Source organism: Wyeomyia smithii, chromosome 2 (assembly GCF_029784165.1).
Source record: "Wyeomyia smithii strain HCP4-BCI-WySm-NY-G18 chromosome 2, ASM2978416v1, whole genome shotgun sequence".
Classification (NCBI taxonomy): domain Eukaryota; kingdom Metazoa; phylum Arthropoda; class Insecta; order Diptera; family Culicidae; genus Wyeomyia; species Wyeomyia smithii.
In genome coordinates, this window is record NC_073695.1 from 71,935,735 (window position 1) to 73,025,586 (window position 1,089,852).

Sequence of the window (1,089,852 nt, forward strand, 5' to 3'; positions counted from 1 at the left end):
ACCTTATCGCTACAATACATTTTTTTCGCTGGTGTACGAGGCTGGCGTCGCTGGTAGCGCTATCTGGTTACGAATTGCTACTACAAGTTTGGAACTCAGCTTGGACGTCTGTCTGCGGCTAAAGATTAATGGGCACCACGATGGCAATGAAAGGTCGTTTTCTACGCAACCAATAACATGAAACAATACTACAACCGCTCACTTACTCAATTTTGCGATTGGTGACGTGCATGATAGAATTCCTGAGAGTGCAGCCATAAAATCCAAGTTGCAAGATGAATGAGGGAGGCCTACAAGCCAGCATCTTTTTTAAAATAATCGACAGTGAGATTGGTATTAAAATTTTGGCAGGTATTCGAATCGCGGACGTTTTCCTGGATTTTCCCGGTTGGCATTTGAATATTCATCGATTTTCGGAAACTCGGTAGATACGGAACGCAGCGTGAGCCAGTATAACATGAATTATATGTGCCTAACGACAGCACAATATAACTGAAAATAATTTGACACAGCACGTGCTTTTAGTTAGTAATGCAAAGAAATTATGGATTGTGCGGTTAAATTACCGGGATTGTACATTAAATTAAATAAAACAGTTGTTTCTTGTTTTTACCAGAGAAAAAATAACTTTATTCATTATTTTCTGAAGAAAAAGGGTGCCGCGATACTACCGCGAAATTCAAATATTTTTTATTTTGCCACCCGCGAATTTTCAACTTTTTTGCCGCGAATTACCACTGTCTCTAAATATATGGTACTTCATAAGGGTAATGAATTTAAATGAAATATTCGAGAAAATAGTATGAAATCATGCTCATTGTAATCATAACGGGTGACAACTAAAAATTTGGATTTTCTTCTACTGCTATCAAAAACGGTGGATGAACTTAAGAAAAACTGATCTATTTTTCATGAAGGCCTTGAAAAAAAGTTGAACATTTGAAAAAGGTCCGTTACCGATTTTCCGACAAAGCTTTCTTATGTGCCGGAACAAGAGCGTTGCACTGCCTTCGTCGACTTTGCGAATGCACCTCTTGATTCTACCAAACAACTATTTGCAGTTCCCTGATCTCCAGTTAATTTTGCACCGAAGGAACTCAAAATTACACGGAAATCTTCGATAGGACGACACTGAGGTACAGTGGTGGAAAAAATAATAGCTGTGAACATTGGTTACAAACTCACCTGAATTGTACGCTATTATGTATGAGGCATATTTGAACGCAATATCTGTTTGAGATTGCCTATATTATGGGCAATGAATAGAAAAATGATATGTGTGTGAGGTGTGTGGAAACCTTTCTAGATCCCACTGTCTGGCAGTGATATAATGAAAAAAAAAAAAAAGATAGTTGCAATTATCTTTCATTTCTGCAACTATCTTAGTTCCGGGATCTAGAAGGTGTTAGCTCTACCGACCTTCCAAAGACCCTTTACAGAATGAGTACTTGCAGTACATTCCGGAGTGATTTTCCATTCGCTAAGCCCCGCCTCAAAATAATATTAGAATCTTAAAGGTTTTATTATTATTTTCAGACTTTCAATTCATTCGATACGTTTATATAAAAAAATGACCCGTATTTAATAGCATGTTATATTTATTGACTAGAGGAGTGCCAAATACTAAAATGAATAATTCTTATCTTATATACGTACCAAAATACAACCTATGTTTTAACCAAAATACTACCTAAAGCTTGATGACCTCCGCAATAACAACACTAAGAAAATTAAACTAAAAATATTAATGATAAATTAAAAATACAGTGATCACCCGATTATATGACCTCCTTGATGATGTTTGGGGTGATAAAATAGGGAAAGCGATAAAATTGGGAATTTTGTTTTTATTAACATTTTGTTATAAAAGATGGTAAACCACTAATTTAAAGCGTAAAATCAGCGATTTAAATTACTACAAGAAATCTAATCATATGGAAAAGCAGTTCTATCTGTCTGTCTGCCTCTCTGATTCTTATAGACGTGGAAACTACTGTACCAATCGGCGTGAAAGTTTTTATGTAGGGATTTTGGAGACTGGAAAAGGTTATTAGAGTAACTCGAGACCCCTCGCTCTTCTTAAAGGAAGGGCTCCCATACAAATATAACACAAACTTCTGCGTAACTTGAAAACTAATCAAGCAAATGGAACCGAATTTGACATGGTGAGGTGTCCAGGAGTAAGAAATATGTCAATGGTAACTTGACACCCCTTTCTCCTCTGGAAAGGAGGGCTCTCATATAAGTGAAACATAAATCTCACTACTAGTTCGTATGGTAGGTACTGGTGTTTGCATAAAGCTGTGAAGTTGTGCTGTTAGTGTCAAACATATCTCAAGCAGCTTAAAGAATTATTTCATCAAGATTTTAAGCTATTTTCTAAGGTAACGGAATAGGGATCAGAAATGACCCTAAATGTGTATACGTGATTCACTGATAGTCCTTTCACAACATATCACTTCAATGCATTTCAAAACACATAAAAATTGAGACTTTTTTTAACTTTTTCTTCATTTATCCGCAAGCAGAAAACAGAAGAAAACAAATCGATGACGTAGTTGAAACCATGGTGTAACGGTATGTCCAAAGCAGAATCGGCCATATTGAAAAAAAAAAATAAAATATCAGCGACTAGGTTTGTTTATATACAACTAGGGCATAAGAATTATCGCATCTCATAATATATCATTTGGATGCATATGCTATCGTGTTAAGAATAAGAATGAAGTAGAGTTTTTTACACGCATTCTTTTATCGAGTTGAGCGTAGATTGTTGCAATGCGGAGCGACGCAGACTCGTGAATGAGAAACGAAACAAAACACCTTCGATACTATTGAGTGATTGTCATGAGTACCGAAAGAAAATTTGTGTTTTCTTGGTGCGAAAATTACCCTGGTTCTAGATTAACTAATTTGCATTATCGATGTTGGACCGATAACGGTGTTTGACTGGGCACAAAGGAACAAAAATTCTTAAAATGAGAGTTATATCTTGCTGCGACAAACTGTCCATAGCCAACACTGACGATTTCCTTTGGTGCCCCGGTCGTTATTGTGAAAATGATTATTGAGAAATACATGAATATTTTACACTAGTAGTAGTTGCGAAAGTTCTCTTAACTCTTATCTTCTACCATTCATAGTTCTGAAAAGAACCGATTCCATAATTTTCATTTAGAAATGCATGCTACAGAACTCTGATGATCATTGAATATTTTCCTTGGCCGCACATAATAAATTTACTCTCCGCTTTTCTTTCCGGTAGCTGTGCTAACAAAATAGCCTGCACCATGTTGCCGTATGCAGAACAGAGGTTAGGTGTTCCGCAGTGTCTGAAAGTTGTTTCGTAATCAGCTCTCGTTTCCTGATGTCGTGCACCTCTAACAGCTATATTGTGAGCTTCACTCGCTATTTTTTACATGCAGTCTTTTGTATCTAGTTGAGCGTAAATTTTCGCTATGTAGGCGGGGCGACGCAGGCTCGAGAATGAGAAACAAAACAAAACTCTTTGCCGAGTCAAAATATGTAGGTAGTGGAATTTATTCCGTCCTCGTTCTTGCTATCGCTTGCTACAATCGTCTGAAATCTGTCGCAACATTTGCCCGTTTCATTTTCAATTCTTTAAAATGTACTCTAGTATAGAAAACGAAGACGTAGTCCTACGTCAAGAAATTCTACTGGCGACTAATTTTATAACTTTTTACAGGAAAAAATAATTTTTCAGTAAAGTTTTTACTTTTGTTATTTAAAATTTATTAATGAAAACAGTAATTTATTTTCCTAATAACTTCCAATGTTTCTCCGGATGTCGCCTGCGTTGGCTGCTTCCTGCCTAGTACGGAGAACATTCGTATCATGAAAAACAGCAACAACGGCAATCATTAAACCGCCTTTTCACCTCCAAAACACCATTTTGTAACCAAGTCAACCAAGTGCAACAGCAATTCCGTTGCCAGTGAGCAAGTGGAAACAGAGCATTCAGCTGCCATTCTTGCTGTAGCTGCGGTTTTCCGCATATGTGGAAACACGGTGCGAGTGTGGTGACCACAATCGGCTACGGAAGCGACAAACCGATCCTGCCGTTAGATTGCCAGCCCAAGTAGACAGGCACACAAACACTTGAAAGCGTCAGTGCTTTTTCCCTCCACTAGACGCGGGTCGTTTTACGCGCTAATAGGTTGCGCCCATTGTAGGTAAACTCGGACAAAAAGGACTCCGTGGAAAACCGAGCGCACCATTTGGTAATTCACAAAGCGTTTGTCGGCTGCGTGCTTGCCTACTTTATTGCAATTTCCACTCTGAGTTGTCGTCGTCACCATGAATACCAAATGTACGAGTCTCTGTATTCCTGCCACAAAACGACAACGGCGAGGACGACCGACGTTGTGTTCACCGCAGGACTAGCGTTACAAGTGGGTGGCAGATTCAATGCCACCCGGAGATACGGCTACCGACAACTAGAATTCAAGTGGTGGATAGTTGAATGTAATATAGAGACAAGCTTTTTTTTCAACGTTGGGATTGCTTGGTGTACCAAGCCATTTAGGTGAATAATTGCTGACGCACAGTGGGGCAAATTGGTCCGTTGGCGCGACAAAACCTCATAACTCCTTAACAGTTGTTTCCACAGTGTTCATATCTTCGGCAATGTTGTTCACCATAAAAACATCGTATTGAAAAATGTATTCAGGTAGCTTTAATTTTTTCTACAGATGGCGCTGACATCTATCTTCTTCTGAATAAATGGTGCTAGCCATTTTGTTTCTTTGGGAAAGTTGTTTATATCATCAATTGACATAAAGTTATCGAACATATCACAACTGTAGGACTGACCGTTAACGAGATAAAATTATTTTCATTATTCATAAATCAAAAATTTCAGTAATGAATTATAACTGGGACTTAATAACATATGTTTAAATTTCAGATATATTCGAACTTTCGACTCATCATGAAATGAATTATCGAACCTATGATGTGTCATCATATTTGAGGTAGAATCTAGAATATAGTTTTAATGATATTGTTTGTGAAAAAATGTTTCAAATAGGAACATTGTTCAATTAAAGATTAGTTGGTCATGTTCCCTTTCTAAGAGCTCCTTTTGTTTAATTTTATACCATTTAACATGAATACTAAACGCTTACTTTTGTTTAAAACACTGTTCACCCAATAACAAATTGTTTCCTAATACTAATAATTATTTCCGAGGGGTCTCGAATTACTCGGTAAGTCGCAACTAGTAGCAGCTGATTTTTGGTTTAGTACTAGCCAATACCTTGTATTTTAGTACAATAATAGTGTCGTAGCAGAACAACGTAGAACTTTATGTTTTTCCTATTGCCGAAAATGAGGAAAAATTACAAAAAAACTTGTTTTACACACTATGCCTCCTACGAACCTATTTTCAACAAAACTGGCTTAATATCACTTTACCTATTAGTTTATACTCTGTTTTATGAGGATCATATGAGTTAGCTAACTAATTTCTAAGTATTTGCATGCCCTACGGAAAATATCTGTGAAATTTTTTTCTTCCATTTTACAAGCCGTGTAAATCCTCACTTTCATAATATTATAGCACATTTTCTAAATTATTTTTCAAAGTGAATTATCATGATTTCCTGTCGATAACATGTCTACTGCAAGTAGAAAATAAGATGAGGCATGAAAACTGAATTTCATTTTTTTTAGTTTTGTCGCGACTTTTCTGGGTTCTGCCCCACAGTGTGACGCCCGGAAAGATACACGCCGTGATGCCAGATGGATTAAAGCAGGGCTATTTGATCGATTTTATTGATGCGACAAATTTAATTTTTTTGCTTTACATGACCACGAGGAACGGTCTTGCAAATCAACGAACATGGGTTCAGTATGGCAACGAAACTATTCAATGGTGAATCTCAAAACGGGTCTGTTCATCTAGGGCCTTTTCGGACCGTCCTCAGTACACCATTTGGAAAGGCATGTGAAAAGCACCTGCATCGTTTGATGCGCTTACCTGTCCGCTGCAGTTCACATAATGAAAGGTACTTCGCGAGCGCGTTCTTTTGTATGATTGTCAGCTGGCGTTTTTCGTTCTTCCTTTTGTAGAAAAGTTGTGAAATCGTTGGTTAGCGAATTTAAATTAAATATGTATAGTGCCAACCCTATCTACAAAATATTTTTTTAAATTAGGTTTTGTGTAATAAGTCTAAAGAAGCGACCGTTCCGTCCAATCGGTGGATGTGTTTTCATCGAAAAATTCACCGGCTTTCTTGCGCTGTTGTCGTTGTTTGACGATTGCTATTGTTGTTCAGTTATGTTGCCCGTTATTGTTCTTTTATTTTATTGGACCCATCGTTTTGGCGGACAAATCGCAGCGTGGGTGGGTTTTATTGTCCTATCTGAGCCATTTTCTATGGTGCCGCACTGCCGCGTGGCCAGCCAGGTACGGAAAGCACCACTTTGGGGGGAAGGACTGTGGAGCACGCCATTTGTGTATAAAACCGTGAAGTGAACAGCGAGCCGCAAAGATACGAACGAAGAATTTTATTTTTTGATGGCCTGAGGCTATGCGATAAGGTTTTCAATCAGTTCCACTGAAACATTGGTGCTCGCGCGATGGAATGATGAGAAGATCTATGCTTCATTTGCTAAGAACATGGTATAACAGAAAATGTTCTGAGTAATTTTCGTGAGGAAGAATTAAAGCGAAATGTAAGAAAGACTTTAGCTGACCTTCGATACGTGGACGTAGGTATGCAAAGGAGAACTGAAATTCATAGCGCTATCATGGCGAAAACATATAATTTGGTTTAGTATTTCGCATCACATCTGTAAAATAAAACAAACATTCAACACAATGCAGTGATTCTGTCGTACTATTTCTGTCTCAGGTTTCAAAGGTTTATTTTGACTATAATATCAACTTCAAAGAGTTAGAAGATAGCTAAGTAATTTGAGTGATTATTATATATTATTATAGAAATAGAACAAAAAATCAATAAAATGTTTAAATGTACAGGGCACCATGCATAACAATTCTAACAAAGTTTTCTATGTTATATGTTTTTCTACAACTCGGTTTGATTGCCATAAAATGGCCTCGAAATTTCGACTGGAATATATTTACCAAATAAGGTGTGACGCATTAAATTTTATCTTAGTTTCATTTCTCAATGAGAACGTTTTACTTCCAACGATAACATTGGGTTTATCGTTTTACACGATATGGATGAATTCATTCATAATGAAAAAAATGGTATCTTATATAAGATGTAAAGAGCGAGTTATCGTTCAGGATAATTTGCTCAAAACGACACCTTGTTTATTTTTTCAGGATAAAGTTCGCGATTTTATGGATAACAAAAACGCAAACATTGATCTGAATTTAAGATACCGTGTGTCTGACGATACTACCATGAAACGGGGTGAAATTGGTCAATTTTTATAACAATTTCCAATTAACTAGCTTCATGTACATTTTTCCCGACATAGTATAATTTTAAAACAAGTACTGGTATGTGCTACAGTAAACCTCTATGGCTATTGGTGAAATTTCTATCGTCTACTTCATGAAATAAATTAGATAATTCTATAAGGTACTATGAGGTAAATTGGTGTGAAATTGATCACCATTGAAATCTATACATTCTTTTGACAATGCACAATGGTCCAGAAACCAAATTTAGGGGGAAATTTGGGTCTAGAGCTCTATAGCAATGTTTTAGAGAAAAACTTTCATCTACAAAGTTGTTACATATGATAATGCGCTTATTGAAAAACTATCAAAAATTAGGGTGACTAAAATTTTCGAAGCAATCAACTATCTAACTTTTTTATCTTTGAAGATAGAAGAAAAACTTGTTCTACAATGTTATAGCTCCAATAATTTTAAGTAACTTTGTAAAAAAAGTTTTTTTCTATCTTTCAAAACAACCGATTTATATTGAAAAACCACACTTTGCGCTCTAACTTCTTTATTTCAAGTTTCACCCTTAAACTGCCTTTGAACGACTTTTGAAGCTTTTTAAGAGAAGCAATTTGCAATTCAGATAACGTAAATATCTCTATTCTACTCAAAGTTATTGATGTTTTTCATCAAAAAACATGCGTTTTTCATTTGTATGTCATTCATTTTGGGGCAAACATAAAAAATATCTCTTGGTCTCATTTTGAAGGGCATACTAGACTCTATAAATGGAGGAACTTTTAGAGATATGTTATTTTTTAAATTTGAGTAAATTCAATTTAAAAACAAGACGAAAATTTCAATAATTTTATACATTATGCATATAAAAGCATCCAGATTTATGTTTTGGTATTTTTTCTTATAACTAGACGTAATTACCTATAATTTGACCCAAATAGATCGAAAATCGATCAACTGGTTCAAAAGTTATGATTTTTTTTAAATTAAATACATCGAACACAGTCGTTTTTTATGGTCACCCTATTTCGAAGTTGGTCACGCAAAGTGCTTCAATTGTGCTCAAAATCGCAGGAATGCATCTATGTTGAAAATAATCAAACCCGTATTGTTTCGTTGGGTTGTTAAGGTGACCAGCTCCGAAATAGGGTGACCATAAAAAACGGCTATATTCGATGTATTTTATTTAAAAAAATTCATAACTTTTGAACCAGTTGATCGATTTTCGATCTTTTTGGGTCAAATTAAAGGTAATTACGTCTAGTTAGAAGAAAAAATACCAAAACATAAATCTGGGTGCTTTTATATGCATAATGTATAAAATAATTGAAATTTTCGTCTTGTTTTTAAATTGAATTTACTCAAATTTAAAAAATAACATATTTCTAAAAGTTCCTCCATTTATAGAGTCAAGAATGCCCTTCAAAATGAGACCAAGAGATTTTTTTATGTTTGCCCCAAAATGAATGACTTACAAATGAAAAACGCATGTTTTTTGATGAAAAACAACAATAACTTTGAGTAGAATAGAGATATTTACGTTATAAGAATTGAAAATTGCTTCTCTTAAAAAGCTTCAAAAGTCGTTCAAAGGCAGTTTAAGGGTGATTCTTGAAATAAAGAAGTTAGAGCGCAAAATGTGGTTTTTCAATATAAATCGGTTGTTTTCAAAGATAGAAAAAAATTTTGTTTACAAAGTTACTTAAAATTATTGGAGCTATAACATTGTAGAACAAGTTTTTCTTCTATCCTCAAAGATAAAAAAGTTAGATAGTTGATTGCTTCGAAAATTTTAGTCACCCTAATTTTTGATAATTTTTCAATAAGCGCATTATCATATGTAACAACTTTGTAGAAGAAAGTTTTTCTCTAAAACATTGCTATAGAGCTCTAGACCCAAACTTCCCCCTAAATTTGGTTTCTGGACCATTGTGCAATGTGCTTTTTTCAATTTGCTAAAGATAAAAAATGATTTCTGTGCTGAAAAATATCATTTACAGCTAGTTTGGAAACGAAAATAACGATATTTCAGGTTGAAATTTGTTTATTTTGGTTCACGAGCTGCCTGTTGCTAAATTTGCTCTTATTTGATCGTCGTTAGACCCATTTCAATTCGGTTTGTTGCAAAAGCTCAAAAAATCTTTGTGGTTTCCTGCGAATTCATCAGTACTTCTTTAATGATATTGAATGATCATTGTTGAAAATTACATTTTTTGAGCTTGTATCAAACTTTACTCACTTCTCCAAATTAAACGTAATTAACCCTTAACTAAGATTACTTTAAGTGAGTTCAATACTTTTTGCCTTTCTCCTAGAAAGGTATAGCAATCACTGCAAAAACTAAAGGTATAAAAGTGCTCAAAAGGGCCGGATGTCGTATATCACTCGGCTCAGTTCGACGAGCTGAGCATTTTCTGTATGTGTGTGTGTGTGTGTGTGTGTGTGTATATGTGTGTGTATGTAACGCTCTCCCAATCTCTCTCAATTTTCCCAGAGATGGCTGGACTGATTTTCATGAAATTAATTGCAAATGAAAGGTCTTATTGCCCCATAAGACCCAATTGAATTTTATTGAAATCGGAATTTTAGTTTAGAGGCTATGTTTAAAAATGTGAAAATCATGAAACATCAATATCTTAGAAACCACACAACCGATTTGAACAAAATTGGTTTCAAAAGAAAGAACTACCTAGAAAACCCTCCACTTTTGAATTTAATGAAGATTAAACCTGCGGTTCAGAATTTATGGAAATAAACGTGTTCTGGAGACTATTTAATCTTCTCATGTTTCTCAGAGATGGCTGGACCGATTTTCATAAAATCAGTGTCATATGGAAGGTCTTGCTGCCCCATAAGACCCAATTGATTTTTTTTGTAATCGGACTATTATTTTGCCTGTTATGTTTAAAAATGTGAAATCCAGGTATGAAAAGAAACATATTCCAAAGACTATATAAACTCACTTACTTTTCTCAGAGATGGTTGAACCGATTTCCACAAAATTAATGTCAAATGAAAGGTCTAGCTGCCTCATAACACCGTATCGAATTTTGCTGTAATCGGACTGTAACTTCGTCTGTAATGTATCGAAATGTGAAAAACACGAAACTTCATTATCTTAGAAACTACACAACCGATTTGAACAATATTGATATAAGATGAACGGGCTAGTTAAGGGTTAACTGATGAATTATGATTGAACACGTGGTTTTAAATGTTGGCTGCCCTATACGTTCCCTTTTCATTTGATTATAATTGAACTTAAGCAACCGTTATGTATTAAATTGTTAAAACAACGTAAGTCTATTTTCTCAAAGATTACACGACTTATTTGAACATAACTAGTGTCATACAAACGAGTCATCTCTCAAACTTACAAATAACAAACTTCATAACAATTTGATATGTGGTTCAAAAGTTTTGAAACGAAAAGAAATTTAAAGACTATTCAAAAGTATACCTGCTTTGATCAATATATATGGCCTCAACATGATTTAAATGTGGTATCGTACTATTTGAACGTTCCCAGTATCGCTCGTGATTGAATTGTTCGAAATTAAGAGTCATTTCTTTTATTTCGCTATTTCTTAAGCACAAACATTACGTCAAATTTCATATTTTATTGTGGAACAGTACCACCGTCCCCCGTAGTTTAATTGGTCAAAACACCATGCCGGAGACAGGGATATTGCGGGTTCAAGTCCCGTCGGGATGCGGTATATTTTTCCAAATCTGTATCATATTTCCAGTTCGCTTATTTTTCGCTCTCTTTACTTCACATACTGTCTGCTTAATGAACCTGGATATAAGCATTCATGTAAATCTATTTTTACAAATAATAAGTTTGAATGAGAAAGGCTGAGTCTGACCGCTAGGTGGATTAATTTGGGTTTTTTTGTTATCTGGAAACTTGCAAAACAAGTCTGCACAATTTTTTTTGTAATGAAGCTGTGTAGCTCACACCCAACCAAAATCATCTACAAAGATGTTGATATTATTTTCTGAAAAAAATATGCAGATAATGAGGTATGCCAGATAACTTGATACCTTGTATACCTATTCAACGTAAAAGAAGTAGATCGAGTTTACAGTGTTTAGTCTCCTGTTTCATTATTTACTAACAGAAGCTCAACCTGAAAAAAGTAACTCGTACACAAATTTTCTCCTTTATTTTGCCGTAGCCATACTAATAAAAAAGAGACGTCACAACACAAGTTGGAACTCATTCTCAGCAGTTCAGACAATGTTAAAAACATGTGCGCAGTATGTGGAATCAATAAAAGTTCATCATTAGAACTTACCCTAATTTTTGCCTACCCTTAGAAAACGCAACGAAAAGTCAAGGTACATACCACCTAGTCTTCTTTTCTGATTACTGTGTTGGAAAAATGAGTCATTGCATTGGTTCCCAATCCGCACGAGAGTCACAATTAAAATAGGACTTTTTTCTTACAATCGTCTCCCGAACGTTTTAAAAGGATACGGAAATAGTATTCGTAATCGAGTAACCATTACTTTTCATAGAAAAACTTGTGTTTATATTCTTACAAAAGACACTAAGGCTATGATTAGAAAACAAATATTTATTTCATTTTGTCTCTGTGATAATTGAACTACAAATTATTTATTTTTCCCAGAAGGGTCACAGACGAAATCATTTTACTTGTGGAACGAAAGTATTTTTTCATAAAGTAGTCACAGTGGTAATTAAAAGTACAAATGGCTTTTTCTCTTGAATAGTCACCAAGAAATTAGGAGGCACATTTAAATTTTTCTCATAAATGCATAGTGACTTTTCATAGAAATAGTTTCCCCAGTTAGTCACTGTTAGCGTGAGGTCCGAAAATCGCGCGGAAATCACAAACGAGGCGGACACACTTTCAGCGAACTTCAAGAAGCGGGATGAAATAAAAAGCGTGCGTGGTTACTTCTAACAAAATTTAATTCTAGCTGTTTCGATGTACAATGTGGGGTTTTTATAGGGAGTTTAACAAAAGAAAGTTGATTCGCATAATGAGAGAGATAAAAATTGTGGATTCTGACGTCATCGATGCAGGGCGAAAACACTCTCGCTCGCGATTGCAGCAAATAGGGTTCGGCTACTCATTATGGCTTTAACATAAACCGCCCACCAAATTACGAGCAGTAATTTCAGACCCATTTCTTCCTGGCACATATTCGTCGTTATCAAGAGGAAAACGTCGCAGCTTCCTGACGTCTCTGCGGAAAACACCCTTGCCAGTTTTGACCGAGACAACTCGGACACGGCCATCGGTCCCAGGGAAAAGCTCCAGAACACGACCCAATGGCCATTGCTGCGATTTTTCGTTATCTTCAACAAGAAGCACAAAATCTCCTTCTGCGATGTTAGGGGACGATGTTTGCCACTTCGTCAGGCGTTGAAGAGAGAGCACGTACTCGGACTGCCACCGAGCTCGAAAGTCCTGGGCGACACGTTGAACGTAGTTCCATCTGGATAGTGAACTTATCTGCTGTTCAAGATGATTAACTTCGGGTAAAGCATCTAGCGGGCGCCCGATTAGAAAATGCGCAGGCGTAAGCGGTTGAGGATCCGTGGGATCATCGGAAATAGCACAGATCGGACGAGAGTTCATGCAGGCCGCTATCTGAGACAGAAGAGTACTCAATTCCTCAAAGGTGTAAGTATAATTACCTCCAATTTTGCTGAGAAATCCTTTTGCCACCTTGATTCCAGCCTCCCATAGGCCACCATGATGAGGCGAACGAGCGGGTATAAAAAGCCATTGCACTCGCTTGTTGACCAAAAAATCGTTCACTTCATCACTGTGTTCGGTTGCATCTATTTGATGGTACAGCTCTCTAAGAAGTCTCGCTCCTGCTCTAAGGTTCGTGGCATTGTCCGAGTACATCTTACTGGGCACTCCGTACCGACTAGTGAAACGCGTAAATGCAGCAATAAATGATGATACACTTAGATCCGAGACAGCCTCCAAATGTACTGCGCGTGTCCCCAAACAAACGAACAACGCGATGTAACCTTTCGAGGACACTGCACCCCGTGTTCTTCGTCCGATGATTCCTACAGGACCAGCGTAGTCGACTCCCGTAATGGAAAATGGGGGAAGTGGCTTTAACCGATCAGCGGGTAATTGTCCAAATTGTTGAGCTATGCGTGCTGGTCGAGATCGATTGCAGGTTAAACAATCACGATACACCTTGCGAGCGGCACTAATGCCGCGTAAGATCCAAAACCGTAAACGTGTAGCTGCTAACAGCGACTGAGGGCCACAATGCAATTTCTCCTTGTGCTCGTGAAGCAAAATGAGTGAAGTCAATATCGAGTGCCGGGGTAGCAAGATCGGATGCTTATTGTCGTAGCTCAAATCCGATTGTTGCAACCTGCCGCCCACCCTGACGATACCGTTTTTATCTAGGAATGGATCAAGCTGATATAATGAGCTACCACGCTCAACGTTGAGGCCACTTCGCAGTCGGTTGAGTTCTCCTGAAAAATGTTGCTGCTGTACGTGTTGAAGGTACTTTTCCAAAGCGAAATCTATCTCATCTGAAGCGAGACGAAGCGAACCACGGTACTCAGGGTGTCCAAAACGGAGCATCCGGGCGGTTACACGAAGTAGAAGCTGAAGATTCGGATAGTACCGGGCCATCATATCATCCAGAAAACGATTGTCGTTTACAGTCAAACACACCACGGCTGTAGTTCTCTGCTCTCTATCTATCTGCCGTCGCTCATCTGTATTGAGATTGTCGATTGAAGGTGATTCGCAATTTATCGTCGTTGCCTCCCAGCTTGGTCCATGCCACCAAAGAGAGTTTGCTTGAAGTTGATCGGGAAACACACCCCGCGATACCAGATCAGCTGGGTTGTCGAGAGTGCCTACGTGAGCCCAGTTGATATAAGGTAGATGTGACGAGATCTCTGCCACGCGATTCGCCACGAAGGTCTTCCATCTTGCAGCACCTCCAGCCAGCCATGCTAAAACAACTTTGGAATCGGAGAAGGCCCGAATCTTGTGGAAAGTAGTAGAAGAAAGAGCTTCTCTCACATTTGATATCAATCGTGCGAGAATGGCTGCTGCACGTAATTCCAATCGGGGTATGGTCATTCTGTTGTTGCCTATTGGTGCCAGTTTCGATTTGGAACAGAGAAGATGGGACGAAGTTCTGTTGTCATCGCTTACGGATCGGATGTATATGCAAGCACCCATTGCTACGTCGGATGCATCGCAGTAGCCGTGCAGGTAGAGACGAGACCAATTCCGCATGTCGATTACCCTTCGCGGAATCTGAAAAGAATTGAGAAGCGAAAACTTTTGCACCAAAACTAACCAACCTTTGGTTAACTCACCGGGGGGAGTCGCATCCCAAGCCACCTTCAGCTCCCACATTCGCTGCATTACCAGCTTTGCCTTGACTATAATTGGTGATAGAAGGCCAAGTGGGTCGAAAAGGCTGGCTATTTGCGATAAAATGATTCGCTTTGTGGGCTGAAGGATCTCGGTTGGCTGGTATGAAAAATGGAACTCGTCGCTGCACGGCTGCCACTGCATTCCAAGAGCCTTGATGGTGCTGTTTGGATTCTCATCAATGGAAATTTTCACTTCTAAATCGGCGTCAGGAACCCCTTCTAAAACTTCTGCGCTGTTGGACGCCCACTTCCGGAGATGAAATCCACCGGCAGCAAAGATTTCAGTCAACTGCAGCCGTAAGTTTTTTGCTTCTGCCTCTGACGAAGCACCAGTCAGAATGTCATCGACATAAATGCCCTTTTCCGCTTTCTCTACAGCTACAGGATATTGATGTCGAAACGACTCTAGAAGCTGCTGCACACATTTTGTAGCCAAATATGATGCACTTTTTGTTCCGAAGGTGACGGTATTTAGACGATATTCCTTAATGCATTCCTCATTAGTCCCTCTCCACAAGACTTTAAGCAAGTCACGATCAAGCTCGTTCAGCCATATCATTCGATACATTTGCTTTGCATCGCTTGCGAGAACGATCGGTGGAAAGCGAAATCGAATTAAAATATTGATCAGTGAATCTTGCAAAACAGGACCGCACATGAGCACATCGTTTAATGAGAGACCACTCGTCGTCTTTGCCGAGGCATCAAAAACGACTCGACATTTGGTGGTCGAACTGGTTGTTTTGAGCACGCAATGATGTGGGAGATAAACCGATTTGCTATCTGTGTTGGTATCACTAACGAGTGACATATGCCCAAGTTCGATATATTCGCGGATGAACGCATGGTACTCATCTTTCAATTGTTGGTTACGATCGAGTTTTTTCTCTAAGTAGCGAAGTCTTTTCTCAGCAATCTGCTTCGACTCACCTAGTTGGGTGGGATCGCGTAAAAACGGGAGACGAACGACAAACTTTCCTGACTCATCTCGTATAGTATGATCAGAGAAATGTTTTTCACAAAGTTGCTCTTCTTCGGTAAGATGATTGGATGCTGGGAGATACTCTTCAAACTCCCAAAACTTACGTAACTGCTGAGAGAGAGTATCCTCGGTCGATGCGAGGAGACAGGTCGGAGTGTGAAAGCCATACGAATTATTGGCCTCGTTGTAACGGCCAGCTACTACCCAGCCGAGTTTAGTGTTTTGTAGTGTAGGTAGAGTGCCGTCGGTACTGAGGGTGATTTTACCAGGCTCGAGCAGCTGAAAAAAGAGTTCTATTCCCAGTAGCACTTCTACCTCGCCAGGATGATGAAATAGTGGATCAGCCAGATGAATTGATCCGGGAATAGGCCAATCTACAATATTTGCAGGCTTGCAAGGAAGCATTTTGGTGATTTTTTCTAACACCATACACGACGTGGATGTGCGAAAATCGGTGCATCGTGAGGAGATGGTTATATCGGCACATCTGTCAACGTGTGCTGGGGTAGATGAGATGCCTTCGAGGTTCAGGTCGGCTGCTTGCGTTTTGAGACGGAGTTGCCTACACAATTTATCGCTGATGAAATTGACTTGGGAAGCACAATCTAAAACGGCACGGCAGGCGTGCGGACGTCCATGGCTATCCAGCACGTTGATAGCGACGGTGGCAAGAAGAACATTCGATGCATCGGGACCGTTTGGTGAGTCGAGGGCCGAAATCAAAGACTGGGCTGAAAGTCCTGGATTTGCCGGGGCCATGACCGCTGGACCGGTGGGGTGTGTGTTTGTGGATGGCATATTCGGGTGCAGTAAAGTGTGATGGAATGAATTGCACTTTCTGCACGTACCTGATTGGCATCTTTCACCGGGATGAACTTTCAGGCAATTTTTGCAAAGTTTCATACGGTTAACGTGAGCGATTCGATCCTCGTGATTCATATGAAGGAACTTACCGCATTGGTATAATTGGTGGTTTTGTTTGTTGCATACGTTGCAGGACGTACTATTCGTGGCAACAAATGCGCTAGCGTTTTTGCATGGAGGTTGAAATTTTGAAGGTTGTTTGAAGGGCACATTAGTTTTTGTTCTCGGAGGCTGAGATGACTGAAGAGCGAAACTCCGAGATTCTATAAACTTCAGAAAGCATTGCAGATTGATGTTTTCTTCATCCATTTCGGCTATCTTCTGGCACCACAACTGCTTTGTGTCCGGATCTATCTTTTCGCTGAGAATGTAAAGAAGCCACGTGTCTCGATCTTCCCTATTCATCGCCTGCAAAGCTCTTATAACCTCATCAGATACGTCATGCAATGATCGTAGACCGTATGAAGACGGTGACGTAAGCGTAGGCTGAACCAAGAATCGCTTTATATGTTGATTAGCGATTTCTCGTGGTTTGTCGTACCTGGTTTTTAGCTTGTCCAGCGCAGTTCGATAGTTAGCATCCTCTATTTTTAAATGCGAAATCAAGGAAGCCGCTTCACCAGCCAAATTCGTTTTCAGGAAATAGAGCTTCTGACTGCCCTTTAGCATCACATTTTTATGCACTAAACTGTCGAACAAATCGTAGAAAGATTGCCACTCTAGGTAATTGCCACTGAAGACCGGCATATTCATACGCGGCAACTTTAAGTCAGACAATGGAGTTGTAGCTTCGTTGGGGTGGGTGACGGCACTAGCAATGGACGGCGCGGCCATGCTTGTAGACATCATGCGCAGGAATTCTGCCTGTTGATCGGCAAGCTGCTTTATAATGTCAGGCTGGGCAGCACGCTCAGTTGCAGCGTTATCGCGATCTTTCACTGCTTTCAGAATTTTCAACAAACGATTTTTCAATGTAATGTAGTACGATTCAAATCTCGCCTGCTGCTGCACCGCATCTTCATAGGCTTTATCGTCCTCACCAACATCTAGTATTCTCTTATGCACGGCACAAAAAGCAGCCCAAACCTCATTTAGGGCGTCTAGTTCGGTTTGCACATCAACTTCTTCGGCATCTGTGCCTCTTAATTTCTCCAATGCTTCCGAAATACGTTTTAATCGCGGTTCGAGCGATTTTCGTTCGCGGACGAGTTTATCCATCTTTGTGGATTTCGCGCACTTATTGTCCAAAAGTTATTTTCTACAGATTTTCTCACACTATTGTTCTACACCACTGAGATGCCAATTGGCAGAAGCACTCGGGGCCTGTATGGCGGCGACGGGGCCAATTTATGGGCACTAGCGATCACAGAACACGCGGTTCGCGGCGAAACGTTCGCGATCCGGCTCGAAGGACCATATGTTAGCGTGAGGTCCGAAAATCGCGCGGAAATCACAAACGAGGCGGACACACTTTCAGCGAACTTCAAGAAGCGGGATGAAATAAAAAGCGTGCGTGGTTACTTCTAACAAAATTTAATTCTAGCTGTTTCGATGTACAATGTGGGGTTTTTATAGGGAGTTTAACAAAAGAAAGTTGATTCGCATAATGAGAGAGATAAAAATTGTGGATTCTGACGTCATCGATGCAGGGCGAAAACACTCTCGCTCGCGATTGCAGCAAATAGGGTTCGGCTACTCATTATGGCTTTAACAGTCACTGTGACTTTTGTAAGAAAATATTTGTCAAAATTTTGTTTAATAGAATTTGTGACCTTTTGAAAAAACTTATGATTTATTAACATTGTCACAGTGATTTTTGTAATAATTTTTATTTTGGTTCAAATAAATATCAGAAAAAGTAAACATCGGGCATTGACCAACAAATGTTACAATTTAGTCACCGTGACTTTTGTAAGAAAATATATGTTAAATGTTGTTATAACAGAATATGTGAGCTTTTCAATTGTTCCGCGGAATTTTAGTAACTATCCTTTTTAATCATATAACAAAAAAAAAATTAGTTCAATTTAATCATGTTACATATTCCCTGAAACTAACGTTCGATTGGTATTGTCTCAAAAGAGTCATTGAGTCAATTGATCTTTATTGAGAAATCTAATGCCGGAGAAATGCATCTTGTTTACGAGAGTCACCAAGAATAATTGGTGACGAACACCTAAAGTTTGTTGGCTCACTAAAATGGGGGAAATGCTTGCTAAAAGCAGCGAAAGCAGTCGATTATAAAATTCAACCATAATATGATTTAGACGGTTTCCTTGAAAACTTTCATGTATTTTATAACAAGATTACAACAGGAGTTACTTATAAACAGACATTTGCCTTAAAAGATCAACAAATTCAATTTTTCGTGTTTTCAAAATATTAGAAAATTTACATATACTATCTAAAACTTAATTTTTTTTGAAGGCGCATGAAAATTGTAAGGGGTAGGCGCTATACTTTCTCCATGAAAATGGGGTTGCATTTGAAAATAGCGCTTGGCATTTCATTTCTCGCAATTTCAACTTGTTCTATGTTATTACTCATATGTACACATTCAATCATTTCCAAATTTTATCGGCGAAATAAAAAAAAAATATCAATGTTCGGGAGTTGGTCACGAATAGTTTATTTTGTTTTAGAACTTCGTCACGAAAAACATTAATTAATGTGTCGATAAATGTCTCGCGGTGACAATTTAAAACAAAAACAGAAACGTTTCTGGTTTCTCCTATAAATAACACCAAGTTAAAAATAGGTAAATGTAGACAATTTCTAACAAACCACTTTGTGACAATTACTAAAAGTTTGTATAAGGCTCTAAGCCCCGCCTTTTCGACGCTTTTTCAGCATTCCTGACCATTTACAGAACATATTCTCAAACGAATATAAATCTTCTCTTAAAGGTCACCAACATGTCATTTGTGCGGACTGGGAAAGGTACGTTGCACATAATTCAGCAATGGTTCTAGTATTTGCTACTTTTCCAGTTGTGAGTAGATGTCGCTAGCCATCGAATCGAAGCGAGCGAATGCTATTTAGGTTCTTTAAACAAAAATACATGCATAATTTCAATTCTAACTAACCGCGTTTTATTTGCAGAAGTCCCCATAGCATCGTTCCTCGAGAGCAGGAGAGATTAACGATGCTTTCTGTTTTATTCTGGTTTACGGCGAAAACTAAAATCAGTGCGAAAATACAACAACGGTTTAGCACTACTGAATGAAGCGGTAAATCCAAAACATTATATCAAGAAGACTGGCATCTCTGGATCGATCTCATACAAATGACAAGCGTCAAATCAAATAGCGCACTCCATCTATTAAAGGTGAAAGTTGGCATCACTGCGAAGACAGAATGGGCCAACCTGTGCGTTCGGCTTGTATTCGCATCGCCAGCACACACACTAGCATGCGTTAGTTCCACTTTTACTCGAAAGGTTGCGCTGCCAAAACTGTCGCTCAATCTCAGGCAGAGTTCCCAGTCCTCTTGATATGATGTTTTTGATTAAATACAAATATACTACTTACTCATCGATTTCTAATAGCACCAAATGACATCTGCAGCCAATAAAAAAAATTGATTAAAATGCTTGCCCTACGTTGCGTGGAATTGCACAGGTTTTTCAGTTAATCAACCAAGGACATTGCAGCGGCAAAACTACCGGGTAAATCAGCCTACATCAACTAGCTTGGAGTATTGGAACCGAGCTGTGACAATTCCTTACCTTGATCCCTTGTAACCTCACTGGCAACATGGTTCGGTGAAGATAGTGCACCTACCTACGCGTTGTACTTGCTGTCCTTGCGTTGTCCCGCTAACTTAATACGTGTGTCGTTGGAAGAGTTCAAGCGCCAAACCGAAACTTTCGTAATTTTTTACGAAGTTGACAATTTTGTTGGAGAGGTGGAAGTCTGGTATCAACATTGCAACAGCATGAGAGCAGACGGCAAGAACTTGGAAGAGCTCACAATGGCAGGTTTCTGGTGGGAAAAAACCTAAAAGTCTTTTTTAAATAACTGGAAATTACAGATTATACCAATTTTGGCGAACTTATTACTGTTGTTAGAAAAGGTTCAAAATAGCGATTTACGCACCTAAAGTGCCGTTAGGCCTTTTTCATGATCAGATTTTTTTTTGCTACAATCATGCTTCAAATTTTAAAAGGGGAAACGCTCTTATATTCATCTCAACACCTATATTCATTTCATTGCTCTTATTTGTCCAATTTACTGTAAAATTTTACAATTTTACAGTAAAAGTAGTTTTATTTTACCTCTCGATTCGGAAGTTAAGAACGATGAGAAGAGCGAAATAAAGCGACGAGAAGAATATAGGTGCTAAGATGAATATGGGGGTGGTTCCTTACTAGTTCTTCATAGAAAAACTTTAGAATCGTGGGGCAACTCCATACAAATGCTGGCCAAGTAAAAAAATGTCTTCAAATCATGGTAAATACATGGTTTTTATATAATTTTGGGACGCTGAGTCCGAATTTGATGTTATTTTTGCATGAAAATGTGTATATTTAACGCCAGGGGAATTTTCATGTTTTTTATACATATTATACGAGGAAAATTTTACGTCGGTTTCAATTTTTTGGAGAACAAAATGCATGATACTTGAAAGACTTACATATGCCATAAAAAAACATAAAAATATTATTTAGTTATTAAGAAAATAAAAAAAATATCAATTGAAATATATGCTTCGTGATGAAAATTACTTTTGACTTTTTTTTTTTTTTCAAAGTGACTATATTAGATTGCGTCACATTCTTCCTTTTATTCACTTCCACCTTCATCCTTATTTTTGTGTTCATTTTTAATACAGTTTTAATACCTTCAAGGAGAATTTTTCAAAATGCAGTTTCTAACGTCAAAATAATAATTCACTATTTGTTCTGTAGAAATTAGCAGGCGATTTATTATGTCATGGTTTGTGTTTACACGATTGTTTTTACATGTGACTGGTATGATACAAACTTAAATTATGATTTTGGTACTCAGTGCTGGTGATACGAAATATAAACAATGATAAGTGTTCAATACTGCGTTAAATATCGGAATATTGAAGGGTTAAACTTGTTAATATGAAAACAGTGTGATTAATCATACTGAAACATGTTTGAAAACGCTGTTATTATCAGACTAATACGAGCCATTCGTTATTCTGTTGACTGTTTGCAGTGTGCAATTCAAATTTACATTTTTAAAATCCGATATGTGCCGAACACTTGTTGTTTCTCTTCGGAAGAAGGGTACTCTGCGCAACTCTGCGCAGGATCGGACTAGATGCTCTTGAAAGCATTTTTTCCAAGCTATCGTTTAAAACTAGTGCCAATAGTGCCAAACCCTGCCGTCTAAATTTAAAAAGCTGTTTTATGCAAAAAATACGTAATTTTTGATTCCGCCTAATTTTTTTTTGAGTATTTCAATGAGATTATACATTATCCAATGGAAGGAATTATTTTCCACTATTTTACAGACAACTTTTTCTTAGACGTCATCAAGATACAAGTTACCCTTGAGGCTCCAGCAAATTTCGCAACATTGCATTTTTTTTTCAAGAAAAACGCTAAAAAACGCTGACTCAGTACACTTTGAAAAATCATAGAAAATTGAAATTTTGTCGCAATGCTCTAAAAATTTGGATTCTGACACTTCAATAGTATACAACTATAGGAAAAATACAATTGAAATGAAATTCGCATTTTAATTTTTGGGTCGATGGCCAGCGATTCCCCGCTGTGCATACGTCTCTATAGTTTGATTTTCAAAAAATCTCCCTATGAGCAGCGATACGCAAAACAAGACCCAAAAATCTGAGAAGTACAATAAATTTCCTATTGATTGTACGGTAGAAATGAAATTATAAATACATGTTTTGTTGGCTTCCCTGCAAAATATTTTACCTCGATTGAGAAATTGGTTATATTTTTGGCAAATCTTCAAATCAACCAAAAAGTACATAAATTTTACATCAAAATGAAGCTTGATGAATCAAAGTAGAAGCTGGATTATATGGACCTGCTTACTGCAGTCCGTTCTTTCTTTCCTGCAACTGAGAAAGTAATTAAAATTGCACTTGTTCTACCATGTACAAATATGCACGATTAAACTCTCATTTAGCACATCACGTCGCGTGAAAACCTGGCTGAGGTCAACAATGGTTGAGTGCTCTCTGCTTGTTAAGTGTTCATCGGCAGATGGTTAACAACAATCGTTAAAAAATTACTGTATTAACACTGGAGCAATTTGCGGAGGATAAAAGGAAGATGGTTTTTTAATTTACGATATTATTATTGTTATCTTTCACTAGGTACTAGTGTTTGTTTCTGTTTTTCAAAATACCATTTTTTAACTTCTAAAATTTTGAAGAACTTGATCCCCTCCTATATGAAATTCCATTTCCAATCGAAAACGCCAGAATTACCAGTTACAAACGGAGGAGATACTGCAATAATGAACTTTCTTGAAAATAACACCCTTAGGGTAAGGGTACCAATAGTGGCGCATTTAGTTATCACAATCAAAGAAACAGTCATAATCAAACAAAATTGATCAAAACGTCTATGTAGCAACACAGCAGTAAAGCATTAGTATATTTGTTTTTGTTTTTTCAATAATGAACTATTTGTAACATTGAGAATTTTGTAATAATGACTATGTTCCTATAGTGGTTGCATGCTTCCTATAATGGTGTCACCGGGTTCCTATAGTGGAGGTATACTGAAATGCTCATACTTGGTTCCATCTTAACTGTTTTCTCAAGGCTTAACGAACATAATGCGAAATTTTACGGTGGTAATGGCAGTATCCCTAAATTGGGGATCGGCTTAACAGATAGATACTTTTTTATTCGATAGTTATCAGGAGGCTATTTTTTACAGTCAATTTGTATGCGGGGGATTCTTTTCCGTTGTACATATATAGTGTTCTCCATACATTGTTGATGATCCTCTTCATGCAACAAACATCAATTTTAAAGTCTTTATGCGCGGAACATTCTTTGTAGGTTATGAAAGAATATCACAAGAATGTTTTGCTTTACAGTTTAGCAGAACTTTGTAAAACTTATCAATAGTTATTGCCTTTTTTTAAATATGCAGAACATATTCGATGATAGTAACACACAAACACGGATGAAGAGATGAAGATAAGATGATATTTGAAACAATTCTGACACATTTTCATCAAACCACCCGGAATAGAAAGTTTTGTTGCGCACCAAATGAAATGAAAGATGTTTCAAAAACAATGTACCTTTAATAGATCTAGTATGTAAAGCTTGAGTTTTAAACATTTATTGTTTTAATATTATTATTAATATCACATAATATCTGAATCAGACTGTATCGGTTTACACATTCCCGGGGTTGTAGTCCCTAAGTTCGGGAAGAATTGTATCCAGCACTACCAAATTCAGCTTAACAATAAGCAAATCTTCTAGAGTTTTTTTCGCCGAGTGAAGTACGGTAGTCGGACAGAGTCAAGTTCAAGGTACTGAACGGACGTTCCACCGACTCTTGTGTTGAAGGAACGGCGTATACCACTGCAGCCAATTAGAACAACTCCTTATGGGTTGATTTGTTTTCCAACCAGTATTTCCAGACGTCAATGCTATGGGGTTGACGAGTTCCCACATCGGGCACACTTAGTTGTTCAGCCAAAATATTTTTGCGCGAACATTCTACACTGTCAACTTGATCTGACAGCGAACCGCTGAACATCATGGTAGTTAGATGTTCATCAAGCGTATCGTGGTGGAATGAAGTTGGTAATTGACCATTTTTGATTTGGCTGAAACTTTTCATAGATGTTTCTATGGACAAAAGATGCCATTTAGTGCTATTGGTTAAATTTTGTGGAACATGACTCATTTTTGGGAAGCTATTAAAATATGCTATTCTGGGAAGGTAGCGATGATTACAAATATTTTTAGAGCCAAAACGGTTTGTTTGATCGGTATGACATCTTCGGCAAAGTTGTGGATAGTAATTTCATCTTTTCGAGTTGCTTTTACCAGCATGTTTTCTTTTAAGTCATCAATTTCTATTACGATATAATAGCAGGTTTTGAAATTGTTCAAGAAAAGCGGTTGTTTCAAACTTTTCGAAATACCTTTACCTTCGAGACATCAAATCAGTCTAGGAAGTAAACATAAATTGACCTATTGGGACGGGGAGACTCTGTCAATTTTTTTTGGATATTGATAAAGAGAATATCACAGGGAATGGTTGATGTCTATTCATGTCGTCTGTGCTAGGAATGCTCGCATGTGATTGGTTCATTGTTCGCGTAAATTTGTCTTAGACACTTTTTATCGATTTTCGCCGCTTTGCAATGGAAAAATAATGATAACTAGCATATTACAAAATTGTTCAACATTTTATCTATCCACCAACATATTGGTTATTGTTATCCATCATGTGGTTATGCTGTCATTATCGTTTGAAATCTGACGCAACATTTGCTAGTTTCTTTTCCAATTTTACAGAATGCATACCAGTATAGAAAACAAAGACGTAATCCCACGTCAAAAAACTTTGCCAAAAACGTCACACCGATCAAACAAACTGTTTTGGCCCTAAAAATATTTCTGATCATCAATACCTTCCCAAAATAGCATTTGTTAACAGCTTTTCAAAAATGAGTCGTGTTCCAAAAAATTAAACCAATAGTACAAAAAGGCATCTTTTGCCTATAGAAACGTCTACCCAGAGTTTCAGCCAAATTAAAACTAACTATTGAAAAATATATTAAAACTGGGACAATTTTTGTGGAACTGCTCAGCACGAAATGCTACATTTATCCATAAAAATACATGAAAAATCAAATAAGAGTTGAAAGTTAGTATACTTGTTTTTAAATAGTTTATTTGACACGGCACGATACAATTTATGTTTAACTGAGCCAAGTACATTTTTTTTAAATTCCAAATTAGCAGGGAAAAGAGGGAGGCCTTTTCTTTATTCTCGCGGCCGACTACGAGCTAGTGGGGATTTAAGGTGAGAGGAGGGGAGTTACAATTTTGATTTCAACTATATTGAGTTATACGATTTATTTATTTGTACATGGCTTAAGCAGTGATGTTCTATTTGAGCAGTTTGGACTGAGGTGTCTGCGTGAACATGAAGATGCCGAGTCTTCGTTTGGGTGTCTCCAGCTTAGTGTATCATCTTCTTTCAGCGTGTAGCGGGAATGGTAATCTAACAAATAGATAGAAGAGTTTCATATTTTAATAACAGCGTGTTTTATGAACACGTATAGCTGTGTCATGTACTGGAGATCACCGCTTCCCAGAATGTCTCTAACGGGTACGTTCGGTTGTTTTCCTCGGGCCCGAAGGGAATCTATAAGCTCAGACCTAACACCACAGTATTCGGTACACGACCAAACAACATGCTCGATGTCATGGTAGCCATCGCCACAAACGCAGTGATTACTGTCTACAAGCCCTATACGAAAGAGATGCGTGTTTAACGTATAGTGATTGGACATAAGTCTGGACATCACGCGAATGAAGTCCCGACCTACATCCAACCCCTTGAACCATGCTTTCGTCGATACCTTAGGAAAAATGGAATGTAGCCACCGTCCCAGTTCATCTGAGTTCCATGATGATTGCCAACTGTTGAGTGTTCTCTGACGCAAAATGCTATAAAATTCATCAAAAGCAATTGGTCTTTCATAAATATCGCCGTCAATAGCACCCACCTTAGCTAAAGAGTCAGCCTTTTCGTTACCCGGAATCGAGCAATGAGAAGGGACCCACGCTAAGGTAACCCGGTAATTTTTATCTGTTAAAGCACTTAAAAACCGCCGTATTTTCCCCAGGAAATACGGGGTGTGCTTCACAGGCTTCATTGATCGCAGAGCCTCAATGGCACTGAGACTATCTGTGAAGATGAAGTAGTGGTCTATGGGTAGGGTTTCGATGATTCCAAGAGAGTACTGAATAGCAGCAAGTTCTGCGACGTACACGGAAGCAGGAGCATCGAGTTTGTAGGAGGCGGTAAAATTTTCGTGGAAAACACCGAAGCCAGTGGACTCATCTAGATTAGATCCGTCAGTTTAAAACCTTTTATCATAACTAACATGTTTAAACTTATTGGAAAAAATCTTAGGGATCTCTTGGGGTCGCAATTGATCCGGGATACCAGAAATGTCATGTTTCATGGTGGTGTCGAAGAATATAGCATTATTAGAAGTATCTCAAAGTGCGACATTGGAGGAATCGTATGAAGAAGGATTAATATCTTGAGCCATATAGTCAAAATATAAAGTCATAAATCTGGATTGAGATTGAAGGTCGACCAACCTCTCGAAATTTTCAATTACTAATGGGTTCATAACTGTGCATCGAATTAGCAACCGGTAAGAGAGATTCCAAAAACGATGTTTCAACGGAAGAATACCCGCTAGCACTTCAAGACTCATCGTATGGGTCGACTGCATGCAACCCAAGGCAATACGCAAACAACGATATTGTATTCTCTCTAATTTTATAATGTGCGTGTTCGCGGCGGAGCGAAAGCAGAAACAGCCGTACTCAAGAACTGACAATATCGTTGTTTGGTATAACCTTAGAAGGTCTCCTGGGTGAGCACCCCACCAAGTTCCGGTAATCGTACGAAGAAAATTAATCCTCTGTTGGCATTTTTGTGTCAGATACCTAATATGACAAGCCCAGGTGCATTTGGAGTCGAACCAGACCCCGAGATATTTAGCGACTAAAACCTGAGAGATCGTTTTACCCGTTAGTAGGAGCTGCAGCAATTTTTGTGGAACTGCTCAGTACGAAATGCTACATTTATCCATAAAAATACATGTAAAATCAAAGTTATTGAAGTTGGAGTTATTGAAATTAAAACGTGGATCAAGCAATGGCGCAGCCTTGAAAAGCATATTGCTCTTTAGAACGTTTAGTCTTCCAGTCAATGTCTCGCATGACAGTGTAGTCATGTGGTTACGAACCTCACTCACTTTTCTAATCGTATTTATCCACTGAATGTAAAAGTCTGATAGACCTACGGGTTGGTTCCGCAGAAATTGTGCGACCATAAACAGGCTGGAAAGCTTCCACAAAACTATCTATGAAATCTCACCTATCCTTGAGATCTGTAAAAAAATGTTCGGATTTTGTTTTATATATTCATTACGGTTTGTTGTTTGTTTACCTAGTTCGTCATGTTTCGCACCCAAAGTTGTATAAAACTCCTCGCTGTTTTTGAAATGCGCCAACATTTTGAACGTTCCACCCCAACGTGTCTTTGCATACAAAGGCGGAAGTGCTTGGTTCTCTTTTTCACAATAGACTTTGTGCAATGATTTCCTGCAATTTTTCGCTACTGCTATTTTCGCTGTTGTGACTGAGCGGATTTCGTCCTCATATCGCTTAGTTACATCGGTGACAGCCAGTTGTAGCGTATGAACAGCGCATGGGACAAGATTTACTAAATCAAAGTTTATGTCATAATCCTCCATTTTGTGTAATTCAAATTTATTTTGCAGATCTTTAACCGCGGCACACTTGTTCGCACCATTGTCACACGTGCTGGAGTATACGTTATTCAAATCAATGTTATATAATTGCAGTGTTTCCAAAATTTTGGTTTTTAGAAACATTCCGGTTTGTTTATCTTTTAGCTCTACCATACCTGTAAGATATATGAAATCCAATTTTTACCCAATTAGTTAAAAATTATTCGTACGCTAGTAAAAAATTATTAAAAAAGTATCAAACTACCATGAAGATATGTCAGGCGCCATAAAACCTACTTATGTCAAATTTGATTCCATTCACTTTATTAGTTTTTGAGATATGAAGAAAATTGTGTTTCATTTGTATGGGACCCCTTCTTTTCAGAAGAGGTAGGGGTGTCAAACTACCGTAAAAATATTTCTTTCTTCTAAAAACTTTTATTTACTATATTTGGTTCCATTTACTTGATTAATTCTTGAGATACTTATGCTTGATTAGTTCTTGAGATAATTTATGTTCCATTTGTATGGGATCCCTCCCTTTCAGAGACGGGAAACCAGCATAATAACCTTCCCCGGCCCTAAAAACCCCTACACGCAAAAGTTCCAGCTTTAATCAACCAATGAGTCCTCTCAAAACACACATTCACTGCTCTGGCTTTTCACAAAAAATGTGTAAAATGTAAAACGCAACAGTTGTGTAATAAATACACTGACAGAGATCGAAACCAGAATATGTATCATACACGCAGCACTTATTCTTCACGTCGAGTGTATTAGTGACTACTTCCCAGTGGAATGCAGTAGAGCAGTGCAAGCAGCAAACAACAACTTTTGAACTAAATGGATTTATACACATATAATTTATATACGCAATCGATTCAACTCGATGGATTCGGTCATTTGGAAAATAAATGGTACGCAAAATATAACGAAACAAAATTCCGTTCACAACGTTTTGTAATCAACAGTTTTGCAGATTTTTGCCATCGCGAGCGCCAAATTTCCGAATTATAGATAGTTTTTTTCAGATTTCATGCGGAATTTTTCGGTTTTCATGTATAAAATCAAAATACAAATTCAATTCAACTCATTCTCGATTTTTACAACATTTTGCGATGCAGTTTATTTTTCCTCTGTGTTTTCATCACCAGTCGAACGAAAAAGTCTGTCAACATTAAACTTTGTCAAGTGATCTGGCACCTTCAACTTATGAAACCCAGCTGCCATATTCAGTTTTTTCCTCTCCGTTTATCTCTCCCTCTGAGTATTTCTATTAATTGCAAGTGAAAAATGGCTGACGAGAAAACGAAAAATTTCTTGTGCCTTCATAAATTAAACCACCTTATTGCTGTTTTCGACGCTGCAGCTATTACAATGGACGACTTTAACTATTTGGCTGAAAATAAAAACGAATTGATCATTCTACTCCCGATCCTGAGGGACAGAATAGACTTCTGCAATGTTTTGAAAAAACGAACAGCGGATAAGGCTACGCAGGCCGATTTGGAGAAACCTCCGAATACCCGAGAGGTAAGTCCATCATAGTTATCACTATTTATGTTTCATGCAATGTTAAGCCAAGCTAAATTTTGAAAATTCAGCATTTTTCATATTTTTTTTATAAAAGGTTTTACACTCATTTATGTCATGTGTATGATGGTAATTATATATAACTGAATATATTTTGTTGCAGACGCTCGTTGAAATTTGCGAGCGGTACGAGGCTGGCCAGAAATTTTTGGAAATATACCGCAAAAATGAAAACAAAGCGTACACTGCCAGCTGCAGAAGACTGATAAAAGAAGCAATGGTCGAGCATTTTTTTCGCTTTGGCAAAGGCCACATTACGTGCGAAATATTCACCGAAATGGCTGCAATAATACAAAGAGAACTGCCTAAAGAAGACTTGAGAACGTGGTACGTCCCTTGTACAAAAAGAAAGGTGCCAGTGGATTGCTTCATAGTCGGTACCGATATTTACAAAGAACCGATAAAAGATTTCCCAGAAATAAAACGGAATTAGATACTTACGACCAGCCCCCAGTTGACGAATTGGTGCTTTTGGAAGAATACGATCAGAATGCTTGCCTTGGTAAGTAGAATTAAAATTTATGATGCAAATGGGTCGGTTATAAGAAATTTTTCAGCCGCTAAATTGTTGCTCAAGGATTTAGGCATAAATCGTAGCGAAGAAATTTATAATGCCTGGGTCACAAGCTTTGCTCTTCGACGGCGTGAAGCATTAATTGGGGAATTGGAATTTGGAGACTGGGAGATAATCAGCCAGCATGAGGACATCTTGTCCTTGGTAAGTTGTTTGTGCAATAAATCCGTGTAAATATATATATTGCGCAGAAAACACACAGTTACAATCGTTTCCATTTTCAGATTGATTTTGACTTTAAACGTATACACCCCGATGCGAAAAACTTTTATGAACTTGTTCCGAAATTTGTAAAACGCATTAAGAGCTTGTATTCGGAATATCATCCATTCTTGAATGAGGACAAAGAGGTGATGGGAACTGTGACCGAGGTTCTAGCAAGCACCTGCAGCTTTGGTACAAATTTTAGAGTTCTTCAATCATTGATATCTTCTAATTGAACTTTTGATTCAGATACCGAATGTTTCCTAGCGTTTTATTCACTGCCATTGATATTGCGTCAATTTTTCATTTCTAAAGGACAAAAAAGAATCAAACCTACATTGCGCGACTGTCGAAATAGTTTCGTAACTTACATCGAAGTGAGTGCTATCAAAATATATATACTGAACAACGTCATTAACTCTGAACTTTTTAAATTACAGAGCGAAGCTAAAGTTGCAGAAACGGTGGCTGAACGCCGCATGGTCGCTAAAGCAAGGGGTAGTACTATTCAACCGTATATCATTGCTGCAGGACTTAATTTTAATACCATAGATAGTTTTTTAGTTATTTTAGACAACCTAAAATTCAAGTGTACAAGCATTATTGCCGCAGTGGATATGCTTTTCAAATTTTACGCAGTTTTTTACCTCAAATATGCATCAGAATGTGATTCAGTCTTGAAATTTATTCAAATTTATTTTTATAACCTTCATTATGATGATGAACGAATTGACTCAAATGTGTTGGCGTTCCTCACGGACATTAACAAGGACAGTTGTTAGTTTTTGATATTTTATTCTTATTCTTACTAATGTAAATGAAAATATAAATGAAAAAAAAAAACATTCGAAATAGTTTCATTTACGAAAGAAAAACTTTCTATTTCACTTTATTTTAGCGTATGCACGATATATTGATAGCTCAACAGATTTTAATTCACTTCTGGGGTAAATCTGTATCCCGCATAAGTAATAACTTGTTCAGGATATAGTCAAGACTGTATGATTTATCGTTAAACCATACGAACTATCATCCATTTATTGTTATTCGTTATGCGGGATTTCCGTAGAAGTGAGACAAATCCGTTGATCTGGCAAGCCTGTCCCTGGCAAAATGCAAATCAAAAAACACGAAACGTCAAATCAATCTGGCAATCGTTCGCGAACAAATCGTATTATTTTCGTGCTACAAATATTTGCGTTTTGAATTGAGTTTAGAGAACAGAGTGTATAATTCAGAATGATCACCTAAATAACGACCTCCGAAGGATGAAAAATATTAGGATACTAAGTACTACTGGTCTACCGTTCCGCTTCACGTGGACGACATTTAAGAAACATCGCCAACATTGATACGTTTGCGAAATTTTCACAGTTAAACTGCATAGTTTTTGTCACAGCGGACCTATCCGGACAGGTGAACAGTTTTTTCTAAGCACCGAGTGAGAAGTTTGGCGAGGAATTGCAGGATTTTACCTTCGAAGAGATTAAATATAATGTTCATATTGGATACTTCGCGGATTGAAGAAAAATGGATTGCTACAGGCTGGAGAACTCTATCTGCAGGCTGCATGTCGAGTACAATCGTCTGTTCCAAACCGTTGCGTTGGATGAAGAAGCTTCTACACAGGGTTATTAATCAACAGAAGCAGAAGGATGTGTATCAAGTTTACATGCAAGCTGTAAAGCCGGTTGACATAATATAACACTAAAGATCAGCGACTAATCGTCCATAGGCGTATGATTTTTCATGCATGATACGTTTTAATTACATTTTTTTCGATACCAGATAGTAGCTGTGATTTATTCACCATATTATGACTCAACAAATCTGTAGTTTAACAGGTAGGCTTAAAATTCACGGATCGCTTCTGGTGAAGATGATAGTTGAATTGTTAAACAAAACGTAATTTACGAAGGGAATGTGAGCTACAATTCAGCTTTCCGACCAGAAATGTTTGCTTTGATGTGTTTAACTAATTTGTACGCAAATTGAGTTCATTTATTTTCATTTTCTTTTGCATTGCTTTTATTTCACTAGTGATAGGCAGGTTTTTTCTCTTTGAACTTTTTATTAGCATTGTTTTGAAAATACCTAGAGTAGAGAGTTTTGAAAGTGGCTTTGACCAAAACTTCATCGCTGGGAATCAATTAAAAATGTTGAAATCATTTCAAAATGATTTTATTCAAAGATAAAGGTCAATAGCCAAGCTCAAACTTTACAATATTCACTTTTTTTTCTGCTAACATGGTTTTCAACTGGAAACCGCCGGCTAGTTCAGTTCTTTACAGAAGGACAGTTTTATTAAAACGCGAGACATTTGAAACGAGTGCGAAACTCTTTAGATGAACCAGGACATTTTTTTTAAGCAAGTCATTTTGCCAAACGTGGGATTGACCCACGAAACGTGTCATGTCTGGTCACTTTAAATTTTTAACGATAAATTGATATAAATGCAGGTATGTAGACAAAAGAATTTTTAGGATGGCTTAGTGTCTAAACATTTTGGAAACAGTAACATTATATGGGTTATGAAACAGAATGATCTTTCTACGGGAGAATAAAAGATCACAAATTCAACTGGTTGTTGTTTCTACTTTTTGACTGGTTGTGCCGGGGAACCAGAGATGGTTTTACTCTAATCGTCACAGGACGCATTGTTATCCCTTAATATGCCAACCAAAATTTGAATGAATAATTTGATTTTTTTCTTTCTTTTTGCATGGACTGATTTCATAGGTTTGATTCGCTACTCTCAGCTTTCTTGTTGTTTAAGGCGATACGGGATAATAAAAAATAGTTGTTCAATGTTTGTATAACTTTCCTTAATCAGAAATGGCTTCGAAATTTTATCCTTTAAACTACCTTTCATGCAGGCACTAGATTAGTAGCATCTGTAGAATTTCTATGATAAGTTCAAAAAAGAGCGACGCGTCTTCGAACGCATTGTTATCGTAGACAGCGGAATAATAAAATGTTAAACCGGCTTTGTTTAATTTTTGTGACCCCCTAAATAAAAGTTGAACAGGCATGTGTAATGGAAGGCCGATAATACTAATTTTGACCTGTTGGAAAAATCTTTCGCGTTCTTTTACATCCCTTTTTTCTAACTGTAGTTTGGTGAATCTTCTCTTTATATTGGGGCTTATTACAGATGTCACCTCACGGTGAGAACGAAGTGAAAAAATCTCACGGTGAAAAAAGACGCGTGCAAATCAAATGGGAATCACTTTCACCGTGCTTATTACGGTTGTCATCTCACCGTGAAGTGACTCCCGTAATAAGCCCCATTGTAGATACGCAGAGTCAAGAAGGTTAACCGTTTTGTAGGTAGGCATGTACATTGGTTCACATTTGTTTTCTATTGTAGATAGGCATAGTTCAGCGGTTCTCAACCTGTTTTTGTCCGCGTACCCCTTGGCGATATTTTTTATATCGATTGTACCCTCTGGCTTGGAATGTTCTCGCAAAGTGGGAGAGAGCAGTGGTAAATTATATTGTGGTATTCTAGTTCAGGTTTTAAATTGAACTATAGTTTGTTTGACTGCTAAAGTCATGCTTTAGGAGCAAAATTGAACAACAAGTTGCTTTGTCCGCCATTACTGATTTTTCTTTCGCGTACCCCCTGAAGGCTTTCGAGTACCCCCAGGGGTACGTGTACCCCAGGTTGAGAACCGCTGGAGCACTTACGCTTGTATAAAAGATGTGTATTATTTGAAATATAGTTAGTGCTCAAGAATCTCGTTGTACAAGTTTATATTCCGATAATTTCCACCAAAATCCATAATGTCTATATAGTATGTTGGGCAGTCCCTGTTCAGCGTAGCTGTCATGATTTGTTATACTTCATTAGAAAATATATGCCAACCCTTGCTTAGACTCTATGTGTCAGAATATACATTATAAAAATCAAATTCTTCCAAAAAATAGTATTTTTCTCAACAATGAAATTGATGAACTTGTTTTCAAAGTTGCGAAAAAATGTATAAATCGAAAATGAAGAACCACCAGCACTAAAATGTTTAAACAAATTTCTTACTTCCTAAATTGTTTAAAAATTATCCGGTCATAATTTATATCTCGGACGAATTTGTACAGTAAACCAACGTACAAGATTTACTTAATACCTCATGTAAAAAGTAAAGAAGAAAATTGCATTAGGATGACTTTTAAATCATAACTGCTTGCTTTTATCTTTTTCTTATAAACACAGGAACATTGTAGCGAGTATAATACCTTGTACTTTAAGTTGACTTCAGTTGCTGATTTGACAGTTCCCTTGGAGTTTTGTACATTCAAAGTTGCCATTAAGTTTAGTTTCGCTGGTGTCAGTCAATGGAACCAAACGCATATGAATAGAACCAGTAAAATCATAGTTATGTGCAAAATGTTTTGAACACACAGAATGTCTTTTTTATTGTTCCGCATTCAATGTTGTTTTCAAATTCATGATTCATGAATTTGAATGAATGTTGATTCATGAAAATTAATTGATCAGGATATTTTGATTTGGCTTATCAGTACCTGAATTATTAGTATTGATTGCTGGTTACACTGTTTCGCTACACGAGAGCAGCCGTTTGAAAAAACATTACCAACACCGATACAAATCATCATGATGATACCAACACCGGTTGAAACCTCTCAATTGTAGTGGTTTGGAGTTGCTAAATACATTCAAAATACGCTAGAGCATCGAACGCGTTGTGAACAAAACACATTCGTTGCACTGGTTTCGAAATTACACAGGAGATGATCTAACTTTACACAATATTGATGTGGTTCCGCACCACCCAAGTTTTGCGTGTACATACAAATTATCACGATGATCCGCTAATCCGTTCTTGAATTCACTTCTGACATACGGACAGCGTTGCTATCTGATTATATTATACTAGCTGACCCGGCAAACTTCGTCCCGCCTATTTTTGTGTTCAGTGTATTAATTTTCAACATTCCAAATTCATTGATTTCTTACAATTTGTTTTTATCGTTTGAAATGATTGGTTTTATCGGAATGACAACATCCTCGACTTTTGCCTTTAGTACATCACCTCTATTCCGGAAATACTCATATTGGGTGGTATTCAGTTATTTTCGTTGTTTTTCAGAAACTGAAAGTGGTCATCTTCGAATTCAAGATGGTTTCCAGGGTCAATGCTTGGCTTCTATACATTATTTCGATTACGGAAATATTCATATGTAGTAGTATTCGGCTGTTTTCCAGAAGTTGCCATCTTACAATTCAAAATGGTATCTAAGGTCGATTCTAGCTCCATGCATCATTCAGGTTAAAGAAATGCTCATATTGGGTGGTATTCGGTCACTTTAGGCTATTTTCAGAAACGGGAAGTCACCATCCTGGATTTAAAAATAGCATTTGGAGACAATTTCTGGCCCCTGAGCGTCATTCTGGTTCATGAAACACCCATAATAGGTGTTATTTCGTCATTTTCGGCTGTTTTCCAGAAACCGGAAGTCACCATCTTAGAATTCAAAATGATGTATGTGGTCGATTCTAGCTCCTGTGTATCATTCTGGTATCGAAGCATCTCATATTGGATGGAAATCGGCTGTTTTTCTGGCTGTTTTTAAGAAGTCGCCATCTTGGATTTCAAACTGGTATTTGGAGACAATTTCTGGCCTCTGATAGTCATTCTGGTTGAAGAAACACCCATATTGGGTGGTAATTGTTCATTTTCGGCAGTTTCCCATTCACCGGAAGTCGTCATCTTACAATTCATAATGTTGTCTGAGGTCGATTTGTGGCTTTAGTGCATCATAACAATCCCGGAAATACCCAGAAACCGGAAGTCACCATTTTGGAGTTCGAAATGGCATTTGGAGACAATTTTCGGATAGAAACCGGAAGTTTCCATCTTAAATTTAACAACGGCGTCTGGAGTCGAAAATTTTTCTTGCTCTCAAAAACTTCAACATATCAAATTTGGTTCCATTTGCTTGATTATTTCTCGAGATGTCCAGAAATTTCTGTGGAACCCCTCCTTTCAGAAGAAGAAGGGGTGTCGAAACATTATAGACATCTTTGTTACCCCTAAAACTATTCTCCAGCCGAGTTTGGTTAGTTTTCGAGATGTGCAGAAATTTGTGTTTCACTTGTTTGGAACCGCTCCCTCGCATAAGAGGGAGAGGTGTCGAACCAATTTAGTCTTATTTGTTACCTCTAAAACCATTTACATGCCAAATTTGGTTCTATTTGGTGGATTGGTTTTCAAGCTGTGCGAAATTTGTGTTTTTCTGTATGGGACCATGGGTGTCAAATATATATATTTGTTACCCCTAAAAACATCCACCTGCCAAATTTGGTTTCCTTTGCTTGGTTAGTTTTCGAGATATGGATGAATTTGTGTTTCATTTGTATGGGACCCCTCCCTTCTAGAAAAGGGAGGGGTATCAAACCATTATGGACATATTTGTTACTTCTAAAACATTCTAATACCAAATTTGGTTGTATTTTCTTGATTGGTTCTTGAGCTGCGTGAAATTTGTGTTTCATTTGTATGAGACCCCTCCCTTTTAGTAGAGGGTGGGTTGTCACACCATTATGGATATATTTGTTATCCCTAAAAACATCCACCTGCCAAATTTGGTTCCATTTGCTTGGTAAGTTTTCGAGATGTGCATGAATTTGTATTTCATTTGTATGGGACCCCTCCCTTCCAGAAGAGGGAGGGGTTTCAAACTATCTTAGTCACCTTTCTCGGCCCCTAAAACCCCTATATACAAAATTTCACGCCGATCGGTTCATTAGTTTCCAAGCCTATATGGAACAGACAGACAGACAGAGCTGCATTTTTATATGTTTAGATGATATAATATAAGGGCATCTTCAGCGGTGGTCTATTTTTGAAACAACTTTATACTAGATTTACACCAGCGAAACCTGAATAAAACCAATTAATATAGACCAACTTTCCGTTCTCCGCACCGGTGTTGTATATCTCGTTGTTTTAGAACCGCTGACATCTGTCACGCTGTCAACAATTCAATACCCCATGTTATCAGTTTATGAGACTTGTTATAATGAAAAGCACTCAATATTTAACAAACGGAAATTCGATAATTTCTACGCACATTAAACGATTACTTTGGCAAGACACTTTATATCCTAAAGACTTTATATATTTGACGGTTTGACCCAAGCGTCAGTGACATTTCTCAGGATGGATTAGTATCGGAGGATAGCGAAAAATATTTGATCGCGAAGATGTTCATCTTCCGTTTTCGTCTCATCAATCTTTCAAAATCTTGCAGTTCTTAAAACTTGGGTGTGGTTTCGAAGATATTGAAACAAGCCCGCATTGTGAACGTTTTCAGTTCAGTGTCTTCGAGGAACATTTTTCTGGCCTCTTGAGGTCTCCTCTAGTCCCACTACAATTCAGGCGATTAACGAATAGCCAACATATTTGTCATCCTGGTGGCTGATGGTTGCAAAACAAGTAGTTAAACATGCGGTTATGGTCTTCCAGAATTCTCCCTTTTGCTGGTCGGTTTCCTTGAAGCCAAAAACGACAAACCTGTTCTTTTTCTTCTTCAGAAAAACCACAAAAACATATTGTGAATTGTCATGAAAAATCTTTGTTTTGTTTATTTCTATAGCTAATAATAGCTAAAAATGAGGTATTCAATTAAAATATGACATTTTACCCACCTATTGGTAGCGTACAAAGGGTTTTAGAACGATCTATTTCTTGTTCCAAAAAGTGACAAAAATAGACCAAAACGTACACCAGTTCCAAATTTTTTCAATTTAGATCTGGTATAAAACAAAATTTACACCACCGGTGGAGCAGTGAATTTGAGTTTGTTCCAAAAAAATAGAACAAAACAACGATTTGGACCACCGCTGAAGATGCTCTAATGATATAATATAATCTATCTGAACATATAAAAATGCAGCTCTGTCTGTCTGTCTGGACAGGCTTGTCAGGCTTGGAAACTACTGAACCGATCGGCGTGAAATTTTGTGTATACGGGTTTCAGGGAGCGAAAAAACTGATTAAGATAGTTCGAGACCCCTCCGTCTTCTGGAAGGGAGGGGTCCCAAACAAATGAAACACAAATTTCTGCACATCTCGAGAACTAACCAAGTAAATGGAACCAAGTTTGGCATGTGGATGTTTCTGGGGGTAACAAATGTGTCCATAATGGTTTGACACCTCTCACTCTTCTGGAAGAGAGGGCTTATACAAATGAAACTTATAATTCTTCACAACTCAATCTACGATCTAAGAACTATCTAAGAACTAACAATCTGAGAACTCATCAAGTTCTTCACAAATCAAGAACTAATCAAGTAAATGGAACCATATTTGGCATGTGGAGGTTCATGGGAGCAGAAAATATTTTCATGGTGGTTCGACACCCCTTCCACTTCGGGTTGGGGGGGCTCTCATACAAATCAAACACAAATTTCTATGGTTGTTTTACACTCCTCCGTACTCTAGAAGGGGTGGGAGGTATCCCATACCAAATAAACAGATATTTCAACCAAGTTTTTCGGAAAACAGCCTAAAATTGTCGGGTTAATGCACAGGAGCCGTTTTTTAATTTAAGATGGAATCTTCCGGTTCCTAAGATGGTTGTTTCCGGAATCAGAATGACGCTCAGAGGTCAGAAAATGTCTCCAAATGCCATTTTGAAATCCAAGATGGCGACTTCCGGTTTCTGAAAAACAGCGGAAAATGACCGAATACCATGCATTACGGGTATTTCCGGAATCGTAATGATGCACTGAAACCTCTAATCGATCTCAGACAACATTTTGAATTGTAATATGACAACTGCTGTTTTTCTAGACAACAGCCGAAAATGGCCGATTTCCACCCAATGTGATTCACAGTAGCTAAAATCGACTACATTCCGATTAAACCAATCATTTCAAACTATTTGTCCTTTGACTTTGATCATATTCTATGGCCGATTCGTCGTGCATTTGCTTACTATTAGCAAATCGCAAGGAATCAATGAATTTGGAATGTTTGAAATTATTTATTTAAACACTAAAATGGGCGGGATGAAGTTTGCCGGGTCACCTAGTATAATGATATAAAAGAAAATAACGAAGATGTCGATAAAACTTTGCAAAATGAAAAAATGCCTCAGATCAGTAAAGAGTTATTGCTGTGTAAATTTTCACCTGTTTAGACTGTTGTTGAATGAAAAAAAGAACTGCATTGTGGCAAAGTAAACCAGAGGTGATTATTTCAATTTTTTTCTTTTGATTTATAATAAAACCGCCTGTATTCGCAAGACTACATATCAACGTATTATTTTACACTTGGTATTAGAAAATCTACATTAATTAAACTAATTCACAACGCCAATTTGGATCAAGTCTAATAATATCGCCAAGGTCATCATCCGATTTGCAATGATTCATCATTCATGTTTGTCACGGCATACGCCGTAATTAATGTTAAGCGCCTATTGCTATTATCACGCTGCCTAATTCCTGCTAAGTATGATGAATCGATTTATGATCTAAGCCATATACTTGCAGACGTATTTATTAACCATTTAGCATGCTCTCCTCGCTGCTTCCATATTCAATAGAGCAGGAATATGGCAATTATTCAAAATTCCACGTACTAAAATAGATTCAACTGATTTTTCAAAGTGGCGCCAATTCTCCATTCGCTCGATATGCAAAGTACCGCTCTGTGTCACACTTATTAGGCATCGTCAGAAATCAAATATTTCCTAATAGCTTGGGGCAACTTATACGTATCCTAAATGTACACCATATAGAAGAGGAGCCAAATTGCCGTCACTAAATTACCGTCACTAAATTGTCGCGGCTCCGATATTGTTTTGACATTCAGATTAGATCGTTATTCATTATAAAAGTTTCATATTTATTTTGGCTCCGGGAGTTTGCGAGCACGTGTACAGAATGCAACGCAGCAATAAATGTAACGTTCGATACTCGATCTACTCTGATCGATCGATTGGTTGTCATTTTCAAGTGAACAATGATTTACGGGTGCGTGACTATAATTTTTAGTGCTACTCCGGGCATTCGAGTGATTCTAGGTCATTCGAGTGAAGTCATTCAGCAAGCATTGGGTGATGCACAGCTCCAACTGCTGATGATGATGTCAATAGCTGGCGATGATGAATTCATAACCATGCGCAGGATTTTCGGTTGGAGGGGATTCTGTTATGGAGCGTAATCCATACTATGAAACTAATGGAACGATTGGACTTATTTGAAAGAGTGTGTTTATATTTTACTTTTCGTTCTAAATAGATTAACGTATTTCTTATTCAAATAATAGCGACTTATAATGTGCTCCCGTAAATAAAATCATATCAGCGAAATTTGATATTTTTCAACTCACGACAATGGGATAACGGATGGTGAATCAAGTTCAATCGTATGATTATGTGGAGCGTTCTCCGGGTTCGAATCACCGTAACTTTAATCTTTTCGGGTTTCAATTGATTTTTTTCGGTGAGATTTATTAAAACAAAACAACTAAATAGTTTACGTTTCAGCTTACTAATTTTTCAGCCATCCTCAGAACTTTAATTATACGAAAAAAAAAAATACAAATTAAAATAATGTCACATATTCTTCGAAATATCACAAATGTTACAAGACTTACAAACTATTTTTTTTTTTTTTTTCGTGTGCATCACCGTGTGGATCTCTCTAACTTCTATCCATTCTCATTTTGCGCGCGTTGTCGATCAGCAGGTTGATTTTTGTTCTCGTACACCTCTCTGAGTTTTTTAACCATGCCAATGTATGTATTGGAGAACCCCAGTGCATCGCGTTGTAGATTCACTGATCTGTTCCCGCTCAGTTTAATGTGGAGAGCCTCCGCCGATATTCTGCTTTGCTCTCTGGTAATCTGCTCTAGTATTCGAGTGCGGGAGAAATCGAACTCGTGTCCGTTCTCTATTGCGTGTTGCGCTAAGCCTGTTGTAGTTGTTTGTCTCCGTACGTCATATCGATGTTGGGCGAGGCGCTTTTCCAGCGTTTGTGAAGTTTGCCCCACGTATTCCTTATCTGGACATGCTCCACATGGTACGCTATATACCAAGTTAGTTTTTTGCATTTTTGGTATGTTGTCTTTAAGTTTTGAGAAAACAGTGTTCTTAACTTGGTCCCGAGGTTTGTGCGACGCGATGATGTTATGTTTGCGTAGTACTTTACCCACCTTCTCGCTCAGACATGGGATATACGGTAACGATACATATTTAGTTCTCTCTCTGGTCTCCCGCCTATCTTCGAGAGTATTGTACGCTGCATGGACTCGTTGTTTGAGTATTCGCTGTAGGAAATGTGTCGGGTAGTTGTTCAGCAGTAGTATCGATTTAGCTTTTTGTATGCTTACAACTCTGCTCTCGACGTCCGTCAGTTTAATTGCTCGGTCGAAAAGTGCGATTGCAGAGTTTTTCTTGTGGGCATATGGGCTTTCCGATGTGAAGTCTAGGTACCGACCTTTTTCGTGTTTCGGAAACCACATTTTCGTTATTTTTGCTTCTGTCCTTGTTAGTGTTATGTCCAAAAACCTCAGTGAACCGGATTGTTCCTTCTCCACCGTGAATTTGAGTGACATTTCCATCGTGTTAAATTCACGTACAACGGCATCAATTTCGTCTTCTTTCCCTATCACGAAGCAGTCATCAACGTATCGTTTGTAAGTTGTCAACGAGATTCCCTTGTGATGTAGTTTTGCCATGCATTCTTGTTCCAGTTTTTCCATAACGATATTTGCAACTACAGGTGATAAAGGTGAGCCCATTGGGACGCCAAAACATTGGTTGTAGACCTTCTCTTCGTAGTGGAAAAACGACGCACTTAGTACCGTTTGCATCGCCTTTTTGAAGCTGTCCCATGGAACGGTTGTGTAATTACGCAACTGGTGCCATTTCTCTTCAATATATTCATATACTTTGTGCACAGGTACGTTTGTATAAAGAGAAACAACATCTAGAGAGTACATCACGCATCCCTCCGGTACTTCTATATTCGAAATTTCTTCCGCAAAATCAAAACTGTTCCGAATATGGTACTGTGTTTTCCCCATAAGGTTTTCGAGAATCCCCGCCATGTATTGGGCCATCTTATAAGTGGCAGATCCCACTGTTGATACCACTGGTCTGAGCGGACGGTTCTCTTTGTGTAGTTTCGGTAGGCCGTAGATACGTGGTGGATAGGAATGAAACGTTTTTAGTTTGTTTTTGATGTACGTCTCTATATGCCCGTCTACCCACAAAACACGTAGTACAATGGCTGAAGGGGACTGGAGCAAAGCCCACGAAATGGTGGAAAAAAGAGCCGCCAATACGTACCAAAAATCAAAAAGTACGGAAATACGAAAGTTGAATCAACTAAAAAACGGGAAAGTTCAAGCAATTCAACAGCACCCGGAATGGGTGGAAAACACAACGGGAACGGAGCTACCAGATTACCTGGAAAGAACACTACGTCTAGGACCGAACTTCAACATACAGAATAAGACAACCATACCGTACGTTCAATTCGTGGCAGATGTAGAAACAGCGATCAAAACCATTCCAGAAGCGGACGAAATAAGGTCAGATGTCTCAACCATGGTTTCAAACTACATCAACTATCAGAAACAACCACGCACAAAAGAAAATAACTGGATACATCAGGACATAATGCACAGCCAACGCTTTCTGAAACAACACCCCGAGATCTGCATAACCAGAGCGGATAAGGGAAACAAAACTGTGGTGATGACGACAGACGAATATCGACAAAAAATGACGGAGCTAGTAAGCGATGCTGCCACATACACACTACTGAAAAGTAATCCATCGAATAAAACACTAAAGAAACTGAACGACATTGTAGAGGAATGGTGGGTAGAAGGGCATATAGAGACGTACATCAAAAACAAACTAAAAACGTTTCATTCCTATCCACCACGTATCTACGGCCTACCGAAACTACACAAAGAGAACCGTCCGCTCAGACCAGTGGTATCAACAGTGGGATCTGCCACTTATAAGATGGCCCAATACATGGCGGGGATTCTCGAAAACCTTGTGGGGAAAACACAGTACCATATTCGGAACAGTTTTGATTTTGCGGAAGAAATTTCGAATATAGAAGTACCGGAGGGATGCGTGATGTACTCTCTAGATGTTGTTTCTCTTTATACAAACGTACCTGTGCACAAAGTATATGAATATATTGAAGAGAAATGGCACCAGTTGCGTAATTACACAACCGTTCCATGGGACAGCTTCAAAAAGGCGATGCAAACGGTACTAAGTGCGTCGTTTTTCCACTACGAAGAGAAGGTCTACAACCAATGTTTTGGCGTCCCAATGGGCTCACCTTTATCACCTGTAGTTGCAAATATCGTTATGGAAAAACTGGAACAAGAATGCATGGCAAAACTACATCACAAGGGAATCTCGTTGACAACTTACAAACGATACGTTGATGACTGCTTCGTGATAGGGAAAGAAGACGAAATTGATGCCGTTGTACGTGAATTTAACACGATGGAAATGTCACTCAAATTCACGGTGGAGAAGGAACAATCCGGTTCACTGAGGTTTTTGGACATAACACTAACAAGGACAGAAGCAAAAATAACGAAAATGTGGTTTCCGAAACACGAAAAAGGTCGGTACCTAGACTTCACATCGGAAAGCCCATATGCCCACAAGAAAAACTCTGCAATCGCACTTTTCGACCGAGCAATTAAACTGACGGACGTCGAGAGCAGAGTTGTAAGCATACAAAAAGCTAAATCGATACTACTGCTGAACAACTACCCGACACATTTCCTACAGCGAATACTCAAACAACGAGTCCATGCAGCGTACAATACTCTCGAAGATAGGCGGGAGACCAGAGAGAGAACTAAATATGTATCGTTACCGTATATCCCATGTCTGAGCGAGAAGGTGGGTAAAGTACTACGCAAACATAACATCATCGCGTCGCACAAACCTCGGGACCAAGTTAAGAACACTGTTTTCTCAAAACTTAAAGACAACATACCAAAAATGCAAAAAACTAACTTGGTATATAGCGTACCATGTGGAGCATGTCCAGATAAGGAATACGTGGGGCAAACTTCACAAACGCTGGAAAAGCGCCTCGCCCAACATCGATATGACGTACGGAGACAAACAACTACAACAGGCTTAGCGCAACACGCAATAGAGAACGGACACGAGTTCGATTTCTCCCGCACTCGAATACTAGAGCAGATTACCAGAGAGCAAAGCAGAATATCGGCGGAGGCTCTCCACATTAAACTGAGCGGGAACAGATCAGTGAATCTACAACGCGATGCACTGGGGTTCTCCAATACATACATTGGCATGGTTAAAAAACTCAGAGAGGTGTACGAGAACAAAAATCAACCTGCTGATCGACAACGCGCGCAAAATGAGAATGGATAGAAGTTAGAGGGATCCACACGGTGATGCACACGAAAAAAAAAAAAAAAAAAAAAAAATAGATTGTAAGTCTTGTAACATATGTGATATTTCGAAGAATATGTGACATTATTTTAATTTGTATTTTTTTTTTTTTCGTATAATTAAAGTTCTGAGGATGGCTGAAAAATTAGTAAGCTGAAACGTAAACTATTTAGTTGTTTTGTTTTAATAAATCTCACCGAAAAAAATCAATTGAAACCCGAAAAGATTATGTGGAGCACAAAACGGAGTTTCCCCAAGCAGTTCGGCTCTCTTTTTTCAACATTTTCAGCCAGCTTGACATCTTGGTGACTTCGAATTAATTTTTCGGTCAACCTTTGTCATTGCTAGAGAGGGGCGGTCGTTGAAAGTGAACTGAAGAAAAGCAAAAGCGAGAGTAAACAGCTCTGAAGTTTAATCATCATAAGAATCACGGGAAGATTTTCTAGATTTTCACGCCCCGTGTGCAGCTGCAACCTTCTGTGACGATAATTTTAATTAAAATCAAAGTAATTCCGTTCCGGCTTTTGTTGAAGACTCGGTACTCAGCAAAACTATTTTCCGACAAGCTGTTGCTCTAAGGAATGTCATTCCGCATTCGGGTCATCTGAATACCGTTTTGTGATCACTAAAAACGGCAAGAACTTCGTCATCATTAGTTTCAACTACAGATGGTAAACATTTGTCTGTGGGCAAATTTCAATTAATTTCCTTCTAATGGTCCATAGCGACTTTAATTAGGACCAGTTTCAAGTGACGGCCTTTTTAATTTCCCGAAATATGCTTCTTTACTAGTCGTTTCTCATAGGAAAAAGCTTACACATGTTTAGTGGCGCCTCGTTCAAATTTTTATTCTGCTGAGCTATGAATGGCAGTGACCTCTAAAATTAGCATGTTCTTGATGATGCAACATAAATAGCGCAGAAGAGTGTAACAAGCCAAAGTGACCTGAAATTAAACGGTTCACACGTATTTGGGTTAGAAAACATTATAGACACAAGAATAATTTTGAAAAAGTAAACTCATGCATTTTTTTAATTTTATCCTAATCATTCTGGATCAGGAATTTGGCTGAAACACAGTTTAAAAAATAAGATATAGAGAAATAACAATATATCATTCAAAAAATCATGTCAAATTTTTCGTTAATTTTTTGTGTGTGAAAAATCTAGTATTACTCAGTCAAAAAAATATTTATTATATATTTTTCAACAAAGCAGTTAAAGTTTCATACAGCTCGTTTTTGGATTGAGCTACAATGTTTAAGTCATGTGTATACGTTTTTTTAACATAATTATTCTTCAGTTAAAAAAAATTCCCCACTGGTATATAGTACTCAGTTCTCTAAGCGACTCAAAAATGCTCGATCGAGAATTTGGCGTGGATTAACTCAAATGTGTGTCATGCCTCTTAACCTAATTGAATTAGAATCATCTGCCGCAAGCAAAGAAGCAAAAAACTCCTGGGAATTTCCGCACCAGTTTTTAATTTATTGATAATCAGCTCCTCCGTAGCCGTCACAAGAGCATAAAAACCAGCCATTCTGCAAAATTTATTGCGATCCCAAACACTAAGTGACTATATTCAGTCTTCTGTCTGCTGATGAACAACTGCCATCAGACAAGACCTTTCGGATCGCATGTTATGAAGCAAACTGAGAAGAAATCGGTTGACGAGATTTTTCACCCCCCTCCTGTTCTACTCTATCACAGTCTCGCACTCACCCGGTTTTCCTGCTGTTCAGTTTTTCTTTTGTTGTTGTGCTGTGACGACCGTGCAGGAAATTTTCCATGATAGACAACCGGCAGACAACATGACAAGGTTCTCCTTTACAGGTTGCTTCGCAGTGGAAAGACTGGTCCGTTAAATGCCTGTTGAATGTCACACAATTTCCCTGACAACAGCGGGGCTGACAGGCAAGATGGTTGCAACAGGCTCTAGGGTCATCCGCTGCGGGTGGTAGGCACACGTGACACACCTGCGCATGTATGACACGCGTTCATTTCTCCGTGAATATTTTGACAAAAGAAGATAAAAACCAGTTGTCAAGATAAAGAGGCTGCACGACAAACCAACCGTCAGGTGATGCTTTTTCAGAAGCTGGTGGGAGTGTGCTCGAAGGACACACCGATGAAAACGTTTCCAGTGTTGATACGAGCATTTAATGCAGGCAGGACTGGTTATCTCAAGAAGAATTTTCCGAAATGGTTTCGCTGAATTTTTCTTAAGAAGAATAGCATTTCACGGACTTCAAATCTTGGAATTTATATCTATAAGGTAATTGATTCACCAGAATTTTCCCCTCATCAACCCTACATAACACACGAATGACCTTACTTCTCAGATCGAATTGCGAAAATACGACAATAACTCTGCTTGTGCCTATATATAGGCGCATCGTGTCGAGAAGAAAGAAAATTCCGATCAAAAGTTTTCCCTGACAATAACGGTGATGATGATATGCCGGCTTCTGAATTGCGGCCCCATTTGATGACAAAATTTGAAATACAAGAGCCTGGTTAGGCTAGTGGAAGTTGCTTCATTCCGGGTTTGATAATGCAACACGGAATCGTTGGTTAGCGTGGGTGAAGGGGTACCTACAAGTACAAGTTACTCAAAGCGGAGCAGCACTTCAAAGAACAAAGCAATCTTATACCGGATGCTGCTGTTGGAGGTGATGATAGACAGTCACGATGTTAGATAAACTCTGATGCTGTTGTTTGGTTCGAAGGACTACTGTGGCTGTGATACACTATATTTTTTCTGGTTTGTACTGAACGGTAGATACAAAATGTAGATGTTTCATTTGGCATATTTGGAATAGGTACATACTACTTGCACAACAGTGAAGGAAATTTTGACTTGGCATTAGATGTTACTATACACAGACCACGGTGCTCCCATAGACCGTTATTATAAAAAAATGCACTAAAGATTCTGAGTACACCATACGATTCATTATGACGTTCAGAATCAATGGTTAAACTTTCAAAATCATCGTAAGGTACATTTTTGAGTAATGCCCTTTTGAAGGCCGTAAAATACAAAAAAGTGATATAAAAACGACGAAATACTTATTGTAAAGCACGTATTTCAACCACCATTTTATGAAATAACTTCCGAAATAGTTTTTTCACATTCCAAGGGTTATATTTCAAGACATTAACAATTAGTAAAAAGATTTATTTGAAAATCCCACAATGCATTCCTCCCGGAAACGGTAACTGGGTTGCGGATAAGTCCAGTATGGCGGCCGTATGGACGACAAGCAGGTTCCCGATTCAGAAGGTTGTTTCCACCTCAAACGAAGGGTACGCGGTTTCCAAGGCGAACGGAGTGTTCTACTGCAGTTTCTATGCTCCGCCCCGTTGGTCTACCGAAAGGATCATTCAGTTGGTCGACCAGCTATCCATGGAACTAACGGACCTAACGCCGTTGGTGGTGGCGGGTGCTTTCAACGCTTTTGTACATTTAGCAGAAATGGTGCCGAGTCGATCATCAATGTGACGTTCTCCAGCCCAGGACTGATCCCAAACTGGAGGGCAGACGATGGCTACACCAATAGCGATCACCAGTCGGTTTGCTACAGTGTAGAAAACAACGCGAGGCGGCAAATGACGGGTAGAACCAACAGTCATACCGTCCGCGGCTGGAAGACATCGCATTTCGATGCCGAGGTATTCGGAGAACCAATGGGAAGAGAGTGCAATGGAAGCAGTTGGCTCCACTCGACTGCTGACCAACTAGTTGCCATACTAACGCGGGCGGGCGACGCCAACATGCCTAGGATCCGCCAACCTAGGAATCGGAAGCCACCGCCTTACTGGTGGAACGATGCGATAGCGGACCTCCGCAGTTCGTGCTTCCTCGCAAGACGGAGGATGCAGCGTGCGAGAACAGACGAACAGAGGATTGAGCGCCGCGCAGCATTCGGTTCTGCAAGATCGGCGCTAAAGAGTGCGATTTAGGCAAGCAAGGGGGCCTGCTTCGATAGGTTGTCTGCAAGTGCCAATACGAACCCGTGGGGTAATGCCTATAAGATCGTAATGGCCAAGACCAAAGGCGCGCTGGCTCCTGCAGAGCGATCACCAGCGATGCTAGTCCTTGGCCTCCGGCAGTCGTGTCTCACGTCCGACGTTTCAGTATTTCAGACACACACCAGGGATGTTCGGTGAACCTGCCGAACATCCAATCCGTGAGCGACGACAGCAGTGTCGATATCGAGGGAGAACGCAAGAAGAACTCATCGTGATTGCCAACTCCCTCAAGATGAGCTAAGCACCGGGACCGGATGGAATCCCTAACCTGGCAATCAGGCTGACGATGAAAACGGCTCCCGGGCTGTTTCGGGCAGTCATGCAGAGGTGCCTAAATGACCTGTTCTTCCTGAACAGGTGGAAGCGGCCGAGTTTGGTCTTACTGCCGAAAGCCGGGAAACCGCCAGGGGACCCATCGGCATATAGGCCTATCTGCCTGCTGGACACTGCGGGCAAGGTGCTTGAGGGGATTATTTTCAACAGACTGGTGATGTACACGGAGGGTGTAAATGCTCTGCCAGGTAACCAGGGTTTCCGAAAGGGCAGGTCCACGCTGGATGCTATCCTTTCCGTCACCAAGACGGCGAAGGTAGCACTCCAGCGCAAGAGAAGGGGCATACGCTATTGCGAAATCGTCACGCTTGACGTGAAGAATGCGTTTAAATAGCGCCAGTTGGGACTCCATAGGGCTTGCGCTCAGGAGCATCCATGTACCGATGTCGCTGTACAAGATTCTGGAAAACTACTTCCAGAACCGAGTACTTGTTTAGAACACCGAGGAGGGTCAGAAGTGCGTCCCAATTACCGCAGGGGTTCCGCAAGGTACTATCCTGGGACCGGTGTTGTGGAATGTCATGTATGACGGGGTGTTGAAACTCAAGTTCCCTGTAGGAGTTGTGATCGTCGGCTTTGCAGATCACATAACGCTAGAGGTATACGGCGAGTCGCTTGAGGAGGTCGAGTTGACGGCCGCGCACTGTATACGCAAGGTCGAAGACTGGATGCACTCCAGAAAACTGGGGTTAGTGCACCATAAGACGGAGGTCACGGTTGTGAATAACCGCAAATCAGAGCAACAGGCGGTGGTCAGAGTTGAAGACTGCACCATCACCTCAAAGCGATCTTTGAAGCTCTTCGGGGTTATGGTTGACGATAAGCTCACATAAAAAAGTCAAGTCAACTATGCTTGCAAAAGGGCTTCAGCGGCTATTGCAGCACTATCTCCAATGATGTCGAATAACTCAGCGGTGAATGGCAGCAAGCGTAAACTTCCTGCCAGCGTGGTTTCGAGGCCCAGTGTGGTCCAAAGCGCGAGGTACTAACAGTTATCGTGGCAAACTGGAAAGTACCTACCTATGTGCCTGAGGGTTGCGAGTGCGTTCCGTACAGTGTCATACGACGCAATCTGCGTCCTGTTCGGTATGATGCCTATCAGCATAGCCATTAGAGAGGACGTAGAATGCTTCGACCAACGTGACACAAGGAGCATACGAGGTACCAAAAGATCACTATCTACGATTAGATGGCAGCAGGAATGGTCCAACTTCACTAAAGGTAGATGGACCCACAGACTTATTCCGGTGGTATCTGGGTGGGTCGGGAGACGCCATGGAGAAGTTAACTTCTACCTGAATCAGATTCTGTCAGGTCATGGTTGCTTCAGGCCGTACCTATACACAGGGCTGGAATTCACCTCAGTGCAGAAAGAACCACATAAATTTGTACACAACACATTTGCCATCAAACCGTGCGTGCCACTCCCGATATTTCGTTTGTGTTCTCTTCTCCCCATTCGCTCTTTTGTATTTCTTTCGCACCGAAAAAATGCGACTGAGTACACTTTGTGCATTCACCAAAATGTGCGACACCACACATTGTGTCTAACTTTGTTGCTTGGGGCAATGATTATCGGATTTGGCAAACGAACGATTATAGTATTATTTTTTTTTTTTTGGTTTTTGCACTTCATTTGACTCCTACTGAAATAACTTAGGAGATAATTTTCAGTGCTGCTCAATGGGTTTTGCTTCAAAACTAAAAATGGTTTCTTCCTGGAGATAGCCGCATCGTACATGAACAATAGGGTGGCAATAGAAATCGACTTTTCGAATTTCGTTTAGAAGTAGGGCTCAATAGTTTCGTCTTCGAAAAAAGTTCTCATACTAAACTTCAGCTCAATCTGACTTCGGGAACACGAAGCATTGTTTTGTGACCAATGAAAAAATGCACAGGTAGTTCATAAATTTCTGAATATCAAAAAATGCTGATGCCAAATGTCTTAAAAATGCATGAAAAATCGAGATCTGGTGTTATCCAAAAACAAAAAATTAAAAAATCGATCGGTTAAAGTTTCACTTTTCGACTGAACGAACTTCTAAATGCGACGAAGGACAATTTTTTACCATGCAAGTCATTACCACCCTAATTAACGGTTTCGGTGGTGAATGCATGACGCGATTGTATATGAATACCGGGACAGAAACATGTCTGAACGTGCGTAATATGTCCGATGAAACACGTCCACGCCATTGAGAATCGTGTTTAAATGAATTCTCAAAAATGTATATGGTCCTTTCTTGGTTCCTTTTCTCTGCTATTTTTGCAACGCAACGCAAACAGCTCAAACTGAAGCTCTTTGTTCTCACGCAATATGTCACAAAAAGCAGCACAAAGTATTGTTCCGTTCTCCTTATCTTAAATATTTCTCACTTGGTGATATCTTTCATAGTCATTTCGTTTTCGCTCTTTCTCTCTGTGCCTGTTGGTTGTCAAAATGTGTAGGTACCGTTCTCGTTGTGCCTTGCCGTAAAATTAACACACTGAGCGCAATGAGTGTGCGAATGACAGCCCTGCCTGTACAGGTTCGGGCATGCGGAGTATCCCATGTGCCCCGAGTGCCTGGATGCGGTAGAGACTGCTGGGCATGTCTTCTTCGTATGTCCTCGTTTTGCGCTTGCGCGGAGCGACATGATGGTAATGAGCGGGCCAGACACTACTCCGGACAACCTAGTTCAGAGGATGTGTGAAGACTCGAACATCTGGAGGGCGGTTTGTGCAGCCGCCTCTTAAATAGTCCTAGAGTTGCAAAGCAGGCGACAGGTTGACCACCAACACGCCAGTGTCAGCTAACTGCCAGTCTCCAGGTTAGTTAGATAACACAGTGCAACAAAAATTGACTTTTTTTCCGCCTTGGCTTCTATATATGATTTTTTGTGTATTTTTATGCAAAACTAAATCTCCCCGAGTTTGAACATATTTCAACTTCAGGGGCAACAATGGCGCCATTTTGAATTTTTGAGAAACTGGTAATTTTTGTGGTTTTTTCGACGCCATTTGGTTTTGAGGCCAAATATAAAAATTCTAAGAGTTTGTCCACATATCATCATCTTTTTACCCATCTTTTGAAAAAAAAAAAAAAAAAACAGATCTTAAATCGGACAAAAACAGAGCTCAAAACGGTGTTTCTACGAAACCGGTTTTGGCATAGTTTTAGTATATTTCACAAAGCAAAATAATATCGATTATTTCTGAGCATTAATGGTAGATCGCTAATATCTTGAAGTTGTAGTCATGTTATATCTTAATTTGAGTAAAAAAGTCTCAGAAATCGAATGGTAGGTGTCTGATCCACGTTAAATGTCACCAGATAAACCTATTTTAGTATTGTAGGGGAATTGGGGCCAAAATGGACATTTTGCTGACATTTTACGTTGAACAGACACCTACCATTCGATTTCTGAGACTTTTTTACTCAAAATAAAATATAATTTGACTACCACTTTAAGATATTAGAGAATTACCATTAATATTCAGAAATAATCGATATTATTTTGCATTGTGAAATATACTAAAACTAGCTTAGAGACTGTGGTTGGCGAATGGTTGGACACGTGTCACTTGAGATCCTATTGTGCTCATTCACCTCTGTCCAGCAACTCCTATCCCAACCTCCACGTGGTGCCAACCGGGATACGAGTTACCTTAGCGGAGATCGGGTAACCAACCCCGGTGGAAACTTTGGTCGTATGCTGGCTGGGAAGGGGGAACGTACGCGGCTGTTTCCCCATGTTAGGGGCGGCGTACAACAGCGTCTGATCCGGAGCGGGCGGCTAAATCATGAAACGCGGTGTCTCGCCAGCTATATCAAAGACGGCAGCCCCGTCGCGAGACTAGGTATCGCAGCCCTAGTAAGGCAGCATACTAAATAAAATTAAATACTACGAACAATCCAGATATAAACACGGAACGGAATAATCGGCATGAACCTAGGCGAACGAAAAAGGACAACGATTATTGGAAACTCGGTACTTGGAATGTAAGGACTCTACTCGAACCGGCACGAGCAAGTATCCTGGCTAGAGAGCTGCGGAAGGTGAATGTGGAGGTTGCTGCCATACAGGAGGTGAGGTTACCGAAAACGGGAGAACGCGAAATCCGAGCAGTAGATCCTATTGCGGACACTTCATTTAAGTACCACATCTACTATAGCGGCGGCGTGAAAGCAGAAAGAGGAGTCGGTTTCGTGCTAATTGGAAAACAGATGAAGCGTGTCATTAGATGGAGGCCGATCAGTGACCGTATATGCGTGTTGAGAATTAAGGGCAAATTCTTCAACTACAGCCTAATAAATGTGTACGCACCGACCAACGAGAAACCCGATGACGAAAAGGAGGAGTTCAATGAGCTCCTGGAAAAGACATAGAATGAGTGCCCAGGACACGATATAAAGATTGTCATCGGAGATGCAAATGCACAGGTCAGGCAGGAAGACTTCTTCCGCCCCGTAACTGGTAGGGAAAGCTTCCACTCTACTACGAATGACAATGGCCGGAGGCTTGTTAATTTCGCTGCAGCTAGGGGGATGGCTGTATGTAGCACTTATTTCGCACGCCGGAACATACGTAAGCACACCTGGATGCACCCGAATGGAGAGCTTTGCTCTCAAATTGACCACGTTCTGATTGATAAACGGCACTTTTCAGACGTTACAGACGTGAGGTCGTTCAGAGGACCGAACGTTGACTCGGATCACTATCTCGTAGTAGCCAAAATCCGCGCCCGGCTGTCCAACGTGCTGAAATCCAAGGCAACGAGGAGGATGCAGTTGAACATCCAGCGGCTATCAACTGAAGGAGTGGCTGCAGAGTACTCGCAGAAAGTTGATGAACGGATTGAGGAAAGATTTGAAGGGAACCTGAATGAACAGTGGAGGCACATCCACAGTTCGATCAGCACTACAGCGCGGGAAGTGTTGGGTACAACTGCGGCAGCTGCGCCCAATGAGTGGTTTGACGCTGAGTGCCAGCGAGTGACGGAAGAGAAGAACCGCGCCAGGGGTCACAAGTTGGCCACGGCTGTGACTCGTCAGAGCATGGGTAGATATCGAGATGAAGGGCCGCTGAAAAGAGACTCCATCGCCGGAAGAAACGACAGCATTGGGAGCGTATTCTTGCGGAGGCGGAAGGTTGCTTCTCCAGGCACGATGCGAGGAGCTTCTACAAGAAGGTCAACGGAATCAGGAATCGAAACGTGTCAGCCCCTGTCATGTGCAACGATAGGGAGGGGAACCTGATATCCGATAAAACAGAGGTGGCCAGGCGTTGGAAGGAACACTTCAGTGTGCTGTTGAACGGTGAGGGAAACAGTGGAGTCGAAAGGAGCAGGATGACTATTGAGAATGATGGTCAAGCTGTGGATCCACCATCCATGGACGAGGTGAAGAGAGCAGTTAAAGAGCTGAGAAACTGCAAGGCAGCCGGGAAGGACGGCATTCCCGCCGAACTCTTCAAAGTCGGGAGCGAACAGCTGTATCGTGCCATCCATCGGATCATGCTAAGAGTGTGGTCTGATGAAGAATTGCCCTCGGACTGGTTGGAGGGTTTCATATGCCCGATCTACAAAAAAGGCCATCGCCTGGACTGTAGCAATTATCGGGGCATAACTCTTCTCAATACCGTGTACAAAATTCTCTCCCGCATCCTGTTCCACAGACTGAGGCCGTTGCAGGAGACCTTTGTTGGCGAGTACCAATGCGGTTTTCGAGAGGGACGCTCCACGACGGACCAAATGTTTACCTTGCGACAAATCCTCGATAAATTTCGAGAATACAACTTGCAGACGCACCATCTGTTCATAGACTTCAGGGCAGCGTACGATTCAGTCAAGAGAAACGAGTTATGGCAGATTATGATTGAACATGGCTTCCAAACAAAGCTGATTAGGCTGATTCGTGCCACTCTTGAAGGTTTTACATCAAGCGTCAGGATAACCGGTGAGATATCGGACCCTTTCGTGACGTTAGAAGGTTTGAAGCAGGGTGATGGGCTGTCGAACTTATTGTTCAACATCGCATTGGAAGGGGCTGGTGTGCAGAGAAGCGGCACCATCATTACGAAGTCGCACATGCTTCTCGGTTTTGCGGACGATGTCGACATCATTGGTATCAACCGTAGAGTAGTGGAAGATGCCTTCGGACCTCTCAGGAGGGAAGCTGCAAGATTAGGGCTCGTCATAAACTCTGCCAAAACGAAATACATGGTGGCAGGCAGAGTGCGTGGTAGTCCGTCGGATGTTGGTGCTGCGGTGGTGCTAGATGGGGAAACATTTGAAGTAGTCGACGAATTTATTTACCTGGGAACATTAGTGACATGTGACAACGAGGTTAGCCGTGAAATAAAGAGGCGGATGAAACCGCAAACAGGGCCTTTTACGGACTACGTAACCAGCTAAGGTCCCGCAGTCTGCAAATCCGTACTAAACTTGCACTCTATAAAACACTGATTCTTCCGGTGGCTCTCTACGGCCATGAATCATGGACGCTGAAAGAGGCTGATCGGCGAGCTCTTGGTGTTTTTGAGCGTAGGATTTTGCGTTCAATCGTTGGCGGCAAACTAGAAAATGGTGTTTGGCGCAGACGCATGAACCATGAAGTGTACCAGGCATACAAATCGGCGGATATAGTCAAGCGGATAAAACACGGCAGGCTTCAGTGGGCTGGGCATGTAGCGAGAATGCCGGATGAGCGTCAAGCGAAGGCTATGTTTAGCAGGAATCCCGATAGAGGTCGTCGACTTCGAGGTAGACCCCGCACTCGTTGGATGTGTGCTGTCGACGAGGATGCACGCGAAATAGGTGTTAGGGGCGATTGGAGGATAGCAGCCCAAGACCGAGGGACATGGAGACTTATTCTGGATTCGACACTGGATCGATAAACGGTCTGTCGCCTTAAAAGTAAAGTAAGTAAGCTTAGAGACTTATAGAGCCAGGAGGTTGCACAAAGCATAAAAGCCGCTCCCCGATGCAATACTTGGTGGTCGTCCCGGGGAGTATTATGGGCTTGAGACAGGAGGGGTCTTATTGGGTCTGGTCACTGATTCAAACCAACCCCTAATCCCTGAGGTTGGTCACATCAGGGGTTTGGTTGCAAATTTCCCATCCACCTGAAATGAAAAAAAGAGTATAAACAAATCGCAAGGAATCAATCAATTGGGTCCTAAAGCTATACCAGTTTTTATATATCATTTGAAAAAGCCGCGTTTTCTGACCAAAACGTGATTTTCAAAAAACGTTTATCGTTTTCCTTCAATTTTTAAATTGAGATTAAAAAACTGCTCGAAAGGTCTTAATTGTTATTTCGCCCATGTACGGTATATGGGAGAACTGTCATTTAAGGCATTTCGAGCAGTTTTCAATTCTTCATTTGAAAATCGAAGGAAAACGATAAATATTTTTTGAAAAACACGTTTTGCTCCGAAAATTGCACCTTTCAGCTGATATATAATTATTAGAAAACCGTGATAAACTTTAGGACCCAATTTGCAATGTTCAAAATGATTTTGATGAAGAAAAAAACGGACGGGTCGAAGTTTGTCAGGTCAGCTAGTTATATATAAACTACGCCAAAATTTATTGAGGTTTAAGTAAAAAAATAACGAAAAATGTGAAAAAAAAACAAAACAAAGAATATTGAGGCAATATGAGATAATCTCAACTAAGAATCATTTTCAACTCGAATAGCAATACGTTTCGTTTGTACTATTTTGAATTGGATTAAAACTATGCCTATTTCATGACTTTTCTTTTCTCAAAATTATTACTTGAAATCTACTTGTCTGATCGACAAAATGACAAAATGACGACAAACGAAAATCGGCAGGAAACTTTATGTAGGTTAGGCTGTCTCAAAAAAATCGATGTTGAAAAAGTCAAGGTGCTCAGCCCCAAATTGAAAGACAATGTTATTTATAGAATTTTTGTAAAACATTTCGACTGTCTAAAAAAATGTTTTAAGGTTGACCAAACGTGATTCATAAAAAAATTAGATTTTTAAGCTACAAAACCACTCTTTTGCAATTCTATCAATTCTGTTCGATGCCTACGTTTTCCCATGTATTTTTTTCTGCGGGGTTGCTTTTAAACATTTTGCATGGTTTAATTCAGCATTGCATTTAGTTATTTGACTCACAGTGCCCATTAAACATCATAGAAATTTTTTTTTTCATAGTTTTTAGATAAAACCCTTCAAAACACAAATAAAAAATTTTTTTGATCAAGAACTGAAATTTTCACTGCAAAGCGGGAAAATGACGAAAATTTACATGAAAAAAGATCTCTGATATCTTATCGTGGGACTGAGAAATTGGCATTTTTATATGTGATTGAAAACTATGCGTTGGCATTGCCATCAAAATTGTCAATTGTTGGTTGTCAAGTGATGGAATAAGGCAGTACCCGTTGTAATTCATTAAGGATAGACTATGAAAAACTCAAGAACACGATGGGGATAATAAACCTTTTTGCTCGAGAAAACAAGCAGTTTGGTTTTTTTAAAGTGTGCAGCAATTTTGTATGCATTGAAATTGTAGTTTTCTAAAAGTACAGTTATTCGATAACAAAAAGTTATTTGTTTATTAAAAATATCAATTGCAACCGAAAACGTTATTAATGATCATTTATGAAAAAATTGAAGAAAACCGGCTGTAACTCGGCAAAGCCATTTTTTGAAAAACACCATATCGAGTTTCAAGTTTGGCTAATGGCGCCGTGACGAGGTGCACTTGGAATCTACCCAACTTTCTCCCTAATGCTCAAATCTCTAGGAAAATTTACAAAAATGTTCTCAAGAAGTTGTACTTCAAGATAGAGCAATATAATTTTTTTTTTCAATTTTTGAAAAATAAAAAAGACATTTAACCTACACAGAAATGCTGCACATATTTTACCCCAAATTAATCCTTTGAGTATACGTAGTAATAATGCTATTGGTCATTACTTTTAAACATTGTGTAAAATCTGATCAACTGTTTTGATTTAAATCATTTCGGAATATCGACATAAAATCTTCAGAGTTTTAAAAATTAAATATAGGTTTACCTACTATCTTGCGAATGCGCTACAGTAAGCCAACTTTTTCTTTATTTTTATCAGATGATATTTGGTTATTTATTTAGAAAAAGGAAAAAACGAAGAAGTAGACATAAATGGTTGTGCTGGGATGAGGATTATAATGTTGTTATAAAACACTAGAAAAGGCTTTTGTGATGGAATGTAGATGACAGATGTTTCATGAGCGTGTGAAGTTATAGCGGAATATTAGAGAGTAATTTGAACTACCCATCAATGATTAAAAGAGAACAGAACTCAGTTATTCCAAGCTTTGCTATGACTATTAAATCCATTATATCCAGATTCCTCATGGACGTTTTTGTATAATGTCCACGCTGCCGCTATTCGCATAATAGTCCTATGTACAAGTTGCGAGTCCTATGTAAATTTTGCGAAAATGGGTCCATTTTTGCATGTTTTTCAAGAATAGCGATTAAAAAAGTAAGAATTGATTTCCACAACCTCGATTTTAATGGCTACTCTTGAAGCGCATTCTAAAATGGAACCATTTCCGCAAAAAAACAAGAAAACATAGGACTGTTATGCGAATAGCGGCAGCACGGTCCATACAAAATTTTCAGAGAATTTACATGGGCAGTTGTCCACGGAGGGGGAGGGGGCCAAAATCGACAAAAATCAGTCCACTTGGAATGTGGATGGCCCCTTAGATATCGAAGAAAAAGCTGTGCAGTGGATCCGTATAAGAAACGAGATGTAAATTCGTTTTCAAGTAAGCAATCAATCCAAGCGTTTTCATGGTTTACTGAACGGAGGATTAATCGCAGTTCAGATAATTAATTAAGTTTCACACCAGCGTTGGCCATCTGCATCGAATTGTCGATAGTATCATAGTTACATCTTGAACCTCAACTCGATATTTTATATAATAATTTATCACTTAATATTAAATACCAACATTTAATAGTCCAAAATGCATTTGAAAGCCACTAGCCACTACGGACCAACTAGTTTCTAAATAATTGGAAAAAAAAGCTCAAATAATAAAATGTAACATTGCAGTAAACCTAACCTGGTAATATTACCATACTTTTTAATTGTATCAGAACAGAGGGCTACCAAACCATACACTTATTTCATCACAGCAATATCCACAACAGCTGATGATCGAATTTCGCTTCTATGTATGATTTTTTGATATAGTTTTATGCAAAAGTAAATTCTCTCGAGTTTGGACCCTTTTTACCCTTAGGGCCATTTTGAATTTTAGAGAAAGCAGAAATTTTCGATATTTTTTCGATGCCATTTTGTTTTAACACCAAATATTTAAATTCTAAGAGTTTGTCAACACATCAGCATCTTCTTACCCGTCTTAAAAAAATAGCTTTTTAATCGGCCAAAAACTGAGTTTAAAATGGTTTTGGCATGGTTTTAGTATCTTTCACAGAGCAAAATAATATCGAGTATGTAAAACTATTGAGAAAAGCTCTACATTTGATTTACCCAACAGCATACAGATCATTGTCTTTCATCATGTGGTTAAACATTTATTTCTATATACCATTTCACAGAATACACCTCAGTAACGTAAACAAAAATGTAGCTCCATGTCAAAATTGAATCTCGGTTCATCTAACTGCATCTACTCGAACGGCGACATATGGGTGTTTCACAAGCGAAAGTAGCTCTCAGTTTGCGAGCATACTTTCTGCAAATGTTTAAGACAATTTTGTCCACAATAAGGCAGACTCAAAAGAGTCCGCCTGTTTGCCATCAACAGGGACTCTGCCTATTGACTTGTTGTTGATGAACTGCCGTGTGTGAATCAATTTGCTTGCGCTCACCTGCTATGCTGAATTGAGTTGCCAAGTGTAACCAACCGCCCCCGTTTGAGGCAAGAAGTTACGGTCGAGTGATTAATTGTTGGCGGTTGGATCTGTGGGAAGAAAGAGCCAAAACCTATGCTTTCGGCTGTTACCCCATTGTAGTTGGTGGGCGGCTAGCCAAGGTGTCAAGCCGACGAAGAATCCGAAATCGCAGCGGCAGTGTGGTGATGTTGACAAACGTACGCATCGTTTGGCGAGAAACTGCAACACTTCCCACTCGGTACGGCCCGTTACCCGGGTGATCATAACGCGAAGATGCATCGCGTTCAGGTTATGATCGCAAACAGAGGACCGCTTGTTTGAACTGGTGTCTAGCGTGATGTTGCCGCTTCATTGCCATGTTGCGACTTACCTACTGTTTGGATAACATCGTCTGAGGATAAAGTTCAAAGTGTTACAACTTTTCATGTTGTGCCGACTGGAACGCGCCGTCGTCGTTGATGTAGGAGGCAGCACCGTACCGAAATCGACTCATTCGCATAAAATCTTCTCATGAATCTACTTATTACAGGGGAGTTGTGTTTTCACAGTTTTCAGCTATGCCTCATGAATCACTTATACCTAACTTGCAATTAGCCATTCGATTTACTTTTTTTCTAAATCGATTCCAATTAAAACAGGTATCGAACATATTTCGTCTCGCATCTTTCACAAGATGATATGGAATTAGGGTTGATGGTTCTCGTAAATTAATTTGTTGTTAATAGTTGATGCATTAACATCGTTCCATTCGTTGAACTTAATAGTTATAGTTATTGTTGAACTGGAGCACACAACAATAAAATCTTCCGCCTAGAAAGCAAGAATGGAGTTGAGTTATGTAGTTTTTATCTTTTTTCTAGAAAGGTATAGCAATCACTATGAATACCGAAGTTCCGAATAAGTGTCATACTGCCGCGTAAAGCAAGTCCGTCCCATTTGCATCTTTAGCAAAACTGAGTTTCTAAGCGAAAATGGTAACTAGCTATGCATAGATTCGTAACAATAGATAAAATCAACAATTTTGTTCTGGAAAACTTAGGGCGAACATCAAAACGTATTGTTCCGTCTCATAAGAAGCAGATATATTTTCACACATATGCTTCGATTAGTCAAGTAAGATTTAAACCAGCAGAAAGTAAGCCATCACTAAACGTGGATAAAATAATCTCGAAAGGGTAATGAAGACTGCTGGGTGAAAAATTCTGGTGAATTTGAAGAATGATCTTGGCAAACTTGAGGTATCTTTGCTAGATTAGATAGGGACGTAAGACCCATGTTTTAGAATTCGTCCTAGCCAACACCGGGAGATTTTCTGAGGCGAAAAATCTTTGGGATCACGCCTTTTGTCGCATGAAACAGTAAAGCCGTTGGTGCCGGTCCATTAATCAACGCACAGTGGGGCGACTTCATACAAAGGCTGGCCAAGCAAAAAAAAGTCGTTAAATGCGACAAAAACTTGGTATTTACATAATTTTGGGGCGCTGAATACGAATCTGGCATCCATTTTTTGTTTGGGGCCGTCCATAAAGCACGAAATCCAATTTTCAATGTTTTTGGCACTTTTTTCCTTGCGTTTTTTTAAAGAATTATATGATCTTTGACCACAAGTAGTGCCACAGGGTGTCCTCCCCTTTGAAAAAAAAATACGCAATTTATGGACGACCCCTCGAAATAAACAAATTTTGCCTAAATATATATATTTTATTAAATTAAAACAACATAAATAATACAAACTAATTACAATTACAATTACTAATTACAAAATTTCTTTCGCTGCTATTTTCATTTCTTCTAGTGATTTTCGATGTTTTATTGTTTCATATATGAGCCGTTGAGAGCAAAAGTGGTACATGTGCCATTAAGTAAATTTTTCAGGAGAAGCGATAAACGAAAACACTCTAATAGTAAATTATTTTCAACAATTTTTTCCAACATAACTGCACTAAATCATTGCTGGGAAGATTTCATAAGACGGTACATGAAAGCATAACGAGTTCTGGTTGAAAAACTTACACAAACTTCAATGGAAAAACATGTACCACTTTTGTTCTATGGGAAAAATAATGATAACCAGAAAACGTTGAGAGCAAAAGTGGTACATGTCCAGTGGGAGCATGAAGGATGCATTATAGCTCTCTAATCTTAGGACATAGAACATTCATGTCTTCAGCTGAGTTGTCCAAGTGATTGAGTATTATAGAATGATGATCTGTTTGTTGAGGAACTCTGTCGCTTCGTGGCGCTAGTGTATATGTATTTTGTAACAGCATACGAGTGAATACTGAAATAGGTAAAATGTTTTCTGTTATAAAATAGTCTCGGGTACACTAGCGCCACGTGGTGAGAAAATTCCAAAGCAGACAGACCTATACTCAATCACTTAACAAACGTTGCTTAAGACATGATTGTTTTATATCCTAAGATCCTCGACTTACAATTCATCTAATATGCACAGACTGGACATGTACCACTTTTGCTCTCAACGAAATTATGATTATGTTAATTACCAAAAATTGTTTTGGCTGTAACATTGGTTTAGGTTATCAGATCTCGGTTTTTCTTGGATATTCTAGTACATGATTGCTTTCTGCATCAATTTATGCAAAATAAACAAAAAGTGTAAAAATGGCACATGTACCACTTTTGCTCTCAACGGCTCATATATGTTGTCTTTCTAAAATTTAAAATTTAAATACATGTATAAAACCATGAATTGACAACTTACTAGACATTTAATTAGGTGGTGCCGCTGAAGTTGAAGGCTCCATAATAAAATTTAACGAATTCGTTGCGGAACAGAGTGGTCTAAAGACCATTTTTTACAAAAATGAGTTTTTTACATAAACCGCATCTACTCAAGAAGCTGAAGTTAGGAGACTAGAAGAATTTCGAAAAATCGAACTTTAAAGCTGATTTAAACCATGTTGAAATTTCGTTTGAAGCAGAATGGCTGATACGCTGTGGCTTTTGTGAGACATGGAATTAACAGTCTCACCCACCCACCGAGACCTTTTCACACAAGGTAAGGTAATGTTTTTTTGCACTGATTGCCGGACTGAGCTGAATGGTCGAAGTGTTAGACAGTACCTGGAAGACAATTTGAATTCTCAGCGGGGTTCTACTGCTGCTATGGATCTCTTGAAAGATTTATCAAATCAAGTTCAGCTGCTAGCTGATGCGGTAGATAAATTGGGTGGGAAATTCGATGGTATTGCACTGTCTCATTCGAATGCAGGTGGTAGTATTGCTTACACCATCGCGTCGAGCTTAGCCTAAACCTGGAATAAAACGCCCCCGTCGACCTGGATAGAAGGACTAGTGTTAAGGGAGTTTATGGACCAGTCGAAAAACTCTCGTCGACCAGAAGCCAAACCGGTGGACAATCGTCCTATGTTGCAGCCCGCTGCCGTCGCCCCCGTTCTCACCCCCACTGACTGTGTCTGGATCTATTACCAAAACGTCCGACGTGTAAGGACTAAAATTGACGACCTGCTTCTGGCTGCCACAGACAGCAACTACGACGTCATCATACTGACTAAGACCGGATTGAGTGACTGCATCGACTCCCTGCAAATCTTCAGCAGTCGCATTAATAGTAATAAAACGACTTTTGGTGGCGTTTTGATAGCAGTTCATCATCGTCACGCTTCCACTCTAGTGCGTACTCGTCATGGCGAAATACTAGCAATGGTTTGTTAAAGCTGTGGTTGATTGGTAATGAGCTATGTGACCACGCCTCGTTTGCTGACCAGGGGCTGATCTGCGGAGATTATAATCAACCTCGTTTGCAGCGGTGTAAATCGACTGACGGTAACGTACTTCTGGCTGACACATCGACTATATCTTCGACAAGTGCTACTTTATTAGACGGAATGGAATATTTGCATATGACTCAGGCTAATTGGCATCGTAACGAATATGATCACACTCTTGATCTTGTGTTTTGCACTTCTAACTGCAAGACTACTGTTGACATTGCTGCTGCACCACTGCTGCCCATTGACCCACCTCATCCGCCGTTGGAAATGTCTGTTCCTGTTCAACAAGCGAGCTGGGTTGACGATCGGAATCCATTTTGCAATAAGCGAATTCTGAACTTTGGTAATATTGATTACGGCGAATTACATGGTTACCTCTCTACTGTTGACTGGGATTGCTTAAATGCTTGCCAGAATGCCAATGATATGGCTGCCAGTTTCTGTTCGATTGCTCAGCAATGGTTGCAAATGAACGTTCCATCAAAGAGACGGCATTTTTCGCCTACTTAGGGTACCCCACTGCTACGTTAACTTAAACGCGAAAGAAATGCTTGCCAACGAAAGCATCGCGTGCTAGGATCTTCTCACAGCAAAATTAGTTTCCAGCGTGCCAGCAATGCGTATCGAAAGCTGAACTCGGCTTTATACGAAGCTTATGTCATGAAAATGCAGATTAACCTCCGAAGTAACCAGAAAAATTTCTGGAAATTCGTTGACAGTAAACGAAAAATTTCAACCTTGCCGTGCAACGTGGTCTTGGATTACGTTGAAGCGAAATCTTCTGCCGAATCTTGCGAGCTTTTCGCTAAATTTTTTGCATCGGTGTTCGACGAAACTCCTGCCTCTGAACTCGAAGCTGAGTCTGCTGCATCAGACGACCCTATGGACTGCTTTAATCTGACATCGTTTGTGGTTACTCCTGCAATGTTTATCTCTGCTGCGAAAAAGCTGAAAAGTGATGTTCTGTCACTGTGCTTTTGATTTTGTGGCACAGACTCGCAGCCATTTTCACCCGCTCCCTCAACGATGGAGTTTTTCCTGAAGTTTGGAAGGAATCGTTTGTGTTTCCCGTGTTCAAAGCTGGTGACAAGAAAAACGTAAGAATTTATCGAGGCATAACAAGCTTATCGGCAGCGTCAAAGCTATTCGAAATAATCGTCAGTGATGTGATCTGTAGCCATTAAGGTATATTACAAAGGAGTGGCAGATAAGTTCTCGATATGCGATCAGAGGTGGCGAGTTGAAAATTGTGACGTCACAACAATAGTTTACGTTCGGCATTCAGTGCGAATTTTCGACAAATTGTTCTTTTTTCGAATTTCTAACATTATACGGTTACCAAAAAAAAAAAAAAAACGCAAATGCAATCGTGTGGAGTTGAATCATGTGGTGTTTCGGTTTATCAAGTCTAAAAGTTAGGCATAAGCGTATATGCTTCTCCCGAAAATCCCGATGTTGTGAAACGTTGGCGTTTGTTCTGTCGGGTACCAGATCTTCCCGCAATGTTTATATTTGTTCCAACAATTTCTACACTTCCATCGGTAAATCCATCATCACGGACGAAGCAGAACATGGCAACACAAGACAGATGCTCCAGCTGAAAAAAACGCTTCTTCGAGCAAAAATTAAAATACATGTTCCGCACCATTCGAAGAGCCCTCTCGGGAATCAGATGGAGTAGAGTACATCATGAATTGTATCGCTCCTGTACCGATCTGGTCAAGTTGCTGTTCAACAAGGAAGAAAACGCTCCAAAGGATTCAGAATAAAATTCTGAAAATGATTTTGAAGCGTCCTCCTTGGTTTGGTACACTCGAATTACATAGAATTACTGGTGTTGAACCCTTAGAAGCTATGTCAAATAAAATTATTAACAATTCTCGACAAAAATCGTTGCAATCCTCAATTGCTACGATAAGCTCTCTTTATAGCCAATAAGTTAGCAATTAAGTTAGATGTAAGTTTTTTTCCCCTTTTCTGACAAGTAGGTTTAAATCCCTACGAATGATAAGTCCTAATTGCGAAAGCAAACAAATCCTAACAATTAAAATTACAAATTTCTAACAGTGTTGAGAAGTCACCATTTGTGATTGGACACACATACTCATTATTTACTAATATTTATCATAAATACTCGAGCTACTAACAAATCCCCCCCCCCCCCCCTTAACAAAAATGTATCGCTCGATTGGTTTCGGAAAGTAACCCGGAAATGGGCATTTACACCTATAAAATTAAAGACCCTTCGGAAGACGACTGACTAAAATTTTTTTTTTGAAGATCTTTCTAACGGTGCGGTGGGCTAGTACGACCTTTTACATACTAGATGAGAACTGCTACACGAAGAATCAGTATAAGAAATGAAACCCAAATCGTAAAACTGAAAACTAAAAATAAGTATGACTTAACAAGAAGGAGGAAAATTAAGCCTAATGGTCAGATTTTCGATCATAGCGAGCAAAAAAAGCAGTGGCGAGAAAAAATTGAAAAAAAATCGCGAACTTTTTGGAATTTAAAAATTATTTGACATGAAGCCTTCAAAACTAAAATGAAAATTAGCTTTTATCGTTTATAGTTCCATTCCTGGATTTGAGAATTCCCAAAATTTTGAAATGGTTTTTATTTTCTACCCCTGATTTGTTCAGATCTCTTTCATTAGAGTACATCTATGGATTGTGTCATACACATAACTTGGCAGGAGGTTCAGAACATTGCAATATATGATGGCGGCCAAAATGAGAAAATCGGAAATAAGTGATCAAAATATATTATGGAAATTTTGTCATATTGTCTTTCCCCAAAATAGAAACGTAATCTATGCCTATACATGGAAGACACATGTGGTTCCTGACATTATCATAGTACAACGACATAGTGCATTCCATACGATTTCAAACAAAATCCACGCATTTTCCTATGCCAAACTGTGTTCAATTGGTTGTTGTGACGTCACGATCTAAGTACGCGAAAAATGTTGCTGCCTAACACTTGCAACCATTGACGGTTTTATTGACGGTGGGAGCTCACGGGCTCCCGCCAGAGGCGAGTATTCCGTTAATTCTTTTGCGCCGCCTGTGCTGTATGGCTCGTCTTTTCAGAAAACTGTCCGTGATGCGTCCATCGTTAGTATATACTACCAGAACGTACGCGGATTGAGGACGAAAGTTGACGACATCTTTCTGGCGACCACCGACTGCAGCTTCGATGTAATTATGCTGACCGAGACGGGATTGGACGATAATATTCTTTCACCACAGTTATTCGGCAACGCTTTCAACGTTTTTCGATGCGATCGAAGTCCACTCAACAGCAACAAACGTTCTTTCGGCGGTGTTCTGATTGCTGTCGCACGGCATCACGCTAGCGTTGTGTTTGAGTCTATACACGGAAGATGTTTGGAACAGGTATGCGTAAGAGCCACTATCAATGGATTGAAGTTTTTGCTATGTGTTATATATATTCCCCCTGACAAGAGTAACGACAGTACCATTGTTGATGCACACATCGCTTCCCTACGAGATTTTTTTGCGAGCAGCGCAGTCGATAGCATCATGATGGTATGTGGGGATTATAACCAACCGCGTATTGTATGGGACAACTACAATGGTGTCATTAAGCACAATGAATCCACGCAACTATCGAACGCAAGTGCTACTCTTATTGACGGTATGGATTTTTTAAACTTGAACCAAGGAAATTTAACTCGGAATCAACTTGGACGCATGCTCGATTTGGTATTTTACACCTCTGGTTGCGAAATCTTCGTTGATGAGAGTGTTGCCCCGATGCTACCCGTTGATGTACACCATCCCCCCTGACAATTTCTACTACTAACTTGTATAATGCGATTGGCTGTTCTAGTGGCACACCCGTGAGGCGGGAATTAAACTACAGAAGAATCGATTTTGAAGCTTTTAATGCTTTTATTTCAAACATTGTCTGGCCAGCACTGTTGAACAGTAACGATGTGGACTTGATGGCAGCAAACTTCTGCTCAGTTGTTGGTTCATGGCTTAGAGAAAATTTACCATTTGTGAAACAGCCTTCCACTCCAGCTTGGAGTAATCACAGCTTAAGAGTTTTAAAGCGTAAACGAAACGCATGCCTGCGCAGGCTTCGCCGTTTGCGGTCTTACGAACTAAACAAAATTTTAAACGCTCAAGTGAAGAATATCGGCGGTTAAACTCTAGTCTTTACAAATCATATGTTCTAGAAGTTCAAACAGACTTGCGCAGAAATCCGAAAAATTTTGGAATTTCGTTAATTCAAAACGGAAAAGTCGCTCAACTCCTTCGGACGTCTATTTGGAGGAAATGGTATCCTGCTCGGACTCTGACTCTTGTGAGCTTTTTGCGAAGTTTTTCTCTTCAGTATTTGCCACGGATTGTGCCTCAAATGACGATGCTCGGCGTGCTGCGGCTAATGTGCCAGCCGACCTTGTTAATCTTGACATTTTTGAAGTCACACATGACATGATTACTACCGCCGCTAAGAAACTTAAATGTTCGTACACTGCTGGTCCCGACGGAATACCGGCCGTTCTTTTGTGCCGTTGTATTGATATTCTGGCTGCTCCACTTTGCACAATTTTCACCCAATCTTTGGCTCAAGGGAAGTTTCCTGAGGTATGGAAGCACTCCTATATGTTTCCGGTTTTTAAAAGTGGTGATCGACGAAATGTCAAAAACTACCGTGGAATAACTAATCTGTCAGCTGCGTCTAAATTGTTCGAGATCATTGTAAGCTCTATTGTATTGAATTGCACACGCAACTACATTTCTTCGGACCAGCATGGTTTTGTTCCTGGGCGATCTGTAACAACAAATCTGATGGATTTCACGTCGAATTGTATTTCTGAACTCGAACGAAACGTACAGGTTGACGTTATTTACACTGACCTCAAAGCTGCCTTCGACCGAATTGATCATCGAATACTGCTGAACAAAATTTCCCGTCTTGGTGCTTCATCACGGTTCGTTAAATGGCTTGAATCATTCCTGTGTAATAGAATTTTGCAAGTTTAGCTTGGATCAGGTGTATCGTCTGCGTTCACGAACAAGTCTGGCGTACCACAGGGTAGTAACCTAGGACCGCTTCTTTTCATTATATTCTTCAATGACGTTGCTGATGCACTTGGGATTGGTTGCAGATTAGTTTACGCCGATGATTTAAAAATTTACTTGACGATTCGCACCATCGAGGATTGTTATCATCTACAATCACTTTTAAATACCTTTGTGACGTGGTGTAAACTAAACTCGCTAATTCTAAGTATTGCTAAATGTGAAGTGATAACCTTTCACCGCATTGAACGGCCAATACTTTTTGATTATGCTGTCGACGGAGAAGTGCTGCGCAGAGTAGATTACGTCAACGACCTTGGAGTTATACTTGACAGAAAGCTGACCTTCGATAGTCACCGTACTGCAATTATTTCGAAAGCAAGTCGGCAATTAGGATTCATCGCAAAAATTGGACGTGACTTCAAGGATCCCCATTGTCTAAAAGCTTTATACTGCTCACTTGTACGACCCCTAGTAGAAAACGTAAGTGTGGTTTGGAGTCCGCACCAGCTTTCATGGAACCTGCGCCTCGAGCGTATACAGAGACGTTTCGTCCGATTGGCCCTGAAAGAACTACCTTGGCGTGATCCTACGAATCTGCCACCCTACCCGGATCGTTGCCGCCTGCTTGGACTAGACACTCTAGAGCACCGCCGCAAAGTACAACAGGCTGTATGCATTGCCAAGATTCTAAACGCTGAACTGGATTCCCCGAAGTTGCTGTCATTGATGAATTTCCGTGCATCTCAACGTATGCTGAGGCCCTCTTCGATGCTTTTGAACCAATTCCATCGCACGAACTATGGTTATTATGAACCTGTTGCCTTTTGTGTGAGAACATTCACGAGTGTCGAGCATCTTTTTGATTTTGGTGTGCCTAGTCATATTTTTAAACGTAGGTTAACTAATTCTAGTTACTTTTAATGATTATCCTTTTTCATTAAGACTTTATGTCAGATGATGCACTTAGAAATAAACAAACAAATAAACAAACAAACCATGCTCATCTGCCGCTCCTTCGTATATACCTTATTGATCTGTAGCCAGTCTATAAGCTACATCTCAAATGATCAGCACGGTTTTATGCCTGGGAGATCTGTTACCACGAATTTGTTGGATTTCACCAGCACCTGTATTTTTGCAATGGAGAACAAAACTCAAGTGGATGTCATCTACACAGATTTAAAGGCGGCTTTCGACAAAATTGATCACAATATACTGTTGGCCAAACTGTCTCATCTTGGATCTTCTTGGATTAGATCTTATCTGACCGGTTGTGAACTTCGTGGTAAAGTTGACACCAGTCTATCTTCGAGATTCCGCAATTCCAGAGTGACCCAAGGCAGTAACTTAGGTCCGTTGTTGTTTACGCTATTTTTCAACGACGTTGCTTAGAAATTGCGTCTGGGTTACAAACTCATTCACGCTGATGACTAGAAAATATACTTGGTGATTCGTTCAATTGCAGACTGCCACTGTTTGCAAAATCAGCTGAATCTGTTCACGGACTGGTGCTTTCTCAACAAACTAATCGTGAGCGTACCAAAATGCTCCGTAATGACGCTCCATTGGTCAAAAAAATCGATTATATTTGATTATTGCATTAACGGGACTCCACTCCGAAGGGTTGAGAAAATGAATGACTTGAGAATCGTTCTGGATCCAATACTGTCATTCAGCAACCATTACATCTCGATAATTTACAAGGCCAATCGACAACTTGGTTTCATTTCAAAAGTTGCCAAAGTTTCAATGGTCCATACTGTTGGAAGTCCTTGTATGGTGAGACCAATTCTGGAGACAGCTTGTATTGTCTGGAATCCTGTTGATTCGAGCTGGATCGATAGAATTAAAGGCGTTCGGCAAAGATTTATCCGACTGGCCTTACATCACCTTCTAGCTTTTCCTGAATACGAAAACAAATGCAAACTTTTAAACATGGACACACTTGAAAAAAGGCGTAAAATTCAACAGGCGTTGTTCGTCGCGAAGTTGCTCAATGGAGAAGTTGACTCACTTCGACTACTTTCCATGCTGGATTTTCGTGTGGCTCAACGTCCTCTCCGGTACCGGTCACTGCTACAGGAAAGATTTAACCATACTGCCTATGCATATGATGCGGCGATACCCTCGATGATCCGGACTTTCATGCTTGTGGAGGATCACTTCGACTTCAGTGAAACTTCTAGTCGTTTAAGAAATGAGATTTCACGTTCAACAATTTTGAAAATTTTTATTTATTCATTCAGACACATGTCAGATGAAATACAGACAAATACAAAATACAAAATTGGTATGGTAAAATTTCGCCAAAAGAATGGTAATTTCAAGTATTAGCATGTTAAACCACCTCATAACCTTTATATTAGAACATTTTGTTTGAAAGAATCCATTAAACTGAATTTTATTCAGAGATCCTTCGAAAATTGCTTCTCCTGACAAATTTGCTCGATGGCACATAGACCACTCTGTTCCGCAACGGCTCATATAATCAACCAGCTTCTTATTTACACAGATGCAATAGCTAATATTTATTTTGAAAAGACGAAAAGTAATTGTAAGAAACATCCAGATAAAGTAATATTTAAAGAGCGGGGGCCTAGTGTGGTTGGTAACGTCTCTGCCAACCACGCTCGACGCCTGGGTTCGAATCCCACCGCCGACATAGGTGTCGATGGTTGTGGGGTGGCGTGATCCACTCACAACCAACCTAACTGGTCTAGATTCAATCCTAGCCGACATCGGGAGATTTTGATCACGCCTTCCATCGCATGAGGAAGTAAAGCCGTTGGCGCCGGTCCGTTAATAAACGGGTCGTGAGGGGGGTCCTGGGTGTGGAGTCGCCTCCCTGGGCGTCGGTGATTGGCCACAACAGTGGCGGAACTAGACCGACGGAAAATAAGCGAGAATAAAAAAAAATAAAGTAATATTTTTATTGAAAAAAAAAAAATAGTTGAATCAGGGAGAGATGATAATGAATCTGATCACAATTATGATGATGATTATGATGAAAATGATGATGATTGTTTTGATTTGTAATTAGTTATAATGTATGTTGTTTAAATTTTATTGAAAAATCGTTCATATTTCAGCACAATTTGTTTGATTTGAGGGGTCGTTCATAAAATACGCAATCTTTTTCAATAGCGAGAAAGCTCAGTGTCGTTTCTTGAGGTCGAAGATCATATAATTTAATAATTAAAAGTGAAAAAGAGCCAAAAAATCATTAAAAATTGTGTTACGTGCTTTATGGATGGCCCCAAATAAAAAATGGATACCAGATTCGTCTTCAGCATTTTGTCGCATAAATTGACACTTTTTTTGCTTGGCCAGCCTTTGTATGAAGTCGCCCCACTGTGCGCTGGTAGGTCCCCGTACTGCCGCTCATAGCAAGTTCGTCCCATTTGCGTTTTGGTGCTGACGAGAAAACAGTAATTGAAAATCGTAACGCTTTAGATGAAATTTTGCACTCAAATGCCTTTTCAATCAAGACCAACAACAGAATTTAGTACTGCAATGACAATCTAACACTTTTGCATCATAAAACTTGCATAAACACCGAAATTTGATTAAATTTGTTGAAAATGATAAGCTGGGACTCACATGCGATTACTTTTACGGTACGTAGCCAGAATGATAGCAAGTCAGTCCCATAGCCAGCTACGACCGGTGATGGAAAACAAACTACTGCAAAGCGTTTGCGGTGCTGGTCAATTCAAAAATGACCTTCTCTAGTGCCTTATTAAACAAGTTTTTTGTGAGAAGCATAACACAATGTACCTACCAACTGCGCCACTCAAAATTAAATTAGATTTTGTGTTTACATTTGATACTACTGATAAATTCAAAATCAGTTTAGGGGTAGGAACTTGTTCTAAATTTTCCTGAGAGCGGTCACACGTTCGTGACGGCGGACAGCTTCCCCGTAGCAGTGGAAGCAAATATGTAAGAACACCTATAGCTTAAGAAAATGTTTGCTTCGTTAAAAAACAGCTAAGTAGCGTACCGAAGTATATAATATGACTGACAAATTCTTTAAAACGAAATTCACGACAATAATTGAACAAACAACAGCTGAAAGAAGCTACTGGTGGAAACTTTGTCTGGAAGAAAACATTGTACCTATCAGCTAGAGCCACACGATGTAGAATGTAGAACGCGTAAAATCAAACCTCCTATCGAAACCTGAAGACCGTAAGTTGTGGTAAATATCACATTTTTCATAATCATTACTGGCTGTGGGGTAAATTGCGAATATTTTTTCAATGGGACCGACTTGCGATCACTTTTGCTATGGGACAAACCGACTTGCTATTTTTTTCATAGTTCCTCAAAATGAAGTATTAAAAAATATTTGTTTTATCGAAAGAAGATATAACAAGGAATTGATTCCATAAATAAACTCAAAATTGATAAAAATGCAATTGGGACGGACTTGCCATGATCGGCAGCGTAGAGGTCACAAATCAGCCCAAGTTTGTGCTAATTTTTGAAATTGTTTAGTTGAAAATTATATACGGTATTTACCACTGTAGTTTTGTCGTTATATTGAACAGATTCGCAGTTTTATTCATTGGTCAGTGATAATTCAATTGATTTTTGGAAGTCTAATACGTGCAGAGCAGGATTATGTAGCGAGACAGCTGTGAGTAGGATAATAAGTACGATCAATTTATCAGTCATTAGTTAATTTTTTTATATCGTTTAGTCTTAGTGTTTATTTATCACCTGGATATTGCAATAAACAGATAAATCTAAAATCATCCTGTTATTTGATAATGAGCCAGATTTATCGTGTTGCTTTACAAGTCGGTTACTTTGCCAGGTTTTCTTCAAAACCCAATGCAAGCATGGCGGTTTCGTTCCATAATCTGCATGACCGCACTTTTTAGTAAATTTTTTTATCACGGTTTGCTATAATAAATAGATACATACACCTTTTTCTTTCAAGAATGAAGTATTTGTTGATGCATTTTTTACTAAATTACAATGTAGGTATGTGTTTACCCGGACGAGCACATACGATTCGCATTGATTCTCTAAGATTCCTCACATTGGATTCGTGAGCATCCTTGAAAAGGATTCCTGAAAAAAGAATCCTCAGGAATGCCCTGTATATGGCTCAAGGATTCTCGAATAAGAATCCTGAGTGGGAATCCTCCGGATCGTGTTTGCGATTCCTTTCACGATTCCGTCACCGAGTTGAAGATATCCCCTTACTCAGGATTCTCTGCTTGTTAGTAAGGGTATTTAGGTTAACAATTAACAAAGTTCGTATGTGAAAGGCAAATTAACACGGCTCGGTGAATTGATTCATGTTCTTCTGATCAACAACAAATTTATTGATCTGGTCATCGATGTGAAAAAAACGAAATGAAAACTGAAAGTCAATAGTTTTATTTCATCAAATAAAAAAATGCTTCACGGTACATTAGCTTAATGATTCGGGCGTCTTCACTGATCCGAAACGGAGCGGTTTTGTACCGATGCATTGTAACTCTTCGATTGCACTCTAAATTGATTATTGGCATCAATAAATACAGCCTGAATTCCACACTACAATTTGGTCGTAAATACAATTGAAATGAATCCACCTAGAAGAGATACACCGATTAGGGTTCGCTATTAACAACTCACGGGCATTCATTGCTTTACTTGTTGCACACATAAAAATAACCAAACGATGGATTGTCGGCACCGGAACCCATCCACAAACTCACTTTCGCAGGCTTCCCACAGATAGGCACGCCCCGCGCGTGGGCTTCATGTTTGTTGACGATCATGAAATTTATGTACCATCGCAAAGAATAGACACTAAATGAAAAAGACAAATCAAGCCACTCTGCACCATACCAAGGGTCAATCGTTTTTGCTTTGTCCCACGTTGCTGACTAACTGCGGGTCCGTCCCGTCTCGGAACGTGCAGTTTCAAATGCATTCGCACACGGATTTGGTGGTCTTCGCCCAGTACAAAATAATACGTCGTCCATTCGCACGCTGTCCGCAGTCATACACACTGAAAGCAGACGACAATCCGACAATTCAAATTCCAAAATCGAAGGGACGGAGGGCACTCGTACGAACGAAAATATACCATAAATCATTGCCACGTCAGTCAGCGGAACGACAGGCCCAAATGACATGCATGCGCCGCGGTTGAATATCACTTGATTACCATACAAATTGCAATTGCTATTTAGCGTTTCCCGCGCCTTTCAGGAATGGGTGCCCAACTATAGATCCACCAAACTTGGCGTAAATCATTCGTCGAATATTCGATATGTTGCAGCAGCAGAGTGTGGCTCCGACTGGAGTTAGTTACGTGCGCCACACACGTGGAAACGTCGGCGGTCCAATCAACCGTCCGCGCCATCAACACTCCGGGGAGAATGAGTTCCAGGCGCCGTCACTTCGCTCAGGGTCTCACTCTCCTGCATTTTTCTCTCGCTCCTCGTGTTGCCCCTTGAGAGAAGCTTAGCTTATGCTAAGCATGTGACGGCAGCAATTTCATTCATAAATTGAATGACTAGCTCGAAAAAGGTGACCCAAGACTATTTACGATCTGCACTTTGTAAACGGTACGATAAATCATGTTCTGGTATCAATGTTTGCGACTTTCAAACGCTCAAGTGCTCTGTGATAAATTACTTCTCGGTCTAATAACTAAATTGTTTAATTAAAAAAGCCGATTTTTTTTTTGAAAGATATTTTTTTACCATGCTAAATAAATTGAAAAATTAATATAAAAATATTCAAACAAAGATTGTTTTCTTTCTGTCACAAACACAGAAACATCAATCTTTTTTGTAACTGGTAATAATTTTCTATTTAAATGAAAACAAGCTCAACAAACTATCTTATGACGCATCGTGTAAGCGATGGCTTGATATAGTTGATATATATTTTATCAAAAAGTTTGGTGATGCCCTCACAAAGTGTGTAAATTTTCACAAATAATTCTAAAGCAGCATTATTGTTTTTGTAGGTTATTTTGTAACAGTTGTCAGGATGCTTTAGGCTTATCAGAAGTTCAGATGAATTTATCACATTAAAAAATGCAATAAATCTAAGCTGGTTATTTTCCGGGTCGCCATCTTTTTAAGTCGCTTCAATTTCATAACAGTTTCAGTACGTCAGCTTTGGATGTTAAAAACAAGCGAAAAATTTTAATAAAATTGATAGATATTGGCTTTCTTCTCCCGTGGTCAAATTTATTCATTCAACAAGCATTGCTCTTTCAGCGTCAACAACTGCCAGTTGATGTTTTTTGCTCGCCTTTTCGGAGATAACATCGACGTGCATAGTTTTTGTCACCCTAAATCCACTTTGTCAGCAATGTTTTTTGGCACTTATTTGTTAGGCAGCTAGTAGTTTCTTTTCCGCTACCTATACGTACAGCAGTGAAAAATCCGTCGCCGATGTGATCGAAAAAAAAAATTTCTCGATAGAATTGACCGTCATCTCTAAAAGTGAACTTGACCGTAGCAAAACGTTCACTGCAATATTAAACAATCGTATCAATTATACTATCGATAAAAGATACCACCCCATCAGAAGAAACTGATTGAACTCAAACAATTTGGAAATAAATTGTTCGCACCCTTAGCAACTCGTACAAGCGCGCTGATAGGCATCCTTAATCGAATCCAGAGAACTATTCGGCGGAAATTGAGTGGAAAAGTTTACACGACCGGCTGCACTTTCTATGGTTTTGTTCGCGCTTTGTTGTACGGCATTAGATTACCCTTTCATGGCCACCGCAAACACGTAGCGCAGGGAAGTTTCGGCCGCAATGTAACCGCGATAACAGTCCACGTAGACGGGACTGGGAAAAATTGTGCATTTGGTGTCAGTTCTATTCGTTGTTGTTGAGTAAATTCGGTGTCTGGAAAACGTGCCGAGTTGGTGGATTTGCACCGCAAATGCAGCCGTTTTTTTTTGGCGATCGTTCTAGTGCACATGCACATATCGGCAGCTGGCGGATTTTCTCTTCCGGCTGCAGCCGAACTGAATGTCGTCAGCGTGAGCTGAATGGAAGAAAAATTGGAGCAGATGTGACGGCGGAACGCTGCACCGGATAGCTATCGATTGATGCAGCTGGAGCGTGACCACAGTGTATAGGAAAATTTACTGGAAATACACCGAAATGCTTTGGATTTCGCCAGCAGCGACACAAATTGAGTTTCCTGTTGCAAAAATGTGACAAATCCATATGAAAACCAACTTTAATGCATCAAGTCGTGATTGTGCACCTTTCTCTCGTACAAAGTTGGCGAAACTTTTATCAAATAAGCTGATTTTTGTTACCTGGTGAAACATCTCATGTTATGCAAAATCTTTAACAAAAGAGGCTCTACGATACTAGATTTATTTTCCTGGAAAGCTAGGGGATTTTTAATTATACATTTTCAACCTTGTATTGTTTTTTCATCTCTTTCATTTGCTTATCAAGTTTACGTCATTCGGGAGTTGTAACAAATAGGTTTTAAAATTTATTGCAATTTATCAGTATTATTGACCAATTCATTGAAGATTAAAACTAAGAGTATCACTTCGGTTTTGAAGTATTTTCTTAAATAACGGAGCAGTTCCATAAAAAATGTCACAGTTTTAATTTATTTTTCAAATTGTCATTTTTGATTCGGCTGAAACTTTTCATAGACGTTTTTATGGGCGAAAAATGCCATTTTGTGCTATTTGTTTAATTTTTTTGGGACACGACTTATTTTTGATAAGCTATTGAAAAATGCTATTTTAGAAAGGTATTGATGATTACAAATATTTTTAGGGACAAAACTTCGGCAAAGTTTAAGATAACAATTTTGTGTTTCCGAAAAAAATATACATTCCATTTTTTTGTGAAAAAGAGGTCAAATAAAAATAAAACATTAATTAGGGTATCGAACGACTTCGTAAGTGGTTTTCTTCGGCCCCCTTTTGCATAAGATTGCTGCAGAAAAACTGCCGAAAAAAACCACTGACGCAGACGTTCGATACCCTATCTAAAAACGCTAATTTTTTAAAGACCTATTTTTTTAAAAAAAAACTTCAAAAGATCTTAACTTAACTTAACATTGAAATCAGTCCGATCATGGAGAAATCAAGAAACAAAAGTTATAAATTTTTGAAAAATTTTTTTTTCACATGGTTTTTTTATGGAAGAGCAAAATTATTATCTACAACTTTGTCGAAGACATTATGTCCATCAAACAAACCGTCCCAAGCAACAATTGAAACATAATAAAAAAATAAATTGTGATTATTTGATGCACTAATGAAATTCCAAGGTTTTAAGAAACATTTTTTGTTACCACGATGAAATTGTAAAGAAACAAGCAACAACTAAAGTTGCATCGCTGCTTCAAAAATCTTCACACCAACAACGTAATTCGCGAGGTTGGATTTGTTGTTGAAACGAGTAAACGGCATTTGAAAACCTAACCTTCACTGAATAGATCTAGTGGGTGGAGCATATAGGTTGCCAACGTGATGCTTGCGAGATACAAAAAACAAACACACAAAAATACTTCTAAAAGTTGCTGTCATGTTCTGAAGCCATGTAACAGCAACTTTTGATCGATCGTTCGTCTTATATTTGTTTTTGAGATGAGGTTATTTACTGCGTTGTTACTTTTGGGTTTTGGACTAGAAGTCGTACAAAAAGTGTGGGTATCTAAAACGAAATGTGATAAATTGCTTTGAATTTCACTATCACGCTGAGGTACTGATGAATTGAAGAAGCAAAATTAAAACTGGCAATGACCATTAGCATGATAAGGAAAGCAATAATTAAAACTGAGCCATGAACTGGCAAGTATTTCTACAGCAAATGACGTAAATAGTACAAACGAGAAAAGTGAATAGATTGATAACTGGAGTTGAATCCTCAAATTTCTGGAAACAATCAAAGATAAATCGCTATACAATCTCTTTCCATTCTGACCATTTGCCGTTTTACAATCTTACCACAACGCCATGAAGTTTCTATTGCGCCCTAGTTGCTGCTACGATGCATCTTCGTAGCTGTAATTTTACCATGCAGCATTTACCATGTTGTTATCAAATTCCATGCATTAGTTCATACACATTGCGGTTTCATTCTTGAAACTTGTATTAAAACAACGAAAATGTTACAATTGGCTCCACCTCCTGCGCTTATTTTGTCATTGTATAAGAAACTGAGATGTAACTGCAACCTCATTCCGCATAAGAATTTTTTGCTGTGATGCACAAAGTTCATAATCGAAACAAATTTTACTGCTTGGGGTTTCGACCGTAAAATTTTTTTTTATTCTCCATGCCCCTCAACAAAAAAATGGAATTTTTTTTTTTTTTCAAAAAATCATAACTTTTATTTTCTCGATTTATTCATGATCGGACTGCTTTAGGTTAGGTTAGATAATCTTTTGTGATTTGAGGTTTTTTAGATAATTATTTTTAAATTTTTATTTCAAGGTTTTTTCAGAAAAACAAATTTTAGAGTGTATATTTTTTCGGAAATATTCTGTATTCTGTTCCATAGACTGAGGCCGGGGAACGTTCCACTACGGATCAAATGTTTACCTCACGTCAGATTCTCGATAAATTTCGAGAATTCAACCTGCAGACGCACCATCTGTTCATTGACTTCAAGGCAGCGTACGATACAGTAAAGAGAAATGAGTTATGGCGAATTCCGCTTGAACATGGTTTCCAAACAAAACTAATTAGGCTGATACGTGCCACCCTTGAAGGTTCAACATTATGCGTCAGGACAACCGGTGAGATATCGGACTCCTTCGTGACGTTAGTTGGTTTTTAACAGGGAGACGGTCAAACTTATTGTTCAACATCGCATTGAAGGGTGCTTTACGACGGGCCGGCGTGCAAAGAAGCGGCACCATCATTACGAAGTCTCACGTGCTTCTAGGTTTTGCGGACGATATCGACATCATTGGTATCAACCGTAGAGTAGTGGAAGAGGTTTTTGGTTCTCTCAGGAGGGAAGTTGCGAGAAAACGGCTCATTATTAACTCTGCCAAAACGAAATACATGGTGGCTGGTAGAGAGCGTGGTAGTCCGACGGATGTTGGTGCTGAGGTGGTGTTAGATGGGGAAACTTTTGAAGTAATCGACGAGTTTATTTTCCTGGGTACACTAGTGACATGTGACAACGAGGTTAGCCGTGAGATAAAAAGGCGGATAGCGGCTGCAAACAGGGCCTTCTACGGATTGTGTAACCAGCTGAGGTCCCGTAGTCAGCAAACCCGTACTAAACATGCACTCTACAAAACACTAATTCTTCCCGTGGTTCTACGGCCAAGAAGCATGGACGTTGAAATCGGCGAGCTCTTGGTGTTTTTGAGCGCAGGGTTTTGCGTTCAATCCTTGGCGGCCAACTAGAACATGGTGTTTGGCGCAGACGCATGAACCATGAAGTGTACCTGGTGTACAAATCGGCGGATATAGTCAAGCGGATAAAACACGGTAGGTTACAGGGGGCTGGGCATGTAGCTAGAATGCCGGAAGAACGACCAACGAAGACTATATTTAGCAGAAATCCTGATAGAGGCCGTCGACTTCGAGGTAGGCCTCGCACTCAATGGATTGCTATCGACGAGGATGCCAGCGAAATAGGTGTTAGGGGAGATTGGAGGATAGCAGTATTCTGGAGTCGGCATTGGATCGATAATCGGTCTGTCGCCGTAAAAGTAAAAAGTAAAGTAAGTAAGGTAAACGTTGGAGTAGACGCACAGCTAGTCCCAAGGCTACTAACGCCACACTCAGTACCCGTAAATTATGCTGGTTGGTACAGAAGTACCTTACCTATCGATCTGGATGTTGTAATGTAGCTTGAAGCGGAAGTGTTGGAATTGGCGGGTATCGTTGGTAGAGATAATAGAACGTAAATTATCCAGGCAATCCACAATGACAAGAAACTGAACGAGCTTCTATCCGACGTCATTAATTAAAATCAACAAAATTGTTCGTCGGGAAGTGAGCGTATTTTGCGTCAGTTATGCATTCGTTTCTTGGATACATTTTTTATGAATCTCTTAGCAAACAACAAACACGTCAAGAGAGAAATTAAATTATGTTAATGAAAGCTCTTTCTCTTTCCTCTTTATGCCAGTATTTTTTTTTGTTTCATTTATACATGCTCACTTCTGCTCAAAATGACGTCGAAACAAGCAGCATTGCGTAAGCGCATTGTACAGTTCTAACGGAACTGCGCAAAACTTAAACGGAACTGCGAAATAAATCAGTTGTTTAGCTAATAACTCAAGCGTTTTTTGTATAAACCTTCAAGGTTTTCGAATACGCATCAAAGAGAAGCAAGGATTTGTTTTTTTTTGCTAATCTAAGGTGAACCTAAAGAGCTGATATTAGGAACAGATAAGTCCTCGAGACTGCCAACTTAATTGCAGATATTCAATCACTTTAATCATTATTTAAAAAAAACCAGGATAATTTAGGGTGATAATTTTCAGAGTGCTTTGCAATTTTCAAGGAATTAAGCGGAAAGCTGAGTATTGATTATAACTGGACACAGTTTGCTGATTAAAGTATTAAAACATCTACTGGACTACCCAGGAAGCGAAGGCATTATTACAATATTATGCTGTGGGCTATCCTCCATCAAATAAAATATCAAAGAGGCCCTTTTTTGCTAGTTGTTTGCAAAGCTCTAATTAAAATGCATAAGCAGAATAAACTTCCCGCGACTAGCCATAATCCGCAAACACCGCGGCCGCTGCCGACATAATCGAATCCATGCATGAGAGAATTTTGGAATAATGTTTAAACTCGTTGTAATTAGCAACCCCGAAGGCTTTCTGGGTTGTTGAGTGAATTTTACGAGCGATGAACGGTGGTTTGAAGGAAAGGTGAAAAATTTCCAGTTTGGTTAAATTCATCTCGCAGCCTGGTTGTTGTCAGTCCTGATTTAATCGTGACTAGCAGGATGCCTCCAGCAATCTCGCAGGCACCGAAGCATCTCTGTAATGGGTTTGTAAATATTTGCGTTAGATTATGGTGGGCACAGATTACAGCTTTACTTGGTAAAATTTAATTGCTCTGTTAAATGGTAAACTTAAACACTGTGTAAAAGTGGGTTAATTATTGATCAATTTATGAAGTAGAAAAATAATTTTAGTTTAAATAACATTTGAAAATAGCGTGACTGACAACAAATTCACTGCGAAAATGTCATTCAGGTTTAATTTTATCGCTCTTTCAAAGTAATAACGTATCCTGCCCAAAACGGAAGTGCAAACTCATCCGGAAACATTAATATTTCGGGTGCATTTGTAACTCAGGTACCTTCCCTAGTCTTTCTTACCAGTAGCTTTCTCGTGGGTGATTGTTTGAAACACCCGAAAGCTTTTTATTCTCCCCATCCAGAGGAGAAATTCGAACACTCCGAGTGGGGAAACTCATTTCCCCTATTTCTGATCGATTTTCTCTGTTATGTTCGCAGCGACTTTCTAGAGTAAAGCGGATTTAATTTTCACTATTCAAAGAGTTTCATGAGAAGGTTCATTCGAATAAAAAACTACCTTTAAAGAATTACTGCAGCACGAACAAGTTAGTCAGCTACTAGGTCGCAGGGAGGCTAGACCTACGGCATGCCAAAATAACTTATTGCGAGAGGGGTTGTGGTTGTGAGATTTAGGATTGCACAAAAAAGGTACGTTCTACTTCGCTAATGGCTCCGGAAATGTCAGTGTTGCTGTTTATTGAAATAGGAGAAATCATTTTGTTGAACCGTATGCTACAAATTGGTACCAAAGATTCGAAGTGATTTGATTCGCGTTTTTTTTTATGGAAGCAAAATGTTAGTGGAAATGTATTGGAATATAATTTGAAACATGTAGATAAGGCTTGCCCACACTTTACCACTTCAAATCGGTTTAATAATACGGCTTAACTTACTAACGTTGACTGTCATTTGCGTAGTTGTGGTTAGGCATAGCGTTTATTAACAAGAGCGAAGCTGTCACATACTGTGTATACCCAGAGGATTTCATTGGGCCGCAGATTTAATTAGTCTGAACTGTAACTGAGTACAGCTTCGGTTCTGAACACACGCTAGCTAGCATCATAATATGAAAAGTTTTCCACGTACATTGACTGTATAATTAGGCTTTCAAACATGACCTAACAGGCAGCTCATTTCACTCTATTGATTCCCGCTTTCGGAAAACTTCAAGCTCCTTCATTCTGTTCCATGTGCGAAAAGCATACCGACCCGACCCGGAGGGAGGAGCGGGGCTTGTAATGCATACCGGTGGAAAGTTTCTGGAAAACACCTCTCCGCTTGATGCTTGTTAAAACACTTATTATCACACGAACACAAGGCATCCTCCCTACCTGCTGGGCGGAATCGAAGGTATAAGCAGCCTTTCCGCAATAGTCACATTAACTGGCTTGGCTTTTTGCAACAATCTCTCCTCGACCGCAAGTGCTGCTAAAGTGCTCGCTTTGCACATAGTCATCGGCGAAGCTACTAAAGTGGGTGGGAAAAAATCTCGGAGCTCACTGGTTATAAAATTTGCATGCCGTTTAATATGCATGTTCCGATGGGAACGATAGGATAAAGGTCAACGCGGTAAACCCTAGCTGCTTTGGCAATGTACTAGGAGGGTGTGCCGTACTCTGGCAAGAGCGTGAAAATTATATCCTATCCTTAATAGAACAGAAGATCCATTTTCCCTACAGCTCGAGAGGAATTATGTAATTGAATTTTTGAACCCTAGTTTCCTGGAGGTTTCAAACCAAAAATCATCGCTTCGTTTGACGAATTTTATTTTTTTTTTCAAAACTTCTTGCTTCTTGACAACCAACTCGTTGTTTTTTATTACGAAAACATTTAAAAAAGGATTCAACCAAATAGGATAAAGCAGTGTTGAAAAATCGTCTTAGTACAAAAATTTCCATTTAAATAACAAAATTTTCAAACAAAATTGGTTACTCTACTTAATTAATGAAGAATAGAGCAAATATAATGCATTAAAAAAATTTATTTTATTTATTTTTTGTTATAATGTAACGCTTTTTTTATAATTTGATAACTCGAGATTAAAATATTTTTTCTTCTGTTAGTTGAAATGTTAAAAAAAAAACAAATAATTTCCTGAAACATACCTATTAACATCCTGCACAATGGTACAGGAATGCAATCTGGCGGAACGAAATGAATAACTCCGGATCGTGTTGGTTTTTTGAGATAGTGTTTTCGGCAATGGTCATGAGAATAACCAAAGAACATTATTGTATGAGTACTCATTTTTTCTTCCTTTTTTCAATTTATCAGGATGGTTTCTTTTTCAAAGTTGTTTATTGAACAATAATGTGAAACTCTTCCAAAGTCACAAATATTAAAAAAGCCACAGTGTATGAAATATTGATTGTTTTGGATAAAATGGACAAAAATCTTCTATTTTCATTCAATTTTTTTCTAAGTGTTCTAAAAACTCTATGATTTTCTAATTATAAATCTTTTAAACTCTGAACTTTGCCGCAGAAATAGGATGGCTATGGTTTGTAGTTTTTAAGGTATTTAAAAAAACGAAAATTTCGTTGATTTTTTTAAATGTCGTATCCCATTAATGCACACAAGCGCAACCTGAAACTCTCGAGGCTAGAAGAATATTTTGAAAAATTCCTCAAAACTAAATAAAAATACAATATGTAGAATGAAATATTTAAGTTTATTGAAATTTTTTTTTCCAAATAGGATACTTTTTGAGAAATTATTCAATAACACTAAAGGGATCATTGTTCAAAAACGATTTGTTCTTATTCCTCTTCATTTTTCCATACATACAATTGTTAAAATATCTTCAAAATTCAAGCATTAGTTTTTGAATTCAAACTTTATTTTTAAACTTCATGTTCAATTTGCTGTAAGATTTTGAACTTTACATCAAATAAATGTTCTTTTGTTTCATGATGCAAAGATTTTTGATTGATTTTATGATCATCGGATCAGATGTAAGTAGAAGGCGTTTGAAAACAACTTTGATGTTCAAGAGGTGTTTAATTTTCCCTAAGTAAAATTCTCGATAATTCCTGACGGATTTATTTCGACTCTCCTGAACTCCTGCATTTTTTTTAAAACTCGTAGCCGTAGGTTATTTAGAACCGAAAAGAACGTGTATATCGAGAGCAAATGAACTTCGCGTGACACAATTTAAACGTCACCATGAATGCAAGGTACAAATTTCAAACCATGCCTACTGTGATGACATCAAGATTGTTTGCGTGTTCTATAAATGCATATTTTTAGACCAAGAGAGTTCATTTTGAATCTCTTTAACACAACAAGATATTTGGCATAATAGTCGAAAAAAATAGCACTTTTTTCTAATTTTGTAGAATTTTACAAATTTGCCCACAGAGTTAAAGCTCTTAGAAGTTTCGGGTCGGTTTAAGGTGTTACAAAACGATGCCTTTAGCGACTAATTTTACTTGCAATACGATATGATACATTAGACTTTTGATTTTCACGTATAATCATCACTTTGTGGAATTAATAAATGTTTGAATAGATATGATATGAGTTCATTTCCTGGGCAAAAGTAAAACCCTGAGGATGCTTGATTGCATTCTAGGTCCCAGGGCATGTCTGCATCTTTACAAATCAATGAAAGATGCACATGAGTGTTACTTAGTTGTGATGTTGCAGACCAAAAGCCAATTGAGTCATACCAACAGTATCTTTGTGAGCAAAACTTCAAATTTTCCGGAACAACAGCTATGTCACTCTAAACATCAAAAACAGGGTTCTTAAGTCGTGAATTGTAAAATTAAAAAATTAAATACTATAAATTATAAAATAAATGATGGCTTTTGACTCAGGACTTTATGGGAAACAATATCACAAAGAAACTGCACTTTGGTTTGTTCGGATAAGGTCTGATAGAGAAGCGATTGTTGTTTATGTTTTTGTCTCTTTAGGCCTCATACCCAGTTACACGGGGACGAATGAGAGCATGGAAACCCTAACAACATCCCAACTTACCAGAAGCCTGCATCGTTGAACTAATAACAATTTATATTTATTTATTTTTATTTTTACTTTTTTTTATTATTATTCGTTTATTTATCTTTTTCTGATTTTTTTTTCAACATATAATCAGTCATACAAAATTGGCTTCTAATCCTATCCACTCACTTTCATAATAGGGTAAATAACAGAGTCTTGGTGACTGAATACTAAATACAGGAGTAAAAAACTGTCCTATCGTTGAAGAGATATAAGTGACAAAGGAGTTATATATTCACTGGTTTCTTCTGAGCTCAATGGTCTAAGCGACACCGAAGATGTCTTCTACGGCGAAGAATGCTAGGCCAAACTCAACGTAAGATAATACACACGAAAGGTAAACGAAGATATTCACATTTTAATTTATCAGAGGTGTCGCGTGGCTGATATCGTCACATGTGCACCTGACATTTATTCGAGATCTTTTTCCTCAAATGAAATAAGAAAATCAAACCAAGGTGTTTCATGCTTCAGATTGAGGGGTTTCACTAGTGTGCTTACTTGTTTTTGTAGGTTATAATATTTCGATAATTGCACATGCTTGGATATTAAAGAATAGGGGGTATCTGTGCAGTGCACATGTTGCATAGGTGGACCCGACGCCACTGTAATTTATTCATCACATATATACATTCTATCTGCCCACGGATAATTGAACACTCAATAACCCTAAATTCAACCCAAACAAACACAAAAATACGGCCACTTTACAAGGATATTTTGCCCAGAGATTGTCAAGAGTAGACAATGAGAAGGCTTGCATTGACTTGAAAAATTGAAAAATAAACTAATGAGTTAAAATATTTATCAAACACCACTTACACTTCAGCTAACATAATATAGAAATTACCCAAAAAAGCTAGTATATTTCTTCACCTTAACCACAAAAAAACATCAAGTTGTTCTATAACATTTCAATGATTTATTTATTTTGTTAAAATTCACAGTATCCGATCGAGTTCACTAATTCTTATAACAATATCAACGAATTATTGCTTTTAAAATTGATAAGTTGTACAGAATTGCTGTCAACCCAAAAGCCCTAAAATCTTCCTAGGCAAAAAAAATTAAAAATTGCCGCCAAAATCTTTTACTAAGCTGTTACGCTAAATTTCTAAATTATGAGAATCTAGAAAATTAGGGTTGTAGGAATTGGAAACGAATCGTCCAAATAGGTTGCTGTTTTTCGTTCACGTTTTGGTTTATGCCGTTTCCAGGTTGCAGGTTGAAAATAATTTCGTTGGTGTGGAGAAAATTCGCTTCCCCCCGAAACCCCGGAGACTACCTCCCAGACCCGGAAACTTCAGGGGAAACCCGGAGAAGTGGCGCACCTTAAATTTTTCTATATTTATGCTCTTGCGAATAAACACACAGCCGCTTGCAATTGATTCATCTTACCCATCGCTAACATAAGCTTTTACAACGCGTAATGATAACGACAGGCATGCTATGATGGAAAGAAAAATCATTGACAAATTCGCTGTATTAAGATTCAAATGAAACACTACAAAAAGGAATGCTTTGCATCGCGCACAGGCAAGAAGCATAACAGTAGTATAATCACTGAAGTCCATGGCGAACGCAACAGCAACGCTGCAAGTCGCACAATTTTGTTTCCATGGACTGTTACGTTTTTGCTGGTGTTACTACTGTTGCTCAGGAAGAAGCCCTTCTGTCGTTTAACGGCTGTCGTAGTACTGAACATTTTCTAAGGCTGATTCCGACTGATATCACGAGTAGGTATGGATAGGAGTTGCTGCCCAGCCATTTAACTAATTCTAATTACTGTGATTGTTTAAAGTTTTACTTTTCTCATTCTTTCAAAAAAGAGGTTACTGAAGCGCATCGAGAGCTTAAAATATAACGGAGATGTTGCTCTAAGTAAAACAACGTACCGAAATTGCTTCCGTCGCTTCAAAGACGTTATTTCGATGTTGACGGCTGTCCGCGTGAAGAATGACCCAAAATTTTCAAAACACTTACTCGATGTTGGTCTATGCCAGACGCAGAAACAGTTTACTTTGGTATCAGAAGTAACTCGCCAGGCCATTTTCAAGCGATTGCTTGCTTTGGGAATGATTCCAAAATAAAGAACTTGAATTCCTTATGATATGAAGTCAAGGGACGTTGAGCGTCGTCTGTAAATAACTGCTCCAGAGTGAGCAACTTCTCAAGTTTGTGCTGTCCAGTAGAGATGGCCCGGTTTCGGGTTTCCAAACCCGTTCGAGTCGGGTTCGGGTTTGAAAATTTTTGAAAGTGTCGGGTACGGGTCGGGTTCGGGTTTGGTGAAAAAAAAAATTCCAGTTCAGGTCGGTGTTGGGTATGAAAACCCGAAACCCGACTATAAAATCTATGAGATTTCGGGTTCGGGACGGGTTTGGGTTCCACAATTTCGTGTTCGGGTCGGGTTCGGGTTTAATAGAAATAAAATTTTCGGGTTCGGGTCGGGTTCGGGTTTGAACGAATAAAAAAAGTTCGGGTTCGGGTCGGGCTCGGGTTTCGACAGAAAAAAAATTCGGTTTCGGGTCGGGTACGGGTTTGAAAAACATCAAACCCGACCATCTCTACTGTCCAGGTCGGTTTTTTTATTATAAGGTGTTGAAATCGAACGAAACAATCACCGGGGAACAGAAATGATTTCAATTAATGCGTTTTAATCGAGCACTGCGCGTAAAACGGCCATAATACGAGCAGAGGCATGAAATAGTAAATCTACTGCCTGACAACGCTCGGTCTCATTTACCCCCTAAGCGTTACATGATCATTTCAGTTTACATAAAGTGTAGCACAGTATAGTGAAGTAAGACGCAATCTTCTAGACCAGTGTTTCCTAACCAGGGGTCCGTGATGCTTTTGGTAAAATTGACGGGTAACCAAAATTTGTTTCCAGATTTTGTTTGTGAGAGCAGATGTTTACCTCTACTGCGTATTTGGACCAAGAAATAAAACAAATACACTGGGGTCGCTATTTACGCGGTTGGTTGTATCGCATTTGAAAGATTAGATTCGATATATTTATACTAAACTTACTTGATACCGCGTACTAACAATCATCCGAATCGAATAAAAATAATCCGCGTTATTGTAAAAATATCCAGTTTAAAAAACGCATAAAATCAACCCGCGTAAAAAGCGACCTTGGTGTAAGACTTGCTGGACGACATGAGACTGGAATACCTAGCCTCGTATTGCAGAACCACAATCTGAAATTCTTTTAAGGGGCCGCGAAGCTCTTTGTTCTTCCTAAAGGGGGTCACTGAGCTCTTTTTGTATAGCAAAAGGCGCCGGAAGCCGGAAGGTTGGGAGCCACTGCTATAGACCAATGATTTGCATAAGAAAAACTGGAAAAGATTGAAAAAAGTAGAGTATTGTATATGAGACACGACCACATTTTCAATGCGGGGCTACCTAAATTTGTATCACGGTATTTGTGGTCGCTCTGAAAATATGCTAATTATCGTATCACAAGTTTGGGAAAGATCTTCACTATCAGTGGCGGGGAACCTAGAGTAATTGTTAACGTCTCCACCAATCACGCTCGTCGTCTTGGTTCGAATTCCAACGCCGATATAGGTATCGATGTTTGTGAAGAGGCGTGATCCACTCACAACCAACCCAGCTGGTCTAGATTTAACCCTAGCCAAAGATGACTAGAACGAGATACCTGACTCTTGCAGAATTCATCGGACATGATTGTCGCTGCGCGTGAGCAAAAGTCGAACTAATTTAAACACTGTTAATATGATGTATACTTAACGTCAAAATCAACTGGCGACAAGACCAAGACATGACTGCTAAAAGGTGAAACAATTTTTTCGGTATCCATGTGGACGACGTTACGGTGCTGCCATCTGAAAAATGATAATAGCGTGTACGAATGTTTAGTTCTCAAACATGAACTTTCCGGAAGAATCAAGAATTATCGGTGCATCATTTAAAATTAAGCGTACCATCAAAACTTCCTGATAACCAATACAGCCAAGTTTTCCACTCTTGCCGAGGTTAATAAAGCAAAAATCGGGTATCCCGGTGAACATCATCATATGCATAATGGTTTTAGACATATCAAACTTTAAGTTTTTGCAGAATGGGACCTGAAAATAAATATAATTCCTCAATATAAACCCCCACTCTAACAGTCAACTTCATACTTTTCTTTCGTACTTTGTAATGCAAAAAACATGGCAATAGCATTAAGTGCAAAAAATGACAATGTAATCTGCATGTTATCTTAAGCGTCGAGCTGACCAAACTGCTACACCTGTTTCATATACAATCTTGAACAGCTTAACGATCGTTGACGGACTATGCACGTAAAATCGATTTTGCTCATAGTGGCAATTTTATGAGAATTTAAGTTATCAGATGGCAGCACTAACCGTCAGAAATCGGTTGTGTTCAAAATGTATGAAAAATATGGAAGTTAGGTATCTTATTCTAGTTATCTTTGCCCTAGCCGACACCGGGAGATTTTATGAGGCGAAAAATCTCTGGGATCGCGCTTTCAATCGCATGAGTAAGTGAAGCCGTTGGCGCGGACCTTTATTCAACGGGTTGTAAGTGAAGGGTCCAGGGTGGAGTGCCTCCCGGGCGCCGGTAACTGAAACAACAACAGTGGCGGAACTAAACCGATGGAAGATAAGCGAGAATAAAAAAAATCTTCACTATCAATGAAAAATTGGTGCTCAAATTTCAGTCAGTAGGAAGGTTTGAATCTGTTACTTTGTCGGTACTTCTCACACATCATGCACCCCTGGCAAAGATAGACGTAGTTCAACGTCAATAAGTATATTCCACTTCAAAGAACTCTCTGACATCCCCTGTCCAAAACTGCCACAGTGTCGCACCTGTAAAGGTTAAGTTTTATTTATATGCAAAGTAGCGCTGGCAGGAGTAGTCATCGTCAAGTATCATGCGGAACTTTCTAACTGGAAGTTCATAGTGAAGAAACTAATCCGGATTCTTGAAGTCATGTGCTGGTTTATGTGTCCCTCTCCTGATTCTAATTACCCGTGTAACTTTGCACCCTTCAATAACTTCCGTCTCGTGGGTTTTGTCGCTTTCCTTTCTTGGCCGAATCCTGGGGACAAGGTGCGCCGAACGAATAAATAACCGATACGATGCGGTGAAGTATTGATATGTGAGCTATCGAAATAGATCGGTCGCGTCGTTACCGTTCCAAAAGCGAACAGTATTAAGAGGATACGTCCCTTCCCGTTGAGCGGACATGAAGCACATGGGGTTAAAAATTAGCTTAGGTTGGTTGGCTTGGTTTTAGCTGTCTTGTTCGGTTTTTCCTTCCTTCGCTCGACATGTAGAAAATTTGCAATTTTTACCTAATCTGTTCATGGTTTTGTCAAATCGAACGATTCATTCTGTGCCGAACACGCATCAGTACTGGACGTGTTTGGTGATCGGTCCGATAGAGTATAAAACAAAAGACGTGTGAACAAGTGTTGGCATTGTTTGCCTGGTCGAGTGAAATAAATCCGGGTTCAAGGTCGTTCCTTTGTGCAACTGTTTCGCATCGTGACTGCCAGCTGGTGCGTAAGCCGATTTGGCTGCTGGCTGGATTGTGCTACAGCAGTGGACGAGACACAAACGAGGAAAAAGAAGAAGCCATCAGTGTCAACGAGTCGTATCGCTGTGTGGAGTGATCTCACACCTGGCTCGCTGCTGGTGGCTGTTTGGTGCTGCTATATTGGTGCTGCTGGCTGTAACGGCTGCTACTTCGAACGATCGGACAACCAACCTTACTGGAAGGGAGAAATAAAAAGGTACGTGTTCTTGTCAGCGCTAGTGCGCTAGACTTAGCGCGATGGATGTAGATCCCTCGCCTCCCGCGCCACCATCCCCGAACCCCTCTGACCCTGACCCTTCTGTTACCCCCTCCCCTGTTCATTCTTCAGTCCCCCCTCGCCCCAGGCTTTACCCAGACGGAGCCCAGGGCAGCTATACTGTTTATTTTCGGCCAAAGGCAGGACCGAAATCGAAAAAGTTGAACCTCTTGCAGATTTCTAAAGACCTGACGAAGGAGTACAAGGGCGTGACCGAAATTTCCAAGGTCCGGCCTAACAAGCTCCGTGTCGTGGTCGGTAACCTGAAAGAGGCCAACGATATAGCTTGCTCTGAGCTCTTCACACGCGAGTATCGCGTTTACATACCCGCACGAGACGTGGAGATCGACGGTGTCATAACCGATTCGAGTCCGTCCGTCGAGTGTATACTGCAAAGTGCCAAAGGGTGCTTTAAGAACAAAACGTGTCCCGAAGTAAAGGTGCTCGACTGCAAGCAATTGCGGTCAGCATCGATCATCGGTGGCAAAACAGTATACACTCCGTCAGACTCGTTTCGAGTTACGTTCGCCGGGTCTGCACTACCAAGCCACGTCTCGATCCACCGGGTTCGTCTCCCTGTGAGGCTCTACGTGCCCCGCGTCATGAACTGCCTGAATTGCAAGCAGTTAGGCCATACAGCCGCCTACTGCTGCAATAAGGCACGTTGTGGCAAGTGTGGGGAGTCTCATGCGGAAGATTCTTGCAGTGTTAACGCTGAAAAGTGTATTCACTGCGGAGAAAATCTGCATGAGCTCTCGACATGTGCGGTGTACATGCAGCGCAGGGATAAAATAAAACGGTCTCTCAAAGAGCGTTCAAAGCGTTCCTACGCTGACATGCTGAAGAAGACCGTTACCACTTCTCCCGTTACTTCGAACCCCTTCGATCTGTTGCCCTCTGAGGAAACCGATTCTGACGATTCACCAGCGGGAGCATCTTACGCCAATCCTGGGGAGTCTAGAAAGAGGAAAAGTGTTTCCTCTCCTAAACTTCCCAGAAAAGGTCCTAAGATTTCTCAAAGTGAAATGAAGGTTACAAACAAACCAAACAGTGCTGCGGAAAAACCGAAGCAAACTCCTCCTGGGCTGGCAAATTTAAAGTCCCAGAAGGAGTTCCCAGCACTGCCAGGAACATCTAAAACCCCAGTTGCTCCTTTTACACTCCCAGTTGATGAAACAAACTCTGGATTAGTGAAATTTTCTGACATTGTGGACTGGATTTTTGAAACTTTCAATGTACCCGATCCAATTAAAATTTTTCTTACAGCATTCCTCCCAACAGTTAGATCATTTTTGAAGCAGTTGACTGCCCAATGGCCTCTCCTTGCAGCGATTGTATCCTTCGATGCCTAATTCAACTGCGTATATGAAGGATTCTATCTCTGTCTTACAGTGGAATTGTAGAAGTATTTTACCAAAAATTGATTCGTTTAAAGTTTTGATAAATAAAAACAAATGCGATGCATTTTCCCTTTGTGAAACTTGGCTTACTTCAAATATTGATCTCAACTTCCATGATTTTAATATTATTCGCCTTGATCGAGACACCCCATATGGAGGAGTACTTTTAGGGATTAAAAAGTGCTATTCTTTCTATCGTATTAACCTCCCCTCGATTCCAGGCATCGAAGTTGTCGCATGTCAAATGACAATACAAGGTAAAGAGCTTTGTATTGCCTCAATATATATTCCCCCCAGAGCACAGGTTGGGCAACGGCTGCTCTTTGATTTAATATAACTTCTTCCCTCGCCACGTTTGATTTTGGGAGACTTCAACTCTCATGGCGTGGCTTGGGGTTCCCCATACAATGATAACCGCTCCTCTTTAATCTATAACCTTTGCGATGACTTCGACATGACTATTTTAAACAACGGTGAAATGACACGTATCCCGAAACCTCCAGCGCGCCCAAGCGCTTTGGATCTATCCTTATGTTCGACGTCGCTACGGTTGGATTGCACATGGAAGGTAATCCTCGATCCTCACGGTAGCGACCATCTGCCTATTCTTATTTCAATTACTAACGGGTCAACTCGCATGCGACCAATTGACATTCCGTATGACCTCACACGAAATGTCGATTGGAAGTTATACGAGGAAATGATTTCAAAAGCGGTCGAGTCGATTCAACATCATTCACCACTTGAAGAATACAACCTCCTCGCGGGCTTGATTCTCGACGCCGCGTTGCAAGCCCAAACGAAGAAATATCCCGGCGTAACGATCAAAGAACGGCCTCCCACTCCGTGGTGGGACCAAGAGTGCTCCGATGTCTACACGCAAAGATCCGACGCGTTTAAGGCCTACCAGACGGGAGGTATACCTGGCGACTATTTACGGTATTCGGAGCTTGATACCAAGCTTAAAAGCTTGGCTAAAGCAAAGAAACGTGGATATTGGCGTCGGTTCGTGAACGAGACGTCGAGGGAGACATCGATGAGCACTCTTTGGAACACAGCCCGAAGAATGCGGAATCGCGTAACGGTCAACGAAAGCGAGGAGTCTTCAAGTAGGTGGATATTTGATTTTGCCAGGAAAGTATGTCCGGACTCTGTTCCTGAGCAAAATATTGTTCGCGATGCGTCTCCGGGCCACGACGCGATAGAATCACCTTTTACGATGGCAGAACTTTCAGTTGCCCTCCTGTCCTGTAACAATAACGCGCCTGGATTAGATAGAATCAAATTCAACTTGTTGAAGAATCTACCCGGCAATGCCAAGAGGCGCTTGTTGAACTTGTTCAATAAGTTCCTGGAGCAAAACATTGTACCGCAGGATTGGAGGCAAGTGAAGGTGATCGCCATCCAAAAACCAGGGAAACCAGCTTCTAATCACAACTCTTATAGGCCGATTGCAATGCTATCCTGTATCCGGAAATTGATGGAAAAAATGATACTCCGTCGTTTAGACCACTGGGTCGAATCAAATGGTCTACTATCAGAAACTCAATTTGGCTTCCGCCGTGCCAAAGGGACGAATGATTGTCTTGCGTTGCTTTCAACAGATATTCAGCTGGCGTATGCTCGTAAAGAACAAATGGCGTCTGCGTTCTTGGACATTAAGGGGGCTTTTGATTCCGTTTCTATTGACATTCTTTCGGGTAAACTTCACCGACAAGGATTTTCTCCAATTTTGAACAATTTTTTGCACAACTTGTTGTCCGAAAAGCACATGCATTTTACGCATGGCGATTTGGCAACTTTTCGCATTAGCTACATGGGTCTTCCCCAGGGCTCATGTTTAAGCCCCCTTCTTTACAACTTTTATGTAAATGACATCGACGAATGTCTGGCAAATTCATGCACGATAAGACAACTTGCAGACGACAGTGTAATCTCTGTTACAGGAGCCAAAGCTGCCGATTTGCAAGGACCATTGCAAGATACCTTGGACAATTTGTCTGCTTGGGCTTTACAGCTAGGTATCGAATTCTCTCCGGAGAAGACTGAGATAGTAGTTTTTTCTAGGAAGCATGAACCTGCTCAGCTTCAAACACAATTAATGGGTAAAACGATTTCTCAGGTTTTGGTACACAAATATCTTGGTGTCTGGTTCGACTCTAAAGGCACCTGGGGTTGTCACGTGAGGTATCTGATGAAAAAATGTCAACAAAGAGTGAATTTTCTTCGTACAATAACCGGACAATGGTGGGGAGCCCATCCAGGAGACCTTATAAGGCTTTACCAAACAACGATATTGTCTGTTATTGAATACGGGTGTTTCTGCTTCCGCTCCGCAGCAAACACACATTTGATCAAACTGGAGCGAATACAATATCGTTGTTTGCGTATCGCCTTAGGTTGCATGCAGTCGACCCATACGATGAGTTTGGAGGTTTTAGCTGGAGTACTACCATTGAAAAACCGCTTCTGGAGCCTGTCTTCTCGTATTCTAATCAAATGTGAGGTCTTGAACCGTCCCGTGATTGAAAATTTTGAAAGGTTAATCGAACTTAATTCTCAAACCCGTTTTATGACATTGTATTTCAATCACATGTCCCAAAATATTAACCCTTCTTCGAATATTCCAAATCGTGTCGACTTATCAAATACTTCTGATTCTACTGTGTTTTTCGATACATCCATGATAGAAAAAACTCGTGGAATCCCGGATCATTTACGCGTGCAGCAGATCCCTAAAATTTTTTCCAATAAATATCGAAACATCAACTGCGACAATATGTACTACACTGACGGATCACTTCTTGATGGGTCCACTGGCTTCGGTATCTTCAATAACAATTTAACCGTCTCCCATAAGCTCGATAATCCTGCTTCTGTTTACGTCGCAGAATTAGCTGCAATTCAGTACACCCTAGGGATTATCGAAAAAATGCCCACGGACCATTATTTCATCTTTACGGACAGTCTCAGTTCCATTGAGGCTCTCCGATCGATGAAAGATGTTAAGCACTCTCCGTATTTCCTGGGGAAAATACGGGAACATCTGAGTGCTTTATCCGAAAAATCTACTCAGATTACCTTAGCGTGGGTCCCTTCTCACTGCTCGATACCGGGTAATGAGAAAGCGGACTCTTTGGCTAAGGTGGGCGCAACAAACGGTGATATTTATGAAAGACCAATTGCCTTTAATGAATTTTTCGCACTTGTACGTCAGAATACGATCATCAGTTGGCAAAATGCTTGGACCAGAGGGGAATTGGGAAGGTGGTTACATTCCATAATCCCCAAAGTATCGACGAACCCGTGGTTCAAGGGGTTGGATGTAGGTCGGGATTTCATTTGCGTGATGTCCCGGCTTATGTCCAATCACTATAGATTTGACGCGCTCCTCCGTCGTGTTGGGCTCGGGGAAAGTGGTATCTGTGCCTGTGGTGAAGGTTATCACGACATAGAGCATGTGGTTTGGTCATGCCCTGTACACCGTGACGCCAGGTCTAAATTAATAGCTTCCCTGCAGGCCGAGGGTAGACAGCCGGCTGTTCCTGTTCGTGATGTCTTGGCGAGCCGTGACCTATCCTACATGTCCCTTATATACGTTTTCCTGAAATCCATCCACGCCCCAGTCTAGTCCCGTTCCCCTCCGTCTACACCCAACAAAACGACAAGAACACGTTTGAACCTTAAGCACAAAACCAGCAACCAGACCCCGCACAACAGAACCAGGACCCAAGGACTACGAGCCTCTGTCCCAACTCACGACATCGTGGCTCAGCAGAACGAATCCATACATGCCATTCGACGATTATCAGACGACCATTGAACAACAAAACACTGATTGGAAATCCCATGCTAGTTTTAAGTTAGACTTAATTTCAGCTCGTAGTCGGCAGCGAGGATAAAAAATTTGCTTTAGTTTTTAAGTCATCAGATATAATTGGCGCCGTTAAACATTAAATTGTATTTGTGCCGTGTCAAATAAATGTTATGTGAAGAAAAAAAAAAAAATCGAACGAGTCACTGATGGTTCGAGAGAAAACCAGAACTGATTTGTGAGACTACAATATTTTCATCTCTAGTCACTTTTGATAAACGATTTTTTCCGATATTGGGTTGGTGTAAATCCGAATAGGATAAGTCATCAAGTGAACTATCCAGGAGACTCTCCTGAGGAGAGAAACGAAATCATGTTTTACCCAAACTATCTTGTAGGATAGACAACAATTTTGACATTCATTCAGATCAGTACCGTACACATACACAAACACACCGAATGCCGCTGTTCATTTCCATGTACATCCCATTTCGAATTATGGGACGCATATGTTTGGTTCCCTTCCGCACTGCCACCGGGTCCGTTGTGAGCTTACTAACTGTGCTTGGCAAGATATCAACAGTTTTGATTCTGATTGCGCCTCTGTCGCGCTTGTTCTGCTACGTAGTAAGAAAGGATGAAAATTGAAGATTCCGGGCGGTTGTAGATTGGAGATTGGTATGGAGAAAAGGATTGCTCCGATTTTTCTTCACTGTGCCATTGCTAACAGGAATTATATTTTTTTGGCAATTTGCGTGACTGTCTGTTTGCACAACATGAAGGCACGGTTTCCCCAGCGCGGATGGTTTGGGGTCGATAGAGGCGATTATCTTACGCGTTGAAGTTGGAAACATCCGTTTTTACGAACACTGTTCTGCCGGGCTTGTCTGTGCGACGTGTAACATAGGAGAAGACATCGTTTGGCAAATGGTACAAACTACTTTCAGTGAATGGTAATGAAAGTCCATAGACCTTTTTTTTGGGCAGATCCACAGAAATGGGATGTCACTTGAAGTTAAAGAGGAAATCGTTCGTCTTGCAATCGAGGAAAAAATAAACTTGACTGCTATGTAAGTGTAAGCGCAAATTAAAGTTAATTCTTAGTGGGTTTGGAAATGTTTTGATGTAAATTATGTATAGTTTTAGGTTAGCGTTGTTTATGGGATCGAACACCCTTCAAAGGTGGAAGATTTAAAACACTTTTATTGAGAGAGCTGGAAAACAACAAAGTAAGAGCTTATTTAATTACATGTGCAAGGAAAGCGAAAACGGTAAAATTGGAACAGTATCACAAAGTTTCAAAGTTGCGCTGATAGTTAAAATGAACGCAAAACCCTGTTCAAGACCATGCGAATTTGATGAAAATAGTGTGAAATTCATATAAATGTCCTCAACAATTTTTTAAATTTTCTAAAGGAGTTTAAGATTCGGGATTGACAATTTATCTAGTTGCAAAATGTCAAAAAAAGGAATAAATAAACTTATTTAAGATCGGCTGTCTGTATTATTTTTAACATAATGTAACAACATCACACATAATTCAATCCTTTCATTCCCAATCCAATCGTTCGAATAAATAACTATTTTCAGCGTTAAAATTTTAAGCCTGACCAAAGATTCATTTCGACCAAGAAAACACGTTTTTTTTTCGTTGTGTGGGTAATGCATTTAGAAAACGCGAATAAGAGATCTGTGGATTTGGTTCGGATTTTGACAAATCCACACTAAAGTGCCAATGAGATGTATGAAAAAAAAACCTAAATTAATCCACCTAGCGGTCAGACTCAGCCTTTCTCATTCAAACTTATTATTTGTAAAAATAGATTTACATGAATGCTTAAATCCAATAAAGGTATATTCACTCTTTGGGATCTAAAATATTGATGTTGTAATTAAAGTATAAAATATGATATTTGACGTAATGTTAGTGCTTAAGAAATAGCAAAATAAAAGAAATGACTCTTAATTCTGAACAATTTATGGGGCAACAAGACCTTCCATATGACACTGATTTTATGAAAATCAGTCCAGCCATCTCTGAGAAACATGAGTGAGATTGAATAGTCTCCAGAACACGTTTCTTTCCATAACTTCTGAACCACATGTTAAATCTTCATGAAATTTAAAAGTTAAGGGTTTTTAGGTATCCCGTTCATTTGAAACTAATTTTGTTCAAATCGCTTGTGTAGTTTCTGAGATATTGATGTTTCGTGATTTTTACATTTTGATACATAACCTCTAAATTTGAAATCAGATTGCAATAAAATTCAATAGGGTCTTATAGGGAAACTAGACCTTTCATTTGCAATTAATTTCATTGAAATCGGTCCAGCCATCTCTGAGAAAATCGGGTGAGATTGGGAGAGCGTTACACACACACATACACACACACATGCAGAAAATGCTCAGCTCGTCGAACTAAGTCGAGTGGTATACGGCATTCGGCCCTTTTGAGTACTTTTATACATTTAGTTCTTGCAGTGATTGCTATACCTTTCTAGGAGAAAGGTAAAAAAGGTGCACATACACACATACACACCCACACACAAACATAGACACCTATACATGCATATAGGCAGAAAATTCTCGATTCGTCGAACAGAGTCGAGTAGTATATGACATTCGGAAATTTGGATCACTTTTCAACCTTTTAATTAGCCAGTGATCGTTGGGAGAAAGTCAATATGTTTACCTTCATTATGTGATTTCACATTTTTATGAACAACGGACAAAGTTACAATCCGATTGCAATGAAATTCAATAGCAACTTATGGGGAAACTATACCTTTCATTTGACACTAATTTTGTGAAAATCGGTTCAGCCATCTCTGAGAAAAATGAGTGAGTTTAAACAACCTCAGGATAACTTTTCTTTACATAACTTTTGAACCATATGTTCAATCATAACGAAATTCAAATGTTAAGAGTTCTGGGGACAGTTCAATCATTTGAAACCAGTTTTATTGAAATCGGTTGTGTGGTTTCTGAGATATTGATGTTTCGTGATTTTTACATTTTGATACATAAACTCTAAACTAGAAATCCGATTACAATGAAATTCAATAGCAACCTATGACGCAACTAGACCTTTCATCTGCAATTAATTTTATGAAAATCGGTCCAGCCATCTCTGAGAAAAATGAGTGAGAAAAAAAAGTTGCACATACACATACACACACACACACACATACACACATACAAACATACATACATACATACAGAAAATGCTCAGTTCGTCGAAAGTGGTCGAGTGGTATATGACATTCGGTCATTGGGACCACTTTTATACCTTTGGTTTTTCCAGTGATTGCTATACCTTTCTAGGAGATTTAAAATTTTCCTACTTCTAATTTTTTTAAAGAAAAAAAGCCCCACGAGAATATCTGTTAAAGTTAAAATCTTAGTAAAACCTTTTTAAACATCTGTTCTCGTTAGAGGAAAAATCACAGGAGGGTTGTGTGCAAAGCCACGACCGCGAGGTTTAAGTAGAATACTTTTACAAGAAAGATAACCCGGCTGCATGCGTGTCAGGCAATTTGAAATCGGATTTGTTTCGTATATACCGCTCAATAAATTATTTCCAGTTATACCATTCTACAACGTTCGAAAATTTATATTTTGTATGTCGCAATACTAATGTACGAAAAAAACGTACGTGTCGCATGGGAGCAGATTGTTGCGTGTTTGATGTTGCTGATGATAGACATGAGCATGAAGGTCGAAATTCTGCTGTGATGTCTAACCATAACCGTCTTCTTCAAGGCGTTACATCCTTGTTAATGAAGTGTTAAGAGTTTTCTAAAACATACTCAGCATCGTGAGCAGAACGTGCCGAACTTTACTGTTTAAAATCGGATTTGTTTCGTATATACCGCTTGTTATGCACAGTATCAACAAATCGTAATAAACATCACACTGCTCTGCATTTGCAGCAGCATCTAACCTCAGGTGTAGTTTATTAATAACCATTCATTATGCTCTTCCAAAAACATTTATTAGTCTAGAAAAAGGCCGATTGCTGCAATTGCAATTTTCATTCAATTATTTCATAAATGCTTCATGGTCAGGTATACCCGCTGCAACTGCTACGCTATTCGTAACCATGCCACAATTGTGGTCGCTATACGCTGCCATTGGTAACGCCGCTCAGCTGGCCCAGCTGCTATCGATGCTGAGATCCGCTGCAACTAGTGCGCTATCCATTGCTACGCCACACCTGTGGTCGCTCTCCGCTATCGCTGTTATCCACTACACTGCTACTGCTACTGCTAAGGGATGACTGCTGTTGTCGCTGTCTAGAACTGTTATGAGCGGCTTCCTTTTTTTTTACATTAAAATTGGTCTTTATTTAATTCTTTTTGGTTTTGTACAATGATGATGATTTCAAGAGATTTACAATTTTTGTTTTCAACTTCGGCTTCGGCTGAAACAGGCTCTTATAAAGGCCAAATAGCATATTTTCAATTGCAAGGTATATGATTCTATCGACCGTGCTTGGGAAGCAATCATATAACGACCAATCAGAGGTCGAATTTTTCGTTTTAATAAGGCTCGACTATTTTCAATAGTACAATAGTTTGAATAATAAAATTACAATTATCTTCATTTTAAAGAATCTTAGAAGATTTTCTAATTTATTACTGCAAGAACGAAGGAAATCCATCGAATACTAACCGATTTATTAGCATTTGGAATTGGACATATTTTTCATTTTTTTTTGGTTTTAGATTTTCATTTCACATCCCTATGTAGCCGAACTTCCTGAGAGAAGTATTCTACTTCAAAAACTTTCCCCAGGCAATGATATTTTGGTATTTTTATTAAAAGGGGTTCATAAGTCCGTATTACTACTGAACACAGAAAACGATTTAAGCGAAAGTAGTAAGCTGCAACACTAACAATAAGTAACTGTAAAATCGCTATCACTCCATAGAACAGTCATAGCTATCAGTAAATATGGGTCAAACTTAACCTCTTGACCTCACAACCAATTCGTCCGTGCATTCAACACAAGACCGAATGCTCTGGAAAAAAATCAAATCCTATCACTGCTTTGGCAGAACTCTGCCTCGCACCGTATTTGTTGTCCTATTCCTATTGCGCTTACGATGTGACACAAACGGCCAGCTTCAATCTGCTGCAGCAGCTCTAAAAGCTGTTCCAGTCGGGCATATGAGCAAAGCGGACCGTATCTTCATTGTCCATGTTTTATAGCCATTTACGGTTAAACATCCATGAAATATCCCATTTTCGATGATCGCTGAAGCCGCATTCAAGAGGCGTCTGGAATGAATGCCATTTATATTGTCATCCATCGGAAATGCAGCAGGGCTCTAGGATGCAGTGAGATTATTGCGGGTAAAAAAATGCCAGGAGGTAAGTACCAGTCACAGTGTGTATGCATAATGTTATATTGGAAAATATACTTTGTTGTCCAGTCTGTTATATCATTTCAAATTATTTGGAACAATTCTGATCTTAATCCGGTAGCATTACACATTAGTAATGTGTTTATTTAATAACACTCATTACGATCTTATAAATCAGAAATAAACAAATCGTGGATACAGTCGAATTCAATTTTTAATCAATCAGAATTCAGAGATCTAAATAAAGAATGAAAATATTCTAAAAATTTGTCTTCACATATGTTTGAAATTATTTATAGTCATTCATGGTCAAATTTTAATCATTTTTGAAACAATTTTCAAAATGTAAACGGTTAGCATCAGATAAGTACTAACTACTTAGTATCGAATTATTACTGAAAAGCAAGACATTGATGCATAATAACATCATGAAAATGATGTTAGAATTCTTAAAGAAAACAAAATTAAGTAGCGGTTTAGAGCACCGCTACTTTTTTTTATTTTCAACACTACTTATCCGGTTTATAAGCACGGCTCTGCTGTTCAAAGTCTGTTCTGCCGAACGTCACCTCATAACACTTGAGCACAATGTTTGACAATAAAATCCGTTCAATTAGCAACGCTCGGTTGGACAACGGAACATATTTGGCCAATTCCAGAGACACCAGATAATCCAGACTAACTTACCGGCAGTGTTATGCAAACAAGAATAAATAAAAGTCAAGTAGTTTTGTCACTAGCTCTGCAATACTTTTGTAAAGTCGTTGTACAACTTTTTCGGCCTACACATGCAGACACACACAAAGAAGCCAAGACAGAAATAGCAGCAAATACGATGACCCCTACGAATAAATCCTTCCTAATGATACGATAACAGTGACACATCCTGCCGTATAGAGGACAAACTGGTCCATCTTCCGCAGGCTCTCCCACAGCGGGAGACAAAGGCTTCTTCTCAAAAACATAACTTTCTTTTCCTTCCGGGTACAAACTTCGCATAAGTTTGTTCCTGTTGGTATTGTCTCCCGGCCAGATGGGTTGTAGCTATGATCCGGTCTGTGTCCGGTGGTATAGACATGCCTCTTCGCCTCCGCCCAACGTAGAGCATGTTTGGCATGCGGTGTGTTTTGAGTGAATATAATTTAAAATGTTACTGAATTTTAGTTTTAATGAGAATTTCAAGGAAGGTACATATTTCTATTTGTGAAGAAATTTTGTATATTGATATCCAACACTGCAAGTTGATTGGGTAAATAATGTACGATTGAAGCGACGCTTTCCGCCGACAAGTGGCTGGTAGAGTGGCATCAATTCGTATGCAGAAATGACTATTCTAACTGTATATATCTGAAGGGCAGCAATTTCTGAAGAGCTACTACCAAAAGTCCTCATATGGATGAAAAAATCTAGCCCAACAAAACCGAGATTCTGCCGTACGTCCTGTACGAAGCACCGAGCGGTGACTTTACTTGTGTGTCTGGCGGTCCATGTTATCAGGAACCGGAGGAAGCGTAACAGCGTGTGACTGTGTCGTCCTGGCTGCCCGCTTTCTGAATTATTATTCTCGGCCACATCCCAAGAGTGCAATTTGTTTTGTTAAACAAATTAGACATTTTGTGATTACTTGCATTAGTTGCATCACTCTTCCACTGGCACAGACAGCGACAACCGAGCTGAAATTGAACCTACATCAGAGGGCTTATGGGTGGGATTCTATCTTGAATGAATTGTCGGATCTGGTTCACAAATTCATGGGGACAGAGCAGTTAAGGTATTATACTGCAATTGAAAAATTTACTATCATCTTGCGGATTTGATTTGTGCAGTAAAGATTTTAGTTCTTTGGAGCGATACTCATATATTTTACATTCAACAGAGGTATAGTTGATCTTAACCCTGAAAAGATAATCAAATTGTGGTGTGCGTAGAAGGGTAATCATTCATCAAATCGACTCCCGACTTTTGAATAATTGGAAACGCTTGTTTTATCGTAATTGAAAAATTCTTTTACGTTTTTTCGTGAAAGACAGACAGACAGACAGACAGACAGACAGACAGACAGACAGACAGACAGACAGACAGACAGACAGACAGACAGACAGACAGACAGACAGACAGACAGACAGACAGACAGACAGACAGACAGACAGACAGACAGACAGACAGACAGACAGACAGACAGACAGACAGACAGACAACACTTATGCTGCTATGTAAGGACCGGTGTAATCGCTGTCTAGAATTGATATGAGTAGGTTCAGCTGGATCAGGTTCTTATATAGGTCAAATAGTACATTCCGAATTTCTAGGTCTATGAATCTGTCGACCGTGCTTGGGAGAGCAATCATATAATGACCAATCAGAGGTCGATTTTTGCGTTTTGACAAGGCTTGACAATTGTCAATAGCTTGATAGTTCGTATAAAAAAATACAATTTTCTGCATGGGAGGATTTTTAGAAAATTTTCTTATCGATTGCTGCTAGAACACGGTGTCTCTGGTTGAAGAACCTATCCAAAAAAAATTAGTATCGCTCTAATACTCGTCATTCGAAAGCTTTAGCTGTCCTCTTTAATATCCTACCAAAATTGAAATGTTCTATCGGGGGGTCTAGAACAATTTGTTTTCGAACATATATTTGTAATTAAAAAACTAGTGAAATGGAAATAAATAATATGTTTCAGATATACAAAAAGTTATCAGGATTCTCTGATCGTACTGAAATATTCAAGGTTGGTTTTGTTTATACAACAAAACAAAGCCTTACATAATATCAGATTTTTTGAAAAGAGTTAAGAGGGGTAAAAAAGACCCTTGAAAATTTGGAGTCGAAAAGCAGCTGAAATCAAATAAAATGTTGTGACTTTGAATACATTGATTTTGATTGATGATTGATTTGATTGATTTCTTAAAACCCTATAAAAAAATATAAAATGCCGGTTGCTAAGAGTTGCTGTCGTGGTTTCATTATAGGATATTTGCATTTTTCTTCAAAAAATGGTGATTATTACAGCTCTTTTTTGCTTGTCAACAAAACTGGACCCTGTATCTAAGCTATACGTTTTATAGAGCAGCTCAAGAGCTTTCATTTGATGTTATTAAAAACTGCGCCGTTTTAGTAACGACCGAGAAAATTTCATTATTCATACATGTTTTAGAACATTATTTAAACCCATTGTGTCAGGAGCGCAACTACGTTTTGTATCGATGTCCCCCAATCGAGCTTAAATTTCCAGGGTTTGTTCATTCATAAAATAATTTGTACATATAAGTTTTTTGGGAAAAGTGTTAGTGGAGTGAAAAGGTCTCCAACCTGTATTCACGTCTGGTCTAGAACCAGGGGGACCCCTGGTGTCGAAAGGCCCGGGACATTTGCCCTCCCCACTTAAATCCGGCCTGGTGAAATGGCATTTTGAACTCTAATGTCCAGGGCCTGCTAAAATCATAATGTTACTGTAGCTTTGAGTAGAATGCATCGATTTTTCTGCAATTCGGTATACTCAACGCAAACGGGGAATATTTTATCACTCTTGGGCAATTTTTTATTACTTTATGTGTCTTATGACTGCGCATTATACACAAAAAGTAACAAACAAAAAGGAATAAAAATTATGACGGCCATAATATACTGTCTAACCAGAGTTGCCGAAGTTGCGAATATTGTTCTGGATGGGCTCGAGTTTTGTATATTCAAACAAGTCCAAATGAGTTTCCATGAACCAATGATTATGTGCAGTAAATAGCTTGCAAGAAAGCGAATGTTTTTATTTTTCTCTAACGCAGTTTACAGATCGTGATGTCATTTTAAAGCGCATTTCAAGTCTTTGAAATCATCAACGTTTGCATACTCTACGACGGGGAACTCCGTATGCATACAACGAGCGAACTAATACACGCCCACCGGATGAATTGGAGATTGAAAAAACTTGTAACATGTGCAACTTATGCGACGGTGTGTGATTTTTTTTGACTTGAGGTGGAGAGGGAGCATTTTTCGATAGAAAAAACGTTGCATGTGGTTGAAACGACCATTATTAGATAGCCGTACTCTCATAACACGTGCTAAATATATGACAGTATGTGTTGTTACTTGACTGGGGAAGAATTTTATTGCTTTTTAAGTAATGGATTTGTTACCTAAAAGGTAATTTTGCGCTATTGCTTCTAAAGTAATAAGGAAAAGTTTTGCGTGTATGCTTACTGAACCATTGTACCAGAGATGGTCGAGTTTGGCTTTTTTCAAACCCGTACCCGAATTTTTGTTTTTCGGTTGAAACCCGAACCCGACCCGGAACATTTTTTCCGTCCAAACCCGAACCCGAAAATTTTATTTTTGGGAAACCCGAACCCGACCCGAACCCGAAGCTGTGAAACCCGAGCCAGACCCGAACCCGAGATTATTTTGGAGGTCAATTTTTTAAACCAATTTGAGATTGGGATGTTATAGAGCTATAGCCTGCTATAGCCTGCCATAGCCAGCATTTTAAATGTAGGTACAAAATGGAGTTGCGCTCCTTGTGTAACAGGTTCAAATGATGGCCCAAACCTTGTTATAAAAAAATCGATTTATTTTTGAACGGTGAACTTTTTGAATACGTCCAATAAAAACTCTTGAGTCGATTTATAAAACGTATTGTTTAATTGTAGGAACTAGTTCTGATAAAAAAAAACTACAAAAATCACCACGTTTTTGAAGAAAAATATAAATATCTAATTATGTAACCTCGACAGCAACTTTCAAAAACCGACATTGTTTATTTTTATAGGATAGAATTACCATATCAATTTTCAGAGAAATCGATTAGTTAGCTTTTTTGTCTTTTCAGCAGTTTGTACAGTCACAATTTTCGAGTCTTTTTTACCCCACTTTACCCTTTTCAAAAAATCTAAGATTATGCCAAACATTGTTTAATTATATGAAAAAACAAAACTTGAAGGATTCAACACTATCTGATCGGGCTCCCAGCACCTAAATCCCTTGATAAGTATACATAAGCCCCATTCCACCAGCTTTTCAATTACAAAAAAAAATGTCTGAAAAAAAATGTTTTGGACCCGCCGATAGAACATTTCAATTTTAGTAACATATCAAAGGGGACACCTTGAGCTTTCGAATGATGAGTATAAGAGCGATACTATTTTTTTTCGGATAAGTTTCTTCTACCAGAGACACCGTGAGAACGATAGAAATCCATCTTAAACTTAACGTTCTATTAGCATTTGAAATTGGACATAAATTTTACTTTTTACGGTTTTAGATTTTCATTTTACATCCGCATGTAGCCGAGCTTCCTGAGAGACATAGTTTTACGTTAAATATGAGCGACTCAAATCTGATATATGAGCGCTCAAAACGTGACCACTTTTTCCATAGTTGAATTACTACCCGATCAGAAGAGCATAACTAAAAAATTACAAAATTCTATCAACGTGAGATATAAATAACATCTTTTGATACAATTTTGCATTTTTCCATATAATTTTGATAACAAAATTGAATCTGAATGAGTTATAATAACAAAACGTGAAATAAAGTAGTTCTTAAACAAGTCTAACTATTTTTTCGTTTTTATCAAAACCTGTTGTTTCTAACAATGTTTGTTATTATATTGTTCTACATACTATCTTATTTTGTTAGAAAGCTGATTTATTAGTAACAAATTCTGATATGTGTTTGATACTAGTAGAATCATTTCTGTTATAATTTCTGTTATTTTAACACCTAACGGGACCAAATAGAAAACACAGCCTGTAAGGTTTCTCCCGTAACAAACTAACAACTTCTGTCACATTTTTGTTTTATCTCTCTGATCGGGTAGATTTCCAAATTCAGGCATCTAGCTTTAGTTATTCGTTAGTCCAACGTCAATAAAGTTGAGATATTTTTCTGAAATTACCCAACAAAAAACTATTCTTGTAGGTACTTGCAACCTTGCATGCCAGCCGCAAGCATCGACTTACTTTGCGCTGATATAACGCTGTTGCTATGTTTCTATGTAATTAATAGGAAATTCTCTGTAAGAAACCACATGAACATCGGACTCAAATATGTACTTTTTCAAACATTAGCTAACAGTACGGTAGAAAGAAAGACAATACTATTTATTTTGCGAAAGTCACGCAAGATTTTCAATCAATCCGCCATTTTGTTTATATTAACATCGAGTTTTTTTTTCTTGTTTAAATATATCACTGATTGAATGCAAAATATATTATCTATATAAAAATTATGAACAACCATCTTTTCCAAAGCTACTGATGAGGGTACACAATTAAACTCTGATTTCCCATAAGACCTGAATGCAATGCACCAAATAGGCCAGACCACACTACTAGGTGATTTGGTTCGTGGTTTTTATATAATTTTTGGTTTGACAATTATTTAAACGATAAAATTAGTTTCTTCTGCGCAATCACACAAAAGCTTCCTAACCACATCGGTATTTTTATAGTAAGAATCATGAACCATATTCTTAATTCTGATATATTAATTTTATAGATTAAAATGGCATTTTTTTCAGAGCAGTTGAAATTTGTTAGTTATCTGGAAGTCAAACCTTTTTACGACATAAGTCAAATTTAAATTAATCCACATAACATTTCATGTAGATCGTTGTAGATCAGATGAAATTATTAAATCAGTAATATAAACTAGTTTCAAAGTGATTGAAACGTTTTCGTTGTCTGAAAGCATGTCATCAAAGAGTTAAGTGAAACTTTTTAATATTTCAGAAAAGGAAACAGGTAGATTAATTCGAATAAAGTTTGGGGCTTAGATTGGGCGTTCTTAAGAACGAATTCTCAATGTAGGGTGATGATGATGATGATGATGATGGTCCCGCCACAAACCCCTACAAAGGTTTGAGCTGGACGATTTATCTATAGATAATTAATGTAGTCACATTTAGATCAGTTATACAAAAAAAAACGAACTGATTTTACCTCCAGATATAAACTTCTTCAAAAACTGATTACTTGATTCACATCGGTAAAAATATGAAGAGCTATAGAGCTACACAAAACTTGCACAGGGTTTTCATGATCTTCAGCCAGACTAACCACAACTATTTCATGATTTTTCTCTAAGCATTGTTGAAGAATCCATTTATATCTGAATTCCGCGCGCGAGGCTCAAACTTATGTAGTCACTTTCTATTATTTTTTAAAGCTACAACAACATAAAGGAAAAAATCCATCACACCACCGTGACGAACACAGTAGTTTTTGTTATTACATTACATATTAAAAAAGATCTAATATAAAATATAAATAAAATTTTACAACACAATCAGATCCGTTCGTAAAAACTTCGTCAGTTATATGCTTCAATAAAACAATAAATAAATAGATAGGTTCCAAAAATAAATAGTTCATCCAAAATAAATCCGTTGTTTAAACTTCGTCAGATAAACTCTCGTCATTTTATAAAAGTTTTAATTTTCGTTCTGTACAACAGAAACTTTCACGTATGAAATACATTGTCTCTTGCACTCCGCAAGCGTTGGTGCACGTTTAACATGTCTTGGCATCGAATTGAAAAAAAATATACCTTTATAAAACAATGAATTTTGTGAAGCTCTTGTTAGAAAGAAAGGTGTTCTTAGTTCATCCGCGTTTCTAGTGTTATATCTATGAAAATCTCTTCCTCTTTCAATTCGATCACACAAATATTGAGGTAGCAAACCATTAATTATTTTAAAAATGAACACCATAGACAAATAAACAATTCGTTGCTTCACGGATAACCATTGCAAAGCGTCCAACATAAAGGTAGAGGAAGTTAATCTATCACAATTTAAAATCAAACGCATTATTCTATTCTGCAAACGCTGTAACCTCAATAGTTGTGTGTTATTGGCCAAAAACAAAAAGGTAGGGCAAAAATCCAAATGTGGAGAGATGATTGACTTGTATAGCTGTATTTTACTACTAATCGTTAATTCGTTTTTCAAACGGCATAGAATTCCATACTTTTTGGCAATTTTCTTGATGACATTGTCAATGTGAGCGTTGAACTTAAGGTTGTCATCAATAATCACGCCAAGATATTTAATCTCCCGAACGCGACCAATTGCCTCATCATCAATCAAAACAGAGACATCGTCATTTACAACGGTGCGCGAGAAAATCATATATTTTGTTTTATCTATATTTAATTTCAATTGCTTATACTTCAACCATCTGTCTAGAGAACGTAAATCTTCGTTCAAGTGTGAAACGGCTTCTTCTACATTCTTAGCTGCAATGAATAATACGGTGTCGTCGGCAAAAAGATTGATATCACAAAAACGTAAAACTCGTCGCATGTCATTTATATACATAATGAACAAAAGGGGCCCTAACATACTTCCCTGTGGAACTCCAAGATCATTCTCCACGGGACTAGATACCGAATCATTAAAAACAGTCCGTTGAGTTCTGTCAGACAAATTGCTCTCAAACCATCTGAATGCAGTACTCGAAATTCCAAAGCGCTTGATTGTGTTCAACAATAAGGGCCTAGAAATTGTCTCAAAAGCGCGTTTTAGATCCAAAAAAACAGCAAATATTGTGTCTCTATTCTCTAAGTTGTCTTTCCATTTTGTTAGTACTAAGTTCAACACGGTTTCACACGAATGGCCTTCCCGGTAGCCAGATTGTTCCGGAATTAATAACTAGTTACTATTTAAATATTCTAACAGCTGACCTTTAACAACAAGTTCAAATATCTTTTCTAACGAGTGTAACATGTTGATGGGACGAAACTCTTCGGCTTTAATCGTTCCAGCAACCTTTTGAATCGGAACAACCAACGATTCTTTCCACACTTTAGGCACGTGCCCAGTTAGCAATGATTCATTAATAAGGTTCAGCAGAGTGTGACCAATAACATTGAAGCAATCTTGAATGACCCTAGCATTTACATTGTCTACTCCAGCCGTTTTACCTAATGAAAAACAAATATTTTTAAGGTCATCCATTGTGATTGGGTGAAAACCATCAAATCTACTATTAACGTTAGTCGGCTGTTTTATTTCATCCGGTTCATCGACCAGTTCAATTGATTGATTAATCATTGAACTTACTAGCAATTACTTGTTCTGTTTGTTCTAATGTGCCATCAAAAGTTATGGACCGCGGTTTATTATTACTAGGTTTTAATAAAGATTTCAAAATTTTCCATAACTCTTTGCTGTTGTATTGATGCTGAATAATCTTCCTCTGTATATATTCACAACGCGTCTTTTTTAACGTTTGTGAATACTTATTACGCGCGATCGTGTACTCCTTCCAATGATTCTGCCTGTTAGACCTACAAAACTTTTTGTACAATTTATCCCTCTTGCGTTTAAGGCGCAAAAGATCAAAATTGTACCAGCTGTTCGAGTTTTTCAGAGAAACTAATTTGTGTTCAACTAATTGATTCGTACACGTTTTCAAGATGTTTGTAAGAACAGCTGCCGAATCATCTAAATTACGGCCCGCGATTGGAAAATCCGAGATTCTTTCAACAAGATTCGAAAGAGCCTGTTTCGAATATTTTCTCCAGCATTTCAATTTTATTAAATCATTGTAATCATTCATTATATCTAATACATTAATCATTAATGTCTCATGATCGGTTATTTTCATATCGGAATTCGTAACTGAACGAATAGAATCAAAATTGGAATAAACATGATCAATCAAAGTTCTGCTTCGCTGAGAAATGCGCGTATATTCGTCAACACTTTGTTTTAAATTGAAAGATTCAACTAAGCGCTTCAAATGAATCGAATTTGCATCATCTCGCCAGTTAATATTGAAATCACCAGCCAATATGTTCAATTTACTAAAATCAAGAAATTCCTCAAGCCAGTTTTCCAATATTTCAAGGAAACGCTGGTCACTGGTATTAGGAGAATGATATAAAACACCAAAATTACCCAACTTCATGCCACGAATTACTGTTATGCCCAAGAACCAGTTACCATCCTTAGCTTCGTTTCGGCAAAGCTCGAACTGAAACGATTCTCTGACATAAATAGCAACACCGCCAGTTTGTCTAGAGTGTGATAAGCAAGCAGCAACGTTATATCCCGGAATACTATATTGATCAAATGCTTCAATATCGACAATATGTGTCTCTGATAAGAACACTAAAAGTGGACGTTTATCTTCAACATTCTGACGTAATGCAACGTAGTTTGTTGTCAACCCTGCAATATTAAAATACAGAAAATCAATGTGGTTCACACTCGTCTTGGAACTTGTTTGCTATTTATTGAAACGCAAGCTGCTTTTCTTTTGATTAAAAAGTCTTTTATAAATCACGCACTCTGAACTGAATGCGGCATGGTTGACGTCCAAGTTCATTTTACGCTCTCTATTCATTTTTAAACAATTAACGCATTTCAATACAGTGACGTGCACTCAGATGTCTTGTGCTTTTGGCTACAGCTAGAGCATGTATCACAATTTTTGCAATCCATGCTCTTGTGTCCAAATTCTCCACATTTGAAGCATCTCAACACGTTTATCGCGGGAAGTACTAAGCATCGATCAAACTCTACATTTACTTGCTTAGCAGCTAATTAGCTATTATACGCTTCTAAATCAACTTCTATTACCGCGCTATACTTGTTATAAGTGAAGCGTGGATTTTCAAAGGTATTTACTACTTTTATATTATTTATTGTGATGCCTTCATTTTGACTCTTTAAATAGTCAATGAAAACATCAGGAGAAAGATTCTCGCTCATGCCCACTATTTACAATCTTGGCACCGATGTGGGTACAACAGCGCTGTAATTTTCACCCAGATTATTTTCAATGCCATTTTTCACATTTTCAACATTTTCGTCAATAGCGCATTCAACAATAATGGAACCATTTTTACCGTTCCTAAAATTACTAACTTTGTGTGTTTTTGGATCTAAGTTAGTTTTCAAAAACTTCCGAGTTTCCTCGCAAGCTTGTTTGGACTCTTTAGGTTCAATCACAATAACCGGACGAGTCTTAAGTTTGGCCGGTTTAAAACCATTATTATTATTACTATTACTAATCATTTGACTTGTACTCGTTTTTTTTAACTTTTACTGTGTCTTTTAACGACTTCCGCAAATGTTGCGTCGTCATCAAAAACATCATTTTGATCGTTGTTATCATATTCAATTTTACGCTTTTTGCCGATTTGGTCCGATTCAGAAGGAACCGGCCCATTCCGCGCGCGAGCATCGTTCATCGCAGCTATATTCTGACGCGTATTTAATTCCAAAACCGAGTTATTCAATTTTTCAAATTGCTCACAAAATAATTTTTCAAGAGACTCATTAACATTTAATCTCAACTGTTCAACACCGGCACTCAACGCATTGTTTATCTGGGCCGATATTTGGTCTCGCATTGCAATGACCGAATCAGTGAGAGAAGATAATTTCTTCATCTCTTCTTCGATACGCTTGACGTCCGAAACCAAATGCTGGCCACCACAACACTGGTTTGATAAGAATTCATCATACTTGAAGCAAAGATTAACGCTATCTGTTATAATCTTTGCCGTTGCCTTGGTGAGTCCAGTGCACTTGTAGTGAAACAAACGTGCACAGTTGAAGCCCACACATTTCAACGGCAAATCCGATAGGACAATTGCCGTTCCACAGCCAGAACAAATCATCGCACACAACACACGTTAACACGGGACGCTATACCAACAGACATGCAGGGAAACAAGAGATAGGCAAAAAAAAAAGATCACCACCGCAGCTAATGCGCCGGGGGGATTTCATTTAAACAAACTTTAATGCGAACAAGCTGCTTAAGCAACTGTTCTTGTACTTAGCCTTGTGTAGATTCACTACCGAAACACGTTAGAATATATCTACCGTGAATCACTTCACTATTTCACACGTATAATAACGATTAAATATCACCACAAAATAACACGAACTACTCTGTTCGCCATCAAAGAGATTAGCTTGTTGGGTAGGGAACATATTCTAAGCAGCTTTAGGAACCTCCTCTGTATTCAGACGAAATACTCGAAATGTGTTGGGTGAAACTCAAACAGTAGTATATCAATCTGTTCTCTATCTTTTTTTCTGTTAGAACTTGTTTTCAGATTGTAAAACTAAGTTAGCAAACTTTAACAATCATCAATCAAAGTTACCAATCGAGGGACACTGTTCCAATCACCCCGAACCTATTTACGCAGTTTCCATCTGTTTTGCAGGCGTTTTTTTCAGCACCCGAAGTGGCTCCTGAATGGCTACAATATTTCTATGTGAATAACTGTATTTCTTATATTCGTAAGACAGTTAGACAATCAAAGTTTTCGTTTCCATCATTGAAACTGTCGATATTAATCAAAATGCAGGAGTTTGGAGCCTGTTTTCTTCGACTGATTAAAATAGGCGCTACTGCTTAAGCCGTTCCTTACCCTATATTCAGAAACCGCTACGAAGTGTCTTGATACCAATACTAACATAGTTTCGAGCAATTTCATTAAAACATTTAATAGTTTATTGTTTCACAATATTTCTGTACTAAGATTATTTTGTATTATCATAAATTGTTGAATAAAACCAATGTTCAAGCGGAATCCGGAACTTTTGTCCTACAATTTATGTACCAACACCGAGAGAAGCCACAAATCCCATCATTTCATAAGCAGCACAAATAGTACAAACTCATCCTGGCACTATGCAAAGAAATGCAAATAGCAATTAATCCTACCAGTGCAGTGTGGAGCTTTCTCAATCACTCGCCACCGCTGCTGTTGAAGGTGCCGGGTTCGGAAAGCGCAGGGCTCTTCTTCGCACCAACGACCAACGCCGGGGTTTCGGTGGTTGTTCGGAAAACCAAGATCACGAGAATAGGATGAACGATGCCGCCGGATTCACTATCATCGTCAACATGTCTCTTACGGAACTGTCCCACAACATTCAGCAGGATATAATTCAAAGATTCGAGATTTAATTTCAGATAGGACCGGCTGGGAGTGGGTGTTGTCACTGCCACCTCACTCACTCGTCGCTGCCCTACCCGAAACGATCCCCGGGTTGTGGAAGAGTTGTGATGAGAAAATTGCAGCGTATAAAAGTCGACTTCGCGAAGTTCCCCGTCGGGTTGGGGCTTGAGGTACGCGGGGGTGGGGTGTTGTTTAGATCAAACGTTCACGACTAGAACGACGATGAAAATTGCAACCTCCTTGTGCTCTGGTGAATAGACGAACGAGATGCACTGGCTAATAACTGGATGGATGCATCAGAATGACTATAAATTGCAGCGTCGAACCATGTTGCTCGGCACGCCGGATAACGAGGAGTGGAGAAATTCCGCGGAAATTGTTGATTGTTGTGATAGTATTGTCCTCTTTGATGAGTGTTTTTAGTCGTATCTGACGGTGGAGGAAAATCTGCTTTCCCAGTTAGGAGGATTACTCGATACCGGTGCTGTTTGGAAGCTGGAAAGACGCTCGACTTTTACCAAAGAGAATTGTTCTCTTTCAACCATGTTGCTATACTCGAGTCCAACTATTCGCATCATCAAAGCTGTCTGCCTTCTGTGTTGGTTCTTGGCGTTTTAAGACTCGAAAACGGAACACGATCTGGAGCTGAGGAGGACGGCGATGGTCGCGGTACCAGTTAACCCTAGCTCTTTCTGTCGAAAAGCAGGCTATTCATTCGGCTGTTGATTCCCGTGTGCATCCTTTTGTACTGCTTGTCGTGTTTTCATTAAACGCGAGATTAAAGGCACTTGAAGACACTAATTCGGATACATTCGAGCACAGCGCAAGTTTGGTTGCTCCTTTCATCGAGCTTTTGTGCAATGACTATTGACATTGCATGGGATTATTAGAAATGGGAATGCTGCCACAAGTTGACTTCAATAACCACTTAATAATAGTTCCCAAGTAGTTCAGCTTGTTTCTTTAAAACATCCAGAGCTGTTCTGTTTCCAGGCTACTCCTATTTTCTAGAAATGGATTTCTTGCTCTCCGTCTGCAATCGAATTTTTCTCCGCAACGCGATGTTATTGCAAATCAATTCCCCTTGGTATGAGGGGGTAACACGGATGCAATCAGCGTCGAAGGAATATTTTTCCTGCACAGAAACATTCTTTTCCGGTGGACGGCAGAGCGCAAAACAACCTTCGAGCAGACGTGACATTATGTAGAGTAGGGTGGAGTAAACGGCAATGCATGTGCGGTACGTAGAGAAGTCAGAGCGGTGGTACAATGAAAGTCATTTTTTGGTTGCTTTATTCGTTTTTTGCTACTGAACACCGCCATGTTGGGTTACTTTGAACAAATTTTGTTTGTCTCGTTTCCTGTTCTCTGAATATAACTAAGAAATTACCAAGTCTATTAATGTGAGCACACAATCTGTATTTTTTCGTCTAGGTTAGCTTTTCATGTTTGTGTTTAGTGCTTACTACTGGACTGCCTATCACTTATTTGAATTGTTGACCGCTGTTTTAGCGATGAAACCATATGATGTAGTTCGAACATTATTATTGTAAGTTAACTAAAAATCAATATTAAAATGTAAAATTGTAAGAAAAACATTTTTTAACAGTTTCTCCCGATGACTAAAAACAACTTTATTCTGAGTTTGAAGATTAATTATTGCGAAGCTAAAGCCAGTTATTGAATAAACATAAGTGTTGTTATTTTCGACTCAATACTACTTCAACCGCTCATTTCAGCAAATGAAATTTCCTCGCATTTGGAAGCAGTCTTTTATGTATCCTGTTTTTAGGCGAGGTGATCGTTACAATGTGATCAACTACGGTGACACCCCAACAGCCCTAAATACGTTAGCCATATGGACGGTTGCCATACGTACGATAGCCAAAAGCGACGTTAGCCATTATACTATTTTCGCATATGTATGTTAGCCATAATATACGATAGCCATAACGTACGATAGCCATAATGTATGTATGCCATAATTCTCTTATTATTGAAAAATTTTATATTTTTCTCCTGCTCAAAAAACGTTTGCCATTAAGTATTTATAGGTGCTAAGATATGATTGATTGAAAGTTGCTCTGCATAACATGGATAAAAGATGATTATTTATTTCAATCACGTTGTATATCTCTTCGATATTTCTAACGCAGTATTTTTCACGATTTTCACGATGTAAAAAGTGGACATAAAATTGCCAACACAGTAACTACGATTATGTAATGTTGAACAATTGAAAGTGATAACCGGAGATATAGTACAAAACATTTTGGGATAATTAATTTTACCAGCACAAGGTATTTTTTATATTGGAAATTTCATTTAGCAGTTGAAAATATTTTTCCTTCGTACAAAAATGATTCATTATTTTATTTGTCCTAATATTCTATTCTAAATTATTCGAATCTTATATATCGCCTTAATATGTTCTAAACTCTTCTTATTCTAGTATTTAATAATAGTTTCCTAAATATATAATGTGTTTAATCAGTATTATTTTATAATTTATTGTTTTCGTAGCCTGAGGCTGAAGCTAATCCATGTACATAACTTGCTAAATCGTAATTTTAGAAATTTTTATTTAATTCGCTCATCTTTTAGCTGTTGATATGATTTCCGCTATTGGTCATCGATTGATATGAAGAATGAAACAAATCCTTTTTTCATATTTTTATTCATCGACTAGCTGACCCGGAAAACTTCGTCCCGCCTATTTTAGTGTTCAATTTAATAATTTTAAACATTTCAAATTTATTGATTCCTTGCGATTGGATTATATCGTTTAAAAATAATTGGTTTTATCGGAATGGCAAATCCTCAACTTTTGGCTTTTGTACATGACCTCTATACCGGATATATATTGGGGGCATTTCAGTTATTTTCGTTGTTTTCCAAAAACTGAAAGTGGTCATCTTCTAATTCAAAATGGTGTCCAGGGTCAATGCTTGGCTTCTTTACATCATTTCGATTACGGACCTATCCATATGTAATAGTATTCGGTTATTTTCGGCTGTTTTCCAGAAGTTGCCATTTTTCAATTCAAACTGTTGTCTAAGGTCAATTTGTAGCTCCTTGCATCATTCTAGATTCGGTGATCCGGAACCGTAAGTCACCATCTTGAACTTAAAAAAGGCCATTGAAAACAATTTCTGGCCCCTGAGCGTCATTCTGGTTTAAGAAACACCCATATTGGGTGTTATTTGGTCATTTTCGGCTGTTCTCCAGAAACCGGATGTCACCATCTTCGAATTCAAAATGGTGTCTGTGGTCGATACTAGCTCCTGTGTATCATTCTGGTTCCGAAGATGCTCATTTTGTATGGAAATCGGCCAGTTTTGGCTGTTTTTTAGAAACCGGAAGTTGCCATCTTACAATTCATAATGGTGTCTGAGTTCACATTTCAGCTTCATTCTCGTTCCAGAGATACTCAAATTAGGTGGTACTTTAGGCTGTTTCCAGACACCGGAAGTTGCCATCTTACAATTCAAAATATTGTCTGAGTTCGATTTGTGGCTTCAGTGCATCATAACAATCCCGGAAATACCCTTATTAGGTGGTATTTGGTCATTTGCCGCTGTTTTTCGGAAACCGGAAGTCGCCATCTTGGATTTCAAAATAGCATTTTAGAACAATTTCTAGCCTCCGTGCGTCAATCTGATTAAAGAAACGCTCATATTGAGTGGTATTTGATCATTTTCGGCTGTTTTCCAGACACCGGAAGTTACCATCTTACAATTCGAAATGTCTGAGGTCGATTTGTGGCTTCAGTGCATCATAACAATCCCGAAAATACCCATATTGGGTGGTATTTGGTCATTTGCCGCTGATTTTCATAAACCGCAAGTCGCCATCTTGGATTTCGAAATGGTATTTGGAGACATGCCAGAAGAAGGAAGGGTGTCGAAACATTACGGACATGTTTGTTACACCTAAAAACATTCACCTGCTAAATTTGGGTATACTTGCTTGATTGGTTCTCGAGCTGTGCGTAATTTGTGTTTCATTTGTATGGGACCCCTCCCTTATAGAAGAGAGAGGGGTGTCAACCCATTATATTTGTTACCCCTAAAAACAATCACCTTCCAAATTTGGTTCCAATTAGTTGGTTAGTTCTCGAGATAAGCAGAAATCTGTGTTCCACTTGTTATGAACTCCTCCCTCACAGAAGAGGGAGGGGAGTCGAACCACTATGGACATACTTGTTACCTCTAAAAACATTCACATACCAAATTTGGTTGTTTTGGTTGATTGGTTCTCGAGCTGTGCGAAATTTGTATTTCATTTGTATGGGACCCCTCCCTTGTAGAAGAGGGAGGGGTGTCAAACCATTATGGATATATATGTTACCCCTAAAAACATCTACCTACCAAATTTGGTTCTATTTACTTGGTTAGTTCTCGAGATGTGCAGAAATTTGTGTTTCATTTGTATGGAACCCCTCCCTTCCAGAAGAGGGAAGGGTGTCGAATCAACATGGGCATATTTGCTACTCCTAAAAACATCTACATGCCAAATTTGTTTCCGTTTACTTGGTTAGTTCGCGAGATGTGCAGAAATTTGTGTTTCATTTGTATAGGACCCCTCCCTTCCAGAGGAAGGAAGGGTGTCGAACCAACATGGACATATTTTTTATTCCTAAAAACATCCACATGCCAAATTTGGTTCCATTTGCTTGGTTAGCTTTCGAGATGTGCAGGAATTTGTGTTTCATTTGTATGGGACCCCTCCCTTGCAGAAGGGGTAGGGGTCTCGAACTATCTTAGTCTCCTTTCCCGGCCCCTAAAACCCCTATATACAAAATTTCACGCCGATCGGTTCGGTAGTTTCCAAGCCTATATGAATCAGACAGACAGACAGACAGAGCTGCATTTTTATACATATGTTTAGATTATACAGAGAAGTTGGTTTGATTATCCGGAGTCATGTTATTTCTTCCAATTTTGGGTTTTGTTTATATATGTGACGTTTGTCTTTTTGTCGATTTTGTCTAGAAATGCCAAAGTTCATACAATATTTTGTGGCATATGCTGCGTGGTAAACTCCAGGCATAAAGAAAAGTGAAATGATTGACTCATCTCATTTCATTTTTTTTTATATTTGACAAACATCGACATACAGTCGCTAGATAATTTTTATATATTATGTCGGCATATACAATATTCGTTTTATCAACATAATGACGATTCTCGACGAAAAAAAATGAAAAAATATAATTGAAAAGTCCGGAGACTTTGTTTATCCGAAGTGAAATATTTTATTAAACTCTGGATAATAGAGTCCGACCTGTACCAATTCTGATTTCGCTGACCTTCCACGATGCACAAATAAATAAGTTTTTTGAAAATAAATTGCATCAAATGTTGCAAGCATTTGGGATATTGGTAGCTTGAACATGCAACAGCCAGAGGTTGAATTTTTTGTATGTCTAGTACACAGGTCTATTTTTGACAAATTCATCAATCAAGTTCTGCTGCTGAATGAATTTGTATAGATTTTTACTCAGATAAAAAAGAGACAGAGTATTTTTTTAACTTTTATAAAGTTATAATTCGTACAATATGCATCGATGATTTGATTTATTTTTTACTAACTCTACATCCCGATTCGCCTTGCATAGCCTTCAAGTTGTAATTTTTTTATACGAAAAAAATAGTTGAAAATTGCTTGCTAAATTCCCAAAAAGGCGGTATCAAATTAAATAAATCATTTGCATTACCGTGTTTATTACTTTTGAAACCTATAGTTGGACATTCTAGATAATACAACCAAAATAATTTCAGTAAAAAACATCATCAGTTATAGGGTCACTTGCCAGAAAAAGCAGCAGATTATCAGAACATTAACGCTCAATTGAACTCTTTTTTGGGACTTTCATTTGACCAGCCTCTTATTTTAAAAAAATATATAGGTCATTCCATAAGAAGTGTACATACCACTTGGACACGACCATCACAGATTTTGCTCAAAGTTGGGGGGATTATTCATCTACTGTCTCTTTGGAAAAATCCCAATTTTGGTATCGATTGGAATACTCCCCGCTCTGTGGGACCCTCCTGTTTATTGCAAAAACACGCATTTTTTGTTCAAAATCTCAAAAAAAATTTCGACAAATGCAGCCATTTTGATTTTGAATTTGATAATTTCATCGTATTCCTTGGAAAATTTACATAAGAAATAACTATCATCCCGAGGTAATATGAGCCAATTTCGAGATATAACATTTTTACGAAAAAAGTTGTAAACTTCGTTATTATTTTATTTTATAATTTATAGACGTAAGACACCCGAAAAATAGTGATAGGTGAATTTTGATGAAAATAAACCAAGGAATCCAGAAAAAATATTGTTTTTTGACCGGAAGTGTTGCCTGATTGGTTATTTTTGTATTTTAGAACTAAATTTGCATTTTTCGGCCAATGCAGCGGATTTGCTCTCAAATTTGATTTCATCGTATTTCTCGGAAAATTTTACGTTAGAAGCACTTATCACCCCGTGGTAATATGAGCCAAACTTGAGATATAACATTTTTATGAAAAATTAATTACGAAATTCAGAACTATTTTCGTAAAAATGCTATATCTCGAGATTGGCTCATATTACCACGGGCTGATAAGTGCTTCTTACGTAAAATTTTCCGAGAAATACGAAAAAAATGTTAATTTAGTTTTAAAATACAAAAATAATATATCTGGCTACACATCCGGTCAAAAACAATATTTTTTCTGGATTCCTTGGTTTATTACCTTCAAAATTCATCTATCATTATTTTTCGGGTGTCTTACGTCTATAAATTGTAAAATAAATTAATTACGAAGTTAACAACTTTTTTCGTAAATATGTTATATCTCGAGATTGGCTCATATTACCTCGGGATGGTAGTTGTTTCTTATGTGAAATTTTCCAAGGAACACGATGAAAATATCAAATTTAAAATAAACATGGCTGCATTTGCCGAAAAATGTAAATTTAACTTTCAAATACAAAAATAATTTATCTGGCAACACTTTCGGTCAAAACTTATATTTTTTCTGGATTCCTTGGTTTATTTTCTTCAAAAATCATCTGTCAGTATTTTTCGGACATCTTACGTCTATGAATTGTGAGAAAAAGAAAAAAGAGATTTTGAACAAAAAATGCGTGACTTTGCAATGAACAGGGGGGTCCCACAGAGCGGGGGGTATTCCAATAGACACCCAATTTGGGATTTTTCCAAAGTGACGGTAGATGAATAATTCTCCCAACTTTGAGCAAAATCTGTGATGGTCGTGTCCATGTTTGTGCTTTTTCGTGGTCACTTCGTATGGAATGACCCATATTCTAGTTTGTCGCTTAAGATTGAATGCAAAAATTCTACGCTAAAAAACACCAAGATCTCGCCGATCGGTCTCTTGCAGAGTCCATGCTTCATGGCCACAATGGACAAAAATTGGTCAAACAAAAATTTGTCAAGTTCAATTCGTACAGTATAAAGGAAAAATATTTACTCAAGATTTCTTTTTAGCGAATTCGTATTGACAGACCATTCCCTTGACTCTTTTCATCAAGTTTTGTACAGCTTTCTTGGTCGCTTTGTCCGCCACAGAATGCCAGTTAACCTTAAACTGCATCTTATTGTTCCGCTTGACGATAGCTCTGTATTTTTCTATAAAGCGGAGCTGAGCAATTCTCGCTGAAATCGTCCTGAAATTTTGAGAATTTATATGAGAAGTTGTGAAGGAGGGGAAGGGGGGGGGGGGGTAACAAAATCCTTAAAAATCTGTCCACGTGGAACAAGGACGGCCCCTTATATACGCTACACACAGACACATACCACAGGCTCAGCATGATTTGATATTGGACGCGCGTCATGCGTTGAACTGTTTGAAGCTCAATTTTGAAAAGTGACCAGAATGACAAGATAACCTCAATGCTCACCTAATATTTTGAATGTATCTTAAATCATTTTTTCTCAGCCTTCCAATGGTGATTTCAAATTCAAAATCGGTGGTTGCGGATTTGCTCGAAACACGTATTTCTGATGAATTCCAAGGTGAGATCCAAGATGGCGGCCAATTTTTTTCTACTTCAAACGAAAGCTCTATCTTTCCTCTTGAAAACGATATGTTGGTTGCAGGGGGTTCAATGACAAATTCAAGAGAAATAAATCAATAAAAAGGTCAAGATTGCTCAAAAATCAATTTTTGTAAAAACCGTTTAACCGATTTGTGCCCGAGGGGTCCATCAAAATGAATTAACCAAAGTAGTTTTCTCATTTTTTCGCTACTCTCAATCATTTGGACATAAAAATATCCTTTTTGAAAGACCTCATGTCACTAGTGGGACGGTTTCAGCGAGAATTGCTCAGCTCTGAAGTGTTGGGAGGGTTCATGTCCTTTGGCACCACCTGGCCGTTGTTTGCGCTTATACCACTCCATGTGTGTGGAAATTTGTGTGTGTGTGTGAAACTTATTTCTTCGGACCTGCATACAAGCTTTCAAGCAAGCCTTCATGTGGGTAACAAATGACGCTCCTTTTGATTATCACTTTCTATGTATGAAGCACAATTTCAGAAGTAACAAAAAGATCACTTTTAAACTACCTCCCGCATATGTACTATACTTATCTTTAGCAGCATCGTTTAAGTGTTCACTTCCACTATCACACGTCATTACGTAGTCCCAATTACACCATTAAAATTAGTTTTTCTACGAGCCGACACAGGATTGACTCTGCACTTTCAAGTTCAGTGTTGCCGAACTCTTGTTTGCGGTTTACCGCTCCATGGTTTTCTCTCGTGATGAAAATGTTGCCCTTCAAACCACAGGAACAGATGGCCTGCCACACGAAATATTTCTTTGCAAACTTCGACAGTTTAATGTGTTTGAAAACCTCTGCCATCTCTCCATCTTCACATACAGCTCTCGCAATCGTTATCTGGTTGACTTCATGAACAATCTTTGAATTTTTTGGTGAAAATTTTTAACGGAAAGTATCTTGTCAGCATATTTTTACACAAAATGGAAAAACACCAAAATCGCTTCCAATTTAAAACTTGAAACAAATCCAATTGAGGCATCAAGTTATCGACCAACTTGTTTACTCTTTTTATGAGCAAACTTTTCGAAAGATAGACTGATAACACATAGGTATTGATAAGAATTCAATTTTTGCAATTAAGCAGTTTGGTTTTTGCCTTGGGCATTTGACTAGTCATTAGTTACTCAGGGTAACATATTTAATTTAAACTAATAAATCTGAAGACTTAAAAAACACCTTGAAAAAGAACACCATTGATTAGCACATATTACCATTCTCAAAAAATTATAATATTTTTTAAAATAAAAAATCATCATGTCTTAGTCATGTCAATATTCATTCAACTAAAATGGTCATCAATACTATCAATTTCTACTGAATTTTAAAATATAATGATTTTTCAAACGCATTTCCCAATAATCTAGGTCAATACTTAGGCGTTATTTTATTTTATACTGGTGGCAATATCAGACTTCTTAAAACACTTAAAAATTGTTCCCTGCTTCGAATTATTTATGTGCAAAAAATCCGAACACAACGGTACCCTTGTTGTTGGGTGGGGAAAGGTTTTCCCGACACAATTTGACTTGGTCTACGAACAAAAAAAATCAATTTACGTTTATCGGCCAGTAAAATTAAACGATTATTTTCATTCGAAAAAGCTTCCAGACAAGACAAGGCAATCCGCATGGCTTCCAGGTTGAAGTGGTTGAAGCCCGTAGCTGCTTTGGCACGATGGGGTTATATTTACATTTCGAGGCATCGCCATCCGAGACGCGCTCCAGCAGATAATCAGATGGTGCTCGAATTTATAAACTGGCAATAATGGCGACAATCTGTTTCTACTTCATATGAACTCATTCGAGAAGCGTCACGTGCAAGAATGTTGCGATTGTTCTGCGATCGGAAAAATAGGACGTGAAACGCAGTCAACATACAAATTTGTGAACTTTGGAGAAAAAATTGAGTTTCGTGGCAAGCCTTTTGATTCATGCTGTATTGGTGTTTCCCATCTCCGGCAGCTCTCACTGTAAAAGAAGGTCAAAACAAAAGCGAATGTTGAAATTATCTCACATTGCACATTAGAACGAATCCAACTCGTATTCTGCAGAATAGATTCCCACAATGGGATGAGAAAACAAATGTTAGTTTACATATTAGAACAATCAAGACGAATTGATTTTCAATTTTTCACCATACTACTCTGCAGGCGAAAGTTGTGACTGTTCGAATTTGCATGTATTTAGAACATGTTGAGAAGTCCAGCCTTGCCTTAGACTGATCTGGCTGAAGTTGACTGTCGTTCAATTTCTTTTTTCGAAGAGACGTGATAGGAATACACACCGTTTTTGTGGAGCATATATTTTTTCAGCTTTGAATAGATATAAAATAAGAATCTAAATTGACTCGTTCTTTGTCGAACACTAATAATTTAATCTCGTGGTGCAATTGCCATGTAGCAGAAAACTTCCCCGTCCGGATTCTGGTGAACCGAAATGGTTGCAGTGTCGTCACCGGATCGATGCAGGACAACCGGCGCTAGGGGTCCGGTCGGCGGCAGGAAGGGACACTTGCTGCTGAGCGAGTTTCCTAGCGCTTCAGCCAGCGGGACAAGTGGTTGCTTGGGGGGATAACTTTTGAAGGGATCCACAAAGTAGATTGGGGTTGACGACAGCAGAAGCTTCAGATATTCCAGATATTCTTCAACCAATCTGGGATGCGTGTTTTTCTCTGCGTGGGTTTCCGTCAATTTTCGTATCCATTCGGTAACACGGACTCGGTCCGTTGGGGCGGCTATTTTCGAGGCCAGAAACATCACCTCGATTAGGGACTCGTTGAAGGAAGGCATCGTGGCTTGATTACTCGTTCGATTGTCAGATATCATAGGTTTCTAGGATTGTTACAATTCTTTTAGTATAAGTACGAGAGCCGAACCCGACCGAATAAAACATAAACATGTTAGCTAAGGTCTAAAAACTGGGTTTTGACTATAATTTAAAATTTTTGGGATATTTGACCCTGAAATAACTGTGCAATAGAAGCCAAAAATTCTGGTTTTCTTAAAAAAATATATAACTCATCCAAATATCACCCGATTTCCCTTAAACTATTTTCATTTGATTCGGAATTGAATATTTTTTCAAAATTCTAGTGTATTTGTGGTATTTTTCTTACAAAAATAGACGGTAAATTTCAAATTAATTTGAAAAAATGCTTGAAAAAGTTTTAAGATCAGATTTAAACTCAAATAACTCATCATGTTTTGTTGATATTAGTACAAACCTGTATATATTTTAAAAGCTCTATTTGTCTTCTTTCTAAAACTGCTAAAATATTGAAAACCGGTTGATATATGACTGAGTTAAAAAAATACATGCGCTGAGCTCCAAAAAACCGTATTTTGACCATAACTCCAGATTTTGAGGGTGTTTGGAAAATTTCTAGTATGAGCGAATGTTACACTCAACAAGACCTACATCCTACACTAGTGTAGGGACTTCCCTACCAGGACTTGTGGTCACTTAGAAATAAAACATACACTTAGTACACGGAACTACTTCACTGGATGTAGATGATGAAGGAAATGAAGGAAGTGATTGATTTTATTAAACTATAATTTTTCGTAAATAATACCCTATGGGTAACTCAGAGCGAGAGGCTCTCAGGCTACCGTTTATCTTTCTGATCTATTCTAGCCTATAATTTTCGTTACCCTGTTTCATTTTCGAACTTATTTTTAGTACATACATTCGACTATTTGCTGAGAACATTAGGGTGCGTGCGAGAGCGCGTATTTACTCAGAACCGCGCGCAACCGTGAGCGCCTGAGGGCAACCGTGAGTAACGCTGTGCCACCGGCTACGGTTCTGTTTATAGTTAAATTAGAAAGTTATACATATTGTGGCATGATCGGTTAGGATGTTTGGGTTTCGTGAGCCACCGGTCCACAATGGTCGGAAAATTAAGATTTACGACCAAAATTATATTTTCGTTGTCAAATTGTTAGTTTTCTACTGTAGATGATTTTGTCATATGAGAGAGTATTGTAATGACAAGGAGCTGTCCATAAACCACGTGAATTTAGGCATATCTTAGTTTTTTTTTGAACCAATAAAAAACTCGTCACTGTATACAAACAAATAATTATACTAATTTTACGTATTCTCAATGTGTTCTGGACCAAACTGGTGTAACATACGAAGAAATTCGTTGCTAAATCACCCGAAAATTCAAGATATATAGAAAAAATGAAAAACTTTTAATCGCCTTTTTCTACAAAAACGCAAATTTTCCGTAAACTTTTAACATTGGATCTTGAAGGGCACAAACAGGGCTCTCAGGCACACTATCAGGAGCTGTGCTTACACGTGCTTACATTTGATGTTTTTGTAGGTCAAAAATAAGAAAATTCCGAATATTTTCTACGTAGCCTGCGGCAGACTCTGCAGGGTTGAAATCAAATTTTCTTTCGGTTTTGTAAGCAAATATAATAAGCTCTCAATTGTGTGCAAACATACCTTAACAGGTTTTGTAGGATTTTATATATTCCAAAATGTTCAGGAAAACTGTTTTTATCTCATTTTTGAAAGAAGTAACTTTGGAGGCGTTTTTCAACATGAACCGATTTATATATCAAGATTTCATTGATAAATTATGAAAATATAGATCAAAAACTACAAAATCATGCACTCAAAACTTCCTAAATATGAAATTCGCATTTTGGTATTTTGGCCACTTCTCTTTATGGAGACCGTCTATGTGCAATGTATCAGAAAAGATATTTTTAGCAATTTTTCGAATAGAATAGAAAAGAAATAAAGAAGCGACCATTATGGATTTAGATTTTAATGATAACATTAATACCCCCCCCCCCTTCCCCCTTCCACTCTCTCAAAATGTTCCCATCCCTTAAATATTATCTTTCGCCTCTTTTCTTTTCTTTCAAATTTTCGTTCAATTCATCCAGTTCATCATTGAACCACTCAAGTGGATCAGAATCTTGAAACGTCCCGGAATAATCGATGTCATTGGTATCCTTTTCGGTCGTCAGGAGTAATTCTTAAGCACGATGTGGAAGCATTTTGTATTTTTTTTTTAAGAAGTTTCTCTTCCAAATAAACACTGGAAATAACCGGGTCACTGGAGGCCAAAAGACGGTTGAACACATCTTCCAAATTGATAACCCGTGACGTTTGACGCGAGTGTCTTGACCGATATTCATGTAATATTTTTCTCTTTGCTTCTGCCGCTTCTTCAGACATCTGGCTCACTGGCAATGGCATTCTTTTGAAAATGTCTATACCAGTGGTATGAAAATGACTGCAGGACAATGACAGCAAATTTTTAACTGATCCGGCTCTCATTGTATTGTACAGCTCTCTCTGTTTCCCATACGTTCGGTGAACAGTCCGACAGCAACTGACGACAGCACACATGCAACTCCATACGGGCTGTTAATTTTCATCTCCTTATGTCTGTTGGTTATTTCAATCTGTCGTAAATGACAGCCTATAATCTTCCGACATCCTTCAGCACGAATCCGAGCGGGATGTCAGGTGATTATGATACACGACAGTAAGGCCGATGAAAGAATGAAAGAGAGATGGTGCGAAGCACGTTTTTTCTTACGTGGGGAATAATATCAACAATGGAAACGGTTTGCTTTGTATTCAATATGCCACCGGCCTGTGAAAAAAGAGAAACGAAAAAATGCGAGTCGATGACAGCCGCAGCCGATCAGCAGACTGTCACACTGAGCAAACTAGGCTGTCATGTCCGAAAGAACAAAATACATGCGCAAGAATGAACTGTCGTACGCAACACAAGACAGTTTCTTTGTCTTGTTTAAGCTGTAGCTGTATGTGAGCTCTCATGAACAGCTCATGCATGAGGCTGTTAGAGTGAAAAGAGAGAAAAGTCGTCAGTATAATGTCGCTCTCCAGTCATTCTCCTAAGCTTGGTCTATACCCTGCAACAAGATTTTGGGTAGCGTAGGTGTCTTAGGTTGCCATTTGTATTTTTTTACATAGATTTCCGCTGTTTCATGACACAACCTTCTAAATTTATCAATGTCAATCGGTAATTGACATGCTGGGGATACCAGAATAGTATGAAAATTGATTATCAGATTTTCATCCACTTCAAGTTTTTTGCTTTTGTATACCGTTGCTAATATCAACCATTTTTTTTTTCGAACAATATGAAAAAATATTTTTTCTACTAAAGTGTCGAATAGTCATACTAATTATACATTTTTCCACCATATTTTTGAATCAAATTGCAATGTCATACGTTGATAAGTCTCCATAAAACTCCAAAAAGTTACATAAAAAATGAAAAATTTTCAATCATCTTTTTCTACGAAAACGCAAATTTTACTCGAACTTTCACATATGTTTTTCAACAACATATACAGTGATCACCCGATTATATCACCCCTTTGATAATGTTTGGGGTGATAAAATAGGGAAAGTGATTAAATCGGAATTTTGTTTTTATTAATATTTTGTTATGAAAGAAAGTGAACCAATAATTTAATGCGTAAAATCAGCGATTTAAATTACTACAAAAAATCTAATCATTTAAACAAGCAGTTCTATCTATCTGTCTGTCTCTCTGATCCTTATAGACGTGGAAACTACTTTACCAATCGGCGTGGAAATTTGTATGTAGAGGTTTTTGAGGCCGGAAAAGGTTATTAGAGTAGCTCGAGACCTCTCCCTCTTCTTAAAGGGAGGGCTCCCATACAAATATAACCCAAAATTCTGCGTAACTTGAAAGTGAAACATAACTTTCACTAATAGTTCGTAGGTTAGCTACTAGTGTTTGCATGCAGGTATGAAGTTGTCCTGTTTGTGTCAAACATATCTCAAGCAGCTTAAAAAATTAATTTCTCGTCGATTTCAGATATTTTCTAAGCTAACGGAAGAGGGATCAGAGATGACCCTCAATGTGTAGACGTGGTTTACTGATAGCCCTTTCACAAAATATTTCTTCAATACATTTCAAAACACATGATAATTGAGACTTTTTTTTCTTTTTCTTCATTCACCCGCAAGTAGAAAACAAAAGAAAAAAATCTATGACGTAGTTGAAACAGCACTGATGTATTTAAAAACAAAAAATAATCGAAGAAGCTGTCTACAGACTTAAAAAAACGAAAGTCTACAGGCTTAAAAAAACATCGCATTTGTTTACGGTGCTAAAAATTGTCTATTTTTTGCGGGTTATATTGTTCGCAAACTGCCTAGGCGTTTATCTAAACGGCAACATTGTGATTCTTGTCGGTTTGCGCGATTTGAAGTGCCTTGCTAAATCAATCCAAGTGAGTTTTGCTGATTTTTATTTTTGGTGAAAGTGCAGTGCATTGTTTGTACCATCGCTTCTCGTATTACCGTCACGCTCAATTCTTTCGATCGAAGCGACGTCTGGCGGCCGTATTCGATAACCCAACATAGCCCGGACACACACCTTATATTGACCATGGATTCAAACTGCTGCCAGTGCTCTAAGCCGGTCAAAACAATTGAGGTGATTCAATGTAACGGTTTTTGTCATCAATCTGTGCATTTAAAATGCGTTGGTCTGAAAAGGCCTCATGTCGACTTTGTGAATGAGCAAAATAATATTCTGTGGTTTTGTGACCACTGTATCGCCCAATTGGAGTACATAAAGCAAAATCCCATAAAAACAACACAGGACGTTGTAGCTGTTGTTTCGGATGCTCTTCGCGAGTCACTGGGTGAATTGAAGACTGAGCTTCAGGAAACCAAAGAACTTACTAAGACATTAGTCGACAAACGTCAGTTTAATGATTCCGCTGCTGTGGGACGCTCTCGCACTGCTTGGCCAAGCATTAAGCGCACTCGTGATACGACACCTAAATCTCGCCCCGATCTTAAGCTTGTTGGTGGAACGAAATCGATTGACTTGGGAAGCACATCAGTCGAAACTGTTGCAAAACCAACTGAAAAATTCTGGGTTTATTTATCCAGAATTGCTCGTCATGTCACTGAAGACGATATTTCCGAGCTCGTTAAAAAATGCTTGGAAACTACACAGCCTGTCGATGCTCGGAAACTTGTGCGTAAGGATGCTGATATGATCAGTATGCTTTCATCTCGTTTAAAGTTGGAGTAGAAAAGGAGTTGAAGGACAAAGCACTCGACCCGTCTGTATGGCCAAAAGGAATTTTCTTCAGGGAATTTGAGAATTCGAGAGCTGAGCGGGATTTTTGGGGGCCTGCAATAATTCCACGGACCGAAATTGGGACACCTTGGATGATTTCAACGCAACATTAAACACCTACCAAGAATTACCGACAACGGAACGCACGTCATTTCGCATAATGGAAGCCCCTGAGCCACCAGACGCAGTCGACAATTACCGTTCGTCTTCGTCCTCAGCAGCCTGTTCCGGCCCTCCAAGTCGTTCCGTTCCTGCGTTCGGAGTTGGTGAGGGGGCTATCCAACTTGCGCGCTCAGGCAAGTATAATTTAATCAGAGCTTCTTCGTGTCCTAAATTCCGTTCCGTTTGCAGTGCTGTTTCATACTTCTACTCTCGGCTCTCGGCAACCGATGAAGGGACTATGCAATTTGGAAACCATTATGGAAACCCCCGAGCCCTCCACGAGCCACTGTCGAGCCGATGCAGCCAGCGATCATCAGCCGTCCCGGTCCAGTGGGTGGGTGTGGTGAAGGGGTTCTCCAATCCGCTATAAACGGCAAGTACCCGCTTAGTTCGAACTCTTCAACCGCTGATAAAATTCCCGCTTCTAGGACTGCTCAACAACGGGAATCTTCGTGCGAATCACCTCTACTTTTCTACTACCAAAACGTGCGTGGTCTACGAAGCAAAGTAACAGAGTTTGCACTGGAAGTGTCTGATGTGTTATTTGACTGCATCATTCTAACTGAGTCTTGGCCAGATTCACAAATTCCCTCTGTCCAATTATTTGGCCCTGATTATACGGTTTATCGGACTGACCGATGCTCGAGGAATAGCACAAAGACAAGGGGCGGCGGAGTTATCATCGCTGTTCGGCGGTCTTTGTCATCCGAATTGCTAGTTGAAGCTTCAGATGAATCACTCGAGCAGCTGTGGGTTTCAATCATTAATGGCGAGTCGAATTTTGTAATCGGTGCTATTTACATCCCACCTAATTTGCGGAATGAAGTGGATATTATTGACCGACATGTCGCATCAGTTGATAAAGCTGTTAACTCGATGGATATAAACAACGCTTATTAGACGGCATGGCTTTTTTACAGTATGCACCAGATTAATTCTGTCTGTAACCCGAATGGTAGGTTTCTGGATCTGATCTTCGCTAAGTTGTATGTTTTGTCTGCATGTTCGGTCACCAGTGCTCCCGTTTCCCTCTGCAATATTTATGTCCATCACCCACCAATAATGGTTACCGTCAACAGACCAGTTGAAGCACAGTTCACAGATGAGTTCGACCCTAACAGTTTCGACTTTCGACGAAGAAACTATGATGCTATCAATTTAGCACTGAGGGATATCGACTGAACCTCGATCATCCACTCTACGGCCGTGGATGAAGCCGTGTCAGGATTTACTGATATAATCCAGGACCTTATACTTCGGCATGTTCCCAAAGTTCGTCCCCGTCCTAAACCTATCTGGGGAAACAGGCAACTTACAAGACTTAACCGCACTCGAAAATCTGCCTCGTGTGCCTATCAAAGGAATAGGAACCCTTATAATCGAATCCGTTTTGATCGCGCTAGCCGGTCTTACAAAGCCCTGAACAGAAGTCTGTATGCGGCTTTCGTACGTAAAACCGAATACAACCTACGTTTGAACCCGAAAAATTTCTGGAAGTTTGTTAATACGAAACGTAAGGAGGTAGGCTTACTATCCTCTATGTTTTTGCTCAACAGTGAAGCGTCCATGAACCATAACAAGTGCGACTTATTTGCTGAGCACTTTTCGAGCGAGTTCAATAGCGAATGCGCCAGCCCTTGCCTTGCCCCTGGTTCCTGGGGACGTTGACATGTTTTTAATTACTCCTGACGAAGTTGCTAACGCTACATGCAATCTGAAACAATCTTACTCCCCTGGACCTAGCGAACCTATACATTGGAGAAATGACAAGACACTCACCGTTAAGGCAACTGTCAGCATCAAAACGGATAACGGCGATGCAAAATGATACAACTCGCCCGTTTTGATGTTGACAGTTGCCTTAACGGTGAGTGACTTGTCATTTCTCTAATGTATAGGTTCGCTACCTGGACCAGATGGCACTTCTGTTCTTTTGAAAAAATGCATTGTTAATTTGAAATCACCGCTAGCTGCATTTTTGAATCTTTCGTTGCAAAATCATCAATTTTCCCGCAGCTGGAAGGAATCGTTTATGTTCCCGGTTTTAAAGAAAGGCGACAAACGAAATTTTGAACATTACCGTGGAATTTCTTGCTTTTGTGCTTGCTCGAAAGTTTTCGAATCTATTGTTCATAATCATCTTATGTTCAGCGTGAAAAGTTATATTTCAACTGCGCAGCACGGGTTTTATGCTGGCAGATCTGTATCAACGAACTTATTGGAGTTTACTTCATTTTGTCTTCGTGGCATGGAGCAAAGTCTTCAAATCGATGCCATCTACACGGATTTGAAAGCTGCTTTGGATCGTGTGGATCATGGGCTACTTTGTGCCAAATGTTACAAGCTCGGAGTTGCTGCTGGGTTGGTTGAATGGTTGAACCCATATCTACGCCATCGTAAGATTGCTGTAAAGTTGGGTACATCGCAATCCACTTGGTTCAATAACCGGTGTGCTTCAAGGAAGCATACTGGGGCCACTGCTATTTTCGCTGTTCATCAATGATGTCACTAAGATTTTACCACCTGGCACACGAGTGCTTTACGCAGATGATACCAAGATATTTTACCTTATCGAAACACTTGAGGATTGTTACAGGCTTCAAGCGCTTATCGATTTGTTCAATGACTGGCGTACTCGCAACTCCATGTTGATAAGCGTTCCAAAGTGTACCGTGATCAGCTTCCAGCGTAAAAAACAGCCCTTGTTGTATAATTATTCTATTAATGGAACAATTCTACATCGAAGCGAAGTTGTCACTGACCTAGGAATCATATTAGACACGCAAATGACATTCAGACAGCATTATTCGTCGATTATAAATAAAGCCAATCGTCAACTTGGCATGATTTGTAGGATCCGAAAAGATTTTGTAGACCCAGGCACTTTCCGCACACTCTACTGCTCTTTGGTACGACCGATTCTGGAAACTGCATGTGTGGTATGGGATTCGTATTATGATTATTGGATCCTGCGAATTGAGCGCATTCAAAAGCATTTCATACGAAGGATTTGCCGCGCATTGCCCTGGAGTAACCCTGATCATTTGCCGCCCTACGAAAGCCTCTGTTTATTGGTTGGTATCACACCTCTTGAACAACGTCGCAAAGATATCATGGCCAGAACAGCACACAAAATTTTGACAAGTAGTTATGGCTGCCCTGCTATTATGACTATGCTACAGCTGCACTGCCCTCTCCACCCTGTTCGTCGAATGGCTTTAACCTATAATTTAAACGATAATTTTAATTTTTAATGTTTATCCATTATTTTATATTGTTAGTGTTGTCCTATTGTATGATGTTTCTACTTGAATTGTAATTGGTGCTAAGTATTTGTTCTAAAAAGATGCTGGGTTTTTGCGCCGGCCTGAAACCGCCTCTCGTGCGTTTCGTGGCGGCTTTTCCCAGCCACATACACATATATCATAGTATTACTTCATTAAGACTACAAGTCGGATGAACTGAAAATAAATAATAATAATAATATTAATAATTATATGGCAAAAAGCTTGTTTATTTTAATAGATAAAAGTTGTCGAATGTTACCCATCGTTACATAGGGGGGAAGGGGGTCTAAAATCTAGATTTTTAGCCTTACGTAATTTGTGTACGACGCCTTTTTGTAATGAGGGAGTTTCATTATTGAAAATTTTCAATCATCTTATTTTATCAAAACGCAAAATTTCCGTAAAGATTCTTGAAAGGCACAAGTCGGGCTCTCAGACACATTATCAGGTGCTGTGCTTACACGTGCTTACATTTATTGTTTTGGATGGTCAAAATTAGGAAAATTGAGCATATTTTCAATGTGGCCTGCGACTGACTCTGTAGGGTTGAAATTCATTACTTTTTCTGTTTTAGGAAACTAATTTAATAAGCTTTCAATTATATATGAACATACCATGGTAGCTTTATTAGATTTTTATGTATTCCAAAATATTCAAAAGAAACTATTTTTCTCCGTTTCTGAAATAGGTAACTTTTCTAACATGAACCGTTTTTTGTATCAAGTTTTTAGGAATTATGGAAATATAGATAAAATACTAAAAAAATATGTGCGCAGAACATCCTGAATATTAAATTCACATTTTGGTAATTTTGGCCACTCTTTTAAATAGGGGCCGTCTTATGTGCGGTCGGTCGATGGCTCGTAACTCTGATGCTAAGTTATTATTCTGAACGATAATGTGGATGTTTTGTTTTGTTCGGTTTGGTTCATGATAAAAATGCCTTGCTATTGTTGTTTCCGGCCAACGATTCATAATAAGGATGCTCTAGAATGCTATGCACGGTGTTTCCTGCGTGTTAAGTAAACTCTGCGGCAAGCAGAGAGTTTATGTTGAAATTGTTTTGTTTTTCGTTCAAACTGCTTTTATCTACGGTATTGAGTAACCTCGGCAGCGAACTATGGTTCTAGCCTGAATTCTTATGCCAACGTGACGAAACATTGGGTAATTTTTGCGGGGTGTTGCGTTACACTAGGTCATTTCAGAAGTTTTAAATCGCTGTAGCACAGTGTAATATATGATGAGGTTCAAATATGGAATCTGACACCATTTTTAAATCAAAGATTCTTATTCCCGACTTTCGGTTTCTGCAAAGGTATGTAGAACAAATACCTACTCAAAAAATGTGCTGTACGATGATTTGAGTAATTTGACCAGAGATGCAATATAACCTAACGAATCGAATGGTGTGCTCAGATCTTTTGTTGCATATATTTACGATAATGGTTTGGGCGAGCACCTTGATACGTCTCTAGAGGCTATTGAAAGATTAAAATTTATAAAAGACACAACATAAGGCATCACTTAAATAGTTGAAATTAGATCTAAGGAAACTATAAAAATTACTTCATATTTGATATGAATTGCTGCCACCGCTTCAAAAGGATGGGTCATACCAAATCGTCCAAACCAAAATTAAATCAATGAATCATTGACTTCTTTTGAAATCTGAATTCGATTATTTAAATAAATTAATGTTAAATATTGTATCAATCATTATTTTATATTACTGTAAACTAGAAAACCATACTGTTCCTAAAGATCTATAATTTTTTATCTAACATTGGTCCAATCCATGATACATCACCCTGCATTTCTGTGTATCAATGCTAAGCGTAACGTATTGTTTACCACACAAACAAACAATCAACAACAGATAGTTTTGCGTTGTTGCTTTTTGCATTGTTTATTCCAACTGTTCTCGCTGTGCAGTGTGGATCGTATCGTTATTGTTGAGTCGAACAGTACAGTACAACATGTCGCAGCAAAGCAACACTGGAAGACGTAAGTCTAGGCTACCTACGTGGACAAAATTAATCAAATCTATCTCTCAACACTAGAAAGCTTGCTCAAGGTGAATCACTACACGATGCCACCTACGCCACCGGATCCTTCCGTACCACTGCGCGGTCGTCCACCGAAACGCAGCAAACCAATGGAATATGTACCGACAGGAATTCGATCCCAATGTTCGCCTTCTTTCATCATGAAACTGTTCGATCGAAGTGTGGATTTGGCCAGGTTTGAGGCAGACTGTCCACTCTACCCGGTGTGCCGAGCGTGGATGCGAAATCAACCGCGGGCACGGATAAACTTGCAACCGGCTTGTGTCAATCCGGCACCTCGACGGGACTCAATGCGGGAGGATACTGTGGACCGCTATAGGCGAGGTGAAATAAATGAAATCATTTCAATGCCCAAGCAGAATGAAAATGACTTAAAGCCGTTCGTCCTGGAGAAAGCATTCCCTGAAGGTGAGGCATCGTTTCAATTAGACAAATGTAAAACACCTCTGGAAGGGAATCAGTTGCTCCAGCAGCACAAGAAACGATGGACCGACATTCGTCGCAGGTGGCAGAGCCACCGATGCGAATATCTGAAGAGGAATCAACTCAGCTACGATCTGCTTGATGCAATCGCTATGAAACAAGGTCGAAATTGATATCGCATTGATATGAATCTAAAACTCATTTGAATGAAATTGTGCTTTGAAGCGCGAAGCAAAATAAGAAATACTATTCTTTGCGCTCGCTGTCTTTACTAATGGAGTCGGGGATTTAATATCAATTTCGATAGTCCTATTCATCATGCATTCTACGAAATTGTTTTGGTAGGATATTCGATTCAGAATGTTCTCATAAACTTGTCAAGATATTTTCTTCATTTCGGAATAACGAATAAAATTCCATCAGGTGATTTTGTCCTGGATTGTGTTTTTGAAGTAGGTGCGAGTAAATTGAAAGAACTGATTTAGGTTTATTTTCCGGAAAGAGCGACAAACGGGAAACATTCATCATTACGATTTGTAATAATAATTACCGATTATGTTACACTATTATTATTTTTAGTTTAGTTGTTTAGGCAATAATTTTGAGTTGGGATAAATATTTTTAACTAGTTTTTAGGATTGATTATTGAGTTTATTGACACTTGAAAATGTCAATAGCAATATTAAAAATCATTTAATAGCTCAATTTTCGGCATCATCATAATTCAGAAATTTAGAAAAATTGCGCTAAGAATAATTAAAAAGTTATTACCATTTGACTTATTGAGAAAAAAAAAGAAAGAGAAGGTCAAAAAAGAAAAAAACATCAATCTAATTTTGCAAATAAACTTTGCCAGGATTAAATTTCCGTTCAATACAGAAACAATGTACACGGCTGCACGCGGTTTCGGTACAATTTAGCTGAAAACCCGTTCACCTTCTCCATATTCCATTTGAATTGTTTTTTTCTGGCAGAGAATAAACCTGTGTTATACTTTCCTATGCAGCCATGTGAAACCACCGTCCAGCCAGCCGAAAGGTGCGAATTAAGTTAATTTCCTCCGAAACTGTTCCACATAAATCAGCGGCAGCTTGCAGCCGCAAACTTTTGCATTTCCGCTGTTGTTCAAGATTTACGGAAGCACAGCTTGTAATAAATAGTTGCCTTACTGAAATCAGGCAACTAGTTTTAATACAGCACAAATAGGTTAATACCGAAAATTTAATCCCGTATAATTCGCTTCGCTATCGGAATTTAGTTCCACACCGTTACTTTAAATTATGTCATCACTGCATTGCAAATGAGCACGATTGCCATATTTTTTGCACGCCAATCGGTGGCACGCTGCGGCACTTAGACAACTGTTTCAATTGTTGTCAAATCAAACTGCAATAATTACCATAATTAGCTTTCATAAAATGAATTTCGCAACAGCTTGCGGCTTTTGGCCGCTGTTTCCGATGTCCCAGGAAAAACACGATCCAGTCAGTGAAGCCACTGCACCTCGGATACAATTAATTATGATATTGTTCATGTTGAAAGCTACGCGAGGGTGAAAAAAAAACAAATGGAATAAACAACTATTAAACACACTGCCACACATCAAAGCAAAGCTGCAGCATGTTGTCAGTGGCCGTGATTACCGGAAGCTCAAATAATAATTTGATAACAGTAATAACAATAATTGCGCAATAGTTCAGCTATCCTTACCGCTTACCGTCCAGTAGTGGGTTGCCGCAAAAACCGGGCCTTTGTTTTATTGCCTAAATGAATTATATCTACAACAGCTTGACAGCACAGCAATTGGCTTTTGTGCACCCCAACGGATGGGATTATTAAATCGGAATCATCATCAAACGGTTTGCGGGTTCCGATTGAATGGTCATTTAGGTATAATTGGTGCAGATAGTTATGCCTTCATAATTGACACAATGTTTCCGAGAATAGGTGGCAATTTTTCAATTGGTGGCACTGCGTAAAATAATGCAACTAATTAAGTGGATTTTCTATCGCTCGAGCTCATGATTATTGATTTTTAAGTGAGAGGTTTTAAAGGAAAACTCTAAAGCCTAGTCAAAGACCGTCCCAGTAAGAAAGAACACACTCAACTTTTCCTCTTACATATGATTTTTCAACATTGTTTATCAACAGTTTATGAAAGAATTTTTAAAGCATTGATTGACGTATATATCTGCAAAGGCTTTGTAAATTTACTACAAAAACTAATTACCTGCCGCCATGCTTGTCTTTTCTCCTCAGAAAACATCTAGAGTGCAGGAGAACATCTTGCACTGCGGAAACAACTGCCCTCACACTAAAGAGCATATCAACGCACATGTTAGAAGAGAGCGACAAACGATTTTTATCTGCTGAGTTTCCTGAGGGCACCGCGGTGAAATCTGAAATCTCTCTCTTGCGAGACAATGAACTATGGTGTACTTTCTCACACGTAAGGACATCACGCACAATAATTACACAGCAGAGCTATCTGCGGTGCATTTTACAGTTTGTTTCTTGAGCATGGCAGAAGAGGAAAAGAGATTGGTAGAAAAAAATAGACTGCGTTGCTTGTGCCGGTCGTGTTCACTCAGGTCGAATTCGTTTTCGCGGTGTAGCAACACTAGAACTACACCTTTGCCCGGTAGGTTTTTTTTCACTTTCCGGACTACTCGCCAGTGGACACTGTGGTGTACTTTTGCGTTTTCTCTGTCGAGTGTTTCACCTCTCTTGTTTCTATCAGATGTCGGGTGAGTTGGAAGTGTGTCTGTCTCTCTGTAAAGTGGTTGAGACACTTTGGAGTGGAGGAAGAAGCAGTGTGGTGATTTGCTACACGCAGGCACATACTGAAAGGGAAGTGCGCGGTGAATTTTTTCTCCGCTCTTCCCACATACTGAGGAAAATGACAAGCATACCTGCCGCACCATTATGGGTTTCAGATGGTGAGTTAATAACCTGGAAGGAGCGTCTAACATAGTTCAGGCCCTCACAAGTTCCCATCTCACACCTCCACGAGTGCGACGTAAACCATACTTCAGCGGTAGAGGAAATGCTTCGACAATCCGAGCGTCTGTTCACCAAGATTGTAACATAAAAGCAGCCATCCATATGGGAGCTAGGGCTTGATCGATGCTCCATCTCGTCTCCGTAATCAGGAATTTCTTGATGATCTGGTCATAGTCAACGGCATCTTGGAGTTTTTGAGCTATTGGTCACCGCCGATAAAGTAAGTTCTTCTATCGCTTCGGATCGTTCTTGTTGTACCGCGACGACTCATAAAATTTCGAAGCGCGATACTATATGATTTAAAAAAAAACCTGACTTTGATATTACATTGAGGAAATTTGAATAATTTTCCCTTCTTCCACTTTTTGCACAATTTTTTCTGATTTTTTCATCAAAAAATATATGAGCTTAAAAATTTAAAGAAGTAGTAGCAATTATTAACCGGGTGACGAGTTTCTTGTAAAATTGATATTGTTTATCATCTCTAACCAATGTAAATGTGCATAAGTTTCAAGTTCACTATTTCTTTTCAAGTTCTGTCTTCTTTGGTATACATTGCTTCTCCTCAAATCGATTCCGATTAAGCCTTTTCGTTGATACTGGAAAAAAAAATCCATCGAATTTCCCGCTTCACCCATTTCGATTGCAAAAAAAATCCTAAATTAATCCACCTAGCGGTCAGACCCAGCCTTTCTCATTCAATTTTTTATTTGTAAAAATAAATTTACATGAACGCTTCAATCCAATAAATGTATATTCACTCTTTAGATTCTAAAATATTGAAAAACAGTCCAAAGTGACCAAATATCACTCAATATGAGTTTTTCTTTAACCAGTATCCTAAATACCATTTTGAAATCCAAGAAGGCGACTACCGGTTTGTGAAAAACAGCCTAAAATAAACAAATACTATCCAATATGAGTATCTCTGGAACCAGAATGATGCAATGAGCTAACAATTGACCTCAGGCACCATTTTGAATTGCTAAATGGCAACTTATAGGCAACAGTCGGAAATGACCGAAAAATACTCAATATGGATATTTCCGTTGCATAGAAACCAAACATTGACCCTGCACACTATTTTGAATTTGAAGACGACCACTTTTAGTTTCTGGAAAACAACCAAAAATACCTCCCAATATGGGTATTTCCGGTGTCAGATTGATGCCAGAAAGTCTGCTGATAATGACAGAATACCACCCAATATGAATATATTCAGAATTAAGGCGATGTACAGAAGCCAAAAGACGAGGATGTTGTCATTTCGATAAAACCAACCATTTCAAACGATTTGTTATTTGACTTTGATCATATCCTATGGCCGATTCGTCGTGCATTTGCAGACTTCAAACAAACCGCAAGGAATCAATGAACTTGGAACGTTCAAATAGTACGACACCACATTTAAATTATGTTGAGGCCACATATATCGATCACAACAGGTATACCTAGTTTTAAATAGTCTTTGAATTTCTCTTCTTTCCATAAATTTTGAGCCACATATCAAATTGTTATGAAGTTTGTAATTTGTAAATTTGAAAGATGACTCGTTCGTATGACACTGGTTATGTTCAAATAAGTCATGTAATCTTTGAGATAATAGACTTTCGTTGTTTTGTTAACAATTTAATACATAACGGTTGCTTAAGTTCGATTATAATCAAATGAAATGGGAACGTGTAGGGCAGCCAAACTTTGAAACCACGTGTTCAATCATAATTCATCAGTTAACTCTTGACTAGCCCGCTCATCTGATAATAATAATCAAATCGGTTGTGTAGTTTCTGAGATAATGAAGTTTCGTGATTTTCACAAGTCGGCACATTACAAATGAAGTTACAGTTCGATTACAGTAAAATTCAATAGGGTCTTCTGAGGCAGCTAGACCATTCATTTGACACTAATTTTGTGGAAACCGGGTCGGCCATCTCTGAGTGAGTCCAAGTAGTCTTCGGAATATGTTCCTTTGCATAGCTGGATTTCACATTTTTAAACATAACAGGCAAAGTAATAGTCCGATTGCAAAACAAATTAATAGGGTCATATGGGGCAATTAGACCTTCCATTTGACACTGATCTTATGCAAATCGGCTCAGCCATCTCTGAGAAACATGAGTGAGATTAAACAGTCTTTAGATCACGTTTCCTTTCATAACTTTTGAACCACAAGTTCAATCTATGAAATTCAAAACTTAAGGGTTTTCTAGGTAGCCCGTTCATTTGAAACCAATTTTGTTCAAATCGGTTGTGTGATTTCTGAGATATTGATGTTTCATGATTTTCACATTTTTAAACATAACCTCTAAACTAAAAATCCGATTTCAATAAAATTCAATGGGGTCTTATGAGGCAACAAGACCTTTCATTTGCAATTAATTTCATGAAAATCGGTCCAGCCATCTCTGAGAAAAGTGAGTGAGAATAGAAATCTGCACATACACACACACACACACACACACACACACACACACAAACATACACACACATACAGAAAATGCTCAGCTCGTCGAGCTGAGTCGAGTGATATATGCCATTCGGCCCTTTGGAGCACTTTTATACTTTCGGTTTTGCAAGTGATTGCTATACCTTTCTAGGAGAAAGGCAAAACCAAGAAAAAATAAGTTCAATCAGGCAGGCTCAGCGGTGCAAATTCGGTTCGTTCCGGTAGAATAAGAGATAGGGCTTAACAGGGAAAAATCAGTGATGAGTTTAAAATCTCTTTCTCTCCGCTAAAAGCAAAAACACTGTTGCCGAGCTGGTCTGTCATTTACCTTCTTTTGAGGTTTTCCTTTGTCTAACCTCCTAACCGATATTTGCTGTTCGGCAATCGCAACAACTTCCTTTTTGGTTAGTAGTTGTGGCATGAGTAAAAGGCTTTTATTTAGGAACGGCTTCCAGCAACTGCACAGACGTGGATGGAGTGGAAATGCAAATTTGCGTTGATGAAGCTATTAAGACGCTTTCAACATATATGCCTTGATTGGATTTTCTGCCAGAGGCGGTGACAATGTTGGCATGTGAGGTTAGAACATGCCTGCCCCGCTCGATAAACAATGCAACAAGCTAAAGTGGTGCCTAATTTAATCGGTGCGTCTTGATGCTTTTCTTTCTGATCAATTCGAATGACGTGAAAAATTCGTCTCCTCCCACATACGTTGTAAAACCCTCCTAGCGAGATAATTTAATTTTCGTAAAGCATTTAGGTAAACATTTGTCCCCGGAACCCTTTCTCGTACCGGCTGGCCCAATTCTAGCACATATTTCAACCATTATCGCACCAATCCAGTAGGTAATCATGTTAGGAGCCGGCAAAACTTTTCTTCGCACGCAGGGTGATCCTAGGGAAAGCAAAACTTTTTACAACCCACCAGCAATCGACACTGCCCCGGTCAGCTGGCTGCCGTCGTCGTTGTGCATAGAGAGCGCTTTATCTAATTTGCATAGAGCTCCGAAAGCGTTGCACATTTTTAATCCTCCTCCGTAAAATGGTTCTGGTTTCCGCTTCTTTTTTATTCGCCTGCCGGATGACCGTCGATACAGGAAATGGGCAATGGATAAGGTTGCCGTACAAAACAGCTTTCAAACGAGAGAGAAGCCGGTTCGTTTGTTTAGGGGCTTGTATGCTGAAATTGTTATTTCATGGTAGAATGTTGAGCGAAATTTAATTTTGTAACATTTGGAGTGAAAACATTGCTCACCTTGGCGCTGCCGGGTTTTCTGTAAGTGAATAATATTTGCTCAAATGGTCTTGAACAGATGCTAGAATATTCTAGAATGAAGGAAACTGAAAAAGTAAAATGGTGAGAACAAAACGTATGGGAAGTTAATGAGTAAAGGTCAAAAAGAATAGAAAATGAATAGTTGAAGAGGTTGTTTATAAGACATGGCCGCAAGGCTAATGTAGAATAATGATAGCCTTTTTTATGTCAATGTTTTTCTTGCAATAGGCTTGGGAATAAACTGTATTAGAGTTAAGCTGCGTGGCTAGAACTAAATCCTGCTCGATGAAAATATTATGTTAAATTTTTAATCTCTCTTGAAGGGAAAAAAAGGTTCTTTCTACTCCAATTGAAAACATGAGGACGTCCTAAAAAGGACTGCAGGTTTTACTTTTCACAACAGCTTGTAGACTGTTCCGAAAATTATAAATACATCTTATTTCTTGAGTAAAACAAAAAATGCAGGATTTTTCGGTTCATTTTATTCTGGAATATAGATGGTAAGTGTTTTCTCTCCAGTTTCAATTCAAGTTGGGATTATTTTTCGTAGGATACGCGAGTTCTCTAACTTTTCTATTAACACTACTCATTAGCTTTTGCACAGTGTGTTCTCCGACCATTTTTACCACTTTAAGCCAATCTTTATCAAATTTTTCAACATTGTCCGCTGGTTTGACATATTTCCTCAGCGTTGCCTTGGTCAAAGCCCAAAAAGTTTCAATAGGGCGAATTTCAGGGCAGTTTGGAGGATTCATCTCCTTTGGGACACATGTGTCATTATTTGTTTTATACCACCCTAGTGCATCCTTAGAGTAATGGCAGGAAGCAAGATCGGGCCAAAAGATTGGAGGATTGTTATGCTGCTTAACCATGGGTAACAACTTTTTCTGCGAACACTCTTTTACGTATATTTTACCATTCATTGTGTCATTCGTAATGAATGGACGAGATATTTTCCCACATCCACAAATGGCCTGCCGAATTTTTCGGTGTAAATGGCTTTCACTGGTCCAGGGACATCCTGTCCCTTCGGTGATGTATAAAATTGCGGTCCTGGCAGAGTCTTATATTCCAGTTTTATGTAGGTTTCGTCATCCATGATAACACACCCCATTTTTTTGGTCAGAAGTTTGTCATAAAGCTTCCGAGCTCTCGGTTTCACAGATTCAGCTTGTTTTGGATTTCGTTTTGGCTGCTTCTGCTTCCGACGGGTCTGCAGACCCATTCTTCCCTTGGCACGCATAACGTTACTCGCCGAGGTGCCAAGCTTTCTCGCCACATCTCGTACTGATACTGAAGGATGCCGCTTGTAGTATTCCTTAACCTTTTTGTCCATTGTGGGATCAACAGGCCTGGGTTTTCTACCACGTCTTGGGGCATCAGTAAATGTGCACTCTTCACAATACTTCCGCAATGCAATTTGAACTGCTCCGACACTTATACCTTCTTCTCTGGCTAATTTTCTTATAGAAAGACCACTCACGGTGCCCCATTTGTGCACAATTCGCTTTCTTTGCTCGGAAGAAAGGACATGCATTTTCGAAATTTCGCACTAAATGTTAGAAAAAATGACAACATCTGTTTCTTTTGGATGTGAACAACAGGACGCAGCCAACGTTTGGTTGCACGTTATTTGAAATGACGGTTGATCGTAAGTGTATTTATAATTATCGGAACGGTCTATATATGTTCGGCAAAACACCTTCCTGGACAATAGTGATGCCAGATATAAGCTTGAGTAATTATTTTCGATTGCGGATTGCAAACTGCAGATGACGCGGAATGATTCTCGTTTTATCACCGCTAGCAGCCTTACCCGCGATATTCCTGCGGTAAGGTACTTCATTACAGCCGCCAGGTACTCCATGCGCCAACACGCAAAATTTTCATTTCGCAGCAGAAGATGAATTCGACCTACCGGGCATTGACGAGATGGATAGAATTTAATCTTTTCCTTCTTTGCCACGACCAGGCAATATAACTTGCAAACTCGATATAAAGGCGTAGCTGATGGAATGAAGGAATATGAAGAAAGGGCGCACCGTTTGTAGCTACGATCATATCTTGGTTAGTTTGATTTATGCAAATTAGAAATCTATGATTGAGACATTAGTAATATGTAACAGAGAATAAGCCGCCAGTTTCATGCAACGACACAACTCGAAATAATCGTTCGGTCAATTAAGTTAAAAGAAAAACCAGCAGAAAAAATAAAAAACCGATCAATTCATATGTAAATGGAAATTCGTTATAACCAGATAATTACCAGACTTGCCGGGTACCACTATTCTAACAACACCACTGACACTTCTTAGCGCTCCTTAATTATTTATTTGAAGTTGTAAAATAATGTGGGTGGAACTAAATTCTGTTTTCAAAAAGGAAAAAAATTGTTATTGTTTGTACACTTCAATGTCGGCAGTGCTGGAGAAGAAAGGTAGTGATTGATTGTATAGTTAGATTTAGATGGAAACTGAGAGTTTTGTTTATTTCGCCTTATTTTGATAATATGTAAAAATTCAAGAAATCTGTTAAAAATTGTTTGAGTTATGAACATTTGAAAGCGGACAATTTTCGTGACGCTTTCAATGTTTTCGATTTGTTAATTTGCACCCCTCTGTTGCAGTATGACGTAGTTCTATGTCAAAAGATGAGGAAAGGAGAGATGAGAGTAAACAGATGAAAAACGAGCAGATGAAAAATCAAATAAATATAAATTAAAGAAATCAAAACTAAGGAATAAACAGAGAAATAAATTGAAGAAAAGTAAACAGATAAAAAGTAACCAGTTGGGAAGTGAACAAATAATAAGTAAACAGTTAGGAAGTGAACAAATAATAAGTAAACAGAAAACAAGTAAAAAACAATAAGTGACCAGAAAACAAGTAAACAAATAAAAAGTAAACAGATAAAAGTAAAAAGAAGTAAGAAGTAAGAAGTAAGAAGTAAGAAGTAAGAAGTAAGAAGTAAGAAGTAAGAAGTAAGAAGTAAGAAGTAAGAAGTAAGAAGTAAGAAGTAAAAAGTAAGAAGTAAGAAGTAAGAAGTAAGAAGTAAGAAGTAAGAAGTAAGAAGTAAGAAGTAAGAAGTAAGAAGTAAGAAGTAAGAAGTAAGAATTAAGAAGTAAGAAGTAAGAAGTAAGAAGTAAGAAGTAAGAAGTAAGAAGTAAGAAGTAAGAAGTAAGAAGTAAGAAGTAAGAAGTAAGAAGTAAGAAGTAAGAAGTAAGAAGTAAGAAGTAAGAAGTAAGAAGTAAGGAGTAAGAAGTAAGAAGTAAGAAGTAAGAAGTAAGAAGTAAGAATAATCAATAAGAAGCAAGGAAAAGTAAGAGGTGAGAGGTAAGAAGTCAGAAGTTAGAAGTAAGAAGTTAAAACTAGGAAGAAGTAAGAATAAGTAAAAAGAAATAATAAAAAGTAAGAAGAGGTAAGAAAAGCTATACGAAGTAAGAAAAAGTTAAAAGAAATGAGGAAAAGTATAAGAAGCGAGAAGTTAGTAGTAAGAGTCAAGAAGTAAGTAGTGAAAAACAAGAAGTTAACCCTTTCTTGTCAAAATACGCTATATTCTACATCAACTAAAACCTGTGCAGTTTTTTCTTACAGCACGAATCGAAACTTTCAGCCTGGCAAAGATTTCCCACACAAATATGCACTGAAATTTATTACAATAATCCTTTTAACGAATTTGCCGGATGAAGCACTCCTCGGAACGACTTTATTTCGGGACATAAAATTCTTGGCAAACAACTAGTGCAAGGAGGGAAAACGCTGCTGCAGTAATACAGAAAGAAAAGCCAGAAAACTTTCGTTGATCCTTATTTTTCGAACTATCCGACTTTTGTAAGTTTCGCCGTAAATGGTTACTTCTATTTCTTCGCTTCAAACCCGCTTGCACTCTATGCGCGAGAAACAACGTAAAGCTGGAAAACTTTTTCGGGGTGACCAAGTTTTGCCGATGGACGAAAACTTTCGTCATTGCCCCAACTACCGACCGGACTCGATGGTACTGTTGGCCGAAAAGGCCTGGCATCGGGCTGTAGAGATTTGCGATCTATTTTCACTGCTGCACAGTGACGCTCTCATCTTTAGGATGCGGAATTTCAATGTGAAAGAGGTTAAGCTGGTCAGGTGCTGGGATGGATTGGCATCACTTTAAAACTGCAGTTTTGTTATTATAAATAAATCAAATCAGCGAAAATAGCTGTTGAGAGTGTTTATATCAACGATGGCTGTATATATGCTATGATGGGTGTTGAACTTCTACCAGCTAAAGGATACTAAGCGATGAAGTTTCATTGAACAAATTTAACCACCCAATAGTTTATGGCAGAGTTTAGTTATAAAAATCTTCGTGAAGCGGAAAAAAAATTTTTAGGGTTTATTCATTATTCATTTCGGAATTCTCGCACGTTTCTATCATCCAATATTTTTTCTGCTTTAGCATTAAACAAACTATCCAAGTAGAGTTTCTTCTTCTGCTCTCTGTCCTTTGGTATGAAGTGCAATAATAGCAAAATAGAGGATCGAGAGCTGAAAACTTTGAACCGTTTCCTGCTTCCTCGCAAGCACAGTTTCACCTCCACGTGGATGCAATGTGCAGTGCAAACTAGGTGCAAGAAATCTGTCGTAATCCACTTGGTTGTTGTGCTGACCTTTCTTATACTTGCCTTCTTTAATATTATCTTCTCATTCTCATCGAAGCCAAATGGCGAAAGTTGAAAAAATATTAAATTAGAAAGCAGTTTTTTTACTATTAGAAAGCATTTTTTACTAAGCGAGAAAGATAATATTGGTGAAAGCTAAGCGCCAAAGTTTTAGGTGACTAATTTTCCTGTCGTTAGCTGACAAACTGACCGTACCGAAGGATTCGCCGCAATCCGCGCCGGGAATGCAGTTTGTTTCATTCGTGTGTGTTAGTGAGTGGCGACGTGACGAGAATTTTGACGACAGAAGAAACTGATTACTGCGACAGAACTGCGAGAACATATTTTTGAATTCGATAATTTATCTTGGAGATTTGCCTGTGTTCCAGTAATGACAATTGTTTTAATGGATATAAAAATACGAGGAACACTCATAAGCCAATTTCTGAGAGGAAAATAAGACAATGATGAACTCTTTACACTGTCTTGTTTAACAATCAACCATTCAGGTCTTAATGTAAATTTCAATGAATTCCAATCGAAGAACCACCAAATCTATTTCCAAACAAGTCCAAACGATTTATCGCCACCTCGAACAATCGCAAAAGCGTCGCCTTGCCCTTTTTGTTGATTCAGTCTGTTGGCGAACTTTTAACGAAATCAATTAGAGTGAACGAGGTTACAACCGTTCGTTTTCTTGCGAGTGCGATGAAAAGCCGCCAACCGACAGCTCTGGCGGAGATAGGTTGATAGGACCACCGGCAACACCGCCGGCAGTCAATTCAGACAGCCAAGTTTGATCGATATTGCGGTTTAGGCAAATTTTCCGAACTGTATTTCGCTGCTAGCCAACTGCGCTCCCGGAAAAAGTCGATAAACGGTAAGGAAGGCGAACCTTTGCAGCTGGCAGCTACCTGATCTGCTGTGGGTATTTGCTGTCGAGGATTGCGGTATTAAAAAGGTCGAAGGGTACTTAATTAAAGTTTTCAAGTGCTTCGTCCAGACAGGGATGGATTGGGTGCTGGGTACTGCCCTTGATTGATCGGTGCTGGGTGGATTCTGACAGGTAAAGTGATATTCTAGTTATAGCTTATCGTTTACAAAATGGTAGGCTAATGCTAGTAATTGTAGTGGCTCTAGGGTAATGAGTTATAGAGGTGTATTTTTCATTAGCTATTTTTTAATCAGTTTCAACTTTGCTTTCACACTTTTGAAAAACCTTTCGCCTCTCTATTTGAAAAAAAAAAAAAATTAAACGAAAATTAGAGCAAAAGATGAAAAATAAAGTGAAATAGGGCCGCCAAATAATTCATTTCAAGCTATGTTTGGTAGATACTTACAAAGAAGAAAAGTATAAAATTTTTACCTTGAAAATATAAAATCCTCTTATTCAATAAATACTTTAAAAAGCTGCTAAGGTCTATAGAGAATTTGCAGTGTAATTCGCAATTTTACAGCTTCTTAACATAAGTTTCACGAGCATAATACCAGATCGTTTTTTGTTGTTGTTTTGCAATGAATTGCAATGGAATTTCGCTGATATGCTGGGTACCACTCGAATTGAGTATTTTTGTATGTGTGTATGTATGTGCGTTCGTACTTTAATCTCAATCATTTTTTTTTTAAAGAAAACTAGATCGGTTGTCACAATCTTAGTGTCAAATAAGAGATCTAGTCGCTTTATAGATTGAAAGAAAAATATGACAATCACAATAACGAAACTCTCTTATATGGGTCCATCCATTAATGATAGGCAAACTTGATGATAATAAATGTCGCCTGTGTGGCATCGATAACGAAACTTCAGAACATCTACTCTGCGAATGCCGAGTATTAATACAACGCAGATTGCGTATCTTCGGTAAGGGACACATAGAACCTACCGAAATTTTGAGGGAAAGTCCTGGTGAGGTAATAAACTTCATACGGATAAATGTGCAATGTAGCAAGGACATCAACTCGCCAAATAGTGATGTACCTGCTCGTGAGCACTTAGAGTAAGGTGAAGCATACCACAATAGATCATACAATGGTCGCAGTGGTTTAGTCTTCTACAAGGGAAAAAAATCCATTAATGATGTCACGCGTTTAGGGGGGGAGGGGGCTTCAATTATTGTAACATTTTGTGACATATGGGGGAGGGGGGGTTAGCTTGAGTGTGACATCACATTTAAATACACAAAAAAAAATAAAAAGGCACATACCTAACCACAGAGTTCAACTCAGAACTATTTATGATATTTGCATCATTCATTTCTAGTTCTACGATCCCTTTTTTGCTTAAGATTTGCTTTGGATAAAATAAATGACTTTTTTTTTTCACGTTAAAAAGCATAATGGTCGTTAATTATGTTTTACCGTGCATGTTCGTTTATGAATGACAGCGTAGTTTCATCAATTTTAAGTGTCTCTCAATCCAGTCAATAAATACAAAACTTGTGACAAAACTTAAATAAAAATGCTTGGCTATTGTAACATGTGGAGAAGATTTGAATTGCGAATTGATTGAAGAAGAGGAACTAAATATTGATGGTCTTTCAAAAATCAGCAATGATGCTGCAGTTACTGTGTCGGCTTTCTATGTCGTCGATATGCGACTCCATCAACAGCATCCTTGGACTTAGAACTAAACGCTTTCTAGTTATCTTCTATAATCTTCTTTTGCTTTTAGTTTCAGTTTTTCTTTCAGTAAAATCGTTCTTTCTAAGAAAAAATGCATTTCTAACAAATTTCTCGATTTTCAATCAATTACTACCAAAAAAGGGGAAGGGGAAGGGGGTGGGGTTTAAAAATGTGACGTAATTAAGGGGGGGTCAAGGAAGTGTGACAGCTTGTGACAAGGGGGAGGAGAGGAGTTAATTTTTTCCAAGTTTTGCATAACATCATTAATGGATGTCATAAAAAAAGAAGAGATTTCGTGACTGGTTTAATTTTCCAGTTTTTTTTTCTGAAAAAGGTTGACATCGCTGGACTTTTTTTACACTTTTTTCGTTCGCTTCGTGTAGCAGAAACGAACTGCTTGCAGCCGTAGCTATAGAGAGACCGATTCTGGGATCTCTCAGTCGACCACTTATTACAGTGCATGTCGGAACACAAAGACTGGAGGCATGTTATATTGTTCCTCGTGCTCATATGCCTTTAATCTATTTTGAAAATTTGAATGTATGTATTTTGCTAAATTCAAAATTCATTGGTTTTTTTTTCGTTGCGGTGAATAACTTAAATATTTGAGCTATTTCTATTGTGGACGATGACCTATTATTTCTCATCGCAGTTCTCTCTCGTCTACTTCATGCCAACTCGACCAGATGTTGGCAGAACCCTTTCAGAATTGAATGGAACTTTGTAGGTGTGGAGATCTTACTACCTTAAGCAACTCAGGTTTTTTATTCCTGAAAGCTTATCTAAACTAGCTTTTGAAAAAGACTGAAGTTTTTTTATTATTAATCGATATATCTGAGTAATGAGCAGAGATGGAGAAAAGTAGTCAACGTATGAGTTTCAGGAAAGTGTTTTGACAAAATTGAATTTGAAATCCAACTCTGAAAAAAAATCATTTAATAAAAAGTGATTTAAAAAATATGGTACATATCTGAGATTTTTTTTCACAATAAGATGGACAATTTAGATGCCTAAAATTGTTTTAGAGGCACAAAGTTGGCACTCTTAACTTCTCTTACAAAGTTATTTTTGTACTTCTGAACGGTAATAACAAAAGTTATAGAAAAGTTGTCAGGTGATGATTTGTAGGAAATTGCCCAAACCTTCGTTAAAAAATAATAAAAAAATGTAGGGTATCGAACGGCTTCGACAGTTGTTTTCTTCGGCAGGTTTCCTCATAAGATGCTGTAGAAAACCTGCCGAAGAAAACCAGTGCCGAAGCCGTTCACTACTCTAAGTTAAATTGAACAAAATTGAAAAATTGAAATTGAAAAATAAATTAAAAACAGAAATTTAATCAAAAAAATTCAAAATAAGTTTTTTTAAATAGACACTTTAGTTGCTTGAAACAGGCTTATGGTTTCTCTTCAGAGAAGAGTCGTTTAGAAGAAAATCTTCCGCTGTGAAAATAACTGCTCTCTCACTGGCTGCAAAGCGACGCAGTTGCTTGAAGAGAGCAGCGTATCATGCGCATCTAAGTAACCTGCGAAACTAAACTCCGCCTGTGATGGATCGATTTAGTGCTCGTACGAACGAACCTGAACTATTGAGAAACAAAGCAGAGGTCCCTGTCCCTGTAAAGGAGGATGGTTGTAATAGCTTCTATTTATGGCTATTATGTAAAAGAATGCACGAAAACCCCTAGTTCAAGTGTCACAAGACCTGTGCCCGCGAATGAATGGCAGGGGGCGTTTAACAAACACAATAAACAAACAATAAAACAAACATTTTCGAAAATAACTATAGTCAGAAGGAGACGGAGGAAGTGATCGAACGAACATTTCAGGACATGGAGGTAGGGTTTAACCTTGTCAGCGAGTCGCTTCAAGGCTGCCCATCAACCCTCTCCATGATCCTCGATTCCGTAAAGAAGAGAGACGCAGACGCACTTCTAGTCTGCCTGGTCTTCGGAAGGAGAGACGCTTGTCTTTCCAATGCACAGAAGCGCAGGTACGCAGTATACCTGAAAGAGGGCCACTCTAGGGATGAAACCAGAATGCTCGCCCAGGTCAAGCCGCTGTTGAGTGGCAACGATCGGGTGACGCTCCGTCACTTAATACCAGTGCCAATCGTCCGGCGAACGAAAGTCTGGGAATGGTCTCTCGGTTCCGAGACACTCAGTGAGAGTAACCTACAGGGAAATGGTTGATGCTATCAACATCGCCATCATCATTTACGGCTATCCCACCAAACTTCTATCCAAGCAGCAATTTGGAACAGTGCACGATTCGATCCTGGATCAAATTGCGGCACTAGATTCTCCCCTACTCAGGGCTAGGTTCAGAAATTACAACTTTGAACACGGCTACCTTGGCCTGCGCCGATAACGAAACAGTTGTGTGGTTGGAGAAAACCATCTCAGACCCAGAACTTCCTGGGATGGAGAACGACGGCGTGTTTGCAATACGGATAACCTGTTCGCAGGTTATTTTTCTAACAGCGTGGACACTTCAAACGAGAAGATACTGCGATTCATCCAGAAGCAGAACGACGATATCGCTGAACTGTACTGGCGCGTAAGGAACTAGCAAAGTAGCAGGGAAAACCGTTGAACTGTTTCTGGAGATCGACGAACAATCCGTCACCCGTATCATCGAGCAACGCAAACCCGCGATCGAGAGGAAGGATCATTAAAGAGCAACTAACTGTTGCTCGGATCCAAAAATCATGGGTCAACAAGACAAGGGTTCTTGGTCTGACGGACTCAAAAGGTAGCTTATTCTACTTTCACACTAAGCCCAACCCTAGGACTGCAATTCTTTTAACCAGAGTAATCAAATTCACCCCAATTACAGAATTTATTCAACGTGACGTTGTTGCAATAATAGCGGAAATCCCGAGCGACGTCCAACGGGAAACAGGACGTGAGGTACTGCGAAGAAATCAATAAGCCGTTCATCGTCGGTTGCGATGCGAACGTTCACCACACGATTTGGGCCAACTCAAAAACCAATAATACATAGGGATGACTACCTACTTAAATTACTTACTTACAACGAGGTTAAAATATGCAATGTAGTGAACAGCCCCACCTTTACAAACGCCATAAAAGACGAGGTCCTCCACCTGACTCTCTACAGCGCAAACATCAATGAGAAAGTTGAAAACTGGTATGCTTCTGACGAACCAGATGACATCGAAGCTAATCCTTTGAGAAGTGAAAAATTCAGAAATCCGAAAAAGACTAACTGGTCCTTGTATAAGGACCACTTAGTCAACTCCCGGCCACCCTGCCCAATCGGCATACGCACTCCCGCTGAACTTGATTCGGCCGCACGTGATCTTGAACATAGGATTACTGATGTCTATATGGCCAGCTGTCCTTTGAAGGAAAGGTTTGTGTGTCGGAACGTGCCTTGGTGGAACGAAACGCTCAATAATCTCCGCCGTGAGGATAGGTGTTTGTTTAACAGGGCAAAAAGCACATCCAATTGGTATGAGTACAGAGCGCCGCTCACTAAGTACAACGCAACGCTGAGATACGCAAAGCAAAAAGAATTTGTAGGATCAAGTTCTGTGAGAGCATTCCAGCGTTGCCTGAAGTCTCACGACTCCGGAAAGCGATGTCAGTAGACGACATCAATGGTCTAGGGTAGTTGAATAGATAGAACGACAGTCTTACTGTCAAACCTACAAAAATCAGATGGTTTCATAATGTCCGAACTGATATATTCCAGATGGCTGGCAAAATGTCAAGGCGATCTTCATACCGAAGGTAGAGAAAAAGGCTCTTATCAAAAAGTCGCTGAAGTATCAAGAGACGGAGCTATGCGCATTTCTCGATATTGAAGGCGCTTTCGACAAAACATCCTATGCTTCAATCAATACATCAATACAAAGTTTGAAGATTTGCCTGTCTCTCCGTTAGCAGCGCAACGCGCACTACACCAACGGCAACTTTGGAGGCCATGCTCTGCCTACTGCCTCTACATTTTCATCTAAAGAAAGAGGCAGAGCTTGGTGCATTAAGGCTTCAACAAAATAAAACAATATTCAAAGGCGATTAGGATGGTCATTTAAACTTACACTCCTAGTCACAACAGTATCACACTGCATGGCGGTTCAGAACAATCTCGACGTTCCATATAGGGTGATCGGAACCAATTCTTGTGGGGTCCTACACTTCCATCAGGTATTATCTGTTTCTACACAGATGGTTCAAAAATAAGATCCAATACTAGCTCCGGAGTTTGCGGGCCCGGTTTAAAGAAAACTATCCCAATGGGTATATGGCCTACCAAGCAGAAGTGTATGCTATACTCATCTGCACCAAGTTATGTCTTAAGCGAAACTACAGGCATGCGAAAATCGGCATCTTCTTGGACAGCCAAGCTGGGCTAATGGCACTTACGTCTGCAAAATTGGCCTCCCAGTTAGTTTGGGAGTGCATCGCAACACTACGGGAGTCATCACGGCAGAACCAAGTTCTATTGTAATGGGTACCTAGACACTGTGGTTTCGAGGATAACGAAAACGCCGACTCCCCCGCAAGATAAGGATCAGCACAGCAATCCATTTGACCTGAACCATTTATGGGTACTTCCAAACCCGCCGTCACGCGCGAATTTAAAACTTGGAAAGGCTAGAAATAGCTCATCAATGGAACAACACACAGGGTTGCAGACGAGTTAAACAGTTTATATCTCCATACCCTGTTATAACCAAGAAGCTTCTTGGTCTTAAACGTAGTGAACTACGCTTCTACACGGGAGTTATTACTGGACATTGCCCTGTTCTTTACCACCTAAAGAACATCGGGATTGTCTTATGTGATAACTGGCACTTCTGCAACCTTGCAGTTGAAACGTCAGCTCACCTGTTTTGTCAGTGCGAAGCCTTTGCGTCTGCTAGGTACTACTTTTTCGGTCGTTACCTCTTAACTTCATATTAGGTATGGAATTCTAATCCCAAAAAAGTCATTAGTTTCTTTGACTATGCGATTCTAAACTAGGACACAGCATTACCACAGAGAACAGACGTTCATCTCATTTTCAAAATATGTGTAAAAACTTGCAACCGTCTTTTAACCGTAAGTGGTAATGCTCCCGCTATGTGGCGCTCGCGTTACTGACAAACCAAGCACTAAAATCGACAAAATATCGATACGGCAAAAGTAGTGCAACTGGGACACCATAAGACAGATGTCGTTAGTGTATGAACGTATTTGGATTCAAATTTTTACACTTACTTACTTTCCTGCTGAAACATCCGTCAGGATTTCACCTGCGTCACAATGTTACGCCAACGTCCTCGGTCCATAGCAGCTTGTCTTCAGTTTCTTGAGAGTCCCACACTTTCAAGATTTTGCTCCACTTGGTCTAAACACCTAGCTCGTTGTGCACCTGTTAGTCTTGTACCGGCCGGATTCGATACGAACACCATTTTTGCGGGATTGTTGTCCGACATTCTTACAACATGTCCCGCCCATTGTACCCTTCCAGCTTTCGCGATTTTCTGGAAACTGGGTTCACCGTAGAGTTGCGCCAGTTAGTGGTTCATCCTTCGCCTCCATACGCCATCCTCACATACTCCTCCGAAGATAATCCTAAGCACACGTCATTCGAAAACGGCTAGTGCTTGCAAGTCCTCCTCGAGCATTGTCCATGTCTCGTACCCGTAGAGCACTACTGGTCTTACAAGCGTCTTGTACATCATGCACTTGGTACGGGAGCGAAGTTTACCGGACCTCAACGTCTTGTGAAGTCCGTAGTAGGCTTCCAGCTACAATATGTCTGCGGATTTCTCTGCTGCAGTTGTTGAAATGAAATGAACGGGAATAGAAGGTGTGACTTTAGGCTTAGAAAAAATTTCCCTCGTCCAGGCGGGACTCGAACCCGCAATCTCCGTTGTCTCCGGCAAGATGTTTCAGCCAATTAAACTACTGGAAAAGGTATAACACGCCACGATGAACTGCACACACTGCCCTGTGGGAGTTTATTTCTGTAACTGAGAGAGTGCTCTCTTCACGTCTTTGGCGCATTTTGACCATCAGAAGATAGTGGTCAGAATCGACGTTTGCGCCACGGTAGGTTCGGACGTCGATAATATCCGAGAAGTGCCTTCCATCAATCAAAACGTGATCGATTTGTGATTCGGTCTGTTGTGGTGATCTCCAGGTGTATCGATATGGGAGGGTATGCTGGAAGTAGGTACTACGTATGGCCATGTTCTTGGAGGCGGCGAAGTCTTTTAGTCGAAGGCCGTTTTCGTTCGTTAGTCGGTGAGCGCTGAACTTCCCAATAACCGGTCCAAATTCCTCCTCCTGGCCTACCTGAGCGTTAATATTTCCGATAAAGATTTTGACGTCATATTTAATAATTATTATTGGTTTATTAATTCATCTGACTACATTTGTCTACATGAATAAAACTTAAACTATTAACTATTACAAATACACTTAAGCGGCCAAGTTGAATAGTTTCAGACGGTTTTTAAAAATTTCATAGGATTGACAAAAATCGAATAGATGGTACACTTCGTTAAATTCTTTACAAATCGCTAAAACAGGTTCATTTTTCCCGTAGCTAGTTCGTCTGAAGTTAAGTCTTAAACAGTAACTAGATCTTAAAGATGCTACCGGCACATTCAGGTTGATTTGCTCCAGAAGGTTGGGAGAGTCAATATTACTAAGCAACAACTTGGCAGCAAACAGTGCTTTAGCTGAATTCCGCCGACACTGCAGAGTTTCCATGTTAAGGAGACGGCATCGATACTCGTAGGGTGGTAAGCTCGTTGGGTTACTCCAAGGAAGCCACCTTAGTGCAAATTTTAAGAATCGCGACTGTATAGCTTCGATTCTAGTGGCCCAACAGTTTATGTAGGGGCCCCAAATGATTGAAGCTGTTTCCAGTACTGAGCGAACAAGGGTATAGAACAGTGATCGCAGGCAGTAGGGGTCACGGAAATTTTTGGCACCTCTAATGGTGAATCCTAAGTTTCTGTTTGCTTTAGCAATAATATTCGAGTAATGATCTCGGAACGAAAGCTGTGAGTCCAATAAAACTCCAAGGTCTCGCACAACACCAACTCTGACGACCGGGCGTCCGTTGATTTCGTAAGCCCACTCAATGGCAGATTTCTTTCTCGTGAAGGATATGACACAGCATTTCTGTACGCTGATGATAAGCTGGTTCCACATGCACCATTTCTCGAACATTTTAATCAGTCGCTGTAGTTCAATGCAATCTTCTACTGATTCGACAATGACGAAGATTTTAAGATCGTCAGCATACGTTAGCTTACAGCCAGGAGGTAGGTATAGCAAGACATCGTTGAAGAAAATCGAGTACAGTAAAGGCCCCAAGTTGCTTCCCTGAGGCATTCCGGAGCTGTTTGTGAAGCTGTAAGAGAAAGTCGATCCAAGTTTGATGTTCAGCTTACGGTTGATCAAGTAGGATCCCAACCATTCAACGAAGTGCGGAGAGGCACCTAAACGCTCATGTTTAGTTAGCAGCAATTGATGGTCAACACGATCGAAGGCAGCCTTAAGATCTGTGTAGATTGTATCAATTTGATTTCCGTCCTCCATTGCCTTGATGCAAAGTGATGAGAATTCTGCGAGGTTAGTGTCAATTGACCGTCCCTTGAAGAAACCATGTTGAGCAGGTGAAATATATATACGGACTGCAGCAAATAGAACATCTCCAACTAAAATGTCAAAAAGTGTGCATAATGATGTTATCCCTCGGTCATTGCCGACATCGCCGACATCTGGGCAGCTATCGTATGCACGCTCCAGCTGCGCGTAAAAGGTGTTCTTATCGTCATCGTTATTTCCTAGGTGAGGGCTGTGCACGTTAATAATGCTCACGTTGAAGAAACGGCCTCTAATCCTCAACTTGCACATTCTGTTGTCTATTGGCAACCACCCAATCATGCGCTTCTACATTTCACCCATCATAATAAAAGCTCTGCCCACCTCGTGTGTGTGGCCGCAGCTCTGGTAGATGGTATACCCATCTTTGTACGTATGTACCGATACTTCCTTCCAATATATCTCCCGCAGCGCTACAATGTTGAACTTGCGGACCCTCAATAGGTCTAAAAGAATGCGGGTACTTCCCAAAAAATTAAGGTACTTGCAGTTCCGTGACCTGAGTTTCCAATTGTTAGTCCTTTTTCGTTGCCTGGGTCTATGCCGATTGTTCCAGTCCGAATTTACATTGTTTACCCCCCGTACTGATGATTTTTACGGCTGGCTTGTAAGGCCTGCACCAACCCTCTGTCTCGCCGGAGGACCATCGTGTCAGCACTGTTTAGAGTCTCACGCTGACACCAGGACGTCGATAAGCCGCCCCTAACATGGAGAACAGACGCTGTTTTGAGCCACTTGGTGAACAGACGCTCAGGTTGGCGAAGCATATCCTCTGCCACCGGAATATGGTTAGCGCGCCAATGGTCGCGTCGCACTTTCTCACTTAGCTATTGTCGGATTGACAACATTGCCCAGGCTACACCAACCAGCTGTGTCCATGTTTCAGCTGGTAGTCTATTGTGATGATGTACTTCGTGGAGGCGTGATATAGAAACTTGTGAGGACCGGAGCTAAGTCGGTCGCTCCTTCCAGGTTGTCAACTCACCATTTGAAGCCACGATTTTCTATTTTTTTTAAATGATCATGAATATCTGTTCTCTGTGGCATTACTATCAACCTCCATTAATGAGTACGGGTGCCTCGTAATCTGTGCACAGCAAATCGGGGCCAACCACTAACGTGGCAAAATGTTCGATTATTGTTTGTTGAGGAAATATCGTAGTAAAATTTCGAACAGAGCAGAATTTTTTACTTTATCAAGAAAAGTCCCGACACACCTTGATTTCTCGCGCGTTGTAACGTCACGTGACATTATCACATCTCAAACTGATGTAAACAAAGTAATTCAGAATCTGTAACATTATTGAAATGTTTTTTGGAAAATTTTCAAGTTAGAGCGAAACCAATGCACAGTGGGGCGACTTCATACAAAGGCTGGCCAAGCAAAAAAAGTGTCGATAAATGCGACAAAAACTTGGTATTTACATAATTTTGGGGCGCTGAACACGAATTTGGCATCCATTTTTTGTTTGGGGCCGTCCATAAAGCACGCAAGCCAATTTTAATATATTTTTGGCCCTTTTTTCCTTTTTTTAGAATTATATGATCTTTGACCACAAGTGGTACCACCGGGCGTCCTTCCCAAAAAAACGTAATTTATGGACGACCCCTCGAACTAAACAAATTTTGCCAAAATATATATATAGTTTTTAAATAAACTAAAACAACATAAGTAATACAAACTAATTACAAATTGAAAAAATCATCAACAGCATCATCATCTTTCGCTGTGATCGCTTAAATCTCGTGTTGAATTGTTTCCGGAAAATTTGCAGTTCATTATACTTATCAGCAGGAAAAATGTCTTTCGCTGCAATTTTAATTTCTTCTAGTAATTTTCGATGTTTCATTGTTTTATATATATGTTATCCTCCTAATCCGGTCTCTATGGTTGAAAGAGGACATTTAAATACATGTATAACACCATGAATTGACAACTTACTAGACATTGAATTAGGTGGTGCCGCTGAAGTTGAAGGTTCCATAATAAAATTCAACGAATTTATGAATTTGAAAACTAAGACACTGGAATGTCACAACGTTCTAAATGAATACGAAAAGTTGCGGAGGGCGACGACTGTTGTTTGTTTTTTTTTCTCATAAAGCAAAATGTGTGTTTACTTTTGTATGCAAAAGAGTGCGAAGCAAAAGCAATCTTCAAACGGACTATTGTTGGCCGGAGTTTGATAGTATGAATTTGCTGCTAATATTTGACACTTCAATCAGTTTAACGAATTTCATGATCATAAATTGAAAAGGGCTGAATGTATTTAGTATTGTTTTAAATTTGCAGAAAGTGATAAAGTTTGAGATAATTGAAATTTCAGAATTGTTTACTGTTTTCTTGTTTAACACTTATTTTATAACTTTTCATTGATAAATTTTGTGATTTTTGCCCAAATTTATATTTTATCCTTACGGATTGAGTAAGATATCATGAATTTTCATTAATGGGGTAAATTTCAACTTCAAAAATAAAAACTAAAAAAATCTGCTATCGCTTTTTTCACTAAAGTGACAATTTGCGCAGTTTTGCGCAGCAGCGGACAGTATGCATTTGAAAGCTTACGTTTCTACCTAAATTTTGAATGTAGTCACAACCGTGGCAAACTGCGGCAACTAAACTTTTAAGCTACTTTTCTACAAAAAAACACGTTTTTTTTAATTTTTTCTAGTATCAGGCCTACAATATCAAATGAAAAGGGTTTGTTTTGCACAATATTTACAACAACTTTTCCTTTGACGTCAAAAAAATCCAAGCTATCATTGAAGCTACAGAGCGCTTCAAAGTAATGTACTTTTTTTCAAGAAAAAGACAAAAACCGTCAGTTCGCCAAGCTTTGAAAAGTCATAAAAAATTTAGATTTTATGATATTGCGTCCAAATTTTGGGTTTAGACACTTGAATATTATAGCAATAAAGGAAAAATATTATGAAACAGCTAACGAAAAAAATTTTTTTTGGCTGATGGTCAGCGATTCCCCACTGTGCAATGCTAAAAGAATAGTTTGTCATTAGTTTTCATTAGTTTTCGTAAGTATTGATTCAATATAAATCGAGTTTCCGATGAATTACTAAGTAATGTTTTAACGCTCGAAATATTGGTTACTAATGTAGAAAATTTTTAATTTAAATTCAAAAAACTTGTAAATACGTCATGAGTCATCGTTAAAAAACTTTTGTTTTTCGGCATACCTAACTGAAACCTTTGCTGCTATTGAGAGTATATGGCATTTTTTTATAAATAATAATTTAAATCTACTAGAAAAAATATATTTTGTAGTGTTCAAGAGATCATTACTCGGTCTGTTTTACCAGGTATAATGTACATTCACATCCCCTCCTTGATATGTTTCACGGTGCTCCCTCAGACCGTTATTATAAAAAATATGCACCGAAGAATCTGAGTACACTATTAAATTCGTTATGACGTCCAGAATCTCTGGTCAAAATTTCAAAATCATCGTACGGTACATTTTTGAGTAATGCCCTTTTGAAGGTCGTAAAGTACAAAAAAGTGATATAAAAACGACGAGATACTTATTGTAAAGCACGTTTTCAACCACCATTTCATGAAATAACTTCCAAAATAGTTTCTAAACATTCCAAGGGTTATATTTCAAGACATTAACAATTGGTGAAAAGATTTATTTGAAAATCCCACGGTGCACAGTGGTCGAAACTTGAAAAATCGTGATCATATAGATTTCACTGTGAAAAATTGAATTTATGTACTCAATGTCTTCAGCAAAATTGTTTCATAGAACAAGTCCCTACTTTTGGCATTTTTAGTTTTTCGATCAATCCACCTAACAGTTAGATAAAAAAAAATTTTTTCTAATTTTCAATATACCAGAATGCTTCCTTCAGCAAAGTTGTGGAAAATTTTAAAAGATAAACAATTGCTGAATATTGCGATGTCCTATCTGTACGTTGGACACGACAAAATAGTTAATAGTTTTTTGTAGAACACCCCTCTTTAAAATAAGTTTTTGTCTATAACTTTTTCTATTATTGTCAAAACAATAAATTTTATAAAGTCTTAAGAGAATCTTAGTTGAATGAATGAAATCTTTGAACATTTGGCATTGTTTTGACCATTACAGACAAAACTATAGACAAAAAACAAATTTTGAGGAGAGATGTTCCACAGAAAAACTCTATTTCGTCGTGTCCAACGTACAGATAGGACATCGCAATATTCAGCAATTGTTTATCTTTTGAAATTTTCCACAACTTTGCTGAAGGAAGCTATCTGGTATATTGAAAATTACAAAAATTATTTATTTTATCTAACTGTTAGGTGGATTGATCGAAAAACTAAAAATTCCAAAAATAGGGACTTGTTCTATGAAACAATTTTGCTGAAGACATTGAGTACATAAATTCAATGTTTCACAGTGAAATCTAGATGATCACGATTTTTCGAGTTTTAACCACTGTGCACCGTGGGAATTTCAAATAAATCTTTTCACCAATCGTTAATGCCTTGAAGTATAACCCTTGGAATGTGTAGAAACTATTTTGGAAGTTATTTCATAAAATGGTGGGTAAATACGTGCTTTACAATAAGTATTTCGTCGTTTTTATATAATTTTTTTGTACTTTACGACCTTCAAAAGGGCATTACTCAAAAATGTACCGTACGATGATTTTGAAATTTTGACCAGAGATTCTGGACGTCATAACAAATCGAGTGGTATACTCAGATTCTTTGGTGCATTTTATTTTATATTAACGGTCTGTGGGAGCACCGTGGTTTCATAGCCCCCCCCCTTTTTTACAACACCATAAAAGCCTCAATAGACTGTTAATGGGAGCCATTTACCACACCAAGAAAACTCGTATAAAACTGTTACAATAAAACACTAGAAATAAAACAAAAAAACTTCCCTCTTTTCTTGGCTGCTGCGGATAAATTTTAATGAGAAACTCATAGTAAAAATAAATATCCTCAGGGAAATGAAGACATTGAATACACCGAACGGGGATGCGTTTGGTTTTGCTCTTTCACTGAAGCTAGATGATGAGGGGTTTCCTAACGGACGAAAATGAAGTTCCAGCCAAGTGAAGAATAGAAGAAATCCCACGTCTGCCCAAGAAATCAGGTAAATGCAGGGGATGCTCCAAGGCGAAAGTCATCGAAAGGCATAAATTACAAGAGGATTCAACACAGCCCGACAAGTTTATCTTCACCATAAAGTTTTTAGCCTAACAACCGACATATAAACTCAATGAACTTTTCATTAGTTCGTAGAGAAAAATGCAGGTAAAGTGATAAAATAGTTGACACTCGTAATTTCGTTATCATTCATCGCAAATGCCACACCACGATGTGATTAATTCACACCAATTAAATCAACGACAGAAAAAGGTCACTGGCGAATCCATCAGGTAATTTGCGATGAACCAAAAAGGACACGGAACACATATCAACTTGCTGGCTGGTGGTAAATCACATCCAGAGTTAGGTTTTTTTTCAAGTTCGTTGCCTTCGTTGTTCGGCCATGGAACGAACCGGAGAAGACGAGCCTTTTGTTGTAATAAATCAATATAAACAAGCAATTCTTCACGCAGCTGACAGCATTCGGAAGCTCCGGTCTACTTCTGGATACGATTGGGGCCAGACGCAGTGAGGAAATTTGTACACAATAGTCGGAGGAATTTTCCGCCAGAGGCGCGGCCGCTGCGATGAAGACAACCCTAATGCGCAGGTTCATGAACATCTTTGTTTCGTCGTTTTGAGTGACCGAAACCGTTGTTCATTTTAACGGAAACGAAGCGGAAGCAGATGATTCCACCTGGGCACGAGGTAAGACCTTAGTAGGTCGCTGCCAGTCGTATGCTGTTCTAGCAATCGGTCGGACTTATCTGTGCATCACCTCTTCGTTCAGACCTTCCTTAACGCATGACCTGCATCAAGCGTAATTTCGGGCGAACGACCTTCGCCCTACTCCAGAGTATTTGCTACTCGTTGTGTATAGGAAAGGGAAACGTTCCGCACGCCATCTTCCGTTTCCCACCCCTCTTCACCGGCTTAGGAGACCACCAGCCAGGCGGTAGGCGGTCTGGCGAATCGTCGGTTTGAAAGGTTCTTCAAACAACAGCTTGTGCGAGGAATGTTTTCGGACGATATATGCATGAGGATACCTATCCGTAGGTGCTGGCAACCGATCGATCCGAGAGCGGGATGGGATTGCATAGCGCTTGCGGGGTTTAGTACAGGTGGGTTGGTGGTGCTAGTGACGATGATAGGGGAAATGATTGTCACTGTCAAGGACTCTAGATTCTAGGTTATAGGCCTTGATATGCAAAACTGGGCGAGTTTGCTTTTTTTTGCGGAAGCTGCTCGGAACGTTGGGCGCGGTAATTTTATTATGTGAATTTCTCACGGATTTTACTCAGTTTGATTTTGTGTTTCATGGTTATTGATGAGCGCTTGCCATAGAGTATTCTTCATTAGAATTAAATAAGATAATAACGATGGCTCTGAATTGACATGAAAACAATCGTTGCGAAAACTCTAATTACTCGGTAACCCGATCAGGAGTGCATAACTAAAATATTACAAAATTCTATCAACACGAGATACAAATAACAAATTTTGATGCGATTTTGTATTTTCCCATATGCTTTTGATAACGAAATTGAATCTGAATAAGTTATGATAACAAATTCTGAAATGAAGTTGTTCTGAAACAAGTCTAACAGATTTTTTATCTCTATCAAAACCTGTTATTTCTAACAATGGTTGTTATTATACTGTTCTACATGCTATCTTATTCTGTTAGAAAGCTGATACGTTAGTAACAAAGTTTGATATAGGTTCGATACTAGTGGAATCATTTTTGTTACAATTTCTGTTATTCTAACACCTAACGGTATTAAAAAACACAACCTGAAAGGTTTTTCTCAGAACACACTCACAGCTTCTGTTACAATTTTGTTTTGCCCTTCTGATCGGGTAAGTCGCAACTAGTAGCAGCTGATTTTTGGTTAAGTACTAGTCAATACCTTTTATTTTAGTTCAATAACAGTGTCATAGCAGAACAACGTAGAACTTTTTGTTTTTCATATTGCCGAAAATGAGGAAAAACTACAGCAAAAGTTGTTTTACATACTATGCTTCCTACGAACCTATTTTCAACAAAACTGTCTCAATATCACATTACCTCTTAGTTGATACTCCAATTTATGAGAATCATATGAGTTAGCTAATTGATTCGTAAGTATTTGCATGCTCTACTGGAAAATATCTGTGAAAATTTTTTCTTCCATTTTACAAGCCTTGTAAATCCTTAATTTCACAATATTATAACACATTTTCTAAATTATTTTTCAAAGCAAATTATCATGATTTTCAGTCGACAACATGTCTACTGCAAGTAGAAATTAAATGAGACATGAAAACTGAATTTTGTTTTTTTGAGCTTTGTCGCGACTTTTCTGGGTTCTGCCCCACAGTGCGTCATCAAGATGAACGATTACTCCTTCCAGTCCAGAATTGATCGTCCCCATTACCTTCTGAAACAGTTCAGGCGCACAACTTATTCCAAACATGAAACGCTTATACCTGTAAAGGCCGTGCTTGGTGAAAAATGTGGTGATTGGCCGGAACTGTTTAAAAAGCTCCACTTGGGGGTATGCATCCTTTATGTCGATTTTGGAAAACAAGATGGCACCAGACACTGATGATAAATCCGAACAACTTTTAAATTTAAATTTATCTTTAAAATTCTAGTAAGCCCAGAAGCTATTGCTTCCCATAGCTCTGGAGTACCCCAAGGAAGTATATTAGGACCGCTAATCTTCGTACTCTTTGTGAATGATATTTGTGACTGCATTGCTTCCGAGAAGTTATTACTCGCTGATGACCTTAAAATTTTCCGCACCATTTCATCAGCCTCTGACCGTGATGCTCTGCAGTGTGATGTAGATAACCTTTTGTACTGGTGCCTAGTAAACGGTATGGAAGTTAACGAGATCAAACGCAACATTATTACATTCAGCCGGCTTCGCAACCCACAACATTTTACGTACAGAATTAACGAAAGCAACTTGAAGCGTTGCGATTCTATAAAGGATCTGGGAGTCTTAATCGACAGCAAGTTTCGATTCAACGAGTATGTTAATACTATCACATCTAAAGCATATGCCATACTTAGTTTTCCTAAACGGAACGCCTCTGACTTCGAAGATATCTACGCCTTACAAACACTCTACTGCTCTTTGATTTGCAGCCTCTTGGAATATGCTGCACCAGCAGTGTGGGCATTATAAACAAAATAGAAAGCATCCAACGTTCTTTCGTTCGATTTGCTTTGCGTTGTCTTCCATGGCAAGATCCTTTACACCTCCCAGCTTATGAGGACCGATGCCAGCTGATACAATTGTGTGCTTACACTAGTCAAACGTAGAGTGTTGTCCCAAAGACTGTTTGTTCACGACCTCATAACTGATGCAATAGACTGCAGTTATCTGCTAGAACAGTTAAATATCCATGTGCCCCATCGTCATTTACTAAATCGGACATTCCTTCGAGCTTCAGCCCACCGAACTTCTTATGGTCAGAATAATCCATTGTATTACAGCATCAGGCTTTTGAAAGTAGTTAGCCACGAGTTTGATTTTAATATAAGTAAAACTAGGTTTAAAATTGGTGGCCGTTTGTATGACTGCTGCACGGGTTGAATTTGTTCATTTATCGGTATCTCTACTACCACTCCTCGAATTTTAGGAAACGGTGAACATTTGTTTTCTCCAACTGCCCCTACACCGTAACCCACCTTAAGAACTTGCAGATCTCTAGTCGTATGTTCCCCGAGTAAGCAACATTGGCCCTCTCGAAGGACATAGAATTTGGCACCTACACTGTTATTTGCTGCCTGAATCTCAGAACAAAACATACCAGAAATATTAAGCGGTTTATCAGAAGCATACGCGATTAGCGGTCGGTCCGTTTTCGTAGTCGCATTTTGAACGTATACCCCAGTCTCTTTCATTTGCTCTTAAACTTCCTTTTTGATGATGTTTGCATCAGCCCCTTTAGTCGATCGTCATGGGAATGTCAACTCAACCAACATTAAAGGTAAAAACGTTGCGTCCCATAGCATAAAATACAAAGTCTTTATCCTGTCCTTTTTTTCGTTTCCTCATGAATTGCTCGAATTCGTTTGACCTGTGGTATAAAGGTTGAGTTCTCTTGGCGACGTTTACCCTAGTCCAGTACTGTGGTACCGTTCGGCCCAATGGCCTATCTTTCCACATGCAGCTCATTTGGTCTGTTTTGCAGGCCAATCGCTGCCCCCTTGCCCGTTACTTCGACGGCCACAGGCATAACAGGTATACGGTTGCCTGTTTGAAAACGAGAAACAGAGCGAACATATAGTCTTGAAATTAGGTTGACTTCATGATCCGATCCATGATCTGGATTCATGAGTGGTTCTTCCAGTTGTCTCGACTGATTGAATGATTCATCTGAACTCGTACCCCGCGCGATGATCTTATCAAGAGTTCGATCCTTCTGAAAAAGTTTTGTTCTAAGATCCCGTGACTTGCATCCTTGAGTGATACGATCCGCTATCAATTCGTCTACGACATAAGGGTTGTAGTTGCATTTGGTACTTCGTTGACACCAGGTGTATTTTCATTTCACTAATACAGTAATGAACCAACATAGCTCATATTCCCTCTAGTTATGCAACTTGTTTCTTTTGGGCACGTGGCCTGTCTTATTCTAATACACAACCGACACTAATAGTTCAAATACACATACCATGTTTCGTCTTGTTCAAACAGTTTTCTATGGCACCCAGCCTATACCAAATTTAGTTACGCAAATTGTTTTTCCTTTTTGCCTTTCTCCTAGAAAGGTATAGCAATCACTGGACAAACCGAAGGTATAAAAGTGGTCCCAATGGCCGAATGTCATATACCACTCGACTTCTTTCGACGAACTGACCGTTCTCTGTATGTATGTATGTATGTGTGTATGTGTGTGTGTGTGTATGTGCAACTTTTTTTTCTCACTCACTTTTCTCGGAGATGGCTGGACCGATTTTCATAAAATAAAATGCAAATGAAAGGTCTTGTTGCGCCATAGGTTGCTATTGAATTTCATTGTAATCGGATTTTTAGTTTAGAGGTTATGTATCAAAATGTAAAAATCACGAAACATCAATATCTCAGTAACCACTCAATCGATTTCAATAAAACTGGTTTCAAATGATTGGGCTGTCCCCAGAACTCTTTACTATTGAATTTCGTTATGATTGGATATATGGTTCAAAAGTTATCTAAAGAAACGTTATCCTGAGGTTGTTAGAGCTCACTCATTCGTCTCAGAGATGGCTGAACCGATTTTCACAAAATTAGTGTCAAATGAAAGGTCTAGTTGCCCCATAGGTTGCTTTTGAATTTCATTGCAATCGGATTGTAACTGTGTCCGTTGTTCATAAAAATGTGAAATCACATAATGAAAGTAAACATATTGACTTTCTCCTAACGATCACTGGCTAATTAAAAGGTAGAAAAATGATTGAAATGGCCGAATGTCATATACTACTCAACTTAGATCGACGAATCGAGCATTTTCTGCATGTATGCATGTATAGGTGTATATGTTTGTGTGTGGGTGTGTACGTGTGTATGTGCACCTTCCTTTCGCACTCACTTTTCTCAGAGATGGTTGAATTCAAATAAATGGGCTTTCAAATCCTTAAACAATGAATTTCATAATGTTTAAACATGTGGTTTGAAAGTTATAGAAAGAAACGAAACCCGCAGACTGTTTAAAACTATAGCTACGATCAAAATATGTGGCCTCAACATCATTCAAATTTAATATTGTACTATTTCAATGTTTGCAGCCTTGCTCGGGATAGAAGTTGAAATTAAAAGTCATTTTCTAGTTATTTCATTTCGACGAGCTGAGCATTTTTTGCATGTGTGTGTGTGTAACGTTCTCCCAATCTCACTCGATTTTCTCATAGATGGCTTAATCGATTTCAATGAAATCAATTGCAAATAAAAGGTCTAGTTGCCCTATAAGACCCTATTGAATTTTATTGTAATCTGATTTCTAGTTTAGAGGTTATGTATCAAAATGTGAAAATCACGAAACATCAATATCTCAGAAACTACACAACCGATTTGAACAAAATTGGTTTCAAATTAACGGGCTACCTAAAAACCCTTAACTTCTGAATTTTATCAAGATTGAACATATGGTTCAGCAGTTACAGAAAGAAACGTGTTCTGGAGGCTGTTTAATCTCACTCATGTTTCTCAGAGATGGCTGAACCGATTTTCATAAAATCAGTGTCATATGGAAAGTCTTGTTGCCCCATAAGACCCTATTGATTTATTTGCGAACGAATTATTACTTTTCCTGTAATGTTTAAAAACGTGAAATCCAGCTATGAAAAGAAACATATTCTGATGACTATTTGGGCTCACTCACTTTTCTCAGAGATGGTTGACCCGATTTCCACAGAATTAGTATCAAATGAAAGGTCTAGCTGCCTCATAACACGCTATTGAATTTTGCTGTAATCGGAATGTAAATTCGTCTGTAATGTATCGAAATGTGAGAATCACTAAACTTCATTATCTTAGAAACTACACAACCGATTTGAACATTATTGATATCGAATGAACGGGATAGTTAAGGGTTAACTGATGAATTATGATTGAACAAAGTTTCAAAGTTTGGCTTCCCCATACGTTCCCTTTTCATTTGATTGTAATCAAACTTAAGCAACCGTTATGTTTTAATTTGTAAAACAACGAAAGTCTATTATCTCAAGTATTACACGACTTATTTGAACATAACTAGTGTCATACAAACGAGTCATCTCTCAAACTTACAAATAACAAACTTCATAAAAATTTGATATACTGTTCAAAAGTTTTGTAAAGAAAAGAAATTCAAAGACTATTCAACACTATAGCTGCTTTGATCAATATATATGGCCTCAACATGATTTAAATGTGGTATCGTACTATCTGAACGTGCCCGGTATCGCTCGTGATTAAATTGTTCGAAATTGAGAGTCATTTCTTATATTTCGCTATTTCTGAAGCACTAACATTACTCCAAATTTCATATTTTATACTTTAATTCCAACATCAATATTTTAGAACCCAAAGAGAGAATATACCTTTTTGGATTTAAGGATTCATGTAAATCTATTTTTACAAATAATAAATTTGAATGAGAAAGGCTGAGTCTGACCGCTAGGTGGATTAATTTAGGTTTTTTCGGTAATGGCACATAGCCGTTCGACACATTTCCAAATGTAAATTTTGCTATACACAATCTCTCGGTGATATGCAGATCAGTCATAAACTTCTCGGAAATTTCTCGAGTCCTGTTAAAAAAACTTTGCACACAAAATTAATAAAAACATTCATTGGGAACCAAATTGGGCATGAGCATGAGCATGATTGACCGCCCACGGTTGCTACTCCGTCATTGCCAGATCAGCTGAAATTACACAGAGAACCAACGGATGATGTTTGGGACTAACATCCATCCTCGATGTGTAAAAACTGGTGATCTTAATGTTTATATTAGGCAATACCAGTGCCGGCCGCATCCGAATGCAAGTCAAAGAAGGAGTGTGTATAGGAATATGTTGACGTGATACTCGCTTTATTGGAGGCCAAGAACACCTCTGTACTTCCACGAGAAATCACTGGGATGTTGAAGAAAAGGGTAAGGTTTGCAGCAGGTTTCGTTTTGGTAAACGATGCGCTGAGTTCGAGTACCGGGTTCATAATAACAAATATTGCCCGTACGAGTTCATTATATCTTCTACGAAAATCATAACGCAATCCAAACTCATGCTGTTTGATGATGTAACACCGCAAAAATAAAGCGCACGCAAGGTTACCGGACCTATGACTTAATCAAGACAGACTCAAATATTCGGACATCTGTTTATGAAGTCATTATGCAACTACCGAAACGTATCTCCCATTAATTCATTTTAGCTGACTACACAAAGCAACTAGAGTTGAGTCCACGTTAACCCTCTTTATACCGAAAATTATAACACGGTTATAACTAATCTGTAGAAAATACGACCTCATGAAAGGTATCGACGCAAAGTCAATGAAAACATTAGGAACCAAATTATCGTGAAACATAAAAAACTCTTATTCCACCACCTATTTTTTATTTACTTGCCTGTTTTTTTCAACTGGAATCTAACATCTTTTTCTCCTCGGCTTCCGCCCTTTCTAGCCAGCAACGACAACTGTACTCTGCTTCTTCGGATCTTGAGCTCTAAAAAGTTTTTCTATTTCCCTCTTCGTGCACTCCCTCTTCCACTTAAATAACTCAATTAATTTGTCTTCATCGCCAATTATATCGGATATAACAAAAATAACAATTGTATAGTCATTTGAAAATCTATTTATTTTACGCTTCAACTTTCAACACGCTACAACGCTGGGCGCCATCTTCGCTCACACACTCTTGTCATGTCCGTGTTGCCGTTTACCTGTTTTGCTTTCTCTCATAGTGCAGCCAGTAGAGATACTCAGAGAGAGAAACGATGAAAAAAACGCCAATTTAGCAACTAGATTTCACATGTCAGAGGTGCCAGATCTCTTCTAAAAGCACAATGTTGACTAACTTTTTCGTTCGACTCGTATAACTAATTTGGATGGTGGAATTTCCTGGGAAATAATAAAGTGCATCACAAAAAACCGTGAAGGAGTTGAATTTTATATTTGGGTTTAATTTTATATACTTTCACCCTAACTGATCTTAATTTTCTTGACCATACAAAAGGTTTGTGAACCACCAGTTAAAAATCACTGTGATTCTCAAGATGACCCAACTTATACAGCAGGTGGCGGCCCAGCCGCAGCAGCCTTAGTATCAAGCCCCGGAGCAGTTTTCGGAGTCCCTCTTATCGAATATCACCGAGTTTGTCTTCGACGAAGAAAACGGAGTTACGTTCGGACGCTGATTAACCGCTGCCAGAATCTCTTCGAGAACGATTTTTTTTCCTGTGTGGGCCCATCACTGCGACCAGAGATTTGATCTATTGTGATATTGTCCAAGTGTTTTCTGTACTCCGCACTTCATATTATTGGCAATATCACTATTGAAGTAAGTGATACGCTTATCATTAATATCCGTGCTTGTGTGTAAGTTTTACCTTCCCGTTTCAAGCTTACTACTCTACTAGGGTGGTTTACCGTTAAAACCGATATTTTTTTCAATACCGAAATACCGGTATTGAAGAGGCGAAAAAACCGGTATTTTCGGTATTTTTCTTAAAATTCAAAATAACTTGTCACTATATTCAGAAATCATTGTAAAGCTAATTAATGCTAACTACTTAGGTAGGCTTTATAAATCACATGACGGTGTATATAATAAATACATTTAGACAGAAGCAACATTGAAAACTAATTTGTTATTACCTAATCATCAATTTTATGTTTGCTTTTTGTTTGTTCTGCTTAGAATTAGACGATAAGTTTGTGTGTATCGATAATATGTCAAAAAACTTCATATCAATCAAGCAGAACTTTTATTTTCTAATAGAACAGCTAATCTCTTTACACACTCATACATACAGAAACAACTCGTGGGTTTTGAACCTACCAGCTCAACTACAAATCAGGGATACCAGATGTGCAGATTTGTCTGCAAAACGCAGATTTTTGGAGTCCGTGTGCAGATTTTTATTGATTTGCAGATATTTGCAGTTTTTCCACGGTTTCTGCAGATTTTTGTCAGAGTCTCCTTATATTTGCGCAGGTTTTCTTAAAATGTGTGCAGATTTTTACAGACTTACCTGAGCGAGCGAATTTTTTTTGAGATTTTTTTCAGATTTCGAGCGGTTTTTCGAGCAGTTGCAGACGTTTTTCAAAAACATCTGGCATCTCTGCTACGAATTCTGAAAATCATAGTTTGGGGCAGTAATTACAATCATGTCCGCGAAAAACGCAAGTCATTATTCGTTTTGTGCTATTTAAAAGTAAAACTAAAAAAATAATAAACAAATATAAAGTTGGATTAAAAGTTTATTTTTTGTTCGACGTCTCCGTATGCCACAGGTAACACCAAGTTAAGGACAAATTGCTACTGATACCAATTGTTTGTAGGATGAAATAATCAATCAATAAAGAATTTCATCCTACAAATTATTGCTGCTTTTTTTGAAAAAGTGAAATTTAAATAGCTGCAGCATGGTGAAAGCTTCGTCACCCAAACCGCAGCTGATTTTATTAGCAATAATTCTAGCTAAAAAACTCAGGTTCAACTGGTTCAACTGAATTTGGACGAACTGCCTGAAGAGCATCGAACACAATAGAGAAGTATCTATCTTCGATTCCTTTGGATTCGTACAATGTAAATTCTTGTCTGATCGTCATTTAATTTTCTTCTTCATTCATTTACTCTGCTCAACAGTTTAAATACTGTTTTTTCTAAGAATTTTAAAGTTATTTAATAATTTCAAACTAAAAAAAACTGCATGTGTGTTGTTTATAAGAGTTTAGAACTTATGTTCTTCGTAATCATATCACTAGATCCATTCATTGAAGTCTTTCAAACACTGTTAAATTTATCCAGTGGTGTATGTGGATCGTATACCACAAGAAATCAAAACAATGGTCGCAGTGGCCAAAATCTTAAAAAGAAATCAGAACCGTAATGAAGCATAGGTACTCATAAATGCAAAAACATAATTATACAGCGATGCGTCCATAGATGCAACCTAGGACGCTAGGTAATAAATAAATTTCAAATCCAAATTTATGTATATATTTAATTGTTTTTCGGTTTTATTTTTAAATAGTACAAAGAGCATGATGGCGTTTATTCCGCGAACATGATTGTCATTATTTCTCCAAACTATGATTTCCAAAATTTTGTAGTTGAGCAAGTAGGTTCAAAGATCACGAGTCGCCCCTGGTTTGTATTAATCCGAAAAAAATAAAAATACCGGTTTTACCGGTTTTCATTTTTATAAATACCGAAATACCGGTTTTTCGAAAAGTCGGTACTACCGACCACCCTATACTCTACTATACCGAGCCTCTGTCCCTCCTAACAATATCGCCAAATTACAATTCCCTGGAGAGAACTTTCATACGTTACTCACACCAGTTTTATTATAACAGGGACTTATATTTTTGTTAGAAGGAGAGTCAACAGAGGTACTGTAGAATTCAGATTGAAGGAAAGGTACTTGGTGGGAAGCCTGAGAATAAACCCATGCTAAAGTCCTTTGGCAACCACCGAATGGCCTGATTCTACTAATATTCGAACCCACGACCATCCGCTTACCAAGGCGGACTCTGTAACCTTGCGGCTACGGAGCTCCCCGAGAACGATGCAGGCCAGCTGAATTATGCGGCGAAGATACGTCTACTTCTCCGGAAGCTGGACACCCATTCGCACATCCGCTATCTCAACTACATCCTGCCAATGCTTCCCAAGGACGTGAAGTTTGAAGACAAAGTCAAGATTCTCAATAATATCTTCGGACATTAAACGTTAACGTTCCGGAGGTGGTTCATGCGTCTGCAGTTAGTAAAATTGAAATTTGAAGATATTATCAGCTACGATATTATCAGAGTGAAAAATTTGATTACTTTTTGTCCAACCTCGAATAGAATATCACATAAAAACGCGACGCGCTAACGGACAAAACACTTATTGTTCTTACAAACGTAAAAGGACAACAAAAAATTACAACAAAAAAAAGTCGACCGGTTTCGGTCCCCGTGTGGACCATCTACTGGACAATGCCCAACTGATGACATATAGAAAATTGCACAGCTTCATACTGGTACAGTACACGTCGGAAAGGGGGGTGGTGTTAAATTATCTTCTGTTTCGTCAATTGGAATAAGGCAGAAGTTATTGGGGCATCATCTTCGTTCATCAGTGGCTTTCCAGCAGTCTCGATGAACATAGATTCCCAAGCGTTCAAATGTGAAGGTTTCCTGACACATTTTTTCAGTTTTGCGTTATCCCAGTCTATCACATGGTTGTTCTCCTTAGAATGGACGGCCACGCTGGATTCGTTGGGTCTATCGTTGTCAACAGCGTTTTTATGTTCTTTTATTCGGACTTTAAATTTCCTGCGTGTTTGGCCAATGTATATTGCAGGGCAACTTTTACATGGGATCTCGTAGATGCCCGACATTTCGTCTCTCGAAATTTTATCGTTTAAAGAACATAAGAGGTCCTTCCGCATATGGTTACTCTTATACACTGTCCGAAATCCATGCTGCTTCAGATCGTTTTGAATTGTGTTGGTCAGTTTTGGAAAGAACGGTAAACTTATTCGTTTAATCTCCTCCTTCTCTGGTTCTAATGTTGTAGCGTTTCGTCGATGTCTTTTCCTTTCATGTTTTCGGAGTATTTTGTTCACGTACTCTTCATCGTAACCATTTAAATCGGCCGCTTCATGGATTTTCTTCCTTTCTGCTTCGAAATCCTCTTTCTCCATCGGTATGCTGTATAACCGATGTGCCATCGAATGAAACGCGGCTTGTTTTTGGGAGCCGTAGTGGTTAGAATCGCATGTGATGTACCGGTCGGTTGACGTCGGTTTTCGGTAAACGCTGAACTTTACGGAATTGTCCTTTTTCCTGGTAATAGTTAAGTCCAGGAAAGGGAGTTTTCCTTCCGACTCTTTCTCCATCGTGAACTTTATTGAACTATGTTTGGAGCTCAACAACTCAAGTGTTTGTGCTAGATGTCGTTCATTCACAGTGGCAAAAATATCGTCAACATACCTCCACCAAACACGAGGGAAAAGTCTCTCTTTTTCTAGGTCCACTTCAAAATCGCTCATGAACACATTAGCCAAAAGGGGTGACAGTTTATCACCCATGCTGAATCCAAAGGTTTGCTTATAGAACTTACCTCTAAACGTAAAGAAGTTCTGATTCATGCAAACCTCTGCCACGGTAAGGTAGGCCTCAACGTGGTTTGGTGGTACTCGGTAGCGTTCCAGGTGTCTTCGCAAACTACAGAGGGCGTCAGTGACAGGGACGTTTGGAAAAAGTGAAGTAACATCAAACTACACTAATATTTCACCTCGTCGCAACTCCAAGCCCTTCAATTTTTCCACCAAATCAACGGAATTATTCACACTTTTCCCGTGCATCACCGAATTGAAATTGATGTTTTTTAGTAAAAACTCTTAAGTTCATTTAAACCTTTGGACATATCAGTGATCAACACTAAATTTATTTTTTTTTATTAACACTTAACTAAACTAAACTGTAGTTTAATTTATGCAAAACGTACCGTAGAAAGATAACAATAACAATGTTGTTAAAAAAACCGCCTCCGCAAATCGCTCCAGCGCTAATTCAGTAAATTATTTACGATTGTTGTTAACCATCTGCCGATGAACACTCAGTAAGCAGAGAGCACTCAACCGCTGTTCAACCATTGTTGACTTCATCCAGATTTTCACCCGACGTAATGTGCTGAACGAGCGTTCAATCGTGCATGTTTCACATAGTAGAGCAAGTGCAATTAATTGCTTTCTCAGTCGCAGGGAAGAAATAATGGGCTTCATCTAGCAGGTCTATAAGATCCAGCTCTTCCAAGTTCTTACGATCTGCTCTCATGCTGCTGCAATGTTGATACCAAACTCCCACCTCTCCAATAAAATTGTAAACTTCGTAAAAAATTACGAAACTTTCGGTTTTGCGCTTGAACTCTTCCAACGACATACACTATCTTCACTAAACCGTGTTCCCAGTGAGGTTACAAGAGAATCAAGGTAAGAAATTGTCACAGCTCGGTTCCAATACTCCAAGCTAGTTGATGCAGGCGGATTTTCCCGGTACATAAGGCCAGCATTTCAATCAATTTTTTGACACGTTCGTTTGGCTCTAGAACAGGACGTGACAAGAGAAACCAAAAATCACCCAAAGCTCTGTCAAAGCGAAAGCCCTACGTTTGGTAAACAATAGCAGATTCATTTCATGACAAGCAACAGGAACCCAAAATGAGTTGAAATTATGGCTGGTTCAAATAAATTTTACATATATCTTTAAATCAATTGAACTAGCATTATCAAATGAATTAATTCAAATTGAAATCCAGAACTTGGTAAATCCTTGATATTTATATGTTGCTAATTAAACATTTTTGGAAACACTGGCAAGCGTCGTGCCGAAAAATCACAATGTTTCATCAGGGCAATTTTGAACGAAAAGAAGAATAACTAGAAGCCACTTGTCACGTCCTGTCCTAGGTTTGGCTCACAACATTCTTTTCGCATATCTGCCCCCTCTGAGTATTGCTAGTTGCCAGTTATGCTGATATTAATGAAAAGCGCTGTCATGGATTCCGACAATATTTTCAAAGTTTTTGTTTGCTTACGATCACCTGAACTAGCCACAAAACTCATCGACCGAGAAGTAAAATTAGATACGCTCGCAGTGCCACCACAGTTCGCTGGCGAGTAAACGAATTAGCTGCCATTGAAAAGTTATGCAGATTCAAATCTGTATACTAAAAGCGACGAATCACTCAATTTCATACTCAGCGAGATGCACACACACGCACACACACACGCACACACACACACAGGCACACAAACTCACACACATGCCCCGGTCAGTAGCTCAGTAGCTAACTAACTGGCCTAAATAGGTTGCTCTGCTACCTCGAGAGGTAAGTGCAAAAAGCACGACTGGCCTTCTCCCTGAAGTAATGCCTCACGGCGGTCTCGGGGAGACCAAAAGGGCTTTAGCTGTCCAGCTTAAGGTTGCTCAGCATGGGTAAAAGCAGACACACACACACTCACATACACACACATTCACAGACACACACACAGACACACACAAAGACACAAACACAGACACACACACACAGAGACCCAACACAGACACACACTCACACAGACACACACACACACACAGACACACAGACATACACACACACAGACACACACACACACACACACACACACACACACAGAGACACACACACACGATGTTCAGCTTCATATGACTATTTTTTCCTATCCATGAAAATGAGTAATTGAATTGAGTTCACGAAACCATACACATGCACTAAGGACACAAAACACAAGTGAAATTTACGTCTCAACTACACTTTCTACAACTGGAAGTATTGTAGGGAAAATATTTGGAGCAGCTTCAGGAGCCGCTTGTGTATAGAGTCGAAATACTCTGAATCTGTAAGGCGAAATACAATCAAAAGAATGCCATTTTGCTCTCTAAAAATCCCAGTTTTGGTGTCCATTGGAATACCCCCCCTCTTTATTTCAAAGTCGCGCAATTTTTGTCAAAAATCTCTTTTTTCTTTTTCTTACAATTCATAGACGTAAGATGTCCGAAAAATACTGATAGATGATTTTTGAAGAAAATAAACCAAGGAATCCAGAAAAAATATAAGTTTTGACCGGAAGTGTTGCCAGATAAATTAGTTTTGTATTTGAAAACCAAATTTACATTTTTCGGCAAATGCAACCATTTTTATTCTAAATTTGATAATTTCATCGTGTTCCTTGGAAAATTTCACATAAGAAACAAATATCAAATATCAGACGTAAGACACCCGAAAAATAGATATAGGTGAACATTTGAGGAAAGTAAACCAAGGAATCCAGAAAAAATATCTTTTTTGCCCGGAAGTGTTGCCAGATAGATTATTTTTGTATTTTAAAATTAAATTTGCATTTTTCGGTCAATGCAGCTAATTTTATTTTATATTTGATAGTTTCTCGGAAAATTTTACGTAAGAAGCACTTACCACACCGTGGTAATATAAGCCAATCTTGAGATATAACATTTTTACGAAAAATTAATTACAAAATTCAGAACTATTTTCGTAAAAAACGCTATATCTCGAGATTGGCTCATATTACCACGGGGTGATAAGTGTTTTTTACGTAAAATTTTCCAAGAAATACGATAAAAACATCAAATTCAAAATAAAATTAGCTGCATTTGCCGAAAAATGCAAATTTAATTTTAAAATACAAAAATAAGCTATCTGGCAACACTTCCGGGCCAAAATAATATTTTTTCTGGATTTCTTGGTTTATTTTCTTCAAAATTCACCTATATCTATTTTTCGGGTGTCTTACGTCTATGAATTGAAAAAAAAATGCGAAGTTTACAACTTTTTTCGTAAAAATGTTATATCTCGAGATTGGCTCATATTACCTCGGGATGATTGTTTTGTTTCTCATGTAAAATTTTTCAAGAAACACGATGAAATAATCAAATGTAAAATAAAAATGGCTGCATTTGCCGAAAAATGTAAATTTAGTTTTCAAATACAAAAATAATTTATCTAGCAACACTTCCGGTCAAAACTTATATTTTTTCTGAATTCCTTGGTTTATTTTCTTCGAAAATCATATATCAGTATTTTTCGGACATCTAACGTCTATGAATTGTGAGAAAAAGAAAAAAGAGATTTTTAGCAGAAAATGCGCGACTTTGCAATAAACATGGAGGTCCCACAGAGCGGGGGGTATTCCAATCGACACCAAATTTGGGATTTTACCAAAGTGAAAGTAGATGAATAATTCTCGCAACTTAGAGCAAAATCTGTGATGGTCGTGTCCTAGTTTGTGCTTTTTCGTGGTCGCTTCGTATGGAATGACCCATAAAGATTTAAACATGTTTTTTTCATAAAATTAACGAGAATTCCGGAACCCTGCTTTGATTCAATTTGCGAACAATTCAATGTTATAATTAAGGATTAGATAGGCAAACCGCCTCAACACTGACTGTCACTTTTTTCAACGCCTGCTGGTTCCCTGAAAGTGGTCCTACAGTAAAGAGATATACATCCCAAGTAACACACAAAACATGTTAGAAAATAAGTAACAACGAAAGTAGTCATATAAATGTACTACAAGCGCAATTGAAAACTTGTGTTATTATATTGTGTTTGAAGTTGCTTTTCGACAGTAATACAATCGCATTACGAAAACAAGCTCGTTTTTTCTGATTTTGGAGATGTTTTTAATAACATGAGTGCCAGAATGACAATCACTATCACTTGGTCTTTTCGTAATACGTTACACTATCTAATAACAACACTACGTACCTGTAAAATGCTATTCCTTAGTACAATAGTCGTAGCATTCAACACCCAACTCAAAATTACTTGATCAAATTAATATTTAAATTATATGAACGATTTCTATATTTATTCGAAGCGGGTCGAAACGCACCACCCAAAGATAAACACAACGCTTGCAGTGTAACCAATATAACTTCATTTTTTTCGTTATTGTATATCTAACAACGTATTCTAGTTTTGTTAGATTTTATATCAAGAATGCGTAGAAACTATGCGAAAACAATTTCAATATTCAAGGGAAAGGAACAACTCTTTTTGAAAAGTTAAATATTATTTTTGTCATCATTTTATAATCAATTAAAACTGCCACTGATAAAAGCAATTGTCGATCTAGTTGCACTGCGCAGACACAACACATTTGCGCATGCGCTTGTTAACAGTTGTCATAGCAACAGATTTGCGCATTGCCGTATTAGTACTCGAGATGTATTTTGCCACTTAATTATATCAAGTTGGCTTGCTTTCATGCAGTTATCGGTACTTGTTTTACTAGCCTTCATGTTTCGCGCTTTTCTGGTGATATTGATGTCATGGAATAGGTAACTATTCTATAACAACGTGTGTTACTTGGGATCACTGGGTAAAGGACATTCCGAGGAACGGAATGGTATACAGTAATCATACTTCTGATTACTCTACACTCAATATATTTTTCACGTTATAATTACCGGAAAAGTTATGTGAATATTTCCCACTGTCATTTACATGTAGATTTTACGTGATTGTCATATGAGTTCATCATAAACTGGTGAGATAATTTATCCTATTAATCTTATGCAGTAGACATATGCATTTCATGTGAATTTCACGTAGAATTTAACTACCGGTAAAGTGAAAAGCATTTCATTGTCTGATTCTGATAGGATCTACGCTTTATACGACGTATAATTTTCAATTGTGGTTTCCCAAATTCTTTAGAGACTAGGAATAGTTTTCAGAAATTATCCAAATATGTTGCTTGATTAGTCACACGGGCATGCAAAATCGCCAATTCTAAAATGAATTAAACGACATACAAAATCATCACTGTTAGCTGCAACTGTTTATGTTCAGGAAATTCCTCGCAACTGAACTGAATCTGTGTGAAATCTCGATGTCGGATTCTTATGGCTTTTCTCTAGGTCACTTATTGGGAAGTCATCGAGGAATTCCTTTCATGTTCAAAGACGGAATCAGATAACAGCTTCGCCAATCTGATTTATGTGTATATTCACACGAAGATTTCACGCGATACTTCATTCTGTTTGACGTTGCCAAGTTGACGTAGATGCTACGTGTAAAACATAGTATGCATATGATTTTCACGTAGATGTTGTGTTTGTCACATAAATCATGCAAAATGACAGAAAATGAATGAGTACAGGAAATTTCACGTAACAATAACGTGAAAAATATTCTGAGTGTAGCTAAAATAACGTGATTTTTATACTGAAGTGTTCGGAGTTTGAGACAATTCGAAGCTTGAATCAAAAGGTGTATCCAACAAAACTTTGACGGTTGACATACATTACATACTGCTTACTGTTATTTTGTTATCAATACGCAAACCTGTTATTTCGCAGTGGTATCACGTTTCGTCACCTATAAGATCGCGAGATAGTTTATGATATTGTCAGCTTTACGAATCGTCAAAAATTTTCAACATTTAAAACGATAAAAAAATACCACCAACTGGACACTATCCAATCCGAAAAACTCTCGTTTGATTTTTGTCCTCGGCGTTGGCGATGTGACAGCCACCAACAGTTGAGTAGCACTACGATTCCCAAGCCGGGTATATAAACTGACACCACGCGGGCTTACCCAAACAAAAAAATGCGGTGATTGAAAATTTGCATTGCATCAGCGAACAACACCAGCAAACAACGGACTAAATCTCGCTGGCAGCATTCAGCCCACGGCTTTTCCTGTGTAGGTGGATTGAAAATGTTCGTTCAGACTGGACAGCATTTTTCCACCTGTTGGTAATCCGGAATTGCTTTCCACTCACCAGCCTGGCTATGCTGATTAGTCCGAAATGTTTTGGTGACAGTTTTGATGGAATTCTCAACTTAGGACGTGTTTAGTGAAGTTCAAGTGTAATAAATTTATTCCTTACTTGAATAATTTAAAAAAAAAAATGATAAAGATCATAGTTTAAAATAACCAAATGCATAATTAATTAAAACAATTTTCCAGAGCCACAAAGAACACCTCCAACCGGGATGAAAGAAACTACAATACTGCTGTTGCTGGACCCTTGGTAGGTTCAAAGTTACCGCGATAATAATAATGCCTCTCATCAGGCGTGCCCAGCCCCCAGCAGCGTTGCAGATAGATAGGTCTGCTGTTTCCTTTATTTTTGTCCTACCAAGCTAGTGATATCACATAAAAATAAGATTATTTTGTAATCTCGGCCCGGGTGACCCTGAAAGCGGTGCAGAGAGGACACTTGTTTGTTATCGTTACAAAGGCCGACTCTGGTAGGTGTGCCGACAAAGTCGAATATACAGGCTAATTGCTGTTTGTCTCTAGTGTCAGGGAAAGGACAGCGGCGGGCAGGTGAAAAAAGAAAAAGTGGAGAAAATCCTTCGGAACGTTCCTTTCCAGCTGTCGGTCTGTTTAGACGGACTTTCGGTTGGGGAAGATTGGAACTTTGGGTTGGCGAATTTGAATATCCTAGCCGGGCGAAAAGAATGGGGATTTCATTCCCTGATCGTTCAGACCCCTAGCAGAAGAAAAGGTCTCCGCATTGTACAAAATAACGAAAAGCAGAGTCGAGTATGAATATTAATTTCATGCAGCATCTCCATCGTACCGCGGTCAAAGGTTTGTCGTTGATGGATCGTTGTACATTCAGTATTGCACTCGTAGAGCAAGGATCAAACGGGGGGAAAATGCTTTGATGGTTCTGGAGGAATAGTTTGCGACAATGCACGTCAAAGCAAAAAGCTTTTTGACAGAGATTTTTGTTGTTTGTATGAGCGGGAGTACAAAGAGTTTATTTATGGGAAATATAAATTGTTTTTCAAGGTAATGCATAAATATGCAATAATAAAATTTTGAAATCCGTTTATATGTATTTACGTGAGTAGAACTGCGTATCAATTCGCATGATAATTTAGCCATTTTTTAAACAATCAACAAATTATATTACTCGTCGGGCTTGACGATGTTAACAACAAACCATCACCGCCAGACTTTAAACGGTTACTTTCGAGATGACATTTAACCGCTCATTAACGATATCATTTTTAAAACAGCACGCTTGTGAAAAAACCATCTAACATAAAGCAGAAAAATTAAAATGAAAATTTATTTTCCTTCTCCCGTTATCAACGCCGGAGACGACGAGAACTGATGAGGGGGCACAAAACAGCATTACAGTACCATTTCTTGACTGCCTCCGCGCCGTCTCAGCTCCCAGAAACCATTTGAATTTGTTCCGAGTCATAAAGCATTCCTTCAGAGAAAACTCAAATGGGAATGCTTGTGAGTTTAGTTGATGACCATGAAATGGTGTGGGTAGGGGCTGAGTGTATCCAGTTTTATTTTTGTCTGGGAAGAATCTCTCGACATGGTGCTGCCTTCCCCGGAGGCTTTCGTTCAAACGAGCTAACAAATGATTGTTCGTTTTTTGTTTGTTTTGCTGTTGCGTAGCGTGTAGAACGTGAATTAATAAGAATTAGAGTAATCCGATAATCTTAATATTAACATATATCGGAGATTTTCGTTTATTCAAACCTTTACCTGTAAGGAAGATGAGAACTTTTGCAAAATCAAACCATGAGCTTATTTTACTCTCACAGAGGAAAAAGAGAAAACGGGTTTCAATCAGAATTTTTAAGGTTTCAATAAACTTTATTCTAACTTTTTTTGTGTAATCGTCTTAACTATTGCTGTTTGGACCGTTGTTGTGGCACTAGCCGATTCGATTGTCCACTTCGTTGCTAAAATCTCCTTGGTTGTGGTTTTGGTGTTACGTTGGGCAACGGTCGTGTGTCGAAACTAGCAACAGTACAATACGCAACTTTTCTAGATAAAATACAGCTCCTAGCAGTTGAGAATGCTTCGATTTTTTTTTAAAACGGATCATAAAAAAACAGAGATTTGTTTAAATACTACACACTATAAATCGAATTATCGAATTTGGAATACTAAATCAGTGGGGGAGAAGGGCGGCTAGTCCAAAGTAAAATAAATAATACCGTACAGTCACATCGCGTCTTGGCGCACATCTTAGTACTTAAGTAAACAGTTTAAAAATTTCATTCGTTGTTTCTAGGTTAATTGTTACAGTGTTACACGAATTGTATTAAATGTATTAGAACGCCCTCGAATATGTTACACGCGACACTCTTCATACCATTTTCGTGATGTTCGAGTTTGTATTATAGCTTAACCTAACAAGGAAAATATTTCGGATCATTTTTTTACTACTCAGCAAGATTGCAGCAGCAGAATTTGCGCCCCCGAATATGTTACACGCGACACTCTTCATACCATTTTCGTGATGTTCGAGTTTGTATTATAGCTTAACCTAACAAGGAAAATATTTCGGATCATTTTTTTACTACTCAGCAAGATTGCAGCAGCAGAATTTGCGCCCCCGACTAGCAACAGCAGCAGCAAATGCTTGAAACGTTATAAACACACAGGTAGTAAAGGAGCTGAAATTGGACGATAAAAAGATAAAAGAAAGTGTAAGTTGAGAAAATGTCGCTAGATAAAATTATTATAAAACTGCTGTAGTAAACTATACCAGTAGAATTGGTATGCAAGAGAAAAATCAGATTAATGCTTATAATTTGATATTACAGACACTATGAGTATGTAAAACCCTCCGGGAAGGTATGATACATCAATGTGATAAAGATGCTTTGGTGTAGAAGCATTGATTTCGAGCACTGCTCTAAAAGGTAGACCTGCTATAGTCTAGTGCATCAATTCTACTGGTACAACGTAACAAGGCTCAATGATTTATAAGGGTTGCCATTTTATCCCGTCTAAGATGTTGGTATGTCGTATTGCTCTGCTGTTTTGGTTGGTTCACGGTGGGTTCGAATGTTGTAAGTGATGTAGAAATCGTGATCGATATTTCAGTAAAGGAGCAATCTTGCATTTTTGTTTTTCTACAGTTTTTGTGTGGACACGTAAATGGGACCAAATGACAACAACTGTCCCGTTTATGTGTCTTTTTCAATCATAGTTATATTGTGAAGCTAGTACTATCCAAATAATAACACAGTTAGCTTGTAAAAAATTATTTTTTTTATAGCAAATGAGTTTCGACTCAACCGCTTCTATGCTTTTTTTATTTTTCAAATATTCTTTAACTAGTTTTGACAAAGACTGTTTTAAAATTATATGATGAAATTATTTTGCTTGGAAAGAAAGCAAGAAAGTAATCGTATTATTTCTATACCGTAACCATGGACAATGAAGATGTTGCATTTTATGTTCATTTACATATTTTTGCAAAACCTCAAATGACGAATTTTCTTAAAAACAAGCAGTGATCGAACCTCTCGAAATCTGTCTAAGCACCGAGTTAAAATAATTTAACTATACCGCCTCGTGAAAAATTCCCTGTTGCCAAAATTGGAAATCAAATCAATTTTTGAATCATTTTTTTTTGACGATTTAGTAAAATATCTCATCAGTTTTGAAATGAATAACCTCTACAAATCGCACATCGCATGTAGCAAGTTCCAGTATAATTTTAATGTTTAAGAAAAGATTGACAGAATACACGGAAAAACTATCCCCAGAATGATGCATTTTATTTGTTTTTTATTATTTACTAACTGTCCCGGCGAACTTTGTTAAACCCATTTTTCATTAAAATGATTTCAAACACTCTAAATTGATTCTACCTGCATCCAAATATTTAACTTAAGATTTGTTTATAGTCTGCAAATGCATAACGAACCTGACATGGGATACTTTTAAACTCCAAAAAAACCCGTTTGAAATGATTGACTTTATCGGAATGAGAACATTTTCACATCACCTAGATTCTAAGAATACCCATATTGGATGACAGTCGGTAATTTTCGGCTGATTTCCAGAAAAGAAAGCCGTCAACTTGGATTTCAAAATGGCGTATGGAATCAATTTCTGGCTTCAGACCATAAGTTTGTTACCGGAAATACCCGTATTGGATGGTATTCAGTCACTTTCGGCCATTCTCTAGACACCGGAAGCCGCCATCTTAGAATTAAAAATAATATATAAGGTTGATTGTTGGTGGCATTGTCACAATAACGGAAATATAGGGTGGTATTTTTTGCTTAGTTGCATCACTTTTGTTCTGAAAATATCCGTATTGCATGGTAGATGGCAATTTTGGGTTGTTCTCCAAAAGCCGGAAGTCATCGTATTCGAATTCAAAAATAGTGTCTGAGGTCGAAATTTGACTTTTATGCATCGTCACAATTACGGGAATAGCCATGTCGCTTTTTCGCTTCTAGCTGTTTTTTAGAAGTCAAAGCTGTGTCCGTGGTCGATTTCTGGCTTCTGTGCATCATTATGATTACGAAAATATCCATATTGGGGGGTTATTTAGTTACTTTTGGCTGTTTTCCAGCCCCCCTCCCTTCTTCCAAAGTAGGGAGGTGTTTTAAACCATCATAGAAACATTTTCTACTCCCAATAACCTTCACATGCCAAATTTGGTTTCATTCGCTTGATTAGTGCAGAAATTTGTGTTTTATTTGTTTATTTATATGAGACCTCTCCCTTCCAGAAGAGGAAGAGGTGTCGAAGCGCCATGAAAATATTTTTTGTAAACAATAATTTCGTTTCGTTTGTATGAGAGCCCTGCCCCCCTTTCTAGGAAAGGGAGGCGTGTCGATCTACATCATAAATATTTCTTGCAATCGCTGGTTCTTTAAATTAAATTTCGAGCTATACAAATATTTTTGTTTCGTTTGTATCAGAGCCCTCCCTTCCTGAGCAGGGAGGGGTGACGAACTTAAATAATTCTTGCTCTTTAGAACACAACGTGCTAATTTTGGCTTCATTTGCTCGGATAGTTCTCGAATTATGCCAAAACATGTGTTCCATTTGTATGAGGGACCACCTTTCCAGGAGAGGGAGTGGTCTCAAACTATCATAAGAACCTTCCCTGGCTCCAAAAACCCTTACATACAAATTTTCATGTCGATCGATACATTAGTTTACAAGTCTATATGGATCAAACAGAGAGACAGACATACAGAACTCTATTTTTATGTGTACAGATTTTCTAAAATTCATCCGACTCAGGGACTTAGTGGACTTTGTCGGAGAACTACGTCTTTAATAAAGCGAAGTTAGCATCTAAAATCGATTCTAGAGACTAAATAACTCAACACCGTCAAGAAAAAATTGGTTTTTTCACAAATGCTATTAAAAAAATTAAAATGAATTGTCTTAACTATTTGACACTTCGTAAAAACAACCTTTTAAACCGCGTAAAAATAATCCACGTTATTGTAAAAAATCACCTAAAAAATTAATCCACGTTTTTGTAAAAAGCGCGTTAAAAAGCCGCGCATAGAAAAACAGCCTGAAAATAATCCTCGTAAAAAAGACTCCAGTGTATCCGAATTTTGCGAAACTGCGGTTAGGAGCTAACTTAGAGAAAAAAGGCAGAGCTACTTACATTATAAGTGTAAAATAAACATCGCGAAGCGAGATGATATTTTGGGTAAATCTTTTTTGAACAAAATGTACATAAGACAAAGGATGGTATTATAAAAGTGCGGATATCGTACACTCCATGATCATGAAGTATCTGAGTAATCCCGAAAAAATCTCATTTCCTATTTGTTCTAATTTTCATATTTGATTTGACTGAAACAATGCACGAATATTCTCGTGAGCTAAAGGTGTTATTTTGTGCTATTGGTGTTTTTTAATCACGACTAATTTGCTCAAAAGGTATATATGAAAAGAGTAATGGTGATTGCAAATATTTTCAAAGCCAGAAAACTGTTTGTTTGATCGGTGTGACATTCTTGGTAAAGTAGTAACGATTATTTTGTCTCTCCAAAAACAAATAAACTGTAAAAGTTCCGAAAAAATGTACACTGCAAAAGTTAAATTAAATAATGAGGGTATCAAACGTCTCCAGCAGGTTTTTGTGTAAAAACTTCTGTTGAAAAAAATATACACTGCAGGGAAAAAATATTTATTCTTTAAAAATAGGGAAAAGAAATAAAAATAATTATAAATTAAATATCTCAAAAACTCTGTTTATTGGTCAATCAAAGGATTTTAATAAACAATAAAACTTTACAGGGAATATTTTCCTGGAGCTACGAAAATACTGTCTAGAACTTTTCTGAAAGCATCACATAAATCCAAGAGACCATTTTATGTTTCTTCACCTTTTAGAGACCATTTTAACTCAGATAAAAAAAGAGTTTTATAGAAAATTTATACTTTTTTGTTCATTTTTCCACGATTGGATAACCATGAGTGTTCAGCTAATCGAGCAAACGAACCATTCTGGCTCCAAAAATATTTGTAATCATCAATACCATTTTTACATAAATCTCTTTCAAAAATTAGAAGACGCAAAATGACACCATTATCCCATAGGAACATTTATTCACAGTTTCAGCCTGCTCAAAAAAGTTCTATTGAAATGGTTGCTTTTTTTTAATTGCTCATTTTTGCGTTTACTGAACAAAACTTGCAATTGCATGAATCGGCCATCGAAAATTATTTCACATTTTGGGAAGACGTTATTGAACGATTATATCCAATTGTAACTGTATTCGAAATCTGCTATTAATATGCAGTAATTTGATTTTCACCAATACTGTACATGAACAGCGGCATATACAAAACTAATCCGATGTCAAACAAAATTTCGGCGTGATCTACTGAAAATGCTGAATTCATTCAGAAAATGTATTACAATTTATGTAAAGTGTTAGAACGTCGTGAGGAAAACGAGTAATTCGTCTCCACAGCAGTAGGGACGTTGCGATACCACCGATACTAGCACGGAATCGATTCTTCTCCTTCCGATACTCGATTTTTTGGTACTGATAGTTTACCAACGATACTTCTTCAGTATCGATACACTACTTTTAGTAACGCTAAGAATCGAAACAACTCCTATGAGCACGGTAAGAGAACAATATGTCCTTCCCTCTCTGTACGCGCAAAGTCTAAAAAGAACAATTCTAAGCAAAATATTGAATAGTTTTCTCTCGAGTGCACATAGGATGATTTACTCCTTGAGTAAAAACTTGATCAAAAGTAAAAAAAATCCAAAGTTCATCAACTAAGTTCTGCTTATATTTTGAAGTGTGATACCTACTGAATCTTTTGACAGCTCATGAGTATCCGAAGGTATCGTCACCTTTGGTACAGCTGGTTGAAATTAATAAAATATTTAAGCTTTCTGTTGTTACATTCGATGCTCCCGCACCGTTCACTGTTCCTTAAAACAATCAAATACTACGTAGTGATTTATCATCAAAACAACTATGGAGATTGTCAAAGAAGGTTAGTCTAATCAATCTGTAAACTTGGAAAATCTGTAAATAGTCTCGATATTGCCAGGGTACATTTTGAGAAGCACAAAAATGCAGTAAATGAAATTTTTATATGTCGTATTATATGAAATAAGTTAAGTATCAACGAGTTTCAATGTAAACAGTCAATTGCAAATAAAAGCCTGTATGTTTCTGGTCAACATAAACATTAATACTGCCAAACCGAAGTACATGGTGGCTGGCAGAGAGCGTGGTAGTTCTACGGGTGTTGGTGCTGCGGTGAAGATGGATGGGGATACTTTCGAAGTGGTCGACGAATTTATTTATCTTGGTACTCTCGTGACATGTGACAACGAGGTGAGCCGCGAGGTGAAGAGGTGGATTGCGGCGGCGAATAGGGCTTATTACGGATTGCGTAGCCAGTTTAGGTCCCGTAGCCTACAGATCCGTACAAAATTCGCGCTCTATAGGACTCTGATCCTCCCGGTGGCGCTCTACGGACATGAATCGTGGACGTGGAAGGAGGCCGATCGACGAGCGCTTGGGGTCTTCGAGCGTAGAGTCCTGCGATCAATACTCGAAGGCAAACTAGAGAACGGGGTGTGGCGCAGGCGCATGAATCACGAGCTGCACGAAGTATACAAACACGCTGATATTGTCAAGTTTATGAAACACGGCAGGTTACAGTGGGCTGGCCATGTAGCACGGATGGCGGATGAGCGACCGGCAAAGATAATATTTAGTAGAGAACCGGATAGAGGCCGACGACTTCGAGGCAGACCGCGCACGCGCTGGATGTGTGCTGTCGACGAGGATGCCAGAGCAGCGGGTGTAAGGGGAGACTGGAGAGTAGCAGCCCAAGACCGAGTTTTGTGGAGACGTATTTTGGATTCGACATAGGATCTTAATGATCTGTCGCCATACAAGTAAAGTAAGTAATGTTTCTGGTCAAACTGGTGGTATTAGATCATCCGAACCAATCCGAACTCATGAGTTATACCATAGTGAAAAACAACGGACAATTTCAACTTTTCAGCTTCCGGCAGTATTGTTGCTTTAGTTCCAAGACAAAGATACATCAAAGTTCGCAGATTACGCTCTTGAAACTGCTCAGCTCTACATCCGGCTTTATCCTTGGCATCTAATGACTCCTATTTTATGTATTTCATGGAGACGTTTTAATTGAGAACGTTCTTGTTCTTGACTTCTTTCTTAGGAATCTGCAGAGGCAAGAATAAACATTTTCGTCTATACCGATCAAATTTTTCACGGAAATTTTCTAGGAAAGCCTGTAACCGCGACATGTTGCCCTTGAATTCGGATCCTTTGATTTTGAGCTCTAGGCTAAAATTCTAGATAAACGGTCAAATTTTGCCCGAAGCAATGCAAATGTTACGAGTGAAATGTTTGTGCTCAGATTGATTAATAAACAAAACAGTGTCAACCCCGAACCTTACTGATCTAAAAAAATAGTTATGTTTCTTTTATAAAGGCACAGCCATTTATTATAGAAAAAAAAACTACCATTGAATCCGAACTACATCATCAGAAAGGTAACAAATCACACAAATATGGGTTATTCCATGAAAATTTTCAGTCACAACTATTTATTATACTATATTTCCGATCCATGATACGTTTCAAGTCCAAGTCCTTACTCTGTACAGCTTTATTGTATATCTCATAAGAACGAACGCGACAGAAAACTTGCTGTTGCTCTCGTGCTAATTTTAAGACGGTGGCAGTGTTACCACAGGTACAGATTTATTTGGAAAGGAGCAGATTTTTTTTGTTTTTCCTAGTACAGATCACAGACTGTCAAAAGTACAGATATTTTAGGGGTTCTTTAATTAAACTTAGTTTTTTTTCGGTGTACTTTGAAATCATTTGAGATGCATCTCTTCGAAAACAGAACAAGACATTTCTGTGAAGCTCGATGTTAAAAGCAAATGAACCATTCTAGACGTTTCCAAACTTAATTCATGAATTAAAGTTTGACAGGAAGCACTGAACCGCTAACATAACGCACGTATGAGCAACATCAATATCAGAAAGTTCCGTAGCACATGTTAGTTCGAAAAATGATCTATTCGTGTTTTCGTGCAAACGTTGCTACTGTCCTGCTCCGCTTCTCGGAAAATTCGAAAACAAGTTTCAAGTGTAATAAAAATATGTACAAGCATTATCAACTATATGAATAACTTGCAACTTCTGTATTTTTTACGATTATCTGCCAAAACTGATCCGTCTATGCAACACAAAGTACAGACAAAAAAGGTTTTAACCCTTCCAGTACTGATGAAAACGTGGCAATACTGGCTGGCAGTATAATACAGCTGCATTCATTCTCAAACCAGTCACCGTCAACGTCAGCACGAACAGAAGTTTGTTGTCCACGCAACATACAACAGCGTAACAAACTGTTGCGTGGCTGAGAGTACAGCACCTCCTGCTATCTACTGCCATTGGACATAAGAAGAATTTGATTGTCTTCTTCAATGCTGCACAACGACATAACGTGTTATTTTGTTGCGTGATTAAGAGCTCCATCGGTCAAGTTCCTTTGTTCACTAACTCGAAATGCGATTCATGTTTTGTACATTCCTATTACAGGTATTCATCGTTATAACGTTACATTTTTTACGTAGGACTACGTCTTACCATCTTATCGGGATACATTCTGCGGAAATTAAAACTAAAGTGTGACGTCGGAATGAAAGATTTCAAACGGTAATACTGATGTAACCACATGATAGAACACAATAGTCAATATGTCGTTGGATTGATAAAATGATGGACAATTTTTTGATATTTTGGTTATCATTATCACTTCATTGCTTAACAGTGAAAATTGAATAAAAGTTTCAAGGTCGAATTTTCACGAACAATGTACCAATCACATGCGAGCACACCTAGCACAGACTCCATGAGTAGACACCAACAGCCTGCTGTGATATCCTGTATAGCAGTGGCAAGAAAAAATTGACAGAGTCTCCCCGTCCCAATAGGTCAACTAATGTTTGCTTCTATGACCCTAGACTATTTTGATGTCTTGAAGGTGAAGCTTTTTCGGAAAGTTCGTAACCACCTCCACTTTCAGACAGTTTTACATTCTGCTACTAGAATGCTATTGAAACTGATGTTTTGAAGGAAAACATGCTGGCACAGGCAACGGTACTGCACCGAGCAATGTATGAATAGAGCGCTGGTCGGTCACTCGTCGTCTAATAGTGCAGAAGAACTCGATATTTATTTGTGTGCAGCCAAGTCAAGTGAAAACTACATTGCGCTGTTGAAGTGTAGACACACAGTGGGACGTGTTGGGCTAACGCGTAGGTTTCGTGCTGTGATCTAGAAGACAATTGAACAGCGTTTGAATTGTCTTCTTCTTTTTTTTCTCAACTTGCTATGTTATATCGAAGTTACGTTAGACCGAACCATGTATTTTCATGTTAAATTTACCAGAAAAGTGACTTTTATTATTGTCTTAAACCTGATTCACAATTTTAGAGCACCGTACTTTTCTTTATTAATTCTTATTGTTTATTTATTGTTTATTTTTGACGATTTATTTTCACAATAGCTATCCCAAGTAACAAAACTGGATTTATCAGAGTTTTATAGCGCTGTTTTGGCTGTATTAAGCACTATAAAACTTTGATAAAACCAAAATTGTTACTAGGGATTTTACCATTAAGTGACATAAACAACGAACATATTCAAACTGTATAAAATATATTTTTTGTTACCTAATGTTTGACCTCGATTACCTAGAAGTGGTTTCTGATCGTCCAAGCATTTTTAGATACTTTTAAGCACAAACGAAGTTCATTTAAACCTCAACATTCAAAAATTACGTTATATGGAGGAAAAAATTACGTTATTTCGATTTACGCCATATTGTAAGGCAGGATAAGTTAGAACGAGGAATACCTGTATAAAAACAATAAAATCTCTTTGCGTCTTGCGATACTGGGAAAACTTGAAAAAAGGAGGAAGCACTTACAGCATGAATCTTAAATAAACATCGTGAACAGAAAACAAGCTTGTCATAGTTTGGCGGCTAATTTTCCCATTGATTTTCAGTGTCCATACTATTTGGATACTACCATCACGGATTTGGATAAAAGTTAGGTAAAATATTCATAAAGGTGCTCTTCGAAAAAAAAAACTAATTTTGGTGTCGATTGGAATACCCCCCGCATTGTGAGACCCCTCTCTTTATTGCGAAGTAATGCATTTTTTGTCCAAAATCTTTTTTTTTTCTTTTTTTTCGTAGGATGTACGAAAAATGCTGATTTTTGAAAGAAATAAACTAGGGAATTCAGTAAAAAAGTGTATTTCTTACGTAGAAAGTTTTCGAGGAGTACGATGAAATTATCTAATTTTAAATTATATCAGCAACATTTGCCAAAAAAATACAAATTTAGTTTCCAAACATAACAATAATATGTCTGGCAACACTTCCGGTCAATAATAATATTTTCTCTGGATGCCTTTTTCATTTTCTTCAACAGTCATCTACCAGTATTTTTCGGACATCTCTCGTCTATTAATTGTAGGAAAAATTAATTATGAAATTTTAAACTATTTTCGTAAAAATGTTATAACTTGAGATTGGCTTATATTACCCCAGAGTAACAAGTGTTTCTTACCTAAAATTTTCCGGGAAACACAATTAAACTATCAAATTTAAAATAAAAGTGGCTACGAAGTGGCTACGCTTACGAAATATACAAATTATTTTCAAATAAAAATTTATCTCGCGACACTTCCAGTCAATAACGATATTTTTTCTGGATTCCTTATTTGGTATTTTTCGGACGTCTTGCGACTGTAGAATGTCAAAAAGTAAATAAAAACAGGTTTCGATCGAAAAATACGTTATTTTTCAATAAAGAGGGGGATCCCACAGAGCGGGTGGTAATCCAATCGACACCAAAATTGTGATTTTTTCAAAGTAAACCTAAATGAATAATTCCCCCAGCATTGAGACAAATCCGTAATGGTCCATGCCAAGTTTGTGCTTCTTCTTGGTTACTTCGTATTGAATGACCCATATACTAATTATTACACTAAAAGTTCTAGGAAAACTTCACTTATTGAATTAGACATTTGTGTTCAAGATCTGTTTTTTGAAAGAAATAATGCGTCGTTCAAAAACCGGCAAATGAAACGTAGGATATTATACTATACCATCCTGTTCTCAGTTATAGAAGCGAGCTGGTGATTGATTGAATGCTGCGAAGCTAAACTAAAATAGGTTGATTTTTATCTTTTTATTTTGTGATTAATTCACTGAAAAGATACGACAACTATTGAACCACAAGTTTGGGGCAACCTCTAGATCAAGACAATAATAACATAATATGCATTTTAATAGGGCAAATCTACGTTACATTTTCCATAGCATGCATCTCTCCTTAAGTAAAACGTAGTCCTACGTCAAAAAGGAAGTTTGCATCGAACTTATCATTGCCTTAAACACAACCTTTTGACTATTTTGATATACATTTACAGTGTTTCTGAACTACGGATCGCAAAAAGCCAATTTACTTTTTTCACTGTCCTTTTTGTGAGCCTAAGCACACAAAAAACTACAATTGGGGTATTTTTATATAATTATGCGCCTCTTGGGGATAATTTTTCGTTCACTACGTCAGCGGTTCTCAACCTTTTTTTGTTCTCGTACCCCTTGACGATATTTTTCATATCGATTGTACCCCCTGGCTTGAAATGTTTTCGCAGAGTCGGAGAGAGTAGTGGTAAATCATATTGTGGTAGTCTTGTTTAGGTTTCAAATTGAACTATGGTTTGTTTGCTTGCTACTTTGTCATGTTTCGAGAGCAAGATTGAAAAACAAATGAAATATTTTAGAGAAAAATGACTTTGTCTGCCATTACTGATTTTTCTTTCGCGTACCCCCTGAAGGCCTTCGAGTACCCCCAGGGGTACGCGTACCCCAGGTTGAGAACCGCTGCACTACGTGATTTAATTTTAGAATATATTTTTGCTTGTTCGCAGCTAACACCTGGAAAACTTATCATCTTTTTTTGTGTGATTACTTCTAGAGGTTAAAAATCTTGTCAACAACGAGAAGCTTAATAGTTAGGATATCGTACGTCTTCGTCAGTGGTTTTCTTCGACAGGTTTTTGCATAAGATTGTTGCAGAAAACTTGCCGAAGAAAACCACTGACTAAGACGTTCGATACCCTATATATTAGTTAGTCTTGATTTATAACCAATGCGAGAGAACTACTTTTCACTTTGATTTTAATTTTCTACCTCTTTCGTGTTTAACTTATTTACTGGTTTCACAATTATTGTGGTGTTTTTATCGTGTGATATTTTATTATCATTTTTTTTTTTTTTGAAAAAATATGGTTCACAAAAAACCATAATAATCGTGAAACCACTGAATAAGTATAACACGAATGAAGTTGTGAATGAAGAATTAACGAAAATCATTCAACTGTTTTACTATCACATAATTTACTAGGAATTTTAGTAGCTCAAATACCAAGATTCGCGACCAATTAATTTTTTTTAATTTGATACCAGATTTTATCAATTAAAATCGGTTTAAATTGTCAGTGAACATTTCACAAAAACAACACCAGTTTTTCATACCCAGAGGTATTGGTTTACTGCAACGAATGCATCATTCTTGTATAACAAAATTTTTAGTATCTAAGACTACGTTAAAAAAACGTCCGGTTGAGATCAACCCTTTCGAACCCACCATGCATAGCAACTTTATGTGACACACAAAAACGCCTACCGTTATGCATTGCCTTTAACGAGCCGCACGACACGGCTGCTGCATATGCACACATATTACACCTCCACCAGTGAGAAGTCCCTCTAGCTTCTGTCAGCTCAGATAAATGCCTACCTACACGCATCCACCCGACGCTGATGCTTGGCTGCCATTCCGCCGTACCGGTTCAGGTTCGTGTCATCATTCCATTAATCATGATGTTTGCCAGCGCATTTCGGCGCTTCCGCCAGGTCCCCATGCCCTGCGAGTGATACTGCAGCTGGCTGTACCATTGCTTCGTCTTGCCGCCATCCTCAGCCTGGTGGGCCGAAACCGGTTGTCCGATGAAAGCAGAGTAAAACCCGTTGGTAATTCCAGCAGTAATATTTTCCAGCAGATAACGGTCCGGGTTGTAAAAAAAATTATGCGAAACGAGAGGGAAGGGAAGAAACAACAAAACAGTGAGGAATAAGCTCAGTATGCACAGTGGAAATTGTTTGCTTCGGAAAAGTCCGAGCAGTGTGAGGGAATTCGGTAAATTTTCCTTCTCGTAGATAGTTGTTAAAACACGAATTTAACTAACTCATCTGGTTCCCCGTAACTGTTATCATTCTATTTAGCATAGCCCCAGAGAATGTAGCCGTGTTTGTTGTTGTTGCATTGCGGCAAAACTCGTACAAACTGTTTCCCACCACACGGGGCAGCTTGATAATCGGACGGCACAGAACGTACGTACCTTAAAAATGAACGACTCCTTGGAGAGAATTTCCTGCACCTCGAAGTAGTCCTCCCAGTCGTTTTCGGTGCACACGATGCAACGGTCCAGGAAGAGGGGTTCCCGCAGCAGCGTGTAGCGTCCGTTTTTCTCCCGTACAAGCAGCAGCGACGCCTCCCGTATTCCCGTGTGCCGGGGAAAGCTAAGCAGTTCCGACTGAGCCCGGTCTGGTTTGTAGCTGGGACTTGGCTGAAAAAGGGCAGTAAAAACCATTAAAGTGCAATTAATTTTTATCACACTCCACAATACGCAGCTTACTTTCCCGTTCGTCACCAGGAGCGCGTTGATTGATGTCAGTTTGATTGTTCGACTTTTCTTCCAGTTGCCGTCGTTCGGTTGGGTGAATAACAGGCGGCCTTCGATGGCGAAGCGTACCTCTTCGGTGTTCCACTCCAGCACGTCGATCGCCATCTTGCGCAGCTTGATGTTTATCATATCCAGCTCGCAGGATAACCGTCTGCCAGTTGTGGTGGATGATGATATTCTACGCCACAGCTTTGTGGGGACATCTTTCGCCTCTCGGTTCATGTGGTTGAGGTGCAGTTCAACCTTCTCCTGTGCCTGTTTCAACTGATCCTTGCCTTCCAGATGGGTTGGAGTTACTTTGAATAATCTCGCCAGCAGCAGCGGATATTTGGTCACACGTTGAACGGGTACCTGGAAGATTGCAATAATTAATAGTAAGCATTTCACGTTTGTTAAAAAATGGCTGAACTGTTTTTTTAAACAACTTGAATCATTTTTTTTTTCGAAAATATATTCCCTACATTTTTGTTTGAAAATAATCTAATGAACGGCTTCGGAATCTGAAATTGAGTTTTTTAACAGCATTTTACTATTAATATCGCATAGAAAGTCTGAACTGAACTTTCTGGTCATCAAAAGTAGAAGTTGTTCAGTGATACTGGTAAAACTTTGAACAAAGTTTTTATGAAACAATGTACTAATTTCGCGAAACACTCACCATTAAAAACGAATTCAAATTCATTCTTCTCAGCACAGCATTCTCCATCTGGGAAACTCGCAGAAAGATTCGCAGCAGTTCCTTTTCCTTCTCCAGGTTCGCCAACAGCAAACTGGCCGCCCCCTGCCGCACGCAGTAACTCTCGAAAGCATGCAGCATCGGGGCCGCTTCCAGAAAGATCTTACCCACATTCACCGTCAGCAGATCCTCGTCGCCCTGTTCGGTCGCGATGTCCAGTGCGTCCCGCATTCGCTCCGCCAGAAATTGATTGTTCTCGAGCAATTCTTCCACGTTCAAAAAGATTGCAGAGAGCTGATCTTGGCTCAGCAAACCGGCCACGAGCATCGGCTGGTAGAACTCCTCCAGAATTATCTGCAAATCACGGCCATATTTTTCCTCCGTTTCGGCAATTTCGGTAATGATTTCCTTCCGCTCGGCTCGCTTCTTACCGCACTTGCGACACACCAACGGGGCGTACATAACTCCGGACTCGGTGATTTGGGTTTCCACCGGACCATCGCAGTCCTCGCAAAGGTGAATTGGGCTGATCTTATCGATCAAAGAGTTTGAACCGGGATTCTGCCACTTGCTGCGGGATGTTTTGCTAGTCTCCGAACCGACACCTGAATCATTCCGTTCGATTTCCGAAGCCTTCTTCTGGGCAAGACTCAGCGACAGCAAAGAGGTGTCCTCACTAGAGTCACTGATGTTGGAGATATGCGACAGCCGACTACTGATATCCGATATCTGCCGTTGATGATGTCGAAGCTCGGTTATGTTTTCATCTTCCTCTTCCTCCAGAATAATATCGCTAGCGTTACCAAACTGAAAATTGTACGCCTCCTCCTGAGCGATTCCACGCTCTTTGGCGTCTACTAAATAGGACAAAATATCATACTTGGAGGCGCCTTCAAATATTGACCTTGCGTTACGTTTCTCACGATCGACATCATCCGCAATCGGGGGTGCAGACAGTGGAAGGGGCGGTGGAATATCGTTTATTTCCTCGTAGATTGGATCGCTATTAATTCGAATCGATTCGTAATGATGCTCATCATCGTTCGACGTTGTAATTTCAATTTCGGACAAAGTTGCGTCAACAAGCATCTGATAAAATTTACTCCGCGACGACGTCGCATCCTCATCAGTGGTTAGATCACTCGAGCAGCTCTGGTAGCAATCACTCAAATCACCTGTCGCATCAAACTCCATCAGCTCGTAAGCCGCCGATCCGTAACTATTGCCGGAGCTAATGCTACTGCGATTACTATCCTTTTCCAGCTTCTTGGCATCCATCTTCAACCGCTCGTCTTTGATCATCATTAACGCATCCTCTATCATCTTGGACACATCGTTTTCGTCTTTGGTTCCGCTCATATCCAACTGAGTTCGAGTTTCCTTCAATCGCAGCAGCGAGTTCTCGACCAGCTTCGCCACCAGTTCGTAGTCCAAGCCTTCGGCCAAGTGCCCCAGCATTGGATCTTCCAGCAGCTTCGCGATAAAACTGTTCCTCTTTGCTTGGCTACTGCCAGTGTCACCAGATTTTTGCCGACGAATGACCGTCATCCCATCCGTGACGGGAGCCGTCACCTCATCAGCGACTGCCGCCGGTTGATCTTTGGCAGGCAGTTTACCGCAAAAATGGGGAACCAGATTCCGCCGGACTGCTTCGACTGGATTGCGCAGCAAATGTTCAATACTATCGCTACTTTCTTTGGAGTTTGCTTCTTTAGGAACTATCGAAATCGTGTCACAGTTTTTGCTTCGTTCGTCGGATGCTTGAGAATCGGTTGTTTGTTTTTCTTCCGTTGGATTAGCAAATGAGCTATTGGACGCTGGTTGGCTCGAATCGTGAAGGTTTGCAGTGTCTCGATCGAAATCCAGACTGATCAGAGTCTTTCCGGTGGTTTTCGTTGGAGTGGATGGTTCCGTGAATTCCGGTATGGGAGCTGTTACCGTTATGGAAGTCGATCCGTTAATTGGAATTATCGAGGTTGAGTTTGAACTGTTTAGAAAGCTGTTTTTCAGATTATTTTTGGAGATCATCTCATCGAGGTCCAACGAACTCGAGGGATCACTTTTGCTGCGCGGATGTTGGAGTGTTGATGTTGGTGAGTTTACGCTGATCGTAACCGTGTTGGAGGAGGTCTGATGGATACCAACCGGTAAGACGCTATCGTTAACCACCACCGATGACTGATAGCGAGGCGTTTCGTTATCGTCATCAACGTTTACTGTCGAATAGCAGTCATCGCCGGTGATGAGAATTGATGTTTTCTTCTGGCCCAGTGATTCGTAGCTGCTGTCTTCGTCTTCATGACGTATCTCCAACCGGTGGATAGCATCCTTGCTGAAGCTGTTCGAGATGGGAGTTGACACTTGGACTATGGTGCGGGAAGCCGTCGAACTTCGACCACTGCTGCGCTCCGAGCCGGAGCTCAAATCAAAGCAAAATTCTTCGTAAATGTTGCTTTCCTCAGGATGGTTTGATTTTGTACCATTCTCTAACCGTTTTCCACGCGAGGAGTCTGTATCACTGCTACTGCTGATCGAATGCTGATCGGGTGAGGAAGAACCCGTTGAACTGGCCGGGGGTGGCGGTGGAGGCGGAGGCACCCGTGGTCTCATTCGACTGGATAGCGTCGTTCCACCGGAACTGCCGGACGAGGATGAAAACGAGGACGAGGACAAGCGATCTTCGTCGAAAGCCAGCCGAGAATCGGTTCGCGTCTGTTTACCGCGTAAAGCCATCGTATCCATGAAAAGGGCCTGATGCTGCTGAAGATCGGATGTGCCGTTGAACGAGGTCACCCTGGGAGGAGACTTGCGTTCACTAAAATTGCGTCGAGCGGGGCCGGTACGCCGTCGGATGCCCCATGGGGTGAGTTCTGTGGGTTGGAAGGAAAGAATAGGGTTTAAAAAATTTGAAATAATTTTATGTTCTACTGAAGAAAATTTGATTACGACTTTTTCATCAAGTTACTATTGAAGGAAATAAATGAAAAATAATAATAAATATATGGCAGCTAAGGTATCCTCTAAGTTTATTTTTGTACTGTTATTCTAGTATGCAAGATATTGTCTTTACTGTTATTGTTGGAAGACACGCGCAGAATTACGATAGCCTATCTCATACCGTTCCAATTAGAATTATCTCATGTTCTACACAAACCTTATGCATGGTGGGGCAATCATGCTTGAAACGGCAGCTTTTGAATGCACTCGATTACAGATGACGCGGGATGATTATCTTTTTATTATTATCTCTAAGAGTGTTCCCCACCAATACCAGCACATCTGCGGCAAGATACCCAAACAAAAGGGAGAACACCTAAGCTCAAATGCGACTTTTACTGAACCCCAAAAACTTGCCTGTTTCATTTTCAGTATATCGAAGGTTGAATGGGCAAAAGACTCATTCCGGGAGTGGACAAAGCCAGTTATGCTCCAGAAGAGCAAGCAACTCCAGCATTTATTCTGGCCATTACGGAGATGTTAAAGGTGAGCCTAATATTAAACTACAGTCTGGTTGGAGACAAACTAGAAAAAGCCAAAAGCCAGTAGACTGAATAAGACACTCCTGAAAGCCTTCAGGCCAATAAACCTAACATCCATCTTCTTGAAAATTATGGAAAAACTAGTTGATCAGCATAAAAAAGAAGTCTATATGATAGCGAATCCATTGAGAAAATGTCAATTTGCTTATATAAATAATATATCAACCACTGACGCGCTGCACAGTTAGTAGGTTAAATCGAAAAATCTATCCAAGCCAAGGAAATTTCCCTGGCAACTTCTCTTGACATTGAGGGAGCATTTGATAATGCACCGCACAACTAAATGCAGATAGCCATGAAAAGGCGTGGCATAGATAGAAGCACAACAAAGCTGACTCATGCCTCGCTGATTAGTCGCAAAGTAGTTGCTCAACTCGGCGACACGTCCCTAACAAGAAAAACCACCAAAGGATGCCCTGAAGGCGGGATTTTGTCTCCCTTGTTGTGGTCATCAATAGTAAATGACCTCCTCCAAAGTCTAACAGAAAAACTTGTCTGTTTTATTGGCTCTTATCGGTGAAAATTAAATATAACAGCTTTATTTCGCGTAACGCGTTTCGGTCTACTATTCTTCGACCATCATCAGACGCAAATGGCTGTGTGCAACCTATCGGTCTTGTCTGACTAAACTATACTCCAACAGAAAAAGGCTTCAAAGTAATTGGTTTTGCAGACGACGTAGTGATTTTGATATGGGAAAAGCACGACTGCGTTGTCTCTAACAGCTGTGTCTTACAGTTCAATAGTGCAGACGAGAGGGATCTTGAGAGTAATTCCCTCCAAAACAACTATTGTTCCTTTCTCCCGAAAAAGGTAATAACATTATTCCTAAACTGTGACTAGAAGGCATCGACATAGAGCTACCAAAAACTAAACTGGAATGCTCAAATCGAACTAACAATCACCAAGGCTACAAACGCTCTCTGGGTATGCAGTAGAGCCAGTGGAAAAAGCTGTGGTCTCAAACCCAGTATCATACACTGGATTTATATAGCAATAATCAGACCAAGAATAACTTACGCCTTATTAGTTTAGTGCCCCGAAACGACTGAAACATCCACGCAAGCTAAACTTGGCAAACTTCAAAGATTGGCCTGCGGATCGATTTGTGGAACTATGAGAAGTACTCCATCAAAAGCTCTCAAGTATGAATCGGCAGGCCAATCTAAAAGAAGGCGATCTAATAGCCTCAGCAAAAAGCTGGATTTATCACAGTTTTAGAGGGCTGTTTTGGCTATATTAAGCGCTATAAAACTTTGATAATACCAATATTGTTACTAGGAGCAGGGCTCTACATTTTCGAAACAAAACAATGAAACTGATATACCGGTATACTGATTAGCACCGCATAGCGTCGTTTGATGGTAGTTCTCTAATACCGCAAGCCGTAGTTAGAACGGCAATGGCATCCTTACGCAAGTTCCGATCATTATTTCTTCCCTCTTTCCTATATATATGCGTGAAGTACTGTATGGAAGCCTTCTGTCTCCGTCAGCGCTCATTGTCATTTTCAATTGTGAATCGTCATGTGAGAGTGATGGTGATAATCTCCGCCTTCAATTGAAAAGCGTTTGTTTCAATTTCAAGCCCTTCAGTTGTCAGAATCAAAGCAAGAGCTTTAGACTGGGTGTCATGTGACTCACGAAACGCTTGAAAATGATACAGAAGCTTTTCAATTGAAAGCGACGGGTCAAAGCGTCACTATAACCTGATAATTGTCAATTGAAAATGACTTTGTCAGGCTCTGCTAGGGAGTACACCTAAGAATACAAAAAGATTTCAAAATAAATAAATTAATTAAAAGCAACGAGGATTGGTTGGGAAAGAAACTACACGTCGAAATTCCATACAAAATGCAAGGGACAGAACGGGAAAGTTGGGAACAAGGTGGGCCCAGATTTCGTGACGGTTCATTCTGCTTCTACACAAACGGTTCTGAAATGAACGAGCTCCGCGGGAACGAGATTCACAGGGCCAGGAATAAATAAAATTTTCTCCATGAGCCTACTGTATTCGAGGCGAAAATAAACACGATAGGTAATAAAAAGCGCAAATACCTTTCTGGAAAGAAATTACCGACACGGAAGTATCTGCATTTTTAGCGAAAACCAGACAGCATTTTGAGTCCTGAATTCTCCTTCTTACCACTCTGCATTAGTGTAAGAATGCATCCTATCGCTCCGACAGCTAGTTTATAAAGTTAGATTAATTTATACTGGGTTCCTGATCACTGTGAAATCGAAAGAAATGAGAAGGCTGACTCATTAGCCAGACAAGGGTCATCCACTAACTTTGTTGGCCCAGAACCTTTTTGTGAGTCTCACCGAGCGTTTTAAAAGTTAAACTCGGTGAATGGGAATAAGTAACCATCAAAGCAAACCGGGTAGCAAGGACAACAACTCGTCAAATGGTGATGAACCTACTCGTACGCACTTCGAGTAAGTTGGGGCATATCACAATAGATCAAATATTGTGTCGCAGTGAAACAAAAAAGCCCAGCACAACATGAACTTGGTCCCTCCCTGGTCTTTGCCCTATTTTCCACAACCAGACAATTTGATTGACAAATTCGATTGAACGGTATAGTGATGTAACGATTAACAAAACTGCTGCCTGTATCACGAAAAAAAAAAACCCGTGAGATTGTCTTGAATGTCTACGGACAGGACAAACGCAATAAACATGCGGTGCATTGTAGATGATAGAAGGAAAGAATTTGAAAAAGAGGTCGGACTGCGCTGCATTCTGTTTGTAGGTACCAGTGATGCAAATGAGACGAATATGATGCAATCGTCGTTTAATCTCGATCTGCACAGATCCTGACCTGTTACAGACCGCGACTAAACTTAAATCCTCTCAATCCATAATGAAATAATGGTATGGTGCATAGGATTCTGGGAGAAAACAGACACATGATTAGACTACATCAGCTCTGAGAAGCGATTCGTTCGTTGTGTTTGTCCCTCCATACGCCGGTCGTTAGGGGAAGAAAGGATAGCAACAGGAGAATATCATGTCGAATGAGTAGCAGCAGAGGTTTGGTGCGGAGAGAGGAAAAATGTGGTGGAAGGGACTACTTCGGCAGGGGCGGTTGAGTTGAGCGAGAGTAGGAGAGCATACACTGTCATATCATTTCTTTTTCCGACAAAAAAACTTATTCATTAGTCACATGAGTACGAATATAACACGATCTATTCGCTTTGTGTAACTGGGACGAATAACTTCATATACCGAGTTGTGCACATTGAGAACTGCGTATTGTGGTGTGCAAAGAGAGTGCATCAACACCGATACTTTGTTAATCGCATACTGACGACGATGTCAACGCATCTTAGGCTTGCTTTATATGTATTCAGAATCGCTAGAGGTGATTTTTATCCATCGCTGCTAGGTGCAGAGTAAGTATGTATTTGATCTATTCACCAACAGGCAAGCAAGTTCCCCAATGATGTAACACAACGCTAACAATAAACTTATCTTCCAAGTGTCTAATACATAACGTCTGCATTAAAAAAAAATGAACAAAAATTGCCGATTTTTCATGGGTTTCATCTTCACACGCACCGACGAAACAACCCATGCAGCATCAATCATAGTAACCCATTAGTTAGCAGAAAAAAATTACAGTCGAACTATAACGGTGATGGTGAAAACAGTGGAGCTACTCTGTTCAGAAGTGTGCGCGTTCAATGAACGGTACTACGCCGCGTCGAAAACGAGTATCGTGCGGGACTTTGTGGACACCGGATAAGCCCGTTTCGGCATTTACAAATTTTTTTCACTATTGGGCAACAATCAGCGCATCGAAAGAAAGCCCGGTTCCGAACGGCCGATGACCCTGAGCGACAAGAAACTCCAAAGGATACTGAAGAAAAAACACCGAGGGAGGTCGTCGCCACTGGCCAAACGCCGTACCTGGCGAATACAGACATACATGCCCGGGAGTGGAAGTCCCGTTCACTGGTCTCGGAACTGCAGGCAATGACGCAGTGACAGCGGCTGAATAAGACATTCAAATCGATTTCCACGGCGAATCGCGACGTGGTGATCGAGATGGACGACGACACCTATCTCACCCTGGTTGGCAACAACTGGCAGGGCATTTCATATTTTACTTCCCACACGAAGGAAGTGAGCTCCCCAATACGGTGCTGTTGTGGTTGACACTCAGCGAAAAGGGGATGTCAGAGCCGATTGTATTTTGTTCTGGACTGACCGTGAACGGAGATATTTATAGTACGAAGTGCCTGTCGGAAGTAGCGGCGTTCATCAAGAAATATCGTAAGGGGGAAAACGCGGTGTTCTGGTCGAATCTAGCGGTGAACCTACTCAACGTTGCCCAACTGCGTCTCATCGAGAATTTTAAGGCAAACCTGAAGCGAAATGTCTACTTCAACAATTTTTCCGCGAAAACTGCGGGGAAATTGATTAAAAAAACGAAGAAAGAACTCAAAATAATGCCCGCACGCGATATTTGTCTGCGTAGATTTGTTTTGCAAGTAATCTAATATAGTTACCTACCGTTAGAGTTTTATCAGATGTAAATTAAAACAGAATTGGCGCTCTAATGCGGTGAAATGTTACCATATGCAGCAGGTCTTAGAATGAGAAAGTTTAGTTTACACCACATCACAAGGATATTGAACGATCCTCGATATTGCGAATCGTCAAATATAATTTCGAATCATCGACGTAAACTAATCTGCATCCAATCCCAAAAGCATCAGCGACATCGTTGAAGAAAATTATTAAGGAAGCGGTTCTAGGTTATCACCCTGTGGTACCCCAAACTTGTTCGTGAACGCAGACGATACACCGGATCCCAGCTACACTTGCGAAATTCTATCGCGCAGGAACGATTCAAGCCACTTAACGAATCTTGATGAAGCACCAAGATGGGAAATTTTGTTCAGCAGTATTTGATTTTTTAATTTAGCAGCTTTGAGGTCCGTGTAAAAACCGTCAACCTGTTCGTTTCGAGTTTTGAGTTTTGAAATGCAATTCGACATGAAATCCATCAGACTTGTTACCACAGGAACAAAACCATGCTTCAATGTAACAGAACTTATGATTATTTAAAATTGTTTAATTTTTGGCATTTCGTCGATCACCACTTTCAAAAACTGGGAACATATAGTAATGCTTTCAAACCTTAAAAAACTTTCTTAGTGCCAAAAATTGGTTAAATATGCTACAAAGTGGAACAGCCAGAATATCAATACAACAGTACAAAAGAACGGCCGGTATTCCGTCGGGACCAACAGCGGACGAACTTCAAAGTTTCTCAACGGCGTTAGTAAATATATCACGCGTGACTTCAAAGATGTCAAGATCCTCAAGATCGGCTTGCACATTAGCTGTCATTTGATATAATTTTCTGAGAAATGTAAACGGTAATTTTCGAGCTCGTTTTTCTCGCAAATGTGAATTATGAGTTGTGTCAATTTTGAACGGAAAAGACTAAATGCCAATTTTCTAACAGTTTTGTTTGTTATTCGTTTTGTAAAGTAATTGCGAACCAATCACGGGTCCTTTTTTTCCTGCTATGACGCTAACAGTTCCCAACAGTAAATTGCACCCCGTTTTTCATAGTAAACCCACGAGTAATGTAGTACTGGCATGTGGAAAACTCATTTTCACTATTTAAATCGAAAATATGTAGTCCTCCTTAAATGGACGATCTAGCTTCAAGTGAAATATCCTCTGGCAACAGTGATCGGATGGACAAGGAACACTAATTTTCTGCATGCTAGTTTTTATACGTGACCACTGAGAGTTATACTTCCGTAGAGTATGTCGAGCTAGTAAAACGACAAATCGAAGACTAGGAAATGACAAGGAGAATAAAACATTTTCGGATGGCTGCACGTCGCATATTTATTTGATTGCCGCAGTCCTTCTTTAAAACATTTTTGGAAGTCGCGGTCAAAAATTAAACACTAGAAAGAAAAGCGAGTTTTCAAGTATACGCTTATTTTGTAGTTTTATCACTGCCAGCAACGTTCTGGCGAATGGCAGAAAAAAAATAACTCCTTCAATTATATGATTTTAGGGCGTCCTAAAGTGCCATTGATGTTTCGCAATAGTGTCACCGGCATGTTTGCCTAATTTATCTTCAAGCTGCTTAACACTTGCGTACCTGATCCCTCCAGAACCGAAAAAATAAAAATCTTTTATTCAACCTTTTTCAAATATCACAGAATTATCATAGTTATTGGGACAGTGGGGGATATATTACGTAGTTCCGAATTTTTCCAGGGACATTGGTTAGGTTAAAATGGTATCGAAACCTTGCTTGGGACATTGATTTGTGATTACTGAGAATTATACTTCCGGTAGGCGTGTCGTTGTGTACTCGATCGAACTAAACAACAACAACAACAACCACAATAAAACATCTGAAAAGTCAAATCGTTTGTTTACTTGAGTGTCGGCAGTGCTGGGGAAGAAACGTAGTGATTTGTTGTCAGTTCGTTTCAGCCTAACACTTCGAGTTTTGATATTCGGGCTTGTTTTCAGCTCTGTTTAATCGAAATATGCGTTTAACAAGGTTCTACATTTTTCAATGGCACAATAGTTAGCATCACAGAATCACAATTATCGGCATTTCGGTGGACGCATAGCCAATTTTACAATCAATTGCTGTAAGATTAGAGGAAAATTGAAGGGAAGTAAGTTGAAGGTGGACAATTTCGTGACGCTCTTGAGATTTTCATTGTTTTAATTTGGTTGAATTTTGTAATTTTATCTGTCCTAGTACATTTATGTAATTTTATCTGTCCTAGTACAAAAAGAGTAACTTGAGAGAAGTATATTGAACATTTAATAGTATCAAACATTAGATAGTTTTAGGGCATTATACTAAACGATACTGCTGAGAAGTAATTTTTCAAAACTGTTGATCTTCTTAGTCCTAACTTGACATCGTTCAATCCCAGCCTGTTATAAGTCTATAGCTTCTGTATCGTTCACAAAAATTACTAACCTGCAGCTTTCTAAACAGCACCAACAGTACCGATTTATTCATTCCCAATTTACGCCTGGTTTTGAAATTCTACTTCGACAATTTTACTGCCAGAAAAATTTCCAGCCTAACTCTATTCCTTCGATCTCGGGCTCGTAGGACGACTGCAGAAGATGATACTTTTTATGTCAACCTGTCGAGTATTGGGATCCAACCTAGCTGTAGCATGGAAAAGTTCTGCCGAGCAATCGGCAGAATCTTTCGAGAAGTACGCTTGCGAAGATAGCAGGGAAACAAACAAAGCGAAAAAGTAGAGTTAAAAGATTCCAGTTGAAAAGTAGTAACAATAACGATAAGAAATATTTAAAATAAACATTTGTCTTCAAAAGCGAATCCCTTCACAGCTAGCGGTAGAAATTGAAGTACGGTCCTCTGGATTGAACTCGTTTTGCCAGTTTGCTGCATGCGACAATCGACAATCGGCAAGGAATGAAGATGTATATGTATATCTGCTGGTTAGGGTGCAAACCCGTCAGGAGTGATTGGTCAAAATTTTAGCAACGATTAAGGTCAACCATCATCACCGGTGGTCGTATCCATTTGTTGACCGAAGAATTGAACCGCATGCATTAGCATGTTGAAAAGTTTCGTGCCTCCCTAGCGACCCCATCTCCCGAAGCATCTTAGTTTAACAATGCCGGATCAAAGCGATTTAGAGCGGAAAATCCGTAACAGAAATAAAGCAACCAACTGAAACAACACACAGACCGTCGTCCGGGTCCTACCCGTTTGCTCCTGAAGATGTATATTTTCATTTCTCTTCTACTAGCAGCTCTTAAGATTACGGTGATACGGTGACAAGGGGTTAAGAGTCGGAGCCAAATCGCACGGGGCTGAGCTGAGAGGATATTTGCACTTGTATCGATGGGGCCGAGCGCAGAGCCCGAATAAAGCGATGATAAGCGTTTTACATTTCTTTTTTACCCGTCTCGACTTCAACCGATTGTTCGGAACTAGATGTAACAAATAAATTAAAAGTCTGAAAATAAAAATAGAATCCATAAGATTCTGATATTATTTTGAGGCGGGGCTAACCGAATGGAAAATTACCACGGAATGCACTGAAAGTCTTTCTTTGAAGAGTCTTTGGAAGGTCGGTAGAGCTAGTACCTTCTAGATCTTGAAGATAGTTGCAGAAATGAAATATAGCTGCACCCACACATACACCCACATACATACACATACACAGAGTGGGAAAGGGAGAGAGGAAATAAGAGGGAGGGAGATATCGGCACGAGTTTAGTACTATCAAAGAGCTGAAATGAGTCTTTTTTGTAGTTAACACGATTAAGTTTAAGGAGGAATAAATCTAGGGAAGAAAAAAAAATTCTATGGGAACTTCTTATTAGTTTGGATTCCATAAAGCGATGATTCTGTACTTTCTACATGGCCGCTTCCACTAAAGCAAATGTTTATGATTTTCTCTACCTTTCATGTGTTCCAAAATAAGTTTATACACCATCCATCCATTTTGAAGTAGAGGTAGAAGTATAAACAGATGGTTTTCAAATTAAACTATTCAATCAAACTTTTTCACAATTACTATTTAAATGCTGGTAAGGCCAAATACCTACTAAATCAAATACACATCAGTGAAATTTCATTCAAATCCGAAAAGAAATGAAGTTTCTATCTGCTTTCTGGCCTATTTTATGCTCTTTAATAAAGGACATATTTTTTGGTGAAAAGATAATATCAAACACACAAGTTTTAGAATTTTCATTCTATATGAAAAGGTCAAACAGTTATAGTGAGCCTCTTGCATTGAATCTGTACTCGTTATAGGAAAATTTGTCCGCAAAAAGCGTCTTCTGTTAGGCCACCAATTATCGTATCGAAGGCAAAAAAAGCATGGAACAGAAGACTTTGTGTTGTAGTTCTTTCAGCCTTGAAATCAATGCTATTTTTCGGAAACTCGACGGTTATGACAATTAGCTTGAAATGATGCTACGAAGCATCATTGAATTTATAGCTAGTAATTATGGTCTTTTCCCTATTATCATTTTTATCAACGCTGTGTCTGGAGAATTTTGTTATTGCACAGTATTAGGAGCAGTACGAGCAATTCTTAAGTTTGTGTGAGTTTCGTTTAATACTGTGGCTCAGTTAAACTTGCTTCACGAATAATTAAGTGGCTCACGAGTTGACGCTTGATGAAAACTCAGCATAGCATGTTTCATACAAGCCTGAGTGCTAGAATACTACGAAGTTCTAAATTTCTGTTCATACACTTCCGTTGTATACATTAATTGTGATTACTAAAAATTAGTGTTTATATGCAAACACTTCTTTTAAAAAACATAATCATAGTTTTCCATAACGTGAGCTTTGACCTTATCATTTACCTACATCGACATGGACCAATGCATGAACCGAACACTCTGTGCCCAGAGAAAAGTTCCCCCGAGTGCTTCGTTGTGGCTTTCTTTTTACTCGTGATTGGTTTCCAGACCGACATTGCTAGCAGGTGCTGAGAGCTGCCACCACCAATCACGGCGTGCAGAAGTTTTCAATTTATTTCATCAGAAGAAGAAAAAAATCACACTTTTTGCGTCGCTTAGTTCGACGCCAAAGACCTAACTAACCTTTCATTCCTCGGGAATCGTGTCACGACCGTACTCCCAAATTGGCACCAATTTCTTCAAACTGCAACCAAAACCGTCATCGAATTTTTATACAATTTCAAACACACAGCGCGCCTGCTGGTGTGGGTGAAGGTGTGATTGTCACCGCAAACGTAGCGTTGGTAGCTCGAAACACCGATTGAGTTGACTCCCAGAGTGGCTTCTGCACCCCCATTTCCCGGCAGGAGTAGCAGCTGGAACGCTTTTCACGATTTTATTCAACCGAAACCCAGGTGGAAGATTTGTTCGCCGCATCCAGCAACCGTCACCGGTTGCCGTCGCCACACAAATTGAATAAAAACGGGAAAAGAATTGAAAAAGAAATTCGAATCAAAACTTTCGGATTAGATTACTGTGGCTGAAGCAGCCGCCTAACTTTCCACACGGTAAGATGGGTATGACACCCACCTTCGCAAACAAAACCTCCCCTAGGGGGAAGTCATTCAGCGTGCAGAAAGACACACAGTGACAATTCCATTTCGGACCCTCTCCGACGGTCGCCCCACTAGAACAAGCGAGTCGTAATAAAGTCTATAAAATAATCGAATTGAACCGAATAAACTCGCTATCTACCGTCATGATTATGATTTCGTTTCGTGTCTTCGGACTGGAATAACAGCCGTGGCGTGTTTCCACCGTGCGTCCCCGCTCTCACGTTTTATTTCCTGCACGCAACTTTTTTTGTTTTTGCTTCCACGGAGGATAAAGTTTCCGTTTTTAGGAGACAATCGAATCCGCCGGGGGAATTATTCGGTGTCCGGCAAAGAGACAAAAAAAACGACGGACACAGTTTACGCCTTGTGGGTTGAAATTCGATTGGCGTTTTCCGCCCGATGAACAATAAAAGCGAGTAAAGTAGCTGGAGGAGTTTTTGTCTATATATATACTTTTTTGAGTCAGTAGGTCGATTAGTGATTGCGACAATAATTGCGTTATGTTCTATTTTTTATAATTTTTTGCGAACCAACTAATCTCTTTTCGCAGTGAGTGCGGGTGGACAGAGTGGAAGCGTCCTCTCTTTGGAGGACTTGATTCATTGCAGAGAGGTCAGGTGAACATGTTCCCGCTAGATGAAATAAATTTCTTCCGGTAGTTTGCGAGGTGTCATAACTCGGGTAGTTGTTTGTCTGCCCGGTTTGGACAGTAGGAAAATTATGACTTCAGACTCTGCTATAATGTCTCCATCTGGAACTAATTAATTTTATACTTTCCAGTACTAACAGTGGTGGTGTTGGTGATTGTGGTGGCGGCGGCTGGGATGATTTCGATAATAATCTGGTGAATCGACTGAGCCGTTGCATAAAACTGCGGTAATTGGTTTGTGTCATGCTGGTCGATTTTGCGTGCTGCCGATGCTAAAGCGTGGATATTAATTATTCGATTCTTCGAATTTAAGCCATCCCACGCATGGAAAGGTAATAATTATGCTGGCCTCAGTCAAGTCGATAGAAGCATCGAAATAAAATACCGAGCGAATGCAGTGGAATTGTTTGCTTTCGGTTTAATGGCTTGTAGCAAGCAATTTACGGCTTTGTATCCACATGTTTAATATTATACAATAAACTTATTTTATACTTTAAATAATAACATAATTTGAACACGTTTCAAAGAAAACAGAACGTTTGGAATTTGGTTTTTATCAGAAATTTAAATTTTAAATTTAAAATTTTAGGTACAAGCTCTCTTTTCTTCAGAACAATATACACAACATAATTCCTTTTTCTTCTCCACTGCGTGGACTCATCACTGCGACCAGAGACATTTTGATCTATTGTGATGCTGCCCAGGTGTTTTCTGTACTCCGCACTTCATATTATTGGCAGTATCAATATTGAAGTGAATGATACGCTTTTTCATTTATATCCGTGCTAGTGTGTGAGAGTTTACCTTTTCGTTTCAAGTTTACTGCTCTACTATACCGAGCCTTTTTCTACCCTACAAATTACGCCCAATTACAATTCTCTGAATTGAGGCTACACCTAACGTTCCTCTCTGGTCAGGTTTATTTTAAGAGGGACTTTTTATGTCAAGAGGAAGGAGTCTTATCGAAACCTGGTTCCTCCTACCAACACCGCGTCACAATCACAATTCCCTGAAGAGGCACTCAATGCTCAACGTCTGGTCAGTTTTATTATAAGTAGGACTTATATTTTTGTCAAGAGGAAGGAGTCTTATCGAAACCTCATTCTTCCAGCAAAGACCGCGTCATAATTACAATTCCCTGAAGAGACCTATTATACGTTACTCAGAACAGTTTTATTATAAGAGGAACTTTTTTGTTAGGATGAAAGCCAGCAAGGGTACTATAGAATTCAGCTTGAAGGAAGGGTATGTAGTGGAAAGCCTGAGAATAAACCCATGATAAAGTCCTTCGACAACCAAATGGCCTGATTCTACTGAGATTCGAACCCACGACCACTCGCTTATCAAAGGGGACTCTGTTACCTTGCGGCTACGAAGCTCCCTAACATAGTTTCTTAGTTTCAAAAATAAAATCCGTTAGATAAGCCGGTAACTTTTGATAACCAGCAGTTTTTAGAACAAAATTAGACCCAATATTCTCTAAAACAAATGGTTCCAAGAGTTGCTCGGCGGAGCCCTTTTTCAAACCAAAGTATTTGGTTCAGCACCTGTCTTTCGAAATAAATGAGTAAATTGGGGAATTTTGCCCATTAATTCAAAAATGCCGGAATACCGTCAGATATTTTAGCAAGAAAACGTGCTTTTTTGAGGTTGGATCTTATTTTTATAAAATATTTTTATAAGCGTCGCGGACCACTTACAAAAGCTTCGTGGAGCACTCCACTGAGCACGATATTGGAGCCCTCAGAATGTTGTATTCACGACGAATCGGACATTGGATACGTTCAAACTCAAAAGTCTAATCGTTTTTAATGATCGGCCTTTGGCTTCTGTGCATCATCCTGATTGCGGAAATACCCATGTTGGATGGAATTCGGTCAGTTTAGGCTGTTTTCCAGTAACCAGAATTCGTCAAAATAACGTGTGTAGCCAATTTCTGGTCTCTACGCGTCTTTCTGGTTTCGGAAATACCTATATTGGGTGATATTCAGCCAAGTCACCGTGTTAGAAATCAAAACACTCTCCGGAGTCGATTTTAGGCATCTGTGCCTCAACCTGATTACGGTAATACCTGTATCTAGTGAAATTCGGTCTTTTTGTGCTGTTTTCCAGAAACCGGAAGTCGTCATCTTAGAAATCTAAATCAATTTTTAGCTTCCATGCACCACCCCGATCATTTTGAACTGTTTTCCGGAAAAATAATTGAAACATGTGTTTTATTTGTGTGAAATCCTTCCCCCTCCAGAGACCCAAACATACCAAGTTCGGTTTCATTTTCTTGATTGGGTCTCGAGTTATGAAAATATTTATGTTTAGTTTATATGGAAGTCTTTCTTTTAATAGCAGCTTTTAATTGTTGTCAAACTACCATACAAACATTATTTGCCCTTAAAAACTTCCACATGTTTCATTTTCTTGCTTAGTACCTAAATTTTTGAGAAATTTGTGTTTTATTTTTATGGGAGTCCTTCCTTTCAGAGGAGGGAGGTGAAACAAATCATCAGAAGAAACTTCCTCGACCACAAAAACCCCTACATACAAATTTTCACGCCGATCTGTTCAGTCATTTGCAAGTCTATATGGACCACACCGACAGAATTCCATTTTTAATTGTATGAATTTTTTTGACGTTGACTAACGTCTATATCGAAGTTAGGCACCAGAATTTGAAAATCTAGTAAATCAACCAGGGAAAAGTGGTCAGGTTTTGAGCGCTCATTTTGCAGTCATCTATAATCAGGTTTTCGTGGTTTTGGCATCAATCGATCAGAAATTCTTTTACGGTTAAATTCATGTAACAAAAGTAAACTATTGTTTGAGATACACTATTGAAAAATTGGTAATTAATACCGATTGTCTAAATCATACCGCGCAGCCAATCACCATCTCTCTTCCCAAGCACAGTCGACACTAACGGATACAATCGATCTGACTTTGTTGTTTCTGTTGTTGTCACTTTCTGTTTCCGATGTTTATTTGCGTTCCTTGTCAATCCATTCTCTACCGAATGGTACCGATTACATACGAACGCTAGGTGTTAGCAGCTGAAAGAAGGAAAAACAAAATAGTACCGGTGATCTCGTGCCGGTTTCACACGTTATGCTGGTGGCTGTTAGTAATACATGGCCACTGCAAAATACTAAAATGGCTGGAATTCTGGACGGACTAACCAGTAAACAAAAATAATCGGCAACTGGTACCTTTAGGTGCCTCGAAGTTTTGTAAAAGAAGCGTTGCAATTCCCTCTACTATTTGTTTTAATGGAATATAAGAATACGGTAGTCAACGTCATACGGTCGTGTCTTGAATACCACCCTCCTACTATTTTTATTTGTTTATTTATTCATATCTGCTATCATTTTATTATTGTATCGATCAATTTATTCATCAATGTTTTTATTTATTTATTTATTTTATTGTTTATTTATTTATTACTATTCGAACGTTCCCGGCGATGCTCGGGATCAAAGGTGTCAAAGATAGTTTTATTTTATATTTCATTGCTGCATTAGCTAAACTCACTTCAAAAATATAATTCACATCTTATACTTCCATCATAACTTTAAGTACTTCAATATTCTGAGAACGCACAGAACGGAAATACCCGTATTGGATTGTTTTTTTTTTAGTAATTAGTAATCAGATACTTGTTATTTTCCTTCAAATCTATTTTCTGAACGTTAACAAACATTTTAATGAAAAAAAAAAACACGTGTCATCGCTATAAAACGACGTATGGAGTTCCACTGTGGAAATTATTGAAATTGTCGGCCAAATATCACTTTAGGTTATTTTCCTGAAACCGGAAGTCGCCATTTTTTAATCCACAAAACTTCGTAGAAAATAAGAAAATAAAAGATTTTTATTGCTTAAGCTGCTTCTTAATCGATATTCAAACCAATGAATCTTAACCTTTCCTCTAGCTAAATGTCCCAAGTGTTCTAGTTTGGATTAACGTGAAAAAAGTTAAACAGTAAGGCGTCATACACAAATTACGGGGGGTTGATTCTGCATTACTAATTGTTACGTAGGGGGGGGGGGTGGTCATGTCGAACGTTACCTATCGGGGGGTCTGAAAACTAGATCTTTAGCGTTACGTAATTTGTGAGGGACGCCTAAGGTTAAAAGCTGAATGACCTTCTGGTTAAAAGCTCTCTAATAAAAATCAAATTCAAATTCAAAAGTACAAAAGTAAATCGAATACCGTAATATGTAACTAGTCACAAAACCTCGAAAACATCAGAAATGTAAAATGTTTATGCTTGAGACATGGATTATTCTGCAAAAAAATTGTAGATGTTGAAAGAACAACGAACATTGTATTGAAAAAAAAAACAAATAACTGAATTTTGATTCAGAGGCGAATTGCGCATAAAAAGTCAAGATTTCGCATGTATACGTATAACACGTATGAATTTAAAAAAAAAGTATTTTCAGGTGATTTTCTGTATTCTGTATGCTGTATGTGGTCCTCATGGCTCTGTGGTTAGCGATGTCGATTGTCTCCCACACGGTTGTGAAATCGGGTTCGATCCCCGATCAGTTCGAGAATCTTTTCGAACTGGAATTTTTTTCGACTCAGCACTGGGGCACGGTGTATCGTTGTACTAATCCTACAACATGCAAAATGTGCTAAAAACAATATCGATAACGAATTTTCTCAACTAATCTTAGTTGATCGAGAAAGCTATTAGAAGGCTAGCGTGCAGAATTGTTGTGCTGTATACAGAAAATCATCTTCAAACATACATTTTATACACTAAAGTCGCTTTTTACGCGGGGGATACGTGCCGCGTAAAAAACGCGTAAATTCCGGAATTCGCGTGAAAAAAACCGCGTAAATTCTGGAATCCTCGTCAAAAAAAACCGCGTAAATTCCGGAATCCGCGTAAAAAAAGCCGCGTGAAAAAAAAACGCGTAAAAAGCGACCTGAGTGTATTTTAACATGAACAAACATATCAATGAAAAAAGAATCACATGTCATCGCTTTAAATTTTGATTTAGAGGCAAATTCAGCATAAAAAGTCATATTTTTGCTTGTTTAACGTAGTTTTGTGAATAATATCTCAAGTTTTAGTAATAAGATACTAGTTTTTTTTCCTCGAATGTTTTTCTGAACGTAAAAAAACATTTTAACGACAAAAGAATCACATGTCATCGCTTTGAGTTTTGATTTAAAGGCAAATTCAGCATAAAAAGTCATATTTTTGCTTGTTTTACGTAGTTTTGTGAATAGTTTCTCAAATTGTAGTAATCAGATACTAATTATTTTTTCTCCAAATGTCTTTCCTGAACATCAGCGAACATTTTCCGGTTAAAAATCTTTATTTCACCGCTTATTTTTCTGATTTAGAACGAATTTAAATGATAATGATTACTGTACACCACAGAGACGGAGGGAATAATATCAATAAGATCAAGCGTTACGGAATTCCTTTTTTATATAGTAGATTTTTATTTATTTATTCATTAACCTATCCGTTTATTAATTTGTTCATTTGTGTATAAATTTTTATATTATTTTTTTGATTTATTTATTTATATATTTTTTTCAAATGTTTATTAATTAATTGACTGTTTATTTTATTTTTTTATTATTAATTTATTGATTTGTTTTTTAATAAATTTATTTATTTATTTGTCTGTTTATTTATATATTAATTTATTTATATATTTTTTATATTTTTATTTATTCATTTATTGATTTATTTGTTTGTTTATTTATTTATTTATGCACAGGAAACATAATAGACAACTTCTAGTTGGAGGGAAATTTGTCTTCACGGAGAGATTTGAATGGTATGGATAGATTAAGTTTGGCAGGAAAAATTTGTTTTTGGAATTGAGTGGGATTGGCATAGGATTTGAATTGGATTAAAATTAGAATGGACTTGAATCAGAAAGGGATTGTAATTAAATCCGAATTGGATAAGGATTGGAATACAAGTAAATCAGATCCAGATTAAAGTAGGGTTGGAATTGGATTCAGATTATAAACTGGTTGGAATTGGCTTGAATTTAAAATGGAATGGTATTTGATTGGATTCAAATTGGTTTTAAAGTTGGATTGAAACTGGGTCAAAATTGAAGGGAAAAGGGTTCAAATTTGGTTAAAATTCGCTAAAAATGGGATCAAAAATCGGTTGGAATTGAATTTAAGTTGGATTGAAATCAAACACAAAATCAATTAGATAGAATCCGATTTGGAGTTGAATGGAGTTCATATTGGAATCAGACTGGAATGGGATTAAAATTGCATTGGAATCGAAATGAAATCGGATAGGAACTGTATGAGAAAAAGATAAGATTTGAATTCTATTGTAAATGGATTGGAGGTGGATTGGAACTGGATAAGTTTAAAAATGTTTTAAAATAGGATTGAAATTGAATCGAAATACGTTTGCAATTAGATCTGAATCGAATAGGGATTGGATTAGGATAGGAATTAGGTTGAAACGAATTGAAAAAAGGATTGGAATCTCATCAAAATTATGATGGAATGAGACTAGAATTATATGGAATCATAAATGGAGTTTGATTAAGATTGGTTGGAAAAAATGCATTAAAAATGAATAGCATTACAAACGAAATTGAATCGGATTGAAATAGTATTGAAATGGAATTGTGGCTGGATTGAAATTGGGAGAAGAGTTCTAATATATGGATTGAAATTGTTTTTTTTTTTATTAATTTAAGACACTTTACATTATAAATGCGTTCGTGTCTGTAACAGAAATTGCTCTGAAATACGATTGGAATTGTGCTGGATTGGTATTAGACTTCCGCTGAATATCAAAAGGATTTAACTGAAAATAAATAGGATTTGGATTGATAAGCAAAGCAAAGCAAAGCCTTGGTGCTACATTCTGATTCGGAACTCGACCTCCTGTTTATTTATACACAGACTTGGCAGCCAACTGCTTAGTGTACAGGACAATTGCAGGGCTAGCGCTACGATCCTACTGACACTAACAGTCTCTTCCGAGCCGAGACTCGAACCTACGACGACTGGCTTGTTAGGCCAGTATCGTGCCTCGAGACCATCTGGGAGATGCTAGAGATGGGAGATGGGAATTGGGATTTGGATTGATATTGAATTGGAAAAAGATTAAAATACGATTGAAATTTGATTTAAAATAGAGTGGATTGGATTGGATTGGAATTGGATTGAAACTGAACTGAATTGGACGTGGATTTGATTTCGGGTAAAGTTGGATTGAATTGAGATTTGGATAGAATTGAAATTGGATTCAATCTGGATCAAAATTGAATTAAATTAAGTTTCGAATTTGATTAGAATCCGCCACAGATTGGATTGGAAAACGATTGGAATTTAATTGAAAAGATTTAAAATTCGATTGAAATCAAACAGGAAATGCATTGAACTTTGAATGTAACTGGATTCGCAGTTGGAATGGATTTACATTAACATTATATTTCAAGTTGCATTGGAATTGTTTTGAATTAAATTGGAATCGTAATAGAATCGGATGAAAAATTGATTCGAATCGGATGAGGAACGTATGAGAAAAAGAATAAAATAAGATTTCAATGGCGATGTAAATGAATTAAAAATATATGCGGGATTTGATTGAAATTTTAAGTTTAGTAAAGCGGGCAATGTATGTAGTTTGCGAGAATGCGAAAATGAACGGGAATAGAAGGTGTGACTTTAGGCTTAGAAAAAATTTCCCTCGTCCAGACGTGATTAAAAGTACATTTAAATTGTATTGAAATTCAATTGAAATACGATTGCAATTCGGTTGGAATTTAAATTGGATTGAAATAACATTTAGATTGAATTGGAAGTTAATTGGATTGCTTTTGGAATCAAAAAGGGATTGGATGAAAATAGGAATTGGATTGAGATTGGATTTGAAATTGAGCTGGATTGAAAGCTAAATGAAAAAAGATTTGAATGTTATTGGAATTGCATTGCATTGAAGACTTGTTATATTAAACTATCACCTATCATTGAGTATTGGAAATGAATTGAAGTTTGATTGGAATTGGGAGTGAAATTGGATCATAAAAGGAATGAAATTGAACTGGAATAGGATTTTAATTGTGTTGGATTGAGAGATTTAACAGGAATTAAAAAGGATTTGGATTGGTATTAAATCGGATATGGAATGGAATTTGATAAATGAATTAAACGTGGATCTGATTTCGGTTGGTGTTGGATTCAATTGAGATTTGAATTGAATTGGTAATAGATTGGATTCAAGTTGTATTGGAATTTGAAAGGAATTCGATTGGAGTAGGATTGATTCGATATAAGAATCAGATAGAAATTGCATTGAAAGCTGGATTGGGATTGGGAGATGAAGTGGATTATAAATGGATTGAAATTGATCTGAAGAATTAGGTTGGAATAGCAATGAGATATGACTGCAATTAAATACGATTTGCATAGGTATAAAATCGGAAAAAAATATAGAATGTTGGAAAAATTTGATTAGAAATGGATAAGATTGAAATTAAATTGAAGTTTGATTGGAATTTGAAAATAATTGAATTGGACGTGGATTTGGTTTCGGTTAGAGTTAGATTGATTTGAGATTTCAAATCAACCAGGAAATGAATTAGACTTTTAAAAAAAATTGATTGGGTTTGGATTGGACATTGGATTGGAATAGAAATGGAATAGAATGAAAAATTGATTCAAATCGTATAGGAACTGTATGAGAAATAAAATAAAATAACATTCCAGCTGAATTGTAAATTAGTTGGAACTTGATTTGATTGAAATCATATTTAAATTGAATTGAAATTGAATTGAAATACGGTTTCAATTGATTGGAATTTAAATTGGATTGGAAATAAATGAGATTAAACTGGGCTTGAATTGGAATTCTATTGGAGTCGAATAAGGACTGGATTAGAGAAGGAATTGAGTTGAAGTTGGATTAGAATTTGAACTGAATTGAAAGCAAATTGAAATAGAATTTTATTGGAATTAAATTAAACTATTTATGAAATTTGATTACACAGTGCAACAATTTTTGACGTAGAACAACGTTTTTCTTTAGCCTACCACATAGGGATGTAAATAGGAAAACTATTAACGAAAAGGGGACGAAATATGTCCCTTTTTAAATGCTTATAAATCGGTTTGTTTTCAACCGATTTCCTTCATTTTTGCAGTAATTGTTTGGAAAATTATACACGCATCCACCCAAATGTAGAAAATTGTTGATTGATTATGCAAACTATTGTACTATTGATTATTGTCAAGCCTTGTTTAAACTAAAATTACGTCCTCTGATTGGTCGTTATATGATTGCTTCCCAAGCACGGTCGACAGAATCATATACCTTGCAATTGAAAACATGCTATTTGGCCTATATAAGAGCCTGTTTCAGCCGAAGCCGCTCAAAATAGTTCTGGACAAGTTGTCAACAGCAGTCGTCCTTCCTTAGCAGCAGCACTAGCCCTGTGGTTGGTCACCACGTCTCAGGAGCAGCGCGGTTCTTCTCAGCGTGTGTCGCCAGACTGCCATTATTCCCCCGTGTTAGGGCAGCATGAAGATCGTCATCACCAAATCCAATTTTGAACAGCAAAATGCCTTTTTTTAAGGCAAATAAACAAGTCATTGAAAGTTAATAATTTTTGACAACGTAAGCAAGCATTCTGTGCGGATTCTAGCAGTTACATCTGTCGCGGCCGTCTAATTTACAGAAGGTGAAATAGCTTCCACAGTGCATGTTGTCCGTGTATCTTAACTCCCCCACTGTTGGGGCAGCACAAAGGTTGCGATCAGCAAGCGATTTTGACCAGCAAAATGCCTTTTTTCAAGGCAAATAAACAAGTAATTGAAGGGTGAAAATTTCCTAGCATTAACACAAGCAAACATTCTTCGCGGGATCCTAGCAATCAAATTCTGTTGTAGTTTATTTAGTTAATACCCCCACTGTTGGGACAGCACAAAAGCTGCGATCAACATAACCGATTTTGAATAACAAACTGCCCTGTTAGGACGCATTCACAAAGGCAGTTAATTCGATTATGCAGAGCTAATATGAAGTCGATTCAATCAATCAGCATTAACAGAATTTCGTCGTCTCCCAGCTGCCAAGTTGCAACATGATGCAACACGCAACAACGAGCAAACGAAATCGCTTGATGTTACAAACCGCTATAAAATACGGGTTAAAACCGTTGCCCGTGTCAGAGCACCATCGGTGTTTATTCGCTGGGAACAAATATCGAATGCGAATTGTAGAATAATTCGTCTAAAGAATATTAGAGAATTAGACAACTGAACAGAAAGGCGTGGCCTATTACGTAGCACCCTTCGGCTATAAAAGAGTGTTTCTGGGAAAACTAGCTACATTCATTAGTCGGAAGGTGAGCTGGATGGACCGTCCACAACGTTGACAGCAGTATCAGCAGATATCGGCACTCAGCAGTTGCAGTAACAGACCATAGCGGCGGGTCGCGCCTGTGACTGCCTTCAAATTAAGCACTTGCCCTGTGGTTGGTCACCATATCTCAGGAGCAGCGCGGTTCTTCTCGCTTCTTAGCGTGTGTCGTCAGACTGCCGTTATTGCCCCACTACTGAGGTAGCATAAAGGTTGCCATCAGCAAATCCTATTTTGAGCAGCAAAATGCTTTTCTCAAGGCAAATAAACAAATATTTGAAGGTTAATAATTTTTTGACAACTCAAGCGAGCAATCTGTGCTGGATAGTAGCAATTTAAATCTGTAGCAGCCATATAATTTACAGAATGTGAAACAGCTTTTACAGCTCGTGTTTTCAGTGTCTTTATTACCCCACTGTTGAGGCAGCACAAAGCAAGCATTAGTAGACTTTGACTCATTAATGAAACACCTAAAACAATGCATTTGTTAATAGTGTGCGTAGCTCTACGTCAGTTATGCGGTCGTGTCTTGGATACAACCTCCTACTTTTTTTGCCTTGGCTTCTATGTATGATTTTTTGATGAAGTTTGATGCGAAAATAAATTTCCCGGAGTTTGAACGTATTCCAACTTAAGGGGCAACAATGGCAATACAAAAATTGGTTTATCTGCTGACATTTTACGTAGATTAAACACCTACCATTTGATTTAAGAGACTTTTTTACTCAATATAAGACATAATTTGACTACCACTTTTAGATATTAGCGCATGATAATCAATGTTCAGACATACTCGATATTCTTTTGTTTTGTGAAATATACTAAAACTATGCCAAAACCGGTTTCGTAGAATCACCGTTTTGAGCTCAGTTTTTGTCCGACTAAAGATCTGTTTTTATCAAATGGGTAGAAAGATGCTAATATGTGGACAAACTCTTGGAATTTTGATATTTGGTCTTAAAACAAATGGCGTCGAAAAAACATTAAAAACTACCGGTTTCTCAAAAATTCAAAATGGCGCCATTGTTGCCCCTTAAGTTGAAATATGTTCAAACTAGGGGATATTTGGTTTTTGCATAAAAATACACAAAAAAATTATATATAAAGGCCAAGGCAGAAAAAAAAGTCAATTTTTGTTGCACTGTGTTATGATTCACTGAGAAAAGTTAATCAAAAATGGATTGTATTACAAATAAAATTGGATTAAATTCAAATTGTATTGGGATTGAATTGAAGTTTGATTGGAAATTGAAACGGAATTGGATTATGAATGAATTGGAATTCAACGGAAATCAGGTTCTAATTTCATTTGATTGTTGATTGACATAAGAACTAGGTTGGAAAAGTAATGAGATTTGACTGGGTCGGTAATGAATCGGAATTGGATTGAAACCCGATAAAAATTTAGGTAGAAATGGATTAGAATTGGATTGAAATTCAATTGAAGTTGGAATGGAATTGAAAAAGAATTGAATTGGACGTGAAATTTATTTTGGTTGGAGTTTTAATAGGAATTGGATTAGATTAAAATTGAATTTTGATAAGAAAAAGCTTGGAATCAAATTAATATTGGAAGTGAAATGAAATTGAATTGCGTTGCATTTGGCTATGGCTAGAATTGCAGTAGAATCGAATGAAGGGTTTACGGGTTGAAATACTCACACACTGTAACTATTCATTAGGGTGTCAATCACTTATATGGGAAAAAAGTAACCACAAAAGTTTAAAAAGGACACAAAATGTTCACCTGCCCGCAAAAAACACCCTGTGCAAATTTTAGCTCGACCGGACTTAAAACGGGGTGGCGCAAAGCGATTGCAGTTTGACTATGAGAAATAGGACAAATCACCAACAACATAATTTTTTTTTCAGATGGTACCAGATCTCGACGTTTCATGCATTTTTTGACCATCTGGCACCAAAAAAAATTTCTAAAACCGACATTTCATGCACCCCACTCCGTTGGGTTAATTTTAGGATTTTCAAAGGCCAAAATTGAATCGCTTTGCGCCACCCCATATTAGGTGTGATCGAGCTGAAACTTTGCACAGGGTGTTTTTTTCGGGCAGGTGAAAATTTTTTTGTATGGTCTCTAAAAGGAGCATTTTGGTTAGCACCCTACTATTGACCCGTTGGGTAGTATGAGTTGGAATTTTGAGTGGAGAAAGTTTGGCGTTCAATTTCGATACTATGTGCGTTGGTTTCATCATGTGCGCAATACTCAGCAAAACATCTTTGAAAGAATAGCGCGTTCTCGAAAATGTTCTGTACGAGTGCTTCGAGAACGAGAATACGTCTCATTGTGACGACACAAAATAGTTGGAAATTGCAAATTTCACGGTTTCTGGTACCTATCATAGAACGGTTTCGAAAACCGTCTAACTGCCGATCGTAAGCTAAGATCGTCACGACAAACTAAATTACCCTTGAAAAAGCTCACCAAAACGACCGAAACGTCGACAAAATAAAAAAGCCATCCATATAGTGACATGGGTTACAAGCGCGTAGTTGGGGCCTTCAATCGGAAGCATCCGCTCCAGATAAATGCAAAAAACTGTATCTGAGCAAGTCTGCCTTGCAAAATGCCAAAACTCGAGCTGGATTACATACGTTTAGGGTTTAAAAGACCCCAAACCGTGACGAGATGTAGAATAGGGTCACAAAAAAGCCATGCCAGGAGGTTATACGACTAAAAGCTGACAAAACCACACTGCTGCGTAATTACCAACAAGAAATACCCTCAATTTTGGGAATCAAATTTGTGTGGGCGGATTTCAACCCGTGGAATTAATTTGATGAGAATTGAATAGGAATTGATTTGAATTGAATTAGAGATGGATTGGGATTGAATTTGGATTAGAATTCGATTGGAGTTGGATTGGATTGAGATAAGAATAAGAATTAGATTTGGACCGGATCAAAATTGTATTGGAATTGTATTGAAAATTGTTTTAAGTTATTTTTCAACTGGATTTGAGTTTTACTGGAATAATATAGGAATTAGAATGGATTGAGTGTAAAAATTTATTTAAATCAACAACATTTCAGTGGAGTTGGATTACAATCGGAAAGAAATTAAATAGAAAATAAATTGAGATTAGATTGAAATTAAGTTGAATTTGGATTGGAAGTTGATTCAAGAATTAGAATTGAATTGGACTTGGATTGGAGTAGGATTAGATTTTGATTAAAGTATATCTTGGAATTATGTGTCGTGTCAAATAAATTATAGATGAAGAAAAAAAATATTGGAATAAGATTGAAACTGAATTGAAGTTTGGTTGCAATTGAGTTGGAATTGTTTAGTAATTATATTGGAATTGGATCGAAATTGGGTGAGTATTTAATTGAAATGAGATTGCATTTGGACTTATATTGGGTTGGAGTCAGTTTTTCAATGGATAGGGCCTGGTCTGGATAGAAACTGTTTTTTTTTTCTGGGAAAGGAAGGAAATTTAATCCAAATTAGATTGAAATTGAATGGAATTGGATTTGTGCTTTAATTTAGACTTAGACTTGCACTAAATATATCTTATTGCGATATAGAACAAGATTATTGAATAACCGAACACCCACACTGTTTAGTGGGTTGAAATGGCTCTATTTTGAACCATCCAACTAACAGAACTAATTCCGGATTGTATTACCACTAAGCACAAACCATGCTCATTCGCTCGACAGGAGCTGAATAGCCTGAACGAGTTTTCCCTTACATCTGTAATAGCCATAAGCAATTTATGCCAAAACACACCCACAATCAATCGCTAATAAATCCATCCCTCAAATTTACCTATCAAATCGTTGAGCCGTTCCACAGAACTGGGGCGCCTGAAGGTTCCAACTCAAATTCAATGAGCAACATAAAATAGTTCGATATTATACACCCCAGTAAGCTAACCGGGAAAAGGCTATGTTCTGGTTCTCTAAAGATCATTAAATCACCATATCCGGAAGGGACTAGTGCGAAATGTGGTTTCATTTGCCGAATGTTTGATGGAGTAGAACATTATTTAGATGATCTGCTCGACCGGTCGTCAGCCAGAAACTGCACGAATAACGAGGACACTACGGTAGCGAGAGCACCGCATCGTTCGTTATTAACAGAGTACTACACATGTGTATTGCCACTTGCTGGTGAATTGCTCTAACAGAATGCCAGTGGTCTATTTTAACCGAACCGAAGCTAATCTGCTTTGAATATTCGAATTTCGTTTAGCTAATTAGAGTGATTTATTAACATGCTGTTGAGATAGCAGTGCGCTCAAATCAATTGCGGGACAAAACCGATCATCGTGATCGGAATTCGATACGAGAGCTATAAATATTGTGCAATGCTAACCCATCGAGTGACCATGCGTCTACACCAAACTACCGAAAGCGGAGCCGCACGGTTCAATTCCCATTCGATTCCGGGCAACGCGACCTCGCAACATAGAGTCGCAACCGGGAATTCATTCATATGTTCCGCTAACTAATTTCTAGCAGTTGAAGTAAATCCCCATTATGCCGTTCAACAAGCTAGCCGGCGGTGGCACGTGCTGGTGAACGTTATTCAAAATTATATTTGCGGGTTCCCACATTCCAAGCGAGCGAACCAAAAGAACGTTAAATTTTCCACAATCCGAGCGAGAGCAGAAGGGGTAGTGTCAAGCCCAACCCATCGCGGAACACGGATCGGTCCAGGGATAAGCAGCAGTGTGCTGCTGTTTGGAAGCGATTTTGCTTACCGCTGTCGACCTCGTTATCGTTGCTGTTGTTGTTGCTATTAATATTATTGTTGCTGATCCTTTGTGCAAAGCGACCGGGAGCGAACAGTCTAGGACTTTGCAATGATGGCTAATTATAGAGAATTAATGTGTACGCTAATCCGCCAGAAGCCGCGCTTCATCCCTTGCTGGAAACTATACGGCAATTTAAATATTTGCGAATGTTTTTCCTCCTTTTTTTCTCAGAAAAACTAGGTGTAAGCTACGTTCCATAGACTGAGTAAGTTTGCGCATTGTTTATCCCTTTCATTGACAGGATTTGATGCCGATGCTAATGGCGTTGCACCATCGTTCACCAATTCTCGATGCTTTAGGGACAAATAACCGTAGATAACTCCACATCTACGAGCTGCAAGCAAAAAACCGCACTGCACCGTCTGAGCTTATCAGTTCGATGAATAGAAACCGGGATGGTCTGCTCCGTTCCACCGGAAAATTCATCTCCCAAAGTTGCCAACGTGCTCGTACACTCATCACATCACTGCGAACTCACTCACGATTTTCGACTAATTGACAGCTGAATTCACGGTGCAGCAAGTTCTCGACGCCACCCGTACCGTGATTAATGAAATTGCCACCATGTCACTCGGAGAGATTTATGTGCTTCACGAGATGCTGTCTGGGGCTTAAGGCTCGGATTATTTAGCTGCCTGAAAACTCTGCTAGCCCTATCTTCATCGATGGAGATCGGTTGGTTGGCTTTCCGATTTAGACTGCAACAAGTTCTGAAAGCAAACCAACCCATGCGTGCCGGGATAGCTTTCACCGAAGCTTCACATCTTGTTCGTTCGGTTCACTTGAAACCGCGCGATTCAAACTAGGAAAGGTGGACTCTTTGAACTTAGCTACAGCGATGTTGTGGTTTATTCTTTTCCAGATTCGGAGTACAAACTTGGATTATTATTGAGGCAATGCTGTTTAGAGGGTGCACATGTGCAGCTTTTGAAAAAAAAAACCTGGACTTCAAATTTAAATAAAATTTTATATTTTAAAATTTCTTACGGATTCTTTATGCTTTAAACTATAAATCGAATTTATTCAGAGAAATTCAGGGTCCTTCGTGATTCACTACGATGGAAAAAATAATTTTTTTTTATTTAAATAAAGCGGTAATAACCGATATAAATGATCACAATCGTACATTATGAATCATTTGAATTTGAACCTTCAGGTTCCCAGACATAACACAATTTCGAGCCACCCTAGTATTCAGCTTTAGCGGTTTCTAGCTAAATTGGAGTTCTGTTTCAATATCTACGTTTTCAAGTTTCAATTGACAATTGAAGTAATTGTAGCTTAAATTTTAGATAAGTTTCTTGCCTTTTATCAAAAGTATAAAAACGTTACGGAGCTAGAAAAATCATAGCTTAAGTGTTCTGAATTTGATGCAGTACGGAACATTTTTTTTTCAGTTTTGATTGTAATTTAACATCATACTTCGAGTTTGTTTCAGAACTTTCAGAAAGGTTTTTAGCTACCTTTTAAATTTTTTTGAAACTTTTCTAGCCTCAGATATTCTAAGCATAATTTAGGATCATACGTTAAGCTCTCTCTCATTTTAATTTTCAAGATATCTTTTAAGCCTAACTTTGTCCGGTTTCTCCTGAACTGGTCTTCAAAAGTGTATTCAACGATTTCAAACTAAATACAGAATTACTCTTCAGATTTCGGAATCACTTTTTAATATTTTTGGCCTATTTCAGGATTTTTTGGTTTTTGCATGATGCTGCAGGGAAGTGCAAAGTAGATAAAAAGAATGGTTTACCGAGTGAATATATGCACTATATATGTAAGAAAGAACATAGACTCGGCTGTAGCAAGTATCGTGGCATATTCCATTCCGCATATTTAAAGCTCTACTGTATCCGTTGCCATACACTGAACCAGGTGTTAAACGAAATGAGATAGATCCTCTACAAGTTTCGAAAACACAGTTTGCAAACATATCTCCTGTCTATAGACTTCAAAGCGGCGTACGATTCAGTGAAATGTTAGTTTGCAACTTCAGGCTGCATTTTGGAATCATTTGTTTGTTTTTGGATACAATTTCGAGGGTTGCAAAGAATTCCACCTCCTCGTGGTGCAACTTGGGTAACGCTAAATAGACTCAACAATCGTTTGCTTGATGCAGTTCAATCTAATTCATTAATTTTCTCCAGTTTCGCAGTTCTTAACGGAGTGGTGCTGAGTCGATAGCCTCCTATAAGGCAAGTACCGCATCATCAATATCTTTTATAATATCCCCAAGCTACGGTAAAGGTAGGCGTTGCCAGTAATGATGACTGTCAGGCCTACCTCAGCTTAGAGCGGTTAAACTATTATTCCTCAAGCAATCTGAGTAGAAGTGATAGCCGTTAGTTTGCAATCAACGAAATATCCCGTGCTTACACTACGCTATATTCAACCTTCGAAACTATTTTTTTGTGCAATTTGAAACTGAATTAAGAATTGTTACCTGCCTTCAGAAATGTTTTCACTAATTAAAAACTAAATTGAGCTGAATCTTTCCAATTTTTTCGTATTTTGGGGTTATTTTATATATATATATATATTGTTATTCTAGTTCAAAAATGTTTTTCCCAGTTTTTCAAACTTAGATTGAATTATTTGTCAAAAACAATTGTTAGCTTTAGTTGTAATATTGGGCCTAATGAGAAAAAAAATAGTTTAATTTCTCGTCACTATCATCTGAAATCGTTCAACTTTCGATTATTACCGTGCAAGAGAGAATATTTTAATAATATGTTAACCATATACTCGGAGCAAAATACTTCATTTTAATCCTAATAAGATCATAAACTAAACAGTGAAATTTCTCCAGGGTATTATTTATTTAACATCACCGTCTTCGACAAAAATATTGCACAGACTGTAAACTTATTCTATAATATTCTACCAACTAACCTAGTCTACTAGTGCGGTTTTTAGAAACATTTCTAGCCATGTTGAAGTCGAATTTGTCGTACACTTCGTTGAACAAGCGAATGCATTTCTCCAAGGGATTGTAGTATCCATAATTGGTTCTGTGGTAGCGGGTAGCCAGTAGAGTAGAGTTCCGGAAACGACGAGCATTTGCATTTGCTCGAGTAACGCAGGGCAGTCAATCACCCCTTGAAGCACATCAAAAACGAGGAGACACCGCGCTTTATCACGTCTGGCTGACAGCGACTCCAAACATATAAGTTGACACCTATCAGGGTTAGGGGGAAGCTCGACCGGGTCGTTCCAAGGGAGTGACCGTAACGCAAACCGTACAAATTTCTTCTGCAAGCGCTCAACCGCGAGGTTTTGTCCTAGGCAGTGCGGAGACCAAACAGGCGAGGCGTACTCAGAATGCTGCGAACTAACGTGCAATAAAGTGACTTTATAGCAAAAATGTCCGTGAACTCAGAAGCGTGACGACGAATAAACCCAAGTACAGAAAAAGCTTTGGCAGTCATAATTCCGATATGGTCATTAAAGTTGAGCTCTTTGTCAATGGTCACACCGAGATTGCAGATAGACGAGACACGTTGGAGCGCTTCAGTTCCTATACTGTACTGGTGATGAACTGGATTGGCAGAGTGAGTAAGAGCTATAATTTTGCATTTCGTACTGTTGACACGCATACCATTATCATCACACCAAATCAGTAGAATGTTGATATCTTCTTGAAGGGCAGTGTGGTCATTCGTAGACGCAACAACCCGAAATACCTTCAGGTCGTCGGCGAAAGAGAGTTTGAACGAGGATATGAGCAGGTACAGATCATTCACGTAGATGTTGAATTACAGCGGCCCAAGAACACTACCTTGGGGCACGCCAGACGTAATACAAAATGTGCGGGATCAAGCTGAGTTGACTACAACATGTGAGGTGCGGCCGGATAAGTATGACAGAGTCCAGTCCAAAATCCATTCTGGAAAGCCAATATGCTTCATTTTTTCGATGACATGGTAGTGAGGAACGGTATCGAATGCTTTCGCAAAATCAGCGTACACCGCGTCGATTTGCCTCCTCATTTCCATTTCCCGTGATAGTGTAGTAACATAGCACATCAAGTTTGTTGTAGTTGAACGATGTCTTCTAAAACCGTGCTGGCTGTCGGATATGAGAGGTGCTGATGCCGTATACAGCACGTTGTGCATAAGTTTCTCAAAGACTTTATTATAATGGGCGATATTTGGCCGGATGAACGAGGCTCGGTATCTTTTTTACTGTAGGGTACATTTGTCACTGCGACCAGTTACTTGATCTATCGTGGCGGCCTCATCAGGGTGTCCTACCAATATTAGATTGAGTTGTTTCCACCTGCTGAATATAGGTATCACACAGTGTTTTATTTTGCCACTTTCGTGCTATGATTTTAATAGCGTTTCAAATGTTGATCATAGCCATAATTTATATTCGGAAAAGTTTCAAGATATTCAAAAATGCATCTCTCGATGTAGGAGGATAAATGATCAATCCACCTAAAAGTGAGATAGAAAATTTACTTTTTCATCGGATTGAGATAGAAATATGGTGTCTCCGGCAAAATTTGAGGTGATCTCAAAACAAGAAACTTTGTCGAAGACATCATGTTCCAATCTCTTACATATTGCGAGCAACAGAATGTTTTCTATGTAACGGGAATGAAAATCACAATTTTCATTATAACTTTTTTCTCAGTTTTTTTCGAATATTCAAACCTCCTACAAATCAGCCATTCAAAAATGCATGTTTATGTTGGACATTGATATTTTTTTTTCTCCCAAAACAAAAAAGTTATTAGACATATTTTTTTATTTTTGGGGATATTTTCACCTCAACCATGTCCAAATTACGCACTTTTACGCAAGTGGTAGTTGCATACGATGAAATAACTATCTTTAGACTTTCAATCTAAGGTACAGTCTTTTGTATGTAAGAGTATGTAAACAGCCTTTTCGCCTATATTTCAAAGCCATTCGATGCCGATTTTGGTATACCGAATATATAAAAACAAAAAGTTTTGAGTTTCGAAGGTAGCACTAAACGATCGATCTTGAGCTGAACATGCATGTATGTTTTTGGCAGATACAGTTCGATTATTGGTTCGGCTGTACCCCTGGTACTACCTTCCGTCGCTTACATTACTGAATATAACTACATATATGTCTTAAGATAGTTATTTCATCGTATGGAACTGCCACTTGCGTAAAATTGCGTAATTTGGAGAGCGTCGAGGTGAAAGTATCCCCAAAAATATCGAAATATGTCAAATAACTTTTTTATTTTGGGAGATTTTTTAAATATATAAACAATGTAACATGCATTTTTGGATGGCTGATAACTTTGTAGAAGGTTTAAAAATTCGAAAAAATCTGAGAAAAAAGTTATAATGAAAATTGTGATTTTCATAGCCGTTACATAGAAAACATTCTGTTGCTCGCAATATGTAAGAGATAGAAACATGATGTCTTCGACAAAGTTTCTTGTTTTGAGATCACCCAAAATTTTGCCGAAGACACCATGCTTCTATCTCAATCTGATGAAAAAGTAAATTTTCTATCTCACTATTAGGTGGATTGATCACCCTACATCTAAAGTGCATTTTTGAATATCTTGAAACTTCTCCTAACATACATGATAGCCACAATGTTTCACACAACGCAACGTTTAAAACGCTATTTAATTATTCGCACGAAAATGGGAAAATTAAACACTGTGCATCGTCCCAATAAGTTATTATTGAACGAATAAAGTTCACTGCCTGATTGAGAAAATTCATCCAAACATCTAAGGCGACATCCATTAAGTACGTCAGGCAAATTGTGATTCAATATTACTTACCATCCCCCCCCCCCCTACCTCGTCACATTTTGTCACACATTGTCGACCCCTACAGGAGAAGTACGTCACATTACAGTGACTCTCCTCCCCCATTAAAAAAATTAAACCGTTAGTGTCCTGCCCAGGGTTGATATTTGTTGACACTCTTGAGTAAAAATAAAAAAAAAGCATCCATAAACGTTATTTTTTTACAATCCTTTCAGAGTTCTCCCTTCCCGCTTTTTGCATGGAAGTGAACTGTCAAAACACCTCATTATATTTCATGCGATGGAAGCAAGACAACAAAATCAGTTTATCACTTAACGAAGATTGTCAAGGCATCGGTCAGTGTCAGTGAAAAAGTGTTTCGGTGAGGTTCATTTTGGTAGAGTGGACTGTTTGTTTTTCTTTTTCGCTTCGAAGTGAAGATCATTTGGTTGGATTTGTCGTCAAATTTTATTCCATAACCGTGAACGATGCGCGCGATCTTTTTCATCTGAGTATAACAGTACGTTACTAGGACGAAAATCTAGTGTATCTGAAAGAGTGCTGCGATCATTGGAAGTGAAAATTGGAAATGATTGGCTGTAATTTTCGAAGAATTTTGCTGGGGAAAATTACTTTTATCAGCACTGGTCCTGCCCCAAAGTGCCTGCCAGTAGGTCTTGAGGTTCAATACTGACCTAACAAGTCATTCGTTGTGAGTTGGAATTCCGGCTCGAGAGAAACTGTAAGTGACAGCACTACTATTGTGAGATATACCTGGGTATTTGCTGTATTCCGCACTTCTATTTTTAGCAGAACCGCTGTAGAGAAGTGGTATGCTTATTATTTATACGTGTTTGTGTGTTATATGATTTTACCCTTCCTTTCACACGCTTACTGCTCTACTATACCGATCCTCAGGGTCAGATCCGGGTCTACTTTCAGATCAAAAGATTCAAAATATGACTTTTTGTATGAAATATTTGCACAGGAATGTAGGAAACACGGTAATGATGGAATTCACGTAGGTACAATTCATGGACAAATTGCTGTTAGAAAATATTTTTACCTTTCTCCTAGAAAGGTATAGCAATCACTGCAAAAACTAACGGTATGAAAGTGCTCCAAAGGGTCGAATGTCGTATATCACTCGACTCAGTTCGACAAGCTGAGCATTTTCTGTATGTATGTATGTACGTGTGTATGTGTGTGTGTGTGTGTGTGTGTGTGTGTGTGTATGTGCAACTTTTTTTTCTCACTCACTTTTCTCAGAGATGGCTGAGCCAATTCTCATGAAATCAATTGCAAATGTAAGGTCTACTTGCCCCATAGGTTGCTATGCAATTTTATTGTAATCGGATTTTTAGTTTAAAGGTTATGTATAAGAGCAAGCAAAGCAAAGCCTTGGTGCTACATTCCGTATCGGAACACGACCTTCTGTTTATTATACACAGACTTCGCAGCCAACTGTTAAGTGAACAGGACAATTGCGGGGCTAGCGCTACGATCCTACTGACACTAACAGTCTCTCCCGAGCCGAGACTCGAACCTACGACGACTGGCTTGTTAGGCCAGCATCGTACCTCGAGACCAGCTGGGATATGTTATGTATAAAAATGTAAAAATCACAAAACATCTTTATCTCAGAAACCTCACAACCTATTTAAACAAAATTGGCTTTACATGAACATGAACCTGAAAAACCCTTATCTTATAAATTTTATAAAGATTGGATATGTGGTTCAAAAGTTATGGAAAGAAAAGTTTTCCAGAGGCTGCTTAAACTTACTCATTTTTCTCAGAGATGGCTGAATCGATTTTCACAAAATTAGTGTCAAATGAGAGGTCTAGTTGCCCCATAGGTTGCTATTGAATTTCATTGTAATCAGATTGTAAATTTGTCCGTTGTTGTGAAAATGTTCAATCATTTTATGAAAGCAAGCATAAGCATATTGTATTTCTCCTAGAAAGGTATAACAATTACTGGCTAAACCAAAGGTAGAAAAGTGATCCCAATGGCCGAATGTCATGTACCACTCGACTCAGTTCGACGAACTGAGCATTTTCTGAATGTATGTGTGTGTATGTGTGTGTATGTGCAACTTTTTACTCTCACTCACTTTTCTCAGAGATGACTGGACCGATTTTCATGAAATTGATTGCAAATGAAAGGTCTAGTTACCTAGTAGGTTGCTATTGAATTTCATTGTAATCGGACAGTATTATTTATGAAAATGTGAATTCACGTTATAAAAAGCAACATATTCTCAAGACTTCACTCACTTTTCTCAGACCGGACCGATTTTCACAAAATAATCTCAAATGATAGCTCTAGTTGCCCCATAATACTAAATTTAATTACACTGTAACCAGAATGTAACTGAGTCCGGCATATACCAACACGTGAAAATCACAAAACTTCATTACCACAGAAACTACACAAATAATCTGAGCAAAGTTGGTATCAAATGAACGGGCTGTCTTCGAAACCCTGAACCAATGAATTTCATAATAATTAAACATGTGGTTTAAAGGTTATAAAAAGTAATGTACTCCGAAGACTTTTTAAACTTACTCATTTTTCATAGGAGATGACTGGACTGATTTCAGCGTTCTTTAGAGTTAAATAAAGGTTGTCTTCTGAACTAACAAATAATTTATTTCATAACGTAAACCGGAGACTTTTTAAAACCAACTGCTTTTAACAAAATATGTAGCCTCAACACCGTTTAATTAAATTGTTAGAAATTAGGAATCATTTCTCACATTCTACTACCTCTTTGGCACAACTCACTTCAAACATATAACGTCAAATTTCACACATTATATTTAATTCATTTTGAAATTCATTCACTTGAAATACAACATCACTATTATTGGAATGCAAATAGTGGTAATACCTTCATTGGATTGTATTTAGTATTTTTAGGATTTATTTCAGAAGACGTAATCTGAAGTTGACTCCCGGGCTCTAAGCGTCATCCCGGTTTTGATTATATTACAATAATAAAAACATTTTTTGCGTAATATATTCGAAGCAAATTTCTTCAAATGAAATTTGCATGTTTGTGTGAGTATGTGAATGTTTAGTTAAAATAAATGGTCAGCACAATTATGCTGTTGGTTATAAAATTTTATTATTTAGAGTGAACTTTGAATCCGGCAGAAATGATCTAGATGTATTTTTTTCCTAAAAATTGAAGTTTTCTGGCAAATAATAATGTGCGTACGAGAAAGGCTAGTTCTCACCGCTAGGCAGATTAATTCGTGTTTTTTCTTTCAGAGTGCCCATTTTGAAATATCAAGAAAAGTTTTAGGCAATTAAATTGTCTACTTAAAAAATGCTTGAGTGCAAGTGGATCTGTCATAAAATTGTTTTGTGATTGTGGTACATTTATTGTTCCGATCATGAATTCTGTGATCAAATAAAACAACGATTTCCAACTTTTTTTTTTAATTTCATGCGATATTAATGGTTAGTAAGTATCATGGAAACAGTCTAAATTGATCATGATACATTACCTTAATAACATCTGCTTGTAAAGAGCTACGACATTATCGATATCAGCGAGCTGTGATCAAGTGCGCTACAATCCTCTTACGACAGAAGGTCACAAGACAATTCAACGTTCGCTCTGTGGAAGTCGTGTATGTTTTTGTATACCTACATAATTTTTCACAGAGCGATGATTACACACATAGTGCGAGATGCAAAGTTTGTTTTTAAGGAACTAGTTTCAAAATATTTCAGGTTAATCAGTTAGCGTTTATAGACCGTTCCGATAATTATAAATACACTTACGATCAACCGTCATTTCAAATAATGTGCAGTATTCAACCAAACGTTGGCTGCGTCCTGTTGTTTACATCCAAAAGAAACAGATGCTGTCATTTTTTCTAACATTTAGTGCGAAATTTTGAAAATGCGTGGCCTTTCTCCCGAGCAAAGAAAGCGAATTGTGCACAAATGGGGCACCGTGAGTGGTCTTTGTATTAGAAAATTAGCCAGAGAACAAGGTATAAGTATCGGAGCAGTTCAAACCGCATTGCGGAAGTATTATGAAGAATGCACATTTACTGATGCCCCAAGACGTGGTAGAAAACCCGGGCCTGTTGATCCCACAATGGATAAAAAGGTTAAGGAATACTACAAGCGGCATCCTTCAGTATCAGTACGAGATGTGGCAAGAAAGCTTGGAGCCTCGGCGAGTAACGTTATGCGTGCCAAGGGAAGAATGGGTCTGCAGACCCGTCGGAAGCAGAAGCAGCCAAAACGAAATCAAAAACAAGCTGAATCTGTAAAACCGAGAGCTCGGAAGCTTTATGGCAAACTTCTGACCGAAAAAATGGGGTGTGTTATTATGGATGACGAAACCTACATAAAACTGGACTATAAGACTCTGCCAGTAACGCAATTTTATACATCACCGAAGGGAAAGGATGTCCCTGGACCAGTAAAAGCCATTTACACCGAAAAATTCAGCAAGAAGGTAATGGTTTGGCAGGCCATTTGTGAATGTGGGAAAATATCTCGTCCATTCATTACGAATGACACAATGAATGGTAAAATTTACGTGAAAGAGTGTTTGCAGAAAAGGTTGTTACCCATGGTTAAGCAGCATAACAATCCTCTAATCTTTTGGCCCTATCTTGCTTCCTGCCTTTACTCTAAGGATGCACTAGAGTGGTATAAAACAAATAATGTCACATGTGTCCCAAAGGAGATGAATCCTCCAAACTGCCCTGAAATTCGCCCTATTGAAACTTTTTGGGTTTTGACCAAGGCAAAGCTGAGGAAATATGTCAAACCAGCGGACAATGTTGAAAAATTTAAAAAAGATTGGCTTAAAGTGGTAAAAATGGTCGGAGAACACACTGTGCAAAAGCTTATGAGTAGTGTTAAGAGAAAAGTTAGAGAACTCGCGTATCCTACGAAAAATAATCCCAACTTGAATTGAAACTGGAAAGAAAACACTTATTATCTATATTTCAGATAAAAATGACCCGAAAAATCCTGTATTTTTTGTTTTATACAAGAAAGAAGATGTATTTATAATTTTCGGAACAGTCTTTATTAGTGATTCTAGGCCTGACTGGAAATAATTTTCTGTTTCTACTTTTGGGTTGTTTTTTTATTTAGATATTTTTATAACCTCATAGTATTAATTTAATGATTTAATTGTAACAAGAAATCATTTTATTTATCATCTTTTCCTACGTTCCCTACGATCTTAAGTTTTGTCATTTTTCATTTCGGATTGTTTTCCTTCAAAAGTATTCTTCAATTACATGAGGTTTACTTTTAGATAATGGTGCATATCTGAACTCTCCCAGATGGTCTCGAGGTACGATGCTGGCCTAAAAAGCCAGTCGTCGCAGGTTCGAGTCTCGGCTCGGGAGAGACTGTTAGTATCAGTAGGATCGTAGCGCTAGCCCCACAATTATCTTGGTCACTGAACAGTTGACTGCGAAGTCTGTGTATAACAAACAGAAGGTCAAGTTCCGAATCGGAATGTAGCACCAAGGCTTTGCTTTGCATTGCATATCTCTTATTCACTTTAAGACAACACCGGAGCAGCAAAAAACTCATCCACTTCGGTGATGAGAATCCATAAGTTTTCGCTTTTCGTAAGAATAGTTGAGTGATATGATTTGACTGGCCAGTTTCAACTTTTATGACGATAGGATTCGTTTCTGTTGTCATTCGTTCGAACAATATCAAAACTCGATAGCAATTAGAAACCTATAAACCTTGTAAAAAATATGGTCGGGAATGTATTATATTCTGGTCAAATTATTGTGCAAAATGCTCGAAAGCATGTTGAGCAGAAAACAAATACTATTAAATTTAAATACAACAAAAAAATTATGACCGCTCTTTCAATAACTCAACAAAGCACGGAATGCGCAATAAACATTATAGTTAACAATCATTAAACAGGTTCTCAGACCGCTTTTCCAAGTAGGCATTAATTTAGACACAATTATGTTACAGAACATCTTCGAACCTTCCGGTCTGTTTTGTCTGCCAATCGGCTACCTAAGCAACGCGCAGCGAAATCAGATAACTTTTCACTCTCGCTTGCTCGACCAATCAAACCCAAGGCAGGCATTCAATCGTTAACGAGCATTGATTTGTCGGAAGGAAAGGCCGTCAAAACCTCCGCCATCCCTAGCGCTGCTGCCGTCCCTCCCTCCGGTTTCGTACGTTTCTCCGCCGCAGGAGCTCATGCTTATGCAAAAATCCGTCAGGTCTAGCGAAACAACCCAATCATCGGACCCGCACGCACCGCCGGGCCATGCAATGCTGTAAGCTGGCACCGTCTGTCGGAGATTGTTTTCCCCATCATTAGAAACGTACGGCTTGTAAATTAGAACTTTATGGAGCTCGTTAACGCCTGGCCATTTCGTTCCGTGCCGGTTCCCGCCATGGCTGGGAAATCGATTCTCGTTCCACCGCCGCAGCCAAGGTTTGGGGATTTTCCCCGCCCTCCACTGAGTCAGCTCGAGCATGACCGGATGAATTTACATGTTTTTAGGTAAATACTGCCGCAGCGGTTTACTGTTTTCCCCTTATCCTTAATATTGCCCACTTTTTCCACATAGATTACGTTAGTGCTTTTTCCGGCCGTTTTATTGTTCGACTTGAGGAAACGGCCGCTATCACAATAACAGTTATTGTGATAACCTGAATATACCCGGTCCATAACTAGCAGTTTTAGGACCGTCGTCAAACGGAATTTACCCTAGGAGGTTTATGGCTGTTTGTGCGCTTAAGAAGCTAGTCGATAAATTTTAATTCTAGGAATAATCTAAACAAAAGTACCCTTAAATCATGAAACTGTCAATCCCCGACTCACCTTCTCCTGCACGGAGCTCTTCCTTCGGCCCATTGGCGCCATTGTTAAAACCGTTGGTGCAACTATTCGCCGCAGAATTATTTCCACTCGGCCAATTGTCGCTGCTTTTTCCGACCTTGCCACCCTCAGACGACGGCATCGTGTGATGAGGGTTGCTATTTTTGTCATCTATTGCCAGCGTCGGCGTGGTTGTCGTTGCCACAGTTTGTGGTGGCAGTCGATTGTCATCATGATTTACTAAACTCATAATCACAGACTCATTGTTTTGATGATCTAGTGTCTCGGAAGGTGGCTGTGGTTCTGCTGATGCAGAGAAGGACGATGGTGGCAGTGGTGGTGGTGATGGAGGAGGAGCAGGCAGCGACGGTACAGGATCGTCCTCGTCTAGATCTGCAGATGTCACTTGTACTATCGTCACCGTAGCCGCCGGTTGCTTCGTACCCGATAGCTGCGGGATATGGCCGTTTGTTTCCGACAATAGGAGCTGTGCGAAAAATTTATCGTCGTCGATGATTTCGTTCTCGACCAAAAAGTGAACCTTCTTTCGGGATCGATCCAGGGCGGTTGCACTGCCGGAGGGGTTGGGCAAATAGAACTGAGAACCGGAGTGGCGTTTGGTGTCTCTCTCCTTCCCGAAGCTGTTTTTCGCCGTTCTGGCACTGACTGAGTTGGTTTTGGCAAATACGTTCTCGTCAGAGGTTAGTTTCGCGAGTCGGTGAACCAGCGTTTGGTTGAGCCGAATTGTATCGAAGCTGGGCTTATCCGAAAGGCCACCGGCATCGCCGTTCGCCGGTGCACTAGACACCGATGCCGGTCGCTTTAGGATTGATTTTATTGCACTTTGAGTCATTTCGGAGGAGATCTGCGAGGGAAGTGATTTGATATCTTCCTCGATTTTCGGTGCGTCTTGCTTGTTATGTTTAGTCCGTGGTGGTCGCTCGGGAATCACTTCCACACGAGTTTCTACTTCCGCGGATTCACCTCCTTGAACTTCCACCGGATCGTACACGTACGTATCCACGTCGTCATACACAGACGGTGTCGTGTCTCCATCGAACAGTTTGATTCTTTGGCCTGATATCGCCGCAATATTATTGATCGCCGGATTGTACCTGTTGGCATATAAAGTGTCCAGAAGATTTTCGTACTTCTGCGAGTGAACCGACAAATCGTACTCATCCATTCCGTTGGTGGGCGAAAACTCATTATTCAACCCACTGCTCAGCGAGATCAGATCGTATGGATTAATATCACATCGAAGTATTGATCTTCGACCTGCTCCCGGATCCGGTTCTTGTTCTAGTTCCTCCGGTTCCACCCAACAATCCTTGAATCCCTTGCTATTACTATTGCTACTTCGACTGGCACTCAGACTGCGACTGCCGCTGCTCTTGCTCAACGTAGGCGAAGGGGTGCGTTTGTCCGCTCTACTGCGGCCCTTTGAAGGGCTAGAGCTTTTCGCCCGACCGCGCAGTTTCTCCTTAATGCTACTCTTCACAGACTTTGTTTGCTCCGGTTGGTTGAGCCGGGATCGTCTCATAAAATCGTACGGATCACCGGCACTGCCCAGAATCGAAGGACGAGCCTTTTTTCCATAGGTCGAGGCCAACTTTACCGTTCCGGCACTGCTTCGTACCGGTGGCGCCAGGAACGTTGCTCCCGAAGTTAGCCTCAACGTTCCCCCGATCGGAGCCAGCGGTAATCGCGATCCCTTGCATTTCTTGCAGATGCTAGCCTTCTTCACTTCCCGTTTGGTTCCATTCAGGTACTCCGGACAGCAGCAAATTACGACGGCTACCTCGGGCCCGCCTGGTAGGGGCCCAGGCATCGGACAATACATGGGTGCCATCGGGTGGATGAGGCCCGAGTGCTGATGCGGGTGGGGATGCATTGGCCCCATCGGTGGTGGCATTCCACGCATCGTGCCGTAAACCCAGTTTGACTCCACATACTTCATCGAGTGGGTCACCGTTCCGGAGAGCAGCGGAACATTGGAGATGGAATGCACGTAGCGAAGGTGTTGCTGCTGCTGTTGGAGGTTTTGCTGTTGTTGCTGCTGCAGTTGTTGCTGCTGATTAAGATGCTGTAACTGTAAGCTGGAATAGTCCAGCACTTCGACGATGGGGTTCAGTGAGCTGGTGGGAAGCGGTGCACTAGCGGAGCTCAGGATGCTCGAGCTGCTACTGGTGGTTAGTGTTTTGAAGTTACTTTTGTCAGGTGTAGATTTGCTAAGCTTGAATCGCTGGCCCCATGTTCGTTTTGACTTCTCGGAGGATGTCTGAAAAGAGAATAAAATCAAAAAAAGCTTCATTTTAGATGTTCGTTATTAACGTTGTGAGTTGTTGAATGATTTATTTTGGATTAATTACACTGTGCTACAAATGAAAAAAAATATGCCAGAACTTCTGAAGTGACCTAGTGAAGGTTGTAGGTCTTGTTGAGTGTAACATTCACTCATACTAGAAATTTTCCAAACACCCCCAAAATCTGAAGTTATGGTCAAAATACGGTTTTTAGGACCTCAGTGCATACAATTTTTTTAACTCAGTCATTTCTCAACCGATTTTCAATATTGAGGCAGCTTTGGAAAGAAGATAAACAGAGCTTTCAAAAAATTTACTGGTTTGTACTAATATCACTAAAACATGTTGAGTTATTTGAGTTTAAATGTAATTTTTTAGTTTTTTTCACGCAATTTTTCAATTTAATTTGAAATTTGCCACCTGTTTTTGTGAGAAAGATACTACAAATACACTAAACTTTTGAAATTATATTCAATGACGAATCAAACAAAAGTGGGTGTGTGAAAATCAGTGAATATTTGACTGAGTTATATATTTTTTAAGAAAACCAGAATTTTTGGCTTCTATACCACAATCATTTCGCGGTGCTACAAATGGTGAAAAAACACAAGAACTTCTGAAGTGATCTAGTGTAGGTTGTAGGTCTTGTTGAGTTGTAACATTCGCTTATACTAGAAATTTTCCAAACACCCCCAAAAGCTGAAGTTATGGTCAAAATACGGTTTTTTGGACCTCAGGGCATACATTTCTTTTAACTCAGTCATTTCTCAACCGATTTTCAATTTTTAGGCAGTTTTGGAAAGAAGATAAACAGAGCTTTCAAAACATCTACTGGTTTGTACTAATATCACTAAAACATGTTGAGTTATTTGAGTTTAAATATAATTTTTTAGATTTTTTCACACAATTTTTCAATGTGAGGTCTGAGAACTGGATTTTAATCATAACTTCAATTTTTAGGGGTATTCGTAAACCTTGAAGTATGCGCGCTATTAACACTTGACTAGAGCTATTACCCACACTACGTCACACCAAAAGTTCTTGCATTTTTTACCATTTGTAGCACCGTGAAACAATTGTGCGTTAGATGCCAAAAAATCTGGTTTTCTTAAAAATCCTATAACTCAGCCAAATATTCACCGATTTTCACAAAACCACTTTTGTTTGATTCGTCATTGAATATTATTTCAAAATTTTATTTTATTTGTAGTATCTTTATCACAAAAATAGGTGAAAAATTTCAAGTTATGTTGAAAAATAGCATGTAAAAGTCTAAAAAATTATATTTAAACTCAAATAACTCAACATGTTTCAGTGATATTAGTACAAACCTGTAAATGTTTTTAAAGTTCTGTTTATCTTCTTTTCAAAACTGCCTCAATATTGAAAATCGGTTGGGAAATGACTGAGTTAAAAGAAATGTATGCCCTGAGGCCCAAAAAACCGTATTTTGACCATAACTTCAGATTTTGGGGGTGTTTGGAAAATTTCTAGTATGAGCGAATGTTACACTCAACAAGAACTACAACCTGCACTAGATCACTTCAGAAGTTCTTGTGTTTTTTCACCATTTGTAGCCCCGCGAAATAATTGTGGTATAGAAGCCAAAAATTCTGGTTTTCTTAAAAAATATATTACTCAGTCAAATACTCACCGATTTTCACAAAACCACTTTTGTTTGATTCTTCATTGAATATAACTTCAAAAGTTTAGTGTATTTGTAGTATCTTTCTCACAAAAACAGGTGGCAAATTTCAAATTAAATTGAAAAATTGCGTGAAAAAAACTAAAAAAATGTATTTAAACTCAAATAACTCAACATGTTTTAGTGATATTAGTACAAACCGGTAAATTTTTTAAAAACTCTGTTTATCTTCTTTTCAAAACTGCCTCAATATTGAAAATGGGTTGAGAAATGACTGAGTTAAAAAAAATTGTATGCACTGAGGCCCAAAAAACCGTATTTTGACCATAACTTCAGATTTTGGGGGTGTTTGGAAAATTTCTAGTATGAGCGAATGTTACACTCAACAAGACATACAACCTACGCTAGGTCACTTCAGAAGTTCTAAATCGCTGTGGCACAGTGTTATATTTGTAATTTTTTTTTTCATACTGTTATCAGATCTTAAAATCTGAGCTTTTGGGTAAAATAGTAGCGGATTTCATGATTCTAGTTAACATGCTGGGCTTCCGTTGCAATCACCGCATACGTCTGAAGAAATAATTGTTTCGAACGATTACTCTACCAATAATTATATTTTTTATATAAATGTAAGACTGCAAAACAGCTGTAAAATTTCTTCTAATGCTCCAAAACTCAAGCCTAGCGCTTATTCTTTCATAGCACACAACAATCACGTACTTGAAAACAATCTATGATAAAAAAATAATTCTCAAAGAGCAACCTAGTTTTTAGACCAGCAGTACTTTAGGCTCCGGTTCTTTTTAAGCTATTGTTTAACTATACTTTTTATCGACTGTTAGTTTACTCAGAGGAGTTTCTTTCGGCTTCGCAGTCTTTAAAATGTGAAAAGAAAACGATATTTTACTCTTACACCGACGTTTCGAATAATATATATTCTTTATCAAGGCTCTACAAGTAAATTAAGACCAAAAACGCTTTTTAGAAAACAAATACAAAAATTATGCACATAATATCATTACCGAGAGGACCATTTTCCTGTGAAGGGGTTCTTCGGCTAGAGCATTAATTGTCAAAACAGATAATAATCAACCTAACAGAACATCCAAAAATACATAAAATTAGCTAAACAGATATCAACTACAATTTATGCTTCTTACATTATGCAAATTAAAAAAATTTAAAACTATACACTATTACGAAGAGGAACTCGTAGCACTCTCAATCATACTGAACCATTTTTTTCCGTAACCAGCAACCTTGCATGCAAAATCTAAGAAGCATAAATTGTAGTTGATATCTGTTTAGCAAATTTTATGTATTTTTGGATGTTCTGTTAGGTTGATTATTATCTGTTTTGACAATTAATGCTCTAGCCGAAGAACCCCTTCACAGGAAAATGGTCCTCTCGGTAATGATATTATGTGCATAATTTTTGTATTTGTTTTCTAAAAAGGGTTTTTGGTCTTAATTTTCTTGTAGAGCCTTGATAAAGAATATATATTATTCGGAACGTCGGTGTAAGAAACTCCTCTGAGCTATTGTTTAACAAGAAAAAAAAAACTGTACAAGAATAAGAATAAAACTTTGGAAAACAGTAGAACTCGAACTATTCTAGGCTTAGTCTGAAACTACCGAGAAATATTGGAAATTTTCCGCATTCTCAAAGCTTTTTTATTTTTGAATAATACCTGCTGAATCGTTAGGTAACACATCTGTTTTTGCCGTTTAATGAGTGTTTAATGTTAAAATTTGTTTTGACATATAACTGCCAAAATTTGAGTGAAATCTATAGCTAAGTGAAAGGAAGGTGAACTGACACTAACAGCACGCCTTGATGCGTGGAAACGAGAGGTTTCTCTTCCAAGTGATACTAAAATTTCCAGTAATAGGAAAAATTTTCTCTCTGCCAAAGGTGATCAGAAATTTAAAGCTTCTCATTCTGAGCATAGTGCGTAATGAAGAGGGCTGAGGTTTACAGTATTTGAAAGCAAAGATGTACGAACTTTATTTTTATGATGCCAAAAACGAGAGACCGGCGAGCCGAGCGGCACGGAAGATTCCACAATCTCATGCGATGTCGAAATTGTCAAGCCTATGGTTGTGGAACTCATAACTGTCGTATCGTAATTTTTGCATCCAGACGATGAAGGTATTCAAAACAACCTGTTGTCTATAATATTCATGTGGGTAATCAAAAAACTATTCAGGCGTCAACAGCATTTCCCATAACTAGTGTATCTGTAGGTAATATTTAAAATTCATATGCTACTGTTTTCCAGGAAACATTTCAAATTCAAACAGCAACAAACTTTTTGTATTTGGTGCCGAAAAGTCAGTCAGTTGTGATTTGGGTAGTTACACTTCTGAGAAGAAGGACCACCCACAACAATCCATACTGCAGTTAACGTCCGCTTTGTTGGACTGTAACTCAATGTACGAGGCTGTTTAAGCAGATATGAAAATTTCTATTGAAATTGTTATGAAGTTGAAATTCAATAATGACTTTAAATAATGCTGTAAGTTTCTTAAAGTGGAATGATAGCTCTAAAGATGAATTTTTCTATGTTTTAACAGTCCATCACCTACATATTGTAGCTGTGGCTGAAACGCTTAAAAAAGCCGAATATCAAACTCAAACGGAACCAAGATTACATGGTTCACTGGTTTGACAGATATGATGTTGCCAGAGACGGATTTGCTAGATCTGCAAAAACTCCCGAATAAATCTTAATTTTCAATTTTTAATTGGAACAATGTTCAAAGCTTTTCCATTGAAAAAAATGTGTTTAACAATTGTTCGGCTGGATTTTTTGTTCTATGTTTAATTGGCACAAGACTAATCGGGAACTAAATTGACCATGTTCTCATCGACGGCCAGTTCTTCTCAGACATCACAAACGTACACACCAATCGCGGTGCGGATATTGGCTCGGACTACTACCTAGTTGCGGTAACTCTGCGCACGAAACTATCGACCGTATAACCCACGGCGGAGGAGCTTGGCGCATCGCCTCTCGAAGATGGCTGGTGCAGCATTCGCACAGCTATCGGGGAGACCGCAACGACGATACTAGGAGTGGAAGCACCGAGTGGCAGAAACGGCTGGTATGACGGGGAGTGCGAGGCAGCGGTGAATGAGAAGAACCGGGCGACCCCGGGCAGGAACTGGCCTAGGAGCACCTGCAGCAGATGACCGAGTACCAGCCCCCGATGTTCATGAAGTTCTTTGTGAGATCAGGAAGCTGAAAAACAACAAAGCCGCAGGTAAAGACGGACTGCCGAGCGAGCTCTTAAAACATGGGAGAGAGGCACTGCCTAGAGCACTGAAATGGGTCATTTTCAGGATTTGGGAGGGGGAAAAACTGACAGGGAGTCCACTACCCCATCTACAAGAAGGACGACAAGCTGGAGTGCCACAACTACCGCATTATCTCCCTTATCAATGCCGCCTACAAAATACTCCTACAGATCCTGTTTCGTCGCCTATCATCTTTAACCAGGTGGTTCGTGAGCCAGTACCAAGCGTGTTTCATGGGAGCCCGTACCACCAAGGACCAGATCTTCGCGATCCGACAGATCTTACAGAAATGTCGCGAGTACAACGTGCCCACACATCACATCTTCGTCGACTTCACGGCGGCCTATGATGCGAGAACAGTTATGGCAGATCATGCACGACAACGGATTTCCGGATAAACTGACACGACTTATCAAGGCCACAAAGTGATGTGCTACGTGCGTGTTTCGGGGATACTCTCGAGTCCCTTTGAATCGCGCAGAGGTTTAAGACAAGGTGATAAACTTTCCTGTTTGTTGTTTATCATCGCCCTTGAGGGTGTGATCAGAAGGGCGGGCATCAGCACGAGCGGCACGATTTTCACAAGGTTTGTTTAGCGGATGACTTTGACAGCATAGCACGTAACTTTGCGACGGCGGAGGAAACCTCACGCCCGACTAAAAGTCGAAGCCGGATGAATCGGACTGCGAATAAATGCGTCGAAAACGAAATATATACGAGCGAGAGGCTCCAAGGAGAACAACATCAGCCTTCCAACTCGAGTTTCTGTAGACGGCGATGAGCTTGAGGTGATCGACGAGTTCGTATATTTGGGGTCACTGGTGACCGCCGACAATAACACCAGGAAAGAGATCCAGAGACGCATCCAGGCTGGAAATCGTGTCTACTTTTCACTTCGGAAGACACTTCGATCTAGTCAAATGCGACGACGCACGAAGCTGACGCTGCTCAAAACCCTGATAAGATCGGTAGTCCTCTACGGAATCGAGAAAAGAACGCTTCTCATGGAGGATCTTAACGCCCTTGGAGTTTTCGAACGGAAGGTGCTGTGGACTATCTACGGTTGAGTACAGATGGACGACGGAGAATGACGACGGCGCATGAATCACGAGCTGCACTCGCTACTTGTAAGGAACCCCATTGCACACCTGTAAATAGGTTGCGGTGGGCCGGTCACGTCGTAAGGATGCCGGACGACAACTCTGCGAAATGACTTCTTCTCACCAACCCTGCCGGCACCAGTAACAGAGGGGCGCAGCGTGCATGATGGCCTGACCAGATCGAAGGAGACTTGCGGGTGATAAGACGCCTGGAGAACTGGCGAAGCACAGCCCAAAACCTAGCAACATGGCGACAACTACAGCACGAGCCACTACGGCCCTCGTCTGATTGGTAAGGTAAGGTATGGAGTGAGACTATACCTAACGTTCCTCTCTGGCCAGGTTAATGTTAAGAGGGACTTATTATGTCAAGAGGAAGAAATCTTATCGAAATCTTGTTCCCCTTGCCAATATCACCAATCACAACTGCCTGGAGAGGATGAATATTTTTGAGATCAGTTTTATTTAAAGAAAGACTTATTTTGTCAAGAGGACGTAGCTTAGATCAGTTTTATTATGAGAGGGACTTTTTTGTTAGGATGAAAGTCAGCAGGGGTACTATAGAATTCAGCTTAAAGGAAGGGTATGTAGTGGAGAGCCTGTGAGTAAACCCATGGTTAAGTCTTTTGACAACCAAATAACCTGATTCTACTAAGATTCGAACCCACGACCACCCGCTTATCAAAGCGGACTCTGTAACGTTGTGGCTACGAAGCTCCCCTGGCTACCCGGGACGGAACTTGTTTTTTGAAAATGCTCGTTCTCAGCACTGGAACGGCCGATTTGGGAAAACTTGGAATTCTATTCAAGGGGAATAGTTGCTCTAAGTTTTGGTAAAGGTGCCACCCCTTTGGACCCCTCCCCGTTTTCGTGAGACGCAAATATGTCTGTGTTTTTTTCTAATTTTTCAAACAGATTGAGCAAACACTGGGAATTTTCATACGTATCAATTGCTCCATGTATCAAATCGTGTCAGGTGGATGAAATATGGTATGTAAGAGTGAATTTTGGAGTTTCCAAATTATTTTAGTACAAAATCACAAAACTACGTATTTTTATAAAAATTCAAACAACAAAACCGTTATTAAAATTTTAAGCTCTACATTTTTGCGGTAAGGTCTCCTGAATCCATACGCGATGAAATATTTATTTAAGCATGCAAACATTTTGAGAAAAACCAGTTTAAATTCACGAAAGTACGTATTTTCATGGAAACCTGATTTTCTCAGTCTCCCAACATAGCTCTTAAATTTTCAAGCTCTATATTTTTAGAGTAACGTCTTCTGAATCCAAAGATGGTGAAAGATTTTTTCTAACATGCACAGATTTGGAGAAAATCAAGTTTTCATAAGAACTCGTACTTCAGTGAATTCAAACTCGTTTTTTCTCTAAATCTGTGCATGCTAGAATAAATCTTTCAGCATCTTTGGAATCAGAAGACGTTACTCTAGAAATATAGAGCTTGTAAATTGAAGAACTAAGTTGAAACCTACTGTGGGAGGCTGAAAAAATCAGGTTTCCATGGAAATACGCACTTTAGTGAATTTAAACTCGTTTTTCTCAAAATATTTGCATGCTTAAATAAATATTTCATCGCGTATTGATTCAGGAGACCTTACTTCAAAAATGTAGAACTTAAAATTTGAAGAACGATTTTATTATTTGATTTTTTATGAAAATGCGTAGTTTTGTGATTTTGTACTGAAATAATTTAGAAACTCCGAAATTCACTCTTGCATACCATATTTCATCTACCTGACATAATTTGAAACATGGAGCAATTAATACGTATGAAAATTCCCAGTGTTCGCTCAATCTGTTTGAAAAATTCGAAAAAACATAGACATATTTGCATCTTACGAAAACGGGGAGGGGTCCAGAGGGGTGGCATCTTCACCGAAACTTAGATCAACTATTCCCCTTGAATAAAATTCCAAGTTTTCCCAAATCGGCCGTTCCAGTGCTGAGAACAAGCATTTTCGAAAAACAAGTTCCGTCCCGGGTCTTTACGGGTTAATAACTAAAAATGTAAATTAGGGCAAGGAGGTGAATGACTCCTATGTTAAAACCTCAATAAAATAAATACAACAACAACAACTAGTCTTCATTGAACATCCGTTCATTACAGTAAAAGGATGATTTACTGGAAACCGAATCGACCAGTAACAAGCAAACTTACCAATGCTACAGCACAGCAGGCAATGATTTCATGTTTGTATGGTTTTTGCTGCCCCACGCGCATCGACCGGCAAAGCGGACGGTTCTTTCTGGAGCAGCAGAAAGCGGGTGGTGGCCAATATTAGTCGTTTATAAAAGCGCACGCCATCGAATTGAATTTCTTATTCTTTGTGGACCGGCAGAATGCGGGTGGTGAAGAAGGACGTGAAAAAAATGCCGTACTTCTGTATTTGTAGTACTTATTCAAGTATTCAACCATGCTTTTGTCAATGCCAAATGCACGTTATTCAACGTCAGTCACGTGGTTATGCTTTGGGTAAAACCTTCTGCTTTTTCATTTTGTCGACCAGTGTTATTAGCAATATCACTATTGAAAGTGAGACGACATCAATGAATTACGTAAAGCGGAAAACTCAATTTTTGGACCCTCACCCCCCATATGTAACGAAATGTAACGCCAACACCTACCCCCTCATAAAAATTGCGTCACGCAGTAGAAGAATTTACCTAATAAAAATGTTCGTTTTTGGAGAGTCTCTCCAGATAATTTTTGTTACGTAACGCTGCTCTTACCTGCCCTCTCCCCTGTAACAAATCGTAACATTCAAGGATACCCCTTCCCCCTATGAGGGTTACGTAATTTATGGTTGTCGCCTAGGTGATATGAATATTATAATTCGCGCTTGTGTGTATGCCCTTCCATTCTACGCTTACTATTCCGTACAAAATTATCGCCAATTAATATTTATTGGAGAGGTTTCAACTGAATGGCCCTCCAGTTTTTAATTTGATTTAATTTTGACAAGAGGTATTTGTCGAAGTTTTGTAGAATGCAGCGTGAAGGAAGGGCTAATGGGGAGCCTGAGAATAAACCCATCATTAAATGTCCGTTGACATCGAGCGGCCCTGATTCTACTAAGATTCGAACCTACGACCACTCACTTGTTAAAGCGGACTCTGTAACCTTGTGGCTAGGAAGCTCCCCAATATAATAAGAATTCTTTAGAACACATTCCAATCCTCTCACGAATGCACAAAAAAACTATAAAAACTTGGCCAGCGGTTTGAGGATGCTCTTAAATTCAATTTGAACGCAAAGAGTCTTGAACATATATTGTCACAAAAATATGATCAGTCCACCGCTCCAGAAATTTCCTTCTGAAGGGGTACTGGAAACAAATTTGAAAAAAGTACGATCTGTTAGCAAGAACTTCATATAGGGTATCGAACGTCCTCGTCAGTGGTTTTCTTCGGCCCCCCTTTGCATAAGATTGCTGTAGAAAAACTGCCGAAGAAAACCACTGACGAAGACGATCGATACCCTATATGAATACACCAGGAGATGATGAAATTTTCTCTATCCTCATCAAATGACTCTATAGCCCCCCCTAGAAGTGTTTCAGAAAAAGAGTTTCCAACAGAATGATTTTATTCCATACTTTTTTCTCGAGCCTATTAAACAAATCCTGCTTTGTAAGGTCAGCACGCAGGATCGATTCTCATGCTTAGCTCTGCTCAATATTGAATCAGCTTTGTTAAAAGAGGTAGATGTTCACGTAGTGGGTAAGATTTTCATTCGATAGTTCTGATGAGACAAGAGTTACATTTCTCAAACTCGCCATAAATCATGTTGTTAAGATGAACGGAGTGGCCTTGAATTAGTCTGATTAAGTTAAGGAGTTATATACCTTTTTGGTTGAGAAAAATGAGGGAAGTTTGAATTTATTTTTAAATGCATAGCACCATTTTCATAGCAACAAAGTGGTATTTTCCTAAAAGTACAGTTTCTCAACAATAACAAAATACGTTTGATTTTACTGGAGTAGGTAATGGCCGTTTTCCCGAAACGCTATTTTTTGCAGAGGCTTGCGGTGATCCTGATAGAGACTCAGCGGGTCAACCGAAATCAAAAAACTCATATTATTTCATTAGTTTAGAAGTGTGCCGTGTCCTTGAACGACCGCTTTTATGAGTATTTTGTTTTCAGTGCAAACGGGAACGTTTTTCCCAAAAAACGCACGTTTTGAGCGCTAAAAATTGCATTAAAAATTTTTTTGTGGCAAAATGTAACTGCATGTTTCAAAAAGCGATCATTTAAGGACCGGCGAATTTAATAACGAAAATTTAAAAAAAAAAAGATGAAGGAAATCGGTTCAGTAGTTTTCCCGCAATCAGGATCACGGCAAAGTCATTTTTCGAAAAACACCATTCCGACATAATCGCGTTTAAAGTTTCAAGTTTAGCTTATGCGGCCGTAGCGAGGCGTGTTGCAAATCGCTCTAACTTTCGACCTATTGCTCAGATCTTTATGAAAATTTGTGAAAATGCTCTTAAGAAGTTATAGTTCAAGATAATGTAATAAAAAAAATTTCGATTTTCTAAAAACAAAAAAGGTATATACCCCTTAAACACCCAGAATCTTACTTTCAAGATGCCTATTATGTTACTTTCAAGGAGCATAGTATATACTATTGAGGTACAAAAAATATATGAAATGTTTAAATCCTCTTATTAACAGGAATTTCAATCAACCTCAATTAGAATTAAAGCAATTGAAATTTATCATAAAACTAGCTGACCCGGCATACTTCGTACCGCCGCCTTGAGTTTTATTGACTGTTGTATTGCAAAAACTGAAATATCTAACTGCTGCTAAAAACATACCTACGATATGTTTCATCTCTGATTTGTTTTTAGTTTTTTTTTCAATCCTGCGCTCGTAAAATTCTACGTTTTTATTTCATTGAACACTATGAAGCACCTTTCAACCATAATCAAATCATTTCAATACATTTATGAATTTATGAGTCATTCTTTTAAATATTCTGAAGGAAAGTATTACATTATTTTTTCAATTATTCAAAAGCTTGGCTTAGTGCAAATATAGTAATACCCTTTTGCCTGGCCAATCTCACTGGAACAGATTTTATAAAAAACTTCTGAATTCTAAATAATTCAAGCTTAAAATTCGGAATATACGAAACATGTGAAAGTGGTCAAGGCGGTCCTAGCCACTAAATTCTATATATTCCACAATGTCGGGGTCAGGGTCACGTGAATATGCGACATAGAGCTGTCCATGTGAGAAACATGAATACTCGGAGTATATGCCACAAATTTTCAGTGACTGTCCTTGGGTTTTATCAATAGTCATCGCGAATGCGCGACGCACGGGAAATTAAAATTTAACGGCAAATCGGTAGGAGTAATCGAGATACGCGGGATTATTACGACTTCTCCTTTGTAGTTTCCTGTCAGAATTGTCGCTTCAACGACATTTGCCATCGGGTAGTGGCAGCAATGCATCTGTTCGGTGGTAAATTTGACCTTGAATCTATAAAGTAGTAGTATTCGAAAATATTTGATTAGCATTTTTCTCTCAATTGAGTGTTTAATTTATTATACTTTATTTTTCTTTTGTTCAAGACTCGTTTAAAGACTATGGAAGCCAAGTGTGTAACTGACGATTTTGAGATATATGGGGTGTCGAACGTCGTGCATTTCGAGCTCGTCTTGTTCTTAACCGATCAACTTCCCTTCGGGGCTCGTATATTTCCTGACTTTTTAATATTCTATCTTCAGTGTTGCGGAGCCTGACACTTTTATTGAACTGCTACTACTCGTGTCTTAACTCGCAAAACTAGAACAAAAACAGCGAATATAATTTTAATTCAACGGCATGTTAAGTATTTGAACATTCCACTTACAACAACTTCATCTGAACAAAAAACACTTCGACCACAGCAGAAATTTGTCAAAGTCAACTGGAAGATATGCAAGAATCAGTTTGATCATGTAGATCAGGGAACATTCCTTTTATAAAATACCCTTAGCGGCATCTTCGTTAGGAAGCATTCCCACTACATGTGGAAGAAAATTATTCGAAACCAACTGAAACCAGTATGAATACTTATTTTTAATCTATTATGTTTATTACGTACCGACAGTGTCTTCTTCTTTCTTGAAAAACAGTCACAGCACAAATTAACAGAAACCGACGTTGAATTTAAGTGAACTCAACAGAAACCAATACGAAAATCGCATAGAACCATTCCATAAAATATTTTTAAAAATGAAGGCTATCGTTTATGTACGCCCCGGTGATGAAAACTTGTTTCGAATTTTCCCGATCAAAGGCAACAAAAAATCGTTATTCACTAAAACTCACAGAAAACCTCTCAGAATCTCAGAAGGGCGGGATATATCAAGGGTTGGTTTTTAACGTTTTATAACTTTTCCAGTTGATTTTCGTTATTGCCATGGCATAGTGACAATATGGCTTTGTCCTGAACAAAAATTCTCGCAAACCTAATGACCAACCATTTTTCGGGTATCTTTTTTTTTTTCAAACATACATGATACCAATTGTTTTTCACGTGACCATGTGACATAAAGCTGTTTATGCGAGAATATGCTTTTTTTAGGTTTAATGCCACAAGTTATCAGGGCTTTGGGCATTATCGAATATCACCCAACTGCGGAGCGCGAAGGTACATACAGACGTTTGAAATTAAATGGTAAATTGGTAGGTACACGGAGCTTCGAAATTTTCGCTTCAATGACATAAATATTTCATCTGTTTTTGAGGCAGATCTGCTGCCTAAGCACAGTGCAATTGACACTTCGCAACAATATAGTTTTCAATTCAACATTCAACAATTAATTGTAAATCCAGAGATTTGTAGGAATGCAATTTGTTTTTTGAGAAGCAAAAACAACACGTTTCTTTCACCAGCTAACAGAATCATTGCAGCATGAGCAAATGTCAATGATCTAAGTCAGTGTGCATTTTAGAGAAAATTGAACAGATTGATTAGATCCGAGCAATAGTAAATTAAATCATCGCACATGTAGTGTTATTCTTGTTTTTTCTTTTCATTTATCAGATAAATAAAACGATTTTATGCAACTCTGCTCAAATAAGCCAGAAATTTAATTTACATTATCAAGTATATGCCCTTGAATAAAATCAAAGCCACGTTGAGAGTATTCACATGCATGTCGAGTTTGCTACTACCACGCTATAGCGCTTTTGCATAGAAAAGGTGTAGTAGGCAGCGAAAACGAATATCACTTTATACGTGAATCAGGTGCTTGTTTACTCAACAACGACGCCTCAATAACGACGCTACAACAACTTGTCTACCGGTCATAGCCTGCAACCATAGTAATCTGATGACGTTGTTCTTGGAGTAAAAGGCGGGAAAAACCGAAAACATATTTCAATTTTTTTCTAACTTTATCAGTTGATTATTGTTATTTTTATGGCCTATTAACTCGTCGAAGATAAAGACAAAACAAACACAAAAAGAATAATTTAAATTCATTCAAATTTGATTCTACTTCGAGTGAAACGCCGTTATACAGACACCAACTTATTTTTGTTTAATAGAAGAAGAAGATTAAATTTTTTTAAATATGTTATAGTGTTGATAGGGTAAACAGGTATAATACGCCCCCCCTAAGGAACATTGTCAATATAATAGCTATGTTTATCACAAACATCAAATCTTTCATGCAGTTGGATACACTATTTAGGTGGTAATGCACTGCTATTACTTTGTTTTGTAATTACTGTTACACAAAAACGCCATAATTTTATTAAAAAAATTGACTAAATTGCAAGCTTTCCAATCTACAGGGGCAAAACGCACCAGATGCAGTATAATATGCCCCATGCAGTAGCTTCATATGCCAGCTCAGCATGCGAAGTGAAACAGCGCTTGAAGTCTCAGAAGCAAACGCTAAAGCAATGAAAAAATCAGCCGGGCTAGCGGTGGGGCATAATGTAGCAGAAAGCATTGAATACTTAAACAAATTATACAATTTTTATCGTTTCTTCACTAGATACAGCTGCTTAGAGGTTCATTTGAGATATATAAGTACAAAAACCAGGTAACAAACTTTATACATTAGTGAAAAAACGTTACGGAAACGCTGCAAGAAATTAGATCTGAAGCAGCTCAAATCAAAATTGATTTTTGTTCATTTTTTGCTGCTAGTGACAATTATCAAACTTGCACAGAAAGATGGTCCTATGACCCGCTACGAATTCCCAATAGTCTCATGTATAATTTTTTGTGTGTTTCAGAATAAATGGACTGGGGCGTTATGCCCCGAGGGGGCGTTTTATACATATTTACCCTATGTCACCGTTTGTGGCAGAATTGACGCTTACTGTGATCCCGTAACAACGAAATATTCTCGCGTTGAAAATTTTGTTCCGGCAGCTCAGCTGGAGATGGGCCGTTTCAAATAAAAAAAAAAGGTATACAATATTTTTAATAAATATGCAAGGAGTACTGACTTTCATTAAAATGCAATAACTCATTTTTGTGTTTTTAGAAGACTACGATTGTGCGTTTTTCCCAACTACTTGCGATGATGAGTATACAGCGAATGCCAACACGTTTCCGTCATATCCCCCAAGACCACGACCCAAAACGACAACAACGGCAACGACGACGACTACAACGGTATGATTCCTATAGTGTAGATCTGCATTGCATTTTCACGTTTTTTTTTTTTCAAATTTTCAGACTCCCACACTGTCATATGGTCGAAGATTTATAAACTGGTTAAAAGGTCAATTTTACTAAATTTGTATATTTATTTTAACTTTTGACTAGGTACTGTTATACTGTAGTTGAAACAAAATTCAAAACTGCTTTCGATTGTCGCAGATATCCTAAAACATACAAAAATAAAAATGCTCAGTCACAGATCCTTGATAGCCTCCACCGTTGACAGTAACGTTTCGTCCAAGGTCATTTAAAAAAAATCCCAATGACTCTATAAGCCCTTAAACCACACCAAACTGTTGTATTTTTCGATGGTGAAATGTTCAACAGAGTGAAGTTGTTGTGCAATATGGTAATAACAACTCTGAGGGGATGATGGTTTATGAGGACCTTAATATGGCCGTAACATGTGAAAAATAGAGCATAAATTTTGATAATATATTACTAATATATGCAATCGTTTTTCATTTGCAAGTTTTTCCATGAAGAAATGACTTGGTATATTGAACAAGTTTGATTTTGACAGATGACGTTTGGACGCCAATACCAGCGCTGCCAATTTGGAAAAAAAAATAAAATTATATAGATGAAATATTTGTTCGAAAATAAAGGGTTCAAATCCCTTGAGAATTCAGCGCACGGTTACACTATAGAACCGTACGATACTATACATTTCATGGTGGTGAATGACAACGTGGAACAAATCTCCAAAAGGTACTTTTTCCTTCATTACCGCCAGGTAATCTATCACCAATTGTCTAAATACTAATTGGCAAACTGCTAACTTTCCAAACAGCCGCAGTTATGCTTCATCCAATTCACGGGTGCGTATTTCATAATTTGATACACACGAATCTTGAAAATGCCGCCGGTCGTTGCGTATCATTCAGATGTAAATCGGCCGTATCTCAATGCCGCCGAACTCGTCTATCTCATAATCGAACAGACGACTGTCACTTTTTGCGGGCTCCCCCTTAATCGCACTCTCCATCTTTCGCTGCTCTCCCCGTCGCGGTATCTGCCAATCGAGATGCCAATCTTGGGGTGCTTATTTGTTTGTTCAATTTTTCCTTACTCATCACGCCACATGCTTTTAATATATATATTTGTTTTGATACGCGTTGTGTGGAAAAAAGAGATACTTTATTGACTTGCATTCAGTTTTCGGTGCCGGTTTCCGCTCGCTGAGACCCATCAAGGGGTTTAAAGTTGATACTTTATTTTTGAGAGGTCCTCCTTAGTTCGACCCTACTGAACCATTCGCCTTCAGCTGGCAGATGTGTGTATGTGCATTATGCAAATCAATTGAACGAGTTACATTTCTTGGTCCTTTAGAAGACGGCGCCGTTTGTGTCAAGTACCTGATGATGAATTTCCGCTGTGTGACGTTTTCACTCTCGTCAGTTACACCAGCAAACAAAAAGACGCGTACCTTATATTCAAATGAGTAAGAAAAGAAAGTGAACTTTATTGCCTCCGGCGGCGTCTTCGACTGGGCGGGGACTATGTTTCGTCTTCTGATGCTTTTATTCCAACTAATTTGCACCCCCTACGCACTGCGTCTCGCCAGTTGCGGTTCGAAAAGAAATGCTGCTGCTGCGAGTTGTTTGTAAATGATATTTTTGACGTAGGACTACGTCTAACCGCACTATATCGAGATACATTCCGCGAAAACTAAAACCAAGATGTAACGCCGGAATGAAAGATTTCAAACGGTTATACTGATGTAACCACATGATGGATCACAATAATCAATATGTCGTTGGATTGATAAAATGATGGACAATTTTGTGATTCTTCAATTTTCATTATCACTTCATTGTTAAACAGTGAAAATTGAATAAAAGTTTCAAGGTCAAATTTTCACCAACAATGTACCAATCATATGCGAGCACGCCTAGCACAGACTTCATGAATAGACACCAACTGCATGCTGTGATATCCTGTATAGCAGTGCCAAAAAAAATTTTGACAGAATCTCCCCGTCCCAATAGGTCAACTAATGTTAGTTTCCATGAGCCTAGACTATTTTGATGTCTTGAAGGTGAAGCTTTCTCGGAAAGTTCGTAACCACCTCCACTATTAGACAGTATGACGTTCTGCTGTTAATAAATATGTTAATGTTAATAAAACTGATGTCTTGAAGGAAAACATGCTAGCACAGGCAACAGTACTGCACCGAGCATTGTATGAATAGAGCGCTGGTCATTCGTCGTCTGTCAGTGCAGAAAAACTCGATATTCATTTGTGTGCAGCCAAGCCAAGTGAAAACTACATTGCCGCTGTTGACGCACGGTGGGGCGTGGAACACAATCGAATTGTCGTTTGAATTGTCTTCTTCTTCTTCTTGTTTCGTATAGCAGCAAATATCAGAATTCAATTTGATTTTTCGGGTACCGCAGAATACGCTGCGCCGCCGGGGACAACAAAATGCGTTGTTTATTTTTGAACTCTACATTCTGCTTTTTTTCAGATTGATTTGAATAACTGAATATGGTATTTGAAAGACAATAGAAAACAAAAATGCTCCGTACATATCTTTGAATAGTTAGTTAAACGAGCTGCACTGATGATTATATTTTACTAGCTAAATGAATTTAGTCCAATATGACAATATTAGTTGCATCCTGCGGTGGCGGTATAGAGGAAAACCAAATTCATTTCATCTTGATATTAGAGTTCCGACATTAGTATTTGTATTTTTCAATTAAAATTTATTTTGAATTTGCATTTACAAGAAAATATTACTTTCCATAACCTTACTTGTAATTGAACAACGCTATGCAAACATTAATTGCCGTGGCTAATGTTGTGCATCACTCTTGCCCAGTTTATTTTCGAAAATAACAGACATATAACCTTCAAGTATGATATCTTCGTTGTTCTTTGGTATCTTGAAACTAATCAAATTTTTTCTGATTGATTCTGTATACTGATAAAATGTTTAAATTGACCTGAATTGAATGTTAACATGTTCATAAAATTCTATGTCAATTTCAAATTTTCTGTGAATATACATTTTCTACTAAAACTGTCATTCATTATCTATTTTTTTTTTCACGAGCTTGTAACTGCAGGAAAAAAATTGATGTGACTTCTTTGCCGCTTTGTGATCGGTGAGTGAGCCAACTTTAACAAGACAAATAGATATAGAAGGAAGAAGTTTAATTTCTACTAAATCGTACTCAATTAAATATTTTATAGAAGGTTGCCTTTTCGCGTATTAAAGAAAATTCGCTGTATTAGAATGAAAGGTATTCATCAATAGTCTGGTAACTTTTACAAAGTTACTTAAAATTATTGGACCTATAAAATTGTAGAACAAGGTTTTCTATCTACAAAAATAAAAAGGAAGATACTTGATAGCATTGAAAATTTTGGTCACCCCAATTTTTGATACTTTTTCAATAAGCGCTTTATCATATGTAACAACTTTGTTGAAGAAAGTTTTTCTCTAAAACATTGCTATATAGCTCTAGACCCAAAATTTCCCCTAAATTTGGTTTCTGGACCATTGTGAATGTTGAAGAGAATATTTTTTCTTCATAGGTAAAGTGGTACAAAGAAATAATCAAAATACAGACCTCGTTCGATTTTTGCAACACGACAGAATATTTTCTGTTGCCAAAATCGAACCATGCCAAAAATGAACGGTTCTTTTTTCATGACTTTTTTGACTTTTTAAGTGGTCAAAGACGACCTTAACAGTAGAAATGGCCACCAATGAGCTAGTTTTAGTTCCAAGTCGTTTAAGGTGTCGCTTGATGAATTCGGGCTGACGACCTAGATACCTGATATTACCACCCGAACCAAAATACCTCCCTTTTGGAAGATGTTGAGTTTAAATTGGTTAAAATAAATCAAGCAAACTACAAAAGTAAAACGAGCTCAAATCAAACATAGCTTTAAAATAAAAATATAAAATTATTGTAGTCCTACGTCAACTATGCGGTCGTGTCTTGGATAGCACCCTCCTACTATTTTTCCATGCAAATTTAGATTGATGAAACTTCGCTGAGAACCGAGCTCAGTTGGGCATATATAATCACAGGCAAATAAAACAAAAACAAGTATATTCGAAAAGGTACTATTTTTTGTTTTGGAAAAATCTCTCTCTTAACTGATGCTTGCTGCAGAAATATTTACCTTTTATGAGCACATACTCTAACGACTGTTTTTTGAAAGAATTGGTTAATTTAGGCTTGTTATTACAGCTAAAAGTTACCATGGCTTTCCCATGCCTGTCTGAAGGTGAAGAGCTAAAATAGAGTACAATAATAAAAAGTCCGCCGGCTTCTAATGTTCTCATTTCTCTTGAGCGATTCAAGAATTATTACAGCCCAACTAGACGGAAAGGTTGTAAAAATACAGCTGAAACACGAAATTGCTCAAGATTGGTTTGCCTTGAGCAAGCAATTTTTTTTTGTTTTGCTTGTTCTAGTGACATTCAACTTCACAACAAAGCGCTCACACAAAAATATACATGCAACTTTGACATCACCCGAAAATCAGGACCAAAAGTGGGAGGGAAAATCGTAAACAAACTTTTATGCCACGCCAGTGTCATAAATTAGCCAGGTGTTGTTTATTGCTTTCTTGCAACAAAGGGTAGAACTACCTTCGAGAGCAACCGGTTCGATGGAGATCTTGGAAATAAAAAGCATTGGCTTAAAGGATTATTTATTTGGTTTCCAGAGAGTAATTTATAAAATTTAAAGCTCTGTCACATTGATTCTGGTATGTGTGTAATTTGGTTAAACAACGAACATCCAACATCGGAATCTAAATCTATTATTGTATAACTGATACTGCGTGCTTTGTCAAGCAAATGTCATTCGGGCTGCTCAATTAGAGATACCTACATTAAGAATTTAGATTATAATCAGAGTTTTGAGATGAATCTGAAAAAAAAAACAAAACATTCTATACGAATGTTTGTTCTAAAAAAAACCTGTGAGAATGAATTATTTGACTCCAGTTTTGCAACCAATTGGCAGTTACGTCAAATGGTTTTTCCAATATTTCTAAAATACTACAAGGTATACAGCCCTAGGGTTGTATGAAATGGTAACGTGGGACTAAACACTGTAATTAGAAGGATCTTTCGTAGGTACAGAGGTACAGAGTCCGCAGACAAAATCAATTCGTTTGCTCAGGACTTACGTTTTTTTAGCCGCAACATTTTTTGGCAAGGCATAAGAATATTGTTTTTGTTGAAGAAGTACTAAAAATTTCTCGTAATGCGTCTAAATCAGAAATAACTCTATTTCCTCAAAAACTGAACCCAGTAGTATTTGCGTTATTATAACGAATGGTTTTGTCTTACTTAACTTTGATTAAATCAAATTTATTATATGGATTTTACTTTTAAAATAATATGGAAGCCATTACATAGGTTCAGTAACAGGCAAACATAAGAAAATATGTTAAACAAAATTATCAACGAGTTCCAGCAAAAGAAAAACTTAGTAATCAACAATTCCAAAAAAGGTACAGTTTGAAAAGATTCATTTTACTTTTTTGCTTGATATTTTCTTTCATTTGCCAACAATTACATTCACTGTCTTACGAAGACAGCTCATAAACGTATATTATTGTGAAATTTAAAATAATAAAATATCATCTTACAATGTTGAAATGGTAAAAAAGATGACAATGTTTAAATGGCAAAAATATGTTGAAATGGTAAAAAATTGACAAAGAAACATGATTTAATTTTTGAATAAAAAAATCGCAGGTGGGTTGTGTGCAAAGCCACGACCGCAAGGTTGAAGTAGAACACTTTCACAAGAAAGAAAACCCAGTTGCATGCGTGTTAGTATTCTTTTCTAGTAAATAAACGTTGACTAATCAGATCAATTGAATTTTGCGCTTCAACAAGGATTGACCATTTTCAATAATATAGTGCTTGTCATTGGGGCTTGACAATTTTTGAATTTTGGTTATACGAAAAAAATATTTTTATGCATATAATGAAAGTTTTTCGGATGTCGTGCTCGTGAATGAGGGAAAAGATAATTCAGTATGTTCTGAGACACGGAAATAAAGTAAAATTTATAACCTTTACAAATTTAAAAATGTAAATTAACTCAAGAGAAAATATTAACTCTTCAATAATCAGGTTTTAATTCATCCTGAAAAGGACAATTTGTTGTTCAATTCAATATCGGATTAGATACCGATCACATCTTAGCGTTATCACTGACAGTGCGAATAAAGAACTTCTTGTGATAAACAGTGCAAAGCTGATTTAACACTTTAAACCAGACGGCTCATGTATTGTCAAAATTAGTCAACTTTTCATTGAATGCATTCACTACACTCAAAAGTTGGATGGTGCGAAACCAGCACAAAATCGTGCGTTTTTAGCGCAATTGTTGATGTGGTTTGGAACCAGTGCAATGATTGCTTGTTGGGCATAACGCAATTAATGCTCTTTCGTTTTTTCAATGTATTTGTCACCTCCAAACTTCTACACCTAAACAGTTTCAGCTGGTATCAAGCAGCTTTGCAAAGCGAGCGAGAAGCAAAACCTTTTTCCTCCTTCCTGCTAGAGAACGGGACATATGCTACGCTTCTCAAGTCTTTTGCACACACGCTTTCCCCTGAGTAGCAGCAAGCACGCATCGACAGTATGAGTGAGACTAACAACACTGGCATCTAGTATGTACAGCACGGATGTCTCGCTCATTTCGTAAAGCGACGAGACATCGTCTTGCGCGTCGCAACCCGAACCGAAAAAGAAGCGAAAGAGCAACCTGCAAATTATATGTGACGTATCTAGTCTCGTCGCACGTACATGGAAAATCTACGAACAAGAGAGAAAGAGCAGTCATTAATACACTCGATGTGAGAAATAAAGTATCGGTATATGATACATATTCTGATTTCAATCTATGTCAATGTATTCGCAGTACAACTGTTGCGTTATGCGTTTCACACATTTATTGTGCGATTTCTGTGCAACATTTGTGCGAATCGGGAAGACACAATGATTGTACAAGACTTCAACTTTTGCGTGTAGTGCCCGCTATCGCACAGAGACTACATTTCAATAAAGTGCCTCACTGCATCAGCTGCTATCGATGCTGATACCCGCTGCAACTGCTACGCTATCCGTAGCCATGCCACAGTTGTGGCCGCTATACGCTGCCATTGGGATCCGCTGTCCCTGCATCAGCTGGCTCAGTTGCTATCGATGCTGAGATCCGCTGCAACTAGTGTGCTATCCATTGCCATGCCACAGCTGTTGCCGCTATCCGCTATCGCTGGTATCCACTGCACTGCTACTGCTGCTGCTAAGGGAGGACTGCTGTTGTCGCTGTCTAGAACTATTAAGAGCGGCTTCGGATTCATTTTTTGGATTCAATATTCTTTATTTTTCTTATGGTAATTTCATTATACATTTGTTTTTTGAACATTGTGAGAGATTCAATTTTTTCAACTTTTCAACTCTGATGTTTTTAATGTACTAAAAGTGTTACTACTTTTCCCTTTTCTACGTACATGATTTACATTTTATTGCTCGGCATTAGAGTTTTAATTATTAAATAAATATACCTAGCTACTTATAAATAAAGCTCACGAATGAGCACCGCACTAGAGTTAAGTGCATTATTTTTAGTGTTTTCAGCGTGTACAGAGATTAAGTTTTCGGTCACATCGATACCAGCTATTTGATGCACTTCTAATGTTCGGGTTCCGAATGGCACATTCAAGATCATTTTCAGGAACTTGTTCTGGATCCGTTGAATCTCCTACAGGTGGGTTCTCGCGCAGGTTCTCCAGACCGACGAGGCGTATAGGAGCATTGGCAGAATGACCAGTTTTTATACCGTCAATTTATTCACGACGGATAATTTCGATTTTCGGTTGGTTAGCGGGTTCACCTTCTTCATTAGCGCTAAACTTTTCGTTACTGTTTGTTCAATGTGGGGGCGCTAAAGTAGCTTATGGTCATAGGTCAAACCAAGGTAGCGAACATTTGACGACCAGGGAATATCCACATTGTTCAACCGAATCTTTGTTGTCGGCACCAAACGTTGACCATTCCGATGAGGAAAGACTATGGTCTGAGTTTTTGCTGCATTCACACAAATTTTCCATGAGGTGAGGTAATTCACAAAGACGTTAAGCCCAGTTTGCAGCTTTTCAACTATTTGGTTGATCTGTCTGCCCCCGTACATAATGGCGGTATCATCAGCAAACAGCGACAGGATGCCTCCGTTGGGTAGTTCAGGAATATCTGATGTAAATAAGTTGTACAGAACAGGACCAAAGATGCTGCCCTGTGGCACACCAGCTCCTACGTCGTATGGGTCAGACAGGCCACCCAGCACACAGACCTGAGATTTGCGCAGCGTAAGATAGTTTTGCATAATTTTCACTAGATAAACGGGATAGTTGTAGCGCTGTAGCTTGTAGATAAGCCCGTCGTGCCACACGTTGTCGAATGCTTTTCTATGTCCAGGCAGGCCATAGCAGTTGTTTTAGATAGCTCCTTGTTTCGATTGAAGAGTTTTGTTACTCTCTGCAGTTGATATGTTGTTGAATGGCCTCTGCGAAAACCGAACTGCTCGTCCAGGAATATGTTGTTCACTTCTGTGTGGCACAGAATACGGCTGTAGATGCATCTTTCGAATACCTTGCTGAGGGCAGAAAGCAGACTGATGGGACGGTAGCTTTTGGGGCATGTGGGATCCTTTTCTGGTTTCAAAATGGGAATCACTTTCGCCAGTTTCCACTTTGCTGGAAAGTACGCCAATTCAAGGCACGCCAATTCAAGGCATCGGTTGAACACTTTTTCCACCACAGACAAGGCTGTTGGTCCAAGGTTTTTGAGCACAAGGTTGAACACTCCGTCAAATCCGGAAGCCTTCATGTTCCAAAAGAATTTGATGTTGTTCTGTACCTCGTCCACTGTTATCCGCTGATCAGGTGGTAAGATATTCGGTGTGTGAGCCAGAATTACTATCAATTCTCTGACAGTTGGTTCGATTCCACTCACAATATCACGACCAAGATTGTGGGAAGCGGCAAAATGCTGAGAGATTGCACAAGCCTTCCCGCGAGAAGTTGGCAGAGTTTCACTATTCACTATTAACGGCGGGATGGGTTTTGGTTTGTTCTTTAACACTTTAGCCACATGCCAAAATGGCCGTGAGCAGTTGGGCAAATTACGTAATTCGGTTGCAAACTGTTTTTCACTTTCTCCAGACGTTCTTGAACGATTTTTGTCAGCTGTCTATCGTAGAATCGGTGCCTAGGGTTGCGGGTACGTTGATATTTCCTTCTCAGTGAGTTTCGCAAGGAAATTATGCGCTTAGTGTTATCGTCGATTCGCGCAAACTTACGTGACACTGGAACAGAGGGGATGTAGCGGCACTCTGCTTCCTGGATGACGTCTATCATGGACTGTAGAGTACGATCGATGTCTTCAGTGCTGTTCAAAGTGATGTCCGCATCAAGATGGTTTTCAACATACCGCTGCACCTTAACCCAATTTGCACGATGGTAATTTCTTCTTTGTTGAACTTGGCGCTGTTCTACGTTAGCATCAATCTCAGCGATGACCGGGAGATGATCCGAGGAGAGCTCTGTTATGGTTTTCGGAATCGAAAATCGATCGGTGATGTTGGTCAGAAAAATGTCAAGCTTGGAGCCTACCAGGGGAGATGTAAGTTGGCAATTCCGGATGAGCGGGATAGTAATATCCAGCTTCGGAATCTTCTACGATGATGTTACCATTCGAGTTGCACCTGGAGTCACCCCAAGCGGAGTGGCGAGCATTGAGATCACCTGTGATGACGAAATTGCCTCCTCTTCTAGACAGCTTTTGGATGTCGTTCTTCAATTTCACCGTGGTTCCATTTGCCCGTCGAGACTGCTTCAGACAATAGACCGCAATAAATGTGAGTGGTCCATCAGTAGTGGTAATTTCGATTCCTACAGCTTCGACAAAGGTTGTGTTGAAACTCGGTAGTGATTTGTATGGTAGTCCTCTCTTTATGGCGATTGCAACCCCGCCCCCAGCTGAGGTTGTGCGGTCCAGTCTGACTACCGAGTATTCCGGCAAGCAGAAGTTTATGTTCGGCTTCAAATGTGTTTCGGTTATTGCAGCGACATCGATGTGGTGTGTGTTCAGAAAATGTAGAAGTTCTAACTTCTTGTTGGCCACAGAGCGGGCATTCCAGTTAAGGATTCGAAATAATGGATACATGACGGTAGTAAAAAGTCATCATGACCGCAATCTGTTCCTGGTTGGTGCGACAAGCCTTTGTTTGCTGATCGAGTTAAAGAAACAGCGTAGCTAGCTGTTCCATCGAGTACAAATTGCTGCTTGCTGGGGGCATGCTGGCAGCCTGTGCATAACTCAAAAATCCGGGGGGGTCCCGGCTAGGAACACCACCAGTTGGAGGAGGTGGAGATGGCAACGTACTTGAAGTCGCTGGCGGGGTTGGTGTAACGCTCGGTTGTACAATTTTTCTATTCGACGGTCGCTGGCGATTGGCAATTTCACTTCGAATTTTGATTAATTCTGCTCGTTTTGGACAGGAACGGCTGTTCGTAGCATGCTCTTTGTCACAGTTGAGACACTTGATTTGTTCGGCTTCCTCAACAAGACAATCCACTGTTCGATGCGGACCTGCACATTTCATGCAGTGATTCTTGATGTGGAAATTCTTTGTGCCATGTCCATAGTTCAAGCACTTGGAACACTGCGTGACATCGCGATGAATCGGTCGCTCCCATTGCACGATGATGTTGAATAGGGCGGTGATTGTTTTCACTGTGCTCAGTGTAGTTGACCCCTGGTCAGGTGGATCAGGTATAACTGATCACGATACTTGATGGCTTTGTTGTGTCTTATCATTTTGTATACTGCTTTCACTTCTAGGCCGCGAGCGACAAGCTCCGTTTTTAACTCGTCCAGTTCCAATTCCGGTAAACCACACAGTACAACTTTGAATGGTTTTGTAGCTGCAATATCGTAAGTGAAATACTCCGCTTTCGTTTGCTTCAGTTAAGCCTCTACTGCCTTGTAATGTGGGGTGGATGGAACGACGATTTTGTAGCCGTCCGTGCATAGCCTCAGGATAGCTATCAGCCCTTTGCTGATAAGTTCATTGAAGTGTTGCCTTAGTCCAGGCGGGAAACCTTTTACGTAGAAAGGCGGGATTTTCTCCTTCTTTTCCGTTTTCTCGGTAGTTTGGTCAGCCAGCGATGCAAACTTGTTAGCAGCTAGTATCTTCTTGGCGATTCCATCATCCTTTTCAGCAGGGTCACGAGGACGCTTATTTTTTTGCTCCTTACTGAAACCCGTTTTTCCCATTTCGTTGGGACCCGACAACGTACTGTTGTATAACGAATGCGATAGGTAAACTAAAACTTTCAGTTGTTGTAACAAACACGTCTGTACACACCAAGCGTGAGACGAAGAATGAATGATGAAGAGCGGCTTCGGCTGAAACAGGCTCTTATATAGACCAAATAGCATGTTTTCAATTGCAAGGTATATGATTCTGTCGACCGTGCTTGGGAAGCAACCATATAACGACCAATCGGAGGTCGAATTTTTCGTTTTGACAAGGCTTGACTATTTTCAATATTACAATAGTTTAAAAATAAAATAAAAATTATCTTCATTTGGGAAGAATCTTAAAAGATTTTCCAATCTATTGCTGCAAGAACGAAGAAAATCCATCCAATACTAACCGATTTATTAGCATTTGAAATTGGACATATTTTTCACTTATTTCGGTTTTAGATTTTCATTTCACATCCCTATGTAGCCGAACTTCCTGAGAGAAGTATTCTACTTAAAAACTGATCGATTTACACACATTTTTGTTCGACCGATTTTTGACCGTAACACCTTTTATCATGGGTCATATCGTCTACAATTTCAAGACAGCGTACAATACAGTAAATCTAGAACAGCTATGGCAGATCATGCTCGCGAACGAGGAAATCTTTCCGGGTAAACTAAATGTTTGAAATGGCCATTGGAGTGCCGCGAGTAGTACGATCTTCGCGAGGGCAGTCCAACTGCTTGGCTTTACTGATGACGTTGATATCACAGCACGGAACTTCGCGACAGAAGAGGATATCTACAGCAGACCGAAACCGGAAGTCAGTGAAATAGGACTGCTCATTAATGCGCCGAAAACATAGCACAGCCACAGCAGATTATCGTTAACAGTGAATAGTTGGAAAAGGTTGAAGAACTCGTATATTTTAGATCGCTAGTTAGACGACAATACCAGAAAAGATTTTCAAAGAAGCTTCCAATGTGAGAATTCCATCTACTTTTCATTTCGTAGGACCGTAAGATCGAGAAGGGTGTCCAGTTAAGTGTCCCAAAAAATCGATGCTGAAAAAATCAAGGTGCTCAGGCCTAAATTGAAAGATAATGTCATTTATAGCATTTTTGTAGAAAATTTCGACATTCTAAAAAATTGTTTTCAGGTTGCCCAAACGTGATCTATGAAAAAATGACTTTTTTAGGCTACAAAACCATCTTTTTGTACTCTTTTCAATTCTGTTCGATTCCTATATTTTTCCATATATTTTTTGATTTTTGTGGGGTTGTTTTTGAGTATCTTGCATGGTTTAGTTCAGCATCGCATTCAGTTATTTGGAGTCATGGACTATTCACAGTGGAGGCACAAGAGGTGAACACAAGTGGAAGAGGCTATTTGGAGAGAACTCTATTGCCCATCTGGCTGAAGTAAGTAGACTGCGGTAGACCGGACACGTCGCAGGGATGCCGAACGACGACCCGCTGAAGAAGTTTGTTTTGGCTATCCCTTCGGTACCATAAATAGGGGAGCACAGCGCGCACCCTGGCTTGATCAGAGCGAGGGAAACTTACGCATGCTAAGACGAAAATAATGGAGACGACTTCAGGATACGTCAAAAGTTTCTATGGCTCTCAACCGATTAAGGTAAAGTATTTAGATTATCCAGTTTACATGTTTATTTCACATGTCTATTCTACAACGAGCCATTAATTAAGTTGTTTTACCTAAAGCAATTGGCTTGTGAGCTTGATTCAACAAAGCTTATTAAGCATAGAAATAATGCATCGGTACATTGCAAGCAAAACCGGAACCCAAAACAACAAAATAGACTGCTTCAAAGTTGATCGGTATTATGCGTCCGAATTTTCTTCTGCAGTAATACAAGCCCGAGCCTCATGATTTACGCGTCAACATAAATCGATATTCATCATTGTAAAACTCTCAGCTGGTCAACCCTCCAAAAGTAACTACAATTTATTCGAAAATATTCAGACTTCTCAAAAAATCAGAGCAAAACCGTTCACCGGCGCTTCGTTCAGCTTATTCCACCGCTCAGGACATAAAATCGGAACCAGATTACGGTGTCTGCGCACCACTTTCCACCAAACGGAGCGGAACGCGCTGTCCAGATTGGCGACCGGAGGTGAGCGAGCGCTTCGAAGTTTGACGTGCATTGAAAATCATCCCACAAAAGCTGGGGTTATTATCGCGAACACGGTCCATAACGAATCCTATCGCAAACCGCTTGTCTCACGATTATTGTTCCCGATTCGAAAGGCAGCAATGGCATCAAAAACTAATCCCATTTCGTAAAAATGAGAAACGAGTTTGCAACGGGGAACGGAAGACCGAACCGAACGAACAAACGAACTATCGAATCGCAAGCAGCGTAACTCTCCGGCGGAACCATCCGGCGGTGGACGACAGAGTCCGGATACGTGGGCGACCGTTCCAACCGACGGAAGCGCAAGCTTTTGCCTTTCAGCGGGGACGTGAAATTTCATTGCCATATCGTTAATAATGTATCGCCGTGAGTTAGTACTGTATCTCGAAATACAGCACGAGTCCGCATTTCTTTTTCATTCCAATGAGCAACTCATGTCCCAGTTTTATCCTGATCGGAACTCTCCAGCGGACAACGCTTCTGGTCGGTCGGTACGGACAAAGGCGGGGAAAATCGACCGGAAGAAACGGAATAATGGAAAATCTATGCGAATGTTCTGTGCTTCGAAAGTTACACCGGATTTGGGTGATTTTTTTTTTCTCAGAACGTTGCTGTGCAGGTTTGCCCTGTAGCTAATTTTACACAGTGTAAAAAATCGGTGCAAACTTCGATTTGTGGAATTAATTTTAAATTATTAAACAAATGGCAAACAATTGATTTAATCTGCTACGAGAGGCTGCTTGCGGAAAACAGACCGTTTCTTTCCAACAGTGCTCACGACCATTATGCACGAACGCGTTCCGAAATGGTTCGTTGCAAACGTGAACACAACCTGGCAATAGCGCTTCATCTCTCTGCTTTTGTTTTTCCGCTGGTTTTTATTTCTTTTGTGTTTCCCGGCAAACAACGATTCCCGGCCACTGGGTGGAACGAAAAGAAAGCCAGCGATACTGAGATTGAACCACCCCCGGTGCGGTGGTGAGCGAAAATGACCAGTGAAAAAAAAAGGAAGTGCTAGGACGGAAAACATGATCCGATGTTCCGTGAAGGACTCACCAAAATTAGTATTCTTTTGAAGGATAAAATAAAAAATGCGATTAAACCGGCTGTCAAGTGGCGGCGTGGGATTGTGCCCAAAAATGACCGAGAATTCTTTGAACGATTTGGCAGCAGAAAAAAAATGATAGAACACAACAAATAGAGAGGGTCAGCCGGTTTAATGAAGTCATTTACATTGCTGTGGATCACGAAATGAGCTGATTTTTTTCTGAAGGATTAGACGTTTCCCGCTAAAGGTGTAAAATGTGTTTTTTTCTTTCAGTTAGCGAGTAAATTGGGTAATATGATGGGGGTCATCTTATCTGCGAAGTAATTATACGAAAAAGGTCCTGTAACTGATGGAATACCTAAATTTACATTAACGGAGGCTGACAGATAGAATGTGTGAAGACTATGCCGCCCGTTTTGTATATATGTTGGATTAATTAAGATATGATAATAATAGAAAAAGAAATTGAGATTAACCATCGATGCAACGTTTTTTTTGTAATTAAATTTATGTAATTTTTTGAGGGTTTTTCAAATTATTTGGGAAAAAATTAAGATTAATTATGGGAAAGTAAAAGTTTCATTGAACTTCTGCAGTAAGTTTATTTTAGCGATTTTTTTTATTCCACCAGCTCGCCTCGTTTTGACCTGGAGTCACCCGAACTGCTGTCAAAACCCTTCTTTATTCGCTTGAATTTGACCCAAAATTGACCTGGAAGCGCCTGCAAAACAGACAGGTTCGCAATGTAACTTTTGTAAGTTTTTTGAGTGGGTTCACCAATACTATTACATCGTATCTGTCAAAACGATCAAAACACGCGGGTGATGCTGAAAACAAAAGAAAAATGTGATTCGTCGCTCTGTGCAGTGAAATCATGAAACGCAAACAAGAAATAATTGCTGCAGCAAATGTGTTTGTTATGGAATTAATGGAATCGGATTAAGATTTGGATTCCGATTCCGAGTTCGAAGGTGCTCTAATCATAATTTTCAGTAAGCCATCGAGAACAAGCAGGAGTCTGGATACGGATATACGAAAAAAGTATTTTGACAGCATTATGTTTACATCGCACATGGTTTCACGCACACCAACGCAAGGCTTTAGAGCGTAGATCGAAATCATTTTTTTATTCCACCCGAAAGTTGGCACTAATCCCGTGGAATAAAGAAATTCACTATTAGATACAAAGTTTAGAACTGCACTAGGCTAATCTGAATTAAGTGCGTTAAATTATATTTTTACAACCTCATAGTTTTCAGTCCCACGTAAGTAGAGACGCAAAAAATCCTCAAAACGTATCATATTTATTTCTATGCTGCAGTGGATATGAACAATCACGTTCGAGTATAAAATTTCCCCTTTTCAATTTCTAGCTACCCTACTCCTAGGAACATCACGACCTCAGCCGGCAATCTGCTACCGCGGACAAATAACTTTCGACGATGCTTCAGATGGGTTGAAATTCGTTTTCGGTGGTGAATGTGTGGCACAGATTTTCCCAGTCTAGTACAACGAAAGCAACAGCAGAGACGAATGATGGACCACCATTTATCTGCAGCACCGCATGTATGTTTTTTTTTCTTCCTTCTGCGAACACAATCTGTTGAGCTTATTTTTCAAAAGTTCGTTTCGTGTGTCGAAAGTTGCGAACGAACGGACAGTGAATTTCTGTTCTAGATCCAGATGAGTTCGGTAGGATTGATTGAACTTGTTTCGTCATATTAATTCGCCTCTCTAACACGAGAAGTTCTGAATGAACGTAAACTCGCGACTTCAATTGATCGTTCTCTGATTAGTTTGCATCTCAAAGTGGCAGAAGTTAAACAGCGCAGATCAAAATTTAATCATAAGTGAATTTGCATTGGATAATAACCACTTTGTGAGCTTGAAATAATCAAAGTTTAATTACCCACGATAGTACTACTTACTCGTTGATTGGCATTGGCTGGTGGATAAAAGTTGATGGTGTCTACATTGGTGGTCCCGGTAGTCGGTTGATCCGGTTGGTAGCGTCTCATTGAAAGATGGCTAACTTTCGCCATCAGACGGAATCATTCTGCAACAAAATAAAACAAAAATAAATGTTAAACTATCTACCGTTTGGGTGGGTAACATGAATAGACGAATTATCACAGTACTTGAAGCTAAGAAAGAAAGTGCACAGGAAAAGTACACCCTCTAAGAACACGTTACATGTTTAGAAGTCGCATAAATCCCAAAGGTAAAAGTCAGGGCCAAGCGAAAGTTCGATTTACTAGTTTAATCCTCAACTGGCACGTAATTTCACTCAAAAGTGAACCGTAAAAACGTGAAGCCCTAATGGCATCCCTTCGACACACCCTCTCCTGAGCATCCGCGGCCTACGCGGTACGGCTCCCCCAATCGCCACTATTGCCGTTATCCGTTGTACTAAAAATTTACCCATCAAACGGTCGTAAAAACAGGTGAGAGCTCCCGGTCCGCGCCAACACGGTAAGTCAATTTCGCTACAAACTGATGGACCGCCACCTGCCTTGGGAAAGTTAAGCTCTACTCGGCAAGGTCGTGGCTCGACGGCAGTAAAACCGATTGCCGATACCGGTTGGAGTGCGTAATTGGGTTTTATAGTTTTTTACAAGTTTGCCCGTCTTGCGCTCGCTGCTGGTATCGATAAGCGGCTGGTATGAGCATTGGAAGATTTTTGAGGGTATTTTTCTTTCAGTATCTTCTTCCAATGCAGTTTACCACCAACTATAGATGAGGTTTCATTCACTTTTCGAAACAACTGATATATTTTTACTATCAGCTCGTACTTTAACTTATCAGCTTCACAGTTTTTGATTTTTCGTGTGACTCGTTGAGATGTTACAACGAGTATTGAAATAAAACTGCCTTCTACTCTCGATGATACTGCTGTTATTATGATCAATCAATTGATTTATCAAGAACGAAATCAGTCGAAGATACCAATTGTTTTAAAATTTGGTTGGCCTATTTAGGAATTTTATTAGCGTTATCAAAGAGAGCAATTATGAAAAGTTCACTTCTCAACCATGCCACTTTAAAATCCAGAATGGTGTCTTTCAGCCAAAAAGGTTGAATGCCATCCAATATGGACATAAAATATACTATACATAAAATAGCTAATCCAGATCCCATTTCTAAATCCAAGATAGTGACTTTTAATTTCTAGAAAACAGCCGCATATGGCCAAATACCATCCAGAATGGGTATTTCTAGAAACGGCATGAAGCCCAGAAGCCGAAAATTTACTCTGAATTCCAAGATCACTATTTGTGATTTTGCAAAACTTTCTACAGGGTGACAAAAAGGTCCGGTCACACAGAAAAATCTCAATATTTCAAAGAATAAGAAGAAAATCTGAATCTGGCTTTCATAGCTTTATTCAGTAACTCATAAAGATACTTCACAGACGATAGCTCGGAATTACACCACCTTTCTCTGATCGAACCAGCTTCAGACGTCTCGGAAAGTCGTCGCAAGCGGCGCGCACGTGCTACATCGGCATCTCGTCCCAGATTTTCGTGATAACTCGCTTGAATTGCTCCAAATTTGTCATTTTATAGTCGTTCAGATTTGACATCATGTATCCCCACACGAAATAATCCAGTGGATTCAGATCCGGAGACGACGGAGGCCATTCATTCTTCGAAATGAAATTGGTCAAGTTTTCCTCACACCACGCCTGAACTACCTTTGCGGTGCGGGATGGGCGCCATCTTGCTGGAAGCAGTAGTAATCGTCTTCAAACAATAGTTCAGCTTAAGGCAGAAAATTTTTATTCAAAACCGTGTCCAGGTAGTACGCTGCGTTGATTTTGACCCGATTATCGATAAAAATAAGAGGCAGTTTACCTCTCTTGCAAATGGCTCCCCAAGCCATCACTGACGTCTTATTTTGGAACCGGGAAACGTTCAGCTTGCCGCAGGAGCTTGCTGGAGGCTCACACTCCAAACACGATCGTTTTGGCGATTGACTGTTTGCTTTAAAACGAACAGCTTCTCGTCCGAAAAAATAATCTCGTCATCTGCGCGCCAACCGAGCAACTCCAGCGACCGTTGATACCTCTTGTCCTTTGTAGCTTTGGTAACCCCATGAACCATCTGTTTTTTGTACGGTGTAAGTTTTAAATCCTTGCGCAGAAGCAAGCGGATTGATTCTCGGTTCATTTTAAGGTTCTTGGCCAGCTTCCGTGCAGATTAGGCAGGATTCCGGCGAATCCGGTCTCGTATAATCTTTTTCAGCCTTGGAGTTCTCACAGACCTTGGTCGTCCAGATCGTGCCTTGTCCTCGGTGCCTCCGGTCTCTAGGTACCGATTTATGGTCCGGTACACAAATTTCCGGTTGATTCCGACCGGTTTTAGGTGTTTGAATATGTGTCCGGGTTTGTACTCTTTCACATATTCAGCGATAACAGCTGCTCTTAACACTGCCATGTCTCACAACTCAATGTAAACAAACTGCACAGAAACGAAACTCTGCCACTTTGGGCAGCAAAGTTAACCCTTTCATTTGAGATATAGATGGCACCAGAGAGATGCAACGTGTAGGCTACAGGCGACCCCAAAAAAGTTTGAACGGACTTTTTTGTCAGCGTGTAAACTAACTAAATATCTCCAATATAAAGGTTTCCGAAACCGGTAAAGCTCCTGAAGGCGGACCACATAACACTCCGAATTTCAAGATGCAACTTATGGTTACTGGAATACTGTCGGTTTTCAAAATACAATCTTATAATCTAATACTAGCTGATAACTTTCTAATCATTTTTGACTGTTTTTCCAGAAACCATTAACCACTTTAGATTTCAAAATGACATTTGTGGTCAATTTTTAGCTTCTGTGCATCATTCCGATTACGGAAATACCCATATTTGAGTGTTAGGGGAACTGCTCCATTATTCATCTCATTAAGCCGATATTCACGAAGAATGCACGGAATAAACACCAAATTTTCACGAAATCATTGAACAACTAAACTAAATATGCTTATGTGCTCTTATGGAATCGTTCAGCATTGTATATTTAGTAAAACAAGCTAGATTTATTCTGAATTTTGTAAAAGAAACCATTTTTCACAACGCTTCCATATCCATCTCAAAACTTGAATCACGTCCTCATATTCATCACACTGTTAATTATGAATGAATCACATTATCACGAATGAACGTAGCCGTAGTCCGTCGTAGTAGGTCACCTAGCTATCCGCTGTAGTTGTTTACGTGCAAAATTGGTAACCTGGGTAACCCGTGCTGTCGATTTATGTCAATTATGTCGGAATAATTTAACATTTTCAGTATGATTTTTTCGTATTAACAGAAACTGATTTGGCAACTTTTGATTTTCTTCAACGCAATGAAAACAGATGAAAATACTTACAGTTGAAATTTAGGAATTGTAGAAATTCATCTCATATATTTCTGCTAATTCAAGCTTGTTTTAGGAAATTTGAGATGAACCTTTCAAAGATTAAAGTATTCTTAGTGTAGTGAGTGATTGTGTTTAGTGATTGAAATAAAAAGTGGTCCGCTAGTGATGAAAACAACTTTGGTTGTCTGCTGAACAAGTCCCGTTGTAACCGTGTAGAACAATGTGTGGGTTTTGTTTTCTGAGGTAGGTGATTGAATTAAATGAGTTTTAGAGTGCAGATGCCCCACTGTAACAAATTCAGAGCTTTTAAGGGAGTTTTTGAGGATTATACTTTATGAGTAATCTAAAGTGAACTAAGAAGAATCCATTCCACGGATTAGCAAATTGGTTCAAGAAGAAAATATGCGTTTTTTCCTGTTTTCAATTGTGTTTTCATGTTGTATATGATGAATATATGGGCTGAGATGAATAATTAAACAGTTCCCATAATAGGGATATCTTTAAAATTGCAAACCAGTGAGGAAATAATTGAAACTCAATTGGCAAAGGCACGGCTATCAAATCTTGACTTCGTTCCTAATGTTTCTTCAAAGCTATGTTGTCGTGGCGTATTTGTAGCTTGGAAAGAAGACAATTAAACTGTCCTCGCGTCGGATGCCAACAGACACCAAGAGCTCAACTGTTGCGTGTTGCATATTACCGATGTGCGACTGAAGAGACTTTATTCGTACTGACGATAAGTGGTGACACTTGACAGACATTTATTCATTTATTTATTTATTTATTTATTTGATGTTTTCATCTGGCTAAATATGCTTCAATTAACTTTTCGTGATGAGGAAAAGCCCTTTTGAGTCACAGTTTGTTACTCAAAAAGGCATAAAAACCTCATATCTTTTCTTACTCTACAAAAACATTTACAAAGTATAATCAAGAACTAATACAAAAAAAAAAAACGAACAAGTTACATGTTGGATGGTCAGTCAGTATAAATCTATCACTAATATTATAGTTGATTTCGTAAAATTCTCGTCATTGAAGTTCTCGCCCTCTATTCAGAAGTTTACGTTGAAATGCCGCATTAGAGGAGTTTAAATCGTAGAGGTGGTAGACCTCATTAAAGCTGGTAGCCATAAAACGGATCGGCTCATGACGACCGTATTCCGTATGCCGAGCATCGAGAGAAAGAAAATCCCGCTGCCGTAGAGTCCTTTCAGATGCGTAAAAGTCAAGTTGTGTCAGAATTTGCTCAGAACCAGCGTCTTCTTTCAGTATTTTTCCGACAAAAACAGCCTGAGCAACGAAACTCCTGTGTTCTAGTGTGTTTAGACCCAACAGGTTACACCGATGTTCATATGGTGGCAAGTTCACTGTGTCTCGCCATGGCAAACGTCGAAGAGCGTATTTTACGAATTTCTTCTGCACTGATTCAAATCTGTTTTTCCAAGTGTGCTGATATGGGCACCACACAACTGCATTAGACTCTAAAATCGAGCGCACTAAAGCACAGTACAGCGACCGCATACAGTGAGGATCGCAAAATTCGTTACATATTTTAAACATAAATCCGAGCTGTCTGTTGGCTTTAGTAATTATTTCGTCGTAGTGAAGGTGAAATGAGAGTCCAGAATCGAGTATTACTCCCAAGTCTCGAATGTGATCAACTCGTACAAGAGGTTGGTTGGATATGCTGTAGTTGTAAGTGATTGGGTTCAGTTTTCGATGAGATCATCGGAGATACCAAGTTTACTTAATTCTAGAAGCAATATGCCATGATCAACTCTATCGAAAGCAGCTTTTAGATCAGTATATATTGCGTCAACCTGAGAACCGGCATCAATATTACGTAGGCAGTATGAAGTAAACTGAACCAGATTTGTGGAAACGGATCGTTTGGGGTAAAACCCGTGTTGGTCAGCTGATATATAGGTTTTACAGCTAGAGAACAGTACTTCATTCATAACGATCTCAAATACTTTGGAACAAGCACGTAATGACGTTATGCCGCGATAGTTTACAATATTTTGCTTTTCTCCTTTTTTATGCACAGGGAACATGATTGACAATTTCCAGCTGGTGGGGAATTTGCCTTCACGGAGAGATTTGTTGAAAAGTAACGTCAATGGCTGGAGTAATGAGCTCATGCATCGTTTCAGGACACAGGATGGTATTCCATCTGAGCTGGGTGACGTAGAAAATTTCATCTTGGTGATAGCGGATTCTACCTGTTGGTGGTTTACAATAAAATTTCTCAGTTCACATGCGTTGGTAGGGGTATCTCTACATGCATCTGTGGCTTGCTGAGCGGAGGCAGTGGAGTTGTTGAGTGCGCTTTGAAAATGGGTGGCGAAAAGTCATGATCTAGAAACATCTCCACGGGAAGCCCATTATCCTTCCGTTTGGAGTTGACGAAAGTCCAAAACTGTTTAGGATTTTTACGGAGATTATCTTGTGTTCTAAGGGAATAACGTTTATACAGATATCGGTTGTAGAGGCGGTAGTTATTGCTGGCACGCAAAAATTGTTGCTTATGGAACGGGCAACGGGTTCTACTGTAATTACGCAGTGCCCTAGATCTTATACGCTTCAGACGCCGTAAATGAGTATTTCCCCAGGCTGGTTTAAAAAGAGGTCTACAAGCAGGAACATGTTTAACCAACGCATTGTTAACAAACTGCGAGAAAAAGTCAACAGCCTCGTCAATGTTGTCTGCAGTATCTAAGAACGTCCAGTCCATTCGAAGAAAAATTTCGTTCAACGCTACGTAGTTAGCTCTGCGATAATCCAGTACAGTGTCGTTAGAGTAAGGTTCAAAAACGGTCGTAACAGGTAGGTCAGCTTCAACTACAATGACAGGGTGGCCAGGGTCTACTGGACTTAGCGGTTCTATGCCTTCAAATATCTGACCAGTGTCCTAGAAGTGAGTCCGATATTAGTACTAAGTCAAGCAACCCTCTTTGTGTGTTTAGAATTTGGTTAATCTGCTTCAAACCATTCTGACTAAAGCCATCGAGTAGTGTCGAACATGCAGCAGAGATGTGTGACTCAAAAACATCCACTGTGAGATAATTGCGAGTGGTGAGGTTCCATACTAGACCAGGCTGATTATAGTCTCGAAATAAAAGCGCAGGATCTTGTTCTTTTAGGTTGGAAAAAATAGCTCTGACTGAAGCAATGTGCTTGTTTACATGAGTATGAAGCTCGAAATGTTGTTGTGATATCAAGTTATAACCGTTTTTTGAGACGCTACATCAGTTTCAATGAAGTGTTGTGAATTGTTTGAAACAGATTCAGCATTGCTAGCAGAGCCTGCCGTACTGTCATGTTTGATATCGGATAAGCTTCGTAAATACTGCTAGTTATGTACAGCACCATCGAAAAGTATTCCAGAATTGGGCCGTTTTTTATGATAAGATTTATGTTTTTTTTTAATAATATATTTTCCGATGATATGATATCATCTAGTGGCCATTCCATGCAACCATGTTTAAGATATTTCAACATTAAGTATAAATAATTTGTATACAAAGCTACATTGTAAACATTGTAAATTATATGAACAATTAAAAAGTTATAGAAGAAAAATAATTTGGAAAAGAAATTCAATAAGCTTATGGGTTGTGAACTATTTTCTTTCAAACGGTGTCTAGACTTTGCAAAAAAACGTTATTGAGAAAATTAAATAAATTGACTATTCAATTTGCCAACATTACTCAGATACATATTAATCAATTTGTGATTCATGTTAAGTTTGAGTTATGTTAAGTTTGATACTTGTGAGCACTTCAATAAGTGCGAACTCAAGTGGAATATGTGTACATACTTTCGTAAATAATTCCAACTAAATTTTTCCAACTATAAGTTGATACCTGATTGTTTGTCGACTGTAACGGTTATTTTGTAGATTTATCGGCTTGATTAGTCCGTGTATAGAAGCAAAAACGATTTTTTGTTTTTTTAAGAGCCAGTTCGCGAAGACCGCAACTAGGTTCTGTATCGAGGTTCTCCAATCGGACTGAAACTTTCAGGGTTTGTTTATCCATATAATAGTACAATGTTTTGCATAATATCAGAAGCACGTCAAAAATTGATGTCCAAAAACTACTAAAAACGTAAAATTGTTATAGCTTTGTGTAAACTGAATCGATTTTCATGAAAATTGGCGATTGGCTACTCTGTGAAGGGAAAAAAATAAGGGTTATTGGAAGTTGCTATCGGGAATACATGATGAGATATTCGCATTATTCCAAAAAAACAAAAATGATTTTCACAGCAGTTTTTCTCTTGCCAACTGATCTTGGATAAAAGTTTGAATAATATGTTTTGTAATGCAACTCAAGAGCTTTCATTTGATATATTCAAAAAATGCGCCATTATAAAGATGCGTGAGAAAATCAAATTTTTCCAAAACATGTTTTTGACCATCATTTCGAACCCATTGTGCGAGAAGCGAAACTCCGTTTTGTGTCGTTGTTCTTTATGCACTAATGCACAAATGCAATAGTTTCCAGAATTTGAGGTTTTTGGAAAAGGGGTTAGTGGGGTAAACAGGCTCTTCAAAATCTTGTATTTAGAATTTGCTCAAATCGTAGAATAATTACTCTTGGTTTATTCCCAAAGTTACACGATGAAATGAGAGGTTATTTCTGGAGGTAACAGAAGTAGAATCAATGCCAACAAAGGCATGCGATACTTTTTGTTGAGCTTTTTTTGAATATGTCCTTTAAATAGTTTAAATAATTTAAGAACCAAGAGGTCGGTTGCAGTTTAAAACCAAATAAATTTTATATTTCATCATCTCTAATTTGATTCTGAATAATCATCATCCAACCACTAATCGAGCATATTTGTAATTGCATTCAATGCATTTCACAAGAATGCATTTTTCCTGTTGCTCTGGTATCAGCAAAAAAAACCTAATGAAAATAAATGTTTTAGAAATAATTTGATTTATTATTACCAACCAACATTCATGATGTTCTTGTACGTTCATCAATACTTCATCTTTACTAACTTGTATTAGCTCAAGATTATTTTGCCTATATAACGTAGAAAAGTGGGCGAATAACGATTTTTTTTTTGTTCTACCGATAAATACATTTTTGGTTTAAATTACCTAATTCCTGTAGAAGGGTGTACTCATTCCTCATTCCTTTATGAGCATCTACCAGTAAAACTTTTTCCCCGGTTTTCTCCAGCATATTTCAGAAAAAAATAAGGATGATAAAATACAGAGTTTATTTGCTTAATATTCGAATTTTTGATAATTTAATTCATGAAAGAATACATTGAAATAAAAGCTCAACAAAAAGTATTGCGTAACTTTGTTGACGTTCATTCATTCTCTTGTTGGCTTCAAAAATAACCTCTCATTCCATCATGTAACATCGAAAGTAAGCCGAGAGTAGTTATTTTACGATTTGAGCAGTTTCTAAATGCAAGATTTTGGAGAGCCTGTTTACCCCACTAACCCCTTTTCCAAAAACCTCAAATTCAGCAACCTATTGCATTAGTGCATAAACAAACATAACCTGATAATTATAGCCTAATATGGAAGAACAACGACACAAATCGGAGTTTTACTTCTCGCACAATGGGTTCGAAATGATGGTCAAAAACATGTTATAGAAAAATTGGATTTACTCACGCATCGTTATAACGGCGCATTTGAGCTCTTGAGTTGCACTACAAAACGTATTATTTGGATTTTTATCCTACATCTGTTGGCGAGAGAAAAACTGCTGTGAAAATCACCTTTATTTTTTAGAAAAATGCAAATATCTTATCATGTATTCTAGATAGCAACTTCCAATAACCCTCATTTTGTTCCCTTTATAGAGTAGAATATACATGCCAATTTTCATGAAAATAGATTCAGTTTACTCAAAGTTATAACAATTTTACGTTTTTAGCAGTTTTTGGACATTATTTTTTGACTTGCTTTTTTACCCCACTGACCTCTTTTCTAAAATCAGATAATATGCAAAATATTATACTTTTATATAGTTATCTATCTAATCCCTGAAAGTTTCAGTCCGATCAGAGAACCTCGATACAACCTCCCTTGTAAAGGTGGTTGCGGTTCTCGCGAACTGGCTCTTAATGCGACTGTTTCGATGGAATGAAGTCACCGAAACAGTCGGATCAAGAAACAAAAAATCGTTTTTGCTTCTATACACGGACTGATTAAGTCGACAAATCTACAAAATATAAGTTGATATTTCAAGAAAACATTGAAATGCATTTAGAAAGTACCCACCATAAGCTTTGGATCGCTGAAGAAATGCAGGGAAAAACACGTAGCATTGAACTGTATAAGAGCTAAGGCTGATCCAAAGAGATTCCATGGTCATGTTGATAGCGGTTTCATCTACATTAACAGTATTGGTGGCACTGGCCGCAAACAACAACTTTCTAGGAAGTGAGAATCACGGGATAAGTTAATTTCGTGTAAACTGACTTTCTGAACAACTTTGCTGAAGACTTAAAAAGTCTGAATCGTGAGACAAGTTATGGTAAAATGGTTGAGAGGTAAGAGATAAATAAATGAATTGATTTCTTATTGAGCGTCTCAGTAGAAAAGGTTGTTTCGTTTGTATTCTACTACAAGAAAGATCTTGTGTAATACAATTAAATCGAAACATATCCTATGTATTCTCAATACTCAGGTAAGAGATGAGTTGAAGTTTTAGCAATTTTAGAAAAATTGTATCTCAAAATCTTGGATCTCTGTTACAACTTTGTCTATGGACGAAATGCAGGACATCAAAAATATATACTTTTTTTGGGAGGACAAAGTTTTGTACATTCTCGAAATATTCGAAATATGATACACTGGGTTATCTCAGTTCAATTACAAGACTGCCCAGCCTCGTTTATTTTGCCACCTCACGTCCTCAAAGAGTATCCTTATTTATCCTTGTTATTTATGTTTTCTCTACGCATACCTACAGATAAGACGACGTCAGACGGATTGACCATAAAACACGTCTGATCATCTATGCAAATCTACCCCACTGAATCCCAAATAAACAATGTCGAGACGATAATGATTGTCCGTACAACAGCAGCTTGATAAGTCGTCTATGAGTGACGACGACAATGCAATGGGTCGACCATACTCATCCTTAGCCTTATCAGCAAATATTCCAGTCATGAACCCCTTTCCGACTGTGATTCCGTGGGCAAAATTGAAGTCGCTTTGTGGCAAATTCGTTTGAAGAGTGTTGATGCTGTGTGTGCGACAAACGTCACTAACCTCTAAATTAAAATACAAATATAAAAGGCTTAGAACTACCTGCTTGATATAGAAATATTGTTCACTACCAGTGAAAAGTTATTAAATTATAACGAAAAACCGTGCTGCTGTTGGTTTTTGACGCCACATTGATCGATTGCAAAGCCGCTCACTAGTAAGTATTCTTTTGATGAGATCAGGGCGTCAAAACTGAAATTTCATTAAGCCACCAGCAGTAGGTACGATGAAAATGAGCAGAATAATGTATGCTTCTACCCACTTTCTCGTCCGTGTAACCGTCGAAACATACTGTTCCACTGTGTCCCGTCCACAAACGGATGGAAATGCAAAGCCCGGCACGACGTACGGAGCGAAATTAATTAAATTTTCACACAAAAGTTGTAAAATGATTATTATTATTGTCTAATTAACAGCCGGAAACCGCACATGTTGTGTCGTTTTCGAGCGCTGGACACGAGTTCAGTCGTAGTGAATGCCAGAAACTGTTCTGCGTTATTTCTCTTTCCTCATTACATGTGAGGGGGCGACTGACGGGAAAAGTTATTCCTCCCAATTAACTCCCACAGCAGAAAATTTGAATCGTTATCATTATTGAATTAGAGGGCCGCCCGTTAAAAAGGACGTTATTTAATTATGGCACAGAGAGTTGAAATTTGAAAACACGTAGGTTTGTATTGCCCCGACGCGGGTGTTAGCATTTGGTTTATGACCACTTTGGTTTATTGGTTTATAGCAGGAAAAATAGGTGAACGCGTGAAACTGTGCAATAACCAATTTGATTATATGCAATTGTTCAACAATAAATACAGTCAATTTTCCTTTAAAAAAATATCCTCTACTAACTTTAGTCGTTTTAAATTTCAAGCACAGTAGAATAATACACAGTAAAAAAATATAATACGTCATGTAAAAAATTTTCTCATTGAAATTTCAGCTGCTTCTGACATAAACAACGGTTTTGTTTGAAAATTATGTGCAATATCATTTGAATTTGCGTGGAATATTATTGATTTTCTATTATAAGCGATGGAGGTAATTCTTTATATGCGATTCGACATAAAGTTTTCTTACTGTGTACATTTACTTAATATTATTGATTCGAAAATAGCAGAACGCCAACCTAAATTCGAGCAATGTAGGCTGAACCATGTTTCTGGTACTACCTGTGCAAATGCCAATTGTTCGCCATTATTGATTTCATACTGCTGCCTCATTCATGCTTATAATTCTGCTGATGTAACCTGGTTTCAGATGTTAGTCTTAAATAACGCACACTGAAGAGGCGTTCAATAACCGTAAACCAATATTACATGTAGACCGATATTTAGGCTCATGTTTGCCATGCATAATTAAACTTCCGCTCCGTAAATTGAGAACGGAAGACTTAAAATTGTTGTTTGGTGGAAACGCTTGATTGTTCACTTGATATTACAGCTTTGGAATATATTTTATCTTGAAATAGATTCATTTTTCATTTAAAAAAAAAAATAACAAATTACAGTATGTCAGAGAAACTGAGGCGTTCAGGAGGAAAATCACTGCTCATTTCGAATACGATACCATGTAAGAAAAAGGATACTTTCCTGCCCACATGACAGACATGTGCAGACGAGCGGAACAATGACAGGTATGGTTCGACTAAAGGACAGTGAAATATGATGTTTTAATTTGAATGCCAGAAAGAAGAGCATCGACAACCGACAATTCCAGCTTGGAAAGTGCTGCTTATAAATCATATCCGAACTACGTTGACAGTGGAAAATAACGATATGTCAGGCTACAGTGAACGGACACCGAAAGTCAATCACGTTGGACGATGATTAATGATTACCTTTTGATGAGAAATGATCTCGATGAAATATTTTCGAAGGTGTATGATTAAGCACGGATAATGTGGTCAAATTCTTGTTCGAATTTTTTTACTCAAAAAAAAAAACTGAAGAGCCGTTGCAGTTCGACGGTAGTAAATTTAATCACGTCCCATGCGGATGGTTTTACTCCACAGGAAATTGAAACCATTCGTCATCTCGGGCTGCACTAATAGGCGACAATGATTAATTAGTCGCATCGAAACATTAAAATAATTACTCGGTCGTCTCTTTCTCCAACTCCCGCATTATCATTATCATCGTAGTTTACGGATAACCGAATGAACATACGGCAGGCGGGCAGACTTACATGCCAAGCATAGGAGTGAAAAGAACAGAACAGTATCTAGTAACAGTAGTTAAAATCCCTTCGATATACTAGAACTATCTTCGTTTAAAATGGTCTTGTAGATAGAAAAGCTATCATTTCCAAACGAGGGATTTTAGTTTGAATGCACTGGATCCAGTGTTAGAATAAACAATAAGACAACTACCCAAGTTGCAAAAAAAGGTTGAAAAAAATTCAGTGTTACAATCCATCAATAATTTTCCATATGTCGTTTTGTAAGAAGTAACATATATCCACAATTGAAAAAACAACAATTCATATAAAACTGCTTTTTTAGCATAGTTAAGTAACAATGGGATAAAAAATAATACCATTTCGAATTTCACGTCGTGAAGGAGCTTTATTCACTATTCGGTGCTAATATTTCGTCGCATAACCCAGCTGACAAGGATCGCATGCTGGAATACGTCTTATTTTGCTCTTTTACGAATGACAATCCACTTCGGTCCCGACAAAAAAACAACGGCCTGTTCATTTTCAAAAAACAGTCAAAATAGACAATCGGTCTTGTATTTTGTTGTAACATTATTCGACTTTTCGCAGAAATCAATGCTCAATCAAACTTTGTGTGACATGTTGTCATACTAGTGCAAATGCTCATCGCTATGTGTCGCATATGGGTTATTGCATTTCAAATGTGCCCACCTCATGCCAACGACCTTCTCAAATTTGGCTTAAAATTTCAAGGAATTGCTCATATAAGGTCACTATCAAACAACCAAATTTGGTGTCTATTGGACTACACCTTGTTCTGTGAAAACCTCCCCTTTTTAAAAAAGTGAAATTTTTCGTCAAAGCCCATCTTCTATTTATGGCTACAAAAACATGACGTTTAGGAACAAACTAATACTTTATTTTTGAAAAAAAAAATGTCAAGGAATTCAACAAAAATATCAATTTAAAGTCACAGTGTTGCCAAAAAAGTTACTCTAGTTTTTAAAAATTAAATTCCATTTTTCTGCAAATGAGTTTATTTTGATTCCAAGTTTGATATTCCTGGAGAATTTTACATGGAACCTGTTCATCACCCTGAGCTACTATGAGCAAAACTCGAGTTACAGCATTTTTAAGAAACAAAGTGAAATTTTCTCTGGCTTACGCAATAATAAGATTCAAGTTTTTATACCTAGAATTTTTAGAATTTTAGAATTTTCTAGAATTTTCAGAATTTTACATGGAACATGTTCATCACCCTGAGATAATTTTTGAGGGCTCAAATGGAAGCAATAAAATTTTGTTCTGGCTCTTTACTATCAAGTTTTAACATTTCCATCGGACGATGAACCGCTCTAATACTCTTATCCAAACAACGACATCTAGTTCTGCTGTTAATGAAAAAATCGATAGTTTCAACAATTTTTCAATAGATGGCAATACACAAACAGTTGCGCTCACTGGTGTGATTTATAAGCAAAAATTAGCGGTGGTGTCCCATTGTAACATTTGAAATCAAAATATACTTATTTGCCGAAAAACGCAATTTCATTTTTCAAATGCAAAAATAACATAACTGACAATACTGCTGTCCAGTGGCGTTGCCAAAAATTTATTCTGAGCAGGGTTTTAATAAATGTTAATTTTCAGAATATTGGCGAGCGAATAACCTACATCAATGACAATCATGTAGCAAAACGGAATTAGAAAAAAAGTCGTTTGGCGCGGTCCTATTACTCACTATCAATACAGGTTGTGTTGTAGTAGACATATGAGTGCGGGAAAATATTAAAGAGAGAGAGGGGATAAGAGAGAGCAACGTAAAATATGAAGTATTGCTTTCCTTAGTGATAACTCTTACCGTGCAACGCACGTGCTGTTTAAATGAACCGTAGCGTAGTTTAGTCTATTCAATTCGAGATCAATATTAGAATTGTTGTTTATCGCATGTTAAAACAGCAAGGTGCCAATGGAAATCGACTTTTCGAGTTTTGTTTAGTGGTAGGAACCAGGTACAGTTACAACATTCCATTCGCACAGACAGACATTCGAAGCAGCCTTCTGTTGTGTAGTTTGAAATAGTGAATTATTCTCTATTTTCTTCCGCCAGACTAAAGTTCTGATACTAGGCACCTAGTTTTGCGGGAAAAACAATGACGGCCGCATGGCAGTGAAATAAGCAGGCGACAAAAAAGTGTAGTGGTAATATTTCCTGTTCAGCTGACAGGAATAAGCCCAAAAATTAAAAGGCTAGAGAATGGCAGGGAGAGAAATTGGGAAAAAGAATATTGTTTCTCAGTGGGACGGTTGAATAAAATTAGTCGTTGTTTTCTCCGCACGTACGGACACTTATGTATTACAAAATCCTGGCAACGGTCCAGAAAATTAACATAGCCTTTGTAATCGGACTTCCGGAAGTCGTGCCTTGAAGTCGTCAAAGTTTCTATTTTGGACTTATAAAAGAAAGCATGAAATATTCAATTTCGTCGAATTCGGCGTTTTTCCTAAAAAAAATCAAAGTTTTTTTCTGAATAACACCAGATCTCGAAGTTTTATATATTTCTGAGACATTTGGTTTGAAAATAAAGAATTGATTTCGACAATTTCATGTTGACAATTTATGTGCATTATCGGTCAAAACAGGGAAACTTTTTGACCAAGATTTCACTTGAGTTGACTTGAATTTGAAGCTTTACAACTCGAAGTCCGAATGAGCTGATATTTTTCATGGAGATTTTTTCCGACAAGACGAAGCTTTTGAATGCTACTGCCTAACGACATTAGAAGGAAAAATTTCTCCAATACATTCCACAAGCCCCCTTAAAAAAAGTAATGCAGAACACGTACATTGAAAAACATTTAATATTGGAGGCTCTGGTGGAGGGGGGTTTAAAACTCCAACCCCTCCAGGCAAAAAGTGGAACTTAATTCCATAGCGCCTTTCACCTTTATCCTAGCTTAATAGTGTCTTCGGAAAAATTGTTTGTATGAATGACCCGCATAATCGCAAATTGTCAAAAAATATGAAAAGTTTACTATACTAAAAAAAAATAACTTTTTTGTGTTAAGAGATAGAAGAACAGTTGTAGGAAATTCAAAGTTGTAGAAAATTCAAAAATATGAAACTTTGTTGAACAAATGAAAATCCCAAAAAACTATTGACATCATGATTCCACTTGCCCCTTTTTAACCTATACGTTCTTGAAGTTATCGGTAAAATAAGCTCAAATACGATACAACTTTGTAAGGAAAAGTCCTGGAAATATATGATGTTTGGCAAAAATGTGTGTTTTGTGTGCCCTAACAATTCCTTTGAAGAACACTTTCGCGTAGAATGCAACTAACAAAAGTTAAGTACGAAAAACTAACTTTTATATAAGTTCCACGTGATATACTTCATAACTTTGAACTGAAAAAAGATAGGATTTTCATTTGTTCAACAAAGTCTGATATTTTTGAATTTTCCATTACTTTGCCGAATAAATTATTCTTCTATCTCTTAACACGAAAAAATTAACTTTTTTATTTTTAGTATAGTAAACTTTCCATATATTTTGATAATTTACGATTATGCGGGTCATTTATACAAACAATTGCTCCGAATACACTTTTAAGCTAGAATATAGGTGAAAGGCGCTATGGAATTAAGTACCACTTTTTTCCTTATTGGACCAATGTGCACTGCTGCCGTCCAAAATTGATAAGAATATCGAGTACAACTAAGGGTCTCGTTTATGGCACAGATTGTGGCATAAAAGATACAAATGACAAAAATATTATTGCTCGACAAAAGCGACAAAAATGTTGCCTCAAGATCAAAACAGTTGTTCAAGATCATCACGAAAGCGATGACACTAACATAAGAACATAAATGACGGGAAATGGAAAAACTGACAAAAATAAAAAAAATCCAAGTCAAAATCACGCCTTCTGTTCCCGTTCATTTCATCCGTACTCTTGAAATTACATACATTGCGCACTTTAAATCAAATAAAGTCAAAAGCCAAGAAATGAAACTAGTTTGTAAAGTAATCGTAACATAGAAGAAACAACACAAAAATAAAATAAATAAAAAAAACATAAATGACCAAACTGACATGAATGACAAAATAGACATATATAACACATATGTATTGAATGTATTAAAATGTATAAGACGTACAGTACATAAATGACCTAAGCAACATGAATAACACAACAAAAGACGTTGGAAAATAATTAAATTATTTAAGAACTAAAAATAGTTGTTGCTTCTTCTATTTTTAGTTCTAAACAATTACAAAGAATTTCCAAAACGACAGAAATTACAGGAATTGAAAATTTGATTGACATATATGAGATCAATGATATAAATGGTAGAATAATCAAAAACGACAAAAAGTAGGCAAATATGATACTATAAAAACAACATATATGTCATGACCGAAATAACCAGGGTAAGCCAAAAAAGATAGGTTTGGTAAATATGTCAAAAAAGTCAAAAATATGAAATAAAAAAACAGCAAATAATAATGACAATAATGATCAAATTATTAATTGACAAAAACGACAACAAAAGTAGAAAAAATTGACATACATGAAACAGAAGACAAAAGTAACGATAGGTTGGTAAATTTTGATGTGCCTTAATAACAAAAATGTTCAAAATGACAAGAGTAAAAGAAATGCCATACATAACCAAAGTGACTAAAACATCAAAAGCACAAAAATACATATACACAACTATAGAAACGGCAAACAAACAAAAAAGACAAAAACGACAAATATAACAAAAATAATACAAGTGTCGTAAATTGTAAAACTGACAAATCTAACAGAATAGACAAAAAAGTTTGAAATGCCAAAGATAAATAAATTGATAAAAATGACAGAAATGAATAAAACGACACAAATGACGTTTTTGCGAAAATTGATTAAAAAGCCTTGAATGACAAAAACAATGTAGATAACAATAACAAAAATTAGAACAACAGCATAGTAAAATTTGAAATCGAAGGAATAAAAATAAATTGAAACTATGAGCAATATGTCAACAATGATAGAAACAGGTATGGCAAATTTATAAACGAGTTAAAGGTATAAAATGATTTTTTTTTTCAAAAGAGTTCAAAAATGTCAATGTCAAATGACAATATTTTCAATAAAGTTGACAATATTTCGTTGTTATTATCAAACGACAATATAATACAAGAGCATTGAACTTTTTTTTTACTTTTAAATACTTTTGGCTGTAGAGGATTGGTCGAACATTTAAAAAAAATTTTAGACGATTAGGGACGCTTTTGCCTATGTAAACAATTGCAGCTTATTTTTTTCATCAAGTAGCAAAAAATAATGTCGTAGATGTTATCAGAGAAGCGATTCGATAATACTCAGTTTCACTTAATATATATCTCAACTGTCGCGACATGTTCCCCTATGCAACAGGTGGAAAAACTCAATTATTTTTATTCGCGGGTGGTGGTTTATGCAATCGCCTTCACAACCGCACCGGGTAGCAATGCTTTGCCGTTCTATTGTACAATCCATTTAGGTGCTCCCGAGAAGGGCCTGTACATGCTACTCCAGGATAAACCCGGAGTCCAATGTGGTTGGAACAAACTCTTGGAGTGGTCACAGCACTCCACATCCACGGATTCGAATGCAAGCCCATGACCACCCTAACCATATTGAACCGCGCGTGGTTTGACTGGGCAAAGGTGAGAATGCATTTTTCTATAAATAATTTTTATTTGTTTTCCTTTTGTTATCCTTCTACAACCTTAGTTTAGTGCAGAGGTAGAACTGTATGGCTTTAGTAACTAGCTGTTGTGAGATCGAGATCGAATAAACCAGTGTTGTTTAATCTACATGCTATAACTAACCATAGTCGAAATCGTTCGGCTCCGATGTCTGTTCAACCGAAAGGTCGAGTACCTGGCAAGGTTTTGCTTGGCTCCTGCTTCACTTCCCCTGGAAGTGAGTGTCAAGCAGCCTCGCCGTGGCAATGGTTCGTGTTATTATTTATGAACGATATTTATGGAAGCCAGACGGAAAGGTCTCTTATGTTTTGTGGGCACACTGCATGTCGAACACTGGTGCAACCTGGCCGGCCAGCCGAACGAAAGTTAAGTGAGTTTGAATTTACGTCCTATGCAACATGCTATCGGTGATGTTTATTAATGCTTTGGAGGAAATTTATTGCTTCACCACTGAACAGTATTTCATTGCATTCGAGTTGTGGAGGTTTATTGAGGGATCGATTAATTTACGAAGTGCTTAGTGTTGAATTGGTAAAACCAGACTGAGTAATAACTCCATTTTGATATGTTCCTATCCGCAATCGCATTTCACATTGCGAAAACCGAACATCAACAGATTTGTTGAAAAATTAATTTGGATTCCTGATCAACTGATTTCTCAGTTATGATAAATTTTTTACTGCGAAAGACGGTATTTATCAACTTAAATTGTTGTTAAAACACTTCTTACTTTAATCAGGATCAGCAACCCAACTAGAGACGGTCAATCATTTCATTTGCACTGGCGATCAACATTTAATTGCCCAATAGAGTGTGCAAAAAACTGGATTCAAGCTTTCTGGAAAGTCCAGCTTGTGAAAATACGCTCCTAATTTCGACCGGTAGCTGGAAAAAGTGCACTTTCTTTCCGAAGCTCAAGTGAAGAGAAACACTCCCAGTCATTCATTGTCGGTGAACAAACGAAAAAAGGGCTTTCTTGCTTCTGTTTCGGTTATAGTTGCTAATTGAGAAGCATTTCTTCGAATCCGTCTTGTCTGCCGTGGGTGTCATTATAGGAGTGGGGGCAGAGTGATCAGCACTCCCGATCCGAAGAATCGCCTCAAATCACACAGAAAAGGGTGAGCAGAAGAAGGCAAAAAAATTAAACGAAACAGTCGTGCAACCTTTTTTTCTCGCACTGATCCAAACTGCACGGAATGCCCGAGCTGAGGTTTAATTAATTTCACTTTCTTTTTTCACGCCACGCCTCCCTCCACCTACGCGGACGCTCGATCTATACGGTGTGCGGGTGTTGAGTAATTTGAATTATGTAAAGTGAGCCACTGATTTTCAAATCGCTGCAGGAAACTCGTTCAGAACGTCAAATTTTGAAGGAGACGTTTTTTTTCGCCAAATGTGATTTGATAATGAATATCGAATTGCATCTGGTCTTCTTCTTCATGAAAATCTGGCATCTTATCGCATCATTTTTTGTGTGTTTACTTCCAGGTAAGCATCAACATCTAACATCGTGCAGTTCGTCGATAGTAATAACGAGCAATTATCAATAATTTTGCTACCTCCTTTACGATGTTTCCAAAGTTGGGATACAGATTGGCACTGTCAGGTGGTGTACCTAACGCGATGGATCCCAAATAAATTTGCTAAAGCAGAGATCGAGTAAATTTATTTTGATTGGTAGTTTGTTGTTTGAGCTAATAGATATGATATTTATAAAACATTTCCACGCTCATCCTTGATCCGAATAAACTGCCCATATTTTTCCCTTGCATGCAAATTTTTATAATATTTTCTCAAGTTTGGGGTTTAAGAGTCATATGGGAGTCATATGCGCGTGGGTAATTGGTAAATTAAGTTTATGAAACAACACTACTGTTTTCAACAACACCGATGCTATGTCTTTTTAGCGGGTGAAACTGTCGTTGTCATTTTTGGTCAGAATTGTTTTTCTTTGTCTTAGGTGCATACTAGCAATTTTACGCTTAGCTTTTTTATTTATGTGGAATTTTCAACTCAATTTTCGATACACAGCACTCTTAGATACGCCTTTATGTTGATCGATCATTGAGCACCATCAAGCGGATTCTCGTAACTCCTTTAATTTGTGGTGTGGGCATCACATTTAGTTATCCCGGAGTAGACATGAAATTAAGTTTTGATGTTGGTTGGAGGTAAGCCTTTTAAATAAATGTATTTAGTCACATAATTATGACCAATTTTTTACATGCCAAATTTCGAGCTCGAATAAATTTTCCGAGCATTCCACGCGATTTCCGAGCCACGCTTATAAGTAACCGTGGTTCCGAAAAAAAGACATTGTAGAACTACTTCCTAAATGTTAATGACTAGCGCAAAACCAGTAGATTAATATCGGATACGTTGATCGAAAATTACTGCTAAGATGTGGTCATCCGTGACACCGTCAGCTAGTGGAATGATTTGTTTGAGCCGTAGTAGGCTCTTGTATATCCCAAAGAGTGCATTCCCAATTAGTCACATATAGAAGGGTTCCGCGTCAACTCGACTGAGAGGCTGGCCGCACCCTCTCATAATTCAGTGAAACTTCGTGGGTGTGAAAGCCCTTACTACCCTAAGAAACCTTACATTTTCTTTCTCGAAAAATTATCTGTACTAACATTTTAGAAAAGGCTGATGTGTTTTTCATGAATCTCATGAATCGATATATGAGAATAATAACAAAAGATAGAAAAAAGTTTTCAGGAGATGTTTTCTAGAGAATTATATGAATTTTCATAATTCTTAAGAAGAAATAAGGTTTTCAAACAAACAAAAAATTAGTGTCCTCCTGGAAGTACAGTAACAAGGGTTAGAAAAAAATTGTCATGGGATTATATCTTATTTGAGACCCTACACTGCAAAAAAAATCATTTAAAAACCAAAATGTAATTTTAGGCAAATTGGTCATTTCAGGGTTTTTCGTCAACAAGACAATTTAGTTGCCAAAAACTCCAAAGTGATCGCTCTTAGGAAAATACTACGAGATATACAGCCCTAGGGTTTTTATAAAATGGTGACGTAGGACAAATATATATTTTGATTTTAACTCTTGTTCAACATATTTTATTACGCCCGTTATACACCGTGTATCTCCAACGGTTCCAACAAAAATGAAGTTGAATTTTCCATACGCAGTCTTCGAGTTGAGTGTATATTTTTGCAATGTGGGCGGAGCCACGCAGATTCGAGAAAGAGAAACGAAACAAAACACCTCCAATACTACTGAATGATTGTCATGAGCACCAAAATAAAATTTGTGCTTTTCTGATGCGAAAACTACCCTGGCTCTAGTTTATTTAATTTGGGTTATCGATATTGGACTGATAACGGTGTTCGAGTGGGTACTAAGGAACAATTGAACTGAGAATCAGAAAAATAATCAGTGAAGTTCTTAAAATGAGAAATGCGTGCTACAGAACGCTGATGATCGCACGACCGGTAGCATTGAATATTTTCCTTGGCTGCACATAGTAAATTTGCTCTCCTGCTCTGTCCTTCAGTGCTAGCAAAATATCCTGCAGCTGTCGGTTACTTCGCGGACAGTGCGAACTCTCCGGACGAGAAGATTCTTCGTTCACTCCAGAATCAGAACGACCATCTCTCTACCAAAATGTGGCGAGTCTGTAACCGCAAATTGGTAAAGACCTTGGTCGAACTAGTTCTGGATATTGACGAAGAATCGGCCAAACTCGTTGAGAGTATAAATAATGAACTGCACTACGGTTTCGGCAAAGCACGCATCCGAAAGGTAAGCGGAAGGCCGAACGTCACAGGCAGGAAAGACTCCGTCGCAATGTCAGGTCGCAAAGGTACGTGCGGGTAACTCCTCCGGGAGTACTCTGCCACCACCCAGGCAAAGCGATCCTGCGAATGGGCTAAAGGTTCGCGTGGGAAACTCCTCCGGGAGTGCCCCACAACCACCCAAACGCAACCCTGCGGTTGGGAAGGTACGCGCAGGATGCTCCCCCGTGAGTGCCCTGTCACCACCCAAACAGCGCAAACCCGCGGCTGCTCGGGCGGTTCCGCCGAAGACTCGCAAGAGTGTGAAGCATCAACCACTGAAAAGTCGCACCCCCCGGAGTCAAAAACCGCCACAGTGTGCGCGACGACCTTCTGTTGCCAATCGACTGCTGCAACCGAAGCCGAACAGTGAGGAAAAGCAACTTCCATCAACCAGCCAAACCGCTGTTGGCAGCCGTCAGCCAATACCAGAATCATCTTCCGATCCGGACAAAGACGGCAACTTCACTGCAAAGTGAGCAGCCTTCGCTGCGTGCAAGCGAATCTCCATCACGCAAAAGGCGCCTCGGTGTTCTTTGCAGGAGATTCGCCAAAGAGCAGCTAGCGGCTGCATTCATCCAGGAGCCGTGGATCAACGAATCCAAAGCTCTCGGACTTAACGCTCCTAACGGTAGGTTAATCTACTGTGACACGCAGTCCAAACCAAGGACTGCAATTCTGCTAAATAGAGAACTAAAATTTTTACCTATTACAGAATCTATCCAACGCGACGTCGTTGCCGTCACGGTTGAAGTACCGACAACCAGAGGAAAGCAGGAAATGGTTGTCGCGTCGGCCTACTTCCCGGGCGACCAAGGTGATATACCGCCACCCGGAATTGCTGCGCTCGTGCGGTACTGTAAGGCCATCAACAAGCCGTTTCTGATCGGCTGCGATGCCAACGCTCACCACACGATCTGGGGTAGCTCGGAAACCAACACCAGGGGTGAGAACCTACTTGAATACCTTCCTTCTAACGATGTCAATGTATGTAATGTAGGGAATAACCCCACGTTTATCAACGCTATCAGACAGGAGGTCCTTGATCTCACTCTGTGTAGCGTCTCTATTTCTGAAAGGATTAAAAATTGGCATGTCTCCGATGAAACTAGTTTGTCGGACCACAGACACATCGTTTTTAATATAGAGGCTAACCCTCTGAAAAGAGAGCTGTTCAGAAATCCTAAGAATACAGATTGGGAATCCTTTAAGGAACACCTGATCGATTCACGAACTTTCAGTTACAGCAACATTCGAAATTCAGTTGACCTGAATTCGGCAGCAAATGATATACAAAACAGAATCATGGATGCTTTCGACGCTAACTGTCCACTCACACAGCGGTCAGTATGCCGTGACGTACCCTGGTGGAATGATCAACTTAGTGACCTTCGTCGGGAAACTAGGCGGTTGCTCAACAGGGCAAAAGTCACGTCTAACTGGGACGACTACAGGGCGTCCCTCACTAAGTACAACGCCGAGCTACGCAAGGCTAAACGGAAATCCAGAGTTAGTTTCTGTGAAAGAATCCAAACTCTGCCGGAAGCTACGCGGCTCCAAAAAGCGATGTCCAAAGACCATACTAACGGTTTAGGACAGGTGAGGAAAGAGGATGGATGCCTCACTGTCACTACCAAGGAAACGCTGGAGGTTCTTATAAACACCCACTTTCCTGGATCGACAGAGACCGAAGAACTGAATAGTGATGGGTCGCGGCAGGACAATTCGAGACATATGGCGTCTCGGGAGTCCATCCTGCTGGCCCGTCGACTGTTCACGGAAGCTTCAATAGGTTGAGCTCTAAGCTCATTCGACCCTATGAAGTCTCCTGGTCCAGACGGCATACTACCCATCTTTCTACAAAAATCGGCCGCAGTTATCATGTCCGAACTCATCAACCTCTTCAGAGCCAGCTTTATCCTGGGCCATATTCCGGATAACTGGCTGAAGGTGAAGGTAGTGTTTAAGTTGGAAGAAAGGACCAAACCCTACCTAAAACTTTCAGACCCATAAGTCTGACTTCATCGCTCTTAAGTTGATGGAGAAAATAATGGATAAATATATCCGTGATGAGTTTCTTAAAGACTCCCCGCTGAACAGGAACCAACATGCCTATCAAAGCGGCAAGTCAACAGAAACTGCTCTTCACAGCTTAGTGACGTTGATTGAAAAGTCCCTGAGTTATCAGGAGACGGCACTATGCGCCTTTCTTGATATTGAAGGGGCCTTCGATAACACGTCCTTTGCATCAATTGATACGGCTCTTTCTCATAAGGGAATCGACCAAACTTCAAGGAACTGGATACACGCAATGCTCTCTAGCAGAGTGATCACAGCAACCTTGGGAGATTCGTCTGTAACAATGTCAGTGATCAAGGGATGCCCGCAAGGAGGAGTTCTCTCGCCCTTGTTATGGTCACTAGTTGTCGACGCACTTCTCAACAAGCTTTCACAGCTTGGTTACGAGGTCATTGGATACGCTGATGACATCGTCCTCATCGTCAGAGGTAAAGATGACGCAACTCTGTCGAGCCGAATGCAAACGGCTCTGAATACCACCATGTCATGGTGTTTACAGGAGGGTCTAAACATAAACCCCTTAAAAACAGTCCTAACTCCATTCGGCAGACGAAGGACGATCTCCATCACTCCTCCAATACTGAATGGAGTTAGACTGGGCTTCAGCAATGAAGTCAAATATCTCGGAATTATTCTGGACAAGAAACTGAACTGGTCTGCAGAACTGGATCATGCCGCTAAGAAAGCGATCTCAGCGATCTGGGCCTGCAGAACTTTGTTCGGTAAGACCTGAGGACTGAAACCAGACTTGGCATTTGGTCTTACAAGACCATTGCCCGACCAAGAATCACCTATGCTGCCCTAGTGTGGTGGCCTAAGGTGAACGAAGTGACTGCGCAAGCAAAACTCAAAAAAGTTCAAAGACTTGCATGTCTTTCGGTTACCAGCGCTATGCGAACAACTCCAACTGCAGCCATGGAAGCTATGCTTTGCCTACTACCTCTACATCTTCATGTGAAAAAGGAAGCAGAGCTTGGCGCTCTAAGGTTGCAAAGGAGGAAAACCATACTTGAAGGGGACCAAATCGGCCACCTTGGCATACTTAGGGAGTTCAAACTAACTCCGCTATTAACCACAGTCTCCGACTGGATGGACGTTAGGACCAACATGGATATTCCATATAGAGTGATTGAAACAAACCGCTCTATTTGGAACAATGGAGGGCCTAATCTTCCACCTGGCATCGTCAGTTTTTATACGGACGGCTCGAAAATGGGATCCCTAACGGGATCTGGTATATACGGACCCGGTATCAGGGAAACGTTTTCCCTGGGAAAATGGCCCACCGTTTTTCAAGTAGAGGTATATGCCATATATATCTGCGCAAAAATATGTCTGCAACGCAACTACAGACATGCGAAAATCGGTATATTCTCGGACAGTCAGGCAGCACTACTAGCACTTATGTCCGTCAAATGCGCTTCCAAACTTGTTTGGGAATGCATTGAAACTCTACGGGAACTTTCCCGACAGAATTCAGTTTTTCTGTTTTGGGTGCCCGGACACTGCGGAGTCGAGGGTAATGAACACGCTGATTACCTAGTAAGACAGGGATCAGCTCAGCGGTTTATTGGCCCCGAGCCGTTTCTGGGTACGTCCATTTCCGCTATCAAAAGCGAACTACTAACTTGGGAAAGGCTAGAAATAGTATCCCAATGGCAACAGGCACAGGGTTGTAGACAAGCTAAACAGTTTATCTATCCGAACCCTGGAACCGCCAGAAAGCTACTTAGTCTAAATCGTAGTGACCTACGGATAATCACGGGACTCCTCACCAGACACTGTCCCGCTTTTTATCATTTAAAGAAAATCGGCGTAGTGTTGAACGACACCTGCCGATTCTGCAAATCTGAACCAGAGAGTTCAGAGCATTTCCTTTGCTCTTGCGAAGCTCTTTTTTCCTCTAGGTACAACTTCTTAGGAAGTTACCTTTTAACTCCATACCAAGCATGGAGCTCCAATCCCAAGCAGATCATTAGTTTCATCAACTATGTTGTACCTAATTGGGGTACAGGTTTACAACAAAACAGTTCTACTCCAACAATGAGAACGAACAATCCGTAACCTGTGCACAGCGATCGGGGCCCGCCACAAAAGACAATCAGCAAGAATGTCGCAGTGGCATTTCAGTACCCAGTGCCCTTCAGGCATACGAAGAAAAAAAAATCCTGCAGCACACGATGGTACCTGTTGCTGCCGTATGCAGAATTAAAGTAAGGTGTTCCACAGTACCTGAAAGTTGACTCGTATGCAGCTCTTGTTCCCTCATGTCGCGTATCTCTAACAGCTATACTCCATTCACTACCGTGTGACGAACAAGAATGAAGTTGAATTTGTATTCGATGCAGACTCGAGAATAAAAAACAAAACAAAACACTTTGTTGAGTCAAAACAAGTAGACAGAGGAATTTATTCCGTCCATGTTATTGTTATCCGTACTCGGGAAGTAAGGTAATAACGAGAAAAGTGGATGGGAAAACTTGACCTTGGAACTTTTCACCTATTTTCACCATTAGGCAGTTAGGCAACAATTTTGAACATTATATCAAACATTTGTCTCACATTTTATCTATCCACCGATATATAAATTACTAAGATGCATTAAGTCGTTCGATTATAGCAAATAGTCGTGTGAAATCTGACCCAACATTTGCCAGTTTCATTTCCAATTTTACAAAATGTAATTTAGCAAAAAAGACGTAGTCCTACGTCAAAAAAAGTTTTTTCAACAAATACTTTTTAATGTTTTATGTGTTTTGGCAAGGGATGTTACGGATGTCCGCATCCGCATCATACCATGCGTATATTGAAAAAATATTGCTTCAGAATTTTTTTCAGAAAAATTATCCTTGGTGTATTTACTACTCGCTTAAATAGCTTTCGCACTGAGGAAGGACATGATGATTTGAAATAAGCAAAATAAAACACAAAGGATGCTAAGGATACTCGCATCCGCATCTGCGAATGCGGTACATCCGCATAAAAATTGACATCCGCATCTACTTCTGCATCCGTAATAACATAACCGCATCCGCATCTGCAGATGTCTGAAAAATCACATTCGTTACATCCCTGGTTTTGACTGTGAGACCATAAACGTTCCGTAATGACAAAAGTTAGAGAAAAGTTGTCAAAAGATGGCTCTAAAAAAATCTGAATTTTCATTTAAAAATATTGAAGAAATAAATTACAAGAAGTTTTTTTTTTATGTAGAATACGTCTTACGGTAACATATACAGGGGTCCAACTTCAATACAGGGATCCAATTTCGAAAACCGAAAACATCGAGAGCGTCACGAAAATTGTCCAATTTCATACGTTTTAAACTCAGTCAGTTTCCAACCGATTTCCGTCATTTCAATCGATTGGGAAATCATCTAAGCACCCGTCCAAATGCAGAAAATTGTAATTTGATTGTTCGAACTATTGTGCTATTGAAAATTGTTGAAAATGTCGACCTTTGATTGGTCACTTGCTGCCTTTCCCTAAAAAGGACGACCTGGAGTACCTAGTTAGCCGGGAATGCACTCGTTGGGCTATATAAGAGACTGCTTCTCAAGTAAGCTCAGTTTACTGGCAGCGGGCAGCAGCGGCGGACAGTAGCAGTGATGATAGTGGGCAAAGGCGGCGTGGAGCAGCAGCGGGCAACAGTGGCGGCGGTAGTGGTTAGCTGCAGTTCCTACCGTTTTGAGTTCGGCTCCACTTCGATCTGAGTTGGACCCCAGCAGCGGTAATCCAATTCAGATATTGTTGGGTGAATACTGCCAGAAACTGAATGAGACTCGCACCGCCAGGTGGTTTGAGAAGCCACCATCATCCAGCGTGTATGTATATATAGGGTGTGTGAACATTTAACCCTTTCCGACCGGGCCCATATGAATGCGTAGATAGAAGGTGACTTAAACTAAACCTTCTCTTTCGCTTTTTGAAAGTCTTATTCATTGTTTTATTGCTCACAACGCTAGTGTCAACATCGCAGCTGCTACGAAAAATAAGAAACTGAAGCATTCAAGTGGTTTTATATAGGAATTATTTTAATTGAAGTTTTTTTATCCGTCATTTTTTACCTACACATTTTGTGGGCTCGGTCGTAAAGGGATATAACGTGTGTGAATATCTATAGCGTGTGTCACGAGCGTGCGCGGTTAGCTATATAGCGGGTGCATGTCTATAGCGTGTGTGGCTTGCTCTATAGCGTGCGTGGCTACCTATATAGCGTGTTCATGTCTATAGCGTGTCTGTGCATGTCTATAGCGTGTCAGTGCATGTCTATAGCGTGTTTGTGCATGTCTATAGCCTGTGTGGCTAGCTATAGCATGTCTATAGCGTGTTTGGCTAGCTCTATAGCGTGTGTGTATATCTACAGCGTGCGTGGCTTGCTATATAGCGTGTGTGGCTAGCAGTATAGCGATTAAAATTATATAGTATATAGTATAAACCACCTCATGACTATTTTAAATATTACAGTAAATTATTCAGAATTACATCAAAAATTTGCTATTTTGAAAAAACAATATTCAGTTGTCAATAAATGGCATTGACAAACATTATTAACCTATTTTGACTTCAGCTAAGCCTCAAAGTTTACTGAGTGTATTTTAACATTTATTTGAAGAATGTTTGAGCCAGTGAGTCTGAATCACAAGTTTTTCACTCAAATCCTATTTGCAGCAATCAGTTGTAAAATTAACTACGCTACCGCAAACTGCAGAAAAATGTCCGTATTGAACCAAGTTAACGGGAATGCACTTTTTGTCCTCGTCTATAACCTCGTTGTAGCCACTGACTGAATTAAGCTATCTCAGTGCCACCTAATACAAAGACAGCCTCAAAATAATTCAATTCCATTTTTGATCAGGATTCGGCAGCAAGTAAAACCGCATAGCTGCACATAGCTTGTGCTGTTGTTCATTGTCGTTACCGGTGCTGTCTGTAGAGGTAAACGTCATCTGGAGCAGCGAGACCATTGAATTAATTAACACCATTGATTGTATTCCCAAACCTATTGCAAGAAATACATTGACTTAAAACAGGTTGTCGTATTCTACGTTAACTCTGCGGTCGTGTCTTATAAACAACCTCTTCACCTTTTTTTTTTCAAAACAAAAAGTGGTATAAATACTATAAAGTATACAGTCCTAGGGTTGTATGAAATGGTGAAGTGGGACTAAATACTGTAATTACAGACACAATAAATTCGTTTGTACAGTGATTTGCGTATTTCATTTCTCATTTTTTCAGAAATATATTTGATTACACTCGAAAAAACTTCATATACACTTGGTGATGTTATTCCTGTAGTGTTTTTTTCTTGTGCAAACCATATTCAACAATTACGACGAAGTTAAAGTTTAAAAAGATTCATTTTTGTTTTTTGTTTTATAAGTTTGTTCCATTTGCCAACAATTATATTCACTGTATTACGAAGACAACCAATATAAGTATACTATTTTAATTAATATTTTATTTGTAAAGTTAAAAATAGAAAATATCTAACTATGTAGAAATGTAAAAAAAGATTCTAAATAGATCTTAGTAAATGGACGAAAAATTCACAAGCACTCTTCTATAAAGTAGTATTTTTAGGAACTAACTTATTCGATATTATGACGGTCACGATTGTTTAGTGCATATTGAAGATAAAAAGTAAACAAAAATAAATTATAACCGTTACAAAAATGTTCAATTCTTGTTGAGTAATCAATGGTTTTTATGGTAATTAAATTCATGAGATAAATCACCATTAGTAGCAGCATTGCAGTTTTGATTGCACGCGAATAGGAGTCGTGCCCGCTGCAATGATAGACGAGGAGAAGCTAGCGGCGCACATAGGAGTATTTGACTCAAAAAGCTGGCCAAAAGTCCGACATACGAAATACATGATTTCCATTATTTTGTATTGATTTCAATTGAAACATACCCTCATGCTATCCTAGAACCCATCGGTGCCTTATCACATACACCAAACGGTTATATTCCAGAGTTATTCCACAGGTAATTGATCAGTTTGAAAAATACGTGCAATTGTTCGGATGGCATGTAAAATTGGAAAAAAATATTAAATAGTTTTTTTCCTTCCACGGGACATAATGTACAACATGAGGAGAAAGTTTTGCAATATTTAAGCGTTAAATGCATGAAATAATCTCAAATTGTTTACGAAAAAAGTGATAGTGAGAGCCGACCGCGAAAAATCCATAATATTGTAAAATTAATTTTATGATTTAGTAACCTTCCGGGTAAGTCCCGTCAAAACTTTATTTATTAACAGAAAGGTCAAAGCCTACTGGTTCCTCTTTTTTATTTTATTGACATTTTGATAAAAGAAGATTTATATAAAAATTGTTGAAACTTTGTCATAGATCATGTGTAAAAAGACACTAAAAAATGCAGTAAGCGAATTTAAAGTAATTGTCATATCATTGGATTTTATATTAGAGGTGTGCCTTGACGTGACGTACTTCTCCTGGTAGGGGCCATTAATGTGTGGCAAAACGTGAAAGTGAATTTTGATCAAAATTTGCGCGACGTACTTAATGGATGTCACCTTGTTTTATACTTAGTCTAGTTTTATTGGTTGATTATACGAAAATAACACGTTTTTGATGTAAATAGATCCAATTACAACCAAAATAGAGCGAATTGGTCTTTTGGTCAGCTTTTTGGTTCAAATACTCCTATGTGCGGCGTTCTGTTCCACATATCTCTACGGTACTGTTGCTTTTTCCGGCATGTTTTCTTCCAATACATCAGTTTCTTTTACGCTCTAACACCAGGTTTAGAAATTATTAAAGAAAAGGGGCTGTTTCAAACTTTTCGAAAACTCCTTACCTTCGAGACATCAAATTAATCTAGGTTCATGAAAGCAAACATAAATTGACTCATTGGGACGGGGAAACTCTGTCAATTTTTTTTTAATATATTAATGCAGAGAATATCACAGGGAATGGTTGGTATCTATTCATGTCGTCTGTGCTAGGAATGCTCGCATGTGATTGGTTCATTGTTCGCGTAAATTTGTCCTTGAAACTTTCTATCGATTTTTACCGCCTTGCAATGGAAATATAATGATAACTAGTGTATTACAAAATTGTTCAAAATTTTATCCATCCAACAACATATTGGTTATTGTTATCCAACAACATAGTGGTTATGCTGTTATTATCTGACGCAACATTTGCCAGTTTCATTTCCAATTTTATAGAATGCATACCAGTATAGAAAACAAAGACGTAGTCCTACGTCAAACGGTCATCACAGATTTTTTTCGAAATAGCTTATTTAGACAGACAACTTTACAGACCAAAACTTTTCTGAACATAGGCACTTTCAAAAAACAAGGTTTTTTAACAAAAACATTTCAAAACAGCTTAAATTTTTTTGTTAGAAAAACTTTTTTTCCTTAAGAGTGTCCACTTTAATCTGTTCAGATTTACATCAAAAATAATTTAAAGAAAAAATCAAAGATGACCGATACGTTAAATGCCTTTTTGTTTTTAAAACGAATTTTCTATACTTTTTCTATTACTTGTTATTATTCAGATATATCGATTTAATAAAAAAAAAAAATCTCTAGCCATTTTTTAGTACAGATAAATTTAAAAAAAAATGTAAAGTTCCTCAGAGTAGTAGGGCCTACACATCCACAAAGTTGTACTGAATTCTGAGTGGGTGCTGCCAACATCTGATCAAATTGGTGCGAAACCCTTCTATAACATTCTGTCGATTGATCGAATGCATCTCAATAATACGCGGATGGGATTGATCTGGCTTTCTTAGTCTTTTTTCAAGATTTTAAACAACAATCTGTGTAAATTTCCCGACGTTTCGTTCATTTTCGGTGACCTTTTCCAAAAGAAGTTTAGTTAGCTCGTACTTGTCTGGTTGGTTGTACCAGACTTTCTACCGTTGGTAAACAACCATAACTAAACTTCCCTTGAAGAACACCCACGTTATCATCAACGAGTCAACATTTGGGGCTTACTTATTTTCAATAAAGGTGGTCATTCGTGTCTAAAACCTTAAGAAAAAAACCAAGAAAATGGTTATTGGAATAGAATATCTTAATTCACTTCACTGTTTAATTTTTAGGATTTGGGAGAAAGACTACCTGAGGAATTGTTGGATGGAGTCACATCCCCATTTATAAAAAGGGCGACAACGCAGCAAACAACCGTGACATAACGTTGATCAACAACAGCCGCATACAAAGTCTTCTCTCAAATGCTGCTCCGCCGACTTTCTCCTCTTACAAAAGGATTCGCAGGGCAATATCAAAGCGAGCTACTACGGATAGAATTTCTACTCTCCGGCATATCCTTCAGAAATGCCGGGAGTACAACGTGCTCACACATCATGTCTACGTGGACTGCAAGGCAGCGTATGATACAGTCGATCGAGTCCAGCTATGAGTGCGTCTTGAGCTGCCCGACAGATCAGACGTATTTTCGGTTGCTTGTGGACTGGTCTTTGACTGCCTATAGCTTCAAAGTTTGTGTTTTGTCAGTATGTCTTTTAAAGATTACCTGGAAGTTAACTTACATCAGTCTTTCTCAAGACTACCTATTTCTTTCTTTCTCAATACTTGCAATTTGATATTATTTTTGAACTTTTTTCGTATCACCTGAAATGGCAGGACGATAAAAGAAACCACGCATCGCTACGGGGAGGAAAAGAGAGGCATCACTTTCTGAAACTAGCTTATGCAGTGAAAATTTATATGATATTCTACCTGAGCAAGAAGCCGGCGAAATTGAAATGTTCGAAAGTAAAACTATTCAAAGTGAAATTTCTGTAAAAAAGGAGAAAGTTCCACCTATTGTGGTAACTATTGCTTCTGAATTTAATATTTTTAAAAGAGAACTTTCTACGTTTCTCTCCGACGTCAAAGTTACTTATCAAATTGGCCGAAGAGGCGAATGCCGTTTACTGGCCCAAACATTGAAAGATTGGAATCGTCTTATTCAGTATTTAACTGAAAAGAGGTATAATTTTTTTACATATGATACGAAGAGCGCTAAGCCGTTCAAGGTCGTATTGAAAGGTCTCACCAACGATCAAACCGTTGATGAGATCAAAATTACTTTGACAGAATTACTTGGTATAGCCCCTACCCAAGTAATTCTGATGAAACAAAAATCACGAGGCGAAAACAGTCAGCGAACTGGAATTTCCCTTGTAAATTATTTAATTCATTTTAACCGTAGTGAGGTTAATAACTTAAAATTTTTCGAAAAAGCACATGCTTTATGACACGTGCGTGTAAAATGGGAATTATATCGAAAGTTTGGCGGAGGTGAAAAGCATATCACCCAATGCCGTGTTTGCCAACGTTCTGGCCATGGTTCAAAGTTTTGTAACATGGACCAAAAATGCCTCATTTGTGGAGACTCTTCTCACAAAAAGGACACATGTCCTGTGAAAGAGAGTAAAAATTTTCGCTGTGCGAATTGTAACGGCAACCATATGTCGAATTTTTATCAATGCCCAGCCCGTTTAGCAATTGTTGAGGCAAGGCAAGGTAAACAAAATTCAATTTCTCAATTAAAACCAACTTCAAAACAAAATTCTCCAAGCGTACCAGTGACGCATAGTTTACCTACTCCTTTGCATACCCGTTTAACTTATGCACAGGTTACAGGTAGTTCGAACATTATACCGCCTAGTGTTGGTAGTTCTAAAATGACCGTTAATATGGGTAAGCAAAACACGCTAGAAAATAATTGTACACCTATTACTCCAGCTAATATTGCTGCCGAAAATATTTTTTCTAATGTCAACTGCCTGGGGCCTATTACGACAGGTAAACTTTCTTTTTTGCAACAGGCAATGTTCGATCTTATGAACGCAATGTTGCAGGCAAAATCAATGTTTGAAGCCATTCAAATAGGCACAAATTTTACTATTAAAATTGTTTCTCATTTAAAATTTAGCAATGATTTTAAATAAAACAATTAAAATATTAAATTGGAATGCTCGCTCATTGAAGGCCAATGAGAATGAGTTTTTTAATTTTTTAACAGTAAATAATGTGCATATTGCAATTATTACTGAAACATTTTTGAAACCTAAAATATGATCCCAATTACGTGGTTCATAGATATGATAGGATTCAGGGTTCCGGCGGTGGAGTTGCAATTGTTATTCATCGCCGAATCAAACATCGTGCTCTTCCCCATCTTGAGACGAAAGTTATTGAAACTTTGGGAATTGGAGTTCAAACTGAACTTGGGATTTTATTTATTGCCGCAGCATATTTACCATTTCAATGCACACGCGAGCACAAAAATTATTTTAAAGGTGATTTACAAAAACTCACCAGAAATCGTTCGAAATTTTTTATAATCGGCGATTTTAACGCTAAACATCGTTCATGGAATAATTCTCAAAGTAATTGAAATGGCAAAATTTTATTCAATGATTTTTCTTCAGGATACTATTCTATTTTATCTCCGAATAGTCCTACATGCTTTTTTTCTGTAAGAAACCCTTCAACAATTGATTTGGTGCTAACAGATCAAAGTCATGTATGTAGTGATTTGATCACACATGATGACTTTGATTCTGACCATCTTCCAATAACTTTTTCTTTATCACATGAATCAGTTCTAAACCCTATGAGCTCTGTTTTTAATTATAACAAGGCTAATTGGGAAAGATACAAAATTCATATTGAGAGAAATTTCAATAATGAGCTTGATTTGCAAAACGAAGTGAATATTGATTCCGCTTTGGAAGCATTAAAATGGGCAATTGTTGATGCCAGGAATTATTCTGTTCCAAAGGCTCAAGTGAAATTTGATTCACCAATAATTGACGAAAATCTTCAACTTCTAATTCGTTTGAAAAATGTCCGCAGACGTCAATATCAACATTCTCGTGACCCTGTTTTCAAAACTATTTATAAAGATTTACAGAAAGAGATTAAACATAGATTGACTCTTCTGAGAAATCAAAATTTTGAGACTAAAGTTGAAAAACTGAAACCATATTCAAAACCTTTTTGGAAGCTGTCGAAGACTCTCAAGAAACCTTCAAAGCCTATTCCAGTTTTAAAAGATGGTGAACGTTTTCTTGTATCCAATGAACAAAAGGCTCAAAGACTTGCTCAGCAGTTTGAGAGTGTTCATAACTCAAATTTGAATTTTGTGAGTCCAATTGAAAATGAAGTCACACGTCAATTTGATTTAATTTCTTCCCAGAATTTTTTACCTGCAGAAATAATTGAAACTAACTTGAATGAGATTAAATCAATTATTAAAAATTTCAAAAATATGAAAGCACCTGGTGACGATGGAATCTTTTATATACTAATCAAACATCTCCCTGAAAGCACAATGGAATTTTTAGTAAAAAATTTCAATTGCTGCTTCAAAATTGCATATTTTCCCAAATTATGGAAAAATGCAAAAATTACTCCCATTTTAAAACCGGCTAAGAACCCAGCTGAAGTTTCAAGTTATCGACCAATCAGTTTGCTTTCTTCAATAAGTAAACTGTTTGAGAGAATTATTCTTAACAGAATGATGTCACACATCAACGAAAATTCAATTTTTGCAAATGAACGGTTTGGATTTCGCCATGGGCATTCCACAACTCATCAATTGCTCAGAGTTACTAATATGATACGAGCTAACAAATCCGAAGGTTATTCCACTGGAGCTGCTCTTTTAGACATAGAAAAAGCATCCGACAGTGTTTGGCATAAAGGTTTGATTGCGAAATTGCAATCTTTTAATTTTCCAATTTTCCTAATCAAAATTTTAAAAAATTATCTTACTGATCGAACTCTGCAGGTTGTCTATCAGAATTCAAAATCTGATAGATTTCCTGTCAGAGCAGGTGTACCTCAAGGTTCAGTCTTGGGTCCAGTCCTGTACAACATATTCACTTCAGATCTCCCTGATTTGCCTCCAGGATGCACAAAGTCATTGTTCTGCGATGACACAAGCATTTCCGCAAAAGGAAAAAGTCTTCGTGTCATATGCAGTCGATTGCAGAAAAGTTTAGATATTTTTTCTTCCTACTTGCAAAAGTGGAAAATCTCTCCCAATGCTTCTAAAATTCAAATGATAATTTTTCCGCATAAGCCTAGGGCTTCTTTCCTCAAGCCAAACAATAATCACGTTGTCAAGATGAATGGGGTTATTTTAAGTTGGTCCGACAAGGTTAAGTACTTGGGACTAATTTATGATAAAAAACTTATTTTCAAAGAGCACATTGAGAGTATACAAGCCAAGTGCATCAAATATACGAGATGTTTATATCCTCTCATTAACAGGAATTCTAAACTTTGTTTAAAGAACAAACTTTTGATTTACAAACAAATCTGGTCAAGTTGCTGTTCAACAAGGAAGAAAACGCTCCAAAGGATTCAGAATAAAATTCTGAAAATGATTTTGAAGCGTCCTCCTTGGTTTGGTACACTCGAATTACATAGACTTACTGGTGTTGAACCATTAGAAGCTATGTCAAATAAAATTATTAACAATTTTCGACAAAAATCGTTGCAATCCTCAATTGCTACGATAAGCTCTCTTTATAGCCAATAAGTTAGCAATTAAGTTAGTTGTAAGTTTACTTCCCCTTTTCTGACAAGTAGGCTTAAATCCCTACGAATGATAAGTCCTAATTGCGAAAGCAAACAAATCCTAACAATTAAAATTAAAAATTTCTAACAGTGTTGAGAAGTCACCATTTGTGATTGGACACACATACTCATTATTTATTAATATTTATCATAAATACTTAAGCTACTAACAAATCCCCCCTTTAAAAAAAAAGAGTCCAGCTATGGAAGATAATGCACGCTATGATTTTCCGGATAAACTGGTACGATTTATCGAAACTACCTTTGATCGAGTGATGTGTTACATGTGCTTTTCCGGGACTCTCAAATCCCTTCGAAGTGCACCGAGGGTTGAAACAAGGAGATGGACTATCCAGCGTATTGTTCGTATTGAAACTTTGCGACGACGGAGGCAACGCCAGTTTGAAAGTGGAGCTAAGGTGAGTTGGACTAGAAATTAATGCCTCGAAAAACAAATAAATGGATCCAAAGAAACCAACATTCGCTTCACACGAACGATGATCATAGATGGCGATGAACTCGAAGAGGAAGATGAGTTCGTATAATTGCTATCTCTGGTAACCCCCGAAAATAACGCAAGTAAGGAGTCCAAGGGACGTATTCAAGCTGGAAATATGCTTCCGCACGAAACTGACGATAGACAAAACCTTAATTAGACCAGTAGTTCTCTGTAGATTTGAAACCGAAATGTTTCTTACGGAGAACATACGCGCACTGGTCATTTGAAAGGAAAATGTTGCGAACAACATTTGGTGGAGTACAAATTAAAAGCGGAGATCGGGAGCGTGAAATTATTTTCAATGGTGCGATTTTTTGTCGCATTCGGGATATGAAAATATATGACACCACCAAAATGCTTCGCAAACTTTTAACTACCACCTCAACGAGGACAGAGTTTCGTTTTGTCGCAATTATGCTTTCAAAACAGCGAACTGACAGCGTGCAGTTAAGCGACCCAATTGTTGAAAGAAAATTTTAAATCCAATCTTCACCCATTTGTCTAAACGGGTTGTCATTGAGAATGCTCTCCCCGACAGGTGAAAACAAACTTATCCATTGTAAAACACTGTGTTAATTATTTATTAACTTTCTGTTTTCCGAGACACGATTTCCCACCGTCTACAGTTTCCCTTCAACTTTGCATGCCATCCGAGACACACCACCAAGCTTCTTTCGAAGCTCGGCGAAAACTGTTGCACATCCTTACGTTTTTTTTCTTCTTTCATTTCATAAGCATAAAGAACAAACCGGCGGCACTGCATTATGTGCTCTTTCGGGCGTCGTCGTACAGAAGCGAATATTTGTTTTCCCATGTGGCAACCGGTACGAGTTCTACTCCATTCTGCTTTCGAGGTGGAACACGGTGGGTTTCTCGCCTGGTGGCCTGGCCGGGAGTGGCTTAAAATTACCGTTTTCATCGTTCGGGACCGAAACAGGACCAGGATTCGACCCGGGTGGTATGGCAACCGGGCGGCGGAAGTTAATTTGCCTTGCGTGTCGAAGAGTAATTCCAGCTGCCGGGAGATGATAAATCGTGTTGAACCAGTCAGCCGTGAAGCTCCGCTCCCAAAGGGAAAACGGCGGATAGTGAAATCCTTTCTGCACACCAAAACTGGTTAGCAGGGTAAGTTATTAGTGTGTCTTCAAATGGCCCGTCGCTCGCAACGAATGGCTAAATAATGAATTGTGGAGGCAATTGTTCGTCCCGGTGGGAACTTCTCTTTTATGCGCCTTTGAAGAGCGACTCCGTTTCGAAAGGTTGTTCGTTAAAATGAATTGTTTTGATTACTTTATAATAGGATGAATGTTCAAGGCAATCTGGTCATTCCCATTCTTCGTGGAATGACTTCAACGAAGCGAACAGATTTAAATTAAACCACATCATTTTCCAACAAAATTAGTGCAATTTCACAATAACCGCTTTGATGAATGTGAATTAATGCACCAATAAGAACATAATACGGAATGGTGCAATACAATAAAAAACGAAAAACAAGGATATATCATCATTTTGCATGAATAAATATGTACGAAAGAAAATTTGAAATGACGGGCAATTTAGGGCACAAAACTTGTCGTGCTCCGCCGTATACAATAGGGACTAATTGTGGTTGACTCACGGTAGCTTTATAGCATCTTGTTCGGTTTTAACCTAAGTATTAGCAATAGCAGAAGCAGCCGGTGCGTTCCACGACAATCTCTTTGGGATGCAATTTGCATAAACTCCGTTTATGCGTAATTTAGTACCCATTATGATTATGGCGTATTCGCCCGTCTCCCGTGTTCAGATCACATAATTGGGTTAGACGTGATAACGCATCTACGGTTTTCCATTTTCGAGTCCTGTTAGTATCATTAAATATTAGTCTCGAATACGATTCGAGTGTAAACTTAAAATATTCAAGTGTATTCAACATCCATAGTCGCTGTTTTTTTCATTTTCTGTGAGCCATTTAAATCCCTTTCACCGCTTCAATCGGCTATCGAATGACAAATACGTCGCATCTCTCGCTATCATGGGAGATGATAAATTCGAAATTGGCAGCACTTGTGTCTTTTCAATTGGTACACCTCATCGCCGGCCGGAGACTCGCCAGCCGGCATTTCCACGATTGAAACTGGCCAGCCGCATTATGGGAAACTCTAACCGGGCGTAAAGATGCAATTTGCAGATTGAAATCAAATTAGTTACGATTACGCAACCTAATGGTCCATTTGAATTTACAGCTCGGTCAACCGTGTGTGAAACGGAGACACAAACCGCACCGCAGCTGTCAACTTACTCGTGGTTCCCGATTTCGTTACGATCGATACTTTTTTCTCCTACGTGGGAGCGGTAGCTTTGTTGGAATGTTCTTACTAGGGGCAACTGCGATAACGATAACTTCTGGTTCTGAAAATAGTGTCATTCAGTCATTCGAATACAAAAATGTGGCTGGTTTCTTCTGAAGCATAATCGCTTTTGAAATGCAAAAATCAAATAATTTTATAAAAGTTTTCGTCATTCTATGCTTTTATTGCCGGATTTGAATATGCGTCAGCTCATAACTCTAAGCTGTCTGCAGCAAATGTTCGAACTAGGGAGAATTAACCTATCCTATACTGCCTATCCAAGCCTAATTATATCAGCGTCCATAAGATTTGTGTAGAACATGTGACAACTGTGCTTGGAACACCAAATTAACTTAATTTATGAGAAAATTTGAGGAATTTTCAGGAAAATTCTTATCTATCCAATCTACATCACAAACACTTATAAATTTCGATTTATTTTAAGAGAAAATGAGATAATCTGACGAGTGGTCCACTATAGGTTAATTTACCCTATATTCATGATCGTATTGGAAACGTAGCACTTGTTATAATCAGCTGACCTTTGACGGTTGATCGCGTTAGTATGTCTGAGCGCGTTAATAATCTCCGTTGTTGGAATTCCCCGGTTAATCGATAAGCGCTCCTGCATTGGCTTAAACCGTTCAGTAGTCATCTTCCGACAGAAGAAGAACGATCGTGTGAATAAACTTAACACATTATGAGACTATTGTTTGTGAACTTCGTGCTATTTATTGGTTTAGTTTCAACTATTGCCATACCTATTGAACAAAATGGTGGTTATAAACCGGAAAAAAGACTCTCAGCAAAAGTGAATAACTCGTTCATCTGTTTTTAGGGTACAGCGAGAATCAAATACACTCAACCACATACAAATATCAGTATATAGCAGATGCCTACACGTATTCGCCGTTTGCTCCAAAAACAAGTCCCACAACAACAACGACGACGACGACAACAACGGTATGAATTCTTCAGCGTTAGCTGACAATAATCGTTCATTTTGATTTTTTTTTGTCTTGCAGACTCCCAAACCGAAGAAAGTTGTTTGGTATAATCCAAAAACATGGGGTTAACAGTGGAATTGGTCAAAAATTTCAACAAACAATTGTGTACTCTACATCTTCAAAATGATGATACAAGAGTTTGATTTTTTTTCTGTTTATTGCTGAACGATTAGTAACATTATTGCTGTTTTCACAGAATGAGACACACACGAATTAAACCTAACATATTACTGCCGATTGGAATCGAACTGTCTGATATAAATTGTTATTAATTAAACATCTCTAATTATTATAAAATTCATACCTTAGAAACTAAAGTTGATTGAAATTCAAATTGTATCCTCGCTTTTCACTTTCGCTTTGCAGAATATTGATTACTATAGAAAAAAACAATTAGGCTGCTCCGAGCTCACCGAACAAACCCCAATCCAACAAACAGCAAAAGGTAAAAAACCCAAATTGATCCTCTAGCAGTGAGACCCAGACTTCCTCATTCAATCTTGTTATTTGTTTAAGAAGACTTACGCGAGCACTTCAATTTTCAGGAAAAAATACACCTTGATAACATTTGCTGGATTTGGTTATCGCTCTAAATAACAAATTTTTGGTAGACAACACCTAAACTACACCGAACATTTGGAACATAACATTAAATCACATATGAAAATACATTAACACATGAAAATAATATGAAATAATAATGTTTCAAATATATGACGCGAGTTTTTTTTTGATCGTGGTATAATCAAAACGTCACTGTACTCATATTTAGGTTGAACTTGATGCTATAAAGACTCAATAAAGTTATATATAGACTTAATAATATATCATAAATTATCATTTTAGATTCGATTATTTAAACTAGGATTTTTTTCTATTTCAAATATGACTTTCTTTTCACAACTTTTGAACAACGTCTTCAATCATAATAATTCACCAGTTAACCCGGGCTAGCCCGTTCATCTCATATCAGTATTGTTAAAATCGGTTGTGTAGTTCCTGAGATAATGAAGTTTCGTGATTTTCACATTCTGATACATTACAGACGAAGTTACAGTCCGATTACAGTAAAATTCAATAGGGTGTTATGAGGCAGCTAGACCTTTCATTGGACACCAATTTCGTGAAAATCGGTTCAACCAACTCTGAGAACATGTTTCTTTCCAGAACTTCTGAACTACATGTCCTAAAGTTCAAAAGTTAAGGGTTTTTTAGGTAGCCCGTTCATTTAAAACAAATTTTGTGAAAATCGTTTATGTAGTTTCTGAGATAGCGAGCCTTTGTGATTTTCACATTTTGTTAAATAATATTCAAACTAAAAATCCGATTACAATAAAATTTAATAGGGTTTTATGGGGCTACTAGACCTTTCATTTGAGAATAATTTTGTGAAAATTAATCCAGCCATCTCTGAGGAAATCGAGTGAGATTGAAAAGTTACACATATACACATACACACACATATAGAAAATGCTCAGCTCGTCGAACTGAGACGAGTGATATTTGGCCCTTTGGAGCACTTCGATACCTTCGAATTTAACTATGATTGTTATACCTTTCTAGGAGAAAGGCAAAACTACAAACTATTAACCTTGATGCGTAGCCATAAATTGAAGATCTCAAAATTTTGATATAGTAACTATTTTAAACAACCGTTTTTGACATCATGAACCGCCGAACTGGTACTGAAACGGTTCGCTACAAAAACGAAGGTAGCTTGAATTACAATACATCGTCCAAAATAGGACATTTTTTTATTACGCTAGTTATCTTTATTATTTCATTGGTCCGCGGTAAAAATTGATGAGTGAGGTAAAGGTTTTTAAAAGAGTTTCAAACTTGCAAGTTATAGAAACTGATGTCCCAAAAGAAAACTTGCTGGAATAGACAACGGTTGTGTACAGTACAGGTGGTGTAGAAGGCCGCTGGTTCAGCATTGCAGCGGTACATGATTGAAATTCGTATGCAATAGAGATGGTCGGGTTTGATGTATTTCAAACCCGTACCCGACCCGAACCCGAAAGTTTTTTATTCGTTCAAACCCGAACCCGACCCGAACCCGAAAATTTTATTTCATTGAAACCCGAACCCGACCCGAACCCGAAATTGTGAAACCCGAACCCGACCCGAACCCGAGATTTCATAGATTTTATAATCGGGTCTCGGGTTTTAATACCCAAACCCGACCTGAACCCGACATTTTCAAACCCGAACCCGACCCGAACCCGAAAATATTTTTTTCACAAATATTTTTTTCACAATTTTTTTCTCTAGCTGCATAGAAAAAATGGCAACACTGCTGTGATGGTGTATACCAGTTTATCACATATATATGGCTGCCTACTACTGAACCGATCGACATGAAAATTTGTATGTAAGAATTTTTGGGGCCGGGGAAGGTTCTTATGATAGTTTTAGACCCCCATCTCCTTTGGAAGAGATGGCCCCCACACAAATGAAACACAAATGTTTGCATAACTCGAGAACTATTCTAGCAAATGAAGCCAAACTTGGCACTTTGATATATTGAGAAGCAAGAAATATTTCTGTGATAGTTTGACACTCCTACCTACTCTGGAAGGAGGGGCTCCCATATAAACGAAACACAAATATTCCGGTTTCTGGAAATGGCTAAAAGCGACCAAATACTACACAACATGGCTGATCCCGTAATTGTGCCGATGCATAGAAGTCAAATATCAAGCTCAAACCATTTTGAATTTAAATACGGCGACTTCCGGCTTTTGGAAAACAACCCAAAGGCACCGATTACCACGCTATACGGATATTTTCGGAAACAGAATGATGCACAGAAGCACAGAAGCGACCCCGGACACAATTTGAATTTTGAGATGGAGACATCCGATTACTAGAAAACAGCCGAAGGTGACCAAATACCACCTAAGAAGCGTATCTCCGTAATCGTAACGATGCCACGTAAAATCACCCTCATAGACCATTTTCAATTCTGAAATGGCGACTTCCGGTGTCTGAAAAACAGCCGAAAGTGGCCAAATACCATCCAACATGGGAATAGCTGGAATGGCCATATGTAGCTCCTATTTTCCACGTTTGAATATTCGGAAACACGCCTGGAGGCATCCAAATGGAGAAGCCTGCTCCTAGATCGATCACGTACTGGTTGACGGTCGGCACTTTTCGGATGTAACTGATGTTAGGTCTTTTCGGGAAACAAACATTGACTCTGACCATTATCTCGTCGTTTGTAAGACCCGCGCACGGTTGTCGAACGTGCTGAAATCTCGCACAGAGGGGACGACGCGTTTCAACATTCAGCGGTTGAAAGCTTATGGCGTGGCAGCAGAACATGCCAGAGAGCTGGACCAATGGATCGCAGAGCAGCAGGAGGAAGGAGTGGAAGACATCCACGGCGCCATCGAAACGACTGCAAGAGAGGTGGTAGGTACGACGCGTGGAAGATGCCGAGAGCCAGAGAGCGACAGATGAGAAGAACCGTGCCAGGGGCCGCATGTTCACTGCTGCCGAAAATAGAACCCACCGTCGGAAGAAGCGCGAGTACGAGGAGCAGGTGCTTGCCAGCGCAGAGGACAGCTATGCTCAAAACGAAGTGCGGAGATTCTATAGTACTGTCAACAGAGTCGGACGCAGGAATTTCCCTGTGCCGGTCATGTGTAATGACAAGGACGGCAACCTGAAAAACGGCAAGGTCGCTGGGAAGGACGGTATCCCGGCTGAACTTCTAAAAGCGGGAAGCGAGTGGCTGTACTATGCGATCCACCAGATAATACTAAGGATCTGGCTGGATGAAAAAATGCCGAACGACTGGTTGGAAGGCCTCATATGCCTCTATCTATAAGAAGGTCTATCGATTGGATTTTGGCAACTATCGAGGCATAACGTTGCTCAACTCCGCATATAAAGTGCTTTCCCGTATCCTGTTTTTCAAATTGAGACCGTTAACGGAATCCTTTGTTGGCAAGTACCAGGCTGATTGTCGACAGGGGCGTTCCACGACGGATCAAATCTTCACCCTGCGACAGATCCTCGATAAGTTTCGGGAGTACAACTTACCGACTCGCCATCTGTTTGTGGATTTTAGGGCGGCATACGACTCAGTGAAAAGAAACGAGCTGTGGCAGATCATGCTGGAACACGGTTTCCCTATGAAACTTAAGCTGAGTCGTATGACACTGGAGGGATCAAAACCGTGCGTGCGGATAACTGGCGAGACATCAGCCGCGTTCGTAACGTTGGATGGACTGAAGCAGGGGGATGCGCTCTCCAACTTGCTGTTCAACATCGCTCTTGAAGGTGCAGTACAGAGCAAACGTTGAAAGAAACGGTACGATCATCACGAAATCTCACATGCTTCTTGGTTTTGCGGACGACATCGATATCAGCGGTATCAACTGTAAGGCCGTGGAGGAGGCCTTCGCAGCTTTTAAGAGAGAAGCAGCGATTGGGACTTGTCATTAACTCTGCAAAAACGAAGTACATGGTAGCTGAGCGTGGGAGTCCCCGTAGTGTTGGTGCTGAGGTGGAGATAGATAGGGAACGATTTGAAGTGGTTGACGAATTCGTTTATCTTGGTACACTTGTGACATGTGACAACGACATGAGCTGTGAAGTGAAACGCAGCTGCGAACAGGGCCTTCTACGGACTACGTAACCAGCTATGGTCCCGTAGTTTGCAAACTCGCACAAAACTAGCGCTGTATAGGATGCTGATACTCCCGGTGGCCCTTTACGGATATGAAGCATGGACGCTGAAGGAAGCTGATCGACGAGTGCTCGGAGTTTTTGAGCGTAAAGTTCTGCGATCGATACTTGGCGGTGAACTGGAAGATGGAGTGTGGCGCAGACGCATGAATCACGAGTTGTACCAGGTATACAAATATGCTGTTATAGTGAAGGTAATACAGTAGGGCAGGCTTCAGTGGGCTGGACATGTAGCCAGAATGCCTGACGAGGGAGCTGCCAAAACTATCATCAGTAGAGAACCAGGAAGAGGCCGTTGACTCCGTGGTAGGCCTCGCACGCGGTGGAATAAGATGCACGATCTGCTGGTGTACGAGGAGACTTGAGAACGGCTGCCCAAAACAAGAAGCTGGACATCTCTAATTCGTTTGGCCCTAGACCGGTGAACGGTCCGTTATCCAACAAAGTAAGTAAGTAAAGTAAGTATGGGTATAGCTGGAACCAGAATAACGCTAAGACGCCAGAAATTAACTTCACATGCCATTTTAAAATTTAAAATGGCGACTTCCGTTCTCTGGAAAACATCCAAGAATGACTGAATACCATTCAATATGGGTATTTCCGGTATCAAATTGATGGCCAGATGAAAAAAAATTGATTCCACACGATTTTTAATCGTGAACGGCATAATATCGGAAGAGTAAACTCCTGAAAATACAAATTTACAGAAGAGTAAGAACCGGTGAATTCTTACATTCTTCATTCTTCGTGATAACAGTTCAATTGATATTTGTTTCTATGGACCCATACTTATTTGATGTCTCGAAGGTGAAGATTTTTCGAAAAGTTTTAATCAGCCCTCTTTCTTAAACAATTTGTTAACCTGATGTTAAAAAGAGAACATGCAGGTGGAGTAGAGCGCCGCTGGTCCATCATTCCGGCGGTGCATGATTTGAATTGAAAATTTTTGTAACGCTTATAAGCTTTGATTTATTTATATTTCATTTCACAATCGATGTTCACTTAATAATTGTGACCAGCATAATATGAAAAGAGTAAATTACTAGAAATAAAAATTCATAGGAGTGTAAGAGTCGGCAAATGAGTGTTAATTTTTTCTTCATTCACTAAGGTTTGTTCAGAATCTGTTTTTACATCTCACCATTGTTAGATGGTATTTTCTATTTTTACTTAACAGACAATCAACGTACATAAGTTGCATTCGTAATACATACTTGACAAGTAAAGAACAAAAAAGAACCTTTTTTTTTTTAAATTTTCATCTCGTTCCTATTAGTGATCCTGAACAATGGCTTCGAAATTATTTTCAGAATAAAATTCATGTAGGTTATAAGACAAAACCATTCATTTTTATCACGTAAGTATTGTTGGATTTGAGAGACTTGGTTGGATTTTGTTTTTGAGGAAATATAATTAGTTTTGATTTGAACCCATTGAAGAATTCCATCTTGGTTCTTTCTTTCACCAACAACGATAAAAAAATGTTATGTGAACAAAGTGAAAACGAAATTCTTTCGTGTATAGTTGAATAAATTCTCAAAAAAATATTATAAAGGAAGTCGAACTGAGTCTGACTGCGGACTCTGTAACTTTTGTAACTAAAAATTCTTCTAATTACATAGTTTATGTCACCATTTCATGCTACCCACAGGGCTGTATATCTTGTAGTATTCTAATTTTCAAATATCTCGAGACCCTGACGAGCTAGAAGTGTTAATTACACTTTTCGTATGAACAGCTCTATGTAGTTCTGTGCCAACCCTGCGGTCGTTATTTATTCGCTAGAGGAAGTAGCACCACTACGTCTTTGTTTTCTATACTGGGATGCATTCTGTGAAATTGGATGCATTCTGAAATCGGAGATGACTCTGCCAAATTTTCCATCAGATATTAAACGATAATAACAGCATAACCACATGAAGGATAACAATAACCAAAGAGTTGTTGGAGAGATAAAATTTCAGAGAATTTGTCATTAGGGTATCCAACATTAATATTTTATTGCTCAGATATAAAAAATAATGAAAAGTATCAGGAACAAATTTACGCAAACAATAAACAAATCACATACTAGCATGCCTAGCACAGACGAAATGAATATACACCAACCATTTTGCCCGTAAATGAGTAAGCCATGGACGTTTGGTGACTTAACAGGTGCTCGAAAATTTTAGCGAAGTGTTGAAATGTGTAACTTTGAAAAATCCGAGTTGTTTGACGTCTGGTTTAAGTCAGATTCGCTGGTACGAAATGGAAATATTATGAATTTTATTTATTTTAAGATTTTTAAAAGTTACACATTTCAACACTTTGCTAAAATTTCCGAGCACATGTTAAATCACCGAACGTCGATGGCTTACTCATTCACGGGCACTGGTTGTCAGATTTAAAGAAAAGTTGATTAAAAAATAATAAAAATCCAATAAAGTTGCAACTCAATTTCCGAAAAATTACTATCAATCCCCTTCGATTCCAGTACGATATACATACACAATTGGAGGGAATAAGTATCCAAATAAAATGAAACTGAAAGTAGCTGCCAACATCTGCCTTTCCACAAGATATGTTCTCTCAAAAATTGTGCCATAAAAGTGCAAAAACAGATCTAACTCCTCCAAATTAAGAGATAACGATACACTTTCTTCTAAAAAAATGTGACAATTAATCTTGGTTTAAAGTTTGTAGAACACTTGAACAATGGCAAAATTAAGATAAGACCGGTAACACGCAAAAACACATTTTAAGGGGGTGCTTTACTTTAATACCTTTTAAATTTGTCAGGTTCAGAGATAGAATTTTCCAATGTTCTACAAACTTGGTCGTAATAGCTAGTTCTACAATGTGTCGGAAGCAAGTTACCAGGTTCATCAAGAAATAAAAAAGTTAATTTTTTTATTTTGGTGTACAACCCCCTTAATGAAAAAAATTTATCGTCAAAATAAAGTACTCATAAAGCCGAGAAACTTTCTAGAAGACATCGAAATGCTAAAACCATGCGTTTCGTCACAAACACCAATGTCCTACTATTTTTGATTTCGTCTCACTGTGCGGCAGTGGGATAAAGGCATCCTTCTGATAACACAGTGGAAGGCTGTTTTTTGAGACTAAAAATTTTGTGAAAGACAGATTTTTATTGACAACCTTCCGAAAACGATTGTGAGTTACCAAAATACGGCAGAGCTTTTCACTGGAGGAAGTACTGGTCATTGTACCTACCGCTAAAGGTGCTGCTACCGCACAGAGGCAGTTTTTCACTAGAAAGAGTAGTGCCTCTGCAGATATCGCTATGCTGGTACCCGCTGCCGCTTCTGTTACTCAGTTAGGGCCATCCAGTAGTAAACTGATTGATTTGACCAGAGACAGGGTCTTATATTGCCCAAAAAGTGCATACACGGTTTACTGAGTATAGGACTTTGTCGACCGGGCTATAGAAAGGAAGCATTAGGCGACCAATCAGAGGTTAAAATCTGCGTTTCAACAAAGCTTAACAATTCTCAATAGTACAATTGTTCGAATAATCAAACTACAATGTTCTGCATTTGCGCAGATGCGTGAATAATTTTCTGTTTTCTGGAACTCAAAACGAAGATTTCGTCAGTTCCAAAAATTTATTGCAATTTTCGTGAGTGCCTGATACTTATTGGAACTGTCAAATGGGAGAACGAAGGAGGCTAATGAAATATTAGTAACGGATGACAACTGAAAACTTAGAATGATTTTTTTATTGCTGTCTAAAAGGGTATTTCTTCTTAGACTTGTTCTTCTCCTCAATATGCATGTGGAAAAAGCGGACATAAAATTCATCCCGCACTTCTTCTCCAGCATGGACGCTGCGTGTAGCAGTTTAATGCACCGCAGTTCTTCATTCTGAAAGCTGCTCACACCACAGCTGATCGAAAATTGAAATTTTGTTTTTCGCTTTCAACAGGCAATCTTCTTGAAAGACTACCTGTTGAAACGCAAAGTAATAAATTTGTTTTAAACGTTAACGAGTGTTTAGTGAGTAAATTTGGTTTGAGGTATTTCTGATTAAATTCTATAGTGAAGTGAAAGTGTAGTGAAGTTTTCCAGTTATGCCTGGAAAAAATAAAAAAGCTCGCTTTGATGCGGCTTCAAGGAAACGTGAGGCATCTCCTCCAAGTGACACTGAAATTTCGACTAACAGGTATGATATTCTTTCTTCCGTTGGGGATCAAGAAATTCAAACTTCTCATACTGAGCATAAAGCCGTTATGAAGAAGGTTAAAGTTCCGCCTATTGTGGTATATGTAGCAAATTTTAACGCATTTCGATCAGAGCTTTCATCGAATGTGAAAGTTAATTTTCAAATTGGCCGCCAAGGCGAAATTCGTATTTTGGCCGAATCTCTTGATGGCCATAAACATCTTTTACAGTATTTGACTGAAAAGATGTATAAATTTTATTCTTTTGATGCCAAAAACGAGAGACCGTTCAAGGCTGTTTTGAAGGGTCTTTCAAATGACCAAACTATTGAGGAAATTAAAGAATGATTGTCAGAATCACTTGGTTTTGCTCCCAACCAAGTAATTTTGATGAAACGAAAGGCAAATGCCAAAATTAATCAAACTGGAATACACCAGGAAAATTACTTAGTACATTTGATCGTACCAAAGTAAATAATTTGAAATGTTTGAAAAAAGCACGTGTTTTATTTAACGTGCGAATAAAGTGGGAAAATTTTAAGAGACATGGGGAAATCCATAATCTTACTCAATGTCGGAATTGTCAAGCCTATGGTCATGGAACTCGCAACTGCCATATGGCAGAAAAATGTATGATTTGTGGTGACACTGGTCACACGAAAGATATCTGCCCCGTGAAAGAGACCACTAATAGTTTCAACTGTGTAAATTGTGGGGGAAATCACAAATCTAATTTCTTTAATTGTCCTGTAAGGTCAAAAATTATTGCTTCCAGACAACGTCGGAATTCTAAGCAACCTGTTGTCAATGTGGGTATACAAAAGACTTTCAATACTGTTCAGGCATCACCAGCACTTTCATTAGCAGGTGTGTCTGTAGGTAATATTTCAGACAAAAAATCCTGTTCAGGCAACACCAGGCTGTTCATATGCCAGTGTCCTTACAGGTAATATTTCAAATTCAAACAGTAACAAACCATTCGTGTTTGGTGCTGAAAAGTCAGCCAGTATTGATTTAGGTAGTTCAACTCCAGAAAAGATTGAATACCTACAACAATCCATGCTGCAGCTAATGTCCGTTTTGTTGAACTGTAACTCGATGTACGAGGCTGTTCAAGAAAGTATAAAATTTACAACTAATATTGTTATGAAATTGATATTTTAAATAATGCTGTAAATTTTCTAAATTGGAATGCTCGCTCTTTAAAAGCGGAAGAGGATGAATTTTTCAAATTTTTAACAGTCCACGATGTGCATATTGCAGTTGTGACTGAAACGCTTTTAAAGCCAAATATTAAACTAAAAAAGAACCCAAATTACAAGGTTCATAGGTTTGATAGAATTGATGTTGCCGGTGGTGGAGTTGCAATAGTTATCCACCGTCGAATAAAACATCGTGTTTTACCCCATCTTGAAACCAAAGTTATCGAGAGTTTGGGAATTGAAATTGAAACAAGTATTGGCATTTTATTTATAGCCGCAGTGTATTTGCCTTTTCAATGCATTGGTGAGCGAAAAAATTATCTCAAGGGAGATTTGCGAAAACTCACAAGAACTAAATTTAAATTTTTAATCATCGGTGATTTTAATGCGAAACATCGATCTTGGAATAATGCTCAAAGCAATTCCAATGGAAAAATATTGTTTAATTGTTGCTCGGCTGGATTTTATTTTCAGTTTTATTTCCAAATGGTCCTACATGGTATTTCATCTATTAGAAATCCATCTACAATTGATTTGGTACTATCAAAACAAAGTCATTCATGCAGTGATTAATTAACTCATGCTGACTTTGATTCTGATCATCTTCCCACAACATTTTTTATTTCCCATGAAATTATTTTAAATCCCACTAGATCTGTGTTAAATTATCACAAGACTAATTGGGATAGATATCGTTCTACGATCGAAGAAAACTTGAATGATGATATTATTTTACAAAATAGTGCTGACATTGACAGAGCATTCGATAATTTTAGCAGCTTAATACTCAATGCCCGGAATTCATCAGTTCCTAAGGATCGAGTGGAATTTAATGCACCAATTATTGACAGTGAACTTCAATTTCTTATACGTTTGAAGAACATACGGAGTCGTCAGTACCAAAGATCTCGTGGTCCTGCTTTGAAAATTATTTATCAAGAATTACAAAAGGAAATTAAACATAGATTCACTCTCTTGCGAAATGAGAATTTCATGAGAGAAGTTGAACAACTAAAACCTTATTCAAAACCTTTCTGGAAACTTTCGAAAGTTCTTAAGAAACCTTCGTAGCCCATTCCAGTCCTTAAAGATGGTGATTGCATTTTTCTAACGAATGAACAAAAATCTCAAAAACTTGCTCAGCAGTTTGAGAGCGTTCATTACTCCAATTTGAACGTAGTATGTCCTATTGAAAATGAAGTAAACCAAAAGTATGATCAGATCACCACCCAAGAATTTCTTTCTGAAGAGGTATTGGAAACAAACTTGAATGAGGTGCGAACCATTCTCAAAAAATTCAAAAACATGAAAGCACCAGGAGATGATGGGATTTTCTATATCCTTATTAAAAGACTTCCCGAAAACTCTTTAAATTTCTTGGTAAAATTTTTTAACAAATGCTTTGCACTAGCACATTTTCCTACGAAATGGAAGTATGCCAAAGTCACTCCAATTTTAAAACCCGGAAAGAATCCAGCTGAGGCATCTAGTTATCGACCAATTAGTTTACACTTCTCTATTAGCAAACTTTTTGAAAGAATAATTCTCAATAGAATGATAACACATATTAATGAGAACTCAATTTTTGCAAATGAGCAGTTTGGTTTTCGTCATGGGCATTCCACTACTCATCAGTTACTTAGAGTAACAAATATGATTCGAACTAATAAATCTGAAGGCTATTCGACTGGAGCTGCGCTTCCAGATATAGAAAAGGCATTCGACAGTGTTTGGCATAAAGGTATAATAGCTAAAATGTCAAATTTCAGTTTTCCGCTTTACCTTACAAAAATGATACAAAGTTATTTAACTGACCGCACTCTTCAGGTTAACTATCTAAATGGTAAATCTAATAGATTGCCTGTTAGAGCTGGTGTACCTCAGGGGAGTATCTTGGGCCCAATCTTATATAACATTTTTACTTCTGATCTTCCTGATTTACCACCAGGTTGTGAGAAATCTCTGTTTTGTGACGATACAAGCATTTCCGCAAAAGGAAAAAGCCTTCGTGTTATATGCAGTCGGCTACAAAAAAGTTTAGATATATTTTCTTCATACTTGCAGAAATGGAAGATTTCCCCTAATGCTTCTAAAACACAGTTAATTATTTTTCCTCATAAGCCAAGAGTTTCATTTCTCAAACCCACCCATAACCACGTTATTAAGATGAACGGTGTGGTCTTAAATTGGTCTGATCAAGTTAAATACTTAGGGCTAATTTATGATAAGAATCTTACTTTCAAGGAGCACATTGAAAATATCCAGTCAAAGTGCAATAAGTATATCAAATGTTTATATCCTCTTATCAACAGGAATTCTAGACTTTGTCTCAAGAATAAACTGTTAATTTACAAACAAATTTTTAGGCCAGCAATGTTATATGCAGTTCCCATCTGGACAAGTTGTTGTACAACCAGGAAGAAGATACTTCAAAGGATTCAGAATAAACTTTTGAAAATGATTTTGAAACGTCCTCCCTGGTTTAGCACGAACGAGGTACATAGGCTCACTAATGTAGAAACATTAGAAAATATGTCAAGCCGAATTATCAACAAATTCCGACAAAAATCATTGCAATCCTCAATTGCAACGATTAGCTAACTTTATAGTCAGTAAGATAGTTTTAAGTTTTGTTTTATTCCTTTTTTTCCTTGACAAGTAGGTTTAATAATTTACCTACAATTACATTAACTTAACTGCGAAAGCTAATAACATTCAATGATATAAAAAAGCGTACAAATACATACATATATATATATATATATATATATATATATATATATATATATATATATATATATATATATATATATATATATATATATATATATATATATATATATATATATATATATATATATATAATAGTGTTGAAATATCACCATTTGTGGCAGAACACACAATACTAATTCTGAAAAGATATTAGTACATAAATAAATCATTACAAACATTCCCCCCCCCCGTATTAAAAAAAAAAAAAAAAACATGAGAGAAATCGGCTGAGTAGTTTTTCGGCAATCGTAAACGCGGTAGAGTCAGTTTTCAGCAAAACACCATTTCGAGATATTCGCGTAAAGTATTTCAAGTTTAACTTATAAAGCCGCTTGAAATCTCTCTAGCTTTTAATTGCTCAAATCTCTGTTTTGCAAACGGTTCCGAAGAAGTTGTACTTTTAAATACAGAGTAATAAATTTCTCTCATTTTCGTTTACTTGTTTCACATTGGCCTAATGCGAGGTCTATCACAAATATTCCAAGTGATCGAGAAATCCTGTTACGATTATTTATAGTCGTTTTACAGTATGCAGTAAAAACATTAATAAAATACCTTTTTTGAGTATGTTTTAGTATGAATACTGTGAATGACTGTAAAAGATCGTGGTAGGATTTCTTAATCACTATCCAACGTCCTGTTTAATCGCCCCAATAGCCATCGCAGGCAAAAATTGACTTATTTATTTACTTATAGGAGACAACGAGTATGCGTTATCCTCGACCACATACAAATATCAGCTAATAGCGTCGACGACTACAACGGTATGATATCTATTGTATGTTTATCTGCAGCGGTTTGTTCATTTTGTTTTTGTTTTTATTTTTAGACTCCAAAACCAGGGTTTGTCAAAAGGTGGTGGAAAGAAATAAAGGACTGGTGGAAGTCCTTTTGGTAGACACGATGTTTTCGTACACGGATCTGATTTAAAAACCGACAACATAAGGCATGAGTTGAAAAAAAATAAGATAATGTTGCAGCAGAATTAAAATAGAAACGAAACCGAAGTAAGAGAGTATTCGACCACAAATAGGATGCCTTAAAAATAGTAGAAGGGTGGTATTTAAGACAAGACCGCTTAGACTACGGTGTTTTTATATTTTCTTGAAAAAATAGTAGACGGAATTGTGACGCTAGTATTTGCTGAAATTTTATCTAACAGTGCATTTCTAAATGCTGAGACGTTAAAGCGATATAAATAATAATTTATACTAAAAGAATAAATCTCTTTTATATTCGAATCAGAAAAACCTTTGTTCGTAGCTGCACTACCAAGACAAACATTTAATTCAACGAATATCACTATTGAATATACGCTTATCACTATTGGAATTATGATTCGAACAATACTACTAACAAGTCCTGACATGTTCAGCAATGCTGTGCAGTGCTACGTACCAGTTGGTCCGTCTGCTGTGGAATGCAGCGATCGAATGAGTCGCCTGTTTAACCTTGCTGCGCTAAAATCAGCCGCTGCTCTACCGCTTGCGAGTTGAGCCATTTTACAGTTAGAGTCAACCGTCCTTTAACTGCACTAATCGGTTGTACAATGTTGCCTGGATTTCTGCAAGCTCGAGCTTTCATACGTGACTACTGAGAAAACTTGCCAAGATAGAGGGTGATATCCAACCATGACACAGATTTTAATTGAGTACAATTTGGTAGAATGTAAAAAATAGAAATATTTATCCGTCTTGTGGAAGTTGATTCACCCATTTCAAAACAGCATCATTGTAAGCTCTAGCTGTCTGTATCTCGTAACTACCAAGCAAAGATATGACATAAAAAAATGTCACAGAAATTTCGAAATTGACAGTTTCATAACTCGGTAATATATATGTTTAAAAGTCTGTACAGGGCATTTCTGTGTACTTTTAGATACCTTCATTTGGTCCTTCAGGGCTTCGAATGAATACACCTCGATCAAATAAATCTGAGAAAAATTACAGGTGGGTTGCGTGCATAGCCAAGGTCGCAAGGTTGTAGTAGAATTATTTAACAAAAGAAAGAACCCGGCTGCTTGCCGTGCCAGATTTTTTTTAGTTGCCGAATCTGCTTACCGAGAAACAAAAACGAAAATTGGATGTGTGCTCATTGAGAAAACTTTTAACTCATTTTACCGATAATTTATGCTACTTGAAGGATCCTGTTTCGATCTAAATTCTAAAGAAAAATCGATCTAAATCTAAAAAAATCGAACGCGGCTGTATCCCTATGTTAGGGGCGGCGTACAACAGCGTTTGACTCGGAGCGGGCGACTGAATCACGAAACGCGGTGCCACACCAGCTATATCTACGACGAGCAGCCCTGTCGCGAGACTAGGTATCGCAGCCTTAGTAAGGCAGCATACCGAATATAAATTACTACAAACAATCCAGATATAAATAATCGGCATGGACCTAGGCGAATGAAAGGATAACGATTAATGTTGGAAACTCGATACTTGGAATGTAAGGACTTTACTCGAATCGTCACGTGCAGGTATCCTGGCTAGAGAGCTACAAAAGGTGAATGTGGTGTGGTTGGCCGAAAACGGGAGATATATCCTATTGCGGACACTTCATTAAAGTTCCACATCTACCACAGTGGCGGCGTGAAAGCAGAAAGGGGAGTCGGTTTCGTGCTCAAAGGGAAACAGATAAAGCGTGTCATTAGATGGAGGCCGATCAGTGACCGTATATGCGTGTTGAGAATTAAGGTCAAATTTTTCAACTACAGCCTGATAAATGTGTACGCACCGACCAACGACCAAGAGAATGCAAAGTTCTATGAGTTCCTGGAAAAGACGTATAATGAGTGCTCAAGACATGACATCAAGATCTTAATCGGGGATGCAAATGCGCAGGTCGGGCAGAAGAACTTCTTCCGCCCCGTAATTGGTAGAAAAAACCTCCACTCTACTACGAACGAAAACGGCCTGAGGTTTGTCAATTTTCTTAGAGATGCCTGCTCGCAGACCATGTTCTGATTGATTGTCAGCACTTTTCAGACGTTACAGGCGTGAGGTCGTTTAGAGAACCTAACGTTGACTCGGATCATTATCTCGTGGTATCCAAGATTCGCGCCAGGTTGTGGACAACGTGTTAAATCTAGACAACAAGGAGGATACAGTTGAACGCCCAGCGGCTATCGACTGGATAAGTGGCTACAGAGTACCTGCAGAAGGTTGATGAGCGGATTGACGATCAAGTTGGAGTTAACCAGCACCACAGCGGGAGAAGTGTTGGGTACATCTGCGACAGCCACGTCCAATGAGTAGTTCGACGCTAAGTGCCAGCGAGCGACGGATGAAAAGAACCGCGCCAGAGTTTACATGTTAGCCACGGCTGTAACTTGTCAGAGCGTAGAAAGATGCCGGGAAGCTAGAGCTGCTGAAAAAAGACTTCATCGCCGGAAGAAACGACAGCATTGGGAGCGTATTCTTGCGGAGGCGGAAGCAACCCTCCAGGCACGATGCGAGAAGCTTGTACAACAAGATTAATGGAATCAGGAACCGAAACGTGTCGGCCACTGTCGATAGGGAGAGGAACCTGATTACTGATAGAACGGGGGTGGCCAGGCGTTGGAAGGAACACTTTAGTGTGCCGTTGAATGATGAAGAAAACAGCGTAGTCGAAAGGAACAGGATGGTGCTTGAGGATGATGGCAAATATGTGGACCCACCATCCATGGACAAAGTGGAGAAAGCATTGAAAGAGCTGAAAAACTGTTAGGCAGCTAGTAAAAATGGCATTTCAGTTTGGTCCGATGAAGAATTACCCTCGGACTGGTCGGAGGGTCTCATATGTCCGATCTACAAGAAAGGCCACCGCCTGGACTGTAGTAACTATCGGGGCATACCCCTTCTCAACATCTTTTACAGAATTCTCTCAAAATCTGTACCATAGATTGAAGCCGTTGCAGGAAACCTTTTTTGACGAATACCAGTGAGGTTTTCGAGGGGGATGCTCCACTACGGACCAAATGTTCACCCCTGCGACAGATTCTCGATAAATTTCAAGAATTTAACTCATCATCTGTATATAGGTTTTAGGACAGCGTACGATACAGTTAAGAGAATTGAGTTATGGCGAATTATGCTCAAACATGGTTTTCCAATAAAACTTATTAGGTTTATGCGTGCCACCCTTGAAGGCTCTACATCATGCGTCAGGATAGCCGGTGAGATATCGGACTCCTTCGTGACATTAGCTGGTTTGAAGCAGGGAGACGAGCTGTCCAACTTATTGTTCAACATCGCATTGGAGAATGCTATACGGAGGACTGGGGTGCAAAGAAGCGGCACCATCATTACGAAGTCTCACAGGCTTCCAGGGTTCGTGAACGATTTCGATATCATTGGTATCAACCGTAGAGCAGTGAAACAGGCCTTCGGACCTCTCAGGAGGGAAGCTGCGAGAATAGTGCTTATCATTAACTCTGTCAAAATGAAATACACGGTGGCTGGTAGAGAGCGTGGTAGTTATATGGAGAAACTTTTGAAGTAGTCGACGAATTCATTTACCTGGGTACATTAGTGACATGTGACAACGAGATAAGCAGTGAGATAAAAAGGCGGATAGGAGCTGCAAACCGGACCTTCTATGGATTATGTAACCAGTTGAGGTCCCGTAGCCTGCCAACCCGTACTACACTTGCACTATTCAAAACACTAATACTTCCCGTGGCCCTCTACGGTCATGAAGCATGGATGTTGAAAGAGGTCGATCGGCGAGCTCTTGGTGTTTTTAAGCGTATAATTTTGCGTTCAATCCTTACCAGCAAACTAGAAAATGGTGTTTGAAGCAGACGCATGAACCATCAAGTGAACCAAGTGAACAAATTGGCGGATATAATCAAGCGGATAAAACACGGCAGGTTGCAGTGGGCTGGACATGTAGCTAGAATGCTGAAAGAACGACCAGCGAAGACTATATTTAGCAGAAATATTCAACTTTTCCAAGGAGTCACACCAATCAAACAAACCGTGTTAGCCCTAAAAATATTTTTTATCATCAATACCGTTCCAAAATAACATTTTTCAACAATTGTTCAAAATGAGACGGGTTTCAAAAAATTTAACCAATAGCACAAAATTTTGCTTATTGAAATGTCTAGGCCAAGTTTCAGTCAAATCAAAAATGGTCGATTGAATTGGTTGCCCGATTGAAATGCTAATATTAAATCCAGCTTTCACGAGAAATAAACAACCGATGCATATTTTACACGAGCCTAATACACACAGCGTAACATTATTTCAAGGTTATTTTTTTATACATATTTTTAAATAGAAGACTAAAGCCATTCATTTGATACGGCTCGATTATGGGCGCCAGCTCCATAGAATTATTGGGGGGCACAATAGTTTCGAAAAAATCTAATTTATCTGAATCTAGATATTTTTTTCGCGGCTATTTTTACGCGGATCCCAGAATTTACGCGTTTTTTACGCGGATTTCGGAATTCAGACTGTATTTTTTTCTTACACGGATTTCGGAATGTCTTTACGCGGATTCCGGAATTTACGCGTTTCTTTTACGCGGTTTCCTTTTACGCAGCACGTATCCTCGCGTGAAAAGCGAGTTTAGTGTATTGCAGTACATTTTAATGTGCAATAAGGCAATCCACGGGTGACGTTTTTTTGCTTGTACGTTTGTTATTGTTGCTGTTTTTCAAGCTGCAAAATCAAAACACGACCAAAACCGAAATCTTTTAATGTCGGCAATAATATCAAAAGTGATTTTATATTGTTGTATTTAGGATTGGCACTCGCGATACTAGAGCACCGATCGGATAACATTTGTTTTTCACGCTTCTGGATCCGGATTGCATCCAAGTTGAGACCGATCGAACGGATCGGAAATACATAAAGCTGTCATAAGTTGAAAACAGACTGAAATCAGCTGATCGCAACTGTCTCGTGGATTGCCTTATACGTCTTGACGTCAAGTGATTGGAATGACAGTTTCGATGGTAACTATCATAGACCACAGTTTAGCAAAATGGCGTGGGTTTTTTTTTCTAAATTTTTATAGAAAATTTACTAAACCTTCGCGATAACATGTTCTCAGGTTATGCGTGCTTTAGTAAAGCACCTTGAACTGACGGATTTCGCAGAAAAAAATTGATTTGGGCGCAGGAAGGTTTCCCCGTAGAATAAATCACCCAGTCAAACCAAGAACAGTGACGAGCATAGAAAATCCAATATTCTGCCAACTTCAGCCTCATCACAAAACATCAAACAACTGACCGAACAGTGCGAGATAGCGAAAGCCAGCCACCGAACAAACGTCAACTAATTGCCGTTTATTTGTAAACAAGTGTAGCCGCAAACAGTCCAAGTACCGCGAGTTACTTTCACTACCATCACACTGATTCCGATGGCTGGAATGCGTCACCAGCCGTGGTTGAGGATTTCGACTTAACACGCGATCACTTGCTGTGCTTCCCATTATAGCTCTCTTCCCTCTCCAACACCTCTCCATCAGCAACAGCAAAGGCAGCATAACAATCGGCATAAAAAACGTAACAACACGCATAGCCCGCTTTGACATCGAGCTTTGGCGGCAGAGCATCATGAGGATCAGCCAGATATTCGTAATCGCATCGAGAGTGAGAGTGGTGATCCTTCCCGGCATCCGGTAACCGGTTTGTAGTACTCCAGCGGTCCAGCCGGAGTCTTTATGGCAGACAAGGAACTTGTTTTGCGTTCGTGTCTGCTGCGCAATCGTGAAATAAAAAATCTCCCGTACTGAGCGATTATGTTGTCCTCTTCGCCCATCGCACCGCACCGACCTTCAGTTGAAAGTGAAACTTCCCAAACCGTGGCCAATGGTGGGCCCGGCCGGATCATAAATAGTGGACCCACCTGCATCCAGCGCGGTATCAATTCATTGAGAAAGTTACAGGCGCGGCGTTAGGTGCAAGTTCAGGTGCGAATCGTTTCGATGATTCGACTAGATTTGGTCATTTAGTTTGTTGACCTCAGAGGATTAACCGCCGCCGGCTAGCACCTCTCAAAACGTGATTGTTGACAATGGTCATTTGCAGACCGCAACCAACGGCTTTTGCCGCGAGCTGTGCGTAGTTGGCAGGGGAAATTTGCCCGCTCAGGGGGTAAACGGAACTGGCAGCAACTGTAATTTGCGCACTACTGCAATCAACTCGCTTCGGTCGGTGGCGTGAAACAAACTAACAGAAATCATTTTTATGAATGCGCTTTGTGACATTCGAGCTGGCATTACGTAAATTCTCATCGGTTCGTTTTTGACGCTTCCTTAGCGAATGCTCAATAAAACACACTTTATTATGCTGAGGATCCGATAAACGTACGACGATGTGGCAATTCGAATATGAGATTTACACGAATATTTAAAGGTATTAAAACTGTGATTCAATCTCGATCCGGCATCCCACGGTTCCGTTGGAGCACGCATGACACGGTGAGGCTTTTAACATCTCTATTAAGTTCGATATTTTCGCCTGTCCTATTGAGCAGCTAATGAAGGTTGGTTATGAGACTATTGAAGCCGAATGGTCAGTAGAAATAGAAATTGATTTGATCGATTCTTGTTTTAATATTCTCATCTAAGAAAGCTATAACATAATTTAAAAAAAATACTTTTCAATCGAGCCTTGAGGAATAGTTTGCTTGAATAAATTTCAAGTGGTAAACTGAAAGTTCCTAACAACGTAAAATTGCAGCCAAGTTATCTGCAGTTTTTCGAATTTAGACCACTGTGCACACTGTGGGATTTTCAAATAAATCATTTCACCTATTGCTAATGTCTTGAAATATAATACTTGGGATGTGTAGAAACTATTTTGGAAGTTATTTCTTAAATTGGTGGTTGAAAACGTGCTATACGACCTTCCAAAGAGCATTACTCAAAAATGTACCGTACGATGATTTTGAAATTTTGACCAGAGATTCTGGACGTCATAACGAATCGAATGGTGTACTCATATTCTTTAGTACATTTTTTTATAATAAAGTCCTGTGGGAGCACCGTGATTTCATGTCATTAATGTACAATATAAACAATAAAGCACCCAACACACTTTCTTGAGTAATACCTTGAGGCTTCTATTGATTAAGCCGCTAGTAAACGATTCTAAAACTGTGCTACGAATTCCCATTTTATGGAACATGACAGGAAGTTGCTGCCTATTGATAGTTTGTAGTGGTAGTACTGGAGCAATATTTGGAAAAAAAACTATTTTTATTGTGCTTGCACTTGTTTCTTCATACGTTCTCAGAGTTCCCGAAAAAAAGATAAAAAATGCAATAATGTTCTGAGAAAAAAACTTGTAGGCTTGTATTGTAGTCTTCAACAAAAACGTTATTTGGTGTGCCCCTATAATACCTTAAAATAATTTGTTATTTATTTTGCAACTGTCAAAAGTTAAGTACAAAACCTCAATTTTGAGAAACTCTCACATACAATATGCCAGAATTTAGTACTCAATAAAGAAAGGAATTTTGTTTATTCAAAACTCTTTTTTATATTAGAAAAAAATGCCCAATAAATAATTCAATTATTTTTTAACACACAAATGTTAGGTTCTTCAATGTATGGAAATCTACTGCAACTTATGCTTGCCATATTCTAGTATGTGTTGATTGGGATGAGTCAAACTTATAACAATTTATAGTAGGTGAGTTGAGATTTAAGAAAAAGTATTGCCTTCACTCCATTTTCCATCGTATACGTTTTTGGGGTTACCTAACCTAGAATATGCTATGATTTTGTGAAAAAAAATCTTGTAGCTGTGTGGTCCTTGCAAAAACCATGTTCTTTGTATACCTCAAAAATTCCTAGTAACAACGTTTTCTTGTAAAATGTAACAAACATAAATAATGTACAAAAAACTACAGTTAAGTAACTTCCATATAAATACTCTGTAGCTCTGTACTCAATGAAGGTAGTAATTTCGTTTATCCAACAAAACAACAAAATGCATTATTTCTCTATCCTTTAACACAACAAAGTTAGAGTAAAACTACTTTGGTACTTTGGATGGACCACGTCCTTTAGTGGACCGCCGGTCAGATTAACGCAACTTATGCGTTGGTTCGAAGGACTGCCAGAAAACATCCAGCGGATAACATCTTATCCAGCTAATATCCCCTTTTATATCAGGGACATTCCATACGAAGTGTACATGCCACTTGGACACGACCATCACAGATTTTGTTCAAAGTTGGGGGAATTGTTCATCTATTGTCACTTTGGAAAAATACCAATTTTGGTGTCGATTGGAACACCCCCCGTTCTCTAGGGCCCCCCTCTTTATTGCAAAGTCACGCAAATTTTGTAAAAATCTCTTTTTTCTTTTTCTTACAATTCATAGACGTAAGATGGCCGAAAAGTACTGATAGATATTTTTTGAAGAAAATAAACCAAGGAATTCAGAAAAAATATTGTTTTTGCCTGGAAGTGTTGCAAGATAGACTATTTTTGTATTTTTAAATTAAATATGCATTTTCCGGCCAATGCAGCTAATTTCATTTTAGATTTGATGGTTTCATCGTGTTTCTCGGGAAATTTTACGTAAGAAGCACTTACCACCCCGTGGTAATATGAGCCAATCTTGAGATATAACACTTTTACGAAAAATTAATTACGAAATTCAAAACTTATTTCGAATATTTCGAACTATTTTCTTTGGTTTATTTTCTTCCAAATTCACCTATCACTATTTTCGGGTGTCTTACGTCTATAAATTATAAAATAAAATAATTAAGAAGTTTACAACTTTTTTCGTAAAAATGTTATATCTCGAGATTGGCTCATATTGCCTCGGGATGATAGTTGTTTCTTATGTGAAATTTTCCAGGAAACACGATGAAATAATCAAATTAAAAATAAAAATGGCTGCAATTACCGAAAAATGTAAATTTAGTATTCAAATACAAAAATAATTTATTTGGCAACACTTCCGGTCTAAACTTATATTTTTTCTGGATTTCTTGGCTTATTTTTTTCAAAAATCATCTATCAGTATTTTTCGGCCATCTTACGTCTATGAACTGTAAGAAAAAGAAAAAAGAGATTTTGAACAAAAAATGCGTGACTTTGCAATAAAGAGGAGGGTCCCGCAGAGCGGGGGGTATTCCAATCGACACCAAATTTGGGAATTTTTCCAAAGTGACAGTAGATGAATAATCCTCCCAACTTTGAGCAAAATCTGTGATGGTCGTGTCCAAGTTTGTGCTTTTTCGTGGTCACTTCGTATGGAATGACCCATGAAGATAATAAACAGATTTTCGTTAGGGTAGTTCACTGAAGAAGGTGGTTCAATCCAGGTTGTTCTACCCTATTTTTATTTTGTTTTTATGATAAATATCCTTATTTAACTTTTAACACTTTAAGATTATGTAGGTAATTCATGTAAAAATTGTTCCGAAGAGCTAGGATGAAGGCAAAACGTGCTAAGGACTTAAGGTCCACATTTTATTTATTTGGACCACAGTGTAGTGATCTCGGAGACAAATTTAGGGTGAAAAATTGGATCCAGAGCTCGATAGTAATATTCTACAAAAAAAAAAAAAAATCTGTAACAAAATTGGTAATCCCCTATTTTCATGTAATCAAAAATTGGGGTGACCAAAATTTTTGATGGAATTTAACATCTAACATTCTTAACTTGTTCTACAATATAGTAGTTACAATACAATACAATAGTTTCATTAATTTTACACAAGTTCGTATAAAAAAGGCATGGGGTGGCGTCATTTTGGAGGGCACATTTGACGCTTTACATGAGAGAAAAAAGATATGTTATATTTTATGTTTGAGTAAATTAAATTCTTGACATGATAAAAATTATATTTCGCCTTATCCGGTCATTGAAAGTTCTTCAATTGTGCTCAAAATTGTAGGAATTGGTTTCCCTTTAAAAAAAGTGTAAATTAACCTGTAGTGGACCCCACTCGTCAGATTAACTCAATTTATCTTAAGAGTACATTTGAACTTAGGGTAGGATTATCTTAGATGAACCACTCTGACGAAAGAACTGTTTATTTTCTTGATATAAATTTAAATGTAGGATACAACAACCTATAGTGAACCCGTCTCCTATAGTGAACCGCTCGCCAGAATAACTCAATTTATGCGAAAACTCAAAGTAGGCAAATATTGTTCGTGATTCTGATGCATATTAGTTTGATAAGATGTTTCTTGATGAAAGTTTTCTGGAAATCCCTCTAGTTTACGCATAAATTGTGTTAATCTGACGAGTAGTCCAGTATAAGAAAGGGGTTCACTATAGATTAATTTATCCAAATTTTAATTACAGTTTTTTCCTCAGAATAGAAGTAGTTTGTATTGAAGAAAGCGATCCATCCAAGGTATAGAAAAGAGGTAAAATTCTCATCGGGAAGCATCTTATCTAGCCAATCTGCATCAGGATTACGAGAATCATTTGTAAACTCAGATTTATGTTAAGAGAAACTGAGTGAATTGGACGAGTGGTCCATTACAGGTTATTTCACCATAGATTGAAATTAATATCGGAAGAACAAAACAGTGTTTCGTCAGAAAGTTCTACTGAGAGAACTGGTCCATCCAGGATAGTTCTATCCTCGTTTCAAGATAGAATGACCAGGAAAAAAGGATTTTTTACGATATTTTTCATTTTGAAAAAATCATAGCGTTAATTAACCTATAGTAGACCTCTTTCCAATACTGTACGTCTTGTCAGATCAAATCAAATTTCTCTCAACATGATTCGGAATTTATAACAGTTTCTTGTGATTCTTATGCAAATTGGCTGCAAATTGACATTGAATAACATGTTCCTTGATAGAAATTTTCTGAAAATTTCTCGGATTTTCGCATAAATTGAGTTAAACAGGCGAGTGTTCCACTATTGAAAAGGGGTCCACTATAGGTTAATTTACCCTAACTGTTGAATCAGTTGATCGATTTTTGATGTTTTTGGATCAAACCGAAGGTAAAGAGTTTTAATTTTGAGCAACAATAACATGGAATCAAACGCTCTCACCCAAAATGGGATCAATGAACGTAACTCTACACAAATTTACTTCATACAAAGAGAAATCTATTGGAGTATTTACTCTCTTTAGCAGTATTTGCTCTCTTTAGTTTTAGCTAGATTTAAATATCACAATCTAGGTTGCAAAGTGTTGCTCAAGAGCCAGTTAGCGAAGACCGCAACTAGGTCTTGTTTCGAGGTTCTCCGATCGGACTGAAACTTTCAGAGTTTGTTTATCTATATAATAGTACAATGTTTTGCATGATATTAAATTTTTTAAAAAGGGGCAAGTGGGGTGAAAAAGCAAGTCAAAAATTGATGTCCAAAAACTGCTAATAAGGTAAAATTGTTATAACTTTGTGTAAACTGAATCGATTTTCATGAAAAATTCATGTTTTTCTACTCTATAAAGGAAACAAATTAAGGGTTATTGGAAGTTGCTATCGAGAGTACATGATGAGATATTCGCATTTTTATAAAAAATGAAGGTGATTTTCACAACAGTTTTTCTCTTGCCAACTGATCTAGGATAAAAATCCAAATAATACGTTTTGTAGTGCAACTCAAGAGCTTTCATTTGATATATTTAAAAAATGCGCCGTTACAAAGATGCGTGAGAAAATCCAATTTTTGTATAACATGTTTTTGACAATCATTCCGAGCCCATTATGCGAGAAGCGAAACTCCGTTTTTTGTTTTAAGCTACTTAATGTTTAGTTGCTGCAGTTGCCACGGTTGTGACTACATTCAAAATTTAGGTAAAAACCTAAGCTTTCAAACGCATACTGTCCGCTGTAGCGCAAAACTGCGCAAATTGTCACTTTTGTGGAAAAAGCGATAGTAAATATTTTTATTTTTATTTTTTTTTTTTGAAGTTGAAAATTTTATTCAGGATTAATTCTAATCATAACCATGATACTCTTTTAATGAAAATTTATGATATCGAACTCAATCCGTAAGGATAAAATATAAATTTGGGCAAAAATCACAAAATTTATCAATAAAAAGTTATAAAAATACGTGTTCAAAAAGAAAACAGTAAACAAATATTTATGAAATCTTAATTAGGTCAAACTTTATCACTTTCTGCAAATTTAAAACAATACTAAAAACATTCAGCCTTTTTTAATTTATGATCATGAAATTCGCTAAACTGATTGAAGTGTCAAATATTAGCAGTAAATTCATACCAGCAAACTCTGGCCAACAATTGCCCGTTTAAAGATTACTTTTGCTTCGCACTCGTTTGCATACAAAAGTAAAACACACATTTTACTTAATGAGAAAAAAAACAAAGAACAGTCGTCGCCCTCCGCATCTTTTCGTATTCATTTAGAACGTTGTGTCATTCCAGTGTCTTGGTTTTCAAATTAATAAATTCGTTAAATTTTATTATGGAGCCTTCAACTTCAGCGGCACCACCTAATTTAATGTCTAGTAAGTTGTCAATTCATGGTTTTATACATGTATTCACATGTCCTCTTTTAATCATAGAAACCGGATTAGAAAGACAACATATATATGAAACAATGAAACATCGAAAATTACTAGAAGAAATGAAAATTGCAGCGAAAGACATTTTTCCTGCTGATAAGTATAATGAATTTCAAATTCTCTGGAAACAATTCAACAAGAGATTTCAGCAATCTCAGCGAAAGATGATGAAAATGATGATTTTTTCAATTTGTAATTAGTTTGTATTACTTATGTTGTTTTAATTTAATTAAAAATATATATATTTAGGCAAAATTTGTTTAGTTCGAGGGGTCGTCCATAAATTACGTATTTTTTTCAATGGGGAGGACGCCCAGTGGCACAACTTGTGGTCAAATATCATATAATTCTCTAAAAAAAGCCCTAAACAAAAAAGTGCCAAAAAACATTAAAAATTGGATTTAGTGCTTTATGGAAGGCCCCAAACAAAAAATGGATGCCAGATTTGTGTTCAGCGCTCCAAAATTATGTAAATATTAAGTTTTTGTCGCATCTATCGACACTTTTGCTTGGCCAGCCTTTGTATGAACTCGCCCCACTGTGGACCGTGGCCAGTGACGTGTTTTATATTTTCACCCTTCGCTCTACACGCCCATAGATTCTACCGAGATACGATAGTTACCCTGCCAAAAATCGGCAATTATAACTGCCTAGAAAGGTATATTTATTCAACTTATATTTTTTCTTCTGGAGCCTAGCGTGCGGGAAGGATCAAATAGAGGGATGGGAGGGAGCCTGAGAATAAACCTATGCGTAAACGTCCCTCTGACAGCGAGTGGTCTGATTCTACCACGATTCTAACTCATGACCATTCGCTTTTTACAGCGGACTCTGTAACCTTGTGGCTACGAGCTCCCTATTTCAATCACGTTTTCCGTTTCAGGCCAACAGTAATCATATATCCGTTTCCAAAAAAAAAATCACAACCTTTTATGTAAAACCTAAAAACTTAAAATGTTGCATTTAGGTGTCTATATTGATCATGATCACTATCAAAGGGGCCATCCACATACCACGTGACAGATTTTAAACGATTTTGACCCCCCCGTGGACAACTGCTCATATAAATTCTAAAAAAATTGTATGGACCGTGGACATAACACAACCCCCCCCCTCCTCCCTAAGCTGTCCACGTGGTATGTGGATGGCCCCATATTCAAACGAAATTTAAACATTTTTTTTCTTCGTTACATTTTCAACTCAAAAAAATATTTTTTAGCGATCCCATAAAAATTTGGAACGCATCTTCCGCGTAAATCGACTTTACTATATGTGTAATGAAATTCAAAAAAAAATATTTTAAAACTATCCTACAGACTAAGGGAGCTCCGTAGCCGCAAGGTTACAGAGTCCGTTTTAGTAAGCAGGTGGTCGTGGGTTCGAATCTTTGTAGAATCAAGCCATTTGGTTGTCAAAGGACTTTAGCATGGAATTATTATCTGGCTCCCCACCACGTACCCTTCCTTCAATCTGAACTCTACAGTACTCCTGTTGACTCTCCATCTAACAAAAATGAGTCCCTATTATAATCAAACTAATGTGAGTAACGTATGAAAGTTCTCTACAGGGAATTGTAATTAGGCGATATTGTTAGGATGGACAGAGGCTTGGTATAGTAGAGCAGTGAGCTTGAAACGGAAGGGTAAAAAATCTTAGTGATACTGCCAATAATATGAACTGCGGAGTACAGAAAACACCTGGGCAATATCACAATAGATCTAAGCTCTGGTCGCAGTGATGAGTCCACACAGAAAAAAAAATCCTACACACTAAAATATGAAACTGAAAATTGCAATGGATTTCTTTACAAATGAGAGAACGTTTGTTTGACTTAGCGTATTTACACTAAGAAGTTGAATTTTTATCGACATGCTAAACCAGGAGGGATTGATGTCATAAATCAGTTTGAAGTATTGAACTGAACTTTTTACAGAAATGCTTATACTGAACAGAGATTTCTTGTTCCGTTCTGACAGTGAATCAGATTGATCAAAAGTGAAGATAATATAAAATATTGGTCCCAAAATACTTCTTTGGAGCACACCAGCTCTAACAGACAATTCATCTAATTCACCACTCAGGTAGTCAACCAGACGAGCTTCGTAACCGCAAAGTTACAAAGCCCCCTTTGACAAGCGGGTGGCATGAGTTCGAATCTTAGTAAAATCAGGCCATTCGATAAGATCGGAAATAAGCATGGGTATATTCTCAGATTATCCACTAACCTTTCTTTCACGTTGAATTCTACGAAACACTAGCCAATGCCTTATGGCAATAATAAGTTGATTTACAATAAAACATGCCAGAGACAATCAGCTGATACCTCTTTAGGGAATTGTAATTGGTGATAATATTAACCGGAGGTAGCAAGGCTCGCAGTAAGCGTAAAAAGGAAGAGTGAATAAGCATACACACACAGTGTGTCAAATGTAGGATTTCTAATAACACTGATCAACACAGGTTTAATCTTAGAGCACAGACTGCAATAGAAGATATTAGAGATTTTTATAATTCCTGTGAATTTCGTTGCTCCTAGCAAAGATCGAAGTGCATAAAAAGGACGCAAAGTATTTTCTCGCCAGGATCGTCGCTTCTGTTTGCTTACGGCAAAACCTCATTTATGTCTCTGACGACCGTGCTAGGAGCACCAAAATTCACAGGAACGGTTAAAAAGCAATAATCTTTCATTTATTACCAGTTTGAACTCTAGGGCAATTTTTTGACGTAGGATTACGTCTTACCGCACTATATCGGGATACATTCTGTGGAAACTAAAACCAAAGTGTGACGTCGGAATGAAAGATTTCAAACGGTGATACTGATGTAATCACATGATGGATCACAATTGTCAATATGCCGTTGGATTGATAAAATGATGGGCAATTTTTGATACTTTAGTTATCATTATCATATCTTTGCTTAACAGTGAAAATTGAATAAAAGTTTCAAGGTCGAATTTTCACGAACAATATACCAATCATATGCGAGCACGCCTAGCACAGACTTCATCAGTAGACCAGCTGCTTGCTGCAATATCCTCTATATCAGCGGCAAACAAAATTGACAGAATCTCCCCGTCCCAATAGGTCAACTAATGTTTTTTGGCCCTGAGCCTCTACTATTTTGATGTCTAGAAGGTGAAGCTTTTTCGGGGAGTTTGTAACCACCTCCTTTATCAGACAGTTTAACAATCTGTTGTTAGAATGTTTTTAAAACTGATGTCTTGAGGGAATCATGTTGGCTCAGGCAACAGTACTGCTCCGAGGCATGTATTAATAGAGCGCTTGTCACTCGTCGTCTATCAAAGCAGTAGAATTCGAAGCCAAGTGAAGACTACATTGCCGCTGTGAAGCGTATTGGGCTAACACGTAGTTATCGTGTTGCGACCTGGAGGACAATCGAATTGCCGTTTGAATTGTCTTCTTCTTTTTAATGTGCCACCGAGGACAACAAAATTATGTACGTGTCTGTAGAGACAAATAGCAGGGTATATAAAATTGGTGCATTGTACAGATAGAATTCCTTGTTTATTTCTGAACTGTACACTCGTTTTTTCTCAGATTTATTTAAATAACTAAATAAAGGGCATTTGAAAGCAATAGAAAACCAAAATGCTCCGTACAGATCTTTGAACAGGTAGTTTAACGATTATATTTTTCTAGTTAAACGAATTTAATCCAATGACAATCCTAGTTGCATCCCGCTGTTGCGGTATAGAGAAAACCCAAATTCATTTCATCTTAATATTAGGGTTTTTAACAATTATATTTGTATTTTTCAATAAAAAAATTATTCACATCAGCATCTGCAAGAAAATATTGCCTTCCATAAACTTACTTGTAATTGAACAACTCTATGCAAACATCAATTACTGAGGCTAATGTTATTTATTACCCTAGCTCGTTTTTTTTGGAAGATAACAGACAGATGACTTTCTAATATGGCATCTTCGCAGTTTTTTTTATTTCTTGAAACTGATGATTTTTTTCTGATTTGCTTACTAATGAAATGCTTAAATTGACCTGAATTAATTATGTGGCATCAGACAGTTCAAGCGAACAAGATGTTGCTTCGGAATCGGTGAGTGAGCCATCTTTCACAAGATAATTATACATAGGAGTAAGTTTATATTCTTCTAAACCGTACTCAATTAAAATCTGAATAAAAAGTTGCCTTTGCTTGTATTGAAAAAAAATGCCTGTTTTAGGATAAAAGATATTCATCAATATAAAAATAATTTTTTTTTCTTCTAAAATAAAAGGCTGCCAATAAAGAATCAAAATACAGAACCCGTTCCATTTTGGCAACAGAAATTGTGTTCGAACCATGCGAAAAATAAACGGTTCCCTGATATGCCATTCTTACTTTTCAAGTGGCCTATGACGACTTTACAGAAGATATGGCCACCAATGAACTATTTTTAGTTCCAAGTCGTTATAGGTGTCGATTGATGAGTTTAACCTCAATAATTTGAGAGTATCCGGAACTCAACAGCGACAAGTCCGCATGTGGCCTATGATGACCTTGATACTTGATATGACCACCCGAGTAGTTAGACACATAGTACGATTCTTTGTACTGAGAATCAAAATAATCAAAATAAATCAAAATTCTGTTGGAGGAAGTTGAGCTTAAATAGGTTAAACAAACAAGTAAGCTAAAAAATATGATTGAACATAATCGCTCGTTTTTGGCAGATGTGTGACAAAATTTCAACGTGCCAATAGTAAAACGTGCTCGAGTCAAATATACCCTGTAGTCTCAAAATGAAATATAAAACTATCGTAGTCCTACGTCAATTTTGCGGTCGTGTCTTGACCCTCCTACTTTTTCGCTTTTGTCAACCAGTGTGACAAAAGTACGGAATTCAGCAAACACCAGGGCTGTATCAAGGCAGATAAATGTTTCTGGTTGGAGTGATACAGAAACAAAAAGTCAAAGTGAAACCAAATAAATTTATGTTATTCATGGTGCAGGAAGCTTTAATGACAAACATTTTGATGATTTTTTCAAGTAACAAATTTGTGAATAATTGGATTGTTTAAGGTTTTCTAAATTGGTGTAATTTTGATATGTCTTCATTTTATGGAAAATCTGCTATTGACAGTTTTTGAAAAGACCTATGATAAAGATATAGAACATTCCATCATCTTTTGAAGCGTTAATAGTTTTGAACTGTTCGATAAAAGATCGCTCTTACACAGATTTGTGAGGTATAAGGTTTCAAGCGATGATCTGTACAAACGTGTGCCCCGATAAAAATTGATGTTGAAAAAGCCAACATGCTCAAGCGTAAATTGAAAAATGATGTTATTTATAGTAGGGTATCGAACGCCTTCGTCAGTGGTTTTCTTCGGCAGTTTTTCTGCAGCATTCTTATGCAAAAGGGGGCCGAAAAAAAACCCACTGACGAAGACGTTCGATACCCTATTTCGTAGGACATCTGGATTTTCCAAAAAAAAATTATATATTAATATTTTTCATGGTTTAGTTCAGCATCACATTCAGTTATTCGACTTACAACGCCCATTAAACATTGCCAAAAAGTGTTTGTTTCTCTTAATTTTCATAAAAATGCCACCAAAGCTGACTCTTACCGCAAAACCAACCGGACAACATTTTTCCTTATGCCGTGTCACATATTGAAATGTTACTGCTACGTGTTAGTGCTTGTATTCATCCAATCTTACTATTCTGTTATCTTCTTCATCGACCTTTTCGACGCCTCGAACGTTATAACGTGCTTTGGGTGGATCGAATTTCCGATAGTTTAGACAGGAGCTTTCCAGTCTGGAGAGAAGCTTTCGCTCTTCGACCCGCTTTCGACCCGCTCGTCAAAGCATACTTTGGAACCCCGTGGTATGTTATCATCAATAATTATCTTATAACTTTTTTAAATATCATTGGCCAAAAATGGCCGACTTCGAGTCACCACTTCGAATTTTCAAAAGCACAAGACTCGGAAATACTCATTGCGTTCCCTATGAAAATCCTTTTTTATGTTTGCTCCACCACAGCAAACATAAAATAGCATTTTCACAGGAAACGCATTAACTATTTCCGAGTTTTGTGCTTTCGAAAATTCGAACTGGTGACTCGAAGTCGGCCATTTTTGGATTCAATGAGGTTTCACCTCATTCGAATTCAATTTACTTGATTAGTTTGGAGATGTGGAGAATTTTGTGTTTCATTTGCATGGGACCCCTCCCTTCCAGAATAGGGAAGGGTCTCGAACTATCTTAGTAACCTTTCCTGGCCCCTAAAACCCCTCTATACAAAATTTCACGCCGATTAGTGCAGTAGTTTCCGAGCCTATATAGATCAGACAGACAGGACTGCATTTTTATATGTTTAGATTGCTCGTTTCGATTGTATCACATATGTGAAGTAGAATTAAAAGTGAAGTAAGACCTGGGTGCGTAGTGAACTTTCATAAAAACGGAAAACGTTAGTGTAAGTAATTTGAATTCTTTGTTTTCAACAAGATTTCCACGTGATTTGAATTTTCATACGGAAGTGATTAAATGATTAGTTCAGTTTAATTCGTGCGTGAAACATTAATTAATAAACTGAATAAGCAGCCTCAAAGTATAGACTATCCTATTCACTCCTGTATATAATCAACTTCTTGAGCGTACCCTATTCCGTACTAGCTGATAACTGAGTTAAAAGTCGTTCACATCTTAAATGCCTTCTATTATGCACTAGAAAATCGTGATACTCGAATATACTTGAACGATAGCATTAAGTACAGTCTTAACCTGGCAAACGAACAAACGCGGAAGGAGAGCGATCCTACGTGGAATGCCTTCAACCAGTGCTGCAGCAGCGATCAAAGCTATTGAGAGTTGTCGGATGTTCGCTCAGTGCACATTCCATCCAAGCATGATAGCGTTTTCGGCTACTGTGCATTGGGTTGTTGTTCGTACGACCACGTACGGCTGAATAGATCAAAGGTAAATCCAAATCGATTATCTCGAGTAAACGATTACGGACCCAAGGAGTTCGCCCTATCTGGGACTGAAGGGTGTCGAGAGTAGACAGCTTTTGATCTGATCCAGCAAAAATTGAAGTTTTTTTTTCTGTCATAATGATATTATTGCTTTTTCCATAGTGCCCTGCAGTTATATTATCAGCATTAGTGAAGAAGGTGGCAGAGTGGTGGATCAAAAACTGCGGGATTGAAATCGAAACATCATTGCATGATTCAATATCTTTTCTGCTGCCTACTCATGATAAAGAAACGTCGATCAACGTCCCAATCTGCATCCCACACCGGAAGAGACTGCATTCAAATGCAAACTTGATTAACTTGCAAACGAAATTACGTAACCGAACGGTTAAATTTTGCAAAACTGAATGCCATCCGTTACATAATCAGACACAGTTGCTATCATCATCCTTACAATGTATCTCAAAAAAAAAAATCTTCATCACCAATGCAAATGAATCATTAATCCGAAAATTACCAACCGTCGCCAAACTTGTCTTAGTCGATAAAAAAGAGTGACCCCGGTCAGTGCAAACTCGTTTTTTTTTTTGCCGGTTCAATATCACTCACCACTTTCGGATGCACGTTGACTGCGGTGTGGAATTTTCTAAATTCGATTCGAAACCAGGCAAAAGTTGTCGAACTTCAATGGGCAAAGACGCCTTTCGTGCGTACCATATCCGAGGGGCATCGAGGGGAAGAAAAGTGAGAGTTTTGCCGCGCTGCTGGTAGATCAAGTGACCGCGCGCGACAGACAGACGGCACCGGCAGGTGGTCCCAATATGGCAGGCCCCGCTATATCGTAGGTAATTAATTGCATTATCGGAAACCACTGCTCAGCTTGACATCGTTAGCGATGAATAACGGCGTTGATTGTTTCTGGTATGCCGATCGCTACCGGGTGTTTAGAAATCATCCTGCCGGCGGGCATTCAGATTATGAAAAAAAATTAGACAAACTGAATGATGGAGAACTAGAATCAATGTGCACATGCAATTAATTGACATTAGATTTTGAAAATATATCGTCAAACAAACCAAGCAGCACACAGAAATTGTTTTCAAGATTCGTAGGGTCGACTCCATACTTACAGTGTTCCATAGGCAATTTCCAATATTTGTTGTTAAACTGTACTTTTGAAAAGATTCTCCAAATGTGTATTTAAGTACCTGAAATTGAAAAAAAGTTTGTTTAGACTACAGAAACAAAAATATTTTTATTCATTCAATTTAACCGTCTAAAAATTTAAAAGGTGTAGAAGGTAATCTTGCAATTAAAACTTCTACGAATCTGTATCTCTTGAAGTCTTTTGACCGAAAAGCTAAAAAAATCAAATCAGAAATTATTTCATTAGTTGCTACTCATACATCCAAAATCAAAAGTCTTAAGACATAAACCAAACAAGCTTTTTTTTTAATTTTTGTTGTACAAATAAGTATAGAATTTGGACAATTTTCGTAAATTGATTGCTCGGCAATTTACAATGTTCTCTTCCACTCCTTGGTTAGAAATTTAGACAGCTTAAAATGACTCAAATTTTTCACTCCCTAGTTATTCCGGAGTATTCGACCATCACAAAATTTCCTCTCGGTCCATAGGTTCGCAATCTATCACCAGCGGAGATTTGAAGTGACCGACGCACGGAGGAACCTTTCCTCGGCACAACACAGCACAGATTCGCATACCAATCCATCGTCATCGAGAGTCCGTAATCTAAACTTCCTTTGCATTAGCATTCCACCAGAGTGTCAGTGTGTACGCAAAGAAGCGAATCTCCGTGTGATTGGTTGCGACCAACACCCATCGGAGCAATAAATTCTCCGCCCGGAATCCGCTGCCGTCGAGGATGGGAGCCCGTGAATGCCATTGAAAGTTAGGCCTGTAAAAGGGCAGGTGGCAGCAGAGGAAAATAATTAATAGACCTTTGGAAACATCTACCGCGATGGTTGCTTCCGCTCCGAGGGATTGAAGATGAATGACTATTTGGAGTGGACCGCAATTTCGATGAATGTTTAATACTTCCCGGTAAATCGTTTATGTTTCAATTTGGTTAGGATTTCGGATATCGATTTAATCCAGCTAGCTGTTGATTTACCAAAATTGAACTTTTTTCCCTGGCTTCTCATTGATCAAACAGTAGTCAGCGGGTTTTTCCGGTCCAGCGCTGGTACCTTCACCGGGGTCGTAATCCATCGGTGCAGTTGTTTCGGCCGGAATCGGCTGTGGTTCATCTGTATTGACCCCGGCATCGCGTATGGAACGGCTGACAATGTATTGAATACGCTGAACCATCGGTGGCAGTTTAGGTTCAACAAAGCAAGGACCACCATGCTGGCGTTGGTAGAAGGCCAGATCATCGGTTGAAGTTTGTTTCTCGTAGTGGAAATTAAACAACGGTAGCGTTTGGTTCTGTGTCGGTGTGGCAGTCGGTGCTGGATGGTGCATCGAGAGAAAGTTTATCAACTGAAAGAGTAGCTCCTGGAGTGAAGCCTGCGCCACTAGCGGAGGTTGAATTGGATTTAGTGCCGTGGAGTACGGGGCAGGGTGGTAAGCGGGCCGACTCAAATACCATGTCCGACGATCCACGATGTTGCGCTGGTCCTGTTGCGTGAGGATAAAACCTTCATTTCCGAACGTGATGGGAGCTGTAAATAGATTGGTTTCACGCTAATATAATAGCCGTAGCTTAGAGCAGCGGAGAAAAGACTTACTGTGGATAGGATCGGCAAACAAATCGAATGAGTTGTGCAGGGTGTATATCGGAACAGTGTTCATATTTTGGTTGGAATTTTGTTTTTTTTTTCACGAAACTATATTTGACACGAAAAATTTGGACTGCATCTCTGGTAACTGAGTTCGAATATATCTCGACTTATACTAGAAATGTCATACTTTCAACGCTTGCTTAAACTATATTTCTTAAATATAGTAATTCCAAATCATAAAACTCCCTCGGCAACTTATTTTCTAAATGCGTCAGTGATGCTGCAGTACCTTATTCTCTAACATTATTTTATGACAGTGAAAATTTTGGATTGGTAATTTAGAAATTTTATTTATAGTTTTAAATTCAAACTAAATTTAGAAATATCTCGAATATCTCAGCATTTGGAAAGTAAATTGCTAAAAACTTTATAATTTGAAGTTACTTTAAGGATTATATTAGGATTATATCATCATTGGAATTTTATGCTTTTAAAAGTTGAAATGGATATTTTTTCAACCTAACTTTCGAGTAAAAATTTCTCCCAGATGGTCTTGAGGTACGATGCTTGCCTAACAAACCGGCACTCGGCTCGGGACTGTTAGTGTCAGTAGGATCATAGCGCTAGCCTCGAATTGTCTTGTACACTGGACAGTTGGCTGCGAAGTGTGTGTATAATAAAACCGAAAGGTCGAGCTCCGATACGGAATGTAGCACCAAGGCTTTGCTTTTTTACTTAATTATAAAAAAATCAATGGAAAATTAAACACTTTTTTGTGTTAAGACGAAGTTCATTTTTTTGTTTATGATTTTCGAAACTTAAATTCAAAATAATTTGTAAACCAAAGTATTTGGGAAGTGAATTATTACATGATTTTTATTTTAAAGTGACTACTTAAATCGTAAATCATTAAAATACAATAAAGTCGTCTTTTACGCGTTTTTTTTGCTCGGGTTGCTTTCCTCCATTACTCAAAAACGGTACAAGATATCGACCACATTTCAATCACGTTTTCCGTTTTAGGCCACGAGTGATCATATATCAGTTTTAAAAAAAATCACAATTTTTGTAAATACTTTGTGTATATACTCAAAATTTAAAATATTGAATTTTGGTCTCTAGATTGGCCACTACCATATTCAAACGAGGTTTTAACGTTTTAGGACTGTTTTTTTTTTTTGTTATATTTGCAACTCAAAAAAGTCGTTTTTGATGCGGGCCCATACAAATTTGGAACGCATCCCCCGCGTAAAAAACGACCTTAATGTACAAATAATTCGAAAAACTTTGGATTGCCTTCTATTCTTCTTTGAAACATAATTAGAAAAATCTATTTTTTCAAAATATTTTTTCAATTTAAAATTATTCTACGCATAACTTTTTCTTGTTACTTTAAAAGCAATAATGTAAATTCTCCCCTGTTTGTAACAAATTTGTTACCTGAAATGCAACAATATTAATCTCCATAGGATGTCCCAAAAAATCGAAGTTGCAAAAGTCAAGGGACTCAACCCTAAATTGAAAGATAATGTTATTTATTTACCGTGGAATGGGTTGAAATTGATCAGTGGGGTGAAGTTTACAACATTGATTGATTAATTGACATGATTTTACAACACTAGGCAATGTTTACGTGCCCTTAAATGCAACTTTTGCATAATTCACATACCTGTCAAAATTAATCATTGAATGCCCCGTGCAATTTTCAATATTTTCGAAAAATTCCTCTAACTCAGTCAAAACTCAATCAAATTTGATCAAACAAGTTTCAAAATAACAAAAAAAAATTTAATTTACTAAAAATAATCTTAGTTGAGTTGAATTTGGAGAAGTGAGTAAAGTTTGATAAAAGCTCAAAAAATGTAATTTTCAACAATGATCATTCCATACCATTGAAGAAATACTGATGAATTCGCAGGAAACCACAGAGCTTTTAATTTCAGAGCTAGTTTTGAGCTTTTGCAACAAACCGAATTGAAATCGGTCTAACGACGATCAAATGAGAGCAAATGTGGCAAAAAGTAGCTCGTGAACCAAAGTAAACAAATTTTAATTTTATTTTCGTTCCCAAACTAGCTGTGATTGATATTTTTCAGTACAGAAATCATCATTTATCATGAACATATCGAAAAAAAGCCCATTTCCAAAAGAATGTACGGATTTCAAGGGTGATCAATTTCATCCCGATATATCTCTTAGTTTCTTATAGAATTCTAGAATTTATTTATTGTAGTAGACGATAGAAATTTCACCAAAACCCATGAAGGTTTTCTAGAGTACATAACAGTACTTGTTTGAAATCATACTATTTCGGTTAAATTACACATGAAGCTAGTTAGTTGGAAATTATTATAAAAATTGATCAATTTCACCCCGTTCCATGGTATTTCTGTAAAACATTCCGACTTTTCAAAATATTGTTTTCAGGTTTCCCAAACGTGATTTATGGAAAACAATTCCCGTATTTTTCTATATATTTTTTTTATTGTGGGGTTATTTTGAATATTTTACATTGTTTGGTTCAGCATCGCATTCAATTATTTGACTCACAGAGCCCATTAAACATCGCAAAAAAAGCGAATTTTAGCCATAATTTTCAGAAAAAAATACTTCAGAACACATAAAACAAAAATTTTAGAAGAAACTGAAATTTTTATTGGAAAACGGGATAAATGACGGAAAATTACATGAAAAAAGATTCTTGATATCTTATCGGAGGGTCTGAAATATTAGCATTTTTATGTGTGATGGAAAACTAAGCATTTTTACAAATATGTCAAATAACTTTATTATTTTGGGAGATGAAGAATAACAATTTTCAGAAAACAAATGCATTTTAGAATGACTGATAACGTTTGCGGTAAAATAATGGACGAAAATTGCCGATTTTTTATGGTTTTAACTTTAATCGCACTGACGAAACTATTCATGCATCATCAATCATAGTAACCCATGAGTTAGCAATAAAAATTTGACAGCTCTATCAGTCAAACTCTAACTGTGATGGCAAAAAAAGTGAAGCTATCCCGCCACGTCAAAAACGGACATCGTGCGGCACTTTTTGGACGCTGGGTATGCCCGTTCCGGCAACTACAACATCTTGACACTATTGAACAACGACCAAAGCATCGAAAGAAAGCCCGGTTCTGGACGGCCAACGACCCTGAGCGACAAGAAGCTTCAACAGAATGCAAAAGTGGAAGACCGAGGGAAAAGTGGCTTAATCGCTGCGTGCATTTGGCTGGGAGGTTGGTGCATGCGGTAAAACAGTGAAAAAGTATCTGGAGAACGTGGACATACATGTCAGGAAGCGCAGTCCCGTCCACTGGTCTCGGAACTGCAGGCAATGACGCAGCGACAACGGTTGAATAAGATGGTCAAGTCGATTTTCCAGGCGAATCGCGACGTGGTACGAGACCTATCTCACCCTGGATGGCAACGACTGGCAGGGTACTTCGTATTTCACTTCTCCCACGAAGGAAGTGAGCTCCGAGGTGAAATTTATTTCACACACCAAAAAGGTGCAAAAGGTGGCCGTGAACGGGGAAATTTATAGTGCGAAGTGCCTGCCAGAAGTTGCGTCGTTCATCAAGAAATACCATGAGGGCCAGATTTGGCGTCGGCCCACTACTCTAAGTGATCGTTGGAGGAAATGGAGCGGCTGAATATCGATGTGGTACTAAAGTCGGCGAATCCGCCCAACTTCCTCCAGCTGCGTCCCATCGAGAATTTCTGGGCAAACTTGAAGCGCAATATCTATTCCAATAATTTTGTCGCTAAGACGAAGGAGGAATTAATAAAAAAAAACGAAGAAAGAGCTTAGAAACGTTTACAAGTTTCATATCTCAACAACTATTTTAGACGAGATTCGAGCGCCGACTTGCTCGACTTCCGGTTTCTGGAAGAGATTCAAAAATGGCCGAATATCACCGAATACCAGGCCTAGAGACCGGAAATCAATTTCTCACGCCATTTTGATTTCCGGTTCGTCTGATGTCGTTTTGAGGTCTCTGGACAGCATCCCGATTGCGACAGTATCTATATTAGGTGATATTTGGTCGATTTTCGCTGTTTGCCGGATACCGGAAGTGACCATATGAAATTTCAAATGGCGTCCAAAGTTGATTTCCGGTCTCTGGACATCTTCACGATTCCGAAAATACTAATATTCGATGGTATTCGGCCAATTATTGTTCCCTTACAAATACCGGAAGCCGCCATTTTGGAATCTAAAATGGCGTCGGTGGTCGTTTAAATTTCACCCCATTTCGAAAATAACCATATTGGATGGTCTGTTACGTTGTATTATCTAATTGTTTTTATGGCCACCAAAAGCCCCGGTGGAATCTGTTCCGGATGACCATTTTGGAAGCATATCTCGATAACACCCAAAACCATAAAAATGGCTTGTGAATATAATTTTATAAGCTTTGAACCAAAAGTAGTAATATTCCATTCAAATATTTATAGAATTCCTCCGTTTCGAAACACATCCCCAAAAAACCGGATTTCCGGCAATGAAAAATTTCTTCCAGAAAAAAAACTATGACATTTCGTCTTGTGAAACCTAGAAAGGTACCCGGGTACCCCGTCGAGCACATAACGGTTAAAAAAATATATTTTAATGAGCATCAAAAAATATAAAATACGAGGCTGGCTTTGTGAAAAGAATCTACCAAAACAAGTCTACTTTGTGATTGTAATTTAGTTAGACTACTGTTTTTTCACGAAGGCATTGCTTATGTCTGATTTCTAAACTCTGTCAAGGGTAATATTCATTCGAGCTCCTCCTGGTATATTCGATAGAGTGTACGACAGTAAGTAAAAAAATATTGAAAAGTTTTGGAGAGATAATCGAACCTTATGATATCTCTGCGCTTTGCAAGTTGAGTGGTAACTCATCATATTTGCATGTTATAGATTGCTTCTATTATTTTTCATCTCTTCCATTGCCATTTTAAATTTCCTTTTCTCTTCAGTGCTCTTTTATTTTTCTTTTATAATTTAGATACTTGTTTTCCACTTATCACTTTCAATACTCATTCCCATTTTCGCATGCCATTGTCCATTGTCATTTTTTATTACGATTTTGTGATTCTATTTTTTTTTCAATTTTAATTCTAACACTTCACTTTCGCAATTTATATTTTAAGGTCTTGTTCTCATTGAACTGTATCGTATCACTTTTTAATTTCCGTTTCTAAATTTTGTTTTTCATAAATTTTTTTACGAGTTTCTTTTATTTCACAACTTGACAGATGCAAGTTGGATGCTAACTCGTTAATTTGTAATGTAATCTTCTCTGCATTTTTGCTTCTATTTTTCTTCCGCCATTTCCACGTTGCCCTCTTTTTATGCCCAATGATTTTTGATACTCTTAACTCTTTCTATGATTTTTGTTTTGTGTGTTTACGGGTACTGTACCCGTTTCTCTCTCCTCTGTTATGTTTTTTATTTTTTTTTCTTCATTGTTTTCTCAATTTTCTTCTCAGTTAATCTTTTTTTATCGTTTTTTCTTTATCTTTGTGCGGTTTAGTTATGGGTGCTTTTTGTCATATCATATCAACGTTTCGCCTTCCAACACTCTTAATTTTTTCTTATTTTTCTCATTTATCTAATTCTTATTCCTTTTTTTTTTTGATTTAAAATTACCATTTCCTTTCCTTTCACATTTTGTTTATCTAATTTTCATTTACATTTTCCAGTACTCACTCCCATTTTTTCAATAGTTTTCCTCTCCCATTCGTCTTTCTTTTTTTTTGTTAATTTTTGTTTGAATACTTTTCTTATTTCATTTCTTATTTGCATTTCTCATATCCTTTCGCAAATATTTGTTTTAGGTTATATCACCAGTAAATTTGCGGTTTCTCATTTTGTTTTTATTTCTACATTCTTTTGTTTTTGAAAAATTCTACTTCTTTTAAAAATTCTTTTTTCATTTTTGCCTTATTATTTAACTCTTCATCAATGTTTTTTTTACTTTATTTCTCTATGGCATTACTAATTTTTTTATTTTTTTTTCTGTATTTATATCACTTTTCGTTTCCATTTGACTTTACTATTTCCCTTGTCACTTCTTGCTTCTTTTGCTTTTATTGTTTTTCTCTGTTATTTCGCTTTTCAATTTTCTCTTTAGATTTTAAAATATCATGTGATTTTCTCGTTTCTTTTTAACATATCTGTTTCCCATGTCGTATTCCGTTGGTCATATTGAAGTTCGATATTTATTTATTTCCCTGTTTCTTCCAATGTTTTCAGACCCTTTTCTTTTTCTTACTTTTTTCACTACTTCTTTCCCGGAAATCAAGTTTACGAGTTCTATTTCTCTTTTTGATTCATTATTAATTTTCAGTTTCACACTTTCATTTCTATTTTAATTTTTTCTCTTATATTCTTTTATTTTTTTCATTAATTTTTTTAATAATGATAAATTCGTTTTCCCATGTCACTTTTTCCCATTTTGAGTGCTTGTTTATTTGCATTATCAATTCATTCGTCTATTTCGCTTCCTTGTTGGCTTCACTTCTTTCAGTTTCATTTATTATCTTATTTTCGTCTTTTATTTAATTTTCGCATTTATCCTTTCGAAATTTTTCTGTCCAACTTAAATATTTTTTTCAAACATTCATTTTTTATTGTTTTATGTACTTATGTTATACTTTCGGATGAGCAGTCACAAAAAATTTAAAACGACTTATTTTATACTATCCGACGTTTCGTCACTGGTCAGTAACATCTTTCCATGACCAGTGACGAAACGTCGGGTAGCATAAAATAAGTGGTTCTAAATTTTTTGTGACTGCTTAACCGAAAGTATAACATAAGTACACAACATCCCAACAGTCAAAAACTCAGCAAAATTAATTTTTTATTTCGTTATTCCATTTTTGCATTTTCCCTTCACATTAAAATTATGAACTCTATCCCACTATTTTCCGTGAATCTATTTCAGGCCGAACATATCAATCGCATGCTTCTGCCCTGTTTTGCATTTCTTCGCCTCGTTCGAAGATCAAAAACGAAAAAAAAATTGGAGCGCATGATTTACCCTAACGCCCTTCATACTCAAAAGTTATTTTCTAATAGGGCATCTGAATTCTGTTTTTTATTCAGAACATTGAGCTTCGAAACTTTTGGTTTTAAATAAAAACTGTCTGTAAAAAAAATTCACATTGAAAAAAAAATTTTCGACTACAAACAAATCAAACGGGGATCACACAATTATCGTGCCGTGTCAAATATACTATTATTGATTAAAGAAAATCAAACGGGGATATAGGGATGTAAAATAAAAATCTAAAACCGGAAAAAGCGAAAAAAATATGTCATATTTTAAATGCTAATAAAACGGTTAGTTTTCAATGGATTTCCTTCGTTCTTGTAGCAATCGATTGGAAAAACTTCCAAGAATCCTCCCAAGTGTAGAAAATTGTAATTTTATTATTCGAACTATTGTACTGAAAATAGTCAAGCCTTGTCAAAACGCAAAATTCGACCTCTGATTGGTCGTTATATGATTGCTTTCCTAAGCACGGTAGACAGAATTATAGACTAGTAATCCCGAATGTATTATTTGGACTATATAAGAGCCTGTCCTTACTTAGCATCAGCAGCAGCAGTGCAGCGGTTAGCGATGGCAGCGAATAGCATTGGCAGCAGAAAGCAGTGGCAGCGGATAGTGGCCGCAGTTGTGGCAACAGTGGCAGCGGATAGCATCAGCAGCAGCAGAGGTATCAGCTCAACAGCGATAGTGGCAGGGCCAGCTGATGCAGTGGCACTTCCTCTAGTAAAAAACTGCTTTCTTGCAGTAGCGGGCGGCATCAATAGTAGGTTCATTAGCCGGCACTTTCGCTAATGAAAAGTTGTCGTATTTCGACAACACGAAAACGTTTTGGAATGCTGGCATTCGAAACATGTGGGTTGTCAAGTTTTTCAGTGTGAAAACAGTTTTCCACGGTGCTAACAGAACAATGCTTTAATTCCCACTGTATAGCATACAGATGCCATCAACATTGTATCCGATACGGAATTGAATAACAATTGTCCTTATCAGCAGAGTTGTCCGTATCCTCTGTGCGGTAAAGAGAAATTCCAATTTCACCTCACACTCTTCAAACTGTAAAGAGAGCGCTCTCTTGTCCGTGCTCACCACGCTTTCTGTGTACGCGCGCGACAATGAGTATGAAAAAAAAAAACAAATAAAAAGCTCTCAACGCTGGACGCGCTACAGTGTAGAAAACTACTCCCAAATTCACCAAGGCGAATGAAGATAAACTCACCGACGCGTGCGCTCCAGTGAGATTTCTAGCGTTGCAGAGCTAGTTGCAATGGAATTACAGACTAATGAATTCATTAATGCCGGTTGATAATTTTTTTTTTACTAAAAACATTCTTATTTAGCATTTTACGAGCCGTAATAGCAGACATGAATCCGGGTGTCTTGTCAACTTCAAAAATGAAATTCCTTGATTTTCAGGTTTTACTAAAATGGTAATTTTTTCCAATACGTGCAAAGTGGCAATTCACGGAAAATAGTGGGATAGAGTTCATAATTTTAATGTGAAGGGAAAATGCAAAAATGGAATAACGAAATAAAAAATAAATTTTGCTGAGTTTTTTACTGTTGGGATGTTGTGTACTTATGTTATACTTTCGGTTAAGCAGTCACAAAAAATTTAGAACCACTTATTTTATGCTATCCGACGTTCCGTCACTGGTCATGGAAAGATGTTACTGACCAGTGACGAAACGTCGGATAGTATAAAATAAGTCGTTTTAAATTTTTTGTGACTGCTCAGCCGAAAGTATAACATAAGTACATAAAACAATAAAAAATGAATGTTTGAAAAAAATATTAAAGTTGGACAGAAAAATTTCAAAAGGATAAATGCGAAAATTAAATAAAAGACGAAAATAAGATAATAAATGAAACTGAAAGAAGTGAAGCCAACAAGGAAGCGAAATAGACGAATGAATTGATAATGCAAATAAACAAGCACTCAAAATGGGAAAAAGTGACATGGGAAAACGAATTTATCATTATTAAAAAAAATTAATGAAAAAAATAGAAGAATATAAGAGAAAAAATTAAGTGTGAAACTGAAAATGAATAATGAATCAAAAAGAGAAATAGAACTCGTAAACTTGGTTTCCGGGAAAGAAGTAGTGAAAAAAGTAAAAAAAAGAAAAGGGTCTGAAAACATTGGAAGAAACAGGGAAATAAATAAATATCGAACTTCAATATGACCAACGGAATACGACATGGGAAACAGATATGTTAAAAAAAACGAGAAAATCACATGATATTTTAAAATCTAAAGAGAAAATTGAAAAGTGAAATAACAGAGAAAAACAATAAAAGCAAAAGGAGCAAGAAGTGACAATGGAAATAGTAAAGTCAAATGGAAATGGAAAGTGATATAAATACAGAAAAAAGATAAAAAAATTAGTAATGCCATAAAAAAATAAAGTAAAAAAAACATTGATGAAGAGTAAAATAATAAGGCAAAAATGAAAAAAGAATTTTTAAAAGAAGTAGAATTTTTCGAAAACAAAAAAATGTAGAAATAAAAACAAAATGAGAAACCGCAAATTTACTGGTGATATAACCTAAAACAAATATTTGCGAAAGGATATGAGAAATGCAAATAAGAAATGGAATAAGAAAAGCATTCAAACAAAAATTAACAAAAAAAAGAAAGACGAATGGGAGAGGAAAACTATTGAAAAAATGGGAGTGAGTACTGGAAAATGTAAATGAAAATTAGATTAACAAAATGTGAAAGGAAAGGAAATGGTAATTTTAAATCGAAAAAAAAGGAATAAGAATTAGATAAATGAGAAAAATAAGAAAAAATTAAGAGTGTTGGAAGGCGAAACGTTGATATGATATGACAAAAAGCACCCATAACGAAACCGCAAAAAGATAAAGAAAAAACGATAAAAGAAAGATTAACTGAGAAGAAAATTGAAAAAACAATGAAGAAAAAAAAATAAAAAACATAACAGAGGAGAGAGAAACGGGTACAGTACCCGTAAACACACAAAACAAAAATCATAGAAAGAGTTAAGAGTATCAAAAATCAGTGGGCATAAAAAGAGGGCAACGTGGAAATGGCGGAAGAAAAATAGAAGCAAAAATGCAGAGAAGATTACATTACAAATTAACGAGTTAGCATCCAACTTGCATCTGTCAAGTTGTGAAATAAAAGAAACTCGTAAAAAAATTTATGAAAAACAAAATTTAGAAACGGAAATTAATAAGTGATACGATACAGTTCAATGAGAACAAGACCTTAAAATATAAATTGCGAAAGTGAAGTGTTAGAATTGAAATTGAAAAAAAAAATAGAATCACAAAATCGTAATAAAAAATGACAATGGACAATGGCATGCGAAAATGGGAATGAGTATTGAAAGTGATAAGTGGAAAACAAGTATCTAAATTATAAAAGAAAAATAAAAGAGCACTGAAGAGGAAAAGGAAATTGAAAATGGCAATGGAAGAGATGAAAAATAATAGAAGCAATCTATAACATGCAAATATGATGAGTTACCACTCAACTTGCAAAGCGCAGAGATATCATAAGGTTCGATTATCTCTCCAAAACTTTTCAATATTTTTTTACTTACTGTCGTTTTACCAGTCATGTAGTCGAAAGACTTAATTGTTCTCGTGAAAATCTCTACACCAAACCTAATGGTAAAATCTGCAATCGAAAAAAAAATCGTCGAAATACCCACAAATGGATTATTGTACTCTCCACTTACAAAAGCATTCAGTGGGAAAAACTCCATCACTTGAGCACACACACGTGGTGTGTCTTATAAATCGCTTTCATAAGCTGAATGTAAAAGCTTTTTTCTTCCGCGCATTGAGCACGAAATATTCTGCTATGGGAATCGTTAATAAATGTATCGACCGGTTTGTTTTCGCTCATTCACTGCGATATAAAAAAATCGCTCGCTTTGCACACCTCACATGACGCACACATTCTATCGAAAGGCAATGCTAAGCTGAGGCAGTGAAAAATTTCCTCACGCACCATAATATTTCAGCAAATATTGCTAGGATTCTGTGGCGCTGTGCTGGTCTGCCACTTCCATTCGAGATACGCCACGGTTGCGCTCTCACTTCTCCGCCTTTCAGTACACACTCACTTGTTATTATTCGACAGCTCATTAATTTCGCGCGATCCATTCCACGTGGTTACCGCCCACGCACGAAATCAGAATGACAGATTTGTGCGATTTTCGAACGATACCTGGCCACTATTTGCCCCGGCTCAGGGTGTCAGCCAGAGTGAAAGTCTAGCGAAATTATCTGGTAACAACGGTACCACCCTACGTCGTTTTGTTGGGGCTGGTCGTTACATCAATGACATTTATGGTGAGGAATTCGCGCCAATGTTGCACTTATTTCGAGCACGCTTGCCATTATTACTGCTATGCAAAGAATGTTTTCGCCTGGCCGCCACCGAAGCAATCAATAGTGCGTGGAACAACAGGCTGCAAATCATACACGGTTCCGAACATACGCTGAGACCAAGCGCGACATTGGCTCTTCGTTCGAAACGGTTGGCTAGCCCGATCGGTTCGGTGGCCACGGTCTTATGCAACGATGATGCATTTCGGATGCCGATTTAAATATTGCATTTTGTTTGTTCATCGTCAACCAACTGACCGTTTCGAGGCTTTCGTGAATAATTTATTTCGTTGCCTTCGAGAATCGAAATTCTATGAACCAGAGATAAGCAGAGCGGCACATTCGGCTAACCAAATGCCATAGTGGCTGCTTTTGTTCTGTTCCAGTTCGGAAAGCATCGAATTTTGTGGGGTTTTCGTATGACACACCTCCATTGATTATGTATGACATTAATCCAAACCTTTCGAATAAAGCGAAATGTGAATATTTTCTGTATTTGTTGCAGAAAAAAAAACACTATAAATTTTCATTGTAGCTTTTTGGAGTCGATGCTGAAAAATACTTTGCTGCTGCTGCTGTGCCCCAAATATTCGCCACGCCTGACGACCCAATTCTCACCACCGCCCGATCGGTGTTGTATTACTTAACTTGCGAAACACGGTGTCATTGATTCGGGACTCATACCACTTTCCTCGAGCAGCATGATTACTCAACCGATCTACTTGATTTACTTCACCCGATTGATATTGAAATTGCATCTCACGCTCGACAAGTACATGGGCCTACATTTCGAGCACCAACTTGATGATATTCACCATACCAACCGATGGAACTAAGGACATTTTTCATACCTACTGCAAACTGAATATAAGTCATCTGGTTTTTTATGCACCGCTCTTATTATGATTTTTTTTGTTCGATTTTATGCATAATCAGCCGTTATCGATGTCGCCGTACTCGTATTGGATTAAATAATTTTTCTGATCTCTTTTGTATGCAAAGCATGCTATACCTTAAGTCAACATGCCGTCCTCATTGTTGCTGTCATCGTCTTCAAAGACGCGCGACGTTGTCGGCGATAATGCAAAAAAGGTGCATAACATTACCTCCGCACCGGTAACAGCATCGCTGCTGGCTCGATTATGCCTGAACGGTCATTATGCCATCATGTCAAACCGTCCGAGCCGGAAGACGACGTGCATGACCGTGTGGGTTTCTGACATGAATTTACTATTCAAATAACCGGGGCGCATCAGGAGAGAAACCCAGCCTGGCGCGGTGTTATCGCGCGAAACTTATGTAAATAGTGCGAGGACGTTCAGCAGATGTTCGACTTATCACGATAACAACTTTTAATCGAAATGTCATAGGTAGTTATTTTGTATGAAATTAAAAGCAACGCTGAAAAAAACGCGACCGCATATTGCGAATGAAGACAGGTTTTAATGAGGTGACCTTTGAGTATTTTTTTTTACTTGAAACCGGAGTGTCGCGATGAACATATTCGCAAATCGAACTATTTTCACGCTCTCGGCTATCACAAGTATTACGTAAATTTTGATTCGATAAACATTTCATTATCATACCGTGTTGTTTCGTCCGTGTTGGGTATTTTTGTCACGACCACAAATTTTTTGATATTTTGCTACAATCAGCAAAGACCTTAGTCTTCATTTGAATCTTGTACCTCAAACACCTCTGGTTGTATAGGAAAATTGCCTAAGAATAAGTAATAGCGAATTTGTAAAAGAGAAACTCTGCGCTTTTCTTAAATTATTTTTGGTTTTCGAACCCCGATAAAGAATTTACCTGGTGTTGTTAGGGAGCGCTTTGAACTTATTCAGTAAGTTTCAGGAGCAAAATATTGTACCTTTTTGAATTTTAAGCAAGGGCAAGTGAAGTTTAAGCAATTGAATTTTAAGCAAGGGCAAGTGAAGGTCTGAAAAAAACCTGGAACCAGCTTTGGATCACAACTCGCATAGGTCGATATCCATGTTCGTCTGCGTCGGGAAAAGAGATTGCATCCGTTTTTTTTTTGAGTATTGAACCCAATTTTGTTCCGTATTTTTCTCAAAATGTTGATAAAAAAGACCACCCTAATGGAAAATGACTGAGCTACCCTAATGAAATATCGCACATAATATGCTAGCAGTGTCGCACCATAATGAAGGATATGTTACAATATCATTGTGATGAATATATCATCGATTGCATTCCAATCCTTATTTTGATAATCAATTCACTCTCCCAGCCGCGAATCCCGCAAAATTCAGCATTGGCCGCGGAATTTACTAAAACCCACGAAATGGCGCGAAAGTTATGAAAAATAGCAGCATGCTATGTCAATCACGACGCATTTCGATGTAAAACCAGCGAAATTCATGAAAACCAGCAACACGGATAAAGCTAAAGATTAATGGGCACCTCGATGGCAACGCGTCGTCTTTTTGTCAGCCTGGGTTGAATTGTCTTCGGACGGTACGGTTACTAGATCCACTTCGAGCAATAATTTTGGTGATTGCAGGTCACTGCATTATAGAATTTCAAAGTGTGCTGCCTTAAAATCGAAGTTGTAAGCTGAACCAGCGAGCATTTTTTTTAGAATACTCGACAGTGAGCTTGGTATTATGATTTGGTAGGTATTCAAATCGCTGACATTTTGTTGTACTTTTACAGCTTGCAGAAAAACATTTAGCGATTCCCTGAAACTCGGGGTATATACGGAACGCAGCGTAAGCCAGTAAAACTTAATTAATACGGACCTGCCGACACTGAGATATGGCTAAACGTAATTTGACACAGTTTGTATTTTTTGCTAGTAATGCAAAGAAATCGGTTAAATTACCGTATATTAAATCAAATAAAACAGTTTTTCCTCGTTTTTACCATAAAAATTACTTTATTTTGAATTCTCCTGAGAAGAAGGTTGCCGCGAAATAACCGCGAATTTTAAATATTTTCTATTTTGCCACCCGCGAATATTTAATTTTTTTGCCGCGAATTACCACTGTCTCTAGGTATTACCTATTGAAGGTTAAAATTAGAAACAAAAGTATTATTTCAACACAACATAGGCAAATATATGATTAACTAATCATTTGGGCATGAATTTTGTTAGTCTTGCGTTTAATCTAACCGGTTTGAGATAGTTGCATTTTAATAGCAGTATAAGTGAACATGCCATGTCTTCGAAAATGTTTTTACAATAGCCAGACCATAAGAGAAAGATAAAGAATGGAAAAAGGGGAAATTAAAAACTTCAAATGCTTGTATTGACCAAATTTCATTTTTAAGACGCTAGTAAACTACAAGCAACTAAAATGGTTCTAAAATTATGCAGCAAACCAGACATTAAATACATTATTGGTGTAGAATCAGCCGAATTGTTGGGTGGTCAGTTGTGTGTTGTGTTATCTTTTATCACCGTTCCTTGAAGAACAGTATTAATCTGTGTACCCGCCATACGGTAAGAAAAGTCACTTATATATTTTTGAAATTAAAAAGTAGTATGCACAATGGTGATGTCTTTCCGAAAAGAAATCCTGACATAACCAAAACTAAAAAAACCACCACAAAAGATCAAAATAATGGTCGCAGTGGTCCAAATCAAAACCAAAAAAAAAATTAAATTGGTCCATATCTTGCAAAAAAAAACCTAAAAAAAGCTGCTTTCTTAGTGAACCGGTATCTTTTTGAACTAAAGATGAAGATTATATTACGCTGAGAGAGCTGTGATAGTGTGATTTCCTTTCTCTCTCTCTCTCTCTCTCTCTCTCTCTCTCTCTCTCTCTCTCACACACTCACTCACTCCCTTTCTCTTTATCTTTTTCTCTTTCTTTATCTCTCTCTTTCTATCTATCTATCTATCTATCTTTCTATCTATCTGTCTCTATCTATCTATCTCTCTTTCTGTCTTTCTTTCTCTCTTTCTTTCTTTCTTTCTTTCTTTCTTTCTTTCTCTCTCTTTATTTCTTTCTTTCTCTCTCTTTCTCTCTCTCTCTTGCTTTCTTTCTTTCTTCCTTTCTCTCTTTCTTTCTCTCTTTTTCCTTCTCTCTCTTTCTTTCTCTCTCTCTCTTTATCTCTATCTATCTCTATCTCTCTATCTCTTTCTCTCTCTATCTCTTCCTCTCTCTCTCTTTTTCTATCTCTCTCTCGATTTCATTATCTTTCTCAATCTCTCTCCCACTCATTTTCTCACTCTCTTTAGTTTCCTCTTTCTCTCTCTTTCTAGTTCCCTCTTTACTTTCTCTAGTTCTCTCTTTCTTTCTCTCTTTCTCGTACTCTCTTTTTTTCTCCTTATCTCTCTCCCTCTCTCTTTATTATTCTCTCTTTCTCGTTCTCTCTTACTCTCTCTCTTTCTCTATCTATACCTTTTTTCTCTCTTTTTTCCTCTCTTCCCCCCCCCATCCTCTCTCTCTCTATCTCTACCTCTTTTTTTCTATCTCTCTCTCTTTCTCTATAGTTCTCTCTCTCTCTGTCTCTTGGATAACTACTACCTTATTGGATATTATTTGCATTCTCTTTCAATCGGGATTGCAAGGGTGTAAACTAATACTGCGAATATTTCAGAAACGGTTAGATTTACGAAAAATGAACAAAATTTACGCCCGGTCACAAAATCACTATGACAAGAAATCAATAATATTTTGAATTCTAGTAGACCGCCTGTAAAGTTCGATCAGTGGATTTCTTTAATAAATTTTGTTATAAACATTGGAATACTAGCAGTTGACAGCTCCACAATCAAACTTCCATATCAAGTGCTTTTTCACGTGGGACTACGTCTTTGTTTTCTATACTGGGGTACATTCTGTGAAATCGGAAAAGAAACTGGCATATGCTCCGTCAGATTTCAAACGATAATAACAGCATAATGACATGATATTTCATTGCTATGCAGTAAAAAGTGATAAATACTACAAGGTATACAGCCCTAGGGTTGTATGAAATGGTGACGTGGGACTAAACACTGTAATTACTGCAATAACAGACAAAATAAATTCGTTTGTTCAGTGATTTACGTTATTTAATTCTCAGCCTCCCCTTCCAATTACACTCAAAACAACTTCATTTACACTCGGTAATGTTGTGCCTGTAATGTATTTTTTGTGCAAACAACAGTTGACAATTAGGTACAACGAAGTTGAAGTTTAAAAAGATTCATTTTTGTTTTTTGCTTCACAAGTTTGTTTCATTTGCCAACAGTTACATTCACTGTATTGCGAAAACAGCCAATATAAGTAAATTTTTTTATTTGTAAAGTTAAAAATAAAAAAATATCTAGCAAGGTTAAAATGTAAACTAGAAGAATCTTGATAGATCAAAGTAAATGGACAAAAAATTCACAAGCACTCGCCGGCTCTAACTCTTCTATAAATTAGTGTTTTTGGGACCTTACTCGTTCGATTTTATGTTGGTAACGATTATTTAACTTATTATTAACTTATAACCGTTGAAAAAATAATCAATTCTTGTTGAGTTTTATTTGTTTATGGTTTTTATGGTGATCATATTCTTGCTAAAAACTTTCAATACCCATCAGTAGCAGCATTGCAGTTTTGATTGCACGCGAATAGAAGTCGTGCCCGCTGCAATGATAAATGACGAGAAACTAGCGGCACTCTGCTCCACATACACTCTACGGTTCAGTTGCTTTTATCAGCATGTTTTCTTTCAAGACATCACTTTCTATTACGCTCCAACAGCAGGTTTAGAAGTTGTTCAAAAAAAGGGGTTGTTTTAAGCTTATCGAAAAACCTTTACCTTCGAGACATCGAATAAGTCTAGGTTCATGGAAGCAAACATAAATAAACCTATTAGAACGAGGAGATTCTGTCAATTTTTGTTTTTGATATTTATACAGAGAATATCACTGGGAATGGTTGGTGTCTATTCATGTCGTCTGTTCCAGGAATGCTCGCATGTGATTGGTTCATTGTTCGCGTAAATTTGTCCTCGACACTTTTTATCAATTTCTACCGCTTTGCAATGAAAAAATAATAATGACTAGCGTATTACAAAATTGTTCAACATTTTATCTATCTAACAACATATCGGTTTTTGTTATCCATCATGTGGTTATGCTGTTTTTTTTTTTTTATTCTTGCTTATTTTCCGTCGGTCTAGTTCCGCCACTGTTGTGGCCAATCACCGACGCCCAGGGAGGCGACTCCACACCCAGGACCCTAACTCACGACCCGTTTATTAACGGACCGGCGCCAACGGCTTTACTTCCTCATGCGATGGAAGGCGTGATCCCAGAGATTTTTCGCCTCAGAAAATCTCCCGGTGTCGGCTAGGATTGAATCTAGACCAGTTGGGTTGGTTGTGAGTGGATCACACCACCTCACAACCATCGACACCTATGTCGGCGGTGGGATTCGAACCCAGGCGTCGAGCGTGGTTAGGAGACGTTACCAACCGGTCCGTTAATAAACGGGTCGTGAGTTAGAGTCCTGGGTGTGGAGTAGCCTTCCTGGGCGTCGGTGATTGGCCACAACAGTGGCGGAACTAGACCGACGGAAAATAAGCGAGAATAAAAAAAAAATTTACGTAAGTAATGCACCAATCAAATGCGAGCATTCTTAGCACAGACGACGTTAATGGACACCAACCAGTCCGTGATATTCTCTGTACCAATAACAAAATATAAAATTGATAAAGTTTTCCCGTACTAATAACAGGGTGGCCACTCAATATCAATTTTCGATTTCCCGGTTTTTTCCCGGTTTTCCCGATGATATTTTATAAATTTTCCTGGTGTTTTATTTTTAAAACATATGAGAAAAAATCAATTTTTACATACTTATTTATGCCTTACAAAAACAGTGTTACAAAACTATGAAAAACATTTCTCCTTCATCGTTTTTAGCTGTTCGTCGACGTTAGCAAGTAACTTCAAAGTGATATGTTGCACAATTTTCGCCCTCTTTATCTCCAAATCGTTCATAACCTTCGCCTTCTCGCGCTTTCCTTCTCTGTCAACCTACTCTCGAGCTTGCAGTGCTTCTGTATCAGGATGCCAATGAAATGCATAGGATAAATTTAAGAGTTGGGGCATAGAAGTTTAGTCTTCTCGAAAAATGTCCTTAGGCAAAATTTCAAGCGGACTTTGGTAAGAAGAGCCTCAGAGTGACAAATGAAAAAATACACATGAAACTGTCAAGATGCATTTCGCAAAATGCATGAAACGTTGAGATCTGTTCTTTCAAAACAATTTTTTGTTTTTCGAAAAACTTCGATTCTGGGACTTACAAAATTTTCGAGCTGGGGCCAATGGAATGTATAAGAAATTTTCTCATGGTCCGTATAATAAATTCAACTGACACTCTGAGCAAACAATTTGGAAAAACATTTTTAGTTACAGGTTGTTTTTGATATTGAAAAAATCTGAGAAATCTTTACTCTTCAAGGTGGCGTCGTTCCCCATCAAAATCCAAAGGTCGAACACAGAATAAAAAAAAACTATTTTTTTTCTGCGAAACACCTAATATGGAGAATGTTGAAAATAACAGAGTCTTATTTATATTATTAACGAAACTTCAGCAAATATTGACCTAGTTTCCGCAACATGACAGACGAACATAGTTTGTTAAAAATATTTGATATATATTCTCTTTAAAATATGTCACTTGCAAAGGCAATTAAAGTGATCCGCAATATAAATATGCTGCTTGTGATTAAAATCATATCAAGAATCGAGAAGTACAAACCCGGTAGCTCCGTTCCGGCCCGGTTCGAAATAAAATCAAGACTCGAAGTTTCCGGTCCTATCTGACTTTTGACCGGATTCTACCCGATGGTTGGCGAATGGTTGGACACGTGTCACTTGAAATCCTATTGTGGTCATTCACCTCTGTCCAGCAACTCCTATCCCAACCTCCACGTATTGCCGACCGGGATACGAGTAACCTTAGCGGAGATCCTGTAACAAACCCCCGGTGGAAACTTTGGTCGTATGTTGACTGGGAAGCGGGAACGTACGCGGCTGTTTCCCCATGTTAGGGGCCGCGTACAACAGCGTCTGATCCGGAGCGGGCGGCTGAATCATGAAACGCGGTGCCTCGCCAGCTATATCAAAGACGGCAGCCCCGTCGCGAGACTAGGTATCGCAGCCCTAGTAAGGCAGCATACCGAATATTAAATACTACGAACAATCCAGATATAAATACGGAACGGAATAATCGGTATGGACCTAGGCGAACGAAAAAGGACAACGATTATTGGAAACTCGGTACTTGGAATGTATTAGCAGCCCAAGACCGAGGGACATGGTTACGTGTTCTGGTTTCGGCACTGGATCAATAATTAATCTGTCGTCTTAAAAGTAAAGTGACTACCCGATGCGATGTCCAACACTATTTACAAGAAGTTTCAATACGCCTCCCGCGAGGCTTTTCGACTTCTTTAAAAATCTGACAAAATATGTCACGAAGCAGTAAGTTTATCCACCTGATCAAGCCTGATTTTATTTGACGCAGATCTTGCTGCGAAGCCGTTGTCGACTGAATTCATCAACCAGCGTTCCCCTAACCGGCAGAATCATGCCAGTTAGGTCATTTCATGTTGAAATTTCTTCAGAAACTGTTGAACAAATGAAACGGCAGACATGAAGGAGTATGATTTTCCCGGCGTGAAGCCTAATTTCCTGGTTTTCCCGTATTTTTCCCGGTGATTTGAAATTCCCGGCTTTTTTCCCGCTTTTCCCGGTAGAGTGGCCACCCTGCAATAGGTCAATTCATATTTGCTTCCATGAACATAGACTAATTTGATGTCTCGAAAGTAAAGATTTTTCGAAAAGTTCGAAACAACCCTCCGTCTTGAACAATTTCTAAACCTGATGTTAGAGCGTAATAAAAACTGATGTCTTGATAGAAACCATGTAACATGGTAGAAGCAACGGTACCGTACAAGCAAAGCGTCGCAGGTCGCTGTATGATTGCAGAGGTACACTTATATTCGTATTGCAGCGGTACAGTTGCGGAAATGCGTTCATTTCTATTCGTGTGCTATCGAAGAACAATTGCAATGTTGCTGCAGATGGTGACTTAAAATTTATCTCATGAATGTTTATAGTTTAAAATAGTTTATTTGACACGGCACGATACAAATAATGTTTAGATGAGCCAAGTACATGTTTTTTTTAATTCTAAGTTAGCAGGGAAAAGAGGGAGGCACATTTTTTTATATCTTGCGGCCGACTACGAGCTAGTGGGGATTTAAGGTGAGAGGAGGGGAGTTACAATTTTGATTTTAACTATATTGAGTTACAGGATTCATTTATTTGTACATGGCAAAGCAGTGATGTTCCATTTGAGCAGTTTTGGTCTGAGGTGTCTGCGTGAACATCAAGGAGCCGAGTCTTCGTTTTAGTGTCTCCACCATGGTGTATAATTTTCATTCATTTTATGACGGGAATTGTAATCTAGAAAATAGATAAAAAAAATCAAATTTTAATTCCAGCGTTTTTTTATAAACCCGTATAGCTGTGTCATGTACTGGAGATCACCGCTCCCCAGAATGTCTCTAACGGGTACGTTCGGCTGTTTTCTTCGGGCCCGAAGGGAATCTATAAGCTCGGACCTAACACCACAGTATTCGGTACACGACCAAACAACATGCTCGATGTCATGGTAGCCATCGCCACAAACGCAGTGATTACTGTCTACAAGCCCTATATGAAAGAGATGCGTGTTTAACGTATAGTGATTGGACATAAGTCTGGACATCACGCGAATGAAGTCCCGACCTACATCCAACCCCTTGAACCATGCTTTTCTCGATACCTTAGGAAAATGGAATGTAGCCACCGTCCCAGTTCATCTGAGTTCCATGATGATTGCCAACTGTTGAGTGTTCTCTGACGCAAAATGCTATAAAATTCATCATAAGCAATTGGTCTTTCATAAATATCGCCATCAATAGCACCCACCTAAGCTAAAGCGTCAGCCTTTTCATTGCCCGGAATGGAACAATGAGAAGGGACCCACGCTAAGGTAACCCGGTAATTTTTATCTGTTCAAGCACTTAAAAACCGCCGTATTTCCCCCAGGAAATACGGGGTGTGCTTCACAGGCTCCGTCGATCGCAGAGCCTCAATGGCACTGAGACTGTCTGTGAAGATGAAGTAGTGGTCTATGGGCAGGGTTTCGATGATCCCAAGAGAGTACTGAATGGCAGCAAGTTCTGCAACGTACACGGAAGCAGGAGAATCGAGTTTGTAGGAGGCGGTAAAATTTTCGTGGAAAACACCGAAGCCAGTGGACTCATCTAGATTAGATCCGTCAGTATAAAACATTTTATCACAACTCACATGTTTAAACTTATTTGAAAAAATCTTAGGGATCTCTTGTGGGCGCCATTGATCCGGGATACAAATAATGTCTTCTTTCATGGTGGTGTCGAAGAATATAGCATTGTTAGAAGTATCTAAAGGTGCGACATTGAAGGGAACGTATGAATAAGGGTTAATATCTTGAGCCATGTGGTCAAAATATAAAGTCATAAATCTAGTTTGGGATTGAAGGTCGACCAACCTCTCGAAATTTTCAATTACTAATGTGTTCATGACCGTACATCGAATAAGTAACCGGTAAGAGAGATTCCAAAAACGATGTTGCAACAGAAGAATACCCGATAGCACTTCAAGACTCATCGTATGGGTCGACTGCATGCAACCCAAGGCAATACGCAAACAACGATATTGTAGTCTCTTTAATGTTATAATGTGCGTGTTCGCGGCGGAGCGAAAGCAGAAACAGCCGTACTCAAGAACTGACAATAACGTTGTTTGGTATAACCTTAGAAGGTCTCCTGGGTGAGCACCCCACCAAGTTCCGGTAATCGTACGAAGAAAATTGATCCTCTGTTGGCATTTTTGTGTCAGATACCTAATATGACAAGCCCAGGTGCATTTAGAGTCGAACCAGACCCCGAGATATTTAGCGACTAAAACCTGAGAGATCGTTTTACCCTTTAGTAGGAGCTGCAGCTGAGCTGGGTTATGCTTCCTAGAAAAAACGACCAAATCAGTTTTCTCCGGAGAGAATTCGATACCCAGCTTAAGAACTCATTCAGACAAATTGTCTAAGGTATCTTGCAATGGTCCTTGCAGATCGCTAGCCTCGCTACCAGTAATGGATACAACGCTATCGTCTGCAAGTTGCCTTAGCGTGCATGAATTTGCAAGACATTCATCGATGTCATTTACATAAAAATTATATAAGAGAGGACTTAAACATGAGCCCTGGGGAAGGCCCATGTAACTAATTCGGGAAGTTGTCGAATCGCCATGTGAGAAATACATATGCTTTTCTGACAACAAATTGAGCAAAAAGTTATTCAAATTTAGTGAAAGTCCCTGCGAATGAAGTTTCGCGCTTAAAACTTCTACAGAGACAGAGTCAAAAGCCCCCTTGATATCCAAGAACGCAGAAGCCATTTGCTTTTTTCGAGCAAATGCGAGTTGAATTTCAGTAGAAAGCAACGCTAGGCAATCGTTCGTCTCTTTGCCCCGGCGAAAGCCAAACTGAGTATCTGAAAGTAAACCGATTGTTTCGACCCATTTGTCTAACCGTAAGAGGATCATTTTCATTAATTTCCGGAGGCAAGAGAGCATCGCAATCGGCCTATATGAATTGTGATCAGAGGCAGGTTTTCCGGGTTTCCGAATAGCAATGACTTTTACCTCCCTCCAGTCATGCGGAACAATATTTAGCTCAAGAAACTTGTTGAACAAATTCAACAAGCGTCTTTTTGCAGAGTCGGGTAGATTCTTCAACAGGTTGAATTTTATTCTATCTAACCCTGGAGCCTTATTGTTGCACGACAGGAGAGCCATTGAAAATTCCAACATTGAAAATGGAGGCTCTTCTGTAGTTACTTATAACGCGTCGCGAAAGGTTTTCTGTTCCGGTACAGAGTCCGAACAATCCTTTTTGGCAAAATCGAGTATCCAGCGATCTGAATACTCCTCACTTTCATTCGAAACGTCACGGTTCCGCATGCGCCTGGCGGTATCCCAAAGAGTGCTCACCGCTGTTTCCCTCGACAACGCGTTCAAGAACCGCCGCCAGTACCCGCGTTTTTTCGCCTTTACTAAGCTCTGCATCTGCCTGCCCAGTGCCTCGTACTTTCGAAGCAGGTTGACAGTGCCGTACTCCCGGTACTCCTTATACGCCGCGGACCTTCGCGCGTACAGCTCAGAGCACTCTTTGTCCCACCATTTGTTGGGAGAGCGCTGTCTAATCGTTACCCCGGGTATCGGTTTCGTCTGAGCTTGAGTCGCGGCGTCGATTATCAAGCCAGCTAAGAACGCGTATTCTTCCTCCGGAGGAAGTTCCTCGTGAGTCTCGATAGATTGCGCTATAATAGACTCATAACACTTCCAATCAATATTACGTGTAAGGTCGTAGGAAATATTGATTGGGTTCGGGGGAGTTGAACCATTAGCAATTGATATAACGATTGGAAGATGATCACTACCGTGGGGATCGTTGAAAACTTTCCACTGGCAATCTAACGCTAGTGATGTCGAGCAGAGGGATAGGTCAAGCACGCTTTCACGTGCTGGAGGATTAGGTACACGTGTCGCTTCCCCAGTATTCAAAACTGTCATATTGAAGTCGTCGATCAAGTTACAGATTAAAGAAGATCGGTTGTCGTCGTACAGCGACCCCCATAGCGAACAGTGAGAGTTAAAATCTCCCAAAATCAAAAAGGTGCGGGAAGCAATTCTGCTATATCAATAAGTTGCTTCTGTTCAATCCGCGCGGATGGGGGAATATATAACGAAACAAGGCAAAGGTCTTTTCCATTCATATTCGTTTGAATGGCAACAACTTCAGTATTCGAGATCGAGGGGAGGTCGATTCTGAAAAAAGAATAGCACTTTTTGATCCCTAAAAGTACCCCTCCACCGTGTGAGTCTCGATCTCGACGAATGATGTTGAAATCGTGGAAATTAAGTTGGTCATTTGAATTGAGAAAAGTTTCACAGAGCGCGAACGCATCACAATTGTATGTGTTTATCAAATGTGAAAATAAATCAAATTTGGGGATGATACTTCTGCAGTTCCACTGTAACACAGTGACAAAATTCCTAACCTCTTTCGACGTATTAGTCATCGAAAGATACGATAGCTGAAATGAGGGGCCAAGTTGCTGTGAGTTGCTTCAAATAGGTTTTCACTGTAGGGAGAAGGGCAAGAAGAATGTTTTGAAGGGGATCTGGTATGTTGAATGTTTTAAACATCCAGTCCACAATATCAGAGAATTTTATGAACCCTGTTTCTTTTATGTCTTCTGATCGAGAAATGGGTGCACGAGGGGTTTTTGGTGCCCCAGGAAGCGGTGGGTACTCCTGGTTTGATTTGAAATTAAAACCGGGGGCACTTGCTTCGGTTTTTCTTCACCGCTTCCTTTTTGTGTTGTCTTATTGGTCATTCCGCTAGGGGTTATCTTACGACCTTTGCGAGAAAGATTAGGAGAGTTGAGCATTCTCCTCTTCCCAGATTCCTCTGGCAAGGCATAAGAACTCCCCGGGATCGTCAGATGTACCCTCACCGGTTGGCAAAAAGGAAAAGATGTTTCCTGACGGAGGTGGCTCAGCCCTCTTAAGCATTTCTGCAAAAGAGCGCTTTGATCGTTCCTTAAGCGAACGCCTTATTTTTTCCTCGCGCTGTTTGTACGCGGGACACGCCGAAAGGTCATGCCGAGTTCCCTCGCAGTGTAGACACTTTTCAGTATCCTCACTGCAAGCGGTCTCAGCATGATTGCCTCCGCACTTGCTGCAGCGTGCCTTGTTGCAGCAGTAGGTGGCTGTATGACCTAACTGCTTGAAGTTTTGGCAATGCATGACCCGCGGTACGAACAGGCGTACAGGCAGACGAACCCTGCCCAAGGAGATGTAGTTCGGCAGTGCGGATCCGGCGACGAAAGCAATCAGAAGGAAGGAATTTCTTCTTCCCTTCTTCGATGGATACTGAATGCAATTGCTTGACATCCAGTATCTTCACATTTTGAATCAGGGGGTTCTTGAAGCAGCCAACCCCGTGACGCAAAATGTCATCGACCGTGAGGCTTCCTTCGGTAACCACACCGTCGATCTCCACGTCCTTGGCAGGGATGTACACGCGGTACTCTCTCGTGAAGAGCTCGTAGCTAGCAATTGCGTTTGCTTGCTTCAAGCTACTCACAACAACTCGCAGTTTGTTTGGTCTAACCTTTGTCATTTCGGTTATGTCCGAAAACTGTTTTGCCAGGTCCCTGCCTATTTGTATAATGTTAAAAGGCTTCTTTATGGGCCTAAAGAAGACTACGAACGGACCTTTCGAAGCATCTGGGTAAGCTTTCACCCGTGTTGCCGGTACCCTTGGTATAGGGCTAGGTAGCGGGGAAGGTAGAGGGGAATTGATGGGGGAGATCTCAATTTCTTCCCCATTTGTTTCCACATCCAGGAATAGTTGCACCTGCATGTCGTCCATTTTTCGGGACATTTGTAATGTCGGCAAAGCTGTTGCGCGTCTGTGTGAGTGCTTGCTCTGTGCGTCGACTTTTCAGTAGTTAGCCTATACACCAGAGAGACGCCGAAACACTCACCGTTAAGGCAACTGTCAACATCAAAACGGGCGATCTGTATAATTTTACATTGCCGTTATCCGTTTTGATGTTGACAGTTGCCTTAACGGTGAGTGTCTTGTCATTTCTCTAATATATAGGTTCCCTACTTTTCAGTGATGCGAGCGAAGAGAATGACAATATTTATTTGGAGAGCGAAGAGAATAGCTTTGCGTTGCGCTGTGATCTGCCGCTAGGTGTTGGCCGGCGTTTTTTTCGCAAACATAAACATCATCAAAACGATAGAGTACTATCATGTATCAATATATTTTTAGCAGCCAACTGGACATCTCTAGAGAATAAGTTTTGAAAAAGTAGATTTTCCCATATAAAATCGTATGGAAACTTTAAAAATCGGGCGCAAAATATAGTTCCACCGATCCATCTAAAAAAATACACGGTTGTTATAGGATCCATAAGGAACACGAAAAAAGAATGGGAGCTAGTTTTTATTTTTTGTCCCACCCTAATGTTCACATCACTCTATCTTGTCAAAATAGAGATCCTTGGCATATTACCTTTCCTACTAAAACAACACCCTGATTCCTGTAACGGCTATGAAGGTAGTATGGGCTCCCTGCACCTTCTTAAGTAGACGTTGAACTAACATGCCTACTTCCCTACCCCGACGATTGTAGGGACGTAGCCAGGTATCCAATGAAAGGCTTAGTTTGCAACTCATATCACTATCCAGGGAAGGTTAAGTTTTTAAATGCCGTTGTTGGACTTTCGCTCCTGCCTGACAAAACAAGGTCAGGGCACGGCTAGCTACTTGTGCCTGCATAGGGGAGCACAACACCTTACAAATATTCCCCTTCTTCGCGGGGTGTGACTAATGGAGAAACATCGAAATAACTAAAAGTTTACTCACGCTTTCCTTCCGAACACTCGTCTTTGTGCTAGTGATCACTAATTTTCAGTGACACAGGTCACTTTTCCGCAAATGAATGGCCGCCCAAAATGGCGACAAGCACGTGGAATTTCCTCGCGGAGTGGCTGGCTTGCGAGACCGATCCCGATGACTTGGCCTTCAGGCCGGAATTTGTACGGCGATGTCGCACTGGCCGGGACTTGTGCGGAGACGTCGCACCTGTCACACTTCCGTCATTCGCACACCCGTGGGCAAGCACTTGTTTCGCGGGTGAATCCTTGTTGGCGCCTTTCTTCGCGGCGGATTTTCCTTAAATAGCACCTTCGACACTGTGCCTCTCTCGCGGCGGTTTTGCTTCTGTTTGCGCACCCGACACCACGCACTCTTTGCGGCAGTTTTTCTTCATAGGCGCACTCGACACTACGCACTTTGTTCGCGGCGGTTTCTTGTTCACTCGCGTACTCGACACTACGCCCTTTTTCGCGGCGGGCTTTTGTCCTGTCCGCGCATCACTTTTTTCGTGCTTGTGCACGCCTTGAGAGTCCAATTCCAAGAGAGCTCACTCGTGCTTTTTTCTGCCTAACGGAAGTGCTCTCCCTGTCATCCCGCTGTCATCGCTTATTCTTGACGTTTCTCTTTTCTTGGCATCCCTTGTGGCGGACTTGGGATGTTGTAGTTTTATAGCAGTGTGGAGGAAAATCGTTCACAGATGACGTAATGTTTTACTTGTGGTGCAATTAAACGCAAATTTCACCCTTGACATAATTTTGTTCGCTAATATTATTCTTAAACGTAACACCGTTTACACGTTTCAACAACAAAAACAACATCGCGAATCACGTTGTTGGTGCGAAGTTTTTGGAAGCTGTGATCTAACTTTAGTTGTTGCTTGCATCTTAACAATTTCATCGTAGTAACAAAAGTTTTTTGAAACCTCACAATTTTGTTAGTGCAACAAATGCTCGCAATTTATTTTTTATTATGTTTTAATTTTTGCTTGGGTCCTTCCCAGAATCAGGTATAGTCACAGAATTCCATTCCTACAGATAGACAGATATTTCAAACAGCCTTCCGTTGCGTAGTCTAAAATAGTTTATTTTCTCGATATTCATTCGCCGGAACAAACTACTGACTAGACTTGACACCTCGTTTCCCACGAGAAAAACAGCGACGGCCGCATAGTAGCGAAATAAGTAGGTGACAAAAAAAGAGTAGCGATAAAAGTTTCTTCTTTGGAAACTATAAGTAACACAAACAAAGCCAAGAATTAACTCTTTAGTGTCCAGTTCCGCCTTTAGACGGTCTTCAGTTGAACCTCTAAAAAGCTTCAATAAGAACTTAAAAAATGTTTATAAAGCTTCATAGTGAATTTTTCGAAGTGCGTCTTAAAATAATTTGGGCACTAGAGGGTTAAAAAGCTAGTGAACGACAGGGTGAAAAATCGGGAGTTTGAGAAAGTTTAGTTCATGTTGAATTTGTTTGTTGATATCTATCTGGCAACTAACTTGATTCCGGGTGGTTGTTATTCACTCCGGCTTCGCACGTACGGGGACTTATGTTTTCTCAGAAAATTGTTTATTTTAAGAAAAGTTTTGTCGAGACACCACCAGATATCGAAATTTCATGCTTTTCCAAGATAATTGGTTAAAAAAATCGATTTTGACAATATCTTATCGACAACGTGCATCGTTTATCGGTCAAAAAAGTGAGCCTTTGACCACTTCGAGGCCCGAAATCCGACTGAACAATTCATCATGGAGATTTTTTCGAGAAGACGAGGCTTTTGAACTTTATTGCTGATCAAAATTCGAAAAATTGGCACACATAACAACAGTGATGCAGAACCCTAATATAAAAATAAATATTTGAAGATTAAGGGCTTTGAGGTGGTTCGAACCAAACCTCCTGTTTTCTAATTATTTGCGTCATAAGTAATTTTCGACTCTCGCAATCCACCATAATTGACTGCTTTGCTTGGTTTTTCGTCGTATGAGGCGTGATGATAATTCCAACAATGACAGATTTATTGATAATAATATCTGCGGTCGGCTGTGCATTCTGAATCACGCTCCTCGTGTTCCACGTTTACTTTATAACAGAAACACGGACACAAAATCAGAGTGCTTTTTTATTGCATACGAAAAATACGCTAGATTGCTGGCATTTCGCGACAGAACCGCTTACCATGTTCAATCGCCTAAAGCGCCTTTTAGTGCCTTCCCCAGACACGGAATTTTCCCTGTGATGGAGACTGTTGGTTATTTTATTGTCATTTCCTTTTTTCAACAGTGGGACGCAACGGATTCATTTCCATTGCAAGAACGATCTCATTTGAACATTTTGTGTTCATGATAAATGCCCTAAGCTGATCTTTTATTTTCAGAAATTAAATTAATTTGCGATATTTCTAACAATCTAAACCTTACCTTTTTATGTTCCCGCCTGCATCAGAAGCCAGTAAAAGTGAGCTGAAAACAAAAACCAATAAAACAAAAGAGTTAGCATCCTTTTTCCAATACGCCAGCAAACAATCGATTGAAACTGAATTTTCCCCAAACTGTTGAGTTTACGGCGAAGAGATAATTCCTGTTCCCATTAAAATTCATCCCCCATCATCAGCGAAATGCGAGTCATTAAGCAAGCAAAAAAAGCAGCACTCGTTCAAGTGAAAAATTATTCTTCACACCCGCACCGACCCAAGCGAACCTCTGTTTACCTACTTTTCAAAAAAGTTAATAAACCATTACCAGAGAGAAGAAAAAAGCCGAAACAACAAGCAAACATAATTTCGAACAGCCCACCGCGAGTGCAACCACGCGGCCAGCTTCCCCGGTAATGACGAACGCTCCCTCGATCTCGTTTCATATTCATGGCGGCTTAAGGTTCGTTTTTATTTTAATATCGTGCGTTTTTTTAACAGTAGCTTTTGCACGCCCTCGAAATTTTCATTAAACAGAAATGATTTATCCGCTCAATAGCAGAGTACTTGGCAACAATAAAAAAATACACACTGCAAGAACGCAACTTCAAATATACTGTTGATGTTGTTGTTGTTGCTGCTGTTATTGCTGTTGTTCGGCCTAAAAAGCTAAGAGTAGAATTTATGGCGTTTCCTTGGCACGTAGTCCCAGGCCGCGGATCGCTGCCGTAACTCGTGCGTGGTATAGCGCTCCCGGCTGGAGCAATCTCGAGCGAAAAACTCGTGAAAATTTACTCATCCAGCTCACGTTTGATGGGATTTTTTTTTCTGTTGTTGCTTCAGCAGCGCGCGGCAGACACCGAACCCAGGTTTAGGGGACAAGTTTCCCGTCACGGAAGAATGCCTTAGATCACGGTAATCAATTCCGAGCACGGTTCTGATTTAGGCCCGATCAGACGGTGAATTTATTGCGGGTCTAATTATTACGCGCGTACTACAGGAGCCACGCAGAAAGTGGCGCTAGATTGTGCCGCTTTCGAATGCGGCTGACACTATTTGGAGGTACTTTTTATTGTTTTAAGGTTGGGCACGGTTGTTAATGCTTATGGGGAATAAGGAATGAACCCTATATCTCACTCTATGAAAACGGCTAGAGATTTTTCAAACATCTTTTAGTATGTTAATGTAAATCACATAATTGTCGTTCCAGATCCAAGACGCCATAAAAAAATAAATTGAATCAACTTTGAAAAAAAAAAATATTTTAATCAAATTAGTGAATACCTTAAGACTACAATACACGTAGCAGAGATATATGCCAGTAGAATCTAGAGCTTTATTCTCAGCAATTAAAAATTGATGAAATTTGCTCCGTACCCTCTGTCATAGGTTCTCGGTTCAAAATTTATTAAAATCAGTCCATGCGCTTAGAGTGTGCAAACTGTTACAAAGTGACACTCGTTTCTCTTACTCTAAGGTTTCATTGAGATCATCGAATTTTTCAAATAAAAAAATATGACGAACTTAATAGGCAGAGACTCGGGTCACAAAAAAAAAGAAATGCAAACAGCACTATAAAAATTTAACAATTTTTCAACAAAACACTCTGTCAGTATAACTCATGCACAGTATCGACTGTCAAAGCAAGAAAGAATGCTTTATATGTTTCTTATTTCGGTGCAATGGCCAATCATTCGAATTTATGCATGTAGGGTTATATCTCTACACATTTTCTTTGGTGGGAGGAAATGCTTACCAACATCGGGTTTATATCCATGGAAGGTTGGCTTATTTTATTGTGCAACATATGTGCCATATATCGCTTTATTTTTCAAAATATCGAAACAATTTTAATAATCTATCTTAGAATTCAACCTATTGAGAACATTTTCCCAAATTTTCACAAAAATTTGAGAAGAAAGAAAAAGAGAAGAGAAGAAAGTCCACTCATGATTTTGCCGTGTACACGATTGCCGAACAACTAATTAAACGTTTTACTTCATTTTTTCGAATGTTCATCGTCGGTCCTCGAACAATTATTTTTTGATGTACAAAGTTTTACTTTGCGAAAAAAAGTATTAAATGCAGTTTTTAGTACTCAAAAACTGTATTATTAAGGAAAAACGAACGATAGATGCGAAATACACTAAAGTCGCTTTTTACGCGGGGGATACATGCCGCGTACAACTCTATTCTATGGATTCGAAAACACCACAAGCATCTGAAGCAGAAGAATTTCAGGGAAATGAATATAGCTCTACTGCTGGGTAATTGATATTTTTTATAAACAAAGCCTTTATTGTTGTTGAAAAACTGTACTATTAGAAATTTTTAACTTTATTGAAAATTCCTACACACTACATTCGAGCGAAGAGGTATATAACCACTGGAATGATCAATTCAGTAAATTCAGTTTTTTGACCATTCTTTCAACCAAAACTTCAACATTATGAATTCCATGGGTATTTCGTTGAGTTTTTCAAGTTTCATTCTACTTTTTTATAGTTTTAAGTTTGCTGTTTTCTTCATTTTTAAGGGTTGATGCATGGAATTCTGCCAGTCGTCATATTCTGTTTTAGATTATTAATCAACCTTGCTCGTATAAGCACGTTCAAACTTCTATTGTGGTTAATCAGAGATTCGGCACGCGGTATTGTAATTGAGACCAGTATGAATATTCATATATAACAATTGAAGCATTCGATGACCACTCGATGTAATTGACTAAAGTCACTTTTTACGCGTTTTTTTTTCACGGATTTCAGAGTAATTGTAATTGTAATTGTAATTCCGGACTACTTCGTGATAAGGGCGAAACTAGATAGGAAAACGAGCAAGGATTCGCCCTTATCACGAAGTAGTCCGGAATTGTAATTGTTAATTGGACATAGGCTGTTAGCCCGTTAACCCTCTTAAATCTAGATACAATACATGTTTGAGATATTGCTGATTTCTTGAGTATAATTTGAGTCTTCTTCGAATTACTTCTGGAGTCATATTTACAGAGATTACGTCCTGCAGTTCATTGAACTCGTTCATAAATCTGCTGGTGGGTTTGTGTTGTGTGTAGTTCCTCGTTCTCAATGGAGGATCAAAGACCCTCCGACGACGAAGAGAAACCGGGCTTTCGGTGGAATTAAGTCGGTCCAACAGGCAAGAGCTTTCAATCCGTCCACTGAGTATGTTGCAGAAAAACACAATATCTGCGATCTTATGTCTGCTACTGATTGTTCCAAAATCTACTAGACAGCAAAGGTTTTCGTATTCGGGTAGTTCGTCATTCCATCCAACGTGTCTTAAAGCGAATTTCACGAATTTACGCTGGACTGATTCAAGTCGTTGTTTTTGCATGCCATACTTTGGTCGCCAAACCACACTCGCGAAATCCAGTTTTGTTCTGACAAGACTGCCGTAGATTGCAAGAATTGCATGAGGGTCCGTAAATTCCCGTCCAAATCGTCGTGTGAGAGCAAAAAGTTGCATCGATTCCTTCACTACTCTATCGATATGATCGTTGAATGTGAGAGACTGATCCATCGTCACGCCCAGGTCTCGAACATTCCGTACGCGTTGTAAAATGGAAGGTCCTAGCATATAGTCAAACAATATCGGACGAACTCTCCTGGTGTACGTTATGTCAAAATATTATCTATACATATAAAAAGGAGTTCTGTCTGTGTGTCTGATTCATATAGACTTGGAATCTGCTAAACATGAAAATTTGTATGTGAGAGTTTTAAGGGCCGGGAAAGGTACACCCAACACAAACGGAAAACATTTTACTACTTTGGAGCAACTTTTTATTACTTATTGTGAATTAGACCGCGCATTACACACAAATATGTATGTGTTTCTGCAGCAGAACATACAGCCAAGAGCCGCAATGTAGGTGTTAGCAAAACTTCACTCGTTGCATTTGTATTGATGCAACGATCAGGTTCATTTCTATCCTCTTATTCACACATAATAAGAATCTTACCCGTCAACCTCAAATGTTTCATTCGGCGTCGAACACTCGACAGAAACGGACGTGCAAAGTGGTCGTTCTATTACAATCCGGTCCGTGTGTACGAATAGCCAAACAAAAAAGTGTATTATTCGCGCTAAAGGCCAACTAGATTGTGAGTTGTGTCGCTACGTTCTGTACCCGGCTCGCAACTTTGGCTGTATTGGTGCAAAATACCAGCTGCAGTGTTGATCTGTGCACAGTGAATAGATCTTTCTAATTCAAGGCCATCGGTTGACAGTCGAGTCGTGTCGCTGTGCTGAGTGATCTCACACCCGGCTCACTGCTGGTGGCTGTATTGGTGCTGCTGTACTGGTGCTGCTGGCTGCTTTGGGTGCAGCTTCGAACGATCGGACAACCACTGCTGGAAGGAAGCAGTAAATAGGTACGTGTTCTTGTCGGCGCTAGTGCGCTACATTTAGCGCGATGGATATAGATCCCTCGCCTCCCGTGCCACCATCCCCGAACCCCCCTGACCCTGACCCTTCTGTTACCCCCTCCCCTGTTCATTCTCCAGTCCCCCCTCGCCCCAGGCTTTACCCGGACGGATCTCAACAGGGCAGCTATACTGTTTATTTTCGTCCAAAGGCAGGAGTGAATTCAAAGCGATTAAACATACTGCAAATTTCTAAAGACCTGACGAAGGGGTACAAGGCCGTGACCGAAATTTCCAAGGTCCGACCTAACAAGCTCCGTGTCGTGGTCAGTGATCTGGCACAGGCCAATGCTATCGCTTGCTCTGAGCTCTTCACACGCGAGTATCGCGTTTACATACCCGCACGAGACGTGGAGATCGACGGTGTCATAACCGATTCGAGTCTGTCTGTCGAGTGTACCCTAAAAAGCGCAACCGGTTGCTTTAAAAATACCGAAACACAGGCGAAGATTTTGGATTGTAAGCAATTGCGGTCCATGTCTCTCGTCGGCGGTAAAAAAGTTTACACTCCGTCAGACTCGTTTCGCGTTACGTTTGCCGGATCTGCACTCCCTAGCCACGTCTCGATCGACCGGGTTCGTCTGCCTGTGCGATTGTATGTACCCTGTGTTATGAATTGCACGTACGAACAAACCAAACAGTGCTACAAGTACGAACAAACCAAACAGTGCTGCGGAAAAACCGAAGCAAACTCCTCCTGGGCTTGCAAATTTAAAGTCCCAGAAGGTGTTCCCAGCACTGCCAGGAACATTTAAAACCCCAGTTGTTCCTTTTGCACATCCAGTTGATGCAACAAACTCTGGATTAGTGAAATTTTCTAACATTGTGGACTGGATGTTTGAAAATTTCAATGTACCCGATCCAATTAAAATTTTTCTTACAGCATTCCTCCCAACAGTTAGATCATTTTTGAAGCAGTTGACTGCCCAATGGCCCCTCCTTGCAGCGATTGTATCCTTCGATGCCTAATTCAACTGCGTATATGAAGGATTCTATCTCTGTCTTACAGTGGAATTGTAGAAGTATTTTACCAAAAATTGATTCGTTTAAAGTTTTGATAAATAAAAACAAATGCGATGCATTTTCCCTTTGTGAAACTTGGCTTACTTCAAATATTGATCTCAACTTCCATGATTTTAATATTATTCGCCTTGATCGAGACACCCCATATGGAGGAGTACTTTTAGGGATTAAAAAGTGCTATTCTTTCTATCGTATTAACCTCCCCTCGATTCCAGGCATCGAAGTTGTCGCATGTCAAATGACAATACAAGGTAAAGAGCTTTGTATTGCCTCAATATATATTCCTCCCAGAGCACAGGTTGGGCAACGGCTGCTCTTTGATTTAATAGAACTTCTTCCCTCGCCACGTTTGATTTTGGGAGACTTCAACTCTCATGGCGTGGCTTGGGGTTCCCCTTACAATGATAACCGCTCCTCTTTGATCTATAACCTTTGCGATGACTTCGACATGACTATTTTAAACAACGGCGAAATGACACGTATCCCGAAACCTCCAGCGCGCCCAAGCGCTTTGGATCTATCCTTATGTTCGACGTCGCTACGGTTGGATTGCACATGGAAGGTAATCCTCGATCCCCACGGTAGCGACCATTTGCCTATTCTTGTTTCAATTGATAACGGGTCAACCCGCATGCTCACACGGAATGTCGATTGGAAGTTATACGAGGAAATGATTTCAAAAGCGGTCGAGTCGATTCATCATCATTCACCACTTGATGAATACAACCTCCTCGCGGGCTTAATCCTCGACGCCGCGTTGCAAGCCCAAACGAAGAAATATCCCGGCGTAACGATCAAAGAGCGGCCTCCAACTCCGTGGTGGGACGAAGAGTGCTCCGATGTCTACACGCAAAGATCCGACGCGTTTTTGGCCTTCCAGAAGGGAGGTATACCCGACGACTATATACGGTATTCGGAGCTTAATACCAAGCTTAAAAGCCTGGCTAAAGCAAAGAAACGCGGATATTGGCGTCGGTTCGTGAACGAGACGTCGAGAGAGACATCGATGAGCACTCTTTGGAACACAGCCCGAAGAATGCGGAATCGCGTAACGGTCAACGAAAGCGAGGAGTCTTCAAGTAGGTGGATATTTGATATTGCCAGGAAAGTATGTCCGGACTCTGTTCCTGAGCAAAACATTGTTCGCGATGCGTCTCCGGGCCACGACGCGATAGAATCACCTTTCACGATGGCAGAATTTTCAGTTGCCCTCCTGTCCTGTAACAATAACGCGCCTGGGTTAGATAGAATCAAATTCAACTTGTTGAAGAATCTACCCGGCAATGCCAAGAGGCGCTTGTTGAACTTGTTCAATAAGTTCCTGGAGCAAGACATTATACCGCAGGATTGGAGGCAAGTGAAGGTGATCGCCATCCAAAAACCAGGGAAAACCTGCTTCTGATCACAACTCTTATAGGCCGATTGCAATGCTATCCTGTATCCGGAAATTGATGGAAAAAATGATACTCCGTCGTTTAGACCACTGGGTCGAATCAAATGGTCTACTATCAGAAACTCAATTTGGCTTCCGCCGTGCCAAAGGGACGAATGATTGTCTTGCGCTGCTTTCAACAGATATTCAGCTGGCGTATGCTCGCAAAGAACAAATGGCGTCTGCGTTCTTGGACATTAAGGAGGCTTTTGATTCCGTTTCTATTGACATTCTTTCGGGCAAACTTCACCGACAAGGATTTTCTCCAATTTTAAACAATTTTTTGCACAATTTGTTGTCCGAAAAGCACATGCATTTTACGCACGGCGATTTGGCAACTTTTCGCATTAGCTACATGGGTCTTCCCCAGGGCTCATGTTTAAGCCCCCTTCTTTACAACTTTTATGTAAATGACATCGACGAATGTCTGGCAAATTCATGCACGATAAGACAACTTGCAGACGACAGTGTAATCTCTGTTACAGGAACCAAAGCTGCCGATTTGCAAGGACCATTGCAAGATACCTTGGACAATTTGTCTGCTTGGGCCTTACAGCTAGGTATCGAATTCTCTCCGGAGAAGACTGAGATAGTAGTTTTTTCTAGGAAGCATGAACCTGCTCAGCTTCAAACACAGTTAATGGGTAAAACGATTTCTCAGGTTTGAGTACACAAATATCTTGGTGTCTGGTTCGACTCTAAAGGCACCTGGGGTTGTCACGTGAGGTATCTGAGGAAAAAATGTCAACAAAGAGTGAATTTTCTTCGAACAATAACCGGATAATGGTGGGGAGCCCACCCAGGAGATCTTATAAGGCTTTACCAAACAACGATACTGTCTGTTATTGAGTACGGGTGTTTCTGCTTCCGCTCCGCAGCAAACACACATTTGATCAAACTGGAGCGAATACAATATCGTTGTTTGCGTATCGCCTTGGGTTGCATGCAATCGATGAATTTGGAGGTCTTAGCTGGAGTACTACCATTGAAAAACCGCTTCTGGAGCCTGTCTTCTCGTATTCTAATCAAATGTGAGGTCTCGAACCGTCCCGTGATTGAAAATTTTGAAAGGTTAATCGAACTTAATTTTCAAACCCGTTTTATGACATTGTATTTCAATCACATGTCCCAAAATATCAACCTTTCTTCGAATATTCCAAATCGTGTCGACCTTTCAAATACTTCTGATTCTACTGTGTTTTTCGATACATCCATGATAGAAGAAACTCGTGGAATCCCGGATCATTTACGCGTGCAGCAGATCCCTAAAATTTTTTCCAATAAATATCGAAACATCAACTGCGACAATATGTATTACACTGACGGATCACTTCTTGATGGGTCCACTGGCTTCGGTATCTTCAATAACAATTTAACCGTCTCCCATAAGCTCGATAATCCTGCTTCTGTTTACGTCGCAGAATTAGCTGCAATTCAGTACACCCTAGGGGTTATCGAAAAAATGCCCACGGACCATTATTTCATCTTTACGGACAGTCTCAGTTCCATTGAGGCTCTCCGATCGATGAAAGATGTTAAGCACTCTCCGTATTTCCTGGGGAAAATACGGGAACATCTGAGTGCTTTATCCGAAAAATCTACTCAGATTACCTTAGCGTGGGTCCCATCTCACTGCTCGATACCGGGTAACGAAAAAGCGGACTCTTTGGCTAAGGTGGGCGCAACAAACGGTGATATTTATGAAAGACCAATTGCCTTTAATGAATTTTTCGCATTTGTACGTCAGAATACGATCATCAGTTGGCAAAATTCTTGGACCAAGGGGGAACTGGGAAGGTGGTTACATTCCATAATCCCCAAGGTATCGACGAACCCGTGGTTCAGGGGGTTGGATGTAGGTCGGGATCAATCACTATAGATTTGACGCGCATCTCCGTCGTGTTGGGCTCGAGGAGAGTGGTATCTGTGCCTGTGGTGAAGGTTATCACGACATAGAGCACGTTGTTTGGTCATGCCCTGTACACCATGACGACAGGTCTAGATTAATAGCTTCCCTGCAGGCCGAAGGTAGGCAGCCGGCTGTTCCTGTTCGTGATGTCTTGGCGAGCCGTGACCTATCCTACATGTCCCTTATATACGTTTTTCTGAAATCCATCCACGCCCCAGTTTAGTCCCATTTCCTTCCGCCTAAATCCAACCAAACGACAAGAACACGTTAAGACCCCGGATCCGGAAACAGCAATCAGACCCGCACGATACTCTCAAGGCCCGATGGAAACAACCCAATATGCCAGTCCGTAATATCTTGGCCCAGCAGCGGAACAAATTTAATATGCTGCTTACCTATGGCAATGAAAACCATCAAACAGCAAACCTGTGCTTTTAATGCAAAATATTTTAGCTTTAAGTTAGATTTAGTTTCAGCTCGTAGTCGGCAGCGAGGATAAAAAATTTGCTTTTAGTTATTAAGATACTTTAGAAAGTAAGCTACTAGATATAATTGGCGCCGTCAAACATTGAATTGTATTTGTGCCGTGTCAAATAAACTATAGATGAAGAAAAAAAAAACCTCAAATGTTTAATTAGAAACACCACTCTTTTGTTCCCCAGTGTTTACTTGAAATGAAAATATGCAATACCGTGAGCCCAGAGTTGCGAAAGTTGTTCGGGATGGGCACGAGTTTTGCATCTTCAAACAGGTCCAAATGAGTTTCTATGAAGCACACTCGTTGCGTGGTCAAGATAGCTTACATAAAAGCAATTTTATTTGGTTTTCTCTGACGCAGTTTACAAATTGTGGTGTGATTCCAAGACGCATTTGAAGTCTTTGAAATCATTAACGTTCGCATACTGTATGACGGGAAAAAATGCAACTCTTGTCATATTATTGCTTTATTCCGTATGCGTACAACAACTAATACACGCACACCGGATGAATTGGCGATAGAAGGAACGGCTTGAGTTGCGATGACGGTTTATCTCGCCGTGAGTTAATGTACAGCTCTAAGTAGTGCTGTATATTAACCTGCGGCTGGGCGAGTCGCCCATGCAGCGCATGTACAACATATGCGACGGTGTTGTTTCTTGACTGGAGATGGAAAGGGAGCATTTTTCGACAGAGAAAATGCTACATGTGGTTGAAACGTCCATTATTAGATAGTCGTACTCCCGTAACACGTGCTAAATATGTGACATTATGTGTTGTTATTTGACTGGAGATGAATTTTATTGCTTTTTAAGTAACAGATTTGTTACCTAAAGAGTCATTTCACGTTATCGCTAATTATGTAATACGGAAAAACTTTGCGTGTACTTATGATAGTTTGAGACCCATCCCACCTCTGGAAGGGAGGGCCTCCATACAAATTAAACAATTAAATTTTTGCATAGCTCGAGAACTAACTATTGAAGGGTCTCTCCCTTCCCGTACAACGAAACACATATATCTGTATAACTCGAGATTTAATCAAGCAAATAGAACCAAATTTTACATGTGGTGGTTCACGAGAGCAAAAAATATTTATGTAGTGGATCGACACCCCTTTTTTCCTAAAAATGGGAGCTCCCATAGGAGTGAAACACAAATTTTTGCATAACTCATGAACTAATGAACAAATTTGACATGTGGATGTTTTTGGGGGTAAGAAATGTTTCAATGGTGGTTTGACGACCCTCCTTTCTCTGGAAAGGGGGGATTCCATACAAAAGAACACAAAAATTTGCATAACTCTAGAATTTTTCAAGTAAATGGAACCAGATTTGGCATGGGAAAATTATTGAGGGCCTAAAATACTCTCATGATGGTTCGACGCCCCTACCTCTTCAGAAAGGGAGGGGTACCATACATATGAAACACAAATTTCTGTACAACTCGAGAACTAAGCGAGAAAATGGAATCAAGTTTGGCATGCGAAGGTTTTTGGGGGTAAAAAATGTTCTTATGATGGTTTGATACCCTTCCTTACTTTGGAAGGAGGGGAGCTGGAAAACAGCCGAAAGTGACCAAATACCACCCAATATGGGTATTTCCGTGATCATGATGATGCACAGAAGCCAGAAATCGACCGCAGACACAATTTTGAATTTCAAAATGGCGACTTCCGGTTTCTGGAAAACAGCTATTCCCGTAATTGTGACGGTGCATAGAAGTCAAATATCGACCTCAGACACCATTTTGAATTCTAATACGATGACTGAAAATTACCAATTACCACGCAATATGGTGATTTTCGGAAGTAGAATGACGCTCAGAGGGCAGAATTGAACTCCACATGCTTTTTAAAATCCGAGCCATCCAAAAATGGTCGAATAACATTCAATATGAATATATCCGGAACCAGAATGACGCCTAGAGGCCAAAAATCAACTTCACATGTCATTTTGAAATTAATAAAAGGCCACATCTGGTGCCTGGAAAACAGCCGACAGTGACAAAAACTGGTATTTCTATGATCATGATGATGCACCGATACTAAAAACACGTCTCAGACAGCATTTTGGATTCTAAAATGGTGACGTCAAGTTTCTGGAAAACAGCCAAAAATGACTGAATACCATCCAATTTGGGTATTTCCGGTATTAAACTAATGACCAGAGGCCAGAAATTGATTCCACACTCCCTTTATCATCTGGATATCAGCTTAAAATGACCGAATGTCTTCCAATATGGGTATTTTCAGAATCGAGGTCATGTACAAAAGCTGAAAGGCGAGGATGTTCTCATCCCGATAGAACCAATCATTTCAATCGATTTTTCTTTTGAGTTTGAAGAGTGTTTGAAATTATTTGAATAAAAAAAATGGGCGGAACAAAGTTTGCCGGGACAGCTAGTACATAATATATATTATGATATCATTATGAACTTTCCAAATCATTTCGTTTCTCATGAAAGGTACACTGGTCGACGAAATGAAAAAAGTGCATTCCAAAAGCTTAAACCGGAAAAAAAATGAAAGATTTCAACCATTCTTATGAATTTAGGTGCCCCTAGCAATCAAATTTTTATTTCATGAATCCCAGGATGCTGAAAACCGGCAGGAAGGTTTCAGAATATTTTCCGTATTTTCAAAAAATAAAAAGAGTTGATGGGTTTGCCTGTAAGACACGGCCGCAAGGTTAACATAAAATTACAACAGTCTGTCTTATGTCAATGTATTTCTTGCAACAGATTTGATTTTATTCGTTTAATAGTGATCAATTTGATGGTGTAGAGCGGTGAATTTTAGCTATAATTCTCTATCAACTTTATTTCAAATAATTGGTAACCTTGAAGAGAGGCATTATTTAATTCACTTGAAGTCAATTGACTAGAAGGAACACCCGATCAGTCGAAAATATCAGGATTATAACCAATCTTTATATTTTATTACGAACTTTTTGTATCAACTTGTGCTCTATCCCTGGTCTCGTTGAAAGTTAAAATATCAAAATTCCTATCAAAATTACTTACTGGTTATTACAAATTATAGCAAGTTTCGCAAGTTTTTTGGCAGAAAAAGATCAGAATTAGTTAAAATGTACAATATTTTGTTAATTGAATAACAATTTTTTTTATCGATATGCTTTAAAAACCACATTTTTGAACATTCAAGTGTATGATAACGGAATTTGGTATATGTAGTTCTGTACTTTTCATCATTCTGGCATATCAAGAATATTACAGGCTTTGTTATTTCTATCAAGTTCAGATATATTTGTGTTACCCGTTTGTTATAATCGTTTGATCGGGTAGGTTATACTCACCATCAAAACAAGTGTGGGTGTAACTGATTCCTGCTCGATGAAAATGTTAGGTCAAATTTCATTCAGTATTTGCCGCTGAATGAAATTTGACCTAACATTTTCATTGTTACTGCTTCAATTGAAAACATGCGGTCGTCCTTAAAAGGACGGTTGGTTTTACTTTTTACAAAGCTGGGAATTAAACGAATATACTCTCTTTCCCATCTGTTACGGGAAAAATAATAACTATGTCAAATGACTAATTTTGGGGCGCTAAACAGTGCCATTTCTATGACACAACAGTGATACTACAAGTTTGTTCAATTTATTGCGATTTGCTAATGCCGTTGACACAAGATGTTTCCGGTTCCATTATTATTTCTTCACACAATGCAAGCTAACAAACAACACATATTACAAGTGAACACTAGACTGGGACATGGTTATCTGGGGAAAAAGCGATGGTGTTATATTTTCGCTCCCATGCACTTTTCGTGTTCCTTATGCGTCCTATAGTAACTGTGTACCTTTTCAGATCGATCGGTGAAACACCCGATTTGCGCCCGATTTTTAAAGCTTCCATACGATTTTATATGGGAAAACCCACTTTTTCAAAACTTTTTCTATAGAGATGTCCAGTTGGCAACTAAAAATATATCAATGCATGATATTTATAGGAAATTTTCCTTGAAAAAACTCTTCTGAACCCGCAAGGCGCTACTTTGCTTGTGAAAAAAAGATATTCACCCCAGACTGAATATCTGACGAACGGCTCACCATTGAATTTTTCTAGCAACACTGCTGCAGCATGCTGCTTTTGAAAATTTAACCATGTGATAAGAAATGATATCGCTTAAATTTATCTTAGAGGCTTCCCCGACGATACTATGAGCAAAAATCACACTTTGAAAATTAATTCCACGCGAAATTATTTCTCATACTTAAGCAAGTTTGCAAAAGCAGCATGCTATAGCAGTGTTGCTGGAAAATTTTAATGGTGAGCCGTCCGTTAGACATTCAATCAGTTTGGAGTGAATAGCTGTTTCTACAAGCATTGTAGCGCCTTACGGTTTTCAGAATAGTTTTTTTCAGGAAAATTTCCTACAAATCTCATGTTTTGATATATTTTTTAGAGCCAACTGGACATCTCTAGAGAATAAGTATTGAAAAAGTGGATTTCCCATATAAAATCGTATGGATACTTTAAAAATCGGGCGCAAATCAGGGGTGAACACACGCTACCAGCACATGCATATACAGCTGAAAGTGAATGCATCAGAATCGAACAAAATCACTAACATGTCCGGATGCCTCTGTATGACGGTGCTTCCGACACAGACGGGAGATCCAAAATCTAGCGCTAGAGAAAATTATCTTCAAACGGTCAGCTGCTTCCCTCTGCTGGCTCATCCGCTTTGGCAAGCTGCAATCGAATGAGCGGGCGTGCTGCAAAAACCATATTATATTTGATGTTACTCTCAGCTGGGCTGCGATTTGCCACAGTTCTGCTTACTGCTGGTCGCTCACTTTCCAGTTAATTATCCTCTTGCAACAGTGAACGGATAGACAAAGAAGACTGAATGAAGACTGTCATAAGGGACTACCGAGCGTTATAATTCTGGTGGGCGTGTCAACAACAAATCGTTTACAAAATCCGTTGAATACTTCGGTGTCGGCTGTCGGGAAGAGAGAACACTGAGAGTTGTGCTTGATCTTTAGCATTGTTTTCAGATTGGTCGAAATATGCGTTTAACAAGGTTCTATATTTTTCAATAGTACAATAATTAGCGTCACAAAGTCGTAATTTTGCATTTTGGTGGACGCACAGCTACCTTTCCGATTCACTCTTGTTAACTGAATTTTGAGCATTTGAAAATTTGCATTTTTCTTGACCCTCTCGTTCTTTTCGGTTTTTCAATTTTAACTCCTACGTTGCCGTAAGACATAATTCTACGTCAAAACAACTTCAGTGTAGTTTGATATTAAGGTGTATCTCACGGTGCTCACAAACTTATTTTGCTATATTTTCACTTCAGGAATACATAGCACGGGTGAACAAAAATCTCTCAACAAACTCCATTCCTGTAGGCGTTTCTTCAACCCCACGGGCATTCAATGCTTATCAAGTCCAGCTCCACTTGGGCTAACTACGTTGCTCACTGAACTTCTCTTTTCAGTGCATCAACTGGATTCGAAAGCTCTGAGTGCTCGCCGGTTCTTTTCGGGCAATGTCCATGCCTCGTGCCCGTAGAGTACAACCGGTCTTATGAGTGTTTTGTACAATGTACACTTTGTGTGAGGGCTGTGAGAAATGAGCTTCTTAAATTGCTTCATAGTGCCCACTTTATGTTCACTCTGCTTTGCCTACATGTACGTCTATACACAAAAGTCTAGGGGATTGAGGTCCTATAAGGAGTAGGGTTTGCAATCCCGGGAACGATTTCCCGGGAATTGCCTTTTCCTGGGATCCCGGGATTCCCGAGCTCCTCGGAAAATTTTCCATACAATATTGCAATAAAACTAAATATCGTATCGAAACACGAAACTTACGTCGTCGAAATATAGAGCAGCTTCATAGTGGGCATTATACGAAGCAAATATTTGCTTGAAACGACGATCAATATTTTCTTGCCGTGTAATATAAAATTATTTGCTTAATTTATTGGTCAAAAATATATGCTGTTTTTTTTTAGTAAACGATGAATTAAGAAATATTTTCTTCGTCTCATGTCTTTTTTTGCTAGTGAGTTCGCTACTAAGCGAATAGTTGCTTGGTTTTTTCTTTGTTTATTGACAAAATATTTTGAAACCTGTAAATTGATAGAAAAAAATTGAAACCCGTAAATCAATGCGACCAGAAATAAATAAATTAATAAAACTTAGTCAGTGTAACTTGTGTCGTGGCCGCGATTTCACATTAATTAAGAAGGCATTCAAATGCTCTAAAATCTGGCTGCCAAACACTCAGCTTTATCTTCAACAAAGTAAAAGTATTGGACTCTTCAGTTTCTAATGAAATGAAGCAAGAGCTGGAATCGGTGATTTAGAAGTATTTTAGAAATCAGACACCAGCGCGAAAATTCCCGGAAATGAGATTTTTCATTACCGTTTCCCGAGAAATCTATCTCGGGAATATTGCAAACCCTAATAAAGAGCTATAAGGAAATCAGTTAAACTTTTCACGCTTGGACGATATTCGCCATGTTACCCGGTGCGCCGTCCTGTTGAACGACGTAATGATCCTGTTCGCAGAGGACCCTAAGTACCTGGACACAACCTGCTCAAGAACCTCAATATTATTGTACGCGACGTTGATTTTCAAGTTTTTCTGGGGAGCTTCCCACGCCTGGAAACGATTCCCGAACCATTACTGTCGCGGCGCTCTGAAACCGCGGAATGATCATCTCATCAGAGAACATGAACTCTTGACCTGCGTTTCGTGAAGGTATCAGTTTGGCTCTGCCCAGCCACTTCTTCGTTGTAACCTCCGCTACTTCGTGAACCTTGCGTTTTTACTACTAGCAACAGACACCCGAAGATGACTTGGGAAAACACTTTGCAGGCGGTATTCAGAAAGGTGATCGCACGATTAAGGTCCGCTTTAAAACCATCTTTGCCAGCTTATTTGTTGTTCTTCAGACGCTTGATTATTAACTTCATATATCGAGAGGGGAGGGAAAGGCGGTTTAGCACGTTTCCGTTCCCTGCTGCACCCACTATGTCATTTCCTTCACCATCTTATTCCTCTTTTGTGCGCCATTCAGATGTTCACTACTTCCACCTTCAGGATAGTTGCGTTGAGTTTTTGGTAGAACCTCCGCGTCTCATAAGAGTGATTCAGGTGCTCCTGTTTTTTAAACTCTTCCTCTTCCTGGCGGTGCTTCTGAGAGGACCAATTTTACAGTCTCCTCTTCTGACCGTATTGCTCCTCGTTTTGAAGGGTGGCTCAACCCTACATTAGAACCCGCGCATCGCTTCTCTCATCCAGCACCTGCCGGCACTTTTCATCGAATCACTCATTCCATCAGTTTCGTTACACACTGCTTTGCTGTTGACGACTGCTTTTACGGTCCACTAACAGTCATCGAGAGGACTTCAGTCAGCTAGTCCCAGGAGCGTAGCTTCAAGCAAGTGCGTATGGTTTTCGGTGCCGTCGAATTACTTCAGTCGCTGGACATTATATCGTGGTGGGAGTCGATACCGAGTGTTGATAGTAACGGAGAGTTTTGGACGCAACTTTACCACCACTAGGTAGTGATCCGAATCGCTGTTGGCGCCTCGGTAGGTTCTAACGCCTGTGATACCCAAAAGTGCTGACCATGTATCAGTACATGGTCGATTTGCGATTATGTCTGATTTGGTAACCTCCTGAAGAATATACGGAAAAAGATATTTTGTGCGACCATATTTTCGGAGGCGGTGAAGTTAATGAGTCATAGCCTATTTTTGTTTGTCAGTTGTTGCATTCTAAGCTTTCCAATCACCAAATTAAACTACCTTTTCTGGACGACCTTAGCGTTGTTATCTTCGATAATGATCTTGAAATCAACGTTGGCATTGAAGGACCCGTCTTGAACCCTAACAGGCACATTCGGAGGGTGATCGGTTACCGATTGGGCTCTTCAATTTCTCAGCGAGTACTCTGCTTCCCATGAAATTGAGTCCAATTGTTGTTTTGGTTTCGTCTCATGAATCCATGCCGATTGTTCCGGTCCGTCCGTTGCAATCAATCCCGCAGTCTAGCAAGAGGGTCAACATGGTGCTGCTGTTTGAAGTCCTGAGCACATCAACAAAACGGTAGTTCATCCGCTTCCAACAAAAGGAACAGACGCTGTTTCGAGCCGCTCCTAACATAGAGAACAGACGCATGAGTAGGTTCAGATTTTTTTCTACGAAATCACGCTAATTATACGAGAAATAATAATTTAAAATTCAAAATCTTTGTACTCGTAGGGCACTGTGGCTGTACATAATTTCGTTTGCAAGAGTTTTATTCTCAAGAATTTTCTTGTATTGTGCACGATTCAATTTTTAATTAACAGGTTTGAAGTGAATTAGCCGGTCGCTCCTTACACCCGTTACTCGAGCATTCTCGTCGTTTCCAACGCGTACGGAGTCTGCTTCGCAATGGTCGGCCTTTTTCCATGTCTCTACCAAATATTATCTTTGCTGGTCGCTCATTCACCATACTTACTTCGTGTCCAGCAGTAACCTGCCGTGTTTCATCAGCTCATCAGCGTTTTTGTATACTTTGTACAGTTCGTCATTTTCTAGCCAGACACCGAGTTTTTATAGCAGAATTCCACATTAAAAACACCTCTAACGCTTGCCTTCCATGTCCTCGATTCATATCCGTAGAGCACAACGGGGAGTATCAGCGTACTGTAAAGTATGAATTTCGTGCGGGGCTAAGCTGGCTACGCAATCCGCAATACGCCTTGTTCGCTGTCGTAATCCGTCTCTTCACGACGTGGATCATCTCGTTATCATCATCAAAAATCATCAACCACTTCGAAAGTATCTCGATCTAACACCATCGTACGACTACAACGCTCTCTGCCAGCAAACATGTACTTCGTTTTGGCAGTGTTTATGGTGAATATACCTATTAAAGTAATATTGATCAGCAAGTTCGAGAGTCCGTTTTCTTACTTCGGACCATCCAAAGACACAAAGGAGTTCAACATTTTGACCACTGGCCTGACGCTTTATATAAAACCGCCAAAATCGCACTTATCAGCCTAATCAGTTTTGTTCGAAAACCACGTTCAAGCATAATCTGCGACAACTAGTTGCGTTTCACTGAATCGTACGCCGCCTTGAAGTCTATAAACAGATAATGCATAGCGAACATTTGGTTCGATCGTCGCTAGTAACAGCAACTGTCATCCGGCCATCATGAGGCAATATGTTTGACACCGTATCAAAATCGTAGTATTAACATCACATTATAGTCGTCAAAAATATGCGCGCACATTTTTATTCCGCTATTCAAGAATTAATGATCTGCGTGTTTTCGTAGAAACCTTATCTAACAACCGTACATCGAGCGTAAATAGTTGGCAATTTCACCGAGAACAAACAACAAAACACGTTATTTCTCTCGGGATATGATAAATTATGCACTCGCGTAACTGGCTAAGTGAAAATAACGTGGTAGAAGACTCTGAGCACATGGCCACCACGAGATAAAATGTCACACCATCACCATGCGTGTTTATTGAATGTTAAAGCGGGTGTACTGAAACAGTCATGCTGGGCACAACCATAATTTTGCACGGGAGATCACCTTTGATTCACCATCATGCGTGGAAGCAAAAAATGTTTTCAGAAAAATAATTTATCATTTCAAAAGAAATTACATATGAACCATATTTGTATTAACAAATTTAAATATTTCACAGGCACCTGTTAATTTTTGATATACAGTGTTGCCAAAAATGCTGGGATCGTGCTTCGCCAGAATTAAATAAAGCGGTTTGAAATTCATAATTCATGTTCATAAATTTGTTCTTTTAGCGCCATTCTGATCAGATAAGTAGAATTCACACCCTTTTCAAAAGCTACTCTCGATGAAAAAGTTCTGTTTAGAAATATATGTGGTAGTAATACTTTATAGATAAAATCTTAGCCAAGTTTGCTGATGGATACTTCAAATATCACTTTATAAATCACTGGGGATTGAGAGCTTTTAAATTATTAGCACCGCAGATTTACCCCGAGCAACGTCTAGAGCACAAAAAACTTAAGCAGATTCAAATAATTTAAAATGATTAATGTTTACAATATTGTTAAATTTTTCAAAACAATAAAAACCTTTTTTCCCAGTTACCCAGTAGATTATAAGTTCCTAAACAAGATTACAATTCATTGATTTAGATTTGCTGTGACTCTACTCTCCTTTCAGCATTAAGGGATATAAAAGTTGTTACAAGATTGAGTCCGTGACAAATGACTCTCATCATTATTTATAACAAATGTTTCAGTGAAAGATGGCAGGTCATGATAACCGAAACGTTGGCATATTTTCATTACAGTGTTTTTTGAATTTTTCGTTTCATCATTATTTCATTATTCCTTAACGATAAAAAAATAAGTATTTTCAACTCGATCTTTATTTCAAAATACATTTCTATCAGAATTTTTTTCACCTCAAATCCCCAAATTGAAACAGAACTTGAATAAAAAAACGAATTCGGTGAAAATTGAATGGAATAAAAAGTTTCTTACTGCAGTAAATGTACGAAACAAAAAAAATCACATAAAAATCTATAAAGAGTATTACAAACCGCAACTATGGCATTTCACTGTTTGCAAATCGCTCGTTTCCGCTTGATTTTGGCACCACATTTGGTTTACTCTAGCGTGGCTTTTAATTTATTTGTATCAAACAGTTTTTGTCGTCCTCTGGGAAGTAGAATTCAAACAGCTTGTTTCGGTGGCTGGGTATTCAACGTCCTGTTTTTTTTTAATTCTTGTCTCGCTAGCAGAATCAAATAAGGTTTGTCGCTTTTTTGCACGATGTGCATGACAAAAACATTCGGAAAAATCAACACAGCCGAGTGACCGTGCATAATTTTTATCTGTATTTTCAATTGAATGTTGATGCTGCACGATTTTTTTTTTCAACTGGCCGAGTGCAATCTACACAAGGGAGCGGGACACATTTGTGCAGTCATTGTTGTTCGAGACACGTAGAGGTTTGTGGGTTGATAACAATTACTGTTATTATCGTGCTCCAATGTAAATCCGCGAAACGCTGTTTGTGGATCATTTGGAAGAAAAAAAACGAGATCGTTATGTGTATGTGTAATTTTTTTTAATCATAAATCTCGATAGCCTGTCTTATAAAAGTCAACGAAAGCGTTAGTTCATAAATCATCCGTAAACCACGGAACCACAATCCAAGCTTAGCACAGTACAAATCTTCTCTGAGTGGCATTCGATGAGGGAAAATTTTAATGTCGACAATTGAATCAAACTGGTCGTGCACTGAAACGCCAAGCACTAATTACAGTCGTGAACCGTCGAGAAAAACCTGTCACCGGAGACCAACGACTTGCCGTATGGAATTCGGTCTGCCTCCGTACGAGTATTCTGTGCTGCATTCTGGCAGCGGATTGCGGTCAGTCAGTGGCCAGCCACGCTTTTGAGGTGAGACTCTGGGTTTTGGTAAATTATGCTGTTGACAGCTCGTGAAATTGTATGCTGGAATGGTTGTTTAACAGGCGAAATCTTTTAACATCTCTACAGACGGTCCCAACTTCGATGTGGATCTTGTAATGCGAATGTTGTATCGACAACTATAGTCAAAACAAACACAGTTTTGAAACATCGGAACTTCTGATTATAAACCCATCATTGTTTCTCTGAACATTACTGTAAAGTATGAATTCCACTAATTAGCATTTCCGCTGATTCGTGATGAATGCACAGGTGCTTCGCTCAGTTCGCGGGAACCATCAAAACATCCTTCCGTTTATTTGCGCACTCAAAATAATCCCTTTCAAGCGATTCTGCCCATTCACGTGGCGCCAGGACACCAGAACAGTAAGCGGCTTCACCATGGTTACGGTAGCGAACCGGACGGTGAATCGTTTTGGTTTTAATCCTCTCACGAAGCAGTAGGAAGAAAAATCAACCCCACTTCTTTTTGCCTAGTAAGCAGCTTGCACTTTGCAGCCCTCATCGCGCTCATTAAACTCTACATTGCTTTGGTTTTCCAGGGAAACTGTAGTTCATGTTTCTGTGCACTTTAACCGTGCCAGTTTTCCGCTTTATCTTTCAGGCTGCACTTCGTCTCACCCGAACGCCGAGACCGGATAAGTCCGGCGCAACCGTGAATTAAAAATTAAAATTTTTATTACCAACACAAAGGATGACACATTTATGTGCTGTTTTTACCCTGGCTGTCGGTTTCAGTAGTCTGACGCTCGCCGTGTGCGGACTGTGTATAGATTCTGACGTCTGAGAACTTCTCTCATCCTCCTTGCCGCAGGTATGAAGATGTTTTTTTGCATCCGTTTCTATATCAGCGATGTTCATGTATTTTTTTCTAACAAAAACAACTTCTACAATCTGTGGTAGGGTTCGCAGGAACGATGCTTCTCAACAAAGAAATTGGGACTAGAGTGTGCTTGCCGTCAGTTCGTTAACCCTGCTACTGACTTAAAACGACACGAATCGTCCTCCTGTAGAACATAAAAATCGTTTCAGTCATTACGAAATAAAGTTGCGGTGAGAGAAGTGTTTTCATCGCTCGTTTGCCCGAAAATAAAAACCGGAGGAACTGTGCAAGTGCTTTTTATCCCTGGAGGTCGGGGGGTGAAGCAAGGGTCTTTTAATATTTGTTTTATTCCGAATAAGTTGCCTTGATAATTGGTGGGAGTTTATGGTAATACATAAAGTTCTAGTTCAGAAAATAATTATAAGGTAGTTTTGGACTGAGAGGGATGAAAATGCGATAGACGGTATCGGTCCGTAATTTGATATCGTCATTTTCAGCATAAGAATGTTATACATTTCACACATTTAAGGTCTATTTTAGTTACATGAAGCTTATTATGAGTGGTCGTAGGTTCATGTCGCAGTAAAATAGTAGAAGGTTTATTCTTAGACTCCTCACTAACCCATTTTTCGCGTTGAACTTCACAGACTTATTTGTGACAGACTTATTTGTGACAAAAATAAGTCCCTCTTACAACCCCTGGGGATTCTTACTCAGGATTCTCTGCGTGTCAGTAAGGCAATAAAGACGACTAGCGGGACATTTGGGTATTGATGATTACAAAAATTTTAGAGCAAGAGCGGTTTGTTTGATTTGTGTGACGTCTCCGGCAAAGTTGTGGATAATAATTTTGTCTTTCTGAAAAATATAAACACTGTAAAAACAATTTGCTTTTTTTTGGTGAAAACAGTAGAAAACAAAAAATTGAAAATAATTATCAGAGAATTTTTATTTTTATTTTTTTTTTTGGGTTTTTTATGAAAACTACAAAAAAATAGCCAAACATTATCTACGAAAACTACTCATTAAAAGACAACCGAAAAAAGTTTCCTGAGATGGGAAATGAAAAATTAAATTAAATAATATATGTTGAAATATGTTTTTTATTACAGGGTGACGAAAAAGTTTTCAAAATCAGATTCCCTGATTTTCCCTGATATTCCCTGAAACATATCATTAATTTTCCTGATATTTTTCAGCATTCCGCACAAAAAAGTGCAGCGTAGATGAACGCAACTCTGAAATCCCAGTGAGAAGTATTTGATCAGATATGAAATCAAATAGTAACGGTCCCGAATTCGCCTTTCAAGCCAAAAAACAGTTTTTGCTCTTCAGCGATGTTTAAAAATTAATCGGATATCGCTAAAAAAATTACCCTGATTATGTTTTAGTTTTCCCTAATATTCCCTGATTCCCTGATTGAAAAATGAATTATTTGACATTCCCTGATTTTCCAGGTTTTTCCAGGTTTTCGCCACCCTGTATTATGATTGAGCACCAGACGCTCGAAATTACAATTGACAATTGAAACTAAATATTAAAACCTAGACAGTTATTGTTGAATTGATCTGTAGTTAAACGGGATTGAAAAAACAATAATATGCCCAGCTCGTTATAGTAAGGATTTAATTGCGAGAGATTATTGAAAAAAAGGAAGTGGAAGAGAATAACGTTAAACATGCAGTGTTTTCCTGCTATCATTAGCGATAATGCTTACCGTGCAACGAACGTTCTGTATAAACCGTTGCTTAGTTCAGTTATTGATCAGTTCGAAAACCTCATTCGAATTGTTGCTAATTGCATAACACAAGCAACAGAGTGCCACTAATTATCGTTCAGCGGTAGGTCTCATTAATTTTGTCTTCTTTAAAATTCTCGAAAAAAGTCCCTATACAAAGTTCCAGCTCAATCATGCCATTGTTTATTTACTCGAACCACGTATGGTCACATAATTCCATTCGTACGGACAGACAGTCATTCGATGCAACCTTCCCTATTTTTTTGCCAAAATATAGTGCTGATTCTAGGCACCTTGTTTCCCAAGATAAAAAAACGACGCATGCCAGTGTAATAAGAACGTGAAGAAAAAGAGTAGCGATAAAGTTTTCCTTTTTTTATAACTGACCAATCAAAGAATAAAGATGCTAGAAAAGGATGGGAAGGTAATTCGGAAAAGAGAAATGTTTCTTGCTTGCAGCAGGTCAGTTTTCAATTTATTTGATAGAATCGATCTGGTAACAAACTCAATTTCAGGTGGTAATTATTTACACCACACGAACTAGAACTTGAGTATTACAAGCCCCTGAATAAAGACTGAAAGATCAACTTTGTATTTGCAATCGTACTTCCGGTAATAGTGCCTCAAAGTGGTCAAAGTTTTACTTTTTTGACCAAAGAAAAGGAGCATAAAATTTTCGCTATCGAAACATTTTTGTGATGTAAATAAAGGGTCTTAGAAATGCATGATCGACGATTCATCTGATTTAATCTGTGTTTTTTTCTCTATCTGTGAAAATTGTAAAAAATAGAGATCAAATGCTCTGGCGGGCGAGTGAACGCTAACCCCTCCTTGGCCTACACCACAGACATAGATTATATATACCAAAAAGTTCACCTGCGAATGCCTCAGCATGATCTATATTGAATGTAAGAAACAATTGAAACGAAGGCGTTAAAATAAGTTATGTTTTCTCTAATTAAATAAAAAGTATCAATTAATTGTACTTCGATGGATATAAAAAAATGTTTTGGTTTTGGTTTGTATCGAAAAATTTGGAATTCAAGGTGTATTTTGCTTTCGCTCTGTGAAGCAATTTGAGATCGCAAGAGAGACCGTACACAACCGTACGTGCCAATAATTTTCAATTATTTTTTGAAATACATGAACCAAGAAAAAAAATTTCGACAAAACTAAAGAAAATATTTTTTAAAAAATCTTTTAATAAAAATTCTTTTTTTTTTGTGTAATTTAAACTTAAATTTTTTTTTTCGAATCGAAACATGTTATTGAGAAGTTATGTACAAATGTTATGCAGAAAAGTTTTAATGATTACAAATATTTTTAGAGCCAGACGGTTTGTTTGATCGGTGTGACGTTTTCGGCAATGTTATAGATAATAATTTTGTCTTTCTGCAAAAAAAAATTGTCACCCTAAAACAAAAGTTTTTTTCGAGAAACGAGTTACAAAAATTTAAAAATTAATTATCTAAAAATGCTGATATAACTCTATACATAAAAGAACAACAAATAAAAGTTTTTTCACTAGAAAAGTTTATCTGTGCATTCATGGTTTTCGGATCTTAAAGAAATGATAAACAAATTTGTTAAAATTTTCCAGAAGAACAATTATTAATATAAATTAAAAAAATATAAAGCCAGAACGTTTGGTACGTTTGGTATAACGTCTTCAGCAAGTCGTAGACAGAAAATTCGTCCTTACAGAAAAAAAGTATTCACCACGAGTCAAAAAGATTTGGAAAACAAATTCAAAAATATAGTTATGAATTAAATATATCAAAAACTAATTTTTGTAAATCTTTTTTTTTGCAAAAATAACTAAAAACAGTTTATTAAACTTGTAGAAATAAAAAAATCAAAATTTTTCAAAATAAACTATTCTTTTAAACATTTTTTTTGTGTGTATTCTTGGGAAGGACACAATACAACTTTGCTGAAAATACTATACTGATTAAACAAACCGATGCTCAAAATGTTTGTTATCATTAATAGAGACTCGTTGCGGGAAATAATCCCCTCGTTTGATTCATGTTAGCAAACAAAAAATCCAGACATCAAGTTTTGGGATTTGGATCTCCCGTCTGTGTGGGAAGCACCGTCATACAGACATGCCTTTATATATGTCCGGACATGTTAGTGATTCTGTACGGACCTGGCGTGTCAGCCTGCAGTTGATTGAACACTACTTATAGCTAGGCGTGTGCTAGTGGCATTTGTTGCAATTTGTGTTGTTTGCTACTCTATGAAAAAATAACAGGAGAACTACAATCACACCGTGTCATCAGCAAACAGCAATTTGCAATGACGATAAATATTAAACAATCGTTGCCAATCAAAAGATAAAAAGAGCTATGATTTTAAACATGTTATTTGTATTTTTTTTTTGTTATTTTTAGCAACATTTCTTCCACTTTACCAAACAATTTATTGTAGTTGTTTTGTAGCATGAAATTAGCATTTCTATTTGCATTACCTTTACCTGTCATACTTCTGTAGTTATGAAACGTGCTAAGCATAGGCATAAATACCCCGAATGGTTTTCTCCTGCGCTGATAGAACTAATGAAGAGATCAAACGAAAATGTAACACACTATAAACAACTGCTACGCATGTTGAAAGCTGCACACAGGGAAGAATATCAGGTTTACCTAAATGAAATACAGCGAAATGTAAAAACTGACCCCAAAGCATTTTGGAACTTCGTGACTAGTCGAAGGAAACAGTCGGGTATCCCAGAAAAAATGAGGTACAGAGGCGCAACCACTGAAGGTACTCAATCGTCGACTATCCTTTTCGCTGAACATTTTAAAAGTGTCTTTGCAGAGCAGCCTTCAAACGTACGTATACCTCCCTCCGACAAAGGCTCGGAAGTATTCCAACTATCTGAAATTGATGTCAAAAATGGAATCCACAAACTTGATTGAAACTCGTCGCCTGGCCTGACACTCTCGCGAATAGCCTTCTGAAACAGTTCCAAGGCGAGCTTTTGGCACTCTCACCTGTTTGTTTAACGCGTCATAGGCATCCAGTTACTTTCCCTCGATCTGGAAAATTTCACACGTCACACCTGTTCATAAAAATGGATCTCGATCAGATGTCGAGAACTATCGTGGTATAACCATCCAATCCGCTATGCCTAAGCTCTTCGAACGGCTAGTGTACGACACTCTCTAAGAGGTAGTCGCTGATCGCATTTCTCCCGTGCAACACGGGTTTCTAAAAAAAAAAATCCGTCACCACAAATCTTTGCGAGTTTACTTCACAGGTAACCGATTACATATCTAGAGGATTTCAAGTCGATTGTATTTATACAGATATGAACAAGGCATTTGACGCGGTTAAAACGGACAGTATTCTTTAATCTTTGAGTGACTTCGGAATTGGCGGTCCACTCTACGACTGGCTACAAACATATTTAGTAGGAAGAGTCCAGTATGTGAAAATCAAGGGACAAGTCTCGGCCTCGTTCACTGTAAATTCCGGTGTACCTCAGGGAAGCCACTTGGGACCGCTGTTATTTTTACTCGTTATGAATGAACTTCCAGACTACTTGACTAATGCCATAATCCTGATTTATGCTGATGATGTAAAAATTTTCCTGCCTATCAAAACAAGCAGTGTCTTAAATTATAACTGGACATGCAAAGTTTCGGACAATTCTGCTCGGATAGTGGCTTAAATGTCAACGCGGACAAATGTTCAGTCATGACATTTTCTCGTAAAATATCTCCGCTCATGTTTCGGTACCATTTCAATGGAACTGAACCAACACGTAAAGAAACAGTTCGCGATCTAGGCGTTATATTTGACCGATCGCTTTCGTTTACTAACCATATTGATAATGTGGTCACAGACAGCTTAAGATTATTTTCGCTCGTGAGACGGTACGGGCGTGATCTTAAAGACCCTCATTCCATAGTAGCCATTATCAAATCGTTAGTGCGAAGCAAGCTGGACTTTGCGAGCGTCGTTGGGCGCCCCCAATATGTAACACATATACAGAGAATTGAAGGAATTCAAAAAAAGTTTGTGCGTTTTGCCCTACGGAACCTCAGATGCAATGGAGATCAATTACCTCCCTATCAAGAATTGTGCGCATTAGTCAATATTGACACAGTACATTGCCGACAAAGGATTGCTGATATAGTGTTTTTCACCAATATATTAGCGGGACGGGCCGATAGTCGTAGTCTCTCAGCTCGAATACACCTGAATAGCAGCCCAGTTACGCTAAGAAATCCAAGAGTGTTCAACCTTCCGCAACGACCTCGGAATTTTTCACATGCCGTTTTATGAAATCTTTCAATAAATTACAGCACATTATTAATATCGACATGTCTCCAACAGTTTTAAAACATAGATTTAGTTTATATTTAAGAGGACAACTTCGTGACTGTAAATTGTTTGTATTGTTGTTTTTGAATTAATTGTATTTTAATCTTAAGTGTGGATAACGGGCTTATAGCCTATATTTTCCTGGACAAAAAATGAATTAATAAATAAACAAAAAGGCCCAATCTCATGTTTTTCATTCATATAATTAAAACTCGTTAGAAATATCAAGCAGCACTTCTTTTTTGTTCGCTTCTGATAAATGTAGAACTGCGGGCACATAACCTTTGCTTCGAGAACGTGTTTGTGGCCTTGCGAAGGGCTGATCATAGTTTTTACTTGGTAGGAAAATGAAACAATTTACTTCAAGTTAGTATATTTCGTAACAGCTTCAGTTTAGCTTTGGCTTCGGACTAAGCATGCTTGGTTAGTTCTCCTGACAGCAGCAATCGTATATAAGTATGAATTCGACTGTTTTGCCGCTTGTTTTCGGTGCCATCTCAACGATAAGCTTATTGAAGGTAGGCGAATACCTGATGAACTTAGAGAACAACGTTCGTCTATAAACCTACGAACAGCGTGCAACGAGAGCCGTCCTCTTTTTCGAATTCTTTCATTCTACTATCTACGGCGTGCCGCCTATTTGTTGCGTAAGTTCTCTCGGAAGGTATTCAAGACAATCACATGGGATTTTTCTTCATCGCATCGCTATTACATCGAACGCTTGGTTTGCGTCTTTTTCAAGGGAAAACCAAAATTATTTTTCCCTTGAAAAAGACGCAAACCAAGCGTTGAAACGTCGGGACGAATCAAAACCGTGTCGTTCTAAATTTATTTGAAGACTGCTAAGCCGTAATTACAGCGATTTAAAACATCTTTACAGTCGACCTCTCAACGAACAAAAAAAGTTTTCTCTATCTTTTAAAACAACCAATTTATATTTGAAAAAACACATTTTGCGCTCTAACTTGCTTTTTCAAGTTTCATCTCAAAACTGTCTTTGAACGGCTTTCAGAGTTTTTTTAAAAGAAACAATTTTCAATGCTGACATCGTTAATATCTCAATTTTACTCAAAGTTATTAATACTTTTCATCAAAAAATATGCTTTTCATCAAAAAATATATGTTTTTCATTTGTATGTCATTCTTTTTGGGGCAAACATAAAAAATATATCTTGTTCTCATTTGTTATTAATTGAATTTGGGTAAATTCAATTTAAAAACAAGACAAAAATTTCGATAATTTTATACATTATGCATATAAAAGCACCCAGATTTATTTTTTGGTATTTTTCTTATAACTAGGAATTGATCCAAAAAGATAGAAAATCGATCAACTGGTTTAAAAATTATGATTTTTTTTAAATTAAATACAGCGGACACGGTCGTTTTTCATGGTCCTGGTTTTCATGGGAATAGGGTGACCTAAAAAACTGTTATATTCGATGTAATAGCGATGCGATGAAGAAAAATCCCATGTGATTGTCTTGAATACCTTCCGAGAGAACTTGAAAACCGTGTCGTTCTAAATTTATATGAAGACTGCTAAGCCGTAATCACAGCGATGTAAGATAGAGAAAACGTTTTTTTATAAAGTTACTTAAAATTAGTGGAGCTATAACATTGTAGAACAAATTTTCTTCTATTTACAAAGATAAAAAAGTTAGATACTTGATTGCATCGAAAATGTTAATCACCCTATTTCTTGATAATTTTTCAATATGCGCTTTATCATATGTAACAACTTTGTAGAAGAAAGTTTTTCTCTAAAATGTTGCTATAGAGCTCTAGACCCAAATTTTCCCCTAAATTTGGTTTCTGGACCATTGTGTAATGATCTAGAAACCGAATATAGGGAGGAATTTGGATCTAGAAACATATGATTAAGCGCCTATTGCAAAATTATAAAATAATTAGGATGACCCAAATACTGGATGAAATCAGGTATCAGGTATCTTTATATTTGTAGATAGATGAAACAATTGTTCTACAATGTTATAGATCCGTTAATTTTGAGCAACTTCTCAGAAATAAGTTTTTCCTCTATTTTCACCGATTTAACCGATTTTGATTGGAAAAACACATTTTTGACTCTAACTTTATTATTTCAATTTTCACATTAAAATTACCTTGGAACGACTTTTAGGGCTTTTTGAGAACAACAATTTACATTTCTAACATCGTGAATATATCAATTCTACTCAAAGTTATTAATGTTTTTTCTATTAAAATATATGCCGTTTCCATTTGTTTGTCTTTCTTTTTGAGGCAAACATAATTTTAAGAGCACTTTTGTCTCTCTATATAAACAAATTTTCCAAAATATATTATTTTTTATATTTGAGTAAAATTTAATTGGAAACATCATGAAAATTTTAAAACCTTATCTGTTTTGTATGCAAAAGCGCACATATTTATTTTTCAGTATTTTTTCCTAAAACTAGAACAAATTATCAATAATTTGATCCAGAAAGATCAAAAATCGATCAACTGGTTCAAAAGTTATGAATTTTTGAAAATAAAATACATCGAATTAAACCGTTTTCCAGGTTCACCTTAAACCGAACTATACGTGATCTCTGTTCGACCCACTTCAAGTTTGAGGTTGCTAAATGGGGCGAATGAAATTTTGCAGTGCTGCTAGAACGCGGGTTTTACAAAAGAACATTCCTGAAGCATCGAAAAAATATACATATTCTTGAAATTAAAAAAAAAGTAACAGTAAATTTAACACTCCGAAAAATCCGATTTGAGTACTATCAATCTATGAATACTTTATGGAAAAATGAAATTGGAAAATAGGGGTTATGATTCGAATAGACCAGATGTTCAGCTCGAGTGTGATGCCAATAGGTTAACATTGCCTGGCAATTACCGTATACTTTTTTCGACGTCTACTTGAAACTTTTTCTCCATTTTTTCAGCACATAACAAGTAAAAGATGGTGATAATGTTAGTCTTGCTCATTATTATTAATCTGGCCTAATAGCATACAAAAAATTCAAATTTCGTCAAGGATCAGGCACTTAATCGTGACAGATGTAGTGTAAACATTTCATGACCGATTTCATAACCATGCTGAAAACATTCCAAAATGTTGTTCATAGTTGGAATTACCATCACACGTGAGTCGATACTGCACGATAAAAAAAAAATCACAGGAGGGTTGTGTGCAAAGCCATGACCGCAAGGTTGAAGTAGAATACTTTTACACAGCTCCACTTACGACTGTACATTAACCTACGGCCGGGCGAAGCGGTTCGCGCCGCTTTTCGCGTTTAGCCTGGCAGAGGTCTAATGCGCACGGCCAACACAATAGAAAGGTGTTTTCACATTGAAAATTAGACACGGCTTTACTGGAGTAAGTGTTGGCAAATGCATCAACCGCTAATACCGCCGCTATCGTACGAAAGTCAGCCTGGCAGAGGCCTGAGACGTGGTGACCAACCACAGGGCAAGTGATTTGTTTAATTTGAAGGCAGCCACAGGCGCAACCCGCTGCTATCCTCTGTTACTGCTGAGTGCTGATATCTGCTGTCAACGTTGTGGACGGTCCATCCAGTTCACCTTCCGAATAATGAATGTAGCTAGTTTTCCCAGAAACACTCTTTTATAGCCGAAGGGTGCTACGTAATAGGCAACGCCCGTTGTCTAATTCTCTAATATTCATTAGACGAATTATTCCACAATTCGCATTCGATATTTCTCGCGTAATTTTTCAAAAAGACTCAAGTAACAATGAGAGATTCTCTCCTCTCTTACTTTGTTTCGTGAATTACGTCGTCATTATAAATATTTTCCAAGCTTTCTTCCCCTTAATCGAGAGATTGTAATACTGTCTTGCTTACTATGCATTGAGTGTTATGAAATATTGAAAATATAACATAGTTATTGATCAAAGCGAAAGTAAATAAAGAGAGTCTCTCAATGTTAGATAGGTCCTTTTGAAAAATTACGCGAGATTTGTTTCCAGCGAATAAACACCGATGGTGCTTTCACACACGCAACGGTTTTAACCCGTATCTTATTACGGTTTGTAACATCAAGCGATTTCGTTTGCTCACTGTTGCGTGTTGCATCATGTTGCAACTTGGCAGCTGGGAGACGACGAAATTCTGTTTATGCTGATTGATTGAATCGGCTTCATATTAGCTCTGCATAGTCGAACTAACTGCTTTTGTGAATGCGTTCTAACAGGGCAGTTTATTATTCAAAGTCGGTTATGTTGATCGCAGCCTTTGCGCTGCCCCTACAGTGGGGGGTTTACTAAATAAAGTAAAAATTAGACAACTACAACAGAATTTGATTGCATCCCGCACAGAATGTCTGCTTGTGTTGATGCCAGAAAATTATTAACCTTCAATTATTTTTTTATTTGCCTTGAAAAAAGCATTTTGCGGTTCAAAATCGGTTGCTAATTACAACCTTTGAGCTGCCCTATCAATGGGGGAATTAAGATACACGGACAACATGCACTGTAGAAGCTATTTCATTCATTAAATTAGACGGGTGCGACAAATTTAAATTGCTAGGATGCAACACAGAATGCTTGCTTGCGTTGACAAAAATTATTAACTTTCAATGACTTGTTTATTTGCCTTGAAAAAAGGCATTTTGATTTCCAAAACTGGATTTCCTGATGGCAATCTTCATGCTGCCCCAACACGGGGGGAATAATGGCTGTCTGGCGACACGCGCTGAGAAAAACCGCGCTGCTCCTGAGACGTGGTGACCAACCACAGGGCTAGTGCTGCTAAGGAAGGACGACTGCTGTTGACAACTTGTCGCTGTTAGGATTGGTCGATCTTGAATCGATCTACAAAAGATCGATCATTTCAGCCCCGATTCTCGATTTTCTTGATCGATTTTTCAGCCCTGGAAAAATCGAAAAGATCGCTTTTTTTGATCCGATTTTTTCGATCTTATGAAAATGTTATTTATTTTTCAGCGTGCAGAACTTTTTCTAGATGCGAATTTGAGTAATTGTCAGGTATCGTGTACCGTTTCTGGTCATGTGCGGTCGTTCCAAGGCCCAATGCTATCCCTTTCTAATGTGAGAGTGGAGAGTTCTTCCGGCAAGCATTTCAAGTTAAATGGAATTTTTGCTGGACTTTTTTCGTATCTGTCAGGCGAACCGCAGACCGTTGAGATGTTGGGTACGCAGCAAATATATGAGATTTGACAGCGATAGCATAGTCCTGGGTCGTTCAAGCTCAAGTTCAAGCTACCGTGTACCGTTTCTGGTCAGTGTATCGTGTATCGTTTCCGGCTAATGTTATCCTATCGGCTTTTGAATGGTTGCGTGCGGTTATAACATCATCATGCCTCCATATAGTCCATTCCATTCCTGCCCATAATACAACAGTATTTCAAGTAATCGCGTTTAGGGATTTTTTGTTATAGGGGCTTATTACAGAAAACGAGGCGAGTGACGAGTCGCCTGACCAATTTTGATATTGCAGCTGATGAGTCGGCTGGATTTTGGACTGTTCGACTCAGCTGTCAGCAGCCAAGTTCCACTCGTATTATCTAATATAACATTTTGCGCATCTCGTCAGTGACGAGAGGCGACTATTCAAGTGACATGGATTCTTCATGAATAATAGGTTATTCTTTCTCACGTACACTGGTGTTAATACCAAAGTTAATTTAAAAAAAAATGGTGCTTGGTTCGGTAAATTTCACAGCGACACAAAAAGTGCCTTAAAAATCGATTCAATAGAGATCGATCCTGCGGCTCCGATTTTTCAGATGGATCGATCATGGGACCTCCAGGCTGAATCGATCCTAAAGATCGATCTTTCCCCGAAGATCGCCCAATCCTAGTCGCTGTCCAGAACTATTATGAGCGGCTCCGGCTGAAACAGGCTCTTATATAGGCCAAAAAGCATGTTTTCAATTGCAAGGTATATGATCCTGTCGACCGTGCTTGGGAAGCAAGCATATAACGACCAATCAGAGGTCGAATTTTTCGTTTTGACAAGGCTTGACTATTTTCAATAGTACAATAGTGTGGAAAATAAAATTACAATTATCTTATTTTGGGAAGAATCTTAGAAGATTTTCCAATCTATTGCTGCAAGAACAAAGGAAATCCATCAAATACTAACTGATTTATTAGCATTTGAAATTGGACATATTTTTCACTTTTTTCGGTTTTAGATTTTCATTTCACATCCCTATGTAGCCGAACTTCCTGAGAGAAGTATTCTACTTCAACATTCCAATCGACCTCGAAGGGTAAGTATCCTAATGCGGAAATTTTTCCGTAGCCCAGCTATTAGCACCTAATTTTTCAACGGTCAAAAATTTCCACAGCCAACAGCCATTATCGTTCTTCCACAGCTGCTAATGGCAGCAAACAGTGGCCCGGCCGTTTACACGCTGCCGAACGGACGGAGTGATGCCTTCGATCGAAGTTCCTTCGATGGCGTTAGCTCGCGCCCGCATGTGCACAACGTCAATAAATCAGACGGTAATTATCATCGTCAAGGTCCGGCACAGTCATGTAGCGAGCAGCAATTTCCAATAAAGTTTAGTGGGAAAATTAACTCATAAAGCTGATTTATGCACGAAAGAGAGTAGTCCTCGGTGCTGCACCGCTCGGCGCTAGGTCCATGTTTTTCGTGCTTGGGTACATTTTATTTTGTTTTAAATCCTTGACTGACGGGGCAGCCTTCGACTACCTTCGTCTAATGCCATCGACTGCAGCGAACAGGTGATAGCGAGTGCCTACAGATTGGCTCGAGCCGACGACGGCTGGAAGGAAGCCGGAGGGAGATAAATTATCAAGACAGAAAAAACTGATAGTCGAAGATAATTAAAATTAATAGCCATTAGTAGTGCACTTGGCCGCCAACAAGATAGAGGATATTTATTAGCGAAAAAAAAATAAGCGAACTCAAACCAATAACGCGTTGCGAACAGCTGAGTACAAGTGCATTGACCGGTTTATAGCTTATTGATTAATTTCAATAGTATGATGCATGTTTGCGTTTTGCTTTTCTTTTTAACCAGATCGAATGGCCATGGTCAACCGGAATGTGATAAGAAAATAATTAGTAGTTTATTGTTTCCCTGCTGCGGAATTCTACCCGCCTTACGAGTGATACATGAATCGAGAACTACTAACATATGATTTAAATAATATCACATCGTCTAGAAATCATTGTGGGTCAAGTCTAGAAAATACAGTAGATGATAAAGCAACTTGATTCTTAATTCTTGCAAATGCGCTGTCTTATTCCTTGCATATCCCAAAATACAGATGCCATAATCTTCAAAATCGGTTGTTGCGTTTCTTCACACTTCGAAGAGGGATGTCATACATAGTGGACTGTCGGTTGCATTCCGGAGTAAAGTCATCGGTTGTCACATATTTTTCGCCTCATAAAATCTCTCGGTGACCAGGTTGGTTTGTTTAATAATCAACACAACAATGCTACATACGCAAAACATTACCACTAATGAACGATTTTAATTTGATGATTCGGCCCAAAAGTAAAAGTTTGCTACATTTTCCTACCATTAAAAACTCCACAAACACAACATAATAGGGGTCTTCACATCGAGCTCGTATACGAATACCCAGCCGTAAACTGTGTATCTTCCATTACTCGTCAATGGAGGTGAGTATTTTTACGGCTGGGTATTTGTTTACGAGCTCGACATGAATACCCATAATATGAATTTAGTTAGGAGGAAGTTATTCTCGGGCAGTCAGCCCCGAACCCACCAGTTGCCTACCGGTTGCTCTACCACCCCCGGAGAGCAAGAGAGAGTGGAGTTTTCAGTGCAAATGTAGTGTGCTAGCTTTTTCCGTTCGTTTTTTTTTTTTTTTTGTAGCTCCTATGTTTGCAGTATATTTTACAATGAACCACTCACCCTTTACATTCACCCGAAACAGGTGCTGATGGGTACATTTCATCATCCTTTGTTTCGGTGTGTTTGTTTTTTCTTTTTTTCTTTTGGTTGTACCGGAATCCTTGTCAGTCTTGGGTATTAAAAAAAAACACTATGAATGTACTGTTCTAGCACTAATACAACTATTCTGCCAGCAGTGGAGTCGAGAGTAGCTGTACGGGGTTGCAGACTTTCAGTTTGTTTTCAAAAAACGAACTGTGCAACGTATGCTCTACCTGACGAATTTTCGATGTTGCTCGGTACGGTTGTAAGAAGGGATGGAGACGTGTGGGTGTGCATATGGCATATGAGCATTGTTGAAGTTTGTACCGCACCACCGAAAGGCTCCGTCGAGTTGCTGCTGGATGCAGTCTTACAGCCGGAACCCGCAGATACGTGTTGATAGCAATCGTATTCGGCACTGGGTTGCACACGAACTGATGAAGGGGGAAGGGAAGTAACCGGATCAGTTCAGGGCAGTCACGACCGAAAAATGTTTCCGAACAAACAATTAGAACAATTCACAACGAAGCAAAGTAGGGCACCCTGGAGCAGGAAGCGTGCAGGTCCACTGCTGTCCATTGCTAATTTAGTTCGAAGGCCAATTTTTGAACACTTGAAAAGCATTATTGATTATAGTTCTTTCAAAATACTTGAAACACTTGAAAAGCATTATTGATTATAGTTCTTTCAAAATACTTGACAGAATTAGAATTCTTAGTTCTCGTTGCTACTGATTAATCTTTTCAGCGCCGTTGAAAAAAAAGAATAAAATCAATTGAGAAAGGGATATTAGGAATGTTACTCTCATACTTGCTGTTACTAGAGACCGGAAAATTCTCCGCATCATCAGCAGGTGTTGAACGTAGGATTCTTATTGCGATTCTTATTATGACAAGTTAACATAATTATCAATTCGAAAATCGTTATGAGTACCTAAGCTAAGTGCGAAAATCAGCTTTCGGATGAACTTGAATGCGCCAATATCAGTATCAGTATATCTACACAAATAACTTCTAGGTTCATTTAATAAGTCGATGACGACCATTCTACTGAAATCCGAAAGGCCGATCTACAAAACGACACCGCTTTACCTCTTGAGGTGGCCATGGATATTGAATTACCACCTCCCAGCTTGCCAGTCATGTCATTTTCAATTCATTGAGTCCTTACCAAAAACATCCTAACATCATGACACAAAATCGTATCCGATTTAAAGGCACCAGGGATTGGGTGTAAAATGTTGTGTCCTTTCATAAAAATTGCCATCGTTATCATTAAGGACAACGCCGGTGGAAGTAGCGAATCATTACATAAAATGACACATTTTCCAAAAAGCAGTGCCATCTCGGTAGTTAGTTAGCGCTGGAATTTTGTGCTCTCCCTTTCATCGAGGAGTGGGATTAAATTTCCGCTGCACTGGCAACCCTCCCCTCTGGCAGGAAAGAAGCCCAAGCCCAGCGAAACGCCCGCCATCGTCATGACAGGGATGCCCACTAGCAGCGGAGGAACACATCAAACTTGATGGACCTTATAAAAAAGTGAAAGGATACGGTAAGTGATACCGCCTCTCATGCGGCAATGAGACCGTCAAGCTCTTTTGCCCCGGGAAGTAATGGTTTCCTCGTTTTTTTTCCACTTCTGTCCATCTCATTCTGGCCTGGCACGCGGGCGAAGGTGAATCTCCATAGAGATTAATAAAGGTTGGTTACAGTGCTGCGGTGTGGCACAGCCCTTCTCAATTTTATGAGAAAATATGACCGCCCCGTTTCGGTGGAAATTTTTAATCTTAACCAATCGCATTTCAAATCACCGCTCGGGTAGATCGACTTGTTTTGAAGCGGATAGATATTCCGCAATGGAACCGAGCTGAAGAAACACGTTGTGAAATAGTCTGCTATGCAATTTCAGAGTAGCAAAAATATGTTTCTCATAAGCTACCAACCGCCGCCACCGCACCGATCCGGCTCTGAAAAGCTATTAGCAGTCGATAAAATCCAAAAGACCGCTAGCGTCCCACACCCCCTTGTGCGCTTGTTATATTGAAGAGTTGTCGCCATTCAACCTTTCGGAGATCGGATCGAGCGCGGTATAGGACTGTTGAAACCCAGAGCCAGAGAAGCCAGCGGCACGTTAACTAACCCATATCGGTGCTAATACAACACAATGTGGAAAAAGAGGGCTCGGTACCTATCCACCCGGCCCGATCTTGATTGCCGCCACGATCAGTGAGGGCCGTAATCGAGCGCCACACCTAATCCGCATGATCTTTTCTTGTTCTCGCTCCGCTTGTTGATGACAACGACAATGACAGAGCGTTGACTAGAATGGACAAATTTTACTTCTTTAGGTTATTACCCTTGAGTTCATAATGAAACTTAACGTCCCCAAAAGTTATCAAATATTGCACACGGAATTCATTCGCACCGAAATGTCGAAACAGGGTGGAATATGTATTTCCGCCTTAACCTTCATCATCGGACGTTCGAGAGGGAATTCGAAGGTGCCAAATTAGGAAGCCGCATGCACCTACTGGCGTCAGTTATTTGAAAGGGTATTCCGAGCTGCTAAAATGTCGCGGTCAACGACTTGCCTCGTGATGGTTTTGAGCGATAAATGCTCTTATACGCGTAGAACGATTTTTGCCTTGTGTTGAAGTAGGTAGTTCTTTATTGGTACAGTGAAGGTTTTTTTAATCTCAAACATATTTCGATATTTGCGGTAAATGGCAGACCAATGCACTTCAAATTTATATCTGTCATGGCTTCGTAATGAGTTGATAAATGCCAGTTGCTCTGTTATCGAAGTCATACTTCACTGGCTGTTTGCCATGATTGTCGTTTACTTATATGAACTGCCAGAAAAAATGGGTTTGTTTCATCATTTACGGGTCAAAAAATGTCACTGGTAAAATCTTTGACTTAGTGCAGATATAAATTTCTATCTAAAACTGTAACAGAGTCAGGTTATGATGGGCCCTAATGGGCACGGGACTCAAGACATGCAAGAAATACGGAAGTTGAGCATAGTTTGCTAGGCATACAAACGTGAGGCAAAATGGATACATATACTTGTCATCAAAATCCCAGAATCGTCAGAATAACAGTTGGCACATCTTTTCAATAGTAAATTAATTGAAAGCTAAAAATCAATTATTTTTGGTTTGGGTTCGCAGCATCTAACCAATCACCAGCTTACTTCTATAACTGAGGATAGGATGATACAGAATCGTGACATTTTGAGTTGATGCATACTTTCACTAAACAAATTTTGAACTGTAATTTCGTAATTAATATGTGAAGTTTTCCTCAAAATTTTTGTATGATAATCTTTCCGCTCTTTTTTTTTTTCTCTTTTTTAATTAATTTTAAACATTGAAGGTATGAAAAGTGATTCTTCATACCTTCAAAAAAATTGACCCCACGAATGATTGCTAGTCTGCAAATGCATGACGAATAGGATATTGAATATGTTCAAACTCAGAGCGCAAATCGTTTGAAAAGATCATTTTTATCGGAATGCAAATATTCTCACCCTGAACGCCGTCTACATTTCACAGACAAAACTGTAAATCTGGTATTCCTGGTTTCCCCTACCTTTTAGTTGTTCCACCGCTGGCAGTTTTACCCTTTTTTAGTTTTTGGTTGGCAAATGGCTGAACACGTGTAACTTGAGACCCTAATGCGGCCATTCACCCCTGTCCAGCAACTCCAATCCCAACCTCCACGTGGTGCCGACCGGAATACGAGTAACCTTAGCAGAGATCGGGTAACCAACCCGCGGTGGAAACTATGGTCGTATGCTGACTGAGAAGGGGGTCGTACGCGGCTGTATCCCCATAGGGGCGGCGTACAACAGCGTCTGACCCGGAGATCGGTGGCCGAATTCCGGAGAAAGGGAATTCCGTGCAGTGGACCCTATTGCACGCACTTCTTTCAAGTACTACATCTACTACAGTGGCGGCAAAGCAGCAGAACGGGGCGTCGGTTTCGTAGTGCTGGGAAATCAGAAAACAAGAGTCATCCGGTGGAGGCCCGTAGATGACCGTATATGCGTGTTGAGGATTAAGGAGGAAATTCTTCAACTACAGTTTAATCAACACCTACGCACCGACAAACGATCCGATGATCCGATCAGAATCCGAATCCGATGAAGTCAAAGATGAATTCTATGACAAGCTTGAACGAATCTATGACGAGTGCCCAAAACACGACGTAAAAGTCGTCATCGGAGATGCAAACGCACAGGTTGGGAGGGAGGAATTTTTCCGTCCGGTCATTGGAAGGCATAGCCTCCACTTGTCAACCAATGAAAACGGCCTGAGGCTGATAAACTTTGCCGCGGCCAGAGAAATGGCCATATGTAGCTCCTATTTTCCATGTTTGTATATTCGGAAGCACACCTGGAGGCATCCAAATGGAGAAGCCTGCTCCCAGATAGATCACGTACTGATTGACGGTTGGCACTTTTCGGATGTTGCTGATGTTAGGTCTTTTCGGGGACCAAACATTGACTCTGACCATTATCTCGTCGTTTGTAAGATCCGCGCACGGTTGTCGAACGTGCTGAAATCTCGCACAGAGAGGACGACGCGTTTCAACATTCAGCGGTTGAAAGCTGATGGCGTGGCAGCAGAATACGCCAGAGAGCTGGATCAACGGATCCCAGAACAGTAGGAGGAAGGAGTAAAAGACATAAATGGACTGTGGAGCAGTATTCACGACGCCATCGAAACGACTGCGAGAGAGCTGGTAGGTACGACGCGTGGAAGACAGCCTAACGGCTGGTTCGATGCTGAGTGCCAGAGAGCGACAGATGAGAAGAACCGTGCCAGGAGCCGCATGCTCACTGCGGCTACACGTCAGAACAGAGAGAGATACAGGGTGGCAACAGCAGCCGAAAATAGAACCCACCGTCGGAAGAAGCGCGAGTACGAGGAGCAAGTGCTCGCCAGCGCAGAGGACAGCTATGCTTAAAACGACGTGCGGAGATTCTATAGAACTGTCAACAGAGTCAGAAGCAGGAATTTCCCTGTTCCGGTCATGTGTAATGACAAGGACGGCAACCTGTTTACTGATAAAACGACGGTTGTAGCCAGATGGAAGGAGCATTTTCAGGCGCTATTGAACGGTGAGGAGCCGGATGAGCAGAGCAGGAACAGGATTACGATTATGACTGACGAATAAGCTGTTGAGCTACCAACACAGGAGGAGGTGGAAAAGGCGATTAGTGAGCTGGAAAACGGCCGAACTTCTTAAAGCGGGAAGCGAGCGGCTGTACTATGCGATCCATCAGATAACACTAAGGATCTGGGCGGATGAACAAATGCCGAACGACTGGTTGGAAGGCCTCATATGCCCTATCTATAAGAAGGGCAATCGATTGGATTGTGGCAACTATCGAGGGATAACGTTGCTCAACTCCACAAATAAAGTGCTCTCCCGTATCCTGTTCTTCTGATTGAGACCGTTAACGAAAGGGGCGTTCCACGACGGATCAAATTTTCACCCTGCGACAGATCCTCGATAAGTTCCGGGAGTACAACTTAACGACTCACCATCTGTTTGTGGACTGCATACGACTCAGTAAAAATAAACGAGCTGTGGCAGATCATGCTGGAACACGGTTTCCCTAGGAAACTAATTAAACTGAGTCATATGACGCTGGAGGGATCAAAACCGTGTGTGCGGATAGCTGGCGAAACATCAGCCGCATTCGTAACGTTGGATGGACTGAAGCAGGGGGATGCGCTCTCCAACTTACTGTTTGACATCGCTCTTGAGGGTGTAGTACGAAGAGCAAACGTGAAAAGAAACGGTACGATCATCACGAAATCTCATATGCTTCTTGGTTTTGCGGACGACATCGATATCATCGGTATCAACCGAAAGGGCGAGGAGGAGGCCTTCGTACCTTTTAAGATGGAAGCAGCGAAATTGTGGCTTTTCATTAACTCTGCCAAAACGAAGTAACTGGTAGCTGGCAGAGAGCGTGGAAGTCCCCGTGGTGTTGGTGCTGAGGTGGAGATAGATGGGGAACGATTTGAAGTGGTTGACGATTTCGTTTAACTTGCTACACTTGTGACATGTGACAACGATATGAGCCGTGAAGTGAAACAACGAGTTGCAGCTGCGAACAGGGCCTTCTACGGACTACGTACCCAGCTAAGGTTCCGTAGTTTGCAAACTCGCACAAAACTAGCGCTAGGACGTTGATACTCCCGGTGGCCCTTTACGGACATGAAGCATGGACGCCGAAGGAAGCTGATCGACGAATGCTCGGGGTTTTTGAGCGTAAAGTTCTGCGATCGATACTTGGCGATAAAATGGAAGATGGAGTGTGGCGCAGACGCATGAATCATGAGTTGTACCAGGTATACAAACATGCTGATATAGTGAAAGTAATACAGCAGGGCAGGCTTCAGTGGGCTTTACATGTATCCAGAATGCCTGATGAGAGAGCCCCCAAAACTATCTTCAGTAGAGAACCAGGAAGAGGCCGTCGACTCCGTGGTAGGCCTCGCACGCGGTGGATGTGCGCGGTGGAAGAAGATGCACGATCTGCTGGTGTACAAGGAGACTGGAGAACGGCTGCCCAAGACAGAAGAAGCTGGACATCTCCAAATCGTTCGGCCCTAGCCTGGTTAACGGTCCGTTAGTTAACAAAGTAAAGTAAGTAAGAGTTTTTGGATTGTGATATAATTTTATGATTATCGGGACACTCTCACTCACAAGCAACGTTGCCAGTATGCCGGATAAATCTGGAGTTTGCCAGATTTCTGATTGCGCGCCAGACAAACAGATAAACCACGGAATCAGCCAGATATTTGACAATGAGCTAGATTTTTGCCAGATTTCATTCTTATCGTCTTACAAAAAGGTCATTACTGCGTGAGAGGTCGTGACCGGCCTTGGTCTACCTTCATCCAGATAAATTTAAGCCGGACTTTTTATTTTCGTTTTGCCAGATTTTATTTAAAAGCTAGTGGCAACCCTGCTCACAAGGTGATTCAAACACAAGATTTTCGTTTCACAGCTCGATTGGATCGTAAGACGATAATCAATTTCCGATTGGAGCAGATGCGAGAATCAAAACAGCGTATGAGCAAGTGTCGATAAACTTGCATACAGTTAACAGGCTAGGAAGTACACGGAATATTATTTCGACGATTTATTTGAAACATCAGTTCTCTTCTTGAGAGTCGATACTAAACACCGCGTATTATGCGTGATCAGAATCCAATAGGATTTTCTCATAATAATTTTCTGATACGACCATCCTTGCATCTTAGATTTCAAAATGGTGTCTGGGGACAATTTTCAGCTGTTGTACATCATCCCGATTACGGAAATTTTCATATTTAGTGGTATCCGGCCATTTTCGGCTGTTTTCCTAAAACCATAGGTCGCCATTCTAGAATTCAAAATGGTGTCTGGGGTCGATTTTTGACTTATTTGCATAATCCCAATCTCTTTTCTGTAAAAAATTGGGTTAAAGTTGTGTTTTATTTATGTGTTCCTTTTACAGCAGGGAGGGGTGTCAAACCCTCATTTAAACGTTTATTGTGGCTTAAATCCTCACTTCACATTTTTTTCCAATTCCTTGATTATTCTTCGAGTTAGGTTAAAATTTCTGATTTATTTGTATGGGAGCCTTCCGTTCCAGAGGAGAGAGTAGCGTCAAACTATCATAAGAACCTTTCCTGGTCATAACACCATATCGGAGATTGCGAGTTCGAGTCCCGTCTGCTTATTTGTTATTGTGCCTTATATGTAGGAACTTGTGATGCTATTAATTGACTTTTTTTAGTATGGTCAATAGTGAACTCACGTGTACTGTAAAGAACTGAGATGGGAAAAACTCCTTAATTGTTTCAATTGAAAGCAAATGATCGTCCTGAAAAGGACGGTTGAGTTAATTTTCTACAAAACTGTGAATGAATCCAAAAATAGCTTTTTTTCCTGTTTTATTCGAAACAGCATGGATGTTCAGAAGAACTGGTCGTAACATTAGCAGAATTAAGCCTGTAGTACACTCTTTGTCTAATGGTCAAATATTTGACCTTCTGACATAATGGTCAAATTTATTTGACATCATGGTTGTTGTTTGCCCGTGTTTGCCCCATGTTAAAATTGGAGAGTGACAAACAATTGTCTTTGACCAAATTTTTATCTGTCAAAAAGTAACAAATATTTGACGCTTGGTCAAAGAGTGTAATACAGGCTTTAGAGCTGACTGTGCTTCTTCTTCTATGTTTACCACTGAAGTTTGCAACGTTTGCATTTAAAATAAATGAACTTTTCATGAATGGTGATAAAAAACTATGACAGATAATTGAGTTTGATTACTTTTCCATGGACGGTTATTATATTAGCTTACTTGCTAAAAAATTTTTCTGCGAGCAGCCTTCAGGCAGTTAACCTGAAGATTCGCCGTGGTAGACGAAAACATTGTTTATTTATCAATTCCTACTCAGTTTTCGAGACTTAATTGATGTAGTAAGCAGATATTACGCTTCAGTTTTGCACAGAAATTCTCGGTGGAACGCAGCTGGGGACGTTAAGCGAGCTCGCCGACTTGAGTACCATATCGATATTCAGTCGCTCTATCTCCTCCATCGATTGTTTCGAGCAGTAAGCCGATGCCAGATCCGGCCAGAACACCGCGTATTTGCACTTACGGTGTCTCTTGATTAACGACGCAACTTCTCATAATGAATTTCCCCGATCACGGCCAGTCCAGAGCGAAAGAAGAACGGCTTTGACCAGGGGAAAAAATGTACCGAGCGATGATTTTTTTGATGACCTTCGAGAGCGCCCTCTATGACAATGTTAGTATTGGCAAAATAAAGACAGCCGAAAGATAAAACACATTGCGACTATAACGTTGCTGTCTAGTTTTTGGACTCCTGAAATGCATTTGAATGACGTTGAATTCTGACATTAGAGTGCTTTTTAGTTGGGTGACAGCCACAGTGCAACAAAAATTGACTTTTTTTCTGCCTTGGTTTCTATATATAATTTTTTTTGTGTATTTTGAAGCAAAACCAAATTTCCCCGAGTTTGAACATATTTCAATTTAAGGGGCAACAAAGGCGCCATTTTGAATTTTTGAGTAATCGAAAATTTTCGATGTTTTTTCGACGCCATTTTGTTTTAAGACCAAATATCAAAATTCTACGAGTTTTTCCACATATTAGCATCTTTTTACCCATCTTGTAAAAAACAGATCTTAAATCGGACAAAAACTAAATTCAAAACGGTGATTCTACGAAACCGGTTTTGGCATGGTTTCAGCATGTTTCACAAAGCAGAAAAATATCGAGTATGTCTGAGCATTATTGCTAATGCCTTGATATCTAAATGTGGTAGTCAAGTTTTGTCCTATATTGAGTAAAAAAGTCTCAGGAATCGATTGATTGGTGTCTGATCCACGTAAAATGTCAGCAACATATCAATTTTGCCCCAATTCCCCTATTTGGGGCGAAACCGATATGTTGCTGACATTTTACGTAGATCAGACACCTACCAATCGATTTCTGGGACTTTTTTACTCGATATAAGATATAGTTTGACTACCACTTTTAGATATTAGCGCCTAACCATTAATGCTAAGACATACTCGATATTATTCTGCTTTGTGAAATATACTATAACCATGCCAAAACCGGTTTCGTAGAATCACCGTTTTGGGCTCAGTTTTTGTCCGATTTAAGATCTGTTTTTTTTTAAAGATGGGTAAAAAGATGCTTACACGTGAACAAACTCTTAGAATTTTGATATTTGGTCTTAAAACAAAATGATGTCGAAAAAACATCGAAAATTTCCTATTTCTCGAAAAATTCGAAATGGCGCCAGTGTTGCCCCTTAAGGTAAAATATGTTCAATCTCGGGGAAATTTATTTTTGCATCAAACTTCATAAAATAATCATATATAGAAGCCAAGGCAAAAGATTTGTTGCGCTGTGTAATGCAATAAAAAATTTTCGATTTTTTGGAAACTAAAAAGGTATATAACCCTTTAAATAATGTGAATTAATGTGCACAAATTGAACAGCTAGATTAATGCAACTAAACAACTCGGAAAAATCGTGTGATGAATAAGTTAACAGAATGCCATTGGTGTGTCACAAAATGACGGCAATATAAGCACAGTATAAAGAGCATGAGGACATGGTGAAAAACTTGAACCATTTTCGATCGTTGCTTTTGCCGGCTGCAGTCAAAATATGAACACTAAGCAGCAAACGTTAAAGTTTTTCCGCTACGGAATGCTGCAATCAAATGAGCGTGTAGTGCATCGAAAACCATACAAACATTGAATTGTTGCATGCTGCGCTGCGGCAATTCTGCTTGCTACTGGTCGATCCAGTTTTCAATGGATCATCCTTTTGCTACAGTGACCTGATGGGAAAATTGTTGTATGCTAGCTTTTATATGTCACTAATAACCGTTATACTTCCGGTTGGCGTGTCGTTGTGCAATCGAGTGAACAAAGCTACAACAACAACAATATAGGGTAACGACCCCAGAACTCGCCCACTTTATCCGAGTACCCAAAATTCACCCACCTATTTTTTTTATTGTTCGCAATATAGTGTCAACTCTTAGAACCATGTTAAAACATAAAAAAGAAATAGCTGAGCTCGAAAATAAAATATTATTTGGCATAATTCAATAACGAAACCCGTAAACAATCAGTTGATTAGTGGGTGAGCGAATTGTGAGGTCCTTACCATATCGTTTACAAAACCAAATCGTTTGTATACTTAGGTGTCGGCTGTACTAAAGGTTAAATAGCGAGACCTTGATTGATTTCTCAAACTAGAGAAATTTGTTCTCTATTCAACGGGATATGAATGACTCCAATCTGTTCAGTGGTAACACTAGCAAGTGTAAGCATTTGAAATCTTTCATTCTACCATTTCACTCCATTTGCGACATTTTGGAATGGCACCATAATAAAGCACGTCAAAAATAAAAATCAAATTCTTCTATCATCCTGGAGTCCTTTTGACTGGATACCTGATTTCATTCTAATATTTCAGGACAGTTCTTCCCAGATTTCTGAATTGCTAGGAATGGTTTGGTGCACCACTAAGTTCTCACTATTTGTTAGCAGTAAGTGCTGGTCGATTATGACACACATAAGGCCTGATAAACCAGGCTGAGATGTATGGCAAACAAATCGCTTTGACACGTTAATGATTTCACTGTGGCATATACTTTAAGTTGTGTATAAATGTTTGATTTTGTGAAAAATTATCGTCATTTGCGGGAATGGGTTATTTTTTCATTCCATTCAAAGAAATGGTGGCTGGAGCGCATCGAGAGTTAAAAAATAAGGAAATGCTGCTACGAGCTGCGATTGGTTCCATCGTTTAGAAACGGTAGTCTCGATGTTTACGACTGTCCGCGTTAAGGTAAGCTAAAACCCATCGAACCCTGAATTGGGGGAATTGCTTGATGAGGATTCATACCAAACGCAGGAAAAGTTTGCTTCGGTAATAGGAGTTATCCGTCAAATAATTGCAATAGTTCAAGGTGATTAAGTATGCAATGGCAATGTTTCAAAAACACTTTGGAAATGACTTCAATAACAAGAAACTGGGGTTCCTTCCTAGCGCCTAAAAAGAAAGCATTTCCTTGATCGCATCGTGACGGGTCATGAAAAATGGATTCAACCTAACGCAAAGAAAGTCATGGGGATCATGCTTCAACGTCTTCTGCACGACCGATTCTACACGCTGAGAAGGTTTTAAATACTGTATACTTGATGGAACCAGGTTGTTGTTATTTATTATGAACTAATAAACGGAACCATCACTGGGAAACGTAAAGACTTCAGTTGATGCAATTAGGCAGAGCATTGTGCGAAAAACGGCAACAATACAAGCAGAGACACGAAAACCGCGTGACACCGCTCGGCCACAAACTTACAAAAAACACTTAAATGGGAAGTCCTATCTCACCCGCAATATTTCCCAAATATTGCACCGTCCGATTAATAGTTGTTTCGTTAGATGTCACATAGTCAGCAGTTCTGCTCATATGAAAACATCGATAACTAATTGTATTTAGCCATGGACAATATTTTAAATGATTTAAAGGTAACCTTTTTCAGAAAATAAAATTATTAACAGTATCCAATTTTATTTTATCATCCTATTCAATAGAGTTTTATAGTTCGGAGCTTTCGCTTTTTTACTCCAACGCTGTGGAGAATTTTCATTTTTTTTACTGTAAGCGCTCTGTCATAAAATTTCACAATGCTTTTAAATCGCCGCATTTTATGGCAAAATTCAATTAACTTCTATTGTAGTCATCTTTACTGGAATAACATAGTTGTAAATCTCTTTTGAACATTATAATTAATTTTTTGTCTACCAGCCGTGTGCACAGCTATGACCATCCTGCGTCATCTGATGTTACGTTCTCTGGCAGAAAATGGCAATACAAAATTACCAGCTCTGCAATCATATTTTAAATCACATAAGGGAGAACGCAATGCCGACCATTGTTATCGGTTGTGGTTTGGGACCAAAGGCGGAACTCTATCTAGCCGCGTTATTCCCAACGGTCTCGAGTTGTCCACCCATCAGCTGCGGACAGTAGATTAGAATTTCCTGATGAATGTAAGCAGCCGTATAAATTTACGATGTGTCCCATATAGCACACCGTCCGAATTCACCTCCCGCCGATGCCTCTTTCGAGCGTGGACTGATTTCTTCAATAAATAATCTCCTCACACTTTACAGCGCCGTCCCTCCTTCGGCCAGCTTCGACAGTCACTCGTAAATCAAGTTTCGCATTGACAGCAGACACCTGGGTCATTTGTTGTGATGGCGCGTAAAATTGAATGGTTTCGGAACAAGACAAAAAAAATTGTTGATGGCTTGAGTGCCCGCGACTTGGTTGTCCTGCGACTAGCAACAAGATCTCGAAACGGTCTCGAAACACAAACTCCCTTTGTAGCCGGTAATATATTCCACAAATCACGCTGTCACATTCGCTTACTCCGCAGATTGAGTGATGCAATCCCCAACAAACCAATAGATCCTAATTTAAAGCATCCACCCGCAAGGAGAGGAAAAAAACAAACATTCAAGAAAGAACATAATGGAGTCATTCGTGACGCCTCACTTACAAGCAGGGTCTGTCTTTTGATGCGAGAATAGATTCGCTCAATGTCACGTGGAAAAAATCACTGCTCTATGAGTGAGATAAATCGTGTCAAGCCGAGTGGATCAAATGTTGGCCCCGTAGATTGGGGCCTATCCATTGCAACTACAAGTGGAACCGGAATCGCACCAGTGACCGTACAATACAATTGGGCACGCTTCGCCCGTTGACTGTCCATGATTTTTTTATAGTCTGAAAGAAGTATGTTATTATAAACATTATTAAAGGAAAAAAATGTATTTCAAGATTGGTTTAGGTGCCCAGAAAGAGTTTCCGGCTTTAATTTAAGTGCTGCACCAACACGTTAGGGCAGGGGAGGTGCGTCGCTCGACTCGCAGCCATTCTCAATTAGCGGGCTTATTACGGGGTCGACAGAAAAGCTCAAGTATTGCGGGCGGTGGACCCAAGTCACTCGGGTGTAATTGTTCGGCACAGTTTGACAGCACGTGGGGGTGGAACTAAATTTGAATACAATGTGTTTCATTTCAACATATTTGAACCCACTGCGGAACATTTTTTTGGTTAAATCAAAAAATGATGATTTTATTTATTAATTCAGAGTATAGTTATTTTAGGCTTTGAAACAGTTGACGATTGTTGAACGAGCTCTGGCCTTGCGCACGTACATTTTATAATAAGAAAGATGAAGGGCGAATCGATGTCACATACATGTACTCGAAGGCAGTGTTCATTGGTGTTGTGTCATTGGCGTTGTAGCTGTTTTTTGGTGAGAATTGAAATCTTAATTTATTATGAATTTGTAGCATGTACCTCAAGGAAGTTACGTCGGTCATATGTTATTCTTAAACGGTGTGAGTTTTGTTATTCTGTCAGGGTTCAAACAAAGTTAAACCGATCAACTAAAATTATTTCGTATTACACGTCCTACAAACGACTGTAATAAGCGACAACAGCATTTGGATGCTTTATGTAACTAATGCGATCAAGAGTTACTGGTGAACTGTATTTCTTATGATCACCACATTCCTGAGAAAAAATATTCAGAAATTTATGTGGAACTTTTTCGAAGAAAATTAATTCTTCTCGAGCAAAATGGGTTGTGACGTAGTTATTTTTATTTTGAATTTGCATTCAATTTGAGAATAATCGCATTATGAAAACTCTCAATATTTAAACTATGATTGATTCTCGCAAAGTAGCAGTAAGCTTGTTCATGCAAGTCGCATTGCTCTATTGAGAAAATCACGTTTGAGAGCAAATAAGTATTATTCTTGGCAACATGCTAGTGATCCACTTGCACTGGTTTGATCACAGTGAAAAAGTATGTTCATTCTGTTCAGTTTACAAAAAGCCGTCATTAAAAACTAATTTACTTGGAGTATGTAACTTAGAGTGATGTGCAGGTGATGTTTCGTAATTTATTTTTATTTGACCATTCTGCTTGAAATATATCATTTTTATTTGTGCTTCCCTATCAGAGATCTTTAAGTTTTTTATCATTAATATTTTCGCTACTCTTTTCTATCAGAAGAAAACTTTGTGACTGGTCTGAAAAAGAACCGCACGTGCATGGATTCCAAGTAGATGCTAATGCGTTGCGGTTGGTTGCTGCCATTTTCCACAGTCGGGTATTAAATTTGTTTACTCTCTGTTGAAACATAGGACGAGCAAACAGCAATCCACTTCTTATCAGTCGACAAAGAACTTCGTAGAAAGTCTGTCCCACGTTTGTACTGAATATCATCCCGAGAACAAAGAAGTTATAACTGGTTTTCAATCTGCACGCGGATTACTCGGCTAATCCGAGTACGTTCACGTATTTCATGCTATGCTAACCTACGGTAGCGTGGAATAAACCACCGAATAACCAAACAGGATAGATGTGGACCCCCGTGAATGTTGCACACAGTATAATCACCAAACCCCAGGCCAAACTGCAGAGGCAGCCGTGCGAAACTCCGACCTAATCTACCGGTTCACTGGTGGCTTTCCGAACGCAATCCAAAAAATGGTCGAACTTTACGAGCCACGAAAATACATCGGAGTGAAACTTTTCTCTAGGGTTGTCAGAACAAAAAACAACTCTGACAATTTCAGGGACAGTTGACACCGAAAACAGGGAACCCCATGGGCCGGCAGCCGGTTGGTGGTTTCTACTCGAAACGACAAATAAATAATCCAGCATATCCCGGCGAACGAAATGATGAGGTGAACGCAACTGAAGCGTAGATTTTGGACTACCCTCGGTGAAATGCGGCCACCACTAGTGATAGGCCACAAATCTGGAGATACAGGTTGTTCCCGTAGCGAACCGAAAATGATTCCTCAGTTATTCGGTTGCACTGACTCGGATTAGTGACGAATGATCCTCGAGAAATAATTTGCAATTTATCTGTCCCATATCGTTTCGTCACGGATAGAGAGCGAAAATTCACTGAAGCTGTATTGATATGAAACCTCAGTGCAGACAGCATCAAAGATAAACCCGGTTAGGTTTTTTTTAAAAGAACTGCTGTTACCCGATTTAACGTATGAATATGTTGTCTTAAAAACGTCGAAATTAAATAGTTCAACCGAAAAGACATGCAATACAATTTGTGAAGCGTTACTATTTGAATCGCTTTGTATTTACTATGTACGTAAGCAACGGATTAATTCTCCCTAGACTGGGCTACACAATTATCGTATTCATTATTATATATTTGGAGTCTTTTACAAAAAAAAACTCAGACCATTGAGATTTGCAATTATTTAAAACGATAACAACAACATTGATACACAAACAAGTGTAGCAAAACAATGAATTCTAGTTTCGTAAATTATATAAATTGCAAATTGAATCAGATTGAAAGTCGGACAAAAACGTATTTTTCGGATAAAGTATAAAATGGTACCCAAAATTGACAATCACTTTGATAGCACATTTATTCATAGTTCTACGCTGTTTGCAGACTATTTGACTCCACACTTTCAGAAATTTTGCCCACTGTTTGCAGACTATTTGACTCCACACTTTCAGAAATTTTGCCCACTTTTTGAAGTAGAATACTTCTCTCAGGAATTTCGGCTACATAGGGATGTGAAATGAAAATCTAAAACCGGAGAAAGTGAAAAATATGTCCAATTTCAAATGCTAATAAATCGGTTAGTATTCGATGGATTTCCTTCGTTCTTGCAGCAATAGATTGGAAAATCTTCTAAGATTCTTCTCAAAAGAAGATAATTGTAATTTTATTATTCACACTATAGTACTATTGAAAATAGTCAAGCCTTGTCAAAACGAAAAATTCGACCTCTGATTGGTCGTTATATGATTGCTTCCCAAGCACGGTCGACAGAATCATATACCTTGCAATTTTAAACATGCTATTTGGCCTATGAAAGAACCTGTTTCAGCCGAAGCCGCTCATTATAGTTCTAGACAGCGACAACAGCAGTCCTCCCTTAGCAGCAGCACTAGCAGTGCAGTGGATACCAGCGATGGCGGAAAGTGGCCACAGCTGTGGCGTAGCAATGGATAGCGTACTAGTTGAAGCGGATTCCAGCAACGATAGCAGCGCGGCCAGCTGATACAGGGACAGCGGATACCAATGGCAGCGTATAGCGGCCACAACTGTGGCATGGCTATGGATAGCGCACTAGTTGCAGCGGATCTCAGCATCGATAGCGGCTGATGCAGTGAGGCACTTTAGTTCAATGCAGTCTCTGTGCGATAGTGGGCACTAGTAAATGCATTCAATGAAAAGTTGACTCATTTTGACAACACGTGAGCCGTCTAGTTTTGATCGTTATATCAGCATTTCACTGTTTACTTTATCACAACGAATACTTCGTTCGCACTGTCAGTGATAACGCAAAGATGTAATCAGCTTATCCGAGACTAAATTGAACAACAAATTGTCCTTTTTAGGATGAAATAAAAACCCGATGATTTAAAGCGTTAATGTTTTCTCTTGAGTTAATTTACATTTTAAAATTTGTAAAAGTTATAAATTTTACTTTATTTCCGTGTCTTAGATAGTACTGAATTATCTTTTCCTTCAGTCATAAGCACGACATCCGAATAAATTTCATCTCAAAATTTAAAAATTGTCAAGCCCCAACCATGACAAGCAACTTACTATATTATTGAAAATGGTCTCCTGTTATTTTTTTTTTTTTGAACAAATAAATAAACTTTAAACTTTGTTTCTGGTATTTACTACACCAAACACAAACGGGGAACATTTTGTTGCTTTGGTGCAACTGTTTTTACTTATTGTGTACATATTAGACCGCGCATTATACACAACGAGTAATAACCAACAAGTAACAAAAATTATGACCGCCACACGCTTGTATGTGTTTCTGCAGGAGAACATACAGCCAAGAACCGCAATGCATGTGTTAGCAAAACTTTACTCGTTGCATTTATATTGATGCAACGATCAGGGTCATTTCTGTCCCCTTATTCACACAAAATAAAAATCTCACCCGTCAATCTCAAATGTCTAATTAGAAACATCACTGTTTCGTTTCCCAGTGTTTACTTGAAATGAAAATATGCAATACCGTGAGCCCAGAGTTGCGAATTTTGTTCGGGATGGGCACGAGTTTTGTATCTTCAAACAGGTCCAAATGAGTTTCTATGAAGCACACTCATTGCGTGTTTTGGAAAGCTTGCATAAAGGCAAATGTTCGTGTTTTCTCTGACGCAGTTTACAAATCATGATGTGATTCCAAGACACATTTGAAGTCTTTGAAATCATCAACGTTTGCATACTCTATGGCGGGAAAAAATGCTGCTTGGCAACTCTTGTCATATTATTTCCTTATTCCGTATGCGTACAATAACTAATGCACGCACACCGGATGAATTGGAGATAGGAGGAACGGCTTGAGTTGCGATGACGGTTTGTCTTGCCGGGAGTTAATGTACAGCTCTAAGTAGTGCTGTACATTAACCTGCGGCAGGGGGAGTCGCCCTCGCAGCGCATGTACAACATATGCGACGGTGTTGTTTCTTGACTGGAGATGGAAAGGGAGCAATTTTTGACAGAGAAAATTTTACATGTAATTGAAACGTCCATTATTAGATAGTCGTACTCCCGTAACACGTGCTAAATATGTGACAGTATGTGTTGTTACTTGACTGGAGATGAATTTTATTGCTTTTTAAGTAACAGATTTGTTACCTAAAGAGTCATTTCACGTTATTGCTAATTAAGTAATACGGAAAAACTTCGCGTGTATTTATCGATGTGTTACCATCGTCACTCAATAGTAATTTAAAAACAAAATCTTACATTTACGTTATTCAAAAGTCATGTGTCAATTTTACACATGATTATCTTTTACGTAACATCAAATCATGACTATCTTGCCAGGAGCGAGATTCTTTTTTTTGGAGAAATCTTCTCTATTTCGCTCGAAAGTTGGATTAAGATTTGAATGAAAATTTCTGCAATAGTTGGTGCATGTACTAAATGTTGAAGGCTGGTAAGTGTCTGTCCTGTATTGTACCATCAGTAATACGTGTACTTACAGGTATAAAGTATCAACTGCACTACTAAGTTCTCCCTGTTTTTTTTTAATAAAAAATGCAGTTTTATTTTGAAAAAGCATTCAATCGCTTAGAAAAGGTTTGGTAGGTAATTTTTAATTTCGAAGCAAGCTGTTCCTGTGCTGAGCATGGAACCTCATCGAGCGATTCCAAGTCTTTGAAGATGTTTGACCTTTCTTCACGCGGGCAGTCGTCTAAATGGAAATAACCGTCTTAAAAGCCACGCAACCAATTACGGTACGTTGTTCCACTTAGAGCAGCATTTATATAATTTTACTAGCTGGCCCGGCAAACTTCGTCCCGCCTATTTTAGTGTTTAATTCGATATCTTTAAACACTTCGAATTCATTGATTTCTTGCGATTTGGTTATATCGTTTGAAATGATTGGATGAATGACAACCATCTCGACTTTTGGCTTTTGTAAATCACCTCTATTCCCGAAATATATTGGGTGCATTTCAGTTATTTTCGTTGTTTTCCAGAAACTGGAAGTGGACATCTTCGAATTCAAAATGGTGTCCAGGGTCAATGCTTGGCTTCTTTATATCATTTCGATTACGGACATATCCATATGTAGTAGTATTCGGTTCTTTTCGGCTGTTTCCCGGAAGTTGCCATTTTACAATTCATTCTGAGGTCAATTTTTAGCTTCTTGCATCATTCTGGTTCCGGTGATAGTCATATTGGGTGGTATTTGGTCACTTTAGGCTATTTTTCAGAAACCATAAGTCGCCATCTGGGATTTCAAAATGGTCATTCTGGTTTAAGAAACACCCATATCGGGTGTTATTTGGTCACTTTGGGCTGTTTTTTAGAAACCGAAAGTCGTCATCTTGGACTATCTTGGAACTACCAATATTGGATGTATTTGGTCATTTTCCGCTGTTCTTCAGAAACCGGAAGTCACCATACTGGATTTCAAAATGGCATTTGGAGACAATTTTTGGCCTCTGAGCGTCATTCTGGTTAAAGAAACACTAATATTGGGTGGTATTGGGTAATTTTCGGCTGTTTTCCAGACACCGGAAGTCGCCATCTTACAATTCAAAATATTGTCTGAGGTCGATTTGTAGCTTTAGTGCATCACAGCAATTCCGGAAATACTCATATTAGGTGGTATTTGGTCATTTGCCGCTGTTTTTCAGAATCCGGAAGTCGCCATCGTGGATTTCAAAATGGTATTTGGAGACATGCTAGAGAAAAGAAGGGTGTCGAGACCAGTGCTCAGATCAATTCTTTTTTCTACCGGACACAAAAATATTAGTCATTCAATTTCATCTTATCCGTTTTGTGCGAGACTTCGTACACCGTTCGTCGCTCCGAGCTATCGCGTTCAATTTCGTTTTCCGATTGCAAAATAAAACGAACGGGCATTACGATCATCTCTTTTCCTCTCTCGTGTAGAATCCTCGCTCATCTGTTCGCACTACTTTATGACGATTTTTTTTTGCATTTTCCTTTTGTTCAATATCCATTGTTTTTAGTGGCAATGAACGACTGGAAAAAAAATCATTGATCGGCAGTCGCTGTATGCTTCTGATGCGTAAATTCTGTTACAGCGTTTAAGGGCAAAAAGTACGGCCGTAAAAATACTGGTGCGTCCTGCGCTGCGAAGGCAACTCGCTCTGCCGCAGTTAATGTACAGACTCCGCCTGTTACGATTCTCTTGGTTCAGTTTAGCCTTTACGAATAGACTTGAATTATTGAGAACTGTAGCAGAGGGTCCAAAGCCCCTGTAAAGGAGGATGGTTGCAACAGCTCTTAACCATGGCTGTTGCGTAAAATCCAATGGTTAAAACCCCTAAGCTAAGGTGTTATGCGACCCGTGCCGATGGATGACGTGGTGGGGGGAGTTTAAGAAATACCCAGCCTCTAACGGAGCCTGTGGAGTACCAGGGCACCCTTCACAGTAATTAGCCCTTACTGCATCACGCGGGTCACTGATGCAGCGGACTCTTCTTTACCCAGCGACTCGTGGGAATTTTATGAACGACAAAACTTCACAAAATTCGGCCACCGGCAGCCTTTCTTTGCCGGAACCCATGGACTCATCGGAGCGTAGTCCAATAAAAACAAACGCACCGGGCAGAACGGAGGAGATGGAGCATGAGGATGATTTCAACCTCGACAGCGAATCGCTGGACGGAGGACCCTCGGCTTCATCCTTAATCCTACTTTCTCCACAAGGGAATGACGAAAGTCAAATGGACTTAGTTCCCGGTCCACAGACAAGGCCCGATGACGAAGGGAACCCCGAATCATCGGCACCCCTTGTCAAGCGACTTTCAAATGCGCAAAGGCGGCGACTGAGCAAAAATCTTCGCTCCGGTCTCTCGTACGAAGAAGCCAGGAAGCTGGCCCTCCTTCCAACAGAGCAGCCTGCTCAATCGAACCAAGTTGCCGTCAAGCGACAGCGGTCGAACGACTTGGTGTCACCAAACACCAGTACTAAGTGTCCACAGCCTAAAAAACTGCGGAACGGCACTGGTTTGGGGTCATCGGGTTCGAAGCCGCTCCCGAAGGCCACATATAGGGACATGGTGGGAGCTATAAGCCTTGCGGTTACTTCTGCTACCCACCCCAGCTCCCTACTCACAACGGACCAGCTTCAGGCTGTCCGGACCTCCATCCTCGATCACATTGCGGACCAGGAAAATCCAACCACCAAGCCCAAGTTTAACGGTTGCCATCTAAAAAATGGCTTCCTGCAACTTGCCTGTGCCGACAACGACACAGTGCAGTGGTTGGAAAGGGAGGTACCTTCTCTCGTACCATGGGAGGGAGCACAACTCCGTGTATACCACATGAAGGATCTGCCGAAGGCCAGACGGTATGTCGGTTACTTCGCGGACAGTGCGAACTCTCCGGGCGAGAAGATTCTTCGTTCACTCCAGAATCAGAACGACCATCTCTCTACCAAAGTGGCGAGTCTGTAACCGCAAATTGGTAAAGACCTTGGTCGAACTAGTTCTAGATATTGACGAAGAATCGGCCAAACTCGTTGAGAGTAGAAATTATGAACTGCACTACGGTTTCGGCAAAGCACGCATCCGAAAGGTAAGCGGAAGGCCGAACGTCACAGGCGGGAAAGACTCCGTCGCAATGTCAGGGAAGGTACGTGCGGGTAACTCCTCCGGGAGTACTCTGCCACCACCCAGGCAAAACGATCCTGCGAATGGGCTAAAGGTTCGCGTGGGAAACTCCTCCGGGAGTGCCCCACAACCACCCAAACGCAACCCTGCGATTGGGAAGGTACGCGCAGGATACTCCCCCGTGAGTGCCCTGTCACCACCCAAAAACGCAACCCCGCGGCTGCTCGGACGGTTCCGCCGAAGACTCGCAAGAGTTTGAAGCATCAACCACCGAAAAGTCGCACCCCCCGGAGTCAAAAACCGCCACAGTGTGCGCGACGACCTTCTGTTGCCAATCGACTGCTGCAACCGAAGCCGAACAGTGAGAAAGAGCAACTTCCATCAACCAGCCAAACCGCTGTTGGCAGCCGTCAGCCAATACCAGGATCATCTTCCGATCCGGACAAAGACGGCAACTTCACTGCAAAGTGAGCAGCCTTCGCTGCGTGCAAGCGAATCTCCATCACGCAAAAGGCGCCTCGGGTGTTCTTTGCAGGAGATTCGCCAAAGAGCAGCTAGCGGCTGCTTTCATCCAGGAGCCGTGGATCAACGAATCCAAAGTTCTCGGACTTAACGCTCCTAACGGTAGGTTAATCTACTGTGACAAGCAGTCCAAACCAAGGACTGCAATTCTGCTAAATAGAGAACTAAAATTTTTACCTATTACAGAATTTATCCAACGCGACGTCGTTGCCGTCACGGTTGAAGTACCGACAACCAGAGGAAAGCAGGAAATGGTTGTCGCGTCGGCCTACTTCCCGGGCGACCAAGGTGATATACCGCCACCCGAAGTTGCTGCGCTCGTGCGGTACTGCAAGGCCATCAACAAGCCGTTTCTGATCGGCTGCGATGCCAACGCTCACCACACGATCTGGGGCAGCTCGGACACCAACACCAGGGGTGAGTACCTACTTGAATACCTTACTTCTAACGATGTCAATGTATGTAATGTAGGGAATAACCCCACGTTTATCAACGCTATTAGACAGGAGGTCCTTGATCTCACTCTGTGTAGCGCCTCTATTTCTGAAAGGATTAAAAATTGGCATGTCTCCGATGAAACTAGTTTGTCGGACCACAGACACATCGTTTTTAATATAGAGGCTAACCCTCTGAAAAGAGATCTGTTCAGAAATCCTAAGAATACAGATTGGGAATCCTTTAGGGAACGCCTGATCGATTCACGAACTTTCAGTTACAGCAACATTCGAAATTCTGTTGACCTGAATTCGGCAGCAAATGATCTACAAAACAGAATCATGGATGCTTTCGACGCTAACTGTCCACTAACACAGCGGTCAGTATGCCGTGACGTACCCTGGTGGAATGATCAACTTAGTGACCTTCGTCGGGAAATTAGGCGGTTGTTCAACAGGGCAAAAGTCACGTCTAACTGGGACGACTACAGGGCGTCCCTCACCAAATACAACGCCGAGCTACGCAAGGCTAAACGGAAATCCAGAGTTAGTTTCTGTGAAAGAATCCAAACTCTGCCGGAAGCTACGCGGCTCCAAAAGGCGATGTCCAAAGACCATACTAACGGTTTAGGACAGGTGAGGAAAGAGGATGGATGCCTCACTGTCACTACCAAGGAAACGCTGGAGGTTCTTATAAACACCCACTTTCCTGGATCGACAGAGACCGAAGAACTGAAAAGTGATGGGTCGCGGCAGGACAATTCGAGACATATGGCGTCTCGGGAGTCCATCCTGCTGGCCCGTCGACTGTTCACGGAAGCTTCAATAGGTTGGGCTCTAAGCTCATTCGACCCTATGAAGTCTCCTGGTCCAGACGGCATACTACCCATCTTTCTACAAAAATCGGCCGCAGTTATCATGTCCGAACTCATCAACCTCTTCAGAGCCAGCTTTATCCTGGGCCATATTCCGGATAACTGGCTGAAGGTGAAGGTAGTGTTTATCTCCAAAGTTGGAAGAAAGGACAAAACCCTACCTAAAACTTCCAGACCCATAAGTCTGACTTCATCGCTTCTCAAGTTGATGGAGAAAATAATGGATAAATATATCCGTGATGAGTTTCTTAAAGACTCCCCGCTGAACAGGAACCAACATGCCTATCAAAGCGGCAAGTCAACAGAAACTGCTCTTCACAGCTTAGTGACGTTGATTGAAAAGTCCCTAAGTTATCAGGAGACGGCGCTATGTGACTTTCTTGATATTGAAGGGGCCTTCGATAACACGTCCTTTGCATCAATCGATACGGCTCTTTCTCATAAGGGAATCGACCAAACTTCAAGGAACTGGATACACGCAATACTCTCTAGCAGAGTGATCACAGCAACCTTGGGAGATTCGTCTGTAACAATGTCAGTGATCAAGGGGTGTCCGCAAGGAGGAGTTCTCTCGCCCTTGTTATGGTCACTAGTTGTCGACGCACTTCTCAACAAGCTTTCACAGCTTGGTTACGAGGTCATTGGATACGCCGATGACATCGTCCTCATCGTCAGAGGTAAAGATGACGCAACTCTGTCGAGCCGAATGCAAACGGCTCTGAATACCACCATGTCATGGTGTTTACAGGAGGGTCTAAACATAAACCCCTTAAAAACAGTCCTAATTCCATTCGGCAGACGAAGGACGATCTCCATCACTCCTCCAATACTGAGTGGAGTTAGACTGGGCTTCAGCAATGAAGTCAAATATCTCGGAATTATTCTGGACAAGAAACTGAACTGGTCTGCACAACTGGATCATGCCGCTAAGAAAGCGATCTCAGCGATCTGGGCCTGCAGAACTCTCTTCGGTAAGACCTGGGGACTGAAACCAGTCTTGGCACTCTGGTCTTACAAGACCATTGCCCGACCAAGAATCACCTATGCTGCCCTAGTGTGGTGGCCTAAGGTGAACGAAGTGACTGCGCAAGCCAAACTCAAAAAAGTTCAAAGACTTGCATGTCTTTCGGTTACCAGCGCTATGCGAACAACTCCAACTGCAGCCCTGGAAGCTATGCTTTGCCTACTACCTCTACATCTTCATGTGAAAAAGGAAGCAGAGCTTGGCGCTCTAAGGTTGCAAAGGAGGAAAACCATACTTGAAGGGGACCAAATCGGCCACCTTCGCATACTTAGGGAGTTCAAACTAACTCCGCTATTAACCACAGTCTCCGACTGGATGGACGTTAGGTCCAACATGGATATTCCATATAGAGTGATTGAAACAAACCGCTCTATGTGGAACAATGGAGGGCCTAATCTTCCACCTGGAATCGTCAATTTTTATACGGACGGCTCTAAAATGGGATCCCTAACGGGATCTGGTATATACGGACCCGGTATCAGGGAAACGTTTTCCCTGGGAAAATGGCCCACCGTTTTTCAAGCAGAGGTATATGCCATATATATCTGCGCAAAAATATGTCTGCAACGCAACTACAGACATGCGAAAATCGGTATATTCTCGGACAGTCAAGCAGCACTACTAGCACTTAAGTCCGTCAAATGCGCTTCCAAACTTGTTTGGGAATGCATTGAAACTCTACGGGAACTTTCCCGACAGAATTCAGTTTTTCTGTTTTGGGTGCCCGGACACTGCGGAGTCGAGGGTAATGAACACGCTGACTACCTTGCAAAACAGGGATCAGCCCAGCGGTTTATTGGTCCCGAGCCGTTTCTGGGTACGTCCATTTCCGCTATCAAAAGCGAACTATTAACTTGGGAAAGGCTAGAAATAGTATCCCAATGGCAACAGGCACAGGGTTGTAGACAAGGCAAACAGTTTATCTATCCGAACCCTGGAACCGCCAGAAAGCTACTTAGTCTAAATCGTAGTGACCTACGGATAATCACGGGACTCCTCACCGGACACTGTCCCGCTTTTTATCATTTAAAGAAAATCGCCGTAGTGTTGAACGACACCTGCCGATTCTGCAAATCTGAACCAGAGAGTTCAGAGCATTTGCTTTGCTCTTGCGAAGCTCTTGCTTCCTCTAGGTACAACTTCTTAGGAAGTTACCTTTTAACTCCATACCAAGCATGGAGCTCCAATCCCAAGCAGGTCATTAGTTTCATCAACTATGTTGTACCTAATTGGGGTACAGGTTTACAACAAAACAGTTCTACTCCATCAATGAGTACGAACAATCCGTAACCTGAGACAGCAATCGGGGCCCGCCACAAAAGACAATCAGCAAGAATGTCGCAGTGGCATTTCAGTACCCAGTGCCCTTCAGGCATACAGAGAGAAAAAAAAAATGTACAGATCTGCTCAGCTAGCTCTACGGCAAGGCGAGTCTATTGCAGCGTACGACTGGCTGTCCGAACGTTTAGAACTGCGATCAATGACTGGTTTTCAGTCGCTGTATCGAATTATTTGTTATGTGCAAAAAGCAACCATGGGATCGGTGCGCTGCTTACAGATGCTACACACTATCTTTTGGTGGTTGGAGACGCTTGTTTTTGTTGTTGTTGTTGTTGTTAATATTTAGCGATTATGGAAAAGTAAGGTGTTGAAACTGTTAGATTAATTCTTCATACATTTCGCAAAGCATCGATGGAAATCAAAGCATCGCGTTTGGACATGAGTAGTGGAGTTACATCTGCCAACGCGGCTAGCACTTTATGTTGCGTTGTTCGCGTCGCGGCGGTGGTATACTTTGTCCGAAGGTAATTTAGATTTTCGCATCGCTAAGTACAGGTCGGACTCGATTATATCCGATTTTTTTCCACTATATATAATCGAATTTTATATATAATCGAATCAGAGAAAAAATGTATTTTATTCATTTTACATGAATGTTTTATTATTTTCGGATAAATAGGAAGAATTTTATTGTTGACTCATCCCCCTTTAAGTCAGCAAACACAGTTCTCATAAAACTATACATATATCTTGTAGTTACTCCTGGTGTGATTGCTGTCAAATGGAAAGAAAAAGTTAGATCAGTATATATTGATTTGTCAACTCGTTTGTTTTTAATTTCTCAAATTTAAAAAAAAAATTTATTATTTATTTATTTCTAAATTTTTTTAATTTCTTTTTTGATTTTTGAAATTATTTTTATTATGGTAATTTTATTAAGGCATTTTAATTTCTTTTAATTTTTAAATTCATTAAAAAAAATTCAAAATTTTTAGTTATTTTTTATTTTTTCTATTTTTTCCTTTATATAGCGTAACGTATTTTCTGGATGTTCTCTTACGACATGTTCGCTCTAGATGAGTAACATTTGAAATTTAAATTTTTTTTTGCTACTACATGTATATAATCGAGTCGGAAATTATATACAATCGAATCATATATACAGTGATCACCCAGTTATATCTCACCCTGATGATTTTTGGCGTGATAAAATAGCGAAAGTGATAGAATCGGGAAATTTTTAAAATTTTATTTATTTTTATTGAAGATGTTAAATCAATAACTAAATACTTAAAATCAGCGATTTAATTTTTTTTTGGAAAATTTATCTGTACAAACATATGAAAAAAGCTGCAGTTGTTTTTTCATAAATCGATATATCTGAATAATGACAAAAGATAGAGAAAAGTTGTCAAAGGATGAATTTGAGAAAACTGTATGAGCTTTTATAAAACATATTTAAAAAATTCAATTTGAGATCCCGTACTGAAAAAAAAATTCAAAAACAAAAAGTGACTAGAAAAAATCGATCATCACTATTTGTTTAATACATTTTTTTAGATAGATAATTCAGTTGCCTGAAACTTTTCTGAACAAACCTTAAAAATAAAAAACCTGAACAAATCGATGTTAAGTTGCAAATAAATTACAATCAAGTTTTTTATTCGTTCATGTTTTTGTTTGAATTGGTAAAATGAATTACTTGCTTTTTTGTAGCGAAGTACCATCAGCAAAATATTAGATGTTCTCACAACACTAAACTTTGCCGAAGACAGCATGTTGATAACTCTCACATATTGCAACCAGAAAAATCTTAAAATGTAAATAACGATTTATAATGCCTTCTCATAGAAAACTTTATGTTGCTTGCAATATGTAAGAGATAGAAACATGATGTCTTCTTAAAGGTTCTTGTTTTGAGATCACCTAATACTTTGCCTAAGCGTCTATCTTTATCTAATGAAAAAGTAAATATTCTATCTCACTTTTAGGAGCATTGATCACCCAGCTTTCTACATCAAAAGATGCGTTTTCAAATATTTTGAAACTTCTCCGAACATATTATACGGTTACAATAAACATTTGTATCACTATTCAATTATTCGCACGACAACAGCAAAATGTAACATTGTGCATCGGTTGAATTTTTAATGTAAACTGCATCCCGAATGATGCACAGAATTATGAAAAATATCTTAAATATTGAAGTGTAATAGAAAATCAGTTCACCCTGACATTTTTTTAATGAAATGTTTTATGATGATAAAATCGGGTGAAAAATGTGATAAAATCGGGGGAAGATAAAATCGGGTACAGATATAATCGGGTGATTACTGTAATCGAGTCAATATATAATCGAGTCTCTATATAATCGAGTCCGACCTGTATATCATTGGCCGAACAGATAGATACTTTATAATTCGATAGTTATCAGGAGGCTAATTTTTCGAGTCAATTTGCCTTCGCCCTAATCCGCTCCTGGGTACCAATAACTAACAACACACAACTAAAATCAAACTAGTTTGAACAATTCAATTTAGGTGGCCTCTAATGTTTCTGCTGATTTACAGAGAGGAAGTACAATCTACCTTTATTTAATTTTTTGCATCTAAAAAACACAGTTTGTAAGACGGTTATCAACCAATACATCACAAAACTATCAACTCAATTGTAGAACGTGATTTGTCAGGGCATAAGGATTAAAATTTTCCACTATTTATGCATAACGAATCAGAAAAAAATTGACTGAAAAATTAACCTACTGATAACGATGTATATAAAAAGAATAGAGTATAAATCGGCCTATCTGTTGGGCCAATGATATAAGCGAAGCAAGAATCTGATTAATCTTCGGAAAAATATAAATTACAGCCGCGCGCAACGCAACATGTGGTATAATGCTAGCCGCGTTGGCAGAAGTAAAAACACTACTTGTGCCTGTCGGCGCTTTGCGACGTATAACTACGACGGATTTCAGCATTTCGCATGAAGAAATATTCAAACTATATCCGGAGTGATTCGCGATTAGGGCTCAACTAACAAAATGTAAACAAATCGTTTTATTACACCATTGGTTTCGAAAAGACTTACAAAATTCATGGCAAGAATCCTGTCTTTTGTATAAATCGATAAAATTATTTAAATCAAGTTTTTAGTGAAGGGCGACAAAACAGTTTACCCAAAACAAAAAATACTTTGGAAATTGGCCCTTTTCTTTGTTTTGAATCAACGGGCTTATTTGTGAAATATTTCGTAAACAAGCGACAGTAAAGGGCGGATCAACATTATGTTATCAAAATACAGGCGCATTTGAAGGGCGCAACTGAGGGAAAAATAAAAACAAGGCGAAATAAAGGTGGGCGCATCTCGTTGTCAGAATGCTTTAAGGCTTATTTAATAAGGGTTAGAAGAAAAGCGCAGATTTTATCCATCAATGTACAAATTCGATGTATTGTTAGGAAACTATAAGATATGTTTATTTTACGTCGATTTTCGGTATTGATGTTAATGTTAGTCACTTCCTTTGAAATTACGATTTGAAAATGTACTTGCATATTTTCAAACTGATATTCCCCAATGTTTATCTTTTGCCAGTTGCGCCTTTATCGCAAATCACTCCGGATATGTCCACCTCATTTGTCCTCAAGCAATAATCGCTAAACATCAACAACAACAACAAACTTCTCCACCAAAAAATAGCGTGCATTTGTAAGCAGTGCCCCAATTCCATCCGATACAGCGAAAAAAAGCAGTCATCGACTGGTTTTTGACCGTTCAGACAGCCAGTCAAGAACCAGTCAAGAGAAACGAAAATAAAACACGCCACATGCTACCGATCATACTCTAGTTTGCTCCGTTCAACATACATTGTAAATGATCGAGCGAGAGAGTTTTAAAATCTGCTACTCCAAAACTGCGGTCGCTATCGTTCCTTAAAAAAATCGTCACACGATAGAAAGAGAAAAACTTTTTTTCGTTCGACCGATCGTTTCTGCCGTTCAAATCAAACGAAAAAAGCATGTGCATTCATCGCAGTCACAATCAAATGTCGATCCCTTCTCAAGCGCTGCCCGTCTCACAATAAGTCATAAATAGTGAACATCTCTCTTCACTGTCAAAGCCATGCCATCACTTTTTTGAGATGCGCGTAAACTTTCGAATGATTGAATGCAAAAGTGGCTAAATCAGGCTAGAAGGAAAGTGTTTCCTGTCACCAGGTTAGGCTTCCTAGCTTTTTCCGTTATTACAAATAACAAAAGAAATCTGTGGTTTAAGGTTGTTTTTGAGCGCTCAAGCTTTTTCTTCTATAAATATGGTAGCAAAGACTGCATTTAAACATTTTTGTTAAACACTGCCAAATTCCTTATTTGTAATTAGGTGAGAGACTTTAGTGGTGCATTCCTCAAAGTTTAGTCGTGCATTTTATGAATAATGTTGACAATGTTAACATATTTGTATTGTATGTTAAACGGGAATTGAACGCGATTCGATAACTCACCAATAAATCATAGTAAATCGTTGGATGTTGCAAACCACTAGAGTAACACTACATACTATTCAATTACCACTTACATGAACGGCGTCTATGTTGTACTTGATACATTCAATTCAAAACCATAAACATTTTGCATCATATCATTAAAATTACCAGCTTGCAAACAATTCCGAAAACATTGAACACTATCCGACATCAGAGAATGTTGATTACCTGCAATGAAAAAAAAAGAAACCATTATTAGAAATTTCAATCAATGCACCGCACATGAATCCATAATGTGCACTCGACGTACACTCAATTATTTTGGGTGAATTGAAAACAAACTGCTTCACTGATTATTTCGCACACAACAAAACCAAACCACGAACGAAATTAGTGAAATTCAAGCAATCCACGAATTGGTAATTGATACACACACAACACCCGCATAGCCAAACAAATCGTTCCCAACCGGACAACAACCGGGCCAGGACGTGACGAGAAGCGAGAGCCCGGAAAGTGTTTATGCTTGTCCCTCTCGTTTACATTCGTTTCGTTACTCTCCGACCGGACAAAGCCTTCTGTCGAGCATGTGTTCCGGAGCTCCGAAACAGTACCGTCAAATTTACACCAGCAGCAGCAGTCCGACTGCCGATTGCATAAGACCGTTGCTCACAAACCGGGTCCGATGTTGTCTGATCCAGATAAAACTTTTACGAGTGTCATGGGTAGGTATGACTAATCGAAATCGGTGTCGGATTGCTTCGCAAATCAAACGGACAAAAACAAAATCAACCGGTTTATCTCTTGAAGGCAAAGTTTCTTGCGAATTGTTAATGCGAAGCCAAAGGTACAAGTTGGCCGGTCAATATTCGTACAAGCTTGATGTTGGCTGCACAATCAAAAAACAAAACAAATCAAGAAAAGCTAAGATAATTTTATTCAGTATTTGAATTTCTTTTTTTCCCAAGTTTAGAGCTGGTATCGAGAGAGTGAAACTAAATGTGGCACCAGCACCGAACGAAATTATTATCGATCGTTAATTAAGATAATTGATAATGTGCGAGACTCAATAATAAATTAATAGTTTAATTAATTCAAGGGAGCACGCCCTCAGGGCTTTACCATTAAGCAGCCGATAACGAGCGATGGTATAATGCTGTTGCTCCTCGGTTTCCAACTTCAACCTGATGCAGATTTTATTATTTACTTTGTTTTGATGGTTTAAAACTTCTTCCAGCCAATCAGTTTAATCTCGTATTATCTCTTCTCTAATCCGATTCATATTTAATAATACTGCAGGAAGCGATGGCGGACTAATGTTTGTGATGAATATTTTTAGCCGTAACGTGGTTGCATCACCCGACAGCTCCACAAGGTCACTTTTTTCGCCAGTACAAGATGAGCTCATACAGCTTATATTCATCACCTGCAAATGTGAGTGAGCGCAAATGTAAAATACATTACACAAAAAATGCTTAATACCCGAATTTGATTAAGTGCAAGGTGTAATGGGCATAAATGGCTTTTGAATATCTATCATCCTTTATTGTCACCCATCGCCCACAGAGCCGAAACAGGCTGCAACAAGCAGTCCGAAAAAAACCCAACTAACCGTAATCTAATTATAGCTTCCAAAACGAAATCGAAACCTATAATTACCAAATTTTCGCTTTTTATTCACATTCACCGGTGTGGCAACCCATTATGGCAATTACTTTTACTTTCCGCTCTAATGAACCTCACGATTCACGATTCGCCAACGATGCAACCGAGAAACTAACGGTTTCATTTAATGGCCACCCGTGAAAACAGTTCAGGTGTGCCGAAATGCTAAGTTTGGCTGACGAGTTTTAATATCTGTCATCCGTTTCTAACTGTCATTTAGCTAAGAGGTTTGTCGACAAAATCCAACACGGCAAAAAACTGAGAATGAAGTTTTTAAAAAACGGTTGAAGGGATTTTTGAAGGAATTCAATATTGTATAAAATAGTAAAGATATATAAAGTTTGATCCATTTAATATTTGGTCGCACAAAATGGGACAGACCTTCGTCAAAAAAACAACATTTATTGACGGTTACAGTAAAAATATATATAGCATTTACGAGCAAAAGCATACTGAGGAATTCCACAAAAAAAACGGGCAACCAAATTTAATCGACCATTTTTTATTTGGCTAAAACATTGCATAGCCGTTTTTATAGGCAAAAGATTGAGATGATTGAGATTTTGTGCTATTGATTTAACTTTTTGAAACACAGGAGGTTTACAGACGATTAAACAAACCGTTCTGGCTCTAAAAATATTTGTAATCATCAATACCTTCCCAAAATAGCATTTTTCAATAGCTTCTCAAAAATGAGCCGTGTTCCAAAAAGTTAAACCAATAGCACAAAATGGCTCTTTTGCTTACAGAAACGGCTATGCAAAGTTTCAGCCAAATCAAAAATAACAATAAAAAAAAATTAGAACTGAGACATTTTTCTCGAACTGCTCTACTGCGACGCACTCTAAGGAAGCAAAATTAACTCAAGCCTCATTGTAACTGATATCTTGTAGAAAAACATGCTGGTATAGGCAGCAGTAAACTTGGTATAGAACACACAGCAGAAAGAGTGGTGCGTGATTCACCAAGCCAAACCGGAGACGAGCATCAAACAATCGGTGTTTGATGCTCGTCTTCGACTCGGCGCGCAACGAATGAAGAACAGCACCACACATCGAATATCTCTTTCATGGTGCCTTTTCTACGGTTACATGAAGCGTCCGGTTTATTCTGGTTTTCGTTTACACGTTGTAACTTAATGTTAAAAAGTGTGGTAGGTAGTCATTTCGCAATGGAAGCTTTGACAACGTATGTCGGCAACTATATTCTTTGTGTTGATTTGAAATTTCATTAGAATATTGCAATGAGATTTCTTGAATTGAAGCTGCACAAACATGCTTTGTTTAACGGCAGGATTAAGCACATATGATTTCGAATTTGTTTTTGTGGTTTAGCTACATTAGAACTACACTTTTGCACTGTAGATTAGGATGGCAATGCGCTGTATGGGAAATTGAATTTAAAGAACCGACCATGTACATTTTGTTTATTTACCCAAAATAATAACCTGTGCAAAATTTCAGCCTAATCAGATATGTGCTTTAAATTTCAGTGTTTGACCCTCGAAAATTAACATGCCTAATAGATATTTATGTTTAGGATTCCTAATAAACATTAAAAGGTTTACATGTAGTTTGGTGAATCAATTTAATGTTTATTAGGAATTTTGAAATAGATATTTTATTAGGGATGTCCATTTTCGAGAGAACATCAAAACTTTGAACACTTAGAGGCACCCTTGAGTCATGTCCGATTGAGCTGAACTTTTACACAGATCATATTTTTAGGTCAATTAACAAAATGTACATGGTCGGTGACATGACCATTTTCGCTGTCACCCTATTGTAGATGTTCAAATGGTTCAATGGCACAAAACGCTCTTGCACCGTTGCGGTCGAGAATTTAGATTTTACTTTGTTTACCAATCTCTCTTGAGGGAGATAAGAGGAATAAATTTAAGTGTAAATGTATTATATGTACACTTGATAACGTCAAAACTGACCAGTGCGTGGCCCCAATAGCATTCGGGGTTTCATTTAAACCGGTCTGAAATCAGGAAATTAAACAATGTCATACTCTATCAAAATAAACTGTACAGATTCGTCTACGGCCCCAACAACATTCCTAATGTCTGTTGGTCTTTTGGTCAGTGGAAAATATATAAGCTGATTGAGCTTTTCTATCTTTTTATTCCTAACAATAATAAATCGGAGATAAATAAATGGATAATGACAGTAATTTTATACATGATCGCAATAACACAAATCTCCTTTCTGCAATCTTTGTGGAGATGCTGAAATTAATACGACTTTCAAACAGCAAAGCTCAGGCTCACATCCTTTTTTACACTTGTATTGAATAACTAGAAGTTTATCCACAGTTTATTGCGCAAATAGGCTCACGCTATTTAACAATAGATGGCGCCATGCACTAGGTGATTTTGATATATTTTGATCGTGATAAACAACTTACTTGAACAATTAGTGATTTAATCATGGCATATCATACTATATGATTTTGAACAAAATAGTCGTCATTTGCTCTTCTCAATTCATTAAAAAAACGGGGGCTGAAGCGCATCGAGAGTTAAATAACAGGAGGGTTGTGTGCAAAGCCACAACCGCAAGGTTGAAGTAGAATACTTTTACAAGAAAATAACCCGGCTGCTTGCGTGTCAGTAATTTTTTCTAGTAAATAAACGTTGACTAATCAGATCAATCGAATTTCGCGCTTCAACAAGGATTGACCATTTTTAATAATAAAGTAAATTGCTTGTCATGGTTGGGGCTTGACAATTTTTATGACAATTTTTATTTTGAGATGAAATTTTTTCGGATGTCGTGCTTATGACTAAAGGAAAAATAATTCAGTACGATCTAAGACGCGGAAATAAAGTAAAATTTATAACTTTTACAAATTTGAAAATGTAAATTAACTCAAGAGAAAACATTAACGCTTCAAATCATCAGGTTTTTATTCCATCCTGAAAAGGACAATTTGTTGTTCAAATTTGGTATCGGATAAGCTGATTACATCTTTGCGTTATCACTGACAGTGCGATAACGATCAAAACTAGACGGCTCACGTGTTGTCAAAATGAGTCAACTTTTCATTGAATGCATTTACTAGTGCCCACTATCGCACAGAGACTGCATTTCACTAAAGTGCCTCACTGCATCAGCCGCTATCGATGCTGAGATCCGCTGCAACTAGTGCGCTATCCATAGCCATGCCAAAGTTGTGGCCGCTATACGCTGCCATTGGTATCCGCTGTCCCTGTTTCAGCTGGCCGCGCTGCTATCGTTGCTGGGATCCGCTGCAAATAGTGCGCTATCCGTTGCTACGCCACAGCTGTGGCCACTTTCCGCCATCGCTGGTTTCCACTGCACTGTTGTCGCTGTCTAGAACTATTATGAGCGGCTACGGCTGAAACAGGCTCTTTTATAGGCCAAATAGCATGTTTAAAATTGCAAGGTATATGATTCTGTCGACCCTGCTTGGTAAGCAATCATATAACGCCCAATCAGAGGTCGAATTTTTCGTTTTGACAAGGCTTGACTATTTTCAATAGTACTATAGTGAGTAATAAAATTACAGTTATCTTCTTTTGGGAAGAATCTTAGAAGATTTTCCAATCTATTGATGCAAGAACGAAGGAAATCCATTGAATACTAACCGATTTATTAGCATTTGAAATCGGACATATTTTTCACTTTTTCCGGTTTTAGAATTTCATTTCACATCCCTATGTAGCCGAACTTCCTTAGAGCAGTATTGTACTTCAAAAAAAATGCGGAAGTTCTGCTAACAGTGCAACAGCGTGAATGCCGGAAATTTCGATATTGTTGGCTGTCTACGTGAAGGAAGGCCAAAACCTTCCGAAGACGCTGGATTGGAACAATTAGTCAATGATTATTTACGCCAAACGGAGGAAATACCTACCAAATCTTTTCCCAGTGAATGAACTTGGGTTACTCATGGTTTAAGGCCAAGGAACGTTAAGTATCGTTTTTTCGCTCGTGAAAGTTCCAGCGGCAAAAAAAAATTTCTTCATCGCATTACGACGGGCTATGAAAATTGATTCATTACAGCAACCCAAAGAACAAGAAAGTCTTGGGGACTGCCCAATCATGGTTTCATATCAGAATTTTTGCCCTGGGAGCTGCGTGAAATCTATTTTTTTACATATGCCTCATCGAGTTGACAGTTCCACTGTACAGAATATGATGGGCGGTATGAAACGAAAAGTGCGTGAATTCATCCGAAACTCAGACGAATATTTTTTTCTGTGTTTTTTCTTTAAAGGTCAATAAACTTCTTGTAAAATCATATATAAAGATTTTTTCTATATATTTTTTTGATGAAGGCACGGACGTACACTGTTTCCAAAGCTGCAAAAAGGTGATCGAAATTATTTTGACCCAAAAACATTGATTTTAGAGCCGTAACGTCTTCAATAAAGTTGTTCCATTAATTATTTTCCATGTTATAGAAGTTACAATTCCATTATTAATCCACTCAACAGTGAGAAACAAGCTTTACTTTTCTCATTTTGGAATATAAAAATCCACTTTGTTCAGCAAAGTTGTAGCAAATTTTATAAGAAACAACTTTGTTGAAGACATTATACTTCTATCTATTTATTTAAATGGACCTTTTGTGGAGTATTCTATACTGCTGGTACCCGCATAACTATCCCATACTGATTTTGGTCACTTTTGAGTTATCATCGGGAATCGACTTAATTGTTATCATATTTTCTGGAAAAAAATTAAAATTGATACTTCTGTATGGAAAAGCATGGAAAAAATACCAAGTTGTTTTTGTCCCATATAGAAAGTACCCGCATTACAGTCCCACTGCATAGTGGTACAAAATTCACGGATAATATCAAATCGTCGTTTTCTCAACATGTTGTTTTTCATTATAAGACAGTTATCCCGGTACCGGCAGTATAGATTGCTATTAAAAATCTTTTTTTGCTATTCAACTTTTAATAGTGATTTTCTACAATTTTTGAATGTTCTACAAAATTGCTTGCTATAACGAAACAAACAATACCTCTAAAAAAGTTAATTTTTATCTCACATATATTTTTGGTTGTTGACGATTTTAACTAGAAAAATGCGCTAATTTACACTAATTACTTTTAACTCAAAAAATAATGATTTTGGAGTAATAGTGTCTTTAGTAGAGTTGTTCTATTAATTATTCTCCATTTTAAAGACGTTAGATATTTGTGATTTATCTACCTAAAAGTAGGAAATGAGTTTTATTATTCTCGTTTTTGCATATGAAAATCCCTTTCGCTGAGTAAAGCTTTGGCACATTTCGTAAGAAACACCTTTGTCGAAGACACTATACTTGTATCTGGTCATTTAAATGAACTATTGTGAAGTTTTCTCTAGAATTCCCTTTTAAAACATTTTTTAATATAACTTTTTATAGTGATTTTCTAAAATTTTTCAATGCTCTACAATGTTGTTGACTACACCGAAGAAAGTTTATTTTTATCTCTCAAGTTTATTTAGTTATTAAAGATTTTTTTTTTAATAATGCACTTATTTATTTACAAATATGTGCACAGGAGACAGCGAGAGACAAATACCTATACCTAGACTGAATGACGTTTTACTTAAACTTAAATATAGAAATGGCTTAGTCTGTAGATATTTGCAGATTTTGAAGATATCTGTTAGTAAATTGTTTCAATAAAAATCGTCAATAACCGATGAAATATGAGAGATAAAAATAAACTTTCTAGGATAAAATTGTGTGTTTTGTGATAGTAAACAAAAATGTGAAACATTGGAAAATTGTAGAAAATCACCACTAAATGTTATATTAAAAAAAATGATTTTTAAGTGACCATCTGTAGACACCTCCACAAAAGTCCATTTAAAAAGGCAGATAGAAGTATGGTACCTTTGAGAAAGTTGTTTTTTATGAAAAGTGCAACAACTTTGCTGAACAAAGTGAATTTTTATACGCAGAAATAAAGAAAGTAAAATTCGCTTCTCACTGTTAGGTGAATTAATCACAAAATTGCAACTTCTATAAAATGGAGAATAATAAATGGATCAACTTTCCTGGAGGCACTATGGCTATAAAATCTAGTTTTTTGGGTCAAAATAATTTCGTTCACGTTTTTGCAGCCTCGGAAACAGCGTGGGACGTCCAGTGTCCAGTGTCGACGGCTGAAGGGTTCAAACAAAATTGACGAGAAGGAGATCAAAATTGTGAAGGATGACCAATACCAAGAATGTAAACTATGATGACAACGAAACCAATGAGACGTGGCCAAATAACCACCACAGCCCAAAATCAGTTCTGATATGTACAACGTTTTATGGCGAAGACTAGAACGCCATATTCGGGCGCATACTTATCAAAATGTATGCCGCAAACATTAAAATTCACTACCAGCTGTTGAGATCATCTGTATACCAGACACGCCCTTCCGGTTCCACTTTCCCCGCAGTTCATCTCAAAGAATTGCATCGATGTATACAATTCAATTACAAATACAAAGTAGTACGCGTCTAGCAGTAGACCGGCGTAAGCCATTTATTCTAGATGGCTTACCTCGTGAGTGGGAGGAGATGAACCGGCCTTCTACACAGAACATTGTAAAAATACCTGACATTCCATTCCCAACAGTATATTTTTCACGCAAACTTCACAGAAACTTGATGCAACGTTCCGTCTAGTATTCTGAAACAGTAGCTACGCATGTTTATGAATAATCAGTGTTTAAACGCACCTAGTATGAGAATATGAGTATATTGTTTCCATCAGGATATTTTACGCAACGACCTCATGACGAATTAATAAATAACGGTAAGCGAGTAAGAGAATAACGAAGACGGGTTTTCATTTTCATACTAATTAGAAGCGAGGAGGATAGAAAAGGACTGGAATAAGAATCGTATAAGACGACTGCGTCTCTCCAATTCTTTTCGATAGGGTCGAATAAATTTGGATTGTTTTAATATAGATAATCTTGTTTCTGCAAGTATGTCGTAATGTCGCTGGACTCGACGAACGAAACTTCACGATGTCTTTAATGCGGTAAAATAACACAAGTCCTGGTAGGAGTCCTGAGCAAGACTCTGCACACCGATCAAACAAACCGTTCTGGCTCTAAAATATTTATAATGTACGATACTTTTTTTTACATAAACCTTTCTCAAAAATAAGTCGTGAGTAAAAAAAATAGACATCTCACCCATAGAAATCTGTGCAAAGTTGCAATCTGATCAGATGACACGTTACTGATTTTATTGTGGCGTAAACTGGTAGTTTTTAAAGGTGTCCGATTTCGTGCTTAATAATCGACATTTACGGAAAGCTTCATCTCTTTCATTTCATGCAATGGAAACAGCAGCTGGAGCGTATCGAGAGATGAAAAAGTCTGCTCTAAAAGAAGTAACACGCCGTGATTGGTTTCTTTGATTACAAAACAGTAATTTTGATGTTAACAACTGTTCGCATGAAGGAAGACCAAAAACCTTCGACGACGCAGGATTACGCGAATGAGGATTCATGCCAAACGCAGGAACAGCTCGCTTCAATGTTGGGAGTTACCCGTCAAGCCATCTCCAAGCGTTTGCTTGCTTTGGGAATAATTTAAAAACAGAAAACTTGGGTTCCTTATGATTAGAAATCAAGGGAAATGGAAGAGTTTTGTTTATCGCATCGTAACGGATGATTTAAAATAGATTCATTACAGCAACCCAATGAAAAAAATGTCATAGGAACTGCCAAGTCATGCTTCCACGTCGTTGACATGGTCGAATAAACAGGCTGAGAAGGTTATGCTATGCGTTTGGTAGGATCAAATTGTTGTTGTTTATCATGGGCTGTTGAAACACAACAAAACCATTACTGCGGTACGCTATCGACTTCAGTTGACGAGATTAAGCCGGATACTGCCATAATACGAACAGAGACTCGAAAAAGTGATTCTGTTGCATGACAGCGCTCTGTCCCATGCTGCCAAAGTCGTTCAAAACTATATGAAAAAGCTCAAATGGGAAGTGCTGTGCCTCTGAATTCCAAATTTTCCACTTGATGTTCAATCGTTGATATAGCAGGGTGATTATGACGACTATAAATTGACTCGCTCTTAAAGTCGAGGTCACTGACTCCGAATTTTGATGATAAATATAAATAATCTCCACTCGTTGTTGGATCGTGTATCTTTCCATTATTAATGTCAAACCTTACTGAAGAAAAATGTCGGTCTACTTTTGTAACTCTGTTATTGAAAAACCCTTCACCTAGCCCACGAACTGTGTAGTGAAATTTGTGTTTCATTTGTATGGGAACCCTGCCTTCCCCTATACTTCTGATATACTTAACTGAGCGTGGAATCTTCTTTTATTACTTCAAATGTTCGCTAAAAATAACTGACCTCACCGTAATAGCATTTTCAACAGATTTTTCTACGATTTTCAACCATTCAACAATCATTTGCAAAGAGCATCGATCTCCGTGTCTCACTGTATTCCCAACAGTTGGCGCCAAACCAGGGCAACCAATCTGTTCGCCATTCAACAGAATGCGTAAAAATTTAGATCGAAAAATTTTGAATTACGCCGACCCCGGGTTCGGAGGCCAGTGAACCGTTTGATGGGAAAGTTTATTTTTTATTTGTGCAAATAATGAAACATCTTCCAATGCATTGCGTTTAAAGCCCAAATCAACCCACGCCGGCCGGGCCGGTAGCTGTCGAAAAACAGATGCTCAAATTCCACTCGGTAGCAGTTGGTTTGGGTTTGGCGTGGCGGTGTGCTTAGTGAGGGATTGGATAGAAGACCGGAAAGAAAAAATCATCCAATTGAAACGGTGAAATGAATAGTATATTTTTCTTACGTCCGACACGAAAGTAGCGTGGCTCAGTTCTTCGAATTTCGGACACGCCTGAGATCCTAAACCCGGCTACGTTCGATCTGGAATGTCAGTCAACTGAATCATGGCAAATATCCCATCAGCACAAAAGGATTGTCTGCGGCAGCATACACTTGTTCTAGGCACAACTAGTGCAAATGAAAATACGAACATATAATTTTTCCACTGGTCCTCCGCTACCAACCACTTCTCATGAAGGCGCCGTAACCAGTCGACAGCAACGATGTTAATATCAAGCTTCAGTAAGCATCTTTCTCCTCTGTTGCTCTGCTCGAAGCTCTACTGCTGGGATGCCACCGCCGCAATCGTCAAGTCAGTTGGGGGGATAGAAACTGTTCGCCAGACTAAGACAGATTCGTTCGGTCTGTCTGCGGCACGCTGAAAATATGGAAGAAAGGACGCTAGCCTCTTCATGGTAGAATGTGCACACACGGGCGTGAAGAATTAATTACGGGAACTATATAACTTCTCAACGATTATGATGGCGATTATGAGCTCACGTAAGTTTGCGATGATGAGCTACAAGGAATTTGTAGTGTACATGCTATTAAACGATGGTCGTTTAGAAAAAGGAATAAACTGCACAATATTTCGATAACTAACGGCAGCCTTCAAGTCAAAGAAAAGCGTTGATGATTTTAAATGATTAAAATTAATCACCAATTCTGGATGCAGAGAACCAGAGAGATGATATTCTAATGGTAAAACAAAATTACCAGAATTTCAATGGATTTCCGACTCCAGAACCAATGCCCATTAGCTTTTATCTTTACTTCACCTATTTGGTTAACCAACGCTGGTTGCCTTAATTATAATTATCGAATGAACGAACCTAGGCACATAAAAATTCGATCAACGCTAATGGCAGTCTGTGGGCATACGAACAACCAGCAAGTAGCAGTACACAGCCGTAGCAGGAGCCGGGTTGCATAATCGGAATCGATTTTGAATTTTGGCTGCTCCTTTGCGCCCGATGATTAGGCCATCCGTGCCGAGAGAGGGCGCCGGTGCGCTGGGCGTGCATATGTTTGGCTGTGCTACCCTTCGAAGCCGGGCCGTCGTCGTCCGTCCGACGGTGGTCAAAAACTGCGCCAAAATAATAACAATTACGTCTCGATGGTAATGGAGGATGTAATGGGCACTGGACCATTTAACCGTTGAGGGCAGTGGCAATGGAAGCAGAAAATATCAGGTCGGTCTTGTAAGAGGAAAAATTGCTTCATTTTTTTCCGCACGTTGAAGGTTTGTCCGGATATGTGCGAAGGTGGAGGAGGAACCTCTCGATTGTCTGAAGCACACAATCGATGCTTGCGTAAAACTCCGATCCGATCCTTTTGATAGCTCCCTTTCTAGCTATTTAAGTAGGTTAATTCGATAATAGCAGATTGAGGCAATAGAGCGAACGTAATTCGGTTGAATGGAAGGAAACAGTTAAAAACAAATGTTATTGTGATAGGCCTGACTGAGTGTGGATTCGAATGTTTGCGATTCTCGATGGAATAATTTGTGCTTCGAACGATCGCAGCCATGTTTGTTAACCAATTTTTATTTTGAAGCAAGGTGGGAATGGGGTGGAAAGGTTAGATTATGTGCTTTGTGAGTTTCGCGAATTCTATTCATGCTGATATAAATAAACTGGGAAATTCTTCTAGGAATTAAAAATTCACCAACAGCCAATTCTACAAACAGTTATGAGCTTGGGCTACCAGAGCAATAATGAAAATACTGAAATTGGGTTAGAACAGCGATTGCATGTTTTGAAGTCCAATTGATTAAAATTAAGTCGTTGTTGTGTTGTGCCTTTAATTTCAGCATATTCATCATATTATTAACACAATCCTTGAAATCATTTAAGCCGTAAATTATAGCCAGGAATGAAAGCCAGAGGGTGTCCGCAGTTTAGAAATAACAAAATTCGTTGAAACACAATCGTGATTGAAACACAAAATACTTCAAAGTAGGATACAAAATATAATAAAATTTTTCCAGGACGCTGGGACTAAACATTTCAAACAGTACACTGAAGCGGAACCTAGTGGCCAAAGAGGTGCCCGGAAGTTGCATAAAAGGGTTCTAAAAAAGTACAAAAGATGCAGCCTCATGGACGACGGAATAACACTCTCACACTCTCACTGTCACTGAACTTGTTTGTTGCTAAACTAAGCATATACGCTGTCGAAAAACCAAAAAAAAAAATAACAAAACGGGTTGAACCTTCTTTTTTTCCCTTCTCAATTTTCAACATTTTTGAAGGGGGGATGATATAAAATAAAAATATAATTTGTATCGGCCTTAGTAACCAATATCTATAGATATAAAAATGAAGTTCTCTCTGATCCTTATAAACAGAAACATTGTGGCTTTAAAAATTGTATATAGGGGTTTCTGGGGCCGGGGAAGGTTCTTGTGATTGTTTGAAATCCCTGCCATCTTTAAAAGGGAGGGCATTAATACCTACATAAATCGAGAACTGACACTGAAAGTATTGGTGGTTTGAGTTTCTGCAAAACTCCAGAAAAAAAATTAAAATTCCCGAATTCCTGGAAATAATTACACTGGTCGACAAAATTTAAAAAACAATATACACTCCAATAGCTATAACCGGAAATAATGAAAGATTATAACTATCCAACCATTCCTATGAATTTTGGTGCCGTTAGCCTGAGGCTTAATCAGAAAAATACACCATAGTGAGTGTATTTTTCTGATTCGATTAACTTCTGCTGAAAAACGCTCATCTCTAACCGAAGAGAGACTAAACGTTCTTACGTTCTTGAAATCTGTACTAATGAAGCTGTACTAATGTATATGATTTGCAATAATCGATCATATTTTCATATTGTTTTTGTTTATCTATGAATTCGATTCTTTTTCTCAGACTATTTTATGCGATAGAAATAAAATCCAAATTAAATAAATCGCCGTTAATTCATTTTCTTATGCAAATTTTATTTTACTTCCCGGAATTCCAAAATTTCCTGGGAAATCTTACTGGTTACGTGAAATTTCGGTTTTCGAAATTTTTTTTTTATGCCAAATGACTTAAAAACGCATGAAACGTCGAGAATTGGTGTCATCTGAAAAAAAAAATTTTGCAAAAATCGACTCTCTGGGACTTAGTCGTTTTTTTTCAATTGTGGTAGGCGGAGTTCAAAACGTTTAGAATTTATTTAATGAAATTGATCGCTAGTCGCTCGAAATAACCTGTATAATGATATACACTATAACTAGCATCGAATACATTATGTTCCATTAAGGTTGTTCATTTATTCGGCATAGAGTGGTTCATAATATTGTGAAAAATGAGTATAAAATAAGAAAAAGCGCTTCGGTTCGTTTAATTTGTGTGACGTCTTCGACAAAGTTGTAGATAATAAATCTGTCTTTCCAAAAAAAATACACTTGAAAAAATTATTCATTCAAAAAAAAAGTTAGAAGAAAAATTAAAAAATTAATTATTCTAAAGAGCTCAATTTTCTGAATTTTTTTTAATAAAACCTACGAAAAACTACCGAAACAATGAAACCAGTCCAATCATATAGAAATCAAGAAAAAAAAGTTAACATTTTTTGAAAAAAAAAAAACTTTTTGAAAAAAACATTTTTTTTCAATTACTTTTTTTTAAAGGCACATTTTTTTTTGGAAGGACGAAATGCTATCTACAACTTTGCCGAAGACACTATTAAGAATATTTTTACAGTCAAAACTGTTTATTTAATTGGCTAGTGAATCTGGCAAAGTTGTAAATAATAACTTTGTTCTCCCTAAAAAAATGTACACTGTGAAAAAAATATTTAAAAAATAATATAACTTTTCTTTCTGATTTCTACACGACCGGTTTCGCTGTTCAGGTAATCTTTCGTAGTTTTCATTAACAAAAATTAGTTTTTTTAAATGGGCTGTTTTGGATAATTAATTTTTAACTTTCTTTTTATTTATTTTCAAAAAATTAATAATTTGTTTTTAGAGTGTATATATATATTTTTTTTGAAAGACAAAACTATTATCTACAACTCTGCCGAAGACATCACACCGCTCAAACGAACCGTGTTGGCTCAAAAAATACTTGTAATCATCAATACCTATCCGAAATAGCATTTTTCAATAGCTTTTCAAAAATGAGTTGTGTTTCAAAAGATTACACCAATAGCACAAAATGGCATCTTTTGCCTATAAAAAAGTCTATGCAAAGTTTCAGCCAATGGGCACGTTCACGTTCTAATGATGTAAACTTGACAGAAAATGTCTGGTCGAACTGTCAAAACGACGCAAACTCAGAAAGAACGAGTCAATTGTCTTGCGTATCTGATTGAGATCCCTATACTCTCATTATCACTGAATAACGGTTATATAAGCCAGAGCACTGTGTTAAATGAAGTGTTGGCAAAGGACATTATTGTGGTAAATAAAACGAATAAATTGTCTAATACAACATTCGCAAGAACAAGTACAAGTGTCCTAGAGAGTAGGTTTTTCAAACAAAATAAAAAAAAATACATTCCATCAGTTTCCACCGTTTCATGTACTTTTAAGACACTTGGAATCGAAAACAGTTTTCAAATATTCAAATACCATGTACCCTCCCGTGTGTGATTTTGCAAATGACATGAAGGCATTCAACAGTTTCCGCGAGACGCAATCTTAATTTTGGTTGAGATAATTTTTTCATTTTATACTCATTTTTCACAATATTATGAACCACCCTATGCTGAATAAATGAACCACCCTAATGGAACATAATGTATTCGATGCTAGTTATAGTGTAAATCATTATACAGGCTATTTCGAGAGACTAGCGATCAATTTCATTAAATAAACTCTAAACGTTTTAAACTCCGCCTCCCAGAGGCGATTTTTCAAAAAAAAAATTTCAGATAACACCAATTCTCCACGTTTCATTTGTTTTCAAGTCATTTGGCATCAAAAAGAAAAATTCGAAAACCGAAATTTCACGTAGAAGCCCCCCCCCCCCTTTGGGTGATTTTTCGGTTTTCAAAAAGGCCAAACTTCAATCGCTTTGCGCCACCCCATTTTAAGTCCGATTGAGCTGAAATTTTGCACAGGGTGTTTTATCGAGCAGGTGAACGTTTTATATAAGGTTTCTTTGTGAAATTTTCTGTTCACTTTTTTTCCATACGATGATTGGCACCCTACTATGCACTGATGGATATGGATACATTAGAGTAAAGAAGGGACGAAATGCGTGGTGTATTTATTGGGACAGTACTTTGTGGATCAATAAATGCCCGATGAACACCAGCAAAAATAATGTGAACGCGTCCGTCAGAATTCTTCGGACAACTAACTATCTCAGGATCTATTTCCGTTGAACTGGAACGTATGAGTGTCGTTTATTTACCTAAAGATAAATTCTTTTGTTGGATTTTAAGTTTCTACTATGCAGACCCTGTTGTTCGATGATGCTAAGTAAAATAAAATTCAATTGTCTAAAACTATTCGTAATATTTCAAAATGGGCACTCTAAATAAAAAAGAGTTTTTCTAAAGAAAACTTCTCCATGAATTGAGCCGTTGAGAGCAAAAGTGGTACATGTGCCATTTTTACACTTTTTGGTTTTTTGCATAAACTGAAGAAAAACCGAGATCTGATAACCTAAACCAAACCAACTTTACCGGAGACAACATACTATTATCTGCCTGATTTTTGTAAATATATGTTAGCTAATTATTGCATTATTTATGGAAAATCTTGAATAACCGAAAAATGAAAAGAGAAAAAAATTAACTGTATAATATATATCACAGTAAACAAAACTATGGAACATTGGAAAAATTTGTAAAAAATCACTGTAAAAAGTTACATCGAAAAATGAATTTAAGGGACATTCTATAGAACGCTCCACAAAATAGGCAGATAGAAGCATGATGTCTTTGGCAAAACTGTTTCTTATAAAATGTGCTACAACATTGCCGAACAAAATAAATCCACTAAATTTTGTTTCTAACTGTAAGCTGAATTAACTACAAAACTATAACTTCTTAAAAATGGAGAATAACTAATGGAACAAATTTGGTGAGGACACTAGGGTTCTGAAATCAATTTTTTCGAGTCAAAATAATTTCGACCACGTTTTCGCAGTTTTTGAAACGGCGTGCATGGCAGGGACAGTATCATACATTGAAGTATCTTTTAACACGTTTTTTACGCGGATTACGCGGAGTTTCAATGGTTTTTCATGTTCATTTAGACCGAATACAATTACTAGAAATTTACTAATTTAGCCTGATTTTTTTATATTTATTTTATCTTCAGCTCGATTCATAGGTGTAATTAACATTGCTATTGATTTTTTTTCTGAAAGTATTTAGCAGAATTAAGGTTTTTTACCTTTGGCAAATGAAGTTTTTTACGTGGATTTCGGATTTTACACGAAAGGTATCCCCCGCGTAAAAAAGACTTTAGTGTACTTCTATCCGAATTCTTTTAAGTCTTTAACGGATCAAATGTTCCTCTTGCATCCAGTACTAGAAAAGTTCAGTAAAATCAACATGCAGACTCATCATCCGTTTACAGACTTCAAGACAGCGTACGATTTAGTTGAGTGCAACGAGTTATGTCAAATTATGCAAATCATGAACACGGCAACAGGTTAAGCTGATTTGTACCTCTTTTCTTGACTGTTTCACATTATGGGTTAGAATAGCGAGCATAATTTCGGACCGACTCGAGGCATTGCACAATGGTCCAGAAACCAAATTTAGAGGGAAGTTTGGGTCTAGAGCTCTATAAAATCATTTTAGAGAAAAACTTTCCTCTACAAAGTTGTTACATATGATAGAACGCTTATTGAGAAATTATCAAAAATTAGGGTGACCAACATTTTCGATGCTATTAGTTATCTAGCTTTTTAATCTTTGTAGATAGAAGAAAAATTTGTTCCACAATGTTATAGCTCCATTAATTTAAGGTAACTTTGTAAAGAAAAGTTTTTCTCTATCTTTGAAAACAACCGATTTATATTGAAAAAACACATTTTGCGCTCTAGCTTTTTTATTTCAAGTTTCATCTCAAAACTGTATATAAACGACTTTTAGAGCTGTTTAAGGGAAACAATTTTCAATGCTGACATCGTAAATATCTCAATTTCCCTCAAAGTAAACATAAAAAATATCGCTTGGTCTCATTTTGAAGGGCATACTTGACTCTATAAATGGAGGAATTTTTAAAGATATGTTATTTTTTAAATTTGAGTAAATTCAATTTACAAGCAAGACAAAAATTTCAATTATTTTATACATTATGCATATAAAAACACCCAGATTTATTTGTTGGTATTTTTCTCATAACTAGGAATCATTACCTTTAATTTGATCCAGAAAGATTGAAAATCGATCATTTGGTTCAAAAGTTATGATTTTTTTTGAATTAAATACATGGAACACAGACGTTTTTTATGGTCACCCTATTTCGAAGTTGGTCACGCAAAGTGCTTCAATTGTGCTCAAAATCGCAGGGATGCATCTATGTTGAAAATAATCAAACCCGTATTGTTTCGTTGGGTTGTTAAGGGGACTAGCTCCGAAATAGGGTGGCCATAAAAACGGCTATATTCGATGTATTTAATTTTAAAAAAATTCATAACTTTTGAACCAGTTGATCGATTTTCGATCTTTTTGAGTCAAATTAAAGGTAGTTACGTCTAGTTATAAGAAAAATACCAAAAAATAAATCTGGGTGCTTTTATACGCATGATGTATAAAATTATTGAAATTTTCGTCTTGTTTCTAAATTGAATTTACTCAAATTTAAAAAATAAAATATCTTTAAAAATTCCTTCATTTATAGAGCCAAGTATGCCCTTCAAAATGAGACCAAGAGATATTTTTTATGTTTGCCCCAAAAAGAATGACATACAAATGAAAAACGCATATTCTTGATGAAAAATATTATAACTTTGAGTAAAATTGAGATATTTACGATGACAACATTGCAAATTGTTTCTCTTAAAAAGCTCTAAAAGTCGTCCAAACACAGTTTAGAGATGAAACTTGAAATAAAAAAGTTCGAGCGCAAAATGTATTTTTTCAATATAAATCGGTTGTTTTCAAAAATAGAGAACAACTTTTCTTTACAAAGTTACTTAAAATTAATGGAGCTATAACATTGTAAAACAAATTTTTCTTCTATCTACAAAGATAAAAAAATTAGATACTTATTAGCATCGAAAATGTTGGTCACCCTAATTTTTGATAATTTTTCAATAAACGCTTTCTCATATGTAACAACTTTGTAGAAGAAAGTTTTTCTCTGAGATATTGCTATAGAGCTCTAGACCTAAATTTCCCCTAAATTTGGTTTCTGGACCATTGTGCATTGAACGGTTTGATGCTTTTGAACCTGAACATTGCGTTGGAAGGTCGGAAGGTCTGGTCCTAATAATAATAACTTCTTAAAGTCGTGTATTTTAGAATTGACTAATTTATTGTTTAAAAAATCATCGTTAAAAAAACACAAATTTGATCAAAATATAGTAAAAAAAAAATCTAATTAAAATAGGTGATTTTTTCTCTGACAAAAAAAAAACAATTTAATAGGAATAGGTATTTTTGGTTGGAAATTATTAAGTTTCAAAAACTGAACTTTGCAGTATTAATCTGTTTGATATTATGTTCGTGTAAGATACTGAAAATTAAAAAAATAATCGATTAAACGGAAACTATGAACCAATATCTTCTAGGATTCTATCATTTCTAAAGGTTTGACACCTAAACAGCTAAACCTTTTACGAGTGGGTCATATAGCAATGCGACCAAATCAGAGAAGAAAAATTACTAGGATTAGCACCTGATCTGAAAGTATATATTCCAAAGCCAAAGTTATATAGAAAAAAATGTTTAACAGAAAAGATGTTAATTTTGTCACTGATATAAGCTTTTTTCAAATTCATGGTAAATAATTTGCATATCACGAAATTTTACCATCAAAATGTTGAGTATAATTGAATTTCCGGATAATTGACGAAAGCTTACAATTTCTTATTCATTTCGATAGCGTAAATACCAGTGCTCTTGCACTTTCAAGTTGTTCGCTAGGAATTACAAAGTGAGGTTAAGGCCACGTTCGCTCTTTAACAAAAACTGGAGGAAGATTAACTACGTATAACAATGTTCAACATTGATAGCGAGCTTGTTTTGCTATGTACACCTTTAATCGTACACATTTTTGTCCTTCTGTAACTATATCTAACTATCGACAATCGTTAATACGGCAGAGAATAACATTCAATACCTTGTTCCTGAGAGCATATAATATGTGTAAACATTGGTACGCAACAAAAAGCCATTTTAATTTATCGCCGTTTGTTATATCTTTCGTCGACCGGCCAGAGGATGGGCACAAAAACCTATGGGTTATTGTATTGAACAATTAATCTGCAAAGTGTCCTGACGCACGGTGGATTTACAATGCCACATAAACTCTGTGCGGGGGAGGCATTAAGATTCAAAACACGCCCCGGTTAACGCTAGGCTATAAATTCATTTTACGTCCCTATCCCTTAGTACAACCCTTGACCAGACCATAAATCCAATTCAACCAAATGTATACATACAGCTTCCATCCATAGCCAATTGCGGAAAAGCTTCCCACATCGGACCAGACATTTTCATTATTACTGTTATTATTGGGTGCGGTATCGCTGCGAATCTGAAACAAACGAAATGGATTCGCACTTGCTATCGGATCGCCTGCATTTCAAAACAACACTGCCATACGCGCACCTCCAACGGCAGCCCCATCACCGGAGAAGCGAAATCAATTAAAACATTTTATTATTATGTCCCGCATAAGCTTCCACACAAGAACGTATTTTAAACGTATATACAGGAATAACTTGTTCGCTGCTGACCGCCATCGGAGCTACTGCTACAGGATGTAAATTATATTTTGATTACTATCGGTACGCCACATCCGCATCACAGCTGGTTGTCTGTCCTTCCGAAAGCTTTCCGAGATCAACGCGACAGTAAACTTATCTTTTTTAAATCACATTTTCAGTAATAGTAATTTGCTTTGCCCCCTTCCCAAACTAGTGTTTATTCACCTACTTCTCACGCATGCTCGTTTCAGTTAGCCAGCCAAAGTTCGCATTTCCTGCTAACCATCAGCACCGACCCGAATAGGTACGTGATGATCGGTTCGGTATTCCGATCACGGGGAGCGTAATTACACCGTCTGAGCCATGTTTCGGATCGATTCATCTTTCGATTCGCGCAGCTCAACTGGGGCTATTGTTAGTGGAGAGAAAACTGGAATACTACGCGCAAGAAAAGTGAAAATGGGTTCACGTGTAAGTCTATTTGGGGGCAATCACTAGAGGAAAGTATGTCTCTAAAATGAGACTACCTTTTTCGTATACGTGTTGGAAGTTCGATTGAAGAAAACATTGATCTCCCACATCTCCAATTTGATTTCGAGATTCGCGAATGATCGTTATTTATTTATTTAATTTCATTGAAGATCAGTCGACCGCCCGGTCAATTGCGTGGGTGCTGCAATCTGGTTTTGCAACTCGCATGACAAATAGGGAATTGAGGATGACCAGAGAACGAGCGCCATGTGGGTTGAAATCCCGCCGAATAGTGACCACTGTAACTACGGAGCGGGAAAGTGAAACCTGCGGTTGAGCAAGTTTATAGCACCGTTCAGTGGTTGAATCTTCACAAAACCCACCTGGGAGCGTTAATGTTTATGGGCAAATAATTGTTATTTTTACCTGACATGGTATCGTAATAAACAAGACGCTAATGCAAATTAACATTTGCGTTAAAGGTCATACAACTGGAGAGGAGCATGCTACCAAGTGATCTTTTCTAACATGCTGAGGAAAACATTCACATCCATTCTGTTGCACAGCAGGGATTCGTACTGGCGCAGTCAGTGGTCTTTAAAACCTCCTCTAAACCGATTCTACTTAAACGTCACAAAATAGAATCAATCTTTGTTAAGTTTTAAACCCAGTTTGATTCCAAAATCGACATTTTTTATTTTCTTAAATTTAAGTTGTGGTTCTAAATTAACATTTTTTAAATCAATAATATAATTGAGCTTCTCAACTTTTAGCTAGTCATTTTTTTAGACATTGAATCATCAACAATCGTAATAATGTAGCAAAGCTCGATGATATCATAACATTGTGTTGCCCAACGAAATTTCGGATAAAGTGATCGAAACCGGAATAGCATCATTGTATTACCGTGTTCAGATAATGTTATCCGTGCTTCCATGCCACCCAAGCGCTTGCGTTAAGCAAATAGATACAACTCAGTGGACCACTGGTCCACATCATTCCCCTGCCCTCTTCCCGCCCACTTTGTATACTTGCACAATTCGGTCGATTTCCATTCTATTAGTTTTTGTAATTAAACTGTCACGAGTGAACACATTTGTTCGACCATTCCGGCACAGATGCTGTGGCCGTGCGGTCGCTACTTTTCCGGTTGTTGGCTGTAATTAATGAAAGTGAGATAGAAATGGTGTCCACAGGTGGAAAATACAGAGCAAATTGCTGCTGATTGCCATAAATCACCAGCAGGCTACCGCCGCTGCTGCTGTTGCTGCTATTGCCTACTATTGCTGCTCCCAGCAGCAATAAAATAAGTTTCATAATTGATGAGCTCCAATTACATGATCATTGTTGTCTATTGCAGGTTCCATATTGCACTCCAGTTGGCGCCATACCCGGTTGAGTGATGTGACGGGAGGAGCGAGGGTTGAACTGATGATGTTATGGAAATTAAGAGGATTAGCGGCAATCAAACGACAAGGGCTGGGGGAAAGAGAAATGATTTCGTTTCGAGTGTTTAACAAATTGTCAATTGATCAAAACTGGAAATTTGATCATTTCGATTTTATCTTGTTGGAGTAGGTTGAACGTGATGACGTGCTTTCAGACATTCCAGCTGATGTTCCACATTGGAAAAGCAACAACCGAATTCCCGAAAACCCACTCAAAACTCAACTCGAATACTCAATAACAACAAACAACTCCGAGTGAGTAACTGAAAACCACATTCCAGCATGTCCGCATTACCTTCACTACAGTGGCATCAAAAAGCCACCAATGTAACTCTCCATCTCTATCGCCCGGGCATGCCTTAACGCCAACCGAAAATGTCAACACATTGCATTGACATTTGCCGCTCTCCGATAGTGCGCCGCTGGATTCATGAAACTGTTGAAGTTGAAGCCGAAACTGCGAACTAGCGTTGCTGGCTGGCATATATAAAATTATTTAGCAGATCTCAATTCCACCACAAGCCACCTTGGCTTGAATTTGATCCCCCTCTCGGTGGTAATCGTTGGCGCCATCGTCGTTGCCATTTCCGACAGGGGCACTACTGGCTGCTTTTCGTATATGCGTACTTATGTACTAGCCACTTATTTATAGTCGTGGCGAGGAAGATAGGCGGGGTTAGGGTTTTTAAGCCTCCTCTCTTCTCAGTGGCGGAAGGAAATAATACGCTATTGTTTAGAAAGCTGAGAGAGAAAAATTAACATCAGCTAATTAAATGGTACGTACAAGCCAATATTCTGAAATGCGGTAATACTGGCACAATATACACAGTGTCAGTTATATCCGAAATTTAATTAGACGCTTCGAAGCTTGAAATTAGTAAAAATAAGTAAATTTTTATTGTAATAAAAAAGATCCGACTGTTGAGAAAATTCCGCACTTGGTGGACACTTGCAAAGCGGTTTGATGTACATACAAGTAATACAGTACGATTACGTTTCACTTTATACAGAGAAAAGTGTGTCGTACTGAACGAAATATGAGCATCAATACTTCATTCGTTAGTTTAAACGTTCTGCAAATGTGTGACAGTTTGCGTCGAAATTCAACCAAGTTTTGCTCAATTCGGATATCCTCATACATTTTCCATACAATATGTTCATTTGCCTAACGCAGACATCAAAAAGGTAGACGATACGATACTAGATTCTATTTGCAACCTTAGTTGCAATAGTCAAGCAGTAGAAATGAAATAAACGATTGTTCTATAGTCTTTTACTGACCCGTACAAATGTGCACGGCCTTCGAGAAAAGTTTATTGGCTACTGTGTGTACTGCGTTTTTTTAATTTCAAAGAAAATAGGGATAGGCAACATTTACGGAATCGAGCAGAATAACAACTAAATTATTTTACAGTACCTATTGTTTTATCATCCTTGAGCAAAAATGATAAGGAATCCAAGTTCCGTAAACTGGGGTGACTTTGATCACCGGGGTGACTTTGATCACTGTACCTCTTTTTTGAAAATGTGGTAAAAAAGCACTCGTAGTGCTTGAGACTTGTCGTAATCTTCACTGAATGCGTGGATATATGTTCGCATTGCTACTACTCATGCATTTCCTGCTATTTAAAGAGTGTTTTTCATGCTAAAATATTAATTGAAAATAAAGTGTATTTTTGGCGATTTTTGTTGCATACAAACAATCGGTTCAAGCAGATTCAAAACAACAAGTTGCAATACGTAAAATTTTTTTATTTGGTTCCCAGATTAGTTATTAGGATGAATAAATATTGTAACGATACATTTTATTGTTATTTTTGCAAGTTTTTCCTCAAAGGCAATGTTGAGTTCCAATATTCTCCACAGCGTATTACATATTTCTTCTTAACAAAAACCCAAGACGTGAAGTAACATGCAAATTTGGCCAATTTCATAAGTCATATTCCTCGTGGACTAGTTTTTGATGATTTTAGACAACCTTCTCTCTCAGTGTTATCCACTATTCAGATATATTCTAAAAATTTTGTATGAATCTCGTACATTCGCCATTATAAACTGTTCACGTAGAATGTGAATGGCCCCCAAATTGCTTTCCATATTTTTAAACTCGTTTAAGCCGTTTAAGGCTGTTCAATTTAGTGAAAGTAGCAAAGTGTTACACCAAATTCATCAAAACAATGGAGTGATCAAAGTCACCCCGGAATGATGATTGGTGTAAAATTTTTAGAGCATATTCAAAAACAGCAAAAATTTTGCTAAACTTTTGAAGTAGTGACTGAATCTTTTTCAATGCATGCCAGTACTTATTTTAAAAATATCGAATATTATTGTTTTCAGTATATTCTGAAAATATTTGAGATACAATCAAAAAAGTGATCAAAGTCACCCCAGTTTACGGTTCCTTGTTTTTGAATCTTTATTGAAGCATGCAATCGCTTGAAAATGGCGCGGCGGGTAACTTCCTATAAGCAAGCTGTTCCTGTAATTCCTCCAATTTAGCGTCTTCGAAGGTTTTTGGCCCTCCTTCACGCGGGCAGTCATGAACATCGCAACTACCATTTTTAAGCGACTGAATCAACCACGAAATGTTGTTTCACTTAGAGCAGTGGTTCCCAAACTTTTTGGCTACGCGGCCCCTTTTGTTAAATACAAAGAGTTCCGCGGCCCCCTTTGCAAAGCACAGAGAGCTTCACGGCCCTCCAAAAGAATTTCAAATCAGGTTTTACAAAATGAAACTGGGTTTTTTAGTCTCATATCGTTCTGCAAGTCTAATTTGTTTCAGATCTTGGCCCTAACAAGTAGAAAAGTCAAAAATCCGCTTTTACAGAGATATCTACGAAGAAATTTACCAAGAGCTTGGAAGCCACTGACTTAGATAATCATTTCCGTGAACTTTTTTCTAGCTCTCGATGCACTCAGCCGCCGTTTTGCGCGTCTAATGTTATTCTCTCAAAGAACACAGCGTAATAAAATCAAAGTTTAGCAGAATCAGAATATACTAGCTCCTCTCTGTGGTAGAATCTTTACTCCACAGCTGTCGCGCGCAAACTCGTTGATGTTAATCCTCCCCCTACCCCTCTTTGTTCACTTGTACACAACATAAATAACACTGGTCATCACAGGTGCACTTCAAAAAATCAAACCGGAAAAAAATAAAAGATTATATCTATTAAATCATTCCTGCGACTTTTGGGGTCCCTAGCCACTAACTTTTTTTTAGAAACTTAAAGAAGTTTTCTGGTAAACTTAACTTTGAAGCGTCCAACCCTGTGAGCAATTACTATGCGAACTCTCACGTAAGTTGGCGCGTTTTGGTAATGGCTAGGGTCACCAAAATTCATGGTAATGGTTGAATACCTATAATCTATATTTTTTTCCGGTTTGAGCTTTTGGAGTGCACTTTTTTCATTTTGTCAATCAGTGTAATAAAAAAATTACCCATCGCCTGCTACAACTTTGTACCATCTCTCTGGTAGAGCTCAAATACTGTTACGATAAAAGAGTTCGTTTCTTGAGGTTATCCATGAATCAAGCCATATATCGATATCTCCATATAAGCAGAAATGCTGATCAGTCGGGCAATGGACACAATATCTGAGAGAAAAATGGCGAGTGACGTAAAGCTTCCAATTCGAGCGTTTCTATGCACAGTGTTTGATTTTGCTAATCATGTGTCATGTGTGAAACTGTGACTAAAAATTCGTATGTCTTTTTATAACTCTTCCGCATGATTTTCTCTATTTTTAAGACCTTCTACAAAATTGTGCGATTTCTATGGGTTCATATTTTTGCTGAAGATTGTAAAACGTCATATTTAAAAATAACAAAATTATTTGAAAAACTATAAGTTTTCATGCAAAAGAATTTTTTCATTCAAACAATCGAAAAGTCTTTATTAGATGAATGATTACATATTTGTTTGTAAATAGAATAGAGGTGCTTTCTAAATATCGAATAGTTATCTGCGTATTCTTGTGTACGCATGAGTAATTTAAAGTTAAACTAACCACTGAAAAACCGATAATGATCGAAAAGCTTTTTGTTTAAAACTATAGCTAGACCAAGTATTCAGCAGAAATGTGTTTCTGTTTGACTAAAAGTTTTGAAGAAGATATAAAATATGTAAAAAAGTTATATTGAAAATCATGAATTGAATGAACTCAGTATACAAAACTTTTCATATCTTTTTTATCATAAGAGGTAGAAATTCTACACCTTCGACGAAGTTGCTAGCAGAAGCATTTTTAACAACTTTCTCGAAGACACTGGCTGTCTATCTCACTGTTCTGAAAATATTAAATCTTTCATATCACTTCTAGGTGAATAAATCACTAAATTTGTACAAAACCACCTAAAAAGCTAGTACTAACCTCCATCTTTCGAGAATAGATTGTTTTTCCAGATTTTTGTGGTTTGCTAGAAATTCGAGTTTGAAGAATTCTCGTATCAAAAACGTTATAGGTAAAGTGCTCCATTATTAATCTTTTTAAGCCGATATTCACGAATTAAACACCAAGGATTAAACACCAAATTTTCACGAAATCATTGAACAAATAAACTAAATATTCTTACCTGCGCTTATGGAATCGTTCAGCATTGTATATTTAGTAAAATTAGCTAAATTCATCCTAAATTTCGTAAAACAAACCATTTTTCACAACGCTTCCAAATCCATCTCAAAACTTAAATCACTGCTCAATTATTCATCTCACGACGCCCCCACATACTTCACACTGTAATCATGAATGAATCACATTATTATGAATAAACGTAGCCTCAGCCCGTCGTAGTAGATTACCTAGATATCCGCTGCAGTTGTTTACGTGCAAAATTGGTAACCTAGGTAACCACTGCAGTGCTGTCGATTTATGTCAATTATGTCAAAATAATTCAACATTTACAGTATGCTTTTTTCGTATCAACAGAGACTGATTTGGCAACTAATGACAGATGAAAATACATACAGTTGAAATTTAAGAATTGTAGAAATTCATCTCATATATTTCTGCTAATTCAAGCTTGTTTTAGGACATTTGAGGTGAACATTTCAAAGATTAAAGTATTCCTAATCAGGGCCGGATTTAGACGGTGGGGGCCCGGGGCAAATTTGTTTGTGAGGCCCTCTTTTCTCAAAACATTTAGAGGTAACGTTCTGGGAGGTGACGAGCAAAAAAAAAGGTCAACCCAGGACTAAGGGGGCCCCTTAAATCGGGAGGCCCGGGGCATTTGCCCCCTTTGCCCCCCCTCAAATCCGGGCCTGTTCCTAATGTAGTGAGTGATTTTGTTTAGTGATTTAAAAAAAAGTGGTGAACGAGTCCCGTTGTAGCCGTACAGAACAATGCGCGGATTTTGTTTGCTGAGGTAGGTGATTGGATTAAATGAGTTTTCGAGTGCAGATGCCCGACTATAATATCAAATTTAGAGCTTTTAAGTGAGTTTTGAGGATTCTACTTTATGAGAAATCTAAAGTGAACTAAAAAGAATCCATTCCATGGATTAGCAGATTGGTTCTAAAAGAAAATATGCGCTTTTTCCTGTTTTCAATTGTGTTTTCATATTGTATAAGATGAATATATGGACTGGGATGAAAAATGGAGCAGTTCCTCTGTATCCTGAGAAAGTGTTGAAATGTTGTTCGAATATGAAAAATGTTTAGAACATAGGAGCCCCCTAGAATCAAACCAGGAAAAATAAATATTACATAATTGTTTTTTCTTTGGTTTGCTGCAAAGAATCTATTTCTCATCACTAATCACGAGGTGTGGTGAAAACACCTTTTTTTATCGCTGAAGCAATTTTTTATTGGCAGAAAAATGACGTGAGTAACTCCAAATGAGCAAGCTGTTCCTGCGTTTAGCAAGTATCCTCATCTAGCAATTCTTCCAATTCAGCGTCTTCCATGGTTTTAGTCTTGATTCACGCGGACAGTTGTCATCATTAAAACTACCATCTTTGAGCAACTGAAATAATCACGCCTTTATTATCACAGAAGGGGGTTTTACTAAAAGTATTATCTCCGTACTCTTATTTTAACTCTTGATGCACTTCAGCTGCTGTTTTCTTTGAATGAAAAATGGAATAGTTGCTTTCGTTTGCTTTCGGTCACTTGGCCACTGCTCTTAGCTGTTAGTGTGCCGGTAGCGTATGTGCATGATCGTTTTATCTTGTTGAACTAAAATCATCCCGTGTCATCGATAAATGGCAATCCAAAATCAATGCTACTTTTCAAGGTTGCCAACCTATAAATGAAAAAGAAAGTTTAGAAAGAATTATCACCGAAACCTACAGTTTCACAGCATTAAAATGATAAACCCCTCGAGTGTATTCCCAAACCTATCGCAAAAAATACATTGATAGAAGACAAGCCATCGTAATTCTACGTTAATCTTGCAGTCGTATCTTATACACAACTCCTACAATTATTTTATTGTTTAGTTCCGCAGCATTCAATCATTCGCTTCTGTAGCTGAGAATAGGATGGTATAGTGTAAAATCGTACGTGTCATGTGCCATTTTGAATACAAGCCTTGCCATTCTCACGAAACAGATATTGAACTCTAATGTTTAAATTAATTGGTCAAGTTTTTCGAAAATTTTTGTAATAATAATTAGAATATCTTTTCAATTTAAAAAAAAAGATATAACCAAAAACCATTTGCAATTGCAAAGGAACGTTTTCTGTTCGCGATATTCATTTTAGTTTCAAGTTGAAAGTGGCTCTACCTTTTTTTCAAATTATGTCATTTCCCCAGCTTCGTAAGACGCAAAGACATTTTATTCCGTATGGAATTCTATTTTACGAAAAATTAATCTCATTTTGTGTTGGCAAACAATGAAAACTATCCGAGTGATGAGCATTTGATAGCGGACATGATTTCGTCCCCTGCTCCGAATTGAGATTTTCATTTTACACCCCATATACTGCCGTTTTTCTCATAGTTGTCCCATGTTACTAGGAAACTCTACACAAACTGAACCAACTATACATAAAATGGCATTTGGACGCCTTTTGAACAGGGTTGAAGGTTTAGCGCTCAATTTAGTCGATTTTTTTTACAATTTTTACTTGAAACATTTAGAATTCAAAAATGAAATACAATTTCTTAATATATTTTATTTGTTTGAAAAAAAAAAAACAAAAAAGTTTTCTCTTTTTTCAAAGCAAATATTTGTTTGAAAATGCAGGACCTCAAAATTTTAACCCAAGATTGCAATATTGTGAATAATCAATATTTTGATAATAAATGATACAGAGGTGAATGCCAAATTAGGCAAAACCTCTTTAAAAACAAAAAAAAATGCTCATCCAGGCGAAAATATAATTGACTAAGCACTACGTCTCTCACGAAGCTCGGCTACCTAAAGGTGTAAAATAAAATCGGAAATCGCAAAAAGATAAAAATCTGCCCAATTTCAAATGCTGTTTTCAATGAAGTTCCTTCGTTCTTTCAGCAATCGATTTGATTGATTATTCAAACTATCGTACTATTCAAAATTGTTAAGCAATGAGCAGATTTTGACATATTTAGTGCCTAACTTCCCTAACACGGTCGAACTGGAAATGCATTCTTTAGGTTATATAAGAGCCTGCCTCAACCTGAACCTATCAGTTTACTAGTGAACTAGTGAAGACAATCCTAACCCGCATTTCCTCCGGTGAAAAACCCTGTCGTATTTTGGCAACACACGAACGCAGTCAAATTTCCAGAGTGCAAACAGTTTTCCACTGTGTTAATATAAGAATGACTTATTCCCATTGTCGGGGATAGCACAGAGATGTGATCAGCATCATATTTGATATTAAATTGAACAACAGATTGTCCTTTTGAGGACAAATTAAAAACTCAATTGAAGAGGTATTTTGGGTACCAACAGCGGTAGCTGCAGCGCATAGTGGTTTAAAAGTTGAAATTCGTGAATCTAATTATTTTCAAGGTGTTTGTGTACATTTAAACATTTTGATATGTGACTTTGGTTTTGCATCTTCTGGAATATTTGCCATTTCGTTTTACAAGGTAAAAGTGTATTTCAAAATATTAACTTTTTCATTCAAACCGATAGAGAACAAATATGTTCTACAATATTGTAGTATTTGAAAGTTCTATGTACTTCGCCTAAGACCTCAATTTACTGAGATAAGAGATTTATTGCAGCATGCTTTTTAGGATATTCAACAGAGTTGGAATGAACAATCGAAAGATACTAAAATGATCGCATATTTCAGGCTACTAACGGATACTCAGAACCTGCACAAAATATTGAAGAACAAACTTTGAGCTTAGATATGAAACCTGTTGCAAGTGCAGAGGTTTGTACATTGCTTAGTCTTAACATTCTGAAAAAGAGCCTTTTTCAACTTACAAACAATTGTATCTCTTATAGGTGAAATGTACGCGCTTCAAGGTTATAGCAAAGTTGTTTGTTTTATCATTTTCTAGAACTTCGCTAAACACACCTTAGTATGTAACATAATATGGATAAAGCATAGAACTAACAAAAAACATCTCATATCTTAATAAATTGAAGTCATGGTAAGTTGAGGTCTTAGGTAAACTTCATTGAACGAATTTTTTCTCTATCGGTTGAAATCACGACCACAAGATTGTGTTACTTTTACTTACTTAAAGAAAATTACAGATGTCACGAACTATCACTAAAATCTGCCAACAATACAGTGTAAATATAAACAAAATCACAATTGGGTACAAATATGATGAGAAAATGATTTTTTTTTTTCAGCACACTGAACAAAGATAACAATTCTGTAGAGTCCCGTAGATTTGCAATATTTTACGAATTTCTAAGAAAAGTACCAACTTTACCAACGCGGAGTGAAAGCTGAAATTAATCATTAGCACCATCCATTTGGTAGTTGATGTCTTCTTACTGGACAGTACGGTAGTGTACGGCCTTTGTAACAAATTTAATTTGCAACACTGTGTACACTTTTACTTTTGTGTTTTTTTTTAGTGCTTCTGGATTGCAACAACAAAACGCTTACAATCTTCAATTCGTACAAATGCCATACCTAAACAATAGTGTTTTAGGCATTCATGTTTATGAAAATTTAAATTGATATTAGCTAAATATTTTGATAAATGAACAGCCTACAATTCCAAGAAAAAAACAAGTTGTTCAGCCTACAATCGAAATTTACCCGGTAGTAATGATAAACTGAATACAAAAATAGCAAGGTGTTTTTAAGTAGTTATGTTTCGGAGTCAAACATAAACTACAAACAAATCGTATCAAAATTTCACAACGATAAATCAGTCAAAAGTTTTTCAATATCTATGTGTCCGAAAAATTGATTTTATTTGTTGAGATGATTATATGTCGGATTTTTTGCCAGCTATAAAAATAACTTGTTTAAAAGCCTTCTAAAAATGTTTTTGAGTAAAACCCCCCAAGAGAAAATCCTACGCACAACCATGTACTGACTTAAACACATACCTAAATAATCTCCAATTGGTAACCTTTGCCGAAAAGCTCACAACACGAATCAACACGCGCACGAATATAACCAGGGCAATGCAAACTGGATGATTTGTGGCAGAGTAATAAGCAATTGTAGGATAGTTTTTTTCTTTGCTTCTTTTTTCTTGACTTAGCCGGAAACCACAGTGATGTGCTTGAACAAGCGCAAGCAGCAGGGATACCAGATGTGCAGATTTGTCTGCAAAACGCAGATTTTTAGAGTCCGTGTGCAGATTTTTATTGATTTGCAGATATTCACAGATTTTCCATAGTTTCTGCAGATTTTTGTCTGAGTCTTTTTATATTTGCGCAGTTTTTCTCAAAATGTGTGCAGATTTTCACAGACTTTTACCAGCGCGAGCGAAATTTTTTCGAATCACGAATAGATTTTTTTCAGATTTCAAGCAGATTTTTTCAGTTTTTCGAGCAGTTGCAGACATTTTTCAAAAACATCTGACATCTCTGGCAAGCAGAATGCAATCAACTGCTCTTAGACATGGTAGTGTAGTAGTAGTACCCTAGATGCTATTTGGCGTACAGCCGAGACGATGCCCCATAAAATACTTTGCGAAACATCTTGTGCACGGCCGGATATGAAACGTAAATCATACAGTAAGGGTATTGAAAAAGAAAAATGATACCCCTCTGTAAGCTGAGGCTGCACGCTTGGAATTTCAAGTTCGTTACAGCCAACGATGAGGAATACAAGATTATGTAGTGGTACCGAGCAAACAGCACCGGAATATGGATGTCCGTGCGTGGGTGACTGGCTCAGCATGGCTTAAATCAATACCAGTTTGACTCCGATAGCGATCCAGAAAAAATCGCATTTTAATTGGCAGAAAGCCTGTTAACAAAAGCGAATAATTCGCGAAAAATCCAATGAAAGCAGCCAAAGCAGCACTCACCGACAGTAGGGCAAATTTTTGATCAATTTCCATCCGAGCACAAATCGACTCCATATTTACCCGGGCTTCCGACGACTATGGGACATGAACGCCGGGAGAAACTACAGGCTGACAGAGAAGTCACGTTCCGGTTGTGCTTTACAAAAGGACCCCCCAGCAAACGCTGTGTGTGTTGCCAGTGATGAGGCTCCTCTGTCTGAGCGGGCGGGCGTACTGTTCAAACAATTTCCGATTGACATTGCTGTCTAACATTACACAGGTAAATTAAATCTGATCTTTTATGCATGGTTGATACCTTTTACTCTTCGCTGCAGCTGGCAAGCTGTGGGGGAACTCCACAGCAGCCAGTCGATTCCGAGGAATGTATTATTTTACATGCAGGGCAGTAGTCGAGTTGGATAAATGTGCAAGAAAATATCCGATTCTGTTACACAGTAGCTGTGTGCTGTTTGCTCGCTTGACGAAGAATGTCTCGAGACTTGACAAACGTTCAGGGCGAATATGGAATGAGCTCCATTTTCATTTCGGTTCATGGATCATGCTGGATTCGAAATTTTAACATTTCAATCAAGAACGTACGGTGAAAGGTCTGTTTGTTGTAACGTGAGCTCCATTTAAATTATGTTTGCTATTTTCAAGGACATAGAATTCTTTCAAGAGTAAATTTTCACTCATATCCGTGTATACCCCAAGTGAGCAAACGTGACAATGGTTCTGTTGAAAAAAAAAACGCACTCTGCTTAAGTGCGAAGATGACTCAGGCAGTATTTTAACCCCCCGAATACGATTGCGTAACTGGGTCAGAAGAATCGCTGTGGAACGATCATGGCACCAAGCTCGCTCCCCCTATATTTAGGATCGTCACGTACAACTTGCACTCGCTAGCAAAACCACTTCGAAGAAACACTGTAATGTAGAGGAATGATACACGAAATACTCTCACAGTCACACTTAGTTAAACAGAGGTAGTTCATCAATCGGAACGTCGACGTCCCCGGTATCGACGAAACGGGATCGTGTGTGTCGTGATAAATGGTATGGAAAAACGCTAGAAACTGGGTCATACACGCGAAGCATTGGCCTTTGAGGTTGTATGATTGGCTTCGAAATGTAAAGTGGTTAACTTTGTAGTTTTTGTTGATTTGGCTTCTAGGTAATCTATCCGTCAAATATTTCAAGTTTGCTGCATTTTTCCAATTTTCCTAAATTTTAAAAAATTTCACTGATTAAACCGCTTTTCAACCAATTTTTTGTGTTAAATCCATTATTTGGTATGCAAAAAGGTGTATTTCACAACTATACTTAGGGATATGTTTGAGCATGGATGGTTAAACTGTATCAAAAATCATTATTTGCAGTCAAAACGTAACGTAATCGTTATATGTAAAAAACGAGAATATGGAAAAAACGAGCAGAAAGCCAGAACCAAGTTTTTTGGTCTATTTGGAGCCCCAAACAATCCCTAATTTATCGGAAGTCGATTGGTTTTGTCTCCGCTTGGCGCATTGCATTTAAAATTTATATGGAGATTTGTATGGAAGAACCAACTTTTTGCATGTTCCATTCTAAAGAGCTCAAAATGGCTCAAACCATACGTTTTATGACTTCAAATGGTGGGTTTTATGATGCCTAACTACTTACCCTAAGACATTAAAGAGGTAGGGTGTCCCTAGAGCTGTTCAAAGTTAAGTATGCCGAAATTTATGTTGCAAATCATTTTTTCTGCCAACACTGCCAGTGTACCGGCGTTAGTCAGATTTACATTAGAAGTAACCTCTGAAACACGTTGTAGATTCTACCTACGTCTAAAATATTGACCTAAATTTGTTTGCTTGATTCAGCTGAGTGTATAAACTTGTTACGACATGTTATTTCTGATGGTAATCCCACTTACGCCGGTACATTGGTAATGTTGGCAGAAAACGAGATTTTCTGCATTTAAATCGACATACTCAACTTTGAACAACTGTAGCTCTTTTTAGAGACATCCTAGCTCTTCAATGTCTTCTGCAAAGTTGTTAGGCATCTAAAATACTATACTTTAACATGATGTAGTGCATTATTAGATCAGTATTGAGCTCTCTAGAAAGGTAAATGCAAAAAAGTAGGTTTTCCCATACAAATTTCATACAAATTTGAAATGCAATGCGCCAAGCGGAGACAAAACCAACCGACTTCCGGTAAGTTTAGGGTTGTTTGGGGCCCCAAAAGGAACCAAAAAAACTTGGTTCTGGAAAACCGATCACTTTGCCATACCCTAGTATACACTTGTGTGCCAATCGGCAATTGCTTGCAGTCCAACATCTTTACATCGGGGAAAGCAGTTTCTTGAAACAGCCAATACCGCTCTTATAGTTGTAGACAACAGACAGGCTCAAACCAGTTACGAAATTTCCACTCCACGCGCTGGTAGAGTAGTGAAGAGCAAAAGTACGCAACTAGTTGTACGCAGCTAATGCTAATATAAAATTCAATTTGGTTACCAAGTGGTACATGAATCTTTTTTATTAAATCTATAACCAGAACTTCCCTTTTTTTAAAACAAAATGTACTCTTATGCGTACTTTTATCTCGCATGAGGGGCAAAAATACGCACTGTATGCACTAAGCAATTCCACAAAATATCTCCCAGTTTCAACATTTTTTTTTTCAATTGTCATTTTTGATCTGGTTTGCTTTGCTGCATTGGTGTGACACCTTCGGCAAAATTGTAGGTAATAATTTTGTATTTCTGAAAAATATACATTCTAAAAAAACAGTTTTCCGAGACAAGAAATTAAAAATTGATTATCAAAATCATATCTCAAAAATCTAATTTCGTGATTATAGAAACTACAAAATCCGATCGTGGAGAAACGAGAAGAAACAAAATAGTTCAGATTTGCCAGCAAAAAAAACTAAGGCTAGAACGTTTGGTTTGATTGGTATAGTTGTTAATAGTAATTTTGTCGTTTTAGGAAAAATATACACAGGTAGCCTAAAAGACTGAAAAAAACACAAGAATATAAATATAAATTAAATATCTCCAAAAACTTAATTTATATGAATCTCAATTTTTTCGGAAACTACATATTACAGATCGGACTCGATTGTCCGGAACATCAACAAAATTTTTATTACGGACAATCGAATCACAGAAAAAATATTCAAATTAGCTATTAACGAACATAAAATAAATATTCCCTTTTTTTTTATTTTACTTGTATGAGTGGCGTAACCAGAAATTATTTCTGAACGAAAAGGGGTAAAATCTTGAGAAGCATAATATATAACATATAAACATAATTTGGACATTGATTATTTGCTCTTAATGTAAACATATCCTCAAATTTTAATTAAAAACAAATACCCAAAAAATAAAATTCCGGATATTCGAACTTTTCTAGAAATAACATTTTTACATAGCTTTTCAAAATAAAAATTGTACAAAACCGCATCTTTTGCCCATAGAACCATATACCCAACTCAGAGAGCTTAAGGTTACGCTTTTGTGTACTAATTTAGTGTGACACTTAAAAAAAATCTTCAAAATTTTGTTTTTTTTTTTTTCAAATATCTCAAAAACTACAGGCCATAACCATCCTATTTTTGCGGCAGAGTTCAGAGTTTAAAAGATTTATATTTAAAAACTCATAGAGTTTGTTAGTAAACTTAGAAAAAAAAAATAATGATAATACATTTTTTTTGTGCATACATATACTGTGGCTTCTTGAATAGTTTTGACATTTGGAGAGTTTTATATTGATGGCTGAAAAACAACTTTGTAGAAGAAACCGTCCTTCTAAATTGAAAAAAATGAGGAAAAAATAGCTACTAGTTTAGTACAAATATTTTCATACAAAACTATTCCTTGGTTATTCTCATGAACATTACCGAAAATACTATCTCAAATAATTAACACGATCCGGAGTTAATATTTTCGTTCCACTAGATTGCATTCCTAGACTACTGTGCAGTGTATTTAATTTTTTTGATTTGATTTGAATGTTCAGCACTTGTTGACAGGTTTTTGGCAAGACATCAACATCTCGCCAGCACTTTAACCGGTTAATGCTCGACAATTGTGGACAGTGGTGTCTTTTGAGAGATTTTTTCAATGACATATGTTCTTCTGTAATCCAATTATTATGTTTATCCTTTAAGAGATCCGTTTTTGATTCCTGTACAAAAACATCGTTATTTAAAATGGTTGAACACATTTTTGTTCTTCACAGCTACAGAAACTTAGTGTGTACTTTTGCCCGCGGTTTGATGTGTTTTCTATGACAATCACCAGAAAAATTTCCGGCAAAACAAATTTACTTCAGAAACCACAATTACACAAGAGTTTTTTCGGTTCTGATATTTTTGAGTTCCTACAGTTTTTGAATAGGAAAATCGCGATTTGCCAGTTTATTTTGCTCGTATGGGTCCAAGATGCCAATGCATACTTTTCGGCTTTGGTCATACTTTGGGCCGAAAGTAAACAACCTGAGGGCCTGATGATCTGTCTGGATGAAGCAAGACACAAAAGGAAACTAAAATTGTTTTTCAACGGTGTGGCAGCTCTGTTGGGATATTTGTAGTGAAGCTTCTGAACTGACTGTCCCTAAGTTAATCACTTAACTCAACTTCAACCTATAAAAAAATGTTGAACAATTTATGCAAATTTTTTATACAAAAATGTAAATTTCAATCTGCTTTTTAAACTATTCTTCGACCACCCCTTCCTTCTCCTCATCACAGAATCAATTTGGAGTCACACGTTGGGGCTCTCACTTGCACATGATAAGCTAGGACGTTATTATTTTTAAAATAGTTGTCAATTTTCAACATTTATCTATATCTTCGCATGTACACGAATGTGACCGATTATATGAAAGCTATCCAACTTCTGTAGAACATTTTGAAATCAAGATTTGTTTTTATTAAAACGGACTTTAATTGATTTGCATCATTATATTTTTTACATTTTTTTCTGTCATCAACTGTCCTTGTTCAAACAATGTCAAAATTTTAAACGAACATCAGAGAGCCACCACAAATTCCGCTGAACGTCTATAATCTACGGCTGATGTCGCACAGTGTAAAGCGGTTTAATGTAACAGCATGAATACACGTGTAATTTACAGCTTACCAGCCTTCCAGGAGGGCAGGGTTCCCAGATCAAATGCACGGATTCCAATTTTCCCGTCCCCGCTTTGTTCGGATTTAATAATGATTGTTATTATCAGGCTTTCCCTGACACGCACACGAAAAACGGTACTGTGAGTTTCGAGGAATCAACAGCTATTAAAAATGCAAATCCACTCAACCATAAAACAGGGTGCAAAGTGTGAGTTATAACGAAATTCGATCAGCTGATTACACGTGCAAGCGGCCGAAACGGTCACCGAAATAATTACTACAATTTTGTACAAACGTCGCGGCATGTTGTCACCTGTTCACACGTGCTTGTCAGACTTTTCTCAGCGGTAGAGAGAGAAAGGAGGAAACTTTTTCCGACCTGCATGCTGTCGTTGATGTGAAAAAAAAATCAATTAACGTTGATTTTTATTTCAACGAGACGCTAAATTAGCTGCTCGGTGGTCATCCAGAATGATCGATTTCACACCAATAAAACTCGCCAAGTGTTTCGTTTCATTTTGAATGTTTAATTCAATTGTGTTTTATTCTTTGTATAATTAGGGTAATGGACTACCTTTTATCCCATTAACGTAGCGTGATTTATGCAGAAGGATTAAATCTGTAAAGAAAAAGAAAGAAAAATAATTCTAGTAAATGTTATACTGAAAACGGTAAGCAGCAATTTTTTTTGAGCAAGATACCATCATTGTTTGAAGTCAAATAATTACCACACGAAAGATAATCACTACACATCGCTCGTAGCCCTCAAACGACAGCCCCAAGATCCTCCTCCATCGTGTCACCAACGGCAATGAAAAGTCACTTGAACTTCACAGTAACAGAAGGCCGCACCTAATCGGCAGCAATTTGCGCACACGGCATATTAAAGACAAAAGTTTATCCGCTAATTTTCCTAATCGAGATCCATGAACGCGAAGGCATCTGTCGACGTTGCATGTCGCAAACTCTTCGTGCCTGTGCGGTAATTTGTTTCGCTTATGTCGCCAATCAAGAAGGTTGAAACATGACATTTGAAGCCACTTACTTTACGACACAACCCATCGTGACCCGAGAATTGAGCCTTTTGCACCGAAATATTTCAAACATCCAGCATTTCAAAGAGCCATAGATCCACGCTACCAGGAAGCATCTGTTTCCAGCTTCCGCCTGGCACGAGCCTTTGATGGTAGCAACCGGAGCCGATCGTTCTTGCTTACCGGTGCTAGCCTCTAGTCCATTCATAAGATGTTAATCGGTGCTGCTTCCTAGCACACGATTGCAGTCATCGAGCCGTACGAATCGTACGTGCTTCTATCGTTTAGACTAAATGAATCAACGACGACGCTACTGTCGAAGACGTGAGATGTGTACGGTAATGAGGCTTCTGCCGGTTTATGCTGCATGTTGACAACGAATCGTGCAGGAAAACGGCGACCCGGTCAGCTAGCTCTTCGGTTGCATGAAACAGAATAAACAATCAACTTTCTTTCGAGAGTTTCGTTACTTTATGTGCATCTCAATGATCGATCAGAAATTTAATTTCTAGAGTCGATGGATCGACGGTATGATTGGTTTGACTGGTTCAATGGAGAAAAGCAGGCACGAGTAGCTGCACGTTTGACCCGTTTACATTATTAATGCTTGAACTAGCCAAGCTAAGGCTATCGGATGCGAATGCGGGTCACATGTTTATGTTGTTGCTATATCAAGTATGCTGTTCTAAATATTGAAACTATTAAATTTTGGTTCAACTCTCTTGTTCATTGACATGAGGCAATTAAACTAACCGGCTCTCCAGCTTTTGGGTTTTCTGATCATCTGACATTTTAACATATGATCTTTTGAATTTTTACATTTTTACATTTTTACATTTTGACATTTTGACATTTTGACATTTTGACATTTTGACATTTTGACATTTTGACATTTTGACATTTTGACATTTTGACATTTTGACATTTTGACATTTTGACATTTTGACATTTTGACATTTTGACATTTTGACATTTTGACATTTTGACATTTTGACATTTTGACATTTTGACATTTTGACATTTTGACATTTTGACATTTTGACATTTTGACATTTTGACATTTTGACATTTTGACATTTTGACATTTGACATTTTGACATTTTGACATTTTGACATTTTGACATTTTGACATTTTGACATTTTGACATTTTGACATTTTGACATTTTGGCATTTTGACGTTTTAAGAATTACACGGTCGCAGACTTTTAGATTTTAAGACATTAAGACTCTAAGATTTTCAGACTTTAAGACTTTAAGACTTTGTGACTTTGTGACTTTGAGACTTTTAGACTTTTAGACTTTTAGACTTTTAGACTTTTAGACTTTTAGACTTCTAGACTTTTAGACTTTTAGACGTTTAGACTTTTAGACTTTTAGACTTTTAGACTTTTAGACTTTCAGACTTTTAGACTTTTAGACTTTTAGACTTTTGGACTTTTAGACTTTTAGACTTTTAGACTTTTAGACTTGTAGACTTTTAGACTTTTAGACTTTTAGACTTTTAGACTTTTAGACTTTAAGACTTTTAGACTTTTAGACTTTTAGACTTTAAGACTTTTAGACTTTTGGACTTTTAGACTTCCAGTTATTTTTTACTTTTAGACTCTTGAACATTTAGACTTTTAGACTTTGAAACTTTAAAATTATTAGATCTTTTGACATTCAGACTTAGAGACTTTAAGACTTTAAGACTTTAAGACTTTAAGACTTTTAGACTTTTAGACTTTTAGACTTTTAGACTTTTAGACTTTTAGACTTTTAGACTTTTAGACTTCTAGACTTCTAGACTTTTAGACTTTTAGACTTTTAGACTTTTAGACTTTTAGAACTTTAGACTTTTAGACTTTTAGACTTTTAGACTTTTGGACTTTTAGACTTCCAGTTATTTTTTACTTTTAGACTCTTGAACATTTAGACTTTTAGACTTTGAAACTTTAAAATTATTAGATCTTTTGACATTCAGACTTAGAGATTTTAAGACTTTAAGACTTTAAGACTTTTAGACTTTTAGACTTTTAGACCTTTAGACTTTTAGACTTTTAGACTTGTAGACTTTTAGACTTTTAGACTTTAAGACTTTTAGACTTTTAGACTTTTAGACTTTAGGACTTTTAGACTCTTAGACTTTTAGACTTTTAGACTTTTAGACTTTTAGACTTTTAGACTTTTAGACTTTTAGACTTTTAGACTTTTAGACTTTTAGACTTTTGGACTTTTGGACTTTTAGACTTTCAGTTAATTTTTACTTTTATACTCTTAGACATTTAGACTTTTAGACTTTAAAACTTCAAAATTTTTAGATCTTTTGACATTCAGACTTTGAGACTTTCAGACTTTCAGACTTTTAGACTTTTAGACTTTTAGACATTTAGACTTTTGGGCTTTTAGACTTTTAGACTTGAAGTTTCAGTTTTTTTACTTTTAGACTCTTAGACATTTAGACTTTTAGACTTTAAATTTTAAAGTTTTAAGATCTTTAGAATTTCAGACTTTGAGACTTTTAGATTTTTAAGCTTATAAACTTTTAGACTTTTAACTTTTAGACTTCTAGAGTTTCAGTTTTTTGTTACTTTTAGACTTTTAGACTCTTAGACATTCAGGCTTTTAGACTTTAAAACTTTAAAATTTCTTTATCTTTAGACTTTCAGACTTTGAGCCTTTTAGACTTTTAGACTTTTAGACTTTTAGACTTTTGGACTTTTAGATTTCTAGACTTTTAGATTTTAAGACTTTTAGATTTTTAGACTTTTAAACTTTTAGACTTTTAGACTTTTAGACTTTTATACTTTTAAACTTTTAGACTTTTAGACCTTTAGACTTTTAGACTCTTAGACTTTTAGACTTTTAGACTTTTAGACTTTTAGACTTTCAGACTTTTAGACTTTTAGAATTATAGAATTCTAAACTTTTAGGATTTTTGACTTTTAGACCTTTAGACTTTTAGACTTTTAGACTATTAGACTTTTGGATTTTTAGACTATAAACTCTTAGACTTATGACTTCTAGACTTTTACACTTTCAAAAAAAAAATACGTTACGGTTTTTAGCACCAACAACGTCTTAGCATACTCTTCAAACAACAGTTTTTTATTCCTTCACGAACATAAAAGATTGTTTTGTGCAGTTGTACTCGAGGAAAAACAATAAAATGCAAAACAACCTCCCCAAACATAAAACTACACACGGAGCAATAACAGTATATCGCCATATTAATTGCCCGAATAACGTGCACAATTACCCACAAGCAAACACATACCCATTGATTTGTAATTACCGAATTTCTGCTCTTGCACTGCCCTGGAAACCCATCCAAAAGGATATCTTTCAATCACTGACAAGGGGTATCGTTTTGTGGCCCGACTGTCGGCCATCAAAAAGCGCATCGGGGAAAAATTTCCTCCGCCCGGTACGGAAAGGAATGCCAGCAGCAGTCCGGACCAGCAGCGCCGCAGTTGCCAGAGGAACTCGAGGAGCTTTTTCGACCGAATCATTTCCCTCATCGAATAATCGACAAATCCGATTCAATTATTCGCTTCGCATCCGCCAGTAATCCTTGGGAATCGAGTAAGTTCAGTTGCAGTGTAGCTATAACAGCACTAAGCCCTTTTCCTTCCAGGATCCTTGCTCGGCTGGAGCCCCAGTGCATTCCCTTGGACAGCAGCAGCGGTGCAAAAGATAGAATATTCCAATTAAAAATGAAATACTCTGATGAGAACTTGGATACTGCTCTTCTTTACGGTTCATTGATGTTATATTCAAACCCAATCCCGTCAGCCTTTTCGCTAGGCTGCTGCAGGGCGAATGGGAAAGCTGGAAGGGTTCGTCGCTTATAGATTGCGGTCGGGGATTTTGACTGTGTCAGGGCAGACTCCAGATCCGATTGCCGATTCACTTTCAATGCCTGGCTTCTGTAGAGAAATATATGCTGAGAGGGCAGGCGGATCACAGATATTTTTGCATATTCCTCCTGAGTTTGTGTACGTGTGAATGTGTGTAGAAAACTAGCCTCGGCAGCAGAAGGCTGCAACTGAGAACTGCACCGTTGGGAACAATGTTCAGAGTTTATATCTTTCCCTTCGACATGCTCGGTTTCATTTCGCAAAATACAGTCATATTTGAACAGGTTGGAAAAGTTTTACAGTTTGATCGAAACCAAATGCAAATCCGTTTGAGGTTGAACTTAGAATAGGAGGAAGCATTCTAATTCAGCTGCTCTATAGTATTTTCCTACCCTGTAAGGGCAAATCGATTGTAGCAGCAAACTTGAATTCTTCGGATTATATTTCAGGTATTTTATAATTGCGCCTAATAACGAGGATAAAACAAACAAGGCAGACAAATGGGCCATTATGTCGAGCCACGCCTGAGCCCTGCAAGAGTCATTTATTTTTATTTCTTCCTGGCTACCCTGCTGCCGTACGCACTAGGCAATTATCAATCTAACGAATAGTGCAGAAAAAAATTGCTCGGTTGTGGATACCGATGAAAACCGGCAAATATGCGCTGCTCGTTTTGCATTTTATTTTCGCTTTTATAGTATCCATAATAGTACTTTATTAGCGGTTTTGACTGAGAGGTTATAGTTTGTTTAGTGTAGGCTATTAGTACGCTATGAGAGTAAATAATGTCCTCATTCAGTTGATACATAATTGGTTTTCGAATCTTTCGGATTAAATTATTCAAAAATAATTATATTATTGAATTATTCTTATTATATCATTCATCCAAGTAAATTTCAAGTAAATTTCGTGTCGCGTACAAAAATTTTGGCGGTTTGTAATTTGTTTCGTATAGATTTTGCAAGTGACTTAAAATCTATGCACATTGCAGAATTGCTCACCATATTTACGTTTTTTTGTACGTAAAATGGAAAATTCCACCAAAATCATACACGGAAATCGTAGATTTTTTTGCCTGATAAATTAAAAAATTCGGTAAGTACAACATTCGAAATCTCAACTTAGCTTATTATGCTTGTAGTGAAAAGAGTTAAACTGCTCTAATAAAACATTAACAGCTGCTAAGTCATGGATAACAACCGATGTAAAAACGCACGGGTTGGAGCTTTTTTGTTTTACTTCAAATGCGGCTGTTTATTCTTTATAACATCATTTAAACGCACCAATAAGTTCATAGAATACTGCCCTTTATTTTTTTTTATTTTTAAATATTTTTTTGACGTAGGACCGCCTATCTTGAAGTTAGGTACTTGAATTTGAAAATCTAGTAATTCAACCAGGGGAAAGTGGTCAGGTTTTGTGCGCTTATATTTCAGTCATTTATAATCAGGTTATCGAGGTACTGGCATCAATTGATCAGAAATTCTTTAACGGGTAAATTTATGTAACAAACACAACTTATTGTTTTAGATGCACTATTCAAAAATTGGTAAATAACATCGATTGTCTAAATCATACCATGCAGCCAATAACTACCTCTCTTCCCAAGCACAGCCGACATTATCGGATACAACCGATCTGACTTTGTAAACGATTTGTTGTTGTTGTCACTTTTTGTTTCCGATGCTTTTTACTTCCCTTGCCATTCTCTTCTCTTCTTAACTCTTCCCTCTTTCCAACTAACTGACGAAACCTTGATATAAAAGGTATTTTCGAATATTTCACTCCATCATTCATTCTCTGCTAGCTTGTTAAGCAGTACAGTAGTTTATTTTCGCTCCGTTCGCTTTGTACGTTCGTTCGTAAGTTTGCGTTGGAAACCGACGCTACGGTAAACCCTGATATGGGCAAATCAAAAACCAGTTCCGGTACGGGGAAACGGCCTCGGCCTGACAATACGCCTGATCACGCGGCTTAAAAGCTTTTGGCCAACAACAGATTCCTGGAAAACGCCACGGATCCCGAAGTAGTGAAGAAGGAGAAAATCCCGCTCCTTCATGTGAAAGGCTTCCCGGAAGGCCTACGTGAAGTAATTGTGTTTTATATCGACAAAGGACTGAAATGCACCATCCGCATGTGCACTGAGGGATACCAACTGATGGTTCCGTCGTTGAATCATTACAAGGCGGTGCAAGTGATACTACAGAAACACGAGGTGGAATATTTCTACCATCATATCGAAGCAGAAAAACCCCTCAAGGTTGTTCTCCGCGGTCTTCCTGACATGGAAGTTGACACCCTGTTGGAGGAACTACAGGCAGTCCTTTTGCCTTTAGTCCAGATCCACAAGATGACGCGGCACAACAAATTGCCATAGGCGTACCGTTGCATCAAGTGTGGCCAAACGCACGCCCCCGATGCCTGCCAGCTGATGGAGACCGCCGATCCGGTGTGCGCCAACTGTGGGGCTGCCCACAAAGCAACCGGTAGAACGTGCCCGAAACGCGCAGAGTTCATCGAGATTCGTAAGCGGGCTTCTACCAACAATCAATCAGGTCGCCCAAAAGTGCCTCCAAAGAATACAAAGGAGCTCCCTGCCATTTGCTCCCGGCACTCCATACCTTTTCTCGCCCCGCTACCGCTGAATCCAACCACCAAACCAGTCACAGCTGCCTCTACGTATGCTGAAGCAACGCGATCCGATAGCCGTTCATCCCCACCAGGTCTCCAAGGGAACTCGTCCGCAATGACTTTCTCCCAAGCTGCAACTGGCACAACTGACAACGAACTCATGCTCACCATGGAGCAATACGTTTCACTGGTCGTGGAATGCATCAACGCTTTTCGCACTTGTAAAAGTAGAGCTGAACAACTGCAATCTGCAGTGATGATCGCTTCCAAGTATGGACCGTGAAATCATCAAGATTGCTAACTGGAACGCTTGCACCATCAGGATCAAGAATTACGAGCTTGTTGACTTCCTCAACGTACACAAAATAGACAATGCAATCATCACGGAGACGCATCTCAAACCTGAGGTGAACATCTTGCTTCCCGATTTCCTATTTGTACGGCTGGATCGAGCATATTTCTTGGAGGAGGTGTGGCTATTGCTCTTCGGCGTGGAATAATCTGTATCTGCTACCGAGTTTCCAACCCAAAGTCATCGAGGCCGTAGGATTGGAAATAACCACTGGAGTCGGTCCCATTACCATCATCGCAGCCTACTGTCCCAAGCAAGTCAACGTAAGGGACGGAACGGCAACGAACCTAAGAAGCGACATCATCAAACTGACTCGGAGGCAGGGGCAGTTCATCATTGCGGGTGACCTCAACGCAAAACTCCAAGCCTGGGGCAACCGTCGACGCAACCAAAACGGCCTGATCCTCTTCAACGACCTACAAGTAGGTCACTACAACATCCTAGGTCCGGCCGCTCCCACCCGATTGAGCAGATCCGCATCCGCACACGCAACCATCGACCTGTTCATCTCCAATATGAGCAACATCACCGACCCGGTTGTTCACCAAGAAGTCAGCTCGGACCACTTCCCAGTGGTAGTAGAAGTTGGATCCTCTGTTAACCGAATCCAAATCTCTCGGCGTAACTACTATCGAGTCGATTGGGCGCGATTCCAGCGATGTGTGGACAACGCAATAGACTACAGCGTCCAGCTTGAGTCCTCAGAAAACATCGACCAGTGTCTTCAGTCCATCGATGAGGCGTTATCCCAGGCTCAGGATCTACATGTGCCAGCTTCTAGTCTGGTTAGTAACTCTCTAAGCCTAGACAATACAACCAAACGATATATCCAATTCCGTAACACTATAAGATCATTTGAAGCATCTGCTGATGAGGTGTTAGCTGCTATCAAGCGCACCAAGAACATGAAGGCCGCCGGTGTCGATGAGGTTCTTAATCTTGAGTTGAAAAACTTGAGTCGAGAATTTTTTGAACACCTGGCAGCGATCTTTAATAGGTGTCTGGAGCTCAGCTATTTTCCGTCTCGTTCGAAGCTAGCTAAGGTGATACCCATCCACAAACCCGATAAGGATATTACCAACGCTAAAAACTATCGTCCCATCAGTCGCTTACGGGAATTCGTAAACCAGAAAAACATTTTCCTCCCAGAACAGTTCGAGTTCAGGCAGGTTCACTCCACCGTTCACTAACTCACTAGAATTACTCAAATCCTAAGGTGGAACAAGTCCTTTAGTAAACATCTGCCATGGCATTGTTTGACATCGAAAAGGCGTTCGATAATGTCTGGCATGATGGCCTGGTGTTCAAGCTGCAGCGATTCAGCTTCCCGATCTTCCTCGTAAAGATCATCAAAAATTATCTGTCGAATAGATCATTTCAGATCTTCCTCAACAACATTCCCTCTGATACGTTTAACGTAGATGCTGGAGTTACACAGGGTAGCCTTTTTGGTCCCATCCTGTTCAACATATTTACCCCAGATGCTCCTCCCCTTCCGGGTGGTGGCATCCTGTCTATCCCAAGCAGCAAAATTTGTTTCGATTATGAACTTTGTGCATCACAGCAACAAATTCTTATGCGAAATTAAGTTGCAGTTACATCTCAGTTCCTTATACAATGACAAAAAAAGCGCAAGAGGTGGAGCCAATTGCAACATTTTCGTTGTTTCAACACAAGTTTCAAGAATGAAACCGCAATGTGTATGAACTAATGCATGGAATTTAATAACAACATGGTAAATGCTGCATGGTAAAATTTCAGCTACGAAGATGCATCGTAACAGCAACTAGGGCGCAATAGAAACTTGATGGCGTTGTGGTGAGATTGTAAAACGGCCATGGTCAGAATGGAAAGATATTGTCTGTATAGCGATTTATCTTTGATTATTTCCAGAAATTTGAGGATTCAACTCCAGTTATTAATTTCTATTCACTTTTCTCGTTTATACTATTTACGTCTTTTGCTGTAGAAACACTTGCAAGTTCATGGCTCAGTTTTAAATATTGCTTCCCTTATCATGCTAATGGTCATTACCAGTTTTAAATTTGCTTCTTCAATTCATCAGTATCTCAGCGTGATAATGAAATTCAAAGCAATTTATCACATTTCGTTTTAGAGACCCACACTTTTTGTACGACTTCTAGTCCAAAAACCCAAAAGTAACAACGCAGTAAATAACCTCATCTCAAAAACAAATATAAGACGAACGATCGATCAAAAGTTGCTGTTACATGGCTTCCGAACATGACAGCAACTTTTAGAAGTATTTTTGTGTGTTTGTTTTTCGTATCTCGCAAGCATCACGTTGGCAACCTATATGCTCCACCCACTAGATCTATTCAGTAAAGGTTAAATTTTCAAATGCCGTTTACACGTTTCAACAACAAATCCAACCTCGCGAATTACGTTGTTGGTGTGAAGATTTTTGAAGCAGCGATGCAATTTTAGTTGTTGCTTGTTTCTTTACAATTTTATCGCAGTAACAAAAAATGTTCCTAAAACCTCGGAATTTCATTAGTGCAACAAATGATCACAATTAATTTTTTTATTATGTTCAATTGTTCCTTGGGATGTTTCCTGCGACACTGCGATTATCTACAAAGGTCGAGTGATTAGAGCCTTGACGCGTAGACTACAGGAGGGCCTGAATGTTCTGTCCGACTATTTCAACAGCTGGAAGATCTGCATCAATGCAGCTAAGACCCAGGCTATTATATTCCCGCATTCAAAATCAACTCGACTTGTTCCGCCTGCCGATGTGAGAACCCATCTCAATAACACTCCCATCGAATGGTCGAGTGAGGTTGTCTATCTTGGTCTATCCCTGGACCAAAAGCTTCTATTTCGTTCACACGTAGAGAAAACTGTAACTAAGTGCAACATACTGACCAAATCCCTCTATCCTCTCATTAATAGAAAATCCACCCTTTCCCTCACCAACAAGCTTGCCGTTCATAAGCAAATAATTTTACCGGTCATAGAGTACCGTCGTAGTCATAGAGTTGCCTGTCTGGGAGGGCTGCGCTAAAACTCACCATCTTAAACTTCAGATTGTTCAGAATGAAATATTACGTAAAAATTTTCACAACTGCGAATGATTTGAAGGATTCCAAACAAACATCATTAATGCGATCAAGGATTCTGACATCACCATTCATCTGCTGTTGCTTGATGTTTCTTCACTCGAGCTTCGAACAAATTCTTGTGCATTCTGCTCGAGCTTGCGTAGGACTTCGAGGAACAACAAAATATGTTTCTCGAATTATTAATTCTTATGATTTTTTTTTTAATTTTGTGAAGTATAAAATATCACAAAGGCAGAAGGCACAGCATGCAATACATAAACGAGGGGTTGTGAACTGTAGACTTTAATTATCGGAGGATGGAACATCGAGAACGTCGCGAAATTGATCACTTTCAAAAGCTTTAATCTCACTCAGTTTCCAACGTAATTCCTTCATTCTTACAGCTATCGATTAGAAAATTAGTCATGGGCGCGGCACCGAATTGCATTAATTTTTATTTATTTGACGCTAACTGTTGTACTATTGAGTTTTGTTGAAGGCATAGTTCGACCAACCAGAACTGAATGCAAGCCTAAATATCAGGCCAAACTCTTAGTCTCAGTCCAATTCTGAATCATCAACTAATTATTATTTTTCTTCCACAGCACAGCGGGCATTGAAATACACAAACAAATTGTACACGATTTGTTGTTTTGTTTTCTCTTCACATCCCGATTTATTGTAGTTTTTGTTGTTCTGCTCGCACACCGGCATACCACAATAGATCAAAATAATGGTCGCAGTGGTCCAAATCATACAAAAAAAAGCCCCAGTAGTCACGTATAAAAGCTATCATCCAGGAATTTAGTCTTTATTACCTATTCGATCACTGTTGCAAGAAGATGATTTACTGGGAAATTGGCGAATTGCGGCGCAGCAGGCGGCCATTTCAAATATCCTGCAGCCTTCCATAGCAATTAAACGACGGAAACGGTGGGCGTTGATTGTAGATCATTTTCAGCAGTGCTACACGCAAAAGTTGAAGTCTTGTACAATCATTGTGTCTTCCCGATTCGCACAAATGTTGCACAGAAATCGCACAATAAAAGTGTGGAACGCATAACGCAACAGTTGTACTACGAATACATTGACATAGATTGAAATCAGAATATGTATCATATACCGACACTTTTTTTCTCTCATCGAGTGTATTAGTGACTGCTCTTTCTCTCTTGCTCGTAGATTTTCCATGTACGTGCGACGAGACTAGATACGTCACACATAATTTGCATTTCGCTTTGCTCTTTCGCTTCTTTTTCGGTTCGGGTTGCGACGCGCAAGACGATGTCTCGTCGCTTTACGAAATGAGCGAGACATCCGTGCTGTACATACTAGATGCCAGTGTTGTTAGTCTCACTCATACTGTCGATGCGTGCTTGCTGCTACTCAGGGGAAAGCGTGTGTGCAAAAGACTTGAGAAGCGTAGCATATGTCGCGTTCTCAAGCAGGAAGGAGGAGAAAGGTTTTGCTTCTCAATTTTGTCTTTACAAAAAAAAATTTCACCAAAAAAAAATATTTTTTTGTGAAAACAGTTAAATTTAAAATTAAAAATTAATTATCTACAAAAGCTCATCTTTTAAAAATCAAATTTTTTTTATAAAAACTATAAAAGATAACCTAAACAATGAAACCGATCCGATCATGGAGAAATCAAGAGAAAAAAGTTACAATATATTTGAAAAATTTTTTGATTTATTTTTTCATAGGGTTTTTTATGGAAGGACAGAATTTTTTTCTACAACTTTGTCAAAAAACTATGCCAATCAAACAAACTGTTTTGCTACACATTACTGTTCTTATACACTTTCACTATTTAATCCTATCATTTGGATAAGCACTGACGAAGGCACTAAGTAAGTGTTGAAATACGTATATGCAAGTGATAAGTGAAAAGTGATAGAATTAAATAATGAAAGTGTATAAAAAGTGTAATGTGTAGTGAAAATATTCTATCAAGACGCTCGAACAGAAGTGAACAAACCACTTTGACTGTAAAAATATTTTCGGTTCCCTATAGAGTGCTCTATGGGAAATTAGAAATATAAAAAATTAAAACTTTTTTTCCTGTTTTCGGACCGGTTTCATTGTTTAGGTATTTTTTTGTAGTTTTTATAAAAAAATTAGATTTTTAATAAATAAGCTATTTTAGACAATAAATTTTATATTTTTATTTCAACTTTTATTCTCACAAAAAACGTATTTTTTTAAGAGTGTATATTTTTTTCGGGAAAACAAAATTGATATCTACAACTTTGCCGAAGACATCATACCGATCAACCAAAACGCTTTTGCCCCAAAAATATTTGTAATCATCAATACCTTTCCAAGACAACATTGTTCAACAGCTTCTCAAAAATAAGCCGTGTTCCAAAAAATTAAACAAATAGCACAAAATTGCATCTTTTGCCAATAGAAACATCTATTCAAAGTTTCAGCCAAATAAAAAATGGTCGATTATTTGTGGATTTTTTTTTTTGTGGAATTGCTCGTTCGTGTCACTCCGCAATCATCGCATCTACGATTGGTTGTACTCTCGAGTAGGGGAGTTGGCGCGAGTGTGTGCATATGATTTCGGGACCTAAGGCGAGCAAGGAAGAAAGTAAAAATGAACGAGAAAAAGCTTGGATGGAGACTACTCCAGTGTGTGATATCGATAGCAACGAGAATCTCGCTTGAGGTGCTGTATGCTGTTTATGAGTGAGACTAACAACACTGATGGACACAACCGTGCCCGAGCTTTGTCCATAGCATGAACATAGCCGAAAAAACGAATTTGAAATGCGCGATTCTCATGAAAACTTTAACCACTTCGCAATCAAATGACTTCACAATGTGTGTAACACAATTTCTTTTCACGTTTCTTTCAACATGATCAACATGAAAGCATAACGGGATCGTACTCCCAGTCCTATTTTAAGAAATGCATTGACACACGACGGGTTGTCGTAATTCTACGGAACTTGCGGATCAAATGTTTAGCTACCGTAAATCATTGGTAAGTCATCATGCAAACTCATGTTCTGTTTATAGACATCAAGGCGGTGTACGAATCAGTTGAGCAGAATGAGTTATGGTAAATTGTACTTGTAAGCAGTTTCCCACCAAAACTAATTAAGATTATTTCCATCATACCTCAGGACAGTGGACGTGGTATCAAACCCATTCATGACGTTAAAGGGATTGAAAAATTTTAACGGGATATTAAACCTGTTGTTCAATACTGCTTTGAAAAGAGCAGTACCGAAAGCAGGCGTGCTAAGAAGCGGTGCCATTCTCTCGGAGCATCATATGCTTCAATTAGCTTCACATGTTTTACCTCTTGTTACAATGGAACTACAGTATGATAAATTGACCTGGAATGAGCCACTTAATACACTCGCTACTAATCTTGATGGTACTGAGTTTCGTAATAAACATTGGGACACGGATAAAAAAGTAAGCCGTTACAATTGATGGCCATCTTCTATCATTGAGTTATATTTTCTTCCCAATGTGCGCCGTGGTCGAACACGTTCAGTTCTTAAAGAAACCATTCGTCCAACTTTCCGTACCTCCACAAACAACCTGATGCAAGCTAATCGGGTTAGTCGGAAACTTTTAATTAAAATTTAACTCAATCGAAATGATAGGAAATGGGGCGGAAAGTGTTAACGGTGGAGATGCACCTTGCGGTTTTTCGTGTGATTCTACTGCCGACTGAGTGTAACTGAGTTAATGAACGATAAGGACCTTATCCGGTGGTCAGAGGTTGGCTTTGAGGGGTCTATAAAGTATAGAAGCAGTTTTTCTTGCTTTCTATTGGATTACAACCTGCTGTTCTAGATTATGAGTCACCGCATATTTCAGCTTAAATCACAAGTGGGGCCACTTTTATGGGTGCAGAATATGCCCTCAAAAAGAGAAGCCCGTCGTCTCTCAATGCAGTTTTCGTCGCTTGGGCAGTGATGACGTGATTCTTTGAACAAACTCCTTCACGCGCCCTCTCTCTTTTTTTCTCTCCTTGCTGGAGTAGTATTTAGCGCCGCATTTTACAACCGAATTCAGCTGAGAAGTTGCAGTCGGAACCGGTTTTGCACGTTGGCACTCACTTACTGGTTCGACGGGATAAAAACAGCAATAGACTGGGGTGTGACTCACTGAACTGAATTCGAGAAAAGTTCATGTAGGTTCCGCAATTAGTTAGGTTTGTAATTTACATTACAAAGTAAGTAGGTTAACTTCGAAGCGCCTCTGTTTTCGATCGTACTTCCGAAAGTCAGTTTGCGCTCGAACTTCTGCACTTGAATTTGTAACGAATCGGCATCGAGAGTTCGCACCTCCTCTCGAACTTCTGTTTATCTAGCGGGCGAGAGTTACAGTTCCATGATAATCAGAGCATCCTGGCGAAAATCGTTCAGTGGCAATCGACAGTCGGTCGAGCAAAAAGCGAACGACGGCACCTTGGAAGCCGCTTCCACTTGATTATGCACAATCACAGCGCTGCTATTACAATGCTGCGTAGTTCGTGATCGGAAAACTTTCCCGACCCGCATCGATTGGCATGGGCACTGTTGAAAGCTGGACTGGTAAATTTTCAACTGTTTTCAACCTGGTTGTTTAATTCAATACTATTTTATTTCATTACTTCAAATATTGTAGTCGAGTTTAGTTTCAGTTTTGGTGCAACTTTTCCCACTGTACTGACACTTCGTACTTGGAAGCTCAATGCCACTCCAGCAGCAACCCGCACCCAAAACTGAGGAATGTGATACTTTTTAGTTTATTGAAAATTGTTGTCACCTTTTGAATACATATCATTATAAAATATTAATCATCCATTGAAATAAATCGAGCGATAAAATGCTTGTTACATTCAGGGTGCAAAATCGATTTGCTCTTCTGACGACAACGACGACGACGACGACGGTGACTGCGACATCGATGCCGTACCGTGCTTCTGGTAGCACTTCCTTCGAGCAAAAGTCGTAAGACTAACTAAATTATAGTTTGCGTAGCATTGATTTACGGCTGATTCTGGCTTACCGAAACGCCAGCACACCCCTCAGCCGCTCACCTTCTCATCCTCCGACTGCGTGAGTTGGAGCGCGATCTTTCAATTGGTCGCAGGTGAATAAGTACCAAACTGCTACCGGCAGGGAAGATAGCATTTCGATTCGATTCTCTGCTACTTGAGTTAAAGGATTTAGACTCGTTTCATGCTGCGAGGGAGAATACATTTGAGTGGATCGATAGACAATAAGCAGCTGTAATCTCGCAGCGCTACGGGGTCAAGGATTTGATCTACACTTTTCACTTTTTATTCACTTTCACTATTTAATTCTATCACTTTTCACTTTTCACTTGCAAATACGTATTTCGGCACTGACATAGTGCCTTCGTCAGTGCTTATTTGAACATAAGTGAATAAAAAAGGATTTGATGTAAATACAGGTCGAGCAGCAAACTTAATGCGCTAGAAGGTCTAGAATACTATTACCACAAATTGTAACAATTTTTTACCCCAGGATAATTTACGCAATCTCCTATCATTGTCATTTTGATCTGCGAATTTCACCGTCCGATTGCCGTCCAATTGTAACAATTTAAATCCAAACCCAACCTCACCCAGGTACTTTTCCGCCAACCAGGAGAGCACTCGCAATGCCAAGTCCACCCCATCCAGCTTCTTTCCTTCTTTGTTTGGCATTCCAGCTAAATCGCAACAGTTACATTCCAAATTTCTGTTTGGCTTAGTAAACATACTTACCCTGCGGGCAATTGAATCCACCGAATCCGAGGAATTCAATTACCGTAGGGCGGACGGGACCAAAACCGGTGAACGAGCGCAGGCAAATCCTCCGACATGAAAGTCGGCAGACGAAATAAGCAAGAAAAGTAAAGCAATAAATATGTAGCGATAAAAACAGCCTCACTCGATGCTGCTGCTGCTGTAGGTTTGATGCGCCAGCAGTATAAGACCTGAAGCGATGAGGTCCCAACCGTTCGGTTCGTTCATATGTATCGATGATGAATAGCGGTTAGGCCGCCAGAGTGCCTTCTCCGGACTATAAATAAGTTTTACATTGTTTTTATTTGCATTCTGAACGATTTCACTCTGTTCTGCTAGATCGATCCCCCAATCTGTACCCGGTTACGGTTGGTTTTGTTTAGCTGGCTAAATCAGTGTGCCACTCGCAAACATGGCGACTGTTCAGAGTTTGGCCAAGCTCTGTGGGGTCACAGAGCGACGCAATAAAATGAAGATTTTGTTTGTGTTTAGTGTGTTACTTTACTGGTTTACGACTGTTTCATATAATTTCCGCTAAAGAACCGGCTTTCTTGGTCTCAGGTGGACAAGAAACCGCCAAAACTGTCGGATAATAGCGGAATGATTTTGTTATTACATATTATATTTTAAGGCTTGCAAAGTCGTTTTCACCAGTGGTTTTAATTTGCTTCAAAACCTATATTCAAATGAGTATTGATTTGATGAATGACACAGTGCAAAATTAAATTTCTTTGAGTTTGGATCCATTTCACCTTAAGAAACAACAATGGCGCCATTTCGAATTTTGGTAAATGGGAATTTTCCAGTTTTTTTTCGGTTACATTTTACCAAATATCAAAATTCTAGGATTTTATCTTCATAATAGTATTTTCTTATCCATCTTTTTAAAAAAAAAATCTTAAATCGCACAAAAACTGACCTCAAAACGATAATTCTACGAAAACAGTCTTGTCATAGCTCTAAGATATATTTCACAATGCAATACCTATAATTATGTATTGCAACAATTTTTTTGCCTTGGCTCCTATGTATGATTTTTTGATGAAGTTTGATGCGAAAATAAGTTTCCCTGAGTTTGAACATATTTCAACTTAAGGGGCAACAATGGCGCCATTTTGAATTTTTTAAAAACCGATAATTTTTGTGGTTTTTCCGACGCCATTTTGATTTGAGGCCAAATAAGATAAATTAAATAAATTCTAAGAGTTTGTCCACATCTTAGCATCCTTTTACCCATCTTTTAAAAAACAGATCTCAAATCGGACAAAAACTGAGCTCAAAACGGTGATTCTACGAAACCGGATTCGGCATAGTTTTAGTATATTTCATAAAGCAAAATAATATCAAGTAGGTATGTAGAGCATAATGATCCGCTAACATCAAACTGTGGTAGTCGAAATGTGCCTTTTATTGGGACAGAAAAGGCTTCGAAATCGATTGGTAGGTTCTGATTCGCCTGGTCAAGTTTGAACTTTACAAGGTTTCGTTTAAATAACTCGCTGAATAACTTTGTCAATAAATGGCGCGTTATAAACCAAGAGAGACATATGGTAAACAAACCTTTTTGATACGTTGATAATTTTATTGCGGCACTAAATGCTTATGGTTTTTTTTTTTTTTATTCTCGCTTATTTTCCGTCGGTCTAGTTCCGCCACTGTTGTGGCCAATCACCGACGCCCAGGGAGGCGACTCCACACCCAGGACCCTAACTCACGACCCGTTTATTAACGGACCGGCGCCAACGGCTTTACTTCCTCATGCGATGAAAGGCGTGATCCCAGAGATTTTTCGCCTCAGAAAATCTCCCGGTGTCGGCTAGGATTGAATCTAGACCAGTTGGGTTGGTTGTGAGTGGATCACGCCACCTCACAACCATCGACACCTATGTCGGCGGTGGGATTCGAACCCAGGCGTCGAGCGTGGTTGGCGGAGACGTTACCAACCACACTAGGCCCCCGCTCAAATGCTTATAGTTGTGTGAAAATGTTTGATTTCATGTCATCGCCATTTGCAGGAAGTGCTACTTTTCTCATTTCATTCAACGGGGGCTTAAGCGCATCGATAGAGCAAAATCATTTCAAATCGCCTGGAAATACGTGAAAATTTAATCGACCATTTTTGATTTGAATGAAACTTTGCACACGTATTTGGCTTAGCAAACTGAGCATTTTTCACAGGTGGAGAGATTTTTTACACCCATGAGTTACATTCTAAAAGGGCATATGCCTTTTGGCATAGGTTTTATTCAAAGCATTGTAGCCCAGAAACCGTTGGTTGTATAAAAAAAACTGTCTGAGAATGAGTTGTAGGGAATTAAAAATGCATCATAAAAAAATATACACTGTACAAAAAAATTTTTTTTTGACCAAAACAAATTAAAAATAAACATTAAATTTCAATTTAAAAAACAGAGTTGAATTATTGTTTTTTTTTTTTTTAAAGAAACTTGACGTTCATACGTAACTTTTAAAAAACATTCCAGGATGGAGAAATGAAAATTATTTTTTTTATGGTAGATTAATTTTTTTATAAAAATTCTAATTGAAACATTTTTCAAAATATTTGTATTCTAATGATTTTAAAAGATGCAAAAAGTCATTTGGAATCAAAAAGCTCTTGTTAGTAAAAATTCTAAAGGCATTGGTTTTCGAGTTATTTCTAATTTAAGCTCGAAAAATTATAATTATTTAGGAAAATACACGTTTTTCTCATTTTGTCCATGGTTCTCCAGCAAAAACCATACGTTTATTGGAATGCTTGATCAAAAATATACAATTAATTCTTTGACAACAAAACGATTGGGCGAACGGTTGTCAAGAAAAAAGTTAAATGTTCTAAGTGATATAAATATATATAAGAATTAAATATTTATTTCCGAGTTTTATTATCTTAGGAACATATTTTTTTATGACATAGATACTTTACAGAACTAGTTTCATCTTATATTTTATATACATCATAAGTAAATGATTCGTCATCTTTTGAAAACAGCTTCGTTTGTATCTTATTTTCTGGAATCGGAACAAAAGATTATTATAGATTTTTTGAAAATATTGCTCCATTCTGTTACTCCTTGTTCATATTCTTCATATGATACCCAACTAAATGACATTTTTGATGAATTTTTATTACTTTCCTGATTAGACCAATCATACAATTCTTTTGCGCTTGTAATGGGATGTTTATGTTCTTTACGCAAAACTTGCATTTCCTGCCATTCGTTTTAATATGCAACCAATTGCATCGCATGGGCCTTTACCATGAGAAGTCGCAAAAAAATGCCACTCTGCATCGACGTTATAGACTTGCAAAGTTTTTTTCTACTTTAAATTGTGAGGCAGCTCCATCAGACATTAATATCGCTTTTTTCAACTCTATTGTTGTTTTAAAAAAACTCATGATTTGGCAATGAACTCCTGAATCGCAACAGTAACATGATGGAGTACTTCCGATATTATGATGAAGCTGATATTCTTAAGTGTTCCAGATTCTGAATAGTAAACAACGAAGAGATGAATGGTGGCTTGACTATCATTCCAATAACTACACGAATCACAAATTGATAAAGACGTATTAAAATGGGCTTGACTGTTCAATATTTTTAATTTTGCAATATCGTTTTTTTTTTTAATTTGCGTAAGCTTGATGAGCACCGATGATCAGGAAAGGGTTTACAGCATTTGGGCTTGGTGTGTTCCATTTTCACTTTATTCATCTTCACAAAATGCAAACTGTTACTAACACATCTGGAGTAGTGCAATCGTATTTATATACGAAAACATATATTATAGCTAACCCAATAGTTATTGGTTGCGTACTTTACAAACAGTTATTATTAGTAAACAAGTAGGTAGTGTTGCACGACAAACATATTTTTTTATAAAACATTCGGCAAGGGGGAACGTGTAGGTAGGCTAAGGTTTAGCGCTTGAGTTATTTTTCCAATCGTTTTGTTGTCAAAGAATGAATTGTATATTTTTGATCAAGCATTCCAATGAACGTAGGGTTTTTGCTGGAGAACCATGGACAAATTAAGAAAAACGTGTATTTTCCGAAATATTAATAAGTTTTCGAGCTTAAATTTAAAATAACTCGAAAACCGATGCCTTTAAAATGTTTACTACCAAGAGCTTTTTAATTTAAAATGACTCTCTGCATCTTTTAAAATCCTCAGAATACAAATATTTTGAAAAATGTTTAAATTAGAATTTTTATAAAAAATTAATCTACCATAAAAAAAATATTTTTCATTTCTCCATCCTGGACTTCTTTTTTAAAGTTGCGCATTAACGTCAAGTTTCTTTAAAAAAAATTAAAAAATATTCAACTCTTATTTCTTTTTTAAATTGAAATTTAATGTTTATTTTTAACTTTTTTTGGTAAAAAAATTTTTTTTTGTACAGTGTATATTTTTTATGGTGCATTTTTAATTCCCTACAACTCATTCTCAGACAGTTTTTCTATACATCCAACGGTTTCTGGGCTACAATGCTTCGAATAAAACCTGTGCCAAAAGGCATACGCCCATTTAGAATGTAACTCATGGGTGTAAAATATCTCTCCACCTGTGAAAAATGCTCAGTTTGCTGAGCCAAATACGTGTGCAAAGTTTCTTTCAAATCAAAAATGGTCGATATTCGACCATCGGTCATTTCGCGCGATTTGTCTCGATAGTTAAACTAGGAAGCTGTTCTAAGTGAAACAACGTGTCGCGATTGCTTCTATCTTTTTGAAGAGACGCGTAAAGGAGAGTCGTTTATTTCGCGTAAAGAAAGACCTTCGAAGATGCTGAATTAGAAAGATGAGAATGAGAATGAGAATGAGCTTGCTTCGGTGTTAGGAGTAATCTGTCAAACCAGTTGCTTTGGGAATGCTACAAAAACTTAAAGCCTGAAAATTGCTCCAATGGTAAAAAAGAAAGAGTTTTCTTCATTGCATCGTGACAGGCGAAAAAATTGAATTAATAACAGCAATCTATCGCAACAAAAAAACCATGGAAATTATTCGGTCATGCTTCCATGTTATCGCGTGCTGCTGTGTATTTGGTGGGTCCAGGTCGGTGTAATTTATTTTGAGTTATGGTAAAAGCAAACGAAACCATCACTGCACTCGGAAATGGTGAGATGTCCAATTGATGCAGTGTAGCCGAGCAAGGCGCGAAAAATAATCACAATTCGAGCAGAGGCATGAAAAAGTGATTTTTTGCATGACAACGCTCGGCATTATGCTGCCAAAGTTGTAAAAACTCACATAGAAACACTCAAATGAAACATTCTACCTCATTCGCCATATTTCTAAGATATTGCGCAGTCCGATTATTAGTTGTTCTATTCGATGGTACATGGTTTGGCTATTCAGTAATTTGGCTCATATGAGGACATCGGAAAATGGTTTCATACAAAGATTACCTCTAAAGATGAACACTTTTATCGTAAAAGCATTCGAACTTTACCAGAAAGATGGGACAAAGTTGCAGCTAGCGATGAGTAATTGTTTGAATAATCGAAACAAAAATGGTAAACGCATGGTGAACGTGGAGCTACGTAAATAATTATTCATCGAACTCTTCAGTTATGTACAATTCCACCAAAAAAAAAACGGCCAACCAATTCAATCGACCCTTTTTTGTTTGACTTTAACTTTGCATGAACGTTTCTATGGGCAATAAATGACATTTTGTGCTATTGATTGAAATTTTTGGAACACGATTTTTTTTTAAATGCTATATTGGAAGTAAGGGTGTGCGGAACTGGCTTTTTTGGTGTCGAAACGAAACGAAACGAAACGAAATTAACCCTTATTGGTCTCTAAATTTCGCGAAATTTCGCGAAATTTCGAAAAATAAAACAAATGTTTCTGAAACATAGCATTACAATGATTTGAATCGCAAGGTGCTTACCTGGTCGACGAAGAGTAATGTAGGTATTCAGATATCGAAAAACCGACAATCACGAGAATATCAAAAATGGTAAAAACTAAAATCTTGAAGCATACATCCAATTATATAGAGAAAATTGCAAGTAATAGTAGCGCGATAGATACAAATGATCTAAAGTTCACACTTGAAATGGCTTTGTAAATAATAATTTAATAAACTTCTGAACTGATTCTTTTGGTTTAAATGAAACTACACAGTAAAGAAAATTTACATTACTTTAAATGCACATAAATGGAGCATTGGAAACCACGTAATATACCGTGTGGCATTATATTCACATGCAAAGTAAATGAATATATTTTGAATTTGCATGCATATTTATATTCGAAGCTTTAAGTTTATATCAATTAACGTACAAATTTACATGTCTTAAAACGATTCTGTATTGTACATTATTTACGGTGTGAAATTGTATATGTTTTTCACTTTATGTGCTAGAAATCGTTATGTGCTTTCATTTGTATTAGTTGTAAATTTCATTTTTTGGTACTGTGTATGTTTATAATAATAATCCTTCTTTCATAGCACTTTCATCATTCAAAATCCAAGTTTTGTCCTAGAGCTCAAACTGGAAAACATTAGAGATGGTAAATAGGTTTTCAACCATTCCTGATAGTTTTAGTGTCCCTAGCAAAGATAACTCCAAAGAATTGACTGATTTTTGTCCTAAGCAAACGTAAAAGCGACGAATCCGATAAGCAATTACTCGGCGGCCTTTTGATGCATTTTTGCATTCTCTAAAAGCAGCAAAATTCACAGGAATAGTTAAAAAGCTGTAAAACCTTTTAAAGGCAACCATTTTGAGTTTTAGGGCAACTTTTTTTTGCTTTTGTCGCCCAGTGTCATTGAATTTTTTTAACACCGATGAGTCAGACTAGACCATGTGACATCTTCATCAATTCGTGGAAAACAAACTAGGTTAACTATTCTGTAAACTTTCAAGTTTTCAATATTTTTGCGCATTTTTTAATATAAGTTAAAGTTACTTTTCAACTGAGCAGCTCGACAAAAATGCTAATTGGGAGGACTATTGTGATTACATACATTTTCAGAGCCAAAAGTTTTTTTTGAACAGTGTGACGTCTCCGGCAAAGTATTATCTTTCCGATAAAAAAAACTTAAAAATTATTTTTTTTAATGTAAGAGAAACATTGAAATTAATATGAAAAAGCTTATTTTTCAAAAAATCCTATTTTTTTTGTTATAAAAATTACAAAGAAAAATTACCGTAACAATGAAGATATAAAAAAAACGTTATATATTTTCAAAAAAAAAATTTTTTTTTTCACAGCGTGTTTATTTTTGGAAGGACAATATTATTATCTACAAAGACAGTATATCAATCAAACAAACTGTTTCGATTGTAAAAATATTTTATTTTCCCACAGAGTGCCCTACTGGAGATTAAAAATATTTTTTCAGCTAAATCGGTTTGTTTGACTGGCATAACTAGTGTCTGTGGTAAAGTTGTAGAAAAAAATTTATCTTAAAAAAATATGCCCTGTGAGTTTCTGAGACACCAAAACTAAACAAAATGCATTTGGGGCCATACCTAAACTACGTGGTCATATTTTGATCCCTTTTATACCCACCTACCCCTCCCCCCTCCACCGTGGTCTTTTGGACAATATATGCTCGACTAGAAAAACTTTAAGTTTTTAATTTACGTTCCCAATCCACATGCCCCCCATTCGTTTTGATATTTGACGTTTGTTGTCTTTTTAACTGGGAATTCTCCCAGTTAGCGAGCGCCCAGTTAAAAAGAAGCCCAGTTAAAGCGTGCGCAGTTAGCGAATAGTTACTGTGTATGTACAATTAAGTATGAAAAATTTATAAAAAATGAAGGTTTAAGAAACCTGATTATTAGTCATTGCGCAAATTGTAAATAGAATTTTCGCTTATATCATTTTATGAAAAACAAAAATAACAAATAGATAATGGTTGTTTAATTTTAAATAATATTTTATTGTCTTTAACAACTATAATAATTTCCTTACCTGAAAGTAATTACAATACGCTATTCTGTTTAGTATATTTAGAATGATTTTCAATACAATAATAATAAGTGAAACCTTACTTTCAGTGATTTCAGGTATCGGATTTGTAATTTTGTTTTCTTTCTTAATAAATTACAAAGTTTTTGAATGTCGAACAAAATATAAACATCTTACTTTCTTCCTTCTGTTCACGAACATCCAGGTCTTATATATTGTTTTCAAGATCAAGACCGGTCGTTGAGTATTGGAATATACTACCAGAAAAAATGTCACAAATCCCGGCGCATTCCAAAATAAAATTATTATTCTATAGAAGTAAATGCCATATAAGGCAAAGCCTGTTTGAAACCGAACAAATATTTTCTTCGTTCGTATAAATTTGAAATATGTTTCAAAAATTTGATTACAGCTGATTGCTAACATATCGCAAACTTTCCGTGACTTTTATGAATTATCAAGTCGTGTCAAATAAATTTATAATTTTAAAAAATTGCGAAAGCTTCATTCTTGACTTGGTGGCAATAATAAATTATAAGTAAGAAAATAGACCACGTGGTCTTTTCGTTAACCCCCCACCCCCCAGCGTGATTTTTCGTGGTCTTTTGACAATACACCCCCCCCCCCGTCCCCCTGTATATGACTACGTGGCTTAGAAACGGCCCCTTTGAAACAAACCAAAAATTATTTTCCTTCCAACTAATCAACAGTTAGAATGGAATGTTGTTTGTGCAACAAACAAATAGTTTTCTTTTTTCTCAATAAAATTATTCGTAATCATCCTCGTTCTCTTCTTTCTCGTACTTTCTAACCTTTCTAGAATACCCTTGGTAAACTCGTCAAGTGCAAAGTCAAAATCACTTCTATGCTATAATCTGAACTTGTTTTTGACATTGTAAAATTTTGTGTTCCCTTAACATAGACTAACATTTCTTAGTCATGTGTTTAATGAGAGCAAATCATGTACTTTTTATTCATTCATTGATAAAGCATGCGTTTTTAGTGACACGTTTGAAATATTTTTGATAAGGTACCTGGCAACTTTGAAATCAACCTATGCTGACTTTGAAGTCAGCAGTAAGAGTGTTTTGAAACAATACTAAAAATTCAGGCAATTACAACTTGTTCTGCTTGACACATCGATCACTCTGTCTGAACACTATAAGGCATGATATCTGGTAAGCCTTGTGATAGCAATGAACTATCTGAAGAACACATTTAAATACACTACGATGTGAGAAGAGGAGTCACAGGAGTACAGAGAAATCCGAGAAAACGCTTTAAATTTTTACAAGTCGAGTAGCATAGAACATTTGGCCTGCAAGATAGAGCTTCAGAGCGTTAGTTTTGACAGAAATTGCTATGCTCTCCTAAACGAAAGACAAAACTTCATATTCCTTGAATATGGCTCCAGTGATGAAATGAATTTTATGCTTTGCGTGAATAAAAAATACATCCCGCATTATGTTACGGTTTTGTCTTTAAGAACAAAAATTACCGGCTGAGAGCTTATTCTTCTATGTCTGACTTTTATTAGTAAACCAAACATCTGTTGAGATTTATTCAATTTAATTTATAGTCGCAACGAGCACAAACCAGAAAATAATGTAATAATGTGCATCGGAGATTTGGTCCGAAATTTCGTGAAATTTCGTAATCGTCGAAATTGAAAGTTTAATTTCGCGAAATTTCAAGTGGAGTTTAGCGAAATTCAACGAAATTTTTCGGCAATTTCGCGAAACCGAAATTTCGGGAAATTTCGAGTTTTGCGAAATTATACGAAATCATTCGAAATCTCGCACAGCCTTATTGGGAAGGTATTAATGATTACAAATATTTTTAGAGCCATCTTTTGTTGTTTAAAAAAATAGCTTTTGAAACAATGATTGTTTAGACAATTAAATTTTTTTTTCAAACTTTTTACAATAAGCATTTTTTAGAGTGTATATTTTTTTCGGAAAGACAAATTATTATTTACAACTTTTCCGAAAACTTCAGATCAAACGAACTGTTTTGGCTTTTAAAATATTTGTAATCATTAACACCTTCACAACATGGCATTTTTTAAAAGCTTCTCAAAAACATGTCGTATTTCAAACAATTAAACCAATAGCACAAAACGGCATCTTTTTTTCCCATAGTAACATCTATGCAAAATTTCAGTGGCAAATAAAAATGACAGTTAAAAAAATATATGAAAACTGGGAGAGCTGCTCTCACACAACTATGTCAGTGAGGATATCGAACGCGGTCTAACCATGATGCATTAATGCGATGCCGGATTGAAATTTGCAATTGCATTAATAAGCCTTTTCTGAAGCCAATAGATCTATTCGTAAAAGCATAATGAAGGATTTTTATCATACTACAACTGTGATTAGAAACCCAGATGCGCAGTAGTGTGAAGTTTACCACAATTTGATGATGCAGTGCATGACACTGTGTGCAAGAAACAAATTCCGATTTTGGATATAGAAGTTCGACACCTCTCATTAACAATGCTAAGTCATTTAAAAAAAATACAACACTCCTTAAAAAGTATGTAACGTTTAAAAAAAGACGGTTATAGTATGACATCACAGCTGATTTTCGAGCTTCATATTCATGAATGCCACCAGCTAACGTTAGTAAAAACAGAATTCTTCCCCAGCCGCACATCGCCAATATGCAACACGCAACAGTTACACTCTTTGTATCCGCTTCCATCCAACACGTGAACATTTTTGATTGTCTTTCTTCCAAGGCGCAACATGGCACGATACATGTTAAATTATTGCGTTTGTGAGAGCTTTATAGGTTCGTCGACATGAGATTTATTTTTCAAACATTGATATTGCGAAACTGGGACAAACTGTGATAACTTGAAATAAAGGCGGAGCTAGTTTGAAGAAATTAAGATTTTCGGCCAAAATTAATTTTTTGGTGTCAGATTGTTAGTTTTCTTCTGCAGATGATTTTGCCATTTGAGAAAAGTGTTGTAGTGGCTAGAGGCTATCCATAAACCACGTGAATTGAGGAAAATCATATTATTTTTCGAAACAATAAAAAAAATCGTCTGTGTATACAAACGAATAGTTATACTAATTTTACGTTCTCTCGATATGTTTTGGACCAAATTTATACGATAAATGACGAATTTCGATGATAAATTCGCCAAAAATACAAAACTTACATAAAAAATGAAAAACTTTCAATCATCTTTTTCTACAAAAACGCAAATTTTCCGTAAATTTTTAACATAGATTAATGAAGAGCACAAGCACTATCAGGAGCTGTGCTTACACGTGCTTACATTTAATGTTTTTGAAGGTCAAATTTAGGAAAATTCGCATGTTTCCTACGTGGCCTGCGCAAACATACCATAACAGCTTTACTAGGATTTTATATATCCCAACATATTCAGAAAACCTCCTTCTTCTTAATTTTTGAGAAAGGTAACTTTGGAGGCGTTTTTCAAATGGACTATTTTATATATCAATATTTCATTGAGAAATTACGAAAATATAGATCAAAAACTATAAAATGATGCGCTCAAAACATCCTGAATGTGAAATTCGCGTTTTGGTAATTTTGGCCGCTGCTTTATGTGGGGACCGTCGTATGTGCAATGGACAAAATCCCTCAGAAATGGCAGACAAGTGTTTCGAGCGATGCTTGTATGCACCAAAATTTAAAAATTCTGCGAAAATTCCGGGAATATTTTTTAAAGTTCGACTAAAAATCCAACATGAGGTAAAAGTTCCGGGAGCTTATGGACTGAAATTTCGGACCGAAGTATAATCCTCAAAACATCTCCAGCAGAGGGAATCAAATACTTAGCACCCAATGATTCGGTACTCGGAACACTCAAAAGGATCGGACCGGAATAATTCAGCTCCACCAAGAGAACAAAATATCTCTGGACCTCACAAGGATCAAAATAACTCTGGACCTTCACAGTTACCAGTACTGGTAAAAAATAAAAATAAATTTGTACCAATTACAGAATTCATTTTGAATGATATAGCAATAATTTGGATGGAGGTGCCTACAACCCGGAAAAAAGGAGGTCTCGGTAAACTTCCCAGAGGATGTGGAATGGGCACCTCTACCTGAAGTAGCATCTTTCAAAACATTTTTTAGAGAAAATAATAACACTAATAGACAGGTTTGGCCCTAGAAATCAAACTGGAAAAAATGACAGAATTAAGTATTTGAATCATTCTGTGAATTTTGGTGCCCCTAGGACAGATAACTTTTTCAGAGACTTACTTGAGTTTTCTCGTAAACATAACTTTGAAGCGACGATTCTGCCGAGCAATTACTATGCGACACACTGACACACTTCTGCAAACACTTTGGGCTCGAGAATTCACAGGAATGATTGAAAAGTTATAATCGTTTTAGGAAAACTTTTTTGAGCTTGAAAGCCGCATTTTTTTTGTTGACCAGTGAAATCATTACTGGACATATTGCCCATTCACATACCAGCGTTTGCACCGAGAATAAAAAAGGAAGTGAATACCTTTTCGAGTACACAGGGTGAATCAACCTGCAGCGGACCACTAATCAGATTAGCTCAACTTCTCTTAACATAAATCGGAATTTATTAATGTTTTTCAAGATTCTGATGCAGATTGACGGGAGAGGATGTTTCCTGTTGAAAGTTTCCTGGAAATTCCTCGAGTTTTCGAAAAAAAATGAATTAGTCTGACGAGTGGTCCATCATATGGAAGGAGTTTACATGGCTTTTATTTACCCTACATATCTGCAAAACAATATTGGGTTAGGTAGCAAAGGAGATCACCATAGAGTAAATCAACTTCAAGTGGACCTTTTTGCTATAGTGGATTACTAAATCTCAAATTGATTATCGGTCCAAAAAATCTACAATCACAGCCTTGTGATAAATATTGAAAATACACTTGACAATACAGAAATTACGCTAGTCGTATTGCTTGATATTGAAGGTGATTTTGATAAAGCGTTATATATTATTGGATCGGACTGGTTTGATGGATAAGAGAGACTTTGATCTCAACATTACGCTGTGGATCATGAGAATGCTAAACCAAAGATCCTATTCAACAGTAAAATCAAGCTGGAGTGCTGTTTCCTTTACTGTCAATGATTTTCACAATCTATTAGCATTCGAAGTAATCGTCTTCGTTGATGATTCACAGCAATTCCACAAAATATGTCCCAGCTTTGATATATTTTATTCAATCGTCATTTTTGGTTCGGCTGAAACTTTGCTTAGTTGCTTCTATGGGTAAAAGGTACCATTTTGTGCTATTGGTTAAATTTTTGGAATCACTATTCGCTCGGAGCTATGAATGAAAGTGTTCAAAAAAATATTTATCTGAATATTAAAAACCTATTTTTTTATAAAAACTACAAAAGATTAGCTATACAAGCAAAGCAAAGCCTTGGTGCCACATTCCGATTCGGAACTCTACCTTCTGTTTATTATTAAGTGTCAGTGTACAGGACAGTTGCGGGGCTAGTGCAACGATCCTACTGGCACTAAGAGTCTCTCCCGAGCCGAGAATGTGGCTTGTTAGGCCAGCATCGTACCTCGAGACCAGCTGGGAGGAATTATCTGAACATTTATGTAAAAGAAAATAAAATTTTCCAGAAAAAAAAAATTGCGCTCAGATCGTTTGGTTTGATTGATTTAACGTCTTCAGTAAAGTTGTAGACAGTAATTTTGTCCCTTCAGAAGAAACATATACCGTGAGACAAAATGAAGTTTTTTAAGGAAACAAAGAAACACAGAAATAGGGGAATCGTTTAGCATTGTATATTTAGTAAAATTAAATAGATTTATCCTGAATTTTGTAAAAGAAAACCAATTCTCACAACGCTTCCATAACCATCTCAAAACTTGAATCACTGCTCAATTATTCATCGCACGATGCCCCCATATTCATCACACTGTTAATCATGAATGAATCACATTATACTGAATGAACGTAGCCACAGCCCGTCGTAGTAGGTTACTTAGCTATCCGCTGTAGTTGTTTACGTGCAAAATTGGTAATCTGTGTAACCACTGCCGTGCTGTCGATTTTTGTCAATTATGTCGGAATAATTTAACATTTTCAGTATGATTTTTTCGTATTAACAGAAACTGATTTGGCAACTTTTGATTTTCTTCAACGCTGTGAAAACAGATGAAAATACATATAGTTGAAATTTAGGAATTGTAGAAATTCATCTCATATATTTCTACTAAATCAAGCTTGTTTTTGGAAATTCGAGGTGAAGTTTTCAAACATTAAAGTATTCTTAGTGTAGTGAGTGATTTTGTTAAGTGAATCAAATAAAAAGTGGTCCGCTAGTGATGAGAAAAACTTTGGTTGGCTGCTGAATGAGTTCCGTTGTAGCCGTGTAGAACGATGCGCGGATTTTGTTTAGTAAGGTAGGTGATTGAATTAAATGAGTTTTCGAGTGCAGATGCCCGACTATAATATCAAATTTAGTGCTTTTAAGTAAGTTTTTGAGGATTATACTTTATGAGGAATCTAAGTGAACTAAGAAGAATCCATTCCATGGATTAGCAGGTTGGTCTAAGAAGGAAATATGCGTTTTTTCCTGTTTTCAATTATGTTTACATGTTGAATGAGATGAATGTACGGGCTGAGATGAATAATGGAGCAGTTCCCCTATAATTGTAGATTCACATTGTAAATCAACAGTACTGACGTTTGATTTATGTCCGCCCAAAATCCAGGACGTGATGTTTTGGGATTATTTCCCGTACCGAGTGCCTATCATTGTAATAAAATATTTTTAACATCTAAACGGTTTGTTTGATCAGTAAGGTGTCTTCGACAAAGTTGTAGATAGTAATTTTGTCCTATCAATAAATAAGTAATTGAGTTTTTGAAAAATTGTTATTTTATATTCATCCAAGTTTAGGGAACTATTTTTAGTTAACTCATAATGTGTAGTTTGCGTAAAAAAAAAAAAACAAACAACAAAAAAAAAGTTTTTCTGGAGAAGTAAAGTAACAGACCGCTACAATCTGCTCTAAATTATACTTTACAGTGGCAATGTATAGAACTTCAACACTGAAGGGATCCGTTGTACAATATTCGCCTGAAGTAAAATATTTACGAGTTATACTAGATGGAAAACTGAATTTGAGCTCACAACTAGATGTAAAAAGCAAAGAAACGTTTTCTGGGTGAGTAAGAAAATGCATGGAATGAAATGTGAATTAAAACCCGCGATTATCCACTGGATTTACACGGTTACGATGTGACCCGAAATAACATATGCTACCCTGTGATGGTGGTCCAATACCTCGTTCTTGCACAAGAAAAACTGGAAAAAATGCATGTTTACAACGGAAGCAATGCGAAGCACACCGTTGAAGGTCTTGGATTCTATTATGTTGTTGGTTATTAGAAAATTTTAATAAGGCCGTTATAAATTTAATTTTCATTTTATGTCACCCCCCTTCAAAAATCTTGAATATTGGAAGGAGAAGAAAAAAAAAGCTCAAACCGTTTTGTTCATTTCATTGGTTTTCCGACAGCATAATGCTTAATGCTTAATTTAGCAACAAACAAGTCAGGTGACAGAGAGAGTGTCGTCGAAAGGCAAGCGAAATAAATACTAATAATAATAAAGTGTTATTTTCAACATTTACTTGAGTGCAAGTTACAAACGTCATAACTTACACACAAACTTTGATCAAAGATATTTCTTTTTTTCGTCTCGGTGTTATTTATCATTTGTCACCCCCTCTGCTAACTTTGATAACCTTGGACATAAAAAGAATTCGAAATTTGTATCAGCCTAATACAGTATTTTCGATGTTTTGTGCAACGTAAGAACCTACGATTAGGTTATTGGTTATTGTTTGTTAACATATGTTGTAAGAACAATGCGTGTTGTTTGTCTGTGTCTCGCGTCGCGTCACGTAATGTGTTCAATACTACGTTAGAATTTTTTTGCAGTTCAAATGAATCATGAAAACTGCTAAAACAAAAAACACAGGATCTAGCTTTCGGTCATGTTCTCCGAACCTGTATATTTATATTCGAATGCTCAGAATAAACACTCACGATTTCCATCGCACGATGAAGTAAAATGCACTCGACAGTTGTTTAACGGATTCTCTCCAGGCATCACGAGTTGACATAATAGTGGCAATGAAGAATGCACTTATTGAAAAAAAAACTAACTACAGGCAGGGAAACCACAAAGAAAACATTGGAAATCAAACGTGAACGTTAATTGAGAAATTCATTACGACCAGTCTGAAATTGAAAAAATTGCTGGTGCTTAAAATAAAATGGATTTATTACACCTACTTTTAGGGCGTTAGCAGAAAAAATCATAAATCGCAAACGAAAAAGATTAGGTTTACCAAAATGTTATCTAAGTCAGATATGTAATAAAAAAAAGAAGCATTATAAATAATAAAATACGAATCAATTCAATTAGTATGTGGTTTCCCGTTTCTTATGCGAACCTTTTTGTTTGTTAAAATAGATTAGTATATACACATGTACATTGAAAATATTTGATGATAATAATGTCTGAGTCATTCAATTTCGCTTTAAATCTATTTTTTTATCCCACAAAAGATTGAGGTAGCTTCCATTATATCAAACGTTGAATTCGATACGTGTGTTTTTAACGGTTAAGTGTTGATGATATGAATAACATATTTTCGAAATAAATACATCAATAAAAAGTACATTATTTTTCATCCAAACCAGACACACACGACGTAAATCACTAATTGAATATTCGACACAGAGCAAGTCTAATCATTTTTCACCATCACGCCGTCACCATTCAATCGTGTTTCGTTGCGATACATTCGAACTGCTCACTGAAAACAACTGAGCTGTTAAATCCATGATTCATGGGGTACCAATTTTCATTGGTGAAGAAATTCGAATGCTTTTACCTCAGCAAGTAGGTTGTAACGATCTGAAAATCCCTTTAATCGGCTACCAACCGTACACCCGTCATCAGTCGACGCTAATCGGGAACAACAAAACAAAAACAGAACAAAACCCCTAACAAGCAATCTTGTAGTGCATCTCACCCGTAATCGGTGGGTGCAATCCGCTTAGGCAGGCTAGTAACGGTAGTTCGCGGCGTGTTAACCACGAGTGAGGTGCAGCAGCATCCCACTTCGGATGCAGGTACGTGTGCTACGTTCGATCTATCATCTATTAATCTATTTAGCTCAATCCCGCCTGTTTCGTTTCGAATCGATGCTTCAAGGCAAAGCGCGAATGTGTTGCACTTTCCAAGTGTTGTACATACCGGAATGTGTAAAACAGATATCCAGCATTTGGAAGTACGTTCGAAAGATGTTGACTCGGATGCAGGGGTGTGGAAAGACTCATTGAAAGAGGTTCTCCTCTACTACAGATCGGTCCGATTTTCCCCCTTTGAACCGATCCACGCGCCCGGCCAACATTGAACATTACATGTATGCTGCGGGGCCTGGAAAAACAGCAGCTGTATCAACGCGCGTTCCAGGGAACGATTGCTTGTAGAACTCTAACCCAAATTAGCTCTTCTTTCATCCGTTGTGCTGGTAGGTACGCTTTGATGACCCCAGTTTGTTCTTTCATCGCTGCACTAGTTGCAAAAAAAATTATCGATGTTTCTTCTGTTTCGTTTGGGAAACCTGGTGGACAGTAAGAGATCTATGGATGAGTCTGATGAAATCGCTTATTTATGCAACTTTACTCACTTAAAGTCTAACACAATTAGTCTAGAATGAAAAGAGTCAAAGTTGCTCTATTTTTAAAATATTTTACTCACAAATTTTCGAATCTAGGTACCAAATTTTCATCAAAATATGAAAAGTGGGAAATTGTTCAAATTATTATCATTCAAAACTTGTATATTCCAGTAATATTCTAGTTATTCATACATTGTATGGCTCTTTTACGTTTTTTATGTAAGACTTCAAACATTCTTAACTTAGCCAAAAATGGACATATTTTCATGATTAAAACTCCAATCGATTCATCTTACTTATAAAATTGGTTGTTGGTATCAACCAGCACGATACTATAATACTACAATACTATAGGAGTGCAGGATATCTGCTTGATAGCAGCAACTGGCAAGTGTTTTATTATATATTAAAAAAATCACTGAGTTCAGAGGATTGCGCTACAGTATTCTAGCATCAATATAATTCCATATATTTTCCACCAACTGTCTTCAGAAGTCAACCACCAGTCCATTGAGCGCTAAAGTATCAATAAAATTTATCGAGCTGAGGATCGCATTTTTATTCTAACAGTTTCATAACATCACTTATCCGAAACGTAATGCTTTCCTGCAAGACACGCCACCGCGTCCTCAAACGTATGATATGCTACATTTTTATTAGCTAGTAAGCACCCTTGATCAAATTCCGCATTGCTAACAGTTATCCACAACAAAGCTACATCGGCTGGCTGACGGGCGCTCATTTCCCCGGACTGGCGCTTGTAATGGATTCGAACTTACGAAAGAAACGCGTACCACTTTTCTGCCCCCAGTTATTCAACCTTCTTCATCTTGTTGCCTGCTTAAGAAGCCTACAAGCCCACATAACGCTTACCTGTGTTTTTCTCTGCATCATAATTCCTCTCGCTTGAACTTCTACTCAGCCTGGGCTGGCTGTCTGACATTATAGCTTAGAAAAGCTGCTGGAGGAAAGCCTAGAGCCTACAGAGCGTTGATAGAGTGCTCCTTTAGCAAGCATAATGTGTGAAGCATCATCGTTTGGTAACCGAAACCGCTATACCACATACCTTATACTGTACATGAATAGCAACATCATGTTCCCATTGAGTTTACTTCGTCTACCTTCCTCCTCCCATTCCCATCTAAATTGCGTTCATGTCTGTAGTAAAAAATGCCAACATTCCGACTATTACTAGGGGATGTTGATCAAACTTTTATGATGGCGCGAACGACGACGACGACAACGACTGGCGGAATCGAAGCTGAACACGTAGTGTGACTTTTAAAGCGAAATCCGCCCCTTTGCTGTTTGTTGAAATATACAACTCGAAAAAAAAGAAAAACACGGCACTAAACTAGATCATCTCTCTGACGAATGGATCGGTTCATTTTTCAAGTCCGCCGCGTCGCCGCCGATCGTGAGACCAACCAAACAATAGAGACCGTGATTTATGGGGGCTAAAATCGTCTGCTTACGCAACACAACACCACCGACAAGTGCAATACATATTTCGACAATGTTGCGCAGTCGGGAAACTGAAGTGCACATATCCGATGGTGGGAAGAATCTGATACCCTCTACGGTGACGTAAGTTTGAGGTATATTTTTACTGATTCATTGCCGTCGCTCAGACTGGATTAGGCGCGATTAGGCGATATTCTTTTAATGTTTGCCAAAAACCTTTAGAGCGGAAAATTAAACCATTTTAATCACTACGGTTGAGTTTCGAGGACTAAGAATTGTGGTTTTATTATGACATGTATGCATAACGATCAGATTAGAACAATCTATTCAAACAAAAAATAGCTGTTTTCCTAATCAAATAGGCAAATGTGATTTGATTGGGCGGCTGCTCGTCTTATAATAATGTATTAATCACATTAATGATCGTCAACGAAACGGAACGATAATTCCAACGTACTCTGACTCATTTTCTGGCTCAGTTCCGAATCATACTTTCAAATTTTACTAGTTCACATAGCGTTTGTTTCAAAGAAACTGAAAGTATAACATGACACAATATGCAGATGTATCTTGTTTCGTCATTGAACCTAATGATAAGATGAGTCACAGAGTTTTCTATTTCTTTCCACGAGTAAAGTCGATTAACGACGGAAATAAAATTTTAATAGGATATTTAAAAATTAAACATAAATCATGAATCGGTCGACAAAAGTGAAAAAAAACGCAAAGTAATTGTTGACTGGGTTCGTCGTTTTTCCGTTCACTTACGGGAATTCTTCATTTATGTTTCTGATGACTTTACGCACTTCCGATTTGACTAGGAGCACCAAAACTCACAAGGACGGTTAAAAAGCTATAATAATTCAATTTTTTTCATATGAATTTTGGTGCTCTTAGCTAGCTCGAAAATGCGTAAAGTCTTCAGAGATTTAAATAAAGTTTACCCGTAAACAAATATCGAAGCGGCGAACCCAGTAAGCAATTACTCTGGGGCCTTTTGACACACTTCCGAGCTCACTAAGAACACCAAAATTCACAACAATAGTTGAAAACCTAGAATCTTTGATATTTTCCAGTTTGAACTCTAAGGTAAAACGTGTGTTGTAGTTATAAAAAAAAAAGTTTATGTCAATTATTATTTATTTTTTATTGTGAGAAATTGAATTCCCATCTTAAAATTCCTGGTAGTTTAATATAAACAACTTGTAAAAAAGGCACATGTAAAACAAAAGCTTATAAATTGGCAACTTTAGTTTGAAGTTTGTGAAGCAGTGAATTTTTTTAGTGAGTATATTTTTTAATTCTAGAAATTAAATTTCTTAAATTTTTCAACGAATTCACCTCCCGAAATATATCGACCCCCAGTCATGAGTCTGCTAGTCGACAGGAAATAGGTACAAGGTTTCAATTTCCAAAATGGACTGGATTGGAATTATTAAATAGATAATTTACTAATCTTAAAAATTACCCATGGAGTTGTCTCACCAACAACAACACAATATCGCACGCTAGCCTGGGGGCTAATGCGGTCTCGATCAACTAGATTAGTTGAGAGAATTCGTTATCGATATTGTTTTCGGCACATTTTGCATGTTGTAGGATAAGTACAACAATACACCGTGCCCTAGTGCTGAGTCGAGGAAATTTCCAGCTCAAAAAGTTCCTCGACCTGATCGGGAATCGAACCCGATATCACAACCGTGTGGGAGAGCTAGCCGACCGACATCGCTAACCACAGAACCACGGGGACCACCGTAGACCGTAAGTTGTCTCATCAGTGCCACTATTTAAAAACTAACCTGAAAGAAAAAAGAAAAAAAAAATGATTAGAAAAATAAACTTATACTTAAATATCGATCATGCTTAATCAATCAGGTAAGTGAAAATTACTAATTAAAAATTAAAACCATAACCAAAAATAATAAACACAGAAAATATCAGGAAAATTAGTAGACATAACAAAATAAGTGCACAACACAGTTTTCGCTATTAGTCAATAGATGGGACCAGCGGTTAGTGCTGGTCGATTTTGACATATCTAAAGTGATGAACCAAACTAAAACATATGGTAAACCAACCGTTTTGACACGATAGTGATTTTTCCGTGTTCGGTTGTGTAAAAATATATGATTTTGTGCCAAACATTCATCATTTGTAAGAAGAGTCACTTTTCTCGCTGAAGTTAAAAACTGAAGCGCATCGAGATTAAAAAAAAACTTTCGAGAAATGCTTCTCTAAGTGAAACAACGTGTCGTGATTAGTCCCGTTGCTTTAAAGACGATAATTTTGATGTTGACGACTCTCCACGGGAAGGATGGAAGGAAAAATGGAGGAATTACTCGTTGCAGATCCATGCTAAACCCAGGAACAGCTTTAAACGCAATAGTAATTACAAGCCAAACCATTAATTAACTTTTTTTGATGAAATTGTGTGTTCCATTAGAGAAAACAATTTCTATTTCAAGCAGTAAATGTGGAGCTGACGATTGAAAAATGTACTATCTGGGGAAATAGTTAATTAGAAATTTACGAAAAAATAAAGTCCAACAGGTGGGACCACAGGTCAGCAGGTCCCACCTGCTGGACTATATTTTTCGTTAATTTCTAATTAACTATTTCCCCAGTTGATATATTTTTCAATCGTCAGCTCCACATTTACTGCTTGATATAGAAATAAAAATAGCTTGACTTGCATTACAGTCATTAAAAATAAGAAAGAGAAAAAACAATATTGTACAACAATGAAAATTTTTTAAAAATAGTTTGGGAAAAAGTACGAATTTTAGAGCCAGAATGATTAGTTTAATAGGTGTGATAACAATTTCGTCTTTCCGAAAATATAAACATATATTTTTTCCCAAGCAAAAAAGTTGGAAACAAAATTAAACATGATTATCTTAAAAAGCTCATATTTCGAAAAAGTGGACAACGAGAAAAAAACACCATTTTATTTGAAACATTTTTTGTATCTGAGCCAAAATGATTTGTTAACTTTATGTTAAGTCTTAAGCAAAGTTGTAGATACTATTTTTTCGTTCCAGGAAAGATATACACTGTAAGAAAATAATCTCATGTTAGTTTTTTTTTTAATTTCTTCACACTAAAAAATATTTTAGAGTTTTTATATTGTTTAAAAAAAAATAACAAAACTATTATTTAAAACTTTGTAAAAAATATTACACCATTCAAAAAAACCGCCAGAACTCTAAAAATATTCGTAATCTTGAATGTCAGTTTTACATAAACCTATTCTAAAAATAAGTCGTGATTCAAAAAAATACCAATAACACAAGTTGTAGCCAGATCAAAAATAATCTAAAAATGTTTTTTAAAATTGCTCAATACTGCTTTAAAATTTATCCCAGTAAGTCAGAAATTAGGGAAAACTGTATATAAAAAAAATGACCAAGCCCTAACCGTTATACTAAAAGTGACACCAACACGAATAACAGCCATGCAAAATCATGTAGCGCCCGTTTTGGTGTCATTTACTAGTTTACTAATTTAACTAGTTAAAACAATTACTGTCACGTTTTTGCAACTTTGAAATTAGTATGGGACGTAAAGCATCGCTTTTTGCCTGTAAACAACTGCTTAAGCGACGAAAAGAGAGCGTTTTCTTTTTCGCATCGTGACGGGTGATGCAAAATGGGTACATTACAGCAACCCAAAAAAATTGAAATCATGGGGACTGTCCAATCATGCTTCCACATCGTCGCTAAAAAACTTATACTATGTATTATTCGGTATGATTTACTATGAGCTTTTCATGTGTTCAATTTATGATCATAATTTTATATTATTCAGTGTAACGCAATGCCATTCACACTCAAAATAAGCAGAAGTGGACCCAACTGGGAACCATGGGGCACTCCGGAGCCGTTTTTTCGATCTTAAGAGCTTTGATGCCGGTACTATTTGATGCCGATAATGATTACAAAATGGAAAAATGTGCATTTCAAAAGCTCAAAAATGAAAGATTACAGTTTATCAACCACAACCATAATTTAAATATCTAAATTTTGGCATTAAGTTACTTTCAATATTCTGAAATTTTAAAGCTTACTAAGGGGTTGTATGCGTAAGTGAAGCTTTGTGAACTGTGTGTTGTTTTAGTGAAAACGTTGTATTTGTATTTATGAACCTTCAGATTTATTTCAGTTCCACAAATGCAGAATTTCTCCAGTAGCCTCCCAGCCTCAAATGACTAAATGGAATTGGAAATGGTATAATTAATAATTATATTTTTGAATTTTATTCTAAAAAAAAATCTTTCTTTCCCACGATGTGTAGTTATTGAGTGTAGTTGTAGTTATTGTGAAAAAAATCGATTTTTCAAAAATGAGCTTTTTTAAATAGGGTAAATTACCAATTCTCGTCAGTCTATGTCAGTTGCAATGTCTTAAATAGCTATCCTTCTCGAGTAAGCAGCCTGATTTCATCTATTATTTTTCTATTATACTTTCCTACTTTTTATCTTATTAGAAAAATTATGAAAAGTCACAAAAAGTTCAACAGAGCTTCTAAATCTAATTGTAAAAAAGGCACTCTCACAGTTTCTTTATGGTCAACCCATTTATATTGTAGGCATCATTTGGTTTAGTTCGTCAGCAGCAAAGAGAGAACGAAAGTTTGTAAAACTATACTCGTTTCTTCTAGTTTCATTGCTATGAATTGCAAAAAAACGTTCTTCATTACGCCGCCATTCAAAGCATCCGAAGAATTCTGACGCCATAAGTTGTACACGCTCCTAAGCAAATTAATACTAGTGATGTCATTTTTGTATGTGTATTTGCAACGCATTTCTTTGTGTAAGAATATACGAATGGCAATATAAGTTTTGCAATTCAACTAACATCAAAAGATGGTTTCGTAAACTCTAATGAAAAAAGGATACAGTACGTTTTGCAACAAAAACATTTCCCATTTGTTCTGACTACAAAAACACCAGCAATATGCCGTACTGACTGCTGACGAACTTAACCAACCTGTTGAATGTGTTGGATGAATTTAAGTTGAATTCATCCAGTATCTTTCATTAATCGTGAGTGTTCAAAGCTCATGCGTTTTCTGCTTTCGGTAGTGCGACGGAACTAAGGTTATTTGTGGGTCAACAAATGTTTATCTCTCGAGAAAATCGTACCCAAATATCGCTATCGGGTGAAATATCTGGATGTGTAGAAGTTGCAGTTTAATTTTTGTTAAAAAGCAACAAATATGTTTGCAAATGGAACTGACATGCTATGCGCGACAGTATACTAGATGATGGCCACTAGGATGGTCCTAACTAAGAAGCAGCGGGTAGCAGTGATCGGGATCGATTCTTTGATTGATTTACGCTAAGATTACGATAGACTTTCCTTGTTAATAACTTTTAATTAACGAAAAGAAAGAATCTGGCGGCTGTTAAGGAGAAATTGGTAGCTGAAAGTGCCAAAATTGGTTGTAAATTTCGCCTGAAATAATCAGAGAACTAGAATCATCGGCAACTGGCACCTTTTGGAATTTTTCCTCTTACAAAACGTTGCCGATAGCGATAAAAGCCATGCAAATTAGCTTATAATCGAATTCTCGCTTTTTTTCTTAGAGTACATTTTTCGATAGCGGCCGGTGTAGCTTTTGGAAATGTTTTACTTTCCTTATCATTTCCTATTCTGCTACGCTCCACCCTCTTCCCATGTAACTGACGAAACCTTGATATAAAAGGTACCATTCGAACATTTTACCATCATTTTCATTCCAAAACCGTACTAGTATCATACGGGCACTAGGTGCTGATCATAAAAAGACAGAAAAAGCAAAAAAGGACCGGTCATCTCGTGCTGGGTTTCACCCGTAAATCTGGTGGCTGTTGAGGAGAACCTTGTAGCTGAAAATGTGCAGGAAATTCGACCAGAAATAACCAGAGAAGCAGAATCATTGGCAAATGGCAAATCGAAATGACGATAAATTCAACAAATTTTCCGGTGTTGTTACTATTGTAAAACACACCGGCACCTTTTGGTGTCCAAAATTAAGTTATTGTAGTGGTTGCTTAAAATTTTTTGTCACAAAACGGCGCTGCTAGCGGTAAAAACTTTGTAAATGAACAATAGTCGAGTTTTGCCTTTCTCCTAGAAAGGTATAGCAATCACTGCAAAAACTAAAGGTATAAAAGTGCTCAAAAGGGCCGGATGTCGTATATCACTCGACTCAGTTCGACGAGCTGAGCATTTTCTGTATGTGTGTGTATGTGTGTGTGTGTGTAACGCTCTTCCAATCTTACTCGATTTTCTCAGAGATGGCTGGACCGATTTTCATGAAATTAATTGCAAATAAAACATCTAGTTGCCCCATAAGACCCAATTGAATTTTATTGTAATCGGATTTTTGGTTTCGAGGTTATGTATCAAAATGTGAAAATCACGAAACATCAATATCTCAGAAATTACACGACCGATTTGAACAAAATTAATTTCAAATGAACGGGCTACCTGAAAAACCCTTGATTTTTGAATTTTATGAAGATTGAACTTGTGGTTCAGAATTTATGGAAATAAACGTGTTTTGTAATCGGATTATTACTTTGCCTGTTATGTTTAAAAGTGTGAAATCCAGTTGTGAAAAGAAACACACTCAAAAGACTACATAAACTTACTCACTTTTCTCAGAGATGGTTGTACCGATTTCCACAAAATTATTGTCAAATGAAAGGTCTAGCTGCCTCAGAACACCCTATTGAATTTTGTTGTAATCGGACTGTAACTTCGTCTGTAATGTATCGAAATGTGAAAATCACGAAACTTCATTATCTTAGAAACTATACAACCGATTTGAACAATATTGATATCAGATGAACGGGCTAGTTAAGGGTTACCTGATGAATTATGATTGTACACGTGGTTTCAAATGTTGGCAGCCCTATACGTTCCCTTTTCATTTGATTATAATCGAACTTAAGCAACCGTTATGTATTAAATTGTTAAAACAACGAAAGTCTATTATCTGAAAGATTACACGACTTATTTGAACATAACTAGTGTCATACAAACGACTCATCTCATACAAACACCAGATATTTGTAGTACAGTTTTACAGGGATAGCAGTTTGCAAGGCAGTTTCGCTTAGTGAATAAACGAATATTTTGAGAATTTGTAGGAACATCTCAATCCTCGCAATGTCTTGTCGTGAATGAATATGATGGATAAGCGCAACTCCAAGGAGCGTGCGAAAAATCGGCAGAAGACGATTTCTCCGAAACATCGAAATATGGAAAATTACCATACGTCATGCGGTCGTGCCTTGGATACCACCCTCCTATAATTTTTTTATGGAATTGCTCATTTTTACATCGTTTTAATAGGACCTAGAAGAAACACGAAAAGTGCACTGAAGCGAGAAAATAACACTATCAAATTTTCCCCCTACAACCGTGTAAAAAAGTTTATTCTAATTCAGTTAAGCGTAGGTATGTGTTTACCTCCAAGTGCCTTCATTCATAATATTTCAGCCTTAATAAGTCGTGGATTCTCGCCATTATTTGCTAGCAAAGCAACATACATATGCCCTTCTGACTCCGGTCACATTCTTCTGAAATCTAAATCTGTGACACCGCGTAGCGAGTGGAGGAAATTTTCGCGAACCACATTTTGTTTCACTAGTAGGTACTCATATACTAATGACGTTCAACACTGACGGGTGTGATCTAAAATGTATCATTCAGACTTCGCCGCCGCGGTACCGGCCAAAACTGGTTACTGGGTGAATGGTTATTCTGCGGTTTTATTTTTCTGGCTCACCTTCAGAGCTCCGCCAGCAGCCCCGGTTCGTGGTGGATCAGCGAAGCTGCTCCGTTCTGCACGTAAGTGCATACGAAGGAAGGTGAGAAACTTATGTGTAACCCACAGTTGCTGAGCTTATTCAATGTCTATAGTTTCCATCTGGTACCCCGGGCCTACTTTCGAATACGTAGTTACTACCATTATCGCTGGGTTAAACCAAGAGAGTGGGTGGAAGAATGAATTGGATTTGGAAGTGTCTGCGCGCCCTCAAGGACTGCCGGCGAGAGTGGACAGATTGGAGAAGTACACTGCTGCAGAAAATCGATCCGGAAAGGGGCATTATATTATATTAAAACATGTTATTGCTTTTATGCAGGGGCTCAGATTTCTATTGAGTCATTGTGTAATAGCACAATTATTGTTCGAAAGCATTTGATTTATAAGTTTATCGCAGTTATAAGGGGGGCGTAAAATGGGAGGCCAATTTATTTTGAAAGCTGAATGCGACGTATAGAAAATATTCGAAATTTACAATCTGTGTACGGCATCTCAAGCACTGTTAAATAAAAAACTATAAAAGATTATTAAGTTTAGAATATTGTTTTTGCACCATTTCTGGTAGTTGATAGAAAAACCATGGTGAACGTGTTGATACAGTGCAATAATGCTCAGCTTATTTTGAAGTTTAAATTAAATCGAGTAAATCCTTAACCTCGCCAAACGAAAATCATCCCCACGACTATAAATAACTCAATTGCATTGCGTTCACAAATCAAAATTATCGCAGTAAATTAATTGAAGCTTGGAAAAGCGATTTATCGGAGCAATGAATATGTAATAAGGGGAATGTTTAGTGTGTGAATAACCATAACAGACCATACTAAATTCAGTGTTTCTCACCAGCTGTGGACCAGTTCCAATCTGTCCGATGTGAAAGCGGTGAGGATCTGTACTGTCATGAATAATTCCTGCGCAGAAAATTTCGCATTGGCTATGTGCCATGCTTTTCGGTCACCGAAATGTATTGCCATTCTGGCCGAGAAAGCAACTCCGCCCTATAAACTCGCCCGAAACTGTCCCCGTTTCCCAGCACCATAATCTTCATCATTATCATCATCATCATCGATTATCCACGGGAACGGGGGAGCGTTCCCAAGTGCAGTCAAATATGTTACACTGAGCCTGAGGAGACCCGGGTGCCGTTCGACCTCGGGTTGTCGCGTCGCATCCAGCTGAAGATTACACTGTAGGTACACAAGAGTGCCAGTGCGCTCAATTTTCTATTACCAAACCGTTCGGCACTGAAGCCTGCCTCCTGCCTACCGTGGCAAAACAAATTAGCACCGATGAAAATTAGCAATGGACCGTCGCCGTCTGCCGCTGCCAGAAGATGGGTGGCTAAGGCAAACGTGTAACCCATTTTGCGGAGACCGAGTGCAGATAAACCGGCTCTTGTCGTCTGTTAAAGTTACTGCCGGTTGTGTGGGCTTAATTCGTGGTTTCGGCCCGGTCACATGAATGGGCTCCGCTGAATCAGTTCAGATTCTCTCTCTGTGATCGGGTCGGCTGTCCGGGCTAAGAAGAACGAAAAAAAGTCGGGACCAATGGGCAAGTGGGAAAAGTGGGCTATCAATGCGAAAACCCGTTAGATGCTGTAGTGACCAAACCAGTCGACGATGATGCTATCGGAAGTTGTCGATCAAATTTTGCGGCCTGTCAGTTTACTGCTTCTGGTGACGCGACTGGCAGTTTTCGGAGGTGGGCAATGTGTTGATTGAATTAATTTTCCGTTGCGCTAAATATGTCTTTCCCGAGACGTTTAAACGGATTATGCAATCAGTTATCTGATGCACGCAAATATCAGCTGATCACTTCTCATTTACTTACAATTACTAAATCTTCATCATTAAACATGCGAGAAGCTTCAATGTACGGCGTGCGATTAATCTTCGTCAACAAAAAAGAGAGGTTATCAGGAAAAAAATTAGTTTCATACTGCGTCGCACCGGTGTCAGCTGAATCCAATTCCTTCTCGAATGTTTGCACTACCTGCGCCATTGTTGTTGTGAAACTTATTGCGATAAACGATAGACCATTATTCACCGGGATGCCACACACACGTAAGATAAAAAAACAAAACAACCTCTCCCGGTAATGACTAGTAATGCACTTTACTACGAACAATCACTAAAAAAATCCTCTTGCTTTTTACTGTTAACCTCGTGCTAGGAACAATTTTAACACGGAAATAACGGAGCCGCACTACCAGTAAACATAAAAGTACGCTGAAAAAAGTACCTTTCAGTACTTTTAGGTTAGTTCATGTATCCTACACTTTTCGGCTAAGAGCTTTGAGAAATCAAGCAAACTTATGCATAGGCATAAATATATAAAAAATAGCTTTAGTATCACACTAGAAAGTTTTAACTTATGACTATTTACACTATCAACTTTTTACAGTCGCCTACAGGTAATATCTTCAAGTCATATCATGTTGACAACCTCACAGACATTTAAATACGTTTTAGGAACAACACCTGTAGGATAACCACTCTCTGCTAGCCACCATGTACTTCATTCTGGCAATGTTTTGGGTAAGCCCAATTCTCACAGCTTCCCTTCTGTGAACCGTAAAGGTCTCCTCTGCAGCTCTATGATTATCACCGATGATATCCAAAGCGTCCGCGAAGCCCAGAAGCATGAAATGGTCCCGCTTTTCTGTACGCCTGCCCTTCGTACAACACCTTTCAAAGCTATGTTGAACAGCAAATTTGAGAGCCCCTCTGCTTGCTTAAGACCACCCAACGTCCGAAACTTCGCCCAATGTCCTGACGCTTGTTAAGAAACCATCATGAGTCGCACGTATCAGCCTAATCATTTTCGTTGGGAAACCATGTTCAAGCAAAATCTGGCACAATTTGTTGCGTTTTACTGAATCGTACGCCAGCGCGAAGTCTGTATACTGATAATGTATCTGCCAGTTATGTTCCCGAATCTTGTCGATGGTTTGTCTCAAGGTGAAAACCACACTGGTATTCACCAACAAAGGCTTACTGCAACGGCGTCAGTCTATTGAATTAGATATAGGATAGAATTTCATATGCGGAATTGGGGAGGGTTGTGGCTCGATATATTTTACAGTTGGGTCTGTGTTTCTTTTTATTGATAGGGCATATGCATCCTTTCAACCAGTGCGTAGATGGTTTCTCCGCAGGCCATACTATCAGAATAGTCTATGGAAATGCCCTATACAGCCAGTCGCTCTTTACTTTGGAAAATTCGACCGACGAGCGGTTCTTCTCGGCGGCTTTGTTGTTCTTATGTTTAGTGCAAGATTTTCCACCTCATTCAAGGTTCCTCCTCCCTTTTTTCCTGTTCCCCTCGACGACTCCACCTTTCTCACCATTTAACACCACATCTATTGTTTCGTCTCGCCACTTGCGGCTTATCGGTAATCAGGTTCCTCTCCCTGTCATCACTCATGACAGGGGCTGGTGTAGTCCGGCTCCTTATTCCGTTAATCACTCTATAAAAGCTCCTGGTATCGTGCCTGGTGAAGTAATTCTCCGCTTTCGCGAGGACGCGATCGTAGTGTTGACGTTTTTGATGGTGGTGAAGTTCCGTTTCGACACTTCCAGCTACCCGGTTTTTCCCCCACATCTGATCGTCTCTTGCGTTGTTTCATCTCAATACTTATAGACGGTCATCAATAGGCATCATCCTAATTTAAAGATTCGACTCCGAAAAAATCGCGGTGATCGATAATCCTGGTCAGTCGCACAGATAGATTGTCAAAAGACTTGAAATCCACCATTCTACCGTGTCCCGCATTGCGAAGATGTTCTAGGAGACGAAGACCATCGAGAGGCGCGCTTGAAGCGACCGAAAACGCAATACCCAGACAAGGCACGGAAGATAAGGCAGTACTTTAAGAAGAACCCAATTTTTTCCCGTGCCCAAAAAGATCAATTTGTCAAAGTGGTGCGTTTAGCAGCCGATGAAGCGGGCTGTGCTACGTGTTTCTAAGGTCAGAAAGGCGTCAGAACTTTACTGACAAGCAAAACACGGTGACCAAATGACGTGCGCGGAAACTGTACCTTGAGAGGATTGTCAATCCAGGTTGTCTCACCATGGATGATGAGACATACATCAGGGTGGACACCAAACAAATCCTCGAGTTTTTTTTTACGTTCCGCATGGAAGAAGTACCTGTTGTGGCAGGCGATCTGCGAGTGCGACAGCAAGCCGTCGACTTGGACTTGGACTTGGACTTGGACTTGGACTTGGACTTGGACTTGGACTTGGACTTGGACTTGGACTTGGACTTGGACTTGGACTTGGACTTGGACTTGGAGTTGGACTTGGACTTTGGATCTGGAATTCAAACTTAAAATATAAAAGTTTCTTAAGACTGCTGTAACTAGAGTTTTTCTTATAATACTTCTACGTAATAAGTGTTTTTCGGGTAAAATTTTCTCAACAATACGATGCAATTGTCGAATTTGGAATCAAAAGATTCAATGTGCTCGAAAAATGCAATTTAATATTTAACGGTGAAAAAAACATATTTGGCATCACCGTTGGTCAAAATTGATATATGCTAAAACTCGTGTTTTGCTCATAATACCTCGGGGTGATAAGTATTTTTATATGTACCAGAAGCTAAACTTGGACTTAAATTTCGAATTTGGTCTGTATTTTCATCAATTTAGATCTGAACTTAGACCTAGAATTGGACTTGGATTTGGACATGTACTCTGACCTGGACTTAGGCCGGATAGTTGTACCTGAAGCGGATCTAGGGTTGCATATGCGTCATTCCATACGAAGTGACCACGAAAAAGCAAAAACTTAGACACGACCATCACAGATTATGTTCAAATTGGGGGAATTATTCATCTAGCGTCACTTTAGGAAAATCCCAATTTGGTGTCGATTGGAATCACCCCGCTCTAAGGGACCACCCTCTTCGTTCCAAGATAACGCTTTTTTTTGTAAAATGGGTGATTTTTGAAGGAAACAAAGCAAGGAATCCACAAAAATATTATTTTTGACAGGAAGTGTTGCCAGGTATATTATTTTTGTATTTTAAAACAAAATTTGCATTTTTCGGCAAATGTAACCATTTTTATTTTAAATTTGATAATTTCATCGTTTTGCTCGGAAATTTTTACGTAAGAAACATTCATCACCCCGAGGTAACGTGAGTCAATCTCGAGATATAACATTTCCACGAAAATAGTTTTAATTCACGTAAATAATTTTTAGTAATAATGTTATCTTTCGAGATTGGCTCTTGTTACCTCGGGATGATAAGTGACTTTTACGTCAAATTGTTTTGTTCAATTTCCAAAGTGAACTGGATATTTTTATGAATACCAATAAAAATTCCTAAAAAAATTTCCAAGTCCCCCTGTTGTAAAATACAAAAAATATCATCAACATACCTCCACCAACGATCTGGTAAGCAGTCTTTTACATTTAGTTTATTTCTAAATGTGCCATGAAAAGCTCACATAAGAAAGGTGAAAGCGGATTCCCCATCGGTGCTCCTTTTGTTTGTTTGTAAAATTTCCCACGAAATGAAAAATAATTGTCTTCCATGCAAAGTCGAGTTAACTTCAAGTAACTGCGTACTTTAGTTTTCCAAGGGTTGTCACATCATTGGGAAAGAAGCCAATCTTCCAAAAGATTCATTGCTTCTTTCACTGGAACACTCGGAAAAAGTGCTGTGACATCGAAAGAAACCATTATCTCGCCAGTGTTGATACCCCCCGATGATTTTAAATTTTCAACAAAATCTCCTGTGCTCTTAACAGATCGACTAGGAAATTTATTCAGCATTGATTGAAATTCCTTGACTAACCATTTTGCAAATTTTTCTGTTGGTGCCCCCACCGCAGAAACGATTTCTCTCATTTCATTACCAGGTTCATGTACTTTAGGGAGACCCTTTATTCTAGGAAGCGAAGGATTCGAAACACGAAGATTTTTCAAAGCGTCACCAAAAATAGTTTGGCATTCTTTGATAGTTTTTTCAAAATTTCTCACCATGTCGGCAAGAGGGTTGACTCTCTGTTGCCTGTATAGGCCATTATTAAAAACATCTATAAATTGAAGAAAATATAAAAAGTGGTTTTTGCCAAAAAAATGCGTTATCTTGCTACAAAAAGGGGGGTCCCACAGAGCGGGGGGTATTAAAATCGACATTTAAATTGGGTTTTTTCCAAAGTGACACTAGACGAATAATTTCCCCAACTCTGGGTAAAATCTGTGATGGTCGTGTCCATGTGACATGTACACTTCGTATGGAATGGCCCATATGGACATGGCTGGAGCTGGATTTCAACCTGGACTTGGACCTGGATTTGAACATGAACTTGAACCTGGACCAGAACCTGGATGAGAATCTGTATTTGGACCTGGATTAGGCCTCTGGACTTAGCCCAAGGTTTGATCCTAGACTTGGACCTAGAATTAGATCTGAACTAGGAGTTAGACTTGTACCTGAACCGATCTAGAATGAGACCTGAGATTAGAACTTAGAACTTGCATTTTCATCTAGACTTGTGCCTGAACTTAGATCTGAACTTGAACCTAAAATTGGACCTGGATTTGGTCATGTACTCTGACCTGAGGCCTGATAGTTATACGCTAAGCTGGTCTAAGATCTAAAATTACATCTGGACCTGGCCTGGATGATTTGAGTTTGTATTTAGACCTGGGTTTGGTTCCTAGGCTTAGGCCTAAATTGGGTCCTAGATTTGGATCTGGACTTGAACCTAGACCAGGACCTAAACTTGTACCTGAACGGATCTAGAATGAGACCTAGATTTAAACTTAGATTCTGATCTGCATCTTTATCTAGACTTGTACCTGAACTTAGATCTGAACTTAGACCTAAAATTGGACCTGGATTTGGTCACGAACTTTGACCTAGGCTGAGATCGAATAGTTATACCTGAAGCTGGTCTCGGATCTAAGATTCAATTTGGATCTGAACTTGGCCTGGATTATTTGAATCCATATTTGGACCTGAGTTTGGTTCTGGACTTAGGCCTGAATTTGGATCTGGATTTGAACCTAAACCAGGACCTAAACATGTACCTGAACGGGTCAAGAATGGGACCTGGACTTGAACTTCGATTTGGTTTGTATTTTCATCTAGATTTATACCTGAATTTAGATCTAAACTCGGGCCTAGAAGAGGACCTAGATTTGGATAAGTATTTTGACCTGGACTTAGACAGAATAGTTGTACTTGAAGCTGGACTCGGATCTAGGATTACACCTGGACTTTGCCTGGATGTGGAGCTGGACTCGGATCTAGGATTACACCTGGACTTTGCCTGGATGTGGATCTGGTTTTCGGGTTTCGGGTTTTCGGACATGGATGTGGACTTGGACCTGAACTTGAACCTCGATTTGATCTATATTTGGATCTGGACTTGAACCAGAACCTCGATTTGGATCTGTATTTGGACTTGGATTAGGACCTGGACCTGGACTAGGACCTGAGCTTGAGTCGGGACCTAAGCCTGAATTTGGATCTGTATTTGGACCTAGGCTTAGATATGGACCTGGACCAGAACTTGGATTTAAATTTGTATTTGGGCCAGGATTTCTAGCCTAGTCTAGTCTAGTCCAGTCTTCACTAACACAGTCAGTACTTGAAAGGATCCTGGAAAATGATATCCACCATTTGAAAAAAATTATTTCCATACATTTTTCTTGTCAACGGCCAGGCCTGCTGTGTAGCGCAATATGATACAATATAATCTAAGAAAGGGGACAATCCGTACCAACTGATCCGCATGTAATAAGTAATATAATTCGTTGGGAGTGACAAAGCTAAGAAAATACACTCTTTGTTGACCAGTTTCCTGGGATGGAACATAGATATTTCCCCCTCATGTTCGGGTTTGAGACCAAGACCTTTACTCGCTTCATCTGTTAGGGTTGGAACTTGTGTACCAACTCTAGTCCTAGCATTTTAGCTAGTGGTTATAGCACCATTACTCGCTCTCTGAAAGAAATATGAATTAGGAAATAAAGTTGAGTTTCATATATACTACGCTGAACGTGGACGATCACATGGAACGAACTCACCATCCAGGATTCCGTTCTTGTCGACGTTCGGCCTTGCCGGACCCAAACTGCCACTGAAATCGAAACCAAAAATGTTTTTACCTTGAACGCCCGCAGCGACAGTGACGAAATGATGGTGGCCATCCTTTTTGATTTCTAAATTTTTCACTGCTGTCACTGTCAATTTTTCCGTTGCGGCTTTTGTTCCAAAACAACTCGACTCCGATCCAGAAATACTACCAAAAGCTTGTGGGGCTCTGATGCTACCACGAACGCCTGTTTCTGGGACCGAATCGATCTGGGATGGCATTTTTTTATATTCCTGAATCACTTTAATGACAACACCTCACAATAAAACACTATTGCACTCCTGGTAATTCAGAAAATGTACCATAAGGAACATAATTTTCGAATTTTTCTAGTGAAATTAAAACCGCCTTGAGAAAAAAAAAGCGAGAGTAATTGATGAACACGAATATTTGTTTCCGATGCTGACAAAAGCGTAAACGTTAGCATAAATTAAAAATTAACTGAAAAAGGTGCACAAATATGCAAATAAGGTAATGTATCATGATTGAAACAATTTCGTTTATTTTCAAGGTACATAAATTTTCGCGTAACATTTTCACCATTAGTATTGCATGTAATCATATAGAAATTACGATAATTTATAGCAAACCGGACGTGAATTTATTCAAATATAAGATGATATATGTGTGCAGAAATTTATCGTCGAACAGTGAAGCAATTTCACCTATGAAAAATTGTTCCGATCACGGTACATTTTGTTTCGATCATGGTACAAAACATACATATATATAATACATAAATATCTTTTTTTTCACTTAAATTTGTTTGTTGTTTTTATAAATATGATGATTAGATAGAGTATCCCTGTATGTACCCTAGAGTGCCAATGAGATGTATGAAAAAAAATTGACCTTTGAATATCATTTGGCGCTCAAAAACTTCGACTTCTCGAAAAAAGTCCCCATGCAAAATTTTGGCTTTCAAAAAGTTTCAACTTTTTTCATTCCGCGTCGAACACTCGACAGAAACGGACATGCAAAGTGGTCGTTATATTACAATCCGGTCCGTGTGTACGAATAGCCAAACAAAAGAGTACATTATTCGCGCTAAAGGCCAACTAGATTGTGAGTTGTGTCGCTACGTTCTGTACTCGGCTCGCAACTTTGGCTGTATTAGTGCATAATACCAGCTGCAGTTTTGATATGTGCACAGTGAATAGATCTTCCGAGTTCAAGGCCATCAATTGACAGTCGAGTCATGTCGCTGTGCTGAGTGATCTCAAACACGGCTCACTGCTGGTGGCTGTATTGGTGCTGCTGTACTGGCGCTGCTGGCTGCTTTGGGTGCAGCTTCGAACGATCGGACAACCACTGCTGGAAGGAAGAAGTAAAGAGGTACGTGTTCTTGTCGGCGCTAGTGCGCTAGTGCGCTACATTTAGCGCGATGGATATAGATCCCTCGCCTCCCGTGCCACCATCCCCGAACCCCCCTGACCCTGACCCTTCTGTTACCCCCTCCCCTGTTCATTCTCCAGTCCCCCCTCGCCCCAGGCTTTACCCGGACGGATCTCAACAGGGCAGCTATACTGTTTATTTTCGTCCAAAGGCAGGAGTGAATTCAAAGCGATTAAACATACTGCAAATTTCTAAAGACCTGACGAAGGGGTACAAGGCCGTGACCGAAATTTCCAAGGTCCGACCTAACAAGCTCCGTGTCGTGGTCAGTGATCTGGCACAGGCCAATGCTATCGCTTGCTCTGAGCTCTTCACACGCGAGTATCGCGTGTACATACGAGACGTGGAGATCGACGGTGTCATAACCGATTCGAGTCTGTCCGTCGAGTGTATTTTGCAAAGTGCTAAAGGGTGCTTCAAGAATAGCACATGTCCCGATGTGAAGGTGCTCAACTGCAAGCAATTGCGGTCTGTATCTCTCGTCGGCGGCACAAAAGTGTACACTCCGTTAGACTCGTTTCGCGTTACGTTTGCCGGATCTGCACTCCCTAGCCACGTCTCGATCGACCGGGTTCGTCTGCCTGTGCGATTGTATGTACCCCGTGTTATGAATTGCACTAATTGCAAGCAGTTAGGCCACACAGTCGCCTACTGCTGCAATAAGGCACGATGTAGCAAGTGTGGGGAGACTCATGCGGAAGATTCTTGCAGTGTTAATGCTGAAAAATGTATTCACTGTGGGGAAAACCAGCATGAGCTCTCCACATGCCCGGTGTACATGCAGCGCAGAGATAAAATCAAGCGGTCACTTAAGGAGCGTTCAAAGCGTTCTGACGCTGAGATGCTGAAGAAGACCGTGACCACTTCTACCATAACATCGAACCCCTTTGATCTGTTGTCCTCTGATGAAACCGATTCTGACGATTCACCAGCGGGAACATCTTATGCCAATCCTGGGGAGTCTAGGAAGAGGAAAAATGTTTCTTCTCCTAAACTTCCCCGTAAAGGTCCTAAGATTTCCCAAAGTGTAATGAAAAGTACGAACAAACCAAACAGTGCTGCGGAAAAACCGAAGCAAACTCCTCCTGGGCTTGCAAATTTAAAGTCCCAGAAGGAGTTCCCAGTACTGCCAGGAACATCTAGAACCCCAGTTGTTCCTTTTGCACATCCAGTTGATGAAACAAACTCTGGATTAGTGAAATTTTCTGACATTGTGGACTGGATTTTTGAAAATTTCAATGTACTCGATCCAATTAAATTTTTTCTTACAGCATTCCTCCCAACAGTTAGATCATTTTTGAAGCAGTTGACTGCCCAATGGCCCCTCCTTGCAGCGATTGTATCCTTCGATGCCTAATTCAACTGCGTATATGAAGGATGCTATCTCTGTCTTACAGTGGAATTGTAGAAGTATTTTACCAAAAATTGATTCGTTTAAAGTTTTGATAAATAAAAACAAATGCGATGCATTTTCCCTTTGTGAAACTTGGCTTACTTCAAATATTGATCTCAACTTCCATTATTTTAAAATTATTCGCCTTGATCGAGACACCCCATATGGAGGAGTACTTTTAGGGATTAAAAAGTGCTATTCTTTCTATCGTATTAACCTCCCCTCGATTCCAGGCATCGAAGTTGTCGCATGTCAAATGACAATACAAGGTAAAAGGCTTCGTATTGCCTCAATATATATTCCTCCCAGAGCACAGGTTGGGCAACGGCTGCTCTTTGATTTAATAGAACTTCTTCCCTCGCCACGTTTGATTTTGGGAGACTTCAACTCTCATGGTGTGGCTTGGGGTTCCCCTTACAATGATAACCGCTCCTCTTTGATCCATATCCTTTGCGATGACTTCGACATGACTATTTTAAACAATGGTGAAATGACACGTATCCCGAAACCTCCAGCGCGCCCAAGCGCTTTGGATCTATCCTTATGTTCGACGTCGCTACGGTTGGATTGCACATGGAAGGTAATCCTCGATCCCCACGGTAGCGACCATTTGCCTATTCTTATTTCAATTAATAACGGGTCAACCCGCATGCGACCAATTGACATTCCGTATGACCTCACACGGAATGTCGATTGGAAGTTATACGAGGATATGATTTCAAAAGCGGTCGATTCGATTCAACATCATCCACCACTTGAAGAATACAATCTCCTCGCGGGCTTAATCCTCGACGCCGCATTGCAAGCCCAAACGAAGAAATATCCCGGCGTAACGATCAAAGAACGGCCTCCCACTCCGTGGTGGGACCAAGAGTGCTCCGATGTCTACACGCAAAGATCCGACGCGTTTTTGGCCTTCCAGAAGGGAGGTTCACCTGGCGACTATTTACGGTATTCGGAGCTTAATACCAAGCTTAAAAGCTTGGCTAAAGCAAAGAAACACGGATATTGGCGTTGGTTCGTGAACGAGACGTCGAGGGAGACATCGATGAGCACTCTTTGGAACACAGCCCGAAGAATGCGGAATCGCGTAACGGTCAACGAAAGCGAGGAGTCTTCAAGTCGGTGGATATTTGATTTTGCCAGGAAAGTATGTCCGGACTCTGTTCCTGAGCAAAACATTGTTCGCGATGCGTCTCCGGGCCACGACGCGATAGAATCACCTTTTACGATGGCAGAATTTTCAGTTGCCCTCCTGTCCTGTAACAATAACGCGCCTGGGTTAGATAGAATCAAATTCAACTTGTTGAAGAATCTACCCGGCAATGCCAAGAGGCGCTTGTTGAACTTGTTCAATTAGTTCCTGGAGCAAAACATTGTACCGCAGGATTGGAGGCAAGTGAAGGTGATCGCCATCCAAAAACCAGGGAAACCAGTTTCTGATCACAACTCTTATGGGCCGATTGCAATGCTATCCTGTATCCGGAAATTGATGGAAAAAATGATACTACGTCGCTTAGACCACTGGGTTGAATCAAATGGTCTACTATCAGATACGCAATTGGCTTCCGCCGTGCCAAAGAGACGAATGATTGTCTTGCGTTGCTTTCAACAGATATTCAGCTGGCGTATGCTCGCAAAGAACAAATGGCGTCTGCGTTCTTGGACATTAAGGGGGCTTTTGATTCCGTTTCTATTGACATTCTTTCGGGTAAACTTCACCGACAAGGATTTTCTCCAATTTTGAACAATTTTTTGCACAATTTGTTGTCCGAAAAGCACATGCATTTTACGCACGGCGATTTGGCAACTTTTCGCATTAGCTACATGGGTCTTCCCCAGGGCTCATGTTTAAGCCCCCTTCTTTACAACTTTTATGTAAATGACATCGACGAATGTCTGGCAAATTCATGCACGATAAGACAACTTGCAAACGACAGTGTAATCTCTGTTACAGGAGCCAAAGCTGCCGATTTGCATGGACCATTGCAAGATACCTTGGACAATTTGTCTGCTTGGGCTTTACAGCTAGGTATCGAATTCTCTCCGGAGAAGACTGAGATAGTAGTTTTTTCTAGGAAGCATGAACCTGCTCAGCTTCAAACACAATTAATGGGTAAAACGATTTCTCAGGTTTTGGTACACAAATATCTTGGTGTCTGGTTTGACTCTAAAGGCACCTGGGGTTGTCACGTGAGGTATCTGATGAAAAAATGTCAACAAAGAGTGAATTTTCTTCGTACAATAACCGGACAATGGTGGGGAGCCCACCCAGGAGACCATATAAGGCTTTACCAAACAACGATACTGTCTGTTATTGAGTACGGGTGTTTCTGCTTCCGCTCCGCAGCAAACACACATTTGATCAAACTGGAGCGAATACAATATCGTTGTTTGCGTATCGCCTTGGGTTGCATGCAATCGACCCATACGATGAGTTTGGAGGTCTTAGCTGGAGTACAACCATTGAAAAACAGCTTCTGGGGCCTGTCTTCTCGTATTCTTATCAAATGTGAGGTCTTGAACCGTCCCGTGATTGAAAATTTTGAAATGTTAATCGAACTTAATTCTCAAACCCGTTTTATGACATTGTATTTCAATCACATGTCCCAAAATATTAACCCTTCTTCGAATATTCCAAATCGTGTCGACTTATCAAATACTTCTGATTCTACTGTGTTTTTCGATACATCCATGATAGAAGAAACTCGTGGAATCCCGGATCATTTACGCGTGCAGCAGATCCCTAAAATTTTTTCCAATAAATATCGAAACATCAACTGCGAAAATATGTTCTACACTGACGGATCACTTCTTGATGGGTCCACTGGCTTCGGTATTTTCAATAACAATTTAACCGTCTCCCATAAGCTCGATAATCCTGCTTCTGTTTACGTCGCAGAATTAGCTGCAATTCAGTACACCCTAGGGGTTATCGAAAAAATGCCCACGGACCATTATTCCATCTTTACGGACAGTCTCAGCTCCATTGAGGCTCTCCGATCGATGAAAGATGTTAAGCACTCTCCGTATTTCCTGGGGAAAATACGGGAACATCTGAGTGCTTTATCCGAAAAATCTACTCAGATTACCTTAGCGTGGGTCCCTTCTCACTGCTCGATACCGGGTAATGAGAAAGCGAACTCTTTGGCTAAGGTGGGCGCAACAAACGGTGATATTTATGAAAGACCAATTGCCTTTAATGAATTTTTCGCATTTGTACGTCAGAATACGATCATCAGTTGGCAAAATTCTTGGACCAAGGGGGAACTGGGAAGGTGGTTACATTCCATAATCCCCAAGGTATCGACGAACCCGTGGTTCAAGGGGTTGGATGTAGGTCGGGATTTCATTTGCGTGATGTCCCGGCTTATGTCCAATCACTATAGTTTTGACGCGCATCTCCGTCGTGTTGGGCTCGGGGAAAGTGGTATCTGTGCCTGTGGTGAAGGTTATCACGACATAGAGCACGTTGTCTGGTCATGCCCTGTACACCGTGACGCCAGGTCTAAATTAATAGCTTCCCTGCAGGCCGAAGGTAGGCAGCCGGCTGTTCCTGTTCGTGATGTCTTGGCGAGCCGTGACATGTCCCTTATATACGTTTACCTGAAATCCATCCACGTCCCAGTTTAGTCCTATCCCCTTCCGCCTACATCCAACCAAACGACAAGAACACGTTAAGACCCCGGATCCGGAAACAGCAATCAGACCCGCACGATACTCTCAAGGCCCGAGGTAAACAACTCAATATGCCAGTCAGTAATATCTTGGCCCAGCAGCGGAACAAATTTAATATGCTGCTTACCTATGGCGATGGAAAACCATCAAACAACAAATCAGTGCTTTTAATGCAAAATATTCTAGCTATAAGTTAGATTTAGTTTCAGCTCGTAGTCGGCAGCGAGGATAAAAAATTTGCTTTTAGTTATTAAGATACTTTAGAAAATAAGCTACTAGATATAATAGGCGCCGTTAAACATTGAATTGTATTTGTGCCGTGTCAAATAAACTATAGATGAAGAAAAAAAAAAGTTTCAACTTTTTGACCGATGAAAATAATGCACAGGTAGTAGTTCATGAAATTGTCGATATCGAAATTTTGTTTTTTCGATGCCAAATGTCTTAGAAATGCATGAAACGTCAAGATGTGGTGTTAACTCAAAAAAAAAAATTACAAAAAAAAATCGAGTTTCTAGGACTTGAAACTTTGACCGCTTTGAGGCACGTGTTCCCGATGTTCAATCGAGCTGAAATTTGGCATGGGGACTTTATTCGAGAAGACGAAATTTTTAAACCCTACCGCTAAACGAAATTCGAAAGTTGATTTTTTCATATATATGCCATTGGCCCCAAGCTCGAAAATTTTCTAAGACCCAGAAAGTTGGTTTTATAGAAAAAAAATTTCTCGAGTTAACACCAAAATTTCGACGTTTCATGCATTTCTAAGACATATGGAACCAACAAAAATTTTTTGATATCGAAGACTTCATGTATACCTGTGCTTTTTTCATCGATATTTTTCATGAAACTGAGGATTGAGTGCTTTGAGGCGTGTTCCCGAAGTCCGATCGAGCTGAAATTTTGCATGGGGTCTTTTTTCGTGGAGACGAAACTTTTGAGCCCTACCGCTGAATGATATTCAAAAAATTGATTTTTATTGGCACTCTAATGTACCCTGGATGACCGTATATCTACTTACATCGATCTATGGTTAACGGGACTCTATAATAAACTCTGAACTTAAGCGGATTTCATGGTAGATTCTCACAATTATCTCTGAAATTCCGAGTGACTTTTGAGGCTTTGTTATTTTTTTTCATGGTTCCCATTACTGTTTAGACATTTGTAACGACTATCTATGTTAACCTGTCATCGTGTATAGTAAACCAATTATTCCAAGTTGTTACGCAATTTAAATCCACTATCGATAACAGATTCAGAAAAGAATAGATTGCTGAAAATAGATAGCCTTTAAATCTTGTAACAAGTACAAGCCCCTGCCGCAATTAACGAAAATCTTTTTGAACACATTCCTTTCGCCTTCTCCACGCTCCCGTCCACCGCATGGGTGCCGCTTGACGAACCGGCGCCGGAAGTAAATACTTTCCCATATACGTACGCAGTAACTACACCTGCCACTACACCGGTGCGCGATAAATGACTCCTGATAAACCGACTGACACCCATTGTGGCGCCGCCTGCCACCGGGTGGAGAGACGCTCATTATTTCAACTTCAGTGCAATGTTTCTCCAAATCACGAGCGGTGAAAATGACGACGAGACGCGAACGTGCGTCGGTAACGATGGAAATCTGGACATTGCAATGAGCTTTTATGATGGCGGCTACTCATTTCCTGTGGAGCTAAACAAGCTTGGCACTTGGCATTTCACTTGATGTACGCGACCACCGCCGCCGTAAGAAAGAAGCTAATTTTCCCACCATTATGACTGCTGCCTAGTGACGGAAAGTAAAAGTTCACAAAACTGTTGCACTATGTTGAGGATTGTTACTTTTTCTCCGCTTTTTTTTTTTTTGGTTTCCGAAGTTTTGCTTAATTCATTACTGGCGGTTATGCAGCATCAGAGCTTGATGATTTTAGCAAAATGGGTGCCCGATACAGTTGGCTTTGCTTCGTATTTATCTTTGACTTTTGATGCTTTTTATTGTTGTTTGCTGGGAAAAATTTTCCAGCATCAGTAGATGTACATCCGAGTTGAAGTTTTTCTCGTTCATAATGTTGGTTGGTAGTTGGAAGGAACAGCAAAACTGCATTGGAATGGGTATTAGGAAGCTGAATGCTTTCAAATAATCAAATCATCATTTCATCATTGTGCATAGTACTGCCAACTAACGATAAAATCCGGTTGGTATGTTTACTGTTGCGTGGTCCCCGTGGCTCTGTGGTTAGCGATGTCGGTCGGCTAGCTCTCCAACACGGTTGTGGTATCGGGTTCGATTCCCGATCGAGTCGAGGATCTTTTCGAGCTGGAAATTTTCTCGACTAGGCACTGGGGCACGGTGTATCGTTGTACTTATCCTACACATACAAAATGTGCCAAAAACAATATCGATAACGAATTCTCTCAACTAAAATCGAGTTGATCGAGACCGCTATTAGCCCCCAGGCTAAGCGTGCGATATTGTTTTTATGTTTACTGTTGCACAATTTTGCATTTCATGGTTGCCTTCAGAGGTATCCGATGTAGTATACCGAGCATATCATGGAGAGCATAAATATGATTTCATTTAGTCGTTCTTTATAAACTGGGCTCGAGGTATGAGCTTGATTGTTTTCTAAAATACCGTTTTTCAATGAAACAAAACTGCTGAGAAATTTCAGGTATTCATCGGTTGTTTTTGATTTGGTTTAACCTTTGCACAGATGTTCCTATAGACTGAAAATGTTATTTTGTGCTAATAGTATTTTTCAAACCTCATCGGTCGTTATAAAAAAAGCATGTATGAGACTATTATTCAGTGAAAAATAAATATCAAAAGAAGCATCGTGTAAATACGTACACTTGGTATAAATTAATTTGGCATTAGTAGTTGTAGTGTTTTCCTACAGATCTGAAAATTTCAGCACTAAATCTACTAAAAGACGCAACACTCATAGTCAGTCACCTGCAAGTAAGAGAAAATAAAAGAAGAAAAACAGATTAGAACAAGAGTTATGAAACAAAATGATCAGAAATATGCCTGCGACAGCTTTCTGATGCTTTGGGGTCTGCCAAAATATTTTCTTAGAGTAACGAAAAAAACCAGTGAATAATCTACGCGCGCCAGAATCGTGTTTCCGTGTTACGATCGAAGCTTTTCAAAATAGGTATTCCATTTATTTAACATCATTAGTAAAGACACTAGTATATGCATGAGCCTCAAAAGGTTAATGTTACAAAAACAAGATTACAGTTAGCTATTAGCGATAATACTAATAATAAAAGTGCTTAGCATTTTTTCAATTAGCGAAGTTAAATTGAATTGATGATTACTGGAATTAGTGGAAATTCTTGGCTGGCTGTTACTGCGCTGACACTTATAATCCCTCATAATAATTTACAACTGCGATTATGATTTACAGCTTGTATCTGTCGAGTAACCACCGTTGTGGAAGGCCACAAACAACGACACCAGAGGATGTTCTGTCATCTTTCTCCGGTCCAACCGACAGATGAGAGCCAAACTTCCTGTTCTTTCACCAAGCATCATAAACGTCGGCATCATGACTATTGCCGTCGGCGTTATGGTTCACTATTAGTCCCGTCCCATTTTCTGACTGAACGCTCCTCCTCGGGTGTCTTAACATCAAAGCGCGGTCAAAAGAAGTCTTTCAATAGCAACAATTAACATAACTGTTTACGTTTCTGCACTTCACCAGCCGCAACCGGGGGCAATACTTCAGCGGGTATGATAGTTCCGCGCTGTTCGCATATATTGTATTGCCGTCATATTATGATAATCATCATCAGAACTAGTTTTATGCCCGATCTTTTGTTTCGGTGGCAACCGAACGGTACTGGAATTTAAAAAAAAAATTTGCGCTTGAAAAACTTGATACTGGAAAGAAAACCATATTTTAATAAAATAAAATCAACTTTTACAGCTCAATTCCAGGCAAACATGGAAAGCCCTCGCTAAAACACCAACGACTACATCATCGCGACCGAAGAACATTCATGGGTAACGTACCATTAAAATTCTCATTCATCATGCTTCATGCGGTGTGAAAAGCTATCATAACTCTCCCAGCCTGGAAGGGGTGGCCGGAAGGGGGGACAGATGGCTCCCATTCGGATGCAACGAATAGCCCGAGGTTTGAAGATGATTGTCCATCACCGGTACCGCCATACGAACCACATACCGAGCGTTTAGAACATGGTCACAGCGAGCGCCTCGCAGTAAAGTTAATGCACACGAAACGAACGGTTGGTGCCACAAATTTAAATAACAATGAAGATTGAGTTATAAACTACATGCTGACGATACCGATGGGAGCTTTTGTGACCAACCGGGGAAGCTGCCGCCGTCGCGTACGCCGAGAACCGTTACAGTTACGAACTTCATTAGCGCGTACGTTCCGTTGCCTGCCTGATTGACGGTCGGCCCAACCGAGCTGGTGCTGCCTGCTGATGCCATGCGCCACGGGATTACCAACATACGTCTTCCGGTGGCGGGTTTTTGCTGGCCCAGCATCGTACGGTACCGGGACCGTTGTCTATGTTGAGTTTATTTAATTTTGTTGAGATATTTCATCAGCTTATTCTAGAAATGAAGTAATATTCATGATCATCTTCAGCACTATACGTGATAGTGCGAGGTTTTCAAAAAATAAAATCGACACATGACTTTTTCTGTGGTTGCCAAAACAATAAATTTTACAAAGTCGCGAGGAAAACTTAGCTTATGAAACTAAATCTTAGAACGTTTTGAATTGTTTTGACCATTACATTAGACTAAAAGCAGATATTATGTGGGGGTATTTCACAATCCCCCCCCCCCATACTGTCCACGTGGTATGTGGATGGCCCCTAACGACTTCTCTCAACTAATAATCTAGTTGATCTAGACCGCTATTAGTCCCCTGGTTAAGCGTGCGATATTGTTTGTTTGGGAGCACCATGACTTGTGTACCTCGGGCCGGTTCAAATAGTTGATTCAAAAGTTGATTGTGATAAAAAAATACGGCCGTGACTCGGATACAACCTTACGTTTTTATTGGAACCTGCTAAGAGTTCTACTTGCTCATATAAAATACTGCTCAAAGGCTTCAATAAGCAGAAAATACGTCGTATTTATCATACCAGTGGATAAGAACGGGGGACTTCATTTGAAAACAAAAAAATAAAAGGACGATGTATCCGAGACACGACCGCATAACTGACGTAGAACTACGCACACTATCAACAAATGCGTTAGTGAGAGTGTTTCTTTAATGAGGCATGAAGTCAATGATTAAATCAAGAAACTCTTCATTACTTGTTCAGTTACCCTAAGCAGGGCAGTTCGCTGTTCAAAATGAAATACGATGCTGATCGCAACCTTTGTGCCGCCCCGACAGTGGGGGAATAAGGCACTCTGACAACACATACTGAAAAAGCTGTTTTGCATCGCGATTAGGAAGTTCTCAATCGGCAAATCGAAACGTTTGCTGCTTTCGCGTTGCTGCTCAAATATGTGACCATCCGGGCAAGTGATTTGTTTAAGCCGACAACGAATTCGGAAAAGCCGCTGATACTGCTGCAAACCGTTACACTACGGTTAACTAGATTTAAATCCAGCAAGGGGCCAATCAGAGAATGTAATTTTCGTTTCGTTTCAATAAAACTTCACAATTTTCAACAGTACACTAGTACGCAAAATCAAAGAATATTTTCCTGCATTTGGGCGGATGCATGCATAATTTTCAATCAATTTCTGCAAGATTGAAGAAAATCGGTTGAAAATAAACCGACTCATAATCTTTGAAAAAAAAAACAAATTTTGTCATCTTTCCGTTAATAGATTTTCAATTCACTCCCCTATGTGGTAGACTAAAAAAACGAAGTTCTACGTCACAAACCTACTTCTAAATATACTAATCAAGGACAAGGCTTTGAGTAAGCATTACGTAATGCTTCTTTTCTACGATTTTTCTCTAATTTTTAAACTTAAAAATTACTTTCTCTGTAGTTTTCACCACACCTTTTCGCAAAATGACATTTAGCTGGTCTGTGGGAAATATACCATGGAACGGAGTGAAATTGATCAATTTTTATAACAATTTCCAATTAACTAGCTTCATGTACATTTTTCCCGAAATAGTATAATTTCAAATAAGTACTGGTATGTGCTCCAGTAAACCTCTATGGCTAATGGTGAAATTTCTATCGTCTTCTTCATGAAATAAATTCGATAATTATATGAGGTACTATGAGGTAAATTGGGGTGAAATTGATCACCATTGAAATCATCAAATACATTTTTTTGGCAATGTGCTTTTTTTCGATATGCTAAAGATAAATGATGATTTCTGTACTGAAAAATATCATTTACAGCTAGTTTGGAAACGAAAAAAACGATATTTTAGGTTAAAATTTGTTTATTTCGGTTCACGAGCTGCTTGTTGCTAATTTCTTATTTGATCGTCGTTAGACCGATTTCAATTCGGAGTGTTGCAAAAGCTCAAAAACTAGCTCTAAAAGTAAAATCTTTGTGGTTCCCTGCGAATTCATCAGCATTTCTTTAATGGTATGGAATGATCATTGTTGAAAATTACATTTTTTGAGCTTTTATCAAACTTTACTCACTTCTCTAAATTTAACGTAATTCAACTAATATTACTTTAAGTAAATTCAATACTTTTTTTTTTGTTATTTGGAAACTTGTTTGGTCAAATTTGATTGAGTTTTGACTGAGTTAGAATAATTTTTCGAAAACATGAAAAATTGCACCGGGCATGCAAGGGTTAACTTTGACAGGTAAGTGAATCATGCAAAAGTTGCGTTTAAGGACACGTGTTGTAATAGCGATATCTTTTGATTAGTATTTCTTATCACGAATTTTCAGGTGATCAATTTCACCCCATTCCACGGTAACCCTAGTTTAAGCATCATGACAGGGATGCCAGATGTTAAGATATATCTTTATTTCATAGACATCACAGCAAGCTAATAATCAGTTGATTAACCGCTCCCGATTTTATATGTTTACTGGAATTTTTGTCAACTGTCAATTTTTTTTTCAGATTTGTTATGTTTGAAGACATTTTTTCGTTTCACATTTGGAAAAATTTCCTGGCACCTCTGAATCATGACGACAGAGATATAACATTATTTACATTTGTCAATTTTTCGCAACGATTTTTCAATTTCTGTTGTTTAAATAAAAAACCCAAACTAATCGCCCCAGGGGTCAGATCAAGCCTTTCTCATTCGAACCTATTATTTGTTTAAACAAATTTACACGAACATTTGAATTTTCAGAAAAAACTACTCCTTGGTAATAATTGCTGGATTCATTTTTAAAACTGAATAACAAATTTTTGGAAGCAAACAGTTAAACTATACGGAACATTCAAAATAAACCATTCAAACACATATGAACATACATTAACACATGAAAATAACATGAAATAAATATGTTTCGAATTATGACGTGAAATTTTTTTCGATCGTGGTATAATCAACACGTCACTGTACTCATATTCCGGTTGGACTCGATTGTGTATAGACTCGATTATATATCATTCGATAAAATATCATTTTATATTCGATTATTTATAGCAGAACTTTTTTTCTTTTTACAACTTTTGAACCACGTATTCAATCATATAATTCATCAGGTAAACCTTAACTAGCCCGTGTTTCATCTAATATCAGCATTATTCAAATCGGTTGTGTAATTTCTGAGATAATGAGGTTACGTAATTTCCACATTTCGATACATTATAGGAAAGTTACTGTCCGATTACAGTAAAATTCGATAGGGTGTTATGAGGCAGCTAGACCTTTCATTTGATACTAATTTTGTGGAAATCGGTTCAGCCATCTCTGAGCAAAGTAAGTGCGATTAAGTAGTCTTCGGAATATGTTTCTTTTCATAGCTGGATTTCACATTTATAAACATAACAGGCAAAGTAATAGTCCGATTGCAAAAAGAATCAATATGGTCTTATGGGGCAACTAGACTTTTCATATGACATTAATTTCATGAAAATCGGTTCATCCATCTCTGAGAAACATTGCCATTTTTTTTGAACCACATGTCCAATCTTTATAAAGTTTGAAGATCACGGTTTTTCAGGTAACCCGTTTATTTGAAACCAATTTTGTTAAAATCGGTTGTGTAGTTTCTGAAATAATGAATTCACATCATTATTATCACATTTTGATAAATAACATACACACTAACAATCTGATTACAATAAAAATTGACAACTAGACCTTTCTTTTGAGAATAATTTTATGAAAATCGGTCCAGCCATCTCTGAGAAAATCGAGTGATATATTCGGCCCTTTGGAGCACTTTGCCTTATGCCTTCGGTTTGCCAGTGATTGCTATACCTTTCTAGGAGAAAGGTAAAAAACAGTGGAATATGTATTTCTTCTGACATTTTCCATCAAATAAAATGTTATCATACATACCATACATACCTATCTCCCAGCTGGTCTCGAGGTACGATGCTGGCCTAACAAGCCAGTCGTCGTATGTTCGAGTCCCGGCTCGGGAGAGACTGTTAGTGTCAGTAGGATCGTAGCGCTAGCCCCGCAATTGTCCTGTACACTTAACAGTCGGCTGCGTAGCCTGTGTATAGTAAAACAGAAGGCCGAATTCCGATACGGAATGTAGCACCAAGGCTTTGCTTTTGCATACATACCAACTCCTAAAATACCCTATTATGAATGAAAATAATATTAATGAGAAGAATAAATAAATACAAATTGAGGTTGAATTATTTTATTATTTTGACGTGGGCGCACGTGCATCGAAGAATGACAACATTGCAAAGAGGATGGTATAGACCATCATTCGACGATCTACTGCGACCAATTTTGGAAAACATATCAGTAACTAGAAAAAATGAGATTTCAAAAACCTTAGTGAAATACATCAACTTTATTAACTCAAATGTTACTAACAGAATCGATGTAGGAGAATTGGATTTTACGCTGAGCTTAAAAAACTGATTATTTTACAATATTTGATGAATATTTATAAACAAAGATAAATAAACTATATTCTACATTAAAAAAAAATTTAATTTTTTGTCAGATACGCAACTAAGTTGTCGCTATTGTTTTTAATAAAAATTCAACTTTATTCTGAAAAAATGTACCTATAAATCATTCCAATATGCCCAATACACCCATCGCACAGTGGTCCAATAAGGCAAAAGTGGAATTTAATTCCATAGCGCATTTCACCTTTATGGCTACATCCTAGCTTTATAAAGTATATGGGACGATTGTTTGTATGAATGACACGTATAATCGCAAATTGTCAAAATGTATGAAAAGTTTACTATACTAAAAACAAAAAAAATGCCTTTTTTTGTATTAAGAGATAGAAGAATAGTTTGTTCAGCAAAGTTATAGAAGATTCAAAAATATGAAACTTTGTTGAACATATAAAAACCCTATCTTTTTTTGGTACAAAGTTATAAAGTATTTAACATAGAACTTACTTAAATGTTAGTTTTTTGTACTTAACTTTTGTTAGTTGCATTTTACACGAAAGTCTTGTTCAGAGGAATAGTTAGGGCACAAAAAACACATATTTTTGCCAAAGGCATTATATCTCCAGAACTTTTCTTTACAAAGTTATACCATATTTTAGCATATTTTTTCGATAATTCCAAAAACGTATAGGTTAAAAAGGGGCAAGTGGAATCATGATGTCAATACTTTTTCTTGAAGTTACGCTGAAGTACTATAAACTTCTTAAGGTTCCATTTGCCCCAATCCATCCATATTAGAGTACGGTGAGCATATGTTACAGAAGGTTTTCATATATCCGAAATACTAACTTTTTTGTGTTAAGAGGTAGAGGAATGGTTAATTCTGCAAAGTTTTATAACGTGCAAAAATATGAATCTTTGCTACACAAATAAAATTCCTGCCTTCATTGGGTACAGAGTTACAGAGTATTTTCTGTATAAGTTACTCAAAAGTTAAATGTTTGCACTTAGCTTTTGTTAGTCACATTTTACAAGAAAACGTTGTTCTAAAGAAGCATTTGGGCATACAAAACACACGTTTTTGTTGAAGGCCACACATCTCAAGGACTTTTCCTTACAAAGTTATAGCATATTTTAGCTTATTTTTTCGATAACTTTAAGAACGTATAAAGTAAAAAGCAGCAAGTATGTTAATACTTTGATGTTAATACTTTTTCTCGAAGTTAAGCTCGAGTGCCCAGAATTGTTGTAAGTTCCATCTGTCACAATCTACCTAATCTTTATTCTGTACGTTGTTAAAGTTATTGAAAAAATATGCTGAAATGTGCTATAACTTTGTAAGAAAAAGTCCTGGAGATGTTTGGTCTTCAACAAAAACGTGTGTTTTGTATGCCCAAATGCTTTTTAGAACAACGTTTTCTTGTAAAATGTAACCAACAAAAGTTAAGTACAAAAAACTAACTTTTAGGTAGGTTTCATAGAATATACGCTGTAACTCTGCACCCAATGACGATAGGAATTTTGTTTGTTCAGCAAAGTTTCATATTTTTGCACGTTCTAAACCTTTGCGGAATTAACCAATCCTCTATTTTTTGATACAAAAAAGTTAGTATTTTTGATAAATGAAAACCTACTGTAACATATGCTCGCCGTACTCTAATATGGAAGGATTGGAACAAATTAACCTAAAGAAATTTATAGTACTTCAGCGTAACTTCAAGGAAAAGTATTAACATCATGATTTCACTAGCCCCTTTTGAACCTATACTTTCTTGAAATTATCGCAAAAATAAGCTAAAATATGATATAACTTTGTAAGGAAAAGTCCTGGAGATATATGACCTTTGGCAAAAATGTGTGTTTTGTGTGCCCCAATAATTCCTCTGAACAATACTTTCGTGTAAAATGCAACTAACAAAAGTTAAGTACAGAAAACTAACTTTTAAGTAAGTTCCATGTAATATACTTTATAACTTTGTACCGAAAGAAGATATGATTTTCATTTGTTCAACAAAGTTTCATATATTTTTGAATCTTCTACAACTTTTCTGAACAAACTATTCTTCTATCTCTTAGCATAAAAAAGTTATTTTTGTTTTTGTTTCCAGTATAGTAAACTTTTCATACTTTTACATACAATTTGCGATTATGCGGGTTATTAATACAAACAATTATTCCGAAGACATTTTTAAGCTAAGATGAAGGTAAAAGGCGCTATGGAATTGAGTTCCACTTTTTGCCTTATTGAACCACTGTACATCGCCATCGCTAACTAAAACTTAGTCCCATCTTTCTGGCAGAGCTCGAATACCATTACAATAAAAGTGTTCGTCTTTTGAGGCTATCCACGAATCAAGCCATTTCTCGACAGGTTCATATGAACAGAAATGCTGATCAACCAGACCTCGTGCTATCAGAAAGAACAAGTAATAATCGGTCGGCGCAATATTTGGGAAATATGGCTGATGGTAGTATGAGGCCAAGCGTTGTCATGCAGTAAAATCACTTTTTTTCGAGCCCCTGTTCGTATTGTGGCCGCTTTTCGCGCAGTGCTTGGCTTATTTGTATCAATTAAAATCATTCCCCAGCGATGATTTCGTTTGGTTTCAACAGCTCATTATAAATTGTAATTTACTGGGTTTCACAGTATTGCCAACGGAGGAGAAACATGATCAGGCAATCCCCATGACATTTTCTTATTTGGATTGCTGTTATGAATCATGCAATGCAATGGAGGAAATCCTTCCTTTTACCACTGGGGCAGTTGTTTACAGACAGAAAAATGTCCATCGGCGTCAAATCCATACCTATGATTCCTTATTTTTAAATCATTATTGAAGCATGCAATCGCTTGGAAATGGCTTGGCAGGTAACTCCTAATACCGATGCAAGATGTCCACGTTGTTTCACTTACAGCAGCATTTTTGTAAACTTTTTCTAACTCTCGATGCGCTTCAGTCACCGTGCAGGTTTCCTCTCTGATTTCATTTCGGAACGACGCAGTGGACGATCAAATAAGAGTGACCATGCCAGAAATGATGGATAAAATCCTTTAAATGATAACCGTTGATTCCCTATGATTGCTCTCAGAATTGTTTTACCCCGTAACCGTTCGGCAGGGTACCCGGGTATCCAAATGAAATGCTTCTAACTTTTTCAGTTCATGACCGATTTTGGATCATCCCTCAACAAAAGATTGGAAAATTCATCTATTCTCAGTATCCAGGACCAACAGAATCCTCACACCACATTCCGGATTTTCGGGACCATGTTTCGGTGAAACAAATTAGTACAATTGTCAATAAAACCGAATAACATTGGTATCAAAAGTCATTAAATCACTCCAGGAGTTGATTTTCATTCAGTTTGAGCTCATCCAATGTGTTGTCTCCGAAATGGCCATTCCGGAGTAGATGGCTGTGGGGCTCTGTATGGCTACCAAAATGATTGAAAAGAAACCCTAGCAACTCAAAATTCCTAAAGTGATTTCATAAATTTTGATTTACTACGGATTATGGATCTACGGGACGATCCAGATTTACGACAACCATTTTTTTTGTAAGATTCGGACCACTGCGACTATTATTTTGATCTTTGTGGTATACCTCTTCTTCAGACTCGTGGCAGACACATCACTATTGACGGAAGTGATAGTCGTTGTCATATCTCAACCATATAATGGATTTTTAAGTCCCGTATACCAAAAATAGACAAATTTTCCAATCTTTCGGTGGGTCAAGATCCAAAATTGGTCAAGAATTGAAAAAGTTAGATAGTGGTGGGTACCTGGCTGCCCTGCCGAACACTTACGACTGTGAAAATTGTCAAATCATTAGCGATTAAAACGACGGTTTTATTCTTATTAATTCGGAACAACATTACTGGCACCAGCATCAATAAGTTCAGTGGCGACACTATTGGTGATTCCGGTTGCAGACGGTGTTTAGAGGATTGGCGAGTACGCGTTGATACACACTGGCCTACGAGCGCCCCAAAACTAATCGTTAGCTCTAAACTGAAATTCAGCGAAACATCACGATTTTTGAGTATAGGATGTATATTCTGCTCTATGTAACTGTATTCTTTGTACAAATCTTGCGTTATGCAGTTTATGCAACTATTTATTGTGCGAAATCAGAGTAAAAGTTGTGCGGAATTCAAAAATCCATTGATAGTTGAAGGCGTGAACTTCTGCGTATGGACTAGCGTGGTGAATATATTTATAGCAAAGGCTATATATTTGAATGCTGTTTTCAAAGATATGCGTCATTGTAATGGTCAAAATCAATGAATTCTAGTTCGAACTACTTTGTCAGCCCCATCGGTTTTTTTTTTGCTCTTAAACATGATATAAATTATTCGGTGGCAAACGATTTGCCAGCCATAAAGTGGTTAAGTCTGTCGTTAATGGCTATTTTTAGGAGCTCGACGCTTCTTTCTAAAACATGGTATCAAAGTGACATTATCTCAAACTTATCATATATCAATCAGACGAAATCTTTTCCATTTATCTCGGGTATAACGAAGAAAAATTATATAATTAACCTTTATTATTGAAAACAATCAAATCATGGAATAATAAATTGACGTAACATTTCGACACTGCATATTGGGAAGTAAATTGCATTTAAAGCTGCCAGATGTAGATATCAGTGCCGGTGAAAGGTAACCAAACAAAAGACAACCGGGAACCAAACCAGGAAACCAACAAACCTGCCCGTGTATAAATCTCTCTCCGAAAGGCCTACTAGCCGCCCACCGTAGTACCAATTAGATTGTAACCAAAGTGTTACCATTCCACGCCGACTTTCCATTACGCAAATGAGTGCACTCCGCAAGGTAATTAAGTCCACATCTCGTTCGGTTCAGCAAACGGTGCGCGGGTCAATGCAAAGCCATCCGAAGCCAGTGGTCTAGCTTTGGTTTGGTCTGGTCTGGACCCGTCCAGCGTCGTCGTCGTCGTCATCGTCGCTTCACCGCTTGGTCACTGCCACTTTCGACTGATTTGTTCATACTTCGATACGAGTCGGGCCTACACTCGGCAGCCGCCAGCCTGACTTACGGGTGTATGTAGTAGGTAAGCGTTGGCAGACATGCAGCGATGCATTAAAGTAATCTGCATATACGTACGTATACGTACACTCGACACATTTCACTGCGCACTTATCAGGTTCGGAATGCCGAAACCATTCGGCAAACCGAGAAACAACCCGCCATTGTTATTGTTGCTGATTTTCCAGCATAAAAGAACACCGCCACCTACTTTACCTCACCCATACCAGTACCGACGACGACTGCTTTGCATATCATCTCGACAACAATGGAATCAATATTTTAACGAATGTGTGCAATATACATACCGCAATTTGTGCACCCGCGTGTCGTTCCACGTTACGATGACTACCGGCTAGCGATCAAGATCTACCGCCTAGGGACCACGTACCGACCGACCAGACGTGAAAGGTAGGTTATGGTGGCCACCAAAGAAAAGTAGTCCACACTGAACACCGGCAGGTACGCCTCGGCTGCAACGGAGCGTAACATAGCATTTTAGACGGCACAAACCTTATCGAACAGCCCACAGACCATCCACTGGCCTTTAAAATAACATTCAGATGACGTTAAAACATCGCGAATTTCGAAACGCACATCTCCGAAGGCAGTGAAGCGATTTTCACTAAATAATTACTCATCGCCCCAAACCACGCCGCAGTGTACGAAAGCGAAGAAGAGCCCATAATCAGTCAACAACAGGACATCAGACGCTGGCGGCGGATCTGCTGGGGTTAAATGATGTAAAATTATATCCGACCCGCTTTCAAAAGCGTTCATCACAAAATATGTTCTCTAAGCTTTGTCTTAAGCATTCGTGAAGGTTGCTCAAAAACTACACATTTGATCATTTCACCTCCACCAGGGCACCACATTTAGGACGCTCCCACCCTGGATGTATGTCACCACCGCACTTCGGCACTGCTATTACACGCTGTATTACTGTGTATATCAGCTTGTTTCACATGAATGCCGCCGCGAGAGCCGCCAGTGGAACGCGTGTGAAACCCCGAAAGAGATAATTTCCTCCGCACATGCATCGTGATCGGAGAAAACGGACCACATGAAGACCGAACGCCCGCCAACTCGCCCGCCGAGGGCCCGCATTTGCGCTGCGTTGTGCGTGACGTGTGATAACCCCAAAAACGGTCAGTATGAGAACGCGGTGACGGTGGACTCAAAACGAGCGCAGCGGAAAATTAGCGATTTGGAACTTTGGTTTAATTAGTGGAATCGTGGGGGACAAATCGCGAACAATGCTCTATTAGTGCGCCACAGTGCGGGTGAACGCAAGGGTGGCTTTGGGCTGCGGGTGATTTATTTTTTTGATTGCTTCAACAACTGCGATTAGAATCTGGCCTCACTGGTTGCGAAAAAAAACTAGTCATAGCGATTAATAACTGGCAAAACAGTCGCGCTGCGGGTTCTTCTTCTTTTTCAAATTGGCAAATTAAGATGTAAATTGGCAAATTAAGACGAAACTGATGAACGGCTCAGCACGGAGTGCTTTGACAATTTTGCAACTTCCCATAAGTTTACCGGACGTGAAAACTAAGCGTTCTCATAGTTGAACCTGTAAGATTATACTTTTTACGGGCAGCCCGAAAGAAGCAGCAAAATGGGTGATTTACGATCGACGATGCCGCTTATAACTTATTTCTAAGCATTTTTTGGGTCCATATTTAACCAAAAAGAAAGCAGAAGTTTGCTAGATAGATTAGATTGTATTCAGCGCAATTTTGAAGCTAAATGAGCATTCACTATCGCGCTTTCAACATTTTTTGATATTTGATGAAAAGAAAGCTTTCATTTCTGCTATCGATAATAACTGTAGTGATCTAAATCATGCGTTTAGGCCATGACCGTGAAAACTACTGAGAAAAATCGTAAATTGTGTTACTAAATTTAGCAAAACTCAAAAAACTGAATTCAAAATTCAAACATAAAGGCGCTGTAAATTTATACTGATCCTGTAGTAACATTTTACGTTTACATTTTCAAATCGTTAGGAAAAATTGAAAGAGCATCTCTTAAAGTAAGAGTTGAGTTATTGCAGCAATGAGTGAGTAACTATTTACTTTCGATACCTTCGGTAGCCGCGAAACATCGCATTATCTATGCACCTGTCCACTAGTGTCATTATTCAGCGTATTTGTAAATGGTATTGTCCGTCTCTATCATCGACGATCAACAGGTCAAAATTACACTCGTGCAAAACATCGCTCTATCAATGCATGAGGTGCAAATGGAAATTTGTTAGAATACACTCATTTATTTAAACTATTTCTATTTACTGTAAGAGAAACTTCATTGTTAATCATAAGCGCTGCTTAGTGCTGTGATTTTAGAGATGACGTTGTAAATTTATATTTGACTAGCTGACCCAGCAAACTTCGTCCCGCCTATTTTGGTGTTTAATTTAATAATTTTAAACATTTCAAATTCATTGATACCCTGCGATTTGTTTATATCGTTTGAAATGATTGGTTTTATCGGAATGACAACATTCTCGACTTTTGGCTTTTGTACATCACCTCTATTCCGGAAATATACTGAAAGTGGCCATCTTTGAATTCAAAATGGTTTCCAGGGTCAATGCTTGGCTTCTTTACATCATTTCGATTACGGACATATCCATATGTAGTAGTATTCGGTTATTTTCGGCTGTTTCCCAGAAGTTGCCATTTTACAATTCAAACTGGTGTCTGAGGTCAATTTTTAGCTCCTTGTATCATTCTGGATCCGGTGATAGTCATATTGGGTGGTATTTGGTCACTTCAGGCTATTTTTCAGAAACCGTAAGTCGCCATCTTGGATTTAAAATGGCATTTGGAGACAATTTCTGGCCCTTGAGCGTCATTCTGGTTTAGGAAACACCCATATTGGGTGTTATTTGATCATTTTCGGCTGTTTTCAGAAACCGGTTGTCACCACCTTCGAATTAAAAATGGTGTCTGTGGTCGATTCTAACTCCTCTGTATCATTCTGGTTCCGAAGATACTAATATTGTATGGAAATCGGCCATTTTTGGCCGTTTTTTAGAAACCGGAAGTTGCCATCTCACAATTCATAATAGTGTCTGAGGTCAATTTTTAGCTCCTTGCATCATTCTGGTTCCGGAGATACTCATACTGGGTGGTATTTGGTCACTTTAGGCTGTTTTCCGGACACCGGACACCTATATGGATCAGACAGACAGACTGGACTGCATTTTTATTGGTATAGATTTCACTCAGAGTTAGTAAAAAACACCAACATGATGCCCGGAAGTAGTAAATCATTATCACCATGTAATTTCTGGTGGTTCACTGTTATATGTTCCAAATACCCAAAAACGGTGTTAACAACACTTCATGCAGTGATCTGCATCAAATTCAACCAGGAGCATTAAAAGAAATCTTGGGTGGAACAAATAATTCCCAACTTTGTAATCAGTTGGTGAAAGATTCAGCTCTTCTGTCCAAAGAAGTCTACGACACAACGAACAAAACGCTTTTGGAGCCTTTTAATCTACTCAAATCAAATTGTCTAGTATGACTCCCACACTTCAGTTGCCGGTTCCGCAATCGATCTTACTACCGCCAAGTACAAAGCTTTCTAACAATGGACTTTGATGAGATGAGAAATCCTAAGGACTGTACTCGAAAAAAATGCACCATTTTTATCCGTATGTAACTTTATAGTTCGAGGATCAAAATTGATAAAAAGCTGAGTATATCTAGTTTGGAGTGTATTATTTACATGTGCAAAATTACATAACAATCAGAAAATCGCCAGAGAATTTTGCGCGCTGTCATGGAAAATCCGAATATGACCATGAGATGAATCGGAAAACAACTGATAATCGCTGTGTCCCGGGTGGTACAATCATTTAAGGAGCCCCAGACGACCGAGCGGCGATCTCTCTACGACAGGTTAGAACTCTTTTAAGTAAAATTAGGAGATCGTACGGTAGTTTGTTTCAACGTCATTTGAAATATAAAAGATGATATTTTTTTTCTCATCAATTCAATTTATCCTCTCTTTAAAGGGTGTTTGATCCTGGTTCGAACTAGTTTCAGTGTTTTTCATGATACACTTGGGTTGATCTCAGCGTTTTTAATAAATGATGGCAGTTATGTATCAAAATTGATTTCTAATGTGAAAACACACTTATAACGATTATATTGTAGTACTCAAAACTGTATTTCAATGCCTGAATGATTTACTATTCGATATTTAATGACAGAGAAATAATGGTCCAGGTCCGAACCATGCTGATTGTGGTTTGAACCATTTATGATCCTATGATCCTGGTTCGAGCTACTGATTGAATCGTGCAAAAGTTTTTTTTACTCCTCCAAATACGCAATATTCCTTCAATGACTCAAACAAATACTGAACCCCTTATAGCATACTAATTTACCAAAAAGTTACTAAATAGTTGGACTGCTTTTATTGAAATATAAAATATACGTAGCGACTCTAGCGGTGGTATAAGGAAGCTTGCTAGTTCGAACCACGATCATCGGTAGTTCGAAGCAGGATCAAACAAATACAGTCATATTTTTGTTTAAAATGTATTTTAACTAACCTTTCAATTGAAAAAATGTTACAGGAATGGAATAATATTCGTGTCTAAATGTTTCGAAACTGTTCTTGCTTAAATATAATTGGTTTGGATACCATATAATGATGATGACAAACCAGGTCGTATATGAACAACCAAACCCAAATTCAATGCTTTTTTAATTGTAAATAATTGAACTTAAGGCTGTAATTTCTATTATGTAAAAAAATTCCTGTGTTAAGACAGATATTGAAAGCATGTTATGCAATCGTTCTTATCTAAAATAACTGAAGTTAATATGATTATTCGGGATTTTTCGTAATAGTTCGAACCAGGATCAATTTTGACATGGTTCGAACCAGGATCAAAAACCCTACATCTTCTAGTACTAAAAGCGGTTTACAAGTTTATATAAAAATGCTTGAGACTACTGGAAAAAACTTCATGTATACTTCCCAGTCAATCATTTTGTTTGTATACACGAAACTGAATATTTTACAACTGATCACCATACGTCTCCATAGTTTCATTTGCAAAATATCTCCCTATGAGCACCGATGTGCAAAACGGGACCCAACAATCTGAAAAGTACAATAAATTACCGGTCGTTCCGAACTGTTTTTTGGCTTCCCTGTAATATGTTTTACCTCGATTGAGAAATTGGTTGTTTTTTCGACAAGTCTCGCAAATTAACCAAAAAGTAAACAAATTTTCCTTCAAAATGAAACTTGTTGAATAAAAATCGGATCAAAACTGGGGGAGTAACAGGTGTTTGAAGTTAAACTAAAAATTGGGATTTCAAACATGAAAATCATCGAAATTGCCCGATAAAGCAACATTCAAAGTGCGATTAAAAATCGATATCTTAACTGATTGTCATAAAACTTTGGGAGAAGGTCACTAACAGTTTGAGAATCTTCGGAAAAATGCAAAACATCAAAAATATTGACATGAATAATCGAGGTTTTTTTCGGTCTCCGACCATTGTGAGTCAGTACCTCGGGTTAAGTAGAACAAGATGAAGATGTAAGTCCAATTGTATAAGTAGATCATTGGGATTACTACATCGATAAAATGAAAAAATGGTACATTTCTGGGCACTGAGAGACAATAGGTTTTCTTTACACTGATTTTTAAAAATACCCAATGAATCTTGCAGCTTTTGACAGTCGCAAAATTTGTCAATGACAATAAACATCTGCGGATCATGTGCATAGAACAGTTCATGTCCTATTCTGAGTAGGGCTGCGAAAACAAACCGAAGCGGCTCAAAATTACTTCCATACGGAACGCTGGAAATGTTTGTAAACCGTCGAACCGTGCAGGTCCCAAATTTGACACTTAGGCCTCTAACACTCTTAGGTATGATTGCAACCATTTAACTAGGTCTTCGGAGGAACCAATTCTAGACGTGTAATATTCCATCGTCAGTTCAAGTCTGTGTATAACAGAAGGTGATAGTTGCAAATAATTCGAACAAGCGATGAGGGATGCCACGATTAGGTTGTAACATCTTTTCTATTCCTTCGTTTTATATACCTACTATGGAAATATGGGAGCTTACTCAAAGAGCTGACAATTCGCCTTGCAGTATTGATGACTGAAAATTATAGCAAGAACGGGTTGTTTGACTAGTGTGATGTTTTCTGTAAAATTGAAAAACGTAGCATTGTCTTGCCCTTACACACTCTGTTTTTTTTTATTTTTAGGGAAGAAATCAAAAATGTATTCTTAAATGAAATATCTAAAAAGAGCTCCTTATTAATTTAAGGTCTAATATAAATTGAAATCATATCTAAAAGTTAAAAACAAAGCCAGAACGGTTTTTTTATTGATATGAGGTTTTTGTACATTTTTCCAAGAAAAACTATTATAAGAAATGAAATTTAAAATAATATTATGAATTGAATATCTCAAACAAGCCACTCTTTGAAAATGTGATTTAAAACAAAAATACACCAAAACAGCTAAAAGCTGACACAGTTCTAATAACCATCAGCAAGCTAATATTGTGTAGTTTTTGTAATAATTAGATTTTCAAAACGTGGGCTTTTTTGGAAGGAAGATAAATCCAACGTAGCAAATTATAAAGGAATAATCTCTCTAGGCGCGGAATCAAAAATTTTTGAGACGATTGTAAACGAAGCATTATCTGCTGCCTGCCGAAATTATATAAGTACGGCGCAACATGGATTTTTTCGCAGGCGTACCGTAATAATTTTATTTCTTTTTCCGAAATTTTTTTTTTCTATGGTGCATATTCTTCTGGAAGGACAAAACTTTTATTTACTTTGCTTTACTTTGCCCGAAGACATCACATTATTCAAACAAAACCTTCTCGCTTTTAATTATCAACACCATTTTAACGCAATGCATCACAGTTCGACTATATAAGGGTGTAAAATAAAAATCTAAAAACGGAAATAGTGGAAAATATGTCCAATTTCAAATGCTAATATGTCGGCTAGTTTGTACTGGATTTCTTTCATTTTTGCAACTATTGATTGGAAAATAATCCTTGCATCCGCCTAAATGCAGAAAATTGTAATTTGATTATTCAAACTATTGTATCATTGAAAATGGTCAAGCCTCGTTGATGAGAGCGTCTAATGATTGCTTTCCCTAACACGGTTGACAGAATTATATACCTAGTAAACCATGAATGTACTATTTGAACTATATTATAATTTGCTTCTGCTCAAACCCATCATTTTATAAGTGGATGGGCACTAGTACGGCCCTAACTAAGTATCACCGGATACCAGCAGCAGCACTATTTCTGCCTCTAGTAAAAAGTTGCTTTTGTACGGAAGCGGATATTAAAGCCTGTGCGCCATCAGATTTCCAGCATGGGAACAGCTTTTCACTGTGTTATCAGAAGAATGTCCAATTCTCACTATCGGGGATAGCACAGAGATACGATATTTAATTATATAACAAATTGTCCTTTTGATGACAAATTAAATACTGAATTGGAGAGTTAATCTTCTCGGATATCCGACAATTGATTAATAATTTAGCTCTCCGGAAATAATATGCCCCTGAAAAGATTGAAAATAGTAACTGGCATTGATTTACGGCCTATCAATATCGCCGGGATGATCAGGCAATAAACTGGCCAATTTCAACCATTTTCCAGAAACCGGAGATCAACAGCTATAATTCCATAATAACCTTAAATCGAATCTTTCCCGGTACCCGTGGCTTTGTGGTTAGCGATGTCGATCGGCTAGCTCTCCCACACGGTTGTGATATCGGGTTGGATTCCCGATCGAGTCGAGGATCTTTTCGAGCTGGAAATTTTCTCGACTCAGCACTGGGGCACGGTGTATCGTTGTACTTATCTTACACATGCAAAATGTGCCAAAAACAATATCGATAACGAATTCTTTCAACTAATCTAGTTGATCGAGACCGCTATTAGCCCCCAGGCTAAGCGTGCGATATTGTTTTATTGTTGAATCTTTACAGTATCACCACATTGTTTCCAGAGAGTCATTTTATATGTTTTGGATAAAAGTTATCCTCATTAATGCAATGCAATCTAATCCAATCCAATTCTACATCAGCTGTGTGGTCGTTGATTTTCGTACAATCCTTCTGTCATTTTTTCAAAAAATAATTGTGATTCATTAAGTCATTCCATACGAAATGAAAACCGAAATCGCACAATCTTGGCATCGATCACGACGGATTCGGTTCAAAGTTGGGGGAATTATTCATCTGGGTTCAGTTTCAATATCCCAATTCAGTTTGTTAAAATCTCATTCTGATGGTAATTCAAAGGGTAATAAATAGAAATTTTTGACCGGAAGTATTGTCAGAATAACGTGTGAGTAAAAAAATCCGAACAACTTTTGAATTGGTCTACGATTTTGAAGTGCTGCACAAATCGAAAAATCCTTTCCCACAAAATGAAGATCCACTTTTATATAACTGGTAACACGACTAGTCGATTCTTTCAAGTGACGATTAGTTGGGAAAAAGGCGTGGTCGGAAGAAGATCGTCGTGAATTGATTTGCAATTTTTGTGAGCGAAATGAAGAAAAATCTAAAAGTGAAGTGTTTCACTATTCTGAAGATCTTGGATATAGATAAAAACAGTTACATACATTTTTGACAAACTCTTCGAGAATGAAAATACCTTCAAATAAAAATCTGGTTCCGGACGAAAATGCGCTTTGGAAGAGTGCAAAGTTCGAGCGAAATTAAGGGCGGAAACCACTGGTCGGTCGGCGTAATCATATCGTGAGCTGGGCAATAAATATTCGATTGATTCAAAAACGGTAAACAAGTATCTGCATGAAATAGGTCTAAGACTTTAAATATAAGTACCATAAAAATTACAAAGTAGTGTTTTGGCCAGACCTTGCATTGTCAAACCATGCTAATGCAACTTTAGCGAATTTGCGGCAAGGCAATATCGGGTTTATTCCGAAAGGAAATAATCCTCAAAATGTGCCACAGCTGCAGTCTATTGAAACTTTCTGAGCAAATTTGAAGCGAATGGTCTACAGAGGTTACAGAGCAAAAAACGTCGATTGTTTGATAGAAAAATCAAGATGGAGCTCAAAACAATTGAAACATCCGGAATTAAGGAAGCTATAAAGCAAGTACCCCAGAGGATCAGGAAATCAGCGCGATGTGGAGCTGAGTTTTTCCTATGAGGTTTGTAAATGAGTTACATTACTCGAATAAACAAACAAGTATAGACAAATAAGTTGCGCAAGATTTTAATTTGGAATTGAAAGTTTGTTCGGATTTTTTTCCTCTTACGTTAATTATTTTTGTATCTTAGAACTAAATTTACCTTTTCCGGCTAACGCAGCCATTTCTATTTTAAATTAGATAATTTTATCGTGTTCCTTGGAAAATTTCAAGAAAGAAACAACTATCACATCTCGGGATACACCATTTTTACAAAAAGTTTTTTACAAAAAGTGTTGGATTTCTTCATTTTAAATCAAACAATCTCATTTACTGGCAGATGTCTGTTAAACGGCTGAAGGGTTCAAATAGCATGGCGAGAACGATGACAAATACCGGGATGGAGAACGCAAATCGAGAAAGCGAATTTCGCCGAGAAGGAAGTCAACCACGACGTAGCTTAATCAGAATCTACACAGCCTACGGTCAGGCCAAATATACACCGAATTTTGAGGCAATGTCTATTAAATTAAAAGCGGGCACACACCCACCAAAACTTTATCACGAAAAATCTAACAAGCAAAACACCGCTACGCAGTTTTGCATCGTTACAACAACAAAGGGATCTTACCGCACAGCTAATCCAGATGCGCGCACAAATGGAAACAAGTAGTTCCACAAGCAAGAATTTTGCAACCGAATAGTCGGCTAAGTCAAGACTATTACTATATACCGAAACCAGTGACACCCACAAAACGATTTCTGCTACGTAGTTCAGAAAAATCATTTATTTGACGTACCGTAAGCTGGGGTGAGATTGAGCCATACAAACCCATTGTTTGTCAGTCATCTCATGGCGATCACCTGACTAATCTTTCTTGAATAAGTTTCCTCGAATACCTTACCAAGAAAGACTAGTCTTCTAACCTGGAAGAGATGGCTAACAAGTCACGGGTTGGATGGCACAATCTCACCCCCACTGACACAATCTCACCCCGGCTTACAGTATAAAGAAACTAGGATATAGCGGATCTACTTTTGAGCGAAGTCAATAGTTCATGAAAGACGAAGGAACGAGTACACGCGTGATGATCATCGGGCAAAGCACGGGGACGTGCACGGTTGACAGTTGAAGGAGCAACAAGACGATTCTACCACCAGCCATGGAGAACCTTGTAGGCCAGACACGCCCAACCTGTTCAATTTCTCTCGCAATCCATCTCGATTGGACGACGAGACCCTAAAAGCAACTTAACGAACACTGCAAATCAATATAATTGGAAAACCAGGAAAAATAGCGATATCATTCTTTTTTAAATTTGTATTATATTTAGACTAATTACAGTTGGACTCGAGGTACGATGCTGGCCTAACAAGCAAAGCGTCGTATGTTCGAGTCCCGGCTCGGGAAAGACTGTTAGTGTCAGTGGGATTGTAGCGCTAGCCCCGCAAATTTCTTGTACACTTAACTGCCGGCTGCGAAGTCTGTGTATAATAAAACGGAAGTTCTGATACGGAATGTTGCACCTAAGCCTTGCTTTGCTATTATATTTATTAACCAGTAGCAGACCGGCGTAAGGCGATATCCATAAATTACGTAACGCAAAAATTTTCGTAACGCTGCAGAAGGATTTCCTTGATAAAAATGCTCGTTTTTGGAGAGTCGCTAACGTAACGCTGATCTTACCTCCCCCCCATCCCTGTGTAGCAAATCGTAACGCTTAAGGATACCCTCCCTCTCTCCACTATGAGCGTTACGTAATTTATGGATACCGCCGTCTCTTATAGGTGACTCACGGTTCGTGAGTGGAAGGAGATGAACAGGCCTTCCCAGAATTAGGAAACATTTTTATTCCCATTAATTTTTTACATTCCATTCCCATTGGGCATAAGGACCCTTTTTATATGCTCTTGATGTACGAGCTTATTTCTTCGAATTATTAGGAAATTCGCGACCTTCCATTCGCACAGCCATGCTCAGTAGATACGCGTGTGTAGGCTTTCTTCAGTGCTTCTAACGCACCAAGCAACTTTAGTATTTTAATGAGAACGTTGGTTGTATTCGACGCTATTAGGATATTTGACACTCTGTTTCTCATGGGAAAGAAACAGCGACGGTCACATGGCCTAAATCGAATAAGTTAATAACCGGCGTTTGGCTGCGAATATGTTGAGCGAGTAAGAGATTGTCAAAGTACATAGCTAAATAATTAGGAGCGTTAGGGCTAGACAAGAACTGAATTATCTCTCCTCGATTTTTCTGTTAGGGTAGAATTAAGTTGAACTATTTAAATAAGTTTAATTTTGTTTCAACAAACGTTTCGCATGGTCGAAAAACCAAATCCTACACGAGTAGGCTCCGCACTTACTAACCCAAAAAAACCTTACAAATATTTTTTAGGAATTTTGTGCCTGTCAAGGAAATCAAATGTGTTTTTCTTTTTTGTAGCAGTGTTGTCATTTTATTTTTCTCAATTATTTCCCAACAATTGAATTTTTATTTGAAACTTATGGGTTTTGTTTTATATTTTTTTATTCTACGGTAATATCAATTCGTAACGTAACGTAACATAAGAGCAATTTGCTTACCTTTGTTTTTATTTTTTACGTGTTCTTAATGTTTTTATAAGGCTTAAAAACATTGATTAAATTGATTGAACGAGGAAAACAATGAAAAAAAAATATTTTCAAATCCCTGATAACTGGAACTCTTAAAAACCATTTTTTTTGTTGTTCAAACATTGCATGCATATGTTTAAATATGATTTACAGTGACGAAAGTGAGACGAATATGACCGAATGCGATTATTTTCAGCTGCATAAATCGTAATCTGTACAGATTACGACTGAACCTGAAATACTTGTTGGTGCATTGTTTGCTCGAAGAAAATAGATACAGGATTGGATTATATCAGCCAGTGAAGTCAAAGTAAAGCAAGTCACTCGTTGTTTTATTTCTCCATACGTGGCCCGTCGTTAGGGGGAAAGAGGATAGCAACAGGAGAATTCAATGCTAACGGTGCGGTGAGAGGGAAACTGTGGTGGAAGGGACTACTTCAGGTGCGGTCGAGTAAAGCGAGAGTAGAATAACATACACTGTCATTTATTCTCTTTTTTGACAAAAAAAATCATGATCATCCCCCAAATGACTACGATTAACTAGATCACAATTGTTAGCTTGGTGCACAGTATACGAAAAACAGCATGTACCAAGTTGTGTACATCGAGAACAACGTGTTGTGGTGTACACTAATAACAAGAAATATATCGTAAGAAGGAAGGCAAAGAAAATGCTCCAACACCGATACTAATTTACTCCCAAACTGACGACGATGTCAACGCATCTTAGGCTTGGTTTATATATGTTCAAATTCGCTAGAGGTGATTTTTTCCATCGCTGATGATATTGAGAAAATCGAAACTGGTTTCGTGAAAATGATATATCTCGAGATTGACTCATATGTCCTCGGGGTGATAGTTGTTTCTTGCGTGAAAAATGGAAGGAACACGATGATATTATCAGATTTAAAACAAAAACGGCTGAATTTGTCGAAAAATGTTAATTTAGTTTTAAAATACAAAAATAATCTATCTGGAAACGTTTTCGATTAAAAAATAATCTTTTTCTGGACTCTTTGGTTTATTTTGTTGAGAATAAAGTATTTTTCAAACATCTTACGTCTATGAATTGTACGCGATTTAAAACAGAAAAATGCGTCCCACAAAGCGGGATCGACCCCAAAATTGTGATTTTTTCAAGTGAACCTAGATGATGAATTCCTCCAACTTTGAGCCAACCGTGATGGTTGTGTCCAAGTGATATGAACACTCCATATTGAACGACCCATATTGTTTTGGTGCTCAAAAATTAAAATAGAACAATCAAAATAAAATAGTGCAGCGCGTAATGCATAAATTGAAATCTAATGAAAGCAAGCCTACATCTCAAGATTGAACCCTTCGGGTTTTTCCATTAAGCCATTACTTCCCGCTAGTATGCATTCACTCTCCTCGAACCTGCCCCAATACCAGAAAGATCCCAGAAGATAGTGTCAACAGCGTGAAACCAATGCAAAGCATCTTGATATCGTTGATAACTGCTGTGAAATACGCACCTGTTACCGGTTGGGGCTTCCAGCCAGATTCTCCATCAACGAAACGGGAAAGAAAAAGTCGCCCACTCTGACGCAAACCGTATGATCTTTATCGCCAAAGCAGAACTGTTGCTCCCCCAAATCACGTTCACACTGTCGGTCGTCGCTCCGAAACAGGAAGGAAAACATTCGGAGGAATAATTGAAATGTTGTGAAGCAAACGAAACGACGAAACAAAAAAAAATGATTTGAATATATCTGGACTTTACGGGCCAGTCAGTAACTGTGTCCACGTTTGAGAAATAAATTAGCTCCATCCGGTCGGTGGGACAGCCGAAGTCCCACAAAACCAGACTTCTGTTTGCTAAAAAAAATATGCTTTGAACAGGAACAGCCAATCTCATTCTATCGATATTTCTTCTTTATACATCTGATCGAATTGATACTCTAATCATGCTTTTCCATTAAGCTACAAGTTGAGTAAGTTATTTTTTTACTCGACAGGAGGCCAGGAAGACAGGACAGTCTCTCGTCTCTCACTATCGGATTTTAGTATTCGCAGGCAAACTTGTTTTATGAATGGAAGCTGTACTCATGCCAAAACCAATCGCATCCTAGTCAAAACAAAATCAATTTTCTAAAAGTGGCACCAAAGTGAGAGCATAAAAAAAGAAAGTATGGTATTGCATGAGAGCCATGATCGCTTCTCATTGCCACCTCGATATAGGTGATTCAGTTTTGCTACCTTACACCACACACGGGTAGGTAGCATAGAATGTTACCCGAGCCCAAAAGGTTGTGAAATATGCAAATTTTTATCGCCAAACCAAACTGAATCGTGTATCGTTTTGGCCGGTTTGATTTGCATTTTTTTTTTTTATTTCAGCCCCAAAGGCTTGTCTTTCACACCGCGGGAAGAAAATTGATGCTTGCGGAGTACGGAAATGCCAAAAAGCATCCATCGTCGTCGTGATGCCCTGGGATACGTTTGCTTCAAATACACATTCTTTCCGAACGTTTAATTTTTTCCTCGTTCCATTGAATCTACCTCTCGAAACGAACGCCTCCCCCTGGGTAAAAACGATTAACGGAACGATTGTTTTTCCCGCTCGAAACTGTTTCAGCCATCGCTATCGCGCTACAAACCGACAGAAACAGATCACTTTACAAGATAAACGAAACTGAAACTGAAACAATAATTGAAAGTTTTTGTTGCAACAATAAGCCGGCCACCACTCGTCGCTTCCTCGCCCGTCTCGTTTCGTTAGACTTGAGCCAATTGCAAAGGGCCTTAGAAAACTATTAAAGAGTTGCAAACCGCGACCGGTTGGCTGCCGCAGTGCAAATAAAATGGTAACAAGTAAATGTAGGAAAATTGTTGCATAAAATCCAGCGAATCATTTTTTTTTCTTCTCTTCATCTTTGCTCCATCCCAAGCGAAAGTGCATTTGAATGTTATTGCCATCACTCAACCATCTTGATTTGCCGAGCTGTTGTGCGATTTCCGAAACGATATGATCCGCGTCTGTCTATTCGTGCGTCCGTCCATCTGTCTGACGGACTGAGGGATCAAAAAAAATGAGACACTGATGCATCATATATAAATTCCAAAGTGGACGTTTAACCCTTTCCCGCTCATGGTGACTCTAATGCACCAAGACTTATTATCATCATATCTTGACATAAAATAGTTTGTTGTGCTCACGATTGTTCCATAAACTTTTATATTTTGCCTCAGAGCATTACTGGGCATTTTCTTCAAAAAAAATATAGTTTACTGAATTTTAGTTAGTCTACAAAGTGTTCAGCTTTAATTTTCTCGTGAAGCTATAAATTTTAATGATAAACCTTGTGAGCGGGAGAGGGTTAACTCGAGGTCTCTCCGACTCGCTGGTGGTACACTATTTATGGATTGGACCACTGACTGTGCCACGTGCAAAGCGTGCGATTCGTACGCATGCTGGGTTTTATTGTGATCTTGGAAAGCGCATCAAAAGCGATAATTGGCCGTCGAGAAAAACCTCAATGAAGGTGAGCTCCTAAGGCAACAAACAAGCAAACAAGACTAGGTGCGGGTTAACGATCGTCACCGGTTTCCATTCGAGCCAGTTTCGGAAACGAGACAGAACTGCGTTTCGCTTTCATTTTTAACGTTTTTTATTTTAATTACCGGGGCATGGTGGTAATCCATTGATATCACCTTTCGGGGGATTGTCACGAAAGTCGTAAATAATGTTCCTAGGATAAATGAAAATTTTCCTTTTTTTCTGATATTCAGCTACGTCTTTTTTGTTATAGTAATGGTAGCGGTTTCATTTTCGGAAAATGAAACCGTTAAAGACATCAGATTTCGAACGCTAATAACTGTTCAACCACAACATAGACTGGAGTTATTCATATGTCGTTGGATTGTCGAAATGAAAAATTATTTTACAATATGTAAATTACTAATTTTACTCCACTGCTTAGTAACGAAACTGAACGAAAAATTTCATGATCGCGGGTTAAAATTCAAGATACAGCGAGCACGCCAAACACGGTGAAGCACATTTGAACAGTTCGCGAAATTTTTTTTTAGATTTAGTGATTAGAGGATGAAATTGAATTGAAACTGATCTCTTAAAAAAAAACACACATTTTAGACAATTTTTTAATTTTTAGAAGGAAAAAAAATATTTTAACTGCCAGCTGACTTGACTAAAATGCAAGTAACTGAAAATTATCGATAGGTGTTGTCGAAGAATCATCAACTTTTTATCAAATAGACGGGGGATTGTTACTTCTACTAGAACGTAAGCTCTTTTGAGCATGACTTTTGTTAAAGACTTGGTGAAGTACACTAAAAACGTTTGTATTGTAGTTTTATAACCAAAGCAGACTTTTGATATGACATTCGTAATAATATTTATGAAATAACACTAATTTTTTTCCCTCTAAGGAAAAATATTCTTCATCCGCTCGAAAATTCAAGTAAAACAAGAACGTAATCGATTGAAAATCTGCAAGAAAATATTTTTAAAATTTTACCTGATAAATGATTATAAATTTTATCACAACCGATAAGCAACCCCAATTTTACAAATTCATACTTTAATTATCTGTATCATATTACATCATAATCCATCATAATTCATGACTAGTACATTCATGACAAAGTACAAGTAACCCTATCAATCTATTCATCTTTCAGGCCGCTCTAGCTATGGTTCTATCAGCAACTAGAGATAATCGTGGTATTACTAGTCTCTCGGTGGTGTCCGAGTTATTCGAGATTATCATGAGTGAAGGTATCTTGACTCGCTCTAAAAACATCTCAACTGACCAGCATGGATTTATTCCCTAATGATCGGTAACTACTAACCTTCTAGGTTTTAGTAGTACATGCATCAACGAGCGTTAGAAGAGAGCACGAGTAGACGTTATATATACGGATCCCAGAGCAGCATTTGCAAAGATCGAACATCAAATTCTGCTAACCCTTACTAACACGCAGAGAATCCTGAGTAAGAATCCCCAGGAAACCGATTAACACGGTGACGGAATCGTGAAAGGAATCGCAAAGACGATCCGGAGGATTTCCACTCACGATTCTTATCAAGAATCCTAGAGCCATATACAGGGCATTCCTGAAGATTCTTTTTTCAGGAATCCATTTCAAGGACGCTCACGAATCCAATGTGAGGATTCCTAGAGAATCTATGCGAATCGTATGTGTTCGTCCGGGAAGCAAGCTATGGGCGTCCGAGTAGCTTATAACATGGTTGAACTCGTAATTGACTGGGAGAACCCTTTAGATGCGACTCGGATCCTGTGTCTCTTCGCTTTTATCAGTACTTTCGGGGTACCACAAGGAAGCAACATGGACCCACTTCTGCTCATGTTATTCTCCAGCAACATGAGAGCTCTGTTGGGTATGCTATAGGATTGCCATAGTCTTCAGGCTTTGCAATATACTTTCATTGACTGGTGCCATCGTAATAAACTCATTATTAGTGTTCTAAAGTGTGCGATGATGGCGATACACCGCTCTATAAACTTAACTCTATACAATTACTCTATTGAAAGTGTTACGCTTCGCAGAGTAGATCGTGTGACTGATCTTTGTGTTCTACTTTATCCAAAACTGGACTTCAATCTTCACTACTCCTCGATAGTATCTAAAGCAAACCGACAACTGGGATTCATCTTCAAATCTCTAAAATAGCTTCAACGACCTACAATGTCTGAAAGTGCTTTATTGCACACTAGTGATCGTAGAACATGCCTTCCCCGATCTTTTTCAAGATATTAGATCGAGTGAGTCCAAAATTAATTATTAGCATTAGCCATTTAATTTGCCACCCTGTTAACAACGATGCATGCTGTTGACCGTGAATACATTGGAAGATAGAAGAAAACTACTTCGGCAGGTATTCGTAGCGAAGCTTCTAAGAAGTTACTCGTTCAAGTTAATTTCCGTATTCCCCGAACGACGTTGCGACAATCATCCCTGTTACAGCCTAGCTTTCATCGAAATCTGTATGGGTACCAAGAACTAGTCTAGGGTTTATTCATTAAGACAAACACAATGTTGGATGAGTTATATACAATATACACGGTTCAGTCATGACGAAGATATCGTGCAGCTATCGGTACTGAACCAGCATCTGCAAGTGGTTATGGTGCTGCGATGGGTCGATGGCCAACCGTCTTCCAAGCCGAAGTCCAAGCTATACTAGAATGTTCTGTTATATGCCTACGCAGGAAATACAGACACTCAAACATTTGCATCATGTCCGACAGTCAAGCGGCTTTAAATGCTCTGAAGTCTGCAACATGCATATCAAAACTTGTTTGGGAGTGCTTTCAATCACTTCAAACAATGGGGTGCAATAATCAAGTAAATTTATATTGGGTTCCTGGTCACTGTGGAATCGCTGGAAACGAATAAGCCGATGAACTTGCAAGACTTGGATCTCCTCATCAGTTCCTAGGACCAGAACCTTTCTGTGGCTTATCCGCTTCTTCACTCAGAATGGAGCTGAAAGCATGGGAACTTTTGAAGGTGGAGCCCAACTGGACAAACACTTCCATTGGTAGGCAGTCAAAGAGGTTTATCACACCGAACGGTTCTATGACTCGCAAAATACTGGTGCTTTCAAAGAAAGATCTAAGCACATATACTTGTCTAATAACAGGGCATTGTCCGAACCGTTAACACTTGAAGGTTATGAAAAAACTTCAAGATGATACATGTCGCTTATGTGGCATGGAAAAAAAAGACTCTGAACACCTGTTATGCCGATGTCCGGCAAATATTAGTAAAAGATATAAGTTCTTCGATAGGGGGCTATTAGAACCCTCTGAAATCTGGAGAACAACTCCCAGTACGGTTATCCGCTTCATGCAAAGTGTAATACCAGACTGGACTTATGCTGTTGGTCATATCATGACGGCCACTTCCAATAGTGGTACGTTATCCTGACTTAGCAAAATTAGAAAGGGCATATGTCACAAAAGATTAAAAAATTGGTCGCAGTGATAAAATACCCAACCTGAAAATAATGGTGCTGCGAAACGTTCAACACACACGTAAAGGCTTTGGAGGTTCGATCAGATGACGATAGAATAGGGTAAATATGTATATGTATATGACTGCTTCAATACATTGCACCGCATTCTCGAGCATCGTGAACCAGATACCATTTGAGTTCTGCAAACCATATATGACTATTGCCTCAAAGAACACTTGGCACATCTTTTATTTCCGAAGCAATCCAGCAAAAAGTCGCAGCAGCCGCTAGACCAACGTGTGTAGACCAACGCACGCCCACTCCAAGGGGTTGTAACTACATTCTGACGATGATTGACGACCACTCCAGCTATATCGTAGTATACTTTCTGAAAAGGTAGTCGGAAGTTACTGAACAAATCAATAAATAACAAGTGCACAAGTTTGTGAAGAATCAATTCAAGAGGACGACCAAAGTGATATGATCAGACCTAGGTATTGAGTACTAAAACGAAACTATGAAACGGTTCTGCTGCAACGAGGCTTCAATCTGCAAGTTACTACAGCTCACACACGGTAGTAACACGGGGTTGCGAACATAAAAATCGTTTTCTTCTGGAGTTCAAGCTCTAAATGGAAGACAAGCTCCATTTTGGACACCTCAAGATTTACGGTTCGTTGGTATACGTGTGGCTTGCATCCGAGAAGCAGTCGAAATTCGCGGCGACATTCCAAAAATTGTTGATCGTGACCTATTCTCTCCACCATGAGGACTACCGCTTCGTCGATTCTGTTATATGCAATTCGGGGGTTTTGGAAACCGAACCTTCGCAGGGAAGTATCGTTTTATATCCATTTTCGGGCCTTTTATCAACAAATCCCGATTCAGCAGCACTTGATGGAGTTAACGATGACGTTCCGTCCGAGGATCCGGAAACCTTTGTCAGTGACAATGACCAAGATAATACCGAGACGAGTGAGACCGATGTCTCCGACTTTGAGACTGCCAATTCCGACGATGAAAAAGATTACCTGAGCAACACCGATGCAATCGAGCAGAATGAGCTAGATGCTATCGAAAAACAGGAAAAGATCTCGCCTCAGAGGTACGCCGACATGATCCATTCAACGATTCACAATTGGGGAAATTGTTTCTTTGTCCTATAACTGTAGGCTAGAAAAAGGTGTTCAAGAGGAAGCTGAAGGCCCGGACAGGAGAGCATAACAAAATCATAACTCATCAATAACATATTAGCTATAAGGACTTATCGTGTTATTCGAAAGATATTCACGTTTCAAACATGCATATGAAAATATCGTAAAATTTTGATATCATATCTCGCTATGCCTTCAATAATATATTTTAGTTGATTTTAAAATATCTCATTAAAAGTAAGCTTTTAAGTGAAAATTGTTCGGTATTGATTATTTATAATAGATTCAGTTATACATTCAATGTTCAATAAGTTGAAAATATCTGAATCGGTCATTTTTGTGATGTTTGATGCAAATCATTGTTTTGTTATTGAAATATCAAGCTTTGTTTTTCATATAGTCTTGGAGAAACAATATTTTGGTATTATTTTTTGTTATTTTACCAACTATGTATACCATATTAAAATCAAAATGAGGTGTATTAATATCTGATTGTGATATTATAATGATATTTTCTCCTGCTCGGGCGATAGCGGCAAAGTCACCTGATACAAAACCGAGGATTCAGCCGACGATATGGATCAGATTAAGACGAAATGTTCGCCCCGTCGCAAATCCTACTAACTTTTGCACGCTGTTGCCGATTGCCGCCAAGAAAAAGCTGTTAGTGGAGCATGTATGTCAAGGTATCTGTACCAAGACCCGTCATTGTTCGTCCTCGCGAATAGACAAGGATCTGCTTCCGATGCACAGTGGTCCAATAAGGCAAAAAGTGGAACTTAATTCCATAGCGCCTTTCACCTTCATCCTAGCTTGAAAGTGTATTTGGATCAATTGTTTGTATGAACGACCCGCATAATCGTAAATTATCAAAATATATGAAAAATTTACTATACTAAAAATAAAACAATAACTTTTTTGTGTTAAGTCATAGAAGAATAATTAATTCAGCAATGTTGTTGAAAATTTAAAAATATGAAACTTTGTTGAACAAATCAAAATCCTATCTTTTTTCGGTACAAAGTTATAAAGTGTGTTACATGGGACTTACTTAAACATTTGTTTTTTGTACTTAACTTTTGTTAGTTGCATTTTACACGAAAGTGTTATTCAAAGGAATTGTTGCACATTCTATCGAAAAAGTAAGCTAAACTATAACTTTGTAAGGAAAAGTCTTGGAGATGTGTGACCTTCAACGAAAACGTGTGTTTTTTAAGTCCAAATGCTTCTCTAGAATAACGTTTTCTTGTTAAATGTAACTAACAAAAGTTAAGTACAAAAAAATAACTTTTATGTAACTTTCACAAAAAACACTTTGTAACTCTGTACCGAAAAAAAGATAGGATTTTCATTTGTTCAGCAAAGTTTCATATTTTTGCACGTTCTAAAACTTCGGCGAATAAATCATTCCTCTATCTCTTAACACAAAAAAGTTAGTATTTTTTATACATGAAAACCTTCTGTAACATATGTTCGCCGAACTCTAATATGGGTGAATTGGGACAAATGGAACCTAAAGGAGTTTACAGTACTTCAGCTTAACTTCAAGGAAACGTATTGACATCATAATTCCACTTGCCTCTTGTTAACCTATACGTTCTTGAAATTATCAAAAAAATAAGCTAAAATATTATATAACTTTGTAAGGAAAAGTCTTGGTGATATATGATTTTTGGCGAAAATGTGTGTTTTGTGTGCCTCAACAATTCCTCTGAACAACACTTTCGTGTAAAATTCAACAAACAAAAGTTAAGTACAAAAAACTAACTTTTAAGTAAGTTTCATGTAATATACTTTATACCCTGTACCGAAAAAAGATAGGATTTTGATTTGCTCAACAAAGTTTCATATTTTTGAGTTTTCTACAACTTTTCTGACTAAACTATTCTTCTATCTCTTAACACATAGAAGTTAATTTTTTTATTTTTAGTATAGTAATTTTTTCATATATTTTGATAATTTGCGATTATGTCGACAATTGCAAACAATTGTTTCGAAGACTCTTTTAAGCTAGGATGAAGGTGAAAGGCGCTATGGAACTAAGTTCCACTTTTTGCCTCATTGGCCCACTGCACTGTGCGATGGTATGTACTTCAGACTCCATAGAACCTCAGTGATCCTGTGATTCTATACACGTCCTGCGGTGATTCTAAACTCGTTTATACAACGTCGGTAATCTGCGGTGAATCGCAGCATCACCGAGGTTCTATTGAGTCTGCAGAACATACAATCGGGAACAGATCCTCACGCACGAACAATGGTCGGGAGTCTTTCTTATTAATACGCGTGGACTGATTGCTTGCCATGATGAGGCGGAGGACACAGGATTCAGGCCATTTTGAAAATGCACTTGAAGATCACCTATCTAGGAGAAATTAACAACTATCTTGGGGTTCTTCCAGCACGCTTTTTGTTGGATCAATTCTCATATATCCGTATGATTGCAGCAAGGCCATCTGGAATCCCTATGGACCCCAGTTATCCGAAACTACAGCAAACGGAAGAGGAACCATTTCCTAGGAAGAACGACTTTCAAAGCTTAGTCTATACTTTACTGCATGATGCGGTACAAGTCATTGCTTCTTGAGTAGGAGTGGTGGAGTACAAACAACGCTTGATCGAAGCAAATCCGTCAAAGTAATCTGTAGTGTACAGTGGTCATCCTTCATCTTAGAAAAATGGTTGAAATCATCAATTCGTCCTCTCGAAATGATTGTCTTGACAAGCTGAAAAAAAATTATTTGTTTTTGAAATCTCTACGATAACGTTGAGTGGCCCCCCAATGGACCTAAAGAAATGATTGTTTGAGCAACCCCCACGTGATGGCTACTATAGTGAACGCTTTATAGATATTAGGAAGCAAGTAGTCGGTCGTTACATATGTTGGTTGATGCGGAGCATGTACGATGATGAGGGTATCTAGAGGACGGTTAGTGTAGCTGCTTCTCAAATCGTTATCGAATAACAAGGCACCAATGGAGGAGTAAATTATCGATATGCTAGCTTCCTGCGTCCTTTTTTCAGTTGTCGGGTTCAGGCTTCTAAAAAGTATTATCTTTCCATGACAGTAAATACCTAAACTAACTCTGCTCTTGTTGTATTGCACAGCTCCCCCTTACGTTTGGTACATAACCCGACAGCCACTTATGATAGCACACACATGCAATGCCAAACAAGCTGTTTTTTTTTCATCTCCTTATGTCTGTTGGTTCTTCCAAGCTGTCACTAATGACAGCCTTCAGGGCTGTCAGGTGATTATGGTTCACTTGACAATCCGCTCGGATAAGGCTATTGCTATGATAAAATCGAGGCGGTGCGAAACACCTTTTTTCCCCACGTGGGGAAAAATGTCAACAATGGGAAAATATATTAAATGGTATGCTTAGTATTTATCACGGCATCGCTCTAAGAAAAAGAAGCGCCAGTATCATCGATGACAGCTGCAGCCGAGTAGCCGAATATACGAAGCTGTTATGTCCGAGTGAATAAAATACATGCTCAAGAATGAACTTTCGTGTGCAACTTAAGTCAGCTTCGTTGCCTGTGAAAATTTTTACTGTATGTGAGCTCTGAACAATTCTATGTGAGCTCTGATCAATTCCTCAAAATCTATTTATTAAAAATTTTTAAATTTTCTTTTCGAGGGGCATATTTTTTAGGAGAACAAAATTATTATCTACAACTTTGCCGAAGACACTATGCCAATCATCCAAACCGTTTTGGCTGTAGAAATATTTTCAATTTCCAATAGACCACTCTATGGGAAATTACAATTTTTTACAGTAAAACCGGTTTGTTTGATTGGCATAGTGTCTTTGGCAAAGTTGTAGGAAATAATTTTATTATTCCATAAAAAATGTACCCTGTGAAAAAAATATTATTTCTTTTCAAAACTATCATAACTTTTTTTTCTTGATTTCTTCATGATCGAACTGGTTTCATTGTTTAGGTAATCTTTTTTGGTTTTTATAAAAAAAAATGATTTCAAAAAATTGAGCTTTTTTAGAGAATTGATTTTTAATTTTCCTTCTAATTTTTTTTTTCAAAATAGATTTTTTTTTTTAAATGTATATTTTTTCGGAAGACAAAACTTGTATCTACAACTTTGTCGAAGACGTCTCACCGATCAAGTGAACCGTTTTGGTCCTAAATATATTTGTAATCATCAATACCTTCCCGAAATAGCTTCTCAAAAATAAGTCGTGTTCCAAAAAATTAAATCAATTTGCCTTTAAAACGGCTATGCAAAGTTTCAGCCAAATCAGAAATGACAATTTAAAAAATATTAAGCCTGGGACATTTTTGTGGAACTGCTCCTTTTATGAACAGCTCATTCATGAGGCTGTCATAGTAAAAGGAAAACGCAGTTGTCAGTATAGTGTCGCCCTGCAGTACCTTTTCAATGCCTAGTCTGGTTATATACGTCTTACGATCTTAGGAAATGAGTAAAACGTAACGAATACTTAGCGTATCGAGGTGGACGTGCTCGAGTTATTTTCTCAAATCTGCGGGTTTTTACGATGTTTTTTTTTGTTCAAATTACGCATAAAAAGTGAAACTTTACGAACAACCATATTGTTCAAATTATTTGAATGATTTGTTTCGATAGCTTTTAGCAGTTAACATATACGAAGAGTGATACGTTTGGCCTTAATAAGCAAACAGTGGAATAGAGGGAGTTTCCTTCACATTTATTTAATATATTTAGCCCTCATTTACGAGCATTGAAATATGTACAATTCAGATAAACGCCCCTTTTGTTTTTATCCTTTTTGAAGCTGTTATTTTCTTGCCTTGCATTCAAAAAATGCGTAGTTTCTCATAGATATTTTTAAAAATCTACAGATTATGTTCGCATCCGTAGAAGTGAAACAAATCCGTAGATCTACAGAAAAATCTATAAATGTGGTAAACCTGGTTAGAACTGATGTCAAGATTAGGCGTTTACACGATTTATTATACTTTACCGGGTTTTCTTGTATTTTAAAGTCGTTCTGTTTCCGAGTGTTACCCAGAAATTCCATTACATGTCTCATGCAGCCATGAAAGTACAAACCTGAAAAAAACAAAAAAGAAGATGAATAAATAGATTCTACACAGCATATACATCTAATAAAGACTTGATCAAACTGATGTCCGAATTAAAAAATATCTTATTAAATTGGATTTTTCTAAAATGATAAAAAATATTTATAATTTGCTTGTGAACTTAAGCTACAAAGCGTCGATTTTCTGTACCTCGAGATTATGAGGCATAGTTGATTATCCACCACCAATATATTTAGTCACATTCAATTTTGCTTCAACCTCTGTAAAAATTCGTTATTTTTCGTTACAATTGATCATTTCCTATCACCCTCAAATTTCTAAAAGGGGAATAGTTTTCAAATTTTATGGAAACATCAATCTTTCAAGCATGCTAAAATCGAACGTTGGGGGTATAATCATTCGAAACAGCTTAGAATGACTTGAAATTTGTGCTCAACTACAGGCTATAAAAAATAGTCCAAAAACAAAACTTCAAGAAAACATAATTGATCGCAATCTGTCATACTGTATGTGACTTCCACTGTCAGGTTCTATTTTACTTCATCGTCATTCATCATACTTAAAAAGTGTGTGGCTCCTGTACAGTATCCGAAAACACTATTTCTTGCTACAGAGTCCATTTCAATTTCTTAGTGTCCGTGATGGTATTGAGTAAATGTTGAAAACACATATTGGAGAAGATTATTGTGCAATCTGTCATTCAACGGCCAATTGGACACCAAGAATCATTCTCATTCAATTGTACCTACTTTTTCTGCACTAGAGCTGGAACAGTTGCTAGCAACAATCACTAAAATATACCACCCCATAAACAGGTAACTTATCGTGATAATACACACTCTTTGTAGTGGTAATAGGCATCAAATCAGCAGTGATTGATTTTGCAGCTTTGGCTGAGAACCGAAACTTGGATGCAATTTCAGAGGGGGTGACACTTGTGCAGCCATCTGCAAGCTGATGCTGCCATTTTTTATGACCACTCATATGCGAGTGTGTTTGTTTAGCCACCTTTCAGGTCAAAAGGTTCGATTTATAGGTTTTTTTTACCATATTTAGGCATCATGCACAACAACGTACCCATGCACTGAGACGGTGAAAAATTCAAATTGATGGAAAAGACATAAAGTGTCAATCAGCACAGAGTCGGCTTCTCAAATCTCCGTTCGTTCCGTTTGGTCGCCTTCTGCGATTCTAGAGGCCCCATAGAAGGATGGTAGCAGCGCGGGACGAGGATTTTCATCACGACTCTTTGTGGCTTCTTGGTGTGTGAATGCTTGCGGACGGATGAATGGTTCGATTGCGATGACGCTGCTATCTCCTGCTTGTCTGCTGTCTGCGGCGGGTGGATTCCGGGGAGATTCACAGTCTGGTGGCATTTGCCAAGAGTGCCAATGGATGATGGAAATGTGATGCGAAAAATGTGCATCTATTATTTTTGAATGCCATGGGCCCTCGATGACTACATTCCTCTGCATACCATGTTTTCACTACCGTTCAGTACTAGGACAATCCGGCTTAATGCATGGAAAGAGAGAAAAAACTCCTTTTGTATGTCGGCAAAACGTTCTTTGGTTAGGCAATGCAATGCGATGTGTATTTCATTGTGCAGAAAGAAATAACTAGTTTTTGTCTGTGCATCACGATATTTTTAAACAAAACAAGCACACTCATTTCGAAGTGATACAAAAAAAATGTGCGAAATGTGTTGCAAAATTGAAGCTTCTAAATTAAACCACTACCTCCAGCCAATTAAAGGCGGAAAAATATAAACAAGCCATCATCGTTATTATAACAAAAATTTTCTTCCCACCTACACCGCGGCACGTTGCATTATCATTCATCAACCAAACACCGCACTTGTGTCGGTTCCCTTCCATCGAGTCATTTTCGTTTTTTTTTTGCACTCCTCGTGCTCCACTCAAAGTACATAATTTTCCTTTCTACCGGCGTAATTTCCGGTATATGAAATTGGGATTAGAGTGCACTCCGAGACTACCATAACCCCCGGGTACAAGCTTGTTTTTGTCAGTGCATTTTCACGATTTTTCCGCCACTGTTAAAACATTCCACTACACTGGCAACAACACTCGAAGTTTAGTACAAAATGGGGCACTTTGTGTTTTTTCGCTTTCTACCTTTTTGCTGGCGTCACGCGGCGGCCCCTTTAAAACTCCAGTATGGTAGAGTACAAATTGTTATCTCTCTCATTGAACGGAGTATGGTATAATGAAATCAATTGCCGAACAACGATAGTTGGTAATTATACTAATTGTTATGCATTCTTAGCTAAAGGCAATGTGAAGATAACATCGTCTTACGACAGGGCGATTTAATTTGAAATTTAGATTCATGGCAATTAGTGCGAAAAGTTTTCGCTTGATGCAAAATTTTGTGCACAGGTAAAAAGCTCCTGGTTGCTTTCAAAAAACTGGATAATTTGTTGATCATTGGAAACCATGTAATTGATTTTTGTTTTTTTTTTCTCACATAGAAGCAGACTCTGATGCAAAAATGGAAACAAAATAACCCTTAATGAGAAGCATAAAAGTTGAAACAACAAAATATATGAGCAGCCTGAAAGCAAACATCAATTGAACGTTCTGCTGAACTTTTCAACTGCACAAAAATAGAGAATGCCCCCTAATTGTAATTAGGTATTGAATTTAATTTATTTAATTTTTTTTTTTTTGAAAAAAATCTAACGTCCTCCAGTTTTAATCCGGCTATCTACAGACTACTATCGACTACATGTTTTCAAACAGATGAGATTTTGAGATACGTTAAGGGCACATGTTTTAATAGTTCTGAGATAATTTTTTCGGCTCATTCTCATTAATGAGAAATCTTGGGGTACGAAAATGAATAGCGCGTAGTAATGTCAAGCTTTCACTATACTTTAATATGGGCAATATAGCGACTCAATTAATACTTAGGTGAAAAATGTCTCTTTTTTTGTAGCTTTGAAACAAAATAAATGGTATACCTACACTACAAAAGTAATGGCAAGTATAAATTAACAGTTAGAAGACAAGTCATGAAATGTTTAAAGCATCAAGTCACACAAAATGCTCAGTAGCTGAAATTGGCAGAGTGTTAACAAGAAACGATACTACAAACTGAATTGGTAAGCAGTTCTCTAGCATATAGTCACCAACTAAGAATCTAAAATAATTTTGATGAAATTCCAATGAAGACACTTTGGAACTTAACTCTTGCACATCCCAACATCATCGATTATGCCAAGTGCTTTAATCCAGATCGGATCTCGCTGATACCTTCAAAGCTATCAATGTACCTAGACTGCAATCTGACCCGCGGCCATCGGCAGTCAGTCAAGTTCACTTTGGTAGTTGAAGTTTAGGCAAAAAAAAAACCTAAATTAATCCACCTAGCGGTCAGACCCAGCCTTTCTCATTCAATTTTTTATTTGTAAAAATAGATTTACATGAACGCTTCAATCCAATAAATGTATATTCACTCTTTAGGTTCTAAAATATTGATGTTGTAATCTTCACATATAAAAATGCAGTCAAGTCTGTCTGTCTTTTTGATCCATATAGGTCCGAAAACTACCGAACCGATCGACGTGAAAATTTGTATGTAGGGGTTTTCGGTGCCGATAAAGGTTCCTATGATAGTTTGAGACCCCTCCCTCTTCTGGAAGGGAGGGGTCCCATACAAATGAAACATAAATTTCTGCACAACTCAAGAACAAACCAAGCAAATGAAACCGAATTTGGCATGTGGATGTTTTAAGGGGTAACTAATATGTCCATAATAGTTGGAAGAAACACAAATTTGTGCACATCTCGAGAACTAATCAACCAAATGGAACAAAATTTGGCAGGTAAATGTTTTTAGTGGTAACAAATATGTACATAATGGTTTGAAACCCAACTCCCTCTTCTATCAGGGAGGGATCCCATGAAAATGAAACACAAATTTCGCACAGCTCAAGAACCAATCAAGAAAATACAACCAAATTTGATATGTGAATGTTTTTAGAGGTAACAAATATGTCCATAATGGTTTGACGCCCCTCCCTCTTCTGAAAGTACATGTTTCTTCACAAATTTCTGCACATCTCGCGAACTAATCAACTAAATGGAACCATATTGGCAAGTGAAGGTTTTTAGTGGTAACAAATATGTTCCATAATCGACCTCAGACAACATTTTGGATTGTAAGATGGCAACTTCCGGTTTCTGGAAAACAGCCGGAAATGGCCGATTTCCACCCAATATAATAAAAGCCGGATCTAGAATAATACACAGGAGCTAAAATCGACCACAGATAGCATTTTAAATTCTAAGATGGCGACTTCCGGTTTCTGAAAACAGCAGAAAATTACCAAATACCACCCAATATGAGTTTTTCTTTAACCAGTATGCCGTTCAAAATCCAGAAATTGACCGAATAATACTCAATATGGATGTTTCCGTAAACGTGATGATGCATATAAACCAAACATTGACCCATCATTTCAAACGATTTGTTATTTGACTTTGATCATATCCTATGGCCGATTCGTCATGCATTTGCAGACTTCAAACAAACCGCAAGGAATCAATGAACTTGGAACGTTCAAATAGTACGACACCACATTTAAATTATGTTGAGGCCACATATATCGATCAAAGCAGGTATAGTTTTGAATAGTCTTTGAATTTCTCTTCTTTCCATAACTTTTGAGCCACATATCAAATTGTTATGAAGTTTGTTATTTGTAAGTTTGAGAGATGACTCGTTCGTATGACACTAGTTATGTTCAAATAAGTCATGTAATCTTTGAGATAATTGACTTTCGATGTTTTATTAACAATTTAATACATAACGGTTGCTTAAGTTCGATTATAATCAAATGAAATGGGAACGTGTAGGGCAGCCAAACTTTGAAACCACGTGTTCAATCATAATTCATCAGTTAACCCTTAACTAGCCCGCTCATCTGATAAAAATAATCAAATCGGTTGTGTAGTTTCTGAGATAATGAAGTTTCGTGATTTTCACAAGTCGGAACATTACAAATGAAGTTACAGTTCGATTACAGTTAAATTCAATAGGGTCTTCTGAGGCAGCTAGACCATCCATTTGACACTAATTTTGTGGAAATCGGGTCGGCCATCTCTGAGAAAAGTGAGTGAGTCCAAGTAGTCTTCGGAATATGTTCCTTTGCATAGCTAGATTTCACATTTTTAAACATAACAGGCAATAATAATCCGATTGCAAAACAAATCAATAGGGTCTTATGGGGCAATTAGACCTTCCATTTGACACTGATTTTATGAAAATCGGTACAGCCATCTCTGAGAAACATGAGTGAGATTAAACAGTCTTCAGAACACGTTTCTTTTCATAACTTTTGAACCACTCGTTCAATCTTTATGAAATTCAAAACTTAAGGGGGCTACCTAGTTTTTTTGAGACCAATTTTGTTCAAATCGGTTTTGTAGTTTCTGAGATATTGATGTTTCATGATTTTCACATTTTTAAACATAACCTCTAAACTAAAAATCCGATTACAATAAAATTCAATAGGGTCTTATAGGGCAACAAGACCTTTCGTTTGCAATTAATTTCATGAAAATCGGTCCAGCCATCTCTGAGAAAAGTGAGTGAGAATAAAAATCTGCACATACACACACACACATACACACACACATACAGAAGATGCTCAGCTCGTCGAGCTGGGTCGAGTGATATATGCCATTCGGCCCTTTGGAGCACTTTTATACTTTCGGTTTTGCAAGTGATTGCTATACCTTTCTAGGAGAAAGGAAAAAACTTTATAATTAAGATTAATAAACACCAGTTTCACCGCGAAAGTAGCAGCAGCCTATAAAATGGAGATTAATTTCCCGTAAGAACAATTTACTCGCTAAATTACCGGAATGGCAGAAACTTTGTTGATACAATGTTTTAACAGGCCAATGTTTTCAGCGCGAACTCAATTTGGTTTGCGTGCGAAAATCGCAGCGAAAGCTCGTTTCCGCGCGGATTGTGTTTGCGTAGCATCAACATGAGCTCATTTAATCACTCCCGCCAAAGTTTATCGTCCTTCATCTCCTTCTCCTCAACTACGGCAGACAAATTCACTCAAGAGCGAGTTCGTTGACGAGCTTCGTTCCATCGTCCATAATCCAGGATGTAACCAAGGTGATGTTAACCCGAAACCGGATGACGAGTTGTTTAGTCGTACAATCGTTTCGTTTTCAATTGGCGCTGTCAATAACTCGGATATTCTATCATTTACCAAGCCTGTCCCGGTATCTTGTGTGCCAAAGCTTCCCAACTAAAGATCGGAGTCGGAGAGAGAGCCTGCAGTTCCAATAACATCCATTACGAAGCAATCCGTACGAACAATGATGCTGCAATAGAGATGGTCTTCCTTCAAAACATCTGAAATATGTGACACAATTTGCCCTCCGTACAGCAGCGGGCTCAAACCATTACCGACAGCAACGTTTGTGGCGGCGACGGCACTGGCGGTGGAAGATTTGTGTTGTCTGTAGGATAATTGAAGGATTACGGGGGTCTCTTTGGCATCATTTATTCAGACACCATCGCCGTTCACCAGTGCTGGTGTACGTCCGTATGCTGCATTGCCCTAGCAGAGGTTCTGAGAAAATTCATTCACAGAATGTTGGGATTTTTGTCGAGCAAAAGTGATAGCGACACCAACACGACCACGTTAATTCCGGTTTGGCTTCTAATTAATTCTGCCGTTCGGAATAGTCCCCGTTGATGGATCGGAGCGACCAGCAGGTTCGGAGCAATACGATATGGGGCATCAAGTTGGCTTCGGAGATATGTAATTGAATTGATTAACAACAGTGAAACAACAATACGGTGCAAATCGATTGGTTCGATATGGCAACAGAAGAGCGCAGCACAGTGTCCTACAGTAGGAATGTGTTTTGGATTGTGGCTTGGATATGTATTACTCAGGGAGGTTAAAGTGATCTGCATTGTAAGAACTATAGCATACAAAAAATATAGTTATAGGTCATTCCACACGAAGTGTACAAGCCACTTGGACACGGCCATCACAGATTTTGCCCAAAGTTGGAGGGATTTTCCATCTGGTGTCTCTTTGGAAAAATCCCAATTTTGGTGTTCATTGGAATACCTCCGCTCTCTGGGACCCCCGTCATGGTTGCAAGAGAACGCAATATTTTTGTCAAATAGGTTATTCCTGAAGAAAACAAAGTAAGGAACCCAGAAAAAATATTATTTTTGGTCGAGAAGTGTTGCCAGATAGTATTCAAAAGCTAAATTCGCATTTTTAGACAAATGAAGCTATTTTTATCTCAAATTTGATAACTTCATCGTATTTCTCGGAAAATTTCACGTAAGAAACACTTATCACCTCGAAGTAATATGGGCCAATCTTGAGATATAAAATTTTTACGAAAATAGCTGTAAATTTAGATTTTTTTTTTCAATTTATGAACGTATAACGCTCTAAAAATACTGATAGGTGGTTTTTGAAGAAAATAAACCAAGGAGTCCAGAAAAAATATTATTTTTGACCGCAAGTGTTGCCAGATGAATTATTTTTGTATTAGAAAACTAAATTTGCATTTTTCGGCAAATTCGATTAATTCTATTTTAAACTAGCTGATACCCGGCCCGCGTTGCTGTGCCTTTTAGCCTATGCGGACAATTATATTTCTCTCAAATTTCAAACATATAATAACATTACCATGCAATGAAAACACGTGTTTGAATTTATATTTCTTTACATGCACATAAAGAGAACACTGAGAACCAAACCATTATGAGGTAGAAACCATTATGTGTTTTCATTTGTAATAGAATTAGTTGTAGTTTTTTTGGGAATTCTGGCATACACTGGGGTCGCTTTTTACGCGGTTGGTTGCACCGCTTTTAAAAGATTAGAGTAGATATATTCATACTAAACTTATTTGATACCGCGTACAAACAATCTTCCGAATCGAGTAAAAATATTCGCATTATTGTTAAAATATCACGTTCAAAAAAACGCATAAAAACAACCCGCGTAAAAAGCGACCCAGTGTATTTGTTTGGCCAAGGATAGGTTCAGCATTATCTTAATCTTTAATCAAGCAACACGTGAAAAAGGACTAAGGTGTCAAATGTAAACAAATAGTAATCGATTTTTTCGATTCAAGATAATTTGAAAAGTATTTTTGTTTTATAAATTGAATGGTATCCATTAATTCTGATAACTAACTACACCTGTTTGTGTTGGGTGGTAAACAATTATTTCTATCATTATAAAATAAACTTTAGCAGGCCCAGTAATAAAAATGTTAGGGCCTATATTTCAGAATCAGTTAAATCAATAGTATCTATAAGAGTCATTAAGTTTAATTTAAACGAGGTATTATCTCGTAATGTTGTTTGCAAAGCCACGACCGCAAATTTGACTTAGAACAACCTCAGGTTGTTTGTTACATGGCTTGCATTATTGCATATGAGAACGATCGCATGGGATAAATTCGAAGTAAACTTCTTCTTTTCAATAAACCTTTGAATGATAGTCGATAATATTACGATGGATTATCTTATATCAATATGTTTACGTCAATAACTTAAACAAATCATTATTGGCAGTTATCCTGAAACCGGAAATCGTCATCTTGGATTTGGCGTCTAGAGTCGATTTCCGACCTCTGGGTATCATGTTGGTTTCAAAAACAACCAATAAATAGCACCCAAGTATCCGGTCATCTTCGAAAATCGAACATCGCCATTTTGGATTTGGAAAAAGCGCCTGGATTTGATTTCCGATCTCTGGGTGTTATAGCGATTTCCGGATCATGTTTGGCTGTTTCCAACAATTCAACGTTGCAACTCGAGATTTTAGGTTGCCACTTCGGATTGAAAATTGTCGTCAGGGGTCGATTTCTGGCATATAAGCATCATTCCGGTTACGGAAGAACCCATTTTTGGTGGATTTCTGGAAACCTGCATTCAACATCTACGGTTCAAAAGAGCGTCTTTAGTTGATTTCTGGTCTCTTGGCATAGTTTCGATTCCAGCAAAAACCAATATTAGGTTGTTTTACGAAAACCGGAAGTATTCATCGTGGATTTCAAAATGATCTGTGAAGTCGATGTTCGGCCTCTGGTTATTATTTTGATACCAAAAATAGCCATACTGTGTGTGGTATTTGGTCATTTCCAGTAACCACGAAGACGCCATGTTTTATCTCTAAATAGTGTATGCATATGATTTCTGGTCTCTGGGCAACATCTCGGTTATGGATTCACTATTTTCAACTGTTTTTTAACAACCGGAAGTTGCCACTTCAAATTTAAAAATGGCGTCTGGGACGATTTTTGAGCTATATGTATCATTTCGATTACAGAAGTGCCTATATTTGGTCATTTTCGGTAACCGGAAGTCGCCATCTTGTATTTTTTAAAAGCGTCTAGGTTTGACTTCCTATCTCTACACATCATCTCGGTTATGAAATCAAAATTTTCAGCTGTTTTCCAGCAACCGGAAGATGCCTCCTCGAATTTCAAAATGGCGTCTTTTTGGTCTTTATACATCATGTCGATTACAGAAATGCCTATTTGGGGTGATATTTGGCCATTTTCGGAAACCGAAAGTCGCCATCTTTGATTTCAAAATAGTATCTAGAGTTGATTCCAGGTATCTGGAAATTATCTTGATTCCAAGAATACCTTGTTGGGTGGTATTCGGTCATTTCAAACTGTTTTCTGTAAACTGGAAATCGTCATTTTGAATTTCAAAATGGTGTCTGCAGCCGATTTTCGGTATCATTTTGGTTCCATAACAAACAATAACAGGCAGTATTTGATAATTTTCTGAAACCGGAAGTCGCCATCTTGGATTTCAAAATGGTGTCTAGATTTGATTTCCAGTCTCGCCACTGTTCTGGTTTAAGGAAATCCGTTGGAATTCAACATCATGAAAACACCCTTAAGATTTAAAACACTAATATATATTACCTCGAGATACTCATATTTAGATATATATTACCTCGAGATACTCATATTACCTCGGGATTATAAAAAGTTCTTTCGTAAAATTTTACAAGAAATACGACTACATTAACAAAAATTGAAAAGTCTCTTTCAGCAAAAGAAATAGCATTATGCTCTTTCCTGGATATTAAAGGTGCTTTCGATAACACGACCTACGGAGTTATTTTGGTCCGTCAGGGGTCAACGATATTCTTCACGGACGACTCAAAAATCGGTTCGAAAACTGGAGCGGGAATCTTCGGTCCTGGTGTACAGATATCAGTGGCAATGGGCAACTGGCCTACTGTATTTCAAGCGGAGATTTACGCTATAATCGAATGTGTCAACGTTTGTCTGAAGAGAAACTACAAACATGCGAATATTTGCATTTTCTCTGATAGTCAAGCGGCACTAAAGGCTCTTTGTGCTCACAAGTGTACGTCAAAAATAGTGTGGGAGTGCGTTCTCTCACTGCGGAGGCTGTGTCGTATGAACTCTGTCAATTTGTACTGGGTTCCCGGGCACAGCGGCATAGACGGCAATGAAAAAGCAGACGAACTGGCCAAACAGGGCTCCAACTCGCAATTTGTTGGTCCGGTTTCTCAAATTGCACTATAAAAATGGAACTCAAATACTGGGAAAAGCAACGGGTGACAGCCATCTGGAGGGCTGTCAGAGGGTGTCACCAGTCGAAAAGGGTAATTACGCCAAACGGGAAAATTACTAAAAAGCTCCTAGAGCTCAATAAGTGGGCTCTTTGTACTTACACAGGACTAATAACTGGGCACTGCCCGAGTAAGTATCATTAAAAGAACATTGGTCGAGTTCAGGATGACACTTGTCGCTTCTGTAATATGGAAAGCGAAACCTCGGAACATCTACTATGCAGCTGCGGTGCTTTATACATGAGCAGAATCAAATTTCTTAGCAAGGGCTGCTGGCAACCGGGTGAGAATTGGTCTGCCTATCCTGGTAAAGTAGTTGGCTTTTATAAGCACATTCTACCTGACTGGGAGCGTGCCGAGGTAACCGGCCATTCACTCGATCAATAGTGGGTGTCTGGTTTTCTACATGGTACGTATAGTAATGGGGATATACTACAATAGTTCTAAATAATGGACGCAGTAGTCTAGTTCCACTACAAATAAAAAACAAATAAACATTAACAAATTCAAGATAAAAACGGCCAGATTTGCCGAAAAATGCAAATTTGGCTTTTAAATACAAAAATAATCTATCTGGCAGCACTTCTGATTAAAAACAATACTTTTTCCAAATTCTTTGGTATATTTTCTTTATAAATCACCTATCAGTGTTTCTCGGGCGTTTTACGTCTATAAATTGTAAAAAAAATAATTACGAAATTTTCACCACAACAACAGTGGCGGATTAGACCGACGGAAAATAAGCGAGAATAAAAAAAAATATTTTTAAGAAAATGTTATACCTCAAAATAGGCTCATATTCTGTCAGAGGGATATATGTTTCTTACGTAAAATTTTCCGAGAAATACGTTTAAATTATCAAATTAAAAATAAAAATAGATACATTTGCCGAAAAATGCAAATTTCGTTTTCAAATATAAAAATAATCTATCTAGCAACAATTGCTGTCAAAAAAATTTTTTTTTCTGCATTCCTTGCTTTGTTTTCTCCCAATTAGTATTTTTCGGACATCTTACTCCCATAAATTGTGGGAAATAGAAAAAAAGTGGTTTTGACTAAAAAATGCGTTATCTTGCAACAAAGAAGTCCAACCAAATGAAGGGGGGGGGGGGGAAGGTATTCCAATCAAAAACAAAAATTAGGATTTTTTCAAAGAAACACTAGAATTATTATTCCTTGAACTATGAGCAAAATGATGGTCGTGTTCAAGTTTGCACTTTTTTGTGGTCACTTCATATGTAATGACTCTCATGTATTTGTTGTTGCTGAAAAAATATTACGGCATGAAAGTTATTCGTCTCGTAAACTAGAACAATTTTTGAATATTATTAAATTTTAAATATGTATATGGTAACTAAATTTTCGACTTATTTTTTTCCAGACATTTCAATCTGCTGTATATTATTGCAGTAAACTTCACCGGTAAACTGTTTTACTATTATCTATGCTTTTTCTCACATCGATCTGATATGTGGAATAGTTTGAGAACCATTGCAACTAGTGAAAAAGTTCAAAAATCCAAAATCATCTAACGAATTTGCTATATTGTTTGAAAAATAAGTGTATATAATTTTTTTTTGTTCCCTTTCGCCTACACCCAACAAAACGACAAGAACACATTTGAACCTCAAGCACAGAACCCGCAAATAGACCCCGCACAATACCTCTAGGACCCGAGGATTACAAGCCCCTGTACCAGCTCATGACATCGTGGCTCAGCAGAACATACCATACATACTGCATATTCATGACCATTCGAAGATCATCAGACGCCCATTTAACAACAAAACACTGATTGAAAAATCCATGTTAGTTTTAGGTTATACTTAACTTCAGCTCGTAGTCGGCAGCGAGGATTAAAAATTTGTTTTTAGTTTTAAGTCATCAGATATAATTGATGCCGTTAAACATTAAGTTGCATTTGTGCCGTGTCAAATGAATGGTATGTGAAAAAGAATTTTTTTTGTAAAATAGAAGTTAAACTTCTACTTTTCTTGCTTGGAAAATTAAAACAGAAAATCGAACAGAGTAACATTCGAGTAAACTTATATAAAAAACCTAAATTAATCCACCTAGCGGTCAGACCCAGCCTTTCTTCACCGGTTGTGTAGTTTCTGAGATAATGAAGTTTCGTGATATTCACATTTCGGTACATTACAGACAAAGTTACAGTTCGATTACAGTAAAATTCAATGGGGTGTCATGAGGTAGCTAAACTTTTCATTTGACGCTAATTTTGTGGAAATCGGGCTAGCCATCTCTGAGAAAAGTGAGTGATTCCGAGTAGTCTTCGGAATATGTTCCTTTTCATAGCTGTATTTCACATTTTTAATATAACAGGCAAAGTAATAGTCCGATTGCAAAACAAATCAATAGGATTTTATGGAGCAACTAGACCTTCCATATGACACTGATTTTATGAAAATCGGTTCAGCCATCTCTGAGAAACATGGGTGAGATTAAACAAGCTTCAGAACACGTTTCTTTCCATAACTTTCAAACCACAAGTTCAATCTTTATAAAACTTGAAAGTTAAGGGTTTTTAAGGAAGCTCGTTCATTTGAAATCAATTTTGTTCAAATCGGTTGCGTAGTTTTTGAGATAATGATGTTTCATGATTTTTACATTTTGCTATATAACCTCTAAACTAAAAATCCGATAACAATGAAATTTAATTTGGTCTTATGGGACAACAAGACCTTTCATTTGCAATTAATTTCATGAAAATCGGTCCAGCCATCTCTGAGAAAAGTGAGTGAGAATAAAAATCTGCACATACACACACACACACACACACACACACACACACACACACACACACACACACACACACACACACACACACACACACACACACATACACACACATACAGAAAATGCTCAGCTTGTCGAGCTGAGTCGAGTGATATATGCCATTCGGCCCTTTGGAGCACTTTTATACTTTCGGTTTTGCAAGTGATTGCTATACCTTTCTAGGAGAAAGGCAAAAAGTTTAAAATTTAAAATCATTTCTCGCATTCCACTGCTCATTTTGCGATCTCGGATTCAAAAATCTAGACTTCGATTGATTCCTGACATTGTCATGGTTCCGGAAATATTCCTATCGTATGATGTTTGTCTATTTTTGGCTGAAAATCGCCATCTTGAATTATGTTTGGAGATGATTTATGACCGCTACTAAAATCGGCACTTTTTTCTTTCGGGAAATATCCATTTTGGGAATTTTTGGCCCTTTTGCGCTGTTTTCCATAAACAGAAAGTCACCATCTTGGTTTTTAAAAAAGACTTTCGAGGTCGATTTCCGACCGTTGAGTATTATCCTGGTTCCGGAAATATTTGTATTATGTGGTTTTTGGCCATTTTGCGCTATTTTCCAAGAGTCGCCATATTGGATTTCGAAAGAGCATCTGAGGCCAATCTCCGTCCGGTTTTGGTAATATCAAAATTGCATCGTGTTTACCCATTTAAGTTTGTTTTCCACCAGAATTCGCCATCTTTAATCTCATAGAAGCATCTAAGGTCGATTTCCGACCTCTGGCCATCATCCTGGTTCTGAAAATATCCCTATTGGATTGGTTAGACAGTTTTCCAGCATCAGAAAGTCACCGTCTTTGATTTTGCGAGAGCGTTTGTGGTAGACTTCTGGCCTCTGGGCATTATCCTGGTTCTGGAAAAACCTGTGTCAAGTTTTGTTTGACCATTTGAGGCTGTTTTCAAAGTCGCCATCATAAATTTACCAATGGCATGTGGAGTTAAATTCCGGTTTATAAAATGCCCATACTGGATGGTAGCCGTCCATTCCTGCTTTTTTTGAGGAATCGGAAGTCGCCATCTCGGATTTAAATTACTTATGTAGCTGAAATCCGGCCTCTGGAAAACATCTCGAATCCGAAAATATTTACATTGGGTGGTCATTCTAGCCTTTTCTCCAGACAGCGAAAGTCGCCATCTTGAGTTTCAAAAAATATCTTATATCAAAATTCGGCGTTTCTGAGCATTCTATTTGATTTTAAGTAAGTTTTTCTCATTTAATCAGCAAAACTCAATACAACATAGCACTTTTTCTTTTTAAACTATCTAAAAAAATCGAACCTGATAGACGATGGTCCGGTTGGGTAGAGCGGGGCTAGTAGAGTACGGGGTAAGTTTGTCAACTAGAATATCTTCGCATCTATGCATCGAAAAAATCGTGTTACATGGGTGATATGTAGTAGATAACCAGAGAAACTAAATGACAAAATGAAGTACAGTTTTAATTGGGACTAGAAGTGGTTCGACTTCCTCTGAGACGCTACAGGTTGGCGCAAATGTTGTGAAGAAGGATAACTGAATCAATCATTCCTAAATCGTAAACTATTTTGTGTAGTTCAAATTTTTTCCTAGAAGCTTTAGACTTAACACAACATTTTTATGTTTTGACTTTCTGCAATGATATTCGCTGCTAAAAGTTACAGAACATTTCGACCAAAAATGACCAAATAGCCCCGCTCTACCCTCCTCTCTGCCTCAACTCATTCGACAGAAAAAAAAAACACTCAACAACATTTCAGTCAGGTATTGAGAGCTACACAGCACTTGCTTGCCGCATGAACTTCTTCCAATATGTTTTCCGAGTGATTACCTATGCTGCCTTGCTGTGGTGGGAAACGGACAGGGAACTGGCAATGCAGTGTGTGTGTGTACATAGTCAAACTCCGAGGCTAAGTAATGTACTAACTAAAAGCAGTATGCTTAACCGTCATATATCCCGTCGCTTGCGAAGCACGGGTGAGGGGGCGACTTCTGTAACATTTGCGGATCAAGCAGCCAACCGAAGTACGACCCAAAGCCACCGGCAAATAAGCCAAAGTGCCGACGCTCATTACGGGCGTAAGTGCACTGGAGCGAAATGAAATGGGTAACGGGTAAACCGCTGGAGAAGGGGCCACAGTTAGCCTCTCAACGTTTCGCACCGAGACGAGGGTCTAACAAAGTCAAGCAATATCCCCTGGATTGCGAAATATGGTGCATGGCGAAAAAAAGAGTGAACTTTGCTTTGCATACAATACAACACCAGAGCACAACAGCATTGGAACTGAAGCAAGAAGGAGCGTAAAAAATCCTAAACATCAGTAACGATTTTTCATGATTGTAAGCATCCGACCGTGGTTAGTTGGGCTGGTTGAAATCGAAAGTGTAGGTCGAACGCTGAGGAGCTGCCTGACGATGATGGGTGTTCCTAAATTCCACTGTTTATGTCGACTCGAGACTCTCTATTCAAAAATGTCGTCTTTGTTCAAGAAACACAATCGGTAGCGTAAAAATGTTGGATTGTTATGACGAGCCGCTTAGCAACATTCAACACTTAGACACCCCCTAGTATAAAAACGCCTTTCAACCTTTATTACCTCAAACCTTCAAACTGACTGCAATGGGTTCCCTCTAGATCAAAATACATCTTACCATATAGTCACTTCGACTGTACTGACTGACGATGCACAGAGAGCCAAGATAAAAGTGCATCCCAATGCAAACAATGTGCCCCATAATGTCAATTGCCAGCTCTCGGTGACTTGAGCTTATTCTTGTCTGAATACGAGTTCACAAAAAAAAAAAAGATCAAATAAAGAATAAGATTCAACTGAACGACGGTTGTTTCCTTTCGCTTACTGTTGCAGCACGGGCAGGCCGCCAGCCTTTCAGAGTTACTCCACACAAACTAGATAAAAACCGGGAGATCGCAAAAAGCAGCGCTTCTTTTGCAGCCATTTCCTACATCGACCAAAAGCGTGAAGACACACATAATTGGATGCTGGAGCAGGAAAATGTACTCTGCGGCGCGTTCGACTAGGCCCAAGTACGTGTACGTAACGGCAACGGTTCGTGCAGTTCAAGGTAAACAATCATTCACAGATAAACTGCGCTGGCTGTGAGCTCCGCTAGAAGGGCCCATATGTTTGGTAAATCCGGCAATCGCATCGGTTCCGGGCGCGAAACAACCCTGCGCTGCGCAACTGTCGAGTTTAGTGACCTCCGTGCAGCTTTTGTATGGTTGGTTGATTGATTCGCCCGTTACTTCTGGGGATTAGGATAAATTTCTGAGCCACCTTTCGTTTCGGAAATTGTTGCAAATGTTTTCCTGCAGTCTGTACAGTACATCACACCCGGTAGTGGTAAAATCTGCAGTGCGCTATTAGCAGACGGTTTTCGTTTATATCTGTGAAGGGGATTTGTTCCACTATTCATCTCAGTTCCAATATTCTTTTCATGTAACGTTGACACTCTATTGAGTACTAAACAAACTTTTATCTTTAAAGTACAAATCTTAATTTGTCGTAAAAGCTTTAAATGACAGAAATATATGAAAGGATTTTTAACACATCCGGCAGCACTGCGTTGAAAATAACGCTGTTTAGCACAGGTTTTGCCCTAGTGTTCTATCTGAAAAATTGAAAGATTATAACTTTTTAACCCATTCCCGGCGGAGAGAAATCAGATTTTACCTTGAAAAATTACCTTCGAACTCAGATTACTCAGCAACAGTGGTGGGCACCGCTAACTGAAAATTTAGCGACGCTAATCCCTAATTAGCTAACTGGAAAATTTAGCTCGATAATCACTAAACGCTAAACGCTAAATCCATACTAGCGGAACTCTCGCTAATCGCTAACTCATTAATACATAGATTGCCGAAATTTACGAAAAAATGTGACAGCTGTCATTAATTTTTTAACCGAGCACTCAAAGGTGCCGTTCTCGGCAAAAATAACCGAGACCCGGCAATAATTTTTAAGTCTGTAGAAAATTGTCATAATTAAATTTGTTCGTATTAAACATTTGTTCCGAAAGTAACTTTTGCAGTAAGATATGTTCATCATTTGAAGCAATTTATGTACGATATCAGCGACTCACAGTTCTTAAAAATAGTTTTTTTATCGCTTCTCTACAAAATTAGCGAATTAGCGATTAGCGATTCGAAGGTCAAAATTTTGGCGACGCCAAGAGTCCGCTAATCAGCTCAAAAATTAGCGAGAACGCTAAATCGCAAACTGAATATTAGCTGATTAGCGATTAGCGAATTAGCGGAATGATGCCCACCACTGCTCAGCAACTACATGCACAATTGACAAAAAATTTATTGCATATTGTAGATAGATCATTTCTCTAACCGTATTAAATAGTTTCGTTGTTCAAAACTGCATGTACATGTACAATTGTTAGGCTACAATCAAAGGTAACCTTTTCAGAGGCTCTAATGAGTTTTACGATAGGCAAACGTAAAAGCGACGAACCCAGCAAGTAACTTCTGCATACACTATGCACGCAAATGTTCAAACTTGAATCATTCAATGTGTCCTTTAAAAACGCACAATCATTCAGATTTCGCACAAAAAATGTGTGAAATGCATAATACATCAGTTGCACAATTAATACACGGACAGAAATCGGAATCAGAGAAGGTATGTATCATACACACAAAATCGTGATGTCGCGGTAAACTTCGGCTTCGGGCTAACGATCTGTTTTGAGGCGCTAAAAAAACCGCTGCTTGCTTTCGCGAGCCGGTGCGTATCAAAGGCTAGTGCATTCCTAATCACTATCAGCAAACGAAACAGCCAATGGCGAGCCTTGTTGCAACAGGATTTACTAACGCTGGTGACAGTAATGTAGAACCGAATGCATATGAGTAAAACCAGAGTCGTAGTTAAATTCGAAATGTTTAAAACAAACTCAATGCTTTTTTGTTTGTAATTGATTCGATGATGATTTTAAATGACCGGATTCATGAAAGGAAAACAATCAGTTAATATTTTCATCAACTCTTTCATGACCAAAATCATCAGTGTTTGTTGTTGGTTGCACTGCTTCAACGATAGCAGCCTTCCAAAGAACATTACCAATACCAGTACAAATCATCATGCCTTTACCAACACCGGTTAAAACTTTTGAAGTATAGTGATTTGGCCGAACAAAAAAGTAATTAAGATTGAAAATCTTTCAACTGAGTAGCCGCTATCCATGCTTTGTGTAACCAGACCACGACCATATTTATAATTTTTACCCCCAAATACTTTTGATTTCTGACTGTAAGTGCTCAGATTGGCTTTTCGATTTCGATATAATCACGTTTCAGCCTTTCTCCTATAAAGGTATAGCAATCACTGCAAAAACCAAAGGTATAAAAGTGCTCCAAAGGGTCCAATGTCGTACATCAATCGACTTAGTTCGACGTGCTGAGCATTTTCTGTATGTGTGCGGTGTGCGTGTGCGGTGTGCGTGTGCGGTGTGCGTGTGTGTGCGTGTGTGTGTACGTGTGTGTGCGTGTGTGCGTGTGTGTGTGTGTACGTGTGCGTGTGCGTGCGCGTGTGTGCGTGTGCGTGTGTGTGTGTGTGTGTGTGTATGTAACGCTTTCCCAATCTCACTCGATTTTCTCAGAGAAGGCTAGAACGATTTTCATGAAACTGCAAATGAAAGGTCTAGTTGTCCCATGAGCCCCATTGAATTTCACTGTAATCGGAATTTAAATTAAGAGGTTATGTATCAAAATGTGAAAATAACGAAACATCATTATCTCAGAAACTGCTGAGCCGATTTGAACAAAATTGGTATCAAAAGAAAGGGCTCGTCCATTTTCAGATTAATTTCATAATGATTGTACTTGTGGTTCAAAAGTTATGCAAAGAAACGTGTTTCAAAGACAGTTTAAACTCACTCCACGGTGTCCCCACAGACCGTTATTATAAAATAAAGTGCACCAAAGAATCTGAGTACACCTTCGTCATGACATCCAGAATCTCTGGTAAAAATTTCAAAATCATCGTACGGTACATTTTTGAGTAATGTCCTTTTGAAGGTCGTAAAGTACAAAAAAGTGATATCAAAACGACGAAATACTTGTTGTAAAGCACGTTTTTCAACCACCATTTTATGAAATAATTTTCAACTTCTGAGAGGCGTGTCTTTGTGGTCTAGAACGAGTAGAACCCCAACAACAACAACAACCAAAATTAATTATTTTAATTTTTACATTTTCAAACGTACAATAGTTAGCATCACAAAATAACAATTTTCCGCATTTAAGTGAACGCTTCGATATTTTTTCAATTGATTACTGTCAGAATGAGATAAATCTGTAGGAAACTGACTGAGTTTTAGGCATTTTAAAATGGACTGTTCTCGTAATGTTATCGATGTTTTCGATTTTTTTAAGTCGTACCCTATATGTGTTGCCACAGGACGTAATTCTACGTCAAAAAAATCGGTCATCTCAGATTTTTCTCAATTTAGTTGCCCAACATGAGGAGCTCGTAGCCTTAAGGTTACAGAGTAACATGCAGTTGGTCATTATTTCGAATCTCGTTAGAATCATGACCGTTCGATGTCAGATGTGTTTTCAAGCATGAGTTTACTTACTTACCAATTCTCTCACGCTAAATGTCAGGAAATAAAGGTCAAACAAAGTTGATTCAATACCTCTCCAGTTATAATTGCCGATATCTAACAGATTTTAATAACGAGGGTCGGTGAAGAAGAGAAGAGTAGAATATAAAAATCTGTCACTGATCACGGTGACAAAGTAACCTTCCTTTCCGTTATTTTTTTTTTTTTCTACGTGGACTCATCACTGCGATCAGAGACGTTTGATCTATTGTGATATTGCCCAGGTGTTATCTGTACTCTGCACTTCATATTATTGGCAGTATCCCTATTGAAGTAAATGATACGCTTTTTCTTTTATATCCGTGCTTGTGTGTGACCTCACTACTGCTGCTTACTGCTCTACTATACCCAGCCTCTTTCTATCCTCCCAATATCGCCAAATTACAATTCCCTGGAGTGAAACTACACCTAGCGTTCCTCTCTGGTCAGGTTAATTTTAAGAGGGACATATTGTATAAAGAGAAAGGAGTCTTATCGAAGCCTCGATCCCCGTGCCAATATCGTCAATTACAACTCCCTGGAGAGGATTAAAATTCCTGAGATCAGTTTTATTATAAAAAGGACTTATTTTGTCGAGGGGAAGGAGTCTTTTCAAAACCTCGTTCCTCATACCAACACCACGTCACAATCACAATTCTCTGAATTCACAATATAAGAAACAATTCTCACTTATATTTTGTCAAGAGGAAGGAGTTTCATCGAAACCTCGGTCTTCCAGCCAAGACCGCGCCATAATTACAATTCCCTGAAGAGAACTATTATACGTTACTCAGACCAGTTATATTATAAGAGGAACTTATTTTTGTTAGGATGAAAGTCAGCAGGGGTACCGTAAAACGGGGCAACATTGATCTTCTTTTTCACTTTTTCGTGAGTATTTATATATTTTACAACTGAAATTACAGGTTTTATATTTTTAAAACCAGTACTGGCATCTTTAGAACTTGAGAAGTAAGTTTTTAAAACCCTTCGAAAATCTTTAACATTGAAAACATTTGTTTTTCGTCGTTGTTTCAATTTTCTTTATTTGGGGTAACTTTGATCAGTTTCAATTTTTAATAGTTTTGAAACCTTTTTGAACTAAAAATGTTAGATAATGCTTTGATAACATGTTAAGAGACGCTTCTCGGATTGACAATACGTTCTCCTTGACTGCGCTTACTGCGGAGGATAGTCCTGTCCTTGCACCTAGCCGCAGTATGTACTGCGAGTCATTTTTATGTCATATGTAATTTTACCTTTCGATGATGAAAAACGTAAACGTTGGTCGCGAAAGTCGCCAGAAGTATATTGTAAGTCAGCAATCGTTTTAAAATGTTGGTGTTCAGAAAACGTATGTTGATCATATATGCAAGGCCAACAACGGAAGTATCAATAGGCCAGTTCTAGCCTCTTACGTTCTATCAAAAACATCATATCAAGAAGACTGGGAACTATGCCTGAGATTGAGTGACACTTTTGGCAGCGCAGTCTTTTGAGTAAAAGAGGAACTGGCGCATGCTAGTTTGTGTGCTGGCGATGTGAATGCAAGCCGAACGCTTAGGTTGGATTACCACGTACGCACACTATGTCTTCGCGGCGATGTAATTGCCAGCACTTTTATAGCAAACTTCCACCTTTAAAGATGGAGTGCGCTGTTTGATTTGACGCTTGCCGTCCGTGTGGGAGCGATCCAGAGATGCCAGTCTTCTTGATATGATATTTTGGTTCTATGCTCTAGCCAAGACAACATCCTGGCGTAAACCAGGATGTTGTCTTGACTAGAGCATAAAACTGGAGAGCAAAATCATTTCAAATCGCCTGGAAATACGCGAAAATTTAATTCACCATTTTTGATTTGAATGAAACTTTGCATACATATTTGGCTTAGCAAACTGAGCATTTTTCACAGATAGAGAGATTTTTTACACCCGTGAGTTACATTCTAAAAGGGCGTATGCCTTTTGGCATAGGTTTTATTCGAAGCATTGTAGCCCAGAAACCGTTGGTTGTATAGAAAAACTGTCTGAGAATGAGTTGTAGGAAATTAAAAATGCACCATAAAAATATATACACTGTACAAAAAAAATTTTTTTTTGACCAAAAAAAAATTTAAAATAAACATTAAATTTCAATTTAAAAAAAAAGGTTGAATTTTTTATATTTTTGCCTTTCTCCTAGAAAGGTATAGCAATCACTTGCAAAACCGAAAGTATAAAAGTGCTTCAAAGGGCCGAATGGCATATATCACTCGACTCAGCTCGACGAGCTGAGCATTTTCTGTATGTGTGTGTGTGTGTGTGTGTGTATGTGCAGATTTTTATTCTCACTCACTTTTCTCAGAGATGGCTGGACCGATTTTCATGAAATTAATTGCAAATAAAAGGTCTTATTGCATCATAAGAGCCTATTGAATTTCATTGTAATCGGATTTTTAGTTTAGAGTTTATGTTTAAAAATGTGAAAATCATGAAACATCAATATCTCAGAAACTACACAACCGATTTGAACAAAATTGGTCTCAAAAAAACGGGCTACCTAGAAAACCCTTAAGTTTTGAATTTCATAAAGATTGAACTTGTGGTTCAAAAGTTATGAAAAGAAACGTGTTCTGAAGACTGTTTAATCTCACTCATGTTTCTCAGAGATGGCTGTACCGATTTTCATAAAATCAGTGTCAAATGGAAGGTCTAATTACCCCATAAGACCCTATTGATTTGTTTTGCAGTCGGACTATTACTTTGCCTGTTATGTTTAAAAATGTGAAATCCAGCTATGCAAAGGAACATATTCTGAAGACTACTTGGACTCACTCACTTTTCTCAGAGATGGTCGACCCGATTTCCACAAAATTAGTGTCAAATGAATGGTCTTGCTGCCTCAGAAGACCCTATTGAATTTTACTGTATTCGACCTGTAACTTCATTTGTAATGTGTGAAAATCACGAAACTTCATTATCTCAGATACCACACAACCGATTTGATTATTATTATCAGATGAGCGGGCTAGTTAAGGGTTAACTGATGAATTATGATTGAACACGTGGTTTCAAAGTTTGGCTGCCCTACACGTTCCCATTTCATTTGATTATAATCGAACTTAAGCAACCGTTATGTATTAAATTGTTAATAAAACAACGAAAGTCAATTATCTCAAAGATTACATGACTTATTTGAACATAACTAGTGTCATACGAACGAGTCATCTCTCAAACTTACAAATTACAAACTTCATAACAATTTGATATGTGGCTCAAAAGTTATGGAAAGAAGAGAAATTTAAAGACTATTTAAAACTATACCTGCCTTGATCGATGTATGTGGCCTCAACATAATTTAAATGTGGTGTCGTACTATTTGAACGTTCCAAGTTCATTGATTCCTTGCGGTTTGTTTGAAGTCTGCAAATGCACGACAAATCGGCCATAGGATATGATCAAAGTCAAAAGACAAATCGTTTGAAATGATTGGTTTTATCGAAATGACAACATCCTCGACTTTTGGCTTCTGTACATCGCCCTTATTCTGAATATATTCATATTGGGTGGTATTCGGCCATTTTCAGCAAATTTTCTGGCATCAATCTGACACCGGAAATACTCATATTGGGAGGTATTTAGTTATTTTGATTGTTTTCCAGAAACTAACAGTGGTCGTCTTTAAATTCAAAATGGTGTCAAGGGTCAATGTTTGGTTTCTATGCATCATCTCGATTACGGAAATATCCATGTTGAGTATTATTTGGTCATTTTCGGCTGTTTCCTATAAGTTGCCATTTAGCGATTCAAAATGGTGCCTGAGGTCAAATGTTAGCTCATTGCATCATTCTGGTTCCAGAGATACTCATATTGGATGGTATTTGGTTATTTTAGGCTGATTTTCACAAACCGGAAGTCGCCATCTTGGATTTCGAAATGGTATTTAAGATAATTTCTGGCCTCTGAGCGTCATTCTGGTTGAAGAAACTCTCACATTGGGTGTAATTCGATCATTTTCCGCTGTTTCCCAGCAACCGGAAGTCGCCAACCTAGAATCCAAAATAGGGTCTTTGAACGATTTCAGCTGCTGTGTATCATTCTAGATCCGGAGATACTTATGTCAGACGGAAATCGGCCATTTTTGGCTGTTTTCCAGAAACCAGAAGTTGCCATCCTACAATTCATAATGGTGTCTGAAGTCGATTTGTGGCTCCAGTGCATCATTAAGATTCCGGAAATACCCATATTGGGTGATATTTGGTCGTTTGCCGCTGTTTTTCCGAAACCGGAAGTCGCCATCTTAGAATTCAAAATGGTATCTGTGATCGAATTTAGCTCCTGTGTATCTTTCTTTATCCGGATATTATTATATTGGGTGGAAATCGTCCATTTTTGGCTGTTTTCCAGAAACCGGAAGTTGCTATCTTACAATCCAAAATGTTGCCTGAGAACATATGGAACATATTTGTTACCACTTAAAACATTTACCTGCCAAATATGGTTCCATTTAGTTGATTAGTTCGCGAGATGTGCAGAAATTTGTGCAGAAACATGTGCTTCCATAAGAGGGAGGGGCGTCGAACCATTATGGACATATTTATTACCCTTTAAAACATCCACATGCCAAATTCGGTTTCATTTGCTTGGTTTGTTCTTGAGTTGTGCAGAAATGTGTGTTTCATTTGTATTGGACCCCTCCTTTCTAGAAGAGGGAGGGGTCTCAAACCTTTATCGGGACCACAAACCCCTGCATAGATATTTTTACGTCGATCGGTTCGGTAGTGATCAAACAGACAGACAGACCGGACTACCTTTTTATATGTATAGATTACAACATCAATATTTTAGAACCTAAAGAGTGAATATACATTTATTGGATTGAAGCGTTCATGTAAATCTATTTTTACAAATAAAAGTTTGAATGAAAAAGGCTGAGTCTGACCGCTAGTTGGATTAATTTAGGTTTTTTTTTTTTTTAAGAAACTTGACGTTAATACGCAACTTTAAAAAAAAAGTCCAGGATGGAGAAATGAAAAATAATTTTTTTATGGTAGCTTAATTTTTTCATGAAAATTCTAATTTGAACATATATCAAAATATTTGTATTCTGATGATTTTAAAAGATGCAGAGAGTCATTTTGAATCAAAAAGCTCATGGTAGTAAACATTCTAAAGGCATTGGTTTTCGAGTTATTTCTAATTTAAGCTCGAAAAATTATAATTATTTAGAAAAATACACGTTTTTCTTAATTTGTCCATGGTTCTCCAGCAAAAACCATACGTTCATTGGAATGCTTGATCAATAATATACAATTCATTCTCTGACTACAAAACGATTTGGCGAACGGTTCTCAAGAAAAGAGTTAAATGTTCTAAGTGATATAAATATATATAAGAATCAAATATTTATTTTTGAGTTTTATTATCTTAGGAACATATTTTTATGACATAGTTACTTTACAGAGCTAGTTTCACCTTATATTTTATATACATCATAAGTAAATGATTCGTCATCTTTTGAAAACAGCTTCGTTTGTATCTCATTTTCTGAAATCGGAACAAAAGAGTAATACTTTTGTGTGGCAGCTATTATTATAATTTTTTTGAAAATATTGTTCCATTCTGTTACTCCTTGTTAATATTCTTCATATGATACCCAACTAAATGACATTTTTGATGAATTTTTATTACAATCATACAATTCGTTTGTTGTTCTTGTTCTTTAGCTAAACTTGCATTTCCTGCCATTCGTTTTAATATGCCACCAATTGCATCGCATGGGCCTTTAAGATGAGAAGTCGCAAAAAATGCCACTCTGCATCGACGTTATATTTTGTTTCGAACTTGCAAAAACTTGCAAAGTTTTTTCTATTTTTATATATTTCTATTTATTGTGAGGCAGTTCCATCAGACATTAATATCGCTTTTTTCAACTCTATTGTTGTTTTCAAAAAACTCATTAATTTGGCAATGAACACCTGAATCGCAACAGTATCATGATGGAGTACTTCCGATATTATGATGAAGCTGATATTCTTAAGTATTCCAGATTCTGAATAGTAAACAACGAAGGGATGAATGGTGACTTGACTATCATTCCAATAACTACACGAATCACAAATTGATAAAGACGTATTAAAATGAGCTTGACTGTTCAATATTTTTAATTTTGCAATAACATTTTCGTTTAATTTGCGTAAGCTTGATGAGCACCGATGATCAGGAAAGGATTTACAGCATTTGGGCCATTTTCACTTTATTCATCTTCACAAAATGCAAACTGTTCCTAACACATCTGGAGTAGTGCAATCGTATTTATATACGAAAAAAGATATTATAGGTAACCCAATAGCTATTGGTTGCGGACCTTACAAACAGTTATTATTAGTAAACAAGTAGGTAGTGTTGCACGACAAACATATTTTTTTATAAAACATTCGGCAAGGGGAACGTGTAGGTAGGCTAAGGTATAGCGCTTGAGTTATTTATCCAATCGTTTTGTTGTCAAAGAATGAATTGTATATTTTTGATCAAGCATTCCAATGAACGTATGGTTTTTGCTGGAGAACCATGGACAAATTAAAAAAACGTGTATTTTCCGAAATATTAATAATTTATTGAGCTTAAATTTAAAATAACTCGAAAACCGATGCCTTTAGAATGTTTACTACCATGAGCTTTTTGATTTAAAATGACTTGAATGACTCTCTGCATCTTTTAAAATCATCAGATCACAAATATTTTGAAAAATGTTTAAATTAGGATTTTCATAAAAAAAATAATCTACCATAAAAAAAAATATTTTTCATTTCTCCATCCTGGACTTTTTTTTTAAAGTTGCGTATTAACGTCAAGTTTCTTAAAAAAAAAAATAAAAAAAAAATCAACTCATTTATTTTAATTGAAATTTAATGTTTATTTTTAATTTCTTTTTGGTCAAAAAATATTTTTTTGTACAGTGTATATTTTTTTTCATGGTGCATTTTTAATTCCCTACAACTCATTCTCAGGCAGTTTTTCTATACAACCAACGGTTTCTGGGCTACAATGCTTCGAATAAAACCTATGCCAAAAGGCATACGCCCTTTTAGAATGTAACTCGTGGGTGAAAAAAATCTCTCCATCTGTGAAAAATGCTCAGTTTGCTAAGCCAAATACGTGTGCAAAGTTTCATTCAAATCAAAAATGGTCGATATTCGACCATAGGTCATTTCGCGCGATCTTGCTCTGGACTTTCTCAGCAAATATAAATTAGTTAACTGTAAATGTAATAAATTTGAATAAATTTTTTTGGTGATTGAGAAAATTAAATAACGAATTGGGAAAATATGTCAATGAATAGGAAATGTTCAATATTCGACTAGTCTAAAATGCTTTGTTTTGGCATTTACTGAGAGTAAGAAATATAACGGTCAAATTAATTTTAAAATTTGGCCATCAAAACAATAAAATCATTCTGTGCCGAACACGCATCAGTACTGGACGTGTTTGGTGATCGGTCCGATAGAGTATAAAACAAAAGACGTGTGAACAAGTGTTGGCATTGTTTGCCTGGTCGAGTGAAATAAATCCGGGTTCAAGGTCGTTCCTTTGTGCAACTGTTTCGCATCGTGACTGCCAGCTGGTGCGTAAGCCGATTTGGCTGCTGGCTGGATTGTGCTACAGCAGTGGACGAGACACAAACGAGGAAAAAGAAGAAGCCATCAGTGTCAGCGAGTCGTATCGCTGTGTGGAGTGATCTCACACCTGGCTCGCTGCTGGTGGCTGTTTGGTGCTGCTGTATTGGTGCTGCTGGCTGTAACGGCTGCTACTTCGAACGATCGGACAACCAACCTTACTGGAAGGGAGAAATAAAAAGGTACGTGCTCTTGTCAGCGCTAGTGCGCTAAACATAGCGCGATGGATGTAGATCCCTCGCCTCCCGCGCCACCATCCCCGAACCCCTCTGACCCTGACCCTTCTGTTACCCCCTCCCCTGTTCATTCTTCAGTCCCCCCTCGCCCCAGGCTTTACCCAGACGGAGCCCAGGGCAGCTATACTGTTTATTTTCGGCCAAAGGCAGGACCGAAATCGAAAAAGTTGAACCTCTTGCAGATTTCTAAAGACCTGACGAAGGAGTACAAGGGCGTGACCGAAATTTCCAAGGTCCGGCCTAACAAGCTCCGTGTCGTGGTCGGTAACCTGAAAGAGGCCAACGATATAGCTTGCTCTGAGCTCTTCACACGCGAGTACCGCGTTTACATACCCGCACGAGACGTGGAGATCGACGGTGTCATAACCGATTCGAGTCTGTCCGTCGAGTGTATACTGCAAAGTGCCAAAGGGTGCTTTAAGAACAAAACGTGTCCCGAAGTAAAGGTGCTCGACTGCAAGCAATTGCGGTCAGCATCGATCATCGGTGGCAAAACAGTATACACTCCGTCAGACTCGTTTCGAGTTACGTTCGCCGGGTCTGCACTACCAAGCCACGTCTCGATCCACCGGGTTCGTCTCCCTGTGAGGCTCTACGTGCCCCGCGTCATGAACTGCCTGAATTGCAAGCAGTTAGGCCATACAGCCGCCTACTGCTGCAATAAGGCACGTTGTGGCAAGTGTGGGGAGTCTCATGCGGAAGATTCTTGCAGTGTTAACGCTGAAAAGTGTATTCACTGCGGAGAAGGTCTGCATGAGCTCTCGACATGTGCGGTGTACATGCAGCGCAGGGATAAAATAAAACGGTCTCTCAAAGAGCGTTCAAAGCGTTCCTACGCTGACATGCTGAAGAAGACCGTTACCACTTCTCCCGTTACTTCGAACCCCTTCGATCTGTTGCCCTCTGAGGAAACCGATTCTGACGATTCACCAGCGGGAGCATCTTACGCCAATCCTGGGGAGTCTAGAAAGAGGAAAAGTGTTTCCTCTCCTAAACTTCCCAGAAAAGGTCCTAAGATTTCTCAAAGTGAAATGAAGGTTACAAACAAACCAAACAGTGCTGCGGAAAAACCGAAGCAAACTCCTCCTGGACTGGCAAATTTAAAGTCCCAGAAGGAGTTCCCAGCACTGCCAGGAACATCTAAAACCCCAGTTGCTCCTTTTACACTCCCAGTTGATGAAACAAACTCTGGATTAGTGAAATTTTCTGACATTGTGGACTGGATTTTTGAAACTTTCAATGTACCCGATCCAATTAAAATTTTTCTTACAGCATTCCTCCCAACAGTTAGATCATTTTTGAAGCAGTTGACTGCCCAATGGCCTCTCCTTGCAGCGATTGTATCCTTCGATGCCTAATTCAACTGCGTATATGAAGGATTCTATCTCTGTCTTACAGTGGAATTGTAGAAGTATTTTACCAAAAATTGATTCGTTTAAAGTTTTGATAAATAAAAACAAATGCGATGCATTTTCCCTTTGTGAAACTTGGCTTACTTCAAATATTGATCTCAACTTCCATGATTTTAATATTATTCGCCTTGATCGAGACACCCCATATGGAGGAGTACTTTTAGGGATTAAAAAGTGCTATTCTTTCTATCGTATTAACCTCCCCTCGATTCCAGGCATCGAAGTTGTCGCATGTCAAATGACAATACAAGGTAAAGAGCTTTGTATTACCTCAATATATATTCCCCCCAGAGCACAGGTTGGGCAACGGCTGCTCTTTGATTTAATAGAACTTCTTCCCTCGCCACGTTTGATTTTGGGAGACTTCAACTCTCATGGCGTGGCTTGGGGTTCCCCATACAATGATAACCGCTCCTCTTTAATCTATAACCTTTGCAATGACTTCGACATGACTATTTTAAACAACGGTGAAATGACACGTATCCCGAAACCTCCAGCGCGCCCAAGCCTCCAGCTATCCTTATGTTCGACGTCGCTACGGTTGGATTGCACATGGAAGGTAATCCTCGATCCTCACGGTAGCGACCATCTGCCTATTCTTATTTCAATTACTAACGGGTCAACTCGCATGCGACCAATTGACATTCCGTATGACCTCACACGAAATGTCGATTGGAAGTTATACGAGGAAATGATTTCAAAAGCGGTCGAGTCGATTCAACATCATTCACCACTTGAAAAATACAACCTCCTCGCGGGCTTGATTCTCGACGCCGCGTTGCAAGCCCAAACGAAGAAATATCCCGGCGTAACGATCAAAGAACGGCCTCCCACTCCGTGGTGGGACCAAGAGTGCTCCGATGTCTACACGCAAAGATCCGACGCGTTTAAGGCCTACCAGACGGGAGGTATACCTGGCGACTATTTACGGTATTCGGAGCTTGATACCAAGCTTAAAAGCTTGGCTAAAGCAAAGAAACGTGGATATTGGCGTCGGTTCGTGAACGAGACGTCGAGGGAGACATCGATGAGCACTCTTTGGAACACAGCCCGAAGAATGCGGAATCGCGTAACGGTCAACGAAAGCGAGGAGTCTTCAAGTAGGTGGATATTTGATTTTGCCAGGAAAGTATGTCCGGACTCTGTTCCTGAGCAAAATATTGTTCGCGATGCGTCTCCGGGCCACGACGCGATAGAATCACCTTTTACGATGGCAGAATTTTCAGTTGCCCTCCTGTCCTGTAACAATAACGCGCCTGGATTAGATAGAATCAAATTCAACTTGTTGAAGAATCTACCCGGCAATGCCAAGAGGCGCTTGTTTAACTTGTTCAATAAGTTCCTGGAGCAAAACATTGTACCGCAGGATTGGAGGCAAGTGAAGGTGATCGCCATCCAAAAACCAGGGAAACCAGCTTCTAATCACAACTCTTATAGGCCGATTGCAATGCTATCCTGTATCCGGAAATTGATGGAAAAAATGATACTCCGTCGTTTAGACCACTGGGTCGAATCAAATGGTCTACTATCAGAAACTCAATTTGGCTTCCGCCGTGCCAAAGGGACGAATGATTGTCTTGCGTTGCTTTCAACAGATATTCAGCTGGCGTATGCTCGTAAAGAACAAATGGCGTCTGCGTTCTTGGACATTAAGGGGGCTTTTGATTCCGTTTCTATTGACATTCTTTCGGGTAAACTTCACCGACAAGGATTTTCTCCAATTTTGAACAATTTTTTGCACAATTTGTTGTCCGAAAAGCACATGCATTTTACGCATGGCGATTTGGCAACTTTTCGCATTAGCTACATGGGTCTTCCCCAGGGCTCATGTTTAAGCCCCCTTCTTTACAACTTTTATGTAAATGACATCGACGAATGTCTGGCAAATTCATGCACGATAAGACAGCTTGCAGACGACAGTGTAATCTCTGTTACAGGAGCCAAAGCTGCCGATTTGCATGGACCATTGCAAGATACCTTGGACAATTTGTCTGCTTGGGCTTTACAGCTAGGTATCGAATTCTCTCCGGAGAAGACTGAGATAGTAGTTTTTTCTAGGAAGCATGAACCTGCTCAGCTTCAAACACAATTAATGGGTAAAACGATTTCTCAGGTTTTGGTACACAAATATCTTGGTGTCTGGTTCGACTCTAAAGGCACCTGGGGTTGTCACGTGAGGTATCTGATGAAAAAATGTCAACAAAGAGTGAATTTTCTTCGTACAATAACCGGACAATGGTGGGGAGCCCATCCAGGAGACCTTATAAGGCTTTACCAAACAACGATATTGTCTGTTATTGAATACGGGTGTTTCTGCTTCCGCTCCGCAGCAAACACACATTTGATCAAACTGGAGCGAATACAATATCGTTGTTTGCGTATCGCCTTAGGTTGCATGCAGTCGACCCATACGATGAGTTTGGAGGTTTTAGCTGGAGTACTACCATTGAAAAACCGCTTCTGGAGCCTGTCTTCTCGTATTCTAATCAAATGTGAGGTCTTGAACCGTCCCGTGATTGAAAATTTTGAAAGGTTAATCGAACTTAATTCTCAAACCCGTTTTATGACATTGTATTTCAATCACATGTCCCAAAATATTAACCCTTCTTCGAATATTCCAAATCGTGTCGACTTATCAAATACTTCTGATTCTACTGTGTTTTTCGATACATCCATGATAGAAGAAACTCGTGGAATCCCGGATCATTTACGCGTGCAGCAGATCCCTAAAATTTTTTCCAATAAATATCGAAACATCAACTGCGACAATATGTACTACACTGACGGATCACTTCTTGATGGGTCCACTGGCTTCGGTATCTTCAACAACAATTTAACCGTCTCCCATAAGCTCGATAATCCTGCTTCTGTTTACGTCGCAGAATTAGCTGCAATTCAGTACACCCTAGGGATTATCGAAAAAATGCCCACGGACCATTATTTCATCTTTACGGACAGTCTCAGTTCCATTGAGGCTCTCCGATCGATGAAAGATGTTAAGCACTCTCCGTATTTCCTGGGGAAAATACGGGAACATCTGAGTGCTTTATCCGAAAAATCTACTCAGATTACCTTAGCGTGGGTCCCTTCTCACTGCTCGATACCGGGTAATGAGAAAGCGGACTCTTTGGCTAAGGTGGGCGCAACAAACGGTGATATTTATGAAAGACCAATTGCCTTTAATGAATTTTTCGCACTTGTACGTCAGAATACGATCATCAGTTGGCAAAATGCTTGGACCAGAGGGGAATTGGGAAGGTGGTTACATTCCATAATCCCCAAAGTATCGACGAACCCGTGGTTCAAGGGGTTGGATGTAGGTCGGGATTTCATTTGCGTGATGTCCCGGCTTATGTCCAATCACTATAGATTTGACGCGCTCCTCCGTCGTGTTGGGCTCGGGGAAAGTGGTATCTGTGCCTGTGGTGAAGGTTATCACGACATAGAGCATGTGGTTTGGTCATGCCCTGTACACCGTGACGCCAGGTCTAAATTAATAGCTTCCCTGCAGGCCGAGGGTAGACAGCCGGCTGTTCCTGTTCGTGATGTCTTGGCGAGCCGTGACCTATCCTACATGTCCCTTATATACGTTTTCCTGAAATCCATCCACGCCCCAGTCTAGTCCCGTTCCCCTCCGTCTACACCCAACAAAACGACAAGAACACGTTTGAACCTTAAGCACAAAACCAGCAACCAGACCCCGCACAACAGAACCAGGACCCAAGGACTACGAGCCTCTGTCCCAACTCACGACATCGTGGCTCAGCAGAACGAATCCATACATGCCATTCGACGATTATCAGACGACCATTGAACAACAAAACACTGATTGGAAATCCCATGTTAGTTTTAAGTTAGACTTAATTTCAGCTCGTAGTCGGCAGCGAGGATAAAAAATTTGCTTTAGTTTTTAAGTCATCAGATATAATTGGCGCCGTTAAACATTAAATTGTATTTGTGCCGTGTCAAATAAATGTTATGTGAAGAAAAAAAAAAAAAACAATAAAATATTCCAACCAATACAATATTGTTCAGACCTCGAATGACACAAGATTAAGAAATTATACTTATATTTGGCAAAAGTAATCAAGGAGCAGTTTAATTCAACAATTCATGAGAAGGGTAAAACTGATCAATGTACTACAAAATTCAGCTAGAAGGAAGGGTATGCAGTGGAGAGCCTGAGAATAAACCCATGTTAAAGTCCTTTGACAACCAAATGGCCTTGATTCTACAAAGATTCGAACCCACGACCACCCGCTTATCAAGGAGGACTCTGTAAACTTACGGCTACAAAGCTCTTTTCCGTTATAGTCGTTAGAGAGGCAAAGGTAGAATCGGTCACTGGCGACAAAGATTGTAACACTTTCGTCTTTTCTTCCTTAACTGGCCATAAGGATGTAACCAGCACCGTTATTGATCTCTAGGAAGCCAAAGCTACTGAATCGTGGTACGTCGATGATGGTAAATTAATTCAAATCAGGGAAGAGTAACACCGAAATATGCGGTCGTTCGAACCTCACGCCTCAAACTATTTAGTTACCCGAAATTCTTCTGAACAAATCAAAGTAGGCACTCTTGGGAAGACAATTTTTCTAACAAAAACTTTTTCTGTCCTCTTGGATGTACACTAATGACAAGAATTACAGAAAACTTGACGTAGAATAGCTCCTAGGGAATTGCCTGAACTATTATCTGAAAAATATTTCAAAAACATAAAGTGATTTTGAAACAGGTTATCTAATTTTTCTTTCCTTTCAAAATATTTCTTTTATGGAGGATGTGTACAAGTAATGTGTTAATAATTTACAGATGTTAACATCATTTTGTAGGATTTCAAGCATGTATACAGGGTACGCCTTAATTATTGCAACAGAAATGCAAAGTCGGTTTGCGGGTCGATATTCGTTGGGCCCAAAAAACGAATAACAATCAAAACTGGATCTTCATGCAAGACGGTGCCACAGGTCACACAAAGGAGACCATTCAAGACTGGTGCAAATCCAACTTTCCCTCTGACATCACCAAGGATGAGTGGCCTCCAAACTCGCCAGATCTCAACGTGATGGACTTCTCGATTTGGGGGATGTTAGAAACAAAGGCCTGCTCACGAAAACACACAAGTTTGGACGAGTTGAAGAAGTGTTTGCTCAATTCGCTGGGAGAAAATTCCTCAAAATAACATTCAGTCCGCCGTCGAGTCTTCTCCTAAGCGTCTCTGAGATGTCGTTAGAGCTAAAGGAGGACACATTTAATGAGACGTTTTTTATTAAATTGTTTTTACTCAATGAATTTTTTTTTCCCGAAAGTTTCCAAAACATAGTTAACGGTCCTCTATTTCTTGTAACAAAAATCAATGCGCACCCTGTATTGGCATATAAATCACTTGTTTGGATATATATTCCAATCATACGCCATTGCTGCAAATATTATCTCTCATAATTTCGTACAATTTTTCTTATGACATCTTTGGATAGAAATGCCAAAAACAGTTGGTTCTGGTTTCCAATAAATTCAACGCACCATGCGCTGTAATAAAAAAAAGCCTTAAATCATCATAGTTTAAACATTTGTAAAATACTACAAGGTATACAGCCCTAGGGTTGTATGATATGGTGACATGGGACTAAACACTGTAATTACTGTGATTACAGACACAATAAACTCGTTTGTTTAGTGATTTACGTATTTCAATTCTCAGCCTCCCGTTCATTTTTTCAGAAATATTTTTAATTATACTCGTAGAAACCTCATTTGCCTTGATGATGTTGAGCCTGTAGTGTTTTTTTTGCACACAACATTTAATAATTACAACAAAGTAAAGTTTAAAAACATTCATTATTGTTTTTTTTGCTTCACAAGTTTGTTTCGTTTGCCAACAATTACATTCACTGTACTACAAAGACAGCTAATATAAGTATATTTTTTTATTTGTAAGGTTAAAAACAAAACAATATCTAACAATGTTGAAATGTTTGACGATGATTTCACTTGGAATTACTGTATATGAGAACTACCAAAGTTATCCGTTTTTTGTACCTAAAATTTCCACAAGAAATTGTTCAAACAGCATTTAGAATTTTCTTCACGCTCTACACTATTGTAGCGGCATAGCCAGTTGTATCTAATGTCTTATTATTTAAAAACTCTTCAAAACTACGGCCACATTTTTGTCCTCGCTGCCGACTACGAGTGTGAATAAAAATAAAAGAAATGAAATTACTGTAACACAGCCACCGCGAACGAGTCGTGCAGGAGCGGAAATAACTATCAACTTGAATTTCACCTGCCCTACACCATTGTAGAATGGAGATAATCTGCGTTTGTAATATAAAGTCCGAATCCTCGGCCTGAGGGAACCTAACGAAAGCAGTCGTAGAGCGCATTAGAGGGAGCTGTTGTTCCGACCAAAAGCAGGTAACTCCGCGCTGCCAACCGCTGCCAGCAAGTTCGCCCGACGACGCAACGTAAGATTGTATCCGCCCAGGTCAAGAACGAGAACGAGAGTGAACGTAAAAGAACCTTGTACTTCATGAATAAATTTTACATCCATTTGCACGGTGCAAATGCTCGAAACGGATCTCCACTATAGCCGGAGAACAAGTGCACCAGAACACGACTCTGCCACTAATCGACACAGTCTCGACAGCAAATCACAACCCCAGTTTCTGCCGCGTTCGCCCCTGACCCAAACTGACGGTGCAGGATATCAGCGGACATGTCGGTCGGGCGGTCGGTCCTGTTGCTAAATTTTACTGCTCAGGGCGGTTAAGTGCGGTCCACGATGGAGCAATCCAGTCACGATTGCCACTCATGTTTGCGTAGAAATGAATGCAAGTGTGTATATTTGCTCGCAACCCGTCGTTGGTCAGAGAAGTCAAGGAGGTCGAAGCTCATCACGTTTGAGCTGTGGTCCAAATTGAAACTTTTGAAACATTCATTGCCGTATCATTTCAAGAGTTTGGTTAGCTGAAAAACATTCTCTACTGCACTTTGATTCGTGATTGATTGAGAACTGAAAATAGTTCATAAATTTTCGATTGCTAGTCAGTGGTAAAATGTCGAAGTTTTCATTCTACTTACGGCTTGAGCGACGATACTGGTGCTATCTGTCACATACCTGAAAGGAAACAAGAAGAGTATCGGTTAGAGAATTGTTGCAAGAGTAACTCTGTACGCTACACACACAGAAGAAGAATCTAATCGACAGTTTTGCATAATTACACAGGGCTTTTGAGGCTTGCTCCTTCCTGCTGCAAATCCCTCTCAAACTCATTTTCTTCAACGACATTTTAAACCATTCTCTTCGAGCGCACAGAAGCCTTCGATTGCACCGGCAGAACAACGCTGATATCAAGTAAGGGTAGAAGCGGAAGATAGAGAAGGAGACCTCATTATATTGTCATCTATTTCAAAAACAGATCTAGCAGGCACAAAGTACTTAGTATACGTACCAGAGCCGTGAACAGGGGGAGATTTGAGCGCTCAAACTCCTCTTTTCAAAAAGAGAAACAAATGCGCTTTAGTTAACAAAAAATTTGCTGTACCAAATTTATCGAGATACGACAAAACAAGGATGCTACCAATTTTGCCAAAATCTTAGGGATATCAAGTAACGTATCTGAACTTCGATACTTTGAATGAATTGTATACTCTAATACAAACGCCCTTTTAAAAAACGCGTTCGCTGAACTGAAAATGCATGTAAAGTTTCATTAAATCAAAATCGCAAAAGAACGATTTATATTCGCTCGTTCTAGGATTTCGTAAGACATCCTCCTCCTCCCGCGGGTCAAAATTTCCTGTGCACGGCCATATTACAAACTACTGAAACATTGCCACTCTTCAGCAGTCAACGAGGGGCACGACGTTTCTGCCCGATTGGTGTGTGGAATGGGTGCTGGAGAAGAAAAAGCAACCCATCTCACACGTAGCCTAACTAGCGACTCAGCATCCTCACACCACATAGAGTGTGGGCGGCATCACATCATGATTGAGGAAGCATCACCACAAGTAGAATCTTGCACCGGTTGTAAACGTTGCACAAACTGTTCACAACTGGTGCAGTGCGGTGGCTAGGAATGCTACCCATCTTTCAGAGAAGACGTTACATATCCACCTACAATCAGAAAGTAATCGATTCATCGTAATAAGCCCTTGTCACGACACCGCACGAACAGTGCCTGTGAATACATCTTCTCGCGTGCACCGGTTTCATTCCGGACCGATTTTCCCCGTTTGCACTAGAATAAACCACACATACACACCCACCCACTGTATGTATTAATAATTGAGTGCGGGAAAGCAACATTACCGCGTCGTACACAAAGTTCGCAATTTATTCTCAGCCGAAGAGGGCTCTTCGGACACTTCCCACACTCAGAAACACCGAGGGATGCTGATTTGCATAAGCGCGATGTCATCAGACATTAACTTCACCTCTCGGTGCGCTGCAAGTCGCCGCCGTCGAGTGCGATTAGATAAGAAGTTGCACTCTCGTGGGGTTGTGGGCTAATTCGAAAAAAAAACAGACTTTGTGACCGTTCCTGTGCTAAACAAGAACGCCATAAATCCTGAAGGATTTTGGCGGTTCCCAGACATTGGAAGAAAAATGAAAAAAAAAAAAACTTTATAATTCAACAACAAGCCCCGGTACTACGGCGGAATGCATGACAACACTATTAGACACATTTTTATCCTGGCACGAAGCACTTGTAATACATCCTGGTCTACGGTAGTAATATCCTGCAGAGCCCGAACCATGCTGGCTGATGTACCATTAAGACAAACTCGACTCATCCTGCTGCTGGCGGCTCAAGAGAAACAAAGCGGGAAAAAAATGAGAACGCTGCTGTAAGCATGCATTCAGAAACCAAACAGACGCGGCGGGCGGCGGGAAGAGGAATGCACTTGAATGAGTCAACAACCGGGGATGATGATGGGCTGACTGGTGGACACCGTTACTGTGTATCGGCCAGGTATGAGGTAATAGGATAATGAACTTGTTGAATCACAAACTGGAACCCGGACTGGCGACAATGGAGGAGCCGAGATGCGGCCGTGTGCTGCCCGGACCAGAAGGATGTCCGACGACGTTCGATGAATGCTGGATGAGTACAGCACGGTATTCTGCTGACGACGACGAGGGTTCGCTTCGTCATCGGTCTATTGTGGGATGCATTAGGAAGTAATCCAACTGGGGAGGATCCTTTTCGCTGTATTTTAATCAACGTCACAGATTTCTGGTGTGATTCCGCGGAGATTGGCTTCAAGTGATTTAACTTTTTTTTTTTCATTTGACGAATTTATTTTCCATTATTTCAGTGAGTTCTAGAACATGTTAGGAATCAAAAATAATTCTGGAGTACGCAAACAAAACGAGTAAGAGATGATTTGTGCTTGTGAAGTACAAGGGATATAACTCTCATTCGTTTTGTTTACGTTTAGACATACGACATATCACACCGAAAATATTTTTTCGATATTCTCCGCACGCATATTTCGTAAACATAGAATTCGTAGATTGTATAGTACTTTTGTTAATTGTATAGAATATTCGTATTTCATGCTATCGAATAAATTGCAATATTACGCATAATTTGTACAATTCACGACTGTATTTTCGTACATTACGAGGATAACAACGAACAAAAAAATGGAAGCACGAGTATATACATACTTGAACGAAATTGTTGTGTTCTGTTATTTTTGATTTCGTATAATGTACATGTTATTGCGTAAGCTTACTATTTTTTCGTACTATTTACATTATGCAGCGTCCTTTCTACGAATTTTTTGCGTAAGCTTACTAATTATTCGTACTATTTACATTATGCAGCGTTTGTTTGTACGAATGATTGCGTTCATTTTTAAAACCTTTCGTTACGTATACAAATTCGTACTTTGACAGTTCTGACGAAAGTATTTTCATATTTATTACGCATCGGTTTCGTTGCAGAAAACAACAAAAGGTTTCGTATATAAAACACACGTTTTCGTGGAATAAACTAAAATATATTTTCAGTGCACAAAGTAGTCGAGAATTGACATGAGAAAAACCCAAAATTAATCCACCCAGCGGTGATATCTAGCCTTTCTCTTTCGAACTTATTATTTGTTTGAATTGATTTACATGACACCTTCAATTATTAAAAAAAACACACCTTGATAATTTCTGCTGGATTTATTTTTCACTCTAAATAACGAATTTCTGGTATCCAAAAGCATAACTATACCGAACCTTTTGGAAGTAACATGGGATAAATATGTTTTAAATATATGATGCGATTTTTTTCTGTTCCTGATATAATCAAAACGTTACTGTACTCATATATAGGTCAAATTATATATCATTTTAGATTCAACTTTTTGCAGTAGGAAAATTTCCTAAAGCCATCGAAATGCTCCAAAAGCATGGTTTTCCCGGCCATAAGTCTACATCAGTGTCAGGATATTCATGAGAAAAAAGTGCTGTGCAAATGATATGAAACCTTCACTACACACCAAAATTTCTCTTTATGGTTCAGCAAAGTACATTGCTGAAAGTGTATCAGCAAATCACTTGTTTACTGAATTTTTTTCAAAAGTTTACTGTAATTCAGTTCTACAATTTACTGAATTTCGTTCAGTAATTTTATTTTTGCTGTGAACTAGGGTGACGGGGGTATTTTGGCCCACATGCATATTTTGGCCCACCCGGTAACATTTTACGCATTTTATCTGATACTTTCAATGAATATAAGAAAACTATGCATGCAACATTGAATAACACACCTAAGAATCATACTACACGTACATACATATACATATTCAAAGTCATGGCTGAGTCAACCTAAAGTCAAGAGGAAGTGGTAATATACAAGTCAACTATTGTAACAAATATGTATGCTTTTGAAACAATTCGTTGTTGTAGTAACATCAATAAAATGTCGTAGAAACAGTTCGTATACTCTAACATGTTGGAAAAAGTTGAAAAAGTGGTTAAACGCATGGCCGAAATATGTTTCCCTCTTTCTGAAGCGAACATTTTTTGGCCATGCCAAGTTTTGACATCTCTTTGTTCATCGTTCGGCCGTTGCACGTGAACAAATAAGCAGCTTGTTGCAGTTTACAGGTAATTACTTCTTAATTTATCACATTTAACGATATGAAATTAGATGCGAATGCCTGTCAAACCGCTATAAGCCAAATCATTTCATTTTTAAATGCCTCAAATTTACAAAAATTCACAACAGAAGGATGTTCTCCTTAAACCCACTATTTTTGCTCTAAAAATACCGATGATGATCTTTCATATGATTAGTCCGAAGTATTTCCATACACGTCTCTAGATATAAAAATGAGCCAAAGTAAAAATTTGGTGGACCAAAATATCTTTTTAGTACTTCGTAGAAATTCTGATATTTCTAGAATATTTTTCAATATATTGCATTGTTGAACGGTGTATATTAAAATAGACACTTAGCTTTTAACAATGGTATAGTAGAGTCGATATTTATGTTGAAAAATTGTGTTGATTTTTAATGAACTGTGCGAACACTTCCCAAAGCTGGCCAAAATACCCCCGTTACCCTAGTATTTCATCGATAAATTTACTGAAAACCAGTAATCGATTCAGTGATTCGCGAAAATACAGCAAATCTATTTGCTGAACAGAAAACAGTAAATGAATGTTTGCTGGAATCCAGCGAAATAATTGATATGTCAAAATCTTTTACGTCGAGCTGTCATTAGTAAAACGCGCCAAATCGCTGTGCAGCTAGTACGGGATCATCGATAAGCCCCTGATAGCGGATATGGGACCATAGCTAAGTCACTGTTGGGCTAGATGAACTTAAAGGTTGAAATGATAATCTTACATCTCTAGTTCAACAGTAGTTTGCTATGATCCGATGGGCAGATGGAAGCTGGTGCCTGAGGGAAACATGGTTCCCTTGAACTAACTGGTTAACCAGTAAATTGATTTATGCTTTGCTGAATGTACAGCAAATTGTCATAGCTGACAACCAGCAAGTTGTATTTTGTTTTACTGAACATGCAGCAAACGATCTGTCACTTTTATGCAATTGAGCATTACTGAATAATCAGCAAATTTCATTTTGCTGAACAGATTGCTGGAAACACAGCACACCAAAAATCAGCAAAATTTTGCTGGTTTCCAGCAATAAAAATTTGGTGTTTATGGACCTCTACAAACGGCAATTGATGCGTTGGAGACAAGTATTAAAGAGCAAATCGTCTGCAACTTGAGGGTAGATACGACGAAATGATTTTGCTACACAACAATGTCAGGCCTCAGGTTGCAAAAGTAGTGAAAACTCATTTGGAAACGCAGAAATGGGAAGTTCTGATCCACCCGCTGTCTATAACTTTTTAGCAACCTCCTAAATATGAAGATTATGCAGAAATGAGAATAAGGAGAAGTGTGAGCAAAACCACGACCACAAGGTTGACGAAGAAGTACAAAAGTCTGTTTGTTACTTTTTATTAGGGTGGGGAAAAGTGTTCGATTTTCCAGAACCAAGTTTTTTGGTTCCCTTTGGGGCCCCAAACAACCCTAGACTTACCTGAAGTTGATTGGTTTTGTCTTTGCTTGGCGCGTTGCATTTCAAATTTATATGAAAATTTATATGGGAAAACCTACTTTTTTCATTTACCTTTCTAGAGATGAGCTCTAATGATCTAATGATAATGATCTAGTAATGCACTACATTATGTAAAAGTATAGTATTTTAGATGCCCAACAACTTTGCAGAAGGCTTTGAAAGCTAGGATGTCTTCTATTCAATAAAAATTAGTTGGTGTCTGTATAACGGCGTTTCACTCCAAATAGAATCAACGGATTTGAATGATTCTTTTTGTGTTTGTTTTGTCTTGATCTTCGACGAGTTAACAAGCCATAAAAATAACAATAATCAACTGATGAAGTTTAAAAAAAAAATTGAAATACATTTTCGCCTTTTCCCGCCTTTTACTCCAAAAACAACGTCATTAGATTACTATGATTGTAGGCTATGACCGGTAGACAAGTTGTTGTAGCGTCGTCATTGAGGCGTCGTTGTTGAATAAACAAGCGCCTTTTAATGATTCACATATAAAGTGATATTCGTTTTCGCTGCCTACTACACCTTTTCTATGCAAAAGCGCTATAGCGTGGTAGTAGCAAACTCGACATGCATGTAAATACTCTCAACGTGGCTTTGATTTTATTCAAAGGCATATACTTGATAATGTAAATTAAATTTATGGCTTATTTGAGCAAAGTTGCATATAATCGTTTTATTTATTTGATAAATGAAAAGAAAGAACAAGAATATCACTACATGTGCGATGATTCAATTTACCATTGCTCGGATCTAATCAATCTGTTCAAGTTTTTGCTCATGCTGCAATGATTCTGTTAGCTAGTAAAAGAAACGTGTAGTTTTTGCTTCTCAAAAAACATTGATTTCTGTTCATGTTCGTTAAATAGGCACTATTGCATTCCTACAAATCTCTGGATTTACAATTAATTGTTGAATGTTGAATTGAAAACTATAATGTTGCGAAGTGTCAATTGCACTGTGCTTAGGCAGCAGATCTGCCTCAAAAAGCAGATGAAATATTAATGTCATTGAAGCGAAAATTTCGTGTACCTACCAATTTACCATTTAATTTCAAACGTCTGTATGTACCTTCGCGCTCCGCAGTTGGGTGATATTCGATAATGCCCAAAGCCCTTATAACTAGTAGCATTAAACCTAAAACATGCAGATTCTCGCATAAACAGCTTTATGTCACATGGTCACGTGAAAAACAATTGGTACCGTCTGCCGGGGTGAGATTAAGCCACGGGGGTGAGATTGAGCCAAAACGGGAAATGTTTGTATGTTAAATTACTTAAGATTTCTTGAACCTAATACCTCAAATTCAATACTTTATGAAACGTGCCATATTTATTCACAACTTTAAATGGAATATAGAGAATATCAGTGAACTGTTCCACTTATATAATATTTCAAAGTACAGGGTGAAAAACGTGCGCAAATAACGTTAGCCAAAAATGTCCCAGGGAAACCAACCCGATCAAAAAATCACGTATGTTTGAAAAAAAAAAGATACCCGAAAAATGGTTGGCCATTAGGTTTTGCGAGAATTTTTGTTCAGGACAAAACCATATTGTCACTATGCCATGGCAATAACGAAAATCAACTGGAAAAGTTATAAAACGTTAAAAACCAACCCTTGATATTTCCCGCCCTTCTGAGATTCTGAGAGGTTTTCTGTGAGTTTAAGTGAGTAACGATTTTTTGTTGCCTTTGATCGGAAAAATTCGAAACAAGTTTTCATCACCGGGGCGTACTTAAACGATAGCCTTCATTTTTTAATATTTTATGGAATAGTTCTATGCGATTTTCGTATTGGTTTCTGTTGATGCCACTTAAATTCAACGTCGGTTTCTGTTAATTTGTGCTGTGACTGTTTTTCAAGAAAGAAGAAGACACTGTCGGTACGTAATAAACATAATAGATTAAAAATAAGTATTCATACTGGTTTCAGTTGGTTTCGAATAATTTTCTTCCACATGTAGTGGGAATGCTTCCTAACGAAGATGCCGCTAAGGGTATTTTATAAAAGGAATGTTCCCTAATCTACATAATCAAACTGATTCTTGCTTATCTTCCAGTTGTCTTTGACAAATTTCTGCTGTGGTAGAAGTGTTTTTTGTTCAGATGAAGTTGTTGTAAGTGGAATGTTCAAATACTTAACATGCCGTTGAATTAAAATTAAATTCGTTGTTTTTGTTCCAGTTTTGCGAGTTAAGACACGAGTAGTAGCAGGTCAATAAAAGTGTCAGGCTCCGCAACACTGAAGATAGAATATTAAAAAGTCAGGAAATATACGAGTCCCGAAGGGAAGTTGATCGGTTAAGAACAAGGCGAGCTCGAAATGCACCGACTTTCGACACCCTATATATCTCAAAATCGTCAGTTACACACTTAGCTTCCATAGTCTTTAAACGAGTCTTGAACAAAAGAAAAATAAAGTATAATAACTTAAACACTCAATTGAGAAAAAAATTCTAATATAATATTTTCAAATACTACTACTTTATAGATTCAAGGTCAAATTTACCACCAAACAGATGCATTGCTGCCACTACCCGATGGCAAATGTCATTGAAGCGAAAATTCTGACAGGAAACTACCAAGGAGAAGTCGTAATAATCCCGCGTATCTCGATTACTCCTACCGATTTGCCGTTCAATTTCAAACGTCTGCAATTTCCCGTGCGTCGCGCATTCGCGATGACTATCGATAAAAACCAAGTACAGTCACTGAAAATTTGTGGCATAAACTCCGAGTATTCATGCATCTCACATGGACAGCTCTATGTCGCATATTCGCGTGACCCTGACCCCGACATTGTGGAAAATATAGAATTTAGTGGCTAGGACCGCCTTGACCACTTTCACATGTTTCGTATATTCCGAATTTTAAGCTTGAATTATTTAGAATTCTGAAGTTTTTTATAAAATCTGTGCCAGTGAGATTGGCCAGGCAGAAGGGTATTACTATATTTGCATTAAGCCAAGCTTTTGAATAATTGAAAAAATAATGTAATGATTTCCTTCAGAATATTTAAAAGAATGACTGTTTATTTTCAGAGATGTATTGAAATGATTTCATTATGGTTGAAAGGTGCTTCATAATGTTCAATGAAATAAAAACGTAAAATTTTACGAGCGCAGGATTGAAAAAAAAACTAAAAACAAATCAGAGCCGAAACATATCGTAGGTATGTTTTTAGCAGCAGTTAGATATTTCAGTTTTTGCAATACAACAGTCAATAAAACTCAAGGCGGCGGTACGAAGTTTGCCGGGTCAGCTAGTATACATATAAAAATAGAGTTTTGTCTGTCTGATCCTTAAAGACTTGGGAATTTGCGGAACCAATCGACGTAAAAATTTGTATGTAGGAATTTTCGAGGCACGGAAAGGTTCTTACGTTAGTTCGAGACCCCTTCCCTCTCCGGAAGGTAGGGCTCTCATACAAAAGAAACGCTTCTTTGACATTGATTTTGATCTATTGATTTAGCGTGGCAAGGTGAAGGACGGCAAATTTGTTATTTGTATGTACGTGAGTTCTCAAGTATGTTTCTATAACATTGATTTTCCTGTATCTCAGTGGCGTAGTCTGGAAAGAAAAGTACACTAAACTCGCTTTTTACGCGGCTATTTTAACGCGGATTCCAAAATTCACGCGGATTGTGGAATTTACACGTTTCTTCCGGGGATTCCAGAATTTAGGCGGTTTTTTATTACGCGGATTCTGGAATTCACGCGGTTTTGTTTACGCGGATTCCGGAACTTATGCGGTTTTTTTCTGCGCGGATTCCGGAATTTAGGCGGTTTCCTTTTACGCGGCACGTATCCCCTTCGTAAAAAGCGACTCTATTGTATAATAAATTTCATCTACCTAAACGAATGAAGTTCTGTATTGTGGTCCTTATACTTGGAAATTACTGAGCCGATCGGCGCACATTGTTTTCAAAGCTGCAAAACTGTGATCGAAATTATTTTGACCCAAAAAAATGGATTTTAGAGCCACAGTGTCTTTGGCAAAGTTATTCCATTAATTATTCTCAATGTTATAGGAGTCGCGATTTTGTGATTATTCCACTTAGGCGGCATCCATAAAATACGTAACGCTCATAGGGGGGGGGGGGGGAATAACTCTTGGGCGTTACAATTTGATACACAGGGGTGGGGGGGAGGTGAGCTCAGCGTTACGTAACGAAAAATCTCTGGAGAGACTCTCAAAAACGAGCATTGTTATCAAGGAAATCCTTCTGCAGCGTTACGTAAATTTTATGGGGGGGAAGGTGTTGGTGTTACGTTTCGTTACACATGGGGGGTGGGGGTCCGAAAATTTGGTTTTTTGCGTTACGTGATTTATGGATGTCGCCTTAACAATGAAAAACAAATTTTATTTTTCTCATTTTGGAATATTAAAATCCATATATTTCGGCTCGTTAATATTTTGTGCCGAAACTTCAGTTAGGTTGAACCGAGATTTTCGAAAAAATGTGACAGCTGTCATTTTTTTTCTAACCGAGCACTCAGTGGTGCCGTTCTCGGCAAAAATTACCGAGAGCCGGCAAAAAATTTTAAGTGTGTAATTCGTTTCTTACTTTTAGGTAGATTAGTCACAAAGTTCTAACTTCAATATAATAGAGACTAATTAACAAAACAACTTTGCTGAAGACACTATGGCCCGAAATCAATTTTTTATGCAAAAATGAAAAAAGTAAAATTTTTATGCAAAATTGAAAAAAGTAAAATTCTTTTCTCACTATTTAGTGAATTAATCACAAAATCTAGCTTCCATCAAATGGAGAATAATTCATGAATCTACTCTGCTGAAGGCACTATGGCTCTAAAATCATTTCTCTTGGTCAAAAAATTTTTTTACACCCTTGGAAACAGTGTGCGGTGAGAAAATTAGTACCGTTTTGATTGAAACTTCGAACACTTTACGATACACATCGAATTATCATAGCTAGTGTAATAAAAAGAATGAATATTATATACCATTTCGTTCCTTGCAATGTCCTTCACCCTGTGCTCTTTACTGTAGGGCAGCTTCCGGGAAATCAGCAGGCGTTGACAAAAGTGAGTCAGTATTCAGACGGTTTGCCTATCTATCTCTTTGTACTTACGTTGAGGGGCCGTTCCTAAACCACGTGGTTATATTTTGATCACTTTTTATACCCCCCGTACCCCCCCCCCCCCCGTGGTCTTTCGTGGTCTTTCATCTGAAAAATGGGGAATTTAGAATACAAGAAATGTTTCTATGATGTTTAACACTCTTTCGTTCTAAGGAAGAAAAGAGGGGATCCTATACAAATGAAACACATAATTCAACCAAATTCTCCGGAAAATAATTTCAGATTATCGGGATGATGCACGAAATCAAAAATCGACCCCAGCCGCCATTTCCAAAACCAAAGTGACACTTCCAAACAAAAAACAGCCTAAAATGGCTGAATACCACCCAATATGAATGTTTCCGAAACCAGAACGATGCTACGAGGTCGGAAATCGACTCTTGATGCCATTTCGAGATGCAAGATGGTGACTTCCGTTTTCTGCAAAGTAATCTCAAATGACCAAATACCATCCAATGTGGTCTAATTTACCAGAATGATACCCAGAGACCAGAAATTGATTCCACATGCCATTTTTAAATCCTAGATGAACAACCGAGAATGACCAAATAACACTCAATATGTAAATTTCAAGAATCAAAAATGCTCAAAGGTCGAAAATTGACTCCAGACGCTATTTTTAAATCACCCTAAAACGCCGCATACTACCCAACATGGATTTTTCCGTAATCAAGATGATCCACAGAAGCCGAAAATGGACCCCAGGTACCATTTTGAACCACATTATTTTAGGAAAATTATTTTATTAGTATTAGCTAAAGTACCTTTTCTGAAGCTCAGAAATGGAATGAAAAAAAAATGATAACGCGTCCGGTGTCCAAAAAGTGTAAAAGAAATTAGTTAATAAGTCTGTGCTGTGTGTTTGAGCAAATAGTTAGAGATTCCATTACGTTCAACTGTTGTAGATACATTTCAACACAGCAGCATGGACTCATGCCTGGCAGATCAGTTGAAACAATTCCCATTATGTTCGGATCTTAGTATTCTGACGAATAGTCTCGAGAAACCCTTGTCGATGTAATTTATACCGATCTAAAGGCTCGCGTTTGATCGTAAAGACCACAAAATAGCTCTCAAAAAGTTCAACAACTTGGATTTTCTGTTCACCTCTGGGTCTGGCTGGAATCATGCCTTAAACAGAGAACAGTCAAAATTAGTCTTAGGAACTAATTAACCACTCCGGTGTACCCCAAGGTAGCATTCTCGGACCGTTTCAGCTGAAGCTCACGTATGTTGATGACTTTAAAATTAAAACTTTTCCAAAATCAACGATTATTTGAAGCGATTTGTTGTGGATATACTTCACATATATTGTTTTGAACTGGTATTTTTTTATCTGGCTGTAACTCTGCAAAGATGTTCCTTTCTGTGGACCGAAGAAGTCATTTTGTGTTATTGGTATTTATTTTTTGAGTCACGACTATTGTGTACATAGGATTTATGCAAAAAGGATATTGATGATTACAAATAGTCTTTAAGCCAGAATGGTTTATTTGGTCGATGTGACGTCTTTAACAAAGTTGTAGACAGTAATTTTGTTTTTATTTTCGGAAAAAATGTGCAAAAAGAATATTTTTTTAATAATAAAAAAAATCTATCTCAAAAAGCTCACTTTTTATTTTATTTTTGTCTCACTGCCAATGAATCATTGATGGTTGTCAGAAAATGGAGGAATGAGAAGCGAAAAGTTTAAAATTAAAGCCGTTTGTACGATTGGTGTTATGTCACATTATTACTATGAATTACTGGTCCCAGATATCCTCGAGGTACGATGCTGGCCTAACGAACCAGTCGTCGTAAGTTCGAGTCTCGGCTTGGGAGAAACTGTTAGTGTTAGTAGGATCGTGGCGCTGGCCTCGCAATTGTCCGGTACGCTAAACAGTTGGCTGCGAAGTCTGTGTATCAATAAAAACAGAAGGTCGAGTTCCGAATTCCGGAATGTAGCACCAAAGCTTTGCTTTGCTTACTGGTTGAACGTACCCGGTGTTATTCGAGGTTAAAGGTTTCAAAGTTTAGAATCAATTCTTTTACATATTTTACTGCTGATTTACATATCTTGAATTTTAAAATGGCATATTTAGTTACTTGCGAGTGTTTCCAAGGGAACCGAAAGTCGCCATCTTGGACCTCAAAATAACGTCTGCAGTTTGGTTCTGTCGTTTGAGTTCATCCTGGTTCCGGAAAAACCGTATTAAAAAGTATCTGGCCGCCATTTTGAATTCAAAAGTGGTGCCTGGAGTCGATGATCTATCTTTGGACATCATTAAATGATTTAATCTATCGATAGAGAAAGGGAACCCATACTGAGGCTGACAGTAAACAATAACGTATGCAGTAACAAAATTAACAAGAATTGCCGATTTTTCATGGCTTTACCTTCACACGCACTTACAAAACTACCCACGCAGAATCAATCATTGTAACCTATGAGTCAGCAGACAAAATTAAAAGCTATATCAATCGAACCCTAACCGTGATGGCGAAAACAGTGAAGCTACTCCGTTCAGAAGTGTGCGCGTTTAAAGAACGGTACCTCGTCGCGTCGATAGAGGACATCGTGCGGCAGTTCGTGGACACCGGATACGCCCGTTCTGGCATCTACAACATCTTGGCATTATTGCACAACAATCGGAGCAACGAAAGAAAGTCCGGTTCCGGACGGCCGACGGCACTGAGCGACATTAAGCTCCAAAGGATGCTGAAGAGGAAGGCCGAGGGAAATGTGGAAACATCGCTGCGTGTGCTTGGTTGGAAGCCCGGTGCAACCGGCCATGTCAGGAAGCGATAGTTTAAGAGCTGCAGGAAATGATGCAGCGGCAGCGCCTGAATATGATGATGAAGTCGATTTTCCCCTCAAATCGCAACGAGAAGGTGGTGATGGACGACGAGAGCAGGTTCACCCTGGTTGGCAACGACTGGCAGGGCACTTCGTATTTTACTTTACCACGAAGGAAGTGAGCACCGAGGTGAAGATTATTTCACACACCACGCTTCCCGAGAAGGTGCCGCTGTGGTTTACAAACAGCGAGAAGGGGATGTCGAAGCCACTCTTCTTTCGCTCCGGATTGGAAATTGTAAATTTATAGTACGGAGTGCCTGTTGGAAGTTGCGTCGTCCATCATGAAATACCATAAGGCCGAAGACGCGGTGTTTTGGCCAGATTTGGCATCTGCCCATTACTCGAAGCGATCACTGGAGGAGAAGGAGCGGCTGAATATCGATGTGGTACTCAAGTTGATGAACCCGCAACACGTCCCCAAGTTGCATTCCATCGAAGATTTTTGGGCAAACCTGAAGTGTAAAATCTATTCCAGCAATATTGTCTCGAAAACTGAGGAGAAATTGATAAATATAAAGAAGTAAGAACTCAAAAACATACCTACACGTATGTTTTCGTCGCCATGGCGAATGTTCCGGTTAACTCTCTTTACGCTTGTTCGAAAGTGTTTGAGATAATCATTTATGATACTCTCTTCGCTAGCTGCAAAAAGTACATCTCGATTTACCGCTACATGCCTACAAAATATGTCCGAAGGTGCACAAATCGATGCGGTTAATACGGACTTGAAAGCAGCATTTGATCGCTTGCTAAAATGGAAAAATTAGGAGCAGCTTTAGCCATCGTACAATGGTTAAGGGCCTATTTAGTAGATAGAAGGTTATGCGTTAGGATTGGATCACAGCAATCTGCATGTTTTTCGAATTTATCGGGTGTCCCGCAAGGCAGTAATTTGAGACCACTGCTTTTTTCGTGATATATTAATGACGCATCGTCAGTACTACCAGAAAATTGCCGCATGTTTTCGCGGATGATGTTAAACTGTTAAAGATTATACGGATATCATCACAGACTGTGAAGGGCTCCAGCGACTAGTCCACATTTTTCACGACTGGTGTTCTAACAACTTACTAACAGTTAGTATCCAGAAATGTTGTGTGATCTCATTCAATAGAAAAAATGACCCGATACTGCACAGTTATAACATGTCTGGTCAAACTTCGAGTAGAGTTAATCAGGTTCGAGATTTGGGTGTTACACTGGATGCAGCGCTATCGTTTAAACCGCACTATAGTGAAATTATATTGAAGGCAATTCGGCAACTTGAATTTATCTTCAAGATAGCATCGGAATTTCGTGACCCACTATATCTTCGTTCGTTGTTCTACTCTCTGGTACAATCAGTTCTGGAAACTAGTTGTGTAGTGTGGTGTCCTTACAACGCAAACTGGATTGCAAGAATAGAATTCGTGCAACGGAAATTGGTACGCTATGGAGAAAACGCCGTGGCGAGATCCGCAACAGTTACCAGCGTTTGCTGATCGCTGCCAACTTCTAGGTATGGAAACACTGCAGCAAAGACGGTTCGAAGCACAGACTGTATTTATTTTCAAAATTTTAACTGGTGAAACTGATGCTCCGAGAATTTTGCAGCAGCTAAATGTGTATGCTCCGGAAAGGCCACTAAGACAAAGGAACTTTCTCTCTCTGCCACACCGCAATGCATTATATGGGCAACACGACCCGATATGCTCTATGTCAGCCAGCTTAAAGCCAGTATCAGACTAACCGTTGTAGCGGTTTACCGTTACCGTTCCGTTCCTTTTCGACCAATCAGAGCACAGCGGTCGACCGTCGCTTGTTGTTGTAAAAAATAGAATCTTTTCTATTTTTGCCGCCAACTGTTCCCAACGGTTGGCGACTGCTGTCATTGACATGGCGAAGGCAAACGAATCTCTTCACACCTACACAAGATCACATACAGAGACTTGACAAATGAAAATGTGTGCTTCTCTTTTTGGCACACACGACAGCCAGTCAAAACATTGATAGCACCGGCAACGCTGGTTGGCGATGTCAATTTTCGACCAACGCACACTGGCAAAAATGAATCCAAATTTCCACTAATTAAAAGCCGCTGGGCTGGATACCATCAATATAGCATTTCTTATGTAAAATTGGTCAACAAATTGATCGGCGATGGTTTCATTTTGGACAGGGCACGGGAAATGGTCTTTTTCGCCTCTTTTCACCCTATTTTTGCGTATTTTTGAAAATATAGACCCTGAATATGATATACCATTTCGTTCCTTGCAATGTCCTTCACCCTGTGCTTTTTACTGTAGGGCAGCTTCCGGGAAATCAGCAGGCGTTGACAAAAGTGAGTCAGTATTCAGACGGTTTGCCTATCTATCTCTTTGTACTTACGTTGAGGGGCCGTTCCTAAACCACGTGGTCATATTTTGATCACTTTTTATACCCCCCGTAACACCACCCCCCCCCCCCGTGGTCTTTCGTGGTCTTTTATCTGAAAAATGGGGAATTTAGAATACGAGAAATGTTTCTATGATGTTTAACACTCTTTCGTTCTAAGGAAGAAGAGAGGGGATCCTATACAAATGAAACACATAATTCAACCAAATTCTCCGGAAAATAATTTCAGATTATTGGGATGATGCACGAAATCAAAAATCGACCCCAGCCGCCATTTAAAAAACCAAAGTGACACTTCCAAACAAAAAACAGCCTAAAATGGCTGAATACCACCCAATATGAATGTTTCCGAAACCAGAACGATGCTACGAGGTCAGAAATCGACTCTTGATGCCATTTCGAGATGCAAGATGGTGACTTCCGTTTTCTGCAAAGTAATCTCAAATGACCAAATACCATCCAATGTGGTCTAATTTACCAGAATGATACCCAGAGACCAGAAATTGATTCCACATGCCATTTTTAAATCCTAGATGAACAACCGAGAATGACCAAATAACACTCAATATGTAAATTTCAAGAATCAAAAATGCTCAAAGGTCGAAAATTGACTCCAGACGCTATTTTTAAATCACCCTAAAACGCCGCATACTACCCAACATGGATTTTTTCGTAATCAAGATGATCCACAGAAGCCGAAAATGGACCCCAGGTACCATTTTGAACCACATTATTTTAGGAAAATTATTTTATTAGTATTAGCTAAAGTACCTTTTCTGAAGCTCAGAAATGGAATGAAAAAAAATGATAACGCGTCCGGTGTCCAAAAAGTGTAAAAGAAATTAGTTAATAAGTCTGTGCTGTGTGTTTGAGCAAATAGTTAGAGATTCCATTACGTTCAACTGTTGTAGATACATTTCAACACAGCAGCATGGACTCATGCCTGGCAGATCAGTTTAAACAATTCCCATTATGTTCGGATCTTAGTATTTTGACGAATAGTCTCGAGAAACCCTTGTCGATGTAATTTATACCGATCTAAAGGCTCGCGTTTGATCGTAAAGACCACAAAATAGCTCTCAAAAAGTTCAACAACTTGGATTTTCTGTTCACCTCTGGGTCTGGCTGGAATCATGCCTTAAACAGAGAACAGTCAAAATTAGTCTTAGGAACTAATTAACTACTCCGGTGTACCCCAAGGTAGCATTCTCGGACCGTTAGCATTCAACGGAAGCTCACGTATGTTGATGACTTTAAAATTAAAACTTTTCCAAAATCAACGATTATTTGAAGCGATTTGTTGTGGATATACTTCACATATATTGTTTTGAACTGGTATTTTTTTATCTGGCTGTAACTCTGCAAAGATGTTCCTTTCTGTGGACCGAAGAAGTCATTTTGTGTTATTGGTATTTACTTTTTGAGTCACGACTATTGTGTACATAGGATTTATGCAAAAAGGATATTGATGATTACAAATAGTCTTTAAGCCAGAATGGTTTATTTGGTCGATGTGACGTCTTTAACAAAGTTGTAGACAGTAATTTTGTTTTTATTTTCAAAAAAAATGTGCAAAAAAATATTTTTTTAATAATAAAAAAAATCTATCTCAAAAAGCTCACTTTTTATTTTATATTTTTCTCACTGCCAATGAATCATTGATGGTTGTCAGAAAATGGAGGAATGAGAAGCGAAAAGTTTAAAATTAAAGCCGTTTGTACGATTGGTGTTATGTCACATTATTACTATGAATTACTGGTTCCAGATATTCTCGAGGTACGATGCTGGCCTAACGAACCAGTCGTCGTAAGTTCGAGTCTCGGCTTGGGAGAAACTGTTAGTGTTAGTAGGATCGTAGCGCTAGCCTCGCTATTGTCCGGTACGCTAAACAGTTGGCTGCGAAGTCTGTGTATCAATAAAAACAGAAGGTCGAGTTCCGAATTCCGGAATGTAGCACCAAAGCTTTGCTTTGCTTACTGGTTGAACGTACCCGGTGTTATTCGAGATTAAAGGTTTCAAAATTTAGAATCAATTCTTTTACATATTTTACTGCTGATTTATATATCTTGAATTTTAAAATGGCATATTTAGTTACTTGCGAGTGTTTCCAAGGGAACCGAAAGTCGCCATCTTGAACCTCAAAATAACGTCTGCAGTTTGGTTCTGTCGTTTGAGTTCATCCTGGCTCCGGAAAAACCGTATTAAAAAGTATCTGGCCGCCATTTTGAATTCAAAAGTGGTGCCTGGAGTCGATGATCTATCTTTGGACATCATTAAATGATTTAATCTATCGATAGAGAAAGGGAATCCATACTGAGGCTGACAGTAAACAATAACGTATGCAGTAACAAAATTAACAAGAATTGCCGATTTTTCATGACTTTACCTTCACACGCACTTACAAAACTACCCACGCAGAATCAATCATTGTAACCTATGAGTCAGCAGACAAAATTAAAAGCTATATCAATCGAACTCTAACTGTGATGGCGAAAACAGTGAAGCTACTCCGTTCAGAAGTGTGCGCGTTTAAAGAACGGTACCTCGTCGCGTCGATAGAGGACATCGTGCGGCAGTTCGTGGACACCGGATACGCCCGTTCTGGCATCTACAACATCTTGGCATTATTGCACAACAATCGGAGCAACGAAAGAAAGTCCGGTTCCGGACGGCCGACGGCACTGAGCGACATTAAGCTCCAAAGGATACTGAATAGGAAGGCCGAGGGAAAGGTGGAAACATCGCTGCGTGTGCTTGGTTGGAAGCCCGGTGCAACCGGCCATGTCAGGAAGCGATAGTTTTAGAGCTGCAGGAAATGATGCAGCGGCAGCGCCTGAATATGATGATGAAGTCGATTTTCCCCTCAAATCGCAACGAGAAGGTGGTGATGGACGACGAGAGCAGGTTCACCCTGGTTGGCAACGACTGGCAGGGCACTTCGTATTTTACTTTACCACGAAGGAAGTGAGCACCGAGGTGAAGATTATTTCACACACCACGCTTCCCGAGAAGGTGCCGCTGTGGTTTACAAACAGCGAGAAGGGGATGTCGAAGCCACTCTTCTTTCGCTCCGGATTGGAAATTGTAAATTTATAGTACGGAGTGCCTGTTGGAAGTTGCGTCGTCCATCATGAAATACCATAAGGCCGAAGACGCGGTGTTTTGGCCAAATTTGGCATCTGCCCATTACTCGAAGCGATCACTGGAGGAGAAGGAGCGGCTGAATATCGATGTGGTACTCAAGTTGATGAACCCGCAACACGTCCCCAAGTTGCATTCCATCGAAGATTTTTGGGCAAACCTGAAGTGTAAAATCTATTCCAGCAATATTGTCTCGAAAACTGAGGAGAAATTGATAAATATAAAGAAGTAAGAACTCAAAAACATGCCTACACGTATGTTTTCGTCGCCATGGCGAATGTTCCGGTTAACTCTCTTTACGCTTGTTCGAAAGTGTTTGAGATAATCATTTATGATACTCTCTTCGCTAGCTGCAAAAAGTACATCTCGATTTACCGCTACATGCCTACAAAATATGTCCGAAGGTGCACAAATCGATGCGGTTAATACGGACTTGAAAGCAGCATTTGATCGCTTGCTAAGATGGAAAAATTAGGAGCAGCTTTAGCCATCGTACAATGGTTAAGGGCCTATTTAGTACATAGAAGGTTATGCGTTAGGATTGGATCACAGCAATCTGCATGTTTTTCGAATTTATCGGGTGTCCCGCAAGGCAGTAATTTGAGACCACTGCTTTTTTCGTGATATATTAATGACGCATCGTCAGTACTACCAGAAAATTGCCGCATGTTTTCGCGGATGATGTTAAACTGTTAAAGATTATACGGATATCATCACAGACTGTGAAGGGCTCCAGCGACTAGTCCACATTTTTCACGACTGGTGTTCTAACAACTTACTAACAGTTAGTATCCAGAAATGTTGTGTGATCTCATTCAATTGAAAAAATGGCCCGATACTGTACAGTTATAACATGTCTGGTCAAACTTCGACTAGAGTTAATCAGGTTCGAGATTTGGGTGTTACACTGGATGCAGCGCTATCGTTTAAACCGCACTATAGTGAAATTATATTGAAGGCAAATCGGCAACTTGGATTTATCTTCAAGATAGCATCGGAATTTCGTGACCCACTATATCTTCGTTCGTTGTTCTACTCTCTGGTACAATCAGTTCTGGAAACTAATTGTGTAGTATGGTGTCCTTACAACGCAATCTGGATTGCAAGAATAGAATTCGTGCAACGGAAATTGGTACGCTATGCTTTACGTTTTCTCCCGTGGCGAGATCCGCAACAGTTACCAGCGTTTGCTGATCGCTGCCAACTTCTAGGTATGGAAACACTGCAGCAAAGACGGTTCGAAGCACAGACTGTATTTATTTTCAAAATTTTAACTGGTGAAACTGATGCTCCGAGAATTTTGCAGCAGATAAATGTGTATGCTCCGGAAAGGCCACTAAGACAAAGGAACTTTCTCTCTCTGCCACATCGCAATGCATTATATGGGCAACACGACCCGATATGCTCTATGTCAGCCAGCTTAAAGCCTGCATCAGACTAACCGTTGTAAAGGTTGACCGCTATCGTTCCGTTCCTTTTCGACCAATCAGAGCACAGCGGTCGACCGTCGCTTGTTGTTGTTGCAAAAAATAGAATCTTTTCTATTTTTGCCGCCAACTGTTCCCAACGGTTGGCGACTGCTGTCATTGACATGGCGAAGGCAAACGAATCTCTTCACACCTGAACAAGATCACATACAGAGACTTGACAAATGAAAATGTGTGCTTCTCTTTTTGGCACATACGACAGCCAGTCAAAACATTGATAGCACCGGCAACGCTGTTGACATCGCCACAATTTTCGACCAACGCACACTGGCAAAAATGAATCCAAATTTCCACTAATTAAAAGCCGCTGGGCTGGATACCATCAATATAGCATTTCTTATGTAAAATCGGTCAACAAATTGATTGGCGATGGTTTCATTTTGGACAGGGCACGGGAAATGGTTGGTCGAAAATTGACATCGCCAACCAGCGTTGCCGGTGCTATCAATGTTTTGACTGGCTGTCGTGTGTGCCAAAAAGAGAAGCACACATTTTCATTTGTCAAGTCTCTGTATGTGATCTTGTGTAGGTGTGAAGGGATTCGTTTGCCTTCGCCATGTCAATGACAGCAGCCGGCAACCGTTGGGAACGGTCGGCGGCAAAAATAGAAAAGATTCTATTTTTTGCAACAACAACAAGCGACGGTAGACCGCTGTGCTCTGATTGGTCGAAAAAGAACGGAACGGTAGCGGTCAACCGCTACAACGGTTAGTCTGATACAGGCTTAAACGACGTGACAGCACTATTTGACTTCACCATGTCAATAACAATGTTCAGGCGACTCATCCGTCGACGACAATCCTAAGTGCTTTGTTTGTTAATATTTGTGTTAGCCTTAAGATATTTTATCATTAAGACCAATAAAAATAACAAAAAATAATAACAAAATAACTGCCGGAAGGCCGGTCACAAGGGTGTAAAATTAAGCTAAGATAATTACATTCCATGGGAAATTTATCAAAGCTTAAATAAATTTTCAACAATAATAACTAAATTCAGAAGTTTTCTTTGCTTCTCTAAATTCAGAAGTATTCTTTGCTATGGGGTTTTTCAAATTTTTAAGAATTATTCAGAGGATATCAATGCGTAACTTCTTGGCAGAAACTTTAAACCGGCAAAACCTATAAATTAGTACTGGCGGCAGTGAAATCAGTAACATCAACATCAGTGGAATCTAGAGAATTTAAAATCGAACAGTAAAAAATATAAAAACTGCAATATCATCATACCAAAAAATCATCAATTTAATCTGCAAGATCGATGAATAACGAAACATCTGTGATATCTAGAAGGTCTGTCGAATCTGTGAAATTTGTTCAATGAATGTGAGTCCGGAAAACATAAATATAAAAATGAATAAATCTAGCAAATAAGGTTTATTAGCCAATCACATTGAATAAGTCATTTTACAATTTCCGTGGACTTTCTAAACCGTGCGCTCTCAATCAAGATCTATGGGTCAGTAGTGTTGAGACAGTCTGCACAAAATCGGTGGCTCCAAGTTCACCGTCACATGATCCTGCGCGGCAATAATTGCCAGTTGTTATAAGGTAAATTTTCTTCTGTCATTTATTATTACTAGTCTTCAATCTGCGATAGTTTACAGCAAATTGCTGTGCTTTCCTAGGCATCCGTAAATATATATAAATGCATTGAATCATTTTGATTCGAGGATTGCGGTGTGCAGAAACAACACGCTATCAGAGGCTGAACAGGGTTATTACTCATGCTAATGTTGGCATGCTCTACGTTCATAAAATAAGCATAATATGCCGAGTGAGCAATAATCGGAGTAAATTGATGCAATACAGAATGGCTTAGTCGACAGTTGTCCAGCCTGTTAGAGGGTTGCAAAAATTGAGAAATCTGATCAAACTGCCGAACAAAAAAAAATGCATCGACATGACAAGAAAGCTTGATTCGTAAACCATCCGCGAGTGTCGTTTCAAATTTCATTCAAATTCACACCCATTGTGAAAAGTGAACCGCATGGGAGGGGGACAGACCAGACAATCGGGAAAACCAACCGACCAGCCGCTAAACTGAACGTTGGTAAACCTCTGCTGAAAGCTTGCGAATTTCCACGCGGTTTCATGTCACCTGCTGTTTACTGTGAAACCATCTGGCGCAAGCTGTATGCTGGCAGTCCTATCTGTGGCCAGAGCCAGTCCACGATTCGCGTGCTGTGTTTCAATTTCGCACTGTGGCTAGGATGACTGACATTTGCGCCAAGGATGATCGGGAAATCGCTCGTTAAACCATTTCAGAGGCTCCCTAAAGCAACAACCCAGCACGTACACTGTGCTCTGCGATGTGTATCGAATCTAAGCTGTCGACAAACGTATTCAGGTCAAATATTTCCAGTGAAACGATCCGTGTCGTTTTAGCAACTTCCGATTACACCGGCAACGGTTCATGGCCAGGCATGGCTTGAGGAGAGTGGCAAGATATTCCGCAACACTCCCAGCAATGATTTTCCCGCGTTGAAGGTTAATTAAACTACTGCAATATTCGAATTGCTCCTTAATCGTTCGTGGCAAACGAGTTCAAAGCCAACATATTGTTTTTTTTTTCGTTTGTCCATTGAACTATAAACTAATTTCTAAGCATGTCCAATCAATATCACTCGACTCCCCACACGCAAATTGGAATGCGCAAATGGCACTTTCTCCCATAGGCCTCCAAACATCGCATTTGTGCTGAACATATAATCATTAGTAATCTGCATGCGTCTGTCTGTCTGCTGGTTGGCTAGTATGCGGAGAAAATGTGTGCCACACCACAAAACCATCCGATGACAGTGCGTGCATACATATTACACATTTTAATCACCACCAGATAGGCTCGGCTGGAAATAGTCAACCCCGCTGCATGCATGCAAAAGATACACTAACTAGCTGGCAATTAAGTGGGAAGGTGACAGCAGATTGTGCACCACCTTTAAACGAGTAGAATAGTGCTCTAGTTGGAAGAGCTCATTAGTAGCAAACATTTGGACAGATGAGCTAATGCAACTCCTTCTTTATTGCATGCGAATCCGAGAACTGGTCCGAGTAGAAGAAGTAAAACCTGAAGCAGAAAAAAACCCCAACCGGATTTTGTGCTTCCAATCGGATCGGCCGAAAGTGAACGGAGAGTATCGATGACGTTCGATTCGAAGGTGTTAATCCGCTCGATTTGGATCCGATCGATATTACCTGCATGGCGCTGCGAGAGCTAAACCCACACAATTCACAGCGCCATGGACGAATAGAATACACCGTAAGCTCCGTTCCTGGACAGCGACAGCAGCGACGACGATTGGCAGTCGGTAAGAAGTGCTAATTTACTGTGACCTGATTCTGCCAATCAGAAAGCAAAAGGAAGATGAAGATGGCCAACGCTAAATACTAAAAACAACTTTGCAGTGACATCAGCGCACAAGTGTCGTGACTTTAAATATGGCTGCTGTGGATCGACTGGATCATATGTTACGGTTTTTTTTTCTAGCACGAGTTTAGAGCGCAAATCGACGGCTTCTAATTAGAGGAACGCTTGATGTTAGTTGTTACCAAATCTGTGTTTGTTACCATTTCTTACACCCAACGCAAACGGGGAATATTTTATTACTTTTGGGCAATTTTTTACTACTTATTGTGTCTTATGACTGCGCATTATACACAAAAAGTAACAAACAAAAAGTAATAAAAATTATGACGGCCACACGCTTGTATGTGTTTCTGCAGAAGAACATACAGCCAAGCACCGCAATGCATGTGTTGACTTCACTCGCTGCATTTGTATTGATGCAACGATCTGGTTCATTTTTGTCTCCCTTCATCCACACATAATCAGAATCTCAACCGTCAACCTCAAATGTCCAATTAGAAACACTTTCGTTTCGTCCCCCCAGTGTTTACTTGAAATGGAAATATGTAATACTGTCTGACCAGAGTTGCCGAAGTTGCGAATATTGTTCTGGATGGGCACGAGTTTTGTATATTCAAACAGGTCCAAATGAGTTTCCATGAACCAATGATTATGTGCTGTAAATAGCTTGCAAGAAAGCGAATGTTTTTATTTTTCTCTGACGCAGTTTACAGATCGTGATGTCATTTTAAGGCGCATTTCAATTCTTTGAAATCATCAACGTTTGCATACTCTATGACGGGGAAAATGTTGCTTGGCAGCTCTTGTCATATTTTTTCGCTACTCCGTATGCATACAACGAGCGAACTAATACACGCCCACCGGATGAATTGGAGATTGAAAAAACTTGTAACATGTGCAACTTATGCGACGGTGTGTGATTTTTTTTGACTTGAGGTGGAAAGGGAGCATTTTTCGGCAGAAAAAACGTTGCATGTGGTTGAAACGACCTTTATTAGATAGTCGTACTCTCATAACACGTGCTAAATATATGACAGTATGTGTTGTTACTTGACTGGGGAAGAATTTTATTGCTATTTTAGTAATGGATTTGTTACCTAGAAGGTAATTTTGCGCTATTGCTTCAAAAGTAATGAGGAAAAGTTTTGCGTGTAGCTGGGCTCACTAACAGTATTTAAAAGATGTTTTTCTCACTCAAGCTTCTACAAATATGGAATGTTTTACGCAGTCCAAACATTTTCGATTCCGGAATAGAAGTCGATAATTATCATCTGTTCCTGTTTTTCCTCTGTATCTTTCTGTTGGATTAATTCTCAAGAAACATGAAATATCAAAATTTCTTATCATCAACTTACTATTTCATGAAATTCTCTCTGAGATATGAATACAACATTGACATTTAAAATTTATTCAAAAAAAAAATTAAAATCAAAAATTGACAATGTACAACACTGGTCAACACAGGGTTTGCCCCAAGACTCAAGCTGGGAAAATATAAATAATTATAGGTGTTTAATCATTCCTGTGAATTTTGGTGCCTCTAGTCAGCCCGAAAGTGCATCAAAAGGCCGCAGAGTTATTACTCGCCAGGTTCGTCGCTTTACGTTTGCTTACGGGAGAACTTCATTTCTGTCTCTGAAGGCTTAACGCACTTCCGAGCATGCTATGGGCACCGAAATTACAGGAATTATTGAAATTTTTTTTTTTCACTTTCAGGTTTTATGCGGTCAACCCCGGAATTAATCGGTAATTCTGAAGAAGAATCCCACCTGCTTTTTGACTCTTGACATGACATCCTCGTAGTATGTGATCTCCAACTTGGCTTGTGCTTGCGGGGCTGTATGGAAAACTGATTGGTTGTAGTTTCCTGCTGAAGGTAACAACGTTACATTTATTTACGCATTGTGTAAGGAAGCTTCGGTTGCTCCAATCTCTAAAGGCATCAAGCAACTTTTGTAGTTCCAGGCAGTTTCCAAGATACGCTAAAATCATATCCACGCCATCTGCAAAAACAAGCCGTGTACCTCGTTGTAATATATCAGCACCGTCGTTAATCAAGAGTGGTGCCTAGATTGCTCCCTTGCGGCACTCCAGAAGAAGTCGTGAATGGCTCAGAAAGTGACGACCGAAAACTAACACATACTACTCTGCCAATCAGATAAGATTGAAACCATCTCACGAACCCGACAGTTTATCTCGCTTTTATTTAAGGATATCATGATTCACACGATCGGACGCTGTCATAAAGTCTGTGTAAATAAACAACATCTACTTGAATTCTCGCGTCCATTGAGATTGGTTGTAATGGATCTCTGGGGTGACTTGCAGTTAGCTACAAGAAATATAATTCTTACACAATTCAAACAGCACTGTCTTGACGAACAAAAATTTAACAGGTATTCGTCCTAGCTTAATACAGTCTTCGGAACAATTGTTTGTATGAATGATCCGCACAATCGCAAATTGTCAAAAAGTATATAAAGTTTACTATACTAAAAAAAAAATAACTTTTTTGTGTTAAAGATAGAAGAATAGTTTGCTCAGCAAAGTTGTAGTTGGGCTCGGAGAAGGCTGTATCTGTGCCTGTGAAGAAGGTTATCATGACATAGAGCATGTGGTTTGGTCTTGCCCTGAACACCGTGGCGCCAGATCTAAATTAATAGCTTCCCTGCAGGCCGAGGGTAGACAGCCGGCTGTACCTGTTCGTGATGTCTTGGCGAGCCTTGACCTTCCCTACACGTCCTCCATATACATTTTCCTGAAATCCATCCATGCACCCTAGTCCAACTCCTTTCCGCCTACATCCAACTTAACCGCAAGTACACGTTTGGACCCCCGATCCAGAACCAGCAACTAGACCCCGCACGATACCAGCAACTAGAGGCCCGACGAAAACTGTTCGTGTCTTGGTTTAGCAGAACATAACAAATAGCTGCTCATTGTTTTTGGCTGTTTGAAGAACATCATGACGCCCCAACAACAAATCATCAATTTTAAACCGAGTTTTAGTTTTAATTTCAGATTTAATTTTAACTCGTAGTCGGCAGCGAGGATAAAAAATTTGACTTTAGTTTTTAAGATACTTTATGAAGAAAGATTCTAGATATAATTGGCTCCGTAAAACATTTACTTGTATTGTGCCGTGTCAAATAAACGTTAATTGAAAAAAAAAGTTGTAGAAGATTCAAAATATGAAACTTTGTTGAACAAATGAAAACATTACCTTTTTTGGTACAAAGTTATAAGGTATTCAACATGGAACTTACTCAAAAGTTAGTTTTTTGTACTTAACTTTTGTTAGTTGCATTTTACACGAAAATATTGTTAGGAGATATTGTAAGGGCACACAAAACACACATTTTTCCAAAGGTCATATATCTCCAGGACTTTTCTTTACAAAGTTATATCATATTTAAACTTATTTTTTCGATAATTTCATAAACGTATAGGTTAAAAAGAAGCAAGTGGAATCATGATGTCAATGCTTTTTTCTTGAAGTTAAGCTGAAGTACTATAAACTTCTTAAGGTTCCATTTGTCCCAATCCACCCATATTGGAGTACGGCGAGCATATGTTACAGTAGGTTATCATATATTCAAAATACTAACTTTTTTGTGTTAAGAGATAGAGAAATAGTTTATTCGGCAAAGTTTTAGAACGTGCAAAAATCTAAATCTTTGCTGAACAAACAATATTCCTATCTTCATTGGGTACAGAGTTACGGAGTATTTTCTATAAAAGTTACTTAAAAGTTAATTTTTTGCACTTAACTTTTGTTAGTTACATTTTACAAGAACGTTATTCCAAAGAAGCATTTGGGCATACGAAGCACACGTTTTTGTTAAAAACCACATATCTCCAGGACTTTTCCTTACAAAGTTAAAGCATGTTTTAGCTTATTTTTCCGATAAATTTAGGAACGTATAAAGTAAAAAGGGGCAAGTAGAATCATGATGTTAATACTTTTTCCCGAAGTTTAGCTCGAGTACTCAGAACTGTTATAAGTCCCATCTGCCCCAATCTACCTAATCTTTATTCTATACGTTGTTGAAGTTATTGAAAAAATATGCTGAAATGAGCTATAACTTTGTAAGAAAAAGTCCTGGAGATGTGTGGTCTGCAACAAAAACGTGTGTTTTGTATGCCTAAATGCTTTTTTAGAACAACGTTTTCTTGTAAAATGTAACTAACAAAAGTTAAATACAAAAAACTAACTTTAAAGTAACTTTCATGGAATATACGCTGTAACTCTGTACTCAATGAAGATAGGAATTTTATCTGTTGAGCAAAGATTCATATTTTTGCATGTTCTAAAACTTTGCCGAATAAACTATTCCTCTATCTCTTAACACAAAAAAAATATTTAATAATTTAAAAATATTTTTGATATATGAAAACCTACTGTAACATATGCTCGCCATACTCTAATATGGGTGGATTGGGACAAATGGAACCTAAAGAAGTTTATAGTACTTCAGCTTAACATCAAGGAAAAGTATTAACATCATGATTCCACTAGCCCCTTTTAAACCTATACGTTCTTGAAGTTATCGAAAAAATAAACTAAAATATGATATAACTTTGTAAGGAAAAGCCTAGAGATATGTTTTGCAAAACTGTGCGTATTGCGTGCCCTAACAATTCCTCCGAACGATACATTCTTGTAAAATGCAACTAACAAAAGTTAAGTACAAAAAACTAACTTTTAAGTAAGTTCCATATGATATACTTTATAACTTTATACCGAAAGAAGATAGGATTTACATTTGTTCAACAAAATTTCATATTTTTGAATCTCCCACAACTTTGTTGAATAAACTATTCTTCTATCTCTTAACACAAAAAGTTATTTTTTTTATTTTTAGCATAAGAAAACTTTTCATACTTTTTGACAATTTGAGATTATTTGTACAAACAATTGTTCCGAATACGCTTTTAAGCTAGGATGAAGGTAAAAGACGTTATGGAATTAAGTTCCACTTTTTGCCTTATTGGACCACTGTGCGTTGGCAGTACCTTTTGTCAGTGAATTCCAGGCTAGTTTTCGAGGGGACCTTTATGACAGATCATATCCTTACCCTGCGACAGACCCTGGATAAGCTCCAGGAATACAGCCTGCAGATTCTCCGTCTGTTGGTGGATTTCAAAGCGGCGGATGACTCAGTCAAGCGAAATGAGCTGTAGAAGATGATACTAGAAAACGTTTTTCCAACAAAACTGATTAAGCTGATTCGAATGACGCTTGAGGGCTTATGCGGTCGGATAGCAAGTGAAACATCAATCGCTTTCGTGACGCTTTCAAACATTTTTTTGCAAATGACACATAATCGAGATAAACCGTAGAACTGTGGAAGAGGTCTCCAGGTCCTTTAGTAGAAAAACAGAAAGGTTGGAGCCAATCATCAACTTTGTCAAAACCAAGTGAATGGTAGCTGGCAGGTGGTATTGGTGCTGAGGTGGAGCTAGATGGGAAAATTTCCGATGTGGTTGAGGAAATAATATACCTTGGTGCACTCGTGACATGTGACAATGACGTAAGCCACGAAGTCAAACGACGGATTGCAACTGCAAATAGGACTCTCTACGGACTACGTAGACAGCAGAAATCACGCAATCTGTGGCCTCGCACAATACTAGTGCCTTAAGGAACGCTGATCCTCCCGGTTGACTTCTACGGTTATTAATCATGAACGCTAAAGTAAGCTGGTCGATTAGTGCTCGGTGCTTTTGTGCGTAAGGTTCAATACTTCGCTACAAGTTGGAAGATGGGATGTGATGCAGACACATGAATCACGAGCTGTACCAAGTATACAAATATTCTGCGATAGAATGTGGCAGATTGCAGTGGGCTGGGCATGTAGCCAGAATGCCTGACGCAAGAGCCGCCAAAACTTTACTCAGCAAAGAACCAGGAAGAGGCCATAGACTTCGGAGTAAGCTGCGCATCCGGTGGCTGTGTCCTGTCGAAAACGACGCATGAACTATAGGCTTTCGAGAAGATTAGAGAACGGGTGCCCAACATCGGAACCGGGAAATCTACTATTTATTTGGCATTAGACCATTAGTAGTACTATTGCCATAATTGTAAGCAAGTAAGGAGTGGAATAATGTCTAGAGGCTTGAATCCGACTCTACATACCATTCGAAATTTTGAATTTGCGACTTGTGGTTTATGAGAGAACTTCTTCTTGATGCTCGGAATACATGTAGCGCCAACATCGTAACTGATCATCACCTTCTGATTGGCGAGATTCGCCTTCGCATCACGCAGAGTCAGCAAGGAGGAGCTCGGGAGGCAATACAACACGCGTCGACTAGAAGATCCAACTGTGGGTAGATCGTTCCTTGGCGAACCGCAGCTCAGAACACGGTGGCAACGTAGAGAAACTTAAACGGCCATCAAGGACATCCTTTTCGAGACTAGTTAGAATAATCTGGGTCAGCTGCGCACCCAGAGAAGAGTAAATCACATATGGAACCTGGTGGAAATCCGGGGCGCCAAAAACGAAGCCAGTCTATGGTATTCGGCTCTGGAGAGGGATCTCAAAAGCTCTTGTAGACGGGACGAACGAGTATGGGTGGATTCCTTTGCTAATCAAGGTGAGAGAGTCGCACCAACCGGTGGTATCCGCCTTCTCTACGATATCTCATGACGCCTGAGTGAAGCTAGGATGAATCCAAGAATGCCTGTGGAAGACGCGACCACTTATCGACCCCACGGACCAGTTATAACGTTGGTATGAATACTCCGAACAACTTCTTCAAGTATCGACAGCCGACCAGCCATCAGTACTCGGCAGGATCCGCCAAGGACCGCCGATGTATGAAATTCAACAAAGCTCACGAGGTCGATTGCATATCAGCTGACCCAATGCTATCCGCTAGAATACTGCATCAACTATTCTGTAATATTTTGGACATCACGACATTTCCGGCCGACTGGATGCTAGGTGTTTTAGTTGAGGTTCCCAAGAAGAGGGGTCAGTTGACGAGGTGCATTGTTTTCGAAGTCCTGTGCAAAGTTATCCTAGTTATCGACGCAACTCTCCGACGGCGGCAGGCAGATGATCCTGTGTGGACCATATTGTCACACTCCGCATTATCCTGGAGCAGGAGAACGAATTCCAAGAGTCCCTGGTATTCATTGACTCCGAAAAAGCTTTTGACCGACTTAGACACGAAAATCTGTGTGGCACTTTGAGACGCGAAGGAGTCCCAGAGAAATCGTCAACCTCATCGAAGCGTAGTACGAGGCTTTCAAATGCATAGTCCAGCACAACGGAGCCTTTTTCGACCTCATTCGGGTGGTCGCCGGTGCAAAGATGTATATTATCACCGCTACTGTTCCTCATCGAGATCATGATAGATGCGTCCGAACCGAGGGCTGTTCTGACAGCCCATCAACATGGGGCACCTCAACTACTTCGGTTTGGCTGATGACGTTGCATTACTAGTTCAACGGCGCTCTGACATTCCGAGTTAGCTCGGCGATCTGGTTGTACGATCCTCCGTGGTTGGTCTCAACTTCAACGTTAACAAAACCGTTGGACAATTCTCCCAAGTTTACAGTAGCAGGGCAATTAGTGGAAAAAGTTGAACACTTCCAATATCTCGGCAGCCAGATAGCGTCAGACGACAGTACGAAGAGCGAAGGTTCAATGATTACCCGTTATGTACTTGGCAGGGTACCCGGGTACCTTTTCAGACTTTGTTGCTTTAAAAAACAAGAATTAACTAAACTCAGCCAGCTGAAACTTATGGAATGCTATTTTTATGTTAACGACTGGTACTGGTAATGCAAAGGTTGGTCTGTCTTTGGGCTTTCTCAGTCTTTATATAGAAAAAACACGACAATCTAGCTGGATTGCTCGACGTTTCGGCCGATTTGGTGGCCTCTTTCAAGGGAAAACGGTATTTAACGTAAAAAGTTAAAAATAGAGTATAAAACATAAATAGTCACTCACTTTAGTTGTGTCGTATTGGTCTTAAAAGTTGGTTTCCAACGGTCGGACATCTTGTATTGGGGGTAAAACAGCCATGATGGAACACATCATCAAACACCAACACATGTTTGACCTCACCAAGGTAGAAATAATAGACAGAAGCAGGCACACACGGGCACTACCAATGCTAGAAATGTGTCATGTCGCCAATACAGACAACAAGGCTTCAATTTTTTCACCCCATAAGTACTCGGCAGGGTACCCGGCTTCCTCACAAAATGAAATGCTTCTGGCTTCCTCATTTCTTGACCGATTTTCGATCTTGGCCTGTCAAAAGATTGGAAAATCTGTCTACTTTTAGAATCCGAGAGCGACATGAATCCTGTAAATCCGGATCTTTGGAAGCATGTTCCGGTGAGACAAATTAGTACATTTGTCAATAAAACCGAACAACATTAGTATCAAGATTCATGAAATCACTCCAGGAGTAGATTTTCATTAATTTTGAGTCCTTCTGTAAGTTGTCCAAAATGGCCATTTCGGAGCAGATTCCCGATCTTGAACAAGGTCCCGATGATCCGGATTTACGGGAACCAATGGCTCTTTAGGTCCCGTATAATAATAAAAGACTAATTTTACAATCTTTTGATGGGTCAACATCGAAAATCGAAGAATCGAAGAAGTAAGAAGCATTTCTTTTTGGTGGGTACCCTGCCGAGTACCTATACTTGTGTTGAGTTTGCCGAGTACATAACATTTAATAAGGCTGCTTTTGGGGTCTATCAAACGTTAAGAGATCGAACCAGACTAGTTTGTGCAACAAAACACGAATTTTCAACTGTCAGCGGAGAACACCCAGAAGCTATAGCTTAACCAATGCCAGCGGTATATAATTCGTGCCTGGTGGCCCCACAATCAGATCTCAAATACCGAGTTCCATCGCCGGTGCCATCAGATAGCAACAGAAATTCGGGAACGAAAGATGGGGTGGATCGGCCACACACTTCGAAGAAGCGAAGACGAAATCTGCCAGCAAGCGCTGGACCAGCGATGCCAATCTTTTTCAAGAAAAACTGGAAGAATTCAAAATAAAAAACTGGAGAAATGGTAATATATTAATTTGAAGATTCTGCAGAAATTTGCTTGATTTTCGGTTCAGAAATGTTGCGTAAATAAGGATTGTCTACATATATTGCACCGTATTATTTCATGTAAACAAAAAGGGTGAAAGAGACAATGTATTGCTATATTGATTTTTTACTGATGGAGATTATAGTCACTAGGTATAAAGTCTGGCGTACTCAAAATTTTTAGGATGTGACTGGTGTTCAATTTAAATTAGAGAACTCAAGGACATGAATGCACGAAATATTAAAAAAAGGCATACATTTAAGGGGAATGAATTCAATAAATAAGGTGACGAATAGACAGCTGAATAAAACTGAAACTATTTTTTATAAACTGGAGATATTCAACCTTTAGCTGTCTCGCTCGCGTGCCCAAGAAAAATTGGAGATATCGAGGAAAAACTGGAGGGATGGCAACGCTGCGCTGGACTGAAATCCAGCAGAACATCGCAGCAGAAGCAGACTCAGGGAAGACGTAGCCACATAAAGGAAATCAAATAAGTCGACAGGAATCTGCTATGAATGGTTCAAGGATGGAAAATTTTCAAGTCGGCCATATGCACTACTACAGGTGTTGAGGACGCATAACTAAGTAAGTAAGGTTTATGGGTAAGGATATTCAATATAGATATTTCTGGAACTGGTTCACACAATTTTCGCTCAGAATTCAATTCCAGAGGGCACTCACAAATCCAAGATGGCGCCTTACGGTTTCTAGATAGCAACCAAAAATGCCCAAATTCCCAAAGTTTGAATCTCATGAACCCATATGCCGGAAATCTACCATAGACACCATTTTGAAACCCAAAATGGCGACTTCCGATTACTGGCTGTCGGCCAAGATGTACAATACTGCCCAATATGAAAATGTCGGGACCTTCTACGTCAAGCTTAATTTGGGCAGAAAGTGTACAGTATGCGGCAAAAAAACTGTTGGACAGTGTATTTGTTTACATTTACTTTCAGATGCTGCAACAGAAAGTCAATCTAGAAAAAATTAAATAAATAATACACAAATTGGAAAATTTAGAAAGTTATAGTTGAATTTGGTAATTGATGCGAAACTATTGTGTCGATTGTGCCATATCTAAAATTAATGAACGAAACTGAAACATATAGTAAACAAATCGCTTTGATTTCCTTGGTTTGTATTCCCGCTTCCCTTCCGGGAAGTGTCTCCTTCTCATTCAATTCAAGAAAAACGGCGACTAAACCACATAGAGAGTTATAGAAAGTATACTGATATGCACAGCTCTAAGTGAAACATCGTGCCGTTATTGATTCCTTCATTTTAAAGACGGTAATTTGGAAGTTCGCGTGAAGGAAGGTCAAAAACTTTCGAAGATGCTAAATTAGAGGAGATGGATGAGAGTTCATGCTAAACACAGGAACAGCTTGCTTTGGTATTAGGAATCACTCACCAAGCCATTGCCGAGTGACTGCAAGCTTCGGGAACGATTCAAAAACAGGAAACTAGGGTTCTCTATGATTTAATCCAAGCGACGTTAAGTGTCGTTTTTTCGCCTGCTCCATCAATAAAAAAGGAAGAGTTTCCTTCATTGCATCGTGACGGGTGCTGAAAAGTGGATTTATTTTGCTGTGATGAAAAGAAAGACATGAGACTGCCCAGTCATGCTCGGTCGGCTCAGCCGAATATATACGTTGTGTTACGCTGTGTATTCAATGAGATCAGGTCAGTGGCACGAACAAGTAATTTTACCGCATAACAGTGCTCGGCCTCAAACTGCCAAAAAACGCTTAAATGGGAAGTTCTTTCCATCCTCCATTTTCCCCAGATATTGTTTGATTATTATTTTTTCCGTTCGATGATGGCGGCACATGGTCTGGCTGATCAGAAGTTCTGCTCATATGAATTCATCGAAAAATGGTTTTCATTCGTGAATAGCCTCAAAATAACAACACTTTCATCGTAACGGTATTCGAGCTCTACCAGGAATATGGGACAAAGTTGTAGCTAGCTATGGACAAAACTTTGAAAGATTAATAGATAGGGATGGTATTGTTCGTGTTTTTTTCCTGACTCATGAGTAATTTACATCGAAAACTGCTCAAATGATCAAAACTCAGTGGCAGAGTTGCTGAATTTCTATTAAAAGAGCTCGAATTATTACTGGAGGAGACATTCCGATCCGATTTATAATGATCGAATTCGGATGAATGTCAGCAAAGTTACAACTGATCTTCTTAATAAGCTTGATTTGGCTGCGCTTGAGTCGTTGCGTCAATTCCCAGAATGGTAAGGCAGTTTCACAAAATTGACTGTAAAAACTCACTTCATCAAAAACCGTTTTGGCATCGAAACCCGTATGATGTTAGACGACGATCGAAACTCGAATGTCAATATTTAAAATTAGAATTCCAATCACAAAATATACAAACAGTAGTCTGACACCATAAATCGAAATCTGAAAGCTAAAAATAGAAAACTGGATTTCTTTAATCAGAAATCCAAAAGGTCTATTCTAATTTTGATATCAAAAAGTCTTATAATAAAACATGATCCACACTTGAAAGTCTAAATTCGAATGTGACGAATGAAAAGCTTCGTCTGCTCTGTGCTCATACATTTCCACCGCTCACCATTGCAAGATAGATCAATTTCAGCATCTTTTCACACCCGCACATTCCTACCACTTGTTCTAACGAGGTGTCGGAATCCTCGCTTCATCAGCAGCGATGTTGATGAAATCAGATTGAAAAAAGCAGCCAGCCCTTTGTTTGTCAGGTACCTATAGCCTGGCATGCTTCCAGATAGACAACCGCAGTGGGAAAACCTGATATTCTCTGCTAGTCGGTCCTGATAATGGAAGCACAGAAAGCATCCGTTGCTGGCTTCGACAGCTTGAATGGTTTTATTTCCTGTGCATCTCTGGCATCATCGCCTACATGAGCAAAACCACTTCGGTGTGGTTGTTCGGTTTTTCCTGCCAGCCCGTGCGCAACCAAGTGTGGGAGGGTTGGGCAATGAAAACAATCGAAATTATAGACTAATTAACATTCGTCATTTCACACTCAGTTTTAAGTCAAAAGTCCACACGTCTAGAGGCACTAGAGATGCGAACAGAAAATAACATTCATTATCTTTTCGATCGTTTGTTGGAGAGCACTGAACCGGTGAAATTGGCAAATATCCACTACGTTCGTCAAGTCTGCTTTATGATTCGATAGTCACTAGAATTGGCTAGTGTCCAATGATCAATTGTACACTTGTCGGAAAGTTTGGAGTATGATGCGTTCCGCCACGACACCGCCACTAGCATTATCTTCATACTCATCATCATCTACAATATCGTTCGCAACAGATGGGACTGCCAGCTTGAAAACATACATCTATGATTATTGGCCTCATCCACCGCGAACCTCGAGCCTGGCCCGACAGTTCGCTGCTAGCAAGGGGTTACTTGGTAACAGCAGACCCAACGCATCATCTCGGCCATTATTTCAACGTACAGCAGTAGCAGAAGTGCTCGTTATTTCGCGGTTTTGGCCAACAGCTGTACGAATAGAAAACTCACACCTTCGTCCCCCGGGAGAGAATATGGAAAAAAAGTTTTCACTAGCACACGATGAAATCATTGCAGTGGTTGTTGTTTTTTTTTTTTTGCTTTTTCCATTGAAAATTATAAATAATGATATGTTTCTTTTTTCTCCCATTCGTTGCAATTTGCTCTTACGCTGCCCATGGTTTAATCGGTGGTTGTATGTAGTACCAAGTTGGTGGAGAAGACGAAATGCGTTATGCAGGTTACACACTCGAGGTTCTTCTGTCTCTTGCGGCTCCACTAGGACAAAGTACTAGTAGGTAGTCGGTTTGCAATCTATTTATGTAATGTTGACCACGTTTGGATATACTGTGCAGAAATAAGTTGCAGCGAGGTTGTCTCACGATGCTGTCATTAAAACGCATCTCTTTCTATATAATTATGTGATGCACAACCAGCAGTAACGAATTAGTAATGGTGGATATCACTAACCGAATATTTTGCACCGCTAACCGCTAATACGTTTAACAGAAATTAGTGTTGTTCTGCTAATCGCCAACCTATTATTAAAAGTATAGCTCATTATTGTAAGCAAAAATTACTTTTCATTGCTGTTGTTGGTTTGCTCAACAACTCAAAAACCATTTCATTGATTAATCTGAAAGTTTTTGGTGTTGTACCGAACTGCAACATTTTGTATAGCTTTTTGTTGGGTGCAAACACGATTGAAAGCTCTCACCTGTCTTGTAAAAAATTCATCCAGACCGCATCAAGGCCTTCTAACAGCTACCTTATCAACAATTCACAGTTTTTGTAAATCCATATTGAGCGCAATCGTCAATCGGCAACCTAAAACTTAGCGTCGCTGATTGGCAATTTAGTAAATTAGCTGTTGGTTCAATAAGGAACTTTATGAAAGAAGAAATTTTTAACGCACGGAGATTCGCAACATTTTAATGATACCTAAATAAAAGTTGTTCAGCAATAAATGGCATTCTATAAAGGAAAATATAATGAAAACTGATGGTAAGGGAAAAGATTTTTGTTTCGAACACTTTTTTAAAATTCAATTTCATTCAATAATTTTACCTGCGTAATTTTTGATGTAGCGTTACGTCATTATTTCGTCATTCTAGATAGCAGAAGTTAGACCACCAAGAAGTTCCGTCAGATTTCGAATGCAAATACACTAAAGTCGCTTTTTACGCGGGGGATACGTGTCGGGTGAAAAAATCGCGTAAATTCCGGCATCCGCGTAAAAAAAACCTTCGTTATTTTTGCAATCCGAGTGAAGATAAACCGAAATCCGAGCAAAAAAAAATACCGCGTAAATTCCGGAATCTGCGTAAAAAAACACGTAAATTTCGGAATCCGCGTAAAAAAAACCGCGTAAATTCCGGAACCCGCGTAAAAAACCGCGTAAATTCCGAAATCCGCGTAAAAAGCGACCTTAGTTTATATGTTTAACCAATGACAATTGTTATCTTTTATTCAAAACTTTGAAATATCATTCAACCAATCGAACTTTGTGGATTGACTACCAGAATTTTAATTTTCTTTTAGAGTAGATGTTCCTCAAGGTCCAATTTTGGGTCCAGACCTGTATGCCTGTTTGTCTCTACATGCTTTCGAAACCGAATCATTTCTCCTAATGCTTCTTAAAATCAATTGATAATATTTCCTCATAAACCGAGAGCTTCATCTCTCAAACCATTAAATAATCATCCAGTTATCGAAGTGAATAGAGTTGGATGACCAAATATTTATGATTGCAAAACTAATACTTGACATTTAAAGAAAACCTGTCTTATACTAAATACAGTAGCATTCGAGCGAGACGGATTTTGTTTTTTTCTGCTTTCGATGACTTTTTGTGTTACTGACGACCACGGGTTTGGAGAGACCGACTTTGGCCGATGCTATACTCGAAACGATTCAGCGCGAACGGCGTCTTTTCTTACGATGAAGAATAATATCAACAATGAAAACTTACGCGCGTTAGAACACATCCCAAGCTGTTTCGATGCAATTCGCGTCGCATCGGCCGAATATAACAGCGGCCTTTGGGATTCTCTCGCTCGACCACTTTCTGTATGTTATGTGTTATAATTTATTTTTTGTTTAACGTTGCTTTGAATTATCTCGTATGCGTGGTGGGCTGGTATCGCCATTGTTTTTATCAATGTTTATACTCTCTGTGCTATACTCGAATTTTGCTACTAATCTTTAAACATGCTCGTGTGTCTGATCCACCCCGGGAACATCTTGTCAGCTCCCATATAAACTGAATATACCCCGTTTTTTGTTGGTTCTCTGGTGCTTGTCAGGTCAGACGCATACTTTAGTATAGTTTTTGAAATGGGCGTGATTGACACATAGAAATTATATTATTTTACTATGAAATTTTGATCGTGATTCGTGATGCTTCACGGTTGTGGATACAATTCTGAATGGCAACTGTTAAATGGGAAACGTGATTAGAAAAGTCCACAATAAATCTCCCAAATTTAGCAAACATAAGAGCTCGTAAAAAATCCGAACAATCCTAATTAATATTTGTTTATCAGGTAGTGATTTGGTCATTCACTATTCCTTGAACTATCTGAAACTCTATTACACAACACACCAAATTTACATTGCTGGAAACCAGCAAAATTTTGCTTATTTTTGGTGTGCTGTGTTTCCAGCAATCTGTTCAGCAAAATGAAATTTGCCGATTATTCAGTAATGCTCAATTGCATAAAAGTGACAGATCATTCGCTGCATGTTCAGTAAAACAAAATACAACTTGCTGGTTGTCAGCTATGACAAGTTGCTGTATATTCAGCAAAGCATAAATCAATTTGCTGGTTAAATAGTTAGTTCAAGGGAACCATGTTTCCCTCAGGCACCAGCTTCCATCCGCCCATCGGATCATAACCAAATTACTGTTGAACTAGAGATGTATGATTATCATTTCAACTTTTCATCTAGCGATGATCCCGTACCAGCTGCACAGCAATTTGGCGCGTTTTACTAATGACAGCTTGACGTAAAATTTTCTGACATATCAATTCTTTCGCTGGATTCCAGCAAACATTTATTTACTGTTTTCTGTTCAGCAAAAAGTTTTGCTGTATTTTCGCGAATCACTGAATCGATAACTGGTTTTCAGTAAATTTATCGATGAAATACTGGTTTAAAGCAAAAATAAAATTACTGAACGAAATTCAGTAAATTGTAGAACTGAATTTCAGTAAACTTTTAAAAAAATGCTGTGATTCAGTAAACAAGTGGTTTGCTGATACCCTTCCAGCAATGTACTTTACTGAACCATAGGAGAAATTTTGGTGTGAAGGATACCATCTGCTATCCCTGGTTCAATGGCTTGTATTTACACAGACACATACATAGAAATAGATTGCCAACATTTATAACACGCACACTACATATACGAAAGAAGGTGGCAGACAGAAATGTTCATAATATCTCTCTCTCTATTTTCTTTCTCTCTTGTTCTCTAATGTCGAAAATTGAGATTTCTTCAGATTTATGGAATTCGTTGTTAAATTATTTTACCCACTCATTACAATTGACATAACGTCTGAATCCCATATTGAGCGAGGTGTGCTTTAGACGTCCACTTGTTTTTATGCAAAAAAAATGTTCCACCAAAAACGAACGATCACATGGTTTACGTACGGTAGAGACACCTGCAATTTGAAAGTAGGTACGCGAATCTGTCTAGTTGTGGGGGGCTGCTCTGATCGCATCGCCCACCATGGAAAGTCCTGAGCGGACAGTTACGGACATTTTTTTCAATTATGTGTTGTTGTTTTACTTAATCAAATCTAAATTTATTGAAACCTTGTTGGCCAGCGTGACAATAAGCCATGTAAACTGCATAAAACTAAATTTTGATAGCGATTGTTTTAGCGTTTTGTTAATAAACTTAGAATTTACTTTTGTTTGATATACATATTTGCATTTTTCTAAGCTCTTGGGCTATGAATGCATGGAACATTGCAAGTTTTTGAACTCAGCAGGTGTCCTAGTTTATTTATCTGACAAGTAACAGATAATCGGTGCGAAACGCCGGGTCCCTGCGCGTCTGCATCACTACAAGGTAATAGAAAGGACGCACGTAATATCCCGATGTAAACACGTTACACGTTAGCCCAAGTGAGTTTCGCTCATCTAACAAAAAACCTTCCTTTCCGCCGGAGTCGTAGAAATTTACTGACCGTGCAGCCGAAGATTGTTGTTACTTCTACAAGGGCGTGCTACAAATTGAAGAAGGTTTCGTTCGTTCGATTAATATCGTGTTTACACAAAGTATGCCTTACAAAATCCTCGTCTACCGAAGTGCGTTTGCTTTCTCAAGCAGACTAAGAAATGATAATAGACAAAAATTCAAACACCTGAAAGCTTACAATAACACTTAGTCTCCGCGCGCGTCACCCGATTAGATTTGCGGTATTTGAAAAGAAATACTCATCGGTCGCCTTCGTATTGAGTTAACGTCACCCGTAACATCGTTCGATTTCGTCACTTACCACGGTGACACAACCCTTCCTTTCCGTCACAGTCGTGGAGATGCGGAGGTAAATTCGGTCTCCGACAACAACGACTTTTAGACCTCCTTCCTTACAATCTCCTTCCTCACCCTAACGATCGTAAGAACGTGACCAGCTCCGTTCTCGATCTATATAAAGCGGAATCTACTGAAATGTTGTGCGTTGAAGATTGTAAACTAATTCAAACTTGCCTTATACATGGTTGTCTATGTAACTCCCCTAGCTCAGATTCATCACGGAAGAGAAACTACGAAATGAATACGAATGAATGATTATAGCTTTTCATCGTTCCTGTGAATACCCAATCCGCACGAGAGTCACAAATGAAATAAGACTTTGGTCTCAATATTGTCCCCCAAACGTTTTAGAAAAAAATGGTGCAACAGTTTTTGTATTTGAGTAACTATTACTTTTTATAGAAAAACTTGTGTGAATTTTCTCACAAAAGTCACGAAAGCTTTCGTTAAAAAACATTTTTTCCAATTTTTGTCTGTGTGACAATTGAATTAGAATTTACAACTTTTTCTCTTAAGAATCACAGACCAAATTACTTTACTTTGGAAGCAAGGGTATTTTTTACATTCAGTAGTCACGGTGATAATTTGAAGAACAAAAGACATTTTGTCCAGAGAAAAAGTTTTTCCAGTCGGTCACTGTGACTTTCGAGAGGAAATATACAACATCAGTTTTGTTTAGAAGAAGGTGTGACCTTTTGAAAAACTTGTAAGTTATTAGCATTGTCACAGTGATTTTAGTAATCATCTCTTTTGGTTTGAACTGAATATCAGGAAAAGTAAACATCAAGCTTTGATCGACAAATATCACTGTTCGATCACCGTGACTTTTGTCAGGAAATATATGTCAAATGTTGTTTTAGAATGTGATCCTTTCAAAAAAAAATATCTTTTATTACCATTGTCACATGAATTTATATAATCATCTCTTTTCGATCAAATAACAAAGAAAACATTACTTCAATATCACATATTCCGTTCGATCAGTATTGGCTCACAAGAGTCTCCATATCAATTAACCGTTACTAAATAATCTATGATCATTATCGAAAAGAATGAATCTTTTTTTTACAACGGTCACCAAAAATAATTGGTGACGAATTCCTATAGTTTTTTAGTTCATCAAGATGGAGGTGATAATTACTAAAAGCGGTAAAAATATATATAATAAAAATATAGCATAAAATAATTAATACATTTTCCTCGTAAACTCATATATTTTGTAACAATATTATAACAGGGGTTGCATTAGAACAGACATATAATTAAAAAGAGGAATGAAAGTAATATTTTTTGTGTTCCTGAAATATTTAAAATTTTCCGAATCTCATTTAAAACCTAATTTTCCTGAAGGCGCATGAAAATTTTAAGGGGTAGGCGATATACTTTCACCATAAAAATGGAATTGTATTTGGAAAACATTTTTGGCATTTATCGCAATTCCAACTTCTTGTGTGTTATCACTCTATATGTACACATTTCTAATTTCCCTCAGCGAAATAAAAAAAATCTAAAATAGTAATGGGAGTTGGTCACAAATGAAAAAGTTTATTCTGGAACTTTATCACGAAAAATATTCATGAATGTATTGATGAACATACGACTCGCGGTGACAATTTCCAGCAAAGGAAACGTTCCTGGTTTGTCCTATAAACATCACCAAGTTGTTAATACGAGAGAGCAGAACATTCTAACAAACCACGTTGTGACAATTACCAAAAGTTTGTATGAGGCTCTAAGCCCCGCCTTTCCGACGCTTTTTCAGCATTCCTGACCATTTACAGAAAATATTCTTCGTACGAATATGAATTTTCTCTTAAAGGTCACCAACATACCATTTGTGCGGTCTGGGTATTGGTGCCCCTAGCCAATTCAAAAGTGCATCAAAAAGCTATGAATCTTAAGAATTGCAATAATAAAGCCCCGAATATTTTTTTACTTTCAGTCAGCTTTCCCTGCGCCGTAAAGTTGTCCTTCCTGGGCCTTATTGTTCTCTTCTTCCTTTTTGCCTTTCTCCTAGAAAAGGTATAGCAATCACTTGCAAAACCGAAAGTATAAAAGTGCTCCAAAGGGCCGAATGGCATATATCACTCGACTCAGCTCGACGAGCTGAGCATTTTCTGTATGTGTGTGTGTGTATGTGTGTGTGTGTGTGTGTATGTGCAGATTTTTAACCTCACTCACTTTTCTCAGAGATGGCTGGACCGATTTTCATGAAATTAATTGCAAATGAAAGGTCTTGTTGCATCATAAGACTCTATTAAATTTTATTGTAATCGGATTTTTAGTTTATAGGTTATGTTTAAAAATGCGAAAATCACGAAACAACAATATCTCAGAAACCACACAACCGATTTGAACCAAATTGGTCCCAAAAGAACGGGCTACCTAAAAACCCTTTACTTTTGAATTTTATATAGATTGAAGATGTGGTTCAAAAGTTATGAAAAGAAACGTGTTCTGAAGACTGTTTGATATCACTCATGTTTCTCAGAGATGGCTGTACCGATTTTCATAACATTAGTGTCAAATGGAAGGTCTAGTTGCCCCATAAGACCCTATTGATTTGTTTTGCAATCGGACTATTACATTGCCTGTTATGTTTAAAAATGTGAAATCCAGCTATGCAAAGGAACATATTCCGAAGACTACTTGGACTCACTCACTTTTCTCAGAGATGGCCGACCCGATTTCCACAAAATTAGTGTCAAATGAATGGTCTAGCTGCCTCAGAAGACCATATTGAATTTTACTGTAATCGAACTGTAACTTCATTTGTAATGTACCGACTTGTGAAAATCACGAAACTTCATTATCTCAGAAACTACACAACCGATTTGATTACTATCAGATGAGCGGGCTAATTAAGGGTTAACTGATGAATTATGAATCAACACGTGGTTTCAAAGTTTGGCTGCCCTACACGTTCCCATTTCATTTGATTATAATCAAAGTAAGCAACCGTTATGTATTAAATTGTTAATAAAACAACGAAATTCTATTATCTCAAAGATTACATGACTTATTTGAACATAACTAGTGTCATACGAACGAGTCATCTCTCAAACTTACAAATAACAAACTTTATAACAATTTGATATGTGGCTCAAAAGTTATTTAAATGTGGTATTTGGTCATTTTCAGCTGTTTTCAGAAACCGGAAGTCGCCATCTTTGAATTTAAAATGCTATCTGTGGTCGATTTTAGCTCCTGTGTATTATTCAAGATCCGGATATTATTATATTGGGTGGAAATCGGCCATTTTTGGCTGTTTTCCAGAAACCGGAAGTTGCCATCTTACAATCCAAAATGTTGTCTGAGGTCTATTATGGAGCATATTTGTTACCACTAAAAACATTCAACTGCCAATATCGTTCCATTTAGTTGATTAGTTCGCGAGATGTGCAGAAATTTGAGAAGAAACATGTACTTCCAGAAGAGGGAGGGGCGTAAACCATTATGGACATATTTGTTACCTCTAAAAACATTCACATACCAAATTTGGTGGTATTTTCTTGATTGGTTCTTGAGCTGTGCGAAATTTGTGTTTCATTTTCATGGGATCCCTCCCTTATAGAAGAATGAGTCGGGTGTCAAACCATTATCTACATATTTGTTACCACTAAAAACATTTACCTGCCAAATTTTGTTCCATTTGGTTGATTAGTTCTCGAGATGTGCACAAATTTGTGTTTCATCCAACTATTATGGACATATTAGTTACCCCTTCAAACATCCACATGCCAAATTCGGTTTCATTTGCTTGGTTTGTTATTGAGTTGTGCAGAAATTTATGTTTCATTTGTATGGCACTTCTCCCTTCCAGAAGAGGGAGGGGTCTCAAACTATCATAGGAACCTTTATCGGCACCAAAAACCCCTACATACAAATTTTCACGTCGATCGGTTCGGTAGTTTTCGGGCCTATATGGATCAGACAGCCTTGACTGCATTTTTATATGTAAAGATTACAACATCAATATTTTAGCCATTCTGTGCCGAACACGCATCAGTACTGGACGTGTTTGGTGATCGGTCCGATAGAGTATAAAACAAAAGACGTGTGAACAAGTGTTGGCATTGTTTGCCTGGTCGAGTGAAATAAATCCGGGTTCAAGGTCGTTCCTTTGTGCAACTGTTTCGCATCGTGACTGCCAGCTGGTGCGTAAGCCGATTTGGCTGCTGGCTGGATTGTGCTACAGCAGTGGACGAGACACAAACGAGGAAAAAGAAGAAGCCATCAGTGTCAGCGAGTCGTATCGCTGTGTGGAGTGATCTCACACCTGGCTCGCTGCTGGTGGCTGTTTGGTGCTGCTGTATTGGTGCTGCTGGCTGTAACGGCTGCTACTTCGAACGATCGGACAACCAACCTTACTGGAAGGGAGAAATAAAAAGGTACGTGTTCTTGTCAGCGCTAGTGCGCTAAACATAGCGCGATGGATGTAGATCCCTCGCCTCCCGCGCCACCATCCCCGAACCCCTCTGACCCTGACCCTTCTGTTACCCCCTCCCCTGTTCATTCTTCAGTCCCCCCTCGCCCCAGGCTTTACCCAGACGGAGCCCAGGGCAGCTATACTGTTTATTTTCGGCCAAAGGCAGGACCGAAATCGAAAAAGTTGAACCTCTTGCAGATTTCTAAAGACCTGACGAAGGAGTACAAGGGCGTGACCGAAATTTCCAAGGTCCGGCCTAACAAGCTCCGTGTCGTGGTCGGTAACCTGAAAGAGGCCAACGATATAGCTTGCTCTGAGCTCTTCACACGCGAGTATCGCGTTTACATACCCGCACGAGACGTGGAGATCGACGGTGTCATAACCGATTCGAGTCTGTCCGTCGAGTGTATACTGCAAAGTGCCAAAGGGTGCTTTAAGAACAAAACGTGCCCCGAAGTAAAGGTGCTCGACTGCAAGCAATTGCGGTCAGCATCGATCATCGGTGGCAAAACAGTATACACTCCGTCAGACTCGTTTCGAGTTACGTTCGCCGGGTCTGCACTACCAAGCCACGTCTCGATCCACCGGGTTCGTCTCCCTGTGAGGCTCTACGTGCCCCGCGTCATGAACTGCCTGAATTGCAAGCAGTTAGGCCATACAGCCGCCTACTGCTGCAATAAGGCACGTTGTGGCAAGTGTGGGGAGTCTCATGCGGAAGACTCTTGCAGTGTTAACGCTGAAAAGTGTATTCACTGCGGAGAAAATCTGCATGAGCTCTCGACATGTGCGGTGTACATGCAGCGCAGGGATAAAATAAAACGGTCTCTCAAAGAGCGTTCAAAGCGTTCCTACGCTGACATGCTGAAGAAGACCGTTACCACTTCTCCCGTTACTTCGAACCCCTTCGATCTGTTGCCCTCTGAGGAAACCGATTCTGACGATTCACCAGCGGGAGCATCTTACGCCAATCCTGGGGAGTCTAGAAAGAGGAAAAGTGTTTCCTCTCCTAAACTTCCCAGAAAAGGTCCTAAGATTTCTCAAAGTGAAATGAAGGTTACAAACAAACCAAACAGTGCTGCGGAAAAACCGAAGCAAACTCCTCCTGGGCTGGCAAATTTAAAGTCCCAGAAGGAGTTCCCAGCACTGCCAGGAACATCTAAAACCCCAGTTGCTCCTTTTACACTCCCAGTTGATGAAACAAACTCTGGATTAGTGAAATTTTCTGACATTGTGGACTGGATTTTTGAAACTTTCAATGTACCCGATCCAATTAAAATTTTTCTTACAGCATTCCTCCCAACAGTTAGATCATTTTTGAAGCAGTTGACTGCCCAATGGCCTCTCCTTGCAGCGATTGTATCCTTCGATGCCTAATTCAACTGCGTATATGAAGGATTCTATCTCTGTCTTACAGTGGAATTGTAGAAGTATTTTACCAAAAATTGATTCGTTTAAAGTTTTGATAAATAAAAACAAATGCGATGCATTTTCCCTTTGTGAAACTTGGCTTACTTCAAATATTGATCTCAACTTCCATGATTTTAATATTATTCGCCTTGATCGAGACACCCCATATGGAGGAGTACTTTTAGGGATTAAAAAGTGCTATTCTTTCTATCGTATTAACCTCCCCTCGATTCCAGGCATCGAAGTTGTCGCATGTCAAATGACAATACAAGGTAAAGAGCTTTGTATTGCCTCAATATATATTCCCCCCAGAGCACAGGTTGGGCAACGGCTGCTCTTTGATTTAATAGAACTTCTTCCCTCGCCACGTTTGATTTTGGGAGACTTCAACTCTCATGGCGTGGCTTGGGGTTCCCCATACAATGATAACCGCTCCTCTTTAATCTATAACCTTTGCGATGACTTCGACATGACTATTTTAAACAACGGTGAAATGACACGTATCCCGAAACCTCCAGCGCGCCCAAGCGCTTTGGATCTATCCTTATGTTCGACGTCGCTACGGTTGGATTGCACATGGAAGGTAATCCTCGATCCTCACGGTAGCGACCATCTGCCTATTCTTATTTCAATTACTAACGGGTCAACTCGCATGCGACCAATTGACATTCCGTATGACCTCACACGAAATGTCGATTGGAAGTTATACGAGGAAATGATTTCAAAAGCGGTCGAGTCGATTCAACATCATTCACCACTTGAAGAATACAACCTCCTCGCGGGCTTGATTCTCGACGCCGCGTTGCAAGCCCAAACGAAGAAATATCCCGGCGTAACGATCAAAGAACGGCCTCCCACTCCGTGGTGGGACCAAGAGTGCTCCGATGTCTACACGCAAAGATCCGACGCGTTTAAGGCCTACCAGACGGGAGGTATACCTGGCGACTATTTACGGTATTCGGAGCTTGATACCAAGCTTAAAAGCTTGGCTAAAGCAAAGAAACGTGGATATTGGCGTCGGTTCGTGAACGAGACGTCGAGGGAGACATCGATGAGCACTCTTTGGAACACAGCCCGAAGAATGCGGAATCGCGTAACGGTCAACGAAAGCGAGGAGTCTTCAAGTAGGTGGATATTTGATTTTGCCAGGAAAGTATGTCCGGACTCTGTTCCTGAGCAAAATATTGATCGCGATGCGTCTCCGGGCCACGACGCGATAGAATCACCTTTTACGATGGCAGAACTTTCAGTTGCCCTCCTGTCCTGTAACAATAACGCGCCTGGATTAGATAGAATCAAATTCAACTTGTTGAAGAATCTACCCGGCAATGCCAAGAGGCGCTTGTTGAACTTGTTCAATAAGTTCCTGGAGCAAAACATTGTACCGCAGGATTGGAGGCAAGTGAAGGTGATCGCCATCCAAAAACCAGGGAAACCAGCTTCTAATCACAACTCTTATAGGCCGATTGCAATGCTATCCTGTATCCGGAAATTGATGGAAAAAATGATACTCCGTCGTTTAGACCACTGGGTCGAATCAAATGGTCTACTATCAGAAACTCAATTTGGCTTCCGCCGTGCCAAAGGGACGAATGATTGTCTTGCGTTGCTTTCAACAGATATTCAGCTGGCGTATGCTCGTAAAGAACAAATGGCGTCTGCGTTCTTGGACATTAAGGGGGCTTTTGATTCCGTTTCTATTGACATTCTTTCGGGTAAACTTCACCGACAAGGATTTTCTCCAATTTTGAACAATTTTTTGCACAACTTGTTGTCCGAAAAGCACATGCATTTTACGCATGGCGATTTGGCAACTTTTCGCATTAGCTACATGGGTCTTCCCCAGGGCTCATGTTTAAGCCCCCTTCTTTACAACTTTTATGTAAATGACATCGACGAATGTCTGGCAAATTCATGCACGATAAGACAACTTGCAGACGACAGTGTAATCTCTGTTACAGGAGCCAAAGCTGCCGATTTGCAAGGACCATTGCAAGATACCTTGGACAATTTGTCTGCTTGGGCTTTACAGCTAGGTATCGAATTCTCTCCGGAGAAGACTGAGATAGTAGTTTTTTCTAGGAAGCATGAACCTGCTCAGCTTCAAACACAATTAATGGGTAAAACGATTTCTCAGGTTTTGGTACACAAATATCTTGGTGTCTGGTTCGACTCTAAAGGCACCTGGGGTTGTCACGTGAGGTATCTGATGAAAAAATGTCAACAAAGAGTGAATTTTCTTCGTACAATAACCGGACAATGGTGGGGAGCCCATCCAGGAGACCTTATAAGGCTTTACCAAACAACGATATTGTCTGTTATTGAGTACGGGTGTTTCTGCTTCCGCTCCGCAGCAAACACACATTTGATCAAACTGGAGCGAATACAATATCGTTGTTTGCGTATCGCCTTAGGTTGCATGCAGTCGACCCATACGATGAGTTTGGAGGTTTTAGCTGGAGTACTACCATTGAAAAACCGCTTCTGGAGCCTGTCTTCTCGTATTCTAATCAAATGTGAGGTCTTGAACCGTCCCGTGATTGAAAATTTTGAAAGGTTAATCGAACTTAATTCTCAAACCCGTTTTATGACATTGTATTTCAATCACATGTCCCAAAATATTAACCCTTCTTCGAATATTCCAAATCGTGTCGACTTATCAAATACTTCTGATTCTACTGTGTTTTTCGATACATCCATGATAGAAGAAACTCGTGGAATCCCGGATCATTTACGCGTGCAGCAGATCCCTAAAATTTTTTCCAATAAATATCGAAACATCAACTGCGACAATATGTACTACACTGACGGATCACTTCTTGATGGGTCCACTGGCTTCGGTATCTTCAATAACAATTTAACCGTCTCCCATAAGCTCGATAATCCTGCTTCTGTTTACGTCGCAGAATTAGCTGCAATTCAGTACACCCTAGGGATTATCGAAAAAATGCCCACGGACCATTATTTCATCTTTACGGACAGTCTCAGTTCCATTGAGGCTCTCCGATCGATGAAAGATGTTAAGCACTCTCCGTATTTCCTGGGGAAAATACGGGAACATCTGAGTGCTTTATCCGAAAAATCTACTCAGATTACCTTAGCGTGGGTCCCTTCTCACTGCTCGATACCGGGTAATGAGAAAGCGGACTCTTTGGCTAAGGTGGGCGCAACAAACGGTGATATTTATGAAAGACCAATTGCCTTTAATGAATTTTTCGCACTTGTACGTCAGAATACGATCATCAGTTGGCAAAATGCTTGGACCAGAGGGGAATTGGGAAGGTGGTTACATTCCATAATCCCCAAAGTATCGACGAACCCGTGGTTCAAGGGGTTGGATGTAGGTCGGGATTTCATTTGCGTGATGTCCCGGCTTATGTCCAATCACTATAGATTTGACGCGCTCCTCCGTCGTGTTGGGCTCGGGGAAAGTGGTATCTGTGCCTGTGGTGAAGGTTATCACGACATAGAGCATGTGGTTTGGTCATGCCCTGTACACCGTGACGCCAGGTCTAAATTAATAGCTTCCCTGCAGGCCGAGGGTAGACAGCCGGCTGTTCCTGTTCGTGATGTCTTGGCGAGCCGTGACCTATCCTACATGTCCCTTATATACGTTTTCCTGAAATCCATCCACGCCCCAGTCTAGTCCCGTTCCCCTCCGTCTACACCCAACAAAACGACAAGAACACGTTTGAACCTTAAGCACAAAACCAGCAACCAGACCCCGCACAACAGAACCAGGACCCAAGGACTACGAGCCTCTGTCCCAACTCACGACATCGTGGCTCAGCAGAACGAATCCATACATGCCATTCGACGATTATCAGACGACCATTGAACAACAAAACACTGATTGGAAATCCCATGCTAGTTTTGAGTTAGACTTAATTTCAGCTCGTAGTCGGCAGCGAGGATAAAAAATTTGCTTTAGTTTTTAAGTCATCAGATATAATTGGCGCCGTTAAACATTAAATTGTATTTGTGCCGTGTCAAATAAATGTTATGTGAAGAAAAAAAAAAAAAAATCAATATTTTAGAACCTAAAGAGTGAATATACATTTATTGGATTGAAGCGGTCATGTAAATCTATTTTTACAAATAAAAAATTGAATGAGAAAGGCTGGGTCTGACCGCTAGGTGGATTAATTTAGGTTTTTTATCTGATGTAAGGCTGCGCTCACCGTCTTTCGCGGTATCAAACATGCGATGCTCAGCGACTTTTCCGCGGTTGGCGTCCGACTCCACGCAAAACTCAAACTTGTCACTCATATTTAAATGCTTTTGAATATAACTCCCAGTTAAAAAGTATAGAAAAACTCAAACAAAAAACCTAAATTAATCCACCAAGCGGTCAGACCCAGCCTTTCTCATTCAAACTTATTATTTGTAAAAATAGATTTACATAATCGCTTCAGTCCAATAAATGTGTATTCACTTTTTTGATTTTAAAATAATGATGTTATAATAGAAGTATAAAATATGAAATTTGACGTAATGTAAATGCTCAAGAAATAGTGAAATAAAAGAAATGACTCTTAATTTCGAACAATTCAATCACGAGCGATACCGGGAACATTCAAATGGTGCGATACCACAGTTAAATTATATTGTGGCTACATATATTGATCAAAGTAGGTATAGTTTTAAATAGCCTTTGAATTTCTTTTCTTTCCATAACTTTTGAACCACATATCAAATTGTTATGAAGTTTGTTATTCGTAAGTTTGAGGGATGACTCGTTCGTATGACACTAGTTATGTTCAAATAAGTCATGTAATCTTTGAGATAATAGAATTTCGTTGTTTTATTAACAATTTAATACATAACGGTTGCTTACTTCGATTATAATCAAATGAAATGGGAACGTATAGGGCAGCCAAACTTTGAAACCACGTGTTAAATCATAATTCATCAGTTAACTCTTAACTAGCCCGTTCATTTGATAATACTATTGATCAAATCGGTTGTGTACTTTCTGAGATAATGAAGTTTCGTGATTTTCACAAGTCGGTACATTACAGACAAAGTTACAGTTCGATTACAGTAAAATTCAATAGGGTGTAATGAGTCAGCTAGACCTTTCATTTGACACTAATTTCGTGGAAATCGATTCAGCCATCTCTGAGAAAAGTGAGTGAGTTTAAGTATTCTTCGGAATATGTTTCTTTTCATAGCTAGATTTCACATTTTTAAACATAACAGGCAAAGTAATAGTCCGATTGCAAAAAAATTAATATGGTCTTATGGGGCAACTAGACCTTCCATTTGACACTGATTTTATGAAAATCGGTTCAGCCACCTCTGAGAAACATGAGTGAAATTAAACAGTCTCCAGAAGACGTTTCTTTTCATAACTTTTGAACCATATCTTCAATCTATATAAAATTCAAAAGTCAAGGGTTTTTAAGATAGCCCGTTCATTTGATACCAATTTTATTGAAATCGGTTGCGTGGTTTCTGAGATATTGATGTTTCGTGATTTTTACATTTTTAAACATAAGTTCTAAAATAAAAATCCAATTACAATGAAATTTAATAGAGTCTTATGGGGCAACTAGAACTTTAATTTGCATATAATTTCATTAAAATCGGTCCAGCAATCTCTGAGAAAAGCGAGTGAAAATAAAAATCTGCACACACACACACATTCACACACACACACAAACAAACACACACACACACACACACACACACACACACACACACACACACAAACACACACACACACACACACAAACAGACACATACATATAGAAAATGCTCAGCTCGTCGAACTGAGTCGAGTGATATATGCCATTCGGCCCTTTGGAGCACTTTCATATCTTCGGTTTTGCAAGTAATTGCTATACCTTTCAAGGAGAAAGGCAAAAAGTTAAAAAAATATTAATTAGGAGTAAAATATTCGTGCTGATGAAATAGCGAAATAAAAGAAATGACTTTGAATTTCGCACACTTCAATCACGTGCAATACCGGGAACGTACGAATAGCACAATACCAAATTTAAATTTTGTTGAGGCCATATGTTTTGATCAAAGCAGTTACAGTTTTGAATAGTCTTTAAATTTCGTTTCTTTTCATAACTTTTGAACCACATATCAAATTGCTATGAAATTTCTTACTTGTGAGTTTGAGAGACAACCCGGGGGAACCTATAGGAAAGCCGAACTTTTCATTTGACACTAAGATTGTTGAATTTAGTCCAGCCATTTTTGAGAAAACGAGTGAATTTGAAAAGTCACCGGAACATGTTTATTTTCACAATTTTCGAACCACGAGTTTAATCAGTATTAAATTCATCAATTTACCCTTAACTAGCCCGTTCCTTTGATACCAATATTGTTCAAATCGGTTGTGAACTTTCTGAGATAATGAAGTTTCGTGATTTTCATATTTTGATACATTACAGACAAAGTAAGAGACCGATTACATTGAAACTCAATAGGGTGTTATGAGTCAGCTAGACCTTTCATTTGACACTAATTTCGTGGAAATCGGTTCAGCCATCTCTGAGAAAAGTGAGTGAGTTTAAGTAGTCTTCGGAATATGTTTCTTTTCAATGCTGGATTTCACATTTTTAAACATAACAGGCAAAGTAATAGTCCGATTGCAAAAACAATCAATAGGGTCTTATGGGGTAATTAGACCTTCCAAATGACACTGAATTTGTGGAAATCGGTTCAGCCATCTCTGAGAAACATGAGTGAGATTAAACACTCTCCAGAACACGTTTCTTCAAATAACTTCTGAACCACTCGTTCAATCTTCATGAAACTCAAAAATTAAGGGTTTTTTAAGTAGCTCGTTCATTTAAAACCAATTTTGTTAAAATCGATTGAGTAGTTTCTGAGATATTGATGTTTCGTGATTTTCACATTTTTAAACATAACCTATAAACTAAAAATCCGATTGCAATGAAATTCAATACGATCTTATGGGGCAACTAGACCTCTCATTTGCAATTAATTTTATGAAGATCGGTCCAGCCATATCTGAGAAACTCGAGTGAGATTTGGAGAGCGTTACACCCACATATACACACACACACATACAGAAAATGCTCAGTTCGTCAAACTAAGTCGATTGATATACGAGATTCGACCCTTTGGAGCACTTTTATACCTTTGGTTTTTCCAGTGATTGCTATACCTTTCTAGGAGAAAGGCAAAACGCACCCAACGAGAGCGGCTGATCGACTAAACAAATGAAAATTGTGCTTTACTTCAAATTTGAAACACGATATCGATCATAGGTAACTTCTACTAGTTTATAAAACCTCGAAATCAAAAACAAAAACGAGTATCATTAAAACAAATGAAAAATGTGGTTTTGGAGCATAAAAGTTGTTCGGTAAAAATTTATTTAAACGAATTTTGAGTTTAAATCAGTACTTGGGCGATGTAGATTTTGATTCTAGAATAGCTTAAGCAATAAATAGATGATCGACAAACAAAACCGACGATTATTTCAGTATTTAATTTATCTTCGTCTATCAGTCGATTAAGGTAATCTTCATACGATACTACTTAATGGGTGAACAAATTCAACCAATTGCTGAGATAATTTATTCTACCTCGGAAGTTGAATTCACGATAGCTCTACAATCCGAGAGTTAAATGTTCACTGGAAGAGAGAATATATAGACGATAATTATCGGAAGTGAGAAACGAGAGAAACGCGTTTAGATATACCTACGTGAAGAGATTAAGAACAGAAAATCTGCACAACTTTAACAGTTTTATTCGCACACTGTTTCCAAAGTTGCAAAAACGTGATCGAAATTATTATGACCCAAAAACATTGATTTTAGAGCCGTAACGTCTTCAGCAAAGCTGTTCTATTAATTATTCTCCACGTTATAGAAGTTGCAGTTCCATGATTAATCCACTTAATAGTGAGAAACGAATTTTACTATTCTCATTTCGAAATATAAAAATCCACTTTGTTCAGCAAAGTTATGGCAAATTTAAAAAGAAACAACTTTGTTGAAGACGGCATACTTCCACATATCTATTAGACTAGGAAACGGTTATATGGTAAAAATAGCGATGGTGTTATTTTTTCGCTTCCATGCACTTTTCGTGTTCCTTATGAGTCCTTCAACAACTATGTAACTTTTCAGATCGATCGGTGAAACTATATTTTTGCGCCCGATTTTTAAAGTTTCCATACGATTTAATATGGGAGAATCTATTTTTTCAGAATTTTTTCTCTAGAAATGTCCAGTTGGCTCCTAAAAATATATCTACACATGATATTTGTAGGAAATTTTCCTGGAAAAAACTTTTTGGAAGGCCGTAAGGCGCTACGATGCTTGTAGAAAAAGTTATTCACCCCATAGAATGTCTGACGAACGGCTCAACATTGAATTTTTCTAGCAATACTGCTGCAGCATGCTGCTATTGCAAATTCAACCATGTGATAAGAAATGATATCGCGTAAAATTCATCTTGGAGGCTTCTCCGAAGAAACTATGAGCAAAAATCACACTTTCAAGCTTAATTCCACTCGAAATTATTTCTCATCCTTAAGCAACATTGCAATAGAAGCATGCTGTAGCAGTGTTGCTGGAAAAATTCAATGGTGAGCTGTTCGTCAGACATTTAATCAGTTTGGGGTGAATAACTTTTTCTACAAGCATCGTTGCGTCTTGAAGCCTTGAGAAGAGTTTTTTCCGAAAAATTTCCTACAAATATCATGTATCGATATATTTTTAGCAGCCAACTGGACATCTCTAGATGAATTTTGCAAAAGCGGATTTTCCCATATAAAATCGTATGGAAACTTTAAAAATCGGGCGCAAATATGTAGTTCCACCGATCGATCTGAATAGTTACACAGTTGTTCTAGGACTCATAAGGAACACGAAAAGTGCATGGGTGCTAACATTTATTTTTTGTCCCACCCTTATATCTATCTATTCAAATGGACTTCTGTGGAGTTTGCCATAGATTACTCCAAAACATCTTTTTTACTCTATTTAACTTTTCATAGTGATTTTCTACAATTTTTCAATGTTCTACAATATTGTTTGCTATGACGAAACAAACAATTACTCCGAAGAAAGTTTTATTTTCATCTCGCATATATTTTTTTGCTTAATCACGATTTTTACTAGAATAATGCGCTAATTTACACTAATTACTTTTTACTCAAAAAATAACGATTTTGGAGTCGTAGTGTCTTCAGTAAAGTTGTTCTATTAATTATTTTCCATTTTGTGGAAGCTCAAATTATTTATTGATCTTAGGTAGAGTGAGAAACGAATTTTATTTTTCTCATTTTTGCTATAAAATTCCACTTTTCTAAGTAAAGTTTTAGCACATTTTGTAAGAAATAACTTTGTCGAAGACACTATACTTCTATCTGCCATTTTTAATGAGCCTCTGTTTTCTTTATAATATCCCTAAAAACCATTTTTTAATATATCTTTTTATAGTGATTTTCTACATTTTTTCAATGTATTACAATGTTATTTACTCCAATAAAACACACAAGTTGACCGAAGAAAGTTTATTTTCATCTCTTATATTTATTCATTTATTAAGGATTTTTATCAACATAATGCAGTAATTTACTCACATATATCCACACAGAAGACAGCGAGAGACAAACGTCTATATCTAAATTGAATAATGTTTCACTTGTACTAATAGAGAAATAGTTTAGTCTGCAGATATTTGCAGACTTTGAATATAACTGTTGGTAAATTATTGCATTGTTTTAATAAAAATCGTCAATAACCAAAGAAAAAAAAAACGAGAGGTAAAAATATACTTTCTTTGATTAAATTGTTTGCTTTGTTACAGCAAACAACATTGTGGAACATTGAAAAATTGTAGAAAATCACTACCATATATAATATTAAAAAGAAATTAGAACTTTGTGGTCCGTAGATTGGGCAAGCCTATGTAGAACTTATTTTGCTCAAGTTTAGAAAGTACATAGGAAATCAAATGGTAGCACGAGTAACCCGCTGCCATCAATTTCTTAATCTATCTCTGATACCTGTGCAACATCTAGTGACGAAAGACGCACACAATCGACAATGAGTGCGAGCAAACAAATCCAGCAGCCCCTTCTCATCGTCACTTTACTGCCAAAACGTGATGAAAAACTGAGGAGGGCCAATGGAGAATAATTGAAAAATAATACTCATACCAAAACAATTGCGGCACACTTCTGGTCTGGTGCGTACTGTCCAACCAATTCAACCAGCGACGTACGAGCAAGAGATTTTCACTTTTAGTTTCGCCATCGTTTAGCTCAAAGTGGCCTCAAACCCCGTCTAGTTGCGCCATCAAAAAAAAAAACTTGCAGCACCGAGGCCACCGGTACTGACAGCAGGAGATGTTTTTCCTTTCAGTATATGTAGGATGTTTGTTTTCGCAGAATCGACTGCAATGCAAGAAAGCAAGCACAGCAACAGCAGTCGATAAAGAAAACATGCGTCGAAACAAGTCAAGAGCCGAGTCGAATAATAAACAACTACTCTGTTGCAAGTTTCGTTCGCTGCAGCTGTCGGGGTAATTCAATTATTAAAGTATGGTGTTTTGAGTTTATTAATCCCACGAGGGCTACCCATCATCTGTTTAATTGGACAGATACAATAGAAGGCGCTACTACTCAACTAGATTCAATGGTGCGGAATGTTGATAAGCCTGTTGGCTCTTATAGTTCAAACTTAGTTAGTTTTTTTACTACTCCCTGTATAACGAGAAAAGATGCGCTTTGGCGGTTTGTAACAACTACAAGTAACGATTGTGTTATCGTTTCAAAAAGAGCAGCATACAGCATTCTTCTTCAGCCGTTGAGTTTTATAATGAATAGAAGAAAAACCAGCGAAAAAAAGTGGAAGCCAAACATCCACCTTAGAAAGAACGGCGAAGAAAGTAGAACCTCCTGCACTCCAAAAAACGAAACGAAATGCTTCTCGTCATGTAATTTATGCAACGCACACTCGGCCATGAAAAGCATGATATAACGCAAGAAGAAACAAACCGAGTGAAGCGGCCCAGCGAAGCCAACGCGAACGTGAACGAGAACACCAAGAGTCTCGAAAGAAGAGAAAAAAATACACAGCTCTTCAAGAAGAACGTGGTTTCCGCGGTTTCAGCTAAATTATGACAATAACAATAATAGCCAAAACAGTCGTGAAAGAAAAGCCCAGGGTGAAATAAATTGCCAACAATAACAGCAGCAGTAACGCAGCAGCAATAATAATAACTTTCTGCCGCATCGTTTAATCCAACTTTTAAAGTCAACATCTTTTCCCTGCCATGGGGAGTGGGTGGATGTTAAAGGCCTCCGCTCCACTGACGGACTCGGGTAATAATTTGATTCGAATTTTCCGAGCCCACTTTGTACCACAAATTCATCAGCGTATAGAATGACTCAAATTGATTCAAACAACAACCATGATAGGATGGAATAAATTGGGATTCGATTTTCAACAAGTAAAATTGCGAGCACGATTCATACGTAGGACTGTTGTTACGCATCGAATTTTTGGAAACAAACGGATACTAAATAAAAAGGCTAAAAAAATCATGGCCCGGAGAGAAGCCTGTTAGTGATTCTTTTGTGTAGCACTCTAACGATCGATTCGTTCGATAAACAGACCAAAATTGGTTGGGTTCTTCCAACAACACCCATTACCGTGCACATAGGAATGGTTTTGAAGGTTGTTGGTTAATCAAAATTAAAACGTAATTACCAAAATTGTCAGTCCGCTAAAACTAAAATTTAGATTCATAGTCTGAGCTAACTACTAGCGTAAAACAGGTTGATATGAGAAATCATAATTTTGGTAGGCAGCGCTAAAAATTTTCTAATCAGTCTATACGGTGTCGTTATGAAGACCATTTATATACGTTTATTAGTTCCTCAAACAAAAACGCTGCGCACGGTAATACCAGCTAAAGATATTTTATCTACTTTGCTTGCATAACAATCAATTCATGCTTACCAGGGATAATCCAAACAGCCCCCGATCAAATCATTTCCCACAAGTCGAATCTATTCCAAACACTTGCTCGTAGCAAGCAACCGACGGTGAAATTAACTTCCGAAATCTAAATGTTTACCTAAAGGCAAGACACGCTCGACAGCGGATCGCTTTGAATAAATTATCAAATTTCAAAGTACCTACATACTAGTTTCTTTGCAACTGCCAGTGCCGCACGTGGTAATTTTTGCTGATGCAGTTTCACGAAGAAGCTCGGCGCCGTGGCCCACATTCAAAACTCTCGTGTAAGCAAGCAGCAGCCTATCTGTGCTTCAACGAAAGTGATGATTACGCACAAAATTGTAATTCAACCTAGCGGAGCACTGTGCCTATTCGACTTTGCAGCCCGTAGCTCAGTCTGTGTGAAAAGCCACGGATTGGCCTTCTTCCAACCGCACCGCAGCTCAGCTATCGATAGCTGACATTTGATGCTGCTGCCACAAAGATGTATGATAATGATGAGGCAGATTTTCAACCGCGTAGGTTTCACTAGCTAATTTATAGCATCGTGTCTTCTCGAATTGAACAAATGTGGTTCAAACTTACTAGAATCAATGTACAATTATTTTTCTGAAATGATGATTCAGAGAGGCCAAAAATCGAACAAATATATTAGCGAAAATTAACTAAATACTGCGATTGTTTATGGACTCGGTGCCCATCTAGCATCAAGCCGAAGATGCTTCAACTGCTTAGAATGCGAACGGGAATTCAGAATTACAAATATCAACAGCTGACACTAACGAGGACAAACCGTTCGACATGACTGACATCCCGGTTAAATAAATGCATATTAGGGTGGGGAATCGTTATATGGAAAAAACGAAATTTGATAGCAGAAAGTCAGAACCAAGTTTTTTTTGTTCTATTTAGGGCCCCAAACAATCCTGAATTAATTGGAAGTCGATTGGTTTTGTCTCCGCTTGGCGCATTGCATTTTAAATTCATATGGAGATTTGTATGGAAAAACCAATGTTTTTGCATTTTCCATTCTAAAGGGCTCAAAATGGCTTAAACCATAGGTTTCATGACTTCATATGGTAGGTAGGTTTTTTGATGCCTAAGAAGACACTAAAGAGCTAGGGCGTGCCAAAAAAATACTAGAGCTGTTCAAAGTTGAGTATGTCGAAATTTATGTTGCAAACATTTTTTCTGCCAACACTGCCAGTGTACCGGCGTTAGTCAGATTTCCATCAGAAGTAACCTCTGAAACACGTTGAGTTTCTACCTACGCCTATAATGTTGACCCGAATTTGTTTATTTGATCAAGCTGAGTGTATAAACTCGTTACGACAGGTTACTTCTGATGGGAATCCTACTGACGCCGGTACATTGGTAATGTTGGCAGAAAACAAGATATTTTGCATTAATATCGACATACTCAACTTTGAACAGCTATGGCTCTTCTTAGGGACATTCTAGCTCTTCAGTGTCTTTTGAAAAGTTGTTAGGCATCTAAAATACTATACTTTAACATAATGTAGTGCATTATTAGAGCATTTTTGAGCTCTCTAGAAAGGTAAATGCAAAAAAGGTTTTCCCATATAAATTTTCATACAAATTTGAAATGCAATGCGCCAAGCGGAGACAAAGCCAATCGACTTCCGGTAAGTTTAGGGTTGTTTGGGGCCCCAAAAGGAACCAAAAAAACTTGGTTCTCGATCATTTTTCCCCACCCTAAATTGCATATATGCGTGTAAGTACATAGCTCACTCGATTTTGTTAATGATTCGATGAAGTTTCACGACTACAAAAGATGCTAGAAACATGTTCAAAAAAAGTTGACTTCCCAGTTAAAAGAAAGTTTCACTTTACAAGTATCTTTCAGATCCTCCTCCTCCTCCTCCTTCCTCTTCGAGACGTCCACGAAAATTATGTGTTCATCCAGGAGTTTTGAATTTTGAGAATCCTTGAGAGCAAAAGGTTTCTAATCCGATGGATTCTCATTACATGATTGTCATTCATGATTCTAAGGCCCAGTTTTCCAGTTTAATCTATTTTTAAGAATTCTCTATCGATGACACCCACTCTTTTATGTAATTCATCAGTAAGCTCCGTGGTAGAGCCCAATATTTTGATTCGTGTTCGTGTTGACGTGTGAAAGTAACATTGTAGGGGAACTGCTCCATTATTCAGCTCATTAAGCCGATATTCATTTTTCACAACGCTTCCATATCCATCTCAAAACTTCAATTACTGCTCAATTATTCATCTCTCGACGCCCCCATATTCATCACACTGTTAATCATGAATGAATCACATTATCATGAATGAACTTAGCCGCAGCCCGTCGTAGTAGGTTACCTAGATATCCGCTGCAATTGTTTACGTGCAAAATTGGTAACCTAGGTAACCACTACAGTGCTGTAGATTTAAGTCAATTATGTCGGAATAATTCCACATTTTCAGTATGATTTTTTCGTATTAACAGAAACTGATTTGGCAGCTTTTGATTTTCTTCAACGCAGAGAAAACAGATGAAAATACATACAGTTGAAATTAAGGAATTGTAGAAATTCATCACTTATATTTCTGCTAATTCAAGCTTGTTTTAGGAAATTTGAAGTGAACATTTCAAAGATTAAACTATTCTTAGTGTAGTGAGTGATTTTGTTTAGTGAATAAAATGAAAAGTGGTCCGCTAATGATGAAAAAACTTTGGTTGGCTGCTGAACGACTCCCGTTGTAGCCGTATAGAACAATGCGTGGATTATGTTTTCTGAGGTAGGTGATTGAATTAAATAAATTTTCGAGTGCAGATGCTCGACTATGATATCAAATTTAGTGCTTTTAGGTGAATTTTTGAGGATTATACTTTATGAAGAATCTAAAGTAAACAAAGTAGAATCCATTCCATAGATTAGCAGATTGGTTTAAAAAGAAAATATGCGTTTTTTTCCTGTTTTCAATTGTGTTTTTATGTTTTATGAGATGAATATATGGCCTGAGATGAACAATAAAGCAGTTTCCCCTATTCAACAACTATTCTTTTTCGATCTTCTGTTGGTGGTGCGAGCATTTTGTAAGATTTTTTTGGTTGGATACGCTTCTTTTTATCAAAAATAGATTGTTCCTTTATCGTTAGCATTGTGCTCAGTAATTTAGAAAGGTGGATCAAATGGTTAAAAGCCAGCCTTTTTATGTTAGAATGCGTGGCTAGAAGTGCTACAGTATGCGGCAGAATAAAATACGAGAATGTTCAAACGTTAGCATAAGGTTAGTTCGTGTATCTAATGACTTGTTTTGTTGGACAGTGTGTTTGTTTACATTTTCTCACGCATGTGTTTTGTTTGCGCAGTAGGCTTTGTGATGTTCAGATTTATGTTTTGCGTAAAATATAGTATCATTTACCAAAAAGTGACCAGAGCATTGCACAAATTATAATACAATTCCTATACTGTGATGGAGATGCAGTGGTACCCGCGGTTTCTAAACAAAATGAGCATCATAATCCCTTTCCTTCTCATGTAGTGATGTCTTTTGGTCGTAGCTGTCGTCGTAATTGGTCAGTGGTGAAAATATTGTGATCCAGTGAAGAATGTACAATGAGAATATAATGCTAGTCCTAAGCACCATTCATCTGGTTCACTTTGCAATTTTATTGGTTAGACCAATGGTGGAGTGCAACTACGGGCAGTCTACCTAAGCTAAGCTAAGTTAAGCAAACAGTGTATTTGTTTACATTTTGTTTTTAGCGCTGTAACAAGACATCGAAATCGGTTCATTGCAAATAAGTGATAATTTACGCTAAAGAAATGATTACGAGTTTACTATTCGCCCAAAAGACGCCGAAAGATATTACCAAAGCCGTTTGATGTCGTTTGGCCACAGTTTATCGCCACAGAAAGTTTCTAACAGGATGGCCCTAAGCAGCAATTGCCAGAAAGTGGATGTCTTCGTTTTGTCCGTGTAACGATTGCTTGGAACCCGGTATGTATTACAAGGATGCCAACATCTCTGAAAAATCCATTCTTATAATCATCAAAGAAGACTTGCACGCATGTTCCAGAGCTAGAGTGAAGAGTCACTTAATCATGGAGCGAATAAAATAACTAAGAGTGACTCGTTCGAAGATATTGCTGTCTTTGCCAAAAAAGGAAAGACCAAGTGCTTCCCTGGATGAAGGCCAACTTCTCTGAGAACCAATACGTTGTGCTACAACGGGATGGAGCGCCATGTCATACGTCTAATCGGACCCAACACTGGCTGATGGAATAGTTTTGGCCGAAAGATTTGTAGCCCCACTAGCAGCCCGGACTTCAACTCGTTGGATTATTCGGTTTAGGCGTATGTTGAAGCAAGAGCCTGCAACACCTTAAAGTTTAATATAGCGCGCACATGGCGTTCGATGCCGGAGGACTGCGTTCGAAAGAAGTGTTTTAGCTTCCGGCTTCGTCTAACACTTTCCCAATCCCAATCCCAATCCTAATAGCAATCCCAATCCCATTTGAATTCCAACTCTAAGTACTAATCTTAATCCACTTTGAAATCTCAGTTCGATTCAAACCCCAATACGAATACCAACTTGCAATCACATTCACAATCCTAATCAAAATCTCAATACCAATTTTAGTTTCAATACTACTCAGAATCCAAATCACATTCACAAAGCTGTTCCAAATTTTAATTTCACTCCCAATTACACTCTCAATCACAATCGCAATCTCAATTCCGATCCTAATTCCAAACCCAGTCTGAATCTAAATTTTAAACCCAATCCTAATTTCAACTCCGATTCCGTCTCTAATGTCAATTTCGTTTCTAATTCCAATCCCAATGACAATTGACATCAAAACCTCAATAACAATTCAAATTCCAATCCTTATCAAAATCCTAATCACAATCAAAATGCTATTCCCAATACTAATATTACTCTAAATCTCCATCCCAATACCAATCTAAATCTTGATCCTTATTCCAAATCCAATTTTAATTCCAATTCCAATTCCAATTGCAATCCGGAACCTAATCCCCTTTCTTTTCACAATCCTATTTCCAATACAGTAACTGTTCGCTAACTGGGTTCTGTTAAACTGGGCTGCTTTTTAACTGGGCGTTCGCTAACTGGGCTATAGCCCAGTTAAAAAGCAGATGAACGTCGAAAATCAGCCTTTGGCATATTGCTGTCAAAACGAGATAGGGGCACATGAATAGTGAATTGAGATTGATTTTTTAAGTTCAATGGATTTTGGTTGTCATCACACATGCGATCCACTAGATTTTTATCTATTCGTATCAGGTCAAATAAATGTTTTATGAAAAGAACATGTTTCTAGGCGACGGTTAGTGCATATAACTCACACGCAAGACTAATAATTTATTTTTTCTCATTTCATGTTCATCAATCAGGATTTTTAGTGTATTTGTTTAAAACATTTTCCAATTTTCGCTGAGAGTTTTGCCTAGCCATTGCATCAAAATCCCCCTCGATATTTGACGGCATTTGAAATGCCCAATGTCAATTTCGATTATAACTCCAAATCGCAATTACAATTCAAATAAAAATCCCAATACCAATTGAGAATTCTGATCCCAATCAAAATTTAAATCGTAATTGAAATGCTATTCCCAATCTTAATTCCAATGCCAATCCCAACCTCAATTCCGACCCTAATTCCAAAACAAATCCCAATACCAATCTGAACTCCAATTCGAATTTCAATCCAGAGACTAATCCCAATCCCAATCCCATTCAAAATTCTTATTCTAGTTCTAATCCTAATCCTTATTTTAGTCCTCAACTAGATTCCGATATTAACCCTTATGTGCTCGAATGGGTACCCGGGTTCTTTTTTCCATTTCACAAGATGAAATAGCAATCAATAGTGATAAAAATCAGTGACATTTTGAAGCTCATTAAAAGGCATCTTTTGATAGCATTAGTTTTTGTATAGTAACAAAGAGGAGTCAACAGGGGGACTTGATTTTTTTGTACCCCTTACATGCGCGACGGGAACCTTGTTACCCACAAGTTGAAATTCTTGAAACTTTAATAATGGTTATCCGATTTCAATAGTTTTAACACCAAAAGATTCAGTAACTTCTATATTTCGAAATCGGTGCTTCAGAGGAATTTTCTAAGCGCGTCCAGTAACGGCGCCCAGTAACACTTTATGCTGGTAGAACTGGACTCATGGGCTGTTTCTTTCGGGTTGCTGATGTCTTTGACAATTCATGTCAGACATCACTCAGCAAATAAATCAAACTTTTGTGAAGTTTTTTGGCCAATAACTTGGTTGTCTGCTATATTGGCTTCTGATGGTAGCTGAGAAAGATGATTCCATATTTCTTGGCAGCTTGACGAAGGGACAGTTTCTTCTATATGATATTCTTGCGGTTTACACTAGACAGTGTGAATCGTGAGTACGTTTATGCTCTTACGTACAAGGAGTTATATCTCTAGTGACCAACACGGTTTTATGCCTAGCCGCTCAGTAAGTACGAATTAGCTTGACTTCACTTCGACTTGTATATCGCACATGGAACAAAAAGCTCAAACCGACGTAATCTATACAGATTTGAAAGCAGCGTTTGATCGGATTGACCATAAAATATTATTCAAAAAAATCTCACGGCTTGGTGCATCGCAGAGGTTTGTCGGTTGGCTTAGTTCATACTTATGTGACAGAGTTCTACGAGTGCACATTAATTCCTGCTGTTCGTGACAGCTCTCAAACACATCCGGCGTTCCACAAGGTAGCAACTTAGGGCCGTTGCTGTTTACGCTGTTCTTCAATGACGTTTCCTTGCTGTTAGATGTTGGTTGTAAACAAGTATACGCAGATGATCTTAAGCTGTATTTGATAATACGCTCCATCGACGACTGTTGGCGGTTACAAGGGCTTTTGGACAAGTTTGTTTATTGGTGCCGCAAGAACTTGCTGACGGTCAGCATTAGTAAATGTCAAGTGATGACCGCAAAGTGAATCCAATATTATTCAACTGACAAATCAATAATCAAAACCTAACAAGAGTTGACCACGTTAGTGACCTTGGAGTTGTAATGGATACGAAACTTACGTTCAATCTGCATCATACTAATATAATCGCTAAAGCCACGAGACAACTTGGTTTCATTTCGAAAATTGCTCGCTACTTCAGGGACCCCCATTGCATGAAGGCGTTGTATTGGGCTCTCGTTCGGCCACTCCTCGAAAATGCTAGCTTGGTTTGGTGTCCTCAACAACTAGTCTGGAATTTGCGACTTGAGCGAGTGCAGAAAAGATTCGTGCGAGTTGCGTTAAAAAGTCTTCCGTGGAGTGACCCGATTAACCTGCCTCCATATCCTGACCGTTGTCGTCTTCTTGGAATTGACACATTGCAACGGCGCAGAGAAGTTCAACTAGCGGTGTTCGTAGCTAAAGTTCTGAACTCTGAAATCGATTCACCAAGTATCTTTCCAAATTGAATTTCCGGGCTTCACAGCGTCTTCTTCGCTCTACTGGACTGCTACAACCTAGCTTCCACCGTACTAATTTCGGAGTTAACGACCCGTTAGCTTCCTGTATTCGATCATTCTCCAAAGTGGAAGATCTTTCTGATTTTGGCACACCATCACACAATTCCGCAATGAGAGTTCGTCGTAGTTTTTAAGTTGAATTGACAAGTGCACATTCACTAAGACTATTTTTGTCAGATGATTTTTTTACAAATAAAGAATAAAGAATAAAGAATAAGGAATAAAGAATAAAGAATCCGGTTTTTGTTCCTTTTTTGGGTCTTTTTGTTCATAAGTCCTGACCAAATGAGCAGAGAATGTACAAAACCTGGTTCAGGCATCCTATTACATGGAAAATGTGATTGCATTTCTCAAATTTTTGGTTTTGTGTAAAAATATTCGCTATGGCGTTGTTTCTATTCGCCCCGTAAATTTCCCAACCGGGATTTTTCCTCGAAACCTAAGCAAAAGGTTGATAAATACCTTAGGGCAATCCTCAAATTCGCTATAGAAACTCTAAACGCTTTACCAACGACCCAGTACAGCACAGGAACAAGCTCAAAGTTAAACAAAATGGCCGTCATAGGCAATGTTTTTGGCACCTGGAAACGCTCTGAACACGAGCCTCCATTTTGAATTTTTTTTTAACAAACTGACAGTAGTGCTTCCAAACCATAAATGAGTTTGGAGGACTTGCCTACTATTGAACTATTCGAGAAAATTCGTTTCTATTCACCCCGTTTTACGGTATCAATTGCAATTGTATTAATAACATTGTCAAAAATTCATAAAATTCTTCAATTTCGAAACATATCTCCGAAAAACTGGATTTCCAAAAATAAGAAGTTCTTTAAGGGCACCGCTGACACTGATTTCAAAGTATAGAAGTTGTTGAGTCTTTTAGTGCTAAAACTATTGAAATCGGATTGAAATTGTCAAAGTTAAAAGAATTTTAATTTGTGGAAACCCGAGTACCAGATCGGGCATGCGTTTTGTTTTCGTCTAGCACGTCACGGTTAGTTCCTAATCTGAGTCCCAATCCTAATCTCAATCCCAATTCCAATGTCAATCCCAATCTCAATCCCTGTTTTGATCCTAGTTTCAAACTCAATCCCAAACCAATACCAATCCCAATCCCAAACACATAAGTGTAACCAAGTTCTAATAAATAATTAAATATCTTTAATTTCTCTTCTCTTAGTTAAGAATTTCGCTTCCACAGTTTCGAAAAGCGTGCCTCTCTCTATTTTAAACCCTGCCTGCGTCTACGCCAAAACATAATTATAATGCCAATTCCAATCCCACTTCGTATCCAAACACCAATTCTGATTCCAATCTAAAACACAATTCCAATTCAAATTCTAACCCGAAATCTAAATCCTAATACCAATAACAATCCTTCCAGTCCTCTTAATTTCAATACTCACAATCCCATTTGAGTATACTCCCAATCCCAATCTTAATCCAAATCTCATTTGTATTCCAAATCCCAATCCCACTCCTAATAATATATTCCAAGTCCAACTGCAATATCAAATCCTAATTCTAGTGACAATCCCAATACGATTCGAAAACATACTAAAGACACTTTTTTCTCAACAAATAAATAATCCTGTGCATATTTTTACTTTACTTTTAACCCTAATTATGTGTTGTATCCTGTGTGTGTCTACTTGTTTGCAGCCTGTCTACAAAAATATTAAACCTATTTTCCCAATAACGAATGCACCAATTTGAGCGTTCTGAGTGGTGTTCGTACGGGGCCAGTCCGTACTGAGAGCTGCAAAAATCTTTTTATTTAAAACAACCTATTGAAGCACTTGAAGTGCTAGAAATTTCGCTGTTCGATTCTCAATCGTAGAACCTAAGAAAAGTTTTTGGGTATCATCATCAAACCGGTTCCTATCTCTTTTCCAAAAATCCTTTAGTGAAAAGATTGAAACAAAAATTACCTGCATCCAACATTGTCATAGACATGGAAAAGCTTACCTTAAATGAACGTCTTTTCCTTAAGAGTGCCTATTTTGAAATGTTCGGAAAAATTTAGGGAACTAAACGTTTTATCCAAAGTACCTAAATTTGAAGAAATCTAACATGACCGTTGTTTTCACAGTTTCCCCTAGGATTCTCTAGGAGTAGAATTCCTTAGAAGTCATCCCTGGACCACTTTTCTCTGTCTCTATTAGCTCTGTCGATTTAAGAAAAAGTCACTTCAGCTTTTTTCAAATGTAAGTTTTATAAATTTTCGGCAAATCAAGTATTGAAAACTGTTTAGTTTAGTAAACCTTACATATCCACAAGTTTAATTAAGTTCTGAGAGGGTGCCATCCACTAACTCGAAATGGCGCGAAATCCATTCTAAACAGAATAATCGGAAAATATTATTAGTTTACAGAAGAATTTGAGTTTTTCCGACAAAAGATTTTGTTCGAAAATTATGCTTGAAACTTTGTTTTGTATGTGGGATCTGATGAACTTTTCAGGGACTAAACCGAGTTTGAATGTCTAAAATATCATGTACAACGAACTGAAAGACAATTTAATGCCAAACCCATTTTTTTAAAGTAACGACTTGTTATAATAGTTATACGAGAAAATATGTTGTACGCATAATAGAACATTTAACCGAGCACTTGTAAAAACATTTCTAGAAGTTTTTGTATGTTCTCAAAGTATTGGTATGATATCTGTACAGTTTTCGGGGTTAAAGTTTGATAATACAAGTAATTCTTGTGGAAATATGATTAACCAACTAATATTACCTTGATTGTTACTGGAAGGATCATTTGGATTAATTTTGTAGTCAATACACCAAAACGACTTATATTAAAACATTCCAGTAGAAATTTGAAGATAATTCCTAATATCATATAAATAAACGTGACAAACAACTGTGTGAGATAAGCCTCAAAATTCATTTATACTAGGGTAGGGAACGGCTTAAGCAACAGCGCCTATTTTAAGCAGTCGAAGAAACAGGCCTCAAACTCCTGCATTTTGATCAATATCGACAATTTCAATGATGGAAACGAAAACTTTGATTGTCTAACTGTCTTACGAATATAAGAAATACCGTTAATCACAAAGAAATCTGTGAACAATTGCAATTGAAATAAATCGACCTATATTGCAGCCATTCTGGAGCCACTTCGGGTGCTGCAAAAAAACGCCTGCAAAACAGATGAAAACTGCTTAAAATAGGTTCGGGGTGATTGGAATAGTGTCCGTCGATTGGTACTTTTGATTGATGATTATTAAAGTTTGCTAACTTAGTTTTACAATCTGAAAACAATTTCTGACAGAGAAAACGATAGCGAACAGATTGATATACTACTGTTTGAGTTTCACCCAACGCATTTCGAGTATTTCGTCTGAATACACAGGCGGTTCCTAAAGCTGCTTAGAATATGTTTCCTACCCTACTTCCTATGCATAAGAGCTTCTATCAGCAAGAAAAAAAAACATTATTTCCGTCACGTGCCTGTACCTACTAACAGTCAAAATGGTTACTTTATTCCTCCTTAAATCCACCAAATTGGTAATCCCGGACCATTTCTATCAATCACTTGCCATCCTGGTTGCATTTTTTCATCCCGATTCCTGCCAATTCTTTGTGTGATTTATCGCCTTACAATTGCGCGGAGTACGTGCTACCTGTGGCCACAGTGATGTCACAATCCGACCGAAAACACGTTCACCGATTTTCGCCGAGGAAGGCAGCTTTATTTTTGCGTGTGCCAGCGGTAACTGTAGCAATGTCCGGATTCCGCGAGCAAAAACAGAAAACGCACGCCTTCCGTTTGATTGTTGCAGGCGAGCGTAGAATTGTTGTTGAAACCCGAATGCCACACCGTAAAAAAGCGGCCAGGGCTAGAATAGCGTAGTTTTCTGTGGTCCAACTCGCCGAACAAAAGGTTGGGTTTAGTACAGCTTTTCGGTCACCTCGGTGCCCGACCAGAGATAAACAAACGAAGCCTGAGCTCGGTGGTAAAACGTGTCCGATAGGTGGCCGAAACAACTGTAACCCGTTGTTAACCGCTGATATTTACGATCATGGTTGAACGTTTGTTATGTTTGTTTTGTATCAACAATGTCTCAGTTACCGTTGTATCGATCATCGTGTCATACGATGTTAACCAAACCCCTAGCAGTTAACTAGAGTTAAATTTTTCAACAACAAAAATTGTTCAAAATAATTGCGTCCAGTACACTGCCATAACGATTGGTGGAATGTCTTACCCGACCGTAAACAGCAATGAAACATATGCCGACCAAGTCGAAAGCGAAATCGTGTCCAATATGCCACTACCAGTCTGCAAGTGGGCATTAAAATCCGTACTTGCAGTCCAACTTAATCTGACACAAATTGAACTTACACCCGGGACAACTTTTACTTCACGATCCAGTTTTTTTTTTCATTCGATTTCTTAGATCCGTTTTTGCGTGTATGACTTTTTCTCCGGTTCGTATCTTTACATCGGTCCTGTTCATTGACGACAACACAGGCACCTGAAACCACCGGCACCCACCCGCCGGGCTGGCCGTGCTTTCGAGCTGTCTCGAAAAAAATGCCTCTTTTGATAGATTCCTGCAGGCCCCAGTAGTGGCACTACTGGTACTAGTGGCGTGCTTTGTCAGTCAGAGTGCAGAGAAAGAAAGGTAGAAAAAAATCTCTTCGGATCGCAGCTGCGTGCGCGGAATTGGGGTCTGAGGAGAGGCTTGCAAACTCCACCAAAGGCTGAGAAAAATAAGTCTCTTTTGTTGTGAGAGTTTGGAAATAATTAAGCAGCTTACAAGTGAAAATTAAGTTAACACAATGTTAGTTTTGTTTTTAATCGCACTAGAGGGCATCGCTTAGCAGAGGGTTGAGAAAAATTGGTCTAAAATTTGTGGACTATTCTAGTTAAAATTGCGTGTACAATTATGTCACATTTAAACCGTCTTTATCAAGACGATTAAATATTAAATCAAGTTCAATGATATTTCTAATACGAACTTTGCATTCCTAGCAAAATACGATTTATTTCGATTTAAATTAGATTAAAATTTCGTATACACAACGGTGTTTTTTCGCACCGTATCAACTTTTGATTAACAACTTAGATTTAAGAAGTAAAATTGACTCCCCAGAATAATAATCCTGCGCACGGCTACGTTCCATTCGAACCGAAAGCAAGCACTACTGCCATTCTCGACGGTTGCATTGCTGTAAAAGCAATAAATAAAAGAAAAGAAAGCTCGCTTTTTCATCCAGTTTGAGTTTTTTGACGTTGAGGTCCGTCGTGCTTGCAGTACTGAGGATCGCAAATAAGGAGTGACGTTCTCTGAATTGTAGGAAGAACTACCATAAGAAAATTATAACAAACGAACAAAGAACAACTAGCGAAAAAAGTGTGAACAAAACAAAGATAAACAAACATTGTACAACTTTCAGTTATCCGTTCAGGAGAAAATCTCTGCATCCGCATCGCATCGCAGCTTTATGCAACTGCAGTCTGTATAGACAAACCAAATCAGGTACGCGGATGTCAAGACGATCAAAACATTTACCAGGTCGCTTTTACTAGCAAAAATAAAAAATCCTAGAAAGAAGATGCAGCTGGGATTCAACCAGGGATCGGTAAAAGAAAATGCTGAAAACTGGTTGTGGGTACGTGCGCGTCCAGTCGAAGCCGGCCATCATCGCGCAGCGCAAGTACCTTTGTATTACCACCGATGGGTGTACGTAGCGTAGCGCGCACTCTAAGTCTAAAGCCTGTAGGTGCGCGCGAGAGATCAAGCCAACATCAACTGCAAGGAATGTGGCACAGATTACCGTTCGTACTTGCAGCCGCTCTGCGCTGGTGGCTGGTGCTAGACTAATTCGAAAACCGGAAAGCGAGGGAAGGGAAAGTGTTCACGTAAGCTGACGACAGGAGGAGTAATTTGGCCCACGAAAGTATGGAATGGTTGAGGTGGGCTCGGGAGGCACCGCGAGATTGAACTTAGCTGTAGAAAAAAGTCTCTATTTGTAATTATTCAAAAACATTTAAACTCATACATACGACGTACGATGATTTGTTGGATTTTACGGCAATTATCCACAGGGCCTATAAAACATTTAACAATTCGAAAATTGAGTAATTACTAGTGTTGTGTCATTAAACTTGCTCTCATTATCTGAGCAGTTCTTGCTAAAACCAGCCCACGAGGTCATTCAAAAAGTATATCAAAACAAATGAGGGAAGGGAAAGTGTTCGTAAACTGGCGTCAGGAGGAGTATTAGGTCTACGAAGCTATAGAAAGGATTTCTTTTAAAGAAATGTGGCTCGATAAGACCGCAACATTAAACTTAGCTGCAGAGTTCACATATTTTTATGTGGATTTTTTAATCTACTCGGTTTCTTTTTTAAGGAAATACGCGCATTTTAAGGATATTTTAGACCTCAAGCGGCTTTTTAAGCAGATTTCGAAGTTTACATGGATTTCGGAATTTACGCTGTTTCTACGTACTACGAATCGCTTGCAAAAATATAATTACATTGAATATATTTTAAAGCATATTTCAAGTGACACTGTTTGAGGAAAAAAGATGCTCTAAAATATGACAACGGGCGATAGGTTCGTATGAGGCTGTTTCCCAGAAATAGAATATCGCCGTCGTAGAATTTGAAATGACATTCGGAGTTCCAAAAGTCACCATCTTAGATTTCAAATTAACCCTATAGTGCCCAGTGCCGCCTTTAGACGGGCTTTAGTCAAACCTCTAAAACAACAATATTTATAAAAATTCATAGTGATTTTTTCGAAGACCTTTCCAGTATCATTGCGATTGCGAAAATACCCATATTGCATGGTATTCTGCAATTTGAAACTGGTTTTCAGGAACCGGAAGTTTTTTTCTTGTAATTCAAAACAGCCTCTGGGGTCTATTTCCGGCTTCTGAGCAAAATCTTAATTCCAGAAAATCCCATATTGAGTGGTATTTGATATCTGCCTTCAACAATGCACAAAATTTTCCAGTGATGCAAAACTGCTGAATACTGATATAATTGAAAACGGACCGAGTTATAACCATATGAAATTGGACAAATTCCGTTTCACACCTCTATAGAATACCTTCCTCAAGAACATAGTTCAACGTCAAAAAAACAGATTTGATGCGTCATTCCGAACGGATTTCTTTATAGAAGCCGTTTTTTCTGGTTATAGCCGTTTTTGAATTATGACTTATGAATATACATTTATTATTGACGAAAAAAATTATGGACATTTGAGAAAGGTCTGCAATGGGCTTTCTATCGTAGCTTTCTTATGAACACGGAACACAAGCTGTGTACGACCTTCACGTCGAGTTTTAACATGCATCACTGGATTGTACCAATCAACTGTTTACAGTTCGTTGCTCTCCAGTTCTTTTTGTGCAGAACTCAAAATCTAAAATTTTCGAATGGACGACACTAAACAGATTCGTTAGATTGTGTATTTTTGGTACAAATGGGGTCAAGAGGTTGTTCAGAAGCGTTTGTGTTTTTTGGCTTAATGTGATGATGCTTTATCAGGAAACAACACACCTTCCATCAGCATGGTGTTTTTGAAGGAATGGAATCAAAATTTTCTTCAAGCTTCCGTTCTGGTACACCTCTTGATTGATAACCAAAGCACTGCCGAAAAGCCAAAAAGAGTGAGTTCCTCATAGGTCTTTGACTGGTCTTCCACTACCTTTCTGGTGAATTATTGATGAGGTTTGCACGAAAATATACCCAGCACAATCGAACATTTTCTTGTTAAAATGTTTTTTGCGAACCTTTCACCAAGATTTTGGCTTGCGCGATGCTTCTTGTTTCGACGCCTTTTTGAACTGAACTTAGCATGCGCAAACGAAACAATAAATACTGGTATGACGAGGGGTGAGAGAAATTACAGGTACATGCTCTCATTTCTCTCTGAACGTGTGTTGTGGAGTAAGAAACCTTAAAAAATTCATTACTTTTGTTGTCACCCGTTTTTGGCAAATGTAATGCAAAAACAAAAAAGTTTTGATAAAAACTGTAAAATGTAAATATGCTTATATAAAAATTTATTTGAGAACAACATAAAATTGAATAATACTCGATAGTTCTGCAAAGCGGATGGTGTATCACTATCAGGTGTAAAAAATCAGGTGCAAATTTAAAAAAAAAACGCCGTTTTATTTAAAAATTCGAAGCTTTATTGCGCAAAAATAGTTGCATTCTTGTTAGTGTGATTACTCATCGCTAGAAAAAACTCTTTTCCACCTTTCTGGTAGTACATTAGGGTCTTTTTTAAGCGGTTTCTTCTTGCGCGAGTTGCTTTCCACAATTACTCAAAAACGGTTCACGATATCGACCTCATTTCAATCACGAAGAAAAAAATCACAATTTTTGGTGTCAATACTTAGAACTTAAAAGATTACATTTTGGTCTCCAGATTTAGGGTAAATTAACTCATAGTGGACTTCTTTCCCAAAGTGGACCACTCGTCAGATTAACTCAAATTCTTTTAACATAAATCGAAATTTATGACGATTTATCACGTTTCTCGTGATTCCGATGTAGGTAGGATGGTTCTGATGTAAAAAAGTAAAGCCTTGGTGCTACATTCCGATTCGGAACTTGACCTTCTGCTTGTTATACACAGACTTCGCAGCCAATTGTTTAGTGTACAGGACAATTGCGGAGCGCTTCGATCCTACTAACACTAACAGTCTCTATCGAGCCGAGACTCGAACCTACGACGACTGGCTTGTTAGGTCAGCATCGTACCTCGAGACCATGATGATTCTGATGCAGATAGGCAATAATTGAGTTAATATGGCGGTAATCCACTATTGGAAAGGGTTCCACTATAGGTTAATTTACCTTACCACTATTATATTCAAACAAGGTTTAAACGTTTTAGGATGGTTTTTTTCGTTATATTTTCAACTCAAAAAATATTTTTTTCTGCACGGACTCATACAAATTTGGAACGCATCCCCCGCGTAAAAGAGACTAATTTCCATGCTGCAAAAAACAGTTCGGTTTTAGACGGTATCTTCAATGTATTAATTTTTTTTTTTTTTTTTTTTGAAGGAACGAAGTACGGAAAAGGTAATAATCGTCATCAAAATACAGCAGTTACTGCAGAAAGTCCCATTCGTGTCTAAATTGGTTTTGTCGATATTAGCACCATGTGGTCGAGCGTTGTCATGCAAAAAACACTTTGTTGTATTTTTTCTCGAATTTTGACCATTCATTCTTTGACACTTGGCTCAAACGTATCAAATGTAGTCGGTAGAGAGTTGCCGTGATGGTTTCGTCGCAAATTACGTCTGTTCTACGTTTTTTTTGTAGGTCAAGGACGCTTCTTATCTTCTACATCCAAATCGTGCTTTTACTAAACAGTCCGCGAAATAAGTTCAAGCAATGATTCGACGTGCAGATTTTTTCAGAATTTGGCGTCGTACACAAATTACGTAAAACAAAGAACCTAGATTTCAGACCCCCTCCCTCCCCTATGTAGCGATAAGTAACGTTCGACAGGACCCCCCCCCCTAAAATTACGTAACGCCGATCAGTCTAACCCCCCTCCGAAATTTTCAATTTCGACCAAACATCACAGTTACGTTACTGTATCTGCTACCCCCCTCCCCCCTACGTAACAATAAGTAACGCAGACTAAACCCCCCTCCCCCTCCTCTTCATGCGTTACGTAATTTATGTACGACGTCCTAAAAAGGAAATTTAAATTTACCGCATATAAAAGTTCAACCGAAAAATGATAAGTATGATGATTTGCAGTTGTTGCCTATTGCCTTTGCTTACGATGAGACTTTCCCTTCTGACTTGCGCCATTGTAAACCTATTAGGCGGCATCCATTAATTACGTAACGCACTAAAAGAATTTTCTTATCAAAATGCTCGTTTTTGGAGAGTCTCTCCAGAGTTTTTTTGTTACGTAACGCTGATCTTACCTCTACCCCTTTCTCATATAACAAATCGTAACGCTCAAGATTAACCCCCCCTCCCCCAAATGAGCGTTACGTAATTTATGAATGACGTCTTATTATTTTTTAAGCATTATTTAAAATTCTGGCCTTTTCCAATTGTTTCTTCCATTAACATATTTAGGTACGATTTATAGTTTTCATCATGATTAATGTATTTATGAAAATTGTAGTTTTGGCATTACGTTTGTCAATATAAGTGGACAGTGTATGATGGGTAAAAAGACTTTATAAAAATAGAAATTAGTTCGAAAAATTTCAGCTTGCCGAACAACTTTCTGATGTTTTGAGCAGTGTTGCCAATTGTCACAGTCAGTGACAGATTCTCAGTTGAAACTGAAAACTACTAATATCAGTTTCAAAGGGTTCTCAACCTTTTTTTGTCCGCGTACCCCTTGGCGATATTTTTCATAACGATTGTATCCCGTGGCTTGGAATGTTATCACAGACTGGGAAAAAATACTGGTAGATCATGTTGTGGTAGTCTAGTTCAGGTATCAAATTGAACTAAGGTTTGTTTGATTGCTACAGTCATGTTTTAAGAGCAAGATTGAACAATAAATTAAGTATTATAAAGAAAAATTGCTCGGTCCGCCATTACGGATTTTTCCTTCGCGTACCCCCTGAAGGCTTCCGAGTACCCCCAGGGGTACGCGTACCCCAGGTTGAGAACCGCTGACGTAGGCTATTATAGTCAAGCATGGAAATTATCAGTCACATGCAATATTTGATGCAAACGTGTTCTTCAATTTAACACGTAGCTTGCAATAATTTTCTCTTGTGTGCAAGTTTTACAAAGAAACGTTGCTGATTGTTTTACACTTCCGATTGTTCCAAAAACCATAAAAGGAAACTAAATGATTTAAACACGATAATATCTGTTGTATTCAAGTTCAATTGCGCCAGTGGTACACAGTTATGAATTTAATGAACGTGAGAATGCGTACAACTATTTGCTTACCCATCCAAGCCCAGTATTGTATCACACTCCATGCCGCTCATTCTATTGAGCACTCCAAAAAACAGTCGTACGAGAGCTATCTTTATGACTGAGAGAATAAGTCGCGCAGAAGATCGGCTGTAGCTGAGAACTATATAGCCTGCGCGATTGAGACTAAGCTCTGTGGTCAACTCGCATCCTCACAACAACTTATTTCATGTCAAATTGTTATAATTTTATCTCGAGTGGCAGGATACCAAACCACATGTAAATCATTTCAGTGTTTATTAGACAATTCGAAATTGATTTTTAATTAGGGTGGTCTATTTTCGAGGGTCTAAAAATCATAACTTTGAGCATTTTGGGGCACCCCTAAATCATGTCCGATTGATCTGAAATTTTGCATAGATAACTTTTTTGGACCAAAAAACAAATTATACATGGCCGGTGATTTAAATTCTATGGAGAATTTTTTTTTTCATACAAGTTCTTACCTACCCTCCTTTCTATAAATCAGAAGTCACTAACCTTCTGAACAACTTTGCTGAAGACTGCAACTTTCTAAACGGATGAATACACGAGACATATTGAGTAAAAAATGCTGCAAAACTTCATGCAACCTAGAACCAAATTTTGGTTGAATTCCGAACTGAACTAGTAGCTAACCAGAAGCCCTGACTTTCTGGACAACTTTTCTAAAGTTGGAATTGATTGGCTTCACGAGATACATATATATCAAAATACTTGCCCCGTATCTAAATTCCAAACTTATTTGTATACCAATCAGAAGTCCCTGGTCCTACTGAACAACTTTACTGAAATCCACAACTTTCAGAGGGGTTCATTTACGAGATAAACTATGTTTAAAATACTCAAAGCAATGTGCGCATTACGGTGGCAAGGCTTGTACTAAAAAAAAATTATCATAGAATTTCAAAAACCGACCATGTTCATTTTTTTCATTGGCCCGAAAAAATTATTTGTGCAAAATTTCAGCTCAATCGAACATGATTCAGGGGTGCCTCAAAGTTGTTATTTTTCGACCTTTGAAAAACTACAAGGGAGAGAGTACAGGAAATTGGGAAAATTTCAGTAAAAAATTCAGGTTTTTCGATGCCAAATGTCTTAAAAATGCATAAGACGAGATCTGGAGTTATCTCGAAAAAAATTTTTTGATCGAAAATCGACTTTCTGGGACTTTTATGGAATAATGTAAAACGGGCTTCTAAAATGACTCACAGCTCGTTCCAAACCAGATGCAAATTATTTCAATGTCTCAGAAGGTCGATTTTCGGTCAACATTTTTTTTTTCGAGATAACACCTAATCTCGACGTTTTATGCATTTTAAAGACATTTGGCATTGAAAAGAAATCTCGACTTTCCCAATTTCCTGCACTTCTCCCTTGGTCGTTTTTCGAGGGGTCGAAAAATCGCAGCTTTGAACGCTCTGAGGCACCCCTAAATCATGCCCGATTGACCTGAAATTTTGCAGAGATTTTTTTTGTGCCAATAAACAAAATGTACATGATCGGTTTCAGGAATTTGACATGACCCTCTTCGCTGCCATTCTAATGCGCACTAGTGCCGCGTGGCTCCTAACTGGGCTCCTAACTGGGCACCAAATAAAAGCCGTTGGCCTCCTGAACAAATTTGCTGAAGACTGCAACTTTCTAGGTTTGCGGGAACACGAGATAGAATTGCATTTTTGAGGTTGCTAAACTTTTCAGAGTACTGCAATATTCAAATATTCCAAATTTGGATTATATAATATTCCAAACTTATGGCGGATAGTTTATGTTACATTTAACAATAACAGTCTCCATGCATGACAAAAAATCGATTTTTTTTTTCAAAATTATTACGCCAAATATTTTACCAGCCGATTTTCTTCTTCTACACGCCATCTGTCGCTAATAAACCAGCAAAATCAGCTGAAAACTGCTTGAAAGCACAAAACAAATAGCAAAGCATCTTCAGCAACAAAACTCCACACCAACAGTTGGGCAAACAGTTTGTAACTTCAATCGTTGCCCCAAGTAAGAAGGATGGAAGAAGAGCGAACTCTGCTCATGTATGCGTGGGTGTGTGTTTGCTGACTTATTCGGCCAGTTGCAACTTGTTTCCGGGAAGGAATCGCCTTTCTGCTGCCCGAAGTAAAAGTAGGTATATGTTCGAGACGTCAGAGCGGCGGCGGCTATCTAGCACACACAGTAGGGAACCCACATGTTTCCGCGTAAATCGTTCGGGTAAGTTTTACCCCCCTTCCTGCTCTCCCCTGGGACCAAAAGTTGCTAGAGCAAGTCCAATAAATGCATTAGGAAAATATAACTTTCAATTAAACTTTTCTCTAGACCGGCTGTGCAACTGCTGCCTCTGCAATGCAGAGCGCCTACTCCACTTCCATACCACCAGACTGGCCTGCAGATGAAAGCGCAGCTCTTTGGGAGCTTTAGTTATGGGCACAGTTTCTGGAAAGCTCTTTCCAAACTCAATCAATCGGATCCAGTACTTAATATAGAGAAGAAACGCAGCCGCTACTGATGGCTATTCTTGGACGGTCGGTGCACTGCATTTGAGTTCCCTCGCGGGTTCGAAACGAAACGGAGTGAGCGTGAAGATGATTAGTGAGATCGTACAATCGTTGAAGTAAAAGTTACTAACTAAGCCAATCCAAAGTACAGCCCGGAGTGGTGAAATTTATTCTGGCGATACTGTTAAGACGGGAACTTTTTGGTAAACTTTGCTGCTGGCTTTAGGTTTGTCCTCAATAAGAAAGGCGGAGATCTACAGCTTAGCAAGTTTTCAAATACGTTATCTTGTGTCATTCTTAATTCAATCCAGATTGTTTGATGCAATATTTGGTTTCTCATTCCGGTTCGAGTGGAGCATTTTACCCAAGAGGTCAGCTTGTCCAAACCCCATCCGATTCGGGTTCTTCTGGGAGATCGGAGCATCGCTGGTAAAAAGTGAAAAACTTTTCCAATTTCGTGTTCCGAATTGTTTATTAAACCCTAGCTGTGTGCAGCAAGCGACCCTGACCAATCTTCTCCGCAAAGTTATAAAATACGCCGGAAACGTTTCTTTGATCCACAGTTACTCGATACAGACTAAAAAGTTGATTTACCTCTAATATATTCTGCCGAGGGCTGGGTAATGGTAGAAAAACGAAACCTATTCGCCCTACAAGATAAATATGCTTCGAACGATTAGTTTTTTCTGCAGTCAGTCGGGGCGAGAAGTGAACTGTTTGAATCCCAACTGAATCGGTACTCCACCGTTTCGGGCGAATCTCGATCTCGATTTCATTCATCCAGTCCAGCGCAATAAAACCCCACTGGGTGCGGATCTTTGCTAGCTACCAACATTTCGATATGACACAGTTGCTGCAACTCAGGGGGAACCAGCGAACAGCATTTTAGCCACTAAGCCCCCGCATGCCTCGACCCGGTCGCGCGGATGGCGGAGTGCAAATTTTATTAGCAGCAATCAAATCTGCTGACCTTAGGCTAGTTATGCTGCAATCTTGAACGATGGCGCCCGCTCGGTGGCCAACTATAAAAGTGCCCAAGTCAACACGAAATAGTCACGTGCTTTGTACGTGTGTAGGTGTGTGTTTGTGCGTGTGTTTGTATGTGAATGCTAGTTGGCTGTCGCTACCTACCGTTAGATGTGTGCTACGTTCGTGACGATGCAATTTTTGACGGAGGTTGGCTAATGCTGCGATTTATGAGCACGGAATGTTCGATTGCACTGGCATCATATGGCGGGGATGGCGGTCGCCGCTTTCTGAATTTCATTACTGCTGGAGCATGATGCTCTATGATGGGCAAACATGTGATTTGTCCCAGAGCTGATTGTGATACTGATTGGTTGAAGCGAGTTGGCAAATGGTTCCCATTGGGGGCCCTGGGTTTAATAAGTCAGCTGCAGTTCACTGATGGATCGTTTTTCCCAAAGGGGTTCACGAATGTTCGCTGTTTTTATCTTCATCTTCTTGCGGGTGGATATTAGAAAATACTAGTCAATACTGACCGACACTTGATTTAATTGTCGAGTTGAACTTCTAAAGTGTTGGTAAGTCGTCAGTTGTAATTGGCACCACATACATTGAAATAAAAGTCAACATTTAAACCGATTTACATAAAATTTGCAACTCGTGTTGCGTGGAGTTTACGGAAGAGAGAAAGGACTACTAAATCTAAATTGATAACGCAATCAAGAATTTTGTGTGGGCTTTCTGAATGAAACAACGAGTTTGGGTATTCCCAAGCTCTTGATCATGGAAGTTACCCTGCCACTGTGAATTATGTTCCAAGAAACACCCTTATATCAATAAATGAAAATGAATATCTGACACCATTTTGTAATCCAATATTGCAACTTCCAGTTTCTAAATATCTGCCAAAATTGTTCATATGCCCTGCAATATGGTTTAATTCGCAATCAGTATGGAGCCCTGAGACCTAATATTGATATCCTATGCCCTTTTTGAATCCTAAAAGGATAAGTCCGGGTAATAGAAAAAAAAACCTGAATACTCCTCGATATTGGTATTTTCAAGTAACCTAAAATTGATCTCAACATTCTTTCGGTCTTCTGCATTCGAAATCTATTGTTTTTTTCTTCATGGTTCATTGTGAATATTTTCAAAGAAGAATTGCAAAAATTTCAGAGCAACCTTCAAAGCATTTTTAGTCGATTGTTTTATTCTGAGGGCCAGGACTAAATAAACACGTTCAATGACAATTCGATAGCAGAGGGTCCAATCTAGCGTTCAAAATGAAAACCAAATTTGGAAAAGTCTCTGAAACAGAACCATGAACAAACGAAAAAGTCGACCGAAAAATCAATCAAAGGAGATTGGACCTTTTCAATGTTAGTATAGATTTAATCGTCTGATAAAGTTAACAAAAATTATTGAACTTAGTTTGTCTCGTTATCCAGCCGCTTAGAAAGCTGTGATCTCTAGAAAACTTTTTGAGGAGGTCATGGGTTTTTTGTTTATGGAAAGTTTGCTTGAAAATAATACTACTACATGTCGTTAGTGTGCGTTTGGTTAAGAGATTTCACTGCCTTCCAATTGGCTGTAATCGCTGGTTATTCCTATTTCTTCAGCTCAGCCTTCAGGACACAGTCTGAGATACCCACCAATGGACCAATGAAGGTTGATTGGGAACCAAATCTGGTGAGTTTATCTGCATCTTTACTGGCCTCTATTCCACAGTGACCAGGAATTCAGTAAAGATTTACAGAATTCAACTGGCTCATCTGTTGTAGAAGGCAAATGGAGTCCCAGACAATTCTAGATATGCACTTGTAGGCTTTTGGGGCCTTAAGTGCTGCTTGACTGTCCGAGAAAATACAGATGTTGGCGTGTCTATACTTTCTTTTCAGGCGGCTATTTCAGCCTGGAAGACCAGTTTTCCATAGCTACGGATATTTTTGTTCTAGGACCGTACACTCCCGCTCCTATTACGATCCCCATTTTTGAACCATCAGTATAGAATTTGATTGATCCATTTGTTTAATTTTTTGGAACACGACTCATTTTCGAGAAGCTATTGAAAAATGCTATTCAAGGAAAGTATTGATGACAACAAATATTTTTCGGGTCAAAACGGTTTGTTTGATCGGTATGACATCTTCAGCAAAGTTGTAGATAACAATTTTGTCTTACCGAAAAAAATATACAATCCTTAAAAAAAATTTGTGAAAAAAAGTTAAAATAAAAATTAATAATTATTTATCTGAAAACGCTCTTTTTTAAAAATCTATTTGATAAAATCTACAACTAAACCGGTCCGATCATGGAGAAATCAACAAAAAAAAATTAAGATTTTTTGAAAAAAAATTTTTTTTTCACAGGGTATATTTTTTATGAAAGGACAAAAATATTATCTACAACTTTGTCAAAGACACTATGCCAATCAGGCAAGCCGTTTTGACTGTAAAAATACTTATAACTGCCTAAGAGTGCTCTATGGTACACACTTAAAATTCATTGCCGGGTCTCGGTAATTTTTCCAAAAAACGGTGCCACTGAGTGCTAGGTTAAAAATAAAATGACAGCTGTCACATATTCTCGTAAATCTCGGTTCACTTAACTGAAGCTTCGGCACAAAATATCCGTAATCTCGGTAGTGATAGCTCGGTAATGTTTTATGCCAAAATTTCAGTTCGGTGGGACCGATATTTACGAAAATATGTGACAGCTGTCATTACTTCATTAACCGAGCACTCTGTGAGCAAAAGCTACCGAGACCCGGCAATAAATTTTAAGTGTGTAAATAAAAATCATTTCTACAGCCAAAACGGTTTGTTTGATTGGTATAGTGTCTTTGGCAAGATGGTAGACGACAATTTTGTCCTTTCAAAAAAATATGCCCCTCCATTTTTTTTTTTTTTCAAAATATCATAACTTTTTTTTTCTTGATTTTTTTATGATCGGGCCGGTTCATTTTTCAGGTAATCTTTTGCAGTTTTTATAAAAAAATAGAATTTTTAAATAATTAATTTTTAATTTTTATTTCAAGTTTTTTTACAAAAAAAAATTTTTAATGTGTATATTTTTTTTGGAAAGACAAAATTGTTATCTACAACTTTGCTGAACAAGGCGGGGGCCTAGAGTAGTTGGTAGCAGCTCCGCCAACTACGCTCGATGCCTGGGTTCGAATTCCAACGCCGACATAGGTGTCAATGGTTGAAGGGTGGCGTGATCCACTCACAACCAACCCAACTGGTCTAGATTCCATTCTAGCCGACACCGGGAGATTTTCTGAGGCGAAAAATCTCCGGGATCACGCCTTCCATCGCATGAAGAAGTAAAGCCGTTGGCACCGGTTCGTTAATCAACGGATCGTAAGTTAGGGTCCTGAGTGGAGTCGCCTCCCCGCGCGTCGGTGATTGGCACAAACAACATTGGCGGAACTAGACCGACGGAAAATAACCGAGAATAAAAAAAACTTTGCTGAAAACGTCATACCGATCAAACAAACCGTTTTGACCCTAAAAATATTTGTTAGTATCAATACCATCCCAAAATGGCATTTTTCAATAGCTTTTCAAAAATGAATCGTGTTCCAAAAAATTAAACAAATAGCACAAAATGACATCTTTAGCCCATAGAAACATCTATGCAAAGTTTTAGCCAAATCAGAACTAAAAAGAGTTGTAAAAAATGAAACAAATGTTCTAAGATTGGAAGCGAAGGTTATCAGCGTCACTATCGCCTTACGATTTTCAATTGAAAATAACTTTGTCTGGTCCTGATATACACAAAATCATATCTTTTTCATACTCTTTCGAATGATGTGATGGCTGGAGTTAGAGAGAATATGGTGAGTCACAACAATTTTAGTGAGGTAAAATTTAACAAAAAACGAATTGGTAATTTCAATAGAACTCTTGTTCTAACAACATACATCTCTGATTTCAACATATTTTATGTAAAATGAGCTTTCTAATGGTGCAAACATTTTTGAGGCAGGTAGGTGGGGTCTGTTCAAAATTATTTTTATCTGAAAAAAAAACTTAAATAGCGGTCAAATCAATATGGCAACCACCAACTTTGATAATTGCAAAAAAGCCTTTTATCTTTCCGATAATATGTTAGAACAAGTAATTTTGTTGTAAAGTAATTTTATAAAGAAGTTTAAGAGTTAGAGTAACCATCCAAATCCGAAATATGAAATATGAATGGATAAAAACGATTAGTGATGTAATTTGAACCAGAAATACTATTAGTGAACACATTTTTAAGTGAAGTTATTTTCAAGATTTAATATTTTCAGCGCTGGAAAATAAATTCTTTTTTTCTAATCTTTCGTTTTTAAACTTACTGGTGAAACACGAGAAACATGTAGAAAAGGCGTATATAAAATAAAATATTTTACAGAGCTTGTTTTAAATTCTAGAGAGCATACAAAAATAGAATTTTTGAATGATTTTGAGCTGTTTGTGAGTTCCAGTTACAAATTAATTAATAAATAATTTTCGAACGCCATTCATAGATGTTTCGTATATTGTGTGTACCTTTGAAAAAATGGAAACTTATTGAAAAAAATAGAAACATTTTAAACACACCCAGTTTTTTCATCGACGACTGAGTCTATTTTGACGGTTTTGGTAGAAAATGGAGGATCGCAGCATGGCAAATTAATAGATTCAGATTAAATAAATTATTAGAAGGCTGTGGACAGTGGCGATAGCTATTCCGCTAAAGCCCTAATTCAATTGGTGGATAAGCGATTTCACTAATTCGCTAGCTACGTGCCGATTTAAAATATTTATAAATTCTGTAAATTGTCTATGGCGCATCTTTTAAAACCAATGACATATGATGTAATGAGACTTCAGCATGAAGGGTGCACGCTACAATCTACAGTCTTAGGTACAGTTCTGAAATTATTTCCTCGATTTTCTACTTTACACAATGTTTTTTTGATTCAACATCACCGTTTCTTCATAAATCAGAATGAGTGAAAGAGTGTTGGTGAAACTATGTTCGCTTCATTCATTTTATTTTATATAAACACTGTTATATTTGAAGTTCCGACATTATTCACTTCTCATTCTTCAAGGCAATTTAATAATAATGATGCCATTTTTATAGGAATATGAGATGCACCTAGGCGCACTTTGCTACTAAGCCTTTGTAATCTTACAAAGGGAAAGCATGTTGTAGCTTGTTATTTATTCTGCTCTACTTTTTTCCACTCAAATTAGTCATCTCATTGATTCGGTTTATTGTTTTGGGTGGTAATCACAAATAAAAATCTAAGATTTCACAATTTAATTAACATCATACAATGGAATACGTTATCATAAACTCGATGATCGCTTCTCAATGTGTTTTGCCGAAGAAACCAGAAAGTTCAATTGCAAATATACTTAGCGTACTGCAAGGGCCTATTTTCTAATTATTATTACTAATAATCATTATTAATTATTCTAATTGGGACATAAATTTTATATGAATTGGATTATTTTTTTCTTTTCTATTTTACGTAACAAATTTCAAGTGAAAGTGTAACTTTCAGCCCTGGTAGAACTCCTATCAGTGCAGTGCTTCATTGTTTAAACTTTATCAGCTAAAACGTGCTGTAGCATTAAGCTAAACAAACTTCCACAAAAGTTCCATTCATTGTGTCACTCTCATACAACCTCCTAGTAAACGGTATTTTTGTACGATTTTCCCGACGCAAACTGGCGGTATTAGGTTTATCAAACCCACACACCAGAACCTGTTCTCCCGAAACATGACGTACGTGCTTTTCCCATAAAATAAAACATAAACCATCTAGTAAGTCAGTCAATAGGTTAGCTAGAAACTGTCACGCAAAAATGTAATAACAAGATTTTGAGAAAACGAGTCACCATATGCATTAATACTGGCAAAACTGGCGCATATCTAATTACGCGAACATTTATCCCATCCAACATGACCATTTTGCTTTTACCTTTTTGCTAAACTGCAACTCGTAGTCTGTAACTCCTGGTGCTTTATAGGTTGAACTCTAATCCAATTCTGCACCCGACACACCAACACCAGCCTCCCTTGGGACGACGTAAACTCGGGGATAGGTTTATTGCTTCTTTTCACAAGGTTGTTTCTCCCGTAGCTTTACACTCGTTTCTTCTTTTCATTCCAACCCACGAACAAAAACTTTTTCACTTTCCTGTTTCAGACGACGAACACAAATTTTCACTATTCACTTGGTCAAGCACTTGACTTTTTTCCAGTTCTTCCCCCTTTTTCCTTTCTCCCCTTTCTCCTGCAAGGTTATACCCAATAATAATCACACCGGTTAGGTACACTGCACTTTTATTCTCTGTTGACAGAAATTATGCCTTTGTCAAGCACCCAAATTCGTACGTTTTAGCTTAAAGACGGATTTTCCGCTCTACTTTCACACTCTGGCGTAGTAAGAGAAAAAAACTTGTTGTTGATCCATTCGTTTAATCCTCTTATTTGTTTGCTATTTCACCATTTTTCCACAAGGTGTACTCGAATTTGATTTGGATTTTCTCTGGCTGCTGCCTGTATTATGTGTATCAAAAATAGGTTATGTCAACAGACTTCTCCGCTTCGATTAAGTGCAATCCGTTAGAGGTATGAAACCGAATCTGCGGCTACTAGCTACACTTCAATGGTTGTTTCGTTCCAGATGCACAACGGACGTTATAGAGCGTGACCAGCGCACGGACACTAATTGCATCGCAAATGTTTCAATTACAATCTGTTGACACTTGGATTCATCGAAGTCAAACAAGCACAAAAGACGACATCGAGCAACACTGTAATCCACTTCTAGCGAGAGAAAATTTTTGCTTTCTTCCGTTCTACACCGGGCTGTCAACTCCCTAAAAACACTCAATCAGATGGGAAATTTCGGAATCAGAACACGCCAAAACCGTTACGAATACCACTTTTTCTGCTACCTCTCAAGATGTTGCCCATGTAATCCACAAAATACACAATCAAGTCCCACGGTTATCGAATCGAGTTGGTTTACTCTCATGAAACAACAGCCTTTACTTTTGTCGAAAGTAGAACTCGTAGACTTACGAACGTTTACTGAATCTCAATTGGTTTCTTCTTGACTTGGATCAATGCTTTTGCAAGCTTTTCAACATCACACCAATTGACGCTATATCAGTATTGTTATTTTCACCATAAGCTTCTGAACCGTCTAGGGACTGTTGATTTGATAATAGTTGCTAATTGCTGCCAAACACGACAGCTGAATCCACTGAAACGCAACTAAACCCCGACAGTGCCAGTAAAAGTCACACTCGAAAGCAGCGCTTGGCCAGACACAAACTCACAGACACGATCGTCGCATCGCATTCATCAAAACCCGCAGGCGAAATAAAAATTTCCCAAAAAAAAATAAAGTAAAAAAAACGGGAACTTGAACCGCGATAGCGAAGAACCCGTTGTTGTTCGATTCACACACGCGCGCACGTTTGCTTCTTTTTTTCAACTCTCTCCTTCTCACTCTGTCCCGGGAAATGTCCGGGTTGCGTACGCACTGACTGCGGGAACTGCACCAGCGAATTAGCGAAAACCACTCAACACACGCACAAGATCTGACCGAAGCAGCGGTCGACGGGCGAATGGAGCCTCTCTGCGCGAAGGCTTACCTGCCGCGGAGATCATGCCGAACGACTTGCACCAGCCGAGGAGAGACCGCGCGAGAGCGCGAGATTATATTTTTTTATTGGAGCCCAAAATAAATAAACCTTCTCTCCCCCTTATTTTGTGGGGCACACGCGAAGAGTTTTCAGGTTTCGCTCGATCGTTGCATAGAGTTGCTGCGCTGCTGCACCAGCGATCGCGATCGCAGTCGAAGGAGTTCATCGAGTAGACACCGAACGGAGAGCGCGAAACGCAACCCACAAAGCCGTCGGTGGGTTCGTACTGTGGAGCCTCCATTCAGCTCCCGTTCGAGTCGGCTGGGAGAAAGTCTTCGCTCTCGCTTGCACTGTACTGCCAGTCGCGTCACCACCGATGTATAACTCATCAACACTGAACAGCTTGCAGTAAAGGGAAGTCGATGATCGCACATGATCACGGGATCGTATAATACCTAGGGTGGTACGAGCTTCATGACTGAAAACGTAATAATCTTGATAAATTATATGTGTATATTTTCGCAAATAACATGAGGAACTTAAAAGAATAGTAAATAAAATAGTAATCATATGACCAAGACGTACTTAAAATCATACGTAGATTTTCGAGTTTTGGTTAATTATTACATACAGTGGGACGAAATTCCAAATCTGAAAAAGAAGAATAGATCTATGCGATGAAACTAACAATACACATAATTTAAAAACTAAGTTTACAGTACTTGTAATCCAAAATATCATTTCAACGTGGGTACCTACAGTAGTTGGTAACGTCTCCGCCAACCAGGCTGGTGGCCTGAATTAAAGTCCCAACGCCGGTGTCGATGGTTGCGGGATGGCGTGATCCACTTACAACCAATCCAACTGGTCTAAGTTAAATTCTAGCCGACACCGGGAGATTTTCTGAGGCAAAAATCTCTGGGATCACGTCTTCCTTCATATGAAAAAGTCCGTTAATCAAGAGGTTCTAAATTAGGGTCCTGGGTGGAGCCGCCTTTCCGGGCGTCGGTGATTGAGACAACAACAATGCGAAACTAGACCGACGGAAAATAAACGAAAATAGAACAAAATATTATTTCCAATAAAATCCTATCAGTCGGCCAAACAATGGTTAATAATGGTAAATGTAATGGTAAAAACAATGGTAGATAATGAAATAATCAAATAGTGCTGATGTGTCTGCCTTGCTAACATATTCTTTTTCATCTTTATATTGTGTCGTATTTCTGGGCCATGGTTCATTAGTCTTCATCCCAAATATAAATTCTGAGAACCCCAATTTCAAATAACCTTACATATTTTTTTAAAGGTTTTTTTAAAAGGTTGGTTTAGCTTAAAAAAATAGCCAAAAGAGCGTAAGCAGAAAATGGTTTTGGAGGCCAAAATTATTGAATTCATAGACAAAGATTCTGTTTGTTTGAATTTTAAACAGTATTGAGGCGCGCCTCCCAGCTTTTTAAAAGCCACGATGCTGATTTAAGGAGCCTGTCGTCGTATGTTGGAATCCCGGTTCGGTTCAGACTGTTAGTGTCAGTAGAATTGTTGCGCTAACTACGCAATTGTACACCAACAGTTGGCCGTAAAGCTTGTGTATACTGAACAGGAGATCGAGTTCCGATAACGGAATGTAGCACCCAAGGCTTTAGCTTAGTTGAAGGGCCCTTCCTTGCTTTTCCAGTCCCAGTTTCAAGGCGAAACTTTACGGTTGAACGTGGGAGCTCATGCAGCCTATATGCCTCTTTTATCGGAACGAGATTCTGGATCGCTAAAATACACTGTTGCACATCTAATTTCGTGAAACTACACTCACAATTATTGGTTTTCCCTATTTGCCCACAAATATTCATTTCCACGCTCACGCGAACGACAGATTTTGTTTATAAATGAACAGAAATGAAGGGCTGTCAAATACGCAACATAGTAACCTGAATTGTGCCTTTGATGGACCCTCAGTGAAAAAGTGTTATTTAATTATTTTTTTCTTCGTTTTCAAGGTTTACAAAGTCAAATTTAGTATTCACATGTTTAGGATCATATTTTTAACACACAATTCGCTTGGAAAACAATAGAGTATAATTTGTCTCTGCTTACAAACCGCTGTGTTATGATGTGCAGGAAGAAATTTTTTATTTTTCCTATTTACTTGCAGAAATTTGGAAAATTTATATCATCCTTATCTATAACATGTTGTAGTTATTCGTGAAAAATATTATTAATGGCATAAATATGATAATGACAAGAAACAAATGCAAAAATATACCAGAAGGGTCCACTATACGCACCGGGCCCATTACACGCATACGGTTCCTTGGCAGAATTAAGTCTTTGACAAAGTTGTTTCTTATGAAATGTGCTACAACTTTGCCGAACACGATAGATTTTTATACGCAAGAATAAAAAAAGTGAAATTCGCTTCTCACTCTCAAGAGGATTAATCACAAAATTGCAACTTCTATAAAATGGAGAATAATTATTGGATCAACATTACTGAAGACACTACGGCTCTGAAATCAAGTATTTTGGGTCAAAATATTTTCGATCACGTTTCTGCAGCTTTGGAAACAGTGTGCGTCGGCTGAATGAGATGAATAATGGAACAAAACCCCTCTTTTGTCGTTATGTTAACAATGTTTCGAACTATTGTTATTTTAACATGTCCAAATCTCTCTTCAAACTTAGAAAAAGAAGTCATAGGAACAGTCTGTACGATTTTTTTCAAAGACATCCGATTAAATATAAATAAATTATCAATATAAATATAAATATAAATTATGTCTTATATTGATGAAAACAGTCTCAGATATCGATTGGCAGGTATCTGCTCCTCGTAAAAAATCAGCAACATGTCAATTTTGCCACAATTCCCCTACAATATTGAAATATGTTTATCTCGACGTAGGAGTAACTTATTTGAAATCTGTTTAATGTAATATCAACATCAACAGTGTAAGCGATGCTCAATTTTGCTCTGTGAAATATATTAAAATCCTGCCAAAACTGTTTTCGCAGAATCACCGTTGTGGAGTCAGTTTTGGTCCGATTTAGGATCTGTTTTTTTTTTTTAAGATGAATAAGAAAATTTTATTATGTGGATAAACTGTGAGAATTTAGGCTTTAAAAAAATGGCGTCGAAAACACATTGAAAATTTTCGATTTCTAAAAAATTCAAAGTTGCGCCATTGTTGCCCCTAAAGGTGAAATAGATCCATGCTCGGGAAAATTTATTTTGGCATCAAAATACACTAAGGTCGTTTTTACGCAGGGGATGCGTTCCAAATTTGTATGAGCCAATCTAGACACCAAAATTCAATATTTTAAATATTGAGTATTTACACCAAAAATTGTGAATTTTTTTGAAAACTGATATATGATCACTCGTGGCCTAAAACGGAAAACGTGATTGGAATGAGATCGATATCTTGTACCATTTTTGAGTAATGGAGGAAAGCAGCCCGCGTAAAAAAAACCGCGTAAAAAGCGACCTTACTGTACATCAAAAAATCATATATAAATATGTTGATCATATTCAACTAGAACTAGATGTTCTTGAAAAAAAAATATTCAAAAATTAATACATGAAAAACTAAATTTGAAAAGGTAGACATAGAAAAGCTTCTGTTAAAATTATTATTTTGAAAAATTCTACAACTTTGCTGAAGAAACTGGTGAAGATGCGCTGTATTAAAAGTTAGATTTTTTTATCGTTCTGATAGTAGGCCATGATTGAAAAAAAATTCTATCAACAATTCCGTTATATAGACCATCACACCGAATCTCTTCAACCTCACTTTTCGACAGTTAGTGGTAACTTTGTTTACGTTTTAGACTCTGTGTTTTTTCCTGGTGGAGCAATCGTGGGCTTAATTCATTCCCGGCGGGTGATGCCGTATGGCATCACCTGACCTCTAAACTTTGATTGCAGCTCAACTTATATTTGCAGTTTTGAACAACGAAACTATTTAATACGGTTAGAGAATAGATCGATCTACAATATATGCAATGCAGTTTGTGTCAATTGTGCATGTAGTTGCTGAGTAATACAAGTTTGAAGATAATTTTTCGTGGTAAAATCTGATTTCTCTCCGCCGGGAATGGGGTTATGAAAATCCTGCTCAATTTATAATTGTTCTTAGGTTCCGTGAGGTGCCATGCACAACATTTAAAGAACATTTTGGTTTCAATTGAAATGATCTGCTATAATTGAGAAATAATCTGCATCGCCCGAAGGTAAACAAAGTTACCAGTATCTGTCAAACTCAGAGCCGTGACGTCACCGTGCGATGTTCTATTGCTGTGAACAATTTTCCTGAACAAGTTCGGCAAATTACCTTTTCCATCCACTGCACGCTGTTTACAAAGCGGTAAAAATGTGATCGAAATTATTTTAGTCCATAAAACATGGTTTTAGAGCCGTAGTATGTTCTTAAAAATTGCCCAATTAATTATTCTTCATTTTATAGAAGTTTCAATTTTTTTTATTAATCCACTTAAAAGTGAACAACACTTTCTAGTTTTTTTCATTTTCGCAAATGAAAATCCATTTTGTTCGGCAAAGTTGTGAGTTTTCTATGGGAGTATAGAATGCCTCTTAAAATCATTTATTTTTAAAATAACTTTTTATAGTGATTTTCTACAGTTTTTCAATGTTCTACAATGGCGTTGACTATAATAAAACACACAATTTCACAGAAAAAAGTATTTTTTCTCCTATACTCCTAAATTTAGTTTTTGAAGATTCTATTAAAATACTGCACATCTTTACTAAGAATGATCTCGAATCGTCGAACAGCGAATGACAAATGTCTATATCTGGATTGAATAATGTTTTTTTTTTTTTGATGATTTTACATAGAAATGGTTTTGTCTGCGAATATTTGCGGTTTTTGTAAATACCTGTTAGTTAATTAGTGCATTATTTCAATAAAATCTTCAATAACTCAAGATATATAAAAGGTAAAAATGAACTTTCCTCGATAAAATTGTGTGTTCTGTTATAGCAAACTACATTAAAAAACTGTTGAAAACCACTATAAAAAGTTATATTGAAAAAAATATTTTAAAGAACATTCTGACCAAAACTCCACAAAAGTCCATCCAAATATTTATATAGAAGTATGGTATCTTCCGCAATGTTGTTTCTTATAATATATACAAAAACTTTGCCGAAAAAGGTGCATTTTTATATGCAAAAATAAGAAAATAAAAATTCATTTCTCACTTTTAGGTAAATTAATCGAATAATTGCAACTTCTATCAAACGGATAATTATTAATAAAACAACTTTTCTGGAGACACTTTGGAACTAAAATCAAGTTGTTGGGACAAAATAATTGCGATTGCCCAAATACCACGAATGGCCACGGGGGGGTACGGGGGGTATAAAAAGTGATCAAAATATGACCACGTGGTTTAGGAACGGCCCCTGAACAGTTCCTCCATGGTAAAAACGTGTTCATGTCCTCTTCTCCCAAGTAACATTCACAATAAAAGTCTTTTCACATCATGAGGGGTTCCGCCTTGAAGCTCCAGTTTGTGTAGTTTAAATTGCCCAGCCTCTGCAGGTTTAATCGGCTTCCGTCTATTTTTTGTTAAAAATCTTTAGAAAATCTTCAGACTTGCAGGAAACTGTCCGTTTTGAGCCTTTTATTGATTCCGTCCAGCGTGGATAACACAACAAATTCTTTAAATCTAGACTTAAAGATACGTAAGGCCTAAAAATAAATCCGAAAATTTCTTACTTCACTTGTCTGTGCAAACCGGGTCTGCAGTTCCCATTTGGGTCCACCCCAGTCTGCGGGTTCGCCTGCTCCCCGCAAACTTTTCAATGCATCATTCGCCTACGACGATAATGGAACATTAACCCATTCACCATTTTCGGCCAGCAGCTGCGGTCACGATCACTCGGCAAACCCGAACAGTCGAAGAGCCAGAGAGACTTCAATGCGGCCAAGAGAGTAACCTGCATCGGAAAGCAACTCGAAGGGGTTCCTGGTGGCTTAGGAATCGGTCCTGTCATACTTTCGAGCCTGAGAGAGTGGCTCGCATCGATCGAGTAGAGAGCCGGCTGAGCAGCTATTTTGTGAAAACATAAAGCAATGCTGCTGTGGAAGTAAACTTTTATGTTTTCGTTGCATATTTTTCGACCTGTGATAATAATGGATGGTTTTATGCACCAACACTGGCCAAACATGGATGTCGATTGTTTGTGTGTGTGTATTTTTATGCGCTTTATTTGCTATGCGCAGATGCTGTTGATCGCTGATGGCAGCGTAACAGCTAAGAAATAAAATGTCGAGCGACCAAGTTTCACAATCGCCTTAATATTATATTGCAAACAACTTGATAAACGGAAACAGATAAAAACGGTTCAATTTGAATCGACAGATTGTGTAGTCAACAGTCCTAACTGCCGACCATTGGCCCGCTCGAGCCAATTAGTAGAATCACAATGCGAGAAAAATAGCACATGGCATTCACTCACGAACAGTTTCGCCGGCGAAACTTGATATCGTACAAAATGTCGTAACCCATTTCTTTAAACATTTTTTTGCCGCACCAAAACGCGATGCGAAGTTTTTCGCACTGCAAACAAACAAACAAGGCATGCCCTCCCCTGCAGCGTGGTTTTGCCACCGTCCACTGTACGGCATAATTGAAGTAAAAGCTCACCCGAAAGTATTTTAAATCAATTTTCAAACAAACACAAAAAACGCTCCCGAATGCCACACGGTAAACACTGTGGGGGTAGTGTGGACAAAACGATTAGCACAAGGGTTTTTAAATACATAAACAAAAAGTTTTGAACGAAACGATTAAATATTTAAAACGGTAAGTGTGGTTGAAAGTCGAACGGTTACCGTCTTGAGAAAGAAATACTCATACGGGTTTTTGTCCACTGTGCGAGGAGTGGAAAACGACAGCTCTGAACCAGCTGAGCCGTGTAAATAAGCGAAATAAATTGTGCAATAAAGCCGGAAGCTCTTAAATTTTTTCACGGCCTTAACCCTTTACTATTCAGATTGAAGTTTTTCAATCGAGAAATGGATTTCCGATGCACATGTGGAATGTTTTCGCGTTTGTTTTTCGTGGTAACAGTAGTTAGATGAATCGAACTTAGAAAGAGGCGGAAACAGGCGATTCGAATGTTGTGCTGGACACACTAATAGTAGTCGCTGAGGGTTTAAACACAAAAAATCATAACGCTCTCGAAGAATTCCAGCACGCAAGCACTGCAACGGCTGCAGCACCGCACTGGTGGTGCATGTATTTGAAATATTTCAATTAAACCCTCTAAATGTTTACTGACATCAAAAGCGTCGGAAAAGAGTATTTCACCTGCAGCGAACTTTAATGCCGAGCCGGTTTTGGGGGTGTCGCTTCGAACATCACCGCCTGTAGCGTGCATTGGAAAACGCGGTACAAAAAAAAGGTGCAAGGACCGTTTGCTATACAGTGAATCATAATTGGGACTAGTTAAATTTCTCTTTTTTTTGTGGCCCCAACCATTCTGCTGTAGGTATAACAATAAACCGAACGGAATTTAAACACCACGAGAGGCAGCACTTATTCCTGCTGATATAGAAGGATAATGCACTCTAAAACTAGTCTTTTGAAATCAAACTACTGCGTTTTAAATTCGTTGACAGTTAGTTTTACTGAAGCTATGCACAGGATTTGCTAAATACAATAGTTATTATATTTGTGCTTTGAAAAAAAAACCGTTTGAGCTTCAACTCTTATTATTTTTCTGATTCAGCTGTCGAAATAAATTTTCAAGACGTATCATGTATCATAGCACACTTTATTCAAAGCATTATACCTCAGTAAGCTTTGGTGGTGTATAAAAAAATACCTGAAAATTAATTATAGAAAACTGATGATGCCTGAGCCTGATATAGGGGAACTGCTCCATTATTCATCTCATTAAGCCGATATTCACGAAGAATGCACGGTTTGAACACCAAATTTTCACGAAATCATTGTACAAATTAACAAAATCCGCTCACGTGCTCTTATAGAATCGCCCTGTATTGTATATTTAGTAAACTTAGCTGGATTTATTCTGAATTTCGTAAAACAAACCATTTTTCACAACGCTTCCATATCCATCTCAAATCTTGAATCACTGCTCAATTCATTCATCCATTCCATAAATTAGCAGATTGGTTTAGTTAGAAAATATGCGTTTTTTCCTGGTTTCAATTGTGTTTTCATGTTGATGGGCTGAGATGAATAATGGAGCAGTTCCCCTAGGCCAAAAAATTCTAAATCAACACATTTTAATTTAAGATATTTTATTTAATAAACTCGAAGCTACAACAAAAATTCAGTGTGGTAAAAAAATCCAGGTTAGAGAAATCAAAGACTATTTTTTTCTTGAAGTTAAGTATTACAGAATTTTTTTATTTCAAGATTTATAAGAATAATTCTATTCGAATGATGTTATATGATTTAAAAAGTTATTCAAAATCCATAAGCGTATAATGATAGTTTCTTATATGCAAGTTTCAAGTCGTTTTCAAGCTATTTTAATTTCGAGTTAAAAAATTTGAAAACAGACACTAAAATCAATATTGCAAGGAAAAAGATTTGCATTGTCCTCTGAAATTTATTTTCTTTTGAAACTTTAAATAATTTTAAAGCTTCTGGTAAATAATTCAGAATTGAGATATGTAAGACAAATTTGCACTTCAAAGTTTTAAAGCATTTTTTTTTTCGATTTCAAAATTTTTTCAGAAATATAAAATTCTAATGAGGCACTTTTATCCGAACAGTAATTTCAAATCATAAAGCTTCCAGTGACTCACTGTCTAAATTAATCCGTGTTTGAGATATTTTTATACTATGTTTGAAAATTTCGAGTTCTGTTTTATGAAAATACGCATTTGTGGTAATTTTTTCATGGTTCACCTAGATTTATTGAAATGTATGTTCAAAATACCACATTCCGTTCTTTGACAGTGAAAAGGTTTATTGCTTAATTCAGAAATGATCGATATTCGACGATAGGTCAATTGACATGAATTTGCTCTTTTGTTAAGCATAAAGAAAATACGTTAGCGATCATAAAAAAAGAAGAAAACAATTTTTTGATGCGCTTTGTAAAATAACTAGTTTATATCAATATTAGTTATATTACAAAGCACATCAAAAACGAATAAATCAGTTTTCTTCTATCTTTATGATATATAGTTGTCAGTTTCGTAATAAAGTCATATAGTTGTCGATTCCGTAAAAACTTATCACAGAGCATAATAACAGTAGGTAGCACACAAGCGTGATGAGATTATTAAATTGTAAGAACATATCTTGATTCCGTCATTCACCGTGGAAGCAAAAAGAAGAGCAATTCTGGCCATTGTACACGATAATTGGAAGCGTAAAAATCAAAATACAAATCGTAAATGTGCATCGCACCATAAATATACCATACGTGTAGGTAGGTAGGTACACTCTCCTGGCTGGCCTCGCTCTTCTACCGTTCTGGCTGAGTCAGCCTGCATGAAAGCCTGACAACGACGACGACAGTGACGAAGCTTAGCAGCGCGCACACGGCCACGGACGGCCACGGAGTCTGAGCTGGTGGTGGCGCAATATACACACACGTAACGTTGCCGTTTTGTATCCGTGCAACACAGCGCAACTAATTCGCACCTTTTGTTGGTACGCGAGCGGGAAGTTAAGGAAAAAGGTCAAAAACATCAAAACTTCAACGCCGTTCGGCTGCGATGAAACGGGCGCGTTTAGTAAGTTGTATGGAATCAAAAGGTAGATTTTTGGTCATTCTGCAAGAAACATTGAGTGTTGCACTCTTTCAATTCCGAATAATTGAGTACCTTAATGTTTGCATATTGCATTTCCATTCGTCCATAAACGCAACTATTCATCGACTACTTTGAATTTTCGGAAAAAAAACAATAGTATAGTTCATTATTTGATTGATTGGACGTTAAAATCGACGCAAAGTGAAAAATAGGGAGCTCCGTAGCCGCAAGGTTTTTATTTCCTCTGTGTGGACTCATCACTGCGACCAGAGACATTTTGATCTATTGTGATATTGCCCAGGCGTTTTCTGTATTCCGCACTTCATATTATTGGTAGTATTCCGCACTTCATATTATTGAAGTGAATGATACGCTTTTTCATTTATATCCGTGCTTGTGTGTGAGAGTTTACCCTTTCGTTTCAAGCTTAATGTTCTACTATACCGAGCCTCTTTCTATCCTACCAATATTTACAATTCCCTGAACTAGGCTTCACCTAACGTTCCTCTCTGGCCCGGTTAATTCTAAGAGGGACTTACTATGTCAAGAGGAAGGAGTCTTACCGAAACCTCGTTCCTCGTGCCAATATCGCCAATTACAATTCCCTGTAGAGGATAAATATTCCTGAGATCAGCTTTATTATAAGACCAAAACCGCGTCACAATCACAATTCCCTGAAGAGGCACTCAATGCTTCACCTCTGGTCAGTTTTATTATAAGTAGGACTTATATTTTTGTCAAGTGGAAGAAGTCTTATCGAAACCTCGTTCCTCCAGTCAAGGACGCGCCATAATTACAATTTCCTGAAGATAACTATTATACGTTACTCAGAACAGTTTTATTATAAGAGCGACTTTTTTGTTAGGATGAAAGTCAGCAAGGGTAATATAGAATTCAGCTTGAAGGAAGGGTATGTAGTGGAGAGCCTGAGAATAAGCCCATGTTAAAGCCCATTGGCAACCAAATGGCCTCATTCTACTGAGATTCGGACCCATGATCACTCGCTTATCAAAGCGGACTCTGTAACCTTGCGGCTACGAAGCTGCCGTTAGCCGCAAGGTTAAAGAGTCCGCTTTGATAAGCTGGTGGTGGTGGGCTCGAATCCTAGTAGAATCAGGCCATTGACCCCCATCACATACCGTTCCTTCAATCTGAATTTTACAGTACCCCTGTTGGCTCTCCTTCTAACAAAAATAAGTCCCTGTTATAATAAAACTACTGTGAATAACGTATGAAAGTTCTCTCCAGGGAATTGTAATTAGGTGATATTGTTAGGATAGACAGAGGCTCGGTGTAGTAGAGCAGTAAGCTTGAAACGGGAAGGTAAAACTTACACACAAGCACGGATATGAATGATAAGCGTATCACTTACTTCAATAGTGATACTGCCAATAATATGAGGTGCGGAGTACATAAAACACCTGGGCAATATCACAATAGGTCTAGTCTCTGGTCGCAGTGATGAGAAAAAATACTCTTTCACCAAGACAAAGCTCCCGTTCATTCTGCTCGCGTTACGACCGATACATTGAAGGGATTGCGCCATGAACTCAAAACGAAGGGAGTATAAAGCCTCAGAAGACTTATCTCATCTAATTATCATTCTACATTGTAGAGCTCTTGCGTTATGCATTCAACACATTTATTGTGCGAAATCAGATCATTTGGGTTGGTTGATTAAGGCTTGAACTTTTGCGTCGTATTTTTAAGCATAGAATATTCAATAGTAGAATAGTAGAAACTTTTAATGGCTCTTTTAACATTCATTAAGACTTTACGTCAGATGATATGAATAAATAAACACGGCAAACGGCACTCCACTGTGTAATTTCTCTTTCCAGGAGAAAGAGAGACTGCCTAAGGAATGGTTGGAAGTACCGTAGCATAACGTTGTTCAACACCGCCTGCAGAATCCTCTCCCAGATTCTGATCCACCGTTTTTTTACTCTAGCAAAAGGATTAGTAGGGGAGTATCAAGTGGGAGTCATGCAAGCACGCGGTACTACGGAACAAATCTATGCTGCAGATTCTTCAGAAATGCCGGAATTACAACGTGTCCACACATCACATCTTCGTGGTCTTCGAGGCAGCGTATGATATAGTCGATCGAGACCAATAATGCACGACTAGTTTCTGTTTTCCGGATGAACTGACACGTCTAGTTAAAGATCGAGGATGGATGGCTCTCTGCTAGATATTATCTTTGCCGGTCGCTCATCCGCCGTCTGTGCTATGTGACCAACCCACTGTAACCTGCCGTTTTTCATCAACTTGACAATATCAGCGTATTTGTATACGTCGTACAGTTCGTGATTCGTGCGCCTGCTCCACACCCCATTTTCTAGTTTGCCTCCGAGTATTGATCGCAGGAATATACGCTCGAAGACTCCAAACGCTCGTCAATCGGCCACCGGGAGAATCAGAATCCTAAAGAGCGCAAATTTCGTACGGATCTGTGGGCTACGGGATCTGAACTGGCTAAGCAATCCGTAATAAGCCCTATTCGCTACCGCAATTCGTCTCTTCATCTTGCGGCTCACCTCCTTGTCACATAACTATCACGAGAATACCAAGATGAACAAATTCGTCGACCACTTCGACAGTATCCCCATCCAATGCAGCATCAACTCCCGCAGAACTACCACGTTCTCTGCCAGCCACCATGTACTTCGTTTTGGCAGTGTTTGTCAACAGCTCTACGGTTAGCATCAATGTCAATGTCGTCCGCGACGCTCAGAAGTATGTGGGACTTCGTGATGATGGTGCCGCTCCTCTGCACACCTGCCATCGTATTGCACCTTCTAAAGCTATGTTGAATAGCAAGTTCGAGAGCCCGTTACCTTGCTTCAGACCAAGCGTCGCACGTTTAATTAGTTCTGTTGAAAAACGATGTTCAAGCATAATTCGCCACAGCTCGTTGCGTTTCACTGTATCGTACGCCGCTTTCAAGTCAATAAACAGGTAATGTGTCTTCTGCAAGTTGTGTTCTCGAAACTTGTCGAGGAACTGTCTCAAGGTAAACATATGGTCCGTTGTAGATCGTCCCACTCTAAAACCGCATTGATATTCTTCAACAAAGGCTTCCTGCAACAGGATACGGGAGAGAGTTTGATAAGCGGAATTGACAATAATACAGTCGAGTCTATGTCCCTTCTCGTAGGTAAGGCATATGAGTGCTTACAACCAGTCCGTAGGTAGTTGTTCCTCAGACCACACCCTTAAAATAATATGGTGAATTGCGCTACACAGCCGCTCGCTCCCGACTTTGTCCGTTCTGCCCAATTTCTATCCTGTTTCCCTCGACGACTCTCCTATCTTTCTCACCGTACAAAACCACTTCTAAATGTACTTCCAACGCCAGGCCACCTCCGATTTATCGGTAATCAGGTTCCCCTCCCTGTCATTACACATGGCAGGTACTGGTACGGTCCGGTTCTTAATTCCGTTAGTTGTTCTACAAAATCTCTTTCGTGTCGTACCGGGTGGAGCCATTTTCCGCCTCAGCGAGGACGCGATCGTAGTGCTTACGTTTCTCACGGCGGTGAAGTTTCTTTTCGGCAGCTCTTGCCTTTCCGGTATTTCTCCCGCATCTGACGCGTCACACGATTAGCTGGTACTAACGTGTTGGCGAGGACTCGCTTCTTCTCTTCCGTTACCTCTAGACGCTCAGCATCGAACCACCCACTACGCGTGGTTCCCCTTGTCATGCCTATCACTTCTCGCACTGTTTCGCTAACTGCATGGATGGATGTGCTTCCACTGCTCGTTCCAGCTGGTTCACCGATCTGTCGATCAACTTTCCGAGGATACTCTGAAGCATCTCTTTCTGCTGATAGCCTCTGGATGTCCAAGAAGGTCAAATTTCTGAAGGAGCCTAGGTACAACAGGACTTTGCTTTTTTGATTCCAGACTTGTTAGAGAAAAACCTAAATTAATCCACCTAGCGGTCAGACTCAGCCTTTCTCACTCAAACTTATTATTTGTAAAAATATATTTACATGAATGCTTAAATCCAAAAAGGGAAATTCACTCTTTGGGTTCTAAAATATTGATGTTGTAATTAAACAGGGGAGTTTTTTCGGCTTCGCAGTCTTTAAAATGTGAAAAGAAAACGATATTTTTCTCTTACACCGACGTTTCGAATAATATATATTCTTTATCAAGGCTCTACAAGTAAATTAAGATCAAAACGATTTTTAGAAACAAATACATAAATTATGCACATAACATCATTACCGAGAGGACCATTTTCCTGTGAAGTGGTTCTTCGGCTAGAGCATTAATTGTCAAAACAGAAAGTAATCATCCTAACAGAACATCCAAAAATACATTAAATTAGCTAAACATGATATCAAATACAATTCATGCTTCTTACATTATGCAAATTAAAAAAAAAAAACAAATTAAAAACTGTACACTTTAACGAAGCGGAACTCGTAGCACTCTCAATCATACTAAACCAATTTTTCCGTAACCAGCAACCTTGCATGCAAACTCTATTGCGCACAAGTTATGCTGTGTGACACTCGGTGGAAGCTGTCAGCGACCGTTGACGTTTGCTGTTGTTTATTTCTGTACTCCGCTTGACGTGTTGCATGATTGCTGTATATGTTGTGCTTAAGCCTTCAACATCACTGCGTTTGTTTACCGTATGATCGTTCGTGATAATGTGGCACATTTCCAACACGTTCAACGCTGTTTTTCGCCTATGTTCATCCAGGATACACACCTCATTCAACTTGAATGAATGGTTCTCGTCGATGCTGTGTTGGAGTAAAGCAGTTTTTTCCCTCAGGTGATGTATTTTGGCAATAGTAGATGGGCTGGTGGCATGTTCGTTTGACTTGAGCTCATCCAGTTTTTTAATGTTTGACCGGTGGTTGCTGATTCTTGTTTTGAGATGCTGTGTAGTGAGTCCAACATAGCACGCATCGCAGTTGGCACAGGGAATTTTGTAAATGACGTTGCTGCGATCTAATGTTGCGATCCGATCTTTGGTGTTCGTGAACAAATGGTTTATGTCGTGCTCATTACGTGTAGCGAGGGTAATTTCTGGGAAATCTATACGCAGTGATTTCTTTATGCGCGCCGTTAATCTGTCGATGTAGGGCATAGGTTTGTATGTTGTTGGCAATGTTTCTGCTGGGGCATCTTGTACGTTCTTCCTCATTAGTCTGTTCTGCAATCTATTTCGCAGCGATAAAGGATAGTGGTTGACCTTAAGATGTTCGTCTATGATGTCGTTGATCGCTTTTGGGGGGAGGTTTGTGCTGAGTTTTCGTACTCTCATGATAAAGTTGGCAACCACATTCATTTTCATATGCAACGGGTGACAAGAGAAAAAAATCCAGGAATCTACCCGAGGCCATGGGTTTGGAATACCATTCCGTTTTGATGGACTGGTCTGCTTTGCGGACTAGCACCATGTCGAGATATGGAATTCTACCTTCCTCTTCTCTTTCACACGTAAACTGTAGGTTGCTGTCATAGCTATTAAAAACATCTAGAACTTCTTCGACTTTGTCTGCGGGCACAGCAAGGATTAAGTCATCTACATATTTTTTCAAAAGTGGGAGCGGGAAATTCAACCGTTCTACCACTTCTTCAAGCAATAATTCCATAACTAAATCAGCTGCAGTTGGCGAGAAGGGATTCCCCATGGCGGTTCCAGAGATCTGTTTGAAGTATTGTCCACGAAATGAGAAGTAGCTACATTCCATGCAGAAATTTACAATTTCAATGAAAAAATCAAGGTTGATTTTCGTGTGTCGTTTGATTCTATCCCATTTGGTTATTATTGTGTGTATTACTAGACTCCTGGGTATGCAAGTGAATAGAGATACCACATCCAACGAAATAAGAATGTAGCTTGGTGGCAGTCGTACCGTATTAATGTACTCGCAGAAACTGAAAGAGTCTGTTACATTATACTCACACTCAATCGATGCTCGCACGATGCGTCCAATATATTTAGACAGCATGTATGATGGTCCTCCGATGTTGGGTACGACTGGCCGGAGCGGTAGGTCCTGCTTATGTGCTTTCGGTAGTCCATATATCCTCGGGCAATGCGATGACAAGGTGCGTAGCTGATAGGCTGTTGTTGAATCAATCAACTCTAAGTTTAGCAGGCGATTCACCAAATCGTTGTTTTGCTTTTGAAAACCTGATGTGGGGTTGGTTTTAGTGGGCTTGTATGTGTTCTCATCAGACAGTAGGTGTAGCATTTTTGAGTTGTAATCATTCTCGTACATTATAACGGTTTGTTTTCCCTTGTCAGACTGAACAATAATCGTGTCTGGGTTATCTTTGACGAAGCGCTTTGTTATTTTGCAGGCATGTTGTAAGAATGCGTTCAGAGGATCGTATGATGCTGAATCAAACGTGTGCAGATAGTTCTGAATCATATTGACGACATTGCATCGATTACGATCTCGCACTGATTTATCCGGATTGGAAATAAGGACATTTTCCAAATCCGCGATCAAGTGGAAAACTGGCACGTCAGTGACGGAGGTATATGGCAAAGCGAACTTCGGTCCTAAGCTCAACAAAACCTCATAAAGCGCATAAAGAAATCACTGCGTATAGATTTCCCAGAAATTACCCTCGCTACACGTAATGAGCACACCATAAACCATTTGTTCACGAACACCAAAGATCGGATCGCAACATTAGATCGCAGCAACGTCATTTACAAAATTCCCTGTGCCAACTGCGATGCGTGCTATGTTGGACTCACTACACAGCATCTCAAAACAAGAATCAGCAACCACCGGTCAAACATTAAAAAACTGGATGAGCTCAAGTCAAACGAACATGCCACCAGCCCATCTACTATTGCCAAAATACATCACCTGAGGGAAAAAACTGCTTTACTCCAACACAGCATCGACGAGAACCATTCATTCAAGTTGAATGAGGTGTGTATCCTGGATGAACATAGGCGAAAAACAGCGTTGAACGTGTTGGAAATGTGCCACATTATCACGAACGATCATACGGTAAACAAACGCAGTGATGTTGAAGGCTTAAGCACAACATATACAGCAATCATGCAACACGTCAAGCGGAGTACAGAAATAAACAACAGCTAACGTCAACGGTCGCTGACAGCTTCCACCGAGTGTCACACAGCATAACTTGTGCGCAATAGAGTTTGCATGCAAGGTTGCTGGTTACGGAAAAATTGGTTTAGTATGATTGAGAGTGCTACGAGTTCCGCTTCGTTAAAGTGTACAGTTTTTAATTTGTTTTTTTTTTTTTAATTTGCATAATGTAAGAAGCATGAATTGTATTTGATATCATGTTTAGCTAATTTAATGTATTTTTGGATGTTCTGTTAGGATGATTACTTTCTGTTTTGACAATTAATGCTCTAGCCGAAGAACCACTTCACAGGAAAATGGTCCTCTCGGTAATGATGTTATGTGCATAATTTATGTATTTGTTTCTAAAAATCGTTTTGATCTTAATTTACTTGTAGAGCCTTGATAAAGAATATATATTATTCGAAACGTCGGTGTAAGAGAAAAATATCGTTTTTTTTTCACATTTTAAAGACTGCGAAGCCGAAAAAACTCCCCTGAGTAAACTAACAGTCGATAAAAAGTATAGTGTTGTAATTAAAGTATAAAATATGAAATTTGACGTAATGTTGTACTCTTAATTTCGAACAATTAAATCACGAGCGATACCGGGAACGTTTGAATAGTACGATACCACGTACGTTGTTTTACAAATTAAAGCATAACGGTTGCTTAAGTTTGATTACAATCAAATGAAAAGGGAACGTATGGGGTAGCCAAACTTTGAAACCACGTGTTCAATCATAAATTATCAGTTAACCCATAACTATCCCGTTCATTCGATATAAATATTGTTCAAATCTGTTGTGTAGTTTCTAAGATAATGAAGTTTCGTAATTTTCACATTTCGATACATTACAGACGAAGTTACATTCCGATTACAGCAAAATTCAATAGGGTGTTATGATAGCTGCCTCATAACACCCTATTGAATTTTGCTTTCATTTGATACTAATTCTGTGGAAATCTGCTCAACCATCTCTGAGAAAAGTGAGTGAGCCCAAGTAGTCATCAGAATATGTTTCTTTTCATAGCTGGATTTCACATTTTTAAACATAACAGGAAAAGTAATAATCCGTTCGCAAAAGAAATCATTACGGTCTTATGGAGCAACAAAACTTTCCATACGTCACTGATTTTATGAAAATCGGTCCAGCCATCTCTGAGAAACATGAGTGAGATTAAACAGTCCCCAGAACACGTTCCTTTCTGTAACTTCTGAACCATATGTTCAATCTTCATAAAATTCAAAAGTTGAGGGTTTGAACGGGCTCATTTGAAACCAATTTTGTTGAAATCGGTTGTGTAGTTTCTGAGCTATTGATGTTTCGTGATTTTTACATTTTGATACATAACCTCTAAACTAGAAATCAGATTGAAATAAAACTCAGTAGGGTCTTACAGGGCAACTAGAACTTTCATTTGCAATTGATTTCATTGAAATCGATTCAGCCACCACTGAGAAAATTGAGTGAGATTGGGAGAGCGTTACACACACACACACACACACACACACACACACATGCAGAAAATGCTCAGCTCGGCGAACTGAGTCGAGTGGTATACGACATTCGGCCCTTTTGAGCACTTTTATACCTTTTATACCTTTTATACCTTTTTTTTGCAGTGATTGCTATACCTTTCTAGGAGAAAGGCAAAAAGTGAAATGATAGAAATGACTTTTAATTTCAACTTCATTCCCGAGCAAGGCCGCAAACATTGAAATAGTACAATATTGAATTTGAATGATGTTGAGGCCACATATTTTGATCGTAGCTATAGTTTTAAACAGCCTGCGGGTTTCGTTTCTTTCTATCACTTTCAAACCACATGTTTAAACATTATGAAATTCATTGTTTAAGGGTTTGAAAGCCCATTTCTTTTAATTCAACTATGTTCATAGCTTCTGAGATATAAGAGCGTTTTTCACATTCTAACGCAGCGCCAAAAATAAAAGTTTGATTACAATGAAATTCAATAGCAACCTAAGCGGCAAATAGACCCTCCTTTTGACACCAAGATAGAAAGAATCGGTCAGACCATCTCTGAGAAAAGTGAGTGCGAAAGAAAGGTGCACATACACACGTAAACACCCACACCGAACTGAGTTGAGTAGTAGATGACATTCGGCCATTTCAATCATTTTTCTACCTTTTAATTGGCCAGTGATCGTTAGGAGAAAGTCAATATGTTTACATTCAATATGTGATTTCACATTTTTATGAATAACGGACACAGTTACAATTCGATTGCAATGAAATTCAATACCAACCTATGGGGTAACTAGTCCTTTTATTTGACACTAATTTTGTGAAAATCGGTTCAGCCATCACTGAGAAAAATGAGTGAGTTCAAACAACCTCAGGATAACTTTTCTTTACATAACTTTTGAACCATATGTTCAATCATAACGAAATTCAAAAGTTAAGGGTTTTGGAGACAGCCCGATCATTTGCAACCATTTATTGAAATCGGTTGTGTGGTTTCTAAGATATTGATGTTTCGTGATCTTTACATTTTGATACATAACCTCTAAACTAAAAATCCGATTACAATGAAATTCAATAGCAACCTATGGCGCAACTAGACCTTTCATTTGCAATTAATTTTATGAAAATCGGTCCAGCCATCTCTGAGAAAAGTGAGTGAGAAAAAAAAGTTGCACATACACACACACACATACACACATACATACATACATACAGAAAATGCTACAGTTCGTCGAAAGAAGTCGAGTGGTATATGACATTCGGCCATTGAGACCACTGTTATACCTTCGGTTTTTCCAGTGATTGCTATACCTTTCTAGGAGAAAGGCAAAACATTGGTACATGCACTGCTCACCATAAGTTTGAAATCGCCTCACTTCAATATTGCAACACCTATCATATTACCATATCATATCCGTGGTTTCGCAAGGACCGATGAATCCTTCCTGGTAGTGCCCCACGAACTGCTTCGCAAACGGTGATAGAAGATCAGAGACTAGAATTCTCAGGGCCGGCGGTTAATGTGGGTAGTATGGGTAGTAGTACCCACTCGGAAAATATCCCTATGGGTACTTACCCACACGGAATTATCCGACAAAACTAAAAAAATGTACTGATTTCTATGTTCGAAACTTAAAATTGCCGTGCACATGTAGGTACGAGCGACCGCATTTTTAAGGATATCGTTAAGCGAGAATTTTGTAAGCTACAGATTGAATGCATTTCATTCCGAGGCAAAAGTGGCTACAACGCTGCGTGCGTTTGGTCGGGAGGTTGGTGCAACCAGCCAAACTGTGAAAAATATATGGCCAACATGGATGGCAACAACTGGCAGGGCACTTCATATTTTATTTCCCTACGAAGGAATTCAGCACAGAGGTGAAGTTCAATTGACACTGACAATCAGCGAGAAGGGAATGTCAGAGCCGCTCATCTTTCGCTCCGGACTGGCCGTGAACGGGGAAATTTATAGTAGGAAGCGCCTGCCGAAAGTTGGGTCGTTCATCAATAAATACCATAAAAGCAAAAACGTGGTGTACTGGCTGGATCTACCGTCGGCCCCATCGAGAGTTTCTGGGCAAAACTGAAGCGTAAGATCTACTCCAACAATTTTGTCGCGAAAATTGATAAATAAAACGAAGGAAGAACTCAAAAACATGCCTACACGCATGTTTTCGTTCGCTATGGCGATTGTTCTGGTAAACTGCTGGAAGGCCACCCATGAACCTTTCCTATTCCTTACTACCCACTAGGGAAAATAGTGTGACGCTGGCCCAGAGAATTCTATTGTCTTCTGCTCGAGCACCAAGATCAATTGCCATACCGTTGGTGCTTCTTCCTTCGGAGAACTGAGTTTTGGATGTTCCGTGCTCGTCATATTCTCGCCCGTGCTGCGTTCTTCTCCTCGACCAACTGTTTTCATGCGTCGTCAAACGAGTTTCTATGATTCGGAACCCTTATACCTAGTAGCGCTACAGCAGTACTACCAAGGGCGGATCGAATTGTCCTCCAGCCATCTTCAAGAGTAACTGCGCCAAGCTGCTTTTTCATGGGTAGCTCGGCCTTAAAAAAAATAAATAAACAAAATATGCTCACCTTCTCCGATGGAATTGTTCAACAATGGAAATATTGTAAATTTACCAAATCTCTCAATAGATCAACGATTCTGGTCGCGGTGAGATAGTCCATACATGGAAAAAAATCGTACCAAACTTTATTCTCAATTTTATAAAACATGCTCATCGCAACACGGAAATCACTGCTCAAACAATCATATGACGAAATATTTATTTTTTAGGGCTGCGAGGAATTCGATCAGACATGTTTTGAACATTTTCTCTTTGATAGAAAGCGAAAAAGTGATTATGACCAAAACTAGCGTTCTAACCTCAAATGTCAATTATGCACCATTTCGCAGTGTTTATTAATGCGCCTAGATGTAGTCTAACTGATAGGCACTATATACTCTTCATAACGTCTCTCAAATATGTCAATGCAGCTAGGCGGATTCAAACTAACAAGCACGATCCAGCTACGAAAGATAGAAAAGTAAGACTCCACGGAGAGTGCTTTTTAATCTAACTTTATGGTATCTCGAGAGAAAATGCAACGTTGCGGCGACGGGAAGCTTTTAAATCAAAAGCTTCAACTCTTTCGCAGTACGCTTAGTCTCCATCCCTATGGCGGACAAGTCAGCCTCTAGTAGTATGATTTAATGGTTCGCGCGTGGCCATGGCCGTTAGCATTGTAACAAGCTCTAGTGACACTATTTCTCACTCACGGCACAAACGATTAGCATAATGTAGTGAGAAAGAATTTAACGATTCGTTAAATTTACGAAATGCTTCCTTTCCCCGCACTTTTGTAACCGCTAACGTGTAACCTCTCCGGTATCTTTCGTTACGGAAGCAATGCCAGTCCGCAAACCATTTTAATTTAGCGTATGGACAATACGGTTCGTTATAACGTTTCTTTCTCATGTTGTAAATAAAGAACATGAGTAGCAACAGCTTTCCCTGTTCGGGTGCCTGCTGGTGTCGCCATCTGCCAACCAGCTGCAGTCCCAAGTAGTCCAAGGGTGCCCTCCTTGCAAGCGGGAAAAGTTTTTTCCCTGTCCGTTCTCGGTAACTGGTTAGCAAAACGTCGCATGATGTATTGTTTGCTTCCGGAGCACGTGCTGAGCAATTTATTGTCGGACTGGATGCTAGTAAAACGGGGAACGTAATGAAAAATTAAGGCACCTCAGGACAAGCAGGTCGTGTGGCCCAACAATCCCGAACTCCGTGCGCCACTAATAATGGTCGCAATTTATACTTACAAATATAAATTGCCAGAATGTCCGGTGCAAATTAACATAACAAACTTCAACGATTTCGTTTGCACCCAATATCCGAGGATGGATGTTTTTTACGCTTGGGTGCTTTGAATAAGCAATGAAACCTGTGGGTGGTTAAGTCACATGTTAGGGAGCGATTTGGATTATAGTCGTGTGCTCTTAAGTAACGAAAACATTGAATGCAATGTGTTTTGCACCCCATAAAATTCAACGTGTACAATTAACCAGCGAGTGAACCGTGAAACTTGTTCTATCGCTGTAATAAAGTATGACCTCTCATCCATCTTTAATCTATATACATGACAATTAGTAAACGCTGAGCCATGTTAACAAATCAGCTTCTACCGACCTCCTTTCTTCCTATGGGTGGCAAGAAAAAATACCAGGAAAATCACTCTTCCTGTCACCGTGATAGCACCTGTGTCCTAAACTGTTGAATATAACAGCACCTTGTGGATTGCGTTCCGACCGCTGCTGTTGCTGCTGCTGCCTATGATGACGCTGACGATGGTAATGATGGATGGCGGTTTTGCGGATGAGTTAACAATAAATTAAGACCGGTATAGTAATTGATTTTTCCTGCGGTAGCTGCTGACGGCTGACAAACTAGGTTTACGTAGGCACAAGGATTATTCCAGTGAATTGGTTGGCGCATTGTCCACACTCGCATACCCTACATACGTGTGCATTGCAAGCATGATGTGGCTGCCGGTCGGTTCCAGACCAGACCAGGTTGCATTCGGTGCTCAGCAGCAGCACACACACTCACGCGCACACTAAGGGAAAACTAAGCAATCAGGCGCTGATGTGGTTTTTCACAGCACGCGAAGTGAACCTAGGTGTGAAAGGGTTCTTACCGCACACGCTTTCATAATGCGCCCGACCTTGTTTTCAACGTTTCAATTAGCCGTTTGATGTGACTTTATTATTTGAAGGCTTTATAGACCTAAGACACCCGAAAAATAGCGATAGGCAAATTTTGAAGGAAATAAACCAAGAAATCCAGAAAAAAATATTGTTTTTGACCGGAAGTTTTGCCAGATAGATTATTTTTGCATTTTAAAATTAAATTTGCATTTTTGGCCAATGCACCCAATTTTATTTTAAATTTGATGGTTTCATCGTATTTCTTAGGAGAATTTTACGTAAGAAGCACCCACCCCGTGGTAATATGAGCCAATCTTGAGATATAGCATTTTTACGAAAAATTAATTACGAAATTCAGAATTCAGATTGTCTTATATTACCACGTAGTGATGAGTGTTTCTTACGTTGAATTTTCCAAGAAATACGATCAAACCATCAAATTTAAAATAAAATTAGCGGCAATTGCCGAAAAATTTAAATTTAGTTTTAAAATACAAAAATAATCTATCTGGCAACACTTCCGGTCGAAAATAATATTTTTCCTGGATTCCTTGGTTTATTTTCTTCAAAATTGGCCTATCATTCATTTTCGGGTGTCTTACGTCTATAAATTATAAAAAAAATTATTACGACGTTTACAACTTTTTTCGTAAAAATGTTATATTTCGAGATTGGCTCATATTACCTCGGGATGATAGTTGTTTCTTATATGAAATTTTCCAAGGAACACGATAAAATAATCAAATTTCACATAAAAATGGCTGCATTTGCCGAAAAATGTAAATTAAGTTTTCAAATACAAAAATAAATTATCTGACAACACTTCCGGTCAAAACTTATATTCCTTGGTTTATTTTCTTCAAAAATCATCCATCAGTATTTTTCAGACATCCTACGTCTATGAATTGTAAGAAAAAGAAAAAAAGAGACTTTTGACAAAAATTGCGTGACTTTGCAATAAAGAGAGGGGTCCTGGAGAGCGGGGGGCATTCCAATCAATACCAAAATTGGGATTTTTCCAAAGAGACAGTATTTGAATAATTACCCCAACTTTGAGCAAAATCTGTGATGGTCGTGTCCAAGTGACATGTACACTTCGTATGGAATGACCCATATGTAAAACATTAATATCTTTGAAAAGGATGTCAAAGGTTTGAAACTCTGAAGGTCGTCCCAAGCGAATTTTGATGTACATTTGAAATAGAAAAGTTGAAGCAAAACAGGGGAGCTGCTCCATTATTCATCTCAGCCCATATATTCATATCATAAAACATGAAAACTCAATTGAAAACAGGAAAAACGCATATTTTCTTCTTAAATCAATCTGCTAATCCATGGGATGGATTCTTCTTAGTTCACTTTAGATTTCTCATAAAATATAATCCTCGAAAACTCACTTAAAAGCGCTAAATTTGATATTATAGTCGGGTATTTGTACTCGAAAATTCATTTAATTCAATCATCTACCTCAAAAAACAAAATCCGCGCATTGTTATATACGGCTACAACGAAACTCGTTCAGCAGCCAACCAAAGTTTTTTACATTACTAGCGGACCATTTTATATTTTAATCACTGAACAAAATCACTCACTACACTGAGAATACTTTGAGTGGTCCCCGTGGTTCTGTGGTTAGCGATGTCGGTCCCTCTAGCTCTCCCACACGGTTGTGATATCGGGTTCGATTCCCGATCAGGTCGAGGATCTTTTCGAGCTGGAAATTTTCTCGACTCAGCACTGGGGCACGGTGTAACGTTGTACTTATCCTACACATGCAAAATGTGCCAAAAACAATATCGATAACGAATTCTCTCAACTAATCTAGTTGATCGAGACCGCATAAGCCCCCCAGGCTTGCGTGCGATATTGTTGTTGTGACTAAGAATACTTTAATCTTTGAAATGTTCACCTCAAATTACCTAAAACAAGCTTGAATTAGCAGAAATATATGAGATGAATTCCTACAATTCCTAAATTTTAACTGTATGTGTTTTTATCTGTTTTCACTGCGTTGAAGAAAATCAAAAGTTGCCAAATCAGTTTCTGTTAAAACGAAAAAATCATACTGAAAATGTTGAATTAACATAATTCGACAGCATTGCAGTGGTTACCTAGATTACCAATTTTGCTCGTAAACAACTACAGCGGATTTCTAGGTAACCTATTACGATGGGTTGCGGCTACGTTCATTCATGATAATGTGATTCATTCATGATTAACAGTGTGATGAATATGGGGGCGTCGTAAGATGAATAATTGAGCAGTGATTCATGTTTTGAGATTGATATGGAAGCGTTGTGAAAAATGGTTTGTTTCACAAAATTCAGGATAAATCTAGCTACTAAATATACCATTCTGAACGATTTCATAAGAGCACGTAAGCATATTTAGTTTATTTGTTCAACGATTTCGTGAAAATTTGATGTTTAATTTGTGCATTCTTCGTAAATATCGGCTTAATATAATTCTGTTATTTCCAAAAACAGAACAAAAAACAAAATTGTTTTTTTCTGCCTACAAAGGTAACAACATTAGTCATCTGATTTCATCGAAAATTTTCGTTACCCCAATTTTCGATACAGGTACTCCTTGATATAACGTAACCTACCTTACAACGTAACCTCTTTATAACGCAAATCTTTATAACGCATTATTTACTCAATATAAAGTTATTTTGAAATTGAAATGAACATTAAATGTAAATTTCTTCACGCAAATAATCTCTTCACGAAAAATAGGTAGCTGAGAAAACATGTTAGATATTTTTCAAATACGTTTGTTGTTCATGTCACTTACCTTACCTTACCAATCAGACGAGAGCCGTAGTGGCTCGTGCTGTATCAAGAAGTTGTCGCCATGTTGCTCGGTTTTGGGCTGTGTTTCGCCAATCCCCAGGCGTCTCATCACCCGCAAGTCTTCTTCTATCTGGTCGAGCCATCGTGCACGCTGCGCTCCCCTATTTCTGGTGCCGGTAGGGTTGCTGAAAAGAAGTGATTTCACAGGGTTGTCGTCCGGCATCCTTACGACGTGACCGGCCCACCGCAACATATTGACTTTTGCCAGGTGTGCAATGGGATTCTCTCCAAGCTGCGCGTGCAGTTCGTGGTTCATGCGCCGTCGCTATTCTCCGTCGTCCGTCAGTACTCCACTGTAGATAGTCCGTAGCACCTTCCGTTCGAAAACCCCAATAGCGTTAAGGTCCTCCGCGAGAAGCGTTGTAGTCTCGATTCCGTAGAGGACTACCGGTCTTATCAAGGTTTTGTACAGCGTCAACTTCGGGCGTTGTCGCATTCGACTCGATCGAAGTCTCCTCCGAAGTGAAAAGTAGGCACGATTTCCAACCTGGATGCGTCTCTGGATCTTTTTGCTGGTGTTATTGTCGGCGGTCACCAGTGACCCCAAATACACGAACTCGTCAACCACCTCAACGTCATCGCCGTCTACAGAGACTTGAGTTGAGAGGCTGATGTTGTTCTCCTTGGAGCCTCTCGCTCGCATGTATTTCGTTTTCGGCGCATTTATTTGCGTCCTATTCGTCCTGCTGCGGCTTCCAGTCAGGCGTAAGTTTCTTCCGCCGTCGCAAAGTTACGTGTTATGATGTCAAAGTTATCCGCGAAGCCCAAAAACTGAACAGACCTTGTGAAAATCGTGCCCCTCGTGTCGATGCCCTTAAGGACGATGTTTAAACAGCAAACAGGAAAGTCCATCACCTTGTCTTAATCCTCTGCGCGATTCAAAAAGGCTCGAGAGTATCCCCGAAACACGCACGTAGCACCTCACTTGTGCCATGGTGGCCCTGATCAGTCGAGTCAGTTTATCCGAAAATCCGTTGTCGTGCATGATCTGCCATAGCTGTTCTCGGTCGACTTTATCATAGGCCGCCGTGAAGTCGAAGAAGATGTGATGTGTGGGCACGTTGTACTCGCGACATTTCTGTAAGATCTGTCGGATCGAGAAGATCTGGTCCGTACCACGGCTCCCATGTAACCCGCTTGGTACTGGCCCACGAACCTCCTGGTTAAAGGTGTTGGACGACGGAACAGGATCTGTGAAACTGTTTTGTAGGCGGCATTGCTTAGTTGAATACCGCGATAGTTACGGCACTCCAGCTTGTCGTCCTTCTTGTAGATGGGGCAGTTGACTCCCTTAATCCACTCGTATGGCAGTTTTTCCTGCTGCAAAATCCTGGAAATGACCAATTGCAGCGCTCAAGCCAGCGCCTCTCTCTCATGTTTAAAGAGCTCGCTCGGCAGTCCGTCTTTGCTTGCGGCTTTGTTCGTTACGTTTGCTTCCCGATTTCACAAAGAACTTCATAAACATCGGGAGCTGCTACTCGGTCATCTGCTGCTGGTGCTCCTAGATCAGTTCCTGCTCCGCTTCTGTTTACTGTATCGCCATTCAGGTGTCCATCGAAGTACTCCTTCCACCTGTCGACCACGTCGCTGGCATCCGTAAAAAGGTTCCCGTTCGCGTCGTTGCACAGGTCGGCTTGCAGCACATAGCCTCTGCGAGACTGGTTTACCTTCTCATAGAACTTCCACGTACCAATGGCATGGAACAGCTGCTCCTGCTCTGCATGTTCACGATCCTCTTGCTGGCACTTCTTTCGTCTGAAAATTGTGGTCATGTCGTTCCGTGCCCGTTTCTAATTGGCCGATTTCAAACAAGCTAGGTAATATTGAGGAATCTGTTTAATGCTGGTATTTCACGACAAAACACCGAACGCAGTTCCGAAAACATTTTGTAATTCAATGTGGCTATTTCCGGTGACAGGAAATCCGACAATGTTCCCCAATATGAACATATTTTGATAAGATGACGACCAGAGAACTAATTTCGATGTCTGTCACTTTTGATCTCAAGATGGCGACTTCCATTCGATGAAGAGTTGAGTAAAGTTGAAGAAAATGTCTCAATAACTAGTATCTTTTACACCTTACATGAAACACTACAGGAACAGTAGCCCCCTTACCGAGGGAATGGTTATAAAGCTCACATTCGCACGGGTGAGAGAGCTAATATGAAGTTGCTAGAAAAATGAAAAAAAAATTGAAAATAAATAAATTATTATACACAAGATCAACAGAGTGCTAACAAAGTAAAACTATAAACATTCATTAGGCAACCAACAGTCGAAAATGGCAGAAAGTTCTGATTGCTGAAAAAATACAATGAAATTGAGGAAATAGCTCAAAACTAGAAATATTCTTTAGAGCTACAAAGACTAAAAATAATAAAAATAACTCCTGTCAAGACTTAATTTGAGCCATTATTTCATTGGTTTGAAAATTTTAGAAATAAAATTAGTCTGCTTGCTAGAACATGAACTTTCTTTGTGTTGTTTTTAAGCACTTTACACAATAACACATAATTAGAGAAAGTTACATCAACATGACATACATGAAATAGAGAATGAAGAAATAGTCTCTGAAAGAGGGGTGGAACGTACAGTTGCTGAGTGGTCAATGTTTTTACAAGGGTTCCGGAGCTACGTGTAAAAAAAAATCGTGCAGAATGAAATCACGTAAAAAACAAACGCGTAAAAAAGAATTCAGTTTATTCATATATTGAGATTTGACAAGTCAATAATTTTGTAAACGGAATTCAAATTCTAGAGGTATTTATTTTAGTTTGCCTCCATTTCGCGTTTTCACTGTAGTCATCGTAAGCGAATCATCACCTCTGTGAAAAGTCAGATTACAGCATCACTTCGTACTGAACCGGTCCGAGAGAGCTTTAAAGCAAAGTGTGAAATCGACCAACATTTTTTGTTTATTACGGTCCAAAATAGCTCTCGCGCTCTCAGTTTCTCCCATTGCTGAACTATCTATAGGATTCTGTCACCATTACGTCACAGATAATCTGGCTACTACTATTATTCTCTCCTTCTCTCTCCCTATTACGCTCTCTGCACTGATAACAAAATTCGAGGCAGGGAGGTACGACACGAGGCGGTAATCAATGCAAAATTTGTCGCCGCACGGTCCTCGGCGCTTGTGTATCTCGCTAATTGGGAGTTTGCCACTGCATGCATTTGCGCTTGCAGAGTAAATAACGTAAGCATGTGCGCAGGCAGCTCAAACGAGAGGCCGCGTTATCATTAGTCAGTTCGGTTCTAACCGTCGCGGTGTTCAGTTGTTTGACTATCAGTGACATAAGCTGGTTTAGTGCTGCCTCTCAGTGAGTGTGTTACAAGAGGGAAATATTCCATTCGGTGTTGTGTGTGTTCAGCTGCGCTCGAAATAGGCAGTTTTGTAAACTATTCTGCTGCTGCGTAGGTGGATCAACTCCACACGTACGTGCAACTATTTATGTGACACCGATGCTTGGAACTTGAATCTTAACAAAAAGTGAGTACATTTCGATACTGCCACTTGTATAAATAGCTATCGATAGCCGAATGCGTTGGAAACTTGAAATCGAAAATTGAAATTTTCCCCAACCGAATCCGAACGACAATTGCATTCACAAACCCTTAACCAGGATTCAAGATTAATGCTCATCAGAAAAATCCATTAGTCGAATCCAACCCCACCGGATCTACACATTCGTCCTTACGTGGATGACACTTATGCCGACCGTTTGGGTGTTTCTGGCAGGTACGGAGGTGGAAAACTCAAGTTGAAACGCTTCATCGAAAACGCAGAAGCCTCTGTTGGAGTATAAAGGATTGATAAATTTTCCTGTCCTCGTCGGCACGGGGAGGCCAGAAAATGTACTCACCATCAAATCGCGCACGAGACCCGACGGTTCCAAACTCGAGCACGCGGGCGGAAAAGTTGGCGCACAAATCGAAAGCTACTCCAAGCGTCGCTTTTTTTTCTCTCGTCTTTGTCAAACCATCGAATCGGTGGTGAATAATAGTGTGCCATTTGCAAATTGCGATCTAATGGTTGAATATTTAAAATTCCAATACGTTAAACTAAAAGGTGATGAAGAAAAACGACCCCACTTTCGGGATGCTGCGGGTTGCGCCCATTCGAGGAAGGTTCGCCTTTGGAAAATAACTTCCCAGAAGCCGGCTAGGTTGAAATTGATGCCAGAATGTGGGCACATCTACATTTTAGCGCAGTCCAACTCGAACCGGCACGGCGGCGATGATAGACAGACCTAATGGTTTCTCGCGCCAAAAAATGGGCCATTCTCGGCTGGCGCAGGAAGAAAAAGTAAAACCGGAAAGCTTTCCAAAGATGAATGGATTTAGCCGAGCAGAGCAAATTTGTATTGATGAAACGATGTCGATTCATTTATTTTTTTTTCTTTTGAGTGTGAATAATGTCACTTGCAGCGGAAGAACGGTGTCTCATGTTGAACGGTTTATAATGGTGCGTCCTGAATTGAAAGGAAACGCGATTGTCACAGTTGGAGACAGTTTTTTTCGCTTTCTCCTCAAATGATGAATAACGTTAACAACAAGACCATCATCTTTGGGTTCGTGAATAAAGGAACAAATTGTTTAGAGGCACTGCAAACCGAAAATTCGGGTGTGACCATGAACGGTCAAAACAGAACACTTAACGTGAACCGAGCACAAACTAGACCTGCTAATTATTGTTACTCGAAATTGCCTAAGCTACAGGTAAAACCCCGAGCAGAGAGCTACATCTATGAATATGTTTCATTTCCGGAATTCCGGTTTTCTGAGAATATGTCCGGAAATTTAGAAATTTTCTAAATATGTATTTGAACAAAATCTTAGAATTAGTGGTTCAAAGCTCACACAATTACTTCCACCGGCCATTTTTATGGTATTGGGTGTTATCACTCCTACTTTTTTGATATTATTGAGCTGCTCTACTTTTAAGTTAGTGATTTAGCGATTTCGCTAATTTTTTAGCCAGTTACTTCGCTGTTTTTTATTTCTTTCGGCTAAAGGTTGGTTTGCCATTCCCAAACTCAAAGTCAAGTAAGAATACAAAAAATAGTCCAGAATGGGCAACAACCCAGGAAGGACTTTTTATTTTATTTTTATAATTATTGCAGCTTTTCTCGAGTGGATATCGTAATCGGGTTTTCGTCATGTTCTAGTAGCATTATTTCTCTTCCAATTCTTTTTTTGGTCCTGATTCTTAGTAGTGGTCTGCATCTTGCTTATAAATATATTTTGGAACAGTTTCATATCTTTTAGATAGGTGATCAAGGTTGAAATTTAGAAAGGGTCGTCTCAGACTGCTTTTTTGATGTTTGTTGAGATTCCGTAAAGATTTCGTGGACCTTGGTATTGTAGGCAGCAGCAAATAAAATGCTGTACCGAGTTTCGCATGTATCGCATTTGGTTCGGAAGTCGCCTCGACCGGAATAGTTGTGACCAGACTTCCCGTGCACGCGCTTTTTTTTCAAGCGACGAGAGAAATCTTTCTCTCGCTCGTAGAATTTCCATGCATGTGCGACGAGACGAGACACGTCACATGCAATTTGCAGGTTGCTCTTTCGCTTCTCTTTCGGTTCGGATTGCGATGCGCAAGGCGATGTTTCATCGCACTACGAACTGAGCGAGACGCCCGTACTGTACATACTTGATACAGCTCGTGCGCTACAGCTCGTGAGACTTTCTCGTGTACACAGACTTCCTGTACACGCGCTGAAACGACGAGAGGTTTCTTTTCTTTTTTTTTCTTCGGTAAGAGACTGCGGCGCACCACACGTTGTCTTATCGCTTTACGAACTGAGCGAGACGCCCGTACTGTACCTTAGTGAAACTGTATATTAGAGAAATGACAAAGCACTCACCGTTGAGGAAACTGTCAACATCAAAACGGGCGAGCTGTATAATTTTGCATTGCCGTTATCCGTTTTGATGTTGACAGCCTTAACGGTGAGTGTCTCTGCGTCTCTCTGGTGTATAGGCTGCCTACCGTACCTACATACGATATATGCCGTCAGACCCTTCTGAAGGTGTATTAATCGGAAGAATTCACAAAACTATATTACTACGATCAGATTATCACGAACCTTCAGAACCTGATTTGCAATATCTATACACTAAGGTCGCTTTTACGCGGTTTTTTTACGTGGATTCCGGAATTTACGCGGTATTTTTTTTTCTTGCGGATCTCGGTTCCTCTTCACTCGGATTGCAGAATTTACGCGGTTTTTTTTACGCGGATTCCGGAATTTACGCGGTTTTTTACGCGGCATATATCCCCCGCATAAAAAGCGACTTTAGTGTACTCAATTCGAAAATTCTATCCAACACCAACATGTACTAGAAAATATAAACAATTTAAATGGTTTTACTATTTTTAACTCCCGAAAAACTTATGTTGTAATTTCAAACCACATTTTTTATCCTTAGAACTACAAAACAAAGTTCTATCATAAGATAGTCAATGACATCTAAACCGACGAAAGGAACACTTCTGTTAACTAACGTAGCACTCTGCATCCGGTGCATTTTCGTACCGTTAGCATAATAAGTATAGTAACAAAACGTTCTTAATTCATGTTAACAAAAGTCGGATGAATTAATCACAGAATTTTGAATTGATAAATAAATAAACTAGGTTATATCATTGATAATTCTAACGGTGTTTTGATGCATGCTGCTATAACACCGTAAATAAAAAAAACATGAAATCCCCTGCCTGTTTCCTTCTGCGCCAAATCAATTTCCTTCTCGCACCATTAGCGCAAAGCAACATGCGAGGCAAGCTCGCGAGACGAGCTCACGAGAATTTGCACGCAAGCTGTCTCAAGTACGCGACGCCCATGCACCGCACTCGTTAAGTTGAGAGACGAGATATCTTCGTGTACGTCGCAATAAAAATTCCCATGCGACGAGACATGGCTCGTACGAATGGTAAGTTTTCTCGCTCGCACGCTGCACACAGCACGAAGCGACTGAATGAGAAACGAGACTTGTAGCGCAAAGCACACTGTCTCTTCTTTGTGCGAGCGAGATTTCAGGAAGTCTGGTTGTGACTTATGCGGGTGCGTCCGCATCGGATTCGTGAAATTACCACCTGGGATCGATGATAATTTTGGTCACCCCAGTGACGAGTATCTTCTTTTGATTATCGGAGGAAGGATTCATTTGTCCATGCCTTCCGGATAATGTCAGTTGTCCATATTTTGAGATCATCCGCAAGAGGGCGCGTTGTTCATTTTTTTATGTTACATCCCGAAGTAGCGGAGTGATCTGCTTCTTCGTTACCCGGAACACCACAGTGACCAGGAATCCACGCAAACACACTGTTTTCAAGAGCATTTTTATCTGGACCCATTGAATATACGGATGCATAGCTCTCTTATCGCTGAGCGCCGGTATGACGCACGCAGTGTCGGTGAGAATTATCAAAGGTTTCTCCGTTGGAAATGATAATGCAATAATTATGGATGCTGCTTCTGCTGTGGAGATCTTGATCTGAAAGTCGACGACGGCATGTAACTACTACATTTTACTTGTTACTATTGAGACACAACGTAGCGCATTTGGAAGTTAAAGGCTTCTTGGTCATGTTCCTTTATGCTTAAAGAAAAAAGACACTTTCGATTTAAAATCGATTGTCAAAAAAAGTACTCCAAAGTACCTCTCTGAATTTCACTTTTTCCTCTTATTAGGAATATCCTGCAAACTTTGGAAGTGACTCCCATTGCTCAAGTTTGCTCTTTCAACCGGAATTCGCGTTTTCGAATGATACCTCTGGAACCAAGAGTGAGTAGCTTATCCTACATATGTCCCTTATTTTTATGTATAACACGTAGTTTATGTGCCAAACACATAAAAGATTCCTGGATTAATGATGTCTAAATGTTTTGCAACAGTAAACCGTATATAAACATAATCAAAAGGGTATTAAATGAAAATAATAATAAAAACTAATTGTGATGGCGTTTAGGTTACTTTTTCATCGCCTATAAATTATTTGAATATGCTCTTCAAGCCTTTTATCTCGTAATGGATAATATTCTTGGAAAATTATCATTTTATGCCTATGTACAAAAAATTGGCGTTTGAGACATTTTTGCGATTACGTATTTGACATTCGCCAATTATGCAAATTGTAACTCTCATCAGCACTAAACATTTTTCGTGTCACACCAACTGAAAAAAAACTAGAATGGCTGTTTTGATGTATGTCCCGCGTTCCCATACATTCAACGCACTGTGCATCGTCTCAATGACAAACTATTTATTTTGGGTGGTCATTGGTGATTATTGGAAACCTGAAGTCACCACGTTGGATATTGAAACGACGGAACACTCATATTAGGTGGTGTTCGGTCATCGTTGGTTGTTTTCCAAAAACCGGAAATCGTTATATTGGATTTCATAATTATTTCGATTTTTGACCGTTAGCTATCATTTTGATTTCAAAAATAACCATACTTTATAGTATTTGGTCGTTTTCGGTAACCGGAAGTCGCCATCTTGTATTTCTAAATTGCGTCTGGATTTGATCTCTGGTCTCTTGGCATCATCTAGGTTCTGGAATGACTATTTTTGGCTATTTTCCAGCAATCGGAAGTTGCCAGTTCAAATTTCAGAATGGCGTCTGGAAACGGTTTTTGGCCATCATCTCGATTACAGAAATGCCCATATTGTGTGGTATTTGGTCATTTCCAGAAACCGGAAGTCGCCATATTAAATTTCAAAATGACGTCTGTATTTGATTTTCGGTCTCTGGACACAGTTTTGGTTCCAGAAATACCCATATTGGATGGTACTCGGCCATTAGGGCCAGCCATGTCCAAACCACGCTCTACACTGAGTGGCATATCTGAAACACGGCACGACGTGTATTGCAACTGCAACTGAGTGTTAGTGTTGAATCGACAACACGCAGAGCGATAGCCGAACCACCGGTGGCAGTGGCTGTTTTTCATTTCCGCCACGGGTGTTTCAAATTTCGGCAAACACCGGAATCGAGGGATTTGGCTTCGTAAAAACACCGGCCGCAGCCGAGAGTTTCAACTTCGAGAAAGCATCTCGACAACACGCTCGCCTGCTTGTCCTAGCGCGGGTTGATTTGATTAGTGTTGGAAGATAACGAGCAAAATCCGTTTGCGAGTTTTGATGTTTTCAATCAAACCTATCTCGCTTTGGCAAGAGAGTGCGAGGTCGCAAAAGCAATTGTTTACTTGTTAATTTAATGGTCATTTAGGGTGAATCCTATATGGTATTTTGCAAGTGCAAGAAATAATTCGTATGCTTTGTGCCGTCAGCGATAAATCAACAACTATTGTTAGCGCCGAAATTAAACGATATTATCGATAAGAAGCGATCATCTAAATTAACGATAAGTATTGATAACTTTTCCATCTGTAGATTTGGCCAGAATACTTTTTGTTTTGTATGGCGTCTGATGATAGAGAAATGCGGTTGAATTAGTTTACTATAGCGTTTGTCGGCATTTGCGGGAAACCCCAAAGAGAGTAATGTTTAATACTGATAATTTGTGGAACATAAAAATATGCAAGAGAAGAAATTTTTCTGAATATATTTTTTAAATTTTTTTTTCACTTGGTTAATTTTTCGGATGGACAAAATTATTGTTCAAAATATTGTCGAAGGAACCATACCGATCGAATAAACCGTTCCACTGTGTTTTATTTTGCCGTTTTCGTGCGATTGGATAAATAGAGAATCAAATGTTGATGATAACCATAATGTATGTTCGGAGATGTTTCAAGATATTCAAAAATGCATCTTTCGATGTAGGAAGATGAGTGATCAATCCACCTAAAAGTGAGATAGAAAATTTACTTTTTCATCAGATTGAGATAGATGCTTGATGTCTCCGGCAAAGTTTTAGGTGATCTAAAAACAAGAAACTTGGCCGAAGACATCATGTTTCTATCGCTTACATATTTTGAGCAACATAAAGTTTTCTATAAGTAGGTACTGAAAATCACAATTTTCATTATAACTTTTTTCTCAGATTTTTCCGAGTTTTAAAACTTTCTACAAAGTTATCAGTCATCCAAAAATGCATGTTTATGCAGAACATTGTTTTTTTATCTCCCAAAATTAAAAGTTTTTTGACATATTTCGATATTTTTGGAGATATTTTCACCTCAACCATCTCCAAATTACGCAATTTTACGCAAGTGGCAAATCCATACGATAAAATAACTTAAGACTTACAATAATAGGTACAAAATTTTGTATGTAAGAGTATGTAAACAGCCTTTCCGCCTGGTTTCCAAAGCTATTTGATGCCGATTTTTACATGAAAAAATTAAAAAATAAAACAGTTTTGAGTTTCAAAGGTAGCACTAAACGATCTTGAGCTTATTATGCATGCACACTTTGGTGATGTTAGTGTTAAAAATGGATAAACCAAAATATGAGTTTTTTCTTATATTAATCTTCAGATAAAGAGAATATCATACTAGTAAGATTTCCCGCTGCATTGGTTGCTCATTTCGTCAGATCCTGTTATCACAGAAGCACGTGAGTAACCAAAAGTGACATTAAAACTTTTTCTCTGCTCGTCCCTTTTGAAATCGGGTAAGAAGAATAAATGGAATTTGAAAAAAAAGCTACTATTTGCATCCACACTTAAATTACTGAAAAAATATATTTAAATTTAAAAATTTATACTTATTTCTAACATATTCACCTTTTTTTTTACCCTTACCAAAGTATGCATGCAAGTTAAACTGAAGATCATTTAGTGCCACCTTCGAAACTCAAAACTCTTCATTTTAAAATTTTTGTATAAAAAAAGCGGCATCAAATAGCTTTGAAAAACAGGCGTACAGGCTGCTTACATACTGTTACATTCAAAAGTTTTTGCCTTTTATTGAAAGTCTTAAGATAGTTATTTCATCGAACGGATTTGCCACTTGCGTAAAATTGCGTAATATGGAGATGATTGAGGTGAGAATATCTCCAAAAATATCGAAATATGTCAAAAAACTTTTTATTTTGGGAGATAAAAAAAACAATGTTCTGCATAAACATGCATTTTAGGATGACTGATAACTTTGTAGAAGGTTTGAAAAATCGGAAAAATCTGAGAAAAAAGTTATAATGAAAATTGTGATTTTCAGTACCTATTTATAGAAAACTTTATGTTGCTCATAATATCTAAGCGATAGAAACATGATGGCTTCGGCCAAGTTTCTTGTTTTTAGATCACCTAAAATTTTGCCGGAGACATCAAGCATCTATCTCAATCTGATGAAAAAGTAAATTTTCTATCTCACTTTTAGGTGGATTTATCACTCATCTTCTTACATCGAAAGATGCATTTTTGAATATCTTGAAACATCTCCGAACATACATCATGGTTATAATCAACATTTGATTCTCTATTTATCCAATCGCACGAAAACGCAAAATGAAACACAGTGGAACGGTTTATTCGATCGGTTTGTTTTCTTCGACAATATTGTGAACAATAATTGTGTCCATTCGAAAAATTATCCAAGTGAAAAAAAAAATTAAAAAATATATTCAGAAAAATTTCTACTCTTGCATATATTCATGTTCAACAAATTATCAGTATTAAACATTACTCTCTTTGGGGCTTCCCGCAAATGCCGACAAACGCTATAGTAAACTAATTCAACCGCATTTCTCTATCATCAGACGCCATACAAAACAAAAAGTATTCTGTTCTAGGATTAATGCCAAATAGTCCAGTCAGCGTCAAATTTGTTAAAATTCCACGGCCAAATCTACAGATGGAAAAGTTATCAATACTTATCGTTAATTTGGATGATCGCTTCTTATCGATAATATCGTTTAATTTCGGCGCTAACAATAGTTGTTGATTTATCGCTGACGGCACAAAGCATACGAATTATTACTTGCACTTGCAAAATACCATATAGGATTCATCCTAAATGACCATTAAATTAACAAGTAAACAAGTGCTTTTGCGACCTCGCACTCTCTTGCCAAAGCGAGATAGGTTTGATTGAAAACATCAAAACTCGCAAACGGATTTTGCTCGTTATCTTCCAACACTAATCAAATCAACCCGCGCTAGGACAAGCAGGCGAGCGTGTTGTCGAGATGCTTTCTCGAAGTTGAAACTCTCGGCTGCGGCCGGTGTTTTTACGAAGCCAAATCCCTCGATTCCGGTGTTTGCCGAAATCTGGTTCGGCTATCGCTCTGCGTGTTGTCGATTCAACACTAACACTCAGTTGCAGTTGCAAAACACGTCGTGCCGTGTTTCGATGCAAAGGTGGCAACCGGGCAGCACAGTTCGGTGTTTCGACCATGGCTGATTAGGGCTGATTCCCGAAAACCGGAAGACCTTGAATTTCAAAATGGCGTCTGTTGGAATCTCAGATGGCATATGTAGTCAATTTCTTTGGTAGCTTCCAGCAGGAGTCTGAATTTGTTTTTCGGTTTCCGGACAATATCTCGATTCTGGAATAAATAATTTGGCATTTTTTTCTTATTTACTGAAAACCGGAGGTTACACCATCTTGAATTTCAAAACGGTGTCTGGAGTTGATTTCCGGCCTTTAGTCATCACTCCGATTTTAGGAATCATATTATGTCGTATTTGGCCATTTTAGGCTGTTTTCCAGACGGTTTCAAAATTGATATAGGTTGTTCGGAAGTGCAACCGAACAAGTGAAGGACTGACTGTACACACCATCCACGATCGATGGTCAAGCGACGCCAGTTTGCGCGCGTGCTGGACTACAATGAGCTTTTATTAACGACAATGAGGATATTGTTTGATAAGGCTATATAAGGTGGCATATCTAACGCTTAAGTCAGTCGCCGTTAACCACTTGTCCATCTTTGTAAATAGTTATTTGTACTTAGGCTTAAAATGTAATATACTAGTGCATAGGAAATTATGATCGGTGTCGCTGTTTACTTAAACCCGAAATCCCACCGGCATGAATGTCAGCTGGGAATATAACACGAAGATTGGACGCGGGTACAGGATACCTGGGCCTGCAGCGTCATTAGTAGAAGGTGCAAGGATTCTCTCTCTACCAGGATGTCTGCGCAGTAATACTCCATTCCATACAGTCCACTCGTTCTCCGCTAGCTATCGAACATTGGTCCTTCGAGCCGGATCGGATAGCCAGCGGTTCTCAAAAGGTTACAACGGAAATATCTCTGAGCAGAAGAAAATGACGCGCCGGGACGCCATCGCTAAGTTCTAAGTGCAAGAAGTTGTTCGTGTTTGTGTTAAATACCTACAAAAGGCTAGACAAAGGATTACTACTTGTTCTAGCCCGACACCATACTGCCTACTAAACTACGCCTCAAGTGATCAGAAGTTTATTCTCTATATGCTTGTCACAGGGACAAAGCAACAACCCTCAAGCACTGCATTTCGTTAAGCCGAATAAACAATTTTGTACAAAGCAAATTTGTTACCCAACATAAGGTACTTTCCCAGTATTACTACTCTCGCCTCTTGGCCTCAGTCATCAACCCAATGTGAGCCAGTTGAACAAATCAACATACATGATTTCTACAGTGTAAGCTTAAAACGGAAGAGATTAAAATCTAACCTTAGACAAGAAAAAAAATATTCTTCAATATGGCACATCATACTTTAGTGAAAATAAAAAACGAAAATTCTCTGTATCGGTACATTACGGTTATCGGATAAATGTGAATGTGCAGTTGAATACCGGTCTAGCAGCACTTACTCTCTGTTGGGAGAAGAGAAGGGTCAGTCGATTGTTATAAGTGTTGCTCTGTGTGCGGCTATATATTGGGTATTAAAAGGTGAAATCTTAAAATTTTGTGATATCGGATGAAGGTGGATGTGCCTCAATCCGCTGGATACGAGAGTTAACTTACCAAAGTTTGTATGGCGCAACTCCGAAGACTGCAAGGGCAATTTGTAGCAGTCGAGGCGGTAAAGGAACCTAGGAATTAATCATGGAGTAATCCCGCTCAAAGGAAAGATTACTTCGGCTCTCATTCTGTCTGTACTGTTGAAAGTGTAATATCAAAGGGTTAAAAATTGATGCAAATCATGTCCTTTGTTCACGGCAATCAGAAGCTTCATGGTGGTGCGTTTAGTGGATGGAGGTTTAGCAAAGCAATTTTTTCTGAAGAAAAGGGACTACGGTTAAAGGTAACCGGGTAATAAGTTATCGAGTGCTACTACGTCAGTAATCAAGTCACTTAGCTGACAATTAAAGTCTTTAACGTAATATAATTGAAACATTCGGAGGAAAATCAAAGGCACTACGATTAAGCCGTCAACATATATTGGGAGAGGTTATGATATTTGATGGAAGTGAAATTGATTTCTCGCTAGCAGATTCAACGGGAGTAGCAGGCATGCTACGATACATTAATCGGGCGAAACGGTTCGTCCACCGGTGTCGACAATGTAAAACAATAATTGCAAGAAAAGTGCAATAACAGATCCATCTAAAAGGAGAAACAGCTGCGGCACAATCAATGGGTATTGGAACTGATTTAGCAGAATATGGTTCAAGCTTCTTCACTGGCATGAATAACGAATATGGCAAAATCAACAGGATTGCTGATGACAGGCAATTCATGGTGAGGCAACAATGTTGACAGCTAAGGTATTGGAAATAGGCAGAGACGGAACTACAACTAATCAGGAAAATCAACACATCGACAACATACGCAACAACAAGGACATTATCGTGAAGCTACATATGGTCCATTAAAACGATTGGCTCGGAGCGGATCGATAAACAATAAGCCACAAGTCGAGAGTGGCCAGGCGGTACCAGCGTAAAAGGCAATGAGGGGTAGCTCGTTTTGGTCAACCAGGCGACTGAACTGCTACCCCACAACAAACTCAAGATAAGTACCAACAATATTAAATTTCGTGTGCAATAGGTGTACGCGTTAAATACATTTCAGACAGCGCATTGTATTGGCAACTCACTAAGCGCTCCAAATCTTCGGAGGTAGCTACGTGTTAAGGAATTACGGCATTCTACAATGAGACTACAATCGGAAGTTAGTATGGTGATAATCGCCCAGAAGCCATTGAAGGATTAAGAGACTGTCAAGGGACATCTCATCTCGGCAGCTGCAAATCCAACGTCAAGGGACATCTCATTTTGGCAGCTACAAATCCAACGTCAAGGAACATCTCATATCGACAGCTAAAGGTACAAACGTCAAGGGACTTGGTACTTCTGCTTTAACGAAGAAAATGGGATATGGCCAAGGAATTTCAATTAAGGTATTGGATTCGAGACTTGTTCAACGATTGTGCAGGGCACAAGCAAGGACAGGTCAACCATTGGGGAGACTGGAGTGGGACCAACCACTACCAGCAAGATACAGCTCTTTCAAAGGCGAGCCAACTAGCGGATACTATTAGCGGAATGCGTATAAGGAATGCGCTTCAAGAATCGCCCTACTGTACGGAACCAACCGCACATTCGGAGGGACGATATACTATTCATCTTTCTCTGCATGTAAAATGTGAAGGGTTACAACGCTGCAGGAGAAGAATAACTAATGGTGTAACAAGGGCTACAGGTAATGGCGTCTATAGGGAGATGTCATGCGACGATTAGGTGTAAAGGATAGAGTGGGACCAACCCCTTCCAACATAAAGTTAGGATCCAGGAGTCAATTCAACCAAACCAGCGACTTTAAAATACAACGCGTATGAGGGTATGCGTTAAAGCAAGTTAAGCGAATTGTATGGTTTGCGAAGTAGTCAGATAGCAGCACATATAAGACCGCAAGTCAAGGGCGGTAATAAACAGAACTCTAACTATCAACCAAGAAGGGATGACGTGTCTCGGTCAACATGGCGACCAAAACTGTCATCAATATTAAGTATCTTGTCTTAAGCAAGGAGACAACCGGTTTACTGCTATAGCTAGTGCGACACCACTTCGAATCAATAAGACCACATCAGCATGTCGGCATAATACACCGGAACATACCATCTACCAATGAAGACATATCCAGATACACCTCCTGTTGGTAAGGGGCCGCCCGGAGAAAACCACTAGGCATAGGCACCATAGCAGTTTTTTCATTTTGATTGTTTTGAAATCTGGCGCTTTCAAGGTGGGGCAGGATGTTCGGAAGTGCAACCGAACAAGTGAAGGACTGACTGTACACACCATCCACGATCGATGGTCAAGCGACGCCAGTTTGCGCGCGTGCTGGACTACAATGAGCTTTTATTAACGACAATGAGGATATTGTTTGATAAGGCTATATAAGGTGGCATATCTAACGCTTAAGTCAGTCGCCGTTAACCACTTGTCCATCTTTGTAAATAGTTATTTGTACTTAGGCTTAAAATGTAATATACTAGTGCATAGGAAATTATGATCGGTGTCGCTGTTTACTTAAACCCGAAATCCCACCGGCATGAATGTCAGCTGGGAATATAACACGAAGATTGGACGCGGGTACAGGATACCTGGGCCTGCAGCGTCATTAGTAGAAGGTGCAAGGATTCTCTCTCTACCAGGATGTCTGCGCAGTAATACTCCATTCCATACAGTCCACTCGTTCTCCGCTAGCTATCGAACATTGTTTTTTTTTTTTTTTTTTTTTTTTTTAAAAATGAGGGGTAGCTCGTTTTGGTCAACCAGGCGACTGAACTGCTACCCCACAACAAACTCAAGATAAGTACCAACAATATTAAATTTCGTGTGCAATAGGTGTACGCGTTAAATACATTTCAGACAGCGCATTGTATTGGCAACTCACTAAGCGCTCCAAATCTTCGGAGGTAGCTACGTGTTAAGGAATTACGGCATTCTACAATGAGACTACAATCGGAAGTTAGTATGGTGATAATCGCCCAGAAGCCATTGAAGGATTAAGAGACTGTCAAGGGACATCTCATCTCGGCAGCTGCAAATCCAACGTCAAGGGACATCTCATTTTGGCAGCTACAAATCCAACGTCAAGGAACATCTCATATCGACAGCTAAAGGTACAAACGTCAAGGGACTTGGTACTTCTGCTTTAACGAAGAAAATGGGATATGGCCAAGGAATTTCAATTAAGGTATTGGATTCGAGACTTGTTCAACGATTGTGCAGGGCACAAGCAAGGACAGGTCAACCATTGGGGAGACTGGAGTGGGACCAACCACTACCAGCAAGATACAGCTCTTTCAAAGGCGAGCCAACTAGCGGATACTATTAGCGGAATGCGTATAAGGAATGCGCTTCAAGAATCGCCCTACTGTACGGAACCAACCGCACATTCGGAGGGACGATATACTATTCATCTTTCTCTGCATGTAAAATGTGAAGGGTTACAACGCTGCAGGAGAAGAATAACTAATGGTGTAACAAGGGCTACAGGTAATGGCGTCTATAGGGAGATGTCATGCGACGATTAGGTGTAAAGGATAGAGTGGGACCAACCCCTTCCAACATAAAGTTAGGATCCAGGAGTCAATTCAACCAAACCAGCGACTTTAAAATACAACGCGTATGAGGGTATGCGTTAAAGCAAGTTAAGCGAATTGTATGGTTTGCGAAGTAGTCAGATAGCAGCACATATAAGACCGCAAGTCAAGGGCGGTAATAAACAGAACTCTAACTATCAACCAAGAAGGGATGACGTGTCTCGGTCAACATGGCGACCAAAACTGTCATCAATATTAAGTATCTTGTCTTAAGCAAGGAGACAACCGGTTTACTGCTATAGCTAGTGCGACACCACTTCGAATCAATAAGACCACATCAGCATGTCGGCATAATACACCGGAACATACCATCTACCAATGAAGACATATCCAGATACACCTCCTGTTGGTAAGGGGCCGCCCGGAGAAAACCACTAGGCATAGGCACCATAGCAGTTTTTTCATTTTGATTGTTTTGAAATCTGGCGCCTTCAAGGTGGGGCAGGATGTTCGGAAGTGCAACCGAACAAGTGAAGGACTGACTGTACACACCATCCACGATCGATGGTCAAGCGACGCCAGTTTGCGCGCGTGCTGGACTACAATGAGCTTTTATTAACGACAATGAGGATATTGTTTGATAAGGCTATATGACAACATTCACCCACTTTCTTCCCCTTCTCTCAATGTCGTGAAAGCCTCTAATCATACTCGAAAACACCTGTATATAAATTTTATGATGAATTTAACAATAATTTACATATAATAATACATTTGATATACCCCCCTAGACTACGCCACTAAAATACAGAAAAACCAATGTCGTAGAAACATACTTTAGAACCCACGTATACAAATTGGCACGGTAATCAAGCTTGGTATTAAGGAATTTCCAAATAACTAATTTACCCCCCCCCCCTTGCCAAGCTAATGAAATACATAAAATAAAAAGTCGCTGAAATACATCACCCACTACCGGTTCCATATACCGAATTTGATGATGATCGGTTCAGCGGTTTTAAAGTTGTAAAAGGGTGACATAGCTCATCTCCCTCCCCATACTTACTACGCCAATGAGATGTAGAAAAATGACACACTAACGATTTAGATGTCTCAAATGACACACTAACGTTACAAAAATACGCCTCATACTAAAAATCCCCTGCATTTCAAGTTGCACGGTTATTGTGGAAGACGTTTCCAAGTTTATAGAGTACAAATTAACCCCCCCCTTGACTACGCTTTTGAGATAGAGCAAAGCCAATATTTTAGTGCTACTCCCCGTCCTCGAAAACCCCTTCGAACAAATTTTCACGGCAATCGGTTCAGTAGTTTTTGAGTCTATAGGGAACAGACAGACAGACAGACATTCGCATTTATAGATATAGATGAAATTAGTTTATCCCCCCTTGCTACGACACTGGGATACAGAAAAATAAATGTTATGGAAACATAGCCACCTATCGAAATTAACACGGTGATCAAGTTAGGTGTTGAGGAATTTAAAAATAGTAAATTATCCCCCTCCCCTTGCCACGCTAATAGAATATATAAAATTCAAAGTCGTTGAATTATAATAGCTACCATAGATTCTGCATACCGAATTCAATACTGATCGGTGCAGCAGTTTTAAAATCATCAAAGGTTAACATCGTTCAACCCCCCCCCCCCCCTGAGCTTTAAGAAAAGTCAAACATGGCACAATAATGTCGCAAAACTACATCTTAGACTCAAAAACATTTGTATATAAATAAGCACGGTTACAGGGGAGGAAGTTTTCACGTCCATGAACCACAACTTCAGCCCCCCCTCCCGCCTACGCTTATGAGTAAGAGCAAAATTAATATTTTGAGGATTACTCCCCGTATTCGAAAACCCCTATGTACAAATTTTCTTGGTGATCGTTTCAGTAGTTTTTGAGTTTATAGGGAACAGACAGACTGTCAGTACGGGGGAGGGGGATAAATTTGGTATTTGAGAACTTCTAAACACCAAACGTAATCACCTTACCAATTTGTATTGGTGAGATATCAAGTATGTTTTTATAACATTGATTTTCCTGTATCTTAGTGACGTAGCAAGGAGGGGTTGTATTATGTTTTGAGCTCAGATTTCGAGTAATTTAAGCTAAAAAGGTATTTCCGAAGCTGATTATATATCTAAAAACCGGAAATCACCCATGGCTCTATACTACCTATTATAAATAATACTTAAACAGAGTACCGAGACCGGAAATAAAATCCAGTCACCATTTCGAAATTCGATATGGCGACTTCGAGTTTAAGAAAATTATCGAATACCACCTATTATGGTTATCATGGAAAATGATACTCAAAGGCCGAAAATCAACTCCAGACGCAATTTTGAAATCCAGAAAAATTTTCGGTTTCGAGAAAACACCAAAAATTACCGAATATCAGCCAATATGGGTATTTTGGAATCGAGATAATTCCTAGAGACCTGAAATCAAATCAAGACGCCATTCCGAAATCCAAGATAGTGACTTCCGGTTCCCGGAAATCACAATATTCCACTCAAAATGGGTATTTCCGAAATCGAGATGATGCACATTGGCCAAAAATCGACCCCTTACGTTATTTTCTAATCCGAAGTGGCAACTTACGGTTATGAGAGAAGAGCTAAAAATATTCAATTCGGAATCGAGATGCTACCAAATCCAGATGCCATTCCAAGCCGGTTTTCGGCAAACGGCCTTCAATTGCAAAACACCATCCTCTATCTATATCTTGAAAACCAAAATGATGCCCAGAGACAAGAAATCAGATCTCAAAGTCAGAATCAAAGCAGATAGGACCTTTTGAAATGTATCTCTAGATTTGATATCACTCTACTTATACGCTCAAAACGATATTTTCAAAAAATCGGTCAATATGAATCAAAATGATGTTCAGAGTTCAGAAATCGGTCCCATTCCTCAAATCCAAGGTAGCCTTCTGGTTTCAGAGGAATAGCCAGATGTTGTCAACTACCACCTAATATGAATATATCCAAAACCGGGAAAATATTCGGAGGCTGGAAATCAACATCAGATCTAATTTTAAATCTTTTTAAGGCCACCGAACAGTTTAAGTGAGTTTATTTTCTTAGATTTTGGAGTGAGAAGTTGGCTTTGAACTTATTCTTAGCGATCATTGTTGAACGCAATAATGCAAGCAATGTAACAAACAACATGTTGAGGTATTTATCAAAATGGATGGATACTAGACTGGGATACGGGGTTTCCCCATATAAGGAAACGGCGATAGTGTTATTTTTTCGCTCCCAAAATGTTATGGGTTGCGAAGCCAGCTGAATGTAATAATGTTGCGTTTGTCCCCGTTAACTTCCATACCGTTTACTAGGTACCAGTACAAGATGTTTTCTATGTCACGCTACAAAGCACCACGGTTAGAGGCTGATGAAATGGTGCGGAAAATGTTAAGGCCGTTGGCGAACAACAATGGCTCGGAAGCAATGCAGCCACGATTATCATTTACGAAGAGTACGAAGATTAGCGGTCCTAATGTGCTGCCTTGGGGTACTCTAGAAGGTATGGGAAAGCAAGAGGATGGGCTTCCTGGTACATTGACGGAAGCCGTTCGACCTGTCAGACATGAAAACAGCAAATTGGTTACCCATTCGGGTAGACCTGATTGATTCATTTTCGCAACAGCTAGATGAACCTTGTGAAAAGCTCTGTAAAAGTTTTTATTGCATCTAGTTGTTGGCCTTTCTCCATAGATGTTGATCGTTTGTTCACGAAATCATGTTGATAGTCAGTTATAACGTGACGGACAGTTGAGTATTACAATCGGCGAATAATTTTGACCTTTGATAAACTATTTGAACCAATATCTACGTTATTCGTGCATTGGTGTAATTGAATTATGCTTCCACGCGCGAGGGAAGACTCCGCTAGAGAGGGCGCTGTTTAGAATATTTGTGAGGGGCACGGCTAGTTTCGCAGAATATCGTTTCACAAATAATGGAGGTAAAGCGTCTGGTCCTGGCCCTTTCGAGATATCAATCGCTGTAAGAGTTGGTACAACGTCAACCACAGATAGCGTTATCAGAAGATAGAACAGATCGAAAGTTTGTACATTTCTGATTGCTTCGTAGTTATTTTTTGGGGGATCTTCACTATGTAGAAATTAGAAAACTGAAGAAACATGTTACAGGAAAACAGATCTTCTGGCAAAATGTTAATATTTGTTTAAAATTATGTACATTTGAGAAATATGCTGTTGTCGTCGTTAACGTAATGGCGCAGCAACGCGAGCTAGCGTTGAGTAAAAAACTAAATTTGAGTATTTTCCATATAATATGTTTTATAACTTTGTATCCAATGAAGATAGGAATTTTATTTGCTCGGCAAAGTTCTATATTTTTGAATCTTCTACGAGTTTGCTCAATCAACAATTCAATGCAAAAAAGTTTTTTTTTAATTTTTAATATTGTAATATTTTCATAACTTTGGACAATTTGAGATTTTGCGGGTTATTCATACAAAAATTGTTTCTAAAACATCATTAAGATGAAGGTGAAAGGCGCTAAGGAAGTAAGTTTCAAGTTTTGTCTCTTTGGACCACTACTTTGTGTCAAAATATCTACTGAATGGTAGATATTTTGACGAGTTTGTAAGGTCCACTTGTATTGCCCGCCTAAAAATTGATTCAGCCTAGAAATATCAACTCTGTGTATCTCTTGAAGCGCCAAAACGGTCGGTGCGTAGTTTTGAACGATGAACTTCACATCACCGAGTTATTGTAAATAGCGTTGACGTTCCTTTGCAAAGCTAGTGTTGTCCCGGTATAGTAAATTGATTAAAGATGAACGGTTCGAAGAAAAGGGTTTTCGGTATAAAGCTTCCAGACGTGTTTGTATTAGAAACCAGTTTTTTGAGAGTTTATTCTCCAGAGGTCGTATTTGCTAGCATCCCACCCCAGCTATTCCACCTGGCTAGTCGATTTGATCTGCGGGATGGTCTGAGGCAGTTTTATCAGAGCTGGAGTTTGCTACCAGGTGCTAAGGGGTATTTCCTGGTTTCGATGATGGTATAATTATCGCACCAGAAAAAGCCACATTACCTGAGGCCTTATCGGAAGTCTTGCATTCCAGATTGTCCTGCAAGGTATACGGGAAGACCCATTTGTTCGTCTCTCATCAAATACCATTAGACGTCGGGAGTTGTCTACCGGTTCCGATCCTCCAAAGACTTCCGCGCCGGTAGGGCCTCGGCTATCCGAGACAGTTACTTCTGTGCTTGTTGGTTTTGAGTATTTTATATAGATTCTTCAGACATATTTCACAAATTTTAGTTCAACTTTATTCCAATTGAATTGATCTACCCAAGTTGATTTCGTTAACTGAGAGCAAACATTTTTTAATGTTTTTTTTTTCACAAGTATTAAACCTTCAATCGATTATGCAATATAATTATTTGTCATTCTGTGCATAAAGCACTGATTAAATTTGTTTGGCTTACCGATTATTTTACTTAAATATATGGCGTAGAACTAAAATAAAAAGTCAATACTCCTTTCTTTGTGCCATTCGAAAAACAGAATTAGTTCTTGAAATACTAAAAATACCCCCACTCGCCATTCAATAATAATTTATATCAGTTTCTTCTTCACTCGTAAACGACGCTGTGCTCAACGCATTAGAACACCAGCTGAGAAATAAAGCGATGCCAACGATAAACCTCATCCGAAAAGTGCATGATTCTCATAATCAACCTATTGGAAACTTTCTCATAATCCACCCTGGGATTAGGTGAAGTGTGCGTCTTTCCTGTAAACAAAGTACAATCAAACTTCTCGTCGCCCTGAACTGAAATGTCCGATTCGAATAACTTTTTGCTACACACTCGCCGCACCGATTCGGTTCTGCCGAAAAGTTGTGCCACGTTGCACCGACGGAAACCAAAAAAGCAATCAAACGAAGTGTCCAAAACATCATTGGCAAGCGGAAAAAGTTTCCACTTTCTTCGGGTGAATAGTTGCCCGTAGTCGATGGTCGCTGCTTAACGAATGTTTGGAAATCATTTCCAAGTTTCTCTAGTTGCACTCCGGGAGAGTGCTAATCGGGCCACAAAAAGGACAAACTTTTCGCTACGGTGACTGAATTTTTGCCGTGGACGGGTCCTGAACTTTCCGGCTGGCTGAATGTCGCCCAGTGCATAACAGACAGGGCAGGTGTTTTTGACGCCATCGAGGGTACCTTCATTCGCTGATTGTTGACACTCTTTCATGGAAATACCGGAGAACGAGAAATTTCTTGATTGGAGTTCTGTGACCTTGCCGGGCGGAGAGAAAACAGTTAAGGGTTTCTTTGCTCCTGCTGCAGTGGTCGTATGGACGGGATAGTTTTTTCCTACCGCTTCGGTTGTCACCAGCAACCAAGCCAACGAACAAACAAATAGTATGCCGCTCATATAACTACTAGCTTTCCACTTCGTGGAGCAGAATACGATAAAGCTACACAACGTTACTGTGACCTCTCGAGGGACGAGACTTGGACCGAGAGGAAAATTACTAAACTGTAAGGCAACTTTCCGTTGAATGCTTGCTAACGATGTTAGGACGAGCGTCAAATGCGTATCCTGGTAATTGTACCATTTCTCGAGTTATAATGCCACACCCGAGGGGGGGCAATACCGGGCGTAGAAAAAGCAATTTGTAAAATTAATGAACTGACGATGAAGTGGAAAGTGGACACGAGTGATGTAAACAGGTTAATTATTGGCATGATTTGTTGAGCGTTTCAATTGAATCTCTCAACAAAGGCGAATAGTTTTTAGTTTAAATTATCATCACTCAGAGCTGAAGAATAAGTTCATTCATTATTAGAACTTTATAGTATACTATTATTAACTTATGCACAGTAATTCTATAGCAAAAAGCGATGGTGGGGAGATAAGTTTCCCAGAACGAGGCTCTCTAAAGATGCTAGAAACTGACTACCATACCTTCCTTCACGTTTGATTGTAAATTATTTATTAGGAATCATAATAATCCCCTTTATTGGTGACGAAAAGCTATCCGTTTAATCCGCATAAACTTAGGATGCACTAGTCCGTGATAACCAGACAGCGTTTACTATAAACTGTAAATTATCTATATGTAGGTTGAGTGCCTTCAGTAGCAAACTTTCGTCCCGTAGTTGTGTGTCGTCATCCACAAACCTTAACCCCTCCCATTGTAATACCATTTCAAGACTTTAAATAACACCACAATGAATCGCTCGAAGGCATCCGCAGTTGACGGTTTGTTGAGCAAAGCTAAATTCAATTATCGTCCGCGGTAATTTGTTATCACCTAGGCGTACAATCGGTGCTGGTGCCATCGCAAAACCAGTGACCAAAGCGCGGTAGGTTGCAAATCTCTCTCTCTCTCTGTCTCCCTCTGCGTTGTCGAAGTTGTGCTCCAATTCGGCACAGCCGGGACCTGGGGTGATGAGCAACAGTGGACCGAAAAATATTTTCTTCAAAGTAAAGCACGTGACACCAAAGTGCCGGCCAAGAATCGATGTTTCGCATTTAGCGTTACGCTGTGACAACCGCCAGAGGTGATAACGAATGGAGATGATAACGAAATGATTTGTGAGCAAGCGTGTGACCCTGACACTACTGACAGTCGTAAATGTGACCGAAGTACCACTGAAATAATTATCAGAAGACAATAATTGGTCAAAGTTTAAGCATTCCATAAATACACAATGTGAAGGGCCTTGTTTTTAGTGTCCTAATCATTTCGTGAGAGTTTGCAAAGTGGTGATATTGTGTTCTTTAATGGCAAAATTAGAATAGCCACGAGTATTGAAATTCTATTTCCATACAATACTGTCAACAACTAGCTTTTATAACAGGTTAGGCGTCGTACACAAATTACGTAACGCATGAAGGGGGGAGGGGGGTTGAATCTGCGTTACTTATTGTTACGTAGGAAGGAGGGGGAGGGGGGGTAGTAGAGACAGTTACGTAACCGTGATGTTTGCTCGAAATTGAAAATTTCGAAGGGGGGTCAGGCTGATCAGCGTTACGTAATTCAAGGGGGGAGAGTCATGTCCAACGTTACCTATCGTTAAAGAAAGAAAACAGCATTTGTTTTTTTGCAATCGGATGCAAGCCATGTTTATTTAAATGAAACGGATTCAAAGTTCTGCATGTTTCAAATGTTTTTGACGTAGGACTACGTCTTTGCTTTCTATATTAGAGTACATTTTGTAAAGTTAAAAATGAACCTGCAAATGTTGCGTCAGATTCCAAACGATTGTAGCAAGCAAACGACTTAATGCATCTTAGTCATTTATATGTGAGTGGATAGATAAAATACCATCGTATGCTGCTGGGTTTTTTACTGGCACAGCTACCGGAGGGCAGAGCGAAGAGCAAATTTATTATGTGCGGCCAAGAAAAATATTGAACGCCTTCGGTGGTGCGATCATCGACGTTCTTAGCACGCATTTCTCTTTGAAAATTATCAATTATATTGATTAGGGTAATTTTCGCATTAGGAAAGCACAAATCATTGGTTTCAGGCAACTTTTTTTCTGCTATGCAAGCGGGGCGACGCAGACGCGAGAATGAGAAACATTTTTTTGCATTTTTGAGTTCTTAATGACAAACGATGCAAAATGCTGTAATTTTTTTCCCACGAAGCCCCGTTTCGAAATTCACAAAAAATCCACAATTATAAGTAGAATTGCCTTGGTAGCACAAAGCAAAATTTCTTCTTAAAGTTAGTAAAAATAAGGTTGTACAACGTGCTCAATATGTAATAGACCCAATAGTTGAATTAGAATAGAAAGTATTAACCTTCAAAGTCTTTTTGAAAATTGAAAAAATAAATTTCGACGTTAACTTTCAAACGCGTTTCTCTCGAAACTATAATGCCAGTGTTACATAACACCGACGAAATTTTCTTCTGGTGTTTATGCCAATCGCTTATTAGTATAGAAGATGTTTAGTTTTGTTCTCATTCTCGGGTCTGCGTCGCCCCGCCTACTTTGCAAAAATCTACACTCAACTCGAAACAAAAAACTGCGTGTAGAAAATTCAACTTCTTCCTTGTTTTCAACATGATAGCAAGTGGAGCCCGTATGACTGTTGGAGATACACGGTGTATAACAGGCGTAGTGAAATATGTTAAACAAGAGTTAAAATATACAGACCCGTTCGAATTTGGCACGTTTCGTTTTTGGCACGGTACAATTTTGGCACTGTTCGATTTAAGCATATATTCGAAAAACGAATATTAATATTTTTTTAGTTTTTTCGTTTTTCCTTCAATAAATACAAGTTCAATTACCGGCAATAAAAAGGTATTGCGTTCCTCTATGTTATCGAGGAGGATGGCCGGATATCAGGCCGATAATATGATCAAAGCAGTAGTTAGAACCGTACCATGCCTCTAATTACTTCGGTGGTCATATAAAATGTCCAGGTCGCCATAGGCCACATGCGGACCTATTCCGGTTGTATTTCAGATACTCTGGATTATTGAACCAAAATCTATCATGCAACACGAATGCAGACGGGGCGACGCAGACTCGAAAATGAGAAACGAAACAAAACACTTTCGATACTACTGAGTGATTGTCATGAGCACCAGGAGAAAACTTATGTTTTCCTAATGCGAAAATATAACGACTTGGAATCCAAGAACAAGTCCATTGGTGGCCGCTAGCGCCAATACCTTGTAGTATTCTACTAACTTCATCGTGTTAACCGCGAGAAGACTCATCAGGACCTGTTTGATAAAACTCGAGCCAATCTGGAAAAACTAGATTCGTTTTTTGAATGATTTTGCAATCATCCTCGGCAACTCTGGTCGCAAAGTAACACCTTTTCATTTCTGAGCGGTAAACAATGAAGCGATGTAATGAAGGAACAGTGATGTTTTCAACTAGATATTTGAGGCTGGGATGCTACGGGAGAGATTCTGCATACGTAGGTGTATAGGGGATTGAAATGAATCTGGAGGTTACAATAATACAAATGCAGCGAATGAAATCTGTAACAGAGAGGCGTCCTGTACACTCATTTATTCGCTCAACGAAACCCTTATTGGGCGGCCAAGTACCTCTAACGGACTTTTAGATCACTTAAGAAACGCAACTAACAAAATTTGACATAAACTTATTCGTTCATTGCGGTTACTCTAGCTGTCAGCAGCGGTGCTGGTCGTCCGATACTGCTTTCCAGCTGCTCCTGAAGCTCACGGTATCCACTAGCTGTTGCGACAATCCTCGGTGGGCGCTGTTTTTAGCTCCTTAACATTTAGCCGGGGGTAGCCTATAGCGAAGCCTTCGCAGCACACAAACGGGACACAAACTGCAAAATGAAACAGCTCAACCCGCGCACAAAATAAACAAAACAAACCGATGCGTGTGTCGCGTACCGATCTCGAGACTAAACTCATTATCCCATGATGGCTGCCTCCGCTGCAGACCGAAACAAACCCGCCGAGACCGAATTCTGAACCAGTTTTTCACAGCTAGGAAAATTCCGGCCTATCTATCCCTAAACAATCAATCACAAACATGACAAAAAAATAGCTCTGACTGTACTTATCAATGGTTACTACTCCGTGATGGGTCCGAGCCACTCAAGATGCACAATGAATCAACTGAAAGAACGACTGGGAGTGGTAATTCCTTCTCACTGTGCATCACTCAATGACCCGATTTTCATAGACCGATAACGGCGCCGGTTACATCCTTACAGTCAGATGGGGATATCGTCGGTTTCATGCAACACCGGCAGAACTCAACATTTTTACATTCTGAAATTTTGGTGTCAAACGATGCCAAACACGGTTAAGCTTTATTGAGCATGAGCATGAGCATGATTGACCGCCGAATGCAGGTCAAAGAAGGAGTGTGTATAGGAATATGTTGACGTGATACTCGCTTTATTGGAAGCCAAGAACACCTCTGCACTTCCACGAGAAATCATTGGGATGTTAGAGAAGAGGGTAAGGCTTGCAGCAGGGTTCGTTTTGGTAAACGATGCGCTGAGTTCGTGTACCGGGTTCATAATAACAAATACCGCACCTACTAGTTCATAATAACCTCCGCGAAAATTGTTACACAATCCAAACTCATTCTGTTTGATATACCACCCTAAAAACACTCTAAAAAAACAGGACCTGTGGTTAAATTAAGACAGGCTCTAATATTTGAACATCTCTTTATAAAATCATTATTCAACTATCGAAAAGTATCTCCCACTGATTTATTATAGCCGACTACACAATGTTACGAAGACTACGAAAGTTCTATCCACGTCAACGTTTCGCCACTTCTATTATTTCCTTGGTGAGGTTATACCGAAAACCAAGGTTGCATATTCAATTTTAGGGTACAGCTCGCTTCATAAGTACAATTTAGAAATACGATGCATGACAAACTTGTAGTCCCTAAGTAGTACCATAAGTTTGTCGAACAGTGTAATGCTCTAACTCTTATGTCTGAAGCGTAATAGCCCATATTCAGTGCAATATCCAGTCAATATTCGCTGTAAATATTATAATATTCACCGCGAATATTGGTTGAACATCCTGCTGAATATGGGCTCTCACAGTTTAGGCACAAGAGTTAGAGCATCGCTTTCTTCAAAAAACTTGTAGTATTACTTTAAGACTGCAAGTTTGTCGTACATCAAGTTAGAAAATTGTACTTGTGGAGCGACCCGATCAGAAAGACAAAACAAAAATATACCAGAGGCTGTTAGTTTGTTATGTGAAAAACTTTCCAGGTTGTGTTTTAATTTTGATCCCATTAAGTGTTAAAATCACAGAAATCATAACAAAAAATATTCTACTAATATCAAACCTATATCAAACTTTGTTACTAACGTATCAGCTTTCTAACAAAATAAAATAGCACATAGAACAGTATAATAACAACCATTCTTATAAACAACAGGTTTGGATAGAGACGAAAGAATTGTTAGATTTGTTTCAGAACAACTTCATTTCAGGATTTGTTTTTATAACTCATTCAGGTTTAATTTTGTTATCTAAAGCAAATGGGAAAATACAAAATCGTATCAAAATATGTTATTTGTATCTCCCGTTGATAGAATTTTGAAATTTTTCAGTTATGCTCTTCTGATCGGGGAGCTATCAGCACGTGGCAAATTGAATGGAATTGACACCCCGAAATTGAATATGCAACCTTGCCGAAAACTTTATCGCGTTGATAATCTATCTATGGAAAATACGAACTCATGGAAGGTATCGATGCGAAGTCTCTAGGTAATCAGTCACCCGGACATCTGGCTTCATGCTTAATAGATCGACTAACGACTTTCGTCTGATCTTAAAAAGCGATTCCCTGATTTGGGACCGATTCAAACCATAAACGAAGCATTATGCACGACCGCTCTATTGCCTCCTCCCGATGAAGACGCGTAGGGACGCGGCGTCGATTCTCTTTTGTTCATCGACGCAAGAGTGGCCTATCAAAGCCCCAAAAATTCCAAAAATGCAGATACACATATTTTTCAAGACGTACTCCAAAATTTGTGAACAAAACGCCAAACAAGTCATAATAAGCAAATGTAATATAAAACGACTACCCAAAAGCTAGAAAAATCAACAAATAGAGCAAAAGATTCTGGTCAGCAGCAAAACTTACATTTCAATTTCCCACACACCAATAGCTGTAGATCGCGCACAGACATGATAATTGGCTGAATCCAATAGTGTTACGGGTGAATTTAGCTAATTACTATTACAAGCAACGAGTATCTTTTTTTTAAAGACCGTGAATCATCGTGAGTGACGCGCGCAAGATCCATCCACCACCAGAATCATTCCAATGTTGAGATGTTTAATATTCTCCTGAATAAAATCCCGAATACCCTCGGAAAACTAGACGCGCTTCGACATAAGCGGTCTTTGAAAGGAATACATCGCGTAATTATTAGATCAATCGCGTTATTTATCGACCGAGCTAAACTTATTCATATGAGTTGGTATTTCGTAGAAATGCAAAAAAATCAGTAGGTCTGGTATCGCTGCTGGTATTTCTGAAAGACTATTCTACACACTTAATTTGTCTCGGCAAACTTCCCAACAGCTGATCGAATTCGTCGATTCTGTTGCGGATGTCAGCAATATATTTCGACGAACATTCGGTAAATATATCGATCTACCGTAAACCAGCAAGCATTGACATTTCATGTGCCGATGTTCTTAAATATTTTGCCGAAAACTTGTAGAATATTCCGCTGAATTAATCAGCTGTTGAGTTCTCGGCAATAAAATCTAAGTGTGTATGCCAAACTAATATTAAAAGAAGCAAACTGCCGCTGCTATTTTGTCCGTCCCCACGGACTTTGCAAGGTCTATAAAGTTATGGCAAAACACATAAAATATCTCAAAATATACAAGTAAACGTAGGTTGACAAAATCTCTTTTATATGATTGTCCCTCTCTACAGTGTAAGATACAATTTTACTTATCTGTCGTTCCCACCGCCATTGCATGTTGCTGCCTTGTGCCTGGTCAAAATAGTATCACATTTGCTACACTTTATTGCAAATCCTTCGCAAGTACTTCGACTTGCTGCTCAAACTCCATCACCAATCTTCGCTTTGAACATAATCACTTCTCTTAACCCGCTCTGCAACTCAAAGAAAATAAATTCTAGACATTTTCAACTCGCACAGTTAAAGAAAAAACACCGTTTCGCTGAGCAGTGAACCCAGTTCTTCGATTCCAAATACGGTTAAGCTTTATTTCACAAAAACTTGTTTCAAAATTCGTCAAAAACCTGAATGATAAGCTGTTATGCTCCAAAGATGGTAAAAAAGAGATTTCAACTTGCTCATGGTTTTCGTTGATGCAATAGAGAAAATTCTGAACGCTAGATTCGAAAAACATCTGGAAAGTTTCCGATATATTGTGTTCCCAAAAAAAAAAGTGATAAACATTTATGAGATTAATTTATGACATATCAATGATTGTTGTTGTGCCTCATTCTGCGGCTTAATACATGAGTTGAAATAAGTTATTACAACAATGCAGCGCCTGCACAGACGTGTCGCTCCTTTCTAAAACCATTCACCGCATGAAGTCATCCAAACAGATCCAAGGCTTTACGCAAAAAATGAAAAAAAAAATCGGAGCAACCGAGATGCTACGATTCACAGGTTGAGCGAAACAAAAACGACCCTACACCGCTATAGACTAGTTTACGAGACGTTTCAGAACTTAATTCATGAACAAAATTTTAACACAAAACATGGAACAGCAAACCGAAGCTTACCGTGTATCCTACCCTACCATTTCGTAAAATGGTCTATACACGTTTGCCAGTTATTTATGATAAATGTCACTTATTTTCATAAGCAAATGCGTGATAAAGATCGAAAAAAACAGCAGGAATAAAAACACAATATTGCAATCCACACACGCGAAATTTTCCTGCACTTTGAGCGCGACGTAAGATAGCACGTCGAATATTTTTTACTGGGTATGAGCTCGAATATCAACACATAACAAAATCGAAACAATAATTTATACTTATCTTACTGATTCCATTGAAATTGTTGTATATTCGAGTGCCTCTACAACCTGTAGTGTAGCAATCACCTACACCAAATACACTAGTTTCAGGAAAAAAAATTGGTGAGAATAAACATGAAATGTAAACCATCACTAAGCTGACGATATCAAACCTATCTAACGCGACAATAACGATAAAACGAATGATTTCAAACGAAAATTAAACAAATTTATGAGAACGATTTTCAGCGCTAACGGTGAGAGTTGTCATGTTGGGTACACGCTCTTACTAGAGTATCCAAATCAGGGTTATTTTTACCTTTACACCCTCTTGCAGCGGTATCCAAAATTAAGGCAATTTTCTGCCTGATGCTAAAATTGCAATCGCACAGGTTACAAGTCTCACTAACACATGCATTGCGATTTCTGTTTTCCTTGCAGAAACTCTTACAAGCGCGAAGCTGCCATTTATTTTGTTTAATTTGTTGCTTTTTTTTCTAATGCATGGTCATAAGACACAAGAAATAACAGAACCTAGTTCCAAAACAACAAAGTGATTCGAACATTTCACTCAACAAGCGGGTAGAGTAGAGATGAGTAACACAGGTCGACAAACGCGAAAAAAAGTAAAGCTCGAAATAGCTGCCCTAAAAAGATTTTAGCTTTTTAACCATTCCTGTGAATGTTGGGCCCTTAGCCATTACCAAAATATTTCATCTCTATATTCAAAGTTAGGTTGTATGACATCAAAATACGCTCCATTTTTTTTTTTTGTGAAAACTATTTAATACAATAAACCAAACCAAATAATGACACTAAAATTGGTATCTACAGTTTATTATCATTCACAGCCTTGGTAAAAAATTTCTCTTTGAGTAGTGTTGGTAAACCACTGTACATTCCACCAATTGAAATAAATTGCCCAATTATAGTATAGACTCCGGCCTGCCATGCGACTACCAGTACATAGCTGGATAATAAGCTCAAATCAGCATCGGCAATTGCATCGTTTATCGCCACAACAGAGCGAAGCTAACTGAAATCAGAAGAATAATCGCACTCATACGATCATCCTTAAATCAACGTTCAGTCATTTATTTTCAAACTCTTTCACAACACAATAAAAAAAAGATAGCTAATTCCTTTTCGAAATCACACCCTCCGGCGTGGGCGGTATTTCTAATCCCGGTCTTAACGTTGCAGACTCGTGACTTTGGCGATGCTTGGTTTCTCCAGGCATCCCGCAACTTATCGGTACCGGTACCGGAGCTGCCGGCTTCGACCTGGATTTAATTAATTTATAGCACAACAATGATTGGGCTCGGGCCGGGCGGGAACGACCAGCGCGTAATTATCTTATCACCGACCGGTTCATTGTTCACGCTTCGCCGGTTGGAGTGAGTGCTAATTTTAAACAGTTGTCGCCGTAGACCGAGGACCCTTCCCTAGCTGCCGTTGGATATGGCTAGGGTGATTGGGGTAATTTTCAACAGGCAATGGAAAAGCGTTCCCCATCACAATATAATTTTCTAATTTGAAAACAGAACAATACCTTCCAATGCACGATTTAGGTTGTGGCGATAAAAACCGTGCTCACCATAAATTACTTCACTCGATGTCCAGCGATGTTAGCTGGAGCGTTTAGCAGAAATTACCAAGCGTCATTGGTCGATTTAGAGTTATCATCTGCTTTGTGATGCTGTCATGAATATCTTGAACGAAATCGTAGTTGACGTATAATCAGCATCAATCCACGAGGTCTAGAGATATCAGACGTTACGTCAATATAAAATAGGAGTATGTTGTATCCGATTGTATTAAAAGCCTTCACAATAGCTTTCATGACAGAAATGATGGAAGAGAATATCCAAAATAAAAAAAAAAGTGCAAATGTTCTTCAATTGTGAAACCTAAAACTAAAAAATATTGAGATATTTTTTAACTCAAAACGAAAAATACTTCCAAAATCAGTTCAGAGCGGAACGATAAATGTTGGCAAATCAAACATCTTGTACATTAGCGAATTATATGTTGATTGCATACATTCAATTCAAAACCCAAAAAAGAGAAAATCAAATAATACCAACCGGGTTATCCATATAGAAGACAGTCTAAATTGAACTAAACCAATCCACCGCAATCATCGCACACCGAACGTTCATCTTAGCGAATGCAAAAGTATCGGACCCGTAGCTCAAACGTACAAACCACAGCACAGTTCAGGGGCTGCATGAGGTGGAATCTTAGAATCGCACTAAGTAACATCCATCACCATCACCATCAGCAGCGTAAATGTTCCAGCTCGCGTTGTCTGATTAAATTAGCGTCTCGCCCCGTCGGTCGCACCGGGCTATCATCGAGTTACCAGTTTCAACAAGTAAGTGTAAGCTGTTCTATCATAAAATGACCGTTGCGCTCGGTGTGGCAGAAGACCTCACAGAACCGCTCGCTCGGGGCTCCCCGTAATCAGTTGCAATCTGTCCTCCGGGGATAAAACAACCCACTTTCGCGGTGTACCGTGCCAAGTGCGGCACTCGGTGATAGTTCGAAAAGTTTGCGAAGAATTTCCACTCAGTCACTGTTCTCCAGTTCAACCAACGATGTGGTAGCTTGCTAGCTAGCAGCAGCACAGTGAGTAATGCCATAAAATCACAAAATGGCCGTCATAAATTTTCTGTCACAAGTTCAGAGATTGTGTGATTTACAGGTTTTGCCTTTTTTGTACACTACAATGCAAGCAAACTAGAATAAAAACGTGAATGAAAACGATCATGAGCGTCGGTCGTGGCGGACTAGCGGCTTGTATGACAGTTTATTAGTTAATTGATGAGTAAATTGCAACTGAATAGAACGGCAGGTAGGCAACAGTACGGAGGAGGCGCCTGGCTCGTTGTGCATTTCGGTGACTTTCAGACAGTCATGGCTCTTCGGTAATAAAGAACTTCCGTTGGCGCCGCCTCCGCTCCGTGTCGGTTCGACGATTCAAGAAGGTTAATGAATATCTTGTTCTCGAATCTTTTTGCGCTTCTTAAGTGAGTGACTAATGATGTTATTCACGAGCAGCGTATGAAAAGTCAAAACTTTTTCTCTAGACTCAACGAATTAATTCAAACAAACAGTGTTCACAACCTGCAGAGAAAAAGTATAAGACTCGCTTTCAAATATGCCGCTGTCTAGGATGCAGCACTTGAGTAGATCCAACGTTTTTATTTTTTACTTTATCAATGTTTATTTAATCTGTATGCTGAAATGGTTTCGAGCCGGTCGACTCACAACTTCACGACATTGTTTTTGTTCGCTCCTGTTACTCGCTACTCCCTGCTAGATATTTGTTTTGCGTTACGGCTTCTGCAAATCCTCAGATAAACATTTGTTAGAAAAACTTTTTATGTGTGTGTGTGTGGATGGCAAAGATTATTGGTATCTACCTCGCAGAGCGTATTTTTTCCTGCTTTCTTCGAACGCTTGCTATCATGTTCCGCTGCAGGTCGCAAAGTTCAACAACAGAAGTAGACGTAGGTAAATTTTACGTCTTTCATGAGACCTGTTGATTGTGTCTATTTTGGACGATGTTCCAGGTTTTAAAAGAGAATGTAGGAATAGCTATTAAACTGAACAACTTAACGAGAGATTAGTTTACAAACAATTGATAGAATAATTTTTTTGTATTGCTGAGACCGTTGATAGATATATTTTATGTAATTTAGGTTGTGATGAGAGTGTAATATCTTCCAGACGGTCCGAGTCTCTGCTCGGGAGAGACTGTTAGTGTCAGTAGGATCGTAGCGCTAGCCCCGCAATTGTCCTGTACACTGAACAGTTAGCTGCGAAGTCTGTGTTTAAATAAACAGAAGGTCGAGTTCCGAATCGGAATGTAGCACCAAGGCTTTGTTTTGCTTTTAGTCACGAAAGGCGCTTTTTTTTGCCACAAATTAGGTATTTCTTGGCAAATTTTGACAGTTTCTGCTCCCTTATTTTCCACCGTATTTTGTCGGTCGTTACGATTTGGAACCTTCTACACTTTGTACGTATGCAGTCCCTCCCGGTTCTTGTCACTCTGAATAAAAGACTTGAACAGATTCCATTTTGTGGTTACATCCCTGGTCGAAGCATTGGAAATCCACGTAAATGCTTTTACAACACGCTTGTGATTCTGGTTACCACTTCTACCCGAGTTTTCAAGACACTGATTGATTTTATTGTCTGATAAACCTAATTTTGATGACGCTGTATGACGTTACAGGACTTATTGGACATGTAACTATAAATTAACGTTTATAATGAACTGATAGTGGTCTTTATTAACCCTTAAATGCGCACGACGTTAAAAAATCATCTAAAATCATAAAATCTTTGTTTAACCGGTTTACCGCTCTAAAACTAACCAATATGCATAAAAAAATTGAAAGATTCACTTTTTAATGAGCAAATATTACCATGTTGTTTTTGAACAACACTGTGACTTTATCGCAGAATGAAGTCTAAACAATTTATTTTGTAAACAGTAACTTTAAAATTGATCTTTTGTAAGTATAATTTCTAATAATCCAGACATTTTCACTAACCGCTAACCTCATTTTAAAATTTATTTTCAAAGACAGTCAGCACCAGTCGGGAATCTCGCCATGTTTTCATTCATTTCCGAGATTTTGACAGCAAAAATAAAAACAAGTACGGTACTTTCAGCTGTCAAGTTTTCTTCGTTAGCGTGTAGAGAGCTGTTCTAATGAATTATATTACTAAAAAATACTAACATACGTAAAACAACATTGCGTATTTAAGTTAAGTTAATTTTGAATCTCTGTGACCTGTGTCCGTCTTCAGTGATGTTGAAAAATAATACTAACTTTTTTAAGTTTATGTCGATGCAACTGAATCAGAACATTTAGCCATGTACGAAAAATGAGTTTCTTTTTTTTTTTTTTTGCTCAAACTGAAATTTCGTTTCGCAGGTAGAATAATCAGGATCATTGTTTTCCTTCGCTACTTCGATTACTTCGGAAGTTCATGTTGATCCATGATGCCGAGAAAGTGTTTTAAAAAGGGGAAAACTAGGATCAACCTTATGTATGAATTTAAACTGATCTAATGAAGCTTGTCGTAGTCCTTTTACATTTATTTTCTTCGCTGGTAGCGCATTTTGCACATGCTCCGGATGGTAGCACCTTTTCAAAGGCATCCAGTTTTCCCCGAAACTGTAGCTATGTTTTGCGCATACAGAATCAGTATCCTTTAATTGAACTCTAGAACGCTGTTCAATCAACCACTTCAACGAATAGTTGGCAAAATAGGCATCGTTTGCAAAATTCGAGAATATTTCGGTCAGTATTTTAGGATCCAGCTGTTGGACGTTATAATAATTTTCATTAGATTTAGGCAGATGCTTACCACAAACAGAATCGATTCCATTTTTACTGTAAGTTGGTGGAAAAAAGATTCAAATAGGTAATTAATTATTTTAAAATTCACTCACCTGATTGAAAACTACGCAAACAATCAATACAGTTCAGTTTCAGCCGTTGTAGATGCGACAGTTGTTGTTTTCTTTAAAATTGCACTAAGAAATTCTCAAAACTTTCACTTACTCAATCAGACATGACATGACATGATTCTCTTTAGCTTGACACTTTGCTATATTTCGCATTTTTTCACGTTTGCAGTTTCACTTATTACTTATTAATAATCTGATAAGTGATAATCCATTGCGAATTCAATCGTACCTCGTTTGTATTCCTTTAGATTTTATATGGTATAACTAGCATGTTCTAAGTATTTGATCTCGAATTATGGATTTCGGAGAACAAGAAACTAACGAGTGTTATCTCTTCAAGCAACTGATAACGAATGATCAAATTTTCTCTTTCATCTGATTAAATATTATATTAGGTTTCTAAGAAAACGTTGATGTAGTAAATATTGATATTGGTTCAAAGTCGGACTCAACATAGCATGCCAAATTTCAACAAAACTCAAAATTATAGCGGAGTAACGCTTCTCGCACAATGGGTACAAAATAATGGTCAAAAACATGTTATGGAAAAATTGAATTTTCTCACGCATCTTTCTAACGGCGCATTTTCTTTATATATCAAATGAAAGCTCTTGAGTTGCACAACAAAACTTATTGTTTGGATTTTAATCCTAGAACTGTTGGTCACCATTTTTTTAGAAAAGTGCGAATTTCTCAGCATGTATTCTCGACAGCAATTTCCACTAGCCCTTTTTGTTCCTTTTATAGAGTAAAACAAACACGCTAATTTTCATGAAAATCGGTTCAGTTAACTCAAAGTTATAGCAATTTTATTTTTCTAGCAGTTTTTTGACATTAATTTTTGGCGGGTTTTTTACCCCACCTACCCCTTTACAAAAAATCTGACAATATGCAAAAAATTGCTCTATTATATAGATAAACAAACCCGGAAAGTTTTAGTCCAATCGGAAAACCTCGAAACAAGACCTAGTTGCGGTCTTCGCGAACTGGCTCTAAATTGTAGAACGCAATAATAGACTTTATAACTCACTAATGAAACACTCTCAACAATGCATTTGTTTATAGTGTGCGTAGTTTTAGGTTAGTTACATTGTCGTGTCTTGGATACAACGTCTTACTTTTTCACAACAGTATCAGTGTATTGATATATATACAGGGGATAGTCAAAAAAAAGTAGGATAGGCAAAATTTTGATGAAATTTTATATGCTGTAGTTTTGCCAAATATTATTCGGTTTTAATCATTCAAACACCATTTAACTGGAAAATTTATAAAGTTTCATTTTCTGATTACAAATGTGGCCTAGGTTACCGAAGTTAGGAAATATTCCTGAGTTTCGGTAGGCATGACAAACCTGCTAATTTTTGGATGGATTTGGTAATGAGTTACCAGATAAAAATGCTTATTTGCGTGATTGACGTAAGTGACAAAACCAATTCTGAAGCGAGATGTCGCATGCTAAATTTTGTTACAGAAATGTAAATTCTCCCACTTTCTTCGAGGCATTCAGGTTGCTCCAAAAATCTGAAAACTTCACATTAAGAAAATTAGACGGTCGTGGCAGATTTTGATTGCCAGATTCGCTGCTACCGCGCTGCTACTGTGAAATGACCAACCGGCAAGTGATTTGTTTGAGCCGAAAGCAAATTTGAAAAGCCAGCTGATACTGGCGCAACACGATTGCTAATATAGGACCGTCCATTCATCCCACCATCTACCAAAAGAATGTCATTAGTTTGATCTGAGGCAAGGTTTTTATGGGTGCATTCCCGACTAACCAGGTATACTATTCTACCTTTTTAGGGAAAACCAACAATCGACCAATCAGAAGACGTAATTTTCAATAGTACAGTAGTTCGCATAATCAAACAACAATTTTCTGCCCTTAGGCGGATGCGTGTATTGTTTTTCAATCGATTGCTGCAAAAATGAAAGAAATCGCTTGAAAACAAACCGACTTACAAACATTTAAAAAGGTACAAATTTCGTCCCCTTTCCGTTGATCGGTTTTTATTTTACACCCTTATGTAGTAGACTAAAGAAAGACGTAGGTATACGTCAAAAAAAACTTAATATAGTTGCAGCAAAATTACGGACATAGGCACAAATTTATTTAGGCATTTTTTACTAAAGAAATTTTGCACACTGTTTTTGACTAAGAGGTCATTCACAAATTACGTAAGGGTTTAGGGGGGGAGGTGGAGTATCCAAAATTCTTACGAATGCTTACGAAGGGGGAGAGGGGAACTCAAGAGAATCTTACGTAAGATTGAAAAATTTTAAAAAGCTAAAAAAAATTAACAAAACTGAAAAAAAATTAGAACTAGGTAAATTATTTCTCGCTGTGATTTTGACAGCTGAACCATGGCAAAACAGTAAATGCGCCGTCGTTGAAGAATTTTGTACTTTACTTCATTTCTACTTGATTTTAAATTTTATTTACTTTAACATGATATTTACTGAATTAACTTGTTTTGTTTTTATCCTCTACGAATACGCTCTATGTAAAACTAATGTTTCAACTTCGAAAATATTTTGAAGTAGAATACTTCTCTCAGGAAGTTCGGCTACATAGGGATGTGAAATGAAAATCTGAAACCGAAAAAAGTGAAAAATATGTCCAATTTCAAATGCTAATAAATCGGTTAGTATTCGATGGATTTGCTTCGTTCTTGCAGCAATAGATTGGAAAATCTTCTAAGATTCTTCCCAAAATAAGATAATTGTAATTTTATTATTCACACTATTGTACTATTGAAAATAGTCAAGCCTTGTCAAAACGAAAAATTCGACCTCTGATTGGTCGTTATATGCTTGCTTCCCAAGCACGGTCGACAGGATCATATACCTTGCAATTGAAAACATGCTATTTGGCCTATAGGTTCTTAACCTGTTCCAGCCGAAGCCGCTCATAATAGTTCTAGACAGCGACAACAGCAGTCGTCCTTCCTTAGCAGCAGCACTAGCTCTGTGGTTATTTTGTTGCTTCAATGAGAGTGCTATCGGTCCGGCTCAACAGAATGTTCACAATCATTTTTGTGCATCCGTGCTACGAAACTGAGGAAAAACTTTAGAAACTGAAAAAAGAGGTGGAGCTTATCAAATGATCGCTCTGAACCAGAATGAAGTCACACATATTTTTCAAGTTATATCATTCCACCACGTACGTAAAATAATTCATTCCCATTTTCATCCCTATATAAGACCCTGTTTTAGTCGAAGCCGCTCATAGTAGTTCTGAACACAACGACAGCAGTCCTCCCTTAGCAGCAGCGGGAGCGAGCAGTGGGTACCATCGATAGCGGATAGCGGCCACAACTGTGGCATGGCTGCAAATAAGCGTAGCAGTTTCAGCGGATCTCACCCACCAGCCAGCCAGCAGATGCAGGTACAGCGGATACCAATGGCGGCCACAACTGTGGCATGGCTACGGATAGCGTTGCAGGTGCTCAGCAGTTGGGCCAGCGTATAGCGGCCACAACTGTGGCATGGCTATGCATAGCGTAGCTGTTGCAGCGGGTATATCAGCATCGATAGTAGCAGGGTCAGCTGATGCAACGACACTCCCTTCACTAAAATGCTGTTTCAGTGTGGTAGCGGGAAGCATCAGCAGCAGGCTTGCATGAAGTGAATACATCAGCCAGCAACTTTCTCTAAGGCCTCTGCCATACTAGACGCGAAAAGCGGCGCGAACCGATTCGCTCGGCCGTAGGTTGATGTACAGCTCTACTGATGGCTGTACATTAACCTACAGCTGAGCGAATCGGTTCGCGTCGCTTTTCGCGTCTATTATGGCAGAGGCCTAATGGGAAAGTTGTATCAGTTTGTTCAGAAGAATATTATTGTCGGTAATATTACAGAGATGCGATTGCGTAAATCCGATTTTGAATTGAACAATTGTTCTTTTGAGAACAAATAACACACTTATTTGAAGAGTTAATAGCTTTTGGTACCAATAGCAGTATAGTAACAGCCTCAGTGGTAGATGCAGATGCAGCCGGTACTTCCCTGAGGCCGATGTAAAGATAAATGGTAGCAGCACGGCGAAACAGTTCGGGTTATGCTTAGACGCGCGTCATTTTTCGTTGTTGATATTCCCCACATGAAACGACGCGCTTTCGTATGATAACGGTGGTATTAGCGGTAGATGCATTCGCCAACACTTCCTCCAGTAAAGCCGTGTCTAGTTTTCAATGTGAAAACACCTTTCTCATTGTGTTTACCGTGCGCCTTAGTCCTCACTATCAAGGTAACACAGAGATGTAAGATAAACACTACATCCTAGGATAAATTGAACAATTGTCCTTATAAGGACAACAAATGAATTAATGAAGATTTAATTTTGAATTAGAATACTTCTCTCAGGAAGTTCGGCTACATAGGGATGTAAAATGAAAATCTATAACTGACAAAAGTGAGAAAAATTTCAAATGCTAATAAATCGGTTAGTTTTCGATGGAATTCCTTCGTTTTTGCAGCAATCGATTAGAAAATCTTCTAAGATTCCTACCAAATGCATGAAATTGCAATTTTATCATTCGAACTATTGTACTATTGAAAACTCTTAAGCCTTGTCAAAACACAAAATTCGACCTCTGATTGGTCGTTATACCGCGCTTTCCCAAGCACGGTCGGCAGAGTTATGGACCTAGTAAATTGGGAATGCATCATTTGGCCTATATAAGAGCTTCATCAGATAATAAACAAACATTTCATCGGATATTAAATTGAACAACTGAAATTTGAAGAACACAAATGATTATTTGAAGAGTTAATATTTTCTCGTTTTGCGCTATAATCCAAAGTTAATAATCTTCATCTACATGCATACTCTGACTATTATTACGTGCTTGCGTCGCTTAGTGTTTGGCTACGGTCATGCAGAACGCAAATAACGGCGCGATGCGATTCGGCAAGACGAAATCTATTGAAATGTATAGCTCTACTTCGCCTTAAAAAGAGCTGTACATTTCACCACGGTAAGGCGAATCGGTCAATCGGTCACCACGGCCAATGAACGGTCAACGTTTATTTACTAGAAAAAATGACTGACACGCAAGCAGCCAGGTTATCTTTCTAGTAAAAGTATTCTACTTCAACCTTCCGGTCGTGGCTTTGCATACAACCTTCTTGTGATTTTTTTTCCTTGAAGAAAAATCTTACGTAAGATTCATGGGGGGTGAGGGGGGTTAGGCGAAATCTTACTAAGCCTTATTATGGGGGAAGGGGGGTTCGAAAATTTTGAAAAAAGTCCTTACATAATTTATGAATGACGCCTAAGCAGATTAGTACATTCCACAAAAAGAGAATTTTTTTTAGATTCGATAGTAATTTTCTAAAAGGGCGTATGCATTTTTTCATAGTTTTTATTCAAAACATAGTAGCACAGTAACCGTTGGTTGTATAGAAAAACTATCTGAAAATGAATTATAGGAAACCAATAATACCTTACATAAAATATACACCGTAAAAAATTTCTCAATCTGTGAAAAATCCTAAGTTTACTGGGCTAAATGTGTGTGAAAAGTTTCATTCAAATCCATATTAGTCGATATTCCACCGTAGGCCATTTGGTGTAATTTTGCCCAGTGTATATTTTCTATGCAAGAGAGTTTGCATTCCCTACAAGTCATTCTCAGATAGTTTTTTCATAGAACAAAAAGATTCTAAACGAACTTGTCGTTTCTCCTCAGAGAATCACTAGCATATAGGAAAATACCTTTCACTGGTGAGCAAATCGTGACTCTGTAGTTAGCGATGTCGGTCGGCTAGCTCTACCACACGGTTGTGAAATCGGGTTCGATTCCCGATCGAGTCGAGAAACTTTTCGAGCTGGAAATTTTCGTGACTTAGCACTGGGGCACGGTGTATCGTTGTCCTACACAGCACGGTTATCCTACACATGCAAAATGTGCCAAAAACAATATCGATAACGAATTCTCTCAACTTATCTTAGTTGATCAAGACCGCTATTAGCCCCAAAGCTAAGCGTGCGATATTGTTTGTTGGTGAGCAAATCGACGCTCGTGCTTGAAGCAGCGAATCGTGTTTTTCTGAGGAACTTGCAAGAAAAAACACCGTGGTGGAATATGATATATCTCTCCTGAGAGATAATAAATTGAGGTGAACTTTCTCGAACGGAAGGACGTACATTACGCACATTAACTACACAACAGAACTCACTGTAGTGCTTTTGCAGTGCGTCGCTTGCAAATATATCAAATTAGAGGAGCATCTGGGTAGGAAAGTAGATTCTAGATTCCGTTTTTTGTCGAGTTTGCTTTGCATCTCATAACTAAAAAATCTACTACGGAAAAACTCAAGTTGTATCTGTTGTATTACCTCAGCAGCGCGCACTACGATGTACTTCTGTGTCCTACTAGAATGATTCGCCACTCTTGTTTCACTCAGCTGTGGTGTAAGTAGCAAGTGAGTTAACTGTTTTTGCGAGCGGCAGAAGCACAGCGCAAAGTAGAAGAAAACAGTTGCTACACGCAGCGCCCATGCCGGAAAAGAAGTGAGCGGTGAATTTTAATTTCACTCTTTTTACATATTGAGGAGAATAACAAGCCTGATTCTGAGTTACAATGCTTTGTAAATTAAAATAGTCTAAAAACAAGAAAACTTGAATTACTCAATAACAGTCATAGGTTCTGCAGCAAAAGTCCTAGGTTCATCAAAATGCGTAATGCATTTTACACAAGTAATTTTTTTGGCGGTAAGAAGATTGAAAGGGTAATTTGTATTTAGTTTATCTACAAATAGTTTTTATCATATTTAACTCCGATAGACTTTCAGAGCTAAGCTACCAAGTTCAGCGACATAGAGAATTATTTTTATAATAAACAATAAACAATGTAGCTTCCAAAATCAAGATACAGAATTGAGTCTGACTAAAACCATATTCTTCCCGAAACGCGCGATCTCTTAGATCGTACGACAAACGAACGCTGTGAACAATATTTCCTCATCAGTGCAATCATTTTATATCTGCAGCTTCAATCTTTCAATTCCAGCTACTAACGCTTTAATTTCAATTTTTCTTCCCCGTTTCACCGGCAGTCACGGCGGGTCTTCCCAGAGTGAAAACATAAAAAGCCCCGGTCATTCAGCGAAGTGCCGTTTGCGGAGCAAGATCATCCCCGTGCTCAGTGTTTTTTTTTTTATTTTTTGCGCCCAGCCAGCCAGCGCGAGAAACTTGTTGAGCAACCTGTAGCGCAGTGTGGGTCAGTGTGTGTGTGTTTGTGTCTTGATATTACCACACAATTTCGAGCAGCGACGACATCAACTGCTGTAGCAGAACTTAGCCACTCCAGTAGCCGCAACAATGGCACCAGCAGTGCCGTCCATCGAATAGCCGCCAGCCGTGTCCGATTGTGTGCGTCGTTATCCCACTAGGTGCATCGGGAGGCCAAAGTTCGGTCAGGCCTTGAGCTTCAACCTCTGATTAGAAAAGTTAGCCTCGTCCAGTGAATGACTGTATTTTGTGCCGGTTCGGTTGTGCACTACTTTGGCTTGATGAATTCAAATTGAAAATTATTCTCATCATCCAATTGTTTCTTGTACCTACGGTGCGAATCCTCAAAGAATCAAAGTGGCAGAAGCAAGAAAAGCAGTGACCGAAGACGGAAGTAGGTACCAGTCCAGTGAGAAAGGGTGGTGAAGCCGTACGCCCATTGCCTGTGAACAACCCTGCGTTCGGGTCGGGTGGGAAAAGTGATACGGAAACCGCACCGCAGAAAGTGCTTTGTGTTATTGTGCAAAGAGGAAGTCATGGTAAACCAGAAGTGCTGACAATTGAGATTGTTTGACTTTCAACAGTATTCTTTTTGTATTTGGTAAAGCCACGGCTAGGAATAACGTGCACCGCCTTTCGTGTGAAAGTAAAGTTAATATTGCTGTCCGCCTGGCTCGAGTCCACATCCTTCCCTGCTGATAAGAAGAAAGATACTAATGCGAAGATAAAAGAGTGCGATAAGGCAAAAAGTGCGGTGACAAGTGTCAGTTCGGTTGAAAGAGAAAAAAAACGGAAATGCCAAAGTAAGAAAGGTTCCGCCTCAAGAGCGAAGTTCTTCAACGGCAGTGCAAAGTATTTTACCAACGGATGTGAGAAGAATACACAACATAGAAAGTGTATTTGATAGCCACTCGTGTATGGATGAAAGAAAACGTACAGTTTGAGCAGTGAATTGTGGTGGAAAAATCGACCGTCTCCTCAAGAAGGATTATTTCCGCTTGTATTTCTGTTCAACTCATCACGCCGCGCTAACCTGTGTGGGAGACATTCCCCTCTTCTAACTTCAGCTGTAGTCCAGCAATCAACAGGCGAGGCACCACCTGGAACAGCATCGTTAAGGTGTGATTTCTCGGAATATCTTCGGATTTTGTGAAGGAGGCACATCCAACGCGCTCGAAGCAACAGGCGACTGCTGCTGAAGACAGGTCAATAGAAGGCGGCAAACAGCAGCTCACAGACGGGAACATATTGTGTGAAACTAGTTCGAGTAAATAGGTAAGCAAGTTTGCTCCACAATGCTATTTATGTAGAGAAAAACCATTTCAAGAAGCCGCCTTTTGTCACTTAAATCGAAAGTATGCTGTATATTTTTTTTGTTATCAACTCAGTTTGAGACCTTTTCAAAGTCCCAATGCATGTACTGAGTATATTTTTAAGCGTATCTGAAATATGTTGCTGTAGTCGGTATGCAAGGTTTGAAATAACATTGTCACAAGTTGTCACAAACACTAATTCAAAGAAAAGTGGTGGAATGATTGCCGGTTTCTAAATTATAATTAACCAGAGATATTTTTGATAAATGTCACTAATTTTTAACGATACTTTTGTTGGAATCTCAAAAATCTCATTTTATTTTGAACTTTACCGAAGCTGTCTAAAGGTTCTACATGATATATTTGAACTATATAACAATACTGAAATAGTATTGAAAACTCAAACGTTGCTTCTTTGTTGGAATGAGCAACACTTCATAATTTTAAAACTTGCTGTTGTCCCGAAAGTTCGGAATAGAAAAATTGATGACGATTTTTTTTCCTAAAAGTTAACCCTCTAGTGCCCAAATCAGTTCTAAGACGGACTTCGAAAAAATCAATATGAAGCTTTATAAACATTTTTAGGTTCTTATTGAAGCTTTTTAGAGGTTTAACTGAAGACCGTCTAAAGGCGGCATTGGGCTCTAGAGGGTTAATTTTCCAGGCAATTTCAAGTATTCTGAGAGTAATCAAATTCTTATGATGCAATATGATTTTCTTAGCAATTTAAGATCATAAAGTACTTGGCGACTCACTGTCAAAATGCATCGGTTTTTGAGATATTTCAGAATTAAGTCTCGAAAATTTCAGTCTTTTATGACAATACGCCTTTTTTGTTAGTTCCTCGTGATTCTCAAGCAACAAATCTAAATTTATTGAAATGTATGATCAATATTACCCAATTCGTTCTTTGAAACAAAAAGATTGGATTAATTGGAAGTTAGGGCTAAGTTTACATTCACGGAGAAATATATCCATGATTTGAATTATTCAAAGGATGGAAATAGCTGATAATCTACCACAGAAGTAAACCATCGCCAAACTTATTTTTAACGCCTAAAGTTTTTAATAATGATAATTTGTGTGAGTGTTCAATTACTGTTATTCAAAGATCCGGCCGATATACAAGAAAAAATCAACTTCACACAACTTTAAAGTGTTGTTCAACTAAACATTTTGATTGTTTCCTTATTATCAAAGTGATCCAAAGTTAACTCTTTTTTCATGCAAATTTTGCCCTAACCTCTTTTATTTGAGTATGTGACCTGACAAGCCATCGTTTGAAGATAAACTCATATTCCTATTTTCTTATTTCTACGCAAAAAGTCCACGTAACCAGGGCTGGTACAATCGTTTTCGATTGAAAACGTCTACCGACAGTGACGCTACTAACCTTCACTTTCAATTGGGTTCTGAAGCTTTACACGGTTTTCTGATTTTATTACGTATCAGCTGAAATAGTGTAATTTTCTAAGCCAAACGTGGTTTAAAAAAATGTTTATCGTTCTCCTTTGATTTTCAAATGAAGAATATAAACTGCTCAAAATGTGGTAAATGACAGTTCGACTATATACCCTACATGGGTGAACTGTCTTTTCACATATTTCGAGCGGTTTTTTATTCTTCGTTTTAAAATCGAAGAACAACGATAAACATAATTTGAAAAAATTGAAATGAATTATAAATACTACATTCCCTTCTCTGCTTTCGCTGCGATAAGAAGCAAACGAACATCGCTCCGTATAGATTTACCCGTACGAATCAAAAAAATCAGATCTTTTTTATAATTCATCCAACTTATCTTGGAAAATTGTTTTTAAATTTAATATTCATTACTTGATTCCCCATAAACGCATAATTATCGTTTGCGTGCGATAGAGCAGAACGCTCCCGCATAAAAAATGGACAACATGCAGGTGGAACTATTCCTGGATGTGGAAACGAATGGGGAGAGATTGAAACCTCCCCCATCTGTTCCCCTCTACCTTTTCCTGTACCATACCCGCTACCTAGCCCCGTACCAAGGGTACCGGCAACACGGATGAAAGCTTACCCAGATGCTTCGAAAGGTCCGTTCATAGTTTTTTTAGGCCCATAAAGAAGCCTCTTAACATTATACAAATCGGCAAGGACCTGGCAAAACAGTTTTCAGACGTAACCGAAATTACAAAGGATAGACCGAACAAACTGCGAGTTGTCGTGAGTAGCTTGAAGCAAGCAAACGAAATTGCTAGCTACGAGCTCTTTACAAGGGAGTACCGCGTGTACATCCCTGTCAAGGACGTGGAGATCAACGGTGTGGTTACCGAAGGAAGCCTCACGGTCGATGACATTTTGCGTCACGGGGTTGGCTGCTTCAAGAACCCCCTGATTCGAGATGTAAAGATACTGGATGTCAAGCAATTGCATTCAGTATCGATCGAAGAAGGGAAGAAGAAATTCCTCCCTTCAGATTCCTTCCGTGTAACATTCGCCGGATCTGCACTGCCGAACTACATCTCTTTGGACAGAGTTCGTCTGCCTGTACGCCTGTTCGTACCGCGGGTCATACATTGCCAAAACTGCAAGCAGTTAGGTCATACAGCCACCTACTGCTGCAACAAGGCACGCTGCAGCAAGTGCGGAGGCAATCATGCTGAGACCGCTTGCAGTGAGGATACTGAAAAGTGTCTTTACTGCGAGGGAACTCGGCATGACCTTTCGGCGTGTCCCGCGTACAAACAGCGCGAGGAAAAAATTAAGCGTTCCCTCAAGAAACGATCAAAGCGCTCTTTTGCAGAAATGCTTAAAAGGGCTGAGCCACCCTTGACAGGAAACATTTTTTCCTTTTTTCCAACCGATGAGGGTACCTCTGACGATCCCGTCGAAGGATGTTCTTATGCCATGCCAGAAGGATCTAGGAAGAGGAGAATGATCAACTCTCCTAATCTTTCTCGCAAAGGCCGCAAGATAACCCCTAGCGGAATGACCAATAAGCCAACACAAAAAGGAAGCGGTGAAGAAAAACCGAAGCAAGTACCTCCCGGTTATAATTTTAAATCAAACCAGGAGTACCCACCGCTTCCTGGGGCACCAAAAACCCCTCGTGCACCCATTTCTCGATCAGAAAATAAAAAAGAAACAGGGTTCATAAAATTTTCTGATATTGTGGACTGGATATTTAAAACATTCAACATACCAGATCCCCTACAAAATATTCTTCTTGCCCTTCTTCCTACTGTGAAAACCTTTTTGAAGCAACTAGCAGCAACTTGGCCCCTCATTTCAGCTATTATATCTTTCGATGACTAATACGGCGAAAGAGGTTAGGAATTTTATCACTGTATTACAGTGGAATTGCAGAAGAATCATCCCCAAATTCGATTTATTTTCTCATTTGATAAATACATACAATTGTGGCGCATTCGCGCTCTGTGAAACCTTTCTCAATTCAAACGATCAACTCAATTTCCACGATTTTAACATTTTCCGTCGAGATCGGGACTCACACGGTGGAGGGGTACTTTTAGGGATTAAAAAGTGCTATTCCTTCTTCAGAATCAACCTCCCCTTGATCTCGAGTATTGAAGTCGTTGCCATTCAAACCAATATGAATGGAAAAGATCTTTGCCTTGTTTCACTATATATACCTCCATCCGCGCGGATTGAACAGAAGCAACTTTCTGATATAGCAGAATTGCTTCCCGCACCTTTTTTGATAATGGGAGATTTTAACTCTCACTGTTCGCAATGAGGGTCGCTGTACGACGACAAACGATCTTCGTTAATCTGTTCCTTAATCGATGACTTCAATATGACACTTTTGAATACTGGGGAAGCGACACGTGTACCTAATCCTCCAGCTCGTGAAAGCGTGCTTGACCTATCCCTTTGCTCGACATCACTAGCGTTAGATTACCGGTGGAAAGTAATCAATGATCCCCACGGTAGTGATCACCTACCAATCGTTATCTCAATTGCTAATGGTTCAACTCCCCCGGACCCAATCAATATTTCATACGACCTTACTCGTAATATTGATTGGAAGTCATATGAGACGTTCATAGCGGAATCCATCGAGTCTCACGAGGAACTTCCTCCGGAGGAAGAATACGCGTTCCTTTCTGGCTTGATCATCGACGCCGCGACTCAAGCTCAGACGAAACCGATACCCGGGGTAACGATTAGACAGCGTCCTTCCAACAAGTGGTGGGACAAAGAGTGCTCTGAACTGTACGCGCAAAGGTCCTTGGTGTATTTAGCCTTCCGAAAACACGGTTTTCTTAATCTGCTCCGAAAATACGATGTACTGGATAGGCAGATGACGAGTTTGATTAAAGCGAAAAAACGCGGATACTGGCGGCGGTTTGTAAACGCGTTGTCAAGGGAAACAGCGATGAGCACTCTTTGGGACACGGCCAGACGCATGCGGAATCGTAACGTTTCTAATGAGAGCGAGGAATATTCAGGCCGCTGGATACTCGATTTTACCAAAAAGGTCTGTCCGGACTCTGTACCGGAACAGAAAACCTTTCGCGACGCGTTTTTAGTAGCTACGGAAGAGCCTCCATTTTCGATGTTGGAATTTTCGATGGCTCTCCTCTCGTGCAACAATAAAGCTCCAGGGTTGGATAGAATCAAATTCAACTTGTTGAAGAATCTACCCGACTCTGCAAAAAGACGCTTGTTGGACTTGTTCAACAAGTTTCTTGAGCTAAACATTGTTCCGCACGACTGGAGGGAGGTAAAAGTCATTGCTATTCAAAAACCCGGAAAACCTGCCTCTGATCACAATTCTTATAGGCCGATTGCTATGCTCTCTTGCCTCCGGAAATTAATGGAGAAAATGATCCTCTTACGGTTAGACAAATGGGTCGAAACAAATGGTTTACTTTCAGATACTCAATTTGGCTTTCGCCGGGGCAAAGGGACGAACGATTGCCTAACGTTGCTTTCTACTGAAATTCAACTCGCCTTTGCTCGAAAAGAGCAAATGGCTTCTGCATTCTTGGATATTAAGGGGGCTTTTGACTCCGTCTCTGTAAAAGTTTTAAGCGAGAAACTTCACTCGCAAGGACTTTCACCAAATTTGAATAACTTTTTGCTCAATTTGTTGTCAGAAAAGCATATGTATTTCTCACATGGCGATTCGACAACTTCCCGAATTAGTTACATGGGTCTTCCCCAGGGCTCATGTTTAAGCCCCCTTTTATATAATTTTTACGTCAAAGACATCGATGAATGTCTTGCAAATTCATGCACGCTAAGGCAACTTGCAGACGATAGCGTTGTATCCATTACTGGTAGCGAAGCTAGCAATCTGCAAGGACCATTGCAAGATACCTTAGACAATTTGTCTGAATGGGCTCTTAAGCTGGGTATCGAATTCTCCCCGGAGAAAACTGAGCTGGTGGTTTTTTCTAGGAAGCATAACCCAGCTCAGCTGCAGCGTCTACTAACGGGTAAAACGATCACTCAGGTTTTAGTCGCTAAATATCTCGGGGTCTGGTTCGACTCTAAATGCACCTGGGCTTGTCATAGTAGGTATCTGACACGAAAATGCCAACAGAGGATTAATTTTCTTCGTACGATTACCGGAACATGGTGGGGTGCCCACCCAGGAGACCTTCTAAGGTTATACCAAACAACGATATTGTCAGTTCTTGAGTACGGCTGTTTCTGCTTTCGCTCCGCCGCGAACACGCACATTATAAAACTAGAGAGGATACAATATCGTTGTTTGCGTATTGCTTTGGGCTGCATGCAGTCGACCTATACGATGAGTCTTGAAGTGCTAGCGGGCATTCTTCCGTTGAAACATCGCTTTTGGAATCTCTCTTACCGGTTGCTAATTCGATGCACAGTTATGAACCCATTAGTAATTGAAATTTTCGAGAGGTTGGTCGACCTTCAATCTCAATTATGACTTTATATTTTGACTATATGGCTCAAGATATTAATCCTTCTTCCTACGTTTCTCTCAATGTCGCACTTTTAGATACTTCTGATAATGCAATATTCTTTGACACCACCATGAAAGAAGACATTACTGGTATCCCGGATCAATTGCGACCGCAAGAGATCCCTAAGATTTTTTTCCAATAAGTTTAAACATGTTAGTTGTGATAAAAGGTTTTACACAGACGGGTCTAATCTAGATGAGTCCACTGGCTTCGGTGTTTTTCACGAAAATTTTACCGCCTCCTACAAACTCGATACTCCTGCTTCCGTGTACGTCGCAGAACTTGCTGCTATTCAGTACTCTCTTGGAATCATCGAAACCCTACCCATAGACCACTACTTCATCTTCACAGACAGTCTCAGTGCCATTGAGGCCCTGCGATCGATAAAGCCTGTGAAGCACACCCCGTATTTCCTGGGGAAAATACGGCGGTTTTTAAGTGCTTTAACAGATAAAAACTACCGGGTTACCTTAGCGTGGGTCCCTTCTCATTGTTTCATTCCGGGCAATGAAAAGGCTGACTCTTGGGTGGGTGCTATTGATGGCGATATTTATGAAAGACCAATTGCTTATGACGAATTTTGTAGCATTTTGCGTCAGAGAACACTCAACAGTTGGCAATCATCATGGAACTCATATGAACTGGGACGGTGGCTACATTCCATTTTTCCTAAGGTATCGACGAAAGCATGGTTCAAGGGGTTGGATGTAGGTCGGGACTTCATTCGCGTGATGTCCAGACTTATGTCCAATCACTACACGTTAAACACGCATCTCTTTCGTATAGGGCTTGTAAACAGTAATCACTGCGTTTGTGGCGATGGCTACCATGACATCGTGCATGTTGTTTGGTCGTGAACCGAATTCTTTGGTGTTAGGTCCGAGCTTATAGATTCCCTTCGGGCCCGAAGAAAACAACCGAACGTACCCGTTAGAGACATTCTGGGAAGCGGTGATCTCCAGTACATGACTCTGCTATACAGGTTTATAAAAAACGCTGGCATTCAAATATGAAACTCTTCTATCTATTTGTTAGATTACCATTCCCGTTACACGCTGAAAGAAGATGATACACTATGTTGGAGACACTAAAACATAGATCCTGCATCTTTATGTTTACGTAGACACCTCAAACCAGAACTGCTCAAAAAGATGTCACTGCTTAGCCATGCACAAAGCCATGCACAAATGAATAAAATTAATATAGTTAAAACCAAAATTGTAACTCCCCTCCTCTCACCTCAAATCCCCACTAGCTCGTAGTCGGCCGCGAGAGATAAAAAATGTGCCTCCCTCTTTTCCCTGCTAATCTAGATTTAACAAAAATTGTACTTGGCTCAGTTAAGCATAAATTGTATCGTGCCGTGTCAAATTAACTATTTTTAAACTAAAAAAAATTAATACTGGAATAACTGGTATCCTTTTTTCCTCAAGCCCTTCAGCTACCAAAATCAATGCAAGAGCTTTCGAGTAGTTTTCACGTCAGTCACTACTCGAATGTTTTTTATTGTTTATTGTTTATTGTTTATTCGTAAAATATCAACAGACACAATATGGTCCTACTGATGAATCCTAAGTAATCTTAAAAAAATAGTTTTTTAATGTAGTCACGTGAAAGGTTAAAGTCGAACTCCGAAGATAGCCTGTTAAAGGTTCGTTGCAAACCGATGATAGCGCCGTTGGCTCTGTAGTTGGTACGACTAAAAGGTAATCTAAAAAAGACACTGTTGCGAAGAGCTTTATAACGCACATTGATATTTAATTCGCTGAGGGGTGCAGGGCAGTCGATATTGTTCTTGAGAATATCTGCAATTAGCATGGCACGTGAAAGGTTCCGCCGCGTTTGTAGCGAATCAAGTCCGATGAGAAGCCTACGACTCTCATAACTCGGCAACTGGTGTGGGTTGTTCCATGGCAATTGACGAAGTGCGAATCGAACAAATCTACGTTGGACTGCCTCAATTCGATCAACACCGTTGAGATAATGAGGGTTCCATACTTCCGAGCAGTATTCAAGAATTGAACGAACAAGTGAGCAGTAGAGAGATTTCAGGCAGTATATGTCACTAAACGTTTTGGCGATTCTCATCACGAATCCCAAACAGCGAGATCCTTTGGCAACGATGTACGTTATGTGCTGTTTAAACGTCAATTGATCGTCGAGGTTTATACCCAGATCTTTGATACATGTAACTCTATTGATAGCGCTTCCTGCGAGATGGTAGTTGAAACGTAGCGGGTTCTTTTTTCGCGTAAACGTAATAACCGAACATTTATCGAGGTTCAGTGTCATTCGGTTGTTCTTGCACCACTCGGAAAAAGTTACTAATAGTCTTTCAAGGAAACAAGCATCCTCAATAAAGCATCCTCAATAAACATTTTGAGGTCGTCGGCGAAAGACAACCGTGGGCCTTTAAGGGAAAAGTTTACGTCGTTGAAGTACAGTAGGAAAATCACAGGTCCAAGATGGCTTCCTTGGGGTACTCCGGAAGTTGCAGAGAACTCCTTAGAAATAAAACCGGATATATTGACTGCTAACCGGCGATTGCTAAGGTAAGATTGAAACCAGATGAGAACATTAGCTCCAATGCCCAGTCTATCCAACTTAGCTATAACGATGGCATGATTGATTTTGTCGAATGCGGTAGAGAGATCCGTATATATAGCATCGGTGTGATGTCCCATGGACATGGTGTCAGTTACATAAGTTGTGAAGGACAGGAGATTTGTACTGCCGTGAGATGACATTGTGACGTAGATCCAAGTGATCAGTTTTTCAGTACGGCCCAAAAACGAAACAATTCTTCGTCACTTTTGTATGGAAATATGTGCCAACGTCACTTTGTTTTTTTTGATTTTATGCAACGTACGAATAAGTAACAACGAATAGGAAGTTACCAATAGATAGGTCTTCGAATAATGAACAAATTGGCATGAAAAACTCATATTCGAGAAAGTGGCACTTACGTCACTTTGTCATCTCACGGCAGTGTAGTAGTACTGCGTTTTGGCATGAATCCATATTGGGTCCGATCAATGTACAGCTTGCTATGGGCGAAAATTGGTTCCAATACGATCAGTTCAAATAGTTTGGCCACTGCACATGAAGCCGTAATACCACGATAGTTATCGACTTGTGTTTTGTCTCCTTGCATTGATTTTGACAGATGAAGTGCTCACAATAAATTTGAAATTTTTTTTAAAGATTTATAATAATTTTACCATACCCCGTCTAAAGACGGGTACTGTATAATTCCGATTTAATCAGTAGTGGACGCCTCTAACCAAAAATTTAGCGATGCTAATAGCCAATCTACTAATTGGAAAATTTTGCTTAATAATCGATACACGCTAAACCCAGATTAGCGAAGATGTTGCTGATAACTAATCGCTAACTAATTATTAAGTAGATTCTTATATGATTATATCTACTGCTTATCAGAACAAACTAAAAAAAGTTACTTTCAGTGGTATTTACTGCTACAGATGGCAATGATGAAGAAAATCAAGATCATACTTGAGGATTCTACAATAAAAAGGAAGAATAAATGTAATGCAGCTGACGGCTACGCACTTGTGTTTGTTTTTGCAGGGGAATATATAGAGAAGAGCTGCAATATATGTGCTACTGTCCAGGTTCATTTTAGTCTTTTTTACTTGGTCGTATGCAAAATCTCCCCCGTAGCGCTCCAGGTACAAATTTTTAGTTGGCAACGCCTTTGTTTGTTCACCAGTTCACCTCACTTCTATTTTCTTTGCTTTGACTTGTCACATTGGCTGAGGCCACTCACGGCCTATCTCACCACACCTCACTGTTTAGCGCTTGAAAATGAATAAAGTATTACATTTCGAGTAGCATTACGTGAAATAATTCAAAAAACATACAAAAACGTATATGGAATTTTTAGATTGGCACGTGGTTCAAATGGGTTTTTTCTAAGGATGTTACAGATATCCGCATCCGCATCCGTAAATGCGGAACATCCGCATGAAAATTGACATCTGCGTTCGCATCCGCATCATATGTCACGAGATATCATGCGGATGTTGACAAAATTATCGCTTCATAGAATTTGTAGCAAAATTCTCCTCGATGTATTTGCTGCTCATTTCAATAGGTTTTGCACTGAAGTGCAACATATCATGCGAAATGCGCGTAATAAAACACCTGGGATGCTACGGATATCTGCACCCGTAAATGCGGAACATTCCATCCACATCTGCAGATGTCTAAAAAATCACATCCGTATCATCCCTGGTTTTTTCACAGTTCGATGAAGTTCAGGAAGAAACAATTTTAAAGAAGAAAAAAAAGTTGTGTATGAGACACGACCGCAAGTTAACGTAAACTTACGAAAGCCTGTCTAATATCAATGTGGGTGGACACTCGGTTGGGGTTAAATAATTAAATAGTCTGAAGCGGTAAAATTCGGTAATATTTCTATTTTCAGTCTTTCTTTAAATGAGTGGAGATTCTGGTGAGGAGTGCCGTTTAATTGGCTTGTAGCCATTCGAAAAGTAAAAAAAAATTTTTTTGGAAGCTACTTTTCGAACACGTTTTTCTCAAAACCGTTGATTTTGAGTTGTGCTAGTCTTGAATTCAACTAAAGTTATGAAAATGGTAATCTGCAATAACAGAAAATTTAAAAAAATTGTCGGGTGTCACTATTGTGTCACACAAGAGGCCCCCCAAAATCATTTGATTGTGAAGTATTTAATATTTTTCTCGTCGTTGCATCAAAACATATTGCAGTGATGAATGAAAACTACGTGACAAGCGTATTATTGTATTCCCGCTTTTCTTCTTAGTATTAGATTTTTGACAGCGGCACTGAAATCTTTTGTTTTCTCTTATTTTTACGCGGTGTCAAATAAAGTGGATATAAGTAAATTTTAGTAAAAAGTAAATGAAACGAAATACAGTAAAAAGTTATTCGTATGATTCATGAAAATAAGATTTTCTGTTTTTTTTTTTTTTCAATCTAATCAATGTATATTTTTAATATATTTTTCCAAGATTTCTGTTATTACCAAACAATCGGAATATTTTTTGATTCGCGAAAAAGAAACAAAAAATATTAATGATTGTATACCGATACGAGTCTAGGTCGTTGTCATTAACTTTCGATTAAGGAACGAATGCTAAAGCTTAAAAATATAGCAAAATTATTATCAAAAAGTTATTACCCTGATTTTCAATGGTTGGTCAATTAGGGCGCATAGCTAATTTTTCAACTGATTATATAAAAATAAGGGAAATCCGTTTAAAACTGACTGAGTCTTAAGCACTTGATAGTGGACAATTTTCGTGACGCTCTCGATGTTTTCGATAGTTCTACGGCAAAAATTTGTTTGGTTTCCATAATTCGATGAGTTTGTGTATTCAACAAGGCTTGCATCCGCTTGCAGAAAATAAATGTTTGTTTGGCAGCTCTTGACATATGTTTTCTCTCTTCTACGGATGCGTACCACGAACACGTAAACCGAATGAATTGAAGATGGAAGCAGCTGGTAACATGTGCAAAGTATACGACAGAACTTTTTTGTTTTGACGTGGGACTACGTCTTTGTTTACTATACTGGGATGCATTCTGCAAAATTGGAAATGAAACTGGCAAATGTTACGTCAGAATTCAAACGTTAATAACAGCATAACCGAATGATGGATAACAATAACCAATATGTTGTTGGATAGACAAAACGTAGAACAATTTTTTAATATACTAGTTATCACGCTAATTTCATTGCTAAGCGGTAAAATTGATAAAAAGTTTCAATGACAAATTTACGCGAATAATGAACCAACTACATGCAAGCATTCCTAGCACAGACGACGTGAATGGATACGATCCGTTTCCTGTGATATTCTCTGTATCAATATCGAAAAAAAAGTGACAGAGTCTCCCCGTCCCAATAGGTCAATTTATTTCTGCTTCCATGAGCTTAGACTAATATGATGTCTCGAAGGTAAAGGTTTTCCGAAAAGTTTGAAACAATCTCCACCCTTGTACAATTTCTAAACCTGCTTTCAGAACCTAATAAAAACTGATTTCTTTTAAGAAAACATGCCAGTAAAAGCAACAGTACCAGTGAAGTAAAGAACCGCAGGTCTCTCGTCGTCTATGATTGCAGCGGTACTCTTCTATTCGTACATTTCAGCGGTAGACTTCTATCCGTACTGCAGCGGTACTAATCGTATTGCTATGGTACACTTTTGTTGGTACATTTCTATTCGTGTGCAATCGAATAAAAACTGCAATGCTGCTGTTGATGATGATTGAAAGTTTATCTCGTAAATATTATCATCATAAATTGCTTTACTAAGATTTATAGTAGCTGTCTTCGTAATACAGCGAATGTAGTTGTAGGCAAATGAAAAAAATTGTCAAGCAAAACACAAAAATGGAATTGTTGATTGCTACGATTTTTTGCTGGAACTTGTTAATGATTTTGTGTAACATATCTTCTTATGTTTGCCAATTAATGAACCTTTGTTAGGGCTTCCATATTATTTTGAAAGTGTGATCCATGTTATAGATTTGACTTAATCAGAGTTAAATAAGACAAAAGCATTCACTATGATAACGTTAATATTATTGGATTTGAGGATATAGAATTAATTCTGACTTTGACGCATTACGAGAAATTCTTGGAGCTTCTTCAACAAGCACGATATGCTTGTGCCTTGTCAAATACATGTTGTTTGCACAAAAAATATTACAGGCATGATATCGCCAAATATAAACTATATTCTTTCGAGTGTTGTTAAATATATACGTACAGTCGCTGAGCAAACACATTGATTCTGTCAGACTCTGTATATTTTGTAACAAAAAAACCCTTAATTAAAGTGTTTATTCTTACATCACCATTTCATACAACCCTAGGGCTGTATACCTTGTAGTATTTATGTAAAAAATTTGTTACAAGAAGAATAATTTTTCGATGTCCTCTTTAAAGTGACAAGTAAAAATTTAGCGTGTAGTTGTAATGCCCGTTATAAGATAGTTGTGGCCTCACAACATGTGACAGCATGTGTTAGTACTTGACTGGGAAGGAATTTAATTGCTTTTAAGTAACAAATTTGTAGTAGGGCTACGCCAATCTGAACGCTTTGAAAAACCAAGCGTCAAGAAAAGCCAGTAATTGCTTAGTTTAAATAAAAAGGGACTAAGGACTATTACCGGACTGTTTACAGTACACTGTTCAAGTAAGCATAACCTGAAACAAATTGGTCAGTCAGATGACGAAATTTGTCGTCTCTGCGGGTTCGAATATGAAACCGCAGAACATTTGCTCTGCCACTGCAGTGCACTAATACAGCGCAGGATAAGAGCCTTTGAAAAAGGAACTTTGGAGCTATTTGAGGTCTGGTCTGCGAATCAAAATGAGGTAATACATTTCATAAGAAATTCAGTGCCTAATTGGGAGAAAGGGTGCGATATGACATCGACGATCACTTCCATCAATAGTGATATGTCTATATGTCTGCCACGAGTACCTATACTAAAGAAGAGGTATACCACAGAAAATCAAAGTAATGGTCGCAGTGGTCCAAATCTTACAAAAAAAAACGAAAAAATTAACAAATTTGTTGCAAACGGCAGAATTTTTCGTTATACAGGCAGGCCTTGTTTTACCCGGAGGATCCGTTCCGAATTTGAATGAAACCGCGTAAATAAACTAAATTGAGTTGAAAAATGACGTTTAAATCGAACAGTTTTCGTTTAATTTTTAACTGAATATGATAGCGGTAAGTCGGAATGAAAATACAATATTATAAATTTTAGTGCTTACACAAAAAAAAAGCATTTTTTTCGAGAACTGTTCTATGATTATTTTTGTCCTAAAACGGGAAATGTGATTGGAATGAAGTTGATATCTTGTACCGTTATTGAGTTATCGAAGAAAGAAACCCGCGTTAAAACCTGACTATAGTTTTAAGAATGTTGCGGGTATTAAAAATAATCTGTTCATAAAAAATACAATTATCTTTTGAATCGAAAAAGTATACCCGAAGTTACGAGTGATATTTTGCGTCATTCTTTCCGCCAATTAAAACAGCCATTTTTAATGAACTGATAAACACCAGACGGGAAAGTAACCCGTCACCAAAACATGTTTGACAGTGAAAATGTTCATCGTGATTCTATGACGTTAGCCAAAACAAATGAGAACGAAATGGACCAGATGTTTACCTTGAAACAGATCCTCGGCATGTTTTAAGAACACGCCTTGCAGGCACACCATTTTTTTATAAACTTCAAAGTGGTGTATGATTCAGTGAAACGCAACTGGCTGTGACAGATTGTCGGAAGACAACTAAAGTTTTGATTTTTTCTTCTGTTGCTGTCAAAAAAAGTAGACGTTCTCAAAGCAAAGTCGATTTATTTCCATGAAGATACACTCATTACATAGTGCAGCAAAAATTTACTTTTTTTCTGCCTTGGCTTCTATGTATGATTTTTTCAAGTATTTTGAACCAAAAACAAATTTCCCCGAGTTTGAACACATTTCATCTTAAGGGGCAACATTGAATTTTGAGAAATCGGAATTTTTCGATGTTTTTTCGACGCCATTTTGTTTTAAAGCCAAATTTAAAAAATTTAAGAGTTTTTATATATATTAGCATTTTCTTACCCATCTTTAAAACAAAACGCCGGGCTTGAACAATGATTTTGACAAGTCCTCTTTTGTCCTTTATTTTGGTAGTTCTTACACAACCTTCGAGCCGAATTGCTGTTGAGGTTTGCACAAAATGACACACAGTCTAAACCTGAGCACTTATGCTTGTAAAATGATTTCCCGTGAACTTTTTGCTTAATTTTTTTCGCAGTTCAGTTAGAACTGTACGCTTGTACAAGGCTCCTTGTTTCGACGCCATTTTGAACAGAACTGAGCATGCATAAACAAACAAACATACTAATTTGAAGGGAAGATAAAGCTTACATATACATACCTGCATTTTTCTCTGTTTGTTGTTGAGTAACAGAGCCTCAACAAATTTGAAAATTTTACTTGTCACTCGTTAAACTTGCACAGGGTTTCTCAACTAAACTGATTAAGCTGATATGTGCGACTCTTGACGGTCCGTAAGGACAGCTGGCGAATGTTCGGACGCGTTTGCGACACTAGATGGCCTTGCTATTCATGCTCCTGCAGCCTACAGAACTGCATGAAATTGGCGACTTTTTCTGATGGCTTTCAGCGCGACTCAGTAAATAAGAAATTATGCAAAGAAAAGTAAAAAAGCGGTCATAAATTTCACGTCGACATTTTTTTTTTTTTTCATTTATTTAATTTTTATTTTATTCGATAATTTTTATCGCAGAAAAAATATATTTCGGAATCCCGGGATTTGAATACAAAATTCCTGGGAATCGGGAGCCCCGGGTAATAAAAAATTTCAGTAAAATTCCATCTCGGTCGTGATAAACACCGGACGGAAAAGCAAACCGTAACCAGAGCATGTTAGCCATAACAAATGAAATAATCAGTCACTTCGAAAATGTGGATCGCTGCACATAACAGACGCTATGAATGTGATCAGTTTGAGAGTTCAAAAATGTAATCTCATATTTTAACTAACCTCTTTTCCATTGATGGAAAGAAGCAAATATTAATGCAAATGAAAATGCACCTGCCGATAAAAAAAAACTACAATGAGAACACTGTAAAAGTCGTTCAACAATTTCTAAAAACCTGCAATGTAAATAATTGGTGCTTCTCCGTATTTTTTTTTTTTTTACTATACGCGCCCCACAAAGTTGATTTTAACTATAATGAAATTAGTCAATAATCTTAATTTCACCCTACTATATGTAAAACTCTATTTACCAATTTGCTAACTATAAAACACTCTGTGATGCCATTGTTTCACACGCCGCCGACCCCAGATTTACTGCCTTTCGCTGCCACTGTTCACAATATAAGCACCACATTCAAAAGCAAAGCTGCTGCTACGTTCATCTACTGGCTAGCAGAAGACACTAAGCTTCGCAAGTTGTGCGCCTCCTTCTTTTCCGTATTTAAAATCCTCCAATTCACGGTCCGGGTGGTCCAGAAAAACATGCTCGGCGTTCACTCCAGGGCGTCATCAAAACTTTATCCATTCAACACCCCAATCGGCACAGCCAATGCCAGTGGTGCGGTTTCTACTCTTCGGAAAACGGTACGGGGCGTCTGCATAAAAAGCCATTCGAGGAAAACACTGCAATTATCATCTAAAACGTAAACAATTGCGAATAATTTTGTGTCTGGTGCCAAGTTGACTACAGATCCCCGGGGAATCGATGAAGAGGCCACTGCAAAATGGAATAAAGAAGAAAGAAAAACTGACTGCGTCTTGGGTGCTCTCCTCCATTTCCCTCGGCGCGTACTTCGAACGCCCAGGGAAAGTCGGACCCTTTTGCGCCGCTTGAGTTACCGAAGACCGGCTGAAGTTGTACTAAGACCGACCGAGTGCTCACTTGTTCTCAATGAATGGGAAGCTCGTAATAAGTGCTTGTTTTAACTTCTGTGTGCGGTGAATAGAGTTCAGATATTGTTCCTTTGTGGCCAACGATGGTTGTGGTTGGGGGTTTTTCTTCCCATACCTCAGTTGGACTTCTTTTTCCCTTAGCAGGTAACGGCGAGCATCAGCTACAGTGGCGGTGTTTTTTATGAGCATTCAAGTGGTGACATTAACCGAAGAGAAGCAGGGGGCAGAAAGATATGTTTCATGACAGCTATAATGGGACCTATTAGCGTGCAAAACATCTTCAGTGATGACCTATGAAACTAGCATCTTTCTCGAGTGGTTGAAACTTTATCTTTCACTGAAGAACTTGCAATCATTCAGTTGAAGAGGTCGCATTTCTTGGCTTTTATTAAATTCTCCTCATCGAATGAAAAAATCCTTATTGCTTGTAGGAAAAAAGATACTACAAAAGAGTTTACTAGAATTAATTTGCTTTGAAAGCCTCCCAGATTCCTGTCAGTCGGATGCAATCTTCTAATCCCTACGTGTTACTGTTAATAAATCATCCAAGCGAACCAGGTTGACATTTGTTCAGAATAAATAATCCCTCTATCGTTTCGTTTCTGCTTGACAAACATTCCATGTTTGCCGGCTCATAATTGTCAGCACAGCAAATGAAACTGACACTCGCAAGTAAGTGGCTCAGACAGACGGATGACGGATGTGGCACATTGCCGATGGGCTGTGTGCTAGATTTGAGGAGAGCTGTTCGACAAATCGACAAATAAATAGCAACAACAGTCGTGCCGTTGCTGGTTGTGTCTCTGAGTGCGCGCGCGTGTGTGTGTGTTCACCAGGATTACAAGCTGCCTCCCACCGGAGTCAAACCTACTAACGCAATAAGAACGCCGTACGGTAGCGGCAGTAGACGCGGCCTGAAAAGTCCCCATCATCGAGACGCACGTCTGTGGGCTTACAAGATTTATATACTTTTACTGTGATATACAAAATGCCAAACGTGTTCTGGCTGTTTAGATTACAGATATAGACGATAAGTCAATAGAATAGAATAGTTTGAAGTACAAACCAAATGAAATGTATCAGCTATCAAGACTTCAGAGGGACTTTTCATTTGAGTTTTAGTAGAAATTTTAGTCTACCCAGCTGACGTTACTTGAATTTTCTTCTTCCGGGGGTGATGAACTAAAAACTAGTATTGGTTATGATTGGTTATTAGGGTGGGGAATCGTTATATGGAAAAAGTAGGAGGTTGTATCCAAGACACGACCGCATAAATGACGTAGAACTACGTACACTATTAACAAATGCATTGTGTGTTTCATTGCCCTAGTAACACAACTGGGTTTATCAAAGATTTATAGCGCTATAAAACTTTGATAAAACCGATATTTTTACTTGGGTAATGAGTTACAATGTCTAATAATGAAGGGTTGTGAATTTCGTGAACCGGATTCAGCAGTTAGCAGAACGTGCCGAGTTAAGGTGGTAGTGTGTAGAAGCCACCACGTGGTCAACAACGAATTTTCAGCTTAACTAGACTCGGGAATTGTTAATGCGTTATCTATGAAAACACTATTATATGTTTTTATCACCATAACAAACATGATGATATGTTTTTACAAGTGATGCATTAACTATTACCCAGTTGGTGAGCATTTGAAAATTCGAAGTTAACCACGTGGTGTCTTGAAGTCGGCCATTTATGGCTTCGACGCACTTCCACCTTGAAAACCATACACACACACATCATACCATATCATACAGACACATACACATCATACCAAATCATACAGACACATACACATCATACCATATCATACAGACACACACACTCATTACCATATCATACAGACACACGCACTCACACACACATATCATATCATACACACACACATCATACCATATCATCATACCATATCATCATACCATACACACATCATACCATATCATACACACACAGCAAGCAAGCGACCAATCAGAGGACGTTATTTTTATTTCAACAAGGCTTGACAATTTTCAATAGTGCAATAGTATTTTATTTCTGTTGAATTAAGCCGTGATGAATCCAACGAAACATATCAATAAGCAATAGTTCGTAGAATCAAACAACATTTTTCTGCATTTGGGCAGATGCGTGTATGATTTTCCAATCGATTGCTGCAAGAATGAAGAAAATCGGTTGAAAACTAACCGACCTATAACCATTTTGCTGTTCAAAATCGGTTGCTGATCGCAACCTTTGTGCTGCCCCAACAGTGGAGGAGTTAAGATTCACGGACAACATGCACTGTGGAAGCTATTTCACCTTCTGTAAATTAGACGGCCGCGACAGATGTAACTGCTAGAATCCGCACAGAATGCTTGCTTACGTTGTCAAAAATTATTAACTTTCAATGACTTGTTTATTGCCTTGAAAAAATGCATTTTGCTGTTCAAAATTGGATTTGGTGATGACGATCTTTATGCTGCCCCAACAGTGGGGAAATGATGGCAGTCTGGCGAGGCACGCTGAGAAGAACCGCGCTGCTACTGAGACATGGTGACAAACCACAGCGCAAGAGATTTAATCAATTTGAAGGCAGCCACAGGCGCAACCCGCTGTTACTTCTGAGTGCTGCATCTGCTTATACTGCTGTCAACGTTGTGGACGGTCCATCCAGCTCACCTTCCGACTAATGAATGTAGCTAGTTTTCCCAGAAACACGCTTTTATAGCCGAAGGGTGCTACGTAATAGGCCACGCCTTTCAGTTCAGTTGTCTAATTCTCTAATATTCTTTAGACGAATTATTCCACAATTCGCATTCGATATTTGTTTCCAGCGAATAAACACCGATGGTGTTCTCACACACGCAACGGTTTTAACCCGTATATTATTGCGGTTTGTGACATCAAGCGATTTCGTTTGCTCGTTGTTGCGTGTTGCATCATGTTGCAACTTGGCAGCTGGGAGACGACGAATTTCTGTTAATGCTGATTGATAGAATCGACTTCATATTAGCTCTGCATATTCGAATTAACTGCCTTTGTGAATGCGTTCTAACAGGGCAGTTTGTTATTCAAAATCGGTTATGTTGATCGCAGCCTTTGTGCTGTCCCAACAGTGGGGGTAAACTAAAACTAAATAAACTACAACAGAATTTGATTGCTAGGATACCGCGAAGAATGTTTGTTTGTGTTGATGCTAGGAAATTTTCACCCTTCAATTACTTGTTTATTTGCCTTGAAAAAAGGCATTTTGCTGCTCAAAATCGGTTGCAGATCGCAACCTTTGTGCCCCAACAGTGGGGGAGTTAAGATACACGAACAACATGCACTGTGGAAGCTATTTCACCTTCTGTAAATTAGACGGCCGCGACAGATGTAACTGCTGGAATCCGCACAGAATGCTTGCTTACGTTGTCAAAAATTATTAACTTTCAATGACTTGTTTATTGCCTTGAAAAAATGCATTTTGCTGTTCAAAATTGGATTTGGTGATGACGATCTTCATGCTGCCCTAACACGGGGGAATAACGGCAGTCTGGCGACACACGCTGAGAAGAACCGCGCTGCTCCTGAGACGTGGTGACCAACCACAGGGCTAGTGCTACTGCTAAGGAAGGACGACTGCTGTTGACAACTTGTCGCTGTCCAGAACTATTATGAGCGGCTTCGGCTGAAACAGGCTCTTATATAGGCAATCAATTGCAAATTCAGTTGCAAGGTATATGATTCTGTCGACCGTGCTTGGGAAGCAATCATATAACGACCAATCAGAGGACGTAATTTTCGTTTAAACAAGGCTTGACAATTATCAATAGTACAATAGTTTGCATAATCAATCAGCAATTTTCTACATTTAGGTGGATGCGTGTATAATTTTCCAAACAATTCCTGCAAAAATGAAGGAAATCGGTTGAAAACAAACCGATTTATAAGCATTTAAGAAGGGACATATTTCGTCCCCTTTTAGTTAATAGTTTTCCTATTCACATCCCTATATGGTAGGCTAAAGAAAAACGTAGTCTACGTCAAAAAAGAAACTTGATTGCAGAAAGCCAGAACCAAGTTTTTTGACGTAGAACTACGTTTTTCTTTAGCCTACCACATAGGGATGTGAATAGGAAAACTATTAACGAAAAGGGGACGAGATATGTCCCTTTTTAAATGCTTATACATCGGTTTGTTTTCAACCGATTTCCTTCATTTTTGCAGCAATTGTTTGAAAAATTATACACGCATCCACCCAAATGTAGAAAATTGTTGATTGATTATGCAAACTATTGTACTATTGATAATTGTCAAGCCTTGTTTAAAAGAAAATTACGTCCTCTGATTGGTCGTTATATGATTGCTTCCCAAGCACGGTCGACAGAATCATCGAAGCCGCTCATAATAGTTCTGGACAGCGACAAGTTGTCAACAGCAGTCGTCCTTCCTTAGCAGCAGCACTAGCCCTGTGGTTGGTCACCGCGTCTCAGGAACAGCGCGGTTCTTCTCAGCGTGTGTCGTCAGACTGCCACTACTCCCCCGTGTTAGGGCAGCATGAAGATCGTCATCACCAAATGCAATTTTGAACAGCAAAATGCCTTTTTTCAAGGCAAATAAACAAGTTATTGAAAGTTAATAATTTTTGACAACGTAAGCAAGCATTCTGTGCGGATTCCAGCAGTTACATCTTTCGCGGCCGTCTAATTTACAGAAGGTGAAATAGCTTCCACAGTGCATGTTGTTCGTGTATCTTAACTCCCCCACTGTTGGGGCACAAAGGTTGCGATCTGCAACCGATTTTGAGCAGCAAAATGCCTTTTTTCAAGGCAAATAAACAAGTAATTGAAGGGTGAAAATTTCCTAGCATCAACACAAGCAAACATTCTTCGCGGGATCCTAACAATCAAATTCTGTTGTAGTTTATTTAGTTTTAGTTTACCCCCACTGTTGGGACAGCACAAAGGCTGCGATCAACAGTACCAATTTTGAATAACAAACTGCCCTGTTAGAACGCATTCACAAAGGCAGTTAATTCGAATATGCAGTACTAATATAAAGTCGATTCAATCAATCAGAATTAACAGAAATTCGTCGTCTCCCAGCTGCCAAGGTGCAACATTATGCAACACGCAACAACGAGCAAACGAAATCGCTTGATGTTACAAACCGCACTAATATACGGGTTAAAACCGTTGCGTGTGTGAGAGCACCATCGGTGTTTATTCGCTGGAAACAAATATCGAATGCGAATTGTGGAATAATTCGTCTAAAGAATATTAGAGAATTAAACAACTGACCTGTTACGTAGCACCCTTCGGCTATAAAAGAGTGTTTCTGGGAAAACTAGCTACATTCATTAGTCGGAAGGTGAGCTGGATGGACCGGACCGTCCACAACGTTGACAGCAGTAGAAGCAGATACAGCACTCAGAAGTAACAGCGGGTTACGCCTGTGGCTGCCTTCAAATTAAATAAACCACTTGCGCTGTGGTTGGTCACCATGTCTCAGTAGCAGCGCGGTTCTTCTCAGCGTGCCTCGCCAGACTGCCATCATTCCCCCACTGTTGGGGCAGCATAAAGATCGTCATCACTAAATCCAATTTTGAACAGCAAAATGCCTTTTTTCAAGGCAAATAGACAAGTCATTGAAAGCTAATAATTTTTGACAACGTAAGCAAGCATTCTGTGCGGATTCCAGCAGTTACATCTGTCGCGGCCGTCTAATTTACAGAAGGTGAAATAGCTTCCACAGTGCATGTTGTCCGTGTATCTTAACTCTCCCACTGTTGGGGCAGCACAAAGGTTGCGATCAGCAACCGATTTTGAACAGCAAAATGCTATTTTGGCGTAGAACTATGTTTTACTTTAACATACCACACAGGGATGCAAACTGAAAAACTGGGACGAAATTTGTCCCTTTTCAAATGCTTATAGGTCGGTTGGTTTTCAACCGATTTTCTTCATTCTTGCAGCAATGGATTGGAAAATTATACACGCGTCTGCCCAAATGCAGAAAAATGTTGTTTGAATCTACGAACTATTGCACTATTAAAAATTGTCAAGCCTTGTTGAAATAAATATAATGTCCTCTGATTGGTCGCTTGCTTTCTGTTTGTGTATGATATGGTATCTTGTGTGTATGTGTGTATGTGTCTATGATATGGTATGATTTGTGTGTGTGTGCCGTGTATGGTTTTTAACTCGGCACGTTCTGCTAACTGCTGAAACCGGTTCACGAAATTCACAACCCTTAATTAGAAGACATTATAACTCATCACCCAATTTGAAAAATTGGGTTTATCAAAGTTTTATAGCGCTCAATACAGCCAAAAAAGCGCTATAAAACTTTGATAAAAACAGTTGTGTTACTAGGGTAATTAAACACTCAATGCATTTGTTAATAGTGTACTCAGTTCTACGTCATTTATGCGGTCGTGTCTTGGATACAACCTCCTACTTTTTTTGCTGAAACTAGTGTGTTAGGTGTGAGTGGTTGCTGCAGGCTGTAGAGGCGCTCGAATATACAACAATTCCAGTCGATTTAGTAAAATAAGTACAACTTACTGTTTTGATTTTGTTATGTGTTGATATTCGAGCTCATACCCAGTAAAAATTACTCGACGCCCTATCTTACGCCGCACAGCAAGTTTTTTTCCGGTTGTTTTTTTTCGATTTTCATCGTACATTCTTTATGCATTTGCTCATGAATATATGCGACATGCCCCGTACATACACTGCACAGTGGTCCAATAAGACAAAAAAAGTGGAACTTAATTCCATAGCGCCTTTCACCTTCATTCTAGCTTAAAAGTGTCTTCGGAACAATTGTTTGTATGAATGTCCCTTATAATCGCAAATTATCAAGAAGCATGAAAAAGTTACTATACTAAAAATAAAATAAATTAACTTTTTTATGTTAAGAGATAGAAGAATAGTTTATTCAGCAAAGTTGTAAAAAATTCAAAAATATGAAACTTTGTTGAACAAATAAAAATCCTATCTATTTTCGGTACAAAGTTATAAAGTATATTACATGGAACTTACTTAAAAGTTAGTTTTTTGTACTTTACTTTTGTAAGTTGCATTTTAAACGAAAGTATTGTTCGGAGGGATTGTTAGGACACACAAAACACACATTTGTGCCAAAGACCACAAATCTCTTTTCCTTACAAAGTTATATTATGTTTTAGCTTTTTTTAGGGGGGGGTTTGTTAATAGCTTAAGTATTTATGATAAATATAAGTAAGTAATGAGTATGTGTGTCCAATCACAAATGGTGACTTCTCAACACTGTTAAAAATTTGTAATTTTAATTGTTAGGATATGTTTGCTTTCGCAATTAGGACTTATCGTTCGTAGATATTTAAACCTACTTGTCAGAATAGGGGAAGTGAACTTATGACTAACTTAATTGCTAACTTATTGGCTATAAAGAGAGCTTATCGTAGCAATTGGGGATTGCAACGATTTTTGTCGAAAATTGTTAATAATTTTATTTTACATAGCTTCTAATGGTTCAACACCAGTAAGCCTATGTAATTCGAGTGTACCAAACCCAGGAAGACGCTTCAAAATCATTTTCATAATTTTATTCTGAATCCTTTGGAGCGTTTTCTTCCTTGTTGAACAGCAACTTGGCCAGATCAGTACAGCATAAAGCATTGCTGGTCTAAAAATTTGTTTGTAAATCAAAAGTTTGTTCTTTAAACAAAGTTTAGAATTCCTGTTAATGAGAGGATATGAACATCTCGTATATTTGATGCACTTGGCTTGTATACTCTCAATGTGCTCTTTGAAAATAAGTTTTTTATCATAAATTAGTCCCAAGTACTTAACCTTGTCAGACCAACTTAAAATAACCCCATTCATCTTGACAACGTGATTATTGTTTGGCTTGAGGAAAGAGGCCCTAGGCTTATGCGGAAAAATTATCATTTGAGTTTTAGAAGCATTGGGAGAAATTTTCCACTTTTGCAAGTAGGAAGAAAACATATTTAAACTTTTCTGCAATCGACTGCATATGACACGAAGACTTTTTCCTTTTACGGAAATGCTTGTGTTATCGCAGAACAATGACTTTGTGCATCCTGAAGGCAAATCAGGAAGATCTGAAGTGAATATGTTGTACAGGACTGGACCCAAGACTGAACGTTGATGTACACCTGCTCTGACAGGAAATCTATAAGATTTTGAATTCTGATAGACAACCTGCAGAGTTCGATCAGTAAGATAATTTTTTAAAATTTTGATTAGGAAAATTGGAAAATTAAAAGTTTGCAATTTCGCAATCAAACCTTTATGCCAAACACTGTCGAATGCTTTTTCTATGTCTAAAAGAGCAGCTCCAGTGGAATAACCTTCAGATTTGTTAGCTCGTATCATATTAGTAACTCTGAGCAATTGATGAGTAGTGGAATGCCCATGGCGGAAACCAAACTGTTCATCTGAAAAAATTGAATTTTCGTTGATCTGTGACATCATTCTTTTGAGAATAATTCTCTAAAACAGTTTACTTATTGAAGAAAGCGAACTGATTGGTCGATAACTTGAAACTTCAGCTGGATTCTTATCCGGTTTTAAAATTGGAGTAATTTTTGCATTTTTCCATAATTTGGGAAAATATGCAATTTTGAAGCAGCAATTGAAAATTTTCACTAAAAATTCCATTGTGCTCTCAGGGAGATGTTTAATTAGTATATTAAAGATTCCATCGTCACCAGGTGCTTTCATATTTTTGAAATTTCTAATAATTGATTTTACTTCATTCAAGTTAGTTTCAATTATTTCTGCAGGTAAAAAATTCTGGAAAGAAATTAAATGTGAAATGTGTGTCAAAAAAATAAGCTAAAACATGCTATAACTTTGTAAGGAAAAGTCATGGAGATGTGTGGCCTTCAACAAAAATGTGTGTTTTGTATGCCCAAATGCTTCTTAAGAACAAAGTTTTCTTGTAAAATGTAACTAAAAAAAAAGTTAAGTGCAAAAAATTAACTTTTAAGTAACTTTTATAGAATATACTCTGTAACTCTGTACCCAATGAAGATAGGAATTTCATTTGTTCACCAAAGTTTCATATTTTTTTACGTTCTAAAACTTTGTCAAATAAACCATCTCTCTATCTTTTAACACGAAAAAGTTAGTATTTTTGATATATGAAAACCTACTGTACATTTGCTCGCCGTACTTTTATATGGGTAAATTGGGACAAATGAAACCTAAAGGAGTTAGCCTAGTTTTAAGTAAAGTATTGACATCATGATTCCACTTGCCCCTTTTTAACCTATACGTTCTTGAAATTATCGAAAAAATAAGCTAAAATATGATATAACTTTATAAGGAAAAGTCTTGGAGATTTATGGTCTTTGGCAAAAATGTGAGTTTTGTGTGTCCTAACAATTCCTCCGAACAATACATTCGTATAAAATGCAACTAACAAAAGTTAGGTATAAAAAACTAACTTTTAAGTAAGTTCCACTTACTTACTTATACTTTATAACTTTTATATATATACTTTATATACTTTATAACTTTTTAACGAAAATAGATAGGATTTTTATTTGTTCAACAAAGTTTCATATTTTTGAATTTTCTACAACTTTGCTGAATAAACTATTCTTATATCTCCTCTTCTAAACCGGAAGCTACTGTCTAGTAATTTAAAATGGCGTCTGAAGATGATTTCTGGCCTCATACCGCTACCCCAAATGGTATTGGATGATATTTGCCGCTTTAGGCTGTTGATCGGAAACTGTCGCCATCTTCACCATTGAAATACCCAGATCAGGCAGTTTGGCAATTTCATGATGGATTTTATGATTTTATGATTGTCAGGCAACCAGAAGTGGTCATCTGGATTAAAAATGGGTTGGATTCTGGTCACTGGGTATAATCCAGGTCTCAAGAACCCATATTGATTGGTATTTGCCCATTCATTCATGATTTTCACTTTTACTGATAAGATCATTCAAATTGATGTTTAAGAAATAACATTTAAATATACATTATTTGAAATCTACTGAATAAAGTTGACATAAACAATCTAAATATTTATACGCAGTATACGAGTGAAAATCGATTATACCACGATCAAAAGCAAAATCACATCATATATTTGAAAGAATGTAATGTTATTTGCATGTATATATGTTAATGTATGTTCATATGTGTGTGAATGTTATATTTTAAATGTTCGGTATAGTTGTGCTGTTGGCTACCAAAAATTTGTTGTTTACAATGAATAATAAATCCAGCAGAAATTATCAAGGCGTATTTGTGAAATGTTAGTGTAAATTTATTTTAACAAATAATAAGTTCGACTGAGAAAGGCTGGGTCTCACCGCTAGGTGGATTGATTTAGGTTTTTAAATGTATTTGGCAGCTCCAAACTACTACACTTAAAAAGCTTCCACTGGTGCTAGTTTCGTCATGTTGATTTGTGCTGGTATTGATAATGTTTTTCAGAAGGTTTTTCTCTTTGAAACAGTGCAACCAGCAATCAATACTGATAATTTGGGTACTGACTAGATTAATGAAAATATTAACTGATCGGTTCACTTTCATGAATCCGGTCATTTAAAAACATCATTGAATCATTAACAATTAAATATACATTAAGTTTGTTCGAGACATTCTGCATTTAACTATGACTCTGGTTTTGTACATATGCATATGATTCCACGTTACTGGCACCAGCGTCTCTAAGTTGATTGGGGGAACATGAATCGCTGACGGTTGTTTTGGCTGCAGAGTATTATTAGGGATGAGCGAATCGTTCGTATGAACCGGCACACGAAAATGAAGCACGATTTTTTGAGCGCCCCAAAATGATAGTTCGCCCGAAACTGAAGTTTACCGGGACATCACGATTGAATGTATCAATCTATGTGAATGTAATCGCAGTAAAAATGTTGCGTTAATCATTTCACACATTTATTGTACGATTTTAGTGCAACACTTGTGCGAATCAGGAGAAGACACATTGATTGTACAAGACTGGAACTTTTACGTGTATCCGATGAATTTTTTTGTAGAACCTGGAATCAAAATTGACCCAAATGATCAAAACAAGTACTAGAGAAAATCCTCTGAACATGAGCGAGAATGGTAAATGTTACTTCTTTCCATTACAACAGCTCACGGAAACCTGTGCTCTCGGAATGCTATCGTTTAGGCCTTAAGACATACAAACCCAACGATACAATTAACAAATTAATAAAAATAGCTCTTGAGTAATGTAAGCATTTTAACCGACAATATTATTTCATTAAAGATACATCACCCTATTTACTGTTTTTTATAGACAGATTAAAATCTAAGTTATGACTCTTTGATAAAAATAAAAACAACAAAATTTTATTCGAACATTTTCATGAAAAAATAGAACTACGATTAATTCGTAGAGTATTTGTCGACACAATTTGTACGATCATAAAATATATCTATGTAAAATGTTAAAAAATATTTAAATATTGTCGCGTCACATAGACTAAATTATTATATCTCTATTTTTTTTTTTACATGTACACAATAAAAAAATTCTGAATATGACACGTCACGTAGAATATCATCCCATTTAAATTTTAGTTGATTCTGACATAAACCACGATTTTGTTTGGAGCTTATGTGCAATATCCTTTAAATTTACGTGGAATATTATAGAATTTTCTATCTTAAGCGATGGAGGCAATTCTTTACATGCGACATAAAGATTTTTTGCTGTATATTGAACACGCGACACTAAAATTTACACACCTTAAAAACAATCTAAATAACTCGAAAAGTGCAACGTCTGTCAGATTGTTGTTGCATGAATGGTTGGTAATTAATTCTCACATACGGAAACCCCTCTTTCAGTAGATGTTCTAGTAATTACATTTGAATTAGTCTGAGTGTATACACATCCTAGCACCATCGATCGCCCACATCGAATTAATTACGGTAACTAGTAACGGCCTGTGTATATCCGACCGGACAGCAGGATGCCGGTTGCTGTCCAGTTTAATAACTGCAGGACAAGCAATTACAGTTTACCGTCAAATAGTCCCGATAACAGAATTTACTGCATCCGATTGTTGATCGGTCACCCTCCCACCGTCACGTTGCTGCCGTTGAGGGGTAGACACGATTCGGGGCTGCATTACTACTATCCCACCCGAACACTGTAAATGGACTAGTTTTCAATTACAAACCCCGCTCTCGATCACCCCCAAAGTGCAGGTTCATTCTAATGCAATAGCCAGGCGGCAACAAAGACACATGACCGCAGCCACGGTCAGTGATATGTTCGGATCTAACATCCGATGGAACATCAGCTAATGGGAAAATTTATAATTATAAACAATTTCGCCTAATTTTCTGATTCCTTGCCAAGCCCTAGGCACAATCGAATATCGGGAGCAGCTGAACCGCACCAAGCTGCGAAGCCCTGAGTCGGGCCAATTACTCTTCATTTATGCACGGATGGTTCCATGGAAATGAGCATTTACAAAACAGTGCAATCTAAGCCGATTTATACCTCATGCAAATAGAAACACGAACAAGCTAACAAACAAACTGCAGCTGGTGATTGTGCAAAGGCGTTTACCGGTCCCATAATCATGGGTGGTTTTAATTGCGCAAAAGGGCGCACCACCTTCCACCGGACACGGCCCATATGGACGGGCCGATTGATTTGCATATTTTAGCGGGTATTTATGCGCGCGAATTTATTACCCTTGAATGGAGCGAGTGGAGTTACGATTTCCATCCTATCTGCATTTTCATAAGAGTGGCGTCGTACTGCGGAATGCTACGGCCGACAGCGCAAAGCAGTGATTTGTGCAGTTGCTTCGGCGGCCGGTAGAATAATTACCGAAATGCCGCTTCGAACTGAGGCGATTACAAAATTATGGGACACCAGCGATTGGATATTTGCATACCGCCGGCAAAAAACGGTGGGAATGATTATTGCCGTTATTATTGTTCAATTGTTGATATTTTGTTCTTTATTTTCACGAGCCTTATATCTCTCGGTGCTTGTTCCAGGTTCTTCATTCATTGGTTTTTGTTCATAGTTTTCATCAATTACTGGTTCTTAAGTTTGTTTTATTAGTGGTGATCTGTTCTTCGACTGCTCTCAGCCACTTTTTTCTAGTGTGTAGTAGATTTTTTTGTAAGGTATGCTTCTCTCTTCATTCCTTGTTCTTCGTTTCTTATGCTTTGTTATTCTTTTTAAGTTCTTCGTTTTTATAGATGATATGTTTCACACTGTTTCTGAGAGACTTTGCCTTATATATCGTAAACAAGGCGCCTCCACCAATTAAAGAAAAGGGAACGCATGGTTTTCTACACCCGTTATGTTTTAGTGAAATAATTTTTCCATGTTAAATTTTCGAAGAACTTTTTTTAGAAAAAAAACATAATTTGAAGATACCCATAATAAAAATTCCATCTCTATTCACATTATATCTTAAAAATCTTGTCCGTAACTAATTGAAATAAAACAAATACTGATAACTTGTAACTGCATATAAAAAAGCTTCCAGTTGCTAAATAAAACTGTATTACCACATCGGCGATGCTGAATTGCTAGATAATTGAGAAATTGTATTCTCTTAAGCACTAACAATCGAACTATGTTTACAATAACGACAAATAAACGATTAAGATCTGGTAAACTTTTCCGAACTATCGAGGGCAGCCGACCCAGAAAATAACCAAACTCGTGAAATGGGTGAAAATTGTAATTTTCCTATATCGCACCGAACGTTTCGAAACACACACACACACACACACACACACACACACACAACCAATCGCTAAATTGACCACTGAAGCGTGCACAACCTTCTCTGACACTGCCATTGCAGATAAAATCCAATCGAGAATCCAACAATTCAAATAATTGTTTCACTGAACACCGGAATAACGAGCGCCTTATCGCGTGGAAGTGGCAGTTCAGAAGCCCTTCCCGATAACTCCCTCGCTCTAGATATTCACTCGCCACTATCGGTGGATGCAATCTACACTCCAATGAATGCACACACCCACATTTGATTGTTTAATCTTCCAATTCCCATCATTGACCCGGACCGAGAGATGTGGTTACTGATTCGCTTTCGGCTATATATTCCTTGCACTGGGCGGTCTACCTTACATAGCGCCCTCCATTCACGAAAGACCAGCGAACAAACGGAAAATTGTCGTGACTTCTTCATCGCTTCTCGGGTTGCTGGAATCCGTCGTCACTTTTCCAGTCGATGCATTTAATTGAAGTTTAATTAAATGAAATGCAGTCTCTCAAGCAAAGTGGCTATTCGTGTATGCAAACCCGTTTCCCGAATGGATGAAAAAAACGAGCAGCAGAAAGTTTTCGGTGCGGAATAAGCTAAGAGGGTTTCTGTTAAGCCGGTAGGATGATAGCACCTGATTTCGCTGACCGTGTGTAAAAGGAGAAACCATTTTATCCTTCGTGCTAGAAACCGCAGAGAACACCCTCAACATACGCGACTAACAATTTGTTCCTCGTTTAGAGGACATTATTTTCGTAGTTGATTCGAAAAACTTCTTCCAGCCTCAACGTGATAGAATGTTGCAGACGCTTTCTCAAAAAACAAAAGTGAAACTTTTTCCCCAAGACTGAGGTGTAAAATGGGCTGGCCCTACCGAGCACAAAGGAGACTAAATGAATAGCATAATCTGATGCGTTTAAAACTTCACTATGTATTGCGGTAAACCACATGTTGATTGCTGCTTCAATTTGCATCCAACTTTACATCCCACATAGAGTGCTATACCTGGGAGGCTTGGATTTTATGTGTTAAATGAAATTATTCATTTCACAGAACAGTTTCATTCTATTCGTTAGTAAACACAAAAGACAGCACGCTCTAATGGACTCTCTTGGCAGCTCGTTTCATTGTCACAGTGATTGCACTTTTTAGTATGGAATCGATCGAGGTCAATCAAAAAGTGGTAAACTTCAGTTATAATTCTCTTCCAACTCTCTTCATTCTTAAATGACTAGTCAACTTGAAGAGAAGTGTTATTTAACTGACTTAAAGTCATTCGAAAGTAATGTTGAAGGTTGCTGGAACACAATGGGAAGTAAAGTACCACTTCACCGTAAAAACATCGTGGGTGGAACTAAATCTTGATCGATGAAAATGTTAGGTCAAATTTTAAAATTATATTAGATATTTGATCGTTCTTAAAAAGACGGAAGTTTTTACGAAACGGTAAATTAATCGAATTATCTCTTCTCTCCCGTTTCCTTCGGTAGTAGAACAGCTTGAATGTTCAGCAAAACTCCTCCCTGGGCAAAAACGACACCGGATAAAAGCTTGTTCAATTCATCGTCAATTCAGATGATTCTCGTATTGTTTTTATCTCTAGCAGCATTCCTCGCCAATCGCAGCACTTTTATACCAAGGTACTTTAACACAGCCACCAAATCAACAAATACTGCAGCACCAACGCGCATAATTTCCATTGCGTAGCAGACGATGAATTCGAGTAACGACGAAGCCAAGCCCAGCACGAGCTGAACGGGACTGTGTCTTTCCCTTGACTTTATCTCCTTTGGCACGACCAGACAATGTAACTAGCAAATTCGATGTGATGATGAACAAAACTGCTAACTGTATGCTGAAAAAAGTGTAATTGTCGTGAATACAAACAGAGAGGGCTAACGCAACCAGCGGGTGGCGCGATGTAAGAGATAGAATGAGAGAATTCAAAAAAGAGGCCCGACTGCGCTGCACATTGTTTGTAGGTATACATACGAGCGTTATGGGTGAAGCAAACAAGCCAAGCTCAGACTTCGATACGTTTGCTGTTGCCAGGAGAGTTTGCCATGCACGCTGGATCCGAAGCTGAAGCAAAATTAAAGCTGTAACAAAATACACTAGCTGGAAGCAAATTGTCTCGTTTCTCATGACAAACTACAATCGGCCTTTTTCAGAGCCACAAAAACGTTCTAGAATCAACAACACAACTAGGAAAAATTGTTTAATATTTGAGCCGTTGAGAGCAAAAGTGGTGAATGTGCCATTTTTTCGCTTTTTGGGGTTTTTGGTATAAATTGATGCAGAACGCAATAACATACCATAATATCAAGGAAAAGCTGAGATCTGATAACTCATACCAGAGTTATAGCCAAAAAAAAATTCAGTTTTCCTCTTCTACGGTATTTCTGGATCCGGAGGGCAATCGGTAATCTACCGAAAGTTGAACCTGGGTCCATCGTGTAGTTATTATCGGCCAAATAAGAATCCTAAAGATACCAGAGTGTTTTCCTATGAATTGGCATCAGTCGATCTAGACTATGTAAATTTTTTTCTGTTACCAAATACATATACACTAGCACCACGAAGTGACAGAATTCCTAAGCAAACAGATCATCATCCTATAGAACTCAATCACTTGGACAACTCTACTGAATACATGAAACTCCTATGTCCTAAGATTAGCAAACTATAATGCATCCTTCATGCGCAGACTGGACATGTGCCACTTATTTTTTCCATTATTTTATCAATAGAACAAAAGTGGTACATGTTTTTCCATTGAAGTTTGTGTAAGTTTCTCAACCGGAACTCGTTATGCTTTCATGTACCGTCTTTTGAAACCTTTCCTTCAATGATTTAGTTTAGTTGGAAAAAATCGTTGAAAATAATTTACTATTCGAGTATTTTCGTTTATCGCGTCTCCTGAAAAATTAACTCAATGGCATATGTACCACTTTTGCTCTCAACGGCTCAATTGACGAAAATATAATAATAATTATTAGAAATGTTGCCAGCATTAACAAAAAAACGAGAATTATCCCCCGTTGTATATAAATGGTATTCCAAAGCGCTCCGAAATTATTCATTTGAACTTATAAAACAGCATGAGTGGAACTTAGCTCTGTTCATGAAAATGAAAAATGTTTCAAAAATAACTCTTTTATCATTATTTGACGAGTGGCAGAAAAATAAAAACTATTTCAATAGATTAATTTTTAGCCGCTAATAAGTGCCCTTGGTGTGTCACAATAGTAATTGTCATTTGCAAATGACAAGTGGGTAATTTAGTTTACTTTCAATTCACTTATTATTTCTTCACACGCTGCAAGCAATCAAACAATACATATAGCAAGTAAAGAGACGCACAAGTAACTATCAGCAGTGCGCGAACGGCTAAAAGCGAACACGCCTGATACGTACATAATCACTGACATAACCGGAGCAGCGTTACAGACATGTCCGTATGACGGTGTTTCTCAAACGGGCTGGAGATCCAAAGTCTAGCGCTGTGGAAGATGATCTCGAAACACCACGTGCGGTCCGCCTGTTTCCTCTGCTGGTCCGTCCGCTATAGAAGGCTGCAATCTAATGTGCGGGTGTTGAAGCAAAAATCATACAGACATATTATATTCGAAATCGCCGTCTGCTGCGCTGCCACTTGCCAAAACTCTGCTCGCTACTAGTCGGTCCACTTTCCAGGTACAAAACGCCTACAACTTTCCGTATTTTTGTGGACGCACTGCTAATTTTCATATTGATTGTCGTAGAAATGAAACAAATCCGTTAGAAACAGACTGAGAATTAAGCATTTGAAAGGGGACTATTCCCTTGACGCTTTCGATGCTTTCGGTTTTTGAATTTGCACCCCTATGTTGCCGTAAGACATCGTTCTACGTCAAAACTTAATAAAAAACTGGAGTAGACCATAGGCTGGCATAGACTAAAGAGTACACTAGAGACTAGACCAGAGACTCAAAAACTAGACTCAAGAAGCTGCGTCACAAACTTCGACCACCGGGTGGCCGAGGGTTCGAATCTTAGTAGAATCAGGCCATTCGTCGTCACTCTAGCATGGGTTTGTTCAGCACTGATAAACAATAATAATAAGCATGCCACTTCTCAATAGCGGCATTGCTAATAATAGAAGTGCGGGATACAGCAGACACCAGGGCATATCTCTACGATCCTGGTCGCAGTGAGGAAGTCCATAAAAAAAATGGGTTTGTTCTCAGGCTCTCTGCTTGCCCTTTTTCAAACTGAATTCGATACCACCTTGGTGTGACTTCTTCTTGACAAAATAGGTCCCGTTTATGATAAAACTGGCCAGAAGGACACACAGTTGAAGCTTCTCCACAGAATTATAATTGACAGAAGGAATGAAGGTCAGTGTAGTAGTGTAGTAAATAAAAAGAGAAAGGACGAAAGCAGTTTTACACAAGCGTGAATAAGAAGCAGAAATAAAAAATAAAAATAGAAAGCGGTATTGCTAATAATAAAAGACCGGGAATAAGAAGTTTAAGGGCAATATGAAAAAGTGATAAATAGATTTACATAACGAAAAATATAAAAAAAATTGGAAAACACTTGGCGAAAAAACCTTCTAGGGCCGTTTTACCCCATTTGGCGCACTTGGCTCATACTTGAAATTAAAGCTTATGAGTTGCTCTACAAAACGCTATAATCAGATATTTTTTCTAGCGATGTTGAGAAGAATATGATGACTCTGAAAATTGACAGTTAAAAAAATGCATTGTTTTCGTCATGTCACTTGTTTACCATATATTGTTACCATGCGTTTTGAAGTACTCTTAGTGTGGAATAATAACACAAATTTTTAGAAAAATCCATCAAGTCTATCAGGAGTTATTGCACTTTTTAATATTTGGACTATTTTGGACATAACATCTCTAGGAACCGTTTTACCCCACTTAAGCTCTATGAAAAAAATGATATTTGCAAAACTTTTTACCTTGAAGAGACAAACAAACGTTGAAAATTCCAGCTCAATCGGAGAACATCAAAACAATGTCCCTCAGAAAGGTAATTGCGTCTCTCGCGAACTGAGTCTTAGAAGCAATGACGAAACATTCTCCTTCTTGTAACAAATTTGTTACTTAAAAAGCAACAACATTTATCCTCAGCCAAGAAGCAAAATACACTGTCAAATGTTTTGCATATGTCACTAGTTACTTCCATCTTTAGTTCATCCGGTGTATGTGTATTAGTTTGTTCGTCGCAGAAAAACGGAGTAGCAAAAAGTATGACATGTGCTGCCAGGTATATCTTTTCCGTCAGTTATGTGATTTATATGCATTTTAAAATCACATCATGTCCTGCAAACTGCGTTAAAGAAAAATACACATTTGCTTTCTTGCAAGCGGTTGCAAACCATGTTGAAAACACAAACTCATTTAAACCTGTTTTATAGTACGAAACTCGTGCCAATCTCCAAACTCCGTACTCGCTTTTTTAATACTTTTGCAATCATTTTTTTTTCTCATTTCAAACAATAATCAGTAGGATATGGCGAGATGAGACGTGAGCGTTTCCAGCCTATAAGTAAGTAAAGAGGACTGAAACGAACCTGAGCGTTAGCTCAATATAAATGCAACGGGTGAAGTTTCACTAACACACGTATTGCAGCTTTATGTTTCCCTGCAGAAACACATACACATAGTGCGTAGCCTTTTTTATTTTAAGTTCATTACTTTTTGTGTCTAATGCGCGGTCATGAAATACAAAAATTTATGAAATCTTGCTGGTTGTATGTAGCAACCGACATACATATCTGTGGACGGTATTAGTGGGTATTCGATCTTTTAGACTCTTCCTTTAGGTTGAATTCTACAGTACACCTGTCGACTCTCCTCCTAACAAACAAGTCCCTATTGTAATAACACTGGTCTGAAAAACGTATGAAAGTTTTCTCCAGGAAATTGTAATCAGGCGACATTGTTAGGATGAACAGAAGCTCAAGATAGTAGAGCAGTAAACTTGAAATGGATAGGTAAATATTGACGTTGGACTAACGTCCATCTCGAAGTTAAGCACCTTAATTTGAAAATCTAGTAATTCAACCAGGGAAAACCAGGGAAAAGTGGTCAGGTTTTGAGCGCTTATATATCAGTCATTTTTTTTTTCAGAATATCGAGGTTTTGGCATCAACCGATCAGAATTTTTTTACGGTTAACTTTATGTAACATAAACAACCTATTGTTTGAGATACACTATTGGAAAATTGGTAAATAACATCGATTGTTTAAAGCATATCGAGCACCCAATTACTATCTCTCTTCCCAAGCACAGCCGATACTAATGGATACAACCGAACTGATTTTGCAAACGATTTGTTGTTGTTGTTGTTGTTGTTTTACTTTCCTTGCCATCCCCTATTCTTCTAAACTCTGCCGTCTTTCCAAATAACTGACGAAACCTGAATATAAAAGGTATCATTCGAACATTTATTCCCCATCATTTTTATTCTAAAATTGTACCGGTATCATACACACGCCATCGAGTTAAATTTCCCATTCGTGCGATGGCCGGCAGAGCGGACGGTTCTTTCTGGAGCAGCAGAAAGCGGTTGGTGGCAAATATTAGTCGCTTATAACAGCGCACGCCATCGAATTGAATCTCTTTTACGTTCGTATGTGTAGCATGCACGTCTGTGGGTAGCTATAGTGGATGTTTATCGAAGATTTAGTATTTTCTCGTTCATTCATTAACACTTCGTTAAATGTTTTAGGACGCCTACCTGAACGAACACGGTTGAATAATTCGACTTTACTGCAGCGGTTCAAACTTCTTCAGCAAGTCTTTATTTACTAGAAACTTCATTTAGATCAAACCGGTTCTTTTGAGAACCGTAAATTATCGATAAAGTTTCTCGGTGCGCAGTTTTATATCAGTATCAAACTTGTCTCTATCGTGAAAACTAACAAAACATTTAGAAATGCAACTATCGAAAAAAAAGCTAAAATATACTATAGTTTTGTAAGGAAAAGTCATAGCGATGTGTGGTCTTCAACAAAAACGTGTTTTTTGTGTGCCTAAATGCTTCTTTAGAACAACATTTTCTTGTAAAATATAACTAACAAAAGTTAAGTACAAAAAACTAACTTTTAAGTAACTTTTACATAAAATACTCTGTAACTCTGTTCCCAATGAAGATAGAAATTTTGTTTGTTCAGTGAAGTTTCATATTTTTGCACGTTCTAAAACATTTCCAAATAAAGTATGCCTATATCTCTTAACACAAAAAATTAGTATTTTTTTAATATATGAAAACTTACTGTAACATATGCTCGCCGTACTCTAATATGGGTGAATTGGGACAAATGGAACCTACAAGAGCTTATAGTACTTGAGCTTAACTTCAAGAAAAAATTTTGCCATCATGATTCCACTTGCCCCTTTTGAACTTATACGTACTTGAAGTTATCGAAAAAATAAGCTAAAATATGTATGATATAACTTTCTAAGGAAAAGTCCTATAGATGTATGGTCTTTACCAAAAATGTGTGTTTTGTGTGCCCTAACAATTCCTCCGAACAACAATTTCGTGTAAAATGCAACTAACAAAAGTTAAGCACAAAAAATTAAATGTTAAGTAAGTTCCATATAACATACTTTATAACTTTGTACCTAATAAAGATAAGATTTTTATTTGTTCAACAAAGTTTCGTATTTTTGAATCTTCTATAACTTTCCTGAATAAACCATTCCTCTTTCTCTTAACACAAAAAAGTTAGTTTTATTTTATTTTTAGTATGGTAAGCTTTTCATATTTTTTGACAATTTGCAATTATGCGGGTCATTTATACTTACTTTACTTTTTTGGCTAACGGACCGTTCACCGGTCTAGGGCCGAACGAATTAAAGATGTCCAGCTTCTTTTGTCTTGGGCAGCCGTTCTCTAGTCTCCCCGTACACCAGCAGATCGTGCATCTTCTTCCACCGCACACATCCACCGCGTGCGAGGCCTACCACGGAGTCAACGGCCTCTTCCTGGTTCTCTACTGAAGATAGTTTTGGCGGCTCTCTCGTCAGGCATCCTAGCTACGTGTCCAGCCCACTGAAACCTGCCCCGCTGTATTACCTTCACTATATCAGCATCTTTGTATACCTGGTACAACTCGTGATCCATGCGTCTGCGCCACACTCCACCTTCCAATTTACCGCCAAGTATCGATCGCAGAACTTTACGCTAAAAAACTCCGAGCACTCGTCGATCAGCTTCCTTCAGCGTCCATGCTTCATGTCCGTAAAGGGCCACCGGGAGTATCAGCGTCCTATACAGCGCTAGTTTTGTGCGAGTTTGCAAACTACGGAACCTTAGCTGGTTACGCAGTCCGTAGAAAGCCCTGTTGCAGCTGCAACTCGTCGTTTCACTTCACGGCTCATATCGTTGTCACATGTCACAAGCGTACCAAGTTAAACGAATTCGTCAACCACTTCAAATCGTTCCCCATCTATCTCCACCTCAGCACCAACACCACGGGGACTCCCACGCTCTCTGCCAGCTACCATGTACTTCGTTTTGACAGAGTTAATGACAAGTCCCAATCTCGCTGCTTCTCTCTTAAAAGGTACGAAAGCCTCCTCCACGGCCTTACGGTTGATACCGATGATATCGACGTCGTCCGCAAAACCAAGAAGCATGTGAGATTTCGTGATGATCGTACCGTTTCTTTCGACGTTTGCTCTTCGTACTGCACCCTCAAGAGCGATGTTAAACAGTAGGTTGGAGAGCGCATCCCCCTGCTTCAGTCCATCCAACGTTACGAACGCGGCTGATGTCTCGCCAGCTATCCACACGCACGATTTGGATCCCTCCAGTGTCATACGACTCAGCTTTATTAGTTTCGTAGGGAAACCGTGTTCCAGCATGATCTGCCACAGCTCATTCCTTTTCACTGAGTCGTATGACGCCCTGAAGTCCACAAACAGATGGTGAGTCGATAAGTTGTACTCCCGGAACTTATCGAGGATCTGTCGCAGGGTGAAAATTTGATCCGTCGTGGAACGCCCTTGTCGAAAACCAGCCTGGTATTCGCTAACAAAGGATTCCGTTAGCGGTCTCAATCTGAAGAACAAGATACGGGAGAGCACTTTATATGCGGAGTTGATCAACGTTATCCCTCGATAGTTGCCACAATCCAATCGATGGCCCTTCTTATAGATAGGGCATATGAGGCCTTCCAACCAGTCTTCCGGCATTTGTTCGTCCGCCCAGATTTTTAGTATTATCTGGTGGATCGCATAGTACAGCCGCTCGCTTCCCGCTTTTAGAAGTTCGGCCGGGATACCGTCCTTCCCAGTGGCCTTGCCGTTTTTCAGCTCACTAATCGCTTTTTTCACCTCCTCCTGTGTCGGTGGCTCAACAGCTTGTTCGTCACTCATAATCGTCATCCTGTTCCTGCTCTGCTCATCCGGCTCCTCACCGTTCAATAGCGCCTGAAAATGCTCCTTCCACCTGGCTGCAACCGTCGCTTTATCAGTAAGCAGGTTGCCGTCCTTGTCATTACACATGACCGGCACAGGGTAATTCCTGCTTCTGACTCTGTTGACAGTTCTATAGAATCTCCGCACGTCGTTTTCAGCATAGCTGTCCTCTGCGCTGGCGAGCACCTGCTCCTCGTACTCGCGCTTCTTCCGACGGTGAGTTCTATTTTCGGCAGCTCTTGCCACCCTGTACCTCTCTCTGTTCTGACGCGTAGCCGCAGTGAGCATGCGGCTCCTGGCACGGTTCTTCTCATCTGTCGCTCTCTGGCACTCAGCATCGAACCAGCCGTTAGGCTGTCTTCCACGCGTCGTACCTACCACCTCTCTCGCAGACGTTTCGATGGCGCCGTGAATACTGCTCCACAGCCCATTTATGTCTTCTACTCCTTCCTCCTACTGTTCTGGGATCCGTTGATCCAGCTCTCTGGCGTATTATGCTGCCACGCCATCAGCTTTCAACCACTGAATGTTGAAACGCGTCGTCCTCTCTGTGCGAGATTTCAGCACGTTCGACAACCGTGCGCGGATCTTACAAACGACGAGATAATGGTCAGAGTCAATGTTTGGTCCCCGAGTAACATCAGTATCAGTAACATCCGAAAAATGCCGACCGTCAATCAGTACGTGATCGATCTGGGAGCAGGCTTCTCCATTTGGATGCTTCCAGGTGTGTTTCCGAATATTCAAACGTGGAAAATAGGAGCTACATATGGCCATTCCTCTGGCCGCGGCAAAGTTTATCAGCCTCAGGCCGTTTTCATTGGTTGACGAGTGGAGGCTATGCCTTCCAATGACCGGACGGAAGAATACCTCCCTCCCAACCTGTGCGTTTGCGTCTCCGATGACGACTTTTACGTCGTGTTTTGGGCACTCGTCATAGATTCGCTCAAGCTTGTCATAGAACTCATCTTTGACTTCATCGGATTTGTCGTTTGTCGGTGCGTAGGTAGTTGAAGAATTTGCCCTCAATCCTCAACACGCATATACGGTCATCTACGGGCCTCCACCGGATGACTCTTGTTTTCTGATTTCCCAGCACTACGAAACCGACGCCCCGTTCCGCTGCTTTGCCGCCACTGTAGTAGATGTGGTACTTGAAAGAAGTGCGTGCAATAGGGTCTACTGCACGGAATTCCCTTTCTCCGGAATTTGGCCACCGAACCTCCTGAATCGCTGCGATTTCGACTCCCTGCCGCTGTAGTTCTCGAGCAAGCAAGCCAGCCCGCGCCGGATCATTGAGAGATCGGACGTTCCAAGTACCCAATTTCCAATCGTTTACCTTAATCTTTTTCCGTGTTCGTAGCCTAGGTCTTTGCCGATTGATCCGTTCCGTATTTCTAAATTCGTTGTTCGTGGTTGATGAAAGGTTTCGGTATGCTACCTTACCAGGGTCGCGATACCTACATCCTGCTGTTGAGGCTGCCATCTTAGGTGTAGCTGGCTGGATACAGCATTCCATAATTCAGCCGCCCGCTCCGGGTCAGACGCTGTTGTACGCCGCCCCTATGGGGATACAGCCGCGTGCGACCCCCTTCCCAGTCAGTATATGACCATAGCTTCCACCGGGGTTGGTTACCCGATCTCCGCTAAGGTTACTCGTATTCCAGTCGGCACCACGTGGAGGTTGGGATAGGAGTTGCTGGACAGAGGTGAATGGCCACATTAGGGTCTCAAGTTACACATGTCCAGCCATTTGCCAACCAGGGTCATTTATACAAACAATTATTTCAAGACACTATTAAGCTAGGATGAATGTGAAAGGCGCTATGGAATCAAGTTCCACTTTTTGCCTTATTGGACCACTGTGCGCTGTATTATACATTTGTCCTGCTAGATTTCATTCCTCCAAAATATATTTTGAAACCTCGTGTGATAAAGCTCGTGTTTTCATACCTAGTTGTGCTTGACGTCATTAAGATAAAAACTTTGCCACCAATGGTTCATAAGAATATTCTATCCGAGTTGGCAAATCGTTAGGAGAACACTGCAACCACGGTATTTTATGCACTGAGTCACTGCGTTTTCAGACGGGGTGAACTTTTGAAGTAAGGCACATTATTTGTTGATTTTATCCACAGCGATGCACACAAAGTTACGATTGAAACTATAAAATGGACAATTTTCTAATTGTCTTATGCATTACAGTGGTGCAGTCAATTTTGTGAATAATTTTAAGTAACACAATCAACATTTAATACATTTAGCTTAAAATTACTCGTAAAAAAAATTAACTTCAATTATCAGGTTCCAATAGCATAAGATTAATAACTGACTGCCCTTATGAGCTCAAGAATGATCCGGCGCAAAAATTGCCGAAGACCGTTTCCACTTCATCAGGTAATGTACAAACAACCGGAACAAGCTAGAGGAAACCACTCCACCGGCCAATGGATGCCAATTATTGCCAATCATGCGATTCCCCAGGGCACCGAGAATCTCCGGAACCCATTTCAACCAAATGGGCAACTAATTAAAGTGAAGCAGATTCACTATACGTTTTTTTCCTCCTACCTCCCCAAGAGTCACGTCAACCGAAATGCCACCGAGAGTAGATTGAAATCGGTTTAACTACACATTCTTCCTCGATAAACTTTTCCCAGCACGTGACCCGTGCTCCCTACGGACGGGGCCAGGCAGCGATAAAAGTTGTTTAACCTTAAGGGTCCAACCGTCCGGGGCAGAACCGTTCTTCGGTTGGCCTGTGTTCGATTGTAATAAATCTTCAACACAAGTGGTTCGTCTGGACAGCGGCCAGTAGCCGGCAACTGGTAACATTGTTCAGCGTTTACTGCTATCGCCGTTAAGAGGGCGGGGAAAGTAGAAACAACAACGTTTTGAACTGTCTCCTAGATTAGTGGCATAAAAGGTGGAAATCCTTGCGTTAAACAGCACCGTCTTTGGTCCCGGGAGAATCGCCAACAGCGGACGGACAGAACACAGCGCACACCGATAGAAGAGCTAGAAGCAATAAATCTGTTTCGGATTTCGGCTCGATTTTCTCGCCGAGCAGACAGTCAACGTTTCGGAACAAAAACGGCGTGGCTGGCGAGTCGAGAAAAAAAAACATATAATTGATTTATTTGTATTTTATTGCGCCCGAAGAATTTTCTCTTTGCGGACCTTTTCACCGAAAATGTCATGATCGCCGGTTCGTGGAAGGAGTCGACGCTTAGTTTACGATAAAGTTAATCCAAAAACATTAGACGTGACCGATCTGAAAAGCCAATGTTGCACTGCAACCGTTCTGTGTGTCACACTGAAGGAAAATGGTTTGGGGAAAGCGGATTTTCTCGGACCTATCCAAGACAGGCACGTTTCACGAGTTCGTGTCGAGTGTAATTGAGTTCGATCCAATGGTTTAAAGATTGCAAGCCGTACTTCCGAAACGCTTGTTATTACATAATGATAAAAGTAAACTCGCTACGTAGAGGTTCAGTATATTTGAGGAAGCCTAGAAGTAGCACCGCGGGTAATACATATTCGCGTGTGTACGCAAACACTTCACCGTCTCAGTTTGCGCGAAATGCGACTTCGGTTCCATGTTTCCGGACAAAGGGAGTATCTGCTTCCAGTAGCGCGACACAAAGGGGGAATGTGTTAATTTATTTGAACATTTAATTATTAATGATACAGCAAGTGTGTGGGTAAATATTGGATAAGAGCTGGGATTACGCGCTGCAAGGCTTGTTTCGCCCTGCATCACCGAGGACTTTTTGTTGCTGCCATTCCGTGGCGGCCTAGAAACTGCGGTCCCGGCTGTTCATTAATGTTGAGAATTTATCAAACGCATGAAGTTCGGGGTGGCTGGACATGTGCCACGGGAGCGGGAGATTAATTAGGCTTAATTAGAGCTTCTGTGCTTGACAGGAAAGGAGCGAGTTTAAGTGCCTATATTTAACACCTTGTTAAAATGGCAACCGGAAAATATTTTTTTTATGGCGAGTTCAGTTTAGCACAAGCCGTTGTTTGACTTTGAACTTTTAGGCTTTTAAGTCTTTTTGTGAGACAATAAAAAATTCGTTTACGAATGAATTTGGAGTACAATTTTTAATTGCAATGCAATTAAGAGTAAACAAAAAATATGATTCTTAATTAAATTACACCCATTAAATCTCCTCCTCTCGCTGAATACTGCAGATCAACTGTCCGACGGTTCATACCATCTGAAACTGACCTCGTTTAATAGGATGAAACACAAAACGTTTTGTCCGGCCGTAATGCCCATTTAACGAACAAACACATGATATACTCGTTTTTGACCCACATTTGCGCGTTCTCAGTCAATCAGTCCCCACTACTTTGGTAATTTCCATGAACATGTTCGGGTGACAACGGAGAGGTCGGACTCTGTTGTCTCACGATCATCAACTTGACAGTCGCGTCGACGGTGACAACCAGCCAAACAGTCGATTAAGTTAGAATGCAGTGTCAACAGCATTGCTTTCGCATTCCTCCGCACGCTTTTCTCCCTATTTTGCTTGCTCTGTGACAAGCTCCACCCGCGCGTTACATTGCGACCGAGTGGAGGGGTACTTCGCGCATTTACCCGGTTACGACTATATTTTGTTTTTATTTTTAACTGCAGGAATATTTAAAAATACTACTTGCTCGAAACCAGCGACGCAGCTTCAAGAATAACACAATTAGTCATCTTTCACTATTTGACTAGGTGAAAAATAAAATAGGGTTTTGATGAGAAAATTCGTAAAAACGAATGAAATGTTTCTAAAGTTTTGAATATCCAAATTAAATAATAGTGCTTACAGGTGAAAATTAACACAGTGTTTATTTTGTTAGACAAAAAAAAAACTGATAATCTACATAGGACTCCTAACCTAAATTTCAAGTTCACAGAAGCGGACAGTAAAATACAATTCAGGTTTACACTTCGTTAACAATCTGGAATTTTCAACAGGTATCAGAGTCGTATAAAAAAGAAAACAAATAGTTTGGACCTCGTGTCTGAGGTGCGACTATGTTTTTGCAATAAAACCGTATTGTTAGAGTAAATAATAATTCAATCTTGTTGAGCAAGGCCACTTACAGAGACCGTTTGATTTAACTGTTATTAAATAATACTGTAAATCTGAATTTGGATGTTTGGTTTAGATAATGGCCCTAACTGAACAGCAAGTCTGTAAAATATGAATGTTAAAACTTACTCATTTACCTTCGAAGCTAGTCTGAAGTTTACTGCAATTGTACTATCGTCATACTAATCATCTGATTCTTCCAATGTTAGTTTGCTCATCGTACGCTTAAGCAGTAGAGAAAAATGTGACTAGAACTGAAACGTATGTTTTTTCTTCTTCATACTGTTTATAATTAATACAGTATGCAAATATTGATGATTTCAAAACCTTAACATGCTTTTTAAAATCTATTTATTTATTTACTTATTTATTTATTTATTTATTTATTTATTTATTTATTTATTTATTTATTTATTTATTTATTTATCTATTTATTTATTTATTTATTTATTTATTTATTTATTTATTTATTTATTCATTTATTTATTTATTTATTTATTTATTTATTTATTTATTTATTTATTTAATCATTTATTTATTTATTTATTTATTTATTTATTTATTTATTTATTTATTTATTTATTTATTTATTTATTTATTTATTTCGTCAAACAAAATTAGACTGCATAGATTAATAACTAACTAACATGAGCTTCTTTTTGTACATTTAGCTGGCTATTGGTGTACCGAGTATTAAAAGGTTTCATCTCGTTACGGAAAATGTTCACATAATTATTTTTTAATTTCAATGAAAAGTTTAATATCGTCGGCATAAATAAGGGTTTTTACATGTTTTAGAATAGAAGAAATGTCATTTACAAATAATATAAATAGTAGAAGGCCCAAGTGAGAGCCTTAAGGGGTTATATACCTTTTTAGTTTTCAAAAAACCGAAAAAAAATTTATTGTATTATCTATAAATATTACATCTTGAGAACATTTTCACGAATTTTCATAAAGATCTGAGCAATAGGAAGAAAGTTAGAGCGATTTGCAGCGCGCCTCGCCACGGCCGCATAAGCTAAACTTGAAACTTTACACGCGATTATCTCGGAATAGTGATTTCCGAAAAATGACTTTGCCGTGATCCTGATTGCGGGAAAACTACTGAACCGATTTCCTTCATCTTTTTTTTTTAAATTTTCGTTATTAAATTCGCCGGTCCTCGAACGATCGCTTTTCGAAACATACGATTACATTTTGCCGCAAAAAAAGTTTTAATTCAATTTTTAGCGCTCAAAACGTGCATTTTTTTAGGAAAAATGTTCCCATTTGCACTGAAAACAAAACACTCATAAAAGCGATCGTTCAAGGACCCGGCACACTTCTAAACTAATGAAATAATTTGAGTTTTTTGATTTCTGTTGACCCGCTGAGTCTCTATCAGGATCACCGCAAGCCTCTGCAAAAAAATAGCGTTTCAGGGAAATGGTCATTACTCCAGTAATAATTAGTATATCTCAAAATCAAACGTATTTTTTTGTTGTTGATAAACTGTACTTTCAGAAGAAAACCCCTCTGATGCAATGAAAATGGTGATATGCACTTAAAAATAGATTCAAACTTCCCTCATTTTTCTCGACCAAAAAGGTATATAACCCCCTAAGGAACTTCTGAGGTTTCCTTAATAGTAGGGGGTCCCAACATAACGTTTTGTCAGATAGTCTGGGGGCTCAACCAGAAAATGATTGGTGATGGTGTAACAAAAATAATTTTGTATGGCGACAACTCTGGAAAATGTTTAGTCGGCGTGCTAATTTAAGTTTTATGAAAAAATCAATTTTTCACGTTTTTTAATTTCAAATATTTTTATCACATGAAAATTCTTTGAATTTGAACCCAAATATATTTTTGCGCATCCTTCGGAGTCCAAACTAAGAGAAAAAAATGTAACGGCTTGTTGTGTCTCAAATTTCATTGTTACAAATTTTTTGGCTCTTCTAAAAATTTTAAATTTTGATATTTTCTGAAATTAAACCTTCAAAAAGCGTATCAAACTTTACGCTACCAACCATCCCATAAAACAGAAAGATGGGAAATTTTATGAGGAAAAGCTTCCTTGAAGACACAAAAATCCTATCTTGAATCGTTGTTGACCTATTCGTGTTTTATTTTGGAAAGAATATTGTAAAATGTGATAATCATCAGTGTGTGCAACACCGAGTCAACCATTCTTGACTATGGTTGCTTAGCAACATTAGTTTGTTTGAATCTGTATCAATATACATAGTAGGCACTGTGGTTGCCCCATAGGTCATAAAGCCAAAAATCGAACTCCATTATTTTTGTATTTCTTCACCTCTCAGCATCGTTCGTAGTCTGAAGCTAACAATGGCATCAATTGTTCTATTGTTTTACGAAAGGATTGTCAACTGTGAGGCTTGGAAGTGAGCGTAGTTTGCACTTTCAACAGTTGTTCTAACACGTTATTTGCGAATTATATTGTTTTGCTTATTTATTCTGTTATTTTCTTACTTTTCAAATACACTGAACTTAAAATCGAAAAATGCATTTCTTTTGTATGTATGCTCTCATGAAATTCCTCGCAATGAACAATAAAAGTCTGAGCAAAATGCGTTTTAAAACAGCGTTGAAATTGACAAAGTTGGTAAAATATACCGGTACTTTCAGATGACTCTTGGCCACGAATTTATAGAAAATTCATCAAAATGGATGTGATTTTTGGATTCAGCATCCGAAAATTTATTTAGATTGACGTTTTGAAGTCAAAACATTGGAAAACAATATTTATGACCGTCCTCCTTCGAAAACGGAAGCACTGTGCGCTGCAGAGTATTTGTCGATGTTGAATGTGTGGTCTCTGTGACTCTGTGTGATCTGTCAAATACGTTTCTATCCATTCAAGTAATTGTGGATGAATTCCTATTTTTCATAACGTGAAGAGAAGCAACATAATTTCCTTTATCCATTGCATTCAAAGAGAAGTTAATAAACTCGAGTAAGTTACTTATTGTTGAGCTTTCATTGAAAAAACCGTGTTGCGGAAGAGTAATTCTATTTTATACCTGCTGGAATAACTTTTTGTTAATTATGGCTTCAAAAAGCTTAGGTATACAAGAAAGAATGGCTATGCTACGATAGTTACTAATGTCGGTTTTTTACCAGATTTGAACACAAGAACAAGATATGAGTTTTTCCATAATTTCAGGAGCAACCGGACTCCAGTGATGCGATCAAGAAAGAGGGAAAGGCTGCTCTTTGGCTAAATGTTTCATGAATGCTGGCGAAATGCCGTCTGGTCCCAGACCCTTAAACGCATCTAAAGCTTCCAGAGTATCGTCAGTTTGAAGGGCGCTGACATATTCAATGTTGAAATAGTTGGAAAACTCAGGAAAGTTGGCGAAAAATGTATAGTCACGATCTGATTCAAAGAAAGTTGTAAAAGTTTCAAGAATCTGCAAATAGATCGGAGATGTCTGTCGGGTTCTCTTCTAACGGATGACAACTGAAAATTTGGAATTTTTTTAAGGCTTTCTCACTCTACAACAAACACGCTCAGAGAGAAATGAGAGTATGTATATGAAAGCTCTCTTCCTTTTTTTACGCTGTTTGTTTCGTTTATGCATGCCCAGTTTTCTTCAAAATGGCGGCCAAACAAGGAGCGTTCCGAAAGCGCTTTGTACAGTTCGCTATTAACTGAACAACAATTTCGGCAAAAAGTTCACGGAAAACCATTTTGGAAGCGAAAATCTTCCGGTTTCTATTGTGAATGTTTTCCTGCAAACCTCAACTATAATGCGTCAGGAAGGTAACGGTAGACCGGCCAGATTAGTGGACAGGAAAGGACATTTTCAAGCCTAGTGGTTTGGCTATCAAGCAAAATATATACAAAAACAAATGTTTGAACAAAACAATGATTCTATTTCTTCCAAAACACTATACCGATGAGAATAATGTATTTTGGCCAGGTAAAATATCATCACACTATGCCAAAAAAACACAATCATTTTTGAACAACCACGCGACTCCATTTGTACCCCAAATACGCAACCCAATGAATCTACCTCAGTGTCATCCAATCGAATAGGGTAACCGCTCCTATATTCATCTCATCACGCCTTTTTGATCAATTTATCGTCAAATTTTACCATATCTTCAACGTAAAACGTTCAACCACTTGATAAAATCGAGAAGCAAATAAATTTACTTTCAAAAATTTGTAAAAATTTGACGGTAAATTGGAGAAATGAGAAAAATAAGATGAATCTAGGTGCACCAAGCACCAACCCTATTTCTTCGGAATTTTGAGCTCCTTCGGTGCAAAAACAACTGGCGATCAACGAATTGCGAACGAAAGTTACAAATGCCATACTCATGAACATGAGTTCGAGTCTTGGTAGAAACAAACCGTTCGGGACTTTTGACTCTTCCCTTGAGCTGAACGAAAATTGCCAGGAGTAAAGATTCAAAGCAAACGTAAACTCGGTTTCTAGCTACAGCGATTATGACACTTCCTACCTTCTTTCTCTAACCGACCGTAAGAACGTAGCCGGCGCCGTTATCGATCTTTACAAAAAAGCAGAAGCTACTGAATTGTTGTATATTAAAGATGGAAAAACAATTCAAAATAGCCTTCTATATTAAAGTGCCAATTAAAATCGATTTTTCCAATATCGTTTAGCGGTAGGGCTCAAAAGTTTCGTCTTCTAGAAAAAAGGTCCCACGCAACATTTCAGCTCGATCGAACATCGGGAACACATGCCTCAAAGCGGTCAAAGTTTCAACTTTTTGACCGATGAAAATAATAAACAGGTAGTAGTTCATGAAATTGTAGATATTAAAAATTATTTTGATGCCAAATGTCTTATGAATGTATAAAACGTCGAGATCTGATGTTAACTCGAAAAAAAATTACAAAAAAATCGAGTTTTTAGGCTAAGAGAGTGAATTGAATATCAAAATGAGGATTGTAATGCAATCGATGAAATATCCATTGTAAAATATCCTATATTATGATACGACACTGCTAGTATATTATATTATGTATTATTATATGGATATTTCATTAGGGTGGCTCAATCATTTTCCATTGGGGTGGTCTTTTTTGTCTAAATATTGAGAAATATACGGAAAAACCGGGGGAGCGCAATTCCGTCTTGTATTTATGTTCTCCCATTAAACTTAAATTTCTTAAATTTCCAGCATTTGATCCTCCATGGAATAATTGGTACATCTGAGTTTTTGGGAACGGAGTTAGTGGGGTAAAAAGGTACTCAGTTTAGTGTTCAGAAACCAGCGATGGAAAATGAATTTCCTCTAGTGGTTTTAAATACATTAAGGTCTATCTTAAGCGATTTTTTACACGGATTTCGGAATTTATGCAGATTTTTCAGAAAAGACGTTTTTTACGTGTTCAAATCGCCTAATTTGAGTGTCCGATGAAGTTACTAAATCCAAATCATAAATATTCACTGATTTGGCCTTATCTTTTTAGATTTTGCCTTGATATTCAGCACGATTCGCAGGTGGAAATAAACCAGCTATTAATTCTTTTTCGTAGGCATTCAGCAGAAATGATACAGAACCTATAGCAAATAAAGCTTTTTCACGCGGATTTCTGAATTTACGCGGTTTTTTACCTGTCACGTACCTCTCGCGTAAAAAAGACTTTAGTGTACATATGAACCAGGCCGAAGATGCGATGACATCGTCGTCAGTATGCAAGTGAATAAGTATTGGTGTTGGTGCACTCTCTTTGCCCTACTTCTTACGATATATTTCTTGTTATTAGTGTGCACCATAACACGTGGTTCTCAATCTGCACAACTCGGTACCTACATGAAGTTTTTTTTGCCAAAAAGTTTGTAAATAACAGTGTAGGTATACTCTCCTACTCTTGCTCAACTCAACCTCAGCCGAAGTAGTCCCTTTCATCACACTTTCCCTCTCACCACACAACACCTCTGCTGCTACTCAGTCAGCATTATATTCTCCTGTTGCTACACTTTCTCTCCCTAACAACGAACCACAACGAGTGACTTGCATCGGTTCGACTTCAACTTCGCTAGCTGATATAGGCGGCCCCTATTACATAAGACGAGGCGAGTAACGCGTGAAACTTGGCAGGTGACAGCTAAGTGAGAGACGAGCTACTCGTCTTCAGTAATACGGACCATAGTCTAATATTGTATCTGTCGAGAAACCAATGCACCAAACAAGCATTTCGTTACGGATTGAGAGAAATCAAGTTTAGTCGTTACGTTATGTGTTAAGATCATAACTTGTGCAGCTGGAGATAAAGCGACGATTGAGACATATTCGTCTCATTTCCATCACTGCCAGGGCCTGCCAAAATCATAATATTGCTGTAGCTTTCAGTAGAGTGCATGGATTTTTCTGCAATTCGGTATTAAAGGGCTGACTACACAAATCTGTGTGACCTATGCGAAGCCACTTTTTTAACTTGTGAAAGTAATGCAAAGCATGTATAAATAACGAAAGTGTGAGATGTAATTAATTCTACCGATCTCTACCAGCCGAAATTCTAACAAATGACAACTGGATTGTTAGGCCAGTTTTGTACCTAGCTGGAGGTTGAACACCTTGAAAAAAACGGGTCTCAAACTCCTGAATTTTGTTTAATAATAATATGTTCAGTAACGAAAACTCTGATCAACTAACTGTCTTATAACTATATAAAATACCGTTTATGACGGATAAATCTTTAAATAAACTAATAATAAAATATATCTTTATATAGAACTTTTAATAAATATTTTTTCAAGCCTGTATCATATTTTCAATTTGCTTATTTTTCGCTTCCCCAGCTGCACTGAAACGTTTAATACAGTAGGGGTCTTCACATCGAGCTCGTATACGAATACCCAGCCGTAAACTGTGTATCTTCCATTACTCGTCAATGGAGGTGAGTATTTTTACGGCTGGGTATTTGTATACGAGCTCGACATGAATACCCATAGTTTATTTTGCACAATACACCTTTTGCGTATAATACGTTTGTATTACGAAATATGATATATTTCCAATTACACATTTAAAACAGCACTAAAATTTCACAACATAGATTTAGCATTATAATACAAAACAATTTTGAACTATTTCTTGAAGTTGTCTATTAATTACATCCATCCGGACAATGACCGCCTGCCAGCGCGAAGCGCTTCGGATCTTCCCCATTTAGAATTATGTCTTGCACTCGACCATCCTTCCACATTTGCCACAGATTGGCCTCACGAACCCGTTGCTCCGCAGCTGCCAAGCATACCGCGGTGGAGTGAAATAACTTCTTTGGGTTATTTTCCACTTCCTCTGGAATGTACTCTGTGCCCTCAAAAATCGGAGTAACTTTTCCGAATGTTACTTTCGGCTTTCGAAAATCCACCGGTGTAACATTCTCCCGGAACTGTTTCGTTAATTGCTTTAACTGTTGCTCCAATTGTCGAACACGCCGCTCTAGCAATGCTGTGTGTGGTGGTTCCTCCGGTGTCCAGTTGGCCCGTAGACGTTCCTCTTCGCCTGAGTCATCCTGCCGGTTGATATAGCGAAGGATCAGCTGCTCGGAATCTTCCTTGTGCTCTAGCAGATGTTCTAAGTTACTTTCCAGTTGCTGAATCCGTTGTTCAAGAACTTGCCACTGCTGTTGCCAGTCCGGAAGCGACGCATACGATTCGTCATTAATGAGGGCTTCCGTCAGAGGGACTGTCCTCCTCGAAGAAGTCAACTGTCCGAGCTCATCGGAGGCCATTTTCGCTGTTTTGAAAATTTCGGTCGAGGCCTACTTTCTGTTTGTTCAACGTTAACAGAAAACAACAATATCACACGCTAGCCTGGGGTTTTGATCGATTAAATTAGTTGAGAGAATTCGTTATCGATATTTTTTTTATTTTTTGTTCAACGTTTCTACTTCGATAAAGCAGTGCGCAAACTGTTCACAACTGAAAAAATAATTCGACCTATTTTCAATAAAGATATTTTCGTACAAGCTATTAAAACAAACTTGCTGTAAGCAATACACACCAGAGATACCGTGATTTTTAAAAATCTGAACCCCGATATTTGTAAGGGGCCATCCACATACCACGTGGACAGCTTTGGGGGGGGGGGGGTTGGCTAATGTCCACGGTCCATACAATTTTTTTAGAATTTATATGGGCAGTTGTCCACGGAGGGGAGGGGGGGGTCAAAATCGTTAAAAATCTGTCCACGTGGTATGTGGATGGCCCCTAAGCTATGTAACAATCATCTCCATTCAGGGTTGTGGTAGAAACTATGAAAACCACCTCACCCGTATTTGGGACAGTATACTTTCCTTATTCCATCCACTGAAAAGTACATCGATCCCCTATCAACAAAATGTTCGTATTCATGTTTGTAACGCAAACTCCTAGTCGGATGCGGTTTACTTGTACGCACCCTGTCCATTTTCGATCTGCCATCCGATAGCGATGCTCTCGTTATAATCGTCCATCATGTCACTAAATAATGGTCGGACAACACTTCAAAGCGCAGTCATTGCTTCAGGCCAGCGCACACTGACACGTTCATATTTGTTAAGCAACCGCTCAATCACCGTTTCCTGACCTCAGCAGTGCATTATCAACTCACAGTGGCAAAGACACGGACCATCGATCAAAATCGAAAATTGGACGAGTATCAATGAAATTTTAATAACTCGAGGCGCTTAACTGAATCGTACTTCACATCGAAATCTATAGGCAGATACATTTTATATCTGAAAACTTCGAAACAAAACATGTATTTCCTCAATTTAATGCTTGGCCAACATTTCTATGGCGTCACCCCACTGTGCAACGCAATCACCAGGAACAATCGTGCTGCAATTTAGATTCGCTTTGGTTGTCGTGCAAACCTGAAATGATAGCCTCCAACCAATTCCACCAATGCGGCCACCACCTCTACCCTAATGGCACAATAATGCCATCCATTTAGATTTGTTTGTCATGGTGCAAGCATGTGTGCGTGGGTGTATGTGTGTTCCTGTGCGTGACAGTGACATGTGGGTGGAAACAAAACACATGTTTGGAGGTTTGCAAAATTGATCACCAAATTCGTTCGGTAGCTCTACCCGGATCACCAACGCACCGTGTATTATACATGGAATGGACAGCATCACCAGCGAGTTTTCCGTTAATCTAACGGAGCGTAGTATTAATTTGCAGCGTGCAGATGGCCGAGACGAAATATGTTTTCCCATTATATAGCCAGCGGTGCGCGTAGCTCGATGATAGGGGTGGAACAGCAAAGTCTAATGGCTACATTCCGCTTCTGAAAACTTGGCCTTCAAGTTATACGACACATATTTCGCAGCCATGCGTTAGTATATATATAACATTTTGTGTTGCGAATGGGCTAGGATACTGATGACTTTAACCATCTCGTCCAGATATAACACAAGACAACACGAATGTCTCAGACAAATTTATATATCTATAACTATCAATTGATTTTATTTTTTTGAATAATTTTACCAATTTTTCTATCAACACCTTGTTAAACAAAGCAATATAGTTAAGAGCCTATAGCATTTCAATTTAACTTTTGAATAGCTCTCGCTTGTAAATCTATAACAGCACTTATGATATGTTATTCACAATCAATCAATGGGAAGAGCACAAAAAATGCATTTGACACTCCTTTTCTCTTCTTTGTTACAGAAATCCTTGCTCAAATAATGCCCTGCAAGCATGTCGCAGCTAAACACAGTAGAAACCTCGTCTCGCTCGCAATCGTCGTTGCCGCCAGTATCATCACAGCAGCCATCGGGGCCCAGGTGGCATCGGCACTTCCCACCAACTCGGAACCGGCCAAGGAAGGAATAGTGTACCGTATGAAGTTTTAATTCCCGATGTTCTCTTGCTCACCCCTCGAGTCGCGGGTGTGTGACATAATCACGCAGATTTTCATTTTTTTTTTCTCTGTATCTTTATTCTCTTGCATCCTGGTTGCTGCTGCTGCTGCTTACTTCCAACGGCTGGGTGACTTCTAACAGAGAAATGCACCGGACCTGGGGAGCCTGGACCTTGTCAGGGTTTTGGGTATCGGTACCGTTTCGAGAAAACCACCAATAATTGCACCCAATTTATCTGGGGCGGCTGCGGAGGTAATCTGCAGAACAATTTCGAAACGTACGAACAATGTATGCAGCAATGCGCGAATGAAACACGTAAGTACGACTGAGGAACTAACTTCATTAGTGCATCTGTTGACAAATTAGCTTCTCGGTTGGTTAATCAGAACCTACCTTTGGGACAATTTCTACCTGTACTTTAACATAATCAGCACACAATACAAGAAACAATTATTAGCTCAGACTGCTACTGCGTTCAGTTCATAAACTTCCCTTCCGACTGTGACGGCAATAGCATCGCTTTCAATACCTCCTACCTACTTGTACCCTTCTTTATCACCTCTCTGATGCAGAAACGCAGCCACCGGTGCAACCACTAACAACAACCAGCAGCAGCTCGACGACGTCCGTTCGTACGCAAACACAGGAAACCGCCCTGCCGCAGTACTCCTCCAGCAGCACGGTGGCCCCGGTTCCGGATGAACTCCGAGGATCGGAGCTTACGTTCAAGGAGACTGGCCACGAGAAAACGTTCATGTTTGCCAAGAACAACACGTTCATCCAGATGGATGGGGAAACAATACAAACATTCCAATTGAGGTAAATATTGCGATGGCCAGCGTTTGGAAAATTGAGTGGCTTCTAGTTATTAGCATGTGCTTTCTTCTCCCGCGCCAGAGGCGAAAAACACTTTGATGAGCAAATCGGCGTTAAATAAAAAAAAGAAATTAAAGGATAAATAAAAACAGATCATCATGGCACAAAAAATATACTTGGGCGCTCTATTCAAACGACCGGCAGCTTTCTGAAAATATTTTAAAGTTTCAGTGGGTCAATAGTCAATCCTATCTAAAACCTAAATTAATCCACCTAGCGGTCAGACTCAGCCTTTTCTCATTCAAACTTATTATTTGTAAACATAGATTTACATGAATGCTTAAATCCATAAAGGTATATTCACTCTTTTGGTTCTGAAATATTGATGTTGTAATTAAAGTATAAAATATGAAATTTGACGTAATGTCAGTGCTTCAGAAATAGCGAAACATAAGAAATGACTCTTAAATTCGAACAATTTAATCACGAGCGATACCGGGAACGTTCAAATAGTACGATACCACATTTAAATCATGTTGAGGCGATATTTATTGATCAAAGCAGCTATAGTGTTGAATAGTCTTTGAAACGTATGGGGGAGCCAAACTTTGAAACCACGTGTTCAATGATAATTCATCAGTTAATCCTTAACTATCCCGTTCATTCGATATCAATATTGTTCAAATCTGTTGTGTAGTTTCTAAGATAATGAAGTTTAGTGATTTTCACATTTCGATACATTACAGACGAAGTTACAGTCCGATTACAGCAAAACTCAATAGGGTATTATGAGGCAGCTAGACCTTTCATTTGATACTAATTCTGTGGAAATCGGGTCAATCATCTCTGAGAAAAGTGAGTGAGCCCAAGTACTCATCAGAATATGTTTCTTTTCATAGCTGGATTTCACATTTTTAAACATAACAGGAAAAGTAATAGTTCGATTGCAATTGCCATCTCTGAGAAAATCGAGTGAGATTGGGAGAGCGTTACACACACACATGCAGAAAATGCTCAGCTCGTCGAACTGAGTCGAGTGGTATACGACATTCGGCCCTTTTGAGCACTTTTATACCTTTTATACCTTTTATACCTTTTTTTTGCAGTGATTGCTATACCTTTCTAGGAGAAAGGCAAAAAGTGAAATGATAGAAATGACTTTTAATTTCAACTTCATTCCCGAGCAAGGCCGCAAACATTGAAATAGTACAATATTGAATTTGAATGATGTTGAGGCCACATATTTTGATCGTAGCTATAGTTTTAAACAGTCTGCGTGTTTCGTTTCTTTCTATAACTTTCAAACCACATGTTTAAACATTATGAAATTCATTGTTTAAGGGTTTGAAAGCCCATTTATTTGAATTCAATTTCGTTCATAGCTTCTGAGATATAAGAGCGTTTTTCACATTCTGACGCAGCGCCAAAACTAAAAGTTTGATTACAATGAAATTCAATAGCAACCTAAGCGGCAAATAGACCCCTCATTTGACACCAAGATAAAAAGAATCGGTCAGACCATCTCTGAGAAAAGTGAGTGCGAAAGAAAGGTGCACATACACACGTACACACCCACACACAAACATATACACCTATACATGCATATATGCAGAAAATGCTCGATTCGTCTAACTGAGTTGAGTAGTATATGACATTCGGTCATTTCAATCATTTTTCTACCTTTTAATTAGCCAGTGATCGTTAGGAGAAAGTCAATATGTTTACTTTCATTATGTGATTTCACATTTTTATGAACAACGGACAAAGTTACAATCCGATTGCAATGAAATTCAATAGCAACCTATGGCGCAACTAGACCTTTCATTTGACACTAATTTTGTGAAAATCGGTTCAGCCATCACTGAGAAAAATGAGTGAGTTTAAACAACCTCAGGATAACTTTTCTTTACATAACTTTTGAACCATATGTTCAATCATAACGAAATTCAAAAGTTAAGGGTTCTGGGGACAGCACAATCATTTGTAACCAGTTTTATTGAAATCGGTTGTGTGGTTTCTGAGATATTGATGATTCGTGATTTTCACATTTTGATACATAACCTCTAAACTAAAAATCCGATTACAATGAAATTCAATAGCAACCTATGGCGCAACTAGACCTTTCATTTGCAATTAATTTTATGAAAATCGGTCCAGCCATCTCTGAGAAAAGTGAGTGAGAAAAATAAGTTGCACACACACACACACACACACACACACACACACACACACACATACACACATACATACATACATACAGAAAATGCTCAGTTCGTCGAAATAAGTCGAGTGGTATATGACATTCGGCCATTGGGACCACTTTTATACCTTCGGTTTTTCCAGTGATTGCTATACCTTTCTAAGAGAAAGGCAAAAACCTGAGCAAAAATTTTCTAGCAAACCTAGTCAGAGCGTTTCCAGACCGAATGACGAAAAAATTCACTAAAATTTAATAAAACATTTTTGATTTGTATAAAACACCAGCTTCATATTCAGTTTAATAATTTGGAATTGTTTTTTGCGACTGGACTGGAATTTATAATGTTTACTTTTATACTTTCGAAAAATGTGGAGCCTAATGTAGATTTTTAACTCATATTTCGATCCAATATGTAAATGGTGACTGCCGGTTTTTGGAAAACAGCCCAGACCAAATACCATCCAAGCTGAGTACTTCCGTAATCTAGATGATGTCCAGAGACTTGAAATCGACTTCTTTCGGATGATGGTAAAAAAAACTAAGACAGATAATTGAATTTGATAAATTTCCCATTGAAAATGTCAGCTTATTTGCAAAAATAATCTTCACGCTTGCGAGCAGCCTTCCGGAAAATTCGCCATGGCGGATGAAAATATGCGTGTGGGCATGTTTTGCCTTTCTCCTAGAAAGGTATAGCAATCACTGGAAAGACCAAAGGTATAAAAGTGGTCCCAATGGCCGAATGTCATATACCACTCGACCCCTTTCGACGAACTGAGCATTTTCTGTATGTATGTATGTATGTGTGTATGTGTGTATGTGTGTGTGTATGTGCAACTTTTTTCCCCCTCACTTTTCTCAGAGATGACTGGACCAATTTTCATAAAATTATTTGCAAATGAAAGGTCTAGTTGCGCCATAGGTTGCTATTGAATTTCATTGTAATCGGATTTTTAATTTAAAGGTTATGTATCGAAATGTAAAAATAACGAAACACCAATATCTCAGAAACGACACAACCGAATTCAATAAAACTGGTTTCAAATGATCGTGCTGTCTCCAGAACCCTTAACTATCAAATTTCGTTATGATTGAACATATGGTTCAAAAGTTATGTAAAAAAAAATTATCCTGAGTTTGTTTAAACTCACTCATTTTTCTCAGATATGGATGAGCCGATTTTCACAAAATTGGTGTCAAATGAAAGGTCTAGTTGCCCCATAGGTTGCTATTGGATTTCATTGCAATCGGATTATAACTTTGTCCGTTGATCATAAAAATGGGAAATCATATAATGATAATAAACATATTGGCTTTCTCCTAACGATCACTGGCTAATTAAAAGGTAGAAAAGTGATCCAAATGGCTGAATGTCATATACTACTCGACTCAGTTCGGCGAATCGAGTATTTTCTGCATGTATGCATGTATAGGTGTATATGTTTGTGTGCGGGTGTGTACGTGTGTATGTGCACCTTTCTTTCGCACTCACTTTTCTCAGAGATGGTCTGACCGATTCTTTCTATCTTGGTGTCAAATGAAGGGTCTATTTGCCGCTTACGTTGCTATTGAATTTGATTTTGATCGAACTTTTAGTTTTGACGCTGCGTCAGAATGTGAAAATCGCTATTATATCTCAGAAGCTATGAACATAGTTGAATTCAAATTAATGGGCTTTTAAACCCTTAAACAATGAATTTCATAATGTTTAAACATGTGGTTTGAAAGTTATAGAAAGTAATGTAACTCGCAGACTGTTTAAAACTATAGCTACGATCAAAATATGTGGCCTCAACATCATTTAAATTTGATATTGTACTATTTTAATGTTTGCGGCCTTGCTCAGGATTGAAGTTAAAATAAAAAGTCATTTCTATCATTTCACTTTTTGCCTTTCTCCTATTGCCTTTCTCCTAGAAAGGTATAGCAATTACTGCTGCAAAAACTAAAGGTATAAAAGTGCTCAAAAGGGCCGAATGTCGTATATCACTCGACTCAGTTCGACGAGCTGAGCACTTTCTGTATATATATATATATATATATATATATATATATATATATATATATATATATATATATATATATATATATATATATATATATATATATATATATATATATATATATCATGAAAAATCTTTCGAAGGAACTTACAGCTCCTTTGTTCTGGCTGTTCAATATGTCGTTGGAAACTGGAGTCTTCCCAAATATATGGAAAAGCTCATTTTTAGTGCCTATTTTCAAATCTGGGCGTAAATCTGACATACGTAATTATCGTGGAATCGCTATTATCTCTTGCATACCTAAACTCTTTGAGGCAATTGTCAATGAAAAGATATTTGCTCAAGTCAAAAATCGAATAACTGACAAACAACACGGCTTCTTCAAAGGCCGCTCTACATCCACAAATTTACTTGAATTCGTAGATTACTCATTGAATTAGGAATTCATTGAATTAGGAATAATCTTAGATTCTAAACTTAATTTCATCGACCACTATAACACTATCATACACAAGGCAAACAACATGTTAGGGTTCATCAAACGCTTCTGCTACAATTTTCAAGACCCGTACACTATCAAAACTTTGTATATTGCCTATGTGAGGTCAATACTGGAATACTGTAGCATTGTGTGGTCTCCTCGTCCTGGCGTACATGAAGAAAGAATAGAATCAGTACAAAAGCAATTTCTACTATATGCTCTTCGTAAGCTAGGTTGGACCGCACATCGTCTTCCGTCATATGAAGCACGCTGCATGTTGATTGACATTCAAACATTAAAAGAACGGCGAGAGTACGCGATGGCTTCATTTGTAAACGATATCGTTTCGCAGAACGTTGACTCAGCAGTACTACTTTCTAAATTGAACTTTTATGCATCCATTCGACAACTTTGAAACCGTAGTTTATTTGCTCTTAACCATCATCGTACGGAATACGCAAAAAATGGACCTATAAATAGTATGATGAATTCTTATAATCAACACTGCGAAGCCATTGACTTTACGATGTCCCGGTATAAACTTAAAGAGTATTTCAAGTCCTTGAGGCTGAGGACACAAAATTAATTTGTTTTATGTTCGTGTATAGTTTAGAAATTATTGTAACCAATCTACATATATGATTGACGAAATAAATAAATAAATAAATATATATATATATATATATATATATATATATATATATATATATATATATATATATATATATATATATATATATATATATATATATATATATATATATATATATATATATATATATATATATATATATATATATATATATATATATATATATATATATATATATATATATATATATATATATATATATATATATATATATATATATATATATATATATATATATATATATATATATATATATGTATGTGTGTGTGTGTGAACGCTCTCCCAATCTCACTCGATTTTCTCAGAGATGGCTGAACTGATTTCAATGAAATTAATGGAAGGTCTAGTTGCCCTATAAGACCCTATTGAATTTTATTGTAATCTGATTTCTCGTTTAGAGGTTATGTATCAAAATGTAAAAATCACGAAACATAAATATCTCAGAAACTACACAACCGATTTGAAGAAAATTGGTTTCAAATTAACGGGCTACCTAAAAAACCCTTAACTTTTGAATTTTATGAAGATTGAACAGGTCAGAAGTTATGGAAAGAAACATGTTCTGTAGACTATTTAATCTCACTCATGTTTCTCAGAGATGGCTGGTCCGATTTTCATAAAATCAGTGTCATATGGAACGTCTTATTGCCCCATAAGACCCTTTTGAATTTTTTGCAAACGGATTATTATATTGCCTGTTATGTTTAAAAATGTGAAATCCAGCTATGAAAAGAAACATATTCCGAAGACTACTTGGACTCACTCACTTTCCTCAGAGATGGTTGAACCGATTTCCACAAAATTAATGTCAAAGGTCTAGTTGCCTCATAACACCCTATTGAATTTTATTTCAATATCTTAGAAACTACACAACCGATTTGAACAATATTGATATCAGATGGACGGGCTAGTTAAGGGTTAACTGATGAATTATGATTGAAAACGTGGTTTCAAAGTTTGGCTGTCCTATACGTTCCCTTTTCATTTGATTGTAATCAAACTTAAGCAACCGTTATGTTTTAAATTGTTAAAACAACGAAAGTCTAATATCTCAAGTATAACACGACTTATTTGAGCATAACTAGTGTCATACAAACGAGTCATCTCTCAAACTTACAAATAACAAACTTCATAAGAATTTGATATGCTGTTCAAAAGTTTTGGAAAGTAAAGAAATTCAAAGACTATTCAACACTATACCTGCTTTGATCAATATATATGGCATCAACATGATTTAAATGTAGTATCGTACTATTTGGACGTTCCCGGTATCGCTCGTGATGAAATTGTTCGAAATTAAGAGTCAATTCTTTTATTTCGCTATTTCTTAAGCACTAACATTACGTCAAATTTCATATTTTATACTTCAATTACAACGTCAATATTTTAGAACCCAAAGAGTAAATATACCTTTATTGGATTTAAGCATTCAAGTAAATCTATTTTACAAATAATAGGTTTGAATGAGAAAGGCTGAGTCTGACCGCTAGGTGGATTAATTTAGGTTTTTGAGTTCTCTCTTCGTTACTTTATCAATTCGGCCTCAGCTTTCGCGATAAAATTGTTTGTAGGAGTAGATCTTACGCTTCAGGTTTGCTTAGAAATCCTCGATGAAACGCAACTTGGGGACGTTGGGTGGGCTCGCCAACTTGAGTACCACATCGATATTCAGCCGCTCCATCACCTCCAACTATCGCTTTGAGTAATGGGCCGACTCCAGTTCCGGCTAAAACACCGCGTCGTTGGCCTTAGTGTTTTTTTTTTTTCACATCCCCTTCTCGCTGATGGTCAGCCACAGCCGCACCTTCTCGGCGAGCTAACCACGGTGCTCACTTCCTTCTTGGGGAAAATAAAATACGAAGTGCCCTGCCAGTCGTTGCCATCCAGACCTGTTTTACAAGTCTAGTCGTCCATCACCTCTCGCCACGTCGCAATTCGCCAGGAAAATCAACTTGACCATCTTATTCAGCCGCTGTATGTCCATGTTCGCCAAGTACTTTTTCACTGTTTGGCCGGTTACATCGACCTCCCGGCCAAGCGCACGCAGCGATGTGGCCATTTTTCCCTCGGCCTTCCTCTCCAGCATCTTTTAGAGCTTTTTGTCAATCAGGGCCGTCCGGAACCGGGCTTTCTTTCGATTTGTCCAATAGTGCCAAGATGATGTAGATGCCGAAACGGGCGTATTTAGTGTCCACGAACGGCCGCATGATCTCCGTTTTCGACGCGACGGGGTATCGTTCTTTGACCGCGCACACTTCTGAACGGAGTAATTTCACTGTTTCTCCATTACGGTTGGAGCTTGACTGATAGAGGGGTCAATTTTTTCTACTGACTCATGGCTTACAGCATGGCAAGTTTTGTACTTTATTCGGAAAAGTTTCTATGTATTTTATTGTGCTTTTTTAGGAATGTACGATTTAGTGATTAATTTACCTAGAAGTGATATGGATAATTTATTTTTTCAGCACAGTGAGATAGACAGCAAGTGTCTTCGAAAAAGTTGTGGCAAATGGTTTTACTAGCAACTTTGTCGAAGGTGTCGGATTTCTATCTCTTTTAAAAAAAAAAATATAAAAAGTTTTATATGCAAAGTTATAATTCTTGGCTTGGCTCTTTAGCTCGGCTACTCTTTTTTATTGTTTGCTTGCTTATTTCATTGCCGTGCGGCCATCGTTTTTTCTCTCAGGGGAAACAAGGTGTCTAGTATTGGGACTTTGTGCTGGCAAAGGAATATCGAAAAATAATATACTATTTCAGACTATGCAACGGAAGGTTGCAATTGATGTCTATTTGTTTATGGGAATGGAATTCTGTGATTATATCTGGTTTTAGAAAAGAGGCTACGGCATGACTGAGCTGGAACCTCACATAGGGACTTTCGAGAAAACGTAATTTTTGAGACATGCTGAGCAATTCTACAAAACAACGGGCAACCAATTTAATCGACCACATTTGGCTTGGCTGAAACTTCGCATAGACGTTTCTATAGACAAAAGATGCCATTTCATGCTATTGATTTAATTTCTTGGAACACGACTCATTTTTGAAGAGCTATTAAAAAATGCTGTTTGTGGAAGGTATTGATGATTACAAATAGTTTTAGAGCCAAAACGGTTTGCTTGATCGGTATGACGTCTTTGGTAAAGTTGTAGATAATAATTTTGTCTTTCCGAAAAACAATATACAATATACACTCCAAAATTATTTATTTTTTGAAAAAAAGTTGAAAGAAAAATTAAATATTAATCATCTAAAAAAGCTCGTTTTTCAAAATCTGATTTTTTTTATAAAAACTACAAAAGATTACCTAAACAATGGAACCAATCTGATCATGGAGAAATAAAAAAAAGTTATGATTTTTTGAAGAAAAAATAATAATTTTTTAAGGGGTGAAGTAATTATATTATTTAATTTGTTTTTCAATCTTGTTCTTCAAGCATGACTGTAGCAATCAAACAAACCATAGTTTATTTTGAAACCTTAACTAGACTACATAACATGATCAACCACTGCTCAGACCGCTGGCCTATAGGAACGTCTATGCAAAGTTTCATCCATAGCATAGCATAGCATAGCATTCGTAGTTGGTGCTAGCTACAATACTCTGTTTACGGAACAAATCATCTTCGTTCCTGAGCAGCAATAAGAAATTTGGGATCTAATTAAATGTTACTAAACAAAGGTCAGATGTCTCCAAAGAACTGTTACCGCCCTGGCCACGTCCTTGCAACTGTTGGGGAACGGAAAAAGAATGTTAGTCCAACATTTACTTGAGAGAACCGCAGAGAACTCTACGTGCTCTCATAAATGTTACATGAGATGGGAAATTTTAGTAGGAAAGCGAGACTCTGGGATACATCTGTTAGATGTTGCGGATCGACAATTGATTATATTAAAAGTATAAATTTTGAAAGCTAATAAGAGCTGAGGCTGTTGTGATTTACCGAATTTTTAGTTTAAATTGTATTTTATCAGTTGAAATTTTAAATTATTTATATAGCAATTTTACTATTTTATGTTTTGTGGTTATGGGTGAATGTTTACATAGACAGTTTAGTTATACGCTTATTATTATCCACCGATTTGACATAATTGTCATTGGTAGCAAATTAATCTTCAGACAGCCAGTCTAAAGGGATTTTAAAACATCATATACAGTCATACCTCGATATAAGGCAACCTCGATATAACGTAAGTTTTTAAGATGTATTGAAATTGAAAAAAAGGACACAGCAACTGTTTCTGGGGTAAAAATTGCTTCAAATATGTTTGTAGTAAGTTTTGAAACCAATTAAACCAATGCGAAAATTGTCTTAAATGGGCTTAAGAAAAGTTTAAAAGTAGGTTTTCACGAATCATTGAGTAACCATAAACAGTCTTGCAGTCAAAAGTCGAACGAATTTATACACTGTTAATATGATGTATACTTAAAGTCGAAATCAACTGACGACAAGGCCAAGACATGACTGCTGAAAGGTGAAACAATTTTCCAGTATACATGTGGACGACTGTACGGTGCTGCCATCCGAAAAATGATAATAATGTGTAATTATCGGCGCATCATTTAAAATTAAGCGTACCATCAGAAATTCCTGATAACCGCTATGAGCACGCTCTACAGCCAAGTTTTTCACTCTTGCCGAGGTTAATGAAGCAAAAATCGGGTGCCCCGGTGAACCTGACTATATGCATAATGGTTCTGAAACCTGGCTTGCGACATATCAAACTTTAAGTTTTGGTAGAATGGGACCTGAAAATAAATATAACTCCTCAATATAAACCCCCACTCTGACAGTCGAATTCACACTTTTCTTTTCGTACTTTGAAGTGCAAAAAATATGGCAATAGCATTAAACGCAAAAAATGACAATATCATTAATCTGCATGTTATCTTAAGCGTCGAGCTGACCAAACTGCTACACCTTTTTCATATACAATCTTGAATAGCACAACGATCGATGCACGTTAAATCGGTTTTGCTTATAGTGACAATTTTATGAGAATTTAAGTCATCAGATGACAGCACTAACCGTCGGAAATCGGTCGAGTTCAAAATGTATGAAAAATATGGAAGTTAGGTATCTTGTTCTAGTTATCTTTGATATCACGTAACTCGATATAACGTAACGCAAATAGAAATAAAGTTGCCTTATATCGTAGTATGACTGTATTTCCATTACAGCTAAACTGATAGTCGAATATTGTCAAATAAGACCCATGCAAACAAAGTCCAATGTTGTCCGAAACATACACCCAAACCTCTAAAAATTCATTCTAGTAAAAAAAAAGCTTATTTTCCCTCTACTCTCAACCGAAAATACATACAAAACAGATCTGTATCAATCTTCCCTTTACACGTTGATGATCAAAACAAAAAAAAATTCAGCGCCACCTACATGTCAAAAAACAATTGATTAAGTATATAGTATGTCAACACAAACAACTCAAGCAGAGAAAAAATCTAAAAAAATAGTATCACTTATCTCGCACAAAATCCTCCAAAGACTGCATATTTCGATAGCTCTGTTGTTTGGAATACCAACACTCGTAATTTTAGTAGATTTCACTATTTATTTTCTCGCAAAACACACTTTAAACAAAGAAATTACGTGGAGATAAGAGCGCGCAGAAACAATTGACCTTGTTGCCAGTTTTCTCCCACAGCCTTTCACGTCTATACAAAGTTTCATCCAAAAAAAAAATAACAATTTTGAAAAAAAATATTACAACTGGGACATTTTTTGTGAAACTGTCAATTTAAGTAAACAGCACGATTGTTGCACGGTAAGCGGTATCACTGAAGATAGCAGGAAAACACTCTATCTTTTATGTTGTTTCACTCCTATTTTTTCACTTCAATAATCTCAGCAACCGGTATCGAAAATAATTTGGGTTACTCTCTGCCAACCTGCCTTTCTTTCCAGCATTTTCGAAATTCACATTTTTTCATAAAATCCTGAAGAAAACCCCTGCCATGCTGCTGTGGAAACTCTTGAATTTCTTTAATATTTTTATAAAATGATTTTTGAAACGTTTTAGAATCATTCTATAACGATTATGATTCATATTTGTATAAAGTGAGAATCTTGAGCTTGAGCTTGAGCTTGGCGGCCGCACATTCCGTAGTTGCTGCTCCTTGATGGATCTGAGCTAGTGAAAAGTTGCACATAAAATTACGTATATGGCAACATGGGATTAATTTACCATCTTCTATGTACAAAAATTCAGTAGCTTCCGCTCCATAACGGTGCCGGCCACGTTCTTTTGGTCTTTGGGTTTTAGGTGAGGAGACCGACTTTACCTCTGCATCTCTACAACCGCGACGGAAAGGAACGGTTTGTCATATTTATAGCAAATGAGAATCGTTTTAATCTGTATTGCAAATCCTTTTAGATTATACTGAGAATTTGAATGAAATCTTTTTGGAATCATTCTGAACAATTTGAGAATCATCTATAAATTATGTTTTGAATCGTGTCAAAAATTTTCTAAAAACAACGTTATGTCATTTTTGAGCCAAACCATCTTCTAATCATTTGAGCACTATGCAAGAATTATTTGAAATGATTCCAAAATTTTTTCAGAACTATTCGAAAACCACGTTGAACTTGCTTCAAAATCGCTCCAAAGCATTGAATTATTCTCATAGGCATTTCATAATCATTCTTTCTCGTATTTGAGAATCACTCCCAAAATTACTCATTATTCATGAATAAATCTAGAATAGGATTTAGAATAAATCCGGAACTAGAAACATTTTGAAATAGTTCACAAATGATTTTAAAATCGTTTAAAAGTTCTTCTAGAATCATATTAGAATCATTATAAAATCGTTCGAGATGTTTTTCAATGTTTCTACAAGAATTTTGAAATATTCTGTTCTAAAAAAATTTCAGGCTCATTCCAGATTCATTTCAGACAAGTTATAAAATCATGCTGAAATAATTTAAGAATAACCTGAGAATCATTTTACAATCCATTCAGATTTCTTCATTTTATGATAATTTTAGAATCCTTTTATGATCGTTTCAGAACCATTTTAAAATTATATTTGATTGAATTTGCTGAACAGCACATTTGAATGAATTTCCGAATAATTTTAGAATTTGTATGTAAAATGATCTAAATTGTATAGTTTCAGTTGATCATTAATCACTGAACTATTCCAAGAACTATTCAAGACAATGTTAAACATTATTTCTGCATCTTTTTGGATTCATTTTTACAAACTTCAGAATTATTTTTGAATCTATTTGGAATTATTTTTGAATGGTTTTCAACTGTTTTGTGATTGTTTTAGTATTTTTCAGAATCATTTTGAAATCATTTTTTGATCTGTAATAGTTATTTCCAATAATTTCAGATCATTTTAACATTATTATTGATAATCATTTTAGTTCTTTACTGTCAAAAAATTTAATGTATTTTTTTTTTCAAATTAGTTCAGAGATATTTTGAATCACTTCATGATCATTTTATTCTAGAATCCTTTTGAAATTTAGAATAATTTAGGAATCTTTTTGGAATCATTTGGAAATCATACTAGAGTCCTTTTGAAATTAGACATATTTAAAAATTATTCTAGAATGATTTTAGGATTAGTCAAGAATCGCTTCAGAATCATTTTCCAATTAGTATTGGAATATAAATTACTTAACTTTACGTCCTCGCCGTTTTGTTTATATAGCAGAATGGTAAACAGTAACCGAAAAAAATTTTTTTTTCTTGTTAGAAAGTTCAGAGTCCTAATGAAACCGTTTGCATGCATTTAAAAGCAGATATCTGAAAAATCATTTGGATATATTTCCTCTTAATTATACTCTCTCAAACGACTTTTAACCTTACGTAACCTTACGTTAACCGTATTTTATATTTTATTGCTCATTAAATCATTATTCCGACAAAAGAGTACTTCCATAGAAATACAATAGAATTACGAGAGGTTAAACAGTCGTTGCTTCACATAAATACTCGATATAATACTGATATTTTTTTCTGAAAAGTATCAGTAAACAACTCATTAACAATACAGGTGCAAATTTCGATTAATTTTCCTCGTAAAGCCTCAAAATTCTCGTGGGAATAATGAACCGAACAATAAATACCGTGGTCCACTCAAAATCCATGAACAATAATGCCTCTTATATTGATAATAAACAATACCCGGAATCAGCTTCGAACAGATCCTTAAAAAAGGCGAACCTTTTACGCCATGACAAACTATCAGTCACTCGCTTTTCGCACAAACTCTTCTGGCCGCTTCATCCGTCCGTTGGTCAGCCAGCGCCGGAGCCTATCCAGGCTGCCGGCACTAACAACGAGGTGAACCTCATAAATTTTGTTTAATTAAATTTCCAGATTATGCCGTGAAATATCATTCCAATTTCGCACCCGTCTACCGCACGGTCTGCTGGTGTATCACAACGTCAAAACCCCAACCGGCGTGAAGCTCGACCCGTACGCTCTGTACGTCATCGTGGAGAAGGGCCAGCTCAAAGTGGTGCACGTGTTTGGTAACCACTCGACCAGCGTGACCGTTGGCGAGGGCCTCAACCGGGATGAGTGGCACAGTGTGATGGTGAGTATGCTTCACCAACCCCGGTGATGTTGCATACGGTACAAGGAGCGCTGGTTCGCACAAATATTTAGCCCCGGAGGTTATCCCTCGATGTACATATATCCCCATAAACGCACGTTTCCTTGTTCAGTAAGGCTACTGGTATACAAGCTTTATGCATGTCATACAGTATTAAAAACCATCCTCACTAGTTTTGTAAATTTTCGTCAAAACAGAAGAGAAAGACATCTCCAGTAGTAAAATCATAATTTTCATCATTTTAAATTATTAGAAACAACATAGAAAAGTCGTTTAGAGGTGTATCGAAATAATTTATCTCGATCCATTACATTTTTTCCGACCAGGTTCGAATCGATGTGCATGGAGCTCGACTAATAGCTCGGGTTGATAACCACAAGGAGGAAGTCTATCTGAAAGGATTAAATCATGAAACCAACTACGGCGTCTCCATAAACCTGATGTCAGTCGTACTGGTCGGAGGTAAGTTCAACTCCATCCATCTAGATCAAAAAGAAGGAGAACCTTCTGATATTCAACTCCTCACTGTCACCGGCTGAATGGCTTACTTCTGCAATCTACAAAATATTTCCACTATAAAGTTTTATTTCTATATGACAATTTTTTTCATATTTTTAGATAGGAAATGATGTTACATATTAGCCTTCAAACCAATTTCAATTTGAAAAATATATAATCATATAATAAACAAATTTTGTTACCGCAATCAAAATGGTGCTGATTGATATTAAATCCAATATTAATAGACAATAAATCTGCCTTCAAGGCGTCATCATGTGACCAATTCTGTAGTAACTAGCAAGCAAATCCTTCCTAAGGCATGTGCAAATGTTTACCTCTGGCCTCCAATTACGGTTATCCCTTCTTCTTGCATTGCATAGCGTCATGAGAAATTGACTGCTCCAACAGCCGTCGAAATAAGTCATAAAGTTTACCGATGAGCACAGCATAAACACTAAACGGTGCCGGCCGGTGGCGACGGATCGAAACGGAACGGGTTGTAAAGTTGAATCCGTTCTACTCTCCGTTGAGCGTTCACCTAGAAGATGCATCATCGAATTGGGTCAGTAACCGGAAGGTTTACGATATTGATGGAAATTCATAAAGCCATCCTTGTCGTTTACTATACTATCGTAGCAGCTTGTCCGAACTGGACCACTTCCGATGGCACTTTATTACTGGCAAATGGACAGAGAGGATGAATGTGACCGGACGCCGTACAAACCGATTGTAGTGACAAACTCAGTCAGGGCAAGAAATCTGTTTTAATAGCGTTGTCCATTCGCACTGATTCAATTGGTCAAGTCAAGATTGCTGACTGCTGAAAAGTTGTGAGACGTGAAACAGAACATAATGTAACTATCATATTACAGCACATTGGTCACACACACAAATTTGGATGTTAAAACATAATGACATTATTAAACGATGTCCAAATTTGTGTTATAGGATTTTACCAGACTTTTAGATGCAATCGTGAAAACTAAAAGCATCAATAAATAATAATACAAAAGATAGCTTAAAAGCATCTTCCTCAGTTTCCGGGTTGCTCTAAGGCTAAAAATACGGTTCCATCATCCTCACCACCTATCATTTGTAATATACGCCAAATTAATCTAAACCAAAGCACAGCCCTAGATCTTACAAAGTCAAGATAAACCTTATCCTTCCCGGAGCATCCTTGCTCTAAAGGAAACGGAATTCATCTAATCACGTTCAATTTATTACAAGAACATCAGTGTCGTTGTTCAACAACTTCAACAATCACCCAACGGTCGAATAAACGGTGTCATGTTAAAACCCTACACGGTTGAGTTGGACTCGAAACAAATAAGCTCTTAATTAAAGGAGCAGCTGCTAAACAAGTAGCTCAGAAGGATAAACTGATTACGTTCCTGGCGTACATCCGCTTAAAAGTGCTGCCAGGTTCTGCTTGCAGCAGGCTTTTCAGTGTTCTTCCACTCACCGTACGAGAAAAAGCTCCGATGGCTTCCGAGCAATAGTCATCTCCTGTGTCGGGGATGTTATAATAAGTATGTACGTGATAAAATCCGGTCACTTTTTCAAGTGGTCTTAGGTGGGATAACAGTCTCCAGCAGCCGGAGCGACGCCTAATGACGCAATTATGTAGGATGGCTTGCCCGAATATGTTCCGCTCTAAAGTGATGGAACGGTTTAATTTGTTTTAATGGGAAGCCTTCTGTTTGATGCCGTGCTTTTTCGGCCATTAAAAAGTACAAAGCTGTTCTTGTGTGACCCAGAGGACTTTTTAGAAGAAGCGGCCTAATAATGTTAACTATTTGTCAGCAGAAACATACTGAACATGAAAAAGTAGTCGATATCTACTAGATTAATAATTTGAATCATTCTCCTAATTACTCATATCACCCACTGAAAGAACAAAACAAACAATTTCGAAGGCAAAATGCTAAGAAGCCTAAAATTAAAAAAAATAAACAATCGATTTTTTCTGTGCTTTGATAGTGCCACAAAAAGCTCAATTAAAATTCGCAGATAATCTTCAAATGCATCATAAAGCTGTATGAAACGAATGCGTAACAATGCTTATTGGAAAATTCATCATCTAACGATAAAAATAATAATAATGCAAACAAAATGCAGAAAACGTCAGAAAAACGAAATTGAAAAAAGCAATGAAACATGTCTTAACCCAAATGCAGCGAAAATGATACAGCTTTATAAACGTCAAATATTGTATAACATAAAATAACATAACTAAACTGAGAAAAAAGAAACCAACAAACAAAAACCACAGCACAGAATGATTATGAAATTAAGCCCATCAAAATCCATCTGAATATATGTTACCTGCGATTAATTGAAATCATCGATTGAAGTTGGACAAATAGCAAATAATTTCTAGTGTAGAACTCATGGTGAGCTCACCAAAGACCAATAACGCAACGTAAGCCATGCTCAATGCAGATCAATTGAGGTGACGATTTTATGAACGTTAGTTTAAGACTTGCTACTACCAGAGACCAAGAAATTATCTGCATCATCTACAAAACTTTACGATCTGTGGATATTCGGCTTCTGGGAGACAACATATTTGAAAGCATATCATAACCGCAGTATCGGTAAACAAGAAAATCGAATAATTTCGTCACATGATAATTGTTTATCATACGGATTGCACAAATGAGAAAAAATGTTAGATTTTCTATAAAAAAAAGATAAAAATGAAGCCAGAAATCTTCGACAAAGTTGTAGACAGCGCCGACTTCAGGTATTCGGGAGCCCGGAGTAGGTATTTTAGTCCATGGAAGAGGGAGAGGTGCTAATGATAATGTCCACTTGGACACGGTATTTTTTCATATAATGGAAATCTGTCAAAAATTATATTGACCTACAACCACAATTCATCAGATATTCTGGGTTTAGAGCCGTTGCCAGTTATATTTTATGGTGTATTTGTGGTTTCTTCGTTTTTGTCTTGGGAAAGATTTTAGGTGAATGTTTGAATCAATTTCGGTTTTGCTCTTTTCTGCCATTTAAAAACTTTCTTTAACTGTAATGCCGAATTTGAACAATTTTGTCTTTAGCCTTTTCCTCTCGTAAGAATTAATTTGAACCGAATTTATTTTTGTCTGTTTTATTTTTGTTTTTTTTTTAACTATGTGGCAAAGACGCATAATCGAGGGCAAGGAATGCCGCCGTGGTTTCCGCAGTCCGAGCTGGTCGTCGACCCGCCGTCGGAAGCGGCGGCCTCTCGCACATATACGACTGTTCTACTGGTTTGCTAGGTCTGCTCAAACAAAGTTTAACTAAGGAAAGTTTAGTTCGAACAGCTAGTTAGGACAGCATTCTCTCGAACAGTGAGTTGGCCGATCTTCATCTTAAAGAGAAAAAGTTTTCTTCCCTCTTAACAACTGTGAGCTTACATTCAATGTGCATCACATCATCTGCTGTAGAGAGAGCGCAGAGTAATAGTTTCTCTGACGAAAAAAATGCTCTTAATTTGAAAGAGCAAAAACCCAGTGAAACTCTTGTAAATTGCTCATCCGCGCACGCAAGAAAAGTGAAATAAATACTCCGGCGATCAACTGAGCATTGCATTACCGTTCTCATTGCTCTAGGGTGCGGCAAAAACAGTATAAAATCGAACTTTCTGCAGAATACGCACCCATGGTGAGTTGTGAATCTTCCTATAATATTAAATTAGAAAACGGTTAGGTTGTGGCTTCAATGTGAACCTACATGTTTTGATATTTGGCCAACTTCTCTTTAAGTTAAGGAGAAGCTAACGAAAACTACTCCCTCTTAAACTGAGAGAGCAAACAAATTTTTACCCCTAACACGCGATGATTGAGAGTGAAAAGGAACTCTGCGACTGAAATACTCTACGCCTAAATGTGGATAATTACTCACTCTGTATGAGAGAAAGTCTAGTTCTCCAAGGGGTTTGGCAGGTAGAGATGGAAATTTGAGCAAAAATCAAGAGAACGGAAGAAGCCTGCTTGTGGCAGTATGCCTCGTATCCATTATGCTTCACATCCATTATGCCTCACATCCATTATGCCTAACATCCATATGCCTAGCATCTATATGCCTTGTGTCCCGTCCCCATTTCAAAAAATCGTCCATTATGCCTAACGTATTATGCCACGCGTCCGTATGCTAGGCGTCCGTATGCCGCGCGTCTGTATGCTTAACGGGGTGTCGTCTTTTGAAATAACGCGGATTATTTTTACGCGGTATCAAATAAACACAGTAAAAGTAAATCTAATAAAAAGTAGATAAAATGAAAAATCATTCGTAAGGTTTACGAACATAATATTTTCTGTATTTTTAATCTGAATAATGTATATTTTCAATATATTCGTTGCGAAATTTTTGTTTTTATCAAATAATAGACAATTTTGGGAAAAAGGAACAAAAATACTTGCATAATTGTATACCGATACGAGTCAAGGTCGTTGTGATTACCTTTTGATTAAGAAACGAAGGCTTAAGTATATGGCAAAATCATTATAAAAAAGTTATCTCTCTGATTTTCAAAGATTTTTCATTTTGGAAGCACTATAAACTCATTTTTTGTGTTTTCATTTTTCAAGCATATATTCGATTACATGTTACAATTTTTAATCGGATCTATTTATTGAATGGAGTTTTTCAAATCACGCGGTTTTTTATACGCGGATTTTTTCAACGCGGCACAATCAATCTTGTAAAAAAAGACCCCAGTGTATATTCATTGTAAGCTTTTTCTAGCCTTCAGAGACGATTTTCAAACATTTTGAGCTGAATTCAGAATTTCGTATTTTTTCTATTCTTTCAAATATATCGAAGTGTTTTCAAATGTTAAAAGCTGGATTTACGAAAAATTTTAGTAGTCAGATTAGTTTAGATAGAGTTCGAAACATTTGTATCTTGAGTTTGCTGTTTTTCTGGCTTATAGTTTGCATAGCATTTGAATTTCTTTGCTGGTTCGAAGAGAAGTTATTAAGAGACAGTTCGCGAGAGGCGTAACCGCAGGGTACTCTTCTGTTCTCCGATTGGGCTGAAATTTTCAGCATTTGTTTGTCTATTCAAGAAATTTCAATTTTGTTCATTGAGGTTAAGTGGGGTAAAACGGCCCTCAAGATAATATGTCCAAAAGGGTCTAAATTACAAAAAGTGCAACAACTCTTGCTAGACTAGACGGATTTAAAAAAAAATCTTTCTGTTTTGTTTTGTGAAGCAACTTTATAACTTTAATTTCATGTATAAACCAAGTGAGTTAAATCGGGTAAAACAGCCCTAGAAGGTTTTTTTTTCAACAACTGTCAAAATCGCTTGAATCACAATATTTCCTGCTAGACTTAATAGATTTTGATAAAAATTTAGATAATCACTCTTCCTTACCAGAAAATACGCCATTTGGGGTAAAACGTTCCCTGAGGATTTTTTCCTGAAAATGCCGTGAAAATCACTAAAACTGTAAGAACTCGGGTAAGACTTGATAGATTTGCTGAAAATAACTCTAACTAAATAAGAACTTTATTGGCAAAATGACAAAAGTGACAAATTAATGTTTATGACGAAAAAATTTTTTTTAAGAAGTCTTGGCAATTATCGGGGTGCTGTTTTATCAGCATTTTATAAAACAACTAAAAAGCTTTTATTTGGTTTCAAATCCAAATGCCCCATTTGGAAACTGACTGAGAAGTACTAAAGTTTTTCTAGACTTTTTCACTAAGTTTCAAGAAAAGCGATATGTAACCTTTTTAGTTTAAACTGGATGATGTTTTTGACGGGTAGCAACTAAAATTTTGGAATTTTGTGAGTATCTTTCACTCAACAACAAACAACGCTTGGAGAGAATCTCTCTTTCTCTCCTCTTTATGTCAGTATCTTTTGTTTCGTTAATACATGTTCAGTTCTGTTCAAAATGGCGTCGAAACAAGAACCCTTGTGCAATATAACTTTCTAACTGAACTACACTAAAATTTTGGCAAAAAGTAAACCAGCTAAAAAATCTCTTAATGCGGAATTTGTATAATTTCCTGCAAACGTCAACAATAATTCGCCAGGATGGTAATGGGGAACCGGCCAAAGTAATGAACAAAAGTGGACTTCGTTCTTCTTGTCCAAATCATAGTTTAAGTCCAGTGGTTTGACTATCAATCTAGATGAGTACCAGAACGTATGTTTGAATAAAATTTTCATGTATTTTGGCCGGATAAAAAACCAAATCCGTTACGGCAATAAACACAAACGTTTCTGAACAAATATTCGACCCCATTTGTACCCAACATACGGAAATCCAACGAATCTGCCTAAGTGTCGTCCAATCGAAGATTTCTTTGGGATTTTAAGTTCTATGTAGTGCAAAAATCACTGGAGAACAACGAACTGAAGGAGTTGTTTAGTAGAATTGCTTCGGTATCATGAAACAGCCGGTTACGGACCTTTCTGTTTGAGAGAAATTCGTAACCGGCTCATTTTTGTTGATGATGAATGTATCTTCATGAGAAATAGATCTGTTTTTCTAAAAGCCTACATATAGCTTTTTCATAGCAGTAGAATACAAATCCAAAATGATTTCATGGCTGTTTCTAATGAAGAGTAAGCATATCATCCATAGAGTATTTTGAACCGATTTTGTTAGTACTTGAAGCACATAGAGTTGATTTTAGTATTTCAAATGTGATCCTCAAAGTCCTCATTACTCGGTGTCCAGTTTGTGAATTTAAAGTCTTTTCTTATTTGAGACAGTGTTTCTCAATTGAGAAAAGACTGTAAACTCAAAAATAATGCTCAAATAAAACTCAAGCTTATAACAAAGAATGTTTTTCTAATCCTCCTTAGCTGATTCAATTTAGCAAGTTTAACTAACACACTTTTCTTCTGTAATTTTTCCCCCGCCGAAAAACAGGATTGAGTTCGGAGGAAAAACTGCACGGCGTCAAGTACATAATCGAGTCATTTGTCGGCTGCATACGGAACGTGGTCCTGAGCTCGGGAAAGGCCGCCTCGGACCTGCTACCCATCACCCCGCTGATTGCGACCAAGCATGAGAACGTGAAGGAAGGCTGCCGCAACAAATGCTACTCCCGGCAGAACCTGTGCTTCACCGGATCCCGCTGCATTAATCACTACTATGACATCTCCTGTGACTGCTTTGGCACGAAATACGAAGGCGAACATTGTGATATCTATAGTGAGTGCGGAATTATCGATGGAGCCCCAGGCTGCAATGTACCGCTAATTTATACCCCCTCCCTGCGCTAGGGTGGCCGCAATGAAATCATCGAATAAAATAATGTTTACCCAGCTACGATACACGGCGAGTCACCCTAACTGCCAGGCTCATACTGATAACCGAATCCTATCCATATATAAGTATGAGAATTAATCGCTCTTTTATGCATCCCCTCTTTCTTCCAGCCGCAACAGTATTAACGTTACGAGGCTCCAGCTATGTATCCTACCGGATCTACGACTGGAAGGACCGGGTGCACGCGCCCGTCACCAGGATCAGCATGATGTTTAAAACGAACTACGATGATTCGGCGCTATTTTACGCTAGTGGAGAATCGCTCAAACCACAATATATAGCCGTTTCGGTCAAAAACCACTCGGCGTACATCGAGATGGACTTTGGCGATGGCGTTATGACGGCCATACTCGGGCAGGACCTCACCAAGCACTACTGGCACAATCTGACAATCTTTCACGAGCACAACCAGGTCAAAGCGGTGCTGGATGACCACATGAAGATTATAGAGATTCCAGGGGAAATTCACAATCTTCTTTTTGATCCGGAAATCTACTTCGGAGGCGGCCCGAATCTTTCCAAGCGAAAGGGGCTAGCATCTAACAACAACTTTGTCGGCTCTTTGAAGTACGTGTTCTACAATGATGTGTCCGTCCTGTTTGAGTTGAAAAAGGGTAATCCCAAGGTGCACTACATCGGCGTACTGCAGGAGGAATTCCACGAAACGGAAGTGGATATTATTCCAATCACATTCTCCTACGCCAAATCCCACATCTGGTGGCCGATGAGCAACGAGGACGTTCTTAATTTGAAATTTGATTTCAAAAGCAGCAAGGCAACGGCCGTGTTGGCGTACAGTGAAGTACGCACCAGCGAAGGTCACGGCTTCTGGGAGGTAAGTAGGTTGGAACGATATTTATTCCCACCCTCTGGTTTTTCCCTCGATGGAATACCAGACGGGTTGATGATTCCCGGAAAAGGCTGAACAAGCAATCAGACGAAATGATATCATGGTTGAAATTGAATGTTCGTTATTTATCTCGATGCTGAATTCTTGGTAACGTTTTGTTTATGTTTGGATACACAAATACAACGCAACCAAAATGAGAAATTATTATTAATTGGTGGGATCAGATAGCAAATTCAAATAACTGGTCGCAAAGTTGATGATTTCGATTGTTATTATTATCTTCGATTGAAAACTTTATGAAACGTTGAGTAGTAATGGAGTTGAATAATTAAAAATATGCGAGAAAATTTTAGGTATACTTTCAAAGATTGATGGCCATGTAAAACCATAACCTTTTTAACAGCTTACTCTCTAAAAGAAAGCTCATGTGTGCATGTGTGTTGTAGCTTAGGTCTTAATATTCAACCAAGCGCAAATTCCTAATATCTTTCAATCAACCCTGCCTCGTCCATAACAACAAACAAACACACACACGCAGATAAGACTCGCTACCGACCGGTTGAGCTTCGACCTGTGTCCGGACGTGACCAGCAACATCACCCACACCACCTACATCCGGATCGACAATCCGACCTCGTGGCACGCAATCCATCTGACGTACGAACGGAACGAGATTAAATTTGTGGTCGACTTTCGGCACGCCGTCACGCAGATGTACGGCCTCTCGTTTAACGTCGGCGATAAGCTCATCATCGGAAGCAGTCTGAAAGCGGCCGCATCCGGTCTGGTCGGTTGCCTGCGGGATCTGAAGATTAATGGGGTGGAAATCGAGCCAAGGTTCCTGGTCAAGAGCGAGCGGGTGGTCGGTGACGTCTCACTCGATAACTGTAAATACGTCGACCCATGCAAGAAGCCCAATACCTGCGAACATGGTGGAAAGTGTTCGGTTAAGGATGACGGCATCATTTGTGACTGCAAGGATACCGGTTATATTGGGAAAAATTGTCACTTTACCAACTTTCGCAAGACATGCGAGGAGCTTGCGTTGCTTGGCTATTCCAAGTCCGACGTGTACTCGATTGACATCGATGGGAACGGTGTGTTCCCACCGGCTCGGGTCAAGTGCGACTTCCAGAGCTTAGCGAACGCCACCAAGACGATTGTGGAGCACAACTTACCTTCGCAGGTGGATGTGCGGTCATACGATGATGAAGATTTTAGTTTCAACATCCAGTACAGAGAATTTAGCGCTGAGATGTTACAAGAGCTGATTTCCCACTCGTTATATTGCACTCAGTACATCAAGTACGATTGTATCAAAGCTCCACTAGAGCTGCACTCGTCAACGTGGTTTAAGTCTTCGAACAATAACAACACGGTGGACTCGCTCGGAGAGGTTAAAAGGTTTGAAATTGTACTGATGACATAGAAATACAGTTAATTATTTTTAATTTTTTTTTCGTTATTTTAGAGGAAGTTGTCCATGTGCGGTCAATCGAAACTGTGAGGATCCCAATAATAGCTGTAATTGTGATGCTAGTTTAAATCGATGGCTGTCGGATGAAGGCTACTTTAAAGAGCCACCGAATTTGGGAATCACTCAGATGTATTTTCTGCAGCAGAAGGAATTGCTAGACGATGAGTCACAAGGCAGAATCACGCTTGGGCCACTTGAGTGCGTCGAAACCAGTAAGTTTTGAACGTATTTTAATTATAAATTGTACGGAAAAAAATCTCTAGCAGTTTCATAAAGTTCGTAAACAGAAATTCAACATTAAAGCTCAAGTAAAGTGCTTTTTCATACTAATGAAATTGCAGTTTGGTATTAAAAATAAAAAGATCATAAAAACATCGCGCCATGGACCAAATCAAATTTGTTTATTCAATTCCATTTTTACAAAATTAAATTATGCTTAACTTTTGGACAAAACAATACATTAGATGAAGCAAATACTTTTTATATTTGGAACGAATCTTTTTTTAAATTTGGCCTCTAGCTAATGAGCATTTCCACATAAAATAGGTACCTAAATGACAAAACATGAGTTTTCTGATTTGAATGAAACTTAACTTTTCCACAGGGATTTGGCTTGTTGTGACTCAAGCATTATTTATTAGAAGGGTGTATCAGTTTTAGTTGCTGAAATCTTCGAAAAATCTCTAAACTTCAAAGTCTGTGAACAAGTTTTGGAAAACTTATTTATAAACTTGAATTATTTTATGAACTAAGAAAAACTTAACACTCTTTTTATCATAACAAAAGTTTTGAACTAAATTTGCAATACCAAAGCATTTCTATTTTTTTTTTTATTTTTCAATGTTAGCCATCTGAAATTGACATTATTTAGAAACTTCTAAAATGTTTGTTGCAATATGAAGCAAATATCTTCGGAGCTGAAAATTATACACATAGCAAAACTAAGAAGTTCTAGTGAAAATTATTACAATAGAAGCTGACGGTGAAATCCTAACCAACACAGAAGGATTTTCTGAGGCGAAAAATCTCTGGGATCACGCCATCCATTTTTTGAGGAAGTAAAGCCGTTGGCGCCGGTCCGTTAATCAGAGGGTCGTAAGTTAGGCACAACAACAGTGACGGAGCTAGACCGACGGAAAATAAGCGAGTATAAAAAAAAACAACGCAATTTACCTACCTAGATGCCTCCCTCATTTTATATATGCCGCACACAGTAAAAGAACTGTAGTGAGCTCTGTTCTCATGTATGTAGAAAAAAGCTAGTTTTCATGTATGTAGAAAAAAGAGTTTGAATATGCTTATTTAATAACGCTTAAAATAGTATCGTAAAAGCAGAAAAAAATCACTTCGGGTTAGAATCTCCGAAGATGTACTGAATATCTTAAACACATCGTCAACGCCAAGCTCTTTCAGCAACAATGATTCGATATTGAGGAGAGCTAGATTTGGTAAACGGCTGGGCAGTGCTTTTTAACAGTTCACCCGTACTAGTTAGAAGAAAATAGACCCCAGTGTGGTTCAAGGCATATTGCCCTATTCCTACCTCCACGTGGTACCAACTGGGATACGAGCAACCAAGGAAAAACCGGTAAACCGGTGGGGTAGTTGTTCTCCTAGAGAGCAGCTTGTCTGCGCGTCTACCCCACAGGCTAGGGGCGGCTCAAACAGCGACTGATCCGGACCGGATGGTTGAACTATGAAATGCGGTGTCTCGCCAGCTACATCCATGGCGGCAGCTCCGTCGCGAGACTAGGTATCGCAGCCCTAGTGAGGCAGCATACTAAAATAAACATACTACGGAGAATCAAGAATTCAAAACGAACCGGAACAATCGGCAATGACCCAGCCGACGAAATAAGGACGACGATTAGAAGCTGAGTACATGTAACAGTAGATCGCTTAACGACCCGGATGTCGACCGAATTCTGCTGGATCAGCTAGAACCCCGCCACTTCGACATCGTCGCGCTCCAGGAGCTTTGCCTGAAAGGAGAGAAGGTACGGTGGATTTGACGCCGCAAGGCACAGTACCACCAAAGCGGCAGGCAATCAGCGACAGGTTGTGTTTGTTGAGAGTTAAGAGCCGGTTCCACAACTACACTATTCCCGATGTGCACTGCCCTCACGAAGGAAGAGCTGATGCAGGGAAAGAAGCGTTCTACGCACAGTTGGAGAAACTCTACGATAGCTGCTCGCGTAGAGATATCAACATCGTCGTTGGGGACATGAACGGAAGGATAGCCTTATATAAGCCGGTTATCGGCCCGCACAGCCAAAGTCACTTCTTTCCTCGACCAACGTACAGCAAAACAAATTGACCACGTTCTCAACGACGGCCCGTTCTTCTCAGACATTACAAACGTACGCACCAATCATGGTGATGATCGGACATGACCACTTCGATACAAAAAACTACAAAACCCTGATAACCGGTAGTCGTCTTTGGAAGTCCTTTTGATATTTTCGAACAGAAGGTGCCTATCGGCGAACAGAAGGTGACTATCTACAGAGGAGCACAAGCGGACGACGGATAATGGCTACAGCGCATGAACCATGAGTTACAATCGCTGCTTGGAGAGAACCCCATTGCACACCTGGCGAAAGACAATAGGTTGCGGTGGGCCAGTCACATCTTAAGAATGCCGGACGACAACCATGTGAAATCACTTCTTTTCAGCAACCCTACCGGCACAAGAAATTAAGGGGCGCAGCGTGCATGATGGCTCGACCAGATCGAAAGAGACTTGCGAGTGATGAGACGTCTGGGAACTGGTGAAGCACAGCCCAAAACCGAGTAAACTTGTGACTTCTTGATACAGCACGAGTTACTACAGCTCTCGTCTGACTGGTAAAGTGAGTAAGAGAGCAAGGGTTGAGAATCGATCCTGGGTGCAGAACTAGTTCTTAGCCAATGAATGACGACATCTCAATTTGTGTTGATTTTGATGCTCTGATAAGTAGTATGGAATGTAAATATATTGAATACAATCATTCTCTGGGAAATTCTAGGGGGGGCTAAACACGTTCTATGGGGCCCCCCCGTAGTTGCGCCCATGGTAATAACTTTTTGTGTGAGAAAGCCCACACCAGTTTATTATCTCTCTGAAGAAATTTCAGATTTCACCGGGGTGTTTTTTTTTGCATGCTCCTAAGATACACATGTTTCGCTACTCTCTTCGCTGGTTTCAAGAGCAGATATTAAAGTTTTTGCATCGACTAATATGAGATCAACCTTTCAGTTCTTTATTTTTTAACAAAAATTCCCTGCAACATTGATTTTGGTCTCCTCCAACTTCGGAACCATTTACAGCAAAGTTTTTTAATGTATTTCTCTGGTGCGTTTCTCAATTCTCTTTGGCCTAATTCTGACTGAATTCATTTCATTCATGGCTTGGTCTAGAGTGTTTTAAGCTGAATCTGGAATTATTTTTGTTATTTTTTTGCTGGGATTATTTATATCTAATCCCTAAATAAACTACAAAAACAAACATTTTTCTTTTTTCTTTGTAAAAACCTAAATTAATCCACCTAGCGGTCAGACCCAGCCTTTCTCATTCAAACTTATTATTTGTAAAAATAGATTTACATGAATGCTTAAATCCAATAAAGGTATATTCACTCTTTGGGTTCTAAAATATTGATGTTGTAATTAAAGTATAAAATATGAAATTTGACGTAATGTTAGTGCTTCAGAAATAGCGAAATATAAGAAATGACTCCTAATTTCGAACAATTTGATCACGAGCGATACCGGGAACGTTCGAATAGTACGATACCACATTTAAATCATGTTGAGGCCATATATATTGATCAAAGCAGCTATAGTGTTGAATAATCTTTGAATTTCTTTTCTTCACAAAACTTTTGAACAGTATATCAAATTTTTATGAAGTTTGTTATTTGTAAGTTTGAGAGAGGGAACGTATAGAGTAGCCAAACTTTGAAACCACGTGTTCAATCATAATTCATCAGTTAACCCTTAACTAGCCCGTTCATCTGATATCAATATTGTCCAAATCGGATGCGTAATTTTTGAGATATTGATGTTTCGTGATTTTTACATATTGATACATAACCTCTAAACTAGAAATCAGATTACAATAAAATTCAATAGGGTCTTATGGGGCAACTAGACCTTTCATTCGCAATTGATTTCATTGAAATCGATCCATCTCTGAATCGAGCCATCTCTGAGAAAATCGAGTGAGATTGGGAGAGCGTTACACACACACATACAGAAAATGCTCAGCTCGTCGAACTGAGTCGAGTGGTATACGACATTCGGCCCTTTTGAACACTTTTATACCTTTAGTTTTTGCAGTTTTTGCTATACCTTTCTAGGAGAAAGGCAAAAAGTGAAATGATAGCAATGACTTTTAATTTCAACTTCAATCCCGAGCAAGGCCGCAAACATTGAAATAGTACAATATTAAATTTAAATGATGTTGAGGCCTCATATTTTGATCGTAGCTATAGTTTTAAACATTCTGCGGGTTTCGTTTCTTTCTATAACTTTCAAACCACATGTTTAAACATTATGAAATTCGTTGTTTAAAGGTTTGAAAGCCCATTTATTTGAATTCAACTATGTTCATAGCTTCTGACATATAAGAGCGTTTTTCACATTCTGACGCAGCGCCAAAACTAAAAGTTTGATTAGAATGAAATTTAATAGCAACCTAAGCGGCAAATAGACCCTTCATTTGACACCAAGATAGAAAGAATCGGTCAGACTATCTCTGAGAAAAGTGAGTGCACATACACACGTACACACCCACACACAAACATATACACCTATACATGCATATATGCAGAAAATGCTCGATTCGTCTAACTGAGTTGAGTAGTATATGACATTCGGCCATTTCAATCATTTTTCTACCTTTTACTAATTAAAAGTGATCGTTAGGAGAAAGTCAATATGTTTACTTTCATTATGTGATTTAACGTTTTTATGAACAACGGACACAGTTACAATCCGATTGCAATGAAATTCAATAGCAACCTATGGGGCAACTAGACCTTTCATTTGACACTAATTTTGTGAAAATCGGTTCAGCCATCACTGAGAAAAATGAGTGAGTTAAAACAACCCCAGGATAACTTTTCTTTTCATAACTCTAGAACCATATGTTCTACATAACGAAATTCAAAAGTTAAGGGTTCTGGGGACAGCCCAATCATTTGAAACCAGTTTTATTGAAATCGGTTGTGTGGTTTCTGAGATATTGATGTTTCGTGATTTTTACATTTTGATACATAACCTTTAAACTAAAAATCCGATTACAATGAAATTCAATAGCAACCTATGGAGCAACTAGACCTTTCATTTGCGCTTCTAAAATGACGTTTCAGACACCCCCGTCACACGTTACGTCCATCTTCAAATTTACCGCCATGTATCGACCGCAGAACTTTACGCTCAAAAACTCCGAGCACTCGTCGATCAGCTTCCTTCAGCGTCCATGCTTCATGTCCGGTAAAGGACAACCGGAAGTATCAGCGTCCTATACAGCGCTAGTTTAGTGTGAGTTTGCAAACTACGGGAACTTAGCTGGTTACGTAGTCTGTAGAAGGCCCTGTTTGCAGCTGCACTGTCGTTTAACTTCACGGCTCATATCGTTGTCACATGTCACAAGCGTACCAAGATAAAAAAAAAACTCATCAACCACTTCAAATCAATATTATAAATTAAATATCTCAAAAAACTTATTTGTTTAAAAATATTTTTTTCCTATGAAAACTACACAATACTATTTGCAACTAAATTTGATAGCTGATCAAACTTGGAGAAATGAAAAATAAAAAAAATTGAAATTTATCAAAAAACGATTTTGTTACAGTGTAAACTTTTTTTCTTTACGGACAAAGCTATAATCAACAACTATTCCGACGACAGTATACCGATCAAACAAACCGATTGGCTTTAAAAAATATTTTTTTCATTAACAGGTACTCAGTTTAGTCAATTTGATTTACATATAAGTTCATTGTGTTGACGGGAAATCTAACTTCAGGAGTTTTTCTTGAGCCCTAGTCTCTTCGGCGAAGTTGTCGATGATAATTTCGACCTTGCAATATAGAAAAAATAATTCTCGAAGTTCAGTTCAATCTCAAGATTTAGTTAATATAGTGTAATTTTGTAAAAGAAGCATTTTTTCTTAATATTCAATTATTATAAATAACAAATAATATTTGTGAGTGTTTTTTTTTATAAGTGTATATTTTTTCTAGAAGAGCATAACCAGTGTCTGTAAATTTGCCAAAGACATTATACCAATCAAACAAACCGTTCTGGATCAAAGATTTTTTTCTTTGTTTTGGAGAACTCTAACTTTTTTCTCGATTCCTAAATTTTCTGTTTCTCGCTGAAATTGATGGGTGTTTCATGAACAGACAATAAGTATTTTTTGTAGTTTCTGTATAAACGAATATAGTTTTCAAATAATACATTTCTGTTGAAAAAATAATTTTTCATGGCGTATATTTTTTCGAAAAAGCGAAATTGAAATCTACAACTTTGCTGAAGACGTCACGCCGATCAAACAAACCATTCTGGCTCTTAGAATATTTGTGATCATCAGTATTTTTTACAAAAACCCTTTTCACAAATTAATCGCAATTCAAAAAAAAAAAAAATACTAACAGCACAAAGTGACAGTACAAAGTTTCAGCCAAATTGAAATGATAATTAAAGAAATAATCAAATTGGGATTTTTAATGCAATGACTCTTCTACTCGTATTCTGCGAACCACGCGGTTTATTTTTGCGCGGTTGTTTTCTCGCGAATTTCATATGGTAATTTACGCGAGATTTTTACCACGGAGTTCATGCGTTCATGTTGTTTCCCTCAGATTTTAAATTCACGCGGGGTTCCCAGAAAACCCGTTTTTAATTGGTATGCTAATGTAATGCTATTGGTATGCTATGTAAGAAGAAAATCTGAATCTGGCTTTCATAGCTTTATTCAGTAACTCATAAAGATACTTCACAGACGATATCTCGGAATTACACCACCTTTCTCTGATCGAACCACCTTCAGACGTCTCGGAAAGTCGTCGCAAGTGGCGCGCACGTGCTCCATCGGCATCTCGTCCCAGATTTTCGTGATAACTCGCTTGAATTGCTCCAAATTTGTTATTTTATAGTCGTTCAGCTTCGACATCATGTATCCACACCAGGGTTGATATTTGTTGGCACTCTTGAGTGAAAGTGAAAAAAAGCATCCATAAACGTTATTTTTTTACAATCCTTTCAGAGTTCTCCCTTCCCGCTTTTTGCATGGAAGTGAACTGCCAAAACACCTCATTATATTTCATGCGATGGAAGCAAGACAACAAAATCAGTTTATCAGTTAACGAAGATTGTCAAGGCATCGGTCAGTGTCAGTGAAAAAGTGTTTCGGTAAGGTTCATTTTGGTTGAGTGGACTGTTTGTTTTTTTCTTCGCTTTGAAGTGAAGATCATTCGGTTGGATTGGTCGTCAAATTTTATTCCGTAACCGTGAACGATGCACGCGATCTATTTCATCTGAGTATAACAGCTCGTTACTAGGACGAAAATCTAGTGTATCTGAAAGAGTGCTGCGATCATTGGAAGTGAAAATTGAAAATGATTGGCTGTAATTTTCGAAGAATTTTGCTGGGGAAAATGACTTTTATCAGCACTGATCCCCACACGAAATAATCCAGTGGATTAAGATCCGGAGACGACGGAGGCCATTCATTCTTCGAAATGAAATCGGTCAACTTTTCCTCACACCACGCCTGAACAACCTTTGAGGTGTGGGATGGGGCGCCATCTTGCTGGAAGCAGTAGTAATCGTCTTTAAACAATAGTTCAGCTTGTGGCAGAACATTTTTATTCAAAACCATGTCCAGGTAGTACGCTGCGTTGATTTTAACCCCTTTATCGATAAAAATAAGAGGCAGTTTACCTCTCTTGCGAATGGCTGCCCAAACCATCACTGACGTCTCATTTTGGAACCGGGAAACGTTCAGCTTGTCCGCAGGAGCTTGCTGGAGGCTCACACTCCAAACTCGATCATTTCGACGATTGACTGTTTGCTCCAAAACGAACAGCTTCTCGTTCGAAAAAATAATCTCGTCATCTGCGCGCCAACCGAGCAACTCCCGCGACCGTTGGTACCTCTTGTCCTTTGTAGCTTTGGTAACCCCATGAACCACCTGTTTTTTATACGGTGTAAGTTTTAAATCCTTGCGTAGAAGCAGGCGGATTGATTCTCGGTTCATTTTAAGGTTCCTGGCCAGCTTCCGTGCAGATTGGGCGGGATTCCGGCGAATCCGGTCTCGTATAATCTTTTTCAGCCTTGGAGTTCTCACAGACCTTGGTCGTCCAGATCGTGCCTTGTCCTCGGTGCCTCCGGTCTCTAGGTACCGATTTATGGTCCGGTACACGAATTTCCGGTTGATTCCGAGCGGTTTTAGGTGTTTGAATATGTGTCCGGGTTTGTAGCCTTTCACATATTCAGCGATAACAGCTGCTCTTAACTCTGCCATGGCTCACAACTCAATGTAAACAAACTGCACAGAAACGAAACTCTGCCACTTTGGGCAGCAAAGTTAACCCTTTCATTTGACATATAGATGGCACCAGACAGATGCAACGTGTAGGCTACATGCGACCTTAAAAAAAGTGTGACCGGACTTTTTTGTCACCGTGTAATATCAAAAATTTAAGCGAAGTTTTAATGAACGTTCCCTTCACAACTCATGGATTTTTCGTTGAAAAAATCGAAACTGAAAACAGTAAATGCCATCGGCAGAAATGGCGTCAAAGATATTATTGCAGATAATGGAATACACTAAAGTCGCTTTTTCACATTCTGTGCCGAACACGCATCAGTATCGGACGTGTGATCGGTGATCGCTCCGATAGAATATAAAACAAAAGACGTGTGAACAAGTGTTGGCATTGTTTGCCTGGTCGAGTGAAATAAATCCGGGTTCAAGGTCGCGACTTTGTGCAACTGTTTCGCATCGTGACTACCAGCTGGTGCGTAAGCCGATTTGGCTGCTGGCTGAATTGTGCTACAGCAGTGGACGAGACACAAAAGAGGAAAAAGAAGAAGCCATCAGTTGACAGTGAGTTGTATCGCTGTGTGGAGTGATCTCACACCTGGCTCGCTGCTGGTGGCTGTTTGGTGCTGCTGTATTGGTGCTGCTGGCTGTAACGGCTGCAACTTCGAACGATCGGACAACCAACCTTACTGGAAGGGAGAAGTAAAAAGGTTCGTGCTCTTGTCGGCGCTAGTGCGCTAGACTTAGCGGGATGGATGTAGATCCCTCGCCTCCCGCGCCACCATCCCCGAACCCCTCTGACCCTGACCCTTCTGTTACCCCCTCCCCTGTTCATTCTTCAGTCCCCCCTCGTCCCAGGCTTTACCCAGACGGAGCCCAGGGCAGCTATGCTGTCTATTTTCGGCCAAAGGCGGGACCGAAATCGAAACAGTTGAACCTCTTGCAGATTTCTAAAGACCTGACGAAGGAGTACAAGGGCGTGACCGAAATTTCTAAGGTCCGGCCTAACAAGCTCCGTGTCGTGGTCAGTAACCTGAAAGAGGCCAACGATATAGCTTGCTCTGAGCTCTTCACACGCGAGTATCGCGTTTACATACCCGCACGAGACGTGGAGATCAACGGTGTCATAACCGATTCGAGTCTGTCCGTCGAGTGTATACTGGCAAGTGCCAAAGGGTGCTTTAAAAACAAAACCTGTCCCGATGTAAAGGTGCTCGACTGCAAGCAATTGCGGTCAGCATCGATCATCGGTGGCGAAACAGTATACACCCCGTCAGACTCGTTTCGAGTTACGTTCGCCGGGTCAGCGCTACCAAGCCACGTCTCGATCCACCGGGCTCGTCTCCCTGTGCGATTATATGTGCGTCGCGTCATGAACTGCCTGAATTGTAAGCAGTTAGGCCACACCGCCGCCTACTGCTGCAATAAGGCACGTTGTGGCAAGTGTGGGAAGAATCATGCGGATGATTCCTGCAGTAAAAATGCTGAAAATGCATTCACTGTGGGGAGAGTCAGCATGAGCTCTCGACATGTGCGGTGTACATGCAGCGCAGGGATAAAATAAAGAGGTCTCTCAAAGCGCGTTCGAAGCGTTCTTACGCTGAGATGCTGAAGAAGACTGTTACCACTTCTCCCATTACATCAAACCCTTATGATATGTTGTCCTCTGATGAAACCGATTCTGACGATTCACCAGCGGGAACATCTTACGCCAATCCTGAAGAGTCTAGAAAGAGGAAAAACATTTCCTCTCCTAAACTTCCCAGAAAAGGTCCTAAGATTTCTCAAAGTGAAATGAAAGTTACAAGCAAACCAAACAGTGCTGCGGAAAAACCGAAGCAAACTCCTCCTGGGTTGCAAATTTAAAGTCCCAGAAGGAGTTCCCAGCACTGCCAGGAACATCTAAAACCCCAGTTGTTCCTTTTGCACTCCCAGTTGATGAAACAAACTCTGGATTAGTGAAATTTTCTGACATTGTGGACTGGATTTTTGAAACTTTCAATGTACCCGATCCAATTAAAATTTTTCTTACAGCATTTCTCCCAACAGTTAGATCATTTTTGAAGCAGTTGACTGCCCAATGGCCCCTCCTTGCAGCGATTGTATCCTTCGATGCCTAATTCAACTGCGTATATGAAGGATTCTATCTCTGTCTTACAGTGGAATTGTAGAAGTATTTTACCAAAAATTGATTCGTTTAAAGTTTTGATAAATAAAAACAAATGCGATGCATTTTCCCTTTGTGAAACTTGGCTTACTTCAAATATTGATCTCAACTTCCATGATTTTAATATTATTCGCCTTGATCGAGACACCCCATATGGAGGAGTACTTTTAGGGATTAAAAAGTGCTATTCTTTCTATCGTATTAACCTCCCCTCGATTCCAGGCATCGAAGTTGTCGCATGTCAAATGACAATACAAGGTAAAGAGCTTTGTATTGCCTCAATATATATTTCTCCCAGAGCACAGGTTGGGCAACGGCTGCTCTTTGATTCAATAGAACTTCTTCCCTCGCCACGTTTGATTTTGGGAGACTTCAACTCTCATGGCGTGGCTTGGGGTTCCCCTTACAATGATAACCGCTCCTCTTTAATCTATAACCTTTGCGATGACTTCGACATGACTATTTTAAACAACGGCGAAATGACACGTATCCCGAAACCTCCAGCGCGCCGAAGCGCTTTGGATCTATCCTTATGTTCGACGTCGCTACGGTTGGATTGCACATGGAAGGTAATCCTCGATCCTCACGGTAGCGACCATTTGCCTATTCTTATTTCAATTAATAACGGGTCAACTCGCATGCGACCAGTTGACATTCCGTATGACCTCACACGGAATGTCGATTGGAAGTTATACGAGGAAATGATTTCAAAAGCGGTCGATTCGATTCAACATCATCCACCACTTGAAGAATACAACCTCCCCGCGGGCTTGATTCTCGACGTCGCGTTGCAAGCCCAAACGAAGAAATATCCCGGCGTAACGACTAAAGAACGGCCTCCCACTCCGTGGTGAGACCGAGAGTGCTCCGATGTCTACACGCAAAGATCCGACGCGTTTTTGGCCTACCAGAAGGGAGGTATACCTGGCGACTATTTACGATATTCGGAGCTTGATACCAAGCTTAAAAGCTTGGCTAAAGCAAAGAAACGCGGATATTGGCGTCGGTTCGTGAACGAGACGTCGAGGGAGACATCGATGAGCACTCTTTGGAACACAGCCCGAAGAATGCGGAATCGCGTAACGGTCAACGAAAGCGGGGAGTCTTCAAGTAGGTGGATATTTGACTTTGCCGGTATGTCCGGACTCTGTTCCTGAGCAAAATATTGTTCGTGATGCGTCTCCGGGCCACGACGCGATAGAATCACCTTTTACGATGGCAGAATTTTCAGTTGCCCTCCTGTCCTGTAACAATAACGAGCCTGGGTTAGATAGAATCAAATTCAACTTGTTGAAGAATCTACCCGGCAATGCCAAGAGGCACTTGTTGAACTTGTTCAATAAGTTCCTGGAGCAAAACATTGTACCGCAGGATTGGAGGCAAGTGAAGGTGATCGCCATCCAAAAACCAGGGAAACCACCTTCTGATCACAACTCTTATAGGCCGATTGCAATGCTATCCTGTATCCGGAAATTGATGGAAAAAATGATACTCCGTCGTTTAGACCATTGGGTCGAATCAAATGGCCTACTATCGGATACTCAATTTGGCTTCCGCCGTGCCAAAGGGACGAATGATTGTCTTGCGCTGCTTTCAACAGATATTCAGCTGGCGTATGCTCGCAAAGAACAAATGGCGTCTGCGTTCTTGGACATTAAGGGGGCTTTTGATTCCGTTTCTATTGACATTCTTTCGGGCAAACTTCACCGACAAGGATTTTCTCCAATTTTAAACAATTTTTTGCACAATTTGTTGTCCGAAAAGCACATGCATTTTAAGCACGGCGATTTGGCAACTTTTCGCATTAGCTACATGGGTCTTCCCCAGGGCTCATGTTTAAGCCCCCTTCTTTACAACTTTAATGTAAATGACATCGACGAATGTCTGGCAAATTCATGCACGATAAGACAACTTGCAGACGACAGTGTAATCTCTGTTACAGGAGCCAAAGCTGCCGATTTGCAAGGACCATTGCAAGATACCTTGGACAATTTGTCTGCTTGGGCTTTACAGCTAGGTATCGAATTCTCTCCGGAGAAGACTGAGATAGTAGTTTTTTCTAGGAAGCATGAACCAGCTCAGCTCCAGCCACAAATATTGGGTAAAACGATTTCTCAGGTTTTGGTACACAAGTATCTTGGTGTCTGGTTCGACTCTAAAGGCACCTGGGGTTGTCACGTGAGGTATCTGATGAAAAAATGTCAACAAAGAGTGAATTTTCTTCGTACAATAACCGGACAATGATGGGGAGCCCACCCAGGAGACCTTATAAGGCTTTACCAAACAACGATATTGTCTGTTATTGAATACGGGTGTTTCTGCTTCCGCTCCGCAGCAAACACACATCTGATCAAACTGGAGCGAATACAATATCGTTGTTTGCGTATCGCCTTAGGTTGCATGCAATCGACCCATACGATGAGTTTGGAGGTCTTAGCTGGAGTACTACCATTGAAAAACCGCTTTTGGAGCCTGTCTTCTCGTATTCTTATCAAATGTGAGGTCTTGAACCGTCCCGTGATTGAAAATTTTGAAAGGTTAATCGAACTGAATTCTCAAACCCGTTTTATGACATTGTATTTCCATCACATGTCCCAAAATATCAACCCTTCTTCGAATATTCCAAATCGTGTCGACTTATCAAATACTTCTGATTCTACTGTGTTTTTCGATACATCCATGATAGAAGAAACTCGTGGAATCCCGGATCATTTACGCGTGCAGCAGATCCCCAAAATTTTTTCCAATAAATATCGAAACATCAACTGCGACAATATGTTCTACACTGACGGATCACTTCTTGATGGGTCCACTGGCTTCGGTATTTTCAATAACAATTTAACCGTCTCCCATAAGCTTGATAATCCTGCTTCTGTTTACGTCCAGAATTGGCTGCAATTCAGTACACCCTAGGGATTATCGAAAAAATGCCCACGGACCATTATTTCATCTTTACGGACAGTCTCAGTTCCATTGAGGCTCTCCGATCGATGAAAGATGTTAAGCACTCTCCGTATTTCCTGGGGAAAATACGGGAACATCTGAGTGCTCTATCCGAAAAATCGTTTCAGATTACCTTAGCGTGGGTCCCTTCTCACTGCTCGATACCGGGCAATGAGAAAGCGGACTCTTTGGCTAAGGTGGGCGCAACAAACGGTGGATTTTATGAAAGACCAATTGCCTTTAATGAATTTTTTTCATTTGTACGTCAGAATACGATCATCAGTTGGCAAAATGCTTGGACCAGAGGGGAACTGGGAAGGTGGTTACATTCCATAACCCCCAAGGTATCGACGAACCCGTGGTTCAAGGGGTTGGATGTAGGTCGGGATTTCATTTGCGTGATGTCCCGGCTTATGTCCAATCACTATAGATTTGACGCGCATCTCCGTCGTGTTGGGCTCGGGGAAAGTGGTATCTGTGCCTGTGGTGAGGGTTATCACGACATAGAGCATGTGGTTTGGTCATGCCCTGTACACCGTGACGCCAGGTCTAAATTAATAGCTTCCCTGCAGGCCGAAAGTAGGCAGCCGGCTGTTCCTGTTCGTGCTGTCTTGGCGAGCCGTGACCTATCCTACATGTCCCTTATATACGTTTTCCTGAAATCCATCCACGCCCCAGTTTAATCCTATTCCCTTCCGCCTACATCCAACCAAACGACAAGAACACGTTAAGACCCCGGATCTGGAAACAGCAACTAGACCCGCACGATACTCTCAGGTCCCGAGGGAGACAACCCAATATGCCAGTCCGTAATATCTTGGCCCAGCAGCGGAACATATTCAATATGCTGCTTACCTATGGCGATGGAAAACCATCAAACAACAAATCAGTGCTTTTAATGCAAAACATTCTAGCTTTAAGTTAGATTTAGTTTCAGCTCGTAGTCGGCAGCGAGGATAAAAAATTTGCTTTTAGTTATTAAGATACTTTAGAAAGTAAGCTACCAGATATAATTGGCGCCGTTAAACATTAAATTGTATTTGTGCCGTGTCAAATAAATTATAGATGAAGAAAAAAAAAGTCGCTTTTTACGCGGGGATACGGGCCGCGTAAAAAAAACGCGTTAATTCCGGAATCCGCGTAAAAAAAAACGCGTAAATTTCGGAACCCGCGTAAAAAAAACCGCGAAAATTCCGGAATCCGCGTAATAAAACCAGCGTTAATTCTGCATTCCGAGTGAAGGGAAACCGAAATCCGCGTAAATTCCAGAATCCGCGTAAAAAAACCGCGTAAATTCCGGAATCCGCGTTAAAAAAAACCGCGTAAATTCTGTAATCCGTGTGTTCTACAAATTTTGAATGAGAAATCTTACATTAATAATTATGAAATACAAAAATATTTTAAATATTTTTACCTGTTGATAACATTTCACACAACATTTCGTATCTTCTTTAAAAAACTCAAAATAGTATTACGACAGCCTGTCAATGTCAATGTATTTTTTGCAATAGATTTGGGAATACACTCGATTGGGGTTAATCAATTTGATGGTGTGGAGCGGTAATCTTCAGCGATAATTCTCTTTCAACTCTCTTTTTTTATTATTTAATTGGTAATCTTGAAGAGGGTTGTTTTTGGATTGTCATTTACCTATGACACAGGATAATTCTAGTTCCCTTGTTATTCTCCCCTGTACACACACACTGCAAGAAAGCAAATAGGAAGAAACGATTATACACACATGCTACTGGTACACTCACAGCTATTAGCAGTGGCCAAGCCAGTCGAGCCAGTTTTCTGTAAGACCGGCCGTTAGCCGGTGAACTACAGTTTAATAAGTTGTCATAAGACTTAATTTCTGCATGCTGGCTTTTATACGCGGCTACTGATAGTTAAACTTTCGGCAGGCGTGTCTTTAAACTAGAGCAAATTAAACAAACAACGACAAAAACAACAACAAATCGTTTATAAAGTCAAATCGTTTGTATATTTTAGCGTCTGCTGTGCTGGGGAAGACGGCTTTGCTTCAGCTCTGACTGGTCGAAACATACGTTCAACAAGGTTCTACATTTTTCAATAGTACAATAACTTTGTACAATTACAGTACAATTTTTACTATCACAAAATCTAAAAAAACGCGTAAAAACATTTTTACTATTATTGTTTCCAGACGAATCAGATTAAGGTATTAAAAATTCACCTTCCTTGTTGCGTAAGAATCATTTTTAACGTACGAGAGCTGTTTCATTTGGCTTATGAAAAGTGAATAGAATTATCCGCTTTGTTTGGATCGATGTTTTCGTACAAATGTTAGATATGGCAACAAATGTGAGATAGAATAAGGACGTGTGAAGCCAACAGAATGTGAGATTGTATTCAACTAATTGCTTACCGGAGTAAATAGGAATCGCCAAAACAAAAATATACCTGTAAACATTATATAAACACAATAGGTTTTTAAAACTTTGTTGTAAAATTTTTTATATGACTTTGTAAAAAATGAAGCAAAAAAATATTTGCTCAAAAGAATGTGTATTCTACCTTTCTGATGAACAAACAGTCATCAGAGGAAAAAATGTGTGAGTAAATATCTATTTTTATTTACTTTGTGTTAATCATATTACTAAAATTGTTGGCAAAGGTAAGAAATATTGTTATACTGATAAATTATTTTAAATCGATAAAAATCTTTGGAATTTGCTCCGGTTTAATTTTAAAATTAGATTTTAAGGTTCTTGGATTATTGAAATGAAATGGCATTCTGTAAGCTACATAGAAAATTGAAATAATTACGATCCACTAAATAATTTTGAAAATATGATTTAGTTTGCTCACATAAATCACCATTTACCACTTTTCACAGACACTCAAAAGTACGTGGTAACATTCACCACGTCGCAGTCGTACATCGAGGTGCCGGGCTGGCGCAAAGGGGACATCGCGTTTTCCTTCCGCACAACCGGCGAAAAGGCGATCCTCCTGTTTCAACCACCGATCCGGTCCAACTATCCGTCGTTCATGGTAGCCCTGACCGGAGACTACCAGCTAACGTTCAATTTCACCCTCAACACGGGAACGCCCAAAACACTAGTCATCAACACGAACCGGAAGCTGAACGGAGGCGAATGGCACAAGATTTGGATCGATTACAACGAGCATCACGTGCGATTTATGATTAACACCGACACTCGGATGGTCGATTTGCAGCCGGAGGAAGAATTCGGACCGTTCGAAGGCAGCATGTTTATAGGTGGTGCTCCCACGTAAGATGTTTTTTGTGTTATTTTCCAGTGGATTGTACATAATTTCAGCTAAAATTTTCAGAGAAATTTCCAAAAAGTACACCGTCAAACAGGGTCTCATCGGATGCTTCCGAGGTCTGGTAGTAAATGGGGAAATTTTGGATATTTACAGCTTCATGTCGGTGCACTTATCCGAAATCATCAAAGACTGCAAACCCTCATGTGTTCCCAACCCGTGCAAAAGTGGAGCTTACTGCCGAGAGCTCTGGAGTACGTTTGAGTGCGTTTGCAAGAACCGTTGGGCCCATCTGGGGCAACACTGTGAAACAAGTGAGTACCACGTTCGAATTTGAATGGAGACCATCGAAAGCCAATGAAATGATCTTCTTGATTGCTTTCATTTAGAGTCCTTATACTGGAAATTGAAAAACGAAGTAGTAACATAGTCTACATTCCTTCAATAATTACGCTCTGATTGAAATCAAATAGAACAGTTTCTCCCATTGTTCAATTTTCAACTGGAGCGAACACGTTCTTCATCCTGGCAATCGATGGAAGCTGCTTCCATAATGATTACCATCTATCTTCTCCTGTCTGTCTTTGTCTGTCCCTATAAATTACGCTATCAATCGCCAATACTAACAGCGTGCGATGGCACTGCACAAACGTTTGCCACTTTCTGCAGATATTAACGAGGATGCACTGACATTTATCAGCCGTGAATCGTACCTGAAGCGTAACTACATCAGCAACGCCGAGGAGCAGCAGGACGAGCGCGAGAAACTTCGCAGCATATTAAATTCCTCGCTGTTAATAAATCTCCGCACCTACGACAAGCATTCGTTCGTCCTGTACGCGAACGATCACAACAACAATTTCATCCATCTGTACCTGACGGACGACAGCCAGGTGGTATACTTGTACAATTATGGCAACGATATCGTCAATCTAACGCTGGAACACGCATCGCTGAACAACGGCAAAAGCATTCAGGTGGCGGTGATTCGGACCGAAACCAACACCACCCTGTTTGTGAACGAGAAAAACATCACCGTTGAGCGGGGACATTTGCTGCTGGACGAGTACTCCAACAAGCCGTGGACCAATCCGGAAATGGGTAAGCACTGCTGAGGTCAAATTGTTGTCATTCGCACAACTTGCGAGCATCGTTCGTGTGCTTGAATGAAAGTCTGTCTGCTGACCTTTTTTCTGGGGATAACTCATAGCCACTTGTAGGATTTCCCTTTGGTGCGAGGAAATTTTGGGAACCCTGAAATAAGCTATTGAACTATGTCATTTGTTGTATTGTACAAAACTTTGCTAGCCAATTGGAAAAGAAACTTTCAGGCTGCTGGGGCTTCATTCCAAAGAAATTTTGACTATATTTTTAGGAATCGGTAATCAACTAGTAATAATAATATTCGAAAACCAGATAATAAGACTGCAGAGAGAAAGGAAATATTAAGAGGTTAGAATCAAAACATAGAGGTTCATAAAAGGTTTCTCCATTCAAAAATTGGAAGACCGAGAAGTTTATACAAAATTTGAAAATTCAAGATTGGGCGATTATCTTGAATTCGTCAGTCAGAATTGAAACAAAATGAGAGTGCTAACGCTAAACTATCTATAGATTCTCTCATATGAAAGTCTAGATTTGTTTGCATGTTTGTTTTCGTGTGTGTTACTCCATAACTCTGAAATGCCTGAACCTAAATTTAACAGTAACAATTTGAATCACTCAGAAATCATTGACTTATAGGAAAACTAAACAATCCACCATGCGCGCCCATTAGATTCCACCAGTAGTAAAATAGCTAATTGCCTTGATACTTAGAAGACGCTTCAAATTCGTTCAACCATTCAGTTCACTCACGTATAAATCAAGTGGCAAAGTGATAATGAAATTTTCCTCCCGCCCCTTACAAAACCCGATTTCCACTCACACACCGATTCATTTCTCCCCAGAGGTCCTCTCGCCGCACCGGCCACCCGCTCCACCCACCGAATACTTCCAGTTCAACATCGGTGGCTTCGATCCGGCTAACCTGCTCAAGCCAAACCCGGACACGGCGGAGGAACTGCAAGGCTACATCGGTTGCATCCGGGGACTGAAAATTGGCGATAATTTGATTTCACTGAAAGAGATGGCACTGCAGAATAATGCACACGGTAAGTCTAACCACTGCACCAGTCCTCCCAAACCGTCCCGTATCCTTTCACGCTCGAACGGGTTTGGTGACATGAAATGAGACCCACTCGGCAACTGACTTCCGGTGGGACCGTCAATTAATTATATGTTGGATGGCACGCTGAGAATTTTGCGGCATTTCCGTTGCTATAGCGTCCCAGAACTAACATTGTGTTTCGTTGTTCTCTGCTTCCTCACTGCCTTTCTACCGATCATTTCACTGCACCAGTCACCGAGGGCGTACTGAACGATTGCCAGATGAAGTGCGATGCTGAGCCGTGCAAAAACGGTGGCATCTGTACGGAGAACTTTGTCAAGCAAGAAAGCACTTGCAACTGCGAGCACACCAGCTTCCTGGGTGAGTTTTGCTCGGACGAAAAGGGAGCAAGCTTCAGCGGTGAGGCGACTCTTCAGCGTAAGTTTGTTCTGGCGGAAAAAGTTGAACAAGTTCGACTGCAGCTGGCATTCTCCAGCAACGATATGCGACGGGTGAACCGGGTGATGCTGCTGCTGCAGTCCAGGAACGACCGGAGCTACTATCTAATGGTTGCCATCACCCCGGACAACCATCTTCACATCGAGGAGGATCGGGAGGTCGGCACGTACGAGGCCCGCATCGAGGGAAACTTCATGGATGACGCCCGTCATTCAATATTCTACAGCAGAAACGGGGACCGGGCCGCACTGCTGGTGGATCGGCTGGAAATTCCTATCAAACAAGTTCAAAGCAAACCGCTGGTGCAAGTGCAGGATCCGGGCACAAATCACGTCCAAGTGGGTGGTGTCAATACCACAGATCCTCGCTTCGCAGTGTACAAAAGCTACGACGGATGTTTGTCGAGTAAGTTAAGCCCAATTTAGCATGACAGTGCATAAATCTAATAATGCTGCAAAATTATGTAGAAACTATATTTTTCGATATGGGAGATTTAATTATGTTAGCTGTAGGTCTGAACGGGCTTTGGAAATTTTGCCCTGCCACACTAGAAGAATGATAATAAAAGTAATCAAATTTTCTTCCTACGGCGTTCCCGCGTCGCCTTTCATCGGCAGATATTTTCATCCAGGTCAACAACGATACAATGAAACCGCTGGAGGAGTATATGCTGTTTACCAAGAGTGAAGCGGAAATGATCCACGTTATCAATTCCCAGGGCGTCCGGTCGGCACAGTGCAAACAGTTCGACGTGATCCCAAAGCTGACACCGTTCAACGAGCCGATGCTCAACATGACCTCGGTAAGGGGCTATATGGACTGGAACGACAGTCCATTAGTTACAGTTAATCTTGTTTGCAGTCACTTCTGCTCTCCGGGCCACCGGTGGGCTCATTTAATTCCATTTATTTATCCAAAATACACACTCACACACGTTACAGAGCATCGACAAAAACTGGGTAGTGGACGCTCCGGCCCGCGTTCCGTACCTGGCGCCCAGCGTAGGACCATCAAAGGAAGAGGATAAAACGCAGGTTATATTCATTACACTGACCACCGTATTCGTAGTCATTGTCGTGTGCTGTCTGATCGAAGTGTACCGTTCGGATCGGAAGTACAAGAAACGGTTAGAGCGGGAAACGGACGAGGGCATTATCCTGTCGAAAGAACAGGCAACCAAAATGCAACTGGAGTCGGTTGGTGCCACCACCCCGAAAGGGTTCAACTATAAAGCGGTGAGTATTATACTGCAGCTTTGTCTTTGGGATTGGGCTTTCTCATTGTTGCCTTCAAGATAATAGTTGTTATAGGGTAATTGTTCTTATTTTCATCTGAGCTTATATGGTAACGGGGGTATTTTGGCCCACATGCATATTATGGCCAACGCATTTTATCTGATAAATTTAATGAATATTAGCAAACTATGCATGTAACATTGAATAACACACCTAAGAATCATAATACTACACTATAATTTTCGGCGAAAAACTGGCTCTAGGTAGTGTTATTTTGGAATTAGTTCATACATATTCAAAGTCATGGCTGAGTCAACCCAAAGTCAAGAGGAAGTGGTAATATACAAGTCAACGGCCGGAAGCTATTGTAACAAATATGTATGCTTATGAAACAATTCGTTGTTGTAGTAACATTAATAAAATGTCATAAAAACAGTTTGTATACTCTAACATGTTGGAAAAAGTTGAAAAAGTGGTTAAACGCATGGCCGAAATATGTTTGCCTCTTTCTGAAGCAAACATATTTTGGCCATGCCAAGTTTTGACATCTCTTTGATTACCGTTCGGCCGTTGCACGTGAACAGAGAAGCAGCTTGTGACAATTTACAGGTAATTACTTCCTTAATTATCACATTTAACGATATCAAATTGGTTGAGAATGCCTGTCAAACCGCTATAAGCCAAATCATTTTATTTTTAGATGCCTAAAATTTACATTTTCCTGCTCAACTCCCTATGTTGCCCACTTCGTCATCGGTAGCATTCGTTCGTGTTCGCGTTTTCGGCTCTCTCCTTAACCGAGCCAATAGTCCGTTGTAGGTGGTGTTGAAATTTCCACACTCACGCTATAGGTTAACCGTTCGCATTTCGCCTTCCTTCTTGATGTTAAATACCTCTGCAATCATCCTGGTTGCCGGGTCGTCTATGCGTTCTAGAATTGCGGTGTTGTCGAATCGAAAACATGTCCTTCCTCTATTGTGTGTGTGGCTAGTCCAGATTTCGGATTCGGAAACGCTAACACGAACGAATGCTACCGATGACGAAGTGGGCAACATAGGGAGTTGAGCAGGAAAATTCATGTTAGTATAGTTTAGTCAGACAAGACCGATAGGTTGCACACAGCCATTTGTAAGTGTTAAATGTGTAATTGTTTTAAAAAAGAAAAATTGTAATGGAGAGTAATAAATATTTTCAGGCGTCTGATGATGGTCCAAGAATAGTAGACCGAAACGCGTTACGCGAAACAAAGCTGTTTTATTTAATTTCCACCGATAAGAGCCAATAAAACAGACAAGTAAAAGTTCACGGTGATTAATCTAACCAATACTTCTCAAAGCTGGCCAAAATACCCCCGTTACCCTATATTCATCTCATGGATCCTTGACGCACAGTTAAAAATGATTGGAAAATTATTATTTCAGTCCAACGCTTCGAGAATTGATGTTTTGAATTGTTGCTTTGACGTTTTGTCGAATGTAACTGTATTGATTTTTTGCTTAGGTAACAAAATATTAGAATGAATAATGAAGCATTGATAGCGCGAAAATTGAAGCAGTGATTTAAGTGTGAGACGAATTAAGGGGCGTTGTGCAAAAAGGTTTAATTTACAAAACAACAGATAAACTTTGCCGAGTTTGTCTGCCGAATCTTTTTTACGCGCGGGATACGTAAAAAAATTCGAGTAAAAAACCGCGTAAATTCCGATATCCGCTTAAAAAGAACACGTAAAATCAGAAATTCGTGTAAAAAAAGACCTTAGTGTATCCTAATTTCCAGTCTATTTTATAGAAGTAGTTGAGAGTATTTTATGTTTTTTTTTTTTTTCGATGGTACTTACTTACTTACTTTGTTGGCCGACGGACCGTTCACCGGTCTATGGCAGAACGAATTAAAGATGTCCAGCTATTTCTGCCTTAAGAAGCCGTTCTCCATTCATCTCGTACACCAGCAAATCGTGCATCCTCATCCACTGCGCACATCCATCGTTCGAAGCTTACCAGGAAGTTTTCTGGTTATCTGCTTTAGATTGTTTTGGAGGCTCTCTCGTCAGGCATTCTGTCTACATGTCCAGCCCACAGAAACCTGCCTCGCTGTAATACCTTAACTATATCAGCATGTTCGTATACCTGGTACAATTCGTGATTCATGCGTCTGCGCCACACTTCATCTTCCAATTCACCCCCAAGTATCGATCGCAGAACTTTACGCTCAAAAACTCCGAGTACTCAGCAACCGGGAAGATCAGCGTCCTAGATAAACGGATTCATCAACCACTTCAATCTCCACTACAGCACCAACACCACCGAAACTCCTACACTTCCTGCCAACTGCCATGTACTCTGTTTTGACAGAGTTAATGCTGAGTTCAAACTTCGCCGCTTCCCTCCTAAAAGGCCTGAAGGCCTCCTCAACGGCCCGATCTTTGCACGTTTACTCTTCGTACTGCGCCTTCAAGGGTGATATCTCCATCGTCATACGAGCATAATTAGTTTCGTCAGGAAACCGTGTTCCAGCATTATCTGCTGCGGCCCGTTTCATTTCACTGCATCGTATGCCGCCTTAAAATCCACAAGCCGATGATGAGTCCACAAGTTATACATCCGGAACTAATCGAGGATCTGCCGCAGGGTGAACATTTGATCCGTCGTGAAACGCCGAAAACGGGAGAGCACTTTGTATGCGGAGTTGAGCAACGTAAGGCCTCAATAGTTGCAACAATCCGATCGATGGGATCTTTTTGTAGATTACTGTAAACGGTAACTGGGCAGCGGATAAGTCTGGGATAGCGGCCATATGGACGACAGGCAGGTTCCCGTTTCGTACGTGGTTTGCCAAGGTGGAATGGGTATTCTACTGCAGTTGCTATGCTCCGTCGCGTTGGTCTACGGAAAGGTTCGGCCAGATGGTCGATCGGGTAACCGTGGAACTAACGGGCCTAAAGCCGTTGGTAGAGGCGGGTGACTTCAACGCTTCGGTTGGGGAAGTCGCTGCACTAATCAGTGGGGCCAGATCCTGTTGTAAGCATTGGCGAAGCTCAACTTAGATCTGGCAAATGTCGGTGCTAAAAGCACCTACAGCAGAAACGGCGCGGAATCGACGTGACGTTTGGCAGCCCTGGACTGATCACCGATCACTGATCACTAATAGCGACCACCAGTCGGTCAGCTATAGCGTGGACACGAGGGGGCAAGCGACGGATAGGTCCAATACCTCAACCACTCGCGGTTGGAAGACATCGCACTTTGATGCCGATGTATTTTCGGAAGCAATAAGATTGGATCTTGAAGGGAAGAGGGCTCCCCGGAGGGTGGACCAACTTGTTGTTCTACTATCGCGGGCATGCGACGCCACCATGCCAAGGTCTTGTCAGCCTAGAAATGGAAACCCACCGGCTTTCTGGTGGATCGACGCGATAGCCGACCTCCGTAGCGCGTGCCTTCGCGCGAGGCGGATGATGCAACGCGCCCGCACCGATGCGCAAACATCGGATCGCCAAGCGGCATTCAAGTCCGCTAAGGTAACGCTTAAGAGCGCGATAAAGGCCAGTAAACGAGCCTGTTATGATAGACTTTGCGAAAGTGCCAATACGAACCCATGGGCTAACGCCTATAAGGTCGTTACGACCAAGACCAGAGGCTCGTCAGCCCCGGCGGAGCAACCACCAGCGATGTTGAAGCGGATCATGAGGGACTCGTCTCACACCACGAGTCAAACCCCTGACCTCCGGCTGCTGAGTCACCGCAAACAGCGAGTGACGGCAGCCGCGCAGAGGCCGAGGTTGCGGCAAGAGTGACGAACAGTGAACTCATTGAGATCGCAAACTCCCTGAAGTTGAGTAAGGCACCGGGACCGGATGGAATCCCGAACCTGGCCATTTAGACGACCATAAAGGTAGCCCCCGGGTTGTTCAGGGCGGTCATGCAAAAATGCTTAGACGACTGCCTCTTCCCGGATGAGTGGAAGCGACTGCGACTGGTTCTATTGCCGAAGGCCGGAATACCACCAGGTAACCCATCGTCATATAGACCAATTTGTCTGCAAGACACAGTGGGCAAGGTGCTTGAGAGGGCAATGCTCAACAGACTTATGAGATTCACCGAGAGTAAAACCGGTCTGTCAAGCAAACAGTTCGGCTTCCGCAAGGGTAAGTCCACGGTGGATGCTATTTTCTCCGTCACCAAGACGGCCGAGGTAGCGCTCCAACGTAGAAGAGGGAGCATTCGCTATTGCGCAATTGTCACGCTAGACGCGAAATACGCGAGTGCTGGTTCTACAACACACATGAGGATCAGAAATGCGTCCTGATTACCGCAGGGGTACCGCAAAGTTCCATCCTGGATCCGGTGCTGTGGAATTCCATGTATGACGGTGTGCTAAAACTGAAGCTCCCACTGGGAGCGGTAATTGTGGGCTTCGCAGACGATTATAACTCTAGAGGTCTACGATGAGTCGGTCAGCGAGGTCGAGTTGAAAGCCACGCTATCCATACGCGTAGTTGATGATTGGATGCACTCCAGGAAACTGAAGTTAGCGCATCATAAGACAGAGGTCATCGTGGTGAACAACCGCAAATCGTAACAGAAGGCGGCGATCAGTGCCGGTGGATGCACTATCACCTCGAAGCGATCCTTGAAGCTCTTGGGGGTAATGGTTGATGACAATCTCACGTTTGGGAGTCACATCGAATACGCCTGTAAGAAAGCTTACACGACTATGGCTGGCATGCTGCCCATCAGCATCATTGTCAAAGAGGACGTAGAGCGCTTCGACCAACGTGACACGAGAGCTATACGAACCGCCAGAAGGTCAACTTCGATGACCCAGTGGCAGCAGGAATGGTCCAATTCCCGGAGAGTCATCCCGGAGATCGAGAGGAGCCATGGGGAAGTTAGCTTGCACCTGACACAGATACTGTCAGGCCATGACTGCTTTAGGCAGTACCTGCACAAGTTTGGGCGCGCGGAGTCACTGAAAAAACCGCTGAACATGTGCTATTTGTTTGTCCACGTTTCGCACAGGTTAGGAGCGAAATGTTGGCAGTAAGCGGGCCAGATACTACTCTGGAAAACATAGTGGGAAGGATGTGCGAAGACGAGGATACCTGGAGAGCAGTCAGCACGGCTGCTTCCCAGATTGTTTTTTCGCTGCAAGGCATCAATCGACGGGACAACCATCGAAATGCCAATGAAGGCTGACCTTGCCTTCACTTAAGCAGTAAAGTCAATATATTATCGAATTGTTGTGGGGTGCACTAAAAGCACACTCGCCCTTCTCTCTGAGATAATGCCTAACGACGGTATCAGAGGGATCAGGGTGCGAGAAAAATGAAAAACCGTAGACATGTCCGCCAAAGGAAAATTCCTACTTCTGACTCTGTTGACTGTTCCGTAGAAGCGTAAGGCCGTTCTCAATTTTAGATGATCAAAGGCTATACCTTAAAATGGTCATAGGTTCTTTCAAGCATCTTTGACATCATCGGATTTGTCGTTTGTCGGTGCGTAGGTGTTGAATTAACTGTAGTTGAAGAATTTGCCCTCAACACGCACATTTGGTCATCTACGGGCCTCCAGCGGAGGACTCTTGTTTCTGATTTCCCAACACTATGAAACCAACACCTCGTTTCGCTGCTTTGTCCACTGCGTGGACTGTGACCACTGTAGTATATGTAGTACTTGAATGAATGTGTACAATAGGGTCTACTGCATGGAATTTCCTTTCTCCAGAATTTGGCCACCGAACCTTTTGAATCACTGCGATTTCGACTCCCTGCTGCTGCAGTTCTCCAGGTCGCGCCGGTTCATTGAGTGACCGGACGCTCCAAGTACCCAATCATTTACCTTTTTCTGTTTCCTTATTCGTTGTCTAGGTCTTTGCCGAATATTTAGTTCCGTGGTTTTAATTTCGTTTTTTTTTTTATCAGAAGAGGTTTCGATATGCTTCCCTACCAGGGTCGCAATACTTACATCCTACTGATGGAGCTACCATCTAAGGTGTAGCTGGCGGGATACAGCATTTCATAATTCAGGTGCCCGCTCCGGGTTAGACGCTTTTGTACGCCGCCCCTAACATGGAGACACAGCCACGTACGATCTCCCTTCCCAGTCAGCATACTACCAAACACAATTACCCGATCTCCGCTAAGAAGATGGTAGTTGGGGTTGCTGGACCGAGGTGAATCACCACATATTTTTCGATGATATTATGAATATTTGGCGTTAAATCCGTATATTCTCCGCAAACGTCCACCTAAATGGAATGAATATAGGGACAAATCCCCCATTTTATTACTCGAAAACATGGCTAAGGCGGCATCCGAAAATTACGTAACGCTAATAGGGTGGAGGGGGGGTATTCTTGAGCGTTAAGATTTTTTACATAGGGGAGGGGGAAGGTAAGGTCAGCATTACGTAACAAAAAATCTCTGGAGAGATTCTCCAAAAACGAACATTTTTATTAAGCAAATTCTTCTACAGCGTTACGTAATTTTCAAGGGGGTTGGTGTTGGCGTTACGTTTCGTTACATATGGGGGGCGGAGGTCCGAAAATTGGGGTTTATGCATTACGTAAGTTATGAATGTTGCCTAACATGTTCAGTTTTTATTGAAGAAGTTATTAAATGATGTTACCATCATTTAAAATTCATTACACTGGTGTTGTTCAGAATGACATAATATTTAAAATATTTTTCCACTATTCGCTTGACCATTTAAGCTTGGACATCAGTAGTGGTAATGAGGAATTATTTTGAAAATTTAGAACTGATAATGTAACTTTTTTATTTACACTACTGACAGCCTGATGTAACCAGCTTTAAAACTATTAGAAACATTTACAAGCACTTTCAGCTCAGAATGTAGGAGGAAGAGCGCATTTCTCCTATATCCCCTATATTTTCCTTAAGATTGAGCTCGAACTTGAACGACCGCACATCTCGTAGTTGCTCCTCCATGATGGATCTGAGCTAGTGAAATTGCACAAATCACCACCGTAAGATGGCTAATTTAGCTTGGATTTGCCATCTTCAATGTACAATAATCCAGTGGCTTCCACTCTGTATAGATAGATAACGGCGCCGGCTACGTCCCTGCGGTCGGTTAGAGAAGGAAAGAAGGAACTGTTACAATCGTTGTTGCCGGAGACCGCGTTTGCCTCTGGTTACTTTGTCACCGTGGCCGGTACCGGATTTTGAAACGTTTACCCTTCCCTTTACACGCCTTTATGTAGAATCTAATGCGCATATGCAGTAGCTGTATCTAGTAGCTTTCAAATGGAACTAATTAAATTGCTCGAGTGGTATGCACACAAAGTTAGAGACACTTTATGGAAAAGCATCCTAGAAACTCCAAAGTTGAATAACTCCGAATAGTTGGGGTATAGGCGTAGAAGAGTTTTTTCATCAAATGTGGCCCTATATCAGCCCCTAAAATACCCCCAACAAGAAACCAATCACCCTGTATATAAAAAATGCTTTTCCTTGAAAGAATAACGTTTTTCTCCTTAGAAAGAAAACCTTACATAAAATTTGTAGCGGAGAGGGCGATAATGAAAAATCATACGAATTTACATTCTGGGGGGAAAGGGGATCGGGATTCACAAAAAATGTAACATTTGAAATGTAGTAGTTACATGCCTCTACCATTGCCATTTTGGTTTTTACTTGGAAAGATGAGTATATAAAAACAATATTTTGAAAACTAAGACGATTTTTCAAAAATAACGAGTCAATTGAATAGTTAAAACCATTTCAAAATAATTGCGTTCCATAACCGTATTGGTGGACCTTCATGGTTTGAAGGTCATTACGATATGTCTCAAATGTGTATAAAACACGACATATAGAATTGGTTCAATAAGAAATTCACTTTTTGATTTTTATCTATGGAACGTTGCACTGTGCGACGTCCGCATGGTAGCGAAATAAGTAAGCGATGAAAAAAGTAGCGATAAAGTTTCCTTTCTTGGTAATCATAGTTATAGTAGAAAAAAATCAAGAATTAAAAAGTTAGAGAATGACAGGAAGAAAAATCGAAAAAAAATTGTTCCTCTCCGGGGTTTGAAAACTTTGGTCTAAGTAAAATTTGTTTAATAAAATCAACCTGGTAGCCAAATTTATTCCAGACGGTCGTTATTTTCTCCTCATATAAGAGAACCTATGTACCTAGACATTGGCAATGATTTTGAACCTTAACATAACCTTCGTAAACGGACTTCTGTATGCCCGTTAAAGATTCACTGATGCCTGGCTCTGCGAATCATCCCGCTTACGGTAATACCCATGTTGGGTAGCGTTATTTTTTCCGCACGGAGACATTTTGGGCCATTTTCCGGAAACCGTAATTCACCATATTGGATTTGAAAAAGGCCTCTGGAGTCAATTTCCCGACTCTGACCGATCTTTCTGATTACGGAAACAAAAATAAGTATTTGGTCATTTTAGGCTGTTTACCAGGGGCCGTAAGTCACAATCTTGACCCTTCAAATGGCGTCTGGAGTTAAATTCCAGTTGTTTTTGGCTCTGATTGAAATCCGTTGTAAACTGACTGAGTTATATACATTCAAAATAGGACAACTTTCGTGACACTTCCGATGCTTAGATTTTCATTTTACACCCTCTCTCACAATATTGCCTTAAGATGTAACTCTGCGCTAAAAAGCCTCAAATAACTTAAATTGCCTTATAGTGCATCTTATAAACACCGCATAGTTTTAAAGTTTTCCATTTGGAGAAAAATTGCGGCCCTTCTAACCGTGAATTCACGGTGACGGCTTTCCTGCAGATCAAACACGACTAAATTACAGAAACTTTGCGAAACAACGGTCAAAACATTCAATAACAATTTTGCTACATAATTTGTCTTCTAGGTTCCTGTCGAAGATAAAAAAGACAACGGAATGACAAAACCATTGATTAGTATTTTGAAAAATGGCAGTATTACACCGCCCATCAATGCGACTGCAAAAGATCCCGATTTAACTCCAAGCGATAAGGATATCCAGGCACTGAGCGGTATTCGAGGTAAAATCCTCAGAATGCGTCTACAAAATATTCTAATTTATAAATCATAAATCAAAATATTCTATTTTTTTCCCCCAAATAGACAGTCAATTAATGGACCACGAACCGCAGTGGGAATCGCTGGTCGCTGAAGAAACGGAAGCTCTCGTTAAATCACGGAGAGAATCCGGTGACGATGACGACGACGAAAGCGACGATGATGTAAACTCTCAAACCGGCCGAGCGACTGCAAGTCCGCTAGCCAACGGTAACGGAACGGTACCACACTCGGATCAGGACGATACCGACACCGACACCGAGCTGCTCGATTCACCGGTAAGCATGACACTGAAAGGCCTTGCACCGTTTAGCTCGATCAGTGAAGTAACTTTAAACAAGCTGGATCTTGGCGACTTGCAACTAAAAAACGACAAGCTAGATGTATAATGGAACCATTTCTTTCATTACTCTATTCTTGTATCTTTCTATCTATCTTTATGTCTGTTTCTAATTTTCTTTTCTCGCCGACCTTAACACTAACATCACAGAGATTTAGGATTATTAACTAAAAACAGTGCTGCCAAATGTTTTCACCTAACATAAATTCCATCATGAGCGTATGGATTCGCATGCATATCGTAGAGTGTAGTGTAGATATTTGAAATGATCTGAAAACAAATCATTCGAAGAGATAGCATTCCAATTCAAATACAATCAAAAATTATAGCTTTTCTTGCACGGATTACTATTTATTTGTAAATAAGCAGAACTTGTCTACTCTAGTCATCTTGACTGTACCAAGTAAAAAAAAATACACCAAATAAACGCACGAAGCAAACGTCTTCTATCATTCCTGCACAACGTGCATCCAAAGCATGGTTAGTTTCTTACCGACCCAATCTGGACCCGTCAAAAGTCATCGTTCGCCCTAATTCCATCCATAGGTGAAGGAACCTGCGAAACTGCACTTCCGCAGTAAACCACCAAAACTGGTTGTGTTCGTTGATCCACCCTCGTCGTCATCTCCGTCATCACCAGTTCCGTCCACGCCTGTGCCAATGGCAACCTCAACTCCGCATCTGACTAACGGACTCCGACCGCGAGGTCCCCGGCAAGTGTCCTGGGGACCTCCACCGGCAGCTCTGGCTAGCGTCAACCAGCTGCCGTACAAAATAGACGAAACTCCGGAATCTCCGGCGTAGGAAATGTGAAATGCGAGGGGGCGTGGCTAGTCGTGTTGTTTGTGGGCCGTGCACTGTACATGTGGGTGTGTGAGAGCGTATTTGTTGGTATTTTTGGGATTTTGTGTTGTGTGATCTCTTTGAAGTTTGTCGAGTGAACGCTAAAATAGTCGGGGGGATTCAAGGCCACGTGATTTTTCATTTGTATTTGTGCTTTAATTTCTCTAGGATGTAGAGCGACGATTTTTAAGAAAACGTAATAAAAAAGAGTGACAAACAATACTCATCCCTGTGTGTTTCATTTTTCGCGTAATTTGTGACTAACAACGCTGCTGCCACCACAAGCTGCCCACGTAAGTGCCAAGTGTCCATGCCGGATTGTAGGGGAATAAGTGGAGTAATTTTTAACATTCACCTAACTGTATTGCACTGTACCTATTCGCACAATCACCTTTAGGATGCAATAGATAGTGAAATTGCTGCCGTAGATGTTGAAGAGCCTCTGTCACCGCCACTGCCAACACCACCGCTATCAATGTATCCGATTGATTCGGATGAAACCGCGTACTATAGATATCAGCCTAACATTGCAGATCAAGCAATCCTAGAAGTAGACGAGTCAAAATCAACCAGCTTTAGTCCCACCGCAGTAGGCGATATTGTGGATGTAGTACCTAGCCTATCAACAGCAGAAATATCCAGCGATATCTCACGGCAACCGAAGGTACCGGAGACTCTAGCTATGCGTACGAAGTACAGACATCTGGCCCCCGTGTATCTGGATGCCGACAGACGACAGTTCGCAAACCCGATCAGCTACCTCGGAGGACCACGGTTGGATAATCGAAACTCATTAGCGTCACGATCGAGCTGGGGTGACAGTTTAGTCAGTTTAGACTCTTTATTATCGCTGGATTAGTCGAAAGTACGATTAGTAAATTATTTTCAGCTGTTGGGTGAGTGTTTTTAAATTGGGTAGCGAAATATCACAAAACTTAAAACGGGTACGAAAGCGCATGTTCAACGTTCATGATCGCTACTTATTTGAAATCGCTTTATGCCGTCGTTTCAAAAAGAAAATATCCAAAATATCGGTCGTGATTGAAAACCTCCAGTCTAATAGAGCCAGCCATATGTCTTTTTCATCCTCCAAAGCTTTTTTAATAACGTTTTTTGCAATTTTGATAGCTGATTCGGCCTTTCCATTGGATTCGTGGTGATATGGTGCGCTCGTGGCATGGATGATATTATAAGCTTTCATGAATTGCGCCCACTCTTTGCCAACAAACTGTTTAGCTGAGTCGGTTATGATTTTACGGGGTACACCTAGACGGCTGAAGTTTTTCTTGCACCGATCGATGAGTACTGTTGTTTGCTGGCCATCATTCAAAAAGTCCACTTCCACAAAGTTAGAGAAATGGTCTACCGACACCAGAATTATCATCTTCCGTCCGTTGTGTATCAGTTCTCCCAAGTCCATCGATACGATTTGAAAGGGATGCTCTGGGATCTCCTAACTCTGCATCGGCTCACACTGTTGGCAGTTTTTGTACTGATTGCAGATACCACACGCTTTGACCATGTTCTGCACGTGATCGTTGAGGTTTGGCCAATAAACAATGTCTCTGGCCTTGCGAAGAGTCGCCTGTTCTCCTTGATGGCTGTAGTGCAGAAGTTTCAGAACATCCTGACGATTCTCAGCCGGCACAACGATGCGATTTCCTCGCAGGATCACGCCATCTTGAATCACCAATTCCGCCCTTAACGCATAAAAAGGCTTCACGCACTCCATCACCGTAGATTTCTCGCTGGGCCATCCGTTGACAATGTGCAGTTTCAGAATTTGACAAGTTTCATCCTTCTGCGTAGCTTGCTTGATCCTATCCAGCAAGTTCGATTGAATGTCGATGCCTTGCAGTACGTTTACTTCTTCGATGGTCCTCCATAACGGGTCGCAATCTTCGGCCGTCACTGGCTTACTGTCGTCGATGTTCCGTGATAGAGTATCTGCCAGAATCAAATCTTTTCCCTTCACGTACTTAACTTGCAGATCATATCGCTGCAGACTCAGTATCATCCGCTGGATCCGCTTAGGCACTTTCGACAGAGGCTTTTTAAAGATGGTTTGCAGTGGCTGATGATCGGACTGCACCGTCACATGTTTCTGTCCAAAGATGTATTGATCAAAACGTTTGCAAGAGAAGAGTATCGCTAGTGTTTCCTTCTCGATTTCCGCGTATCTACGCTCCGTCGCTGTTAGCGTCCTCGAAGCAAAAATAACGGGCTGTCCTTCTTGCAGTAGTACCGCGCCGACCGCGTAGCTACTGGCGTCGCATTGGATCGTTGCTTCTAGCTTCGGATTGTAATATTTCAGCACGGTGATCTCGGCTATTTTCTGCTTCAATGCACGGTATGCCTCTGCTTGCTGTTTGCCCCAGTGCCATTCTTCCGATACCAGAACTTCCCTCAGCGGTCTGCTCAGCTCGGATAGCTTCGAGATGAACTTCGCCATGTATGTCGCTAATCCAAGGAATCGTTGTAGTTCTGCTGCATCTCGTGGTTGCGGCATTTCGCTAATTGCCGCCGTCTTGCTTGGATCCGGTTTGAGACCATCTCTCGACAACACGTGACCAAAAAAGCGAACTTCAATCTGATTCATCTTGCTCTTTGATCGATTCAGCTCGATTCCCTTGCTCTGGCGACGCTGCAGAAGCGCCTCCAGATTCCGATTGTGATCAACTATAGCCTCTTCATCCGTTGAGCCTCGTTCAACACACAAGATGTCATCCACTAGAACTTCTATTCCTTTCAGTCCGTGCAACGCTTGTTGCAATTTGGCTTGAAATATTTCCGGCGAGCACGATAGTCCAAAGAGCAACCTCTTCCACACGTATCGTCCAAATGGCGTCCAAAACGCCGTCACTTAACTACTTTCGTCCGTAAGTTTGACATGCCAGAACCCATTTCGAATGTCCAGGGTCGAAAACACTTTAGCGTCATGTAATTCTGGTAAAATCGCTTCCACTGTTGCCATTTGGAATCGTGCCCGATTCAAAAACACAGGGTCCAAGCATATTCGCTATTTTTCATTTCTTCGCACAATCACTAAGTTGCTTGTCCAGTCTGTTGGCTCTTCGATCTTCTCTACTATGCCTCTCGTTTCTAAATCATCCAGTTCGCTCTTCAGTTGATCTCGTACTGCCACCGGAACTCTTCTAGGCTCTTGCTGTTTCGGTATGCATTGTTCCAACTCAATGTTCACTTTTCCGGCCAATTTTCCATCACCGTTATACACTTCTTCACTATCTTTTCCGCTATCTCATTTTTTACCGTTTTGATCACTTCCGGCCTACCTTGGGCTTCGCATTTCATCACCTCTTGGACACTTACAATCCCCAACGCCATACAGGTTTTGTACCCCAACAGTGGCATCTTGAGTACGCCATGCCCCAGATCGACAACTTGAAATACCACCTTGTACGCTTTTCCGTGGCTTTCGTGTCGCAGAACTACTTTTCCGTACGCTGACACGATCTGACCACCAAACCCACGAAACTTCGTCTTACTGGGCTCAATGGTCACTTTTCCCATCAGCTCTTTAAGATTCTTCCGATCGACGACACTACAGGAAGCCCCCGTGTCGACTTGGCAACGAATCTTTTTCGGCGTTTCACCTCTCTGCACGGTGAAACCAATCATCACCGTTATTTTCTTCTCTACTACGTTCACCTCTTCAACGCTGGTAATATAATCCGCCTCATCACTATCGTCACTCTTTTGTTCGACTGTTTTCACTTTTCTTGTGTTCTTTGACTTGCTCGACGACGCATCTCGCGATCCTCCAGCTTGAGAATCATCACTGATCTTCGCTCTGCACACTCTGGCGTAGTGATTAAGCTTTAAACATTTCCGGCAGGTGACACCATTCGCCGGGCAACTCTCCCGGTCTCCGATTTTATGATCTTTCCGTCCACAAAACTTGCATACCTCACCGGATGTATCGTACTTCTTTCTCGTATTTATGTTCACTTTTGCAATCACTTCCGCAGATGTTTCCGAATCTCGTGGCTCTTCTTTGATCTTCATCATCGCCATCCTATCTTCCACCAATTTCTGCGCTCGGCAGGTATCAATTGCTTCTGTTAAATCCAAATTTGCCATCTTCAAAAGTGCCTTTCTCGTATCGTCCGAACGGATCCCTACCACAATCTGATCACGAATGAGGGAATTCTTAAGCTGTCCATAATACCAAGTTTTTGCTAGCTTCCGGAGTCGCGTGACGAATTTATTGATATCTTCTTCTTCTTGCTGCATCGCCGTATTGAAAATATACCGCTCGTATGTTCCATTCACCTGCGGTAAACAATACCCTTCAAGAGCAGTCAAGATCGCTGCTGGTGTCGCTTGCGCTTCTGCTGCTAGCAATGTGTTCAATACCTTCACTGTGTCCGTTCCGAGAAAGTTTTTCAACAAAGCTACTTTTATCATATCACTTTTTTCGATTATTTCAGCGGCAATCACATAAATATCCCAAGCTTGCCTAAAATCGGCGAAATCTTCCGGCAACGTCTTGCTGGACAGATCTAGAAAGCTCGGCGGATGCACTCCGTATGCCATCATTTGGACTGGTCGTTGTCTTACCACACCAGGTACGGGATCCTCTGGAATCTGCTCACCAGGAATACTCATCGTTTACCTAACCTCAATTTTCGCCGCTCAAACGGGGCTGATGCCGACAATCTTCCTTCAGCGCTGCGTGGCCAGGAAATTATCGCATCACCGAAATTTCACGACGAATTAACTTCGCACTGCCGTGTTTAGCGAATTTTCCGATTTTAACTCGATACATCAATTATAAATCGCGAAAATTACCTCACTTCCGACACCATGTAATAAAACTCGCGTTTTATTGGGTTCGATGACAAAACAACAATCAAGTGTTTATTTTATACGCTGACGTTCTCAAGTACACGCTAAATTATGGTTATTCATAAAGGACTTAAAATGCACGTCTAACTTAACTTTACTCAAAATAAAGAACGTAATTTTTACTCTTTATAACACCTGGAGGCTTATAACCGGGAACCTGTCGTCGTCTGCACCTACTTCTAGACTAATTGCTGTACCGCCTTCGGCTGCTGTAAAATCGCCGTTGAGATGCTCGTAGTACTCTTTTCCCCTTCCGATCATCTCACACTCTCTCGTCAATAGATTTCCTCCTAGTTCACGTCACATATCGGCTTGTGATACAAAGCCTCTGCGCAAGCTGCCTAGTTTCTCGAAGAAGTTATAGCTTCGCAATCTCGTTCCTCCTGTTGGCGGTTTTTCCCTCGAAGGACCATGCTCTGCCTGTTTACCACCCGGTCACGCGTTGACACATCCTACCCATTGCTTGGCTTCGCTCTTTTGCTCTTTGAATACTCATTAGGCTATATTTTGTCAAGGAGGCAAAATTCGAACAAGTCATATATGAAGCCCTTGTAGGAATTCTCTATCTTTACTAAACATTGTAATGTTAAAACTGCTTCAATTCCATATCCAGAGTTGTTTTATTTTCGTAGGTACCAAAAGAGCAGCTCTTCCGGTTTTAGAAGCTTGACCTGACTTTTATCGCTACCCTGGAAGCATAACAACAAAGATGACTAGAACAAGAAACCTGACTTCCTGTTTTTTCATATATTTTGCCCCTTCGACACCTTTTCAAAGATTGGTGTTGCCATCTGATGACTTAAATGCGCAGTTATTAGCAAAATTGATTTATCGTGCATAATCCGCCAGATGAAAATGAAAACTAGATGGCTGCACCGTATAAGGATATTGAAAATCTATAGCCGCACGTGCAACGATATTGAAAAGTAGATGGCAGGACCATACAAGGGTATTGAAAAAAATTGCTTCACCTCTCGCCACCTTGCCGTCATCATCATGTTACCAGTATACAAACTATAGTTCGACTTTCGTTCACGCGCAGCGACAATCGTGTCCACCGTATACTGCAAGAGTCAGGCATCTTGTACCAGTCATTTTTGATAATAACTTACAGTTCCATGTTCCGTGTTTCCGAATAAAAGTCTGTTTTCGTCGCCATGGACTTTGCCAATTGTTTCGTGTCGTTTGTTCTTTTTGATCGTTCGTAACTTATTATTTTTATGGGGCGGCTTGTAGGGCCTTCCCCAACCCCCTGTCTCGTCGTAGGACCATCGTGTCAGCTCTGATTAGAGTCCCACGCTGGCACCAGGACGTTAATCAGCCGCTCCTATCAATCAGACGCTGTTTTGAGCCGCACCATCCGGGCTGGCGGAACATTTCGTCTACCGCCGAAAGATGATTTACGTTGTGTCCATGTTCTAACTGGCAGTCTATTGTAATCATATGACTCGTGGAGGTGTGAGATAGGAATTTGTCTGAACCGGAGCTAATTTTGACGCTCCTTCCAGGTTGTCAACTCACCATTTGAAGCTCAAGTTGTTCTACAGTTGCTTTGGCTGGAAACGTACCCTTGCAGAGAAGTGGATGAACGTTAAACCAGACCTTGATAGGATACGGATTTTCGCATGTAATGCTTTAACATGGATCTCAAACCACCAGAGACAGGAAATTAGACCCCAAGAGCCAAGAAATGGTAACGATTAGCTACGCGCAATAACGCGCAATAGGCAATAGGCGGACATCTTCACGAAGGCGTTGGACGTTGGATGATTCATGCATAATCAACAGAAGGTGGCGAAGCAGGCACTGCCAAGCAGGCCTTGAGAAATTAACAAGCGCTCATGGAAAAGATTTTCAGTCATTCCCAATCAAGACGTGCAAACACTATCATCGTTGTCAAAAACTGTGTCATATTTGTTAAAGTTTGCCTGAGTTCGTATTTTTCCGTCTAAATCCAAGTCCTATGTTGTGCACTTTGATGAACATTCGAACTTCTGAGGATAGACCCGAATAGGTTGGCCGAGTGCCTGCATTGACAAATTGTCAAGATTTGGGATACCCAACAGCTTCCGGAACAGTGGCAAGATCCGCCTTATCCACAAAAAGGGTGACAAAGTGGACTGTGAGAACTATCGTGCGATCACCATCCTGAATGCCGCTTACACAGTGTTTTCCAAAATCTTTTTCATCACTCCCCAACGAACAATGTTATTGATTTACAGTCTATTAGGCTTTCATCAAGCAGATTTCGGCTGAACTATAGTTCAACAAGGCATTAATAAACAAAATTGTTTGTTGGCTCTGGCCTCGTGGAAGGCCGGTCTGCCATGGACTACATCTTCACTTTGCGGCAGATCCTCCAAAAGTACCATGAGTACAGAGTCCCTTTATCAATCGACTGTCATGGACATTGCCAACAGAACATTTGGGGCGATGGCAGAATTGTACACCAGACTTGAACCCAAAGCAGAGAAGGTTGGGTTGAAGATTAATACGTCCAAAACGCTGTGCATGCTGGCTGGCTGCGCCAAGCACGAGGGAAAACTGAGGTAAGTAACGTGACGAACGACAGCGATGAGCAAGCGAGTTCGGTTACCTTGGCTCATTGGTAACTTTGGACAAGGACACCAGCCGTGACGATCCGGACGTGTATTACCCACGGAAGTTATGCACACGATGGATTTGATAAGCATCTACGGTCAAAGAGACTTAGCTCTCACATAAGGGGCACCCCGTAAAAAAAGACGTGGACACTGCTCGAATAGGACCTGCGAGCACTCTGAGTTTTTGAACGATGCTTCCTTTTTTTGGTGGCGTGCAGGACGGTGTGTGGGGTAGAGCAAGACCTAGCAAGCATTGGATGCCCTTATCATTGGAGATACGCGCCTAGGAACCGAGTTCGGGGAGGTGCGTAGCCGCAAGGTTACAGAGTTCGCTTGGTCAAGCGGATGGTCGTAGATTCGAATCTTAGTAGAACCAGGCCATTCGATGTCAGAAAGGACTTGAGCATGGGTTTATTCTCAGGCTCCCCATTAGTTCCCTTTCCTTAAAGCTCAAATCTACAATACCTTTGCATAACTTTCTCTTAACAAAAATAAATCCCTCTTATCAATTAAACTGGCCAGAAGAACGCACGACGAAACTTCTCTAGGAAATTATATTTGGTGATATTTGGAACGAAGCTCGGTATAGTAGAACAGTAAGCGTGTAAAAGGAAGGGTAATATCATAGAGATGGTCGGGTGTCGGGTTTTCGAACCCGAAACCCGAACCCGACCCGTACCCGTCGGATTCGGGTCGGGTTCGGGTTTAAAAATTTTTGAAAGTGTCGGGTTCGGGTTTGGTGAAAAAAAAAACTTTCGGGTTCGGGTCGGGTTCGGATTTAAAAATGTCGGGTTTAGGTCGGGTTTGGATATGAAAACCCGAAACCCGACTATAAAATCTATGAAAACTCGGGTTCGAGTCGGGTTCGGGTTTCATGGAAATAAAATTTTCGGGTTCGGGTCGGGTTCGGGTTTGAACGAAAAAAAAGTTTCGGGTTCGGGTCGGACTCGGGTTTCGACCGAAAAAAAAATTCGGGTTCGGGTCGGGTACGGGTTTGAAAAACATCAAACCCGACCATCTCTATAATATCACATTACACACAAGCACTGATAAAAAATAATAATAATCATGCAACTTCTCAATGGCTGTATTGCTAATATTAAAGTAAGGGATACAGCAGACACCTGGGCATATATCACAATAGACAAACGATTCTGGTCGCAGTGAGGAAGTCCATACAGAAAAATAAAAAATAGCCGAGTTCGGTGAAGAAATTTTGTTCATCTGTCTATATCGTAATAATGTTACACGAGATGAAGTAAATAAAGTGACTAAATAGTGACTAAAAAGTAGATAGTAGTGGGGTCAAAATTTATTATGGAACCTTAGATGGATTACCGAATATATGTCGAGCACTCCCAAGCTGGTCCCCAGGTACGATACTGGCCTAACAGGCCTAACATGTTTGAATCCCGGCTCGTGAGAGACTGTTAGTATCAAAAAGATCCTAGTGCTAGCCCGGCCATTGTCATGTATACTTATAGTTGGCAGCATTGTTCGTGTCCAATAAGTAGCTAACCACTACTTATACGAGAAAAAAAACAGAGTAAAAATTATGGGATAGAGTAATTTTATTTTGTTCCTATATCTGGTTTTGATTAGGATACTTTTACTAGCACTTATTGCTTGTGGTTTTATAGTATCCATTTAGTTGGATTTAATGCTAATACGCATAAACTTGTTTCGATCTCTAATAATTATTGTATTGTATAAATTTGTTTGCTATATAAAAGTCTACAATCTATAATGCAGGCAGATGCTATTTTGAAAATTTTGTGAACTTGCTATGATACTAATTTCAAAATACCAGGGTCTACTACTATTAGAAGAGAATTTTTTAGTTACACTTGATGCCACAATTTACAATGGTTGCTCTAGTTTTATTTTTTATTTGAACAGAAGTAGAAACTAAAATGATCGAGAAGTGAATAAATAAATTATTGATTTATCTTCTATGTGTGTGATACTCAAGTCGGTTGCAGTTTACTAGCTACGAATTAAGCATCGGAGGGAAAACGTAGAAGTTCATACGAAACTTTTTAGTTACATTCCTGAGATCATACTTTATTTTGCAGTTTCTCCTTTTCGCCCTATTGTTTTCATTTGATTGTTTGTTGAATAAAAACATCTTGGTTTCAGAAAGCAATGTTTAGTTACTTGTCTTGGTGTGACAAGTCTTCTATTTCACATTACATTTGTCTGTGCTAAATAATATGTATCCCAACTTTTTTGGCAGTTGTTTGTTAAGTTGTCTGATTAAAATCAATTACTTTGTTAGTCAAAAAAAAAGCTGAAACAAAACATAGCTTTTACATTAAAAATATATGTATTATAAAACCAAGCTGGGGAAAATGCTGAATAAGTTATTCTTTGATCCCTGCTCTCGAACAAGATTTAAATCCTAGAGAAATATTAAAAGCTCTGCCATCAGCCATACGTACAAACAAGCGCACGCACATACATTCAAACATATTTTTTCATTGATGAACTGTTTCAGTCCTATCGTAGAGCCAGGTATGTGCGGGTGTATGTTTGCTGCCGCGCGCAAACTATGCCGCACCTTCGGGTTATTTCCGGTAGGCGGCCAACACTGATCATGCAACTGTGGCGGTGGTTTCCTTCTTAGGTTCCTCTCCCGCTTTTGTTTCCTCTTTATCACCTGTCGTTTCAGCTGCAAGTGATTTACGAAAAACAAAAAAAAAAAAACAGAAAAAAATATTGTTTAATTCATGTTTTTATTGGTCCTAACAGTCAACAACTACGAAATTGCTACTAAATGCTAACCTTTCACTTCCAACTCGTCCTTCACATCTTCGGCGGGAGTTTTGGAGTCCTTGTCTAAACGAGGGCGCTTCCGCGCTCCTCCCTTGTACGATCGGCTGTCTCGTCGGCCTCCTTCGCCTTCATCTTCGGAATCGGAGAACTCGTTATCCGGCACTATCCGTTTGTCCTTATCACTCTGCGGTAAACGTTCATCTTTATCTATCTTGTCCTCGTCTTCGCTTTCATCGTTAATGGCGTCCTCTGGGATGGTTTGTACCTGGACGCCTGGCGCATGTGGCAACATTCGTAAGTTTTCGAACAACCTATTCTTGATTTTTTCCAAGTACTCGGTCGTGTTCTGATTGCTCATGTTGCTGGGCGAAATGTGCAGCTTGAAATCCGGACCGAAATACTCGAAGTAATCATTATACGGCAGCTCGTTAGCAATTTCCGAACCAAGCGCCACCGACGTTTCGTACGTCCAGCAGCGGGACACATTTCGAATGGTGTAACCACCGCCGCCCACCATCAGGAAGGGTAGGTTGTATTTCTTCACGAACTCCACACACTTGCCGTGACCTTTGACGGTAAGATTGAAGCAACCCAGTCGGTCACCGGTTAGCGAGTCAGCACCGCATTGCAGCACCACCGCCGACGGTTGGAACGTTTCCATAACCTGGAATAGAAGAAACGGAATTATTGGATTAACTTGATAAACACGAGGATAAAGTTTGATAGCTCAAGGCGAGGCAGCCGGAAGCTTGAGAAAATGCCAGAAACGTGAAGCAGAGACTCCAACCCAACAGGGGAGCTATAAAGTAAAGGAAGAAAAGCTTGAACTCATGGCTAAGGATAATTTTTTAGGTTACGTCAAATATCCTGTGAGAGATTTTCTAACTTGTTCAGATTCAGATGCTAGCTTCTATAGTTTATGCCTTTTCCTCATTTGTATGTCCATTCCATTTAGACAAAAAAAAACAATCAAAAAATACACTTACCTTGGAAATAATTGGAACAAAGATCGACTCATACGATTCGTCATCCATTCCATCCCGCAGCGGAATATTCACCGCATAGTACTTTCCCCGACCAGCACCAATATCCCGCAGATCACCCGTTCCGGGGAAGTACTCGCCATACTTGTGGAAGCTGACCGTCATTACCCGGTCGGTGGTGTAGAAGGCCTCCTCCACACCGTCTCCGTGGTGTACATCGATGTCAATGTACAGTACCCGCTGGTGATACTTGAGCAGTTCTAGAATCCCGAGCACAATATCGTTCACGTAGCAAAAACCAGAAGCTTCCGACTTTTTGGCATGATGCAGACCACCGCCCCAGTTGATGCAGATTTCCGACGCCTGTTTGTTTAGTTTAACGGCAGCAGCAACCGAGCCTCCCGCCGAAAGTTGACAGAATTCGTACAAACCATCGAACACCGGACAATCCTCGCCGACGTTGACTGCAATAAAGATTATAGTTTATCGTATTTTTTCTCCTTTAGAGGATCACAGTTACGTACATCTCTGCATCTGTTTGTTGTATTCGGACATGTTATCCGGTCGAATCGATCGCAAGAAGCGAATGTAGTCGTCCGAGTGGAACTTAGTCATTTCATCGGCCGTAGCCTTGTGAGGTCTCTGAAAAGAAGCACTCCGTAAGAACTGAGCCAATTTGTACCAACAACCAATCCAAAATCCTACATAGATCTCCATCTTCCGGTACAGCCCATAGTTGAGCAGAAGGTTGTGCGTCATGCGGATCCGATGCGGCTTCATCGGATGTCCTTGCCCATAGTAGTAGTTACCAATGTCACCTGCGATAATTTAAAAAAATAATAATTTCGCATGTATTTTATCATTTAATCAAGCCCCGAGTCATTAGGAAAACGGAGCGACGCCTAATTTAAAAAGATAGATGTACTGTCTTCTAGCATTCACTTGGTAGCTGTACCCGTACACGCATAAGGATGACTCGTGCATATGATTCGCAGTGGCACCAGACTATTTTTCACAGAAATTTTCAATATAATTATAAGTGCTATTCAACCAATAGGTGTACGCTTATAACGTATTGCCGAACAATGTGATTCTCATCAATGATTACTCAATAATTACATTAACTCAGAGAATATAGCATATCTTTTCAAGCTGCACTTTCTGCTGGCATTACATGCAACCGTACTTCCTATTCCATTCTATAGCACAGTGGAAGCAACACTTTGTTCGCATTGTACGGTCGCCATTTTAAAAGTTAATGCCAGAGACACTGACCGTAAAATTTCAAAACTATTTCGTGTCACTTTGAGAAGATATTGAATGCTAAAGAGCACGTAAAATAGTCCTACTTCACCAACTACAACAAGCACAACTTAAAACACTAAAATTTAGCTAATTGGAGTGAATTTTAACATTTTGCTTCAGCAGTACTCACTATCATAATAGTAGCAGACGCGCTTTTTGCTGTGTGACTGCATTGTTGCTATTTCCTAGAGTAGACAATTCCACTCGATTGTTTACTACACTGATAACGGAGATGCACTAGGCAGCATCAGCACAACCGCCGATACGGTGATTAAATAGGACTGAAAACAAAAATCGAGGAAGCACACTTTCCACACGAGCCAAACTCACCGACAGTTTGGGCTGTTTTGGTTTAAGTTATGCTGCTACCTACGTTGCTTGCTGCCAATGAATGACTGACGGACGGTACGATATGCAGCATAGCATAAGTGAGTGTGTATGTAGCAAAAGCAGCTACGCCGCGCGAATATGTTGAGCGAGACTGTAGTGGTGTGTCGCTCGATCGCGTTGTGTTGTAGATAGAGGTGAGCACCTATCAGTGTTGCCAGTGTCAACTTGCAAAATGAGCATATTTGTTTCGGATAGGTAAAGGATTCTCACATATACAGTTTTTTGTTGAAAAGTATAGATTTTCTGCTGTTATAAAAACAATACGGTATTATTTCATCAACGAAACAGAAATATATGAAAACTGTGTGAAAGTTACTCATAACGAATTTCTTTATTCCACTGTGTGCGGGCAAAACTGCGAAGGAATAATGAAACGTCATCGCCATTTAAGATGCAAGTAAGAAAGAGATGCCAGATAATTGTTTACGAACTTAGCACGTGCGGTGGTGGGTTGAAGCTGACAAACTTTACAGTGCACTTTGGGCAGCACGGCAGGTCAAAACTGGGTCAAAATCGAGCGAATAAAAAAGGGTTTTGACAGCAGTTAGTGCGCTTCCAGGTCAAAACGAGGTGCGCTGGTGGAATAAAGAAATTCGCTATCAGTTTCGTTAATCAATGTTACTCATTTTTTGACATTTTGAACACTTACTTTATCTCGACAAACTTCCCAACAGCCAATCGAGCTCGGCAAAGTTTTACGACGAACATTCAGCAAATATATCTATATATCGTTTTGTACGCCGAAGTTCTTGAAAATTATGCCGAAAACTTAAGGAATATTTCGCTGAGTTTATCAGCTGTTGAGTTCTCGGCAATAAAATCTAAGTGTGTGAATCAAAATACAAAATTTTATAAGATTATTTAGTCCCTGATAAGTAATGTCGCTGGCGTCTCTGGATTTTTACGATTATTTAAAGAGTTGATCTATTCGGGAACGTAAAGTCAAACGTCGTTACACTGAACGGAATCGTCAAGCTTTCATTGAAAAATTATTTATGCAGAATAGCAATACTCAGCGCGAGAGATATTCGAAGAGAATGTTGTGAGCCAAACGAACATTTCAAAATCCGAGCCAAACGAACGAAAAAGTTAACACATTGAGAGGTATTGCAATCAGAAACAATAAAGGATATTTTCATTTCCACAAGTTTTTCGTGTTCTTTTACGAAACAACGAATCGAGAATGCTCCAAAATTGCTTTATCACAGTGATTTTTAATTGGTGGCTCACAAACCTTTTGCATGGTCAACAAAATAATGATAAATTATAGTGAAAGTATATAGAATAAATGAAAATTAATAAATATCAAATTTAACACCTTCACGGTTTTTGTGATGCACTTTATTATTCCCTAGGACTTCCACCGTCAAAATCAGTTATACGAGTCGAATGAAAAAGTTAGTCAACATTGCGCTTTGAGAAGAGATCTGGCACCTCTGACATGTGAAACCTAGTTGCCAAATTAGCGGTTTTTGACGTAGAACTACGTTTTTCTTTAGCCTACCACATAGGGATGTAAATATGAAAACTATTAACGAAAAGGGGACGAAAATTGTCCCTTTTTACATTGTTTTCAACCGATTTCCTTCATTCTTGCAGCAATTGATTGGAAAATTATACACGCATCCACCCAAATGTAGAAAAGTGTTGATTGATTATGCGAACTATTGTACTATTGATAATTGTCAAACCTTGTTGAAACGAAAATTACGTCCTCTGATTGGTCGCTTGCTGACTTTCCGTTAAAAGGTCGACAGAATAGTATAACTAGTTAGCCGCAACGTAGTGAATTGTGGAAGTAGCAGCAGCGGGTTGGCCAGTAAACAAATCACATCACATATCTAAGCAGCAGCGAGGTAGCACCAAACGTCTCGATTTACCAGTTAAGGGCTTCGGCCTTCTTCCTGCAATTAAGTTTTGCTTTTTCTTGTCAACAGCACATTCTGTGCTGAATCCAAGAGAACACAATCTGTAGCGGCCGTCTTATTTACTGAATGCGAAAACAGCTTTTACAGATTTTGAACAGCAAAATGCCTTTCTCAAGGCAAATCAAGTAATTGAAGGATAAGAATTTTTGGCTATAACACAACTATTCTGTGCTGGATCCTAGCGATCAAATTCTGACGCAGTCAAAAAATTTACTTTGTTTATTTACCTAATTCTCCCCGCTGTTGGGGCACAGCACAAAGGCTGCGATCAGCATAACCGATTTTGAATAACAAACGGCCCTGTTAGAACGCATTCACAAAGGCAGTTAATTCGACTATACAGAATTGATATGAAGTCGATTCAATGAATCAGCATAAACAGAATTTCGTCGTCTCCCAGCTGCTCAGTTGCAACATGATGCAATCCCAACAGCGAGCAAACGAAATCGCTTGATCTTACAAACCGCAACACGATACAACAGTGGATGCAGCGGGTTGCGTCTGTAGATGCCTTTAAATTGAACAAATCACTTTCCCTATGGTTGGTCACCATGTCTCAGGACTGCCGTTATTTCCCCACTACTTAGGCAGCATAAAGGTTGCCATCAGCAAATCCAATTTTGAACAACAAAATGCCTTTTTCAAGGCAAATACACAAGTATTTGAAGGTTAATAATTTTTTGACAACTCAAGCGAGCAATCTGTGCTGGATACTAACAATTTAAATCTGTCGCGGCCGTCTAATTCAGGGGGGATATATTTGTCAAACATCGTGTAACCAATATATTTGGCATCATGGCGTCTGTTTGTTTTGGTTTTTGTTCTTTTTGGTCATTAAATTGATCGTTGTGAAATATTATAGAATTGAAGCGTTTTTTCATCAAAACTCGGGAAACCGCGAAAAACTTTTAAGAATAATGCGTTGTATAGTGAATTTTTTCCCCATTATTTTTTATAGTTACAAACGTCCTGGACCAACAAACGTCTTGGACCAAAGCTGGGGTGGCTTTGCGCAGCTCGATTCGAACGATTTTCGCTATTTTCGAGTATGTCACATACTGCCAGTTATGCTTTAAGCTTAAAAGGAGCTGTCATTGGCATTAGTCCTGCGGCTCATCTAACCCGCAGAGTCGAAAAAAATACGGAAAACGAAACATAACGCCCTCCAGCGATCATTGAGTTTCGTTCGAGTTGCTCGAAACGAAATGCTCAATGTCACCCCTGATCTGCGATAACGCACACATATATGAAATTTGACAGCAGTCAATCCCCTCTGGTCTAATTCACCGAATGTGAAACAGCTTTTACAGCTCGTGTTTTCAGTGTCTTTATTCCCCCACTGTTGAGGCAGCACAAAGCAAGCAATAGTAGACTTTATGACTTAATAATGAAACACTAACAACAATGCATTTGTTAATAGTGTGCATAGTTCTACGTCAGTTATGCGGTCTTGTCTTGGATACAACCTCCTACTTTTTTCAACGCTTATCTCTCTCTCTCTCTCTCTCTCTCTCTCTCTCTCTCTCTCTCTGAGTATCTCTAATTCAGAAATAACAGACGGGTGAAATTAAAAAAAAAACATATGAAATATTCGATGCACTGATAATTTAGGTTAATTGATATGATTCGCTATGCACACTGGTAAAAAAATATTATCATCAATGAAAGATTTTACATTTGTATTTTGAGTGTTATTTGTCGATAATTTACAGCATGAATTCAAGCGCATATATGGAAGAAAATCATTCATGTCAGCATGTCATCATGTTAAGGAAATCATATACAAACATGAACTGTATTACGATTCAGTCTCACACCGTTTAACAGTATTTTTTCAACCATTTTTCCCATACATGTAGAAGTCACTGACAATGTTTTTCATGGTTAAATTATTGTTGGTGGCAGATTCAACAACAAAAAAAAGGTTGTAACAAACATCGTAATGGCAAAAAACGTTTGTAAGCTTACAGTAAAAATACCATGTTTACAATAAAAAACATTGCGCATTTGCTGTTCTCACCGCAAAATACATCGTAAATTTTTTTCGGGAAGTCAAGCAATGATAACACATTTATTGTCTCGAATACAATGGACACACTAGCGACATTACCTATCTAGGGACTAAAGAATCTTATGTATTTATCCATAACAAATACACCCAATTCTTTTTTTGCACGGTAGATGCACCCCGTGTAAAAAAATCGTATTATTTCAGGAAATCACGCAGAAAAAACAACCGTTTTAATTGGAAAAACCGTTTAAAATAAAACCGTGCTATTTCGAGAAACCGTGTGAAATAAATCGTGTTCTTTCGAGGAACCGTGTAAAATAAGATCATTTTATTTTGAGATACCGTGCAAAAACGAGGAAACCGTGTGAAAAAACATGTTATTTCCAGAAACCAGCTAGAAAAGGCGTGTAAAAAAATCAGGATAAATATAACTGTATTGATCATGCTCTTAATTATCGTCTTAACTTCTTCTCCCAAGCTGTTGTATAAAGCTTTCGATGTTTTCAGCACACATGGAACGTTTGAAATTCATGCATACATATCAATTTGACACTTCAAATCGTTTTCAATTATAAATTATCATGCGTGTTATCCGGAATCGATTGAATAGATTGGTTTTGTTGACAATCGTTTGCAGCTGGTATTAAACTGAATAATGTTTTTTTTAATCCAAAAACCAAGCAGGGAAAAAGTGAAAGGTTAGTAAATATATTAGTGCGTCAAAGCGCGGCAGAGTAATTGTTCGCCACTTCTACGTTTTCTTAAAGAAAAACTCATTTAAGTCTCTCACAAAAGTTATCAAGTTAGTGACACCAAAATTCACAGGAATGGTTAAAAGCAACATATCATTTTTTCTAGTTTGAGCTCTAGGGCAAAACCTGTGTTTAACACTGGTTTAATGATGTACCATAAACCAGAGCAACTAAAAATGTGTGAGGATCACGACGAGGTAGATAATTAAAGTAACATTTATTATTTTTACTACTAAATCAAAAGTTCAAAGCTCAATACTAAATTCCATATCAAATATTTAGCAAGACTTCTTCATTGCAAAAGTAAAACTAGCAACCAGCGATAATCAAATTTGGCCGATGAGGCTAATGTAAATTACAATCATACGCTCGTATGTGTGCATTCAAAGTACCGACGACTGGATCAAAACAAATGGAAGAAGTAATATGTAGTTGCTTAAAATTTCTGCTCATCTCTTAATTATTAAACCACGATCGAGGATAGATACAGCTATTTTTTCTCAATGAGAAAAAATTGAGTAAAAAACATCTGCTCGCCTTCAGTCCCATCGAAACCTGACCAACTACCAAATGTACTAACAACATAAGCCAAAACGCATACTATTGCATGTATGCTCTTTCTCAGATACCCATCCGTCTGATTCTGCCACTTTGGACTTTGGAGAGAATCCTCGCCTCGGCTCAATTCAATACGCAATTCAATACTGCTGCTGTCTGGTTGATTTCGACGTTCGCTCGTGGTGATAGCAGAGCACACACCATAGCACAGCATAAACTGATGAGAGCGGTGCGTTGAGCTATGCTGCCTTTGTTGCTGGCATGCCTCCATCAGTCGAGAGAAGAGTGTGGTCCCGTTAGCATCGTGCAGTGTGTTTCGTCGGTTGGATGCGCGTTTTAGTTCCCTGCTTTTGGGGCTGCTCTATAGACTCACAGCAAAGTGATCAAGAAGAGGGGTCGTGTGTAGGTGGTGCAAAACTGGATGTACTTTTTTTGTGAGCGAACATTTTCCACTAGACTGAACCCGGGAACCGTTTTACCGAAATAAGCCGAAAAAGGTGCGTGTGGTGCAGTGGCAATAGTTGACCAAAGTAGGACAGGTATACTTTTATCGGGTCGGATCCTTTCCTTTTTCTGTTGGGCGAATTCGAGCCCCCATTATTCGGTTGGATCCGCCACAGTAGAAGTGTTGTTTAGGACCAGGATTGTAGACGAAAATAGATTATTCTGGGCAAACTATTAGTAAGCAGCAAAACAAAGTTACTGTTTTAAAGGATGTCAATGCATTGAACAGTTTTTTTGTCATTAGAAAGGACATCATTTTCCTTTCGCTCGTATGGGTTTTGTGCTTCCGTGTGTGCGTGGTTGCTGTTGTATTGCACAGAAAAGTTTCCGTTTTGGGGGAGGGTAGGAGTTTCGATTTTCCTGCCTCTTTTCGCGATGGAAAGCAGGGAAGCGAGCGATGAACGAAAATGATGGCCGATTGCTACAGCTCCTGAAAGGGTAGGCAACGAGATGTGGGGCGAGAATAGAATTAAACACAGAAATAAACCGCGTTTTTTTTAAAGGGGGTACTTTTCTTTCGAATAGTGTATATTGATAACGAGTGTATCATGATTGAGTTGTTTTTATAGTGATAAATTTGTTCTAGGTTTTGTATGCACGAAAATAAGTCAAAAGTCACATACAGTTTGTAGTAAATATGAATATATAGTAATTAGCAGTGAGTTGTGCAGTGTTGTTTAACGGAAGAAGAATTGAATACGAAGTAAAATAGAAAAGTGCAAAAAAGCAAATTGTGTGTGAAGATTTTTACGATAGCAAAGATATCGGAGGCTGAGATCAATTTGGACTATTCATCGACTTGCTGGTACAGTGTGTTTGTGTATTTGTGGCTGTGTACTGTAGTGTTGTTTATGCGCCGTGAGAGGATACAATCGTTGCAAAGCAGTCGTACCGAAGCTGAAAAGGATTTGCGGAAACACAAACACCAATAAACAGCCAGCATAAAAGTTATTTTACGACAACGTAGCAGCAGCAGGCAGGCAGGAAGGAAAAGGTGACTTGGATTATGTCTACAACATTGCGCCACTGACATCAACAACAGCACCAGAAGCAGCAGCAAACAGTACTGCAAAATTAGAACCGACAGGAGCCAAACAACCAAGGTTTGTTGAACTTGTGCATTTATGACTATTTATATTTTACTGGGCTTCGATTATGATAGTTGAGTAATCACGTTTCGAGTTGTATAGAAAGTTGTATCGTGAGAGAGCGGTATTATTATGATGAAATTGTAAGAAAGTCACAAATGACTTCATTACACAGCTTGTACGCATACTTCTGAAACTTCTCGTTATGCGATTTTTTTGTGAAACTTTTTTCGACTATTTTATTGTATTCATGTTTTTAGTAATCACAAAAATGTCATATGTCTACAGCACAAAGCATAAATGTCTTGAACTTTTGGTCTCCGCTTACTAAATTCCAAAAACCGCTGAAACTATATTGAAGCAGTTTTATTTTTGAACGATTATGCAGAAAGGAATTACAGCGAAGCACGTTTTTCGTTTTAAGCCAAGAGTAATCATAGATCGTTCAAAAAAATCCCAATTTTGGTGTAAAAATAATATTAAATATTGTGACCACTATCATATTCAAACAAAGTTGAAACATTTTATGACGGTTTTCTACGTAAATTTTAAACAAAGCGTAGTATTCAGCCAAACTTTGTCTGCATCCTGTTGTTTACATCCAAATAAAACCAATGTTGTCATTTTTTCCAACGTTTTGCGCAAAGGTTTGAAAATGCGTGGCTTTTCTCTTGACTAAAGAAAACGAATTGTGCATAAACGGGGCACTTTAAGTGGTATTTTAATCAGAAAATTAGCCAAAGAAGCCGTGAGTGTAGGAGCAGCTCAAACTGCAATACGGAAGTATGTTGAAGAGTATACCTTTGCAGATGCCCCGAGACGTGGTGGAAAACTCGGGTCTGCTGATCCCACAATGGACAGTAAGAAAAGAGATTACTACAAGCGGTATCCTTCAGTATCAGTACGAGATATGGCGAAATAACTAGGTACCTCATCGATTAACGTTACGCGTGCCAAAGAAAGGATCGGTCTCCAGATTCTTTGGAAGCAGAAGCAGACAAACGAAGCACCAAATAAGCTAAGTCTGTGAAACCGAGGGCCAGGAAGCTCTATGACAGGTTTCTGAACACAAAATCAGGGTTTGTTATTATGGATGACGAAACCTACATAAGATGAGACTATAAGACTCTACACGCAAAAGTTGGAGTGTGCGCAACCAGATCATTTATGAGCGAAATTAGCGCATTTACTGATTAAAATTGGAACCAGTACAACGCATGTGCGTTGGGCATAATGCATTTGATGCTCTAGCGTATTCTGAATGTATTGCGCAGCTCCAAACCACTACACTTATAAAGCATCAGCCGATGTTCAGAAGGCTGGCATCGTTGAAACAGTGCAACCAGCAATTAATACTGGTAAGTTGGGTACTGACTCCATTGAAGAAATTATTGTCTGATCGATTCACTTTCATGAATCAGGTCATTTGAAAACATCATTCAATCATTAACATTAAACAAAAACATGAGATTAGTCCAAAACATTTTGCATTTGATTATCACTCTGGTTTCATTCACATGCATTCGGTTCTGCGTTACTGGCATCAGCGTCAGTAACTTCCGTGGCAATAAGGCTCGCCATTGGCTGTTTCGGTTGCTGACGATTTTCAGGGATGCACGAGCCGTTGATACGCACCGGCTCGCGAAAGTAAAGAACGGTTTTTTGAGCGCCTCGAAACTGATCGTTCGCCCGAAGCCGAAGTTTACCGAGACATTACGATTTTTGTGTATATGATACATATTCTGATTTTGATCTCTGTCAATGTATTCCTTGTACAACTTTTGCGTTATGCGTATCACGCATTGGTTAGGCGAAGTCAGAGCAAATCCTGTGCGAATTGAAAGGACACATTGGATGATTAAAGCTTGAACTTTTGCGTGTACCAGGACCGCAACTGTATACCACACCGAAGCGAAGCGAATTCGGCAAGAAGGTTATGGTGTGGCAAGCTATTTGCGAACGAGGAAAAATTTCCCGTCTATTTATTACGACTGACACAATAAATGGCAGGATCTATGGAAATAGTGTTTGCAAAAAGGTGGTTACCCTTGATTAAGAAGACATAAATCTAGCATACAATCTTTCTAGCATACAATATTATGATATCCACCGCGAATATTGGATGAATATCCTATTGAATATAGGCTCTCACGCTTCAGGAATAAGCGTTGGAATATTGTACTATTCGACAAACTTATAGCGTTATTTAAAGACTACAAATTTGTCATACATCGTTTCTCAAAATTGCTATCGGCACGCGGCAAATTGAGGCCCATCCCAAAATTGAATATGCAACCGAGAATACAATGTTAAAAAACTCTCACAAAAATATTTTCTTTTATTTGAAAATTAAAGTGTACATATAATTTTCGGAACAGTCGAGACTCGAACCTACGAAGACTGGCTTGTTAGAGGCCATCCATATACCACGTGGACAGCTTTGGGGGGGGGGGGGGGGTGGCCTAATGTCCCACGGTCCATACATTTTTTTTAGAATTTATATGGACAGTTGTCCACGGAGGGGAAGGGGGGGTCAAAATCGGTTAAAATATGTCCACGTGGTATGTGGATGGCCCCTTATCATGAAAAATGTAAAGATAACTTACCTATTACCCAAAGAAAAAGTAAATATAGAGAGTCTCTCAATGTTACCTAGGTCCTTTTGAAGAGTTTCGCGAAAAATGTGTGTTTTTCAGGTTTCTAAATCCTGTCTTGATTTATATAACTTAAAAATCTATTTATTTATCAGGTTATTTTCATTTTGTAGCTTCAGAAAGCAAGTAATTTTGGCATTTTCAGATTATTTGGGATAGGTTTATACTAAATTGTAATCATGATTAGTCGTAAAATCGAACGTAGTTAGAACAACAAAGAGACCTACTATTACTAAAATTAATGTAAAGTTTCAACTACGTTTTGAACGAGATATAATCACCAAATTGCCACCAAACGAAGGATATAGGTCTAAGAAAAGATTTTTTGAAGGTTTTAGCTGCATATATTTGCATCAAAGCCAGCCGGGAGCGACTAAAGATGGTTATTTTTTCGCTTGAATTTCATGATCTTTACGAAGTTTCTTAAACAGATTGAGTTATTTTCAGGTCCTATTTATAGATTTGTTTTTGAGCATTTAACTATATTTAAAATTATTTTTCAAGATCCTTATATACGAGAGGTTTCTGAGGCAATATTAAATTTTGTTGGAGTTTTTTAAAGGGCATAAAAGTCAAACTTCATCGCTTAGAGGGTTTACTTAACGGAGTCCGATGGCGCTCAAATTTTGCATGGGGACTTTTTTCAAGAAGACAAAACTTTTGAGATCTGCCGCTTTTTGAAATTGGATAGTCAAATTTTCTTAATTTATTCTACCCTGCAGTGCTTTTTCGATTTTATCAACATTTTTCTGAATAGGGCAACCAAGTGTCATGTCTGTTACAATTTATTTGAATCTTAATTTTGTGAAAAATGAACTGTAAAAGCGTATTTCATTGCCCTTGGGGCAGATATTACGTATTAATCGAATAGTCGAGAAATAAGTTTTAGCATTCCGCAGAACTCTGAAATTAAAAAAAGAAGAAGATCAAAGGCTCTAAGGAGGGGGGCCGAACTCTAAAATCCTCCTTATTGACTGGCTGTTTGTACAGTGTCGGACATAAGTTAAGCAACTAGTTTGAGGTATGCAAACTCAGACTCAAAAAATATAGATTTAAGCGACGCTCATTGCTTTCGGGTTCGGGTAATGTTTTTTTTTCATTTACATCATTTTAGAGAGGTGGCAGTTATTTATTTTAAAATAACATTATGTAAGTACAGAAGAAGTTAAAATACGATGACTTTTAAAGCAACAAAAAAAGAACTAAAAGATATAAATTAATCACATATTGCTGATTTTCTTAATATTTTGTTGCATATCTTATATGCTATTGCTGCGCATCACCGTGAGCCAAGCATAAATTGTTCTTTATTTCGGATCCTGATGTAAAACAGTCGTTTTCTGAGCAACGTTTGATTACGCGGACCATTCGTTGACTAGTTTTCCTCGGACGACCGGAACGGACAGCCGTTTCAATCGTTTCTTTTTCTTCATATCGCTTCAGTAGGCGGGATACAACTGACTTGTGAATACCAAAAAGTTTACTTACTTCTTTGTGAGTACGTCCTTGTTGAATGAATTCAACTATTTTTGGTTTCAAGTCGTTACTGTACACATCACGTGACATTTCTACAGATCACTTTGCTCAATACTTCACCAAATAATAGAAACCTCTAAATTCAACAATATTTGATCGATTCATAAAGTTTAAAAGTTAGGAACTGTAAAACAGTAGTAATTGTCCACGTAATAACCAATATCAACTTATGTCCGACACTGTAACTCAAACGGATGTCTTGGATGTAGTAAAGCTTTTTAAAATAAGATCTTTTTGTGGACCTCATCAAGCTTTCATTTGCTCCCGCTTGCATTTAGATAAGAACAAAAGTACTTTAGCTACTAAATGATTTGACTAAAATTCAATAAACGTTCAAGTGACTGAAAAGTATCAATTTTATTAGATTGAAATGATTAGATTGAAAATATAAATTTTACCGTATTGTGATGTGGTTTCGATGTACATAGCAAAAGTTGATTTACAATGTTTTGATTGTAGAAAAAGCATAGATTTGAAAATATGTATTGAAAATGTTATTTATAGCCTGTTCATAAAAATATTTCCACCACAATATTTGAGCTTGAAAAGGGGGTAAAAATCAAGGTTATTTTTGGAAGTAAACCAAAAACCTGAAGAACCGCTCCAGTAGTACTGTCAAAAAACAATTCAAGTTCCGACATCGACTCGGTATAAACAAACTATTGACCAAATATTAATTCAGCAAACAGATCTGTTTGGAAAGCAACGACCCCTGCAGCAAGGAGTCAAACATGTGTTGAATCGGCTTTTGTCCCGATTCCCGCTGCTTCCTTTCAAGATGCAACCAGCTGCACTATATTTCCACAGATAATGTTTAGTTTTTCTTCTTTTCTCTACCGGCTCTTGCTCTCCCTCTGTTGTTTACCTCGGTACAGTGCGAGGCGACCTCCTTCTTGCTTCGCTGGTGCTTATGTTATGCGCGTATATTTAGAGCTGTTTCGTGGTAGGAAATACACTCCACATTATAACGAACCATCATAGTTTCCACGCGTGAGTCCTCCTGCTAATGTGGGACTTACACGTACGGTACTGGCCGCGTGTGTGCGGGTGACCAAGGGGACGAGACATGCGTGCATTCGCTTCCCGTTGCCGTTTTCTGGCCATGAAAGTTGTATATTTATGTCTCTGTTGTAGCACACGATCGGGGCAAAGTGATCAGAGAGTACTGAAAAAATGTGTTATTTCAGGGGGAATACCCAATTCAACGAGAAGAATTATTTGTCTGATTGTACAGAACGTATCCTAATCCAGACATGAAACTTTACACGAAAGTAGGATTTTTAAATTTTAGACCACACTGTTCGTAGCGTGTAAACCTAATCTTACAACTTCACTATCCTCCTTCTCCCCTTCGTCCCGTGCAGCACACGAACTGCCTCCTAGTGTGGTTCGCTTTGCGATGCGGATTTTTGTTATTGGCATCGAACGGTCCGCGATTTCCAAGCATATACCGGTTCGGGCTGCGGCGGCGGCGCTGCATTCGACGACGGCGATGACGGTAGCGGCTGCCCTATAAGCCAAACTGAGTATACTTCGTCGTCAGCCTGGTTGACCGTGGTTGCCGCTGGATGTGTAGGATGAATGTTCTTCTTTCTTGTCGATTTGTATTTCTTATTCTTTCTCGGACGCAGAGGCCTACCCAGCGAATGGACCTTTCTGAACCGGCTATCGAGGCTTACCTACCAACTTGCGTGATAGTTGCCCTCTTGAAACGCCGCGTGTTTCTCTGAACACGCATGCTGTCGATGTGGATTTTTCCCCTTGTTTGGCTTTGCTGTCGCATGTGGCTTGCTCCGGTTGACATTGTTATCGAATTTTACTGCCAGAAGCTTGAAGGCTAGTTCTCATTTGAAGATTTTTCTCTAGCCATACCGGAAAATCGCTGATGTGAAACGAGCGCTTGAAAGTTGGTTTTTACTCAAAACATTTTACGTTTGTTGCGTAAGCTTAGTTGTTAAATGGGCGATAAACATTAAGGCGACTGACCGTTCGAATGTTCTTGGAAGATAATTTAACCGACTGAATGGATACGTTGAAAGGTTATTCGGAGAATATTTTTTCCAACTATTAAAACCAAATTTTAGTTCTCCTCTTTACATCACACAAATGATACAGAGTTTTTGAAATGACCGTACTCATTCAATAGTAAATCTGATAGATTGCCCGTTAGAGCTGGTGTACCTCAAGGAAGTATCTTGGGCTCAATCTTATAAAATGATTGTACTTTTGATCATCCCGATTTACCACCAAGATGGGAGAAATCTGTCTTTTGGGACGATACAAGTATAGGCCGGACTCGATTATTCGATGACTTGATTATCCGGAATTCAATTATCCGACATTTGATTTTTTTGGTGTTCGTTTTCAATTTGTCGACCAGTGTAATCAATGTCCAATTTGTTTTTTCGCTTCTCGAGGTTTTACCCCTTTTTCCTTCAGAAAAAAATCCTGGTTACGCCACTGCATCATACAAGTGAAATAACAAAAGGAAATATTTGTTTTATTTTTGTTAATCGCAAATATGAATAATTTTTGTGTGACTCGATTATCCGGAATGAAAATTTTTTGATATTCCGGATAATCGAGTCCGACCTGTATTTCTACAAAAACAATAATCCATCGTATCGCATGCAGTCGGTTGCAATAGAGCCTGGATATATTTTCTTCATACTTGCAACAAAGGAGGTTTCTCTTAATGCTTGATGCAAACAAATAATTATTTTTCCTCATGAGATAAGACTTTTTTTTCTCAAACCCACCAATCTTCAGGTTGTTAGGACGAACGATGCGATTTTAAATAGATTTTTTTTATCCTAGCTTATTTTCCGTCGGTCTAGTTCCGCCACTGTTGTGGCCAATCACCGACGCCCAGGGAGACGACTTCACACCCAGGACCCTAACTCACGACCCGTTAATTAACGGACCGGCGCCAACGGCTTTACTTCCTCATGCGATGGAAGGCGTTATCCCAGAGATTTTTCGCCTCAGAAAATCTCCCGGTGTCGTCTAGGATTGAATCTAGACCAGTTGAGTTGGTTGTGGGTGGATCACGCCACCTCACAACCATCGACACCTATGTCGGCGGTGGGATTCGAACCCAGGCGTCGAGCGTGGTTGGCGGAGACGTTACCAACCACACTAGGCCCCCGCTCTGATTTTAAATAGATTTGATCAAGTTAAATACCTAATTTGTTATAAAAATCTCACTTTCAATCAGCAAGTTGGGAATATCCTATCAAAGTGCAGTAAGAACATAAAATGTTTATATTCTCTTATCAACAGGAATTCTAGACTCTGTCCCGCGGTCCCTTTTGCGAAGCACAGAGTTTCGCGGCCCTTCAAAAGAATTTCAGATACAAGTTTTGCAATACGGAGCAGCGATTTTGTGTCTCATATCGTCCTGCAAGGCTAATTTTATTTCACGTCTTGGTCCTAATACAAAGATGAGTTGAAAATCCGCTTTTACAGAGATATCTAGGAAGAAATTTCAACTATCAGTCAAACTTACCAAGAGCTTCGTGGTCCCCCTAAATTAGCCTCGAGGTTCTCTTGTCGGCTGTGGATCCCCGGTCACTGCCTGCTTCCGGGTCCCTTCACGTAGAAACATGAATCGCCCAAGCTTATAACGATGCCGACGCATGGAACCATTGCAAAGTCTTGGTGCCTGCTCAAGGCCGTACAGTGAGCGTTTGAGGTGGCACAGTAGATTATTGCCTTGCTAGAATCCCTTCGGCTGGGCCTCAAAAATCTCTACGTTCAACTGCCCATTGAGGAAGGCCATAGGTTTCATCATAATCGAATCCTGCTGATTGGTACTCGTCCTTCAGGAAACTCTACGTTTGATTCCACTCGAGAGAATCCATTTCATCGCGGACGGCTGCTTCCCACTTCTTCCAATCTGGTCGCTTCTTCATGTCCGCTAGGGAACTTAGTCAGTTATATCGTACTGCGCATGCCAACCCGGAGGCCTACGGTTTCAACCTGTTTTACAACATTGCGCTTCTTCCCAGCCATCTTCTGTTTCTTCTGCACCGTCTTCTTGGATCTTTTTTTCAGCACAGCTGCCGAAGGTTGCATTCGCATCGTCGTGGTTCGAATCCGCACCTTGTTCGTCCGGTCCATCATCTGATTCTTCGGAAACATCTTCAGCGTCGCTTTCATCGTCGGATTCGTCCCAACTACACGGGTCGATGCAGACTACATCTCGAGCCATTGCGTTTGGGGTATTATACTCGGTAATCACAGTGAAAGTAACCCACGAAAATCACGCTTCTGACACCGCTATCCTCGAGCATGGACCGAACCTTTTCCACGAGCGTCTGGTTCAGAGCACGGTCCACTAAAATTGAATGCCTTTCTGCTTGCAACTATTCTTGAACTCGCGACCGACGTATTCTCCACTTTTGTCACAACGAACTGCTTGTTCAACACTTGAACTTGTTCAACACTTCGGCTTTCGAATTCATCAGCCATACTACCATTTTACGAACGGACAACAGGTTAACTTGCACTTCCAGGATGTAAATAAAGGTGTTTAAGAGTAATTCGAATGGAGAACGCATGGATCTCACCGTACTGTTTTGCGACGATGGACTGCCCTTTCTTCGCCACCGTGATGCGCATCGGTTTCTTCATCAGCAACAGTTTCTCTTACAACTTCCAATTATTGGTCAAGTGCTCCAATGAACCAGAGTCAATGATCCAGCTCGTTTTCGATTCATCTTGAGAAAGGAAACACCCTTTTCGGCTTTTCCCATGTGCGCACTTATTTTAGTAATGTCCAGCCGAAACTAGGACAGATGTGCGCACTTGTTTTCGTTAATTTTATTTTCTTCTTTTTTTCTTCCGGAAAATCGGCAATCTTGTGCCATTCCCGTGGGCATCCAAAACACTTTTACTTTTCTTTTTTTTCTTTGTTCTTTTGCTGCCTCACACCAGATCCGCTGAATGCAGTATAGTTAAAATCTTGGAGCTACTTGCCCTGCTTTTGCCTTCACCGCCGCGCTTAATTTTCTCGTCAAGCAATCTGCACTTGCAGAACTCGAAGAATAGCTTATTTCCCGGCGTAGTTACCAATGCGGTAACAACGCTAGCATAGACCGGCCCAGCGTTAGTAGCAAGTGACACACGATGTCGATTTCTTCCAGTTTCGCTCCGGTCGACTTGTAGTCCCGAATGGTCCGTTCGAAGGTTAAAAAGAGTTCCTGCAACTTTTCGTCGTCGTGCCGCAGTGTGAGGAGTTTCTTATGCAGATGGAGGCGACTACACCCAACGCAAACGGGGAACATTTTATTACTTTAGGGCAATTTTTTATTACTAATTGTGTCTTATGACTGCGCATTATACACAATTAGTAACAACTAAAAAGTAACAAAAATTATGACGGCCACACGCTTGTATGTGTTTCTGCAGGAGAACATACAGCCAAGCACCGCACTGCATGTGTTAGCAAGACTTCACTCGCTACATTTGTATTGATGCAAAGATCTGGTTTATTTTTGTCCCTTTCATCCATTCATAATCAGAATCTATACCGTCAACCTCAATTGTCTAATTAGAAACACTTTCATTTCGTCCCCCAGTGTTTACTTGAAATGGAAATATGTAATACTGTCTGACCAGAGTTGCCGAAGTTGCGAATATTAGTTTGTATTTTCAAACAGGTCCAAATAAGTTTCCATGAACCAACGATTATGTGCTGTAGATAGCTTGCAAGAAAGCGAATGTTTTTGTTTTTCTCTAACGCAGTTTACAGATCGTGATGTCATTTTAAGGCGCATTTCAAGTCTTTAAAATCATCAACGTTTGCTCACTCTATGACGGGGAAAATGCTGCTTGGCAGCTCTTGTCATATTTTTTCGCTACTCCGTATGCATACAACGAGCGAACTAATACACGCACACCGGATGAATTGGAGATAGAAGAAACTTGAAAGGCCTCTGCCAGGTTGAACGCCAACACGAGCGATGGGGCGAGATTTCTGCCGAAGGTTAATGAACAGTTTTACTTACGGCTGTTTATTTACCGACGGCAAGAATCTCGCCCGATCGCTCGCGTTGGCATTCAGCCTGGCAGAGGCCTAACATGTGCAACATATGCGACGGTGTGTGTTTTTTTTACTTGAGATGGAAAAGGAGCATTTTGCGATAGAAAAAAATTTGCATGTGGTTGAAACGACCATTATCAGATAGTCGTTCTCCCGTAACACGTGCTAAATATATGACAGTATGTGTTGTTACTCGACTGGGGAAGAATTTTATTGCCTTTTAAGTAATAGGTTTGTTACCCAAAAGGCAATTTTGCGCTATTGCTTCTTAAGTAATAAGGAAAAGTTTTGCGTGTAGCAATGCTTTTCCGTTCAAACACGCCCTCTCTAGAGCTCCGATGGCCTTCGGGGTCTGCTGATCCTGAACATACTCCAACATATTATCACCAATCCGGGAAATCAGCAACGACCTGCAACGCCTATTATTTTCAATTCGCTTCTCGTCCTTTTTCATTAGTTCAGGATCCTCCGCCGCTTCGTGCTCGACGCACACATTCCCCCATTTAAAAAAAATGATGAGAAGAAGTATAACATAAGAATTATGAATTTTTTTTCTTCATCTATAGAATTATGAATTATGACAACTAAAAATTTGGAATGTTTTTCTTATGCTGTCAAAAAAATTGGATGTACCAGAACAAAAACTGAATTATTGTACTCGAAGATACATTTATTATTAACAAACAAAAGAATGTTTAAGAAAGGCCAAGAATCGGCTATTCGAAGAAGTTTTGTCAGGATGCCGGAACAAGAGCGTTGTACGGTATTCACGTCAACATTTCGGATACATCTTTTGTTTCTACCAATCAACTGCTTACAGTTCCTTGCTCTCCAGTTGTTTTTGTACACCAAGAAACTCGAAATCCCGAGAAAGTTTTCGATTAAACGACACTAAGGTAGATTTTAGAGATGGTCGGATATGGGAAATTTTTTACCCAAACCCGACTCATCGAGAATTTTCAAACCCGTACCCGTTACCGAAACTCTCAAACGAGCAAACTTGTACCGAGATACCAGATATGTTTGCTGACCTCGGTTTCAACAGTGTTTGACGATAAATTCGGAAAAAAAAGGACGAGATTCGTAAAGCTTAGTTTTTTTTTGATGAGGTCACGGCAAAATGATCTGACGACTTTCGGCAACCGGCTTTTTTGCTGAAACATTGGTTGAACCACAAGGTTCCGAGTGAACTCGGATTTTTTTTAGCCGAGATCCAGTTTTGGATTTGTTTAAAAGAATCAACTGGATAAAAATGAATGAGTAGTGCTTTTACAGCAACAAAATAATGCAAGCTTAAGGACCTTCATGTTTGGTAGAAGTGCTCATCTCCAAAAGTGTGTGTTTCTCTATATCTTGGTTCCTTCACTTATTTTAATATCCCTACGGTTCCAGCTCATGTGACACCTGGCGGCTCGACAATCTGATGCATGGTATTTGTTTATTCTATTCTAAGGTAGTTTAGCTCTGGTTTTCTGTAAAGATGTGTGTCATTTCTTCCAGATCTGAGCAAACGGATAAAAGTGACTGAGGTCTCTTTAGATTGTATCCTAATTGTTCCTTTTGTACCTTTTTTGATTCGACATATTTTTATTTAGCTTGATACGTTTCAACGTTTTGTTGCTTCCAAAAAACTTATAAATTTTCACTTACTCTTAACGCGTTAATGGAAGTGAGATTAACGATTAGATGCTGTATGGCGAACTGTTCTTTCAGGCCGCATAGAGTTTGACCGAAGCATAAAAAACGTCTGGCATTCTTCCGTGACCCCATTAAAGCAGGCAGTGTGGGGTGTGATTCGAAATTGTATATTCCCAGCACATCGGTGAAGGCAATTTCCTTGATAAAATAGAGATCAAATAGCCATAAAACAGCACGGGAATATGTTTTGCCGAGCGCCTTGCTCCCAAAAGACTACAACAGTTTTATTATTACAGCTCACCAGCAGCCTAATAGCAGCGAGTGGAACAATTCCTATACAATTCCGGTTCGTAGATGCCAAACCCAAGTCGTAAATCAGTGATACGCGACTGTAAAGGTCGAAAACTGGCTAGTAGCTACTTTCGATTTTTAGAACAACATTTTTGAACTTTACCAATTCGAAAGATTGCTTTTTTGTTTGTTCACAGAATGGCCATTATCCAGTGTGGTAAAGTTGAATTCTCAGGACTTTTTGGAATATTCATGCAGGTTTTTATAGAAGCGTCTGCAAAGTTTCCCCACTGTGATAACGCAAAGCTCGGAGAATAATACGCCAACATAAAAACTGAAACCTCAATGAAAGTAAAAATTGTCGTAACCCTAAGTATGCACCAAATGATGCTTGTTTTTCCAGGCCGTCGTAAACTGAAGACGGCCAAAGTTCAAAGGAAAAGCTTTCGGCTGTGTTTACATCTTCCAAGCGTCAACTTCTAGCGGCTTTATGCCCATTGCGAAATTCCCGAAAATTACTTCTGCGTTGAGCCTCCTAGGCTCCAAGAAGATCACACAACGGAAAGATAAGAGAGCTCACTTGACACAATGCACTTTCCTTGATTGTTCCCAGCTCAGTTGCTCCTGATAGAAGACCGTGGCGAAGCTGGCATTACTTGGTGGATTGGAAACTCTCTTTGTTCGTTCACTAGTCGCCCCCTAGGGGGAAGTGCGACAACGTTCGCTTATCTCTGCCACCCATCTCATCAGCAGCTCTAGACCGCGACAGTGAACCTGTGTCTAAAGTGGTTTTACCTCCGTTCTTTCTACCGCTCTCGCGCATCACTCATAGCGCAGTGCTCTTTTACTTCGGTTGAAGAACAATTCATTCAATTATGGCCGCCGTTTGTTTCTTGCACCTCAACGGCTACACAAACATACCCAAAACGGCAAACCTGACGTGATGACAATAAGCGTGGCTTTTATTTTTCGCTCGCTGGGTGATAATTCAAGACGGACACCCCACGGGCGGCACTTTGACTCCGAGAAGGTTCGCAGAGAGTAAGTCGAAGTGTTGCGAAATAACAGGTTTGCTGTTACTAATTGGAGCCTTTGTTTTTTCCGTGTTTTTTCTTCTGGTGCTAGTTTTGGAATATTCCTTTTCTAAATTTAGTGAAAGTTAGATTGAAATTTTTAAATAAAAGTTAGTAATGTAATTTTCTTCCTACAGTAACACTGTAACCGTGAAGGCCGTTCCGTACTATTTCTACTAAAACCCGGAACAGAGTCCAACTTTCCCATGTGGTTCCACTTGAACGCAAGGGGCACATGACCCCTTTTTCGATCTCAGCCCTAGCGACTTCCATGCACCGTACTAGAGCTACTAATGCAGCTTATAGCGAGGAAACAAATTTGCTGACTTTCAAAGTGATTCAAAGGATGGTTTCCGGAGGTGGGAGCAAAGAGTTCTGGAAGTGTGGAGCACGATAAAAAAGTACCGATCGTAATTTAAACGGTTCCACTTCTCTCACCATACGCTGCAGCCAGCCGCTTGGTGGGGGCTACTGCCGCTTCAGACCTGGTCAGATCATAGAGACAATATTATACCGTGTGCACTTTAGATAAGACTACGTTTCTCCGTTTCGATTCGACAAAGGGAAGAGCTGATATCATGCATGAAGAGGGGAAGCTTTGTGGAGTGCTTTTAATTAATTTTTCCTCCTCATCTGTTTTTTATTAGTTTCTAAAGTGGGGTAGTGGATTTCATGGAAAACTATGGAATTCCGTGTTATTTAGTTCGCAGTAAAACTATCGAAATGTCAACTACAGATGCCGCCTGCAGCAATAACAACAACGGCAGGTGAATTCTCGTGCTTTGCTCAGGATAGTAGCCTTGATGATTTGGAAACCGTTCGGAATTTCGTTCGTTTTCGCACCAGCGCGTAAATATTTTTTTGTCGTAGATATCAGGCCTTCAAGAGTAGAGCGGTTTTTCCTCTGACAATCGCTGTTAGAAAAAATATAGCGAGAAGAGAGAGAGAGAGAGAGAGAGAGAGGGAATGTGCGTTTTGTTTTTGCTTTGATTCCATCTCTGCGATTTGTTCACCAAAAAGTTATTCTGCTGATGATGGAACGATGATGACTCATTTATGATAATGAAAATGTGAGATGTTTTTTAATGTTTACAGTGGTCGAAATTCCCATAGTTTCCTATAGAGGAAAAAAAAATTACGGTTAACTTTTTACCGTTAACTAATCGTCTCATCATTTGCTCATCTAAAATGTATTCCAGCAATCAATTTATATTTATTTCAACAGCTGTTTCCAGTAATGTCAACAGCGTATACTGTTTATTATTCTAGCATACACGTTTGTCAGATGTAACTCATACAGCAAGTAGTTCGAAAGAATCACAGAAACTAGTAAAAGTATTACCATTGATCGAATTCCATTAAAAATAAAGTTATCGTATCTCAAATTCTGCAATGCAAAAGTCAGTAATGACTCAATGACACATAAAGTCACTCTGTCCATGTTGTAAATAATGAGAAAAAGTTTATTCCAAATAAGTATAGCAGAATATTATCTGACATTGCTCGGGATTCGATATTAGCTATTGTTCGTAAAGTGACTTAGAAGTTTAACCGTTATGTCCTCGACAAAATATACTCGGTCCTTCCGGAACAGATTTCACCGAGGCTCCTAGTGGCCATAGAAACAATTAACTAATATAAGCTCGAAACCAGGATGATATCTAGAGACCGGAAAATGGCTCTAGACGCCGTTTTGAATTTCAAAATAGCGATTTCCAATCTCTGAAAAAAAAAACTCTTGCTGTCTTTCTATCTCTCTCTTATTTTTTCCTTTTTCTTCTACTTTCTCTATTTTATTTTCTCTTCTCTCTATTTCTTTTTCTTTTACTTAGTCCTTCACTCTCAACTCATTATTTTATTAGCACCAGCCCTATCGATCTCTTTTACATCATTTTCTAGCCTCTCGGTACAATCCTAGTTAAGAAAATCGAATATTTGAGCATTTTTAGCTTTCTACAAAATGGAAGTGGTTCAAAATGATGTCGGGCACAAATTTCCGATTTCAAGGTGTTATCCCGGTTCTGAAAATACTGTTATTGGGATAAAATTTGAACATTCTTTTCCGCTTTCCACAGCTCTCCGAAAACCCGAAGTCGGCATCATAGATTTTAACACGGCATCGGGGAGTGATGTTCAGCTTCTAGCATAGTCCTATTTTTAAAAAAATATTTCGAAGTATTTAAACATGGATTCGCTGGTTTCTAATTGGATCTCTTGAGTTTTCCAGGAAACGAAGCTCCCCATCTTGGATTCGAAAATGATATCGAGCATCGATTCAATTCAAAAAATTCTCATTTGTAGTGTATTTTCATGGGTTTCCTGAAACTCAAATATCAATGTTTGGTCTCTGGACGTCATCTTGATTTTAAAAATATTCGTTTTGCTGTAAATATGAATGATATTTGCCTGCTTCCGGAAACCGAAAGTCGCCGTCTTGGATCTTCGTTCTCCAGTAAAACATCATGTTTCCGTCTTTAAACGCCAGTTTTCAGCTTCAAAACATGACCGAAGGCCCTCAAGGCTGTGGGGTACTTACCCATAATACATACTGGTCGGTACAAACGAAAAAATTGCTCTGCAGCTCAAACCAGTTACCCTAAAAAGATAATAAAAAGGTATTAACCATGAGCACGAAAAATCTAAACTTTCTTATCAATTAGGACTCAAATTTCAATTCTTTTATGACCATATCCTTTGTGTAAGGAACACGTATGCCAAGTATGATGCAAATCGTTTCTCGTGTTTTAAGAAGTTATGGCATGAACTCGTGCAAAGTTGAACTGAGTAACACTTTTCCAGATTTGAATCCAACTTGAATCTGCTTCCTCTCGATAGTTTTTTTGCACCGCACACTCTGATCGATTGAGTTTAAATGCGTGCAATGCATGCAGTGCACGATGTATTCAACGATGCAGGCGATGATGTGACGCGATGAGTTTTGTTTTTAGATCGAATTCATGCTTTCAAAGGACAATGCAATTCGGTTTTTATGCAATTGTTGTTATACAGGATTCAAACTCAAATCTAACTCAAGTGTAATGCACTGTCAGTAGGGTTTACGTGCAAACCGAAAATAATTGTGCAAGCAAGTTTTAAAACTCACTTGGATACGAGTGCAAAGTCACACTGCCTACTCTGGTTTTAAGTTAAGGGTGAAACATACATACAATTCTTGACTTTTATATAAATAAATAGAATGATAAGACCCCTCGAAATAAGAGATTAAAAAATCGAAAAAGCTACCGAACATTGCGATTATGAACAAATAAAGAAAAAAAAAATATTTAGACAAGGTTGATACTTTTGATCAAGATGATAATTTGATATAAAATTGAGCTGAATTAAAACACAACACAATAATGAATCGAAGAAGAGTTTAATTCAACGGCTCCTTAAAGTCCTAAATAACCTAAGGGTAACAAAATTGGTCAATTTAAAATCAAAACCTAAAAAATATCAAAAGCATCTAAAAATGATTACTGATTTTTTGACGTAGGACTACGTCTTGCTTTAATAATGTGGCATGTTGTGGAAACTATAACGAAAACTAACTACCACTGAACGGATTTTGAACGCCAATCATTCGGATTTCTTAATCGATACATGAAATTCTCCCCAAATCTATAGTATAATAAGTACGCGTGTATTTTTAATTGTACACTAGTAAAAAATGAACTAGAAATCAACTAGGAAGCGGCTAACCAATCACTAGCTCGTTTTTCGTTCACATGCTGTAGCGGTAATAGATGTTAAATCATTTCTAAATGCTTATTATCTTGCAGTCCATGACGGATTTTAAACATCAATTGACATCTCTGATACACTGGTAAACACAGATTTTGCCCTAGAGCTCAAAGTGAAAAAAAAGAAAGATTGTAGCTTTTCACCCATTCATGTGAATTTTGGTGCTTCAATCAAAAATTAATTTTTCAGAGACTTAAGTGAGTTTTCCCATAGAAAAACGGTAGAAGCGACGAACCCGGCAAACAATTACTCTGCGACCTTTTGACTCACTCTAGCGTTCACCACAAATTAAAGGAATGGTGGAAAAGCAATAAGCTTCAATTATTCTCTAATTTAACTTTAAAGAAACCTTTTTTTTATTAACGGCTTGTGATAAACTTCACACTACAGCGCTTTGCACTGCTTTATGTTAAAAGTGACCTTGCCTTTTTTTAAGTTGTATCATTCTCCTAGATTCGCGGGACGCAAACACATTTTATCATAATGTACATATAATATGCATAGTCAAAATAAATATGATATGCAATATTTTCATCAACTTTGTAATGCCCCAACTTTGCCAAATATTGATCGATTTCAATAATTCGAACACCATTAAACTGGGAAACTTTTAAAGTCTCATTCTCAAATGTGGCCTAGGCCACCGGATGTAGAAATATTCTTGACTTCCGGTAGGCACGGTAAACTTGCTAATCTTCGGATGGTTTTCGTAATGGGTAATGGCCTGCTAAATAAACTGATAACTGGTTCGAGAAATGGCTGTTTTCCATCCGGAGGTCCCCAGAGGAATCTGTAGTAAGGGACAATAACATTTTTGCATAGAAATATAGCGTATACACTTCTATCTTCGGGATTTTTCATCAGGGATTTTCCAAAAGACAAATTTCTGGATATAGGTTGCATCGGTCACTCTCGGAACGACCCGAATGCCCCGTAGAAACCTGTAGCAGGAAACAATCTTTGTAAAGACATATTTCTGCATACAGGCTGCGTTAGCCACTCTCGGAAAAACCTGGATGCCCCGAAGCAAGCTTAGGAAAATGACTGGAGAGCGACACCATACTGACGACTTTTCTCTCTTTTCACTCTAACAGCCTCATGCATGAGCTATTCATGAGACCTCACATACAGCTACAGCTACACAAGGCAACGAAACTGTCTTGTGTTGCGCACGACAGCTCAATTTTTGCGCATGTATTTTGTTCGTTCGGACATGAAAGCCTAGTTTGCTCATTTTGAAGATGTCCTGTTGCTGTTGACAGCCTGCTGATCGGCTGCGGCTGTCATCGACTCGCATTTTTTCGTTTCTCCTTTTTAACAGGCCGGTGGCATATTGAATACAAAGCAAACCGTTTCCATAGTTGATATTATTCCCCACGTAAGAAAAAACGTGCTTCGCACCATCTCACTTTCATTCTTTCATCGGCCTTACTGTCGTGAATCATAATCACCTGACATCCCGCTCGGATTCGTGCTGAAGGATGTAGGGAGATTATAGACTGTCATTTGCCACAGCTAGGAAGAACCAACATTCAACATAAGGAGATGAAAAATAACAGCCCGTTTGGAGTTGCATGTGTGCTGTCGTCAGTTGCTGTCGGACTGTTTACCGAACGTGTGGGGAGCAGAGAGAACTGTGCAATACAATGAGAGCCGGATTAGTTGGAAATTTGCTGTCATTGTCTTGCAGTCATTTTCATAACACTGCCCCGATGATACCCGTAGTGCGGGCATTTGCATTTTTGCATCAAAATATATCTATCTCTATCTGCAGGATTTTTTATCAGGAATCTTCTTAAATTCATATTCCTGAATACAGGCTGCAGGTTACTTCGGGGCACCTAGGTTGTTTTGGTAGTGGCCAATGAAGCCTATATTCAGAAAAATGTCTTTTGAAGGATTCCCGATGAAAAATCTTGAAGATAGTGGTGTCACACACTATAATTTTTATAAATTTAAATGTCCCCTACTACAGGTTCCTCTGGAAGCTTCCGGATGAAAAATAACAATTTTTCTATTAATTATTGGCCGATTCTTGATCTTGATGAACCATTTACTTCAGGAATGGTTATCCCATCTATGCCAATGATGCAAAAAGGCATTTCTATCAGGTCAGAAAATAGGTTTTTTTAAGTTTCCCAGTTTAATGTTGTTCGAATTATTACAATCGAACAATATTCGGCAAAGTTGGTCAGAATTTTGCCTATACTACTCATTTTGACTATCCCCTGAAACTCATTTCATGTTACCAGCCAACAGAACCACACCTACTAAGCACTCTCAGAAGCTCAAAAATTTATCGTCAGTTGAATTTCAGACTGTCACAACTCAACATGTTGCATTTTTGGTTTTTAATAGCAAGCTGGTGTTGGTCTTGTGGTACGATGCTGGCCTAACATGTCAGTCGTCGTAGGTTCAAGTCCCGGCTCGGGAGAGACTGTTAGTGTCAGTAGGATCGTAGCGCTAGCCCCGCAATTGTCCTTTACACTTAACAGTCGGCTGCGAAATCTGTGAATAATAAACAGAAGGTCGAGTTCCGAATCGGAACATAGCACTAAGGCTTTGCTTTTAATAGCAAACGATGCCAAATACTATTAAGTTTTATACCTACCACTCAAAAAATTCTAAGCAATAGGATAAATGTGCCTTTATAGCTCAAATGCAAAGCATCCTAAAAAGGGTGACAAATGAGATTTCAACTCGTGCAACTTGCTCATAAAATGCACAAAATAGATCTAAATAGGGTCAATGAGAGCGGAAAGTCTTAAAATTTAAAGTTTTCGTGGAAATAAAAATAAAAATTTTACGCTGATTTTCAAACACGTTGTTTTTAAAAATGTTGATTTTGAGTTTTGCTAGTCTTGAATTCAACTGACGACATAACAATTTTGCAACTATGGCTGGAGGAAGATTTTTTTTTCGGTTTGACACGTGACAGGTGAGAATGCAAAAGAATAATGTTTCAATTACTCTGTGAACTTGTTTGTAAATGGTCACTCACTACGATAATTGTGTTCTTTTGCTTCCGACATTGGCAACGTCTGACGGCTAAATACATAGTACTTGCACCACGACGTATTTTTTTCTAAACGTATTTTAACATTTTTTGTTGTGTGCGAAGATTTTGGAAATTACTCATATCATTACTTTTTTTTTTTTTTTTTTTTTTTTAAGGGGGGATTTGTTAGTAGCTTAAGTATTTATGATAAATATTAGTAAATAATGAGTATGTGTGTCCAATCACAAATGGTGACTTCTCAACACTGTTAGAAATTTGTAATTTTAATTGTTAGGATTTGTTTGCTTTCGCAATTAGGACTTATCATTCGTAGGGATTTAAACCTACTTGTCAGAAAAGGGGAAGTAAACTTACAACTAACTTAATTGCTAACTTATTGGCTATAAAGAGAGCTTATCGTAGCAATTGAGGATTGCAACGATTTTTGTCGAAAATTGTTAATAATTTTATTTGACATAGCTTCTAATGGTTCAACACCAGTAAGTCTATGTAATTCGAGTGTACCAAACCAAGGAGGACGCTTCAAAATCATTTTCAGAATTTTATTCTGAATCCTTTGGAGCGTTTTCTTCCTTGTTGAACAGCAACTTGACCAGATCGGTACAGCATAAAGCATTGCTGGTCTAAAAATTTGTTTGTAAATCAAAAGTTTGTTCTTTAAACAAAGTTTAGAATTCCTGTTAATGAGAGGATATAAACATCTCGTATATTTGATGCACTTGGCTTGTATACTCTCAATGTGCTCTTTGAAAATAAGTTTTTTATCATAAATTAGTCCCAAGTACTTAACCTTGTCGGACCAACTTAAAATAACCCCATTCATCTTGACAACGTGATTATTGTTTGGCTTGAGGAAAGAAGCCCTAGGCTTATGCGGAAAAATTATCATTTGAGTTTTAGAAGCATTGGGAGAGATTTTCCACTTTTGCAAGTAGGAAGAAAAAATATCTAAACTTTTCTGCAATCGACTGCATATGACACGAAGACTTTTTCCTTTTACGGAAATGCTTGTGTCATCGCAGAACAATGACTTTGTGCATCCTGGAGGCAAATCAGGAAGATCTGAAGTGAATATGTTGTACAGGACTGGACCCAAGACTGAACCTTGAGGCACACCTGCTCTGACAGGAAATCTATCAGATTTTGAATTCTGATAGACAACCTGCAGAGTTCGATCAGTAAGATAATTTTTTAAAATTTTGATTAGGAAAATTGGAAAATTAAAAGTTTGCAATTTCGCAATCAAACCTTTATGCCAAACACTGTCGAATGCTTTTTCTATGTCTAAAAGAGCAGCTCCAGTGGAATAACCTTCAGATTTGTTAGCTCGTATCATATTAGTAACTCTGAGCAATTGATGAGTTGTGGAATGCCCATGGCGAAATCCAAACTGTTCATTTGCAAAAATTGAATTTTCGTTGATGTGTGACATCATTCTGTTAAGAATAACTCTCTCAAACAGTTTACTTATTGAAGAAAGCAAACTGATTGGTCGATAACTTGAAACTTCAGCTGGGTTCTTATCTGGTTTTAAAATGGGAGTAATTTTTGCATTTTTCCATAATTTGGGAAAATATGCAATTTTGAAGCAGCGATTGAAAATTTTCACCAAAAAATCCATTGTGCTCTCAGGGAGATGTTTGATTAGTATATTAAAGATTCCATCGTCACCAGGTGCTTTCATATTTTTGAAATTTTTAATAATTGATTTAATCTCATTCAAGTTAGTTTCAATTATTTCTGCAGGTAAAAAATTCTGGGAAGAAATTAAATCAAATTGACGTGTGACTTCATTTTCAATTGGACTCACAAAATTCAAATTTGAGTTATGAACACTCTCAAACTGCTGAGCAAGTCTTTGAGCCTTTTGTTCATTGGATACATCATATCATTACTTTGTAACAACTTTTCTCAACATAAATAGTATTAAATAAACAGAAGCAAAACAAAATAACATCGCCAAATAGATGACAGTGTGCATCTCTCCGATGCGCGAAAGTTGTTCTACCATTTACGAGCACAATCCTACTGAGACGCACACTAACGAAGTGATTCAAATGGATGGGTCAACACATTAAAAGCCAGGCTATGAAGTCGAATTAACCAAGTCATTTCATTTTTGTCCACATGGACAAAAAAAGGTCTTTATAGGACCTCTACATATATAATGGCACAGTTTGATGAACAGCAATTTTCGTAGTTCTACGTCAATTTTGTGCTTGTGCACATAGACAGTTGGCTCTAAAACAAACACGTTAATGGAAAGTTACAAACTAATAATTGAATAAGAAAAACTCATTAAAACTGGAAACGAAAATCAAAAATATATGGTCAGAATTCGTGAAACGGATCACTGAAAATCGCTATATCTAATTTTTTTAAATAAATATTGAAAACTTCAAAAGTTTCACTCGGGAAGTTGATTTTCCAATTTTTATTAAATTTGAGTAAGTTTTTAAGTCGTTATTTTCATTTAAAGTTTAGGTCAATATTCTCTTTAAAAAGACATCTTTGAAAATATTGTATCGAATTTGGTTAAACTTTCACAACAGATGCATCCTCAGTTGTAGTCTATGAAAATATTTTCTTGGAGAAAAAAAATTTTTTTTTCAATAGTAACTATTCAAAACATTATGTTGAAAATATATGTTCTAGGGCATTTAAAAATCTGAAAAAACACAAGTATTTTCGACCAAATTTCGTAACTGTCCTGAAAATTTCGAGTTGGTGTTATTTTTTGTTCAAAAGATATGGGCTTTCAAAGTTGGTGCCGCATATGTATTTTCAAGCGAGAAACGCCCCTAAACCCAGCGTTCTTCAGTTCTCATACCAAAAAGTGCACCATAATGACTAAAAATAAAAGCGTAGGCAATCTTAACCCGCTGGTGCGTTCTGTACGGTTGTCTCCTAACTAAATTTTGCATTGTTTTCCAGTAAAGTGTGTAGGTAGACTTGCGAGTTGTTAGGGGCATAAGGTATACTGTCTTCATCATTAAGTTGGGGTAACAGACTAAACATATCCAGACCATTTTGCGGCTGGAAATCATTTCTATCAAACTAAGTTTACAAACTTTACAGAGAGAAACTGGGATTGTCAAAAGTAGTACTGCTCGCTCGTTTCTCGCTTGAAAATGCATTACGGCAACTTTGAAAGCCCATATCTTTTGAACGAAAAATAACACCAACTCGAAATTTTCAGGAGAGTTTCGTAATTTTGTCAAAAATACTTGTGATTTTTTTCTCAGATTTTTCAGTGCCCCAGAACATACTTTTTCAACATATTCTTTTAAATAGTTACTATTGAAAAAAAAATCAAAAAAATGTTTTCATAAACTGCAGCTTGTGATGCATCTGCAGTGAAAATTTAATCAATTTCGATGCAATATTTTTAAAGATATGTTCATTTGAAAAGAATATTGACCCAAATTTCAAATGACAATAACAACTTAAAGCTCACTCAAATTCAACAAAAATTGGAATATCATCTTCCCTAGTGAAACTCTTGAAGTTTTTGATAATTATTTGAAAAAATCAGACATCGCGATTTTTAGTGATCCGTTTCACGAACTCTGACCCTGTATGATAAAAAGAAATCCTATACGCCACAAAATAGAACGCCATTACGAAATTCATGAACAATAAATAGAAAATACGGTCTCAATATTTAAAGTAAAAGGAGGTTTCTGCTTCTACGCATGTTCTAATAAGCAAAATTGCTAGCAATTGTAACAAATTGAAAAAATATTACTCCATGCTTTGGTTATAGTTCAACAATCTTTTCGAACATCTGCTTGTTGAGTTTTTGATTCTCATAAACAGCTAGTGTTTCCAGCAAAATTCTTTATAAACTTGACTTAATTAGAAGATTCAATAAATTTTGAGCAGACAAAACATGCATCTCAAAAAACTACAGAAGTTGCTTTTAGACTACCTTTTCGAGAGATTGGAAATGAAAATGTTTCAACTATTTCAAAATTATGATGGTTAATTTTTAAGTTTACACAACCTTAAGTAGTAGTTAACCTAAGTGATAATATTTCTAAAGAAAATATTTTCTGTTCATTCGCAAATAAATAAGACATTTCACCTGTGCAATCTGTAAACAGTTCCATCACGCAATTTAATATGTGTTTCCGAATGATGAATAAATTAATAAACATCGCATAGCTAAGCGTACCTTTTTTCAAATCTCGGAACGGAAACATCAACCGACAAGGCTTGCGTTGCGTGCTGCGGCAAAGCGTGTTTGAGTGTGTGAAAGTATAAAAACAACCGTGCCGTTTACTTTGAATAATTTCCATAAAAGCTTCTTACAGAAGTCTCATCATCCTCGGAAGCGTACCGCGAGCGATAAACATAGTATGTACGCATATATCATCAGCCAAATTAGCATTCATCACCCTCTTCTCTTTCGCACTCTCGACAGTATGCACACGTATGTATAATACACAGTGCCGTTCTGCCAAAGCCGTGCCGCACACTTTACGTTCCTGGCTAACCGGGATTTTCATTTCGCTTGCTTCCCGTGCAAAAAATCCATTAGGCAAATGCAGCCCCAGACTCGCGAACGGATGGAAGGAAGGCGTTTCAGTATAAAAAAAATAACTAATTAACCTCGTGGTAGAACCCTTCGAATATATCGTATGAAGGTTTCGTTTTGCTCTCCGCGTCTGTTTCTGTAAGGAGTGCTCAAAGTTTGCTTTCCCCTTACATTGTTCCAGAGGCGTGATGAATGTCTTACACGTTTATGGCAATCACCACAGACTAATGCCGAAATGCCTCCAGGTCCAGGGTCACGCTCGCTGGGAGCATTCCGAGCGTGCGATTTGATTTTGTTTGCACATTATTTCATTGTTTTACTCTGACTATGCTTTAATTCTCGCATGTGGTATTATTACGTTAACGTTAATCTTCTAATTTGAAAGTTATTTCTTTCTGCAAAACGACGTCGCAATTTCGCTCACGGCACCAATCCAGCCGCGTCGGAACGGCACGTTCCGTTTCGTTATCTTTCCTTCCGAATCGGAAGAAAAATTGTGTGTTGGACAAAGAAATTTTGCGATAGCTGGCAAACCCCGCGGGAGGAAAGAACCATACAAGACGTGTTTGTTCCTACAATAACATTCAATGCCACACGCGCCTTTTCGAAAAGACCCTGAAACACCAAAACGTGGATCGGCTGCGGATGTTCTTCACACCCCGACCCCGTCCATACGACTGCGACGGTTGCAGCAGGGTATTGTTACACATTATGTCAAGATCGATTATCTCCTGAAAGCTGCCAAGCAATGTGGGTCGTTCTCCTTTTGCGGGAACCACAACGATAAAACCGGATTCTGCCCGTGCGGAGCCGTTGGCTTCCGATGTAGTGCGCCATAATACTTTCGCTTTCTCTTTGTGGAGCCAGTTTTCAAAACATCATACCTATATCGGAAAATGAGTTGCAGACAAAAAAGATGGTGAACACAAAAAAATTTGTCCATAATATTCTGATGCGTCACTTTTGGAACAGTGAATCGCAGCCAGTTTACACGGAGGAGTGTTATAGTTGTTAAACAATGACAGCGTGTTTTTTGAGCTTGACAAAAATCTCAGAATAAAAATTAAACGTGTCTCCAATGATGTTTCAATGCACAATGATCCAGAAATCGAAATTCCAGAGTTCGAAAGCAATAAAAGCAAAGCTTTGGCGCTACATTCCGATTCGGAACTCGACCTCCTGTTCATTATACACAGACTTTGCGGCCAATTGTTTTAGTGTACTAGACAATTGTAAGGCGATCTTCCCTCGCGATTGCTCCTTAAAACAGTCAAACGTAATCAACAAAACGATGAAATCTCTGCAAATAAAAAGTTTCAGAAATCCTCCAAGGATTGCGATTGTAAAAAAAAACTTCATTAATACACTTCTTATACATTGTTTCACAATCTTCCACAGCCGCACGACTCTGCCTAATCCTCTCGCTGCGGTCAAACTCTCTGGTCCAATATTCCTGCGAATTCGCTCCAAATTTTCATGTTCTGCGCTCACTTCTCGGAGCGTGTTGGGCGCACCACTGCTTTATTACTATTATTTCTGATCCCCCGCGATGATGGCAGGAAAAAAAGTACACACTTCAGACACAAGCCACGAGGCAATTGCCATTCGAACTTTTCGTTTCAGAGCTGGAAGAAAGTTCATGTCTATATAGCTGAAAGCTGGTGGAACAGCCTTTCCCCGTCAGTTTGGTTCAGCTCCAAAACATCTATCCGCAACCAACAGCAGGCGCACCACCGGCACAGAGATAGCTGAAATGGGGGTCATGCAACGCGGAGCGACGAAGTGTGCACCCAATTGTAAGGCTCTTCAAGCCGGACGCGTGTCGGGGCACGCCTCTGGCCGGATGGACTTCCTCCCAGTGGGGGTGAATTGGATTTTCCCGATGTCGGTGAAGTGTGTTCGTTTCGCTTGAGACAGTGGTGCTCAAGTGGCAAATGAGTTCCGGAGTGCGTACCGATGATGGCAGCAAATGATTTACATTTGTTCAATTTAAGGAGAGGAAAATATTAAAATCATCACCGTGAATAATTTGAAACGATGTTTACTTCTAAAGTGGCAGTGAAACGTGATTTTTTTTGTATAATTTTTTTTAACAGGTCGATTCTATAATTGAAAAAATAAACTGTCTTAGTAAAATCTTATATTTCCAAAAGGGAAAAAAATTACATTTGATTTTCTCTTTACTTACAGGTAAGCTACCGTTAGCAACTGTACCGAAACTCTTGACTGTCTGCATAAAAACGTTCAAATATCGGTGAAATGATCGCACTCGAAGCAAGTCTGTCGGATTGCAGTGTGGGGCCATGAGTTGAGCTGAAAGCAGTGCCTCCTAGTGGTGAGCGTTTAGATGGGTAGACAACAAAGCAGACAATCAAGTGATTATGAAACACACGTGCCACACACAAGCCGGCTAGCTAATTACTCGAATTTAGTCGTTGTCCCTATAGGTAGTGTAATGCGTATGTCCGTCAAGTTACAGCTAATCCTTCACTAATTCCTTCATCACTGTCATACGTCCAACCAGGAATCACCACGAGTGGGGCTTGATTCCTGGTAGGCTGTCCCTAAGCTGCGTAAATTGGGTCGTTTTTGGAACTTGCAGGGGCAAAGGCCTGTTTCACACTATGGTAATGATACCGATGGGAAATTGATGAGACTTATTCAGGGAATAGATAGATAATTTATGAGCAGCAGTGGCGAGCCATGCACCATTCCGCAATTTGCAGGCTAAATTTTGGACGAGTTTGTGGATGCGACGACACGTGGTCGCGTGTTATCTTATCGATGAAAGTTGTACAGCAGTATATTGCAGAGGAAATGGGGCTTTTTCGTACAGCGATCACTGTGTACAGAGTGTCACAATTTTGGAACAGCTGCTGCTGTAGTAGACAGGCTCAAACATTGAAGCCCTTTTTTCGCCATTATAAAGGGAGCTGAGGCGAACAGAGGGTAAACTCTTTTAGCGCGTGTAATTATTAGTTGTCTCTAAAAAAATAACATTCAGGTGAACATGGATAGGAAATTATCGTATATTAGACATGTTTTGCACGCTTATTAATGCATCGCTTACAAGGCAATTAGTGCCCTATTAGAGTGCAAAATTGCTGTGGGAAAATATATTATATTGAAAGGTGGTAAAGATGAGTAAAGAGCTTTGTACATTTCTTTCAATATCTCCGCTAGTTATGCGTTCTATCGATCCATGTCAATTGTAACAGATTCATCACCCTATGAGAATCCAATTAAACTTTGTGAGTGTAGAAATTATCTCTGATCAAATATCTTTGTGTATTTTGTTTTGACCTTTCAGTAATATTATTTTTATTATTGAACTAGCTGCCCGGAAAACTTTGTCGTAAATTGATTTCAAATAGGTACATCCAAAAATTGACCTTGCGATTTGTTCATAGTTTGCGAACGCATAACAAATCCAACGGTTTAAACTCAAAAGACAATTCGTTTGAAATGATAGGTTTTATCGGAATGAGAAAATTCTTGTCTTTTAGCTTTTGTACATCACCTCGATTCTGGAAATATCCATATTGGATGGTATTTGGTCATTTTCAGAAACGAGAAGCCGTCCACTTGGATTTCAAAATGCCATGTAGAAAACCCATAATCAGTCATTTTTGGCTGTGTCCCAGAAACCGGAAGTCATCAACCTAGGATTAAAAATAACGTCTGAGGGAAATTTTTGGTGTCTGTCCATCATCTTGACTGCGAAAATATCCATATTGGGTGGTATTTGGTCACTTTCGCCTGTTTTCCAGACACCGGAAGTCCTAGAATTCAAAATTGTATCTGAGCTCGATGTTTGGCTTCTATGCATCATCACGATTACGGAAATACCCATATTGTGTAGTATTTAGTCACTTTTGGCTGTTTTGCAGTAACCTTTCAAAAAAGGGAGGGGCGTCAAACCATCATAGAAACATTTCTTGCTTCTAAAAACCTCCACATACCAAATTTGGTTTCATTTGCTTGATTAGTTCCTACATTTTTCCATATATTTTTTTATTTTTGTGGGGTTGTTTTTGAATATTTTGGTTTGGTTCAGCATCGCATTCATAGAGCCCATTGAACATCACGAAAAAGTGATTTTTTCTCATAATTTTTAGATAAAACCCTTGAACACATATAAAAAAAATTTTTGATCAAGAACTGAAATTTTTACTGCTAAGCGGGATTTAAGACGAAAATTTACATGAAAAAAGAACCTTGATATCTTGAGGGGGAGGGGAGGGAAGAGGGGGGGGCTGAGATATTGGCGTTTATACATGTGATGGTAAACTATGCATTTGGTCAAAAATGCCACTAAAGCTCAACATCTCCATTGCACAGTGTTTTATTTTACCGTTTGTGGGTATTTTTGGTTGTTTTCCAGAAACCGGGTGTCGCCGGCATGCGAAGTCAATTTCTGGCCTCTAGGCTTCATTCTGGTTTCGGAAATATTCATATTGGATGGCTTTTGACACCGGAAGTCGCCATCTTAGAATTTAAAGTGGTGTCTGTGGTGGATTTTTTTTACTTCTGTGGCTCCCAAAAATCCAAATACAGTGGAAATTAATCATTTTGGGCTTTTTTTAAAACCGGAATTCGCCATTTTAGAATTCAAACTGATGTCTAAAGTCGATTTGTGGACTTTGTGAATCATCACGATTCCGGCTATTGGGTGGTATTTGGACGCTTCCAGTTGTTTTCCAGATCAAAAGTCGCCATCTTGGATTTCAAAATGACATGCGGAGTCCTTTTCTGGCAGCTGGGCATTATTCTGATACTGGAAATACCGTTATTGTATGATTTTTGACCATTTTCAGCTGTTTTGCAATAACGAGATGTTTTCATCTTGAATTTAAAAATAGTGTCTGTAGTCGATATTTGGCTGCTCTACGTCATCCCAATAATTTTAAACTGTTTTCCGTAAAATTGGTTGAAATATCTGTTTCATTTGCATGGGAGACCCCTTCAAAATATGGAGGGAGTTGAACCACCATAGAAACATTTTTTGCCCTCAAAAACTTCCACGTGTTAAATCTGGTTCCATTTATTTCTTTATTCATGTTCTTTTTGCTTGATTGGTTCTCAAATTGTGCAGAAATGTTTGTTTCATTTGTATGGGACCCCTCTCTTCTAGAGGATGTAGTATTGTCTCGATCTGCTCTAGATAGAATAGTGTTGCCTTAGAGCAATAGTGGTTTTAGGATTACTATAAATTGAGCTATAAAATTCTAGCACCACTCTATCTCAGTAATAGTTGACTTCCGTTCGGTCTCTTTCCTGATTGACCGTCATCCAGTGCAGACGCACAAAGAAAACCATTGCATAATAAAGTTTATTATTATTATTTTATATTATTACATACGCGTGTTCATTGTTTCCTCCCAAAATATCAAGTTGGCGACGTGGATAAAAACGTGAAAGTTTAGTACGTAAGTTGTGCGAAGTAACAAAGGCAAACGGTCGCGCACACGTGTTTAAGACATAACCTCAATAAGCAGTAGCAGACAGCATGGCAACTGGTGGAGCAACAGGTGGTGTGGAGGTAAAGCAGGAAGCCGTTCCTGTTATTCGAGCTGGCATGTTCGGCCAGATCGAACATTTCGTCGTCGGGGAGAATTTCGAAGAATATATCAACCGTCTGGAGATGTTCTTCCTTGTAAACGACATGCCGGACGAGAAGAAGGTTCCCGTGTTGGTTACAGTCGCTGGTCCAAGCCTGTACACGATCGCAGCTAGGTTGTGTGCTCCCGATGATCCCCGTACTAAGACGTATGAGGATCTTTTCCGTCTCCTCAAGGAACATTTAGCCCCCATCACGAATGTTGTCGCCGAAAGGTATAAGTTCCGGCAATATGAACAACAGGCATCACAAAGCATCACAGACTTCATCATCACACTGAAAGCCTCCGCCACGCCCTGCAAATTTGAAGCTTTCCTTTCAGATTCGTTGCGAGATCAATTCGTCGCAGGAATCCGGGATCAGAGACTCCGGAAAAAGCTACTTACGGAACCTGACCTAACCTTCGACAAAGCGTGTTCGATTGCTCGAAGTTGGGAAGCAGCATTGAGTCAGAACCAAGAGATGTCTGGTCAATCATCACAAAAGCTAGGAGTCATCAGGAAAGAGGTGAGTCAAAAGTCAAAACCGAAGCGTCGAAGTAACTCGGAAAAGTCGAAGAGCGAATCGAATCGTCAGAGTCAGAAGTCAACAAAACAATGCTTCCGGTGCGGACGTCTACACGATCCAAACACGTGTCCAGCGCGCGAATGGACATGTTACACGTGTGGGAAAATGGGACACGTTTCTACAAGCTGCCGTTCGAAAAGTGCCCCAACGAAAAAATCCGGAGGAAACAACCGTGTCGCCGAAATGTTGGAAAGCAGTCGAGGTCCTCCGCCTGAACAAACTCGGTGAACCTACCGAATCAGCAGAGTCAAACTTGCCGTCGCTGGAAGCCGAATCAATCGATGGAAACCAAAATCAGCCGAGTAATAGTCTCTTGCTCCTGGAACAGTCATCCGAAAGCCCCCCACCTGGACCGTTGAACAAGGTGGATCAACCGGAGTTCGTGTCGCTGGAATGCGATGGTCGTCAAATCGAATTCAAAGCCGATTGTGGCGCGTGTCGCAGCGTAATTTCAGCAGATACGTATCAGAAGTTCTTTCCCAAGTCGAAGCTTAAAAATACGTCTTTGGAATTTGTCTCAGTTTCAGGTCAACGCTTTAACCCCATGGGAACGCTTGAGGTCAACGTAACTGCCCCATCCGGAGTCCATGGCCGACTAGAGTTGGTCGTGATCAGAACCGACAGAGGTGTGCACCCGTTGCTTGGTCGTGACGGCCTTGATCTGGTGTTTCCAGATTGGAGAGGAACGTTTTCTGATAAGTCTGTGGGTAAGTGTGAACAGTCCTTCGAGTCTGAACTTAGGTTACGTTTTCCAAAGATAGTCAGTGAATCTGAGAATAACGTCATCAATGGGTTTACCGCGGAGATTGTTTTAAAACCAGATTCCAGTCCTGTGTTTCATAAAGCCTATTCAGTCCCGTTTCTACTTCGTGATAAAGTCCTAAGCCTTGCTCGAATTTTAGTCCTAAGCCTTGCTCGACTTTTAGTCGAAATTAGTTCAGAATGGTATTTTAGTCCCTGTTCGATCGTCGCTCTGGGCGAATCCGATCGTAGGACAACAAGAAAGATGGTTCAGTTAGAATTTGTCTTGACGGAAAGGCAGCGTTGAATCGCTACACAACCGTTGAGCACTACCCTTTACCACGAATAGACGAAATTCTAGCGAAACTTTCCAACTGGAAAGTATTTTGCAAAATTGACTTGTCTGGAGCTTATCTGCAAGTTCAACTGTCGGAACATTCTCAGACATTGTGCACGTGGGCTTTTTCGTTATACGCGCATGCCATTCGGCATAACTTCTGCTCCAGCAATTTTCCAGTCCATCATTGACCAAATCCTGGACGAATCCCCAGGCATTGCTTACATAGATGACATCATAGTAGGTGGTAAAACGACTGTAGAGTGTCTTCGTAACTTGTTTATGGTACTTCAGCGGTTGAATGGCCATAACGTCCGAATTAACGTGTCTAAATAGAGCTTTTTCAAAAGTGAAATCGATTATGTTGGGTATACCATTACGTCTGATGGTATCCGTCCAAGTGAATCAAAGGTTAAAGCTATCCTTGATGCCCCTGCCCCGCAAAACGTGAATCAGCTCCAAGCGTATCTTGGTCTGCTAAATTATTACCATAGATTCCTTCCGAACCTGTCGATTCATCTTCGTCCAATGTACAATCTATTACAGAAAAATCGAAGATTCGTGTGGTCATCTGACTGTCAAGATGGTTTTCAAAAAACCAAAAGGTTGCTTATCGAAAACGATTTACTTGAACCGTATGATCCGTTGAAACCGATCACGTTAGCGGTTGACGCTGGTCCCTACAGTGTCGGTGCAGTTTTGTCGCACACTGTTGAGAATGTCGAAAAGCCTATTTGCTTTGCTTCTTCGACACTCACCCCCGCTCAAAGCAATTATGCTCAAGTGCATAAAGAAGCACTTGCTGTGATTTTCGGAATAAAAAAATTTCATAAATATATTTATGGAGCAAAGTTCAAATTGATCACGGACAACACCGGAATCAAAGAAATTTTCAACCCGTCTAAAAGCACTTCAGCGATAGCCGCTGCAAGATTGCAACGGTGGGCTCTAATCTTGTCCGGTTACAATTACTCCATTGAACATCGCCCTGGTAAATTTATGCAACATGCAGATGCATTGTCCCGTCTACCTTTGCCGTGTCTGGCGGGTGTAGAACATGTCGATCTTGGTTTATAAAAAAGGTTCTCGGATGGACATGAAATTGTAAATCTCGATGTCATCCGTAGTCATCAAAAGAAGGATTCAATTTTGTCCAAAATTTTTGAATTTGTATCACGTGGTTGGCCTGCAAATGGTAGAACCGACATTCAAATCGTATTTTCAAGTAAGATATCATTTAGGTATTGATAACGAAGTCATATACTTCGATGATAGGGTCGTTGTCCCAGCTAGTTTAAAATTTCCTGTATTAGAACAGTTACATTCAAACCATGACGGAATCGTTAGAATGAAAATGTTAGGCCGAAATTATGTTTGGTGGAAAAATTTTGACAAAGATATCAATGAGTTTGTTCAAAAGTGTCATGTTTGTCAATAGCGACAACCTGTCCCCAGAGAAGTCGTAGAAAGTAAATGGCCAAAATGTGAACGTCCATTTCAAAGACTTCACATGGATCTGTTTTACTTTGAAGGAAATACGCTATTGATAATTGTAGACAGCTATTCCAAGTTCATAGATGTTCGGCTTATGAAAGGTACGAATCTAGGTACGAATAGTCTACAACTAATTGAGCAAGTAGAATCCTTTTTCGCTTGCTTTGGGCTAACTGACGAAGTCGTTAGCGATAATGGCCCCCCATTTAATGCGGCGTTATTTGTCAAATTTTTAGAAGCTAACGAGGTTACAGTCACCAAATCTCCTCCGTACCACCCCCAATCGAACGGGTTGGCCGAGAGAGGCGTGAGAACTGTTAAAGAAGTGGTTAAAAAGTTCTTACTTGACGACAAGCAAAAGTCGCTTTCGGTTGGTAGGAAGATTAATCGATTCCTCATAAACTACCGTAATACGCCTAGTACGGTAACAAATCGTACACCATCGTCAATGGTTTTTGCGTATACGCCTCGTACGCTACTAAATACTTTAAACCCGCGTAAAGTCGAACTTGAACCCAATCCAAACTTGTAGTAAAAACAGATGATGTAATTATTCAATCCCCGTCAGAAAGTAAAAGTACGTACTGTATTGGTGATAAGGTCTTCTACCGCAATCATTTCAAGGAACTAGTCCGTTGGATTCCCACAATAGTTTTGCAAAAACTAAGTCCGCTAACTTATTTAATTAGTGTAGAAGAAAATGTGAGGTTTGTTCACGCTAATCAGATTCGAAAATCAGACTTATCAGGTCGATTCCACCCTACTTTACCTATGAAACAACCATCAATCGTTGAAAGCAACATCAAGACCGAGACGACACCTGTGGTCTAAGAAGAAACGGCATAACAAACGTCGACGAAGCGAGTCGAAATCACCCAAGGTGCGGCGCTCCAGTCGCTTGCGAGGACAACCGAGATTAAAGTACCCGAAGTAGTCATTGTTGAACTTGATTAAAATTATAAAATTAGATTTGGACAATCTATTGATCAAACCACCTAAAAAATTATTGTAACTTTTATTAATGATAAGTCGTGGAGTTTTTAAAAATCATTGTATGCAAATGAACCTTTAAGCCAGGAGAGCTGTAGTATTGTCTCGACCTGCTCTAGATAGAATAGTGTTGCCTTAGAGCAATAGTTGTTTTAGGATTACTATAAATTGAGCTATAAAATTATAGCACCACTCTATCTCAGTAATAGTTGACTTCCGTTCGGTCTCTTTCCTGATTGACCGTCATCCAGTGCAGACACACAAAGAATACCATTGCATAATAAAGTTTATTATTATTAGTTTATATTATTACATACGCGTGTTCATTGTTTCCTCCCAAAATATCAGAGGAGTAAAGAGTTTCGAACCACCATTTCAAAGTTTATTATCTTAAAAACATGCGCATGCCAAATTTGGTTTTATTTGCTTGATTAGTTCGTGAGTTATGCAGGAATTTGTGTTCCATTTGTATGGGCCCCTCCTTTCCAGAGGAGAGAAGGGTGTCATACTATCACAGAAATAGTTTTTGCTCCCAAAAACATCCACATACCAATTTGGTTCTTATTGATTCATTAGTTCTCAAGTTATGTAGAAAATTGTGTCATTTGTATGGGCCCCTTCTTTCCAGAGTAGGGAGAGGTGCCAAACTAATACAAAAATATTTCTTTTTCCTAAAAACTTCCACATTCCAAATTTGGTTCTTTTTGCTTGATTAGTTTTTGAGTTGCACAGAAATTTGTGTTTTATTTGTATGGGACGCTCCCCTTGCAGAGGAGGGAGGGGTCTCAAAGTATAATAGAAACTTTTTCTGGTCCCAAAAATCCAAATTTTCACGTCGATTGGTTCAGTAGTTTCCAAATCTTCATGGATCAGGCAGACAGACAGACAGGACTGCATTTTCATATGTTTAGATTACAAAAAAGTAAATGGGTCTCAGAATTTAAAATTATGTGTCCACGGTTGAACTTTATCGACCTATACAAGAAAAAATCTTGGACACACAAATTTCGTGCCAACTTTGTATGTGTGTGGGCCTTACGAAACCAAACACTGTGCAAACTTTTTTCCGAAATTTATCTGGACTACATTCTGATAGGTCTGAAGTTTTCAAACCTCATTTTCATGAATCGATGTATCTAAATAAAAACTAGAGATAGAGAAAAGTTGTCAATGTAAGATTTTTAGAGAATTGTCTGAACTTTTATTTAAAAATATTGAAAAAATTGAACTGAAACTAAAAAAAAACACTTAAAGTAATTTTAAAAGAAATGGTCATCTAATATTCCTTTCAAATTAGGTGTCTCAGTTTCAGTTTAGTAGCCTAAAACTCTTCTGACCAATCAAGTGGCACTCTTGCAAAAATTAAATTTTTCAACAAAAACTTGAAGATTTTTCATAGAGCTGGAAAAGTTCTTGTTAAAAAAAACATTTTTTTTCCTTAGAAATTCAAAGAAACTTTGTGAGTGTGTGGGCCTTACTAAACTCAATAACTTTGCATACTGTTTTTAAATCTTATAAGGACTAACATTAGAAAAGGTCTTAAATTCATGAACATTTTTTTTATAAACCGATATATCTAAATAAAGACGAAAGATAGAGAAAAGTTGAAAATGAAGGACTTCCAGAAAATTGTCTAAATTTTCATTTAAAAATATCAAAAGAATGGAATTTCAGATCCAGATACACTGAAGGAAATTTATTTAAAAAATTAAAAATACGGTCATTTCAAATTTCTTTCAAAATACAGGGTGCGGCAGGAACAAATGCAAAAATTTATGGTATTACTTCAAATCCCGTTTTTAACAACTTTCAGCAATAATAAGTATTGTTCCATTTAGAATTTGGCCGCATACAATTTCCGATTTCTCCATGAGGAAATAACTCACAAAATTGGTAAAGTATGTTTTTGCAGGGTTTTTATCAAACTTCAAGAAAAAAATACAAGAAAAAATATTTGTCTGCTGTTCTGATGAATTCTCGAACTTTTCGTCGAATACCTCCCATCAATTTCTGCATAGGCAGTGGCAACATTAACCGTATCGGCCATTTTCTTCACCACTCCACCTTATCAGATGATGTTTTGATTGATTTGTCACACTTCTTTAATTTATGCTTGGCTATTGCCCAATATCTTTCGATGAGACGAAACTGTGGGCAGTTTGGTGGAATAATCTTTTTTTCGATAACATCAATATTATTCTGCTTGTACCATCCTAATACATCCCGGGTGTAGTAGTTAGGTCGGGCCAGAACTTCACGGGACCTTCGTGTGACTGGATGAACGGCAAAACTATCTCCTGAAGACACTTCTCCTTGTAAACTTGTTCATTCATGGTTGCTCCAGTGATGAAAACTTTTAACTTCTTTCCACAGCTACAGATGGCTTGCTAAATCATCAACTTGCGGGCGAATTTATCCGCGAAAACAAATTTGAACCTACCTGTAGCATTCCCTTTACGGTTAGCAAGTTAAAATTTCCGACCCGGGATTTGTCCAAAATTCATTTTGACGTATGTTTCATCGTTCATCAAAATACAGCCGTTGTACTCTGTCAGGACCAATGATGGTGATCGGCGATAAAATCAGCGATAAACATTCGAACTTTTTCAGCGTGTGAGTCAACTTCGTCTCTCAGTCGGTTCTAACATTCATCGTACGATATGCCAGTCCGAGTGAACAAATTCGGAGATTCGCCGAGATAATTCATTCTCTCTCAGAGATAGAATTTCCAATAGCTCTACAAACCAATGATTCACTCTTCGCTGATAGAATCCAAGTGTCAAAACAGAAGGGAAGAATCGCGAGACGATAATTATCGGAAAAAGAAGCGATTGCGATCGCTTGAACAATTATCCCGCTTTCTTTCCGAGTCGCAAGTGTTGACAGTAAAATAGTTTTTTCATCGTTTAACAAAATGTTGCCTGCTGTTGTCATTGTCAACTCATGTTCTTCTGTTCGTCGGTTTATTTGCGTCGAAGGTTTGTTCGCTGATGTATGTTGGCCGATATCAAAGTTTTTCTTAAACAAGCAAAAAACCTGCACAAATTTTGGAAAAAAAATCCGCAAATATAAATAGATTCGAAAAAAGCTTGCAAGCTATGCACATAGTAATAACAAATATTTGCCATTTGAAAAAAAACAAAATTGGCAACGGACTCTGAAAATCTGCATTTCACAGACAATTCCGTAAATCTGGTATTCCTGTTTTGTGCTGCCCTTTAGTTGGGCTAACGCTTGCAGTTTTTTCCCTCTCTGAGTTTTTGGTTTGCGATACAATTTTACGATTATCGGGACACTCTCACTAACAAGGTGATTCAAACCAAAAATTTTCGTTCCACGGCTCGATCGGATCGGGAGACGATAATGAATTACCTATTTAACCCGAGGAGAGAATCGAGAAAGCGTATGAACAAGCTACGATAAACTCGCATACAGTTAACAGGCTAGAAAGTTCACGAAGTATTCTTTCGGTAGTTCATTTGTCACACAAGTTCTCTTCTCGAGAGACTAAACAAAACATCGCGTATTATGCGTGATCAGAATCCAATAGGATTCTCTCATGATAATTCTCTGATACGATTTTAACCATCCTTGGTCAGGACTTGCTCGTATAGCTTTCTTGCTCAGGTTTTGGCAACCAGGTTCTGTGTCAGCGTCCTGTTGGGTTGTTTGCTGGCATGACACGACCGTAATCCTTCACGCATACAGATTCGATGAACTGTACTATGTACTGCATTGAACTTTTTCGCCAAATCACAGAGGGAGACCCCAGGATTATTCCGGACTGCCCTGATGACCTTCGCTCGTAGTTTCCGGTCCAATGTTCCACTTCTACGTTTGGTTTGTTTAGCGCGATCCACCGTCAAAGTGTCCCGGTAACGTTTGAGTACGGTATTCACAGTCGATATCGGTAGTTTGAGAGCCTTAACGATTATTCCTCCTGACCATGTTGGGTTTTCAACGTAAATGTGCACAATTTTTTCTCGTCTCTCGCTCTCGTTAGATAATTTTTCAACGCATATACCACTCCTGACGTAATTGTGCACCACTTAGTAAACAAATCTTCCAGATCAAACGATGTCATTAGTTTCTTAAGTAGAACAAATCTTATTAAAATTTGGGTTCAGTTATTTTTATTAGATTCTTTCAAACAAATGTACTCGATATGTCCTCCATTTATATTAATGACATCCTCAAGACAACGCCGAAGAAAGATTCCTCTCGAATGCAGTCTTCCGATATCGATAACCACGAGCACGTTATGACAACCTTCAAAGTCTTCGAAGCAGAATGAAATTTTTTGCAGGTTTGTGCTACAACATACGCCCAGAACAAATAATCAAACGAGTTGTCTACCTAAAAGCTTACCTTGAAAAAAAAAGGTGACCGATTTTTTTAGAATTCGATTTTGATTTGAAATTTTTTTTTACAGTGCGCAATGGTCTCGAAACCGGATTTAGGGGAAAATTTGGAACTAGAGCTCGATAGCATTATTTTAGAGAAAAACTTTCTTCTACAGAGTTGTTACATATGATAAAGCCCTTATCGAAAGCTTATCAAAAATTATGGTGACCCACATTTTCGATGAAATCATGTATCTAACTTTTTTAAGTTTGTATTCAAAAAAATCGATCAACTGGTTCATAAGTTATGAATGTTTTAGAAATAAAATACATCGAAATGTAATAACTGAAACTACAAAGTTCGGGTTCCTTTGTTATATAGCCCCCTACCCTTCCACAGTTAGTTTCCAAAAGCCAGGAGGTCGCCATCTTAGAATTTGAAATCGTGTTTGGGTCGATTTTTGGCTCCATCTGGCATCATCTCAACCGATAGTAGAATGAAAATTTAATATTCCTCTTCATTTACCCGTTATGCTATTGTATTTTATATCCTCTATAATACTAAAACTCAAAAGCTGGGTTTGCTCGAGGTCAGTTAATACAACAATAATTTTCAATAAGCACATTGACGCTTCGCTCTATACAATATTCTTTAAAGAGCTTCTAGACAGCATGACACACTGCTCAATATATGATAATTAAGTGAATTTATTGCACTCTAATGTTGCCAAGACACAAGGAGCATAAAGGAGTAACAGAAGCGTTTCGACCGATTTAGCACAGTTTTGGTCATTATTGCCATTGCCAGTTCTATGTCAGACCCAACCCTGAAAAGATAATCATACTTTGGTTTGCGTAAAAGGATAATATTGCGTCAATTTTACTCCCGACTTTTGAATAACTGAAAATGCATGTTTTATTCAATAAATTATAGGTGAATGGTCATTACGGTGTCAGCACACCGATAAATAACAATTAAAATTTAGGTTTTAATATTTCTTTTATGTTTAAGAAAAACGAGAAAACCGACGCACTGTTAGAAAAAAGAGCAATATTGCTGAAAGCGAGGAAACAAATCGCAGACTATCTTTCAAGGGTTAATCATAAACACCTAACGCTTGCCACTCGCCGGGCGGTAATGTGACGCATTTAACCATTAGCCACCAGCTTCGGCTCAAGAACATGCATGTTCTAATTATGCGCTACGCCACAGTCGCTTCCACGCGATAAGTTATGGCTATTTGCTGTCAAAGCTTCGGGCAGAAGTTAGTTGCGTTGCTTGCGGCAGCTTGAATTGAGTGGTGAATTGATTAAAGCCTTGTTACGAAGAACGTAACCTGCGCCTGATGGAGCAAACAACGGTTGAGTGCTGCGCTTGTGGTTGCATCACTATTATTTTTACCTCAGCATTGCATCACAAAGCGATCCCCTAAAAAGGGGGCGCGAAATTCCACCGGCAATAAATCGACACTGATTGTTATTCACTTTCGTTGGAAAAATGTCAGTTGTGCTCATATTTACTTGCGCTGAGTCGGGCAGGCTGCTTGCAGTTGATAATACCCAGCAGCCGTGACGGTCAAACACGGCAAAGCGTAAGGTATTGAAAGGTTACCAAACAGCACCATAAACGGTGCAACTTACGGCTAGTGGGCGGACGGATGTTAACTCGCATAAGAGGGCCTTCAGCATAACTTTCAGCGATTTCTTTTTTCGTGCTCACTCGTTGCGGCTTGAAAAAACTGTTCCGCTGTGAATTGGTATTCGAAAAAATGGTTTTAAAGAACCATATTATAATCATTAACCAGACTTAAAATGTCCATTGTTGAAAGCATTAAAAATGTCCTTCTACCGCTATCCTTCCTTAAAGACTTCACAAGGAAGCCTTTCGCAGATAGCGGAAATCCTAGGCAAACGACATTCATCACCACAATGATACCTAGTAGCACAAATAAAACAAAAAAGAATGCAGTGCATTTTTTCTCGCCCTGGTACCAACACTGCATTGAGTTCTGTCGTTGCTTTTTGCGGCTGTGTCTTTTGTATGGTGTCCTGACGGTGGATATAAATCTCCATAAGTGCAAATGTAGCACTTTTCATTGGATCGTGATCAGCGGATTTTTAATTTCCTTCCCCAAGGGCCTTGACCTATGACATATTGGAGACGAGGTTTGACGTTTTGCTTATTTGGCAACAAAAAATGTCGTACCATTCGAAAAATCGGATGCCCTTTAGTGCCGTCCCGGAGGATAGTTTGGCTCCTAATGATGATGTCGGCAATCCGGCACAATCAATCAAAATTATCCAACCGACAGCGTCGTGACTGAATTTTTGATGTCGAGCTCGATGCTGCAACACATCGACGACGGATACCGCAGTCCAGGGTGTCGGGAGATGCAATAGATGCGACAAATTCCGATGAAGCGTTCCGGTTTAACTAACGAGGTCTGGCGAGGATTCAATCTGACGCATAAAAGGGTGTCCCGCTTTTCCGTCATCTTAATCTGTGAAACAAACCGCTTTGTGTTTCAATTCAACATCGAAGACACGCCTCTGCACGAGATAAATATTTTGTTTTATATTCATGAATACATCACGCGACCTGTGCTCGCTGATGTCGTCTTTCTAACGCTCTTAATTGCCGGGGGGTTGCGTGTGTCCGAGTGTCTCTCGAAAGCAAACCAACTTGTCACACACCCATCAAATGCGTCGCATTTGCCGGATGGCTCCATTCCGAACGGCGTGAATGGGGGACAAATGTTACCCAGTGAAGTTTTTAATTTCATTTACAAATCGATTAATCAAGCCGACAATGACAACATAGAAACGGAGCTACATAGCGTGGGATGGTAGATTCAACCCGCGCACGTACTCTCGCAACATTGCCCGACCCCCTGATTGAAGTGAAGCTCAGTGAGAGTGAAATGTATACACACAATCACACGGAAAGTGTCACTCAATCAATTTTATACCTGCGCTTCGGACAAACTAACGGATCGACAACACGCTCAGAGATCATCATCAGACGTGTTGTCGTAGTTGCAGGCGGTGGTGAAAGGAGTCAGCACACGGTCGGTTGGACATTGGAATCACCATGGGCCAGAACCAACCGAGGCTTGATGATGCATTAAGCACACTGAAATAGACAGCACGAGAGAGAATTGTAATTAAATAGATTCGATTGACGTTTCCGATACCGATGCCAGTGCCGCTCGGTGCGCCGTTGATTGACCTTCACAAATTAGGATGGACAAACTGTCGATACTTTCTCCTAGCGTTGACGCTTTCGACATTATAGGGTTGAGAAAATATTCCATCACGACACGCACGAATGCTCTTATCTTGATAACGCTATAATAAAGTTTTCGTTTGTCACCATTTTTACCGTTCAGTTTAGATGATTTTTATTTCCTAAATTACCGAGTGAGACTTGCACACCACTACTACTGAGCATTTTCACGCAACGTAAAATAGTTGGACACGACTGCCTCTGAGCAAAAGGAAACATTACTGATGTATTGACCGAGGCACCAAATTTTAGTTAGGTTAGGTTTAAATCTGTATGAAGACTGTGACATTTTTTTATATAAACGTATAATCATATTTTTTTTCGTCTTTCGATCTAGAAAATATACGATATTATACAATAACAAAACGTGCCAATATAATTTTAAGTGTAGGTTTGTGTAGGTTTGTGTAGGTTTGTGTAGGTTTAAGTGTAGGTACATAGTAGCGTTGTTTGAGCGAAATTAAACCAAAATTTATGCGGATTGTAGTAACGCAAAAATGGTTAAGGCTTCAACTTCTGCATGTACTTTGGAAGGAAACGCTTCTAACTAAAAACGGAACTTCACTTAAGGATAAGTCTTAGTTTCTGTCATGAAGAAAAACAGATCGTAGGTAACGTTTGCGGTAAAAAAATGAACCAAAATTGCCGATTTTTCATGGATTTACCTTCACACGCACTGATGAAACTACCCACGTTAGCATCAATCATAGTAACCCATGAGTCAGCAGAAAAAAATTAATAGCTCTATCAGTCGAAATCAAACCGTGATGGCGAAAGCAGTGAAGCTACTCCGTTCAGAAGTGTGCGCGTTTAAAGAACGATACCCCGCCGCGTCGAGAACGTGTGGCGGTTCGCGGATTTCGGATACGCCCGTTCGGGCATATAAAACATTTTGACACTTTTGGGAAAAAATCAGAGCATCGAGAGAAAGCTTGTTCCGGACGGCCGACGACCATGAGCGACAAGAAGCTGCGTATGCTATGCCGGGAGGTCGGCGCAACCGGCCCAACAGTGAAAAAATACCTGGTGCACATAAACAAGCATGTCAGGAAGCGGTAATCCCTTCCACTGGTCTCGGAGCAGCGGCAACGCCTGAATTAGAAAGTCAAGTCGGCAAATCGCGACGTTGCGGTGGTGATGGACGACGAAATCTGTCTCACCCTGAATGGCAACGACTGGCAGGGCACTTCGTATTTTACTTCCCCTACGAAGGAGGTGAGCTCCGAGTGCCTGCCTGTTGTCTGTTTTTTTCAGTTGTGAAAATAGCTTCGAGGCAGTGTTGCCACAGGTACAGATATATCTGGATTTTTTCGTGCTTTTCTGGTACAGATCACAGATTTTTCATTAAAAGACGCTGATATTTTTTTCTCGGCGTTTTTGAAATCATTTGAGATGCATTTTTCGAAAAAAAGAACAATACATTTCTGTGAAGCTCGTTACGAAGGGCCAACTCTTGTTTTCATGCAAATGTTGCGGTTCTTAGAAAACTTGAAAACAAATTCTAAATTCAATCCCAAAAGTGATTTTATGCAAAACAAATTCCACAGGTACAGATTTTTTGATACAGATTTATTTTCGTAAGAAAAAGTACAGATGAAAAAGATTTTTACCATTCCAGTACAGATGAAAATATGGCAACACTGCTTTGAAATAAGAAAAGTAACGCATCAAAATTTTGCTCGTGCATCGCGAAAATCCAAACTACCTGCACGCCAGATTGGCAAAATTGTTGAATGTGGCCAAATCAACCTTCACCAACGTAATAAAAGTGTTTGGAGAACGTTTGTCGACTGTCAGGAAGACTGGAGCGGGGAGAAATCAAAATCCGAAGGCCATGAAAACGACGAAAAAAGTAGCAGTTTCAAGCGGAATCCCAACCTTTCGTCCGAAATGTCACAAGCAAACTGGTAGTGTCGTCTTCAACTGTGGAACGAGCCGGACTATCGACTTACAAAAGGCGGAGACTCCAAATCGTAGCAATAGGCAAAACAAGTCGGCCAGACAACGATCGCGAAAGCTGTACGTGAAGATGCTCACGAAGTTTGATTGTGTGGTACAGGATGATAGAACTTACGTCAAGATGGACTTTAAATAGCCTGGACAGGAATATTATACGGCAACTGAAAAAAACTGTGGCAGAGATTTTGAAACACATTAAGCTGTCAAAGTTTGCAAAGAAATATTTCATGTGGCGGAAACATACCATGGAGTGGTATGCCGCTAACATCGTCCAGGTGGTGCCAAAGGATATGAACCCTCCCAACACACCAGAGCTCCGCCCATAAATATACTGGGCTATCGTCAATCGGAACCTCAAGAAGACACGAAAGACAGTTGTCAACGAGATGCAATTTAAGACTAACTGGCGTTCTACGGCGAACGGAGTGACCAAGGAGGCTGTACAAAACTTGATGGAAGGAGTCAAGAGAATGGTTCGGCAATTCACACTCGCTAACAAGGAAGCTGGAGTCAATATTTTTCCTTCATTCTGTACTATTTGAACCTAACAAAAAAATAATTTGATTGGTATTGAAATAATGACCGATTTGCACATATTTTTGTTTGACCATCGATTTTTGTTAATAAACAACAACCAAATACAAATTTGGTAAGTGTTCGAATGGTCCCCATGAACGATGTCCGAATGTGCCTCACCACCAGCCGAAGACAAATCTTAATTTTATCCAACAAATAAGATATTTGTTTCCCCGTTGTTATCACGTCTTTTCATTACACTTACGAACCAAATTGGTGTACTTGAATTTCTAAATCTCTCACAAAGAAATTAGGGAAAACCTTACAACTTTAAGCTCAAATGGTTGAAAACATGTATGAAAAATGGCACTGTGTTGTTTTCGTAAGTATTAAACAACAAAGAGATGTCAAACTATATGGTAGCTGTTGGTGGAAGGGCTGCCAAGTTACTTATATTTTTTGTTTGGTTGAAAGTTGCACCATTTGTTTTTTTTTAGGCTCTGTCCCCTATACCGTGATGTTACAACGTTTAAACTATTCTTGCGGTATATTCTTGCTCTAATTTGATTTGTTTCGCGTAACCCTTCAATATTATTACTAATTCAGTAAGTACAACAAATTTCTTCCAACAATGATTTATAAGAAACATGTTGGCTTTGTTTATATCACTTTGGGAAGTGATAATGTAGCGTGACGTTGGAACGCGCGAGGAAATGAGCTGTCGGGACTTTTTTCCTAAAAGTCAAAAACTCTGTTTGAAATTTTATGACTATTTCTTCTTCTATGGTTTGATACCAAACAATAATCGAACATTTTGCGGTGGTAAATTCTATTTTTTAGCTTTTACTTTTCGTGACGTTACAAAGCTCTTTTCCGTAAAGTTTCGTAGCCGCCAAGTTACAGAGTCCGCTTTGACAAGCGAGTGGTGATAGGTTCGAATCTTAGTAGAACCAAGCCATTCGTTGGCAAAAAGACTTTAAGTATGGGTATAGCACGTTATACGCTGTTAGATTGATAGCTTGCAGGAGAAAATAAAAGGGTCGATAAGGAAGGAAGTAGGTTACTAATTCTGAAGGAGTAGACAAAAAGCACTATAACACGGAGCAAATTACTTCTCAATAAGTAACACTGCAAAAGAATAAAAGAAAAAACAAAAATTTGCGAACATCAAAAACCGGACAATGCCACAAAAGATCAGAAAACTACTGGTCGCAGTGGGGTCCATACAAAACATAAAAAAAGAAGCTCAATTTTCAGCAGGTCCGTTGTAACCTCACTAAAATATTATTCAGTCGATATCCGTTATATATCGCATATTTCTTCAATATTTTCATAGGAAACAGTTCTAAAACTGGCTCTATGCTTTTCTACTTCTAATTCATGCACTTAGTTTATGGGTTGTCCATAAACTACGTTACTCATTCTTAGGTTTAAGTTCATTCGTGGACATTGACCAAATTTTTCTCCTTCCAAAAAGTCAACCAAACTTATGGATGATACCTTATCGCAGCGGTTCTCAATCTGGGGCACACGTACCCCTAGGGGTACGCGAGAGCCTTCAGGGAGTACGCGAAAGTAAAACCAGTAATGGCGGACAAAGCAATGTTTTTTATAATACTTCAGTTGTTGTTCAAACTTGCTCTCGAAACATGACTGTAGCAATAAAACAAACTATAGCCCAATTTAAAACCTGGACTAGACTACCACAACGTGATCTACCACAGCTTTCTCTCGATCTGCTAGAACATTAGAAGCCAGGGGGACAATAAATTTGGAAAATATTGCCAAGGGGTAGGCGGACAAAAAAAGATTGTGAACCGCTGCCTTATTGTGACGCTCAGAATGTATGGGAGTGCATAACAAAACTCAACTCTGGGGATATCCGGTGAAAGGATATAAGTTATGATAACAGTATTTATTTCATTTTCATGAGTGACGAATGTTTTTTAAAGAATCAACACATAATGTGTTAAACCCAAAATTTTTATATATCTTCGATTTTTTTAATGCTGACATTGGCAGTTTATACAATATTTATGTTGAAAATGAATGAAATGAGAACACAAATGTGTTCTAAACGCCAATATATTCCAAAATCCATAAGAAAAAAAAAATTGAAATAAAAATGTGTCCGTAACATTTCCTTAATTTTTTGTACTCATAAATACCAGAATGTTAGAAGTCTCCTGATTAAAAAAAAATTAATTGTTGTAATATGATGTTCTTAAAATCATGTGAAAGCTCGTGAATACATCCAGATTCTTTTACGCAGGAGCTGCTAACACCTTAAAGAAGCCCTGAAGAAAATGCGGTCCTTTCAAATCCGCATTTATTAAAAGCCATTTAAACATATCCGCATAAAAAACTCGTAATGTAAGACCAGCGTATATTTAATTTAACAAAAAAAAAAATCACACCGAAACCGCCTAGGTATTGAATACACTCCATGATAATATAACCAGAAAAAAATATTGTATGTGGACTTCTGGTCATCTGAAGTAATTTGTAGAAAAGTGTTAAATTTTGTTGATTTTACTTAAACTTGAAAAAAAAAAATAGTTTCCTAAGCACTAGAAATTTGTCTGAAGCGTTTTTAGAAGAATTAAATACTATATAAACTTGGAAAAATATTATCCTTACTGGGATGTGAATTTCGAATTGCGAATTACGAAAGCACATAAATCCTTACAATTAAAATTACAATTTTCTAACAGTGTCACCATTTGTGATTGGGCACACAAACGCATTATTTATTAATATTTATCATAAATACTTAAGCTACACTAACAAGCCCCTCTAATAAAAAAAACTCATTCAACTTTAGATCGAAACTCACAAACTGTACGACATTCTCTGAATTAGAGAACAATTTATCGCATATCACCAGCCAATCGTTTTCTTCTGTTCTCAGAAATTTATTATGCAACTAACACATCCACTAAGTGTCTATTTTAAGCTGAAACACGAGAACATAAATCTTGCACTACAACTTCGCTTCAACCCAAATTTGCCCCACTAAAAACGTTCGTATCCTTCGCAGAAAACTTCTCACCAGTAAACAGCCGCCACGCAAACCATCGTCGGTGCTCTACAATTTATCATACATATTTATATTCATCACTATTTAGGGACCGCTCTACTCGTGTTTTTTTTTTGCTCTAAAGCACCACTAGACATACACGACCTCCAGGATCCTGTACTGGTACAAACGATTAAAGGCAGCGAAGCAAACCATGTGGAGTACGTAATTTTCTGCATCCCGACAGAACCCATCCACAGCGGCCTGGTGTGCGCCGTTATCCTTTACCATAATATCATCACGTGAGCCCTATATTTCACTGTACACGGCCAGAGGAACCTAGTGATTCTCGGGAATTATTTATTACTAAACCGAAGCTGTGTGAAATTTTTGGTTAGAATGTTTTCATCCAACATTACCTATAAATTTGCTGACGTGAAAATCTAGAAAACACAGTGTATACAGTGTAAAAATAAATCTTTCATACTTTGCGTGGATGCAGCAAAGTTGCACATATTTCGTAATATGTGGTTTGCACCCAGGATTCAGAGCTTTGCGTGTGTATGTTTTAATGTCTGACTGCTTCGCAGTAAACGCCTGGCGAATGCATGCAAAAGTGTAATAAGGACCTGCTTCGCGTTCCTGCTTTGCCGGTTGGTTGCCTTAGCGTATAGGTACAGAAATGCAGCCGTCACCGACGCTACCAGTGACGCCGGTCGTCGCCGACGACGGACGCCGGCGGGACTGTTTATTATTGCCATTATGGGGGAAGGCAGTGCGGTGGCATCCCACGGGGTGGTGCTGCACAATGGAGCACACACAAATAGCGCAATCCCTGCATTTCCTGGATGAATTATGGCAGTGAGAGCGGCGCGGCACGAGGAATGTATTTAGCACATGTGTACATATACTGCTGCTTCGGTGCCATTTAGTAGCTGCCGGGATGGCAGGGATTGTTTGCGGTTTTAGAACCGGGATTACGGGTACGGGGACAGATTCGATCTTTGTGCGATTGTTCTTCTGTGGTGGCTTTTCCCACCAAATTAACGCTGCCAGCACTGTCAGTAGCTTTTTCAGTGCAAACAATCGATAAACTGGATGGGTTTTTGTGTTCCACTGCGGGCGACATTTATGTGCCACTGTTAACCTTTCGGATGAGTTTCGTTAAATTGAAATTGCGGTAAACGACGTCGGATGAAATGTGAAACGAAAGAGAAAATCATTTATGATAACCTTTTTGTGTTCTTATGAAACGATTTAATCAATTTCAATTGACAGTTGAAAATGTACCATTAGCACCTATCAACGGTTTCCAAGGAACATTACGGAGGATGAATTGTGAATGAGTTAACTGTTACGTTCGAAATTGGGATCTTGTTACCCTTAAAAACCACTGTGAGTATATCAACTACTGTGCTACGAAATTATATTAATTTATTTTCTATCTGTGGGTAATTGTGTTTCCCTGTGCAACTGGAATATACGATGCGGTTTATAATAGCAGCAGCAATTAAGATTTGGTTTTGCGCTGATTGAATATTTGTGCGCAATATTAACCACAACTGTATGCGTTGGCCGAAACGTTGCAGCTCGCCTCTGTTTGTCGTACGTGAAGGATACATTAAATGATTTTTACTTGTTCTCATGTTCTCATATTCGAAACTGATAAAACCAAATCGATTATCTTTAATGGTTATTTAAAAAAACCGCAACACAGTAACAATGCCACTTCCAGAACAGCATTTAAAGATAGTGACTAGAATTAAATCAATTAAAAATGAATTGATTGTCATCGGCAACGCAAAAAAAAAACGTCGGAAATTAAAAAATCCGCGTAAAAAAACGGAATTTTTAAAATTCGCGTAATTATTCTGACTACCTTGGTTTGAATACTTTCATCTGTTAACCACCCTAGAATAATTTATTAAAAAAACAGGAATTGGAACACGCGATGATGGAAACGTGCCTTTATAATAAGTACTTTTATTCTACATAGTTGAATGAGAAATTGCAATTCTTCCGCCTTCTTTTGACTAAGTATTCCACGGTGCTCCCACAGACCGTTATTATGAAAAAAAATGCACCAAAGAATCTGAGTACACCATTCGATTCGTTATGACGTCCAGAATCTCTGGTCAAAATTTCAAAATCATCGTACGGTACATTTTTGAGTAATGCCCTTTTGAAGGTCGTAAAGTACAAAAAAGGGATATTAAAACGACGAAATACTCAATGTAAAGCACGTTTTTCATCACAATTTTATGAAACAACTTCTAAAATGGTTTCTACACATTCCAAGTATTATATTTCAAGACATTTACAATTGGTGGAAAGTTTTATTTGAAAATCCCACAGTGCACAGTGATCTAAAATCGAAAAATAAAATAAAAATATATGTACGTTTAACACGACAATTTTTGAGGAACACCCCTCCTTAAAATCAGTTTTTTCTCTATATTTTTTTCTGTGAGTGTCAAAACAATAAATTTTTTAAATTCTTGAGGAAAGCTTAGTTGAATGCATAAATTCCTAGAACATTTTGCATTGTTTTGATCATTACAGACGAAATTATAAACAAAAAACTGATTTTAGGGAGGGGTGTTTCACAAAAAACTCTATTTCGTCGTACATATAGGACATCGCAGTATTCAGCAATTGTTTTTCTTTTAACATTTTCCACAACTTTGCTGAAGGAAGTAATCCGGTATATTGAAAATTAGGAAAAATATTTTTTTTATTTAACTGTTAGGTGGATTGATCGAAAAACCAAAAACGCCAAAAGTAAAGCCTTGTTTTATGAAACAACTTTGCTGAAGACATTGAGTCCATAAAAACAATTTTTCATAGTCAAATCTAAAACGATCACGATTTTTCGAATTTAGACCACTGTGCACTGTGGGATTTTTAAATAAATCTTTCCACCAATTGTAAATGTCTTGAAATATAATACTTGGAATGTGTAGAAACTATTTTGGAAGTTATTTCATAAAATTGTGGTGAAAAACGTGCTTTACATTGAGTATTTCGTTGTTTTAATATCCCTTTTTTGTACTTTACGACCTTCAAAAGGGCATTACTAAAAAATGTACCGTACGATGATTTTGAAATTTTGACCAGAGATTCTGGACGTCATAACGAATCGAATGGTGTACTCAGATTCTTTGGTGCATTTTTTTTCATAATAGTGGTCTGTGGGAGCACCGTGATTCCACTCCAAAAACACTTAGACGGGATTCGGTTTCCAAACCGCATTAATTCGAAACCCGCGTAAAAATCCACAGTAATTAAAAAATTTGTGTAAAAAATACCTTAAGAAAACTTCGCGCCACAAAACCATAATGTATATGGGTCATTCCATACGAAGTGACCACGAAAAAGCACTAACTTGGACACGACCATCACAGATTTTGCCCAAAGTTGGGAGAATTATTCATCTACTGTCACTTTGGAAAAATCCCAATTTTGGTGTCGATTGGAATACCCCCCGCTCTCCAGGACCCCCCTCTTTGTTGCAAAGTCACGCAATTTTTGTCAAAAATCTCTTTTTTCTTTTTTTTACTATTCATAGACGTAAGATGTCCGAAAAATACTGATAGATGATTTTTGAAGAAAATAAACCAAGGAATCCAGAAAAAATATAAGTTTTGACCGGAAGTGTTGCCAGATAAATTATTTTTGTATATGAAAACTAAATTTACATTTTTCGGCAAATTCAGCCATTTTCATTTCAAATTTGATATTTTAATCGTGTTCCTAGGAAAATTTCACATAAGAAACAACTATCATCTCGAGGTAATATGAGCCAATCTCGAGATATTAAAGAAAAAGTTGAAAATTTCGTAATTATTTTATTTTATAATTTATAGACGTAAGACATCCGAAAAATTATGATAGGTGAATTTTAAAGAAAATAAACCAAGAAATCCTGAAAAAATATTGTTTTTGACAGGAAGTGTTGCCAGATAGATTATTTTTGTATTTTAAAGCTAAATTTGCATTTTTCGGCAAATGCAGCTAATTTTATTTCAAATTTGATGGTTTCATCGTATTTCTTGGAAAATTTTACGTAAGAAACAATGATCACCCCGTGGTAATATGAGCCAATCTCGAGATATAGCATTTTTACGAAAAAAGTTCTGAATTTCGTAATTAATTTTTCGTAGAAATGTTATATCTCAAGATTGGCTCATATTACCACGGAGTGGTAAGTACTTCTTACGTAAAATTTTCTGAGAAACACGATGAAACCATCAAATTTAAAATAAAGTTAGCTGCATTGGCCGAAAAATGCAAATTTAATTTTAAAATACAAAAATAATCTATCTGGCAACACTTCCGGGCAAAAACAATATTTTTCTGGATTCCTTGATTTATTTTCCTCAAAATTCAGCTATCACTATTTTTCGGGTGTCTTACGTCTATAAATTATGAAATAAAATAATTACGAAATTTACAACTTTTTTCGTAAAAATGTTATATCTCGAGATTGGCTCATACTACCTCGGGATGATAGTTGTTTCTCATGTGAAATTTTCCAAGGAACACGATGAAATTATCAAATTGAGAATAAAAATGGCTGAAATGGCTGAAAATTTCATTTTCAAATACAAAAATAATTTATCTGGCAACACTTCCGGTCAAAACTTATATTTTTTTCTGGATTCCTTGGTTTATTTTCTTCAAAAATCATCTATCAGTATTTTTCGGACATCTTACCTCTATGAATTGTAAGAAAAAGAAAAAAGAGATTTTTGACAAAAACTGCGCGACTTTGCAACAAAGAGGGGGGTCCTGGAGAGCGGGGGGTATTCCAATCGACACCAAAATTGGGATTTTTCCTAAGTGACAGTAGATGAATAATTCTACCAACTTTGAACAAAATCTGTGATGGTCGTGTCCAAGTGGCATATCCATTCCGTACTTCTTTTCGAGGCATCAAAACCAACACATTTTGAGACATCATTATTCATTTGCTTAAAAAATCTGCTTAAAAACTGCAAAAAAAACTTCGTTTGCTAAACGTTTTAATTATTTCTGATAAATTCATTCAAAGAAAAATCAAGCAAAAATATAGAAAGTTTAGGCCAAATCAGTGTATATACATTTAGGGTGGGGAATCGTTAATGGAAAAAACGAAACTTGATAGCAGAAAGCCAGGACCAAGTTTTTTTTGTTCTATTTGGAGCCCCAACCAATCCTAAATTTATCGGAAGTCGATTGGTTTAGTTTAGGTTTCATGACAAAAATTGTAGGTTTTTTGATGCCTTACAACTTGGCCGAAGACATCAAAGAGCTAGGGTGTCCCAAAAAAATACTGGAGCCGTTCAAAGTTGAGTATGTCGAAATTTATGTTGCAAATAATTTTTTCTGCCAACACTGCCAGTGTACCGGCGTAAGTTAGATTTCCATTAGAAGTTACCTCTGAAACACGATGTAGATTCTACCTACGCCTAGAATATTGACCTGAATTTGTTTGTTTGATCCAGTGGAGTCTATAAACTCGTTACGACAGGTTATTTCTGATGGGAACCCTACTGGCGCCGGTACATTGGTAATGTTGGCAGAAAACAAGATTTTCTGCATTTAAATCGACATACTAAACTTTGGACAGCTATAGCTCTTCTTAAGGACATACTAGCTTATCAGTATTAGATCATTATTAAGCTCTCTAGAAAGGTAAATGCAAAAAAGTAGGTTTTCCCATATAAATTTTCATACAAATTTCAAATGCAATGCGCCAAGCGGAGACAAGAACAGTCAACTTCTGGTAAGTTTAGGATTGTTTGGAGCCCCAAAAGGAACCAAAAAAATTTGGTTCTGGAAAATCGATGACTTTTCCCCACCCTAATAGGTGTACTACCAATTTCTCTTGAAATTACGTCAAAATTCGGCACCAGTGACGAGGGAGCAGCTTACCCTTCGTCTATCGTCTGATTTCGAAACTGCGTTGCGGCACCAACTTTGAAGGCCCATATCTTTTGATCAAAAAATAACACCACCGCGAAATTTTCAGGGAAGTTTCGAAATTTCGTCTTAAATACTTGTGATTTATTCTGATTTTTCAAGGCCCCAGAACATAGATTTTGAACATATTGTTTTAAAGAGCAACTATTGAAAAAATATTTTTTTCTCCAAAAAACATATTTTCGTAAACTACAATTTAGGATGCATCTGCTGTGAAAATTTCATCAAATTCGATGCAATATTTTTAAAGCTATGTCCGTTTAAAAACAAATGTGACCTAAATTTCGAATGACAATAACAACTTGAAAACTTACTCAAATTCAATAAAAATTGGAAAATCAACTTCCCGAGTGAAACTCTTGAAGTTTTTAATACTTATTTGAAAAAATTGGGATCGCGATTTTTGGTGATCCGTTTCACGAATTCTGACCCACAAGCTTGTGTTCCAATTGTTGCGGTAGAGTTCCTATACTTGCCGCATATATTAAACCTTCGTTACATTTATCAAATAAACATATTCAGCCTGCTTAAAGTTTTTTTTACTGTGTTAGGAGTTATCATAGTGTTTTTCGATAAATTCTATATCGGTTCACAAGAAGATTCAGAAGAAGATCGCTTATATGAAGCATTACCATAACTTCAAATCATGTCCATTTTATTTAAACTTCCAACAATCCTTTCAAACAATTATAATTTATTTCTAACACTTAGTATATTTAAACTGACTGAAAGTTGTAGTGTTCTTTCTCTCTGTAAAAAGATTGATGCTACAAATTTGTTATTTAATTTTTAGAGCGCACATATAAATCACTACTTTTGAACGACATCAAATGATAGTCAGACATTTGCATTTTCCCCAGCTAAAGATTTTACGTTTAATTTCTATAATTTTTGGACTGATAAGTTTTGAACAAGATGATAGTGCTGGTTGAGAGTAGGACGCCATCTGGTAAATGATTTTGAACTCCAAACCTTAATATTATGGGACTTAAGGGACTCTGTAACCGTAAGGATGGTAGAGGGTTCGAAGCTTACTCAGACTTCCCCACCACTTACCCTTCCTTTACGCTGAATTCTAGAATACCTTTGAGTGATTTCCGCTCAACAAACCTGGCTAGAAAGACTTACAACGAAACTTCTTCAGGGGACTAATAGGCGATATTTGGCAGGAGGAACGGGGCTCGGTATAGTAGAACAAAAAAAAGGAAGGGGTAAGTAGGCACAAGCACGTATAAAATAGTGATAAGCATGCCACTTTTCAATAGCGGTATTGCTAATAATAGAAGTGCGTGATACAGTAAACACCCGGACATATCTCACAATAGATCAACGATTATGGTCGCAGTTAGGAAGTCACTACAGAAAAAAAAGATTTTAAAGTTAATCAATGTACTGTGCTGTGACTTAATAACAAAATCTAAATAGTAATAAACAGCCATACTTAGGCTCTGAAATATGTAATTTGTTTGTCGCGTTTGGTATAATTTTACATCGAAAATCGCGGTTCGTAATTTGATCGAAATTTCGCGATTGATAAAAATTAGAATGGTAAAAAATTTGAATGGTCAAGAAGAACATGAATGCAGGCTTGGTAGAACATTTTTTCTGAATTTGAATTATACATTTCAGAACTCTATAAAAAATATTACATAGGATAGTAAATATATTACACAATAATTGCACAATTTCAAAGCGCTCTAGAGGTTTTCAAGATAAAAATGGAAATATCAAATACAAGTGCGTAGTAAAAGATGGTTTAGAATAAATTACTTCTCTTCACGCTAAATTAATCTTTTCAAGCAACTCCATTAGCAGCAAAAGACCAAGGGAATTAAACCCCAAAACAAACCAAAACATTCTTCCTAGTCACCACTTTCAACTAAAGCGGTAAAGCTAGTCGTCTCTAATCCTGCCACATAATTTCCTACAATTCCGTTTAATCCGTTGGCCCATAATTCCTTCAAGTGCTGTAATACCGAGGTGCAATGAGGCTGATTCCTGCACCAGCAGTGGCTCAACCCGGAATGCTACCCACAGGCCTGCCGGACGGTTTACCATGGCTACCTACTTCGGATTGGATTTTGATGACCTGCACACGAAAACTGCTAGCCACCGCCAACAACGGCGTCAATTCTGTAGGCTGAAAAATGTGACCCTAGGTGGGAGGGGGGAGCATTCAGTATCCATTTCTCCCATCCTTTTACGTTCGGCTTCTCTGTCTCTATGACTGTGGAGGGGTTTCTAATTCCGGTCTGACTTCGGTGATAAATGTTGATTCACTTTTAAAGTAGATCCGTTTCCCTTTCGATAGGGCAGAGCTGCTGTTGTTGTTATTGTCGCTGTGGTCACCGTCGTCTCTGCAAGGCGGGCAGACTGCCAGCTGCAAAACAATTACCCAAATCCTGAAATGGGATCATCACGACGAGTGCTGTGGTGCCAGAGAAGGATGTGTGCTACGGGGAGTGATGGGGTTTGGGTGAATAATGGAAAGCGCATGCGTCCATTTCCGGCACATTCGGAATGTTTTTGTTCGCATCGAACGCAAGGAGGAACGATTGGTGGTGTATCCGGAAGGTATTTTTTTTTTTGGTGAATTGAATAACGGCGTGTGTGCAGTCAGTCCAAATGCCAACATGCCACGCACACCCTGTTACGTTGTATTGTGTATGCGTGTGCTTTGGTTCTGTTGAAGGGATGGTTGGATGGGGGTTTGGAATGAAATGTTGTGCAATTTCGTGCTGAATAATTCATGAAATATGCATTTGAAGTGCGAATGCGGCTACTGGGTACTCGCTATAGGCAGCATATATGGTATGGTAATAATGGTTTGACGTTTGAAAAAAAAAATATTTCAGCATTATTGTCCAAATCATATCACACCTGATTGATTTCGGCTGTTTTAAATAATTCTGGATTTGTTTTTTTTTTTCTACTTGCAGGTACGTTTGTTTTAAAACCCGCTAATGTTTTTGAGAGTGAGAAATAATCATTATGAAATCATGAAACTACATTGGTGAGTGAACTTTTTTTTTTGGGGATCTCGTTCCCGCGTTTTTTAACGCGGTATTTTTCCAGTGAATAGAAAAAAAACAATGTTTTCAAATTTTACAATCTGTTACTCACAACATAATAATCAAATTATTACGGCGTTTGCCATTTTAAACTTGATTCTAATATCCAACTTTTGGATTATTTTAACTAATTGACCCATTTCAGAATTGATTTAGATCTTTTTAGTTATTGGCCTCTATTATAGATTTATTAAAAAGCGCCTGTATCAATTTCGATTGAACAAAATTTGTGTCGTTGGATGCCAACTGGGCGAAACAGTTTAAATCTAAGTCAATCACAGTGACATTCACAGGAATTTCTTAAAAACTTGTTTCCTGACCCGGTTAGCTTGTTTTTATAGAATCAAAATCATGCGACCTTAAAATCTTTAAATTATCTACTTCATAATTTTGTAAAACCGAGTTTAGGTAGTTCAACTATTGTTCATACCAAATGACTCTAAGATTCTGAAGTGGATGAAATATGGGTTTTTACCCTACTTCAACTCAACACGTAAATGCTACCCAAAGCCCACTACACTCGCTCTCAACGAAGGAGACGCAAAGCACTCGCGTCGTTTATCAACAAATCGAGGTAAACACTGCTGTCTAGAGAGGCGATCTTCTGCAAATGGGTCATTTACCGATACCGGCACAGCCGGCAGTCCTACTTGCCCCATTAGAGTTGTTAGCCTTGATAGCGAACCGGTTTGGTTGTTCACCGCACCGCACCGCATCTGAAGTCGCCATTTAAAAGTTGTCAGATGAGTACGTTTTGAGCAGAACAATCTGCACTTACCTTCGTCGGCCATCATAAATCGTACAGCTTACGGATTTTTACTATAACCCGGATAAAACCGTATTCAGAAGGCGAAATTAAAAACGAATCAATGTTTCTGTATTGATAAAGATAGCCATCAGTCTTTCAATGACTATGTAAAATGTCGAAAACCCAAGAGCTCGCATCGTACACCATGTTCGTTCTCCAGAATAATTCAACTGAAATACGCCCATCACGAATCCGTGACCGATGCGGACGGGGTGGATGATCGGACAGACTGGAGACCGTGAAATTACACCCGATAACAGTCGCGCTCCGTCTACTATTGGCACGAGCAAAAGATAAACTTTCCTTGGGCCCACTGTGTACCAACAGCTGGATGATGTTGCTGCTGATGCTGACCCAAAGAAGCACTTTCGTTGTTATTGGTGGTTGTTACTAGTTGTCTCGCAGCTGCTTCTTACCCTGTTGTACGATCGACCACAAGCTGTCGACATTTCGTGCCGGTTTGGCCCTGGTCCAAAATACCTCACCAATAGACAGCACCCAGAGAGAAAGCATCTGTGGTCAGCCGTATAATTTGTCGTCGTCTCCGATACTGCAAACTATATACAAATTGGGAAAATTACGATGGCGCACTCCCGTAAGCAGTTGTTGCTGCGCTGCGGCTGTCTGTCGATACTGACGATGGTGATTACGGTGATGATGGTGCACATGACGACCTCTATCTGCTATGTTATACACTGCCCGGTGGTCTGCAAACATTGCAAAACTGTACGAGATAGAGCTTCTATATGTAAGGTTCTTGATAACATTTATTTAACCTTCCTTTCTAGAGCTACTGACTAAATACACGATATGCTACGGCCAAGACCATCACTCCGAACGTGACATACTTGAGCAATTTGAACCAACCGCTTCTACGGCGGGCTGCGCCGATTAACTGCCCCTGCTCCGTGATTGGCTTCCGGCACAGTGGACATCGCTGTTTTTCCGTCGGATAGTTGCGCAGTTTGAACATTGTCACGATGCACTCCTCGCAGAACCGATGCCCACAGGAAAGTTTGGTCAGTGGGCGGCTCTCCATACAAATGATACACCACCGGTCCGGTTGTGCTTCGTATCTGGACTCTCTATTAGTTTTTTTCGTGCTTTCGGAACGTTGCTTACGGAAAATCATCGTCGCTCGATTGTGGAGTGTTATTAAAAACTTATCAAAAAATATTTTTATTAAACGAATGTGACGTTTTTAGACAGCTCATGCAAGTGTCTACTACGTTGTATGTTTCACAGCTAAAGTGCGGCTTTGGCTGACTGTCGCCATTCGTTTGAATCACAACTCTGATTCATATTTTATATCGCATTAATCTTTTCATTTTCGACTGGAATTATACGGCGAGGAGAAATGGGTAATATCATCAGTTGACTGGTAAAGTGACGGAACATGTTAATCAATTGAGTTGATTACGTTGGTTTTCACGTGGGATGCATAAAACGGCAAGTCGAAATTACTGATGTGTGTAAAAAACAGTTCACTAAATCTTTAGGCCAATAACAGAAGCGTGTAACTGCGGTCCTGCTATCTTAACCACAAAACGACATCGGTGTTGACGTAGGTGTTGTTGTTATCCAGAAATAGTCACGGACCAAAATTGCTCACATGAGAAGAATTTACGAATTTACTCGACTGAATGTTTGTGGTATGTTACATTTTAATTTTTTCATTAAAAGCCACAACTAAAGTTCTTTCAAACCTAGGATAAAACGCTTCTTAAGGTTACAAGAAATCGAAAGATAAAATTTTTTAAACAATATTTAAAAGTACCTGAAAAAAAACATTTCGCGATGAGTAGAACTATATATATGAAAATTAGAATGCCGAATAAGGAGACAATGCTGTCCAAAAATATTAACTGCAAATAAATACAATGTAAATAATTCTAAAAAGTCACATTCTGTGCCGAACACGCATCAGTACTGGACGTGTTTGGTGATCGGTCCGATAGAGTATAAAACAAAAGACGTGTGAACAAGTGTTGGCATTGTTTGCCTGGTCGAGTGAAATAAATCCGGGTTCAAGGTCGTTCCTTTGTGCAACTGTTTCGCATCGTGACTGCCAGCTGGTGCGTAAGCCGATTTGGCTGCTGGCTGGATTGTGCTACAGCAGTGGACGAGACACAAACGAGGAAAAAGAAGAAGCCATCAGTGTCAGCGAGTCGTATCGCTGTGTGGAGTGATCTCACACCTGGCTCGCTGCTGGTGGCTGTTTGGTGCTGCTGTATTGGTGCTGCTGGCTGTAACGGCTGCTACTTCGAACGATCGGACAACCAACCTTACTGGAAGGGAGAAATAAAAAGGTACGTGTTCTTGTCAGCGCTAGTGCGCTAAACATAGCGCGATGGATGTAGATCCCTCGCCTCCCGCGCCACCATCCCCGAACCCCTCTGACCCTGACCCTTCTGTTACCCCCTCCCCTGTTCATTCTTCAGTCCCCCCTCGCCCCAGGCTTTACCCAGACGGAGCCCAGGGCAGCTATACTGTTTATTTTCGGCCAAAGGCAGGACCGAAATCGAAAAAGTTGAACCTCTTGCAGATTTCTAAAGACCTGACGAAGGAGTACAAGGGCGTGACCGAAATTTCCAAGGTCCGGCCTAACAAGCTCCGTGTCGTGGTCGGTAACCTGAAAGAGGCCAACGATATAGCTTGCTCTGAGCTCTTCACACGCGAGTATCGCGTTTACATACCCGCACGAGACGTGGAGATCGACGGTGTCATAACCGATTCGAGTCTGTCCGTCGAGTGTATACTGCAAAGTGCCAAAGGGTGCTTTAAGAACAAAACGTGTCCCGAAGTAAAGGTGCTCGACTGCAAGCAATTGCGGTCAGCATCGATCATCGGTGGCAAAACAGTATACACTCCGTCAGACTCGTTTCGAGTTACGTTCGCCGGGTCTGCACTACCAAGCCACGTCTCGATCCACCGGGTTCGTCTCCCTGTGAGGCTCTACGTGCCCCGCGTCATGAACTGCCTGAATTGCAAGCAGTTAGGCCATACAGCCGCCTACTGCTGCAATAAGGCACGTTGTGGCAAGTGTGGGGAGTCTCATGCGGAAGATTCTTGCAGTGTTAACGCTGAAAAGTGTATTCACTGCGGAGAAAATCTGCATGAGCTCTCGACATGTGCGGTGTACATGCAGCGCAGGGATAAAATAAAACGGTCTCTCAAAGAGCGTTCAAAGCGTTCCTACGCTGACATGCTGAAGAAGACCGTTACCACTTCTCCCGTTACTTCGAACCCCTTCGATCTGTTGCCCTCTGAGGAAACCGATTCTGACGATTCACCAGCGGGAACATCTTACGCCAATCCTGGGGAGTCTAGAAAGAGGAAAAATATTTCCTCTCCTAAACTTCCCAGAAAAGGTCCTAAGATTTCTCAAAGTGAAATGAAAGTTACAAACAAACCAAACAGTGCTGCGGAAAAACCGAAGCAAACTCCTCCTGGGCTGGCAAATTTAAAGTCCCAGAAGGAGTTCCCAGCACTGCCAGGAACATCTAAAACCCCAGTTGCTTCTTTTACACTCCCAGTTGATGAAACAAACTCTGGATTAGTGAAATTTTCTGACATTGTGGACTGGATTTTTGAAACTTTCAATGTACCCGATCCAATTAAAATTTTTCTTACAGCATTCCTCCCAACAGTTAGATCATTTTTGAAGCAGTTGACTGCCCAATGGCCTCTCCTTGCAGCGATTGTATCCTTCGATGCCTAATTCAACTGCGTATATGAAGGATTCTATCTCTGTCTTACAGTGGAATTGTAGAAGTATTTTACCAAAAATTGATTCGTTTAAAGTTTTGATAAATAAAAACAAATGCGATGCATTTTCCCTTTGTGAAACTTGGCTTACTTCAAATATTGATCTCAACTTCCATGATTTTAATATTATTCGCCTTGATCGAGACACCCCATATGGAGGAGTACTTTTAGGGATTAAAAAGTGCTATTCTTTCTATCGTATTAACCTCCCCTCGATTCCAGGCATCGAAGTTGTCGCATGTCAAATGACAATACAAGGTAAAGAGCTTTGTATTGCCTCAATATATATTCCCCCCAGAGCACAGGTTGGGCAACGGCTGCTCTTTGATTTAATAGAACTTCTTCCCTCGCCACGTTTGATTTTGGGAGACTTCAACTCTCATGGCGTGGCTTGGGGTTCCCCATACAATGATAACCGCTCCTCTTTAATCTATAACCTTTGCGATGACTTCGACATGACTATTTTAAACAACGGTGAAATGACACGTATCTCGAAACCTCCAGCGCGCCCAAGCGCTTTGGATCTATCCTTATGTTCGACGTCGCTACGGTTGGATTGCACATGGAAGGTAATCCTCGATCCTCACGGTAGCGACCATCTGCCTATTCTTATTTCAATTACTAACGGGTCAACTCGCATGCGACCAATTGACATTCCGTATGACCTCACACGAAATGTCGATTGGAAGTTATACGAGGAAACGATTTCAAAAGCGGTCGAGTCGATTCAACATCATTCACCACTTGAAGAATACAACCTCCTCGCGGGCTTGATTCTCGACGCCGCGTTGCAAGCCCAAACGAAGAAATATCCCGGCGTAACGATCAAAGAACGGCCTCCCACTCCGTGGTGGGACCAAGAGTGCTCCGATGTCTACACGCAAAGATCCGACGCGTTTAAGGCCTACCAGACGGGAGGTATACCTGGCGACTATTTACGGTATTCGGAGCTTGATACCAAGCTTAAAAGCTTGGCTAAAGCAAAGAAACGTGGATATTGGCGTCGGTTCGTGAACGAGACGTCGAGGGAGACATCGATGAGCACTCTTTGGAACACAGCCCGAAGAATGCGGAATCGCGTAACGGTCAACGAAAGCGAGGAGTCTTCAAGTAGGTGGATATTTGATTTTGCCAGGAAAGTATGTCCGGACTCTGTTCCTGAGCAAAATATTGTTCGCGATGCGTCTCCGGGCCACGACGCGATAGAATCACCTTTTACGATGGCAGAACTTTCAGTTGCCCTCCTGTCCTGTAACAATAACGCGCCTGGATTAGATAGAATCAAATTCAACTTGTTGAAGAATCTACCCGGCAATGCCAAGAGGCGCTTGTTGAACTTGTTCAATAAGTTCCTGGAGCAAAACATTGTACCGCAGGATTGGAGGCAAGTGAAGGTGATCGCCATCCAAAAACCAGGGAAACCAGCTTCTAATCACAACTCTTATAGGCCGATTGCAATGCTATCCTGTATCCGGAAATTGATGGAAAAAATGATACTCCGTCGTTTAGACCACTGGGTCGAATCAAATGGTCTACTATCAGAAACTCAATTTGGCTTCCGCCGTGCCAAAGGGACGAATGATTGTCTTGCGTTGCTTTCAACAGATATTCAGCTGGCGTATGCTCGTAAAGAACAAATGGCGTCTGCGTTCTTGGACATTAAGGGGGCTTTTGATTCCGTTTCTATTGACATTCTTTCGGGTAAACTTCACCGACAAGGATTTTCTCCAATTTTGAACAATTTTTTGCACAATTTGTTGTCCGAAAAGCACATGCATTTTACGCATGGCGATTTGGCAACTTTTCGCATTAGCTACATGGGTCTTCCCCAGGGCTCATGTTTAAGCCCCCTTCTTTACAACTTTTATGTAAATGACATCGACGAATGTCTGGCAAATTCATGCACGATAAGACAACTTGCAGACGACAGTGTAATCTCTGTTACAGGAGCCAAAGCTGCCGATTTGCAAGGACCATTGCAAGATACCTTGGACAATTTGTCTGCTTGGGCTTTACAGCTAGGTATCGAATTCTCTCCGGAGAAGACTGAGATAGTAGTTTTTTCTAGGAAGCATGAACCTGCTCAGCTTCAAACACAATTAATGGGTAAAACGATTTCTCAGGTTTTGGTACACAAATATCTTGGTGTCTGGTTCGACTCTAAAGGCACCTGGGGTTGTCACGTGAGGTATCTGATGAAAAAATGTCAACAAAGAGTGAATTTTCTTCGTACAATAACCGGACAATGGTGGGGAGCCCATCCAGGAGACCTTATAAGGCTTTACCAAACAACGATATTGTCTGTTATTGAATACGGGTGTTTCTGCTTCCGCTCCGCAGCAAACACACATTTGATCAAACTGGAGCGAATACAATATCGTTGTTTGCGTATCGCCTTAGGTTGCATGCAGTCGACCCATACGATGAGTTTGGAGGTTTTAGCTGGAGTACTACCATTGAAAAACCGCTTCTGGAGCCTGTCTTCTCGTATTCTAATCAAATGTGAGGTCTTGAACCGTCCCGTGATTGAAAATTTTGAAAGGTTAATCGAACTTAATTCTCAAACCCGTTTTATGACATTGTATTTCAATCACATGTCCCAAAATATTAACCCTTCTTCGAATATTCCAAATCGTGTCGACTTATCAAATACTTCTGATTCTACTGTGTTTTTCGATACATCCATGATAGAAGAAACTCGTGGAATCCCGGATCATTTACGCGTGCAGCAGATCCCTAAAATTTTTTCCAATAAATATCGAAACATCAACTGCGACAATATGTACTACACTGACGGATCACTTCTTGATGGGTCCACTGGCTTCGGTATCTTCAATAACAATTTAACCGTCTCCCATAAGCTCGATAATCCTGCTTCTGTTTACGTCGCAGAATTAGCTGCAATTCAGTACACCCTAGGGATTATCGAAAAAATGCCCACGGACCATTATTTCATCTTTACGGACAGTCTCAGTTCCATTGAGGCTCTCCGATCGATGAAAGATGTTAAGCACTCTCCGTATTTCCTGGGGAAAATACGGGAACATCTGAGTGCTTTATCCGAAAAATCTACTCAGATTACCTTAGCGTGGGTCCCTTCTCACTGCTCGATACCGGGTAATGAGAAAGCGGACTCTTTGGCTAAGGTGGGCGCAACAAACGGTGATATTTATGAAAGACCAATTGCCTTTAATGAATTTTTCGCACTTGTACGTCAGAATACGATCATCAGTTGGCAAAATGCTTGGACCAGAGGGGAATTGGGAAGGTGGTTACATTCCATAATCCCCAAAGTATCGACGAACCCGTGGTTCAAGGGGTTGGATGTAGGTCGGGATTTCATTTGCGTGATGTCCCGGCTTATGTCCAATCACTATAGATTTGACGCGCTCCTCCGTCGTGTTGGGCTCGGGGAAAGTGGTATCTGTGCCTGTGGTGAAGGTTATCACGACATAGAGCATGTGGTTTGGTCATGCCCTGTACACCGTGACGCCAGGTCTAAATTAATAGCTTCCCTGCAGGCCGAGGGTAGACAGCCGGCTGTTCCTGTTCGTGATGTCTTGGCGAGCCGTGACCTATCCTACATGTCCCTTATATACGTTTTCCTGAAATCCATCCACGCCCCAGTCTAGTCCCGTTCCCCTCCGTCTACACCCAACAAAACGACAAGAACACGTTTGAACCTTAAGCACAAAACCAGCAACCAGACCCCGCACAACAGAACCAGGACCCAAGGACTACGAGCCTCTGTCCCAACTCATGACATCGTGGCTCAGCAGAACGAATCCATACATGCCATTCGACGATTATCAGACGACCATTGAACAACAAAACACTGATTGGAAATCCCATGCTAGTTTTAAGTTAGACTTAATTTCAGCTCGTAGTCGGCAGCGAGGATAAAAAATTTGCTTTAGTTTTTAAGTCATCAGATATAATTGGCGCCGTTAAACATTAAATTGTATTTGTGCCGTGTCAAATAAATGTTATGTGAAGAAAAAAAAAAAAAATTCTAAAAAGTATTTTTTTGTTTGAAATAAAATTTATGACTAATATGTCGAACAATTATATATAAAATTTGATAATTTTGAAAATTGAAATGTCTTGAAATATTTTAATAAAATCCTAGAGTCATCATCATAATGCATATATTTTAGCAAATAGTGTTTTTCATTGTTCGCTAAATCTACAAAGTTTAGCAATAACAATGAACAATAAATAAATAAAATCTTGTAAATTCCTATCAAATTAAAATAAAAAATCCTTTTTAGCATATCTTTGGATGAGATCCTGTTAGTTCTCTACAAATCAATTCTCATCATTAATCATAAAAAAAACCTTAGCGAGCCGTGTCGCATCATTCCCCAACCTGCTCTTTTTATTGTTAAAAATGTAGGCGGATGGGACCATGATGTAAAATATCTCCCTAGCGGGATCGAAATCGCCGTTCAGAAAACTATAAACAACCGGTAGCCGAAATGCAAACGCAAACGCAAACACCACATTCACACCCACACTGGTAGAGAGGGGGCAGCATTCTCCCAACCAATCCCTGGACTGAATAGAAAAGTTGGAAACAAAAGGGTAAAGTGTGCTAATTGAAAGCATAACACCTCCTTCCTCATCCACCAGCCGATTCGTTCCAAGTTCTTTACGCGATGCGGGTTCCAGTGCAACCATTGCTCGCCAGCCCGACGTGGTTCATTTGAATGTGGTCGAACTAAATACATATGCATTCAGTTGGGGATAATAAACAAAGTGTCGGAAAAGCGCCCACAGTCGGTTGAGTTTCCTGTTTGTGCTGTTCTTGTGCACTCGGTGCGTCAGTTGATTCCAGCTGGTAATGCTATGGAAATAAAATTGGATTGTTCACTCATTCATATTCTATCTTTTAATTATTTTCTAACTAAAAAAGTTTCGAGCACATGGGACGTTTTCTTTCATCCACAATGATTTATATGCTTTGGAAGCAAGTTATCAACTTTACTTCAAATAAATAATATAAATTTGATAAATTTACTACAGCGTCATTCGTTTCTAGCTCGAGCCAGAATATTATCGAGAAACAAAACACACACTGTTAAATTTCTGTCTAGCATTTGGTATGCCTAGTGCTAATTGAACAACATTAAGTTGCCCTTCAACATCCGTATTGCTAATCTTTATATTAACTTTTGAAATTGTATGCCTAACATGTTATCCCCTAAGGCGTCGTACACAAATTACGTAACGCTAAATATCTAGATTTCAGACCCCCTCCCCCCCCCTATGTAACAATAGGTAACGTTCGACATGACTCCCCCCCTAAATTTACGTAACGCTGATCAGCCTGACCCCCCTCCGAAATTTTCAATTTCGAGCAAACATCGCAGTTACGTAACTGTCTCTACTACCCCCCTCCCCCCTACGTAACAATAAGTAACGCAGACTCAACCCCCCTCCCCCCCCTTCATGCGTTACGTAATTTGTGTACGACGCCTAACCAGCCTGATTAGAACTTTGTTTTGATTATCCTCCAGAGCTGCTAGACCAGAAGTTCATTCACAGTATATCGTTTCATTACGGTGCTCATGGCGTTTGCCTAAGGAAAAAACAATAGACTATGCTGTTACTGTCGTGCCTCAAACAACGAAGATTTCAAGGAATGCCACTGCGCGTTCTGATCTAACATAATGGCACCGTCTTATCGGTCCCGGCCGACAATGAACTACCGTTGCTCCCTTTGTATGCACTGCTAATACAAATGAAGACTAGGTGGGGAAACATTGATGCTGCCGGTGTTTATCCGGACAATAACTTTATCCTTGCATATGGTTGGGGGCAATGATTCGCACCTTGAAACATTTGTTACTGCCACCAGGTGATCAACAACGGATTTTACATGAGCATGAGCATGAGCATGATGAGCATGATTGACCGCCCGCGGTTGCTAGTCCGTTATTGCCAGATCAGCTGTAATTGCACAGAGAACCAATAGATGATGCTTGGGATTAACATTCATCCTCAATGTGTAAAAACTGGTGACCTTAATCTTTATATTAGGCAATACCAGCGCCGGCCGCATCCGAATGCAGGTCAAAGAAGGAGTGTGTATAGGAATATGTTGACGTGATACTCGCTTTTTTTGAAGCCGAGAACACCTCTGCACTTCCACGAGAAATCACTGGGATGTTGGAGAAAAGGGTAAGGTTTGCAGCAGATTTCGTTTTGGTAAACGATGCGCTGAGTTCTAATACCGGGTTCATAATACCAAATATCGCGCGTACGAGTTCATTATATCTTTTACGGAAATCATAACGCGATCCGAACTCATTTCGGTTGATGATGTAACACCGCAAAAATAAAGCGCACGCAAGGATACCGGACCTATAACCTAATCAAGACAGACTCAAATATTCGAAAATCTGTTTATGAAGTCATTATGCAACTACCGAAACGTATCTCTCATTGATTTATCTCAGCTGACTACACAATGTTACGAAGCAACCATATATGCATTAACCAAAAACAAGAAAAAAGTGAATATATATAGGCCCTCAACACATACTGCAAGCGGTCAGCAAGAGAACTTCAAAAACGGCCTATTTGCTTGGCCATCGCCGTTTGAAACGAACGAAAAAAGAAAGAAAAAGAAAAAAAAGGATGTGTGCGTTGACAGACGAGTCGCGTATAATCCTGATATTAATTGCAAATAATTGCGATATTTGGTGGCGATTAATTACGATGTTTTGTCACGATTAATTATTTACGATATTTATCGAACGAACGGAACCTACTCCGAATCACTGCGTGCTGGAATAGAACCTACGGGTGGACAGTCTGCGAATAAATGGTTTGGTACACCTCGGAAGCAGGGATCGGGTGCTACTAATTTTTTTGCGTGCAAAGCACACGCCGTTGGGAGACTGCACATAAATTTCTAAAGAGACGAGTAAGAGCAGTTCGGATTGCACTGTACATTCGTTTCCAAAGCGACAAGTAAGTGCAGGTAGCATGTCACAACACACTTTATCCGTCTCTTTCCGGAGATGTCTCTTACTCAGGGATCGGGTGCTACTCATTTTTTTTTACGAGTAGAATGCACGATGTTGGGAGACTGCACATCAATTCCCAAAGAGACGAGTAAAAGCAGTTCGGATCCCTTTCGTGTCGTTCAGGAGACTTCACAGAATTTACCCCAGTATAGTGCAGAAAGACGTACCGTGACTGCGGGTAATTCTGCGCTGCACACTTTCCCGCGCACTCAACTTGTTTGCTACAGTAAATTTTACTAAAACATACTTAATCTCTGTACTATTATAGCAGACTATGCTATGCACATGGTAAACCACACAAATCAACTGTGTTTTAGTAAAATTTACTGTTGAAAAATAGTTTTTTAAGATGAGGGCGCGGAAAACGTGCTGCGCAGAATTACCCGCAGTCACGGTAGTTTCTACCTCAGAAAATTTCTTGGGCTTTGTGTGCCTCTTTGTTGAGAGAGTTTTTGATCACAGCCAGTGATGCCACATATTCAGATTAATCTGTAGTTATACAGATTTTATTTTTCGACATTTTCACGCATAACGATTATCTGTGTTGTATGAGGATGCGGATCACACCTTTTCAATAAGTGAAAAATAAACCGTACAACGCATATTATTGTTTTGAAAGGTATGCTTCTATGTTGAACAACAGATTGAAGAAAATTGATCTTACAACACTAAATGAAGGCACAGCTTAATGTTTTTAAAGATAAATAGCACCTAAACATGAGGCGTCAAAGAACATCTTGTACAGTAGACTTTAAAATTTAATTTAATTAACAAAACCCATGTTTATCACATATTTAAGAGAGGAAATTGTTCCTTTTCTATGTGCTTTTTATTCTCTATAATTCGACGTTTTAAAGATATTGATTACGGACTTTCTCGACTTTCCAACGAAACCAACAAAATTAAGCAAGCTCTACATTTCTTGTGCAGTAGTTAAATGTATTTAAAAATGTGAGTGGCAACCCTGATTATGCCCGGCTGTGTGAAAATTTTGCCCGTTTGCGGCTTCCTGCTGACTCGTAGGGGGAATAGGGGCATAATGGGCTCCTAATTCGGTTGCTGATTTAAGCATGGAAAACGACAAAAATTTAAGGGCTGTCTTCAGTGCAAAACTGCCATGATACTTGGCGGCTTGTTTCGTAAATGTCCCGTCGCGCCTTATGGTGGCCAATTCTGCCTGCAGTCCTTTTTTCTGACCGATTCGGCTTCAAAGATTTTTTAATATATGTTCGCACCATCACTGTAAACAAACACTGACTATGGAAACAGAACGACTGAAATAAGTCGACTGAGATGAATTTCAGGTAAATTTATGTGACAACACACCTTGTCTCATTTCACCCCAACTATAGGTGACCATTTCGCTCCTATCGAAATAGTTAAAGTTAATATGAGATTTTAACACTAATTATAGCTTAAAATCAAAACGTCAATGATGGTGAAATTTGGGGTACGACCGATACGTCATATTGATGTGTCTACATACTTGATTGAACCACGACCGTATAAGCTTATTTTGTAGTGCGCAGTAATAATAATTTTTCCAACATCCGGGAACCAAGTTGATTTTTTCAGTATATTTCCATGTTTTAAACAGACGAATCACTTTTGTTCTACATCAAGATATACTGTAGTAACTACGAAACAGTTCCACATACCACATTGTATTAAAAAATGCGTAGTTTCGCATATGAGAGGGGTGCCCATTTCACCCCGTGTGCTTATTATGCCCCTCATCCCCCTACACAGATTTCAATGCAACATTCGTAGCAAGTTTCGAACGCTTTCATTGCACATAATTGCACAGAGACATCTCCGGAAAGAGACGGATAAAGAGTGCTGTGACATGCGAACTGCACTTACTTGTCTCTTTGGAAACGAAATGTACAGTGCAATCCGAACTGCTCTTACTCGTCTCTCTAGAAATTATTGTGCAGTCTCCCAACGGCGTGTGCTTTGCACGCGGAAAAATGAGTAGCACCCGATCTCTGACTCTCAAGTATAAAATCTCTCTCTCCTTCGACTCTTACTCCTTCCAAATATTGGAGACGTGCACAAAAATCTGCGAGACGCACGAAGATTTTTTGCACAGCTCTGAGTAGTTAGACGATCCCTGCTCGGAAGTCACAACACACCGAAAATCCATATTCGAGCAAAGCTCACCTGGGCCGAAAACACGGTTACCCCGGAAAGTTATGCGCGACCGCTCTATTCCCTCTTACCGACGCATACGCGGAGACACGGTATTTCGCGTTGATTACCACTTACTTCTTGAATAATGAAGCGAAGATACCTACTGAGTATGAAAAACTGGCAAAGTTTCATGCATTCATAGCTAGAAAATTTTAAAAAATGCAAATATGCATATCTAACAAGACCGAGTACTAATTAGATTCAACAAAATGCCAAAATAATCGCAATCAAAATTTATTTGCAATGCTAACCAGCAAGATTTCTACTTAATTAAATTAAAAATTGTCTATGTGTTTCAGTATTTACTCAAAAGCTAGAAAAATCATAAAACAAGGGCATAAAACTGCTCAAAATGAAAGCAGAGAAAAAAAAAACAAAAAAAAAACATTGGTTCTCTTTTGCCATGCAAATCAAACAAAAAACACAGGCAAAACGTCACCAACACCAACCCGGTGGCATCGGTCTTGTTTCCTGAAGCTGCCGTGAAAGACAGTGGCGCTACTCTTATTTATGTTCTTGAAGGTTTGTTCACACAGCAGTGTAAGCGTGACGAGCAAAGCATAATATATGTTGTAGAGAGTTATGCGGCTTGAATCAATTTAAATATTAAAAAATAGCTTGGCTTAGCTTTGTAAATTCGAAACACACAGGCATTGATACGCTTTCTCTTTTACACATACATTGAGATGGTATTCTTTAAGTCATCGCACGTTTGCCAGCTACCTGCAAGAAACACCGCCATTCGCAATCGGCAAGAGCAAACGTTGTGTACATTCTATAACAATGCAACGCATTTATTTTTTGTTTTATCAAGTAAACCTCTCGACGTTATGTGTAATAAACATATCATCCGAAAACAACACGTAAGTACACTGCCGCTGAACACCGACACTGTGTGCACGTATGAACAATGCTTTTTTTCTTGTTTTGATGAATGTCAAATGTCAAATTGCATGTAAAATTGATCCAGTGATCCAGCTAATGCTGGCTTCACTTATGTTGTACGTAAACGTCAGTGATGCCACCGGGTTGACCAACACTATTACTTATCCTTTAATTCTCGCGTCCTCTGAACTATCCTGCTAGTGCGAGAAAGTGCCGCACGCAAGAGCAACGGTCATCCTGCACTCGCACTTCTCTCGCTTTTCCTTGTTCACCTTGCACTTACTCACACACACACTTATGACAAGGCAAGGGCTAGCGGTAAACGTGCTCCGCCACCGAAAAAGAAATGCAGCTCTCACAAATTAGCCACAAAATTGCACGAATCTTTCACGGATTTCAACATTGACGTCACTCTCACCGATAATACGAAACCGCCACATTTCTTATTACCTTTTACTCCACCCTTTGCACTTAAAATATAACGATTACGCGACGGGAAGGCTAAATAAAATACGTCAACATTATTGCACTATCCCCAACCGTACTCGACAATCCTAGGTACACTTCATTGCGATTCAAATCAAACACTCGGAATTCACACCGAAACAACAGCGGCCTTCATTCAATAAACGTAGACACATCACTTTTCCAGATAGAAAATATATAACTTATAAAAACTTGAAAAAACGATGAAAAATTCCGACGAGAAACATTTTCACGTCCGTTCTTGATCACAGCTTGCTTCGATCTGATCAACAACGGATTTTACTATCACTTTACTGTTTTAAGTTCTACATGCAAAACTTTGTGCCAAACAAACCATTCTTAAATGGTTTTAGGTTTTCGGCCCTGCAGTCTTACGGAACGATCTAAACGGCAATTAGAATCCGACTTATCGAACGTCAGTTGCGCCCTTTTTCAAGTGAATTCTGAAGACGTGAATTAGCTTATTGGATAACATTTTATGATAGTTTTGTGTCGAATAATGCAGTTTATCATTTATTTGTCAAGTGCATTGCGGGTGACCTAATTTTGAGCTGTTGGGGAAGAGATATTTCTCTCTCTCTCTCTCTCTCTCTCTCTCTTAAAATTATCGGAAAAATAAACTAAAATATGATATAACTTTGTAAGGAAAAGTCCTGGAGATGTTTGGCCTTCAACAAAAATGTGTGTTTTGTATGTCCGAATGCTTCTTTAGAACAATGTTTTCTTGTAAAATGTAACTAACAAAAGTTAAGTACAAAAAACTAACTTTCAAGTAACTTCTATAGAAAATACTCTGTAACTCTGTACCCAATGAAGATAGGAATTTTGTTTGTTCAGCAAAGTTTCATATTTTTGCCCGTTATAAAACTTTGCAAAATAAGCCATTTCTCTATCTCTTAACACAAAAATGTTAGTATTATTGATATATGAAAACCTAATATGACATATGCTCGCCGTACTCAAATATAGGTGGATTGAGACAAATGAAACCTAAAGGAGTTTATAGTACTTTAGCTTAACTTCAAGGAAAAGTATCAACATCATGATTCCACTTGCCCCTATTTAAACTATACGTTCTTGAAGTTATCGAAAAATAAGCTAGAATGTGATATAACTTTATAAGGAAAAGTCCTGGAGATATATGGTCTTTGGCAAAAATGTGTGCTTTGTGTGCCCTAACAATTCTTTCGAACATTACTTTCGTGTAAAATGCAACTCACAAAAGTTAAGTACAAAAAACTAAATGTTAAGTAAGTTCCATATAATATACTGTATAACTTTGTACCAAAAAAAAAGATAGGATTTTCATTCATTCAATAAAGTTTCATATTTTTGAATTTTCAACAGCTTTCCTGAAAAAACCTTTCCTCCATCTCTTAACACAAAAAAGTTAGTTTTTTAATTTTTAGTATAGTGAACTCTTCAATTTTTTTTGACAATTTGCTGTTATGCGGGACATCCATACAAACAATTGTTCCAAAGACACTATTAAGCTAGGATGAAAAAGAAAGGCGCTATGGAATTAAGTTCCACTTTTTGCCTTATTGGACCACTGTGCAGTGGTGTAGCCAGAAATTCCTTCTGAGGGAAGGTTAATAACAAATATGAAAACACTCAAGAGAGAGTACCCTCAATCAGTGATTATCATGAATCAAGACGGGATTAAAAACACAGTGGTTTGGTTCACTTATTCTCAATACGGGTTACTTTGTAGTAAAGACATGAGTGCGGGAAAATATTCAAGAAAAAAAATATAGGACAACAACGTAAAAGATGAAGTGTTTTCTTGCTATCTTTAGCGATACCGCTTACCGTACAACGCGCGTGCTGTTCAAATAAACCGTTGTGTCAATCCGAGAACATAAAAAACTATAAAAGCAAAGCAAAGCCTTGGTACTACTTTCCGATTCGGAACTTGACCCTGTTTGTTTATACACAGACTTCGCAGCCAACTGTTTAGTGTACAGAACAATTGCGATCCTACTGACACTAACAGGCTCCCCCGAGCCGAGACTCGAACCTACGATGACTGGCTTGATAGGCCAGCATCGTACCTCGAGACCATCTGGGAGGTCCATTATGTAATTATTAATTGTTGTTTATCGCATGACATAAACAGTAGGGTGCCAATGGAAATCAACTTTTCGAAGTTCGTTTAGCGCTAGGTATTAAAAGGTTTGTCTTCTCGAAAAAAGTCTCCATGAAAATTCCAGTTCAATCTTACAATAGTCTCTTTCCCAAAACCAGACAAAGCAATTTAATTCCTACAGACAGATAGTCATTCGAAGCAACCTCCTGTTGCGTAGTCTAACAAAGGACATTTTCTCGATATTTTCCGTAATAAACTGCTGAAACAAGACACCTTGTTTCCCGAAGGAGAAACAACGACCTCCGCATGGTTGGCCGTATAAGTAGGCGGAAAAAAAGTGTAGCGATAAAATTTCCCTTCGTGATACCTATAGCTGATAGACACATAGCCAAGAATGAAAAAGTGAGAGAATAACAGGGACTTAAGGGGTTTGAGAAGATTAGGTTTAGGTAGAATTTATTTATTAGAATCAATCTTGCATCCGACTTGATTCCGGGCGGTCGTAATTTATTCCTCACGTACGAGGCCTTTTTTCATTAGTGGGGTTTGTCAGTAGTTTGAGTATTGATAACAATTACTTTAGAAAAATTGGTTATTTCGGTTTTCCAGTCATCTGCTCATCAAAACGAAAATTTATTACTGGAAATACTGGAAATCCGAAATAACCAATTTTACTGAAGTAATAATCAGACGTAAGTTGTTGAATATAATAATTACTAGGAAATAATAAGTTTGAGTGACCAACTGCAAATAGAGACTTTTCAACACTGCACAATGGTCGGAAAAATGGAATTTACGGCTAAAATTTTTTTTCGTCATATTGTTAGTTTTCTACTGTCGATGATTTTGTCATTCAAGAAAATATTGTAGTGACAAGAGGCTGTTCATAAAACACGTGAGTTGAGGCATATATCAGTTTTTTCAAAACAAAAAAAAAACCGTCAGTGTATACGAACGAATAATTATACTAATTTTACGCATTCTCAACCAAATTGGTGTGATATACGAAGAATTTCGTTTATTAATCACCCTAAAATTCAAAATATACAGAAAAAATAAAAAACTTTAATTTTTTTCTACAAAAACGCTAATTTTCCAAAAACTTTCAACATTGATTCTTGAGGAGCTCTCAAACAGGGCTCTCGGGTACACTATCAGGAGCTGTGCTTACACGTGCTTACATTTGATGTTTTTGAAGGTCAAAATTAGGAAAGTCTCCAACATTTTCTACGTGGCCTGCGACAGACTCTGCAGGGTTGAAATCAAATACTCTTCCGGTTTTAGGAAGCTAATAAAATCAGCTCTCAATTGTATGCAAACATACCATAACAGTTTCAGTAGGATTTTATAGATTTCAAACTGTTCAGAAAAACTGTTTTCCTTCATTTTTGAAAGAGGTAACTTTGGAGGCGTTTTTAATTATTATTCGTTTTATGAATCAAGATTTTATTGATAATTTATGAAAATATAGATCAAAAACTATGAAATCATGTGTTCAAAACCTTCTTAAATATGGAAATCGCATTTTGGTAATTTTGGCCACCACTCTATATGGAGATATCGTAGCAATTGTGGATTGCAACGATTTTTGTCGAAAATTGGTGATAATTTTATTTGAAATAGTTTCTAATGTTTCAACACCAGTAAGTCTATGTTATTCGAGGGTACCAAACCAAAGAGTACGTTTCAAAATCATTTCAGAATTTTTTTCGAATACTTTGAATCGTTTTCTTCCTCATTAAACAACAGCTTGACCAGATCGGTACATCATGGAAAGAAAGTTTAGAATTTTTATTAATGAGATGTTCTCTTTAAAAAGAAGATTTGTATTGTAAATTAGTTCCAAGTGCTTAATCTTTTCAGACCAATTTAAAACAACCTTATTCATCTTGATAACGTGATTTTTGTTTGGTTTGAAAAAAGAAGCTCGAGTTTTATGAAAAAAATAATTACTTATTGAATTAAAGAAGCATTGGAGGAAATTTTCCATTTTTACAAATAGAATAATTTTACAAATAGACCTTTTATGGAAATGCTTGTGTCATCGCAGAACAATGATTTTGTACATGATTTTGTACAATAAAAATGAACTGAACTGATATTCACTATGTAATACAGGACTGGACCCAAGACTGAACCTTGAAGCACACCTTTTCTGACAAAAAATATATCAGCTTTTGAATTCTGGTAGACAACCTGCAGAGTTCGATCAATTAGATAATTAAAAACAAATGTTTAGTAAAATTGGACAATTAAAAGATAGCAATTTCGTAATCAAACCTTCATGCCAAACACTATACAATGCTTCTTCTATGTCTAGAAGAGCAACTCCCGTGGAATAACCTTCAGATTTGTTAGCTCGTATCATATTAGTAACTCTGAGTAATTGATAAGTAGTGGAATGGCCACGGCGAAATCCAAACTGTTCATCTGAAAAAATTAAATTTTGTCACATCATCCTGTTAAGAATAAGTCTCTCAAACAGCTTACCTATCGAGGAAAGCCAACTGATCGATACCTTGAACCTCAGTTGGATTTTTATCCAGTTTTAAAATTGGAGCAATTTTTGCATTTTTTTTCTTCATAATCAGGGAGATATTTGATTAATTTGTTAAAGATTCCATTTTCACCACGCGTACAAGGACTTTTGTTTTACAAGACTCTGGAAAAGGTCTTAAAGATTGACATAACCTTTATAATCGAACTTCTGGAAGTCGTGCCTTGAAATTTCACTCTTTTGACCCACGATGAAAAGCATGAAATTTCCGATATCGAATTTTTTATGCCAAATATTTATTGTTTTAATTTTTCTTTTGACCTTTTTTTCAAAAAAAAAAAAACAATAATTTTGTTAAGAGTGTATATGATGTTGTGAAGATAAAATTATTATCTTCAACTTCGCCGGAGACGTCACACCGATCAAACAAACCGTTTTGGCTCTAAAAATATGTGTAATCATCAATAACTTCCTAAAATAGCATTTCTAAATAGCTTCTCAAAAATGAGTCGTGTTCCGGAAAAGTGAACCAATAGCACAAAATGGTATCTTTTGCCCATAGAAACGTCTATGCAAAGTTTCAGCCAAATCAAAAATGATAAATTACTCGTTAGGATTATGGATTTGGAAATTTGGAAATCAAATGTAGGATCTAGCAGATGAAGTGCAAGATTTTGGTTTTAGATTTCCAAATTTTGTATTTTGTGTATCTCACATTGGATTCAGGCTGGCCAGATCAAAGGATTTGTTTTACTTCTATGGATTTACAAGTATACGAAGGATTCCGTAGAAATCCGTAGAATCTACGGAATTACATGAAATAGATCCGGCATCTCTGATTGGGTTCAAGATATTGGTTTGTGGGATATCATCCTTTAGTTCAATATTTTATTTTCGAAAGAGAAAGCCTAAATTTGAGACTGCGAATTCGAAGCTTTAGATGTGAATGCGATTTCGTGAAATTCGGAATTTGTTCTTAGTTTGGCTTTTTTGTCTCTGTTGTGTAGTTTCGTTACTGTAATCAGTTTTTGTAATGTTTTTTGAAATTCGCCCCTTTTTACTCTTGCTAAGTCAGGATAACGTGTCACTATTGGCTGTGGTCGTCATAATTTGACCAATAGCATAAGTCGAGTCCTGTATCAGCTAGTCATTAGCTCAGGTATAATTTGAAAATTCTTTTCAATTTTATTTTTCATTTGAATCTTAGTTTAAGTTAATATGTGGATATGTGGTTTGGGATTCAGAATTTGAAATTAGTTTTCAGGATATAAAATTGAGGAATTAGGATTTGAGAATTTGGTTTAGTGTCTAGGCTTTGGGAATCACGATGATGGACTTGAATTCTGTAGAGTATATGATTTAGAAAGTAGAATTTAAGATGTTGAAATTAAGGATTTAGGACTAACGATTGTCTATTAACGGTCGTCACAATTAGCATTTGAGGAATCTAGCAGTTTGTTGGAAAATTATGGATTTTACATTCTATATATCGTATTTCAGTATTTATTTATTTCCAAAATTTCGAATATTTACTATCGAATTTGAGATAATGGATTCAAGGTGTAGGATTTCGGCTTTGAAATTTAATAAAAGTAAGGCCTTGGTGCTACAGACTTCGCAGCCAACTGTCAGTATACAGGACAATTGCGGGGCTAGCGCTACGATCCTCCTGACACTAACAGTCTCTCCCGAGCCGAGACTCTTACTACCTACGACGACTGGTTTGTTAGGCCAACATCGTACCTCGAGACAATCAAGGAGATATTTGAAATTTAATAAAAGTCTGAAAATTTAAGAGTTTAGAGGGCAAATGTTATATGTAGATTTTAAGATTGATTTTCAAATTTTGCATTTTATATTACGTACTCTAGGTTTCAGGATTTTGGTTGCGGATATAACATATCGGATTTTAGAGTTCATATTCGATTTTATTTTGAATTTAGAATATGAAATTATGAAGTTCCGATGTCAGATTGTGTACATCCATCTGCTAATATTTTGTGTTCCTAATTGTAATTTGGTTTTTGGGTCATCTCCACGACATTTAAATCAAATCTGTATCGAACAAAGTATTGCATAGGCTGTATCGCCGAATTGATTTCATCCTTACCAATTTTTCGAATATATATTTTATATGTAATCTTGTTAGCGCTGAGTACATCGGATTTCAGATCATTAACATCTAATGTTGAATTTCCGTTTTGCGTTATCGTCACAGAACTGCAAATCAGTGAAAAACTCCCTAAAAAGCACAAATCTAAATCAAACATAGGTGTTAGTGACTCAAATCGTAGCAGCAACTCGCCGTAGCGTTGAGAAAAAAATAATGAACGATAAAACGAAGCCTGCATCCAATTTCTGTAATCCCATTGCCTGAAGGAATAAACTTTCTCTGGCTACTGAACAGCCACTCGAAGCGAATGCGCATATTGACACACTTCAGCCAGCTGCGTGTGTTTTGCTGCGAGTCGTATTTTCGCTAACACATATTTATCTACTTCCAGTTTAACGCTTCATTCGCTTATATCTGAGTAGGTAGGTATATATAACAATCTGAACTATCCATTGGCAACAACAACAACAAAAATAAAGTGATGTGCCTTCAGCAGCAGACGCACCGGCACCTGGAGGGATTTTTTTCGCTCTCTCCTCCCGAACTTGTCTATCTCACTCCTCAAATGAACGAAATCAGATTGTCTCTTTCCTTGTCGGTGCCCTCGGTTCCAATTCCGACTAACTGGATTATCGACATCTCTATATCCGTTTGTGCTCATTGCAGTTTCTTCGCTTCTTTTTCGTCAAGTTATAGTGATAAGCACACACAGACTCGTGTCTCACATGGAAAAGGTGTTCACGGTGCTTGAACCGGAAGACCATCAGCATTTCGAACCGGTTTCATTTTACACCGGCCACAAGTAGACTATCACCGCACCGAGTGTGCATCTTTTGTCAATCAGGGAGACAACTCGAGAAATGTAAGCCATTGCGTATATAAGTGCCACGGCAGGATGGTTGTAAATACAGACCATCACCGGACCGTAGATAAACGATACAGGCGGAGACTAAATTATCTAATAGACTGGTTTTGTAACCCACAATGAAGATTCACCAGTAAGTAACTGGTCACGCTGTTCGGTGATATTTGAGCTCTATCGTGAGTTTTATGTAGCAGCAACTCCAATCAAAATTGCGTCACGAAGACTTGCGACAAATAATTAGAAACTATGTCATTCCGGCGGATTAACTAATTTATTTTTCACATTTTGAGAAGAGTTCGCAAAAATGTTTGACGAGTTTACAATTAGCGTGGTTACTTTTTTTAAAATCTTTGTTGTTTAATAAAATAATTTCGGCTAAGAGACGAATGTTAAACCGGAAGTAGTCAAATTAAAAAGGTCAACCTTTACACTACTGGACAAATAAATAATAATAATAATAATAAAGACACTGAAGACCTAAGATAGGCTAGCCTCGATTTGCGGTAGATAATACGTAATTTGAGACTCGATTATCCACGGTTAAAAAAACCGAACGGTTCGTTTCGAGTGTAAATGTCATATAAGCACCTATGTTTGTCTGTCACAATTTGAGAGTAATTAATTGAATAATTAAAAGACTCAACCAATATAGCACTAAATCAATTCTATCGATACACCTGCAGACTCCTAATGTATGCATGAAAACGCTAATTTTTTGTCGTTATTGACCACAGTTTAAATTCCCAGATTAGTACAACTCGGGGGGGGGGGGGGGGGGTGGTGAATGTAACAAATGATAGTAAAGGTTCCAACCGTTTACTTATGCTTCACGATTTGCATACATGTAATACAGAGTAACCAGTACCAATCCAGGAAAAATCGTTTGCAACCCAGTAGGAATGAGCTTTCGAAGCTTTAAGGCTCTTTGGGCTTTGCAAGTTCAGCATTTCACCAGTGGCGTAATTAGAACAATTTCTGTGATTAGTTAGTTGAATAATGTTATTTTCTTTGGTTAAAATTTCTTTAAAATAATTGCACCAGATTTTGCCCCCTGAAACTCACCTTGTTCCGTCAATGGTTACCACTTTGAAACGTGATAGGGCTAGTAGCATATTTTACTGACTAGTCATTTCCACTATCTCCTGTTTGCAGCAGTATACGACTGTAGGCGATGATGACGATGCCACTGCTTCCGTGTTGCCGAGTACTGTTAGACTTGAATTGGTTTTTTGCCTCTTGCAGCAATACCTTTTACCTATTTTATAGAAAGTAAGTGGGCTTTTATCTCTCGGCATTTAGTTTTATTTTTTACAGATGCAAACTACCACTAATTACTCAGATGAAAAGGAGTCACATAAAAAAAGGTGTACGCGTACGGATGGTGTTCTAATTTTGCTCTGTCCTATGAAACAGGCGACAGACCAAAGTGGGTGTGGTGTGTGTGTAGTTGCTTTTAGACCCCGAGGCTTCAGCAGGTAATGACACACTTGTTGCACAAAGATCAACTCCTTAAAATAGGTCACCTCATTTCACCATCTACGGCATGGAGCATCGGAAACTAGGACAACTGTATCGTTTTGCATCCTTGAAGGCCAAACAGTGAATAGACATGTATGACATTGGAATGTTTGCTATCTAAGCACAGAGACAACTTATTTTAAACCGAAGAGATTTTATGATAATTTAAAGTGTTAGCCGCCAAAATGATTTTCGTATGCAAAGGTTAGTGTTTCAAACACTATTTTGAGAATACATTCCGTAATCTGCTCCACATCGCAGCTAATCACATAATCTTTACGCAGCGCTCCGTTAAGTTTTTTACTGCAATCGCAGAGACTAAACAAATTATGACCACTTTTAAAGAGATGAGTTTCTCCAATCAAGCTTGTCCATTTACCAACGCTCGCTTTAAAGTAAAACTTCTCGTTCGGATCATAAAAGAATGACCGACCGACCGACAGTCAGCGCAGCTGCATAACGATGAGCAATTATAATTTAATGCTTCCTTGGCACGCTCGTCTTGCGAACGGATAACGGCCGTAGAGCGTTGTTTATGACGGGTGACGAGAGGCTTTTGGTATATTTCCCGCTCAAATTATTCTATGGCTTCGCAACAAACACTCTAGCAAAAAATGTATTCTGCCCCATTCCAAATTATCTTGCCTAATGTTATTAGCATTTTATCATCAGCAAAAGTCGCTACGCATTCGACTGTCCGACTCCGTTGGAATTATTCACAACCCATTTACATTAAGATCAATCAAACAGACGTTTATGCTTTTTCCTCTGCATCCAACGCATCCACTCTATTAACCGCATGCCTGCGAAACGAATATGAGAGAAGGTGTGCTTCCCACAAAATCTTCAAAGTGGCTCAAAATAGACCAGCAAACGGATTAAATCATCAATCGCTGGAGTGCTTGATACGCGCATATCCCCCCCGATTCCGAGCAGATCGCATTGCATCACGTTAAGCACGGCCGCGCCTATACTTGGACCTAAATTGGAACTCAGCTGGGGCAACAACACACTCGTAGTTTAAAGTCCAGTTTTCACTTTACGCTCGGATCGAATCGATCCCGGCACTTTACCGTGAAGACCGATCGAACCTTCTTTCCTTCGATTGAGTTAAGCCCTGCCGCTGCGGAACAGTTTTGACACTTTGTGCTCGCTCGAAACGGTGACGAGACGAAAATAACAGCCCGGGAAAAGTCGATTATAAGTACGCACTGAGTACAAAAAAAGAAAGGTATGAGTCATTGTTCATTGACCTGTCTTGATACGGGAGCTTATGCTTGAGCCGTTTCGTTGTTGCCATTAAAACATACGCTCAGTGGAGCAATTAGGTACGAGTGTGCCATTAGTTTGTGGTTTGAAAGAATTTCATTGATTGATCATCAAGATTTTTTAAACGTAAACAAACGAGTTAGTTGAAGGAATCATATTCTAAGATTTTTAAGGAAATCGGTTGGCAAGGCGTACTAAAATGCAATTAGCTTAGAGTGCACCAAGCGTGATATTTTTTTTCATTTTTTTTCACGAAAATATAAATTTTTAAGAACATTCTAAAAATTGATAAGGTTGTGTACGAGACACGACCGCAAAATTATAATAGAATTACGAGAGCCTGAAGTGGTAGATTTCAATAATAATTCTCCTTTTCTGCCATTTTGGAATATTTTTCAAAAACTGTAAGTAACCATCTTGAGATCGATTTTTGGCCTCTGTGCATATCCACGACTACGTAAATATCCATGTTATGTCGTGTTTAGTCAATTCAGACGTTTTTCGGAACCGGAAGTTATTATTTCGAATTTCAAAATAGCACATGAAGTTGATTTTCGGTCACTGAGCATCATCTTGATTTCGGAAATACCCATTTTGGGTGATATGTAGCTTCGTTTTCAACTCTGTTCGGTCGAAATCTGCGCTCTAAGCCAGGCGTTACATTTTTCAACAATACAATAGTTAGCATCACAAAATCTTAATTTTTCGCATTTTGTTGGACGAGTAGCAAATTTTCCAATCGGTTGCTGTGGGCATAAGGAAAATTCGTTAAAAACTGACTGGGTTCAAAGCATTTGAAATTGGACATTTTCCATGACGCTCTCAATGTTTAGATTTCCAATCAACACCCTCTGTCAGAGGGTGGACGGCAACCTCCTAACAGACGAGTGTGAAGTGATCGAAAGGTGGAGGCAGCACTTCGACGAGCATCTGAACGGCGATGCAGTAGAGTGCGAGGACGGTATGGCAATCGATCTTGGTGCACGAGCAGAAGACATCAGAATTCCAGCCCCCGATCTTCTGGAGGTGGAGGAGGAGATTGGTCGGCTGAAAAACAATAAAGCTGCTGGAGTGGACCAACTTCCCAGCGAGCTATTGAAATACGGTGGAGAAACACTGGCTAGAGCCGTGCACTGGGTCATTGTCAAGGTTTGGGAGGAAGAACGAGTACCGGAGGAGTGGATGGAGGGTATTGTGTGTCCCATCTACAAAAAGGGCGACAAACTGGAGTGCTGCAATTACCGGGCAATCACTCTGTTTAACGCCGCCTACAAGGTACTCTCCCAAATACTTTGCCGTCGACTATCACCATTTGCGAAGTAGTTCGTGGGGCACTACCAGGCGGGATTTATGGGTGCCCGCGCCACCACGGATCAGATATTCGTGGTTCGGCAGGTTATGCAGAAATGCCGCGAATATAACGTGCCCACACATCATTTGTTCATCGATTTTAAATCGGCGTACGACACAATCGATCGGGACAAGCTATGGCAAATTATGCACGACTACGGATTTCCGGACAAACTGACGCGGTTGGTCAAAGCGACGATGGATCGAGTGATGTGTGTAGTTCGAGTTTCAGGGGCGTTCTCGAGCCCCTTCGAAACCCGAAGAGGTTTAAGGCAAGGTGATGGTCTCTCGTGCCTACTGTTTAACGTTGCCCTGGAAGGTGTCATTAGAAGAGCGGGGATTAACACGAGTGGCACAATATTCCAAAAGTCGGTTCAACTGTTTGGTTTCGCCGACGATATTGACATTGTGGCTCGGACCTTTGTGAAGAAGGCGGATACGTACATCGGACTAAAGGCTGAAGCCAAACGGATTGGACTGGTCATCAATGCATCGGAGACGAAGTACATGAAAGGAAGGGGTTCACGAGAGGACAGTGCTAACCTCCCACCTCGAGTTCAAATTGGTGGTGATGAAATCGAGGTGGTTGATGAGTTCGTGTATCTGGGCTCACTGGTAACTGCCGACAACGATACCAGCAGAGAAATTCAACGGCGCATTATGGCAGGAAATCGTGCATACTTTGGTCTCCGGAGGACGCTCCGATCGAGTAGAATTCGTCGCCGCACCAAATTAACCATCTACAAGACGCTGATCAGGCCGGTAGTCCTCTACGGGCATGAGACATGGACTATGCTTGACCAACGCGCCCTTGCGGTCTTCGAGCGGAAGGTGTTGCGTACCATCTTCGGTGGACTGCAGATGGAAAACAGAGTGTGGAGAAGGCGAATGAACCACGAACTGCAGGAGCTGCTTGAGGAGCCATCTATCGTTCATACCACCAAGATGGGCAGGTTGCGGTGGGCTGGGCATGTTGTAAGGATGTCAGACGACAGCCCGGTAAAGATGGTTCTTGAAACCAATCCGTCAGGGACGAGACGGAGAGGTGCACAGCGGGCAAGGTGGATCGATCAGGTGGAAGACGACCTGGGGACCCTACGCAGACTGCAGAGCTGGCGAACTGCAGCCATGGACCGAGTGGAATGGAGACGACTCTTACGTGCAGCAAAGGCCACACCACGGCTTGGGACTGTTTGGCACTGGCACCCTCTTTTTTTAGTTTTTAAATAGTTTATTTGACACGGCACGATACAATTTATGTTTAACTGAGCCAAGTACATTTTTTTTTAAATTCTAAATTAGCAGGGAAAAGAGGGAGGCCTTTTCTTTATTCTCGCGGCCGACTACGAGCTAGTGGGGATTTAAGGTGAGAGGAGGGGAGTTACAATTTTGATTTCAACTATATTGAGTTATACGATTTATTTATTTGTACATGGCTAAGCAGTGATGTTCTATTTGAGCAGTTTGGACTGAGGTGTCTGCGTGAACATGAAGATGCCGAGTCTTCGTTTGGGTGTCTCCAGCTTAGTGTATCATCTTCTTTCAGCGTGTAGCGGGAATGGTAATCTAACAAATAGATAGAAGAGTTTCATATTTTAATACCAGCGTGTTTTATGAACACGTATAGCTGTGTCATGTACTGGAGATCACCGCTTCCCAGAATGTCTCTAACGGGTACGTTCGGTTGTTTCCCTCGGGCCCGAAGGGAATCTATAAGCTCAGACCTAACACCACAGTATTCGGTACACGACCAAACAACATGCTCGATGTCATGGTAGCCATCGCCACAAACGCAGTGATTACTGTCTACAAGCCCTATACGAAAGAGATGCGTGTTTAACGTATAGTGATTGGACATAAGTCTGGACATCACGCGAATGAAGTCCCGACCTACATCCAACCCCTTGAACCATGCTTTCGTCGATACCTTAGGAAAAATGGAATGTAGCCACCGTCCCAGTTCATCTGAGTTCCATGATGATTGCCAACTGTTGAGTGTTCTCTGACGCAAAATGCTATAAAACTCATCAAAAGCAATTGGTCTTTCATAAATATCGCCGTCAATAGCACCCACCTTAGCTAAAGAGTCAGCCTTTTCGTTACCCGGAATCGAGCAATGAGAAGGGACCCACGCTAAGGTAACCCGGTAATTTTTATCTGTTAAAGCACTTAAAAACCGCCGTATTTTCCCCAGGAAATACGGGGTGTGCTTCACAGGCTTCATTGATCGCAGAGCCTCAATGGCACTGAGACTATCTGTGAAGATGAAGTAGTGGTCTATGGGTAGGGTTTCGATGATTCCAAGAGAGTACTGAATAGCAGCAAGTTCTGCGACGTACACGGAAGCAGGAGCATCGAGTTTGTAGGAGGCGGTAAAATTTTCGTGGAAAACACCGAAGCCAGTGGACTCATCTAGATTAGATCCGTCAGTGTAAAAGCTTTTATCATAACTAACATGTTTAAACTTATTGGAAAAAATCTTAGGGATCTCTTGGGGTCGCAATTGATCCGGGATACCAGAAATGTCTTGTTTCATGGTGGTGTCGAAGAATATAGCATTATTAGAAGTAGCTAAAAGTGCGACATTGGAGGAATCGTATGAAGAAGGATTAATATCTTGAGCCATATAGTCAAAATATAAAGTCATAAATCTGGATTGAGATTGAAGGTCGACCAACCTCTCGAAATTTTCAATTACTAATGGGTTCATAACTGTGCATCGAATTAGCAACCGGTAAGAGAGATTCCAAAAACGATGTTTCAACGGAAGAATACCCGCTAGCACTTCAAGACTCATCGTATGGGTCGACTGCATGCAACCCAAGGCAATACGCAAACAACGATATTGTATTCTCTCTAATTTTATAATGTGCGTGTTCGCGGCGGAGCGAAAGCAGAAACAGCCGTACTCAAGAACTGACAATATCGTTGTTTGGTATAACCTTAGAAGGTCTCCTGGGTGAGCACCCCACCAAGTTCCGGTAATCGTACGAAGAAAATTAATCCTCTGTTGGCATTTTTGTGTCAGATATCTAATATGACAAGCCCAGGTGCATTTGGAGTCGAACCAGACCCCGAGATATTTAGCGACTAAAACCTGAGAGATCGTTTTACCCGTTAGTAGGAGCTGCAGCTGAGCTGGGTTATGCTTCCTAGAAAAAACGACCAGCTCAGTTTTCTCCGGAGAGAATTCGATACCCAGCTTAAGAGCCCATTCAGACAAATTGTCTAAGGTATCTTGCAATGGTCCTTGCAGGTCGCTAGCCTTGCCACCAGTAATGGATACAACGCTATCGTCTGCAAGTTGCCTTAGCGTGCATGAATTTGCAAGACATTCATCGATGTCATTGACGTAAAAATTATATAAGAGAGGACTTAAACATGAGCCCTGGGGGAGGCCCATGTAACTAATTCGGGAAGTTGTCGAATCGCCATGTGAGAAATACATATGCTTTTCTGACAACAAATTGAGCAAAAAGTTATTCAAATATGGTGAAAGTCCCTGAGAATGAAGTTTCGCGCTTAAAACTTCTACAGAGACAGAGTCAAAAGCCCCCTTAATATCCATGAACGCAGAAGCCATTTGCTCTTTTCGAGCAAAGGCTAGTTGAATTTCAGTAGAAAGCAACGCTAGGCAATCGTTCGTCCCTTTGCCCCGGCGAAAGCCAAATTGAGTATCTGAAAGTAACCCGTTTGTTTCGACCCATTTGTCTAACCGTAAGAGGATCATTTTCTCCATTAATTTCCGGAGGCAAGAGAGCATCGCAATCGGCCTATATGAATTGTGATCAGAGGCAGGTTTCCCGGGTTTCCGAATAGCAATGACTTTTACCTCCCTCCAGTCATGCGGAACAATATTTAGCTCAAGAAACTTGTTGAATAAATTCAACAAGCGTCTTTTTGCAGAGTCGGGTAGGTTCTTCAACAGGTTGAATTTTATTCTATCTAACCCTGGAGCCTTATTGTTGCACGACAGGGGAGCCATTGAAAATTCCAACATCGAAAATGGAGGCTCTTCCGTAGTTACTAATAACGCGTCGCGAAAGGTTTTCTGTTCCGGTACAGAGTCTGGACAGACCTTTTTGGCAAAATCGAGTATCCAGCGATCTGAATACTCCTCGCTTTCATTCGAAACGTCACGGTTCCGCATGCGCCTGGCGGTATCCCAAAGAGTGCTCATCGCTGTTTCCCTGGACAACGCGTTTACGAACCGCCGCCAGTAGCCGCGTTTTTTCGCCTTTACTAAGCTCTTCATCTGCCTGCCCAGTGCCTCGTACTTTCGAAGCAGGTTGACAGTGCCGTACTCCCGGTAGTCCTTATACGCCGCGGACCTTCGCGCGTACAGCTCAGAGCACTCTTTGTCCCACCATTTGTTGGGAGGGCGCTGTCTAATCGTTACCCCGGGTATCGGTTTCGTCTGAGCTTGAGTCGCGGCGTCGATTATCAAGCCAGCTAAAAACGCGTATTCTTCCTCCGGAGGAAGTTCCTCGTGAGTCTCGATAGATTGCGCTATAATAGACTCATAACACTTCCAATCAATATTACGTGTAAGGTCGTAGGAAATATTGATTGGGTTCGGGGGAGTTGAACCATTAGCAATTGATATAACGATTGGAAGATGATCACTACCGTGGGGATCGTTGATTACTTTCCACCGGCAATCTAGCGCTAGTGATGTCGAGCAGAGGGATAGGTCAAGCACGCTTTCACGTGCTGGAGGATTAGGTACACGTGTCGCTTCCCCAGTATTCAAAACTGTCATATTGAAGTCGTCGATCAAGTTACAGATTAAAGAAGATCGGTTGTCGTCGTACAGCGACCCCCATAGCGAACAGTGAGAACTAAAATCTCCCAATATCAAAAAAGGCGCGGGAAGCAACTCTGCTATATCAGTGAGATGCTTCTGTTCAATCCGCGCGGATGGAGGCATATATAACGAAACAAGGCATAGGTCTTTTCCATCCATATTCGTTTGAATGGCAACGACTTCAATATTCGAGATCGAGGGGAGGTCGATTCGGAAGAAGGAATAGCACTTTTTAATCCCTAAAAGTACCCCTCCACCGTGTGAGTCTCGATCTCGACGAATAATGTTAAAATCGTGGAAATTGAGTTGATCGTTTGAATTGAGAAAGGTTTCACAGAGCGCAAATGCGTCACAATTGTATGTATTTATTAAATGAGAAAATAGATCGAAATTGGGGATGATACTTCTGCAATTCCACTGTAATACAGTGATAAAATTCCTAACCTCTTTCGCCGTATTAGTCATCGAAAGATATGATAGCTGAAATGAGGGGCCAAGTTGCTGCTAGTTGCATCAAAAAGGTTTTCACAGTAGGAAGAAGGGCAAGAAGAATATTTTGTAGGGGATCTGGTATGTTGAATGTTTTAAATATCCAGTCCACAATATCAGAAAATTTTATGAACCCTGTTTCTATTTTATCTTCTGATCGAGAAATGGGTGCCCGAGGGGTTTTTGGTGCCCCAGGAAGCGGTGGGTACTCCTGGTTTGATTTAAAATTAAAACCGGGAGGTACTTGCTTCGGTTTTTCTTCACCGCTTCCTTTTTGTGTTGGCTTATTGGTCATTCCGCTAGGGGTTATCTTGCGACCTTTGCGAGAAAGATTAGGAGAGTTGATCATTCTCCTCTTCCTAGATCCTTCTGGCATGGCATAAGAACACCCTTCGACGGGATCGTCAGATGTACCCTCATCGGTTGGTAAAAAGGAAAAGATGTTTCCTGTCGAGGGTGGCTCAGCACTCTTCAGCATTTCTGCGAAAGAGCGCTTTGATCGTTCCTTGAGGGAACGCTTTATTTTTTCCTCGCGCTGTTTGTACGCGGGACACGCCGAAAGGTCATGCCGAGTTCCCTCGCAGTAAAGACACTTTTCAGTATCCTCACTGCAAGCGGTCTCAGCATGATTGCCTCCGCACTTGCTGCAGCGTGCCTTGTTGCAGCAGTAGGTGGCTGTATGACCTAACTGCTTGCAGTTTTGGCAATGCATGACCCGCGGTACGAACAGGCGTACAGGCAGACGAACCCTGTCCAAAGAGATGTAGTTCGGCAGTGCGGATCCAGCGAATGTTACACGGAAGGAATCCGAAGGGAAGAATTTCTTCTTCCCTTCTTCGATGGATACTGAATGCAATTGCTTGACATCCAGTATCTTTACATCTTGAATCAGGGGGTTTTTGAAGCAGCCAACCCCGTGACGCAAAATGTCATCGACCGTGAGGCTTCCTTCGGTAACCACACCGTCGATCTCCACGTCCTTGGCAGGGATGTACACGCGGTACTCTCTCGTGAAGAGCTCTTAGCTAGCAATTGCGTTTGCTTGCTTCAAGCTACTCACAACAACTCGCAGTTTGTTCGGTCTAACCTTTGTAATTTCGGTTACGTCCGAAAACTGTTTTGCCAGGTCCTTGCCGATTTGAATTATATTTAGAGGCTTCTTTATGGGCCTGAAGTAAACTACGAACGGACCTTTCGAAGCATCTGGGTAAGCTTTCACCCGTGTTGCCGGTACCCTTGGTACGGGGCTAGGTAGCGGGGAAGGTAGAGGGGAATTGATGGGGGAGATCTCAATCTCTTCCCCAGTTGTTTCCACATCCAGGAATAGTTGCACCTGCATGTCGTCCATTTTGCGGGAGCGTTACGCTCTACCGCACACAAACGATAAATATTCGAATGTGGGGAGGGGGGGGGGGTCCAATAGTTGCTATTAAATTTTAAAAACAATTTTTCAAACTACAATGGATCAAAATTAAAAAAAAGGCAGTAATACTAATACTAATAACAATAGTAATAATAATAATAATAATAATAATAATAATAATAATAGTAATAATAATAATAATAATAATAATAGTAATAATAATTATAATAATAACAATAATAATACTATTAATAATAATGATAAAAATTCTAAAGTGAATACTTCACCGAACGTCTAAGTCACGACCTCACGGCTGATAGTAGGATTAATCGAGCGTCTCCGCAGAACAAACAATGACGATCCAGCTTCGTGTTGTGACACAGTGGCCGTATCCTACACGCGACCTTGTAGATGCCACTTGTAGTTGACTTCCACTCGCTCGATCGTATGGTGGTCCGTGCTGCTAGCGGGGTAACAGCGGTGCGGAAGAATTATTCTTGCTGATATATCAGCTGCGTATCGGATCACTGGCGGGGTAGCCTGCCCCTACCAGTGTGCAGAAGATGTTTCTGCCGATAAACTACCGGCTATTGTTATCGCGCAGCACAAGAAATAATAGACAAAAAAACACCCGTACGATAACTCGTGTATTGTTATTTTGCAAACTCAAACGGAGATGAACAATTTGCGTCTAATCGAGACGAAAGCAAAACAACGAATGACTGGCACCCTCTGTCAGAGTAATGCCGTAAGACGTAGTTCTACGTCAAAAATGGCCCTTGGCATGGTCACCAGTCAATTATTTTGAAGTGTCAATGTAATATTTTGAGCGGGGGCCTAGTGTGGTTGGTAACGTCTCCGCCAACCACGCTCGACGCCTGGGTTCGAATCCCGCCGCCGACATAGGTGTCGATGGTTGTGAGGTGGCGTGATCCACTCACAACCAACCCAACTGGTCTAGATTCAATCCTAGCCGTCACCGGGAGATTTTCTGAGGCGAAAAATCTCTGGGATCACGCCTTCCATCGCATGAGGAAGTAAAGCCGTTGGCGCCGGTCCGTTAATAAACGGGTCGTGAGTTAGGGTCCTGGGTGTGGAGTCGCCTCCCTGGGCGTCGGTGATTGGCCACAACAGTGGCGGAACTAGACCGACGGAAAATAAGCGAGAATAAAAAAAATGTAATATTTTATTAAGTGCTCTTAATAATAAGCAATTTTGTGGGCAAGGGATACTTTTGTGTCTAAATGATTGAAATTAGTGAAAAAATGAGAAAACCACTTTAGTTACAGGGTGGCCACTCTACCGGGAAAAGCGGAAAAAAGCCGGGTATTTCGAATCACCGGGAAAATCATCCTCCTTCATTTCTGAGTTAATGTCAACATGCAAACCTGTTATTTTGCACGTTGACCTAATTTGCATGATTCTGCCGGTTATGGATAAGCTGGTTTCAGCCAAAGTCGACAGCGGCTTCGCAGCAAGATCTGCGTTAAATAAAATCAAGCTTGGTCAGGCGGAGACACATAGTTTATTGTTTCGTAACATATTCTGTCAGATTTAAAAAAAATGTTTTAAGGTTCTCTTCTTGCATATCCTATCTCTTTAAACCATTGGCGTAACGTCGAAGGGGCTAGGGGGTGCTATACTACCGTTCCAAGCATAGTTGTCCCAGCGTGCATAAGGTTTGTGTTGAACATGGGACTACTATGATTGGAACGGCAGTAGAGCCCCCTCAAGGATTTCTGTAGCGCTCCCTAGAGTTGATCAAATATTCTCCAGGAATGAAAAACAATGAAAACAGTAGAGCAGATATTCGGCAATTTTTTGTCGACCTCCAACTACTGCTGCAGTGCCGAAATCGGATTCGACGAGAAATACAAAGAGAAAAAAAAATGGCTATACTGTTTTTGCATAAAAAATTTAGAGAATTGGCTCCCCCTAGGAATTTTCCTTAGTTACGTCAATGCTTTTAACGTGAACAAGGATTGCTTAGTTTTGAATCAGATGGAAGAAATTTTGATTGCTCAAAATATCATATACGGCCGCTATCAGCGAAGCGGTAGGCGTATTGAAAGTTCTATTGATTTTTTTTGATTATTTGTTTTTTATATTTTAAATTATAACGATGTAGAATTGATGGCTTTTAAAAACTTGTAAGATCGAGCACAAATTATTTTTCAATATTTTTGGCAGAACCATTTTTTTACATCTTTAAGAATTTTCAAGGTGATTTCCTAAGTACGTGTTGTACGCTGGTTCAAAAAAGGAGCTCATATTCATCGAAATCCTGACAAACGGTTATGATTTTGTTTGGAAATGAAGTTAAATTGCATTTTACGCATTTTTTGTTGTGATTTTTCGCCTAATTTTTAAACGCTAATTTCGGAAAAAAAATTGGAAAAGAAGTTTTTCGAAAAACAAAAAAAAAATGTTTTGAGATAACTGATCTCAACGTTTCACGTATTTTGCATAAAAATGCATTTTGTATAATAAAACAATTTTGACAATTTCATGTGCACGTTCTCATTGGTCACTCTGAGGCTCTTAGCGTAGAGTAAGCACGGTGTATTTCGTAGATTGCAGACTAATGACTAACGCTTCCACTCGGATTTTTTGAGGTACAATGTTTGGGAGTAACATTTAAACCAATCTGAGGTGAAGTAGGTTCAATGGTCATCATTGCTGGCCACGTCCATCTTTACCGTAGCTTGGGGACATTAGAAAGGATATTGATGATGTAATACTTACTCAATGAGAGACCACCGACTCAGTGACATTCTCGTAAGTAAATTGGTCACTCTGTGGCTCTTCTTTCCAAAGTCCGCTCGAGATCAAATTTTGCATGAGGACTTTTATCGAGAAGACAAAACTTCTAACCCTTAACTATTCAATTTATCCCATACATTTCATTGACATCCTGATACAGAAGCAAGCTCAAGAGTAAGTTGACAGAGAAAAAAGCAGAAGGAAGCAAGAAAGTGCAAGAAGACGAAGATTGTCAACAGTCTGGAGATAAAAAGGGCGAAAATTGTGCAGCAGATAACTATGAAGATACTTGCTAACGTCGACGAACAGCTAAAAACGATGAAGGAGAAATGTTTTTCATAGTTTTGTAACACTATTGCTATCTATGCTATGCTATCTATGATAATGGAATCGCACTCCTTCGTTTCTCCTTTTTCTTAGGGCGGTGGTGCCATGATGAATACAAAGCAAACAATTTCATATATTTCCGCATTGTTAATATTATTCCCCACGCGAGAAAAAACGTGTTTCGTACCGCTTCGCTTTCATTTTAGCATCGGCCGTACACCCAGACAGCTCGCTCGAGTTTGTACCGAAAGATGTCGCGCTATGAAGGCGGTCATAAGCGACAGCTTGCAAAACCAACAAACATAAGGAGATGAAAATAACAGCCCGTTTGGCATTACATGTGTGCACTGTCTTCAGTGGCTGTCGGGCTGTGTACCTAACGTATGGAGAAGCATGGGTTCTTTCCATAACACCACCACCACTCACCTCACTTGGTCTACCGATGGGGTGGAGAACATTTATATGTTTCTGAGACAACGTCGTTCTTGCATCGATAGAACCGCAATGCCTACGCATCGCTCGGTCTTCATAATGAAATAATTTGCGTGAATATTTGTACGTTACTAGGACTGGGTAGAGATTCTATTGTTTTTGTTAAGATTTTATTCAAGAATTGAGTTCTAAATCGTCGAATGAAATGGTCTATAGCCGTGTAGGGTCGTTTCTGTTTCGCTCGGTCCGTGAATCGTCGTATCTCGGTGCACCGAATTTTCAACTTTTTGTCGATAATGTCGTGGTTGTGGTAGATGCGTGTAGGTGTGGATGATCTGTTTGGATGACTTCATGCGGTGAATGGTTGAAGAAAGGAGCGACACGTCTGGGCAAGCGCTGCAATGTTGTATAATAACTTATTTCAATTCAGGTTTTCAGCCGCAGAAAGGATCACAACAACAAACACATCAGCTTATAACTCAGGTTTTTTTTACCGTATTTGACATCGTTTGACTTTAGAATTTTAAAATGGAAATTTTCTGAATTGTGCCGGTGTTGCACGAAACCGACGATATCCCCACTTAACGTCCTTACACGTGGCCGACGCCGTTATTGGTCTATGAAAAACCGGGTCATTGAATGATGCACAGTGAGAAGGAATAACCACTCCCAGTCGGTCTTTCAGTTCATGCACGGAGTAGCAACCATTGATATGTACAGTCAGAACTAAGCTAATCTAAGCTAAGCTTGGACAATGAAATGTTCATGTTTTTTCAATCAATACGGTTATTATGTTAGCTCCCACATGGTCTCGAGGTACGATGCTGGCCTAACAAGCCAGTCGTCGTAGGTTCGAGTCTCGACTCGGGAGAGACAGTATCAGTAAGATCGTAGCGCTAGCCCCGCAATTGTCCTGTACACTGAACAGTTGGCTGCGAAGTTCTTAACCCTATTCCGGCGCGGCGGAGAGAAATAGCAGAATAGTTCTTTTTTTTCAAAGGAATGACGGAGCATTAAACCCGCCATTATGGCATTTAATGAGCATCGAATGAGCACTAAATTTTCATGCTATTAACTATTTATTCTGCTGACTTTGTACGTTCAGCTTTAGGGACGTAATAAAGCACACATGAACTGAAAACAGAGGAAGATTTTGGTGATACGAGGATGACCTTGAACTAGTGTAATATGTTGTAAAAACTCCTTCCAAGTAGCGTGTTTATGTTGTATGATACAAATGTTTCATGTTTATGCGAAGTATTTTTTTATAAAACAGTTTAACAGAATGATTGCAAATTAATCACATCACAGTTTCAAAAGCTTTCAACGATTGAGTGAAAATTGACGATTTATTTTAGAATAGGCTAAACAACATATATATTTTGGCTTATTTAATACTTGCGAAATTCACTTTTTAGTCACCCACAATGATTGGCATGAATTCCTTTGCGCGTTGATGGACCTCCTTCGAATCAGCTGCATTCGTACGTACCCACCATCTCTTCACATGTTGCTGTGCATTTGAATTATTTGCATACTACAATCAGCTTCGCTTCGTAAGAATAAACTGGCAGCATTACGAATTTCACGTGCGGAACAGCAAACGTAAGGAATACCCCAGACCGTTCCAATTTCTGGATGATCCACCGACGCCGTCGACAACAGCAATAACATACATACCCTGGATAAGAGAAAATTGTGCACCGTAGCGTATTCTTCTCGTCATCTCGGGTGCCGCTGTTACCATGACAGCCAACAGCAACATCCGAAACCCTTTCCCTCTGTTACCTACCCTGTCGCTCCGGTACCGGCGATAGTTTGATTCGTGTAAAAGCTGAAGAAACATAAACGAAGGCATCTTTCTAGCAAACTATGACGCAAAAGTATGGAATATCTTACATATTCGGAATTCACCGCTTCTGTGCGGCTGAAGGCATATTAAAAAATAAGAATAAAGACGAACATGGATCCAGGGTAAAAATTGTCGGAATTCTGGTCGGAGCGCCTTTTCTCCTTCCTGTTCAGGTAGCAACGACAGATAGTGGGTGAAATTCGAAATGCAACAACTGCAATGTCCTGGATTAAGGTTACCGGGAAAATTCGTGCAGTCCGTGTATCAGGCAGTCATGTTTCATGTTGTCATGTTTTCTTTGAAGAAAAGAAGTATGTACTCTTACCGTCTGTGAAGTGACGTGGCCCGTGTATATTCGATTACGGTGTGTTATTTAATCAGCAGTGCCAGCAAATTGCTCTTACCCTTACTTGTCCTTGGATGACATCGTTTATACGGATCAACAGAAATGACGCTGAATGAATGAGTATGAATTTTTCTGACGCATTAAAAATGATATAGAGGACAAATTATTTATACTCAGAAATAGCAAAGTGGTATCGTTGATCCGCATTGAGAAAAGGTTCAACACTAAAAGGTAAACTCATTTTTGCTAGTTGGATCTAATCGCCCACAACTCGAGAATGCAAACGAAAAAAAATGCAAAGAAGGATTTACCTTAATTCAAGCACTAAACACACAAACACCGAACTCCCCAAGGAAGTTGGCTGTTGATTCATCCTTCCATTTCCTTCCCGTACGCGCGTGGTAAAGCACTTTTACAAACAACACTGGCTGTCCTGGTTGGCACCGTTATTGTAAACATGTGCTCAAGCAAAAAGGATTAGCAGACAGGTGAGCTTCAACCGGTAACCAGCCAAGTGTGTGTGTACGGCCGGTGGTGTCCTTATTGTTCACTGTTCATGTGTTGGGCCTCAGCTGTTCTGCGGTGGGTGGTGCCGAGTGTACAACGGCCATTGTACTTGCAGTGCACACAAGACACACAGTTTTCAATAGACTGAATAAACAAAGCAAGTGTGTCTCCCACTAGACCCTGCGTAAATGGAACAGTGGGGTTCGTCGTTGGTATGAGAAACCATCTGCATTTTTCATGCAGCCTGTGAAGGGTTATGGCCATCAGCCGTCGGTGGTTGCGTGCTGCATTTTCATTATGTACCTACCAGAACTGAGGGCAGAAGCGATGCCTGAAATTTGCTAAAATCAGCGTTTTGCGGCTGTCCGTTGGAATGACCAAAATGACATTGATCTGAATGTGGAATTTCTTATTTGTGTGGTTGAGCTGGTTTTACCTGACAAGGTATTGTAATTTAGTTTTTTATACATACATTTTATGGTGTTCACGGTCAATACAAAATTTTCAGAATTCATATGGGCGGTTGTCTATGAATAGGGAGAGGGGTGGGTTCAAAATCGTCGAAGATCTGTTCAATTCATTTAGCTTCAGCAAAAAAAATCATTTTGACTTTGACTTTAGAGCTTAATTTTGTTTTCAGTTTATCAGCTTTATTCTATGAAATTTTCAACAATTTCCACATTCCACATTGAAATCCCTACATTCCAAATTGTTTTCATAATGATGAATCATATCATTATTAGGCTCGAAAAATATAATGACCGCGGCCCGGCAAATTCCGAAGACCATTCTGGGCAATGATTTGATATCGAAACATGCCAACTTTCGAACCGAAATTGGCCCTTCAAAAAACTGCGGTCAGCGTAAGTCTACTTTTGTTCGCGCTGCAGTCCGCACCCGGTCACAAGCCGGTTCGACTGGAATCGATTTCCCGAAATCGGAGCTTGAATCGCCGATGTCCGCTGCATACTGATCAGCTTGCGCTGTGCCGTGGCGTGTAGCAAACAATCTAGACTTGCACTTTCTTTACCCGTCAAGCCGGCAGTCATGGTTCGCGTATTTGTAGGCCCCCTTTGGTTTGTATTCGTGGCACGCCTGTCGATGTCTAAACTAGTAAGGATGTACCGGATCATTGCTTGTTTGCGGAGTAGTAGTCATGCTGTTGTTGTTGCAGGAAATAGAAACACGCACACAAGATGGCACAATTGCCTCCCCAATAAAGGATACCTCTGCTAATTCCAATGGCAATCGGTATTTCGCTGTCGGCAGTGAAGGAAATGAAGTCAGCGAAATAATCGATTGTCGCTTCCAACCGCAGCTGCTGTACTTCTGCTTGAAAATTCTACACGCACTTCTACCGATTGCGGCGTCAATCAAACTCCATTAGATTCAAAAGTCATGTACCAAAGCAATTGTTTTATTTTTAAAGAATTTATGTTAAAGCACCGAATCGAAAAAGATAATCGTAATCTACTAAACACTTCTTCTATCCAGCATCGCTAACGTCACTGCAATGAAGCACGTGTCAACAGAACTTCCCGAGAAAATGATATACGAGTTTGTCGCGTCCATAAAGTTTCGCAGTGTAATGCATATACATATACAAGAGGTACGACAACGATTTTATAACGTCAACCAACCGGCTAAAGGCAATGTCCGGTCGAGGTTGATAAGCATCGCGAAACTGATGCACTTCGTGAGTTGCTGTTATTGTTTTTCATACAATATATGTCGCGTCTATTTATGTGCCACTTCACCGATGCACAGCAATGTGGCATACATCATTCTTGATCATGTGAACTTTATGGGCTCCGTTTCACCTTACATTTGATTATTGTGGCGGAATCGTCTGATGTGGTGCTGCTGGACAGTGGAATCGATGTGTTTTAATTGCAGAAGAAAATCGTTAAATTCAGAGACTAATTCAAAATTAATTATGCCTACACGTGTGCTGGTGCTCCTGGGATGGTGGATTAAGAAATTTATTTCTTAAACCGCTATTCGCTTTGACCACTGCGGAATAGTAATTGATGTTTTTCTTTTCTCTCTTTTCTTCACAGGTAACCAGCGAGGGCCGGATATCACGCTTCCCATTTTTTGTTCACTGTCGCGCTCTGCTGAATACATTCAACTGTGTGCTAAGTTTGCTTGGTTCACATTAAAATGTTCCGAAAATTTTCTATTCTGCTCAGGTGAGCAGCGGCGTGTCGCTCCATTGATTACCTCTCCTGCCAAACCGCTCCCTATTGACGCTCAAGAAGTCGACCGCTAGTTGAAGTTTTGTGTGTTTAAAAAGCCAATTAGTCTTCAAGTAGTTTGCATATCTTGATCGAAGTGATTATTGGGTTTTGTCGTTCACACTAATTGATCTAACTTTAAAAAGCACATAGTCATAATAAAACGCAACAAAACAAAGCTACTCTTTCGGCTGCGGATCATTAGGTCGCACAAATGCATACACCCAACGCAAACGGGTAACATTTTATTACTTTAGGGCAATTTTTTATTACTTATTGTGTCTTATGACTGCGCATTATACACAAAGAGTAATAACCAAAAAGTAATAAAAATTATGACGGCCACACGCTTGTATGTGTTTCTGTAGGAGAACATACAGCCAAGCACCGCAATGCATGTGTTAGCAAGACTTCACTCGCTGTATTTGTATTGATGCAACGATCAGGTTCATTTTTGTCCCCTTCATCCACACATAACCAGAATCTCAACCGCCAACCTCAAATCTCTAATTGGAAACACTTTCGTTTTGTCCCCCAGTGTTTACTTGAAATGGAAATATGTAATACTGTCTGACCAGAGTTGCCGAAGTTGCGAATATTGTTCTGGATGGGCACGAGTTTCGTATTTTCAAACAGGTGCAAATGAGTTTCCATGAACCAATGAGTATGTGTTTTAGATATCTTGCAGGAAAGCGAATGTTTTTGTTTTTCTCTAACGCAGTTTACAGATCGTGATGTCATTCCAAGACGCATTTCAAGTCTTTGAAATCATCAACGTTTGCATTCTCTTTGAAGAGATACAGCCGAATTCATAATATAAAACCATCAAATTGATACGAATAAGTTTAATCCATTTTACTTAAAACCGATGCTTCGGCAAAATGTGTTGAACTGCAACTCGTTGCAGTTAACTAAATCATACGCTGTCTTGAAGTCTACCGGTAGGTAAAGATTCTGCATACCTCAATAGTTACTACAAGTCAAATGTAACCTTTGCGATTTAAAAAAAATCGATTTTTTTTTTATCTCAAATGACACTTTGAAGGCTTCGGATGTTAGAAGTTATCCAAAATTAAATTGGCTCAATGACCTATCGTCGAATATCGACCATTTTTGATTTGAATGAAATTTCGCACACGTATTAGAAATAGCAAACTGAGTATTTTCCGCGGGTGGAACAATTTTTCAGACGCAAGGGTAATTTTCTAAAAGGGCGTACGAGTTCTGACTTAGGTTTTATTCAAAGATCAGAAACCGTTGGTTTTACAAAAAAAAAACAGTCTAAAAATGAATTTTAGGGATATCTGAAGTTGAAACAAATCTTTTGGAAAAAAGTGCAGAATGGAGAAAAAAAATATATTTTTTTTATGGACGTTTTGTTGAAATTTAATGATTTTTAAAAATATTGATGGACATTTCCAATCAAAAAATTTGTAAGAATTAATTTTCTACATGCACCCGTTTTCAAGTTACAGTTATACCTCGATTTTACGCACATTCTTGTTTTTGAAATGTGCGTAAAATTGAATTGTTCATAAAATCGAATCAAAATTTTTATTTTTTTTTCAAAGCCATTCCGTGATCGGAAATGTGCAAGAAAACATGTAGAAGTCATCCAATTAATATGTAACGTTCGAAAGGGTGGTTGGAAGGCTTGACAACTCATAGAAACAATGGTGCTTATTACGGGAGTCACTTCACGGTGAAATCAGAGTGAAGTGAACAAAATCCTATTACGGGACTCACATAAGTGAGAAAAACGTCGCAAAATGACATCTGCCGCGGAATCTGGGTTATTATGAGTGTCATATCAGTGAAGTGAGAACGGAAAAAGCGACGATTTGCGTGGAATTATTTCACGACCATTTTGAACGGTGAAATGATTCCACGAAGATGCCATAAGTCTTAAATTTGGTTGATTTGTGATCTAATGGTAAATATTGGATTTATTCTTCAGTAACGAAACGAATCAGAATTTGATCCGTGCCTTAAAGCGGTCAAATTTCCATTTTTTTGCCCGATGAAAAAAATGCATACTAGTTCAGGAAATTTTCGATACCGAAAAAACATTTTTTTTTGATGCCGAATGTTTTAGAGATGCAGAACACGTCAAGATCTGTGGTTATCTAAAAAAAACGGAAAAAACGACTTTCTGGGACTTAGAGATTTTTGAGCTGGGAAACAATCTCATTCCACTTGTCCTATTCTCAATTTCACTTCACTGTCAATCTCACTCCACGGAGGTGATTTTTGTCACCTCTTTTGAGGTGGAATCGGGAATTGGTCTAGAATAGTGAAGTGAGCGTGAGATGAAATATATTTCACCGTGAAGTGACTCCCGTAATAAGCACCAATATTAAGCATCCTAAAAAGGGAGTGACATAGGAGCGGGGTCGAAGAAGGTAATGTGGAAAACTCACCCAGAACATATGCAAAATGCTTGAAAGAAATTACTTGAAAAAAATAAAATGGGCGTGTGTGTATGTGAGTATACCAATTCTGATTAGTGCACGCTCTTAAACATTAGGTTCAATTCCTAATCAAGTCCAGATAATTTTCGGGTTGGAAACGTTCTGGATGAGCCTTGGATTGGAAATCCGTCAAATTTTTTTTTTTAATTATTGGTATTCATTTGAAGGGTTACTATGTCTGAAATTAATAACCAGTCCGTTATTTGTTTGCCAACTGGTTACATTGCATGTTTTTAAAAATATCTCATTAAGATAAATCGTCCAGCTCAAACCGATGTAGGGGTATGAGGTGGGACCATCAAAGTATATATGTGTATGTGTGTTTGCGTGTGTATTTGTGTGTATGTGTGTTTGCGTGTGTACGTGTGTATGTGTGTGTATGTGCGTATATGTGTGTGGATGTATGTGCGTATATGTGTGCGCGTATATGTGTGTGTATATGTGTGTGTATATGTGTGCGCGTATATGTGTATGTATATGTATGCGTATATGTGTATGTGTGTGTGTGCGTGTGTATGTATGTGTATGTGTCTGTGTGTGTGCGTGTGTGTGAGAGAGAGTATATGTGTGACTCACACATTTATTTTTACCTACATACTAATGCTAAGGAGGCATTGAAAACAGCTCCTCTATCTTGTAACAGTACACGTTTTATATAAAAGTTTTAGTAAATTACTCCAAAAGAGATTGTGTGCGTACGACATGAAATATTTTACGCGTTAGACACGTGTACAACCTTGAAAAAGTTCACTGTTTCGCAAAAGAGGTCTTGTTGTTACTGTCTCCCGGTTTTCGGCAGATTTCACAGTCTATATAGACGGCCCTTTATTAGTGAACCATGTCTAATATATATAACCCTTCATTACGCACAATTTAATGAAGAAAACATACGAGTTTAAAATGTGTTTGAAAAAAGTGTGCGTAAAATCGAGGTAAAATGTGCGTAAAATCGAAGTACGTAAAATCGAGGGTGCGTATAATCGAGGGTGTATATAATCGAGGTATAACTGTATTTCGAATTTAAGTTAAGAAAATTAGACAGTTAACACTAGTTTTTTCATTAATACTTGAGTTGACTTTTCTTTGAAATTTAATGTGAAACAAAATTTTATTTATAATTTTTATAAAGTTAAGTTTTCCTTATTCTTTTCCATTTGAGTTAAGAGTTAAATCTTAAAAGAATAATAGGTTTCTAATGATGCAATATGATTCTAATAATAATTTCATTTGGTGACTATTTCAAAATTAAAATTGAAAAATTTCAATTTCCTATGAAAGTACGCCTTTTTCAGTAAAAATTAGTTTATTTTCGTATTAATGAAAAAATTAAGAAAATTAAAATTTCTAACTTTTTTAACATAAATTCGAAATGACATGAAAACAGATACATTTAGACAAATAATTAATATGAGATCTTTGATTGGAAATATCTATCGTTTTTTTTTTCAAATCATTTGAATACAATTATTCAGAAAAATCTTATGTCGTTCTCGTTTTCGCGGTGTAGCTACACTTTTTCCGGGCTATACTTTGCAGCTTCAAATGAAACATTTTTAGTGTCGTTGCAGTGGTATGCGTAATAATAGGATAGCTGTCAATTTGTTTTGTTTTGGTCACTATCGCATCCGTCATTTTGTCTCGTTTCCATTTCATATGTCCATCTCGCAAATGTGCTGAAAAAAAATTTACCTGACACTTTACCACGTGGAACGAGAACCAAAACAAACCAGTTTTGACACATACGTGTGAATGTGTTGGTAACTTCCTACAGTACACTCTGCTTTTTTCGGGTGTCATCAGGGACAGAAAAAGTGTAGTCAGAGACAGAAAAAGGGTAGTCCGAAAAGTCAAATAAAACATTTACGGTGTCAAAAAAGTCGTTTGAGTGTAGCTACACCGCGAAAACGAAAACGACATTAAATTTGAAATTTCTTTATAAAACTTAACCTTCGTTAAAAATATCTTTTATTCCTCCTTCTAGGACTTTTTACCAAAAATATTGTTATAACTTCAGGTTTGAAAAATAGTGAAAGGGTGGTTTCTTAGACACTCTTAGACACCCACATTTTGGTGGTTTTTGGCTGAACTACCTGAATTTCATCAGTAGTGTGATGTTCACCACAATTCGAACTAATTTGAGAATCGATCGTATTGTTGATGTCTAGGAATTTTGGCTGAGCAGGCTTTCAATTTGGAACAAATTATTTGTTTCTGTCCAACGTTTCAACACCAGTTGGTGTCTTCATCAGGGAAACTATATTATTTTAAAAAAGTAGGATTTTTAACAATTTTCCTTTTTACAAATATTATATACATACGATTGCTACTATTGTTACTCATCCTATGGCCTTTAAAAGCTTATAACTGTGTGTTTGGTGTAATTATGTAGTGTTGACATTGGTGGTTTGGCTACATCCATAAATTATGTAATTTAGGTAATTTTTTCCCTGGTTTGTAATTGGAAATACATGCCAATTATACCAAAAGTTTAGGGAAAACTTCACCAATTGATTGATCTACTGACTGAATATTGTGAAACTAAACGAACTCAAAAATCGACCCCAGATGCGATTTCAAATTCCAAAATGCCGACTTCCAGCTTTGGAAAAACCGCTTACTATGTCCTTAAAACATCTAATATAGAAACTTATGGGACCGAAATAATGCCCAGAGGCTGAGAATCAACTACGGATGCCATTTTCAACTCCAATATGGCGATTTCCGGATTTCTGGCAAGCAGTCAAAAGTGGCCTAATCAAATCCAATACGAGTGTTTTTGGGATTGGAATGATACTCAGAGCCTGTAAATCAACTGAAGATGCCATTTTTAACTCAAAGATAATGACTTCCAGTTTTCTGGAAAGCAATTACAAATTACCATTAAATCTCAGAGAACGAATTCTGGTTTCTGAAAACAGCAAAAAATGGCCCAAAAGCATCTAGGTTTGGTATTTCCGGAACCTGTACCTGCCGGACATTGATTCAAGATACCATTTTACATTCAAGATGGCAGTTTCCCAATTCCCGATTTGTATGGAACCACGTGGAAAAAGACTAAATTGAGTTGAAAAAATGACGTAGAAATTTGTCCTAAAACGTTTGAATCTTGACTGAATATGATAGTGATCAGTATTAAGGCCAAAATGCAGTATTAAAAATTTTCAGTATTTACACCAGAAATTGTGATTTTTTTTGAAAACTGATATATGATTACTTTTGTCCCAAAACGAGAAACGTGATTGAAATGAGGTCGATATCCCGTTTTTGAGTTATTGAAGAAAGTAACCTGCATAAAAAACCTGACAGTATGTATAAACATTGGTTACTTTGATAGTTGTTCGTATAAATATATAATATGATAATGCATTTAAAAGGATTCGTAGGCCAAACATAGATACTGTAACACAGTTTCAGCGTGCGGTCAAAATAGGAGCTCCGAGTAGCAAATGTAAGAATTAAAAAATCTACGGTGTGTTGTTTGAAAATCACTTTAACAAAAACACGCAGGAACATCTTTCCAAAGTATAATCTTTATACCACCAACTTTAATGTACCTAAGCCATAATTATGTGCTTTCAGTGTGCACAACATCACACACATTTCCTCCAAACAGGTAATACCGGATAATATACGACCGAGCTAGGCACAATTACACTAATTCGTTTTCATATATTCTCCGGCTCGGCATCATTTGCGTTCCAGCAATTATGAAACGTCATCCATTTTGATCCATCACCGTCGTCGAGTCGTATGATGCCTGTTTGTAAAGCAATTTGCCCTAGTTTAAAAAAAATCTATGGGTCTCTACATACCTATCACCGCGTTTAAAACACGAAAAAAATGTTTTGGAGTAATTTAACCTAACAATAAGAAAATATACATGTTCGCAACAAAACCAGAAATGTGATAAAAGCGACAGACCAAAGTCGTTAGAAAGGATATAATCATTAGGCAAATGGCAACCACCTGCTGTTAGTGCTATTCGATATAGATACAGCCGAAGAGATATAGATTCGCTTGGTGCGGGTGGGACGGGATAATGCTCTGCCTGTCTGTCGGTCGGTTTGTCGATAATTGCTGAGTGACAATCGAACTGAAGTCCTAATGGTCTACACTCTAGTCTCGGCAGGCACAATAGCACCATAGATTCTCTTCGACTTCAACTATGACACAGAAGGATACCAAGCGAACAGTCTGACCTTCACTAGGTTAACTGCCTGGAGTTCGACACGAAACAGGAAATGGCTAGAATGTATATCACCGATAACAAAGTTATTAAATCCAATCTAGCACTTCCGTTGGAGGAAATAGAAATTTCTGCAAGTGAAGGTCGGCCAAAGCCGTACAGCCGTAGAACTCTACAAATAATTTAATTTGATTAAGATTTAATTTCGATTCCAATTAATGTAAGTCTCAGTGCTAGGAAAAAGTTCACATTTTCTTACCTCACGGAACCTCGTGGGCGCTAAACGAAGGCCGTAGGCAGGCAGATTTGTCGAGCGCGATAAGTACCGTGTCCTCGCAAAACGAATTGCGGTGAATAGGGTGACCAATCGAATAAGAATGTAAGGTTTGAGTTTGATCTATTGAAAAGTCTTAAAATACTCACACAATGAAACAGAAGATGCTTAGAGAATAAAAATTATCGGGAATCGTTCTTCTATCCACCTCAAATAAAGCGGAATCGGTCACCCTGCAGCCGGTGTAAAGATATGCTTTGACACGCTGTTCGCCAGAAGAAACACCGAAGGACGTACGCAAATATTTGCTTCTACTTATACTTCTGGTGATTGCCTATTTCTGCTATTCATTCTGAATAGGAGGGGGGCGGTTCGCCGACAGGGGAGCTTTCTCAACGATGACGTCTGTCATATTGCGTTGGAATTTGTTTCAAATTGCTAAACTATACAGAAATCTTTCAAAACTTTGCGGTCGATTGCGAAGTAGAGAGGAACAACATAAATTGCCGGAGACCAAAAAGGGATTAGCAGATTTACTGGAAACCAAGTTGTTATTGTTTGCCTTTGCCGTGGGGCGCTCCGCTAAGCAACTGTTCTTACGGAATGATTTTCAACCCAAAAATAGATTTTTGTTTTTCTTACATAGATTAGAAGAAACGTCACCAAATCTGATAGTTCTGATAGTAGAGATAGTTTCCTGTTAAAGCCAAGCAGAACATTCATTTGTGGTGTATATGAAATAAAATTCAATCGAAATTTTCATGAAACATAACGAAACCGGTTAGAATTTCCAGAGCGTCATGAAGGCACAACAATAGTGCTTTTGTGTGTTGACACCTTAGGATTCAGCTGCGTTAAACCCGAAACCAGAATATCCGGAGGGTGCCGTGGGTGGTCTGGAAGTTACACAAACACCGTCATTCATAATTGACGCTGCACGATTGAATCTAATCAACAGTTGACTTGTGAGTATTAGCTAGGCAGACACCCACAGAAGGATGTCTAAAGTTTAAATTGAATTCAATTTTATTCACGTTCGAGACAGCAGAAACATCTACGGTGGTAACTTTTTTACTTTCTTTTTTTTTTCAGATTTGTGTTTCTCGTTTTAATGTGCCACGTCGTAAACGGTACATTTTGTAGCTCTAGTAGAGGTTAAAGTACTGATTTTACGAGGCAGTTTATGGCTCCTGAGCTGAGGAGATTAATTAGCTAATTTTGTGGTATTGAAATCATGCCGTGAATTTTCGAATTTGTAATGCTCATCATAAGTTACTTAATTTTAATTTATATTTAGTTTCAATTTCGCTGTCATCTCACGTCATTTACACTCTATTATTATCTAATTTTCCCCTTTCTTTTATATCGGTTTCATTTTTATTTTTTGTCTTTTTATCAACTTTCTTTTTATTTTTATCTTGATTTTTGCTTACTTTGCTTCACTTTTACTTTTACCATATTAGATGCGTAACTAAGTTCGACGTTTTTTTTAAAGTGACTTTATTATAAAAAAATAGTTACCTACAAATCATTCAAAATATCGCTAGCTACAAATACAACTTTACTCTAATACCTTCAGGCGACATCCATAAATTAGGCTGAAATTTTGCTCCAAAAATGAGAATTTTTATTGAGAAAGTTCTTCTATTGTGTTACGTAATTTGTATGGGGAGGTACGCGGAGGTGCTACGTTTTGTTACATATGAGTGTTCAAGGTTCAAAAATTGTTTTTTTTTCATGTTACGCAATTTATGGATGTCACCTTGCGATAAATGTATAGGCTGTCCACAAATCACTCCTAAATGTCTTGATGTGAGTAAAACTGTTGATCAGTCAATCTATATGCCATCGAACGAAACAAATGATAAACGGACGGCACAATATCTGAGAAATATGGCGGTTGAGGTTTGACTTCCCATTTGGGCGCTTCTATGTAAGTTCAACAACTTTTGCAGTATGAGGCCCTGCGTTGTCATGCGGTAGAATCACTTTTTCGTGCTTCTGCTCGTGCTGTACTCATTTTAGAAGTATAACCAGTTGGGTTGCTGTGATGAAGCCATTTTTCATCACCCGTCACGATGTGATGAAGAAAACTCTTCCTTTTTTGCCGCTGGAGCAGTTGTTCACAAGCTTCAAATCATAGCGTCTTCGAAGGTTTTGGCCTTCTTTCACGGGGACAATCGTCAGCATCGAAACCTATCACGGCACAATGTTCCACGTAGAGCAGCATTTACGTAAACTTTTTTTTCTAACTTTCAAAGTGCTTCAACCACCGTTTTCTTCGATTGCTAAATGTAAAAGTTCGTATAGCTCGGTATCAATTGAATAAACACGTTTTTTTTTTTAATATAGTTTTGTTCAGTCGAAATATTGTCCTATTGGAAATGAAAATTATCAGTCTGGGCGAGGAAATAGAACCAAATCATTCCATGAAAAAGGAGTACATGGCTTTTGGTTTTCGGTAGTTTAAAAAGTTTCTCAAAAGCGAGAACCATTTTTCGTAGTTAGAACACTTATTTCTCCGGTATAAAATAATTGTTTTCTTACCAAAATGCTTCACTCCTAGGCTTTTACTCTCGCTCTCGTACGTACACTCCACACGAACCTTCGCCACGGAAACGAGAGAAAAAGCCTTTAAAACAGTTGGGTTAACCGAGAAAAGTAACATTGTTCACTTGGCTTCGGAAGAATTTCACTCATTTACCACGCATAAATTTACTATCAATTTATCAATTGTTACAATGTCTTTGGGATTTATTCAATTCAGCTTCTTCTCCATTCTGGCCTCCTATTCATAAGATTTGTTATAACTTGAAGTCAGAACAGTAGAAGTATAAAGTGTCTATTTGCACAAACGCAGGTTTGACGAAAATTGTAATTCGCTCCGCAGCCGCCGATGCAACACGGGACAACGTATATTTGGTTGCGTGGTTGAGAGTGTTACACCGCTACTGGCTACCAACAGAAAGTGAGATATTCTTTTCTCATACATTCTTATTATATACGGAATAAGAAAATCACACCACGTAACAAAGCTAAACAAATGATTAATCAAATTGAAACTGTTATTATAATCCGCTAAAAAGGTGCGGTAGTGATGTTCGTCAGAACTCGAGGGTTTTGTGCATAATACTTAAAAAAAAATGGTGTTCATAAACCGTTCAGTGGCAGTAAGATAAAAAGCATTTGAAGATGATGAATAACATCTATTACCGCTTCAGTCTGTGATGCGGTCTAACCAGCCAGAAGCACACAACGCAACGGTCTGTCTGCTCGTCACGGTTAGTTAAACGAAGCGAGTGATTGATTTTCGCACATTCTCTATTTATGGGAACTCAGCAAGCAGCCAGGAGCGAACTTGTGATCGGCTGAATTTGCACAAACTTCAACTCTACTTTAAACAAGTGTAGTAATGCAGAAATAATTCAATTATTACTCCAAAATCAGGACGGAATATTGTTCCTATCGATCAAGACGTTAGTGTTTGAAAACCTTCACAGTGGTAGTAACACTGTAAGCATTTTAAATAGTTGTCATAACATCTGTTACCGCTGCAGTATGGGATAAGTAGTCAGAATTACGCATCGCAACATTTTCTCTGTGCGTCACGGCCGTCAAACAAAAATGAGTGATTGATTTTCGCACATTCTCTATAGTAGGCCAGCAAGCAATCCAAACAAAGCGCAAGGGAAGCGAGCTCGTGAATGGTTGAAGGCTGCAAAACTAAACTGAAAATAGTGATTTTCAACTTAATTTTTAATTGATTCGCCATCGCAAAAATAAGGCAATTATCATACCAAAACAATCACACAAGTTTGGAATAACCTTCACCTTTCGATCCACACATTGAAGTTCAAAATCTGTTCAGTGGTAGTAACATTGGAAGAAGGCACTTTTTTGTTACGCTTTTCACTGTATGCCACCCTATTTTAGTAAGACGTAGGTCTATGTGAAAAAGTAGAAAAAAATCATCTGTTTTTTTTAAAGAAAAGTAGTATTTTAAAGAAATTTTCTAGTCAAAAATATTTTTCCGGTGTATTTTTATTCTCAACTAGCTGACCCGGCAAACTTCGTCTCGCCTATTTTAGTTTTTAATTCAATAATTTTAAACATTTAAAATTCATTGATTCCTTGCGATTGAATTATATCGTTTAAAAATGATTGGTTTTATCGAAATAACCACATCCCCGACATTTGGGAGAGTTTCTGGCAGCACGGCCATTGGTAGGCGCGTTAAAAATTACTCCGTAATATTTTCGCGTAATGCGAGTGTAAACTGCTGGATTTATGGAAAAAGAGTCTGCAGTTTAAATTGACATAATAGTTTAAGTTTGTATTGTGTGAAGTTGGCATGAAAAAAGAACGATATCATGTGAAAGTCGTCCGGCAAAATGTGTTTTATTTTTCTGTTTTTTTTTGTAAGCCAACATCCAACGAAGAAAAAATGTCAAAGTGTTACGTCATACAGTGGCAAGTGCTATAGTAAATATTGGACGAAGTCGGAAGGAAAAGGGTCGAAGAACCTATGTAAAGCTAAGTATTCTGCTTTTATTCGTTCAATTATTGTTTCATATAACTATCACCAGTTAGAAAAATTTGTTTCAATAAAAAGCGCTAGAAAGATTATTCTAATTGGAAAAATTTGCTGTAACACCTGCATTGTCTGTCTGTAGGGATGTGCAAGTTGTTACGTGTTAATCGATATTTCTTCGATATATATACACAGAAAAAACATTATTTAATTTTAAAAGTGAAATAAATCTACAAGCAGTAAGTGTTATGTTTAGTTTTTGCGTTTAATGCGTCTCGTGTGAGCAGTACACTGACGTCGGTAGGGATACTTTAACACCCTACCTGCGTTGTCAATTAGCCGTTTTTAAAATAATTGGTCTATTTATTTGTTTATTTTTTTGGTGGATGCCAATCTGGGTGCATTGCTTACAATATGTCGAGATTTATTTTAGCGTGGTTTTGTGGAGTCGTTTCATTTGTAAAGCTCTGCTTGAATAATCAAAATTACCCCAATAGGTGAGAGCTTTAAACCTTTGAACACGCTGGCTCTCACAACACGGAACTAGTGGTATTAGAATATAATTCAGAAACTTGTCGCGGCCTGACCGAACGGTTACGAACATTTGGCTCAGTTTTATACCCTTGTTTCATGATTTTTCTAGCTTTTGAACAAATATTGAAACACATAGACAATTTTTATTAATTATGTGAAAATCTTGTTGGTCGGAATAGCAACTAAATTTTGATTGCGATTGCTTTGGTATTTTATCAATCAACTTAGAATTCTGTCTTGTTCGATATGCATATTGCATTTTTTTAAATTTTTGAGCTATGAGTGCATGAAACTTTGCCAGTTTTTATACTCAGTAGGTATCTTAACTTAAATACAAAACAAAAGATTATCGGGGCGAAGCACTGTGTCCTCTCGCGTATGCGTCGGTGAGAGGGAATACAGCGGTCGTACTTAATGCTCCAGTGTAAACGTGTCTTCGGCCTTGGTGAGCTTTGCTCACCTAAGGATTATCGGTGTATTGTGATTTCCGAGATGTACCAAATCATTATTTCGGAGACTGTACGCCCGTTGGTTCTTTTTTAGCAAGTTACGATTCAGAGTAGGTTTTGTTCGTTCGATAAATATTGTAATTATTCAATCGCGACAAAGACAAACTCTGCATGGATGCCAAATCTATTCCTGTTTTGCCGGTTCCCTTTTTCCTTTTTTTTATTTTTAATAAAGCGGGTGTTTTGGCTTTTTCGTCATACCAGTGGTCGGCACGCTCTTGTTTGCTCTCGGAGAAGGAAGAAGTTCAGTTTCGTGCGCGGTATTTTAACTGCGCTCAGTGTGACTAATACTAATCTTAATACAGCGCTCTATCGGTTATTTGAGCTGGCACCAGTAGTTTGCATAGTTTACGGTCGGCAAGCGGCTGTTGCGTTTTACGAAATCCATTCGTTTCTAGGTAAATTTGAATCAAGTTCACGGCATTAAACGGGAAGTTTGGTGTGATACACACTGTTAACGATTGGTAGGTTGCCGAAGATAACTAGATCGTGGCGCGGTTCTATTTATATCGTCTCCTGGTGGCCGGTTGCCCAGAGACCGAGAAGTAACCATATCGTGCGCGAAGTTCTGTAGAAAAGATCGCGCCATCAACCTCGATGGATGCAGATCAATTCCTTGCCACTAACACTAATTCCTTCCCTTGATACTTGTGGATGATGCAGAGGATTCCTCGGTCTCTAGTAGCAACAAGTATTAAACTAACACTCCCGATATCCCTTCCTCTATTGATCTGCATTGGGCGTGGCCAGCTTCGTTATTGACCAGTGAAAAGAAAGATCACCAGGAATTGTACACTGAGAATGGCTTGCTACTCCTAAGCACCATTTTGACGGTTCTTTGTGCAATTTCAGCTGATTCTGGTCAATCGCGGGCAACACACGGGCGATCAAATATGCTATGCTATGCTATAACCACATCCTCAACATTTGGCTTTTGTACATGGCCTCTATTCCGGATATATATTGGGTGCATTTCAGTTATTTTCGTTGTTTAAAAAGAAATCAAAGTGGTCATCTTCCAATTCAAAATGGTGTCCAGGGTCAATGCTTGGCTTCTCTACATCATTTCGATTACGGACATATCCATATGTAGTAGTATTTGGTTATTTTCGGCTGTTTCCCAGAAGTTGCCATTTTTCAATTCAAACTGGTGTCTAAGGTCAATTTATAGCTCCTTGCATCATTCTGGATTCGGTGATACTCATATTGGGTGGTAAGTGATCAATTTGGCCTTTTTCCAGGAACCGTAAGTCGCCATCTTGGATTTAAAAATGGCATTTGGAGACCATTTCTGACCCGTGAGCGTCATTCTGGTTTAAGAAACACTCATATTGGGTGTTATTTGGTCATTGTCGGCTGTTTTCCAGAAACCGGATGACACCATCTTCGATTTCAAAATGGTGTCTGTTGTCGATTCTAGCTCCTGTGTATCATTCTGGTTCCGAAGATACTCATATTTTATGGAAATCGGCCATTTTTGGCTGTTTCCTAGAAACCGGAAGTTGCCGTCTTACAATTCATAACGGTGTCTGAGGTCAATTCTCGTTCCAGAGATACTCATATTGGGTGGTATTTGGTCACTTTAGGCTTTACGAACTAATTTTATTTTTGTCATATGACTCCTCCACTTTAGGCTGTTTTCCAGACACCGGAAGTCGCCATCTTACAATTCAAAATGTTGTCTGAGGTCGATTTGTGGCTTCAGTGCGTCATAACAATCCCGGAAATACCCATAATGGGTGGTATTTGGTCATTTACCGCTGTTTTTCAGAAACCGGAAGTCGCCATTTTGTCATGTTTGTTTGACATGTTTGTTACACCTAAAAACATTCACCTGCCAAATTTTGTTGTACTTGCTTGATTGGTTCTCGAGTGCGAAATTTGTGTTTCATTTGTATGGGACCCCTCCCTTAAAGAAGAGGGAGGGATATCAAACTATTATGGATATATTTGTTACCCCTTAAAACATTCACCTGCTAATTTTGGTTCCATTTAGCTGGTTAGTTCTCGAGATGTGCAGAAATTTTTATTCCATTTGTTTGGAACCCCTCTCTCACATAAGAAGGAGGGGCGTCGAACCATTCTGGACAAATTTGTTACCTCTGAAAACATTCACATGCCAAATTTGATTCTATTTGGTTGATTGGCTCTCGAGCTGTGCGAAATTTGTGTTTCATTTGTATGGGACCCCTCCCTTATAGAAGAGTGATGGGTTTCAAACCATTATAGATAAATTTGTTACCCCTAGAAATATCCACCCGCCAAATTTGGTTCCATTTACTTGGTTAGTTCTTGAGATATGCAGAAATTTGTGTTTCATTCGTATGGAACCCCTCCCTTCCAGAAAAGGAAAGGGTGTCAAACCAATATGGACATATTGGTCACTCCTTAAAACATCCACATGCCAAATTTGGTTCCAGATGCTTGGTTAGTTTTCGAGATGTGCATGAATTTGTGTTTCATTTGTATGGGACCCCTCCCTACCAGATGAGGGAGGGGTCTCAAACTATCTTAGTCACCTTTCTCGGCCCCTAAAACCCCTACATACAAAATTTCACGCCAATCGGTTGAGTGGTTTCCAAGCCTATATGAATCAGACAGACAGACAGACAGATAGAGCTGCATTTTTATATGTTTAGATTTTTTCTCAGACAGTTTCCCTGTGCAACTAAAGGTTTCTGAGCTGCAATGCAAAGAATGAAGCCTTTGCTAAAATCCATACGCCCTTTTCAAAAATTACTCTTGAGCCAAAAAAAAACTTCAACTGCGAAAAATATTCAGTTTGCTAAGCCAAGTACCATGTGCAAAAGTTCATTCAATTAAAAAGAAATTAGGTTTGGAGCAGTTCCACAAAAAAAAACCCAGTTTTAATTTTTTTTTATTGTCGTTTTTGATTTGGCTGAAATTTTGCATAGAAATTTCTATGGGAAAAAACATTCTATTTTGTGCTCTTGGTTTAATTTTTTGGAACGCGACTCATTTCTGAGAAAGTATTTATAAATTCTCTTTTGGAAAGGTATTGATGATTACAAATATTTTCAGAGCCAATGCGGTTTATTTGATCGGTGTAATGTCTTTGGAAAAGTTGAAGATAATAATTTTGTCTTTCCGAAAAAATATACACTTCAAAAATTTAAAAGAAAAATTTAAAACAAATTATCTAAACAGTCTCATTTCCAAAAATTCTAGTTTTTGAAACTACAATAAATTACCTGTACAATGAAGACTGTCCGATCATAGAGAAATCAAGAAAAAAAAGTTTTTTTTTGGAAATTGCTTATAGAGTGCCCTAATGGAGAATAAAAGTATTTTTGCAGCTAAAATTGTCTTTGGCAAAGTTGTAGATAATAATTTTGTCCTTCAAAAAAAAAAGCTCTGAGAAAAAAATTTAATTTCTTTTCAATACATCATAACTTTTTTTTCTTGATTTCTCCAAGATCGGACAGTTCTCAATGTTTAGATAAATTTTTTTTTCTTTAAATTTTTTTTCAAAAAATCAAATATTTTTTTAGAATGTATTTTTTTTAAGACGAAATTATGATCTACAACTTTTTCGAAGACGTCACACCGATCGAACAAACCGTTCTGGCTCTAAAAATATTTGTAATCATCAATACCGTCCCAAAATAGCATATTTACATAGCTTCTCAAAAATAAGTCGTGTTTCATCAATAGCACAAAATGGCATCTTTTGCCCATAGATGCAAAGTTTCAGCCATATCAAAAACGGTAGATAAAATTGGTTGCCCGTTTTTTATTATAGTATTGCACTATGCTCACTACATTTTGCATTGACCTATGCCTATGTGGCAATAAGGATCGTTGATGGCAGTTTTGGTTGCAGATGGTATTATTAAGGATGGGCCAACCGGTTCACGAAAATGAACCACGGATTTTGAACGCCTCGAAACTGATCGTTCGTCTGAAACTGAACTTTACCGAAACATCACAATTTCCAATTTTAATTTATGTTAAGATATTTATTTACAAATGTTGCGTTATGCATTTCGCACATTTTATATGTGAAGTTAGAGCAAAAATTGTGGGAAATGGTTGATTAAGAATTGAACTTTTGCGTATACCTCTGAGCATTAAAATATCGAAGGAAACCAAAAAATGTTTTTTTTTTCTCAATATTCAAATAAACGAAAAAACTAATTTATCAATCATTCATTTGCATTTTACTAAAGAATCTTAATTATTCTGAAGAAGAGTTTTCAAATTGCTAAAGATTTTTTTTTTATTTCTAACTAATTTTCCGCACAAAAAAGCAAAGCCTTGGTGCTACATTCCGTATCGGAATTCGACCTTCTGTTTTACTATACACAGACTTCGCAGCCGACTGTTAAGTGTACAGGATAATTGCGGGGCTAGCGCTACGATCCTACTGACACTAACAGTCTCTACCGAGCCGGGACTCGAACATACGACGACTGGCTTGTTAGGCCAGCATCGTACCTCGAGACCAGTTGGGAGATAATTTTCCGCACAATAATTGAGATTTTCTCATTGCTCAATCTCACATATCATATTATTAAAAACCTTTGATGCATTGATTCGTATTGAAAGAATAAATATACTTACAATACTTAGCGTGGTGTAGCGAAATGTACGCGTTATAGCACTGGTATCAACTGTACCAACTGTCATCACACCATATGTGAGTACTTCAATTGTGACATTTATTTTCCATTTTATACGTTGTTTGCATATAAATGTACTGCCTCTGTCGTTCCATGTACTTTTATAACTCATTTCTCTTCTCTCTGGCATCGACTCGGCTACATATACCGACCTACCATCGTGTCTATCTAATGATGGTTTATAATCCCAGGATAAAGGCATATAAACACCGTACGGCCAATGATGGCTATCAGTGCTGAATACAAGTTATTTTTTTAAATAATGACAACTTTATAGATACTGCAGAACTAAGAAGCCTTGTACTAGCTCAACGCGTGTGTGTTATAAAAATGCAAACTACCGTGAAAAAATAAAATGCTACGTCGTATTTATTGACTTCATAAAAAGTAAGCTATGTAATACAGTGGCGAATTCCCCAGATGGTAATACGAAGCATGCCGTTGCAACGCCAAAACCCCGTTGGCGATCACTGCAAGTGCAATGATTATCTGCAATAACGATTTGTGGCTATTAAAGGAAAAATGCGTACCCATTGTGGGGCAGCGTGAAATAATCATTTTCAAACCCTGTAAATAATTGAAAAAAAAAAGACAGAACAGCGTATTTGACGTAACACCATTTCAAACCGGTTTGATCGCTCAAGTCAACTAAAATAAACCATAAAATAATCTAGAAATTTCGCTTACTGTTTTGTACTGCACGTACTGCATAAAATTTCGAACACTTAGACTATGATGTATAACTTCTTGCACTAAAAAATCAACGAAAAATGAATTTTCTAGTCGATCTTAAATGTTCAACCTGTTGGTTATTTTATTTTTGTTGCATTTAAATGCTATTTATATAGATTCAAACATGTTTTGCTTATGAAATTAACGAGAACTCAAAACTAGGCTCTGAATCAAATTCCGAACACTTCAATGTAGTCACTGAGAGATAGATAGGCAAACCGTCTCAACACTGACTGTCACTTTTTTAACGCCCGCTGGTTTCCTGGAAGTGGTCCTACAGCAAGAGCTATTACTGCCGCTCATGGCAAATCCGTCCCAATTGCATTTTTATCAATTTTGAGATTATTTATGGAATCAATTGCTTTTTATATCTACTTTTGATAAAACAAATATTTTTGAATACTTCGTTCTGAGGAAATATGAAAAAAATAGCAAGTCGGTTCGTCCCATAGCAAAAGTGATCGCAAGTCGGTCCCATTGAAAAAACCTTCGCAATTTAACCCCACAGCCAATAATGATTATGAAAAATGTGATATTTACCACAACTTCTGGTCTTCAGGTTTAGAATTGGATGTACCAAGTGATATTCGATAGGAGGATTGATTGAATTTTACGCGTTCTACATAGTGTGGCTCTTGCTGATAGTACAATGTTTTCTTCAAAACAAAGTTTCCACCAGTAGCTTACTTCAGCTGTTGTTTGTTGACAGTGAACGCTTTAGGAGTGTCACTGTATTGTTAGTCAAAGCATTCTTTAGTAAATACTACTTTTCGTATTTTATGTAAGGATGTGGTTAAGAATTGTTCAATTATTGTCGTGAATTTCGTTTTGAAGAATTTGTCAATTAAACCAAATACTTCGGTACGCTACTTACCTGTTTTTCAACGGAGCAAACATTTTCCTAAGCTATGGGTGTTCTTCCATATTTGCTTCCACTGCTACGTCCGCTGTCCGCCGTCACGAACGTTTGACCGCTCTCTGGGAAATTTAGAACAAGTTCCTACACCTAAACTGATTTTGAATTTATCAGTAGTATCAAATGTAAAAACAAAATCTTATTTTATTTTGAGCGGCGTAGTTGGTACATTGAGTTATGCTTCTCACAAAAAACTTGTTTAATGAAGCACAAGAGAAGGTCATTTATGAATTGACCAGCGATGGATTCATTCCAAACGCAAGCTATAGCACCGCCATCGATTTGCAATAGTTCGTTTTTCATCTCCGGTCGTAGTTGGCTATGGGACTGACTTGCTATCATTCTGGCTACGTGCCGTAAAAGTAATCGCATGTGAGTCCCAGCTTATGATTTTCAACAAATTTTAATCAAATTTCGGTTTTTATGCAAGTTCTATAATGCAAAAGTGTTAGATTGTCATTGCAGTACTAAATTCTGTTGATGGTCTTGATTGAAAAAGCATTTAAGTGCAAACTTTCACCTAAAGTGTGACGATTTTCAATTGCAGCACCAAAAAGCAAATGGGACGGACTTGCTATGAGCGGCAGTATACATCACTGGCTAAAGGGCATTCCAAGGAACGAAATGGTATATAGTATTCATACTTTTGATTACTCTAGCTGTAGCAATGTAATTTTTATTCTGAAGTGTTCGAAGTTTGAGACTGCTCGAAGTTTAAATCAAAACGGGATGTTTTTCTTGAACAAGAAGCTATCACTCAAAGGAAATAAGGTACCTCCTCAAAGCTAATGTTGTTGACACACAGTATCAGCAATGGCACAGGAGTTGCTGATAATTTCGCCTGATATGACGACTATCTCTTTGCGGGATTAGGAGCAATAGCTTGTCCATCATAATTGAAGAGTGTTGTTCCGCACACACACACACGCAATTAGCTTATTTTTAGATCGCTCCCACGCAACCCACTAATGCTTGCGTAGGCGTTGATAACAGCATCGAACATATCGAACATTACCTTTGATGAGACGTTAAGGTGAAAACAATCGCATTTTCTGTCGAATAAACTGTTAGCTAGGGACGGTGCAGCTGTTTTGACATAAAAATCGCGCAGTCATTCTCAATCACGTTTTCAAGAGTTCAACCCGGAAAAGGGGGTCAGACATAACCGAAAACAGATTCTCTGTATACCTAGCTCGCAACCGGTCGTTTGATTAGTTTTTCTCACGTAAATCCCATCGTCACTTCAGCACCGGTGAAGGTACTCGAACGCCATCTGGCTTTGATTACTTATTGTCGAGAGTCTGTCATCATCGTCATCACCATCATCACATGCTTTAATCAAATGAAGCTTTACTTTTCAAGTTAGCTCACAACATATGGCCAAAACAAACGCAGAAGATGACGGTTGGCCTCCAATTATGGAAGTTTCTATGGTATACTAACTTATGTGCGTGTATGTAAAGTTTAACGGCGCAGGAGTAGGGGGAAGACACCAGGCAGCGGCAGACAAAGACAGACAGGCTGCTTCGTACTGATGGTTTTATTCTTGCGTTATGAACAGTTGTTGTGAGACTTTATCGATATTTCCGATCCGATTCCTTTGTTTCCCACCTAGCTTTCAACCTTTCCAACCGTGTGCGTCGTTTCGAGTTTGCCGCTATCGTGAAATTCAGTCCAACTTCCAGCTGAATAATTGAAAACTTCCGGTTGTGATGGATTGAAAGTGTCTTGTTCGATAAATAAATTAGTGTACTGGAAAATTGAACGGAAGTTTTTTACGTCGCATTTGAGAATTTAGTAAAGTGTTCCCGATCAAACGATTATAACGAACGGGTGACACGAATATATCTGAACTTGATAGAAACAACAAAGCCTGTAATATTCTTGATATGCCAGAATGATGAAAAGTACATAATTACAGTCATACCTCGATATAAGGCAACCTCGATATAACGTAACTCGATATAACGTAACTCGATATAACGTAACTTTTACCTCGATATAACGTAACTTTTTAAAATGTATCGAAATTGAAAATAAATGATACAGCAACTGTTTTTGGGCCATAAATTGCTTAAAAAAATTTTTGTAGTAAGTTTTGAAAACAATGAAACCAATGCGAAAATTGTCCAAAATGGGCATAAGGAAGGTTTAAAAATACTAATAGGTGATGGGAAATAGGTTTTCACGCATCCTTCAGTAACTATTCACATTCTTGCATCAATTTAAAAAAATTTTTTTTTTGCTTGTTAAAATTTTCTCTAAATGGGCATAAGAAAGGTTTAAAAATACTGATATGTTATGGGAAATAGGTTTTCGCGCATCTGTGAGTAACCACCAACAGTCTCGCATCAATTAAAAAGATTTTTTTTTGCTTGTTGAAAATTGTCCTAAATGGGCATAAGAATAGTTTAAAAATACTGATAGGTGATGGAAAAAGGGTTTCATGCATCTTTGAGTGACCTCTTGTATCAATTGACAAAAAAAATTTTTTTGCTTCGATATAACGTAACGAAAATAAAAATAAAGTTGCCTTATTTCGAGGTATTACTGTATATCAAAATCTGGTGTCATACACTTGAATGTTGAATGTTGTGTTTTGAAACCTTACAAAACTTGTTGAAATTTGTAATAATCAGTAAGTAATTTTAATAGAGATTTTGATATATTATTTATTAACGAGACCAAATTTAGAACACAAGTTGAAACAAAAAGTTCGTAACAAAATACAACAAAAAATGTATGTTCCGTGGACATTTACCAATCCTACCTAAATCATTCATATTTATAAGCTCCTGTACTCACCTCCATTTATGAGTAATGAAAGATACACATTTTACGGCTGAGTACTTGTACTCGAGCTCGACGTGAAGATCCCTGATAAAATTACACTCTCAAAGCTATCCCGGGCTGAAATTTGATGTAACCATTTTAAATAAATTTTGAAATCGGCAGAATTTAAACGGAAACTATTTAGGTAGTGAGAGAATCTCACTCGATGCACTCTGTGTATAGTGTTTTAAATTTCATAAAAATTAAAAATAAAAAAAAACAACATTGGATACTCGAAAACATTTTGAGATTGTAAAAATAAATGTCAGTAGTTCATATAATTACCTACAAATTGTCCATGCATCGCTAAATTTAACATTGAATATTTTCTTATTTCCTTGAGAAACAAGATAAATAATAACTAAGGATTGTATATGTAAAAAGCGGTCGTCTTTTAAGCCAATACAAAATGATTGTTTTAAGCACAGATACTAAGCATTTGTGATTTTTCAGAAAATCATTTTTTCAATCATCCAAAACGCGACTTAGGGTTATTACTGGATTAATTGAATAGCTTGTGTAAGTTTGGATAATTATATGATTTAGACGTTGAATGGCATTTTTGCTACTTCACACGGTAGGGGACCTTGTGATATTAGTGGTAGAACTCTCAAACGAATGGCCTAAAGAGCAAGCCATGCTCAAGAATATGGAAACATAGTTAAATCTTAAAGAGAAAATAAGTTTAACAATGAGCAGACGAAAGAATTACCGAAATAAATATTTGTATCTTCAGCTGGATATTATCTTTGCCGGTCGCTCATCCGCCATACCTGTTACATGGACAGCCCACTGTAAGCTGTCATGATTCATCAGTTCAACAATAGTAGTGTATTTGTATACTTCGTACAGCTCGTGATTCATGTGCCTGCGCTACACCCCATTTTCTAGTTCGCCACCGAGTATTGGTCGCGACCTCTATGCTCGAAGACCCCAAGCGTTCGCAGATCGACCTACTTAAACGTCCACGATTCATGTCCGTAGAGTGCCACTGGATGGATCAGCGTCTTGTAGAGCGCATATTACCTTTTAATTCTCTCATAATCCAGTTTTTAAACAAGGAAAGTTTCCTTTCGGTAAAAAATCAAATAAGTTCAAGTTGGAACGAATTTTTGGTTAGGATTTCGTCCATGCGAACGAGAAAATTTGAAGATTTAAGATTAAATAAACAATATTCCGTTTCTGAAGGCCGACAATACAAACGACCGGCATCAACTACTCTACTGAAATGTATTTCCCAGAATTTGTAGAGGCTGAACTGTTGTTTGATAAATCGCATGAAACTTTTCGCAAATTTTCGCAAATTATCTTACGGGCTTACAAATTGCGACACAAAAGAAGTGAAGTGAACTAGGCAACCAATGCTGAACACTGACGGCACTATCAGCAGAAGATTAAATCTCGAGTCGATTTATAGTCCAGTCTTGTCCGTATTCATGTATTTCAATTTATGCAGCGTGAATTGAGATGTACTACAGCTGTGCATTCGTAGCCCAAAATCGTTGCCGACTGGCACATTTTCCCACTATTATGAAGTGAAGCAAAATATTGACGTTGCCATAATCTTTACAAGAAGTCATACTGATGAAAATTAATAACCTTACACGAAAGTAGGTGTGCAAACAAACACTGACCTCATAACAAACAGAAACGGAACGGCCGAGCATAAATATTTTCACGTCCGGCGAGAGCACATTTATGTTGAAAATTGATTGTGATTTCACTTGTTTCCCATCGGATCGCTCCGGGCAGCTGGGCATCTATTCACATTCGATGCGGCACACAGGCAATCATCAAACAATTATAGGTTATCAAAGTTGATCGAGCGGCCACCCAGTCCCCGGCAATCGGTACCATTTCAATAACAAATCGTAATGAAATCAGACGTACTTTGCATACCTACCGATAGATTATAGAGTGCAAACATAAACCGGTCAGTCAGCCTGCGGTATGGTATTAATATTTCATCATCGGACGGATCAGGCAGCTCATGGGGGAGAGAGAATTTTACCCCTCCAATTCGGGGCCAGACTGCTGGCGGGGTAATAAAATCGAGGCACGTGACACGTCTAACGGGTTTCCTCGATGTCGTTCTACCTGTGCCTTATTAGATAGCCGGCCGATATTGACTTTCCAACTGTGGCACAACAGATAACACGGCATTGTGTTCATCGATTAGGTTTGTTCTGTTGTTGGCTCCGGCAACAGAATAAAAAAAGAGAAAAATCCCCTTTCTGGCTAAAACTGAGTGCAGGTAATTGTCGGTACGCTCTATTGGCTGGGTGGTAAACCATGTTGAAACGGGATATACGTTCCGGTATCTTCCTATAATAAAACTGTCGGTTGAACTGGGTACCCTCCTAATGGATGCATCTTTATCTGGTATACAACGTGAATCAAGATGTGTAGACCTTCTTTGGGTAATCCTGCCTGTAACTAATGATGCTACGGTACACGGAACCAGCTCTACTATGCAGTATGAACAACATTCATTTAAGCGAGAGCAGCAAATTGTTCTTCCTGTATCGCATCACATTCCGGTTTGTTCCGACCGCCCACCGTTTGTGTTGCTGCCGCGTCGGTGCCTTTACTTCCTTCGCTTAGTTGCAAATTCAGAATAGTTTTATGCAGTGAAACATACATATAGTAAAACTGATTCGGAGCAATCATGGCGCAAAATTAGCCACACCGTATTTTGTTTGCTTCTAGGCTGGTGACTTGTATTATTAACATGAGGAGCTATCTTACAGGAACTTGTGATATAGAGAAAATCAGAAATTTTCAACACCACAACTATTCGAATCAAGTGTTTATCTTTTTGGTGCATTCGGCCTATTGAAACGAAGATTGCAACTCCAAAGAAGATTGTCATGAAGAAATAACTCTGTAGCAGGAAGCAAGTTCGTTGGATTGACTCTTTTTTTTTCAAAAAATCGTAATACCCTACAGAACTTAATGATTCAACAACAGTGATTAATAAAGCTAAAAATTTTTTGGTTATCCCTATAAAATATTTGCAAGCACTAACCCACGTTTTTTCTTCTTTCAGGTACGCACCACACTATCAATTTTGCTAAACAGTGAGTATATTTTGAATACTTTTTGCTAATATTTAGTTATTGTCTTCCATTTTTATCACTAATATTCGGTTACGGGAGTTTGCACCAGTTTGATTTCGAGAGTTTGCACCAAAGATTAAAAAAAAAAACATTCTGTTCCCAAATCAGAAATGGTTACAGCCAGTTGTTGTCACGAAGACGAAAAGGTTTCGATTTTTATTAAAACTTCCACAAATACATTTGAGCAAATATCACTAAGCAAAAATGTTAGAAACTTGACGGAACGTCCTGATACTAAGGTTATTATTCTGGTCCTAACCTACGATCAAGCAAGAGTTGAAAAGGGAACGTGAATAATTTAAAGATTTAGAGATTAGTTCATTCTTTTGTTTCAATATTCAGTTGAACAAAATGCACTCCACAACTTTCACAAAAATATGTTTAGGTTATGTCAATCAAAACAATCTGTCGACAATTTTACGATTCTTTATCCTCTGCATAGCACAATTATCCAACATGTATTTCCTATCAGAGTGTCAATTAAAAAGTAATACACTTGCGACACTATTACGCTAACTAAGGGGAAAAAAACTATGTTTGAGTAGATTTAGCAAACCAGTTGATCAGTTGTTTGTGTGCGAGAGACCGCCGCTTTCGATGGCGTGTCGGCGGCTGGCTCGGACTGCGGAAACCACCGCGGCTTTGTGTCACCTCTATTATGCGTTTCAAGATGAACTATTCAGCGATTTAAATGTAATGGAGAATAATATAACTCCTCATTCTGTGCCGAACACGCATCAGTATCGGACGTGTTTGGTGATCGCTCCGATAGAATGTAAAACAAAAGACGTGTGAACGAGTGTTGGCATTGTTTGCCTGATCGAGTGAAATTAATCCGCGTTCAAGGTCGCCCGCCTTTGTGCAACTGTTTCGTATCGTGGCTGCCAGCTGGTGCGTAAGCCAATTTGGCTACTGACTGATTTGTGCTACAGCAGTGGACGAGAATTTCAACACAAAAGAGGAAAAAAAAGAAGCCAACAGTTGACAGTTGAGTTGTGTAGCTGTAGAGTGTAGAGTGATCTCACACCCGGCTCGCTGCTGGTGGCTGTTTGGAGCTGATTGGTGCTGCTGGCTGTAACGGCTGCAGCTTCGAACGATCGGACAACCAACCCTGCTGGAAGGAAGAAGTAAAGAGGTACGTGTTCTTGTCGGCGCTAGTGCGCTAGATTTAGTGCGATGGATGTAGATCCATCGCCTCCCGCGCCACCATCCCCGAACCCCTCCGACCCTGTCTCTCCTGCCAACCCTTCCAGGCTTTACCCGGATGGATCTCAGGGCAGCTTTACTGTTTTCTTTCGGCCAAAAGCAGGACCGAAATCGAAACCGTTAAACATCCTGCAGATTTCGAAAGACCTGACGAAAGGGTACAAGGCTGTGACTGAAATCTCCTAGGTCAGACCCAACAAGCTCCGTGTCGTGGTCAGCGACCTGAAACAGGCCAACGCTATTGCTCACTCCGAGCTTTTCACATGCGAGTATCGCGTTTATATACCCGCACGAGACGTGGAGATCGATGATGTCATAACCGATTCGAGTCTGTCGGTCGAGTGTATTTTGGCAAGCGGTTTTGGCTGCCTCAAAAATGCTTTGTGTCACGACGTAAAAGTGAAGATCATAGATTGCAATTGCATTTGCATTGCATTTGCGGTATGTGTCTCTTGTCGGCGGCACAAAAGTGTACACTCCGTCAGACTCGTTTCGTGTTACGTTTGCCGGATCTGCTCTCCCTAGCCACGTCTCGATAGGTCGGATTCGTCTGCCTGTGCGATTGTATGTACCCCGTGTTATGAATTGCACCAATTGCAAGCAGTTAGGCCACACAGCCGCCTACTGCTGCAATAAGGCACGATGTAGCAAGTATGGGGAGACTCATGCCGAAGATTCATGCAGTGTTAATGGTGGAAAATGTATTCACTGCGGGGAAAATCAGCATGAGCTCTCCACATGCCCGGTGTACATGAAGCTTAGAGATAAAATCAAGCGGTCACTTAAGGAGCGTTCAAAGCGATCTTACGCTGAGATGCTGAAGAAGACCGTGACCACTTCTACCATAACATCGCACCCCTTTGATCTGTTGTCCTCTGATGAAACCGATTCTGACGATTCACCAGCGGGAACATTTTATGCCAATCCTGGGGAGTCCAGAAAGAGGAAAAATATTTCCTCTCCTAAACGAAAAGGTCCTAAGATTTCCCGAAGTGAAATGAAAGTTACAAACAAACCAAATAGTGCTGCGGAAAAACCGAAGTCAAACTCCTCCTGAGCTTGCAAATTTAAAGTCCCAGAAGGAGTTCCCAGCACTGCCAGGTGTTGAAGAGTGGCAATTCCTCTATTCGACATACATTTGTTACCCCTTATTTGACCTTGTGTCGGAACCCCTTTTGAGCAAATGTCACTATCATTATATTCTTTTATCCAACCTAAAACTATCGTTCCTATAATAAAATGTGCTTAGCTTTACTTCGTAGTATTTTCTCAGGTTATCCGATCTTATCATGGTCAAATCGGTTTCTTATTAGGTTATGGGCCCAGGCCAACGCGAATTATCAGTTCGGAAGTGTTTTCGCCTGCCGGAAAAGGCAAACATGTGTGAAATGGAGCAGGAAAAAGATCTGCATCGTGTACATCTCTTTGACGGGACCAACTATCCCACGTGGAAGTATCGGATGGAAGTAGTTCTGGAAGAATATGACCTACTGGATCTCATCACGACGGAAGTACGGGAACGGGAGGAGTTAGTCGTCAAGGACGAGGACAAAGCAGAGGAAAAGGCACAGAAAAGGAAGGAGCTGGAAAAGGAGAAAAAGAGGGAACGCAAATGTAAATCCCTTATCGTCTCCCGGATAAGCGACAGCCAGATCGAGTACGTGCAGGGGCATTCCACTCCGAAGGCTATCTGGAATGCTCTTTCGCGTGTATTCGAACGCAAAAGTGTTGCGAAAAGAATGCACCTCAGTCGGCAGTTAAAGGAGTTGAGTTACGAAGGCGGACCATTGCAGCAGCGTTTCCTGCGGTACGAATCGCTTGTCCGGCAGCTGCGTGGCATTGGAGCGGTGCTGGAAGACGTCGATGTTGTGTGTGGATTGCTGCTGAGTCTAGGCGATTATTATACAACTGTTGTTACTACGATGGAGTCACTGCCGGAAGAAACGCTTACGCTGGAATTCACGAAATGTCGGCTGCTAGATCAGGAAATTAGGCAAAGTTCAGTCGATGGTGCAAGTGGTATATCGAAACGGGAGCCGGCGGCGTTTGCAAGTAGTTTCAATAGGAAGTCCGCCGGAAAAGAAAAGAAAATAAAGTGTTTCTACTGCCAAAAGTTTGGCCATAAAGCGTCAGTGTGTCCTGAAAAGAAAAAGAAACCTGTAACTGTCCACTTCTCGGAACAAAGCAAGAGCAAGGGCGTGTGTTTTGTTAATGTCGGAAATCCTTATGCGATGAAAAAGATCCAGTGGTTCGTAGATTCGGGTGCGTCTGAACACATAGCGAACAATCGGGACCTGTTTGTGAAGCTAAAACGACTTGATCGTCCGATGACCATTGCTATTGCGAAAGATGGTGAAAGTATCGTTGCGAAATACGCGGGAACAATCGTCGTGAATTCCGTTGTTGAGGAGAAGAAGATTGTGTGCGAAGTGAGAGACGTACTTTTCGTACCAGAAGCAAGGTGCAATCTGTTCTCAGTAAGAAAGGTTGAAGGTGCGGGAATGTCGGTGACTTTCCAAAGCGATACGGTAAAATTTTTTAAAGGCTCGGAGGTAGTCGCGATCGGCAAGCGGGGAAATCTACTGTATGAACTTGAGTTCTATGCGGGCGGAAAAGCGATAGATGCAAAATCTCTGTACTCGTGCGGTGAAGTGCGTATGTGTGATGAACTCTTGCATCGCCGTTATGGCCACCTGAGCCAGAAGAACCTTACGTGTCTTATTGAAACCGGCATGGTCGATGGAATGAACAAAACATCAAAGTCAAGAGATAGCGATGTTACCGTGATTTGTGAATCGTGCGTCGAAGTTAGGCAGACTCGGAAGCCTTTCGAAAGAGGACACGTCGGAAAACGGTCGACGCGAATTCTAGAACTGGTGCATACAGACGTTTGCGGGCCAGTCACTCCTGCGAGTCACAATGGGGCGAAGTATTTCGTTAGCTTCATTGATGACTGGAGTCGTTTCGTAAAAGTGTATCCCATTGCGACGAAGGATAAAGTGTTAGAGTGCTTCGAGGAGTACATTGCCATCGTGGAAGCGCAGTTCGAGAGGCGGGTTTCCCGTGTTCGCTGTGACAACGGTGGCGAGTACCGGGGTTCGTTCATGAAGTTCTGCCGCAAGAAAGGAATTCAGGTGGAGTACACAGTGCCCTACACGCCGGAGCAGAACGGGGTCAGTGAGCGCATGAACCGTACCCTCGTCGAAAAGGCTCGCTCGATGCTCGTTTTCTCCGGCGTCAGCAAGAGATTTTGGAGCGAAGCCATTGAAACTGCTGCTTATTTAACGAACCGAAGACCGGCAAGTGCTTTGGAACAGGGCAAAACACCGTGCGAATTATGGAGTGGACTCAAACCAAATATCTCCAACTTGCGCATATTTGGGTGCACTGCTCACTGCCACATTCCAAAGGAGTACAGAAAGAAACTCGACAGCAAATCATGGAAGAGTGTTTTCGTCGGCTACGCTAAAAATGGGTATCGTATTGATCCAAGAGATAGGAAGGTGAAAATCGTCCGTGATGTTGTTTTCGATGAGAACATCGGTGGCAAGATTAGTAAAGGAGCCGTTGGTGAAGATAGGCTGCAATTGGAGAGCAGTGGTTTACCGATCTGTCGCAGCGAGTCGTATGAATCATTGAACAGTGCTACTGACGAAGAAGAGCAAGCATCGGTGGAAGAAAAAGAAGCATCGGTGGAAGACGAGGAAGCATTGGTGGAAATGGAAGAACCATCGGTGACAGCAGTAGAACCTATTGGTGCGCAGCAGGGATCGGCGGATCGGACTCGTCGCAATCGTCAACCCCCCATCTGGCAGAAGGATTTCGACATGGACTTTGCAGGATTTGCCATGAGTGCTATCGGATTTATACAGGATTTTCCGGACACTATAAAAGAAATGCGAAAGCGTGATGATTGGCCAAAATGGCGAGCGGCTGTGCAAGATGAAATGAACTCGTTGAATCGCAATCAAACCTGGGTGCTAACGAAGCTGCCTGCTGGAAGGAAGCCAATCTCCTGTTAATGGGTTTTCAAAGTTAAGTCTGGTGCAAATGGAGAACCGGAAAAAAAAAAATTAGCGAATCAGGAACGGCTACTTGTGCATCAGATCGACGTGGATTTGGAAGAGGAAATCTATATGGTCCAACCGGGCGGATTTCAGCAGGGAGACGATCTGGTGTGTCGGCTTAACCGTTCCATTTATGGCCTGAAGCAAGCTTCGCGGGCCTGGAATGAACGGTTTCATCAATTCGTCACCAGCATTGGATTCAGGAGCAGTGACAACGATCCGTGTCTTTACATCCGGAGTTCTGGGCTAGAGAAAGTTTTTCTTGTCCTCTATGTGGACGATATACTCGTCATCGGTCACAACCTGAAGGGGATACGAACGGTGAAAAGTCTGCTATGAAAGGAATTTGAAATGGTGAATTTTGATGCGGTGAGCTGTTTCCTGAACGGAAGAGTAATGCGAATCGACCAACAGAATTATTGAAAGGGTTTGCTGAAACGATTCGGGATGGACGACTGCAAACCAGTGTCCACGCCAATTGAATGTCATCTGAAACTACGCAAAGGTGAAGAGGGTCAGCGTACTGACAAGCCCTACCGCGAACTAGTGGGTTGCTTGATGTACGTCACCCTCGCTAGCAGACCAGACTTGTCCGCATCCGTGAACTTGATGAGTCAGTATCAAAGCTGTCCGACGGAGTAGCACTGGATCCACCTGAAGAGGATCCTTAGGTATGTGAAAGGGACGCTAAATCTGGTGTTGGAGTTTCGTGGAGATGATCGAGAGGCTGCCCTGACGGCGTTCAGCGACGCTGATTGGGCGAATGACGTTAACGATCGACGATCTGTGACAGGGTATCTGTTCAAGATTTTTGGAAGCACAAGCGTTTGGCTTACACGTAAACAGCCGACCGTATCGCTCTCTTCAACTGAGGCGGAGTTCGTCGCTCTGTGTACAGCTGCGTGTGAAGGAGTATCGTTGGCGCGTCTTCTAGCCGATTTGGGAATTCGTATCGATGGTCCTGTTACATACCACGAGGACAATCAGTCGTGCCTTCGCGTGGCGGAGGAGCCGCGTGACTGTTGAAGGATGAAGCACGTCGAGGTGAAGTACTACTTCATTCGTGACTAAGTTAAGGCAGGAAACATTCGGATTGAGTATGTCCCTTCGGTCGATCAGCAGGCGGATATTCTAACGAAGGGTTTACCAACTTCTACGTTTGTTAAGCTGCGAGAGATGCTCGGATTAAGGATTGCCGGAATTGAGCAGGGATGTTGAAGACTGGCAATTCCTCTATTCGACATACATTTGTTACCCCTTATTCGACCTTATGTCGGAACCCCTTTTGAGCAAATGTCACTATCATTATATTCTTTTATCTAACCTAAAACTATCGTTCCTATAATAAAACGTGCTTAACTTTACTCCGTAGTATTTTCTCAGGTTATCCGATCTTATCACGGCCAAATCGGTTTCTTATTACCAGGAACATCTAAAACCCCAGTTGTTTCTTTTGCACACCCAGTTGATGAAACAAACTCTGGATTTGTGAAATTCTCTGACATTGTGGACTGGATTTTTGATACTTTCAATATACCCGATCGAATTTACAGTTTTTCTCACAGCATTCCTCCCAACAGTTAGATCATTTTTGAACCAGTTGACTACCCAATGGCCCCTCCTTGCAGCGATTGTACCCTTCGATGCCTAATTCATCTGCGTATATGAAGGATTCTATCTCTGTCTTACAGTGGAATTGTAGAACTATTTTACCAAAAATGGATTCATTTAAAGTTTTGATAAATAAAAACAAATGCGATGCATTTTCCCTTTGTGAAACTTGGCTTACTTCAAATACTGATCTTAACTTCCATGATTTGAATATTATTCGCCTTGATCGAGACACCCTCATATGGAGGAGTACTTTTAGGGATTAAAAAGTGCTATTCTTTCTATCGTATTAACCTCCCCTCGATTCCAGGCATCGAAGTTGTCGCATGTCAAATGACAATACAAGGTAAAGAGCTTCGCATATCCTCAATATATATTCCTCCCATAGCACAGGTTGGGCAACGGCTGCTCTTTGATTTAATAGAACTTCTTCCCTCGCCACGTTTGATTTTGGGAGACTTCAACTCTCATGGTGTGGCTTGGGGTTCCCCTTACAATGATAACCGCTCCTCTTTAATCTATAACCTTTGCGATGACTTCGACATGACTATTTTGAACAACGGTGAAATGACACGTATCCCGAAACCTCCAGCGCGCCCAAGCGCTTTGGATCTATCCTTATGTTCGACGTCGCTACGGTTGGATTGCACATGGAAGGTAATCCTCGATCCTCACGGTAGCGACCATTTGCCTATTCTTATTTCAATTACAAACGGGTTAACTCGCATGCAACCAATTGACATTCCATATGACCTCACATGGAATGTCGATTGGAAGTTATACGAGGAAATGATTTCAAAAGCGGTCGAGTCGATTCAACATCATCCACCACTTGAAGAATACAACCTCCTCGCGGGCTTGATTCTCGGCGCCGCGTTGCAAGCCCAAACGAAGGAATATCCCGGCGTAACGATCAAAAAACGGCCTCCCATTCCGTGGTGGGACAAAGAGTGCTCCGATGTCTACACGCAAAGATCCGACGCGTTTTTGGCCTTCCAGAAGGGAGGTATACCTGGCGACTATATACGGTATTCGGAGCTTGATACCAAGCTTAATAGCTTCGTAAATGAGACGTCGAGGGAGACATCGATGAGCACTCTTTGGAACACAGCCCGAAGAATGCGAAATCGTATAACGGTCAACGAAAGCTAGGAGTCTTCAAGTTGGTGGATATTTGATTTTGCCAGGAAAGTATGTCCGGAGGTACAGAGCTGAGCAAAACATTGTTCGCGATGCGCATCCGGGCCACGACGCGATAGAATCACCTTTAACGATGGCAGAATTTTCAGTTGCCCTCCTGTCCTGTAACAATAACGCGCCTGGGTTAGAAAGAATCAAATTCAACTTGTTGAAGAATCTACCCGGCACTGCCAAGAGGCGCTCGTTGAACTTGTTCAATAAGTTCCTGGAGCAAAACATTGTACCGCAGGATTGGAGGCAAGTGAAGGTGATCGCCATCCAAAAACCGGGAAAATCAGCTTCTGATCACAACTTTTATAGGCCGATTGCAATGCTGTCCTGTTTCCGGAAATTGATGGAAAAAATGATACCCCGTCGTTTAGACCATTGGGTCGAATCAAATGGTCTACTATCAGATACTCACGGGCGACTCGTCCATAGGTGCATATATATATATATATATATATATATATATATATATATATATATATATATATATATATATATATATATATATATATATATATATATATATATATATATATATATATATATATATATATATATATATATATATATATATATATATATATATATATATATATATATATATATATATATATTGGGTGCATTTCAGTTATTTTCGTTGTTTTCCAGAAACTGAAAGTGGTCATCTTCTGATTCAAAATGGTGTCCAGGGTCAATGCTTGGCTTCTTGGCATTTGGAGACAATTTCTGGCCCCTGAGCGTCACTCTGGTTTAGGAAACACCCATATTGGGTGTTATTTGGTCATTTTCGGCTGTTTTCCAGTAACCGGATGTCACCATCTTCGAATTCAAAATGGTGTCTGTGGTCGATTCTAGCTCCTGTGTTTCATTCTGGTTCCGAAGATCCTCATTTTGTATGGAAATCGGCCATTTTTGGTTGTTTTTTAGAAACCGGAAGTTGCCATCTTACAATTCATAATGGTGTCTGAGGTCAATTTTCAGCTTAATTCTCGTTCCAGAGATACTCATATTGGGTGGTATTTGGTCACTTTAGGCTGTTTTACGGACACCGGAAGTCGCCATCTTGGATTTCAAAACAATTTCGGCCCTCAGTGCGTCAATCTGGTTAAAGAAACGCTCATATTGAGTGGTATTTGATCATTTAAGGCTGTTTTCCAGACACCGGAAGTCGCCATCTTACAATTCTAAATATTATCTGAGGTCAATTTTTTGCTTCAGTGCATCATAACAATCCCGAAAATACCTATATGGCGTCGTACACAAATTACGTAACGCTAGAAACCTAGATTTCAGACCCCCTCCCCCCCCTATGTAACGATAAGTAACGTTAGATATGACTCCCCCCCTAAAGTTACGTAACGCTGGACAACCTGTCCCCCTCCAAATTTGCAATTTTGAGCAAACATCTCAGTTACGTAACGGGCTCAACTACCCCTCCCCCTCCCCCTATGTATCAATAAGTAACGCAGACTTATCCCCCTTCCCCCGCCCCCTTCATGCGTTACGTAATTTGTGTACGACGCCTATTGGGTGGTATTTGGTGCTTTTCGGCTGTTTTCCAGACACCGGAAATCGCCATCTTACAATTCAAAATGTTGTCTGAGGTCGATTTGTGGCTTCAGTGCATCATAACAATCCCGGAAATACCCATATTGGGTGGTATTTGGTCATTTGCCGCTGTTTTTCAGAAACCGGAAGTCGCCATCTTGGATTTCAGAATGGCATTAGGAGACAATTTTAGGCCTCTGAGCGTCAATCTAGTTGAAGAAACATTTATATTGGGTGGTATTTGGTCATTTTCGGCTGTTTTCCAGACACCCGAAGTCGCCATCTTACAATTCAAATTGTTGTTTGAGGTCGATTTGTGGCTTCAGTGTATCATAACAATCCCAGAAATACCCATATTTGGTGGTGTTTGGTCATTTGCCGCTGATTTTCAGAAACCGGAAGTCGCCATCTTGTATTTTACATTGGCATTAGGAGACAATTTTAGGCCTCTGAGCGTCAATCTAGTTGAAGAAACATTTATATTGGGTGGTATTTGGTCATTTTCGGCTGTTTTCCAGACACCGGAAGTCGCCACCTTACAATTCAAAATGTTGTTTGAGGTCGATTTGTGGCTTCAGTGCACCATAACAATTCCGGAAATACCCATGTTTGGTGGTATAAGGTCATTTGCCGTTATTTTTCAGAAACGGGAAGTCGCCATCTTGGATTTCGAAATGGTATTTGGAGACATGCCAGAAGAAGGAAGGGTGTCGAAACATTATGGACATGTTTGTTACACCTAATAACATTCACCTGCTAAATTTGGTTATATTTGATTGATTGGTTCTCGAGCTGTGCGTAATTTGAGTTTCATTTGTATGGGACTCCTCCCTTATAGAAGAGAGAGGGGTGTCAAACCGTTATATTTGTTACCCCAAAAAACAATCACCTGCCAAATTTGGTTCCATTTAGTTGGTTAGTTCTCGAGATAAGCAGAAATTTGTGTTTCATTTGTTATGAACTCTTCCCTCACAGAAGAGGGAGGGGAGTCGAACCACTATGGACATACTTGTTACCTCTAAAAACATTCAAATACCAAATTTGGTTGTATTTGGTTGATTGGTTCTCGAGCTGTGCGAAATTCGTATTTCATTTGTATGGGACCGCTTCCTTGTAGAAGAGGGAGGGGAGTCGAACCATTATGGATATATTTGTTACTCCTGAAAACATCCACATGCCAAATTTGGTTCCATTTGCTTGGTTAGTTTTCGAGATGTGCAGAAATTTGTGTTTCATTTGTATGGGACCCCTCCCTTGCAGAAGGGGGAGGGGTCTCGAACTATCTTAGTCAACTTTCCCGGCCCCTAAAACCCCTATATACAAAATTTCACGCCGATCGGTTCGGTAGTTTCCAAGCCTATATGAATCAGACAGACAGACAGACAGACAGATAGACAGACAGACAGACAGACAGAGCTGCATTTTTATATGTTTAGATTGAAGGATGTTTTCCAAAAACCGGAAGTCGCAAATTCGGATTTCAAAATGAAGTATGGAGTTGATTCCTGGCCTCTGAGCATCATCCCGGGTACTGAAAAACTCACATTGCGTAATGTTTGTCCCTTTTAGACTGGTTTCCAGAAACCGGGAGCTACTGTCTAGTAATTTAAAATGGCGTCTGTAGATGATTTTTGGCCTCTGGGTATCATACCGGTACCCCAAATCGTATTGGATGATATTTGTCACTTTAGGCTGTTGATCGGAAACCGTCGCCATCTTCGACATCGAAATACCAAGATCAGGCAGTTCAGCAATTTTATGCTGGATTTTATGATTTTATGATTATCAAGCAACCAGAAGTGGTCATTTGGATTAAAGATGGAGGTTGAGGTCGGAAACTGGCCACTGGGTATAATCCTGGTTTCAAGAACCCATATTGAATGGTGTTGGGGGATTCATTGGATCACCTTTTTTTTAGGGGGGGGGGGAATGTTAATAGGGGGGGGGGGGGGGGTAAATGATTTATTTATGTACTAATATCTATTCAGAATTATTATTGTGTGTTCTGCCACAAATGGTGACATTTCAACACTATTCTATATATATATTTGTACGCTTTTTTATATTAATTAATGTTATTAGCTTTCGCAGTTAAGTTAATGTAATTGTAGGAAAATTATTAAACCTACTTGTCAAGGAAAAAAAAACAAGGAATAAAACAAAACTTAAAATAAACTAAAAACTATCTCACTGACTATAAAGTGAGCTAACCGTTGCAATTGAGGATTGCAACGATTTTTGTCGGAATTTGTTGATAATTTGGCTTGACATATTTTCTAATGTTTCTACATTAGTGAGCCTATGTAGCTCGTTCGTACTAAACCAGGGAGGACGCTTCAAAATCATTTTCAAAAGTTTATTCTGAATCCTTTGAAGTGTCTTCTTCCTGGTTGTACAACAACTTGTCCAGATGGGAACTGCATATAACATTGCTGGCCTAAAAATTTGTTTGTAAATTAACAGTTTATTCTTGAGACAAAGTCTAGAATTCCTGTTGATAAGAGGATATAAACATTTGATATACTTATTGCACTTCGACTGGATATTTTCAATGTGCTCCTTGAAAGTAAGGTTCTTATCATAAATTAGCCCTAAGTATTTAACTTGATCAGACCAATTTAAGACCACACCGTTCATCTTAATAACGTGGTTATGGGTGGGTTTGAGAAATGAAACTCTTGGCTTATGAGGAAAAATAATTAACTGTGTTTTAGAAGCATTAGGGGAAATCTTCCATTTCTGCAAGTATGAAGAAAATATATCTAAACTTTTTTGTAGCCGACTGCATATAACACGAAGGCTTTTTCCTTTTGCGGAAATGCTTGTATCGTCACAAAACAGAGATTTCTCACAACCTGGTGGTAAGTCAGGAAGATCAGAAGTAAAAATGTTATATAAGATTGGGCCCAAGATACTCCCCTGAGGTACACCAGCTCTAACAGGCAATCTATTAGATTTACCATTTAGATAGTTAACCTGAACTTTGTATCATTTTTGTAAGGTAAAGCGGAAAACTGAAATTTGACATTTTAGCTATTATACCTTTATGCCAAACACTGTCGAATGCCTTTTCTATATCTAGAAGCGCAGCTCCAGTCGAATAGCCTTCAGATTTATTAGTTCGAATCATATTTGTTACTCTAAGTAACTGATGAGTAGTGGAATGCCCATGACGAAAACCAAACTGCTCATTTGCAAAAATTGAGTTCTCATTAATATGTGTTATCATTCTATTAAGAATTATTCTTTCAAAAAGTTTGCTAATAGAGGAAAGTAAACTAATTGGTCGATAACTTGATGGCTCATTCCGCGTCGAACACTCGACAGAAACGGACGTGCAAAGTGGTCGTTCTATTACAATCCGGTTCGTGTGTACGAATAGCCAAACAAAAGAGTGTATTATTCGCGCTAAATGCCAACTAGATTGTGAGTTGTGTCGCTACGTTCTGTACTCGCAACTTTGGCTGTATTGGTGCAAAATACCAGCTGCAGTTTTGATCTGTGCACAGTGAATAGATCTTTCTAATTCAAGGCCATCAGTTGACAGTCGAGTGTGCTGAGTGATCTCACACCCGGCTCACTGCTGCTGGCTGTATTGGTGCTGCTGTACTGGTGCTGCTGGCTGCTTTGGGTGCAGCTTCGAACGATCGGACAACCACTGCTGGAAGGAAGAAGTAAATAGGTACGTGTTCTTGTCGGCGCTAGTGCGCTAGTGCGCTAGATTTAGCGCGATGAATATAGATCCCTCGCCTCCCGTGCCGCCATCCCCGAACCCCCCTGACCCTGACCCTTCTGTTACCCCCTCCCCTGTTCACTCTCCAGTCCCCCTCGCCCCAGGCTTTACCCGGACGGATCTCAACAGGGCAGCTTTACTGTTTATTTTCGTCCAAAGGCAGGAGTGAATTAAACATACTGCAAATTTCTAAAGACCTGACGAAGGGGTACAAGGCCGTGACCGAAATTTCCAAGGTTCGACCTAACAAGCTCCGTGTCGTGGTCAGTGATCTGGCGCAGGCCAATGCTATCGCTTGCTCTGAGCTCTTCACACGCGAGTATCGCGTTTACATACCCGCACGAGACGTGGAGATCGACGGTGTCATAACCGATTCGAGTCTGTCTGTCGAGTGTATCCTAAAAAGCGCAACCGGTTGCTTCAAAATACCGAAACACAGGCGAAGATTTTGGATTGTAAGCAATTGCGGTCCATGTCTCTCGTCGGCGGTAAAAAAGTTTACACTCCGTCAGACTCGTTTCGCGTTACGTTTGCCGGATCTGCACTCCCTAGCCACGTCTCGATCGACCGGGTTCGTCTGCCTGTGCGATTGTATGTACCCCGTGTTATGAATTGCACCAATTGCAAGCAGTTAGGCCACACAGCCGCCTACTGCTGCAATAAGGCACGATGTAGCAAGTGTGGGGAGACTCATGCGGAAGATTCTTGCAGTGTTAATGCTGAAAAATGTATTCACTGTGGGGAAAACCAGCATGAGCTCTCCACATCAAGCGGTCACTTAAGGAGCGTTCAAAGCGTTCTTATGCTGAGATGCTGAAGAAGACCGTGACCACTTCTACCATAACATCGAACCCCTTTGATCTGTTGTCCTCTGATGAAACCGATTCTGACGATTCATCAGCGGGAACATCTTATGCCAATCCTGGGGAGTCTAGGAAGAGGAAAAATGTTTCTTCTCCTAAACTTCCCCGTAAAGGTCCTAAGATTTCCCAAAGTGTAATGAAAAGTACGAACAAACCAAACAGTGCTGCGGAAAAACTGAAGCAAACTCCTCCTGGGCTTGCAAATTTATAGTCCCAGAAGGTGTTCCCAGCACTGCCAGGAACATCTAAAACCCAGTTGTTCCTTTTGCACATCCAGTTGATGAAACAAACTCTGGATTAGTGAAATTTTCTGACATTGTGGACTGGATTTTTGAAAATTTCAATGTACCCGATCCAATTAAAATTTTTCTTACAGCATTCATCCCAACAGTTAGATCATTTTTGAAGCAGTTGACTGCCCAATGGCCCCTCCTTGCAGCGATTGTATCCTTCGATGCCTAATTCAACCGCGTATATGAAGGATTCTATCTCTGTCTTACAGTGGAATTGTAGAAGTATTTTACCAAAAATTGATTCGTTTAAAGTTTTGATAAATAAAAACAAATGCGATGCATTTTCCCTTTGTGAAACTTGGCTTACTTCAAATATTGATCTCAACTTCCATGATTTTAATATTATTCGCCTTGATCGAGACACCCCATATGGAGGAGTACTTTTAGGGATTAAAAAGTGCTATTCTTTCTATCGTATTAACCTCCCCTCGATTCCAGGCATCGAAGTTGTCGCATGTCAAACGACAATACAAGGTAAAGAGCTTTGTATTGCCTCAATATATATTCCTCCCATAGCACAGGTTGGGCAACGGCTGCTCTTTGATTTAATAGAACTTCTTCCCTCGCCACGTTTGATTTTGGGAGACTTCAACTCTCATGGTGTGGCTTGGGGTTCCCCTTACAATGATAACCGCTCCTCTTTAATCTATAACCTTTGCGATGACTTCGACATGACTATTTTAAACAACGGTGAAATGACACGTATCCCGAAACCTCCAGCGCGCCCAAGCGCTTTGGATCTATCCTTATGTTCGACGTCGCTACGGTTGGATTGCACATGGAAGGTAATCCTCGATCCTCACGGTAGCGACCATCTGCCTATTCTTATTTCAATTACAAACGGGTCAACTCGCATGCGACCAATTGACATTCCGTATGACCTCACACGGAATGTCGATTGGAAGTTATACGAGGAAATGATTTCAAAAGCGGTCGAGTCGATTCAACATCATCCACCACTTGAAGAATACAACCTCCTCGCGGGCTTGATTCTCGACGCCGCGTTGCAAGCCCAAACGAAGAAATATCCCGGCGTAACGATCAAAGAACGGCCTCCAACTCCGTGGTGGGACAAAGAGTGCTCCGATGTCTACACGCAAAGATCCGACGCGTTTTTGGCCTTCCAGAAGGGAGGTATACCCGACGACTATATACGGTATTCGGAGCTTAATACCAAGCTTAAAAGCCTGGCTAAAGCAAAGAAACGCGGATATTGGCGTCGGTTCGTGAACGAGACGTCGAGGGAGACATCGATGAGCACTCTTTGGAACACAGCCCGAAGAATGCGGAATCGCGTAACGGTCAACGAAAGCGAGGAGTCTTCAAGTCGGTGGATATTTGATTTTGCCAGGAAAGTATGTCCGGACTCTGTTCCTGCGCAAAACTTTGTTCGCGATACGTCTCCGGGTCACGACGCGATAGAATCACCTTTTACGATGGCAGAATTTTCAGTTGCCCTCCTGTCCTGTAACAATAACGCGCCTGGGTTAGAAAGAATCAAATTCAACTTGTTGAAGAATCTACCCGGCAATGCCAAGAGGCGCTTGTTGAACTTGTTCAATAAGTTCCTGGAGCAAAACATTGTACCGCAGGATTGGAGGCAAGTGAAGGTGATCGCCATCCAAAAACCAGGGAAACCAGCTTCTGATCACAACTCTTATAGGCCGATTGCAATGCTATCCTGTATCCGGAAATTGATGGAAAAAATGATACTCCGTCGTTTAGACCATTGGGTCGAATCAAATGGTCTACTATCAGATACTCAATTTGGCTTCCGCCGCGCCAAAGGGACGAATGATTGTCTTGCGTTGCTTTCAACAGATATTCAGCTGGCGTATGCTCGCAAAGAACAAATGGCGTCTGCGTTCTTGGACATTAAAGGGGCTTTTGATTCCGTTTCTATTGACATTCTTTCGGGTAAACTTCACCGACAAGGATTTTCTCCAATTTTGAACAATTTTTTGCACAATTTGTTGTCCGAAAAGCACATGCATTTTACGCACGGTGATTTGGCAACTTTTCGCATTAGCTACATGGGTCTTCCCCAGGGCTCATGTTTAAGCCCCCTTCTTCACAACTTTTATGTAAATGACATCGACGAATGTCTGGCAAATTCATGCACGATAAGACAACTTGCAGACGACAGTGTAATCTCTGTTACAGGAGCTAAAGCTGCCGATTTGCAAGGACCATTGCAAGATACCTTGGACAATTTGTCTGCTTGGGCTTTACAGCTAGGTATCAAATTCTCTCCGGAGAAGACTGAGATAGTAGTTTTTTCTAGGAAGCATGAACCTGCTCAGCTTCAAACACAATTAATGGGTAAAACGATTTCTCAGGTTTTGGTACACAAATATCTTAGTGTCTGGTTCGACTCTAAAGGCACCTGGGGTTGTCACGTGAGGTGTCTGATGAAAAAATGTCAACAAAGAGTGAATTTTCTTCGTACAATAACCGGACAATGGTGGGGACCCCACCCAGGAGACCTTATAAGGCTTTACCAAACAACGATACTGTCTGTTATTGAGTACGGGTGTTTCTGCTTCCGCTCCGCAGCAAACACACATTTGATCAAACTGGAGCGAATACAATATCGTTGTTTGCGTATCGCCTTGGGTTGCATGCAATCGACCCATACGATGAGTTTGGAGATCTTAGCTGGAGTACTACCATTGAAAAACCGCTTCTGGAGCCTGTCTTCTCGTATTCTAATCAAATGTGAGGTCTTGAACCGTCCCGTGATTGAAAATTTTGAAAGGTTAATCGAACTTAATTCTCAAACCCGTTTTATAACATTGTATTTCAATCACATGTCCCAAAATATTAACCCTTCTTCGAATATTCCAAATCGTGTCGACTTATCAAATACTTCTGATTCTACTGTGTTTTTCGATACATCCATGATAGAAGAAACTCGTGGAATCCCGGATCATTAAAGCGTGCAGCAGATCCCTAAAATTTTTTCCAATAAATATCGAAACATCAACTGCAAAAATATGTTCTACACTGACGGATCACTTCTTGATGGCTCCACTGACTTCGGTATTTTCAATAACAATTTAACCGTCTCCCATAAGCTCGATAATCCTGCTTCTGTTTACGTCGCAGAATTAGCTGCAATTCAGTACACCCTAGGGATTATCGAAAAAATGCCCACGGACCATTATTTCATCTTTGCGGACAGTCTCAGTTCCATTGAGGCTCTCCGATCGATGAAAGATGTTAAGCACTCTCCGTATTTCCTGGGGAAAATACGGGAACATCTGAGTGCTTTATCCGAAAAATCTACTCAGATTACCTTAGCGTGGGTCCCTTCTCACTGCTCGATACCGGGTAATGAGAAAGCGGACTCTTTGGCTAAGGTGGGCGCAACAAACGGTGATATTTATAAAAGACCAATTGCCTTTAATGAATTTTTCGCATTTGTACGTCAGAATACGATCATCAGTTGGCAAAATTCTTGGACCAAGGGGGAACTGGGAAGGTGGTTACATTCCATAATCCCCAAGGTGTCGACGAACCCGTGGTTCAAGGGGTTGGATGTAGGTCGGGATTTCATTTGCGTGATGTCCCGGCTTATGTCCAATCACTATAGATTTGACGCGCATCTCCGTCGTGTTGGGCTCGGGGAAAGTGGTATCTGTGCCTGTGGTGAAGGTTATCACGACATAGAGCACGTTGTTTGGTTATGCCCTGTACACCGTGACGCCAGGTCTAGATTAATAGCTTCCCTGCAGGCCGAAGGTAGGCAGCCGGCTGTTCCTGTTCGTGATGTCTTGGCGAGCCGTGACCTATCCTACATGTCCCTTATATACGTTTTCCTGAAATCCATCCACGCCCCAGTTTAGTCCTATCCCCTTCCGCCTACATCCAACCAAACGACAAGAACACGTTAAGACCCCGGATCCGGAAACAGCAATCAGACCCGCACGATACTCTCAAGGCCCGATGGAAACAACCCAATATGCCAGTCTGTAATATCTTGGCCCAGCAGCGGAACAAATTTAATATGCTGCTTACCTATGGCAATGAAAACCAACAAACAGCAAACCTGTGCTTTTAATGAAAAATATTCTAGCTTTAAGTTAGATTTAGTTTCAGCTCGTAGTCGGCAGCGAGGATAAAAAATTTGCTTTTAGTTATTAAGATACTTTAGAAAGTAAGCTACCAGATATAATTGGCGCCGTTAAACATTGAATTGTATTTGTGCCGTGTCAAATAAACTATAGATGAAGAAAAAAAAAAAAAAACTTGATGGCTCAGCTGGATTCTTTTCGGGTTTTAAAATTGGAGTGACTTTGGCATTTTTCCATTTCGTAGGAAAATGTGCTAGTGCAAAGCATCTGTTAAAAATTTTTACCAAGAAATTTAAAGAGTTTTCGGGAAGTCTTTTGATGAGGATTTAGAAAATCCCATCATCTCCTGGTGCTTTCATGTTTTTGTATTTTTGAAAATAGTTCGCACCTCATTCAAGTTTGTTTCCAATACCTCTTTAGAAAGAAATTCTTGGGTGGTGATTTGATCATATTTTTGGTTTACTTCATTTTCAATAGAACTTACTACGTTCAAATTGGAGTTATGAAAAAATTAATCACCTTCTGCTTCGACTCACCTGGGAATGTCTCAAACTTTAAATTGCTACATACAGCGAAACAACGCCGTTAGGAAAAATTTTCCGCAAGGTTGTGACACAAAAATTTTGTATAGCCACATCGCAACGGTAACAGGGGCTCCAATCCTACCAATCTCGATAATTGAAACGCAAAAATCATGTGTCCCATCCCCAGTGGGAGAATATAAACATGTTCGCAATTTCCTAGTTGATGCCAGAAATGAACGAAACTAGGCGAAAACGCTCAAAATTTATAAACTAACTTAATTATTTTTTATTTGCTGTTCTTGTTTGCGTGCAGTAGCACTTTAGTTAAATGGGCTGTGTTTTTGCGTAATTGGGTTTCTGGAGCAGCAGACGGCGCGGACTGTGATTTTAACTAATTAACACATCCACGTACTTTTGCATTTCGTTTTTTTAGCATAAATGAGACATCTATCAAGAATGCTACGTAATCAGATAAGAACCTGACATTTAAAAAAAAAAACAATTTTATTTCACCTGTATAATTTTCATTTGCAATAAATAATTTTGAAGGTATCCAACTACACCCTGGCTTGTGTGAAACAAAATTTCCGCTGGTGCTATTGACTCCCTCTCGAAGAGGCGTTAGCCAGTCTAAGGGGGATCTCTAACGCGAATTTGATGACACAAGTGGTCTCAACCGAAAACTGTGAGGACCTAATACCACTTGTATCAACCGCAGATATTCGTCATGTAATCCAAAACTGTGCGATTGAGAGCCGAGATGCAATCCAATACTGTCGCAACGGCTGTATTTTATCTGTTTTGGCATGCTTTTCTTGTCGTAATGACGACTGTGGGATACGCCCGGCGAAATTTCGATTGCTTGATATTGATACTACCTTTCCCCTGTGTACACCGAACCTGCTATAAATGGCTATAAATTAAGCCGTACTATGGAACGCGTCTCGTGTCGCTTGTCGCTCAGCTCAACTGAGCTCTCTTCAGTCTGTTGATAAAATATTTTCCGATGCTACACGACACGGGTGTATGACGAAATTGAATTCCCCCGCTTGTTCCAGGGTTTTGTGGTGTTTGCTTTGTGATAATTAGTATTATGGTTTGTTTACACTTTTCAGTTAGGCAACTCCTCGCCACGTCTGTGTTCGGTGTTGGGCCACCGGATTGCACAGCCATTAATAACAGGTTTTGTGACGAAATTATGCACCAATGGTTTGGAATATGACTCGAGCTGCGACGATTGATGACACAATTTCCGCGATTGCTTATTTTAAGAGTTTCAATTAAAAATTAATGATGTTACGTTATCATTTTTCCTATTAAAAATCACATTCAAAATAACTTGTTTTCATTAATCAAATATCTATAACTTGAATAAAATATTCATAACTCATGAACATTCTGGTATCAGTCAACACTGGAAAAAAACTTTCTGAAATGATTAAGATAAAAGTAAAGCTGAAGTATTACGAAGTAAGTAAGATTTACTATTGTTTTTCAAACAATGTTACTTTTTTTCGAAAACTCTATCGTATGCGAATCAACAAATTACCTCCAAAAAGCCAAACAAATTTCACAGCCTATTAATTTAAACCCGCTTTTTTAAATGGTCATAACAAAATAAACAGCAAACCTTCTGTGCTGCTTATAAGTTTCCCCTTCATTTGCCAAGGCCACATATGTATAGTGGTGTTGTATTCATTTGTTCACCCAGCCAGAATTTTCGAAAAAGAGTAAAACCGAATTAGCAATAAGTCGTTAAGAATCGTAAACAATTCACGCACCACCGGCAAAGTTGGACGGTGAAATCTCGGTCTAGTCTAGCTACGGTGCATATAAGAGCTCTTAAAATCACTTCAAAATCTCGAACGGGTCCCAGCACCTCTGCCGTCGGCCGCCTTGGAATGATTATTGTTCCGGTTCGGGATTTTCTTATGTTGCTGCGAGTCGCGGCGTCTCGGTATCGTAATTTCCACTTTATTGTTTTATGAGTTATGCGCACTGAGAGCTCGTCATGCTGGGACCTTGTTTCGGCCGCTCACTGCCTGTTTCGGAAATAAAATAATTAAAATTGTTCGATGGCACACGGAGAAGCACATTCGAAAAGGAAGGAAGGGAAAATTATTATCCATTCTTCAAAACGCAGGCAATTTTGGGGAAAATTCTCTGTTGATTGTGTTCTCTGCTGGCTGTTTGCTTTTGCGGTTTATCCCTTCTGCGTTCTTGGGCCGTGCTGCGATAGTTCGCATTGACATTATTATCAAACTTCATGCCAAAAGAGGCAGCCAGACAAAGCGTCTTTTTATTGCTGCAGAACAATTGTCGAAATGTGTCGACCACATGTTTGACATCGCTCGGGTAATTTGGATTGATGGAACCGTCTGTGACCCCTTTTTATAGCGGGGTTTGTCCAGATTTTTATCGCTGGAAATTTCCGTACGGTTCTTTCATATTGTTTTGAAGAGCCTCAGAGAAAGGCGAAAAAAGTGATTTGATATGCAGTGCATCAATTGTCAATAATGTTGCCTAACTGAATTATTTTAACTTAGTTCTGGTGCTGTTTTGTCTTTATCTTCTAACAATTTTACCCTAGCTTTTTGTTGTTGTGACATGTTTTTTGAACCATTTCGATTTCCTTTACTAAATTATTGTTCAAAACTAATCCGAACTTTACTTCTTATGTTTTCATTTATTGATCACTGCGGTTTTCTATTTCGAATGATACTCGAATTAACAAACTGCTTCATTCTAATGACAGGGTCTGTATTTAATCTCATTGCTTATATCAGGATTATAACAAATCTTGATATTTTGTTACGAACTTTTTGTATCAACTTGTGTTCTAAACTTAGTCTCGTTAATAGTTGAAATATCAAAATTCCTATCAAAATTACTTACTAATTATTACAAATCATAGCAAGTTTTGTTAGGTTTTTGGCAGAAAAAGATTAAAATTAGTTAGAAAGTACAATATTTTGTTGATTGATCGTTTGATCGGGTTACGAGCATCTTTCGGTACAATTATTTCTGTTTTCTCCATCCTATACTGGCGAACAGTCTGTGATAAAATAAATGAGCATTGGAAGCGAATTGTTCGAATGCTAACAGCTTCCATACAGTTTAGTAAAGCGGGCAATGTATGTAGTTTCGCGGGAATGCGAAGATGAACGGGAATAGAAGGTGTGACTAGAATTAGAAAAAATTTTCCCTCGTCCAGACGGGACTCGAACCCGCAATCTCCGGCAAGGTGTTTTGGCCAATTAAACTACTGGGTAAGGGTAACTCTTCCTAAGACCAATGTCGAATCACCCTCTACTATTGTGTTCCCGCATCTCAGCACGCCGCGATGAAACTGCACACACTGCCCTGTGGAAGTTTATTTCTGTCAACTGAGAGAGTGGTCTCTTAACGCACACTGTGTATAATGACTTATTATATCTACAGCGGCGCAAGCGATGGGACACGTCAGTTGGTGGCCAACTCCCATGGAAGGCGTAGCACGGAAGAGCTCCGTTGTGCTAATTTTACTTTACGAACTAATTTCATTTTTTGTCATAATGTAAGTCAATATTCTTGAATGATCAGTTGGGGTAATTCTTCAACAGAATTCTTGCGTAAATTTCATGTTTTACGATGCTTACTGCATTCGCTCTAATACCAAAACTTGAAGCAATTGCCGATTGAGACCAAGATGGCAACCTGATGGAAACATTGTTCTAATACCAGAAACAAAAAAGTTAATTTTTGAAGTGGAGCTACGTCTTTGTTTTCTACAGGAATATTACGGATGTGGTATTTCAGGCATCTGCAGATGCGGATGCGGATATGTGATTACGGATGCAGATATAGATAAAGCAAAGCAAAGCCTTGGTGCTACATTCAGATTCGGAACTTGACCTTCTGTTTATATGTACAATGTGTACAGGACAATTGCGGGGCCAGCGCTATGATCCTACTGACACTAACAGTCTTCCCCCAGCCGAAACTCGAACCTACGGCGACTGGCTTGATAGGCCAGCATCGTACCTCGACTCTCGAGACCATCTGGAAGAGGCAGATATAAATGCCGATGTCAATTTTGATGTCTCGAAGGTAAAAGTTTTTCGAAAAGTTTGAAACAACCCTTTTTCCTAAACAATTTGGTAACCTACTGTTGGAACCTAATAAAAACTGATGTCTTGAAAGAAAACATGCAGGTAAAAGTAACAGTACCGTACAGTACAGGTGGAGCTGAGCGCGGTTGGTCTATCGTTGCATTGATACAAGATTTCTATTCGTGTGCAATGCAAAGGAAAAACTGCAATGCTGCTGCTGATGATGATTAACGGTTTGTCTCATGATCATGATAAACACAAACACCATAAATTACTAAACATTAATTGAATTGAACATTTTTGCGACGGTTATAAGTCATATTTGATATATTATTTTTTTAATGAATTAGTTAAGGAATCCAGAGAAAATATTAATTTTCAAGCGGCAGTGTTGCCAGATATGTTGTTTTACAACAAATTAGTATACAGTAAGGTCTATTCCTTACGCGGTTCCTTTTCACGCGGATTGCCTTCCTCCGAAACTCAAAAACGATACAAGATATCGACCTCATTTCAATCACGTTTTCCGTTTTTAGGCCACGAGTGTTCAGTTTTTGAAAAAATCACAATTTTTGGTTTAAATACTCAAAATTTTAAATATTGTTTTTTGGTCTCTAGATTGACCACTATCATAATCAAACGGGGTTCGAACATTTCAGGACGATTTTCTTCGTTATATTTGCAACTCAAAAAGCCTTTTTTTACGCGGGTCCATACAAATTTGGAACGCATCCCCCGCGTAAAAGAACACCTTAGTGTATTTTAATGTCATATTTGATAATTTCCTGTAAAAAAATATTCGAAGAACACTTTTCAATCCGAGGAGTTACAACAAACTTTAGGAAACAATTCCAAATTCTCCCTGGTTGCAAGCCATCTTCTTTTCTAAGTTTTTATATCATCGGATATATTATATTCACGAAATTTCATTAAAAAAATTTATTCAAGTTAGGATCTTAAAATTCAGAATAATAAAAAAAAATGTTTTTAATGGATATTCAAGTAACTAGCAACACTTCCGCTTAAGTATTGTCTATAATTAATCAATAATAGTTCATAATTACTCTCTATATCGGCTAATTCTTTTAAAATTGTAACATTCAGAATGTCCACAAGAAAGAGTTCCATAGACAATAGCAAATAGGAATACAGTGAGAATTCGTCACGCGATTGTTCTAAGCAGGCATTTTTCTAAGCGGATTTTTAAACTACGCGTTTTTTTCGCAGATTTTCGAACAAACCTCCGCCAGGATGCTGAATGACCGTTAAAAAGGACAATTGTCGATACTGGTCGAAGAGTCTCTCGTTTTTATTCTTAATCCTTCATTGGTGGTTCATTTTACTTGGATTGTTTATTTAACGCGGTTTTTTTAGTGGATTTTCGAATTAACGCGAATATTTTCGCAAATTTTCGAAATACCGCGTTTTTTACGAGGTGTGTACTCCCCGACTGAAAAAACCTCACTGGTTTAATTTTAAGCAAAACAAGATAAATTTGGCCTCATTTCTTTAAAATGCTGTAACTTAATTTTTGATTGCCAATTTTTCGCAGAAACACGATGAAATTGTCAAATTCGAAGTCAGAAAACTGCCGAAAAATACAAAATAATTTCTCGAATGCAAAAATAACATATCTGGCAACACTGCCGCTTGATATTTTTTTCAGGAATCCTTGACTAATTTTCTTCAAAATGCAATTTCTAGAAAGTTTATCGATATAAAATATTTGGAAACATAAAAAAACTTAAAAGAGAAGATAAAATCCGATTTTGTTTCTTAATAAAGCTGTAACTCGAGTTTTGTTATAATACTTCGGAACGATAACAACTTTTCGTATAAAGTTTTCTCAACAATATGATGAAATAATCAAACTCAAAATTAAAATATACTTATTCGCTGAAAAACGCAATTCGATTTTTCAATTGCAAAAACAACATATCTAGCGACACTGTCGGCGTAGGACCTGGGTTCGTATCCCAACACCGACCTAAGTGTCGGTGGTTGTGGGGTGGCGTGGTCCACTCACAACCAGCGTTGCCAGGTAATTTTTTTAAAAATCTGGAAAAGGCAAAAAAAAAATCTGGAAAAAATCTGAAAGTCATTTCGTGGGGTGAAAGGTAAATTCTTCGGATAAAAGTCCTGGGGTACGTGAAATTTGAGGTGACAAAATTGCAAAATTTCGCGCCAAATTTGGAGTGATGGCCTTTTTGCGGAACAGAGAAAATAAAATCTGGATGAAATCTGGATCATTCATGAAAAATCTGGATAATTGGACATCAAATCTGTCTACCTGGATACACGTTCAAAAATCTGGATAATCCAGCTTAATCTGGATACTTGGCAACGCTGCTCACAACCAACCCAACCGGTCTAGATTTAACCCTAGCCGACACCGGGAGATTTTCTGAGGCGAAAAATCTCTGGGATCATGCCTTCCATCGCATGAGAAAGAAAAACCGTTGGCGCAAAAAAAGCAACACTACCTCTTAAAAATGATAGTTTTTATTCTGATTCCTTAATGCTCTTCAAAAATAATGTATCAGTTTATTTCTAGATATTTGATATTTGCAGCTATAATTAAAGGAAAGTAAAAGTTGTTGGTGAAAACTGGCACTTTTATCAAAAAGGAGTTACACAGAGCGAGGGTTGGCCCAATCGACACCGAAGTTGGAATTTTTTGCATAGTGACCTCATATGAATAATTCATAGAATATTGAGCCAAATCTGAGCAAGTCGATGACACTTTTGTACTTTTTTTGTACACCTGAGACAAAGTCAGAAGCAAGCGGCTGTATAGTGTGATTTACCAGTTAATCCAGAAATTTTCCAGATACGTCCTATAGCGGACGAGATGTTCACCTTGAAGTAGATACTCGACATGTCTCGAGAACACAAATTCAAGACACATCGTCTGTTTTTTAGACTTCAAAGCGGCGTGCGATTCAGTATAACGCAACGAGTTGTGGCAGATAAAGCTTGAACATGGTTTCCCAACAAAACTGACTGAAATCTGACACATGCGACTCTTGAAGGTTTCACATCAAGCGTTAGGACAGCGGGCGAAATTTCGGACGCGTACGTAATATTGGATGGTCTGATACAAAGGGACGAGCTCTCGATCTTGCTGTTAAATATAGCCTTGAAAAGTGTTGTACGAAGAGTAGATGTGTCAAGGAGCGGTTTCATCATCACGAAGTCCCACATGCTTCTAGGCTTTGCAAACGACATCGATGTCATCGGTGTTAATCGTAGAGCTGTGGAGGAAGTTATTACGGCTCTCAGAAAGGGACGCTACGGGAATTGGACTCACCATGAACACTGCCAAAATGAAGAAAATGGTAGCTGCCAGAGAGCACGTTGGTGCTGCGGCGGTAATGGATGGGGATACTTTCGAAGTGGTTTATGAATTTGTTTGCAACCTACAGATCCGCACGAATTTTGCGTTCTACAGGACGCTGATCCTCCCGTTGATTGTCTACGAACATATATAGTAGACGTGGCAAACTAGAAACTAGCGCGAGTTGAATGTGTGCTGTCAACGAGGGTGCCCGAACAGCAAATGTAAGGGGCCGCTGGAGAAGAATAGCTCAGGACCAAGTTTTGTGGTTGCGTATCTGAATTCATAATAGGGTCTCTACGAGTTGTCGCCATAATGTTAAATAGTGAAATATTAAAAGTAAACATTATTTTTTTCTTTCCTTTTTGTATTATTCGTGAGAAAGCCAAAACAATATCACGTGCACGTAATAGTAGGTATGTAGTATAAGTTAGAATCTGAATCTGGTAATATGATCTTCTCCGTATACGTCTGAAAGCAAAAATTCAGTAGCAAAAGTATAATATTTACTTTGTTCTCGAAAATGTCACATTCCATCGATCAAAAAAGCACCGTAGCAGACGGTTGAAGCACTCAAACAAAAACTGACTATTCGAGGAATAAATTATTTCCACCGAATTGTTCTTCAAGTCGCTCGGAGGGGAAAGACGAGGGAAAATAGTAATACCGATTATATCGACGATGAATGAACAATGTTCCCGTCGACGCATCCGTGAAGTAAAAACTTTTCACTCAACTTTTTTTTCCTTTCTTGCCTTTTTTCCAGATAGTTGCATCGGAGACCCTCCCACCAGCTGGCCAACGGCACCGCACCGAGACGAAGAGCGATACTCAAAAATGGCAGTTAAAAACGACCTCTTGAGAATAGATTTGCTTTTTTGTCGCCAGCAGCCACAGGAACGACACTACCAGTAGAATTGCGGTGGTAAAAACTGGAATTTGTTTCCGTGTCCGCCGAGCAATTTTGCGGTACACGTCGGAAGAATACGAAGAAAAAAGGAAAAGTGTCAACCCGGAACTTTGATCTCCCTTGTCGTCTTGGCTGTGGTTGTGACTTGTTTTCTCAAGAGCCATTCAGCGGCGGCAACTCATGCAAAAAACTATCTTTAGCAATCGTAAGATTCTCCCCTTTAAATGCGGCGTTCTTTAAAGGTAGCAAAATGCCACAGAAAGTGAAAAACAAAGACAAAGGTGGGAAATAATTAATTCCTAGGAAAAGTCGACTAGCGGTAGCGGCCTTCTGCGCTGGCTTGCTATTCACCAAAAAGGGTTTCCAATTATCTAGATGACTGTATTACCGTTGATCTCATTCGCATCAGCGCATTCCTAGAAGAACTCTCCGTCAACTTTACAACGGCTATCGCAAAACACTAACGCATCAAGAAATCCACAAATCATCTTAACAATAACAAGCGCAACTGCAGCATTTAACTCGTGCCAAGAAAGTCGAGAAATTAACTCTAAGCGAAAAATTCGTTATTATAGTGGGTATGATCCCGTAGGACAGCGAAACAACAAGGAACGGAACGCACATATCCGATCCCCCGAAAAGTAACAATAAACACAAGGACAGATTCACTGGTGCCTGGAGCCGGAAGCCAACAATATCTTTGAAATCATTACCAAAGGCCGCAGGCGCAAATACGTACGTTTTAGTGTGTTTACACAAGAGTAGCACAACCAACCACGGCCCCCTTTTTAAACGGCGCCATAGGGGTCAAAATTAGTTCCCTTTCGAATCAAGTTTTAGCACGTTAGTAGCGAATTTTAACACACAGCAGCGAAAAGATGGGTAACAAATGCTGCAGTAAACGTCAGGATCAGGAACTGGCCCTCAGCTATCCGGGTGGGTACAAGAAAGGCGAGAGCTCTTTCACATCCAACCTGTCCGGGCCGAAGCACAACAATGGTGGCGGCGGCTCGCTAGACTCCCGCTATACTCCGGATCCGAACCGGGGACAGCTCGTCAAGCATCCCAAAGGCGGAGTGGACATCATCCGGCCGAGGACGACACAACGTAAGTAACAAAAAAATTGCATCCCAAATCCGCACGTGATTCCAAAGTCTGCATGAATAATGAAACAAAATACTGAAATTACCTTCTTGAATTGCTAAACAGCGCAAAAGCGAAACGTACAACAACACCTTACAAAGTGTAGAACGTCAACAGCCGTCAGAGCAGTATACCACATTTTAATATTGAAATGTCCCGCAGCCGTGCTTCTGATTGTTATGTTCGACACTAGACAAGCTTGTAATAACCACGCAGCTAGCGTTGCGTTTGTGCTGATAGATGATAGCAAATTGCAACTTGCAGCATTTCAGAACTCTAACCCTTTGACACCGAAGGCCCTCTGGCTATTGACTGATAAAGTATGTCAGTATCGTCAATCACATGTTCGCATTATCGCTACAAGATGCGAACCGAACAATCTGCTTTGTTAGCGTGACTCAATGTGTTTTGTTGGAAAATTAAATGTAGAAAAACATGAGCATTTCGAGCTCAAAACGAAGAAAAAAACATCATTTTAGTCGGCTGTATATAAAGCAGAGTTGAATGGTTAATGTAAATTAGTTCTACGTTAGTCATAAATTTGATTTCTTTTTCAGGGAGTAAACTCAGCGTGAGGCTTCTGCGGCATAATTGATTAAAGCCTAATTCGTTGTATTGTTTTTTAGCTCATACCGAACCACAGAGAATGTCACTTACTTTTCTGCTTACTCTGAAAACAAGATTTTGTGAAGTTCCCGATATCATTTGAAAAACTAACGCAAAGAATTCGCTGTTAATGTTTGTTCAATATTTAGATGTCATTGACTGACTAAGGGATTGTAATCGTCTCATTCAGTATTTAACTGAAAAGATGAATATTTTATTTACATACGGATACGACACTAAGAGCTTCGTTCAAGGTCGTATTGAAAGGTCTCTTAACGATCAAACCGTTGATGAGATCAAACTTACTTTAACAGGATTACTTGGCATAACTCCTACCCAAGTTATTTTAATAAACAAAAACCACGAAGCGAAAACAGTCAGAGAAATGGAATATCCCTTCTTACCTAATTATTTAATTCATTGTAACCGCACTGAGGTTAACCGGTTATTTTTTTTTTTTTTTTTCGAAAAAACACATGCTATCTATAATGTGCAAGTAAAGTGGAAGTTGTAACAAAAATTTGGCGGAGGTGAAAAACATATCACCCAATGCCGTGTTTTCCAACGATATGGCCATGGATCTAAATTTTGTAACATGGACCAGAAATGCCTCATTTGTGGAAACTCACAAAAATTACACATGTCCTGTGAAAGAGAGTAAAAATTTACACTGTGTCAATTGTAACGGCAACCATGCGTCAAATTTTTACCAATGCCCAGTCCGTTGAGCTATTGTTAAGGCAAGGTAAGGTGAACAAAATTTCATTATTCAATCAAAACAAACTTCAAAACATATTGCTAATTCTCCGATTGTACCGCCTAATTGTTCTACTCCTTTGCATACCCGTCTATCATGAAAAAAATAAATTAAAATATGATCCCGATTACGTGGTTCATAGATATGACAAAGGGTTCTGGCGGTGGAGTTGCAATTGTGATCCATCTCCGAACCAAACATCGTGCTCTTCCCCATCTTAAGACGAAAGTTAATGAAATTTTGGTGATTGAAGTTCAAACTGAACTTGGGATTATTTTCATTGCCGCAGCATATTTACCATTCCAATGCACACGCGAGCACAAACAATCAAAAAACTTTAAGGTAATTTACAAAAACTCACCAGAAATCGTTCGAATTAATAATAATACTCAAAGTAATTCCAATGGCAAATTTTATTCAATGATTATTCCTCAGAATACTATTTTGTTTTGTCGCCGTCCTACATGTTTTTCTTCTGTAAGAAATACATCAAAGATCGACTTGGTACTAACAGATCAAAGTCATGTGTGTAGTGAATTGATCAAACATGTTGATTTTGATTCTGACCAGCTTCCAATATTTTTTTCCACATCACATGAATCATTTTTAAACCCTATTAGCTCACTTACTTACTCAACTTTTACGGCGACAGACAGATTATCGATCCAATGCCGAATCCAGAATACGTCGCCATGTCACTCGGTCTCGGACTGATATCCTCCAATCTCCGCGGTCTTCCGGCATTCTAGCTACATTCCCAGCCCACTGCAACCTGCCATGTTTTATCCGCTTGATTATATCCGCCGATTTGTACACCTGGTACACTTCATGGTTCATACATCTGCGCCAATCGCCATTTTCTAGTTTGCGCTAAGGATTGAACGCTAAATCCTACGCTCAAAAACGCCAAGAGCTCGCCGATCGGCCTCTTTCAACGGCCATGCTTCATGGCCGTAGAGGGCCACGGTAAGGATGTGTTTTGTAGAGTGCAAGTTTAGAACGGGTTTGCGGACTGCGGGACCTCAGCTGGTTACATAATCTGTAGAAGGCCTTGTTTGCAACTGCTATCCGCCTTTTTATCTCACGGCTAACCCTGTTGTCACATGTCACTAGTGTACCCAGGTAAATTAATTCGTCGACTACCGTCAAACGGGGCGAATAGAAACAGTGGGGTGAATAGAAACAAAACTTCCGAACTTGAAAAATGAGATTTTAAGTCTTTGATTTCATTTAAAAACCACGCGAAAAATATTTTTTTGGATAGTTCAATAGTAAACAAGTCCTGCAAACCCATTTATGGGTTAGCAGCACTACTGTCGGTTTGCTTAAAACATTGCAAAATGGAGGCTCGAATTCTGAACGTTCCGAGTGCTAAAAAACTTTGTCTGTGGAAGCCATTCTGCTTCACTTAGAACTTGTTCGTGTGATATACTGGGTCGGTAGTTAAGCATTTCAAGTTTTTACTGTGAATTAAAGGATTGCCGTAAGGTATTCATCACCACGTTACCAATGTTTCATGGAAAACTCGCGGTTCGCAGATTACGGGGCGAATAGAAACAACGCCGTAGCGTATATGTTTTGTACCAAAACATGTGGATTTAGAAATTGCTATAATGTTTCATATGTAAAATGATGTCTGGAACACGTTTTGTGCATTTTCAGCCCAACATGGTCAGGACTTACCAACAAAAAAGTCCAAAAACTTATTCGCTCCTCCTGATGCTGTTGAGATTTTACGCAAAAAAAACTGTTTCCTTGTCAAGCGGTTACGAAATATAGAATCAACTACTCTGTGATAAATCGGATGTTACCTTTAGACTTCAATCCAGTAGACCAGCGGTTCTCAACCTGGGGTACGCGTACCCCTGGGGGTACTCGAGAGCCTCCAGGGGGTACGCGAAAGAAAAATCAGTAATGGCGGACAATGCAATGTTATGTATATGATACAGATTTGGAAAAATATACCGCATCCCGACGGGACTTGAACCCGCAACCTCCCTGTCTCCGGCATGGTGTTTTGACCAATTAAACTATGGGGGACGGTGGTACTGTTCCACAATCTACATGCGTATCACATTCCAATGCCGACTTATTCTATTGCTCATCCCTATCTACACACACTGCTGTGCAAGCGTTATTCATACGACTGAAAGGAATGTCTAATCACACACAGAAGAGTCAGCTGATGCTGATAACTCTTATAGAACTGTGTGATCGAGACCAAAGTCAGTCTGAGTCATGCTTGCAAGTGCGACACAACAACGGAAGGTGCTCCGTAGGGTTAAATTTTTCGAACTAAATTTCTATTTTTAACAATGGCTTTTACCCGTTAACATTCAAGTTCATTAAGCAGACAGCAGTGTGTGTAGTTAGGGATGAGAAATAGAATAAGTCGGCAGTAGAATGTGATACGCATATAGATTGTGAAACAGTACCATCGTCCCCCGTAGTTTAATTGGTCAAAACACCATGTCGGAGACAGGAAGATTGCGGGTTCAAGTCCCGTTGGGATGTGGTATATTTTTCCAAATCTGTGTCATATTTCCAGTTAGCTTATTTTTCGCGTTCCCTACTGCACATATTGTCTGCTTAATGAACTTGAATGTTAACGAGTAAAAACCGTTGCCAAAATAGAAATTTAGTTCGAAAAATCAATTTTCCCTTGAAATACCTCATATGTTGATCAATCTTACTCTTAAAACATGACTGTAGCAAGCATACAAATCATAGTTCTATTGGAAACCTGAAGTAGTCTACTATAACAGGATCTACCACTATTCTCTCCAACTCTGCGAGAACATTCAAAGCGAGGGGGTACAATCGATATGAAATATATCGCTAAGGGGTACGTGGACGAAAAAAGGTTGAGAACCGCTGCAGTAGACAACCACGCTATTTGCCAAAAACGTGATGAAAGTCCGATTTATCCGCTGCATGATGCTCGACATGGACTGACCCGAGAGATATGGATCAAAATTTCAGTTCCACCAAGACAAAATGTTCCCGGATGTCGTATCCTAAACACCGGAAGATGCAGACCGGTGGAAATGCTTACCCCGGCCCCGAGTCCTTCTGTTCCTAATAAGGACTTTAATAGAACATATTCATTCATAAGATAACAAACATGAAGTAATAAACCGAACATTTCCACTATTTTAATATTTTATATAGTTTTCTTGCCTCTCATTTCAATAAATATGATGCATTTGTTCTGTTTTCTCCAAATTAAAACTAAAACTTCTATCAGAACAAGGAAAACGTATTTTATTGGCGAGTGTTTCTATTCGCCCCCTTGCGGGGTGAATAAAACATGCAACATTTTTTTATATAATATATTTTATATAAATATATATTTATATTTTATAAAACAATGAATTACTTATTGTATCAAAATGGACGTTACACCCTTAATAAAGGGAGGCAAGACCCATGTTTTAAAACTTTCATATTCATTCTAGACATTATAGTATTTTTTGTACACTGCAAGATATATCGCAGACTGTTTCTATTCGCCCCGTTTTACGGTACTTCAAAAGTTTATCCATCTGACACCACATCAGCACCAACATCTGTCGGACTACCACGCTCTTTACCAGCCACCATGTGTTTCGTTATGGCAGAGTTAATGATGGGCCCTATTCTCGCAGCTTCCCTCCTGAGAGGTCCGAAGGTCTCTTCCACAGCTTTACGGTTGATACCAATGATGATGATATCGTCCGCAAAACCTAGAAGCCTGTGAGACTTCGTAATGATGGTGCCGCTTTTTTGCACGCCAGCCCTTTATATAGCACCCTCCAATGCGATGTTGAACAATAACTTTGACAGCCCGTCTCCCTGCTTCAAACCATCTAACGTCAGGAAGGAGTCCGATATCGCACCAGCTATCCTGACGCATGATGTAGAGCCTTCAAGGGTGGCACGTATCAGCCTAATTAGTTCTATTGGTAAACCATGTTCGACCATAATTCGCTATAACTTTTTATGTCTTAACTGTATCGTACGCTGCCTAAAGTCTATGAACAGATGGTGAGTCTGCAAGTTGAATTCTCAAAATTTATCGAGGATCTGTCGCAGGGTGAACATTTATTCCGTACTGGAGCGTCCCCCTCGAAATCCACATTGCACAATGGTCCAAAAACCAAATTTAGGGGGAAATTTGGGTCTAGAGCTCTATAGCAATGTTTTAGAGAAAAACTTTCTTCTACAAAGTTGTTACATATGATAATGCGCTTTTTGAAAAATTATCAAAAATTAGGGTGACCAATATTTTCGAAGCAATCAACTATCTAACTTTTTTATCTTTGAAGATAGAAAAAAAACTTGTTCTACAATGTTATAGCTCCAATAACTTTAAGTAACTTTGTAAAAAAAAGTTTTTTTCTATCTTTGAAAACAACCGATTTATATTGAAAAAACACATTTTGCGCTCTAACTTCTTTATTTCAAGTTTCACCCTTAAACTGCGAACGACTTTGAACGACTTTCGAAGCTTTTTAAGAGAAGTAATTTGCAATTCTGATATCGTAAATATCTCTATTCTACTCAAAGTTATTGCTGTTTTTCATCAAAAAACATGCGTTTTTCATTTGTATGTCATCCATTTTGGGGCAAACATAAAAAAATATCTCTTGGTCTCATTTTGAAGGGCATGCTTGACTCTATAAATGGAGGAACTTTTAGAGATATTTTATTTTTTAAATTTGAGTAAATTCAATTTAAAAACAAGACGAAAATTTCAATAATTTTATACATTATGCATATAAAAGCACCCAGATTTATGTTGTGGTATTTTTTCTTATAACTAGACGTAATTACCTTTAATTTGACCCAAAAAGATCGAAAATCGTCAACTGGTTCAAAAGTTATGAATTTTTTTCAATAAAATACATCGAATATAGCCGTTTTTTATGGTCACCCTATTTCGAAGCTGGTCACGCAAAGTGCTTCAATTGTGCTCAAAATCGCAGGGATGCATCAATGTTGAAAATAATCAAACCCGTATTGTTTCGTTAGGTTGTTAAGGGGACCAGCTCCAACAAAGGTCTCCGACAACGGCCTCAGTCTATGAAACAGAATGCGGGAGAGAATGTTGTAAACCGTGTTGAGAAGGGTTATGCTCCGATAATTACTACAGTTTAGGCGGCGGTGGCCTTTCTTGTAGATCGGATATATGAGTCCAGTCCGAGGGTAATTCTTCATCGAACCACACTCTCGGCATGATCCGGTGTAAAGCACTTTAAAGAGTTCGGCTGGAATGCCGTCCTTGCAGTTCTTCAGCTCTTTCAGTGCTTTCTCAACCTCGTCCATCGTTGGGGGTAATCAGGTTCCCCTTCCTATCGTTGCACATAACAGGGGCTGACACGTTTCAGTTCCTGATTCCATTAATCTCTTTGTAGTAATTTCTCGCGTGCCTGGAAAAGCCACCTTTCGCCTCCTCAAGAATCACTCCCAACGCTGTCGTTTCTTCTGTCGATAAAGTTTTTTTTCAGTAGCTCTAGATACCCGGTATCTTCCTACGCTCTGACAAGTCACAGCCGCGGCTAACATGTGAACTCTGGCGCGGTTCTTTTTATCTGTCGTTCGATGGCAGCGTAAAACTACTCTTTGACCGTGGCTGTCACAGATGTACCCAGCACTGCTCCCGCTGTGGTGCTGATTGTACTGTGGATATGCCTTCACTGTTCATTCAGGCTACCTTCAACTTGATCCTCAATCCATTCATCAACCTTCCGCAGGTACTCTGTTGCCACTTCTCCAGTTGATAGCCGCTGGATGTTCAACTGTATCCTGTTTATTGTCCTGGATTTTAACACATTGGAAAACCGGGTGCGGATCATGGATACCATGAGATGATGATCCGAGTCAACATTTGGTTCTCAATACGACCTCACGTCTGTAACGTTTGAAAAGTGCCGACCATAAATTAGAACATTATCGATCTGAGAGCAGGCCTCTCCATTTGGGTGCCTCCAGGTGTGCTTACGTATATTCCGGCGTACAAAATAAGTGCTACAGATAGCCATAACTCTGGCTGCAGCGAAATTCACAAGCCTCAGGCTGTTGTCGTTCGTAGTAGAGTGGAGGCTTTCTCTACCAATTACGTGGCGGAAGAAATTCTCCTGCCCGACCTGCGCATTAACATCCCCGATGACGGTCTTGATGTCGTGTCCCAGGGACTTATTATAAGTCTTTTTCAGGAGCTCATAGAACTCCTTCTCCCCATCGGGTTTATCGTTGGTCGGTGCGTACACCTTCATCAGGCTGTAGTTGAAAAATTTACCCTTAATTCTCAACACACATATACGGTCACTGATCGGCTTCCATCTAATGACACGCTTCATCTTCTTCATCCCTATAAGCACGAAACCGACATACTTTTCTGCTTTGACGCCGCCGCTGTAGTAGATGTGGTACTTAAATGAAGTGCCCGCAATAGGATCTACTGCTCGAATTTCGCGTTCTCCCGTTTTCGGTAACCTCACCTCCTGTATGGCAGCAACCAACACATTCACCTTGTGAAGCTTTCTATCCAGAATACCTGTTTTTGCCGGTTTGAGTAGAGTCCTTACATTCTAAGTACCGAGTGTCCAATAATCGTTGTCCTTTTACGTTCGCCTAGGTCCATGCCGGTTATCCCGATCCATATTTATATCTGGATTGGTCGTAGTATTTTATATTCGGTATGCTGCCTTACTAGGGCTGCGATACCTAGTCTCGCGACGCGGCTGCCGTCTTAGGTATAGCTGGCGAGGTATTGCGTTTCGTGATTCAGCCACCCGCTCCGAGTACAGCCGCGTACGATCTCCTTTCCCAGTCAGCATACGACCATAGTTTCCACGGGGGTTGGTTACCCGATCTCCGCTAAGGTTACTCGTATCCCGGTCGGCACCTCGTGTAAGTTGGGATAGGAGTTGCTGAACAGAGGTGGATGACTACAATAGGGTCTCAAGTAGAGATGCACCGAATATTCGGCTGCCGAATATTCGGGCCGAATATTAGCAAATATTGGATTTTGCCGAATATTCGGCTCGCCGAATAGTAAGTTTATTATTCGGCCAAATATGCCGAATAAGCCGAATAGTGACCAATGATTATCAGAAAATAATATAAAAGTATAGTGCAAAGTTTTATGAACGGGGGTAAACGAAAACTGAAGATGTAACTTGGGCTTAGAAAGGAATATATCTCATTTGTAAAACGGAACACGAACCGCAATCTCCACACAATATTTCATGTCTTGAGGTATATTTTTTCTGAGCCAAAGTCACATCCTCAGTTCTCGTTCATTTCTCGCATTTTGAAGTAGAATACTTCTCTCAGGAAGTTCGGCTACATAGGGATGTGAAATGAAAATCTAAAACCGAAAAAAGTGAAAAATATGTCCAATTTCAAATGCTAATAAATCGGTTAGTATTCAATGGATTTCCTTCGTTCTTGCAGCAATAGATTGGAAAATCTTCTAAGATTCTTCTAAAAATAAGATAATTGTGATTTTATTATTCACGCTATTGTACTATTGAAAATAGTCAAGCCTTGTCAAAACGAAAAATTCGACCCCTGATTGGTCGTTATATGCTTGCTTCCCAAGCACGGTCGACGGAATCATATACCTTGCAATTAAAAACATGCTATTTGGCCTATATAAGTGCCTGTTCCAGCCGGAGCCGCTCATAATAGTTCTGAACAGCGACGAAAGCAGTCCTCCCTTAGCAGCAGCGGGAGCGAGCAGTGGGTACCATCGATAGCGGAAAGCGGCCACAACTGTGGCATGGCTGTGGATAGGCGTAGCAGTTCCAGCGGATCTCACCATCGATAGCAGCAGGGCCAGCAGATGCAGGTACAGTGGATACCAATGGCGGCCACAACTGTGGCATGGCTACGGATAGTGTTGCAGTTGCTCAGCAGTTAGGCCAGCGTATAGCGGCCACAACTGTGGCATGGCTATGCATAGCGTAGCATCAGACAGCGACAACAGCAGTCGTCCTTCCTCAGCAGCAGCACTAGCCCTCTGGTTGGTCACCACGTCTCAGGAGCAGCGCGGTTTTTCTCAGCGTGTGTCGCCAGACAGCCATTATTCCCCCCGTGTTGGGGCAGCATGATGATTGCCATCAGGAAATCCAGTTTCGGAAATCAAAATGCCTTTTTGAAGGCAAATAAACAAGTCATTGAAAGTTAATAATTTTTGTCAACGCAAGCAAGCATTCTGTGTTGCATCCTAGCAATTCAAATTTGTCGCACCCGTCTAATTTACTGAATGTGAAATAGCTTCCACAGTGCATGTTGTCCGTGTATCTTAATTCCCCCAATGTTAGGGCAGCTCAAAGGTTGTAATTAGCAACCGATTTTGAACCGCAACATGCTTTTTTCAAGGCAAAAAAAAAATAATTGAAGGTTAATAATTTTCTGGCATCAACACAAGCAGACATTCTGTGCGGGATGCAATAAAATTCTGTTGTAGTTGTCTAATTTTTACTTCCACTTTATTTAGTAAACCCCCCACTGTAGGGGCAGCGCAAAGGCTGCGATCAGCATAACCGACATTGAATAATAAATTGCCCTGTTAGTACGCATTCACAAAAGCAGTTAGTCCGACAATGCAGAGCTAATATGAAGTCGATTCAATCAATCAGCATAAACAGAATTTCGTCGTCCCCCAGCTGCCAAGTTGCAACATGATGCAACACGCAACAGCGAGCAAACGAAATCGCTTTATGTTACAAACCGCAATAAGATACGGGTTAAAACCGTTGCGTGTGTGAGAGCACCATCGGTGTTCATTCGCTGGATACACTATCTACTGTCTACTGAACGCAATAATCTGCTTACATGCGACACGGGGACGGGAACATTTTCTTCAACGAAGCTGCGCAACACGACACAAAACATGTTATTTTGTTGCTTCAATGAGAGTGCTATCGGTCCGGCTCGACAGAATGTTCACAAGAAATCATTTTTGTGCATCCGTGCTACGAAACTGAGGAAAAACTTTAGAAACTGAAAAAAGAGGTGGAGCTTATCAAATGATCGCTCTGAGCCATGAGCTATATCATTCCACCACGTACGTAAAATAATTCATTCCTATTTTCATCCCTATATAAGAGCCTGTTTTAGTCGAAGCCGCTCATAATAGTTCTGAACAGCGACGACAGCAGTCCTCCCTTAGCAGCAGCGGGAGCGAGCAGTGGGTACCATCGATAGCGGATAGCGGCCACAACTGTGGCATGGCTGCGGATAAGCGTAGCAGTTTCAGCGGATCTCACCATCGATAGCAGCAGGGCCAGCAGAAGCAGGTACAGCGGGTACCAATGGCGGCCACAACTGTGGCATGGCTACGGATAGCGTTGCAGTTGCTCAGCAGTTGGGCCAGCGTATAGCGGCCACAACTGTGGCATGGCTATGCATAGCGTAGCTGTTGCAGCGGGTATATCAGCATCGATAGTAGCAGGGTCAGCTGATGCAACGACACTCCCTTCACTAAAATGCTGTTTCAGTGTGGTAGCGGGAAGCATCAGCAGCAGGCTTGCATGAAGTGAATACATCAGCCAGCAACTTTCTCTAAGGCCTCTGCCATAGTAGACGCGAAAAGCGGTGCGAACCGATTCGCTCGGCCGTAGGTTAATGTACAGCTCTACTGATGGCTGTACATTAACCTACAGCCGAGCGAATCGGTTCGCGTCGCTTTTCGCGTCTATTATGGCAGAGGCCTAATGGAAAAGTTGTATCATTTTGTTCAGGAGAATATTATTGTCGGTAATATTACAGAGATGCGATTGCGTAAATCCGATTTTGAATTAAAAAATTGTTCTTTTGAGAACAAATAAAACACTTATTTGAAGAGTTAATAGCTTTTGGTACCAATAGCAGTATAGTGACAGCCTCAACGGTAGATGCAGATGCAGCCGGTACTTCCCTGAGGCCGATGTAAAGGTAAATGGGAGCAGCACGGCGAAACAGTTCGGGTTATGCTTAGACGCGCGTCATTTTTCGTTGTTGATATTCTCCACATGAAACGACGCGCTTTCGTATGATAGCGGTGGTATTAGCGGTAGATGCATTTGCCAACAAGCCGTGTCTAGTTTTCAATGTGAAAACACCTTTCTCATTGTGTTGACCGTGCGCCTTAGTCCTCACTATCAAGGTAACACAGAGATGTAAGATAAACACTACATCCTATGATAAATTGAACAATTGTCCTTATAAGGACAACAAATGAATTAATGAAGATTTAATTTTCAATTAGAATACTTCTCTCAGGAAGTTCGGCTACATAGGGATGTGAAATGAAAATCTAAAACTGAAAAAAGTGAGAAAATTTTCAAATGCTAATAAATCGGTTAGTTTCCGATGGATTTCCTTCGTTTTTGCAGCAATCGATTAGAAAATCTTCCAAGATTCCTACCAAATGCATGAAATTGCAATTTTATCATTCGAACTATTGTACTATTGAAAACTCTTAAGCCTTGTCAAAACACAAAACTCGACCTCTGATTGGTCATTATACCGCGCATTCCCAAGCACGGTCGGCAGAGTTATGGACCTAGTAAATTGGGAATGCATCATTTGGCCATATAAGAGCTTCATCAGATAATGAACAAACATTTCATCGGATATTAAATTGAACAACTGAAATTTGAAGAACACAAATGATTATTTGAAGAGTTAATATTTTCTCGTTTTGCGCTATAATTCAAAGTTAATTATCTTCCTCTACATGCATACTCTGATTATTATTACGTGTTTGCGTCGCTAAGTGTTTGGCTACGGTCATGCAGAACGCAAATAACGGCGCGATGCGATTCGGCAAGACGAAATCTGTTGAAATGTATAGCTCTACTTCGCTTAAAAAAGAGCTGTACATTTCACGACGGTAAGGCGAATCGCATCGCGCCGGCATTCGCGTTCTGCATAACCGTAGCCTTTGTTCCGTTCCCGTTTAATGATGTCGTATTAAATGTGCATATTACAATTCGGCAGCACTTCAACGTCTCATTTGCACAAAATTTAAAAAAAATTAAATGAACTTCTTTCAAAATATCAGACAAAAAGAAATTACTATACTGCCAATTAACGGTCAACGTTTATTTACTAGAAAAAATTAGGGCAGCCGGGTTATCTTTCTTGTAAAAGTATTCTACTTCAACCTTGCGGTCGTGGCTTTGCATACAACCTTCTTGTAATTTTTTTTTTCAAAAACACTTAAAATGTAGTTGTGACACAAATTTTTAAATTGTGTTAACCATAATCCTCAAAAACATTATTTTTAAACGACAACTCAAATAAGAACAAAAGTAGGTGCGCCACGGTTTAGCGTGCCTTATTCCATAGGCGCAAAATTATTTATTTCTTGTGCAATAGTTCGGACAATTTTCAATCGTTTTTGTACATGAACAATTGGAAAGCGAAAGAAACAATTTAAACTTTAAACAATGACCATTTGGTTATTTTGTTATCATACGATCAACGTTGTGTTCAGCCGAATATACGGCCGAATATTCGTCTCACCGAATAATGGAAAAAAGGTTATTCGGTATTCGGCCGAAGGCCGAATAGTGCTATTCGGTGCATCTCTAGTCTCAAGCGACACCTATGAGCTATGTTTTTGATTATCACAAGGCTAATTGGGAAAGGTATAAAATTCAAATTGAGAATAATATCAATAATACGTCCAGCCTGCAAAACGAAATGAATATTGATTCCGCTTTGAAAGCATTACAATGAGCAATTATTGATGCCAAGAATTATTCGGTTCCAAAGGCTCAGGTAAAATTTGATTCGCCAATAATTGACGAAATTTTTTAACTTCTAATTCGTTTGAAAAATGTTCGCAGACGTCAATATCAACGTCCTCGTGACCCCGTCTTAAAACTATTTATAAAGATTTGCAGAAAGAGATTAAACATAGATTTACTGTTCTGAGAAATAAAAATTTTGAGACTGAAGTTGAAAAATTTGAATCTTATTCTAAACCTTTTTGGAAACTATCAAAGCTTCTTAAGAAACCTTCAAAGCCTATTCCAACTTTTAAAGATGGTGAACGTTTCCTTGTATCCAATAAAAGAAAGGCTCAAAGACTTGCTCAGCAGTTTGGGGATATTCATAATTAGAATTTGAATTTCTTCCCAGAATTTTTTACCTGCAGACATAATTGAAACTAACTTGAATGAGATTAAATCAATTATTAAAAACTTCAAAAATATGAAAGTACACTAAGGTCACTTTTACGCGGTTTTTTACGCGGGTTTTTTTACGCGGCTTTTTTACGCGGATTCCGGAATTGACGCGGTTTTCTTTACGCGGATTCCGGAATTTACGCGGGTTTTTTTACGCGGCATGTATCCTTCGCGTAAAAAGCAAATTTAGTGTAGCTGGTGATGATGGGTTTTTCAACATATTGATCAAACATCAAATCAAATCAAATTTTCAATAGCTGATTCAAAATTGCATATTTTTCCAAATCATGAACGAATGCAAAAAATACCCCAATTTTAAAGCCGGAAAGGATCCAGCTAAGGTTTCAAGTTATCGACCAATCAGTTTGCTTTCTTTGATAAGTAAACTGTTTCAGAGAATTATCCTTAACGGGATGATGTCACACATCAAGGAAAATTCAATTTTTACAGATGAACAATTTGGATTTCCCCATGGGCATTCCACTACTTATCAATTACTCAGAGTTACTAATATGATACGAGCTAACAAATCTGAAGTTTATTTCACTGGAGCTGCTCTTTTAGACATAGAAAAAGCATTCAACAGTGTTTGGCATAAAAGTTTGATTGCGAAATTGCTTACTTTAAATTTTTCAACTTCTCCAATCAAAATTTTGAAAAAATTATCTAACTGATCGAACTCTGCAAGTTGTCTATCAGAATTCAAAGTCTGATGAATTTCCCATCAGAGTAGGAGGCCTCAAGGCTCAGTCTTGGCTCCAGTTCTGTACAACATACACTAAAGTCGCTTTTTACGCGGGGGATACATGCCGCGTAAAAAAACCGCGTAAATTCCGGATTTGATCTTCCTGATTTACCTCCAGGATGCACAAAGTCATTGTTCTGCGATGACACAAGCATTTCCGTAAAAAGAAAAAGTCTTCGTGTCATATGCAGTCGATTGCAGAAAAGTTTAGATATTTTCTCTTCCTACTTGCAAAAGTGGAAAATCTCACCAAATGCTTCTAAAACTCAATTGATATTTTTTCCTCATAAAACTAGGGCTTCTTTCCTCAAACCAAACAATAATCACATTGTGAAAATGAATGGGTTATTTTAAGTTGGTCTGACAAGGTTAAGTACTTGGGATTAATTTACGATAAAAAACTTATTTTCAAAGAGCAACAACAGGAATTCCAAACTTTGTTTAAAGAATAAACTTTTGATTTACAAACAATTTTTTAGACCAGCAATGCTTTATGCTGTACCGATCTGGTCAAGTTGTCGTATAACAAGGAAGAAAACGCTTCAAAGGATTCAGAATAAAATTCTGAAAATGATTTTGAAACGTTCTCCTTGGTTTGGTACACTCGAATTACATAGACTTACTGGTGTTGAAACATTGAAAACCAAGTAAAATAAAATTATTACCAATTTTCGACAAAAATCGTTGCAATCCTCAATTGATACGAAAAACAAAATCTACTCCTATTATATCTAACATCGGTCCACGTGGAGTAAGGACAAAGGCCCAAATATACGTTAGGTTCAGCCATTCAAATCTTCAATTATTGTTGGCTTCTGTTGATTAAAAAAAAACCTAAATTCATCCACCTAGCGGTCAGACCCAGCCTTTCTCATTCAAACTTATTATTTGTAAAAATAGATTTACATGAACGCTTCAATCCAATAAATGTGTATTCACTTTTTGGGTTGTAAAATAATGATGTTGTAATAGAAGTATAAAATATGAAATTTGACGTAATGTAAATGCTCAAGAAATAGCGAAATAAAAGAAATGACTTTTAATTTCGAACAATACAATCACGAGCGATACCGGAAACTTTCAAATGGTACGATACCACATTTAAATTATATTGTGGCCACATATATTGATCAAAGCAGGTATAGTTTTAAACAGCCTTTGAATTTCTTTTCTTTCCATGACTTTTAAACCACATATCAAATTGTTATGAAGTTTGTTATTTGTAAGTTTGAGGAATGACTCGTTCGTATGACACTAGTTATGTTCAAATAAGTCGTGTAATCTTTGAGATAATAGAATCTCGTTGTTTTAACAATTTAATACATAACGGTTGCTTAGTTCGATTATAATCAAATGAAATGGGAACGTGAAAATCGATTCAGCCATCTCTAAGAAAAGTGAGTGAGTTTATGTTTTTTGGAATATGTTACTTTTCATAGCTAGATTTCACATTTTTAAACGTAACAGGCATAGTAAGAGTCCGGTTGCAAAAAAAATCAATAGGGTCTTATGGGGTAACTAGACCTTTCATATGACACTGATTTTGTGGAAATAGGTCCAGCCATCTCTGAGAAACATGAGTGAAATTAAACAGTATTCAGAAGACGTTACTTTTCATAACTTTTGAACCACATGTTCATTCTATATAAAATTCAAAAGTTAAGGTTTTTTTTAAGATAGCCCGTTCATTTGATACCAATTTTATTGAAATCGGTTGTGTGGTTTCTGAGATATTGATGATTTTCGTGATTTTTACATTTTTAAACATAACCTCTAAAATAAAAATCCAATTACAATGAAATTTCATAGGGTCTTATGGGGCAACTAGAACTTTCATTTGCATATAATTTCATTAAAATCGGTCCAGCCATCTCTGAGAAAAGTGAGAGAATATAAAAATCTGCACATACACTCTCTCACACACACACACATACATACATACATACATACATACAGAACTGAGTCGAGTGATATATGCCAATCGGCCCTTTGGAGCACTTCCATATCTTCGGTTTTGCAAGTGATTGCTATACCTTTCTAGGAGAAAGGCAAAAAGTTAAAATAGTATTAATTAGGAGTAAAATATTCGTGCTGAAGAAACAGCGAAATAAAAGAAATGACTTTGAATTTCGTACACTTCAATCACGAGCAAGACCGGGAACTTACGAATAGCACAATACCAAATTCAAATTTTGTTGAGGCCATATGTTTTGATCATAGCAGTTACAGTTCTAAATAGTCTTTGAATTTCGTTTCTTTTCATAACTTTTTAACCACATATCAAATTGCTATGAAATTTCTTACTTGTGAGTTTGAGAGACAACCCGTTCAAATGACACTAGATATGTTCAAATAAGTCGTGTGATCTTTGAGATAATAGACGCTCGTTGTTTTTATAATTTAATACAGTACAGATACAGTTGGAATAAAAATACGATTATAGTCAAATAAAATGATAACCTATAGGAAAGCCAAACTTTTCATTTGACACATTTGACACGTGTTCAATCACTATAAAATTCATCAATTAACCTTCAACTAGCCCGTTCCTTTGATACCAATATTGTTCACATCGGTTGTGTACTTTCTGAGATAATGAAGTTTCGTGATTTTCATGTTTTGATACATTACAGACAAAGTAACAGACCGATTAAATTGAAACTCAATAGGGTGTTATGAGGCAGCTAGACCTTTCATTTGACACTGATTTCGTGGAAATCGGTTCAGCCATCTCTGAGAAAAGTGAGTGAGTTTAAGAAGTCTTCGGAATATGTTTCTTTTCATAGCTGGATTTCACATTTTTAAACATAACAGGCAAAATAATAGTCCGATTGCAAAAAAAATCAATAGGGTCTTATGGGGTAATTAGACCTTCCAAATGACACTGATTTTGTGGAAATCGGTTCAGCCAACTCTGAGAAACATGAGTGAGATTAAACACTCTCCAGAACACGTTTCTTTGAATAACTTCTGAACCACACGTTCAATCTTCATGAAACTCGAAAGTTAAGGGTTTTTTGAGTAGCTCGTTCATTTAAAACATAACTATAAACATAAACTAAAAATCCGATTGCAATGAAATTCAATAGGGTTTTATGGGGCAACTAGATCTCTCATTTGCAATTAATTTCATGAAGATCGGTCCAGCCATCTCTGAGAAAATCGAGTGAGATTGGGAGAGCGTTACATACACACACACATACACACACACACACACACACACACACACACACACACACACACACACACACACATACAGAAAATGCTCAGCTCGTCAAACTAAGTCGATTGATATACGAGATTCGACCCTTTGGAGCACTTTTATACCTTTGGGTTTTCCAGTGATTGCTATACCTTTCTAGGAGAAAGGCAAAAACAACAGTAAAAATAGGAAAAACCATTTTTGATGAGATTTTCGTGTCGATTTTTAAGTCGAGCGATAGCCATTCAAATTAGACGTGAATATCGGCTCATTTGGGGACTATCGTCACCTGCAGTGATTCTCACAATAACTTTAGTTACTTCCCAGGCAGGTAACTGTGAAAATCGGGAATCGACTTTTCACTTTTTTGTAGGGAGGTGGAGAGACTTTAAATACAGTTATGTAAACGGCTTCACCACTACCAAAAGATATCGTGTGCACTAAACTGAAAGTTTAAATAAAGTACTAGGTATTATTTCCTCCTTGGACATTATTTATGAATAGATTTAGGTAAACAAGTAGTGAAATCCAACAAGGTCATCCCTGTTTGATTTCCATTTTCATGTTATTATCCTCCACCACCCAAAAAGTTAAAGAACTACTAGTCTTGATTCGCCTTGGTGACGAACTTTATCATTTCTTTACTTTGATCCGGGAATAAAACCTTTCATGTAAAACCCCATCAACCCCGGACCACCGCGGCAATTACTATGCAAATACAACATCGATTTGTGTTTCATCTGCCTTTTTTACAGTTCTACCCGGCCACAGCACCCGGCGGATAGTGGTGGCCTTGTACAACTACAATGCCCGCGAGGAAACGGATGTCAGCTTCGTCAAGGGCGACCGGATGGAGGTGCTGGACGACACCGAGTCCGACTGGTGGCGCGTGGTTCACCTCAAAACACGCCAGGAGGGTCTCATCCCGTGGAACTTTGTCGCCGAGGACCGAAGCGTCAACAGCGAAGAGTAAGTATCGATTGAGAATGAGATGATTTGTGAATAATCGAATCCAACCTGCGCTACAGCTGGTTTTTCGAGAACGTTTCGCGAAAGGAAGCCGACAAGTTACTGCTGGCGGCGGAAAATCCCCGAGGCACCTTCCTGGTGCGACCGTCGGAGCACAATCCGAACGGGTTTTCGCTATCGGTTAAAGACTGGGAGGAAACCAGAGGCTATCATGTGAAGCACTACAAAATCAAACCGCTAGATAATGGAGGTTACTATATCGCAACGAATCAAACGTTCCCCTCGCTACCGGCGCTTGTGATGGCGTATTCCAGTAAGTTAACGATTTGTACGATGGAAGTAACTGATGATAATGTTTGCTTTTGTTTTTAGAAAACGCCCTCGGTTTGTGCCATGTGTTGTCGAGTCCCTGCCCGAAACCGCAACCACAGGTGTGGGATCTTGGTCCGGAACTTCGAGACAAGTGGGAAATCAATCGGAACGAAATTCAGTTAATTCGCAAATTAGGACACGGCAACTTCGGCGAGGTGTACTACGGCAAGTGGCGTAATAACATCGAAGTTGCGGTCAAAACTCTACGCGAGGGTACCATGTCGACGCAAGCTTTCCTCCAGGAGGCGGCGATTATGAAGAAATTCCGTCACAGTAGGCTAGTCGCGTTGTACGCAGTCTGTTCCAAAGAAGAACCGATCTACATCGTCCAGGAATACATGTCCAAGGGAAGTTTGCTGGACTACCTGCGAACAGGGGATGGTCAATTTTTGCAGTTCGAGGATCTGATCTACATCGCAGCCCAGGTTGCTTCCGGTATGGAATACTTAGAACTGAAACAGTTAATACACAGGGATCTAGCCGCTCGTAACGTACTGATTGGGGAGAATAATGTAGCAAAGATCTGTGATTTCGGACTGGCCCGGGTGATAGCGGACGACGAATATTGTCCGAAGCAGGGCTCCCGGTTCCCGGTCAAATGGACCGCCCCGGAGGCTATCGTGTACGGTAAATTCTCTATCAAGTCGGACGTCTGGTCCTACGGTATCCTGCTGATGGAGCTGTTCACGTACGGCCAGGTACCGTACCCGGGAATGCACAGCCGCGAAGTGATCGAACAGATCGAACGGGGCTACCGAATGCCAAAGCCAACGAATCATCACCTGCCGGACGACATCTACAGTCTGATGCTCAAGTGCTGGGACGCGATACCGGAGAAGCGTCCGACGTTCGAGTTCTTGAATCACTATTTCCAGAACTTTACCGTCACCTCAGAGGTGCCCTATCGAGAGGTGCAAGACTAAGCAGCTAAACAAGTCTGAGACGGTTAGAGATTTAGAAAGGAGGGCGGTAAGGGTTAACGAATGGGAATCGCGAGCGGGTGTCCTACTACACTAGTAAACTTAACTACTGAATTACACTCACAAACACATATACATATACATATACATATAAAGACAAGATGGGTGAGCATCTCGTGTAGAAATAATCATCCACTCACAACATATACATACACCATCACACTTACACACACATACATCAACATCGCTTTACGTTGCAATTGTAATCGTATAATTAGATCGACAAAGCTGTGTTTTAATCGGTAGGCTAGAGGGCTGAGTCAATGAATCGAGAGTTTCGGTTTTAGCGAAGGTACCGAAAATTAGCAAAACGGTACAATTACATCACTTTACCAATCGTGCATCTATATGCTAAGGTAGCTATCGTGGGGTGGGGCTCGGAGTAGGTGTGCAGTTTTCAGTAGGAAAACTGCCGTTGTAGGTATTAGCAGTCAGTAAGTAGGTTTGGTTTGAACTAAAAAAAAAACACGAGTACCAAATTTCATCAGGCTGTTGTGGTTTTTTTCTTCCCTTTTTCTGCACCGTTTTTTTTTTTCTAAAAGTTACTCACGGAACGTGTAATCACCTATTGAGAGCTCTAGTACTTCTAAATAATTATCATGTTTAGTTGAGGGGTACTTTCAGCAGGATTTTTATGCAATAGAAAATCCTCACTAGTAAAAAAGTCAATCACAGTTATAATAAGCTTTTTTACTTATTTTCGAGGCACTAACTTTGCAAATTAGTTTTGTTTGCAGCTCCGTAGGAAAGGTTGGATAATTTGTACCTACCTACTGGAAAGCTCCCAATATCGCGAAAAAAACAATCAATATTAACGCGGTTACCAACTCTCCCCTACGCATGCGAGGAAACGTCAAAGAACCAACGGTTGGTTCCCAAAGGAGGCGATGTTGGGTACGCTGTTTCAATAGGCGATCTGACAGCCACTTCTACTCCCTGAAGAAATTAGAAGAGAATGATTATTGTTCTACTTTCAAACAAGTAGGCGTTTTTGACATGTAAATCAAACCTAACATCCAACAAAGTTTAATTCAGAACTCAATAATATCAAAAGTGGTGTTTATTTTCTACACTTTTACCTGCAAACAGTGATTCATACATAGTTGAAAATGCCCGGCAGTGTTGCTTTTACCTTTTTTGTGTTGAAATTTTTGGTATGAAGTTTTTTGATTTCTTCTACTGGTGGATATAGTTTCAAATGAATTATCGATTATCCGTTTAGCAAGTTAATTCTGGGTTCGAAACAAACTCGTGAGCTGTCATCAAGCATGATACATTTACTTTTCACAGAAAAATGGTCTTCATAGAGCATTCGCACGCGATAAGCTTAACACGTATTCTCTTCTCATTGATGCAGCATAACTTCAACTACGTACGCGAGAGTGATGAGAAAAACAAGACGTGAAGTGCGGCAGACTTTTAGATTTAGAGTAGCGCGAAATAAAAACTATGAGCAAGGAGAAAACCTGTACTAGTCGTCAACACACACACACACACAGAATTTATTCGTCAGCGCAGTGAGACCTTTTGTAATATAGTTTTCCCGTTTAGTAGTGGAAACAAGCATCTATTTAGTCAAATTATCCCTCTCTTCGGCAGGCAACAAATGCAAAACAAACCAGTTAGGAAGTGCGTCTCAGACGCAAAATCACGAACAAGTACCACAAACTGCCATTTTTACATTTATCCACTTCTTAATTAGTCTAAAACGTCTCTTTTTTCATATTATATATAAATTTTAGATTGTATCCTCGGTCTTATCGAAGGAATGTGAAAAAGATCAAGCTTACCTTTTTAGAGGGAGGTACTAAGGAATCGTGATTACAGTCAGGATTTCGCTGCAAAAGAGGATCTTATATCTCAATATTTTCTTTCTCCTATTCGTTCGCTGTGACTTGTGAGACGAGTGGTGACCAAATGGCAACCGTCCAGTCTAGCACAACAAGCTATATTCTGCGAACTGTATCTTGATTATTTTAAGTAAAAATGAATAAAAGAATGCTGCAAAAGAAAAAGAGGTGATGTAGTAGAATGCTATGCCTGCATTGGAAGAATAAATTAAATTATACATAAGTAACCGAAGCAACTGAAGAATCACTTTTACGACTATTTATATTTATATAAATTAAGTTACTGAACATATAATTAGACATACCTACCAATTTACCTTTATCGTTCGGTTTCGACTAAAAAACCTATAAAGACGAAAGTGAACAAAATGCATTCAAATTTTATCTGCGTACGAAAAACAAAAACCTAATCATCAAACTGGAAGTCACAACTTTTACTCTCTAATCTATATCTCTCAACCTATCGAAATCTAGAAAAGTGTACATTGGAAAGAGGTAATCTCGAACGCGAGAAGAAAACTAACAAGAAAGTGCGTTTCTGTCCAACTAAAGTAACAAAACAAAAATGACAATTACCAACACAATACGGGGATTAAAACCTCCACCTTTCATCGAAGGCCGATCCCTCGCACCAGGAAGGAAAACATGGAACTACCACTAGCTACAGCATAAAAACAATTTTAATACCTTTCCATTCCATAGATACAACGCAACAATACATGAAATTTAAAACAAAAAAAAAAGATACAGAATAAATTTTTAACCCTGCGGACACAAGAAGAAGAAGACGTTTACAATCGAATCAATTTTTACAAGCCAAAATGTGCTAAGAAAATTTTATACACTCTAGCAAACGCTACCCAATCTAAATACATACCCCAGAAAAAAATAATTACTAAAAGCACACTCCACAGCCCGTTGCAATCAGTCAAAGATGTTGTTAGTTTTTTTTTTGTTCAACGTTTTTCGTCTCATCGTTTGGAATAGAAAGGTTCGGCCATATATACCTAGGGAATGCGACCGACCGAAGGCATAAGAGCATGGACATATTCGAGCGTGCGCAACAAGTGACCGTATTTTAGTGTTTTTAGATACCCTCCAAGCGATGTGAGCGAAAACTATGCTAACCAGAAGGACATGCGAACGAAGAGTACAGCGCAAAGACTTGAGCTAACAACCGCAGAGCATGTCAATACTAACGAGTAACAACAGAACAAGTATATAATTCATAAGCTCTATTCGTATAAGGCAAGACACAGACACACACACACAGAAAATGACACATACAAGCAAGTGGTAAAAACCAATTCTATGTTTAGTGGTTTGTTGTATGATAAACAAAAAATAATAAAATGGAAAAACTTTGACAAAACATTGGCCCCATTGTGGATTATGTGATCGAGTCAGAAAACATTGTCCGAAATGCTATCCTAATTTTAAGCACATTTATTGTGGGCGGTCAAATTGTGGTAAATTGTTTCTTTAAATAACACTAGTATCTATACCTCTAGTAGTAACTTTTTGGTACCGGACGCGGAACTTCGCCCGTGAGGAGCCAACTTATAGTAGAACCACGTGCAAATCCTGCTAATATCACCGAACGTCAACTTGCTGCGCTTACTGTAGACATTGAGATAGATTCCTAGCACCACAATCAGTCCGGACCAGAGATAGCTGCAATGATCGAATCAACAGAAAAAACATTAACATTTAACAAGTGTGTTCAACAGCAACACCCGAAACTTACTTCATCGTGAACGGTTTACTGAAAAACACAAACGACAGGGCAATCGTAACGGCTTTCCGCGCGGTTGTTACGGTTGCCGCCAGAGGGGCGCCACACGTTCGCACCAGCGTGAGAACGATTTGAATTCCGAGATAGCCGGAAAGACTAAACAGGAAAGCGTAACCGTAGGTTTCCACCGGATGCTGAATTTTAAAAATATTGATTGAAGTATCATTGTTAGAACACAAATATTTTTCGAATTAATAAAATAATCAAACTAAATATAAAAACCTAAAACATTATTAATCTAGATTACACATACCTCCATGCAAAAAGCAATTCCGGAGAACAAATTTCCCGTAACCAGCATAATCACACCCAGATAGACGAATCCAATGCCGTAGGAGTAAATAACCACCTCATTGTTGGGTGCTTTGTGCTCTCGCATGGCCTTCTCCTGTACGTTCCCGATTGCCGCGTCACACAGCAAAGCCAACGAAATCAGCAGCACCCCGAAGGTGTTAAAATTTGGTGACACCTGGGAATCGGCCAGCGTAAACAGCGTCAGACCGATACACATTGCGCCTGCCGCCAGGAAGTCCAACGGTCCGTGTTTCTTACCCTGGATCAGGATGCTGCCAATCAGTACTGGCACCAACTTACAACACTTAAAGATGACCTGCGTCGGATAGTTCAGATAGCCGAGGCTGGAGTTGGACAGTCCCATCGTTCCGAGCGTTAGAAACGCGAGCAGAACGTAGGTTTTCATCGGAATGCAGCGGGGAGTTTTGACCCGTTCCATGAATCGCTCAATATAACCGAATACGGTGTAGTAGGCGAACTGAACTAGCGTGAGAAACCAACCGTACGGTTTGAATCCATCCAGTGTGAAAATTAGTTCCTGCATGTACCCATACAGTAGATAGAGCACAAACACGCCGGCACAGCATAGCAGAAACTGCGTTGTCGTGTTATAATAAGTCAGGTCGAAAAACAGGATTTTCACCTCTTTCCTATCAGCATCCGGACTGGGTGCATTTCGTTGTCGATTACTGCTCTTATCACCAATATAAATCACTTCGCTGCCATTTCGATTCATGCTAGACATCTAAACGTACCTATATTCTTCTGGCAAACTCAATCACCGGGCGCCGTAGCGAAATGGCCAGCTGATCGTTAGATTACGTTAACATGCCTGCAATCACTGTATACAGCAAAGCATTAATTCACACTGTTTAGTTAGAATAACGGCAAAAGTTATGGATAAGTATGACGAACCCGAGAACTTCAATAATTCAAGCAGCTTTTTGGTGATTCGTATGTAAATAAACTAGAAATGTCAACAAGCGGGCAATTCAAGAACGTCAGCTGCATCGAAAGGGTTAAAAAAATTATTTTTTCACAGCAAGAGGTTAGTTATAAATTACGTTACAAACTTAAAATATTTTTCTTCATATCCTTAATATTTATATATCCAGAAGACTTCGTGATAAAGGCAAATCTAACAAAAAGAGATTTAACCGAAAACGTATGGAGAGAGCTACCATATACCTTCAAACTTCGAGAAAATATTGTATCCCTTCTCTAACTAATAAAAAATTCGATATTAGGAATACACCTTTTTATTGTTTACGGTAGTGGAAAGCGAAACTTGGCTGCTTCTTAATAGACGATTAAAATGACTGTTCGACTGACAGCTGGCGCTGTAGTAAAATTGGTCGGTGTTAAGTCAGACCGGACCAAGTCGCAAAATTGAATAAAACGAGTTAACGATAGTATTGGATAAAGATTTTCTTAAGCTACATCACACAACAATCAGATTTCATTTATCTCCAAAACAGCAGAAATAACAGTATGATTTTTGTCTGCATGACCAACGAAAAGCGATTACAGTGTTCAGTCAGAATGGACCAAGTGTTTATCTCCAAGGGGACTGCCTTCGGTCAGCTATTGATAAAAGCTAACGAACGGAACAATTTTCAAGCGTTTTTCCGGATTTCTTTATATCAGAGAACTTTTTCACTCACCCCCCATCGGAATCTGTAAAGTTTTACGCACTGCCGTGGTTTTGAATATGTTTTTGGACCGTTTACTGCTGTCACTAACATGACCTAATATCATGCCTTATAGTGTGCAGACAAAGTGGACCATGTGTTAAGCAGAAAAAAGTTGAAATTATCGGAATTTACAGCATCGGTGTGAAGTCAATATAAATGAATTTCAACACTATCAGGCAACTTATCGGAATGCTTCTTTGCCCGTTAGTCAAAAAAGTATACTTTACCAGTAAATGCGGAAAATGTACATGGTCCACTCTGATTGAACACGTAAATGAGAACCGTTAGTCATTTGTGTGGGTAACACAACATTCCACAATTTCAGAAAGAAGTTCAAGTTACAGTAGTAGTACTGAATTAAATCATGATGATTTTACCAATGAATTATATCCTCAGGAGGTTGAAATAAGTGGTAAATGTATGTTTGCTACTGTTTTATGCAAGCTAATTAGATTTATGCCCGTAATGAAATTACGAAGCTAAAGGCAACACAAGCGATTGTTTGGAGAAGACATTTCATATAAATACAAGAAAAAGCTGACTCGATTGACATTTAAGTGTGTAAAGCATGTTGTCAAGATATAGGTATTCAATATTATTTTCTAATCAATAATGGAGAACCTGTGCCAACTTTTCATGAAGCTGTCCTTGAAGCACCACATCCAAACGTGGCAGAAATTCCAGAACCAAAACACTAGGAAACCATCCAGTCCATTATCAATTCTACGGCAATTTTGGCCAAAGTTGCAGAGAAAGTGGATGATTACGAATAACTTAACTGAGTGAATTAACCATATTTCTGTTTCATTAAAAAATTCCGCTCCTACCATTGATTTGTTGAAACAAACACAGTTTAAAGTTTATTCAAACTATTTTCAAGAATTGTTGATGTCGCAGAAGCTAACCATGTAGATTAAAAACTTTTTGACTGTTTGACGATCAATGGACTAAAATTATTTGTTCGATTGTTCAGTCATAATGGACCAAATCATTAATGATTCTTCTTTGATTCAATCAGAGTGGACCAAGTACATTTAATCAGTTACAAACCTGTCCTTTTTGAGCTCATGGCACTCCTTTTTTTCAATTGTCACATTGCATGATACAGTTAGAGAGTTACTCCAACCTGTAACATCAAAACTGCGCAAAAATATTGAAAACTTCAAAATTCCCAGAGCAACAAACTTCAAACTCGTTTTTCTCGAAATGATCAAAATGTCACTTGGTCCGGTCTGACTTCACACCGACCAAATGATGATGATGATTTGCAGGCAGCATTTTACATATCAAGATTCTATTTGCAGTAAGCTATTCCGAGTTTACGTAGCGGGAAGCTTGCAATATTGAAAAAAATCAAATTGAAAACGATACCGGATCTCATATATTTCTTATTTCAAATATACTTTCTTGACAGTAATCAGTCTACTACATGCTGCTGAAGATTTCTAACCAGCTGTATGGTTATTGTCGTCCAGAACATCCATTTTACGCAAATGTCGCAAGAAAAACAGTCTCCTGTGTATATTATGCTTGACTAAAATTGAATCTAGAGCGGGGGCCTAGTGTGGTTGGTAACGTCTCCGCCCACCACGCTCGACGCCTGGGTTCGAATCCCACCGCCGACTTAGGTGTCGATGGTTGTGAGGTGGCGTGATCCACTCACAACCAACCCAACTGGTCTAGATTCAATCCTAGCCGACACCGGGAGATTTTCTGAGGCGAAAAATATCTGGGATCACGCCTTCCATCGCATGAGGAAGTAAAGCCGTTGGCGCCGGTCCGTTAATAAACGGGTCGTGAGTTAGGGTCCTGGGTGTGGAGTCGCTTCCCTGGGCGTCGGTGATTGGCCACAACAGTGGCGGAACTAGACCAACGGAAAATAAGCGAGAATAAAAAAAAAATATAGAATTGAATCTATCGTAATTATCCAAGTTTGAAGGTTGAAATTCAGAAGTCGCACGATCATTCGGAGTTTTGCGTTAAATCCAAGGGATTGGTATGGTAGCCTTCAAGCGTAACGCACATCTATTTCTGTACCGTTCATCACAAAACTTCCTTTTATGCCGTCACAATTTGCTTCTATTTGTTTTGGAGCACTATTATTGTACAAAATATCACATGGAATATCACATTACATACAAAAACTTTGCTTTGAGAAATTGCTCAAAATTATCCGATATGCTGTCAATAATTGCAGTCAACATTTGGTCGGTTTGCCCGAATCAACATAAGATAAGGGTAAACTGACCATTTTTCGGGTGCCAGTGCCAGTAATGTTAGTAACGCGTCAAACGTATGGTAGCTGACAGCGGTGTCATCCCCGTGGTTAAATCGCCAATAAAAAGGTGGAATCGAAGTTGTCAACAAAATAAATATTAAAAGCAAAAGGGGCATTCCGATTAGGGGCCCCTCAATAATTACGTAAGCATATTTTTCCACTTTTTCAACCCCCCTTCCCTTTCTTGTAAGACATCGTAAGATTTTTTGAGGCCCCTTAGGACTGTGCTATCGCTGTCAAATCTCATATATTTGCTGCATACCCAACAACGGTCCGCGGTTACCCTGACAGATATGAAAAAGGAAAAAAAGTCAAGCAGATCAAAATAAAGCGCAAAGTAAAAGGCGACACTGTCCAGTAGATCAAAATAAGGCATATGGTAAAGGGGAGCTCCGTAGCCGCTTGGGTAAGCGGGTGGTCGTGGGCTCGAATCTTAGTAGAAACAGGCCATTTGGTTGCCAAGGGACTCAAGCGTGGGTGTATTATCAGGCTTCCCACAAAGTACCTTTCCTTCAATCTGAATTCTACAGTACCTCTGTTGACTCTCCTTCTAAAAATAAGTCCTTGTAATAATAAAACTGGTGTGAGTAACGTATGAAAGTTCTCTCCAGGAAATTATAGTTAGGCGATATTGTTAGGAGGGACAGAGGCTCGGTATAGTAGAGTAGTAAGCTTGAAACGGAAAGGTAAAACTTACACACAAGCACGGATGTGAATGATAAGCGTTTCACTTACCTCAATAGTGTTACTGCCAATAAAAGGAAGTGCGGAGTACAGAAAACACCTGGGCAATACCACAATAGATCTAATCTCTGGTCGCAGTGATGAGTCCACACAGGAAAAAAAGGGGGAAACAACGAATTCTCGAATACACAATGTAAAGCGACTGAAATTCAAGCATTAGGTTTAACAAAGTTGAAGCAATTTTGCTTTTATTAGCATATTTGGATGACAAATATATTGTTGAATAGTTAGTTAGCATTTAAATTTATGAGTGAAAAGTTTGTTTGCCTTTTTTAAGTTTTCAATCTTTCAACCATTCAAAAATTACTTAACAAATTTTCTTGGATCGTACACCGCGCGACTGTTGAAACCGTTTTAACCAGTTAGTAGAATTACTTTAATATTTTGGTTAGAGTTGGAAAACGCGTTTCTCGACTAATGACAATTTTTTTCACGTACCGTTTATTATACCTAATATTGCGAGTAATACATATCAGACGCGCTATACACAGTACTGCTAAGTACAGTGTACTTAGGTACAATGTAAAAAACAATTGTCGTTAGTTAAGATAATTGGGTTTTCAACTCGGGCCACAATGAAAAACCTTGCACGTATGCGGGTGGTACTGTACGATTATCATAAAAAGACACTCTCGCTATAGACCATCGCACGGTGACGTCACGCACCTGAGTTTGACAGCTACTGGTAACATTGTTTACCTTCGGGTGATGCAGTTTTGTTCTTAATTACAGCAGATCATTTCAATTGTTATCGAAATGCCCTTTGAATGTTGTGCTTGAGGTACCAGTACACTAAGAACAATTAAAAATTGAGCAGCATTTCCACTACGCGCGCGATTGATCCATTAGAAAAAAGCAAAACTTCTAAAACGTA

The 1,089,852-nt window shown here is 38.9% G+C and overlaps 15 protein-coding genes and 2 long non-coding RNA genes across 36 annotated transcripts; 7 read left to right on the plus strand and 10 right to left on the minus strand.

Moving 5' to 3' along the window:
- Positions 1 to 12,314: 12,314 nt before the first annotated feature.
- LOC129719676 (uncharacterized) lies at positions 12,315 to 17,886 on the minus strand. Its single transcript, XM_055671067.1, has 2 exons — positions 13,086 to 17,886; positions 12,315 to 12,935 (listed from the first exon to the last, which is right to left on the minus strand). Exons 1-2 carry the CDS (start codon positions 17,884 to 17,886, stop codon positions 12,526 to 12,528), a joined length of 5,211 nt encoding a protein of 1,736 aa, XP_055527042.1. The 3' UTR covers positions 12,315 to 12,525.
- An 11,503-nt stretch (positions 17,887 to 29,389) lies between these two features.
- Positions 29,390 to 30,664, plus strand: LOC129724927 (uncharacterized). Of its 2 annotated transcripts, XR_008727985.1 has the most exons (4): positions 29,390 to 29,687; positions 29,851 to 30,249; positions 30,305 to 30,465; positions 30,546 to 30,664. XR_008727985.1 is itself a non-coding variant. In XM_055680211.1 (3 exons), exons 1-2 carry the CDS (start codon positions 29,448 to 29,450, stop codon positions 30,178 to 30,180), a joined length of 570 nt encoding a protein of 189 aa, XP_055536186.1. In that variant the 5' UTR covers positions 29,390 to 29,447; the 3' UTR covers positions 30,181 to 30,465; positions 30,546 to 30,664. The 2 variants fall into 2 exon arrangements, 1 of the variants encoding a protein (XP_055536186.1); XM_055680211.1 differs by having other exon boundaries at positions 29,851 to 30,465.
- A 10,555-nt stretch (positions 30,665 to 41,219) lies between these two features.
- On the minus strand, positions 41,220 to 42,530 carry LOC129724690 (uncharacterized). Its single transcript, XM_055679795.1, has 2 exons — positions 41,715 to 42,530; positions 41,220 to 41,626 (listed from the first exon to the last, which is right to left on the minus strand). Exons 1-2 carry the CDS (start codon positions 42,501 to 42,503, stop codon positions 41,468 to 41,470), a joined length of 948 nt encoding a protein of 315 aa, XP_055535770.1. The 5' UTR covers positions 42,504 to 42,530; the 3' UTR covers positions 41,220 to 41,467.
- An 875-nt stretch (positions 42,531 to 43,405) lies between these two features.
- Positions 43,406 to 44,968, plus strand: LOC129724125 (uncharacterized). The gene is made up of 2 exons (XM_055678766.1): positions 43,406 to 44,448; positions 44,537 to 44,968. The coding sequence occupies exons 1-2, from the start codon at positions 43,540 to 43,542 to the stop codon at positions 44,693 to 44,695; spliced, it is 1,068 nt and encodes a 355-aa protein (XP_055534741.1). The 5' UTR covers positions 43,406 to 43,539; the 3' UTR covers positions 44,696 to 44,968.
- Positions 44,969 to 125,789: 80,821 nt separating this feature from the next.
- LOC129725178 (uncharacterized) lies at positions 125,790 to 126,306 on the minus strand. The gene has a single exon (XM_055680691.1). The coding sequence runs from the start codon at positions 126,279 to 126,281 to the stop codon at positions 125,865 to 125,867; it is 417 nt and encodes a 138-aa protein (XP_055536666.1). The 5' UTR covers positions 126,282 to 126,306; the 3' UTR covers positions 125,790 to 125,864.
- Positions 126,307 to 136,928: 10,622 nt separating this feature from the next.
- On the plus strand, positions 136,929 to 138,214 carry LOC129724456 (protein lin-37 homolog). The gene is made up of 2 exons (XM_055679386.1): positions 136,929 to 137,073; positions 137,130 to 138,214. The coding sequence occupies exons 1-2, from the start codon at positions 137,046 to 137,048 to the stop codon at positions 137,729 to 137,731; spliced, it is 630 nt and encodes a 209-aa protein (XP_055535361.1). The 5' UTR covers positions 136,929 to 137,045; the 3' UTR covers positions 137,732 to 138,214.
- A 37,807-nt stretch (positions 138,215 to 176,021) lies between these two features.
- LOC129719678 (uncharacterized) lies at positions 176,022 to 177,044 on the minus strand. Its single transcript, XM_055671068.1, has one exon. It carries the CDS (start codon positions 177,042 to 177,044, stop codon positions 176,022 to 176,024), a length of 1,023 nt encoding a protein of 340 aa, XP_055527043.1.
- Positions 177,045 to 185,125: 8,081 nt separating this feature from the next.
- On the minus strand, positions 185,126 to 706,710 carry LOC129721506 (uncharacterized). 6 transcript variants are annotated; one of them, XR_008727403.1, is made up of 11 exons: positions 705,040 to 706,710; positions 485,326 to 485,370; positions 381,042 to 381,083; positions 350,090 to 350,167; positions 274,800 to 274,927; positions 241,309 to 243,586; positions 199,274 to 202,161; positions 198,568 to 198,966; positions 198,271 to 198,498; positions 197,670 to 197,853; positions 185,127 to 185,946 (listed from the first exon to the last, which is right to left on the minus strand). XR_008727403.1 is itself a non-coding variant. In XM_055674162.1 (10 exons), exons 4-9 carry the CDS (start codon positions 274,911 to 274,913, stop codon positions 197,722 to 197,724), a joined length of 6,039 nt encoding a protein of 2,012 aa, XP_055530137.1. In that variant the 5' UTR covers positions 274,914 to 274,927; positions 381,042 to 381,083; positions 485,326 to 485,370; positions 705,040 to 706,710; the 3' UTR covers positions 185,126 to 185,946; positions 197,674 to 197,721. The 6 variants fall into 6 exon arrangements, 1 of the variants encoding a protein (XP_055530137.1); XM_055674162.1 differs by lacking the exon at positions 350,090 to 350,167 and having other exon boundaries at positions 185,126 to 185,946; positions 197,674 to 197,853; XR_008727406.1 differs by lacking the exon at positions 485,326 to 485,370.
- Positions 257,996 to 258,485, plus strand: LOC129721509 (uncharacterized). The gene is made up of 3 exons (XR_008727409.1): positions 257,996 to 258,103; positions 258,181 to 258,311; positions 258,375 to 258,485. It is a non-coding gene; the product is annotated as an uncharacterized LOC129721509 (long non-coding RNA).
- LOC129721508 (uncharacterized) lies at positions 315,306 to 316,518 on the plus strand. Its single transcript, XR_008727408.1, has 4 exons — positions 315,306 to 315,464; positions 315,527 to 315,651; positions 315,714 to 316,140; positions 316,241 to 316,518. It is a non-coding gene; the product is annotated as an uncharacterized LOC129721508 (long non-coding RNA).
- Positions 350,454 to 351,880, minus strand: LOC129721507 (uncharacterized). Of its 2 annotated transcripts, XR_008727407.1 has the most exons (3): positions 351,710 to 351,880; positions 350,937 to 351,643; positions 350,454 to 350,877 (listed from the first exon to the last, which is right to left on the minus strand). XR_008727407.1 is itself a non-coding variant. In XM_055674163.1 (2 exons), the coding sequence occupies exons 1-2, from the start codon at positions 351,771 to 351,773 to the stop codon at positions 351,090 to 351,092; spliced, it is 618 nt and encodes a 205-aa protein (XP_055530138.1). In that variant the 5' UTR covers positions 351,774 to 351,880; the 3' UTR covers positions 350,454 to 351,089. The 2 variants fall into 2 exon arrangements, 1 of the variants encoding a protein (XP_055530138.1); XM_055674163.1 differs by having other exon boundaries at positions 350,454 to 351,643.
- Positions 706,711 to 735,852: 29,142 nt separating the features above from the next.
- On the plus strand, positions 735,853 to 889,855 carry LOC129721104 (axotactin). 5 transcript variants are annotated; one of them, XM_055673252.1, is made up of 22 exons: positions 735,853 to 736,111; positions 740,322 to 740,415; positions 777,098 to 778,547; positions 832,936 to 833,106; positions 833,271 to 833,444; positions 833,702 to 833,948; positions 847,640 to 847,859; positions 848,204 to 848,339; positions 855,259 to 855,543; positions 855,771 to 856,495; positions 857,049 to 857,914; positions 857,982 to 858,199; positions 874,500 to 874,899; positions 874,961 to 875,208; positions 875,564 to 875,995; positions 876,844 to 877,047; positions 877,296 to 877,907; positions 878,120 to 878,304; positions 878,444 to 878,737; positions 887,600 to 887,753; positions 887,836 to 888,068; positions 889,371 to 889,855. In XM_055673252.1, exons 4-22 carry the CDS (start codon positions 832,953 to 832,955, stop codon positions 889,830 to 889,832), a joined length of 6,249 nt encoding a protein of 2,082 aa, XP_055529227.1. In that variant the 5' UTR covers positions 735,853 to 736,111; positions 740,322 to 740,415; positions 777,098 to 778,547; positions 832,936 to 832,952; the 3' UTR covers positions 889,833 to 889,855. The 5 variants fall into 5 exon arrangements, with proteins under 5 accessions (XP_055529227.1, XP_055529226.1, XP_055529225.1 ...); XM_055673251.1 differs by lacking the exon at positions 740,322 to 740,415; XM_055673250.1 differs by lacking the exons at positions 735,853 to 736,111; positions 740,322 to 740,415 and adding an exon at positions 767,015 to 767,175.
- Positions 889,856 to 890,426: 571 nt separating this feature from the next.
- Positions 890,427 to 890,990, minus strand: LOC129719679 (uncharacterized protein K02A2.6-like). Its single transcript, XM_055671069.1, has one exon. The coding sequence runs from the start codon at positions 890,988 to 890,990 to the stop codon at positions 890,427 to 890,429; it is 564 nt and encodes a 187-aa protein (XP_055527044.1).
- A 37-nt stretch (positions 890,991 to 891,027) lies between these two features.
- Positions 891,028 to 893,602, minus strand: LOC129719680 (uncharacterized). The gene is made up of 3 exons (XM_055671071.1): positions 892,267 to 893,602; positions 891,158 to 891,751; positions 891,028 to 891,077 (listed from the first exon to the last, which is right to left on the minus strand). The coding sequence occupies exons 1-3, from the start codon at positions 893,600 to 893,602 to the stop codon at positions 891,028 to 891,030; spliced, it is 1,980 nt and encodes a 659-aa protein (XP_055527046.1).
- Positions 893,603 to 897,998: 4,396 nt separating this feature from the next.
- Positions 897,999 to 901,900, minus strand: LOC129724464 (histone deacetylase HDAC1). Its single transcript, XM_055679394.1, has 6 exons — positions 901,639 to 901,900; positions 900,909 to 901,021; positions 900,728 to 900,845; positions 900,207 to 900,667; positions 899,230 to 899,884; positions 897,999 to 899,116 (listed from the first exon to the last, which is right to left on the minus strand). Exons 1-6 carry the CDS (start codon positions 901,679 to 901,681, stop codon positions 899,040 to 899,042), a joined length of 1,467 nt encoding a protein of 488 aa, XP_055535369.1. The 5' UTR covers positions 901,682 to 901,900; the 3' UTR covers positions 897,999 to 899,039.
- Positions 901,901 to 907,399: 5,499 nt separating this feature from the next.
- On the plus strand, positions 907,400 to 1,083,566 carry LOC129721097 (tyrosine-protein kinase Src64B). 8 transcript variants are annotated; one of them, XM_055673236.1, is made up of 7 exons: positions 907,400 to 907,686; positions 908,238 to 908,754; positions 1,031,863 to 1,031,893; positions 1,059,236 to 1,060,486; positions 1,078,758 to 1,078,971; positions 1,079,031 to 1,079,284; positions 1,079,344 to 1,083,566. In XM_055673236.1, exons 4-7 carry the CDS (start codon positions 1,060,258 to 1,060,260, stop codon positions 1,080,264 to 1,080,266), a joined length of 1,620 nt encoding a protein of 539 aa, XP_055529211.1. In that variant the 5' UTR covers positions 907,400 to 907,686; positions 908,238 to 908,754; positions 1,031,863 to 1,031,893; positions 1,059,236 to 1,060,257; the 3' UTR covers positions 1,080,267 to 1,083,566. The 8 variants fall into 8 exon arrangements, with proteins under 8 accessions (XP_055529211.1, XP_055529205.1, XP_055529204.1 ...); XM_055673230.1 differs by lacking the exon at positions 1,031,863 to 1,031,893 and having other exon boundaries at positions 907,400 to 907,828; XM_055673229.1 differs by lacking the exon at positions 1,031,863 to 1,031,893.
- A 30-nt stretch (positions 1,083,567 to 1,083,596) lies between these two features.
- LOC129721098 (adenosine 3'-phospho 5'-phosphosulfate transporter 2) lies at positions 1,083,597 to 1,085,284 on the minus strand. 2 transcript variants are annotated; one of them, XM_055673239.1, is made up of 4 exons: positions 1,085,178 to 1,085,284; positions 1,084,222 to 1,085,103; positions 1,083,921 to 1,084,102; positions 1,083,597 to 1,083,847 (listed from the first exon to the last, which is right to left on the minus strand). In XM_055673239.1, the coding sequence occupies exons 2-4, from the start codon at positions 1,085,005 to 1,085,007 to the stop codon at positions 1,083,673 to 1,083,675; spliced, it is 1,143 nt and encodes a 380-aa protein (XP_055529214.1). In that variant the 5' UTR covers positions 1,085,008 to 1,085,103; positions 1,085,178 to 1,085,284; the 3' UTR covers positions 1,083,597 to 1,083,672. The 2 variants fall into 2 exon arrangements, with proteins under 2 accessions (XP_055529214.1, XP_055529213.1); XM_055673238.1 differs by having other exon boundaries at positions 1,084,222 to 1,085,246.
- Positions 1,085,285 to 1,089,852: the final 4,568 nt, after the last annotated feature.

Coding starts and splice junctions, on each gene's coding strand:
- LOC129725178 (XM_055680691.1), bottom strand. CDS start 126,281: ATGCCTTCCTTCAACGAGTCCCTAATCGAGGTGATGTTTCTGGCCTCG.
- LOC129724927 (XM_055680211.1), top strand. CDS start 29,448: ATGGCTGACGAGAAAACGAAAAATTTCTTGTGCCTTCATAAATTAAAC. Junction 29,688..29,850: donor AACCTCCGAATACCCGAGAG/GTAAGTCCATCA, acceptor ATTTTGTTGCAG/ACGCTCGTTGAAATTTGCGA.
- LOC129719679 (XM_055671069.1), bottom strand. CDS start 890,990: ATGATACTGAGTCTGCAGCGATATGATCTGCAAGTTAAGTACGTGAAG.
- LOC129719676 (XM_055671067.1), bottom strand. CDS start 17,886: ATGGATAAACTCGTCCGCGAACGAAAATCGCTCGAACCGCGATTAAAA. Junction 12,936..13,085: donor ATTTCTCAGCAAAATTGGAG/GTAATTATACTT, acceptor GGCGCCCGCTAG/ATGCTTTACCCGAAGTTAAT.
- LOC129724464 (XM_055679394.1), bottom strand. CDS start 901,681: ATGCAGTCACACAGCAAAAAGCGCGTCTGCTACTATTATGATA. Junction 901,022..901,638: donor CGTCTGCTACTATTATGATA/GTGAGTACTGCT, acceptor AAATTATCGCAG/GTGACATTGGTAACTACTAC. Junction 900,846..900,908: donor ACCGGAAGATGGAGATCTAT/GTAGGATTTTGG, acceptor GCTTCTTTTCAG/AGACCTCACAAGGCTACGGC.
- LOC129724690 (XM_055679795.1), bottom strand. CDS start 42,503: ATGTACTCTCTAGATGTTGTTTCTCTTTATACAAACGTACCTGTGCAC. Junction 41,627..41,714: donor TCCCATGTCTGAGCGAGAAG/GTGGGTAAAGTA, acceptor CAAAACTTAAAG/ACAACATACCAAAAATGCAA.
- LOC129724456 (XM_055679386.1), top strand. CDS start 137,046: ATGTCGCAGCAAAGCAACACTGGAAGAC. Junction 137,074..137,129: donor GCAAAGCAACACTGGAAGAC/GTAAGTCTAGGC, acceptor TCTCAACACTAG/AAAGCTTGCTCAAGGTGAAT.
- LOC129721098 (XM_055673239.1), bottom strand. CDS start 1,085,007: ATGTCTAGCATGAATCGAAATGGCAGCGAAGTGATTTATATTGGTGAT. Junction 1,084,103..1,084,221: donor GAATTGCTTTTTGCATGGAG/GTATGTGTAATC, acceptor TTTAAAATTCAG/CATCCGGTGGAAACCTACGG. Junction 1,083,848..1,083,920: donor AGTAAACCGTTCACGATGAA/GTAAGTTTCGGG, acceptor CGATCATTGCAG/CTATCTCTGGTCCGGACTGA.
- LOC129721507 (XM_055674163.1), bottom strand. CDS start 351,773: ATGAACACTGTTCCGATATACACCCTGCACAACTCATTCGATTTGTTT. Junction 351,644..351,709: donor GTTTGCCGATCCTATCCACA/GTAAGTCTTTTC, acceptor ATCTATTTACAG/CTCCCATCACGTTCGGAAAT.
- LOC129721104 (XM_055673252.1), top strand. CDS start 832,953: ATGCCCTGCAAGCATGTCGCAGCTAAACACAGTAGAAACCTCGTCTCG. Junction 833,949..847,639: donor ATACAAACATTCCAATTGAG/GTAAATATTGCG, acceptor TTAAATTTCCAG/ATTATGCCGTGAAATATCAT. Junction 887,754..887,835: donor GGCACTGAGCGGTATTCGAG/GTAAAATCCTCA, acceptor TCCCCCAAATAG/ACAGTCAATTAATGGACCAC.
- LOC129719680 (XM_055671071.1), bottom strand. CDS start 893,602: ATGAGTATTCCTGGTGAGCAGATTCCAGAGGATCCCGTACCTGGTGTG. Junction 891,752..892,266: donor GATGAAATGCGAAGCCCAAG/GTAGGCCGGAAG, acceptor AAATATTTCAAG/CCAAATTGCAACAAGCGTTG. Junction 891,078..891,157: donor GACGCTAACAGCGACGGAGC/GTAGATACGCGG, acceptor ATCTTTGGACAG/AAACATGTGACGGTGCAGTC.
- LOC129724125 (XM_055678766.1), top strand. CDS start 43,540: ATGGCCCAATACATGGCGGGGATTCTCGAAAACCTTGTGGGGAAAACA. Junction 44,449..44,536: donor TCCCATGTCTGAGCGAGAAG/GTGGGTAAAGTA, acceptor CAAAACTTAAAG/ACAACATACCAAAAATGCAA.
- LOC129719678 (XM_055671068.1), bottom strand. CDS start 177,044: ATGGGTGATAAACTGTCACCCCTTTTGGCTAATGTGTTCATGAGCGAT.
- LOC129721097 (XM_055673230.1), top strand. CDS start 1,060,258: ATGGGTAACAAATGCTGCAGTAAACGTCAGGATCAGGAACTGGCCCTC. Junction 1,060,487..1,078,757: donor CCGGCCGAGGACGACACAAC/GTAAGTAACAAA, acceptor CCTTTTTTACAG/TTCTACCCGGCCACAGCACC. Junction 1,078,972..1,079,030: donor CGAAGCGTCAACAGCGAAGA/GTAAGTATCGAT, acceptor CCTGCGCTACAG/CTGGTTTTTCGAGAACGTTT.
- LOC129721506 (XM_055674162.1), bottom strand. CDS start 274,913: ATGGCGAAAGTTAGCCATCTTTCAATGAGACGCTACCAACCGGATCAA. Junction 198,499..198,567: donor TCCTGGTGACGAACGGGAAA/GTAAGCTGCGTA, acceptor GCCCTTTTTCAG/CCAAGTCCCAGCTACAAACC. Junction 197,854..198,270: donor AGGAGTCGTTCATTTTTAAG/GTACGTACGTTC, acceptor TCGGCCCACCAG/GCTGAGGATGGCGGCAAGAC.